The sequence below is a fragment of the Mesocricetus auratus genome, unplaced genomic scaffold, assembly GCF_017639785.1.
Source record: "Mesocricetus auratus isolate SY011 unplaced genomic scaffold, BCM_Maur_2.0 Super-Scaffold_100006, whole genome shotgun sequence".
NCBI lineage: Eukaryota > Metazoa > Chordata > Mammalia > Rodentia > Cricetidae > Mesocricetus > Mesocricetus auratus.
In genome coordinates this window covers 76,251,561-77,344,270 of record NW_024429190.1, presented here as the reverse complement: position 1 = coordinate 77,344,270, position 1,092,710 = coordinate 76,251,561, and the positions used below count along the sequence as shown (strand labels likewise).

General features: G+C 40.4%; 2 protein-coding genes and 1 pseudogene across 13 annotated transcripts; 1 reads left to right on the top strand and 2 right to left on the bottom strand.

Moving 5' to 3' along the window:
• Nucleotides 1-200,839: 200,839 nt before the first annotated feature.
• On the top strand, nt 200,840-456,896 carry Mapk10 (mitogen-activated protein kinase 10). 6 transcript variants are annotated; one of them, XM_040747536.1, is made up of 15 exons: nt 200,840-200,858; nt 201,222-201,397; nt 205,693-205,806; nt 333,013-333,084; nt 348,941-349,110; nt 390,219-390,348; nt 394,527-394,585; nt 395,581-395,719; nt 396,402-396,567; nt 398,828-398,899; nt 415,254-415,436; nt 418,943-419,067; nt 444,520-444,583; nt 446,543-446,620; nt 455,961-456,896. In XM_040747536.1, exons 4-15 carry the CDS (start codon nt 333,019-333,021, stop codon nt 456,101-456,103), a joined length of 1,395 nt encoding a protein of 464 aa, XP_040603470.1. In that variant the 5' UTR covers nt 200,840-200,858; nt 201,222-201,397; nt 205,693-205,806; nt 333,013-333,018; the 3' UTR covers nt 456,104-456,896. The 6 variants fall into 6 exon arrangements, with proteins under 6 accessions (XP_040603470.1, XP_040603472.1, XP_040603474.1 ...); XM_040747538.1 differs by lacking the exon at nt 200,840-200,858 and adding an exon at nt 200,991-201,007; XM_040747540.1 differs by lacking the exon at nt 200,840-200,858 and having other exon boundaries at nt 201,014-201,397; nt 333,013-333,111.
• An 11,120-nt stretch (nt 456,897-468,016) lies between these two features.
• Nucleotides 468,017-1,068,462, bottom strand: Arhgap24 (Rho GTPase activating protein 24). 7 transcript variants are annotated; one of them, XM_040747531.1, is made up of 10 exons: nt 1,068,442-1,068,462; nt 767,704-767,900; nt 671,120-671,207; nt 510,093-510,215; nt 492,277-492,484; nt 482,506-482,638; nt 479,779-479,852; nt 477,384-477,505; nt 471,036-472,113; nt 468,017-468,857 (listed from the first exon to the last, which is right to left on the bottom strand). In XM_040747531.1, exons 2-10 carry the CDS (start codon nt 767,878-767,880, stop codon nt 468,614-468,616), a joined length of 2,247 nt encoding a protein of 748 aa, XP_040603465.1. In that variant the 5' UTR covers nt 767,881-767,900; nt 1,068,442-1,068,462; the 3' UTR covers nt 468,017-468,613. The 7 variants fall into 7 exon arrangements, with proteins under 7 accessions (XP_040603465.1, XP_040603464.1, XP_040603463.1 ...); XM_040747530.1 differs by lacking the exon at nt 1,068,442-1,068,462 and adding an exon at nt 1,029,288-1,029,511; XM_040747529.1 differs by lacking the exon at nt 1,068,442-1,068,462 and adding an exon at nt 841,498-841,901.
• On the bottom strand, nt 1,014,546-1,014,640 carry LOC121141011 (annotated as a pseudogene).
• Nucleotides 1,068,463-1,092,710: the final 24,248 nt, after the last annotated feature.

Here is a 1,092,710-nt window from a genome sequence, read left to right as displayed (position 1 = left end):
GGTGTCTGCCCTCAAGGCTTCTTACTACTGTAATCCTCTCTGTTTGGCAGGAGCTGAAAGGTTGGTTTTAAAATAAAACCAAAACCACAAAAGGTTAATCTTTTTGAATACACTATGTATTTTTTAGAAAAATAACGAAAGAATTAACAAATAGGACACAGTACTATCTTACAAATGATATGCCAACTTTAAGAGGAATTATTTCAGGTATATAGAAAGAGTCCAGTAATAGAAAAAAAAATGTATGTAGTAGACTATGTTCCTAGGTCAAAGGAAAAAAATGGTGCATTTCAAGTGATGCTGATAATTTTTGTAAATCCAGCACCATTCTTAATAAAAAAAACTTAATTTGGAAAACATAATTTTAAAATACATGTCTTACAACAAAGTTAGCAATGTGCATTATAATGAAATACTGTATTTATTCCCACTGAAGTCAGGAAGAAGACAAGAATGCTTTCTGTCAGACTACGCTGAAGTCAGGAAGAAGGCAAGAATGCTTTCTGTCAGACTACGCAACAAAGGAACTGAGGGCAAGGGACTAGAAAATTAAACAAAGCAGTGCAAGTTAGAATGATTTTAATTCCTTTTATGACCATCTTTGTGTGCTTACAAACTAGTTTACTTCCTGTTACCAAAAATAGCCTCCAATGTTTTCTTCTGCAACTTTTGTGGATTTGTTTATCATACTTTATATTTTTTCATTTTAAAGATTTTGTTTACTTTATTGTATGTATCATGTGTACCTATATAATGTGCATGTGTGTATATATAATGTGCATGTGTGTACATATAATGTGCATGTGTGCACACGCATGTGGGAGTCAAAGGACAACTTTGTGGAGTGAGTTCTCTGTTTACATCATTCACATACATGGAACATATGTTGTAGTTCGCTGAAGGATGGCCCTTCCATTCCACATGGACTATTCTGAACTCCATGCGTCCCAAAGATGGTTTCTGAGTGACCAACAGCCCAAGGCTATATCACATTTTGCACCTGATTAAATTTTGTTTCTAAGGAAATCATCTCTCTGTTCAACAAACACCCACAAAAGGGGGGAGGGTCTCAATCTCTTTAAAATGTTAAGATTGCATGATTTAAATATCAGTCACTTTAAAAATGACCCCTTTTCCCTTAAAGACTGAAATTAATTGAGTCCATCTACATCTGTACACAGACAGCACTGTTTTCCCAGATGGTTTCATAGACTCTTCTCAGTGTGAAACATTCATATTCTGGCTTGGATGGGCCATGTTAGTGTTTTTCTCCTTAAGCCCAGAAACATATTGTTCCTTCTTGCTAAACAGACTGAGAACTGTGATGGGAATCTTGCCCAGGTAAGAAGCAGGAGCAAGATAAGTTATTCACCCAAACATGAGCAGGTAATTGGAGCATGCCAGCTCCAGTGCTCAAGACTTTGTGAGGCCTGGGTACTGTTCACACTTTCCAGGGAATGAAGTATTACCTGGGGGTTGGGAGGTAGAGCGACTCAAATCAGATAGGAATACAGTTACCCTGGGGGGGGCACTGAATACATAGGTTATTTTCTTTTGGAGGAGTAACTGGACTCTTTTAAATACAAAAATCCCCCTAGGACATAGTTACATGGCAGCAAGGGCAAAGAGAGGAGAGGCTGTCTGGTAGTTCAGAAGTGGTGAGGACAGCCCTACTCTCAGAAGAATTGCGTACAAATCTTGGCAAGATATATGACTTCTGTGACCCTCATTTTCCCACTATAAAGTAGAGGAAATAAACACTTTAGAGGTTGGAAGCATTCTGCAGGATCAAACAGAGATACGAGTCTGTCCGAGAATGGTTTGTAAACTCCAAAGTAGTGCTTTAAAACATTAAAAATGGGAGAAAGCAATATGGTTCGGAGAATTAGTTAATGTTTTATGAAAGTAAGTTTTCTTCTAAAGATAAACTTTGGATAATGCTAGTAGGTCCTAGGACTAGCTAGCCCTGTAAAAGATAGAAAAATTGTTCTATCACCTAAAATTCAACCTTCCTTTGCCCCACAAGCTTCTTGATATTTATTTCTTCTGGTTGTCCCTCACTTGCCACCTTGACCAGGCTAGGTTATCTCTCAGATTAGTGCTGGCCGTATGTCTACCTAATATGATCCCTCTGTTCCTACTTGGATTGCCCATGCTGAGGGATTTCCCTGTGCCCAAACACCTAAATTCCGACTGGAAATTCTCACAGCAAGTTGCTAATAAGTTAACCTGTAAAGGTGTTATCTTTAGACAATCATGGTTAAAATTCACTTCACCTTTCTAGCTTTCTGTCTACATATTAATGTGGATTGCATTATCAGATTAGGCAGCTGTCACTTTAAACCCCCGAGGGAAAGAGAAACTGAAGCAGTAAATTTTAATTATTAGCAAAGAGGCAAGAGGGGTAGTGTGAGTTTCAGTGATGTGAAGGGGGAGAGGCCTGTGGTATGCTGGTGACCCTCGGGGCTAATGATACAAGGGAGGGGATCAGGAAGGTGTATGTAGTACTTGTAGGTGTGGCACTGAAGTCAAACTGCCTAATTCACAATTCTTCCTGGGGTTGGTCCCATCTTGACTCATTCTACTACTTGTCCTGGCAAGTGATGCAACCGCCTATTCAGTTTGGTTTGAAGGAAGCAAGGCAAGTGAGAACAACCCTTCTACATTTGTTTTAAAGACAGCCAGGCTGGAACAGACACTAAGCCAGGTAATGTCAATACACTGTCATCTCTATGTGAGCTGTAGAGCAAAGCCTTATGGTTCATAGCTGCTAGTCTTGAATTTAGGTGTTCCTTTGGTTTTATATTTCCCCCTATAATAATGTCTAATGGGAAACTCAGAATGAAGCTGGTGTCATACAGAGACAAGCTCTCATTTCAGGGCCAAATCTAGGTTTATGACGTTCACATAAAAGGAGAAAATAATCTGAGTTTGGAGCCAGCCTGGCATACACAGAGAAAGGGGGAGGAAGGAGGATGGAGAGAGAATGGAGAGAGGAGGGGACAAGAGAGAGAAGAAGAGAGAGGGAGAGGGAGGAAGAAAGACTGAGGGCAAGACAGGAGGGGGGGAGGGATGGAGGGAGGGAGGGTGGGTGAGTGTGAACATCTGTTGTGTGACAAAACTTTCCTGGGAAGATGCAACACATGCCTACTTGCTCCAAATAGGAAGCCCAAAGACAGACAAACCCTAATCCCAACCCTTTGATACCATCAAAGTCCAAGTTGGTGAACCATGAGTGTTTTGGGAGTTACTTACAGGAATATGGATGAGGAGTTACTTATATTTGCAGAAATGACTTGGACAACTGAATCACCAAGGCCCACCTCAGCATGTGTGATGGCTCACAGAAGCTGGGGGCCTCACCGAAGCTGAGCAACCTGGAGCACATTGTACAGCCTGCAGGCAGCTCAACAGGCTGCAGTGTGTCCTTCCCAAGCCACTCTGGTCTACACCTCTTCCAGGCAGGGGCTCCAGTCTCAGGGTCTTGGCTTCTTGGTTTTATCTGAAAGGCATCTTTGCATCTTGGCTTCTCTGAGACTCTTTGCTTTTATTGCTTACTCTAGCAGGGAAAGCCTAAAGAATCTGCCAAGTTTCAGAGACTTCCTGAAGGTATTTTGAGTTGTTTACCATCCTTCTTGCCTGTAGGATGGAATGTTTCAGTCTCTGAGGAAACCATTACACACACACATACACACACATGTTGCTTGTTTGAAGAACCACAGGGAGGTCACCTTGATCAGAATCCTGTCTTGGCATCCATTCTTGGTATCTCCTGTGCTCCTCCAGCCCCCATGTTGAATGTCCCACGGGTGGGGGCACTATTGGCGCCCATGTGGCCTGAAGTCGGACAACCAGGGGAAAGACTCCACTCGCTGGAGGAAGGGCCCTTCTAGAGTGTCCCCCAGGGAACTGCACGGTCTTTATTTCGGTGGGTCACCAAAAAGAGCAAGATGGACACGGTGGTGAGCAATGGTGCAGATCTTACAACCAATGTAAGTGACAGGACAGGCATTCTCTCAAAAGTCTCTATTTTCTGGCTCAAGTAAGCCCTCAAGACATACAAGGAATTAGGGTGAAAAAGAAGCATCTTGTACAATTCTTACGAGGAACATGGGTTAAAAACAAAGATTTAAAGAGGTTGTAACTTATATGGGAGATGTTTGTCCCTGGAGGGGATAGTAAATAAATGGACAAAGAAGAAGAAGAAGAAGAAGAAGAAGAAGAAGAAGAAGAAGAAGAAGAAGAAGAAGAAGAAGAAGAAGAAGAAGAAGAAGGAGAACCACCACAGGGAGAGGGAATTTTATCGCGCACTTAGAAGACAATTTCCAAGAGTCAATTTTCTTGGTCAATGGTTTGGGTCTTGTGTTAAACTCAGCTTGTCAGTCTTGGCAGCAAGTGCCTTCATCTGCTGAGTCTACACAATGATGTGGAAGTCAATTCAAGATATGAATACAGAATTCAGTAAAGAGAACTTCTGAAGAAAAGCCAAATTGAAATGATGCTAGAAACAAAAGACTCAATAAACCAAATTAAAAACCTCAGTGGACACAGAGAAACCTTGTCTCGAAAAAAAAAACAAAAAAAAAAAGAAAAAAGAAAAAAAAACCTCAGTGGAAAGCCTCAGCAACAGAGACAATCATGTAGGAAATAGAGTCAGGGCTGGAAGACAAGTTGAGGAGTTGGGTCACCCAGTAAAGGTTACTGAGAAAGTTATTTTAAACATATAAGGGAGATACGATCATTGAGATACTATGATGAGATCTAACCTTTGAATTACGGACATAGGAAAAGAATAGCACAGTGAAGGGATAGAGAATATCTTCAGCAAAGTCATAGAATAGAAAATGTCCCAAACTTGGTGTCTTAATTTCTATGGTCATGATGGCCAAAAGCAACAGAAGGAAACGGTTCATTTGAGGTTAAAGCTGCAGTCCATCATGCAGGGAAGTCAGGACAGCAATTTGAGGCTGGGCCTGAAGTAGAGATCATGGAGGAATGGGCTTACTCCCCATGACTTGCTCATGCAACTCAGCCCACAGTGGGCGGGCCCTTCCAACATCAATCACTGATTGAGAAAATGCCCCACAGACTTGCTTGCAGCCAATCTAACTGAAGCTTTTTCTCCACTCAGGTTCCTCTTCCCAGATGACTCTGGCTCCTTGACACAAAATCTAACCAGGATGTCTAGTGAAAGAGATGCTCAACACGGTGCCTGGGGCCTACAGAACACCAAATAGACAGGATCAGAGAAGAAACACCCCAGGATTTACTGTGGTTGGTGAAAACAAGGTGAGAGGATATATTTGGAACACAGTAACATTTGTTCACTTGATTGTGTTTCTCTCAAAAGTACACGAATTCTTTTAATGTAGCAAGATAGTGTCTATTGAACTGGCCCGGCTAGACAGGGTTTTTTCTCACTTTATAAATAAATGGTGCACCTAAGGGCAGCCTCACGGCCCACAGCAGATGGCTGACATGAAATGAACTCATGGCTTTTTGGAGATTTTTTTTTAACCTTACTGCTCTTCTTCCTATATATTGTGGTTTCTGATTCCATGTTTATAGGGTTTGTTTGTTTGTTTGGTTGTGTGTGTGTGTGTGTGTGTGTGTGTGTGGTTGGGTGTATCTGTTTCTTGGGCCTTTTCTTTTCTTTTTCTATTTGTTTTTATTCTGGTTTGTTTTTATTTGCCTGTTTGGTTTCTAAAGAGGCAGAGAAAGAAGGCTCGGAGTTGGATGGGTGGGGAGATATGGAGGACCTGAGAGGAGATGAGGGAGGGATTACCATGATCAGAATATATCATATGTCAAAAATATTTTCAGTTAAAAAAGAAGGAAATGTTGGTGTGTGCTTGTTTCAGATGATACAGCACCTCAGCAATCAAAGTCAGGATCTCTGCAGTCCTCCTTGACTCTCTCGCAGCTGTGAGAGGAATACCATGGTTCCCAAGAACAGAAAATGTGCAGCTAGCATGGACTCTTCTTTTGGATACAGAAAACTTAGAGCTTTATTGCCAAGAACTTCTCTCTAGAATGCTCACCCATATGTTGTCCATATGGGGTCCTATGGCCACCTCTGTCTGCAAGGAAATCAAAGAAGCCCTTCCCAAATGCCTCCAGTGAAGGTGGCCATGAGGGCGAGGGGGTGCTGGAATAGACACTAGCCCACCTTAGCATGTGGTACTTACTAAATGTTGGGGTAACAGTTTAGGGGTGAAAGGAGAGTGAACAGGTAAGTCATTTAGACAATAAGTTTTTCCATCGACATCTAACTAAACAAGTAAGTCTTATGTGTAATTTCAATTTAAAAGAGATTTCAATGGAACTATCTGGTTCTTTAGTAATACAATAATATTTTCACAAGAGATTGCTAATTTTGATCATGCCACCTCAGTTTTATAATTATATTCCCATTGTCACCCCAGTAATAATATAAAATACGAATGTAGTTTAAAGTGCAAAAATTAAATTATTAAATTTTGGTAAGGTTTTCTTGGTTTCTCAACATCTATAGAAAGTTTTCTATCTTGTTAGATTCCTAGTCTCTCAGGGTCTGCCAAATTTGATCTCAATTTCCATTGGATGGCTACCAATGTCAGATCACTTAGTCTTCTTACATTTGGGAAACGAAAACAAAACACCTGCAAATGTAGCTACTTGGTAGTCATGGCTGAAGTTAAGGTTGTTTTGGCAAAACCAAAATCTAGATTTTGCATAATATGTACAAAAACCCCTGCTTTATTTTATCTTGCTATTGTTATGGTTCTGTGAAAGGCATATGTTTAAACTAGGAATGTCATACCCAGTCCTTGAGAATGGTACTTATTTTATACTATGCTTCTGAGAAAGCAGAGTATACCAGCTAATTTGGCTTGGACTTTTACATTGCTGCCTAACCAAAGGGATTTTTTTTTATATATTAAAGCACCTAGATGCTACTTTTGGCTTTTCTTTCTTAAGCAGATTATATATTTACTATTGCTTTCATTTTTATAGATAATGAAATATTATGTTTTCTAAATGAAATATATTTTAAAATGTATTTAAGTTTATTCTTTGAAAATTAAGTTATTTTTTGAAATATGGGCAACTTAGCTAGAGAAAACGACTGCCTTCCAGTATCCATCATTTGCCAACAGTTCCTCGGGGAGAGGCAGGGCTTCATGAGTCTTTGCATAATGCATACAGAATGTTGAATGCTGACTGGCCCACTCTTGTGCAGGTAACCATAGATGCTGTGAGTTTAAGAGCACAGCAGCCATATCATGTCCACTAAGTGGTGTTCCCTAGCCTCTCTCCCCACCTGCTGATTTTTATTGTTCTTCTTGCCCTCTCTTCTGCAGTATTGTCTGAGCCCTGGAGAGGGTGAGATAGGTGTCTCATTTAGGCTGCTCTGCTCTTGCCAAGGCTGAGAGCAAAGCCAGGCAATGGTGGCGCACCCCTTTAATCCCAGCACTCGGGAGGCAGAGGCAGGCGGATCTCTGTGAGTTAGAGACCAACCTGGTCTACAAGAGCTAGTTCTAGGACAGCCCCCAAAGCCACAGAGAAACCCTGTCTCAAAAAACCAAAAAAAAAAAAAAAAAGAAAAAAGAAAAAAAGAAAGAAAAAGCAATCTAATCTATAGGTATAAACAATATTTAGAAGGCAGTTTTCAAAAACTTGTCCCTCTAGCAAAATAACAGTAGGTTCTCCATCCCTCCTAGGGCCGATGACATCCCTATCTATGGGCTTTTGACTAGGTTATATAGTACCTGATACGAATTCTCTCCAGTAAAGAAGAACTCAAATCCCAAATCCCATCAGAAAGCAGTTGGCTACCCTCCTAATCAAATGTCACTACTGCACCTTGGACATGCATTGCCTGGCAGGCTGGTACTGTTGTCTTCAAGGTCTACACCTGAGTAAGTCTGCTGATGGGTTTTCTCCCACAGGTGCCTGCAGAGCACTCTCTGGCACCATGAAGGCCAGTCAGCAGAGAGGAAACTTCCAGTCAGCTCCTGCTCAATCTCTCTGTGTCCTGCATGCAGAGTGTGTGATGTCCTCGGGCAATAAGGTCTTCCTGTCTAGTAAACCAAGAACAATGATGACAGTCTGTATCATCCTGGGGGCTTCCCAGGCCTCCCTGGCCAACAACTTGTAGGGAAGTAGCTCACACCAGCTCTAAGATTTATGGATTAATAATTGCTGGCTTCTGGAAACAGCATTGTCCACCCATGCAGGATACTTACATTCAAACTGTTTTGTTTTTAAGCTATGTTTCAAACTTAGCTTAGGAAATAGTAGCTTTCCATATGGCTTTTTCTTAATCCTTAGACCTGATGAGTTCTCCCTTCCCAACCCCTTCTCTTGCCCTTGCCTCTGTCCCCACGTAGAAATTTCCATCTCCAGTACACTCTCCCTGTACTTTCATGCTTGTGTGCTTTTCAAGACAGCTACTTTGAAGTTCCAGAAAGTGAACACACTTGAGATGTAAATGGTGTTATTATTTAATTATTTTGATATTTTGAGAGAAAGCCTAGCTAAGGCTGACCTTGCCTTTACAGTGATCCTTCTACATCAGCCTCCCAAGTGCTCATCCACTGTGCCCAGATTAATAAGTTATGTTTTAACAGCAAATAAATTCCTGTATTGGCCTGTGTGTGTGTATGTGAGTGTGTGTGTGTGTGTGTGTGTGTGTGTGTGTGTGAGAGAGAGAGAGAGAGAGAGAGAGAGAGAGAGAGAGAGAGAGAGAGATAACTTAGTGGGAGAGCATTTGTGTAGCATAAATTAAGCCAACAGTTTGATCCTTAACACTGCTGTGAATAATAAATAAATAACTTCATATCTAGACAACAGTTGTCCAGACTACATAATTCCCATGCCACTTCAAGTGCCTGATGATACATATAAATAATTGACAGTCGTTCAGAAATTTCTAGAAACATATCAATGCTAGCTATCACTTTGGCAACCAAATCCTACTAGTGTTTGAAAACTTAGTGTGTTCAAAGATGCCTGGTAGATATTATATGAAGGGTTTAGAGTTCTTACGTCTAATCCGCTCCAGAAAGAGCATGTGCACACACATTTACCACTAACAGAGCATGTGCACACACATTTATCACTAACAGAGCATGTGCACACACATTTACCACTAACAGAGCATGCACACACAAATTTGTCACTGACACAAAGAGCATGTACATACAAATTTGCTTCTGACAGACATCTGAGAGACAGCTTGGTTATGCAAAACTGAACAAGAATGAACACAGCAAGTTTGTTCCAACCAAGCATCCCTGGGAAAATTTAGTGTGGCTGAAGTATCATTAACCATGTTTTGACAAAGTATTTACCATTTTTGTTTGTTTTTATTTTTAAACTTGTGACCCTACATGACTTCCATGAAGTTGTCTTTATTTAATGTCCTTAATTTGAGACCTGACACTTGACTACTTTTCATATATGTATAGGGGGGATTGTTATTAATCATTATTATTGTGTATGTGTGTATATGTTCACAGAGGTCAAATTTCAAGAGTTAGTCCTGTCTTTCCACCTTCCTGTGAATTCTGTGGACTAAATTCAGGTGACCAGGCTTTGGTGACCAGTGTACCCTTACACAATGAGCAACCTTGTCAGTCTCCTTTTAATCTTATTTCTAACCGTACTTATTATTTTCCAAGCTCTAGAAGATTGATGTAGCATTCCTCATCTTCCCTTGATTACAATAATTTCTAATGGATATTGAATTTCCTCCATTTATTTCACATATGTGGAAATCATTTCTTACTGTGTCTTGCCTCATAGATTTGGTCTTTCCATTTCTTTCTACACTTTCTTCCACTTTCTAGAAAGGGGCATGATCATAAGCTTGGAGAAATTAAAACAGGCAAGCCAGGCATGGTGGCACACACCTTTCATCCCTGCACTTGGGAGGCAGAGGCAAACGGATCTCTGTGAGTTCGAGGCCAGCCTGGTCTACAGAGCAAGTTCCAGGACCACACAGTGAGACTCTGTCTTGAAAAAAAAAAAAAAAAAAGGAAGAAATTAAAACAGGCATGGCGTCCCTTCATCTGCTAAGTCTTCTCTTGGCGGCCCAGAAAGTAAGTTGAGTCAGTAAGAGACAGAATAAGGGGATGTTTGTAGGTCAGCTTGGTGTGTGGCTATTACATACTAGAGCTTTCTTTCATTCCTCTCCTCTACCAGTGTTCATTTTGGACTCCATGCGCAAGTAAATTGATTCTAACTTTGCTCTCTGTGTTGTGGGGGTAAGAAGAGGTGTAATCATCTCAAGGCCCACGGTTCCTGTTAAAACATTAATCAGTAATAGCTGGTGAAACAGGGTATAAATACTCTATCATCCTGGGATGGGATGGGGGGGTGGGGGGGCCGGTGTGGCTAGGCTCTGCCCCAAATGTTGTATCAGACTTGGTGATTCCTGATGAAAGGGCTCGCCCTCCCTGGGGAGCAGAAGGGGGATGGGATGGGGGTTGGTGTGGGGCAGGGCATAGGAGGATGGGAAGGAGAGGGAACTGGGATTGATATGTAAAATAAGATTGTTTCTACTTTAAATAAAAAAAAAGAAAGAAAATAGAATAATAGCCAGTGAGCAGGCTCAGTGGTTAAAGTCAATCGCTGCCAAGCCTGATGACCCAGATTTAATCCTCAGAGCCCACATGGGGAGAGATAGCACACATGGGGGGGGGGGGGGGACTTCCTTCAGGTTTTCCATTGATTTCCTCAAGTACCCTAGGCATGTGTACTTCTCACCCCCAGATGAATAAATAAGTATAAGAAGGTTTTTTTTTCTTCTTTTAACGTTGGTGAATGATTGGTGAAGTCTATTTTGGATGTTTTCTGTTTTGCTACGGTTGGTTTCAAACTCCTGACCTTCGTGCTTGTAGATCCCAAATGCTAGTGTCAGAGGTATGTACTATTACACCTGGCTTCCCACTAAAACCTTGCTGAAATAAACGGACTGCAATGTTGTTAAGTGGGTTTTGAGGTTGGCGCTGTGATCTTGACGCTGTCAGGAGCCTGTGTTTCTGTGTTGATGCTTTTCTGTGAGTGGAGGTCAGAGGGCACTACGGGTGATGGTGCTCACACACCATCCACTCTTTTATTGAGCCAGAGTCTCCCTTGGCCCTGTATGTGCCGAGTGGGTTGGGTTGGCTGTCCAGTGAGCCCCAGAGCTGCATGTCTCTACCTCCCCAGTACTAGCTCCCATGCACACACTGTCACACCCAGCTTTTCTGCACATGGATTTGGGGAATCAAACTCAGCTTACAATACAAGCACTTTACTGGCTGAGCTATCTCATCAGTCCCAACAATCTGTTTAGAATATGAAAAATTTAAATCTAGAAATAAAGAAAACAATGCAACACCAAACCAAACAAAGTCTTAGATTTATTTCATACAAATGATATCTTGAGGTCTCATTTTGAGTCTGTTTTCAAATGTACTAGCTGAAAAAGTGTGAATTTTCTTTAGGTTTGCCTTGTTTAGTAGCTTTTTAAAATCCTTAAATCCATAGTATATTTTCCATTGTTTTTCATTGGAGGAATGCAGCCCAGCTCAGACTTGAACATGTTATGTAGTTAAGCATGACCTGGGCCTCCTGTCCCTCTGCCTCCTGGGTACTGGGATAACAGATGTATGCTATTATGTCCAGCAACCTGATTTTAAAAGTATTTTCTCTCAGGGTATCTAAAAACAAAACAAAACAACAACAAAAAGATTTTTAAAGTGTTAAATAATTAGCTAGATAATTATTGTTTTAATAGAGATATAATCTCCCAGGATATAAACAGTATTTTTAAAGAGAACAGATTTCAATTAGTATTAGAATTTATGCTAAAACATAATGTGAAAGATATTGAATACTTTTTTTGTTTTGTTTTTTTGAGACAGGGTTTCTCTGTATTGTTTTGGAGGCTGTCCTGGAACTCTCTGTAGACCAGGCTGGCCTCAAACTCACAGAGATCCTCCTGCCTCAGCCTCACTTGTGCTGGGATTAAAGGCGTGTGCCACCAACGCCTGGCAATGCTGAACAGTTTTATGGGAAATATAAGAAATACATACCTATATGTGCATCTGTATTTCTGTTTTTGATATAAAGAAACATGAAGAGGACTCACCATGTTGGAAGTGTTTTCCTGAGCACTGGGGGTGCTGGTGGAGTTCTTGCCTGGTGTGGGTGAGACCCTGGGTTTGTCCCCTAGAACTACAGTGAGGGTGGCAGCAAAGTCTATCTGTGAGTGACAAGGAGAAATGCAGAGAATAGGGTCAGTGGCAGTCATGACTTCCACATGGTATCTTTGGAGCCTGTGGAGCTACCACGTCTTTAAAAAAAAAGACAAGAAAAGAGGATACATACTGTACGATGAACAGCAAAAGACGCCCAAGGCCAGAACACTGAAGTCGGCGAGGAAACAACAGCAGACACTTCTAACAGCTGGCTTTACTTTCTCAGGGGTTGATGAGTGGAACACTGCTGCTTGGGGAGGCAGGGGGCATTGAACTTGCCTCTGTCGTCCTATCTGATGTCAAGTTTCCTGTTAGACTAAGGGTGCATCGATGCAGTAGAAAATACTGGGTTTGGATGAGAGTTTCTTAGATTTGTATTTCTCTGTAGACTTTTAAAGGCTGTGTTTCCATGTTTAAAGGTAGTTATTAAGAATAAAGGTTTAACTTGTTTGCAGTGTTGTCTTTTTTTAGAAACAATGTCCTTGTCCCAGCAGTGTGAGCCTTTCCCGCCGGGTAATGATAGAGCTGGCACCCTGTCATTACCTCAGAGCCTGGGTCTTCTTTGCTTAGGTTGGAGGAGCTTTCCCTCCGCAAGGCTGGATCTTCAGGACTTTCTGTCTGAAATGCTTCATTATGTTGCAAGCTGGAACTTGATGTGTAAGATGTCAATCAAGTCAAGGATTTCCTCTTTGTGTACTTTCTTCTCCATGAGCATTTTTCCTTTTTTGCATTTATCACACGTACTTAGAGGTATAGTGCATGTAAGCTGTGTTTTATAAACAGTCTTACGTGTGGAAAATGATAAGCTCCAAATGGTTTCTGACCTGAATGCTCACTTTTAAGATAGCATGTTATGAGGATATTATATAATACAAATAGTTCCTAGGGCCTTTTAAGAGAATAACTGAAAACAGCAAGAAAACCCCAGCCAGGCTATCCGTCTACTGAGGTAACCACTCAGAAGTTTTCCAGCTCTCTCTTCTGGAGTTTTCTTCCTTATTTCTAACAACCCATAAGTGACCATTGAAGGACAGAAAAGCAAAGTTGCCGAGAGTGGGTAAAACTTAAGTCTGTTCGCTCATCCACCATTTTTGCTAATTTTACACATTTTTAAAAATTGTAATTATTCAGTTCATTGTCACTGTGTTCATTGTCACTGTGAAATGCTCCTTTGGTATTTCCTTGCTTGTAAGTATCAAGCTTTGATTTTACCCATTTTTTTCCGCTGTAGCCCTCCTTGCTCCTCTCTTCCCCTGGTCTCCTTTCTCAAAACTATTTTCCCTGGTTCTGGGAATTGAACACAAGGTTTCACTCTCATTGGGCCAAAAAAAATGTTACCAATGAGTTATCCCCAAGCCCATGTTTTATTTTTTATTTTGAGCTGGGGTCTTCCTGAGTTACTAGGATCGGTTTGAACTTTCTCTGGAACCCAGCCAGGCCTTGAGCATTGAGGAGGCTTCTCCTACCACCACCTCAGAGTAGGTCAATTACAGGCCTGTGCTACAGGACAGACAGACAGACACATAGACAGACAGACAGACAGACAGACACACACACACAGACACACACATAGACACACAGACATACACAGAGCCTCTCCTTCCTTCTTTCCTTCCTTCCTTCCTTCCTTCCTTCCTTCCTTCCTTCCTTCCTTGTCTGGAACTTTTCTCCGGTAAGAGAAATACTTAGATTAACAATTATGGGATAAATATTTAAGTCAGAGCTAGCCAGTAAGAAACTAAGGCCAACAGTTTCATAATTAATACAGCGTCTTGTGTGTTATTTGGGGACTACAACGCGGCAGAGCCCAGGCGACTGGTGAGGAAAAACCAAAGTGGCTGGCAAGGAAAAGGCTTTCTCTACACTTCCTCCCTTCCTTCTTTCTTTCCTTCCCTCTCCCTCCCTCTCTCTCTCCCTTCTTCCCTCCTTCCCAAGGTTTCCATGGTATGAGGGTAGATATGAGACATGGTTTTTTGGAGACTGGGTTTCACAGTGCAGCCAGGAACAACTTATGTGGGTCAGGCTGACCTCAAATTCACAAGAGAGTTGTCTGTCTCCTTTAAAGTCTGGCTTATTTTGCTTAGCACGATGGTCTCCAGTTCCATCCGTCTCCCCACGAATGACACAGTTTGCTGTCCTTTGAGGCTGAAGACACTTCTACTGTGTGTATTCACATCTTCTGAAGCCACTTGTCTGCTGATAAACACCTAGGCTGGTTCTTAGCTTTTGTGAACAGTGCCCCAAGGCATACGGGCGTGCAAGTATTTCCTTCACGTGTGATTTTGTTTTCTTCCCTTTATTTCCAGAAGTGACACAGCTTGTATTTTAAATTTATAGCGGGTCTTTCTGGTTCTTTGATTGATCCTCTAAAAATACGTGTCACTCTATGTTCCAACATGTGATACATGTCTCACTACTCTGAAGGAAGCAGTGATGTTTGTCTTTTTTTTTTTTTTTTTTTTGGCAAAACAGTGTTTCTCTGTGTTATATCTCAGGCTGTCCTGAAACTCACTCTGTAGACCAGGCTGGTCTCGAACTCACAGAGATCTGCCAGCCTCTGCCTCCCGAGTGCTGGGATTAAACAGATGTGCCAGCACCACCCAGCATCAGTATTTTTTCCTAGCTGTCACATTCACTTTACTCCATGTACCCTTCTTTCTGTTTATTTTGATCTTGTGTTTCATTGCACAGGTTTCTCTCCAATTTCTTATGATCCTTGTCCACCTCTCAATGTTTGAATGAGTTACTTACATTATAACCAAGTGAGGTCTAATTCAAAAATGCAAAGTTAGTCACTTGAAAAAAAAATCAGGTTGAGAAACCATGTGCTAAGAAGTAGGATGTGGTCTTTAAGTCAGTAGGGCGCAGGCTCTCAGCTAGCTTCCTGTTTTGGAAAGGGGTCTCCTCCCCTCAAATTCCCTCTCTCTCTCTCTCTCTCTCTCTCTCTCTCTCTCTCTCTCTCTCTCTGTCTGTCTGTGTGTCTCTGTCTCTCTTTCTCTCATTTTCTTTTCTCAGTGTCTCCTGTCCCACCTCTGTCTCTCTCTCTCGTCTGTGTGTCTCTGTCTCTCTCTCTTTCTCTCATGTTTTCTTCTCTCAGTGTCTCCAGTCCCACCAGAGGCTGAGATCCAAGGCCACCCATGTACTGAGTATCTACTCTCTCAGAAAGCTCCAGCCTGAGCCCCAACGAAACTCTTTTCTTATAAGCAGATCCTTCAATTTTCTTGCTACAGTAACGGAAAATGAACCAGTATTGATAAGTAGGAAAATACTACAGTGTAAGCCCCACCCAATGATGGAAGATGACTACTTTCTTCCTTCAATCAAAAACAAAAATAAAATCCTTGCCCAGTGTGCAGTCACAGTTCTGCACAGAAACAGAACTAACAGGATGGAATGCTTGTTCTGTTGTACTGGTGAGAGAAACATTATTGTGGGGGATGAGAAATCCCACACTACACACCTCTAAGCTGGAGAGCTGTTCAAACGAACAACAGTGCTATAATTCCAGTTTGAATCCAAAGGCCCCTGAACAAGGGGAGTCAAAGCTGTAAGTCATGGTCCAGAAGCAGAAGACTAAAGCCTCATTGAGGTACACTGGGAGAGGAAAGAAGCACTCTCTTTGACTTTACCCTCTGTTCAGCTCTCAACAGCTTGAATGATGCCTTGTAGGGAAGGCAATCAACAGAGTCCTCTGACTCAAATGCTAATCCCACACAGATATACCCTCACAAGAGAAATATTGTTGAAGTGGTGATGTTCCTGTAGTCCAATCAAATTGATACATAAAATTAATGGTTGCACTTAAACAGTGCAGTATCTTGAATGAGTCCCCTAAAGATTCATGTCCTAGGACCTTAAGTCCTTAGTGTGACAGCGTTGGGAGTTGGGGCCCACTGGGAAATGTTCCTGTCATAAGCAAATCCAATATAAATGGATTCATATCTTCCCCCCACGATGAGCTCTAGGCCTCATGGGAGTGGATTAGTCACTGTGGAAACCGGTTGTTATAAAGGAAGACAATCTACCTTGTTTTCTCTCCTTTGCATATCCCTTCTTGCTGTTCCACACAAGGTCCTCACTGGAAGACAAGCACATGGTGGCGCCTTACTCTTCCTGCAAGCCAAAATAGACATGCTTCATTTACAATTCTTCCACTCATGTATCCTAATGCAGCAACAGAAAATAAAAAGGAGACAAATATTTCCCTGAAGACCCTGCTCAACAGCAAAGCAAGAAAAAGAAAGGAAAGGCATAAAGATTATAGCGGAAGAGAACAGACTCTCAGTGTTCTCACATGTACACTGTTTTCCCAGCTCTCTCCACGACTCAAAAAGTACTGCTAGAATTGAGCTGTAACATGCTACAGGCTAAAAGATCAATGTGTAAAGTTCAACTATATCTTTATGTATTTGTAAGAGATATTTAGAAATTGATATTTCAAATACAGAACAACAAGTACCAGGAATATTAAAGGGCAGATCTAAGTCTTGCGGAAGGTTCTACTCTGAAAACTGCAAAGTGATGGTGAGAGAAATGGGAAATTAAACAGAGATATGCCACATTCTTGAACTGAGTTTCTCTTTGAAATATGCCAGCTAAACCCACATATATGTATAGTCTATGCAATCCAGTCAAAACCTAACCAGATTTGGTGGTAGAAATTAGCAATATGCTTTCAGTTTTATTTGGAAAGGTGAAGGATCTGGTTGTCAGCAAAAATTATTTTAAAATAAGAAGAAAGCAGAAGGGCCTCTCAGTGCTTGGCTTCGTGATTCACAAAGCTGTAGTGTTTAAGACAGTGTGATGCTGGAGAAAGAAGGGTGACTGTATATGGAGAGCAAAGAAAATGCCACCAGCATGTGTGTGTGTGTGTGTGTGTGTGTGCCTGTGCGGTGTGACTGACAGCTCTTCCATGGTGGGGGACGTGGGACCAGAGGAGGACATTTTCATTAGGGTTTTGTTTGTCATTTGTGCCCTAAGAGATTTCATCCTGTCTTGGTTTTTCATACCCCATCTTCCCCTCCTCCTCACTGCTATCATCACCTCAACACTACTTACTACAAGCCACAGTCTCTATTGAGTGCTTTTTGGTTCTAGTTTCCAGGGATAGAAGTGGTAGACCTCATCCTTGACTCTGGGTGGAAGAAGACACTGAAAGCCACTAGCAGGTGGCAGTGCAGACCGCAGATCTGCCATCCCCAAGGGAGTAGAGTAAAAGATCACTTTACTGGGCTGTGAAAGCGTATGAATGTTCTGGTAGGGTGTTACAAGAGGTTCTTTGTCCTGGCTGGGGTCCTGTCACTGCTTCAGTCCCAAATAAACACATGGACACTATATTAGTCATTAAACTGTTGGCCATTGTCTTGGGCTTCTTATTGGCTAACTCTGTCTTAGTTATTAACCCATGACTACTAATCTATGTATTTCTTATCTTACTGGAGAATGCCTGACACACCTTCTCTCTTCCCCAGGCTTACATGACTTCTCTCTGCCTATACTTCCCAGAATTCTCCTCCTCTGATAGCCCCGCCTATCCTTCCTGCCTGGCCACTAGCCACACAGTGTTTTATTCATCAAAATAAGAGAAACATATATACAGAAGGACAACCCCATCAGTAGGGAGATGGTTAAAGAAGCCTACTAGAAGAGAAAGCAGTTATGCCACATATTCAAGAAGGATCCAGCATAGGCACATTATTTGGGGAAAAGAGCTTGGATACAACTAGAAAGGCCCAATAATGTGGAGCTGTGTTTGCCATGAGTTTACTTGTTCATCTGCAGCAGAAATTTCTGGAAGGAAGGAGTTTAAGAAGCTTTTGGAGCTTTGGAGGAATGTGATAAGGAGCAAGAAGAGGACTTTGACTTGGAAGCAGGCAGCAATGGACTTTCGGCTGAGGGACAGGCAGCAGACATCTGAGACCAGCTAAAACTTCTGTTCCCAGGCTGCAGATCTGAAAACACGCAATCATTTTCTGCTGCATGAAGCATCCATACCTTTCATTGTCATTTAGTTCTCCTAAAGCTGACTTTCAGAGAGTCACATGCAAAGTTAGCTCTAGCAATTCTTAAAGACTTTTGTTAGCATCCAGGACCTGGCAGAGCATGTCACCCCTGTGCACATGGCGAGCAGCACCCTGGCTCTGTAAGCCGGTACAAAAGGTCCCTTTAAGATACAAGCTCCGCCTACTCCCATTCTCCCACCTGTTCCTCTGAAGAGGCAGGCAGAACTTTCCCTGTCTCTCCTCTCTCTCTCTCTCTCTCTCTCTCTCTCTCTCTCTCTCTCTCTCTCTCTCTCTCTCTCTCTGTCTCTGTCTCTCTCTGTCTCTCTCTGTCTCTCTCTGTCTCTCTCTCTCTCCCTCCCTCCCACCCTCTCCCTCTTCCTGTCCCTGTCTCTGTCTCTATCTCCCCCCTCTCTCTTCCTTTCCCTTACTCCCTTCTCCCCCCCAATAAAAATCACCACACAAGCTCAGTCTACATGGCTCACCTACCCTGGCGCTTCCTGCCAATGTCCAATCTTGTGTGCTGTATCATAACTCTCTTCCTATACCTCAACCTCAACTGTTTGTCTCCCCGACACCTTTTAAACCAGTTATTGTATGTTGGGTGAATTGAAGTGCTTAGCTCTTGGAGAACTATCTGCCCCAGAACATCCTTAAAGTCCACCATGGTTAGGAGATGCTTTATTTCATATCTTAGACATTTAAGATTTGTATTATGTCTACACTTTTAAAATTAATACAGACCCCAGCATTCCTGAGGCTAAAGCAGGAGGATTGCAACCTTGGAGCCAGACTTATATAATGAGACTGTTTCAAAAACAAATGACAAACTAGTAAAAATGTCAGAGTTAGAAACTTCTAGTTCATTTAGTAGAGGTTTGTCTTGACCAAAGTGAGAAGTGTGGGTAGATATGCTCTGAAAATATTAATTAAACATATTTCTCTGAACTTCTAAAAAAATTCACATACAGGAGCTGGCTTCACTAACACATCAGTGCGTGAAGGCCGACCCATCCTTTCTCCTGTTCCCCCGCCCCCCATCTTTATGTTCTGAGTGAACACAAGCCCCTCATATGTACACCAGCTGCACTCACAGGAGTGGGGTGTGGAAAAGTTCTCACAGAGCTCTTCAGATCTATTCAGAGCTTCTGGATAGGATCCCAGGATGGCAACTCTGAAACCACACTTACCAGTGTGGGAGGCCCTTGAGCCTCCTGCATCAGCTCTGGCATGAACGAATACAGACTGTTCCACAAACTTCGGCAATGCTCTATTGGGTTCTCTCCAGAGAGATGTCTGACCTTGTACACTTGAAGAATTCTTCCCCAAGACTTTCATGCCCCTCCCCACCCAAACTCCCCTCTTCAGAGTTTTGAAGCCTAAAACCCTAAATGATATTTGTTTATAGTGATGGTGGAAGAGGGAAAGGGAACTCTAGATGGTTCTATTCCAACATGGGATCAGACATATTTCTCTTCACTGCAGAGCATGGAAGTGGATAGAGGGGTCCATTTGGCGGTGTTTTGCATGGCTTTATTCACAGGAAAGGCAGATACTTCACACAACCATGTCTTATCCCCTGTGTTGGAGTTGCATTCCTTTTAGCCTCGTGTTATATCTTAAGGGGGAAGGGGAGGAAGACGGCAAAGGCGACACAAAGCGTCTGTAGCTCAGATGTGGCAGGGGACGAACAGCAGCTCTCCTTCTGCTCATCTCCCCTTGTTCTTTTGGAAATCAATGTACATGCAACACTGTTCAATGGACAGGTGACTGCTTGTCTCAAAGCTATGCAAATAAGAAGTGTGTGGGTTCACTGTATCAAGCAATCAGAAAAGAGACTCCAGTCATCATATGGGTCTGGCTGTCATAAATGTAGAAGACAAATAGTGATTTAAGCCCATAGTTCTGGGGGGTTAATTTCTAGGTACAAAATAAGACTTTTACTTTAAAAACATATTACACTTTTATTTATTTGCGTGCATGTGCCACACACACTTGTAGAGATCAGAGGCTCTATAAGCTGTCTCTCTCTTTCCACCCTTTAGGTTCTGGGGCTGAAGTTTAGGTTGGTAGATGGGGTGGCAGGTGTCTTTAACCACTGAACCATGTTATTGCTCCCCCAAACTTTCAAAAACAGATACATAAAGGCATAAAGATCGTCAAACATGTTCTTTTTCATATATTCTGATTTTATTTCCTACCTAGAATTTCCAAAATGTTTTACCCATTGACCTCAACATATTTCCAGCATTGCCTCATTTTATAAATGAATTAAGTTTTAATGTGAGAAATTGAAAGTTTCCTGTAAGGAAACTATGAATCTAGATATTAGCATGAAAGGAATAAAATTTTCTTTCAACATGAGATATCAGCTCCCTCTGACTGAGAAGTTTTTCATGACTTTTGTTGCCACCCACGGTTACTTTCATTTTCTGTACATTTGCTGGCTTCTGTCATTCTGTTCATGCAACACCTCAACTGGATGCTCAGTGTCTATAAAACAAATGCCAAAGGTGATGGGGGTAGGTGGGGCTGTACATTTGCAAGAAAGAAAGAAATTGGCTTAACAATGCAAGGCAGTATTTGGCATCATATGACTAAACAAGGAGGAACCTAAAGCATTTAGATGGAGCAGTTTCAGTCAAAGGAATTCTGGGTAGGCATCGTGGAAGAAGTGATATATGAACTTGACCTTGTGTGGGTAGGATTTCAATGGAGGGAAATCTAATACAGGGAGCCATGCCATCCTAGGGGGAAATATGTGATTCATGTGCTGTAGATTCTCCTTTACAGTCTCTGTGTGGCTATTGAAGCGACTGAATTGATAAGTAGGTGGGCATCTGATTTTAGCAACTTTGTAGCTGAGATTCAATTAATAATTAAAACTTTGTTGCAAGGGTGTTAACTGCTGAACCTTTTTGAAAAGGTAGTTGTGTAGTCAAAGATGGAAGAAGGATCATATTCTGCAACCTTACAGGCAAAGATTATGGTGATCCAAATATGAAGTGGTGATTGCCCAAAGCAATACAGTAAAGGAGAATGGTGTAGAAAAAAGAAAGAAAGAAAGAAAGATCCGGCAGAAACTGCAAAGGAAGAAACTGTTGTAATTTCTTCCAAGTGGAATGTCAGTTTTCTCAGGACAGCAGCTAAGCTCTTTATCTGGTAGTAGAGACCACATTTGTTGGGATAAGGAAGTGTTTTACAGTAAAAACTCATCTATTTTTGGATTGTCCAGTTTAAAACAACCTTGCTTTGCATAGACTGTTGGTCAGTGTAGCATCTTTTCCCCTCTTCTCCGCTGTCTAGGCAGTGGCACAGCTAGTATTCCCTGAAGAAAGCAGATCCCAATAACACCAAGACACATTTCCTTCACCGTAAATCAGCAATGGAAACAACAAATGTTAAGAACTGATAGTGAATAGAGGGAGGAGGTTTTGGTGAATTGCTCTCAGTGAAAAAAAAATGAAAGAGCTTTTGAAACAGAGTTCAAATATGCCTGGAGCACACCAGGGTCTAAACTTCTAAAGCATCCTGGAATGGTCATTAGAAATATTGTCACAACTGCTAACAGGCCTCACATTATTCACATTACATCATAAAAACTCATGACACACAGCAACCCACCCAGTTATTCAGGAAATCCAACAAGCCTTGTACTTCATGTGTGTGGACTTCAGGTGCCTCGCTCTGTTTCTGGCATAGACCCGAGAAGCAGCCAGAAGGCTGCTTTCCTTCCACAGCCCACTGTGCAGTTCTAGTGTGTCCCAAGACTGCACAGGGAAGGAGGTCCCAATTACAGGAAATCAACTTTAAGGCTCTTTATTTTGAACCGAGACTAATTTTTCTATGATTTCTATCTCAGAGTCAGTCAGGATTATGCCAGTTTCCCCCTGGCTTTGCAACACTGTTTATAGCTGGTTGTATCAGTTAGAAGCAGGGAATGCAAATATATTACTACTCAAGTCCTTCAGATTAGCTGTTAGATAAGAGTGATGAATGGTGCTTAGCCCCATATGGTAAAACAGGCTTAGTTTTAAGATTCTAGATAGAGCAGACAGGTCTATCAACTACTCCCTAAAATAAATATTTGGGAATATGTAACAAATAAATGTATGTAACAGTATGTAACAAACAAATGCATGTAACAATATGTAGCAAAGGAATGTATGTAACAGTATGTAACAAATGTATGTAACAGTATGTAACCAATATATGTAACAGATGAATGTATGTAACACTATGTAACAAATGAATGCAAGTGATTATGATCCAAATCTTCTAACAAGAATGTCATTATATAAAAAATAAATATTCAAAGAAGATGGATCTTTCTTTTGCAAAGTCTCGGGAAAAAAGCAAGACTCCTTTCTGCTGTAAGAAGAAAGGCTATTTTGTGCATGTAAGTACACAGAGGGGGACTTCGGAAAATCTTTAAAATTGACGGCAACTGAGATTTGGCAACAATAGATCTCAGTTTGTCTGACTCTGGACCACTGAGAAAGTTACATTAAAAAGTCTTGTTATGGGGCTGGAGAGATGGCTCAGTGGTTAAGAGCACTGGCTGCTCTTCCAGAGAACCCTGGTTCAAATCCCAGCTCCCACATGGCGGCTCACAACTGTTTATAATGATATCTCTATAATGAGATCTGATGTCCTTATCTGGCCTGCAGGCATGCATGCAGACAGAACACTGTATACATTATAAATAAATAAATCTTTTTTTAAAAAGTCTTGTTATGTTCTTTAATGTATGTATTGTGCTTTTACATGGAAGCTTTTTGGTTCACCATGAATTAATCTAGCAGAATTTAAAAACAAAACATTTCCCTCTGAAGTCATGTAGCCATGGTTTTCTATCTAAAAATTTACTGGTTTTATGTAAGGAAGGGGAGTGGATATAAAGAATGGAAAAACATTTGACTAGTGAGGTTTCAAAACTAAAATGTTGTGTTTTCAAACTTCTCTCCCCAGCTTTTTCTCCAGGTAAACTTTGCTTTACATTCTATATAATTCATTCAAAGTAGACCCATGGAACAGAAGGAGGGAGGGAGGGATTTAAATACTTGTTGATATCATAGTTGGATATAATTTAAATATATAGGTAAGAAAAATCAAAGAGCCCAAGCCAGTGAGATGGCTTAGTGGGAAAGGGTTTTTGCTGTGTGAATCTGATGACCTGAATTTAATGCCCCCTGACCCAAAAAAGGGTTCTAAGGGAAGAATCAACCACACACACATGCATGTTCATGTGTGTGCACACTCACACATGAACACACATTCAAATGAAGTAAAATTTACAAAAAGAAAGTTAAAGCACAAAAAGAATTTTAGCTTGATGCAAACCCCGTTATAGTGATCTTTTCTAACAAACATTTCTGAGTAGACAAGTAAAAGAAAATAATTTTCAGTTCTGGATATAGAGCCCTGGTTCTGTGTGCATTAAGTATGCATTATACCACTGCGCTGTCCCCTGCTCACTCTGTGAGTCACTCATGTGACTTCAGATCACTTTGGAAAGATAACATTCACTTTCTTTAAAAGATACGCTACACATCTGGGAGAGGAAACAATAAGACATTGTGTCAGGTTAAGCTTCACAATAACTTTTTGGAATATTTCAACAACAACAACAACAAAAAATTAGGGAAGGGGGCAGAAAAACCAGCATCTTGAGGCTGAGTGTGTAACTTTTAGTGGACACGTTTTATATGTGTGGTTCCAGCTTTGGCACAACAAAAAAGGTTTAAAAAAAAGAAGTATATATTAAAAAAACAAAAACAAAAAACCCCTTATTCCCTCCATTTGGTTTCAGCAGCAAACATTTACTGCTGCACTCTAACAGTAAAAGGGTGTGCAGGTTTGTTTTAGGCTTATTCAGTGTGAAGCATTAAGGCAAAAGCAGGGAAACTGGTTGGAACTGGGTTTATGGCAGTTCACAAAGATCGCAGGCCCCAACAAGCCAGCATGAGTCACTGCCCAAGGTTGAATCATAATATTATTACCACAGGGTTTCTAGGCCATGTGTAGACTCCAGAATATCCCTATAAACGATTTGAAATTACATGCTGAATCTTATGTTTTATTTCCGTTGGTAAGTATACATGTTTTAATTCCCTCTCGAAGTCAGCCTGTACATCTAGTGGCAACATGTCAGAAACTCATTCTGTAGCAAAGAACAACAAAATCATCAAAGAGGAAATGTAAACTTCTCAGAGTGGCAAAAGCAGTTCAGGAACTAAACTATATTACTAAGCAAGAATGATTTTCTGTTGAGGGTGATAAGACATTGAACAGAGAGAGAAATGAAGAGGCCAACAGCATGTTTACTTATGAGCAGTCTGTAACTCACACCAAATTTGTTTTGTTTTATGTCTCTGGGTAAATCTCATGTAAAATTTCTTACATCTCTGTCTCTTTATAATACAGAATGGATAACATTACTAAATTGTCACAAAGGGAGGTACTTAGAATAATTAAGGCCATAAGCTGGGCGGTGGTGGTGCACACCTTTAATCCCAGAACTGGGCAGGCATAGGTGGGCAGATCTCTACGAGTTTGAGGCCAGCCTGGTTTACAGAGTGAGTTCCAGGACTACACACAAACAAAACTTATCTTGGGGGAAAAGAATAATTAAGACCCATAAATGTGTCAAAGATTATGAATGAAAGACATCATCTTACATATAAGTCCTCAACATTAGCACTCAAAGTGATGGGTTGTAAGAATTTGTTTATTGGTAGAGATTAAAATGGAATAAAAACACTCTCTTCCTGGACGTAGGTGACAAGTATATAAATTGATTCATAGTGTGTGTTTTGGTTAAGTGTTCAATATCTAAAATTTCAAAGTTGGCTAATAAAAGAAATGAAGGAACACTTGGAAATGATGGGATAATTTGGAAATCAAAACTATAACCAGGGGGTTTGGAATGTCGCTATGTAGTAGAATGTTTGCCTAGCATGTGTGAAACCTTGGTTCATTTTTCAGCACACACACACACACACACACACACACACACTTGTGGCTAGTTAGAATTCAGAATATACAGTTAACTTAGTTGTCTGTCCTCTGTATGTACCAGTGAGGTAATCAAGTGTTTAGCAAAAAGAATGATGGAGTGTTGCATTTCTTGGGAACACACGAGTCATAGCGACCATTTAGCATCAAGACACCAATGATCCACCTTGAGTAAAGACGTTCCTAGACTACTTAAGTCAGGACACCAGATCAAGCGAAACATTCTTCTTTAAAGTCTCTGCATTTGGAGCACACAGACCCAGCAGTTTCATTTTCTGAACTATGATTCCTGTTGTACCACCTGCCTCCTTGTGACACATGGAGCGTCTTGGATGATGACTGACTGATGTGAGAAACCTGTTCTGGTGCATCAGTCATTTCCAGGTCAGCACTTAAGTCTTACTAACAAATGCAAAGCTCAGGAAATGCAGCTTTACTTTTGAAATGTCAAATCGACCAGCAGTTTCTGAATGATCACAATGAGAGCCAGGGGCCCTCATGAGATGTTTCCTAATGAAGCAATGGCTCTGTTGAGCAGTGCCAGATGTTATAACTGCCAGGGAGATTCTCGTGTCTCAGCTCTGCCTTCCAATGCTAGCTCTTCGTGGCAGGCAGAAGGCTTTCCTGTGTCAGGTCTTGGGAACAATTCATTACTGGTGTTTATTTTGCATTGGGCTGGGCTGTAAAACTGGCCCACAATAACATAACTTGGAAGGCTGTTATTTTAGAATTATAATATCCTATGCTGGTTGTGGTCAAGAAAAAGGCAGCCTGGAAAACAAACACCAAGACATCTTTAAAACAGTTACTGCTGCCATCCAGAAGGAGAGAAAGAGTGTGTGTGGGGGGGTTCACTTCAGTTTATTTCACTTAATTATCCATTTCATATTTCTTTTGTAAAAACCCATTTATCTTTTATCCCAGATTTTGACTGTAAACATTAACTGTCATGGTTGATAGCCAGGCAATTAAGCATCTTAATTTTTGGTCAGCAGAAGTGAGTCATGTCTTTCTTGTGTCTGATGAGTAGGAGGGCGCCGTATTTAAAATGGCTCTGTCCCAGAGGGAGAATCTTACAGGTTTCACTGCCCAGCCTACTCAGAAAAAAATCAAAGCCAGGGAGGTTACAGCAGAGTTCAGGCAGAGTGTGGCATTTTAAAGACAGTTCATAGCCCGATTTTCTTGCCAGCGACACATAAAAGGGGTTCTGACTTTTCTCATTCCTTTAAAGTCTTAAAAGAGTTTTGAGACTCTGGGAGATATTTTTCCAAGTTATCTTTTTGCTTAGTTACGCTTTTCTTTTTTTAGACTTGAAAGGGCTCCATGAATAAATAAACATATTTTTGCTTTGCTCAGCATCTAGTTCTTTTCTATCATCATTCTGTGTTCTATGGAATGAAAGCGCCTCTCCTTTCTCTAGTGTCTGCTTCATGGATTATCTTTTTCAGTTGTCAGACATAAACCTGTTTTCATCCCAGCCATGGGATCACTGGTTACTCTGCAGCGTTTCCTGCCCCAGGATTGTCTAGGAATTGTCTTCTATTTATTTTTGATAAATATTGCATAAGAGTAAAAATAAGCATTTTTATTCTTTTAGGTTCCCAGGTGTTATGGTGACCATAGCTTGTCAAAGGTAAGCTGATTTGATTCATCATCTAACATTTGGTAAAGGGAAGGCTAAATATTGTACTGTTGGGGGAAGTCCTGTGCATTTGTCAATAAAGTACTGTTGAGCCAATAGGAAACCTAGATAGGAGGGACTAGGAGTCCAGGAGGACTCTGGGAAGGAGAAACACAGGAGAGTCAACATGTAACGCCATGGGGTAGGAGCCCGGAACTATTCTCCGGTAAGAGACATACTTAGATTAACAATTATGGGGTAATTACTTAAGTCAGAGCTAGCCAGTAAGAAACAAGCAAGGCCAACAGCTTCATAATTAATACAGCCTCCTGTGTGTTTATTTGGGGACTACAATGCGGCAGAGCCCAGGTGGCTGGCGGGGGGGATAAACCAAAGTAGCTAGCAAGAAAAAGCTTCACTTAACATAATGGTGTCAGGAGTGGGATTGAATTTCCACACAAAATAACAAAAGCTTTAAAGGAATTTTAGAAACAGAAGAGCGGAGAGAAGCACAGATTTTTGATAACAGCATTTTTCTCAGGTGTTTTGCTAGCAACAAGCCGAGATTCATGTGGCTCGCTTACCGGAGTCTTCCTGACTGGGCATAAAAAGAAAAAAAAAACACCAATGTTGTTTTAAGAGACTCTGCTAACGATTAAAAGGTGTGTACATACAGCTGGAAATGGCAGCTTTTGCTGGAGGTCAGTATGGACTGAGGCAGTAAGCTGGAATCACGCTTATGCCCGCCATCTTGAAACGGCAGTTTAAAACAGCCACGGTTTTACAGATAAGACACGTGGCCAGAAAAACGTAAAGATTTACAGTAAAGTCAGACTTGGATGAATAAAACCTCTAAAGGATTACAGTGTGTTTAAAAATATACGTAAGATTGAGAGAGAAAATAAAGAAGCTGGCTGTGGTGGCACACGCCGGTAGGAAGTGCTCCAGAGGCAGAGGCAGGCGGATTTCCAAAGAGAAACCCTGTCTCAGAGAAAAATAAATAAAAGTGAAAGAAATAAAGTAATAATAGATAAATAAATAAGTCATGTAAAGATGGAAAATACACAGAGAGTCTGGATACTGTACGCTATTGTGTTTTTCAGTTTTTTGCTTGCTCAGGAAGGAACTGCTACTAAAGTACACTTGATTATAAATGCTGCTAAATTAATCCAACTACTATCTTTTGAAAATGCCTTGACTTCAAAATTTAAGTATAAGGATATGTTACTTGGAAAAGGAGATTTTGCTTATGTTTCTACAGAAAATGAAAAGCTGAGGATTCCTTCCAGGCTTTTGTGGTTTGACGAACCAAGACCCCCGGAAGCAGTGGACCAATAAGATGATGCAGCCTTACAGACCCTGAAAATAAGGACTTATACAGGTTTCTGAGTTTTGTCATGATCCCCATGGTATAAACAGCGCCCCCTTCCAGCACGAAGCAGTTTAGAATGAGCGACGTCCTAATTCCCATCTTGTTTATAAATCTTTGTTTTCATTTAAATGGGATTGTTTATAATTGGTTAATGATCACAGTCAATCTCTTTTTAATGGTAAAAAGGGGAATTATGATATGGATATTGTTTTTCATTTATTGATAAAATTTCAAGGTCAATTTTGTGATGTGTATATTTCTCCTCTTGATTAAGTATTGTGCTTATATTGATCTTTTAAAATGTAATGCATAATTGAATACAGACTATAGATAGTTACTTATAATAGAATTTATAGTTAGGTAAGTTAGGTTTTCTAGATATACAGAAATATATTTGAGATAGATAAACAGTCTTCAAACCTCTCAAAGACCTTCAGAAAATGGCATTTAAAATGGTTTAGGGTTTTTCTTGACAATGAGAAATGTCTGCTCCTGGCAGCACCAATTACGTCTGAGAGGAAGATGAGCATCGAAGAAACTTGTTATGGAGTTTGCTTTCAACATGGCAAGATTAGCCGTTTGGCCAAGAAACTGCTCTTGCCTGTACTGCTTGACTGTTGTTGTATAAACTGGACATGCAGGACCCACAGGAAAGTGACTGCTGAACTCAGTCTTACAGGGTTCCTGCTTCATGAAAGAGTCTAAGAGACTTTCTACAGGACAAAGAAAAATGACTGACAGACTCCTGATGCAGATGGACAGTTTGAAATTTCCTGCTTTCCTGAGAAGTCTTCTGGATACATTGTGGCCTATGGGCTGAAGATGGATGCCCCAACGTTACAGAGGAACTTTGGGTGACTGTCCAGGTAGCAAGATGTCTCTGTCAATCCTAGTGTTTATATATTATCCTTCTGTGGTCTTTGATGGAGTTGAAGACAGATAGTTATAGTTTTCCTTAGTTATGATAAAAGATAAGCTACATATAGAACTTTGGACTCACAAGGATGGGATAGATGATATTTTCTTTAAATCTTGCTGAGTGTTGATAGACAAAATATTGTAACTGTATTCTTACTTGATAACTGTTCTGTTATATATGATTTGACTATGTTACAGTTAAGACCTTTCTTTTTGTTTAAACAGAAAAGAGGAGATGTTGGGTGCATTTGTCAATAAAGTACTGTTGAGCCAATAGGAAACCTAGATAGGAGGGACTAGGAGTCCAGGAGGACTCTGGGAAGGAGAAACACAGGAGAGTCAACATGTAACGCCATGGGGTAGGAGCCCGGAACTATTCTCCGGTAAGAGACATACTTAGATTAACAATTATGGGGTAATTACTTAAGTCAGAGCTAGCCAGTAAGAAACAAGCAAGACCAACAGCTTCATAATTAATACAGCCTCCTGTGTGTTTATTTGGGGACTACAATGCGGCAGAGCCCAGGTGGCTGGCAGGGGATAAACCAAAGTGGCTAGCAAGGAAAAGCTTCTCATTACATTGTACTAATTACCATTCCACAAAGGTATATCCAGAGCACGTTAGCTCAAGAGGAAGGAGGCTGAATAAATGTACCCCCCACATCCAGAAGGAGTTTATGTTTACTAGAGTAGCTAATGTAAATAATTCAGATTTCCTGTAATTTTATTAATCTGTAGGTAATGTAATGTAACATTTGATACAAAAATGTGAGTGTTTTTTTCATTGTTTGTGAAAGATGGATAAAACAAGAGATCATTACGTTAAAAAGAAAATAAGCTTTAATCCCAGCACTCGGGAGGCAGAGGCAGGCGGATCTCTGTGAGTTCAAGGCCTGGCTGGACCGACAACCTCCAAAACAATACAGAGACACCCTGTCTCGTAAAACCCAAAAAAAAAAAAAAGCCAGACATGAAAGGATAGACGTAGAGTGGTCTCACTCATGTGTACAATACTCAAAGTTGATCTCTGGAGAAGTTAAGAGTAGAGTTGCCATTAGCAGAGGCTGGGGAGAAGAGGCAGAATGGTTGGGAAATGGATGCGATATCATCAGGAGTACCGTGCTCTGGTGTATGGTTGCACTGTGACTATAGGTAGCAGTATTGTGTTGCGCATATTTCAAAAGCCCAGAAGAAAAGTTTTGATGTTCTCACCCTTATAAAGAAGTGGAAAGTGTCTTAGGAGAGAGGTGTGTTTGCTTTCAGTTGAGCAATACCCAATGTATACATCTGTTGGAACATTATATTACCATGCTATATCTCCTAAGTACTTACAAGTTTTTAAAATATTTTTATCAGCTAGGAAGGAATTTAAATAGCTGGCCATGGCAGCTTCTAATCCCAGCACTCAGGAGGTAGACGCAAGTGTATCTCTGCGAATTCAAGGCCATCATGATCTATAGAGTGAGTTCCAGGATAGCCAGGGCTACACAGAGAAACTGTCTTGAAAAACAAACAACAAACGAAAAAGAAAAAATAATGAAAAAACAGAGTAAAATCCAGGATAACAATAATGCACATTTTGGTTCTCTGTTTGTCCTTCAGTACCCATTGTTTCTTGCCCCTCATTCCTCACCAAGTTGTCACGGCACAGAGGTATTTTGGTTTGATAAAATGACCAATAAAATGCAGTGGACTATAAAAAGATGTGGCTCAAATCACTGGAATCTGCACTTTACACAGAAGCCAAGTTTAATGGATGGTATAACATCTTGGAATCTTCAAGTTAACATTATTTAGTTTGCCATAGTTCCACTCGATGTTGGAGCATACACAGGGCTTGTACTTAGTGCCCAGTACTGAAATAAACAAAAACCCTCCCTACTCAAACATCTTTATTGTATTAAGAGTTCTGGATGCAGTAAAGGGAAATTAATGTTAATGCATTTCATCATTTCATGTCCGAGTTCAGCAGTCAGAATCCTAATCTCTCCTCTGTCTCTCCTCTCTCTCTCTCTCTCTCTAGTTTGGTATGTTTTTTGAGTTTTGAGAGTTTCTTCTCATAATAGTTCTGACTGTCCTAGAACTCAATTTGTAGACCAGATCTGTCTGCCTCTGTTTCCTGAGTGCTGGAATTAAAGGTGTGCACCACCATCCAGCTAGAATTTTAATTTCATATGACCATGAAATATGCAAGGATAATTTATAGATGTTCTTTAAGATTAATTAGTTAATAGTCTCACTATTATTCTTTATCAGTTTCTGACACTTCTAACATGGGATAAAATTTAAACTTGATTTCCTTTTCATACGAAAATTCATTATACACATTTATTTTAGTTTGTGTGTGTGTTTATGTATGCGTGTGTGGTATATGTACATGTGAAGACCCAAGGTTTATGTCAGGTGTCTTTTCCTCAATCATTCTCTACTTTTATTTTCTGAGACAGAGTCTGTCACTGAATCTGAAGCTCATGGATTTGGCTAGGTTGACTAATGATTTTTTTGGGATCAGCCTGTGAAGGCTGAGTTCATGAATATGTGCTGCCACCATGCCCAATTTAAAATCTTTTTAATAATAGTGTGTGTGTGTGAGAGAGAGGGGGGATGGAGAGAGAGAGAGAGAGACAGAGACAGACAGACAGAGAGACAGAGAACCTGTATATGTGCTTGTGTGTGGAGAGCAAAGGGCAACTTGCAGGAATAGGTTCTTTCCTTCCATGGTACAGGTCTGAGATAGAACTGGAGTCATCAGCCTTGGAAGTCACCTTTATTCATGGAGCTATCTCTGTGGTCCTGTGTCTTATTTCAGGGGTTGAACCTTGGGTTCTCATATTGGTGGGGTAAACACCTTACTCACTGAGCCATCTTCCCAGATCCTCATTATGAGTGGTGTTTAAGTGACCAAAACTGAAGTCCTCTAGGACTGAAAGATGCAGAGGTTAAGTTGATACAGTATAGAGCATGAAAGTGTATAAAATATCATTTAATTGCTTGAGGATTGGTCTCAGAGTAAGGGATTCATTAATACTTGGTATAGGAAATTAAGTTATTAAGCTAATCAGCATTTATTCATCCATGTTTAAATATTTCTGCTTAGATGCTCGGGATAGAAATCCAAAAGACTGGTTATGATACACACACTCACTTTAGTCTGTGGAAGAGGCAAACACAGGAATGGGTATGCAGAAATATCCACTATATCCACTATAGCAAGTGGGGCGGCTGGACTCTGAAAAGGCCTGAAAGCAGATGGGAATTTGCTGTGCACGGAGATGAAGAAAGGGCATTTCAGGCGAAGAGAACAAAATGTGCAGAGGCATGGAGATTTGAAAAGATATGTGAGGGGCTCCCTGTGGTTTGGGCTCAGGGCTGTGGTGGGAAGTAGAAGGGAAATGAAATTGGAACAGACTTACGTCACAAAGGGACTGCACCCAGACAAGAGAGCTTGATTTTATAGGGCAGCTAGTGGGAAACCAGAGACAAAGGGAAGGGTATAATCATATTTGTTTGGTAAGAAAGGAAATTAGAACAGGAATGTTGGAAGATGGATTGCAGGAATCTGATGGGAGAGAGCCCACATGGGACAATGAGGTATCAATATAGGGATGAACTTATAAAAGGCCCAATTGAATTAGTGACTGCAAGATGAGGAGGAGGTGAGATTTTAGATGTGAGTTGGAAATCAAAATGAGGGTTTAGATGTAGATGCTTAAGTGGGGAAGTGTTTTTTTTTAATGACCCTCCCCCCTTCCCTCCTTCCCTCCTTCCCTCCTTCCCTCCCTTCCTCCTTCCCTCCCTTCCTTCCTCCCTCCTTCCCTCCTTTCCTCCTGTCCTTTTTTTTTCTTTCTTCCTTACCAGGGTCTTACTGCATAGCTCAGACTGGCCTTAAACTCAAGGTCTCCCTTGTGATGCTGGGATTGAAAGGAACTCTCAGGATTAATTCTCCACTTGGGGAGGTTTGAGCATGTCTATTCCTTTAACCATGGTGGCACTATTTTAGGAAACTAATGATCACATGGATATTTTCCAAATTATATTTCATAAAGGTTGGTGTTTTCTATTCTTCAATGATCAAATTATACAGGCAGAATGAAGTGATGTTATTTTCTTAATTTTTTATTTCCTCTTGTTCGTGAAACAGGCTTCCCTCTCCCTCCCTTGCAATACTTTGTAGTCATGGCAGGCTGAGGCAGCATTTTAAGTTCATGGGTTTAAAAGCATCCACCTGTCATTATGGAATATTAATTTATTAAAAAAGTCAGGCTGTGGTGGCACACGCCTTTAATCCCAGCACCTGGGAGCCATAGGCAGGCGGATCTCTGTAAGTTCGAGACCAGCCTGGTCTACAAGAACTAGTTCCAAGACAGCCTCCAAAACCACATAGAAACCCTGCTTCAAAAAACCAAAAACCAAACCAAAACAACAACAAAACAAAACAAACAAACAAACACAAAAACAAACCAATGTGAGTGGAGTAAATTATATATCAAAAGGGAGCAAAGCATGCAAAACAGGAAATAAAAGGAGTTTTTGAGAAGAAAAAGAAAGATGGTCTGAGCCTACTTCTTGGGAGACTGTTCTCCATGGAGCTCACATTTCCCCACAGCGCACAGAGTGGGGAGAATGACTCTATCCTTGGGATTCGCTTTTCGTGGCTGTTTGTATAGAGAACAACCTTGGAAGAGGAGAGAGACTGTCACTAGAGCAGAGGGCAGGCTTGTTTGTTCCCTTTCACCAAGATAAGTTTCCTCTCGAGACAAAGGTTCGCAGGTCTGGCAGTCACTCTGAGCGGCTGGCATTTGCTGTGTCCACAGTCTCTCGGGGCTTGTAGACCAGGACCATGCAACATTCCCTCTGGCTGCTACACACCACACCCACCAGACCTGTGGGGACTCAAATGGCAGGAACATGAGGCACATGTTGCCTGCTGTCCTGTGAGTGGCAGAGTCCCTCTTCCCTCGTCCATGAGTCTCATCTTTTGCCAGCATTCAAAAAATGTAGGGGCTGAAGAGATAGCTCCATGGTTAAGAGCGCTGACTACTCTTCCAGAGGACCCATGTCCAATTCCAAGCAACCACATGGCAGCTCACAACTATCTGTAACTATGCATGTGATGTACAGACATATGCAGACAAAACACCAATACACACACACATAAAACAAAGTTTGAATGTAGGGACTGGAGAAATGGCTTAGTGGTTAAGAGCACTGGCTGTTCTTCTAGAAGACCCGGATTCAATTCCCAGGATCCATATGGCAGCTCACAACTGTCTGTAACTCTAGGAGATCTGACATCCTCACACCAACATAAAATTGAGTAAAATGTGCATATAAAATTAAATAAAGAAAGAAAAGTGTAGCAAGCTAACTTGGCAGCTTTGGAATGATGACAGACAAGCGATCCTGACAACAGAATGACTCCCTGGGACTTGGCAATGAATGTTCAGGGGTACTAGTTATGGGCAGATGGGAAGAGCAAGGATCTCCCAGTGACACATTTGTGAATGTTTAGTCTGAGTGGTAAGAGCTAAGATTGAAAAAAGTCACACAGATGATGTAGGAGTCGCTGTTTATTCCCTGCTGGGAAGAAGACAGGACCCAGGAGCCTCTGGGCTGGTGAGGATTCCAGAGGCTCATAAAGACCTGAACTTAGCTGGGAGTGAGCCACAAGTAGCTGCTGAGTCATTAATAGTACAACAAATGTGTTCTATGTTTTAGCATGCAGTCAAAGTCTCCCTGAGCCCTCCAGGGTCCTTCCTCCATTTCCTCTGCCCGGACCTCAGTTGTTTAAAAGGGGAAGGTAATTAGAAGCATGCTCAAGATCTTCCTGTTGCCATAGGGACGTAAAAACCTCAAGCTCACCTCTACACTGGGGAATTTAAGGTAAATGGTGTATTTCAATCTCAATGCTTGGTTAGATAAAGACACCTGAGATGTCCGTTCTACCTGTTCTCTTGCAATTCAGTTAGGGTTTGCAGTAGGGATGTGATCCTAACAGGAACTTGTCTTCTGGATGCCCTCCACTCTTAATTTCCCTCCTAGGGTCTCATCTTTCGTGCTTTGTTCCTTCTGCAGTTTTAGAGATGAGATTTCATTTCCATTTGTGGGGTTTAAATGAGACTGCCATCCATACACTTCCATGTTTGTTTGCTTAGTTCCTAGTTTATGAAGGTCTGGGAGGTATGTCCTTGTTGGAAGACATGTATCATGTTGGAGTAAATGTGCCACTGGGGTGGGCTTTGAGGTTTCAAAAGCCCATGCCAGGCTCAGTCTCTCTCCCTTTCTCTCTGCATACTATGTGTTGATCAGGATATAAAGCCCTCAGCTACTGCTCTAGCACCAAACCTGACTGCTTCCCATCATGATGAAAATGGGCTAATCCTCTAAAACTGTAACCAAGCCCCCAGTTAATTTTTTTTTTGTAGGAGTTACCTTGGTCATGGTTTCTATTCACAGAAATAAAACGGTGACTAAGACACTATGCTAGAATCTATTTATGTAATTCCTAAATTTCTATCCAGTTCCAACTTATACTTCTTAGGTCCAGATCAATCTTTTCAATTAAGTATGATCTTAGCTATTTTTTAGGCATAGACTTGTCACCTGAATTCATTTTCAGGTTTTCTCCAAGTGTGTGTGTGTGTGTGTGTGTGTGTGTATGGTGTGTATGGTGTGTGTGTGTGTGCATGCGTGTGTGTGCGTGTGTGTGTATGTACGTGTGTGTGTGTGCGTGTGTGTGTGAGTGTGTGCGTGCGTGCGTGCGTGCTGATGTGTTTGAGAATTGAACGTAGGGCCTTGTGCATACTAGGCTAGTGTTCTACCACTGCCTTGCAACACCAGTCCAGAGTATACATACATAAACGATGAGCCAAGAGAAACTTCCTGCCTTGAGTTGCTTTGTTATCCATTTTGTCACCACTGTGAGAACAGTAATGGGTACATGGACATTTCCTTCAGCTTGATGTGTATGTTATCACCCACATTTGTACAGCTCAGTTTGGATTAGCCGTATTCCAAACAGGTCAAGTCTAGATGTTCAGGACTTATTTATACAGCACTCTGTAGAATAAGAGACCCAGGCCTCTCCTGTGGCCTCTACTTAAAGCCCACTTCTCGTATGGAATAGGTGAGTTAGTTCCATCCATTGCATTGCAGGCCAGTTACCACGAAGAGGATATGGACAGAGAACCGTGTGTCTGGTCCCTTTGAGATTACTTCCAAAAAGTCTTCTTCTTGCCCACACTTCACCACAGGATAGGAAGATGATGTATTCAAAGCATTTGGGAAAGACAGCTTTTGTTTCAGATGGTCACAATCTAGATAAATACTAAAAATTCTATTGCAAAGACCCTGAATAGCCTGAGAAAAAAAAGAGCGTGCACGGGGTGGGGGTTCAGATCTACACTCTAGGTCCTAGATATATTACAGAGCCATAGTAATAAAAACAATATGGTATTGACACAAAAATACATGTGTAGACCAATGTAACAAAATCAAAGACCCAGATATGCGTACACATAACTTCAGCCACTTAAAATATTTCACAAAGATGCCAAAAACATGCCAAAAAATGAAAACACTTTCAATAAATGGTGCTGGGAAGTCACTGTATGTCCACATGCAGAAGAATGCAATTAGACCAGTGTCTATCTCCTTGCATAAAAACTAACTCCTAATGAATTGAAAACCTAAACCGGAAATGTGAAACATCCAAATTTCCAGAAGAAAATATAGACAGTACACTACAAGATAAAGGTGTAGGGAAGGACATCCTGAATAGGACTCCCATTTGCTCAAGAATTAAGGACAACTGCCTACTAGTGGGGCTTTAGAAATATAAGAAAAAAGTCCAAAGCTACCCAGAGAAACCCTGTCTCAGGGAAAAAAAAAGAAGAAAGAAGAAGAAAAAGAAGAAGAAGAGAAGAAGAGATTCTGCATAGCTAAAGAAACAATCAATTGGCAATTGGGTGAAGAGGGAACTCCACAGAATAAAAGAGAATCTTTGCCAGCTGTACATCTCACAGAACTTTAATGTCTAGAATACGCAACAAATTCAAAAATCAAAGAGTCAAAAAAAAAAAAAGAAAAGAAAAGAAAAGAAAAATCCACAAATGACTCACTTGAAAAATGGGCCTGGGACCTGAATAGAGAGAATTCTCACTCTCTCCCCCCCCCCCTCATTTTTTTGAGAATTCTCAAAAGGAGAAAAAAATGGCTAAGAAATGTCTCAAAAAATGCTCATGGTCCCCAGAAATTAGGGAGCTGTAAATCAAAACCCTTGAGATTTCATTTTACCCCAGTCAGAAGGGCAAAGACCAATGAAACAGCTGACGACACAGCTGAAAGGGGCAGGGGAAGGAAACCCTCACTCACGGTTGTTGGGTTTGCTGTGCCACTGTGGAAATTAGTATGGAGAATTCTCAAAAAACTAAGTCTACATATGAGCCAGGTACACCACTCCTTGGCATGCGTCCAAAGGACTTGACAGCGTATGTAACACGTACTTGCTCAGTCACGTTTATTGCTGCCTGCATACAGCAGCTAGGAAATGGAAACAATCTAACTGTCCTAATAGTGACAAATGAATAATGAAAATATGGTGCATACACAACTGAATAGTATTCAGTGGTTAAAAAATGAAATCATGACGTTTGCAGATAAGTGGATGGAACTAGAAAAGATCATAACACATGAGAAAACTCAGACCCAGAAAGACAAATGTTGCATATTCTCTCTGAGTGGAGGCCCTTGTTCCTCATCTCCAGATGTGAGTCCGTGGCCTCTAGAAACTCCAGAAACCAGGAAAGTAAAAACAGCACCATTGCCAGGATAGGGGGTTTGGGGAGCAATACAGAGGAGATTAGCAGGGTACAAGAGATCTGATCGTGGAAACGGGAAAAGGTGGTTCTCCTTAGGGAGGAAGGAAGGAGGAAGGTAAACACAAGAGGTGGTGGGAGGAGGTAATGGGGGCATGGCAGGATCCTAGTGATCTGATGGGGAAATGGGGAAGCAAGGGGCTTTTTAGGGAAGGGGGAGGAGGCAAATGTAGCAGAAGGGAGGTGGGTAAGAAAACAATATGGATGACTGAAAAAGCCACAGGAATCATACTATTGACTATTTACCTTTAATAAAGTACAATGCACATAAGTCAGGGTATAAATGCACATAGCTGCCTTTAATGAATCTTATCTGATGGTGCTGGCTCCAAGAGCCAAAGCCACCAAGCAAACAAACAGCAACAAAAACCCGCAAGCATGAGAAGCCCTCTTTTGAATTGTTGGCCAGGGCTAAGAGACTCCCAGAACATATATCCTATTGCATTTTCCCTTAGATATCCTCTCGACATGGAAGGTAAATCCCTATTGCTGAAGACAGCGTGCACTTTAGACAGAGGGCACCGAGGCCCTTGAACTGTAACTGATCTGAATGGCCCTCCCTGAAGGCTAGCTTTCATAGAACAAGAAGATGTCATGCAAGTTTCCAAAGGAGGGAGGCCACCAACAGACCTACCCATCTATGATGCCTATAGACCACACGGCAGCATGGCACAATAACTCTTTGGGTAGAGGCACACATACTTTAGTGGTAACCAGTGACTTAAGACCCACTCAACAAGAGGGAAATCATGCCTAGTCCTGGAAATCTAGCTAACTGCTAAGTGATAGTGGAATCATGGTTATTGGGGGAAAACCTACAAGCACTTATTTACTAACCCAGCATAATCCCTAACAACAACCCATAAAATTTTTCCCTTATACCCACAGATAAGTGTTGTCTTCACTTTTCATCAAGAAACCTCTTTGGAACAAATGGAGACCACGAAAGAAAATTGTGACCAGTCAAAATTCAGAGTGATGGAGCTCAGCCTTAATGGATATTAAAACATCCAAGGCTCAGGGAACATTTTGGAAGAGTAGCCAGAAAGATTGTTAACAGCCGGAGGTCAGGGAGTTTGCCGTGAGAGTCTGATGGCACACTTGTAAAGTATAGCTCACTAATATGAAGAAGGATTACACCAATGGACATGCCAAACTAGACAAGGAAAAACCCAGGAGGCCACAATCCTACACAAAGAACTTCAAGCAATGGAGGAAAGCTGGGGGCAAGAGAGATGCCCTCCCCAGGGAAGAGCCCACCAACTGGCTATCCAATGCCAAACGATCAGCCCTGAAAACATACAAATATGTAGCATTATAAGGATTCAACAGGTTATATTTAGGGATATATCATGAAAAAAAGGACAGAAATTTGAAGGAGAGTAGAGAAGGCCACATGGAGGCTTGGAGGGAGGAAGGTGGTGGTGGGGAATATATAATCTGAAAAATAAAGACAGAAACAAAAATTCTGTGACTGTGCAACCTACTGAGAAAAATCACAAGTTTTTGTTTGTTTGTTTGTTTTTTGCCAGAGTCTGCTTCTTGGACCACCTTTCCTGTATAATCTCCCAATAAATTTATGTCTGCTGCCATGTCTCTGAGGAGTAACCCCAGAGTTCCAGTCAGATAATCTCACAGGCTCTATAAGTGATGGGTGGTCATCTCCACTCAGTTCAACTTTGTTTTCCTTTGTTTAGTGACCCACAGTTGCAGAAGTCTTCTCCTTCCCTTTCCCATACTACAGTAGCATAGGAACAAGGGAACTGGAACAGAAATGCCCCTCTGGAAAAGGGAGAATGGTTGACGCTCTGTCTCAAGGAGCACAAACACGCAAGGAGAGCACCTTGTGGGGCAACCTCTAGCTCCTCACCATGCTTCTGCTTCCTTAGAGGGCTGCCTTTGCTCCTGACCCTGTAATCCCTGTTCTTAGCTTCTGGAAGATTCTTCCTTGCCACTGTCTTCCAAGATCACAACTGAAGTAGGTATTGGTAAATGTTCTGTTTCGGTTCTTCCCACTGATTCCGGGTTGGTGGTCCAGAAATACTTGTGGAAATTCATTGCTAATAAATTGCAACAATTTAAGACAACCAGTGTGTTTTCAATTGTTAGGAAAGTCATGACAGCCACAATGCTTGTCTAGACTCATGTTTTCACACAAACATTGGACTACATTGGTACACTGGGTTCTACTCCTGGTCATCTTCAGCCTTATGCAGGTCCTGAAAGTAACTGAAGCCAATCACTGGTAATAGTGGCAGTCTTAAACCTGACCCCTGCTGATTTGGGAAAGGCAGGTCATTCACCAATCTGAGATGTTGTTTCCAGCAGCTTCTGGTGGGAGCACAGAAGGCTTTGCTGCTAAATCCAGAGAGTTTCTACCTGTCAGGTCTTCGTTTTCTTTTATGATAAGCTGTTTGACACAACAAGCCACTCTCCATACATATGAAGACTTTCAGTCTTTGCTTGAAGTCTGGCTACCTCCAACTTGTAAGGATTCAGCAGTGGCCACTGAGAACCAGGATTCTCATTCTTCCCCACCCTTTTCCCAAGCCTGTGCTCTTTGTTAGCTGGTGGCCTGCCTGAAAAGCTCTCGAAGCAACAGTTTCTCTAAATGTTTTTGCAATATGTAAGAAGGACTTCTACTTTCCACCCTTAAGTAAGTATCCCAACTGCTTTTTTTAAGTAGTCCTGCACACTGCCAGCTTCTGAGGTGGAACCAGTTTACTTTGAGTTTTGGATTAGTAACAGGTAACACTTGATTTTGAGTGGCAACATATCTAAAATAATAGCAACCTGAAAATAAATGTCTGTCTGTTGTAACTGCCGTTAAGTAATTGGTACCAGGCCAATATCTGCATTTTATTCTGTCTGGATCTGCAGTTTCTACCCGTCTCTTCCCTGTGTGCGTGAGTCTCTATCCCTGTAGCTACCTCACTGTGCAAGTTGACTGCTCTCAAAGATTAACAACATGTAAACCCAGCACTCAGGAGGGAGAGGCAGGCAGATCTCTGTGAATTTGAAGCCAGCCTGGTCTGCAGAGTGAGTTCTAGAACAGTCAGAGTTACATAGTGAGACTTTGTCTCAAAAAAGCAAAACAAACAAAAAAGAAAAGAGAAAAGCAAACCAAACCAAAATATTTTTTTAATTGAGGGCTGGAAAGTTGGGTTAGTGATTAAGAGCTCTGGCTGCTCTTCTACTGATGCGGAAGTGTAAGCTAAGTAAACCCTCTCCTCCCCACCTGACTTTTGGTCACCGTGTTTCATCACAGCAATTGTAACCCTAACTAGGACAGGCAGGCCCATGGGAAATGTGTGAGATTTTGGAGACCGTGCCCAGGACAAAGCACACCTACCATCCTCTCCCACCCCCTGGTAAAGTGCCCTCTGTTTTCACCAGACAGCCCTTCCACAGCAAGGGCGAGGGAGAGAAAGGACTGACAGATTGGGGAGAGGGCCTCATCTTTCCACACACTCATCCTCAGAACTTGGCCCTTTTACCTAATATAGGTGGGTTGTCCGTGCAGCTCAGGGCTAGGTCGCTGGCCCGGCATGCTCCAGCCCACCCCACTGCCCCCTTCCATCTTCAGCACAACAGAAGAGAAGTGTTCATGTAAATGAATTCTTGCATATCACGTGCTCTTATCTGTATTAGGACACATACATGGTTCTGGCAACACTTAGTGGTTCTCCTACTGACCAATGTCTTCCTCATGATAGAACGACAACAACGGAAAACCAACCCAACGTTGGCCCAGAGTCCTGGTCATCGTTTGTTTGCTTGCTTCCCATTCCTGGCCTTTTCTCTTCCTTTTCAAACTCCCAGGAAGCAAGCTTGAAGATGCTGACTCTTGAAGTGGGGGAAGTTGTGCCATGACCTCTCCTCCTCCGCAACCACTCTCCATTTTTTTTTTTTTTTGGTTTGGAAAGAAGGGGGGAGGGTGTCTTGGGCTTGTGTCTGTAACTATGAAGCTGCTTTGTCAGGAAAAGGTCTCTGTTCACAGGAAGCAATCGGGTCAGAACAACTTCCTCTCAACCGTTCAAGGGAACCATTGTCTCCCAAGCTTATCAGATAAACCCACTCCCAGAAGTCCCCACTGCACCAGAATATAAATGACCATTTTTAAAAAAAGTCACCACAGTACACCCATCTCAAAGTAGTTTTGCTGAGTTTTTACTGATCATGGCAAAAGATTTGAAAGTAGAGCATGAAAACAGGTGGCCCTTGGAGTCACTGAACTAAAATGACATTTATAGCTTGAAGCAACTGAAAGATGCAATATTACTGGGGAGAATCGCTAGTGGGCAGTGATCGGGGAAAGTTTCCTTCCCACTCAAGGCCACCAAAGCCACCTTCAGCTGCTTTGTTTAAAATACAGGGGATCTTCAGACCCCCGGAATGTGAGAGTCAGTGAGGAGGCCTGGGCAACCTATGGGGTCCTGAGCAGTGGATCAGTGTTTATCCTTGGAATACAAACAGACATCGTGTGTCCATAACACAAAGAGGGATGCTCTCTCAGCCTGGACTCTTAGGGGAGTGCCTGGACCCTACCCTGAGTGAAATGACAGACTCTAGATATCCCCTATGTGGAAGGAATTGGCAATAGGGTAGGAGGCTGGGGGGGTGCGGGAGGAGGGGAGGGAGAGGGAACTGGGATTGACATGTAAAACAAGCTATTTAAAATTAAAATAATAAAAAAAGAAATAAAAAAAATACAGGGGATCTTTATTTTTCCTGGGTCGCCTCCTGCTTCCCTACTTCATATTAGAAACATTTTTGTTGCTCAGGGTTCAATACCCTGAGATCCAGAAAGACAGAGCACACTCTACTGGATTGAGAATAATGTTTTACTCTCTTGTGACAAACCCTTCTGAAGTCCTCACTTCCTCAATCTTTAGCCCCTCCCCCCCAATATCTCCATCTTCTCTCCATTAGCACTAAACGGGTGAGGAGCCATATCTCAGTCTCTCTTTGTCTAACAGTCTCACCTTCCAGGACATGTCTGCTGAGGGCTTGCCTGCAGTTCTGTGGAAGGACCCCTTCACTTTCTTCTTCAGGTGTCCTGGCTTCTATTCTCAGGGGTTTTTTTCCTCTTATTTTTTTAAAATTGATTATTATTTGTTTTTGGTGGCATGGCTATTCTCGGGTTCTTTTCTGTTCTGGTTTCCCCTTCACTGGTGACTCACTTGGTCTCTTCAGATCTCATCTTGCAGCCTGTGTTCCTGTTTTCTTTGGCCTGGACTTGACTCCCACACAGTCGAGTCCCTTCACTCCCCTTGGTGTGCTTGCCAAGGTTGCCAGTGTGCTTAATTGGATCCTTTTTTTTTGTATGTTCAAATTTTCATTTCAGTTTTCTCTCTCTCTCTCTCTCCCTCCCTTTCCCTCTCTCTTTCTTGTGTTTAAAGAACGCAGTTTTGTTAGAATTGAATTACCCAGTTAATTCCCGTTCTATTTTTCCCCTTACTAGAAATGAGGGTAAACAGAATAAGTGGCCACGGATTTTCACAACATGGACTGAAAGCAGTGAGAGTTTCTGTTTTCTTTAGATGATGAGTTAGGTGTCTCCAGATGTGAGCTCGAGTTTCACATGGCACATCCCTCTGTCTGATACATGGGGAGTTTGTATTTAAGAAGCCAGGGGAAGCCTGCAGACACGGATTACTGGGAGAGTCCACAGTTCCCAGAGGAAGCAGCAAGGAACAGATACAAGAATAGAAAAGAAAGAGAAATGTATCTGGGAAATGACTCTGATGAGATCGTGGGTGAACAGAGGTAAATGTCACTTGTTTAGTCACTAGCGGCCCTGCTGTATTCCTTCTGTGTGCACCAGCTTTCCCAGCCTTCGGGGGTACCCACCCGAACAGACAGTACTTGTCGGGTACACTGCGCCACCTCCCGCAGTGCCTCCTGGGCTTGGCAACTTGCTTGCATTGAGTAGCAGGTGTTCTTTCCCTGGATGCCTTCAGGAGGCTTCTCTCTCCTAGATGCTGGGTGTTGAACCCAGAGCCTCGTGCATGCTCTTTCATTGAGCCCTAGACTCCATTTCACCTCCCACTCCTACGGATGAAGTTTTGTTTTTAAGCCACAAGTCCCCGTTGAACAAAGTATGAAGGATCTTTCTCCTTCCTGCTCCTTGCTGCAAGAGCACTGTCCCAACATCACTGCCTGAGCTCTTGCTCCAGAGGGCAGTCAGTGTTCCGTGTTGGCTCTGCTTTCTTTTTGGTGTCGAGCCGTGCCGGATTGCATTGTGTTCCTTTTCACCACAGAGATGGTTTAAAAGCAAGATGGAAAACATCAAAGCGATGTTAAATATTGCTCAGAAGCAAAGCAAGCAGCACCTGTCATGTTTGCTTGAACGTTTTCTGGAGTTAGGAGTTCTGCCGGGATAATTGGAGCATGTCCAGTCATGCGTGTATCTGAAAAATGTTGAGAGGTGGAATCTGAGCTAGGGTGTGGCTACAGTTGGTGATATCATGGGGGGAATTTAGCTTTTTATTTTACAGATGAAGAAACAAGGTTCAGAGAGGCCGAGAGACTTATAGAAGGCCACACAGCCTGCCCTGGGCAGAGTTGGAGGGTCTTGTGTCCTCAGCCTGGTCACCACTTACTAAACTCAAAAGACAAAGTCCTGTGGCATGTTATTTTGAGGTACCGCGTCCTTGAGCATTATTTTTCTATATATCCTATACCAAATATACAATACAGGCTCCAATGAAGAATAGAAACCAGGCTGGGGTGTGGGCCAGTGGCCTAGCACTTGTCTACCAGTGTGGAGCCCTGGGTTTGATCCTCAACACTTCAAAGAAGTGGGGAGGAGAGAACATTTTAAGGCATAATACAAAGTAACAGTCTTTTGCAATCTTATTTCCTACATGTGTTTACTGTTAACTCTCTCTCTCTCTCTCTCTCTCTCTCTCTCTCTCTCTCTCTCTCTCTCTCTCTCTCTGTCTGTCTCTCTCTTTCTGTCTGTCTCTGTCTTTTGTGTGTCCGGTATGTGTGTGTGTGTGTATATATATGCCAGCGTTCTCACATGCCTTTATAAAATAGGGATTAAATATTTTGTATCAGCGGGGCTTTGTTCAAAGCTCAGTAACTGACCCAGTTTCAGACTTTCAGAGGAAAGCAGTTTCTTGGAAGCCCCTGGGATGAAACACCCGACCTTGGGAAAATGGAACCCAGGAAGTCTCAGGGACTCCAGCTGCTTTCTTCAGGACAGGGCAGTGCTGCATCTACCTTAGGAGTGAACGGATGTCCTCTTGGAACTCACTGCAAGTGCAGAGTAACTGCAAATGTCCGTGTAACTGAAGCCCTTATGTCCCCAGAGCAGGGGTAACACTGTCTCTCCCCCTAGGTTGTACTCAAAGCCCAAACTTCCTCTTAACGTCTTTCCCAGTGCCCCAGCCCCACTATTCCAGTACCCAAACATTAAGGAGGGGTTTCTGGTCTCCTAAGATGGCAAAGTCTTGCCTTCCCTCGGCTTGCCTATGGCTTTGTTCTGTGCTTAGCAGAGCGATCAGGAACTACAGGTGTGATGGCCCCTTCCTGCTGCGGAGGACCGGTCCCAGGTGGCATTAGCTAGTGTCCTTTCTGTCTTCTGCTGTGTTCTGTAGCCTTCCCATCTTCTGCCATCATCCCTAGCAACTGGCAGTGATTCCCAGCTCCTTTGCACAGGCACCCATTTCCATGACCTGTGAAGACTACGGGTGTGTGTGTGCCTCACTGGTCCCATCTCTTTAGCCCAGGTTCACAGACTATGGCTAAGTTAACAGTTAACTGTAGGCATTCTGAGTCTATACTGTTATATCTGTGGGTATTCTAAAATTGCTCCTCCCTAATTTTGTGGAGGAAGGTTTAAAGCAAAAAAAGCAAAACAACAACAACCTTAACTAATACTTTTTTTAAATGTGCATTGGCACATAAAACTAAAGTAAATAATTTTAAAAAATATTTACATTTGAAGAAAAGAGCAAACTTATCAAGCAGATGTTTTAGATCGATGATAAAGCTATAGTACCTGGATGCTGTGGGGTTGCTCTTGTGACAAGCTGCCCTGGTGGAGAGGACAATGCTCAGGGAATGCTTCTGGGGTTAACTGCTTATCTGAGGCCAAGGAAGGGGTGTGTCCGCAGTGAGTCTGGAGTGCAAGAAGATGACACTGTGTGAACACATTTACTCATTATTTACTCTCTCTGTGCTCATGTGTGCAGGCATTCACCATGGCTTGTGTGTGAGACGGTCAGAGGACAATTTGTAAGAGTAGGCTCTCTCCTACCATGTGTGTTCTGAGACAGAACTTAGTCCTCCAGACTTGAGAGCAAGCACTTTCCCTGCTGAGTCATCTCACTGGTCCGAACTCTTGAACTGTTAGAAGATATTCTAGAACTCTCTCGTTCTGAGTGAGGGAGGGGTAAAAAAATCAATTAGTAACAGGATCATAAAGAGGCTGGAGAGATGGTTCTGGCTAAGAGTGCTTACTGTTCTACCAGAGTTTCTTGATGATAATATACAATATTGAAGTAGACATCATTTTCACTTTTGAAGCAAATGGCAGAAAGATGAGCCAAGAAAAAGAGAGCAAATTTGTTTTTGATTCATCTTTAGATATGAAAACCTTGATTGTAACGAAGTTGATTTTTTTTAAAGAAAACAGCATGTAACGTTCAACTTAGGAGTGTCTGAAGTTAAATAAAAAAAAGTGTCCTCACTAAATAGGAGGCTTCAGGATGACTGAGTATAATGGCGCGTGAGCTCTGACTGCAGAGCATTAGCTGCAGACAAATGATTGTTCTCGTGTGTGTGCATCTGTTTCTATCTGGAAAAATAAACTAAAAAGCTGCTTTCTTGCCCTTGGCTCCACTTCTTTGGAGTGTGTCAAGTGAACTTAAACACTGAAAACAGAAACCATCCAAAGAAAGCACGGTCTTACACGAGTGTGTTGATTGTTGTCAGAGATTTTAAGCGGACTCCTAGTGTATACTCCTTATTTTTCTATGTATCAGTGGGGTATTTGACAGATGCTGTCCTTTCCTAAGTTTGAACCTAGGCTATCTCTACATCTTTTCATTCCTGCATTGGTTTTCAATTGGCAAAATGATAATAATAATAATAATAACAATAATAAATAAAATTGTAAAAACCTTCCATCTCTGGGAACATGAAGAAATACAACATTTCCTGCATCTCTTCCTTACTGCATAACTGGAGTCACTGTGAACTGTGTGGGCAAATCTCAATATTCTCTTGGGTCCTGCTTTCCCCCTGAGAGGGTAATGAGTGAGGAAATCTTACGGGACTGTCTCTAGCACATTTCATAAAATGTTTTCAAGTATCTCTCACTTTGTTGAAGCAGACAAGCAAAACCCCAAAATTTCAACATTGGTAATTGTAATCAAACACCAGCAGCCCCGCTTGTCTGCATTAATTTCCTTGGATAATTGTGTTACTACCAACGCAAGGAGTATATGGGGCTTCAGAATCTCCTAGCATAAAGAGTTTCCTCATTTCAATGCTTTCTTGAATATATACATGTGTGTGTGTGTGTGTAGATCACGTTGGCCTTGAACTTATGTAGATCTGCCTGTCTCTGTCTCCCAAGTGCCACCCCACATGGCCAGCATATTGTTGATAAGAAGAAATTGTTAACTTACTGTTTGTTTGTTTGAGTTGACAATTTTAAATCAATTGCTGGACTATTCAAACATTAATTAGCTAGCTAGTCCTTCCTTGCCTCCTTTCTTTTGTCTGTCTTTTTTGCTAGTACTATTTTCTAGTAAACATTAGGATTAAAAAAGAAAAAAAACCAAACTTTTCTGGTACTTGCTGGCTTTGGCATGAGACCCTGATGGCCATCCTTAGAAGTAAATTTCAAGTGTCCTTCCCACCCCAATTTATCCAGGAAGCTCTAGTAAATAAGGGCCTAGTGAGAGGATGCCACTGTTGTCCTGGGCAGTGAAAAGTTTCTACACCCTGATAAGCCTTTCTGTCGATGCAGCAATCCAACTCAGACCAACTCAAACTGAATTTTAAAAAGCCCATGGTTATTGGATTCAATGCTCTCGGATGGCCTTCCAGCCCACCCCAGAGAGGAGACAGGAAAGAGAGACCGGAAAACCACATGTCTGTTTTCTGGGGTGAGTTGAAATAACCTGTGGGGGTTATTTGAGCATCTCTGGAGGAAGGGGGTCATTATTTGGTGTTCTTTCTGAGATGCAGCAGGATTTGGAGAGAGATAGGGGAGGGGGCGTGGGTGGAACTTCCACCATAACAGGCAGAATCTGATGCTCTGGTAAGCTTTACCACCAAGCTATAACTCAGCCTAGAAGAGCATGGAGTGGACAGGAATCTGGTTTTGGTCTATAAATTCTAGGGTAGAAAAGTAGTAGAGCCATCTTTTATTTCTAGCATTAACTGGTAATGGTATGAAATATTTTCTTTTTTTGTTTAAGATTTATTTATTTATGTATATAGTGTTCTGTCTGCATGTCTGCCTGCAGTCCAGAAGAGAGCACCAGATCTCATTACAGATGGTTGTGAGCCACCATGTGGTTGCTGAGAATTGAACTCAGGACCCCTGGAAGAGTAGTCAGTGCTCTTAACCTCTGAGCCATCTCTCCAGCCCTGAAATGTTTTCTTAAAAATAATTTTTTAAAAACTTTGAATTAGCCGGGTGGTGGTGGTGCACATCTTTAATCCCAGCACTCGGGAGGCAGAGGCAGGCAGATCTCTGTGAGTTTGAGGCCAGCCTGGGCTTCAAAGACAGTTCCAGGACAGGCTTCAAAGCTGCAGAGAAACACTGTCTAGAAAAACCAAAAACCAAACCAAAGCTTTGAATTCCTTTTTACTCACAGAAAGACTGTAACAGTAGTAGAGATCCCACATTGCCCACAGAGTTATACTACCCCATGGTGATTCTCTAAGGACAGGGTCTTCAGAGACCAGTGTGTGTGTCCAGTCTAAGTTTCCAAGGGTACAGCTTAGAGTAGAACACTTTCCTTTAGTCAGGGATCTCTGGATTTGCACTTTTTAAGTGTGCACACAGCACAACCTAACTTGAACAAACAACCCAGAAGCTGACTCTGGAAACATCAGTAATAACCAAATTTCAGATTCTAAATTTCACTAGTTTTTTTCTATCAATGCTCTGTCCTATGACCCAAGCTGGTACATGGCATTATGCTAAGCTGTCGCATCTGTGAATCTGTCCTGGTTTCTATGACTTGGATGTTAAGTGTTGAGCTGGATAGGTCTTTTGTAGAAAAAGCCCCTGATTTGGGGATACCTAATCTTTTTCCTGTGATTAGAAAGTTCTAGAAAGAAGCACCTTCTCTTGAAACCCTCCAGGAGCATAGGTGCCCAGCATGTTTGTGTGGTGATGTAACTCTCCCTTGCTACTTGCCAGATTTCTTCATTGTGAAGTCCCAACTCTTCTTTTTACAAATTACAGTCTCTGGAAACAGGCCACTATTCCTAGTTCATATTGAAGTGGGAGGAGGCATGTGGGGAATTAGCTTTTATCCTCCTGGAAGAGAAAGATTTACTAAGTGGAATTCACCTTCTTTCTTTCCTTCCCTGTTTATTTACAACATTATGAGCTCATGGGTAATTACGTAAATGCCGGGTGATAATTCAGTGTTTAGTTGCTTCTGTTACTGCTCTAATTAACCTAGCCTTGGCCACTGGAAGCTCTTTCAGGCTGACTTCTGGGCTCCTCTGATGTGTTCCCACTTGGCTATGTTTTTGTTTTTTAAGATCTATTTATTTATTATGTACATAGTGTTCTGCCTGCATGAATGTTTGCACATCAGAAGAGGGTAACAGATTCTATTACCGATGGTTGTGAGCCACCATGTGGTTTCTGGGAATTGAACTCAGGACCTCTTAACCACTGACCCATCTCTCTACACTTCTCCCGCCAAGACTAAACTTTTTGATGCCACAGGAAGCACCGGGTTCATATTAGATCCATCCTGCCCCAGTTCAGGGAAGTTTCTCTAAGGAAACCCCACCATTTCCTTTCACTGAACAATGGCATTCCAATGAGTTACCATAGCGTAATAATGCACAATGCACAATGCATAATGCATTTCCTTTCGTTAGATGATGACATTCCAATGAGTTGTCACAATGGATTTCAGTTTGGGGAGATTTGGGCAGGTGGTGCTCACTCCATTTTCACAACAGTGATCAATAATATGAGCCCAAGTCTAGGAGTTTCACGGTGCAGTACCCCGCTGAGGTTATTTGTGAGTCATAGGACTAAAGAATGGTGCTCAGGCCATATCATTGAGGACTTTTTCATTAAAGTGAGCAGGTGTGATCAAATGTGTAGTACATGACGTCTCTATGTCGCACCCCTGAAGGGCTCTCCATGGGACTCAGGGCATTCTCATGACAGCGTACATAAAGCTTGTTGGAACTCAGGTAAACAGAAGAAAAAGTGATACAAATGTGTTTAAAGAGGTTTTGTGGTCAATTAAAAAACTAAGTCCCCTCCTCCCCCATTAGTAATGATAGTATGATTCCTAATAAGTCACACCTCAATGACTGATTAGATCCAAACGAGTGTGGGACACACAGTCAAAGTTACTGCAAGGACTGGGAAGATCTACCAGGGTCTGTGCATTGTGTCACCTAACACAGGAAGCATCGTTCGGTGGCAAAGAGGAATAATAATGAAGAGCCTTGGGAGCTACACGGTAAATAAATCCAGTGGCCATGGCTACAGGATCCCTGGGGAGGCATTAGGGCTTTACCTTCATAGGTACCAAAGGCCTGTTCTTCCAAGCTGCCTAATAGTGGCTCTGTGACACAAGGACAGATGATGGGGAGGATTTGTTTCCCTTGCTCTCAAAAGTGGAACAAGCTCTCTACTCACAGAGAACATGAGGTTGAGTCTATAGGGCATGAAGTCCCCAGAGGTGGGAAAATCAAACAGCAGGCCTGTCAGTAGGAAGCAATACTTTGGTGAAATGTGTTTGCTTAGCAACTCTTGGCTCCCAACTGCTTAAATACTTGATTTTAAAGGAACATTCACAGCCAGGCCACAGAGCAGCTTAGAATAAATGGGAGCCAAGAACACAGAAAGAACAAAGGTACATGCAGAGCAAATACTCAGGGTTGGGAAATCACAGGAGAGGATTTAGGTCACTCATGAGGTATCTCAGAAAAGACACATGTTCATGGCGATAACCATGTTAGCTTTGCCTCAAACTTTCTGTTCTGTATTTTTGAATCATTCACTTACATTTGTTTTTGTGATAAAATACTCACAACAAAGTTTGCTGCTTTAGTCATGTTTATGTACATAATTTGGTAGCATTAAGCACATTTATTGAGCCATCTTAGTCACTATGTGTTTCCAGGACTCTTGTCTTCCTATGGCAAACTCTTCCTATTCGCCTCTCTAGCGGTTGTACTTTCTCCATCCCTGACTAACTGTAAATGGAATCCCAGCACATTTTTTCCTTTGTAGAGCTTATTTCACTTAGCGAAACCTCCTTCAAGGATCACTAACCTCATAGCATCTTGCTTCATTTTCTAAAGTAGTCATAGCCAAATCATGCTGAGTCCTGGACTCATACAAGGTAATGCCACAGGCTGAGTTAAAGGGGGTGGGGTGACTAACACTGACCTCTTCCAACTGCTCAGCCACTAAAGGTAGACTCGGAGAGGGAGAACAAAGCCTACTGCTGTGGATGCTGGCAGTGAGGACCAAGCCAGGGGGTGAGGATGAGAGGGAGGGAGTGAGGATGCTAAGTAATTTCAAGTGCACAATGGGGGTTAGGGTAGATTGAGAAAGGAATCTGAGTGGTGAATGACTCAGCTGAGGAGGGGGGTGATCAACACACTGGTTCCTATGGGAGTGTTTTCAAAGAAAAGGCAATAGGTAAGTGGACAGGCATTTGGGCAGGACTGGGGTAATGATTTACTCAAAGTCGTTGGCATTAGGAAGGATAAGGAGGTGGAAACCACAAAGTGCTTTCGGGCTAATCAGATTAATTTGGTAGGGACCGAGGGTTTGTTGGAATGTATAAAGGGACAGGAGGAGATTGATGCAGCCCGTTTCTACAGTACAGCTGTGCTGATTCGGACTATTTTCTAAGCGATGGGCATCAACGCAGAAAACAAACAACTCCATCCTTTGTCTCAAATCCTTAAACTGTTCATCTTGGCTTTAATTAGAACAATTAGCATAGTGCCTTACAGTGACTTGAGAAATGCATGCCTCTCTGAAGACTGGAAGGGCACGAGGGCAAAGCTGCTTCACTGCCTGGAACTCCTCCTCTCGACTTCCAGGTCCCTTCTAGAACATCCCGTGAATCTGATGGGAGGAGGTTAAGAGCTTTCGGTGGGGTCATGGAATAAACTAGCCAAGGCTATAATTTAGAAAGGTTTATCTGATGAGACTGTGTGGGGAAGTGAAGTCAGGCTGAGCGGGAGGGAAGGTATTTGAGTAATGCATTTCTGGAGTAACTCGGGTCTTTCTCTACTGGTCTAGGCTTTGGCAGGAAGGCAAGGATTTGAAGAGAAATCCAGGGAGCTTACCCAGCCTTCTGTGGCAGCTCAAAGCAAAGGATGAAGTGAGGGATGAGGCACCCGTTACTGCTGCATATTGTCTCCTGTGGAATCCTGACCAAGTCACTGAACACAGAGCCAAGTCTAATGCCTCCTTGCCTGAAATCATCTTGGCGGTCTTGGACCCTATGAATGTGTTTAATTCTGTCTTTGACCATTAGAAAATAACAACATAATTGACAAGATTTTGGTTGTCACAAGGGAGCACAGTGACTTGTTTCTGAACTATACTTATAGAAATAAGGTTACTTGAGAAGAGTTAAGACTACATTCACCCACAAGTAGCAGCTTATTAAGTTATATATGTAAGCCATTAGAGTTTACCTTAGGTCTGGAACTAAAGAATATGGATAAAATCAAGGAGATATAAAATTCTCTACAATGTTTTGGCATAAAAAAAGTCACGGCTTTGATTTTAAAATTGCATGAACTTTGGCTCGAAGCCTTCTCACTGGTGTTGAGATATAAAATGCCAATTATTTATTTATTTATTTTGGGTTTTTGAAGACAGGGTTTCTCTGTGTAACAGCTTTGGCTACCGTAGAACCCGCTTTGTAGAGAATGTCAATTACTATCATTCATATTTTTTTCAGTATAAAAAGGAAGTTTATTTAAACAACAAGATGCTTTGTTTGAGAGGTAAATTACCTAAGATGATTTTTTTTCTCAAGAGTAATTCACCCCTACTTAAAGACAAATTCTCCATGTAACATCTACACACAAAAACATTGTAGAATTGTCCTTGGTTTTATAATGAGTGATAAATGAAAAACATTAAAATTACCCAACTGAACGAGGTATGCATGGAGTTAGTTTTATGTTGTTGGGTTCCTTTGCTAAAACAAGAACGAAACAACTTACTAGAACAAGAGCTAAGTGATTGTGTCACTAATGGAAAGGGGGGAATATTTTCGCAGAAACAGCTGTCCCCCAGACCACCTGATGTCAACCAGAACAGAGCACTGAGCATTTAGCTTAAGAAGAAAAGGAAAAAAAGCTCAACTTGCTTGTGCACACACACCAGTTACTTTATATCCCATAAAGGGATGGGGATGGGGAAATGAAGCAGAGATAACAACATTCTGGAGTAAAGCAGCAGACACCTCTGTCGGCGGCTGGAATGCATCTGTCGTATCTTCATCCTCCATTTTCAGCTGGGCAGACATCTGTTTCACTGATGGTTGCCCTGCCTCACTGACAGATCTGCCGTCCACAATAGGCTTTCACTGGCTTCTAAGTGGTGGCTGTCTCTTAATCGTCAACTGCATCCTGTCTGCCACCTTCGAAGTGATATGATCGCTGTTCTTAGTCTTGACTGCTTCCTTGGGGTTTTTGGTGGTCATGGTCAGCCTGGAGTCTCCTCAGCTGCCAATCCACAGGAGAAGCACCAGGTCCACACTGGGGCTGCCACGGAAGCCGCAAATGTCAATCATTCCTGAGGGCTCCCTTTCCTTGGCGTTTGTTACCTCTTTGGCTCCACTTGCCCCTCCCCACTGGCGGGTAGGGTGTCCTCCCTGCCTGATGCCCAGCCTCCTTCTCATGCTTTGCAGCCGACCCCTCCCCTACCAAGTTCCAAGTTCTGTGCCAGGAGTCAGGAGTCCACAAGCTGTCATCTGTGATGACTCCAAATTCTGTCTCCATTCCACACTGGGGATGTTCTTTTTCTCTCTCACTCTGGAGTATCTGCCCTGACTTTTCTCTGTCTGGGAACAAAAGTTTTACAATCTACCCTCAAACACAAATGCTACCCAACTGCTTCCCTCCCAGCAGGGAGGTAAGAAACATGCCTTTGAAGCTGAGCAGTGGTGGGCCGCTGGCCTTTAATCCCATCACTTGGGAGGGGGAGGCAGAGGCAGGTGGATCTCTGTGAGTTCCAGGCCAGCGTGGTCTACAGAGCGAGTTCCAGGACAGCCAGAGCTACACAGAGGAGCCCAGTCTTGAAAAAACAAAACAAAGCAAAAATCTATATCCGTTTAAGAGATTCTGAGTGAATTCTCAGAGTGAATGATCCTTAACCTTACACTTTTATTTTTAACTTGCATGTGAGTGCTGTTCATGGGTACATGCGCAGGTACGTGTGACCAAGTGTGTACATGGGTGCATGTGTACGTGTGTGTGAACAAGTATGTATATGAGGCTAGAGGTCAGCTGTGGCTGTGGCTTTGGGGCAGCTCACTTTGTTGAGCTAGGATCTCCTACTGAGACCAGGTCCTCCTGATTTGACCGAGCAAGCTGGCCAATGAATCCCTGTGAACCACACTGGGATTATACATGCCTGCCGCCACGCTAGGCTGAACATGTCCTTCAAGCATCTGTGGCAACCACCACAGCAGCTGAGCTATCTCCAGGCTCTGACATGGTGTTTGATGATAGCAGAATGAACCTGTGGCAGAGGTGGTCAGTGAGAGATGGTTTTTAGGAACTTCCAGCCCTCTTCAGTGGAAATGATCTATTTACACAGTCAGGTTTGTCCTTGTGGCGGAAAAGGGTCTGACACCTAGAGATGGCTCGATGAACCGTTTGAGAGATGCCTCAGTGACGACCTGAGTTCCACCTCTGGAACTCACATGCTAGAGACAGAGAACGTACTCTCACAAGCGTGGTGATGTCAGAAACCTCTGTCCACACACAAGTTGTCCTCTGTCACTTCCCCACTCCCAAATAAGGAAAGGTAATTTTAAAGAGAGATGGCTTAGTAGCCACTCAGTCTGTAGACTTTGTGACCACGCCTCTCCTCTCAGTTCCGGATCCCCTGTGGTGCAGACAGACAGTGAACTTCTCCAGATAGTGCCTGCCTCTCACCTAGCGTAACTATTATTCCATGTTCAAAAAAGATCAGCTTGTAGGAGGAGATGCCATGGGTCAGTGCTTGTCTTTTCCCCTCCCATTCTTAAGTTGAGACTTCATCATCACTGTGACGGTCTCAGGAGGTAACTAGGTCACTGGAAGGGGGTTAGGAAGGGGGTTGGTTTCTGTAATAAAGGGACTACAGAGAGTTACTTTGCCTGTGCTCTGGCTCTCACGAGTCTCCACATCTAATGACACCTTGGTCTTGATGTTCTTAGCCTCTAGAATGATGAAAATAAGTTGGTATTGGTTCTAAGACACTGAATCTATGAGATTTTATCCTATGAGCCACAAAGACTAAGATAATAGACTTCCTTTTTCATGCCACATGCTATGGTGCATGCTGCTGGGTTGGGTGGTTAATTTACCTAAGAACCTGGAAGTGTTCTAGGTATACATTCATCCATGTAATAAGCTGTTTATTGAATGTCTACTGTGTGCTGGGTGCCTTCTCAGAGTTAGAGACACATAAATGGGCAGGTAAGTTCCTGCATCTGTTCTTCAGCTTACACAGCAACCCACATTCTCTCTCTCTCTCTCTCTCTCTCTCTCTCTCTCTCTCTCTCTCTCTCTCTCTCTCTCTCTCTCTCTGTGTCTGTCCCTCTCTCTTTTTTAGTTCTGAAAAAAAATTTCTAAACACCAAATAGCTTCCACTTCTCTTCCCTGTGTTGGAGATTTAACCCAGTGCCTACATACTAGTCAGGCTGTTTGTAGTTGATTGATTGTGGATTCCTTGGGCCTACTCTTGGGCGATTCTAGTCAAGTGAATTTGGGATGCAGTTATGAACTTTGTCCTTTTTAAAAGAGAAATAAGGAAAAAATATTAAGTATTAAAAAATCTGGATGCGGTGGCATAAAGTTATAATCTAAATACTTGGAAAGCCGAGGCAGGAGGATTAAGCATTTGAGGGCAGCCTGGGCTGTACAGCAAAGCCCTGTCTCACTCCTCCCTCAAAAACAAAAGCTAAGATCAACCAACCCAACCCAAGCCAAACAAACAAAACCAAACCCTCCTGGGTAGTATAAATTCCTCAGGACTGAGATCATCACTCCCCCCAAATATTCCTAGGTGTGGGGTCTTCAGGGTCACAGGGCTGTGTAACACAGGGACAAGTCTTACAAAGGATCAAACAGAAACTTCCTCTTTGTCATGCATGTCACTGGCAAGATGGAAACTGGGAGAGGGCACAGATTATTCCACAGTCTTTACTATAGTGTCGGCACCAGTAAAGTCGAGTCCCTCCATCCTCCTTCAGGGCTCAGTCACAGGCCCCAGAGCGGGGAGTGGCTGTGCCCTCTACCAGAGGAGGGTGGGAGAGAGGAAGCCGGCTTCTTGGGAGTGGGTGTAGAGTCTCTTCCTCTCTTAAAACCAAGTATGTGGGTGAGGCAAGCTCATCGGGCCACTTGAACAGAAAGTAAACAGTGGACGCTGTGTTCCTGGGCTGGGAGTTTCTCAAGCAGCAGATGTCTGGCTCCGCCTCTTGTGTTCCTGGGGTGTGGGCAGAGAGGAATGTGGAGGCGGCTGAGGCGGGGGTGCAGAGGGTGGGTCTTCTTCAGGGTAGAGGTCACCCGATCCTCGTGTGTCCACACACCTGAAGTGGTCCCTAGAATACGGGATTCGTAGTTACAGTTGGATATTCGTGGAGAGTGCTTCACAGGTGCACAGATCTCGTGTCAGAGCCACGGCCAGCCCCAGCTGGGCCGCGGGCAGAGGCTCGACTTTGGTTTCAGTCGACTGCAGAGAACACAGCGATTCACCCACACGGGAATGCCTGAGTTCCTTCTCTCATTCCTTCCTGTCCAGACCTAGCAGCCGGGAGAGCTGGAGGAGGTGAAGAGCCTAAGAGCCCTGTGTGGTGTCCTGTCCCCGCCCCTCCCCCTCCTGCCACCCTGCTGCTCAGCTGCTGGTCCCTGCCGAACTCCTGTGGCTTCTGGTGTAAATCCAGAGGTCTAGCACCTTCTGGACCCTGAGACGAGCAGGGTTCTGATTCGGTAGAAAGCTGTAGTAGCCGCTCGAACAGGGGTAGCTACCACCTGATGCTCTGGCGCTTGACTTAAGTGAACCTGTGCTTGGCATGGGGGCACTGTTCAGCTGGAGAGTGGTGTATGAGCACTTGCGCAGGGATCCCATGACAGTCTGCACTGACTTACGACTCCTTAATGTCCTCAAATGTTTGCTGTGGTTTTGCAGTGTTCTGGATAGGACTTTCTTTTGCGGTGCTATAGATTGAACCGAGTGTCTCAGGAAGTATTTTTTTTTTTCTTTGAGACAGGGTTTCTCTGTATTGTTTTGGAGGCTGTCCTGGAACTCGCTCTGTAGACCAGGCTGACCTCAAACTCACAGAGATCCTCCTGCCTCTGCCTTCCGAGTGCTGGGATTAAAAGCATGCACCACCCCCTCCTGACTGCCTCAGGAGTTCTCTATATGCTAGATGCCTGCTCTACCAGTGAGCTGTCTCTAGTCTTTCGTCCATCCTATTTTGTTGTTGTTTTCAGGCACAGTTTCAAGCTGCAGTCCAGGGTGGCCTTATCTCTCAATTCTCCCGCCAGAGCCTCCCAGGAGCTAGATTGTATGTGCAGATTAAAGAATTCAAAGATAAAAAGACCAAATGGGAAGCATTTTTCTTCCTTCTCCTCTCCCTCAGCCATGCAATTCTTGGCTTTTGTTTTGTTTTCTTGGAAAGGCCGCAGAATTGTTTATTAAATTAACGCTTCGAAATACTCGCATGATTCTGTGTCAGTTTACAACAGTGACAATGTGAGTCAGAGACATTTCTGCATTCTAGGGTCATCTTAAAAAAGGTTATTTTGTTTTTGTTCAGATGTTTGTGCTGTCTGTGTGAGTGTGTGAAGATGTCTGAGGGCCAGAAGAGGTAGGCAGTGGGATCCTGGAAGCTGCAGTTACAGGCTGTGGTGAGTGCTCCGAAGTGGGTGCTGGGGCCAGAACTCAGGCCCACTGGAAGAACAAGATGGCTCTCAGCAGAGCCAGTCCTGCCTCCCGGGCTGGCTTTGGAAAGCTGTCGTCCCATCCTCATTGTTTTTCTGTAGTTCCGCAGGGCTGGGGCGTACTCATGCCGAGCGCCCCACTGTCCTCTAAGGCCCTGGTGTTTGATCCGCGGGGCTATTTCTAAATCGCTGTAGGCCGAGGCACCTGCTTTCTTCTGAGGAACGTTGGGGGTATATTCCTCACTCCGAACTTGCTGGTGGTTCTGTGAAGTCACCCTAGCCAGCTCTACACGCCTGTTCCTCCGCTGTGAACTGTGGCGCGGGGCAGGGTGGAGGTACAGGAGTTGACTCATTTTGGTGACTGCTTTTGGGGACTAGGTTACATAGACGGGTTTTTAAAAAAAAGTTTTCCCATGCCTCGGGCCAAATTCCTGTCTGAGTTCCCACACCTGGGAACCTCTTTGGTGGTTACTCAACGCTGGCTGTGTCTTCATCAGTGGTCACTTCTGACCTGTGAGCTTCCTCAGGACACACATTCCACAGCCCCACCAGAAAGCTCTTGTACAGTGGCAGATAAGGTCTCCGTTGAGGGACTGGGCGAAGGATTATAGGACCCATTCAGTGGTAGCTGGGAAATGACTGAAAAATAAAAACCCAATCACGTGTACAAAGGGAGAGAGCTTAACTGGAGGACCGTATAACCAAAGGCGCATTCACAGAGACGAAACTAGTACAGGGCAGAAACGGACAAGCAAGGACCGCCTCGCTCTAACTGGTAACTGTAGTACGGTGTTAATGCGCAGGGAGACTGCAGGGGGCTAGAAATAACCAGCGATTGGGGAGGCTGTCCGAGGACCCGGGAGAGTTCCTGACACACGGAGATGAGGGATGGTCTTGGGGAATGCTGCAGAGATCTGCTGGGCAATACTCCACATGTGAGAGGTGAAGGACTTGTGCAACGTAAAGGAACTCCTGCGAGAATGTGAACTCACACTGATGCGTCTCCAGAAACCTGGAGGGAAGTCAGGCTTGTGTAGGAGCAGGAGGAGGATGATGGTGTGAGGAGACGGTGTGAGGAGACGGTGTGAGGAGACAGTGGGGGAGACGGTGTGAGGAGACGGTGTGAGGAGACGGTGTGAGGAGACGGTGTGAGGAGACAGTGGAGGAGACAGTGGAGGAGACGGTGTGAGGAGACGGTGTGAGGAGACAGTGGAGGAGACAGTGGAGGAGACGGTGTGAGGAGACGGTGTGAGGAGACAGTGGAGGAGACAGTGGAGGAGACAGTGGAGGAGACAGTGGAGGAGACAGTGGAGGAGACGGTGTGAGGAGACAGTGGAGGAGACGGTGTGAGGAGACGGTGTGAGGAGACGGTGTGAGGAGACAGTGGAGGAGACAGTGGAGGAGACAGTGGAGGAGACGGTGTGAGGAGACAGTGGAGGAGACAGTGGAGGAGACGGTGTGAGGAGACAGACTGTGAGGAGACAGACAGATTTTGTTGTTGTTGCAGATGGAGATGAACTCCAGACCTTGTGCACTCAAGGACTTACCTACCCCTGAGCTATATTGTCAACCCTGAGCACGAACTGAAGACATACTTGTGTTTAACCTGATTCACAGACCACACATTACACAGTATATTCATTCATGTATCGAAACAACACGTTGCCCGTTACTATGTATAGTTATTAATCTGTATTTATCAGTTTTAATGTAAGTTTAATTTTTAAAAAGACAGCAAACAAAGAGAGAAATTGTAAAGCAAGAAAAGTTCCTGGTTTCCGTATGCAGAATCTACTAGAGTCACTGGGTCCTCCCCCTGGTGAGAAGACCAGAGAGCAAGGGAGGGGAGAGGCCCCACAGTCTGCTTTGGTCAGCTGGGTACTGGGTAAATATGTGGAGGGTGGGAGTGTGTGTCCTTCAAATGCATCGATGAAACTGCACTCAACAAACATTTCAAGAAAAAAGTAGATAGAGGACTTAACATTGAATAATTGTTAATATAGTAACATGAAGTTAGCAGCAGGCTAACTAGAAGTCATTAATCCTTCTGAGTAGTTACTGCTAAAACGAAAGAATTTTGTAAACGAGGAACTTACACTGGGACAACATATACACTAGCGAACATAGCCCAAAGTATATATCCTACCTTTGCGATGTTCTCCTCTCTCAAGGGTGCTCTCGCTCCTTCCTAGAGACAAAATCTGTGTCTAGTAGGGTTGGAATTTTCCTGGCCGTGAGGACCCGTGGGATGTTAGCAGACATGGAGTGTTCATTTGCAAAATTATTAATAAAATCATTGTATGTCTATAATGAGTTGACATTCTTTAACATTAAAAATTGTGAATTAAAAGATATGTGCACATACAGAATTCAAAAGATGTATTTTTTTTAATGCTCTTCTGTTCTTCTTACAAGAGGATTTTTAGTGTGGGAAAGAGTGAAGTGGGGAGACTTGCCTAAGAATCAGTATAAACTAAGGCGTATGATAAGAAGTTCCTAAAGGCGGAGACAACCAAAGCAAAGCAAAACAAAAACAAACAAACAAAAAACAGGCTCGCTTCTGCTAGTGCCTGCCGCCAACGACTGAGTTTTGACCGGCTGAGAACTAAATGCGGACTGGGAAGGGGAATAATGAGCTAAAGAAACAAAAGCACAACTTCTAAAAGTCTCCATGAAACGCGATATCGAGAGCGAGAGAAAGACACAAACGACAAACAAAACAACAAAAACCCCACCCAAAACAACAAAAATCCAAACCATGCAAGACCGGTTTACATGTTTAGCGCGCCACCTTCTGGCCATGAGATAGGATGGCCTTGAATAGTGACAACAGCGACTCTGGCTATTGATCTGTTGCTGCTGTGACAGATTACCCGACAAAGGAAACTCAAGGGGGTAGATTTATTTCTGCCTCAAGGACCGGGACTCTAGTCTATCATGGCAGGGAAGCATGGCGGCTGGGATGGGATGGGAGCTTGCTGCGGTGGCCTCTCACTGGTGTCAATCAGGAGGCAGAGGGTTTATTGCCTCTAAGACCTGATCTAGTGACTCACCCCAGCCAGACTCTATCCACACCCACAGCCTCCCCCAGCAGGAGGACTCTTAGCTGGGGACCAAGGCTTCACAAGCATGAGCCTGGGGGTGGGGAGCATTTCAAAACCGTCTGCTTCCAGTTCGCCCTCAGAACCTGCACTCTGAACCATTGGGTTGAGACATACCTGTTTTCCCAGGGTTTCCCCATGACCGTTCTCCACGCTACAAAGATGGCTTCTCAATATAGAATCCCAGTTCAAAATCCCTTCCTTCGTTTCCCATTGCCACGGAAATGAATGGTTTTCTTGGAGAATTTTAATAAACTTCATCTTTTGCTTGCTCCTGGGCCATTTTTGGGTTGCTTAGGGTACCCGAGCCTGCAGCATACCTGGTGGGTGCCTCCGTCTGCCTGTTTCTCCCCCTTCTTCCCACATCTGCCGTCTCCCTCTCCTTCTTCGTTTTTTTTTTTGTTTGTTTGTTTTTTGTTTTTGTTTTTTTTTTGTTTTTTTGTGATGCTGTGTTTGATCCCAGGGTCCTGCCCGTGTTAGGACGATAGTAGGGAGCACTCCTTGTTTGCCCTGATTGTTTTGGAAGGAATAAAAGACAAATTCCTCCAGGACGAGGATCATCGAGTCTCATTTTGCTCAGTTCAGTTCGTGCCTGGCATCAGTGAGTGCTCAATGAATTTAATTTTTGGAAGAAAAACAGGTGGTAGGAAAGATAGACTCGAAAAAGGACAGGGGAATGGATTGAATAAACAATTGTGATGTAACTACACAGTAAATAGACTCTTTTATGATTTGGAGAAACCTGATAACCGGTATATTTGGATAGCTCAATAGCTGTGTGAGTTGGACAGACGGAAGAACCTCGGTGAAAGGTTCAGGCATTGCACTGGCCTGCTCCTGTTACCTGGCAGGATGCACTCAGGCAGCACTCTGGCCAGCCCCGAGTTCCCTGAGTACAGCCTACACACGGGTGCAAAGGACCCCTCTAAGAGACAGACCCCCCACTTATGCTCTCTTACCTCTTGCCCTCCTCTCTCTCTTTTTCCTCCCTCTCTCTCTCCCCCCTCTCTCCCCCTCCCCCCCCCGTTTTTCTCATGTCTGTCTCCCCCCACTCGCTCTCCCGCCGCTGAAATAAACTATGGTTGTGGACTCCCTACGACTTGTGCTCCATCGCGCTGGTTCTGGTCCCATCTCACGCCTTTTTCGTTTTTCTAATTTTTAAACTTACAAAAGAACAACACTCGGGTTGTTTCATTATCTCTTCTCTGCCCCATCCAGTTCTAAGCACTGTATTAAGGTGGGAAGATGCCGTTAAGACCTCTGAGATGCTCACGTCTCCGGCAAGAAAGTGTCTGTAGAAGGAAACAGAAGAAAATAATGATGAACGCTATCAAAGAGTAGAGCATGTGAACATTTCTTACTAAACCCCTGAAGGGCCATAAAGGATGAAGAACACCTGGGTATCCAGAGAAAACGAAACTATAACGGCCTCTGCTGGGAGAGGGCAGCAGGCAGAGCCTTTTGATGGTGTGGAAGAAAAAAAGAGGCCAGGATTAAGCCTCAGCTGCTGGGTCAGAACTGGTGGCACACACCACTGGTCCTTCCAGCCTGGGATGCTGAAGCAGGAGTCACGAGTTTGAGAATGGCTTGGGCTTTGCAGCTAGATTTTGTCTTTAAAATGAGTGCTGTATTTGGTGCTTGTGGGGGATTCACAGTGGATTATCTTCACTGCTGGGGAGGGCAATCTCTCCTGGGAGAACTGGGAGGCAGTGAGCTGACTCGGAGCCCCCCCCCCAGCTGCCTTGCAGCAAGCACTTCCTGTCCTCCTGTCCCTCACCCCAGGCAGGCATCCCGTGTCCCAGTGCCAGCTCCTGCTTAGAGATGTGCTCACTCAAGCATAGATGATGGCGATTTTAGATCTGGAAAGCCAGAAACTGGAGGGTGGGGTGGGAAGAGGAGGAGACGAAAGTTCTTGCTAGCTAAGAGGCAAATGTGAGTAAAGGCCAGGTGTGAGCATTGGTAGACAAACTGGTGACAAGATGACGGCTTCAGCGGGCTGGGAATAGCAGGGTTCCTGAAGTTTTTGTGTATTAATCAAAAAAATGATAAGGACTAGACTCTTAATAGCCCCTGACTAGAAACTTACATGCTGATAAAATATACTTTCAATTAATAAATATTTACAAGTAACTGTGGAGGTGTCACCTACCTGGGTATGCTGTGGAGGTGTCACCTATGCAGACTGGAGAGACAGCTTTCTAGAACAATGACACTTGAACATTTGAGTAAGACTAGCAGTTCTCAGAGTCACAGCAACTTTCGTAGAATCCGGGAAGTGGGAGTCTGCTTGCTGTCCCTTGACTAAAGCCAGATGACTGGTAGCCACAGCAGGGACGATGACAGAAGATGAGGTCAGAGTGGGCATACAGCCTTCCATGCCGTGTCCTGGAGGCCACTGTAAGACACAGTTTGAATTCTACCTTAAGTGAGGTAGGAAGAAGGCACTGAAAGATTTTAATGAGCATAATGACGAATCACCATGACTCTGACATAGATTACTGGACGAGGACTGAAGCATGAGATTTCTAATTGCAGAAATCCAGGTTGGAGACCAGTAGTCAAATTCTGCTGGTCAGTGGAATAAGATGAAACTCACTTTTGGCCTTTATAATTACTGAGGGGTAACTAAAAGGTTTGAAAATTTCCCAAGGAAGTGATTGTCGTCAGTGGTGTGCTGTATGGAAACCTCCTATTGGTGGTGGTGGATGGGATGGATTAGATTACATGGAAATGGCCCTGAGAGAGCTGTATTGGGTGCCCAGTTCAACCGTCTAACTGGGAGATTATAGGAACTGGAATTAGAGGAGCAGAGGAGGGAATGGAAAGCTATTTAAGACTTTGAATTGGAGCAATTAGAGCTGAAGGGATATGGGCTACGGGACACAACAGAGTCTAAGTAAGGCTTTGAAATTGTGTGGCTAGGAAAATTGTGGATCTGTTAGAGTTGTGAACACCAAGTGTGGAGTGGGTTTGGGAAGATGGCACCTTTAGCTTTGGATGTCATGACTTTAAAGACCGAAAGATTAGACATCTTAAAACTTACCTTCAGATTGTTGATCTCCAACTCTCACCAGAAGCCTCTGTTCTGAGACTCCCGAAGCACCTGGTGAACCATGACCTCTGCTTGGGTCCTTGTCATGTCCTCCTGGAATAAGTCTGTTTTTTCTTTACTCTGTTGTGGTTGCTGATGATCCACATAAAACACGAGCCTCACAGAAGCCCTGTAGTGTTATTATGTTTAATGTGATAAAGTACCAAGTGTTTGTGATACATGATAGTAAAAATACCTTTCAGAATGGACATGTAAAATCCAGAACAGTACAGACAAAAAATCGAAAACTGAAATGCTAGTGTCATTTGATATCCAATTGAATAAGCCACTCAAGAGAGGAATGTAAAAGGAGAATACTGATCACAGGTTTTGGAGAAGCCTCCTGTAGTAGAAGTTAATTTAAAGAAGAAATGGGAGATAGAAAAATGAGAGTAGGTAGAATGGGGTGGTGAGGACAGGAGGGCCACTAAATAAGGTAGCCCTGCCCAGTTCTTGGAGGTGGGTGTGGCTGGTGGGAGATGTTCAGAAACATGTGTGGTACTAGGGAATAATGGATAATAGTATATGTTACCGGGGAAACTGAGATCTCCTTTTGGGCTCTTAGACTTGTCAGCGAAAGAATAAAAAAAAATCAGAAGGAAGCTCAAGAGCCATTTTATTAGAGTGTGAGAGAGAAACAGCCGGGCAAGCAAGCTGTAAATCTTGGCGGCTCCCTGGAGGAGGCAGGTGCTGCAGAGGAGAAGGGAGAGGCATGACTTTTGCAGTGGAGGTTGGCAGTCAACCATGGGGCAGAAAGGGAGTAGTGCCTGTAAAGGGGAGCAGGGATTCAGCGAAAGAAGAGTATGCTTTCTGTCGGTATCTGAAGAAAAAAGGCAAGGAGAAGGAAAAGGAAGTTATTTATGATTTTCTGGGTTAAGACTCAAAACACAGACATCCAGAAAAATCCGTTAGCTCTGCAGTGTTGCCTGGTGGGAGAGGGCCCTCTGAAGGGTGAGCGCAGTAGCTAGTCTTCCAAAGTATTGGGGTGAATGAGAGTCAGAAAGACAGGCTCAGCCCGAGGAACTCGTAAAAGAGGACAGTTGTGGGTAATGTTTGGGATTTCCACCAGGGCTAGAGGTAGAATTTGGATTCTGCCTCTTTTTACCAGGAAGAAGTAGCCTTCCTGTATTGGGCTTCCACAATCCCAGGAGTCTCCATCTTTTCATAAGCTAATTTAAATACTAAATGCTAAAGGACTTTCTTTTCTAGTGTACTAAGGGGAAACAGGGAGCTGTGATCCTGTCACCATGGGGGGGGGGGTTCATCTTCAATGGCCTCTAAGCCTGCAAATATCTGTCTAACTAACATTTTATATGTTCAGTTTGGTTTCTTCTCAGGAAGGCCTGTTAATGTCCAGATTGGTTGTAAGATATAAACCTTTGAACTGGGGAAATTATGTTCCTAAACAGCAGAATATACTTAATTTGTTTCTAAACCATTTTTTTAAAACTTGTGTGCCTGTGTGTGTGTGTGTGTGTGTGTGTGTGTGTGTGTGCATGTGCATACGCACATGCACTCAGGCACATGCACACCACACTGTACATGTGGAAGTCAGAGGACTTTTCCAGGCCTCAGTTCCCTTATTCTACCCCCTTTTTGGAGTTGGGCATACACTCAGGCTAGCTAGTCTGTGAGCTTCCAGGAAATCCCGTGTCTCCGTGTCCCAGCACTCTACCATAGGGGACCCGTGAGCACAGATTTCTGACACTCCACTGCCTCTATTCCTGGGCTCTGGGGATCAGACTCAGGCGGCAAGGGCTTTTACCCACTGAACCATCTCCTGGCCCTCATTTCTAAGTCTTCTGGAATGTTATCATCGAAACTTCCATAAAGATTAGGGCCACAATTACCCTGCGATTAGATGTTATTAGGCCAGTGTTTGCAAGGAAATGCCTGAGGCGTAAAGTCAATATTCAGTAAAGCTCAGGGGACATGCACAGGGGATGTCATTGGAGCCCGGAACAAAGCCAAGGGATTTGAGGAAGAAATGACTTGGAGTATCAGAGAGGTTTCTCTAGAATTCTAAAACAGTGGGGGGGCACCCGACTTCCCTTCCCCGCTGGGGATGCTTCCCGTTGTAAGCCACACAATCTAAAAAATGTGACGAAGAAGGGTGGTGACGATGGCAGGAGCACCCCAGTTGTAAGTTTATGTCAGCTGATCACACAGCAGCGTGCACTTCGTCATGGGGTGCAGAGAAGCCAGGCGACTTCGGCTGGACTGGATTCTTTTTTGGTACGACGCTTCCCACTTAGCTGTTTTAATTTCTTATGAAATTCATGGCACTGCGGTAGTTCCAATAATCAAAGAGTAAAGCAGAATTTCTTTGTTTCAAGTTGTTCAGAGTTTCTTAGGTGAAACTCTTCACCTACATACGTAAGTGTAAAGAGCTTCATGTGCACACCTTTATACTTTTGACTATGACCATGATCTTCTAGTTGACTTGAATTTTGAATGTTAAGGGATTTCAAATGCTTATTTCACTAACAGAGCCTACTGTCCCGATAAGGAGATTTAAGAACTTGATTGGTAAATGCGGCATGTATATTTTATGAGGCTCATGGGTGTGTGTTTGAGCTAATGTGCATCCATAACTATTCTGGTTGTGGCTTCATGCTTCTCATTTTGCATAACTTGTAAGGGCAGCTGCTGAGTCAGCGGGATGGACCTCCTTCCTCGTTTAGCATCTTTCATCTTCAACTCATTATGTCCTTTATGAGCATCGATTAAACATCTCATCACAACACAGCTTAGAAAAAAATGTTAAGTATTAGTTTCCTTTTATGGGGTGAACAAGCATAGAAGAGTTAGGCAAGGTGGATATTAGGTATACAGAACCAGAGATAGATGGAAGGTGCTTGAGGCTTCCTGGGTGACAGGAAGAAGTGTGTGTGTGTGTGTGGGGGGGTGAATATGTGAATCTGTAGAGGAATTCAAGCTTCAGGAAAGTTTGTGCAATTAGCATTAGAGATTAGGCTCTGAGCTGGCGATTCCTGGCAAGTGTGCATCACTCTGTATCTACATTTTCCTTTTTTTTCGGACGAAGTGGAAAATCAGGTCATGCTTGCACTCTTCTGGCCTGAGTGTTCCAGCACAGCCCTGATCTCAAGTAAGATGTTCTACTTCTCCCCTGAGTGGATTCAAATTGGTCTTATTACAGTGACCTACTTTTTGGTTTTGTGAAAGCGTTTGCTAGTCATTCTGATGCCACAGAAATACAAAGGATCTTTGGGTCTACTGTCTTAGGGCTCTATGCTATGATGAAGCACCAAGAGCAAGGCAGCTTGTAGAAGGAAAGGTTTGTTTGCGGTTGCAAGAGGTTCAGTGTGTCAGGAAATGGTGGCTGCAACTTCTGAGAGTGCACACCTCGATCTTCTCCAACAGCTGAGAGTGCGCATCCTGATCTTCTCCAACAGCTGAGAGTGCGCATCCTGATCTTCTCCAACAGCTGAGAGTGCGCATCCTGATCTTCTCCAACAGTGGAGAGTGTGCATCTTGACTTTCTACAAGAGCTGATGTTGCATATGTTGAACCAAGAAGCAACAGGAAGCAGCAAAAAGCAAAGTGGAAATGGCACATGGTTTGAAATCTGGAAGCTCTCCTTCAGGGACACATTTCCTCCAGTGAGGCCACACCTCCTAGACCTCTCCAAACACCAATACCAATTGGGGCCAAGTAATCAGACATCTGAGCCAGGGGGGCACTGTGGATGGAGTTTCTGCCTACCTGGTCCCAGGGCCGTTTAGCCCCAAATAAACACACAGAGACTTACATTAATTGTAAACTGTTTGGCCAATGGCTCAGGCTTCTTACTGGCTAGCTCTCTCATAATTATTATTCTATAACTACTAATCTATGTATTTCCACATGGTCTTAGGCTTATCAGTGATGCCTCGGCCCCTTTCTTCCTCAGCAGCTACCTGGTGTCTCACTGGTGACTTCTCTCTGCCTCCCTTCCCCAGAATTCTCCTCGTCTCCTGGCCCTGCCTATGCTTCTTGCCTGGCTACTGGCCAATCAGTGTTTTCTTCATCAACCAGTAAGAGAAACATAGGCCTCAACTGACTTCTTTTTTTTTTTTTTTTTTTGGCTTTTCGAGACAGAGTTTCTCTATATTGTTTTGGAGGCTATCCTAGAACTCGCTCTGTAGACCAGGCTGGCCTCGAACTCACAGAGATCCACCTGCCTCTGCCTCCCAAGTGCTGGGATTAAAGGCGTGCACCACCAACGCCCGGCGTCTCAACTGACTTCTTGTTAGTATTGCTTTTTTTCCCTTCCTGTGGCTTTTATTATGCCATGTTTCTATTTGATTTGTTTACAGAAATTTTAAAATTTTGTAAAATTTCCTTTTTGTTTTTCTCATCGACCTGATTGTACTGAGAGTGTATGTTGTTCAGTTTTCGCATATTTGTATTGTATGTATGTATGTATGAATGTATATATGACTTTCTGTTGTTACTGATTTTTAGTTTTATTCCATGTAGTCAGGAGAAATACATGGTATGGTTTTGAGTTTCTCTTTTTTATTTTTCTATCCTTGAGGTTTATTTTGTGACTTAACATGTGGCAAATCCCAGAGGTTGTTCTGAGTGAGAAGATTGTGAGTTCTGCCCCTGTCAGGGAAAGGTTTCCACAGATGTCTGTTAGGTCTGGTTGATCTGTGTTACTCTTCCTTGTCCTTCTTCTGTCTGGATTCTCTGTCCATTCACTGATAAAAGTGTGATGTCGAGACCCCCAGAATGGCTCATTTCATTTAACAAAATTGTAAACGCAAGAGAAAACAAATGCTTATACATAAAATAATAGAAAAAAGCAAGTTGTTCATAGTAGAAATGATATAATAAAAGAATGCAAAAATGATTTTAAAAAGTATGAGATGCTTCTTATTTTTGCTTTGTCTGGGTGTTATCTGGGTGATACGTCTCTGCCCAGATGGACACACTGAAGAGGGCAAAAGAGAGCTGAGGCTGGCTAAGAAGGCTGTCTGGACACCACAGCGCCCTCTGCTGGAGACTAGTATAAACGCAGGTACAGCTACTCTCGGATTTGTGGTGATTAAGTAGGCAGTTTGAAAAGTCCGTGCCATTCAAGGACACACTTCTCAGAGTTAAGTTTGCTTGTGGGTCAGTTTGCACGGTTACCTTCACGCGGTCTTTTGTCTGCTGAATATATGTCTGGAGCTATGACATGTCTGAGTAAATCTGTTCTTTGAATATGGACAGGCACCTCCTTCCAGAGCCGGTCAGCTTTTGGGGCATCAGGGCACCCATTCTGGCGCAGGTCTTAAGGGTTTGTTAAATACGGCCTCAGTCAGTCATGGCTGCTTAGTTCAGTCATGACTGCTTGCTTTCAGAAGATGGCTACAGAGAGGCAAAGGAGTCAAGCAGGTGGAGATCAGAATGTGAGCTTTGTTACCAGTAAAAGTGGCACTGAAGGTCTTGAAAGATGTGACTCAGTTTTGTGCTGACTTCATGGGATTTTATCTAGAAATAGCCATACATCCACCCATAGCCCTGTTCTGAGAGTCAGCCTTCCCCTCCAACATTAGGGTGACACCAAATTTACTGCCCAAACTCTTTCCCCCATCAAAACATGAAAGTCTAGTGTTTGCAAAATTGTTGCTTGGAAGCACATCTTTTTCTAGTTAAAAATTTTCATTAATTGTATTAGTGGCATGTGGTCCTGTGTTACACAAGGTTATTTTTTATAGAACATACTGTATGTTGAGCTATTTCTTCCATATCCCTCCCTCTTCCTCCTCTCTTCCCACCCAGTCCTGTGTCCTGTGAATCCTCTTAGTTCCACTAGACAGCTTAGCTTCTTTTGTGCCATGGGTACACACATGATTCTATGTGTCTGTACAAAGCGGGATCACAAGCGGATAGACGATACGATATTTGTCCTTCTGTGAGTAGCTTAATTTGCCCAATATGATTATCTCCCGTTGCACCTGTTTTTCTACACATGATCTAACTGTGTTCATCTTTATAGCTGAGCATATCTACTGTGTCTATAGACCACATTTTAAAAACTCACGCCCCTGTTGTTGGAAACCTAGCTTGATTCCATGACTTAGCTACTGGGGACAGGGCAGCAATGGATACAGATGTGCAGGTGCCCCTGCAGTCGGGTACAGTATCTTTTAGGAAAATGCCTTGGGTGACATTGCTGAGTCATATTGCATATCTATTCTTAGGTGATAGAGAAAATGCTGTGTTGCTTCTGTTGTAGCTGTGGGGCCACAAAATATTTAAGTTTTAGAAATTAGAAGCTCTATATTTGAGTCCTATTTCTGTGGAATATAACTGTACACATGGGAGCATTACTCTCCCATAAAACAAATAAATGAGGATATAGTGAAAAGGCCTGAGAACATGAGGCATAAATCTTAAGGTGCTACCTGGGTGTACCATAACATACATAACATATGTGCACCATAAACATAGTGGAGGCAGAGCATCTTTCCTTAGTCCTGACATATTAGCTAGTAACTTTCAGGATGGACACTTACAGGATTGCACACTGGCTGACAGATTCGGGAAACACGTGTGCTAATCTCCAGCAGAGGAGTACTGACTTACGGTGGAGGAAGAGGGAGAAGAATGAAAATTATTTCTAATAAAGGAGAATGGTTTGATAACCTTCGGGAAGACAGAAATCTATTAGACTTCTTTATGTTTACATCACAGTTTAAGTTTTTTAAAATGTAATTTTGGTCTCAGCATGGATGAGGCAGGGCTCATGATCTGTTGACACCTGATGGCTGTTGGGGGAGGGAGAGTCAGCCCTGAGAGGCTACCATGCTCCAGCAGATTGCCTACACTCACGTGCATGTACAGGCAGCACTCTCTTAGTCACTGTTCCATTGCTGTGAAGACACACCATGACCTCGGCACTCTTACAAAAGAAAGCATTTAATTGGGGCCCACTTACAGGTTCGTAGGTTTAGTCATTATCATCATGGCAGGGAGCATGGCAGTGTGCACACAGCATGGGGCTGGAGGAGTAGTTGAGAGTACTATATCCAGATCCACAGGCAGCAGGAGGAACAAGTGAAACTGGTTTGGGCTTTTGAAACATCAAAACTTAACCCTAGTGACACACCTCCTTCAACGAGACCACACCTACTCCAACAAGGCCACACCTCCTTCAACAAGACCACACCTACTCCAACAAGGCCACACCTCCTTCAACAAGACCACACCTACTCCAACAAGGCCACACCCACTCCAACAAGACCACACCTACTCCAACAAGGCCACACCTACTCTAACAAGACCACACCTTCCAATCCTTCTCAAGTAGTGCCACTCCCTAATGACTAAGAATTCAAATACAAACATGAAGTGGACTCTTATGAATTTGCAAATAAGAGAGAACACATAAAACTGGGAGGAAAAAGAGATGATAGGGGATTCAGAGGATGGATAATCAGAACACATTATATGCATGTATGAAATTCTCAAACAGTAAACATATAAAGAGTAATTGGAAAGTTGTAATATTGCATTATCCTTCTTTTTAAAGATTTACTTTTATTTGTGTGTATCTATGTGTCTGCATGGGTTTGTGCACATGAGTGCAGGAGTATTCTGTTGCCAGAAGTGCCAGACCCCTTGGATCTTGGAGTTGGAATTACAGGTGGTTGGGAATTGCCTGACAGGTTTTGGGAGCTCAGCTTGGTTCCCCTGCAAGAGCAGTCTGACTACTCTGAACCACTGAGCCACCTCTCCTACTCCTCCTATCTGCTTAAAAAAAATTAGAAATTTGTTCTTGGCAGTTTACACATACACACACAAACATGTACACACATGTGGACATATTCACACACACATGCACAACACATACATGAACATGTGCACCCAGGAACATGTGCACACACACATGCACACACACACACACACACACACACACACACACACACTCTCTCTCTCTCTGATTACCTCCATACCCTACCCTCTCTTATTTCTCTTAGTCAGTGCCTCTTTCTGTTCCCTACAAGTCTCTCTCTCACATTCTTATCTTTTTGTTTTATTTTGTTATCTACTGAGTTTAATCAGGCCTGTCAGTGTGACCATGAGTTTAGGACTATTCACTTTAGCCTTAGAGAAGGTGGTATGTGTTGGGGAAGTCTTATGTCAATAAAACACTGTTGGGCCAATAGGAATCTAGATAGGTGGGACTAGGAGTCCAGGAGGACTCTGGGAAGGAGAAACACAAGAGAGTCAAGATGTAACACCATGGGGTAGGAAGCCCGGAACTATTCTCCGGTAAGAGAAATACTTAGATTAACAATTATGGGGTAATTACTTAAGTCAGAGCTAGCCAGTAAGAAACAAGCAAGGCCAACAGCTTCATAATTAATATAGCCTCCTGTGTGTTTATTTGGGACTGATGCGGCTCTGGAATCAGGCTGGCGGGAAGGCTTCTCTCAAGGAAAATGCTTCTCTTTACAGGTATGAATGCTCTATTTTGGGTTAAGTACTCAAGCACCACTTAATTCTCAGCACCTGTGAAGCTGGGAGTCTCTGCAGCAGCTGCTGCTCATTGCAAAGAGAAGTCTCTCTGATGAATGCTGCGGGTAGCATTTGCCTATGGTGTGAGCACAGATTTCCAGAAGGCAGCTTGGTGCTATGCTGATTTTTTTAGGAGTATGATTTTTTAAAAAAGTATAATTTGGAAGAAAGTTGGGACATTACATTTGCTGTTTACTTTTTTAGCATTCTTAAAAGTGCCCAGATGCTAAAAACACTCAGTTTAGCTGCTATGAAAAACTTCTACCTGAACCTCTCCAGTGTCTTCCAAAGGTCCGGGGTGCAGAGGCCTCAGGGCACATGTTGTCTCCTGTAGTTTGTATAGAAGCACAGGGTGGTGTTTGATTCCTTTCCGTCAGGTAGGTCAAGATACAAAAAACACTTAGTATTGATGCTTGTAATGTGGAAAACACACGAATATGTGTATGTATGTATGTATGTATGTAGGTAGGTATGCATGTTTGTACATGTATATACACACACATAATATACATACAAAGTGTATTTGATTGTTACAACATTCAACAACAACGGAACCTTAAAATTGAAGTCTTTTAGGTTTGAAACCCATTTTGGGGCACTCTGGGTTTTCAGATGTATCTTGGTTTCCCTCTAGTGGTAACTGAGGGAAATTGACTCAAAACCTGGCTTGAAACAATTTCTTTTCTGAAATTTTAGTTATTTCTCTTTTTAACAAATATTAAGTCAGGATACAAAGTGAGGGCTCGTTCTGGAATTTTCTAACATATGTAACCATACTTTATTCTTATTCATCCTTCTCCCCCTCTAGTGCCTTCTTCTCCCCTCTACACATGGTCCCCTCCCCTTAGTACATTTAAATAAATAAGTAAAGCTTATTTATTTAAATAAGAATAAGGGTTTGAATACTTAAATATCAGTAGCAATGGTTGGAAAATATGCAGTCACAGAAGATGTTTCAGAATCTCTTAAATTTGTATTTGTTCTTTCAATGTTTTCCAGGATGTTTTTTATTGCTATTTGAACTTTTCTTGAATATATATTTTTTGTGAACATACATGTATTTATTTCCACAAAATAAGTCCTATGTTCAGATACAGATGTCAAAATTTTGATGCTTTATGTAAGATATAATAAATAGACATGCTAGACATAGTTTATAAAAAGGTGAAGTTTTGGGGAAGAAACCATATTCATCTGTCTTTTTGTTTTTGGTACAAATTAATGTATTATGCAAAAGAATTGAATCTGAATCTTATCAACATTTTAGGTTAAACTATCGATTCAAAGAGTTCAGAAGACAGAACATTAGTGTCCTAGTTAGGGTTTTTATTGCTGTGAGGAAACATCATGACCCAAAGCAACTTGGGGAGGAAAGGGTTTATTTTGTTTACACTTCCATATCACAGTTCATCACTGGAGGAAATCAGGATGGGAATCTGAATTATAGGAGCTGGTGCAGAGGCTGAGGAGGAGTGCTGCCGATTGGCTGGGTCTCCATGGTCCTGGGGTGTCCCACCACCCGCAGGGCTGGGCCCTCCCACATCAAACACTGCTAAGAGAAGAGCCTACAGTCCTGTCTACAGCCCTGTCTGTCTACAGCCCCGTCTGTCTACAGCCCTGTCTACAGCCCTGTCTGTCTACAGTCCAGTCTACAGCCCTGTCTGACTACAGCCCCGTCTGTCTACAGTCCTGTCTGACTACAGCCCCGTCTGTCTACAGCCCTGTCTGACTACAGCCCCGTCTGTCTACAGTCCTGTCTGACTACAGCCCTGTCTGTCTACAGTCCAGTCTACAGCCCAGTCTTATGGAGGCCATTTCTTAGTTGAGGTTTTTGCCCTCCGATGACTCTAGCCTGTGTCAAGTTGATATAAAATTAGGCAGAACAATGGGAAAAGATACTGAAGGAGATGCAATCAGCTAAACTCAGAACCACTGCCGCCCCCACGCCCATCATCATCATCATCATCATCATCAAATGCAAGAGAGAGAACCAGGGCCTCCCATGTGATAGGTGAGCGATCTCCCATTACACTGCACTCCCACTCCGCAGATTTTATGTAAAAGCACATAGATCCAATCACTGTAATCATGCACTTTACCTGCCTTCATTTTAATTTTGATTAACACAATCCCCGTGAACAGCACTTAGCTATGAAATTTATGAGAAGTCCCATGTTAGAGATTTGCACCATTAGTGTGTGTGTGTGTGTGTGTGTGTGTGTGTGTGTGCAGTATGCATGTGCATGCAATCGGTAGCCAGTGACTAACACTGGGTGTCTTCCCCAGTCATGCTCTACTTTATGTTCTGAGACAGGCTCTCTTCACTGACTAGTGAACTCTGGGGATTGGTGTTTTTCTGGCCACCTCCCAATGCTGGGGTCAGAGATGAACACTGCAGTACCTAGCCTTGGATCCTTGTATTTACAAAGAAATCATTTTACCCATGAGGCCATCATCCTATATTTTTATGTGTGCAGGATTGAAAATCAGGGAAAAGCCTATGAAAGGAAAGCAGTTCTTAGCATAGTGAGACTTCAGGGTTGACGGAGAGTCAAGAATTTAACACTCAGATGAAGACAAGCTTGCTTCAAAGATGAGACACATTTTCCTAAAAACACCTCAGACAAGGATGTTAAAAACAATCAGGATCACTGGTTAGGACGTGGATGCTTATAACTTTGGGTTTTGCCATATTAGCACTCCCTCTTACCACTATGCAAGCAATGCATCACACAAAGCCACCTCACTTATGAAAGGGAATTCTGTAAGATAAGAAAAATCAGCAGTCAACTCTATTGTTTTACTCAATTTCTAAACCTTAAGATTTAAGCCTTTAAACCTTGTTCTAAGACAACACCGACTCCGTTGTCAATCATAGGCTCAGATGTACTGAATTCAATTCTATTATCACTCACATCTGGAGCCTTCAGATGTAATTACCACCAACTACAAGGTTATAGTCGGTAATGACAAAAAGTGTTTTGATTTCTACTACATGCCTACTCAAGAGTCCTTCCTCTGGGATATGAGTTGATAGACGCCTAAATGTTACTCTCTTGTGAAGTCTACATCAAGAATCCACATCTTGGGAGATGTGTGCTATTCTTTTATTCTGTCTAACTTTGTTTCACCTTGGCTTTCCTGTTGCAAAGATCCCGTCTTACCTGAATGATGACTTGAAAGGGTATGAGAATTCCTTGTGCTGCTGGCTCTATGTTGCCACCACTCAAAAGTACGTGCTGATACTTCAGTTAGGTTTAGAGAAAAACCATTGCCTGTAGGGCCCCCCCCATGAGACCTTTGTGAATAAAATCACACATATGGAATACACTTCTGAGTAATGTCAGTGGGTGGAGGAGTGGGGTGTGGGCACAGTAGATTTGGTTGTGGCCACTGGATGGCTACCTTATAATTCCTTATGCTGTTTCATTTACTTAGAATATATTTGAAATCCCCTACAGTAACATATTTAAAAATACCAACAAACCAGTTTTAGAACTTTCATGAACAGCTATATAAATGAACATAGCCTCTCTCACTGGAGTAGTAAACACCATTACTGTATGGACTGTTAGACAATTCTCTTCACCATGCTTATCCCACACCAGGCTGCTTAGAGCCTCATTTTGCATCACAAGTGTAGACTAGTTAATGCATGAACATCTGGCTCTGTCTGTAGTGAGAGTTAAGGGGGGTTTTGTTGTTGTTTTGTTTTATTGGTTTTTTGAAAGAAAAATTTTGTACCTCATTTCTATGTAAATCCATAAGAACCTCAGATAGGTCCAGGCTTCTTAGGGAAGATGGTATAAATAAACCCAAATTGCAATTACTTAGATTAAATCAGGTCACTTTAACTATAGGTTCAGAGAACACTGATTTATTGCGGCCTAAAATGTGCCTTCATGCTAGAGTAATGGCAAAGCATAAGACTTTTCCCTTGGAAACGTGGACAGGATAGAATTTCAGTTAAGACAGGTGTCCTAAACCTCTAAAAGTCTTTGGAAGCACACTTTGGCCTATTGTAAGTAGGAATATTCTAGCAAATTTTCACTGTTTAAAATCAAACAAGTACCCGTGTACAGTTGTTTCTGGAAATGTCTACAGACCGGTTCTGTCTGTCAGGGATGGGAAACTGGAATTTTCTGTGAACTCTTGTTCAGTTGCTGCCCTTTGCTTTTTTGAATAATGGAACCAAGAAAGCTAAAGGGTCTTTAGCATCTGGAGGGAGAAAGATCTCAGGGCAGAGAGGCCTGAGGTCACGGAATGTACCTTTGCTTCTTGCCAGGTAAGTGTAGCCCTTAGGAGTTTGGACATAAAATTGTGTGTGTGTGTGTGTGTGTGTGTGTGTGTGTGTGTGTGTGTGTGTGTGTGTGTGTGTGTTGGCATGTGACAACAGTGGTGAAACCATTTTTCTGGAACCTGCATTGGCCGGAGAACCCCGAGGAGATTCTTCACTAAGAGCAGTTTCCAATGCAGCTTGCAAAGTGCTAGTATCCAACCAGAGGCCCCAGAGGTGATCTGAGCCTCCCGTAGGCCAGTGTTCAGGGAAACAATACCACAAGCTCTATCAAACCAAGTTCAATTACTATTACCGTATCTTGAGCCTACTGAAGTAATTACCACTGCACTAGAAAAAAACTACAGTAGCTGGATAACCATCAACAACAAAATCATAGTGGGTAATAACAAACCATTTCTTAATTTACACTACATGCCTTCCATGGGCTGGCAGAAGCTCTGCTCAAGACTTCTCCCTCTGGGATCCAGGCTCATAAAATGTCACCGCCCTACCAGAAACTGCACCGTCACCATGATTGAAGGAAGAGAAGACCCAGAAACCGTGTCCTGGTTTTGAAAGTTTCTTGAGTCTCTGCATTGTGAATCAGATGGCACTGGAGGCATATTAAAAGGGAGATGCATAGGGCACCATGAGAAATTTCTTGGCACAAGCTATGTTAGCTTGGGCAGCTTAGGACCAAGAGGGTGCTGTATGCTTTTATATGGATTCTGAGCGTTATTTCTTCTACCAACAAGAAACAGGAAAGCATAAGATACAGGCAGAGGAAGCAGAAAACATTTATTCAGAGACCCAGTGGTGAGCTGTGTAGGCTGCATGTTCATAGCAAGCAACATGCACCACGCAGTCAGAGAATTGAGGGGAAATAGTTGCAGGTTAGGGAGGACATGGCTTTCTCTAAGGGCAAGCTTGAGAACATATTTTTCTTGGAGACTGGAGCAATAAAGGAATAGAAGGGACTACAAATATATGTGTGCTCCCTTAAAGAAAAAAATTATAATTCTTTAGGCAAACATAGCAGTGAGTAAATATGTCTATTCCCCTGTTAGCTGTAAAAATCGTTCTTAAATAGATGTTTAAGACTTAAGAGAGAGTCATGAAGAAATGGGCTTCCTAATCAGGGGCACAGAAGTGAAGAGGTCATGGATCCATAGCGAGGTGAAACACAGCATGAAGGACATCATGTAAATCTCCAACACTGGCATCCTGGGTACTGCAGCAGGGTTGGTTCTCCAGGGCTATAGGCAGCCCTGACCCTGAGGCTTTTTTCTCTACACACCGCTTTCTTGGGCTGCTTGATGATAATACATTCACATTTCTGACCACTCTAGCTCTCTAGGTTTGTGCTGTGGTTTTACTTCCATGGCTGTATTAGGCTTTGCTTGATTCGGGTCTCTCTGTGTCTGCAGCAAGTTTTTGCTGGAGAAGAGAAGCCATCACTAGTATTGCCCAGCAGTAGGCCCAGCATGTTACAATACTGACCTCCCAGTGAAGATGAACCAATCTGCACATGAAGGTTATGAGTGCCACCATCTGCTCTTGAACTGGATTTGATGCCTTATTCGTGTGAAGGAACTCTTACCTGCCCAGAGGCCTATTCTCAGGAGGTCATGGCAGACCACCGTTGTTTGCTAAATGGATACATTGTCAAATTGCCATCCAAGTATTTCTGTTTAAACCCTAGATCAATGCCACTTTCAACCTGGGCCAGAAAAGCTTCTCTTTGCAGTGAGTGGGTAGGGGTCAATACGGAGACTCATAACTGGTCAGAGTCCTTCGGATGTGTGACGATTGGGCTCTGCCCTAAATGAGACATCTATATTAACCCTACCGCAGACATCAACCCCCAACCCACAAGCTCAGGGAACATCTTGAAGGAGGAATGAAGGCGAGGATGTAATTATGTTACCAGATCCAAGATAAATGATACATGGGTGTTTATTGGGGAACAATTACACAGAAAAGTACTAAGAGCCCTCAGAGAGTTTGCCTGCTCTCCCTACTGGATCCATTGACCCAACAGAAAGAGAAAGAGGGCACAAAGGAGAGCCACACCTCAAACTCCTCTCTTTCCACTTCAATTTGCCTGAAGCCACACCCAAAGGGGTGTGGCCTCTGTTTCAGGTCCACAGACCAGATGCCTACAGGGGAAGGATGTCAGGGCCAGACTGGGAGGAGTGCTTGTGAAATGCTGCCTTTGGGACATGACACCATCATTACACCCATGGACTCACTGCAGCTGTGGTTACCAGTACAAGACCTCCACAAGATCAAACCAGCAAGACTGCTCAATCATTCCAACTGGCAGCGCTACTTAAACTCAGTGGGGACTGGGGGAGAAAAGAAAACAAACTCAAAAAAAAAGAAAAAGAAAAAGAAAAGGGTTTTATAGCTGACAGCTGTGGACTTGAGAGGGCGAGACTGGCATTCTTATCCACTCTGAGCCTTGTGAAGCATCTTGGTGGGTGTGTGAGAGGGAGAGGAAGCTGACACAGTGAGAGAGGAAGCCTGAGATGCCATCATTCAAAAGCAAACCAAAACAGACAGACAAAACCAGACATGATGTGATCTCTTTTCTACTGACTGTCTTTCTTAGGGTTTCTACTGCTGTGAAGACACACCATGACCACAGCAACTCTGATAAAGGCAAACATTTAATTGGGGCTGGCTTACAGTTAAGAGATTTAGATCAATATCACCATGGCAGTGTGCAGACAGACATGGTGCTGGAGAAGGAGCTGAGAGTTCTGCATCTGGATCAGCAGGCAACAAGAAGAGACAGACATTGAGTATTTGAAATCCCAAAGCCCACCCCTAGTGACAAACTTCCTCTAATAAGGCCACTCCTCCTAATCCCTGTCAAGTAGCACCACTCCCAGATGAGCAAACATCAAACATATAAGCCTATGGGGCCAACACTTTTCAAATCACCACACTGTTGTATCTAGGAAGGAACTAGGAAAGAACACAAAACAGGGGAATGGTGGGTGTCTAAAAGAAAGCAGACCATAAGACTTCCTCTTGTTAGTTATATCACTTTAACTAAACCTTGATGATGGAGGTAGGGAGATTAAAAACTGATGAAGGAACAAAAAGGGGCCATTTGAAGGGCTTAAATAAGAGAATAAGTTGGCAAATACTGAAGATACGATTTTGAAGAGAAAGACTGGAAACCATTCAAGTTTGACTACTCAGACTGAAGAAACTGATAGGGACACCATGATGAGACATTGCATACATATTACACGAGTGCATATATATTATAACTACATATTTATAAGTCATTTTGTAGGAAGGACTCTCTCTCTCTCTCTCTCTCTCTCTCACACACACACACACACACAATTTGGTCTGAGTTATCTTCAGTCTGGACCTCATCCAAATGACGAACTCAGGAAGAATGCAAGACTTAGTGACCTTGGTATTCGTGAACCCACCTCCAGCTTCAGAGAGGAGACTGACAAGAAACACACAGACACCAGACCAGAGGGACAAGATGAAACTTGCAAAGACTGACTTTGTTTCTCCTTCTTGTATAATCTGCTGGCTAGAGAAGAGAAGGAAGGCAGATCTTTAGGAAGCTAATCCACTGTCTTCCCAGATTGATGACTCCCCAAACAGAACACACCTTACAGATTTATTTCCTGGTTTTATGCATGGGATGGGCAGAATGGGCTGCTGCTCACAAAACTGTCATGAGTTAGAGTGGTCATTTCTGACCCTGAGAACGCTGAAATAGATTCCGTCTCTGCTGGATATAATTATGGCTATTCATTCTTAGGAGGAAAAAAGAGTAAGTCCGCCTGAGAATGCTGCTTTGGAAGGAATGTTTCCTTTTTAGTACTGATCAGAATGTCACACTGGGGAAGGAATAGCAGAGGGAGGGAGGGGCTTGTTTTGGGGAGACTCTGTGTATGTGGTCTCATTCATCACACTTCAATTAAACACAGCGCTATTTCCCCTATTTCATATAAATTTATCAGCTTAGGCAAGAATTTAAAGGTCCTAAACCACGTGACCTTTCTTTTAAATTTTAGGTGTTACTGTGTGTCACAGGCTAGTTTCAAACTCATGTTTCTTCTGCCTGTCCAGTGTTGGTATGACAGGCATGTGTCACAAATCTGGATAACAAATGAGTTTTCTCTAACAAATGATGGAGAAAAGATAAGACATCAATTGGTCCATTCACATCACGAGTGACAGAGGGATGAAGACTGGGAGGCAGGATGAGAGTAGCACCTCATTTGAGGTATCTGAGTCCCTGCTGGTTATCTGTTGCTGCACAAGGATGTAAGATGTAAAGTAACAGCTACTATTCCCATGTTTCTCTGTATAATCTGCTGACCAAAGATGAGATGGAAGACAATGCTTATTCACTGTATTCTCAGATTGATGGGTCCAGCTTGGTGAATTTTTCAGCTATTTTTGGCTGTTCCTCCTCAGGAGTTTCTTTAGGATATGCTGATGTGTCTAGCTGGGGTTAGTAGTCAGGGTTTCTAGAGTAACAGAACACATAGAATGAATCTCTCTCTACATATAGAAAGGGGAGTTATTAGAATGACTTACAGGATGTGGTCCAGCTAATTCAACAATGGCTGCCTATGAAGGGAAGGTCCAAGAATCCAGTAGTTGTTCAGTCTACAAGGCTGGATGTCTCAGCTGGTCTTCAGTAGATGCTGGGATCCCGAAGAAGTTGGCTATGAGAATATGGTCCATGAATGAAACTATGTGAGGAGAATTCTAAAAGCTTGTGAGAGAGTTCCAGGAAAACAAGAGTCTGGTAACCCACAGCATGGGTTGTTCTTGGAATGTTCTTTCCTACCACTCCCAGGAGTAGTAAATAGGTATGGGTTTTCTTTGCTATTATTTAGATGTTTATAGACACAGGTTGCTCTCGTGACTGTAGCCAGCCTAAGCTCATGTGACCTTTGCCCATATGACCCTGCTCAGCTCTTTGAATACCTTCAGAATATAAACTGTCTGATGCTCCAATAAAGTTGGCAATTGCATGAGATTTCAGGTAGAAGTCTAGACTCCATTCTCCCACCAACTAGAGCAGTATCAGGCTGTAAGACCAGGGAAGGAATAGTGAGACAAGAGAAAGCAGGTGAAGAGCAAAACTTCTTTCACGTCTGGTTATAGGCTTCCAGTAGAAGGTGTGACCCAAATTAGAGGTGAGTCTTCCCGACTCAAAGATCTGGATTAGAAATGGGGTTTTCCACTTCAATTAAGCAACCCCCCCCCAAAAAAACAAAAGCAAAAAACCCCCCTCCATTTTTGGGTTGTAGTTAATTCCAGATGTAATTAAGTTGACAACTAAGAATAGCTATTGAGGAGGCCTTGGGAGGGTGGTGTGAGAGACTGGCTGGTCCCAGTTGGCTTCCTTCACCTTTCTGGGAGTTGATGAGCTGTTGCCTAGGGTTTCTTGGCTCTGTTCCAGGGATCTCCCATTCAGCAGCTCTGAGCAGGTTAGTGCTGGCTCCAAAGGTTCTGGTCTTGACTTTGTAGATACAGCAGGAGAGCAAGTCCTGATACACAGGCATGCACGTGCGTGCGCACACTTGTTGAGTGAGAGAGAGTGTGTGTTTTTCACTATTTGTTTGCTAATGTCCCATTTGGTAGGTCACAGGGCCAAACCCAGATGTACTGGAAGAGCAATAGAATCCCTCTTTGGGTGGGAAGGGTCACAGCACCAGAAAGAAGGGAAAGATGGAGTCTTACCTGTTGAGTGTAGGATTCTAGGCTGAGCTTGGACTTTAGGCTAGAGAGGATGTCCGGGAAATGTGTAGAGAAGGTGAAGGGTGGGGAGTAAGGTCATTGTCCTTGTCACAGCTCTTCCTGGGGAAGTCCCCTTATTGGTGTAAGTGCATTGTGTAGTGCAAAAGGAGCTGGGGAAGGGGTTGGGTTTTGATCATGCAGAAACCAAAGTTAGCTCCAGAGACTGCTGGAAAACGGGAAACTGGTGTAAGAAAAGAGTGTGAAGGAGATAAGCTATAAGAACATAGCTTTAGAAGTCACATTATCTGAGTTCAGTAATCAAGATCCAGCACTGAGCTCCACTGTGTGGAAGCTGTAAGAACATAGCTTTAGAAGTCACATTATCTGAGTTCAGTAATCAAGATCTAGCACTGAGCTCCACTGTCTGGAAGCAAAGGCTCAGAACACTGTCCAGAAGGAGCTTGAGAAATCCATGGGTGGTGCTGACTGAAGCTGTGAGGATTCGCCGACGGAAAGGTGTCACTACCCCGTGGATAACTACAGTAGAAACAAACATCTTACATCAGTTGTGCCCAGAGAATAAAGGGACAATGACTGTGGCCTTCTCATTACATTTGTGACTGAATTGTGCTGGCTGGGACTTTCATGAGATGATTAATGACCCGAGCAGGACATTATTTCAGACATGGGAGGAGGGGAGGCTGGCACAAGGCTGCTACTTCCAGTGAGCTCATCTCTCCAGAGACTGAATGAAGACAGCATGCGGAGCCAAGGGAAATGTGCCTGATTCTCTCACCCCCTCTCCTCTTCCCCCTCTTCCTCCCCTCCCTTCTCTGCCTCCCTTTTCCTCTCCTCCTCTTGGCTTCCAACTTCCTCCAGTAAAGTGAGGTCAGTAGTATCTACCTTTGGGACTACTGAACAGTCTACTGTAAAATCATGATCTGGACTTAACTTCTCCCAGGCTCTTTAACTTTCTACCTTGTGTGTTTGTTTGACTTTGAAAACAGTTTTAGTTTTAAATAATAATTCAAAAAAATGAAAGATTAGAAGAATCTTCTATTCTTCACCTTTAGCAACTTTTAACAATTCATTACCCCATTTTCTCTTCTTATACAAATGTAAATACACACTCACTGCCACACATTCATAAACACCCATGCACACACGCACATGAGCATATCATGCACTCTTATACAATTTTATTCATTTTAGGAACTGCTTGAGAGTATCTTTTTGTATCATTTCCTGTTACCTCTTAGTACTCTTTTGGGTATTTCCTAAATGGTAGACATTCCTTTATATTTTTCTAGTGTACAGTTGTCAAATGTGGACAGTATACAAACAATACTTTTTTTCTCTCTGTGCTCTCAACTTGCCCAACTTGCCAACCATGCTGCTAAGTACTTCCCCTTCCAATGCAAGATCCAGGTTAGGAGCCTGTACTGTGATGTGTGTGTGTGTGTGTGTGTGTGTGTGTGTGTGTGTGTGTGTGTTTAACTTTGGTATCCAAATCTGGAAAATTTTTGCTCTCCTATTTCTTTATCTGTTATGGTACTGACACTTTCAGAAGATACAAGATGGCTATTTTTCTGGACCACTTATCACTTTGTCTGATGTCTCCCAGGGATCAGATTCAGCCTTTGCCTGCCTTCCTACACATGACATCAGTAACACATCCTTCCTAGAGTACCATGTCTCAGGCACAGAGTCTGTCTGTCCTTTAATGGTGATGCTGCTTCTTGTAGTAGATAGCAATTAACACAGAGGCCCACAGCTAGTCAAAGTGCTAAGAACCAGAGACTACGGTGGGGAGCTTAGTTTTTTTTTTTTTAGACAGGGTTTCTCTGTGTAGCTTTGTAGACCAGGCTGGCCTGGAACTCACAGAGATCCACCTGCCCCTGCTTCCCGAGTGCTAGGGTTAAAGGTGTGTGCCCGACTGGGAGCTTAGTTCTAAATGGAGCATCTACACCATACTCTGTTCTCCCAAGGCTCAGAGATCATTCAGGAAGAAAGGCTGGAAAGATTGTAAAAGCAAGACATAGTGGGCAACTGTTGTGAAACATTTTCTGGATATTACAGGGCCAGTGCACACATTAAACTCAAGACCTGCACAAGATCAACCAGCCTGAATCCCAGCATATACAGGGATTTTAAGTCTCACCCCTTGCTTAACAGCTACTGGCAGTTGATGGCTTCTGGAGAATGAGCAAGATTTCTTTAGCGGTGGCCTCTGCCAGGCTACTCATGCTCCAGTAAATGATAGTCTTATATCTATGCACATATGATCAGCGCTAAATGAACTCAGTGTGCTTAAGAAACAAACAGGCACTTGAAGTTTGGAGAGAAAAGTAGAGGGGAGTAGGGGAAGAATTGAAAAAGAGGGAACGAGGGAGTGGATTTGATTAAAATATATTATATGTGTGTATGAAACCTTCAATTGAAGGAAAAAAACCAGTGAAAGAGCAGCATCCTAAAAGGAGCCCTCTAAAGACCAGAGCCTTTGCTGACTTTAACAGCAAAAACCCAATGCTTGGCCACCTACATGCTCTTAAAAAACTCAGCAGGGAAGAACAGCCAAAGATCGAGACAGTCTGAACTAATACAAGACAGAAAGAAGCAGGGTAAACTTCAAAAAGAGTCCAAGATCCAGGCCTTACAGCCTCCCCACAAATTACTGCAATACCAGGTAGGGTGACTACAGTCACCCAGCTAACAGGTTAGCACACTCATGCTCTTCCTAGCTATAAACAAACTCTGGTTTATTCCTGATGATTTGGCTAACTTCTCTCCTGCCTCTAATGTCAGGCACTGTTACTCCAATTGGTAAATGGTTTTAGAATTGAATCTTCATGGTAGAAATGGGCTTAGCTACAACTCTAGTAATATTTGGACCACATAGGTCTGAGTGCTATCTTAATTCTATCTCCCTGTAGTCAACCAAATGGAGAGTTAGAGTCTACTTAAAAAACCTTACCCCTAATTCATTCAGTGTCTGAGGTCAGGACCCCATTTGATCCTTCACACTACCCCAACCACTAAACTATCAGGTCTCAGTTTGTTTTTCCAAGATAGGACAGCAAGGGCAGCTCACCACTACACTAAAACCAGATACATACTCAATCCTTGATCTCCTTCTGGAGGAGCCATCTTTGGAGACTCACCCATAGACTGTCTCTTCTTTTTCCTGTGTCTTCCTGGGAACCTCCCCCTTTTATTAAAAAAAACTGGGTAAGATTGCTTCCCCCCAACTCCAGTGTCTGGAGCACAGTGGAGGAATTCCTTCAGATCCACTATGAGACACTCTGGTGATCAACCCCAGGGACTGAAATTGATGATTTATTTGAACTTATAACTGACTATTGATAAGGAGTCCTCATAAGTCTTACCTCATCTTGTCTTAGCCTGGGCTAGAACCCTTCACCTTCATTCTGATTCTATCTTTGACTGATTACATGCATAACTTATTGACAACATGCTCAACTCGAACAAATGGTCGTTCTCTCTTTCTGCCCCAGGACAGAGGGCTATTCTGCCCACCCCCATCATTATGCACAAATTACCATTCATCTCCTTCTAGTTTATCTATTAACTCAATTCACCCAGACCATAGTCCAGCATGCCACATGGACTCTTGTGGATAGTGGACTCTTGTGGATGTGGAACATCCGATAGCTGCCCCTGACTCAAGGGTCACAGTTCACTAGCTGTCACAGGGTGAAGTGGGAGGGAAACTTGACTTCTGCAATGTCCCAATATCATCAGGAAGTAGCTCCTGTACCCTCTGCCTGTTTCATAAAGTTGTTTCCTTTATCCACATAACTAATACTGGAATTTTAGACTACAGCGACTGCTCCTGGATTGCAGATCAGCCATAGTCTACATGCTGTCTACTGTCTTCCCTAATCTGTTTAAGTAGCAGGTAGCTGCCCCAGTTAGGGTGGGACAAAAAGATTACCTAGGGACAATGTGATAGCCCTAGCTAAACTCAGAGATTCCCTCTTCTCTAAGGTCTGTACTCACAAGGGATTCCCTGCGTTCAGGGGTTTGCTATTGGAGATTGATCTACCATCCATCTCACTGCATTTCTCCATGAACCTGGAAAGCATCATATTATTTGGAGCAGTTTGGTGGTTGAACTCAGGTCATCAGTTTTAATGCAGCAACTCATCTCCTTGACCCTATTTTGCTTTGAAAAACATTGTTTTCTGAGCAGTTAACAACTGCTGTTAACCACAGAGTCACTACTATAAGAGACAGGATGGGAGAATGCTTTTCAGTTCTCAGCTGCTGGTGGGCTTGGGCAAAGGGTCTTGATGCTTCGTGAGTGTTAAGTGTGTGGAGGGGAGGCTAGTGGTTCCTTATTGGAACATGCCATGAGAGTTAAGAGGGAATTTCTACAGCACAGTGGTGCACAGTAGCACTGCATGTAGGGTGCTGTTGATTATTGTAGTTTCTGGGCTAAAAACACAATTGAAACACTGACAGAAAAGGGTAGCCCCTCACGTGGGTGCCACGGCAACCAAAGTCTGGATGAAAGTCTCACATTTCACCTTCATTTTGCTTTGGCTGAAGTCACAAAGGTAAGTCACTGTCCTTAACCTTTTCTCTTGAGTCACCTTGAGTCTCAGAAACATCAGGGTCTCATGGGATAGATTCCTTCATGACAGCTTGTCCAGGAGGACAAGGTCACAAACTGGAGCAGTCTTGTAGGAACCAGATTGATTCTTGTAAGCAATGGCAAAATATAGAAGTCTTTGGATTTCCTTCTAGAACCAGAACTGAGACAAGGTTTATACAGACCCCCACTACCACATTCTAATGTTTACTGTATTTAAACTTCACGTCAGTACCCACAGGATAAACTTGGGGGTCACCAGACCATTTGTGTGTTCTTCTTCCCAATGTGGTCACACGGTAAGTTTCATGTTTCTGCTTCACACTATTCTGATTCTCTGTCTCTGTAGGTTGTGCGAAGGGGGCAGGTTTCAGGGCTTTGCATGTTGGGGCTGCAGGATCTCATTTATAGCTGGAAAACATCCTGTTACAGCACTCTACAGACCCCTGAAGTGACATGTGAAGGTGACATGCATCTGAGTTACAGAGAACTTGATTCTTGACTAGAGTTCAGTAAATATTTTCCAATATCCTGATGCTGTTTATATGGGATGGTATTATTGCACAAAACTTTCTATTTTAATCGCTTTGACCACTGTTAATTATTTCTAATGTCAGAGTGATGTTTGTGGCTTGGCATTTTTAGTGACACTCAGAGCATCAGCAGCATGCTGAGCGTAGTCTGCTAGCACATTTCATGGTCCTGTTCATCTACCACCTGCTTCTTTACCCCATTGTTCAAACAAATGAAGAATCCATTTATTGAAACAATTTAAAAGAGGAATCATAGCAAATGTAATATCACTCTAAAACTGTGTGCCACGCTCACAAAATCAAACTGAAAAGAATCATCAAAGATTCTGGAAAAAAAAAGACATAAAGACATAAACATGGCAATTGACGTAAAGGAGGTTGGGATCCTTTGGAAAGATACAGTTTCTGTCTGACAGAGTCTTCTCTTTTGAAAAAGAAAAGATGCTGGGAGACTTGCAGGGTCTACAGGTAGAGTAGACTAGAGTCAGAAGAGGTAGAGGTCACTACAGGGACACAATTTAAATGTTTTGACAGTTTAGTCAAATAAATGCTTTTAGGCATTTGCACAGTTTAACCCTGCTTTAACAGTTACCATTTTTGTGCATAGTTTAACCCTGCTGTAACAGCTACAATTCCTGTGCACAGTTTAACTCTGCTGTAACTGTTACAATTCCTGTGTACATTTTAATGCTAGTGTAACAGTGAGGCTTCTTGTGCACAGTTTAACCCTGCTGTAACAGTTACAATTCTCGTACTGCTGAAATCCAAGAATCACCTCTGTGTATCTGGGATTATCACAGCCTGAAACAAAACTTAAAAAGCAAACAAACAAACAAAAAAGAAGTAGTTGAAACTATTTAAAGCTTTGTTGGGTAGCTGTGACTTATCTTCACATTCTTGCTTTCATTTTTCATTACCAATAACCTAGAGCCCTGTGTGTACTGGATTCCCTGTGGCTCCATGGGTACGCTTTGACCACCTTCTGGTTGGGTGAGAGATTTAATGGTGAAAAATGATTGTGATAGGCAACAGTTTAGTCTGAAAAAATTTTTAAGGTTTATTTATTATGTATACAATATTCTGCCTGCATGTATGCTTGCAAACCAGAAGAGGCCACTATATTTTATTGCAGATGGTTGTGAGCCACCATGTACTTGCTGGGAATTGAACTCAGGACCTCTGGAAAAGCAGCCGGTGTTCTTAACCTCTGAGCCATCTCTCCAGTGCTAGTCTGAAATTTTACTGGGTGAGGAGTTCGTATACCATAGATGCTTCTGGCCATTTTTTTTAAATGAAAGCCCTGCTTATTAGAAGACGTAAGTGAATCAATTATACATTTTACATTGTTACCATAGAGGATAGCATTTAAAAAAGAGTAGGAGGAGCTCCGTTGTCTTTTGTGGTCTTCCCTCCATACCTCACCCCTTTGTCTCTGCCCCTCCTAGACTGTCATCACTAGAAGGGGGTGGAAGAGTAGAGGAGGGAGAGGACTGTGCATCTGCCGCTGGATACAGCATTTCTTCCTGCAGGCAGGATTTATGTTGTGTTGATGACTGTTTGAAACAAAAATCTATAGCACTAAATTTTAAGTGGCGTTAAATAATGTCAACCCATAATTCATAGTCACACCACTGTGTTAGGTCCTTAAGACATGAAATGATGCCTACAGGCTCTGTCTGCATACACATGAATTAGACAGGTGTCTAGCCTCTGGAAAAGGAAAAAGTCTGTGTTATAACACATTAAGTTGCCAGGATATTATCTGTGTGTAAGCAATTCCAGCATTACATCATTTAAAACAAATTTTATCCTTAAAATATTTTACTGCAAAAGAAAATGTAACCTGGAGTTTGATTTTGAAGGAACCAAAATGTCTCCTCTTTTGCTCTCACAATTGATGCTCATTCTGGTGTCTTTTCCTTTAGAATTGGTAAAACTCCATGATTGATCTGCACTTGACTTTAAATAGCAGAGAGAAGCAACTCAGTGATGCCAAGTTAGGAGAATCAAGCAACCGGGACGGAGCACAGAGTGCTCACTGCTCCTCTGTTACGTTGGCCGTTCTGACAGATGGCTATATGGGGCTAATTTGAATTTCTTGCCTTCTAAAAATCCTAAGGCAACTGCTCTCTTAGGCGCTTGTTTCTAGCTTTAAATCTTTCTCTCCAGTGAAATAGACAAAGCGGTTGCTCAGCCTTAAATCTCCTTAAGCATTTCTCACCATCAGAGACTGCTGGAGGTTTATTATGTGCCACAGCCAGGGTCAAAACCCACACAATGGGCGAGGACAACACCAAACTCTTTCAATGGAGACTAATTAGGAGGTAAGTCAAGAGGAATTAAGGTGCTCAATATGGTGAAAACAGACTTTTAGAGAGTGGGAACAATTGTTCTAAAAAAGTAATTGTTACTAAAAGGCTAGATTTTTTCACTTTCATGGTTAAAAAAATACTTGAATTAAAATCTGTCTGCGATAAGTTAAACTCCTAAAAGAGTTAAAATCCAGTTCCTTCTACAGAAATTGTCTTCATTTTGTGTCAGAGTGGAAGGGGGCTTCACAAAGATTCTCACAAAGATTATCTCACATTCTGAGCTAGCCACACATGATTCACTTCTTGTTTAGAGTGGGCAGCCATGCTTCTTTGGCCTGCCCATTTGTGTCGGTGCTACTTTGGTCAAGAATTTGCCATTCAGAATATTTTCTAGCTTTGTAAATTGAACTGGGAGTAGTTTGGTTGAGTTGATCTAGGTAGTAATGAAGAAAGAAAATAAGTGTTCTTGGAAACTAGTGAAGTGTCTGATCCATGAAAATATTTTCAGTGTGCTTTTCCAGAAATAATACAACAGGAAATTGCTGGATAGTGGTCAGATTCATGCATTTCAAAGACAGCTACCGAGTCTCCAGTTATGTAACTAACACCAAGTCAAAGATTTCCTCCTATTAGCATTGGCTAATTAGTATGTTCTGTTTTTTAAAAATAGTATTTCAATTTCAACATTATGGAGTTAACTTAGAGACTTTCACTTATATGTACAAGCTATTATAGCACTAAGTCATTGTCACAGACTGCTCTCAATTATCTGTATAAACTTCCTTACTAACTAAAAAGAAAACCAAGCATGGGTGTATAGATGCTTCATTCATCTCAAATAACCAAGTGCCTGTGATATGCTAAACACATTCAAAGACGAATGAAACTGAAGTCTGAATGGAGATATGTATGAAATATACTGTAAAGTTAAGAAAATAAGGTGACTAAGTACTAGGTGCTATGTTATTCCATTTGTATATATGAAGTTCCATATGTAGGCATAAAACATTTATGGTCAAGTATTTTGTTTTTATTTTGAATTTGTGACAATTCTCCTGTGTTAGCCTCTGAGGCACTAGAATACAGGTGTGCACCATCACATTTGGTTGGGGACAAGTTGTTAACTATTGGTCTATCCAAATTACTTCAGTTCCTTGGGAGCATCCTTTAAAAATAACAGTATTATTATTGGATGTGTATGTCTATGTATGTCTATGTGCCACATGTGTGCCTACTGCTGTAGAGGCCAGAAGAGGGTGTTTCATTCCCCGGGAGTTGAAGTTACAGATGGTTATAAGCCACCATGTGGGTGTTGGGAATCAAACTTGCATGCTCTAGATGAGGAGCCAGTGCTTTTAAGCGCTGGGCCATCTCTCTAGACTGCTTGATGTCATAGACACAAGTCCTTGCCCTCTCTGACCTTAACAGTGGCAACCAGTGGAATCAGAACCTAGATAAGATGTTGAATTTCCAGGATGCTGGAACTTAAACTTAGGTCTTAACTAGAGTTCTAGGATTGGAACTAGAAACACCAATGAGCTGAACAGTTTGCTGGAGGTGGGAGACCGGGGGTCTGGGATGGGGACCTTTATGAGAAAATCAGGCAAGGGATGGAGAATGAGTTCCTGACTTTGTTCCAGATCTAAGGCACAGCTGTGTAAATCAGGATGTCCTGTCTATCTTTGAGACATTTGATACACATCTATTAAAACAAACAAACCCAATGTATACTCAATTCCCAGTAATTCAGACAGTCCCAGTGCACATCAAACATTCCTTCATTTTGAGATCTTAGGATGCTCTCTCTCAAATCCATGGTCTCCAGCCTTCTTTTCTTTAATTGTACACACACACACACACACACACACACACACACACTCACTCTTTCTCTCACACTCACGTTTACACACACTCAAAATAGAATGCTGAATATATAAATGCAATCTGCCCTGTCTGTAAAATGTTACTTGTAATATAAGCCTTATGTCACTCATTCTGAGTGTTCACAGATGGCCAACTGAGTACACCATTAGTAATCAACCACCATATGTATGTGAAACTTCATAATAAGAACCATAAACATCACATCCGATTGATTTTGCTAGCTTACAACCATGGTGAAAAAGACAACGTTATTCTATGAAAAAAGATATTTAAGGGAACTAAAGTAGCAAGCTTCTATTGTCAAGATGTTTGTGTTCTTAGAAGTGGATTGTTTAACACAGGAAATCTCAACTTGGAATGTACATTAATTTAAAGACTGGACAATCTGAAATAATGGTAGAATATGATATATGATATACTCAGTCTCCTGTACTGTAACTCAGTTTGGGATATGTAATACGTTTATTGTGACAACCGGCTTATTTCTGACAAATGGTGGGATGCTGCCCCGACATTTCTTCAATAACTACAACAGACTTTCTAAACCCTAACAAACAAATGTCTATCATTTCAATCAAAGGCTAAGTTCTTGAATTATTTTTCGTTTCCATGTATTCTTTTTACAATTTTAGTCCTATAATTGTCTTTCCTGATATCACATTAGAAAGGCACTCAGAAATCACCTGGATTCATTTGGTTTTTGTTCAAAAACAAAACAATAAAAAAAACCCCATAGCAGATGTATTATAGTAATTATATAACAATTTCTCCTGCAGGCAAAAAACATCTCCCAGGCATTTTTAATCAAGCCAGCTGCATCCTCAGCATGCCTCAAATGTGCTCTATTTCATTTTCACAGAATCTATATTATAGTATGTATGATAAGAAGGATAGCATGAAACAATGCGCTGTATGTGGGATCTATGTATCTTCACATGATTGATGCCAACTTAAATTATAAAGATATGTCTACTCTTCAGATGTAAGCTCAGGAATAGTATATAATTTATATATATTATAATTGCATATAATTTAAAGACACTCCGAGAGGTCTTTATTTCGAGAAGGGTGACTGCGGGGTCGGGGGGGGGGGTTAGCTTTCACTAAGTCCAATTGTTGCCAAGTTTCTTATTTTAAGACAGAAATGAGATCAGTCAGTGGAATACTTACAAGAATAAATGATCTTCTTGATGACAATTTCTCTATGGTATCACATCTTATTGCCTATATAAATGCTAAATGTTTTAGTTACTGATTTATAATAGGATGAAAGAAATGTATAAGTGCGAATGGAACTCAGAGCCGGCTTTGTTTTATTGAGTGCTGTTGTCACTGAACACAGGTTCTAGATTCTGAAGAGCCTCCTGTTGTTTATTTCTCACTATGGTGCTGGAGACTGAGCCCAAACCCTGTGTTCACAAACCATGTGCTCTCTGCCTGTGCTGCCGCTGAGCCCTGTGTAGCCTGGTGTTTGCCTTAGTTAGTTTTGGCGTATCTCTAGCCCCATGCAGCCTGATGTTTGCCTTGGTTAGTTTTGGCATATCCCCAGACTCATGTAGCCTGATGTTTGTCTTGGTTTGTTTTTGGCATATTCCCAGCCCCATGTAGCCTGATGATTGTCTTGGTTAGTTTTGGCATATCCCCAGACTCATGTAGCTTGACATTTGCTTTGGTTTGTTTTTGGCATATGCCCAGCCCCATGTAGCCTGATGTTTGTCTTGGTTAGTTTTGGCATATCCTTAGCCTCATGTAGCCTGATGTTTGTCTTGGTTAGTTTTGGCATATCCTTAGCCTCATGTAGCCTGGTGTTTGCCTTGGTTAGTTTTGGCATTCTTTTATAATGGTTTCTATATTACCTTTAAAGCCTCTTGTATGATTGTGTTTTAAAATAGAAATCACTACCTAAGAGAATGTTTTCCCTTCTAGATGCAAAGCAATTTCTTTATCTAAATTCCCCACTCTCCTTTAGTATGAGACAGCTACAAATCCTTTTGGCTGCAAAGATAGAATAAAGAAGGAAGAAGATACAGGAGGAGAGAAAAGGAAGGGAAGAAAAACTAGGAGACAAAATGCTGTAGGGCAAAGAACTTTTCATGAAGCAGAAGGAGGTGTAAGTACAAAGATTAACTTTTCAGTCAGTGGAAGGGAGTAAAGATAAGGAAATAGACAACAGTCAATAAGACACTGCAAAGCAAACATCTCACTATTCACCCTAGGTAAACCAAACACTTTCATGCACAAGAGGAGAAATTCTCATGCAAAATGGCAATGTTGAAATGTCTGTTCAGACTTGTCACACGAGAGAAAAACAAGACCTTGTATCATAAAAATATTCCAACATTCCTATTTTCTCTCTAAACATAATATTATGGGACAGGAAGCTGTAAATGACATCAACTTTGTGTTTCAATAACAAACCCCATTTAAATTATTTTAGAATAAAAATAGGATGCATCTTCATTTAGAAGCCAGATGCCTTATTAAATAGAATTTCCTCGGCTGCCTGCCTTATATTAAGGGCGGATTTAAGACAAGAACAGCTTCTATGTAATGTGATTATACTACTTGTGTGACTTTCATGGTCACAGAGACTGGAGTAGGGAAGTGAGGGAGCGTCTTACCTACATAACAGTGTTTGTGTTTTGTGTGGAGGCTGCTTAAGGCTCAGCTCAGCTATCTACTTCTTCTGGTTTTTCAGAACTTTGCTTTGCCCAGATTATAGCGGTCTAATGGCAAATGTATCCATTCCTGCTTTTAGAAACCCCCTCCTTGTCTTAATCAAAGTCATCAAAGATTTCCTTTGTGGAGAATTTGTTTTCTAAATTTACAAATTTCATTTCTCTTCATTCTTTCTCTCTCTCTCCTCCCTCCCTTCCTTTCTTCCCTTACTCTCCTCCTCCTCCTCCTCTTCCTCCTCCTCCTCCTCTTTGGTTTTTCAAGGCAGGGATTCTCTTTGTAGCCCTGCTGTCCTGGAACTTGTTTGTAATCCAGGCTGGTCTCAAACTCAGAGATTCCTCTGCCTCTGCCTCTTGAGTGCTGGTATCAAAGGCATGTGACACCACACCTGGCTTTGCTCCTCAAGTCTACAGAAAGTTCCAAAATCTCAGTAACATCAAACATGGAATAATCGTACTAGGGATCTGAGAATCATGTTTCTCTGTCCCATTCTGGGTGCCTCTGGTGAAAGGGTGGCATTCAGTATTATCTCTCTACCTGATATGCTGAATTATGTTGGAAATGATTGATACTTGTACAATCTTGGCAATAAAGGACTGCTGTGTAAAGTCAAGTTGTGAGCTCTGCACACCAGTTAACCTCAGGGAGAAGCAGAGGACCCCTGTTCACCACCCTTATCTCAAAGGCAGCGTTGTCCTGTGTAGATGCTGACACTGGTGAGGGCTTCCTGACAGTCCAGGGAGTGCATGCCTGATGTGGAATAATAAGGGCAGCTTTGTCCTGTCAGTGAGGGTTGGGCCTTGAGAGTCCCTGCCCAACACCTACTGGAACTTTGACTGCTAGGTCTTAGGTCAGCAGCTTCTGCCACTGTGTGTTCATGAGGGAAATGGCCACATTATATCTAGAAGATGCTATTTTTCAAGAGTACCCAGACCTCTGCTTTTAGTATTTTGTCCCCTTTTCTGTGATACTCCAAAGACTTTTGGGTGTCTGTGTGGGTGTGTGATATAGATTTCCCATTTGGGGATGAATATTCTGTAGTCACTTACTTTCTAGATTTTGACTAATCATGAGTCTCTGTGTTAACCATTGTCTGACCACCATAAGCAGCATTATATAGGAGGGCTGAGAGGTGTGTTGACCTACAGATATAAGGATGTATTTAGAAGGCAGTGCGATGCTACACTACACACATCGAGCAAAATAACAGCAGTAGGTTCTCCTGTAGGGTATAAGACCTCCATAGGCATAGGTTTTGGCTAGGTTTACTACCTGGCATTCCTTCCTGTGGAGGGGGCCTTAAATACAATCATAAAGCCATTTATTACCCTTATAACATTCATGCCACAATTGCACCAATGAGAATATCTTGCTAGATGGGCTCTTATTGTAGTTGAAGGAATGAACTGTTAATTCTGTCAATGACTTTTCTCCTCCTATCAGCTTACATAGAACCTTCTGACACTAAGAAAGCTAGCTGTCAAGGAAGACGCTCCTGGCTTGGCTCCAGCTTGATGTTTATGTTCCTGACTTCAGATGGTGGTATCCACAGCAAAGGGGAAGCTCCAAAACAATGTGGGCTATAGCCATTACTCTTAGTTGATCATAATATTAATACCATATTGTTGGAGAGAAAGGAGCTTTTAAAAATGTTTAATAAACTCTGTTATATATAAGAAAACTTGCACATAAATAAAATAAAAAACATTTCATATCCAAATGAACCAGACACAAAGGAAAAAAGAAGATTTTAATGGAAATAATACTTTTGAATTTTGGATCTGAGAGTATGAAGTAGATTTGATCAATCAATATTTTAATTGGTAAACCAACAGATTTTAGAGTTCTTTTTGAAGGAGATAGAGCAGTTTGCTTTAGGATAAAGACAGTTAATGTCAAGCTGGAATTTATACACCTGGTTGCACGTGTTCACTGTACTATAATCTGAAATTCTAGAACACTGGGTTTGCCACCAAGTGTTCAGAGATAAAGCTGTGAGTAGGTTTTTGTGGTTGCATTTCTAGCAATCAAAAGGGAATTCCCTGAGACTCAAACCCCAGGGGTACTTGAATAACAGAAGCAGAGATCAATGAGAAATTACAATGATTCCAAAGCAAGTTTTCTCACCTATGGATATAAATCATTATACCACTTTTATCAAATTGACTGGGAAATCTCAGAAAATTTCAATCTAGACAAATTCTGAATACTAATAAACAATATTTAGCTCAGGCTTTGACATTTGTTATTTGAGAGAGTTGTGTAAAAGTTTTGAACTTTGAAGTGTTGGCAGGTAGTCTGGAATTCTCAAGTGGTAGAACTGTAAACTTAGAGACTGGATTCAAGGCATTGTGTGGATATTTCCTTCACTTCTACTTCTGCCGCAAGTTCACCTATAAGAGATGTTTACTATTTGTGCTAACATTGTGCTGAGACTGGATGCGATTTGGTTTAGCTTCTCCTGTTGCTGTCAGATTACTACAAACTCAGAGACCTCAGACAACACAGTGGTCATCTCACAGTCTCTTTGTATTAGAGGTCCAGGTACAGCTCAAATAGATACTCTATTTCAAGTCTTGGGAGATGCAGGAAAAAAGACTCTTGGGTTTCATTGGTTTCAGAGGCTTCCTTCAAGTGTGACTTGCCAGAATTCAATGGGCATGTTGCCAGGGCAACCCTCAGCTTCTGCAGGATGCCAGAGAACAGCACTTGGGTAGCCTCTTGGAGAAAGCGTAGTGAGTGACCTTCTCTCTCCCAAAATAAACCTGGATAAGGAAAAGGCATAAACATCAGCACAGTAAAGCCAGAACAACACCAGAAAGAATAATGAGAGGATGTTCCAGAATCTTGATTCTTGTAAAGCCTTTCTACAGATAATACAAAATTCCAAAATCAAGAATAAGGATTAAAGTATAAAAACCAAAATTAAAAACAAGCACAAGGAAAAAATCTACCTATACTTTTGAGCAATATTCAAAATTCAGTAGAAGGTGGTAACTATGCATAATTCATACGCATAATTATGTACATTATGTTGAAATAAAAATTAGATTTACTATTAAAAATAAGGAAAGGGAAAACTTGAGAAAAACATTAGAAATATATTGAGCAAAAGTGATACAATTTTAAACATCTAAAATAACCTAGACACTAGTAAGTGCAAAGGTTATAAATGTCATAGAAGTGAATATATTTCACAAAAATTGTGACAACAACTTGAATAGATGAAAACACTTTATGCATAAAAAGATGAAGGCAGATGTGAAACCTTAGTACCACAGCTCCTCTCTTTGTCTATGATGGGGCTTGAACCCAGGACATTTCATGTGCTATGCAAGAGCTTTGTCAGTGAGCCACATACACAGGCCTTATCTTTTCTCTGTTTAAAAATATATATGTAAAATAGACAAAGTTGAAATCTTTTTTTTTCTTTTTTTTAAAAAAGATTTATTTATTATGTACACAGTGTTCTGCCTACACATATGTCAGCTCACCACAAGAGGGCCCCAGATCTCACTCTAGATGGTTGTGAGCCACCATGTGGTTGCTGGGAATTGAGCTCAGGACCTCTGGAAGAGTAAGCAGTGCTCTTAACCTCTGAGCCATCTCTCCAGCCCAACAAAGTTGAAATCTTGATAACACAAGGTTAGTGAGACATACTATAACACATATATATGTTACTTACAATAGTGTGTATTAATGCAAACCCTTTGAGAGTAGCAATCTATGTTCACAAATCTAGCCTTTGATCTTGCCATATATTCCTCTTTATTAATTGTAGTGTATGACTATATGAGTACATATACATACACACATGCACACAGACAATATGAATATAATACAAAGACACGGATAACAGCTTTTGTATGTTGGAAACATTTGGAAACAATTTAGATGTTCTTTAGGAGAGCATTGGCCAATGGTTCGGGAGCCTTCATCCTGGGACTGATGGAAGCAGAGGCAAACACACAACTAAGCACTGAACTGAACCCAAGGAACCCAGTGACAGAGAGAGAGGAGTGATGAGCAAATTGGCAAGGAATGGGCTGGCAAAACCAGCAGAGACGGCTGATCTGAACAGGGGAGTGCTCTTGGACCCCAGACCGACAGTGGGGAGGCCAGAATGGGACTGATCTGGACCCCCCCAAATGTGAGTGTCAGTGAGAAGGCCTGGGCAACCTATGGGGCTCTGAGCTGTGGATCAGTGTCTATCCCTGGTATACAATCTGTCTTCATGTGCCTATGGCACAAAGAGAGATGCTCTCTCAGCCTGGACTCTTAGGGGAGTGCCTTGACCCTACCAAGAGTGAAATGATAGACTCTAGACATCCCCTATGTGGAGGGATTTGGCAATAGGGTGGGAGGGAGGGTGGAAGGGGAGTGCGGGAGGAGGGGAGGGAGAGGGAACTGGGATTGACATGTGAAACAAGCTATTTAAAATTAAAATAAAAAATGATTAAAAAAAAAAAAAAAAGAAGTGGGCTGATTTTTGAGTGTTTGCTCTGTGTTAAGTGTTATTCCGGACTCCTTACTTGAATAATGTAATTTGACTCCTTCAACTATACGAGGAGGGAAAGATTATTATTCTCATTTTACAAACAGGGAAACTCCTAAGATATCGAGAAGACAGCTAACTTGCTTCTAGTGGAGGAAGCAAATGGAACTCCAACTTAGTCGTGACCCAGATGTCACGGTCTTGCTCATGAGGCCGCATCTCTTCTCTGTGTTTATGGAATGCTAACAAGTGTAAAGTAAGTAACAGGAAGTCACCCTGAAAGTATGTTGGCAATGGATACTGCCTTGTAATATGTATAGATATATCTAAGATACAGAGTATGCGAAAAAAACTGTATGGGTTAACGAACCATATTGACACTTTTTGTGGAAAAAGAATATATTGGTAAGTATGTAGAAATGCACATTTTTATAGAAAAACATCCCATCCCCACCTGACTGTGGGGAGGCCAAGGGAACTGAGTGAGAGTCTTGGGAATAGGAGGAAGATTTTGTTAATCATTTTGTAAGTTTTGAACTTTGTGTTAGGCACATATTTTTTTCTATAAAAGAAAATAAATTAAAAAGGAGAAGCGGTACAGCAGAGGAGAAGAGCCCCAATAGCATGATTTATGTAGTGCACTTTTTTGTGAGTAAATCACTTCCACTTAATAAGGACAGTTTATGTTATAAAAATTTAACATATAATTTTTTGTTATAAATAAGTGAAAAGATGAGTTCCAAAAAGGGAGAGAAGTTATTTATAACACACTGAACCAACAAAGAGGTATTACCTAGGATGTATAAAGGACTCTAAATGCCGCCAAGAAAAAGACAAACAAGCCAATAAAAAAACAAGCAAAGATCTGAACATACAATTCACACAAGATGAACGTGAGCTAAGACACACACACACATACATATACACACACCAACTGCATTAATAATTCAGGGTAGTAAACTCATATGAGATATATAATTTCAAAACCCAAATTTAGAAGTTTGAGAGGAAGAATATGAGGACAGGGAGAACAAGAAATAGCATGTATAAACTGGGAGTATAAAGTTCTTTGGTTCTTTGCGGCACAAGCACTTAGGGAAACTGACAATGCCTCGTAAAGCTGCATCCAGGTAAAGTTGAAGAACACACCAGAAGGAAACTATGAGCTTAAGGACAGGGGTGCTTTGGAGGGTGTAGGCAGGATTTAATCAATGATGAATTAAATTGAGTTCACTACTGTGGGTAGTACTTTTTTCTGAAAAGAACCAAATATTTAAAGTGAACACAGTAAAGTATTACTGTTGGTTAAATATGTATGACCCAAAGAAATGGAAATTCCATGTGCATTAGTTTTCTCTAACACAGGGACAGTGATAGTTGTTGTGAGGGATAAGATTGTCTGTCTGTCTATCTATCTATCTATCTATCTATCTATCTATCTATCCATCCATTTATCCATCCATCCGTCTACACAGATATATAAACGTCTTTATTACCATTCCTTACTGGAGCCATTATTTTATTAAAAATGTCACGAATATTTCTGCCTTTTTCATCACCTGATCAAAGGTAAAATGGAAAAGCAGAGTGTCCACTCTCTGTGTCCTGGGGGTTGATAGACTGTGGTTTGGTTTCAATCAGCATTTCCCAGGGAATGTGTTAATAACACTTTTTGAAGGGCTGTCCTGATTTTTGTCTCCATGCTTTAGTAGCTCACAAAGAGATGTTCCTTTTGTACCCATAGATTGAATGAAAGCCTCTACCTCCTAGTGGAATGTACTACAGTGTCTGTTCATTAATGAAATACCAGGAAGCAGCAGGACAGTGTTCGGCAGAGACAATAGAGGGAACCCCCGTGTTCCCTGAATAGGTTGTATGTCTACCCTGTGATTTCTGGGTCTCCCATTGTGGGTGGTGTTTTTGATCTGATCGACATCCTAGCTCTTATTTTAAATGGCTAGTGTCTTCATGGCTATTAACTTGCTGTGACATCATTTGAGATTGGTTGGAAAAATCCAGGGCTTTTGAATGACATGGAAAATATCATCTATTTAGGAAAATGTTTGTTCTGTGTCTGGCTGTCAGCAAAGTTGATATCCTCTAAGAAAGACAAGATCCCCTGGGCACTATTTTTCCAACTTAGAGTAGAAGGAAATCTATACAGCCATGTGAGTGATGAAAGCCATGGCTTGAAGTTTGCAATTTCTATTGTTGAAATAGCACATCCCCAGGACACAGGCTTGTGGCTGAAAGGTTCATATTGTTTTTTTAATTCTGGAATGCAAAAGCCTGAATGAAGGGAGGCTGGTGAAGCATGAGTTGCTCTGTGAACTCAACATTGGGAGCAAAGAGTGAACACAGGCACTTTAGCAGCTCCAGTTCAGGCTTGGAAAGAATCAGACAGAACCCTGTGTTCTCTATGCTAATGAGAAAGCACCGGCAATCTCAGGCTTACTTTGTACAGAGAATTCAATCACACATGCATCATGGCTTACACAGGCAAACGTGAGCTTAAAAATATATTCAGTCTTCTGTAGCTGGCATTGTTGGGGAAAGAGGTTTTCTCTGTACAGATGAAACTTAATTAGATATATAGTTTTAATATTGTCTGTGAATCTACCTTCTTTAATAAGTATACCCAGCACATCTTACTGTCTTCTCAATTCTTCCATCACTATTAAATATTTAACCAGGATGTTTTATTTCCCTCTAATGCTTTGCTTTCATCCTTCCAGTTTCTCATCCCTAAAGTAACACCCACTAGAAGAAATAAAAATACAAAAAGGGAAACATTAGCTATTGTGCTTATTATTCTCCATGAAAATTTGCATTTTTTCTCTCTTAGGGATTCTCATAAATAATTTAAATGTCAGCATATTAACATCTGAGTCACTTTAATATGTGTAGTTTGTTTGTTTGTTTGTTTTTTCGAGACAGAGTTTCTCTGTGGCTTTGGAGGCTGTCCTGGAACTAGCTCTTGTAGACCAGGTTCGTCTCAAACTCACAGAGATCCACCTGCCTCTGCCTTCTGAGTGCTGGGATTAAAGGTTTGTGCCATGAACGCCCAGCTAATATATGTATTTTTTGAGAAGTTGTTTCTCTCTGGCCTCCAACTTGCTATCCCTTTGCCTCTGGGTGGTAGGGTGGGCAAACAAGGGCAATACATAAACCTGCAATGTTTTTGGCATGCCTATGGATCACAACAATGCCCAGCATGACATTATAGCCCTAAGGGTGCAGTAATGGCATTCATTGAACTTAAGACTCTGGCAACAAGAGGATGATCATGACTGATACTGGAAACCTAGCCAAATACTCAGTGCTAGTGAATTCATGGGTCTTGGAGGACCTACAACCATCATTTTACCCAGCCCACAAAATCCTTAACTATATTCTAGGTATTTATCCTGAAGTAGACATATAAGATACAAGCGTGGTCCTCACCCTCATCAAGGAAAATTCTCTGTGCAATAGAAGAAGACCACCAGTCGCTCCCCAAATAGCCACACAGAGACTTGTTATTAACTATAAATGCTTGGCTGATAGCTTAGGCTTGTCTCCAGTCAATGCTATCACTTAAATCAACCCATTTCTATTAATCTACGTGCGGCCTCGAGGCTCATTTACCTTATCTATGGACTTCTCATGTTGCTTCTTCCGTACCTGGCTTGTGACTCCCCAGACTCTATCTTTCTTCCCAGGATTCTCTCTGCCCCGAAAAATCCTGCCTCACTATCAGCCAACCACCTTTTTATTAACAACGAGAGCAACACATTTCCACAGTGTACAGAGGATTATTCCACAGCACTGCTATTGATCAATGTTACATCTTTGAGGCTCACCCATAGTGACATATGAATCAATAACCTTTCAACTTTTATGGAATATTTCATTAAGTGCACTTAACACAAGTCTCTGTTTTGCTACTGGAAATTGTTTTTGTTTTCACTTCATTTTCTTCAAATAATGCTGATATGAGCATATTTGAGCTAGTCGACTAAAAACGGTAAATGTATTAACAGCCAGATTTGTTTTATTCCTGCATTAGGTCTAGCGCTTGAAGTATAAATTGATGTAATTTTCCATAATAACAGAATAAATTAGAAAAATCATTCAGCTAAGCAGAAAGGAAAACATACCTGATAAAATTTAACGTACAACCATAGTAAAAACAATAACACTAAACTCTCAGCAAACTGAACAGGGAATTCCTCTAATTTAACGGAGAATATTTTTAAAAAATCTGTGGCAAGTGTCATTTTTAAGGGGAAATATTAAAAGCGTTTTACTTGACACAAAGAAGGAAACCAGTAGGTCTGTTTTCTTACCACTTCAGCTTAATATTTTTTTGTTTTAGATCTTATCCAAGAAAATGAGGCAAGAAAAATGACTCAGCATTGGGAAGGAAGACATACACACTCCTCAGCCTACTAAGCACACATTGGAATCTAAAAAGATTTCCAATGACCTCTTGTCCCTTTCCTCCTCTCTAGAGGACCTTGTATATCTTTCTTAGGGCCCTCCTTGTTTCCTAGCTTCTCTGGTGGTGTGGATTGTAGGCTGGTAGTCCTTTGCTCTATGTCTTATATTCATATATGAGTGAGTACACACCATGCTCATCTTTCTGTGACTGTGTTACCTCACTCAGGGTTGTTTCTTCCACTTCCATCTATTTGACTGAGAATTTCAAGATTTCATTGTTTTCTTTTTCCCCTCACTTAATGTACCCCATTTTCTCCATCCAGTCTTCAGTTGAGGGCCATCTAGGTTGAGCAAATTGGGAGCATGGAGAAAGGGGGAGGGAGGTAGGAAAAAGAGAAGGGGAGAGAGAAGGGGGAGCAGAACATGAGGGACCAGGAAGACTGAGTCAGGGGAGGAATAGAGGAGAGCAAGAAAAGAAATGCTATAATAGGTAATTATAGGTTTGGGGAGAAATCTGGCACTAGGGAAATGTCCAGAGATCCATAAGGATGGCCCCGACTAAGAATCTAGGCAACAGTGGAGAGGCTACCTTGAATGCCCTTCCCACATAATGAGATCGATGACTATCTTCAATGCCATCCTAGACCCCTCATCCAGTAGCTGATGGAAGCAGAAATAGACATCCATGGCTAAGCATTGAGCCATACTCCTGGAATCCAGTTGTAGAGAGGGAGGAGTGACGAGCAAAGGGATTGAGACCATGCTAGAGAAACATATGGAAACAGTAGACCTGACCAAGTGAGAGCACACCGACCCCAGCATTGGACTGAGCATTGGACTGAGCCAAGTCCTCTGAATGCGGGTGCCTGTTAGGAGGCCTGGGCAATCTATGGGACCTCTGACAGTGAAGCCAGTGTTTATCCCTGGTGCACGAATGCACTTTAGGAGCCCATTCCCCAGGGAGGGATGCTCTCTCTGCCTGGATCCATGAAGGAGGGCATAGGCCCTCCCCCCAGGAGATGTGAAAGACTTTGATGATCTCCCAGGGAGGGCCTCACCCTCCTTGGGGATTGGATAGAGGGTGGGATGGGGGCGTCGGTAGAGGGTATGTGAGGATGGGAGGTCAAGGGAGCTGGGATTGATATGTGAAATATGATTGTTTCAAAACTAAATTAAAAAAAAGATCTCTCAACAGAATTTTAGATGTAGACAGAAGAGTACATCAGATTACTGAAGATAATGTCCATTACAAAATAAATTTTGCTTTTTTTATACTAGCAACACAATTGTTAGAATATGACGTTTAGAAAACATACTGTCAAAGTTATCTGAGATGCCCTACATTGGTGTTTCTAAATGGTCTTTGACTGTTGTGCATTTTGTGTCATTTCAAAGTTTTGATAGTTTTACTAAGCTCTTGACTCACTGAGTAGGTAGCTACCATGCCTATAGCACTCATATGTTTGTCTCTTTATTTTTTGTTTAAGTGCATGTGCATGTACATGTTAGTATGCACATGTACAGAGCCTATGGAGGCCAGAAGAGGGCGTCAGATGCTCTGGAGCTGGAGTTAATGAAGGTTGTATGCCTCCTGATGTGAGTGCTGGGAACCATGTCTCCTCCTTGGAGGAACAACAACTGTGCGGAATTGTTGAGCCTTCTCTCCAGTCCTAACTGTACCTTCCTTCAGAAATCTAGTCTTTCCTCAGATGTGCTAGGACTGGAAAATCAAAAACATAAAGCCAGTAAAACTCAATGAAACAGGAAGGATTTTAGTACTCAGATTCCATCAGGGTCAACGTGGCTCAGAAGTATCAGTTCCAGGAGAGGGCACATCTTCTGCATCGACATCTTCTTAGAGTTTAGAAGACAGGCATGTGTTCTCTGAGCTCCCTGTTTGTATGAGATGCTTCTTAAAGTTTTCAGAGAGATGGTTTCTCTAGAAAAGGAAAGTAAAAGGAGAATCAGTTTCAGTTAGTACATAAGGCATTTAAAAAATATTGTGAGTTTGTTCTTTTGGGCAAACATTTGGTGTAGACTTAAGTGTTAAGGTGAAGGTTAGATATTGACTCTTGAATAATTCAAGATGCACAGTGATTCTTAGAGAACATTGCATTAGTTAATTAGCCATAGCTTTAAGAGAATTTGTTTCTAGTTGAATTTGACTTAGCTCTGTAAAGAAGATTGTAGCTAAATAAATACTATGAATTAACTAACCCAGTAATTATCTGAGTCTCCCGTTTATATTTGGGTTTTAGAAGGGTGTAATCTGGGGAGTAGTGATGGCTGGAGATGCCAGGACTACTGAAAAGCAGCCCCTGGTTCAGCTTATAGGAGCTGATAGAATCATATGATTAAACATTGGAGTGCAAGACATAACCCATGTGTGTTCTAGTATCAAATCTTGTGACTTTAAATTTGATCAATTACAATTTACTGTTGAAAATATGACTTATACCATGACTTAATATTAAAATACATAGGGACACATTTACCGGAATTAAAGTTTTTTGAGGAAAATGCTTGCTTCTACTCTAGGCAATACTCATTGATTATTCTTACTTTACTGTGATTTGTTCTATTTCTGTTCAGATGTATGGGTGGTGGCTCCCCGACTTGGCTTTGATGCTTATTAGTGTGTCACAAGCTTTAGTTGAAAAAATGCTGATTTAGGACTCTTAAGACCTACTTTCTTTTGATACCTGTTGGTGGAGGTTCTTTTCCAGCCTGGTTCTGCAGACATTTCAGCCCCAAATAAGCACACAGAAACATTTATTAATTTAGAAACTGTTGGCCGATGGCTAGGACTTATTACTGGCTAGCTCTCTCTTAATTATTAACCCATTTCTATTAATATAAGTATTTCCACATGGTCTTATCTTGCCAGAGAAGGGTCTGGACCTGTTGCTCCTTCCTCGGCTACATGGTGTCACCTCTCTGCTTACCTTTCCCAGAATTCTCCTTGTCTCCCAGTCCCGCCTATCTTCCTGCCTCTATTGGCCAAACGGTGTTTTATTCATCAACCAACAAGAGAAACATATATACAGAAGGACATCCCACATAGATACCCTTTAGAATTTGATCCTTGGCACTCTGCCCAGCCAAACCCAGCTTGGCAGTTTTAAATACCTCAGCCCATCAGCTATTCATTTTGATAAAAGAATGCCTGGACTGGGAGGTTGTTTTGACCCTGGACCATGAAAAGGAAAATGAGATAATACATAATCAGAGTTATGTCGTTCTTTGTTCACAAAGTTCTATTTTATAGTCTACTTTCTGCTCTTAAATCATTGGTGGAAAAAGTGGTCAATTTGAAATAAAGTCACAGGCTAGAGCAGGATGTAATAAAATAATTCAGAAACAGAAACCAGGAGAGAAGCCTCATCCAGAACTTTTGGAACTTTTGTATTTCTGCATTGGTACTAAAAATCTTTATTCTAGATCATTGTCATGAAGGGAGTTCAAAGTGGCTATAGTGAAACAGTGACATAGAGCCTAGGGTGAGCAGTTGTTTGCATAGAACCCAAACCATTTTTTTTCTGTTCCTATATCTGTGATTCCCCCAAAACAGGACTTGCTGTTCCTTCCATCAATAATTGAAGCCTGTGGGGGAACACTTGCTTGGCATGTGGGAGTTTCTTGGTTTGAGCAGTCTCCTCCATCCATTTACTCCAATTGAGAGCAGGCTGGCATTGCAATGAACTTCATTTAATAGAATGTGGTTTATTATTTTACTACTGTGGAATTTCTATGCTAAGGCATCAGAAATTCTTGAGATTTTTTTGTTTGTTTGTTTATATTTGCATGAAATCCTTTAGCCACTATGTAAAGAAAGCATTTAAAAAAGTCATTTATTTTAACACATAAAAACAAAAGGCAAATAGAAGATAGTGTTTAGAAAATGGACTATAAAGTAGCATGTAGGTGTCAGGAGCTTAACCCTTTGTGGGGATAAAGAAGAGGAATCTACTGTTGTGTGTTTATGGGTGTGTATGGGGTGATTCTCCAGATCCCAGGGATCAGGCTTGAGCCATTATCACTGACTGCAACAGCTGATGGATGTGAGTGCCAGGGCCTAAAGGGATCTGGTTGAGCATTAGCACTGGTGAGAGGTTTGCCCGTTGCACTAATGAGAGCCTGTACTCTCACAGTGAGAGCACACAAGAGTATTCCACATGAGGGTAGCTTCTCCAGGGTTAAGGAAGAACTGACAAGAAGATGATTACTGCAACAAGCTACAGCCTCAGTTGCTGCTGCAACATCATCTCAAGATGATAATGCCAACCACCCACTTTTCCCTCCATTCTCTTTATCCCCCACTCTGTGTAGCATGTCCGCAGTACTACATAGGCTTCCTGCTGTCATTACACAAACTCTTAAGCCCTGGAAAGGCCAAGCCTCTGATGAATGCACAGTGATTTACCAAAGCTCCTGAATCCATCCATTTAGAGTTGAAACTGGGTATAGGAATACCAAGAGATTCATGAACTGCACCAACTGTATATCTACTTGCCATTACTCTGTAGCTGGGCCCTTTTTTCTGCCCGATGATCACATTTTTTAAAAAATTAAAATTACTTTCTAGGATACCATACAAAGTAGTGGGGTTACTGACAATCAAGGTTAATTTCTCCAGCCAGTATATTAATGCCCCTTAGCTTTGTCTTCAAGAAGCCATTCCATTCCTATCAGATCCGGAGCTGTGGATAGAGAGGTCTGTGTGAGACCAGTGAGTTGAGTTTCATTATTGTGAGCAGTATCACTGTACTTTCTACACAATGCGGTGAGGGCTCTCTATCCATAACTGAAGGTCTTGCCAGTCTTGATCAAGAAAAATCATTGCCTTTTCCAGGGTAGAAGACCCTGTTGTAATTTTTCCTTTGCTATATAGGCTTGTCTTTTTGAGTCATGATTCTGTATTGGAGGTTTAGGATTACATCCCTGTGGTTGACAGGCTGGCAAGTTCTTAGTGATAGAAGCTAGATTAACCCTGGAGCTTCATGTGGTGGTGTGTTGGTGGGGGAATGTTCTTCTATATATATGTTTCTCTTATTGGTTGATGAATAAAACACTGATTGTCCAGTAGCCAGGCAGGAAGTAGAGGTGGTGCTACCAGATGAGGAGAATGCTGGGTAGATGAAGAAGGGAAGAGCTGTCAGAGAGATGCCATGTGGAGGCAGAAGTAGTAACATGCCAGGGCATGACTGGGTAAGCCAAGAGCGAGTGGGAATACATAGATTAATAGAAATGGGTTAATAATTAAGAGAGAGCTAGACAGTAAGAAGCCCTAGCCATTTGGCCAAACAGTTTATAAATTAATAGAAGTCTTTGTGTGTTTTTTTGGGGCTAATTGACAGTGGGACCTGGCGGAACAGAAACTTTTGTCTACGCTGCATGCTTTTAACCAAGCACTTGGGATGCAGGGGCAGAAGAATCTCTGTGAGTTTGAGATCAGCCTGGTCTACAAAATAATTCCAGAATAACCAGGGCTGCATAGTAATATCTTGCTTTACTAAGAAAAAAGGGAAGCTAGATTAGCCTTGGGTGGAGGGAGCCTGAGCTGAGGAGGTCATAATTAAGCAATCCCTCAACTTGAAACTATGCATTCTGTTCACTTAGGGTTAGCCAACAAGAGTAAGTGGCTTCCATCTAGTGACAGAGTCACCCTGCCTTCCTCGTTTTCAGCACCTGCTTTATGGAAGGAATTGTTGAGGGATACAAAAGTCTTCTTGCCTGCCATTATCAGTCCTCTCGTGTGTCCCCTCCCTCTCATCTGGAAACTTACCAGTCGTGAGGACTCTCCCAGCTACGCGATGCCTCTGGCAGTGAGGATGTGTATATGCTTTCATTGGTCACATCTTCTCCACACACATGGCCACATGCTTTGCCCACAGGCTGGTCCATTCAGAGAATTTCCTCCCACTGCTGTCTTTCAGGGCCAGTCCAAGAGGCAGTATGAGCCGGTCTGTTATTAGTTCATACCAGCATACAGGATGGAACTACTGTGAGTCCAGTTCGGTATTTGTTATGAATCAGCTTATCAAAGGCGCAATTCCTACCCTTATCGATTAGGTCTCAAGTGTGAGCTGAGGAACATTAGTGTGGTAGTAAGTGACATGGGGGTTGGGTCACATGTTCTTGAAGATTTTTTTGTGCTTACTGACTCTACCCGATCATGACTCTAGATATACTACTTTTATTTTATGCGATTTGCTCAGAATTTCTTTTGTGGAAGAAGTTTGAGGTCTACGCTACCTTGAAAAGAATACACATTTGTGTAAAGAAAAGGAATGCAACAATATTGCCTAGGGAAGGAAATAAAACTTCAGTGCATACATGCCAAAGCTTCTGTCAGCTAGCTTGGGAGCTCTGCAGCAAATGGTGTCTGTTGGTGTGCCCTGAAACAGGCTCTATAGCCAGATCTGTGTACCCGTGTGTCAGTCATCAGATGTAGGCCTTGGAAATGGTGTGATCTGGGAATGTTCATGGGTCTGCAGAGGTAGACCCCCAAGTCAGTCAATAGCTAGAGGTTGTTAGGCTTTCCTAGTCAGTAGCTAGTATTCCTCAAGGAGCTCCATATCTGCCTCAGCCATCTTAACCTATGGCATGGGGTGTATCTGAGCATCCAGGTTAACACTGTGATTGTAGCTGCACAGCCCACAATTAGATCTTCAGTCTCAGTGCTTCCGAACATTCTAATAGCTGCTTTTCAAACAGTGCCTTGTCCTCTGTGGCAGACGGTGTGTCCTCTTTTAGTAACCTAAGGGCTACACTAGAAGCCTGAGTTTGCCTGAAATTCTGCTTCCTGTCTTTCTTTTCATTCAGCATTTGCTACTTGGTCTGCATCAACACAAATGGCTTCATTACCTTCTCTATTGAAGAGACTGTCATGGGACTTTGCAGGTAATATGGGCCAAGATGGAGGGTTGTTTATACCATGTGGTGAGTCTTCTGCAGAGACTTTAGTCTTTCCTCTAGGATCAACTCAAATCTAGCAGTCTTCCCCTCATGAACTTAATGAGTTTGTGCTGTATCAAATGCAGACTACATCACATGCGAATCCCCAATTCGTCTGCTGAGTATTGTGCTTCTGTCTTAGTGGTAAGAGGCGCAGAATGAAAATGTGCTCATTAGTTTGAAGATGGTAGTTGAGTATAACCTAGACCACCATGAAAAGATTCCACGGTAAGGAACTGGGGAGATGGCTCAGAGTATAAGAAGGGTTTCTACACAAGCTCAAGGACTAAAGCTCAGATCCATATCACCCACATAAGAAAGCTGGGTGTGGTGGCACATGCCTGCATCCCTAGTGCTTGGGAAGAGGGCCAGATCCAGGAGGATTGCTGGAACTTGCTGGTTTAGGGAGAGAACCTGTTTCAAGGAAATAAGGAGGAGAGCAAAAGAGAAGTAGTCCTGGGCATTTGTTGTCTGCATATGCACACACAGGTGTGTGTACCTGCTCACATACAGACACAGTGAAGAAATAGACCCTTGAGTCTTGAGAACATATGCCTGCATATGCACACACAGGAGTGTGTACCTGCTCACATACAGACACACTGAAGAAATAGACTCTTGAGTCTTGAGAACATATGCCTGCATACGCATGCACAGGAGTGTGTACCTGCTCTCACACACAGAGATACACTGAAGAGGTAACTCTTGAATCTTGGAAGCACATATATCTATGGTATTGAGAATTTTTGTCTTGATAACCAACCGTGGAACATGTAGGTGACTCAGGGCTAGAAATGGGAAAGAGTATAGCTTTCTTTTTGAAAGACTTCATTTAGCTTTTGTACATCCTTTCATATTTGGTTCCTTGAGTTAAGATATCTGTATTGGCTCCTGTCCCTCTAGGATCCCTATGTTTCATTTGTGGTCTGTACTGGTCTCATGAATGAGGCCACTTGCTATTGCTGCCAATTATAGTGATTATGATTATCCGACACCTAAGAGTTAACTCACGTCACTTGGCATTGTTATTCTGGGCTCCATTTATCTTCACTTTGACTGGTATGAACTTCTTAACACTGACTCTTGCCCTTGGAGGACAGCCATTTCTCAATAAACTTCCCATGTGCCCCAGTCTGTTTTAGAGGTTCTTAGAGAAGACTCAATCTGCAGTGCTTGGTTAAGCTAAATAAAATAACATGTCTTTCCCATGGCATTTTATATATCCTTAATGGAAGAATGCAGAGTGGACATTCAATCAGAGTGTAAAATATTGGGTAAAAAGTCCATTTAACTGTCTTGTCAGGTCACATTTACCTAAACTCCCAAACTGGAGCTCAGCAGGATATCAGTGTGTCTCACAGGATAAGTGGTATATGGTATTTTAATATTCGTGTAGACATTTTTCCAATGTCTATAATACTTGTATTTCATTTTAATGAATACATGCTTGTTTGTAAATGTAAAAGTTTGATTTTCTAGGTTTTTATTGGCCTATACAAGTTCTGTGTGTACTGCAGGAATAACTTGTAGAAAACGCATTTTTGGGTTTTTTGTTGCTCTTAGGAAAGGTTCTAACATGGCTCATACGACTTTCCTCATCTGTCCCCCCACTTCTGTAGCCTCCCTCATCTTTAGTCAGTTCTTGTACCACAGTTCTTTCTGCTTTCTTACAACCCCCAAGGCCTCCCCTCAGAAACAGACACACAGAACACTGCCTGTCTTTGTTCCCTGAGAATTTTCCTGGACAATGGTATTGAATAACACCTTAGTAGGGACAATTTTTTGGGCCTTGCTAATATGTCCTTGTTACATTCTATCATAATCTTCATAGCTCTGACCCAACATCCTGCTAGAGTTTAAACTGCACGCTCAGTAATTATTTTCTGTCTTTGTCTCCATCTCTGTCTCTCTCTCCCCTAAAAAATTCCCGGTACATATTAGATACATGGTAAGTAGAGTTTAAAAGTGTTGAAGGAAGAACGAGGTGTCAAAATTAGACAGCAGATAAATGATGAGGACTGAGATGTGAAGGGACTTCCCTGTAGAGAAGGAGTTTGTGAAACAGTTAATAACAGCTTCAACTTTCGTTTTAGTCTTCTCTCCCTTCTTGTAGAAGCTTTTAATTAATAATCATCTTCTTGACTATTCCATGTATGTCCAGAAATCAACAGGGAACACAATAGGACATTTTTAATTCTTAGACCAGATTGTATTGTTTCTAAATTGGTCTAGGACCTTGGTTTTAAAACCAAATGTCTATATACATACATGAGATTTTAATTTTACGCTAATGAGATAAATCTCCAAAGAGAACTGCTGTTTCTTTCCAATAGTCCCCTAACTTGAGATAATTTCTGTGAGCCTTGAGCTGTCACACAGCATTTTATGAAACAGGTTAATATCATGGTATCAGAGCCTCACAGAGTTTAATAATAATGATGTAATTAATGCTTTAGTTGAGAACAATGCATGCATATTAGGTCTTCAGAAAAAAGGTGTATTACATTTTTAATATAAAATTATTAGATAATTATCCATGGAATATAAGAATAATAGTAACGAAATAATAGTAAACAAAAGGGTGGTTGTTTCTCTGAGGAGGACTCAATAATTCCTGGTTTGAATAGCAAGGCCTCACCTTTACTTAAGTAATGCTTTTTATGTTCAAATTGCTTAACCAAAATTAAGTAATTAATCCTCACAGTAATCCCTGCACAGCAGATAAGAATTATCTTCATTTTACAGATTAAGTAAAATGTACTATATTTCAAATGATTAATGCTTTGAAATCTCTAGTACCAAATGGCCTCTGCTCCTCCAGAAGCAGGTGGGAGCCCAAATTTACATAGTAATTACGTGTTCAATTATGTCGGGGAAGCAAGTGGCAGGCCCAGATAATCTTAAAAAAAAGAAAGAAAAGAAAAAGAAAAAAGAAAAATATTGGCATTATAGGCAAAGGGGGAGAGTAGTCCTTTTAATGCCTGTTGACTGATAATATTATTTGCTCACATGGCTTCTCTTCTCAGGAGTCCTTCTATGCTAAGCACAAAAACAAAAAGTCCCACAAAACCTCGGGTGATGCTGTTTAGTGTACGGAACTAATCCAGTGGCACAATGGAGTTTGCAGCTTGAGAAATGACAAAGAAGTCATGCTGAAGATAGCAAGGAGATACTGCTATCTCCTTACTGTTCAGTGCATAGATTCCTGCATTGTGCTGCTTATTATTAACATGACTTCTGTGTGAGGAGACTCCAAAAGGATGCCATTCCAGCAATGTTAGAATAATTTACTACCTTGTATTGTGGAAACACTTCAACCAATATGCTATCATTTTTTCCTTCTGAAAAAAAATGTTTTCTCTTGTTTCTGAGGCAGAAACAAACAAAATTGGCATGAAGAAAGGAAGAGAGTTGCATATCTGCTATTTATTTATGTTAGTCAACTTGTTGTCTAATGTATGCTACTGTGTTCTGAAAAAAAAAGCCATCTCTATGCACAAATAGGAAGTATGGGTTGAAGGGATTTTAGTTCAATGAGAAGAGTTTTTGTGAGCATGCATACGTATGTGTGTATGCATGTATGTGTGAGCATGCACGTGTGAACTGCTTGACATCGTGCAGAGAGTTCTGAAGTACCATGAGAGAAGCAAAGTCTATTTCTGATAACACATGGGACAGACGTCTGATGTGACTCTTCTAGCAAAATTCCACACGTGCTGGAACGTGGCTCAGTTAAGAGTGTAATGCAGGAGATCATGGCCTCTTTGCTTTCATGTTATTGTTATATATATATGCCTAAATTTACAAGCACAACCTGCTCAGCCCATTTAGTTGTCTCAACCTGAAGCCACAAGAAGTGTAGTTCCAGAGACATCATCCACCTGGATGGCCCAAATCACATATGTTTTGTTGTTGCATAAAATTCACCCTGTTATGAATTGAAAAAAAATAATCCAGAAGCTAAGGTAAACTCAGATTTGTATTGTTCCTACTCTGTTCCCTACAGACACCTGTCAGATCTCACAGATGTAATTCCTATGTATAAGAGTTTAGGGTGACAGTATCGGAAGGTACAAGTAGAATCATAGGTATCAGTGGGACATCACACCATGGAAACAGGTAGCACACACTGTGGGTGTATGGACCTACACACCAAATGTGAGCTTAAACAGTATTTCAAAGGGGATGCAGGATAGTCTCAAAGGTACAGCTAAGGGCAGTATTCTGTCCCAAATAATCAGGTTAGGTTTTTAAAAGTTATAAAAAAGGCCAGGCGGTGGTGGCACACACTTTTAATCCCAGCACTTGGGAGGCAGAGGCAGGCGGATCTCTGTGAGTTCGAGACCAGCCTGGTCTACAAGAGCTAGTTCCAGGACAGCTTCAAAAGCCACAGAGAAACCCTGTCTTGGAAAAAAAAATGTGTAAGAAAGGATCCTGGAAATGAAATGTAAATGAGCTTTGAGAAAGCTATAGGACTGCTCACACAGCACATTTCACATCATATATGTCATGACTGAGTTTCAGAAGGAACTTAAGGAAGAAGACAACATTTGGAAGAAATAGTGGGGAGTTTGTAAAGATGATGAGAACTCCAGTTCTGTGGGCCTAACTGTACTTCAGAAGGATATTTGAAATAGGTCTGCACTGAGATACACCCTATGGAGACTGCAGTCCCTAGGACAAATGTGCTCCCAAGAGCCGCATGGTAGCTACTTAGCAACATCAAGGCCAGGGAGATTGTCCTGGAAGCTTTGAGGGACTGGATGGAGTGATTGTTGACCTGGAACTCTACACTGTCCTATGCTCTTTCAAGAACATAGCATAGGGGAAATTCCAGAAGAATTGCTTCAAGAAGATGCAAGACAAGGTCTGAAGGACAGAGATGAGGAAAAGTAAGCATGAGAAGATAAACACACAGGCAAATATTTAGGGAAAAAACATTTCTGAGCAGTTCTAGGTTCTAGGGAAGGGCCTCAGTGGGCAAACTGCTTGCCATGCTAGCCTGATGGATAATCCATAGCTATGATGCCCAGAGTCTGTGTAGAAGCTCGACATGGTAGTGGGAAACCCAGCCTATGCTGTGACAGTAGGGTAGAGGCCCTGCTAAACATGGTGGGAAGGTGAGGAACAACTCATGAAGATTGTCCTCTGACTGCCACGGCCCATCCGTCTTCAGTAAAAAAAGAAATATTCATTTTGTAGCACACTGAACAGTTTATGGGAAGACACTCACAGTTCATGTAGACACTCACAGTCATGTAACCAAACTAAACTCAAAGGGTCCCGTCTTTCAAAACCAGGATCCTCTAGGACAAATCCAAGTGCCACGAACATGCTATTCCAGAAACATAATGCAGCTGAGTCTTTCCACCGCATCAGAATTTATTGAATGACACTAAATTCATGAGGTTTGGCACCTTCTATGACAGCAATTTGTCATAAAGTCCACCTACCTTGATAATTAGTCCAAGGTGAATGTAGCTTTTATATTCCAATTTTAATTGCCAATATAGACTCTACTGTCACACACCACGCAGTAAAGATATCCCTATCTATATATGTTTGTATGGGTTATGGAATGAATGCAAGTTAAAGAGGCTGCGTCAGAAGCGGCCAGAGACAGAGTTAGTATTGATAAGACGATGAGCCAAGCCAGTGCTAGGAGGATGCTGATGCTGGAGCTGCTGAGTCAGGGTTTGACATGGATGCTAGAATGCAGCTGCAAGGGGGAAGGCTGAGCAGCATCTGGAACAAGAAGCAGTGGCTTTAGTCCAGGTTGGGAATAGCAAGCAGTCTGGTAGGCTGTGTCAACAGTGGAGGACCCAGCCAGGGTGGGGAGTCCTTGATGCACACGGCAGATACCAGGTGATGGTTTAGTGTTGGGCCATGCCGTCTCAGGGTTAGGTGTTTGTCTCTTTATGGGTTTCTAGGTAAGGGGGCCACACTTCTGATCTGGTGTGTCTGATGTGTTCTTGGTCCTGGTTTCCATTACATGGTTTTAATGTGCCCATCTGGCCCTATGGTTTCAGTTCTCCCCAATAAACTTCTAGAGTGACTTTTTTTCTATTCCTCGGGAATAAGTCATTTCTCAGTGTGCTAGATGGTGGTGTCTGACAGGTGGTGCAGTTTCGAGGTCTCTCAGGGCTGAAACCCTCCTTCTTCTATGTCAAAGTAGAATTAAAAGCTGTTTGGAAGATGGCATCTCCCAGGGCAACGCACAGCCTGGGAAAGCATTGTCTTGCAGAATACTGAATAGCCTAGGGTAGGGCATAACCTGCTCCAAGGTCAAGGCAGCACAGTATGGATCCTCTCTGCAGTCTCCATTTTAATCCCATGAGAAGGGTAACTCCCAAGGAAGTAGGGTGATTTTTGGTTCTGTTCTTAGGACTTTCTTCAGCGTTTTTTTCTTCTCTTGCACCAAACTCACTGTTCTGCCCATGGTAACAGGTGCTTTACTCTAGGTTTGAAAAGTCAATTAGATCTTTGCTGTCATTTCGTCTTTTGACAGAAGCAAGAAAGATCAAGGTTAGTTAAAATGCTGGAAGACAGCAGCTTTTGAGGTGAGGTGTGCCCCGTGGAAAACTTTGAAGTCGTTTTAATAACTGAGAGTCAGGAAAGAGCATTATCTTCTGATATTATGAAATTGGATACTTTGTATTTCAGGGCTGTCATCAAAAGAAGAAAAAATAGGGTGTAAAAATTTCAACGTGTTTGAGAAAGAAATATTAAGTAATTTATTTAAATGGATTAGTTCAACTCTTTAATCCAAGTGTGCCACTGAGAACTTTGAGTAACTATCTTACATTTTTTCTTCCTTTTCTTTTTTTCTGTAAATCCTCACTGAAAGCCTGGTTAGGAACAGGGCTGAGAGTCAGCATTGTGAATTTGGAGACATCCCTCTCTGTAAGATTTCTCCATTGACACGAGCAGCTCTGAAGGAAGGAAGGTCTTTTTATTGGGAGAGAGGTTTTGAGATAGGGTTTCTCTATGTGGCTCTGTAGACCTGGATGGCCATGAACTCACAGAAATTCACCTGCCTTTGCCTCCAAAGTGATGGGATTAAAGGTGTGCACTGCCACCACCCAGCTCTGGAAGAAGGATCTTGAGATGCTGACGTAGGGAGAGTTGTTCTGTGGGGATATTCATCAAGGAGGCAGCTCCATGCCACCAGAGATAGGAGAGCACTAGATAAACAAGCAAATGCAATAATGGTGGTGTTGAGTGACATCGGTTTGCACTGGCTCAGAAACAGCATTTGACAATTTAGGGAAGATTTTACATTTCCCTTGATAATAGAGATCAACTGGAGAAATGAAATCCCTGGGGACAAGGGAGGGTAACGGCATCTACTTTCTCTGGATGTTTTCTTACTTTCTGCAATATTTATAGAATACTAAGTGCTGAGTGCTTTATGGTCATCAAACGATTTCCTACCATCAATGACACTGCATTAGGTGCTAGTATCGCCTCCACATCAGACCTGGGGAAATACATTCTGAGAAGGTAGGGTGACTTTCACAAGAGCTATCTAAACGCTTCCAGAACATAGGACCAGAAGGGATCCATGATCAAGTAAGTCTGGGGCAGACAGGATAAAAAATAGTTAAGTCTTTCTTAATGTGTCTTCTGGTACTTTTGGAATCCCTATAGGGGGTCCTTAGCATGTCACATTCCCTAAACTTGGGGAACAATGTGGCCAACACAACTTGTGGCGTATAATCCAAATGATGCAAATTTATTTATTTATTTTTTTCATACTATCCCTCTGAAATATCCTCGGGCATTCCCTTAACCTCTGTTGGCTTTAACGGATGCTGTAACGATATGCGACACACAATTACTGACAGTAACGCTAAGTATTTACTGTAGAAAATTACTCACAAGATACCAAACCCAGAGGAGCAGTTTTCAGCTAGCTGCTGGACCGGAAGCCGAACTCCAGGAAAAGAGACCGAGACTTCCTGTGTGCTGTCTTTTATGCCTTCCCCTGTAACGCCCCTAGCCATGCCGAAAAGGGGGCCTGGCTGGTGACGTAGTTCCGCCTACGTACGTATACGTCTTTACGTCCAGCCGTATACGTCTTTAGTCCTGCCTAAAGTGGGTGTGGTTAGCGGTGTGGTAAACCGCCCTTTTATTACCTCATTTGTATGCGCCTCTAATAAGTCACACGTTTAATGGCGGCATCAGACTTCCTCCTACAAACCTCTTGATGGAAAGGCCAACTGTCAGGATTTCTGGTCGATCTATGACAAAAATCTCTCCTTTACTTCAAGTTGGAAATACCACTTTTTAAGAAGGGACATTGAGTCAGCTTCTTCATCTCAAGTGGAGCTAGCCCTGGAGCACACTTCTCTTGAGGTTAGCCTGTTGCAATGTCCTCCTGCGACAGGAAGGAGAGGGAAGGAAAGGGATCAGGCCTTTCTCGTTGTGGCATGGGCTTGTGCTTTCTAGGTCTGGTAGATGTCAGCAGTGTCACATCCTGGATCATTCCATGCTGGGTGCGTTCGAAGCTTTGGTGCGTCTCTCAGTCAGACACAATGCTTTACATGTAGATTCCCTCCGTCCAGTCTTGTTCCTCTTGATGTTGCCTTCCCATGGGGTCTGAAGGGCTCAGGCCACTGTCCTATCAGGAAATCACCCTCTAACATTGGAATCCATCTATACATTGTTTGGCATCACAAACTCAGGGTCTTGAGACCCAGTCAGGGTGCCTTCCTCTTCACCCCCCACCCCAATCATAGGTGCCACCATAGTTTTTTGTTTATTCATGTTTTTATGTGGCAGTGAGCTTCCAGATCACCTTACCTGTCCAACTACAAGGCTCCCATGTCGTGTTCTCTGATTGTTATGAGTCCTTTCTCATAGATTATGGGTAAGGGACAACCTCTTCAGTGAGAATGGAGTGGACACATAGGGTTAGGAAGCATTTCTTGAAGTAAGTTCTTACAAACCTTCTTTTACTACATTTCCTTAAACTCTAAGAGGCCACCTGTATAGTTATTGATTGCTCTATAACAGACACATATATTATCACACAGTTTCTGAGGTCCAGGAATCTTGAAGCAACAACTGCCCCACCCCGACTCTCCTGTAAAACTTCTGCACGTACTCGATTTCTGTTGTTGAACTCTGTTGGGAAAGGCTGTAGTTGGAATGCTAGCAGCCTCTCTGCTGTTTCTTTGGTTGGATTTCCTTGATTATTAAATATTAACAGAGTGTCACTGACTAAGCAGAACATCACACAGACTACATATTGATGCCACTAGCTAATAATGGTATAATGAGACATGTTCTAAGCATTGAGCCTTAATTAATATCAAATAAGGATGTTATATGCTGTCTTATGAAGTCACAAATATTAAAAAAATGGTATATGTAAAGACTTAGTTGATTGTTTGGCATATAGTAAGCACAGAACAATGGTAGTTTTATTTACCAAGAGAAAGTGCAACATTTACATTCTCTTTTTACTTCCATGTGTGTCTGAGGCTATAAGAGCATTTAATGATGAAAGTCATGATTTGTATTCTGGAGCAATGTTTTAATTTATTTGCATTTTTAGTTCTGAAAATAAATTAGAAATAAAATCTTTAGAAGCATACTAATTCTTTTGGCCATTAGGCATATTTTTTTTGTTGTTGTCTTTTGTTTTTATGAGACAGAATCTCTCTATTAAGCAGCCATGGGTGTCCTGAAACTTGCTATGTAGACCATGTTGGTCTTGAACTCACAGAAATCCTCCCACTTCTGTTTGACAAGGACAAGCTTAAAGGCATGTACTATCATGCGCAGTGCATCATGAATAATTTGAATATCATGGTAAAAGATTATATTCTCTAAGGATAATCCACACATATGACAGTTGTTACACTTCTGTATAGTAATCTATGGTATGCCGAAAGTAGGATGGTGAAATAGCCAGCTGAGTTGTTGTTTTAGAATTAGCAGTGAGTGGTCAAAATAGTAGAAAGGATTGCAGTAGGGACTTTGAAGCACACGCTTGGAATGAGAGAATTCTTAGCATCACATTTGGAGGCTCCTTATTTGCTTGAGATTCATGTGTAAGGAGTTGTTCTTCAAGACACTGGGGTGGAAGAAGTGTTAAGTGTGGGGGGTGGTCTCCTCAAGCCTGTTGCTCTGAAGTCAATCACATGCAAATCTCATCTCTACAAGATGATACAGCTATGTGTTATGAAGACGAATGAAAATACTAAGCTCCCAATTTCTTTTTGTGAGGAAAATATCTTTGTGAGTATATATAAATACAGCCTACTAAGTCTGTTTAATAATTGTGTGTGTGTGTGTGTGTGTGTGGTGTAGTGTCAGGACTCTCCATTCTACATTGGACATCTAGAGAGAGGCTTAGAGAGCCTAATTCTCCTTCTAGCAGTCATTAGTTGCCTGTAGATTTTTGTCTATGTAGTTCTGGCTAGCCTGGAATTTTCTAGGTAGACCAAGTTGGCCTTGAACTCACATAGTTCTTCCTGCCTCTGCCTCCTGAGTTGCTGGGATTAAAGCTGTGCCTGTCATTGGCAACATTTTAAGCTTAGATATAATATTAGAGCTTTACTATAATTGAGATTCTACTACTATGTCAAATACTGCGAAACCAATTCATGTTTTGAGAAATCAAACCTCAGCAGGAAAAGGAGAAAATTTTGTCTTTCCTCATCCCCGTGGATCTGTTTGCTGTTGGAAATGCCTCTTGGTGCTGATTCCTTTCCTATGCTTTTGTGATTGTGCTTACTACTTTCATTTCAGCTGGGGTCATCTCAGAGGCAGGAACCTCAATTGAGAAATTGCCTGCTTAAGATCAGGCTGTAGGTAAGCCTGTAGGGCATTTTCTCAGTTAGTGATTGATGGGCCGGTCTAAGCCCATTGTGGGTGGTGCTATCCCTGGGCTGGTGGTCCTGGGTTCTATGAGAAAGCAGGCTGAGCAAGCCATGGGGAGCAAGCCAGTAAGCAGCACCTCTCCATGACCTTTGCATCAGCTCCTGCCTCTAGGTTCCTGCCCTGTTTGAATTCCCATCCTGACTTTCTCCAATCTGTGATATGTTTAAATGAAATTAATCCTAACCCTTTCCTCCCCAACTTGCTTTTGGTCATGGTGTTTCATCACGGCAATAGAACACTCCTCTATGGCCTCTGCATCAGTTCCTGCTTCCAGGTTCTCACTTGGTTTGAGTTCCTGCCTTGGCTTTTTCAAAGGACTGTGATTTAGGATGTAAGAGTCAAATACATCCCTTCCTCCCCAAGCTGCTTTTGGTCATGGTGTTTCATTACAGCAATAGTAGCTCTAACAAAGACAAAGGACTTGGTCCTCAGAACTCTGCTGTTTCTTCATGACAGCTGTCGCTTAAACGCTTCGATGAGATGTTCCTCACATCTCGCCCCAGTGTTCATATCCATACCTGCGTCCTCTTTTCGACATATTTCTTAAGATCAAATTTGCTTGAATCGGTCCAGCAAGCTTTATCAGATCACTTGCATTTCCTCTTTTCTCCCCCATCCTTTCAGGTTAGCAGGAATACAGAGTTATGGAGGTATATGGATTTCCTAGACTTGAGAAAAGATGGATTGATGAGGAAGGTCAGGAGTGTCTCCTTGGGTAAGGTGCAGATTGAGAGTAGGAAGCCATCGTAACTATGATTTCTTAACACAGGTGGTAGCCAGAGTACGAGGTCCTGCATTGAGACAGAGTGATGAAAATACAGGATATAACATGGGGGGTAGGTCCATTCCTTTCTGAACAGAGATGGAGGAAGAGCCAGTGGGGGAGTAGATGGGAGGTAGGGGAGGAGCTGGGAGGAGAGGAGGGAGGGGAAACTGTGATTGGTATGTAATATATATATGATTTGAAGAAATGGGGCGTGATAAGTGGAGTGGGGCAAGTGTCACGTGGCATGGGTAGAATTCTATGACCTGTCATGCCATCATCACAGGGCTGTTTATATTATGTTTCTGTGTGATGGAGGTCATCTTATGTGAGTATTGAATTCTTTCCTAATGGGTTTGTGGGTCTTGCAAGTGTGGGTCTTGCCTCTTGGTTACATCTTACATGTTAATTTATGTTACTTTACTTAAACATTTTTCTTTACTTGTGTCTTTTCTGGGTTCAAAATCATATTGACTTTTTCCCACATGAGGGAAAGTCCTTTTCCTGATAAAATCTTCTCCAATGCTATCTACTAACTCTTTACATGGAACCTCTGTTCTCTGGACAAAGGCTGCTTAGCGTCCGCATATGTGGGAGGTGGAGCTCTGTTTCACTGTCACACTCCTACAACAAGTCCTTTCATAAAACACGTTTCTGGATTTTCTTCACAGGTTTATGACCTGTAGAATTCCAGTCCATGTTAGAAACTCTGTAATCCTTTTTTGACCCATCTTTGCCACGAGGGGATAATCACAGTTTCTGTTTGGCTGTCAATTGGTGTGCTTGTGGGATTTTTTTTTCAAACAGGGTCTCTCTACATAGTTCTGGGTGTTCTGGAACTCAATGTATAGATCAGGATGGCCTCAAACTCATATAGATCTTTCTGCCTTTGCCTCTCAAGTACCTGGACTACAGACATGCACCACCACACCCAGTCCTTGTGTGTTTTCTAATGTTAAGTAGTTTATGCACATTATCTGGCTTCCTTATGTTATCATCACTTATAATTGTGGAGAGTGGATGAGGTCTTGAGTGAGTGTGTATTGTTGACATGAGCATGGCTAAGTCAGGGAGGTTATGTTCTAGACTCCCCATTGCCCTAGTCAGGTTCAGAAGCTGTGGCATGTTTTTGCTAAATTCTTTGTATCCTTGAGGCCTAGGCATAGATGCCTAGACTAGTCAGTCAGTCTGTCTTTCATTTTAAAAGATTAAACAAACAAACAAAAAAAGACGTAGGTGTTCCAGACCAAACATGCTACAAGAACAGTATGTGTGTACTCTTAACCACTGGGCAATCTTGCCAGCCCTGAGGCTCAGTCATTACTGATTACTTTTGTATTGATCTCTGGCACAAAGGCCACCAAAGTTTACCTGTTTGCTATTATCTTCTACCTAGTTGTGTCATTTTTGTTATCTTTTTAATAGAAATGTTCATTCAACAATAATGAGGGAAATTCTTAGAATGTCCCTGTCCTAGAATGTGTCTTTTGATAATTACCTCTGCAGACGATATACATTGCACTCTAAGGCATTTTGACTTTATTACTATGCTAATGTTTGTGTAAGTATCATAAGGGAATATAACCCCATATTCATTTTAGTTCTATGCATTTCTGAAGTGAGAGTCAATGAAAAGAGAATTGATGTATGCCAGTGGAAAAGAATGAAGCTAATGAGAAAACAAATGGAGGTTTTCAAACATCATAAAACATGCTGGCAAATAACAACAAAGACCAGGGAAAGAATTAAAATCTGTTAAAAAATACCCTGAGCTTCTGCTAATGTGTTTTGCTTCCTAATATAATTCCTGATTGTTAGACTCTTCCAATTTTCATTATCTTTGCAGGCTGTTTTCATTTTGATAAGGCTCCCAGTTGAGGTTCATCTGCTTCCCCATGAATCCTACGCTCCTAATACTTTTCACCTGTTTTGTGTGCCTGCGTCTCTGAAACTTAGGTTAGTGAAAGTTTTAAACATCTTACTTTGTATCAGCATACTAAAGATAATCATGTCTTTGTCAATTTACTGTGAGTACCAATAGTGTTCATCTATGCAGGGTTTCAAACTGTCTGTTACCTAGCAAAAGAAAAGCTTTTCTGTCCTCCTCAGGCATTACCAGGAAACAGATATGGAACCATTTCCTTCCTCCCCCCCCTCTCTCTCTCCTTCCTTCCTTTTTTCCCTCCCTCCCTTCCTTTCATTTCCTCCTTCCTTCCTTCCTTCCTTCCTTCCTTCCTTCCTTCCTTCCTTCCTTCCTTCCTTCCTTCCCTCCCTCCCTCTGTTCCTTTCATTTCCTCCCTCCTTCTTCCTTCCTTCCTATCTCCCTCGTTCCCTCCCTTCCCCTCTCTCTCCCTCCTTCTCTCCATCTTTTCCTTTCTTTTAAATATAGGTTCCACTTTTTACTGGACTTGTTAACAAAATAGGTTTAGTCAAAAAGATCAAAGCTTGTGTCAACATCAGACTCCTCAGATTCCTCCTCCTTTGTGTTCAGTCCACTTTCTCCTCAGCTGGGGTGACAGTAGAGGGGTGAGGGCTGCTGCTGGAGCAGCCCCAGCAGCTGAAATAGGGGTCACCAGTCCTTATGTTGTAGATGAGGCTCCCGGAGTTGACATTGGCTAGGGCCTTTGCAAACAAGCCAGGTCAGAAAGGCTCAACATTGACACCCATTGCTTTAGCGATATCTTCAGCGTGTGATGAAGGTGGACTAGATGCATGCACGCTTGGAGACAGAAGTCAGCATGCTGACTGGACTGCCAATGAGGTGCTAGCTGCAGGATGAAGTGAGTGCCTTGCCCCAGCCGCAGCCTTAGCTTCCTCAGAGAGACCAAACACCTTGGTGGCAGCTGAGGAAAGTAATTTTTTCTTATTTTGATATCTATGTCCTTGTTTGATAACAATGGAGTGAAGCTTTAAGGAAAGTATCTGCTATGAGATTTCCTGCCTGGTTCTGAAACCGCCTTGCCCCAAAATGAACACATATTAGTTGTAATACTGTTGGCTGGTGGCTTGGGCTTCTTATTGACTAGATTTGCCATAATTATTAACCCATAACTACTAATCTATGTATTTCTGCATTGTTTTGGCTTACTAGAGAATGCCTCATGTGGCTTCTCTTCCTGGGATCATATCACGACTCCTCTCTTTCCTACACTTCCCAGAATTCTCATCTCCTAGCCCCACCTATCTTCCTGCCTGGCCTGTCTGTAAAGGGAAGACTTTTCTTTGAGAGAAGCCTTCCCACCAGCCTGGTTCCAGAGCTGCATCAGACCCAAATAAACACACAGGAGGCTATACTAATTATGAAGCTGTTGGCCTTGCTTGTTTCTTACTGGCTAGCTCTGACTTAAGTATTTATCCCATAATTGTTAATCTAAGTATTTTTCTTACCGGAGAGGTTTCTGGGCTTCCTACCCCGTGGCATTACATCTTGACTTCCTGTGTTTCTCCTTCCCAGAGTCCTCCTGGACTCCTAGTCCCACCTATCTTGGTTCTCTATTGGCCAACAGTGCTTTACTGACAAATGCACAGGACTTCCCCCATCACCTATCAGTGTTTTATTCATCATTCATTCATTTGAAATGGTGCAATATAGCCTTGAACATCAGAATCAAATAGTTTTTAAATAACTGCTGTAAAAGGTGTGAAGATAGGGTGGAATTGAACAGGGTGATGTGAGGTCTGGGGAAAGGGGAGGGATGTCGTCTTTCACAGGAGGGGCTGCCCTATTTGGGAACCACAGGAAAGGCTGTGGAAGATGGAGTACAGTGAACATTGTCAAAACAAGGCAGGGTGGAGGGGACTTCTGATGAGGACAGGGAGAAAAGCTCATCTGCCGGAATGGTGTGATGCCAAATGGGGTCTTCATTCAGTGAGCAACGCAAAGCCACTGTGCAATCCCAGCAGATGAATTATGTTTCTCACCATCTAGCCTCGCATCAACATGGAGGCTATTTGTGCTACCGTAGTTAGTGGTTGGCTGAATCTGCCTGAAGGCATTCTGTGCCGATGCCCGGAACTTCCGGATTGTGTTGTCCTGTTTTATTTCAGCTGTACATAGTATTCCTTCTCTCTCTTGTGTCTCCACCTTCCTTGAATTATCCACTCCCCAGCTGGCAAACTTTTACCTCTTGTCATGTAAGCTCAGGTGTTTTCTCTTTATGAAATAGGGTGATGTGACTTATTACCATCACAGAGTTTTCTGAGCACCGAAGGGACACCATTAAAGACTATACTTGATAAACAAGCAGAAATATAGACAGCTCCAACTGAAGTAGGATGTTTGGTCATGTCTGTCTCCTACCTGATTGCATTGGTTCTCTAGAAGCATTAGCACCATTATTTATCACTCTTTTTGGATACAGTACGCTTAGTGATTAAGGCTACAGGCCCTAAGTCAGGCCAGCAGGGTGTAAATCACAGCTCTGCCCTTACTTTGAGCCGTGTGGCTATAGTCGAGTCACATAAACTTCCTGGGCTTCACACCCTCACTTGTACAACATGAGTAATGATAATATTTCTTCAGTGATTTGCTGTTCTTGTGAGAAAACTGGGAAAGCCTAGCACCAACACTGCCACACACTCGATGCTCACTAAATATTGACCATAACTCACCTTGTCACACAGGACTACAGCAGTTGTCACAGGCCTTTCTCTCCTATTGAACTACAGATTCTGTTAGGGCAGGGACTATATATTACATATTCACCTTTACGGTTTTAGTGTATAGCATAGTGTCTCGTGAGCACTAAATTCTGAAAAGAACTAAGATACAAAAAAAAAAAAATGAAAGGCATGTTAGGCATAAAAAACAAAAGAAAAACTAAAAAACCAAACACATAATACTCACGTACACACACACACACACACACACACACACGCACGCACGCACGCACGCGCGCGCACACACACACACACACACACACACACACACACGAAATAGGATAATCACACACTGACAATAGAGGATAGTGTTTCCCAAACTCTGAAGCAAGTGCAAATATTTATTCAGTTACTTCATATAAAAATGGATTTCATGGAATAAAATTAAAAGGTATTTTTTTTTGTTAGTTCTGTTTTGCTTGTAACAAATTTAGTATTTCAGTTTTCCATTGGGCTAAAAGTTAAAATTTATTAGAATTTGTTCAAATGTCTTTTTTTTTTATCATTTTTTATTTTAATTTTAAATAGCTTGTTTTACATGTCAATCCCAGTTCCCTTTCCCTCCCCTCCTCCCGCACTCCCCTTCCCCCCTACCCTCCCACCCTATTGCCAAATCCTTCCACATAGGGGATATCTAGAGTCTGTCATTTTACTCTGGGTAGGGTCCAGGCACTCCCCTAAGAGTCCAGGCTGAGAGAGCATCCTTCTTTGTGCTATAGGCACACGAAGACTGTTTGTATACCAGGGATAGACACTGATCCACAGCTCAGGGCCCTATTGGTTGCCCAGGCCTTCTCGCTGACACTCACATTTGGGGGGGTCCAGATCAGTCCCATGCTGGCCTCCCCACTGTCAGTCTGGGGTCCAAGAGCTCTCCCCTGTTCAGATCAGCTGTCTCTGCTGGTTTTGCCAGCCCATTCTTTGCCAATTTGCTCATCACTCCTCTCTCTCTGTCACTGGGTTCCTTGGGTTCAGTTCAGTGATTAATTGTGTGTTTGCCTCTGCTTCCATCAGCCACAGGATGAAGGCTCCCGGATGGTTATAGACATCAAGTTCATTATCAGGAATGGGCATTCGAGGTGGTCTCTCCACTATTGCTTAGCTTGCCAATTGGTGTTATCCCTTTAGATCACTCGAGGTCGCTCTGGTGCCTGATCTGTATTCGATCCTATGATTCCCTCTTCCCCCTATTCTACCCCCACCCCCTCAACTTCCTGTTCCCCCATGACCAACTCTCTTCCTCTTCACCCCCTCTCTTCTTCCCAGGTCCCACTCCCTCCCACCCCTCGCCGTGTTCCCCATCCATTCAGGGGATCTTGTCTCCATCCTCTTCTCTTGGGTACTATGCATATATGCATATCTTTTAGGTTCTTTCCTGTTTCTCAGACTCTCTATCAGTGGAAGTGCAGACTGGCACTATCCTGATCCATGTCTAAAATCCATATATGAGTGAGTACATACCATGTTTGTCTTTTTGCGACTGGGTTACCTAACTCAGGATGGTTTCTTCCAGTGCTATCCATTTCCCTGCGAATTTCAAGATTCCATTGTTTTTTTCTGCTGAGTAATACTCCATTGTGTAAATGTACCACATTTTCTCTATCCATTCTTCAGTTGAGGGGCATCTAGGTTGCTTCCAGGTTCTGGCTATTACAAATAATGCTGCTATGAACATAGTGGAGCAGATGCCCTTGTTGTATGAACTTGCCTCATTTGGATATATGCCTAAGAGTGGAATTGCTGGGTCTAGTGGTATATTAATTCCCATTTTCCTGAGGAATCTCCATACTGATTTCCAAAGAGGCTGTATGAGTCGGCACTCCCACCAGCAGTGGAGGAGTGTTCCTCTCTCTCCACATCCTCTCCAGCATAAATTGTCTTCGGTGTTTTTGATTTTAGCCATTCTGACAGGAGTAAGATGGTATCTCAGAGTTGTTTTGATTTGCATTTCCCTGATGGCTAAGGATGTTGAGCACTTTCTTAAGTGTCTCTTGGCCATTTTAGCTTCCTCTACTGAGAATTCTCTATTTAGCTCTGTACCCCACCTTTTAATTGGATCCTTTGGTGTTTTGGAGACTTGTTTCTTGAGTTCTTTGTAAATTTTGGAGATTAGCCCTCTGTCAGATGTAGGGTTAGTGAATATCTTTTCCCATTCTGTGGCCTGCCTTTTTGTCTTTTTGACTGTGTCCTTTGCCTTACAGAAGCTTTTTAGTTTCAGAAGGTCCCATTTGTTAATTGTCGATCTCAGTGCCTGTGCCACTGGTGTTATGTTTAGGAAGTGGTCTCCTGTACCAACTCGTTGAAGAGTATCTCCCACTTTCTCTTCTAAAAGTTTCAGTGTGGCTGGATGTATGTTGAGATCTTTGATCCATTTGGACTTAAGTTTTGTACAAGGCGATAAACATGGATCTATCTGCAGTCTTCTGCATACCAGTACCCAGTTATGCCAGCACCATTTGTTGAAGATGCTTTCTTTTTTCCATTGTACAGTTTTAGCTTCTTTGTCAAAAATCAAGTGTTCATAGGTGTGTGGGTTAAAATTAGAGCTTTCGATTCGGTTCCATTGGTCTACCTGCCTATTTTTGTGCCAATACCAAGCTGTTTTCAGGACTATAGCTCTATAATAGAGCTTGAAGTCAGGTATGGTGATGCCTCCTGAAGTTCCTTTATTGTATAGGGATGTTTTAGCTATCCTGGGCCTTTTGTTTTTCCATATAAAGTTGATTAATGTTCTTTCCAGGTCCTTGAAGAATTGTGATGGAATTTTGATAGGGATTGCATTGAATCTGTAGACTGCTTTTGGCAAGATTGCCATTTTTATTATGTTGATCCTACCAATCCAAGAGCATGGGAGATCTTTCCATTTTCTGGTATCTTCTTTGATTTCTTACTTTAAAGACACAAAGTTCTTGATATACAGGTCTTTAATTTCCTTGGTTAACATTATCCCCAGATATTTGATGCTGTTTTTGGCTATTGTAAAGGGTGATGTTTCTCTGATTTCTTTCTCAGTCACTTCATCATCTGTATATAATAGGGCCACTGATTTTTTTGAGTTTACCTTGTATCCTGCCACATTGCTGAAGGTGTTTATCAGCTCTAGGAGTTAATAATTGTCATTTATCAGAGCGAATAAGTCTGGAAGGCATATCTTGTCACTCTTTAAACCCAAATCATTTGAAGTATTTTGTAGAGGATATTTATACATGGAAATGTATAAACGGAAATTTCTCTGTCCTGCTCTGTCCCTAGCAACTTCTAAATAATTATTAATGCATGACCAATGGCTCAGGCATATTACTAACTAACTCTTACATTTAAATTAGCCCATATTTCTATGTTTTGCCATGTGGCTCAACACTCATTACCTCATTTTCTACATGTCCTGCTTGTTTGGCTGTTGCCTGGCTTCTCTTCCTACTCTGTCTCTCCTTATTTGAATTCTCAGTTTGATTGTTCTGCCTAACCTTATCCTGCTTGGATATTGGCCAAACAGCTTTTAATATTAACCAATGAGAGCAATGCATATTCACAGTGTACAGAAAGATCATCCCACAGCAGGGATGAATAAAGATATCCGCTGAAAATATGAAGCACATGCTTGGAATCATTGTCAATCAGTGTACTAAAACCATGAAGGGACCATGGGGCTTCCTGTTTCATATTTTAATTTAATGCACACAAATAACTATTTCATTCAAAATTAGACTTTGTATACTTAAAAATTGGATTTTTAGACAGTTACTTTAATTAGTTATTCATTCTTTTTTTATTTTGTTTTTGGGTGTCATCACTCCTTGAAGTAGTAGGTTAATGATGGGCCATGGTTAGAAGTAGCTGTGACTGATAAGGGTTTGAACAGTAGGAGAATCAGTACTTAATAACCAAAAGTAAGCACTTAGCTCTACTCCCTGTTATAATGAGTAAGTTATTGTTGTTATTAGTTACTGTCATGTTCTTATGCTTAGAAAATGCAGTAGGAATTGAGGGTTGGCCTTACAGATACAAGGGACTATACTGCTTAAACCTTTGCTGCTTCATTTACCTGACTTACTGTCTTGCAAGTGAAATGAGGTCTCTTATCAAACAATGGTGTATTCAGTGTTACCTTCCTTATGGTCAACATCCCTTGGCAGCTTCTGTTCTACCAGGGGAAAGAACCAGGTCTTAACCTGTGCTTACCTGAAGGGTTGGTGATGGGAATGTCCTCCTGCATATATGTTCCTCTTATTGGTTGATGAATAAAACACTGGTTGTCTTGTAGGCAGGTAGGAAGTATGAACAGGGCTACTAGACGAGGAGAATTGTGGGGAGAGGATGGAGAGAGTGAGCTATCAAAGAGATGCCATGTAGTCACCTGAAGGAGTAACAGGTTCAGGCATTCTCAGAAATAATAATTAAGAGAGAACTAGCCAGTAAGAAGCCTGAGCCATTGTCCAAACAGTTTATAATTAATATAGTGCCTCTGCGTGTTTATTTGGGACTGAAGGGCAGCAGGACCAGGTGGGAAAGAAATTTCATGTACAGGTTGGCATGACCCTTGACACATGTTCTCTGACATCAGGAGGGGTTAGATGGGTGGGTGACAGCCTCTTTATGGAAGACTGAGGAGCCACACGACATTCAGGACATGATGACAGGTTCTTCCTTCACTTTTGGGGGGTTTGTTTTACTCAGGAATTTCAGAAGCATCTTAGAGGAACATATCCCACTCTAAGGGATGTTATCTGATGCCACTGAAAAAAGAGTCCTAGGTGGAAGCGTAAGGACACCAAAAAACGGATACCGAGAAGTCATTGGAAACCTGATGCATTTTTTTTCAATGTCAACACATGCTGTCTGAGAAAAACACTCATTTTCATAAAAAGTCATTACTGATAATGAATCTGAAATTCAAGTCAAGTGTATCTAAAAACCAAGAACCAAGAAATTAGGAAACAATTCAATTTTACTGTTTATGAGACCATTAAATTATGGAAATGAGTTGATTTAAAATACCCCCACACCAAACCTGATGATAAACCATTTCATTTGAATCATGTATTGTAATTAAAGTAAGATTATGATGTATCATAAATTGTTATATGTGTTACAGTCTTTGGTATATGTAAATATTATACATGTGCTAAGAGATAAATTTTTAAATATGTATGCATGGTAGTGTTTTGCATATAGTATTTAATTTACAGATTGATGTTTCCATGATTATCCACCTTAAAGAAAGAACAAAAGCAAAGCCAATAGAATTGGTAAAAGCACACGATGACATAAATAGCTTTGCATTTAGAAAAGGATACATTTTTATAGCCAGGATCATTCTTTAAAACTAGGAAGAGATGCATTTCTAAGTTGTGAAGGCTTCTTGAGTGGGTCCTTGCAAATACTGCAATGACTGTGTAGTGAAAAGTAGGTTTAATTGATTAGATTTAAGAGAGACTTAATAACAGAAGCATTTCAGAATAAGTTGTCTTGAACAGTCACAGTTGCTAACTTAGCTTGGGATGTACTGGGTCTTCCTGATAATTCTTAAGTTTATATTTCTGCTCAATTCATAGGACATGATTTTGCCCACAGTATTTCATATACGTTATTTCAATTTGTTTATTGTATCTAAAATAAAACACTTTTTATGTTAATAGGAAAAGTAAATAATGCATCTTAAAAACCTAAGGTTTAAAGAGGAAATGGTGCTGGGGAGAAAGATGGCTTAGCTTTTAGGTGCGCTGACTGCTCTTCCATTCCCAGCACTGACTCCTAACTGTCTGTAACTTCAGTTTCAGGGGATTCTGCAACCTCTTCCAGCCTCTGTGAGCACAACATGCATGCGGTGCACAGACATACCTATACAATCAAAACCCACACATATAGAATTAAAAAAAAGAGGGAGGAACAGCAGCGTATTAGAGGCATTTCACAGGGGGCAAATAAACTCTTGAGGGGGCTCTCCAGATCTGTGAGGGATGTTACTCACACCGTTATGAACTCCCCAGTTCAAGTCCATCAGAATTCAAGTTCTGTTCTTCAGTGACTTGCAACAATTCAACCAGAACTTAGGCTGTAGCTTTCAACATGTTGTACAGGAGGTAGTTTGAATTACAGACAGAAAAGCTGAAAAAGATACATTTGGGAAATTACCTGTATTTTTGGAAATTTAAAAACATGTGTTCTCAAAATTCTATCTTCAGATATGAACTCTCATAGCTAATTTGTAGTTTAAAAATAATTAAATGCATATATGTATTTGTATATTCATATATATATTAATGAATATAACCCATTTTGAGTCATATAACGTTACTTGTATATATGTTTTCAGGGCTAATTGTAACAATTAATGAAAAAAGAGGTTATGAATTTGAAAGAGACTGGGAGAGAAATATGAAGGGGTTTGCAGAGGAGAAAGAGACGAGAAATGTTGTAATTAAAATAGAGCCTAAAAAATAATAATAATTAAATGCAAAAAAATTATATCAGTTATTAAAAAGAACCAACAGCTAGTATTTAGTTACTCAGTTAGCTTTATATCTAGTATTTATTTATTTATTTTTGCTTCTATAAAGTGTCTATAGGCTCTCTATGTAAACCTCTAGAACTGTAAAGTTACCACTTTGGAAATCACATGGATAAAAATGGGCCTGGTGTATTTTCTTGTAGCCACGGCCATTAGAAGACAGAGGCAGGAGGATCAGTAGTTTATGGTTACCCTTGGCAACAGAATGAGTTTGAGGCTAACCTGGGTTACACGAGACCTGGTCTCAAAAAAACAAAACAAAACAATAACAAAACAAAACAAACAACAAACAAACCCAAAACCTGTCAGTAGCAAAAATCCATTTTTAAAAAAAGTTGGTAAAATAAATATACAAAACTTGAGGAAACTCTTCTAAATTTATGTGTTTCAAGAAACCATTGTTGAAATATTCTGTCTTTATATAGAGATACATTGACAATGGCAGTTCTTAGAGGACTGAAAAAGAGCATGAGGGTGGCTGAGCAGTGTTTGCTCACACATGAGTCAACACATGAATAGTCTCATCTCTTTCTCTTTTATTTTTATTTTTTTGAACCATTGAGGTTTTTTGGCGTTACTTACAGGAATATGGGTGAGGGGTAACTTCCAGGAGCACAAATGACTCAAAGACAGCCGCATCACCAAATCCCACCCCAGCAGAGAAAGGCATTATGACAGTGGAGTGGGAGGGAGAAAGTGATTATTTCTTCCCTGGTTGAAATAATTTCTTTTGGTTCCAGGCATGGATACTTCTGGCACTCAAACATTTATTTCTTGAGAGGACATGTGACAGGCTGGTGATGGTTTTATGTAGGAAACTAGTTCTGGAACAAGATGTAACTACTTCTGGACCATCGATAGCTGTTGCATGTGTAAGAAATCTAAGGATGTTCTTTTCTCTCAGTGTTATCGGAACAGGGGAAAATGTGACCTCAGGTATCTTCATGCACTAAAAGGTGCCTGAGCCCGGCCCACTCTGTCTTCGTCATTAGAAACAAGAGCTCAATCTCTCTTGTCTAATTCCTCAAAGAACAGTTAAGGATGTGGAGAGCATTCCTGCATCCTTTCATACATAGTTTGTAAAAATTTGTGATCCCCATGAGTACATCAAACCCCCAGAATACCATCTGAAGACTGTTTGTATTAACCTGTTCCAGTTGCAGTAACAAAATACCACAGATGAGGTGATTGAAACAACAAAATATCTTTTCCTCATAGTTTGAAGGCTAGACTCTTAGATGGTTAATCATAATCGTCACTTTATTGGGATGAGAAATACCCAGGAGATTAACAAAGCAAGTCCTTGGTTTATCTGTTGATGTTTTCAGAGTCAATTAGATCCTGAAGGTCCAATGTAATAAATATATCAGTCATTTGATGAGGTCATAATGCAAGGGCTGTAGGGAAGTAGTGAAAGGTAAGAGGTTGACCAGTTGGAGGAAGTAAGTCAATAGGGATGTGTCCTTGGACACACTGCTTTGCCTGTCCCCTTCCTGCACTCCCCCTTTCTGTTTCTTGTCATCATTACGTTATGCCCAAACATGAAGTCAAATATCCATGCACTGAGCCTTCTCAAACATTAGAAAAAATAAACATTTCTCCCTTTAAGTTGATTGTGTCTGGTGTTTTGTCACAGTGACAAGAGGTACACAAATTCCCAGGTCAAAGTGCTGGAAAGGTTGATATCTGGTGAGGCATTGCTCCTTGGTGCGAAGATGGCTGTTTTCTCTTTGAATCCACATAGTGCCTTTTTGTTTTCACATGTGTACATCCATAGTGTCTCTCATCTTGTTATTAGGAAATTCCTCCTGTGAGGTAGAGTCCTATACTTAGGACATTATTTAAGGTTCATTACGTTTTTAAAGGCCATATCATCAAAGGCAGATTTGCAGACTAGGGTTTCAACATGTGTTTTCAGACAACACAATTCACTCTGTAGCAACAATACTGCTGGGATTCCCGCTGCACAGGATACCCCTTGCACAGGACACCCAATGCACAGGATATCCACTGTGCAGGACACTCACTGTGCAGGATACCCATTGCTCACCATCATTTAGGAGGTTCCTTTATCTAGGTGAAGATGAGGTTTCAATCCAACTTTGTCTTATTGGGAGCACGTGTTCTAGACAAATGTACTATGCTGGGGTGAAATGAAGTATGGCTGCATATTTTCTTTACATATTCTGTTTCACAACAACTGCACATACCTGTAAGAAACTGATGCTAAGTTGCCTTCCAGGTTCAGGTTTTCAAGGTTACTTTTGAATTTTTGTCTATCTATCTATCTATCTATCTATCTATCTATCTATCTATCTATCTATCTATCTAATCTTTTAAAAAATTTAGATTAGAAACCAGCTTATTTTACATGTCAGTCCCAGTTCCCTCTCCTTCCCCTCCTCCCCTGTCCCCCCCCAACCCTCCTATGCCATCCCCTTTCTGCTCCCCAGGGAGGGTGAGGCCTTGAATGGGGGATCTTCAAAATCTGTCATATCATTTGGAGCAGGGCCTAAGTCCTCCCCATGTGTCTAGGCTGACAGAGTATCCCCCTATATGGAATGGGCTCCTAGAGTCCATTCTTATACTAGGGATACATACTGATCCACTGCCAGAGGCCCCATAGATAGCCCAGGCCTCTTAACTGACACCCACGTTTAGGGAGTCTGGATTGGTTCCATACTGGTTTCCTAGCTATCAGTCTGGGGTTCATTAACTCCCCCTTGTTCAGGTCAGCTGTTTCTGTGGGTTTCTCCAGCCTGGCCTAGACCCCTTTGCTCATCACTTCTTCATCTTTGCAACTGGATTCCAGGAGTTTGGATCAGTGTTTAGCTGTGGATGTCTGCTTCTGCTTCAATCAGCTACTGGATGAAAGCTCTAGGATGGCATATAAGGTAGTGATCAATCTCATTACATGGGATGCATGTTTAAGGTAGCCTCTCCACTATTGCTTAGATTCTTAGTTGGGGTCATCCTTGTAGATCTCTGATTCCCCTAGTGCCAGATTTCTCTTTAAACCTATAATGGCTCCCTCTATTATGGTATCTCTTTTCTTGCTCTCCTCTATTCTTCCTCTGACTCAATCTTCCTGCTCCCTCATGTCCTCCTCTCACCAAGTCTTCTACCTTTCTCTTTCTCCTAACTCCCTCTCATGTCTTCCACGCTCCCAATTAGCTCAGGAGATCTTGTCCCTTTCCCCTTCTCAAGAGGACCATGTATGTCTCTGTTAGGGTCCTCCTTGTTTCCTAGCTTCTCTGGTGGTATGCATTGTAGGCTGGTAATTCTTTGCTCTATGTCTAAAATCCATATATGAGTGAGTACATACCATGTTTGTCTTTTTGTGACTGGGTTACCTCACTCAGGATGATTTCTTCAAGTTCCATCCATTTGCCTGTGAATTTCAAGATTCCATTGTTTTTTTTTTCTCCACCAATAGTACTCCATTGTGTAAATGTACCACATTTTCTTTTCCATTCTTCAGTTGAGGGGCATCTAGATTGCTTCCAGGTTCTGGCTATTACAAATAATGCTGCTATGGACATAGTTGAACAAATGTCCTTGTTGTATGAATGTGCATCTTTTGGGTATATGACATAGAGTGGAATTGCTGCATCTTATGGTAGACTGATTCCCATTATCCCAAGGAACTGCTGTACTGATTTCCAAAGTGGCTATACGAGTTTGCACTCCCACCAGTAGTGGAGGAGTATTCCCTGTTTTCCACATCCTTTCCAACACAAACTGGTTTTGGTGTTTTTGATTTATTCATTCAGACAGGAGCAAGATGGTATCTCAGAGTTATTTTGATTTGCATTTCCCTGATGGCTAAGGATGTTGAGCACTTTAAGTGCCTCTCAGCCATTTTAGATTCATCTATTGAAAAATTCTCTATTTAGTTCTGTACCCCATTTTTTTAAATCGGATTATTTGGTGTTTTGGTGACTAACTTCTTGAGTTATTTGTAAGTTTTGGAGATCATCCCTCTGACAGATGTTGGTGAATATCTTTTCCCATTCTGTGGGCTTCCATTTTGTCTAGTTGACTGTGTCCTTTGCCTTACAGAAGCTTCTCAGTTTCAGGAGGCCGCATTTATTAATTGTGGATCTCAGTATCTGTGCTACTGGTGTTATGTTCAGGAAGCAGTGTCCAGTACAAATTTGTTCAAGGGTACATCTCACTTTCTCTTCTAACAGGTTCAGTGTGGCTGGATTTATGTTGAGGTCTTTGATCCATTTGGACTCAAGTTTTGTGCATGGTGATAGACATGGATCGATCTACAGTCTTCTACATGCCAGCATCCAGTTATGCCAGCACCATTTGTTGAAGATGCTTTCTTTTTTTCCATTGTATAATTTTAGCTTCTTTGTCAAAAATCAGGTGTTTGTAGGTGTGTGGGTCCATCCATATCAGGATTTTCAATTTGACTTCCTTGATCTACCTGTCTATTTTTGTGCCAATATCAAGCTGTTTTCAGGACTATAGCTCTATAATAGAGCTTGAAGTCAGGGATGGTGATGCCTCCAGAAGCTCCTTTGTTGTACAGGATTGTTTTGGCTATCCTGGGTATTTTGTTTTCCCATATAAAGTTGAGTATTGTTCTTTCAAGGTCTGTGAGGAATTGTGTTGGGATTTTGATGGGAATTGCATTGAATCTGTAGATTGCTTTTGGCAAAATTGTCATTTTTACTATGTTGATCTTACCTATCCAAGAGCAGGGAAGATCTTTCCTTTTTCTGGTATCTTCTTTAATTTCTTTCTTTAAAGATTCAAAGTTCTTGTTATACAGGTCTTTCAATTCTTTCATTAGCATTACCCCAAGATATTTTATGTTGTTTGTGGCTATTGTAAAGGGCGATGTTTCTTTGATTTCTTTCTCAGTCCATTTATCATCTGTATATAGTAGGGCTACTGATTTTTTTGAGTTAATCTTGTATCCTGCCACTTTGCTGAAGGTGTTATCAGCTGTAGGAGTTCCCTTGTAGAGTTTTTGGGTCAGTTATGTAAACTATCATATCATCTGCAAATAGTGAAAGTTTGACTTCTTCGTTTCCAATTTGTATTCCTTGATCTTCTTTTGTTGTCTTATTGCTCTAGCTAGAACTTTAAGTACAATATTGAAGAGATATGAAGAGATTTGACAGTCTTATTTTGTTCCTGATTCTAGAGGAATCACATTGAATTTCTCTCCATTTAGTTTGATGTTGGCTGTTGGTTTGCTGCATATTGCCTTTATTATGTTTAGGTATGTTCCTGTTATCCCTGATCTCTCTAATACCTTTATCATTAAGTGTTCTTGGATTTTGTCAAAGGCTTTTTTTATGCATCTAGTGAGATAATCATGTGGTTTTTCTTTTTCAGTTTATTTATATGGTGGATTACATTGATGGATTTTCATATGTTGAACCATCCCTGTAATCCTGGGATGGAGTCTACTTGATCATGATGGATGATTTTTCTGATGATTCTTGGATTCGATTTGCCAGTTTTTTATTGAGTATTTTTGCATCAATGTTCATGAGGGAAATTGGTTTGTAGTTCTCTTTCTTAGTTGTGTCTTTGTGTGGCTTCAGTACCAAGCTAATTGTAGCCTCATAAAAAGAGGTTGGCAATGATCCTTCTGCTTCTGTTGTGTGGAACACTTTGAGGAGACTTGGTATTAGCTGTTTTTTGAATTTCTGGTAGAATTCTGCACTGAGGCCATCTGGACCTGGCCTTTTTTTGGTTGGGAGACTTTTGATGACTGCTTCTATTTCCTTAGGGGTTTTAGGTTTATTTAAATTGCTTATCTGTTCTTTATTTAATTTTGGCAAGTGATATCTATCCAGAAAATTGTCCATTTCCTTTAAATTTCCCAATTTTGTTTAGTACAGGTTTTCAAAGTATGACCTGATGATTCTCTGTATTTCCTTAGTGTCCATTGTTTTGTTCCCCTTTTCATTTATGATTTTGTTAATTTGCATGTTCTCTCTCTGCCTTTTGGTTAGTTTGGATAAAGGTTTGTCTATCTTGTTGATTTTCTTGAAGAACCAACTCTTTGTTACATCAATTCTTTGTAGTTTTTTCTTTGCAGTTTTGACTTTATTGATTTCATCCCTCAATTTGATTATTTCCTGACATCTACTCCTCTGGGGTGAGTTTGCTTCCTTTTTGTTCTAGAGCTTTCAGTTGTGCTGCTAATTATCCAGTTTTTTTCATGTGGTCTCTTAGTGCTATGAACTTTCCTGTTAGCACTGCTTTCAAAGTGTCCCATAAGTTTGGGAATGTTGTGTCTTTATTCTCATTGAATTCTAGGAAGTCTTTAATTTCTTTTTTATTTCTTACTTGACCAGGAATGATGCAATTGCACATTGTTCAATTTCCAGGTGTTTGTGGGGTTTCTTCAATTTGTGTCTTTGTTGAATTCTAACTTTAAAGCATGATGGTCTGATAAGATACAGGGGGTTATTCCAAAAATTTTGGTACCTATTGAGGTTTTCTATATTACTGAGTGTGTGGTCGATTTTAGAGAATGTTCCATGTGAGCTGAGAAGAAGGTATATTATTTTATGTTTGGATGGACTGTTCTATAGATGTCTGTTAAATCCAATTGAGTCATAACCTCTGTTAGTTCCTTTGCTTCTTTGTTGAGTTTCTGTCTAGTATTCCTCTCTAGTGGTGCTAGTGGGGTGTTGAAGTCTTCCACTATAAGTGTGCGAGGTATTATGTGTGATCTGAGTTTTAGTAATGTTTCTTTTACGAATGTGGATGCCATTGTATTTGGGACATATATGTTCATAATTGAGACTATTTCTTGATGTATTTCTCATGTGATGAGTATGAAATGCCCTCCTTCATCTCTTTTGATTGATTTTAGTTTAAAGTCTAATTTGTTAGATATTAGGATTGCTACCCCTGCTTGTTTCTTGGGTCCATTTGATTGGAAAATCTTTTCCCAACCCTTAATTCTGAAGTAGCGTCTGTGTTTGAAGCTGAGCTGTATTTCTTGTATGCAGCAGATGTATGGATTCTGTCTTTGAATCCATTTTGTTAGCCTGTGTCTTTTTTTGGGTGAGTTAAGAATTAATATTGAGGGATATTAATGATTATTGATTGCTCATTCTTGTTTGTTTTGGAATGGTTGTTGTTGTTGGAATTGTATGTGGATCTCCACCCATGGTTTCTTTTGCCTGTTGGTGAAGTGGGATTATCTATTTCCTATGTTTTTCTGGTTGTAGTTAACTTCCTTGAGTTGGAGTTTTCTTTCCAGAACTTTCTATAGAGCTGGATTAATAGATATGTATTGTTTAAATCTGGTTTTGTCATGGAATATCTTGTTTTCTCCATTTACAGTGATTGCAATCTTTGCTGGGTATAGTAGTCTGGGCTGGAATTTGTGGTCTCTTAGAGTTTGTAGAATATCTATCCAGGACCTTCTGGCTTTCAGGGTTTCCATGGAGAAGTCAGGTATATTTCTGATAGGTTTGCTTTTATATGTTACTTGGCCTTTTTCCTTTGCTGCTCTTAATATTCTTTCTTTATTCTTTATGTTTGGTGCTTTGGTTATTATGTGGTGAGGGTACTTTATTTGTTGTCCACTCTATTTGGTGTTCCATAAGCTTCTTGTACTTTCATTGGCATGTCTTTCTTTAGGTTGGAGAAGTTTTCATCTATGATTTTGTTGAGTATGTTTTCTGCACCTTTGAGTTGGATTTCTTCATCTTCTATACCTATTATTCTTAAGTTTGGTCTTTTCACGGTGTCCCATATTTCCTGGATATTTTGGGTTAGGGATTTGTTCGACTTAAGATTTTCTTTGATTGATTAATCTATTTCTCCCTGTGTATATTCAGTGCCTGGGATTCTCTCTTCCATCTATTGTATTCTGTTGGCTGTGCTTGTGTCTGTAGTTTCTGAGTCTTTACCCAGCTTTTCTATTTTTAGCATTCCCTCAGACTGTGTTTTTTAAAAATTGTCTCTATTTCAACTTTCAAACATTGCACTGTTTGAATTGTTTGTTGCAATTTTTGGTTTGTCTTTTCCTCCATTTCTTGATTTTTTGTTATTTTTTCTTTCATTTCTTTAAGGGATTTTCTCATTACCTCTTTAACTGCCTCTATCATCTTCATAAGGTTGTTTTTAGGGTTGCTCTCTTCTGCTTCATCTGTGTTGGAATGTTCAGGTCTTGCTGGTGTAGAGTCCCTAGACTCTGGTGGCATCATATTTCTTTCTGTTGTTGACTGAGTTCTTATACTGTCATCTTTCCATTCCTTCTTCCAGTGGGTACTGGTGGGGTCTCTCCCTCTCCTGATGGTTACAGGACCAGGGTTCTCTTCTGGTGGATGCAAGCAGGTCCAATACTCCAATGGTTCTCCTTTTCCCATGGGTGGAGGTGGGAGTAGTTGGTAGACTCAGGATGGGCTGTTCCACATGGATGGGTTTCTTTGTATATAGGCACCAAGTCTTAGGAGGTTCTAAGCAGGGCTCTGGAAGGTGAGCCAAAAACAGGCCCACGCTTGCCTCCTCTCTTGGGTGGAGGCGGGACTAGGATTTCGGCAGACTCTAGATAGCCTGGTCCATCTGGACATTTCTCCAATGTGCAGTCCCGGGCCTCAGGAGGCTCCAAGCAGGGCACCAGAAGATGGGGAATTTTCGTCATTTTTATGTTTCCTGAACATTTTTACTTTTTGAAATGGTGAGAGAAATTACTTAGTAATTACTAAACTGTCTTGAGTGGGCAGGTTAACTGTAGAAATGACTGTCTCTCTAATGGCTTTAAATATATATCTTCCTTTAACAGCCCATAGAAGGAATATCTACCCCCATCTGCTTGCCATTTCCTATTGATTGAAATAGTTATTCATTGAAGAGAGCTGAGCATTAGGAACTCACAGTACCCATCTTTTCCTCAGAGTTATCAAAAACTTTATGTGTAATAATACCGCTTTACAGGTTTTTATAGGAGAAAGCAATTTTCTCTCAAGAGAATTGTAATTCTGAAGTCACAGGCAAAAAGTACACTGATATTTAAGCTGATTTTTCTGCACAGCTTTTTTTTGTCTGTGTGTGTCATTGACAATAAGGATCAGTGTGGGCTGCTGATAGCAGTTTCTATGCCTGAATTGGTGTGATCACAGACCACTGGCTCCTGCCAAACACCGTCTAAGTATAGCAGGCTCTTGATAAATGTGAATGCCTTAGTGACAGGTTTAAATGTTAAAGCATAATGTTAAAGCTCTCTGCCCCAAGAACAATTTAGCATGAACCAAACTTTCTAGGCATTGTTCTGGAGCCCTTCCTTCATCTGGCCATTCTCTACTGGAGCTTTGTTGCTTTGGAGAGAGCACATACAGGAAGAATAATAGCTTTCCCCTCCACCCGCCATTTCTATGTCTACCAGTGTCTAGCACCTAGTGAGTATGCACTAGATGCTTGCAAGGTTGAATGTTGCCAATAAATGCAACCGGCCAAGCTGCTGATGACTGTAAGAGATAGCAGGTGCAGGACGGCACTCAGGCACCAATTGCTGGAATCTTTAGGAAATAAACAGGGAAGAGCTGCAAACAAGTTGTCCCATGAGGCAAGTGATGGCAGAAAAACCACTTGTTTCAGTAGCAAACAGAGGGAAGAAACTTTAGAATTCAGCAGAGGAGGGGAGAGTCCAGAGTCTGTTCTGAAGGACTTGGTCTCGATTGTGGAGTGCTGTGCACACAGTGAAGAGTGATGGACACACAGAAGTTAGAACTGTGGCTTCAGACAGAGAGTGCTAGAGGAAAGTGACACACAGAACCAGAACATTAACAAGGGGAGAGAAAGAGGGAGAGGGAGAGGAGAGGGAGGGAGAGAGGAAGAGAGAGAGAGAATGAGAGAGAGTCCATAACTGCCATGCTGGCAGAGGGAATGGAAGAGAGGAGAGGGATATATATCTATATAGCTATATCTGTTTATGTATATGTATATATAAACATATATGTATTATACATAATATGTATGAATACATACACACACACACATAGGAGTAGTGTAAACCCTCTTTTCTCAGCACTTGATAATGCAGTGCCAAGAAGCCATTTAAAAAAGATGCTTGATGGCTGGGCGGTGGTGATGCACACTTTTAATTCCAGTACTTGGGAGGCAGAGGCAGGTGGATCTCTGAGTTTGAGGCCAGCCTGGTCTACAGAGTGAGTTAAAAAAGACCTTTCCTGAGTTAGTGGCTACTTGATTATAGAGGCAAATATTCTGTACCCCTGTATGACACATTATCAAATCCCAGGGCATGTGTCAGACTATTCTATGAAACCCAGACTGCAGAATTCCTCTAGTCAGAGAGAAAATGGAAGTTAGGCCCATGCAGTGTTCTCTGTCTTCCATGTTGTAGATCAGGTCTGAGCTGCAGAAAGAATGAAATTTACTGATTCTCCAGGAGAGGGATGAGCCGTGGTGCTCAAGGGTACTGGACTCTCAGATGTGACACTGAGATTGCTTGCTGACATCCTTACCCAGTATCTAGAGACTTGAAAACATCTCTGTTTATAATACCCAGTGCCAGGCCCACAAATACAAGAAAGATCAACACAGGAGGCAGAGTACCACACTGGCTCTGCTTTGACCAGAGACATCAGCACAAACGAACAGGAAAAGAAAATAAAGAGGTAAAAAGACAAGCTCTGCAACTAATGGCAAAGACAGTCGGTACGTGTTCTCAGTCAGTGTTTACACACATACAATTGGCACATGTGCTCAGTCAGTGTTTACACACATACAATTGGCACATGTGCTTAGTCAGTGTCAACACACATAAGTCTGCACCTGGGTTCAGGTCATTGTCCACACACATACAGTCTGCACCTGTGCTCAGCCAATGTCTACATACACAGTCTGTTGCACCTGGGTTCAGGAGACTAATTGCATGAAGACAGATGCTGTTTAGTATGTAATTTTAATTTTGTGGATGATTTTGTCCTCTCTGTTCTCTATGCCCCTCCTTCTGCTCCTCTGTCTTGAGGTAGGAAGAGACAGTGTGGCTCAAGGCTTGAGCCTTCCTGTGTCAGCTTCTCAGGTGATGGGATTAGTTTGGACTGTGCCACTACACTTCCCTGTTGTCCTATCAGGAATCACTAGTCTGAGCTGTCTTTCTCTCTGTTCCTACCCTTAGTGATTGATATTGTAGTACATACCTACTCTACCTTGTTCCTTTGTCCCATCTCCATAAAGAGATGTTTCCTGTGGGAGCTGCTTCCCAAATTACCTCACTGAGGCTCAATATTAATTATAAATGCTCGGTCAATGGTTCAGGATTCTTACTAACTCTTTTTTTTATATTTTATTTTCCCGTTTAAATTTAGATAAGAAACGAGGTTGCTTCACAAGTCAGTTCCAGGTCCCTCTCCCATTCCCTCCCCTCCTCCCGTGCCCTCCCCCAACCCCCCCCCCCGTTATCCCCTCATTCCCCCAGGGAGGGTGAGGCCCTCCATGGGGGTGTCCATAGTCTGTCATTTCATATAGGGCAGGGCCTAGACCCTTCCCCAAGAGTTCAGGGTGAGAGTGCACCTCACATTGTTCTATGGGAGTCCAAAGTCCATGTGTATACTTGGGATGGGTACTGATCTGCTGCCCAAGGCTCAATAGATTACCTAGGCCTCCTCACTGACACCCAGATTCAGGGGGTCTTGATCAGTCCCATGCTGGATTCCCAGGCTGATGCCTGGGATTCAAGAGTTAACCTTTGTCTGGTCAGCTGTTTCTGGGGGTTAAACCAGCCCAGTCTTAATCCCTTTGATCATCAGTCCTCCCTCTCTGTTACTGGATTTCTTGAGTTCAGCTCAGTACTTAACCAAGGGAGTCTGCCTCTTCTTCGATCAGCCACTAAATGAAGTTTCTGTTTCCCAGACTCTCTGGCCATAGGATTGTAGGCTGGCCCTCCCCAGATTTATGTCTAAAATCCATATATGAGAGAGTACATGCCATGTTTCTCTTTTTGTGACTGGGTTACCTCACTCAGGATGGTTTCTTCTAGTGTCATCCATTTGCCTGCGAATCCCATGATTCCATTATTTTTTTCTGCTGAATAGTACTCCATTGTGTAGATGTACCACATTTTCTCTATCCACTCTTCGGGTGAGGGACATCTAGGTTGCTTCCAAGTTCTGGCTATTACAAATAAAGCTGCTATGAACATAGTGGAACAGACATCTTTGTTGTATGAATGGGCATCTTTTGGATATATGCCTAAGAGTGGAGTTGCTGGGTCTTGTGGTAGGTTTATTCCCATTTTTCTGAGGAATCTCCATACTGATTTCCAAAGTGGCTGAACCAGTTGGCACTCCCACCAGCAATGGAGGAGTGTCCCCCTTTCACCACATCCTCTCCAGTATAAATTGTCATTGGTGTTTTTGATTTTAGCCATTCTGACAGGAGTGAGATGGTATCTGAGAGTTGTTTTGATTTGCATTTCCCGGATGGCTAAGGATGTTGAGCACTTTCTCAAGTGCCTCTCAGCCATTTTAGACTCCTCTATTGAAAACTCTCTATTTAGTTCTGCAGCCCACTTTTTAATAGGGTCCTTTGGTGTTTTGGAGACTTGCTTCTTGAGTTCTTTGTAAATTTTGGAGATCAACCCTCTGTCAGATGTGGGATTAGTGAATATTTTTTCCCATTCTGTGGGCTGCCTTTTTGTCTTGCTGACTGTGTCCTTTGCCTTACAGAAGCTTCTCAGTTTCAGTAGGTCCCATTTATTAATTGTTGATCTCACTGTCTGTGCTAGTGGTGTTATGTTCAGGAAGCTGTCTCCTGTACCAATTCGTTCAAGGGTACCACCCACTTTCTCTTTTAAGAGGTTCAGTGTGGCTGGATTTATGTTGAGGCCTTTGATCCATTTGGACTTAAGTTTTGTGCATGGCGATAAACATGGATGGATCCGCATTCTTCTACATGCCAGTCTCCAATTATGCCAGCACCATTTGTTGAAGATGCTTTCTTTATTCCATTGTATATTTTTAGCTTCTTTGTCAAAGATCAGATGTTCGATCATGTGTGGGTTAATACCCGGGTTTTCAATTCGATTCCATTGGTCTACCTGTCTATTTTTGTGCCAATACCAAGCTGTTTTCAGGACTATAGCTCTGTAATAGAGCTCGAGGTCAGGAATGGTGATGCCTCCGGACATTGCCTTGTTGAACAGGGTTGTTTTGGCTATCCTGGGTCTTTTGTTTTTCCATAAAAAATTGATTATTGTTCTTTCAAGGTCTGTGAAGAATTGTGCTGGTATTTTAATGGGGATTGCATTGAATCTGTAGACTGCTTTTGGCAGGATTGCCATTTTTACTACATTGATCCTACCTATCCAAGAGCATGGGAGATCTTTCCATTTTCTGAGGGCTTCTTTAATTTCTTTCTTTAAAGATTCAAAGTTCTTACGATACAGGTCTTTCACTTGTTTGGTTAGCGTTACCCCAAGGTATTTTATGTTGTTTGTGGCAATTGTAAAGGGTGATGTTTCTCTGATTTCTCTTTCAGCCCTTTTATCATCTGTATATAGTAGGGCTACTGATTTTCTTGAGTTGATCTTGTAGCCTGCCACTTTGCTAAAGGTGTTAATCAGCTGTAATAGTTCCCTGGTAGAGTTCTTTGGGTCATTGATGTAAACTATCATGTAGTCTGCAAACAGTGAAAGTTTGACCTCTTCCTTCTCAATTTGTATCCCCTTGATCCCCCTTTGTTGTCGTATGGCAATAGCTAGAACTTCAAGTACCATGTTGAAAAGGTATGGAGAGAGTGGACAGCCTTGTTTTGTTCCTGATTTTAGAGGAATTGCGTTGAGTTTCTGTCCATTTAGTTTGATGTTGGCTGTTGGTCTACTGTATATAGCTTTTATTATGTTTAAGTATGTCCCTGTTATCCCAGATCTCTCCAAGACCTTTATCATGAAGGGGTGTTGGATTTTGTCAAAGGCTTTTTCAGCATCTAGTGAGATGATCATGTGATTTTTGTTTTTCAGCTTGTTTATATGGTGGATTACGTTGATGGATTTTCGTATGTTGAACCATCCCTGCATCCCTGGGATGAAACCTACTTGATCGTGGTGAATGATTGTTTTAATGTGTTCTTGGATCCGATTTGCCAGTATTTTATTGAGTATTTTTGCATCAATGTTCATGAGGGATATTGGTCTGAAGTTCTCTTTCTTAGTTGTATCTTTGTGTGGCTTGGGGATCAAGGTTATTGAAGCCTCATAGAAAGAGTTTGGCAAAGACCCTTCTGCTTCTATTGTGTGGAACACTTTGAGAAGAATTGGTATAAGCTGTTCTTTGAATTTCTGGTAGAATTCTGCACTGAGGCCATCTGGACCTGGACTTTTTTTGATTGGGAGACTTTTGATGACAGCTTCTATTTCCATAGGGGTTATAGGTCTATTTAAATTGCTTATCTGTTCTTGATTTAGTTTTGGCAAATGATAGCTGTCCAGGAAGTCATCTATTTCTTTTAAATTTTCGAATTTTGTGGAGTACAGGTTTTTAAAGTATGACCTAATGATTCTCTGGATTTCCTCAGAGTCTGTTGTTATGTCCCCCTTTTCATTTCTGATTTTGTTAATTTGCGTGTTCACTCTCTGCTGTTTGGTAAGTTTGGACAAAGGTTGTCTATCTTGTTGATTTTCTCAAAGAACCAACTCTTCGTTGCATTGATTCTTTGTGTTGTTTTCCTGGTTTCTACTTTATTGATTTCAGCCCTCAATTTGATTATTTCCTGGCGTCTACTCCTCCTGGGGGAGTTTGCTTCTTTGTGTTCTAGAGCTTTCAGCTGTGATGTTAATTCTCTGGTATAACTGTTCTCCTGTTTCTTCATGTGAGCACTTAGTGCTATGAACTTCCCCCCGTAGCACTGCTTTCAAAGTGTCCCATAGGTTTGGGTATGCTGTGTCTTCATTCTCATTGAATTCGAGGAAGTCTTTAATTTCTTTTTTTTTATTTCCTCTTTGACCCAGGGATGGTGCAGTTGAGCATTATTCAATTTCCATGAGTTTGTAGGTTTTCTGCAATTTGTGTTGTTGTTGAATTCTAATTTTAAGGCATGGTGGTCTGATAAGATGCATGGAGTTATTCCAATTTTTTGTAGCTGCTGAGGTTTGATATGTTGCCAAGTATGTGGTCGATTTTTGAGAAGGTTCCATGTGGTGGTGAGAAGAAGGTATATTCTTTTTTATGTGGATGAAATGTTCTATAGATATCTGTTAATCCCAGTTGGGTCATTACTTCTATTAGACCCTTTGCTTCTTTGTTGAGTTTCTGTCTGGTATTCCTGTCTAGTGGTGAGAGTGGTGTGTTGAAATCTCCCACTATAACTGTGTGGGGCTTTAGATGAGATTTAAGTTCTAATAATGTTTCTTTAACGAATGTGGATGCCTTTGTATTTGGGGCATAGATGTTCAGGATAGACACTTCATCTTGGTGGGTTTCACCTGTGATGAGTATGTAATGACCTCCTTCATCTCTTTTGATTGATTTTATTTTAAAGTCTAGTTTGTTAGATATTAGGAATGCTACCCCTGCTTGTTTCTTGGGTCCATTTGATTGAAAAATTTTTCCCAACCTTTAACTCTCAGGTAATGTCTGTCTTTGAGGGTGAGTTGTGTTTCTTGTATGCAGCAGAAGGAAGGGTTCTGTCTTCAAATCCATTCTGCTAGTCTGTGTCTTTTTATGGGTGAGTTAAGGCCATTAATATTGAGGGATATTAATGACCATTCATTGCTCATCCTTCTTCGATTTGCGATGGTTGTTGTTGGTGGAATTATGTGTGGAATTTCACCCCTTTGTTCTTTTGGCTGTTGGTAGAGAGGGATTCTCTAATGCTTATGTTTTTCTGGTTGTAGTTAGCTTCCTTGTGTTGGATTTTTCCTTCCAAAATTTTCTGTAGGGCTGGGTTAGTGGACACATATTGCTTGAATCTAGTTTTGTCATGGAATATCTTGTTTTCTCCATCTATAGTGATTGAGAGCTTTGCCGGGTATAGTAGTCTGGGCTGGCATCCATGGTTTCTTAGTGTAGGTAGAATATCTATCCAGGACCTTCTGGCTTTCAGAGTTTCCATGGAGAAATCAGGTGTAATTCTGATAGGTCTGCCTTTATATGTTACTTGACCTTTTTCCTTAGCTGCTCTTAATATTCTTTCTTTATTCTGTAGGTTTGGGGTCTTGATTATTATGTGGCGAGGGGATTTTTTTTGTGGTCCACTCTATTTGGTGTTCTGTAGGCTTCTTGTACCTTCATTGGCATGTCTTTCTTAAGGTTGGGAAAGTTTTCTTCTATGATTTTGTTGAATATGCCTTCTGCCCCTTTGAGGTGGATTTCTTCTCCTTCTTCTATACCTATTATTCTTAGGTTTGGTCTTTTCATGGTGTCCCATATTTCCTGGATGTTTTGTGTTAAGGATTTGTTGGATTTAAGGTTTTCTTTGGTTGATAAATCCTTTTCTCCTAGTGTATCTTCAACACTTGAGATTCTCTCTTCTATCTCTTCTATTCTGTTGGTAATGCTTGTATTGGTAGTGCCTGACTGTTTGTCCAGCTTTTCTATTTTCTGCCTTTCTTCAGATTGTGTTTTTTTAAATGTCTCTATTTCAGTTTTCAACCCTTGCAGTGTTTGCATTGCTTCTTGCAATTTTCTGTTTATCTGTTCGTCCATTTGTTGCCTATTATGAATTTTTTGGTTTGTTCTTTCTTCCATTTCTTGCATTTTTTTGGTTTGCTTTTTGTTCCATTTCTTGCATTTTGTGCTTTGTTTCTTCTTCCATTTCCTGCCTTTTTTGGTTTGTTTCTTCTTCCAATTTTTTCATTTTTTGCTCTGTTTTTCTACCATTTCTTGCATTTTTTGCTTTGTTTCTTCTTCCATTTCCTGCCTTTTTTTGGTATGTTTCTTCTTCCAATTCTTGCATTTTTTGGTTTGTTTTTTCTTCCATTTCTTGCATTTTTTGCTTCATTTCTTCTTCCATTTCCTGCCTTTTTTGGTTTATTTTTTATCCAATTCTTGCATTTTTTGGTTTGTTTTTTCTTTCATTTCTTTGAGGGATTTTCCAATATCCTCTTTTAGGGCCTCTATCATTTTCATGAAAGTGCTTTTAAGGTCGTTCTCTTCTGCTTCGTCCGCATTGGAATGTTGGGGTCTTGCTGGTGTGGAGTCTCTAGAATCTGGCGGTGTCATATTTGTTTTTCTGTTGCTGACTGTGTTTTTGTATTGTCTCTTTCCCATCTCTTCTTCTAGTAGATGCAGAAAGAGCCCCTTACTAGTCTGGGTACCAGAGTTCCCTTTTGGTGGGTGCTATCAAGTCCAATAATCTGGTGGTTCTTCTATTCCTTGTCCAAATGCTGGTCCCGTGGGTGGAGAAGAAGAGGAATCTGGGGCGCTTAGCCTCCTGCTCCCCTGGACCCTATGCTGGGTTCTGTTGTACCTGATCCAGAACAGCTACTCCCCTGGTCTCCCTGCCCCCTCTGGTTTCCTGGTCTCGTTGGTGGGAGAGAAGATCTGGAGTCTGGGGTGCTTGGCTCCCACCGGGATTGGGAACTCTGTGCAGTTCCCAGGCGATCTGCAGGCACTGGAACACAGGCCGGGAAGCCGGCCTGTTTACTTGATGCTGCCAGAGGAACAGCTGCTTCCCTGGACTCCCAGCCTCCTCTCCTCTTACTAACTCTTACACTTAAATTAACCCATATTTCTTTTCCATGCTTTGCCATGTGGCTCATGGCTTATTACCTCATATTCTACATGTCCTGCTTCTTTGGCAGCTGACTGGTGTCTCCTGACTCTGTCCTCCTTCCCATCATTCTCAGTTTGGCTTTCCCACTTGACTTTCTGCTCAGCTACTGGACTGTCAGCTTTTCATGAGCCAATGAGAGTAATACATATTCATAGCGTAGAAGAGGATTAGTCCACAGCACTCCAAAGCTACTGGATTTAAAGGAGTGACTTTTAAAACCACATTGGTTATCACTGAACTTTCATGGTGAGCCTGCCTAGTTGTGTGCACTCTTCAAGGTAGTATTCTACTCTTAGAGTGATTGATGTTGGAGATTGTGGCTAGCTGCGAGAATATAAAATGAGGGTTAAGATGCTGAGCAGCATTTCCAGTGTAGGGGGGAGGAATGACTCCTCAGCCTTGATACTAGGGAGTATGATGACTAAAATTTACAATCCATGGCCTAATCCTAGATGTGTAAGCTCCATTTCAGAAACACAAACAATTAGACATCAAGGCATTATGATTTCTTAGAAGGTTATTAATTCCACAATAGTGGTTCCTAATGAAAGTGAAATTAGGTGAAATCCCAAAATAAAGAAACCAGATTGATTATACGAATGTTCCATGAAGCTAGACAGGGTGGAACATGTCCTTAATCCTTCAAGCAGATGTGGGTGGATCTCTGTGAGTTTGAGACCAGTTAGGTGCACAAAGCAAGTCCTAGGATATCTAGTGATACAAAGAGAGATTGTCTCAGATAGGTAGATAGATGGAGGCAGAGAGACAAAGAGACAAAGAGAGACAGAGATCAGAGGCACAGAGAAAGAATGTTTAATGAAATCAGAGGACATGAGTAAACTGAGTGAATTACAAGGGAACATAAATAAATGGCCGAATGAAATCAACCCAGGATATGAAAGTAGAATTAATAGAATCCATGAAGAGATAGAAATGCTAAAAATCGATTGAAATTTTGAAAATAAAAGGATCAATAAATCTAGTAGGAAGTGTAAAGAAAAGTCCCTCTAACAAAATGAATCAGGTGGGAGTCAGAATATCAGGACTCCAATACAAGACAGGTGAAACTTAAATAATAAAGAACAAATTGTTGGGGGAAGTCCTGTGCATTTGTCAATAAAGTACTGTTGAGCCTATAGGGAACCAAGATAGGAGGGACTAGGAGTCCAGGAGAACTCTGGGAAGGAGAAACACAAGAGAGTTCGAGATGTAACGCCATTGGGGTAGGAAGCCCGGAAACCTCTCCGGTAAGAGAAATACTTAGAGTAACAATTATGGGGTAATTACTTAAGTCAGAGCTAGCCAGTAAGAAACAAGCAAGGCAAACAGCTTCATAATTAATATAGCCTCTTGTGTGTTTATTTGGGGACTACAAAGCGGCAGAGCCCAGGCAACTGGCGGGAGATAAACCAAAGCGGCTAGCAAAGAAAAAGATTCTCTTAACAACAAATAGAACATATGACACTGTGGAAAACACCATGTTTATGAAACATAAGACTACAAGTACAAAGTAAAGGCATAGAAAATATGCTCTATGAAAATTAAAGCAAAACAAATTCTGAATTTAGTTGAGAGAGATGGCCAACAAGATAAGGAGGCATCTAGGATCTCAAAACTACAAGATCAGGAAAGATCCACCTCACACCATATTATAGTTGGAACTGTGGGCATATTGAACAACTGCAAACCAAAATAGTAAGTCACATATGGTGGTCAACATATCAGAGTAACAGATTTGAAACCCTAAAAGCCTGGAGGCCTTGGAATGATTTATCCAAGATCCAGAAGAGAGTAGCCCCAGATTATGGTATGAAGAAAAGATACCTTTGATAGAAGGATAAAGAGGCTCTTAGCATGCAACACCACAGTTCACAACATCCCTGTCTCCTAAACCGAAGGATCCCTCTGTGGTGGCAAGGCTACCAGGCATGACACTGGTGGTGCATGCTCCATTCTCCAAACTGATGCTACTCTATTTCTGTTCATTGGTGTTGATGTCTGGGCACACAACCACTTGCCAATCCAAGGATGTCTTCAGCCTCACGACTGTTTATGGTCCCCTCTCCTCTGAGCAGAGCCTTGATGGTTGGCTTTTTGTGTTCCTTGATGAAGTTCATGGCACTGATTCTCAGCAGCTTGTCATTGGCCCTCAATCAACTAACCAGCTTCTTCATCCGCTTTAGTGACAAGCGTGCTGTGGTCCTCTGGTATGGAGATGCTCCACATCTTCTGCCTTGTCAAACCCAAGTGCTTTTAAATTTATATCCTCCATCTCCCTCTCAAACTCAGCAACTTCTGATTGCTACTTCATGGGATCTGGGTCGTGGGGGCTGTGAGCTATGGGCTGCCCCCTTCCCAGCTGGCCTTCCATCTGCTCCTTGAGTGCCTATAAGCTCCCTGCTGACATCATAGTTGACATCGTTCTATTTCTGAGTGTCATCCAGGCTGTGCAGAGCTTGCCCCAGCTTGCTCGTAGATGGTGAGATGACTCAGCAGGGAAGATTGCTTGATGCCAATCCTGATGACCTGAGTTTGATCCCTGTAACCCACATGGTGGAAGGATCCTGAATCTTATAAGCTGTTTTCTGACTCCATATATGCCCGCAAACACTAAATAAATAAATGTAAAAAATAGTCTTTTTTTAAGGCCAAGGTTTTGAAGGCAAATGTTTTTGAGACAATGGTCAAAACAGGATCAAGAGAACATACAGAAAGCTTGGCTTCAGTGAATTAGCATGTACTTAAAGGGAATTAAAGTGAAACAGAGAGGTTTGTAGATTCTGTCAATACTACACACCCACTGAAAAGCAATACTAAGATTTAAGTCCAGTCTGCCAGCTGAATTCATACTAACAACCACTGTCACCACTAAGATTTAAGTCTAGTCTGACAGCTGAGTTCCTACTAGCAACTACTGCCACCAATTGTAATTAACATAATCTGCCTGTCTTTCCCATTATGTGGTAAAGGCACTTAATAACCAAATCTCAGTCAAGCACGATTTGGCCACATATAGACATTCAGTTAATATTTATAAAGTTTGTCAATAAATGAATGATGGAATTAATCCTACCTGTGAGGAATTTATTTTAAAAAATTGAAACTAGAGCTCATATATCCCAGTATAGCTTTAAATTTGTTATTATAACTGAAGCTATCCTTGAACTCCTAGCCCTTTGCCTCAGCTTTCCAACTTCTGGGATTGTAGATATGGACTACCATACCTAGTTGGGCACTTATTTTAAGAATGGGGCAAAATATATATTCAATTATTTGTATATAGCTTACTTTAAGCTTTAGAAAAATGTGGCCATGACTTTTGGGAACACAATTGGCTTGCAGCAAAGGTCTCTCTGTGTAGCCCTCATTGCCTTCAAATTTATTGTTCTCTTATCTTAGCCTCTTAGGGGCTGACATTACAGGTGGATGCTACCATACCTGATTTGGTGAACATAATTTATTTGCAATGACTCTCCTTTGAAATTTTGGTTTAGTTCTTGAAATAGTGCTTATTTGTGACTACAACTGAATACACCCATTCTATCTCTCATCTATGATGTGATTCTGTAATAAACACTGTCTCTTGGAACTTACCTGCTTGCCATTAAGTAACTGTATCATATACACATCTACCCATTGTCATCTTCATCCCCTACAAGAGTGCCAAACATCACGCATCAGAGAGATCCTGTCTACCTGTGGTGGTTTGAATGAGAATGGCCCCCTTAGGCTCATGTATTTGAATACTTGGTCCTTAGTTGGTGGAACTATTTGGGAAGGATTAAGAGGTGTGGTCTTATTGGAGGAGGTGTGTCACTGGGTGTGGGCTTTGAGTTTCAAAAGCCCACACCAGGTCTAGTGTTTTTCTCTTTGCCTATAAATCAGGATGTATCTCTCAGCTACAGTTCTAGCACCTGCCTGCATTCTGCCATTTTCCTTGCCACAATGATAGTGGACTGAGCCTCTGAAACTATAAGCAAGTCCCCAAGTAAATGCTTCCTTTTATAGGTTTCCTTGGTTGTGATGTCTTCACAGCAAAGAAAAGTAACTATGACACCACTGGATGGACAAAGTGGCACAGAAGTATTTCAGAGAGCAGCTTGAGTTGGTAGGTGTAAAGACAAAGCCTTCGTAGGGATCCAGCAAGTGCTTCATAGGAGTCCTCCAGGAAGGAGCCCTGTCGGGTGTTTGCATTCAGATCCAGGCAGCCATCAATTAAGAGCAAAATAAAGTCTGTGGATGCACATTTGCCTAACTTAGCAGGTGGTTGAGCTAGAAGTGCCTCCCTAAATTGACTGGCTGTGCCTTACCAGCCAGTGCATACAGAGTATTTGTTGCATGTCTCTAAATCTGACCCCTTTACCTATCATACAACTCCCATGTTCTGGCTACTAGGATAGATCTGGATAGTGGGACTTAGGTTATAGGGGCTCATGAGTATTTCACTTATAAGGTATCTGTCTTCAAGTGATGTGAGATAAGGTCTCCATGGATCCCACCCCTTCATTCCATATGGAGGATACTCTTCCTCTACAGAGATTTTTAAAAAAGATCTTTAACCAGTAGTATATTTCCAGAGCTCAATTTAAAATTTGAATTAAAGGAGACTGCAGTAAGGGGTTTAAACAGCGATGAATTGCCTCCTTTGCAGCACAAAAAACTAAGAAAGCATCTTTGACCTAAAACCACATTAGCATCAGGAGATTAAATAAATCCAGAGTCCTGAACACTAGAATCTGTGATTCAAGAAAACCATCCCAGAGTCTGCTTTCAGCCTCAGGGTGTAATTTCCTCAGGACAGCTAGGTGCAGGAGGGGGTTTGAAAGCAGTCATTGTAAGCAGTTCCCTTGCTCCCTCTCTCAGGGTTGCAACCCTGTCTTCCATGACACTCGGGTGCCTGTCGTTAGGTACTCCCTCTGTGAAGGACTTTTCACAGAACAGAATGAATTCCTCGTGCTCTGCTCTCCACTTGAGTTCCTAAGACCGAACTGGGAATTCAAAAGGGGCACAAAAGACACAGCTGGGCCAGGGAGAAGCCTGAATGCCTGAGCCTGGTCTCTGGGACTCATGGCAGAAGGACACTCAGAGGTGTCCCTTGAACACCAGACATGAACCGTGATATGCATATTTGCATACACATGAAAAAATGAACAAAAAGTTTAAAACAGAGTAGCTAAAGAGGGCTCTGCTCTGAGGCATTCACTATGGATTCTTTTTGTACTGGACATTCTGTTGCCTCCTGACCACATGGTTTTCTTGGATTTAGCATTAGTTGTGGTATAATGGTAAGTTTTGCCCTGGTGGTAAGTAAACGTATCAAGAGGATCAGAAAGGGTAAAAGAAAGTGTAGACATCCACATTTTGTTTTGAAAAGCTACATAAGCGCTGTACGTCTTGCAACAAATTGTTCTGCATTGCCCAGCATCAGGACCCTCTTTGGAACCATCAGTAACCCACAGCTCTGTATTATCGGAGAAAACTGATTTTTCCCCATCATGCTTCTGTCTCAGTATTAGCTACTCAAGACACATTAAACTGATTCTTGGGCTCCAGCTGTCTCTTTTGTTTCATAGGATCTCACTTTGGGTGTCCACTGTCACAGTGTGATTTCAAAACTCCCCAGTGTCAGGGAGGGTAGTTGCTGCTGCACTCTGAAGCCTAGTTTGACACCAGAGCCCAGGGCACACTTCCCTCAGGCTGCATCTGGCCCATTGCTTTGTGCAGGATGGGTACCGCAGTGCTTGTATTTCTGGGAAGCCTGGAACAAGCAGTACTACCTGATGGCCTTGTGGCACTCACCCAACAGGCCCCAGGGAGCTTCCATCCAGGGATAGTCCCCTTCCTCCTCCACTATGGGTCAGACGTGCATCAAAGTCAAATGAACACCCCTGCTGGGCTCCTTCTCCTTTTTCTGTCCCGTGAAAGCTTCTCCCAGGGAAATGCTTGATAGCTTTATCTTATCACAGCATACCCATCCAAGGAGACATTGGATACACAGAAAGGGTGCATGGAATTTTTACTATCAAAATCTCCAAACTGGGAGTTTGGAGTTATCAAATACCCCGTCATGAGTTCGTTTACATTGTCCGTACAGAGTAGACACATCTCAAAGTAGTGTGACAGGTGATCCCGTCCCTTCTGCTGCCCTGTGCATTTGCTTGAGTTACAGTTGGGAACTAGAGCCACTGGCAGCTTATCACTGAGTGCTGTGGTGGGGGTGCAGATAGCTTCAGACGACACTGGATCAAGGCAAGCAAGCTCTGTTATCAAAATGTCACTTCTGTCTCTCCCAATCGTATTGTGATCCTTTCATTTTATTGCAAAAATACATTTCTCCCGCAAAATGAAAAAAAAATGCTTTTCAGAGCTCAAGACCTGGGGATATAAGACATTCTCTCAGGCAGACTGAGTCACTGGCCAGGGTTGCTGCGGTGGGGCTGGGGACAGTTTCCCAAAAGACATTGCAAAAGAAAGGCTGATGCCTAATCCTGGGACTAATAGTTAATACACATTTCAGTGGTACTCTTTGGGAAGCAATAAATATCTGTCTTTGAGACTTAAAAACATTGTCATGCAAATAATGTGCTTTGAATTTTACTGTATCCCATGAATAACACTTTTATTTTGTAAATGGGAAAATAGAAATTAAAGGATTTGGTTAGGGCCATAATAACTAGGAAAAACATTTAGTTTTATACTTGTAGTGAAGGCGTGCAATGAAATAGAGAATGTGAACGAGTAAAACTTATGAAATGGAACAAAGAAAAATCTGTTAGACTAGAATTTGTAGAGTGTGGAGAAAACATGTCCTATGTAATCAGCTCATGTCACACATTTGATGTTAGTTTAAAATATAGTTAGGAGAAGGCATATCAGCTTCAAATGGGGAGTAAAATTTTTTGACTTAAAGATGAAATGTAAAATTATCACACCACACTCTTTTTTTAGAGGTCTTTTCTGGTTCACCACCTCAGAGACATCCTCTGGCAATTATAATTATGATGCCGTGTGTTACCTTGCCTTTCAGCCAGAGCCAAAGTACAAAGGAATAGAAGCCCTTTTTGGTGCAGGGTGGGTAATGAGGCTCACATCACTCTTGCTGGTACAATGCAGATTTGACATCATATATTCACAGACACAAGAGATGTATGAGATATGCCTGTTGTAATTTAAGAAAAACAACACTTGAGAGAAAGATGCCATGTGACAGGGTTCAAGCAGAGGCTTTTTTTTAAAGTAGGGAGAGGGATCATATAAAAAGGGGAAAGGAGAGAGGGCAGAGGGTAACTGGCTTCCGGGGGTAGGAGCAGCAGGAGAGACGAAAGAGGGGCAGAGAGGGAGGAGAGGAACAGAGAGAGGGAAAGAAAGAGAGCGAGGAGGATGGGAGGTCAGCAGGGACCCTTTAAAAGGGAATGTAGTGAATGTGCACGGGTGACACTCTTAGTGGCAACAACTGAGGGCGTGTTCTGTCAGGACCCCACAGACAGGTCAGTACAGATGCCTGAATACTAACAACACCTTGTGCTATATTTCTGTTGACGAATATCCAGCATATCAATGGTAAGTTCCTTGGACAGTTACGTTTTGGTGCCCACTGAATTTTTTTTAATTTAAAGTTTAGCTCCTTTTTCTGCAGTATTTTGCTTTAAGTGTAGTGCTGATTTTCCTAAAGAATCAAAGGAGAAACAAAATAATACCTTCTAAAGCACCTAGTCAGATATACTTATCCTATCAGCTTTAGATTTTTATAAATTTTAATTTCTTAGTAAGGAGACCATTGACCTAGTGACCAGCGTTCAATTTTGTCATCTAGTCTTAATGTGCTTATGTACATATACAGTCAGCTCTTCCTGTAGTGATTGGATTTGATCAAATCATAGACAAGAAAACAATAGATGGCATAATACGGTTTATGGAGGAATTATGTTATAAGCAGATTTTACAGCCTAAGCCTCTGAACTCTGGCTGACAGGATGTCACTGAATTAGGAGTAATTGACTTCCAAAGCAATCGCCAGACACAAATCCCACCCTAAACCCCTCTTGCAAAGACTGACATCTGCTGTATGTTGAGTAACATCTTCTGCAGTTCAAAAGCGCTTTCGAATGGGTTATTCTGTCAAAAGCATGATCTGATCAAGCATCTCTCATAGGAAATAAGTAAGGTGGGAAGGAAGGAAAAAAAAGGAAGGAGGGAAAACATTACTAGCCCTGGCTCATTTTCCATACCCGCTACTGCAATAAAGTTCTCAGGGCTTGAACGATGTCTCCTTCCTTATAAGACAGTTGATCTTGGACAACTGTACTGAATGTGGTGTGGGAAGGAGCTTGCATTAGAAGTGCACTAGAAGCAGCCCTGACTATGAGGAAAGAGTGAGCAAATAATGTCAGGGGTGGGGTGGGGTGGGGTGGGGATCCCATGGGGAGCTTGGACAGCCCTGAGGTGTGCTATTAAAGTCCTAACACTGCAACAAAACAATAGTGTTCACTTCGTGTGTGTGACACAATGGCAAACTGTGGAAAGTGTGCTTGTATGCGTGCTTGCATGGATACATTATTATGCATGGATGTACAGCCTGTCTGTCACAAGACAGTGTATTAGCTATACCTCAATTTCAAGGCGATAGTTTCCTACACTATTTAAATCTCTTCTACCTGTCCCATTTTGGTAAGAAGTGTATCATTTTACACGGGTCATTAAAATGTAAAAGCAGTGTTTTTATTTATACTCTTCAAGTTTTCATTCTTTTCTGTCATTGCTAAGCAAGCATTTTCCTTTTCTGTGTTCTGGTGGTGGATGGTGCCACTAGCTCGGTATTTGTTACTGTATATTACAGATAACGAACTTTAAACTCCAAGGGCATGAGTTCAGAGCCTAGCCTTCTGCATCTTGTGCTCCCAGAGCTTAGATGTGTTAATGCGCAGCAGTTTCTGAGTTGTGCACTTGTTGAAGCCATGCTTGATGCTGGGTAGGGCAGTGGTCTTGTCCTCACAATGCTCACTATGCAAAAATGGAGACTGAGTTGTATTTATTGGCAGTAAGGAACATTGATACCAGAAAATGGAAATACCTGCTAAATAAGCCTCTTATTTTACATTTGAACCCTTCCTCAAGGAAGAATGAACAGTGCAGGGGCTGTACATTGTTGGTCTCTGTTATGATAAAGCTCGAGGGGGAACCTTGGCTAATTCCATGGCGGGTGAGGTTGACCAAGGTGGAGGGATAAACATTCTAGGCAGACGCAGCTTAAGGGGAGGGGAGGGGGAAGGAAAGAGAAAAGAGGTAAAGAGACACAGAGACACAGAGAGGGCAGAAGAGAAGACAGAAACATGAAAGTCCTGTCTGCCCCAGGGGAACCACGGAGAAGAGAATGAGAAAGAGAGGAGTGGGAAAGAGAGGAGCGGACAAAGCCTGAAAGGAGAGGAGAGCAGGAGAGCATAAGTGGTGGTGGGGGTCTGTCTTTTAAAGGGGTCCTTTGCACCTGCGGCAGACTACATAGTCATGGAACCCTGGGCTGACCCGGGTACTGCCTGAGTGCATTCTGCCAGGTGACAGGGGCAGGGCAGCATAATGACTGAGTCTGATTGTAGAAAGTGATGTTATATCCTGAGAGTGAGCTCACCATTTTAAAGAAGGTTTTGGCAACACTACCTACTGCACAGAGTTGGTAAATCCCTTCACGGTGTGGAGAAGGGTAGCTTGCATTTAACTGTCTTAATTAGTGACAGGATCTTTTCGTCTTCTTCACGGCTTTTTGAGAGACTTCTGAAATAATATACTACAATTATATTGCTTTCCAAAATTTGCAGTTACTCCATTTTTATTATTTGGAGAGTAAAGTTTTTAGTGATCTTTTTCTCTGTTTCTTTGGAGCTGAAGCAAAGCCAGGACCAGGATGTAAGAGCAGGGTTCAGATAAAGAATGGGAAGGAGGATGGAAGGGTTTAGGGTGTCCTATGTTACCAGTTCTCCATGCAGCCTCTGGAAAGGAATCACACCACTTACATGATTAGAATAGGGATTGCTTATTTATTTATGTATTAATAAAGGTGAGAGTTTAACTGGCTGGGAAATCAATTCCGTAAATTAAAGCCACACACTAGTTCTGCCCTTTTCTCCTTACAATTGAATGGGTGAATAAATCTGGAGACTGGAGAGTGCAAAGCTAGGGGCTAAATAAATCTCAGTGATAAACTCTAAACGAGGAGAGAGAGAAGCAGAAAGTGGAGTGTAAGTATCACACACACACACAGAGATGCCATTGGAACCAACTGATGGAGAAAGAAACCTTACACTCTAGGGTAAGGAACAAGGGTGTCATAGGTTGACTCTCTCTTCATCAGTAAAGTTTGGAGAGTTTAAAATAAGAAACTTAGTCATATCTCTCACCACCCCTAAAGCCGAGTTGGTTTTGAAGTATTTTCTATACATAATCAATCTATTTGCAATATAATTATGATGTCACCAAACATCTTGGATCCTTCTTCTCTGGCTGGCTGGAAATCATGAGTAGAAGAAACTCCTCTGGTGCTGTCAGAGCTGGACCCTTGAGTGCCCAAGACCTAGTTCTGACAGCTAGGGACCTATGGTCACAGGGTTTAGAAGCCAGAGACTTATGGCCCTAGATGGGAGGCTTGTTTCTGTGGGTTTTAATTGCCAGTGGCTGTAGCACGTGTCAGCTATGTAATTCTAGCAGCAGTGAGGGCCTACAGCAGGCTCCTCTGATGAGCTGCATAGATCTGTGAGTATAAAGATAAGCATTTCGGATGTAGCTGGACTCATGCTGGTTTAGGTGGGAGTGGGTTATCCTCTAAGAGCCACCATCATACTCTTTAGTCTGGGGTAGGTTACTAGGTTTCCAGCACCAGACATGATTTCCCACTTGCAGAATGTGTGTTAATCCAACTAGATAAGAGTGGCATTATTGTACCTTTGGGGTATCTTGTCATGTTGGTTAATTGTTGTGGTTCAAAGTCATCACAGCTGGGTAGGACAATTAATTCTTCCCTCCCTTGTAAGCTTGCATTGTACCTTCTGGTGTCCAAAGTGCATGGTGTCTTCAACAATAGGGACTTCCCTTCAGCCTTTAGAAGGCTACAATGAGCACCAACACTAACCTATACTGTCTGAGAGTCTCTAGGACATCCCTCATCAACAACTTGAAGGGAGTTTCTGTGTCAGGTACTAGGGTTTTTGTTAGTCTTTGACTCTTGTGGGGGAGCATTTTCAGTTCAGATGGGAAGATTTCATTTAAAATGTATATATATACACACACATAAATATATGGATATTATGTAATTTTAGGTAAATAAAATAATATGATTCTTTATGTTTTTTTAAAGTATCATTTATTAACCCCTCTCAATTATTTGATTGTTCATGAAATAATCGTTTCTGGAAATGTCAATGCATGATAGCTAATAGTCAAGCTATCTGGATCAAACATATCAAAATTCTAGCTAGAAGCTAAGTTGGTCAGTTAACCTAACCAAACATAATAGCCTAACTATACTAGATATCCTACTAAATATATTCGATATAGTAGGTAGGTTTAAATACACCAGGTAAAGAGGCAGGATTTAAATATACTAGATATCAAGCAAACATAAGACTTTGACTTTGGTTGAAATGTAATAATGCTGTTGTTTTTGTTATGATCGTAGCCCTTTACTTTGTGTGCAAGTCTGAGTTCACTGGAAATAACTGGTACAGGACATTTGCTTCAGTGGCAGAGTGGGTTTCCCTGACTCATTCCTGTGAATGGGTGCATTTGAACTGCCTTACTTAAAGAACTGATAGAAGATTCACAGGTCCTTTCAGTTTAGATAGCGAAGTGTGGCTGCTACAGTAGACACAGGTAGCAAAGTATCCTCGTAGCTTCTGCTACCGTAGGCACAGGTGTGTGTAGATACTGATCTCTTCAGCCACTAAAGCAGCTGGGAGGTGCTTGGGAGTGGCCCAGTATTGTGCCCAAATTCTGAACCCTAAAATAAAAAAGAGGCCCATTTTGATGCAAAAGCAAAGAGTCTTTTAATTGTAGTTGTTTAACGAGCTAACCCCATTAGGTCTAGCCTTTCATTCATTCACTGCAGCGGATGGCTGGAGAAATGACCCTGAGAGACCACGAGGCAGGGATCTTAAAGGACAGCATAAGGGGAGTGTCTAGGGGTATGTAACAGTCTCAGGATTGGTGTGCTTCCAGGCTTGGACGATCTACCCTGTGCTGATTGGTTCAACTGGTTGTTATGGTCCATAGGCCCTCCCAGGGCGGTTGCTATGCTCTGCATGTCACTGTTGTGCACTTGTTCGTAAAGTATACCCAGAGCCAAAAAGTACAGCCATTCCAGCTAACTTCTGATTGGTTCCTTGCCACAAGGAGGGCATCTGACCTCCTAGTGACCAGGACAGGAGGGGCAAGGTCAGGCGAGCACATGTTAGCCTGCCATGGCTGCTAAAATAGGGAGCTGGTCCCTTCACTAGAACCTTTAACTATCAACCAAATAGGAGCTACTATTCCAGGGTGTGGGGCAAACACTGCTTTCTGTGAGTCAAGATTTGGTCAAGATTAGAAAGCTCTGTGATAGTAGATCCAAACTTCATTTTATTTTTTTCCTCTTTGCACATGCATGTGTGCATGTGTGCATATGTGTGAATGCATGTGTAGGCCTGAGGTTGATATAGGGAGTCTCCCTTGCTTGTTCTTCATCTTATTCATTGAGGCAGGCTCTCTCTAATTGAACTCAGAGCTTGCCTCTATGGTCGTCTAGTTAGCCAGCTTGCTTTGGGGATTGTGTGTCACTATCTGCTAAGCATGCTGCCATGTCTACCTAGCACTCATATGATCCCTGGAGATTCAAACTCCTATCCTTTCACTTGTGTGGCAAATGATTTATTCACTGGAGCATCTCCCTAGCCTTCGTTTTACTTCTCAGTCATTTAAAAGTCATTAAAAAGATAGACTAAGGAATGTAGTGTCCTTCCTCCCAGAAGCTCTTGCACTGGTGACTGTGTCATCACAATTTCTATGCTTCCATCAGAAATTTAGTTTATCACCATCTTTGTTTTAGGTGCACTAAGTCAGCATTTCTTAATTAAAGATTTCATATCACTTAAGGATTTAAAATCCTTTTTAATATGATTGGTAACAAAACCTGGGACATTTAAACAAGGGGTTGTTGTTTTATCTTCAGGATGTACATGTCTTCCCAGTGTTAATATATTCCCTGGGGCTATTTTCTTTTGAGAAAGTTGCTGAAAAATGCTTTCATTCTGAAATACTGATAAGCCAAGTATGACACAATTATCATTTCCTCAGATGGCATCAAGTTCTAGTACCCCCACTTCCCATTTCTTATTGATTATCACATGCCCTCGTTCTTTATTGTCACGCTTCAGCGCCGCAGCAACAGGAGCATGCCGTTAAGACACTTGAGGTCCTTCATCTTACTCAGTTTCCTGAGCCACAAACAATGTGAGAAAGACGCTGAAGGTCACAGACAGAGTTACAGTGGGACGTACAGTCATGTTTCCATTGTTGCCCCTGGTGTCACAGAGAGTTCTTTAATGAACTCTCATAGTGCTTCATTTTGTTGACAAGAATCGGATCCACAGATTCAATGATAGTGCTTTTTGGAGTCCAGGTAAAAGCATGCTTAGGTTTGCATCACAATGTACGTTGCCCCCTGCCTTTTTTTTCCCAGAAAGCTAAAGGCTTCCTTGATTTCTTCAGGAAAAAATAGATGATGTAGTTTAGTGGAATAAAAGTATGGTGGCAGAATGTATACATAGTGTGCGAATGCTTGTCATTAGTGATTCTGTTAGAAGCAGTGTTTCACAGGTGATTGTAAATAATGAGTCACAATCATAAATATGTTCCTGACCTCATGCAAAATGACAGGACTGAGAGGTAGTACAGGTTTCAGGTGAATCCCCATTGCTGACGACATCATGCACTTCAGAAGGAGGCCCAGAAAGACCTGAGCTGGAACTAACTGAATGGCCTCTGCCTAAGGACTGATTTGAAAGCAGCTTCCTTGAGGACTAGCTTTCATGGTACCAGAAGGTGCTATGCAAGTTTCCATAGGAGGGAAGTAACCAACACTCTTACCATCTGCAATGCCTATGAACCTCCACAACAGCCATTATCTTGCAATAACCCTAACGGTGTGGTAGTGGCATTCATGTCTTAGCTGTAACTAACAACTCTCTAATTGGATATGAGACCCACACAACAAGAGGGAAATCACGTCTGGTACTAGAAACCTAGCCAACTATCTAGGACTAGTGATAGCCATGGATCTTGGAGGAGAACCTACAATGTACTTAAACCAGTGTAATCCCTAACTACATTCTAAATATTCGTCCTTATCTCCACAGGTAAGTGTAGTTCTTACCTCTCATCAAGAAAATTTTTCTTTGCAGCAGACAGAGCCCTGAAAACATATATACAAACAATATTATACAACTGAGTAGATTGTATTTAGGAATATCTGTATATCCATAGACACATATGCATGTAATAATAATTAATGGAAAATGCTGTGAATTTGAAAGAGAACAAGGAAAGGGTGCATGGCAGAGTTTGGAGGGAGGAAGGAGAAGGGAGAAATGATGTAATTACAATCTCAAAAATAAAAGAAATAATTTTAAAGAGCTTAATCAATGATTGGAAATAGAAGAGGATCCTGTATAAAATGAAGCTAGATAGTCACAATTTGAATTATATTCACTGAAGTAAATATCAGCATGCTATAGGGAGCCATTAAACACTTCAAACTGAAATAAATGATCTTAGATTTATGACTAATATTATCCTTGTTTTCTGTTTGATAAAAGGTCAGTGGCTACCTATTTTTATTACCACATTCAAATTTGGGTTCTACACAAAGAGTTTAAATCTATACAGGTAGCCCTCATGACCCTGGCAGCAAGCTCTGCTTGTGCCCACTCTTTGTAAAACATCATACTCACAGATCCAAGTGTGACCACAGAAGCCCTGAGGAGCAGTCATTAGGAAAGTCTATATGCATAAAGCAGAATTCCTGACTATTCTCTTTTTTTTTTCTTTTCAAAGTGAAACACTCATAGTAGCTGCATCCTTCTTAGTCTCCTCTTCAGCTCAAGCACCGAACACATCTTCTCTCTAGATTTTCAAGTAGACTTTTTTTGTAGAGCATTTTCTGGTTTATAAGAAGATTGAGCAAAATGATCAGTGCAAATGTAAAGCTTTATATTATTTGAGTTGCTGTCTTCGTACAGTATAAGTTGTCTCAATTTCCTTTTCGTGGTTCTTGCATTCTTATTTGTAAAAGATTTTGATTTTTACTGAAAATTCATTTTTTCTTTATAATGTATTTTGACCATGGTTTCCCCTCCCTCACCTCCTCCCCAAATCATTGTACATCCAAGCCACATCTTCTTTTTCTCTCTTTAGAAAACAAACTGGAAAATTAGAAACCACAAACAAACCAGAATTTTTAAAAAGCAGAAATAAGCAAAAAACAAAAAGCAGAGAAACACACACACAAGCACACACACCACAGACACCATTCTTAAACATTCTCTCTCTCTCTCTCTCTCTCTCTCTCTCTCTCTCTCTCTCACACACACACACACACCACACATACTCACACACATACACACAGAACTCTCTCTCTCTCTCTCCCTCTGAGAGCAAATAAAAATGACTCATTTTTTTCACTCTCTGGTCTTTCAAAGCAACCTGTAGTCTTTCCTGTGGTTTGTAGCATTCATGTTCATTTATCATGTATGGAGTGCTCATTGTGTCATTAACACTGCCTGAGGATATGCTAGTGAAATGGAATCATTTTATCTGTTAGCATTTCTTCCTTCCTTCTATCCCCCACCCCTTTGGTTGGGGGAAGATGTGTAAGTATTCAACTAAAAAAATCTTCAACAGGAATAAAACCATGACTCTGATGTCTTATATAACAAACTTTGATTCAGAACTCAATATGCCCGTACTCTTCTTTGCTATTCGACCTTGTCTTGGTTGCCTTTATTTTCCAACTTTTCCAGCTGGAATGGTAGAGTTGAAGGCTTATCATATGCTAGCACTCAAGTAATGTGAGAGGTACTTCCAAAGTGAAGAGTTCCTCATGGTGGCAGGGGAATCTTATTATTGAACTTATTGATCCAAAGCAATCATCCCTGGGCTGGTACCCAGCTGTGACACTACCACTATAATGGGATATTGAATGGTCTGCTAACCCTTGCTCCTGAATTCCAGAACTGGACTTGGATAGCTGTGAGACTATGAGAAACAGTGGTTGTTTGGAGAAGTCAAAAACATCACCTATATCTACTTTTTTTATGCTATATGATTGAAACTCTCCTCATGTTAGACAAGCAACATGCATCTTGTTGCATATTAATTTTTTAGTCTTATCCAGTCTAATCTCATGCCAATGAAGGACTCTCATTTGCTGTGTCCCAAGAGATAAATGCTTTTCTTGAGTGTCATTGACTATAGTGTTCACTTCTTCAAGAAGTGTCCTGTCCCTTGTTTCTCTATGCCAGGCTATCAGGCCTCTGTTCTTTCCCTGCTCACCACTTGGCTTGATAATGTAGTGGCTATAATAGTGATGAGTTCTAAGTTTAGATAATTCTGGTTTTTTTCAGCGTTGGAAATCTTACACAAGTCACATGTAGACACACACATGGCATGACTAAAGACTGAGTTACTTTGGTTTATAGGACCAGAATACAAATCAAGTAATGTTCATGGGTTTTGTGTATTTGCTCTTACCTTAAAGGATAATATCTTAATCAACGCCTTTGATTATGATCAGAATGATGAATTATGACAATATTTGTAGATCCTTTCAGTCTAGTGATTGGCGACTTTAAGAAACTCAAAGATAATTTTAGCCACTAACCTTAAACACACTTATGGAAGAAGCTGTTAAATAGACAGACAGGAATGAATATAAATCATGAATCTCTAGCTGTATCGTCCTCAATTTCATAGCTGATTTGTATGTAGGTTTTTTGTATCTGATAATGGGTTCACATATGGAGGAAAAATTATGATGCACTGGTACCTCAGGTGGACAAAACAATGCAACGTATTTGTTGCTGTGTGACACAGGCTCCAAGATCTCATCTCCCATGGGAAGATGCCAGAGATGACATCCAGATAGGCAGAAGAAGCTTAGCTTGATTTTCTGGCAGTATGTGTTTTAGAAGTTACTAAATGTTGGACTGTATGGGGTGGGGAGCAGCTAGAGAGGTCTTAACACACACATGCACAACACTGGGTGTTCCTGCACATCAGGCTGTGCTGGGTCGTGCAGTACTCTAGGGTAACAGAACTGAACTGTTAGAGTCACTGATTCCAAAAGCAATGAGGAGAAGAGATGATTTCCCTGGAGTTTTGCTGAAGTTGAAGGCTCAGTACTCACTCCACAGGAGACAGTTTTAAACAGTGCTTCTACACTGCCACAGATTTACATAAGGCCTCAGCATGTACCTGCTTACATGCAACACAACATTGTGAAGACCAATTCACAAAAGCAGATAGTGAGAGGGACAAACTTAAGAGAACTTTTCCTTTTCTTATGATGCACTGTCAAGGTGCTAGGCCATATTTGTCACTTAAGCCATTTATTATTTGTACTGTGTCTTTTTTTCTGAATGGGAACCAATTGCATAAAACACATATACAGAGGGATATATATGAATATATATATATATAAATATTCATATAATTATTGTACTAGCAAGAGTTACCTATGTTTGTAAAGATGCCTTTGATTGTCTAAGCATTTCATTGTGAAAACTTATATTTGGAAAATATAAACTTTGGAAACATTTAGTATCTGGAAAATCAATAGCAAGGTCTTATTTGTGTAAACCAGCGACTTTGGTCACTTTATGTTGTAAGAAACACAAAAGCATCATTTGTATTTCCTTTTAATAATATACCTTTTTTTCTCAGCCCATTAGCACCATCTACCTTTTGGAATTCAGACAGGAAACCTAGAATGGTTAAAAACATATGACGGAGCCTCTTGATGTAGCCTTAGACCTCTAGCAGCATCAGTTAGTCAAAACAGACTAACCACAGAAAATCTCTGCCCTGAAGGAAGACATTTACTTTTCCTGCTTTGTTCTTTTTAAAGGGTCTCATTCTCCTTGTCCTCCCATCAGGGACTTGTGCTTCCAGTTCCGGCTGAGCCAATGTGAGGTCACAACTGAGTACTTTGCACTTAGGAGACAAGGATGCTCACCAAATGGATAATCTCAGATGTATTTTTCTTCCCTTTTTTGTCTTTATTGGATGTTACAGTGATTGGTGTTCAACTGTCCCTGAATGGGTGGGGCCAGGGAAGTCAGATACTACACTCTGCTGGTGGAGACCCATGCATTAGAAAACTTGCCCTGAGTTACCTACAACTTTCACATACCCCACAAGTGACAAATGTGATGAAGAGTGCTGCATTTGCTGAGTACAACAGCTATGTGGGAAGGACACATGCTGTACACTGACTGTATTTGTTTGAGGAGTTACCAAGAGTTGGTCAAGATCCCTAAATAGATTACTAAGTGCATCATCACCTGTGGGCCTGGGATGCTTGCCAACTCAGATGATGATTCTGTGACTATAGATGCTGATGTTGCAAAAGCCCTCACTCCAACCTTCATTCTTTTTTTAAAAATATGAAACATACAAATGGGTTGGTGATATTGAACTGAATACTGCTTTTCTTTAAATCTAAACACAATCATTTTAAATAAGGATAAGTGTCTAGCTTTATTTTTCTTCTCTAGTGGAGACATTCCTGGGCATCTAAATACAGAAATGCTGCTGTATTCATAAAATTTTATTTTCTCCCATTTTGTATTTGTAGCAGTGTATTGATTCTTTCAAATTATATATGCAGGTTGGTTGGGTTATCTATGAATTTCACTGTGTGGTAGCAGAGGAGTGTGGCAAAAAGATGTTATTAAAACAATGCGCTTGGTTGAATATAATTGAAAAATAACTGCAATAAATTCTACTGATTAAAATGAGAGTGTGAAACAATGAAGAATTCAACAAGAATAAAAGAAAAAGTCATCACAATATTTTTGTTACCAGAAGGACCTGAAAGGAGTTGGAATGTTAAGAGATAAAATAATTTATTTAGTTGGATATGATTTTGTTTTCTTAAATGGTCTCACCATGTAGCCTAAGCTAGACTGAACCAAAAGTTCAGATTCCCAAGTCCTGGGATGTATTTCTCTTCCTTTTTTGTCTTTATTGCTTTATTGGATGTATGAACCATCATTCTTGGTTAGAGAGCTAATTGTTTTTTTTTTTTTTAGAAGAATTAGTCTTCAGGGTCACATTCCCAGGTGGCTTGGGACAGAAGCTGTCTATCTCCACTTTGGCCTATGGTAGGTGTTTCCATGTTACCACTCAGAAAAGCTTCAAAGTGTCCCCTGAAGCTGCTGCTGTGAGTGAGGAAGCTGTGGGAGATAGAGGAGAGCATCTGTCAGACAGAGGTGCCTGTGTGAGCAAGGAAGCTGTAGGAGATGATAGTGGAGAGCATCTTCAGGACACAGGGGTCTGTGTGAGCGAGGAAGCTGTAGGAGGTAGCTGAGTGTTTGCAGGACAGTGGTCCCTGTGCTGTGTTTGACTTGTACTCAGAGAACTGGTGATGATAATGAATTCATGACCGGATACTAACCAAGGGCAGAGAGTCAACAGAGAGCTGTCCAATGCCCTTCTTAGACTACGGGAGAATGTTGGAGGGCAATAGGACTCCTATGGAGAGTGTCTGCATAGAGTGGATCATGCATGCTGGCTAAGGTCTTGAGAGGAGGGTGGTGAGTTGTAAGTCCAAAACAATGCATTTGTCTCTGTCAAAGAAGCTCCATAGAGCCCACAACTGCCCAGCAAAGAAAGAGCCAAGCCTTAAAGAGACAGTGGGCCCAGAGAGTAACAGCTGTCTAACCAAACAGGTAATGTCCTATTCTTCCTCTTCACCTGCCTCCATTGTTGTAATTGAAGGTGAGGGAGAGGGAGCCTTGGAGACCAAGCACAGAGGTCTGCATCCCTTTCCTTAAAGTCCAATGATGTTTGAGCCAGTCCTATACTGGGGTAGGAGGAAGACAGCTCTTTCCTTGAAGAGAAGATGGAAGGGCCAAGACTTCATTGTGCTATATATATAGTCCCTGAACTGAACTGAAACTGTGTAGTTAAAAGGGACTATATGGCCTGTCTCTATCTTTAAAAGTAATTGGGGACTATTGGGGACACAGGTTTTACTTTGGGACAAAGGGCGAATTACTCTCACTAAACAAATCTTCAGAGGTCTCTTGGGGGTGGTAACCAGAAATTTCCCATAGGTCATGAAATAAATTAGACAGAACCATGCCCCAAGCAGAGTTCTCTCTTTTACCCCATTCTTTGGGAAGTGCTCACCCAAATGCTGTCTTTCGATGCTTTCAAAGTGCATTTCACATTCAACACTCCTGAGTCATCTTAGTGAAATTGTACCAGTTCTTTGTACTTTAGGTCTTGTTGCAACCACGGCTGTAGAGTAAAGGACCTGCCTCTTGCTGAAGGGTTTTTAGGCTCCTTTCAAAAGCAAACAGAAGAGCTTTTGAAAATAGGCTTACCCTGTGTGTTTACATGGAAGATTAGGAGGGAAGATCTGTTGTGTATGCTCCACTACTTGCATCCTTTGCAGTTTCAAAGCATTAGAAGGGAGTACCTTAAAAGTTAATAAGTCAGACAACAAAGAAACTTGAATAGGCAGTGAGTGTAAACTCCCATGATTATGCAGAAGGGAGAGTGTAGCTGAATAGCTAAGGTCTGGTAATAGTGTCATTTTCCATTTATAATCACTTAATAGGATTGCTTTATAATCTTACATTATTATCATCTACTAATTTAAGAAACTTTATCATAAGTAGAATTATTAGTCTTAAAAGATTTACAAGGTTAAGAGCTGAGCATCTTCTATGTGGAGTTTAGGTTCACTTAAAAAGAGGGCAATTTTCTCATGTAAATGTATTAGATTTATTAATGTAACAAATATCTACAGAAAAGTAGTTTAGGATATCAGAGTTAAAATAATGTCATAAGTGCACTACACACTAGTTATTACAACAAGGTATATCAGTGGTTGGGATTAGATTATGAATTTAGGTTCAGCATGGAATGCTTAACTCTTGCAAAACCCCACTGAATTTGTCATGAACAATAACTGTCTCTTGGAGATGAAGAGAATAGTAGCTGAAAGCAGGTGTAAGAGGAGTAGAGGCTCCAAAATTGGGACCTAAATGTGCACAAAGGGGAATACCCATACAGGAGGCGCAACTGGGCTCATCTATGGGCTTTTTTGAGCAAGTAAACATCAGTAATTTCATTGGTTGCTTATGTCTGGAATTTTGTCATTCAGTGAGCTTTGACTGTCAGCAATGTGCTAAGTATGCTGTTAAGAATTTCATACATCATTTGTCCTGGTCTGAGTTCTATGACAAAGATGTCTGAATTAATGACATAGGGTTTTGGACACTGTACTACACTCTTCCCATAGACCTCCTTCTCTGGGGTCCACCCTAAACTCTACCCTCCAGCCTCCATCCTGTCCCTTTGGTAGCTGGCTCAGTTACGTGATACACTTTGGTCATAAGAATGTGGGCAGCCGGGAGTTGGTGGCACAGGCCTTTAATTCCAGCACTTGGGAGGCAGAGGCAGGCAGATCTCTGTGAGTTGGAGGCCAGCCTGGTCTACAGAGCGAGTTCCAGGACAGGCTCCAAAGCAATATAGAGAACCCCTGTCTCGAAAAACAAAACAAAACAAAAAAGTGGGCAAGCCTGGATCCATAGCAATAGTTCTGGAGATCTTCTACTTAGATGTCTCAGCAAAGCTGGATCCACAGCAATAGTTCTGGAGATCTTCTACTTAGATGTCTCAGCAAAGCTGGATCCACAGCAATAGTTCTGGAGATCTTCTACTTAGATGTCTCAGCAAAGGGCTTGGTATCCATGTGGGAAGTGCCCTCTAGAGAGAGATGGGCCTCCACCTGTCGTGCTCCTGAAGATGTGCTTCTGCCTCTCTCCAAACTCAGCATCTGTTTTCAAAGCAATCGGTCCAGCGCTCTCAGCATGCTTGATAAATAGCCTTAAAGTCACCATCTGAGTTTTGTTTGCTCCTGTTCCTCTGCCACTAGAACAGCCTGTACTGAGTAGGTGTTACTGTTTAGCTTGGTTCTCAGAAATAAGACATCAAATAGCATAGCCAAGGCATACTTCAGCTAAAATTAACCTTCCTTGTTAGCCATCAGGGTTCCAGAGTGCTTAGTATTTGTCTTAGGGTTTCTGTCACTGTGAAGAGACACCATGACCACAACAACTCTTATTGGGGCCAACTTACAGTTTCAGAGGTTTAGTCCATTATTGTCATGGTGAGAAACATGGCAGCATGCAGGCAGACATGGTGGACATGGTGCTGGAGAAGGAGATGTGAGCTTTACATGTGGATCTGCAGGCAGCAGAAGGAGATTGTGACACACTGGGTATACTTTGAGCATATATGAGGCCTCAAAGTCTGCCCCCACAATAAGGCCACACCTCCTAATAGTGCCACTCCCTATGGGCCAAGCATTCAAACACATGAGTCTATGGGGGCCATTCCTATTCAAACCACCACACTATTATAGGATGATTTGACCTAGCCAACAGTTAAATGAAGTGTATCTAGCTTAAAACACTTCTTCCAGAATGAAACAATCCTCCAATATTAAATGGTTATATTAACCTGTGTAGTGTCGAATTCAGAGGAGTTAATGTTTTGTCTGTGAGAACATTACATCCTTCAAATTATTGGGAAGCAATGACTGAAGAAGTCTGTCCACATGTATGCATGAATGTCATCCGCTCGCTGTCTCTGTTTTCAACACATGATGTCTGACATGTAATAAAAAGTTATACGACACAGCCTCACAGCAAACACTTAGATTCTATGGCTCTTAAAATCTTTCTGTCCCCTCCTCAGCAATGATCCCTGAGTCTTAAGTGTGGGAGTGGTACTGTAGATGTAGCCGATGGTACTGGATTCCACAACACTGTAGTTTGATTGGTTGTGGTTTTCTGTCATGGTCTTCATTTATTTAAGTTTCTTCAGTCATGGGTGGGGACTACATCTATATCTGAAGATTTGGAACTAGGAAACTCAAATGAGATAGAACATGCAACGTTTGCCTGTCTGGGTCTGACTTACATCACTTAATATGATTTTTCCTAGTTCTACATATTTACTGTCAAAGTTCATGATTTCATTTTTCTTTATGGCTGTGTAGTATTCCATCATGTATATGCACCACATTTTCATTATCCATCAATCAGTTGAAGGGCATTTATTTTGTTTCCATTTCCTAGATTTTGTTAATAGAGCAGCAGTGAACATGGCTGAGCAAGTTATCTATGAATAAGGATGTCTAGTCCTTTGGGCATATGTCAAGGACCAAGGAATATATAGCTGGGTCATGTGGTAGATTTATTTTTAGCTTTTAAAGGATTCTTCAAATGTATTTCTATAGTGGCTGTACCAGTTTGCATTCCCACCAACAGTGAATGATGTTGCAGTAGTCCTGCCTGCTACTGCAGCCCCTGGGTCCCAAATAAATACACAAAGACTTATATTAATTATAAACTATTGGTCGATGACTAGGGCTTCTTATTGACTATCTCTGTCTTAAGTATTAACTCATTTCTATTAATCTATGTATTTCCACGTGGTCTTGGCTTACCAAAGAACACATGATGTGTCCTCTCTTTCTGGGCTCACATGGCAAACCCATCTGCCTATGTGTTCCAGAATTCTCCTCATCTCCTAGCCCTGCCTGTACTTCCTGTCTGACCAATCACTGTTTAATTTATCAACCAATAAGAGAAACATATATACAAAACAACATCCCCATCAGAATGAGGGTTCTCTTTTCCCTTTGAACCCTCTCCAGCACTTGTTGCCAGTTGTTTTGTTGGTCTTTGCCATTCTGACTGGAGGTAAGATGAAGTCTCAACATTGTTTTGATTTGCATTTCTGTAATTTCTAGGACCCATGAACATTTTTTTGAAATATTTCTTAGATAATGTTTTCTTTCTTTTGAGAACTCTCTATTTAGATCTCAAGTTCATTGTACAAATGGGTCATTTTCTTTTTGACTCTGTGTTTTTTGGCTCTGTATATTCTGGATATTAATCCTTTGTCAGATGTGTAGCTGGCAAAGGTTTTTCCCCATTCTGTGGGCTTCCTCTTCACCTGGTTTATTTAGCTGTGCAGAAACTTTTTAGTTTTGCAGATTCCCACCTGTCAATTGCTGTCCTTAATTCTTGAGTAAATGGAATTCATTCAGGAAGTTCTTTCCTACACCTACATCATATAGGGATTTTCTATGTTGTCTTCTAGCAGTTCCAGTATTTCAGGTTTCAGGTATGGGTCATTGATCTACTTGGGGTTAGTTTTTGTGCAAGGTGGTACATACCAGTGTAATTTCATTTCTCTTTTTGCACATGGACAATCATTCAGCATATGTTTTTGACAACTTTGTCAATTATTAAGCACCTGAAGTTATGTGTGCTCATGTTAGGTCTTCAATTTTGTTCCGTTAATCTACATGTTTGTTCCTGTGCTATTAACACATACATACATATACAACGCAGGGTTTCTTTGTGTAGCCCTGGATGTCCTGAAACTTGCTGTTTAGAACAGGCTGGCCTCAAGCTCAGAGATCTGCCTAAGTGCTAGAATTAAAGCTGTGAGTCACCACCACTTGCCCATATGTTAGCTATGTCACTGTAATATATTTTGGAACATGGAATGGTAATCTCTCCAGCATTGTTCCTTTTGCTCAGGATTGTCTTGGTTATCCAGGGTCTGTTGTTATTCCATATGACTTTTATGATTTTTTTTATTTTTTTGTGAAGAATGAGATGGGGACTTTTGATTGGAATTTCATTGAATCTGTAAGTAGCTTTTTATGCCCTTTTCTTATAAGGATATCAATCAATCAAATTAGGATTTGATCCATCTTAGTGATTTAACACCATGCCATTGCATCCTAAAGTAGTTAGAATAGGGTATCAACATAATAATTTTGAGGCATGCAATTCAGCCCATAAGAATCCCCACTAAAACAAAAGGCCATGTGACTCAGGTAGCTTCAGGTGTTAGAACTTGTTTTCTTGATTATTCTGAGAAGCACTGAGTTTTGTTTGTAGAGTTTATTACATTAATATTTTTGGTCTTCTTCTTTACTGATGGATGTTCCAAATCTGTAAAAAGTCTTAAGTACTTATATGAAGCCATGGTCTTGTTAACATGATGGAAACATTAAATGAAAACAAACCTCGTTTCAGGACAGCATTATGAATGTGGCCTGATGGCGTTCCACTAAAGGGTCATGTGTGGATGGTGTGGTTCTTCTGGTAGTACTACTGTAGGTGGTGGGCGTATTGCGAAATGGAGGCTAGTGAAGGTCCTGAGTCACTGAGATCATTTGAAACCATGGTCTCAGAAGTCAGTCTGTGAGATTCCTTGAGTTTTCACTGAGTGTTACCAATAAATCTCTGACCACACCCCCTCACGTCATTTCCTGGTGACATGTAACCACTGACTGCTCTTTCAGATGTTCCATCTTCTGTCATTGGCGGTGGTGTCATGCCACAACAACTAGACACAACCCAGTGTCATCAGAAAGGGGGAACTTCAACTGAGGAATTACCTAGAACAGATTGGCCTAATTGATGTAGGAGGACCCAGCCCACTGTGGGCAGGGCAATCCTTAGGCAAGTGAACCCTGGCTTTGTATGAAAGGCAACTGAGTAAACCAGAGAGAGAAAGCCAGTAAGTTTTTTTCCCATGAGTTTCTGCCTGGGCTTTTCTTGATGATGGATTGTAACCCATCAGGTCTTTCTTCCATCAGGTTGTTTTCGGCCCCTGATCATTATCACAACACCAGGAAGCAAACCAGAACAATGGGTGCATCTTTCATTATTTATTACCATTCTACATGTGGTTGCTTGTATTAAGGTCACTGTCCTTTTGAACATGGCTTCACTTGCTGTTCTTGGTTTGACTTAGCTCAACACTAGTGTGCTCATGGACAAGGTGCCATCTGTTATACGTGTGACATCAAGCCAGTGGTGAGGATTTCCAGTGACAACAAGTCACAAATACTGTTTCATACTCCTTTGAACCTGAGTTCTCATAGAGAGTAGCAACTGAGATTCACCTTGTAGGTCATTAGGCATAGAACTAAATTGGTTATGAGTGTTTTCCTGGTATCTCCTTGCCACTATTTTTATGTTTGCTGTATTTCAGTGTTAATGTTCGCCAGTTGTTTAAAAATTACATGCAAAAGCTTACTACTACCATACATTTTTATATCCTTAGTCATAGCTATGAGATATAAATAAATTAATAAAATGAGTAACATTCAGGCCATATGGTACCCATGGCATGCTTTATTTAAGTTATACATATATTGTGTGTGTGTGTGAAAAAATGTATATGTGCATTTTTCAGACGATTTGAGGTAAATTGCAAGGCAAATAATGTATTATGGTCTTTTAAAATGTTTTTATTAGTTTTTTGAGAATCTTGAACGATATATTTTAAGCAGATGGATCTCCCCACTCTCCTACCCACCCAACTTCATGTCCTTTTTTTGTTTCCATTCATCAAGCCCAGTTTGTGTAGCGCATATACTCTTTGATGTGTTTCTCCACTGGAGTGTGGGTGACCTACCAGGAGCCACACTTAAAGAAAACTGTGTCTCCTTTCCCAGCAGCTACCAGTTGTCAATAGCTCCTTGGTGGGAGTGGGGATTCAGTCTGCATCTCCTCTACATGCTGAGGTTTGGTCTGGCTATTATGTATTTTTAAAGAAAAATATTTAGAGTGGATTCTCTAACATGATGACAGTAGTGTATCTAAGAACTTCATAAATTTACCTTGATGATCTAGCCTCCAGATTTTATATGCAGTTCAGGCTAACCTGGAACTCAGTATCTTCCTCCTGCAGCCTTCCAAATGCTAGGGTTGCAGACTTATGCCACAATGCCAGCTGACATCTACGTTTTTTTGTAGATTTATTATTATTTGGTTATATTTGAACTATTTTTGTATACTTTTGTATTTCTTAGTCTCTTAAAATTATTCTTAAAGGAAAGATGATATATATTTGAGAGATACAATAGCCTTTTGATGTATGCTACAATATAGACTAAATCATGTTAATAGCAGATTCACTACCTCACATACTTTTTTTTGCACTGAAAATTTATTTCATATTTTCTTGTTTAGCAGTGTAATAATATGTGGTGCTGTGAGGTGGCTCAGAACCCGTACTGTGGCACACACACATGCTACATGCTACATCACACAGAATGATACTAATAAGAAACAATTTAGAGCAAAACATTTATTTAAGCTTTTATAATGCATTATTATTTACAGAGTAGATTTTAAGATGCCTGGAGAGATGGCTAAGTTGTTAAAAGCAGCTTATCCTTTTCCAGAAGACCCTTACCCTAACCTTAACTAAATATCTGAGTCAGAAGGCTTAGGACTGCATGTCACTCTGTTTTCAGGTGATACAGCACTCCCCTTGGGCCTCTGTGGGCACTCATACATGTGGGGCATGGACACACACACACACACACACACACACACACAAAATAGATCTTAAAGATTTTAATTACAAAGGTCAAGAAGTCCACCATTTAGAGAAAAGGACAGGGACAGAGGAAGTGTTATCAACTGGCGATGCGAGAGGAAGAACAGAAGATGCCAAATCAGAGGGAACTTGTGGGATTTTACTAGGTGTGAGGAAATCCTTTGGAAGACTTGATTTACATGGTTCCTGGGTGTGCCTCACTGAATTTTAGAGTGGCAGATTCACTATGACAGATAAGCAATGATGGTGATGATTGCACATAATAGTTGACTCATTAAGATGATTGTCTAACAATTAGGTGTTTGCCACTTATTTCCCAGTAGCTAATCACTAACTTGACAATACTTGTATTTTTGCTAGTTATGGAAGCAATTGTTTTATCACAATAAAAGCTTTTTCTCTAAAATTAAGAAGGATACCGTCAATGGATACTTGATGAAGAGCAAAGTATGAATATTTTTCTATCTTTATAACTACTCATGTGATGCTATGCCCAAGAGCTGTCTGTGTATTGGAAAGTAATTTTAATATAATTATTTAAAAATCCACTTTTCTTTCTTTCAGTCTTAAGTGGAAAATGTCAAAACTATTTTTAAATGTAGTTATATGTTACTTAATTTCTTAACCCACTAAAACTATTCAATGATTACTTTTTTGTGACACATTCACAAATAAAATCGCAAGTGCATCCTGTGGACCTACTATCAGCAAATATGTGTTTCCAAATTCTAAACACAGTCATTCTCTTTGTGTGTGAAATATTAGATTTCAAGTCTCTCATGTAAGACAGTCTGTAGACAAGACCATCTACAACGGTCTCACGAAGTTTGCCTGCCACCTAAGCACACCCTTCATTATCATATTTCATGCCATACTAGGTTCCCTATTACACCTACTACCATGTGAATGCTGACTGTTGTTACCTTGTGCTGGTTGGGGAACAGTGACAGGCAAACACCATACATGTTTAATACAGACATAGCCATACATCTTTTATTATTATTATTTTTTAAAAATCTTATTTTATATACCAATTCCAGCTCCCCCTCCCTTCCGTCCTCCCATTCCCCCACCACTTCCCCACCCCACCCCCATCCAAGGCAGCCTTTTAAAAAGACCCATTCCTGTGTGGGTAGGATTGGGACCCAGAAGCCATGGCTGTGGGGAGCTGCCTATATTTCTGAATGTAACCCCCCCATACATTTGTTTTTACCCTTTTCTCCACTTCCTGCTTTGACTGATGTCCCGTGTATTCCCTTTGCTCCCACGGTTTATCCCTAAACCCTTGTCTCTACTCATTTCTGTTCCTAAAGCTGCCCCAAAGTCTAGATTAGGTGGTTTTATAGAGGGCTCAGCTCTCTATGGTTTTGGATATCAAAGTAAACCCTGAAACCCTGGGATACTTCTGCATCCCCTGCAGGCTTCACCGTCTTGTGTTTTGAGTACTCCAAGAGCTCTTGTATATCCTATGCTCTTTGCCTCGAATACATAAACCTTTCTACTTACATGTGTGTGCATTCTGTCCTTGCAATCATATATGCTTTATATACCTGGGACTTGTTCTTTCTCTTTCCCCACTCCTGGAATGGTACCTGGCACACTGGAAGAACCCAGTAAATGCCAAATGAATGGGTCTCATTGAGAAATCATTCACCCTCATCCTTGTACCTCTGCCCTGGGCACATTTGAGACAGTAGGTGGAGACAATTTTGGCTGTAGCCAGAAGTCTGTGGTCAGTAGTAACTGTAATTGCTGCTGTATGATTATAGTACACACAATAGTTCAACCTCTTAATAAAGAAGCAATGCCTGATATACCAATGTTTTTTATGAGAAACCATGTACAAATGGCAGCAAACAATGCCAAGGTTTCCAATTCCCTGGTTCCTTCTCAATATAGTTTGCTGTATCCCTTGCTTGAAGGTACCTGGAAGCTATGAAACTCACATGGATTATTATGTGTGGACTCTTCTTATCTTTGTAGGATTCTAAGCATTGTGTTATAAAGTTGCTCTACATACAGGCTCCTTTATGGTTCCTTTATAAATAATTCTGCTCTGAATTATCCTTCTCAATATAAACTTCTTACTGTTAGGCCCCTGAATGATGCAAATGCACTCTGGTGGGCTCTGAGTATAGGATAAAACAGTGAGGAGGGGCACACACCTCTGATTTTCCTGTATCCCACCTTCAGTCTTGTTTGTGTTTCCCATTGGCCGAACCCAGCAAAATGCAGGCTGTGGCAGCCAGTAAAGATCAAGAAATGGACCTAAGAGCAGGATTTGCACAAAGGGTCCTAGAGGGGGGAATAGGTAGGCAGGTTGCTATGGTGACATGAAGAGCTTGCTGATGGCTCAGAGTAGGATGAGAGATTGAAAGGAACACAGCTTCTCAGTACCTCTGGTCATACATCTTGAGGAACAACTGAAATGCTAAAGGGCAGAAAGTTGGGGAGTGGCAGATATGGGCATCTGCAAGAACAAAACCTTAAACTCAATTCTGGGTTGGAACATGACCCCAGAGTTGTCAGAGCCTTGGGGATTTCAATAGAAAAGAGAAATCTGAGTATGTAAAACGCAGTTCAATTTCCAAACCATTGACAACTAGTTAAAAAACTACACAGAGTAAACTAAACTGGATTTGGCTCTCGACTTTAGATGGAGATTTTGACCTCCAACTTACTTAGAATTACAAATGAGCTATAGAAACTTCTAGCTTAGTTTTGGTGGCTCTGTATCTTTCTTTTAAACCTTTAAACCCAGAATCATGGAATTGAATTCATTTAAAAATAATTTCTAAAAAAAGTACAGATACTATACAAGAAAACCAATATCCACATCAGGACTGAAACTCTGTGGCTTTTCAAAATAATGACACTGAGATCACAAATTATATCTACTGTAACACAGAAAAACTTTAAATGCATATAATGTTTTAATTGTTAATAAAACATTACAGTTTAAATACTCTAGGTTCTATGAGATTTTGTGGAGGACAATGAAAAGAAGATTTCATTACAAAACAAATAAACTATGAGAATAAATTTATAATCAGAAAACAACCAGAAAGCCTGAGTCTCAGGACTAACATGTTTAGAAATCCTAGGCTGTTGAGGAAGTCCTTCTCTTAGACTATTCTCTGTGAAGCACCTTTGCAGAGGCAGCACTTAGAACTGAGTTACCACAAGCAAAGCTGACAAATAATATAAACACTGTATTTTTTAATGTTTTCTCCCAGTAAATGTTTATTTTTTAAATTATTATTTTTTTAATTTAGGTTAGAAACAATCTTGTTTCACATGTCAATCCCAGCTCCCTCTACCTCCCCTCTCCTCACCCTCCCCACTGGGTCCACAGTCCCCCACCCAATCTCTACTCCCATCCCCAGGGAGGGTGAGGCCCTCCATGGTGGAACTCCAGTAACTGTCATTTCATCCAGGGCAGGGCCTAGGCCCTCCCCCAAGAGTCCCAGCTGAGAAAGCCTCCCATATTGTGGCATGGGCACTCAAAGTCTATTTGTACACCAGGGGTAAATACTACCCAAGGCCCCATAGATTACCTAGGCCTCCTCACTGACACCCACATTCATGGGGTCTGGGTCAGTCCCATGCTTTCCACACAGCCATCAATCTGGGGCCCAACAGCTCCCACTTGTTCAGGTCAATTGTTTCTGTGGGTTAAACCAGCCCACTCTTAACTCCTTTGACCATCAGTTCTCTCTTTCTGACACTGGATTCCAGGAGTTCAGTTCAGTGTTTGTCTGTGAGTATCTGTCTCTGCTTTCACCAGTCGCTGTTTCCTAGACTCTCTGGCAGTGGGATTGTATGCTGGCACTCCCCTGATTCATGTCTAAAATCCATAAATGAGTGAGTACATACCATGTTTCTCTTTTTGTGACTGGGTTACCTCACTCAGTATGATTTCTTCTAGTGGCATCCATTTGCCTGAAAAATTTCAAGATTCTATTTTTTTCTGCTGAATCCCATTGTGTAAATGTACCCCATTTTCTCTATCCACTCTTCAGTTAAGGGGCATCTAGGTTTTTTCCAGGTTCTGGCTATCACAAATAATGCTGCTATGAACATAGTGGAACAGACATCCTTGTTGTATGAATGTGCATCTTTTGGGTGTATGACTAAGAGTGGAATTGCTGGGTCTTGTGGTAGACTGATTCCCATTTTCCTGAGAAATCTTCATACTGATTTCCAAAGTGGTTATACAAGTCAGCACTCCCACCAGCAGTGTAGGAGTGTTCCCCTCTCCCCACATCCTCTCCAGCATAAACTCTCATTGGAGTTTTTTATTTTAGCCATTCTGACAGGAGTGAGATAGTATCTCAGAGTTGTTTTGATTTGCATTTCCTGGATGACTAGGGATGTTGAGCACTTTCTCAATTGTCTCTCAGACATTTTAGTTTCCTCTATTGAGAATTCTCTATTTAGTTCTGTACGCCGTTTTTTGATTGGATCCTTTGGTGTTTTGGAGACTTGCTTCTTGAGTTCTTTGTAAATTTTGGAGATCAGCCCTCTGTCAGATGTAGGGTTAGTGAATATCTTTTCTCAATCTGTGGGTTGCCTTTTTGTCTTGCTGACTGTGTCCTTTGCCTTACAGAAGCTTCTCAGTTCCAGGAGGTCCCATTTATTAATTGTTGATCTTAGTGTCTGTGCTATTGGAGTTACGTTCAGGAAGTACCAATTTGTTCAAGGTTGCCTCCTACTTTCTCTTCTAAGAGGTTCAGTGTGGCTGGATTTATGTTGAGGTCTTTGATCCATTTGGACTAAAGTTTTACGCATGGCGATAGACATGGATCTATCTGCATTCTTCTACATGCCAGCATCCAGCTATGCCAGCACCATTTGTTGAAGATGTTTTATTTTTTCCAATGTATATTTTTAGCTTTGTTGAAAATCAGATGCTCATACATGTATGGGTTAATATCAGGGGGTTCAATTTGATTCCATTGGTCTGTCTGTCTATTTTTGTGCCAATACCAAGCTGTTTTCAGGAGTACAGTTCTATAATAGAACTTGAAGTCAGGGATGGCGATGCCTCCAGATGTTGCTTTGTTGAATAAGGCTGTTTGGCTATCCTGGATCTTTTGTTTTTCCATACAAAGTTGATTATTGTTCTTTCAAGGTCTGTGAAGAATTGTGCTGGGATTTTAATGGGGATTGTATTAAATCTGTATATTGCTTTTGGTAAGCTTGCCATTTTTACTATACTGATCCTACCTATCCAAGAGCATGGGAGATCTTTCCACCTTCTGGTGTCTTCTTTAATTTCTTTCTTTAAAGACTCAAAGTTCTTGCTATACATGTCTTTTACTTGTTTGTTTAGTGTTACCCCAAGGCATTTTATGTTGTTTGTGGCTATGATAAAGGACGATGTTTCTCTGGTTTCTTTCTCAGCCCTTTTATCATCTGTATATAGTAGGGCTACTGATTTTCTTGAGTTGATCTTGTATCCTGCCACTTTGCTGAAAGTGTTTATTAGCTGCAGGAGTTTTTTTGGGTCACTTATGTAAACTATCATATCATCTGCAAATAATGAAAGTTTGACTTCTTCCTTTCCAATTTTTATCCCCTTGATCTCCTTTTGTTGTCTTATTGCTCTAGCTAGAACTTCAAGTACAATATTGAAGAGGTAGGGAGATAGTGGACAGCCTTGTCTTGTTCCTGATCTTAGAGGGATTGCATTGAGTTTCTGTCCATTTAGTTTGATGTTGGCTGTTGGTTTGCTGTATATAGTTTTTATTATGTAGAGGTAAGTTCCTGTTATCCCAGATCTCTCCAAGACCTTTATCATGAAGGGGTGTTGGATTTTGTCAAAGGCTTTTTCAGCATCTAGTGAGATATCATGTGGCTTTTGTTTCTCAGCTTGTTTATATGGTGGATCATTGATGGGTTTTTGTGTGTTGAACCAACCCTGCATCCCTGGGATGAAACCTACTTGGTTATGGTGGATGAGTTTTCTGATGATTCTTGGATCCAATTTGCCTGTATTTTATTGAATATTTTTGCATCAATGTTCATGAGGGATATTGGTCTGAAGTTCTCTTTCTTAGTTGTGTCTTTGTGTGGCTTGGGTATCAAGGTTATGGAAGCCTTATAGGAAGAGTTTGCCAAAGACCCTTCTGCTTCTGCTGTGTGCAACACTCTATCTTTAAAGGAGCAAGGGATTCAGACCTACCCAGAGGGGGTGACCATAGTCCAACAGGTAACAGCGGTTGAACATACCATTCTAAAAAAAAATGAAAGGAAATCACATTACAAGGAGATAGGCCAATGTTTTTTCCTTCTTCCTCATATCTACGTGCAATGGAACAGGGTCTAGGAATGACAACTGTCTGGATGACTCAGCAGAACCTTTAGGTTGTCATCCTCTCTGCATGTCTCTTGTGGATGTGTGGTGCTGAGCTTTTAAGGGACAGGATCTTGCACTGAAGGAGTCTGTGATATGTGTTCCTCAACCCTATCATGACAAAAACCTCCAAACCTCAAAGACAGACTGAGTAACAGTTCACCTAGCCCTCTTATGATATAAAATGGTTAAAAGATTACATTAAATACACAAGAGCTCTGACCTCCAAATCAAAGTGTTTTCTTTTTTTCTTATTTTTGGTCTTTCCTTTAAATATTATATATGTGAGATGACTTTTACAGTATAGCAGGGCTTTCATAGAGGTATGCTATTTGTAGTTAGAGATTTAGGTCTTATCCCTGTGGGATCTTAAAAGTAGTATTATTGGCCCTGCAAAGTTGGGTCTTGAGGATACTCTGGGAATTCAGGATAAATCTCCAGATCCTTAATGTGAGAAATGATCTCTCTTACCTTCCATTCTCCCTTGCCCTCGTCTCTTTCACTTTCCTTATCCCTTTCCATCCTAAGATCGATTTCAGTTATGAAGGCAGTACCAAATGCTTAGTGACTAAAAGATCTGTACAGCATTTCAACAATATCACAGTGAATCTGAGGATGGATGAACTTTAATCATTCAACCAAATGCTTACATGTGGTGTTTCTACTCAAGCATTGTTCCAGCTCTAATGACCCTGTAGTGAACAAAACGTTTCACTACACATTTCTCAGTGGGACATAAAAGGTGAACACATACAAACATTTAACATGCCAGAAAAGGATAACTGCTTGTATAGGCTGATACTGAATTTCAGCCTGAGGGATATAGAGCCAAGCCTCTGGACAGGTATGAGGTATGAGGAATCATTTCTATTAGGTTAGTTCAGATGAGAAGACCCACCATAAATGTGGGAAGCAACAGTCTTTGGGCAGGGTCCTGAAATGAACACAACTGAGAAAGCAAACGGAGCTTGAGAGCTTGCAAGCATCCATTTCCCTGCTTCCTGACACTGCCTATACTGTGACTAGATGTCTCAAGCCAGGATTTTCTCACCAGATGCTGTACTCCCAAACTGTGAACCAAAACAAAGCCTTTCTCTGCTAAGTTGATTTGTCATGGTATTTTATCATAGCAGCAGAACCATAGCTAACACACTGTAAAGATGAACAGGAAGAGGAGAGAGGTGATGCAGGGGTTCTTGCATAGAGAGATCCATAAAAAAGCTCTCTTGTTCCAAAGGTTCAAAACCATTCTGAGTTTGGAACTGCATAAACTACAGACTAGGAATACAGCAAGAATCAGATTTGGAGACAGGAATAGCTTGTGCAAAAGCTGGGAGAAGAGTGAATGAACTCTTCTGAGCTAAAGCAAAGATATCTGTGAAGGAAAAGCAGGAAGAGGAGGGAGCCAGAGAGGGAACTAGGGTAAAGCAAGGCAGGCCGAGAAGGCTTTGTAATGCAAGGATTGTGCAGTTTATTTCCAGTATGCTGGAAGTTGGGAACGTATCGGCCAAACCCCCACCCCCTTGTCAGGGTATGGCCAGATCCCGAGGGGCAGAAAGTACAATGGGAAAAAGACACTCTCTGTCAGTGGACAGTTTGTTTATTTGGAGAGGGCAAGGAACATTTATACCCTAGGAAGAATGGACATTTGAGTCTGACACTGGTATGCCTTTGGTAAGGGCAAGAACACTGAGAGCACTTTTTTTTTGCAATTCAGGGGCCAGGAGAAGGAATCTTACAAGGTTTCAGCGGTCAGATAGATAAGCAGCATCCAGTTCCTCCTTGGAGGTCTGTGTTGCTATGAGCATTTGGGCACTTCCGTACCTAACTGCTGGGGTCTGCCTGGGTAAGTTGGGGAACAGCCAAACTCCTTCAGCTCTCAGGATGATAAAATCCAGGATTTTAGGCATGTTTAGCTTCAGGTCAGTCCCACAAGAGCAGTAGAGTCATGTTAGGAAACAGTTTATTATGGTAGCTGCTCTGGGGAGAATACACTATTGTTTGAATGATCTACTGATCTGGTCATTATTCATTCAATAAATACATGGAACATTTACTATGAACTCTTGAAGGTCTGGTGGTTACAGGCATACATAGAAAAGGGTCTTGCTTTCAAGAAATTTATAGTTCAATCTTATCCTTACATTGCATTATAACACTATCATCTCTCTCAATGACTGGCCCTGGGTGGAGTAGAAGACTCCTAAGGGCAGGGAGGGTCACAGTGAGATTTCCCAAAAGAAGGCGGTTCAGTTTAAGAAAATTGTATGTTGACCTTGAATTATTTAAAAATTTTTTTCAATAGTCATGTTCTTCCACAGAGATTTTATGTCCAGAGACTCTGAATTAGACCTGTAAAATTAACAGCTATATTCTTACAATGAACTTTGGGGTAATTTTAAGAACTATCTTAGGATGGATAAACCTTATCAAAATCATTATCAGATGCATTTCTTCTTACTTTTATATAGAAATGATGTTAATTGTTGAGATGTTACTTTAACAAGCCCGATTAACAAGTCTAGTTGAGGGTGAAGCTTACTCAACAATGAATGGAACTCACTCTGTAGACCTGTCTGGCCTCAAACACAGAGATCCACCTGCCTCCGCCTTCAGAGTTCTGGGAGTAAACGTGTGCACCACTATGTACGCTTTATTGACATCGTACTATGGTAAATTAGATTTCAGGAGGGTTTTTATGGACTCCAGGGTGTTTTCTCAGTCTTAAACCTTAATTTCTATCTATAAACGTCAGAGTGTTGCTCATTTAGTCAAGATAATGGCTTTCTGAACTATATTTGGCCCCACCTCAGGGTTTCAGAAGAAAAGATAAATACATTCCTTAATACTAATGTGAGCAAGTCCAAAGATAAGTTCCAAGACTCTCCATTGAGGCGGGGGGAAGGATAGCTTCCTTTATTTTGAAGCAAGTATATCATTAAAAAGTTACTAGAGCTTAGGTTTGTAGATCTCATTTCCTCTACAAACCAAGTGTGAATTACAGCTAATAAGGTTTAGAATAGATGAAGTGTAAGAAACCACAGCACATGTTTGTTGCCTCATTGGGAATTATTTGCTGATCAATTATTGTGAAACTGGGAGAGTTAATTTTTAAATGCACACCAACTTCATTAGGATGATAGCAAATTCATAGTTATTCACAAAAAATTTGGGAGTTTATAAGCAAGGCAGGGAGGTACTCACTGTGTGGACTGAAAGGGATCATATTTACCATACATGAATCTGTTTACGCTTCATTTCTATGTACTTTGGGAGTCGAACATCATTTTTGCATTGTCTATTCCAAGTCAGTTTCTTGGTGTCAGTCATGTAGTGAGTGGCTTGGCCATCTCCCTTCTTGTGTCATAGGTCTTTGGTCATGAACATTTTCGTTATCCCAGGAGGAATCATTCTGTGCATTACGAGACATTGCATTCCTAATGTTTCCTGATGACTTTAGTCAGAAATAATTGACCTTCCAAACGTCCTCATTGCTATTACTCTGATACAGTAATTTAAAAAAATCTTGCTTCATGGTCACCCAAAGCCATGCATAAAAGTTATTGAGTTCTTTGAAAGAGTTGAAGCTAACTTTTTTCTTTGCCTTGCTCAGTAGATAGCTAGTGAATATTTGTGGTTTGGATGAATTTATGGTTGTGTGATTATGTGTGTACATTTACATTGGTAACATTCTTGCCTTTTAGTTCCAAAGACGTTATCTCCAATCAAAATATGCAGCTGTGCTTGAAAAGAAAGCTGCCAATGTCTTTTCTACTTCGAATATACGCAGTAGATTTTTCAGTTCAGAAAATGTAGCTATCTGCAGACTGATATTTTTTACTATCAAATTCACAGTTGACCTAAAGCCTTTGCCCACAAAAGTGCAATCATATCTTGAAACACACACCAGGTGCCCTATTAGCTGGTGTTTCTCAGTACTTCACAGCCATCCCATATTTTGACAAACTGTGTTACATCATATCATACAAGGCTGCTTCTGCTTTTCCTACCCAATGGTCTTCTGTCTCATCTCAAGGGATCATACCTTCTCTATCAGTTCAGCAATAATAACGGGACAATGATTCAGTGTTCTCAGTCTAAGCATGTTCAAAGATGTACAAGTGAGGTCAAATTCATTAGCATTTTCCTTAATGCCTGTAAATACAGGAACTCCAGTGTGATGTAGAGACCTAATCATTCCTGATCTAGTGGTCATTTGTGCTTGTGAACAAATGGCATTAACTCTCACTTAGTCTTAGTTTTGTTATATAGAGAGAGGGCATGACTGTTATCTCTGGCTTAGTATGTGGATCAATGCATGTTGATGAGATAGTGATGTTGTAGAATTAGAGATGATGGCTGTCACTCTAACTTAGTGGTTTAGAGAACACTTTCAATAGAGTAGCTATAGTAATGACAACCATGGTAATGGAGTTGCCTGTGGTGCTATTGATAATGGCAAGGTGATTACAACCTTTTTTTTTAAATTTATTTTTCAGTTTAAATTTAGATAAGAAACAAGGTTGCTTCACAAGTCAGTTCCAGGTCCCTCTCCCTTTCCCTCCCCTCCTCCCGTGCCTTCCCCCCAACCCCCCCATTATCCCCTCATTTCCCCAGGGAGGGTGAGGCCCTCCATGGGGGTGTCCATAGTCTGTAATTTCATATAGGGCAGGGCCTAGACCCTCCCCCAAGAGTTCAGGGTGAGAGTGCACCTCACATTGTTGGATGGGAGTCCAAAGTCCGTGTGTATACTCGGGATGAGTACTGATCTGCTGCCCAAGGCTCAATAGATTACCTAGGCCTCCTCACTGACACCCACATTCAGGGGGTCTTGATCAGTCCCATGCTGGATTCCCAGGCTGATGCCTGGGATTCAAGAGTTAACCTTTGTCAGGTCAGCTGTTTCTGGGGGTTAAACCAGCCCAGTCTTAATCCCTTTGGTCATCAGTCCTCCCTCTCTGTTACTGGCTTTCTTGAGTTCAGCTTAGTACTTAACCGAGGGAGTCTGCTTCTTCTTCCATCAGCCACTGAATGAAGTTTCTGTTTCCCAGACTCTCTGGCCATGGGAGATTACAACCTTTATAGCTGTTGGATAGCATTTGTTAGATAATTCATAAAGCCTTAGCTGACTTTGTCTGTAGATTCTTTTCTCCCTGGCTTGCATTTTCTTTTATAGTGTAAATATTTGGTTTGCTTATTTTGGCCAGAGGACAATTTGGTACAAGAATTTCCCTTTTTCCAATTACTTTCTTCCTTCAACTAGGGAAGTGTTATCTACTTATTGTCATACGAACAAAGTGTGTTCCTTCACTTTAAAGTCTGTTCTTATTAAATCTCCAACTATTCCCATTCTATTCATCTCTCAAGAATCCTTTTAATACCCCCTCAATGTGGTAACAGAGCGCAATTTTCATGCTATGTAGACCTGAGGCAATGCAGACACAGAAACTGGAGTTTAGAGAGCTACTGCCTCTCCATTGTCTCCTGGATAAGTATTTCAACAGGATTGACAACTACAGCTTCCATTGTATCAGGCTGTATCATCCCCCCCCAATATAAATACAGGGCTGGAGGTCTATGTTTACAGTGTGTGTACACACAGCTATGACTTCCTTCTCTGAATAGACCAGATATCATTGTTTTCATTCTGCATATAGACACATAATCCTAAGTGTGTTTTTCAATGGCTGGTCTTGAAATAAGATTGTGACTCTTCTATGGGACCAAATGTCAGACTTCTTTTCTTAGTCTCCAAGACAGTATTAGAATGTAGATACTGCTCAGTGACTAGTTGGATGAAATCATTTTAGTTAAAATATTAGAACTAACACAGTCTTAATAGTAGCATTGTTTTTCTGTAGGCCATTTCCTCTTTGAATATGCCTCTCTGTTTCTTTTGGAAGACTTTGAATATTTGCTAATCAAGTAGTTGTTTTTTCTCTGGGAAACGTCTAGTGAGGATCACAATGTCTTTTTGGGGGGTGTCAGAATAATTGATTTTATTCTTTTTTATTTTTTTGATAGTTCCATGCATGTGTATAATGAAATATAATCATATACATACTGTTCCCTCCTAACTTCATGCTGTCTCTATTATTATTATTATTATTATTTGATAACCTACTAAGTTCAGTTAGTGTCTAAGTGCAGGACCATCCCTGGGTACCACAACCTCAAAGACCAGTGATTCTTCTTTCCCTAGCAATACCAATACCTTTTCAGTAAAGGGCAGGAACTGGAGGTCATCTTCCTCATCCTGAAGAACTTTTTTTTTTCCTGAAGAACTTTTGGCTGGCTCTATCTTCAGGTCTTGTGGGGGTAATCACGGCTGGTATGAGTGCATGAGCACAATTACCTTGCCATATCCCGAGGACAACAGTTCATAGCCCTTCTCTCCATCCTCTGCCTCTTAGATTCCTTCTGTTTCCTCTTACATGATGTTTCCTGAGCCTTGATAGGGAGGGGGCCTTAATAGAGATGCCTGTTTTGGAGCTGACACTTGGATACTCCTCAGATGTTTTGACTGGTTATGTATCTCTGCGTTCACTGCAGTCCATTGTAAAAAGATACTTCTCCAATGCAGGCTGAGAATACCCAGGGCTATGGGCACAAGCATCAATATTTAGAAGGAAATTTTTTATACCACATTATATGCCCTTCCCAGCTATGGGTTTTCGATCATGGTTACAGTGCCAGGCATGAAATTCCCTTTTGCAGAACAGGCCACCTGAGACCCAGTCAGAAAGTGGCTAGTTACCTCGCAACAGTCCTGCCACTGCCGTAGCTGTGGATGAATTTCACCTAGCAGTTTGGTGTTGCAGCGTACAGGGTCCAGGGCTAGGTAGGACTGTTCATGCCTTTTCTCCTCAGAATCCTGCCCAGTACCTTTTAGCAGCATGGAATTTAGTCAGAGGGGCGTTGAGTTTGATTTCTCTGTGTCCTTCTGCTGAAAAGTGTGGTGTCTCCGAGGACAGGCTCTTACAATGGTGTCATGGAAGGTAGCCAAAGGCAGTGGCTGTGGCTTGTGTAGTGTTGGAGAGCTCTGAGGTTTCCCTGCCCAGAAACCTGTCTGGAGGTTATTACACACCTTGTGTAGCATTTTCTACTTAGTAACCCATGTCTTCTTGGGAAATCATTGTCCACTCATGCAGGGCACCTGGGAACTCATTTTAAAAGGCTGTGCTTTGAAATGAGCTTATTAACTGATAGAGTTACTTTTTATACACCCCTAGTTAGCCCACCAACTCCCTACCTCCTCCTCTGTCCCTTCTCTCAGCCCCTGCCCTTTCTTAATCCTTTAAATTCCAGTCTCCTTTTATATTACATGTATTCTACTGTCCCTCCAGTTATATTTTCTAATTAAGCTGTGAGATTAAAAATAGACTTCCATATAGCTTTACACACACACACACACACACACACACACACACACACTCTTCATCCTGCCTCCACCCAGTTACCTGTGAAGTTCTTGATTTTACTTTTCTTTACAGCTGAGTAATATTTTATGGTGTGTATGTACCACGTTTTTCTTATCCATTCATCTGTTGATGGACACCTAAGTTGCCTCCATTTCCTAGCTATTGTGAAGGACAGTGTCTTGAATACTATCTGGAGTGAAGACTGACAGGGAGCCTCACATTTCTTCAAGTTAATTATTGTTTTTATAGAGTCCTTTCAATCCAGGCAAGCCTGTGATCAAGTCTTTCTCCTTTTGTGTTTATAGTTTCAGACCTCCAAGTCACAGAAAGGGTGTGCTCCGGGGTCACTGAGTGATGCCCAGGGATTGCTTGACCAAAACAGGAAAGCAGAATCCCAGTGAGGGTTGCATCCCTCCAATGACTCACGGATTCTGTTCCGTATTGGCTGAATGACTACGGCATGCCAGGACTGTGGTTGCCAAAGTCAGCTACATTATCTCATCTTTTTCTCATGAAGTTTGTGGAGCAAATATCACTGTCTAGTTTGGGAAATGGAGAGGTCCTATGATCTGCTTAGGCCTCCCAGACAGGAAACAGCATAGTCATAATTTAAACAATATTTGTTGATAAATCCAATACCCTTTTACTACACACATGCATTTCCCATTACCTTTAAAAACGCTTAAAGTCAAAATCTTGTAGAAATCTTGTGTACATATAAGAAATATGTATACAATTTTAATTATTATCATCATTGCACCATCTTCACAATTTTGCAAATCACATTTATATTTCCTTATGTCCCTCTTGCATACAATATTGTAACAAATGTTAAATGGCACGTGTAGGATACTTGACAGATTTTCTTGCTGTTTGAAAAATCCATTAGATTTTGAGCTGTGCATGCTAGTTAATGCTGGTAGGTATTTGACTTAAGAACATTAGATTAAACATTTCAAGTTTTTATTCTTTCTGTTGTTCGGATATTATCATCAGGAGCTATTCTTACCGCTTAAGTGATTCCAAAATCTTTCCACCGTGATTGCTAAAAATAGGCTCCACACTGTTGGGAAGTTTAGTGGTGACAGTCAGGTCTATGTTTATGAGAAGAAAAATTTAAAAGATCAGTTGCATAGCTTTGGTCTCACTTTTCCCCCCGCTCTTGACCTGCCTTAGTGAGTTTGCCTTTTGAGTACTGTAATGGCAAGTCAAGCAGAGGTGAGAATAGCTGTTTAATTCAGATAGGAGCTGTTACAGAGTAGTGAGAAATTGCATTTCTGGACAGAACTTAAAGTAATCCACGGAATCTTCATGCTTTCGTCGTGCTTTTGGGCCTCTGCAGCAAAGCTGGGGTAGGAAGGCTGGCAGCTGAGTATGGATGGACATGCAGGTGAATCCGAGGATGTCTGACAAGAATAACAGCTTCTTTATCTCACAAACCAGTGCCTTCTGGGATCTAAGGCAAGGCAATTTTCTATCAGCATTGTTGTTCAAAATGACAAACAAATTTAAAATTAGATTTTAAAGCTGATGTTATCTGAAGAGGCTTAAGCTTCTTTGATATTATTTTGAAATGGGGTTTCCCACCATTGTCTGCTGTGAGCTAAATCTGTACTTAAAAAAAGCTACCATGATGCTGAAAATTGATGTACATCTGCTTTTGTTGAGATAGATACTCTGCATTCAGAACCAAAGTATGTTTAACCACAAACAGACATAATTTTCTTGGTTCTATGAACCACAGCTTAAAAAATCAATGCTTCTATAAACTTAATAAAAATTGGCTCAAGGCACATTTTCTGCTATTGAATTCTAACATGAGTGTTTTTTTTCCAGCAGGAAGAACTTCCAGGAGACTAATTCTGTCTGCCTTCTTTTGATGTGAACACAGTTGTCAGAATACAAAATGAACTCCTTAGGAAAAAAATTAAAAATGAGTACACCACAATATTATATATATCAAAACCCACAGCACTGCTCAATGCGAAGAACGAATCCTGATAAAGATGTGTTAATATTATTGGCTCCCCAAATATGATATACGTACAAGAAATTAGTGATGGGAAAGAGTATGGAGAGAGGTGCAGAGCCCACAGGAACGTTCTGTATGCTGCTTCCCCTCCCCTCTGTAAACCCAAACCTGTTCTAAAAAGTGACCATAGAATCCTCCCCTTGAAAGGTCACCAAGTTTACTTGTTATTGGAACTATTAACCCTTGAACTCATGATACAGAGAATTGCTATGACCATTGCAATCTACTGGCCCTGTGGTTCCTATCCTAATAGAAACATAAAAGACATTAATTAAAAACCTATTAAGATATTAATTAAAAGACATTACTTAAAACTTAAGAGATTTTTTTAAATAATTCTTTTTGTACCTCAGGGTTTATCATTGCCTTTAATTGACTACTGTGTAATGTGGATTCCAAAAGGAAAGTATTGGGTATAGCATTTCTGAGAATTGAATTATGAAATCATTATTTTCCTGAGGATGAATACTTGCTTTGTTGAGGGTACCTGAGAAAGGTCATGCTCATCAGCATCACTGGAGACTCATGACTGGCTCTGCCAGGATGGCTTTACTTCTATCTGTGGAAGGACACAGTTCAAAAAGGTGTGTAGATTCCCTGTGATCCCCATACATCCAGTCATCTGTCACATTTGTTGATTCAGAATTAATAATTGGGCTTGCTTTCCCCAAACCTTTCATATGCTCCTTCAGCCATTCTGATATATCACATACTGATTCCATTGCTGACATGTTGCTAGCTGATATTACTATTGTTAACATAGAGCTATCTAGTGATATAACTCTCGGAAGCGCTGGTGACTTTTGTTTATTTTGGGGACTCCTGGTTTCTTCTGGGATGGACAGTCTTAAAGCTTTTCCTATGACACCTGGAAAATGTCTACCAGGTGGAGACTAGTGGCTCATTTAGCTCTGGGACAATGTTGACAAGAGACTTGGAGTGTTGGTAGGTCTCATTTCTTGTCTAATTGGTGAACTTGAGACTTATATTCAGAAACTGGATGCTTATCAGGACTCTGTTTCTATATTCTCTGTTCTTTTATGCCCCCTGACCCTGAGCTCTTTGTCATGTTCTGTTTGGAAAGCCAAGTCTTAGCTTTGCCATTTTCTTCAGTGTCTGAGCCCTGACATTCCATGAGGGTGTCTCTGATGGAACCAGTGGTTTGGTTAGTAAGAGTCTCTGAAAATGCCCCCCCCTCTCTGTGTTCATGTTTGTGTATGTGTGTGTTCATGTCTGTGTATGTGTGTTTGTGTGTGTGTGCATGTATGTCTGTGTGTACATGTGTTCAGTAATGCATGTGCAATTGTATGTGCTTGCATGTAGTAGCCAGGGACTGGTGTCAGGTATCTTTCTTAAACTTCACCCTGATTTTTGAGGCAGAGTCTTTCACTGTACCTTGGACTGCATGATTTGGCTTGACTGGCTGGCCAACTGCTTCTTCACCCAGAACTAGCTATTATATCTAGCTTTGTGTGGGCACTGGGGACTGAACTCCATTTGTGCAGCAAGTACTTTACACTCTAAGGCTTCACCCCAACTTGAAAAACATATTTCTTAAATGTCTGAATTCTCATCTGTGTGCTATGCAAACTTCCGTCACCTACTACTCTCCTCTCCAATGGACTCCAGGTTACTTAGGATCCCAGTGATCCTAAACTACGCCTTAGGGTCTACTTGAGTTTTGGGGGTCCCTGCAATTCTCACAGTTGGCAAGGAAGATGATCCACATGAGGGAAGAAGGAAACTTGGTTCAGCATGAGTTAGTCAGCCAGGCTGGTTCAAACTTCTGGAGTTTGATTCCAAACAGTTTATTTTTTTGCATATTTAATCACAGTAGAACTTTGGAAAAGGTTCCCTTGTGACAACTATTACAATAAAGCTTTAGGCATGACTGCATTGAAACTCCTTTGCAAAGCACATCTGTAAAGCAAAGCCCCTGTGACCTTTACCATAGAATGGGTTCTACTGACTGAGAAACAATGCTCACGATTTTGGGGTCTGGCTCCATGGACCAGTAAAAGATGACCAGGTTGTTAAAAAAACAGCTACTGCAGTCTTCCAGGTGAACAGGTGTCAATTTCTTCCATTGAAGAAAAAGCCCTGTTTAGCAGTTCCAGTTTCTCTGTGTTTATCTGTGAGCAAATGGATCTGTGTCCTTCTACACTGGATGTCCTTGGGTCTGCACTAAGAAAAAAAATCATGATTTATGGCAAAGCACTAGATTTGTAAGTTTTAGAACTCTAACTTATTGGTCTTTTAGCAATTTCCTTCTTGGGAATTGACTTAAAAATTTCCTCTGAAATTAGAATTTGATTTGCATCAAATTAAATGTAATTTGGATGCATGTATTTAAAGAGTTACATGTCAATTAGCTCTGACAAATCGATGTACACATATGATAGCTCACATCTCTATCAAGATATAGACTGGTTTCATCACTGTGTATATTCCCCTCTCACGCTGCACAGTCCACAGTCTGGCCCCCTCAAGTAATTATCGCTCTGATTCCCATCACTATATAGCAGCTATATAGTTTGCCCTTAACTATCAATAATAAAGTCCTTAAGACTTAATAAAGATTATTCAGCCAGAGCAATGTTTCTGGGAACCATCCATACCATTGCATGTTTTAGCAGATCATTTTGAAAGAGATGGACATTGCTCAATGCCCTTAGTAGCATCTCCATACACTTGCCACTATGTACACAGACTTGGAAACGAGGATGGTAAATAAAGCCTACCTTTAAAAAACTGAACCCATGGAACCCAGTGACAGAGAGAGAGGAGCGATGAGCAAATTGGCAAAGAATGGGCTGGCAAAACCAGCAGAGACAACTGATCTGAACAGGGGAGAGCTCCTGGACCCCAAACTGACAGCTGGGAGGCCAGCATGGGACTGATCCAGACCCCCTGAATGTGAGAGTCAGTGAGGAGGCCTGAACAACTTATGGGGCCCTGGGCAGTGGATCAGTGTTTATCCCTGGCATACAAATAGACATCGTGTGTCCATAACACAAAGAGGGGTGCTCTCTCAGCCTGGACTCTTAGGGGAGTGTCTGGACCCTGCCCTGAGTGAAATGACAGACTCTAGATATCCCCTATGTGGAAGGAAATGGCGATAGGGTGGGAGGCTGGGGGAGATGATGGGGGGTGTGGGAGGAGGGGAGGGAGAGGGAACTGGGATTGACATGTAAAACAAGCTATTTAAAATTAAAATAATAAAAAAATGAGAATGTACATTAAGTTGGCCTCTTAAAAATCTTTGTTGAAAAATCACAGTACTGCAAGGAACCAAATCAGACTTTTTCGTTCAAAAGCATTTTAAAGAGTTCACCCCTTCTCAACCAAAAGAACTCATTGCGTGGCAAATACAATAATCTCAAAACTCGTTTCCCTGCTTCTATTGCAGTGTTTATCATTTGTTTACTTGGTATACAGGAGGCCCTGAAACTTGTTTTGTTTGATTGAGATATGGAAGTAGAGGAATATATTAAAATCAATGATGTGGAGTAACCTTTAGTTTATTCTAATAAGGAATGGGAACTATTTGGGTATTGATTAATAAAACTTATATTTATTTCATACTCAAATTTTAGGAAATTATTTTCCAAGGTGTATAGAACAGAATTTAAACACTATGCCAATAATGTTAACACTACCAAAATACGCAGGTTGAAAATTAAAGAGTTAAACAATATATTCTTCTCCAAATCTGGTTGGCATCTATTTCTCTTGGAGTCACACTGTAGGTGTGTGTTTATCATGATAAAACCTTCCCAATCTGCTTCCCAACGTAGTTTAATCACTTTCTATTCTAACCAGCAGTCGAAAGCTCTGGTTTCTCATAGCCCTGCCAGTACTGGGAGGGTATCAGTGCTTTTAATTTTAGCCATTTTTTTTTGTAAGCACAGAATGGAATTTCTTTGTGGTTTTAATGAGTATTTCTTGATGACTAGTCATGTTGAATGCTTTTTCATATACATATGGATAGTTTATAAATTTCCTGTTAAATGTCTCTCCGAGTCTTCTTACTCATTAGACATCATTGTATTTGTTTTCATTGCCAAATGGTAAAAGTTTATATAAATCAGGAATTTATATGTGTCAAATATATTTTCACATATATGCCAAGAATATTTTCTTCTAGTCAGCTTTCTCACCGAAGACTGTGGAAAAGGTTTTAATAAAGCACATTTCTTTTTTCTTTCTTTTTTTTCAGAGTACACTTATTCGCTCTAAGAAATCTTATCCTACTTCAAGAACCAAAAATCAGTTTTCCTTTAAAAGATACACATTATTTTATTAGCTTTAGAGGTGTTTAGCTCTCATGTCCTGGTGTAAATATTTGTTTACAGTGCGAAGTGAAAGCTGAACTTCAGTTGTTCCTTATCGATATTGGATAATTGGGCATTGACGTTTGCGATCCAAGTTTAGGAAGCAAGTGTGGGATGCTGCATGGCGGTAGAATGCTCACTCAGCGTGTGTAAGCATGTCTGACGTTTCTGTTCCCAGCACGGCAAAGGTGGGGAGAGGGAAGTAGAAGGAAGAAAGAACATATAGAGACCAACAACATAAAAGCCAGCATATCAGTTGCTGTTTATTAGGCAGTTGTTTGGCTATCCATCCATATTTTTATATGAGGCATTCATAATTTATAAGCAGACCCAAGTGGAGAATAAGAATTAGTAGTCAACTACTGATTCTTACTAGACTTGAATGTAGAGCAAAGGAACAACTAAAAACTTGTTGGGAGGACTAGAGTGAGAAGCCACACAAGCTTTTCATTTTCTAACCTCCTTCTCAGACAACACAGCACCAATGACAGCGCAGAAACCACAAACCCAACGTGGTTCCTTGGGTTTCACGATGCCTTGTAGGGTCTGCCGTCACTCCTGGCTATATTATACCTGGTTTACGTTTTATCTTTTCTACTAGCCTGTCACAGAGCTCCTTGGTCACATCAGTGTGCCAGTTCCAAAGCACGGTGCAGAAGCATAAATGTTAGCACTAGTTGGTTCAACAAACACCTTGAAGGTGTTTAAGGAAAAGGGGGTTGGATTTGATTGTATAGCTTGAGAAGTCCAGAGACTAGGATTGCTTTTAAAATATAAGGTGAACATTGTTTTGGTAAACATTTTAATAGTGAAAATGGTCTATTGCTCTCATTCCATGAAGTTATCTTATATATTATGTATACCATATATATAATTTTTATAATTTAAAAATGTCCTATAGCAGTCAAAGCCAGAAAAAATTGCTTAAAGCATGTAGTAAGTGCAATTTATATTAGCTTTCTGAAACCAGAAAAAAGCACCCCATACACTAATTTGTTAACACAAATTACCAGTATTTTCTCCTCTACTTTAAATTGCAATATACACATTAGTGAGTTTGCTTTAGTGAATGTTTATTTATGCAGGATTTTATGAAATAGGGAGGCGGAGAAGAAATGCTGTTGGACAAACGACCTCTGTGGGTCGGGCGCACTCCGATCCCTGCTTCTCTTCTGAGGTTGTGGCCATCTCGTTTGTTTTGACATTGGCACATCTCTGTCTTTCTTTGCTGACTGCAAGACGCTGAGGTAGTTGAAAAGCCCTCCCAATGGCTTTTTTATCTGTTCTCGGTGCTGTGCAGAGCCGGGGCCACACAGAGGAGGTGCTCCTTGGCTTTGTGCAAGCATCCTTCTGCCTCCCACCCCCACCCCGTGTTGTTCCCCGCCCGCGCTAGCGCTGAATTCGCAGATCTTGGTTGCCACAGTCCTGTTCCTGCTTCTCATTTCGCCAGAAAACGAGGTAGCTGTAGCCACAGATAGACTTTTTCCTTTTTTTTTTTCTTCCCTCCTCTTACCCCTCCCTAGACCTCTCTGGGCTTTGACGTCATGTGTGCTCCTTTCAGTTGCCATAGCAACCCCATTCCCCAAGCCCTCTGTCCCTCTCCTCTGGTAGGTTCCACAATGGTACAGGCAGCCTCCCGCTGCACAATGGTTTCCAGGCAGTGAGAGAGGGTGATTCAGCAAGCCACTCTTCTTTTTAAATCTCCCGTCTCTTTTTATTTTTATGGGGGTGGGTGGTGCTTTGTATATTATATGCTTACCTTTTTTTTCCTATGTTCATTTTTACAAATTTCCTTTCTCTTCCCCACTCCTCAATCCCTAGGGGCTTGAGTGAGCTAAAGATTGGGTCTCCTTGGAAATCACCTGTCTGTTATTATTTTTAAACCATCTTCGCACCTCCTCCTTATTCCGGTTTGAAATGTGGCTTATGAAAACCCAGTAGGGAGGATTTCTGGGGCAAGCATCCGGACCAGGATCCCAGTTCTCAGGCACGGAATGGTAGGTGACTCCTTGCTCATTTTCGGTTCTAACCCATTTTGGGAGGGTGGGTGATTTCTGTCATTGCTCTTGTGGGATGGGAGAGAGCATGAGAAAGTAGGAAGTGATGGGGTTGCAGAGTCAGTTTAAGGAAATGCACTGTGTCTGGGGCAAGAAGACCCTGGCATTTTACTCTGGGCAGCCTCTTCTCAGCCTGAGGCTGAGACCTTTCTGTTTGGACTGAAGAGTGCTCGAAGGTGGGACAGACCATTATTATTGTGACCCGGCAAAGCAGAGGAAGAGAAATGGACACATGAGGGTGGGGAGACAGACAGACAGATAGATAGATAGATAGATAGATAGATAGATAGAGATAGATAGATAGATAGAGAGAGAGAAAGAGAGAGAGAGAGGGGCTTGTTTAGAAGTGTGGATCTCAGTTTGAGAAATGCTATAGATCTTATAAGATATTTAAAAATTTCATTAATAAACATAAATTTTATTTACTGACAGATTTAGCTTTAATTATTCTGAAATATATTCATATAGTTTGTATATATGTGTATATACATATACATACATATATATACATGCATACATATGCATACACACGTATACAACAAACTAATGATGTTCTTCTTGTAGAAAGACCCTAAGCTAAATTTGGGCTACAGACAGGAACACAGAACAGGGGCTTGATCAGGGAAAGAGCAAACATTGGCACTGCAGCCACATAGGTAAAGGTCCCTTTAAGAAAGTGATCGCCCAGTCACAGTAGGCAGCATTTTTCTATGGCAAGATTCCCAGGTATTCTGCACTGAGATACTGTGTCCCCTAGAAATGTCAGAGCATTTTCAGGAGAAAAAAATGCTGTCATTGGAAAAGAGCTTGGTGACACAGTTAATGGAATTTATGTGTTTGCTCCTTCAAGCAGAGTAAGTGTGGTTTATAAGAAAGCTTTCAAGCAAATCAGGTTTACGGATAGTTTAAGAAAATGATATGTATGCATTATATATATATATATATATCCCTTTCTTTTCCCTCCAACATTTAAATGTAGAGGCCAAGATGCTGCTTTGACTGCCTTATGCGGATAACTTTCAAGGGCATTGAAATCTGGCTGCAGAAAAGAATGGCTTATCCCAGGGCAGTAGGTTCTGAAGCAGGCACAAGGTTGTTTACGTGGTCTGCTTTTGCTGCAGAGCTATATGTCTGTATGACAGCACTGACCGTAACTTTCATGATCACAGGCTAAGTGAGATGGGACAGGCCACAGTTGGCAGTGAAGGAAGGTGGGTTTTAGACGAGCCCAGGCATCCATCACCTGACCAATTTTTCCCTCTTTCCCAACGCTATTACTGTCAGTCCTGGAAGGTCTTGCAGAATGCTGATCAACATATTTAAAATGGTTGCGGTAATGGCCATTTCTCTGGAAGAGGCTTCCGCAGGCATCTGTCCTCGGTGAGCATGTATGTTTCAGTACAGCCAGCCATGCTCATGAATGAATTCACGAGCTTCCAACTCCACTTTGGAACCATTGGGTTTTAGGGCTAGACAGTTTGATGCAGCAATCTTGCTGCTTCTGGTGTATGTTTTCTTTCCTTTCTTTTTTTATGAACTTGATCTTACCCTTAATTTGGACAGGAAGTACTGGGTTAGTTTATATACCGACTTCAAAAGGGATGGTCTCTTTCCCCACAACAGCACTGGGAACGGTGAGAAATAAGTATGAATTTCCAGCTTCCTTACTGGTCTCTCTTCCCCTCCTGCCATTAGTAGCTTTCATTTGTGGGGCTCTGGTTTTTGCAAAATCTTTGCAGTTGTAATGAAAGAGATTTCCAGGTGACAGGGAAGCCAAAACTACCCAAGGAGTGGCAAATTCAGCTGCCTCCAGCTTCCTACTTTCTGCCCCCCAAAACACATCTGCTGGGGGAGGTGTGTGTTTGCGTGCGGGAAGGGGGTGATTCTGAACAGATCCCACAGGGACTGAATGTGTTCTCGCTGTCACTGTCTGGCGCATCTGCAGCTAGTACTACAGTTTCCTAGTGTGTGGGGGAGATGTTCCAAGGTTAAGAGGAGAGTTGACCGTGGATAATGTAAGATACAGTTATTTTACATTTACAGCAGAATTCATTCACTGTCAGTGTATGCTACAGGAATATCAGAAGCAAAGGAGGTTTGCCTAATGTAAGTCTTCAAAGGCACATACATATACTGAAAGATATCTTATAGCCTCACGTAAATGAATCTATCTCTTTAAAAATGTACACTTAGCTACAAAGTTTTTCCATCCTGATGATAAAAGATAAAGTCCAATTAAGGTTTTCTTTTTTGTTAGACTCAGGGCCAGGCATTTTTCCTTTTTGTTCTAGAGCTGACCTTTTGTAGCCAGAGGATAGACAGAGAGTGGAATTGTGAGTAAACCAAGCAAATCTTTGGTTGCTCATCGGAAAATTAGGCTGCTAGTGAAAAAAGAGACTTCCTTCAGTCTGCATGAGAAGCAAACACATCTCCAGCTAGACGGTGTCATCCCTGTTCCTCTTGCTTCCCCTGAAATCCTTTTGGAAGCTCCTGCTTGGCATTGTGGCAGTCTTGCTCAGAGAGGCGCAGAAGTGTCCAGTGACAAGAAAGGAGCGCAGTGTCTATTAGCTTGCGGAGCCCCTCCCACCACACATGCATCTGTTAGTGCACCTTCTACAGAGCATGGAGGACGCGTGGGGAAAGTGGGTCCACAGATGTCTGGGAGAGAAGCCTTATCAGTCAAGACGAACAAGATCCGTTTGTTTCATCAGAGTACTGAGATTATTGATCGCATTACATAACCGCGAGCTGAGGCACTGTGCAACTGACTCTGATAAGACGGCTTGCTGCATGTTGCTTGAAGAGAACGGAACCTGGGATTTCAGACGCTTGTTTCTCCATACATGTTTTCACACTGAAGTCCTAGTATTTTGAGTAGGTTTTGTTTTCTTGTTTTGAGCATATTTCAACCTCATGAGAAAATTAAGATGAAGAAAGGAAACTTTAAGATCCGTATGTTTTGAGGACCATTGTTTCCCCTACGTGTAACGTAGAAAAATTTCATTTTTAAAAATAGGGAACATTGGTAAAAATTCACGTCAGTGGGTTTTCCTCACAGAAATTAAACCGAGTCCTGGTTTGTGGCTAGTGGCCTGCCTGGATGCACCAGATGCTTCCTGAGTACACCATCTTGGAGTCATTGTCCTCCTTCCGTGTGGAAATGGGGCTGGAACCACAGAGTATGAAGGGATATGCCCAGGTCTGCTTCTTTGGCTGTGTTTATTCCGTGTCTATAAGAGGACGCTTCCTCTTTATACCCATCACCACACAAAACAGCCTGTGCCTTCAGGTCTGTCTTGCTCAGCCTAGCATGCAGTAGGTACACAGCAAGCACACAGTAGGTATCTGTTAAATGAGAAGTGCTGCGGGTGGAAGAGGGTGAGACGATAAAACAAAGCTTCAGCCGTTGGAGTCCATGCTGGTGTAGGGAGTTGAGTTAAATAGTGAGGATGGGATGTTAGATTGACCGTGCAACAGGACCAGTGGGGAAGCTACTTCACTTTAAAATGGTGATGTGTGACAAAGGAGACTATGCTGGGATGTTGGAAGTGGGTGAGCGGGTGGCAGTGGGAAAGCTACTAGAAATCACCCCTTGCCAGGGGCAAGACTCTTATTTGACTAAAAAGGGAGGTTATTTCAGGATTTGATAAGTTGGAAATGAAGCTCGTGGTTTGGCAGTGGGTAGAAGGTTGAAAACTGGCATAGGCCTTGAGAATCTGGTCTAAACTAGCACAGCAATAAGTATAAAGAGTGTGTCTGTAATATGATTGGATTACTACAGCGACCTCCTTTGCCTCCAGACCGACATGCGCTTAATTTTACTTCTTGGACCTCAGGACCTCCTCTCCTTCTTGTTGGTCACCTGTAGCCATTGTTCTGGTGAACTCTACTGTAAAAAGAAGACTGTGCCCCAGTAGAGGCAGAGCTGACGTATCTCAAAACTAAGTCTACAGTCAGAAAAGCAAATATCCTGTCCATTCAAATAATTACTAATTGGGGTTTCTGTTCAGATTTTAAAAACATCCAGCTGTCCTGTTATGGAGGACACCAAAGTTTCTTTGTTTGTAACAAATTCTAACAGAAGTTATTACCTCAAGTGTCTGATGTTATCATCCTGCCTCTTGCTACTTGGGAAAATTGTTTTATTGTATTTGCATTTTAGTTTTAATAGTGTAAGTGACATTAACTGTGAAATCTTAAAATCAAGTTGACGTATCATTTTGCTCTGATTTTAGGCTAGTGTGAGAACACCACCAGCAGGACCATCTCAGATCTTGGTTATGGCAACTCAAGCAAGAAGCTGTTGAATTAGACCCCTTTCCTATAGATGAGAAACCACACAAGCAGTGGTGAGTTGAAAATCTACAAGTATTCCTTAGTAGAACATTTATAGTCTACATGAACAACTTACCTGTCAACTATTATCTCATATATGGATCTGAAGAAACACTACTCTAAATGGTGTCAATCTAGGTAAAAATATGCAGGACAGAACATGTACATTAGTTGATGGTGTGTGTGGTCATTTTAATAACCTCTTATAAGTCTGTGGTTTTGAGATATACCATGATACCATCTCCAAGAGCCATCCCAGTCTATGTAGGATGGCCTCAGTTAATAACATCATGTTGTAGAATAATAGCTGGGTAACATTTCAAGCAGTATTTTTTGTTTGCAGCATGCTACTATTTGATTAAACTCCTTTAGTGGAAAAATTGATTCTGAGCTAAATCATAATGCTTATTTCCTTTCAGAAACACATACACACACATACACACACACACTTCATACACATCACACGTACATACCACATACCTCCCCACACTTGTACTATGCCCACCTACCCACCTACACCCATAACACACACACACACACACACACACACACACACACACACACACACACACACACTGTTTAGTTCTTCAGGCATATAGGAACTACAACAGCATCATCAAATTTGTGGATATTTTAATCTACAAATCCATTTACTCATGAAAAACACCATTAAACACACACCTAGTTGCTCTGCCTAGTTAGAATAATTTGGAAATGCATTATTTTATAAGAATATCAGCACACCCAAGCAGGGTGTCTTTTAAATTCAAATCTTGATGCTTGATAGTCACCAAAGTGAGCAGGTAATAAACTACAGTTGAAATGAACAAGCTCTAGTTTGTCAAATAACATCGATGAGAAACAGAATGCATGGTAGTGCCTGTAAGACTCCAAAAGGAAGCTGTTGGTACTAGCGATCAATATCTCACTTTCATTTGCCTGGTGCCTTCTTAATAGCAAGGCTGTCCCGTGGCTCATTGTGGTGCTTATAGCTGTGGATATCCGAGGAAATGATTTCTGTAGTGGTTCTTATTATGGTTCCTACAAGTTGCAGATCCAAGAATCCCCAGTATAGTGTACCTTATAAAAATATATTCCATGTTTGTTAAGAAGAGAGAATCGTATACAATTGCCAGTAACCAACCATTTATGAGCTATAATGATGACAGTTTTATGTGGTTGACTCTATATGTTGTTCTATGTTATTCCCAGTGAGTAGAAGATTTACACTATTCCCAGGCTAAACATCTACCTATTAAGGTAAAATTTATTGGGACCCTGTTATATGGATATCCTATTGACTTTTGAAACAGATGAGATTCTCTGTCTTAAAGCACTTTTCAGTGTAAAGAATGTGTTACTTACACAATGTGCTATTAGCAGGACAGATGCAGCTTAACGATGATGTACTTGGGAAGTATGATTTGGTAGGTAGACACAGGGACCAAAGGCATTTCAAAGAGAAGAATCACACAGACATGGTGAAAACAAGTCAAGACTTCCCACAAGGGATATTTTAGTGGATATCAGGAGGTTAGCCAGAGGAAAGGCACAATCATTATACAGTGGGGACACTTAGACTATCAACTGGGAGAGTGATTGCTTGGGAGAGTATTCTTGTTTACCATTTGTACAGAGGGGCACAGGAGACACATGAAAGCTTCTTAGACAAAGCCAAGGCATTGAGATTTTACCTTAAAATGAAGAGCTTTTGGAGATCTTAGTTAGGAGAGTGACTAATATTGTGGATGTTTTACCCACTAGAAGAATATATTAAATAAGAGAAAGATAAAGATAGTTATGTATCATATTTCGTAGACTCCCAGCCATATGCTCTAGATCATGTGCTTTCCTTCCACCATAGGTGACCACACAGCCACTCCCTGCCACTCCTCCCCTGCTGTCCTTTGTAGAATTTACATCTACGTGTCTCCACATGTATTTCAGATTGTCTGCCCTGCAATTCCACCTATTTGTCATTATAGCATATGTATTATTAACCCTCTGGTGACAAACCTCGAGTTCACACATATAGTGTATTTATAGCATAGGCTGTTGCATGGCATTTTATTATAGAACTATACCAAAATTTGCTGATCCTTTTGCTGTTGATGGGTATTCATATTTGATCTGGTTTCTGTCTCATACACTGGAATAAATATCAAGAAAAGGGGCTTCTAAGTTTTGAGGTATGTGTGCCTTTAATTTTAATAAATCATTTAAAATATTTTTGAGTTGGACACATCAATTTGTACTCATGGTGATGGTGTAGGGGAAATTCAGCATTTTCCCCCTGTACTTCATTTGCAAGCTCTTATGTTTTTCTAATCAGGTGGATGTATAATTATACTCATATAAGTATCCATTTGCATTCTGCTGATTACTAATGAGGAATATCATTCCATTTTTTTAACATGGCCAATTGGTGCTCCTCTTTTGTGAAGTGCCTGTTCCAGACTTTTTGAGATGTATCTTTCAAAATGGTATTATTTTTGAATTCTTACTGTGTAATTGGCACTACACGAGCACTTTACAAACATTAATCTTCAATCATCTCTGTGACTTACAGACAAGGGAATGAAGAGTTTAGGAGGTTAAATACTTGCTGACAGATAGGCAGGGAAGAAGCTGTAGACTTAGCATTCAACTTGAAGTCTTTATGACCCGAGAGTTCTTTAGCTTCCCAGAGTTTGTTCAGAGGCTGATTAGGCTGTGGCCAGAGGGGACATTAGAACAAAAGTAATGAGAGTGTAAGGCACAGAATTGACAGTAGTGGTTACATACCGAAAGTGTAGACCTGGAGATGAGCATGGGGGGAGGGTGAAGAAGGTGAGGATGGAAGACATCTCAGGTTTCCACATCTGTGAACTAGGCAGAGTGGATAGGAGCCGTATGTGTGTATTTATAGTCATGGAACTGTAGGAGCCTCTAACAATATACTTTATGATTCTAACATTTAATAAAAAATTAATTAAAGCCTGTAGGGTTATAAAATTCTAGGTTAAAAAGAGACAATGGTGTTTATGTGGGTCAACTTTTTACTTTTTAAAACATGTGGCACTAGTCGCTAACAGTGAGCAGGAGTTTTTATTCAAGATGGTGTGTCACCAAGTGTCATGTTAAGAACAGATGCCAGGACTTAAAAAAACAAAGAAATACCAAGCATTTAAATTAATATGCAAACCTACAATCAACCTACTTTATTTCTTAAACCCTTCTTGGGTCAGCACCCTTCGGTCCAAGTCTATCATCACTATCACAGAAGCTCTGTTTATCATCTTCTCAGACTTAGTTAAGTATCCTTGGCACTGTCATATCTTTCTGCCAATGACTGTACCAAGGAAACAGCAATGGTTATTTTAGTTTACAGTTATTGCCATATAACCTGCCTGCACAAGGACTTGTCAATCTGTTCATCTAATAATTTCCCTTCTTAAAAACCAGCACATTCTTGCGAGGCCCCATCTTAGAGACTCCAGACACCTAGCACTGCTTGGGACTGCAATCTGTCTCAATCCATCTCCACACTCATGGCTCACCTTCTCTGTGGTTTGCTACATAGTGACAGTCCTGCCTTTCCCCTGTTCCTTGCAGATGCCTCCAACTTACAATATTTTAACTTAGGTTTTGTTGCTTTACAATGCTCAAGTGATATAAGTCCATTAAGATTTGTGTTTCAGTAACTAAGAAATGCAGAGACAGGGAAATGGTCATACTTAGGGAAGAACCCTCCCAGTTGCTTACCCAATACCAAGTGATCAGCTCTGATCTCACATACATACAAGCAACACTATTCAGATTCTGCAGGATGTACTTGCATACTTAGGAATACATATGTACATACATACATTCGTGTGTGTGCTCTCATATGTGTGTGCATAACAAGAGTTAATGAAAACGAGTTCATGAATTTGAGAGAGAGCAAAGGGGTACACTGGAGGGGTTAAAGGGAGGAAGCAAAAAGGGAAACGATGCAATTATATTTTAATTTCAAAAACAAAACATCATTAAAGAGAATCCTGCTTCAGATTTTGAGTCTTGATCTTTTGCCCAGCTGGTGATGTGCTGGGCGAAACTCACTTGTGATGACTGGAAGCAGCAGGAGTCTGCAGGCCCCAATTAGCTGTATGAGTTACATAATACTTTATTATAAAATACATTTGCATTGGATGACTTTGGCCAACTGGAGAATAATGGAAGAGTCCTGAGTCCACTCAAGATGAGACAAGCCAAGCTATTATGCTTGTAAGGTTGGGTGTATCGCATGTGCTTTTGACTTCTGATAGTTTCAGCTTGTGATCAGTTTGCTGGAGGGCAGCTCATAGTCAAGGGACATTCATACTTGGCCTTGCTGGCTGTCTGGGCTGCTTTCCCATCACTTTGACCACAGCACCTGTCTTAAGTAATTTAAAGAAGGACGGGCTTTCAGGGAATTTGGCCAGTTTGGATCAGGAGGTAAATAGTGGGCCTGGGATGGGTGGGGGTCATCCTCAAAGGTTTGCACTAATGACCTACCTCCCGAAGTCCCACCAGTTGGAGATCAGGTGTTCCAACACATGATCTTGTAGAGGACATTCTACATTCAAACCATGTCATTACCCTTTCAAACATTTGCTACACTAACAAAATAGCATGGGTCTCTTCTACAGGTTAACACCCAGATCCTTCTGAGACTCTCTGACTCAAAATATGTATTTTCACAAGACCTGAGTGATTTTTATGCACATTAAAAATTAAGAGGTACTATGTGTGTTGGCTCTAGATTCCTTCTGGTGTCTTCTCCCAGAAATCATATTTTTTATCTTTCCCATTTGGCATTCTTTCTCAGTGCATTTTCAGCAATCTGAACATATCTCCTTCACCGGGTCTCTACAGTGGATCATTATGTAGCTGCCTTGTGACTCTGCATTAAGGAGGAAATAATTCTAGCCAGGGTTATTTATCTTTGAAGCTCCTCTGCATGGCCCAGTGTCTGCTACTTTGTACTCGATAGGCATCAAGTTGGATGCTGTTGAATGATTGTTTCTTGAAAGATGAGTAAAAAACAGACAGACATTCAAGAGACAGATATGCAGAATGACACGCAGGACAAAGGAAGACCTCGGAGGAAAGTATACAGCTACATATAGAAATAATCAAGCTATATAAAAGCATGAAAAATGGTATTTTTGATACAATCTGGAAAATGGCTTGGAAGAGTTCACAATTTCATTTAAATGGGTGACATGATGACCTATATTGTTTGACACATCTCTCAAAAGAACAGATGACTTTAATTTCTTTTTTAAAAGCATTTCGTTTGGTGGCTGTTGTTGATAGTTTTGCCAAAATTCATTTTGTTTTCCTAAACAAATTACCCACTGTTCTCTTTACTGTTTAAAGGCAGCCTTTAGTGACTTGAATTAGCAAGGATGTTCACATGAAGGAGTGGGTCCTGAGAATGGGATTGAGGATGGTGAAGACTGAGAAAACGTACCCTGTGATATATAATCAGGAGGCATTTACAGTGTTTTGCCTGGAGTAGAGAAATGGAGGCTGAGGCTGTCCATTGAGGAAGCAACTGCTTACAAATACTTTGAGAGCTTTCTTATGGGAGAAGATAGAGGGTGCAAGATTATTTTTAAAATGTAAATGGAGATGAGACTGCCGAATAGACAATAGATATTTCACACGGGAGAACTTGCTGCTTGTGGACCTGCTCATATGTTCATGCTTTATGGACAGTAGTAAACTTTGGGTCCATGTAAATATTTGACCATAGTCACGGTTCACCAAATATGAAAAGCTTGTTAGGGATCCTGTTGCACTGTTTGGGAAAAGGAAGCAAATGACCTCTTAGCAGCAATAACCTTAGGATTTATGAATTACAGTTGCTTGGACAAGGACAGGAAGAACGAGGCCATGCTAGAGCTGGAGATGACAGCTGACATTACCGACTGTATACCTCATATGGCTTGAAGTGCTCTGCCTGCGCTAATCCATTCAGTCCCCTCCGAAGTTCTTCTGAGCACACTGATTTTACAGATGATGACAAGGAACTGTAGACTGTTTAGTGACTTTCCTCAGGTCATGAAGCAAGGGGTTGCAGAGCTCAGGGAATTTTACTTTGAACTACATACTTAAAACAAAAAAGATGATATGCTCCTTAACATTAAAAGTCAAAGTTGGATCCGGATGGTGCCTTAAAACACAATATGGTTTGAATTCTATATAAATGCAGAGACACAAATTCCAAGGACAGTACGACATAACTGATGCAAGAGAAATTATTCCCACAGGTTTGTGGAACCAGGCACCTTACCAATGAGATAGATAAAGGACTACTCTGAAATTTGTCATTCCAGAGTACTGTTCTGCTTTTGTTCTCACTGACTGCTCACCAACTGAGACAGGGAACTAAATTCTCAGGGCTGTTTCACTTAGTGAAACTAATAGAAGTATCTCTCAAATAGAGTACTTGCATTTCTCCCTCCCAAATTCATATACTAAATCCTAGCTCCTGTTGGAGGGGTGAGTGCTCAGCCTTGGAAATACACACGTTCCTGTGAAATCCAGAGAACAGACTGTTCCTTTCCATCAAGTGAGGACATAGCAGAGGCCCTGCTCTGAGTCAGGGCGTAACTCGCCAGACATGGAAGCTGATTGTATCCTGGCCATGCCAGCCTTCAGGACTGTCACCTTAATTTTGTTTTCAAGCTCTCCACTTTATATTACTTTGTGGCGCAGCTCCAGTGAATCAACAGTCTCCAGCTCTGTACACAATTTTCGAGACAGTTTCTTTACATTGATTGACAGGCCCTCAGGCTAGGAGCATCTAAGGACGGTGGATGCAGTGTCACCAAGAGTTCCTGAGTAATCTGACACCAGATCAGAAACTGTAGTTTGGAAGTCAGGCTTTCCTGGGTCTTATTTAGAGAAGGAATCAGTGTCTCCAAAGCTTCCATCATCTCTCAGAGGTTTCAGGAAAAGTTCCTTGTATCCTTGTATCTGTCGATAGGTATTAGAGGAGCTGTTATTGAAAACAGGTATGAGATGTTAAGAGAGTTTGTGTAACATAAAAATCATTTTCAAGTTAGGATGTGAAGAATTTAGTTTGCAGTTCAATAGTATTTATTACGTGTACCAATTTATTATTTATAGTGTAGATATGAAAAGTTATACATTCCAGAAGATTCAGTGTTTTCTTTCTAGCTGTCCTTTTGTGAGGCCTGTTTTGTGTGTATCTTAAATTCTGTCACCCACTTTCAGGCTCCTTTAGATTTGAATGTGAACAACATTAATGGTGGTTCTAGAAAAACTGCTAAGTCTTGAGAATTAATATAATTCGTCTTTGGAGTACAGCTTAGTATGTGTAAGTGTACATATGTGGAGATGAGAGGACAATGTGGGGAGCTGGTATCTCATTTCATCAACTGTACTCCTGGGATTTAACTTAAGCCATCAGGTTTGGTACCGACACCTTTACCTACAGATCCACATTGTTGGTCCACCCACACCCCGTGTTGGGGGAAATGACTGTGAAATACTGACAAGAAGGCAATTTAAGCTATTTTAAAATTTTGTGAGTTTTAACAAATACGTCATGTCATGTATCTGCTGACTATCCTGTCTCCCATAGGAGTCCAAGCTGGCAACATGGAATGTCAGCCAGTCAGTAAGACCTCATTTAGGGGACCAACCTTCTAGTCCTACAGTTGTGTGTAGGAATGTATCTCTAACGGAAGCACCCATGGTTTGGTCACCATCTGTGCTTCTGAACCAGAGAGTGTGACATCTTCATTTATCCCTCTGGTTGAAGAATGTCCCCATGTTTTATGAAAGACTTCCGTGAAGCCCCTGGAACCCATGGTGTGAACTGATGAACACAGGCTTGGATTAATAGCTATTCTGCATTAAGATAGCCAGCAACTGCAAACATGACATATATAAGAAACATTTTGTATGTGGTGAGTGGGTGCATCTATCCTGCTTGGAAAAGGTGCTCTGAAGGGCTTAGAGAATTATATTTTAGCGTGTGTTCTCTGTAAAAGAAAGAGTTTCTGGTGCTGGATTCTCACTGTAACCCAGGCCTGAACTGATATTTTCTTGTTCAGGTCCTTGTGTAGAAGAACTTCTACTGCGTCTGAAAGGGTTATGACAGATTATTTAAATGTATTTTTAATTATAAAATTGTATAGCTCACAGTGCACAGGTTGAAGCATGAGATGATATCTAAAAGTTCAGGTCTAGTGAAGTACCTTAGTGAGGGGGTGGTGGCCAGCAAAGTGACTCTGTAGGGATGAAAAACAGATGCCTGGGCAGCTGAAAGAGGAGCAGAGGACAGGTGGAGGCGTAGAGGCGTCTCAAAGATGGACTTTGCAATGTTTTTTCCATTTTCTTACCCTTGGCTTAATTCTCTCCATTCCTATTCTGTCTAGTATAACTCCACATGATTGCCTAGTTATAAGTAATCAGCTTTTAATTATTGAGAACTCATCATCCTTTATAACAGATAGTTTAGGCAGAGCCAACTGAACTGACTACATTCACTCCCCAAGTCTGTATCTTTTTCCATTAAAGAACTAGTGTACACATATGTTCATTCACTGATTTTCTTGTGAAATCGACTTTTAAACATTTGCCTCCAGAAGCCCTGAGTTCTAAGTTGTAGTGGGATTCATCAACATGGCCAGTACAACTATTGACATCTGAGTCAGTTAGATATGCCATCAATATTATACATTTGCAAGAAGATTAGCAGACATATTCAAAGTCCTGACTATAATAGCAGGATCACTGAAGAATGAACAAAAACACCACACACACTCCCCTCTCACTTCCTTCTTGCTAGGCACCATGGAAACTTTGTCTCTGCCCATAGACATGCTGCTGTCAGATGAGGCCTTTGGGCCGAGATGGGAATCGGGGAAAACTTGTAACTAAATGAGGCCCTTACATAGGTAGTATATTTTCCTTCACAGCATCTAAGCTCAGGAAATAGCACAACTGTAAATGACTGGGCTTCTAATCAGGCATTTTAATTTTTTTCCCTCGGGAAAAAGGAAGCACTACAATGTAATCGTGAACATTTTTTTTGCTGTAGTTTCTACCCAGACTGTCACCCAAAGGTGTACGCAGGAAAGCCTGGGTCCCAGAAAGATGATATATAGTGAGAAAGAGGTCTTCCCATTACCTTAAGGGGATAGTAGAGGACCCTGGGAACTTCCTCTTTCTTCATGGACATGGAATGAATGCTTTTGCTTCTATACCTGCTGCTGGAATGATGGCTATCACAGGCAAATAGCTGAAAATCTCACCTACCATAGGCTGAGACACACCCAAACTGTGAGGCAAATAACTTGTTCTCTTTGTTATGAACTCAATCGTGTTGGCTGTGGTAGCAGATGGCTGTCTAACAATATTTTTGGTAGTACTGAAGTTAGACAGACAGTTTCTGGGAAGAGTTGCTGAATGCATGAGGAGCAGAGTGGGTTTGCAGTTCCAAAGTTTAGGCTGTGTGACAGAGATGACATGACAGCAAGGACCATGGCTGTGGAGACACAGTGAGTCCAGCCAGAGGGAGCCTTGAACAGGCAGGGTCTGTTTGGTAGATGATGAGCTTCTGTGCTTTTCTGAGCAAGTTTAAGAAGATGATTCTGAAGGCTACTCTGAGTGTGGCTAGAGTTGGGTGGGGTGGAGGTGGTGCTGGGGTGACCAGGAGGCAGGGTGAGCAGTCAGAGGAGGAAGAGCAGATCCAGCCTGAGGGGAAGTGCTCAGAGCAGGGTGGGGGCATTAGGTGAGAAAGCCTCTGTACTTCAGGTAATGGGGAGTAAGAGGCTGGAGGTGATGGTGGGAGCAACCGGCTTCCTCCTGGTTCCTTTCTAGGCTCAGTCAGTCCTGCTCAGCGCTGATGGACGGGCTCCAAGGCTTTGGATTCTGCACATACAACAGAGTAGGAATGCATCCCTCGCCTGTGTGTGTGTGTCACAGGAGATTGCACAATGATTAATAAGCTCTTTGACGGAAAGTCACTTTATTAAACTAAGCCATCAATAATAAAAATGCAAATGTTTGCCAGGTGCTTTTGCTCCTGTGTTGAAGGCTGCTGTGTAAACATGAAACACTTCCTGGGACTATTGCCACTGCTGATAACAGTGGAGTCATTACACAAAATGCCCATGTGGCAAACAGGGTTCTAGTTATTCCCAAAGAGGGAAGATGGAGCCAAGCATGGAAGGTTCACTGTGTTTTGTTCATTACCAAGCTTTCCAGTTGGCAAGGAATTGGCCAGCTAGTAGAGAAGTCATTTGGCTAGTATTTTTTTCTCTTTTCATATATATATATATATACATATATATACATATATATACATATATATACATATATATAATTTAAAAACAATCTTATTTACATATCAATCCCAGTTCCCTCTCCCTCCCATCCTTCCATGCTTCCCACTGACTGCCCCATTCCACCCCCCATCCACTCCTCAGAGAGGCTGAGGCCTTCCGTGGGAGGTCATCAAAGTCTGTCACATCATTTGGGGGAGGGCTTAAGCCCTCCTCTATGTATCTGGCCGGAGATAGTATTCCTCCATGAGGAATGGGCTCCCAAAGTTCATTTGTGTACTAGGGATAAATACTGATTCCACTGTTAGAGGTCCCATAGACTGCCCAGGCCTCCTAACAGGCACCCGCATCCAGAGGGCTTGGTTCGGTCTAATGCTGTTTCCCAAGTTTCACAACTGGGGTCTGTGTGCTCTCAGTTGGTCAGGTCAGCTTTTTCTGTGGGTTTCTCCAGCATAGTCTTGACCCCTTTGCTCATTACTCCTCCCTCTCAACAACTGGATTCCAGGAGTGTGGCTCAGTGCTTAGCTGTGGGTGTCTGCTTCTGCTTCCATCAGCTACTGGATGAAGGCTCTAGGATGGCATTTGAGGTAGTCATCAATCTCATTATAGGTGAAGGGCATTTAAGGTAGCCTCTCCACTATTGCTTCAGTTAGGGTCATCCTTGTGGATCTCTGGACATTTCCCTAGTGCCAGATTTCTCTTTAAACCTATAATGGCTCCCTCTATTAAGGTATCTCTTTTCTTGCTCTCTTCTATTCTTTCCCGGACTCAGTCTTCCTGATACCCCATGTCCTCCTCCTCCCTTCTCTTTTTCCTACCTCCACATCTCCCAAGGGAGCTCTTGTCCCTTTCACCTTCACTGGGGACCTTGTATGTCTCTCTTAGTGTTCTCTTTGTTTCCTAGCTTCTCTGGAGGTGTGGATTGTAGGCCTTAGCTCTATGTCCTTTGCTATCCATATATGAGTGAGTAAATACCATATTTGTCTTTCTGTGACTGGGTTAACTCACTCAGGATGGTTTCTTCAAGTTCCATCCATTTGCCTGCATATTTCAAGATTTCATTGTGCTCCCATCCCTGCTGAGTAGTACTCCATTGTGTAAATGTACCACATTTTCTCCATCAATTCTTCCGTTGAGAGGTATCTAGATTGCTTCCAGGTTCTGGCTATTAGAAATAATGGTGCTATGAACATAGGTGAACAGATGTCCTTGTTGTATGAATCTGTATTTTTTGGGTATATACTCAAGAGTGGAATTGCTGGATCTTTGAGATAGACTGATTCCCATTTTCCTGAGAAACCATCATATTGATTTCCAAAGTGGCCACACAAGTTTGGTATTTAAACTTCGTTGTTTCTGATCATTCCTGTCACACTATTCTGATTAGGTGTGCCATCTCCAGCACAGACATTTCCTGACTGTGTCTAGTGCTTGCACCCACATTCTTGTCACTGTTGCTTGGGTTCATTAATTTGACCTATAGCACACAGCATGCTGCTCAAGTCTGAAAAGCCTGGAGCTAGATGGTTAACCCAGTCTTATTACTTTATGAGATCCTGGTGGTGTCACAACTTCTTAAGCTTCAGTTTCCTCACATGGAAAGCTGTGCTGTCAGAGCTCTGAGAGTAGCTTGAGAATGATGAGCCCCACGTGTGCACACACCACCTGCTGCTCAGGGAGGCTGGGCTTTTTGCTTTGTTTCCCTGTCTTTTGGAGCAGTCACTTTTTATTACCTTCATCATCAATATGTTTTCCTCTTTTCCCAGAATCTTATTTGTGTGTGCGTACGTGCGTGCTTGTGTGCGTGCATGTGTGTGTGTGTGCGTGTGTGTGTGTGTGTGTGTATGTGAATTCAGTATTAGTTGGTCAGTAGTTAATTCAGGACCTCACAATTGAACATCAACCTCCTCTTTAGGTAGGATAATCTTCTGAAGAATCCATGTGCATTGTTAAATTTTATTTATCTCCTCCTCATGGGAGTTTTTTTTTAATTGCCTGATACATCAAATATTTGTTTCTGCTGTGAATATAAAGGGCCAATAACTGTGTTCTAACTACCAACCAGTTTCCTTCACATTTCCACACAATTGCCCTATGAAGAAAAGTTTCTTATACCTTATAAAAATATTTTTGTTAATTAAATTATGAGAATTTCATACAATGTATTGATATCATAGTCACCTCCCCAACTCCTCCCAGATTCCCCACTCCCTGGCTTTGTGTTCTCTTTCTTTCTTTTTGAGTTCGGTCTGTATTGCCCAACTACTCTTGAGTGTGGTGCTTACCCTAAGGTGTGGTCAACCTACCATTAAAACTAAAGCTAAACTTCCTCTTCCAGAAGCTCTTAAGTACCAATTGATCCTCAGCTAGGAATGGAACCTTCCCTTTTGAGCCTTGTAATTTTTTTTTAACGATCCCTACCAGTACATGTCTTCCTATTGATCAAATTTCTCTAAGATTCAGAAAGGACCTTCTTATGCAATTACTGGTCCACTAAGCTATCCAGGGGACACACACCATGCCTTTGGTATGTGGTATGGAGTCTTGTGTTGGCTAGACTGCCAGCAGGCTTCATTTCTGCTTACCTAGACAGGCCTCCTTTTTCTAATTTGCACAAAGACGGCAAGAGTTGACTAATTCTTTTGAACACCTCATCAGTTATTAGCACCAATAAGTGTTTTTCTTACCTTCTTGTGGGTGTTAGCTAAATAAATGCACATTGATGGAGTCTCCTCTCTGTAGTAGCTGTATGCTGAGTGACTTCCTTTGTCTGTATTATCCCTGACTTCTTGGGGATAGGAATGAAATGAAGGTTTGCTTCCCACGAAAGGTTGATCCCTATTTGTTAATAGTAAATCATATCCTTTTCAGATTATATAGGATGGGTTGAAAATGGCTACTAAAAATAGCTGCTAGTAGAAATGGCAAAATGATTGAGTAGGAATGTAAATCAGAGTACATTAGCATTTAATCAGCTCCTTCTAGGGCTCCTGTGTTCAGTATTTCTCTTAGTCATGCTGGCTTAGAGACTGTTTAGATGAGTCAAGGGGAGGGAGAGCTTTCTTAGTAAACTGTGGTCCTTTGTCTGGTACGAATTCACAGGGGTTGGAATCCAGGATCTCTCTTTCAATTTACCTTTTCACATGAGATAAACATGTCATGACCACTCACTAGCTGTGTGATCTTGGCCATGCTACCTAGAACTATTACTTGCTCCACTTTCATAAAGTTGGCTGTGAGAATTAATTTAGAAAGAGATGTAAATTTATTGATTTATTAGAATAATGTTTGGTAAGGAGGAAAAACTTGAAACTTAATGTCAAATATTATCATAGATTTGAAATAGCGTGGTGGTTAAGATTTTGGGTCCAGAGTCAGACTTGACTATTCTTTAAACCAGTGGCTCTCAACCTTCCCAATGCTGCAACCCTTTAACACAGTTCCTTATGCTGTGGTGACCCCCGACCATAAAATTATTTTTTGTTGCTACTTCAGAACTGTAATTTTGCTACTGTTATGAATCATAATGTAAATATCTGATATGCAGATGGTCTTAGGTAGCTCCTGTGAAAGGGTTCTTTGACCCACAAAGGGTTGTGACCAACAGGTTGAGAAACACTGGTCTAAATCATTTGCTGTCTTGTAATGTGGAGTCCTTTGTGATCTTTCTGTAAAATTGGAAATAATTTTACAGATAGCATTAATAATGTCTACTCCACAGCCTTCATTTCAGGAAGAGACAGAGAGGTTTTGGTCTAATTTCTCATGGAATTATTAGATAATTTTAGAATCCAGATGGTTAAGTGTTATATAACAGTTAGAAAAACAAATTAGTATAGAAGTTACTTTGGGCCAGGTGATATTCTGAGTATATTATATGTGTCACCTCTTTATTTATTGCCAAGTTTTTGCACAGTTTGAGTCCTGCAAACCTAACAAGAGGTGATGGGTGATGAAGGAATGAGAGAAGGACAGTCACATGGAAACAAAAAAGATAGGGTTGGATGGTCTGGACCCTCAGATGGAGAAGCCAAAACATTTTTGAATCTCCTGGTGTTTATTGTATACAGTTGAACAGAAGAATAGGGTTATTGCATATAGATGAACATAGAAACAGGGTTATTACATATAGCCAAATAAGGAGTCAGGTTTAGTCAATCTCCGTAGGCACAGTCTCTGTAGACAGAAGAGTCTGCAGACGGTAAACATTCAGGGAGAAAGCTAAGGCAGACATTTTCTGTACACACTGTCAACATTTGCATTCATACCTGGAAAATACTTTGCCATCATGCATCTCATCTAGGGAAGGCTTTGCCATAACCATGACACTGAGGCACAGAGGTGCTTGACTTGGCCATGTTCATGTCATCAGTACACATTCACTCAGGGCTTCCTTTGTTTCCCACAACATCTCACTGTTCCTCTTTCGGACACGGTGCTGTGGTTGCCCTGTTTCTGAAGTTTGGTGCTCTGTCTGTTGCAGCACAGTGTCTGTCTTGTCTTTGTTTTACAGATGAGGAAAGTTATGCACTGAGAACTTTAGTCCCACAGCGTGGGGTTTGGTAGGAAAGAATCCATGATGCTTTGCAAAATGAAAATAATGACAATAATGCTGTAATATTTGAAGAATGAAACTTTTAGGCTAATGGCCAAGGCTTTGCTTGTTTTCTCCTAGTTCCTAACTACAGGGGTAGTCATGATGTTTAAAATGAGCATCTCTACTGACACCTAAGAACTAAGGAAGGGAGGCAAGTGTGTGCAGCAGGGAAGACTTTAAATTTCTTCTGAGGCTAAAAGCTGGTGTGGAGAATGAATGAGTTGGTAGCTGGGTTTGCATGTCTCCTGTAGTCCTGCTTCAACCCCCTCACCTTGCCTGTTCCTGCTGCTTTCTTTATTCACTGTAGGACCCCATGGTGCTAGGCAGTTGACAGGCTCCCTTTACCCCAGGGTCCCTGCTGTGATTGCAGATGACTTCTTTACATGGCTCTGCAGTCCCCTTCTTCTACCCCATGTATCAGGACAGTGCAGGGTGTCCTGCTTAGAGATTGAAGGTCAGACTTAACACTTCCCAAACTGCTTCTTCTGGGCAATGTAGTCAAAGTATAAAAAGCAACTTTAATTAAATTTATTGTTATTAGTATTGTGTGTATGACAGGAGGCTGGGGGTGTGTGCATGTCACAGTGTACATGTGGATGTTGGAAGACAATGTGTCCCAGTACTGGGACCCAGGTCACCTGGTATTCTTTGTAAGCACCTTTACTGGATCAGCCATCTCCACAGGCCTGGAAACAATCTTTAAAATCTCTATCTATCTATATCTATCTATCTGTCTGTGTCTATCCATCCATTCATCCATCCATCCATCCATCCATCCATCCATCCATCCATCCATCTAATGTGTATGAATATTTGGCCTGCATGTGAGTGCCTGGTACCTGTGGAGGTCAAAGAGGTCATTGAATCACCTGGAACTAGAGTTACAGATGGTTGTAAGCTTTTGTGTGGGTGATGGGAAGCAAACCCCTGTCCTCTGCAAGAGCAGTGGCTCTTAACCACTGAGTCATTAGCTACCAGTCAACATTTTAAGGCCTTAGTTTCTTTATTTATGAAATGGATATCTAGAGCAGTCCTCATAATTGCTAAGATGATTATGTGTAAAACATATAGAGTGTCTTCCTGGGGCAGAGAATTAAATTTCATCATTATTAGAACATTAGCACTCTGAAAAATATTGGTTTGGTGTAGATTATTACCAAGCAGCAATAACAACAGAAACTCAGTTGCTATCATGGCAAGTGCTCTAGGGTGCTTTTCAATATAATAAACTGATTTCATTTTTTATCATCATTAACATGGGTGTTTCTGGTGAATCCTCCTACACTTGAGGAGAGTGAGCTGTGGATCCCAGAAGCACAAGGAAAGAAATGTATCTATAAATATCATCTGTTGTTTACTTATATGAGTGGAATAAGGTATGCAGATATGCTTTGGAATGTGGTCATCTCTGTAAATCTAAGATATTGTTTTCAAACTATCAGTAGGAAATCTGAAAAGAAGAATCAGTTTCATCAAGGAAGACAGGGAGAACAGGAAGTTTGTCACTGGACTGTAGGAAACTGGAAAGGTAGAAAAAAACAGATGTTGTGAAAAAGCATGTATTCTTAGAATAAAGTGACCAGTCTTACAGTATTGGAGTATCTGACATCTATGGGGAAGCATAATGAGGTCCTGTGGGCTAGTGGAGGATTCTGAATGATACTCCATGTCTAGGTTAGGGTTTCTATTGCTGTGAAGAGACACCGTGACTACCACTACTCTTATAAACGCAAACATTTAATTGGGCCTGACTTACAGTTTAAAGGGACATGGTGCAGGAGGAGGAGCTGAGAGTTCTAGGTCTGGATCTGTGGGCAGCAGGAAGAACGAGTGAGCCACCAGGCCTGACTTGAGCTTCTGAAACCTCAGAGCTTTCTCCCAGTGACACACTTCCTCCAACAAGGTCACACCTCCTGTAATGCCAGTCCCTATGAGCCTATGGAGAACATTTTCATTCAGGCCACCACACTCTGTCCACCTGGTCTTATCTCCGGCATCAGTCCTTTGCTCTCCTGGGAATCAGCAACCTCTTCACTTTCTGTGTGTGGAAAAGTGGTGGCAGATTAATTGGGTCTCCCCTGCTATTAGCCCAGTGACTGATGAAGTGACTATGTGCTCTCATACACCCTGCTATTTGCTCTGGTCATGATGAGTCTCTCACATGAGAAGCCTAATATTTCCAGCACTTTCTTTTTCTCCATTCTCCCTCTGTGAGTAGTTAGTTTGTCCCTTATCGATTTCTAAAAACAAAGGACATCCATTTAGGTCAATGTGGATAGAAACCTTGGACACCCAATGTGATTTCAGCATGGCAGATGCTCAAAGTGACTACTGTCCTCTTATCATTAGTGCAATAAGCCATTTCTAAGTTGAATCTATGGTTATAATGTTAAGTGTCTTAAACTCTGCCATGCGAAAGTATGGGTAATCAGCAAGTGCATTTTTTTAAATTCGGCCTGTGACTATTTACTGCATGCCAGGTCCTGTTCCATCTGTGGGAACAGAGTAATGAAAATGATGAATTAAAAAATCATTTCATAGAGCTGGTATTATAGGGGAAAGAGACTGATAAATTGAGTTGTTGGGTAAAATATGTTTTGATTAGAATGTCATCATCATTAAAGAGCCTATTAAGACTATGGAGCAACAAGTATGATAGAGATTTACAGTTGTAGGTAAGGAGGCAGGGTTCCTTTCTGGGTGTCACTGAGTGAAGCAGATTATTTGAGCTGATTTTAGAGACACATGTCCCTTCCAAAGCTGTACGATTAAAAAGAAGATGAAAGGTTTTTGTGGACAAGTTTATTCTCTCTTCAAGGTCCCAAGTAAATGCTCATCACTTGATAGAATCCTTGAACAAACTCTCAAGAATCGCTTGGTGAAAAATGTGGAGTTTTCAGGCTTAAGTTAAAATGTTTAATTCTGTGAAATGCCAGGACTCCAGCAGGTAACACCTACCTGAGAGTTAGTCACTATATCTTTCCAGTATCCACAAGACCACCAAGACAAGAGATGCAATTTAACCTTTTAAACGTATTTCCCTCTTATAAAATTGATTTTGTCCTTACTTAAAAATGATCTGACATTAATTTATAGAAGCAATTTCTTGTTCTAGTTATTTTTTAAAGGTTACTGTATGACATTTTCTTGTTCACCCATCTATTATCTGACCCCATACTGATTTCAACACAAATTATACATTTTTCTTTTTAGATAAGAAAAAAATCTTTTGATTCTACTTTTAGTTCCTCTGTCGAATTTCCAGTCCAGAGGCTTATTTCTTATATTAGATGAGCAACGGAGGGTTTGATCTGCTCATTCTGAGGTGAAAGAAAAAAAGAGTAAGGAGAAGAAAAAGGAGGAGGAAGTGAGGGAAAGCAGGAAGATAAAAACCAGCTGGGAGGGTGGCTCACACTTGCAGTTTCAGCATTGAGAAGCCGAGACAGGAGGATCACCATGAAACTAAATCAAAGACAGCCTGGGCTGCATGGGGGAGGACCTGTTTAAAAAAATGAAGCAAAATAATCTTAAAACAACCATCATTTTATTTTTTAATTTCTGTCTTAGCAATAGTATCTTCTTTTTTTTTAAACCTGGTACATCAAAGAATGATTATTTTGAACAGACTTAAAAGTTTCAAAAAAGAGTCATTGTTAATATGTATGTTAATGTGTGTCTATGTGTGGGTACCCACCGAGGTCAAAGAGGGCATTGGATCTACTGGAGCTTGAATTGTAGGCAGTTGTGAGCCAAGCAGTTTGAGTAATGGAAAACAGACTGGGGTCATCTTCAAAAGGAGTTAAATGTTCTTAACTCCAACCTGATGCAATTACTTAAATTGTTCTATTATTAGATAAAATTTGGGAGTCAGATTGGGATGAAAACTTGATTGATCAAAGAGGTGGCGGAGAAATGACCAGTGACTTCTCTCCTTCCTAGATCCAAAAGACCCTTGACTCTTTCTAACCCCTCCCCACTACTTCCTGTGTCAGTCTATATGTCCTGGGTCCTCCAAAACCTCTTTGGATAACTGTGGCCAGCTAGTAGCTAGCCCTGTCCTCTGATTCATGGTAAACTTCATTGTCACTCTTGGGAATGTCAGAGTGCAATCAAAATATCTCACAACATTTCCCGATTTTTGTCTAAAAAAAGGGGGGGAATGTTTTTTTTTTTACTTTAACACAGTAAAACTACATACAATAAGAACAATTATCAGGCAAGAATTACATTCACAATTTCCAGCCCATTTGCATTTAGCAAATTCAGAGAAAATACTCCATTATCAACTCTCTCTTGGTGAGTCCAAAATTTTATACCTAATTTACTTTCTAGCATAACTAAGGAAAATTGTAGCTATAACTACCTAGTCTTCAACCCCCTCAGAGACCTGAGAAGGATATACTATTACCCAAGTAAACAGGAAGTGTAGAGCAATAAACTTCCAAAACTATAGAAATGATAGAGCCATCTGACTGTCTGGACAGTCACCCCAAGGTTCCTCTGCAACAATGGGGCATCTATCTTCTGATTGCAGGCTAGAATATCTGAATTTTTTTTTCTTGTGAAACAGGAAATTTTGAAGGACTTTCCTACCTTGTTTTAGCATTTGACTTCTTTTGTCAATTTGACTCCTTGTCCAATTTGGACAGCATGCTGTCAGCAGCCAAGGCAAGGGGTGTTTCTTGTCCAGATGACTAACTTTGCAAAAATTAGAGCAAAGGAAACTTTATTTGGAGTTTCTTTGATGCCCACACCCTCTTTTGAAGTAAATTGGTGCTTCTGGGAGCAGATGTATCTCACTGTCATGAAAAGCCTTATGTTATTAAAACATTTTAAATGGTGTATTCTGTTGGTTTCTGAAGTGTTTGAAGACCATCTATCTATTTAAAATATATCTCTGTTCTTGAAAAACATGCCTAACATGATTATAAGTTTGATTGTTATAAATGATTATTAACTATATTTCTTTATTATCCTAAATAGCTTTCAAGAACTAAACCTTTACATTTTTAAATGAACGGTATAGGTACAATACCTTAAACAAGAGTAGAAGCATATATACAGTAAAACAAAAATAACCTTAAATTTGTATCAGTATACAAAAATATCTTATACAAGAGTAGAAGCATATATACAATACAAAAATAACCTTATATTTGTATCACTATATGGATATATCTGAAATAAGAGTAGAAACATTTATATAGTATAAAAAACTTAAATTTGTATCAATATACAAAAATCCCTACCAATGTGAAATATTTGAGACTAGTGGCTTTTTTAGTTTTAAATCTATCCTGTTATCCTAGAAGTACTGTGTCCTTCCTTTTTATTTTTATAATGATGCTCATGAATCTAATTTTCTTTACTTAGTTTCCTCCATGACTACGACCAATAACAACTTGACCCCCCTCCCAAATGATGGCAAATATCCACTGAATGACCAAAACACACTCACCCCATCTCTTAGGAATGTGGGCATCATGCTTTCAAAAATTCTTAGAGTGATGGTATCTTTAGGGGACCCTGATAAAACTGAGATAATGATCAAGTCCTGGGAGAGCTAGCTGCTGTGCAGTCTCGGTGTGATGGGAAGTGCAGGGCTTATCTGAAATCCTGACTGGAGTAGTCTATGAGGCTGGACCATCTCAGCTAACCACATTGAAGTTGTCCTGAGAAGTTTCTAGTCCAAAGCTTATCTTTGGGTGATGTTTGTCATCTTAGTGGTTTTATCACAATACAGGTGGATTTGTTGATGTAGGGGTCCATCATCTTCTCAGAGACCTTAAAGATCTCCAGGAATGGTTATGGTTCACTGCAGAAAACTTAAACATTTTAAATGTCATGTGTAGCACATCTCTGAGAGGTTATAGGACCACAATTTTAAGTATGTCTGGGGTACATAAACTTAAAGCCTGAAATCAAGTACAGGAAGCTAGATGAAGTCTGTTTCTAGAATTAGTTGGTGTTCTACATGACCATTAATATCATGGCAGAAAAAAATATATGAATCTTAAAAAAATTGAGATAATATTTGTACCTTAAGAAAAGTTTTAAAGAGTCAAAATAAAATCAAGGGATTATGATGTTAGTGGCAATAGAATAGTCCCTTCATTTTTCTTCTGTTCCATACCAGGTGGCTTTTCTGACATAAGACAAAGATTTTGGATTTTCTTTTAACAAGCATGTTTGGGTTTAGAAGTGAGAGCCATGCCCAAACTACAAAGCCAGATTTAGCTTTTAATTGAATTGGGACTACAAAAGGACCACTTGCCTTATTTGTCTGTGGAGAACAGCAAAAACAAACATTTGAGAAGATTTATGAAATTTTATCCTGTTGGAAGTGTGCTATGCCATTAGGACAATTTATTCTTTTTCTTGGGACTTTTTTTCTTTATGATTTGTCCTTCTTCTGATATCTCATTTGCCAAGTGGTCTTCAGATTACTTAGTTGCATGCTCTTATTCTACTGGAAAGACAGAAACAAAATCCTGCCACAATCCTAACTTTGGAGAGTTTCCTTTTTTGACAGATTATATCTGGTCAAATGAAAGGCATTTGTTAGTCTTATGAGTTAGTTTAGATTGAAGGAACACTGTTTGATGAACTATTGCCTCTTCTACTCAAGGGGTCTCTCCTGTTTGAATCTAATCTTTATCAATCTGGATGGTATGCATAGATTTTTATCTCTGTGGAAACAAAAGTAAAACCTCTTCCCCATGTAACACATGTCCTGGTTTCCATTCTGAGGTTAACACATCTTTAAAGTATACAAGCTGATTTAGTTCAGGAGTTTTTTTCAACTATCCAATGTGTCTCCACAGCTGTTGTTCCTGTCTCATTAACATCTTAAAAATTTAATGTTAATAAAGCATTGTGCAATCTATCTCTGGGAGTATTTATTGCTCCTTTCTGTTTATTAAGTAAATATTTTAATGTTATAGATCTTTCTATAATTGTTTTTCCTGTAGGATTGCATGGTATACTTGTAGTATGTTTTATATGCAAAAAACTGTTTCATTTTACTAGAGATATGTGCTGGAGCATTATCAATTTTAATTTGTACAGGTACTCCCACAATGACAATAACTTCTAATAAATGTATACAGAATCAGCCTTTTTAGAACTTAAAGCAGTTGTATATTTAAATCATGAATATGTATCTATGATATGGTATACATACTTTAATTTTTCAAACTCCACAAAATGAAACAGATCCATTTGCCAACTTTTATTTTCTAAGACCTTTTGGGTTACTTCCTTCAGGTAATGGAGTTTGGTTATAAAAAGAAAAAAATAGAACGTTTCCTTATAATTTCCTTGGCTTGTTCCTGAGTGATGCAAAGAAACTTTCTTCAAACCTTTGCTGTTAACATGGTGTTTCTTATGAAATTACTAGATTTTTGGAAGATCTAATAATACCATGAGAAGAGCATGTCATTCTTACTTTAGAACAGAATCATAAGATCTTTAAGCCACTTTACTTAAATTTCTTGATTTATAACCTGGTTTGGTGTGCATTGTAGTGGCAGTTGTTCAAGAAATATTGAGGAAGGAGCCAGCTTGGCAGTAAAGTAGGGCATCAGCTAGATACATGTTGAGTTTCAGGTGTCGAATGGGCAGCATGCAGGTGTTCAGCGTTTAAGAGGTGGGTCTGAGATTGTGTTTAAGCCTGTTGCTGGAAAGAGAGAGGAATTCTATAAACAAATGGACTTAATTGACACTAACAAAGGAGAAGCCCGAGAAGCAGGAGAGCAGTAAGATGCTCCAAGTGGATGTGTAGACTGCTTACGCTCCTGGCGGTGCTGTTTCCTTATGTGTACAGGACGGGTTTAGCCCTACCAAGAGGTGGATGCTACTGTTTTTCTTCATCTTTGGAAGAAAACCATGTGAGCCCTTGGAGAGTGGCTTACCGAGTGTCACACATCAGTACAGTGCAGAGCTGATGCACATCCAGGAGGTCCGCCTTCAGACTGTGTTTTTTTCTCCACACTGCATGGATAGCACTAGCCACAGACTCTGGGCAGAGTTTCCCCAGCAGCTCAAGTCTGAGAGCTATCAGTGTCTGACTGAAGCTGATCTCCCACAAGGACACATTTGCTGTCACAGTGCTCTCAGAAAAGACTCCAGGACATACTTGTAGATACACAGGAAAGTGTTGGTCTGGAAGTTGGCTGTGAAGGGAACGCTGGAGGATTGGGGAGGGACTGTTCTCTTCCTTAGGATAGGAAAAAATAGTTAAGAGCACTTGAAATACAGGTGGAGAGAAGGTTCCCTCTTCCTTAAAAGTCCCTGGAACCTTGATGGTTTCTTGTTTATCATACCCACCAGTCAGCAGCATTACATTTAGATTCAAAATCCATAGCCAGAAAAAGACTGGTTTTCCACAAAGAAGTAACACATTAGTATTTTTCTGGCCACAAGACCCTATCTCTATCTGCATATCACTGTACATCAAATGCTGCTAGTGAGGATTTATAGTTGAGTAAATCCCTAGGTCACATTGTTTGTCAAATGAAAATTGGGGAGGTAAAGCCGGTGAGATCATGTTTATTTTCAGTTGGGTGTTGAAAGCCAAATGACCACTGTTTAAGTTTGTTTATATGCGTGTGGACCAGCACCATTACGAGCAGAGGTTGTGACTTTTCAGAAACTTCACATGCAGTTTTAGACTCATCTTAATCCATTCTTGGCTGCCACAAAAGAACAGTGCAGACTAGTTTATAAAGAGAACAGGTCCATTTTCCCCCAGTTCCAGAGGATGGAAGGCAACGACAAGCATTTGCTGTCTGTGGGGGAGTCTCTCGTTGTGCTCTCATGTGGTAGGGGTGAAAGCACAAGCCTACTGATGCTGCATGAAGCCCAGTGCATAAGGACCGTCCCTCCATTAGTGAAGGAGAAGCCCAGTGCATAAGGACCGTCCCTCCGTTAGTGAAGGAGAAGCCCTGTGCATAAAGACCATCCCTCCGTTAGTGAAGGAGAAGCCTTCAGGACTTAGCTACTTCTTTTTAAGACTCCCTTTCTCAATATCATTATATTAACAATGTTTGAATTTTGCCAGGGATATATTCAAACCACACCAAAATTTTAGACAAAGTATTTAGGCATGCTAATATGACTCTAAATAATTAGACATTATTTGGGATATTGAGTCCATGTTCTTCTTCTACTAATTGTACACATTATAAGAGTGAGACCTGCCAGAGATTAGCCATGATTGGAAGCAGGCTAATAGGAATGTGTCTGGCAGTAAGGAGTAGTTTCCTATGAGCTTTTACTGTAGCATGCTGTCTCTGAATAAAGCTATCACCTTTTTTTCAAACCTTAGAATGAGATACTATATGCTAAAAAAAACCCCAGTGTATTCCATATTTGCTAAACTTCACTTGGAATATCCCAAGTTTGTAAACTTTAATAAAAGAAATGACTTCAAGCCAAATGGACTATCTGCTACATGGAATAAAAAGACTCCAAGCCCTTGTATATTATACACACTCCTGCTACACAGTTATAAAAAGGTTCCTAAAGTTGATTTAAGAATGCCGTAAATAACGGCACAAAGAGCGAGAGAGTAAAGCACGTGCCCCATAGATTTAGAGTCAGTAGCGCGTGTGTATTTCTGGTGCGGCGAGGCATATTTACACGACGCTTAGCCTCAGCAGCTCACTCCATTTTTCACCGGAAAATTTTATCTCTCTACTGAATATGGAAAACTGTTAGTTCTGGTTTTTGTTATTCCTTAATTTGCTTCCCGTAGACAAAAGGCACAAAGAGTCATGTTTGGCACATTTTTAGCTATTTCATCTTAAAAACCTAGCTCAACTACACTAGCCGATTCCAGGTGCATAATACTGTGGAGAGCTACGTTATCACCGAGCTCCCTGCTAGACACCTTCTCAACACTTAGGAAGTTTCCCCCGTTAAATCTACCGCTCGGCTTAAATCCTTACCACCTGTGTTAGTCACTTCCTAGCCCTGAGACAAAAGACACAAGATGATGATTGTTAGAAGAATGAAAGATTTCCTTGGCCTATGGTTCTGCTTCCTGAGTTGTCTGTCTTGCTTTTGGGCCTGTGGCCATGCAGGATGCCATGGAGACAGTGTGTGGTATATAGCATGGCCACAGGGAAGGAAGCAGGCAGAGAGACAGAGAGGTGCCAAGGTTCCTTCCTACCTTTCGAGGTCACACTCCCAATGACCTTACCTTCTATTAGGCTTCACCTTTTGACAGTTTCTCCTCCCCTCCAAAAGTTCCACAAGCTAACTAACAAGACTTTACAATGGAAACCATTCTGTTAACTCCTCTTACCTTTCTGTTGGTGTTCGCAGCTGTCCCCATAGTGAGAACGCACCAGACACACTGAGATGACAGCGATGACGTAGACAGAACTATGGCTTCTATTTGGCTACAGGCACGGGCAAAATTCAAATTCTTTAACCTGGCCAAGTCATAGCCGGGCAGTCACCCACGCCTTTAATCCCAGCATTTGGGAGGCAGAGGCAGGCTGATCTCTGTGAGTTCGAGGCCGGGTTGGACCAACAGCCTCCAAAACAATACAGAGAAACCCTGTCTCGTAAAAACAAAAACAAAAACAAAAACAAACCAAACAAACAAAAAAACCATGGTCAAGTCATATTGTAATCCTGCCCACATCCTCTCCTGCCCACACTTCTCTGGTAAAAGCTGTGTTTTTTTCCTTTGGACTGAGATACTCTTGCTGCTTCCTGACCCAGGCTGGACATGCCACACTCACTTTATAATGGTACGGTGTCTGTAAGAGCCTTTCTCTGCTTTCCCACACGTGTAAAAAGTATTGCTCCACTTTCTTGGTTCCCATAACCCTACAACGTATTCTCATTTTAATTCTTAGGATGTATTTTAACTTTTTAATGTCGGTAGTTTTTTTCTATCTAAAATAGGTCTTATTTTCTTCTCACTAATTTTCTGGAATGCTCCATGAACACAATAAATGTTCAATTAATATTGGTCAGAAAATAAACATATTATTCTAAAGGTTTTTGGCTTTATAGATGTTTTAAATATTATTTTAATATTAGCAAACAAATACATATTTACAATTAAAGGTCATACATTATTGCTTAAATTTTGACAAGAATACAAGACCTAGTATTTTATACTAACTTCTTTAAAGCCCCACAACCCTTCAAATACAACCAAATTAGTAATGTTCTAATATAATTTATGTTTTCAGACTATGATTTACATCTAAACACATGCATTTTTGCTACTGAAAAGGACTTTGGCGTTTTTTCTTTTTTGTAGATTGTTCGTTTAGTAGGGGAATAGAAGCTCTTGAGTGTGCTGCTTAGGCAAGACTAACTTTGAAGTCAAACTATCTGGTTTTAAAGATTGACTTTAAGATCATTTGTTGCCATTTGAAGCACTTGGGAAAGTTACTCTGAGTTTGGGTGGAGATAATGTTGGTTACAATCCTATCTTATAGGCTATTTGTGGATGCAATGAGTTCCTGTACACACTACAGGGGCTGTAAGTGTCCTTCAGCCTTACACCCAAACTACTGTACTTTCTCCTCCTCTTCCTCTGTGCTTCCTGCTCCCTTTCTATCACTGGTGTGCAGTCCACTCTCTCTCTCTCTGTGTCTCTCTCTCCCTCTTCTTTCTAGGAACACATTTAAATGAGAGAGAGAGAGAGAGAGGGCTGAATTGAACTCAACTTCTTTTGTCAGGAACCCTTATCTGAAAGCAGCCTGCAAACCGGAACTCAACACACATAGTAGAATGCTTGAGTGTGAGAGCCCTTTAAACTATGAACCAAAACAAAAGAAAAAAAAAGCCTGGGGTGGATGGACAAGCTTTGGTATGAAGAACACACCTGCAGAGACTGCACGTGTGTGGCATTTGTGTGTTCCTGTGTATAGAGACTTTGAAAGGATATCCAAAGATCTTATAAGCATTCCTGAAAAGGGAGGACAAATGTGCCAGTGATGCCCGTTATGACAGAACTTATGCAAATTATATTATGCAGCCAGTGAATTTCCCATATTTGCAGAAATGGGACACATTCTCCCCACAGATTTGTTTTTGTAGACTGATATTCCAAATCAGATATGCAGCTTTGAGCTGAGGTAATAAATGCCTGGTGGTAGTGCCTGGCATCGAGTAAATGGTAAATAAGTATTACTTCTCATGTTTATATCCACTTAGTTCTGACATTAAAGTAAGTCTGTGCTGTAGAACATGACCTTCCCTAGCACTGTCGTACGACACTACTTCTCCAAGCCTTTCATCTCACGGAGAAGCTGTGTTACATTTTCAGTGCATGCATTGGAACAGGTAAACAGCATACTAAGTGTTAGCTGGATCCAGCTTTTCCTTGTTGGCAAAGAAACACTATTAATGTCACTTTAGTGTTTTTATTTTTTAAATTTGATTTATTTATGTGTATCTGGGTATATCTATGAATACACACATGTGTGTCGATGCCCAAGGAGTCCAGAACAGGGTGTTGGGTGCCTTGGAGGTAGAGCTACAACAGAGGAGAGATACCTGATGTGGGTGACTCAGGACTTGTACTCAGGTCCTTTTCAAGAGCAGCAAGCACTCTTAATTCTTACTTGAATTTCTCTTCATTGTTTACAAGACAAGTTCTCTCTATGTGAACCAGCATGGCCTTGAACTCACAGAGCTTGCCTCTGTGTTCTGTGCTGGGATTATAAATGCATGAGTCACCAGGCCCAGCACCATTTGAATGTTTTAAAGGGTGATTACTTCGGAAAGACTGGCATTATTTTTTTTTACAGACTTCTCAGTGTGTGATTTCTTTGGCAGCCCAAATCTTAAAGTAGTAAAATCAGCTACTAAAGTCCATATAATAACACAATGTCAAATAAAATAGTAAGAATTTTTTTGTTAATTCTGTTACTGAATTTTACCAGTGGAAACTAAAGTTACAGAGACTGTGACAGAGGATTTGCTCATCATAGTTACTTAATTGCCTTCGTAAATAGGATAATCTTTCTGGAATTTTCAGTTACTGCTTAGACGTTTATAGAGAGGATTGGGAATAGAATGTCTGGTCCAACTCCTTGCTTGCTGTCTGACCCCACAGAGTAGTTCTCCTAGACACTCAATGGGATTGGGTGAGGTCGAAAGGTGATTGCATACATAAAACACTTAGCTGCATGTTTGGCAGCAGGCTGGCAAACAGGGCTTATAATTTATTTAGGATGTGTGTCTGCCCTTGCCTGCTCTGGATTTATAATGGAAATGAAATATGAGACCCCGAGATTGGGTAGATGGACTGTAAAGGAGACAGCCAAGAGGAAGTGGACATTTTATTGCTCCCGTCCTTTCCAGTGTGCGAGATGGACTTCTGTACATCTGCTCTCAAACATGCTGGTTTCTACAATGACCTAAGATCTGAAAAGCAGCTTCTTTCCCCCCTTGTAGCTAGATTATTTCAAATTTACAACGGCTCTAGTTAGCATACACGCCACAATTGGCAACTTTGAATTTCCTGGGGGAAAGGAATGGGGCTTCTATATGGACATCAAGGCAGATCAGTGATATGATGCTATAATAGAATTAGGGATAAGCATCACCTGATACAGAATTTAGAAACACACAGCATGTCTCTGCTTTTTCTATTGATGTCTCAGAACAGGGCGATTGGTGGGATGAGCAAGCGTGGAGCTGAAATAGAATTCAGCCTCCATGAGTGCTTCCTGGTCGCCATCCCTACAAGGAGACCTGGCCTGAGTTAAGCCGCTAAGACTCCTGCATAGCCATCTTTCAGGCTGCTCGCCTCCTCCCTGCCAATTAACTCATGGCAGACATCTGCAAGTTCCTGTCTCCTGTTTTGTGTCTTCATAGCCTCTGATTTCTATAAATAGATCCCACAGAACCTAGGCTGGCTGGCTAGATTATATTGTAAAATATATCACATAGAAGAGATGTAGTCACCTAAGAGGTGAAAAGCTGAGGCAGAAAAAAATTCTAAAGAGAAGCAAATGCACGTTTTTCTGCTTTTTAGAATTTGTAAACAAATGTCTTAGAAGCAATTTTAAAAAAATATCACTGAAGTCTCAAAACATGCTATAGCACAGCTTAAACTTGTGGCTTAATTTGTGAGTTTTGTAGTTATCACAGATCAAGATGGATGATTTTCCAGAGCCAGTAACACCTTTATATTAAACAAAATTTATTATTTGAGAATTTCATAAATAGTACATCTTGGTCATCTCATCTCTCCACTCCCTTTAAACTCCTCCTTGAATTTACATTGAAAATCAATCTAATTATTTGTTATGTAGTTCTAATTAAAAAGAAATGAAGCTGCCTTAGAGGGAAAAACAAGTTTGCAGCTCATGCTGAATGCTTAAGAGAAGCCTTCATACATATGTTCTTTATTAGCCCAAAGTCAAGGTCATCAACACCATTCTGCTGACAGTAAGTGTATGCAGTCTACTGATTTTGGCTGTTTAGAAACCAGATAGAAATGGGCACCACCCTTGACCATGTGAATAAAATGAAGGTGTTCATTTAAATATTTTATTACTGTAGAGTTAAAAATGACCTTCCAACAGATGAGATAGAGTGGAATTTTGCTAATTTGGTCTTGTTATTCCTGAAGTATAGATTGGTGTGTGTTTTTAAATTAAACAATATGTTAGCTAGAGTAAATGAGATCTCAACAGCTGTGCTATCACCTACAGCACAGCATAACTGACTTGTCCAAGGATGCATATACAACTACATGACTGAGAGACCTGGAGTGGGTGCTGTACTCCTTAATACTCTGCTCATTACCTCCAGGAGCATCCTCTAATGGGTGAGCATGTCAGAAATGTGGTTCCACAGGACAGACTGCCGAGGTCTTGGATACAGGTAGTGTATTTTAGAAGTTACACTGGAAACAACAGCAAGGGAGAGGGGTAGATGAGCCAAGGGAAGATGGAAATCAGACTTGACTTAGACAGGACTTCCTAGGCATCCCAGGCTTGTTTGAGTATAGACATGAGCAGACATATTTGGAGATAGAGGCTGACATCCGTTACAGCTTGGAAGTCCTCCTGGGGACCCTGACTCTCAGCATTTTCAGGCTACCCTTGTTCAAGGTTGAGCGGAAAGTATCTAGATGTGGTCGCAACACAAAGAAGTGATTAGGATGAATCTTACTCAGCCTGAGGATGAGATAGGATGCTGGAACAATCACCAGACTGAACTTGTTTGGGAATGTCCAGTATAGTTATAGCTGAGGTTACAGAGACAATGACAGGGAATCAGCCAAAAGAAGCTATGGGCTAGCTAGATCTGGATGGAGGTTTCTCATAAGTGTGAGTAGATTGCTTCACATCCCATCACAGTGAAACTCAGGACTTTCCATCCTTATACAAACCCTTAAAATGTAGATGATCCAAGTATCCATCCCTGACAGGGAAAGAGATATGTGGTCAACCAATCAATCACACTTTCTTTAAAACTTAGTCCAATAATGTGTTAGAATTGACTTGTTAGGATTAGTAGTATGTTCAGATGTAGAAGACACAAGATGGGAACATTAATTGTACAAGAAGCTGTAGGTTACCTGAGGAGATTGAATACTACAAAACAGAAACCATGTTAAGGAGTCTCAAAGTGTCGCTGTGATTCAAGGATGGAGAATCTGGTAGCTTGAATGAGATGCTCTCCTACTCTCAGGTTTTGAACACTTAATTTTCATTTGGTGGTGTAGTTTGGGCAGATTTAAGAGGTGTGGCCTCGCAGGAGTTAAGTATGACACTGAAGGTGGCCTTTAAGAATTCAAAGACCCTAAAGAAAGAAATTAAAGAGGACACCAGAAAATGGAAAGATCTCCCATGCTCTTGGATAGGTAGAATCAACACAGTAAAAAATGGCAATCTTACCTAAAGCAATATACAGATTCAATGCAATCCCCATTAAAATCCCAGAACAATTCTTCACAGACCTTGAAAGAACAATTCTCAATTTTATATGGAAAAACAAAAGACCCAGGATAACCAAAATGACCCTGTTCAACAAGGCACCATCAGGAGGCATCACCATCCTTGACTTCAAGCTCTATCATAGAGCTATAGTCCTGAAAACAGCTTGGTATTGTCACAAAATAGACAAACCAATGAAATCAAATTGAACACCCTGACATTAACGCATACACATATGAACACCTGATCTTTGATCTTTGACAAAGAAGCTAAAATTATACAATGGAAAAAAGAAAGCATCTTCAACAAATGGTGCTGACATAACTGGAGGCTCACATGTAGAAGACTGTAGATAGATCCATGTCTATCTCCATGCACAAAACTTAAATCCAAATGGATCAAAGACCTCAACATAAATCCAACCACACTGAACTTCTTAGAAGAGAAAGTGGGAGGTAACCTTGAACGAATTGGTACAGGAGACATCTTACTGAACATAACTCTAGTAGCACAGACACTAAGATCGACAATTAATAAATGGGACCTCCTGAAAGTGAGAAGCTTCTGTAAGGCAAAGGACATAGTCAGCATGACAAAAAGGCAACCCACAGATTGGAAAAAGATATTCACTAACCCCACATCTGACAAAGGACTGATCTCCAAAATTTACAAAGAACTCAAGAAACAAGCACTTGAGAAAGTGCTCAACATCCCTAGCCATCAGGGAAATGCAAATCAAAACAACTCTGAAATACCATGTTACTCCAGTCAGAATGGCTAAAATAAAAAAAAAAAAACAAACACCAATGACAGTTTATGCTGGAGAGGATGTGGAGAAAGAGGGACATTCCTACACTGCTGGTGGGCGTGCCAGCTTATACAGCCACTTTGGAAATCAGTATGGAGATTCCTCAGGAAAATGGGAATCAGTCTACCTCAAGACCCAGCAACTCCACTCTTAGGCATATATCCAAAAGATGCACATTCATACAACAAGAGCATCTGTTCCACTATGTTCATAGCAGCATTATTTGTAATAGCCAGAACCTGGAAGCAACCTAGGTGCCCCTCAGCTGAAGAGTGGATAGAGAAAATATGGTACATTCACACAATGGAGTACTATTCAGGGGGGAAAAACAAACAATGGAATCTTGAAATTTGCAGTCAAATGGATGACACTAGAAGAAACCATCCTGAGTGAGGTAACCCAGTCACAAAAAGAGAAACATGGTATGTACTCACTCATATATAGATTTTAGATGTGAATCAGGGGGAGTGCCAGCATATAATCCCACCACCAGAGAGTCTGGGAAACAGAACCTTCATCCAGCGACTGATAGAAGCAGAGGCTGACACCCACAGCTAAACACTGAACTGAACTCCTGAAATTCAGTGGCAGAAAGGAAGAATTGATGAGCAAAGGAGTTAAGAGTGGGCTGGTTTAATCCATAGAAACAGTTGACCTGAACAAGGAGAGCTCTTGGACCCCAGATTGATGGCTGTGTGGAAAGCATGGAACTGACCCAGACCCCCTGAATGTGGGTGTCAGTGAGGAGGCCTAGATAATCTATGGGGCCTTGGGTAGTATTTATCCCTGGTGTACAAATAGACTTTGAGTGCCTATCCCACAATGAGGGATGCTTTCTCAGCCTGGACTCTTGGAGGAAGGCCTAGGCCCTGCCCTGGATGAAATGATAGCCTCTGGATATCCACCATGGAGGGTCTCACCCTCCCTGGGGTTCAGAGTGTAGATTGGGTGGGGGACTGGGGAAACTGGTGGGGAGGAGAGGAGGGGAGGAGGGGTAGAAAGCTGGGATTGACATGTAAAACAAGCTTGTTTCTAACTTAAATAAAAAAGAATTCAAAGATGCCCAACATGCCAGTTGGCTCTCTCTGCTTCATGTTTGTGGTTTGAGGTCTGAGCCTCCAGCATCTTGTTCCACCTGCTTGCTGCTGTCCTGGACTCTCATCCTCTGGAGTTGTAAGCCCAAACCAACCCTTCCTTCTCTAGGCTACCTTGGTCATGGTGTTTTATCCCAGCAATAGCAAATTAACGAATACAGGGGCCTGTTACAGGCTTCAAAGGGCAACTCCCCTGAACATAGCATTGGTGTTTTACTCTTGCCTGGGGGGCAGGGCATTCGTAATGGCACAGTGGTGGTGTCTTCTGGGGAAAAGACAAAGCATAGAGAGGGACATAAATGTGTGGGTTCTGGCTTTGACTGACGCATCGAGTTTAGACTGGACTAGTAGCAGGTTTCTGATAAAGAAGGAAAGTGAGAGAACCCAGACTCAGAGCTCCCCAGAAATATCTGACAAATCCTTGTTTTGGAAGTCTGCAAAACAATTCACCTGTGATCTGGGGGTACAATGGATCCCTCCAAGAGGAGGAGAAAGTCTCTCAAATGTGTCAAGGGCCTAGTATATGACTTTAGGTGGACCATGGCTCCTTTACCATATTGGATTTGATCAGAGATTATAAATGGAGTACCTTGGACTGCCACTGTTTTCAGTAAGGTTTCCACATTGTTTAAGCAAGTTTAGTATTAACGAGAGGCTTTTGGAAACCCAGAGTTTAAAAAAAATCCCTTTCATGCCAGATGACAAAATCGGAAGCATCGGGTGGACAGTTTCACCATGGCAACAGCAGCTGGCTGCAGCCAACACCTCTGAGCTTGTTCGTCTGCTGTCCCACTTTCCAGAACACTCTCAGCTTCCTCACCACCCACAGTCCATATGGGTGCTGTAATTAGCAATGACAGGACACATCCATCTCTGCCTGCTGCCACTGCATCCCAAGCCAAAGGTCATTGTCTTAACTGAGATGAAAGTCTCGTCACTTACGGATTTTTGTCCCTTCTAATGAAAGTAAGATGCTTCTGCTTTGAAAGCTTTTTCAGACCAGTGAAAAATAATTGCAAATTTGTCTGTAATTTGCAATTGTAGTGTATCTCTGTGGATGCTTGTGTATGACAGAGATAAAGGGCATACACCTAGATCAAACTGTTTTGAATTTATTGAGATGTCACTGGAAATATCTATTATGTACATTACTCTTAGTTTTACTACTGATTTACAAGTTTATCTGTGCCCACACTTCTCACTATTAAGAAAAGCGTTTGTTTTTAGTTAGTTTACTTTGTTTTGTTTTAGTTTGTTTCTGCAATGTTTTCAGATCTTATTTCTGGGCTATTTGTGTGTGTGTAGAGAAGGATGAGGTGTGCTAGGATGCTTTCTTTGGTTTCTCTTGCTTTCTTTGCTAACTGGTGTGGTAAGTGTGATAGATCTGTGGGAACGCCACTGTGTCAAGTCAGTGTAGGGCACAGGCAGTTCCAGCGTTTAAGGGCAGAAATCCTCTCAAAGCTATCATTCTAACAGTGCGTCCTTCCTGAGAGAAACGCCCAGGTAAGTTTCATTCAAGAGTGAATATAGAGAATCATTTGCACACAGCACAAAGGTCTGAAGGATACATTTTGCAGTGTTTTGAGAGAAGAAACTAATACCATACACCAAATCTCTGTGTATTGGGAGTACTGGATAGATGTCTCCCAGGTGAGAGTGTTAGCTGTTATTTCGGAGGAAGCCTGTTTGGTCCCTAGCACCCATGTTGGGAAGCTCATGGACATCTGTAACTCCAACTCCATGGGATCTGATACCCTCTCCCAGCCTTTGTTATCATCTGCACATATGTACACACACACACACACACGCATACACACACTGTTTTAAAAGAGAAGTATAACATTTACAAAAATGTTTAGGTTTGTAAAAAGTTAGCAGAGCTGTATCTGAAGCTGCATTAGTCTTGCATACTAATGTTTCTTGTTTCTTGGTTGACCTTGATTGCCTCAGCATCAAAACATTAGTATCTTTGCCCAGATTATGTGATTTCCTGCACCGGATTTATAAAATAACTGTGTAGGTATACATAAGTAAAATTACAGGTGAAAAACTTAGTCTGTAATAATCTTGGTAGGAAATTTAACCATATAATATATCACAAACATTACCTAAATATTTACATTTTTGGGTTAGGCAATTGAATTTCTAGGGCACAAAGTGCAGCATTAAAATCATGTGAGGATATGCCTCCAGCATAATTCAGAATAGCAGAAACAGTGAGAAATTAGAATTTTAAGACCATTTGGTATATTTATTAGAGGATAGGTAATAAATAACTATGTATTTTGAAATACTTTGCAAGCATTAAATCTGTTTACACAGAAGGTTTAAGGGCACAGCTTCAACCTTAGAGGAAGAAGTAGAAATATATATATGTATAGACATTAACACTCCCCCTTCCTCCCTTTTGTCTGCTCCTTCTTCTACTCCCCCATCTATTCTCTTATTATGAGGTTGATTTTATGGTTGATTTTTATTCTCTGTTTAAATATTTCCCCAATATGTATTTCCTTTGCAGCAAAAATACCAGCATTTACTATTTCTATTGCATCATACTCAGTGAGTGGACACATCTTAAGTCAAGAGTTTGGTGAATTCTCACACACATGTTACCTGTGTAACTACCAGGCAGGTTGAGAGAGGCAGAACACCTCAAAATCTCCGAATGGTTGTTTGACCTTCTTTAAGGCTTCTGCATAGAGTCAGTTTGAACAACAGTAAATCCGAAAAAGCCTGTCCTGTCATTTTGAATTCTTGTTGCTAGGAAATGACTACGAAGTGAAACTAACAATTCAATGCTGTTCTCTACCAGAGTTTGTAAACATGAGAAAGGTATGTCAATTTTCAGTCAGAGTTCTGATCACAGAACATGGCTAGTCTTCTTCCAGGGTTCCAGCTAAACCAAGGCTCACAGTCATATGGGTTTGGGAAATGATGTCTTAGACAACATTTTGTGTTCTCTCTCCTCAACTTTGTATTGTTTTTTTCTATAACAGAATTATAGTGACTTAGATGATACAAAAGGCCTTATTACTAATATTGTGGTGTGTGTGTGTGTGTGTGTGTGGTGTTTTAATCATTTTATTTTAGGGCATCATTCCAGATGAGTATTGGGTTGTACCACTTTTCCTGCAGAGATGTGTACAAACCTCTGATGAGCCCACATAGGACATTGATGACAGACTAAACAATTTCATCCAAGTTTATCTTAGTGAAAATGGGATTATTGGATTTACTTGCAGGAATATGAGTGAGGTTACAGGAGTGTGGGTAACTCAAAGGCTGTATTACCAAAAAGTCTTGCCCGGCTTGGGTGAGAACTCATGCGAGCTGCAATCATGGGATTTTCTGCAGAACTTGCCTGTGGCTCAGCAGGTTGGAAAGTCTGCTCTTCCTAGCAATTGTGCACTGGTTTATAACCTTTCCAAGAGGTCTTGAAAATCCAGTGACTTTCAGAACCATGCATACTTCATCTGTTTCTGAGGTCATAAGGTGTCTGTCTTCTTTTGGAAGGAAAGTTTCAATTGGGGGAAATAACCACACAGTACAAGGTGGAGCATGATTCTTCACCATTCAAAAAGTAGTCCTAAGAGGTCACCTTGTGGATCTGATAGACAAGATATGCTTGGAAGGATACTATAGACATCTTTGTATTTGTGAACAGTGAAAAGCAGAATGTGATCTATATAATCCACGAGGGCACACCTGCTAGCCCTCGAGTAGAATGAGGAGTGTTACCAATTCTACTGTAGAGAACAGGGCTTAAACCCTTAGTTCTATCAAAAAGAGAAGAAATTATTTTATGTAGTCATGAATCACTATTCCCAAAGGTGTTTAAATGTGATACTCAGTTTGTTTAGATTAAACAATGATCTCAAACTTTTCTAATTTGAAGCAACCAATGTGTAAGTCTTAACACAGAATGTGATATAGTACTGACTCATTATTTCATTAATTCTGTCCTTAGAATATCTGAAGATGTTATGGCCACAGAGAATAAGGATATAGACACTGTATTTGTGTGTGTGTGTGTGTGTGTGTGTGTGTGTGTGTGTATGTACGCGTGCGCGTGTGTGTGTGTACACCTGCTGCTTCTGAAGACCCTTCTCAATACTGACAGCTTTACTTTGATTTTTTTGGAACACAGTGACATAGAGGTGGTTGAAGAGCAAAAGACAGGGTCTGATGAGGGCATGACCCATCCCTCTAGCTCTTCTAACACAGTGATCTTATTGCTGATGTCTTTCCCTCCTGCTGTTTGGTCAACAGTGGATTCCTCAACAGCCCGAATGTCCTGGATCCTGGAGTTGTTCTGTCTGTCTTCATAGGGAAGCCTGTGACAGAGGGCTTACTTTTGATACAACCAGATCTTATAAATCTGGGGCCATCTAGCTTATGTGGGAATTAGAATGTCATCATTCCTATTACCATGCATGGTGTACAAACCATAGTTTAGCTTCACCAAAAAGATATAAAAGTTGGCATATTTTCTAAAGAAATACAATTATAGTCTTTTAAAGTCTACTTGCTCACCTCAGGACCAGAAACATGCTATTCTTAATGGCATACTGGGTGACCTTCTCAAACTCCAGGCAGAAGTGCTCTAAAGCATTTCATGACACAAGATTAACAGTATTTTAAAATATTAAAACATCGCTGCAGACAAGCTAAGAAGCATAGAAAAGGCAATGTTTCTCCTTGTAGTATCAATACTATGACTGATAGAAGAGAGCTGAGGGTTTCTGAGTTATGACTTTTTCCTTAGTATTTTATGACTGAAGATTCTTGGTTAATGCTGAACCATTTTTATAACAATCATACTTCCATATGTCAATCAATGTAAGTATTCTGTATTTGTTTGCATATAAGCAGAGCTGTCTGTCATGGTTGGCTCAATATGTATATTTGTCGAGAGGTGAGGGTTTAACATAAAGGGGTAGTCATTATAGTGCCTGGAATCTGGCTTTGGGTTACCTCTGAAGCCAGTCTCTGACCTTGGATTCTCAGAGGAAACATAGGACGTCTCAGATGTTCTGACCTGCACAGGAGGAGATATGGGGTAAATAATTGAAGCTGCTTCCATGAAAAGAGGCACATAGCAGGAAAAGAATGAAGGGTCTTTCCTGAGACGAAAACAATGAAAACACACTGGGAGAGATTCATGAAACCCCCTCCCAAATAGGAGGGCAAGCCATTGTGTGATGAAATTGACAGTATTTTAAAAATAAAATATTTTGCTACATTTATAGGTTGTTAGCAATTTAAAATTGACTTTCCCTTTGACATAATATAGCAATATTTTTTTTTACAAATCCTAGTATTATATTTATATTCCAGTGAGGAAGTGGCCAGTGGTGAAGCCAATGTACTATGCACATGGGTGAGAAACATTCATGCTCCATCAAGTCACTTGATCATAGACTACCTGCTATTTAAATGGATTGTCCATGCTTAAGAAATATATTTTCTGTACTTTTCAATAAAATCAAAATAGAGAGCATTACATTATATATGGTGTTATACAAGTGTGGCATAGTGTCCAATTTTTAAGACTGTGTGAGGCCTGGCTTACATCATTGTTAGATAAAGTTATATTTACTCAGAAATTCTTATATGCAAGGCACTGCTTGAACTTCCTTAAATCTGTACATTGTAAATATGTTTTTCTTAATAGATGAATCATGTCCTGACATGATCCTCAGTTTATGGTATTGTCACTGAGGAAAAGAGTGCTTCATAGCTTGATTTTGTAAGACTAAAACCACTCAATATTGGGATTATTAAGTTAGCTTAGAACATGGCTTGCACATAGTCAGGTGTTATTTGTTTATTGGGACCACCACCACCACCACATTAACCTTATAAAAAAATTAACCCAGTCAACATGCCTGGAAGGTAGCTGCACGTTCTGGGATCTAACTGGCACTAGCTAAACCCAAGGTGTATATTGAAACACTACCATAAATGCTAAGTTATGAACAGGCATGGAAGAGTCTCCATGGTTAATTAGATGTTGATATCAGTATCTCCAGAGGCATCCTCATTAAGCAATTACCATGCAGAGTTGAATGCAGGTGGCAGGTGGTTGAAAGCAAGATGGCTTTTGGTCTGTACTTCTTGAGCACGGGAGTCTTTAACACATTGAAGAAATATTTATGCCTGGCGAATGAAAGAAGACTGCAGGTCAGAGTTAATCTACTCTACATATATCTGTTTATGATTTGCCTATGGCAACCGAGAGAGGGAGAGGTGCATGTCAAGTAGCTCAGTAAGGATTGGGAGGCTTCACTGAATGAAGCTCGGTTCCTTTCCATTTTAGCCACACAGTATGGAATAGAGTTTTAAAAATACCACATGAAGTTATAAGATAATTAACAAGAGTAAAATAAAGGCTAGCTACTTACACTTTTTTTTAACTTGACACAAACCTGGATTTATCTGAGGATAAGGAACCTCAACTGAGAAAATGCCCCATCACATTGGCCTGTGGGCATGCCTCTGAGGTATTTTCCTTCCTTGTTTTTAAATACAATATATTTTGGTTATAGTCTTTCTACTTCCCCAACTCATTCCATGTCCTCCTTACTTTCCTACTTACCCAACTTCATGTTCTCTCTTTCTCTCTCAAACTACGCCCTAAAAAAACAAGAATCAAAACAAGCAACCCAATACTACAAAAAATTATCAACCAAGCAAACCAAAACAAAAAGTGCACAAAAACCACGGAGTCTGTTTTGTGTTGGCCTGTTACTCCTGATCATGGGGCCTGCTTTGGAGTGTTGTTGATGCACTCAACGACACTAGATTGGAGAAAGCAAATTTCCCTTTACCAGAAGATTCCAACTGCAAATAGTATCTCCGTGCCTAGTGGAGAGGCTTTGCATCTAGGTCCTCTGCTCTGGGCTGGGATTTTTGTCTGGCTTGCACTTGTGCAGGCCTTGTGTGTCCATCTACAGCCTCTTTGAGTTCATAATGTGCATCGGTCCTGTTGTATCTGGAACCCTTGTCTCCTTGAAGTCGTTCACTACCTCTTGTTCTTAAAACCTTATTTTCCACCTCTTGCATAGGCCCCCTGAGTCTTGGGGAGAGGGATTTGGTAGACATCCCATTTAGGGCTGAGTGTTTCAAGTCTCTCACTCTCTGCAGGTTGTTCAGTTGTGAGTCTCTGTGTTAATTCCCATTGACTGCAAGAAGATTATCTGATGGGGTGTGAGTGATGCCCTGACCTATGGGGGCAACAATATGTCATTAGGAGTCATGTTACTGTAACAGAAGATTGCTATGTTTCCTTTGGGGCCCATGACCTAGTCTACTCTCAAGTTCTTGGCCACTTTAGGAATGTCATATATGGGTTCTATCTCATGATACTGTTCTTAAAAATAAAAATTTTTAAAAAGTGGTTTCTTACTCCGATAACATTTGTCTTACAGGAAGATCACTGCTTTAGGTCTCAGGATTTGTAGCTGGGTGACATTGATAGTTAAATTTCTCTAAAACAGCATGTAAAGTATTTTCCAGGACCATGAATACTAGTTAGTAGTTTTGAAGATTCTAGTTGGGCATCACCTTGATTTTTCTGTTTGATGGCATAAGTGTTTTCAGCAACAGTATTGTGTCGTTAGGTTGCAGAGAGTAACCAATACCATTGGTAATGGTCTGTTATGTTTGGAAGTATCTATAGGACCCTTTTAGCCAACAACTCAACAAGATATAACCTATTCCTGGCACTGAAGTTTTACTTGGTGGAATAAGTTGGTTCATTGTCTATGTAGTGACTCCATTTAAATTTCTTCCATATATGTATATGTTTTATGGAGCTTCCATATAGCTTTCTATGATACCTTCAGTGTTAGTTGTTTCTCCTTTACTCTGTCCTCAATGCCACTCCCCATTTAACCCTTTATCCTAGTCCCACTTTTTATAGCATTGTGTTCTATTTCCTCCTCTTTGGAAGATTTCCTTTATTCTTCCTGGCCCCTTACTAGCTACCTAACACTATGGTTATTCTGATTGAAACATACATATGTAACGATTTAAAGCTAACATCCACATATAAGAGAAAATATGTGATATTTGTCTTTTGGGACCTGTGTTGCCTCACCCAGGATGATTGTTTATAACTCCATCCATCTACCTACAAATTTAATTTTTCTTAGTACTTGAATAATATTACATTATTTAATGTACCGCACATTCCATTATCCATTTATCATTTAATGGGCATCTAGGTTGTTTCCAGTTTGTGTCTATTATGAACAAAACAGCAATGAACATGGATACACAAGTAAGATGAAGAGTCCTCTGGATATGTGCCCAAGAGTGATATAGGTGGACTTTGTTGTAGGTCAACTTTCAGGTTTTTGAGGAACCTCCACACTGACTTCCATAGTGTTTATAGCAGTTTGGATTATGCAATGAACAAATATTCTTTGTGGCATTTTCTTGATCAATGTGGAAGGGCCCAGCCCACTGTGGAGTGAAGCTACCTCTACACAGTTGGTCATGGGTGGTATAAGAAAACAGACAGACCAATCTATACAGAAGCAATCTAGTTAACAGTATTCCTCCATGGCTTCTACTCCAGTTTCTGCCCTGAACTTCTCTCACTGATGGAATATGTTGTAAGATTAAATAAACCCTTTCCTCCCCAAGTTGCTTTTGACCATGGAATTTTGTCATAGCAATAGAAGCCCTAAGTAGTACACCATTAATGCTAAGAAATACTCTCACATAAAACTTTTATTTTTTCCATTTCAATGTGAGGATTGTAAGATGTGCATTTAAAAAATTTTTAAGAATGGAATAAAATTCCATGACCTAAGGTTTGTAGTTCATGGTGATGATGATGTTGGTACTTAAACAGCAACCCACTATGTGCCAGACCATGTTATGAGTATTGCTGATGTTCTTAGCATCGTGAAATCAAGCTTAATAAATAAAACTTAGGCATCATAAGATATAGATTTAATTCGGTCTTAAACTGAATGACAGTTCATATTAGCAAAAGTAGCAGTAAAAGTTGACTTTCATTTTTAGTGGTATGATTTTTCTTTCCAATCCCAGATAGCTTTGAAAAATGCCCTTTCCTCTCCATCAGTGGAACAGATGTATCATTCCCCCATCCTACTCTATACTAAGCTAAAAGCTGGGCAATTCATGAGTAAGTAGCTTGTGGGTATTATTCTTGGATATATGCACCTAAATAGGCTATTTATAATTTAACTAAATCATGTCGTGAGACACATTCTTTCTTGAGAAGTGGGGGAAGGCCTATAGGACCTCATGTGAGAGGAAAGGCATAAATGTATTATATCAGCATGTTCTCTTATAGCATATTTTATGTCTCTGTTCTCTTTATCATCTTGAACTTGAAGGAATTCAGCAAGGAAAAGCAGATTTTGTGGAAGACTGTACCAACTTAAAAATTATGTAGAAATGCAGAGTTTGGTCAGATGCTTTATTTTGGAAGAGAAAAATGTAGCAATAAAATCTGGGTATTTTTTGAGCTACACAGAAGACTTTCTTATCCCTCTCTACACTGGAGCTTCAAGGCCCTAAGGAGATATTTAAAGATCCTACATAAGATGAGTCTCAGACCCTATTCTTTATCTTCAAATGACATTAGCCTCTAAAATTTAGCACTCCAAGCAACCATTATCTTTATTCCAAATCAATTGTTTTAGTCCTTGATAATCTTAACGTTACCAACATTTCCCTAAGGGACTAGTGTCAGCACCGGAGGCATTTTTTGAATGTTTATCTCTTAAATGGTACATTATGTAACTTCTGCCCGGACCACACCCTCTACTTTCACATTTGGGGCTCAGTTCAGGACTCACTCTGCTTCATACCTGACCAGGATGAGAGGCCATCCACTAGCATCTTTTTTCTTCTCCCATATAAGTAGTTTGGTGCAGGAATCTCCAACTTCAGATCACTAATGATTCCTTCTAGCCCCAGAATTGACAGCACACTATGTCTCCACTTGGACCTTAGAAGGCACCACCCCTGTCTCTGATAGTAGTTCCATTTGCAAAGCAAGCATGTGCCTCAGCCAAACAGTATTTTCCCTGTCTCCTGAAGAGGCACCACACTTTCTAACTCTGAGATAGCCTTGGTTCCCACCTTTACTTCTCCTTTGAAATCCTATTTGCCCATGTATGCCAGTGATTAATTCTCCATATCCCAACCTAGACAGTCCCTCTTCTCTATGAAGTTGCATTGGCCTTTTATGCTTTCTGTAAAGTTGCTTTTGTTATAATCAGTGTTACATTTTATGACACTCATTTCATTGCCTCTTTCCTATCCTCATGCACAGGTATCCAGATCCCTTTTACATAAAGATGGGGATGGAGAATGAGGGTGTGTTTTCATCACCCTAGATACCTTTCAGGCATGTGTGTGATCAACCTGCCTTTAGCATATTAAAGACAAATTTCAAACTGTGCATCCAGAGCTCATGGGCTCCCTTCCTCACAAGGCAAGCTCTTTAAGGGCACAGTGATTTTCTAATTAGTGAGGTGAAGCATTTCCATCCAAAAATGTAACTCAGAGCATTGCAGTGCCTTTGTAGGTCACCTGGAGACCTGACTTCTGACTTTTCCTCTCTGTTCTAGTTGCGATAATTTGTCTCTTCTAGGACTGGTTTTGTGATACATGGCTTATCACTTGAATGATGGCACAGAATTGGAAGGTCAGGAAACACATGCTTGAATATATTTCACCACCCCACTGGAAGGCCTGAAAACAGGTGTGGGCACATGTAGAATTAGTCTTTCCAGAGTGCAACTCAGGGTCCTCATGGCAGTGTTCATTCACTGGGTAAAGGGGATCTCAGAATGTTATTGTCTAATCCTGGTCTAGTGGGTTGGAATATTTTAAAGAGTAAACAGCAAACATTTTCTATACGTTCTCCTTGCATCTCCTTCTAAGAACTTTAACAATTTTTTAATTATTAAAAGAAAAAGATCTTGGCCATACTGTCACATCGTCATGGTTCTAAGACTGTGTTTGTGTATAGGTGACAAGGCCCTCTGCAGTGAACACAACAGAGCATTTCTCACAGTGTATAGTTTGGGATTACTGGAAGATTCTTATATCCTTATAGGAAATCTGCAGGGTCAATGGTATCTTCATAACATTTTTATTTGTTTTTTTCATATCTGTTCTTTCATGAGTTTGCAATGAAGCCTTCTGGAAATAATCTGATCTCCAACATCACAAGGGATCAAATGCAAAGGCAAATGTGAGGATCTAGCTGTTTTCTATGAAACTAGGGATCTGCAAACATGAAAAAGTACCAAAGTTCTCACTACCTTTTCAGATGTAGCTTTCAGGACTGGGACCATGACTCAGTAGCAGAGTGTTTACATAGATTCATGTACATGTCCCTAGTACAAAAAAACTCTTTGAAGTGAAAACTGAATGACTTTTCTTGGCAATTTTATGTATTTATTATGGTTATTTCAACTAATGGATATTCTTTGAAACAAATCTCAATCGAATTTCAAACATGGCAAACCTGAAGGATACCATGATCACACAGAGATGCTCTTGGTGCCAAATTAAAACTTTGTTGTCATTAAACAGATCACCTAGTTTTATGTGTGAAATGTATGCTATTTTACATTGTGATAATGTTAGGCACAGCAGCTAGTTCCATTTTCATGATGCTTAAAATCATACACACAAGAATTGCTCCTTGATCTTGGTAAAAGTGATTATTTTTATTGATATTGAAATAGTCATTAAGGTAGAATATATTCTGCTTTGCCATCATATTTCAGAATTACCTTTTTTGAGTTTTTGATTATTGAATTCCAGGATATGACTATTGTTTAGTTACTGAAAATGATCTTAGTACCCTGACATAATGGAAACAGGCTTTCCCAGGGGATGATTTTAAAACAATCTAGTGATGATTGCTTGAAGTTCCCTGAGCCACATCAATTTTTTTCTAGGTTAGAATTTATGGAAGGAAGTCTTTTCTGGATATGAAACAAATAAGAATAAAGGACAAATAGTATCTATAATGTATGCTACTTTATTGCAAATAGATATATATTAATGAAGCATTACACTTTATAAAATATGCCTTAAAAGATTTTAAAAATACATGTTAATTTTCTGTACATATGAATAACACTAGAAACCACAAAGTACACTCTATTTCTATTTACATAGCATATAGGCTCCCAAAAATGTCCTTGAATGAATACTTGGGTCATGATGTTTTCATGAGCTAAATGTCTGAGCCAAATACGGCAGTGAGGTAAAGTGGAGGGAGTAACTGTGAGGGCTGGGGAATCAAGGTCTACTGTTAAGCAAGATATGCATATCATGCGCATGTTTTTGAAACTTAGAAATCCAAAAGATGAAATTACATATTATATTTAAAATACCCCAGGTAATATTGATAAGTATTGAAAACAAAGATTTGAATAAATTAGGTATTAGGTATACCTACAGCATATTCTTTTTCTTTGATCATCGTTCACAGGGCTGCAGTGTGAACACTTGATCTGACACATGATGACTCTTCACAGGGATGTAGTGTGAATACTTTGTGCACATTTACAATGTGTTTGATTTGTCTGGAAATTAACCTTTACTTCTCTTTGAACATTTATCATTTCTTTATGCCGAGAGTGCTGGACCTCTTTTCTAGTTCTTGATAAAGTCTATAATGAGCCATTGCAAACTAGTTCACTGCATTGTGCTGTAGTATACAAACTGCTTAAGCTGTGTGTGTGTGTGTGTGTATGTGTGTGTGTATTACATGAATTGAATGTGAAGTCACAGATACAGCAATAGTTTAAAGAGTTCTGAGCATATAAGGACCCATGATTAACTGAAAATCAAATATAGTGAGTCTGTGTTGTTTCAGGTACATGTAGTATCATGTGAGTTCTCTGTGGCCTTGGGTACAAACACAGCATGGGGGCCTGCACCATGCACACTGTCATGCCACACAGTTCCAGTGAGATTTACTCTAAGCAACAAGTTTTCTGCTCTTACAGAATGTCATTGTTCACTTATGGAAAACAAACTTTTAATGTTCACTACTGTGATTTCTCAGCACCTAAGAGTCAACTTAACTTGTCTTTCGATTTGATTGCTAGAATATCTGATTTTTCAGAAATTGCTATTTGAATTGATGACTTAAAGCTTATAAAAATCATCATCAAATGGGAGGTAGATAAGTGACTTATTCAGTAAAACACATGCCTTACAAATATGGGTACCCGAGATCGATCCCTAGGACCCACATAAAATCTGGAGCAGTGGTGATGGTGATGGAGAGAGACAGCTGTGTCCATGGAAGCTTACTGGCTAACCACCACATTGGACTTGGAGAAGGTCCCAGACAATGAGAGACCCTGTCTCAAACCAAAGGTGGAGGACACTTTTGGATTAACACTAAAGCTGTCCTCTGATTTGCACATGTACACTCATATACATGTGCAGACACACACTCATACACCAGAAAAAATCATTAAATGAATTATGACTTATAGAAAAGAATTCTAACAATTTCTAAAATGGCCCTTAATTATAAAGGATTATAAAATTAAAATATTGATCAACTGAAGAATGTTGACTATGTTCTATGATATGCAGGATCAGCATTCAGTCGAGATTTAGTTCTTCATTGTGTAAAAATAAACAAGCAGATTCATGTCATTAGTATGAATTTGCTTTTGATTTCAATAAATGTTAAAATTACTTGTATGGCAAGGAACTGTTTTCGAATAAATTCATTTATGGTTTATTTTACAAATATTGGTTTGTATGCTTATTTTATATAAATCTGATATTATAGAAATTACTCTGGAGAAAAAGGCTATGAAAGGAAAACTTTTAAGAAGTCCTGGTCTTAGAAGAGTCAAACTTACTCCTTCAACCTTCAACCTCTCTCTCCCTAACCCCCCATTATTCTACTGTCTTCTTCTGAGATCATCGTTTTTAGCTTTGGTGGTTTAAGGCTCACAAATCTTTCAATGTCTTCCCACTGTCTGTGAACAAAATCTGCCTTGGCATCACATGTGGACTCTCTCAGTTTGGCCTCTAATCCTTCTTCCATAACCAGCTGTACCACTTTTCATGGCTTCACTGACTGACCTCTCTCCACTCAATGCTTGAGTTTCAGGCATATCCACGTTTTCACCTCTTACTGCATCCTTGTTTTACTTGTGTTCTCTATGACCTGGAATGTCTTCTTCTTCCTCTGTCAAGAAAAAACATTCAGAATTGAAAATGGCTCTTGAGGATGATTGACAGGAGTGGGATGTGCAGAGCTGACCGGCTTTCTGTTGGCTGGGATGCTTTATATAGCTGTGTATTGGTAGAAGATGAATTATTGGGAACTAATGGCAATGCGAATGGTTTCTGTTCATAGTAATGTGAATGACTTGAGCGTATAAGTTTGTGTAAGTCAAATAAAGCATTTGATATATCCTACATGTGAGCAAAAGAGATGGGTTTAACTTTTGCAAATGATATTTTCACACCTGCCTTTCTGAGCTTCCATATATAAACCCTCTGTCCTTCCTTCAATATAGTGACAATGCCACCTTCCTAGTGTGACATTCTCCATTTCCCTGAACAAATTTAGCCTCGTGTCTCATAATGCTGTTGTTGCACTTTTAATTTCCCTTTTTCTAGGGCATCTGCCAAATTTTGTATCCCCATTTTTCCATGTTCCCATTGGAACAGCTTCTCCATAAGAGAAAACTTTTACTTTTGTATCACCTCTCCCTTTTCTGAGAACACAACACAGGGATACAGATATTTGCATTATTCTCATAGAAGTCATGGAGGAAGGAGAACATGTTTTAGTGTCTGTTGGAGAAGGAGAAGTTGGGTGGACAGAGTGAAACCCAACCTTTTCACATGCTATGAAAAATATGAGTTCTTGTGATGTTGAAGACAGCTGAAGAAATCTAAGGGAGTCAGGGTGGCCTATAAGATACAGACCTAGAGCACCAAGACCTGGAGCCTTGCAGTGCAGCTTCTTCCAAGACCTGCCTTAGTAGAGACATTTTCTTCTGTCATACTTGATGCATTTGTAAATTAAGGCTAATAATTAATGTAATTACCAAGGCAGAAGAATTCCCACAATGGGATGTTTGAGGGGAAAGTGCAGGAGGCAGGCTTACTTGGCTCATTTGTCAGTGAGTGGGGATGGGAGATACTCCGAATAAATACAGCTTGCAGGAAAACTAAAAAAAATGACTTGAATTATCACCATGTATTTAGAACCATCTCCTGCCGTGATTAGTATTTCCTCCATATGTTTCTCATTCATTGATTATTTATTTGTGAGCTTGTAGAATGAGGTTTTTTTTTTGACAACAAAAGTGTTAAAATGAAGAGCTAGACTGCCCCTCCCCCACAAGAGTCTGCCCACAATTAAACTGAATTGTGTTTGGATACCTAAGGATTCTGGTGTATTTCCAAATGCTTGGAAGGTTTCACTGAAGCAAAGAGAAATTTCAAATATTTACTGGCAAATAGACCATTTACAGATAGACTTACTTAAAAAATCAACAGTAAATGCTCAATTTCTGTCTTGGCAGGTGAGAGAACCCAAACTATTTACTAACATAGTTCATTGGTGTTTCCATGGCAACAGAGGCCAGTTCCTGTCAGCCCAGAGTGGCTCTGCCAGTTGACTTCAGCAGTGAACTCTGTGTGATGTTGCCAAATGTCTGGCTTCCGTGTTTCCTGTTCCAAGCAATTGTTTCTTCTTCTGCATGCTAATGAGCGGTCTACAAAAGCTGTGGTTCAATAAGACCGAAACCAGGACGCAGAGTGGCATGTGGAAAGCTAGGGAGTAGATGGCCTGGAGTGAATTTAAAAATAAGTATAATTGGATTGCACATACCCTAGCTAGCCATGCCAGTGCTGTATTAATAATTTTACCATGCTATCATTAGGCAGCTGGGCCTGAATGAGAAATGGCGGCACAGCCGTTGTCTTTGGATCAGCGGCATTCTCAGAAGGGCATGATGCCTTTAGCTGGTTAACACCATCATGCAAATCCAAATGACTGTGCACATGCACGCCAGCCCCAAAAGAAAATTGCAACCGAAATGCTTTTTCTCATTTGAAAAATGTTCACATATTGATCTCCCTGACACAGAGAGAAAGCAGCTGCCTGCAGTGCCAACTGAGAGATTTAAAATGAGAGAAATAAAGAGAAGCCTTTGAGAGAGGGGGGAATTCTGCTAAGCAGTTTTTGCTTTTTTGAAAATGTAAAGGAACTGAGATCTTAAATTCTGATCGTGTCATTGTCACCGCCGTGGATGACTGACTGCTCTTTGTGTCATCCCTACCCCTGGAAGCAGAGGGTCAGAGTTGGAATTAGGTTTCCTCCATGACACAAGTTCTTTGAGCAGAGTGTTTCCTACATTGTATTCCTGACAGCCAGCATAGGGCCTGGCACCATTGAGTACTCAATCAATATTTAATGAGCTCAGCGAAACTGGGATCCATGCGAGGAGCTGCTTGCATTTAAGCCTGGCACATTTCCTGGAAGAAGCCTCTAGCCTCCTCCCTCTGTTGAGGAGCATGGCAACCCATTACCATGACTCTCACGGCTCTTTGTGCAAAAGCTCTGTGACTGTTACTACTGCAGCTCTCCATACCCCTCAAGGATGTCTCTTTTCATTAACATTATTATTTTTTTCCAAATCATAGAACAAGATCGTAGCTTTTTATAGCATATTTTGCCACTACTTTTATCTTTGATTTTGTTATTATTGTTTGTATGTGTTCAGGTGTGTGGGTCCACTCATGTGTAAGTATGTATGCACTCATGTACATGAAGAGATCAGAGGCCTGCATCAGGTGCTGGTCACCTTATTTTTTTTAGATAGCGTCTCTCACTGAACCTGATGCTATCCACTGGGCAAAACTGACTGACCAGACCCTGATGTTTCTGTTCTCCTGGTACTGGGGTCAAGGGAATGTGCTAACTGTCTCTTCACATAGGTGCTAGGAATCTGCATTTGGGATCTCATGCTCATATTGATGGTATTTTATCAACAGGGCCTCATTGTTCAACAACTCCAAAAGAAGTAATTCATTCCTGGAACTGGGCTTTATGTTAGTCTGTGGTGTCTAATAGAGTCACTGTTGCCCTGTTATATGGTTACTTCTCTCTCTCTCTCTCTCTCTCTCTCTCTCTCTCTCTCTCTCTCTCTCTCTCTCTCTCTCTCTCTCTCTCTCTCTCTGTCTCCCTCTCTCTCTGTCTCTCTCTGTCTCTGTCTCTGTGTGTGTGTGTGTGTGTGTGTGTGTGTGTGTTTCAAATAAAGAATCTTATATAGTTGCGGGTTTCCATATCGCTTTTTAAAAAATATCTTTAGTGTTATTTATCCCATCATAACATTTTTTTGACACAAAATGTCTATGAGTGGGTAACTACAGATTGGAGCTTTAAACTTTTTTATGGAATTGGTTGAAAATCCTTCAGAACTACACACTTTTCCCTCATTATCTGTTTTGGAAATATCCTTTCTACCCTCACACCCCTGTTTAGCTTGTGTTCTTATACCTTAAAATTTTTATTTCCACTCTGAAGATGTTACATGTTTTCCGTGGGGAAAAAGACAATACTCTTTGTTGTTGATGTCAGAATCTACATAGATACATGACTATTATACAGCAACCCCAAATTCCAGACAATGGCATTCTGAAATAATTATTCATGAGTATCCCATAACTTTGAAGGGAGAAATGCTAAGAAAGCTCTATAAATATATTTGACATTAAATGTGGAAGCTACTCTAGGAACAGAAACCATTTTACATTGTTCTAGACTTTATCCTACTGTATAAGATTTTTATTCCTTTTATTTTGGCATCATATTAGATTCTGGAAAATAAATGTCACTCAACTGTCTTAGTGATATCATTCTTAGGATGTATCCTTCTTTTTCTTTGGAAATCCTGAACTTATCTGAGTGATCTTATAGGAATTTAAAAATGTGGACTGTTCATATTAATGAATGGGGTTTAGGATTCAAATTTAATTCTCACTTAATTGCACAACACTGCACAGGTAGGTCTTTCCCAGGCATTAAGAAGGTAACCTTGATTGTGATTTTTAATGAGTTTAGTGACAAAGCAATGAGAATCATTGTGCCTTTAAAACCGTTTACAAATATGAAGTCATAAATCCTCATGAACTCTTAGAGGAATGTGTTATCTCTTTTGTAGGATGGGAGTACTGTTTTCCATATAATATTCTAGTCCAACAAATTCATAAACAGTAGTTAAGGGTAGTATTTCTGCTCTCATATACTATAATTAAATCCCCTTCCCAGATTCTTCTTTGTAAACAGTGTAACATGGTAATTTATGGTCTTCACCTTTAGATGACTAGTCTTGATAGTTTAAGAGAAAGAATATCTGGATAACAATAGCACAGGGCATCTTAGTCCTTTGGGATGGCTAAAGCAAACCACAATAGACTAGGCAATCTGTAAGTGACAGATTTATCCCTTACCATTTTGGAAGCTAAATGTTCCAAGACAATGGTAGCAGCAACATCTATGTGTGCTGGTCCTGATCCCTAGACAGCAACATTTCATAGTAACCTCACATGACAGGAGAATGTAAGACCCTCACTAGCCTCATCAAGTAGGGCACACTTTCCATTCATGAAGCCCCTGCCCTCATGATCACTTATAGACTCTATCCTTGATATTGCCACCCTGAGGTTAGAATTTCCACACATGAAATTTAGGGGAACACATTCAGACCTTAGTACAAAGTAAGGAGATAAATTATACACTGACAAAACTAAGTCTGTGATCCCCTTTCCCTTTAGAGTTTATTTAAGTTCTTCAAGTTCCCCTTGATGAACATTTACATGCCTAATGTGTAAAATACATTCTTAGGATGTATTCTTCTTGCTCTTTGGAAATCCTAAACTTATCTGAGTTATTTTATAGGAATTTAAAAATGTGGACTGTTCATATTAATGAATGGAGTTTAGGATTCAAACTTAATTCTCACATTAATTGCACAACACTGCACAGATATGGTTGCTACTACATTCATGCTGAGAATCCAACTACTGTACCACAAATGGACTCAAAATTTGAGACTCACACAAGAGGGTCATGTCTCACAAGCATCCCATTGGAAGGCCTTCGGGTTTCTTTCCTATTACTTGAAATTAGGAGAGTAAATGCACATCAGATTGCTGCTTGGCTTTGTGGTAGAAGCAGAGTGTGCTCTTGCTTCCTGTCCAGTTTGCCCTCTCTTATCTAGTTCTTGGCAGAGAACTTAACCAGGACCCTCTACCCACAATTTGCCTGAACACTTTTGGATTTTGACTATAAGAAAGAGATCAAAAGTGAAAGAGAAAGGTGATAAAATGGTACTTGTTGCACAAGGACCTGGTTTAAAGAGTTCAGGAATGCTTCGACCGGTCACTAATGTTAAGATGAGGTAGGCTTCTCTGCAATGATGACAAGGTGTCTACGAAGCATCTCTGGTGAGCCAGATGGTAGGATGCAGTGAGTCACAGTCTCTGCTTTTGTGGAGTTTCCAGAGCAGGAGCAAAGGGGAGCCTGGATAATCACAAGTGGCCCAAAGGACTATAGGCCACAATCATGAAGATGAGGTGTGCTCTCCACTCTGGAGATTTCTGGGTACCACATCATGAGGATCTTTTATGTTGTCTCAGGGAGCTAAAATTTGTTGAGGCAAAAGAAAAAGCCACTGAAAAGCTTACTAGAGGGAAAGGGCAAGATAAAATTTGTGTTTTATGTCTCCTACCCTGGGGACAATGTGGGGAAAGGAGATTAGACATAAAAAGATGGTTAAGACCATTTTGACATAAAAGCACATATAAGAACCAACTACATTTTCACCAAGAATTATTTTTATTATAAAATTATTTGTGTGTATATAGATAAGGCTGTATGATGATGTTTATGTTAATGATTTTTATATAGCTATAAAATCTACAGATTTACAAATTAAGCACCAACCAAATTAAAACAATAATAAAATTTAAATTAACTACATTAAATTAAACGATGAGCAGTATATTCTTGAAACAAAATGCATTCAAGATATTAAGTTTTAGATTTCATAATTTTTCTTTATATTTAACTTGTTCACTTGACTGCTTTTGAGTGTGATGCACTCTGGGTAGTGTTCTCACTATAGTTCCTTATTTCCTCTTTGAGAAACACTGTTTTTTTTTAAGTGACCAATTCTTTTATTTTGGTATCCCCCAAGTATAATAGTACATCACAACATATATTGCTAAAATACTTTCAACTTTACTATTTACTAATAGCATTTAGTAAAATATCACTATTTACTGCATGGCTATTAACAAGAAAGTTGACACAGATACAGTAAGACATCTGTGAGAAATCCTAGCTTACAACAAATATGTAGAGATGTCAAGTCTGAGTGTGTAACATTTGAACTCTTACCATTAGGTTGCATGTGATCTGAGAACTCTAGCATCCATTTTCATGACTTCTGAACTATACTGAAACTTCGATTGGCACTTCAAACCTTAAGAAGTGAGGTCATTGTCCTTTAAAACTATATTATTTTTCACTTTTTTAAAAATTGTAGCAACACAATTCCCATCTTCCCTTTCCTTCCTCCAAACCCTGCCACCAGCCCTCCCTCCCGTTCTTTAATTGTCTAGTTCTTTGTTAAGGTTGAGACTCCATGAGCTTCCCACCATCCAAGTTCATATGTCAATTGATGTCATCCTTGTTCAGGTCATGTTTTGGCAGTCATATTGATGGGCCTTCATGGGTGTAGCTTCTCTGACATTTCTAGGAGACACAATCTCACAGTAAATTTACTGTTCCTCAGGCTTTTACAGTCTTTCTGTCCTTCTTCTGTAATAATCCCTGAGCCTTAGGTGGAGGAGTTGTGTTGTAGATGAAATCCTCACTGCCATCAAAGAAATTTGTCTTTCTGACAGAGACCATTTCAGAATACCACAATGAATTAAAATACAGGGTGCAAGAAGGTGTGATGTCCAATCCTGACAGGTACATCTAAAACACAACTCTTTTAATTAGTCAATTACACCTAACTTTCTGATTTTCTTTAGGTAATTAAAAGAAGTAGCATTATAATATCTTGTCTTTCATGAGATCCAAGTCTCAATTTATTATAAATAATATAAGGATATTAAACCCCTTCTGAAAATGTGTCATGTGGAATGTATTCTCATATAGAGAGCTTTTTGTTTTTATCATAGGCAAAAATATTCAATGTGAATTATAATAGATGTGACTTTCCTACTTTGAATTTAGAGGCAAACTTAATTCATATATTATGCAAATATTTATTTGGGTTCCACACTGCTTTAAGGTCAGGGGTAAAGGTATGCAGGAAGGCTAAAGTAGGTTGTAGGAGTCAGAGAGAGAGACACACACACACAAGACCTCTGTGTTAAGCAGCATTCTTTAGGCACCTCTTCACTGCTATCAAATCCTTTGTTTTCCATTGCTGCTAGTGTCTTTGAGCCTTTGGTTCAGTTTTCATGTTTTCCAAGGTAGAAAATAATAGAGCTAAGGAGGAGAGAACACTAGTATCCTAGACATTAACTGATGGATGGATAATAGAAATGCAGTACATTTCTACAATGGATTTTTTTCAGCTGTTGAGAAAAGTTAAAATTTTAATCTACAGGTAAATGGATGGAAGTAGAAATATTCATGATGAGTGAGCATAGTATAGACCCAGGAAGACGGATGGTGCATGTTTTCTTTCATATGGTTTTGGCTTTGACTCTTTAGATATGTATGTTTTATTTGGAATACCAATAGAGGTTAGGTATTAATAAGGAACCACGGGGCAGGGACATTTCAAGAGAAGGGAGACAGAGAATGATAAAATAAAGAATGATGGGACCAAAGGAGTTAAAAGGGATGGAGAATGGGAGAGCAATGGAGGGGAGGAAATGTGGTGAGCAGCAACTAAAACCAAAGGCCTATTCAAAAAACCTAATGAAAATCTTTTACTATGAATGAGGAAGCTCTCTGAAATGTATACACACGCATAATACAAAAAGAGTTTAAATGGAGCTACCCTATAATGGGTGACAGTACCTCAATTAGACACTTCATGCTAGCAAATAAAAGTTTCAGTAGCAGAAGTGGACCTCTTCCTTTTTATTTGTTGGCCAATGGATACCCCCAACCCACAAGCATTACAGGTTATTGTCAATACTCTTGACTCCAGGATTTGGTAGTAAGAAATTATTGCTGAAGACGCCACATTCTTGATTCATAAAACTCATAGTCATAAACATGTAGACATTTAGTTGATGTTCCTTTGGAAGCTAACACAGTGTTGGAAGGTACTATTCATGATACTGGAGGAGAAGAGTGATCATCCGTCATGCCCAGCTACAAACCCTGTGAGCTTATAACAATCCCTGCCCTGGCAAAATATGCCACAGGTGCAAAAGTGGCATGGATGTTATTGGAGCGACCACTCCCTGGTTGGATTTAAGGTCTATTTCATGAGATGCAATTCACAGCTGGCACCAAATGAGGTTTTAAAGGGGAATATTATCAATGAATGGCTTTTTTTTGAGGGTGCCAATCTCTACTACCAGTCAAAGAAAAGAGAACAAGTCATTTTAGCAATAACAACCCCAGAACAAATAATTCAATACCAACTACTTTACCATTAATCATTGCAGAAAAGACAATTGCAAAAGTAAGTAGGGAGTCAAAGATCAGTGATGATACAAGAAAAATAAAAATTAAATGAAATAAAAGAAGGGGGCAAAAGTTACAGGAAGAATGAGGAAAGCTGACAGAGTAAAGAAAGCAAAGAAAAGTTAGCAAAGTTAGGAGGACAGACATGAACGCGAGATGAAAAATTCTGATAATACACAAAAAGGAAAAGCACACAAGCAAAATTAGACAGAGGATAAAAAGTAAAAACAAACGCTTTTACAAAAAGTAAAATAAAGTAGTATTAAAACAAAAAACACAAAGAACAAAAACAAAACAGAAAGAAAGAAAAGACAAGGATTAGAACGGCTTCTTTTTAGAGCTGTTGGTGTTTGAGACATGAGGCAGGAGACTGCTGGCTGAGATTTTCATCCCTTATCTTTCCCACAGTGTGGGATGGTGTGGGGCCTGGATGTTGTTACCAGGGCATTTAGTTCAGAATCTGCCCTTCAAACACGATGTTCCTGGAATCAGTCTTAGGTCTTTAGGTATGACAGAACGAGCCTTTGGCCACCAAGCCAGCTTCCAGGACTGGAAGTAGTTTTTTTTATAAAAAATAAAACATCTCATACAACTTAGTTTTATGCATTTGTATCTGACTCCTAAGGAGGAGTATATCATTACAACCTGGGCAGTTGGGAATTTGGAGAATTCTGAGTTCTACAAAAAACGATGAAGCAGTCACCAAAGTGTGTATGGGTTTATCATCCCTCCCGTGTCCTCTGTTTACTCTCTCCTCACCTTTGACTATCTGTTACTTCTACATCACAAACAAAGTTGCACTTAGCTTCTCTTTATTTAGTATTGAAGTGTTTTCTCCTATGGCGAGTGACCTGAGAATGAAACAATGATTATTGTGCAGAGTTGAATGTGGTGTGATGTTCATGTGATTCCAGCGCATGGGAGGCCCAGACAGAAGGATTGTTGGCATGAGGTCTTCTTTGTCTACTTAGTGAGACCTCTTCTCCCCTAAAATTGTGAGACACCTGGAAGGATTATATTCTGTTGTTGCCATTCCATAGGGTATCATGTTATTCCCACCCCCCCCCCCCCCCACATCACTTCGTTGTATACATTTCTGTATTTTCCTGGACTGTTAAGAGCTACTTTTTTTTTTTAACATTTTAAGTTTAATAACAAATGCTGAAGACCTTGCAGGTTCTTGGTTAATTAGTCTATTTCATAACAAATCCTCTTAAGAGTCTTCTGCATCTATAAACTGGGAAAGTATCTTCCTCCCTGGGCTCAATTACCAAAGCACTGCCATTGCCTGGAATTATCTTCCACTATAAGTACAAGCCTATGTAAAACTATTCAGGAAGTCATGTGACTATTCTTTTTGCTGGTTTACACTGACTCTCAGACAGCCTATTTTACAGGAATTTTCATGATAAGCTTCTGCAGCAGGAGCGTTTTTCCTTACCTTGCTTTGACCTAGAAGCAGATCATGCCTTGGAATCGCTTCAGTGTGGAAGTTTACAAATGCAAAATCATCTGCAAGGTTGCCTGTACTTAAAAGTAAATGATCTCAAGTGTGAAAACTTTGCTGCAATGTTACGATGATGGATTTTTTTTCCCACGAGCAGCATCAAGCTCTCTAGCTCCTTGTCTCAGTTTGAAAAGTGAAACCCAAAAGAATGGTTTATCAGAATCTCACCCAGCTGCCTCTGGGTAGGCCAATGTGTTGTAGCACAGTGGTGTAGAACCAGCTGACTCAGGATCTGCAAAGCACTCTAATAGCCCGATTAGAAACCGCTAGGGTAGATTGGTGAAGGCAGTTTGTGTTTCCTTTGCTTACTGCATCTCCAGTGGTTATCAGGGTACAAAGAGACCAATGAATACTTAGCAAACAAATTGCTTAGTCAAATTCCAGTTGTATTCTGATGTAGGCCCCATCAACACAGGGGGAGTCTGTCCCCACTCTTCAACCTCCTGACCCCCTCTCATTTTGTTTGTGGTGACTGGTGTTGCCATAAACGCACTAATCATGGTGTACTGCATTTCTTCCATTCCAAGCTTTCACTCATCACCAGACCCAGTGTCTCTTGGAATGGTAACCCTGCTTTATTTATCCTGCACAGCTGAAGTTTAACAGTATGGCTTACACAAACTCTAGAAGTTCCTTAGCTAGCCACTTAACATTCGAGAGATATATGCAAATGTCTGTTTCCTTTTAACTGTTAGCTTTTTACTCTCTAGTGAAATGTGCAGCTATAACAAAGGTTAGTTGTGGTTAAAAAGAGGTGTGTGCGGTGTGGTGTGTGTGTGTGTGTGTGTGTGTGTGTGTGTGTGTGTGTGTAAAGGGCAAATGCGTAGGGTTACTACAGCTAATACAGATTGGAGGTTTCATGCATCTATATATCCATCCATGCATCCACCCACCCATCCATTCATCTGTCTGCCCATCCACTCACTAATTTAACCAGTACTTATTGAATGTCCAGTATCAACTGGGTGCCAGTCACTATGTTACGTACTGATGAAACTGTATTCAATAAAACAGACCCAGATACTTGATTGTGTGGCTTTTATAATCTAATAAGGGAAATAAGTAAAATGTCTAGTCTATTCCATAGTAATAAGGGACTAAGAAAGGGATACATAGACATATATGAACAGTGTTTGTCAGGGTAGCCTCCTTCAAAGGTCACTAAGAAGGTAACTTGGGTGAAAACCTGAAGAAAGAGAAGTCGCTGTCTATGGACGTGTGTCTATGGAACACATCCCCAGAAGAAGATTGGCTGAGTCTGAGCTCTCAAACGCCTCACCATTCTTGCAGCTCTTGGATAGCGTTGGTCATGCTGCTGTTTCAGACACTCTTGTATCAGGTCACTGAATTGCTGATTTATCTTCTCTCATTTTCTTTCTGTGCATGCTTGTCTGTAAGAATGTTTATATGTTTTTACATGTCTATAGAGGTCTTGCAATCATTATTCACTTTATTTTTGAAACACGGTCTCTCAATGAATCTGGGGTTTGTCAATTCAGCTAAACTGCCTGACTAGCAATGCCTAGGAGTTGTCTCATCTCCACCTTGTCTGGAATTACAGGTTTTACTATGATGCTTGGAACTGGACACAGGTTTAATTCTTGAATGACAAGCACATTACGGATTGGACCATCTCCACCTCTTTTTACACAAGTATTTCTGTGTCCATCCATCATAATTCTTTATTTTTTCCCTACTCCATTTAGTTCCTTATATCCTGGCTAACCAGGCAAATCTGTGGTTCCAACCCTGATTTTTCTAAAATGTCGACTTATATATCAACTGTGTGCTTGACATTTAGTTTATGTCTCTAAATACTCATATAACATTTATAATGTCCCAAATTAAAATGTTATCAGTTTCATACTCAAATCTGATTATCTGCTTAATTTCTTAGGCTAAATAGTAGGAGTTCATGGATTTCTTTAAAAGAAAATCAATTGGCAAGGCTTATTAAATCCAGCTCCAAACCATTTCTCTCAAATGAATACTCCCGCTTTTACAGCTCCCTTTCTACTTCAAAACACCGCTATCTTTTCCTGGGACAATATAACACAATATGACATATATTTTACTTCACAATTATGCTATAAAATGTACTGTTAGAAGAATGCTGTTCTTTGAAGATAGCAAGATTACATGTTATAACAACATGTTATGCTGTATTTGTAGTTTATGAAACTATCATAACTATGAAATATGATTTATATATATATACACACATATCTGATGGGGGAAGTCCTGTACATTTATTAATAAAGCACTGCTGGCCAACAGGAATCTAGATAGGTGGGACTAGGAGTCCAGGAGGATTCTGGGAAGGAGAAACACAAGAGAGTCAACATGTAGCCGCCATGGGGTAGGAGCCCAGAACTATTCTCCGGTAAGAGACATACTTAGATTAACAATTATGGGGTAATTACTTAAGTCAGATCTAGCCAGTAAGAAACAAGCAAAGGCCAACGGCTTTATAATTAATACAGCTTCTTGTGTGTTATTTGGGGACTACAATGTGGCAGAGCCCAGGCGACTGGCGGGGTGATATACCAAAGTGGCTAGCAAGAAAAAGCTTCCTTAAACACATATGTTTCTATAGTAGTGAGACTATACATGTATGTATGTCATAATATGTGGAAACTTTCTCCCAGTTTTCCCCCTTGCTTTAATTCTTGCTGTCTGCCTCTTTATTCTCCATACTATACAGAATAGTTTGAGAAAAATAAAAAGTAATGTCACTCTTTCACTCTATACTACTTCAGTAACTTTTCATTCTTCCACAAATAAGCCCACTCTTACCACCATGACATTCAAGTCCCTACATGACCATGTCCTTAGCTACGGTCCCCATCTCAAATCAGCTATAACATTCCCTGTCAACTGGAGGACACTTCCACCTCTGGCCATTTATGAAGGCATTTTCTTTACCTGAAACACTTCCTTTGTGTATTTTCAGTCTGTCTCCATGTCACACCCATATGAAGGCTGTTCCTGACCAAACTAGCTAAAACAAAATCCTCTCCCAATCCTCGTCCACTTAGTGTATTTTATCTCAACTACCTAGAGTTGGGTTGGGCATTTGTTTTTGTTGTTTGCATTTGTTTTACCTGATTTTCTACAGCTGTACTCATAGTACTCATGCTGCTATCATGTGACTGATGCTTCATATTTGTCAAGTTGGTAGAGATCTTTCTCTTGTGCCTCCATAACCCTCCACCAGCAGCCCTATCACACAGCTCTTTAAAAACTGTGTCGTTATTTTTTCTCACTGTTAGACGGTGAGCCCTGGGAAGGAAAAGATCGTAATATTCACCTCTGTTTTTTCCACTGCTCTGAGAGACTTGAGCTCATGGGGTACTTCATGAAAGTACTTAATGAATTCGTGTTTACTTGGCCCCATTCCCAGAAGAAGCAATCTGGGGACTCTGGGTTTCCCCCAGAGCATTTGCTAGTAGAGTAACCACACACAGTCATGACCTACTACCTTGCATCAGGGATGTCAGCGGCAGAAAAGTGGAGGGTGTGGTACTGTGCTTCCTGCAGCAAGCTGAGGAGCTAGCTCCTTGGAGACTTCTGCTGCAGAGACCTGCAGCCTGAGTCCCCAGAAAGCAGTGTTGATGCTCAGGAGGAGCTGACACAGATTTAAGCACACAGATTTAAGGGAGACTGTGGACACCATATGGTGGTTCCTCAGGAAAACTGTGTAGCATTACAATCTAATAAGACAAAATAAGGTCAAAGATAACCTTCCTACTAGGTTACGAAGGGGTGAGATGGGTCTTGATTGTAACATGTTAGTAACCTTGTTTGTAGGACTTTTGGGAAATTCCGGGTGTGAGTAGGTGAAGGAGTGAGGTTAAACTCAGAGGCCATATGTGCTTTGGCGACAAACATGGTCCTTTGCTATTTTATTGTTTTTATGTAAAATATCTCTCTATAGGAAAAATGTTGTATTTTTGCCAAAATTTTTGTCTCAGCTGGTAAGAGACCTCTGGGGTGAGAGTCCCATTTTCCCTGTTTATCCATTAGAATCCCTGGATTGGGGTTCAGTTGCTTCCCCATTGGACCATTCTTACATTGGACATGTTACTCCATTTTTCTGATCCTTGTCACCACCTATCGAGGTACTTCACAGAAAACTGTATTTGTGGATGGGCAGATGGAGGGCAATTGAAGGGGCAGAATTAAACCATGGGAAGCAGGCTGACCTGAAACTTGAGGGACACTTGGAAGTTCTTCTGTTTGGTGGATATGTTGACAGACATACTCAACTGTGAGAAGATAGGTAGGTGGGATTGTTATCATTGCATGCCAGGTGTCTGACAGTGTGGTACCCTCCCTGGCCTCATGCATTCAGTAAGTTCATATGCCTTTTTCTCTTGTGCTGTTTTAATGTATCTCTATGTAATACACCCACATACTCCCAGTGCACTTCAATGAAATTCATGGTTGGTGCAGTTTTACTTTTGTGTACGTTACTGCTCTGTGGCATCTGCATGCACAAATGAGATACAAAGTCATTAAGTCTCAGCATTTGTACACAAAATAGAGAGAAATGTGCTTTGTACATACAATTATGTCATCCAGGGCAAAGTGTGGCCTAAAAGCTGCTTTTTCCCACAATGCCGAATAACTTAGTGCAGGGTGTGGTTGATCCCCACAAATACCGTATACTAAACTGAGAAACAATTTTGATTATGAATAGTTGTATGGTCCATTTTTTTATGAACAGACACATTTGCACACTCAAAACACACATAGAGCAAACAAGCTCTTATATATTAACATATTTTGATAGCATTCATCAATAGTTACTAGATACTTAGAATTTAAAAACTAGAGGTGCCTCCAATAGTGGGTTGCAATTTCTATTTAACCATGGTAAGTAGAGACAATGTTGATTGTTGATTGACTATAATAGTAGAATTTTGCTCATAGACCCCAGACTGATGGCTGGGAAACCAGCATAGGACTGATCCAGATCCCCTGAATGTGGGTGTCAGTGAGGAGGCCTCAGCAATCTTTGGAGCCTCTGGTAGTAGATCAGTATTTATCGATAGCATATGAATGAACCTTGGTAGCCCATTCTACATAGAGGGACGCTCTCTCAGACTAGACACATGGGGGAGGGCCTGCTCCAAATAATGTGACAGACTTTGAAGATCCTCCATGGAAGACCTCACCCTCCCTGGGGAGCAGAAATGAGATGGGATAAGGGGTTAGTGGAGGGCAGGGGAGGAGGGGAGGGAGAGGGAACTGGGATTGACTTGTAAAACAAGCTTGTTTCTAATTTAAATAAAAGATAGAGAAAAACCAGTAGGATGCCGCACTTACTGCCCTAGATGATAATATAAAAAAGATTTTGCTATTTAAATCTTCCTTGCTGGTGCCCTCTTCTCATCTAGCTGATTAATGCACCTCCTTTGTCCTTTGTCACCAGGAATATCTCACATACTGTACCCATGGAATCAAACTGTGTGTTTATATTCTGTTTCTGCTAAAGGAAGAAGCAGAGGGCTCTGTCCCTGTTAACAGAGCGGACTTCTCCCAAACAGGCATCTGTGCACTCATCAGCTTCTAAATCTCGATGTTTCTGCCCTTGCATCTCTCCCATTAGATCTGCCTGGATCGGGGAAGAATCACCAACAGACTGTTGTTGCTGTTTGTTTCTCTGCCTAAAGCTGGGATTGGTTGGGGGTGGATGTGTTCAGGCTCAAGGCACCCTGGCATCCTCCCCTTCTCATTCCTTGTGCATTCTAAAATGCACATGTCCCCTTGCAGCACATCCCTGCAGTCAGCAGCAAGAACTCTGGACCAGGCTGCTGGGATTTGTACCTCTGAGGTCAGTTAGGAGCTCTGCTACTGGTGTCTGTGAGGTCTCTGTTTCTTCTGCCTGTTTCTTCATCTATACAGTTGGAATAAAAACAGAAATTGTCATGTGGTGCTGTGAGATCTAATTATAAAAACAAATGATGGCAACTTCAAGCACCTTACGTGCCAGTCATAATTATCGTTATGATTGAGTTAACACTCGTCTCTAGTCTCTTTGAAAGTGAGGTGGTGGCCTCTGAAGATTGCCTCCCTGATGACCTTGCTTGGGAATACTGCTGGAAAATAGAGAAATGTGACTGGCACTGCTTCAAGCCCAGCAACAATCAGCTTCCGATTCAGAGCCCATCAATGACCCAGGGACAGTGCTGTTGCAGGGACAGAGGCTGGCACTCTGGTTAAGTGACTTAGTGGACTGCAACATCATCAAAAGCAGGTGTAACTGTCATGGTTGATGTCAAGTCTGTCTCGCTAGGTTAAGGAATCCCTAAGATGGCAAAACATGTCCTGACTTGAGGAAGTTTCTGGAAGGAATTATCATCTGAATTAGTAGTCTTAGTAAAGACTAAAGTGGGTAGGTTCCATGCAATCCGTTGAGAGTCTGGATAGAACAAACCAGCAGAATGAGGAAGTAGTTTTTCAGTTTGAACTACGACATGATCTTCCCCGTGGCTCACTGACTTCCCCTTGGCTCACTGACTTCCCCTTGGCTCACTGACTTCCCCTTGGCTCACTGACTTCCCTGTGGCCACTGGCTTCCCTGTAGCTCACTGGCTTCCCCATGGCCCACTGGTTTGCCTATGACTCACTATGGCTCACTGGTTTCCCCATGGCTTAGGTCTTTGAGATCTGACCACAATGGCAGCACTGGCTCTCCTTGCTGTTCAGTTTGCAGAGGCAGCTGTGAGACTTTTGTGGAGGAGGTGTTTCTAAAATCATAGGAGCCAGTTCTTACATTAAATCTCCCTGATTATTTCTGTCCATATCAACATCTGTGTCTGTACCCATGTCCATAGCACTATCCTTGCTTTTGTTTTTCTGAAGAACCTTACCTGATATGACAACTAGACTGCACAAATGCTAGACTGCTTTCAGATTTATGAATGAAATGGCACCAGATGCATAGGATTGCTCTGCTCAGATAAGTAATGCTCCTCAGATTTTAGGTGAAGAACCAAAAAGAAATCTCAGATGAGTTTTCAGAGCATACAGATTGCACTGAGCAGCGCTTGGCTGGCTTGTGCATTCAATCTACCTTCCAGCTCACAGATCTAAAAAACCAAGGGAAACATGCAAAGCCACAGGGACTGCAGCAAGCACTGCCTACACTGTTTTGTTAGATTTCAAGGCCTTTCCACTTATTCCAAGGCCATGGAGATGAAGTTGAGAAAAGCATCAGTCTATAGTCCTCACCAAAAGAATAGAAAGAAACACCTATGTTTCTGAGACAGGGTATGAAGACCTTTTGTTCCTCTTTAGTCTTTGGACTCCCTCTATCCCTGGCAGAAACAAAGATTCAAAGACACTTGAAAACAGGGTCATAATCTTTCTATCCTGTCTCCATGAGCTCTCACCAAGTCTCCTCGGTGTGGCTAGACAATGAATGCTCCTATCTTCAGTGTGGCTGGAGAATGAATGCCTCCTACTGAATACTGAAGACCCTGCTTCTATCTTTTATACCCTTCTAGTGCCGGGATAAAAGTCCTGTTACTCTTTTTTTTTTTTCAAGACAGGGTTTCTCTGTGTACCTTTGGAGCATATCCTGTCACTCACCCTGTAGATCAGGCTGGTCTCAAACTCACAGAGATCCACCTCCCAAGTGCTGGGATTAAAGGCATGAGCCACCAGTGCCTGACCGGCCTGTTACTCGTTTACACTGATTCAATCTTGTGTATCTCTGGGTGACCTTGAACTCAGAGAGATCCATCCACCTCTTAACCCTAAATCCTAGGATTAAAAGTATGTGCATGGCTCCTATGACTTATGGCTGGCTTTGCTTTCTGAATCTTTAGGCTATCTTTAATAAATCATAAATAATACATCACTACAGTAGATGTACATACATTGCCCAAGGCCTTCATTTTAGTCTTAGTTTAGTTATGCTGCATATGCCTTATAGTACCCTAGGGTAGCATGTCTGCTGTAGATGCAGGAATTGTGCCACTGGGCTGTGTGGAACGCTAACTGGAGAAACATTGCTGAACAGGGAGCAAGAAAGCTAGTGTAGTTATAATGGGAACGCTGACTAGGGTCAATATCTGGAAACATTCACGCCAGCCCACACTGGAGTAAGCTCTTCAGAGGAATAAGGACAGCTGGCAGGACAGCAGCAGGTTTCCTGCGGGAGTAATGGACTGACCAGGGAAGGAGGAGAGGCAGAGTAGAATGTAGATTCTGTCACTTCACATTCAAGCTCTTCCCTGTCAGCTTTCTGGACTTGGCTGAGCTGCTGGACTCCTCTAAGTCCCAGTTTCCTCATCCTAAAAGCCATGGTGCTGGGTCTGTTACAATGATAATGGGAGTTTGTTCTTCACATGGTCTCTGGGAGACCAGCCTAACAAGTAAGTGCCCAGTGTGTGAACAGACTTAATGCTCTTAGCATTGAATGGGTAAGAAGAAATGAGGGGATCCGTGGCCAATAAGGACGGAGGTTTTGTTTAATTCTTTTTGTTAATTATGGCACTTGAAATGCTAATCTATACCGTAAGACTAAGCGAGAGAAATTCTCAGATTTATGTGACCAGATAACACATCTTTATCCTCTGGAGTAAAAGCAGTATCTCATGGGACACTGTTATTTTGCAGTTCATAGTCTGAGAAAGGGTCTTCATTTCACACAGGAATAGAAAAACAGATGTGAAATGTCTTTCTTTGGCAAACTTCAAGCAATTATAAGCAACTAACCTCCAAAGAAGGACTTCTTATTTTTACAAAGCATTACGGAAGTGTTCTTTAATCCATTGTACAAAATCAGATACCCAAGCACTCAGATCTCACAGCCATTCAGGCTCTCAACATCATCACCTTTAACAATGAACTCGTACTCAGAACTTTTCCAGTATACTATGAAAGTGAGTCAATATTGGCATCGTTCAGCCTTCTGAGGACATTATCATTTGCGGTGGGTGTAGCTCACTACTGCCTCCTACTGGTTCATAAGAGCCCTTCACACTTTGTGGCAGAATCATATTTCTCTAGTGCATCTCACTTTGCTATTGGGAATGTTCCAGAACCAGCATCAAAGACTACCTTAATAGAAGTTTGAGTTTCTTTCACCAATACTGCTGGTATAATACTATGAACTTTCCTTTCTTTTTTTCTCTCTTTTTTAAAAATTCAATTTAAATTAGAAACGTTTGCTTCACGTTAATCCCAGCTCCCTTTCCCTCCCCTCCTCTCCTGTCCCTCTTCAACCCTCCCCCAACCCCTCCTCCAATCCCCACTCCATAAGACAGACTTTCGAGACCCCCATGAAGGGCCTCACCATCCTTTTTTATCTTTTTTAAATTTAATTTAGAAAAAATCTTATTTTACATATCAATCGCAGTTCCCTCTCCACCCCATCCTGCCATGCCCCCCACCAACCTCCTAGAGGAGAGCTATAAAATAGATACTTTAATAAAGGGAGTCATTATAAGTTTAAAGAGAAATCTGGCACTAGGGAAATGTCCAGAGATTCACAAGGATGACCCCAAATAAGAATGTAAGCAATAGTGGAGAGGCTACCTTAAATGCCCTTCCTCTATAATGAGATTAATGTCTACCTTATATGCCATCCTAGAGCCTTCATCCAGTAGCTAATGGAAGCAGAAGCAGAGACCCACAGCTGAACACTGAACTTAACTCCTGGAACTTTCCTTTCTTACTTGGTATCTTTTGGCTTAGATGGCATAGTCTACATGACTTCCCAGAGCTGCTCATGGGCTTAAACAGAGAGATATTAACTAGCTTCCATGAAAATTTGAATGTTTGTGTCCCATTATTAGTAATCAGGGTTGTTTCCTCAATTAAACATGAAATCTCCTGGCATCACAGATAACCCTCTATGCACAAAAGGTAGAAGAAAACAAAATAGTTCTGCTGCTGAATACACCTTCATTCATGCCACAGGCTGTATCCTAGGCAGAATGATAAGAAAATTGCAGTGAGAAGAGGCTGTTTCACCTTGTACACAGCCAATCAAGTACAGACAAGCACACTCATGCTAATTGTCTTTAGATGAAGAAAAATAAGTATCTTGTATCTCTGGGAAGTAGAAAATTATGTCACAGAGAATATCCTAGTCTTAATTCTACCAGATTTACACAAGCCTAACTTCATCCTCCTAGATGCTCCCACTGTGAAAAAAAATACTCTTGAAGTGTCCAAGGAATATTCTCATGGGGCATAGAAGTGGCAAGAAGCTTATTATCCTATTAAGAAGACAATTCCCCAAGATAGAGAGACGACATCTAAAACTCTCAGTTTTCTATGCAGAATGTTCAAACATTTTGGCATTTAACTCTTTTAAATTAAGTACTTTGTGCACTTGCCATCCCATGCAATTTGCTGCCCATTCCTTTTTCCCTTTTCATAGTTGTAGTGTAATTTTTAAAGCCTGTCCTCATTACAGCCTCTAGTTTTTTTCTGGGAAGTTTAAAATGTTCTGATTATCCAGTAAATGATCATCAGAATTCCAGTACAGCGGGGTAAATGTTGACACCGAATTTCCTTGAGAACACCCTGTATGTAGTGTTGCTCCAGTGGCCTGATTTTTGGTTAGTGCTGATTCTTCATGATCCATGTATGCATATTCTCCTTCACACACTAAATTCACAAACAGAGGTTCTACTTTTGTACTTTCTTGTAGTGTATTACCCAATCGAGCCTATGGAGTAATTTAATTGTTATCTGATCATTACATTTGTAGTTAAAAGTTTCCTTACAAGGTCAAATAAGTTTCTCAGAGTTCTTGGGTTTGCAAGGTCAGGTGGGGCCTTTTCAATAATTATTCCACCTTTTCAAGGTTTCCCCAGATTTTGAACACACACATGGGCATTGTACAATTTCAAAATCTTCTCTATTAAAATGCCAGTTTGAACTTCTAATGTTAGTGGGTTATCTTGAAGGCACATTCAAATTCTGGTTCATTCTTTTAATATCAGTACCATCAGTAATTACATTATGACAGCTGATCAATTATAGTAAAGGAGTAGTAGGCAGCCATCTTGGTTCCTTTCCATGTAGATGACACACATACACTATGGACATTGAGGCTTGGCTGAGAGACTGTGTTCATTCTCATTGAGATCACGTTCCCATGACAAGCCTTTTATTTCACCTTTTGTCTTAAGTACCGACTCAGCAAGCTTCATTCCTGTTCAGTGTGGTCTGTAGGCTGCATCTTCTAAGTCAGGAACTCCGCTCCTCTCAGAATTGGAACTGGGTCAGTAGATAATGGTGTCAGTGCAAAGAAAGCCTATTAGGATTGGCTGCAACAGGACCAATATGTATCCTCTTGGAGGACAAAGGGATTTACTGGGAGGACATAAGATGTCTTGCGGAATAGCCCAAGCGTTAGATATCCAGGCTTGAGAAAAAAGAGCAGCCTGGGCCACTCCAGGAAGGTCTGGCTACAGTGCTAGAGCGGGGAACTTTCTAACTCCTTGATGTTGTTAATAGTATCCCTTTGCACACCATCCTTTCTAGAATCAAAATTCCAATAGGAAGCAAGCATTGACTTCACTGACCTGCCCTCCATAATGTCAGCTTCACCGTGGCAAAAGAGTAAGCAAAGGGAAGCAGCTGTTCTACTTGGGTCTGCAGCTAGAGATCTTTCTGCTTCCCCGTGGTTTGCTATTTCTGTCTAATAGTGATCTCTGTAGGCATGTACTTCACTAATTACATCCAACGCATTAATTCATCCTAATAACAAAAACTATTTTGCATGTATTATGATAATGGACTAGGCATAAGAAGTTTATTTAATCGCCCTAAATCATACAGTGAATGGTAGAACCAATCAGAAGTTAGAGACACGGCTGCAGCTTGGGTGTTTTAGTCTGTTTGCCCAGTCTAGACAAACACAAATATTTGGAGGAGGGGAAAGAGACAGAAAAACAGCAAACAACAAACCCACATTTGTTTGTGCAGTAATGAAATAAGACACCTCTGTTTGTATTTAGATTTGCCATTTGGATATTATGTTAGACTTATAGAAGGTAACACAGAGGGTATGTTCTCCATAGTCTTCACTCAGCTTCAGCATTGGTACAGTGCTACTACGCTGTGGATTTTAATCGACATGTATCTGACTTTCTCCTTTGGGAATCCACTAGATCTTTTCTCTATTCTCAGATTCAATTCGGGGTCCCATGTGGCCACACAAATCACGATACATGGGATTGGGATGAAGTAGGTTAATTTTATTGGGGAGAAATCACTTACATGAGAAATTGATAACCCAGGGTCAGCACTCTGAGCGTCCAATCTCAGCTGCCCTCTGAGACCAGACCAGAACCCAGAGAGAGAGGAAAGAGGAGAGAGAGAGAGACAGAGAGAGAGAGAGAGACAGAGACAGAGACAGAGAGAGAGACAGAGAGAGAGACAGAGAGCACCTGTCCTTGCCCTCAGACCTAAATCTCCCATACCCACCTGTGACTGTGCCCAAATGGGCGTGGTCAGAGCCACAGGTGCCTAGTCTCTACAGTCCCACATGACACATCTTGCCAAATCTATCACCTTGACTCCAGGCCAGCTCCTTTGTCTTTGTCTTACATGACAATGGCTCTTTGAAAGAGTAATGGTCAAGTATTTCATGTCATTCTTCAACTGGAGATTGCCTGATGCATTTATTTATTTATTTGCTATTTATTTAGTCTGGTGGTCTGATGTCTTTTTATGACTAGATAGGGGCATCAGTTTAGGAGAATATCTTTTTTCAGGACGTCGTTACCTTGTATGATATAGATATGATCTCACTGATCATTATGGCATTGATTACTTGATTCCAGTGCATATTTATTCAGCTTATTTTTCTTTATTTTTTATAAGATCACCAGGCAGACATTTGCTTGAAAAATCTGGAGCATTTTTCCCAGCACTTAATAGCTTTTGTCCATTGTACTAACTCACATGGATTCTTGTAGTGAATTTAAATCATCCTGATTTTCAGCATTGTTTCTGTGACTTAACCACACCTAACTGAATGTTCCCTCTGATGCATAATGATCTCACTGAATGATGAGGAGTCGTCCAAACCCACACTCTAGAGTAACTGCCTTAGCCAAAGGCAAGCCTTCCTCTGATACAAATGTACTAACTACCACACCAGGCAGTTAGTGAATTATCCCAATTTTCTCTCTACTTAACGGGTGTTCAGGCCATTTCTTTTGTTTTTTTGAGAGCTACAGTTTGTGTGTGTGTGTGTGTGTGTGTTTTGTTTTTGTTTTAGACCTTCAGGCTAATTTGGCTATTAGCCCAGATTTGATGATATTGCTCATTTTAAACACTACTCCATATGTGAAATTGTAATCTGCCTTTTGTTATGCATAAAACATGTGCCAAAAAAAATATTGATGCAGACACACTATTATGATAGGAAACCATTCAGTAAATGTTTCTCATTCTAGTTTGCACTGCATTGTATTATATTTTTTCTCATAACTGAATTAAAAATTTTAAATCATTCTGGTCTTATACTTTATGATATAGTTATAAATTTCCCCAAACTGTAAGTTCTACTTAGGAGTAGCATTGCATGTTTGTGTGGATTTCTTTTTTCAAAATACAGTAGTGTTTGCTTTAAGCTTCCATAGAAACAGTGGAAGTCAGAGTCTGGTAAGCCATTTGTTAAAATTAAGTTCAGATGGAAGATGGGGGAGGGATGTCGAAGGGTGAAAGAATAGAGTTGCACACTCCTGGTGATCTGGTGCTCTGGAGGCTGTGGTCCTGGAGACCTGATTACCTATAAAGTAGGGCACCACAGCAGTGATGGCTTAGTGTCCCATTGTTGTACCCTTTGCTTTTACAAAAACAAAATTTGTGTACGTTGTCATCTCCACAGACACCCATGCACCTAATTGTTAGTCATTCTTTCTTAAAAAAAGGGTGGCGATTCCATTCTTAATTTAAAAATTGTTATGTGGTATTGAGTCACGTTTTCAGTCATCTCTAAGACCTGATATGGAGCCCTGGAACCCTGCATTTTAATTTTAACATTAATATTTGAGAATTCCTAAAAAGTGGGAAAATCCTACTTCCCAGCAGGTAAGTATCTAGAAAGCATGATGTCCATCTCTCCTTCCTCCCTCCCTCCCTCCCTCCCTCCCTCCCTCCCTCCCTCCCTCCCTCCCTAAGCATGATGTCCATCTCTCCTTCCTTCCTCCCTCCCTCCCTCCCTTCCTCTTTACTTTTATTTTTTTGTTCCTTAAAGTTTTTCTTTTCAGGTAGGCATTGGGAAAGCGGAAAAAAATATCAGCAGGGAACAGGATACAAAAGTAAATATATCCATACGTTGTTTTTGGTTTCTGGACAAACTAAAAAGCTCCTCTCAGAGGAAGAAGCTACTCTGGCATGTGCATATCCATAGGAATTAGTAGTTAGGGTCTAAAGAGTGTACAGTCTCACTGTTAAACAGATATTAAAACAAAGTTGAGGAAAACTCCTGTCTCAGCACTTCCAATTTCTTACCACAGTTTACTGAAGCTATTACTCTATCACACACACACACACACACACACGCACGCACGCACGTACACACACACACGCACGCATGCACACACACACACACACACACACACACACGAGAATCCTCACACCTGCTGCGTCCACACCATTGAAACTCTGTGTGAGAGTGTGCACATCACTTCCTGTTCTGCACACAGTGAGTTCATGTCAGTAGCTTGTTAACCTTGTAGATAAATTGCGCGCATGTGCATGTCCCTTCCTAAAGAAAATTACGCAGCGTGGAAGATGAGGTGATGAAAGTCATTATGCCTCCTCCAGTGCAGACTGTCCGCTGGTCAGAATCATGTACTGAGCCACAGTGTATCTTAGGATCTTTGGTTTGTTCTTTCTTGGGCATGGACATTTTCTCCTCTAACAGACACACGGGTCTCTCTTTCCCCTGCCACCCCTCCAGAGTCACGTTGTATGACTTTCCCATGGTGGAAAGCCCACTCGGTAAACCTTGGCCTGGCAAACCTTGCCATTCCTCCTCCCCGTCTTTACTTTTGTTTTGTTCAAGGATTTATTGCCTTCCTTTCCTCTTAAATGTAAGAGATGAATAGGAGGAATCTTCTATGAATTTCTTCATTCCTAGTGTTGAAGGCTTAATTCAGGACGGGTTGCACAGTAAATGATTAACACTTTTTCTAATCATTAATTTAGCAATACGTAATAGTTCAATGGGCTGTAGCAGTGAAAGTCAGATGGGAACAATAACATTTGAAGATGAGAAAAGTACTCCTACTGTGAAAAAAAAAGATGCAGATGTTAGGGTAAGCACGTCCTAAGAAAATATAGGGGTGTGTGAGTTTGAGTGTGTGTGTGAGTGTATGTGAGCATGTGTGTGTATGTGTGAATTTGTGAGTGTATATGAGTGTGTGTAAGTATATGTGCTTAAGTATGTGTATGTATGTGAATGTGTGAGTGTGTGCATGTGTGAGTGTGAGTGTGTGAATGTGTGAGTGTGAATGTTGGTATGTGAGTGTATATATGAGTGTGTATGTATGTGAATGTGTGAGTGAGTGTGTATGTGTGAATTTTTGTGTGTATGTGAGTTGTGAGAGGTTGTTAGTATATGTGTGTGTGAGTATGAGTGTGGCAATGTGTGAGATATAGAAATATAAGGGTACTGGAATCTTATTGATTCTAGGGCAACGGAATTTGGAAACAGGTTACATGAGATATTGTTTAGAGATGGGACCCACATAGCATGTTAATTATACACCCGTCTGAGGAAATAACGCCTCTAAAGCAACATTAACTCCATGCATGAGAAGAAGTGTTTCATCTTAGGGAGCAGCAATATATCCAGATTCTGTGTGGCATTTCTCTATCTGCTGTCAGAAACCCCTTCTTTTCCCAGACAGTTTGGTGAAGTGAAATCAGAGGCTGCAATCATTTTTCTAGCTGAACTTTGTATTGTATGCACAACATAAGTGCCGAAGGGAATTGACTTTGATATAGGTACCCATTACTAATACTTAGGAGCTGACTCTACTGCAAATTTGAAAAGGTGTGAAGCAGGCATCTGGTGATGTGTAATCCATTCTGCCTTGTAATGTGGGTCATGAGTTGAGGAATCAAGAGTAGGGAGGGCATTGCTTAAGAGGAATTGTGTTTGGACTGACAAACCTTTATCAAGATGTTTTTTTTTGTTCTTTTATTAACCTAGCCATCAAATATTTGTTAAGCACTAAAAGATGATTTTTATTTGTTCTTTTATTAACCTAGCCATCAAATATTTGTTAAGCACTAATTGCATGTCACAGTGTTGTTACAAGTTCTATGGATGTAATGAAAGAAATACTCCCAGCCTTGACTAGTTTAATGTGGGAATAAAAACAGACTATGGTAATAAGGAAGCCTTCTACCATCATATAGAAGAGATGACTTAGCTGATATTTACAAGGTTTAGGGTGCTGATCACATGACCATAACTGATCACATGATTATAACTAGCAGTGTGGATGAAACAGAATCTCTGGCTAGTACATGAAGAGTGGATCAGAAAATTTTGTGCTAACAAATGTTTGAAAATTGGCTCCTAGGAAAGTAAAACACAACAATAAAGAACCCTTCCCTGAAGGGCTTTGCTATTTCAGTTATGAGTTAGTTACCACGGAATGCATGTCACCATGTCATCAATTTGGTTGGCTCTGGTGACATAATAATGAGTAGGTTCCTGCACATCTCTACTGGTAAGCATGGAATAGAGGCTCAGAGGCCAAAGAAATGAGGGAACAAGAAATGATGTTGTCTAAACTGTGTTGGTGAGCCGGAGCTCTTTGCAGGGATGCTGAGGGAGTGAAGGGCCAGGCTGGAATAGTGGTTCTCTGACAGGAGAGAGAGAGGAACAAAACGTTGAAGAGAAAAGAATGAGATGGAAATGAGGGGTAAATATGAGCAAAGTGCAATCATAAACATGTATGAAGTGGTCACAGTGGAACTCATTAGTGACAAGATATTCAAGGAAGTAAATCGTCATAAAAATACTGGAAAGAGGAGGGGGAGCAGGGGGAGAGGGAGGAGGGGAGGGAAAGAAGGGGGTGGAGGAGGGGGAGGAGTTACAGTCACAGGCTCACCATAGTCACAGAGCCAGACTCTGAATCCAAATCCTGTTGCTGCTTCTTTCCCAACACTGAGATACTGAATTGTTTTTAGTCTCACCAGGCTTCAAGATCTCTTTTATAAATTAGTGATAGCGATGGTACCAGATGCTCAGGCCATTATGAGCTATAACGGAACCAAGACATATGAAGCATGGCAGTCATAAAGGACATGGTAAATGCTATCTTTATCAATGTGAGGGGATCCTAGTGATTGATGATTGGTTTGTTGATGGATGGGCAAGGAAAGGAAGAGGAGCCAAGGTTGATTCACAGTTTCCCATGCTTTCCAACATGTAACGATAGATGTTACTTTGATCCACTTCTGGTGACTGCCTGCCTGTCTCTCTTTGGGCTGCTATGTCAGAAACCAGTGCACATGGACTTTTAAGAACATCATAGACTTTAGGGCCTCCGTAGCAACCTTCCATTCTGCCATGATAATACTGTCAGAATTATTTTTTGTTAATAATAAGATGGGATTATTTTGTGGTAATTAAGGTATGGTTTGAAAAGAGAAAAATTAGTTTGAAATAGCCAGTAGGTGGAGGCAGGATGCTAAAGAAAAATCCAGAAGAGTATTGGAACTGTTTGTGGTAATTTTGGGGAATTAGATGATGATTTATGGATAAAGGAAATAATAGACATTTGAGTTAACCAACCAAGCACAATAGCAAAAGCCTCTCAAAATTGTTTTGATATAAGCTATAAAATATCAAAAATATTTGCTTTTCATACTTAGGAAGCATTTCATGACTAGCACTCTACCCTTGACATCTAACTTAATATTCTTAGAAAATATACCTTACTGTTAATTCACTAAATTGATGAAAACCTCATTAAGAAAGTCACTCTTCCAAACAAGCGTAACAAATGTTGGCTAAATCAACATGGCGATTCTTGACACCACTATAGAATTTAACATCTCTGAAAATATTTTACTGTCTCTGAGTCCACACATAGTTAGTATGAATGGTATACAAGTGAGACTAGAACCTGTTTACTGCATCACTAGTGATTTTACTCACAAGGCTATCCAGGACGGCATGCATACTGCTATTTTGAGAATTTGTTGATGACACTGGTTTTGTAATAACTTCCTGAACCCTGAGAACAATGCCCTTCTTTGTTATACCTTAGACAGGGCATAACTCAGCTACAGGGCTCTTATTTCATTTCTATAGTATTGGAGCTTGGTTGGTGTATACTCGCTATTAAAAATAAAATCTTTGCTTAGAAAAATTTCGGTAAGTAGTAAATGCATCTTTGAATATGCTAAGGAATTAGCTTTCGTTTTTATATAAAATTTTTACAAAATAACGTTGTATTCATTATAAAGAGCATGGCTTCCGTGTCCTGGGCCTGTTGTCTGGAGTGCAGCTGAGCATGGCAAAGAGGGTGGTTGATGCACATGTCTTTGTAGAAGATCAGGTCATTGGCCAAGTCGTGTGATTTTCATATGGACAGTATAATTAGCTCATGATGTACAGAGACTTGAAGACATGTGGGGAAATCAGTGAGGCCTCCTATCCTTAGAAATGTGACAATGGGTTAGAGGCAGTTTTCACCTGTGGATTATCCTCTGCACATCCGTGAGATACATTTAGTCTACTTCTACTCTGATTATTTTTATGTGGATAGGAGTTGTAGTAAGCAACAAGAACAACAACTCCCATAACCACAACAGTGAAAAACCTGACGTATAGTAGTTATTAAGTGTGTTCCTGCACTGTGTTATGTTTTGATGTTTCTCAGAAGGTACTCTTCAGCTGAAAAATAAATGTAAAAATCCATAATGAGGATAAGTATATGAGAAAAAATAAATTTTCAGTAAAAGGAAAAAACTTAATGCAAATATATGAAGGAAAATAAACATCACTTCTTCTTTGTAGTATAAACTTAATTAGACTATTTAAGTATGAACATGTAAAATGGAGGAATACCCTTTTACCTTATAATAAACATATCTTCTTAAGCATTAATTGCATAAGAACAAAAGCAAGCTAGGATCAGCTACAAATCTTCAGTAGTCTCTGTGATGGCATACTTACATTAAAAATGTTTAAAAATTGACTAATGCTTTCTCGGCGTTAAAATATAAAAAATAAAAATAAAATATCACTTAATTGGAATTTTCTCATTAGCATATTTTTCCATTATATGCAGATTTTGTTATTATAGTTTCTTTGTACTGATGCCAATATTGAATTCAATGCCTTAGAGGATTATGTTAGGATAACACTTCTTACCCTCTTTTTTATTAATTATAAGACTTTATTATTGAATTATGATTGAGTCTAGTTGAACAGGTGAGCTAAAAGGATGCAGCATTTGAAGTGAAACTGCTCTCCAAATAGAGACAGAAGTAGTAAAAGACAAGAAGAGTTAGCAAATGAAGGGTTCTGGAGAGATGTGAGAGAACATATGTAATGACAGAGGGCCCTGAGTGCTAAGACAAGCTAGATGAGACAGACTATGGGCTTGTAGGCACTCAAGAGAGACAGACTATGGGCTTGTAGGCACTCAAGAGAGACAGACTATGGGCTTGTAGGCACTCAAGTACTATCTGAAATGAATTAAGGCCTAGGAGATCAGGGTAAGAACTTAAACAATCTAATGCGATAGTAATAGCCACGAGAAGGGAAGATTTCTTTAGAAGGCACAATTTGAATGAACTTGAAAGAGTTCTGAGGCTGCAGGGCCATGGAAGACAAATCTGAATTTGTCAAAATGACAGGAGCCAAAAACACTAAAGAGTTTAGGCATATGTCACAGTGGCAGTGCAGTGTATTCAGCATGCAGCCTAATAGCTCACTCTAATGCACTAGCAAGTTCTCATAATTTATGCAGCGTGTTTAGGAAGTGTGGAAAGGAACACAGAGAATATTATAGTACATACAGTCATTTGCTTACTTATCTTTCTACCTCTGGTATAGATGTGAATTAACTTCACTTTCATATGTCCTCGATATTCTGTAGATGGTGCATGTCTTTTTTTTGTTTTGTTTTGTTTTGTTTTTGTTTTTTCGAGGCAGGGTTTCTCTGTATTGTTTTGGAGCCTGTCCTGGAACTTGCTCTGTAGACCAGGCTGGTCTTGAACTCACAGAGATCCGCCTGCCTCTGCCTCCAGAGTGCTGGGATTAAGGCATGCACCACCAACACCTGTCCTCGATATTCTATTCACAGAAACGTGCAGTTTAGTCAATCATAAGCATCAGTAAACATCATGAAGGGAGCAGACAAATTATTGATATGTAATATTATACTATACATTGATACTGATATTACTTATTCATCCTCTCACATACTATGTGCTATGTGCTATTCAATTCCTAGTGACTAGACCACCAAGGACATTCATAGGGCACTGAAAAATAGGAAACTTACAGGACTAGTCAATTACTTCAGGTTAGGCTTGTTTGTTGAAAAGACAGCCGTATTAAATCTAAGGTCAAGATGAAGTAGCATCCCATGCAAACTCAGTTGTGGAGGGAGCTTTGGATATCTAAGAGGACGAAAGAACAGTATAACTAGAGTATAGTGAGTAGTAGAGAATGGGGGTACCACAGAGGGAGTGAAGAGGCCATTACTGCAGAACCTTTGGGCTACTGTAACCCTTTAGATATTATTCCAATTCTAATGGGAATCAATGGAGGTGTAGAAATAAAATGCTTTCAGTTGACATTTCAATTGCTCTAGGATATTAATTCTTGGATTGGTGTTGAGCTCAAGTTGGGAAGATGGTGACATGATTTTTGATATGTTTCATGGTAGAGTGGGCATGACATTCTGAGGAATCCCATGTGCAGCATAAGAAAAAGGCAGGAACTTGGTGTCTCATGTAAGTCTCTACCTCAGTAAATTAGTCAATAGCTGTGTTCTAAAGGAATAGCAAAAGTTAAGTAGAACAGCAGTTTGTCTGTGTATTTTTAAGCATATGTGTGGATATATATCTTGCTAATAGTTCAATTTTGGCTTTATTTAATTTTCTCAATGAATGAATTCCAACAAAAGTTTCCTCAGCACATTTTATGCTCCAATCATTGGTCTAGATCACTGGTTCTCAAACTGGGTCCATCGGAAGGCACAGATACTTACATTATGATTCATAACAGTAGAAAATTACAGTTATGAAGTATCAACAAAATAATCTTATGGCTAGAGGGTCAGCACTGCATGAGGGTTGCAGGCATTAGGAATATTGTGAATCACTGGAGTAAATGCTGATGACAGGCTACATATTTAGGTAGATAATCTAAGTGTGTGTTTAGGTGTGTGTGTTTGTATGTATGTATAGATTGAATGTATAGGTATAGATATTTTACTAGTTATTCATGATGCCTGTGGACAGATATTTTTAAAAAAGAGGTGCTGATGATGGAGACAGTTTCTATTTTTTGTCTAGCATGGAAATGACAAGAGGTTTGAAAGTGGACTACCAAACCCATGGTTGTCTAGAGAAAAAAATTCAGGCAAAGAGGAAAGCAAAATCCAGGTGATGTCTAACTTTCTGGATGAAGGACAGGGATGTCTCTGTAAAATACTAGGTGAGGAGAAGGGTAGCATATGGGGCCAAGAGAAAGTGGGGGCCAGAGGAGTCAGGAGTGGATAGAGCACTGTAGGGATTTTCTTACTAATTCTGGTGAGTAGCCAACAGAAGAATTAAAGAGAGGGATGTCCTCAGGCATTCAGATGATAATCAAAAATAGATGTGATTAGAAATAAATAAAAAAACCTGTAATTTCTGTAGGGCAACCAAGAAAATGGCAATGGCCTTCAGTGCTTGGGATCTATGGGGTCTCATTAGCCAACACCTAAAGAGGCCACAATTCCTGGACCTTGGCTTTTTACCTGCCAGCCTGTGGTGTCTACAAGGAGCATTGTCACCCACTGGGATAACTCTCTTTTAATATCTGTGCCTATCTATCTATCTATCTATCTATCTATCTATCTATCTATCTATCTATCTATCTATCTATCTATCTATCTATCATGTGGGAATCAGGATTCACTAGACTCAGTACAGGTTAAATGAAGTTTATTCGGGAAGAATGCACTTACACAGGAAACAGATGACTGCCACAGGTTCCCCCTCCAAGGATGCTGACCCTGCCACCCAGATGCTTTTTGCAACATGAGCAGGAAGCAAGAAAGAGCTCCTAGATCCAAACTTAATCCTTATCACCATCACCCAAAGGGTGTGGTCAATGCTACAGGTGTGGAGGTGGATATCACTACATCTATTATCTTCTAAGGAAGGTTCTGCAGTAGTAGGTTTCTGTATGACTTTTTCAAAGGGGTCTTTAGTATTTACCCCTCATAGTCACTTCTTTATTCTTCTTTCCAAATCCTATCCCAATTTAACCCTCTCCATTCCATTACACCCTTTTGTCCTCAATGCCACTGTGTTCTTTCTCTCCTCACTTGAATGGCTCCCCAACCACCATGGTCTTCAACTAATCTCCTGTCATTTGTGGGTGTGAAACCCACAAACATCTGAACATGAAAACTGTCACCAACAGATGAAAACACACAGCGTTTATCTGAGTTTCAGTCTCCTTGCTCAGCTACTTCTTTCCAGATCTATCCATTTACCTGAAAAGTTGTCAGTTAACAGCTGGATGATAGCTCATCCACCCAGAATTCACCATTTTCAAATCTTAACCATTCTGACTAAGTTGGTATCTCAAAGTAATTTTCACTTCCTCGATGGTGAAGGATGATGAAGATTGATAAAAAGTCTGTAGGCCTCTTGTATTTCAAGATTTGAGAACTCTTTATTTCGTTCTATGTCCCATTTTTAAATTGGGTCATTTTCTTGATGTTTAGCTTTGTTTTGGGGGATATTGTAGAAACCAACTTTCTGTGAGGTGGATAGCTGGTGTGTAGTTAGGGTTTCAATTGCTGTGATAAAATACCAGGACCTCCTCCTTGGGGAGGTAAGATCTTATTTATCTTACTCCCCCAGATAACAATCTGTCATTGAAGGAAATGAGGGCAAGAACTTAAGCAGGGATGGAACCTGGAGGCAGGAACTGATGCAGACACTGAGGTGTGAGGACAGGAACTCAAGAAGGATAGGAGTGTGGAGACAGGAGCTGATGCAGAAGCCATGGAGGGTGCTGCTTACTGCCTTGTTACTCATGGCTTTCTCAGCCTGTTCACTTTTACATCCTGGGACTCCCAGCACAAGGTGGCACCACCCACAATTGGCAGGAACCTCCCACATCAATCAATAATTAAATAAATGCCTTACCAGCTTGTCTACAGGCCATTCTTGTGGGAACATTTTCTCAACTGATGTTCTCTCTTCCACAATGACTCTAGCTTGTATCAAAGTGGCACAAAAACTAACTAGTAATGTTGGTAAAGATTTTTCTCTGTTTTGTCTGTAGGCTGTCTTCTCTCTCAAATGATGGTATTTTCTGTTTTACATAAGTCTTTTAGTTCACAAGTTTCCATTTGTTAATTGTTGAGCTTAATGCCTGTACAAACAGGGTTGTATTTAGAAAGTCCCTTCCTATGCTAACTGTCTTGAACTAATCATATTTCAAGTGTATCCCAACTTTGTCTATCAGATTCAGAGTCTTGGGTTTTATGTTGAGGATCTTGATCTCTTTGGCAAGGAGTTTGTACGGGGTGAGGAGATGAGGGTTGATTTCATCTTTCTACATGTAGCTGTATACTTTGATCTCATTGTCAAAGATGCTGTTTTTATCCAGTGTACACTATTGGCCTCTTTTTCAAATATCAGGTAGCTGTAAGAGTGTAGGCTTATATGTTGGTTCTCAACCTGGTTGCTGATTTTGCTTTGTGATATATTTGAGTCACAGAACATGAAGAAATCAAGCCAGCATTGACCTGAAACTTTCATCCCTACTGGCTGGTTTTCATATTGCTAGAAGGTGCCATGCATGCTACTAGACAATAAAAGCAATTATCAATTTTATCCATCTGTGAGCACTGCAAACTACAATAACAATTGGCTTTGAAGTCATGCCCACTAGTCAATAATGACATAAACATGGGAGTAATCAACCATTTTTCTATTAGATTTTAGTCCCATGACAGAAGGGGAAGCCCATGTATGACACTATTTTCTGACCATGAACTTTTGGCTAGATTGGGCATAGATCCTATGGAGGAACTTATTGCTTTTATGATTCTCAATGGATATGCTATTAAATGGACTTCTAATTACTTATCCTTATACCCATAGATTAATGAATCTCAGTTCTCCCAGGTAAGCTTTTTTTATTTTCATAAGATAGCAAGTATACTAAGACCTACAACTGGCCAGGGTTCAAAGACTAAGAGTTTGTGGATTGCTTGGCCCTTAATAGGACACTTACTTCATACACACCCCTTCCAAGGCTCAGGGTTAATTTCAGAGAAGGTGGCAGAAAGAATGTGAGAGCCAGAGGTGGCGAGTAAGTAGAGAGAAACAGTGTTTTTAGAACACAGCAGAAGTTGTGTATACAAACCTATAGTGATTGTGACAGCATGCACAAGACCTGCTCAAGTCAGACCAAATTCCATCATGGAGTAGGGAGATGGACAAAGTCCCATTCCTAGATGAGGAGGCATTGGCAATTGGTAGTTGCTAGGTGAAGCAGAGTCAGTTTCTTAAGAGTGTAACCCTGGTAAGTTGACTATGCACCAATGGAAGACCACATATCCAAGAGTATAGTGAGCACAAGTTAGACTTGATATGCTTAGAAATTAAGGGAACACAATATTGAGTGGCTAGGGAAGGGGGTAGTGGATATGGGAGGAGTTGGGGGAGAGAGTAGGTATGATCAAAATATATTGTATAAAGTTTCAAATAACTAATAAATCTATTGTAATTTAGAGAGGGGCACAGTACCTGGCATGATGATGTCATATTTTTAATGATTGGAACTATCTAGGCCTGGTTGTGTAGGTGTTGACTTAGTAATCAACTCCTAACAAAATAAAGTGTATGCTTGATGTTTCCTTAAAATGGAAACCATAGCTGGACAGTGGTGGTGCATGTCATTAATCCCAGTACTTGGGAGGCAGAGGCAGGCAGATCTCTGAGTTCAAAGCCAGCCTCATCTACAAAGCTACACAGAGAAACCCTGTTTCAAAAAAAAAGGAAAGAAAAGAAAATCATATCTACCATAAGACTCAGCAACCCTGCTCCTGGGTATTCATGTAAAGCACTTCAGGTCAACATGTCACAGAGGCACTTAGACATGGCTATGCATCTATGAAGCTGCCATGATGATGCCCATTGTTATCAATTTTTTTGTGATGCATATGTGCTATGAAAAATTTAATAAAGGAAACACTCCAAGGAAAATGAGAGTAAAACAAACCAAGGCAGAATAGAACCAAACTAAATCACCACCAACAGTGATGGTAAACAATCTCAGGAGGTACATGAGAATTTCAGATGGACAAGGGAACGGAGCTTTCCTCAAGTCTAGTTCATTTATGGCTTATTAAAATATTAATATCTACATTGGCCAATCTGGAATAAAACAACTTCATCTATTATTTATTTTATATGATTTGAATGGATATATGTAAAAGGTGTGCTAATTATAGCTTCAGTTGCTTTGGTATGGTAGAGAAGACAGAAAGTTCCACTTGGTTTCCAAGATCATGCTTAACCCTGTTATCAGATATGTTTGCCATCACCCAGATGCCTGACATATTGCCAGTTACCACTTGATCCATTTTCCAGTACTGATGCTGCAAACCTCACTGATGAACTGAGAGGCAGGAGCTACTGTTTATAACAGACATGCTGATTGTTAAGTAACTTGTGGGTCATGGCCATCCAGCTGTTGAGTACTCTGCCAGCTAGGGGAGTAGGGACTCTGCTTTCAGAGCCTAAGATTTTATTGTCTGGCTGTGTCCTTTCTTGGATCTTGTGGTTCTCAGCAAGGTGCCCACTGAAGTTGGGTCTTGTCTCCAGCCCATCGATTTCTCTGCTCTAACCCCGTGCATTTCCTCTGCTGGGACGCTTTTCAGGGAGAGACCAAAAGTTCTGAGTTCTCTTCTTGAGCCCAGTCTTTGTGTTTCTGACACACCTTCCCTTTCCAGTTTCTGTCTTCTCTCCAATTCATAGCACACACAGCCTTGCTAGGTGTGAAAATGCTGTCTGAGTTAGATGTCTCCCTTGCTGCTTACAAAGTCATTGGTCCTTAGTGTCAGAGTGGGTCTGGGACTCTCACAAGTGGGCAATGGATTCCTGTCCAACTCTGGGTGGGACGTTGTTTCCTTGGCATGAAGTTATCATTGCTCCAGGGTAGCTTAAGAAAGAAAACTCTGGCCGGGCAGTGGTGGCACACACTTTTAATCTCAGCACTCGAAGGCAGAGGCAGGCGGATCTCTGTGAGTTCGAGGCTGGGCTGGACTGACAGCCTCCAAAACAACACAGAGAAACCTTGTCTCGTAAAAACCAAAAAAAAAAAAAAAAGAAAGAACACTCTGAAAATAGTAACTGTGGAATGTACCCAAAATGCACTTTTCCTTTGTTCTCTGTATAGCCCAAGCTTGAATGGGACCAGAAGCATTGTCTTTTGTTTTACACACCTGTCTTTTATTTCTTTTCCTTCAGTGTCCATGTACCAGAGATGAAAATAATACAATGAAGCATCCTTTCAGCCGGGTGTTGGTGGCGCACGCCTTTAATCCCAGCACTCGGGAGGCAGAGGCAGGTGGATCTCTGTGAGTTCGAGACCAGACTGGTCTACAGAGCAAGTTCCAGAACACGGTCCAAAACCATACAGAGAAACCCTGTCTTGAAAAACAAAACAAAACAAAAAAACAAACAAAAAAAGCATCCTTTCTATCTGTGCCCAAAGCCCAGGGTTTCCAGGCACAGAACTGGCATGGTTACCTGCTCCATGTCTTGGCAGGCCACTAGCTTGGTGTTCAATAGTGACCAGAATCCACGTATTTCATAAGAGCATCTTCTAGTGACTATCAGGCAATGGGATGCTTCTGAATAGGCTAAGCATCTTCACATGGATTAAAAGTCCAAAAAACAATAAGATTATAGGACATTTCTCATATTTCTGACATTTCTTTGAATTGGATGATATCCATCTTCTACATTCCCTGCCTCTTCCTTTTTAATGGTTCACTTCCCTCCTTGATGTAATTCCTCATTAAAAGCAGACGAAAGAAAAGAAAACCGCACTGTAAGGTTAACTTTAATAACTATGCATTTTAAACTTGTTTGACATTGTAGATGGTCAGACATTGTCCTTTTTTATCAGAGTAGCTGCTGATATCTTTAGGAGTGATGGGAAGAAAGGAGGAGAGGCTAATAAATCATTTCTGGCCTTAAAGAATCAAAGCTCACAGCATACCAGCTATTATGTAGAGACTGGTTCGGTTGGTAGGCATATTTAAAGACTTTTTAAAAATGCATGCTGAGACACTAAGCAGAACCATCATGTCTCTTCCTGCTCTTTGTCGTGTGAAACTCACTGCCAGAGAAAGTTTTTCACTCTGTGAATGTTTGCACTTGAAAAATCATATTCTTAATTTGGACTAGCAACCATGCCAAATACCTTGGCAACTTTACAAAAAATAGCTTTAATGTTAAAGGAAAATGATACACTATGAAACCTGTCATATTGTGTTATACTCATAGGGGACAGAATAGAATTAAGATTGCATTTTCTTGTTAACTCGAGATTTCGAATTTAAATAACATTTACTTCTAAGTAAGAGACACATGTATGGAATGCAAGCTGCCATAGTTTGGTTTCCATTGCTGTGATAAAGACTGGGACCAAAAGCAACTGCCGGAGGAAAGGATTAATTTCCCCTCACTGCTTATAGCCCTTCAAGTTGGAAGCCTGGGAAGGAACTCAGGGCAGGAACTGAGGCAGAAGCTGTGAAGAAAGCCTTCTTAGTGGCCTGCTCTCTATGGCTTGTTCAGCCTGCTTTCTTCTATGGCCCAGGACTATCTTCCCAGGGTGGCCCTGCTCACAGTCATCAATCATTAAGCAAGAAAATGCCTCATGGGCTTGTCTATGGGCCACTCCGATGAGGGCATTTTTTTAGGTTGAGTTTCCCTTTTCTCTGATGACTCCAGTTTGGGGCAAGTTGACAAAAATCACTAATGAACACAGTGGCTTTTTCTGTTGCTTATATCAACAACATGTAAAAATAATAAAACAACAGTAAAAGTTAATAATTACAATATTTGATATTGTGAATTTTTAATGTCTTTCTGAATGGACTCTAGGAAACAATTTGTGGGTTGGAGGTTACAACAATTATAAATGATGCTGCAATCTATCATTGTTCTGCAGCACTTACTATATACAGACACCAGTATGCATCATCTTTGGTATTTATTAAACATTCAGGATGGGTCTTGTTCTTTGTAGTGTGAAGGGAAGGCAGGAGGTCTGACAGTTTCACTCACTTGTTCATGTTCCAGTGAAGTGTCAGGCTTAGAATTCAAGCTAGAGGTGGTGTTATGCACTGCCGAGGCAGGAGGATATCAAATTGGAGGGCAGCTGAGACTACACTGTAAAATGGTCTCAAACCAAACAATTTGGATCATCATCTAACCAGAGTCTCTTCTCTTTTAATTGCTTTCAGCTTTATCTCCAAACAAATGGCAGTCGTCTGGACTATAGTACACTCAGATGAGGAAAGGTATAGCAAGGTTTTGGGTCAAGAGATAAACAGCCAGGACTAAAAATGATTTCAGCTTGGCTAGATCATATTTAGTGAGACCCTGTCTCAAAACCAAACAACAACAACAAAAAGAGTGAGAAGTATTGTAAAATTTAAAAAATCCTTAACCCATCAAGGAAATGTCGACCAAAACTGCACTGAGATTCTATTTCATCACAGGATGGATATCATCAAGGAAACAAGTGCCAATACCAGTGATCAGTTGGGGGACAAATTGTTCTGTTAATGGAAATGTAAGTCAATGCAGCCACTACAGAGATCAGTGTGAAGAACACCACTATATTATCCAGTCAGCTGCTCTTGGATAGATACTCAAAGGAACAAATCTAAATTGTGATACAGACAGGTACCTGTACATCTAGGTCTATAACAAAAGTATTCACAATGATCACCCTCTAATCACCAACAGATGAATGGGGAAGAAAAAATGCAGGAGATTTATTCACATATGTCTGTATAAACACACATACACACATATATACACATACACATCTACACACACACACACAACACACACACACACACACAGTCTTACTCAGCCATAAAGAATAGAAAGTTATGCCAATTTCAGGAAGATAGAAGGAAAGGAGATTAAACAGTTCAGATTTGGGGACATTATCACATTAACTCACATGAATAGAATCTCATTTAAGAAATTAAGGGGACTATTTGGGAATAAGGGAGCATTGGGTGAGAAATAGAGAAGCCAGAGGGGTAAGGGGAGATATATGAACAAAAACACATATGTGAGAAGTGTGTGATGAAATAGACACTCATGTAATCAGTATTCACTAATTAAAGGTAACACAAACATGAAATATTTGAGAAGGAAAGCAAAAGCCAAAGTGCTTCATTAGGGCACTGCATTAAGTCATGCACTTGAACTTGGTTATTTGAATGCTGAGTAAAGGGACTACTTTATTGTGTGAGTAGGACGTGGGAAACAAGAGGAGGTATGGTTTCCCAGAAGGGAAGAGAGGGTCCTGGTACCTGGAAAGGATGGAAAGATGGTGAGGATCATATTGTGACCTTTGCAACTTCCCTGGTGTGCCAGCTGGAGAAGAAAATGGGAATAAACATCTCACCGTCCATCTTATACTCTCTCCGATTTCTAATGCTTTCCTTGTTGGCTGGGTCAGAAGCTGCAGGGTTAGATGGTCTGGTGATGGGTTATATTCTGGTTAACTTTAATAAAATTATAGGCAGATGATAGACAATTGGACTCAAGCATAAGTGAGGACCTGGGGAAACAAACACTGGGCTAGAATTAATAATACTTGAGAGCTGAGATTCAAGTTGTCAGGAGCTGTTACAAAGGGCAAGCAGGAATATTTCCCTTGTGTGTATTAATTAATTTTAGATGACTCTGTTATCTGTCATTACTCTATACCTTGGTGGTACGATAAGGGAGATCACTGCAGGATGTTTAAATAATAAATTCATAATGTCTATAAGTAACTGGATGTATCATTTAAGGACATAGGAGGCAAGAGGCAAAGAGGACTGTTCACCCTGAGTCCATGCTAAGTCTCCATACCAACAGGTGACATCTATAAAGATGATTCACGGGCTCAGTATGACCATTCCCCTGGCTTAATCCGCCTTTCTGTAGATGAAAATATCTCTCATCACATTTCCATAGGCAGCATTCTTTATTTATAGTTCCTCCCACTGCAGATGTGATAGATAGCCAATCAGATTATTTTCACTATAAGATGTACTGCCCAGCAACTTAACTAGCATACCTCCATTAGCAGAAAAGACAAGACCTAGAAAGCAACTTCAGCATTAAAGTAGAATGTGAAAAGATCCTAAATCCTTTATTCCACATATGCTTCTGTTCATATTTTGCCACTAACTGAGAACTGCTGTGGGAGTGCACAGCAATATTTGTTGGATAAAATGGCATGGGAAAGTACTTTTAGAGGCTATGGGATAGCTAGTATCCTTTCTTGAGCTGGAATCTGACACACCTAAAGAGAAATTCAGTTCATGTAACATAAAGCCCTAACTACATTTTGCACTAGCAGGTGATTTTAGATAGTTGAATGACCCAACAAGAGTTAACTTGAGAGCTGGTTGTGACACTGTCCTGGCCTGTGGTTGAAGATGCTATCATGAAGGATAATGAAGTAGTGTCAGCCCTACATAAAACCGTGGGAATTATCTCACATTTGAAATGAAGTTTGTCATGCACATTTAATAACAGTCTGCATTCTGTTGTGTCACAAAAAAAGATGAATAGAATGGTCATTGACATATGTGTTGTGTATCTCTCCTGGGAAGTGAAAAGATGCAGAGAAAGAAAAGCAAGGCTTGGGAGAAAAGTCAAGTCAGACTGTTGTCTAGGAAACAAAAATAATCTGCTTCATGACAGTTTTGTTTATGTATTTCTTTAGATTTATTTCGCTTGATGTGTGCACAGCACATAAAGGCATAACACACTTTTGCCTGCCTGTATGTCTGAGCACCACATGCATGCCTGGTGCCTTGTGGAGGCTGGAAGAGGGTGTTGGATATCTTGGAATTAGAGTTCCAGATACTTGTGAGTCACCATGTAGATGCTGAGAACTAACCCAGGTTCTCTGCAAGAGCAAGAAGTGCTCTTAACCTCAGGGCCATTGCTCCAGCCCTCAACAACTGATTTTGAGCTATTACTTCGTGTAAGGTTTTGAGATAAATATGTAAAAGCAACAGATAAACATATGTGCTACTAGAAGAGATAATAAAGTATAATAAAAGTAAAAATATATATATTGTTAAAAGGTAGCAAGTACACCAAAATAAGTGGTGCAAGACACACTGGCAGTGTGATCAGTGCTGTATCCTTTTAATAAGGGTTTAGAGTAGGGAAGTCTCCCTGGGTAGCAGTCTCTTAGCAAGCATGAAGGGGTCAAGCAAGGGAAAGCTACAGAAACAGCTTCCAAAGGGTGTCTCAGAGGGTTGGGTAAAATACTGATGGAAAGATTCTACTTGACTTTTAACATCTGGAGTTCACATTGGTTAAGACAGAAGCAGAGGAAATGCAAGATGCTAAGCAAAGTGATCAAGCAAGCAGGATAGTCTTGTTGTCACTGTAACCTGAAAACCGAGTGGTACCCGATGGGGAATTAACTAACAAAGAACAATTTCGCCTAGCTTTCTTGTTACATGGACTGGCATAATTACAGAGAAGAAGAAAGCCGGAATATAAGGAGTTAATGAAAAAGGAACATGTTGATTTATACAAGGGGACCTTGGAGACACGGGAGAGGGAGAGGCCATGGAGTGCATGGTGACAGACACTTTTCTGATGGAGCAAAATAAATGAGGAAGAAAGGCTGACTTGTTCACCAGTGGCACCTTGTCTTGAAGGAACAGTGGCTACCACTTAAGGCCTATCCATGCTCTTATTCCAGAAGCTGGAATCCTTTTTCACTACTTTAAAATATCATGCATCCTCAAAATTGCATACTGTAGCTTTTCATAGCTGACCTTATTACTCTAGGTACAGAGGAATGAGCAGACAGCTGAATTGATCCAGCCCTGTTATTTCAGCCTGTACAAGGTGCAGGATTTGGGAAGAGTACATTCTAAGCGATGTTTAGTCATAATAAATGAGAGGATAAATAGAGTGGGCTGGTAAACCAGAACTAATTGGAGAGAGTAGAGAGCACAGGAGAAAGAGTTGGAGAGATGCTCCTGGTTAAGAAGGCTTACTGCTGTTGCAAAACTCCCTAGTTGGTTCCAGAACCTACACTGGACAGCCTATAATAGTTTATAACTTCAGCTGCCCCAGAGATGTAACACTTCTGACCTCTGAGAACACCTACACTCATACACACACACACACACGCACGCACGCACACACACACACACACACACACACACACACTTTAAAGAGCATACTAAGAAAGAGAACTGGGTATAAGAGAACTGGAGACGTAGAAGATGTGGTTCAGTGAACTAAATGTGGAACTTTCAAGAATGGGCAGTCTAGGTGATAGCTGGACCCAAGCAGTAAATGGAGTTAAGAAGGATACATTGCTAAGAGGCAAGACTATCAAACTGGTCACCCACATTGGAATTGAGTTCACAGAGCTGAGGGCAGCGATCAGAAGGGAGACACTGAGCCAGGCATGGACGTTACTGCTGAATCAGTGGATGGGAACACTGTAGGAGAAAAGAGGGAGACAGCACACACCACAGGAGCCCACTGGAAGATTTATGTGTTTAAGAACTACTCTTTGACCTAAGATGTCTACAAGGATGCTGCTCTGAGTGGGTGTGGTAACCAAGTTTAGCCTTTGTTATTTTTAAAGAAAAATTAATCTTCAGTTTATCATATCGATTATGACCCAACTCAATCTAAACTGATGCTTTTATTGACAGGGCATTTACTTCTCAACTATAGATATAGAAAACAGCATATCATAATGAAATAATTCATATATGACAAGGATAAAAATGTCAATTTTCTGGTCACGTATGATTTATTCTAGTACTCAATAGCATTGACATTTTCTTTAAAACTGTATCATGAGAAACTTTTGGAATAAAATCAAGAGTTGAACTGTAGAGTGTGCCAAGTTACTTGTGATAAGAGAGATCTTGCACCACTATTGAAACTGGAATGCACTTGAGACATTTCTCTCTCTCTGACATACACACACACACACACACACACACACACACACACAAACATACTTGCCAGGAAAAAATTTTTAATTTTATTTACTCTATGATGTGGTTATTTACTCAGAAAAACATCTAGATATTAAATAAAATATTCTTGCAATACATACTTTATTTTGGAAGAAAATCTATTTCTTGAAATCTAATGGATACCCAAATTCTCAGAATAAACAAAATGGAAACATATTGCTGGTCATTTGGGTCAACTTGAAGACAGAAGCATTTAAGGAACAGAAACTTTTATAAAATTTTCATCCTTATATCATAGGCCTGAAGTTTTCACTTTAGGCAATTAGAATGAGTAATCCAATTTTATTTATGGGCATATTCCTGCTCTCCTCCAGAAGGAATGTGCACGTTTCCAACACAATTTGCACACTGAGCAATGCACCAGTTCACTCAAATTGACATCAATAGTTTATGGGAATCACTGATTGCTGCAACTGCAATGAGAAGGTGCTTATGAGAAGGAAAGGGAAAGATTCTCGACTTTGGCATGTCTTCTAGACATCAGGTTCTAAATACATAGACCTGGTCTTGTGTCTGTAAATGTTTTACTCAGTAATAATGTATCAGCGTGATACCTGGCATCCTTTCCTTCTCATTTCCTGTATGTCCCTGTTTTAATGTTGCCTCCTCAAAACAAAATCAGTGTTTATTCTGCAACAATGATGCTTCTTACAAGTATAACAAAGAGTGAGCAAAGTAGGTAAAAGTTGTTATAAGTATGTTTACAAATGAATCATAATATTGAAATTTCTGAGAGTTCTTATGAATGCTGAATTATTTTCCCTGCATCTCAAAGAGTAATATGCCAGGTATTTGAAAACACAAAGACTTGATCTCTTACCCTGGGCACTGCCGCCTCCTTCTCATGGAACAACCACCTCTGTGGAACTTCTTGATACTATGAATAAACAAGTGAATTACACTTTCCAATAGTAAAGAACCATATTCTACTGGAGCTAGAACTGATACAGAGACATGGAAGATGCTACAAACACAATGTATAGATTTCAAGACAGAGCTTGATCACAAAGGAAGAAAGACAGGGAGAGGCACACCTACAAGCCCAGCGCTCAGGATATTCAGGAAGCAGGACCACAAATTTAAGGACAGTCTGGGCAACACAATATCCTGCTTTAAAAAAATGGTTAAAAAGTAAGAAAGTCATGGTGAACATTCACAACTCTATTCCCCCACAAAGAAAATTCAATTTTGATAAAACAATTTCAAGAATTTTGTAGTATCTTTTTACGTGTATGAGCATTTTATGTGTATTTTTCTGCATTTACATCTTTGTCCCATGTGCACGCAGTGCCCATGCAGGCCAGAAAAGGGAGTTAGATGCCCTGGGAGCAGAGTTATTGATGAGTAGAAGCTGCCATGTGGGTGCTAGGAATTGAGTCAGGATCATCTGGAAGAGCAGCCAATGTTCTTTTTTTAAAAATTTAAATTAAAGCAATCTTATTTTATATATCAGGCCCAGTTCCCTCTCCCTCACATCCTCCCATGCCCCCCACCGACCCCCATCCCATCCCTCTTCTGCTCCATAGAAAGGGTGAGGCCTTCCATGGGGGATCATCAAAGTCTGTCACGTGCAGCCAGTGTTCTTAATTACTGAGCCATCTCTCCAGTCCCGAGTATTGAATTTTAAGTTAGTAAGCAGAGATGGAGATGTGAAGTTTAGCATTCAGTGAAAGCTGCAGTTTAAGTCAGATACCCGGGGGCTTTGCAAAATCCTCGGTGCTATGTGAGGGCAGATGGAATGGGAACTGCATTGGCAGGACAGCATGCAGACCCTGAGAAATGGATGGAGCTTCTTGAACTGCAGCGTCTTTCCCCAAATAAGCAACCTATCGCCAAAGACCAAAGTGCATGGAGGCAGAAGCCGGAAACAGTAAGAGCTGCCACAGACAGCAAGCCTTCTGCCAGATTCCTTCCATAATCTTCATTCACTGATGTCAGAAACTAAATGTCTAAAAATCTCGGCTTAAAAAAAGCAACCCAGTTTACCTTGGAATCCACAGTGAATCACCCGCTAAACTGAGTGAGTGGCAGTGACTGCATGCAAAATGAACCAGAAGGACCGGCATGTACCGCCCTCTTACTTCCTGTTCTCTCCTTTGCCAATGAGGCCTGCCTGCATTCTCCCCCTTTATCTTTAGGGGAAAATAGGATTTTTTTTTTGTTGTTGTCTGTAGAAACCAGAATGATGCTACTCTGATAAAGCAGGTGACTTACCTTGGAGATGTTGCTCACCTCTTTGACTGGACAAAGAGTATATGTCCAGTCTTTGCAAGTGAAATGCCCCAGGATAGTCATTTATCTTCCATGGAAAATAAAGGTAGCCACAACCAACATGTTGGTACTTTCTTCTTATATTTACGAAAAGGCTGTGTTTGTTTAAGCTTTTCAGAATACATTTTGCTTGACCTCGAAAATGTAGATTTCAGTCGTGCCTGGGACTTGGCACATTTGACGTCTTTTCTTAGACACCTAACACAGAAGCCGTTATCTTCCCTGGCGGGCAATTGCTTCACTTCCGTGGGTCGCTCCCTCAAGTTTTATTTCAGTGAGAAAATTACTGGCCAGTTGGTTCAAAAGAACACTTTAAGTGCATGATTGAGCTTGCTTCTTCCCAGCTATTTTTCGACAGTTACAGCCTTGGCCACCAATGAAAAATAATAGTTTTCTCCGCCCGTCAATCTGTCAAGTCTTCTGGCTGCATTGAGGCTCAGGACCGGCGCTGAGATTAATCAGTGTGGCTCTTGGAAACATGCTTATTTGACACAAATACATTGTTAAGGCCCCAGGAAGCCTTGTCCGTGGCTTGTTTACAGTCATGGGTAAGTTTCCAAAAATGCTAGAATTTGCTCTTTGCTTCTTTTTGTTATTTTCTCATGTATATAGGACATTTAAATTCAGAGAGTGTTAGAGAATGATTGCATGGAATTTGGACTTAATAATTAAAAACGTGAAGAAACCACTATACTTCTCTCCAAAGTTGAATGAGTGTTGTCTCTGAGTTGTGTCTTTACACCAAAGCTGTCTATATGTCTGTTCACTATCAGAGGCAGAAGTATGTCAGTGGAAATAGGAGCTATTTTTATGATGTACTTAACCTGAGATTCAGAGCAGCCTCCTGTGAGCATCACTTAAAACACAACAGAGCTTATCTGTCTGGAATGTTTTAGGTCCTCCTAATGAGTGCTTCAGATGCCCATAAATAGGTTGCTGTAAGACCCGCTGTGAAATAAGCCACTGGCCTCTGTGATTACAGAAGCAAAGTGTTTTTCAAAGCTTCATACCCCAAGATAGATTTTTTGTATTAGTGGTCACAGCCCCTTGGATGTGTTAAATTCCAAGCACAAGTCTACAGGGCCGAACTTTCTAGCTGATTCTTTAGGATGAAGGATCTGAAAGTGGAGGGAACTTTATCTTCTAAAGTTAGACAAAGGCCAAGTGTAAGGCGATCATGAGACCTTATTTCTAGATGCCCCATTTTTCCTGCACCCATGTCCAATTTTTGCTCTTTGTGATTCTCCCCTCCTTTAGATACAAGGTTTTGTCAGTTATGTCAGTATTTTCTTTTTTAATCCTTCCATAGTTCTATCAGGAACATGGCATAATAGCTTACTTATTTTGCATCCTGAGTGCAGATGGCATGAGAGTTTTCAAATTGCTTGAAAATCATCTTTGTTAAAGCGTTTAGTATAATTTTTCACCATTTATGAAAACTATATGCTATAAACTTCTATATCATTTACAAGTCTTGTTCTTTTCTGTCTTGTTGTGCTCCAGGTGCTAAACAAACAAACAAACAAACAAACAAACAGTTTTCAAAGTTCTACTTCTATCCTCCTTTTCTCAAAGGAGTGAATACAAGTCTGTAGAAACTTTCATGTTCCAAACTAACAGGTGAACACAGACATGCATTTTCTTGTGTAGCCTCCATTTTTGGTGACCATCTATCTTGTCCTGCATGAGAAGAATCACAAGACACTGTCCTTACATAACTGAATCACTAAATCAGTGCCAACAGCCACCCACCTCCACATGTCTTTGAAATGACAAAAATGAAATCATATTTTTTTTAGCCACTGTCAAGCATATGGGGTACATGTGCGCGCATGTACAACACACACACACACACACACACACACACACACACACATTTTAGTTTTAGCCATCAGGCTGTACTCAACAGGGAGGTGGCAGAGATAAGAGGTGGAATTGGCCAGGAAATTTCCTCGGGTCTGTTGACCTCATCTCATTCCTTATCTTGGTTAGTTCCTCATTAGTTCCTGCTCAATTCTATTTTTGTTTTGAAATAATTCCAGAGTCTTCTAGGCTGTTCTGAATTTGTTCAAAACTTAGACCTCCAATGATATCTTTATTAATAAGATTTCCCTGTTCCTGCCAATGCAAAGCTGAAGTCTATGGTCTGTTCCGTGTTTTGAAAGATTATTATTTATCTGCTTTTCACTCAGGCATACTGACATCATTTTTCAAGTCTCCAATTGGATTTTCTGTGCATCTTTCTGCACTGCCTCCTTTGTCTGTGCATGTGTTATGGGGGAGATCTCACATTCCAATGCACAGTTTTCCCTGTGGTAGCATAACAAATCCATTTCTGGCTGGACTTATTTGAGACTTCACTGGGCCTTTCATGACTGTTTGGCTCAGATGGAAGTTTTATAAAATTCCCTGAGCTTAGACTGTGTGCAGAGTGCTCTATAATGGTGTACTGTAGATGTTGATTGATGTGTTGGGATTATATAGAACCGTTTTTGTTATCTTCTCTGGAGTGCCTGGAACACAAAATGGTTAGAATCGGATACAAAGCCGGGGATGCTCTATAAGAAGATATTAAATCAACACTCTAAATAACATGGGATTTTCAAGTAATAACTCAAAAACCAAAGTGAAAGACAAGCTTAGAAAAATTAATGAAATGACAGCAAATACTGGCAAATTATATGATGGCCAGCAAAATAACCACTAGACTCTACAGATGTCAAAATAATCTCCAAGTCCCACAAAGTGAAGAGTGGCTCTTGAGTCTTTTGTCTCTTTGGCTTCTGCTTTGGTCTTCGGTAGAGACATAACTAAACAAATAAACACACAACAGGGAAGAAAACAGCTATAGCTGTGACTTTTTGTTTAGCTCTGTCAATTCAATGAAGGATTAGGATGACTTGAAGAAAGGTGATAGCCTGCCTGTTATGCAAGGAAGCCACAAAAGCAACAAAGAAAAGTGATTTTGAGGTTGGCCAAATTTTTATTCAGTTTTTAGAGCATGTCATCTCTTGGGACCTTCACCATTCTGGAACATTCCCCGTATGTTCAATAGTTCTCTGCTGACCACACTTTCCCAGCTATCTAGAATGCTCTTATTTTACAGTAAGACTCCTAGACAACCTTCAAATAAAAGTGTAGTGTTCATCAAGCCTTGTATGAAACCCTTGGGAAAGGCATTCTCTGGATTCTCGGGTCACTGTGTGCTGCTGCACTGATAAACGACACACTTATTGGGAGTATAGGTAACTGTTTTTTGTAGAAATTACTCACAAGAGAAAAACAAGCAATCCATATGAGCCGAGTATTTTTCTGCCACCGAACTGGAAGCCAAAAAGAGGGTGAGAGGTTCTGCTGCTCAGTCTTTTATTCTTTCCTCTGTATACGCCCCTGGCTAGTGGTGTAGTTCTGCTGCCCTGTCTCTAGTCATGCCTAAAGTGGGTGTGGTTAGGGGCGTGGTTCCACCCTTTCATTACCACATCCATATACGTCTCTAATTGCCACATGGCTAATGGCGGAGTACCAAATTTCCCCCAACTGTGGACCACACATAATTGTAGGCACAATATGGTACCATCACAATATGGCAATGAAGTGACTAGTGTGTTCTCTTACCAAGACTTTATTCTTATGATGGTAGGGGATATGACCCACTTATATTGGCAGACTAGGGCCTGGTGATGCTGGGGCAGAATGAATCTATAGTAAATAAATGAGTGTCCTGGAAGGGCAGTGACTCAGCGGTACAGTCCAGTGGCTTTAACATCAGGGCTGCTACCACAGCTCTTTGTGTCAGGGCAGAGAAAAAAGATGGGTTCAACTGCACAAGGATGGCTAATGATTTAGGATTTGCAAATATGATACTTGAGTATATTACTAAACTAAGATGTTTTGGGGGGGGCCTAAGAAAGATACACTGGCTAAAGTTGCCAACTTAATGAAGTAATTAGGGAACCTGAAGAAAATATGGAGAAAGAACAGCCTGAAGGTACAGGAAAATGGGAGCTTAAGTTTTTTCATTTTAATGACACCTTTTTTCTTCTTCCTTGAGCTGTGACTTGACGTGGCTTTTTCAATGTTTGCTAGTGGAATTGACATTAGAGTGCATGCTGCCCTCCACCTGAAGCGGGAACGAAACCTCCCTCCCTCCATGGACTCTACCTTCTTACCTCAGATCTGAATGACTCAGACTAGGTTGTGTGCTACTTTAGACTGTTGTGGCTGTCAATTTCATGATGTAGTTGATCATAATGGCATGATCAGGTGCCTCAATAGAAGAGGTAGAGAGATAACTTCTCCGCAATATAGGCTTAGAGTAGGGTGGTGGCATGGTTAAGAGCCTGGACTCTAGAGTCTTCATGTTTTGCTTGTGTTTTACTGGCTCTGTGAATTTAGGTAAGCTCAATTTTATTTTTATTTTTATTTTCATCATCAATAATACTAACTTTACAAGGTTACAGTGAAGTTTTCATGAGTGATTACCTGCAAACTATATATGCAATAGTCTTAATTTACTGTGACACAATACATAAACTAGTCAGCTTTAAATGATGGAAAACTTTATTTTAGCTTCCGTATTTGCAGACTTCCATTTCTGATTGGTTGGCCTGTGGGCCTCCGGCAAAGCAAGTATGCCATGAGGGGAAATGTAGGGCAGAGAGTTGCTTACCTCATGGTGGTCAGAAGAAAGGAAGGAGGGACAAGGAGACAGTAGAAAGATGCATTGTATCCCAGTGACATAAGCCCTCCTACTAGGCCTCACCTCATACCGCCTCCAACAGACCGTTCCAGGGTTCAAGCCTTGACATTCCAGATGCAAACCACAGCAGCTGGGAGGTGTGTGTGCTAAGCACTGGTAAAGAATGTTCCCATCCCTTGATGATGTAATCAAATCAGTGTGGTGTGCAAATGGTCAAAGCAGGGAAGAGATAAGCAAGCAAAACTGTTGACTCTGTATTTGTTTTCTGGACTTGTTGAATTACCTAGTTTGCTTTCAAACATCTGTCATTGTGTAATTATTAGATTCCAATTTTAAATGGAAAGATGAAGCAGTGAAAATCAGGATTAACTCTATTAAGAGAGTAAGAAATAATATCTCTGCTGGTTCTCTGAGTGAATATCTTCTCAACCTTAGAGCCTATAAACCAATTACAGAAAACATACCTGCAAAGTAATTCGAACTGACACATCTTTAGTGTTTAATTGGATTCTCTAATGTTACTCTACTCACTTTCCTTTTCAGTTTGCAAATATGATTGAGACCACAGGTAATTGGGCGAGTTTGCTGGAGATAGTACAGTTAGAAACAGAATTGGTTTTAAAGTTGGTTCACAGGTTATTTAATGATCCATGTAACATCTCTTGAAAGTGGAGACTCACACACTTAAATAATTAAACAAAGAAGGATAAATTATCCCTGTTAAGGATTAATACTTCTGGTAGTATGCGCTGTAGTTTGCAAGATATAGAACAACATATCCAGATGGACCCAGCTAATTAGCATCTTCAAGGTACATAAGATAACATGCATGATGTGCTCTTATTCCTAACTTTGTGACACACATGCAAAATGAGGAGGGGCAAGCGACCCAGGTTAGTGAACATGTCATGTTTCTCAAACTTGGCCACAGATACAACTTCACTTGTAATAAATGACTTAGAATGGCAACACATCACCTGGAGAAAGTTATGTTAATGCTTATAATGAAAGGGAAAATGTATATTTAGGACCATATATTTGTAAAACTCCCTGTATTAGTCACAGTTCTATTGCTATGAAAGAGAAAGCATTAAATTTGGGGCTGTCTTACAGTTTCATAGGTTTGGCCCATTGTCTTCATGCTGGGAGTATGGCAGCATAGAGGTAGATATGTTAGATGAGAGTACTACATGTGCATCTGTAGGCAGAAGAAGAGAAAGAGGCACTGGGCTTGGCTTGGGCTTTAAAACCTCAGAGTGCCCACTCAGTGACACACTTCCTTCAACAGGTCCACACCTACTCCAATAAGGCCACACCTCTTAATCCTTTAAGAGTGCCAATTCCCTATAGACTAAGCATTCAAATATGTGAGTCTATGAAGGCCATTTTCATTTAAACCACTATACTCCCCAAACACCAAGTGTTACAACATGATAAGCAGATAATGTATCAATACTGACAAAGAGGAGTAATTTAGTATGGTTCATAACTGAGTTTTAATAAAAATTATCAGACTCAAAGTGGAAACACTGTGCCATTCACATTAGACCATGAAAGGACATTGACTCAGAAGCTGAATCTTCGTTAATACCCCCGAGAGCCTCCTTTTATATTGGATGCTGATAGTTTATTCCCTTGTAGACCCATCCTTCAGGACCCACAAATTTCTATACAGATGTGCGAAGATTTGTACCTCCTATTTCATGTGTACTAGAGGCACCATTAGTAACTTTACAACTCCATGGGACAGAAACCCTCTTAGTGTGGTGTCTTAGCTGTAAATTGACGTATTCATGCTTGAAAAATGATTTAAGAGGCAGGCAAATCTCTGTTTAAGTTCAAGGCCAGCTTGGTCTACATTGTAAGTCCTTGTCCAATACAACAACAACAACAACAACAACAAGAACAGCAACAAATAATGTGAACTGAAAAGCTAGAATGGACCTTGTTCTGATATATAAAGTAAGATCAAGTGTTACTGAGTAGAGAGATGTTTCAAATCCACTTTTTTTTTAAAGTGAGAAGTTTTATTAGAAAGGGAGGGATGGGAAGGACAGAGGAAAGAGGTAAAGAGGCCCAGAGACACAGAGAGGACAGGACTTTCAAATCCACTTTAGAAACATCAGGCATCTCAGCCTAAAGAAACTTCACCTTCCTTATGGATTTTGTAGCACAACAAAGTTGCCTAGTCATGCAGGTCTCAGAAAGTATCCCCTTTTTAAAATCACACATGATTGCTTAGTTCAGCTCCTGTCTTGAGCCATCACAACATTACTTTATCATCTAATCTCTTCAGTCTCCTGAATCTAACTCTGCCTTCATTCTCCTGGAAAAATACCACTTTATATAGACATTGTGTCATACCCCTACGCTACTTGAAATCCTCCTGGGGTTTGTTGGGGAGGGTGAGCTTAGTTGGGCATCATCCCCAACTTTTCAATCTCACCTATATTTCTGTCTCATTAAATTCAGGACTCTGAGTTTCCTTTTCTATCTTGCCCAATGAACTCACAACAACAAATCTTTTAAGACATGGTAGATAGAGTCATGTTTTCCTATATCCTTCTAACAGCTGCCCACAACTTAGTATTCAGAACCTAGTAATAAGTCATAGTACAGGATTAAAGAGACACTGCATATGTGAGCTCAGTTAAGGATCTCAATATGAGTTTTTTCTTGGATTATCAGATTCTCTGCAAAGGGTTTTTGTAATATGGAGACTGGAAGGGCAGAACAGAAGGAGAAACAGGCCTGAAGCCAAGGAGAAAGAGAATGGGAGAAGGAAAGAACAGATGTTACACTATTGACTTTGGAGATAGAGGAAGAGGCTACTGTCTGAGGAGTGGAGGAGCACTCTGGAATTTGAAAGGAACAAGTGACTGGTTTCTACTGCAGAGCCCCTAGAAAGAGCTGGCCCTGATGGAAACTGTGAGTTTAGTCCAGTGACACTAGCTTTGGATTTGAGATTTATTAACTGGAGGTTAGTTTATTTATTTATTTCAAGTTACTAAATTTTTGGTAACTTGTTATAGCACAATGACAATTATGGGATAAGGATGAAATACTTTGTCTGAAGCTTTTCCTAGCACGCTGCCTCCACCAGCTCACTCAGATCCTGAGTCCCCATCAATCCTTTCAATTCAGCCATTTCCACTTTATTCATGGCATCATTAATGTTTGCTTGTCTGTGGAGTGCTTGAGGATACATATCTTCACCTCATATGTTACATTTATTTAATGTTTTTCCATTTTACATACCAACTCAGTTCCCCCTTACTCCCCTCCTCCCATCCCCCATCCACTTCTCAAAGCAGATAAGGTATTCCTCAGGGAGTCAACAAAGTCTGGCATAAAAGTTGAGGCAGGACCAAGCCCCTCCTCCCTGTATCAAGGCTGAGCAAGGTATCCTACCATAGGGAATGGGCTCTACATTTTCTTTAGTGCATATCCCAATGCTGGCAAGCAGAAAGTAGTCAATGAAAGAGCTACCTCCCTCTATTGCAAGGTAGTTTTTAATTAATATTCAACAGAAAGTGTGATAGCATCTTGTTACTTTCGTAGCATTCAGAAAAATGTAGAAAGCATAACTGTGCAGCTTAATTGATTTCCACAAGGTGAAGCTGCCTGAATAACCAGCTCTTAGCAGAGGAAGCAGAACAGTGTGCGCCCCCCAAACTGCACCTGTACCCCTTCACTTCTGAGGAAGTCTTCATTTTCAATACAGAGCCAACAAAACACTTCTTGGGAGTAATATTATTTAACTTCAAAATGCACTTTTCTGCTGGCTCAGCAAAGAACCATTTTTGAGAGTCCATGGGTCTCAGGTAAAGGTCATAGCTTCTTCAGCCTCTGTTTTTTATCTAAGAAATGGGGGCAAGGTTCCAGCGCATCTCAGTGTACAAGTCTAGGACTTGGTTCTGTGGCACCTGGGTTAATCTGATTGTTTGGGAGACAGATTTAGATACCAGAATATCTATACTATCAATTTGTATCATAGGGATAATATAGTTTGCTTAATGGTGTGGAAATTCATGAAGTGTCCATATCAAAGAGAAGTGATCTATTAGGGTGTTTTGTTTTTTTCTCTTCCTCGCTCTTAATCTATTGCTGCATACTGTCAGAAATGTGCAAGAAAGTCTGCTTACTTTACCACATAAGGTGGTTGGAAATATTCCTTAAAAGGAAACTCTTTTTTAAGTCTAGTATCACAAATTTCCCTAGATTTATGAGATAATATTTCTATACAATTACAAGTGTGGGAAACTTGAGGAAGAAACCTTGGATCTTTAAGGAAAGGTAATCAGAAAAACAGATTATAGGGGCTGGAGAGATGTCTCAGTAGGTGCAAGAACTTGTTGGTTTTGCACAGGACCCTGGTTTGGTTCCAAGCATCCACACAGTAGTTCACAACCATCTATAACTCCTGTTCCAGGAGATCCGATGCCCTCTTCTGACATCTGTGGACACCAGGCATGCAGGTGATGCACAAACATATACATACAGGCAAAACACTCATGCATATAAAATAAAATAAAATAAACAAATCTAAAATAATTTAAAGAAAATAAAATATTTATAATAATTTTCAATTAAAAATTGGCTAATTGGGGCTGGAGGGATGGCTCAGAGGTTAAGAGCACTGACTGCTCTTCCAGAGGACCTGAGTTCAATTCCCAGTACTCACAATGGTAGCTCACAACTGTCTGTAATTCCAGTTCTAGGGGACCCGACACCCGTGGCAAAACACCAATGCATGTAATAAATAAAAATAAATTAAAGAATTTAAAAAATTGACTAAATATATAATTGATTTGGGAAGGACACAACTTCTGCTTGTTAATGTATTTGTCAGAAGACAAGCCATTTATTTTAAAATAATATTTTTTATTGAAGAATTCGAACTAGATATTCATGAACTCAAGTATTTGTGGTCTCACAAGAGAAACGAAAGTGAAAGGAAGTATGTATAAAAAGCATCTGATAATACTCACATTTTATAAGTAGCATTTTATATTAACTATATCAAACTCAAATCTATATTTTCAATATTTCCTATTTTAAAACTGAAACCATAGGCTTTTTTTTTCTTTGAGACAGGCTCTCATTCACTGTGCAACCCAGAGTGGCCTGGGACTTACTCAGGGCAATTACCTTGGCCTTCTTGGTGCTGAGGTCACTGGAGTGAGCTGCCGTGCCTGGCTTTTACAATGTTTATAAGTACTCAAAAGAGCATATTAAAAGGTCTACTTATTAAAAGTATAAACGCACAACTGAATCTCTCTGTTCATGTTTTGCCTCTAAGTCTCCATATGCCAACCTTTCATCTTATCTCCTTTTATAAGGAAATGGAAACAGAGAGACTAAGTTCGAGGTCACCTGGATAACACACTGTGGAGCCCGCATTCATACTCAGACGTTTAATGTTTAATATTATCTTACCACACTGTACAGCTTCATGCTGATAGTTGAGAGTACAAGACATTTTATACATACGTCCTTTTTGGTTTTGAAGGATAATCCATGGTCAATATAAACTCTCATCTCTTATTTCTTTTCTTTTTTCCTATGAACCAGATCTAAAATTAGCATCCAGCTAAGATGTACAGTGCAGAACTCACGTCACCATGTCTTGGGATTCTGACAGTCTCTCTTTGATTCCTTCAATAATCAATGTAAAAAGCAGTGAGTTCATAAAAATCATAACATTGCAAAATGTCCAGGAAAAACGTAGTAATGGCTCAGGAAGGTACCTTGTCTAGGCAGGAGCTGAGCCAGATGGGTGGGAAAAACTTCTTCCTGCCTCTTCCACAGATGGCATCTTCTCACTTCAGCCTAGGTTCAGACAAGCAGACTTACCTTGAAATGCCACTACTAAAGATTTTTACCAGAACACATCTAGCCTGCTCAGAACACTTCCTGCTGTTCCTAACAGAGGGTTGTCTAGCTGTCCTGGGTGGGAGATTGATGACTCAGGTGCAGAAAAATGATGGAGGCATGTGCATTCAGCTGTCTTTGTGGCAGTCATAAGCTGATGTATTCAAACACTGAATATTTCAAGCCAGCACGCTCCTATACCATAGTACCCCCCCACCCTTATCCAGCAGGTGTATATTCTATTCCTTTTGATGAAGGCTTCAAGCTGTAGGCCACAGCAAACTCTACATATGATATGTTATTGTTCTCCACATATGTGCAAACATAGTTATTGTTTAGCAAATGAGTTAGGCATAATAATGCATTAGCAGTAATAACTAACAATGAAACAGGATAACAGAAGGAATATATTGTAATAAGTTTACCAGCATCCCCAGCCTTGTACTTTATTGTCACTGACATAAGAGACATTTTGTACATAAGCAGTGTGATAGTGTGGCAGTGGCATTGACAGCTAAGATTGCAGAGATAGGCAGAGCATGTAACTCAAATGTGTTGGATAAAGAGCGAATTCAGGACCATGGCAGGATGGAGTGGGACAGTGCAAAATTTTATCATGCTTAGAAAAACATGCAATTTCAATCTTGTTTGTTTATTTGGTTTTGTTTTTTCAAGACAGGGTTTCTCTGTGTAGGCTTGGCTGTCCTGAAATTTGCTCTGTAGACCAGGCTGCTCTTGAACTCACAGATCTGCCAGCCTCTACCTCACAAGTACTATGATTAAAGACATGTGCCATCATTGCACTGCACAATTTAAATCTTATAAACTGTCCCCTGTCACAGATTTTTCCCTTTAATATTTTCAAATGTTGTGTAACTGAAACCAAGAGAACACAAAACTATGGATAAAGAAGACCACTTAGAGTTTAGTTATTCTTATAACTAAGTTTTACAAAGCAATCATTTTTCTGGCTTCACTTATTAGCTGAATCGTATGTTTGTAGCTCTTGTCTAATTCAAACTAGGTAAATGTATGTGCATGTTTCCATGCCTTAGGTCTATGTACTGGTTTATTTTTCCTACATCTGATCTTGAACAAAGCCAGGTCACTTTATACATTCTGTGATATGAAGAGCTCAGGAGATTGAAATTACAACTTGAGACCTTACTATTACTGTCTTGGGGCATTGGGAAAGTGTTTCATTTCCCTCCAGTATTCATCTTAGATGTAGGAAATAATCACAGTAGTTTCACTTGGCTGAGGGCAGGATTGTATGAAACCTCCATGGACATCAAAGACTTTGAGTCCTGTAGATAGAAACAACCTGCTTTTTGACCTATAATGGTTTGACCAGCAGCCTCCACTCCAGCAAGAACAGATAGATCTGATAGATCTCTCTCTCTCTCTCTCTCTCTCTCTCTCTCTCTCTCTCTCTCTCTCTCTCTCTCTCTCTCTCTCTCTCTCTCTCTCCCTCTCTCTCTCTCTGCATTAACACATCCCAAAGGGTCTATGTATTTTGTCTGTGACTCTACTCCTCCATAGCTAGTAAAAACTGTTCAAAGACAGTAATAAAGTCTGCATCATAAATATCTGCAATAAAACTGTAGGACACATTGTAGAATTTATGTTAATGACCAGGGAGATACATTACAGCATTAAAACACTCTCCTAAAAGTTTGATGCTGTTGGCATTGGTCTTGGTTAAAAACTCTATAGCATATCAACTCATGAATGAAATGTCCTAGAGTAGACACAATCATGCCATCCATCCAGCATCCCCTTTCTAGACAAGTGAGGTCTATATTTTCAGTCCACTTTTCCAGAGATATGGGACCACTGTTCTCATCTGAGAAGATTAAAAAAAGGTCACTAACAAAGCAGAAAGGGTACTAAGCAAGTATTTAAAAGCAGAGGGACTTTATAATTGCTAATAAAACTGGGCTATTAAAAAACGTTTACTCTATGTTGTTATATGATATCTGGGGATTATGAGTACTGAGGTAGTAGCATTTTGCTGGAACTTAAACTGCAAAAAAATAGAGGTGAATAAATCAAGTGAGGCTTTGAAGAAATAATTTAAAAATGTTATTTAAATGGGAAAGAAATTAGTGACTTGAATGTTCCAGCATCCTTATCCTCTAAGTAATGAGGTATGGTGAGATTAACTTTGATGTTAGGTTGGTAAGTGATACGGATCAATATTTAAATGACTTATGCTCAGGACCTCTCACCTGCAGGCAGCATATTCATAAAGTATATGTCACAGATAAAAGTTCGTAGGGCTAGTCGTCTTTTTTTTAACGATGGAAGCTAACTCTGAGTTATCAAGATCTGAAAAAATGGAAGCCGACTCTGGGATATCAAGATCAGCCCAGATACCTCACACTCTTTGGAGTACATGTGCCCGACCCCTTCTTATATGCTATTCTCTTTGAGTGGTATAATTTAAAGTCATATGGTATTCACAATTTTCTCAGTTCTCATGTGTAATCTCCCATTTAAAATGGAATTAAGAACTTCTCTAAAGAGACTCGGTACTCACTGAGAGTTAGGTTTTGTAATCAACCAAACTGAATTTCACTTTTATATAATCAAACAGACATACAACTTGGTGTGTGTCTTTCTTTCCAAATAGTGACAGGTTATTTTGAGTTTAGGAAACTAACAAGTATTCTATCAACATGTATCTTAATTTTGACCTGCAAATTATATTATGCCTGTGATTTCTCATAGTATCAAATTCTCATTCCATTCCTCTTCTTTGTTTTTTTTTTTTTTGTCTTTGTTTTGAGACAGGATTTCTCTGTTTAGCTTTGGAGCCTTTCCTGGAACCTAGCCTGTAGACCAGACTGGCCTCGAACTCACAGAGATCTCTCTGCCTCTGCCTTTGGAGTGCTGGTATTAAATATGCCACCATCGCCTGGCCCATTCCTCCTCTTACAGATCACATATGTAATATTTTAAATTATGTCCATCAAAGGTAGTTTCTCTCTGCATTTTCAGGAGACTTGAATACCAATTTCCTTAACAACGAGGACACATTGCATTCTGGTATAAAATAGTTTGGGAAGAGATGTGTCTTAGAGAACTGTGAGTCTCGGCTCCTGTAGGGTTGCAAGGTGCTTCTCTGTAATGGAAATGGTTCTCATTAATGGTCATGCGTACTGTACATGTGTTTTAATGATAACCCCCACCACATACATACATTGCTGCCATGTGATATTTTCATAGTGGTTATTTTTTTACTTCACTATAACCAAATTTCAGTTCACTGAAAATATTTTCATGTCATATCATGCATATTTGAGACAGTAAATGGTTAAGTGTCTCAGTGGCATTTGTTCATTATATTTGGGGAGGCTGGAGTAGGAAGAAATTGGAATCTATGAATCCTGAACGTGGCTTTGCCCTTACTCTCGGGACTCAGTTGGGTTCTTCATATCAAAATCACCCCACATTCACTGGATCGTTGGTGGGCAACCTTGAGACAGAGCTTAAGGGCTTTGGCTTAAGATTTTCCGTTACATGAATGATCTCTCAGAGCTTTTACAGGACTAAGAGTGAGTGCTGCTATCTTTTGAGTTATACATAGTCTTGTTGTTTAGTAAGATTAGTATAGTGAAGTTAGTTATGTGGGCATAGTTACTTAGTAAGATAGACTAATATAGCTACTAGAAGTTAGCATGGTACCATCATTACTGCTCACAAAGAACCCAAACTCAAGCACAAAGCTTGGTCGACTCACTTCCATATGAAACCTCCATATACAAGCTAACTATTCCAGAGGATACAAACACTTTGCACAGTACAACTGATACTCCCTTTATTTTAAATCAACCCAGAAAAAATCATCCCAGGGCTAAGCAATAGATAATAAAAGACAGTTTCTATAGTTGCATGCCCTCAAAAATCATTTAAACTGTCAAGTTTACATAGTTTACTTTGCCCTAATACACTTCTTTCTAGAAAAATGTCCCACAAAGGGGTTTAAGTCATACTTTGTTTTTCAATTCATGACTTACCTTAGTCCTTGTCTCACCCTGCCCCCCAGATCAGGTATAACTTGCTATAAGTCCTGTTTCTGGGATCTGTGAGAATCCACTTTTCTTGACTTATTTTCATGTCCATGTGTCCATAGTACCTGACCAAATCAAGTCCCATGTCTAGTGCTTTTGTAGGACAGATACTGTTAACAATTTTGGGTTAAGACAAAATATAAAGTAAAAACAAGCAAGAGGTGGGGCTGGAGATGTTTATGTCAGACATGCAGGATGGAGAACTTGGTCTAGTGTATTATTCACAGTCATCTATGTTCTGCTTCTGTCCTTTTGCAAGTAAGTTCACTCTAAAATATTTGAATGTTCTTGGTCGGGCTTACATGATGGTTACAGTGAGTCTAGTTCATTTTAGGACATGCCTTATAATGGATGTGACTACCAGATAGTATTCCTAGAGACATGAGAATAATAACATCCACATGTATTTTCTTCTAAATCATTTTTATATCCTAAAGAGCACCTATTTATACTTTTATCACCCTCAGGAGGACAAATGAGTGGGGGTAGTGAGAGACCCCCCTTCTGATAACTGGTTTATCAATGGTTCTCTATTACCAGACCTGACAAGACAAATAGTAACATTCACAAGGTATTATTATTGGACATAAAATTGTGTTTTTAAAAACATGAAAAATAAAACCAATGAAAATATTCTAGCAAGTGAAGCCAGGTAAATTGGATTTGCAGTGCCTTGGGAGCATATGTTTTTCACATGTGGGGTCTATAATCATTTGAAATGGTATTGTTAAATGTGCAGGAACAATCCTATCAAATTCCTTGGGAGTCCATTCTCACTGTGGAAATGACCTTCAGACTTTGTCCTATATAACACAGTTGATGAGTATCTTGTCATAGCACATAACATATCATTTCATAGTGATAAAAGGATTCAGGATGTTTTTCCCTTTAGACATCACTAATAATATGTCATGTTATTTTTCTTTTGTCTCTTCTATGCCCTGTTGTATTTAGCATCATTTCTGAATGTTAAAATTAGCAAGGGTTCTGAGATACAACTTCATACAGAAAGATTGGCTTTGTGTGGAGAATAAGCAAGAGATAGTTAGACACCCAAGTTATAGTTGGGGCACTGTGCTCCAGGTGTCATGAGACCATTTTTGCAGGCTTACATTCTGTTGCTATATAATCATTTCTGCCTGGCTCAATTCAATGAATACCAAGTGTGTAGTTCATATTGAAAACCAGGAACACCTATGTAATGGAAAAATACTTTCAATTTAAAATGAAATTCCAGTTGAGTGTAATAGTGCAGGCTCTTAACCCCGGCACTTGGGACACAGAGGCAGGGAGATTAGTAGTTAAGGTCATTCTCACACAGGGAGACTGAGGTCATCAACAACAAAAATAAATTCTGTATTTATTAACTGTGATCCTCGTTGAATTTAAATATGCTAGATAAGGACTGTGTGTTCGGATTCAATATGTCTCAATATTTTCTTAATAACTATTAAATACATATTTAAAATTTGGAATGAATGATATCCTCACTGTCTCTTATTTACTGATGAAATACAGAAATCTGTAGGTTCTGTCAGGACTCCTAAGACTAAAATAAATATCAATAGTCTCAGCTCTGACATGTCTGGTGAACAGATAGAAGTAAATCAGCAAAAGGAGAATACTGGGGGAGGGGGAGGTAGAGGGGGAGGGGAAGTGTGAGAGGGGACTCCCAAAGAAGCCAGAGGTAGCTGCTGCATGGCCTCCCTGGAGAGTCTTCCAGGAGTTGCCTAATTTCTCCAGTGACTCATGATAACATGTCTACTAGGGAGGCACCTTAGTGGCTCAGTACCCAAGGTATTCCTTTGGGGAATGTCACATAGGACTCCCTGCCGTGTATGTTCCAAAAACTTGAGTGCTAGAAGGAGAGAAGGCACCCATCTTCTGCACATTGCTCTGGCAAGAATTTCTGGTGCTCTTATTAGTCCTGGAAACACGGTAAATCATTATGAATCGAAGTTTCTAAAGACTAGCCAAGGGTACAACTTTTGAAGTGTTTCTGAGGACAGTAGTGTTAGGACTCCTGGTGATCATTTCCCCACAGAAAGCACACACATAAAATGACTTTTCTGCTAGTGATCCCCCAAGCAAAACACACTCTAAAAATTGAATTTTACAGAGGACCTAAGTTTAGTTCCAAGCAACCACATAGGGCAGTTCACAATCACTTATACCTCTTCTGGCCTTAGCAGGCACCTACATACAAGTACATGTACAGTCATGCAGGCACTTACACACATGCACATGTACAGTCATGGAGGCACCTACACTCATGTACATGTACAGTCATACAGGCACCTACACATACGTGGTACATATAAAGTCACTCGGGCATGACTTCATGTATACATAAATAAAATAATCTTTACAAAATTAAGTTTGTTTTTAACTGAGGCACTGAAACATAAAGTTGATACTTATTTGCTGAGTTCTTTGTGACACTTTGATACCATATATATTACATAATGCTTGAATCAGGTTAAATACATCCATTTCTCAAAAACTCATCATTTCTTTGTAGCCGAAACACCCAGAGTGTTTCCCCCAGCTCCTTTGTACATAGAGTACACCATTATCTTTGGCTCCTCCTGCGTAATAGCACTCTGGCATTTATTTTAGGCATATTTAAAATTTTCCATTTCTAAAGGTGGGGCTGTCTGACCTTATTTCCTAAATTTGGGACTGAGCATAAGAAATTAAAGGCAGTTTCTGCTGCTGTTTAGCCATCCTTTAGTGTAGAAGGCCACACTTGGGTACCTCTCCTGCTTTATCTTTTCAGTCCTCAGGTTTTACCTTACTGGACTAGCGATATGTCACAGTACAAACCTGCTGTGTTTATATTAACATATCAGTCATTAGTTGCCATTTTATGGATCCAATCCAAGTCATGAAGTCTCTCTGTTATTTTCTATTGTTGACATAGAAAATGTATGCAGAAAGCCAGTTAAACAGGGTAGTCAGGAGTAAATAAGCTTCTTGATGGGACAAGTCATCACAGCTTACAACTTAACTACAACTGCACCATGTGGTCAGTTCTTCCAACGGTCAAATGTGAAACTCAGCCTGCGTGCCCATTCCCAGGAGTCCTCACGGGAACATTCTTTTCGATTATGTAACAAGCTTGACAGTGGGAGGTGGTCAGTTACTGGCTCATTTCTGCTGGAAATGGCCTGTTGGGATGGAGCATTGACTACACCCCACAAAACTGCCTTCCTGACTGAATATACATTCAATCAGGTGTGGGGATTCTTCACTTTCTTTAAAAAGAAAACATCCTGTACCACATCTTAGTGTTGGTGCTTAATGTCACTGACCATCTGCTGCCTCACAGTTGGCAGAGAGAAGAAACAGCTCCAGTTCTTCACCCCAGTCAGAGCCTGGGCCTTGCTTCACAACCGTTTGGTTTTTTTTTTTCCACAAAAACAGATTTTACATTTAGTTTATTTTTCCGGTCTTCAAAAGCTTCAAAAACAAGTTAGACTCCATTATGAAGTCGCATGTGCAGGACAAAGTCACAGACTTTCTTTGGCCGAGTATGACTTTTTATGTTTTGCTAGTTCACCCTTACAATGATTTTTGTAAAAAAATATTTTGGTTCAGCTTATTAAACCTAAATATTAGCTTTTTACTCTATGAATAGTCTTTGATGGAAAATGCATCCTTTCTCCTGGAAGTGACACATTGAAAATATAGAAATAAACTTTAAATAGAATAAAAGTATAAAAGATTGAACAGAAATAGTGAGATAAGCACAAAGAGAAGCTTGCCTTTATCTAAATGCTAAAACATTAGACAGACATGCCATAGAAATTCTATTAGGATGATGTCATTATAAGAATTTTAAAGTGTCATTGTGTTTACTGATTAAGAATACAGTAGTTTTAAGTTGGCCCTGTAGGCAAGAGCACTTGCTTTGCATGTCTGAGGACCTGGACACAGGGATCTGGAACCCATGTAAAAAGTTGGGGCTGGTTAAGCACACACCTCTGTAGCCCCAGCACTGTCGGGAGCAGAGACAGGGGGACTGCTGTGACTTCCAGGCTGCTGACCTCACTCCATGTTCAGTGAGATAGCCTGTCTCAAGGACATAAGTGGGAGTTATAGAATGAGGATAGGACAGGAAGCACCAAGTTCTCCTCTGGCCTTTTCGTATGGGCACACATACATGTACATACATCACACACACATATGTGCACATGCACATGCACATGCATGGGAGGAATCTTGTTCTTCTAAAACTTTCAAATTGCTTTTTTGTTCACGTGTGTGTGAGTGTCTGTTTTGCATGCATGTACTTATGCATGTTCAAATGAGCATGGGTTCAAGGGGAATGTATGTGGAGACTGCAGGATGACATTATGAGTCTTTCTTAATTATTCTCCCTCTTATTCACCTAGGCATGAAACCAGAGCTCACTGATATGTGTGGTCTACGCAGCAAGCTCGCTCTGGGGAAACCTGAAATTTACATGGACAGTGGGGCTCTGAACTCAGGCATAAGTAACCCTTATAGGCAATGGTTGAACACATGTCAGCCTTTTAATGCCTTATTTGATCTTAATTAGTTGGTCTGACATTTCAGCTAATCATGAAATGTCACTAATGAAGGTAAACTAGATTGAGATCATATATCACGGCATTTTATTTTGTCTTGGGCCATATTAAAATGCCATTTATTTGTTTACAAAGTTTTAATAACAGCAGTTTTTAGTTGGCATTCATTTGAGGCATATTTTAAAAGTTTTTTTATCTCAGCATTCCATAGCTTAGATGGATAAAATTTCTAAGCATGAGGGTTGTAAAGATATAGATGGTTTTATGCAGTCAGATAATGTAGTATATTATAATTTATATGCCCATGATTGGAAAGGAAGCGAGAAATGATTAATTTATTGCTCAAAGTGCCTACAAAGATTTGTAGATGGCATTGAAAAAAATCATTGTTCCCATGTATTTAACTAGTCTGCAATGTGTAGTGTGCTTTGGTTTATGCTAGTAGGTAATTAAAACCATTTCCTTATGAGAATGTAGATAGTGTATCACAAGGTTGTAAATACTCAATTTTCTAGAAAAAAACCCCACAGTCCCTTATTAACTCTCATTCGCATTAAATTATTGACCTTTTAATAGCTACAGGCTGCATAGTTTACTCAAGATTTTTAATTACTTTGAAATGATAGTGAATATTTACATATTCTCTAAAATAACAATCATTATTATGAGAAATACTCTCTTAAACATAGTTATTGTAAAAAGGCAGAAGGAATAAATTAGAGCAACATTGACTTCAGGAGAAATTATGAATTTGTCTCTTTGAAACATTGGATTATGGTATTATTTTTAATGGACCAAATCTGAATATCTTTCTTCCCTTATCCACTCTATGTAGTATGGCTAGTAATAAAAAAAAGACTTGAACGTTAAGTGGAGTCCCCATCTGTACTTGTGATTCAAGTTTGTAGTAATGCGCCTTCCTTTGGAATTTAAAGGAGTGTGTGTGTGTGTGTATGTGTGTATATACATGTGTGTATGTGCCTGTGTGTGTACATATATATGTGTGCCTGTGTGTGTGCATGTGTATGTGTGCATGTATATATTTGTGTGTACATGTCTGCATGTGCCCGCATGTATATGAATGTGTGTGTATGTACATGTATGCCAGATATCTGCCCCCAACAGAAGCTGGACTGTGAAGGAGTGGGTTTGATGGGTGTTCCTGAAGCCTGGGAGTTGGAAGAGGAGAGCGGAGGGGACAGAGCACTGTGTGGATTAGGAGGGAAGGTGGCTTAGGGAGAGGCAGCTTCTTGCAGAGATAATCCTCTGGCCAGAGGAGCTGTCTGAAGCTGAATCACTTCCCAGCCTCCTTCCACTTATCGTTTGCACAGACTTTAGAGTTAATTATTTTACAAATCATTCCCCTTTTGCCCTCTTCATTCCAATTCAGTTGCTAAGTGACTGGAAGATGAAGTGACCCCTGAATATATTCTTCTCATTATATTGTTAGATTTTCCACATCATTTAAGGGATGGATTTGTTCATGTCAGTTCATCACCTCTGTAGGATGCAAGTTGACATTTCACCTAATTAATAGTCTCTATTGCCCTGGCTATTCTGAGGATGCATAATTAAAGCAATAATATTCTTGTTCAGTGGAGTTAAGATTTAATTTTCCTTTTAATTTAAATGCCTAAAGTTTTATTTCTTTTTCTTGCTTGAAGCTTATTATTACAATTAATATTTTAAAAATCCATTCTTGGGTAAATAAGGAATTATTTAATGGAAATTTGAACTTTTAAACTTAAAAAAACCTTTATTCATGCAGTATGTTAATTTAATGAGAATTCCTTATAGGTATTAATTTTGACTTCTAAACTTTGAGTTATTTATTTTTACCCATGGGATGCTTACTATAGTGGGTAACACAGAATGGCTACTGATAAGTATTTATAGGAAGCATAGTTTTCCCTGATTCAATATGGTAAAATTAGAATGGCTTTTGAAACATGAAGTGAAAACTATGAATGACTACATACATACATACATACATACATACATACATACATACACACACACACACACACACACACACACATATATATATATAATAACCAACATGAATAAAAATAAAAATGATCTTGGGGTCATAAGTACTTACTGTTTTTTAGCCTTCCTGGCTGACAGTCGAGTGCCACCATTTTTAACGATGGAATGTGCCAATGACTTATCTGTGAGGCTGTGTCTATAAAGGACATGCATAGCTCATTATAAACAGATCACAGTGCTTCAGCGTTTACAAATGTGACCTATTATAGAGGGGACTCAGTAGAGAATGAACCTCTTATCTCAGGTAACCATTCAGGGGAAAAGACCATGTATGACTTACTTACATGCACAGTACAAACCTAGAAATGAGCATGGATATATATGTACAATGTAAGGATGCAATTCTCTGAAGACATTTTCTTTAGGCATAATGATAGCTGTGGACTGAGCATATATACTTTATTTTAGCTTTTAGAAGCTGAGTTGGATGTTGATAGGTGTACTGGTCAGGTTTGTCAACTTGGCACAAACCAGAGTCATCTAAAGAGAGGAAACTTCAATTGTGGACTGGTCTGTATCAGATCAGTCTGAGGAAGTGTCTATGGGACATTTTCTTCTTTAAAATGATGGATGGGAAAGGGTCCCGCTAGTTGTGGCATGTGGCCCTGGAGAGTATAAGAAAGCAGGCTGAGCAAGCCCTGAGGAGCAAGCCAGTGAGCAGCACCCTCCATGGCCTCTGCTTCATTTACTGCCTGTAGGTTCCCATCTGAGCTCCTCCCTGACTTGCCGCAGTGATGATGGATTGTGATTTAGATGTGCGAGCCAAATATACCCTTTCCTTCCCCAAGCTGATTTTAGTCAATGTTTTATCATAGTGAACATAATGCAAAATACATTAAGAAATGAAGAAAAGGATTCAGTTTGGTTACTTCATTAGGGCCATTGGCATCTATAACAGAAGGACGAATCGGTAGTTTCTACTGAACCAATTCAAGAGATATTTTGTTAGCTTTACAAATAATATGAGTAATGAAAATGTATTAGAGTTAGCATCTCACACACTTGCCACACTGAGTTATCAGAAATAATCAATCTGTTTGAGAAAATTTACATAATTATGCGACTGGTTGAAGTGGCTTATGTTTGTCATGTCTGCTACACCAAGTTAGTGGGGAGACGTTTGCCAAGAGGGGATATCTCTATCTATTTCAAAATGAGATGGAAAATTCCAATTTTATTTGTCTCTTAATATGATTTTTCATTTACAAATTGTAATTATTTACATTTGTGGGGTACAGCATGGTGTTTTATTGTGTTAAGACAGTGTCTCACTTGTAGCCCATACTGACTTTGAACTTACGGTCTTTTTGTGTGGTAGTCCAGACATCCATCACCATGTCTGCGTCATGGTGGGATGTTATTATATATAATTGCAATGTGGAATGGCATACTAAAGCTAATCAACACATAAATTACCCAATTCACATATAATTTTGATGCTGAAATAGGTGAAATTAACTCACTATTATTAAAAAGTAGTACTTTTTATCATTGACTATGCTTAGCCTGGCATGTGACAGATCTCAAGAGCTAAGAAGGGCTACTGGATGATATATTACTCTTGTTTTTGTAAAATCTACAAATAATTTACCAAAAAAAACCATTTATTGGAGAAAAGACTGCATTTTCAACATGATGGTGCTGGGACAGCCAGATAGATATCTATATGTAAACAAATGAAATAAGTCCTTATCTCTTATGTTACATAAAAACCAACTCCAAATGAACCAAGAACCTCAGTATAAGATCAAAAACTCTAAAATTGCTTGAGGAAACGTTAGGGAGTGTCTATTGGCATAGATAAAGGCATTTGGAACTGACCCATTTGCTCAGGAAATAAAGCCACCAGTTGACAGAAGGGATCACTATTTCATTTAAAATAGAAATCACCAGAAGATCTGAGGGTCAAGTCTTGTTAGGGTTTGAAATTGCATTTTCCTAATATTAGGGTTGGTGATGATGTTCTAGTGTATGTGTTGATCATTTGTAATCCTTCTTTTGACAAATAGTTATTCATGCCATTTGCTCATTTCTAAGTTTTATTTTTTTTCTTTCTTTTGAGTCAGGGGCTCTCAACCTTCCTAACACCGTGGCCCTTTAATAACAGTTCCTCATGTTGTAGTGACCACCAACCATAAAGTTATGCTTCCCTTGCTACTTCATAACTGCAATTTTGCTACAATTATGTAAATATCTGTGTTTTCTGATAGTCTTAGGTGATTCACATGAGAGTTGTGACCTACAGTTTGAGAACCACTGCAGTTGTTCAGATTCCAAGTACATATTAGATCGTAATCTCTTACAATCTGTGTAGTTTGGTAGATATTTTCTTTACTTCTGTAGATTGTTTCTTTATATATATATATATATATACATATATACGTATTATTTTTAAATTTAAATTAGAAACAATGTTGCTTCACAAGTCAATTCCAGGTCCCTCTCCACTCCCCTCCCCTCCTCCCATGCCTTCCCACCAACCCCCCAATATCCCCTCATTTCCCCAGGGAAGGTGAGGCCCTCCATGGGGGTGTCCATAGTCTGTCATTTCATCCTGGGCAGGGCCTAGACCCTCCCCCAAGAGTTCAGGGTGAGAGTTCATCTCTCATTGTTGGATGGGAGTCCAAAGTCCATTTGTATACCCGGGATAAATAGATTGTTTCTTCTATGTTTCTTTTTTCCCTGTGCAGAAGCTTTTAAGTTTAATATCATCACATCAATTGATTTTTGCTTTTTACTCTGCTTTTATGGTCATATCTCTCCCAAACTTATTGACTTTATTTTTGTATTACTACATGGTATTGGGCTGTGGTCCAAATGAATTCTTTTGTGTGTGACTGCTTATTGATAAGATTATTTAATATACATTCTTGGTACCTTTATTAAAATCAATCAACCAAGAGAAAAATGCCAAGTTGGTTATAGAGGAAAATCTACTGAATAGTATCAGACTTCTCAGCAGAAACCCTAAAGGCCCTGAGAACTTCAAATGATGTATTTTAAACTCAGAAAGAAAACAGCTGTCAATCAAGATTCCTTTATCCCCGCAAAAGCCGTGCTTTGGAATCAGAGGAGAGATGGAGGCTTCCTAAGATAACCACAAACAGAAGTGACGTATGATCATTGGAATAACAAAGCAGAAGATATTTAAGGATCCCTAGACAGAGAAGAAGGGAAATATACATAATCTTGAGAATTTTGGAAGCAATGAACTTTACAAGAAAGAAGGAAATACATCAAAATTGGGCAAGTATCGAATAACAACCCAGTAAAACAGCAATCTTAAAATTGAAAGAGAAAAAGAATGACACAAGAATTTTCAAAACAAATAACAGCAACAAAAGTCCATCAAAATACAAGGAACTATTTCACATTAAATCTTAAATTTTCAGTTAAAAGACAAGGACTGGTTGATTTACTTGAAACAAACAACAACAGATGGGTCACCCATTTCCTGTGTATGAAATTCATGCCACTGGCAAAGACACAGTGGATCAGAAGTAAAACTGAAACGACACTGCAAGCCAATAAAACATGAATGTGGGCAAGAGTAGCCATGCTCATATCTGGCAAAGCACGTTCCAACCAAAATTAGAAGAGATACTGTTGCTTTGTGCTAATGGGAGAAGCAATCCATCTAGAAGTTATGATGACAAAAGTATACATACACCAAACATTGGTGCATCCAGATTTCAAACATTAATAGGCATATGAGCAGATAAGTTCAAATTTAATAATAGTGGGTGGGGTAGTTTCAGTAAGAATGGCGCCCATAGGCCCATATATTTGAATGCTTAGTTATCAGGGAGTGACAATATTTTAAAGGATTAAAAGGATTAAGAGGGGTGGCTTTGTTGGAGGCACTATGTCCCTGGGAGTGGGCTTTGAGATTTCACAAGCCCTCATCAGGACCAGTGCTTTTCTCTTTGCCTACTAATCAGGACATAGTTCTCAGCTACTACTCCAGCACCTGCCTACATGCCTCCATGCTCCCTGCCATAATGGTAATGGACTAAAGCCTCTGGAACCATAATCAGGCCCCCTAGTACATGCTTTCTCTAATAATAGTTTTCTCATATCTTCACAGCAATAGAAAAGCAACTGAGACTGGGTAATTACTGAATTCTGTTCTTTATCCAGTCATTTCAAGGACTGTTACTTTTAACGAATTTATGTATTCCATTGTTTTCTAGAGGTTTCCAGTTTACAGTATTCTAACATATTGAAGAAACTTTTAAAACATAATTTTCTTTTGCCTTCATAAGAAGAATTGGACTACACTTTTCTTGTTTCATTTTGTCTTTGTGTGATAAGCAATCTCAAAAAGTCCAGGGGAGAACTTCTTAATTATTTTGTACTTTTATAAGTAGTTTGTATAAAAAGAAAGGGTTGCTCTGAGTTCCGTGTTATTGAACAGTTTGTGCTTGATTTATCTTTACTGGCACAGGGTGGGACAATATCTTACCATGACGATAAATTTTTAATTTCTGTCTGTAGTGTTATAATTCACTTAACATTTGCTTTGTATTTTAAAGCAAGTCTGTCAGGTATAAGTATTTTCCTGGTGACATTCCCTTTATCGACTGGTGTTATCATTAATACTGCATTTACCTTATATGCTATTTTGTTCATGATAATTTAGGACACAAACTCTGATTAAATTGCATTTGCTGTGTATGCTCCACACCTAAAAATAACTTTTATTACTGTTACAACTTAGTTGTGACAGCCCATAGCTTATTTTTCTTTTATTCTATTTAATGTGATAGTGGTTGACTTTTCTGATTTATTTACTTCACCTCCCTTCAGGTTTTACTGCCATAGTTTGTGGTAATTGAATATTGATTGCGCCCCAGTAGTTCTGATCTTCCAGAGCTATGCCTGGAACAGAGAAAATGGTCTACAGGGTGTACCAGCTCACCACCTGCACGACACTTGGTGACCTCTCCCTGTGTACATCCTAAGCCACCCTAATGCCTTCTGCTCATGGAAAGACAAACTGAGAAGTGAGTTCAGTGTAATTTCTTTGGGAGAGCTGAGGAAGGAAGTCAGAGGCGCCCAGAGGTTGTTGAACATGCTGTGTCTCTAGCTTGAGAAGTCCTCTTCTTTAGGTCTTGCTTTTTTGCATTAGAACTCCACATCTCTCATGTTCTCATGTTGCTTGTGCCTGCGTCTACTCTACTGTTGGGCTACTGTAGTACTGGGGATATTTCGTTATATTAAGTACCTCGTTTTGTGTCAGTCTCTTTCTCAGGTTATAATCTTAACGCTAGTTTTCTTCCAAGTGGTTGCAAATCATACTATAGTTCAAATTTAAAATTCATAATCTTTCTCTCTCTCTCTCTCTCTCTCTCTCACACACACACACACACACACAACACATACACATGTAATTTCAGATTCTGTTTATCAAAATTAGAGTTTGCTATCACCTTGCTACATGGACAATATTGTAAGAAGTGCTGTGGAAGATACAAAACTTTGAAGGGTATTTCTATGTACTCTCTGTAGTTTTATGGTTAGAGCTTTATCCAGATATACTTTGTGAATGTTTTAAGTGAGGAATTAAAAAGCTTTTCCCCATGAAGTGTGTGTCCTTGAGGGGGGAAGGAGCTGAAGCAGGGAACAGGGATGGGTGGCTGAGGAAACAATGGAGATAGCCCTCCAGGAGATGACTTCAGTGAGAAAATTCAACTTTATTCCAGGGTACCTGGTGACAAACCCTAACTTGCATAAAGCTGGGTTAGTGGCAGCACAGCCTGTGAAAATAGCTAGAGAATGGTAGTTAATTATCATGTGGTCCACAGGGGATGAGTGTTTGCAGGGAACTATGTTAAAGGTCACCTTAGGTTACTCTTGAGATAAGTCAGGCATCAGGGCCTGGAGACATCTTCAGATAAGGGTAGGTAGAAAACAGGAAGCCTCACTGGGGTAGGAAACCTTCCTATTGGTGAGCTTGGAGAAAGCTGCTGGGTCATGGTAGACTGCAGCCTCTGACTATCAGAGCCTCCCAACAATAAAGGCAGGATAATAGATATTTTAGGCTTCACTTACATGCACATGATTTTTATTATAATTACTCAACTTTATCACTTAGTGTGGGCATATCCACAGACAAAATCAAGACTAGAGAATGGCCATGTTCCAACAGAATTGTATTTACAAAGGCAGGTGGTAAACTGAACTTGGCTGGTGGACCCTCTTCTGTTGACCTCTGCTCACAATAATAGTTTATCTACACAAGGGGTTAGAAATACCTCATAGGAAGCACATACAGAGTTCTTAGCAGGAAATTCAACTTTATCTCATTTTCCAAAATGATAATTACTGGTTTTAGAGTATGCTTATTTTCCATTTGGCCTTTTGCATATAATAAAAGTACCTTTTTGAATATGAGTGGACAAAGGGTTAGTGGTTTTGTTGTTATCATAATTCATAGGTGTCTTATATCCTTATATTCCACATGTATTTGTAGTCTGTTAGTTGAGTCATTTATAATAAACCTAATATGCAATGAATTTACTTGTAGACAAGAAGTTTTCTATTTATAAGTTCAATAGAACTGCTGGAATTTGAGCATTTTTCTTTGTAGCCAATAGTCTGCCCTTTCTTTCTGTCTTTCTTTCTTTCTTTTTTCCATCCTTTCTTTCTTCCTTTCTCTCTCTCTTTCTTGCCTGCCTCTCTCTCTCTCTCTCTCTCTCTCTCTCTCTCTCTCTCTCTCTCTCTCTTAAATTCAGATATTAAAACATAAACTGTGCTATTTATGGAAAGTGTGGCAGTATACCAGTTCAACATAACAAATTCATGTCTCAGTCTTACAGTTTGACCAACAGTGATCATTTTTGTTGCACAATGTTGCCAAAGTTCTCTATCCTTGTGTCAAGAAATGTGATTTCTAAACATTTTTTTAAATATCTTGCTGATATTAAAAGGCCCTTCAGTGACTTACTCAGCCTTGGTGTGACATTTGGAGTCATTGTAATATAAACCAGGGAAGGTCAGAAGCTTCCTTTTCATAACCAGAAGAGCCAGTCATTAAAGATTCAAACACGTTAGCTATTTACTTCAGGTGGTGTGCTGAGGGTTATTATTTTCCACATGCCAATGCTGGCAGCCCAGAATCAGGCTGTCCTGCTGGAGGACATTTCTGAAGCCATTCCCATGAGAATCTTTCAGACTGTTCTAAACTCCTTACCTGACCATTACCACAAACTTTACTGAACATTGGCTTAGATTTGTGTCAGAGAAGGAAAGAGGTTTTTGTTTGTTTTTCACTTAGATCCATTCTTATTCAATAAACATTTTCTTGACGTCAGACATTATGAGGAACAGTGTTAGGTTCTGGGGTTGTAATAAATACAATTAGTCATTTCCCTGGAGAAAGTAATAATCCGCTTGAAGTGGACATATGAACGCTATTGACAGTATCCCATAAACTCGTGTCTGAGGAGTGGCAGAGCACCCTATAAAGACATAGCCAAGGACAAGGATGAAACTCTGCAATGTGATGCCACTAGACAGTGCAGAAGCAATGGCAAAAGATATTTTGGCTGGAAGAAGTGAGCATTTTGAAAAAGAAAGCAGTAAAATAAAATTAACATTTATATTAGCATCTAAGCCATGCATGCTTGAGAAAAAAGAAGGAAAAGTATTAAAATGCTATCCTTAAAATAAATAGATCAGTATAAAATTGTTTTTCTTTGTGACCTCAGAGTTTCTTTAAAATGCAATGCAAGCAAAACAATGGCAATGTATAACAGGGTTTATAACAAAAGCAAGTAAAATATCTTGACCAATATTGCTGGAAAGTTAAAATCTGTAAGTGAAGTAGGATAATATTGCTTGAAGCTAAATCACTGTAAGTTGAAAATACAGACAGTAAATGCCAGAATACAGCTAATAAGATGTTCATTGTTGGATTGGAGGAACGCGATAGACTTTTCATGGGGGGAAGCCACACACACACACACACACACACACACACACACACTCTCTCTCTCTCTCTCTCTCTCTCTCTCTCTCTCTCTCTCTCTTACTAACTGCAGATAGAACCCTATGATAAACCTAAGTATTTAATTTGTTGGGGCTCCTAACAGGAGCATGGGTGAGGACTTACCTATAGGAGTGAGAGTGACCCCGAAGCAGTTACATCACTGAAAAGCCCATGGCAACTCATGGAACCTCCAAGCCTGAAGCTCTGTCCAATCATTAAGCAGATAGCCCTGCTGGTCCCAGAATCTCTTCTATGACTGGGCAGGTCCGGTCTCCTCTCTTCACTCTGCTATAAAGCTGGGGAGGGTTGGCTACAACCTTGTAAGTTTTCACTTTTCCAGTCTCTTATCTTTGTTTACCTTCAATATCACAAGCCCCCTCCCTACATCCTGAGGGAATGTTTCCATTAGGAGGAAACCCACACAACTGAAGAGCCTCCAGGCAAGGAACAACAGGTCAGGAGCTGCAGAAGGGCAAGGGAAAATGAAAACTGCCTTCATCCTGCAAAACAACCCACAAGACACCAGGTCTAACCCTTCAATGCACCAATCTGTAGAATATATTGTCATGTTCAGAAACTAGCCTGATCTTTAGCAGTAAGTATCTGCCAAATGAACCAGTCATAACTGCATAAAAGAACAATGTTTAAGAAAGAACTTTATGTTGGGTCCATACATACAAAGCACAAAATATTTCTGAGAGGAGTTACAGAATAGAAATGAGTCCATAACTACATTAGAGTTAGAGGTAAAAATCCCTCCAAGTTGTTGAGCTGTGCAAAGTTTCTCCATTTCCTAAACAAAACATTTTAGCTAGTGTTAGAAGAGATATGGGAATGCTGATAAATGGTTACTTTGATAGTCCATTTCATCATCATAAATTCTACTAAACAGCAGAACTTCATTGTTCTGTTTTTGTTACTTGTTTTTACAACTGTGGAGATATTGGAGTGAACCCTCAGTTTGTGTGTGTGTGTGTGTGGGTGTGGGTGGGTGTGTGTGTGTGCGCGCGTGTGTGTAACCCGAGAAAAACACATCAACATCTCTGGAATGTGCGTACATATAGATTTGTTGGATTGTACATTGTGCAGGACTTTAAGAAATACTTCTATTTCTCCTGAATTCATTTCCATCTGCATAGCCCTCCAAGTGCATAAATACTGGCTTCTGCTCTCCTTGTAAATCTGAAAACGCTCATTCTCTTCAGCTTTGGGTCATTTGATCGATATCAGATATGATTTTACTGTGGTTTTATTTTATACATCACATGTTTATGAACAATTTTTTCTATGAGGTGTTTTAATTTATTTAGTTCATTTTTTTTCTGCTGGGTTCTCTGAGTTTGTCCTGATTTTTTAAAAAAGTTTTCTCTATAAATTCTAACTAAAATTTCCATTGGCTGTATGTTTTAAATACTTTGTCAGATTTTGGGTCTACTTTTTAAAAACTCATTAGACCTTTTTCATAAGTAAACTTATTAAATTTATAATCATTTAGCAGTAATTTCCTTTATATTTTAGCATATGTGCATACAATTTATATGTCTCTGACATTCAATTATATTTTACTCTGTTATATTTGCAATTTGTAATATTTATAATTTGACCCTTTCTGAGGTCTTTAACCTTATTGGTATGTTTTTCTATATAACAAGATATATATATATATATGTGTGTGTGTGTGTGTGTGTGTGTGTGTGTGTATTCTTAAGACTTCTAAAGAGTCTGAGATATTACCCCTGATTGCAAACTTCCAAGCTGATCCTTCATCATTTCATGGGTAATGGCAGATGACACCAGATTCTTGGACCAGACACAGATTCCTTGCTACTTACAGCAGTACCATCAGCCAGAAGCTAGAGTAGCAACATTCAGAAGAGATTCTTGGTCTCACTTCCCACAATGATGCAAGGAAGGTTGGAGAGTTATCACACATACATTAGACTGCATATTGCAAAGGAAAATTAAACTTCAGACCCTCAAGTCCTTTAAGATGAATAGGAATCATGTCTAACTCATATTCAAGGTACTCTCTTGTTTTTATTATACTGTAGAATGATTAAATCCACTATTTGATCTAAGATGGAGATACTCTATATATCTTCCAAGCACGTCTGCTGGATAAACTCCCTTGAGGAAAAGCAGCTAGGATTTTTTTGCAAGACACACACAAACTCAAGAGTCCCAAACAGAACCATCTTCCAATAGGGGTTGACTTTTCTTCCCACATGAATGGCCAATTGTCTCATTCATGATTCACCACAGTTTTTCATTTCCCCAGACTTCTACAATGTAGACCTTAACATAATCTGATCTCTATGTATGGATCTCTCCATTTCTAGGCACTTTATTCTATTAAGTGATCCTCAACTTGTATAATAATCTTATGCTTTCATCTCTACCACAGCATTTCTCTCTCTCACACCCAAACAAGTGCCCAGGCAGTTCTCTATGTGTGAATGTTTTACTTTTTTTTTTGGTTTATCTTCTTATTCTTCCTTATATGGAAGATAAATATATGAAGTCCAACACCAAACATGATTCTGGCAGCTCAGACCTCATTCTGCATTATTCTGCCTCCTCATGAAGTTGGTTTAAACTTTCCTCTCACAAGACTTTTCCAGTTACCTCCAGTGACACTTCCCACCCAGGGAGATGGAAGCTTGTTCACTGTACTCTGCATATTCTCTTTCAGACCTGAAGTTCTATTCTCCAGGAACTCCATGGAGAGGGTAAGGCCTCCCCTAGGAAGTCTACTAAGTCTGTCCCATCATCTCGCAGAGGCAGGACCAAGGCACCTCTCCACCCCACACCCCTGTGTCTAGGCTGCGCAAGGTGTCTCTCCATATAGAATGGGCTCCACTAAGTCAGTTTGTGCATTAGTGCTAGCATCTTAGAATCTTTTATGTCTCTCATCTAACATTTTTTTAGGAGTTTTGATTTCAGAGTGGTTTTCAGGATACCTAATCAATCATATGTCAGAAACAGAAGTCTTACATCCATGCTCGGTTTTAAATCCTTTGATCCCACAGAATGCTGCCTTGCATGCAATGATGTTCAAAAATATGTTTAATTAAGTGGGCAAAGCTGTCGGATCCTTTGATGTGGTATGATTACCAAGGAATTCAGGTCTTCAAGTGGCATTGCCTTAACATTCTCCTCCTCTTGCAACCTTGCAGAATTGTTAAATATTTCAAACCCACAAAAAACAGTATGATTAAATCTTTTAAATTCCCACCTAGATCAAACAGATATTAATAGAGTGCCCACTTTCCTGTGTTCTGTAGTTACATTACTTTAAATAATGAGTGCTATTATTTTGTGTATCTTAAATTTTTGATAAGTGAACTTATAACTTGCTTCTCCCCAAAATATCATGCTTGAAGATTTTATCTGTATTTATGCCCTAAATCTGAATTTAATGATTCCACACCTTTAATAGAATTATATTATATATCTTAGTTTGCTTCTTAGTATTCTGTCAGTTTCCCAGCACTGAAATTACATACCCAAGAATAACAATGGAGCATGATAAATAAAAGACCCAAAGACAGATATTGGGGTTCAAGCTTCAAGCTGAAGATCAGAGGTGCAGAGCAGCCAAAGCCAAGCTAGTAGATCATACCTCTACCCAGCTGAAACGGCGATCCTGTCTCCACAAATCCTCAGAGGCAAAAGTCTCTGAATTCCTGTCTCCCCCTCCTTCTATTCCTTTCTCCACCCAGCCATCACTGCTGTCCCCACCTCCCTAGTGCTGAGATTAAAGGCATGTGATACCAGGTGCTGAGATCACCTTTGTGTGAGCTGTTTCTCTTTTAGACTGGATCAGAGATCCTCTACCTCTTAATCCTGAGTCCTGAGATTAAAGGTGTGTGTGTGTGTGTGTGTGTGTGTGTGTGTGTGTGTGTCTGCTTTGCTGTTTTGATCTCCAGTGACTTTAATAAATCATGAACAATATATCACCTCATAACAATTTAAAGGAGATGTATTTCTTTTTTTTCTTTAACTTTTTACACACGTTACTCTCAGTTCCCTCTCCCTCCCCTCATTCCCCCCCCCCACCTCTCAATCCTCCCAACCTCCCACCCCAATCCATGCCCACTCCGCTCCCCAGGGAGGGTAAGGACTTCCTTGAGGGATTTTCAGTCTGTCCTATCATCCCAGGCAGGGCCTAGGTCCTCCCCCATGTGTCCAACTGAGAGAGCATCCAGAGTCTATTTGTATGCCAGGAATAAATACTGCTCTACTCTCCAAGGTGCCGCAGATTGCAAAGGCCTCTTCTCTGACACCCAGGTTCAGAGCGGCGCTGCAGGGGTGGGGGAATAAAGTGTGTCTAGGTCAGTCCCATACTGGCCTCTCAGTATCAGTCTGGGGTCCATGCGTTCCCCCTTGTTTAGGTCAGCTGCTTCTGTGGGTTTCACCAGCCTGATCTTGATTCCTTTGCTCATCACTCCTCTTTGCAACTGGGTTACAGGAGCTCAATTCGGTTTTTAGCCGTGGGATGTACTCCAGCTCACCGTTTGAGAGGTGAGCATCATGGCAGGGAGCATGTGGTGGACAGGGAGACAGAAAAAGTGAGCCAGCGAAGGAGGGGTCTGAGACACAGCCTCGAAGCACACCCGAGTGGCTTCTCTTCTCTAATCAGCCCCCCTCCTCGAGTTTCCACACTGTTTAGCAGTCCATTTGACTGGGGATCCATCAGTGACTTAGTCATCATTTATCAGGTTTGTACCATCGTGGTCCCGTCACCTGAACACCGCTGGGTTAGAGATCAAGTCTCCAGTATATGAGTTCATGGAGAACAAACAGTTCTGAACCATAGTAAACATCGAATTCTACAATAAGCTTCCGTATACATGCTCTTGAGTGTACGTTTGATTTTTTTTTCAATTAGAAGCCCAGCATTGAAAGTTTCATACAAATTTTGTATTTAGTCTTATTACAAATATCTAATTATCATATGTATATGATTATGATGACATAGATCATTATAGAACATAAAATATTTTACTATATTACATTATATAATATTTACAATTTGTGAAAAGTACCTGGGTGACATTTGTGGTTCATATGTGCTGTTCATGATCTCTTGTCTATAACTCAGATGATTAAAAAATCTGTACTGCTAAATAATTAAAAGTTAGTGATTTGGAAACTTATCCCCCACTTTTGTTTCCCCGTAGGTATTTATGAGCCTCCATTTCTTATACTACTGCAGTGAACCAACCTTGGATGTGAAAATCGCCTTTTGTCAGGTGTGTGTTCCTCACAGGTAAAACAAGGTACAGTACACTCCCTTGTATTTCACTTTTACCATTCCATCTCCAAATGTACCACACCAGGGCTGATTTTTATGTAACACTGAAGTGCTTGTGAATACAGAAATACTTAGATTTCCCCCCTTTTTCAGTTTATTTAGGTGAGTTCAGAAATGAAGAAGCTTTCTGGATGGGTTTATAATCAATTTCTAATCAGATTCAGTTTTATTTAGGTTTTTCAGTATTTCTGCCCAAATCCTTGGAATGCGGCATTGATAATCAAACCTCAGGAACCTGCACTGCTCTTCATTTCTCTAAGGGCTGAGGAGTCCCAGATGCTGCATCTTTAACGACAACCTATCCTCACCCACCAGTGACATGCAGTTTGTTTTCACAGTAGTTAGAAAACAAAACAACACAACAGCAACAACAGCTACAAGAACACGAAAGCAGCCACAATGGCTGGCATTTGTGTGAAGCCAGTGAATCTGCACCCGTGTGTATTCACACAAACACCATCACTAAGAAAATAGCTACTGAGGACCCCTGTCCACACGGGTGGTGTGTATGGAACCGTCCTAGTCTGAAGCAGCTGTCGGGTGTCATTGTTACTCTTTACTCTTAAGGATTGCTAGAGGACTGTCGAGGAATTGTATGCTAACCATACTCACCATCTCTGTGTGCTGCTTGCTGCTTCTCACTGAGCTGAGCTGTGAAAGGAGCTGCGTGACCCCACTGGAAACAGGGTTAAGGGGGGGACTCTGCCTCATCTATTATTTTATTCAACTCCCTTCACTGCAAAGGAATGGCGTTTTTACTTTACTTAGTTTCTATGGCACCCACTCTCCCTGAACATGAGTAGGATTCCTCGGGCAAAGGGAAGTGTTTGACCCACAGTCTGAGATTTACTGTTTGGTCTCACCTTGTTTCTGCCCAGCTGTCACAGGGCTTGAAGATGGGATCTCTTCCCTAACAAGAGCGCTGGAAGCAGACAGCACAGTTGGAAATGCCCAGGTACCATTTGGTAGTCACTTGCTTGCCAGTGTGAGTGAATTCCTCAACATTTCTGTGCCTCAGTTTCATGATTTGTAAAAAGGGAAAATAAATAACATCCACCTCTGACAGTTGTTATAGGAGTTCAGGAACTTGTATAGCAGAGCATTGAAAGCACTGCCGGCATGTGTTTATGAGGGCCCCTGAGTTTCTATTCCCTTTCCAGGTGCTCCCATCCTTGAGTTCTCAACGTGAGAATGACCTTGCAGATTCACACAGATGTGTTTCTGAGCCCACCCCCACCCCCTTACAACCATATTTCTACACAGGACTGCTTAGTTCTGCATTTCCAGTTAGATCCAAGAAAGCATACCAAACTTTATCAGCAGTGTGCTGGTGCACACCTGTAACCCCCAGCACTAGGTAGGCTGAGGCAGTGGAACCATGAGTTCAAGGTCAGCCTGATCTGTAAGGAACTTTCCTCATAGACAACAAAACACCTAATCTTCTTTACATTATTCCTCTCCCCATTTTCTCTGTAACAATTCCGGAAGTTCTGAACAGTTAGAACAGAACAATTTAGTCACTATGAGCCACCACATCTAATCTGACAGCACACTGCCGGATTTAACTCCACGTGTGCCTGTCTCTTACCATCTCTCTGCTACCCCTTTGACCCAAGCCACCTTCTCTTCTCTGAATTATTGTAAGAGCACCTGCCTTTTCCCAGCCCTAAATGACCTAGCCCCAAAACACCTGTGAGAGTGGCCTTCTAGTATTGTTACTAGAAGCAAAACAAAACATACCCAACATATTTCAATGCCTTTGAATCTCATGTGAGATAGCCCCAAACATTCATTCTAAAGGCTTTATTATTAGCACCCTAAATAACTGCTCCCCTGAAATTCTCCACTGCCCGTCCAGTTTCCTGGCCTTTCTTCCCCTCCCCCACCTACCTTACTTGACTTGCTAAGTGTGTTGCTTCTCTCTTTCCACCAGAAAAGGTTCTTTTTGCACTTGGTCAGAAACATTTTTCAGAGTCTTCTATAACCAGCCCACACAAGCTCACCCAAACAACTGTGTACGTCTCTTCTAACTCTACGCTCGGTTATGCCAGTTGGTAGCCCAAGATGTCTTGATGGGAGTTTTACAGAAGAATGAGCCAAGTCTCCTTCCTTCTCTTCTCTCTATTGGTCCCATCACTTTTGAGCACACCTGGGATTTTGTCTCTTGTTCGCTGGTGGACTGAAGTGCTCACATGGACTCCTCCAAATATGTGCTCTGTGAAAGCAGAAATCATCAGTGGTTTGATTGTCTAGTCAGTTGCAGCTGTGATCCTCCTTGGGTGAAAAAGGAGCAAGCCTGAGTCTCTGGGTTTCCTTGCTTAGACTGTGGCCCACAGGAGTCCAGCATGCACTGTCCACAGCACTTCCAGAGAGTCAGACACCAGCAGGGACTGCTCGCATACATAAAGCATTTATCTACTCCTAGTGCAGAAATTTGATATTACCTATTTCTCTTTTATTCCTATAGCTCTGCCCCTCCTTTACTTCTCCAGTAATGTGAGAAAACAAATGTCTCTATTTTTAATGGTAGACTTATCAGGTGAACTTACCTTCAAACTGTCTCTTGGGAACTTCTTTCTCAGGGAGTGTTTATTCTGGCCATCAGCCTGGTGTGGTCACATCTTATTTTCTGCTCCTATATCCTACTCAAAGATCTTAGATAACTTTAATTAGTAATCACATGTGTCTACCATCTGTATGCCTCTTGACCCCCAGCCTATAGATTATCATCACTCTATATTTTCAGGCTTTGAAATGTCTAAAAGAAACCATAGAAAATGAAAATTTCCAAATGTTAAATATTAACAAAAATATATACATGTTTGTCATTGTTTTAATTAAAAATTTTGTTGAATCATTTGAATAATATGAGATTTACTGACTTTCTAAGAATACCTTTAATTAATAAATGTTATTTATTATAAATAATAGACTAATATTGGCTATTATATTGTTTTCTAAGGCATTGCCACCAGGAGAGCTGCTGTTATATTTGCTGAGAAATTTTTCTTTGTGATAGAAGACACGGAACAAATAACTCCTATTATCATAATGTAAATGATAATATAGACCTGGGCAATATGAAGCGCTCCGTTCCTTGACCTGTCCTAAGAAACAGGGCAGCTGCCTTAGCGCTGGTCTCAGTCTATCAGACAAGCAGAGCTATTGCGTTTTGCTTGTGAATAAAAGAAATCCACACAAGTGCTGCTTTTGGAGCTCTTTTCTTTACATTACCAGAGAAGCAAAGGAGAGGCAGAGCTGCAGGAATAAAGGAGAGATGTTTAATATTATCAAATTACATTTCTACACTAGGAGTAAACAAATGCTTTATGTACCTGGGAAGTCTCCTGCTGGTGTCTGACTTTCTGGAGGTGCTGTGGAAAATGCACACTGGTCTCCTGTGGGCCTCAGTGTAAGCAAGAAACCCAGAATCTGTAAGGAAGTTTGTGCCTCACTCATTGTTCCTTTGTGCTATGGTGAGAGTTATTAGAGACCAAATTAATACAAAATTAAAAAAAACAATTATTGGTTGTCATGAGGAGAAGAACTGGCCTTTTCATAAGTATTTAAAATATGCATGCTGCATGCAGAACTAGAGACCACTGCCTTAGGTGACAAGGTGTCACAATGTGACAAGGTGTCACCTAAGGCAGTGGCAATATGATTCAGGCAGCAGATGAATCCCGACTTACCGTGATGAGGAGCTGGAACCTTCAGTCACAATTGCTGGCATCTGCAGCACTTGTCACCTCCTGGGAATGTTAGCCTCTGGTGTACATGGCTATCCTTGTGCCAAACACGGGTCTTCCTGTAGTGAGGACAAGGCCAGGACATCTCAACCTTGATTCTGAAGCTCAGTTTATTTTAATCCAGTAAATGTTCAATACACAGTTTTGAGCTCTTAAGAGTAGAAAGACAGCAGAGAAATGCTGTCCCCTCAGTAGAAATGTGTGTGCTTGTCTGGGAGACCTAATCTTTCAGTGCCCTCATCTCTTGTAGGGTGCTTCTAGCCTTGATCATGTTTTGGCTGTTTTACTAATCACAATCATTATCAATCTGACATGTATCTAGTAGTTATTAGCTCTCTAAGGGTAAACTGATATTTAAATTGCTTATGAATAGTACTAAAGGATTTCCTGATTTGGAGAGAGCTTGAGTCTCAAGAGTTAAATTTAGTTAACTGGGCTTGCAGGGATGGCTTGGGCAGTAAGGCGATCAGTCACAAGTGTGGGGACCTGAGTTTAGTTTCAAGAACCCGTGTAAGTCAGGCAAGGTGGCCTGTGCTAACCCACAAAGCCAGGTGAGGTAGCCTGTGCTTGGAGTCTAATCTGTATCAGGTTAAGGGGAGGAGATAGGTAGATGCTGGAAACCACTAATCACCAATCCAGCTGACAGGGAGGTCCCAGGCCAGTGAGAGACCCAGCCTCTAAGCCCTGAACTCCACCACCACCCTGGGTGTCCTCTGATCTCCACATGGGCACACATGCCCATGCACAGTGCATGTCATATACATACCCACCCTACACACAAATTAATCAACAGGTCGTAAGTTTAAGTGGACTTAGAAACTAAGGAACTAGTCTAAGAAATTAAGGAATCTGAGCTTGTCTTTCTTTTGGCTGTTTATGCTGACTGCCGATCAAGATTGGTTTCATCCTTCATCCAACGTGCCTTACAGATATTTTAATTAGTTTGGTTTACTCATTCTGCCTCATGTGCATACAGCATCATTTTATAGTCCATAAATATAAAAAATTGTAATTATTAATGTCCAATATAAAATGAAATGAGAAAAAATGACTACGATTTTCTTCTTCATTTTGTCTGTACAATTCCAGCTATTTTCAGAAGTTGGAGTCAAATTATGTTTCATTTTGGAACTTGAGGGCATAACAATTATACAAACCCTAATATACACATTTTGTTATCTTTATTTGAGAGAGAGGGAGAGCTAGTGAGACAGAGATGGAATATGAATTAGAGATTTATCACACCTGTCACTCAGGACATCCATTCATTATAAACTTTTTAGTAACAAGTTGGCATGCAGTATTTTGATTGGGAACCAAATAAACACATACTGTTTTTTATTTTTATTTTTTTCAGTTGTCCATTTTCTACGCTGTAAATAGTTTCTTATTCTTACCCCGCTAATAGATTTTTTAAAATTTTATTTTCCAGTTTAAATTTGGATAAGAAACAAGGTTGCTTCACAAGTCAGTTCCAGGTCCCTCTCCCATTCCCTCCCTTCCTCCCGTGCCCTCCCCCCCCGTTATCCCCTTATTTCTCCAGGGAGGGTGAAGCCCTCCATGGGGTTGTGCATAGTGTGTCATTTCATATAGGGCAGGGCCTAGACCCTTCCCCAAGAGTTCAGGGTGAGAGTGCACCTCACATTGTTCTATGGGAGTCCAAAGTCCGTGTGTATACTTGGGATGGGTACTGATCTGCTGCCCAACGCTCAATAGATTCCCTAGGCCTCTTCACTGACACCCAGATTCAGGGGGTCTTGATCAGTCCCATGCTGGCTTCCCAGGCTAATGCCTGGGATTCAAGAGTTAACCTTTGTCTGGTCAGCTGTTTCTGGGGGTTAAACCAGCCCAGTCTTAATCCCTTTTATCATCAGTCCTCCCTCTCTGTTACTGGCTTTCTTGAGTTCAGCTCAGTACTTAACCAAGGGAGTCTGCCTCTTCTTCGATCAGCCACTAAATAAAGTTTCTGTTTCCCAGACTCTCTGGCCATAGGATTGTAGGCTGGCACTCCCCAGATCTATGTCTAAAATCCATATATGAGAAAGCACACCCCTGAAAGGTTATTTCCCAAGAGGAAACCTTCAGCAGCATCCTCAGCTCATACTCTCTTGTTCCAAATCCCTTTTGCATTTTTGCATGTTGGAGCCTCGGGCAGGAAGAACAACTCCTTTGAGACGTCTCTTCTGTGTTGCACAGATGAGCATGCGCACTCTCTGTGATGATGACAGCTGCTCACTTCACATCTGCTTTGTCTGTGCTTTTGACCTTGCTCACACCGCCTTGCTCACCAAACGTCCACTTTCCACGTCTTTCTGTTTTCCCCTGTAGATCTGGCAGAGAGATAGCAGCAGTAGCCATACTTCAGCTGAGTGTGTTATGCTTCCTGAAATTTCCTTCATCAATTTATTTTGACTTGAGTTTCACTCCGGTTTGCAGGGCATGGTTAGAATGCAGTACAAGCAGCCCCTAGCTAGTTTCGGTCAGAATGTAGGAAAAGCAGACACTAGATACTAAATAGGGTCCTTGCTTCCCTTTGAAGTCTCATGAGACAAGCCTCTCCTGTCCACATTTCTCCCAGCCTTCTGGTCTCTCACCAAAACAACTCACTAAACTCATGGTTCGGGGGTTGTGGTCCATCACAGCATCGCAAGCACAGCAGATACAGCAGATGGTGATGTCACATTGTGTCCATAGCCAAAATGCAGAGAGAGATGGGAATGTTCACTCTCATTTAGCTTCTCTTCTCCTCTCTCTGTTTATGCAGCCCAGAACCCTAGCCCATGCAATGGTTCCACTCATTCAGGGTGGGCCCCGCTCCTCAGCTAAACTTGTAGAACTATTCTCAAAGGCATGTCTGAATGTGTGGTTCATAAGCACTTCCAAATCTAGTGAAGTTGACAATGAAGAGATGAAACATTGCAAAACATTACTCCCTTTGCTGTTTTACTTTTCATATTTTAATAAACTTCATAAAAAGTTTCAGGTGACATATTGCCATTTAGGAAGAGAAATTTTTATTTAAGCCTTTTCCTTTCATTGGGTTCCTGCTCCTATCTGTTTAATGGAGTATGACTCTGACTTTCCTTACATAGACTTTAATCATATTTAATCTTATATTGATGACCTAAAAATCACAGAGTTCATGCTTTGTGTGTGTGTGTGTGTGTGTGTGTGTGTGTGTATGTGTATGTGTGTGTGTTTGAGACAGGGTTTCTTTGTGGCCTTGGAGGCTGTCCTGGAACTAGCTCTTGTAGACCAGGATGGTCTCAAGAGTTCATGCTTTTGTTTGCTTGGTTGTAGTGGATAAGATATTAAAAAAAGGCAAGTGAATGGTTTAACAATATTGCACATATCGTCTAATGAAATAACTCATTGTGGTGTACACTGTCATGGCAACTGTCCTCCTGCATTTATGAATGAAGCTTGTATTGCTTTATGGTATTTTTCTTGTGTCTACATGCAAATATGGCTACAGAAAATTTAGTGCTCCATTTCTGTTCTATACCCTTCTCAAACAAAAGACCCTATGAAATGGTTATAATAGACTCTGTTACACTGCCCAAGATTAATGGACAAATTAAAAGATTCAATTTTGGAACTGTGAGGGCTTTTGTATTGGTTCGTTGTGAAAATGTGCTTAGTTACTTAAACACAAAAAAAGTCAGATTTTAGCTTCCTGTGGAATCAGCTTAACTAGAATGTAAATGCAGCTTTGTATTGTAAGTTTAATTATGATTGAAGCTTCAGACAGACTGAATAAAGTCATGGCTTCCATATTTTTTATAGTTGTTCTATAAAACATACTAAAACCATCCATGGTTCCAATGCATGGCTCATCTGTAATCATGCTCACTAAGAGACATGTGAATAAAAGATTCTGTTTTAATCTACATTGTACTCATCTGTAACTAGTTTTTGCTTTAGTTGCACTATTTTAATGCTTAGTGTCCTTGTGACAGGAGGCATTGGAAATAGAAATAAAGTTATAGTCTTTGTTTTGGTGAAAAATGACTGCCTGAGACTGGGGACATGATCAGGAGTGGCTACATTTTTAAGTAGGTCAAGTATGCCCACCAGCACTGTGGTTCCAGGTTCTAAATCTAGCAGATGCCAGTCTGTATTTTTGGGAGTTCATGTTCTCCAAAACACAAATGTTTATTTGATTATATATTGGCAAAACATTCATAAAAGGTCAAAGCACCTTTGCAACTATAGGGCTACATTTTTTATTATTAGTTTCAGAGCTGCACATTGAATTTAGGAACTTGCATTACTAGGTTAGAGTATCTTAGCATTGAGCTATATCTCCAGCTCTGAAACACATACATAAGGTGGCAGAAGTCTCTGGGTATGGTGGCATACCCCTATGATTACAGCCACATGGGAAACTGATGCTGGGAGATGACAACTTTGAAGCAATCCTGGGTTACATATTGAGTTCAGTGCCACCTTGTGTAATTCAGCAAGATTCTTATCTCAAAATTTAAAGAAGGCCTGGGCTTATGGCCCAGGGTAAACCACATTTCTAGAATGTGCAAGTTACTTAGCATCCACAAGGGCCCAATGCTACAACAAATATATAAACTATAGATAAATGAATAATAAAAAGATAAGTCAAGATCTTTTGGCATGGAGAATTACTAACTGAGACACCAATTGCATCTCTTCATGGCCATGCAGGTTCAGGAATGAAAATAGCAAATAGATCTGCAGATAATACAAATAGGTCAACATAATGCTGTGTGTTTTATATGTGGAAGCAGATTCATGTTCCAGATTCTTGAATATAGCATGAATAAACAAAATATTCCTGACCAAATACATAGAGATAGACTACAGAAATGTTAGTTAATCCCAGAAGAACTTACTAGAAACATGTTTTCACCACATTATGTTTTACCATCCTATCCTTTTAACTCTCATACAAGCAAGTTTTTAGTTTTCCTTAATAACTGACTGGCATTTACTGTCCTGGACATTCTTCTTGTTCTGATTATATAATACCACCTATTGTTTCCTGTTCATTCTTCTTTTATCTTTATCATGGACAAGGTCAGAATGTGTAAAGTGAGAGGTATAGAACTCAGTATTCTAGCTTAATGGGCAATGTCACTGAAATCAGCACTTCCTGTTTTATCTTCTGTGCTGTAATTACTACTCTACCTGGCCCCTCTGAGAGTTTGTATCAAGTAAGAAATATGAAGCATATTTCTGCGTGCCTGGTAAAAGTTCATGGATGTGTTGATTGTTGTTTGATTCCAGGCTTATTATGTAAAGAGCTTTGGAATATATTCTCCCTGAAGTTAAGCACCAGAGAAATATTATCACCCCTCTAACTCGTTTTGGTGGATTTCTTAGATTAATAAATCAAACTTTGCCACTTGTTGTGGTTTTGTCTTGGTTATCGTTAGTTCCTCCTTTGACTTTCTAGAGCGTGACATTAAGTTTTGTGCTCAATGTGGCGGGTATTTACAGCTTTAGACTTCTGGTATACCTGCTGCATTTGTCGCTTGTGCTTAAAACTGGATTTAATGCTTTCATTGTTCATTCCTCTATCCTCTATGGGGAGCAGCACAAATCCTTTATGGAACCACACAGGATATAAATAATAAATGAATGAAAGAGTAATAAAGTGTGTTCAAGATTTCCCAGATATGATGTACAGAATGATATTTTCAGCTCTATTATTAAAAAAAAAAGTCCTGATAAGCACCACCTGTAAAGGTTCTTCACCCCAGTGTTCCCTGCTCAGGAGCTGTTAGCAGCAACAAAGGATGGTTTTTCTCAGTGAAATCAAGGATGGAGTGTCCCTGAAACCTAGGTGATTATAAGTTAGCCAATCACAATCACACCTTGGGTAGTCACAGGTTACAACAATAACATGGTGTCGGTGGCACTCAAACTTGTAGTGTGTTTCTGGTTAGAAAGAAACAAACAGAGGAACACAGAACCCATGTTCAAAAGTATTGATCAGATAAGTGATAGACAGGGAAAAGCACCAACTAAGATAAACAGAACCAGGATGCCTTCAATGTTCCAAAGGTGAACAAAACACAAATGCCTTTATAGATCCAAAATTAAACAAGCCAAAAGACTAGACCAAAATGCCTTAAAAGCAAGCAAACAAATAAATAAAATAAGTAAACAAAGCACTTAACCTTAAATAAAATACTTGAAAGCCGACCAAAAAAGAGAGAAAAAAGCATAAATTAAATTAAATTAGGATCCATAATTAGTCAGCAAAAATGAATAAATGGATTGCTGACCTAACCACGAGAGGTACAGAGTCCCAGGAAGGGCTCACCAACAATCCACCTGAGATTCGGTGTCTGACTTTCATTCAGTTGACCCCTCCAGTGAAAACGGGATCATTTTTGGAGCCCCACATTGGGCACTATAATTGTCAACAAAAAAGCACAGTTGTCATTTTAAAGGGAATAAGATATATTTTATTCTGGAGCCATTATGAGTGAATACAGTCCAGGAACAAAGATATAGGGTATTCCAAATTCCATGTTCCAACATGGAAGCAGTTGCATGAAGCTACATAATTTTACAGTACAAAGAAAGTCGTAAATCAAGGTGCATTTAAAATACATTAGTGGGTACATTGGAGAGGTGGTTAAGCAATATGGGTGAAGCTTTACTATAGGCCTAAGAGTATCTCTGATAACATTCTTAGTTTTCGGGTGGTAGACGTTAGTGTTCTGTTAAATTAATAGATTTAAAAGGTTGTTATCTGGTAGTTACAGGATGTTAGTTATCTATTAGTTATGGGATGTTAGTTTAGACACAGAGGTGGGCAAGACATGGCTGTTTTTGGAACTAAAGAAATTCCCAAGATAAACTAAGATCTGGACTTTCAGAGTCCCAATCCCCCCACAGTACTAGAATCCTAATACTCACCAGTCTCCACAAACTCAACCTCTTTTAAGGGTTTTTCATGCATAGACCTTAAAACTTAAGAATCTTTCCCCAAAACTCTCTGTTGGCTACTGTGATAGCTGATATTCCCTACCAACTTGACAGGGTCTACAATTACACAGAAGATGACCCTTTGGCATGTTGTAAGTGATTGGTGAGTTTAATCAAGGGAAGAGCCACCTTAATTGCAGGAAGCACCATTCCCTAGGCTGGGATCCTGCACTGACTAAGATGGAGAAAGGGAGGCGAATATGAGCTTCCTTTGATTCCTATTTGGCAGTGGATGCAGTGTGACCAGCCACCTTAATCTTCTGCTACCATGATTTCCTCTACATGATGGACTATACCCTTCAACTGTGAGGTAACACAAACCTTTGCTCTTTCAGATGAGATTGGGCACGTTCAGGCTGGTATAGCCACAGACACCTTTTCCTTTTCAAATTTCGTTTGCAAAAGTGTTTTATCACAGCAACAGAAACATGACTAACACAGCTAGCCATGCCTTTTCAAAATGGATTTCATGTTATTTTCTTCCTGTATTTGAAGTGACATGGCTGTTTTCGTTCTATCTCCTGTGGTCATAAAATATGAAACCATAAACTAGAAAAAGTTATTCTCAGCAGTGTGCTTGGTGGTATATTTTCATTGGCGCATTTCACATGGATGAAAGTTTACATAGAACTTCATAGACATGACAGGGAATAGTATATGGAAACAAACGTGAAATAAAACATACCCTGTGAACTTTCCCAAATGAGGTTTGGATTTACTTGTGTGAGGTGTAGATGGGAGCCGAAGGAATCTCCTCACAGACTATTTGTCAGAGTTTTTGCTTGTCTTATTGATCCAACAAATTTTCCAATGCTATTATTTGTTGCTTAAATAATAAAGACTTTCTCCAGCGATCTGAAGTGTTTTCAAGGATGTTTCTAACTCAAATCTAGATATAAAGAAGATACCAACAGGGAAGTATGTGTGCAAACACATGTGTTTGTGCTCATAAGAGTTCACAAGACTTAGGATGATGAATTCAGTCCCGTTGTGAGAAATCAAATGCTCTGGAGCAATGATAAGTGATCAGTGAGTGAATGTATTTTAGAAAATGTATTAGGGAGTTGAACATTTCACTTAGAAGGCTGTTATTGTTTTAGTTGAGTGGAAGTCTTATGGTAAAAACAGGTAAATGAACTCCACCATTTGTGTGTGTATGTATGTAGTATGGTCCCCCTCTGTGTGTGAAAGTGTGAGTGTGTGTGTGTGTGTGTGTGTGTGTGTGTGTGTGTTTGCTTCTGGGGACACATACTGATGCCCTAATCCAAAGCTCCAGTGCATCTGCCCAGGATTGTGTTTTTATCAAGCTCTACATGCACACTCACATCAAAGGGCTGGTGAGAATGGAGGTCCATGAGTAATATTAGATCAACAAAATACAAATACCTTAAACCTTACCAACTCTAATCTACAGGGTGTTTCTCCCCCACATCTTGTTCCTTTCCCCTGCTCAAGCTTTTCCAACCTCAGCATTCCTTCTTCTACTATCATATCACAGGCACATACAATCCCACCCTTAAATAATCATTCCCCCTCTTATAGAGGCTCCCATAGCACCCAAAACAAGATAGGTAGTTGCCACCACTCTTGGTTGTCCATGATAACTAGTTGGTAAGGCCCTATCGCTGAAAGTGCCACATGCTTTAATCACAGAACATAGAGAAATCAAGCTTGAACCGTAATGGAAGTGTCTTCCCTGCTGGCTAGTCCACGTTGTGCTAGGAGGTATGATAAAGACTGCTGGGGGAGAACTGTCATAAAGAAATCTACTCATCTGTGAACTGTGTGTGTAACAATACTGACTAGTCAAGCTTGATGAGTTCGCTGGGGCAATAGTGGCCCATCTGTTATGGAAGTGACCAATGGTCCAGTCAAAATCCATGGTTGGGGAGGTTTATAGACTCTACTGTGAAGCTACTGCTATTGTTTTGCTCAATAGATGTGATGTCCCTGTCAAATTCCCTCCTAAATAACAATGTTTATGCTTATAGACTAGCACTGCCATCGGTTCTGATTAGAGGTTCTTTCTGTAATGGTTAGTTGTGGGTGCAGAGGTAAGTGTTAAAAAACAGAATAAATGACAATCGAATGCTCACCTATGACATCTGCAACAGAATATTCAATGCCTAGGGAACATGGAAAAGAGGTGGGAGGAATGTGAAAGTCAGGATAACAAGTGTGGTGTGCTAAGTTCTGGGTATGACACTTTTGTACTGTTGGAATCTTGATTACTTGTACAAGATCTCCACAGGATTTGCCCTGTCAACACCGTCATGAAAGGAGGAGGGGCTCATGAGGCTCCACCTCTCCCTGAGGATTTATATACAGATAATGGCTGATGGGCAGGGGCATTTTCTTCAGTGGTTAAGCTACTAGGGAGGTACACGATCCTATAAACAAACTTCACCAATAGTGTTTATAAGCAACCCTAAGGAAGCTCAATGGGATCACATAAAAAGGACAGGAAAATAGAAGTGTGGCTAGATGGGAAAACACAGATGACTCCTAGAAGTTGGAGGAGGACAAGAGAGGGTAAAGTAGTGAGTATGACCAAAACACATGTGCACATGCATGAAAGTGTCACAGCAAAATTTGTTATGTATGACTAATATATGCGAATTAAACATTAAAAGAAAATATTAATTTTATGTCAGTGACTTGGTATATATTTGTTGTTTTATACATAGTATTTGAATGAGTTAATAATAATATTATGCAGACAATAAGTTGCTTCCTGTTTATTACTAGAATATCTACTTTGTTCCCCTGTAGAATGTACCATCTGTATTACTTCACCATGCTTATTCTAGGTTGTAACTTTTTCTTGTCTTTACTGCATTGTCAGTGCTAATAAAGTATTTTTCACGTAGCATGTATGTCATCAATACTGGATTAGGCAGCTATAGTTATTACGTGTATTAGACAAGCCTGAACAAGAAAATGTATGCATTATTAAACTTTCTTGAATATGTATTAAAGTGATAAGAGTATTTCCAGCATGTTTAAACATAATTGTTCCTGTGTCTGCAACTGTCCATAGCCATTGCCTAAATTATAGGGCCATTGTTACATCCTTGAATAGGCTTGCAACACCCTGCTTTTGAACCATCTTGTTTAATTTCCTGTGCTGTGTTGCATAGTCTACTTTCCAGATCTCAGAATTTTGGTTACATTTGCAAATTACCAGACTTTTCTGCTTCCTTTCTAAACAATGCAGGTCCCTAATCCATAGTCCAATGTCTGTGGTCCCCACATTTGTACCAACTGCTGCCACTATGCTTGAGATGTCTATTCAGTTCTATGTCTGCCTCACCCATCTGGGGCCTCCACAATCTTCCAGGAGATTTGGAGATTCTTCTAGCTAAGCTCAAATAATCACCACTCGGTTTTCCTTACATCACCATCCTGCCTGGATCACATTCCATTCAGGCAGATATTAAGAGATACTGCCATTTCAACTTTTTATGTACACATGACATGACAAAACTTTCCAAGGAAAAAGGTTTTATGGCCAGTTCAGAAGTTTGAGCCTAAGAGAGTTTAAATCTTTCAAATTGTATGAGAACTGATATTTAGAAAAGTCAATGTGTTAAATTACATAAAAATTCTTTGGTTTAAATTCTAGGCTCAAACATTGTAGGTGGAGCTTTCACTGATTAAAGCTTCATGAGGACATTCAAACCTCGTGATGTAGGTAGGAAATGATCTGTTGTGTGGGATACTCAGCTCCTGCAAGGCCACCAGTGAGCTTTCACAGGAATATATGAGTTATAGTTCTCATCACTATTGCTTTATACACCATGCCAGGATTCTCCTAATGGAGTGGCCCCAACATGTAAAAGCTATGACTAATGAGAACCACTGGCTAAGAGAAATTGTTTTTCAATTATTGGGAAGAATATACAGAAAGAATGCTTGTTTAAAATCTGAATGAAACTATCGAGAAGAGGTCTAAGTATTACATATGCATTCTCCAGTGTGTGCCACATGAAATTGGTTAGTTACAGTATGAACCATCTAACTATAGAGTCTTTTGTGTAGTATGACATAGAGCTTTTATGAGTAAGTACTAAACATGAGTAGTAGCTCTTTATTATATGTTATGCACAAATATTCAGAATTTTAAGACAACTCTTTAATTACCAAATATGATTGGTGTTTAAACTTCTCCATAGATAAACAGGAATTGCAATAGCCAAGATATGGAAAATTTAAGCACCCTCAAAATAGTTTGTCATGGAATTATAGAACAATGTTTATTTAATCTAGTATTTTCAGCACTTAATAAGGATAGTAGTAATTTGGGTATTAGTGACAAAAATGAAGTCAATTTATTTAATTAAAATTTATCTAATAAATAAAAGTTAAACCTGCATGCTAGTTTGTGGTCTGAGCTTTTTTGTTTTGTTTTGTTTTGTTTTTTTGTTTTTTGTTTTTGTTTTTTTTTTCCGAGGCAGAGTTTCTCTGTGTAGCTTTGGAGCCTGTCCTGGAACTAGCTTTTATAGACCAGGCTGGTCTCTCAAATTCTCAGAGATCCGCCTGCCTCTGCCTCCCCAGTGCTGGGATTAAGGGTGTGCACCACCACCACCTGGCTGCCTGGGCCGCCTGAGCCCTTTTTGAGGAAGGACCACACTCACCATCTTCAACCTCCCTCTTGTGACCAGTCAGTACCTTCCTCATTTCCTTAAACCTTAAGTGTCTAAGATATACTGAAACCAGAATGTCTTCAGTATTTGTTTCCCTAAAAAGGATGCAATTATCTTAGGGCCAAATCTCATCTTCCTCTGTTTTAAACAGGTGTTAGTTGTTGCTGTTGTTGAATTACTGGGAATCGAACTTGAGCTATATTCCCAGGCCTTAAACATTTTAATTTTGAGAAACTCTCCTTTGCATTTTAAGCATCATTTACTTCAAATAAGCTGGCAGGGTTTAATGCAGATATTTTTCCCCTATGTGAGCTAGCTGAACTAGATGATAGATGGTCAGATATTCGTAATAGTTGAAAGAAAAGATTTCTGTGTGTCCGTTGTCATTGTACTACTGCTCATGTTTCGTTGTTCTTCTTGACAGGGATTCGATAAACACGTGGATGTGTCATATATTGCCAAACATTACAACATGAGCAAAAGCAAAGTAGACAACCAGTTCTACAGTGTGGAAGTAGGAGACTCAACCTTCACAGTTCTCAAGCGCTACCAGAACCTGAAGCCAATTGGCTCTGGAGCTCAGGGAATAGTTTGGTAAGTAGAATGGATTTGCTAACTTTTAAAGGCAGTATGCCATATTCGTTTACAAAATACAAACAGATAAACACAAATAACAGGTGAAAGAATATATTGAAAACATAGAATTGTAAGTTTCATTTGTTTATTCATTATCTACTTGTTAACAATATGCAATGTGGCTTATGATGTTTTTCCTGATCACCAGAAAAAAATTATAACACAAAGACAGTGAAGAGATTCAGAGGTTGAAAAGCTTTAGCTATTGCTACCATATTTAGAAAAGTTTATTTTTGTGTTTCACAGCAGGAACAGTTATATCAGAAGACAGGGTTAGTTAGATCCCCAACACACTAAAGAGAGATGAGTGAGTTCTGTCTGTGATTGTTAAAGTTTGTACTGGCAAGTTTTGTATCAACTAAACTTGTCACAAGCTAAACTCATTAGAAAAGTGGTAAACTCAACTGAGAAAATGCTCCTCTCTCATGGTCTAGTAGGCAATCTTGTGAGGCATTATCTTAATGGATGTTTGATTTGAGAGGTCCTAGTTTACTGTGGGCAGTGCCATCTCTGGGCTGGTGGTTCCGGATGCTATAAGAAATCAGGCTGAGCAAGCCATGGGGGAACAAACCAGTAAGACGTGGCCTCTGCATCAGCTCCTGCCTTCAGATTCCTGACCTGTGTGAGCTGAAAGTGTAAGATTAAATAAAACTTTCCTCCCCAAGTTTCTTGGACATGGTGTTTTATTATAGCAATAGAGCCTTAACTAAGACAAAGTTCAATGTTCAAAATTAAGTTAACTATGTAGAAGTAGTATAAACTATGTTTCCTTAGGGGCTCTTGGCAGCATACAACTGTCTGTAATTACAGTTCCAGGAGAAAAGAAAAAAATCTGGAAATACTATCTTAATGGTAGCAGTGAATGGTTTCTGTTCTTTCCCATGTACTCACTGTACATTTCTTGGTCTGTTTGAAATTTGGTCACTTCATCATGCTAGCTGCGCTTACTTCAGGGTCTTCACTTGGCTGGTGTGAGTGCCATGCACTGTGTGCACACATCCCAAGTCAGGACACTAGGATCTAGGTCACATTTGCCAAATATATGGAAGCTGTTGTAGAAAGTCACCTGTAAATTTCCATTTTTAAATCACTTTAGAATCTTAAAAGCAGAAAGAACATTTTTTGTGTGTTTTTAAACAATGAATTAAAACTTTCATTTAAAAAATTGAAACCGATTGAAAAAGAAATGTGTATTTATAGCATTTTTATTTATTCATGTGTATGACTCCTGTATAAAGCAACCTTTTGGTGGCACACAATGCTTAAATGGTGCAGCAGCAGCGTTGTTACCTTTCAAAGATGCCTGTCAGTGATCCCCAGAATCCAAGTGCACGTTATTGGCTAGGACAAAAGGGAGCTCACAGTGTACCTGAGAATCCTAACAGGTAGAGGCTATACTGACATATCCAAGAGGGACAAGCATACTCACACTAGTTCTTGAAAGTATGAGAGAAGGCAGAGGACTATGTCAGAGGCCTGTCATCAGAAAGGGTCAAGGCAACATTTGAAACACTGGAAAGTGACTGTAGGGCAGACTTTGACAATAGAGGAGGTGGGACCAGGAGCCCAGGACTGGGAATAGCTTTGAGGAGCTGGAAATGGCTCAGTGTAAGTGGGAGACTGAAGACAGAGTTTCTGTCCCACCTGGTCCTACAGTCATTTAGTTCCAAATAAACACAGGGAGGTTTATATTAAATAAGAACTGTTTGGCCAATGGCTCAGGCTTCTTATTGGCTAGCTCTCTCTTAATTATTAACCAATTTTTATTAATCTAAGTATCTCCACATAGTTTTGGCTTACAGGAGAATGCCCAGGCATCCAATCTTCCTGGTAGCTACATGGCTTCTGCCTTGAGAATCACTCACTACCTCCCTCTTCCCAGAATTCTCCTCTGGTAGCCCCACCTATACTACCTATCTGGCTACTGGCCAATCAGTGTTTATTCATCAACCAATATATTCACAGCATAAAGAAGGAATCCCCCATAAGGAGACATTACTCGCAATTTTAAGGAAGTGGTTCTGACAGCACATGGAACAGAAAGAAGCAGATTTTTCTCTGGGATCCCCATGGAGGACCTCAGCTTTCCCACATCTTGATTTTAGCCTTGTGAAACTCCCACAGGACTCTCAATCTACAGAATTATAAGATAACAAATCTGTGGTTTAAGCTGTTGTTTTGTGGAAGTTGTGCCAATGGCACAGGACAGTTAAGATTGTAACATGAAGATAACTTCTGTCTGGCTTGGAGATGGCTCAGTAGTTAAGAGCATTGGCTGCTCTTCCAGAGGAACTGGGTTCAATTCCCAGCAGCCATATGGTTTTTCACAATTATCTATAGCTCCAAATCAGGGAATCCAATGCCCTCTTCTGGTCTGTGTGGGCACTGGGCAGGCAGGGAGTGCACAGACATATACACAGGCAAAACATCCACACACATAGAATATCAAAATAACTAAAAATTCAGATAACTGCTTCAAATCCCCCCAACTTATTGAGGTGTGGGGTGAGAACAGACTTCTTAGCTACTTTTCTTTGATGGAGAACTATAGCATATTCACATGAGCGAGTGTTCATCAATAAGATTCATAGCTTAGATACAGTTTTGGATAGTTTCATTATTTTTCTTTTTAATAAAGCTGTCACGGAAAATGAGATATTTCTAAAATTCTCCAGTCACAGGCAATGGACAAGCCTTTGAGGAAGCTCTGACACACCAAGTAGCATATGGCTCAACAAAATAACATGATCATGGAAGGCTTGAAACTCCTAAGACTTTTTTTTGTTTGTTTTTACGAGACAGGGTTTCTCTGTATTGTTTCAGAGGCTCTCGGTCCAGCCCAGCCTCGAACTCACAGAGATCCGCCTGCCTCTGTCTCCCGAGTGCTGGGATTAAAGCGTGCGCCACCACCACCCGGCCTCCTAAGACTTTTGAAGTGTGTTTCATAGGCTTCTGGGTGCTCTCGTTCACCTTTCTATGCAATGTAAATCATTCTTGGCCTTACATAGAGTTGCCAATAATGGAAGTCAATAATAGAACTGATACCGGGGACACTTAGTTTTTGGGCACCCTCGCAGGAGTTCTGGCTACTTGTGTCCTAGAACAAGGAGTTGGACAGAAATATATCCATGGTGTAGCAGAAGTTTGAGCAGTTTACTAGAGAAAGATTCCCTTCCAATTGAGGGAGAAGGCTAGGGTAAAGACAATGTTTCCTGAATATCGCCAGTGCGTAATGGGGTTGTATCACATAGTACAGTTATATCATAAAACTATATTATGTAGTGCAGTTATATCAGAAAGCTATATCATGCAGCACAATTAGATCAGAAAGTTGTATCATACAGTGCAGGCTTTTTGTGTAATTTGTATTGTGTGGGGCTTTGGGGCACAGGTCCCCCCACATGCTCTATCTAGTACAGGTAGTTCTGCATATAACTCGTTGTATTGCATATCTCAATAGCATCTTAAATATCCACCCAGCGGTGTGAGTTCTAGTATACAATGAACCACGTATCATCTTCGTGAACTCTGGAGTGCCTCTTTGCAAGTGTCAGTGGTCCCATTCAGGATTTCCGGTCCATCTTGGATGACTGCCTTCTCACAGCCTTACTGCAGTTTCCCCTGGACTTTCACTCATTGCTATACTCTTCTGCCTCAAAATTACCCATGAGTTAGATTTTAAACCTATCTTTAGAATAAATTTATCAGCAAATGAAACCAAAGCTAAGGCAACAAAAATCCCACTTGCATTTCAAAATGGTAATCTTGGTGTTTGCTGAGGTTCTGGGCCCTTTTGTCTCTGGTGGAGGGGAATAAGGCCAAGCCTTACTCATTTCAACAGAGGGCAAAATGCAGGACAGATAGGGGGATTCTAGGCCTTGCTCTGTGACCTGCATGAACACTGCAGTCAGAACACACTCCCTGTAGACAGATATTGGCATCTCTTTCTTCTGCCTCACAACCTTAGAGTTAAGATATCTTTATTTAGTCATAGCATGGGCCTGTCATGGGCTGTCAAAGTCTTCATTTGCTTTGCTTTCCCTGTCAATTTTCCTCCATTTAATTTCTCTTCTATTTCCTTTGTGTAGACAGTGAGCCCCTTCATGTCCAGCACACATCCACAGTCAGACTTGTCCCTGTGTTCATGACAATGGTCACATGCATTAGCTATTCCACATAATCCTGAATATAGAGACTGGTTAAAATTAGGCGGCTAGATATGACTGTGGTCTCTAGGGAAGAGTGAGTTAAAAAAGACTTTATTTATTTGTGCTAACTTTACATTGGCGTGGGAATACAACATGGAGGAACCAATTTGAAAAGAGATAACCAATTTATTTTTTAATGTGCCACCATAAAACTGTATATGTACATGTGTGTATCTGTGTGTCCAGGAGGAATTCTCCTTTTTGATCGTAGATGTAGGTATACAGATATTTATAACAAAAAGTCCCCAGTCCCTTTATTTGCTTGAAATAGAATCTCATTTCTACTCTGACACTTGTTACTTAATTTTTTTTTTACAATTTCTCCTCCTTTGACTTATTGCTTATTTAACACCATGGGTCAAAAGCAATGCTAAAATATCTTCCAAAGAATTAACTATTACTGTTGCTTTCAAACTTTACTATGGATCACAGAACAAAAATATCACCATTGAGATGGGTCAAAAGCAATGCTAAAATATCTTCCAAAGAATTAACTATTACTGTTGCTTTCAAACTTTACTATGGATCACAGAACAAAAATATCACCATTGAGATGGGTCAAAAGCAATGCTAAAATATCTTCCAAAGAATTAACTATTACTGTTGCTTTCAAACTTTACTATGGATCACAGAACAAAAATATCACCATTGAGAGCTATCACATGAAGCTAATGTGAAATCTCTTAGAATAAACTGGAACTTTTTCCTTCTGAGGGAAAAAAGATCAGTTTGCTTCCCTGCTTGAGCTGGGCACACCTGTCACTTTGTGATGGGAAATCCTAAGGCCATCTGCAAGGTGAGCTTTAAGAGCACTGTTCAAGAGACATGAGCAAACCATCTCGGCATTTCCCAGTCTTCAGGAGAGAGGGTCACGTTAGTGTTTGGAGCTAGATAGACAATAACCATAAAATTCTCGTGACTTTGAGTAGGTTTGAGGAAGGCAGGTGTATATGGAGTTCTTAATTGGTCTAAGTAATAAAATCCCAGAGTCAAATATAGAGGAAAATGCTGAGAGATCAGAGAGAAGGAACACTACCCCACCTAACCTCCTTAGCATCTCTATAGACAAGAGAGCGAGTTCCTGTTTCTCCCTGCGTATATCCTCTCTCTGCCCAGCTACCTTACTTCCTGTCTGTCTTTACAGACCTTCAGACCTTTATGGTTACCTAGTGGCAAGCTCCATTCTCTGACCTTCAGTCAGGCTTTATTCGTACAAGCAAGCTATCGCCATATATTCCCCCTTTTTTGTCTAAAATTTAAAAAAGGTTATAACTAATGTAAGAAAATATAATATATCACCACAGGCAGACTTCTCTTTTTTTAGCAGTAGAAAACAACAAACACATGTAATCCACAACTGTGTTTGGTTTATAACTGCCGCTGAAGTCTCAGATTCTGGATATATGAGTTAACAAAATGACTTTGCTAATACTCCATGCATTGGTCCAGTAAGGCCTCTAAGCTACTCTTTCTGTCTTTGAACTTGAGCGTCTTTTGACCAGTATTGTTTACAATATGTAAGCTACAAATATTGGCACAGCTTAGAGTGGTAGTGTGTGCCTCTAATTCTGACACTTGGGAGGCAGAGCAGGTGGATCTCTGTGAGTTCGAGGCCAGACTGTTTCATACTGTGAGTTCCAGGACAGCCAGAGTTACATAGTGAGATCCCATCTCACAAAACAACCAAATTAAACCACAGAACAATTTACAAATTCACACAGAGCAAGAGGATCATCTTTCGGGACAGAATTTGAGTGGGGACATTTTATGAAGATGGGGTTGATGGGCAAAAGCAGAGATGGGTGAAACCATACAGGGTGTTTTCCCAAGCCTGAGACTTCCTGAATAACACAAGAGAGACTTGCTCCATGGTTCCCAGGTGGTTTTCTTTTGTCTCTGGAAGCATCACTCACGCTTATGGTGCATTTCTTCCAGCCTCTAATGAGCCATTACCCTAAGTGACTCAGCTTTAATCACACATTTATATTTAGCCCTTGACCAGGGAAGCAATCACTCTCTCATTTGCATGCGGAATACCAATGCATTCTATATCCGTTATTTTCCACTCGTTTTACAACCCTCACTGCAACCTTATTGAAATAAGGTGCTTTGAGCTCCAAACATTGTCTCCATACCTGTGAGAGAGTTGAAGTCGTGGTACCTAAGCAGAAAAGAACAGGATAAGATGTTGTAATCTTCCTTAACCTTTACTGTTCTTCTTGGCCCCTTTGCGTAAATTTGATTTCAAATATCTACTTACAGTTTTCTTGATTAATGACTACAAGATTTATAAATATCATTTCTTCCTTTCACAGAGAAAAATGCAGTACTTTGAGAAATAATAGGTAGAAATTTGGTAGAGGAATGCTTAAAGGCAAGACATATGTTTATAAAAAATGTATATAATATCCATAATTTTGTGTTGACTATAAAGTATGTAAGTTGATATGTGGAAATACATAATGTCAAATGATAGCTGGTACTTATGAGGTTGGTAGTATATTATCTAAAAATTTATTTTTGTATTTAAGGTGTGTAATAGTCAATTATTACAAATTCCATGATTCTTCAATTAACTTTTAATTAATTTATGTTCCTGGGGTTAAAAATTAACAAGACTTTGTAGTCTGAACATATTTTTTAAGCAGAAGTGTGTACATTTGTATTTCCATAAATATTTGACTTCCTTAAAAGTCATTTATTGGAGTAAATACCAATATCTCTGTCGGAAGAGATATTAATTAATTCTTCACATATTTATTTTTAGTTTCTGTTTCAGTCTCTAAGATGGGGCGGTTAAGTGACACTGATTCTTTCTTCATAAGATGTCTTTCCTATCAGCAAACAAATACTCCTATCTCTAAAATAAAATATGTGGTCACCATATTTCTTTATCTGATGCATAAATGCGGAGTAATTCTTAGGATTAATGTGCATCTGTTGTGTATAATATTTAACCTGTATGGGATTGGCTATGAATATGCTGAACTCTGCACTGTCCAGTTTATCTTAGAAAAGGTGGAGTTCCTCATGGGAAGGGTGCAGCTTCATCAGTGTGATTGAATTATCGCTAAATAACAGAGGGTAATTGTCCTTCCTCAGACGGTGGGTGTCTTAGTTACTTTCCATCTGCAGACAAGGCATGCTTGTTTTAAAGAAGAAAGGATGTGGAATTATAAACACTTGCAAATTAAAGATGTCAGTGCTGAAAGGATCTTTCTCTAAAGCACAGAGGGAGGTACTCGAGCCCTCCCCTCCCTGCAGAGGCATGCCTCTGGCCTGTTACAACACAGCATTCTGTTTATAGCTCTGGGCTGTCTTGCTCCACCAGGATTTGATTGCAGGGAGCTGAGGACAAAGGAGTGACATCTTCCATCTTTCAGTTTGGAAGGCAGAGTGACAGCATCCTCTTTGTCTGCTCTCTGCTCTCTGCCCCGGGTTCACAACCTCTCCTGCAATGGGAATTTAAATTTATTTAAAATATTTGACCCCATCAAGTGCTTTTCACTTCACCTGTCACAAGTTGTGATTTCAGCCTTGAATCACTGCATGTGATGCTCCTGCCATGGAGTCTCATCAGTGTCAGGAGAGACACTTGTCCACTTCACTGGACGTGGGTTTCTTTTAGTCACTGACACGTATCCTCCCTGCTCTCTGAGCCGTGCTCTTCCTTATTTATATTTATATTTTTTGCCATTAAAATGTTTTACACAAAAAATTTAATTATGCCCATTCATAAAAATCAAAAATCTTATTCTCTGTCAAGGTGGCTCAAACACCAAGTATATTTTTAAAAAACGCTTTCTTTGGGCTCACCCACGGCATCAGACTGTGAGGTGGACAAGTGGCTGAAAATGACGAACTTCAGATTTCAAATGAAAGGAAATTTACCCTGCACAGCTATAAACGGGAAACAGCAACAGCAGTCTCTGTCGATAACAGAATTGCTGGCCAGTTCTGCGGCTTAGTTATTTGAGAGCTCTGAGAAGATGGAAAGAATTGAGGAGGAGAGGGAAATCACAAGTCAAATTGTTTTCCTCTTGGCACCATCCCCTGTCTTCCAGGAAGTTCCCTCTGACCCATTCCTCTCAACATATCACCTCACTGGCCTTGTCTGTCAAAGTCTTCCTTTGACCCGAGGCCATTGCTTGCCTGCTGTTTGTTTTCCTTTTCCTACCTAACCTCCACACCTTGAGGATGGATGACATATACCATCAAATGTGGCTTCCTCTTCTCCTCTTGTCTTTATGTGTCTGGGTTTTCCAAGCTCCCATCCAGCCCAGCCCATTTGGCTGCTTTCCCACTCTCCCTGGAAGGCCGGGCCAGCTGAGCATCCCATAATCACACTGATTGTCTCCATTATAGGTTTATGAGCTTCGTCCTCAGCTGGGCTCTTGCTCTTGCTTAGCAACCCTTTCACTGAGATGTCTCCTCAGCTTCCCATACCATTTCCCTTGGTGGCTGTTACAACCCTTTTACAACTTTCCAGGGAGCCTCTAATTTCGTTTCCCTACTCCATTATGTGCAGAAGGTCTTACCTCCTTCTTTCCATAGAAAACATATGGCCTGGGGCAAGCGAGCTCCTCATTTCTCCTTCATTGTCATCTGGAGCCTCCTTCCCTGCTCAGTGTGTTCCTTCATGAAGAGTGCCCCAGCATGGCTGCCGGCCTGTGTCTGTGATTCCCTCTGCTCCCGTCTCTGTGCAGAATCTTTGGAAGCCTCCTCTCTCCTGCCCATAGAAGACCTCTCTATAAATTTGCGTCTGAAAACAAGTCATTTAGATTTGGTCTTCTCCTAAAAGACCTTTCTGTCACTCCTTTCGGAATCAAGGTTTTTGATAGAATGATATGAATTTAGTGCATCCACAATCCTCCAGTCTCATTTCACAAATGGTCCCAATCCTGGGACGAAACGGCAGACAGAGGAGACATGAGACAGCTGTGGTGGCTCTCCTGTGTAGGAAGCTAATCCACTGACTTGCTTTTCAGCCCTCATTTTCTTTCTTTCTTTCTTTTTAAAGATTTATTTATTTATTACATATACACTGTTCTGCCTCTATGCCAGAAGAGGGCACCAGATTGAATTGTAGATGGTTGTGATCCACCATGTGGTTGCTGGGATTTGAACTCAGGACCCCTGGAAGAGCAGTCAGTGTCCTTAACCTCTGAGCTGTCTCTCCAGCCCCGACATGGACATCATCTGCAGTACTCAGGGCTCTCTAAGGAACAGAACTAATAGAATGAATGTAGTTTGGGCAGTGTAAGACGATGGCTGTCTCACACTGAAGAGGCTGAGAATCTGATGGTTGCTTGGTCCATAAACCTGAATGTCTCAGTGCTCCCAGTTTGGAGCTGAAGGCCTGGAGGATTACTGGAGAGCTGGAGACTGTGTTGGACTCTTGAAGAAGTTGGTTCCATATTGTCAAAGGAACATCACAGCGGTAGGGTAGATGGACATGCCATCAAGAAGGCAAACAGGCAAAAAGCAGTTTCCTTTTGTATGTCCTTTTAATCTGGGATGCCACCAAAAGGTGTCACTTGCATTTAGGTGGGCCTTCCTGTTTCAAATAATATCATCAAGAAGATTCCTCATGGGAATGTGTTTTAGTTGATTCCATATTCAGTCAGGTTGTCAAGCAAGATTAGCCACCACACTATCAAAATAGTAATTCTTTGAATTTCAAAATGGTAACTTTCAAACTTTGCCCATGTTGGAACTGGACTGTGACGGGGACAGCTTGCGTGAAGCTTCCAGTTATCTCATCTGGAGATAGAGCTAGAAAAAACATAGATATAGAGTTGTTAAGATTCTAATATCTAGCATTAGTCAAATATGTGTTAGTTTTCAGTTTTATTAACTGGCATCCCAGATTAAAGGACATGCAAAATGTATATCCTTTGATGCATACCTACCTAGAAGTGGCATAGTTGGATCACATGGCACTCCTAGTTTTTGTTTGTTGCTGAATCTCCATGACATACTAACTTTTTAATCCCACAATTAGGAATGGTTTCCCTTTTCCCATATCCTTATGAACATTGTTTAGTTTTATATTGACTTTATTCACGTGTTATTGTTTATTCTTCATATGTGTGTATGTGAGTGTCTGCATGTTTGTATGTATGCAGTTGGTTGTGTATGCATGCATGTATGTGAGTTTGGAGGCCAGGGGCCAACCTCAGATTTTATTCCCCAGAAGCTTTCTAGTGTGTGTGTGTGTGTGTGTGTGTGTGTGTGTGTGTGTGTGTGTGTGTGTATCCATGTATACTAAAGACAGCATGGAAGCATGGACATATCATAGTACACTTGTCCATCCTGTCTAAGGCAGAGTCTCTTTGTTGTGTTTTTCATCATGTACATAAGGCTACCTCTTCTAGGAATTTCCAGGATTCTCCTGTCTCCTCATACAAGTACTAGAATTCATACTTATGCTTTGCCTTAGGCTTTTATGGTAGTTTTCTAGGACTCACACACAAGTCCTCACACTTGCACTGTTACATTTCATCCACAGACCCTTCTCTCCAGCGCTCCTTGGTCTCTGGGTCAGGCTCTCTCTCTGGGAGCTGGGGCTCACTGATTAGGCTAGGCTAGTTGACCGGTGAGCTCCAGGGATCTGTATGCTTCTGCTTTCCCAGTGTTTTGCTAGTTTGCCGTGTTGTTGTTGTCGGTTTGTGTTTTTTTGTTGTTGTTGTTGTTGTTGTTGTTGTTTTGTTTTACGAGTCAGGGTTTCTCTGTATTGTTTTGGAGGCTGTCGGTCCAGCCTGGCCTCAAACTCACAGAGATCTGCCTGCCTCTGCCTCCCAAGTGCTGGGATTAAAGGCATGTGCCACCACAGCCCCGCTGTCAGTTTTTTTTTTAATATAGATATTGGTTGGACCCAGTTTCCCATGGCAATTATGTTATAGATGTTAACAGATGGAGTGGATTATCTCCTCAGCTTCTATGATTTGCCTTTCTTTCTTTCTTTCTTTCCTTCCTTCCTTCCTACCTTCCTCTCTTTCTTTCCTTCTTTCCTCCTCTCTCTCTCTCTCTCTCTCTCTCTCTCTCTCTTTCTGACTAATTTGATAACTGCTGTAAGTGGAGTGAGATGGAATTCAGTAGTAGTTTTGATTTGTATCCCTAGTGGCTAATGTTATTAAGTATTTTTATATACTTATTTATTTATTGTCTATTTGCATTTATTCATTTTGAGATGCACCCACTTGTATCCTTTTTACTTTAAAATTGGGTTGTTTTTAAGTTTTGTTGTTGTCTGTGTGTTCTGGATGTCAGTCTAGTGAATAGCTGTTAAATGAATTTTTTTCCAGTGTGTAGGCTGTTTCTTCACTCTGTTGACTATTTTTTCCCTGTGTGGAGGCTTTGTCTTTTGATGTGACCCCCTTGTCATGCATTGTCTTGTCGTTGCTAGGCTTTGGAGATCTGATTCAAAAATCTGTTACTGTTATTGGAGTGTTGACAATTTCTTCCAGTAATTTCTGTTTCAGGCCTTATATTTAGGCTTTTGAAATGTTTGCATTTATCAATGCACAGGGTGAGAGATAAGGATCAAGTTTTAGCCCTCTCCTTCTTTGAAGAGATTGACCTTTCTCCAATGTGTACTTTCAGTGCCTTTGTCCAGACTGACACGCGGGGCTCATACTTCTGTCCCACTGGCCTATGTGTCTGTTTTTATGCCACTATCAGGTTGTTTGGTTACAGGGCTGCTTTGATTTTTTGTTGCTGTGATAAATCACTGATCAAAAAGAACTTGGAGAGCAAAGGGTTTCTTTGGTTTAGAATTTACAGTTCACCATCATGGGAAACCATGACAGGAATTGAAGACAGGAACCCAGAGGCAGAAACTGAAGCAGAGACCCTGGAGGATGCTGCTGACTGGTTTGCACCACCCACCCCGACTACTTTTCAAAAACGCTTCTCTTATACCACTTGGCTAGGGATGGCACAGCTAACAGTGGGCTCAGTTCTTATACATCAGTTAACAATCAGGAAAATGTCCTGCAGATGTACTCACAGGCCAATCTGTTGGAGGCCGTTCCTCGATTGAGGATAAAATGATGGGGAACTTTTGTAGACAAGGACTGGAAGTGATATTTCTCTCTTGCTCACCTCCTACTGGGCTGGCACTCAGCCACAGGGCCACAGTCTAACTGTGCAGGAGGCTAATGTGCCCAGGAAAGGGAGAAGCACAACTTTTGCTCATAAGTATTTACACTCACTAAATCTCGCCAAATGTAGTATTCCTCCCAGGAGCATTTTCTCCATTATGCCAATTTTTACATCATTGTTACACCTCCTTCTTCTTCCTGCCTCATTTCCCTGCAGACTGGAAGCTCCTGAAGGCACAGAGTGTCCTTGCTTCCACTGTATTTCTAAAGTCTGATTCTTTAATATAAATTTAGTGATAGGAGTTGTCTTCACAGATAGAGGATGCCTGCATTGACAGAGAAGTCTATTCACTATGAGAGAAGGGATTCTGGCTGTTAAAGGGTACATGTGTGAAGGAAAGCAGGGAGTGAAGGACAGAAGGACACAGAACAGAAGAGACAGATGCCAGACACAGAAAACAGAATGGAAGCAAAGACAAATGAGAACACAAAGCAGGCAGAATTTTCCTGGAGAGAAATGGAGACAAAAGAGACCAGGAAGAGAAATGAAGATTGCTATAGAATAATTTTCAGGGATGGAGGAAAGTACTAATGGGATTAATTCTGAAAGGAAGCAATAGTTCTTTATGAAAAAGCAAATTTGAGAATGGCACTTATTTTGCTGGCATTGAATCATATTTGAGAAGCTGTTCAAAATGTCTTCAATAATGTCACTTTACTGTCAAACAGAGATAGAAATTTGATTGGACTGGGAAATCTCCACTGTAGAGACAAAGGGTTTGTTTTCCTAGCAGTTCAGTTGCTTCAAGCCTCTGGCTGCCTATCACAGCAGGGGCTGATGGGAGCAAACTTTTCACCTCAAGGCCAGCCTCGGAATGGAAATGAAAAGGGAAATTAGGGAAAATGTCAGAGATCATTGATCACGCAGTGAGGTCCACAGTGTTGCCCATCCCACATCTCTGAGCTTGGAGGAAGATGAGTCTCTGGCAGAAAAGCTAGGACTCTGGGCTGTATTTGCATTGCGCTGTCTTACTCCATGGTGCTCATGAGTCTGCTCTCCTTTTATAGTGTGTTATATGATTTTCATGTGTACTGATTTATTTTCACCCTGATGTGTTTGCATTAGAGGTATACTGCTAATAAAAGGTACATTTGCATCAGCTGTCCATGTTCCCTTCTCCATTTTTATGGAAATAGCTATAACCATGTTTACTGAACATTTAACGGATATTTTGACTTACCAAGAATAAATTATAAATCTCAGCATTTAGGTGGGATTTATAGATAAGTTTTCAGCTTTGGAAGTTGGGAGGGAGGGGGTAGTGAGAGAGGAGAGAGACTCTCCAATGCAGACAACCTCTGATTTTTGATTGTTTGATCTATTACATATGTACACATATATTATATATATTATACATATGTATATGTAGTGCCTTATAATGGAGAACATTTTTGATCTTGATTTTTTTATGCAGTTAGAGATAAGAGTTACCACACTCTCTCACAGTGCTGAGCAGAGACGATGAGCCACAGCTGCTCCACTGTCCTGTGCTGCTAAGCAACAATGTTTGGTTGATTAGATGCAATAAATGCTTTTTCAACTTAGGATATTTTCAACTTGTGGTGGGTTTACTGCAATCCAACCTGCTGTAGCTTGATAAACATCTGTTCCCCAGGCAGACAAAAGGACCATCTCTGTTCTTTGGGATGTAAGGATGGCTTTGAAGTTCATTGACTTTAGAACATAAATTTTTTCACTTGCTAGAAGCATTTTTATTCATTTCTTAATTTCTAATACTTTTTCTTCAAATACCCAGTAAAGTAACAAATACTTGAGATAGCAAACAGGCTATTTTGGTCCATAGTATTTTTTTAAGTACTGTGTGTGTGTGTATGTGTGTAGTGTGTGTCTTGTATTTATTTGTGTATAGGCAAACATATATATATACATACATATATATATAAATGTGTGTGTGTTTGTGTGTGTGTGTGTGTGTGTGTGTGTGTGTGTGTTGGGGGTGGATATTAGGTATTTTCCTCAATTGCTCCTCATTTTATTTTTTGAGGCAGGGTCTCTCACTGAACATGAATTTTACCCATTTGGCTCTGTTAGCCAGTGACCTCCAGGGACTGCCCGTCTCCAGGTTCATACCTGCCCTAGCCAGTGATGGTATTATAGGGTGACCCTTTAATACAGTTCCTCATGTTGTGGTGACCCCAAACCATAACATTATTTCATTGTTATTTAAAACCATGTTTGACTGTCCTTATGGAAGGTGCACATTCAGTAATCTAAAAGCCACCCACTAGGCCAACAGTGCCACAGGCTGATAATTGAGCCTTTACAACATAAACAGTTGAGAGATGTTACCCAAACCATAGCAATTTTGCCCAGAGAGCACTAACATAGCTAAGATTTTAAAATTAATTATTATTAATGCAAAATAGTATGTATTTACATCAGCAATGTAAAATCCCAGCCTTATTAAATAATAACATTTAAAAATAATCATTATGACACAAAACATTCTTGTTTTAGAAGCCCTCTAACTAGGACTGAGATCTTTTAACATTTAATTACATCTATGCAAATGTTCACATGCTGCAGCTCTCCATATAATGTGTGCTTTGTGTACACATAAACCAAAACTGTTGCCTTAAATACACTAGAAAAGAAGTAATTTGATGTCTCTTTGAAGAAATATTGTTAACTACTACTGTATTTATTCAAAATATCTATTAGTAATTAGTAATGTGTCCTAATGCAATAAAGTTCTCTGAAAGTCTTATGGGTGTTTGATAACAAGCTTAGTATAATGTCTTTTGTCCTGCTTAACCAAAAGCTTGCCAGGAGAAGAACTTTTAGGTTTTTGTCAACAGCATGAAGTTTTTGTTTTTATATATAACATAATCTACTGCTGAAGAACTTGTAGGATGTGTATTAATTAGGCACAACATGAAGCCACTCTTACTTTAGTTTTGTGTGTATTTCCTATTCTGTCTTAAAGCCAGGACCTCATCAGTTTTATTATACTCCATACAGTTTAATACATATTTAAGTCACACCTACTATATTCCAGGTACTGTGCTGTGATCTGGACCTGTAATGATCAGCCAGATTCTCACTTCATGCATAGCTTTGCACTGAGCTCTCTCCCTTCCTTTTGAATCAGAGTTGCCCTGGAACAGGGTAACCATTTCACAGAGACACAGAGATTATTACAGTGTTGTTCTTCCTCACCTGGCCAAAGCCTTGGGCATCCCACCTCATTTCATATAAATAAGAAAGATCATGCAGAGGGCAATCTGGGAGGAGCTGACCTACACATTCAGATTTCCTTTTGCTCTCATATATTCTCCAGAACCTGGTCTGGCTCCAAGGCAATCTGGGAAGGGTATGGTGTACTAAATGCTAAAAGCCTTTGTATAGCTGGGAGAGCCTACTGCCATACCACCCTGATGCCCCTGATCTCATCTAAAGCTTGGAGTTTCTAGTACCTGTGGGGAGGGAAACGATGGATATGGGCACACAGGACTTTGAAATAATCTTGAGTTTCTAAATCTGAAATCCTGTCTTCTTGATCACCTGACATTGACTTGGGGGCCTTATTTCGAATCATTGTGGTTTTCAGTTCTTGATACCTACATACTGTGTCCCATTGGGTTATGGCCAATGAATTCTCACAAATGGCACAATGAAAGAGAAGGCCTATGAAGAATGAATGAGCTAACTTTCCAGATTGTGATGAATGAATGAATTACTCTCTCAGACTAATGCTATCACCTGAACTCTCTGTGCCCTGTCTCCTCAAGTTCTATGGCAGTTGGGAGGCCCCAAAGCTTTAATTGAATGGATGAATGGTGAAGGAATCCTTGGGAATGTTAATGGGTGGTACTGGGCTTTCTTTTGGTTTGAAAGACTTTTTTTTTCTTTCCTGGAAGTGCCTCCACATTTTAACTGCCAAAGCTTGTCTTTTAATCAGGTTCTACTTTTATTGTTGAGAGAAACTCAATCACACAGACAGTAGAACTGCGTGAAATAGGTATTATTATTTGCATAAAGATGCATAATCTCAGCCTTATGGAATGGAATCACTCTTTTTGTTCTGTGGAAGGAACAGATTGGAATAGAACTTCTGATGTCATCTCTCTCTCTCTCTTACTTTTCTTTCCTTTTTTTTTTTTACTCCAAGAATCATTTTGGGACAAGAAGACTCTGAATGCTTCTAGGACCTTCATTAATATTTGTTTGTTCTTACATTGTCTTAAAACAACTTGCTAATTTGACTAAGTAGATAGTTCTGTTAGCACTAAGAGGGATTTGGATGTCATGTTATCAGATATTCAAAATTTTCTAGAGGAATAATATATTTCTACCATATATATATATATGGATAATAATTCTATACATGTGGATAGTATTTCTGTGCATATATACACACATATATGTGTGAAGTTCCATAATCTCGACTGACCCATAACAAATTTATTTTGACATGATATATACATCAGAATCAGCACTTACATTCATGACCATGGATATGTCCTTTCCATTTGCTATTACTTGTATGTTTTCCTCTTTTTTTCTGTAAATTCCCAATATTGTACTTTAAGAAATTGCTCCCTTTAACTTTACACATTGTCCCATCAGGAAGAGCTAATTTTATCACCCACTTAAAGCACTTATATTTCCTACCCTTTTCATGATAACTTATGGGAAAAAAAGCTGGATTTTAAACCAACCTGGATTTAAAATTCTGCATTGGTGAGCACTGCGCCACTAGGATAAATGCTATTCAAATGTGTCCAAATTACTCATCATCTCAGAACCTCCTTTCCCATGTCAATGATTAAGGAGTATAAAAATTGTCTAGCACACTCTTTAGGTGCATAATAGGTAGATAACCTTGTTATTTTCTTATCACTAATTGTGACCAAAATTGTTTCAGAACACACACCTTTTCTTCTACCAGGTAAATAAAAACCATGAAAGCAATTTTGAGGAGACAATGCTACCTCATGAAATGGTGTATATATAATGTTTTCCTACTCATTGATTGCTGGAAACCTCCCACTGGAAAGAGAATTTTCCTGGTCAAACTTTTTTAGAACTGACGTGTCATTGGGCTCTGAGAGTGCACAGTAGATATTACCTCCTGGATGGCGTGGTGTTACCAACTCCAGGCAGTTTCTATTGACATTTGGATCCATTCATTCATGACTCATAATATTGACTGGATTTAATACTATAAAGGTGCTAATCTCAGAGGTTATCTCCATCATCAAAATGATGGGATGAATTAAGTGCACGGTGATTTTGCTATTTCAAAACTTCTTTTTGCATGAAACAATTAAAAGTCTTTAGTTTGCTTTAGTCTCTTCATGTCAGAACCTACAATCAATTTAGAATCATGTAAAGGCATACTGATGATGTAGGAGAGCTGGGTGAATACATTCACTGTGAGAATGTCCTGTATTAAGGCACAACTGCAGGTGATATCAATGAGTTCAGTGTTTGATAAGCACCTCGAATCCCTTTGAGCAGATGGAAACTGTCTCATCTCTAATCTGTAAAATGTGAAAGTTGGCTTCCTGATTAATTTTAGGTTCCAGATTATCATGATAAGATATCCTCGTGTTGTCATTAAGGAAGTGAACCCAACTCTTATCTGCAGGTCATAAACTGGTGTGTGAGTTGGAGAGGCTGCTGATGGCAGACCTGGCCATCAGCCAGCAAGGTACTCTGGATCTGTCTTCGAATAGCAGGGATGCGAGTTCTATCACTTGTATGGATTTGAGCTCTAGAACATTCCTGTAGGCTGTGAAAACTTGATCCTGCTGGTGGTGCATAGACTGTGGGTCCATAAAAACTGTAGTGTGTTGGATAGTTTTATGTCTTCTTGACAAAAGCTAGAGTCATCTGATAGGAGGGAACCTCAATTTAGAAAATGCCTCCACAAGATCGGGCTGTACACAAGCCTGTAGGGAATTTTCTGAACTAGTGATTGATGGGGGAGGGCCCAGCCACTGTGGGTGGTACCATCTCTGAGATGGAGGTTCTGGGTTCTGTCAGAAAGCAGACTGAGCAAGCTATGGGGAGCAAGCCAGTAGGCAGTATCCCTCCACGGCCTCAGCATCAGCCGCCTCCTGGTCCCTGTCCTGCATGATGAGTTCCTCCCCTCACTGCTTCTGATGGTGAACTATTATGCAGAACTGTGAGTGAAAGAAACCCTTTCCTCCCCAATCTGCTTTTGGTACTGGTGTTTTTCACAGCAGTGGAAATACTAACAAGACCTGAGGTAAATGATGTCTACTACTTAAACCATTGTGACACTTTGTTGTACTGCATGGACTATGGATGTGAGCCTTTCCTTTATCTTTTTCAGACTTTCAGTATGTGGGATTCTTGGGAGGACCACATCTGGCAAACATGCTACAGTACGTCAGGGACTGGAGGGACTTAAACAGATTTCCATCTGATGGCTGCTGTATCATTGATTTGTTAGCCAAATTATGTTTTGTAGTGTTAATCTTTGCTTCAAGTGAGAAGTATAATGGCCACCTTACATAAATATATACCATATAATCTACCACGTGAACTGGGGAATTCCCTTTTTAACATTGATCACCAAGATAAAAGTAAGCCTTGTACCAATAGAATTTTCCAGAAAGGACTCCATACCTTGTTTATACTTCTAATAATTAGGGTGCCTTTCTTCAGAGAAGAATAATATTCTAGTGAAGCATTTCCAGGATAGTTTGAAGTAAGACTTTCTGATGGTTATAAATAATTAGATGGGAATAATAGAATACATAGTGTGAAAAAATAAGACAGATTTTTTAGTATGTAATATAGGCAGCAAATCATAGCATAATCAGCAGTTTTAAATGAAAACATGGTATCTCCTCATTATGTAAATATATGACTGTGAAATTCCACATTCAACACGAAGAGATTTCAGTTTAGCTTCTGCCACTCATCAGATACAGGGCCTGGAATCCCTGGAGTTTGACTTTTCTTCGTAAAGTGAGGCTAATAGTGCCAACACTTCTGGGCAAGTGGGTTTGTATGTAGATTAAATTTTATAATGCAATCAAAATACAAATTGTGGCATGTGACATATTTGATGCTCATTAAACTCTGACTCTCTTTCCTTTTAAGTCATAGCAACACAAAGAAAGCCCCCCCACACACACAGACACACACATGCTCATGTATGGAGACAATGAGGGATTAGTGTTATTGCTCTGAGTTAGACAGAAGGTTGTTCCCTGATCTAATCATGGTGTTTAATCTTTCTGAATATGAATAGTGGCTCATACATTTTTCATTACACCAGTTTCATATCAAATGATATTTCCATCCATCTTTAGCTTATAAGGTTGTTCAACATGCATTTTTAAAAGTATGATCTCTTATCAGTAAACTCTACAGGACATAGTTTGCTCTTACAAATTCTACAAACTATTTGGGTCTACTCCCTTGATATCCAGGAATGACTTCTCTTCCTGATTGTAAGATGGTAGCTCGATGCATTTTATGACTCGTATCTGCTTTAACAAGAGAAAATGGCATTTTAAACTATTTTAAGATTTATTGTTATGTTTTAATTGTGTGTATGTGTGTGTGTGTGTGTGTGTGTGTGTGTGTGTTGTGCCTGGGTACATGTGATTGCAGTTGCCCTTGGAGGCAGAAAAGGGCATGGAGTTGGAGTTACAGGTACTTGTGAGGATGTGATGTGTGTATAAACCAAACTCAGCTCTTCTGCCGAGAGCATCATATACTTTTAACTGTAGCCACCACCTCCCCAGCTCCTTAAACTTCTTTGATAGCACAGAGTAACTACGAAGGATGTTGTTGTGAGCAGAATCTCCCTCTGCTTGGCAACAGTGTTGCCCTTCTCTCAGGTTACAACTGAGAGGGTTAACTGGGGTCACTGCACCTGAGGTCTTACTGTTTTGTAACTCTTAGACCCTTGATGGGTGATCCAGAGTCTTAATTCACCACAAGATGATCATCTCATTATTTTTTGTAAGATGCCAGGACCATCTTCTGGGAAATGGCATTCTTTTGTGTTGATTTCATGATGCAAATGAATCTTCATGATTAACCATGTTGTGAATGGCTTGGTGAACAAAACCTGAATCTGTCACAGTTACACTGTGTGACTATAAACATGTTGATTTCCTTCCTTAGGCTTCCATTTCCTCCGGTCTAAGTGAGGGCGAGGGCACGGATGGATGATCAGAGGTCTTTCTAGCTAAAAGCTTAATCTTGACATTCAGACACTTTTCTATTTATAGAAATGTGCAGCCTGCTTTTTCTTCTTCCCTTTTGAAAATTACTGCTGACAAACACAGTGCTCTCAGCATTCTGCAAAGCGTTTAATATGCAGCTGGGAGGAAGCAGGGCTCAGAGCTCAAAAAACTCTTAAGTAGCCAGGAGACTGTGCGTGTGTGTGTGTGTGTGTGTGTGTGTGTGTGTGTGCGCGCGCGCGCGCGCACGCGTTCATGCACACATGCGTGCATACACTCTCACACATTTTTATTGTACATATATGCATGTGCAAACTGTAACCATGAAAATCAGAATGTGCAATTCAGTTTTCTTTAATTTGAATCATGAGGAAAATATAGAATTATTGCCACCCAACACAATAGTTTTCCATTTCCTGACTTTTTTTTTGTTTTTTGAAAACCGGAAAAGCTTAAATGTTATTAGCAGCTTGCAACAATGAGCCACGTTTACAAGGCAGTGGAGGGAAGCATGGAAACTTTAGTGCAGTTTTTCAAGATTTGGTGATTAATTGATATCGACCAAGGTTTGAATTACAAATTTTCCACTTAAAATTCAAAATGTACCGGATACAGCCCCTTTCCCTCCAGTGGCTTGACACATGCTTTAGACTGGTTGACCCTGTCAACTACAAACGAGTAACTTGAGGATCATGTTTTCTCATCTCTTGAAAATGTGTCAAGAAGGGGATGTTGCTGGGAATATAGACCTGGAGACAGTTTAGCGGGACTGACTCATCGGGGAGACGGGAGACACCTTCAAATATTTGAAGTCACAAGTGTCAATAGACGAGCAAACGCAGGCGGTGGAGAGTGTGTGCAGGACTAACCGCAGCTGCATTTTGATTCTGAGTGAGGAGGATCTTCAACATTGAGAGCTGCGTCTGTAGTTGCCTTCCCTACCACAGTTAAAGCTGTCTGGGTGAACATTATTTTTTTGGGGGGTGGGGTGGGGTGGGAGGAGTCATTGGGTTTTCCATAGAATGTCTTCATTAGGTAGTTTCCAAAACTTTTAAATTTTCTTCTAATTCTGTGACTACGTGGATTTTCATTGACACAGAATTGCTATTTACAAGCCACTGATGCCCTTTAGCAGTTGCGGTCGGAGGGTGTGTGACCCAGTTGCTGTGTTCAGCCGTGGGATGGGACATCACTTCTACTTTGTGCTGCCTTGTGATGGAGGTCTGTTTGAGGTAGAGACCCTGCAAGGCATCGTGACTAACACCAACGTCTCACAGCAGCAGTCCAGCTAGGCCTGCTGGACTCACACATAGAATGCCCACAAAGAGAGTGCCTGACAACTCCCATTCTTCTCTGTGAACCAAATAGCAGACACAATTTGCAAAATGATCAGATCATATTTCCCTAGCTAGCTGTATACTGATGATGGTTTTAGCCATGAGCACATGAAAATATTTCATGGATGGGAGATTTAGGCAGGAAATTTCATTATCTTAATCAACTCTAAGCTTATAAAATTTTGGAGGCCCATTTTTAAAGAAAAGTTAAAAAAACCCAAAGTTTAGGATGTGATTTTTTAATCATGGTTGGTCAAAATGTATCTTTAGTTATTTATAAAGCAGCTTTCACTACTGAAGTTATAATGCATTTTATAATTCTCTACAGTTCAACAAAACCTTTCAGGCGATGTTAAAAAAAATAGATTTCAGGACAGTAATGAGTTGAGTGTACTTGATGATTCCATTCTGAGCTCATACATTTCAGTGTCTCCCACTGGTTGATTTAACTCATATGACACCTTTGCTGCTAGGACAGTGTTCATGCTCTGAGTACAGGCCTAGTAGGAATCAAATTTGGGGTTCAATTCTAGGTTAATTCTCTTTTGAGTTCATTGGTGGTTTCTGATCTAATACATTTGAATGTAGTGCATTGTACTGTGATTAGCTGTGTTTCCCATGTTGGTATTTTGAAGCCCTACTTCATAATTTAAATGTGGTACTTGGATAGTGTATGTCAGCATTCATGTAAAATTCTCTTTGCTTTGTCTCATAAATAACGTGACTTCAAAATATTTAGTGTCAAATAGAACACTCTTTAACATCAACACATCACATTACTTACTGACCTATAAACACAATTTATGTAGGAATCACTGACTAATTGTATTTCTGGCACCACATGCTGCCAGTAATTTGATAATAAACTCACGGGGCCTTTTTCTCCTACCTTGAAACTTCAATAAAACTGTTTTGTGGTGGAGACTGAGGGAGAATTATAGTTCTTGTTTGGAAAATACAGCAGCTAGTCCAGCTGCTGAGATAAATTCCTGCTAAGTAGGTCCTTTCCTAAGTGAGCTTTTCAGGAGGGATAGATTGGTTTTGTGGGCCAGTTTGGGTTTTACTAATTCCCTAAATTCAATCTCACCTCCCGCAGTGATTATTCTTCATGTTTATTTTGTCTACCCTTCTCCTTGACTCTTTCTGTATGCCTGTCAGCTAGAGAGCGAAGACAAAAGCAACAAAAAGATCCCTAAGGCCTTATGTATGGATGTTCGTTATTAAAATGAAGCTAATTTATCTCAATTCCTTTAAATTTTGTTTCTGAGAGCAATGCATTCTGTAGGAGGGGATGCCTTATTTCCATCATCCCTATGACCTCACAGGGATCTGCAATACACAATCTGCCATGATCTATTTTTCTTCCTGAGAATCATATTGTGAAACTCCCATATGTAGGCTTTCATTGTCTTTGCATCTTTCTTCCCAGTAAAACTCAAATTCTGATTAAATCCAGTTTCTCAAGGGAGGCACAATGGCACATATCAGTGATCCCAGTCACCTGGGAACCCAGGCAGGGGGACAGCCTGAACAAGCAAATATCCTTGAGTAATAAATTCACTGGGATAGCTGAGGAAGGCTGGAGAGAATTCATGGTCAACAATAGCACAGTACCAGACAGAGAGTGCACCTGTGCCACTGATCTCTGGTCCTTTTACATTCTTACCATCCTATGGTGACAGCTTCATCTGTTCGCCTCTCCCCTCAAAAGCACAATAGTCTTCCATATGCCCTCTAACTCTGTGTTTCTATTTCACCACAAACATTAAACCTAGAAGAAAGAATAGCCACAAAATGCCCAGGTGCTGCCATTGAGCCCCACTAATGTACTTTCCTGGGGGTGTGGTGTGGCGCATTTCCCGCGTGAGTAGCCTTGTAGTAACTCTACCCACTTCAGTTCCCACCACAAGTGGAGGTCTCCAGTACTCATACCTCCCCTCTAGCATTCTCCACGTTTCCTTATATAGGAAACCTTCCCATCTGCATCTAGGGTTTTCTCTCCTTTATTTGTTCTTTTAACACAAAATTAGCTTGTAGTTTTGTATGTAGTATTCTAAATGTTAGCACATTTTCTTGCTCCTGTTATACTGGACATGTTCTGTTAGCATGCACATAGAACTTTCTGTGATGCCTTTTGTTTTATTAAATAAAAATGTTGAGTCAGGGCCTGGTGAGATGCGTGGCAGCCAGAAGCTCTTGTTTTGCAAGCCTCAAGACCTGAGTTTGATCCCTAGAATGCAGAGTAGAAGGAGGTAAGAGAATCCACAAATTTATCCTCTGACCTCCACATGCTCATCAAGGTACATGTGCACTTACACACACACACACACATTACACAATACACACATAATCATAAGAAATAAAGTAAAAACAGTAAAAATTCTCAGTTGGGCTGGAGAGATGTCTGTGTGGTTATGAATATCTGTCCTCTTTCAGCGAACCCAATTACAGTTCTCAGCATCCATATATTAGCTCTCAATCATCTGCAACTCCAGTTCCTGGGGATTGGATACTCTCCTGGGACCTCAGAGGGCAGTGGGCAAGTGTGTGGCATGCATACATGTATGCACATAATCACTCATTAACATAAAATAAACCTAAAAAGCTGAAAGAATAGTCAGTCAGAAAAAAACTAGAGAAAGACACAGTTAGAAGATAGTCAATTTTTGTTGAATAAGTGGAGAGATAACTAATACTATGTTTTTGTTTGTTTGTTTTAGGAAGGGTTTCTTTGTGTAACGATTCTGCTGTCCTGGAACTCACTCTGTAGACCAGGCTGGCCTCAAACTCATAGAGATCCTCATGTTGTAGATGGAGTTTTCCTGTCCCAAATGCTTAGTCCCAAATAATCACTCAGAGGCTTATATTAATTATAAATGCTTGGTTGATAGCTCAGGCTTGTTTCTAGCTAACTCTTTTTTTTTTTTTTTGATTTTTCGAGACAGGGTTTCTCTGTGGCTTTGGAGGTTGTCCTGGAAATTGCTCTTATAGACTAGGCTGGCCTTGAACTCAGAGAGATCCGCCTGCCTCTGCCTCCCGAGTGCTGGGATTAAAGGCATGCTCCACCACTGCCCTGCTTGTTTCTAGCTAACTCTTACACTTAAATTAACCTATATTTCTGTCTATACTTTGCCATGTGGCTTGGTACCTTTTCTCAGTACAGCATTCTCATCTTGTTTCTCTGTGTTTGCTGGCCACTCTCTGACTGTGCCCTTCCTCTTCCCAGAATTTTCCTAGTCTGGCTCTTGATCTCAGTCTCTTCCTGCCAAACTATTGGTCAATCAGATTTTTATTAGCCAGTGAGAGTAACATTATTCATAGGGCACAAAAAGATTGTTCCACAGCGTTCTGCCTCTGTGTTTGGGATTAAAGGTGAGCGCCACCACTGCTTGGCAAACTAATACTCTTAAATGAACCTAAATTTTCACAAATAATCAATAGTTAAAAGTAAAACCAAATACCACAAGAGAAATTTGAGATATAGCTCAGGAGTTATGAGTGCTTGGCATGGGGGAGACCCTTGGTTAGATGGACAGAAACTCTCAATTCCTTTCCTCAAAGAAGGAAATGCTATGAGAAAATTACATTTGCCTGCTGTATGTAGTCAAAGACAAGAGAAGCCTCACCTTATAATTCCATACAGCACAGAAACCAAATGGCTTCACTTCACGAATTCCCAGAATAAGATAACACACACACACACACACACACACACACACACACACACACACACACACTACTCATACACACACCACACCACACCACACCACACACACATAACCCCCACCACACATACACACACCACACACACACACACACACACACCACACAAACTCACACACACACACTTTATTTTTACTAGTTATGTAGAAAGACCTTCATTGGGAAGAAAATTTTCATCATTGTTGGAGTTAATATTTGAATTCTAAGCCTCTCCAAAAAGCACTTCAGTAAATCTATTTCCACTTTAACTTATTAGTAGTCATTGCCCATATATTTCTAATATGAAAAATTGGAATGTTTGCTAATGGCTTGAACCTATAGGAATAAGGCAAAAGGAGGTGTGTATGTTTGGGGTAAAGTCAGCATTTCTATTTAATAGGTATATAACTTCTAAGGTAGTTATGCAAATGAATTCCAATGTACACCTTCAAATACACACACACACACACACACTGGGGATTATAAAGAGAATGTAAAAACTCTTAAGTCTTAGAAATACTATGAAATCTTATATCTATCAAGTTACAAGATATGCATTGCTCCTTAATTTTTCAAACGTATTTTGCTTAGTTTTATTTTTAATGAAATATTTACTCTTTTATTTTGAAGTTGTAAAGGTAGTAAAAAGGACAATATTAAAACAGTACTTGTTTTATGTGTGTTTAGTAAGAATAAATTTATACACCCCATCAAGTAGCTGAAGAGCTATTGTCAGTTGATACACGTAGATCCCGTTTTAAGGGTGTGGCCCCTGGTAAGCCAACTGTGTTCCAGTTGATGGCTCCAAGCCTACAATAAATGTGTAGCAGAAATTGGACTGATGGGTTATTAAAAATTAATAACTAAAAAGAGGACATGAAGTTGGAAGGAGTGTGGGAAGATGGCTCTGTTAGGAGTTAGGGGAAGAGGAGGGGAATATGATTGGTAGACACTGTGTGCATGTGTGATGGTCTCAAGGAACTAATAAAATATTTTTTGAAGAAAGAAGAAGCATTTGAAAGAAAAATGGGTTTCTGTCTGGAGTGGATATGGGCAAGAGATAAGGGGAGAAAAATCAAGATGGCTTCTGTACTCCAACAAGCAGCACTGGAGTTCAAGACTACAAGAGAGCAGTCTAAGGTTAAAGTTTATAAAATTGGAGCCTGTTAATTTTGTGATATTTCCAAGATATCTAATTAGAGATTGGATCCAGTTATACACACGAGTCAGGACTTTTGAAAAACAGACCTTAACTAAAGGTAAAATAGTATCTCCAGTAACAGTGTGATGTCAATACACACTGCTTTGATTATATAAAAGTTTGACACGTTAAGTTACTCAGTGCCCTTTCCTGGAATATTCAACAGTTTCAGAGTAAACACCTAGCAATGGTGAACACACTTCCATGCAATGAACGCATGGGGGTGCAAAGCTAAATCCTTCAGGAGCTGGGACACTTGAACGGGCACACGTGAAGGTAATGAAGACGCAGTAAAGTGTCACGTCTGCTGCGCGGCCTGTGTCCGAGAACGTGCGGAGGGTGTCGGGTATTGAAAACACAGAGACTTGTTAAACGATGTAAAGAAAACTTTAAACAGGCTCCAAAAAGGTTCAAGAAAAACTTCCTAAGAAAAGCTCCCACCAGAGAAGCTTCTGCTCTCTCCTCTACCCTGGCTGGTTCTGCTCTGACACCAGAGGTGGATGTGTGTGGGTTTTTGAAGGTGCGGTTAGTCTCTGGACAAGGTCGAGGTCAGGGCGGTTTCCGTGGGAAGGCCTTTCCCAGGAACTTATTGTATCATTTTTAGTAAACATGTTTTTACTAAACATTGTCTTACAGCTGCCTACTCCCAGGCAGAAGGGGAAGTGGCCAGGAACTTATTGTATCGTTTTTAGTAAATATGTTTTTACTAAACATTGTCTTACAGCTGCCTACTCCCAGGCAGAAGGGGAAGTGGGTCTCTGCTCAAGGTCTGGTGTTCCCACAATTCACCCCTTTTTATTTTCAAATGAGGCACTCCTGGCTTAGGTCAAGTAGGGTCACCCTCCCTTTCCCGTCTTTGGGGGACCTTGAACCCCTGTTTTAGGTGGGAGGGGTCTTCCCCACAGGTTGCCCGTCATCGGAGATACCCCAACCTTAAATCATCTGTAACCAACCTTCATGGCTATCGGGATTGCCATGGGCTAAGCTAAGCAATACTTGGTTACGGATCTCTTGCCTCTGGAACAAGGCACGTTTGAGCTCGGCATAAAGCCAGAATGCCTACCGCCACTGCCACCATTTCCAGGACCCCCATTGACATAGCGCGCCTCTCCATTACCATACCCATCACCAGATCTGGGCCATAACATTCTACCAGCCTTCGTCTGTTACAAGGGTAACCCGCATGTGATTTACATTTACAATTTGATAAAGTTTCCAATCGTTTTAAGATCTGCTCAGGAAAGCATTTAGAAAGTGCACTTGCACAGATACATTGGGCACAATCATTGATGTTACACATGTAGCATTATGAAAAATATGAACAATAGTTGTCACATTAGGACAAGTTGCATTTCTCCAGAAAAATACACTGGCCTAGTCGTGATTCCAGAAATAGGAACCATCAAGTCTGATATTTCAAGTGACCATGTCCTGTTCAAATACGAAAAGAGGCTTTTGCCACTCATCATAGTCCATACCAATGTCCAAATGCTTTAAATGGGTCCTTTTTTGCTCTGTTGGCTTCACGATGAAAACTCATGGGTCCGGAAGGTTGATGCAGCAGGTCTGTTGAGAAACTGGAAATCTCGAACCGACTGTTTTCTTTCTTTCTTGGGCTCTAGATTCGATGACATCAAGAATCAGGAACACTGATTTAGGAGATCTCACTCAAACTGGCTTAGGTAGGCTCCCATGGTCTCAGGTCCAGTTTTTCTCTGCTCCATGCATCTCACTAAATGGTCTGACAGTTGCTGAAGCTTTATTCTTTTCCTGCAAGAAAACACAAACATGCCCTCGACCCCAAATTAGGGTCTTCTCCACTGTCTAGTGTATGGATGTCTCCATTTGACCTGAGCAATGGTTGCTCAAGTTCCATCATGCCAGAATCTGTCTGAAGCTCACTGGCATTCACATTATAAAATTTTTAAATGAGGAGTGTATTATTTGATGAGTCATGTGGGGACTGGGGACATTATTCCCCCTTTTTTATTTTCTAAAAAAAAGGTTTTTTTTTGAACTGTTGAAGCTGGACCATAACAGTAGAAGGATTTGTCTACCCTCCTTGGTTGACTATCTAGGTAAATTGGGATTACTACTTAGATTATTTGTAGATGCCCATTAAAAAGGACATATCCATTAAATATTTCCCAAAAACTTCTGAAAATCACTCAAAGATTGTAAACTATACTGTGTCCAAATAACTTTTGAAAATTATTGGAAGTCTGTGAGTAGTCTTTCCCAATCTAACCTGTAGAGCTCTCACTAGCTGACAAGGCCTCATTTGTATCTTAAATTTTTCTGTTAAAACATTAACAGACTGGCTGAATGTTCCTTTTGGCTATATTTAAAGCAATCTAGGTAGCTTCTTAACTATTTTTGAAGGGATTTAAGTATCCTTTTAAGCATATAAGCAGTTTACACTCACGCATTCACAATCACATTTCATACATACCGGTGTGGCCACACCATACATTCAGAACATACATGCATCTTTCAGTCATCCTTTTTCCCTAGGTCATGACTAGTCTGTTGCAATGAAGCTTCCTTAATTGAAATCTATGTAAAAGAACAACTCCAGCCCCTCCCTTGCGTCATCTGGGGGCCCCTGCTTTTGGACTTGGGTTCCTGGGTGGTAAGGATCACTCCCATTTCTTGCATTAGGTCCCGTCCCCAGAGGTTAATAGGGAGGCCAGGCAAAACATATGGCTGGAAAAGCCCTGTGTGGCCTTCAGAGTCTTGCCACTTTAAGATTCTGAGGCTTTTTTTGGGGCACAGCCTGTCCTATTCCCTGGAGGGTCACTGTCCCTTCCTCTTTCGGCCAGGCGGGGGGCCAGAATTTATCTGAGAGGACAGAGAAATCTGCCCCAGAATCTAAGATGCCCCTAAAGGACTTGCCTTCTATCTTTAATGTAAGCTGGGGGCGGTTCTCCATAGTGGCTACCCAAAATGCTGCCGGGCCGGTACTTCCAAAACCTTGGTTGCCCCTTTTCTCTTTAATTTTTCTAGCCTCACAAGGAGCTGTAGGGAGAAGGAGTATCTGAGCAATCCGTTCTCCTGCAGGGATGGCAACAACCCCACTGCCCACTGATGTCATTATTTTAATCTCCCCCTCACTATCCTGGTCTATAACACCGGGGTGTACCTGGATGCCTCGAAGAATAGTACTGGACCGTCCCAAAAGTAGTCCGACCGTGCCTGGGGGCAATGGCCCATGCACCCCAGTAGGGAGGGCCTGGATCCCCATTTCCGGTGTTAGGATTGCCCGGGCAGAGGGAGCGAGGTCCAATCCTGCACTCCCCGAGGTGGCTCTAAGGAGGTCTGAGATATGAAGGGGTTGCTCTGGGGGAGAAAATGAGTCCTGCCACTGCCCAGAGCAGGGGTCATTGCCCCGTACACATTGGTTTTGGGGCCCTGGGGCGGGGCCCTCCTCCCATTTCCCTGATTATTATTAGCAGAAAGGAAATTTCCCTCCCGGTCAGTTTTAGAGTAGCAGTTATTGGCCCAATGATATCCCCTTCAACAACGGGGGCATAAACCAGGTCTCTTGAGACCCGCAGTACTATTTTGAGGGCACTCTCTACGGAAGTGTCCCTCCCTACCGCAGCTAAAACATGTTTTTCTCCCTCCCAGGGTAGGTCTTTCTTTCCCCACTTGGGGCCGAATGGCAGCAGCTAACACTTGGCCCTGGATGAAGTTCCCATCAATGTCCCTACAGATCCGGATATAGTCATTTAGACTTTTATTGCGATAGGGGCAAAGGGCTTCCTTACAATATTTATTTGCATTTTCAAATGCCATCTGCTTTATGACTGGCATCGCAGGCCCAATGCCCCCAAATATTCTTTCTGCTACCTGACTGAGACGGTCTACGAAGTCTTGAAAAGGTTCGGAAGGTCCTTGAAGGATTTTGGACAGATGATCCCCTCCTCCCTTGGAAGGCAATGCTTTCCAAGCCCCTTGGGCCGCTGCTGCCACTTGGGCATAGACTGCGATGTCATATTGTATTTGTTGCTGAATGGTGGCGTATTGACCACTCCCGGTAAGCATCTCCACATTTCTCTGGGGCTGTCCGGCCTGTGCATTCCTTTGGGCTGTCTGGCTGCATCTTTCCTGAAACTCACCTCTCCAAATCAAATAATCTCCCCCCGACAGAGCTGCTCTGCAAAGCTGCTGCCAATCGCCAGGTGTCAAATTAAGAGACGCAAAAGATTCCATTAAGGAAAGTGTAAAGGGAGCCTGTGCTCCATAATTTAAAGTTGCCTCTTTAAGTTGTTTTATATCCTTAAAATTTAAAGGGTTATGATGCCGAATGACCTGTCCAGAATTGTTCGGATCTGGAACTTCCATTACTGGGGCCACCACCGGGCAGCATTGGACCCCTCCTCTGGGTCTTCCCTCCAGGTCTGAGAAGGACTGGGTTATCTCATAGGAGGAGTCCCTTTTTTCAGAGTATGGGGAAGGGTTTCTCTCCCTGTCCTGTCTTTCCTTAATTAGAATCTTTTTTAGTTCTTTTTTAAGGGCCGCGATCTCAGCAAGTAACCGTTCCTTTTCAGACTGTGACGAGTCTGAGTCTGAGGCTACTTCCATTTTCTAGGTCTGATAGAGAAGGATATAACCGATTCTGACCGGAGTCCTTCTTTTTGGGTCGCGCCCGGAGATGTCTACCCGTTTTTTTGTTGTTACTAAGAGACTCCTCCTCATCCTCACTAACAATGGAGCCTCTAGTTTCAATCACGGTCTCTTCATCATCACTCTCTGCCCCTGAACTCAAGGAGGCTTGAGTCTCAGTCTCTTGTAACTCTAAAAAAGCCTCTTTTGTGTCCTGAACTACCTGGCGGTGACGAACCTTATCTGTCAAAAGTGCTCCCCTCACTAATCTCCATAAGGAGAATGTCGTAGGGGGCAAGGACTCAGATCCCTCTTTTCGTAAAAGTCTATGAAGATCACGGCGAACCTCCTCCCAATCTGGAATATTTAAGCTTCCCCAGTAATGAACCATGGACTGGCTCGTTCGATCGATTTTAGAAAGCCTTCTAGGGTTTTAGACTTGACTGCAGTCCCATGTTCTTTAAGTAACTTTTTAAGTTGATACTGTAATGATTCTAGCTTCCCGGAACTATTCCCCATAGTTTCTTAACCCCGTCCACTTACCTCGCTTTCACGATCTCGGTGGGACCGCCAATTGTCACGTCTGCTGCGCGGCCTGTGTCTGAGAACGTGCGGAGGGTGTCGGGTATTGAAAACACAGAGACTTGTTAAACGATGTAAAGAAAACTTTAAACAGGCTCCAAAAAGGTTCAAGAAAAACTTCCTAAGAAAAGCTCCCACCAGAGAAGCTTCTGCTCTCTCCTCTACCCTGGCTGGTTCTGCTCTGACACCAGAGGTGGATGTGTGTGGGTTTTTGAAGGTGCGGTTAGTCTCTGGACAAGGTCGAGGTCAGGGCGGTTTCCGTGGGAAGGCCTTTCCCAGGAACTTATTGTATCATTTTTAGTAAACATGTTTTTACTAAACATTGTCTTACAGCTGCCTACTCCCAGGCAGAAGGGGAAGTGGCCAGGAACTTATTGTATCGTTTTTAGTAAATATGTTTTTACTAAACATTGTCTTACAGCTGCCTACTCCCAGGCAGAAGGGGAAGTGGGTCTCTGCTCAAGGTCTGGTGTTCCCACAGTAAAGGGGAAAGGAAGATGAGCTATCAGCATCGTGATGTAAATAAACTGCTACAAAGAGAACCGCATGAATGCCAGCTTTATAAACAGAAATGCGTCTAGGATGCAGGAGATATCTAACACCCAGGTTTTGAGGTCTGGAGATGTTGGAGACCTTCTCATTAGCGGAGGGAAGGCAGAGTCAGAGTGTGCTGATGGGCTTCAGGAAGAGAAATCTGACCCCAGCGCTTGCATATGGCTGATTCTTTTCATGGTTCCACATCCTGTGTGCGGAAACCATTTGTAGTTCCCGTGGCTCACTTAACCTGTCAATTTTACAGCTCTCAAGAAATAGTACCAAAGGGTGAGCCACAAGAGCACCTTCCCGGCTTCAGGCTATTTTAGACACGGCACACTTCTTCGCGGCAGGCTGTTTTTGGGGGTCACCATTTTCCCATTGAACCACCTGCAGAAGGAAAGATGGTGTTTTCAGTACACTCTTCTTAGCGGATTCGGACTGACAGCTTCTAGGCACTAGTGTGCATCCAGATTGCTGTGGGAACGGCGCTGAAATAAAGCACTTACGTGTACTCACCTTTTGAATACCACTGCCAAGAGTGACAAAGGTGAGAACACAGCCTCAGTCCCGAGAGCAGTGTGGGCTGCACAATGTACAAAACTCTCCCATCAGAACACAGTGGCCGTGAGTGCAGGGGTGACGTCATTCTTTTTAAATGTGGGGAATTTTGACAGTGAAAGAGTGCATTGATGTGTTTCAGCAGCAGAAGAAAAATACTGTACTGCTGTTGAAATTCATTGTAAGTAAGCATATTTTTAAAACATTAAAGTGCGGATAAAATTTTATACTTATACTGATAATCTAGATATTTAAAAGACAACTCAAGATTAACTATTGTTCATACATCCTTATGAGTTTTAACTAAAAAATAGAATAGTGATCTTTCTGTGTGTAATATTGTTTCTCTGATGTTTTTCTGAAAGGGTCAGTTTTTTTCAATGATTTCTTTTGTCTTTTCATGAAATTCTGGATTTTCAAAATAGCATGAAATTAAAATGTTGAAACACTGAATACAGGTGAGGGCATTTCAATTAAAACGTACTTGAGGGACTAAGAAAAAATCTGCTAAATTGATAATATTCTCAATTTTAATTAAAGTTTTATATTTGACATAAAAGTCTCCACTTGTTTTCTTCCTCTTGTCCTCTTCCTCCCTCCCTCCCTCTCTCCTCGCCCTCCTTCCTTTCCTGATGTGGGGAACAAACCCACAGCCTTATATGAGATAAAAGTATTTTGGTTCAAGATTTTTTTGGTTGGTTTATTTTTTCTTGGAAATGCTGAAATGTTTCCTTCATTCAAATATTTTTTCATCCAAGGAACAATTTTATGAGCCAGAACTCCTCAAACAAATTATATCAATTGTCTTTTGAATGGTACAGCAAAGCTAGATCTTGAAAATGATTTAATATTCAGAATATAATTATAATTATCTTCACACTGGTGCTGAAATTTTTATCATAAGTAGGATGAATTTTCCTTTAAAACATTCTCCACTTATTTAGTGGGGAATGTGCCTGCCGTGTTGCACGTGGGGAGGTGGCCAGACAGCTTGGTGAGCTGGCCCACTCAGCTTGGTGAGCTGGTTCACTCGGTCAACCAAGTGAGTTGTAGGGGATCCAGCCCAGGCCATCAAGCTTGGCAGTGAGACCCCTTACCTGCTAACCCATATCGCAAGACCTGATACAGTGAATTTCCATAGTCTTTGATTGCATCCATTTTAAAAACTAGTTTTGAACTGTGCTAATATTGGGTTTGAAGCACTGATAAAATGATGCAACGTGGAATGATTTAAAGGGCTATGGAGTTCTCTGTTCGAGGAGACTGCACAGTAACAGGGATGCTTAGACATGCACACACACAACATGTGCTATGTGTACATGTATATATACACGGTGTGTGTGTGTGTGTGTGTGTGTGTGTGTCTGTGTGTGTGTCTGTGTCCGTCCATCCTGTGAGAGTTGAAATGAGCATCCTAATTTGGAAGAATTGTCATTTCATCAAGGTAAAGGTTCTGATTGGAGAGAACTCTGTAAATGCACCTGAGGCTGAACTGTCATTGGAAAGCTAATGTTCCCCCATCCCTTCACTTCTTGAAGCGCATGTGACAGGATGAGACACTGTAGCCCCAGCAGGTGATAGGTCCTTGAGGCTTTGCCTTTATAGATGACATTAGTGGCTTATGAAAAGGCAGCAGAGACTAGCCAGGACTTTCTACCATGTGAAGCCTGACTAAGACGACCATCTTCAAGGACCTGTCCTTGGATCAGAAGGTGCTGCTCCCTTGACCTTCCCACATTCAGAATTGTGAAAAGAATTCTCCCATTTGTGAGCTACGCTGTCTGTTACCGGGGTTCTCAGAGGGAATATAACTGATAAGAATATGTGTATGTTACCTGGTGTTTAGTAGAGTTGCATATATGTTGTGGTCCTGGTAGTCTAACATGACTGGCTCCAGAAAGAAAGGTCAAGAATTCTGAAGTTGTTCAGTCCATGAGACTGAGTGGTGTCTCAGCATTTCCCAGAGAGTTGATGGTCTTCAGTCTGTGTTAGAATCCTGAAAAGCAGGTTCTCATACCAGAAAAGTGATGCCTCAGGGACAGGCTAGAAGAACTTGCCAGCGAGTATGGAACAGCAGGCAAGAAGCAACAGCCTCCTCCTTCCATGGCCTTTTAAGAGGACTCTCATCAGAAGACTTGGCCCAGACTTAGGGTGGGTTGGCTGATCCAGTCAAGGAAATCCCGCACAAGTGTGTCCAGATGCTTGGGTTTTAGTTGATTCCAGATGTGCTCAAGTTGACAACAAAAATTAGCCATCATCATCCCTGGCTGTTGGGATTGCAAGCATGTCCCATAATGCATGAACTACCAATTAGTCTTTTGGGAAGACCTTTACTGTAAAGTCTATAAAGTTTAAATAAGCAGCAAAATATTAAACAATTTAATTTGCTGCATTTAAATGGCAAAATTGGAGAAGCAAAGGTATTCTCTTGTGTTTATGATCTCTGTAGTCCTCACTTGTTTTATATTATACCAAATTACAATTTCCTAGGTTCCAACGGCAGACTGGTATTCTGGTGTATAGTGTAAGCTGAAACATGGATAGACCACAGATGAAGGGTACTTTGACAGTTATTAAAGGAAGCACAGTAAGGGTTAACACGACACACTTGTCAAAACTGGAAGAAGAGCAGGAGAGGTGGCCTTGCATGCATGTGTCCCACAGTCCCTCAGGGATGTAGGCAATCTTCTACTGGGAGGAGTCTTAGAGTCTTCTCCATCATCATCGCCCTGACTTCCAGACATATTGTGCTTAAAGTACCTTTTGTTTCCATTTCCCTTTGCTCTGTGGTTATGAGCTTGTGAATGAACGTTAATGCACAAGTGAGTTGACAGCTTCAATAACAGGGTTCACAGTTCTGAAAGTGGGATTGTGTCCTCTTTGGTCATTGTGGTAGCTTGAATGTAATTGTCCCATAGTTTTGTAGGGAGTGGCACTATTAGGAGGTGTGGCTTTGTTGGAGTGGGTATGGCCTTGTTGGAGGAAGTGTGTCACAGTGGGGGGGCAGTTGGCTTTGAGGTTTACTATGCTCAGGATGCCACCCTGTTCTCAGTAGACTTCCTGTTGCCTACAAGATGTAGAACTCTTAGCTGTTTCTCCAGCACCACATCTGGCTGCATGCCACCATGCTCCTCTCCATGATGATAATGAACTGAACCTCTGAAACTGCAACTGAGCCATCCCAAGTAAATGTTTTAATTTATAAGAGTTACTGTGTTCATGGTATCTCTTCACAGCATTAAAAACCACTAGAAGGTCATGGAAGTCAGGTATTTGAAGGGACTGGATCAACAGAGACTTTTTTGTTTGTTTTTTCATTTGTATGTTTTTTTAACCAAAGCTTTGGTGCAGAATTTGGCTGGACAGGTAGGATATTTAAGATGATCCAATGATGTTTTTATTGTTCTTGTTTGAGAGGTGACACGGGTAGATTCACCCTTGACACCTCAATGTGTTAATATGATTGAGAACATTTTAAACATTAAAGGGAAGGAAGGCAAGAAAAATGCTCAAATAAATGATTGTGCCTCTGGAAAAAGATCAGCACAGCAGGTGTGTGAGATTGTTAGAAGATAAAACTGATAAATGATGAGAATAAAATTTACCAACGCTAGGTGTGCGCACACACAAGTATTTACATAAATTTGCACAATGAGACAAGCATAGCCTTATAGGCTCATATCACTGGATTAAGTGACAGGAGCACAGCAACAGATGGTCATTTATTCCTTTGATGAACTGTCCTGGGAATAATAGAGATGGGTCAGTATCTCATGTCACCACGTTCCTTATAGTTCTTCAACAAATATTCCAGAAAGCAGTTGGAAAATCTCCTTAGGGATGTGCTTCTATTTTTATCTGCTTAGAGAAAGGGGGAAAGAGGAAGAATGTATGGTCATGAATTAAAAATGACTCAGTAGGAAAGGAAAACCTTCAGACAACAGTTTAGCTACAGCATCAACAATGCCAGTCCACAGGTGTATTGGTTAGACCCCAGCCAGTACCACTGAGAAATTGAAGATATTGTGGGTTTGTAGTCCCTGCCAGGGCACAAGAAAGGAGAGAGAAATATACTCTGCAGATGGAGGTTTAATACAATAACTTGAGTGCTTGTTCAGTCACTGGAACCCCCTAGAAGTGGGGTCCTGTTTGAGCGTCTGGAAGGCTTTTCCCGAGCACTGGAGACCTGAATCCCTAGGGAGCCCCAAACTCTGGGAGACCCCAGAACCATCAAGTTGCCAGAACCCACACTAATATCTGAGGTTAGAGAATCTTGAGCTGAGGGCAGGTTGGAGGTGTTGCTGTCACTGCTTCACCACATCAGTGATAAGGAACTAAATCCTGGAGGTCACTGCTGCCTCCTGCCAGGCTGGGATGTGGAGGATGACAGGGAACTCTACATCAGAGAAAACAAAAACAAAAACACACATGTCTCTGCCACTCAACTTGACAACCAAACAGTGGCAGAAGATGACAACCACCCTGGCTCTGCCTGACAAAGCTTTCCTGGACCTCTACAGGATCTGTTAGAATCCAGAGTTGTATTCCACACAACTACAGACAGGCAAGATTGTTACTCTGTTGGATAAAAAAGAGCTCGGACACCAACTGAACTTGACATTGGTTAGAAGAGACATCTTGTGAGCCTTTAAGAAAGCATGAGGTGAAATTGTTTCATTAAAAACACAAACCAGCTTATTAATGCCCAAAGTCAGAGATCTATAATGTTATAGTGTCTCTAGATTTTGGTAAGACTTCTCTCTAGTCTTTTATGTCATGAGATGAACTTCATAATCACGGTCAAGGTGGCATGGTAGTAATTTATAACTAATGGAAAGACTAGAAGTTGGTAATTAGTATACTGATATCTAATTATCACATATGAAATGAAAATGCAAATTTTCTCCTGACCATGTTGCATAATAAACCCAACAAGATCACTGATTTTCAAGAATAGCACAAGGTGTCATTTACTGGGTGCTCACACCAGCCAGGACACTACAGCTACACTTCTCTACTCCTTAAAACAAGCTAGTCAGACTGCTTTGCCTCTGATATGAGTGTGAAGAACCTGACACTAGGGAGTGTGCATTGTTTTCTTGTAAGTATACACTGGTGAGCAGCAGTACTGGGATTCTTAGCAAAAATTGCATCAAGGAAGAGTTGGCAGAGGCAGAGAGAATGCAACATGGTGTCAGGAGAAACTGATCAGTGATTTGCCTGCTAAGAAATCAGGGAGAGGGGGAGGGGAGAGGGAGAGGGTAGATGAAGAAGGGGGAGGGGAAAGGGGGGAGGGTAGATGGAGAAGGGGGAGGGTAGAGGGGAGTGGAGGAGGGGGGAAGTATGGCATTTCATCAGTTATTCCCTGGGACCTCGGGGCTTGGCCCACCATCCAGCAAGACCAGGTCAGTATCTCAGGGATTTAAACTCCCATGGATTAAGCCTCACTAACTTCTCTGTAGGAAACAGATACTGATCTATTGAGAAAAACGAGAGATTTAACACCTAAACTGGCCAAATATGGGCAGCACCTTCTCAGGCAGCAACAGCAATGGAGCCTGTTGAACTACATTGACTGCAGCATTGACTACAAAGAGCAGAATAAGCTGAGGACAACGACTAGTGTGCTGGCTGGTCCTGGGACCTGACTGTCACCATCAGAATGTGCCTGTCTGTCTGGGTGACTGCACCTCTAGACTGACCTCAGAGGTCACCTGACTTTATCAGAAGGGCCATCATTTGTTACTCTTAGCTACTGCATTTATTTTTATCCCTTTTAGAGATTTTTAAAGAATACCAACTAACTTATATTTGGTTTAAGATTTTTGTACTTTCTTTGAAGTGAGTGATCAGTTAGAATGCTACAATCACTTGCCTTGAGAAGTAAATTTGAATCTCACACTTTAAGCTCATCATTTCCCTTTGCACTACTTGTAAGATGTCAGTCCATCTGACACCTTCCTCCACTCTCATTGGTGCGATAAAAGTAATAAATACTATAGTGGAGTACAGATACTAACATATGTAACATGATGGTTTAAAAAATATCACTTTGTGTGTGATGGGGCAAACATATAGTAGTCAGAGGACACCTTGCTTGAGTTGGTTTTCTCTTTCCACCATGTGGGTCCCAGGATTTAAACCAGTGTTATCAGTCTTGTCAGCAATTTCCTTCCATTATCTGATGATCTGATGAGCCGAGCCATTCCCAACAGCCCAAGCCCATCCATACCATCCATATCTCATTATTTCTTCTTCTCCTTTCTTCTTCTTCTCCTTCTTCTTCTTCTTCTTCTTCTTCTTCTTCTTCTTCTTCTTCTTCTTCTTCTTCTTCTTCCTCCTCCTCCTCCTCCTCCTCCTCCTCCTCCTCCTCCTCCTCCTCCTCCTTCTCCTTTTCTGTTCTAAAGCAACATAAGTGCAAAGTGAGTCCACAGATACCATCGTCAGAGAGACCAGGTCAGATACCTTTGTTACTGCTGTGATAGGATTGCTGAGTGAGCGCTTGCCTGTATGAAAGTGCTGATAGTCCTACCCTAGATTTCATGGACACTCCAGTACAGCATTGCTTTATTTAGTTCAGGACCACATGTTCTGAGAATATTGATAGACTGAAGTATATTCAGAGGAAACATCACAGATGGGGATGGGGCTTGAAGCTATGTTCTGACAAATGGCATGAGGACACTGGTGATATTTGTGAAGAAAGAACAGATTTGGGAGGAGGTAATTAAAGCTGACTTTCTGGGTATCCTATGAAGGATTCCAGACTCAGTGGTTTATCATAACAAAGGGGGATATTTCATATGAGTTGTCCTTGAAGGCAAGGCCAACAGGAGTTATTGGTAACCATGGAGAGGTGACTTTCTTTGTTAGAAACATGGCACGTCTCAAAGTTGCCCACTAACAAAATGAGCTGGCATGTGCTTAGTGAGCTCTCATTTTGAAAGAATGTAGGCAGAGAAAAAGCAAGCTTTTGATGGAGATATTTTTGAGAAAAGTCAAGATTATATGGAAGCATGTACTTGGTGAAATATAAAGCTTCATCCAAGTAACTCTGTGAGTTTCTCATTCCCTTACTGTATTCCTCACGCTGATAGAGAAAGCCCCACTCTTCCTTGTCTTTTGTTTAATAGCTGGAACACTAAAGGTCAACAAAATTATGCATTTATTAGATAAGTTTTAGGGATTCTGGTTTGCTTATTCATCCTGCAAATGGAGACAAAACCCAGGAAACCCCAGGGTTTCTGGTACACACATGGGTATATCATGAGACATAGTAGTGAGAAACCCCTCTCACTTTCTCCTTTGGCCTCTAGAAGCATGCTTTGACTATGTGAGGGTCAGCCCTGTTATTTTAGATTGCCTCTTAAAGGTATGATAATTTATTGTTGTTGGCTGATTGAAGGCTTCTTGTATAAGTAGCATTTACTCTTCTCTCAGTACTGAGCAGGAGTTTTCTGTTACAAGAGGGTCTTCTGATACTGTATCTTATTTTGCGTCTTGTTATAGTTGGCGAATGCACTCTGACAACTGATCCACCTACGCTTTCATGAATTTACCATCAGACCCTAAAAACTGGATCTTGTCACTGTGGGAAGAACAGATGTACATTTAATTAACCAAAGAACCTAGAGTTTGTCATATAGAGACTGCCCATATAGTATAGCTGGAATGACCATCGTCATGTGTCATGTGCCCCGTGAGAAATTTGAGTAGTTGGCTTTTGTCTCCTGATCCCCAGACCCTTGGTGCAGTTTGAAGCTGCACTCTGGCAATGTCCCACCCCCTCTCCTTCCTCTTCCACACCCTGTCTGCCCCCACTTCTCTTCCCATCTTCTTCTTCCAGTCACTCATACCTTTCCTTGTGATTTTATTGACATGTAAACTAAAAGCTTCTAGGTGGGATTCCAGAGCGCTGTCTTCTTTGTCCATGCTGTGTGCTGAAGTTTGGAATGCTTTTCAATCTTGACAGTGCTGCATACGATGCTGTCCTCGACAGAAATGTGGCCATTAAGAAGCTCAGCCGACCCTTCCAGAACCAAACTCACGCCAAGAGGGCTTACCGGGAGCTGGTCCTCATGAAGTGTGTGAACCATAAAAATGTGAGTTTCCTGTTATTTTTTGAACCTTGGACTGTGGGAGGTTATGAGACAAGAGGAAGAAAACAAGGGCTGCTGTAGGAGGAAGGCTGGCTTTGCCATTTCTGTCTCTTGAGGTTGTTTATTTGGCCCATATGCTGCATTTGGTTCATTGTCCTCATGGTAGCTTCCTGCTTAAAAAATTATCCAAAAGCCATATGGCATGGAGGAGATGAATGTGACTGATATGCCCCTATTATGAAATTAGCCTTATTTGGTTGTCATGCTCAAAATTAACCCAGGAGCCTCATGCTTTTTCAACCAGACTGAATCTTCTCAACAAAGCTCACAGAGGAACCTTATAGGACAAGGCATTTCTTTATACTTTAAGTTCATAATAGATTTGGGAAGTTGGTTTTTTTTTGTCACTGTATTGTTTCCTGTGTGCTTTAGTTAGAGTAGGGCAGAAGCTTCAGCTGTTGAGGGTCCCTGCTATGTGAGTATCTTGCTTTGGGATGGGGAAGTGGCAAAAGCACACATGTTGAAAGCTCTTCAGAGCAGGGCCACCCAGAGCCTTTGCTCAGTGCATCCAGGTGGAGTTGACCATTGCTTCAGGGCCATGCTTCCTCAGTATCAGACGAGGCCCTTCATCCTTGCTCCCTGTCTCTTCATAGTAAGGAGAAATCAAAGAAGATTACTTAACTTTATGGTAACAAATCTTAACAGATATAACAAGTTTATTAGAAGCATTTTCTTAGGCACAAATATGTAATAAAATTATACATTTTATGAATAAAACTATAAATAACAGCAATTGCATGTTGGTGCTAAGTCCTGAAGTATAAGTATACACAGAATATATGAAATTATCACATTTTATAAGTGAGACCATATGATAAATGATCTGCCATCAGAGTAGTAAGCATCAAATGTATGCTTGGCTGAAAGATATTTGTGATACAGTGACAATGACTCTCTTCTACTCCATTGCTCTACTTTCATGACTGACTGACTGACTCTCTCCCTTCCTCTCCTTCTTCTCTCTCGGTCCCTTCTTCTTGTGTGTCCCTCCAATGACCTTTAAATCAGACTATTTGTATACTGTTGAGTTGTTTGGGGGCAATGACATTTGAATTCACTCTTTTGAATTATTTTTTAATGTGCTAGACAGATTTCTTGACAGCTAGGACTGTCAAGGACTACAAAGGAAGAGAACCAGAGCAAGTCCCTCCCATAGGAGCTTGGGCTTTCCGTGCGAGGGAAGGCAATCGCTGAAAGAGACAGAAGCATTGTGAAAAGCTGGTCAGTGTGTGGTGCGATGGGATAAGCAGAGCAGGAAGGACTTCATGACTCATCACTGATACGACCATGCAAAGAGCATGATGCTTCAGAAAGGCATCTAGAGGCTGTTGGAAAAGGACTCTTAAGAAGAGTCAGTGTACAAAAGCAATGTGGTCCCTTGCTATGTGACACACTGACCACATGACCAGGGTGGCGGATTCCTACATTAGTAAGGAAGAGGAAACAAAGCCCTGAACAGAGAAAAAAATGGATGTATACAAGCAGTGAAGCAATGGTGCAGAAAGCTTGCCAAGCATAAATTGTGTCTGCTTAACCCTTCCAGACCCTGTAGAGTAGCATTTTATGGAGACATTCCCAATTGCTTGACCAGCTTGAGAAAAACGGACTCCCTAGTGTGGTTTGGATATATTTCAACTGTCTTTCCCAAATGCTCACATGTTGGAAGGTTGGTCTCAAACACTGTAATATGAGAGGAGGGACTTTCAGGTTGCTTAGGATATTGGGAGACATGCTTTTAGAAGAGATTAGGTAGTTCTCATCTTACCTCTGAGACTTCATGAGAATGACATGTAATTATGAGCTCAGACACTGACTAGCTTCCAGCTTTGAGATATGATCTTTCTCTCCCTCACAAGCTACCTCCAGAGCCAAGCTAAGGCAGCACCATGCCCTTGAACACACTCTATGGTGACTAAACAGCTTGACCATGAAGTTAGTCTGCCTTCAGCATTGTCTACTAGTAGCAGAAAGCAGTTGCGTACTTGCCCTGATGTTGACTGAAGTAAATGGAATTCACAGTAACTCTCCCTCAAGAAAAACAAAGAGTTCCAAATTGCTTTGACAATTTATAGCAACATCAAATTTTCTATCCTCTTTTTATGTACGTGTCTGGACATATATGCATATAAGCTTGTAGAAATATTTTTTTAACAAAGAAAAACTTCCCTACAACCAGCTGTGGTTCTTCATTAATACTCAAAACAAAGGGAAAGTCTATTTGATTATGAATATGGAGTTCTGTGACAAGTGAAGAAAAACAATGAGTTGTCCCATTAAACCTTTGATAACAGAATAATCCATTTACAAGATGAAAGTTCAATTCCAGGAAGTGATAGTTGTTGCGTTTACAGGGTTGTGACAAATGTTGACTCATGGCTGTGCCTCTGAAGACTTTGGAGTAAACCAACTGAATCAGATTCCCACTGGAAAATTCTTCAAGGAAGCAGAAGTATCTGTGATGACCTCATCTTGAAATTGAGCTGTTTTGTTTGTAGGGCATTTGCCTAGTGGGTGCAGTACTGCAACAGCAACAAGTGAGCTTCTAGCTGGGACTTTAGGGAGCTGGATTTGTTACTCAGTGGTTAAGAACATGGAATGCTCTTCCAAAGGAGCTGGGTTGAATACCCAGTACCCTCATGGTCACTCATGACTGGTTACAAGGAATCTGGAGCCTGTGTCTTCTGAAGGCACCAGACATCCTACAGTTCACAGACATAAACTGAAGCAAAGCACTCATATGCATAAAATAAAGTAAATAAATCTTTAAATGGATTGTTAGGAATAATTGAAATTTATGAGATAAGAATTGAGGTAAAATACAAAAAGAGAAATTCAGGAAAGGGGAAAAGAACACAGAAAAAGAAACGGATCATGAGAAAGTGACTTTGAAAGCACTTTGGAATGCTTGTAGAGTAATTTAGATACCACCCGGTGATGGGAGTTGGCATTGTGCAATCCTAAAATGGTGCACGCATGCAAATGTGTACAACTGTGTTTAGTTGTGTTCCCTGTGTATAGTACAATTTGTCTAAAAAACCCTGATAAAATATTACCTTAAGAGATTTTTATGAGATGAGAGAAATAAATGAAGATCCAGTAACAAATACTCTATATACACATTGTTCCACTTGAGCTGTTATCTAGAGATCAGAATTATAGGCACCTTAAAAGCTTAATACAAACTCTGGATGCTCTGTGACTTTCTTCTTAATAGTTTATGTAAACAACAAGAATGAAAAATCCCAAAGAAATGACATTTTCAGTTATTTAGAATTGTATTGTTTTGAATACTTTACATGTTCAAGTCCCACTTATGAACTTTATGAGAAACCATTGAATTTGTTTGTGCCCTGAAGTTGTTTAAATATCAAGCTGAGTTTATTTGTAGAGTGGATTTCTATCCACATCTGCATTTTAAGTAGAATATCCTCACAGACACATTAATATATAGTATTAAATGGGAAGACATAAATATGATTATCTATACATATATAATTTATGTGGAATTGAAATGAATGTAGATTTTAGGTTGATTTATTTAACATCTCATTCACAAGGTCACTGAAGTAAGAGACTAAATTGATAGGACTGAATTTAGCTAATTCTTCAACTTGCTTTTTGCCAAACTCATCACTGTTACTGTGTATGGTGTACCTCACAACTCCCAGCACTGGGATGTTGGTTGAAGCAGTATTTGATTGGCATACAGAAGTAAAAGAGAGTTTCGATGCCAAACCAAATTGTTACTTACGGTGTGACTTTTGCATTTGGATGGGCAATGGTTCCTGGGAAGGCTGGGTGAGAATTTCATTGTCTTTCTCTCTGTGGCTTTGCTCTTTGTAGATTAACCACCTTGAAGCTAGTGTGTGATCACGGAGCCACAAGAAGCAATAAAATTGACTTTATAATTTTGTTACTAACCTTCAGATAGGGTTACTCACCTTCTGATCACACTTTTCTGTCCTATGAAGCAGTCCAGAAGAATTTCCAAGCTTTTCTGTTCCCATTATGGCTCTCTTTATTGAGTGCATTACATGGGAAATGAATACACTCATACTTTAAAAATAATTAACTCTCTGCCTTATTTATTTTCTTTGTCTCTTTCATGCTCTGTCTTCCAGATTATTAGCTTATTAAATGTTTTCACACCCCAGAAAACGCTGGAGGAGTTCCAGGACGTGTAAGTAATAAAACAACAAAAGTAATGAAGGAAGGTTGAGCCAAGCCCTCACACAGATAACTCCAGGGGAATGACAAAAAATAATAGCAATAGAAACAAAAAGGATAATCCTTGTAAAGATCAAAGGGACCTAAGGGACAGGACCCAGGAAATGAGGCAGGAGTATGCAGTGAAGATTCTGCTGTGGAGTGACCTCCTGAAGGACATTCCTGTCTCCTCCTAGTCCACATGCTTTTTTTTTGTTTTGTTTTTTGGTTTTTTTTGTTTTTATGAGACAGGGTTTCTCTGTATTGTTTCGGAGGCTATCGGTCCAGCCCAGCCTCGAACTCACAGAGATCCGCCTGCCTCTGCCTCCCAAGTGCTGGGATTAAAGGCGTGCGCCACCACCGCCTGGCCACATGCTTTGTTGTTCCACACTTTGGGTAGATCAGGGAAGAAAGAAAGCCTTATTGATTATTTGCTCAGTAATTCTGTGAGATTTCCAGGATGGGTCAATTCATTTTGAGAAATATTTAATAAAGGACATGCCACAATGTTCTTTGTTCTTTACACCTGTCTTTGCAGTGCAATAAATTTTGTGCAAAACGAATCTGTCTATGTCAGTGACAAACACAGACAGAGGGGTGGTGATTCTAGAGCACAGCTTCTTCTACATAGCTGCAGCATACTTTACAAGCGACTGTCCCAGTGCCTTTCCTCATTTGTAATCATAATACTAGGAGAGAGTTAAGGAAATATAGGGGGCAGTATGATCACTGAAGGTTAGAGAACAGATGGGCATGACCCACATACTAATTAGTGATGCTGCTATCTGCACATGGTCGAGTCACTGCAGCTGTCATCATGGTATACTTGGAAGTTTCCTGTATTCTTGGATCTAGCATTCACAGATCTTGGACATTCAATCAACTTAGATGAAGTAGAGGATCCCGACAGTGATAGAAGGTCATGGTAGACGTCTCTTCTGGAGCTAACATTGTGGATTTACCTTCTAGTTACTTAGTGATGGAGCTGATGGATGCCAACTTGTGTCAGGTGATCCAGATGGAGCTGGACCATGAACGGATGTCTTATTTGCTGTACCAGATGTTGTGTGGCATCAAACATCTCCACTCAGCTGGAATTATCCACAGGGTAAGAATACTTACTCCAGAATTGCAGTGTACTAACTGTGGAGGACAGAAAGAACAGCTTTGAGTTATTTTCTTAGGGAGAATTGAACAAATACTGTGCACTTGGTAATTTCACAGATGGGTAGCATTATCACCCGGCTGACTGTTGTTGAAGGGACTTCTGTGTGTGCACTGGTAGAATTCAAATTTATATTTTTGCTCACTGAGAGTCACCTTCTGAAGAGCCTTGTAATTCCTAGGCCTTTGACAATGAAAGTTGGATGAGTAACTGAAATAAGACAGCTCATTTCCATACTTCCTTTATGGAAATATAATGGCAGTTACCCTGATATGCTCCCCTGCCAGGCCTAGAAATCACATCCATCCTTAAAGGTTTATAGTGTCCTAAAAAAATAAACCTAAGAGATGTCAACAAATGACATGTTATTTCCCTCAAGACTTCTCCCCAGTGTGAGCCTAAATTGTAAAAATAACAATACAGCTTTCTTCTGGCCTTAAAATATTTAATAGGGGCACTTCTAGAAATCTAAAACTAACTTTAACTTGTCACGGTAATCTTATGCTTTACACAGTGTCCTGCAGGCAAGCTGTTGTGCTGCAAGGCTGCCCTGTGTAGTGTGAGAAAGAAATTGCAGTTCCTGTAGATGCCCACTTTCACTTTCTTCCTCTGTTCCTATTGTCAGGACTTAAAACCCAGTAACATTGTAGTCAAGTCTGATTGCACACTGAAAATTCTTGACTTTGGACTGGCCAGGACAGCGGGCACAAGCTTCATGATGACTCCGTATGTGGTGACACGATATTACAGAGCTCCTGAGGTCATCCTGGGAATGGGCTACAAGGAGAACGGTAGGGATGATTCTGGAACAGTGAAGTAGCTAACTGAGAGTCATGCTTGTTGTAATATAGATGAATTCTTTAGAAAAAGACCTGCTAGGGTTCATATTCAGAGAGTTCTCCTAAATACCACTAGGGGGATCAGGCGTGAAGAACTTGAAGGGTGTTTCTGAGAAGCAAGCTTGGTTACAGGAACTCTAAAATGTGATAGCTAAAAAGAAATGCAAATAGAGTGTGATTACACAGTCAAGAGGCTGCTGATTGGCACACAGACCTCAGACAGGGAGAATCACTGCTAACTGCATTGCAGTGTTGCCCAGATACTTGTGGAAATTATGAGAAAGATGCTTTAGTTAAACACTTGGCTTTTGTGTGATATCTCAGGTTGATGACTGTAGTTCTCACGAAAGACTAACAAAGAGATTAGAGAATCTTGAATCAAGTCAAGTTAACATAATTCAAACTACAAGCTTCTGTTCTTATGTCAAATCCTCTGTAATTGATATTTAGTGAAGCTCTATCTGGTAAATCATAATAAATCCCAGAGACAATGTAGAGGAAAAAAACATTAAATTTTACTTTATTTCTTTGACAAGAAAATCTAATGTAAAGGAATACATTGAAAGAAAGATACAGAAAGAAATGTTTAATATTCAAATTGAATTTTGATTTATAAAGAGCCATGTTGAAAACCATATCAAATGTACTTAGAATTTATGTTAGCTTTAAGTTAGATTTGTATATGTGCCCTGAGTACCTGTTTTTGTTTTATATGTTTAATTCCTAGCAATATATTTTCATACATTTTATCAAAACAACTACTATTATATTTTTAGTGTAATTACTGCAAAGTGCATTTATGAGCCATTGGAGTTAAAAATTATTTGCATGCTTCCAGTCTAGAGTACTGCTGTTACATTGATGTCTTTGTATGCAACAAAGGGAAAGTCAGGACTGAGCAGGCCAGGTTCACTTGAATGGCCACTTGCAGGGCTGTGTCGTGTTCTGATTTATTTTAATGGAGTCCTTCTCCCAAGGGAAACCAGAGGAGGATTAAAGAGAAGTCAAGAATTGAGAATGAGAGTTACCAATAATTTATTGTATATTTTAAGGGGAAGATTTTGGATGTCCCACCCCAATGCATTGATAAATGTTTGAGGTTTCGGGTATGCTAATTGCCCTGATTATATCATTACACATAGTATGCATCTAGCAAATATCCATAGGTGTGATTCCTGAGATAAGGGCGGACAGAGCCTGGAAGCCTGAGTTTGCCTGGTCTGTGCTTATAGATTTTTGTCACACAGGCAGAAGGTATTCAGTCCCTATTCCTTTCTTTATTTGAAAGGGCTACAAAACAAGGAAAAAGCCTTCGTTTCTGTACATGGAGGTGTGTGCTTTATCCCTGGTGCAATCAATTCTCTCAGCTGAGGGTGGTTATCATGCAGAAAAAACAGCTTGTCCTTGCTTCAGGCATGCCCTCCTGTGCACCTCACCCCGCCTTCCGCCCCTCAGAGCAACTCTGCCTAAAGTTTTTGTCTCAAAATTCCCTTGTCATTGATGAATGTGAAACACAGAGAGAGAGTTAAGGTTGGTAGGAGATGTGTTGGTTAACAAACAGGCCAATTGGGAAATAGATACTTAAGTTTTAACACCTTTTATGCATGTTTACCTCTCAACATCTCCTTTGTGGATATACTGATTTGTCACTTTTCTCAAAATATTTCATGTAGGAATTAGTGCTGATGTTTATCCTAAAGAATAATCTCTGAGTGAAAAATCAATCCTGTAACACAGGAATTGCCTTTCCCTCCACAAAGCTCACCGAACATTTCCCAGTCTCTTGGATTTGTTTGAATGAACTCTTATTTGGGACAAAGGGCGTTCTCCCACTGCCCACAACTGAACAAAATGGGAAGTGAACACAGTCACCTTACATGGATGAATCTAGCAAACACTATCAAAGCCATCTCTGAGACCTTTAGTTTGGGCCTGCTTGGAGATTCTGTTGTTTTACCAAGTGTTTTCTTCCTGTCCATGACATAGCCAACTCATGTCAATTAAGATGCAGTTTGAGCATCCATGTAGTACTCTGTTTTACACATGCATTTGCTATCACTGTAGAGACTGTATGGTAACACAGTGTGGATTGTAACTCACATTCAGCCATGTTAGGTGGAATGTGAGAGTACTATTTTCCAATCACCAAAGTCAGTTACCTCAGTTAACCTTGCTTTCCTCCTATGTCTTCACTGCCTCTCTCCTGTTCTAGTGGATATATGGTCTGTGGGATGCATCATGGGAGAAATGGTTCGCCACAAAATCCTCTTTCCTGGAAGGGACTGTATCCTTGTACCTTTGGCTTCACCTGTTTTTATTTTCTCTCCCTTTAAACTCATAATGATTTTACCAGCAGAGTAAAGACAGAAGCAGAAAGTTGGGTAAGTGGAGTACTTGTCACAGTGAAGTGATGATTTCTAGACTCTTACTAGCACTGTAGGCTGCCTACCACAATGATTCCTTCTAAGTGATTTTCCAATAAGCTTTTTCTTCTTAAATCACTTTCTTTCTTATAAGTCAAAAATGGGAATGACATTTATTTTAGAAGTAGTGGAGACCACCAGACTCTAAATGAGAAACAAACAAATCAATTACAAAAGCATAATTATCAGAAGAAGTCACTATTTGCAAGTCATTTCTCCTTTCTAAAGCTATTTATGATCCACGACATTCAAGCATGATTTCCCTACTTTAACTGACATTGTTCATACGTAGACAGGTTTATATAGGCCACTGTAGCATGCATAGCACCAGTAAAGGGTGAACTTCTACCGTTGGGTCACAGTTATTATTCAAATTAACAGAGGGCAGGTGATTTTTTTTTTCCAATTTAAATTTAGATAAGAAACAAGTCAGTTCCAGGTCCCTCTCCCTTTCCCTCCCCACCTCCTGTGCCCTCCCCCCAACCCCCCCATTATCCCCTCATTCCCCCAGGGAGGGTGAGGCCCTCCATGGGGGTGTCCATAGTCTGTCATTTCATATAGGGCAGGGCCTAGATCCTTCCCCAAGAGTTCAGGGTGACAGTGCACCTCACGGGCAGGTGATTTTAATAGGACTTCATTCACTTGAGTGTGAGATATTGAGCTATAGGATATAAACAGGTAATTGTCAGCTCAGTGGGTGAAGTGCTTACTGCACAAGTGTGAGAATCTGAGTTCAAATCCCCAGCACATGTGCAAAAGCCAAGTGCAGAAGGCACACCTGTGACAGCAGTGGTGGGGCCGACCTCACTGCCCGCTGGTCTAGCTAGGCAAAGAGCTCCAGGTCTAGGGAAAGACCCTGACTCAAACCTGACAATAACCTCTGACCTCCATCTACCCCTGCACACTTGCACACACACACATAAAGGCTAGGCCATTGCTTTTCCAGCTAAGTCTCTTAGAGGGCTGCGTATTCATGGGAATTATGAATTGACAGAAGAATTTTGTCAATGACCAGAAGTTCATTCTCTGGTAAAAGTACACATTTGTGTTTATGATACGTAGAAAATAAACTGCACATACCAACTGGAGAATATACCTGATGAATGAAGAATATCTTACTAATGAATACTAGTGAGAATTATAGTCAACAGTAACTGGCAACTTCAATGACAGGACAGTTAAATAAGAATATTTATTAGATAATGAGTTTTTGGACTTTGTCAACCAGAAATATGGCAGATAGTTTTATTAGTCATTTTATCTGAGAAAGTTCTATTAAGTAATCTTTTTATTATGTAAGAAAGATTATAATTTTATTTCAACATGAAAAAGATTACAGTTCAAAAACTCTAACTCAAAAAGAAGCTAATAGCCAACAGGCATTTATGCATTCTGCTGGACAGTAGTATATTTTTGGAGTCCCAGCATTAATGCAAAGTGCTGATCTCTTCCAACCCTTCAATGATGAAGACCCTGAGCCATATGTCGTTTCTCAGCATTTGAAATTCTAGATCAGATTACAAATGCTGAATGGATACAATGCTTACACTACCTAAAGATACAGAAAGCTTGCGGAATGAACCCACCATGACCCCATATTAAGTGACAGTACTTTGAGGTAAAACATATATCAATAAAACATATATTAATAAAATTGCTCTTGCCTGTTCCTTCCTAGTCTTTTTTATTGTTAGTATTAGCACATTTTAAATTGTATGCACAATTTGCATGTGGGGCTGTTGTCTTTATTGGATAGTGCTGGTCTAGAGGTGGAGGCAACCCTGTGGCATCCTTCTGTCTACAATCCATTTTGCATAATCATCAGCCTCATATGCCTGTGTCCTCAGGCACATTTCACATGTGACCACTTGAGAACTTTTCTCGACATTAACTTAGTCATTTGTAGTTTGGGGATCAATTACATAACCAATGTGGCTGAACAGCATCTCGACCCACATTCACTTTTTAGTGTGCTGATCTTACAAGCAGGAATTATTCTTTGCGCTTCTGCCTTTGGGGTAAAACACATTATAAACAGGCAGAGATACCTCTCCATCACTTCCCAGTGTGGAGCTGTAGTCTCTGTGGGTTGCCAGCTGGTGGAGACAGACTAGCCAGGATTTCTCATTAGCGTGGGACATGGCTGTCCTAGGTCACCTTTTTCACAGAGCAAGGCTGTCCTGTGAGCTGTTACTTAGCTCTCCACTTACTTCTCAGAGTTGCTATTCTGTTTTGACAGTTGAAACTCAACAGATAACACAATAGGAATAAGCTGAAACTTTTAAAAGCTAAATAGACCCATCAGCAAATCAGAGATAATCATATCACTGATGATACTCTGTTTTTCCAAGAAAAGTATTCTTTTGGGACATTCCTTTTATTATTGTTTTAGAAAAAAAATGGACCTAGAATGAAGCTACAATAGTTAGTATATATAATCTGCATCCTGATACTTGTGATCGTGGAGTTTAGTCTCGAATGCAGAGAGTGTAGACTGTAGAGAGGTTTGTGTGTTGTGTGCCTTTGTGTAGAGTGGTTACTACACAGAACACCGGGCTCTGATGGCCAAGCTGACTTCCCCGTGTGATATAATCCTATGACATTGTCACTTTCTGACTTCCTACTGTCTTTACAGCAGGACAAACCTGTTGAGGTGACTCATACTACAGAGTAGGCACCAGATGTGATGGGTTCCCCCAAGAAGAACTACAACAACACGTTAGTGTAATTGAAATAGTCTAGGATTTGCTGAAAGTAATATCAAAGTTTAGTACACATTAATTGAGATCCTGACTAATTCAAGATCTTCAGGCTTCCCTACTTTGAAATATTAAAATATGTATAAATTAATTAATATTAATAAGAGTATCAAATTATTCTGACTGGAAAATGATGCAACAGCCTATATTCAATATTATTCCTCACCTCTCACAGAACTTTCAATTCTGAGTGTAAAACAAAAATATTAAGATGCCTCCACAAATCAGAAAAATCTTGTGAAATTCTCACCAATGACTGATATCCTTTCCACTTAAATCTTTACATTTTGAGAAACACTGAGGAGTTTTCTGAGTGTTTGATATTATCCCGATGCTATTGCCGGGTACTGAATTAAAATGTTAGCACAAGACATACAGTTTTAAACTTAAAATCATAGAGTGTCAGGAGTTGGCTCAGTTGGTTAAATATTTGCCATGTAAGTACAAAAACATGAGTTCAGTTGTGAGAATACACCTAAAAAGATCAGACATTGCAGTAGGTTTCTGTAATACTGGCCCTGGGGAGATACATTCAGGCAGATCCTGGAGCTTGCTAGCCAGCCAGTTTAGTTTACTTGGCAAACCCCAGGCTCAAAATATGGTGGGGATAGGCTGAGGAATGGTTCCTAGGATTGTTCTTTGGCTCCATGTACAAGATCATACACAGGCATATGCATCGGCTCACTCATGTACACACGAACAAGCACACACATGCACACAGAATGTATTCATTAACAATCATGTTTGCTCTCCATCCATTAATTTACTAATGATTTTAATATTCAAATGTCTCTAAATCATTCATTATATTGTGTGTTCACAGTTTACAGAGTACAGAGAACAGGGCCGAATTTTGTTACTTCCAGCAAGTTTATAGTGAAGCAACTCCAAGTTGCTTAGTTAGATGGTTTCCCAAACCCTTTGCAGGCCCTCCCTCTGTCTACTTACCCCAAGCCCCAGCCTGGCAGCACCTCTGGATCCCACAGACTCCCATGGAACCCCTGCACTGTCCTCTGGATCGCAGAGATTCCTGTGACACCCCAGGCCACTTCACGAGCCTTCTTTAAGACTGCTTGTTTTTTTATTGAAAATAATTTTTTCATACAATATATTCTGATCACCTTTTCCCCTCCCTCATCTCCTCCCAGTTCTTCACCAGCCCCCTAACCAACTTCATGCTTTCTTTCTCTCTCTTTAGAAAATAGGCAAAACCAACCAACCAAACAAACAAACAAACAAACAAACAAAACAACAACAAATTTAAAAAATGGAAACCAGGGAAGAATTAAAAGAATAAAAGCGTGAGAAACACATACACAGACAGACACACTCACAGAAGATGCACACAGATGCATAGATATACACATAGAAACAAAACCCATAAAAACTCCAAATCAGAAACTATAACATACTAGAAAAAGACTAGTAAGATAAAAAAGTTCCCAAACAAAAAGACACGAGACAAAGAAAAAGTTCAAAAACATGACCGAGCTTATTTTCATGTTGGCATCTTCTGCTGGGCATGTGCCCCGCCCTTATGTGTAGTTTGTGTTCGCAGTGAGACTCAACTGGAGACAACGAATTTTTCCTTTGTGAGCAGTTGTCAACTGGAGCTAGCTTTTGGGTTAGACATGGGAGCCCATGTATAAAAGTTTTATGATCTTTTAATATTTTGAGTTCTGTCCAGGAAGATATATGTAGAAAAATGTTCATCTTTTGTTTTGGAATGTGGCTATCCTGCAAAAGTACACACACACACACACACACCACACACCACACACACACACACACACACACACACACACACACACGAGAGGGAGAGGGAGGGAGAGAGAGAGCAGGGACTTATACCTGGTAATATATTAGTTGTAAAGTAAGTATCTGATATGTAGGATGTCTAATAAGAAACCCCTGTGAAAAGGTTATTCAACCCACAGGTTGAGAACTGCTGGCTTAGAAACTAGGAGAGGTTCCATGGAGCCCCTAGTGATTTGATGTGTAATGATCCATTCTAAGTGGCATCAGTAGTGAAATGGGTTGCCTGGTGGGTAGTAGTTAGCTTCACTCATTTTAAACAATGAGTGAACAATTACATACCTGAATATAAAGTATGTAATTAGAAACTAAACTTTTCAATATATGTATTTAGTTTCTCTATATAACACAATGTGCATGTGTGTTACATGCTGATATAAAACTAGTTTATTGAAAACCTATCACCAGGAAATATGGAAAGGGCTCTACCAGTAAGACAATATTGAAATTTTAAAAATTCTATACAAATGCTTTTTAGTACTGACCTTTAGAGGGTAAAAATAACATTTAGCAAAGAGAAATTAGTCAAGATCACACAACACTAAAGAGGTGAAGTTAGTTCAGAAGCGGCAAGAATGGTGTACACATATCTGTCAGAGGAACTACAGACATATCTACAGAGGGGCCATAGACATATCTACAGAGGGGCCATAGACATATCTACAGAGGGGCTGTAGACATATCTACAGAGGGGCCATAGACATATCTACAGAGGGGCCATAGACATATCTGTCAGAGGAACTGTACACATGTCTACCAGAGGGGCTGTAGACGCATCTGTCAGAAGGGCTGCACACATATCTGCCAGAAAGGGCTGTAGAAACCATCCCCATATGAGAAAGAGAAACAGATACATCAAAGTTCTAGATAGCCCCTTTTTCAAACATGCACAGACAGGCAGGAGATCACATGACTTTAATTACCTGCCTTTCTTCTTTAATTCCCCTGTACCACACACATTTACACACATGCACATTACACAAACGCACTGCACATACACGTGACAGATGCTGCAAAGGCACATACTACACGTGGCACAGATATTTACACTCAGATAATAAATATACTCATAAGTGTACATGCACATTGCACATGCTATATGCCCATTATACATATTATGTACACAGTGCACATATACATTTACACACTGCACCCACACACACACACACACACACACACACACACACACACCACATAGATGGTTCACTTTGGACAGAGTGATAAGAATACTTGCAATTTAAAAATCAAACAATTCCCCAGAGCCGTTCCATTTCTGTTTCCTCAAAGATTCCGAGCACAGCAGGCTTTTGTGAGTCAGTGAAAACCAGATGCTGCTAACTCATCATGAAGGACGGACAACCATTTGCTCTGTCTTTCCCTCATAGTTTGCATGGCACTTGCTTTCCTGCTATGAAAGCAAATACATTTGCTCCTCTGGGTTTAGGGACTAAGCAATGGATGCCTTGGGTTTCAGCCCAGTGAGGTTTTCAGGACACTGCCAAATTACTACATGTAATTTGAAGCCTGAGTGGGGCAAAGCCACAGTTGCTGCTGTCCTACCCAGCCATCCCATTTGCTCCACTCCCCCACATTCTGTATCCTTCCAGTGTCTGCTCAGCCTGCTCCTTGACTTTCTGCAAGAGCAAGTGGGTGCAGCTGCACCAGGGAGGAAGGGTGTTTCCCTTTCTTGCTCACCCTTCGTGATCCTCCCCTCCCCGTGCCCTTGCTCTGCCTTCCCGGTTTCAGTTCTGGATGATAACTGGCAATAGCAGGGAGACCATTGCAACTGACCCCCCACTTTCTAGATTTCCTTTGATTTTCAGTCTCAGAAGCGTTTGCTCTTTAATCTTGTTTATTTCATGTTGAGCAGTCCCATTTGAATAGCCAGTACTTTCAGCATTGGAAAAAGCCCATATTTATGGAAGAGGACAAGACTTTCAGCTTAGAAACTGCATCTTTGGTGGGGTTCAGTGGCAGAGCCCGCACATTGCAAAACATTCATTCTCCCACAGGCATTTCTGCTTCTGCAAGCTTATTCATATTTATAAACAAGCATAAATGCCTTTTATAAAAGAAAGTTTCTTTCGGGGTGCTGCTAGCTGCTAGCTTTTTTTCCTTTCCTTTTCCAGATATGTCACATAAAAGAGTAAAATGAAATTGATTTACGTGTCTCCCATATTAACACAGCCTAGGATAATTTTCAATACAAATCACTCAGATTCTAGCAGATGAATGCAAATTAGATCTTTTAAATCAGATGTGAGAGAGCGCGTTGAATTATAATTGCAAAGCAGTATAATCAGACATCAGTAGCTTCAGAAGGCTCTGTTAGTTCAGCCATGTGGTAGAAGGACTGGGCATTCCACGTGAGCTCTGTTTGTGCCCCAAAGCCCTCTTGGTCAGGGACTGTCCAGGCAATGACTCTATGGTGTGAGTGGCCTTGCTGTTTCATTTATGTATTGATCTATTTCTGTGTTCTTGTTTATATTCATTTCATCTTTGTTTTCAGTTGACATGTGGTCAGTAGGGTGCATCATGGGAGAAATGGTAAAAGGTGCAGTGCTGTTCCCTGGCACTGATCGTATCCTTCCCAGTGGCCACTGAACTCTGTGCATCCTTATCAATTTATTCCTCTTGTTTCCAATGCAAAATGGTGGAGGATCTCCATTCCAGGCCCTCGGGGAATTTCTGTGAGATCAAATGTCAAGGACTTGCAAGCTCCTTCATGGTAGAATAACCTTGTCTCCCAGAAAGCCCTTCTGTGGATGGGACAGTGTGAGACACAAAAGGTTCAGCCTTGGATTGAAAGCTCTGCCTTGCTTCAGTTCTCCCAAACTCTTTGGAGACTCTGCTTTATTATTCTGTTTGCAGAGATTCAAATAGAAGACCCACATGTAGCTAGATAATAAATGACCAAGACAGTGTTCTCACTGAAGCATTATAATTTTATATCATAAGAAATACTCATTTAGCATGGAGATCTAACATTCACCCACAAGTGTGATTTGTTTAATTTAACACAGGTCCAGAGAACATGCCTGCATTCTTCATTTTCACCCTCATCAACCTCTTTTTATATACTGTCTATTCACTTCATTTATAGAAAGAGTAACTTCTCAATCCTGTTCTTATTTTCTCAGATTATTAACTAGCAGTATTTAAAACCTCATTGATTAACAGTGAGTAGATAAAACATCCAGAGTAGTCATTTAAAACACTTTGAGTAGTAAAAGTGATCTCTCCAAAGTGGCAACTAGTTAGTAGGAATCCAGAGGTCCCAGGGTAGACATGGCTGCTGAGTGACACCTAGAAACAACAGCCCGCTCCCATAAGTAAGCAAAATACCAGCTGTAACTGGTCACTTTTGACAATGTTCTGTCTCCATCATTCTAAGGGGAAAACTGAACTGAAATGTTCACTATCCAAAGGAAGTTCTGAGTCTCTAATTATGGGCCAATGTCTAACTAGGTAAGTCTGATTAATAATATCATGTGATTATCTACTAGCTTTAAGTTTTTTTTAACACTCTACCATCTTCATGGATAACATAATAAGTATGCGTGCGTATTTCACATACAGTTCTACACACATATGTGTAGTGTAACAGTACAACTTCATACATATTTCCCTCAAGGTTAAAAAGAAAATCCAGAAATTCACAGAGTATTAGAGAGTGGTCAAGGAAAGGCAGCAACACCTATCGCTGGCCCCTTCACACATGTGCACACAGGAGTACCCACACACACACATGTGTGGACACTCATACATACATGCACACACACCCTTACTGCATACACAGCACACAAAGCACCACAAATAAATAAAAAGATAAGATAAACTTCTTACTCCTATTTTTGCTAAAATTACTTTTACTTGTCTTAAGATATGACACTCTGATTTTAAAACTCTGTGTGTATTGCTATATTGTTTCTACTAATACATTTTATTAAATGATGTCTGTAAATTTACATATTAGTGCTAATGTTAATTCTGTTTGGAAGATATATTGGCCTTGATCAAAATAAATTACTTGATATTTCTAAAAAGAAACAAAAACTAGGATTTCTTTCATTCCCCACAAATCAGCTACTTTTTTCTTAACCTTTGGGGATAAATTTTAATTAGTCCGTATGCTCTTTGCTCTTCCAGAAATTCATTAGAGTTGAATTACTGCAGATTAAATGAATGTTTGCCGCCTTAAGATTAGGCTGACAGTTTCCATTGCTGATGGTGGCACATTGAAAGATTCCCCAGTCGAGTTACTGAACGAGCCCAGCATTATTAAAATCATTTCTTGGGAGAAGCTGCTTCAGCATCACTGTTTAGTCTGAATGTCATCCAAACTCGTAGTGAACAATTCGTAAGGCCACAGTAATGCCCCAAGGTCACACCATGCAGACCTTAAGTGAGGCTTTGCTACTGATCTTTTTCTTCTGGGTATCTCAGGGACAATTCGTAAATTTCTTCAGGAACCATTTAACTATGGTTCCTGAATGATTTCAAGCACCTGAAGTTAGTCTTTTAAATGCAAATTGTAGCCACTGACTATCATAGAGTTAGCCTTTAAAGTACAAGATGTACTACTTACCTTAATAAGTATTTGCATCATAAGTAACTTATTCGAAGAGAAAAAAATTACATTGAAATCTGTTAAAGAAAGGCCTTAAAATGGAGCCAGAGATGATGAGTCTGTAAAATTACAAACTGTCCAATACATTGTAAAGTCGTTTTGTTTCAAAAGTCAATAAATACATCCTTTTGAAAGCATTCTCAAAATAAACCATTTCTGCCAGGTGGTGGCGGCGCACACCTTTTTTTGTTTTTGTTTGTTTGTTTGTGGTTTTTTTTTGTTTGTTTTTTCGAGACAGGGTTTCTCTGTATTGTTTTGGAGGCTGTCCTGGAACTCACTCTGTAGACCAGGCTGGCCTCGAACTCAGAGATCCGCCTGCCTCTGCCTCCCGAGTGCTGGGATTAAAGGCGTGCCCCGCCGCTTGGGCGTTGATGGCACACACTTTTAATCGCAGCACTCCGGAGGCAGAGGCAGGCGGGTCTCAGTGAATTTGAGGCCAACCTGGTCTACAGAGCGAGTTCCAGGACAGCTAGGGCTACTCAGAGAATCCTATCTTAATAAACAAAACAAAACAACCCCCCCCAAAAAACCCAAAACACAGATTAACAAGAATTTGGCTTCAGAAGTTTGACAGATGGCTCAAAGTTTAAGAACACTGACTGCTCTAGCAGAGGACGTTGGTTCCATTCCCAGCACCCCCAACTGTCCATTTCTCCTGTTCCAGGGGAAAGCTTTCTTTTATGAATTTTATATTTATAAATTTTATTTTTTTAGATTATAATATAGTTACATCATTTTTCTATTCCATTTCCTTCCTTCAAATTCTTCCATAAGCCCCTCTTTGTTCTTATTTAAATTCATGGCCTTTTTTCCTCAGTAATTGTACACACACACACACACACACACACACACACTTACAAACACACAGACACACAGCCACCCCTAAATACATACATACAATCTGCAGTCGTCTGTGTAATGTTACTTGTACGTATGTTTTCAGGGCTTAACATTTGATATTTAGTTGATAGAATTGGTATGCCAGGCTGGAATTCAGGGATTGCTTTCCTTGAGTTTAAATTTAAAAAGCTTTGCACTTGGCATGTACTTTTCAAAGGCTGGCCTTGAACTCATTGTTTAGTCCCAAATCCATATGGACATCTGATCCTCCTGTTTCCACTTCCCAAGGGCTCAGGTCACAGATATGCCCCACACTGCCTGGCTTATGTGGTGCTGGGGATTGATCCAGGGTCTGTGCATGCTAGGCAAGCTCTACTCTTGAGCCATTATCCCAGCTCTGTTTTCCTAACCTCACAGAAACCTGATTGTCCCCTTTTAACAATCCAGTGTGCACAGTTACACCCAGAAATTAATGTGACTTTCCAGAGATGTGTCCCAGGATGGAACACAGAGTCTTGTAGCACAAAGAGACTTTGAGCCTTCTCACCTCCAAAATACAGATGTCAAACTTTTTTTTAACTTTTAAGATGCAATCACATGCAAGTAAGACAAATGTTTGTGAAGACAGAAGACTGTACCAGGAGGAGGGTGCCATTTACATCAAAGAATAGGTACTGTCGTGGGAAGTTAAGAACCGTCTTCTGAAGATCCTAGTCAGATGAGGAGTCCAGGAGCTTAACCTTCAATAGCTTAAACAATGTTACTTCTGCGACATATACTACATATTAGAAAAGATAACTCTTGTCTACTTTTGATTTGTAAAGATAGGTTACAATAATAGATTTATAAGAAAACAAATTATAGTGAAAACCACACACATCACATGCCCAATAGTAGGCCCTGGAGGTTCAAGCTTGTATGCCCTGGCTTACCATACTTCTTCCTGAGTTCACTCCTAAGGAGCACACTATTAATGAATTGCATCTCAAACAGTTCATGTTTTATGTTACAGAAACAGATGGATATTTTTGAGGCAAAAAAGAATGTTCCCAAATGAAAAATGACACAACTAAAACCTTTGCTCTCCCCCGCTCCACGGTGGGGATTTAGCACAGAGCACTGTACACACCATGCGGCATCCCAAGCTCCAAAATAAAATGTTCTTAAAGAAGTAAAACAACTCAAACTAACACAGAGCACTCTGTGTGTGTGTGTGTGTGTGTGTGTGTTTCTACCCAGATCTTACAATTGCCCTCAGATGTAAAAGTGCTTTTAAAACCTAATTTTATTATGGGGGAGATACCATTGCTAAAACAGCCGGGGTCACTGTGCAGTGTGTGCGAGATGCCTATGCTTGTCCTCAGCTGACCTCATGGACAATGGAGCCTCAGTTCTCTTTCTTCCACAGGAGCCCAGTAGTCCTGACTTTTATCCCCGTTTTCAAGACAGTGATGTGTGAAAGAAAGATTAGGGCTTTTCCTTTCCCTGACTTATTTCCAGAGAACCAGTCTGTTAAATGAGCTATGGGCAATAGGTGTGGCACTATCTTTTCAAGAATTGCTATGTTCTGTACCATAAGCACAACCCAACCTTCTCATGTCTGGCTTTAGTAAACCACTGGAGGCTGTTGGTATAATCTAGATTAGTGTTTCTCTAAATTCAGTCACAGGACTGCCTGGGTAGCAGTGTCATCAGGGTTTCTTCTGTGGTAATCAACACAGGCCTAAGTACTTGGAATCCCACAGTTAAGTGGTGCATGTTGGGATTGCAGGGTGATTTTGTAAGTTTTCTAAATTGTGAATATTTGAATTTGTGAGCATGGTTTCATGTCATGATACTGGAAACACAGCATATATACTCTGTCCTCATTTCACTTCCCATGGAGACCTTACCAATTTACATTTTTTCTTACAGAGCTAAACTAAAGCCACAGAGCATTATCCAACTCTGTGCCTGTGTACCAGCTAGTTGAAGATAAAACGACATCTTCTGGAACTATTCAGTATAGATACTGCAGGTGGCGATGCTTTCTTTGGGAAATGAGCAAAGAACTGGGAGAGACATGTTGATGGTTTTGAAGTAGCAAATGGAGGCTGTGATATTTTCACACTGATGATTGACAAGCAAGCCTAAGATAGTTAACCACTAGACATGCCAAAATCAACTCTAGAAATACCATGCTTAAGAAGAAAACAAAGCAAAAGAGGAACTCAAACTACATGGTGGGATGAAATCCCCAGAGAGCTCTTTTTGAGTCTTCTGAAGGTAGAAACTGCACAGCATAAATTCCATTCATAATTATAACCAAATTCCCAGAAAGCAGAAGGTGTTTTCCATCAGTACGTCCATGAGGGAATGTGTCTCAGAGTTCTCCAGTCAGCAACACTAAGTAGTCCTTAGAGGCTGAGTTCTCAGCCTACCAGAAAGCTTGCAGCCTGCGGCTCCAGCAGCTCACCCAGCCTCCCTTCTATGTACTTTGTTCCATTCTCCTAGGATGGTACCACTCTCAGAAGTCCTTAGTAACGATCAGTCTCCTTTGCAAAGTATCTCATCTACTCCCAAGAGCAAAGGATTTGCAATGCCACTCTCTTTAATCTGCAGTGAGCTTAGAATTAGATGAGGAAATTTGCTGTCATAATTTTTATTAAGTGTCATTTCCCCATGAATATTCAAGGCCTTAGCTGATTTATCTCAGTGTGACATCTTCTGAAATCATAGACCTGAAATGTAAAAGTATATATATTTATTAATCTTTTTATAACTGTGCAGGGCTAGTCTACAGTATTCATCTACTTGTTCTATACAGCATGGAAATGGTGTATCACTGTGCCTTCATAAAAATAATATGAGCAATTAATTTCTAAAGGTTACATCATATGGTGTCAGTGTCTAATACCAGTAAATCCTTATAGATTTAAAAGTACAAATGGTGGTGGAAATCTGACCATTTTCTTTAAAGATTCTCCGTATTTTTCACTCAAAATATGCATGACAACAATTTTTAGTGGAAAAGCATTGACATTAAAGACTAAGACAGCACATTGGGATGCTCTCTGGGGGACACGTCCCTTAAAAATCACATCATAAACTCTAGACCAAGGCCAGTCAGCTCCAACCACCACAGTAGCTCCAGACTGCTGCTTTCTTCATGGACACTGACTTGAGCATGAGGAAAACAAATTCCCCTTATCGAGAGCTCCAGATGTTTGTAGGAGGAAAGGACTTGAAGGAATTGTGTTAAAAGAAAAGCACCCTGTCTTTCTTTCTTTTCCTTCCTTTGTTCCTTCCTTCCTTCATTCCTTCCTTCCTTTCTTGTTTTCAAGATAGGGTTTCTCTGTAGGAGGCTGTCCTGGCACTCACTCTGTAGACCAGGCTGGCCTCCAACTCACAGAGATCTGCCTGCCTTTGCCTCCCAAGTGCTGGAATTAAAGGTGTGTGCGCCACCAACGCCTAGCCAAGGTACCCTGTCTTGAAGACAGTTGTACCCAGTGTTTTCTAGAAGACTGTTTAATGACCGCAGTGACATAGTTTTAATCTTTCCATGTCTCTGACTGATGCTTCATTTAAAAGCACTCTTATTATTATTATTATTATTATTATTATTATTCTTTGAATTTCAGCATATGTGACTCTCCTTACATTTTTATGAAAAATATCATAGAATTGCCTTATGGCTACTTCTTTGAGAGCATTTAATTATGAACAGGGTGTGGTCACCCAATCTCAGAATCCCAGCACTTACCAAGAGGAGGCAGGGAGGAAGTCAAGGCTTGAGAGCCACACTACAAGTCTTTTGGTTTGCTACAAAAATCCTGCAAAAGAGAAAAGCAAACAAAAAAAACCCACTTAATTCTGTGTTAAAGGGTTTTATTGAATATTTTCATGACTCTAATGGAATGAAATTAGAATAAAATAAATTTTGCCAAATTTGTTAAATGTCTTCTTTGTAGAAAATCTAGAAACTTTTTTTTTGCCCTGTTTTACACATGGTATTAGCTCTTACCCTCTAGAATTCAAAGAAAGTTTAGTAATGAGTCAGCGACAGCTTGGTGGGGCATGGTAACACAATTTGATTAGAGAGAAGGTCTCTTTTCATGTTTACAGTAACAACTGAGCTTTAAACAACACGAACATTGTTCTTAGTGTTGAGTACTATCTATAATCTGTCTGTCTATCTATCATCTATCATCTATTGATCAGCACAGGAGTTTTGACCTGCTCCCTTTCTGACCTGGGCCGGTTCACCCCTACTTAGTCAACCTGGTGCCCTTCCCCTCCCCTTCCGGGAGGTCACCATATTGATGCTTAACTTAGTGCGGACACCCGATTGGCATCGTGCACTACAGCTTAGAACTCCTGTACTCAAGTGATCCTCCTGTCTCAGCCTCCCGAGTAGCTAGGATTACAGGCTACTGCGCCCGGCCATCTATCATCTATTAATGTATGTATGTATGTATGTATGTATGTATGTATGTATGTATGTATGTGTCTGTCTGTCTGTCTATGTAATCTATTTATATGTTATCTATAGTCATAGACTTAATATGAATTTTTGCATGAGAGTTACTAACCAGTCATATATGTATGTATGTATGTAAGGTGAATTTATTTATTTCTAATAATTCTGGTACTTTTCTCAGGCGCACGATGACGTCAGTGAAGTTTGATCTTGTCATTGTCATGCTAGTGAATGTGTCTCTACTTTTCCCACCTACATCTCATTTCCAGACAGTCCATGGCAATTTATATAATTTTTATTATAATAAGTTTTATTCATCTAGGTTGTAAGATAGGTAGAGATTCGCAATTAGCTTGCTTTTATCTTTGATCGCCTGTCTACCATTTGCAGCTTATATTTATGTCAAATGTGGTTTGTCTTTTCTCAGGACAGTCAGGACAGTCAGCCCTTTTGGTTCAACTCTTGAGCTGCTAAGAGGAAGGGCCTTACAAGCCTTAATCAGGTAGCATTCTGTCAAGGTTCTTTGAAGTGCCTGGTGTTACTTTAGGAGACAGGAATTGACAGTGAAGGATGGGGCTGCAGAAGAGTAAAGGGGGCTGGAGTTGGAATGAATGCAAACCTGCAAGACTCGATCCTGTTTGAAATCAGCTGCTTTTAGCTGATCCTTTCGGACTGCCTTGTTTATCATTTTCAAGGCTACACACATCAGATATTAAGGAGAAATGAAAAAGAATATCCGAATTAGTTCAGGAGGCTGGGAGGGGGTTAGTGTAGAGATTGGAAGCTACTCTGTGTCAAGTTACAGGTAGACAGGGTGACTGTGACAGACAGAGGGACTGTGACAGACAGAGGGACTGTGACAGAGCATGATAGGGTGACTACAGTTGACGGAGGACAGAGTGGCTATGAAGGAGTGACTACAGGAGACAGTGACTGTGGGTGACACAAAGGTCCTGCATGTTTCAAACAGCCTTCTAGAAAAAAAATGTCACAAATGTATAATAAATTTTGAAAAGACAGAAATTTGAGCAGTTTACAGATGTATATATGTATCAAAATTTTGCAATGTATCCCACAAATAAACATAGCCAAATAGAAGACCCCAAATGTGATGTTTATAAGTAGAAAACATTTTCAATGACATTTCCCCATTTCTTGAAAAGGAACAAAAAAATCTTAAAGGCAATTTAGGGAAAATATAAATATTATTTAAAGTATTTATGTGCTTGCTATTCTAAAAATAAGAATGTTTGAGGTAACTTTAGGATAAAATCCTATGACCAAGTGAGATAATTTTAATTCTAAATCACATGATTATTATAATTTTGTTTTATTAAGATATCTTTTTTTACATTATTTGAATCTTTTGATCCTTAATTTGTCCTTGCATATTTTACCCTAAATCACATGATTATGTTACTATGCCCTATTATATTTGAATCATATTTTTATTTTTCTAAAGCAAAAACACCTCCTAATCCTGTTTTGGTTAAACAACATTAGTTCTTTAAAAGCACACAAGTTCCAAAATTTGACTTATAATTCCAAGAGTGTTCACATGCAGGCTGTCAACTTTGATTTCATCCTTTTGTCCTGTGTTACTTAGTGAAACCACAGTCATGCTGGTAGGTCCCAGCCTCCAGGGACAGGTGACAGAAAGGTGAGAACCCTGGGTCTGCACTTCTTTTTTTCCTTAACTCTTTCCTCCCCAGACATTGACCAGTGGAACAAAGTCATCGAGCAGCTAGGAACTCCATGTCCAGAATTCATGAAGAAATTGCAGCCCACAGTCAGAAACTATGTGGAGAATCGACCCAAGTATGCGGGACTCACCTTCCCGAAGCTCTTTCCAGATTCCCTCTTCCCAGCCGACTCTGAGCACAATAAACTTAAAGGTGAGCCCAGGCACAGCTTGACAGCCACTGTGGTGTGTGCAATGAAAAGTCACAAGTTAGTTCTTCCCTTGACTGGCACAGACGAAAGAAGAGGTGTTTCTGGCAATAATCTTTCTTAGTAAACTGTCTTATCAGGGTTATTTAGAATCTTGAAACCATTGTTTGCAATGTAAATTTAAAAGGTCAGTGTGCTGTATTTTGAAAACACATCTTCAATCCTTTTTTAGTCCCTAGAAACTACTAACACAGTTTTTCACTTGTAAACAGTTTTTCACTTGTAAAGTCTTGTAGACATAGGTGCTTTAGTTCCTTTTATTTTCTGCAGTGTCTTACCACCATTTCTCAGTTATAGAGTAATAAATTAGGTGTTACCTATGCATTTCTTTCTGTTCAAATCTCATCCCCTCTTCCTGGATTCAGACCCTGCCTCTGTACCTTCATGGCTGCTAGACAACCAGCTAACTTTACCTAGCTAAAAAAATGATGGTAAAGAATTTTGGGGGATGTTTAATTCACTTAATATTTTGTGAAGCATTTTCAATAGCATCTGGTTAATAACTGTTAAACATAGTAAAACATTGCGTTAAAAATTTATCATCAAAAAACACAAGGTAGGTTCCTGCTTGTGGGGCTGTGCCCCAAGTATGCAGAGCAGTCAGTTACTTATAGGCTTAATTTAAATAACCAAGATAAACATCAATGAGGCAAAGAAATTTAAATACAGTGTTTTGTTATTCAGGATCTAGTAATCTCCTCCAAATTTATTCATAAGAAATTTAAGATAGTCTACATCATAGTGCTACATAGTCTCTGAGAGACATTCCCAAAGCTGTCAACACAGTCTATACAAAGAGGGAAATGTCTAAAGGATATCTTAGCGTGAATGCCTTCATAGTGCTAATCATGATAGTAGGTATCTTAGTCACTGTTCTATTGCTATGAAGAGATACTGTGACCATAACAACTTCTATGAAAGAAAACATTTAATTAGGGCTGGCTAACAGTTTTAGAGTCAGTTGCTTGTCATCATGGCAGAAAGCATGGCAGCAGGCAGACAGTCATGATGCTGGAGTAGTAGGTGAAAGTTCTACATTTAACATAGTTGTGATTCTAATACAAGACCGGCAACATTAATTAAGTATCACAATATGCAAATGATCAACGGCAAAGTTCATTCTGAGTCTAGGAAAGCAGCATGTTTGAAAGTTGAAAGCCATGGCACTGAAAACATTTCTCTCCCTGTTTGCTACATATGGTACTGAAGATGGCTTTTAGGAGATGATCTGGTGTTGGCAAAGGTCACTTCCTTCTCATCGAGAGCCATTCCATCCCGTGCCCTTTCTAAGAAGAGAAATACAGATGATCTGGAGAGCAGACTGTGGGTGCAGGGTACATGAATCTGAGGATAAAATCAGCTACACTTCACAAGGACCTTTTAACAAAAGAAATAAACAGCCCTGTCAGGCTGCTAGAACATTGGTCAAAAATCATCTTAAAATTTGAATTAGAATGGTAGTCTTTGTGTGCTTTTGGAATGCTTGTGAGCTCCAAGGTTTTTATTTGGAAAGAATGCTAATCAATTAAGAAAATTATATCATCAGAAAAAATTATCACAGACATAAAATAATCCTTTAATGAATGAATTTTCATAGTAATATAAAACATTATAAACACAAGAAAATAGTCACAGATACATAGATGAGGATAGTTTCCTACATCCTAGCTGCTGTATTAGCAAAATGAAGTGAAAATGAATGTCAGACAGTTGAATCACATTGAAAAGTGGACAGTGGGGGAAGAAAAGCCACCAATAACCACAGCGATGGCTTGTGATAATGGTTGATATTTCTCAACTTTTATTTATGTTATTCATTTAATTATTCTATTGCTAAATTTGTACCATTAACCCAGTTGCTTTAATCTGAACATTTAATAACAATGATGTTATCCATATTTTAAAAAATTAATGCAAGAATATCTTCTTGTAAACATGTTACATGTCAACATTTTATTATACTACAATTGAACTCTTTTATTTGTTACAGAATGCATCCGATGTCTTTAAAAGGAGAATAAAAATGTTGAAGCTCTAAGTGTGTGAATACACAAACAGGTCCCCAGCTCCTACATTATCTTGTACATTAGCATATTTAGTTCCAATTTTTCATGCCAGCTACTCTTAGGCACTCTCATTAATCAGAAATATTTCAAATTGCTAAGCCAACTGAGGTTTTACTCTGTTCAGTTGGAAGTTTTAGCGATATATTGGAACATACTAAGCAATTTTACTCTTAAAACTTTGAGACCATTATAGTAACAATAGCAGCTTAAGATATTAAGATAATTTTACAGTACTACTTATTCTTGTTAAGAAATGACTTTGTGTAACATTTCACACGTTTTAGAGACTAAAAATTAATGTGGTTCCAGGGCTGAGTCTTCAGCTCAAGTAATGAAGGGCTTGTTTGCCCACACATGGAGCTGAGTTTGATCTCCAGAACCCACGTAATAAAAACTAAGGCCCGTGCATGGGCTTGTCGCCCCAGTGTCGAGGATGGGGAGGCAATCTGTCAGACTGTTCTAACTGGTGAAGTTCCAGGCTTGTCTCAAAGGAAAGAGACAAAAGACATTCATGATCCTTGAAGAGCAGTGCCCAAGGCTGTGCTCTGACTTTCACACCTGCACTGTCACATACTGGTGAGACTGCATACACAGGGACATGGTCGAGCATGAAAATCTACTATTGAAGAAATACGTTTGCTGGTTGTCACATGAGTGTCACTCTGCTCCAACCATACAATTTACCTTGTACATAATATAGAGGTTTTTCATTATCATCAGTCATGGCATGGGACTTCCTTTAGCCACTAGCCACCTGATTCCACCGAGCCATGACTCCACCCATTTAAATGTCTGAGGAACACAGAATGCTACCACAAAATTCAGTAGTTAAATGAGCTCTTTTTTTTTTTTAAATCACATTCACTCTTTAGGTTGTTTTTAATGATCTAAGAAATATGGACGACATTGGCTGGCAAGTCAGTGTGAACTCACTAATTCTGCTGATGTCATTTTAAGTATGAGAACGTGAGAGCACATTGGTTGACCTCCTACACCCACTCCTGGGTCTGAGCTGCACATTTCTGCAGATGCACCGTGCACTCTGTGTCTGAGCTGCATGTTTCTGCAGATGCACCATGCACTCTGCGTTTCCCATGCCCCTTATCCCTCTACCTATCATTCTTACAGATTACCCACCACAATTTCTGTATTTATTCAAACTTCATGGCTGATAAATTCTATTTATAATTCTGAGTGAATAATTATACTCAAATATTCACAGCATATAACCCTCAAAGAACGCTCAAAATGGTATCTTAGGCTTTGAGACAAAGTTATATAGTCACAAAGAGTTTCTTGGTGACTAGAAAGAGACTGCTTTGCTTTTTTAGTTCCCCAGCCAAAATGAAAATCTTAGGAACAGATGTTCTCATTTGTCATTTCAGCCAGCCAAGCCAGGGATTTGTTGTCAAAGATGTTAGTGATTGATCCGGCTAAGAGGATATCGGTGGATGACGCCTTACAGCATCCGTACATCAACGTTTGGTACGACCCCGCTGAAGTGGAGGCGGTAAGACATCGTCATAAACCACCCACAACAAGTAGTAAAAACACACCAAATGAGCCCACACAGGCCTTCTATAACCCCCACGTTAAAGATCATCACCTGATCCCCAGCCACTTTTTTCCTGCAACTTGTATTTTAAGTTTATTTCTTTCCATGACTTCCTGTGAACAGAGATGGGTTTGGATATTATTTCTTGTAATTCGCAATTAGGTCTTCTCCAGTGTGTTTAACTGTCAGGCTCTCTGGATGCAAACGGGAAGAATGCTCATTTATGGGAATGCTACCTTGCTTCTGTTTCCTTTATGGTGCATCCACACTGACATCATGTGGTGCTTAAGGACCTTTGGGGTAGAAAGCTTTTCCTAGGACATTGGTGACTTCACAACTTCATGAATAAGATGTAAGACAGACATTTCAAAGAGGTCCTTATTTTTTATGTTGACTATAAATAATGCACTATGGTATGTTTCTGGTATTGGACCTACATAAGGTTTATAAATCCTAGAAACTTAACTATTTTAGAAAATCTTTTCAACCACCTCCTAACTTCTCTGTGTCTGTTCTTACATTTTACCTCTGTTTCTCTGTGGGGAGTTGCTGCATAGCTGCTATCTGTTGAGCTCTATAGACCTCCTGAAGGGACTTCTCTTTCTGTACCATTTGTAACTGTGTCTATCAGCAACATTGCCTTTTCCTAAAAATGACAAAGTATCTTTAAAGTATTTGAACCCTGATGCTCACTCGACACCAGTGCAATACTTCCACCTTTGCAGTCGAATTTCCTGAGTCTTCTAACCGTGTCTGTGTCTTAATGCATTCTTGCTTAAAGACAGGCTGGCTTTGCCTCTTCTGTAAGAGTTTGCTGGAGCCACTGGTGTTCAATTCAACCCTACCCACACCTTATTTCCTTCTCTACGTGAGAAGCAAATGTTTAGTGTTCATGAGTTCCCAGGAAACTCAATCCCTGACTCCCCCTGTAGCAAAAAGGGGGCTTCACCATTTTGTGTAATATTTTTCTAAATTTTGTTCATTTGAGCAGTTTTACCATGCTATTGGTGTCTCATATTTATTTTAGTAACTTAGTTTGATTCTTACAAAATACAACCCTTCTAGTGAAATATTTTTGAGTCCCTAATGCTCTTAAAATTAGTCTATATCCTTAAGATTCAATTATTGAAGTCTTTCATACTTCATAAAAACTTGTATAGATATTCACAGAGTGGAATGAAGTAAAGAAAGAAGAGAAATGAGTACATGAGTACAACTACTTAAAATTAGGTAGTATGATTTTTTCTGATGAAATTTAATGAAATGCTTCAGGTATATTTGTAAAAATGTTAGCTAGATATAAATTATTTGACATTGCTAATCATTTATTTTGAAAGTTCTAAACCTGTGGCATGTTTGTTTTTCCTTATAACCAATTTCATGTGCTTAATCTATTTTTAATGGATCGTGGCCTCCAGTTTAATTAGAGTCATAAGGTCTGCATTTGTAATTCACTTGCAATTATGGTGCCCATAAAAGAAAGTTACTTAGAATCTATAACAAATCATTAGAATAATATCAATGAATTTAAAGTTTATTTCAACATTCCATCTCTTATAGGATGAAAAAAATATACCTCGACCTTTTCTCAATATAGTCATCATAGGGCATAGATAGTAACAAGACAAGACATACAAATTTTTAGGATCCAGCATAGCCTGAGGATTTAGTAGAGGAACCAGATAAGACAAAGAATAACAAGCAAGTGTCTGACATCAAAACTGAGGTCACTAGCTGCATGACTGTAAAACTGTCTTCCATCTACAAATGTTTTAGTGAATCCTGACCCAAGGGCAATAGTAGTTTATTACTCTCTGAAGTGTACTGCAGAGGTCACAGCTAGCAAGAAACAAATCCTAAGAGTGTTGGAAGAACAGTCAGTCATGCTTTCTTCATTGCACATAAGATTAGCATCATTGCAATAAGATGGGACCATTCATTTAAAATAAAGTGACAATTCTTTACAGATGAATGTCAACAAAATGATGAAAGACTGCGTGATAAACTTAGGTATTGTCTCAATAATCCAGATGAATGGATATATCAAATAGAACTTCAATGAATAGGAATTGTGAAGGAGTGCCAAGCTCAAATAGCTTCCAAGTGACACACATGGCATTAGGGAAAGAAAGACATTCAAAGATGAGCAGAAGGAAAATATAATTCATTGTGGAGACATGCAGGCAAGGCACATTCGACACAGGATGAAAAATACTGAGAAGGAAAGGAACCATTTCTGGGAAGTAGAGGAAGAGAAGTAGCAAAAACCCATATAAAAGTAATGAGGAATTGAGGACACAATGGTTCTGGAAAAACAAAAATGGAACATTAGTCAGGATATAAGATATCTTACATTTCTAATAACTGCCAAAATGCAAAATTCAAAAAGGAAAACAATAGAAATATTTTGCCACTCTCTGAGTAAATATTAAACATCTTCATATGAGGTTGTCAGTTGTAAATTTTGCATGCCAAGTCAATAACACACCTGTCTAGTGGAGCAGTACAGTTGGAAGTGACAGCTGTGTGGATTATTATTTCTCAAATAATGTTCAGAGAAACTGACAAAAGCTCATAGCCAACATAGAGCTGAAAGACCATACTTACATCAATGTATGTTTGATATTTGGTGTTTTTTAAAGATGTATTTATTTTTATATTATGTGCATGAGCATTTTGCCTGCATGTTTGTCTGTGGACTATGTGCATGCAGTGCCCATGGAAGCCAGAAGAGGGCACTGGACCACATGTACTGGAGATGGTTTTGAGCCATCCTGTGGGTGCTAGCTATTGAACCCCAGGGCTCTCTAAGAGCAACAAATGCTGTTACCCCCTGAGCCATCTCTCCAACCCCATACATGAAAGGTGTTCTAAATCTCTTCTGTATCCACAAGAGACAACAAAGATACACAAATTACATATTGAAGCACTAAGTGCATGTTTTTCCATTGCCCTTGTGATCTGGGAAACACTTCAGGTTGAAATTCCTGTATTGCTCTTTGCTAGTAGCATCAATCTTCACTTTTCCTCAGCTTAGTCTTCTTCCTTAGTGAAGTCTCCTGCTGTGTCCACCTCTGTCAGAGGGCTCTGAGAGTTGCAAGGTGCTCAGCACAGAGCTTGGCAGCCAGAAAGATCACGTACTTTCTTGCTGTTCCGGTTGTCATCCCTATTTCTATGAAAACATTTATATACAATGCTTTGCCGTCTTTTGGTATTAGGAACAGCTACCAAGTATAAAAGACATGCTGGGTGGCAAAGTACTCTACAGTTTTGAGATGATTATAAAAAAAATGGAGTTTCAGACACACTTAACATTTTGGTTCTTTTTGTTGTTTTTGTTGATACATGTACACACATTGCCTAGTGTAAGAGCCAAGTGCCGTGGTTTTAAACTAACAGAAAGCAAGTGACATAGTCTCTATAGCTCTAAGAAATTTGGGGCTGTTGTAGACACTTTGGGCAATGTAAATATGCTATCTTCCTTATGTCTTGGAGAGACACCACCTGATTCTTGTCTACCCTGTTAGGCAGAGTGGAATCTTAAATGTTACATCCCTGTTCACAGAACCTTAGGGGACAAAGAGCAGCTATAAGTCAAGGAAGAGCTGGTGAGCTATGTCTCCCGACACTCAAGAAGGGAACATAAAGGAAGCATAAAATGAAACCTGGTACACAATTAGGGTATGTGGAAACCTCCAGGGCATAGAAAATTGCCAAGCATAGGAACCTTATTAGATATTTCTATGGGTCTTATACATTAAAATGTAGGATGGTAGGGGACTAAAGATAAACAGGAGAAGAAGAAATGTGTTCTGTGACTATTGGCATCAGAACTCAAAGCCACCATCATAGTGAGGCCAGTTCACCTGTATGGGGTCAGAAGACATTTCTTGATTCCTGATTCTCAAGTGTTGAAAAACAAAGAATCCTGATCTGATTCTAGAAGCCTTGTGTTGGGGTCAGACTTTAAGTCAGGAGTGATGAGTCACTGAACTGAGGGTACTGCTGTCTCAGAGGCCCTGGGACAGTCATGACAGTTGCAGTGTTGCTGTGGGAATCTGGGCATAAAGATAGGTTGAACCAGACAGGTATATTGGAGTTGTGTTCTCCAGTTTATGATACTGAGGTACTTGAGAACCCAGAAGAGGTGAGCACATCAGACAGGACCTTGTGTGTGGCCGCCCCCTGGGACTTCCAAAGATAATCATCATGGAGATGGAGCTAAAGCTGCAATATAGATTAACTTGGGGCCTAGGATTTGGTATCTAGAATAATGTCAAGAATGTTAACTCATAGCAGAACAACATTTCCCTTTGGGAGTCCTACTGAATTTCTGTGCTTCCTTCCCCTTGTATGTTGACGTCTCCCACCTGTGTGTTGTACAGGGTTCATGGGGAGCAGTGTTGGACACAGTGTATGAAGTGTGAAGGGTTCTGTGGTTTTCTTTTAGACTGGTCACTTCTGCAGCACATATGGTCCTTCGTTCGTCTCACTCACCTCTTTTTGTTACCTCCTTCTTTCTCCTTCACTTTCTAGACTTTTCTCTTTCCTTTAGCTTCTACACAGCAATTCACACAGGCCTTGAGAATTCTTCAGTAGCTTCGGTATTTATACATTGGTTCTACAAATATGAACGGAATTCAAAAGCCATGCCTCTTTGTAACATAAACAATGGTGATTCGGTAGTGACTTTAAAAAATAAAGAACCAAATCAGGCCTGATGACACGTGTCTGTAATCCCAGCACTTTGAGAGGCTAAGGCAGGGAGATTGCATAGAATTGTAGGCTAACCTAGGATATGTAGCAAGTACTAGTCAGGGAGGACTAGACTTGGCTCACAAAACAAAAGACAAAAAAGAAGAAAAGAAATTCCTAATCATCACTGTTCTGGGTAGGTTTCTGCTTAGTTAATTAATAGAAATTTTTATTGCATTGAAATATTCAATAAGACAATATCTGCTGAAGACAGCATTACAGATGTGGATTATCTATCTTACTTGCTTACTGCATGTTTAATGTGTGATTCCTGAATGAGAGAAGGACCTGTAATCACTGTCCCTTACAAATGTCAATCATTTGTACAGTGAAGGTCTTCTAACCCTCAACCAGATATGTACCAGTCACTGCATTGTAACAAGCCCACTGTAATTATCACTCTCCAGCTGTGACTGGTAAACAGACATTTGACTCTGGGTATAAAACAACAACCTGACCAGATGTTAGATGCTGAAATGTATGTATAATTGCTAAGTAGTCCAGCAATCCTAAATCTTTGCTGCAAGGATTAGAAGTATAGCTTTAAGACTGACCTGTAATTAACTATGCGTGTCCTTCAAACAAAGTTAACAAAGTTGAGGATGGTGGTAGGAAATTATTCCCATTGGTCATTATTGCTTTCTTTTAATCCCTTGGATATACTTCAAAGTAAACACTAACATGATTTTATTATGAACATCATGTGTTTTGCAGTATTAACGCTACTTGATGAATGATTAATTTATGTATGATTTCTAATATTTACCCACTATGGCTTACTCACTGTAACAACATTGTAAACAAAAGTCTTTAAAATATATACAATAATAACGATCTTCAGTTTATTCTGCTGGGCTCAATGAGCATAACCTTGGGACTAACCAGGAAAATCTAAGCCACAAGAAGAAAGAGTCAACATATTTAATATTCAGACAACTCATCAGTTGTTGTTCACTTCTTGGAGATACCCCACTGAATGAGATATACATAAGCTTTTGTCAAGTATTTTATGATCTTTGCATTAAACTTGTGAGCCTGAGTTTAGCACTGAGTGTTAAACATTAACTATCTGGAAAGAGAAGATTTAAACAAGTTATAAATGCAAACAGCTCTGTATACAGAAAGCCTCTTCCCCTGGGAGGAAGGGATTAAAGTCTGTGCAGTTGGCATTTCCACTGGTGAGCAGTATCAGAAGGTGAAAGCATGCCTTTAAGATGGTTTCTGAATGTTTAATCCACCTAAATTCAGAAACTACCATTCCTGTTTGACGGCTTCTGCCTCAGAATGCAGGAATGCACTAAAAGTGATAAATATCATTTGTATTTTGTCTCTGTGTGCCTGAGAGGAGAGCAATTACATGCAAAGTTTATCACACACAGTTTACTAGCAACTCTCTAAAACTAATCAATATTCAGTTAGCATAACCACAGGGTTTCAGCTCTTTAAGAACTGTATGGATACTTTTCACAATTTTCATTAAAAACCATTTCATTAAAATAGAAAAGAAAACTAATTTCTATTTTTGTTGGTAGGAAAATGTCTTTGCTATTTCACTAGCAGACTGTTTAGCATCTCTCCCTGAGTATGACCTTATGTCTTAGTTAGGGTTTCTATTACCACAATAAAACACCGTGATCAAAAAGCAAGTTGGGAAAGATAGGGTTTATAAGCTTACATTTCCACAGTACTATTCATCACTGAAGGAAGTCAGGACAGGAACACAAGCAGGGCAGGAACCTGAAGGCAGGACCTGATACAGAGGCCATGGAGGGTGCTGCTTACTGGCTTGCTCCCAATGGCTTACTCAGCCTGCTTTCTTATAGAACCCAGGACACCAGGCCAGGAATGGCATAATCTACAATGGTCTGGGCCCTCAGACATTGGTCATGAATTGAGAAATTGCCCATAGCTTGCTCAGCCTGCTTTCTTAATCAACCCAGGACCACTAGCCTAGAGGTGGCATCATCTACAATGAGCTGGGCCCTCCCTCACTGATTACTAACTGAGAAAATGCCCTACAACTGGATCTCATAGAGACATTTTCTCAGTTGAGGTCCCCTCCTTTCTGGTTTGTGTGACAGAAGCCTTGCCAGCACAGGTAATTACTTCTTAAAGCTTTGCATGTGTACCAACTCATACAAAGTTATAAAAACATTCCTTGTTTTTCTTTAACTCCTTTGAGTCATATTTATCACTTGAATCTAAGCTTGAAATTTTTTCTATATATTTGCAACTAGACACACCATGACACATAGAGAAAGCCTATCAGTGGGTGGGTTTCATTTTTGAAGAGTAAGGTCCCACTTGCAGCTTTTATGAAGAGAATTAGTTTCTGAAAGATTTCTCAGATTGTTTTTGGGATTTTTATGAAAATTAAATTGGAATGGTCTCCCATGTATTCAAAAACAGATTAAAAAACCAATTTAGACTGAAAGAAAGAATAACTTCCTGAAGTAGTCAACTGCTCAGTGTTCGGTTCCGTAGTTCATTATCATAATCATTATTAATAAGTTCAAAGATCAGTCAATTTCCCAAGTTCTTATTGAAGTTTGCACGCTGGTCATGGGTGGCCTTCTTTTACAGGATAGACAAAGGGACCAGGAAGGCAAAACATGTCTCGTCTCCTCATTGCTTCACTTGAATTCTAGTTTTCAGACTAAATGTTACCAAGAATTCTGTTAAGTATGATTTGTCCTATTCTCATGGGGCTTATGCACTGACTGCATCTTGCTCAGCTGGTCCCTCCATCTGTCCCGACACAAGGCCTATCTCATATGATTTCTTATTACACAGTACACCGTGTAATAAGAGCAACAACATGGTTGGCTTACGCGGAGAGCTAGTTCAGTGCCATCTATCTGTCATGGAAGACCCTTTTAGTGTGAGCTGAACCCTAAGTTGTTAGAATGTATACACATTTAGAATTAAGTGGCAAGAAACGTGGGCATAACGAATGTGAATTTAATGATGTGTTTAGTTACAAAAAGAGCACCTCATAGTTTGTAACTCTCATTTTACTTGGTACAAGTTAAATTAAATGCCTGTGATTCCTAATATTTGCCATTTGCAGATTTAAAAAATCCATCTGTTCATGCCAATGTATTCTGTTAGCAGCAGAATGTGGGCAATTTACTGATTGCCTGGAGAGAAAAGAGAACCTCACTACATGTTTTATTCCAAGGATCTGGTTGTTCAAGTGAATCTGGCTTTGAATCACATTCCTGTTGTTTTGATACCATGCATTATGGTGCTGGGGGCTTGTCAAAATATTTGTTGTAGGTGGACTTAGCCACCTGTGTTGAGGGACTCCTGTCCCTCCATTGCTTGTGAAAAGAATATGCACTTCACTCTGTGTTATCTCTAATTTTAGAAAATGCTCAAGAGTAACTTTCATCCTTATTTCGTTTTATTGGTATACACAGAATCTGCAGAATAGTTGAGTGGTTCAATTCTCAAAGACACACCTGCATTGCATACAAAGATACCTATGCTCCAAAGAGCCCATGCTGAGATTTTCTACAAGGCCCATATAGTAATCACTATTTGTAAGCTCCAGATTGAAGGGCCACATTAGTGCTCACCCATAGCAAATGCCCATCTGTAGAAGACCTAAGTAGGTTTACTACTTGAGGCATTTTCTTTGGTTCTTTGCTGTCAGATTCAAGGCAGTTTTGCTGAATGATGAAACTTTAAGTATGATACCTTTCATTAAAAAATACCTAATCCATTTGAGATTGTTCTGTTGAGAATTCTCTGTTTAGATCTGAATTCTGTTTTGTAACTGAAGTACTTGGTAGTTTGATGTCTAGTGTCTTGAGTTCTTTATATATTTTGGAGATGAACCCTCTGTCAGATGTGGGGTTGGTGAAGATCTTTTCCCATTCTGTAGGAAGCCATTTTGTACTGAAAGATACCTTGCTCACTTTCCTCTCCTCTCCTCTCCTCTCCTCTCCTCTCCTCTCCTCTCCACTCATCCCCTCCCCTCCCCTCTCCTCTCCTCTCCTGCCTCCCCGCCCCTCCCCTTCTCTCCTCTCCTCTCCTCTCCACTCATCCCCTCCCCTCCCCTCCCCTCTCCTCTCCTCTCCTGCCTCCCCGCCCCTCTCCTTCTCTCCTCTCCCCTCCCCTCCCTTCCTCCTTATCCTCTCTTCTCCCCTCCCCTCTCTCCTTTCTCTCCTCCCCTCTCTCTGTGGGCATGTGTATGGCTTTAGGTAATTTTTTAAATGGTCTTTTTTTTCTAAGAAATACAAATTGGCAGCCTCTGGTCAAGAGCTCCTTTGCTGGAGAGTTTCTCAGAGTTAAGTTGATAGCTGGTTCATGAGTTTATGGTGACATTCTACAATGGATGACACGGGTTTCACGGGAGTGGCAAGTTCAGCCTTCCTTGTGTCTTGCCTCATGTTGTTCCTCCCTCTTCTTAAAACAGTTTCTCAGGACACAGTTTTCTATGTCCTTCATAGGGCAAGTCTTTCCTTGTCATTTCAATTCCCAACAATTTCGGTCTGCTTCTGTTCTCTAAGGTATTGACTCTACTCAGTGTTGCAGCAGAAGGTGGAAACAAACAAATGCATGGCAAAAACACCCCACAAGGCTGAGTTTGCTTTGCCAGACAGCAGACAACTCAGGTTAATCCACCAACCTGGCTATACTCTTAAGGATCAAAGAGAAACATTATATTCTAGGAAGGATGGGAAAGCAGAAACTCCAATGATGCTGACAACCAGTATGTGTGATCACGTGGAAACAGATGGTTATAAACACTAGAGAATATCGATGTTGACCTTTTTAGCATTAAATGAAGTCTGCAGCGATAAAGTCAGAATGGCCTCAGAACTGCACAAGTCTGCAGGCTTGGGGTGTGTAGCTCAGCACTGGTAGAGGCATGCTGCCTGCAGGGAGGGGGTTGCAGAGTGTTAAATCCTGACAACCTGCAGAGTCAGGGAAAACACTGAATTTAAATGTCCTTCCCACAGGTAGAAGCATAGCTTAGGCCCTGGGGCAGCTGTTAGAAGGCAAAATGGAATCATCCAGAGATGAGGCAGCATAGTGAAAAGGTTACACTTCCTTTTACAAGTCTATTAAAAATTGATGGTCTTTCCCAGAGTGTGCACCATAATAAAGTTATTATGTTCCATTTTTCATGGAGAGGCAGTCATAGGACTGATAAAATTCTCTTCCATAACTTGTTCCAGGTTTAATATAAAATTCCCAGTGTCCTTTATGGCTCACAATGTCTTAGGAAAAGGTGTGAAACTTGTTGTCCACAAAAATAACTTTATCCCCAAAAGTTTTCCCCAATTACTCTCTTGTGCATCATTCCTGGAAAGGGGGGGTTTCTATCTTCATGTACATCGTGAAAACCAAGTCCTAATATGTCTTTCTTTTAAGAAGAGAGGAACTCAATGGCTGTGCCTCAGGCAGAGCTCCAGAGAATATCCTATCTATGGTGTGAGCTACTTTGGACTGGGTTTGGCAGAAAACTGTTTTGGTGTTTTTGCTTTGTGACATGGTGGTAGAGCGCTGTTTTCAGAGTGCAGCGGTCTGTCAGCACCTCTGTCTAGGCAGGCTTGCCACATCACCTTGCAATTGCTGTTTGATCACACAGCAGGCTTGTGCCCAGCTAGAATCCACACAAATACCTCCACAAAGAAAATTTAAATGGTGAGGAACTCACGTGCAGGTGGAAGGCTTGCCTATAGTTTAAACTAAAAGCGACACCAGTCTACAGAGTGAGTTCCAGGACAGCCTCCAAAGCCACAGAGAAACCCTGCCTTGAAAAACAAAACAAACTAAACCTCAAAGTGTGGTTCGTCATCAGTTCATTTTAAAGATTCTTTCATACGTCCAAGCTTTCCCAACCCAAGGTGTTTTAGATAAGGGAGAGGACTAACCAAGAAACACAGCGAAGGAAGCCGCAGTCCTAGTGCAGGGAGATGGCAAAATACATACAAACTACTGAGGGAAAACAAGGAAAAGACCTGGATTCGGGTCACGTGATATCGGTTGCTCATACGCACTCAATTCATTCACTGAAGTGTGTATTACATTTTAGCTATACACTGTAGGTTCTAGCAAATATTTTTATTAACAAATCAGAAGCTTCTCACTCCTCGGAGGCTTATAGTGTGTGGTCTGTAGTTATATGAGAGATTATTAACAGAGGTAAGTTCCATGTAAAGGGAGTTAGAGATGTACGGAAGGGCAGAGGGATAAGGAAGCCTTCAGTAGACAGGGTTTTCCGGGCACATGGGGGGGGGGGACGGGAGGAGTAACCAAATGATGAACGGGAAGAAAGATGAAGGAGGGAAAACAGCTTTCTCTGAGGCAGTCAAAGGAGACATGGGTGACCCTAGTGAGCTGTACATTGACTTGGTGCAGTCAGCCGGGAGAGGTGAGAAATGGGCTGGACACTGAGGCAGGGACCAGGATGGGAGCATTCCTCTGTCATTCCCAGGGAGCACACGAGTGTTGATGGCTGCTGAGCAATGGTAGTGATTTAACCAGGGGTTAACGTAATGGGCCTTATGCTTAAGCAGATCATTTTTATCTTGATTGGTACAGTGATGGATATTAGCAGAAAGAATGGAATTAGAGATAACTTCACTGTAATTGTCATCACTAATCTCTACCCAAGAAATATCTTGTCTAATAAATTTTAAGGGAAGTGCTCAATTAACTTTGAAAAGGTATGCAGTTAGAGAGGTGTTTTATGGATATAATTAAATATTTTAAATATGGCTGCTTTAATCTATAAAGCATAAGGGGAATGCCTTTTATTTTTGCAGTGATAATTAAAAAGCCCACGTAGACTTGTTTTCCTTCTAAATTAGTCCTTGGAATATCTCTGCTGAGTGAAATGACATGGCTTGAAGAAAATCCTCTCAAAGTGAAATGCCTTTTCCAAAAGGAAAAGCAGCGAATGGGTAAAGCTTTGTGTTAGATTGTAGTTTGCTCTGGTTGAGTTTATTCTTCTCGAGACACAGCCCCCAGCTCCTTACTGCCCAGTCGTTACTCATCCATATTTTAAATGAGGAATTTTTTACGATACACAGACAGTAATATGGATCCTGAAGGGGACATAATCAACCAGAAACCATTCCCTGACTCCAGGTGATTCTGTCCTGTTGAAGTCTTTCAGCCCCAGAACCACCTTTCCTGTGTCATACACCTTAGACTCAATCATTGTAGCAGCAACTTGAGGACAAGAATTTTGTTGTAGTCTTTTATATCATGTATTGGACTTTGCTTTTATTTTATTTTCTTTGTTTTCTGTTTTTTTTGTTGTTTTTTATTTTTTTGCAAAGTGGGTATTCAGAAATACTAGGTGAATTACTGATGCTTTTGAATGATTAGCATATTGACTGTTTTATATAGTTTTCCATTGTTGATTCAATTCTCCATCTCTCTTGCCATAGAACTCTGGTCAGTCACTGCCTCTAGGTTATTACTCAAGTTCTAGACAAGGTTAACACGATTTCATGCAGATGTGCTGCTGACAGCTAAGGCTGGCAGCCAATACCCACCCAATTGTGTCATCACCTTAAAAAGCTGATTTCTCTTCACAAGGGCAGTATTTTAATAATTTAACTGCTAATGGAATTTAAAATTGCGATAAATATAGAACGATAATGTTGTTCACCTTTTGGGTAGTCATCTTGTATGTTCATGTGGAGAACAAATGCGTTCTTTGTAAGATGCTGGGGTTGTCGGCCAGTTATAACTAGGTCAGCAGAAAGAGGTCTCTATATCAGATTAAAAGAGTTTGTCAACTCAGAACCTAGACCCATTCAGAGAAATCAGTGATTAAAAAAAAAAGATCTGGAATAAAAATAACTAGGCATTCAACTTGCTAAACATTTGGGAATTAAAAAGCTGTTAAAGTTTATGTGAAAACATGATGCTCTCCTCTAAAGATGGTAAAATGTGTTCAAACTAGTTTTCCTTAGTGCAGCTTCTATCTGTAACTGTGGTTCAGAATCTCTGTGGATTTGTAGGCCACACTCTACACTGATGCTTGTTGAGGAGCATGGTTCCCTGTTATATTTCAGGGCTGATGTGCTATTATTGACTCAAGTACTGATAAAAACACTGAAGGTCCTCAGCCCCCTGCCCACTTTCCTTCTGTTTTGTGGCTGTAGCAATGATGAGAATGACAGTAGGCTGACTCAGCAGTGTCTGTGTGTGGTGTGTTCACTTTCACATGACACTTCTTCTAGCTCCTTTACAGGTTTTGTAAGCTCTAGCAAAGGCTGGTATGTTCTTTAGACCAGGAGAAAGGTCTTCTAACAGGAGTTGTTGCTCCTCTGAACTGTAAATGGATTCTTTCCTGGCATCCGTCCACACACGGTTGTCATGCCGCGCACACTACTGAACTGATTCATTGTACTCATGCCTCTCTCTCAAATCTGCTTCCTCTAGTTCCTCTGGAACACACTCAGTTTTATTATCTGTGTGCAGACAAAGTGACATCACTGGCAGTATGATTTGTAAATGTCACTTGAGATCTGCTCCCCTGTGCTGTACCAAGACGAACACTTCACTGTTTTCCCAGTCTCTTCTGAGCCTTGTAAAACTCTAGGAAAGGATGAATGTCCTCAGGCAATCTTGCTGTTCTCATTTAAATGAGCACTACTCATCTTGTGAGTCACCTACTACTGCTACAACCCAGAACCTCAGTGCTGTTTATCATGGGAGAAGGTGGGGTTAGCCAGTCTCAGTAGGAGGCCTCTAAGGAGTCTTGGTGTTAACTGTTGTGATAAATGCAACTTGGTGAGGTAAGGATTTATTTGACTTATACTTCCATATAACAACTTATCATCAAAGGAAGTCAGGACAGGAACTCAAACAGGGCAGGAACCTGGAGGCAGAAGCTGATGCAGAGGCCATGGAAGAGTACTGCTTACAGGCTTGCTCAGTCTGCTTTCTTATAGAACCCAGGACCACCAGCACAGGGATGGCACCACTCACAATCAGCTTGGCCCTCCCCCGCATCAAATACTAATTAAGAAATTGCCTTACAGCTGGATTTTATGGAGTCATTTTTTCCAAGTTGAGCCTCCCTCTGCTCCCAATGACTCTGGTTTGTGTCAAGTTGACCTAAAACTATCCAATAAAATAGGAAAGCAGTTTCATGTTATAAACATCAGGATGAGGAAGCTACAGCTGCAAGTTAGTATATACAATGATCAATTGTTTGCCCTTTAACCAATGAAGAGGGCTTGCTGTCATGCCAAGCCTTACCTGTGGGGCTGAGTCACTGGAGTCCTTGACATGGCCAAGCTGGTGTCAACACTACACGTTCACTCAAGACTTCACCCACTCAGGGCTTTCTCTGCTCCCTACAGTTGATCCTATACATAGAACTAAAGAGCAACAGAAAGACAGGACAGACCCTTTGGGGCATTGCTCAAGAACTTAAAACACACTTTGGATCTTAGTAGTCAGATAAGTATTTGTTGAAGTGAATAGTTTAAACTATAAGCCTTGAGGCTCATGGATTTTAATGAATGGCTACTCTTGACACAAATTATGTGATATATATGTACATATGTATATATATATGTACATATGTATATACACATGCAAAGGTTGGGTCTCTTTGTTCAACAAGTGGAATGTTGAACCTACATTATTTAATTTTTGCTCATTGAAAGTTTTTTTCCAAGTTTGTATGTATACATTCTGAGCACAGTAATTATTTCTGCTTGTTGAATATCTACTCTACGTGATTTACAGAGCCACACACCAGTGAACAAAACTGAACAAATGGGCAATCATTGTCCTCTGTTATTTGTACCATAGTATACTGAGGAATACATGCTGAGCAATAAATAGTTCAAATTTTAAACACAATATAATGGAATTGCATAGAAAAACACTCAATTTAGCATTGTTCATTATAGGAGGCTCCTTGAAGGGACTAATCTCTAAGTAGAGGTATGGAGGATAATAGAAGGATTAAAGTAGAGAAGACAGGCAGGATTCAGGAAATATGCGCTCATTCCAAGATAAATGTGAGGTTAGGAGAATTGCAAACCTTCAGGTTAACTGAGTGGAGATAAATGAGAAAGTAGGCTGGGCTGGGAAGCAGGAGTCAGAAAAGGAAACACCACTGTGGACCCTGTAACCTCTCCCGGGTGAAAAGAAAGTATTTCTTAGCAAGCTGGAGACCATCATCTATTTTAAACTTTCAACAAATCATTTCCTTTGCAAAGCATAACTTCAGTGGAAGACAGACAGGTGGAAAGCAAGAACACACAGCTGTAGTAACAGATTAGAACTAGTGCAATCCTGAGACTGAATATAGGAAGAGAACTCAAAAATGTTTACATACTCACCATGCATCTTAGATACTTTTCTATTACTGTGATAAAACGCCAACGTAGCCAGGCATGGTGGTGCATATCTTTAGTGTGCTAGGAAGGCAGACGTCAGATTATCTGATTTCGAGGACAGTCTGGTGTAGAAAGTTCCAGGACAGACAAGTCTACAAAGAGCAACTTTGTCTCTAAAACCAAGCTAAAGCAAACCAAGCCAAGCTAAACCAAAGCACTAATGCAACTTACAGAAGGAAGAGGGATGGAGCCCCTGTACCCCACAGTGAGACCACGGCAGCAGGCAGCCATGGTCCTGGAGAAGCAGCTGAGACTCAAATGTAGATCCACAACCAGAAATCAGGGATCATACTGGGGGTGTCATGAGTCTTTGGAATCCTTGAAGCCCACCCATCTCCTCCAATAAGACAGAAACTCCTAGTTCTTCCCAAATAGTGCTACCAACGGGGACCAAGTATGCAAGCCTGAGTCTATGAGGACCGTTCTCATTCAAACCACCGCACGCCCTGCTGAGATTCAGAACTCTGCCCTGTTCCCTTATGCTGCAACAAAACAAGTTCTGCCTTTTGACTAAGTAACAGGACTTTTATGGTCTGAACTTTGTGTATCAACTGACAGGAGTTTTAAATTATATTGAAGCCCAGGAAGGTGAAATTCTGGGATGGCTATCACGTGGCAGTTGTTTGATAGGTATATGTGAAATGAATGCATGAAAAACAAGTGGATGATGTGGGGAAGTATGGTTGATGGTGCAAGTGTTGAGTGTTATCACATAAAGAAGCAGAAAACATTTAATGGGGCAGTAAGACAATCTCCATTCCTAACACATCTAAGCTTTTTGATAGGAAAGTCTAATACATTTCTAAGCCTACTGTCTTAGTTAGGGTCCCTGTTGTTATGAGGAGACACCATGGCCACTTTTATAAAGGAAGTGATTGCTTAGACTTTCAGAAGTTTAGTTCATTATCATCATGGTGGGGAGCATGGTGGCTGGGAATAGGATAGAGTGCAGACATGGTGCTGGGTACATCTTGATCAGAAGACAACAGGAAGAGGTCTAAATACTTGGCCGAATCTTGAGTGTCATATATGACACTCAAAGCCTGTCTCCACAGTGACACACTTCCCCAACAAGGCCACACCTCCCATTAGTGCTCTTCCCTTTGGGGCCCATTTTCTTTCAAATCACTGACATCTGAAAAATAAACTACAGAATAAAAAGTAGGAAAAAAAAAAGAACTTGACTTCATCTAAACTTCTAGAGCATTTCCTCATTAAGCCTTTTGATTACATTCAGTTCACACAATAATTAAAATGTGCCTTGCTGGCTTTTAAAGGGTCCCCTGGTCATTTAGTGCTGTGATGTCTGTAGCAGTGATTGCTTGCTTTCTTTGTGAAACACTTTAGGAGACACAGTGCATCCTACAATGAAGTTTTCAACAGAAGTTTGTTGATATACCTGGCAGTGAGTACTTAGAATTAGTTTTCTCTTTAAATCAAGATGTGGAATGATTTATTGCAAACCAAGTGGCTTGCACAAAGACACCATTCAAGCCCCACTCTGTAGTGGTCTGAATCCCCCATTTGGTCTATTTCTACTTTGTCCCTTTCAGGTAATCTATGATTGAATGACTTTGAAGTCCCCCTTGCTCTCTCTGCTGCAAGGCTGCCCTCTCGTTCTTTCACATGCACAATCATCATTTCAGTCGACCAAGACATACAGCCCACAGAAGGGTGTCAAATGCTTTCCTTAGTATCGATATACCCGAAGGACACCTAGGAGAAGGACAGAACTTTGTTACTTGTAAGGGACGAGAAGAGTGTTATGAACCATAGCTGTGCCATCTTTGTTCTGCCACTGCAGAAGAGCCTAGGGCCTGGGCATTGGCATTTTCCATGCTCCCAGGTGATCCAAATGCACAGCCACGGCTGAGAGCTTGCCTTCAAACTATTTGATGACAGTTACGAAACTGGAGGATTCACCCTTGCTGCACCCCTTTTCTACAGCCATAAGGTGGCAGTAGCACAGTACAATGAGTATCCTGGTCCCGGCCTCAAGTAGACACTGAACTGGAATCTGTGATTCTAATTAACAGCATTTGGAGGCCCTCATCCAGCTGGAGATAGTTTTAACCTTTCCCCGCAGCATTCTGTGTTGATTTTTTTTTTGCCTAATAAAACTTTACCCAAAACATCTTTATTTTAACAAGTTAAACAGAGAGGAACCACATCATTAACCCAGAGTTGGTAAAAAGCCAAAAATGTCATGGAAATTTATATTCAAATAGGCGTGGGTTAAAATGCTGCCACCTCTGATGACTGACAGGATGTTTGATCTTCATGTTTCACATGAACGCCTGGATAAGAGGGTTGGCAGGGAGGCTAGTAATCAGCTTCTTGGAAATGCTCACAGAATGATGAAGATGTTGAGGAGAAAACTGATGATAATGTCAGTTACAGAAAGCCCAGACAGAAACTAGGACAGCACTCTAATTGTGATGCTTGTTTCAGGATTTGGGTCTCTTCCTCTTTGTTCCCTACCAACTTCTTCAGAACATTTTGTAGTACACTAACATACTCCATCTGTTCTCTTTTTAAAGAAGAACGTCAATACCAACTCTTCAAACCGTTTCATTTCTGCCCTTAGCCTGGAGATGTCATCCATCTTTATACTCATGCTTCTACTGGAGATAGTCCTTGTTCAGGATAAACCCCCTGTTTCATTTCTCAGGCTCTGAAACTGCCATCTCCACAGGTGCTAGGGGCTTCCATGTGGCAAGATCAATGGGAAGTGGCCCTTTGCTTTTGTGTCCTTTGCCCAATAGAGGCTGACATCCTTCTGTTGTGATACCCCTTCCCCTTGGTATCTCCATAGCGACAACATACTGTCCATATCTCCATGGCAACAACACATTCTTTTCCAACTTAAAGAACATTTTCCTTCTTGTAAAACATTTAGGATAATATTTATTTGTCTAAACTATTTTGATCCTTCTTTATTTCTTCAGTCTAATGCTCTCCAACTTAGCTATTTCGGCTGTGCTTCCTTTTTATTCTTAAGGACAGTTTGCCAGTTAAAGTATATTGATTGATTGGTAGGCCTTTCTTTCTTTCTTCTTTCCTTCCTTGCTTCCTTTCTTCCTTCCTTCCTTTTTTGTTTTGTTTTATTTTTCAAGACAGGGTTTCTCTGTATAGTTTTGGAGGCTGTCCTGAAACTAGCTCTTATAGACCAGGCTGGTTTCGAACTCACAGAGGTCTGCCTGCCTCTGCCTCTTGAGTGCTGGGATTAAAGGCATGTTCCGCCATCACCCAGCCTTTCTCTTTCTTTCTATTTTTATTTTTGAGATTGTAATATAATTACAACTTTTCTCCCTTTCCATTCCTCCCTCCAAACTGCCTACATATCCTTTCTTGTTCTCTTTTAAATTCATGGCTTCTTATTTCATTATTTGTTATTGTACACATATATGTGTATGTATATAAATACATATTCTTAAATATGACCTGCTTTGTTTCTTTGTTTCTTTCTGCACTTTGTATTTTCCCACTTCTATCTTGGTCTGTGAGGTTTCTACTGAGACTCCCTTTTTGTTATTCACTGATTGTTTTTCTTAGCAGGTGTAAGATCATCAATCTGTCTTTGAATTTTAATAGTATTAATAGAATATATCTTTGCACATTAGAATACCTCTTTGCATCTTTAACCTTGTTTGGAATAAATATGACTCAAGACTTTTAATTTTTCCATAATAGCTGGATAATCATATATTTTCCTGAAACGCAGACAGTTTTGTTGTGATCAATTTTTAAGTAAATGTTTTATACCACGGTCTTCTCTTTCTTTAACTTATGTTATACAAGAGTTATCTGTTTAGAAACTACTCTGTGATTCCATAAAGTTTCTTCATTTCTTTCCAGTTGTTTTATCCTCATTCTTAGGCTGTATGATTTCAAGCTAATTGTCTTTATGTTCACAAATTCTCCTATTTGATAAAGTCTGCCATGATGGTCTCTGTTACATAGTACCCTTTAATAGTTGTTCTTCTCAGCTTTATTATTCCTATTTGATTTTTCCATATAATTTCAACTTTTCTGTTAAATTTCTAGTTTTTATTTTAATTATGTTCTTGATTTCATTGTGTGTGTGTGTGTGTGTGTGTGTGTGTTGTTTTCTAGATTATATTAAAGCAATAATTTTGAATTCTTTGTCAGGCAGTTCATATGTCTCTGTTCCTGTGGTTTGCTGCTACTGAAACTTCTATCTTTCATGTTTTTTGTAGCCATATGTTCAATGTCTGTGATTTTGATGAATTAGTGATTTATTTCAGCATTTGAAGATAGCTTTTGTAAGAAGAATATTCTAAAATGTGATGTTAGCTAGAGCAGGGGCTGAAAACACAAAAGCACATACAACTTAGTACTGCATAGGAATTAATGTGTCCATGAAGAGAAGTTTTGAAATGTTCATCACCAATTTCAGCTATAATTCAAAAATTGTTCCTCTATGAATAGACTACATTTAAATTGAATATTTCCTTAAATGTATTTGGTTGTACTTAAAATACCCTTGTTGGCTAAAAATTTCCCATGAGACATGTATTTTTGGCAATAATCAAACTGCCAAACTTAGTAAGAGGAAAACAAAACACATCTCAATTTAATAGTGTATCATTTACTTTGAGTCACCTCTTGACTTAATATACAATGCACACACCAAGTAATGGTGCTATAAATCTTTTATTGACATGCTTTGAAAGGCACCAGTAAAGAGAAAGATGGAGAAGCTTGTTTGGGACAAGAGACTAAAAGCTGTTGTGTAGGTGAGAACATGACTGTCATAGGAGAAAATATCAAAATGTCAACTTCACGGCTCCCAAAATGGATAAAAGGAACAACTTTGTTCAGCTTAGGCTTCTTGTCTCTGTTTCTCATCTGCTTTAAGAGTTGGTGTAGAAGTATTGATGTCCAAGATATTTTGAAAGAAGGCATTTAGGAATCTAAGTGCTGACTGTTATGTGATAGTTCCCCAGATATAGTTACACATGTGAACTGACAGAACATTGGAATAGAAATTAGAGTCTCAGGCTAAAACTTGTCTTTAATTAAAATATTTTATAAGTGTTAAATTATCCAATTTAATATTTCTGAAACTCTAAAGATTGATTCTCTCTGCCTTTTCCTGTGGGAAACTTTAAAATTTATCTACCTTTGTTCTAATTACATCTCTGATCATGAAAAACAAAATGACCTTTTCTCTTTGTATTTCTATCTTTTCATTTGCAAATTGACTCAAGGTGGCACCAGACACTCACCGAACTATCTTCCATAATGTACATGAAACTACTCAAACCAGTATTTATTTAGTAGATTGGGATTATTAGATTAGGAATTGACACATGAAACTCAATGAGAAGTTTTATTAAAATAGATGGCATACAATTAAGTGAGAAGAAAGAGAAAAGTTCACCTTGCAGTGATCAAATAGAGAATGAGAAGATTGTGGCTAAAGAGTTCCCTCCAGGAAGAAGTGATTCCTGCCAGAAAGCCCAACACAGAATGACAACTGTGTTCCTCCACCCTTGCTGTGTGTGGAGATTTGCACTCACCTATACTTTTTCTTCCAAGACCTAAGTCTTATATTCCTTTTAAAAGGTTTATTTAATTTATGCGTATGCATATCTGTGTCTCTGTGTATGTGTGGTATGTGTTTGTGGGTGTCCGTGGGGGCCAGTGCAGATGTTAGATCCTCTGGAGACAGAGTTATAGGCGACACCGAGCCTCCTGATGTGCTGCTGGAAACTGAACTTGAGCCCTTTGGAAGAGCAGTAATCACTCAGAACCTTTGATTTAGTCACTCCCCCAATTCTGAGTTCTACATTCCAAAAAGTTGAAAAATTGGAAGGAAATGCTGACATGCCATCTTGGAGAAGCAAATCTTGGAGTTGCAATAATTTAAATCTGGGTTACAGATAAATATTGAAATGAAAAAAATCATTAATCTATCCTTAATTTTTCATGTAATTATTTATCTCACAACATCCCAATTTATCTTCCAACTCATCATACTTAACACAGTGAGGTAGGAAAGTCTACTAGTAACTAAAAAGATGGTGAGCATGAAGAGGTCTTCTTTTGGAAAAGTGGGAAATGTGGTCACCACATTGGCTATTTGCCTATGCTCTTTCAAAATTTATTTTAGAATAAATTCTGTTGTGTCTGGATAACTCTTTACATTTGGATTTTAATGAAAATTATATCATTAATCATGTGACTTCAAGTTATATATTTGAAAATTCACTGTAGTTTCTTGACTCTGAGGATCGTTAAATTGTATATAAGCATCCTAGGCAATTATGGCTTCTCAAGAAAGAAAGGAGCTTAATCCTAAGTAGAAAGAGACTAATACCTTCATTTTCAACCTCTCAAAGATAATTGAGAGAGTATAAGTAAGACCTGTCTGTTTTCCTCCATCCCTTTTTCTTTTAGTCATATGTGGTATCAATATCGGTATTGAAGATATTTCATTATATTTTCCAATATTTTAGGCACTGTCTCAAATTTAATAAGATCTTTCTGTACATGGTAGCAGTTTTGAAGAATGGAGACCTTTTTAAGTGTGAGCTAATTGAGTTTGGCTGTCAAATTATTCCATTTTGAAATCTCATTTTTAAGTTCATGTTTAGTACAAGTCTTAGTTTCTTGTCTTGTTGATATGAGAAAATATCAATAAATGTTCTGACAGAAGCCACTTAAGCCTTTATTCTGGCTTGTAGTTCAAGGGTTCAGTCCATCATGGGGTGCAGTCAAGGGGCAAGGAGCCTATTAAGCTTGCTGTGTTATATTGACCCTCAGGAACAGGGAGTGATGGATACATGCCAATATTCAGCTTTTTTCTTCATTTGCCAAAGGCCAGGACCCTTTGCCCATAGGATGGTCCTACACACAATTAAGATGGGTCTTTCTCTTCAAGATAATTTCCTACAGGCATGCAAAGATGTTCATCACCCCAGCTGATTCTAGATCCTGTCAAGTTGACAGTTAACACTAACCATCACACAATCTAAGACTTTCATTAAATAAATGAATTTATTACGTTAATAAATCGATTCACTAATTCATGGTGAAAGTCTGATTCTCCACAGGTCCCCATTTATTTGGTGGGGGGGGATTGTCCTTTTTCCTTGTTTCTTTGTTATGTAGGATTTTACCTACCAAAGGAAAATCATTCCCACTTTAAGGTTGAGGAATAGAATAACTCACTAACACACACCCAACATCCCCTTTGCAAGTGGAGGCAGGGCTATTGCAGAACATCATGTGCTAATGACTGCTTCCTAAACACAAGAGTATATTTGTGTCCTTTATGACTCTTCTGCCTTCGATTATTGCCAAGAGCTCTTATATACTGTCATTTGGGTGGCATGTTTGTGTGAAAGCACCCTTCCACTGTAGGTGACATTTGCTTCCTCTCTTGAGGAACACCTCAAATCAAACCAAACCAAACCCCAAACTTATTCTTTTTTTAAACAAGGGACTCATATGTTGGAACCATAACCTTAAACACAGAGATGCTTAAAGCATTCCCGTTGGACCCCAGTCTGATAGCTGAGAGGCCAACATGCGACTGATCCAGACCCCCTGAACGTGGGTGTCAGTGAGGAGGTCTCAGCATCCTTTGGGGCCTCAGGCAATAAATCAGCATTTAGCCCTGTCATCCAGATGGACTTTGGGAGCCCATTCCACATGGAGGACACATGGGGTGGGCCTAGGTCCTGCCCAGATCATATGAGAGACTTTCGAGATCCTCCAACAAGGGCCTCACCCTCCTTGGAGAGTGGAGTGGGGGTTGGAGAAGGGGTTGGGGGAGGGTTAAAGGGGGCGGAAGAAGAGGGGAGGGAGAGGGAGCTAGGATTGACACATGAAGCAAACTTGTTTCTAATTTAAATTAATTAAAAATTAAATTAATTTAAAAAATTAAAAAGGAAAAACTCCATGGCATTTTTTCTCTACTTGTGATCATGGTTGTAGTGAAGTTAACATTGTAAGAATAACGAAAAGAGAAATAAATATAATTTTCCAGATTAAAAAAAAAGCATCCCTATTGGTTTATTGGAAGCAAAGATCCTAACTTAGCACTTTGCTTCTCTTTGTAGTTTGCGGTTAGAGTTTGTGTGGTTAGTGCTTTGGACACTGTCACATCTGCATGCTGAAGCTCCAAGAATATGACATTGATGAGCTTTGGCAGGAACTAGACTCTTAAGTCATGTTCAATTTTGAAACTTGAATGGAAAAATCTCCTCTGCGGGAAGCCAGTCACACAGTGTCCTGAGCTTGGTCTTTCGTGCCAGGACTGAGGAGCCAGGGAAGCACAGAGTCCTGGGGGCTCCAAAGGTTTGAGCATACTGTCTAGCAGACCTAATGCAGCCTTAAACCTTCCCAGGGAGAGGTCAGGGGGGAGGCACAACAGATAGTCTGCCGCATGTCAAAATACGTCTTCAAACCCATACCATGCTTTGCTTAGCTTACTTTAGAACAGTCTCATGAATATTCAAAATAGCTCCCATTTTACCCAATTTTTTTTCAGGAAATTTCAGTGATATTTTGTTTGTTATCTAATAAATAAAGCTTGCTTGAAGATCAAAGGGTACAGCTACCCACTAGTTAACTACAGAGGCCAGGCAGTGGTGACATACACCTTTAATCCCAACACTTGAGATCTCCTGCCTTTCATCCCAGTACTTGGGGGGCACATGCCTTTAATCCCAGTACTAGGAAGGTGGAGGCAGGAAAGTGATGTGGTGGGAAGAGATAAGAGCTCAGGCCATTCAGTCTGAGGATTCGGCAGAGGTCAGAAGTTTATCTAGTGTCTGGCTTCTTCTCTGATCTTTCAGCATTTACCCCAATATCTGACTCCTGGTTTTTATTATTATAAGCTAATTGGATTTTCGCTACAGGAAATCAATGTGATCTTTGTAAGTCCTTTATAGTTTGAAGGAGAAGGTCCTTCCCCAGTCAGGTCTCATTGCACTGCCAATTCTCTGGTCCCTTTACTTTGCACAGTCAGGGTTTTAGGCATTCTTCCTAGGGTTCTGGGGTGGAGCGAAGGCCTCCTTTGGCTTCCCTGACAGTGTGCTGACCACTGAGCAACACTGCTCTCCTGGCTATAGCTGAATGAAAAGGGCCACATGGCTCTGGTTGTGGCTTCTAGGCCAATTAATCTTGTGCAGAAGCAAGAGGGTGTCAGAAAATCTTAACGAAAGTCTTCCTTATAAGGACACCCCCTTCTCCCCCGTGTTCTAATAGGTGAGGGTTCCTCTGATTCTGTAGCTCTTTTAGTTTCTCCATTTTAGTTTCTCCAAAGACGATTGCTTTTTGAGTACCAGACAAGAATGGGTTCTAGGAATCCTCATCTCAATGGTGACAGAAATGCTGTAATTCCTGCTGTACTGCTAGGTGTTGGCTCACATATTTCCTCTTGCCCACCTTCCTCCACCTTATGCTGATGTCCTCTTCCAAAATGTGTTTGCCTTTCTATGTCACATCACTCAAGTTGGAGCTTTCTAGTTAATATGGCGGATTTCCCCAAGTCCACATATTCGGAACAACAACAGGTCAGACTGTCTATATGAAAACTGCCATCCTAGGAAGTGTGTGACTGGAAACTTTGTGTCCTGCTTGAATTCCATATAGGAAGAATGGTGATGTCATTAACTCAGGCTGAAGTCTCTTCAGAGAGTGCAACTCAGGGGCCACTCAGGGGTTCTAGGTGACCCCCCTTCTATAGTAAACTGGCAACTGCTTCTTTATGGAGGGGAGTGAGTAGAACCAATTTAAGACAGGGTGATATGTGATGTCTAAAGCCCACCTCTCAAGAGAAATAAAAGGTTAATTTAGTACAACTCCTTCTCTGCATTGGAAACTTAAGCTATGTTTTTCTGAGCAACATAGGAGAGTCTTTTGAATAGTTTGAAAATGAAACAAAGTCTGTCGATCTGGGGGAGTTTCGGTACAGGCTGTGTGAACGGAGAACATTGATTCTGGGTCTTTGTAACCAAATATGCAATCCAGCCCCTTGTCCCTCTGTGAGGGTTAGAGATGAAAGCACTTGGAAGTGATATTTTTAGGTATGAGTTCTGCTGTCTTATTAGTGAGCAATATGTAAGGAGGAAATTTAACTATTGAGCTAGTATAATTCCCCACAACTTATATAAGGGTATGGCCACCACCAAAATCAATGAGTGGAAAGGCATTTTCACAAACTATGAGCGTACAGTCATGTTTTGATTGATTGTCATAAAAAACGTGTGTTTTTGTCCCGCAGCCTCCTCCTCAGATATACGACAAACAGCTGGATGAAAGGGAGCACACCATTGAAGAATGGAAAGGTGACTGTGCTGTGTTCATGTGTACACTTTGCTTTCCTGGAGTCAGGATATAAAAACTATTCTGTTATGCCATATAGTTGATACAAAGGAGTTCCTCTTGTACAACACTTCATTAAAAACTGAAGTTTCTGTGGCTTGTTATTGGGCTGGAGTAGGGGTTCAATTAGTGTTTGCCCAGTCTGAGTTTAATCTCCAGTGCTGTAATATATGAAGGAAATACAAGTGAGAAAGTAATTATTTTGTAATTTCCTAAAGCTAATATTTTATGTTAATAGAAGCCCAAAAAGAATTTAGCTATAGACACCTTTCCAAAATAGCATGGATTGCCAAAGTGTCATGGAGGGTCAAGCTTCATTTTAATACTTAAAAATTAAGCTCCCATGTTTGTAAATAAAATTAAAATTAAGTTTGAAAGCTGGAGTGATGGATCAGTGGAGAGAATGCTAACCCTGAAAATCCTCATTTAATCCCTGGACCCACACAATGAAAGAGAGAACCGACTTCCACAAGCTATTCCTTGGCTGTGCCTCGCTTCCCCAAAATATACAAAACGTCATCTAAAAACCAGTTTGAAATGTACTTTAAGTACAAAAAATTAAATATAGCTACCACATAAATTGATTTACAAAATTCACAAGATTTGCACGTTTAAGTAGAATATATGTAAACCTAGAAGCTTATTTTTCAAAATAAAAACAAATCAGAGAGCACATCCCTCCAGTTTTTTCAGCAAAACGTCTCCAAATGCAAGCTGTAGCTTCAAATTTATACTGAGGAAGAAATGAAAGAGAAATAGGAGTTAAACCTACAAAGAAATGTTAAACTAATACAATCAATTACAGAGAAGAATGGATTTGAGGAATCCAACTACAGATAGTGTCATATGGTCAAATTAAAATGAGCAGGAACAAAATGGAAGGAAAATTTGATCAAGTTTTAAAGAATTCATCGCCCAAATTGGGAAAAGGAAAATTCCAGATGGAGTATTTAAGGAGAAACAAACATTAGAAATAAGCGCAGGGTGTTATAAAGAGATGCCACTGGTCAAAGGACTGTGTGGCATTGGTGACCATGGAAAAACAAGCCTGTGAAAGTGACATCAGGAGAAATCTGATGGTAGATGGTGGGTGCAGAAGGGTTGCTTTAGTCTAAGTGAAACACAAAGGCGTTATTCGGGCTTGTGAGGTAGCAAGTGAGAACAGGTGCTAAGCTGGAGGAAGAAGTATCCCTGGATGATGGTGATGTACAAACCATTGCAAGAAAGGATGAGTAGGACTGAATGACTTAACTAAATCTGGCAACATAAAAAAACTAGACCATCTCCAGGGTGATCTACAGCAACAAGAAAAGAAATTGGCTGCCAGTCTGAGAATGAACAAAATGATTTTTTTTAATTCTTAGGTTTCTGTTGTGCTTGGGTTTACAAGTCCAAGATAGAAGTCTGGAAGAAAAATGGTATTAGAGACAGAAGTTGTAAGGATTGATTATAATGTAAAGCTCATAGAATTTGCATGCAAGCAGTGACTCTGAAAGGGAAAAAGAACATCCAAAAGTGAAGACATTGACTGTGAATACAGTCCAGGGAGTGTAATTTCCTACCATACATGAGGCCCTGGGTATTAACTCCAATACTGCAAAAGTCAACCAAGGAACACATGAACAAGCAAGCGAGGTTATTTAAGTCCGTGTCCTCAGAAATCCATCACGATCATTCAGAAAACAGTAATTTATTCATTTCTAGACATTCACTTACTTAATTGCTGTACCAAGGACCTGCTTTAGCTAAGCTTCATGCTCAGTGCAGGGGAATATAGAAATGGAAGATTGAAAATCCTCCATGATTTAATAATCTGTTCAGCACCACAGAAAAGTTTTTTGTTGTTAGCTTGTACCTCTGTTTGTATATTAAGGAAGTCTTTGCTTTTCTGTTATAATAACATGGGCAATTGTTTCTTACAGAACTTATCTACAAGGAAGTGATGAACTCAGAAGAAAAGACTAAAAATGGCGTAGTAAAAGGACAGCCCTCTCCTTCAGGTACTCACTCTCTGTGAATAACCGAGGTGACATTATTTGTGTATTTTCCTGGTTTTTGAGGGATGTGGTCATGAACAAAATTGCTTACAGAGCCTGGGAACAGATGTACTATGATCATTTCCCTATGTTGCATCTATCTTTTTCTTTTGAAACCTTTCTGGTAATTATGATCCTAATATGCAAGCACAGTGTTGTGTTTCTAAATAATGCTTTTATTTTTGAGATTATAATAAGTACAATACTTCTCCCTTCCCATTCCAAGCCTCCTATATATCCCTTCCTGCTCTCTTTCAAATTCATCACCTCTTACTTCATTAATTGTTATAGCATGTTTGTGTGTGTGTGAGTGTGTGTGTGTGTGTGTGTGTGTGTGTGTGTGTGTGTGTGTGTGTGTGTGTGTGTGTATGTATGTGGTACATTCCCAAACATAAACAGTCCAGCCTGGAAGACTGTTCTTCCCACTCATTATTTCTTAGGTGCCTATGGTTCTTTGTTTAGGGTTGACATTAGTATTTAGGCATTTGTACTGCCCCGTCCTTGGGATTCTGACAGGATACTCTCAGCTGCAGTCACTAAGAGCACCACTGAGAACATTCACTATGTTCCCCTTTAAAAGGCCCTGCTCATCTCCCACTCTTCTTTCTTTTTCTCTCTCTCTCTCTGTCTGTTCCATCTCTCTCTTTTCTTTCTTTCCCACTTTCCTCTCTCCTACTGCTCCTGTCTTCAGATGCTGGTCTCCTCCCTACCCTTTCCCCTTTTATGATCCCTTTCTTTAATAAAAACTCTCTGCTTGAACTTTGTCACACGGCATCTTTCTCTCCCTGGCACTGCTTTTCTTAAATTGCAACAGTTGAAGCCTCCTGGACTTTCCCCTGTCTACTATGGCATGTCTATTGATGTTCTCCTTCTTCAGTAACTCATGCTGGTGAGACCTTATGGCTGTCACTTCTGACATTGCCAGAACACAGTTTCAAGCAAACCTCCTGATCCTCTGGCTCTTACAGCCTGAAACTCCCTCTTCTGCAGTGGTCTCCGAGCCTTAGATGTGGGAATCGTTTTGTAGATGTGTATGTTGGGACTGTGATCTAAAACTTTGCATTTTGGCTGTGGTTTTCTGTAATGGTCTCTGTCTCTTTGAAAGAGAAGTTTCCTTGATGAGGGTTGAGGACTGTAAGGAGGGATAAAGAGAAATATTTAGAGTGTAATTAGGGATTATGGTGGCTTAGTAAAAAGGAAGTTGTAAGTTCCCCCCCAAGATCCACGACTTCACTAGATCTGGGGAGTTGGCTAGGTTTTCAGTACCGAGTATGATTTCTTTCTTATTGGGTGTGGCTTATGTCAAATCATAGAGCTGTTGTTTACCACCAAGTGTGCATACTAGTACTTCAATCTCAGTGTTACCATGCCATGAAGATTGTTGTCATGGTTCACCAACATCATAGCTGAGTAGGACTATTGGTGGCTTCCCTCCTTTGGAAGCTCACATGGCACCATGAAAGCTAGTCCTCAGATGGGACATTCAAGCCAGTTCTAGCTTAGGGTTCTCTGGGTATATGTGTGAACTACATGGTGTATTCAGCAATAGGAATCTGCCATCCATCTCTGGGGACAGCCAAGGGTAATAGTATAGCCTGGAATGTTACAGGAGTCTTTTGGATAACCCTGACCATCAAATCAAAATAAAAAATAAAATACTTCTCATACCTGGTATTGTATTTTTTCCTGCTTATCTTGGGCTCATGGAGGGAGCACTGTCAGCTCAGATAAATTTTCACTTGAATTATATATGTATATTTATAGACAGACTTAAATGTATTAAGGATTTTTTGGTAGACTGTTAATATTATGATTCTTTATGATGTTTTCAAGACATCCTCATTGTTATTTTATTCCTTCCTTCCTCCATGTTTATTTCCTTTGCCTCTCCATAATTAGAACCCTGCCTGTCCACATTTCCCTATTTCCCCATCAGATCACTTGTACACCATTAGTTCCCTCTCTACTGCTCCCAACTCCTCCCCTGCAACAGTTTCTTCATGCTTTACTTGTTTCTTCAATTGTACCAGCTACTCCCATCTGAATATTTGGAGCTAAGAGCCTCTAATGAGAGAGCATGAGTCTGTTATCTTTCTCAAGATGATCTCTTCTAGCTCCATAATTTACCTGCAAAGTTGAATATCATTCCATAGTATATATGTACCACATTTTTATTACCCATTCTTCAGTAGAAGGACATTTTGGTTGTTCCTTTTTCCCAGCTGTTGTAGCATAATGTTGTTATAAAACTAAATTTAATATGCCAATGAAATAATATGACATGGTCTGGTCAAGGGTAAGTGATACTCAACAAAATGTAAATTCTCCTTGTTCTCTGGACCACCAGGTTACATAGAGGTCAACAATGCATTCCTCCAGCCAGAATCTCTTTTCACACTCATTTTCCATGTCAAACTCTCCAAGTTTGGCAGGGCAGTAGTGTAATTATCTTCTAAAAAGACTTTGAATAAAGCCAATGTGCAAAACCTCAAGTTTGTTACCTGCAGAGTCTAATACACCTTTGAACATGTATGGGTTTTCCTGACAATACATCCAAGGACTACCTGAACTAACTCCTTATATGTGTTAATGCCATACACTTTTTTCTTGAGACTTATGTCCTAGCTATAGAGAGTTTCATAAGATATGATTATTTATTTTCAGCTGTAACTGCATTCAACCTCATGGAGGCTGGAAATGCTGATTTTAGAGAGAACAAAACTGAATGTCTTATTTCTAAATTATACATTTCCCACACCTGGCAAATTGTCCTTGTGAAAAGGAAGTAGGATGCATTAATTAATCATATTAATACTCCTCTTTGAGTAACTAGTTTGCATCCACAGCCACTGTGGCATCCTCTCATTGTGACTGAAAACACCTTACAGCTGAGGGAGGAAGGGCGTGTTTCACCTGACAGTTTCATTGAAGTGTCACAGAGGAAGAGTTGTTCACATCATGGCTGGGGAGGAAGCAGAGAAAGTGAGTGCTGTTGCCCTCATTATTTTTCATTTTATATTTTACTATGGGATGGCACCACCCACACTCATCTGGGTCTTTACCACTCAGCTCCTCCCCTGGAAATGTCCTCACATACATGCCGGAGGTATGTCTGTCATGTCCTAGTTTATTCTAAACCCAGTCAAGTTGACAATGAAGGTAACCATTGCAAGTCTGTATCTTCTTTAGACACATGCTCTGACTGCTGCTTGGAAGGTCCTCACAGACAGAATTTCACAGTCTTAAGGTATTCCCTGCTGAGCTAGAGAGGACCATGTACAGTTATAATCACCATAATATGTTTCCCCAAGGTCATTGGGAGGGTAAAGCGGCGATAGGTAACAAAGGACAACCTCGCATCTCAGGATGTGTGGACACTGGTTTGCAGAAGTCATTTTAGTCATCTTCACTTCAGGCTATTTCCTTTCCATACCACCTTGTCCCAAAAAAGTTTCCATGGTTCTCTCCAAATAAGATCTTTCTGCATTTCCTACTAGCTCTTGTGTTGCAAACATACAACACTTTTCTTATTATCCACTATTTATTACAAGCTCATTGAGTCAAATGCACATATAATCTTTGTGTATCATACAGGGCCTAAATGCTCTCTTTCTCAGTAAATATTTATTTACTCTCTCTCTTGCCCCACCTCTCTCTCACACACACACACACACACACACACACACACACACTTCAAAGATAGAACTCTAGGCAGGATTTCAGGGTTAACACAGTATGCAATTAAGCATGTTCTTACCCCACAGTTATACCTATTTATCTGCCCTGTTAATATCCATGAACATGGATGAGCCAAGTTACTAATATAGGCTCTTGCGAGGGCATTTTTTTTCCATTTTTCAGATAAGGCTGTCTGGCTTTAAATGTAACAGTTTGGTTCACTCATTTTGGAAAATGTACATCCATAAACCTTTTTGTGGGCCTACTTAGTATAGTGTGGGAATAGTTATTTTTAAAGAACACCAGTTAGGTTAACCTGGTGCGAGAGTTAAGACCCTTTTTAACCATTCCATCTACTTGTACCAATCAAAAATTACCTAATTTTACATATTCTCTAAACTATAGTTAGCAAGCATACCTAATCTATAGCTCAAATAACAGCAGGCTATACATTTTATTGGATGATTTACAGAAAAAATATTTGGTAAATTATATGTATTCTATCTTACATGGCACATTTATGTATGGTGTATTTGTGTCACATACATACTGGATGGCAGCAGAAGCTGGCTCTGCCAGCTTATGTGAATAACTGTGTACATCTCTTCTCTAGTGAGAATTTATTGATCTCAGATTGTCCACTTGAAACTAACAAGGGAAGATTTACAACATGGAAGCTGGCAGAACCCATAAATCACAGTGATTTCCCCCTGGAGAGAAAACTGTTTACTTTTTAACTGCATGCCACTGCATGTGTGTACTTTATGTGTGCATGTGTGTACCTTCACATATGGGCATGTGTGTGTGTGTGTGTGTGTGTGTGTGTGTGTGTGTATGAAGTAAACTAAGAAAGAGCGATGACTAAAATGCTTTGTAAACATCACCCGTGACAGTTTCATGGTAATTATCTTTCATCAGGAATGTTTGCATAACATTTTGTTTTGTAAGAAGCCAGGATGAAATACTTTTATCATATAGGTTCTCTCACTATTTGTTAATCAAAACACTAGGAATGTTTTTTTGTTTGTTTGTTTGTTTGTTTTTTACGAGACAGGGTTTCTCTGTATTGTTTTTGAGGCTGTCGGTCCAGCCCAGCCTCGAACTCACAGAGATCTGCCTGCCTCTGCCTCCCGATTGCTGGGATTAAAGGCGTGCGCCACCACCACCCGGCGAAACACTAGGAATCTTATGTAAGGAATAAGTAAATGTACTTCTTGAGGAACAAAGTGGTTCCAATATCAAAACCTATCATATAGTAATGATTTAAAAATGTAGATAAGAAGTTAAGTGTACACCCAGAGAATGATTTATAGGTCTAAAATTTATTGGCAGAATCATTATGTATCAATAAAAATTCATCTAAATTTCAGATGTATCCCTAAATAATTATACTCCCTTTTGCTCTCTGATCTTACCTGCAGAGTTACCTGTTTTCAGTAGCAGCACCACTTGCTTCCTGAACTGATTTGTAAATGTCTACTGAGGGTAAGCAGGAGCAGGCATCTGCAGATATTACAGAAGGTTAGCACTGTAACATATGCAGATGGTTCTATGCACGGCACCCTGTTCCTCCTGAGAAGTCAGCTGCCCTAGGCAAGTAGAGAGAAGGATGCTTTGTCAGAACAGGCGGAGAAGATGAAGCTTCCCAGGTGATCTGGGTGTTCATTCTTTGCTTCTCAAGTGCTCAGTCTTCTCTATCCTGGAAGCACAGCCTCCCCTCCCCCGCCAGCCAGTGGTCCAGACTACTGAGATTGATTGATTGATTGATTAAGGAAAAAACAAAGTAAAACAAAACCTCAAGCTCAAATAACCTGAGGCTCTAGATCTTGCAGCTACTGGAGAATCTGTCCCTCAATAATCATTTCCCCTCTAGTTTTCTCGTTTTTTCTCCTCACTTTTTATATTTATGTTTTCTTTTGTGATTGAGAAGGCTTTATCAAGAAAATATTTTCTATTTTAAAAAAAGTTACCAAAGAATAGTTTGGATTAGATAACTTCTGGCCAAAAAAAAAATCCACAAATTATTTCATTCCATTAAATCTAGTTTTTATTTTCAAATTAAAGTTGCAAGTAGCTAATAAGCCTCATTTGTGACACCATTAACATTTTTAATTCATTTAAACACCATTTTATTGAAAAATTACTAATACTATATTGATGACAATTTAAAACTTGTATCTCTCTACTGAGTCCTCCTGAGTAGTGTAGAAGAAGGGGTTGTTTATCATGTGCTGGGATGTACCAGACAGATGGGCATTGTAAACAGATTTGATATAGTTCAATTCTGTTTAATAGAGTTTCATAAACTTCTGGGTAATAAATTAGCTTAAGCCAAAGTCCTTGTTCTTATTCCTTTTGTTTGGGTTTGGTTTTATACTTTACAAGGTCCATTTATTGCCTACTTGTGAACAGACTAAAAAGGGTCATCTCAAAGCCAGAGTGTCTGTTGTCAAGACAGACAAATTACACATCTGAGAAGAACTCCTTCCCCAATGGTAAAGTACTTTTATGGCTCAATAAGAAGAAAATGATGTAAATTTTAACTGACCAAAGCATTCAAACAGATTTTTCTCCAAAGAAGGTATACAAATGACCACCAAGCACATGAAAAGATACTTAAAATGGTTAGCCACTGGGCAATGCAAATTATCCACAGTGGCAATCGAGCTACACATACTTGTTTCTATAATTGAGAAAGCTGATGAATGTTTGTGAAGGTGTGAGGGAGCTGCAATTCTTTAAAACTTCCTGTAGGAATGTAAACTGGTGTGCTCACTTTCAGAAACAGATCAGAGCTTCTTCAAATGGAATCAACTAAATAGAACTTTCAGGGAGTAGCTCAGTACCTAGGGGATGTGAAAACACAGCCATACCAAGTGTCTGTGTGGATGTTCATAGCAGCTTTGTGACAGCATTATTCATAACTTGGTATTTAGCAAATGCTCATCAACCAAGAAGTAAGCAAAAAGTGATGTGTAGTGTGATGGCTGTAATTCAGCTATAAAGGAACAAATGCTGACATGCTGTTTAAGTTTCCCCTCTGAAGATGTATTGTGCTTTAAGCAATCTGAGGCAGAAGCAGTAGCATCCATGTATATGAAGTGTCCAGAATGCACAAAACCATGGAGGCAAAAGCTGCTAGGGGCCTGCAGAGACAGTGCAGTCCGTGAAGAACTCAATTCAATATCCTAACCCCCTTGGGGAAAGCTCGACATGGGGACACATGCTTGTGAACCCAGGACGGGAGAGGTAGGAAAAGGAGAATTTCTAGGGCTGGCTGGACCACCGGTCAGGCCTACTTAGTGAGTGCCAGGCCAATGAGAGACCCTGCCTCAAAAAGCAAAATGTGGACAGCGCATGAGGCATGAAACCCGAAGTCGTTCTGTGGCCTTCATGTGTACATGCAGCATATATGCACACACATTCACACATATTTTCACACACAGGTGTGCACGTGTGTGTACATACATTTATGGATGGTTGAGGAATTGACTACAAGACTTCCTCTGGGGTGATGAAAGTGCTACAGAGTTAAATATGGTCATCTGGTGCAACTCAGAATTCACTTAGGAATGCTGAACTGAACAAACAAAGTGAATAACTTATCTGATACACGAGTTACAGCTTAATAAAATGATTGTGGGGAGATCAAACGTTTTTCAACTCTATAGTAAAAAAAATCTAAATATAAACTGTAGTCTCTTGCTTTGAAAACCATGCATAACTGAAAATTGCATCATCCTGGACATAAATGGACAGCACTGAAAAGCTGTCTCATCCTGTTAGGTCTGTAATTGATCCCACACTGACCAGAGTATTGATGCTGTTTTTATCCCTGCCATGAAGATGGCTCAGAGAACACCACAATAACACTGGGTTATTGGAGATCAGCACTTCCGTGGGAGCACGAATTCCAGTGCAGGGTGTAGAGAAAACTCCACTGTGGGGTCCATGGCAGTGTGAGGGACTGGCCTACCTCTATACGTTTTTCCATGAGGATTGTAATTAAGTAATATTGAAACAAACTGAAGCCAGGTAAATTTACTTTATACACTACTTTGATGAAAGTGGTAATTGTTTACAGGAAACTGCCAACATTGTTAATTAGGAGTACTAGCTTTTTAAAAAGAATTTAAAAGGCATGAAAAGTGCCACAGAGTTTCTGTATATGAAACTATCAAGGTATGAAGAAATAGATACAGGGAACTTTACTAGTGAAGAACACTAGGAATACAAGAGAAGTTTAGTCATTCCTGTCACTAACTTGGGCACTGGTGCACATTAGGTTTTCTTTTTCTGGTTTTTTTAATGTATTTCTCATAGTTCATGTAAGCATTTTACAGTCAAATAAAACTGTAAATGTATGCAAATGTATGAAACTGTCTTGGTGCAAATGTATGAGATCCCCCCTAGTAACTTTACATTTTTATCACAATTTTCTCGTACAATATCTGCTGTTGGAGCTCATACTTTGAATTCTTCCCCCTCTTCAGTCTTTTGTTTTGTTGTCTTTCTTAATATTGAGTCTGTGTGATAATTCATCTGTTCTTCATTTCAGTCATGACTTTTCACCAAGTAGATCTTTCACACTGTTGTTTCTCAAATAAGACAAGTTTAGTTGGAAGTCTCCATTCTTCCTGTTTCTTAAGCTGCGGGTACTTTAGATAGCAGCCTCTTCTATAAAGCTTACACTCTGTTAATGCATCACTTAGGCATAATGAATACAGAGACAGGGAAAGGGAGAAACGGGCTGTTTCCAGGTTGCTGTGGCTTAATTTTGCTTTCTGGTGCTTTTGGCTCATCTTTTCTTTGTTGTTCTTGAATCTAGCCCATCACAGCATACCTTTGCTGAAAGTGCCTTCTCAGAGTTTCAGAGTCTTGTAGTAGGATAAAAGACAGCTTCAGATTAATAACCCAAATGTTTGCAGATCCTAAGCAAGCAAGTCTGTGGAAGGGACTTGACCTTAAAGGGGTACACTGGCTTAGTTTCCCTTCATTAACTTTCCTCAGAAGGTTTGACTTTTCTGCATGGATTTGAGTTTCAGAATTATATTTAATGATTATGTAATACTACATGTTTCATACACTTTCATCTTCCTAGAGCTATAGTCATCAAAAATTCAGGTCACAGGGTTTTGCCTTCACCTGTTTCTAGGCGAAGACCAGCACTTCTGTTTGTTTTGCTCCTTCATTAAAGACATTGGGATCAGACTTCTACATTAAGGATTTTATTCATCTCTCTTCTCCATATATCAGTGATTTTCTGTCCCTGAAAGACAATACAGTCCTCCTGGTCCTAACTAAGAATGTAAATGACTTGACTTCATGCAAGCTCAGTTATGCTACAATAGTGTGGGACTTAGGTTTGGGGCAGTGCGACTGGTAATTTCTGATTTGGAGTGAAATTTGATGACCATTAACCCATGAATAAATGTGACATATGGGAATTCTGCATTGTTTCTTCTTGATTTTCACCATCAACGTCAGTTTGCTGTGTTAGTTCTGTGGAGGTTTGCGGAATAGAGAAGATGTGTATTCTTGTGGGCACCCATCCCTGCACTCTGATGGTGTCCACATGGGTCTGGTTCCAGATTTAGTCATGTTGATCTTCATTTTCTCAGCACAGGTGCAGCAGTGAACAGCAGTGAGAGTCTCCCTCCATCCTCGTCTGTCAATGACATCTCCTCCATGTCCACCGACCAGACCCTCGCATCCGACACTGACAGCAGCCTGGAAGCCTCAGCAGGACCGTTGGGTTGTTGCAGGTGACTAGCCGCCTGCCTGCGAAACCCAGTGTTCTTCAGGAGATGACGTGATAGAACACAGCACACATGCACACGCACATACACAGTTTGCACAACACATACACATACACGGAGACACTCTCACACACGCACAAATGCACACAATGCAATGTCAAGAAAACAGCAAGAGAGAGAGCCAACCTAAAATTCAGATAAATCTTTCTGCCTGCTTCTCCAAAGTCCTCTATCACAGCTAAGCTGAAATGTATACTTAACTTCTAGTTGCTCTTGCTTTGGTCTCCTTCCAACAGTGCTTACTACACAAAACAAATCAGACACAATTAGAGAAGCCTTTCCCTAAAGTGTAATTTAAATGGCTGCAAAACCAGCAACCCGTAACTCGTAACTCGTAACTGCCCTTCAAACGGCATGGCAAGGTGTGCAGTGGCCCCATCCAGCATGGGTGTGTCTCTATCTTGCATCTACCTGCTCCTTTTGGCCTAGTCAGATGGATGTAGATACAGATCCGCATGTGTCTGTATTCACACAGCACTACTTAGAGATGTTCCTGTCAGTGTCCTCAGGGCTCTACCAAGACACCACGCACTGGGGTACCACATGGTCATTTCATGTGATCTATTCTGACATAAATCCATCTGTAACATATTGCCAGTATATAAGCTGTTTAGTTTGTTAATTGATTAAGCTGTATGTCTTATAAGAAAATATGTAAAGGGGAAATATGGGGGAGTGAACTCTCAGACCCTTGAAGATGTAGCTTCTGAATCTGAACTGATTAAATGGCACCTGTATACCAATTTGTAGAAAGAACATATGTGATACTTACATGCAGTGTGGGGGGGAGGGAGGGAGCAATAGCTTTCAGGCACTAAATAGCTTGACCTTTAGTAGGACTATGTGAGTCAAAGTCAAGGGTCTACACTGTGCTTTATATTGCTGCTGTGTAGACTGTGGATAGAAGAAAATTGCTGCCTAGGTATTGGGAGACACCAACATCCATGTTTTAAAGACTGAACACCAGTTGTCTTTCTTAAATGATGTGTCAAATGGGAGAGCTACTGGAGAAAGGGAGGGTGGGGAGGCAGCAGCATTGGGCACACATCCAATGGTAAAAGCCCTTGCCTGAAACACACTGGAATTACCTCCAAGAGAAGCTAGCCCTGCAGAGATCAATTTGAGATTCTGGGGTATGTTTTCCATGTGTGGGCTGCTTCCCAGAGTCATCCCCTGCCAATGTTTTTATTTCTTCTCCAGGAATAGAACAGAACAAAAACAATTAAAATGAAATCCTCAAAGCACAGAACAGTCCTCAGGATAGCATCTATATGCATCTTTGTGGTTAAGGGTTGTCCCTTGGGGAGGATTTCCCAGCCTCCTTGAAATGACTGATGTTTCATATTTAGTGATTTATTTTCATAGATGTGTGTAATCTGAGAAGGGCTGATAATCTGAATTTTGTATTGCAGTAGATATATGAGAGCAATAATGCCATGCCAACGCAGCTCCTACTAGCTAGCATTAGCGATGACTTTGTCTTAAAGCCATGAAACAGTAGTGTGTTTAGCAAAATCATTTGAAGTTAGCTTACGTTCATGGAAGATTCTATCTGAGGACTCATGGAGGCACTGTGAACCATCTTGGTTATATACAAGGCAATGCTGGTGCGACTTCTGAGCAATAACAGGCACCAGGCCCTGCTTCCCTTCTTCCTTCCCTGGGTGAAACATCCATCACAGCTATTTGCACTCTGGCCATTTTGGTGCTTACCCCTGTGGTGATATTTCACCTGAAGAAGAAGTGAAACATGGGAGTAGATGAATATGATAGGATTGGTAAAAGGAAAACCCTCATGTGTATGGAATAAACAGCAAAGCCAGAGCTCTGCAAACTGCCTTAAACACACCACCAGGGAAGCCCTTCTCCTTTCAAGCAATAGGGTCAGTTAGCAATCTCAGCTGCCCAAACACACACACACACACACACACACACACACACACACACACACACACACACACACACACTGCAGTGCGGCTGTTCCTAGGATTGTTTCTCACAGTATGGTTCATTGCAAAATGTGGTACTGAAAAGGGAAAAGGGAGAGGAGACAGAGAGAGATAGAGAGAGAGAGCAGCGGGGATGGAGGGAGAGAGCTAGATATCTTGAGATCTCATTTGCCGTTCATCCCCTGGAATAAAGATATCCTGGTCTCTATCATTTTCCCGTTCTTTGTTGGTTAATAGTGCAGACATGCTGATCTTTACAAATGCCAACTCACTCTCACAATGTTTCTCTCTCCCTTCTGTCACCTTCCCCTTTTCCCCTTTTAAAAAAACTTACTGGTGTTCCTATTCTGCTCCTCTTTCTCTGTATTCTGCTTTAATGTCTGTGATCTCTGCATCCTCCCCTCTGTATCACAGCAGATTAATGCAAAGAACAAACAATAGCTTGAAAGAAACAAGTCTGGAAGAAGGTTCCATTAGGCACAAGACGACAATAACAGACAGGCAGGGTTCTCAGCAGCGTGACAGGAGAGCTGACCACTTTTCCAGGTAGAGGAAATTAGGCAAAACAGATCACTTCTTCACTCCTGTAAGATGATCTGGGTGCTACTTACCTATCTCCTGGTATATGACATTGCACTACTGTGGACCCTTGGTAGAGATTTCTCTGTGGACCTGAAAATGAAACAGATCCCTTGGTCTTTAAATATCACATACAAGTAGAGATGGGAACTTGGCTCTGGGCTTCACAAAGCATTAGTTTTAGCTAACCAAAGAAGGATTAACAACAAGGAAGAACGCCGTGTTGAAGTTTCTCCTTCCCAGCCAAGACCTCTGTCATCCCCTCTTTTGAGAGAAGTGATGCTCTGAGAAAGCTTCAAGTGTACCTTGTGCCCTCAACTGGGTCTTCTTAGTAAAAACAAACAGTGAAAAATCAAGTATTTATATTATGTGACCACCTTTACTCCCAAGGGTGTTCTTACTTTTGAGACAGTGTTTTAGGACAGTGAACTGTTCTGAGACCCAGACTATGTTTGTGGAAGAATTGAAGGAGCCCCATGTGTTCATTTTGCAACAGAAAGTTGGCATTCTTAGGACCAGAGCAGCTGTACTTCTATAGGCAACTGGTTACACTGTGATCCTGACCACGTTCCATGGAGTTCCACAGAAAGGACGGGTGTGTACCCCTGAACTGGAAGAACTAAATTGCTACCATGATGCCTACTTCTTTGCTACGTTAGGGTGTGTTTGGTTGGTCAGTGTACTCATTTTCTTCAATGGGATACATTGGCCTTAGAGCACAATTGTTTCTTGTTCAATAAAGATTGAGGAGTACTTCATCCTTCAGAATCTAATGTTAGAGCTTCATGGGTCTGTATTCCACAGATGGACCATGTCCTAGCAGTTGGAGGAAACTCATTCAAAGGCTTGGGGTGGTATGGTTTCGTTAAGTTCACTATCCCTATCAGAACAAGTTTTGTATAAAGATATTGATAATAACTGACTAGCAAATGAGAAACTTGGTCATGGAACACAGAACGAACAGATGACATGAAAATGCATAGATCCTTTTGTGACCTGTCAGGGAAAAAATTAAAAATCTAATTTTACAGCTCCTAAATGTTTATTGTAGAGTACGAGTTATACAAATCTATTGCTGTTTCATTTTCTTAGTAACTAAGAATCTAGACTGAAAGGCACTAACTAGCTTTGTTGAAAGAGACAAGCTCTATGGTTCAGAGAGAGGAGAGAAGACTTTTGGGGGAGTTTTGATCCCATATACTTTGGGTCTAAAGAGAAATCCTTCCCAAAACTACAGTACACCTGCTCCCATAGACACAAACACATCTCAATTACAAGACACCAACATTTTCTACATGTATGGTTAGATCAGGCAGTCTATTTGAAAAAAACTAAAAATACTAAAAACTTATAATGTAAATAACCAATTCAATTGTTTTTTGTGATTAAAATATAAATTTTATTTTGTTGGGCATCCAAACAGGTCTTTGTTAGTTCAATTTGAACCATTCCTTTGGTCAAAGCTAAGTGAAAGGCTTCTTTTATATGTGAGCCTCTGTTTATTTAATTTTTGATCGTGTGGGACCAACGGCCAGTATATCCCAGTAGAAACAAATTTCCCAGCCCTTATCTGCCATCACACATCCACCTTTCTGTGACTTCTTGCAGTGACACCTACCTTACATCTGCCTGTCATTCTGCATGACTGCACTCCAAAAATCATAAATGATGAAGAGAATTGTCCTATATCAGTGTTTATGAAATGTATTTATAGCACACGTGTGCACACATACTTGTTTACATATACCCATATAGTTCTGTATCAGCCCAAAAGTCAAAATCATGTATGTTCAATTTCTTTGCAAAGTCTCAGAGGTGAGACCTGTTGTCAGTAGCCTGGTAAGTTCGATGTGCTGTCAATGGTTGTCCAGTATGGGTCAAAATCACTCAGTCCACTCCTGTGTTCTTTCTCGTGTTCTTTCATTTCCATTTTTTTCTCTTATTTTAAATATGTCTGTGGAAAAAGAGCACGAATCAGAGAACTTTGACTCCTATTGACTCTTCACAGGTAGGATCAAGTCAACATATTGTGATTTGTATGTCTTATGGATTATTAACCCCGAAGGAAGTATACTTCCCATCTCATAAAACCAAATGAAACCTAGACTCTGTCGGCTCTCCTTTTGGCAATGTGCATTGTTTGCGATGCTTTGGTTTCACACACTGCTGGAGCAGGAAGGGCTTCCACAATTTCCTTCTGACCCAGGGAAAGAAGCTTGCAGTGTGGTCAGATCGTACCAGAGAGTAAATAAGAAGGAAGGGAGGGCCTCCTCCTCAGCCTAGACACTGGCCTCCCTGCAGAGTGGCATGTTTATGCTTAGGATCCCTTCCTTCCAGAAAGGCTTTGGGTCCCATCTGCAGATAATTGTTTCATGCCTACAATCCAGTAATAACCAATAAGATAACAATGGACAAAACTCATTGGTAAGCAGATCAGGACTATGTTTTTTTTCAGATTAATCAACAAAATTCCCAATTTTAATTTTGCCTGAGATATTTAATCTACACTATTACCTTAGACTTCTTGTTGAGCTTAAGGATGTGCACTACAGTTTGGTAGACTTCACTGAGCTTGTCGTGGTTCACCTGGCAGTGTCTGAACAATGTTGAATGGTGGCCTGCATATTTCTGTGAGCATTACATTTTCTTTATGTGGCTAATAAAAAAGATTGAAAGGTAGACATTCCTATTATTTGCAATTATTATACTTTTATTTAAGGGAAATAGAAGTGAAAGGCTGCTTACCTTTGCAATGACTCTTACTCTATTTTCTAATTATTTTTATTTCTTCTTGTTCTTTCTTTTATCTGAGGGGGAGATACATGGAGGTCTCTTCATAAGTAGGCTAGATGGTCCTGGTATTCTTAATCCCCCTGCCTCAGATTGCAAGCTTGTACAAATATTTCTGGATGCTTATTCTGACTTCAACCACAACTCTTTTTTTAAATTAAAAGTGATCAAGCATACATATCTAAAAATATCCATGAGAGTAAAAAAGGCAAATTCATTCTTCATGATGATTGCCCAACAGGGGCAAACGGTTCGTACATGCTAGGCACCATAGAATATTACCATATATTTGATTGTTTTGATAAAGTTTGTAATGAGGCAAGATAAAGGCTACTGAGCATTATTTTCTTGAAGGGACTAATGGAAAATCAAACCTAAAAATCTACTTGCTCAATAATAGAAGTGATTGTAAAGAAGGTAAACGGTTTTACCTTACCAACTAACTCAGCACTTATTGCTGCGTTTTATACATGTAGCATACCCTCCACAATCCTCCCCCAACCGTGTGAAAGGCCATTCCTGGGAGACCTGTGCAAATAGAGGTACACGAGTGTCCCATTGTTTCAGGTCTGCTCATGACTGGCACCTCTGTGTGTCATGAGTCTTCCCTTTGGGTTCCAGATCACGTTCCACAGACTCTCAGCACCGAAAGTCACTGGAATGTACTACGGAAATGTACACTTCTCAAGCACGTAAAAGATAATGTGTAAACAAACAAAGAACCAGCAAAGCCCACCCCTTTATGTCAAATGTTTCTTTTTAAAAAGGTATGGTATTAATGTGTAAAAATCAAGACTAAGTAAGTCCAGACTGCGATGTAGAGGATTCATGTTTACTAAGTATGGCAGGGAGTTCTGGTATTATCTTCCACTCCACCTTGCTTGAAGTCTTTTTGTTCAAACAATAGTCTGTATTGTTTGCCTCTCAATAGAATATGTTTGGTGTCTTTATCTTACACACCCTCTCTACTCTGCTTAGAAGACTGGGTCACACATTATGAGCTTCCCACTAAAACCATCAAAGTCCATGTTCATGAAAGTATTGTCTACAAACAATTACACAGAAAATAAAATTTTACAGTGCAAGTAGCATTTCACACAGTTGAAAGGACTAATATTTTTAAATGATTCCTTTATAAAAGGAAGACACTTGAGAGCAGTTGTGTGCTCCTTAGTGGGTTGGTAACTCGGGTTGGCATAAATTAATCTCTAAGAAGGCTACTTTGCATGTCTAGTTGAATTTCTGAGCTACATTCTAAAGTATTCATCAGTCTACGCCAAGCACATCTATTGAACAGTTTGGGGTAGAAGACAGATGTGTTACGATTTTTATCCTAAAAAATGCAGCCAATAAATCAATGTCTAAAAATAAATGGTCAATGCAAAATATCTTATTCACTCATCTTCTTTTAAAACAACAATGTATTTAAATTAGAGGTGCATCTTAAATGAACCCATTGTTATTATTGGCATAAAGAAGAGATCTTCTTTCAATCTTTTCATTTTATCTAATTGTATTTCAAGTATTCTTAATGAACCAGCACTAGGGAATTGTGGGTATTTTCCATTCTATTATGGGGTTGGACAATTTTTCAATTCATAAAAGAAGCCGGCATGGGTGTTCTTTTCTCTGCATTATGGATTATTTTGATATTTGTTCCCCCTGGGGAACTCTTAGGCTGTGTTGGTGTTGCTGAGCTGGAAACTCATGCTTTGGCATCGTTGACCCCAAAGTCCCAGCAGGGACTGGAACTGCTCTTCAGTTACACTTTAATCTGAAGTCAAATCCTGTGTAAATTGCTCAATCTATGGGTGATGGTAGACGTCCTAAAATAACTTAAGATACAATCCAACTATTTCTTTTTTGAAGATTGAACCCAGAGCATTCCTGAATATCTCTGCTGGAAAAGGTGATATGCAAGAGGAAGAGTTTGTTTCTGAGAGCACGTGGTGCATGGCAGGCTGAGGGGGGATGGTCCAGAATGCCAGCAGAGAAGGACATTTTCTTTCAGAGACAGTGATGTCATAGGAGGAGGCAAGGTGGCACCACCTGGCCAGACAGGGGCAGTCTTGGAAATTTGTATAAAATAAAAACCCATTTTCGTCAGAACTTTTTTCCTCAGTGAAGATTGAAGTAAAGTTCCTACATTGACTAAAGACAGAGTTTATGGAAACCAGGCAAGAGAAGTGTGAAACGGATCCAAGAATGATGGGGACTGATTGCTTGATGTGGCCTGCAGTTATATGAATATAGGCTAACCAGGTCTGCATGGTCCTCTTTGCTATTCATTCCCCACTTAGTTTCTGCTTCCTTTTTAAAAAAGATTTATTTATTTAGGTGTATGAATGTTGTCTTCATGCATGCCAGAAGAGGGCATCATATCACATTATAGATGACTATGAGCCCCCATGTGGGTACTGGGAATTGAACTCAGAACCTCTGGAAGAGCAACCAGTGCTCTTAACTACTGAGCCGCCTCTTTAACACCCCTGCAATCCTGCGAGATTAGTTTCTTACCTGTGGGTTAGGAATAAACAAAGTGCATTTAGGCAGTTCAGTTGTTCTATTTCTTCTTGTTTTGGTAGGTAAGGTGCATGAGAATAAGACACCAGAATGAATACTCATGATAAGGAACTGCACACCAACCTGGTCAAGCAGAGAAGCAATAACCCCAGGGGACAGTGGTAATAACTAACCAAGGTCAGTGATTTGGAGTTCCTTCGGAAGAACACCCAAGAAAGGTTGGAGTGGCAGGGGTAAGGGACTGTCCTCAAGGAGAAGCAGTTGTTAGAGAGTGGATGTGTGGCAGATGTTTAGGAACTTGTAGGATGAATGAGGTGTAATCATGAGTGGGGCCCGCCTGGTGATGATGGGGCACATGATTTGAGACAGGGTCAAGGTGTAGCAGAACTTATGGGCTGAGGGGAAGAGACAGTCACAGATGTTTGTTGCATGAGCTGAGCATCTAAGGCAATCAGAGAGGAAGGAGTATCTGGTGATGATGGGGCACATGATTTGAGACAGGGTCAAGGTGTAGCAGAACTTATGGGCTGAGGGGAAGAGACAGTCACAGATGTTTGTTGCATGAGCTGAGCATCTAAGGCAATCAGAGAGGAAGGAGTATCAGAAACCTGACACAGCTAGGAAAGAAAGCAGCAAGTGCCCATAGCCTCAGGCCAATGCTGTGCAGGTTAGGAGAAACAGCACAGCAGAGGGGCTTTCAGAAGATGCTGTGATTTAGAGAGGAGGATCTAGGGCAGGCAGCGACTAGGTGTCAACTCTAGAGGGATGATGGAAAAACATCAGGATGGCTAGATTGAGTGCTGGAGCGAAGGAGGCAATGCACCCAGCACTGTAGGAGGGGAAGTGGAGTGAGGCCTGGGTAACACGAACCACAGGAAACCAAAGCTAAAGGCACAGTAGCAAAGCACTGGTGTTTTTGTCATGTTCTAGCAGTTATCACTGTGTTGTGTTTAGCATCAGGCAATTACAAAAGACGCAAGCTTTGTTAGGCTCCTGGTAGGGAGGCTGGAAGTCTAAGATTGGTCAGTCATGTGGGGAGGACCAAGAGTCAGAGGTCCTACCTTTCAAACATCTGCTGTCACAATAAGTAGCCTAGTGTTTCCGGAGAAAACTCATTTTCAAGGTGAAAATCAGCCTTGTCCTGAGAAAAGGGCATTGATCTTTAACAACATAATCACCTCCACAAGGCCCCACCTCCCAACACCGGAGGACCACCATTCGAACCGCAGCACTTGTAGAACATGAAGATCACTCTTATGTGGTACATCTTCCGAGTCATGAAAAGGCAGGGAGGGGACATTCTGAGGAGACAGGCTAGCAGGTTACCTAGCATGGTCAGTGTTTCTTTTACGGGTGAGAAACTTCAACACTGTATTTTCCCAATCCCTTACTCTATAAGAAAAGTGACCTTTGCAGTGTAGGCTGATCTCACCTGCTTTAGCCCTTGGGTCACATGGTTTAATTAAGAGTATCTGCTGCCTCGCTGTGGACTTCAGCCCTAAATGATGCTCTAGGAAGGATGTTTTAGCCAGTTCAACTTTCTATTTAGTTGTGCTACCCAGGGAACTTAATTTTCCAAAACAGCAAGAGGCCTTTCAGCTGGTCAACTCTAACTCTCAACTCATTGCCCACCTGTACAATCAAGAGGACTACAAAGAGAATTGCAATGGGCCTTGGGGATCCAACCTTCCAGACATCTTTAACAAGGTGCCATTATGGCTGGGTGGTGGTGGCATACACCTATAATCCCAGCACTGGACAGGGAGCGACAAAGGCGGAAGAATCTCTGTGAGTTCAAGTCCAGCCTGGTCTATAAAAAGGGTTCCTGGACAACCAGAAATGTTATATAGAGAAACCCTGTCTTGAAAACAAACGAACAACAAACAAAAAAGAAAAACAAGGCACTTTGACTCCATTATTTCAGTATTCCAGCTTGCCTACTTTCTTAGAATAACTGCCAAAGCAACCCAGGTCCTGAGACTCTCTCTGGGTCTCACGGTGTGTGGTAGAGTTGATGCACAGTACAGATTGGCAGCATAGCCAGGAGCATAGCCAGGAGTATTATTTGTATGATACTGAATAGGCTCCCTAACGTCTGCCTTTAAGGCACCTTCACACCTGCTGGGCCACAGCAGCAAAGCTTCCCAACTCTCTTCTTCTTCCTGGTGACATTTCCCTTGTTCTCCAGGACTTCCAGAAAAGACTTGGTCCTGTGGTGTCTTTCAGCCTTGCTTACTTTCACAGTGTATGGTCCAAGGTTTTATCAGCAACTTGGTACCCCAGGGGATGCTGGACTATATCCTTGGGTACTTCATTATATTTTACTTGATACTTTTAACACTTATTTGTATATGCACCGCACACATGCAGAACTGGAGGCAGCCAGAAGAGGGTGGTTCCTGAATCTGGAGTTACAGATGGTTGTGAGCCACCACGTGGGTGCATGGGAGTGTGGGTGCTGGGAACTGAACCCTAGTCTTCCGTAAGAGCAGCAAGCATTTTTAACTGCTGGGCCATCTCTCCAGCCCCCACAAACAATTTTTTTCATACTATCCAACTATTAATTTCAAGTTTACTAATTTCTAACTCCTTCTTATCCCAGTTTATAGTAGATGTCTTCTCAGCCTTTAGTTGAAGCCCGGGTGGCCGTGCTATTGATGATATTCACGGCTACTGTGGCTGCCATCAGTTAGCACTGTACCCCTCAGAAATCAAAAGTTGAATAACAGGAGGGTTACTATATTGTCATTAAAAAATTTAACTCTGTGTTGGACTTCTACTTAGCATAAGTTGTAGAAGGTGCAAAGTTGCAGGCAGAGAAAAATCCCAAACATCAACCTGAGTGAGAGAAAGATATCACAAAATGACATGCATTTAAGACAAGCTTAGGCAGGTAGATTGCCAATTTGTTGCAGGTCTGGAGGAGGGAGCTGGAATCCTGTGGAGTAAGGGTGATTTTGCATTGCTTCCCAACTTTCTAAGGGTGTGAAGAAATCCTCCAACAGCCAGCAAGATGTACAGAGAGTTACGTTAGAATGACAAGAAATGCACAACGGATAAATGCAGTTCTTTACCATTCCTTACCTATATGGTGCCTCCTGTGAGAGTTTCACTCATTTTTGTGATCTCCTAGAACAGCTGGAGGAGGAATTTTCAACAGAGCTTCAATGTCAGGTCATCACAGAAATAAAACAGCAAGTGTGTGTGTGTGTGTGTGTGTGTGTGTGTCTGTCTGTCTGTCTGTAGAAAGCAGAGGTATAGGTTTGAGCACCCATGTAAGAAGAGGCCAGGGAATATGGTCAGGTGTACTTCTCCATTATATTTTGCCCTATTCCACTGAGACAGCATCTCTCAATGAGCTTGGGACTTGCTGCTTTTCAGGTAGGCTGGTGGTGCATGGCAATGAACCTTTCCATCATGGAGGGAGTCTCACTGAGTCTCAGGAAGTAAACGATGCACAAGTTTCAGGAAGTCCCTGGCACTCAGATTCACAAGGCTCCTCCATTTCCAAGATTATGCAACAGTAAGGACTGCTGAGGAGAGAGGCCCTCCAACCTGTGGTGCTGTTTGCCTGGGGTGCAGAGAGCTCTGGGGACACATGATATGACCTGTCATTCATGAGCTGCTGTTCAGCCTGGGGTGGGCTTCTCAGTGATGTAGCATTTGAGATATCCATGGTCCCTTAAGTCATCCCTCATATACACCCACAGTTAGTTACCTGGCTCCCCATGCTGTGTTTTGGTAGAACTCTTACTTTTGTCTGACACTATTTCCCTTCATGGACTTTAGTGTCTCCCCCGAAAAAGGCTCCCATAACAGGGTTGGTGTCCAGCAAGCTCTGGCTTCCTCCACTCCCAGTTCTGAAGTTACAGGTGTGTGAGGCCACACACACACACACCAGCATCTTTATGTGGTTGGTGTATATCAGAACTCAGGTCTTCGTGCTTGCTTACGTGGCAAAAACTCATTGAACCATCTCCCCAGCCCACACTGAAGAATTTAAAGAACCATTGACAAGTACCTGGTGATTCTACTATATTTTATAAAACTTTTTTACATTTCTCCTTTTGGTCATGGCAAGGTCTATTGGCACAAACAGCACAGCCACAGAGTATTCTTTTGACTTTAATAATTCATCTTATATATCTTTATATATTTATATTTCTTCTCATCTTCATTTCCTCAGCAAAAGGGGAAATAAAAATATTGATCTATAAAATAAGCGGATGATAACACGATGCCAAAAATAGCTTATGTTAAGTGCAAGGGGTGAAGCTTGAATGCAAGCTAAATCAGAACAACATATTGATTCAACATTTAAATACGGGACTTGCAATAAAAAAATCATCATTGAGATATGCTTCTTACTATTAGCTGACATTTTTAAAGACTACTTTCTATACACATATCCAGTTGTAACACTTGACAGTAGCATTATGGAACGCGATAGAACTTTGGTACACACTGCAGATATGGATAGTGATGTCTGTAAATGAGGTTTCCTCATCAGATGAAGCTCTACACAGACCAGCCACCTGAACCCACACTGTTCCCCCAAACTGTTTGCCCCTAAGTCCCCAGAGTCCTCCCTGGAGTGGCCCAGGACAGCAGAGAAAGGCTCACTGGATCCATATGGTGTTTCCTCTCTCGCTTCTCCTGGGCTCCACGGTCAGATCTCCAAACGTGGAGAAAAACTGCTCCATCTCCTTCTGGAGCATGTCGTTCCGTTTCTCGGCATCCTCTTTGGCTCGCTCTGCATTCCTCATCTTGATTTCTATCATAGTGAACTTCTTCCTTTCTTGGTCCAGTTCGTCGTGGAGACTCAGCATTTCCGTTTCCAAAGTCAGATTCCGTTGTTCTAAGCTGCAGAGCAATCGGGGGGGATGAGAGACAAGTGAATGCTGTGTCTCTGAAAATGTGAGAGGGAATGAGTTCTGTTTTCTAAACTATCTGCAGCTCGTAAGAAATCAGAATGAGCCCCATGGAAGCATCAAAGCCATGCCTGAGAAGGTTTTCCTTGGTGCTATTGATTTCCTATCTGCTACTGTGATTCAGTGCCATTGTCACAAATCTCTAGGACGTCTCTGGGAAGTGCTTGCTTGTCGCCTCATGGTGAATGAATAGGGTCCACACAGACAAAGCAGAGACTCAAGCACAGAAGAGGCACAGGCAGGGGCAGCCTCCTGCACACTGGGGCAAGCTGGCTTTTCTGAATGGATGGCCCAGTGTGACGGAGGTGGGAGGAAAGGGGGATAATCAGGAGGCTTTCTAAGGGAAATCATCAGGCTACATGCCCCGAGGAGGATAGAGTTCTTAAGAGGGTGTGGTCCTACTGTATGAAAGGACCAATAGTAACCCACATCGTAGCCGGGCCTGGTGGCCCATTCCTTTAATCCCAACACTGTATTGATGAGGTGAGGTTAGAAAAGAACTTGAAGAAAATCATGTAATTCTGTACAGCAATGGCAGGGAAGTAACCAGAGTACTGATCCTTGCACATCCCGTGTTCTGGGTGTGAAACAGCCCTGCCAGACCTCTCTTTTGGCTTGGCAGTGGGGGAGGAAACTCAGAGGTGTGGGTCACCAAAATGATACTCTCTTCGAAAGTTCTGCTGTTTGTAAAGCTCTCTGAAACGCGCTATAGAGCTCATACCACACATCTATCAGAAATGAAAAAAACCCATAAGATGACAATCTGTTTGTAATACCACCTGTTTTTACAGTGCCATGGAGAAAACTACAAAAGCTCATTTTCTTCCAATGAGGCTCACAGAAAGACTTTGGCACGGGAAGTAATTTTCCAGTCCCCTAAGCAGTATTTTAATTTTTATTTAATTATCCACAGCTCATGAAAGTGTGCTATCTTTTGTTTTGTAATCAATCATTAGATGGAGACTTATTACAATATGTTACAGTCAACTGTATGTATCATTCATTTATCTATCATCTCTGTATGGAAGATATATACATATATATTGCACCATATACTTTCATAACTAACTGTGGGTTTGGAGCAATGAAGAAAGTTGATGAGATTCAGAGTATTGATGACCCTAGCAAGCCATTCATGAAGAGGCTCTCCAATAAGCACAGATTGAACCTGGGTCAGTCATGCCTTGTGGTGCCCTGAAACTCAGCACTGCTTCTCCTGACCCCGTAACTCAGCATTGGTTGCTCAACACTCAGTAGAAAAGCAGAAACTTAACCTGTTTATAACCCTGTGACCTGGGCAGGGTTGGGTGATCTTCAGGTCTCTAGTGTAAGGGTTTGTCCGTGAGTCCCGGACTCCAGTCTAGATGCCGCACTGACACCCAAGAGCACAGTGGTCACAGAACACAGCAGCTGTCTCTTGACTCATCCAGGCTGCTTCCCCAAGGAAGCTGCTAAGCAAAACTTGTGCCCTGGCCATTTACAGGAGAGTGTAAGTTGGTATGAAATAGATTTTAACATAGCCACACTCTCATAAGGATGTATCCTGCACCTCACTGAGAACACATTTCCCCATGTTAATCAGCTTTGTGTCTGCTCTTCTAAGTCTCCACAGATTCCCATTTTGGAGTAAAAGTCGAGACTTAAATGAGCCCTGCAAGTCCTGCGTCACCTTGGACCTGTCTGAGAAGGCTGTGAGATAAAAGTACTCTCTCAGAGTTAAATGGTTAAAAAGGGAAAATAAAAGCTTTCTTTGCCTTTTAAATTTCATCCTAACATTTTACCCCACTTTTTGTTTGACTCTAATCCTGGGCGTGTCTTACCAGTGGAAATAGGAGGCGGTTGTCCGGTCCTCAGGTCCCTTCTACTACAGACAGAGACATTCAATTGAAAAGGACCTTGTTTTGTGTCAGAAACAAGGTCAGCGACTTCTCGTGTGATTTTGAGGTACATGGTGCCTAACTTCCCAACATTTCACAGCCAGCAAACGGCAAATGGAAGAGCTGAACTCCGATCTCCTGGGTGGACCATATTTGGTCCCATGTGACTCAGTATCGATGCAGGAAGTTGTCGCCACCCTCTGGTAACCGCAATGATTTCCAAGTTTACTCACCTTTTTATCCTGGACTCATATTCGATCTTCTGCTTCGTCATTTCCTGTTTCAGGCTGGAAACTAAGCTGTGAAGCGCACTGTGATTGCTGGTGTTGTTGCCAACGAATGTCTCACTGTTGTCGCTGCTGCTGGTGGCACGGCTACTTCTACCACCCACGCTCCTGCGGTCACTTTTGTTTTCATAGTCCCCAGGATGAGAAAGGTCATCCTGTGGGGGCCCATCTAAAACAGGGTCCTCAAAGTTCCCGCCGTAAAAGTCTTGCTCTGGGCAGGTGGTGGTGGAGGAGCGACAGGAATTGGAGTTCTCGGGGAGTGAGATCTCACAGGAGGAGGTGGACCAGGTGGCACTGTCCACGCTGCGTTTGTCGTCGAGGCTCGTCAAGGAGAACTGCTGATGGACATTGTCATAGGTGGAGAGCCTGTTGTGCTGGCCGGACTCTGTGGTCTGCTCCTTCTGCTTGTTGTCTCGCAGGGTCACATAGCCATTGGGCAGCCAACTCATGCTTCGGCCATTCAAGGGGCTCCCTAGGGTGTCAGTGTTCAAAATACCCATGCGGACGGTTCCGTTCTGCACACTGTGAGTGCCCATTTTGGTACCAGAGCTCTTCAGGGAAGAGGTCCTTCTGGCCTGTAAACTCCCATTAGGGGTAGTCTGGGTTTTCTCAACACCTTCTGCGTTGCTGCTGCTGAACGACCCATTGGTGACTATCCCGCTACCCTTGTTGAAGGCAGGGTTCTTTTTGACCATGAGAGGGGGGCTCCTCGAGACATCCAGCTTGTGGATGCTGTTCCTTGGGCTATTGGTTTTGCTGCCTGACAGAGCTGTGGGGGATCCATTGTCCATGCTGCTTCTCTGGGGTGATTCAGGCTTGTCCCACGAGCACCGTCTGCCGGGGCTCTCCTTGGTGTTATTGTTTTCCTTGTTCTGTAACTGACCCATTGTGGCTTTCTTATGAGCATCGTTGTTGTTGCTGCTCAGTCCATCTTGGGGCTTGCTTTGTAGTTCTGAGTCCTTGGGGAAGAGACGGTCATGTTTACTAATCATCACTGACATTAACTGCTGGACCACCACAGTGCCTGCAATTACACAGAAAATAATACAGAGTGAGTGGGGTGGTTTTGATGTAGTTCCCGTTTTTGAAATGGGTTCTTGAGGAAAGATATTTAGAAGAAATTTACTATGGCTAGTACCAATAACAACTTATATTGTTAATGAATATATATTAGTGATAGAAGATAAAGTTTCTTGAGCATTTAGTCTTTGCCATGAATTGTACAAACATGGATATATATATATGTATATATATGTATATTTGTATTATGTATACTATGTACCTACACACATGTAGTAACTGTTACATTATTTTACAGATTGAGTATCTTGACTGGGGTCACAAAACTAATAGGTCAGACTCTGGCCTTGAACTCAGAGTAATGTGTTTTGAGCCTTGGCTTTATTCTATATACAACATTTATTGGAAGTTGACCATTTCTAATAGTGGAAATGCTTGAGGAGAGCCATGTTGACTTAAACCATCACTGTTGGTTTAGTATTGTGTTTAAATAGAGTCTATGGTTCTTTTTTTTTTTACTACAGTAAGACAATGAAATTCCACGTAACTTTTGTCATTAAAAAGATTTAGGACTAAGGGACATTGGCTATAATGGTAGAGTGATGATCTCTAAAATTCCTGTTTTCCATAAAAGCACTAGCAACATTTTTCAGAATCAACCTTTTCAGGATTCTGGCAATTAACTCAAAGATTTAAGAATTTTGGAGAAATCTCAAAGTAAGGAGGAACTCCATGCTGTTTTAAGTGGCTTGGGTACTAATGGATATTTGCACCCCATCATCATAGCTTGAAAATTAAAATCCACACTCCCTGTAACAACCAACAGTCTGGCAGCCACTGCAATAGGCAGAACTGTATTGGAAGGAAGCCCAAAGCTTGGTCATGGAGAACTGCCATCATTTGACCTCTCTGGGTTTTCCATTCCTATTAGGAGCTTGCTTTAGGTAAAATGTTTTTTTCAATTAATTACATAAAGCATATCAAAACCATCCTTCCCATCTGAATCAATGAGTAACAGTTAAGACAAACACTGAACCAATCCAGACATTAAAGGACAACTCTGGGAATGAAACTGATACAGAGTTTAGACGGCAATGATCTCACTTTTGTGCAGTGGAAAGAAGTAAGAAACCTGCAGCCCCCCACCCCCCAGCTAACCTTGAGGCACAAGCAGACACAGAAGGCAGAGTGAACTTATGCCCTGCCTGCCTAGTTGGGTGTTGATTTGGCTCAGCGGGTGCACATAACTTCTTGATAGACATAATGACTCTTATTGGCTCCAGGCACTTATGCAAATCTCTACCCACTCACAGACAACTAAGCCCAAAACATACAGACTTCAAAAGCTCCAAATAACTAAAAGGATGGATTTTACAGAATTGTTATAAAGACAATGAACAATAACACAGAAGCAACAAGGAAGGAGAATCATATCCAAGGTCCCAACATGTTAATACATATGTTCACTTCTCAACAACAACAAAAATGAGATGTTCAGAGCAAAGCATCACTGATTCACTGAGGGGGAACAAGAACTGACTCCAGGGAAGTTCAAACATTGCAGTTACTAGAAAAAGCTTTAAGTTAGCTAACTGATCTGACTGGGAGCAGCAACCCAATGTGGGACATGGCCGCCCTTTCACTTAAAGCAACACTTCACCTAGATATTTAAATCCAGTCTAAACAGGAAAAATGCCACATCCATCCATGTGCTACATACTATTTGTATGATGGTTAATTCAAGATTGATTATTACTTCCAATGTGACAGGGTAGCTGCCAGACCAATGTCACTGGGATTTAAGGTTCATAAATATCATGTGCACTTCTTTTTAAAAGGCAGAATTCTAATTGTAACAGTCATGTGAGATTTTGTGCTTCTATGTAGGTTCCATGTTACAGAAGCAAGAGCAATCTATAAATAGTGACAACCTAAGGACCTGCCTGGACACTCTTTCAGTTACCCCTATATGATTCCTCTGTGTCTGAGAGACACTGTAATGGGTGGGAACATTTCAAGCGTGTCACAAATAAAGTCACTTAAAAGTCCATGAGATAGGGTGCAACACTTTCCGGATGAGGAAACTGGGCTTGGGAAAGGTTAACATTTTTGCTTAAGGCCACAGATAGATAATGACCATGGTAAAGTTTAATACCAGATCTTTTGGTTCCAAATTCTGTATCTATTCTAGCGCATCCCAATGCTAGGATTTAATAGTGGAGCAACAATAACTAAATCTAGGCAGACTAACAGGGAAACTAAAGACAATTTTTCATTGAATCACCATCAATTGTAATAGTGTTGCATGCTGAAAAAAATGAAAACATTTTGTAGAGTACATACAGCTTCTGTTTCTCAGTAATCTATGAATCTTTAGTCACATTTTCAATGCAGTGGGTCTAAAGCAAAAATTTCAGAGAAATTTAAGTGGTCTGGACTGGGGAGACAGCTCAGCAGTTAGGTCAGTTCCAAGTGCCCAGATGTGTGGCTCACAGCTGCCCATAACTGCAGCTCTAGAGTAGGTGACAGCGTCTTCTAGCCTCTGCAGGAACCTGCAGGAGCTGTGTGTGCATACCATAAAGATGTAAGCACATGCTTATATGTGGACAAAAATAGAACATAAATATTTAAAGTGGTCCTCAACTGTCTCACCACTGAAATCAGGAGCATGACATTGTCGCACTTGCTTCTGTGACAGGCACAGCTTTGAGGGTTTACAGCTTCCATGACTTATGACTTTGCCTAGTATTGGGTGAAAATGAACCTTTTATCCCATAACATTAGCATTTGAAGCTTCGCTGCTTTTTATTGTAGTTATGGATCTGGGAGGCATTTAATTAACCGGACAACAAATTTCCCATGTCTTTGAGATGAGCTTGCAAACATCCAGGATAAAGTGTGCCTGCCACAAGGTAGAGTGAGTGTCAAAATCCCACAGATTCAGAGTGCTCTTTCTTTTGTGTCGGGACATTTTCCTGCCATCCAGTTTCTGGGATGAGCAATGGCAATAGTCTCCTGCAAAGAGACTTACAATGTTGTAACTGGTAGCGAGGACGCGTGCTTGCCACCCATGAACTAGACCTGTTTCCTTCCCTCTGCTCCCCTCTGTTGTTTTCTTCCTAAGAATACTAATGCAGGATAGCAAGCCCCAGTAATGCGGTTCAAGCATCTGTAATCAACAGCCTACTATGCAGAGTCCATGCTAACTCTGGAATCACACTGAGCAGCACAGTCCAGCAATTCCTCCGTGGCTCATATCATTTTGTGCAGGTTAAATTAAAAAGACACATCCAGGCAGTTTTCTTTATAAGCATTGGCTAAGAATTTAATTTTCCTGTAAGGATGCATAGGAAGTATTTTATACAATATAATTTTGAGTTATATTTTTGCAGCAAATACCTATACAGCTGCCATTTCTATATCCAAAGATATCCAATAAGTTATGACAAGTGTACATAGTCCTGGAAAAACTACCTAATTATGATATGGATAATTTCCCCTGTGCCCCTTTGCTGTCAACCCCTTATCCACATCTCCCGCCCATTGTAACCACTATTATGATTTCTATGACTATAGTTTTGCTTTTGCTGGAACTTAATATATAAATGCAATTATATAGCTGTTCTAGTTTCATTTCTGTTGCTGTGTTAAAATACTCCAACAAAAAGCAACTTAGGGGAAAGGGGGATTTTTTTAAGCTCTCAATTCTAGGTTATAGTCCATCATAGCAGGGAAGTCAAGCAGGAGTCACAAGAAGTCACATCACATCTGCGGTCAAGAGCAAAGAGAAACAAGGCACAGATTTTTAGTGCTTTCCTAGCCATGTCCATGGGAGAGCAGAAACTAGGCATGCTAGCCACATTCATGGTCAAGAGCAAAGAGAACAAGGCATTGCTCTGCTAGCCCTGTCCACAGTAAAGTGTAGAGAGAAGCGAGGCTTTCTCTGCAGTTAGATTCCAAGGCCCCATGCAAGGGAACAGTTCCACCACTTCCAGGCTGGATCTCCCCACATCAATCATAGCAGCCCAGAGAGACTCCCATAGATGTATGCCCACAGGGCAGTCTGATCAAGACCATCTTCTATTGAGAGTCCTTTCTCAGGTGATTCTAGGATGTCAGAAAGAGCAACTACCACAGCAGACTTTTGTGTCTAGGCTTCTGAACTTTAATTGTTTTGTTCTTATTATTTCAGTCTATAGATATGACTGTATGCTCTATTGCCGTTTTTCTTCTAATTTTTACTAAATGTGTTCTTTAACATTTTCATATATGTATATAATCCATTCTGATTTTTCCACCTGTACTTTCCTTCCTACCATGGTCAATTTTTCCTCTTTTATTTGATTCTCACACTCATCTCTTTCTGTTCTATTTGGTGACCCTCTGAGTTTTATCAGTTTTATCTGTGGCCAGACAGGAACCATTTTTAAGTCTATTAAATTCTTTAGATGTAATTAAGTTCTCTGGATTATTTTATACTTAAACTATGATGCTAATTTGTATTTCCCTACTATCAGAAAAGAGGAGTTAAGCTAAAGTGATAGGCACATACTCAGTGGCTTTGTCTCTCACACTCAAAATGTAGAATGAGAATCTTAGGACTTTCAAGAATGGAAGAACCTCATACTTGAGGTTAACATTTTCTTTGGAACTAAGTACCCTCTGAGTAAAACTAAAACTAACTATACTTGCTTCTAAGCTCCTATTAGGTTCTGTGATGTTTAATTGAGTCACTTTTGGAAAACAGTGACTATAGTGACCACAAGTGAGAGAAGAAAGTCATCCAATCTTTAAGGTTGGTAGAACTAAATAGAGGTAGATTATTAACAGAAACGACGTGAAAAGTTTTGCAATCTGAATAGTAACAGACATGTAAATAATAACATTGTCATATAAAAAGTCAAATTTGTCTACCATTTGGAATCATTGAATCTCTTCAGGCTCACAAATATTTATTAATTACAATTAACCTGACTGCAAAGTGGACACTGTTCCCCATTCTGTCTGCTAACTTTCAGACTGATCCATGCAAGTTCCTTTGATACTGAGTGCTAACATGGAAGCATTTTACAGTTTTATGTTGAGTAACATGAAGAAAATTCTGTCTTCTCAAAAGAAAATATTTTACACTTAAAGAATAATCTGAGTACATTAATGGAGAAACTGTGGTCTCACTTATTTTCTTAGTTTGCTGAAGGAGAATAGGTTGAAGCCAACCAGGAGGCTCTTGATTCTTTTCCTGGTTAGGGCATAATGTAATCGTCATTTGCTTACCCTCCATTATGGTCAAAGGGTCTTCCACCTTTGGCCGCAGGATGTTAGGACCAAAGACAGTTGCCAAGTTCTGTGCGCTCATCTTGTTAACTCCAGCATAGGACTGCACTTCATCCAGGAACCTGGTGACGGCAAGATTACCATTGAAACAGTGAGATTCAATTTCTTAGGGGAATAAAATGGATCATTGGGAAATGTATGAACTGAAATACGCTCAAAGATGACTATAGAATTGAAACTATATGGAGATTCAAACATCTCTCACTGAAATGTACAGAAATTACAGTGCAAATGATGAGACATAAGGTTTTTGGAAATATATCAAAGAACCTCTCCAGCTTGGTATGGTTTCGTGTCCACTGTCTATTAAGTGTGTTTGGATTTTGCTGTGGGTTTTGAGAGTCGAGGATATGCATTCCTTTCTGTTGTGGTTTACACGAATGCACCACAAAGGTTCCCCTGTTAAAGGTGTTTGACACTGTTGGGAAATGATGGAGCCTTCAAAGATTAAGTTTAGTGGGAGGTTCCAGTCACTGTGGGGGTGTCCTTGAAGGAGATGAGATTCAGCCCCTGATGGATAACAGTGAGGAAAAGAGAGAGAGAGAGAGAGAGAGAGAGAGAGAGAGAGAGAGAGAGAGAGAGAGAGAGAGAGAGAGAGAGCATGAAACTGGCAGTGGATAGGGAAGAAATTGGAGGGAAGGGAGTTGAGTGGACCTGATTAAGCACATAATATGCATGTGTGAATTCTCAAACAATAATATTATCAAAATGTCAAAATGAACAGAACACACACACACACACACACACACACACACACACAACAAGACAAAAGCTAGAAAAGCCTCAGCCCTTCTTCTCTGAGCAACTGTAGCTGGACCCTTTAAAGACATTTGTGAAGAAATGGTAAAGCTTCTGGGCGTTGTACTAACTGAAGAAAAATGCAGTGATCTGAAATGCAATAGGCAAAGGCAATACATGGCTTGCCAATAAAAGATACTTGAAGTTTAAAAACAACCTTGGTCACTAAGCAAATGGCTTTGTCACATGTTTCTTCCTTGTTATCCTGCCTCACAGCAGGAGCATAGAGACAGGACAGATTGAGAACGAACTGAACATCAGATACTCTGAAACTGAAACTAATCAACCATGTATTCTTTAAAGTTGATTAGCTCAGGGTATTTTCTTACAGTAATAAAAAGATGACTAGCATGCTTCCAGTGCCTTGGATATTATTTATCTACACATTCAGTGAGAGAATGGTATATAAGATCATCTGGTAAAACCCATGATGGCACAGAAGAGGAATCACCATTGTCATGGTGAATTTATGAGCTCCAATTATAATCTATTAAAAAGTAAGCACAAACATTTTGGAATGAAAATGTCAATTCTATTGATGAAAAACTGTAAGCACGTATATCACAGTTTACTATGTGCTAAAGAATAAAGGGTAGCAGATAGCTCATCCTCAGGCACTTTTAGTAGGAAAACTGTTCTGTTTGGAGCATCTACACTGGTTGGATCACAACTATTCCCACCTCTGGTTACTCATCTTCCTCTGGCTTCTGCTGTCACTAGGTACACAGTTGGTACATACATAGATGACATTCACACAATCACATAAACATTTTAAAAATAAAGCTTTAAAAGACCACCTACGTGTTTCAAGAGAAATATTTTTTATTGTGTTAAGACTTGCAGTAGATTCAAACATGCTGATTTTCCCACTTACTTGAGGAGAAGGAGGTAAACTTCTCTTGCCTGATACAATAACCTCAGTGAATTAAAAACTCCTGAATGTTTTCCATGTTTGTAAATATGTGTTGGTTAAAACATGTCTTGCTTTTGGAAGGTATGAAGTTGAAGGTCCTCCTTGTTTCTAAAGAGAGTAATCACTAGGAAGAGATCTGATGGAGGTTTGAGAACCCCCTTGTACTCACAGTTGTCTGTGAATGCCACAGTGCCCAGTACCCTGAACCTCATGATGACTGTGTGAAGTATCTGGATTCACTACTTCTTTTTACTCAGAAAATGAGGGAAAATTGCATAAAGGTTTAGAAGAAAATAGTCCACGACAGACTAGGCCTTCCCAAACTGGCTTCCTCATCAGAAGGCCACATGTGACTCTCTTAGGAGCACTCCACAGATGACTGATGAAAGCCCAGAACAATCTATCTTTAATGTGTGGAGGTGAGAGCCATTTAAATCCATCAGATTACAAAATCAAGCAAATTTCAGTACTCAGGAACTCTTTGAGATAACCTTGTCAAATTTATTAATTTTCTGTGAGACTGACGTGGATGCCAAGGTTGTTTTATTCATTGTTACATGTAAATTACCACCAAATTAAAAATAATTCTGTCTGGTTCAGTTTTGTGGGGAGGGAAGTTCCTACCTGCAGATATACTTCAAGAGGTTGTAGTTAACCACCGGCAAACTCTTCACTTGTTTCATTAATTCCTTCACACCCTGAGTACAAACAAGAAAAGAAGGAAAGTATATTATCTTTTCTGTGTTTATCTTGAGAGCCAAGCAAATAGGAAATAGCCATACAGGTTTTCCAGCTGTTGTTATTACTTTTTAAAACATAGTCAGGGAATGATCCTACCCTGAGAATGTTCCCCTATCACAATGAACAATTTAGAAATATTTCCAAAGATGCAGAAATATTTTAAATACCTCTATGAATACAGCCACATATTGCATGATAACATTTCAGTGAAAGACAGTGGCCCAATAGACTACCATTCCGGATGCCATGTGGCTTCTGCATAATAAACCAACTAATAGAGACACACTCCTCAGGGCTGATGTGCAGTATAAGGCTGCTATTTTAGAAACAGTTTTAAAATTGAAGCTACTTTAACATTGAAAAAATTCTTTATTTTTTACTTGAAAACAGAAGATAGTTTCATTTGCAATAAAGTTATCTAAAAAAGAAAACAAACAAATAACATTGACATAGTGACTGTCCTTCACAAGTGAACATGCCTAGAATCTCAACACACATGTGCCTGTTGGCAAGCACCTCTCTGCAGGCAACATGTCTAGCACACGTCTACCTCATATCATTGGGCATAGGATACGGAGAAGGCTCATTCAAGGGGTTTTCACAAAGGATTAATGTCTGTGGTTTTGATGAATGTAGAGTGTCCTCTAGCATATAAAGGCCACAGAAAGGTCAGTTGATAATGGGGTCTGATTTATTCTTTCTATACATGCCAGGCAGTATGTATTTTAGGTTTCACAAGACAGAAGGGCCCTGTTACGGCTACTCAAGTATTCTCTTGTGGTTCAATGGAAGCTCCTGGCAGTGCTAAGTAGCATGGAAAACAGAAGGGTTTATGAGCAGAAGTAGCAGTTCAGGTCATGGCTGACAAGAACAGCACTGGTGGAAAGCACACATTTCCACAGTCTTGAGACCACTCAATGTCTATGTGATGAAGAGTACAGTTGCCCTTTCCTGGCACCACAGGCAAGAATGGACTCAACATGAGAACTGAAGTAAGCGCCTCCTAAGAGCATGTAGAACTAAATCCCTTTAATCTTCCATTAAACAAAAGCTTCTGGGCAATGAAACAAAAAGTAAGAGCAATAAAACATGGATAAACAAGATTTCATTGAAATGGTTAAAAAAACTTCTGATACAAAGTTTTTGATGAAATAAAGCATCTGGAAAGTGAAGAGTTAACATGGTGAATGGGAGAACTATTTTCAAATGTATGCGAATATGATTTATATCTAAACTATATTTACAGTTTAACAATAATAGACAAATAGGATTGCTTTCCACAGCTGAAGATTTAACTGACTGTAGATTAAAACTATTAGAAAAAGTTACTTCTGTACTAAACATGGGAAGACTTTTCCTAAACAGACCCAAAATTACTATTTGTAGAACCACTGTATTGTACTAGCTTTTAGAGATATCTAGAACTGATTTAAAACATACGGGAATTTGTTCATAGGTTATACAAATAACACACAATTTTATATAAAAGACACAAATATCAGGGCTTGGGTATCCTCAGGGAATCCTGGAACTAAGCCCTTTGGGGATTAGGATGACTGACATTCAAGTAAAATGTAGTGCAGTCTGACTAGATCTCCAAAGAAAATGCAAAAATAATAAAATAACAGATGAGAAGATAGCATCATGAGTCATAGAAAACACATCATTCGACCTCAGAGACACGCCTCTTCTCATGTGGAAGAGTCTACGACAAGTAGATGTGGGTCTTGTAATTTAAGAAAAGCGGCACGAGAGAGAAAGACACCATGGGACAGGGTTCAAGCAGAGGGTTTATTTTTAATTAGGAAAAGGGATCATATAAAGGGGAAAGGGGGGCTGGAGAGATGGCTCAGAAGTTAAGAGCAATGGCTACTTTTCCAGAGGTACTGAGTTCAATTCTCAGCAACTACATGGCGACTCACACCCATCTGTAATGAGACCTGGTGCCCTCTTCTGGTACAGCACAAATGAACTCAGGAACAGATGGGAGAAGTGAATCATGAAACAAACAAGACACTGAGCCGTGAAATGAAATGTGCAGAAGAGGTAAGTCTATAGGGGAAGAAAATAGACCCGTGGCTTCCAGTCTGGGGCAAGAGAGATGGGAAAAAGGACTGAGGATTATATAGAGATAATGAAAACCTTAGGTACTCTAATATTAGATTTTGGTGATGCTTGTACAAGCCTGGGAATATACTAAAAGACACTGAAATACATACTTTCTATGGTATATTCATAGAACACAAATAATACCTCAAAAATAACATTTTTAACAAAACAAGCAATTTTTTTGCCATTTTGGGAGAAGACAACACAAAAAATATGGCACAAGTTGTTTCCTGGATCAGGAAGCCCAAGGCAGCAGTGCCACCAGCCGTTAGGAGACTGTACGGGGAGGGACTTCACTCATCCAGCCGTATTCTCTTCTTAAACAAACAGGGTTAAACATAGGTGTTTGCCTGCATACGGAGATCTCAATGTGATGCCATCAAATCACACACGGTAAGACAATCCAAGGACCGGTGGTTGGGGGAGGAAACTTTCAAACTGAAGACAAAAAAATCACAGACATCACGAGTATGTGTTCATGCGGAAGTGGCATCAACTTACTGCTTCCTCCTCCTTGCTGAGCAGTGTGGCACAGGACAAAAAGTCTTCATACTTTGCATAAGGAATGACAGGCTCTGGGAGTTCTCGGAGATACAGTTTTAGCAGGGATGCCACAGTGTGGACGTCCGTGTTGCTGCAGAAACAAAAGTTTGGAGACATCGTTGGCATAAATTTACATAATCCTATTTGAATTTTCATCACATGTATTTCTAAGAAAATTGTGTCCAAGTCTGTAAATGAATCAGCCGGTCCAGTTTTCAGGGAGCACAGGTTTCCATAATGCCCAGTAGATGCCACCACAGGAGGCAGGAGAGGAACTCTGAAGGACACCAAGTCTCCAGTCTGGTTTCAGAACATTTAAAAGGTCAAACATTTTTCCAGCTTGTATAGCTAACAATAAACAAAAAACACCAACTCTGGGAAATAATAAGACTATATCAGATTATAAGGAAAATAAGACAATTTACAAAAACCTCCATCAAGTTTGTACAAGTGTGAATGCATATATTATTTCTAATTTCTCACTTCATCTTCAAAAGGTTGAACTTATTTTCAGGAAGACACAAGTCATTTCTGATATCTGAAACTTAGCATGCACTAACGGTTTAAGCGCATCTTATTTTGAACATGGCCGATTTTGCATAATTCCTTGTCTAGTATTATAAAATACACATGAGTTCTTATAGACTAAGAAGGGCAATGCTGTGAACATTTATTATGAACCTTTACATAGCTTTCATAATTTATCTTTGGCTGAATACCCAGAGTGGCAGGATAATCTGCAAGAACATTGATGTGATTCACAGTTTTGTTGTTTGTGTCTCCCATTTCTCTTAATCCCAAAGACAGCTGATAGTGTAGACAAGACTGGTGCTTGGCATATATATCAATGCTATGCAATATGCAATATAATGATAGAATGCTTATAAATGCATTTATATAGCGAAAGGAGAGAAGAAGGAAACACTTGAAGGCTAATCCCTGCGACCCAGGGAAATGGAAACAAGCCATCAGAGATCTGGAGGAAGTTAGGGTTTGCACTTCACTCTCAGGCTGTGGGGGCACATGGGGCCTCACCCAAGGAGGATTCTGCTGGGGAAGATAGGATACAGGCCACTCTCAGGCTGTGGTTATACAAGGGGGCTACCCACCCCCAAGGTCTCTGCTGGGTCATAGGCACTAGGATGTCCTGCCTCGTGAACATGCTCTTATTCCAAAGATGGCATGTGTGTAGAATCTCTACAAAACCATACAAGGTAGGACAATGTGCCGCCAGGCTTTCGGTTGTTAACTCCTGGGTTGACTTCATCCTGTATTTACTGCACACCACTCCATATTGTGTGTTATGTCAAAGACTTCAGGGTTTAAGGAAAAGGCATTATTCTATCCTGCTCATCATATGCAGACCAACAGACACAGCCAATACCCCAATTTAAATGGCTAAGATAATAAGAACTGGCCACAAATGCTGGTAAGGATGCCGGGGAAAGGACACTCATTCACTGCCAGTGAGAGTACAAACTGTCACAGCCACTACGGAAATCCGTGTGGAGTGCCTTCACAAATCTAGAAACAGATCTGCCACATGATCCAGCTATCCCTGTCTTGGGCATATACACAAAGGACTCCACATCCTACTACAGAGATAGCTGCTCATCCATGTCCATTGCTGCTCTACTCACAATAGCCAGGAAATGGAAATGGCCTAGATGACCAGCGGATGAATGAATGAGGGAAAATGTAGTGTATTTACACAACTGAATACTTTTTTAGATGTTAAGAAACATGAAATTATGAAATACACAGGTAAGTAAATGGAGCTGGGAAGAATAATTTTAAAGACAGTCTTTAAGGTTTCTGTAAGTGGCGTCATTGACGATGTTTGAACAGTAGGTGGCGCAAGTGCAAAGTGAGATTCAGGAGGCTGCCTGAGAAGTATCAAAGGCTGCAAGATGGTTCCACCAGCCGACCTTGTAAACCAGAGCCACGAATGCCCCAGAGGTGGAAACATTTGCGCTGAGTGAAAGCAAAGGGGTGGAACATAGCAGGACTGTGATTTGATTCCTTCTCTTAGTAAGATTACAATTAATTGTCTAGCATTATAGCACACATGCACAACACTAATTATGCAGAAATGATTAAGGCAAAAAAGACCAAGTATATTTGGCCTTCATTCAGATGGTGGCAGGTTGCTAAACTTTTTTGTTGTTTATTTAAAGCCTAAATCTTAAAGTGTATGACTGTTTTGTGGCCGTATTGGACCTCAGGCACTTTGCAAAACCAGAGGCTTTTGAAGTTTTCCAGCAGCCTTGGTTTGGACTTCCCTTCTGCTCCTAAGGAGAACACAGTCTCTTGTGGACAGGTTCCAGCATGCTTTGCTCTGATTTACCTCCTGGGGCTCTCAGTCACTGGGGCCACTGCTACCAGGCTATAGCAGCAGGAAATCTGAGGCTTTTTAGAAAACCTCTATTTCAAAAAAAAAATCCCAAAATACAACAACAAAAAAACCCCAAAACCAAACCATCCCAATACTGACTCTCCAGCCTCAACTTTCTACTGCTTCTCCTAATTAACATTGGCTTTAATATCTGCAACCAATTAAATACCAATACCATGTGTCGATTATGTAGTCTGCCTAACTATATATCTCAGTATTCCTCAAAGTAATATGACTTGTCACAGGAAAATCCATATACAGCAGAGAATAAAGCCCCACACATGACCAACAACAGTGACATCTGGACACAGGCCACCACCACTGCAGGACAGTGAGGAGGTTCTGTGACTGTCTGACTCCTGAAGTCCCCAAACAGGACACCACACCGGCAGAAAGTCTTCTTGATTAATCACTCAGAGCTGAGCTACCTCAGAGGGGAGCTGCTTGGTGGGAGTATCAAACTCCCTGCCCATGTGTCATTAGACAGGCCTGAGTTCCTCAATGGCTAACTACATGTAAACATTATGATAGTCAGTCATATCCACTATATCCATGGACGGCAAGAAAGGAGACAGAGATGGCGTAGACCCCGCAAAAGAGCTGCCAGGGCCAGAGAAGCTGTGTGACAGCCAGAGTGATGGGCATGCGCATGCGCATCTCGTTTCTACATGCCTGTGTGAGCTTCCCTTCTCAATCTGACCTCACAGCACGAAGCACTTAAAGGAGCCTTCCCTGAGGCTGTCTGTGACTGAACTCTTTATATGTCCTCATGGGTCGCCTTCCATTCATCCTGCGCTCCTTCACCCACGGGATGTACAGTACACACACCGCCTCATGCTACTTACTGGAAAGAACAGAGATCGGTCACACGGATCCCTTTGTCCTCTGCGGGCTTCCATCCCTCACTAGACCACACCAACACTTTTCCTTCACCATACCTCCTTATTTTCTGATTTACAACATTCTCTGTACATTCTAACTAATGTGACAGGAATGTGATTTTCAGGACACTCTCTAGATTTACTTTAAATTTCTTGCACTGTGTATAGTCTATGCACAATATGGAACCCTTAACCATCTAAACAGAGATATGAGATGCTATAGGAATCCCTCCTAACTCCAATCTTCCTTTCCACACACACACACACACACACACACACACACATACACATACACACTCATATATTCAAATGCCACCATAATTACAAGTTAAACCCTACACAGGAAAAACCTTGTAAGGTTTAAGCCTCAAAATTAGACAAGGGAAGTTTTCAGTCTGGATACTGTGTGCAGAATGCAATTTAATCAATCCCTCGGTTTAACCCAACACAATGAGTTTCCAATGCAGCCACACAGGATGGCATTACAGATATTGTGAAGTTATCTACAAGAGGAACAACAAAAGAACCTAAAATTTCCTCGAAATTAAGAAATAATAACGTTGCGTTCATCAGATATCAGGCAAGGACATGGATGGGGCTGAAGGCATGCAGCAGCAACGTTAAGCAGCAAGGACTCTAAACTGTCCTGCTGTAGCTGAGCTTGGCTCCGTTTCAGCTCATCAAGACGCAGAGAAGCCTGTCCCAGGGAACACGCAGATCCAGACCACACCAAACATCTATTTGTAAAAGTTTGTCTTTTTTAAGTGTGCTTTTTACTACCTGTCAAAAATGGTGCTGTCTTTGGTAGTGGAACCTGAATCTGGTTAAAGTCTGTCACTGCACACCTACACGAATGTCACCCGTCAATTCCACACAGAAACTGAAGACCTAGTTCCTGATGATGCTATTTTCCCCAACTTCTAAACAAACTGAGGCACGTCACCATGCTGCTTGTGACCAAAGACATCGCTGTACATTCTCACACTGTTGCAGCCTGGGTTCTAGCTAGCCCTTCCCAGGTTATGGTTTTAGGACTATACACTAAGAAGGAAATCACATGAGGATTTATTTAAAGCACAGACCACTAGGCACCTCGTAATGTTTATATGAGGAGAATGAATCTAAAGGTATACTTGCAAATTACTGTCATGCAAAATGATGTCTGGGAGCTGCTTTCCCATCTGCAGCGCTCTCCACTTTGAAGATCACGTGTTATAACTCAGATCAATAAAGCCAAGAGCTCTCTATTGCTCTCCAGAGGATTTGGTTTTAATTTTCTCTCTCTGCTCTGTCTTCTAACTTTCAGAATAAAAAAATTATCTGCTGAGGTATAGTCTATTAGTTTGTTTTTTGTTTTTTTTGGCCAAAACATTTTTATAAAAATAAGAATGAATGGGGAGGCTAGAAGGGAGGATGGGGGGTACCTGGGACACTAGCTTCTTTGCAGGACCCTTGGACAGAATGTATGTTATCATCAGCTGCATACAGCCTTTTCCCTGTCTTGAGCAGTGTTGCAAGTTTGTCACTCCTGAGCAGTTAATCGTAGGACAGTGACACCCACACCGCCAAACTCCTGACCCCATGTCTCCCAGCACTTTAAAAATGCACCCTGACAGCTGTCACCATCTGGATAACTTCACAAACAACAATAGGGCTCTAATTTGATTTTACACCTCCCTTATTTTCTTTGCTTTGAAGTGGAGAGGAGTTTAATACAAAATGTGATGTATTGGCTTGTTGTCATTCCTAAGGAGCAAGATGAAAACAAGAATGCTTGGAAACTATGACAGCTATTTGTTTGCTGTTTTAACTGATGAGAGCAATTCCTCAAATACAGATTCTTTCAGGTCAGTGAGAGGGTCTTCTCTCACAAAATTCATTCCTTCAGAGAGGCTGTAGGGATGCGTCACAACCGCAGAAACATAAAGCCTCACACTTCACATTTACAAAGCAGTGTTCACAATGCCATGTTATAGAGAAGTTTCAGAACCAGGGTTCCAATACTGTGTGTATCTAAATCCTGCTGATCCCCACTTATAAGTCTAGGTGTTTACTGAAGTTGTATGCTATCTGTACCAAGAGATTCCTGGGTTATTAAATTTTGAAATATCTATCTCCCTTTATTCTTCTACATTTTAAATCTTGTACAAAATATGAGCTAAATATAACTTTAATAATATTTTAATTAAAATGTTATAACATTTAATGGTGTCAAAATGTTAAATATTTTAAAATTAGAATTAGAAAATGTGCTTTAAGAGTCAAATGTCAGTACTTCACAGTAGAGTTTCAACGGGCAGAGATTGTTGGTGAAGAATAACTTTCCAGTATTTCTTTCTAGCTTTTAGCAAATATATCTTGACTGGTCAAGGTGAAAACTAAGTCCTATTGACTCCATTAAAAGAAATCATGATTAAAGCACACAGGGAAAGATGTTGATCCAAGGATTGATTGTTTTTAATACCAATTTTAATTTAATATCCCACACAAATGGCGAATCTTGGTTGTTAACTTAAATCAATCTGGAAACAACTAAAACCCACGCTGCTTGCTCTCCGGTGAGTGATTTTCTCGGTCAGATTGTCTGAAGCAGGAAGAACCACACCTAAGTCTGAGTGACTTCTGGTGGAGGTCCAGCTAAATGAGACAGAAGAAGGAAACTCTGTTTTCTGCCTACTTGCCTTCAGTCTTTCCTGTACACCCATCTATGGGTTGCCGGAGCCTTCCTTCACTGATCTTAGAAGCAGCTTCTTTCAGGATTCCAGTGTGGACTGAATACAGCCACTTTTCAGGAACCCTCCATGCATTCAGTGTCAGACTGGGACTGCTGAGACATCCAGCCTCAAGGACTGAACAGTTACAAGATACTTGGTCTCTCCAGTGTGACACAGCTGTTGTTGGACAACCCAGACCTCATCCTGTAAGGCAGCCTAATAAATCCCCTTAACACATATTCATTATATTAATTCTGTTCCTTTAGAGACCCCTGACTCACACACCGTGAGTTTCTGCAGCTTTCATCACATTCTCTTATTCACTAAATACATTACAAGAAAGTTTTTCAAACACAAGTCTGTGTACAAGCATATGCCCCCTTGCCATGTTATTCCATTAATCATCTATTGGTGTGAATAGATTTGCTATTATAAAAATCAATATTAAACAATGTTGTAGTTAAGTTTTTCTTCATATATCTATTTTGCTTCCTAGACTAAAACTGTTTAAAGATGTGGTGATATATTATTTATGACTTATTAAAGTTTACCTGAGGGTACAGAAAGCAAAGCTAGCCACAAGTCATAGGGCCAGGCAATAGCGGTACACACCTTTAATTCCAGCAGCCATACTCACTAGCCATAGAGCCAGTGGGTGGTGGCAAACACCTTTAATCCCAGGACTCAGAACACAGGCAGATGGATCTTTGTTAATTCAAGGCCACATTGAGATACATAAAATTGATCCAGTCCTAAAGAGAAGTAGCTCACACAAAGGTAATCTCACCGTTTGAGATTCCATGCCTTTAATCCAAGCACGAGGGAGGTATAAAAGAAAAAAAAACAAAAGGGTCTCATGAAGATTCAGTCTCCAACCTCATTGAGGAGAGGCATCAGTCTAGGATTGCAGTCTGAGGTTTTGTGGAGCAAGCTGGATCACCCTTTCAGTCTGAGGTAGAGGCAAGAGTTAGTGGCTAACTGCTTTGTTTTTCTGACCTTCAGGTTGAAGCTTGAACCCCAATAATAGTCTCTGTGTTTTTATATTCGCACTACATAAAGAAGAAACTTAAGAGCATATCCTGCTTTTGCAGAGCACCAGACTTTGGTTTCCAGCACCCAAGATGGGTGGCTCATAACTGCCTGTAACTCCAGCTACAGGGGATCTTACATGCTCTTTTGGATTTCATATGTACCCAAGTCACATGTGTATATTCTCTTACACAGACACACATGCATATACATATAAAAATAAATATTTAAACAATTGTTTTAAAGACGTTAGTAATTTTAAATGTTCTAGGAGGACTATACCACAGTGTGCTGTTGTTGATATTAGAGTTTATATCCAATAGGTGCTGTCAGCACATGATCATTATTCACATCTTTGCTGGTAGGACAATAAAGGGTATTGAATGATGCAGTGAGCATGTCTTATAGTCTTGAGAATACAGTCTCAGTATCCCTCCCTTCTCCACAGGCTTTAATGTCTTCTTGTTTGTCTGCTCTCTGGAGCTGTGTCTAGTTGCATTAGTGTGAGGCTTTGGGGTGATTGTAGAAGATACTAGTGAGAAATTATGCCTTCAGCTATATTGGAATAAAGGAGCATGATTCAGCTTTCAGAACATAAAGGTTTTTGCCATATAATGCAAATGATATTAAGATAAAACATTATTTTTCAGTTAAATTTTAAAGTGAAGGATGGGGATCATTCACAAAATATCAACAGTAAAAGATTCTTAATGATACTTAATAATTTCTTGTCTGGAAGTTTTACTATTTTTCATATTTCACAGTACTATATTTCTCCTTCTGACTTTCTGAATATATTGAATACATTCCAGACTAAGGCAGTGCTATACATTATTATTATACCTTTTGTTTTGGTTTTTGAGACAGAGATTCTCTATGGCTTTGGAGCCTGTCCTGAAACTCTCTCTGTAGTCAAGGCTGCCTCAAACTCACAGAAGTATCCTTGTATCAGTCTTCCGAGTACTGGAATTAAAGGTGTGCAACACCAATTCCCGGCAAGCTAAACATTCTTAAATGAAATATTATTATTGAAATTATTACATTGGCAACATTTCTATATCTACTGATAACTTTTTAAACGTGTACAGCCACTCTGAAAATCAGAGTATGGCAGTGTCTCAGAAAATTGGGAATCAATCTACCTCAAGACCCAGCAATATACCCAAAGGATGCTTAATCATGCCACAAGAACACTTGCTCAGCTATATTCATAGCAGCATTATTTGTAATAGCCAGAACCTGGAAACAACCTAAATGCCCATCAACCGAAGAATGGATAAAGAAAATGTGGTACATTTACACAATGGACTATTACTCAATGGTAAAAAACAATGACATCTTGAAATTTGCAGGCAAATGGATGGAAATAGGGAAAAAAAAAGATCCTGAGTGAGGCAACCCAGACCCAGAAAGACACAGTATGTATTCACTCATAAGTGGATATTAGACATAAAGCAAAGGGTAACCAGACTACAACTCACAAGCCCAGAGAAGGTAGGTAAAAAACAGGACCCTAAGAGGGACACACATGGAGGGTCCCAGTAAGGGAAAATAGTTAAGATCTCCTGGGTTAACTTAGAGGGAGTAAAAGGGAGGATCAAGAAGGCTGACTTGGGGGAGGGAGAAAGGGGGAGAATGAGAGCAATAAAAGAGATATCTTTATAGAAGGAGCCATTATGGAGTTAGGGAGAAACCTAACTAGAGAAATTCTCAGCAATCTACAAGGATGATCCCAGTTAAGACTCCTAGCAATAATGGCGAAGGTGTCTGAATGAGCCTTCCCCTGTAATCAGGTTAGTGACTACTCTATTGTCATCATAGAACCTACATTCTCGTAACTGACAGAAGCAGATGCAGTGACCCACAGCCAAGCACTGGACTGACCTCCTGGATTTCAGTTGAAGAGAGGGAGGAGGGATCATATGAACAAGGCCACGTCTAGAACATGATGGAGAAAACCACAGAGACAGCTGACCTGAGCTAGTGGGTGCTCATGGACTATGGACAGACAGCTGGGGAACCTGTATGAGAATGAACTAGATCCTGTGAATGTGGGAGACAGTTATATGTCTTGATCAGTTGCAGGGGACCCTGGCAGTGACACCAGGACCTATCCCAGGTACATTAGCTGGACTTTTTGGAGCCCATTCCCTGTGGTGGGATACCTTGCTCAGCCTTGATGGGGGGGAGGGGCTTGGTCCTCCCTCAACTTGGTTTGCCAGACTTCCTTGACTCCCCAAGGAAGGCATTACCCCCTCTGAGGAATGGATGGGGTTGGAAGGGGAGGGAATTGTGGGGTGGAGAAGGGAAGGGAGGGGGAACTGGGGTTGGTACGTAAAATGAAAAATACATGTTTTTAAATGAATTAAAAAATCCCTTAACTGAAAGAAAAAAAAGACATTTTAAAAGACATACAACAGATTAATCTTCCCAAGACAAAAGGTTAATATAGTTTGAATTCTAGTACCAGGGTAAAGCATGAGTAATAATGCCTTAAAATGAGGCAAAGTGAACAGCAGGGAACAACACCGAAAGTGCCGCAATGTTTCCTTTGTTACTTGGTAAAATTAATCCAGAACCGTGCAGTCAAATTTAATACTCTACTCTCTGCTTGCCACGTCAGTCATTAGACCTCAGCCATGGTATCCCTTTGCCCAGTCCGAACATCTCTTGAGGGATGCTCAGTGAAGCCGTCACGTGTCCCATATACCTGTCAAAGGAGGGCTTCTCGCCACAGTCGAATGCATCCTGAAGCTCCTTGACAAGGTTGGCCTGGCCAGGCAGCCGGAAGAGGCCCTCTTCCTTCAGCCCCCACTGTCGGATGAAGTCCACACACTGCTCCACCAGCATGGGCGCCAGCCGGTTCCCATACCTTTTCTCGTATCGGACAGTGTCTTCCAGTTTCTGTCCAAAGATACCTGGAAAAAGAAGAAATCACAGTAAAAAGGAGATTCTTATTGTCTCCCCATTCATCGCTGTCTTTTCAAACTCATAAAGGGCACAAGTTGGAATGGTCGTTAAGTATCTGATGTTTGCTATTTCGCATCAGTATACAAACAAATTCGCTGCATAGAGTGAACAGGGTTTCCCTCCGCCACCCCTTCCTTGGGTATTCGCACATGAGTTTATGAAAGGGGAAGAAAAGTCGATGCTATCTGTTAAAATTGTGTAAGTCCCAAGAAGAGCGGGGTAAAATTCAGCAGTCATTAAGTCAGGGATTTGATAACAACAACAGATGGGCTCTGCTCCCATCTGTTATATAATGTATTTATTTATGGACTCATAATGCAGAATCATCACATTGCAAAGCAATAAAAACATCTTACTCTTAAAGAGAGTATTAGCCTGGGTGGAAATCGTGGCAATACACAAAACAGTTCTATACCTTGTACCACATCCAGCACAAATGGAGTTCACATACTGATTTTAGGAAAACAGAGTTAGGAAGTGGCATTTTCAGGGGGCAGTGGGCATGGCAGCCCACAACAGGGTGATGCAGCTTCCTTTCTTGAGTTCAGAACAAGCAGTCCCTGGATAATAGTGAGGCAAGCACTGTTCAATAATTCAGCAACCATTCACGCTCCTGTTTGCTCTTGGCATTTCTACATTAGAAGCCAGGAAATAAACACTTCTCCCATTTTCCTTGAGCAAGGTGGCCACATCCTATTCTACAGCCTGCAAAGAGGTGAGAAGCTCCTGTGGATATATGGTTTTCTTTGTAAGAAGAGTTCTAGGTAGACTTGTCCAACAACTCCTTCCTTCTTTTGCCTTTTCTAATGAGTTGGAAGTGGAGAAGAATCAGGCACAGCTATCAAAAGAAAGGCAACATGCGTAGGGAGCAGTGATAACTACTGTTGCCCACGAGAAGCAATGAATTACAACTCTCATGGGATCAAGAATTACCAATAATAACTAATGGAGTGGAGAACGAGGATTGGGTTTACCGTCATCACTGGATTTTTAAAAATTAGTATTAAACTAATACAGAAATGTAAAAGTATGCATATTTATGGGCCACCATGCCATGTTTTAATATATGCACATAACTATTGAATATTTAGGTAAAATGTGTGCATTCCATCAAACACTTGTCATTCATTTAGAATGAGAACATTAAATCCTTTATTCTGTGTTTTTTCCTTTTTTCTGTTTTCCTTTTTCTCTTTCTTTCTGTCTGTCTGTTTATTTATTTATTTATTTACTTATTGAGACAGGGTTTCTCTGTGCAACTCTGCCTGAGAAGAAACTCATTCTGTAGACCAGGCTGGCCTTGAACTCTAAGGTGGGCCTGCCTCTTCATTCTGAGTACTGGGATTAAGGCATACACTACCACCACCTGTCTGATTCCATTTTTTTTCTAACAGACTGTCACCTACACTCCATAGCATACTATACATCTTGCTCCTATCCAGCTATAACTCAATATGGTTCACTAACCTCTCTATTGCTAGCTCTTCCCAAGTCTTTTCAGCTTCCGGTATCCACTATTGTACTGTTGACTTCTAAGAGATCAACAGTTTTGGGTTTTTTACACAAATAATATCATATAATATTGAACTTCCTGTGTTGTCTTGTTTGACTTAACATAATTACTTCCAGTTCCATTCATCTTTTTGTAAAGAGCGGGATTTCAGGTTTTATGGTTAAACAGTATTCCTTTCGGCATGTACCACATTTTTCTTATTAACTAATTGATGGACATTGGCGGTTTCACTATGGTATAAGGTACTGCAATAAACATGGGTGTGTTATGTTTCTTCTAATATTCTAACTTCTGTTGGATACACACACACACACACACACACAGACATACACACACATATACCGTATGGTGGTCTTATCTTTAATTTTTTGAGAAACCCCTGGATTATCATAGCATCCATACTAAATTACATCCACAGCAGCCTGTGCAAGGGCTACACTTTCCTTCCATTTTGGTCAGCACTTTTCTGGACTTTTGATACAAGTGTTCTTACTGGAGTGAAGTGATTATGGTTTTGCTTTGCATTTTCCTGATGATTAATGATATTGAGCTTTTTTACATATACCTATTGGTCATTTAGTCCTTTTTTAGAGCTATATTTATATGTGTATATCCTATTAAAATCTAGTTACTTTGTAATGCTGTTTTCTGAGTGTATGTATGTGTGTATCCCTTTTTCAACTGAGTAGTTTGCAAATATTTTCTCCCATTTTGAACTCTTGTCTTCTCACTCTGTTGTTTCTTTTCTACATAAAATCTTTATAGTTTGATGCAACCACACTTTTCTATCTTCTGGTTTTGCTCTCTGTGCTTTAACATCTTGAATAGAAAAAATACTTCCATTTCCATGTCCTTAAGTGTTTCCCTACATTTTCTTCTTGTAGTCTCACTATTTAGAGTACCACATATAAGTCTTCAATCTATGATCCTTTTGTAGCTGGTGAGATGTAAAGATTTGGTTTCATTCTTCTGCATACTTGAATATCCAGTTTTGCCAGCCAATCTCTTTTGATTACCGTGGGCTTATTCTGAATTCGGGTATTTTAAACCTTTTCCTTTGTTTAAGATACAAGATTTTGATGTTGCCTGTGGCAGTTCTATATAAATGTTAGAATTGGCTTCTTTTCAGTTCTGTGAAGAAACTGAGTTGTTGCATTGAATCTGTGGATTGCTTTGACAGCATGGACATTTTCATATTAAATTTTTGAATCCATGAACAGGTGCTATCATTGTTTTATGGTTTTCATTGTGGAGATCCTTCTCCTCTTGGGTTAAATTTATTGCAGACTGCTTTACCTGTTTATATAACATTTTTATTAATGCTGTCAATGGAAAACTATTTCTTTCTTGAAACCTGATATTATACCAGTCTTTGTAAGAGTCAGCTCTGACTCTGTACTAAGCTACAATTACTGGGCACAGGCTGAATGAGTAACAGAGAAGATGGGGGTGAAATATTGAAACTAACCCCAGCACACTTTCCTCCAGCCAGTTTTTAAATATGAGAAAAACACTCTCCATTTGTTCAAAGGGCCGTTAAACCATCAACTCCACTTTTTCTATAAGATGCTACTAAGCAAACTTTTAACCCATTGGTGAGATCCCTTTGGAGGTATTCAAATGCTTTCAAAACAAGGTTTGCAACTACTCATGAGTAAAGAATATGGCCTCTTTTTCTGGGGGCTTCAAAAAACAAATGTTTGTTCTTTTTCAAAAAACAAATGTTAAGTTTAATGCTTTGATGTCATCCTATCAAGAATCAGAAAACAGTCCTTCAAGGCACTGCTGGGTCACTTAAACATGAAGTGTCAATATTTAAGAGTAAACTTTGTGTCTTAGACTCTACTCTAGACATTAGATACATCTTAATAAATGTACAACAGAACCTTTCTCTCAAAATCCAGGAGAAACCCATGGAAAGCTGTTCCCACTCAACTCCCACATGCACAACAATGGTGAGCCATACTCTCGGGGTGGAGTTCTATTCAAAATTAGAATAAAAACACGTCTTCAAGTTCTCGTCTCAGAATGTCTTTCCTGACTGTTCCAGGAGATGCTACAGGGAACACTGGTCTACCTTGGACATGTGTTACTTTGAGTTCCTTGAGCACTCAGGCTTATCTTTATGTTAAAATAAAATTGTCCATAGAAAGCAACTTACATTATTACATATCATATACTAAATCCATGACATATATTCTTTCATTTCCATAAGATTATGTAGAACAACTACTACATCCCCTAGTCATGTGTGGGGAATGGGCTCAGAGAGATTCAATAACTTGTTCAAGTCAGAATGGAAGTGAGCCCATGTCCTGATCATTCTCCGTAAAACCTTTGCTTGTCCCCAAGTGTCAGTGATCTTCCCCTTTACTCACAAGTCCTCATTTTCTCATGATTTAAAGACTGAAAATGTGAGCAAAACAGCATGACTTCTTTGCCAGGCATTTATCTACATCCTCTCCTCTGACATCACAGCACCCAGGAGGCAGGAGCCAACTCCACTGCTGTTTTACAGATGCCCAAGCTAGTAAACAGTGAAGTCACGTGGGCTCAGTCTCTTAAACACTACTCCTTAGTGTGGATAATTGCTGAAAAGAATGTGGGAAAGAAACCCTCTGTTTCCTACTCTACAACCTTAGTCTGTCTTATCACACTAAGGGGAGGGAGGTTCAGAACACTGAGACTAAATAAGTTGGGTGAGAAAATAGAACAAAAAGAAAAAATAAAGACCTCTGACATTTCAGTGAGGATTTCATCTTTATCGCAAGACACACATACACTTGGCAACAAGCCATGTAAAGAGATAAAGCATGTAGACACTCCCACGAGTTGTATGATCCCTGTGTGGAAATGCTAGTTTTCTGTTGTGGAACTGGTCACGCAAAGGATTGTAAAGATTGTCAGTAGGAGCAGACCTTCATCTGCTGTTCTAGAATAGAGTGGACACACTTTCTCTAGATCCCTGTGGTAAGTACAAGCATAAGAATGAACTTCCTGAGAGAAATAGCTGATGATAAAAAATACTATAATAATAATAATTAATAATAATCACTATCGGATTTAAAATCATCTTTGGGGGAACCAGAGATATTTCAAACATTAAAATTAATAAGAATCAAGTTCGTGCATGCCCCAAAGACACATTAATTAGGAGATTATTAACAACAATATTTTCTGTGTATGAAGCCTGCAAAGAGCCCCAGGGATTGTCATTTTAGAGTCCCAGTGAAGATTCACATGCCAGCAATACTGTTCTTGCTCATCTGGGTAACACTGGTATGCTCAGCTTACTCTTGGAAGGACACTGACAGCCCCATAAAGCCTTCTCCCAGGAGTGAACACTTTACTCAACTGAAAAAGCAAATCACGCAAATGAACTCATCCCATGTGAGGAAGGTGCGTCAACTGCACTTTGAGACACCCTCCCCCTCTTCACTTGGGATTTATATTCCTAGGAGTAAGGGGCAGCTACCTATGGAGAAAATGTGATCAGACAAATATATTCAAACACCACCCTTCCTAAACATAAGTAAACCTGGACTGGATCCAGTAACTGCCCACTTTCCCCCTTGATTTCTACCTTGGTGTAAGGCACTCCATTGCCATCTCCTATCTGCTTCTTCACCCACTGCCATTTGACAACTGGCCCTGTCACTCTATGAAATTTGAATTTTCCTACAGTTACCAACACTTTCTGGGTTGCTAAATCTTGGTCATCTTCATTTGGTTTTCTTCCTGCTTCACTCTCTTCCTGGTCTTCATTCTCAGGATTCTGGCCTCTCAGAAGCCCCATGTCTTCTCTGACCCTTCCCACAACACAGTGGTTCTCTGATCTCTGTTCTCAGCTCTGTGTTCATTTTACTTGCTACATGTTCTCTGTTGGACCTGACATGATTCCACAGATGTCAACACTTCCTAGATTTCTATCTCAGGTTGGGCTATCCCCACCGGCCCTACATTGCAACAGCCTATTTGACTCTTTCAACACGGATATCACATGCCCCTCCTCCTCTTTTTGAGACAGGGTCTTGCTTTTAAACCCTGGCTGACCTCAAACTTGTGGTCTTACCTTAACACCCCACCAACCCACTTCTGATTAAAAGGGCTACAAGTATGAATCACTTTAACCTATAACTGGTTACAAACCCGACAAATTTAAAATGAGTGAAATCAGTTTTTCTTTGAATCTCCTTTGATTCCCTGTACCCTTGATCTTATCTACTGGTCCCAGGTACCTTCCTATCATTGGAGTTTGAAAGTCAACCTAGTTTCTTCACTTCTTTACATATCTAATCCTCGTGTTGTTTACCTCCAAACTTCTTGGGGTCGCATTTGAATAGACACTATATGCTGCATGTGCTTTGAAGACCAGTGTTCTCAACCCACACAAACACTGCCCAGGGCAGATAGAGACAGGGAGATGTCAGTAAGTGTCCGATGGTGGCTCAGAGGCAGGACTGAACCAGTCTCGGCTCTAGGTACTTCAAGTCCATACAGGTTGAGAATTCCTTGTCTGAAATTTGTGAACCAGAATGGTTCTGATTTCAGGTATTTTTTTTTGATTTGAGGATATTTGCAAACATAATGAGATATTTTAACAATGGGTCCTAAGGTTAAACATAGAGTTCACCAATGTCTCAGTACATCTACATGCATAAGCTGAGGTTCATTTTATATAGTATTTTAAATAATTTTGTGCTTAACAGAGTTTCATGGTACAGAAGTTTCTACTGTGGAATCATGTTGCCACTAAAACATTTCAAATTTTGGATTTTCAAATTTGTGATGTTCAGCATAAACACCATCAACCCCATGGGACTTAGGCTGTCTCAGATCCCTGGAGCGTAAGGTCAACATGGATGAGACAAAAGTTCTCCACAAACATTTTCAGAATGAACTATGCATGCATAAAGCCAAAACATGCCATCTTCCCAATTAAACAACACAAATGAATAATTCCTCAAAAAGAAATGAGGTGTGCTACTAATTACTCTAAAAACCATAAAAATAAAACAGTTCTTGTTTTTGGATGAAACAGACGAATCAAACTTCCTAATTGTTGCTCCAGGTTTCTGTTATTGGCTATGGCAGAGTTCCTGTCCCATCTGGTTACCAGATCATATGCTTAGCAAAGAGGAAAAACATTTTTTTCTGATTCCTCTGCTAACTACAGCTCTTTTAGCAGACAACTCCTGGTATCGTCAGGAATGCAAACTTTCAATAAACATCCACCCTTCCTAAATGGATAAGTCAAAATAAAAGATGACTATTTTAGTTAAGAGCAAGGAAAGTTGGCTGAGGCTTATTTCTGTCTGTCTGTCACCAGCTTCCTAGTGCAAAAACATAAAAATAAAAAATAAAAAACCTCTCAGAGAGAATGTTAAATCTAAGAGCTAAGATTCATAGCAATTAGCAGTGAGTACAATCATGTGGTCAGGATGAGGAAAGGAAGAGAAAATAAAGACTTGGGAAAAATGAGGACAATATCCCAGGATGAGTGCCCTGCCACAATGGCCTTGGCCTCAGAATAGACCAGCAATTACAGACATCATCATCTGTATCCAGGCATCAAGCCAGAAGACTTGCATGCACTTCAAGGATTGTCTTCAACAGAATCTTTTCTTCTACAGCCAGAAGGCGCCAGGTGGCCTCTCTCAGGCCCCGTGCCTAGCAGAGAAGCATATGTAGGTTACAGATGCAGGTACATGTGATTCTGAAGGTCCTTCTCCTACTCTATTTTATTAATTCAACTCTGGTGTTTTTTACAAGCGTGCTGAGCACTCAGGATCATCAAGGAAATACTCAATTTCACATAGATTAAGTCATTCTCTGCTTCCCAGGTTGGCTCTAAAGTCAGCCTTCTTTTCCCGAGCACCCAAGGCTCCATACAACACTGGGTACAGTACTTATCCCAAGTTGGCCTTCATTATTCCCTTATCCCCAAGCAGTCTACAAAGTCCTAACTTGAAGCACTCATTCTGTCTGTCTTCCATCCCCAGCATTGCTTGGTGGGGACTCCAAAACACCACTCATTTACAAGCAACACAAGTTAAAATTATATGTGTTTGGACAATAGTATTGTGATTGGACAAATCAACTTCCAAAAAACGTGATTATAACGTAAATAACATTCATTTTCTGAACATGATTTTGCCTGTATCTCCATACACATGAAGTAATTGTATTTTAACTCAAGTTGCTTACAAACTCACAGGAGAATACAGAAAGCACTGTAATGCTCTAAGTGTTTATAAATGCCAGGCTATATACAACCATTTAGTTCATGATTCATCTTAAATAGTAACTGAATGCACTATCACTTCCCTTTGGGCAGAAACGAAGCAATGGGTGTGCACTACATTTGTGCTGTTTAAGAAGGATGTATTTATATATAAAGATGCAGTGTCCAAGAAGGAGATCATATCAAACACAAGGCTGGACAGTAAGAAGTGTGAAGTAAGAGCCATCTATGTCTGGAACAAAGAGTAAAATTTGGATGGAGGAGAGAGCATCATGATGGAAGGCACAAAGTTGAAAAGCAAGAGGTGGTGTATAATATGTATTTAGTGGGAAGGAATGGGTTAGCCTGGGAAACTGGGGGGCTATCTCTAGGTAACTGGTGGAACTGGTTAGACTGTGTTGATAATTATGCAAAGTAGGATTGACCCCTTGGGCAGTAAGGGCTCATAAGAAAAGTTCCAAGTTGTGGAATGTGGCTTGAGAACTCATTGGAGGAATAGAGATCAACCAGTGCTTCATAAAATAGACTCCAATACAGGAATCCATGAAGGGTGTGACAGATGGGGAGTAGATGATTGTCATTGTGAAGAAAGAGCATTGCGGGCTGAGGCAAGACAATGCAGAGACCTAAGGTGGGGATTGAGGACCCCAGGGCAAACCCCCAATATTCTAAATGGTTATATATAATGTGTCTATGAATAGTCCCTGCGGAAATGGTAACATAGCTCTAAGAAAAGGGCACCTTAGACTAAAATAAGGTTAAAGTTGGCAGCTAAATTATTAAGCTTACAGTCATGGTGACATTTCAAAGTTTAAAACAATGAATGGGTTAAAAGTATATTATAGTTTTCTTTTACCTACATACAAATTCAGAACACCACACTCCCCAGCTTCCTGCCTAATAGATGCTAGGTTTATAAAAACGCACGGAGGAAACATTTTCAGTGACCTTAATTAGTACTTGAGAAAAAGGAAGGAGGATGAAAGGGCAGTGAAGGCCAGAGCAGGTCTGAAGAGAAGCCCTGAACGAAGGGGCTGGGCCGGCAGAGCGCAGGGGCTGGCACCTATAATGTCCCTGCTCTATCCCTTCATTCAGTCAGTCTTTCTGAAGCGGCTAAGATCCTGAGTCTGCCTTTGTCATGCTCTATCCTGGGTAACAGTTAAAAAAAAATAACGGTGGATCGGGAAAACAGCCATCTCAACACTTTTGTTTCTTCTGGGTGCTTTCTTGGCTTCACACATTCGGCTCACTGCTTTGCAGAAATGACAAGTGGGTGTGGGGGCAGCCAAGAAAGAGGGGTCCACCGTGGGAAACACTTGAGCAGCACAGGCAGCAAAGGACGAAACAACACTTTACTTAAGGTGACATACTTTGGAGTCCAGGATTGAGAGGGAGGTCATGTTTTTAGCATAAAAAATTTAGTAAAGATGTGCAGCCCCTATGCTCCCATGCTACGACGCAGGGGTGACTGATTGAGTGCAGCATGCCAGTCTGGCGACAGTGCCGCTGCAGCAGCTGGGGCCCTTCCTCCCTGAGCCTCTGCAGAACTGCGGTTAAGCAGACAAGGAATCAGACAGGGGGAGGCTGCATGCTCCCTGCTTGCTTCTAAGGGAAAGCAGAAAAGAGCGCTTTGTGTAAGTGAAATATCTCCCGGTGCTTGACTCACATACAGAGCATCCACTGGACAGGAAACACTTCGTAAGGAAGAGACAACTATAGACAGAGTTATCAGGAAGTTCCCTCTTCCACCTGTGCCAGCCTGTGGGGGGCTTTCTTCTCTGGGGCTGCCTTTCACTTTGTAAAGAAGGAAAGAGAGAGAGAGGTGGAGGCATGGCAGGCTCGCAGGCATTCCCACATAGCTACTGTCTGTTTCCCAGCACTGGGGGAGGGGAGGTAGAATGGTTTGAGCTACCAGGCTTCATCAGAGATGCATAAATAATACCCCAAATATCGAAAGCTACTTCCAAAGAGCTGAGAAACTATAAGACAAGGGACGTGGCCTTTGAATAATACTAGTCCTTGAGCCTTCCTCAGTTTCTGTTTCTGACAAATTCTCTATCAATGATGTAATCTGACAGTAGCCATGAGATGCTCACAGATCTGTGGACTTGGAGAGCTTAACATTATGGGTTTCTCATTAAGTTTTTTTATGGATGAGATAGGAACATGAGTGAACACCTTGCTGATAATGTGACCATGACCATAGTCAGCATCTCATCATTGCTCAAAGAGAAAGACTCCAAAGGAATATAAGTATTTCACTTTTACAAAGTACCCACTATATTTAATTTTCATATTTTCTCATTTTTTGTTGACTACTTACTATGTAGGGGGTTATAACAAAGAGGTGGCAGACCCGAAAATTGGGGAGAAAGTAGATGACACTAGATGTCATTTAACTCAGCCACTGACTAATCAGTGGCAGTTAAGTTTATAATTACTCACTTTCCATTTGAAATGTTCTTCTACTCTGTCACTGTCACTTTAAGGAAAACAGAATTAAACAGAAATAAACCTTTTTCTGAAAATATTTATTTCACTTATGCCATACTCTCTAGCTTCTGAAAACAAGTCAGAAATACCTTAGTTGTATTGTTTATTATAACTGATTATAGTCCCTAGCCCCTGTTCGTTCTTTCCCAATAATATATATGGAAAGTCAAGGTGATTCCTATTTCTGGCCAATGTTGGCGGGCTAGGGGCCACCACAGGGAATCTGATCGTCAAAAATTTCTTAGTAGGTTAGGGAGGCTGCACGAGGAGTTATTTGGAAAACCAAAGGAGTAAGACGCAGAACAGCCCTTTGCAAGGGACCTGTTTCAAGGGGTCAGAACAAAGATGCTGGGTTTGGATGTGGGAAGGGCCCAAGAGAACTCTACCTTCTCCTTTCAGATTTGCTTAGTCCCCTGTCGGGTCAAGGTGATCCTTGTAGGACCACCGTGCTTAAGCCCCACCTACCCTTCACAGACAGCAACATACAGATAAATAGGAACCTTGAAAAAGAAGTCTAGACAAGCAATGTCTTCCACAGCACTAAGCCCTCAGTTTGCAAATCCCCATTCTGCCTGAAAGTTTTCGATAACAAACAGACATTCAGACATTAATTAGAAGGACACTAAGAGACCATCTACCGACCTTTCCGGAAACTAAAGCACCGTTTGATTCTTCTGTATGTAGTTTTGGGGATAAAAGGAGTTGATGCACCTGAGGGGCGTCCCCCCGAATTTCGGTCTTCAGGCATCATACAGGCCCCAGGTTGTGAGACCAGCTCGGGCGTCCTTAAAACCTGCCTGTGTGTGGGAGTCCACAGGCACTCCTCGTCATGTTTGTTTATATGTCAGGTCTGGAGTGCTGAGCCCTACAGCTCCGGGTTTTGGTCGTCCAAGTCCTGAGTTAAGGTAACCTCTCATTTACTCCTTTTGGTAAGAAATACCCCTTCTTTTTCTGTTGCCTAATTCGGGAGGATTTTTTGTTGTTGATGATGCTGTCGTTGTTTGTTTGTTTTTGTTTGTTTTAAGTTTCTGCAGACATTCCGAAATGTCACGGGAAAAGAATTGCAACAACAAGCTGCGGCTACCTTCACGCGGCAAGAATTGTTTCGTTTTGTTTATTAAGAGCTGTCTTCTCAGCTAGACAGAAAGTCCTCTGGAAAGGTCAGCAAATAGCCCGGTGCAGAGGGGAAGAGGAACAATGACAAAGGGGCCCCTTGGGAGTCCTTCAGGACAGTCCAGGCTGGCTGCTTTCGTCTGAGAGAAATGGGAAGAAACCCTTGGCACCTTCTCTAGGGCGCATTCCAGTGCACACGACAATTCCTTGTGAAGGACTGGAAGGACTCCCCGGTTCCTTTTATGGTACCCCGCAGCCTTTGATGCTCTCTGCAGGAGTCTCCCTCTTCCCTTCTGTCTTCCAGCAGCTCCCCATGGAGTCGCCACGTCAGAAGGGTCTGGTGCCCATTCTAGGAGTCTCCTTGGCTGTTCCGGAGGCGGCTCTGCAGGGAGCTCTCCTCCCCCCTCCTGCTCCAGTTCCCTTTTCTCAATGAGAGCTGGGCGGGAGCTGGCAGAGCTGTGGCTGCCTGGTCACAGCTGTGGCTGCTGCTGCCTCCAGTGCCCGCTGGTCAGATGGAGCAGGTGCAGTCGCATCGTGAGGGGAGGGAGCAAGGATGCCTCGTGCCTGTGGAGCCCCTTTAATTTTTTTTTTTGACCTGATACTGACCTTACAACTCTTACCTGACTCAGCACCTTCTCTACTGCCTGGCTCACCCCCTACACAAAATAGCACCAAACCACCCATGTGAATGTGTGTGTGTGTGTGTGTGTGTGTGTGTGTGTGTGTGTGGTGGCTTTCTGCATGCTCAATCTCACATTTATTCTTTTCCCACCCAAGACTTACACACTTTCCCAACCAGATCTTTGTGGCTAAATCTATTTGTGGATACTCAATATCCTCGAGTCACATTACATATCTATACGTTTTTATGTGCCTACAAAAGTTAATTTTGGTAACAACCAGTCTGCAGGTATAAGTGCAAAAACAAATCAACTCATGCAAGATGTGACTGTATTCGCTTCTCTGGTTGTCTTGAACAACAGCTCCTGCAAGCTTTTGCCCCTCACCCGCTTGAGTCCTCCAATGCTTCCAGTCCTGTTCACTGAATAATTAACTCCCTGGGTTAATCATTCATCCACCTGCCTGCTCCCTAAGCAGATCTGGAATGCTGGTGCCTTAACCCTAGCTGACCCCATGGCCTCTCGCTCCTCCCCAGCCCTTGAGCAGGAGCTTCCCCTAACTCCAAGTTGAATGAGGAAGGCACCCTCCTTACCAGCATCATTTGCCCGGTGTGGCTTTTCCTTCTGTGACCAGCCAGGGAGATGAAGTGTGTGTGTGTGTGTGTGTGTGTGTGTGTGTGTGTGTGTATGTGTGTGTGTGTGTGTATGTGTGTGTGTGTTCACTCTGGGTGAACCAAACAGACAAGGTGCTCACTTGAAAGTCTCATAGGCCACTTCCACGTACACTGGAACAGAATTCAGTTTACAGAACAAGCAAGGGGTTTAAAAGATGGCTCCGAGGTTAAGAGTGCTTGCTACTCTTGCACAGGAGAGTTTGGTTCCCAGTACCCATGCTGGACAGTTTACAACACCTGTGGATTCAGCATTAGAGTCTTCTGGTAGCCCTGATCTCTGAAAACCTGTACTCAATATACATGGTATGCATGCATGCATGTATGTATGTATGTATGTATGTATGTATGTATGTGTGTATGATGTATATGTTTGTGTGTGTGAGCCACCCTACATATACATAGTTAAAAATAAAATGAAAAACAGACATGAAGGAAATAACTAAAAACTAAACTAAACACTTTCAAAGCTGAACACTGTAAGAACCTTGTTTTATTAATTTTTTGAAAATTGTTTTTATATCATTTTCACTTCTCTCCATTCCAGTTCCTGTGTGCCACCCCATTCCCTCTCAAATTACTGACACTTCTTATTTAATTATTACTGATACACACCCAAACACACTCACACATACCTCACACACAGGCCCATACACTCACATTCACACACACATTCATATCCCCCCACAGGTCCACACACTTCTATACACCTCACCCCCCAGAGACCCGCAGACCCACCTGCCCCCACACACACCTATACACTTACTTCACACACAGAGTCCCACATACTCTCACCCATACACTCACACACACACACACACACTCACACACATACTACATGCACACACACATACAGGCCTGAGGACTCACACTCACCTCATACACAGCCCCCCCCATACACACATACACACAGGCCACCTACACACACACCACATACACATATAGGCCTACACACTTACACTTGCCTCACAGGCACACATAGAGGTCCACACACACACTCACACCCCACATACATACAGGCCTTCACACTCATATTGCATACATACACAGGCCCACACATGTGCACACACAGGTCCAGACACTCAGTCTCTCTCTCTCTCTCTCTCTCTCTCTCTCTCTCTCTCTCTCTCTCTCTCTCTCTCTCTCTCTCTCTCTCTCACACACACACACACACACACACACACAGGATCTCCTGATTTATTTTAAAGCAGACACTATTTGTTAACGGGAGGAACTGGGCATGGAGCTCTAAGTACAAGCCCAGCTTGGGGGACCTAGAGTCTGTGCTGAAGTTTACTTTCCCAGCTGAGCCCTTAGTCTGCTTTGCATTCCAGCTGGTTCCCTTTACCTAGCTGATTAGTTATAAAATGATTGGCTTCATTTGACGAGGAGTCCTATGCTTTCTTTCCTTCTTGGTTTCTAATTGTTACTAGGGTGAGGGAGCCAGAAAAACTCCTCAGGTGTTTACCACATTCAAATCAATGGGGTCCACACAATCTACAGGCCACTGTGTAATGTGTCCTCTCAGCTACTGAAGTGTCTTGGTACAAGTACATGACCACTCACAAACTTGTGTATTCATGCAAGGATGGGACTCTTCTTCACATACAAAAATACATTTTAATTTCTTGGCATCGATTCAGATATTTTTAAAAGTCTGGAAAAACTATTTTAACTATAATCATCTTAAGTTAAAAATTTTTGTTCATTTATTTTTAATATCTCTTGTCCATAAGGCATGAACTTGTATTTACCACAGTAGAAGTGCCAGACAATATTATTGTGCTGTCAATCAGATGAAGAAATAAATTTTACAGGTGCTTTGGTACTTGACAATTACCTGCCTATTCTGGGTCTAGATGGCCTAATCTATAGAAAGCTGGTTGAGCTATAAAATGGCTTTAAAATAACCTAAATAATGAAAAACTTATTATTAGTGCAATGTTGAGTGGAATTTCAAAACGTAAAATAACATTTTTAGTCATGTGGATTTATAGTTTACATCTAAGGTTTAGGACATTCTTCAAAATTCAGTTCATGATCATGGAATTAGTTATCAAGAGCATATGAAATGCAGGGCCAAGGATGACAACTGTAAACAACTGTAATCTACCAAAGACTTCAGTCTGTTTGGTTCTCTGCACTGCACTAACTTTATACAGTTGTTTTCACAATGAAGAGGAATCATCCGATATTGTACAGAAGTTAAAGAAGTATTTTTAAATCTTATAATTTCTTAACACATAAAAGGGAGAACCTGAGAAATTCATTTCTGAAGCATTGCTTTTACTGTGAGTGATTGTGCTAATACATATGTATATCTTAAGAAATGAGATATCAACAGCGAAAACAGAGAGCCTACAGGGTGGGAGAAGATCTATGACAGGTAAGTTTTATACAAGGGATCAAAATCTAAAATATATAAAGAACTGCAAAACCTAAACACCACCAAGTGCCAAGTGCCAATCCTAATTTTTTCTATGTGTACATTTATATGGAGTAAGTGTGGATAGAGGCCAGGAATCTAAAGGGGAGCCCAGGGGATGGAAACAAAGAGGCTTTAAGGTTCTGGGTTGGGAGTGTAGGGGTGGGGGAGGCTCAGAGAGCACAGATGACAGAGTACTAGGAGTGTGTGTAGTGGTGAGGCTGTGAGGGGCAGGAGGGAGGGTGAAGGCTCGGAGGAAAATCAACCCAAACTAACTGCCTACAAAAAGGCCAGAAGGAAATAAGTTCTTTGTATGCTAATTAAAACAAAATAAAAATAAAACATAATAACAAATTTATTCATTCAAAGTAGATTAACTTGAACCATTTATTTGTAAGATCATTCGGAGGCGTGGTTCAAGATATGGATACAGTGCTTCCTGTGCAAGCATGAGGGCCTGAGTTCAGACCCTCAGAGCCCTTGTAAAGGCATGTGTGGCTGTATGTACCTGTAACGTCAGTGCTGGGGGGCAGAGGCGGGTGGATCCCAAGGCTCATGGGCTAGTCAGTTTAGCTGAGAAGGTAAGTTCCAGGGTCAGTGAGACACCCTGATGTCCATCTCTGACCTCCACATTTGAGCGCTTGGTGTGCACCAGCACACCCACATACATATAGACACATGCCCTAACATGTGTGTGTGTGATGTAAGACAGTGAACATCCTTCTCAGATTACAGATTAGGAGATTCATGGACAGTTACGATTCCTATTGGGTCATTTCTGACCACTCTGGGGTGCCAGGACTGTCCGTGGACACCAACTTTACCCATTTTCCTTGAGAAGACAGTTTCCTTGAGAAGAGAAGGAAGGGGAGGGGCATGAACATTTGGCATAATCACTCTGAAAAATGCACCCCTAAGCTGATGTTAAGGTTCCCTTTGACCTCGGGGGCCTCATCAGTCTTAACAGAAGAGAAGCAAAAGGAACTTTGAGATGTCACATTTTCAGGGTGCCGGGAAGTTCCAGCAAACTGGGGCCAGTCATGTGTGCATTTCTCATGTGTGTCACAGGGAATCCTGTGTGAGGGCGGGGTCTCCAGTTGTGGATCTGCAAATATTTTAGACAGTTCTACATCATTTTAGCTTATGAACAGGGTGAGTAAAGGCACAGCCATGCAAACTAAGACACTGAGAGTCCTGGGGTATCAGCTGCAAGTCAGAGCATTACCAGGCAAGCTGGAAAGAATGGTTACCACACACCTGATAGAAAACACTGCTAAAGAGCAGACATTTCAGAGGCAAATATCAGTAGATACCAACTTGTCTTCCAAAAACTCTCTTCTGTGTAGTCCTGCCTCCCTTCCTTGTTTCGGTCCTGGGGCTCAAACCCAGGCACTCATGCATGTTAAATACACAGAATCTACTGCTGAGACATCTGCAAAACTCAATAGTTATCAAAGTTTGATCAACTTCACATTTTGGAAATTATTCTAACATATGAAGAGGTCAGTCAACCTAAGAAACATCAGATACATTAATAGAAATTAATTATTTTTGAGAGTTCACCGAGCTGACAGTTTGCAAAAAAAGAATGTAAAACGTGGGAATTATGTTTGGCTTACTGAACATAAAGTTGAGTTAATAAACTAATTTTTGCTACATTAACATAATTCATTTTTAACAAATATCATACCTCATTGAAAATACGTTGGGTGGTATACAAGTATTTTTACTATTATTTTTGGGTTTTGTTAATTAAATATTTCTTTGAATGACATTTCTGTTTATGTTATTCCAGTTCTGATTTCTTGAAGGATAAAATTCCACCTTTAATTTCTTCCTCTATTCATCCCATTCTATTCCATTCTTAACATAATTTGGCTCATTTTCTGCATACCACGTTTTCAACCTCATTTTGTTTGGATTGTATTAGAATGATCTCTAATTTGTTACATTTAGTTAATCAACCACATCAGTTCTCATAAAAAACTGTGGCATTTCTTTTGATGTTACTGAGCTTCTGGGGCCTCCTGGGGGGACTCTTTTCAAATATAATATTTTATTCCTTTGTTTTATATCCAGGCATTCTTAGCTAGTGAACTTCTGTAGCATGTGTCATTTATTTGTCAGTTCCATAGGAGATAACTTCTGGCTTTTACCTATCCATTTGCTATGAATTTTGAAATTAGTATATAAAGCAGTAAGATTGATTTTTTCTTTTTCATATACTCCAATCACTTATTGTTAGTCAAAAGTGGGGAAAATTCAAAATAAAAAAACAAAGTTACTCTGTTTTAGAATTCAACATTTTTGCAAAAATTTGGCTATTAGTGACAAGTGATCTGGATTAAGCCTCCAGGAGTTATTTAGGTATGCATCTACCAATAGTGTTGAATAATTTACTGCTTGTGTTAACATTCACCCATCTGGACATAGGAGCTGACACACTAACAGCTTTTCTATGACTAAAATCTGCTCACCTCCTCCGAACGGTCCCCATATGACTCGGCGGATGGACTTCACCCAGTCTTCCATGTCATTCTGGGTGCTCGCCATGAGGAGGTAGCTCTCATGATTCGCTGTCATCCGATCGCGTTCACCTCCTGCAAGAACAAGAGCACATTTAGGGGCCAGTTGGACCAGCGAGAGCTGATTCCTCCACGTCAGCCTTGAGGGATTCCCAGAGGCAAACTTGAAGGCAGCCCTTCATCCTACTGAATGAACTGAAGATGTTTATTTACCTCAGCTGCTGGAGAACCTGTGATGGGGATTGCTGCTTTAAAAGGAAAAGCTCTTACGTTTCTAGGAGCAAGCTAGAGAACAAATGCCATCCCCTAAACAATGCCCGGGTTTTCTGTCCTAGCAACAACCCATAGGCCTGCAGTAACTCATAATCCAATCCATTCACAGAGTTGCTGAATAGGGAGAAACGGGAGAGACAAAGGGAAAGAAGGAGACGATGGCATGGCGGTCCACAGAGTGCCTGCAACTTCATCAGAAGCACAGAACCCTGCTTAGATCACAAACAGCCCGCAGCAGGTCCACGGTTCAGGTTGGGACCTTGGGAAGGAAGGCGCCATCAGTTAATGCCTATGGCCCACAGCTCCTCCTAGTTGCCTCTGCTGGACATGGGCAGCTCGGTGGTCCTCAAGGTCACAAAGGAAGGAGTGGGGGAGGGGATTGGTTGCATGCCTGGCCTGCACAAAAACCAAAACAGATCCAATGACCCTGACACCTGAGGAGGAGCTTTCAAAGCCCTCAGTGCAGAAGGAGGGTTGTGCCTCTTTTGTTTCCTACCATTCTCCAAAAATGTTCACAGACTCTAATATCAAATTTGAAGAACTAAATTCTAAAATACACAGTTTAATCCCCAAGAAATCCTAGAGTGTACTTCGATTTTCCGGGAATGCAACCTTCAGGTGTATAGAGAAAGAGTGTCCACATCTGATCCTGAACCCCAATGATCTGTTAGATGTAAGGATGAGGATCTGAGCATCCTTGGCGACCTCAGCTAGTCCCACTAGCTAGAGAGCTCCAGTGACGATTCATAATGCTCATGAGTGTGCAACTTAAAAACTGCATAGAATTTCACCAGATTCTGGTGGTTAATGCTATACTAACTGTTTGGGTGCTCCGTAGCTATGTATCAGTGTTTAGTTTTCACGAATCATTCTAAACTTGTAGCCTATGCAAATAATTCACATTCAAGCGTTTCATTTGGTTAGTTCGTTGTTTGGAAGTAGACTGGAATACTTCTCAGAAGGGCTTGTAGGGCTTCAATGACAAAAGACACCACGTGCCTCTACCCTCTCACCCTGGAACTAATACACACATAGCTTTGAAAGGTAAGGTTTAGGCATTTGAGTCCTGGGTTCTATAGCATCTTCTCAGCTTAGGGCTGAGAAGTCCTGTGAATAGAGCAAAAGTTGAAGTCCCCAACTGAGTAACTCAGTTCCTCTTTTCCAACTCATACAACTGGATTAACATGTGCTAAAGGGACATTAAATAGGTTTCCTTATACCAAGGTGCTTCTTAACTTAACAAGAAGGGTTGATTTTTTTTTTGTGAGGACCAACTGGAAAGTATATAAAAAACACTGTGCTGCAGGAATAGAAACTCTGTAAGTGGTTATTGCAGTTCATTTGACTGCCTTTCACTGGGGAGTCAGTGATACATGCCTGAGCAATTATTCAATAGCAACAAGGATATATTTTCTTCCGTGGATGCCACTATACACAGAATGCACATTTAACCTATATAATGCACATGCATGTAAACATAGCACACTTCAGCATGCACATACACATGCATGCTCATATCACATGAGTGCCAGAAATGACTAAATGGCAAACTAAGATGCTGCTTCAAATGGCACGGCACAGTGCTAAGAATTTTTTTGGCATTCGGATCTATTTATACCACTGTCTGGAGCCAAAAAATTAGCATTTTGAAATCAGAATATTTTAACTATTGTCTTTGCCTGAAGGATGCTTAGTAAATCAGATCACAATTTCCTGCTGTGTCACTGAAAGCCCAGGAGGAGACAGTGAGGCAGTGCTGCTGCTGAGAATGAGCTACAGCCACGGCAGAGCCTTTCCGCCTAGAAGCAGAGGGAGAGGCAGCTGATAAACACAACCGGCCATTATTCCCAACTTTTCATTTGATTCTTTATCTCTGCTGAGGGTGCTGTGTGTCTGACCTTGAATCTCATTTAGAGTGCCAATCACAGCTGTGAAGTCCCATGCGCGCGTTCTACCTCTTGATACCGATCTCGATTCCTCAGTGTATTAGCAAAGAAAAAAGAATGGTTTAGAAAAGCCTTTGCCACAAGTCTTGGTGGAAACAACACACTTCTTTACTAAAACTGTGATTAAGTAATTATATTAAGAATGTACTATTCAGTGTTCATATTTTCTGAGGTTTCAGTTATTTGCTGATGCCTCAAAATATTACATGAAAATTACAGAAATTAACAAATTATGAAATTCAAAGAATTTACTACAGTAAACTTACTATAAATTTTCTCCTTACTGCTGATAATCTCTTACTGTACCAGATTTGTGGAATGAACCATAGTTTAGTTCTATATGTGTAGGAAACATATGCATGGGGTTCCAGGTAGCCACTATGGCTCTAGGGTCATACCCACTGGGGATAGGGTAGCATCGACTACTGAAAGCTAACAAAGGGACCCCTCTTAAGACTACAGATGACTTCTGCTTTAATATATATATATATATATATATATATATATATATATATATATATAGCCCTTCAACTACAAGCCACCGGTGCTGCATTGCAATTAAAGGGTTCCAAAGGCAACTAAGAAGATAACTTTATGCCATAAATGAATAAATCCACAGTTTAAACTTTGAACCACATAGGTTGAAATTCAAGTTTTATTGTTATCTCTTCAGTGGGACCTGATGTTTGATGTAACTATTTTAGAAACAAAAATTATTTCTAGAGGTGAAATGTAAAACATTAAATTTATTTGCCATAGGAGAGTTTTATAACTGCCTTAAATTAATACATAATACGTGGATGCAAGTATCTGTGTGCACCTTACACCACAGTGCATGGCACTTTTGACTCCACCCATTCTCCATTCTTTAGTTGTGTTTGGATCCACACAGCATTCACATTTTGAAAGCCCACGATGGTGGATCCACACAGGTGTGAAGGACATGACTTCTGGATGGTAACTCCTGTTGGCAGTCATGCTTACTGGAAGCACCACACTTCAAGGTTTGGTGATTTTACAGGTGCTAAGTAGGTCATGTCATTCCATTGTATTTGCTTATATGTAACGGAAACTATTTGTACATTTCACTGAGATCTGTAAATCGTACTTGTTCATTTCACTCTTCTCAAAGTGAAATAGATTCTGCCAAGTAAATTAAGTACTTGACCTGATGACCTTTTGTACAACTGTAAGGTAGCGTCAACAGCCTGTATATATGCTATCACTTGGGTCTGCTGCCCATTATAGCCCTTCTAAAACTTAAACCTAAGACACATTTTGTGACTCATTGAGTGGGAAATTCCAAAATCAGTCATGATTGGGTTTTATTTTAAATGTGACTCAGATGGTTGAAGGCATGGTGCTGGACTGTAGCACTATTGGGAGGGGCTAGAACCATTCTGAGGCGGTTCCTATCAGGAGGCAGTTCAGCCATTGGACAGATGCCTGTGAGTCAAATGTTGTTGTGTCTGTCCATCTTTTGTTCCTTTCTCACTGAGCATGTGACATGTGCACACCACATAGAGGCTTTACTACAGGCCCAATAGGATGGGGCCATGTGAACATGGCCTGGACCCTTTAAACCATGAGGGAAAAAGACAACAACTTTTCTTCAAATGAACTGTCTGTTTCAGGTGTTTCATTAAAGTAACAGAAAGCTAGCCAACCCACACACAAAGATTTTTTTCATTTTCTCTTAGAGGAAACAATTATAAGTTGCTAGTAGAATTGTGAACTAAAAGGTAAGACAGCTTCTCAGAAAGTATGTATGTATATGTGTGTTCTCTCAAGTAAATAAACATAAGGATTTATATCAGGCTTTTCATTTGGGCCACCAACCAGTCCCCAAATCATTATTAAGAATGCTCAGCCTTAGCGTACGCTTCTCTTACTAGCTCTTATAACTTTAATTAACCTGTTTCTCTTCATCTGTGCTTTGTTTTGGGCTTTTTACCTTTCTTTCATTCTCTATGTCCTATTCCGTGTCTGGCTGTCTGGTGGCTGTCTGGATGGCCCCAGGCATCTCTCTCTTTATCCCTGTCCTCTTCTCCCTCTTGTTCTCTATTGAGGCTAGATTCCTCCTCCTATTTAGTCTCTCTGCCCTCAAGCCCCACCTATCCCACTACTACCTTGCTATTGGTCATTCAGCTTTTTATTAGACCAATCAGGTACCTTAGGCTGATGAGGTAAAACAGCAACACATCTTTACATAATTAAACACATGCAGCATAAACAAATATAACACATCTTTACATAAAGAAATACTTCACAACATAAACAAATGCAAACATCTTTACATGGTTAAAGGAATATCCCACAACCGAGACTGGCAGTAAATTTACTGTTCAAATTTTTTAAAATGATTTGCTCCAAATGGATTGTAGCCAGTGAAGTCACAGCACAGACCTGAGGATATTTCAGTGAAGGCTCTCAATGCTGTTAATAAAGTCAAGGGTGGGGGCTGGAGAGATGGCTCAGAGGTTAAGAGCACTGACTGTTCTTCCAGAGGACCTGAGTTCAATTCCCGGCAACCACATGGTGGCTCACAACCACCTTGAATGAGATCTGGTGTCCTCTGCTGGCCTGCAGGCAGAAGACTGCATACACAATAAATAAATAAAAATATTTAAAAAAAATAAAGTCAAGGGTGAAAAGTTTCCTCATTCCTAACTGCAAACACAGTCAAAGCCAGATTAGTGAATTATTCATCTTGTTAGCACTTGCAGAGAAGATATGTCAATGCCCCAAGACTTATTTTCACTCATCAAGTGGAAAGATCTTTTAAAAAAATAAACAAAAAATCCACATTAATTTTTACAAGATATAGTTTTTAGGTCTACAATGATGGAGTGTGAAGTTGAAAAACATTGCTGAAGCACTACCGTGGAAAATCACAGAGATGGAAACGCGTGACTCTCCTTTTATGGGACCAACACTGGGAAAACAATCAGATTTATCTGACATTCTATCAACAAACTCTGAGCATCTGTGGGTGTTCAAATCCTTTAACACATAACAACAAGTTGTGATGAGACAACATACTTCACGGAGGAAGGCTGAGGGAGGAATATTCGACCTGACCCCCTTTACTGTCTTAATTACTTTTACATTAGCTCTCATGTGAAATACGTTATCATCTAAAAAATGAGTTTTGTCATGTCTTATTATTTCCAAGTATTTATTTCCCAAATATTAATTTAAAAGATAATATAAGGGCAAAATTTCAATGAATTATCTTAAGAGGAACTTTGCTCAACTCTATACTACGGATTTTGGATATTTAAAAACATCACTCGAGCCAGAAAATGAGAATTTATTAAAGGTTTTATAAACAAAACATTGCATAACTCTACAAAAATATTTTTGAATATTTTAAACCTCTAACCAAAAAGAGATGGGTTGGAGGGCCAGTAGCAGTAAAGACATTGTTTTACAGTTAATAAATACAGCAACCATGCTACTGAGATGTTATTTTGTATTTTAGTTCAATTAATATTAGGTTTCTGTTTCCCAAGGTTTTTATTATAGTGATGCTTTATATGTTTTATACCTTCAGGAAAGCTCTCATATGTTTCTTAAAAGAGAACACTCTGTAGTATATCAAAAACTTATTTTTTTAAGCTATGAATAGATACAATGGATATTTGGTAGCTTACTGCTTATTAGTTGGTCATAACTTAGTATAGTAGGTTTCCAAGAATTCTGTCTAAAAATGGTTTGAGGGGAGTCTTTCTGCTTGAGTGTGTGTGTGTGTGTGTGTGTGTGTGTGTGTGTGTGTAAAATTCAATTCCTCAAAATATCCTGAAAAGTGTGAACAATAAAAGACTGGATGGGTCTGGAGAGACAGCTCAACAGTTAAAAGTAGTGGGTTGCACTTCTGGGACACATATGGTGGCTTATAATCATTTGTAACTCCAGAGCAATGGATATGATGCCCTTTGCCATCACTAGGCAAGCACATGGTGCACAGAAGCACATGTGGACAAAGCACCCATACAACTAAATAATAATAATAATAGCAATAATAATACTAATAATGATAATAATATAAAAACTAAGGTTCTGCCTCTACTGAACTGGAAATGCAACAGTGTACTTAAAATGTAGTAAAGTGAGCAAGAATTGCAAGAAGTAGCTGAGGTTCAGGGAGTCATTTCCTATCTCTGAAATCTATTGTCTTCAAAAGACCTAATGGTATTTCCTCACAGAGTCACTGTGCACTAACTGAAGAAATATGATTTCAAATACTCCAAAGACTTTCGAGAAATAGGTTGCTCTGTTGTTTTATTATGGGCTTGTAGGATACTTTTCATCTAAACTTCTTTCAAATTTAATATTTTTAACTTAAATCCTTTCAAATGCAAGAAAACAGCTTATTTTTAGAAACTATTCTGAATATGATCATAAAGTAAATTCATCTAATGAGAAAGCAAATAATGATTAATCTTTCAAGCTAATGTTTATTTCCATTATCAGGTTTTTAAAAATAGTTATGATGCATTCATCCCATTTAATTTTATTGTTCTGAGACTGTCTCTCTTTGTATGCAGAACCAGTTGGTCTTGAATGTATGATCCTCCTGTCTCAACTGGGATTATAGGCATGTACTACCATGAATAGCAAAAATACATTAACTTTAAAATGATTAGTTTTGAAACTTTAAAATTAGCAACAACGATGATGTCATTGTGTTTCAGTTTCCTGCTACCCAGACTGCACTAAAAAGTCAGTAAGATCTCAATTTCAGCCTTGTAGGCTATCTGGCTTCTAGTTGTGTCTGAGGTTTAGCATCTTATCACTTACATCCAGAAGTGAGTTAAATCCTTCTGAGGCAGCTGAGAAATAAAGGCACTGCACGCTTTATCATCTTTCCAGGTGATTCTGAGGCATCAAGAAGTCAGAGAACTCCCGCTGCAGGAGGATTTGCTGTCACTGGTCAAGATTTAAAGTTTAAGATTCAACCACAGGCCTCCTGTTAGCTTCTATCTATGTCATATTCTTCCAGCTTTTTAATCAGGAGGGCTGGAGCTTTAAAGGCTCGGATCATATAATGTATGTGATTGTTTATTTGCATTGTAAATGATTGACACTACAACTAGTTTTGTAAGAACATGTCATTTAAGTTAATATTAGGGAGTCTGGAAATTCTGTGAGCCTCATGCATTAAAGGTAGCTTATTTTGTCAAAGTGAATGTTAAGACACTTCTGTTGTGCACGTGAATACAGATTCATTATTCCACTACCCCCTCTTGCCCTGAGTTGGATAAGTTAAATTGTATATTGAATTTGGAGAGAGAGTGTGTTTGAAGATCTAGATGAAAATGCTCAAACACATTAAAAAATCTCTCATACTGTTTTTCTCTTATTGTTTTGGAATATTACAGATTTTCCAGGCTAATAATAAAGTCAGTTGGTAACTTATTTACAGTTTGCAAATTATCTTCATATCCCTTGATCTGGTTTTGAAAATAACCCTGGGAGATGAGGCAGAACATCCATCCATCTCTCACACATGTATGGAAATATACAACTGTTCCCATGTGTGTTCTAGGTCCCGAGGATACAATGGTGAAAACAACAGAAGGGAGAAGGCCTCATGGTCGGCGTTTGGACTGAATATATTGAGTTGAAAGTCACCAATATAATGCTGTCTAGAAAACAGTTGTATAAGATCAGTAGGGGAGACCAACGTTAGAAAATTTAGACTGAAAAAGTAGAGATTATTGGAGACTTTACCATATAGATCACAAGGTTAGGTAATGTGGAGATCTGTGACGACATTGTAAGACTCACTTCACTGCATGAGGTCAGCCTGAACTAACAAAATATGTCTTATAGGAATGTGTTCATCAATGTAGAGGAGAAAAAGAGAAGACGCCTGGTATAAGCAAATCTTCTAGAATTTCAGTGTAGAACAGAAAGAGAAATGAACGTTCTCTCTGTCTCTCCCACTCTGTCTCTGTCTCTCTATCTCTCTGTCTGTCTTTCTCTCTCTCTCTCTCTCTCTCTCTCTCTCTCTCTCTCTCTCTCTCTCTCTCTCTCTCTCTTTGTGTGTGTGTGTGTGTGTGTGTGTGTGTGTGTTAGATACAAGGCCTATAAAATGGGAAATATTGCAGAAAGCTTATATGCTTACAAGAATCATACACAAGGCTGAAGAGATGGTTCATCAGTTAAGAAAATTCAGTGTCTGTCCTTCGAGAAGACCTGATGGGTTCCCAGAACCCACATCAGGCACCCACATCAAAACTGTCCATAACTTCAGCTCCCATCATCTACACAGACATATAGACACACTGTGTGTGCATGTGCACGTGCGCGCGCGCACACACACACGAATATGAACACAGTATACACATATACACACATACGAACATACACACAGTTTACACACACATACACACACAAAATAAATGTAAAAAATCCACTGGAAAAGTTGTTAATTGGGAGAAAGCAAGCTTTAAGACATCCATAGTTCCTTCATGCTATGTTAAAATTTTCTCAGTTTCTTCAAAATCACTAAAAACATCTAGAAGTTAATGATTCCTTTTTCCTCAAAGTTTTGATTTTTCAGTTATATAATATGTACAAGAAATACTACTGAACGAAAAGGGTTTAAACTCTTAAATCATTTATAAAGACATGCTTTTAATATTTTACTCAATTACAATTTTTAGTATTATTCATTAAGGTATCGTCACAAATCTAATTTAGTTGGAACAATTTTCTTCATCTCTTAATTTTAATTGCCTAGACATTAATTATCCAGTTATACACAGCAGCAACTTTATAGAGTATGTTTGGGTATACATGAAGTAACTGATATTATAAAACCAATTATTATCATAGATTCTCAAAATCTGGTTGTTCTATCCAACAGAGGACAGCCAGTGATTATCACGGTATTTAATTATGGGCAAGCTCTAAAACTTCAGTTTTAATTTAATCCTTACATTCAACTGGACCACCCATTACACTTTGTCTCCCTCTGTTTTTTGTCTGGCCTTCTGGAGTCTGGGAATTCCAGAGTATGCAAGTGGGCGGGACAGATGTAAGATGGACCTCAGGGTTCTGGGACTTCCATGAAGGTACATGGCTTTACAGAGCATACAGTCATTGCTTAGCATGTCTGATTCTCCAGTGGACAAGGGGGTTGGTGTCTTAAGACGGCCACTCCCACTATTAAGAACACATGAACATGTTTTTCTAATGTACCTGATATGAACAGAGTACAAGTTATGGTTTCATAAAAGTAAGCTGTTTTCCCAATAGAAATGTTGAGAATAATCTGTGTTCACTGCTGATATTCACATTATGCCAGGAGTTAAGGGACCAACAAATGGAAAGATCTAGAAAGTCACTTCTTGACTGAATTGATCATACATGTTTCCATAAGGGTGACAGCATATGCCTGCTTCTTAGTACCAGCTCTCATTTTCTGTTCTTAAGTAATATTTAGCATGAACATGGATACAGACATGAAATTCTGTAGAACTCCAACAAGGTTTTGATGCAACTTGGAGTGTACCAAGAGTTTTATATTTAAAAGTTTAGAACAAATGTTGAACACTCAGAACCATCAGGAAACTCAAAAACTTAAACTATTTGATGATTTCTTTTCTATTTCTTGAAATAATTTCACTTTTCATTTGCCATCAGGGCCTAAAACATGGTGACTGGTAAGGGAGATTCTCGGTAGGAAAATTGCCTGCTGCCAAAGCATGAAGACCTGAATTCGGATCCTCAGAATCTTTAATAATAATAATAATAATCTACTGGGTGTAGTCATGTCTACCTTTCCCAGCACTTGGGAGGCAGAGGCAGGAGAATCTTTGTGAGTCAAGGCCAGCCTGGTCTATAGAATGAGTTTCAGGATAGTTAAGGCTACACAGAAAAACCCTGTCTCAAAATAAATAAATAAAAGTTAATAATAATAATAATAATAAAAGTCATGGTCACACAAGCCTTTGTCACCCAACATTGTATGGGACAGACAAAGGACAATTACTGGGCTGACCACTATCCCAGCTCCAGGTACAGTTAAAGACCCCATAGAAGGGAATAAGGCAGGCTCTGTGTTCTTCTCCAGTCTTGTGTACTTGATAGACATGTACTGGAGTATGGTATCTACCACTGTATTCTCTCTCTCTCTCCCTCTCTCTCTCTCTCTCTCATGAACACATAGAGAGTTAAAAGTAAACAGTGCCGTTCAGCAAAGTGAAATGTAGCATTTACTAACAATATCTTTCGAGTTCTCAGAAGTTTCTCTTTCTTCCTTAGAGTCTAAATTTGAAAAAAATCAAGTTTTATATGAACTTTGGTCCAATAAAAAATCCTTGAAATCCAAGTGAGATCAAGGCAAGGGAAAGCACCCAGAACATGCTTCCAGGTCATTTATATTGCATTCATTTTCTTCCATGGATTATCTTTCATATCTTATGCAAATAAATACTTCTTTGAAATCCTGAAGCTCTTCAATTTTTCCCACACCTGCCAGTAATTACATTTTGATCCTTCCTGCTGATAGATTGGTGCCATATACCTCATAATTTTAAACTGAAGACTAATCATACAAATCTACTACATTTCAGCCCAGCACAGAAGCACTTATGAATACCCACAGCTGTGTGCAGTAGTACCGGAATGGAGAAAAAGTTACTGGTTGAAGTATTACATTATTGGCATAAATGTAATAATTGAACTACAAATGCATAAATTTGGCATAGAGATAGGCTGACAGGCATATTGTTAAGTTAAAGTCAAAGTTGCTTAAAAATATACAATGAGAAATATGTTTGGATATTCCTAGCGGCCCATATACCTGCTTGTATATAGTGTCTTGAGGATATGTCAAGTAAAATGCACCCATGAAATACCAGCATATGATTGTCTGTCAAGAATGGTATAATGACAATGTTGACAGGCCTATGGGAACAGGAGGCATTCCACACAGTCCCACCTCTAGCACAGAGTTACAAGTGGTCAATTACATCTAAAAGAGGGAGAATAAGTGACCCCTAGGGACAAGTTCCAGTGTAGGTTGTCAAATCCCAAGTGGTCAGCCCTGGACACAGGCACACACAAGTAACACTAAATTCACTCAGCAGGCTGTACATATGCATGCATGTGTGTGTATGTGCAAACACATGCATATACATAATAAAAAATAAAGAAGAGATCACTGAGTTGACAGAGAAGAAATTGAAGGGAAGGAGGGGCAAGATTGTTGTAGATGGGGAAAGAATATAAACACGCACAGACTCTGCACACGGGGGCCTGGATGTGCACACGGGCACCTGAATGAGTCCCTTACACATTGTAGCAGCCTTGGGTTGAGTTGTAGGCTGTTACCTCCTCTGGACTTCCTCCACTTTCTGTTCAGGTTCTGAGAGGTCTTTCCACCCCACTCCTCCATTCCCTCTCACTTTGTCCCCTGACTTTTCTTTCATGCTACCTGTGCCGTTCCACGTGACCTCAGGCTCACTGTTGGCAATCAACTGCTTAGTTGTTAGGGGATCCCTGAGATGGAGGCGGCTGCAGGTATTGCTTTTGAGATTTCATTTTGAGCAGCCCTCCCATGGTACCTTTAACCTATGGGGGACATAGTCCAATATCCCAGTAGACACATAAAGCCAAAGTTAGCATTGATTCCTACACACTTTCATACACACGTGTATTTATAAGCTTACACATTTTCATGAAAAGAAATACTTTTCAGCTTCTCTTTATTGCATCCAAAGTTGGTAGGTATCATGACTTGCACCTCAGAGCCTTATTAAGTACAGTAAGGAACCTGATCATTCACACTGCGGTAAGTGTGATATGGTGACGTCTGTCTCATAAAGGAGATCGTAATAAATGACTCACGGACCAGCAGTTGCATATTTCCTGGGCAGGATGGAATGAGACTGTATGGGATTTTGTCATATTAACCCAGGGTGGTATGAAATTTAAAACTTATGAATTATTTCTGGAATCTTCCATTTAACAGAGGCTTGCCAGAGGTAACTGAAACCATGGAGTGAAACTACAGATAAGAGGGAACACGGGCACACGACAAGCACTAAACTAAGAATCCAGGAAACAAAGATGATTAAGATACAACTGGTGTGAACAAGTAGGACAATGTCAACTAGGGGAAACACACACACACATACACACACACACACACACACACACAGAACATTAACTACAGTTTCCAATACATATAAGAACAAAAGACACTTGGACAATGTTTATACATGTAAGCACTCCTGTATGCATAAGCACACTCAAGCACAACTTGGCCAAGAATTGGTTTGTAGATACCCTAATTAAAAACAGAAAGTTCATAATGTTGAGTGTTGAGATCAGCTTTAGGACTACAGAGTTGGCTCAATGGGAAAAGCATTTGTCACACAAGTGCTAAGACAAGAGTTCAGATCTCCAGCATGCATGTAGATGCCAGCAAAGTATGGTGCCTCAATGTAGTCCCAGATCTCCAGATGCATGTAAATTCCAGTAAGATAAGGTAGGCCAATGTAATCCCAGATCTCCAGAATGCATGTAAATGCCAATAAGTCATGGTGACCCACTGCAGACCCAGATCTCCAGCACACAAGTAAATACCAGTAAGGCATGGTATTTACTGTAATCCCACTGAGCAAGAAGCTGAAACAGGCTCTATTGGGTTAAGCTGACTTGCTAGATTAGGTTTATCAGTGAGATCTGAGTTCAAGTGAGATACTCTGACTCTCACTTTAGACACGGATGGAGTGATCTAGAAGGACATGAATGTCAACCTCTGACCATGTACACATGTGAATCTGCATGCACAGATGCAGGCATAACACATACATATATGAGAACACATACAGGTTTTATTAAGAAGTCAAAGTAGTTGATCTTTGAACACACACACACACACTAAGGTTTTATACAGTAATCTAGGTGAGAAAGACAAGTCAAAAATTTAAATAAAGATAAAACTTTTAATAAAATGAGCTAGATTTTTTTGGCTATTCTGGTTTACATGGGAGTTGCAGTAATATCAAATGACAAATTACCCCAGGAGGGCTTTCCTTTTCCTTGGAACCTAGGGACATATTAACTACTACAAAGGAGAAATTTAGAGATTTGAGGAGCCAGTGTAGCAGCCAGAGCTCAGGCAAAGGCTGAGTCCTTTTTGTAGCAAGGCATCCGAGCAAACAAGATTTCATGCAAACCAGATTTAATTTTCTGTTCATTTCACTTCTAATGAATATGAAAAGAACAGGTTCCTACATAGCTACTTCACATTTTAGCTCATCTGTACCTTCCTACCAGAACTTTTTAAAACAAATTTCGTCTCCTTAAAATGGAAACAATGGGCCATCGAGGTGGTTCAATGATGAAAGGTACTTGCCATGGCGGTTTTCCACCTGAGTTCAATTCCTGAAACAGAGTGGGAACAGAACTGACTTCTGAAGTTGGCCTCCAACCTACAGCAGATGCCTCATGGCACAAATTGATTGCATGTGCACACACGAACGAATGAATAAAATTAAAATAGAAACAATGAAAATATACCACTGATTGATATAGAACAGAATGAGCTAATGGGTAAAGGAAGCTGAGTTGGCATTATAAACACAGATGATAATGAATGTTTTCTTCTTGCATCCACTTTATAAATGGATGAATCAATATATTACTCAACTCCAATAATGCAAACAACTGCAATGCTTAATGATACCCATTTCAAAAATCCTTGAAAGCTGCTAATGATGAAACTTGAAGATCTATTACCTATGTACATGACAAAAGACCTGTGGGATCAGAATGGTGTTTTCACATATTATGTATCTATTTTACCATTTACTTCTTGAGATAGAGTATGGAGAGGTACCCTAGCTGGCTTCAAAACTTTCTGCTGCCTCGGCCTCCAGAGATAACTTCAGGTTTACCCACCTCTATGCCTGCCTAGGGTGATAATTCTGGGTGTATTATGATTTACTTTTGGGTTTTAATGTATGAGAATTTGTCATGTTAAGAATAAGGTGACACACAGTTTTAGGAGCACTGAAACATTCAGCAAGTAAGATAGATTATATTTTAATAATATTTCAAAAGTTGTGTGAAGAACAAAATACTAGAATGAAACTAGAATCAAAATTTCTGATTTTTCTTCTTGATTTATATCTCAATGCCAGTCTTAAGAATCTGTCCTGGCTCTGTTTCTTGGAATATTATGAAGCCTTCTTTCTAAACCCCATTTCTGCCTGGTGAGCACAGGATTTCCTGCTAGAAGAAATAGCTGTCACCGTTTCCCGGGCTATAAGAAATAGTAGAGTCCTGTAGGCCACTTCCTGAGTAATGGACTTTATTATGCTTTAAAAATCCATAATGTGCACTCATGACACAGTGGTTGTTAGAGTTCTGAAATATTGGCGAGAGAGTTTCAGTGTCTATTTTTTTAGGTAAGTGAGAGCAAACAATAATACGAAGCCTGCACATTCTCTCTAAGGCTCACACATGTCACACATATCCTCAACTACACAGAAACCTCAGCCTCTAGCAGCAGGTTAAAGACAACTTAGTTGAGCCTTTTGTGCCAGGGCAAAATGAGCAGCCAACCTCATTTCAGTTCCTTCTTGGTAGACATCAGATAACCAGGTGACAGTCCCATGAAACCAAGCCAGGTGACCCCCATGTAGAAAACATCCTGGGCAGATACACAATTCCATGTTATCTACCTATTGAAGAAGCACTGACCATCAAGTCCTTTGCTTTGCTTTCCTGGCATTGGGTCACTGTCAAAGGAGGATATAGATGTCAACATGACATCTTTATAAACCCTAATTATACAATTTTATTATTCCCAACAACTGATAGCATTTGGTGTAGGTGCAGGAAGACTTGAAGAAAATCCATTCTATTTAAATGACACAATTTGCATAAGGTTCTTAGCTTTTTAATTGACCTACATGAGCTGAAAACATTTAAATTGCCCCCAAACTCCCTTTTTTATTTTTAGTGAAATAATACTTGATTCTTTGCCTCTTTCTCTTTCTCTTTCTCTTTCTCTTTCTCTCTCTCTCTCTCTCTCTCTCTCTCTCTCTCTCTCTCTCTCTCGTGTGTGTGTGTGTGTGTGTGTGTGTATACACACCATGGGGCACTTGTGGAGGATAGGGAATACTTTTGGAGATTCAGTTCTCTCCTTCCAATGTGTGGGTCCAGAGGTTGTAACTTGGGTCTTTGGGATGGAGGCTCCCACCATGCCATCTTACTAGCCTTTCTTTCTTTCTTGCTCATATTTTCCAGTGTTATGAAATATTGCTTTCTTAGGGTCAGGGCTCTATCTACCTCCTTTAGAATTCTGTATTTCCATAGTGGAAATAACAAGCAAATTAACTACAACCCAAAGTGCCATGAGCTTATTAAGTTCAACAAACAACAACAACAAAATCAAGTAACTAATTTTGGAAAAATCTTCATTCCCCTAGGGTAATTTTCAATCAGGGTCCACAATTAAAGGCAATGATTATTTATTTATAATTTGACTGTTTTCCACCAGCCTGTTTTCAGGTCATGTGAGGAGAAATATCACTCACCAATAAAATGCAAAAGTTACTCGAAAACTTTAACTCAGCAGATACCTAAGGATATTCTTAAATATTTAGCAGTTCAGCTCCATGGGCTTCTACTCCTTTCCAGGAATTGTAAACCCACCACTGAAATCCATTCATTATTTCTGAATTCTTTTCTTACTGATTTCTCCATGCATGGCAAAGCGGACCATTTAAAAAAGCACTACTCCTTAGGACTTCTATACTATATGCTGCATTAAGTAATTGGGTTATTTCATTCCTGGTCTAAAAGGAAAACACTCCTCAGACCTGAAGTTGTATGTGGTTAAAACATTATTTTGCATTTAAAACTACCAGTGATGTAACAACTTCAATCTTGTCAAACTTCCTTCAGTAATATCTCTTGGGGGATATACATCATTGTCTTTTTAGTGTTATGGAATGAGAAAAACTTATCCAGACTCAACTCACCAAAGAAAGCTACAATGTCAATAGACAAGCCTCCCCCAGCTGCGTGGGAGGATAGGTACTTTGCATTTCATGCTGCAGAATTCCAAGACAGGGTTACATAATCAGGACCCCTTATGTATGTATGTCACAAAGGACATCTTTCTTTGCAAATCATCTGGAGAGAATTGTGTTTTATGGAACATACATGAATTACATTAATTTAATGTCAGTCACTAGTGAACAGAAAGTCATGTGAAGGGGCCTTGCTTTTTCAATTGTCTTGTAATTAATTGGGTGTTGTTTGTTCCTTTGTTGTCTTTTAGAAGCAGAGAGCCATTATGTTGCCCAGGCTGAACTGGAACTCAAGCCTCCCAAGTGCTGGGATGGCAGGTGTGCACTACACAGTCCACTAGGGAAGGGTTTACAGCAAACAGATGGATGATCTAACCCCATCAAGTGAGTCTATGTCTGTGAGGACAGAGGGATTCATACATGTGAAAAGTTGGTACAGCAATTTTTTGTGCTTTATATATCCTATGTTTATTTGTAGTATTTTTTTTCATTTCAAAGAATACACTGCAACTAATTTAAATTTTTTAATTGTATATTATTTGTGTGTGCATGTGTCTGTTTATGTGTGTTAGTGTGTGCATGTGAGTGTGTGATTTTTGTGTGTATATGTTGCTGGAATTTCCATGTCCTGCCAGGTCCCACCATTCTTCTCAGCCCTAAATAAGCAAACAGACTCTATATTAATTATAAGACTGTTGGCTGATGACTAGGGCTTTTCATTGGCTAGGTCTATTTTAATTATTAACCCATTTCTGTAAATCTATGCATTTCCACATGGGTTTGGCTTACCAGAGAATGCCTATACCTGTTACTCCTTTGGTGGCTACATGGCAACTCTGCTGTCTCTCTCTGCCTACCTTTCCCATAACTCTCCTCATCTCCTAGTCCCGTTTATCTTCATGCCTCTACTGGCCATCAGTGTTTAATTCATCAACCAATAAGAGAAACACATATACAGAAGGACATCCCCCATCATGTATTTGTATGTGAGTGAGTGTGTATATGTGTACATGTGTGATTGTGTGTGTGTGCATGTGAGTATGTGTATGCAAATGTGTATGAGTATATGTGAGAGTATGTGTCACACACCCCACAGCATGCACATTGGAGTCAGAGTACTACTTTGTGGAGTCGGTTATCTCTTTCCTCCTTTAAGTGGGTTCCAGAGATCAAACACATGTCCTCTGGCTTTCAAGGCAAGCAATAGTACATACTGGACCGACTCCCTGGCCCCACAGTCAGTTTTAGGATGTATAGTACACATGCAGCTACTCCATATGACCAACTGTGGAAAAATAAAACGTATGCCACTTTATATGGTTAGTTCAGTGTATTTTTATCTCTTAGAATGAGATATCTATGTTCTTATACTATAGAAAAAAAACAGACCAAAATACAGCTGTTATATAAGAACCATAGAACAAACAAATATAAAAACTGTAACATCAAAATGAACCAAGAGCACAGTTTTAGATTTGCTATAGCCCGGCTGCAACAAATCAAATCTAGTACAAAGCCATGTCCTTAGCATTGCCAGGACTAGCATGTGGCAGGATTTTATACTTTAGATACCTTTGACAAATAGTAAAAACATTCAGTTAGCTATAGGGAATTCTTTGTGTGTGGAGAATGATGGTATAGATAGCATCTTATTTGAGAACATTATTCTATACTGCTAATATTTCAGAAGGAAAAACCTTTCCCAGATATTTTCCTTAATTATAACTTTACTTTTCTTTAATGGAAATTACCTGTTTGTGGGAGAAAAATCCAAAAGAAATCAGGGTGTGGTATAGAACAATGAATGGATAGTTAGAACCCTTCACCAAACTCAGGTCAGTTTCAATTACAAGGTTGTGAATTATCAGATTTCAAAACCCTGGGTACTGCTATGTTCTGTTTCAGACAGTCTCTTTAAATACAGATTTGTAACCTTGCTGCAGGGGAACACGTTGTGAACAGGGAAAACCCAGTCACCAGACACAATTACCAGACCATGGAGATTTTATTTTCTTCTCTCAGCCAACCTTAAAAAGGAGTAGCCAGTTAAAAACTTTAGAGGGAGGGTGGGGGTGGGGGTGATGTGAGCACAGAACAGTGCTCTTATACCAGTCTGTGCTAGGAAATGGAGGTGCATGTGGACATTTGGAAACAAAACATCCTGGGAAAGAAATGTCTGAGCCTGACCAGGAGGGCCAGAGCTGCTAACTCTACACGTTCACACCCAAGTTGGTTAACACCCCATTTTATTTTCGCTCCTCCAGTTTAAACACTGACTACTGTGGACACACGCAGTTACTAACTCTAGCTTTCCTCCTTCTTCCTGTTTCCTCTTAAGCCTAAGCAGTTGCCCATGGGAGAACTTCCACTTTTTCTGGTGGGTCTTAGTCAATTGTGCATAAGTACAGCACTTCTCTGGTTCCTATGAATGCAAACATGCCGCATGGCAACAAAGGAAATGGATTGAGAGCCAGTTAAATTGGGGGAATGTATACCACTACAAGTGCCCCAAGAGACACTAACATGTTAGAAACTCTGAAAACAGCAAGGCATGTTGGATAGGCTATCATAATTCCAGAGCTTGGGAGAAAGAAACAGGTGGAAGGCCAACCTGGGCTACCAAGTGCGTTCTGGGTCAGCCTGGGCCACAGAGTAACATCCTGTCTCAGTGTAATCAAAACCACAAAATAAACGTGAACTCCTGGGCATATAGAAGCATTTCCTCAACTTATTTGATCTGGAATATGTAGAAGCATTTATACTTTTTTAGTATGAACAAATGAACTCAGACATGCAAAGTCTCTGTTACTGATATTTTGTATTTATACAAGTCTACAGGTTCAAATATGAATATGAAATAGAAGGGAAAAGCTTTTATGAAAACTGACTTATTACTTGCTACCTGAGACTGTTAGGAAATGGAGTTACTATTACAAAGATTTGGATAATGAAACTGTAATTACTGGCTTAAATATAATACTTAAGTAAATGTGACTTGAGAACAAGCAACTTTGAGAGTTCTCAACTCCCATTATTTTCTCAATTTCTCTTAATTTCCATGTGGAAATTATACACAACAACTTATGGGAGAAGCTTATACAAAAACAGACAAGGAGAAAACCAATCATTTGAACAAACTAAAGGAAGAAAGCACAGTATCATATCAAAGTTGGCAATGTACTCATGAAAATGTTTTAAGTTGGGAGAAAATAACCTGTGTCGGTATGTGTGTGTTCCCTAGTTTTCATTTTTTTCAGATAACAATGGCTCAAACTAAGAAGGGTGTCTGGCATGATTATTTCCTAATTCTATAATCCCCATGTCTACAGTCATTGGCAGTGAGCAGAACCAGGGGGAGTGACCAACCCATGACTGTCCAACTTATAGCTAACACCATGAGAGGTAGCCCAGGCCTGACACTGCCTGGATAGCACCAGAGGAAGAACAGCACAGAGACCCAGAATAGACCCCAACATGACTGTGTAAAAGAAGACAATGAAATGATCCCTAATGATGCTCTGCTACACTCATATACACATTGGTGCCTAGCCCAGTTATCATCAGAGGGGTGTCATCCAGCAACAGATGGGAACAGATACAGAGATCCACAAACAAACACTAGGCTGAGCCAGATGAGCTCCTCAGAAGAGGGGGAAGAAGGATTGTAGAAGCCAGAGGGGTCCAGGACACCACAAGAGCAAGGCCCACAGAATGAAGTAGGCAGAGCCCACAGAGGCTCACAGAGCCTGACACGTGGATCCTGTAGGGTCTGAGCTAGGTCCTCTGCCTATACCATATGATTGCATAGTTTGATGGTCTGGTGAGATTCTCAAAAATGGCATTGGAGGCTGTGTCTGACTCTACAGCCTGTGTTTGGGCCCCTTTTCCTTCTACTGGGTTGCCACATTCAGCTGTGATAGGAGGGTTTGTGCCCAGTCTCACTGTGTCTTGTTAGGCCATGTTGGATGCATATCTGTGGGAGACCCGCTCTCCTCCTCCTCTTCTTCTTTTAAAGGGAAACAGAGGAGGAGTTGATGTAGGAGAAAGGGCAGGAGGGTGAGGGACTAGGAGGAGTGGAGGAAATGGCAAACTGGGATTGGGATATAATGTACAAGAGGAGAATAAAAACTAAAAGAAAAAATTTTCCAGCATACTCATGGTGCTGAGACACATCTTCCTGAACATAAAGGGGTGGTTGGAGAGGTTTCCATCTGGAGACAAGGGACAGGATTTAGAGTTGTTCTGGTTTAGAAGTGACCAGGGCTCTGCATGATGGACTGCACTTCTGTGAGTTTTAAAATCCTAATCTGGCTTTTAAAAACTTTTTTAAATGGATCAATTAAGGGAACATGTCTCAGTTCAGACATGGTGGTTAGGCAGCTTCAACTTTATGGCTATGGAGTTAGTTATATGAACTTAATCTTCTGCAGGAATGTGCCCTATTTTTACTATTGCAAAAGAGACATTAATAACATAGACCATGAGCCAGAGTGAGCACCAGCTTCTAAGGGCAATCAGAATGGAGGTAAAAAGTCCAGGACATGAGACTTAGCCTTGGGGCCCCCTCCATTCTGCCTTCCTAGGGCTGGAAAGTGGAGGGAGGTCTGTACTGTGTCTGTTCATGATTCCTGGTTCTGGGGTGAAATCAGTGGAGCATCAGGAACTTACGAACTCCTAAACCTGAAGACACATGTGTAGACTCCATCCATGGGCCCAAGAGTCAGTCCTGCTTGGAAACACCTGTAAGGAAGGAGTCAATGGCCCCGAGTACTCAGCAATACAACCGATCCCAGTTCTTACACTGGGCTGGGGTTATTTATTAACCAGTGTCACTCTGATATGAACACCTGGGAGAGCTAGTCTCAGCTCTTTTGAGCCCCAGGAAAATACCCTTAATAACAGTATTAGGGTCACTCCTCTGTCTGAAGACAGCAATGACATTCAAAATCTACACACTAAGGCAACCTAGAATTCACCTATGGGCTGCTTATGATTGTTGTCCACTCTATTCATCCATGAACTGGGAGAGGACACTTTACCATGTCCTCTTCAGCCTGTCCCAAGAAGCTGAGAGCACAGGATGGACTGAGAGAAGAAAGGAAACCTTCCATACTGAGAAGGTGTAAGTTCCCAGCTGAGCAGAGGTTTGCCCAATGTCATTGCAGACACTCCATTTGTTGTCTATGTAATAGTCTTTGCTATTACCCCAATGTCATTTTGTACTACAGGTAGACAGCTGAAGTATTTTAATAGATACACCATCTTTGCCATGGTCTTTTTTGTTATATCAGTCATTTTAATGTTCTAGAGCTTAGTAGATATTTATATACTAATAACTTCAGGATATTAATTCTTATACAACTATTCTACTGTCTGGGATTCATCACATTTTCACCATAGATTGAATATTGATTGCTTTCTAAGCAGTATTACTTATTACAAATGGAAATATCAGTGCTCAAGGATGTTTGGTCCTTCAAGAATCACAGGAGAGAACCTAAACTTAACAAATGTGTCGTCTGACTTGTTTAGATTTAATTTTATCTGGAGTTGGCCAGGTGATAGCTGCAGGTATCACTTGCCATATTTGCTGTATCATATTGCAGTAGTCTCCCGTCTTTATCAGCAGGTGACACCTTAACACATTAACCAACTAATTATCTTCCTTTTCCTCTGGTGAGTCTGTTTCTACACATGGATATATTCGTATAAAGAGCAATGAGAACAAGTGAAGAGCTCTGGGAGTGTGGACGGAGCAGGGCTGGGCCCTCAGAAGGTCCCCTGAATACTGTAGCACAGCCGAAGTCACTCACCGATTAAATGACCTTGGCTCAGAAAGAGTGGTGAAATTGAGTTTTAGTTACCAACATAGTTTCATGCTCCATTTGTGCCCTATTAATCTATGTCAAGCTATCTATCTAATACAGATCTTTATTCTGCCCCCTGCCATGATTCTTTTTATTTTTAAAGATAAGAATTTCTAAAATAAACAAAGAGAAATTTGAACCAGAAACTCACCACCCACAAGCTTGTGATTTTAATTTCCCAGAAAAAAAGTTATTTGACTAATTCTATCTTCACGTTATCAAAAAAAGAAAAAAAAACCTTCTACACACACAGATGCCTTTCATTTCTGGTGGCATAACTTACAGAAGTGGTTGCCAGCTCTGCCAGCTGCTTGCCTATCTTGGTTCAGCTGTTTTTATTTTCTTACATGTCAATCTTTATTCATGTTCACAACCGGACATTCTTTCATCTTCAATGATTTACCAAATGCAGTTCTTGACCTCCAAAGGAACATATCCTAGACTAACTCTGACGGGCATGGGCATCTCAATTCCAGCCAGAGGCAGTCATCTTGTTCTTTAATCAAGGAAGTGTGTGGCTACATGCACATAAATGCATATGTGAGTGTGAGCCCAAGTTTATTCATGGAGCTGCCAGTGAGCCGTACAGAGGCAGAAAATGGTGTTTTTAAATCAAGCAAAGATCACACAGCTATATCAGACCAGCCTTTCTCTGGAGGCTCCCACACCCCGAGGAAGTTGATGAAATCCCCTGAGCCTGTCTAACCTGCATGAGCTGGGAGTAGCTACAGTTTTCCATTAGCTTTTCCTTTAGACAAGAAGGCAAACACTGGCTGACCAACAGCAAAAAGGTCCCGGTACTATAGGCCATAAAAAGGCATTCCAAGAATAACTTAACAATTTATGGATACAACCTCAATTAGGGAATAAAGTCTTATTACTGGAGGCACACAAGACTTAAAAGAAGAGCAGTCTAGATCAACTGAAAGCCAAAATTGGATGTGCATCTATGTGACACTGACAGGTTTCCAGAACAGAGGCAGACAATGACAATTCAGCATGGGGGCTGGGGGCAGAGAGCTGAACATTCGAGCATTCTGTCTGAACTCTGAACCACAGAAGAGGGAGGCAGTGAAAGGGGCAGTGTCTGGGGTCCCGAGAGCTTTCCCCTCATCTGTCTCACAGTAAAGAAACAGCTAAGTGAGCACCCAGTGTTTGCTGTGGCTAAACAGAGCCTGCCCACATTGTCCACAAACATGTTTACCGGTGGACTACCTCTACAAAGGTGACCACAGCATCTTAGGAAGAGACCAGCATCTTAAGATCAGACTCGAGGAACTTAGAATTCCCAGCATGGGGGAGGTTCAAATAAAGACAAAGTCTGTTTATTTGGCAGAAGTGAACCTCAACAGAAATGGGTAGCCACATCTGTTAAAGCAAGGAAAAAAATGATGCAAAGAAGTCTAGAGGATACAAATAACAAACACAAAAATATAATATTAACTTGGCAAATTTCGGAATGACAACTGCTTACCAATCAGTTAGCATGTACCTGTTTCATTTCATTAGAACATAAATCTAAATACCCCCCCCAATATTCTATATTTATTTGTACAGGATATCCTGTGTGTATGTACTAAAGAGTGGGTGCTTTTGCAGATTCCTCCCTGCCCCCAGTAATTATCACACACATTTGGTTTAGAAGCTACTACTTTATACTTACATATCCAACTATGGCATTAACATATAGCCACACATTATGTACTGTGAGACCCATTAATAACCTTTGAATGAAAAATGACCTGCAGGTCTCTAAGAGAGATTTAGGAAACAGCATTCCATTTGCCATGGTACCAGATGAGCAGCCTAGATACTGTATCACAATGTTACAAGCTACCACTAATCTAGTGCTAACCCTGATGAAGTTAGCTACTTACTATTAACCTTCTATATCCCAAGTAAGCAAAGTGGCTGTAAAATAGCTGTTGTCCATTTTTTTTGTCTGGAATCAACTCTAGATTAAAAAACAGTACAGATGGAAACTGGGCTGTTCAAATGTCAGGGCACCCTAAATTCATAAAGAATGTTGCCCCCAAAATCAATTGATATAGATAATCCTGCATCTATAGCTACAGAAAGCAAAATTAAAAACAAAACTCTTTTCTGCAAAAAAAAAAACATCGTGGTTTGGGGGCATGATGCAGTTGCTCAGAGCACGTGGGCTGAATTCCATGCTCTTTTCCATGTGTGTCTACCATGAAGGATCAGCTGGCTGGAGACCAGGTGACTTACTTTAGGATAAATGCCTTTAACGTGAGAAACATTCATAACCCACATATCCACAAACCACGTTTCAACAGGCCACATTTCCACAGGTCATGTTTCCACAGGCCATGTTTCTACAGGCCACATCCTAAACTAGCTGCAGAAGTAGACAGACATTAACAGGCAATTTAATTCTACATTTTGTTTCCTTTACGGATTAGGTGTTTTATCCCCTACTTGCTAAATATGGTAACAAATATTGTGGAGTTTGGGCATCAGCATTAATCAGATTACTAGGTATTCAACAACCTGGAGATGGCAAGAGACGATACAATGTCCACTGCCCTTCACGACTACTTGGGAAGGAAGATTCAAGGTTTTAGAGACCAAGCCCTTTCATTGGCCCGAAATTTAATTTTTCAACTGTCTTCTTACCCTTGCCTTTTCATGTACCTTCCTCTATCTTTCCATGAGGAGAGACCTCCTGTGAGATGAGCCTCCGCTGAGGAATCTCATTTTCCCCTGGATGCCCAGCTACTAGCAATAGCACCTAACTCCTCCATCCATCTGGAAGTTTTATATTTAGTTCATTCATCGATTATCACCACACAGTGAACACCAACCAGCACCTCTCCCAATCTGCATTTCTCTGCTGCCTTTGACTATGTTATTTGAAGTTTCATTGCAGAAACTACTCTCTGACCCCCAAGGCCCCAGTGTGGTGACACTTTGTTTGTGCTCTAGCAAATAAAATTTGCCTGAAGCGAGGTGTTGGTGGCACACGCCTTTAATCCCAGCACTCGGGAGGCAGAGGCAGGCGGATCTCTGTGAGTTCAAGACCAGCCTGGTCTACAAGAGCTAGTTCCAGGACAGCCTCCAAAGCCACAGAGAAACCCTGCCTCAAAAAATAAAACAAAACAAAAAACCCAAAACCAAAAACAACAACAAACTAAACGAAACAAATCTTGTCTGAAGATCAGCGGGTGGAACCAGCCACTAGATAACCATAGAGGTTCGGAGGTCTGTACAGACAGACAAGAAGTGATATGGCTGGGCAGAGAGGGGAATATAAGGTGGGAGGAGAAAGCAGCTTGGTCTTTTTTTCAGCCAGGAAGTTGAGGAGACAGGGTGGCTGTGTTTTGCACCTTTGTCTCTCGGGTCTCTCAGCATTTACTCTTATATCTGATGGTGGGTTTTTATTATTAAGACCTATTAGAACTTATGATACACCCAAGACTTTATCATCAGCACTGCACCACTCAGGACATCGTCAGCACTGCATCACTCAGTACATCATCAGCACTGCATCACTCACTGCATCATCAGCACTGCATCACTCAGTACATCATCAGCACTGCATCACTCAGTACATCATCAGCACTGCATCACTCAGTACATCATCAGCACTGCATCACTCAGTACATCATCAGCACTGCATCACTCAGTACATCATCAACAGCACTGCATCACTCAGTACATCATCATCACTGCATCACTCAGTGCATCATCAGCACTGTACCACTCAGTGCATCATCAGAACTGCATCACTCAGTACATCATCAGCACTGCATCACTCACTGCACCATCAGCACGGCATCACTCAGTGCATCATCAGCACTGCACCACTCAGTGCATCATCAGCACTGCATCACTCAGTACATCACCAGCACTGCATCACTCACTGCATCATTAGCACTGCATCACTCAGTGCATCAGCAGCAGCACTGCACCACTCAGTACATCAACAGCACTGCATCACTCAGGACATCGTCAGCACTGCATCACTCACTGCATCATCAGCACTGCATCACTCAGTACATCATCAGCACTGCATCTCTCACTGCATCATCAGCACTGCATCACTCAGTACATCAGCAGCAGCACTGCACCACTCAGTACATCAACAGCACTGCATCACTCAGGACATCGTCAGCACTGCATCACTCAGTACATCATCAGCACTGCATCTCTCACTGCATCATCAGCACTGCATCACTCAGTACATCATCAGCACTGCATCACTCACTGCATCATCAGCACTGCACCACTCAGTACACCAACAGCACTGCACCACTCAGTACATCATCATCAGCACTGCATCACTCAGTACATCATCGTCAGCACTGCACCACTCAGTACATCAGCAGTGCACTGGAAGTCTCTCTTCTTATATACCTCACCCACTGCTTCGGTACAGGTTATTATCATTCCTCTTCTCCCAGATTATCATACTTGGCACAAGAACCTCTGGGCTCATCCATCAGCAGTTCCACAAATGCTAATGCAATTCGACTGCATGTAATTCAAATACACACTTGTTCAGTGAACAATTATTGGCCCTTACTCTGCTATGGGGTTCTTACAACAAAAGAAACAAAGTACCTGTCGGGATGCGTTTATGTACAATAACATTTCTACTCATCACATTTAATCATTACTCTTCTTAAATCTCTGATAGCAATGCATCACAGAGCAAAAGGGGGGAGTTTGTGAGGCACACAAGCCCTTGCTCCACGGCCTCAACTTGATTTTCTGCAGCATTCCAGCTACAGTTGCCTAAATAAGCATTGTTTCTCTCTCTCTCTCTCTCTCTCTCTCTCTCTCTCTCTCTCTCTCTCTCTCTCTCCTTTCTGACACGTCTTTCTTTCCTTGCAAAAATAATTTATTTAGTCTTCAAGGCCCAGCTTGAAGTTGTCCCATTTTCTTCACTGCCCCTCACTTAATTGACCATTGCTTTGCAACCATGCTTGTCCATGCTTCTGTCATCCTTCACACTCACAGAATATTATAATTCTTTGCCTGCACATCTGTCTTCTCTAGCAGGTTGTCAGGTTCTTAATTGCAGGAAGAATGATGTAGCCATTTTCATATCCTGGGTCCCTAGCAAAATTTCTGCCACACTTGGCTCAGTAAGGGCTTGCTTGCATAATGAGAGGAATAAAATGGTGTGGGAGAGAAGTCTTTAGGGATAACATTGGTAATAAAATAGTTAACAATCTTTATTCTGCACACAGAATGGTAAGGATTCAGTGTCACTGTTAGGTGGCAGCTGAGAAGACAGACACTGGCTGTCCCCAGCAAAGCTTGCATCAATCAAAGCAAAAATGATTTGCTTGCTTCATTATAGGGAGACCTTACTCTTCTCCATCCCTGCAGAGTGAGGGGGAAGAAACTGCAGACATATATCATACACTAGAAAATGAACAGTGCAACTCCTGACCCCCTCGTCAGCCCATGGATTTAGGAATAAAATAAAGGAAGAAGAAAAAAGAGGCAATAAAAAGGGAACAAAATGGCAATAAAAGTCTTAGAGAGTCAATACAAGCCTGTGCCAGGACTCACATGATTTACACGCGGATGAGGCATTTGGGAGGGAGAAGGAGATACTTACTGCAGGAGGGCTGCTCTTGCCACCACAAGGCTTAAATGATGACACTACCAGGAAGTGTGGCATTATTTATGAAAGATGCCATTTCAACTGCTGTGTAAACTTCAGGGGAATTAATGTGCAGCACTTTAGCAATGAGACACTGAATTTTCTCTTGCCATCTCATCACTGTTGCTCTGTAAACACCATCAGACATGCAACTGAACAGCCATGACAACAAAGTTGCATGGTTAGCACTGACATTTCAAATGCAGAATCACAGTGTACGCCATTTATATGCAGCTAACCCTCAGAGATGAAAGATTGAAAGACATTTTATTTTTACTTTACTATCACAAGGTCTTATACTAAGAAATAGATATTGGTATTTCATCTTTATCGTGACTTTTGCCTTGACACGCAATCCCACCTGAACATTTTAATGTTAACTACAATTTCACTAGTTAGGAAGGTTTACAAACTACAGTTTATTTGCATTTAGTGATGAGGAAATATATCTTGTCAATAAGGGCATTCCACCCCTGTCTTCCATTTCGAAGGGAGGACACTGAAACCTTTCTATTCTGTCTGCAGAATAAAGATCATTAACTATTTGATTACCAATGTGCACATTTCACGGTGAACATGGAAAGCTTAGCTACTAATATGGTTTTACTCTATGTCCACACAGAGCAAACACTACTAACTAAAACTTAATTTGTTCTGAACAAATGGTTTTAGGTAGGAATCCTCTTGAAACAATTATTCAGTGAGTGTGACAGGCAGAGGTTTGAATTTTAAAAGGAGATTTATTTTGTGTGTAAGAGTGTTTTGCCTGCATTGTGTTCTTGAAGATCTCACAGAAGTAAGAGGAAAAGGGTGTGACATGCCCTGGAAGTAGAGTTACAGACAACTGTGAGCTGATATATGGGAACTAGAAACCAAATCCAGGTTCTCTATAAGAGCAGCAAATACTCTGCTGCTGAACCATCTCTCCAGCCCCTGGTTAATATTATTTTTGACTGATGTAGCTACTGCTTAGAGCAGTTAGATCAATGGAATAAAAATAAATCTGAACCTATAAATATTACCCCATATGCAGGAAAACTGAGGTCACTCAGGACCAACAAAGAACTTCAAACAATGCCTCAGAACTGAAAGGTCACACTACAGATGTAGCCAACTTGGAGGAAGAAATTTAGAAGGTAAAAAAGCATTAAAGTGATTTGATATAGCAAGTTTTAAATTAATAGGATACAGAAATTTATAAAATAGAATTTTGAAACAGAGTTTGATGACACATCTGCATAGAGCAGAGGCAGTGTAAGACAACCGGGAAATAGGGGAGCACAGGGGACAAATGTTGGTTCCCTCCAGGAAAGTCTGGAGGTGGCAGAGTGATGGTGCTTTCTCCTTGACACCGATACAAGTGAATTCTGTGACTGAAGAACTGTAAGGATCTCTAGCACAAAGCACCAGTCATGGTTGTTAAGATGAACCGCATGGTTCATGGAAAACAATGATTTACTGAACACTCTCAGGGAACTCTGTTGTTGCAAAATACCAGCTTGGATATTTTTCAATGACTCAAGAGCCAAGACAGTTTCCTTGACTGGATTGTTACTAAACACCATCTCTATTTTCTTTTTCCCAAAAGAGCAACAATTATAAAACATTTTGAAAAATATATCCTACACTGATATGACCTTACTTTTGAAAGAGGTCTCTCTCCGTGGTTGGCTTACCTAGGAATCAACTTTGGGAATGGGAAATGGTACCTGGCAGAGGAAGAGAAATAAATTTGGACAAGAAACATTTTTTTGGTTGTGAGCCTAGCCTTTAACGGCTGAGCTATCCCTCCAGCCCGGACAAGAAACATTCTTGTTTTATGGGAATTTATTATTTTTTCAGCAGAGCCCTTAGAGTACTGCTGTGTGTTTGCAGCTGTGCACTCAGAGCATTGCTGCATGTTTGCAATCATGCATGTAGATGCTATCTGCATTGATTGTCCTGGTGAGAAGCAGCCTCCCAGTTCATGCAGTATCAACACATCTGTTGAATCTCTGCCTTGCTGTTTCTTTCCCTCTCTATTACTTTAAGGATAAATTTCCAATAAGTATCATCAAGGCTTCATTAATTTGGACATATTTATTGCTTGATTAATAATTCCCACTAGGCAATTAAGATGTAATTAATGAACCATGAATTGGAAAAATATTTGCAGATATTCGGCTTAAAGAATATCACCAAATTTTAAGAACTTTCAAAGCTAAACTTTAAAGGCTGTCTTTTAAGGTATATTTTACATAAACACCTGGAAATATTAATGAAATATGCAAATACCATCACTATAGCAAGTGAATCTGTTTTTAACAATTTGCTTTCTTCTAGTGTTTTAAGTAAAAATGGAGGACATAGGACATAAAAGACTTCTTGGTTAAATAACTGATTGATAGCAGAGCTTGCTGTTGCTTCTTTTAGACTTGTAATATTACACATAACTTGCAGGTGAATCTATTACTACCAATCATGCCAAAGCTAGTCAAGCAAGGGCAAAGCAAGAGACAAGACCAGCAGTTGAAGATGCTGGTGTCTCTTCCAAGGACAAACCAGGAAATCCACACGAATCATAGCCATACTGTCCGTGTGAGTCATCTTTAGCTAATTTTGTGTTACAGGAGAACATATTTTTTATCTTTGGGGCTACTGTTTATATGTGTGTGAGTATAGACATTAATTAAATCTTAGCTCAAAAATGGGTGTGGACTAGACTCAACCTTTTGGCTGTTTTAGAATACAGTTTCATCTATTTAATGATTTTAAACTACTAGAAAACTGTTTTAATTTTACATAGCTACTAAACATCAAATGACTATTGTTCTCTCCCAAAACAGGTTTAGAGACTATAAATTCAAGATTATTTTATCAGTGATTTCAATGCATAAATTTGGTCTGTGAAAACAAGCCTTATGACCTTTCAAGATCACCTTCCAGTAAATAATTGTTAATTTATGAAGTGTTTGCATTTACACACATGAGAATGTTAATGTAGAATCTGGATGGATGCTAAAAATGAAAGTAATCTCTACCCACAGGACCCTTCACTTTGCACAGAACAGCAGGGGCAATACAAACTCAATGTCCACTTTATTTGGTAAAAAGGCAACTTGATTATTCAGCGAAGTTCAACATACTATAGTAAACTGTATGCTAAGATAATGTACCTTGACAATCATTAATCCACACATGGTTTGCTGAAAGTTGTCTCAGGCTCTTTGGCAATGAATAACACATAGTTCATTCACTGCTAAATAAAAGGTAAACACAGCCCCTAACTTGTTTTTTTTTTAACAATATGAGATGATTAAAATATCTCCACAGTACTAAAGTAGTTATGCAGTTTTGATTAGTGTTCATTTGTAACTCTTGGACAAATGAAACAATGAAATTGAAGATGCACAACATTTTACATCTCTGTGTGGGAATGTTATTCTAGGTACCATACAACTAACGAAGAATCTGGCTAGTTAGTCAAAGTCGCCAATAAATAACAAGCAACAGAGTTTACTTACATTAACTCTGCATTTACAAAATGAAATTACAAAGTTAACAGTCAGAGAGATAACCAAACTAGGAATATGCCATTTGATTTCTGATTTCATGTGTGAGATGGTGTCAAAGTTTGGAGGAATATGGAAAACATAGTAAAACAGCTATGTTTTACTTAGCCTATTAAATATAATTAAAGGTATAGATATTAAAATCACAATGTTGTTACTTATTTTGCTCTTTAAGTTATATAGTATTTATGTGGCTTTTTTACATTTTTATTTAGAAACAATCTTATTTTACATATCAATCCCAGTTCCCTCTCCCTTCTGTCCTCCCATGCCCCCCAGGAACCACCCCCATCCCACACCCCATCCACTACCCAGGGAGGGTGAGGCCTTCCATGGGGGATCATCAAAATCATTTGGGGAAGGGTCTAACCCCCATGTGTTTAGGCTGAGAAAATATCCCTCCATGGGGAATGGGCTCTTAAAGTCTATGTGCATATTCGGTATAAATACTGGTTCCACTGTCAGATGTCCCACAGACTGCACAGGCCTCCTAGCTGACACCCACATTCAGAAGGCTTGGTTTGGTCCAATGCTGGTTCCCCAGTTGGCTTTGTTATTTTTTAAATTCTTCAGTTTCAAAGACAATGAATAATCTTTCAAAAGAATGTGATCCTGAAGATTTGAAAGATTATTAGTATATTCTCTAAGAAGTTAATAAAACCTCTAAACTGGGTAAAAACTAGTATTTACAGATTTATATAGAATGTGAGATACAAACTGGAATTTGTAAAAGAAATAAAAGGGCACTTACTTGAAATTAATTTTTTTAACTACAAATAAAGAAATATGTTTTAAAGCCTGTAAATGGAGTGCATGGTTCCAGAAGCAAGTTTGCACTTAAATTAAGCTATGTAGATGACAAAATTAACAGACCAGAGCAGTCATACAATACTCAACTTTAAGACAGACATAAAATCCCACAAGAAGAATAAGGAGTTTGAGATGTACCACAAAAAAACCAGACCCTAAACATATTCCTAAAGTGTATAAGCTAACATTGAGTGAATTTGAATACTGAAGAAAGGACATGTTTTAAATAGGGAAATGAGTTCAGGTTTCACTGTTTTCTTATCTGCTTCTAGAACTGACACAACTCAAAGAACTCCAGGCCCATGTTCACCGTACATATTACTATGTGTAGAAAGACGTGAACTCTAGAGATTATATTTCCAGAGCTAACTTCTGAATGTAGAAGATATGCTGCTATCTGCATTAACAGACATTAAAATAAAATAAAAATTAGTTGATGCGATCATTTCTCTTACACTCAACAGCCACCCACCTCTGAGCCCCAAGAATTTATCAAAATACTGAACTTTTTCTATGAAGAAGGAAATGATGTAAATAGTTTACCTTCTTGGCTTGCGGGAAGGAGCTCAAACATTCTTCCCTGGATGGTCCTCCAGCACAGGCGTGTTTGGAGACAGACCAGGGAGGTTAGCTGTAGACCTCTGGAGGACAGCCCACTGGAGCCTTCCTGGCTTCATGCTCCTCTCTTCTTTTATCAGCTAGGGTGAGAGACCAGTGGCTACACATAATACCTCTCTAGCTCACCATTAACAGACATTTAGAAAGCTAGTCCTGACAGAAACTGATTACCAGGGTAGAAATCACACCCCTTTGTCCCTTCATGACAAAGAGCTGGACAAGAAGATAAAATCAGACTTTGAAGTGGTTTACTGCCCCTGTGGTCTTCTAAGTCTGAGTAGGCAACATGTTTTGTTTTGTTCTGTTTTCCCCCATTAACTTTGCAGCTTTAAAAAAAAAAAAACTAAAATGGACTGGAATTTTCTAAGGTCAGTTGGTACCTAGAAGAGATTCGTTGAAGAAAGTTTAAGCAAAATATCATTGTAAAATAGGTCACAGAAATAAAACGGGTTTTCCATTCAGAAGGAGTCACTAGGCCAGATGAGGGTGTTAATGAAATGGTTATTTTATCTTTCTACCAATTACAATTTCAATTATATGTTCTCACACAAGATACATATTCTAGCTGCTTATGGAATGTGAGAACAATACCATAAGTAGTTTCACAAACTTGTCTTCAAAGTGCTGTAGGAGGTGTGGAACTTTTTGGATTGAATTGCTACTTTACATATAAATTGAGATATGGGGTGCTTACTAAGCATGAATGAGAAATGTCAGCTTGTAAGAAATCTACAGAAAGTGCTCACAGCATAATCAATCACCTAAGATCAAAATGTACAGCCTTTTCAGTTTATGTGACATTTCGAGAAGTTCTGTCTCTGTGTTTGGATTTTTCATATATCACTAGAAACAGTCACCACCCTTGGTTCCCAGATCTTATTATTTTCCCCTAATTGCACTAGTTGACCAAAGCCCTGGCACTAGACCTCTGTGTGTGATGACTGCTCTTCCTTCCCCAGGTGCAACACCCAGAATGAGCACCCAAGAGCCTGCCCTGAACCAAATGGTTCTCTCCTCTTTGGGAGACTTCCTGGTCATTGTCTCAAGGCCGCTACAATTTTCGCTACTTAAGACTGTCTCCTACCATGGTTTCTGTTCAGTCTCTTGGTCCTTTTTGTGTATCAGGATATAAGCAACACAGGTAATCTAATTGATTCTAAAATTCAGCCAAGGTTGAAAAGTAAATACAAAATTTCCGCATCTATTCAGCCTGGTTGCCAATCCTATTCTTCCAGGTGCTGCATTTGTTTATTTTGGCATCCTTATCATGATTTTATAATGACCATTACTAAATTCTGCTCTGTAGTTAGACTTCTAGCTCCATTCTTCTATAAGAAACATGTGAGAAGACATGGTACCCCTTCACTGTCCTGTACTCTAATATCTTTGCTCCCAGGACTGTTTCAGCTGATTTGGTTGACTCAAACCATCTGAATCCTGGACAAGAAGCGTTTAATATCTGCATTGTCTTTCCTCATCAGTCTGAGACAAGCCAGCGAATTCTGTCTCCCTCTTTCAGGTGGCAGAGCAGTGTATTAACTAGCGTACTGGGTAATGCATAGTGTATTTTATACAACCCTCCAGCGGCTAATCTGTTCTGGACTGAGGTTGCATTTAGATCCTGTTTGGCTGGTTCAAAGTCTACTTTTCTCTGCATTTTCAGTCCAATCACTCTGCCTGGATAGGCATACATTGATGCCATCCTTGTCCCTTTATATTTTCTGCTTCACATGATGGACATAAAGAACCCTTGGGAAATTTTTGCTTAGTACATCATGAGTCTCTTGACAATTAGGTTGCAACACTTGAATTCACTAGCTGGTGGTTTGCTCCTCCTGCCTTATAGCCTTTTGTGACAATAATTGTTGTCCAATGAGTTATACCATGTCTTAAAGCTGTTGCCACTTCCATCATGTATTTGTGATGCCAGACACTGACAGGCATTAAACTTGACCTCTAATGTAGATAAACATGTAGCTTAATTATTTTAATATAACAAGTCATAAATCACCAGACATACAATATATTTGTATTAAAGTATAGAATGTAAGTTATATTCATATGTTCTTGAATTAAATCTTCCTTATGTAAGTTTCTGTTGTTTAGTTTTTTCTTACCTTTGCTCTTTTGGTTCAAATAACTCCAATATTTATATTAAAGATTTTTTTTACAAAAATTGAAACTAAAAGTGTCATCGTGTCTGTGTCCTTTGTTTTAGAGATGATAATTTTAAAAAAACACAAAAAGCTTAATGAACTGATCAAGATCAGACAACAGGTTAATAGCAGAGTCAGAAGGAACTTCTCACTTTCAATGATGTCACTGTGATTACCAAAAGCTGAATTAAGGAACAAACATGGGGGTAAACTATTATTGATTACATATATTCTAGAGACTAAATCTTCACATGTTGTGCTCTTTAATTCTCATAATAAATTGATACATGGGTAGGTGTAGATATTTTAAAGAAGAGGAGACAGAGAATCACCAAATCAAAATGTTTTCTCTAAGGTCACACATATAGCAATTAATAGAGACTTGGAGTCCAAATCTATCCATTTCCAGAGCACATGGCTCTGCCACTGATAACCTAATCATAGGATTAGAAAGATTACCTAATAAGAATCTGTGAACTAACTTGGAACTTCATCAAATACAGTACCTAAAACAACCTCCTGTAAATTTTATTATTTTCACAATAGTCCAGATACCAGTGTAAAAATATATCCTAGGACATCCTCCTGGATTAAGAGATAAACATAGTTGATGGATGTAAAATACAGAATCTTGCTGGATGACCTATTGCCCACCATTGTCATCCCCTATGAAGAGCATCCAACTGACAAAACATTGCCCATAACTCTCTAAGCATTGATTAAATACTGTTTCTCTCATTTGCATGTAAAATAGTCTCGAGTAAGGACCAAAGGAAGGCAGTGAGCTTCTTCACAGTGTTCCTGCCTCTGTGTTTTGTCCAATGTTAAAATCAGAAGCTTTAGCTTACAGTGGAAAACAGAGTCAGGTTGCAGCAGCAGGACCCACTTCATCTAGGAGGTTTCGTTGCCCTAGTAGTAGTTATCAGGACTTGGTGAGTTGAAAGTGTGCCAACCATCCCTGACTCCCATACTTGGAATAATTCACGTTGCTTTGAAATCATCCTCAGTCTGTAAAATCATATACACACGAATAAATTTACCCTAGAGAAGAGCTTACATCACACAAAACTTCCCAGTCAGCTTGACTTTTCTCTACTGTCTAGTTTTCTATGTGAATAAATACCCTGGTAAGGCTGATAATCATAAAACAAATGAAGCAAACAGAAACTCATTATCCCAATAAATCAGCTAACTATGTATGTTCTTGCATGCTTTTAGCTAATGTCCTAGCAAAAATACAACTTACATCATTAGACAAATTATACTACAACTGCAGTGGATATCTGTGGAAAGACTACCCTTAATTTTATAAAAAAGAAGATAGAAAGCCAAGTTTCATTTCAGGAATGATACAATTTTAAGGGGATAGAAGAGAATTACCACATTAGAAGTGTGTGCTTTGCTTTCATTATTAATTTCTTAAATTTGACTTGCATTGTCACATTTCTATAGGTGATATAACTTGTATTTTTGTAAATAAACAAGTGCTAGATAGTGATTTCTGGGATATATAAAAACAGGCAATGTATCATAAAGAAATTATCTTATTGCACAAAACGCAAAAATAATCCCAAAGGGTGACTTTCACAACCCTTATAATATAACTGACACATTTATAGAAGATTTAGTGACTATGTTTAGAGGGAAATGGACTAAACAAGACAATCATGTTGAAATTTAATTTACAAGGCAAAATAAAATATTTTTCATTATCAGAAAATTGAATTTTTCTAAAAAGTATATACAAGTGATCTACTTCTCAATATTTTTGCTCAAAATAAAGGTGTAGCTCCATTGTCCAGCAGTCATTATTTACAATATTTCAACAATACTTCAATATTGAAACATTTGGGAGCATGTGTGACTGAATTGCTCAGTGGAGATTGACTGCCCTGTCAACTTCCCATTCTAAGTTTTTCCTCACAGTTCTTCAATGCCTTCACAATAGTGACATCTTAAACCATGCAGCTTCACAAGAGGAGAAAAACCCAAGGTTGTAGAGAAAATAGACACAATGTGAACGAAATGTTATAGTGGTGATAAAGGAAAACACTTGAAAACAACTGTTTCATTCACTCCTTAAGGGGTGTAACTGCTAATTCTTCAATAATAAGATTCCCTTGCTGACAAACTCGTGAGACATAGACAATGACACAAATGTATTGTGTAACTTCACAAAGAACAGGCCTACATCCCTTACTCTATGACATGGCTAAGTAATCCATGAATATAAAATCTTTTCAACGTGAAGAGTTTTAGCATGACTTCAATATTTACTCAAAGTGCTGTATGAACCTCACCGACTTTCATTTGTTAATGGTCACTAATTACCACTGCATGTTAAGAAGGGTCTTGTCTGCCTTAAGGACGATGACACCAGACCAACTATTAATTAGTCAATCTTCTAAATCACAAATTTTGAAAACTCTACCTTCTATAATATAAAAAAAACTTGATGTGCACACATATTGTGGCTACATTAAAAGACGGTTCATGATCTTTCTGAGATCCTTATTTAGATATATTAACTATACTTTATGGCACACTGTATACTCTGTGGTACAACTCAGATTTTTCTTTGAAAGTGCCGAACACACAAATACATAACACACATGCATATGTCTAGACGTATTCATGGTCACCTCCATTATCTTCTTCTATACCCTCCAACTCCTGCTGAGCACCAAACCATCTCTTTCCTCTTCTAATTATGTTCTCATTATGCTCCCACCCCTCCTACTTACATTTCTCTAGTTGCTGTGACCACTGCATTTAATTATGGTCCTTACAGGTGCATAGGTAGAAGGTTATTTACATTGTTGCTGGAGGAGGTTGAACATGGCTCCACCTCCTCCAGCAACAATGACCTGCCTATAGCTTCTCAGGGAGCCACTCCCTCCTCCAAGACTAATTGTTCACAGGCTTAGTCACCTATGGGGAATTGCAGCAGCTGTGAGTTCACCATCTTGGCAGTCATGTCCTGTCTAAAATACCACACTCACAGCCCTCCTTCCCATCCACCAGCTCTTACACTCTCTCCACACCCTCTTCTGCAATGTTCCCTGGGCCTGGAAGGGGTGACACACATGCTCCCCTTAGGAGTGAGCACAACCAAAAAATGCTGTGAAGTCAGTAACCTGACCTCCATCGGCCATGGGGACAGGTGTGAACAGACGCACGTGCTTCTGGGGGACCGGAGGAGTTCTAAAGAGGTCAGATAGCAGAAACCTAAGGCCAGTCCACTGAAATAGACATGCAGGAAATGATGGCCCCTGGAATGAAGTGCTGGGGGGATAAAAAGACAGGCTGTGGTCATGTAGCAGACTGCTCATTCTGAACATTCTAGACATACTGTGGCCTCACTCATCATGTTACTCACTGAACTACCCTCCTACATGAGCTCCCAGGTGCAACACAGCTTTTCGGACCTTGTTAATCATTCTGATGGCACAAATAACCTTGGTGCATAGTAAATTATCTGAAGTATTCATTGAATGAAGTGATTTGAGATGAAAAGTCGTGTGCCTACTGGAAGCGAAGGAGAAGATCGTGAGAAAGAAAGAGGAGAATTAACCATTTCAAGTGACTCATCATAATTTGTTACAAGGTGAGTTTATATGTAGTATTACTACAGGGATTCTAAGTGTCATATGTCCCCCTAACTGAGAGGAGGGTGACGTCCAGAAACTTTTTATCCACTCAAAATCAATACAGGCAGTAACAAGCTGCAGAGTTTGGTCTTCTAATTTAGGAGTTTGTATGACAGTCTCAGCCATCCCGGCAAGTGGCAGGTGCTCTGTGGAGTTGTCACAGTCATAGAATATTTTGTGTGTGACACTATGTCAGAGTCAGAATTCTTTGAAGTCCAGAGTCAACACTATCTTAGCTAAACCTGACTTCCCTATCTGGAGAAAAGTTGGAAATTTAACATTTTTTATCTTGTTCTAATAGCTCAATTCTAGTTCTTCATTTTAGCGTGTTTCAGTATGTTTTATGATTTAGAATGATTCCTATATTAACATGCTGATTGCTTTTCTCTGATGTAACATGAGACTTACAAAGTTCACACACACTTGTAGAAGATGAAAAGCTCAAAAACTCAAGGCCACTAGTCTATAATATCTCGTTAGAGAAAAACAAATGCCCATTCAATATGTCTGAAGTGTGTGAGTAAATAACCCATGAGTATTTTCATGTTTTTTCTGTGGGCATACTAGTAATGTAGATTTACATGTGTACATTAGACAAGTTAAATGTCAAGTTCAGAGAATAAAACTTTTAAGTATGTTGGCTCTACTCATTATTTTTTAATAAAAGTTATTTATTTGTATTTGTGTGTTTGTGTTTCAGTGCCATCAACAATTAGTGAAGAAGATCGAGGTGTCTAATTGCTTTGTTTCCAAGAGGAGGAATAATTATGAAACAAATGAAGCTTGAGCTCCACAGCTACTCAGTTGCATGAGTCACTCCAAAGACCTCAAGGGGCTGCATCAATATCTTAAATGTTTATATATTTTATTCAGATAACTAAGTATGATCTCTTTTTCCAGTTTACCTGCCATCATACATTCCGCTGGGATAAGTAAGTAGGGGAGGAGAGGCAAAGAGTGAGATTATATTGTATATATACAGTTAGTTGAAATATTTGAAACTCAAGGAAAGGTTGCAATCTTTTTCTTTTTGAAGTGGTCAAAATGAATACAGCCAATCAAAGCATGAAGAATGATGCATGGATATTTCATGAAACACAAGTCAATTACATTTCTGAATTTTTTATTTTCCAACTTCCATACATTCTTGATTGGTTGTAAAATTAATTTTAATTTTATTTTTTTTAAAAATCCATGATGCTGTACTTTCTCCTAAACGAGAATCCTAGATTGTGTAAACTGCAGCCCACCCCCCTCACTCTTACCATCAAACAGCAAAATAAAACATGTCAAGAGGTGGAAATTCCAAGACTGTGTATTGGATTTATATACATTTCCTAATACAGGAGAGAAAAACCAGTATTCTCTTCCAGCTGGCAATTATCCAAAAACTCTTCAGGCAAAGATGAGAATAAATAGGCACAGGTATAATCTCACCTGTATCTAACAGTCCCTTCTCTTATTTCAACCTTACTCTTGCCAGAAAGCAAGGGTACAATCACACTCACTCAGTACAAGGAAATGTGAAGTTCACTCATGAAACAACAAAGAGGCCATGAACACCTTTACAACAAAGGAGGCATTGTATTTTTCTCACCTGCCCCAAAGAACTTTTCCTGATATGGCTGAAAAATACTTCCTTGGCACATACCCAATATCAAAGCAATAAGACCCTTATTAAAAAGTAAATAAGAATAGCATAAGCACATACACATAGAGGCAGGCAGGCACACATGAACATACACACATGCACCACACATATGTGCGCACATACACACCATGCACACATACAAACACACCCGTGCATATACACATAAACACACACACATACACATATGTGAAAACACACACACACACACACACACACACAATAAGAGGGGTTTGCTAAAGTTACCCAGGCTAGAGATTAAATCAAGATCCCCCTGTCCTAGTCTTCCAACTAGCTGGTATTACATGCCTATACTATTTAAATCTGGCTTATGAGTGGATTTTTTTAATGCACTCAGAACAATAGGTGAGACTTACAGACAACTATTCCCATGCACAGAACACATGAAACCTCCAAATATTCACAAGTTCACATTCAAACAGGTGAACCAATGGAAAATAAATCTCGACTAATGAGTGGACTTTGATTCTGAATTGGTTGACCCATTAATACTGAATAGTAAGAATACCAAGCCACTACACACAACCAGGGGCACAAAGTAAAATGTCCACTGCCATGTCAAGGGGTCAGCATGTATACTGAGCTTACATTTCTTCCTATAGAGTAAATGCCCACAGATAAGGACATTAAATGTTTATTTTAATAGCAAAAGAATGATCTCTACTATTTAAATAACAACATTCAAAGAAAGTACAGATAGATGACATCAAAACTTAAAACAATATAGGCAGGGAGTTGGCTTGCATCATTTAAAATTAGAGAAAGAGAAAGAGTAACTCATACAATGGGCATGCTACTGTGAGTATTGAGGTACTTCTACTGATCTCATATACCCTTGGCAACTGTGCTAATGAAACATACAGCCGACATGCATGGGGCACTTTTTGTACTTCAGACAATTCTGTAAGAGCTTCATATGTATTTTCTCAACCCACACATCACCCCAGACAGGTATTATTATCATCCCTATTTTACAGACCATGAAATTAAAGCTCAGATTGTCGAGCCTTGAGTCAATGGCACAATGACACAGTCTTGGCTAAAACATGGACTCCAATCCAGAGGGCATAGATCATTATCGTTAACCATATATAATGAGCTAACTTCCAAGATTGATCCAAAGAATTCTAATTGCCTAAAATTTTAATGAAATTTCCCATTTATCTGGTGTTTGTCTTAATGTCAGATTCAGGGACAGATTTTCCAGAGGTTCATTGCAATTGGTGACTTTAGCAAGATGCTTATGTTAATATTTAAAAGAAACAAAATGATTATGGAAATTCATGGGAAATGAAAGCTTTTCCTATTGTCTCAGTTGCTACTAAGACAAACAAACATGTTCCAGGGACAGGAGAGATTGTTCGATGGATAAAGAACTTGTTGCCCCAGCATAAAGACCCCAGTTCAGGTGCCCAGCACATACATGAAAGACTGGCCTGCAGTGTGCATCTGTCATCTGAGCACTACATGGAGATGGCTGGAGGCTGAAGTACCCCTGGGGCTTGCCATCCAGCCAGTGTCACCAAATGGTGAGTTCCAGTTTTAGTGAGAGACTCTCTTTAATCCCAGTGCTTTCAAGTCCCATGCCTTTAATCCCAAGCACTAGGGAGGCAGAGACAGGAGTGATATAGCTGGGCAAAGAGAGTAACATAAGGTGGGAGGAGACAGGCGCTCATGGCATTCAGTCTGAGGACTCATAGGGACAGAGTTGTCCTTTTGGTCTGAGGAAGAGGTAAGAGCTAGAGACTGGCTGCTTTGTGTCTCTCATCTTTCAGCATTAACCCCTATATCTGACTCCAGGTTTTTACTAATAAAATTAATTAGAATTTGAGCTATAATCTCATTCAAGTCTTCCAATACAAGGATTGTAAGGATTTTTAAAAATCACAGCCGAAAATAAATCCCTCCCAACCAACATCATGCTTCCTTCCAGGGGTGCCATCAGCACTTCATATCTGTGCCAAGTTGTATGCTTCTGTATTGAATATGGCATCTGGGGGGCAGGTCTGATACTATATACATTAATTAAATGTGCTATACATCACATTCAATTAAACATAGCACTTGTTTGTAGGTCATTATTGCCTAGTGATAGCAGAATGGGTTTAAAGTTGACCATACAAAATAGGATTAAAAATAAAGGATCAGACATAATTTCTAGTATGTTTATGTTTCCATTTGTATTTGTTTTCTTTCTAAGAAGGCATGGGCTAATAATTCATTGAACAAAATAAATTATCTGTGCTATTTTTAGGAAGAGAGGATGTCCCAGTTGAGGATACTAAGGAAAATCATACGTTTATTTTTGCTCTTCCCCAACCAACTAAAGTTCTGTCAACATCTCAATCCCTGTCTGGCTAGAAAAACACATAAATGTGGTAATTTCTTAAGTTAAGACATTCTTTAGCTGCAACTTGTGTAGAGAACAGAACCACTAATACTCTGTGCATATCAGGCTTTCATTGGGAAATATCCTAGATAAGCTGAACCATGGATATCCATACAGCTTTTAATACAAACACCATTTATAATGACACAGACAGGAAGTGAGTGTCTGCTGAGGCTATGCATTGAGGGGTTAACACCAAGGAGGAAATGGCCCCTCCTTATGAAGAGGTCATAAGAAAAGACACTAAATTATATGGAGCCATTTTATGCCCCCTCCATTGGGTGCTTTGGTTGGCCCTCCATGCTCTACTAAGGGCAATGAGCCATGGAGGAGCTGAGTGGTCCTCACTGATCGCCTCTTGGAGCATAGAACAGGATGATGGGAAGACCAGGGCAGGAAAAAAAGTGATGTCCCAGCAAGTGTGGAGTATTGGCCCTTTGCTTGATCACAGAAACAATAGCTAAAGGGAAAAATCATGTTTTCTATTGAAAACCAGTAACAAAAGGTCTTGCTCTGAATTGTTCTAAATGTGTAAAACTCAAAGGGGAATTTGTTCTTTGTTCATGTGGAAAACAACATGTAAAAGAGGTCAAAACTCCAATAGGGCTTAGCTCATTGATGTACTAAGCCAAAGCAACAGAATTGGTACTTAAAGGTGCGTGGACACGGGCACGTGTGTGTGTGTGTGTGTGTGTGTGTGTGTGTGTGTGTGTGTGTGTGTGCGTGCGTGCATGTGTGTGTAGTGGTAATTCTCCAAGCATGCCTTGGTTGACAAGCATTTCCAAGTCATGAAATACTTTTTCAGGTTTCTGAATCCTTAATTCTCACTCTGTCTGAAGAATTAAGTGTGCTTAGAAAAATGGTTAAAAGCTTTATGTCTTAGTTACTTTTTCTGCTTTATATTATCTGTTGTTTGAATGCAGAATGTTCCTGTGTTTGAACGCTGGGTCCACAGATGGTGGCAAGGTTTGGGAGAGTTATGGAACCTTTAGGACGTGAAGCTTGCTGGAGGAAGCATGAGAGCGGGATCAGGGTTTGAGGTAGGCATACTTCCTATTCTCTCTCTACTTCTGGACTGCAGAAGCAGTGTGGCAGGCCAGCCTCAAGCTTTTCCTTCCATGCTTCCTCTGACACCACGGAGTATATGATATCTCAGCTAGAACTGTAAGCCAATACAAACACTTTTTCCATTAAGATGTGTTTGTCATAGAAACAGAAAAATAGCTAAGTCAATAAATTATAATGTCATATAAGTATCTTATATATAATGTAAAATTAGTACTAAATCTGATTAATATATATTAAACTGTGAAAAACCATAAGAAGCTTTGGTGAGGGTCATGGATATAATGTCTTCACATTATGAGAAAATATACCAGATAATACTAAGCACATTTTGAAATATATGTTTTCAGTATATAAATTCACATCATCTACTATTGATGGTTTTTGTTCTGTATTATTTTGCTGTCTTTCAATCCAGTGTAAATTATCAAATATCTTTAAGGGATTATGTGAAAGAGATCACAGACTAAGAAAAATATAAATATTTAATTTTAATTTTAAAACTTGGGACATAGTTTGAATGTATTGCTGCTTCTTTCTATATAAAATCCAAATGGAAATCTTTTTAAATATAAACAGGACTTTACAATTAGTTCTATTTTCCATATACCAAGTTCAATATTATGTGTTAATTTCTAACATAAATTATATAGTTGATTCCTGAAATATAGAAATAACATGTTCATTGTCCAAATTTGTGACTTTCTAAAATGGATGGTGACATTCATCTCTCTTGACAACTTACAGAGTCATAGGACATAGTTTTTCCATAATAACCACTAGCCCAGGAAATCAAGGATTAGTGAGAAATATTTTCTATCTATAAAATGCAGTATAATTCAAACCATCACAGTTAGTAAGCATGCTTCTGGAAAGACACCCTCCCAGTAAGAAGGTCAACAAGAGTAGACTGGAGAGCTAGCAAGCACCATCAAGCAGAGGACGCTGAGAGAACCCTGACGGAGGAGTAGATGGAACCCAGGCTGGAGCACCACAGGAAGAGTGGAGCTGGGTGTCACATATGGAACTTATTCTCTCACGGTAACAGGCTTTTCCCATTTCAGATGTGGTCACATTCTCAAGATGTTACTCCAAGTTATTTTAAGACAGTTTGGTGGAAGCCCTCGGCAGAGCTCCTCTTTCACTCTAACACAGGAAAGGGAAAGCAAACAAAGGAGAGATTGCATAAGCCCCTTCCCCATATGGACCACATTTCTGGAATCTCTTGCTGCTCTTACTCATGGCAGATGGGCAATGCTCACAGACACTTGGATGCCTCTTCCTTCCTTGTAATCCCATCATTTACGTCCTCTGCTCAGCTCCTCCCTCAAGGATGTACTCAGTGTCAGTTTATCAGAGAAGTCTCATTTTCACATAATTGATTTTCCATCATAAGTCTTGCCTTCTTTCTTTGCACAGTTCTTTGCCAGGTCAGAGGAAGTAATTCTATCAAGAAGTGCTGAACCAAAGATAAATCTGCACCAAATTTTCCATGGTGACTCGGTGACTCGGTCGTCTTACATGAGTACACTGTTTTCTTTGGCAAGGTTTTACTAAGTCTTAATCAAAGTTCTTGACCAATATTTAGCGTCTAATATAAGGATTAATTTCCTGATAAACGTTTCTCTATTCACTCAGTCCCATCTCACATGCTCTGTTGAACAATTCAAGGTTCTTGCTTTACTAACAATTAAGAAAATGAAATCAAAAGATACTTAGGAGAATGTTGTAACCACTGAAAAAAGAAAAACAAGCCATTATGAAACAAACTCATACAAATGGTGCAGAGTCCTAAAGAGAAGTTGGTCTGAACCCCCCAATTAATCATTACGCAATTAACACTCACTGCTGATAGTGCCTAAGAGAATGGAAAGTTGAATTAGCAGACCACTGTTTGACTTCACAGAGCTTACATTCAGTGTTTACAATGGATAAGCTTGGCAAATGGAAACTACAATATCAAGTAGTTGATGAACAAATCATTAGCAATTAGAAGATACATTTTCTATTAGAAATTAAATAGTGCTCTGTGGTAGAATATGAAAACATGGTGGCCTCTTTATTTGAAATGCTTAATAAAGGCCTTACAGATGTATAAGCCAGTACCTGAAAGAGAGAGGGGTATCAATAGCTAGAAAGATAGATCTGCTGCGAGATGACACAGCTGTGACTACAGGCACAGAAATTGAAGAGTCCTAGTGGTGTGGCAGTCTAGGAATCAGCTGAAGTCCATTGTTATTGTAATACAATATATCACATTGAGAGGCACCCAAGATGAGTTTGAGAAGAGCAACTGTTATGTCTATATTTGATGCTAACAGTGGACCCTTCAGCAAGCTAGAAACACAGTCTTATTTCTATGTGTTTGCCTGTGTTAGTGGCTGTTTCATGGAGAATGTGCTTGGGTGACTTTTTAGGAGAGAACTATAAAGCTCTGAGTGATGGTGCCCAGTGCCACTGTGATACCAATAAGTATGAGGGAAGACTGAATAATAAGACACATATTTGGGTGAACAGAACTAATAGGACTAGGGAATGAACTGAAAGTGAGGAGCAAGAAAAACAGGTGACCTCCTTGAAGTTTTATGGATGGTGTTGTCCCTTAGGAACAGAAGCAAAAGAGACAGGCTATTGTCAGAGATCTCAAAAGACATGCCTTCCAGAGGATGTGGGATGCACACTTGAGCAAGAGCCTGTTGTCTGAGAATGCCTACGAAGGCAGAAAGTGGGCAGGGATTCAGAACAGGCAAGCCTGATAGAAGGTCTAAGACAGCAGCTGACTATTCAAAGAAGATTAGAACACAGAGAATTAGGATGGAGGAAGACAAAGGCACCTAAGGTCTTGGTGTCAGAAACAGACCTCATTGTGGAACAGGATGTGATAAGCCTAGCAGCAAGGTAAATTTCTTAGAGGGATTTATCCACCAAATAATGGAGAACTACTCAGTTGGAGTAATTCAAATTTAGGGAACTACTCAAAGTAACTAAGCAAAAGTATTGAGTAGGAGGTGTTCATAAAAGAAGGGTGTTGGGAAAGTAGTTGTAAGTACATATTTATTTCTAGTGTTCAATGACAGGGAAAACCTTAGCTGATGTAGGACTCCTTTAAACATTACTTCAGAAGTTGTGGCATGAATGGAAAGGGAAAAAAGAGTAACAGTATTTTACAAAGAAAAGTGGAAAATGGGTTGAGGGGGCAGGAAGGGAACAGGAGACATTGGTAAGCACTACTTGGTCTTTTTCTTGTTTAACTGTATTCACTGGCAACAGGCTTGGGCAGTGCACAGTGAGTGTCGTTTCATGCCTTGCTTCCTCTGCAAAGGTCATCTGTCATCTACACAGCAGTCGGTCAACACCAGGGAAGTTAGTGATCATCAGCCTGGGGATGTTCCAGAGAGATGAGGGATGTTGACAGAGAAGATCCAAGTCTTCAAAGTCTATGCTTTCAGGAAAAGCACACAATGTGCTACACAGACTGCACAGTGAAGCATTTCATCTTTTCCAGATCTCCCTCCTATTATGCCATTCTTAGAAGGGAAAAGAATAACTTACTGGCATATAAATATGAAAGCATAGTAAATAAAAATGAAAGTATAATAGCTAGCAAGTTCCAATCTTATACTTAAGTTCTGTACATTTGCTCTCATTATGTTCTTAGGATTGTGTCTGATCTTAGACAGCTCTTTCACGTTTGGTTCCCTGGGGCTACCAGGTTACCATCTGTAAAAGGAAATAACCTAATCTTGTGATTTAGAAGAACAGAGGGTGTGTGTGTGTGTGTGTGTGTGTGTGTGTGTGTGTGTGTGCATGCACAGGATCATAGTATATGTTTGTATAGGGGAAAATACATGGAAACTACACAGATAGGAAATGTTGATGAAATGGATCTGAGAAAATTAAAATTAAAATTAATTATTTTTTCCAAGTATCTTATCAAAAATATCAGTAAGACAACTGGAAACAATATTAATCAGCAACCTGTTTCCAAAACATAATGAATAAGAGATGCTATGTCATGGTTCATTTTAGCAATGAAAGGTGTGATAAGATGGATGTCTGCAGATGCTTTCTATAACGTCCAACTTCATCCCACCAGTGACTGACAAATTATTTTGTATTCCACCTTGAGTACAATAATAAATCCACTCCTAATCAGTTATGACTTCATGACCATCCTGTCATCAGGGGCTCTGGTTATTTTTCATGCGCTATTCCTTTAGAGACTGACATTTCACTCAGTGTGGAGCTGTCTATTGCACAGCAGCTTTGGGTTTCACAGAGACACAAGCAAGCAAAGCCTCCAGTTCTCCTAGCCTACTGGTCTGGCTATCCTCACAGAGTGGGCTCCACAATAAACTGTTGAATGTAATATCTGGTTAAGAGGACTGACAGGCTTAATATTAAACCGTAGTTAAGAGATATTACAAGAATATCATGTGTAATTAATGGTTGGTCTCTGGAAAGACTTCCTCTAAATAGTGGGTTCATCTTATAGGGAAAAGGGGCCAGTCAAAAACACACCCTGAGCAGAGGCAAGGAAACATACTTTGGCCCTGTAACCAGAACTAAAGAAATGTACCCTGACCCTGAAACCAGTGTCAAAGGAACATACTTTGTCCCTGCAATCAGAGTCAGTGAAAGAAATGCACCCTGGCCCTAAAATTGGAGCCAGAAGGCTAAAAAGGACCAGAGAAAGAAACACACTTTGGCCCTGAAACAAGAGCCAAATCTGACCCTAATGCTGTGCAGAAAACTACCAATCCCTGAGCAGAGCTCTAGCCAATCTGAGCTCAGCACTAAAATCTGACCAATCCCCACCCTGGAAGCCCTATATAAACCCTATGTCTGTTCAGCTTGTGGCTGTTCGTGCTACCAGGCTGTCCTCTGCCACTCTGGCAGAGGGAAGTTATTCTCCTAGATTCTTCCCTCCTAATAAACCCCTCAATGAACTTCAGGAGAAGATCTTTTGCGGCAGCAGAGCAGAGGCGACCCTGGGCAGAACAGAACAAGCAGGGCTGTAACACTCTACTCTCTGCTCTCCACTCTCCAGGAGCAGAGCTGAACTGTAGCAACTTCACCCAAGAAACCTCCTGAGGAGCAAAACTGCTACACTGGGCGAACATCGCTAGCTAGAAGACCCTGTCCTGTGGGAGGGGAGCTGATATACTGGGGAAGCCTTTCCCTGAGGCAGGGCTGTAAGCGGCTAAGCTTACTGCAACCTGTGGTAGTCCTTGGCTCCCGAGTTCTAGGATACCTTTCCATCTGAGCTGTGTAATACTCAGTATTCTGTGGCTCCCGAGTTCCACCTTTCCACCTGAGCTGTGTAACTCAGTATTCTGTGACTCCCAAGAGCCAGAATACCTGACCCATCCCGATCAGCCAACACATCTCAGCTTCTTCCATGATTTCCCTGGAATATACATCAATGTCCTCTCATGGGACACCATATTTCAACAAGTCACCCTGCTTCCTTACCTCTCTGCATGTTGCCTTTTATATTCTTCATAAATTGTACCTTATCCTGTCATTTATCTTCCATTCCTCATTCATTCTAAATCTAAGCCTCTTGGCCTTGTTTCTGCCGTATTAAAACACTTTCCATGGCAAGCTCATGTTTGAGAAGAATCAATTGTTCTGATTCATTTGACATGAGCTTCTGGGTGATTTTTTATAATTTACTGCTCTCTCTTAGGCTAGTACCTCTATGATGTCAGCATTAAATATTAAAGGCCTCCAGGATCACAATCCTCATCATAGGGTTTTGGCCCATTAATATCCGAAAGGACTATGACTTGCTTCTTGGGAAAATGCATTTTAAACTATAAATTCTAATGCTCGGGATTACCATTTTACACAGAAGAACAAAACTACATAGGAGCTCAAAGATGGCCAGGGAGCGAGTACAATTGGTGAACTGGGCTCCCCTTCTCTTCCCTCTTGACTGCTAATGACACTGCCTCATTTATAGGCTATGGCCCTCTAAAGGAACTGGAAGTTAAAACTCTAGCCCATAAGCCCAGCATGCCTTTAATCCCAGTAGCAGGTGAATCTCTGTGAGTTCTAGGCCTACAACCAGGGCTACACAGTGAAACCCTGTCATGAAAAAACAAAACAAAACAAAACAATAAACAAAAAACCTCTAGTCCATAAAATCTGGAAGAACTTGAAAGTAAAAATAGCTTGTGCACCTACAAACATGATAATGGTAGCAGCCCCAAAGCTTGGTGCCACACAGGCCTAGGCTCTAGTCACAGACCTGTGTCTTGCATTAAGAGTCTGAAAGGTTTGGTCTTGCAATTGGTTGCTATTGAGTTTCCCAGAAGAGAAAAATGGTTTAGGTTGCTTTAGTTGAATTATATACTATTATAGACCACCAGCTGACAGTACAAAAAACTAGCTCTCCCATCCCTCTTGAAGCAATGTGACTTGTCCTGAAGACAGCCCCATGACCCAAGTTTAAGTTTACTCCTGAACATCTGTGCAGACTCCTTTTTCATGTTGTTTCTCCTAACCGAAATAATTCAGTTACCCATGACATTGCAATGAAAAGAATTCTGAAATTCTAACAAAGACCTTTACCCCAAACAAATAGGTACATGGAAACTGGCTAATCAGCACCGCCCACTGTTTGAGAATGAACAAGCAATGGTTTCCTAGACATCCCATAGTAAATTTAAAGTGTCAAAGTAAACAAACAAACAAACAAACCATCACCTCCTCCATCCACTGGTCATCTGTTTGCCCTTCAGGGGCATTTTACAGCAGCAGAGAAAGGGAGCTGAAGGGAAGCCATGGCACAGGCTGCACAGACTCCTGCCCATCTCTAGTCTCCATCCTTCAGAAACCCACATCTGTAATACACCCATCCCTCTAAAATTTCACCCTGACCACCATCCTTCCACACTTCAAAACTGGATCAAAACAGAGATGTAAAAAAATACCAACAAACACTTTCTCATCCTTGACCACAAAGTGTAGCACACATATCACATTTGCCAAGGGTGTGGGACCATCAGGCCATTCCGTAGGGGAAGGGACTTGGAAGTCTTTCATGTATTTACTCCTTTAGATAAATAATGAATTTACCAAATTCGAACATTCTGAACACTAGAAACTTTGAGGCATTTATGGAGGGTGTGTGAGGACTTACTAAAATGGACAGCTCTGTATCGAAAGATCCTGAGAGCTTTTATTTTATTCTATCCACGTAGAATGTTGCTTCAAAGTAGCCCATTAGTACTTTGTAAATTGGACAGGACATTTCCTATATCCACTTCATAAGCGTCTGTTAATGGTAGACAGTGAGCTGGACAGCTCTGCACAGAACTGTGGCTGGAGGTATGGCAACGGACGACTCAGCCTTTGCCCCCACCGTTCAGTAGCAGATTCTGTTGGAGACTGTCTGTTCAGTGTGGTGTGCCAGTGTTTCCTGATTAATTTCTTCCTCCTATATTCCTAAGTCTACTCTAGAAAATTTCCCAGTTGTATTATGATGAACAATTAGCAATTGTACCGGTTGGTTTTTTTTTTCAACCTGACACAAAGCTATACCTGGGAGCAGGAGACTATTATTTGAGACAATGCCTCCATAAGATCGGCCTGTAGTCAGTCTGAGGGGTATTTTGTTGATTAATGATTGACCTGAGATGGTCCAGATCACTGGTGACAGTCTGTCTCTGAGCAGACAGTTCTGAGTGTCAAGGCCAAACAGGCTGAGCTTCACGGGGAGCAAATCATCAATCATAGTTCCTCCAGGGCCTCTGCTCGGGTTCCTCCCCTTACACTCCTCAGTGATGGCTGTGACCTGAGAGGTGTAAGCTGAAAACAAACCCATTTCCCTCCAAGTCTTTCTGTGATGGTGTTCATCACAGCCATGGAAACGCAACTAAGACAGACTCAAATGCTAATAACAAAGGTAACAGCAGCAAAAACATCAAATACAGTGCTATAGAGAGGAGGTATAACAAAGCTAGTGCCAACAAAGATATCAAATGCCATGCTATAGAGAGGAGGTATAACAATGCTAGTGTCAACAAAGACACCAAATGCCACACTATAGAGAGGAGGTATAACAATGCTAGTGTCAACAAAGACACCAAATGCCACACTATAGAGAGGAGGCATATCAGTTATGTCATATGTGTTATTTCACTGAACCCTATTTTTGTTTTGACAGAGGCAATCAAACCCCAGGGCTACATAAGTGATCAACCACTGAGCTGCTTCTCAGACCTCATCTTAGCGGGATATTTGCACACCATGTGAAGATATATTGCTATGATTGGTATAATAAAAAAGCTAAATGACAATATCTAGGCAGAAGGTATAGTCAGGACTTCCAGGCACAGAGAGAGAGCTCCGGGAAGAAGAAAGGCAGAGTCACCAGCCATATTTGGAAAAAGTAGGATACTCAGTATGGAGATGAGGTAACAAGCCATGTGCCAGACATAGGTTTAAAAATAAGGGAGCCTGGGAAGTCTATGGGGTCTTTGGCAGTGGAACCAGTATTTATTTCTATTGCATGAATGGACTTCGGGAGCCCATTCCCTATAAAGGGATACTCTTTCAGCCTAGATACACAGGGGAGAGCCTAGGTCCTGCCCCTAATGATGTGTCAGAATTTGATGACCTCCCATGGAAGGCCTCCCCCTCCCTGGGGAGTAGATAATGGGTAGGATAGAGGATTGGTTAGGGGATATGAAAGGATGGAGGGAGAAAGAATTGGGATTGATATGTAAAATAAGATTGTTTTTAAATTAAGTAAAAATTAATAAAAAACAGTTAACTTAAGTTATAAGAATTAGTTAGGAATAAACCTAAGCTAAGACCAAGCATTCATTCTTAATAATGAGTGTCTATGTCATTATTGGGGAGCTGGTGGTACAAAAGAAGACTCCCTACATTATTTTATCTTTTCATAAGGAAATAAAAAGTCCATTATAACATCCCCAAATAATGAAAAATTTAAAAGCATGTGATGATCCAGCTATGTTTATAGCTTTAGATACTATCCATCATATTTCAGCATCCTATACTGAATTTAAAAATTTTAGACATTTACTTGTATGTTCCCACATTTTAATGTTTTGCTTATTTTTCTGTATAATTAACACATGCCCCAAATTTTTCATAAAATTTATTTTGACAAAATTACATTTTCTGGTGGTAACTTATAATTTATCTGAAGTCAATTTTACTCACTCAGTACTGTCTCTGAAACTTTACATATTTCGTCGGTAGAAACCTCTGCATGTGTAAATGATTTAAACCCCAAGCATATCTTCAGATCTGCACTGAATATGTCCATATACCTAAATTATCAAATGTTTGTCTTATCATGAGTCTCCTTAGCTTCTATAACTTGCCTCTTGACTGCAGGTGTTAGCTTCTCTTTACTGTATACCACAGTTAGTGGAAGAACTGTAGTTCTCACAATTGATATCATTTTTAGTGCAGTTAACCCATTTGCATTATTAGACACAGTACCAATAAAAGGACTAATAAATGGTGGAGCAGTTTAATGGCTGTATTAGCCTAAATAGAAAGTATTACTGTACCATGAAGTTAATCTTCTAAAAGTTTAATGGCAACCATAAAAGTTCCATGTTTTACAAATAATATGTATACAATGACAAATCTATCCTTTTTGTAAGTTCAATTGTTTTTAAAGAATTATTTATTTTTCTCTTATGTATATGAAGCTTTGCTTGCTTGCATGTGTGTGCCTGGCGCTCTCAGAGGCCTGAAGAGGCGTTGCATCCCCTGGAACTTGAATGTGAGGAGCTTGTGGGCCACCGTGTGGGTGTTGGGAACCAAACCTGGGTCCTTTGCAAGAACAAATGTTCTTAACTCCCGAGCCATCTATGCAGCTTGTACAGATGTTCTTCTTAAACTCAGCACTTTAAGTTTTTCATACATTAAAAATCTCTGACATAGTAACTTAATGTTTTCCCCACCACAATTTTCTTCTCCTCCATCAACTTAGTAATAAGACACTAAGCAGTAAGACACACACACACACACACGACACTACTCCTTAAAAAAGACTTGTTGCTTATAAAATTTTCAAATATCTTAACCCACAGAAGCAACTAACCAGGGTTTATAGAGTTTCACAGAGACTGAACTGCTATCCAGGGAGCCTGCCTGGGACTGACCTAGGCCCTTTGCATATGTGTTACCAGTGTGTAGCTTGGTTTTCTTGTGAGATCCCTAACAATGGAAACAGGGGCTGCCTCTGACTCTGTTGCCTGCTCTGGGGACCCTTTCATGCTAGCCTCACTGCACCTTGGTAAACTGTGGCTGGCTGATATCCATGGAGGCCTGTCCTTTTCTGAAGAGAAACAGAGAGGAAGGGGAGGCAAAGAGAGGGACTGGGAGGAGAGGAGGGGGAGGAAATGTTGGTCAGGATATACAAACAAAAACAAAATTAAATTATCAAAAGTTAAAATAAAAATTTCAAACATCTTACTGTAAGATGGTTATGAGTTCACACAATTCTTAATTTCAGCTGCTATTTGCAGCCTGTCAATGGTGAGAATCTATGGTACTATCGATAGCAGTCAGTGGTTTTCACCATGCTGGCCTCCCAGTGAGGATCATACATATTACCATGAGTTCTTTGCTGTCATTTGACCTGTATAAGCCTGAGGCTCCCTTGGCTCCATCAGGGTATGATAACATCCTCCATGAGGGTAAGGGATCCAATGCAACATAGAGTTACCCTAGTTATACTGACACATGACGTTGTCTCTCCCTTTCCCTAATGCCAGCTGGCTGGCACACCACACTAAACAGAAAAAGGAAGCTGTGTTCTTCTTTTTTCCAGACAGCTGGTGACCCAGACATCACAAATGCTGTATAAACAATGTTGACTAATTTTTGCCACAGCTGACACGTACACAATGTAGCCTGGCAAGTTCTTCAGTCCGGCTGGATCACTGATCACGGAATAAAGGGGTTGTTTTCTTTATTATCCCTTGTGTGACAGAACAATTCTGGTAAAGTAGCAGTTTTGTGCTTGTCATAGACCTAGTGGACTTCTTTAACCTTCTTGTAACAACAGCGTAACAGCGCCTTGCGTTGCCTGCTCCAAGCTTTGATATACAGTGTCTGTGACATCATCCTCCTAACTACAGAGAGATGTATAGGAGTCTGGGCTAAGGGATATGCTTAGCATTGCCTGGGGGAAGCAGTGGAGTTGGGATTTGACTCCAGGCACTGTAACTTCAGAGCCTGCAATGGAATATCATAGACAAGACAAGGCTGTACACGCCATTCATTACCACTTGCTATATACTGTATTAGGTAGCGAGTCAGGTGGAAGGGAGACCATATTGCTATATGCTTACTTACTGCACTTACTTCAAAAAAAATTTCCTCTCGAGCAGCATGTATGCATCCCATCCATGCTTATCTACAGCATGTGTGAGATGCATGATCAACAGGAAAAGTGTTGTTTAAATTTTATCTGAAATAGCCAAGAGTTCAAAGGTCACCTTCCTGTATGTTTTGCTTGTTTTTAACCCATGAGAAAAAGGTGATGTTACCTGACTGGTGAAAATGCTTGGAAATTGCGACCTGCCAGCTACACTGCAAAGAGGATCATATCTATTATTGGTATTTCAATTTTCAAAACTACTTCCCTTATTTATTGATAGACACTAACAAGCCCACTGCTGAAAGTGTAGTCTGTGAACGCTGCAAAAGCTGTTTCCAAATGTACTTTGTACACAGGTGAACCCAAACAAGGCAAGAAGAATCCTTGCCACTGCTTCAACAAAACGAACTTCTGCTTTATGCATATTGGTCCCCTTTCTCTAATATTTTGGAAGAGGAAATTGTACAAACAAACTTAAATGAAAACCAAACTGCAGCCAGAGTGAAATATAATGATAGTATTTTTCCTGGTTAGTTCTTAATGGTTGACTCAACACAACCTAGGGTCACCTGGGAAGAGGGAACCTTAACTGAGCAAGCTTCAGATCAGGGGACCCTCTTGGCGTGTCTGTGGGCATTGTTTTGATTTGTGGGGGCCTAGCTCATTTTGGGTAGCATCATCTCAAAGCAGATGGACCTGAGGTATACAGACAAAGGTAGCTGAGCATGAGAGAACAAGCCAGTAAGCAGCATTCCTCAAAGGCTTCTACTTTAGTCCCTGCTAGAGGATGTGCTCTGACTTCTCTCAGTGATGAACTGGAACCTATAATCTGAAGTAAACACTTGCCTTCCCAGGTTGTTTTGGTCATGCACCTATCACAACAACAGAAAATAAACCAGAACAATACAAGTGTCTAGTATATATACTGCACTTCTATTAGCCGGAAGTAATTCAGTTCTACTCATTACCATACGAGGTAGATCCTATTATTCTATTCCTGTCTCAGCAAACAGTGTCTGAGTCTGGCCTCCAAGGCTCTACATAATATGGCTTTGAGACAGTAGGGAAAGTTACTCTTTTGGGGGGGGGTTCAAGACAGGGTTTCTCTGTGTCTTTGGAGGTTGTCCTGGAACTAGCTCTTGTAGATCAAGCTGGTCTTGAACGCACAGACCCGACTGCCTCTGTCTCCTGAGTTCTGGGATTAAAGGCCACCACTTGCCAGCAGGAAAGTTACTCTTAATATATGTTATGTATTTCTCAATCCCTGTTTTTAATCAGAAAACTGAACACAAGTATTCTCACCTAGCAAGAAGAGCTGCAAACCATAGGCTTTTACATCTACACTTGTAAAGAGAAATTCCAGTAAGGATAAACTAGCTTAGAAACAAGGATGGGTGCTACATTTTGGTCTTTGATCCAGATTTAGGTCAGGGAGCTCCCCTTAAGCCCCAAGAATACAGCAAAGGATCCATTCATTGAAGCTGTGTTAAGAGCAAGTCTCAGTTCCACTTGCTCCAAGAGTAAGGACTGATGACTTGCAAGAGATTGGCTGGCCCTATGTGAACTACCAGGTCTCTCACAAAACACTCTCTTCTATCTTGTCACTGAGAACAGATTGTCTGTCAAAACTGCTGGAAAGATGATAACTTGAAATGACCTTCCTTCTATGTCATTATGTCTATAATCAAGTTTTCATAAGGACTATTTTTTTAATCATAAGACATTGTATGTTTTTCAAATAGCTCAGGGCTCAACCAACCAACAGGCTTACACCTACTGAATGGAAACAGTGAACAAAATAATTATTTTGAATTTCACTTATTATAGTAATAATAATCATAATAATAATAATAGGTAGGTCTAATAAAGAACATCCATTTTGGTGCCTCTACCAGCAAAAACAGTATCCATTTCAACAGTTCCATTACTGTGGTTTTTGTAAAAGGAGAGATTAAAATGAAACGAGACACCTAAAATAATCAGCAATTTTATGTCTGATGCATTGATAGGTGCTATATGGTTGGGTAATTTATTTGGCTTATGCCCTCCACAAACGAGCTTTGTAACATGAAGGGACTGCTAATCAAGTGACATGATGGATGCTCCCAAGCCAGCCCAAAGCTGTTACCAACAAGTTGTGTCATAACACTGAGATAATTGATTGGATTTTGAGTTATAGAAGCTGACTTTCAGCAAGGTTAGTTCAGCACAGGAAGGGTCTCTGTAAGTATGCAGGACAATCTGCTACATTGAAAATGTCATAACTTCCTTTTTTAAATATAGAACCCCAATCATCAAACCCGGCCCCACTAAACATTTCAGATACCCACAGTAGTTATGAGTGATAAATGAATCATTTGACTCGAGGAACAATGAATGAGACAGAGACATGGAGAATGACACAGTCAACTGCAGAGCTCTACACTGGGCCATGCAGTCACGGGACCAAGGAAGACACTGGTCACACCATCCCACCCAAACCTCATCTCCTCTCCATGGATTTCATTCACACATTCTCCATACTTGGAGACATGATTTAAAATGCAGCTCAGAAAATGATTCCTTAGGTCTCTTGAGAAACCGTGAAGTTGGAACCAGTTTACTTAAATCATTTTAAGATGAAAGTTTACTTCGTGTGGTGGTTTGAATGACAAAGTCCTCTGTAGGAGCAGGTATCTGGACATATGGTCCTTAGAAGGTGGAGCTATTTGGGGGAGTTGGTAGGACCTTGAGGAGGTACAGCCTTGCTGGAAGAAGTATGTCACTGGGGGACAACTTTGAGGGCTGGCAGCCTACCCCATGCCCAGTTCTCTCCCTGTATTCCTATGTTAAGCTAAAATTGACATCTCTTAACTTCCTGTATTGCTGACACCCCAGCCACTAGCTATCATATTCCCAAGATGGACTCCTCTGTCTTAAAATGTAAGTGAAAATAAAAGCTTTTGCCTTGAAGTTGCTTTTGTTGTGTTATTTCATCATAGCAATAATCCATAATGTGCTCGGTTGCCCAATTGTTTTTGTCTCTCCAGTCACATGAATGACACTCAATTTCTTCAGAGGGGTGCTTTGTTCCTTCTGAGTCATCTTCTGTTAAAAATACAGGTGTAATCAATATCTTTTGAAAAGCTAGAATATTTTACAACTATATATGCATATGTAGGATTAATGTTTCATCTTTAGTGATAAATAGGTTACATATGAGCATAAACACTGTTAAGAGCTTCAATTTTGAGTAAATAGTATCGATAAAAGTTAAAATGGTTGAACACTAGACAGGTTCCATCTTCTGATATACAATTCAAATCAACATATATTCTTCCCCTCTTTAGGCAAGGCACTTTGAGGCAAGGAATATGTTAATAAATACATACTTTAAGTGACTAATGTTTAATATAATTTGCATAATTACTTTTATTGATTCTTTTATGCTTCATTACTCTTTTTGAAAGTAATGGGATAGTTCATTGTCATGCTTTCACCCCCTCTGCAACCAAGCAGGGATCAAGCATTATTGAATGTGCTCTCAGCTAATAAATTGTTCATGAACACACCATAGGCAGTGGTCAGCTTGTTGTAAGTAACTTAGGAGGTTTGCGAGAACTTCAAAGAGCTGAGAATCACAGCACTGACTGAAGGAGCTGTCCCGGCTCAGTAAAGCCCAAGGCAACAAGAAAAGGATGAGCTGGAAACCTGCCAGGGGAGCAGGTCCTTGGCAAGGCTGCAAGGAGGGTGCATGGAAGGTATGAAGGAGCAGGTATGTCCATTGGGATGTATCGAAAGGGGAACGTGCCTCTCAGCGCAGCACACAAGAAAGGATAGCTCAGACAAAGAGAGAGGCGGGGTGCCACTCATCTGCAGAAGCAAGGCAACAAGTGCTTTGAAAACACACATTTTAGTATGTTTGTTTTGGCGTTTTAAAGACAGACTCAGAAACATCGCACATCTCTCTTGAGAACCAGAGTCTGTGGTGGTTAAGCCACAGGCTATGGAATTGGATCTGAGTTCTGACTCAGTCAAGAGTTGACTGGAAATTACTTAGCCTCTGTCTCAATTTCCTCAACTGCTGATTTCTTTATCTGTTATTTATAGTGCTGTTGTGAGAATGAAGAGCGTTTGGGTGTGGGCAGCACTCAGGAAAGGGGCTGGCTCATATGGTTGCCGTTCTTGCTATACAATATAACATTTAAAGACCATGGCAGAAGGACTATCAGGACATTTAAAGTGTTTCTCCTACTGAATACACAGGTAGTGTGGTAGACCCAAGACCCAGAGATTCCTTAGCAAGAGAAGAGTGCATAATTTTCTGTCCCAAAACTTCACACTCACATTGGGAATCTGTTTGCAGCATTATCCACAGCACAATGGTTTCACTTGACTCTGAGTACGACGAGTGTCATGTGTGTCTGATGTTGTGAATCTTGGGGAAGCAAAACCAAGCTCTGTGTCACAATCATGTGTCACTTCAAGTCTCCACACCATGGAAACCTCACTCTTGACCTCCTCTTGGGATGCTGCATTTGTTCTCCTGCTGTTACAAGCACTTCCCCAAAATGACTTGGGGCAAAGTTTAATTCAGTCTTTTTTATTTTAAACCATATTCTATTTGTCATCTTGTACCCTTGGCTTTATAACCACAATTTCCATCTGGCCTGCAGTTTTAAGCAAGAGCAGGCTGTCTCAGGGCAGAAGGGCTGAACCAAATCAGGAGCTCACCACGTTTTTTTCAATCACTTAGAAGATACATTCAGACACGCAAACTGGTGTCCTTGTCATAGTGAGAGATTCTGACATGAAGACACATATCACAGTGAGAGGTGAAGGAACAGAGAGGGTGAGAACACTCACTCTCAAATACGGAACTCACAAGTCTTCATCCAGAAGCTGTGAGAAAAACCTTGATCAACTCACTCCTTTGCTCTGCTCTGTGACAAAAACAGACGTTTTTGATGCAGTGTTAAACTCGGTGTAATGCAAAGAGCATGGAGACAGTGGCTCACACACAGATAACAGCACAAAAGATGTGATCCTACTACCACTGTGGGTGAAAATGATGTCCTTTCCTGCATCATCAAGACAGCCACATTTGACCTCTATAGTTAGTTAAAAAACTGATTTTGCATACAACCTTCCATTTGATTATATCTCCTTGCATCATTTACAGTCCTACAAATTGTTGGCAATTGCTTTTCTTTATGAGTCAGTCCATAAAGAAACAAACCTTGTTTTCTGATGATCACACCATTAGAGTTAGTGAGTGAGAAATGAATATAGGTAGAAAGAACATATTATTTGTTAAGAGATAAGCAAGAGGTCTGGGGATGCAGCTCACCTGATAGAGTGCTTGGGAAAGCCCTGGTTTTCAATTTCTAGTACTACATAAATGGCATGGTGATGGGGGCACATAATCCCATAATTCAATAAGTGGAGGCAGGGGGCTCAGAAGTTCAAGGTTATTCTTGGACTACATGATGAGAACCCTAGGGCACCTGAGACATTGTCTCAATGAAGAATAGAAGTAGAAAGAAGAGGAAGATGAGGACATTCAGTTATTCTCACTAGCTCGGCAATGACTTCTGCAAATCAGACTCACAGTAAATACATTCCTCAAAAGACTGGATGACTAATTTCTGGAATATTATGGAATGTTATTGGATCTTTTATTTGTTGTTTTTTGTTTGTTTCTTGGTTTGTTTTCAAATAGGGTGTCATGTAACTCGGATTAGCTTCAAACGTCTTATGTAGTTCAGGCTAGTCTTGAACTCATGATTTGCCTGTTTCTCCTTAAGTGCTAGGTTACAGGTATGTACTACCTTAATGTTTCTCCTTTTAAGTGAATAATAATATGATTGTGAAATTAATGACAGGCAAGGTGGGTAGACCTGATTACTGGTACTTGGCCATTATACTTGAGGATGCAATTTGGATGGGTTTGCATTGTCTCAGTACTTCCCTGTTGAAGGCGGCTACCATTCTGATGGAGTGCCTATAACATGGGAGTCTTTGGACTTCCACACAAAAATGATATTGCCATTGAGACGAATACATCACAAAGCAAAGAACAATCAATATTTGTCCTTCACAAATGGTCTTGTAGTTTGGCGTCTGCGCTCACCCCCTTGATTTCTGCCATTAACCTCAGAGTGCAGTTTCTTTGCTTGTGATTTAGCAGGTGCATTACATTCTGAGTGTTCAAAGCACACCGAGTTCCTCTGTTTTTCTCCCTCTGGACTGATAATGCATTCCCTTAATCAGTGTGTCTACACTTCATTATTTGTTGTGGCCTTGTGCCTGGAGTGGGGTTGGGAATCAGGGAGGACTTCGAACGTCACAGGTAAATATGGCGTGAAGAAGTCAGATAAGGAAGCTTGTGATGTTTTACAAATATTCTTTCACCAACTCTTTTCTTTTCTGTCATCCCTCTGTCTCCATCTCATTCTTCTCTTCCGTATTCACCATCAAACACAGACAGGTGCCTCTTTCTGAGCATGCCATTGCATTAGCACCATGGGTGGAAGTCATCAGTAATAAGACATTTCTTTTCTGGTGACAACACTTGCCCTCTTTATTTACCACTCATTTTCCTGACTTTCTTTAGGAATCACTGCCCATCGTTATCACCCCACCTAGTTAGGAAAATTCACAAGTCCACCAAATCCCGGTCATCCCTTTGTTAAAATATTACCATCCACAAATTTGCTTCTCATTTCCTCTGTGTGGAAAGCCTGTGTACATGGTGTAGCATTTATTTCTATGGGGCTTGGGCTAATTTTGCAGATGTAAAACTTTAACCCAGAAAGATTAAGCTCATTCAAGGCTCTTAATGGAGGCCTAGCTGCCCTTATGTTCTGTGTTCATTGCTCATAGTAAATATTTCTGATACCTAAGATCACCCCTGCTGACAGCATGGGCTCTAATTGATCCACTTAGATACTTTAGCATGCTCAGAGTCGACCCTCATACTCAGCATTTTGACTAATTTCATCAGTGATTGTTTCTGAAAGTGGTAGCTCCTTCCAAGTTTCAGTCAAAGGTAAATTTTAAAACGTTTAAAAACATGTATGGGTTTCTTAACTAATACAAGCCCACAGGCAGAAATTCCAGATATAAGCAGGTGATGTCCTGCTTTCAGAGCCGGAAGCTTTGGAGGGTCTGAAGATTTGCCTTAATCTGCTGCTGGGAACATTGCACACTGCTCTGAAACGGCTGCCAGGCTGAGGAACAGAGCGTGAATGATGGAAGTGTTTCTGTTGTCCAGGTCACTGTATGGTGTGAGATGGTATGGGTGTTCCCAGGAGGGAACCAGAGGGAATTCCAGGATGAGGAAATTAGCCAGAAGACCAGGAGGTGAGAGGTAAGAAATGGAAGTTTCAGAGGAAAGAAAACTTTCCCAGCTGAAGTCCTCCAGCCTACTCACCAGCATGGGTCTTCAGGGCACTTGATTGCTGGGAATTCGGTGCAGTCCAGCCTGATGCCTCTGGAGTGCTCAAGCATAAATCACAACTCCCCATTCCATTGCCCAACCATGAGAATTCCAGATCAGAATGCGGCAAACCTCTCCGTGAGGCCCCAGTCAAACATTAGACTAAAGAAGGAACAGTAGGAGCAAGGAAACACTCCAGATTTTCACCTACCACTTGTGTCATTCTAGTAGAAAACATATTGTAACAACGCCATCAATTTTGGTTCCTGGAGGTGCGAAAGGCACAGGGAACATGTACTGTCATTACAGAAGAGGGTCGCATTGGACCCCTCATTTCTGCTACCGTAGAATGCCTTTTACTCCCTACTTATGACAGCTAAGAGACATTGGTATAGCATCTACTGAGTTGTGCAAGTAGGCACATGCAAAAGCCCATTTCTATGTTACTCCCAGATTCATATTTTGTCTTTGACCCCTTTAGATTTATTTTTGTGTATCAGACACATTTTTTCTTTTCCAAATGTGTCCTTGTATGTGTATTTGATACGTTTATTGACTCTCTCTCTCTCCCCACTCCCACAGCATTGAAATTCCACATGTTTATATACTAAATTCCACTGGAAAATGCTAATTACTCTATCCATGGAATGGGACAAGAAAACAGTGAGTTAAGAAACTCCATTTCCACTCAAGCAAGAAATATATTTTCTCCTTTTTGGAATATTTAAGGAATGAAAATGTAAAAGGCAAGAGGAAATGTGGGTCTTGCAAGTTCTCATTTGATCAAAGCAGGAGTGGAAGGGTTCATCTATCCTAATTTTAAGCTAATTAACCTGCCTGTTCTTTGATACCAGCATACACTGTTACTGAGTTGAGAAGTAGGGACATTACAATGACAGTGTGCCAGGTCAGCTAAAACCTGAATTTCTAACTAATTTATACACATTCTCTTGACACATTTTATGTGCTAGTTTAGGTACAACTGCTTGTGGATGCTTGTATGTGATGAGGAATGGTCAGAATAGTCAACATTATTTTAATATTCTTTTCTGAACTTCTTTATTATGAAAACCAAACTGACAACAACATAAAAGGCTCGTGGGGAATCTTTAGACAATTCAGCCATGGTGTTTCGTAGGCTTATTCATTTACTGAATAACTACCATATCAAACAATGGTTTAAATAAAAAAATGAATGACAAACCAACAAAGTGATCATTCGCCAGAGCAATCTATTTGGGGGTGATTAGAACCCTAATTTGAAAACATTTATTCTTGAAGTGTGGTTCAATAAATGTACAAAGATCATTTAATACAGAGGAATTGTAACTTTTCAGCCATTTTGTTGACTTACAGTATTGACACTGGGGGAAAAGTATAAACTTTTGGAGATTTGTAAGAGAACTTAAAAACAACAGAAGATGCTTTCTTGTAGCTACAAAATAATTATCTCTGGGCACACTGGCATGCTTTGATGATTCATGTCATTGGTTCCATTCAGCAGGACACCAAGAGTTGCAAGAGATGGACTATCTACACTTGTTTAATGCTTCATTATAAAAAACATTCAAAGACTTTAAAATGTTTCATCAAGAGAGGATAATAAATGCATATTTTCATTGATATAGAAAATACTGAAGTAAAATTGCTGGACATTCTCTTAAAGCCAGTATGTCATTGGATACCTGGCAAGGCTCTCTTCCTGAAGAATGCCCATGTTACAGTAGAGATATTTTGAGGTTGTAATCACATGTCTTGATGCCCCTTTGCCAGTACAAGTTTGTATATATAGTGGCGGGTCTTAGAGATTGAACACTGGACCTTATGTGTGCTGAGCACATATGACATAGATCTATGTCAAGCTTCTTGATAACTCTTGGAATTGTACATTGATGAGAATGTTCAGGTTATTGTGCAAAGTTTTAATTTAATTGGTCATTAGAATTTTCTTAAAATTTGTGTGTATGACAAGATGTGTCTCTTTTCTAGTCCTGTGCTAGCACAGAAAGTCTAATATTTAAACAGGAATTGTATTGCATAGTATTGATGATAACACATAGATATATACCTCAAATTACCAACATCAACCCAATACCATAAGTGGAAAATTTTAGCCATGATGTCCTTTGACAAACTGCAGCCAAGGCATAGGGCCTAAGAGTATGTAAGGAATTACCTCCAGGTGAGTTAAACATAAAACACCATGGAAGCAAAATGACTTTCATATCTAGACCTGAGTTCTATACCAAAGAAATATCATACATATACAGATATGCCAAAATTCAGAAAAAAACACAAACTGCAGCTGTGGACCCAGGCATTAGAATAAGGAACAATCAGGTCCTTGGTTACTTTCTGTGAAGACTAAGGATAACCATGGTATATCTTCTGGCAACTTTCTTTTCCTTTTCCTTAGAAGTCATTGAACATAACATAAAAAGACAAGAAACAAAGATTGCAGGCCAGTTGCTAAAATTCTTTCTAGCATGCAAGATGCCCTGGGTTTTAACTCCAAAACTGCACAGTGTATGGTGTCCTATGTCTCTGATCCTAGCACTCTAGAGGTGGAGGCAGGAAGACTCTGAGTTCAAGGCTGCCCTCTGTTACATACAAAGTTTGAGGTTATCCTGGGCATTATAAAGCTCTGTCTCCAAAAGAAAATAAACAAATAAATAAATAAATAAATAAAGATAAAAAGAAAGGTCTTTTCAACAGACATGCAATCAATGTCCGTAGTCCATGTTCCCAAAGAAAATGAGCCTCATCTGCTACTACTTCAGCTTCCAAGAGCTTATAGCCCCAGATTCTACAAGGAGCATTGTGACTATCAGGACACTGGACTCAGAAAGGCACACCCGAAGGAAGTAATTATTTCCTACCCTCTGCTTCCGTGCATCCTCTCTGCATATAACTTAGACCCACCCAGAAGCCCAGAAGTAAGCCTCAGGAGCTCTGTGCAACTTTACTATGCCATGGGAAGCTATACTTCTTTGAAGGAAGATGGTAAGTAGAACAGAACTACTTACTAGCATACTAGTGATTAACTACCAGACGAAAGTCACTAGAGCACCGTAAGCCATGTCCATGTCCACTATCCTCATCTCAGCTTGACTGAACACTGTGTCACTCAATGGAGACCACTCATGTAGGTTTACAAACCCACACTAGAATGGAAGGCATGCCAGGCACAAGAGGGTCACTGCATGCATAGTGACCATATATCTTCCCCTTTCCCTTGGCTGCCCTATTTCTTGCTCAGACACTCAGCAGATCTATCACTTGATGTCAGGCAAGATAAGCTCCTCTGATCTCAAGGAACAAAACATTACTGACTTCTCACCAAAATGCAGGCTGCTCAATGATAGTTAAAATAAATCAGAAGAAGGTGTTATTCAATCCATTAAGGATGTAGTTGTAACTTTAAAGACTAGACTAAAAAAATATATAAATCTGAAAAAAAACAGTGGAAGCAAGAACACAACATGCTAAGATTTAATCATTTTCAAAAGTTCTGGATATTTGTAATATATAAATAACAGAACATAATTTTTCATTAAGGAAGCTTAATTGCATCAGAGTAAATGTGTTTGGACTGGCTGGTGAATGCTTTGAGATTAGGGCCTTTAATCTGTAAGTTTTTCTGGACCTCTTTTCATGAGGTCAGCTACTCATGAAGAATAAACATAGACACTGCTCAAAGTCCTTCTCTTCTTCTTAGACTGATTATACCTCACCCAGGATGTCGCTCTAGCCTTTTGCATGAAAGATGAGCATGGATGCAAATGGGCCACACTCGAACATCCGAGCCTGATGTCATCAGAGAACCATGGACACTCCAGTGCTTATGTCAGGAGATAAGAAGGTCTTTTCACCTTGGAACTAGAGTTATATTAAACACTTAAAACAAATTAGTCAAAACGCAGATTATGGCAGTTGATACCCAGTAGAGTTAAGGATCCAACAAAAGAACAGAATAGTCATGATCTGCCCTCCTCAGCCAAGGCTGTGGCATGAATTGTGTTGTTTTAATTCACATAGAAGTCATACCATCCATAAAGTCAGGTTATTTCTGTCAATCAGTTCATAGGTTCTAAAAGTAGGAAGCCAAGAGTAGAGTGTTCAAGGCATCAGACAGTTCCTATGTACATGAATACAGGTGACATTCTATAAGAGACATCCAAACACTCCTGCTAAACTGACAAAAGTAGAGTGAACAATTTTAATATTCTATATCATTTGTCGATTGGTTGAAATAAGTTTAAATGCATTGAATTTTAATTAAATATATTATTCATTTTTAGATTCTACCACCATGTAGACTAATTAAAAAATATTTTAAAAGTATTACATTAATTGGTTTACTCTTTGTGTCAGAACTATTTCTTTAATTGATACAGACAAGTACATTCCACAAGTTGACACACATTTTTATAAACCTTTTCCTTGACTACATTTCTACTGACTCTGAATTCCCTTAGTTATGGTGTTGCTCTTTCATTTGAAATTCAACATCTGAGGCTGGAGGGTGCTTGACCACTCCTTCACAAGTACTATTCAATTTAACACAGCGTCCCTTTCATCACTTTAAAATCCAATAGCATTCCTAATTATTTTCTAACCCTACTTATATATAACTTGAGATCTATCCTTTTCCCGTTCTGAGAGATGATTCATGAATGAAAAATATCCTATATATTTATTTAGTCACTACAAAATCATGTAATTTTTTCCAGGCTTCAGTTTGGTAGTTGGCATGCTGCAGTGGATAAGGATTAAGGGCCATCTGTTTACTCCAGAACATGGTTTAAGTTCCTGTTGTTAGAACCTAGGGAAGATGTGAAATAGGTTCTTACATACTTTCACTAGTTCATACAGTATCTGTGGTTATCTAGTAGAGACAAAACTTGAATTTGTACGATTTAAATGTGCTGATAAAATCAGCTTATATGGTGTTAAGCTAATTAGGAGCATATCGGAAGATAAATATAATTGAGTTTTCTTTTGTTTCTGAGATAATTTTAAAATCACACACACACACACACAATCAAGCTTCATTTGATAAGCAAATGGATAGAAACCCCACACTACTTCTGTCCTTATACTCTTTACAAAGTTTCAGTGCTTAGCATGTGTGTAAACAAAGAATGCATCACTGGAGGAAATTAAAAAAATAGTAATTCATACTTCTATCTACAGTAGTTTTAACATGCCTGCCGGTTAGCACTAGGAATCTGTACAAAGACAGCCAGGACACTTGGCAGCAGCGATTAAAGAGCTCAGGAAACGCACTAAACGATCACATTGCAGTGAAGAAGAGCCGCCTGCTCCACGTCCAGTTTGTTGCCATGATTCGGACACTTACTGTGGAGAGCTCTGACCGTGAGCAAGGGCATAAACAAAGCCACACACAGTCAACCACCTGAATGTTTGGGGATACACCCCTCCCCGCCTCCAAATTATCAAACATAATCAACAGCAGTACCTGGCAATTTGTCTCCAAATTAAGGAAAAGCCCGCTCTCACCTTGCACAAACACACACTTCAGTGGTCAGTGACAGATGCAGGCTGGGAGACTCGGCAGCTGCTCTGCCCTGAGCCGCTTAGCACACTCCAGCCGGCTCAGGTCCCACTATGTTTGCTCATTGCAGTTTCTCCCATGACTCCATCACCCAGGAATGGAAACCACGGCTTGCTCTTAGCTCTAGTGGACTCCCAGGCGATTGAACCTAGGTAAAATAATGCTGAGTTGTGCAAGGTTACTAGAAGGTGAACACAAGCAAAGGGGAGGGCATGGAGAAGAGGAGGGGCTGTGAAGCAAAGACCCTAAACTCCGAACACCTTGCCTTTGGAGAGCTGCTATGCCCCATAAATCAGAACCAGGACAATGGGAGGTCAGAGAACAGTAAAACTGAGATTCTTAGATGGCATTGAGCCAATCAGCCAACTCAGGGGTGTGCTTCAAGCAATGATTCTCTCTCTCTCTCTCTCTCTCTCTCTCTCTCTCTCTCTCTCTCTCTCTCTCTCTCCCCCCCCCCTCATTCCTCCCTCTTCTCCTCCCCTCCTCCACTCCTGCTCTCCTACAAACAAACACATACCACTGGCAGGCATCAGTGTAGTTAAGCTCATTAACTAGACACCTTCTTTTTGTCAAGCCATTACGGTTTTGCTGATATTTCCAGGTTAAAAAATTTTCAGAGGGATCTGATATGATTGAAACATTTGCCAGTATTAAATGACATTTTTAAGAGAAAAATATTTTTGTTCCATTCTATCTCATATTACATCTTTATTTGAGGCACATGCTGGAATTATGCAACAATCATCTCCCATGCTAAAGAAATAGCAATGATGTAGGTTCTAATAAAACTGACAGAAAGAATTTAAAATTTCTCATAAAAATTCCTACCATTCCTTTTCAAGGCTGGTCTTGACCTACACACATATTTCAATTCTGGCAGGCTTCAAGAAGGCATTTCTATAACTATATACATGTATTCTCCAGAGTGATAACAATTGTAGTTGTAGATGATTCTCAATTGATGACTTCAAATTTTTAGTTCTCCTATTTTCTCTGAAGTGGGGGAGGAATGATTTTAGGCTTTTAAAGGTTTTGTGAAACATTCTTTCTTCTTAGTGACGTGGATTTCCCCACAGGCAAATAATTAGTTGCCGAGCTTTGAAACGATCCCATGAAGGAGAGGCTCACCCCGCCCTTTAGCCACTTTCCCCATCCTCCAAACTCTGCTCTTCACTTGCCATGTAGTTTTCCTCCCAGGCACTAGTCTTTGCTGCCAGCATCTGCTTTGTCTACTTCCTGGGCTTCTGGGTGTGAAATGAACAATGCGTGGGACAAAATGCTTTGTATACTGTGGAATCCTGGGGAATGGCCACTTAGCTGCCCTTTCCCTCCCTCCAATTGCCCTGCTGAGTGTTGTGGCCTGTGAATTGATGTCAGTTTTCCAGGACTCATTGGGCTCTATAGAGAGTGATCGCTTAAAGTGGGCTATAAATAGAGTTAAGGATTTTATTGAACCACTGTGTTCTTTGTGGCAGGTCTTGATGGCAGTCACCGTATAGCTTATGGCTGGGTGAGTTAATTCTGAGCAACATGGGCTCCATCTAGGTTTGGAGAAAGAATGAACCAGACCACTTGAAACCCTGCTGGAATGCCCATGTGTGTAACTGGCTTCACAGTTAACCTGGTGTCCTGGTGGACTCTTGGTGGGGGCTGGAGAAGACAACTAACAGAGGGGAAAGGTTGGAGATGGAATGCTGAGTTCACTGTTGAGTTGATTGGTAGTTCCTGCACGTGGGCACTAATGCTGATGTTCCTAGAAGTTAGGCTGTGAGAGACACAGAGGAGGGACACAGGTGAAGAGAAGGACAGGAACAAACAATGCAGCCCCATCTATGTCACATGAAATACTCAGGGCTGGGAGGCGTAAGGAAGGAATGCTACCTCCATTAATTCCAATAGCCCAACAGGACAGCTTCTATTTTCCCTTGCAGTGGTGAGAATAATTAGCCTGCATACTGTTAACTAGTGATCAGTGGAATTCCAATTACAGCCAAGGCCTTTATGACCCAGAGTCTCCACAGCCTAGGCAAATCAGTAACTTGTAACTTTCTCAGAAAAAGAATGAAGTTTAGTTCTCATAGCATGAGAAGGCAGAAGTGTGACTTGACAAGGAAATTCCTTCACTGTATTTATATGGTAAGTCAACATATAAGGAATGCAAAAAATTTAAGGAAAATATGTTTTCATTTTTTTCACCAATGGACTAGATGTAAGATGCAGAAAAAGGAATTTGGTTTTAGGCTTACTGAATTTTTAGTTATGCATATCTGTGTACATGTCTGTATGCAGGCATATATGCACTGAGTGTGGGTTCCCATGGAGGCCACAAGAGAGTGCAGCTGAAGTTAGAGGTGGTTTTGAGTTGCCCCACATGAGTACTGGGAAACAAACTCAGGTTCTCTGCAAGAACAATACCTCCTCTTAACTGCTGATCCATCTCTTTATCTGTCACCCTGTAAGTTTTGATGTTGTGCCAATATTCTCTTTGTTGTTTAAGTGGAATCCTGTCTTTCTTCAATTTAAAGAAACATGTTCAGGAGGCCTGGGTACTGCACACCAGGGAGCCAGTCTTGGAGACCAGGCTATCCAGAGTCTGCCAGCATCCTAGTCTCACCTCCACCTACAGCAGGAACAGGAAGTAAGAATGAGCCTGTTTCCAGCCTGCCTTCTGGTGCCCTGCTCAGAGCCTTCTGAGGCTTGGGAACTGTGTACAGGGAATCCCATCCCGGCAGCCCAGCCCATCCAGATTCTGCCAAAGTCTCCATGCTAGTCCTGCCTCCACCCACAGGAAGAAGAGAGACATCGGAGTATTGGATCTGCTAGCACCCGACAGAAGAGAACCTTGGACCTGTACCCACCTGGAGCGGGAGGGACCCCACTGGCACCCACTGTAAGAAGGAATGGGAGGGTGAAAGCATAAGAACACAGTCAACAACAGAAAGATCAATATGATGCCACCAGAGTCTGGGGGCTCCATACCGGCAAGAACTGAACTTTCCAACACATCTGAAGTAGAAGAGAACAACCTAAGGAACAACTTTATAAAGATAATAGAGACCCTCAAAGAGGTAAGGAGAAAATCCCTTAAATAAATGGAAGAAAAAAAGAAAAAAGAAAAAATGGAGGAAAAGATAAATCAAAAAATTGTAAGAAATAAACAAATCTCTTAAAGAAAACAAGGAAAACCAAGATAAAACAAGCAAACAAGTGAAGGAAACAATTCAAACAGTGCAAGGCTTGAAAGCTGAAATAGAGGCAATAAAAAAAAGTCCACAGTCTGAGGGAATGCTGTAAATAGAAAAGCTCGGTAAATGGTCAAGAACTACAAAATCAAGCACAAGCAACAGAATACAAGAGATGGAAGAGAGAAATAGATTCATCGACCAAAGAAAATCTTAAATCCCAAAAATCCCTAACACAAAATGTCCAGGAAATATGGGACACCATGAAAAGATCAAACCTAAGAATAATAGGTATAGAAGAAGGTGAAGAAACCCAACTCAAAGGTACAGAAAACTTATTCAATAAAATTATAGAAGAAATTATTCCCAACATAAAGAAAGACATGCCAATAAAAGTACAAGAAGATTAGAGAATACCAAATAGAATGGACCACAAAAAATTCCCCTCACCACAATATAATCAAAACACCAAACATACAGAATAAAGAAAGAATATTAAGAGCAGCAAAGGAAAAAGGCAAAGTAACATATAAAGGCAAACCTGTCAGAATTACACCTGACTTCTCCATGGAAACTCTGAAAGCCAGAAGGTCCTAGACAGATATTCTATTAACACTAAGAGACTACAGATGCCAACCCAGACTACTGTACCATGCAAAACTTCCAATCACTATAGATGGAGAAAACAGGACATTACACGACAAAACCAGATTTATACAATACATAACCACTAATTCAGCCATACAGAAAGTTCTGGAAGGAAAACCCCAACCCAAGGAAGTTAACTACACTTACAAAAACATAAGCAATAATTAATCTCACTTTATCAACAGTCAAAAGTGTCACGTCTGCTATGCGGCCTGTGTCCGAGAACATGCGGAGGGTGTCGGGGATTGACAACACAGAGACTCGTTCAACGATATAAAGAGAACTTTAAACAGGCTCCAAAAAGGTTCAAGAAAACCTTCTAAGAAAAGCTCCCACCAGAGAAGCTTCTGCTCTCTCCTCTCCCCTGGCTGGTTCTGCTCTGACCCAGAGGTGGATGTGTGTGGGTTTTTAAGGTGCGATTAGTCTTTGGACAAGGTCGAGGTCAGGGCGGTTTCCGTGGGAAGGCCTTTCCCAGGAACTTATTGTATCGTTTTTAGTAAACATGTTTTTACTAAACATTGTCTTACAGCTGCCTACTCCCAGGCAGAAGGGGAAGTGGGTCTCTGCTCAAGGTCTGGTGTTCCCACAAAAAGGAAAAAAAGGGGACGGGGAATCCACACACAATATCATCGCCACCAATAAATCCAAAACAAACAAGAATGAACAATCAATGGTCATTAATATCCCTCAATATTAATGATCTTAACTTGCCTATAAAAAGACATAGGCTAACAGAATAAATTCAAAGACAGAATCCACCCTTATGCTGCATACAAGCAACACTCCTCAACTTCAAAGACAGATGGTACCTCAGAGTAAAGGTTTGGATAAGATTTTCCAATCAAATGGATCCAAGAAACAAGCTGGAGTTGCAATCCTAATGTCTATAAAATTAGATTTAAACTAAAATCAATCAAGAGAGATGAAGGAGATCATTTCATATTCATCATAAGAGAAATCCATCAAGATGAACTCTCAATTCTGAACATCTATGCCCAAATACAAAGGCATCACGTTTGTAAAAGAAACACTATTAAAACTCAAATTACACATAAACCTCACACACCTATAGTGAGAGACTTTAACACCACATTCTCACCACTAGACAAGACCCCAAGACAGGAATTTAACAAAGAAACAAAGGAACTAACAGAAGACATAAGTTATGACCCAATTGGGTTTAATAGACATCTATAGATCATTCCATCCAAACACAAAAGAATAAACCTTCTTCTCAGCACCACATGGTACTTTCTATAAAATTGACCACATACTCGGCAACATAGCAATCCTCAACAGACACAAAAAAAAATTGGAATAACCCCCTGTATCTTATTGGACCACCATGCTTTAAAGTTAAAATTCAACAACAGCACAAATTGCAGAAACACCACAAACTCATGGAAATTGAACAATATGCAATTGCACCATTTCTGGGTCAAGGAAGAATCAAAAACAGAAATTAAAGACTTCCTAGAACTCAATGAAAATGAAAACACAACATACCCAAATTTGTGGGAAACTTGGAAAGCAGCGCTAAGAGGAAAGTTCATAACACTAAGTGCCCACATGAAGAAACTGGAGAATAGTCACACTAGAGAATTAACAGCACAACTGAGAGATCTAGAAGAAAGAGAAGCAAGCTCGCCATGGAGGAATAGATGCGAGGAAATAATCAAACTGAGGTTTGAAATCAATAAAGTAGAGACTAGGAAAACAAAACAAAGAATCAATGAAACAAAGAGATGGTTCTTCAAGAAAATCAACAAATAGACAAATCTTACTCCAAACTAACCAAAAGGCAGACACAGAACATGCAAATTAATAAAATCAGAAATGAAAAGGGGGAAATAACAAGAGACACTGAGGAAATCCAGAGAATCCTCAAGTCATACTTTGAAAATCTGCACTCCACAAAATTTGAAAATTTAAAAGAAATGGACAATTTTTTGGATAGATATCACTTACCAAAATTAAATCAAGAACAGAGAAGCAACTTAAATAGACCTGTAACCCCTAATGAAATAGAAGCAGTCATCAAAAGTCTCCTAATAAAAAAAACCTGAGGGCCAGATGGTTTCAGTGCAGAATTCTACCAGAAATTCAAATAATAGCTAATACCAATACTCCTCAAAGTGTTCCACACAATAGAAGCAGAAGGGTCATTGCCAAACTCTTTTTACAAGGCAATAATTATCTTGGTACCCAAGCCACACAAAGACATACCTAGGAAAGAGAACTACAGACCAATCTCCCTCATGTACATTGATGCAAAATATTCAATAAAATACTGGCAAATTGCATTTTCATGAGCTATCACTCATGCAGGGGCAGGTGGGTGTTCACCTGCTTTTCTCTTTTTTTGTATATAACCTCTCACTCATGCCCCTCTGAATAACCACAATAAACTCATTGGTTCATCAAGTCAAAACAAAAAAAGTACTGGCAAATCGAATCCAAGAACACATCAGAAAAATCATCCATCATGATCAAGTAGGCTTCATCCCAGGAATGCAGGGATGGTTCAACACACAAAAATCCATCAGTGTAATCCACCATATAAACAAACTGAAAAAGAAAATACCATATCATCATTTCAATAGATGCTGAAAAAAGTCTTTGACAAAATTCAACACCCCTTCATGAGCCATAGCAAATGCAGATAGGTGGAAGTAGAAATGAGTTGGACTCTCCCAGTTCTCAACTGAGCACCCAGGACTTGTCACACCCACTCCCTATCCATTTCATCAACTACTGGACAGGAGCTCTGCAGATGTAGAAATGACAAGCACACTGAGAACCTAAGAGTTGGCATCCCGTGAGATTCTGCATCAAAGTTCTCAAGTTGTACCTAGTACTGGCTTTCCAAAACCTGACATTTACTGCTATATTTTTAGCTGTAACAGAACAGAAACATGTGTGGATGCTAAATTCATAAGCATATCTATAGAGCCTTTACAGATGCACTTTCCAAACTAACAAAATAGTCATTCTCAAACATGCATCTTATAACTGCTTTATTCACAGGCCCACGGCATTTTCTATCTGGTAGGGGTGAATGGTAGTGGTATCAGCTCAGTCACACAGTGTACCATTAGCCTACAGGAAGCCTTGGTTCATTGTCCACACTGAAAAGAAAAGAATGAAAGGAAAAAGACAAAAACTCAATAGCTCTAATCTCAGCAAGGAGCCAGTGGTAGGTATATTTTATTTTATTTTATTTATTTTTGACATGAGGTCTATTACAACCTGGGCTACAGAATGAATTCAATGATAGTATGAGCTACATAGTCAGTACTATGATAACCTGGTGTACAGTGAGGCCTATATGAAAAACAGCAAACCCAAATTTAAAGACAAAAAAGTCTTAAGGAAAATCAGTATTATTCTGTTACAGTATCAATGAAATTCTATTAAATAAAAATACAGGGGAATGGAGACAATGACTCCAAAAGCTGGAAAGATGGAATATCAAATGCAGAACCTTCTAACTGAGAGCATCATTAAAGCAGTTAAGGAGCCAATCAAGACATGTCATAAACTGACTCTGGGACAATCTTATGATAGGTGGTCTCTAGAAGTCCTTCATTGGCAGAATCATCCTCACTCTACTGCTAACACTTGCTCTAGAAATGTTATCATGTGAAACAGTCATTAATCCTGAAACATAAATTACATTGGAAAACTGACATTTTATCTATTTTTATCAAATTAATACTTTCATATGCTTTATCAAGTCCTTTCCCAACTATAACCCAGTAATATTTCTGTGTCCAGGATCCTGCTGGACACAGGACACTAGAAGATATACGTGCAGAAATATTAAATTAAACCCCACTCACCCCATATACAAAAAGCAAGTGAAACCAAAAGTAAGAGCAGAAACTGGGAAAGGGGTACAATAAACGAAGTTAACTTAACTTTGCCCTGGAAATTGTTCCCAAAAGGACAGACAGTAAAATAAAAACAGAAAAGTGGGACTAGAACAGACAGAAACAACACTTAGCAGGTGAAGAGACAAACTACAGAAAGGGAGAAAATAGTAACAAAACATAAACAATTTTTGGTTAATATTCAAATACATAAGGGAGCTCACTGAACAGCAGTAAAAGTAGGCCAGGGATGTAAGGAGATAGTTATATGAATCAGTGTTCAACATTATTAATTATTAGCAAAAGACAGATCAATCAACAATAGGGTCATCACCTCAGATCTCTTGGTATGGCTTTTGTCAGAAAGACAAATAACAAGTGTTGGCAAAGGTGTAGAGAAAGGGTGCTTCTGCAAACTGAAGATTGACGTGTAAATTGGTACAGGCATATCAGGAAACAGTGTGGGGTTTCATCAAAGAATTAAAAATAGCACTACGATATGATCCAGCAGTCCTACTTCTGGGAATATATCCAATGGAAATAAAATTAGTATTTCAAAGAGATACCTGAACTCCGATGTGCACTCTGGCATGATTCACAATAGCTAAGACATAGACTTAGTCCAAGTGACTGCTGGCAGATGAGTGAAAAACTCTACATCAGACACACATGATACACACACTTATATATGCACACACACACAAACACATACACACACATGCACACATACACATAGACACACACAAACTTCATAGATTAATATATCTGTAAAATTGTGTATTAAGTCTTTTAAAAGAACTGTTGTCATTTGTTGCTATATGGATGGAATTGAAAGATGTTTTTGCTGGGTGCTGGCCCTTACAGTGGTATCTAAAAATGTCATAGTGATAGAAGAAGAGAACAAAATTGTCTGTCAGCATTTGAGGAAGGGAGAAGACAATGATGGTTCTGAACGGGCAGAAACAGACCTATATGGCAGAATGCATAGGCTTTATTTAGCTGATGCACACCACACTTAAAACTCCCTTGATTGTTTGAAAGCATAAAGGACCTTATGTCTGAGTTTCATAAATGTATTAAGTAGCTTATCAGTGGTCACCATTTTAGAATGTTTCCCCACACTATAACACTATGCTATAGACTAGGAGTATAGACAAATCTTATTTCTCAGTGACTATTGGGACAGACAAATGAAGCAGCAGCTTGTTCCTCTATACTTGCCCACAACAAAAAGTGTTCACAGGCCTAAGTGGTACAATGTTAAGAGTTATTTCGTTTTACTTTGAAGAATCATAGCATAACTCAGAGATATGGAAGAGACCTCAGGGCTTTAACAATTGAGGCACTGACTTGATGTTCCTAGCCAACAGACACATGGATAAGTAATAACTTAGCCAAGCCCAAGAAATGCAGTTTTTCTGTTTGATTTGTATTATAATGAATAAAATGTTTTGTTCAAAGGTTCCTACTCAGAGAGTCAGGTCTTTCATTGTTACTGATTCAACTAATCAAAGCAAGATGGTGTGTGTGAATCCAAATGTACCCCTTCTTTACTGCTCCACAGAACATGTGTCCTGTCACCTCAGGCTATTCTTGTCAAGGTCTTCAGACACCTGTCTCTTACAGTCATGCTCTTTATTCAGCCTCAGTGAAGGAGACCCTACATCAGGGAAAGAGGCAATGACTTTCTGAAAGGCTAAGAAGGAAGGATCTTAGACTGGGGTCTAAGTACCATGGAGACACGTGGTTGATGTAGAAGAGTGGACATCAGCCACACCATCTCAAAAGAGTCTGGGGTGTGAGAGATCCCCGGGACAGTGTTGGTATCTGTGGGAGATGACTTATTTGCGTATTGCTCTGCTTAGTTTTCATTTGGCTATGGATTTCAGAATCCATCCTTGAATAGGGAGTTCCATGACCTGCACCTGGAGATGTGTAGGCATATAGAATTGAGAGACTGTGTGAGGCCAGCGCAGATTCAGAAGCAGGCACTCATCTTGTGTCTGTCTGCTGAAGGCAAGAAACTTTCAAGGCATTAGGAGAAGAGCTATGCTAGTCTCCAGGATTGTGAAAACCACTGACCTCAAAGACAGACAAAATGATTTTGAGAGGAAAGAGATTATTTTGGTTTTTTTGTTGGCTGTTTCTTTTAGGTTTTTGCTGTTGCTATTGTTTTGTTTTGATAATTTGAGGCAGAATTTCTCTGTGTAATAGCCCTGGCTGTCCTGGAACTTGCTTTATAGACCAGGATAGCCTTAAAGTCATAGAGATTCACTTGTCTCTGCCTCCTGAGTGCTGAGATTAAAGGTGTGCACTACCACTACCAGGGAGTATTAGAAATTCTTTTTGTAAAATTTAAATTAGAAACAAGCTTGCTTGACATGTCAATCCCAGCTCTCTCATGCTCTCCTCCTCCCCTGCTATCCCAGCCCCCCTTCAACCCCCAAGGAGGATGAGGCCCTGCTTGGGGAATCTTCAAAGTCTGTCATATCATCCTGGGCAGGGCCCAGGCCCTCCCCTATGTGTCCAGGCTGAGAGAGCATCCCCCCATGTGGAATGGGCTTCCAAAGTCCATTTGTATGCCAGGGCTAAATACTGATTTACTATCCAAGGCCCCATAGATCGCTGAGGCCTTCTCACTGACATCCACATTCAGGGAGTCTGGATCAGCCCCATGCTGGCCTCTCAGTCACCAGTCTGGGGTCCATGAGCTCTCCCTTGTTCAGGTCAGCTGTTTCTGTGGGTTTCTCCAGCCAGGCCTTGTTGCCTTTGCTCATCACTCCTCCCTCTCTGCAACTGGGTTCCAGGAGTTCAGTTCAGTGTTTAGCTGTGGGTGTCTGCTTCTGCTTCCATCAGTCAGTAGAGGAAGGCTCATGCTTGTCTTTTTGTGACTGGGTTACATCACTCAGGATGGTTTCTTTTAGTGCCATTCATTTGCCTGCAAATTTCAAGATTCCACTGTTTTTTTTTCTGCTGAGTAGTACTCCATTGTGTAAATGTACCACATTTTCTCTATCCACTCTTCAGTTGAGGGGCATCTAGGTTGCTTCCAGGTTCTGGCTATTACAAATAATGCTGCTTTGAACATAGTTGAACAGATGTCCTTATTGTATGAATGTGCATCTTTTGGGTATATGTCTAAGAGTGGAATTGCTGGATCTTGTGGTAGACTGATTTCCATTTTCCTGAGGAATCTACATATTGATCTCCAAAGTGGCTATACAAGTTGGCACTCTCACCAACAGTGGAGGAGTGTTCCCCTTTCTCCACAAAACTAAAAATGCAAGAAATCAACAAATCTCTTAAAGAAAGCCAAGAAAAAACAATCAAACACACAAAGGAAACAATTCAAACATTTCAAGACCTGAAAACCAAAATAAAGGCAATAGAGAAAACACAAGATGAGGGAATACTAAATAGAAATTCTTAAGAGAATATATATTATTTATTTCTCTGAAATTTAATTGGTGACAATTAAAAACAATCCTGAATTTAAGGTACTAATGTAAGGTATTAAAACCCCACAGGGCCCATACTTGAAATGTACCTTAAAAGCCATAAGATTTATTAATCAGCATTATTATCTAAATGTCATATTATTAAAAATAAATAAATGAGATTTCAATGGTGGCAAATTCTCACTTCCTTGAAGGTCTTATAAAATTAAATGAGGAGACAAATTTACTGAACTATAAACGTAGAAAATGCCCGTGAGATTACCAGCTTTTGTTTCTGGGTATATGTACCTAAGAATAGGAGAGTGGAGAGACCTGCTAAGCAGTAGGACTGTTAACAAATCCCCACAATGTCAAATTTTATATTAAAATATTCATAGCATTTATAATTTAACATCTGAGATCAAACTTTTTTGATCTATAATAGTTACATCTCTAGTGGTCATTTCATAGAATAACATTTTTTTGTGGTACAAATCTTCTCAAACAACACATAAAAATCATAAGATATCCACAGGATACAAGATGCCAGTAGCTATTTAGTTCAAATTTCTGATTACAGATGGGACAATTTTTTTCTCTTAACCGTAATTCTTGGAACTAGAAAAGGAATCTTCCAAGAACAAAAATAAAAAAGAAAAGGAATATTCCAAAATGGGTTTGTATAGTCACCAATGTCATGAGCCTTCTGGTTCAGTGGTGGAGAATAAAATTATTCAGCAAATGCTGGGGGTGTTTTGGATGTGTGGTTTTCACTCTGTCTGTTCCATGCTGACATTTTAATAGCCTATAACTTACTTGTGCACTTACCTCAGATTTCTAGAATTTTCTGAATCGGTGTTAATCTTTCCTATATTGCTCAAAGACAGACTCTTATGATTTTATGAAACAGTGTTACAGAGGAAAAAATTGATTATCAAATTTTATTTCTGTATATTCCATATAAGGTAGAATGTGATGGAAGGCTTGCCTCTGAAGACTGTGTGTTTCCAAATACACTTCAGAGGGCATCTGTCTATATTCTCACGCCAGGATGGGTGTGTGGAAATGCCTGAGAGGGACATCTCTTGATTGGGCTCACACTTCTCTTGCTCTTGGAGTCTCTATTTGGCATGCAGGTCAGCAATCTCATCAGGGCTCATGCCCTCTTGTACTCATCTCTCCTCTGACCCAGAAGTCTTCCTTCTGTTCACTCATATGGCCTCTGATATGTCACGAGAAGTAGGAAATAAGCAGTGTGGGTTCTGATGTAAATTTGAAAATGTCAGGTGGGTGCTAATGAGTGTTGAATATCTTTGAACTATGTAAATATAGCTAGTTGTGTGACTGTATTTTGGAAGTTACTAAGCCTTGAGAAATGGGGTAAGATAATTCCCTGTCTTTAAATTCTGTTGGGTTTTGCTTTATAGACAGGTTCTCACAATGTAGCCCAGGTTAGCCTCAGCCTCTCAAGTGCTTGGCTTGCTGGATTGTGCCACAATACCCAGCTGACTTAAAACTCTTATTAGATTGATTACATGAGCAACTATTCATTCCTTGATTTATGAATCTCTCTATCTCCTCTTAGATAAGTTTATTTTTTTAACTTCATACAAAATCTTTGTTATCCACACTACTAAAATGCAATGGTTAACTTATTTTTAATTTAATGCCCCTCTGTGTATCTGATACATTACATGTAAACACTGTTGGCCAATGGTGGTGATGTTTATACTGATCATCCATTGATGGAGAATGTACTTGGAATGATGAGTAGAGAAATGGTCTTCGATGCTGTTTTTTTTTTTTTTTTATATCTGCCTTCTCTCCTATGCCTATGGACCTTGAGGTTGGCATTATCCTTTCTTGACCAAAATCTTAAACAGAGTTTGAGTGACAAATTGTATCCAAGCTTATGACACACTTAATCCGAAGAAAGATGGAAGGATCTGTGTAACTGATTCAAGTTATCCTCTAAGTGACTTTCAGAACGGTCCAGTCTAGTTCATATATAACAAAGCTCGCTTTCTGTTTCCAATTATCTCACCTACTATCTTCTTTTGAAAGAAAGTTTTGCTTTGTTGTTTTCCTTATGCTATTCTTTTGAGATTTTTCTTTTTTTCTTTCTTCATTAACACACATAATTATTGTCATATGAGTATTTTAGATTGCGGAACAGGAATGAAAGCTATCTCTCAAAAATCTCAGAACAGGACAGAGAGTAGAACCAGTAAGTGAGAACAGTGTTATTTAATTCTAAATTCAGAGTTCACAACCTCTGAATGATATCTCTTGATCTTCCTTCTCTCTGGTGGCTTTCAGGAATGCAATATTATCAACAGAGACAGAAGGCAGATGGAGCAATAGTCCTTCACATGTCTGGGAATACAAAGCTCAGACCAGACTGCACATGATACCATGCCTTCTCACCTACAGAAATTAGGGAAAATACCTCTGCCTGTACAACCCTGAAAGGACGTAAGAGAGAAACAGATGCGACTGACTGTTGGAATCAAGCTGAAGCAAAAGGGCTGAAGAGGTAAACTGGTCAGATCTTAGAGCCCTCAGGAAAACAGTTTGCAAGACAGTGTTGCTGCAAGTGAGAAGTTAACATCTATCATGTCTGGAAAGGCTGGTTTATAGCCCTGAGGGTTTAACCTCCATCATCTTGCTTGCTTTACGTGAAAGTGTGTTGTGCATTTTTTTCAAAAGAATGACAATGAAATATAAGTATATTTTTAGAAGTGTGAGCAAAATAGAAAATAACATCTGGTCTCTTTCATTACAAGAGGCAACAAACAATGATGTAAAACTGTCAGAACAAGTAAATAAAGCACTAATTAGGGTCCTTGGTAAGGAAGAACTCTCCCACCCCCAAGAGAGACAGGTCAACTTTGTGCTTACAAAGTAACAAGTAAATAAAACACTAATTAGGGTCCTTGGTAAGGAAGACCTCCTCAACCCCCAAGAGAGACAGGTCAACTTTGTGCTTACAAAGGCTCCCGGGACACTGAAGTTTGGAAGAGGACAGAGATAAGGGAGGTGCTCTGGGGATAGAGAGCAGTTTTGTTGACCTCTGGGAGAGAAAATACATTCCTATGACTAAGAATCATAGAACCTCTGCCAGGTGCCTGGAATAGTGCCTCTTGTACCTCAAGGAGAGTGCATAACCAGGGGCAGAATGGCAGCATGCTTTCCCTATGGGGCAGGGCTGAGCACAGAGCACACAGAGAAAAAGGCATAATGTGTGCAAAGAGTCACACAGACCCACACAGGCTGAGATAGCTGGGTGTTGGGTGGTCAAAGCAGCTGTAAGACACAGTTACTGGGTTGAGGAAGTCTGAAAGTGACACTTTATACTTCCAGGGAACTGAGCTCTGTGACTGGACCTGAGTCCTCTAGTCACTATGGCACTGAGGCGACAGAATGCCCTCATTTGGATGCTATGCTGGGTGAGCATAGGGTATTTCAGCAGGAGACCTGAGAATTCTCTTGAGAAATTCAGCACAATTCTGAAGTTTAATGGTAGAAAATGAGGCTCGGCTAAGAATAAATAATGACGGCAGGACTGCAGTTTATTCAGCATCCCGGTGACTTAAATTTCAGAGTTTGACTTAAGATAACTAGAAAAGCAATAGAACTGTTCAGCACTGGATCAGGAGTGGAGTGAAAAATCGCTGTTGCAAACTCACAATTTTGCACATGCCAACATCTCCCCAACTTGAAGATGGCACCTAAGTATTGAGTGAACACATCTTTGACCTTTGGTTCCGCTGATTTGGTTGAAAAGGCCATACAACTCTCTCAGAACAATGTAAGATGGGCCTTCTATTGAGTTAAAAATGCAACCTATGTGTTTTGTTTTCTATCACCTGAAAGACATGAAACCTTTTGGAGACTGATGAGGATGTGAGAAAACCATATGTACCCAAAACCGCATATTTTGGAATAGTCATGAGATTTCTCTTAATTAGTTCCTGAATTATGTTAGCATTCTCATTTTACAAAAGGAAATCTAAAACTATAGACTTGCTAAGTGAATTAATAAAAACAACAATAGTTCAATAAGAAATCTGGTTAAAGTGTCTTTTGCTTGTTCTATCAGATCACAGGGAGTTTAATAGCTAAATTATCTTCTTCAATTTCCAGTGGAGCCTTTGGTTTAAAATAACTAATTAACTGTTATAGGGGACACCTGCTATACCTGCAAAAATGATGTTTACCTTGATTAGATTGCTCCCTATATCTTTCCCTCGCTGCTCCCTAAACCCTTCTATGCACATGGACATCGATAGTTACAGTCTTGGCCCATGTAACCCACGATGTTCTAACATTGTTGTTGAAAAGCATATTCTGAACAAAGACTGAGTAGCAGTGAACTTTAACGTCCTTGGTGGAAAGCATTCTCTCATTACTAAGAAGTATGCCATAGAGTTTGGTTGATGGATCTTCTCTTGGGATCTATCTCTAGGCTTCCATATTTTCACCCTACTTGGATCAGTGGCAGATATGGGTTAGCACTTGCATTCATTTATCCTTCCCTCAGGTCAAGAATGAAAATATTCAACAGGAAGAAGACCTTTAGATTGAATCAGTTTAGAACAAGTATAGCTTCTAAGTAAGAAGTTACTAAGGCACTCAAAAAATTCTGAGCAAGGAGCATTCCAGCGGGGAGACTGGCAGGAGAAAAAGAGCGCAATGCTGCATGGACAAGAGACAAGGGTGTCCAGGAGGAGGCTTTGAGGAGTCAGGGGTGGCTCAGTGCGTGAAAGCCCTTGCGATGCAAGCCTGAAAACCTAAGCTGAGTTGCCCAAACCCAGTTAAAAAAAAGATGAATGCAGTGATGATACACATTTACAATCCCAAATTCTTTACAGAGAGATGGAAGGCAGAGACAAGATGACAAGAGACTTGCTGGGAAGCTTCCAGGCCAGCTATCTTGGAGTATATTGAGCAACAGAAACAAGACATTGCCTGAAACAAGGTGAAAGGGGAGAAATGACTCCCCCAAAGTGACCTTTGACCCTAACATGCTCACTCTGGTGTAAGAGTGTGAGTGTGAATCCACATAGGCAACCTTCCTTTGTATTTTATATAAATATTTCCCTTTTAAAGAGAAGAGGAGAAGTGTGTGCAAGAGGCAGTAGGTCGCAGAGGTGGGGAGGGTGGGTCCCAGGACCTCAATATAGGAGCCACACTCTTGTGTGAATGGCCTTCCCAGAGTACAGGAACACCTTTCAATCTCATCTAGGATTCTTTGATTACATGCACATGTAGATTCTTCTAGGGAGACCATTACATTTCTAAATAGTGCTATTAATTGTGGAGGGTTTGAACAGCCCTTTCTTATGGCTAACCACTTCTTCAACTCAAAATAAGTGCCTGCAGACAATGACCATTTAATGAGTGCTAAAAGGACATTAACAGGAGGTCAAGTGGAATAGTCCGAAGTTCAAGAAATTTCCAAGTTAATGCTGTGACACACCTAAGGAGAGCATTGCATACCATAAAGCATTTGCTGCTCATTAAGCCACCACGGCAGCAGCAGAATCATTCCTGATTAAGACAAGTCATAATACAATCCGCGCTCAACACAGCTGAGGGCGAGACTTTACATCTTCCTATTCCAGATGGTGCCATTTCGTCAACGTTCCTCTCCTCGGTGGGTTCTGTTAATTAAAGTCCTCACTGACTGTTAATGGCGGACTTATGTAGCAAACATGACTCCGGAACAGATGTTGGTAAATGTATCAAAGCAATGGAATAGCCAGCTTGACAGTGCTCAGAAGGGCTATTCCATCTCTACCACATGGACCCTCACAGGACCTTAATATTGCCTTTGCCTTCCTGGCTTCCAATGAGGAGGCAAGGAGAAAGGGTCACAGTGGGGTGGGGAGAACCAGATTCTTGGTCCAAGTCTTCTTGGAAGTGCTATGATCTACAGAAGTGTAAGGAGTCGGGGCATGACAGCAGTGTCAAAGACATAGGTATTAAGATGATGTATGTTCATGAGACTCCCTGAATGGCTCCCTGCTAGCTCCTTAATCAACTGTATGCAGGCTGTAAGCTTGCAGCCCAAATACACTTCTGCCTTGTTCTTGTTGGTTCAGCACATATCTGCAACTGAGCTGGCAGCCTATTTTAAGCAGAGACGAGAGAGAATGGATTGGGCGGATGTGTTGATTAAACAGCAAAAGTGGTGCCATGTCCTGCCTTCCCAAAGCTCTATGAGGTTTTGGACTAAAACTTGTAGGGGAGGAGTTTTGAGTGATTTTGGATCCTGCCTGTTCTCTGGAAATTTCACATTTTTGTTTTTAAAACATGCAAGGAAACACCACCTCCCATGATCAGAATGTAAAGCTTTCTCTAGAATAAAATAAGATACAATAGCAAACGTTTTGAAATGTATACATCCCTATAAGAATGAAATGTATTTTTAAAAACTAAATAATTAAGGTTTCTCAGAAATCTCTTAAGTTACAACATCATGACTTTGTGGATGTGCTATTAGAGACTGAAGAATCTAAACATTTTAAAAGACTTTTGGGAAATTGATTTCAAAAGCATGATACAAGGAGATGGAGGCAAATGCAAAGAGTTTGAGAGAAACAAGAGCTGAGTGAACACTGTGACATTGTAACTAAAATATCCTCCGGGTGTGAGTGTCACTGTGCTATTCCACCCTTGAACCCTGTCACCTCAACACTTGGGAGGAACCTTGGGAGGGAAGGATCTATCTAAGGACCAATGTAAACCCTGTTTCAAATTGTTGTGAACATGAAGCAAGCCACAATGTCTTCTACTATTTTGGAAACTGACTTTCAAATAATTCCTTGTCAAAAATCATTCTCAACTTGCTTTTTATGTTCTGTAAATGTAATGTTTTGTCAACTTCACCTTGAAATGGTTTCCTCTTCGCATAGAATTTACAAAAGCAATGAGGATATTTCATCTCATCAAAACTACATTTCCATAAAGGTAACATCTTTGACAATCAGAGAAAACTGATCCCGAGCCAGGAATTTACTATTTCTGCATTGTGTTGGAGTTTGCTGGTTTTTACATGCACTAACTTGGTTGGGGTCTTGTTGGCTTTGCTTGTGTAAGAGGAATGATGCACAGTTCTACTGAATAACTCCGATATGCTGGTCTCCGTAAACACTGAGGCGAGCAGGATTCATAGCAGTTTAATTACCTCCTGACAGTTCTCATGTCACCCTTTTGTGATTACACCATCCTGGCAGGCTTCAGGCAAGCATGGATGCTCCATGACAATAGTTCTTCAACACTAAACCTAGACAAAATGGAATCGCCCTGCTGTAGAATTTATGCCATACTTTCCATCCAGCACAGAGGTTTTTGTTGTTTTCATCTAAGTTTCCCCCCATTCATCAGCAGTTTCTTTTGTTGTGACACAGGGGAACTGGTATTGTGATGACAAAACAGATATAAGCAGAGTAAGTAGGGCATTCCTCTTTGACAAAATTACGTTTTGATTCTATTTTAGTAGGCACCCTGGGTTCCAAACAATTGCTGATAGTGGGTGTCCTTTTCTTTAAGTAGCAAATTTCCTGGATTTCATTAAATGAGATAATCTTTAACCTTAAGACCTGAAACTTTATAGAAATTATATTAAGAATTAAGTTCACACAACTTGTAAGGCATGATTTTGGAGCATTCCAAATTCTGTAGTTGTAATCACTCCATGTGGCTTTGGCTTACTTGGCACCAACCCATCGTCCTTCTGTTTAACATGCTGATAAACATTAAACCTTTGCAGTGGCCAGAGTACTCAGGTCCTAGAAGCTCATTCCCACTGCTACCCCTGCACACCTTAGGAAGTTTTGTAGCAGAGTATATTCAGTGAACACCACTCATGAACATTTCCAGCACTCTAGGAGACTCATTTCAGTGAGATCCAGAGAAAGACTTTCCGGAAAGTTCCATAGACACAGCCCCAGTAACTTCTGGGATATCTAGTAAGCCAAGACACAGCTCAGTGAAGCCTAGACATCAGTTTATAGAATGGGTTCTTGGTTCACCACATCAGAAGCACTCTCCTCACATCTGCTGACCTGCTGTTCATTTTTCTCACTGCAAATCCCTTTGATTATCTAATTCCCTGTCTTAGGTTATGACCCTTTATATTAAACTTTCCCCGTTCTGCTCTGGTTTCTCTCTTCTGATTGGACCCATGGTGAGATTTCATGCCGAAAACTGGGAGTCCATAGACATCTCCTTTTTGATTAATCTGATAAATGCTAATGTTTTACCAACACTAGCTATACTTACATTTTTGGAACTGAAGAAGTTCTGACAAAATAAGGCCCATAAAATTAGTAGGTATTTCTATGACACAGTAAATATTGCCTTTGGAAGCCCATAAACAGTTTTGAAAACAAGCCTGAAGTTGGGTAAATAGTTCAGATGATAAAGTTCTTACCTTCTAGGCATAAAGACCCAAGTTTCACCTCCCAGAACCCACATCAGAAAGCCAGGCATGGTGACATGCCATCCAAGTGTTACATGGACGGAGATAGGAAATCCTTACAGTGTGCTAGCTTAGCCAGCCTAGCTTTGCAAGTTCATACCAAGGAAGAGTTCTTGTCTCAAAAACAGTGGTTATTGTCTGAAAAATGACACTGGAGGTCGTCCTAAAGCCTCCACACACATGTGCACACAAATACATGAACATGCATACATATGTGAAAAATAGACTTGATGGTCCAACAAATTCAAATGCTTGCTTGCACAAGAATAATATAATTTTAGCTTCAATTTTGCTCTCTCTGTATAAGTGCATACATATATACATATATATGCATATGTAAATTATGGGCAAGTTTTACATGTTTGAAGACTGTCTCCTAGGAGCATGCTTCTTGCAGAATGCCTACCCCTATCCAGGGAAAAGCCTTTCTGCCGAGGAGTTGCCAGGGATCATCCTCCAATAGTGAATCAATGTCATTAAGTCAACATTCAGCAGTTAATGCTTTTATATTGATCCAGAAACTATCCAAGATGGGTTTTTATGAAAATTGAAGATTCGGTGTTAAATATAAACAAACTGAGCTGAGCATTTTTAGGCAAAAAAGCCATATTTATTTTTAGCTTGAATGTTACGTTTTTGTTATTATTTTATATGTTTATAGAAGTCAGTTGCTATCCTCCCACTGTGCTAAATTGAAATGATCTCTTCTGTTCTAGAAATAGAGAAGAGTTTGCAATTATATAAAGCAAAAATAACAAAGTCTGATGGTCACTAAAAGATTCTTTAAGAGAAAAAGTAACAAATAAGTAGTCTTTTTTTTCAGATTCTGTCAAAAGCCAAGAAAGACCATACCAATTTGGACACAGGAACATGGCCCCCCCCTTATTTTTTTACCAACTGATTTCTGAAATGACAAGATACAGAAACACTCTAGTTGGAAGCTGGCACTAAATTTAGGTCAATACATATTTCAAAATACAAAGAGCATTGACTAAAACTTAAGCAAGCAGAACTATCTATCTGCAATCTTCCTAATAGAACATTATGACTCTGATGCAGAGAAGAGAGGCATGTGCACGAGCTATATGTTGGCAGAGCACAGAGGGAATGAGGCTCACCCTGAGGTCTCAGCACAGACCTGGTCTATAATTGCCAGAAGAGAAGCCAAGACGATCTGATCCAGAATTAGAAACACTATTATTTTTCTCACCTGATGTCTCAAGGCTAGAGAGGTCTGAGAAATTCCAAAGAATATGGATTCTAGGTCTTGCTAGTAGAGTTTGGGTGGTGTGGGGGTTAGACTATGATAGAGATTTGATGACTATCCTGGAGAAAATGAGGTTTTAAGAAGCAACTTTAGTCACAAGTGGTGGCACTGGCCTGTAATTCCTGCGCTTAGAAGTCACAGGCAGAGGACTATGAGTTAGAGTCCAGAGGACTGAATAGTTAACTGCAGCCTCTCTTGTGATACAGTCTCCTCTGTTTTTGCCTGTCCGCACACACAAACACACTATACAAACACACACACACATACACACAAGTACATACACATATACACATACAAACACATATGTACATCCCCTTCACCCACAAAGATTTAATGTGATATTTAAAACAAATTTTGAGTTTCTAAAACTTGGTCTTTTAGAAACAGAAGAACTACATATTTTCTCCTGCCAGAGGAGCCCATTCTTACTGACTCTCATGTCAAGATACATGAGAAAGTGTCTATAATATTTTTGCTTGAGGTTTACTTATCATAACAAAGATTAAAAGTTATATGAGAGCCGCTGAAAAACTAAAATAAATAAGTCAAACTGGAGACTCATCTATACCTTGTGAGAACATTGAACAATGTGAAAGGATACAATGACAATCATCTGCACTAACACTTAGACCTGAAGTGTTCCCCATGTGATGCCACTAATGTTACTGCTCTTTGATGAAGAAAACAGAACAGCAGAACTGAGGCACGAATACCGTGGACTTGGGCATCTGGCTTTAACTACAAACTCTTTTCAGTCTACAGTCAATAATCCCTTTGAGTAAGAGGAGGGTAGGGAAGAGAGTCAAGACAGAGAATTCCCTATTAATGTAGTTTTTGCTGCTGAACCAAAGTGGATCCCTTTATGTGAGCTTTGTATAAATTTATATGTCAACATGCACATCAATTCAGAGGCAGATACCAATTTCAAAAATATTAAGGAATGAGGCTGTAGAGATTGCTCAGTGGTTAAGAGTATTTGAGTTCGGCCCCTCTCACCCATTTCAGGGCAGCTCACAATCACCTGCAACTCCAGCATGAGGGGGATCTGATGTCTTCTTCTGACCTTTGTGGGCTTGCATGTGCATGTGCACACATGAGCACGCACACGCGCGCACACACACACACACAAACACACACACACACTAAATATTAAACAAATATTTTTAAAAAGTCAATGAGTACAATGTTGTAATGCACAATAGAAGAAAATGATGGCAACAAGTAACAGCTATGTGTGTATTTGTGGAGACAGCTTGCAGCCAGGCACCATCACCAGTCTGGAAAAGAATCTTTGAATGATTCAGTGTTGTTTCCAACCAGCATTGTAGTCCTCCAGCTATTATTTATGAGGAATAACCTGTGAAGCTGATGTAGGTAGATTATTTTGCCACTCGTAGAAATTAGCATTGATAGGGGACCACAGGGATACAATCTCAGTGTGATTTATCTAAAAGATCACATATTTAAGGCCAATGAGATGGCTCATTGTGTGAAAGCACTTGCTGCACAGGCTTGATGACTCGAGTTCAATGCCTGGAATTCCCATATAGGCAGAAGGAGAGAACCAACTCTACGGCGTTGTCCTCTGGCCCACACACATGGACAGTGGCATGGTCCTACCCCATGTGTCACACATGATGATGGTGATGGGGATGCTGGTGAAGAAGATGGATCACATAATTAATTTTCTCTAAATACTCTGAGTTAGCATTTTGAAGGTGGCATCCTATTTAAAAAGTATGATATACTAAAATTGTATTTTAGCAGATACATTTTTCCTGTCGACTTTATTCATTACATAACTAGCTATGCAATGTTATAAAAGGGTGATGAATGCATCAGAAAATAATCTTCAGTGGTGATTCACTCCACCACTTTGCTATTTCTGTGGAATTCAGCTGATTCCATATAGATGTGAACTGTGTTATAAAAATGTTTCTCCACCATCTCACACAATTATTTACACAATAGAAAAATAAAATAACAGATACTTCCCCTGCTAGTGGCAGATACAAAGGATTTCTCCCTTAAGTTGCAGACATTCTAGTTTTATGCCCCTTCTCTGCTGTTGTCATTATTAGATGATCTGATTCAGCTCCTGGACATGGCCTTTCCCTGGAGCACGAAGAATGGAATCTCCTGAAGAAAATGGCAAGAGATGTATGATAATATGCACAGTGACTTTGTCATACATCCCAATAAATCATTCCAGTTTCTTCTAGAAGTAACCCTCAATAATTTGCCTCTGAAATAATCTTATTTCTTTTGGATGTATACACAAGGCAATCTGTTTATTTTGGAAGAATAAATAACCCTAATCTTATTCCCTCACATATATCATTTGAGATAAAAAGAGAATATGCAAACTAAGGGTCATCATTTTTAAGCTATAAAGACTTGTTTAGAAATAAAATGTGATTCAAGTATTTGTCAGTTGTCATTAATAGAACTAATTGAGGAGATATTATCCTGTCCTTTGAGTATTCCATGGGAAATAGGGTTTAAATTTCCACTAACCCCATTTTTATTCTTCTGGCTGTGTTTTGAGAGCCTAATAACCTTATCAAAACATTTTAAACCATGGCCAGAAATCAAAGCATGTATCTCTAAGAAAATATCTTAGAAAATCTTGAGACACAAGACAAAGTCAGCCGTGTTTCCATAAGGATTCCTCATCATGGCTCAATATAAATTCACAAGTCAAACTATTGTTAGCAGTTTCTCGAAAAGTGCAGTTTAAAGAGATATTTCAGACTCAAATACATCATTTAGACTACTACTTAGGCAAATTTATCCAAGTAAAGCCCATACTATGTGCTCCCACAAGAAGAAGTGGGTAGATGGCAGATGCCGTGACATGGCTGACCTCATGCTAACAATAACAATTCATTCTTTAAAAATGCTTGGTTTTGCATAAGTGGGACCCAACTTGGCATCTTTTGTATCTGCAAACTCTGTTTATGTAACCGTTTTAATTTATGATTCCAGGGAAAATATGCCTCTGTGTCAACAATTAAATACCAGAAACAGTAAGTTTCCTGCACATGTGATGGCTTTTGAGCCTAGTTAATTAAAAAACACCTCAAATATTAGTTGATAGGTACAATGTGTTGATGCATGACAGTAGAGACAGAGAGAACTTCAACTTGTATTATTGCAATAAATCAACCAGATGTTCCAAAATTTACAGATAGGAACTCTATGAGTTTGTTGGGATAAGGCATTCTCCATGAAAATAAAGCTAAACTGTGACAGCTTGTGGGGAGAAAAGGCAGAAGTGATCCCTAAACAAATTGCATTGGGGGAACAATACCTAAAAGTGGCCTCAAAAATCTCTTGATAAAAGTTGTGTGGCTTGGAGAAGGCCATTACCAGATTAGATCGCTAATGCTTTAATTTGTTCTAGACACATTCATGGGGGAAAATCACTGTGCTGTGCCTTGTAAGGAGGTTTTTATTGCATAGCAGAGTAACTGAAGGAAATAATTCTAATGCTTTTAAATCACAAATAATTAAATATTTGAAATTACATTCATCGTCAATGCCCAATTTGATCATTGCACAATGCACAGATGTATTAAAAGACAACACTATTCTTTTTACAATGTTACAGTTAAAATGAAATGTTTAAAGGCAGCTTATTGTACAGCAACTGAAAGAAGGTATTAATTAAGAGAAGTCAAGGTAAGACCTCTGACTTGAGAAACCAGAATGAGAAAACATACATAAAGATACATACCCTAATCCCTTTCTTGACTAATTTAGGACATTATGTTCTTGACTCTTGGTTCTTTTCATATTAAAATCCTTCAGATGTGGCCCATCCATTTCCTCCTTTTGATTTACAGAACCTATTAATGAGCAGAGAAAGCTGAGGGAAAGTGAGAGGAAAGAAATGACTGGTCCTCGCAGAAGCAGTTTTGAAGGTTTAGTAAGATAGGTTTTGTAAAATTAAAATAAGACATTTAGAATTTGGGACTGAGATTTATAAAAGACATTGCAATAAACTATAAACCAGAACACGTGTTACAAACTTTAGGACTTCAATGGATAAAAAACAAGCTCCAGTTCCTGAGACTCTCTGAAGCAGCCAGTAGGCAATGTGCTCCTGGCAGCTCAGTTTCACACAGGTGGCATCCTGAGCCTCCATGTTCTATCCATGCCATCCATTTAAGAGCACTCCCTCAGGACCAGATTCTGAGTTCTCCTGATCCTGATAGCCATGTTTTAGAGGAAGAGCTTTTTAAAAGTGTCAGAACTTCTGTTTTGATCAGAATATGGTGTTAACTCTTTCCATGTTTGTATTTCTATTTTAAAATTGTTTGAAGATGTTTGGAAACAATGTTGGATTCCCTGTTAGGAATAATAGAATCTCTACATCGTTTATTCTCATCTTGATTTTCCAATATCATTATAAAGAGTCTTATGGTATCCCATCATGTCTGTGAGCCACCATTGTGGTATTGGGAATTGAACCTGGGTCTTTTGTAAGTTCAGCCGTTGCTCCTCACCTCTGAGCCACTATGCATAAATAAACATGTACTCTTCAGTATCCTTTACAGCTCCTTGTAACTCAAGCACAGCCCCACAGGGAGCACACATGTGCAATCATTTCCATTAGCCTGTCTGCTGAGCTTCTCTGCATGGTCTGTGATCTACACTGCACATTGTTGACAGTCTCCACCGTTACATGTGTTACTCAAGTTTCTGCATCTCTCTAGCCACATACCCTAGGTAACAACAGGAGGGACCAATTTGGGCTTATGGTTTCAGAGTGGTCAGTCCAGAGGGTGGGCACAGCTTACACAACTGGAAACAAAGATGAGAAGGAGAACGCCCTTTCTAGATGTTTTTTGTTGTTGTTGTGGTTGTGGTTGTTCTGATTTTAACCCATCTGGTGTCCAGTCTATGAGACAGAGACATCTTTATCTATGTTGGTTTTTCCCTCTTAGTTAATTCTCTCTACATAGCCATCCACAGACACACTAGACCAGTATTTTACTGGTCTATCAACAGGCAATTTTCACCCCAATCAGCCGGAGAGTCAAGAATAAGTGTCATAACCTAGTTTCTCTACAACAATGAACAGTTTCTTATTTGTTTACCTCAGTGATGACCTCTGTGCCAGTCAAGCTGAGCTCAAATACACCACACCGAGGAAAGATCTTTAAAATACTTTGTTTCTGAAATATCAGTTGTCCAGTGTAGGTTAACAAGGGCCTCATTTATCATAGGCACCCAATGACCCTAACGTGTACTTCGAGAGTCATAAGAGCACAGAGAAGGGTATGCAATGATCTGAACAGAATCATCTAAACCCCTGCCTATGAGTTAGACATAACACTTCTCTTTTTTTCTGAAACAAATTACTTAAAGAAGAGGGAATTTAGCAGTTTTTTGTGCCTGGAGAAGTGGAAGCTGAAAACATATGGTAAAATCAATTCAAACCTAACATACTACCTAATGCATATAAATTTTTTTAAGTAGGATTGTGTTCTAAATCCTACTTAATTATTAGATACCAATATCTTATTTTTCTTTTAAAGATACTTGTTTTAGCTATGTGACCATGCATATGTCTGTATGTGTAAGTACAATGCTCATGAAGGCCAAAAGAGGCCCTGGGTCTCCTGGAAATGGAGTTACAGGTGGATGTGTACCTTCTGGAATGGGTGCTGGGAATTGAACACAAGGTCCTTTCCAAAACCAGCAATTGCCCTTAAAGGCTGATCCATCTCCCCAGTCTGAAATGACAATATTTGATAGCCATGCCTCCTAATAGATGTCTTAGATGAGACTTCAGCTCTATGTAAGCATATTAGAGTTCCCAGAATCTCTAACAATGAACCCACTGATAATAAGACCATCTTGCTGAAAACCTACCGGGCCCAAAATATAGACTTTCAGTTCTAACCCTACTTACTTGAGACAATTGGCCTCACAAATCATTTCCTGGCTTCTTTCCTCTGACTCTTTATTTCTCTACTGTATCAAAGACTAAACATACATTAGTGGTTTTTGTTTTAAGCCTGGTACTAGCTCCTTATAGCCTCTAGTGACAACAAATGCTAAGGGGTTCATAGTTAAATACTTTCTTTAGTTATTTTAATTCTTCATTTTTTTCCATCACAGTTAAAAAAGAGCAAAATCATATGTGAAACAGTCACACTAGACTTGGCTAAAAACAAAAGGCTCTCACTAGAGTGCCTGGAAGAATGCTTATTCAATATTCCCAAGACTAACATATTTCTCAGCAGAGACAAGAGCATATACTGTAGCCATGGAAAATCTGGGAAACTAGAGTGCTTGAAAATACCATTTACACTACATCAAACTGGAGCCCACTCAGGCAATGTAAATCTTTCCCATATGTGACGGCTGCTGCTCACTGCCCAGCTTCCAGGCCTGAAAGGCACACTGCAAACAGCCAAGAGTCCTCTTTAACTTGTAGTTGCAGCCTGCAGCGGTTTTACTCCAGCAGTTGGAGGACAGTTCTCTCATAAAATGGAGAGATATTTCATTTGGGGAAGAGCAACACAATAAAATTTTGCATTTCAGGTACAAATTGAAACCACTTTCATATCTCTGGTCAGCTCTAAAACACAATAAAATTAAATTGCCTCTAAAACTCTAGATATAGTAAAACTAGAGTTGGCCACAACATAAATGATCTTGAATTCTGACTCATATCCTAAAATGTTCAATGTTTTGAGCTGGGATATACTTATAGTAACTATTTTCATTCTTCGCTAGGTCAAGATATATAGCATTATAATGATTTGTGTCATCTTTTTAGGAACAAGAGTCTTCCTAAGAGGGGCAATGTGGCCAGTCAATTATCACATTTCCCAAGATGTTTGCTTGATTTAAAGCAGGCTTTCTTACAGCCTTGTTTGTGTGCCACCAGCAACAAAATCACCTGAAGCCTTTGCTAAAGTACACATCCTGGAGTCTCCTGGAGATTAGCTGGACCAGATGCTTCAAGATAGGGCAGGGGAAATCTTCATTGTAAGCTGTTTTGGTTACTTTCATATATGCTAAAAAAATAAAATTTAGTACACACAGACTTATTGAAGACAGTGGGAAAGGATATGTAAAACCAGGACTTTAGAAAACAAGCCAAAAATACAGGTGCTGAGTAAATAAACATTCTTACCTGGGTATTTAAGAGGGGGCATGCACCAATATGGTGATTCTGAAGAGAAAACATACTGGTTGTGGAACTGGTTTTCTCAAGGGAATTCCTAACTACCCCTAGCACTACTTCTCAGAGTAGACACTAGTTGTACTCTTTGCAGATTTATTTCTTGTCTAGTTTGCAATGCCCAGTTGTTGATGAGCCCATGTCTCCTTCTTAAGAAGAGTTAAAAAGCAGCAAACAAACCCCAACAATGAGACCAGTTCTATTCCTAACCCACCTGTCTATTGACTGGTTTTACGGGACCACACTTAGGCAGAAACCCCTTTCTTAGCCTGCTGTCGAGGTCCAGGGTAGACACAAGTTACAAAGCAGCAATCCTATAGAACAACTTTCTGAAAATTTAGCTGTCTTTGCAAGTGTTCCTTAAGATAACAGCAGTTAGGCATTGATGTCTGGGGGAATCATACTTTTGATGAAATGGAAACTAAACCCCAGATCTCTTCCAAGTTGTCTAAAATGAAGATTCTCCTATGAGATCAATCTTTTCATCCCTTCATGTCACTCAGACCTTATCACAGAATTTTATATTTGGTCCTTTAAGCCTTGAAATCCCTGTAGTGATGAAATAAACAAGTACATTTTGTACTTTAGAGAAAACTGAAAGCCGTTACTTCAACACCCTAATTTTCTATATAATACACACTGCTAAAAGTAACGTGTTTAAGTTGAAATATTGACATGCTGAAGAATGAATGTTGGTTCTATAAAACCAAGTGTGTGAAATATAATGTTCTTATTCTTTTCTCTACCACGGGCTGAAACTCAATCTAGGAATCACTTTTAACTGAGCATCATCTGGTATCAGGAATATAGAGTGCTCTATCTACATCCTGAGAAGGAGAGGATGCCAAATTATTAATCCTTGGAACACATAGGCATCTCTTGAATTCATTCCACAGACCTGGGTCTGGTCCCTTTGATCCTGATGTCTGGACATCTGCATGTCTAGCTCTGCCTTCTCCTGTTCTCGGGGCCGCACATGGGGCAGCCTGGAGGGTGTTCCATACACATCTGCTAAGATGTTTATTTCCAGTCTAGTAATTTTGTACCACAAAAGCATTAAAACATGATTTGAGGCTTGTAGCCTCTACGTTCTCTAAACAGAACGTGGTTCACACTTTCCTCTGGTGTTAGAGTAGATCACTCTGGTCTGTGTTTCCAGTTCTGCCTCCTATGAGTTCCACAGGCAGGAAGTAGCAGAACTGGGACTTTACTTAGCATCCCACTGTCTTCCAGCATTTGGCATGTCTTCATCTCCCCTCTGAGGTTTCTGTGTGTCTCACATACCGTGTGAATCATGTGCTTGTGCTTGTTGCTGTTATAAGTTACACTTTTACTACTAAGCCTTAGAAGGTTGACTTTTTGAAGCTCAAAGGGTACAAACAAAAATATCCCATACTCCAAGCTGTTATTACAGAAATATCCGAGTTATCCTTTTACTGGGAGATAGTTATCATAAAAAGAATGAGATGTGAGCAAAGCCAGTGGAATGCGTTAGGTCATAACTTAGCATTTCAAACACCTATTGAGTAATGACCATAAGTTCATTATCATGCAATGAGACAGCAGAAATTGTGACAGATAGGTAGGATTCTTTTTTTTTATTAAAACATTTATTTTTAAATTTTAATTCAAATTACAAACAAGGTTTCTTCACATGTCAATCTCACGTCCCTCTCCCTTTCCATCCCCTCCTCCCACCCCCTCCCACCACCCATCCAATACCCCCTCCTTTCCCCAGGGAGGGTGAGTTCTTCCATGGGGGTGTCCATAGTCTGTCATTTCATCCAGGACAGGGCCTAGAACCTCCCCCAAGAGTCCAGGGTGAGAGTGCATCTCTCATTGTGGGATGGGCACCCAATGTCCATTTGTATGCCAGGAATAAATATTGGTCAACTACCAAAGGCCCCATAGATTGCCTAGGCCTCCTCACTGACACCCCCATTCAGGGGGTCTTGATCAGCCCCATGCTGGATTCCCAGGCATCAGCCTGGGATTCAAGAGTTAACCCTTGTCAGGTCAGCTGTTTCTGGGGGTTAAACCAGCCCAGTCTTTTTCTTTTCTTTTTATTTATTTATTTTTCAGTTTAAATTTAGATAAGAAACAAGGTTGCTTCACAAGTCAGTTCTAGGTCTCTCTCCCTTTCCCTCCCCTCCTCCAGTGCCCTCCCCCAACCCCCCCGAATAGACTTTTTGAAAGTATGTTCATCAACAATCAGTTTAACCTTCACTTTATCAGTTCATGATACTTGAGTGTGTTTATTCAAGTGACTCCAGAAGCAAACGGCCACTAACTTGAGGGAAAATAATTTACACTTTCTTAACAATTCTCTGGCCATGTCAGGAGTGATCACATTTCCTAACAGTTCTTTTTGGCAATTAGACTCATAGGTATGCTTGCTAGATTGACTTGGCTGACTAGACCCAGTATTTTCCTCTTAGTGAACACTTACCAGAATTTACTATGTGCCACACAAATGTCCAAAGTTAAAATGCTTTTCAAATCAGAACACACTGAATGCTCATGTCAGCCCTGCTGACCATTATTTTTGCATTTTTTCAATAAAGAAACAGCACAGAAAACACAAAGTGATTTGCTTAAAATTATTACCCCTCGCTTCTTCATGTATACATGAATTTGGAATCTTAGCTCTAAGGAAGATGAAAGAAATGAAAGCAATAATTATATCAGTCAGCAGTTATTAAGCATGTGTAGTATGCTTGCCATGGAGGTAAGTGTAATCTATTCTTATCTTCAGCACTTCTATGCTATAGATGTTCCTCAACACCCACACTCCAAGAATCCTAAGGCAAAAGAGGGGTCTAATAGATTTGTCTGGGGCCTTGGTTTACATCTGGGTACAGGAGTCTACATCCAGCATTGTTAATTGTATCATCTAGGGCTGCATCCTGAAATACCCAGGAGTAATTAAGGCTTGGTTGAAATGATTTTGATTTGCTGAAGCCCATATCCTTTTTTAATAAAAGTCAATATTTCGAATGATTTTTCAGACTTCTCCAAATTCCCTCCAAAGCCTTCCCCATCTCTAACATGAAATTAAATCCTTATTATATTCACTGTCGTTTTGTTCAGCCAAGCTTTCTCAGCCCTGCCAGCTACTTCTAGGGAGATTCAGTTCCATCCATGCTCTCCACCTCTGTGTAGTTTGTGAATCCTTGAAAGAATTCGTTGTCCTGTTCCTTTTGTTTGCTAACACTATTTTTATTCACTCTTAAAATCCTGTTTCATGGATCCTAGGTTATTGTCTTTCTTATAAAGTTTTTTTTTCAGTACTTTTCATATTTATAATATATGTATAGTTTTTTATTTTTAAACAAATATTTTTTATTATTATTTATTACATTTTTAAAAATTAGAAACAAGCTTGCTTCACATGTCAATCCCAGCTCCCTCTCCTTTTCCTCCTCCCACACCCACCACCAACTCCCTCACCTCCCACCCTATCTCTACTCCCTTCCCCATAGGGGATATCCAGAGTCTGTCATTTCACCCAGGGCAGGTCCTAGGCCCTCCCCCAAGAGTCCAGGCTGAAAGAGCCTTCTTCCCCGTGGTATGGGCACACAAAGTCCACCTGCATGCCAGAGACAAACACCGATTCACCGCGCAGGTAAGGATTAAGAGCCTCTTATTTTCCAAAATCAATACCTGTTTCTCTCCCAATGTGATACATGGAGCAAAATGCCTTCACTGTATGATTTGATGTGACACTTGAATCATTAACCAAATTTCCATATTCACGAATCTGTTTCATTTGATTTTCTTCTTTTCTATTGAACTACTTACTCATCCTTACAACAGTACCAACACATTTTAATTCTGTTGGCTCTGCTGTGAATTACCATATAATCTGGCAAGCCACTAACACCCTATTTTGGACATGACTTTATTTTTCATTTTCTTCTTCCAGTTAATTTTAGGATATGTTGATTTAATTCCACTATAGTTCTTATCTGTATTACAATAAATCCATATATTAGTTTAGAAATGATGGTCCTTGTATGCTTAAAGAAGTTTTCTCAATTAATTACAGTATCCTGTATATTTTTCTCAGGATACACATGTAGGAGAAAACCTGTATACGGTTATGCAGAAGACAGATTAGGTGTCTCACTGTACTGCTCTCCACCTTACTTTTTGACGCAGGGTTACTCTCTAAAGCAGAGGATCATAATTTTGGCTAGTGTGACTGGCCAGTGAGCTCCTGAGGGACCTACCTGTCTCTTTCTCACAACACTGGTGTTACAAGCATTCATGGCCATGTACAAACATTTTACGCAGATGCTTTCTCACAGCACCCTTACTCTCTGAGCCATACCTGCCCCCTGAAGCCATTAATCTTGGAAGCTGTGTTTCAACTTTAAGAAAATCAATTAAACCTCTGTGAGTCTCACATGGGTCAGGCTTTTACCTGACTATCACCTATCTGTATCTACCTATCTATATTTATCTGTCTATCTATTTATCTATCATCTACTCATCTATCTATTTATCTATTGATCTATCTATATTCTATCATCTACCCAATTAGTTAACCAGCTAATTTATCTGTTTTGTTCTTTTGAGATAGTTTCTCAGTATGTAACCTAGGCTGTCCTTAGTTTGTGATAATCACCCTGCCATCAGAATCCAGCCCAGTCTTAATCCCTTTGGTCATCAGTCCTCCCTCTCTGTTATTGGCTTTCTTGAGTTCAGCTGAGTGTTTAGCTGTGGCAGTCTGCCTCTGCCTCCATCAGCCACTGAATGAAGGCTCTGTTTCCCTGACAGATAGGTAGGATTCTAAAGCAGATAACATTTAATGAAACTCCTAAATGATTGCTACTTCAGTAAGAAATTTGAATCAGTAAGAAACTTATTTGTAAAACAAAGCACTGAGAAACCCTGGTACTTACTCTCATATAAATATATGCTAGACAGGATACACACCCATTTGTAACAGCCACACTAATGCAATATTGGATCTCAATTTTTGAGATTCACTTTTCAGGTACCACCCTAACCACTGGTCATCAAAGACTTAAGATAGACCTGATATCCTCCAAGAACTTACAATCCAGCTGAACAAGGACCATGGACCAGGCAGTAAGCCTTGAGCAAAAGGAAGGTATATCAGCAGAGCCAGATGGGAGAGAAGAGGGCTAGGGACAGAATCTCATAAGTAACAGTTTCTAGGAATGCAAGATCTAGGAATAGTCTACTCTGAAAAAAAAACAAACCCAAACCAAACCAAACAAAAATGAAATACCACCTGCTTGTGGTAGTCACATGGGAAGACAAGGAAATGGAGACCCATGTCTTTATGTGAGAAAGAAGGCAGAGACCGGGGTAGACCTTCCTGAGGAGGGGAAACATTCATCATGGACTCATATCAAGCACTTTCTCCTTAGCTATTTCCCCTGAATCTTTTGTGTATGTGTTTATGTTTATAAAAATATAGAGATATCAAGTTTTAGATTATAGAACTCCCAGAACATAACACTGATATTACTGAAATGTACAAGTGAATCTCTGACATTATTTACATCCCTTCTGGGAAACCTATGGTACATTAGAGGGTTCCCTTTGTGGTGAATCACACTCCACTATGTCATACACATCACTAATTCTCATTTCAGACTCTGAGTAAGTGTAAAATCAAGCAAGCCATGTTTAAATGCTTGCTATGGCAACAACAGCTCCACATACTACAATATTCTTCCTGGCACAGAAAGTTGTACTGGAAAGGAAAGAAAACACTCTGCTTTATTTCTGTTGTAAATTTAGGATGATAAATTAATATTCCAAAACTTGCTGTTATGGGTGCAAAGTCCCTTCAGCAGAAAATAATTCCAAACTTATGTGATTATTGAGAGTTAAGTTGTGCTAATTTGGATTGTTTTGATCAGCTGAATAAGTGAAGGCTTAGCTACTATGCTGCTAAGACCCCATCCAACTTCCCTACCATGATGATGCAGCCTGGTATGATAAGTGATTGACAAACTGATTAGCAAAGTTAAGTAGGATACAGAATTCTGACGCTGTGTAAAAGCCCAGTTCCTATGAAAGAAATAACTGTAGTGATCTCCAGGAGGAAGTACTAGGAAGAACATTAGCAACACCCTCTATAAAACACAGACTGGGTACAGGGACATGTGGTCATTCTCTCTACCTAAAGTGAAAGACACAGCTCCCTTCAGGAAAACTGGAAGATCTTAGGCTTATGTGGGATATTTGTATATTGTGTGAAGATGTGTCACTGTGATTCGTTTGATAAAGAAATGAATGGCCAATAGCTGGTAAGAGAAGGTATAGGCAGGACTTCTGGGCAGAGAGGGAAAACTCAGGGAAGAAAAGGAGGTATAGTTGCCAGCCAGAGACGGAGAGGAAACAAGAGGTGTAAGATGAAAGAAAGGTAAAAAGTCCTGAGAAAAAATGTAGATTAATATAAATGGATCAATATGAGTTATAAGAGTTAATGGGACAAGGGTAGCTTTCATAATTAATAATAAGTCTCTGTGTCATTTTTGGAAGCTGGCAGGTGGGATAGAGACTTGTTACATTAAGCTCTTACACTGAATTTTACTTTCAACTTAAACCTGAGTATGGCACCATATGGAGTACTATTTAAATTAGTGTGTGTGTGTGTGTGTGTGTGTGTGTGTGTGTGTGTGTGTACATGTGTGTGTCCTATACCACAGTGTGTATGCAGGTGAGAGGACAACTTGGGGAAATCAGTTCTGTCCTTCCTTTATGTGGTAGGTCATCAGGTTTGGCACCAAGTGCCTTTACCTACTGAGGCATCTCGCATACCATTGACTCTTGAATCCAGAATAGTGGAAATAGTTTGCAAATGGGGTAATACAGTGTCTAACTGCCCAAGATAGGATAACCAGCTCCTGGATTTGCTTGTTTCATGATTCTTAGATTTAATCATGAACAAAAAGAAAGAAAGCCATATGCAAACACTGAATAAAAGAAGTGCTACTTATATTTTATAATTGCTAAAAGCAGAATGATTTTACTTTTTTGATGCTCTCTCCTTCTTTGAAAGTCTATTTTCATTGTTTTAGATGTATGATGTTTGTCTGCATGAGTGGCTATGTACCATGGTTGTGCATGGTGCACATGGAAGCCAGAAGAGAACATTAAATCCTCTGAAACTGCAGTTACGGATGATTGAGAGCCACGCAATGGCTTCTGGGAACTGAATGTTGGCCTTCTGAAACAGCACCCAGGGCTTTTAACTGTCTGCTCTTTTCCTTGGAAACAATGTCCTGAGACCCCTTCTCTCAAAATGAGTCCTCTCAAGCATTGGGAGATGCACAGAGCACCAGAGCTGGCACAGAGCAGGTGGAAATAGAGTAGCCAATTCTTCTACTTCTGGATGAGAAGGTTGAGGCTCAGAAAGACTAAGGTCTCACATATGCCCATTCATGTAAATGTCCTAATGGGGCCTCAAGTCCTGAAAGCCAACCCTGCAGCCTTTGTTAGTGTCCATATAATGGAAAGTTATTGAAACTTTTTGGTTACTGTCTGTCAATCAATACCTCCACCTACCCAGCCATCCACCCATTCATATACCCATCCACTAATATACCCACCCATCCACTCATCCACCCACACACCCATCAACTCATCCACATTACCACCATCCAGCCACTGGTCCACCTACCTATCCACCCATCCAGCCACCCATTGTCTTTGATCTATCTTTTGTAAATTGACACAGAGCTAGTAGATGGTAGAATGGTGTAGAAAAACATGGGGAAATAACAGTGATGAGACACTGACCTAATAATGAGAGATAACCGAGTTTGCTGCAAGGTGGTGGCCATGGGAATAAAGAGAGAAATGCGTCAAGAACATTTTCAGATGTTGTGATAATCACATAGTGGCTCATACCCTTAATCTCAACCTGTGGGAAGCATAGGGAGGTAGATCTCTGTGAGTTTGAAGCCCTCTTGTCCTACACTATGAGGTATTACTGTCTGGGAAAGGCTACATGAACCCTGTGTTAAAAAAATCAAAATATCTGCAATAATCAGTGTTTGCTCTCTAGAGTGAGAGAGGCGATACAAAGTGAGTGGTGGTTTTAGTAAGGAAATCTATGGAAGGGATAGCATTAGAGTTCCAGGATATCACTTCAGGGCACACGTTAGTGAGAAAACTAACAAGGTCATGCAGTGGGGCTGATGTCTAGTTTCCTGAAGAGCAGGCACCCCAGTACCAGGAAAGCACACCCTGGGGAGAGAAGTCCTTCATGGAAAGCTTAGAGCGGGCTTGCTGAACAGCAATCTAAACTGGCTTGGGACTGAATCTATGGGAAGAAAAGCTAAGGAAGAAAATGAAACAGATACAGAATTCAAATCAGGAGCATAGGGGACATACCACCAATTGCTGCATAGAAGGCAGACAATGGGGAAAAAGAAGCCCTGGAGACAAAGAGAACCAGGGACAAAATCCCTCACATTACCTGGCAGAATTATGGCAAGGGGCCTGACAATGAACAGCAGGAATGGAAAAAAAAAACAGAAGGCAATGACAAAGACAAAATCCTGCTGAGACCAGCCATTGATTCAACCATCCCTGTTAGCCTTCTTCATATAACTTTGATTTTGTAGTAGGAGATCATACTTGACTTCACAGCATGATGGTACAGGAGGCAGGCGAGGAAGCACAGGCACAATGCAGACAGTTTTGTTGGCACAGGGGAGAGACAGTGTGTGGCTGAGAAAGCTGAGTGTTGGTCTTTTTAGTGTAGCAGAGGCCTGAGGCCTAAACATCTACTGTGCACTGAGGGAAAGCAAAGGAGAGGGGTGTAATTCGTGAAGCCAGTCTCGGTTCTGTCTTCAAAAACATTTTGCTTAGAAGTTCCATAAACACCAGTGGCCCAGGAAATGCCTTAGAGAATATTCATTAACAAAATGACAGCTATTTTACATAGTTCCCATAGCCTTTATATGTTTATCACTCCTTGTGTGAGAAAGACTTCTGGCATGGAAACTTGACCTCTTCCTTGGAGGGAAGAGAGAACCTTTCCCTCCCCTGGGAACTTTCGGAGAATAGTGAACATAGCTGACCTCTTCCTCAGGCTGGAGGAAATCATGCTGTCCTTTCCTGTCATGAGTGAATGCATCCCCCCAGAAAGTACTTTGTACTGGATGGAGATGCATGGGAGTTTCAGGGCTGTCTTATGTGTTGATTCCTTTAAAGATCTGAAATGTATATTCCTTGTATAACCACAAATTGAGCCATGATCTTTGACCACATCACCTCCTAAATTATTCCTTATTCATATGACATCAAGGCCAATACACAAGGATGTACTTGAGTTAACCTGAGCATCCTTTCTGGAGAGTTCTACCTCAATGAGGCTTTTAAGAGAATGAAGCAGAAGCAGTGATTTCTTTCCTAATAACCCCAGAAAACCACAGTATCAAGCATGACTGCTCCTTAAGACACACAAGTCTTGTTCCCTAAATTCTAGTTTAGGAGGAGATGGATCCTGATGCTTCTGCAGAGCCTCATAAGTTTAATCTTGAAGGGGCCATGTAAGTAAGATGTTATCCATGAGTGAAAACATGCTTTCATTTATTTAAAGTGGCCTTTTTCCTTCCCTTCCAGTTTAAAAACTGTCTAAATCAAAATCCCCCCAGCACATATTTATTCATAATGGCTTTAACTTTTCAGAAATTTTGCCTTGTGGCACTAAAGCTATTGTTGCCAAATGAATGTCCTTTGGTACAGCAAATTTTCTATGCAGGTATGAATGTGAAAATTAAATTTCAATGAAATGAGCCCATGATTGGAAGCCCAGCTATAGCTCATATTCCCAATGCTTAAAGCCTATGTTGAACTGAAATAGCATTTTCCTTCCAGGGAAGTGTTTCTATTTATCAAACCCAAGTAGATAGCAGAGACATACAAAGATTCTGGGTGGTTCCAAACACATGCAGATCCAAAGTCACTTTACAACCAAAGGGCTTTCCCCAGGGCACGGCATGGAATGGAAGACATAGCCACCAGCATGGTTCTGAGGAAGTTGTATGACCAAGTAACTAGCAAAGGAGTTTAGATAATGTTTGAATTGATGATTGTCAAGCATTCATAGAGCGTTTTTGTCTGCCAGTGGCTTTGCTTGCTTGTTTATTTGGTGTGTGTGTGTGTGTGTGTGTGTGTGTGTGTGCATGTGTGTGTATGTGAGAGACAGAGAGAGTAGAGGGATTAATAAAAGTGACCACTATCATTCTTAAGACTGTTGAGAAACCAGTAACTCAACTTTGTTCTGGAATACAACATGGAGACATTGGAAGATAAAACAACACATATTGTCATATATTCAACACAAATGGCTTATAAAATTACTTTATGCCAGTTTTTCAGTTTAATAGAACTTGCTAGTAAGTTAGAAATCACTTAAGAAACACAAATCATCTTCCACACAATTAGCCTTGTATTACCCATTGCTTTCCCCCTGAAGTATGGTCTCAATGTAGAAGAATAGCATGCATTAGTAGTACCTTTTTGTCTTTAGGCTTTCCCACCAAGTATTTTCATGTTCCTCTAAGCTATACAGGCATGTGAACAGCATGCCTATGAATGAGTTTAAACAAAACACTTGAGTTTGATTAATATTATGTCTGTCCCTCAGGATTAGTTACTCACTGATTTCTTGACACATAACTCCAGGAACTTTACAGAAAGGAAAACTAAACAGCACTTTTTTTAAAATCAGATGCAGGGATGTGTTATGTATTCCAGAATAGCCTCCATGGCAACCTCTACTACAAACCACAACTAAGAACTTGGGCTTGAGCCAAACATCTCCCAAGAACCTAAAATAGATGTCACTGTGTCTATGTCCTTTTCTCAGAAGAGAAATGCACTGCCTCTTAGTCCAGCCATGCTTTTATAAGCTGTTTGTTCTGTTTTGCTCTTTAGGCTTGCATTAATAAACTATTGATAATTATGAAGAGCATTTGCAGTTGACAGGAGCTGCTGGAGATATGCAAACTATTTGCATGGTAAGAGAATTTATCAGTTTTAGATGGACAACGTATATAGAAGCAAAAAAACAAAAAATGCAGGAATTCAAAAGTATAGTGATTATGTGAACTTTCAATAGAAGTAACAGCCTTGCACACAGTAGGACAGACCCCAGAGGAGTCACTGCGCTATTGAAAATGTGATCATGTGTCTACATGCTAATGCTGAAAGACATAGAAAACACAAAACTTCTTTTAGTCCCCTCTAGAAAGACACAGAAATATACAGAAGATTCCAGAGAGGTAAATATCTACCAAGGGCTAATTCTTTCGAAGACACATGTCATTTTCACAGGCAAACTTGAAAACTTCACTTCTCTGAAACCCATGTTTCCATTTCCTGTTTCTAGACCAGAAGCAGATATTTCAAGCTGGCTGTCTAGTCCTGGGGTTGACAGTGACACTTCAAATGACAGAAGCTCTTGGGATCCTTCCTGTCAACCTCCTGTCCAGGTTGTACTATTTCCCTCTTCTGCTCCGGAAGTCCCTACATGAGTCGGTAAGGAGAAACTTGGTGACATATGTTGTGTTTGCTAGGAAAGTTGTTCCTTTAAGGTGGGTAAGGCTAAAGTCTTATAAATATTATCTTTTTTCTTAAGAGTTTCACATATCCCAGACTGGCTTCAGACTCACTATGTGGCTGAGTCTGACCCTGGACTCCTGTTTCTACTGCCCGAGTGCCAGAAGTACAGCCTTTCACCCCAACGCCCGACTTCCGATGTTCATGCAGGAATTGTGTGTGCTAGGTAAGCACTCTACCCACTGAACCTAAATTACTTTAAGTGAACAAACAGATGGGATTTTTTATAAAGAAATGACAACAAAGAGAAAGATGAGTTAAAATGACCAATTAAGTAGAGAGGCAACTAGTGGTAAAACCCCAATTTCAAGAGCGTTTTTCAAATAAATCTTCTCAGCTCTGGGCCTGACTGAAGTGACAGTGATACCCAGACCTGCAGCCTCCTGCTCCTCTTCTGGTGGGCTCTGTATTGATTCTACAGTTCAAGTTGAAGATGTATTAGCCCACCCCCTTGGCTAAGGAAGTCCACGTATACCTCCTACCCAACACATACCATAAAAGTCAAATACCACACAGGACAAGACTGGATAAGGCTGAAGAAAGCTTTTGGATAAACTGACAAAGATCATTTGGTTCCTGAAAGTAAAACCATACAATCCCGGCAGCTTCGACGGTCAACAGTCACAAAACAGTACAACTAAAAGCCAAACTATTTTAAAGATTGCATTTTCTCACAGGATGGAGTTTTTAAAAAGGAAAATGAAGATCAATTACCTACAGAACTCTTGTACCCCAAAGAAACAGATCCTGAAGATTTCAAGGAGGAAAAACAGTACCTTATAAGTAATTGGTCTTGTCTAACACAGCTGGTCCCACAGTCGACTCCTTTAACTGTCTGCTGCCTCCAGTTTAAAGTCAATTCTGTTGGCAAGAAAGCGCAGAGCTCGTCTGGAAAATATTGTTTGGACATAAACTGTTCCTTTCAAAGCAGTGGTAGCTATATTTAAGTTTTCTTGTAGACAGGACTATAAACTCTTCCTGTCGCTAAATTTCTTCCTCCTCCTTCCCCCCCAGACTTAGTCAGTATCCTCCTATCCCATATATTGAAAAAAGAGACAGTGAAACGAGGGGGGGGGGGACTTCTGCTAGGAAATATACCTTAAATAATGTAGTACTTGAGCATTTGGAAAAACAGCAGAACACAAAGTAGATGAAAAAATTGAAGAAAGCTCACTGGGACCCAGAAGTCCAGTGCTTTCTCATTTTGTTGATCAGATGAGTGAAACCCAGAGAAAGTAGAAAGTTAGATCTGTATGCCATCGGTCGGGCAGCTTGATTGTTAGTAACTCCATTAACAGATGAGGTTTCATGGCTACCAGTTCAGTGTTTCCACTGAGCTGGGTACTAGTTCGGTGCCTCCACCACGCTGGGCACCTGTGAGGAAATAACCTCTGTATCATTAGAGACCATGCAAAGGCGCTGGCAGTGAGCAGTAAGATGATTAGGACATGAGAACCATATACTATCTGTTATCTCAGAGATACCATCTTCCTCAGCTTCAAAATCCTTAATATTGAAAATTTCCCCAGAATGTCACCTCTCTTTGCATACCAAGGGAATTATATCTTTCTGAGATGGTTTTATGATTCAGGAGTTGCCTCTACAGATCCCACTCTTGGAAGGGACCCTCATATGAGAGGGGTTAGGTTTCATCTGTGATAATTCTACTCAGCAACACAGAGAGGGGAGGGATAGATAGATAAAGAGAGATAGATAAAGATAGATAGATAGATAGATAGATAGATAGATAGATAGATAGACAGAGAGAGAGACAGAGAGAGGCAGAGAGAGAAATACAGTTCTTATGGCTCCTGAACTTGAAACATCTTGACTCTGTGTGGTTTCTGTGTGTGTGTATGTCTGTGTGTGCACAGGGGCACGTGTACACAGACATGAGTATGTGTAAGGGCCGGAGGATAGCCTTGGAAGAATTCCTCAGTTGTTTCTTGACTCAGCATTTCTCACTGGCTTAGAGCTCTCTGACAACCCTAGGCTGGCCGGCCAGTGAACCCCAGGATCCGTTTGTCTATGCCTCTCCAATGCTGGGGTCACAGGTTGAAGTCACAGTGCCAGGCTCGTTAAAGCCTAGCTTCTGGGGATGGAGCATCAATCTCCTGTTTACAAGGCAAGGAGTTTACAGTGGAGCCATCATCCCACCCCAACAGGCTGGCTCTGCCTGCATGTAGTGTGTCAAGACATTTCTCACCATACAAACACATTGTGTATTCATTCATTCATTATTTATGTGTGTGCAGTACACATACATGACTGTGGGATTGTGTTCACATATACACAAAGGTGTATGTGCCTTGTGTGACTATGAATGCAGAGACCAGAGAGTTAAAGTCTGGTGTCTTTCTCTATTGATTATCCATAGTTATTTTTTTTCTTGTTGGTTGTTTATGTCCCCATATCTCACTGAACCAGAGCTCACTGATTGGCTATGCTGCCTGGCCAGTGAGCTCCAGGAATTTACTTTTCTTTGCTCCCTGAAACTCTGGAGTGCAGATGTATGCTCAAGTGCCAAGCTTTTCTAAGGGTTCTGGAGATTCAAGCTTGAATCTCCGTGTTTGTGTGGTAACAGGCACTTTACCAATTAAATCATCGCCCCAGCTTCACATTTATTTACAGTAATCACTACTGTGATTTTGTGTGTGTGACGCTGGGGGATCAATTCCAGGATATGACCCATGCTAAGAAAATGCTCTATCACTAAGCTACATCCAAGACCCATTATTTAGAGTTAGAAATTAAATTATATCTGTATGTGTTACGTGCATATATGTACACATAAATGCCAACATACATTATTTATTTGTTTGTTTTACACAGAGTTTTGACATGTAGACCAAAGTCATGGCAATCCGATAACCTCAACTCCTGAGTGCTGGGATTACAAGTGACATAATGTCCAGATACATTAATTTTGTTAAATAACACAGATAAGTTACATGTAATATTTTCTAGTTGCATGTATGAAATAAGAAATTATTTTCCTCAAACTGTAGGTGTAATATTATTACAGTAATTTTAAACAATTATTTGATACAGGCTAATATTTATTTATTTGAAGATTATTCACTGACATTCACGAAGCCACCACACCCTTCCCATGTAGAACAGAGTAACTGCCAAACAAAAAATTAGTACTTTTCAATCAAAATGAAAGGGTTTTATGGGAAGTGAGATCAGTTTTCTATAACAATTCTTAAATTCATTTTTACCCTTCAAATGTGTTCCTTTTTAACACTAACACTGAGTTACACCAATCCTAACACCCCTATGCATATGAGGTCAACCAGAATACAGAAGGGGTTCACTTTGAAATCAGCCTCATCTTTATTGTTTGTCCCATCTGACTCTGCTCTGAAATACCACAGCAACAGCTATTTCACACCTGAAATTCACACAAGACTGGAGCTGGCTGTGGTGGCGCTGGCTGTGGTTCTACTTCTCTGTGCTCCCAGCACTGGGGAAACTGAGGCAGGATATCACGAGTGTGAAATAGTGAATCCATCTCAAGAAACTAACAGCAACTGCAGACAGTAAATGTTCGGGTCACCAAGGACATGGGACTTGTTACTTACACGATGTTAGCCTCAGACTTACAGCTATCCTCCTGTCTCTGCTTCCCAAACCTGGGGCTTATAGGTATGTACTACCATGCTTGACCACAGTGACTAATTTTCCTTTTAAGTCATCTATTGTTGTATTGGATTTGGGTAGAAAATAATGCCCTTATGACCAAATAATTATAAAGGTGTAACGCTTCAATGACAATTAAATTTTGTGGAATGTATTTTCTAAAGTGATGAAATAATGGTTATTCTAGCAATTCTCCAACATTGACAAATAAGAAATTGAGATACAAAACATGAGTCTTGAGGAAGAAATCTTGGAAAAATACACTGCATGATTTTTTGACACAATAGCAGAATTTCATTCTCCTTTCATAATTTCCAATTGTGTCTAATTAAGCTCCATAACCACAGCATTTATGGGTCAAGAATGAGTCACTATATCTATATATACACATACACACACCAGTTGTAATTACTGGGGATATTCTCTAGTTTTTCTGTATTTCACAAGTTTTGCTTTTCATGTTGCCTATTACCTTGTATCTGATAGAAGCAGTCAAAGGGAAGAAGAATGAAACTTTGCAAGGGAAGTAGTCTATGAGATTCCTTTTAGATGTGGGTGGATGATGCCAAGTGACTCAGGTGTTTCACACAGAAAAAGGTATCGAGAGAGGTGTGCACACAAACCATTTAGAGCCGGAGTTGGGTGAGCCACAGATAATAAAATAGATGACCCTGAATCCAAGAGCCAACGGCTCTCAAAGTAGGTTAAGAAAGATGGTAAAGTAGCAATTTTGGTGACTAGGACAAGCAACAGGAAATTGGCCTTCAAACCCACCTTTTTGTTCATGGCACGAGAAGGGAATATGTGCTCCCAATATGTAAATTCTATACAATCTAAAACTGCCAAGGTTACACAACCATTTGAGAAAACATTTTTTGTGACTCTATATTTAGGTCTCCGGCATGTATTGCAGGCTGTCCTGCTTTGCAAAGCACTGGGTTTAGAATCCGAGGGGGACTTGGAGGGGAAGAGTCTATCTGTGCTTTAAAGTCTAGACTCATGGGGATGACCATGATGCGTGAGCCCCAGGAAAGGCTGTATTCACAGTGGCGAGGAGTCTGAACGCACCACCTCTTCATTTCCTCTCAGCTTTAGGGCTTACAGGAACACCGGGAAGTGTATGCTTTTCACTCTGAGAACTCTAGGTTCATGGCAAAGAAGCAGCAACAGCTGCTCAGTCACCCTGCTCTAGGCTTGGGGGAGATCTCATGGTTGGGGGATTCTCACACTTGGGGGCTTTTCTCACTTTAGACCGGTGCACAGAGCATCTCAGGCCTCAACTTCCTCTGGTCCAGTAGTTCTCAACATGTGGGCTGAGACCCCTTTGAAGATCAAAAAAACCTTTTCACAGGGCCACACATCAGATATCCTGCACATAAGATACTTACATTGTGATTCATGGTAATAGCAAAATTGCATTTATGAAGTAGCAACTAAATAATTTTATGGTGGGAGGGGTCCCAACAACATGAGGAACTTTATTAAAGGGTTGCAGCATTAGGAAAGTTGAGCACTGCTGCTTAGTCGATTCACTTAGACTTTCTCCATCCTCTCAGAGTCAACCCTCCCATCTCAGAATACTCATTGCCCTTCCATTTCATAACCAGTGGTTTCTCGTCTTTCCCGTCCCTGCTTCCTGACATTCCTCCTTTGCTCTACCTTATTCCTTCTACTGTTTCTGAAACTCTATCAAGTCATGCTGCCCAGTGATTTCCCATAATGTCTGCTTCATTCCTTCAGTGCTTCCAAGTGTACATCAAAATTCCTAACCACCACGCCTCCTGCATTATTTAGCACCTGCTCATCTTTCATCTGTCCTTCTGAATTTCCCAACCTTCTGCTCCATGTGTCTAGACTATTCCTTCTTCATGTTTTCACAGGCCTTACCAGCATTCAGATTTCATCTTGCACACTACCTCCTCGGTGGGACAAAACAGCCTCTATATCTAATATCATCCTCCTATGTCGAAACTCCTTATCCTGTTTCTATAGCTTAGACTTTTTTCACAACATTACCTCTATCTAAAATGATCTTTTGTGCTTTTTGAATATACTCATTTATCTAAGTGCTGTGGCTTTTCTGGGATAAATTCAGAACTGTATCAAAATAGGTAAATAAGAAGAGATCTATTTTACAAGTCACATTGCCAGTGCTGAGAACAGCATATTACAAAATAGACATTTGGGAAGTGTTTAATTAATTAGTAACATTTCTTTCCTGGGATCCTACTTTTCAGCTAGCAGACATCCAAGCACACAAGTATAAAGCATGGGGTAATTCACTTCAAGTGACTCACTCTACATCCTGTGACTCAGCCATGAGAATTATGGGAAGTAAAAATGGAGCCCCAGTGGACTCTAGAGAGTTGTATCTACACAAGCCATCTCTAAACTCTTGAACTTGGGCCAAGCCAGATAAAACCTCTGACCTGCCAGCACATCCTCTATAGATACTCAGCATATACCTAACTAGATACTTGACTATGTTTTATGGGTCTTTCAGCTCCAGGACACCACATTGCCTGCACTCTATAGCAGTTTCTGATTCTGAAGCAGAAGACAGGCTGGAACCAGTCCTATCCTGTCCAGGTGGTTTCAACATGCTTCTGTTAACTGGCAATGCTTCAGGAGCAAAAGCAAAACCCTTGGACTGGAGACATGTTTGTTTTGAGTGAAAATGGAGGCGATGTTGGAGCAGTGAGCTCACAGGTCATTTAATCTCCTGTCTCAACTTGGATCCACAGGGATTCCATGCTTTCTGGAGATCTGTGAATTGGATTTCTTCTCCACTCTCCTGTCCCACAGCTTCCTAATAACCAGTTCTAGTGAGTCAGCTCCTCTGCATCCTGGGTCTCAGGTTCATTGTGGGATGGTGTCACTGGCTCAGAGCACCTGGACCCAGACCCATGAGGAAGGTGGCTGTGGCATGACCATGCAGAGAGGGTGACTCATTGTGAGGGGAAGATGACTTTCCACATGTATGCACTGAGCCTCCTCCCAGGGAGAGGAAATGGCTTCCCTCACAACTGATGCCACTCAGGAAAATAACTTGATTTACAGTATTAAAACAATGAGTGCCCTTTTTCTATATAAATATAACTTTATAAATGCATTTATTTTAGCAGTGAATCAAAATGTATTTATTGATCATTTCCTTTGACAAAGACTTAATAGATTATGAAGTTAATTTTTTTTCTTATTTCATGATGGGTTGTATTTTTGGTCCTCTGACTACTGTACAAGTTTTTCCTTTCCTTCCTGGAATGCACTGATCCTGAATTTAAGGAGCTTGTGGAAGGTGTTCTATGTGCATGTGTGTGTGTGTGTGTGTGTGTGTGTGCGTGCGCGCCTGTGCGTGTGTGTATGTTTGCACGTGCATGTGTGTATGCACCTGTGCATGTGTGTGCTGTGTATGTGTGTGTTGACACATGCATGTATGTGAGTGTATGCACCTGTGCATGTGCATGAGCACATTTGCTGAGCCTGTGTGTATGCCTGTGCATGTGTGTGTGTGTTTGCACATGTATGTGTATATGCACCTATGTGTGTGCATGAGAATTTGTTGAGCATGTGTGCATATGTGTGTGTTAATATAGATACTGCTAAAACACTTACCTTTTAGAGGTGGGACAAGTTTGTAGACTAAAAGGAAGGGAGTTATGGTATTGGGGAGCACCAATGTGGCATGAAGCAATATTAGAAGTAACAAGAGAAGGCTTCTGTGGGGGAGGAAGTGACATTGCATTCTGGATGCAGGAGTGGATTAAGACTCCAGGCAGGGTGTGGGGCACACTGGGGTCACTTCAAGGAGTTCCACAAAACTACAATGTGGAGTAGGTGATGCTCAGGAAGCATGCAAAGGAGAAAATGGGCAAACGTTCATTTTATTTTGATGTTTATTTATTTTTCTATTTATTTATTTGACAGTCTCATGTAGTCCAGGCTGGCCTCAAAATATCTCAGAACTTGTGATTCTAGCTGCCAAATGCTAGGATTACAGACAGTCTGTGCTGTCCTGGGATTAATTCCAGAGCATTGTGAATTCTGGACAAACACTCTTGCATCTCAGCTACATCCCAGCCCCTTCTGTTTTACTCAAAAGGCAACGATTGGCAATCTAATTCCTTTTTTAAGCCATTGAAGGATTTTCATCAGAGGATATTTTGCTTTTAAAGTGCTGTTTGGCAAATAATTCAGGAACAGGATGTTTAAGGGATAACTGAGAACATTATCTCCATACCAAGTAAGAAACTGTGGTAATCTGAAGTTATATGGGAGGGACAGAATAATAGACAAAAGTCTCAAAATGTAATTTAAATTTTCCTCAGGTAGAAAGGTGCTAGAAAAGCAAACATACTCTGAAATCCTTGTGGTTTATTATAGAACAGTGAACCTAGTGTGAGATGAAGCTGGCATTTAATAAATCATTATTATACAGGAAACATTTTTCATACATTGTCTTTATGCACAGACAAGGAGACAGGCAACCAGCTTGAACAAGGAAAACAGACTCTGAACTTATATTCATCTGCTCATAAGCACATATACAACACACACATATATATGCATCATATGCAGATAGTATATACATATACATCTACATATATGCATGCAACAACAATTAAGGCAAAAGAGAGGTTGTGAATTTGAAAAAGATCAAAGATGGGTATGTGGGAGGATTTGGAGGGAGGCAAGAAAAGGGAGAAATGATATAATTATAATCTCAAAAAAAGAAATAATTAAAATTCCTATTCTTACCCTAAAATGCCTCTCTCAGTTCTGGACATTTTTCAAATTTGGACATTGAGTGACAAGACTGGCAGTTCTTATTTGGAACATAACTTGGTAAAGCCCTAAGATGGTCCTCAAGCAGAACTGATCAGGTTTCCACAGCATCCCTTGATGAGACAGAGGTTCAACGTACAAACATTTGTAGTTGCTTAGTTTCTATGCAAATCTGTATTTAGCTGCCCTGCACAGCATAAATCCTTCATCAAATTCATCTTTGTAATCTAATTACTTTTTAAGCCTGGAGGCCTTGTTCACACACTGTAGTGGGACAGTGGGTGGAAAGAGGAGTTAAAGTAGACCTGGCAGATAGCCTAGTTCAATCAAGTCAGATATTGTTTTGAGTTACATGGAGGTTGAAGGATAATTCAGTTTCAATGAATCGAGGAAGACGAAGGTAAAAATCCCAGACCCTGAAAATAGAAGGAGGTACAAGGCAACACTGAGAGTTGCCTTGAAGTCGAAAGGAAATATTCCTTTTTCTAGCATATTTTAAGCCCTCTTTGGGTGTGATACGATATAGTGTCCAAACCGCTACTCACTGTAAGTAAAAAGAGGTACCAGTGTGATCCAAGTAAAATCCAGGTCTGTGATGGGCAAATCTCTATTTAGGAGATGACATGAATCAAGTTGACCTTCTGGTGACAGTTTCAATAATGAAATTATGGCCTGGGGATGGGCATGTCACTCAGTAGAGTGTTTACCTACCGATCATGAGGCCCCAAGTTCAATTTCTAGCCCCCTATCCTCTTCCTCTTCTTCCTTGTCATCATCATCATCATCGTCATCATCATCACTACTTCCACCACTATCACCATCATCATTATAATCATAATCATTGTCATGAGGTCATAGGATTTAAAGCAACCAGCTTTAAAAGAAAGTGTTTGAGAATTCTTACACCAGTTGCTCATAACTCATTAGCAAAGGTCACAGAAGCCAGTGTATATGTGACTCGTTACTTTAGTGTCGGAGCTTACTTCATTTAAAAAGATGTGGAATTAGTAGTTGTATCTGTCAGTGTGACTGGACCAACCAAGACTCAGATGGCTGTGACGATATTCCAGGAAGTGTTAGTCTTGTGCCAGCTGATGATAAGACATCCCTCTCTACTGCAGTGAGCACTGACCATGTCACTGAGGACAAGAAACCATCCACAGACAGAATGCTAGGTCTGCTTTCTCTGCGTGAGCTAGGACCTCCATCTTCTCCTGCCTCCATGCACCACTGCTTCTAAATCTCAGATGCTAGACTCAGAACAGAACATCTACAGCTTCCCGCTTGTCAGGCTAGTGCTTTGCACTGCTTTTCCTGAGGTTCCAGTGTGTAGACAGCAAGTCATTGGAATGGTGATCAGAAGTGGGATCATGAATTTCCACGCAGAATGACAAAAGCTTTAAAGGAATTTTAGAAACAAAAGAACGAAGAAAAGCATGGGTTTTTAGTAGCAGCATTTTCTCAGGTGGGCTCTGTTTTGCTATCGACAAGCAGAGACTCACGTGGCTTACTTAAGGGAGTTTTCCTCACTCAGTATAAAAAAACAAAACAAAACAAAACAAAAAACCAGAAAGGTTCTTTTAAGAGGCTCTGCTAACAATTAAAAGATGTGTACATACAGCTGGAAGTGGCAGTGACCACATCTCCAAGCCAGCAGCTTTTGCTGGATCTCAGCATAGACTGAGACAGTGGGCTGGAATCATGCTTACACCCGCCATCTTGGAAAAACTGCAGTTTAAACAGCCGCACTTTTAATAGATTAGACACATGACCACAAAAACATAAAGATTTACAGTAAAGTCAGATTTGGATAAAGAAAAGTCTCTAAAGGTTTACAGTGTGTTTAAAAATATACGTAAGATTGAGAGAGAAAAGGAAACGACATAGTGGTAAATAGAGAAGCCGGCTGTGGTGGCGCACGCCGGTAGGAATTGCTTCAGAGGCAGAGGCAGAGGCAGGCAGATTTCCAAAGAAAAACCCTGTCTCAGAGAAAAATAAATAAAAGTAAAAGAAATACAGTAATAATAGATAAATAAATAAGCCACGTAAAGATGGAAAATACACAGAAAGTCTGGACACTGTATGTTATTGTGTTTTTCAGTTTTTTGATTGCTCAGAAAGGAACAACTGCTAAAGTTCACTTGATTATAAATGCTGCTGAATTAATTCAACATATATCTTTTGAAAATGCCTTGACTTCAAAATTTAAGTATAAGGATATGTTACTTGGGAAAGGAGTTTTTGTTCATGTTTCTACAGAAAATGAAAAACTGAGGATTCCTTCCAGGCTTCTGTGGTTTGATGAACCAAGACCCCAGGAAGCAATGGCCCAAGTGATTCAACATCTCAAACAGCTAAGATGATGCAGTCTTACAGACCCTGAAACTAAGGACTTAAACAGGTTTCTGAGTTTTGTCATGATCCCCATGGTATGAACAGCGCCCCCTTCCAGCACGAAGCAGTTTGGAATGAGCGACGTCCTAATTCCCATCTTGTTTATAAATCTTTGCTTTCACTTAAATGGGATTGTTTATAATTGGTTAATGATCACAACCAATCTCTTTTTAAAGGAAAAAGGGGACTATGGTATGGAAATGAATAGTTTGTATTGGTACGGTTTTTCATTTATTGATACAAATTCAAGGTCAATTTTGTGATGTGTATATTTCTCCTCTTGATTAAGTATTGTGCTTATACTGATCTTTTAAAATGTAATGCATAATTAAATACAGACTATAGATAGTCACTTATAATAGTCAGAACTTATATTTAGGTTAGTTTGGTTTTCTAGTTATACTTGAGATAGACAATCTTCAAACCTTTCAAAGACCTTCAGAAAATTGCATTTAAAATGGTTTAGGGTTTTTTTTTGACAATGAGAAAAGCCTGCTCCTGGCAGCACCAATTACGTCTGAGAGGAAGATGGGCATCAAAGAAACTCGTTATGGAGTTTGCTTTCAACATGGCAAGATTAGTCATTTGGGCAAGAAACTGCCCTTGCCTGGACTGCGTGACTGTTGCTATATAAACTGGACATGCAGGACCCACAGGAAAGTGACTGCTAAATTCAAACAGTCCTACAGGGTTCCTGCTTCATGGAAGAGTCTACGAGACTTTCTGCAGGACACAGAAAAATGGCTGACAGACTGCTGATGCAGAGAGACAGTTTGAAATTTCCTGCTTTGCTGAGAAGTCTTCTGGTCACACTGTGGCCTATTGGCTGAAAATGGATACCCCAACATTACAGAGGAACTTCAGGTGACTGTTCAGGCAGCAAGATGTCTCTGTCAATCCTAGTGTTTATGTATTATCCTTCTGTAGTCTTTGATAGTGTTGAAGGCAGATAGTTATAATTTTTCTTAGTTATGATAAAAGATAAGCTACATATAGGGCTTTGAACTCACAAGGATGGAATAGATGGTATTTTCTTTAAATCTTGCTAAATGTTGATAGACAAAATATTGTAACTGTGTTCTTACTTGATAACTGTTCTATTACATATAATTTGACTATGTTAAAGTTAACACCTTTCTTTTTATTTAGACAGAAAAGAGGAGATGATGGGGGAAGTCCTGTGTATGTCAATAAAGCACTGTTGGCCAATAGGGAAGCAAGATAGGTGGGACTAGAAGTCCAAGAGGACTCTGGATAGGAGAAATACAAGAAGTCAAGATGTAACTGCCATAGGGATAAGAAGCCCAGAAACTTTGCTCCAGTAAGAGAAATACTTAGATTAACAATTATGGGATAAATACTTAAGTCAGAGCTAGCCAGTAAGAAACAAGCAAGGCCAACAGCTTCATAATTAATATAGCCTCCTGTGTGTTCATTTGGGACTGATGCAGCTTTGGAACAGGCTGGTGGGAAGGCTTCCCTTTACACATTGGGATCCTTTCTTATGAACTTGAGTGAACCATCTTTTAAAATAAATGTCTTTTAATATATTTATGTGTCTGCACATCTCATATTGTTTTCTCTGAGGAACCCTAACACACAGATATGTATTGTCTGTTCTGCCTTATAAAATATTATATTTAGATAAACACCTTGGCTACAGAATGTGGAGATGGTGGTAGTAGATGGGGTAGGGTCCCTCAAAATATTTTATTTAAAATAGCATCTGCTTACATTTGCCAATATGTCAACCACTAGCAAGTCAAAACTGACAAGCACCAGACTGATTAAAATGCCAGCACTGTCTTCCTTCTGCTTTATCCCCAAATCCTTTCTTAAGATGAAAGCTTGTTTCCCTTGCCAAGCTAGACAAGGGGCAGGTGGGCAAGCATGGGTGGGAAGCACTCCCAGCTACAGAAATGATATCGGCCAAACTTAATTAGGTATCCAGCCTTAGTTAAGTCAGTGGAGAGCAGAGCAACCTTGGGCAGAACATTGCACTTCACCGGGGCTTAGATTTGTTTGCAATGAATGCAAGGATTTAATAAGATTACTTGGAAGGTTCTCTTGGATGTGAAATTCAACTCTGAAATAATTATCTCCCATATGTTTTAAATTTGCTTAAGGTTCAGTTGTGTTTGAAGATTGAGAGCATATTTCCTACATCGCAAAGAAATCAGAACACAGTTATTGACAAGACAACTCTGGTGGTAATAAAATGATTTTTTAAGACTGCCAAGCATCTGAACATTAGTCAGTAGGGAGGCATTTCATCTTTTTAGTGTAAAATATGCCTATCAGAAAGTCTTAGGCAACAAAATATCAGACATAAAATGCCAAACCTTATTGAGCTTAATAATTCTTAAGTATTAAATTTATGTAAGGTCCCCAAACACATGGCAGATGCTTTGCAGGGCTTATGTAGGAGAAAATATTTTCTGCAGCGGGGTAAATTTTCCTTCCACATTTTCATTTTTTTATAATGAGAAGCTGACTCCACCTTTCCAAGACAGCATGTTGGAGAGGAAAAAAGGAGGTCTGGACAAGGTGGGCAATCTCTGATTAGTTCTTTGACAAAAGTGCAGATGAATAAGTTTCAGAGTAGTGGAAATGAATTGCCCACCATTGGGCAGCCCAGGTAACCAGCTGACAGGAAGCTGGACTTTACCCTCATATTATTTAGATTCCTTTTCATCAAAGAAGGAATATATAAAAGCATACCACTATATAATGTAAAAACTGGTAACCCTATTGACCTTTTTCAGTGCTATTCTTAAAGATTCGTTCTTGTCAACAAAGGTTGATCTGTCTTCCTATAATGTTTCTCTATCTCTAGCCATGTACACAGATAAATCACATATGTACATACTTATACATAGAAATGGTTTTTTTTGGTTTTTCGAGACAGGGTTTCTCTGTATTGTTTTGGAGAGAAATGTGTTTTTAAAAGAAAACACTATCTTCTCCAGTTCCAAAATTTTCCAAAATTATTCAATTCAAGCCTTTAAGGATAAACAAAAACCCAAAGAACCTTCCTCAAACTGTCTCTCTCTGTTATTTTAACCCATTGAATTTTTTTTGTAGAAATTATCAGATGGCCAAGAAAAATCAGTAAAGGCTGTTTTATATGGATTCAAGATGACTAGCAAAGTTAGTTCTGTAATAAACATTTACTGATTTTATTGAATGGATGAATCACATGATGACACTCATGTCATCAATGGGAAAAGCCACCAGCCACCATTTGTGAGCCACCTCCCCTTATATCCATTTCTGTTTTTAATCAGGTGTTCAAGTAGACTTACTTGAATGTCTTAACCATTGAGTTCTATGCACAGATACATCTGTTTAATAGGCAGAGAGTGTATTTTTCCTATAGCCAAGTAGTAAAACGACTGACCTGAACATATCCCCCTCTTTCTTCATATGCTGGACTTGTCTACCATATTTAGTCACCATTTTACTTAACAATGGTCTGTTAGTACCAAAACCTTTGCTGCATTTACAGGACAGAAGATTAATAGATGATAACTTGTTTTATTTCAGCTTAATTCTTGGACTCTGCAGGATTCTGTGTGTGAGGGGGAATAAAATTTTCCTCTCCGTGTAGACCAGTGATTTCAATTTTCATTCCGTCATCTTTCTGATTCACACTTTCCTTTTTGGTTTATAAAGGCCTGGAGTTTGCAATTTGCCTTCCTTGGTTAGGAGGTATTTATTTCTGCTGTTGCATCACCCTGTCTTGAGCTTGTGTGCCCTGAACTCACATTCCTTTAGTTCCTGTCTGGTGAGCAGCACTGGCTGCTTGTTGTGTAACTCAGATTTTGATCTTGTTTTCACCCAGTCTTAGATTTTTATCAGTTGGCCTTCCCTATACCATTCTCCTTTGTTCTCACCTTTCTTTCTTTGATTTTAATGCTTTCATTTTTTGAGGGTGCATTATTTTGCTGTAAGATGTTTGCAAACTGGCAAGTCATTTCATTCCACTTTGTGTACAGTTAACATGGCAGTGACATCTGCAATGTCTATTTCTCTGACCTGGTGATGATAAATATCTCTGGCATCCTCTCACCTTAGAGAACCCTGTTTACATCTACTTCAGTGCCGGGATGACTTTTCAAATTTGTCTTATTTCTTTGGCTATACCCTGGAAAAATAAATCAGTAGTTTCAAGTGTAGGACCATTTCCCCTGAATAGCCATTTCAAACAGCAAAGTTAAATGCAAATTTTAATAACAGGAGCATTGCAGTCCCTTGTATACAAATGTGTTCTGTAGTCCTCAGATTACTTATCAGAGAATCATTTAAGAAACAAGCATAGCAGATAATGTGATTCCAAAACATCACCATTCAGTAACAGCCCCTCTGTCTCTGGCATTACCTTGGACATCGTAATATCCAATAGAAATCTGAAATTGTATAATACTTCTCATTTAGTTCTCTTTAGTGGCTGTCTACATGTGGCCAAGGACAGACATCATTGTCCTTCTGGCTACTCAAGTTACTTTTGTTGGGATTTTCTTTTTCTTTTTTTTTTTTATGCTGTCTGTGACTCTTCGCTAAGTAAAGCACACAGGAATGTTTGAGCCTAGAGATGAATGTCTTCCTCTACAGAAACGTCTTCTTCTGCAGAAACTCCAGTTACAATGTAGACTTTAGGGGAAGTACAAAAGGAGACACAGAAGTCACTTGAACTCGTTGGTTTCAACATAAACACAAGTAGAAGCAGCATTAAATGCTCTGGGTTGGAAAACAATGATAAGAATCTAGACAATAAGAGTCCTTGGAGGATTATGAGAGGTGCTGGGGATTTATCTCAGGGGTAGACGGCTTGTCCTGCAGCACCAGACTTGGGTTCAGTTCCCAGCATCAGAGGTGAAAGCTGCTTTTTCAAAGAGATAATTATAGCAGGAGAGGATCTACTTGAGTCAGATCAGGATGGCTGGTGTCAAATGCCTTCAGCCCCTGGAGCACCCATACATGTTTCCTCCTGGAGAGCCATTGTTCAGAGAGAGAGAACAAAAGCAAGAAAATGACCTTGGTTTCTCCTCTGCACTCTCTGATTATTTTTGTAGGTGATGTGAAGGCTGGAAAAGAAGGAGCTCCTTATTTCTGTAAATAGTTTAGCCCTAAGAAAACCTCAGATCTGACTTTTCCATCAAGACAGGACTCCATGGTTAAAAGAGCTATATCAAACCAGTGTTTCATCTGCTTAATGATAGCAACAGAGGTTATCGTTACAAAGAATGAAGCCAGCACCCATCACACTGCACAGAAACCATCACTTCATTACTGCTCGGGAGTGTGTGCCATCCACTGTCAAGTTTCCTTTCGTTCCTCCTCCCAAGGCCCAACTGTCAGAGAAAAGTCAGAATACAGGTTCCCAGGCCTGAATCACAGTACATAGAACAGTGTGCTTCTCCAGAACCTCCTTGTAAAATGAACTGAAACTACAGTGAGAAGGAGACATTGACTTGAAGAGATGAGGATTCAACCCAGAGACTTCTTCACGGTGAGACAAGGAACCATGATGAGTGGTGTTCTTGGCATTTGGTGAGATAGAAAGTGCTGAATTCACTCATTGCTGTTTAATCACAATTCTTAAAATTTACTAGTAGAAAAGATTAACATTAACAGATACAGTATGATATATATATACATATATACATACATACACACATACACACACATATGAGAAACATAGAATGCTGCTTCTTTTAATTTTATGTGAGATGCTATTGTAAATACCAAGCCTGCTTATTGCTGTGTTTACATTTTGTATAAATGTTAGATATAGAAAAATTTCTTATGTCAGGCAAGATTTACATAGTGCTCTAATAAATCACACCACAGAGCTATGAACATTTGAAGTCCATTTTATATGTTCAGAAGGGTAAGAGAGAAGTATTTAAAACAAATTTAACCTTCCAAATCAGGAAATAAACCAGTCACCAAATCCTGAGTTGAGTGAGTAGGTGATCAGGATGCCTCCTCTGCCCCTGAGAGCTCCAGCTCCTCTGTGTTCCACTCACTGTGGCCCATTCTGGACTCTTCACTTAGGCCTGCTTCCCAGCCACTGTTCTATCCACCTGTGTCCCCTCCGCCTGTGTCCCCTCTGCCTGTGACCCCACAAGGTGTGCCCTACCTACTCTAAATGGCAACCAAGTGAACCTAATGTCTTCTCTATGAGTTGCCAAACTAACAGGTTTTAGCACTTGGAAAAAACAAGAAACAGCAGTTTATGCAAATGCCCTAGGAACTCTAGTTAATCATTCTCGAAAGTAATATTAAATGGGATACCAATCTTGTGTGCTGCATTTAACTTTTTGTACAATGTAATGTGATGGCATGTGCCTGGTCTTAAAGTAGCATGTTATGCTGTGTTTGGTTGATATCCCTGAGAGGCTTGCTCTTTTTTGAGGGGAGATAGAGGGAGGTTGAATGTGGGGAAGAGGGGAGGAGAGGAGAGGTGGGGGAAAGACTGGGGGAGGGGAGGAGGAACTGTGGTTGGAATGTAACATATGAGAGAAGAATAAAAAAAAACAAAATACATTTGTAGGTTAATGATATTGTAACATTATGTTTGATGTCAATAAAAATAATAGGTATCTACACTACTAAAAGGAAATAAACAAAGAGTCAGCCAAGGTATCAGAATGCCCATGGTTTATCTGAAGTACACTCTTTATTGCATGCTTATTCTGTTGGAAAACAACACGAAATCATTCCACTTTGTAAATAATAAGTTGTTATAAAAGGTAAGAATCTGCATGAATATGCCTTTAAAATATTGACGTAATGTCAATACTTTACGAAGATGCAAATACTGAGCATTAAGGATGTTTTATTTTAAATATTAACAGGGACTCGGTGGACTCAAGGAAGACTTAAACTATCCTGGTATTAAATTTTAAATAAAATTGAAAACCAAACAAAATTTTAAAAAAACAGAGATGCTCTATATTGGACTTTGTCAAATTGGATTTCTTTTTTTCCTTAAGAAAAAAAAAGGCCTGAACTTCATGATTGCCACAGTTCCACACAGACAGTAACTCTCTTAATTGCAGGCACATATGGATTATTTGAATCACTAAGAACCTTCTTCCCTATCTCCAGGGCTGGTGTTGAGGAGTAGGAATGAGAGAAGCAGAGCCTGGTGTGAAAAGTCCAGGCTTTCGAACACGACAAATGCAGAAGAATGCCCGCTCTTTACCCATGAACTCTGTGACTTTGGGCAAATTTGTTTTAATCTTTGTATTTCATCATTTCCTTCGTTTTAAAAACAGTGGTAATATCTAGCTTACAGATCTGCCTTAAGGGATAAGTTGAAGAAAATATGAGAAGTTCTTCTTCTCAGAGTCACTTTTAAGTAGCAATACATCTATGGATACTACTATTCACTGCTAACAATTATACTAATTATGCTATTTATGCTAATTAGGTTTGTTCAGGGTATACTGAAAAATTTGCAAATCTGGCATCAGGTCATATATTTTTCTCTCTCAGATCTTTCTTTCTTTCTTTCTTTGATGGAGACAGGGTTTCTCTGTATTGTTTTGGAGGCTGTCCTGGAACTTGATCTGTAGACCAGGCTGACCTTGAACTCACAGAGATCTGCCTGCCTCTGCCTCCTGAGTGCTGGGATTAAAGGCTTGTGCCACCAATGCCCGACTCCCAGATCTTTCTTTTGACCACAGTCTTTCCTTCTCATCTTCAAACGTGAAGTGCCACATGACATCCTGTGGACTTGAGAAAAATGTTCAGTGTCAAACACATGAAAATGGTATTCCAGACTGTATTGTTTCCCCCAAAGCAGAATAAAACTTCTTAATGAAACCAAAGATTCTATTGCATGATGGGTAAGTGTCTGGGTGTGGTTTGGAGCAATCATCTTTTCTGAAAGAATATTCTCTTTTCATGACCCCACAACCCCTCAAACAGAAGACCATATTCAGGCAGAATCTTGAAAAATGCGTCTACTAATAGGATGAATTTATCCATACTAGCTGTGCAGTTTTTCCATGGACAGCAGCCAACTGGCTCAGGACTGGAAAAGACAATGCGATGACTCTAAGACATAAACCGGAACTTGGAGGAACGAAACAAAATAGTGTGTGTTGATCATAATACAGGCATTACTATGGACTGCATGTTCCTTCTCTCTGCAAACACCTTAAAGCTAGCTGCTGATTTAATAAGAGGTATGTTCTCCCTGGGAAAAGAATAGCCAGTTCCAGGAGGTTTAAACTCTGTAATGCTTAGTGAGGGAAAATGAGGTTGCCGTTTACACACAGAGTTGTTATGATGAATGACCATACATTGTAGATTTCAAAATAACCATGAAAGTATCTTGTCTTTTTATATCACTGAGAAATAGTAAATGCTTTCATAGGCAGAGATGCAACTCACCCTGGTTTGACAGTGACATGGTGTCTACCTGTATTGAAGTATCACACTGTACTCTGTTTCCTGTGATCAGAAGTAACAGAAAAGCAAGACAGTCTCCATTTGGACTTCTGTTCATTTGTCATTGGTTTCCTTTTCATGTCTCCTCACTTTCCCCTTCTCTTGGCCCCCAATTCACAGCTTAGAACAACAACAAAAGAATTCATTAGCATAAAACAGTGCCAATAAAGACCCACATGCTCCAGAGTGGGCTGAGTTCTCTTATGTGGACACAGCCATAGAATGAGGAGAAAAGAGATTAGAAGAGTAGAATATTCCCACTTATACAAGGTGTCAGCTCAAGCAGAGGCTAAAGAGGAATCTTTTCCAGGGCTGGAAAATCTTTCTTAGATGTCTTCACTGTACTGAGACGATTGGGGGTATTTCCCTACCTTTGATATAACATGGGGAGCCTAGAAAATAAAGTGAGGATAACCCCAAGTCTCCACAGCACTTGGGATCTGAAGCCTATCAAGGAAGCCTTCCTCAGCACCATCTACGAATAAGGACTTGCATCTCCCAAAGAAGCAGGCTGTTCTCCTCATTCCTTCATTCTTCCCATTGACAGTGCCAAGATCTTCTCACCATTAGCTTTCCAAGGTTTGTTTGTTTGTTTGCTTTAAATTACTGATAAGCTTACAACTGAAAATGGACCGACAGTCAAGAGATAACTCTGAGAGCAACTAGAACACAACAAATACACTTCTGACTAAACAGGAAGGTGAAATAATAAATAAATAAAATGTATAAGACATACAGTTGGGCTGTTCAGTATATGAGCTACTTGGAGCAAGTTAGAATCTAATTTGTAAGACTGGCTAAAGGGATAGGACTCCTCTCTTCCAAGCTCTGTCCTTGGCTCCAGGGCTTTCCACTTTCTCTGCATGTCATTAAGATGCAATCACCATCCAAACAGCATCCATGGTGATGATTTAGCTGACTCCAAGCCCTGCTCCAGAGGTAAGTCTCTCAAAGTTTTTGGTCCTGTTCCTGTTTGGAAGCAGATTACTCAAACAACAGAATGAAATAGCATCTCTGTCGCCGTATGAGATGTTGAATGTCACAGTTAAATAAAAAACATATGCAAAAATACTGTTTCTTGAAATCTGGAAATTTGCTTCCATTGCAGTGAAACAGAATGGTATTTTACATGATTGAAACATTTACCAGCAAGGAGTATAAAATTAAATTTAAAGTGTGATCAGTTATAGAGTATTTCCCTAACTTTGTATCTAAACTCATAGATCTCAGGCTGCTTCACACGTGGTGAGCTTGAATGGCGTGTTAGCAGCATTGCAGGATGGTGAGGAAATGCAATCCTAAAGCACTTAAATTTGACTCGATCTCAGTTCATCCAAGGTTTAAGTTTTGTTATTTATTTCTTGAATTAAAATCAGATGTCTTCCTCATCAGCATAACACTGTTACATTTCATTTTAAAATTCAATTCAATTAAACATGTCATCATGTAATTCAGTAAATCCAAGTTTTTCAGAAGAAATGGGGAAGTTTATTTTAGCTTGAGCAAATGAAGCCAAAATTCCTACAGCAATCCGTAAATAGCTCCTCAGAGCTCTGAACTAACACACAAACTTGGCCTCATCTTTTTTTACTTGTGTCTCTGTTTCTCAGGACTATGGATCTTGAAATGGAAGTGGATTGTCTATAGCCCCATGAGTAGCTCATTGTTGTAATATGCCAGGATCTTGATAATACCTGGACTTAGAAAGTTTCAAGCTAATCACTGGCTTCTTCCCTAATCATAATTTGGTTTATGTCTCCACTCCCTCAATTTCCACAGCTATGATCTTACTTCACTGATTCATTCCCTCCCACCTAGGAAATTGTAACTGCATCCTAACCTGCCTTTACCTGTCAGTCCCATCTGTCCAGACAGAGGAATTGTTCCTCAGTGGGATTCTGGCCATGCAGCTCTATGCACCTGTAAGAGTAACTACAAAATGAGTTTCAACCTTCATACTCTGCACAAAGTCTTCCACAGACTAACTCTTCACTTCGCAACATTCACCTTGGTATTACTATAACAGTGCCTGAAAGGACAAACTTAGCAAGGTGAACAGTTGGTCTGACCAATCCTTTCAGAGGACTCGGTCCATCGCAATTGGCTCTGTGGCTTCTAGCCAGGTCTTTAGTGGAGGAAGTTGCTCACTTCATGTCAGCTCGGAAACAAAGGATAAGAAGGGGAGTGGCATCTAGGGACCAATCCTTTACCACACAGGCCTTTGAGAAACATTTTCCAAACGACAGCTATCTCTTTGACAATGTTACAGCCCTCGGTCACTCATCTCAGTGCAATATGTTACCAGTTGATACTGTGTTTTGCTGGAATGTTATCCCCAACTTTCCTTGTAGAAATCCCGTTTAAGCTTGGGAACCAGGTCAAATGCCATTTTCTCCATTTAATCTTCTCCAGTTCTGGCAGAAAATGGTTTTCCCAGCCTCTCCTCCTAACGTCTGGCTATACCTTTTCCCCCATCTCCATTAAGTTCTTAGAGTTACTTGTGAATGATTTCTCCTTGTGTGACTCTGATGTAACACACACGTGTCTTGGAAACCCTGAGACTAAAGAAAAATCCCCATGGTGGTGTTCCATGTTTAACTTCCTTGAGCCTCCAGTCGTTAAATTAGAGAACTGTAATGCAATCTTTCCTGTTAGCTGTAAGTTAGGTTGTATAGCTCCTGTGGTCCTTGAGGATATACATAAAAAGACATGCCACCAAGAAAAAATATAACAAAATGTTTTTCCTGCTCAAATATCAGCATAACTGTAGCAATTCTTGTAACTGAGATGCTCTTCCTTATCTTCCTTGGGAGGGTCCTTGAGGGAGTTGCAACATTTTAAGAACTTTTGTTAAGATTATGAGTATTTTGCATGCATGTAAATCTATGTACCACATGCATGCCTGCTGCCCACAGAATCCAGAAGACGGTGTTAGATGCCCTGAAACTGGAGTTATAGGTGGTTATGTGCCATTATGTGTGTGCTGAGAATCAAACCTGGGTCCTCTGGAATAAAAGTGCTGTGGAGTCATCTTTCCATCTCCGGGGTCCATCATTTTGACAGGCCTTCCTTAACAACCTTTGTTCCCTGGACTGTGGTCCCAGAGCGTCCTGATGCTGACAGTGTGGTCCACGACACAGGATGCAAGCCTTTCTCCCCCTTTGCTTCACCCACACAGTCTTCTCACCCCCCCAAAATATTTCTCCCCACAAAGTCCAGAAAGGAACTCCCCTGTCAATCTGATGACTCCCCTCCCTCCAGGATGTCTCTGGAGTCAGGCGAATCTCTCTCACTCACACGTTAAAGCTGTAATCCAAGAGGCTCACACACACCTATTGTCCAGACATCTTCAGACAGCCACAGTCTCCTCCTGTGACAGACAGCTCACACAGGCACCAGGTACTCCAGTCCTCCATCTGCTGGTCCTCAGCGCCACTCGTCTAGTAGACACACCCAGGCAATGTTCCTCACCTCACCTCTGGCCACCAGGCCGTCTCCTCCAGCATCCATCCAGAGAACAGAGAACGTTTTCCCTACTGGAGAATCTCACTGTCTTCAGTAACACAGCTGTCTTTAGAAAGCTGAGTTGGTTCATCTCTTCAGGTTGACAGACTTCCTTCACAGAGCACTGTTTATTCTGCACATTTTTTAATTTATTTACGTTTATTTATTTAAATTTATTTATTTATTTAAATTTCTATGACCTGAACACACTTGTATACATTTATTGGTACTGTATTATTTTCAACAGAAGCAGCACTGTAAAAAAAAAATGTTGGTGGTTTTTCTCCAGTGCATGTAAATGCCAGTGAATGCAGCAAGTTAGTTCCATTGACGCCTTGCTGCCCTCTAGTGGCCTGCTGGTATATCCCCTAGTTAGCAGGAGAGAGGCCTTAAGTTGACTGCTAGGTAGAAGCTAACTCTTTGGGATGAGTTCTAAAGATAACTGTGCTACAGGGACCAGCAAAAACAAAAGCAATTTGAAAGGCCAGTTACCACAAGTTCTCCATCCAATGTGGAAACTAAAGAGACAGATCGCAAAGAAATGCCAGTCACTGGGAGAGGAAGACTTCACATACCCCAATACAGGGGGTGCTCCTCTTTAGTAAGGAAGCCAACCTGAGGTTACAGAAGTTTACTATATACAATATTTTTTTAAATGACAGGAGAAGAGTTTAAGGACTCCTGACAGAAAGAAACAGGTTCATCTGATGCAAATGACAGCTATCTCCCAAGGATTAGTTCACGATGTGCCGTTCAAAGGAAGAGACAAAAAAACCAAAATACCTCAGAAAGTATTCTAGTAAGGATAATGCATGAGCAGTGTCTGTTCACACACTCAAAGGGACTTTTCCATAAGTTAAAACTAAGTGAAACGTATTAATAAGAAAGCATGTTTAATAAGCCCATTTCCAGAGAGCCCATTAATACACAGAATGACTGATGTTCTAAAAATAAGCCAGAAGTCAGGACTCTGCTCTTTCCAAAGCCAGCTTAGCTGACATGCCCTTGAACATGCACTGGCTGGTCCATAATGCTTTGTGTGAGGGTCATAGGTTGCTCTGTTGAAGTGCTGGCTTCCAAACAGGACTTGGAAACAGGCACCAATTCAAAGGCTAGGATGATACCCTGGCATTAAGAGAAAAAGCTTGGCACTTGAAGAGTGGGCAGGCCTTGGATACTTTGGTGTGCCTCAGTATTTGGTAACCATAAACACGCAGTTTTGATACTGTCCCCTCCTTGATTTAAGTCCTGAATGAAAGCAGCCACATTTACGAGTTTATTTTATTTTATGGGTATGGGTTTTTGCCCGTGTTTATGTCTGTACACCATGTGTGTATCTAGGGTTGTTGAGGTCGGAAGAGGGTGCCGGACCCCTTGGGACAGGAGTTACAAGTGGTTTGGGGCAGCCATGTGGGTACTGGGAATTGAATCTGGGAGCTCTGGAAGAGCAACCAGTGCTTTGAGCCACTGAGCCATCTCTCCAGCCCCAGTAGCCACTTGATAGTGGCTTGATTGAGCAAATAGACTTGATACCAAGACTAAAATGCCCACTACCCAAAACTATGTGGAAAACAGAAAAGCAAAACAAAACAAAATTCATAGTTACTGAAATAAGTTCCTACCAGGAGCAAGCCTCCAGGACTATTTGGCAGACTCTTTTCTTTCTGTGATGGGATTCCTAATAAGCATAGCAACAGCTTCACAAGGACATGTCCTTTCCTTTCTCCACCAGTGACAAGGAGGTGTCTGGAGACCCCTTGTCATCACACTCTCCATCCTCTTACATCTATTTTAAAATGGTTCCTGAATTAAACACCAACCAGAGAGGCGAAGAAAGCCCAGTTCCCAAAAAGGTTATTTTAGTCAGAGCAGTGAAAATTGATGCTGCCTTCTCCCTGGCCTTGCAAGCCACCCTGAAACTCATGCACACTGTAGCAGAGTCTACAGCACTGGCAGAACACAATGATGCTTGGTGGAAGTTTGAATCTGTATGCTACCTGCTCCCTGGCTTTGCAAGCCACCCTGAAACTCATGCATGCTGCAACAATGTCTGCAGCACTGGCAGAGCACAAGGATGCAGGGCTGAAGTTTGCATCCATTTTGGACTTCTTTTCTGTCAGGAAAAGTGTTAGGCATATTACACCTTTTCCCCCTCACAGCTTGCAGGAAACAACCCAGTAATTTAACTGTGTTCTGTAGAAGAGGAAAACGAATGATCAGAGAAGAGATCCAATTTGCTCGTGGAGCAGGACCCTCCCACCCTCTATAGTGTCCCCTCTACTGTTCCAAAGCATGAAGCACTGTGCCTCTTGCTTTTCTTGTCTGTAAAAATGTGGTACATAAAAATGCCTCATAGCATTTGATCAGTCCTGGATGAGAGCAAACAAAGAATTTGGGTTTTTTATTAAAAAATAAAAAAGGGTTGGAAATACATCCTGAGTGGTGATTTTCAACAGAGTGACACTTCCCAGGGGGCCCAGAATGCTCTGCAGGTGGTGGGGAGTGACATCAAAACAAATTGCACTTGTCCACTCGGCTCCCCTGCAGCTGTTCAGGACTGGGGCCAAATTCAGTCCAGTTCATGACCCGAGAGCCTGCCCTACACCCTTGGTTGATAGAGTAGAAAAGAGTGGTTATTGGGTAACAGAGAAGCATAGTGTGTGTCTCTGGACTGAAATGGTTCCCAGATTCGTGTTTATGGGGTTTGTGGGTATGTGACCAGAGAGGCACACTTTCCCTGTCATGTCCTATAGGGTGGAGGAAACGAAAGGCCAGAAGCTGATTTATTCTGCCAGCCAGTGCCATAGGCTTTATCTTATTTATTTTTTAAGGTATCTGCTGTCATTGCTTCAATCACCCTATCAAAAGTCACCCTGCAGTCTCTGCCCATATTTCCTCCTCTTCCCTATTCCACCACTCATTCCCCGCGATGGTGTTTTGCCTAGAGGGAAACAGGGTAGGGGTGTTTGCTGGGAACATTCCTGAGCAGATATGTAGCTCCAATTAGGAAAACATAAATTTGTAGTGATAACAAGCCACATAAATTTTCCATTTTAGCCAGCAGAGTTTAGCATCTGCATTTCCTGTCTGTTTTCAACAGTTGTTAGACATTTAAAACAGAGCTGGACTGAGAGTCTTTGAGAGGAATTGACATTATTTATTAGGCTTAAAAATGGTTAAGCCATTAAGACACTTTTAAATCCTAATCTCTAGAATTATTTATGGTCATAATAATAATAAAAACAACACACACACACACATACACAAACACATATTCACACATGTATATAGTATTTGAGGCAGTTACTGTGCTGAGGCATTTCTATAAGAAATTATATTTTACTTGTGATAGTCACTACTAAAAGAATAAAAATATCTACTATCAGCTGGGATAAAAAAAACAGGGCACTGACTGCTCTTGCAGAGAACTCATATTTAATTCCCAGCATCCCATGGTGGTTTACAGCTGTTAGAAACTCCTATCCCAAGGGGTCTGATGCCCTTTTCAACCTTCCACGGGCATGGCAGGTCACATTCTTGCAGGCAAAATGCCCACACACATAAAATAAAGATAAAGGAATTTTTATAAATATAATTATTTTTCAAACACACAATGAAATATTATGCAACTACCAAAGAGAACAAAGTCTATATGTGAGGATTGAAAAATAGATCTCTAATTAGTCAAATGAAAATACAAATTGTAGAGCAAGAGCAAATACCCACATCTCTTCTCAAATGGATGTGTGGTAGGAAATCACAGAGACTGAATCAGTATGCTTAGGGTCGGTGGAGGTCCTTTGGATATGTATTATGGCTTCCAGTTTAGTGTTTTTATGGGATTCCTGAGTGTGCTCCTGAGGGGATCTCTATATCTATATCTGTTTCTTATACGTTTCTTGGGCTCTTTTCCTTCTTGTTTATTTGTTTTGTCCTATTCTGCAAAGGAAAAAGGCCAAGTAACATAAAGGTAGACCTATCAGAGTTACACCTGACTTCTCAATGGAAACTCTGAAAGCCAGAAGGTCCTAGATAGATGTTCTACAGACACTAAGAGATCACAGATGCCAGCCAAGGCTATTACACCCAGAAAAGCCTTCAGTCACTATAGATGGAGAAAACAAGGTATCCCATGACAAAACCAGATTTAAGCAATACATATCTACAAATTCAGTCTACATAAAGTACTGGCTCATATATTAGGATGCTTAGTCACTAGGGAGGGATACTATTTGAAAGGATTATAAGGATTAGGGGATGTGGCCTTGTTGGAGGAAGTATGTCACTAGGGGTGGGTTTTAAGGTTTCAAAAGCCCATGCCAAGTTCAGGCTGCCTCTCTCTACCTATAGCTCAAAATGTAGAACTCTTAGCTACCTCTCCAGCACCATATCCACCTGTATGCCACCATGTTACCAGACATGATGACAATGAACTAACATCTGAAACTGTAAGTCATCCCCCAATTAATGCTTTCTTTTATGAGAGGTTCTGTGGTCATTGTATCTCTTCTCAGCAACAGAACAGTGACTAAGAGAGGGAACATGGCTTCAGGTACCTATGAGAAGAGGCATCAGATAACCTGAGAGATGCAATTACAGAAAGCTGCTGATTTGGGTGCTAGAAACCAAACTCTGGTCCTCTGTAAGAACATGTTTACTCTTAACTTTTGAACCATCTCTCATTGATCAGTCCCTGTATGTATTAGTTTCATACGACAGCAGCTAAGTCTGCTTACACCAGCATCACCACACATGAGAGCAAATGGTTTGACATTTTGACAGCTGCAATGTCACCAGAGGACAGGAGTTTGTCATTCCCATGGCAAACGTGGAACTGTAATTATGTGTTTGTCACAGACAGAAACTTCATTTATGTTGCACGATTGTTTTTAAATTATATTTTTGTTTTTTTTCTTATAATAGAAACAAATGCTCGAAGTCCCATCTTTCAGAATCTAGAATAATTCCTGGCAGCATCCCACAGAGATGTAGTGATGGATGCGTTTATGAACATCTGTACACATTTGTGAGCAGTGGCATGGGCACAGTGGGAGCTGCAGCTTCCCTGAGTACTCTCTTCCTTAAAACTAACTCACCCCCACTCTGTGCTAACCTTGTATTTGTGGGAAACTGTTCAAGAAATGTTGCTTCAAAAGGCACGCATCTAATGAGAGTATCTCAAAGCTCTGCAGACCTGAACACCCTATAGTGTGAGGGATGGTCTGAACGAGAAACACCCTCCATATGCTCTGGTGTCTGAATACCTGAACCCCAGGTGCTGGTGCTGTATCAGAGGTTATGGGGCTTTTATGAGGTGGGGCTTTGCTGGGTGAGGAGTATGTCACTGGGGGTAAGCTTTGAATGCTTTTAGCCTAGCTCTGCTTCCTGTCCTCTGTCTCTGTCTCTGTCTCTCTGTCTCTCTCTCTACCCCTTCAGCCTTGTTCCTTCCTGTGTGTGTGTGTCTGTGTGTGTGTGTTTGTATGTGTGTATATGTGTATGTGCATTGTAATCAGTCAGCTCTTGCCCCTGTCACTACACCTTCTTAGCCTGTTGCCGTGCCTACCCCACCATGATGACTATGATGGGCTCTACACATTGGGAGCTATAAGATTAAATAAACATGTTCTCCCCAAAGTTACTTTGTGTTACACTATTTGGCCATATTCACAGAAAAAAAGCTAATACATGTGGTATCTGGATTCACCGACTTCCATAGTCACTAGTAGGAGTTTTCCTTTAAAACATTTTTATCATCTTATTACTTTTTAAATTTGTATGTATGATGTCTGTGTAGAATGTATATGCTCATGTGGGAAGGCATATGGACATTGTATGGCACACATGTAGAAGTCAGAGGATAACCTCTGGTACAAGTCCTACCTTATGCTTTATTTAGGGCAGGGTCTTTTGTTTGCTATGGCACATCCCAGGCTTGTGATCTTCCAGGACTCTCCTGTCCCTGCCTTCCATCTCACTGTAGAGGCGATGGGTACAGACATGGAGGCCAGAAATCAGCATTAGGTCTTCCTTGACTGTTCCCCATCTTACTTTTTGAGACAGGGTCTTTCACTGAACCAGAAACTCACTAATTGACTAGACTGGCTAGCCAATGAGCTCTTGATCTCCCATAATGCTCTTGTCTACACCAACCTCCTCTATCCCCACACCTGGCTTTTTATGCATAGGTCCTGGGATCCAAACTCAGGTCCTCATGCTAAGGGTGACAATCCCCTTGGGACTTAGCCATCTACCCAGACCTATCCTCTACCACTTATGGCCAGTGTTCTAGTGAAGGCACCAGATGATCTCTTCATTTCCCACCCCCACACACACACAGACACACACACACACACATACACACAGACAGACACACACACACACACACACACAAAGGCCTGTCTCTTGAAATAATAGCCAAATCCCAACAAATACTCACACAGCATTTATGTAGCTGCTCTTTCCACTTCATAGAAGAGGGAGCTTGGGAACTGCTGAGATTCACACCATGGAACAGTTCTGACCTTGAACCCCTTTGGTTTTGCTATGTGCATTGAGAGGCGTTGACTTTCTTTCCCATGCTGATGAATAGATTCTCTTTTCAAGGCAGTCATTTTTGAAGTTTCCCCATATTACACCCTATGGTTATTCATTTCTTACTGTCTCTCAAATGCAGTACAATAAAAAGAAACCCACTTCCCACCTAAAACCCCCAATATTTGCTAGCATTCTCAACTGGGTCGCATGTCCTTTCTGCTTTCTGGTGGTAATTACTGGGGCAACCACACTTGCACAGGAAACCATGTGACTTCAAAGCCACGTTGCAGCCCCTGTCTTAGATCACTCTGCAGACCCAACCTCTGCATGGCTTCTCCATCATTCTGCAGGGCTCTTTGTGTCCCAGCACAGCATGTCTGAGTTCCTATGGGCCACAGAATAAAAACCTTTTGAGAACTCTCAGCATCATATGTTCCTAGAAATCTATGTGACTGCTTGGAGCATTTGTTTTCATTGTAGAAAGGTGTAGATGGCCCAAGTTGTTTAACTGATAGATATCCTTGAAGTCTTCCAGCTAAGCTTGCCTTTGAAGCCAGCTGTCACTCACCGGCTAAGGCAAGTAAGTGTCTCGGAGTGACCTGCAGAGGGCAGTGTTGATGTGTAGTCTGTACTCCCTACCCAGGTGTGAGAAGAAATGGGGCATCTAAGAGTCCAATTGTTTTTTGTTTTGTTTTGTTTTGTTTTGTTTTGTTTTAAGGATACTCAATTTATTATTCTTATTTTAAAGTATCTTATAATACATTACAATGGTATTCCTCTACCAAACACCCTGTTCACTTACTCCGGTACCATGTGTGTAGATTACTATATTCTGATAATTGTTTAAAACACTAAAAATGTTTCTGTTTTAAACTCCAGTGCAACCCCAGGCTACTGTGAGGTCATGATGTAATTGTTTCTGTTGTTCTTTTTCATTTACTGTGTCCTTGGTGCTTCGCTTTGCTCAGTACTAGCATAAACAGTAGCTGCCAAGACTGTCTCACAAATATGATTTTACTTACTTATCTATTTATTTATTTATTTATTTGAAATTAGATCCATTGTCCTTGGAAAATTTTTAATATTGTCATATTTGGAAGCCAAAGTGAACCTGAAACTGCACACAATAAAATCAAAGAGCTTATGTTGGGGCTGGATCTGCTGAAGCCACCCTAGGTATTTCTTTGAAAGTAGAAAAACAGTCACTAATAATGAGCTGGATGGATTTAAATGAAGGGAAGCCACAGCTATGCCATGGCCATTTGTACCCACTGCCAAAGAGGTGAAGCCTCGATCTGATCACACAGAAATGAGAGTCCTGAAGATCTTTATTCTCCAGTCTCATTAAAACAGTCCAGAGAAACCAGCGGTCCTCCCGAAGCAGGCTGCTTAATTTGGGCCGGTGAAACATAATAGTTTCACTGCTCCACAGCCTATGGGGAGGTTAGGCCGTAAGATGAATATTTTAAAGGATGAAATTTTATAATGGAGAACAAAAGCAGTCAAAGCAACAAATATCACAAGGACAATGCCTCTCTTGAAACCGGATGGCTCAGGAACTGATTGGTGGGTGGGTCCACAGGATGGCTGGCTAAAACTGGAACACAGAAAATGTAGAGTGCAGTCTGCATAACACAAATTAGTCTCTGAATCACTAAGGGGAAGCCTGACAAAATGGGTGTTATAGGTCAGCCTGTCTATTCCTGGAAACTAGGCACCTGGTTACTAATTCCTTTTTTGTCAATGCTTGTTCACTTGAACAATATAAATACACACAGTGAAAACCCAACAGCACCTGCATCACTGCTTTCACTGCAACCCTTAAACCACCCTGAATAATCTCCAAGCATACTGTGGAACAGAAGAAAATACACAAAAATACCTTAGGCTTGGCTTTTACATGTGCTCATGTCCACTTGTCAGCTTGCCTCAGTCTCCAAAGGAAGAGTCTGAGTTGGGAAAATTGTTAGTACCAGAGTAGCAAACCTTGAGACTAGCTAGGCATTGGGATAACCTGTGGCATTGATGGGACCTGTCCTTCTAAAAGACTCTTTTAGGATACCGTTTCAGAGAGCCTTTCCTACAGGTTTTACACTGGTGCTGTGTGGCCAGTTAAATCATCATTCAGTTATAACAGTAACGACTATGTTCTATTCAATTCTTATGTTTTCCATATCACGTCGTATGCAAATAGGTACCTATTTATTATACTTGCATGTCTGTCCATTTTTCTCCTTTTAGTGGAAACTGACATACATTTACTGATTGTGACAACTGTTTTACTGACAAAATTACCTTGTTTTAAACTCACATCTGCATTTAAACACTCTAAAATTAGTGGTGGGGAACACTGAGTCTCCATGAAGGGCCAAGAAGCTTTTAAAAGGAATGGCATATTTTGACTGCTTAACGGGAACCTTTGTATATGGTATTATGTATCAGCTAGTTAATTCCTCTGCTTACTTTTACACTTACTAAGAATTCTCTAAATTAAAAGCTTATAGTGGAATGCGTGCGAAAATCTTGAAGATGCAACAACCACGAAAAAGCAAAAGGGTTGTAAGTGACAGAAAGTTTCCTGGAGCTACCATAACTAGGATTCAACACACACACATCTCTTTTATTATGAGTTGTTCTGATGTTCCATTAGTCAAGAATGCTAGTGACACAAATGACTGTGTGGTTTGCCTCCAATGACACAGAAGGATGGAGTGAAGGGTTGTGAGAAAAGCCAGTCAGTTAGCTTCTCAGCTTCAAATCCTTCATCCCTCCTCTCTCGTTTTCAATGTTAGAGTGCCGTTTAATAACCAATATGTATTCTCACTGAATTTGGGTTCTGGAAGTATTATTTATGTGACTTGTCTCTTGGCAGTTTCAGGCACAGACAAGGTGAGGATGTGACTAAGATTAAAAGTAGAGTTATAAAGATTCATATATTCAGGAGTCATGAGATTTGAAGCCAAGCAAACAGCCATCCCAAGACATATAAGCTAGCACCTTGGCTCTCCAGGACTTGAAGTTTGATGCCAAATGTGCTTGAATTGTGAAATTATAAGTGAACCACTCTGGACTCATACAAAATGAAAAGCATTTTTTCAAGTGAAAAATGGTTTCTGTGTTTCCCATGAATCTTTGGGCAGGGCTGAAACCATACGTGATATTGCCAGAATGAACACAGGCTACCCTGCTGGAGGTGATGTACTTACAAATGCATGGGTTCCTTAAAGAATATGCATGAATATATATCCTTATGTTACTATTTATCCAAGTGTCTTCCATATACATACATATGTCATATTCTCTTCGCTTACATATACAATAATTAATCTGTGATTTAGCCAATTCAGGTGCCCTGTTCCACTCAGCCACCGAGCTGAATCAGTCTTGTGCTTGGGTGAGCAGACAGGTTAGAAGAATTAGAATTTCTTGTTTTTATTTCTATATTTCTATTCTTTGCATTCTCTCCAAGTTTCAAGGGCATAAGGCAATGGAGAGACATCATCAATATCTCAGTTCAATGAACATTTATCTTTTCCAGTAGAAAGCACACCCTTGATCAGCCCTAGCATCTGCCCATAAGGTTGAGGACAGTGGTTCAGTATGCACCCCGAAAACCAAGTCCTGCCAAATAGTGACAGATGGTGTCTCCCCCACAGATGCCTACAAGTCACTTGGTAACCAAGCAAATGTGCTGGCTCCTTTAGGTCAGATCTATCCCAGCCATTGACTTTTTTACTTCAGCCTTGGCCAGCAGAACAGAGACTCTTGATCAGTGATTCATTTTCTACCACCCTTTCATTGGAATGAGTTTTTAAAGTGCAGACTCCTTTTTTCACTTGGCTTTGCTCTTTAGCTTCATCCTCAAATACTAGAAGGGAATTGCAGTTTAGAAAAACTATGCACCAAAATATCACTAGACAGAAAAACAAATCCTATTTCTATCTCAACTACTGGCCAGACAACCATAGTTTTTCTCTAAGGGAAAAAAAAACAAACAAAAAAAACAAAACAAAACATCAACAACAACAAAAAAACCCCGACCACATCCAAGTGGAAGGAATCCTGTACTCAATCTACTGTCTGGTTTTTGCTGTCTGGTTTTCTTGGTCATTTTCAAGCCACACACAACCAGGTACATGGAATTAGCCTGAATCTAGAACATCAAAATGTATTGTTCTAAGAGAATATATGTGATCTTGATGACATTGATCTCAACCATGCACTTTCACATATCTTTTAAAATGAAAATAAAAGTCTGGCATGGGATGTAGGAGGAGTGTTTGTCGAGAACATTCAAGGCCCAGAGTCTGATTGCCCACATGAGCCACAGAATCAGACAGACAGAAATTCAGCACATGGACATTGTGAAAGTTTTTGATAGTTTGCTTTGTGACAGGGTCCTATGTAGTTGGGATGGTCTCAAATTCGCTACATGGCAGAGACTGAACTTGAGTTCCATAGTCTCGTGCTTCCTGTCAAGCACTGAGATTCTAAGTGTATGCCATCATGTTTGACTTGAGTAAAGGTGGTTTTCTGTCTTTAATCTCCCTGTCTTTAGATTTTTTTTCTCTAAGCCCAATACCCAGTTTTTTTTTTCAACAAAAGCCATGGCAATAATGACCGTAATTGCCAAATCATCACAATATACCAAGAGTGTTATAATGACCAACATGTCATAAAATTCTTCTGTCTGAGAAATCTTGCACCATTTGGAAAGTCAAAAGTCCAGTGTGACTGGAAGACAATGACAAGGGCAACAGCAGGAGCAGGGGGTGTTCTTCAGGACTTTGCAGTTTGGCGTGGAGCTAGGTGTGAATACTAAGTGTGAGGCGAAGGTGCTGAAGGCTTTACATAGCTGGGGCCTTAGTTCAGATTAATTCAGGATGATCTTTCTAGAATTTTGCAGAACATGTGTTCCAAGTAAGTGTAAAATTCTAGGAAAGACATGTCACTGCTTCTATGTGAATGAAGAGACAGGGATGGACTGAAAACAGAGTGCGGGCGTCCATCTGTAGCCAAAGTTGCATTACTATCTGGCAGATTGGATTTCTGACACGTTGAGTTCTTTATGCAACTAAATGCACACTCACCACTCAGAAAAGATACTTCATAGAAAAAAAGTATATGGAGACCCAAATTATTCAAGGCCAAACTGGCTAGCAAGGCAAGAGAATGGGGAGGCAGGCAAAAGGAGAGCTGTGTGAGAAGTCCAAATGGTCCTCCTAGACCAAAGCAAGACACAGGGAGAAGGCATGGTAAGAAAATCAGTCAATGGAAAGACAGGTGTGGCCTGATCTCCAAATGTTACTTTTATCTTTGAGCATTAAATAAGATCAAAAGTCAATCCATAGTGCTCTAAGCATAGAGACTGGGCATCCATCTGAGGCTAAAGTAGACAGCAAACAGCCAATAAGGGAATTAATGAAAAGTAAAGAACCAGGCTTTTAAAGAGACATGGCTGGTTTTATTCTATCTGCAGTTCACTCTGTCAGAGGAAGAAACCTTCATGAATAAAAAATAAAAAAGAGGCAGTTCCAGCAGAGGACAGGTACTGTGTTTAGCAATGATGCTGGGATAGCCAGATACCCACATGTAGAAGAATGAGATTGTTTTCCCTTCTTATAACACACACACAGAAACAGGAGCGTGATGCACCTGTGTATACCCTGATCACAGTATACCCTGCCTCAATTTCAACACCCTGACAACCACCTTAGAGAGTTAAGGGACATCAGCTCACTTGCTTTCCCACTACAGTTTCTACTCAGTGCATCACAGGTAAAATCACTAAAACAAACCACTACAAGTTGATGAACATTTTATAAAGATGTAAAATGATATCATCAATTATTCTTCATAAAGGGAGAAAATTTAATTTTCTTCGTTTAATTTCTCAATTTTCATCTTAAATAAGCTATCTTAAATAATTTAGATTCAAACCCCTTGTCACTTTGCTTTCTAGCTTCATGATCTTTGGAAATTCCTTAAAGCTTTTGAACCTGAGTAACTTTATAACGTGGGGAAGAAAACTGTTAGGAGTGGTGAAAATTAAACAATACAGATAAATAGCCTAAAGCTAAATTTATCACATAGCATTCATAAAATAATAGATAGCCCTATGACTATTAAATTGCCGTCACTCTATTACCAAACTAAGTGCTTCCACAACCAGAAAAATGAAAGAATATAAAGAAAGGGAGACTGGTCAAGCAAGAATTTGGGGATGCATATGCTGGCCATGCAAACTTTCCTAACACAGCTATTCCTTTTCTGTAAATTGAACAATACTGACTTCTAAACGAACAAGGAGAGCAATGTACTGATTTCCATTTTCACAGATCTCCTAATTTTTTTGGTTTTAAATTCAGATGTAAACTGCTGCTGTCAAAGGTCACCCATGTCTAGAATATAAGAATGAAAACAATAATACCTAATCATCTAAGCAGTCATCAATGTAATCTTTTAGTTAATTTAAATCTACAATATGGGTAAGGTAAAAGAAGCAGTAACTATGGCTGTTGGTTATCTCCCTAGGTTATTAAAAAGACATAAAACACTGAATGTACCTTCCATGGATATACAAAGCTTACTAGTCCTTGAAAGGCAAGAGATCATATCTGCCCCAGGTTGCAGAAGTCTTTACAGTTGAAAAAAACACATCCTTCAATTCATTTGAGTCACATCTAAAACTATAGACATTTATCAATGCTGAGGAGTTTGACCTCACCAACTTTTGTTGTGTGTTTATGTTCTAGATAATATATGTGACAGTTGTCAAGAAATGCCAGGAGGCTTTTTCATTGTTGCGCTCCATTTTTCTGTAATTAAACAGTGAGCAATAAATTTGGAACCTATTTCAAGCAAATTGCCCTTTCAAAAGTGCACCATATGGCACATATCACAGAAAAAGACACGTTTAAACCTTGATAAAACATGTAGAAAAATTCTGTACTCCTATTTGATTTTGTTATTAGCGTCTAAAGATAAAACTTCATTTTATCAGGTGACTCTTAAAAAGTATTCTTCAGTATTTATTTGGCCAAGGGCTCCTAGAGATCGTTTGACTCAAAGGGTGCAGTTCCTGGCTTCAGTGATGCATTGTGTTTTAGGAGCCTCAGCCCGACTTGACACACAGGTTATCCACACAGTCATCGGTCTCTTATGGAATAACAACCAAGCTGTGGGCGTGAGCCATCCCTCTTCCTTTCATCACAAACCCTCTCCACTGACCCTTCACATATAATTTCTCTGCACTGTTGGCAGATACCAAGAATATAACCTCTTCCGTGTTCTCAAATAACGGAACCTGGAGATGAGGGAGAATTTGTAACTGCTGTGGCAATCAGGACACATAAAAGGTCTAGGGTTCACAGGTTGCTATATTACCATCTCCTTGCCTCTTCAAGTAATTTCCTGTGATGGATGGTGGCATTTTCAGCTATGGTATGAGCCACACTGTCCCTGGCTCCTGGCTTGTAAATGAGTCACTGGTCCCCAGACTGAACACAGAGTCAGATTCCTGCCTGAAGTTCCCACGCTTTGGTGTAGCCACCATAGCCTCATTGGCACCATCCACGATGCCCTTGAGGTTTTGTGTCCTAGACGTGGGAGGAAATGACATTTCCAGTGCCATGAAGTGCAGAGGGAGTCACTCATTTTAGAAGAGACACCAAGTAAATGGACTGGGGGTCAACAGGTATAGACGATGGACTGAGCAGAGCAGGCAGACTTACCACCAGGTACGAGCTCATCTCTGACTGAGGAGAGAAGTCAACTTGTGGACTTTCAACATATAAGAAAGGAAGTAAATGGAGTCTGACAAGAGAAACTCATTTTTTTAACATCAGAATATAAATTGTCTCATTTCTGAGTGCTTTTACACCACTTGATTCTTCTTACACGTTTGTGGACAGAAAATGGTGGGAAGAGATGTTAGGAGCACTAGCTCCTGAATTTCAGTACATTAGAAGTAGGTATGGCTGATTTTCTGGGAGGCAAGTACAAGCAGAGGTGGAGAGAGGCTCCCAGGACTCACTGATAGAGACCGCCATTCTGCTCTGGCTGACAGTGGAGTTATTCACTCCGTCCTCATTTAAGTGACAGTGGACTGCAGGCAATCATTCGCCCCACCTTGCCCAGGAAGAGCCCCGCCTCTCCTATCTTCTCATATTAATGGTGCCACCCACCCCTGAAATGGACTTTATCAGAGTTTATCAAAATGTTTTGAGGGAGACTACTTCTACTAGATGACCATTCAGATGGTAAACAAGAGTTCTATAAGGACACAAACTTGGCTCATAACATATGTTTTACAGCTGATTCATTTTCCTTATTTTTGAAACAAGTCCTCACCATGTTCCCAAGCCTCTTGCAATCCTCCTGTCTTGGTTTCCTAATTGCAGGCATTTACCCACTTCTGCACATACCTGTTTGTGCACATACATATTTGGTGAACTGACTCTAACATTGGGTCTGACTTGACCTACCAAGATCCTATAGTACTCAGGAATTCTGATTATCTACCCATAGACTACCATCTACAAATCTTATTCTGTGTCTTCCTCCCTCTTTCCTGTCCTTCTTGCTTTCCTTCCTTTGTCTAATAAGTATTTATTAAATAATGTCATCAGGCAGTTTACTGTGTTAGAAACATGATGATGAGCAAATTGTTTACCTGTGAGGAGAGACATAAAGTGTGGGCCTTCAAAGTGGATTGGGACATATTGGTAGGCTCACTTACATATGCACATCCCAAAGAGGCACAGAAAGATTGCTCAGTGATTAAGAGCGCTTGCTGCTCTTGCAGAGGACTGGAGTTTGGTTTGCAGAACCCACATTGACAAGCTTGCAAGCACCTGTAGCTTCAGTTCCAATGACAACTTCCACCTCCACATTTACCCTCATGTATATACACATACACAGACGTAGACATGGTCATGGGCATGGACACAGACAAACTTATATATGCATTAATAACAAAATACATAAGAAGTAAAGTTGAGGAGATGAGCTAGCCTGCCCCGTTTATGACTGGGAAGGAGCCAGTCTAGAGAGAAGCAAGGGCATATACAAAGTTTCCATACATGGTAGAGCACGGATGTCTGAGAAACTGAGAGCCTTGTGACTATAGATGTGAGAGCCAAGGAGAAGAGTGAAATATACTAGAGATAGTTTACATAGGGGCTTTCTAGTCTGACTTTAAAAATGTTAGACTTATTTATATGAGTGTCTTTCCCTACATGTGTGTCTGTAAAACACATGTGTACCTAGTGCTCATGAAGGCCAGAAGAGAGCCCTGGATCGCTTGAGCTGGAGTTGAAGATGGTTGTGCACCATAATGTGGGTGTTAGGAATCTAATCTGGATCTCTGCAAGAGCAGCAAGCGCTTTTATCTGCCAAGCCATCTCTCTAGCCTCTGTTTTGTTTTGTTTCATTTTTTTCAAATGGGATGGAAGTATTGTGTTTGAATATAAAATACCACTTTGCTTATGAGAACTGCCTCTGCTTTTCATACAAACCTGAAATAGTCTTAATGTAAAGACTTATAAAACAATGCTCCACTGAGAGTGTTTGTAGATGTGTGTACTTGCAGTGGCAGGGAGGCTGAGGTACAGGCATTGTGAACTCAAGGCCAGACTTCCTAGGGAGGCCAAGGTAAGGAAGCACAATCTGGGGATAGTGCATAGAATAAACAGAGTAGGGTGGAGAGCATTTTGGTTGTTCAGGACAAAAAGGAGCAGACATTGAATTTATGGTACCCCCTGTCACAATCAAGATGAGACAAAAGCTACACAGGGAACAGAGACTCATGGAACTAATATACAAAGATCACCATCCTCGTTTGAGTGACTCTGGCTTACAGACATTACACCATCTATTCTGATAGTTCCATTTTGTAATGTTCATTGAATGTCACACACAAAAGTGCACAGGAAGGTATGTTGTCCTTGAAGTCAATGGAAGAGAGAATATGAATTGAGAACTGGGAAATTATCAGTTATGCCAAACGATTGCAATGGGAAAATATTATTAGAATCACTGTGCCTAGAAATATTTGCTCACAGCAACGACATTGATAAGAAAGGGCCTTCTTACGGATATGGAATGGATTGAAGCACCAGTATGAATCGTAGAAGAGTGTAAAGATTGCTTTTTTTGAAAAGAAAGCTAATCTGATGGTTACTGAGAGAAGCATAGTCAAAAAACACAGCTTAGCATTTAAGCAGAGGTACTACTGAATGCTCATAGCTTTAAAATTGAAAATGGGAGAGATTAATTGGTTTTCAGTAGATCTGCTTATGAGAGTAATGCGACACAGAAGGCAGAGCTACGTTAAAGAAACAAGATCTCAATAGAGCATAGTTTCTGAGAAGACCGGAGTGAATGGACCTCAAAGATAGAAGGAGGAGTAGATGAGGAAGAGAAAGGAAAACTTCCCAGTTGGAATAGAGGGAAATGAGATAAAGTGGGAAATACAAGGAGTTTTGTCTATTCAGTTCCAGGAAGTTTGAGGAATATGCATGTAATTAAGTGGGTGACACAACTATGTGGGTGTTGAAAACAAAACACACAATAAATAAACTATTGAAATAATAATTGATTTGCCTCCGTGAAATGAGGTATTTATCTTTCAATCAAGGAGCCCATTATGATAAATCACAGTCAACAGATCAGCATCTAACAGCCTGGAAGCACCACTTAGTCACTCTGTCTCTGTGAGTCCTGTAAGCAAGTGACACATTAGGAATAATGACTCATGAGGAGACACTGTGATTGGTGTTGAAGAAATGAGTCCTACATCATGTCATGCCCCTGCACTAATTGTTTTCCAGAAGCCTTAATTGCCTGTCTTGATGCTCCTTGTTCTTCAGCATCTCAGTGATGTGTTGGTAACTCACGGCAGAAGGCTTGGGCCTCTGAGTAAGAAGAAGGGGGAGTTCTTGGTAAAGTCTGCTTGTCCTCAAGTAGACACCGCACGGTGGTGTTTAATGCACTGTGTGCCACTTGAGAAAGGAAATCATTCCCAAACAAACAGGAGGAAAAGACCAAAACAACAAGAATACCACAGGTAGTTGTCTGGTCTACTTCTTGTAGGCATAATGTTAAAACTAAGACAAAAAATCGAAACAATTCAAATCTGAGGTCATTTTTCAGGAAACAGCAAGTATGTATCTAAGATAGGCTTTTCCCCACAGGCCCTGCTTCCATGGTCCTTAGTGTTCCTAGCCTCCACAGGCTTTATGGGATAAGTGGTCAGATTCTGAGCCACAGCCTGGCACATATGTCAAGGTCTGGGTTTAACGGAGGAAGGATTTCTAGAAGGACACTCTGGCCTCATCTCCCCTTTTGGCATGGGTTGGGTTTTCTGGTATGGCCTGAGATATGTTTCCTGCAAATACACACTGAATTTAAGAATATTAAGTTCTTAAATTTGAAAATGGCATCTCTGAAGAGGTCACTAAGTTGAATGGGTCAGTGCAGGATGATGTCAATCCAGTGTATCTCTAGTCCTCATTATAAGAAATCAGGGCACCAAAAGGCACAGAAACAGGATTCTGTGAAGACAAAGTGAGACAGAGCATGTGGCTGTCCAGTCCAAGGAAAGACCCCACTGAAGGGACAGCAAAGTCAGCACCTTGATGTTGGGTTCTGATTCCCAAATCCATTCAGGAAAACATAGTTCTCTTGTTTAGGACTTGGTGTATGTTACCTAGTTCTGACAGCTGTAGGAAGGTAGCAAAGGTTCTGCATACTATTCATTCTTCCCGACACAGATGCACAAAGGCTGTCTTAGAACCCGTGCTGCTCAAGTTGCAGTTCCCAGTAAGAGCTTCGGGATGGGGTCACAGGGTCCATTAAGCCAAGGTCACTCCCTGATAACAGTCCATTGACTCCCCTGCAAAAGTCTGCTGGTCACAGTTAGCTGATATTATTTGAAAATAATACAGAAGTCTAAATCTAGCCTTACTGTTATGTTTCATGGGCACATACCTGTATGTTTCTTTTGCAAAATTAGCTCAGTGGTATAGCCTGCTGTCTGCTAAATTTCAGGGGCCCCTCTGACTGGCCCTGTAAAAAGGGCAGTCAAAAGAATCCACCCCTGCACGCCATGCAGTGTATGGATAAACGAAGTTATCAGCTCTTCTGTGGTACCACACTCCCTTAATTGGGTCTCTCCTATCACTTCCAGGTATTTTTACACTTGCCAGCATTTTCTCAGCCTGAAATTTTTAAAATCATGGTTATCAAATCAAAATCCACCAGTGCTTTTAAATCCCAGGTACAGACTCACTGCATCTGGGAAGTTCTCACTGCCCTTTTATACCCCAAGTCCGTATCATATGTGGGGTCCAGTGCAACACTACTTAGGCTGTGTGCCAGGACTTACGCATGGTGTCACATGACCTATTGTCTGAAAAGCTTGCTGCTCCCCATGTTTCCATAGCCCCCCAGTCTCTGAGGGATGCATTGATCACTGATACTGCCTATGGAGAACACTTAGTCTTAGCTCCCTTTTCTGCATAGGCCTCCAGGGAGCCTGGAGAGCCTTCCTTACACAAACAACTCCCCACCGTCTTTCTTTGTTAACTCTACTCTTAGGTGAAACAGTCTGCTTTCTCTACCCATATCCATCTCAAGCAAACTTGCGGATGAAGTAAAGTTTAAAATAGTCACCATTCTTGCAAGTCCTTGGCGGCTTTGCCTTCAGCTGCCAATTATCTTATTTATGGTTCAGGGGTTTCGAGAGGAAGGACCACACATTGTTAGATGCATACGACCTCTCATGACTCCCAGTGAGCTACACCCTTGACCTCTCGAGGACTGATGTCATGGGGTTATGAAGATGGGTGGATCCAGTGATTTGCCAGTTTCCTTGCAGCAGTTGGCTGCCACTCATTTCTTCTCAAACACTTCTTGAGAAGTATGTTTTCTCTAAATTATTGACTGTTCTCCCTACCAGACACCAGGTCACTAAAACTTGATTTTTTTTCTAGCTAAGCCCCTTCAAGATGCACTTCCACAGGAGAAAACCGCCCCCGAAATCCATTCACAGGAAAAGCCCTGATATTTGCTTGGTCTTTCAGCCTTATTTGTTCACAAAGTCCTTTTCAATTATTGGATGAAAGAGGTAGGTAAGCACACACAGTCTGAGTATGCATAATTTAAAACCACGCCACATAGAACAATGAGCAAGGAAAATACAATTATTCAGGCAAATAACTCATTAACAAATAGCTTCTGTCACAGAGGTAATAAAAGACTTAGCTGGCTTTGGTATTAGTGATAGACTGAATGATAAGGCCATGGGGACTAGATTTTTGAAGAGAAAAGAGTATGAGAAATTAATGAGTTTCTTGAGTCCCCAGTGTCCTCAGGCAGTGGGGAAAGCAGTTCTGATCTAGTCAATAACTCACACCTGAAAGGTCCTAATTTTGATTAGCCCAGTACAGTCAATCCATCAGATAAAACCAAGGTCATATTTGCTCATTAAACCAACAGACATACATTGATTGTTTACTACATGATGATACTCCACTAAACATTGGGGATAGCGGGCATTATCTTTCCACTCAATAACTTCCAAGAATAGAAGAGAAAATTAAAAAAAATATCCAGCAAATATGAACATTGGGACAGAAGACATTATAGTTTATCTTGATTCTGACTTTTCAACTTTTAACTTAATTTCTTCTGGCCATCTCCAGTGTTCCTAGCTCTTAGCTATTTGGTCTCTGTAGGAATCTAGAGAATATATGTCTATATTGTCTTACTGGTGGCAGAAGGCTGTGCTACAGCTGTGAATGTGGTGGACACGTCCCTCAGGCTAGTGGGGTGAGGTAGGCAGGGGGAAGTTAATGGCTAGTAAAGAGTGGAACACACTGCTCAGAAGAAAAGTTCATTAAATTTGTTTGACTTGTCCATAAAAGAAGTACGTGTTTATTTTATGAGGGGTGCAGAGCACAGTACGATACTGATGTGTATGCAAAAGCGACTGTTTAGAAGATATTCCAAGCTCATTCAGCCTCGTGAGTACTTCCAGATCAGAATACACATGAATCACTGCCTGACTTGGGTGGACTGAATGAAGCACAGGAAATAGTTTGCTTCTAATCACACCCAACCAGCTATTAATGACAGTCATCATTTAAAAAGTCAAAGATATCTTAGCTCTGGTCAGAAGGCACAGTTCTGGAGGAGCTGAGTCAGTTTGGTCCCTGAGATTTTCAGGTTCATCTCAGTATTTTAATATATTATTTTGAGATGACCCTTCTAAATAAAGGGTAGACAGTCACTTTCCCAAACATGGCTGACTCAGGGCAATGCTGTGCCCAAGACAGGCTGTCTCAGAGGTCTAATCCCAGATCTGGGGGCATCAGTGAAGATGCCTATTACTGCCTTTGCCCTGACTCTTATAGCTTTTTTTAAAAATCTGGCACACGGTTCAGAAAGCTGTGGTCATGGACCAAATCTGGCGCAATGTCTATATTTCACATTTTTAAGTGGCTAGAACAGGAATCAAAAGAGAAATTATAATTATAATTTAAGTTAAATTATTTATCAGTTTTGTTTGGTTGGTTTAAGATAATGTCTCATATTGTAGCCTAGGATGGCCTAGAATACCACATGGCATAGTCAGGTGAGCCTCAAGCTAATAGGAATCATTTTGACTGAATTCTCATTCTCTCTCTCTCTCTCTCTCTCTCTCTCTCTCTCTCTCTCTCTCTCTCTCTCTCTCTCTCTCCTCGTGTGTGTGTATGTGTATGTGTGTGTGGTGTGTATGTATGTATGTATGCATGTGTGTATATGCTCATGTGGGTTGCATATGAACACGTGTACACATTCATATGGAGGACAGGGTCAATCTTGGATATCATTTCTCAGGAGAGCTCTCTCCATAATTTTTGAGACAGTATCCCTTACAGGGATGAACTTGCCAAAAGACCAGGCTGACTATCCAGTGGGCCAAGATCCTCCTCCCCCAGTCTTCTCAACACTGGGAACACAGGCATCCCACCATAGTCTGCTTTAGGTGCCAGGGATCAGACTCATATCTTAATGCTCACCAGCAAGTATTTATACAACTGAGATATCTCAACTTTCTGCTTTTGTTTTTATTTAAGACAAGATCTCACTGTAGTCTGGGCTGGTCAGGGGTTCACTGAGTCACAAAGTAGACTCAAACATAGGGCAATCCTCCCACCTTAGCTGAGTATGGGATGGGATAACAGTTACTGACACATATGCTAACTGGAGTCACATTTCAGAGTGATGAAAACAGAGTTGTATTGGGTCCTGGCCAGCTTGTGTCATTATAGAAGACTAAAGTAGTAGGGGCAGATACTCTAAGGGGTGAAAAGCATGTAATCTTAACTCTCAGTTCTTTCTAGAAAATGCTCACCAACCCAAGACCTAGCACACAGTGACAGGGAGTGGACCAGCATGTGCACAGTATAAAAATTTAGTGTCCACGAACACATCTCCTGAGTATCCATGTGTCTCAATGTTACTAGGCTCACAAAAGCTACAGACGTTTGCTGGTTCAAATGACACAAACAAGAATGTTAAAGGATGAAAAAAAACTGAAACATCCTCTTTGTGCTGTGCAAATGGCCTCTTTCACAATCACACTTCAAGGTATTTTATGTAGGAAGAAAACTGGGAAGCAAAACAAAACCTCCAAACTTGTTCTGAAGGAAGAATGCAGATAGCTACATGCTGAGTGAAACGATGTATTGACTTCATGTTTCAAGCACTTGTGCAATACAGCCTTCATAGCGCAAGCAACTCCTACTCAAGCTCTGTAGATAGTCTGCATACCCCACAGAAGACTGCAGGGCTGCCCACGGCCCCGGGCAGACAGAGACGTCACGACTGCTATTGAGTGAAAAATACAACAGCATGGGTTTTAGCATAGTTCTGAGATAAAAGGGGGGAGTTTAATACACAGCTACTTTTGTACAAGTAGATGCCATACACAGCATATTTACATAGTGACTAAGACAATGACCAAGTTTTACATTAAAACCACCTATTGGTTTTTTTTTTTCCTTTTTGGTTTTTTCAAGACAGCGTTTCTCTGAAAACCACCTACTGAAAGTATCCCTGTAGTGCTGGAAACATGTATCAGTGGTTAAGAACATATACTATTCTTGCAGAAAACCCACGTTTAGTTCATTTAGTTTCCAGGATATATGTGTGGCAGCTCAAGACTTCCTGTAACTCCAGCTGCAGAGGATCCAATACCCTCTGTGTTCTCTGCTGATACTGAATTCATGTACACACAGACACACACAAATACACAAAATAAAAATAAAAATTTAAAGCATCACCATATCTACATATAAAATAAATACCAAATATTGGCTTACTTTAAAATTTTTATTTTATTTTTAATTATGTGTATGTGGGCATCTGTGTGTGGGTATGTGCATGTGTGTGTTGGGGTCATCTGCATAAATTTTGGATTGCTCTGGAGCTTGAGTTACTGGCAATTGTGAGCTACCCAAAACAGGTGCTGGGAATCAAACCTGGGTCCTCTGGAAGAACAACAAATTTTTAGTCAGATCCATGTCTCCAGCTTGTGACTTATAATTTGAAATGATAACAAGCTAATATATCAAATGATATCATTTGTTCAATCCAGGAGTCACAAACACAGGCATGACTGGTGAACTTTCATTGCCAATATTGCATAATTACCTTCCCAAACTAGAAAACTAGCCAATTATTTTCTTTCCCAGAGACACCCATGAATATCTGTCAGTACTATTTATTTCTCAGTTGGCTTATAACGTAACACAGCTGTACTGACTATCTGGGGAAGTTCAAACTTTGGTAAATACAGACTTTTATAGATTCCAGATCTATGAAATATTCTACCCAGGATGTGTGCCATAGATCCAAGGAGTTTCACATTGTGGGAGAAGAATAACACTCGAATTGGGGAGTTGCAGTGATGGGGGATTGGAGATGTCCTTCTGTATATATGTTTCTCTTATTGGTTGATGAATAAAACAGTTTGGCCAATAGAGGCAGGAAGATAGGTGGGACTAGGAGACAAGGAGAATTATGGGAAAGGTAAAGAGAGAGAGAAAGAGAGACAGAGACAGACACAGAGAGAGAGAGAGAGAGAGAGACAGAGAGAGAGAGATAGAGAGAGAGAGAGAGAGAGAGAGAGAGAGAGAGAGAGAGAGAGAGAGAGAGAGAGAGAGGAGAGAGAGCACAAGAATGCCATGTAGCTGCCAAAGGAGTAACAAGTCTGGACATTCCACGATAAGCCAAGACCACGTGGAAATACATAGACTTATAAAAATGGGCTTAATATTAAGACAGAACTAGCAATAATATATGCCTCTGTGTGCTTATTTAAGGCAAGGTGGCTGCGGAACCTGGTAGGAAAGAAACTCCAGTTACACTCAAGCCTGAAGGGGAGCACTTCTTACACTAGCAGTAACTAGCATCTGTGGAAAGTTGTCATGTTTCTGAGAGCATCTTACAGAGTTAGGACAGGAAATAGAAGGCATAGAATTGATAGATAGAGATAGTGATTACAGTGATTAACAAAGTCTCTGATCCCAGATTTAAACCATTGCACTTTGCCCATGTCCATGATTGGAAGGAAAGCTTACAGAGTCAAAAGAAAGCTCAATTCTGCACATTTTTGATTATACATTTATTCTGTTTTCTGAATGCCCATGTCTGCCAGGTTTTCACATAGCTCCTATGAGATCCTGGAAAACGGAATGGGTAGGTTGTTGTTATTAAAATTTGTAGAATCTGTATGCCTGTGCAAAGATGTTGGAAATTACTAGCATAGAGATGATGAACGGTGAAGAAAATGGTAATTTGTTATCTTCTGAAAGGATTTTAGCTGATTTCCAGGGAAGATGGATCACCTCAGATGGGTCACGTTGGTTTTTCTGTTTCTGGAACTACTTCTTTATTCCTCACCCCACTTTGCTTCGTATCCAGCTCTTTATTTCTCCCTTTGGAGAAACTGGGAACTGGTCTCAGTGGAGAGCTGAGAATCTGGAAGGCTGGCAGTTGCCTTTGAGATACATAGTGGGTCCTGCTTGGCTAAGGGACAGATGTCCAGCATATGGCTGGTATCACATGTGTTTCTTGGTAGCTGGACAATGAGCAATCTCTTTTTTAAAATCTCTTTATTTATTTATTTAAATCCTGGCCACTGTTTCCCCTTCCCTCCTCTCCTCCTAGTCTTCCCCTCCAACCTCCTCCTATTGGCCCCATTCACTCCTCCTCCCTTTCTATTCAGAACAGGGCAGGCCTACATGGCTATCAACAGAACATGGCATAACTAGTTGCAGGAAGACTAGGAAGCTCCCCTTGTATTGAAGCTAAGCAAGGCAACCTATGATGAGGACTAGGGTAGGACAATCTCTTACCCAGTGTATACTGGGAGTGCATGAAGACACTGAGAACAGCTACCTCAGTGTTTATTCTCTAGGCTTCAGAGTCTAACAGTATTCATGGAGATGACCTGTCCTTGGTGACAGTTATTCCCATCAGGTAAGACCACTTCCAGAAAGTGTGCTTTCATTCTACATTTCTTGACACTATGCTGTGACCTTAGCAACGCTTGAATGAGTTTGTAGGCATCTTCACCAAGTGTTTATGATGCTTTGGAATATGTAAATAGTTTCAAATAAATTAAAACACCTACTCTCACTTCAAGTGCTCAAACTCTCAATCTTAATGAATAAGCTGTGAAGAGATTCCTGTTTATCTATTTCAGTCCAAAGTGAGTGGCTTTACATGCCTACATTTTGAAAACTATGGTCCAGACTCTGAAGTGCTGCTGGTTCACTCTAAGTCCTCAGAATTGCATTTATAGTCTTCTGAAACCTTGCCTGTAAGTCAGCAACATGCTGTTTATTCTCAAAGACAACCTCTCACACAGGCAAATGGAAGAATATATGTATATAATTATAGACTCTGGTTAATTTAGTGTTAACTTGTCACCTTTGAGCAAATTCTTCATGTATGTAATAAAGGTAAGTAAAAAGATTCATGCAACAGAAGCTGGGATGTTCTCCAGTGCACCAGGGAATCACTGTGCCTGGATTGATCTTTTTATACAATCAAGGAATACTTGATCTTAGGAAATAAAAACCAGACCCTGTGTCTGAGCAACCCCAAGGGGAATTCCATCTTCAGAGCTCCATAGACCTAGATACAACTTCGGTTGCAACAGGAAGCATGCAGCTTTGCCTGTCCTGGTCTACTACTCTTATTCAGATAAACCATCTCCAGAGAGCACTTCCAGTAGGAGACCCAACATTACTCTCTATTTGGATGAATTTCCCAGAAACTTGATTTAAAATTATACATGGGACTATATTAAAACATCTTCCACATTATCTTAGAGTTGCCTTGAAGGCCTCAGGCTCAAATAATCAGTACTGTTAAAGTCATAGCTTCTAAGCTGGAAAAAAACAGTAGTGCTGTATGGAGCCCTGCCCGTGGCTGACCACTGATACTGCATGGAGCTCTATCCCTTCCAAGATCACTGTCAGAAATAAAATTAGAGATGGAGCCCTGCCCCTGGCTGACCACTGATGCTGTATGGAACAGAATCCCTCCCAAGCTCACTGACAGAAATCAAATTAGAGATGGATCCCTGCCCCTGGCTGACAATTTATGCTGTATGGAGCTGCATCCCTTCCAAGCTCAATGACAGAAATCAAATTAGAGATGAAGCCATGCCATGACTGTTACAAGGCAGGACTAGGAAACAGGGCATGCTTCTCTCAGAGAGTGAATTCATGATAGGCAGAAACCGTTGGTATGCAAGATTGTCTGCTAGCTGTAGAAAATCAAGAAAACTGGGATAGAGAAATGGCTCAATGGTTAGGAACACTTGCTGCTCTCCCAGAGGACCTGGGTTTGGTTCCCAGCACCTACATTTTGGCTCACAACCATTCTAATTCCAATTCCAGGAGATCCATCACCTTCTTCTCTCCACGACCACCAAACATACACATGTAACACATAATACAAGTAGACAAAGCACTCATCACATAAAATGAACATAGGAAATCTTATTTTAAGGAAATCAGGAAGGTACAAGAGCATAGCTTGTAAAATTTGAAATCTTCCTACTCCTTCAGAGGTAAGGCCTCCTGTTGGAACCTGAAGCTATCAAGTCACTGACTAAGCTTGGTACTGCAGTTGATGCCCCTCAGAGAAAATCATAAGATGTGGGAGTAAGGAAACAGCCCGTAATTTCCCTCTCTTTTCAGGCCTGGGAACACAAATGTGCTGGTTGCTTAAATACTAAAAAGAAAGCAGCTGGACATTAAGTCCTCTTGTATTTCATCCAAATGACAATGTCATAGTGGGCATAGCTTGTCATGTGAAATGTGCTTCCAATCCCATGGACACAGAAAACTCTATGAATCCACCCCAGGAAAGTCAGCATTTGGAGAGGAGCACAAAGACCAGGCAGTGTGAGGTGCTGTATTTCAGTAACAGCATCCATGTACCAGGATCCCTACATCCAGAGACCAAGGCATAGAGAAAGGAGAAGCAAGCATGTCAGGGTTTTCTCCACTTTAGCCACCAGTCACAGAATCAGAAGGGACAGTCTCATAGAGCGACAACATTTGTTCAACATGGCTGCATAGAAGCTGAAGTCTTCAGCAACATCACAGATACACATAGCTGGATGCCCAGGGTGTTGAGTATTAAGGATGCAGCCAAATCTGGGAAGATACTGTGCCTACTTAGATGGGCACAGAGACTCATTTTTCTCTTTGCCTCTCTTTAGCTGAGTCTTCATTTCCCTTTACTCTTCCTAAGATGATATTCTAAGAAAATTGACACATTATTACTCCATTCACTATTCTGTTAATTTTGTAACAAAACAAGAAAAACCCAATCCAATACACTTTAAGAAGCAAAGAACAGCTACATTTTTCTTTCTTCAAGGACTTTACATTAAAGATCGGCCAACATTTTTTTCTCAATCATATTTCCCAAAAGCTTAGTACTTGGCCATAAATGCTCATTCCAGTCTAAAATTTGGCCCATCTGACCATATATTCTTCAGATTTGCCAATTTGGCAAACATCTTTTTGAGAAAACGAGTAGAGAAAATGGAAAAATTGAAGTGAGATGTTGCAAATTATGGCACTGTTCAAAAGGTAATTCATTTCAGGGATAATAAATCATGAAAAAATCCACACTAGTTTAGCGTAGATTGTTTTCCCAGTTAAGTTTTTATAAGTCTAAAATCTACATTGAAATATGATATACAAATGAATATTAATTAGTAATATACAAAGATGCAAGTTTCCCAATTCTGCTGAAAGTTCATTATTTTTTGTTATTATTTCTTAGTTTTAGACATTTCAAACAAATGCAAAAAGCAAACAAAAACAAACCCCCCCTATGGGAGTACATGATAAAGATGTAACTGCTCTTACTTACAAATCTGTGTACATGCATAGAGTGTTGGTAGACATAGCAAAGAGGTTGTTGGAGGATTTCACTTGCTTTGCTGGAAATCACCACGAATCAATAGGATTAAAGGACTAATTGTCTCATATTCATTCACACATCTTGAGTAGTTAGATTTTGCAATATATGGCTATAAATACAGGTATGTTGGGTCTGTATTCATTATTTGTAGCATATAGGGTGGGTTTCCCAAAGTCACAACTGAAAACTCTATAGAGAGAACCAATATAGAATACATATTCATCATATATACATGTTTATGTATGTATATATGACAAATATATGTCAGTACAAAGTAGTAGTCATATATTTGCAATCCCTTCTTCCTTCAGTTTCTAGATAATGAAAACATTTAACTGAACCTTTCAAATTCCCATGTTAAAACATTATGCAATTGGAAAAACTGGAAAATATCCTATTGTCATTCCCATTTAGAAAGATAAATCAAGTGACTTGTTGCTTGTAAATAATCTTAATTTCCTAAAAATCCAGCATTTATTATGTGCAATAGATCTCCATATTCTTATTCTGAGTACACAAGCACTTGTCTGGAAATGTTATTCTGTCCCAAGGTCACCGAAATAAAGCCCCAGTTACTGAAGTTAGTAACAAAGACTGTTGACTTTCAATGTCACATGCGTGTTTCCAGGTTTCTTTTCAAAGCACAGTTGTCACAATTCTCTGTCACATGCTCTATAAGACCATTTAGAACTATAAACCTTAACTCACAGCATTGATCATTTCAACAGCACCCTGTCTTGATTGACCTGTAAGCACACTGTAAGTACCACCATGAACACAGCAGCGAGACTCAGCTCCCTGCACACTCTTCTACAAACTTCAGACTTCTTATCTCGTAGTCTTAAGTGTGGTGTGTCACAGGTGCCATAACAGGTGCACTGTCAGTAATACATGTGCCCAGGTACTGGAAAGATTTATCCACTGTGTCTTAGACCTGAACACATGGCACTTTAACACAGGCTCAAGAATGCCTACCTTACAGCAGAGTTTTCTGTACAAGCTGCCATCTATGGGCAGCCAGAAGACTGACTGGGTAGACAGACTCTTGACATTATTACTGGAGATGAAAAGTCAAAGCCATCCATTTAATACCATACTGGTTTAAAAGCCAACAAGCCCTGGTGTGAGAGAATAAATAGGGAAAGAAATTTCCTCTACTGATACTTCAAAGCCTCTGCAACATCTGGAATCTGGTTCCATAGGGGTATTCCTCTAAGAAGTAAGAATAAAAGGGCTTTAATAGGGCAAACAAGAGTCAGGTTTCTTACAATGTGTTCTCCCTGGGGGAAAACAAACAATATAACACATCGGACTAACCTTTCTGCACTCCAGCTGCATTAATTAACATTTAGTCATGGATTCCATCTTGAGCCTGATGAACTCAATGCTACAGCTGTTTTCATTGAGGGGTAAAATACACTCTTGTGTTTTAGATTTCCAGACCTTACAAATCTGGGAGAAACTGGCTTGATTGATTGACTGCTTTTGTGCCAGCACTATTGATACAAATCACATATTACACACACAAATCAATTCACACCCACCCTACACTGCACTGAAATCAATATCAATACCACATTAGCCAGGTTGTCCAGCACACTACCAAACCACATTCTTCACCCCTCCTGCTTCATCAGGGGATAAGGAGACACGAAAGAACTGATCAAAGACATAGACTGGGGCTTTGGAGGCGTAGTTCCGGGGCTACTCTAAGATTTAAGTGTGGATTAGATACACTTAAATGGGTGGGAGCTGGTTGCCAAGAAAAAGGAACAAAGAGAAACAAGCAGATGTTACAGATACTGAGCACCCTTGATGACCTGGGAGACACATCCTTAGCCCACAGGCCAAACATGTGCAAGTGTTTGGTTGGAAGCAAAATGGAGACTCAGGACTTTAGTAATTCTTACTCGGGAATTGAAAGATTTTTTAATAGGAAGGGCTTACCCAAAAAGCAGTTTTTCAAGGGAACTTATCAGATAATACTCTGGCAGGAACAGAGTTTAACCGGAACCTGTGTCAAGTTTCCATCACAAGATCCTTATAGATGAGGTTCGTCTCACTGGACCGTACAGTAATACCATTTCATCAATTCTGGTAAAATGAAGCATCTCATGGGCAATTGAGTGGTCCTGTGGCCATGAGCACTGGCATATATGTGCATGTGTGCACATTCATCTGTATAGTGCACAAATGTGGCATCATGGTCCGTGTAAATGGCAGTCAAAGTAAATGCTTGCATTCTCAATGAATATTTTCAGTCAGAATTGAAGGAGGTCAAAACCTGATGTGTCTTCACTTTTTCCAACATTAGAACAACAGTAATTTAATGGAAACAAGATTTATCTTACCTGGAACTACTTCAAAAAGGAACTTCCCTGGGTTCTCTTCATTGCACGGGTGCTCTACAACTTTGTTTCCAGGCAGAAAAATAGTTCCCTGTAAACACAAATGTCCCAAATATCAACATTAAGCACAAGTTCTGCACAGTAACAGAAGCAAGTATCCATGCTGTGTTTGTAACTAGTAAGTGGCCACGTTCATCAAACCACCTCCTACTTATGATAATCAAACTCTGTAAGTCATTGATTCATTTATACATAGTACATTTTTTTGAATATCTCATGTGTGTTAGACAACATTAACTTTGGATTCATTATTCAATTTGTAAAGTGGATTGAATGCCAGCAAATTTATTGAGCATTCTACCTACCCTATATTCAATGGTTGGAAGCAGTAAAAAATCATGATGAAATCATTCAAAGAAACTTAAGTCAATGTTCAAATTAGACTCTTCTTTTGCTATAGTTTGGTTATGTGCCCCTCTATACTGGAAATTTACTATCAATGCAATATTGTTGGGCATTAGATCACCTGGAGGCATAGAAGTCATGAGAATTCTTCAGAATCTAAGTGTAGTAATGGCCATTATGAGAGCGAGTGAGGCTGACACTTTATCTCTTGTGCTTTTTAGCCATGTCCCTGCCTTCCACCCCGGGCAACACTGATAGGATGCTGGCCCCTTGCAGTTGGGCTTTACAGCCTCCAGAACTGTGAAGCAACTTATTTCTGTTCATCATAAATCTCCAAGTCTCAGGCATTCTATTAGAGTATCACAAAGCAGGCTGAGATGTTTATCCCTTATATCTGATTTTTCAGTGGATCACCCCCACCAGTACAGACATACATAATTATCCACTCCATTTTTAAATGTTGTCCTTAACAACTCATTTCATATTACATCCTCTTTTCTCTTATCTAGCAAAGTCTGCCTATACTGAAATGTTTGTTTGTATGTACCATTGTAGCCTTGTCGTCACACCTGTGGTTCAGGGTACATGACTCTTTGATCGTACATGCTTGACAATGTTCAGTCCTCAATGAAGTACTATTGACCACTGTTTCTTTTCTTTTTCTTTTTTTGTGTTTTATTTTGTTGAGACAGAGTGTCTTTATATAGCTCTAACTATCCTGGAATTTACTATGTAGACCAGGTTGGCCTTTAAACTCAAGAGATCCACCTGCCTCAGCCTTCCAAGTACTGGGATTAAAGGTGTGCACCACTGCACTGGGCTCTGACCATTGTTTCTTGAAGAACCCTCTTTCCTTACTGTTTCAGTTTTCTCCAGGTTTCTCCCTTGCTTTGTTGTTGGCATAGTCTCATTTGCTGACTCTAGCTGCCTATGACTCAATTTTCAAGACTTGTCCAATAGGTCCATCTCTTCTAACAGTTCTTTATCTAATCTTTTACATTCAACCACACTGATGACTTCAATAACCAATACGAGATAGTCAGTATTTGATTTTTTCTTATTATATCATTTCAGGAGGTATCTTGAACTCAAATTAAGTTTTACAATGCAGTTGAATCTAGTTGCCATCATGAATTCCCTAGCTGAATGTCTACCCATCCTTCACTCAGTTGCAAACACTAAAGCTGTGAAAATTATTACCTACATTCTACCCTTGCTTTAATGCCAGCCTCTTTTGTACCAGCATGTATTTTCTACTATGTCAATGGATCCCACATTTCTTCATTGGGTTCTACATAATGCACTTAGCACCTTTCAATCTAGCTTTCAATGCAATATGAGTATCCTTTGGAAACAAATGTTTATCCCCTCCTTTTCATCATAAAACAACTTTGGTTCTAGAAGGAAGACCTAGACAGCTTCTTACTACCATTGCTCTTCCTAAGATAATTTTCCTTCATAAAACTTTTACATTTTTTGTGGGTTTTCTGTAATCTAGGTAAATGCTTTACTAGAAACGCTACCATGCTCCCACCATACTATTCTATAGACATAACATGCATTTACATTGACTGATTCTTAATTCACTGCTAGTGGTTACTGATGAGTAAATGTGTATTGTTAGTGTAATAAAGTCATATTCTAGCTGTAGAGAGGGCTAGGTGGTTAAGGGTGGGTACTGGTCTTCCAGATGACATACATTTGTTCCCCAGTTCCAAGGAATCCTATGTGTTGATCTTCCACAAGCACCTGTGTGTGTATAAAGCCACCACAGACACACATAATTAAAAATAAAATAAATTATAAAAATAATTTAAAAAGCCATATTCAAAGTAGGCTGGATCCATAAACCCAGGATCTTGCCCTCGTTGCTGTATCATCTCCCCTTACTTAGTTAAAATAGTCTTTTACTCAACTCTCACTCTATCTAGTTTGGCACAAAATGACTGCCCTCAGTGAGTTCCCTCCTGGGATTACATTGAGTGTTAAAGGGTCATTCTTTTTTTTAAAGTATCAAACTTCTCAGAGAGTTACACATGTAATCTTCCTCTCCATTTCATTCGTTTCACTAACCCTTATAATACATTCTGATGGTTTGTCACATACTCTTCATTTGAGAATGACACTGATAATTTCTTGCTTGGAATTTGAGTTACACAGCAGTCAGAATATAAGTTTACATACTTTCTATGTCAGGGTACTACACTGTACCATGATGTTCAAGATGCTGTACTATAAACTGGAGTGGTCCAGAAGAAAAGGCTCAGACAGAGGAAGGGAGTAAAACATTTCTGATGGTTTAATATATGTGGCAATAATTATGTGCCAATTGTTAGCATATTCAGATTGAAATTAATTTATGTTTATGTCTAATGGGCATATTCTTTTCATGTAGTACCTTTGTAACTTCAAAATGGAACATGACAAACACAATCTTTCATAGTTTGGCAGTTTAGACTTGGCAAAAGACAAAGTTGAGAAGTATGCTGGCAGCTTGATTTCAACTTAACTTGCTATTACAAAGAAAGATCATCTATAGTTAATATCAGAGCAGGGAGCCAAAGCCACAAGAGATTAGATCAAGGCTACACACTGTTGAAAATAGGCATGAGGACTTTTCCTTTGGAATTTATAGTGGAAAAAAAGCATGTTTGTGCAGTAAATAAGTGCACACTTGGTTTGTTTCTTGAACACAATTGTAAGATTTTTTTCTAGCATAAACAATGATCATGAATGCTTAAGGAAGACAGTAATGTCATTTTGAATTTTTGATGAGATTTTTTATTTAAAATGAGATAGTGAAAATAAATATCATTCAACAGTTTTCATTATGGCAACACAAACTGGTTCTTTTATGTTTGTAGCAAGTAATTTTGTTAGTTTATTCAGCTAATGCTCAATAGCGCATAGCTAGTTGCAGCCCCTGTTTTAGGCATGAAAACTATAATGACAAGAAAAGCTAAATAAAAAAAGAAGTCTTTGTACTCCTTAGCCCATATTTAAGAATTACTGAAAGAAGACATAAAGTTATAAAACTATTTTATACAAGGCCTTGTTATGGAAAGCAACCAGGATATTGCGTAATTAACAGAAGAACAAGGTAGCATCTCCAAATGCTCTGGTCATTTTGATGGCATTTGTATCAGTGGTTTTGGGGTTAAGACAGATTGTTCTGGAGTTAGGCAGCCTAGTTCATGGCCCCACTCTTCTGCCTGTCAGTCATGTCACTGACACAGAATTCTCTTTTCTGTTGCTCAGCTCCTCCACTTCAACTGCATTAAATAAGAGCCAACCTCAAGACACTAAGAGAACCTAGTGGGAAAGTGCTGCTATGAACATTTATTAGCTGTTTACAAAACTTTTTAAACCTCCTTGCATCATATATACTTTGAGAATTTTTATTACTAATTATTATTTATAATTACCAAGTGATGGCATAATTAGTAATTTATAGAAGAGGTTTGTGTTTACTGAATTGCTATCTAATTGAGTTAATGAACTATGCAGAGAATGTGATGTCTGTTTTTACTATGGGGTAAGAGGAGCTGAATCGTGCCCACCCAAGGATATCAGCTCCTGAGGCTTGGACCCTGGAAACTGGAATTCATTGAAGGAGAACCTCTACAGATGGACTCAAGTTAAGAACATGGATAAGACAGTATCCTGGCCTGCCTGAGTGAACCCTAATTTTAATCACAATAGAATAGAGGGGTCGGGGAATGGAGAGCTGACACAGAGAGAAGAGAGACCTTGTGAATACAGAAACAGATAGAAGTGACAGAGCCACAAGCCAGAGACAACTGAAAGCCTCCCAAAGCTCCAGAGGCAAGAGATGAGAATTTTTCCTAGAATCTATCTCAGTTCATCCCCATTATCTCTTGCTTTCAATTTCTAATCTAAAACTATGGGAAAACACATTCATTTTGTTTAAGCCATAAACTTGTGATTAGTTTCAGCAGATAAGAGAAGCCACAGCTTCAGGAAAAGACTGAGAACATAATCTTCCAATGACCCTTAGAAGGAATTTGCAAACCATCAAGGTTCCAAAGAAACCCAATCCTCAAGCTAGCAAAGGACACCTAACTTTCATTACTCCACTGTTCTGTATGAAAATCCATAGTGTGAAAGTCATTCAGAGAGATGGCAGCTGGGAAAATCCCTCTTCATTCAGCCCTCTAATCTCACCAGTATGAAACTGTCCAACCAGTATCATTTCAGTCCCTGGCACCACAGGACAGAAAGTCCTTGGCATGTTTACAAATCCTTATTTGGAGAAGATTGAGTTGCACTACTGTCCCTTCTCAGTTCATTGCCAGGCATTGTCCTGCATGTGGACATTTTACATTATTTACTATTTCTCATAGGAAAAGAAATGCCAGCTCTTCAGAAGGTGGGAAGAGCCAAATGATGGCTTAGTAGGGTGTGTGCGTGCGTGCGTGCGTGTGTGTGTGTGTATGTGTGTGTGTGTTTGTATGTGTGTGTATGAATGTGTGTGTATGAATGTACATGTGTGTGCCTGTGTGTGTATGTTATATGTAACAGTAATAAACAAGGGAGTCATAAATTTGAAAGGCAGTGAGGGGGAACAGAGGAAGAGTTAGAGAGGGGGATAAAGGATTCGGCATGATGGGAATACCACCTTTATATATGAAATTATTAAAGAGATTTTTTAGTTAAAAGGTAAAAGTTTGAAGTAAAGTCTGTGCTAGAAGGAAAAGAAGAGGAGAAAGAGGAAAGAGAGAGAGTAGGAGGAAGAGGGGGTGAGAAGAAAGTTGTTGCTTTGGAAATGTATGTCTCTTTATGAAACAAAAACAAAGAAGGAAAGTGTCACTGCTGTAAAATGTTTATTACGGGGAAAACTCTGAGAATCTATAGTAAAATAACCCAATAAGCCATCATCAATGGACCAGAAAATTGGCGGTAAAATAGCTCTACTTAAGCCTTATTTTAATTACACCCTCTCTGAGTTTAAAATCCCAGTGGAACGGACCTAGAATTAACCTTGAAATACACTAACAGCGAAATCTAGCACTGAAACAACTGAAGACACTGACTATCATGATCCCCAGGGTTTGTTTATAACTAAGTAAAAATATCTTTAAGTTTCTTCAGTGCCAGGCCATTCATTTTCATATTCAACCTGGAAGCTGGGAGTGGAAGAGAAAACTGTACAACAGGGAGGAATCACCTTGGGGCTGGATAAGAGGGTTGCTTTAACCTCCAGCTCCTTTCCCAGAATACCCATTAAATGTCACCTTGAAACTACATTACTATTTTGTCTATTTGACAATGAAAGCCCAAATGAACAAACTATGCGTGGGGTGAAAAGCTGCAGAGACAGTAATCCTCTTTGGCTATACAGATGGCTATTATTCTTCAGTTTCTTTTTTCTCCAGAATTCTTAGTTGACAAGAATATTACTTTTTTAAAAGAATATTAAAACTGAACTTGTTATGTCCAAAACAGTTTTAGTTAATTCACCAAGTCGAAGACACAGTATGTGGACTTCGCTACTCTAGACACGTAGACCTCTGCACTTGGGAACGGAAACCTGCCTAGTATATCAGCTTAAACTCATGAAAAATATGATACCCAAGCATCTGTGTACAAGGGAATTAAGTATATAGGTGCAGACTTCTTTAATTCTTTCTTGGCAAAACAAATAAAGAAAAAAAACCCACCACAGACACTCTTACTCTTCTCACTGAGTGAAATGTCTCCAAAAGAATACCCGAGACTGAATAGTCAAGTATTTGACATCTCAGAAGAATACCCGAGACTGAATAGTCAAGTACTTGACATCTCAGAAGAATACCCGAGACTGAATAGTCAAGTATTTGACATCTCAGAAGTCCTATTGACCTCATTGATGCTCTCACAGGATATTATATCACATGATATGTGAGTTCCTGGTGTCTTCCCCAAGCTATTTGACAGTTACTGATTTCTTTCTCCATGTTATCCGGGTGCTGGCCACTCTGATACAGAAGCTTCACTTCCAAATGCTCATTCCCACCAGGTCCCATGCATGTAACCAGAGTCAGTGTGGCCATCTCATTAAACCTATTTCATTTAGCTGTCATTAATATTAATATTCCAATATTCCCATTTCCCAAACACACTGAATAGAAAGCCTTCCCTGTCATGGTTCTGATAGCTTCTGCTTTTGTTTGCTGAGCTGTGTATGAAACATGGGGCCTTGCACATGCCAGGTAAGCTCTCTACCACTGAACTACATTCCCAGTCCCCATTAATTCCATACATTAGTGTCGTAACATGACAAAGCCTGAATCTTCATCCATCCATTGAGAGGTGAGACAATGTTTTAAGAGATGTAAAGAGCAAGGAAAGAGTATCTATGCTGCCCTTCCTGCTGGGAACACTTTGATTAGGAAAACACTCACAGACTATTTTATATGTAAATGAGCTGAAGAGCATAAATAAATTATTAAACAATGTGAGTACTGTGCAATTAATTATGATGAGGTGTTACATTTGGAGGTGTCCAGGTGCTTTCTTCAGAACTGCTGGCCAGGAAAGTCCTTTGATCATCCGCCAGTTCTGCCCAGCCTGCAGTGCTGAGAAATGCCTGCCCACATGAGAAGGAAAGGAGACCTGTTCTGATGGAGAGGAGGGCTGGGGGATGTGTCCACATCACTGGATTTTTATCTCAAGTGCAGTAAGAAGCTTTTGAAGGGTTTTCAGCCCCGGATCAGAAGATTTGTATTTCTGGGAGTATTGAACTGGGAGCAGACTAAATCTACAAGAGGGATGAAAATAGAGACAAGAGCTTCCAAAGGATCTGCAGCCTCTACATGGAGGGAGGGAGGAACTAGTTGCAGCATGTTTAGAGGAGAGATAGGAAATGATGGTATTAGCTATGAGGCTTGGACAGAAAAGACATGGGGGTAACATCCAGAACTGTGAGAGATACAGAACATTGGTGATCTCACCAACTGTGATGAGGAAGAGGTGGGGGGTGGGGAGAGGACAGGCGAAAATAATTGGGCTAAAGACTTATTTGAAATTCCTTCTCCAGAGGCAAGGAAATTCATCAATCCAGAAGTACATTTAAAGTGATGACCATGATTGAGATAAACCAAGGAGGTTAGGGAGACATAAATGGCAGCTACAAACAGGATGCCCAGAGAATGCTTCCACTAATGTATGAGGAGTACCTAAACAAGGCTGGAGGGGTAAGAGAAATTGTGGGGAAGCCACAGAACTATGCAATGCCAGGCAATAAATCACTGTGAAAACAGTCACCTAGGTCAATGATGTTGTGTGGTCAAGTGGGGGCATAAGCAGAGAGCCAGCAGATGGGTTTGGTCAGAAGGAAGCCCTGGGTCAGCTTAACAAGAATAGTCTCATTTTGGTGGCAGAGAAGTAATTCAGTTCCAGGGGCTGCAGCACACATCCCTGGAAATGAGCAAGCAGAGACAGTTACTCTAGATGATGTTAACAGTTTTGATGTAAAGGGAATCACATCAATAAGTGGGTTGCTAAAGGATGCCAGGGTCAAAGCACTTATGTGTTCTTTTGTTTTTATCTGTTGTTGAGAAAATTGCTAGAGGGGAGAAATGAGAAATAAACCCCCAAAACATCTTTTAAGAAATTCATTCTTTCAACTGATTTTCCCTAGCAGGTCTGATGTTTCCTCCCCCTCTGTGCAGGTGAGCAACCGTTTCTAGGTTCATTATTCTGTTGCTTCACGCTCTTAGTCTATTGTTAAACCAATGCTGTATTATATTAGTGAGTGGACCTTAATATTTGATGATACAGGTTTCCCTGTTATACTCACCATTATAAATAGTCCGTCTACTTAACCCTTTATACTTCTGCGTTAGAAACTTCTTGGTAATACGTTTCTCCAAAATGCACTCTTGGAATGTTTGCTTGGTAATACATCTCTCCAAAATGCACTCTTGGGATGTTTATTGGCACCATGCTGAGTCCATATGCAAACTTCCCTTCTCACACTATTGACCATGCAGTTATATGTGGCAGCACACTCCTCTCATCCCAGAAATCTGGAGAATGAGGTAGGAGGTCTGTGGATTCTATGCCAACCTAGGGTACATGGCAACACTCTATTTCAAAAAAAATCTACTAAATTCTGTTATATCAATAGAATCTTTGTTAGATTGTATTTCAGTTTGTAAGCATGCTATATTCCTCCATTAAATGAGGGTTCATGATGTCTTTTATAAAACAATTAAAATATTGTGTACATATATGCATATTTATCAATTTTTACTTATATATGCTTTTGTCATCATCTCCCCATCTCTTCTCACTGTATGTGTGGAAAAAGTTGTTCTCAGTTCATAAAGCCACAAAGTATTTTATATCAGACACATATATGTTTGTGTGTTTGCAGAAACATGGAGGTTATTATAAACTTATGAAAGTTCTGAAATGTCCAGCTACACAGGACACCATACTGAATACTACTGGAATTCTTGAGTGATGACAAACCATCACTGATACGTCTGGAGGAATTTGAATCCTAGAATGTTGTGGTGTGTAAAGACCCCAAGGACAAAGATGTCTCACTCCTGCATGGCTGGCAGTCAGGAAGATACAGGGTGGGGGGAGTAGAAAAACCCAGATAAAAGGTTATTGAATGAGATGAATAAAGTCATTTAATCTTTTGGTGGGCTTCATTATCTGTGAAATGAGGATATTACAATACAGTGATACTTAAATAACACAGGGGATGGTTTGGAGATTAAACTAAATACAGCTTTTGGAATTCGTGAATTGTAAAACACCATAGAGAAGATTATTCTGTTCTTCCGGACTCCCATTAAAACTCATTCTGACCAATGATAACAGATAGTGAAAACTTAAATTGGTTTTCTTAGGTGAATTGAGCTCTCTTTTGTCAAAAGTATTCAAAATGACCTGTAAAGCTCCTGGTGGTGTTAGGGAAAACTCTAACAGTAGGGCCTTTCTAGCCTGCAGTCTCCTAACTTAAAACCAGAGTGACTTCGGCAAGTGGGAAAGTAATGGAATCCATGCTTGTTAGAGACTGAGGAGTAGAGACTGAGGAGTGGGTGAGGGAGTGGGGGTGGGCCTGTGATGAGCTAGCTTAAATCTAACTTCTTACAAGATAGGCAGCTTCATATAAGTTATTATAAATGTTTTCACTTCTGTTCTCTCATTAGTAAGATTGACTGAAGAGAAGAATGAATGGAAGGAAGGAGAGAAGTGAGGAAGGAAGGAAGGGAGGGAGGGAGGAAGGGAGAAAGGAAGGAAGGGAGGGAGGAAGGGAAAAAAGAGAGGGAGGGAGGGAGGGAGGGAAGGAAGGAAAGAGAAAGGAAAGAAAAAATTCTTCCACAGAGATTTATCCGAGGTTTAAATAAAACAATGTGGTGCAGTATTTAGCATGGCACTTGATACATACTTAGTGATTTGCAAACAGAAGTCATTATAACATTTTCTTCTACCCATAGGTTGGTATTCATCAGGTACAGATCATAGTTTTAGCAGTCCACAAACATTCTTCATTATTATAATGTGCATTCCTAGTCTAATGCTACCATCCATGTTAGGTAGTGACTAGCAAAGACAACTGATAAACACCTTCAGCAAAATGGCAGGATACAAGACCAACTCAAGAAGATCAGTAGCCTTACTATATACAGACAAAAAAAGGGCTGAGAAAGAAATCAGAGACACATCACCCTTTACAATTGCCACAAACAACATAAAATACCTTGGGGTAATGCTAACCAAACAAGTGAAGGACCTGTATCACAAGAACTTTGAGTCTTTAAAGAAAGAAATTAAAGAAGACACCAGAAAATAGAAAGATACCCCATGCTCTTGGATACATAGGATCAATGTAGTAAAAATGGAAATCCTGCCAAAAGGAATCTACAGACTCAATGTAATCCCCAGCAAAATTCTTTATAGACCTTGAAAGAATAATTCTCAATTTTATATGGAAAAACAAAAGACCCAGGATAGCCAAGACAACCATGTTCAACAAAGCAACGTCTGGAGGCATCACCGTCCCTGACTTCAAGCTCTGTTATAGAGCTATAGTCCTGAAAACAGCTTGGTACTGGAACAAAAATAGATAGGTGGATGAATGGAATTGAATTGAACACCCTGATATTAACCCACACACTTATGAACACTTGATTTTCGACAAAGAAGCTAAAACTATAAAATGGAAAAAAGATAGCATCTTCAACAAATGGTGCCGGCATAACTGGATATTGGCATGTAGAAGACTGTAGATAGATCCATGTCTATTGCTATGAACAAAAAAACTTAAGTTCAAATGGATCAAAGACCTCAACATAAATCCAGCCACACTGAACCTCTTAGAAGAGAAAGTGAGAGGTACCCTTAATGAATTAGTATAGGAGACCACTTCCTGAACATGGCACCAGTAGCACAGACACTGAGATCAACAATTAATAAATGGGATCTCCTCAAAATGAGAAGCTTCTGTAAGGCAAAGACAAAAATGCAGCCCACAGAATGGGAAAATATATTCACTAACCCCACATCTGACAGAGGGCTGATCTCCAAAACTTACAAAGAACTCAAGAAGCAAGTCTGCAAAACATCAAAGGATCCAATTAAAAAGTGGGGAATAGAACTAAATAAAGAATTCTCAATAGAGGAGTCTAAAATGGCTGAGACACACTTAATAAAGTGCTCAACCTCCTCAGCCATTAGGGAAATGCAAATCAAAACAACTCTAGATACCATCTTAATCCTGTCAGAATGGCTCAAATAAAAAACACCAATGACAGCTTATATTGGAGAGGATGTGGAGAAAGGGGAATGCTCCTCCATTGCTGGTGAGAGTGCAAACTTGTACAGCCACTTTGTAAATCAGTATGGCGATTACTCAGGCCAATGGGACTCAGTCTATCACAATACCCAGCAATTCCAGTCTTAGGCATATACTCAAAAGATGTCCATTCATAAAACAAGGATGTCTTTGTATTATGTTCATAGCATCATTATTTAGCCAGATTTTGCAAGCAACCTAGATACCCCACTACTGAAGAGTGGATAGAGAAAATGTGGTACATTTACACAATGGAGGACTACTCAGAGGAAAAAAACAATGGAATCTTGAAATTTGCAGGCAAATGGATGGCACTAGAAAAAAAATCCCTAGTGAGGTAACCCAGGCACAAAAAGACAAACATGGTATGTACTCACTCATATATGGATTTTAGACATGTATCAGGGGAGTTTCAGCCTACAATCCCAGTGCCAGTGAGTCTGGGAAATAGGGAGATTCCCAAGAGAGATATGCATGGTACCCCAGAGAAGAGGAATGAGGGAAGATCTCCTGAGCAGATTGGAAGCATGGAAGAAGGGGAGAGGGAACTGGGAAAAAGAGAGGGGTAGAAGAAGAGGGGAGAGGAAGATATGAGAGAGCAGGAAGGTTGAGTCGGGGAAGAATAGAGGAGAGCAGGATGAGAGATACCATAATAGAGGGAGTCATTATAGGCTTGAGGAGACAGCTGACTCTAGTGAGATTTCCAGAGATCTACAAGTATGACACCATCTGGCAAACTAAGCAATAGTGGAGAGACTACATTAATAGCCCCTCTCTGATAATGAGATTGACGACTACCTTATATGCCATCCTAGAACCTTCATTCAGTGACTGATAGAAGCAGAGGCAGATAGCCAAGGCTGAACACTGAACTGAACTCCTGGAACCCAGTGACAGAGAGAGAGGGAGTGATGGGCAAGGGGATCAAGACCATGCTGATGAAACCCACAAAGACAGCTGACCTGACAAGGGGGAGCTCTTGGACCCAAGACGGATAGCTGAGAAGCCAGCAGGGGGACTGATCCAGACTCCCTGAATATAGTGTCAGTGAAGAGGCCTCTGCAATCTCTGGGGCCTTGGGTAGTAGATCAGTGTTCACCATGGCATACGAATGAACTTTGGGAGCCAATTCCACATGGAGGGTTGCTCTCAGTCTGGACACCTCGGGGAAGGCCTAGGTCCTGCCCTGGATGAAATGACAGACTTTGGAGTTCCCCCCCAGGAGGAGAATTGTGTGGGGACTGGGTGGGGGTTTGAAGGGGCTGGTGGAGGAACAAGGGAGGAGGGGTGGGAGAGGGAGCTGGGATTAACATGTGAAGAAAGCATGTTTCTAATTTAAATAAAAATAAATTGAAAAAATGACTTTATCATGGTCAGCTATACATTTTAGCTTATAGATAAGAAATCCAATGCTAACAGTTTTTAACCCATTCTCCTGAACCTACTTTAATCCTGAACTTGCAGATGAAATGGGTTTATTGATATATAGACTGACAGCTACAATAGAGGGGAGAAAGATTAAGTACAGTGCTAAAATAACTATGTAAAAAGGCATGAATTTACCAATAATCATTAATAAATAACCCCATTGTCCTTCAAGAGGCAATGGATAAAGTGTGTTATAACCATACCAATACTTCTTGTCAATACAAAGGGAGGTGGTAATGACTGGTTACAGGTCATTTAATGGAACAAGCTACATCATGCATACTGAATATAAACACAACTATTGAAAAGACAAAACTAAGGGAGGGAAAACTTAACAGTTGCGACAGAAACTACAAAAAGAGGAGGAGTGACAGGTAGGGGCCAGGAGTCATTTGGGGGGAAGAGTTGAGTGGTAGTAATTATGTAGTTATACATAAATTATACCTCAATAAACCAGACTTTAAAAAATGCAGTGTTGTTGACCCCCTGGCAGCACTGGAAAACCTTGTAGCCTGTTCATGCTACTGTGCCAGCATGCTAGAAAATGCAGTGTTGTTGACCCTCTGGTAGCACAGGGAAACCTTCTAATCTCTTCAATGCTAGCCATAAATGAGATGTTTACTTGTTTATATATCATGAAACTTTAGTCCTCATAATTCTGAGAAGGACCAGGTTTCTTTCTGGGCCTTATTTTATAAGGGTACTAACCCTGTTCATGAATCATCTGTCCTCTTCATCAAATCACCTCCCAACAGTCCTATTTCCCAATATTGCCATCTTAGGGTTAGAAATTTAGCAAATGAATGTGTGGGTGATACAGTCATATGGTAGAAGAGTGTCCACTGATGGCAGCCCAGTGGAAGAAAAATAATTTTCCATCTTTCCTCCTCCAGTCTCACCACCTAGGAAGAGCAATCAGAATTCCCTGCACACACTATTCCAGCCATGCTGGTCTACTCTATGCTTTAAGCTCATTTTCACGTTTCTCACAATAATGGTACCTAAGGCTTGATTTGATCTTTATTTCTACCTCAAAGGCGGGTACTATGAAATTATGCACTTTTCTAAACTTTTCTGTAATATTTAGCAAACTCATACAGAAAAAAAATCTGCCATCTTTCACATGTCAGGAACTCTAGAGTATGTGTGTAATGAATAGTTGAATAAATGAATTAAAAATGTTAGTGGATTTTCTTATGTAACTATAGCATTGGTGACCAGGCAAGTTTTATTTAATTACGTTTCTTTCATTGCCTTGAGTTTGTCATTAACACAATGGAAGGTCAAGGTTCTTCCTTCCCAGATTCCCTTTTGTCAACAATAAGCCAGAAGTCTCAGTCCTAATCTTAGCGGGGTTTAGTTTTGTTTGCTGTGTTTCTTGGCTAACCTTCCTCATGCCAGATTCTTTTCATGTATAAGATTTCACATGGGCATGTCTCAGACCATGTCTCTGCCAGCTCTGGGCTACACCTTCACCGCTCTCCCTCCAAGTATCCCATGCTAAGGCCTCACCATTCCCCCTCCATCTACCCCACACCAAGGCCTCACCACTTCCCCTCTGTCTACCCCACACTAAGGCTTAACCACTCCCCCTCCATCTACCCTATACCAAGGAGTTTCTTCTCCATAAACCTTTGTATCTTCTCGTGCACTTTTGGAACTTAAATTGGCCCTGAAGGATCATTTACAACAAACTAAAATTTGAGTTTCTCTTCTCATAGGTTGGAAATAAAGCAAAATAGACATGAGATTGTAGAAACCATAAAAATAACATGCACATATGAAACCCAAGTCATTTCAAAATCATTAACTAACAACATCTTCTCAATAAAGAAAGCTGAGGTGAAAAGTTCTAAACTAAGTGCAACTTAGACCACATATCAAAAATACATTAATCTACGTGGTCCAGTCATACCCTGTGCTAATAACCTCAGGTACCATAGCATCAAAATTCCTTAGATCTTAAGGCAAACAAATAAAAATATTTCAGGAATTTTTGATAATCTAAAAAAATATTGAGTTGAAACAAGACTAATTCTTTTTTGTTTAATTTGCTTTTTCAGACAGGGTTTCTCTGTGTAACAGTTCTGGCTGTCCTGGAACTCATTTTGTAGACCAGGATATCGCTATATTCCAACTCACAGAAATTCACCTGCCTCTGTGTCCTGCGTTCTGGAATTAAAGGTGTGTGCCACCACCACCTGACTCAAGACTAATTCCTTTATTGAATATTTTTCTTATAACAACTTAAAATCAGAAAAATATAAATACAAACTAACATCCAGAAAGTGCTCAGTTAATATGCATATAAGAAATATATTTCCATTACATCGAGAAACCCTGTCTCAAAAAAATAAAAATAAACCAAGCAAGAAACACTTTTTGCCGGGTGGTGGTGACGCACGCCTTTAATCCCAGCATTCAGGAGGCAGAGGCAGGCCGGGCTGGACCTACAGCCTCCAGAACAATAGAGAGAAACACTGTCTCATAAAACCAAAAAAAAATTAAAATAAAAGAAACACCTTTCACAGACTATTGGTAAGTTATAAGGAATATGTTACAGGGCATCTAGTCACTTTGATAATGACTTTGAAACAATCATTGAAGAGGGAAGATCTTCTGACTTTGTGAAACTACATCTCTGTAAATGTAATGGGCAGCAGTTTCAGTTAAAATAAGAGAGTAAAGTAGCTCCTATACCTCATCAGAAAATTCTGTTGTAGTAGGCAGAGACAGAAAGCCATAGCTGGCCAAAACTCTGAGGACAAATGACCATGGAGTGTTGCCACAGCTGCTACATCTACAACATGACCTCCACACTAAGCCTCAAGGAACATCACAGATAAGAGCTAGAGGAGTTGAGCGAGTCTTGATTTTAAATCTGCTTAACTTCCTCATTTTATTCTGCCTCTTTCACAAAGCCAAAGTTTACTTCCTTCTTCTAGCCCCCTCACTCCATTTCCTCTGTGTAGCCACAAAGAGAAACTTTTGCTGCACATAGGTTAAACTTAGAAGGGGAGAATGAGGACAAGCACAGATCACATGTTGAGTGGAATGGAGCAGAGGTGAGATAACTCATCAGGGGTGAAATGTGTCCACGGCCCTGGACAGTTTGAACAGTTTGCTTTAGACTGAAAAACTGGATCAGACGTCTGGTTGTTTTGTGCTCTCAGATGAGCAGAAAGTGCACCGTGGCCACTCTGCAGATGGTTTGGCTGCTCAGCAGTCAAAGAAAAATTTTACTAAATCCATTTTGCCATGTGTTTTCATTGAGGCAAAACCTCCATTTTCTACAAATACACACAGTACAGTACACATGTCAGCCTATGGACCTCCATGTCACTCCGTCTTTAGTTGGTGCTAATTGAGAGTTTACTGGTTTCTTGAACATCTGTCGGGACCACCCAAGCAATTCCTAGTCCTAGTGAGCACATTGCAATCAGCTGATAGCTGACCAGAGATGTTCTGAGCTAAAAGGACAGGTTTCACTTTCCTGACAGCTGTTCCAAATGCCTGCTTTGTTAATAATATTTGTTCTACAGTGAGGTGCAGCCATGCAAAAAGATGCAGCTTTTTGAAAAGTACAATAAAAGTGTCCATTGAAAAGGGGTTGTTACTGGCTGTTAGACAACGACTGTAACTGGTGAGTAATGAAGTCATAAAAAGAGGAAGTGTGGTCTGCTGTAGCCACAAGCAGGAACAAAAGTCCCAGTGGGGGCTGAGCTTACAGGATATGCATTTCATTTCCCTATGAAACCCACCTCTACCTTTAAGAATCCTCTAATTATAGCGACAGACCAGTAAGAAACACCAGAGGACTGACAGTATTCATTACAATAAAATAACTTTTCCTATTCAAGATACACTTAGTAAGTTCTGGGAGACTTTCAAAGAATAAATATTGTGAAGCATATCTTCACAAGACCATAAAACTTTAGAAGAATGAAAAATATATTTAGATTTTGCCTATTGAAAGAAATACCACAGAAGGAAAAATACTCATGCAGGTACACAAAAGCAATTTAGCATTGACTTTTATCTTTTCAGCCAGGTTAGAATATAAAAATTAGCATACATACCAGCTCTACTTCACATCAAATTCAGGTATTTAAGTGGGATCTTTGTAAATTCCTACTTCCCACTTGGACTTCCATCCTTAAGCTGTGGTTCCTGCATACTTATTCCATCTCCAATAGAGCATCTACTGACAGACACAATAATATTTCCTTAGCAACCCCTCTCGTCACCACTCCTATATCCCCTCTGGCTGTTACTAACCCTGGATGACAACTTCATCCTTCTGGGAACCCAGCCAAAATTCTTGGCTTCCTTCCTTCCTTTCTTTTTTTTTCTTATAATTATTTGCCATTTTAAACAAAATGAAATTTAATTATATAATTTACCCTTCCTTCTAATCTTGGTTGTGTATCTTTACCCTTGGTACCTCTCAAATTTGTGGCCTCCTTTTCTTTAAGTATTGTATATGCACATGTATACACACACATGCATGAATATATACAACTGCTGTGACCATTCAGTGTTGCTTGTACGTGAATGATCTCAGACCACTTGGTATTGGATATCTATGTAGTGGGATCATTCTTAGACATGACTAATGTTCCCTCTTTCAGTAGTCTTTGGATCCTGAAGTTCTTTGAAAGTGGTGGGGTGCCATGAGTTTTTCTTCGTCTAAGTTAGCACATCTATTGGTATTGTCACTATTCTGATCTTACTTAAGCAATCAAATTGATAAATGTCATGGATGAAGTTTCTCTCTCATTTCTAGGAGGCACAATCTTGCAGTAGACTCCTAGTCTTCTAGCTCTTATCTGTGATGTTCCTTGAGGCTTAGTGTGGAGGTCATGTTGTAGATGTAGCAGCTGTGGCAACACTCCATGGTAATTTGTCCTCAGGGTTTTGGCCAGCTATGGCTTTCTGTATCTGCCTACAACAACAGAAATTTCTGATGAGGTGTAGGAGTGACTTTACCCTCACGCCCGGTTTACCACTTTGATTATCCCTGTCATCAAAGTAGACTTGTGGCTTGTGGTTTCTTATTGTTTCTATTGAATGGTCACTCTAGGCAATTAGAAGTCATTACTAGGTTGAAAATCTCAATTCACTCAATTTATTAGAATATTCCCTAACTGTGTTAGTTGTCAACAGACAGATATACTCACTGCATTAGCTTTGGTTTTGATTTTTCGTCATTAGGTAACAATATTAAATGTTGTGTAGGAGTCATGCATTATTCTAGGCAATTTGGATATATCTGTGAACAGAATAAAGCTCCCTATCCATGGATCTTACATTGAACGGGGACAACAAGTAAAACAAATAACAAGATACTTTAAGTAGTGTCCTAGAATATGGCTATGATTATTAAGATGAGAAAAGAGAATACAGAAAATGAGATCAGAGGCTAGAAAGGGGTTGGAGTGTCATGTCACAGCACTAAATAGTGGAGTCAGGATGTCATTTTATTTTTGAAAGGTAGGATTTTCAATAGACATTCCCTTTTGCAGAATTAGCCAAAGAATTCATAAAAAAGTTACCAGAATGAAATGATGTATCTTGCCCTAGTCTTTGATTTAAATATCTCATCTCATGGGTAAAAGTATTATGTTGGAAACAGAGAAAGGAAGGAAGGAAACAGAAAAAAAGGGAGTCAACCAAGAAATTGCCTCTTGCTATGGAGCATTTGTGTCCCACCCAAACTTATAAGCCGGCATCTAACAACCACTGTGAGGGTGCTCAGATATGTGATCCTTAGAATGTAGCTACCATAGGGCTATGAGACAGTGTCTTAATGAGGTCTTAATTAGGGCTCTTCCAAGAGGAAATACAAGGAGCATCCTTCCTATATTTCTCTGCCATTTGTGACACAGTACAAATGAGGCCCCCGTGAACCATTCCTGCCATGCTGGCTCTCTTGCCTCAGTCTTACAGCTACCAGAACTGTGAGAAATGAATCTATGCTGCTAAACCTTCCAGTCCATTATAGTTTGTTAAGGTAAAGGTGTAGTCTTGGACTCACTACACTATTAAGTGTTAAAATACTACCTAGTTCTTGACATTCAATAGATTCATGGCTAATATTTCCCAACTGTTTCTCTTGCATCCTTAAGAAGCTCATATGAGAAGTTCAGCTAACCATGTGTGGTTAAAAGATTCAGTGTTTTGCTGGTGTATTTGATAATTAATCCCAAAAATTTTCTAAATTATCCTTATTAAAAATAAGACCTATATAGTTACCCATATTATATAGAGCTACGCCATGATAGCCTCCTAGTTTTTCTCTACTACCTCATCAATTGACTTAAAATGAAGCTCTTCTGGTAAGCATAAGAGTTCAAAGCTGACAAAAATATTGAAACAATTCTATGCATGACCTAATTCATCTTCATCACCAATTGTCCCAATGAAGAAAACTATCACAAAGGTTTAGTGGGTGACTTGCAGTAGCTACTACTGCTTAGCATCTCCTCATACTTCTCTCTATGTAGCTGGTCTCCCTCTCAAGTGCACCCTTCTTGTTTCCCCTTACTTCACAAAGAACATTATCTCCTTTACTAAGAAAGTATCTTAAACACAAACTCAGAATTTCTGTCATTTTCTTACAACCATTTCATAAAAGCTCACAACATTTTAATCTGAATATAATGATGTCTGTCATCATCCTGGTCCAGGCAGCCCTTTTTGTGCCCATCGTCTCTCCTTCACCTTGGGCAAGGATGTCCACCCTCTGTGCTTTGTGCTTTATGCCTAGCCTTGGATTCACTGCATACAGCCCTTTTGTAACACTGGACAGTTTTCAAGTTCAGGCTCTCCATTGCCTACTATTCCTTTTCTCAGCAGCTTAATCCACTTGATAAAGGATTCAGATTGATTTTCACTTCTCTACATTTGTTAGTTCACCTCATGGAACAAATTCATATACTTATTAAGTTTTAGGATATAGCAGACCTGTGCCTATTGCTTCAACCATGTTATGCCCTGGTTATATACAAGCATATTTCTATCTTCCAGATAGTCAAGCTCCTTAAGTATGAAGTCAGGATTGTATTATTCTCTGTGACATCATTAGAATTCAACCCAATGCTAACTGGTTCCTGCTACATAATTTAAATAGATGATTGCTGATAGAAGAACATTATAATTGATAAAATGAGTTCAGATATGGTATACTGGCCCTCCATTTTATCCTATTAATACTATGAATTGACTCTACCAAGAAAACACTAACATTACTCTTCATGTCTGTCTCTATCTGACACACATGCCTTCTCCAGCTCCTCAACAGACGTGTCCCCTCTTCCCACCATTTCTGCAATGGTGTCCTTCTGTGTAAGTCAGAAAGGGCTCTGAGAACTTAATCATTGCAGCTGCAAGTGCTGTTCCAACTTAAGCCACAGGCTTATGCACTAGACATTCCTTATTCACAGTGAATAAAATCCAGTTGTCAGCTTAGTTGAAAAAAATTTGCTTGGGAAATAAAATGCTTTCATGTGTGATGCCGGTGAGCCATTCTGAGAAAACCAAGCTGAGAGGCTTAAAGAAGCATAACAGGGCCTTCCACGTAAATCGCTGAACAATAAGGGTGAAGATGACGGAAACAAATCATGAATCTGAAATAACTCAGCAACAAGAGCCCATTGGCTGCCTCTCGAGTAGAGAACTGCATGTTTCCGGAACATGTACTCTTAGGTTTTGCTTGTCTGTTTGTTTTCCAATTCTTTTAGAAGAGACTTGTTTCCTTGCTGTTGCTTCCTGTTCTGGATCTGACTTCCTGGATAGAATCTAGGAAACATCATCTTAGAGCAGAAAAAAATAAATACATTCATTACATATTTACTTTAAGAAATTAAGTAGTCGAAAGTTATCTGTCACTGTGAGACCCATATGTACCAACCACTCTCTACATCCTAAAAAGAAGTTAAATCATCTGAGCACATTCAAAGGGCTTCATTTTCTTTCCTCTGCGTGAGACCAAATGTAGATGAATGGGAGAAGATCCACCTCTGCCTGCTCTTGTCATTAGCTCTGTGGGTTTACTTTCTTTTTATTTTATATTTTTATTTATTTATTTTATTTTGGAAGCACTTTTTATTATATATTTAAGTTAGAAACAAGCTTGCTTCCCATGTCAGTCCCAACTCCCTCTCCCTCCCTCCATGCCAGCTCCCCCCACCAGTCCTCCTGCTCCCCATCCAATCCCCACTCCATTCCCCAAGGATCCCTAGAGTCTGTCATTTCTTTCTGGGGAGGGCCCAGGCCTTCCCCCAAGTGTCCAGATTGAAAGAGCATCCCTCATTGGGGGCTGGGCGCCCAAAGTCCATTTGTGTGTCAGGAATAAATACTGATCTACTATTGAAAGCCCTATACATTGCCTGGGTCTCCTCACTGATACCCACAGTCAGGGTTTACTTTCTTAAAGAAAATGAACTCGGGGTGTACTAAAGCAATATTCTTCCTTTTCTGAATTCCAGTGTCTCTGAGACTCAGGGGTGTCAGGAAATAAAGCCCAATGAACATTGTTCAAAACTGTACAGCTTATCGTAACAATTAATTTGCTCTCCTTCAAGTGAATCCAGCAGATTCACAAGAAAAAACAATGGAATCTTGAAATTCGCAGGGAAATGGATAGCACTGGAAGAAACCATCCTGAGTGAGGTAACCCAGTCGCAAAAAGACAAACATGGTATGTACTCACTCATATATGGATTCTAGATATGGATCAGGATAGTGCCAGTCTGCACTTCCACAGATAGAGAGTCTGGGAAACAGGAAAGAACCTAAAAGATATGCATATATGCATAGTACCCAAGAGAAGAGGATGGAGACAAGATCCTCTGAATGGATGGGGAACACGGCGAGGGGTGGGGGGGAGTGGGACCTGGGAAGAATAGAGGGGGTAAAGAGGAAGGGAGTTGGTCATGGGGGAACAGGAAGTTGAGGGGGTGGGGGTAGAATAGGGGGAAGAGGGAATCATAGGATCGAAGACAGATCAGGCACCAGAGCGACCTCGAGTGATCTAAAGGTATAACATCAATTGGCAAGCTAAGCAATAGTGGAGGGACCACCTCGAATGCCCATTCCTGATAATGAACTTGATGTCTATAACCATCCGGGAGCCTTCATCCTGTGACTGATGGAAGCAGAGGCAAACACACAACTAAGCACTGAACTGAACCCAAGGAACCCAGTGAGAGAGAGAGGAGTGACGAGCAAATTGGCAAAGAATGGGCTGGCAAAACCAGCAGAGACAGCTGATCTGAACAGGGGAGTGCTCTTGGACCCCAGACCGACAGTGGGGAGGCCAGCATGGGACTGATCTGGACCCCCCAAATGTGAGTGTCAGTGAGAAGGCCTGGGCAACCTATGGGGCCCTGAGCTGTGGATCAGTGTCTATCCCTGGTATACAAACTGTCTTCATGTGCCTATAGCACAAAGAGAGATGCTCTCTCAGCCTGGACTCTTAGGGGAGTGCCTTGACCCTACCAAGAGTAAAATGACAGACTCTAGATATCCCCTATGTGGAAGGATTTGGCAATAGGGTGGGAGGGAGGGGGAGAAGGGGAATGTGGGAGGAGGGGAGGGAGAGGGAACTGGGATTGACATGTAAAACAAGCTATTTAAAATTAAAATAAAAAATGATAATAATAAAAAAAAGAAATTAAATGGACTTATTTTAGTGAATATTGACTAATATTAAATCGAAAAGATTCATCTCTCATTCACTTGATTTCTTGCTGATAGATCTCATCAAAGGACTTAGATGTGATTTTTTTTTAAATTCAGAGTTTTCACATACCAATTTCAATATGTCATGTTCAGTGACAATCAAAATATAAAGCCTACACTAATAATCACAGTTGCTATAGCAATGCCATTTTTATGTCAAAATGAAAGATTGCAAGTTTATAAAGCTGTATCTCACATAAAACTTTATTTTCTTTTTGTCAAATTAGATATGTTTAGGAATTCTGATAATGCTAAATTAAGTTTCAGGCTTTAACTTCATTCAAGGAGCCAAATGTGCAAAGAAAAAGAAAAACCATGTACATGGCTTATTATAGACAAACATTCTGGATGATGAGAAACTACCTTTTTATGGAGAACCCTACATTATGGATAAACACCTCAGGGGATGAGAAACCACCTTCCCACAGACATCCCCACATTATCAATAAAATCTTGGTGATCAACTGTCAATAATCAGTATTGAGCACTCTCTGCCATATTCTTTCATTTCTTTTTCTTTATGAGAAATGGTTTTATCTTGCCAAAAGTGCTATAAAGTTAGAAATATGAACTACAGCCACAGAGCAGCTGGGCCAGCCCCTTACTTCTCCAAAACCTGGGCAGCTCAAGTTGTTCCAGGAAGATCCAGTGTGACTATTACTCACGTTGTTTTGCATTAAGCATCTGAAAAACTCAGATGTTTCAGAATCGTGATACTAGAAACCTAATGCATATGAAATCTTTGGCATCTCTCCTAGACAAACTGGGCACTCCGGTAGGATGAGTGTGATTTCCAGATGCCTTTGGACAGTTCAGAGCAGTTGTTATCTCCTACTGACCAGCAGGGCCTGGCTTCAACTCTCTCAACAGGAAGTAACTCTGGGGGGAGCAGAGTTAAATGTCACATGGGTTAGCAAAGGCTTTCATGAACTTACATCATGTTTAATTGTATCAAATGCTGCTTATTATGTGGTTTAGGACTGTGGCGCTTCTTGAAGGAAAGAACAAGGAGAAAAGTTTCTGGCACTTGGACAAAACCAGAAATCTCTCTTTGTTTGAGACCTCAAATTAGACTTGAGTCATAGGATTGCCAAGTTGCTCATGCTGGAGTCAGCTGGACTGGTTTGGCGCCTTAAACACAATACGCATGTTCTTATTTAATCTCGCTGTCTCACTAGATTAAAAGAATGGGAAAATATTCTCAGAAAGCAAGATTTGGTAAGAATTAAAATACTGTCTTAATATCAAGTCTTAAAAGTCCATAAATAGTCTTTCTAAATATTTGAAAGTTTACTGTTGAAACCCTACCATATTTTTTACATTAAAGCTCTGGCGAATTAGTTTAAAACACCAACTTTGATTACCAAATGCCTTCTACACAAGGTGTGAGCCCAGATTCCATCCTACTGATTTGTCAGTTTACATTCAGCAAATTATCAGGGTAATGTAAAGGAAGGCTCACCACTGAGAGTTTTCATTCTTGTTGGAGATGGCTTTGGAAAACATGTAAAGTTTAAAAAATTGAATTTTATTCCCAGTACACACAGTCCTGGGTCCATTACCATAACAAAGAGGGGGAGATGTCTCCTGCTTGTGGGCTGGTATTCGGAACAGTTCAATACCTCTTTTACCTTTATCATTTATTCCCTGTGAGAACCCGGGTTTGTTACTTTGCCCCTGTGACTGTCATGTTTGCTCTGAAACACATAAGCACAAAATCCATCTCTCAAACTCCAGGAGTAGGTAACTGCACTTTTGGATGAAGAAGTCACAAGCCTCCAAGCTTTTGAGCTCACAGTCTGGTGGTATCAACATATGAATGAAACCATTCAAATTTTGATGGGCAGAATTTCCCTGGCAGTCTTGGCTCTTGTTATAATTGGTCTCTACTTGGTGCTTATGTGTTGGATGGAAAGTCAGGCTTTGGAAAATCCTTCCCACCACCTTCCAGTTTCAGACATGTCAGATGAATTGTCATTTTCAATGAGAACAGCCAGGAATAAAAAGAAAAGTTTCAGGATGACAGGGCTTACTTGCAGCTTAAACACAGGCTAGACTGCCACCTGGTGCTACCAGGCCAATCATTGTCACAGTATTAGAGGACACCGTCTGGAGGTGTATTCCCTGGGCTTCCTTGTTTCAGGACCACCACACATCTGTTTTAGCCCAGAAAGTATGCTTCTCCATCTCCCTTTTCTTTCCTCTCCCCCCACGCCTCTCCCTCCCCCTCCCCCTCTTCCTCCTTTTCCTCCTCTTCGTCCTCCTTCTCCTCCTCCTTTTCCTCTCCTCCTCTTCCTCCCCCTCCCCCTTCTCCTCCTCCTCCTTCTCCTCCCCCTCCTTCTTGGTTCTTCCTTTATACTACCAGGGGACTTGAATCTAGAGCCCTTGGATAAATTAACTGAATTACCATAAACTACATCCCCATCTCTGTATTTTTGTTCTGAGATAAGATGTTACTATGTTGCCCAGATTAGTCTTAAATTTGCTCTAAAACCCAGGCAGGACCTGGACCTGAGATTCTCCTGCCTTATCCTCAGTTGCTGGGAATAAAGGTCCACCCAACCTGACCAGACTCTTTAGTTCTCATGAAAGAAGAAACTTGAAAAAAACTCCAAATTCCAGTCAAAGTTCTAAAACTTTTTTTAAATTTTTAAATTTAAATTTAAATTAGAAACAAGGTTGCTTCACATGTCAATTCCAGGTCCCTCTCCCTTTCCCTCCCCTCCTCCCATGTAAAGTTCTAAAACTTTAAACTAAATATATGCTAGGTAGTCAAGTTTGGCAGAAGCAATACATGCCCTCTTCACTAGCCTGCTACTTTCATTTAGATTTAAAAAGAACATCCTTTGAAATGTAAAGGTACAGGAGACCTGAAGGGGAGAAACAGGAGGTTGGTGCTATTGAGCCTCCCAGCTTGGTCTGTGAATAAGCAAATGACATTGTTTCTCACCTCTCTCTGTATGGTGCAGTACCTAAGTGTTTGAAACTCCAGGCTAAAAGTCGAGGGAGTCTGATGTGTGCATATCTAGGACAGAAATTAATAGACTATAAACAAGAGCCAGTAGGACCAAGGATTTTGTCTTAACAGAAGTACAAGGTGAGTTTTGGAGGAATAATTCCCATTACAGTGCATGCTGTGGATGAACCCTACATTGATGCTATAATATCATTGACTCCCTAGAATAGAATGCCCAGTCTAGAGACCAGGAGGAATAAGAACTATCTGAGAATGACTAAGATTGTGAGGATTCCATTTAGATTGTCAGTGGGGACAAGAATTTGAAATGCAAATTAATACCAACTGAATACAAACAGAATTATGCTTGATTTGGCCCTGATTATGGGCCAAGAGAAGAATGGAACTGTGGTGGTTTGAAAGAAAATGGCCACTCCCTTTTAGGAGGTGTGACATTGTTGGAGTATGTGTGGTCTTTCTGGAGGAAGTGTGACACCTTGGGGAAAGGCTTTGAGGTCCCATATATGCCAAAGCCACACTCAGTGAGACAGTCCACTTCCTGTTGCCTTCTGATCAAGACAGAGTCAGCACCATGTCTGCCTGCACACTGCCAACCTCCCCACCATGATGATAATGGACTGAACCTCTGAAATCCTTTTTTTATTATTTATTTTTAAATTTAAATTTAAATTAGAAACAAGGTTGCTTCACAAGTCAGTTCCAGGTCCCTCTCTGTTTCCCTCCCCTCCTCCCGTGCCCTCCCCCAGGCCCCCAATATCCAAATGGATTTTGGACTCCCATCCAACAATGTGAGATACACTCTCACCCTGAACTCTTGGGGGAGGGTCTAGGCCCTGCCCTGGATGAAATGACAGACTATGGATACCCCCATGGAGAGACTCACCCTCCCTGGGGAAATGAGGGGATATTGAACCTCTGAAATTCTAAGTCACCCCAATTAAATATTTTCCTTTATAAGAGTTTTCTGTGGTCATGGAGTATCTTCACAGCAATAGAAACCCTAAATAAGACAGGAACTATTATAGTTCTTTTTAGCTCTTACCAGAGCCTAGTGGTATGAGCAAATCTAGGCTTCCTGGCATGAGGTGTCCTACTCCAGGAGTTTCTGATTTGATGCTTCTGTCTTTCATTTTTATTTCTTTTCACAGTTTTATTATTATATTATGTTCCAAAAGTCCATTTCCATGCAAATCAGTCATGAATGTATTGAGTATATTCCACTCTCTCATACCCTGCTACCCTCTGCCTTCCTGTGCCTTTTCCCCTATTAGTCTTCTTTGCTCACCGAAACAGTTTCTCTTCTACTTGGATTTAGTACACCTATATAAAACACAGGACCCACCAACAAATGAAAAATATGATATTTATCATTGCAAGACTAACTTAATTGGTTTAATATGATCTTTCCAGTTTTACCTATTAATCAGAAGGTATCATCAAATAATCTTTATAGCTATCAAAATTGCATTATGAACAATGCACTATCGTTGCACTTTCTTCTGTTGAACACCCAGGCTGATTCTATAACTTCACTATTGTGAAAAAGCAAGTGCTACAATGGACATTTAAAGTGCATTTTTAAAAGTACTATGAATCAAAATGAATTTTGTCCCTAAATATAGGATGGCTGCTGATAGTATTGAACTTTCATGGCTTTTTAAAGTATAAATAAGCCATTTAAAACAATTTAGTAAAACAGAGCTCACAATATTAAGCATCAGTACAAAATATCAAAATACCGCTGGTTCCTGATTATTTTTATGGTACTAGATGTTAAGTGCAAGGCTGATTTAAACGCACTACATGCATTCCTTTTATAGGCTCACTACTGAAAGAAGTAATAGTATCAAAGAGATTTTTCGACTGAAATGTTATCAGAGGGTTCATAACAGTTCTTGATTTAAAATTTACTACCCCAACAACCACAGTGGCAGCAGGAATGACTGCATCCTCAGTGGCCTGGCAGGTCTGAGGCTCTCTGAAAATGTACCCTGAATGTGAAATAAGCTCATTATGCCTATTGTTTCTTGGATGTCACTCTAAGGGACAGCCTGAGGTTCAGGCTGTGAGCCTAACGAGATTGGGTACAAACTTGAAGCCCTTCCACGCTCAGGATGTGCATATAAAATGTGGATTCTTCGCCAAGGTCAAGACTCCCAGATAAATCTCTGTATATAAACATGCTAACAGATAAATAGAAGGTTGAAAAGTCACTAAACTCTCACAGGGAGGATAAATAGAGAAGATCAGAGCAGAAGAAAAGTCATGAACATGTATGCCTGTCACTAATGACTTTTGCTTAATCAAAACACCATGGTCCTTTGGCTCCATGGGCTGTTGGGAGCAAGCTGCATGGCAAAGAAGTTGAGTAGCCAGGCCCTGTCACTGCCTTTCCCAAGGGGAGTGCTGGGTGAGAATGGTTCTTCCCACTCTAGTCTCAGCTGCTGCCCATCCTCCATGCTGCCACTTTACCTGCCCCACGGGTACTTGTGTCTTTAATGCACTGGAACACGAAATTTGGAAATCCTTCTCTTAGCATGCTGTCATAGTATTTCTAAGTCACCACTGCTTTTGACATAAAGGGGATCCGCTTAGGGAATGAGACTGTGCTGTTCTATTAGTCTAAGGAAGATATTAAGAAGATAGATAGCAACAGTCTGACTCCTCTGTACTACACTGAACTCCTCAGAACCTTTCTCCTCAGCTTCTTTTTGTTTTCAGGTATTTTTATTAATTCTCTAAGAATTATATAGAATTTGATCATATTCACCTCCCCTCCTCCAACTCCAACTAGATCCTTCCTTCATTTTCCTGCCCACCCAACTTAATGTCCTCTTCTAAAATTGAAGCCCGTCAATTTCAATTTATGCTGCCCAAAAACTGTCAGGAGAGGGAATGAGACCATCCCCTGAGCATGGTCGACACCAGTGGTCACACTCTTGGTGAAAACTAACTCTTCCTCTCCCATCAGTAACCAATAACTTCTCAGCTAGGGGTGGGGCTTAGTGTGACCACCTGACTCCTTCATGCTGAGATATCTGTCTGAATTGGATTTGCACAGGTCTTATGCACGTTACTACAACCACTCAGAGTTCATGTATGAAAACATCCTATTGTGAAGGAGGACCCTAAGAGAAACATACATGTTTCCCCAGAAAAGGGGAAAGGGACAAGATCTCCTGAGCTGATTAGGAGCATTGGAGGAGGGGAGAGGGAGTTAGGAGAAAGAGAGGGGAAGAAGAGGAGGGGAGAGGAGGACATGAGGAAGCAGGAAGATTGAGTCAGGGGAAGAATAGAGGAGAGCAAGAAAAAAGATACCATAATAGAGGGAGCCATTATAGGTTTGAAGAGAGATCTGTCACTAGCGAAATGTCCAGGGATCTACAAGGATGACACCAACTAACAATCTAAGCAATAGTGGAGAGGCTACTTTAAATGTTCTTCACTGATACTGAGATTGATGACTATCTTATATGCCATCCAAGAGCCTTCATTTGGTAGCTAATGGAAGCAGAATCAGACACGCACAGCTAAACACTGAGCTGAACTCTGGAATCCAGTTGCAGAGAGGGAGGAGTGATGAGCAAAGGTACAAAGACCATGCTGGAGGAACACACAGAAACAGCTGACCTGAACAAGGGGGAGCTCATGGATCCCAGACTGATAGCTAGGAAACCAGCATAGGACTGATCCAGACCCCCTGAATATGGGTGTCAGTTAGTAGGCCTGGGTAATCTATGGGGCCTCCAGAAGTAGATCAGTATTTATTCCTAGTATATAGACTTTGGGAGCCCATTCCCTATGGAGGGATACTCTTTCAGCCTAGACACATTGGGGAGGGCCCAGGCCCTGTTCCAAATGATATGACAGACTTTGAAGATCCCCCATGGAAAGCCTCACCCTCCCCGGGGAGCAGAAAGGGGATGGAATAGGTGCTAGGAGAGGGGGCAGGGGAGGAGGGAAGGGAGGGAGAACTGGGATTGACATGTAAAACAAGCTTGTTTCTAATTTAAATTTAAAAAATCACAAAAAAAGAAAACACCCTGTTGTGTTCAGAAAGCACTATTTCCTTAAAGTCACCCATTGCCTATGGTTCTTATACTCTTAGTAGTTCCTGTTCTGGGATGACCCCTGAACATTGCGCAGAGGGGTATAATAATACAGATGTCTGATTTGAGGACAAACACTCCACAGGTTCTTATTTACTGAACACTGCCCAGTTATGGGTCTCATTGTTAGTTTCTGCCTACTGCCAAGAAGTGTCTCTGATGAGAGCTCTATTGGTATGCCTCTATTGGTATGGTGATAAAATATTAGGGGTTGGTCTTATATCGTGTTCATTTAGCAGAATGATCACATTAGGTTCTTCCCAGGGCCTATGACCTACCTAGGTACAGATTCTTGGTCCCACTAATGGTGTCAGGTGTGGGTTCCCTCTTGTGGAGCAAACCTTATGTCCAATCAGAAAGTGCTTGGTTACTCTCATAACATTTGCGACACTACTGAAATGGTAGGCACATCTTACAAGTCTGGTTGCTACTGTATTTTACTGAGGTTCTGCACTGTACTTCACAGGGCCCTCTTCTAACAGCGTGACAGCAGCCTCCAGAGCAATAAAAACTAGTCAATACGGATGAAGCGTCAAGGTCAATACCAGCTCGATTTCTCCCTTTTCTAGGACTGGATGTGGTGCCTTCAACAATAGGGTCTTACCATCAAGTTCTGGAAAGTAACCAAGAGCAATAGCAATGGCAATAACCTGTAATGTTTGGGGTCTCTAGGACTCCACTGGTCAACCACTGCAAAAGAGGCATCCCCACTCCTGCTACAGGACTTTTTGTTTGCTAGCCTGTGGTATCTGGTAGGAACATTGTCCTCCAATTCTAGGATGACTCCACTGAAATTCTGACCTAGGGTATATTCTGTGCATTCCAACAGTGAATTCCCCAAGAGTCATGATGGAACACGATTCTACCGGCACAACTTTGACAACACCGAGAGGCCTTTTCTCAGGGTTCAGTGCTCTTTTTGCTTCTTTCTTTTGTTTTCTCCTTTACTTTACTTCCACTCTTCCTCCACTTAATTCTCCTGAGCCCAGTCCCAAATTCCACATCCCAAGACACCGCTGAGCTGCAGATATAAATATAATTCTGGGGAGCTTGCTGAACAGTCGGAAGCAAGTTCTAGTGAAAAGATCACAGTTGCCCCATTTAGAGAATTTTTACAAAATTATCTCACAGAGTTCTTGGAACACGAACAGCAGCAGCAAGGCAAAAATGTCAGCATTAATTTGATGTGGCTTTTTGTTAAATGCAGACTGGTTCATTAAAGCCCTAAACAGGTGGCAGGTTTGGCAGCCCAGTGTGTGTGCTGTGGACAGATTTATTATGCTTCACATTTTAAAATATTTATGCAGAAACAGACTCAGTGAGATAAATTGTCTTGTTCACAAGAGCATTCTGCTCGAGGCTGCTATGATAACTGCCATATCAATCAAATTATGCAATGAAACCTTACTATCAATTTTATAATCATCATCAATTATTTATAGTTCAGGAAAACTCTTCATTATTTCTCAGTTTTAATTTTAGTGTCTTGCAGGTATCTTTTACCCACATATAGAACACAGTGCCACAAAATAGAGAAAGTATGCAGGATGTCACAAGAGTTATAGAGGTTCTGGGTAGAAATCAGATGAGTGTTTTGAAGCAAGTAACGTGGACAGCATTGGCTCTAACCACCCTGCAGGATTACTTCCAATGGATAAGAGTGTGTGAATACCCAAGGGTGTTTGAATACGGAAAGGGCTCTGTCAAATGAGGTAAACTATGATCCAACTAGAGCACAACAAAATGGCAAGTGAAACTAAATATACCCTTTAGTCACCACCGAATCCGACTGTTGTTTCTCTGAACTCACAAGGTCAAGCTGGAACTTTCCACTGGTGGGAGCTTGTCCCAAGAACTTTGACGAGTCCTGGAGATTTTTTACTATAATAGTACAGGAATGTATCTTATCAGAGAACTTGCTGGGACCTGGGAGATTATACATGCAATAATTTACCAGCCACTTTATAGTAATTTTGACCTGATAACACCATTTCCCCCAAGTGTAGAGTGTGTGTTGAACCTTTGTACTCTCCTAAAGAAAAGCAGAGAGCTCTAGCAAGGGCAGGAGCCTGACTCTCACTTCTTGTTTGGACTCCTGCCTGACTTACATTAGGGAAATACTGGTTATCTCTACTCTTGCTTCAGCTAAGGATCTCAGGGATGAACACGTGAGTCTTGTTCTGTCCAGCTGGCTCTCACACAGCTACCCAATCTTTCTGGTACACTTAGCCCTTTGGTTTAAATTGCAAAGCTTCCTCTTGTGCTATCCCATGATCTTCTTTCCTTCTTGTTATTAACTATATGAGTTGCCTTTCTCCAAAATTTTGCTCAGGAATAAATTCTATGAAGATCTCACTGTGATTACAAACTGTTACTACCCCATCAACACTGGTGAATACATGTCTAAATATACAGTTCTTTGTGACTAATTTTGTTCTCATGTCCATGAGGAACTCTAGACAAGAAGTTAACAATCATTCCATCCTGGCAGGAGTCTACAGCTAAATTCAAGATGATTCTAAGAGTCATGGAATGTGAGTAACTAGGAACAAGACTAGTGTTAATCTCAGGCATACACTGCACAGCACGGTAATGCTATGTGTGAAGACTGTGCTGTTCTTATGTGATAATGAGATGCTACTAGCTCACTGACACTGCATGGCATGGCATTCAGTGGTGAGTTGCTACCTAGCTCACTGACACTGCATGGCATGGCATTCAGTGGTGAGATGCTACCTAGCTCACGGACACTGCATGGCATGGCATTCAATGGTGAGATGCTATCTAGATCACTGACTTTCCCTGGCAGTCATCTATCATAAGAGCAAATTAGATCTGGAGTTTGAAAGACTGGGTTGATTCTAAGTGTGGTTGTTTCTCCAGTTGTGAGCTCTGTAATTATGAGTCACCCGTGGTCTTAGGAATGTTTCAGCTTCTGTATCAATAAAGTAACTACCGAGGTAGCAATTGCAGACAAATCCTTTCTGAGATGATGTATGTCTTAGGCCATTTTCTGATGCTATAATGGACTAGATAATTTATAAGAAAAGAGGGTTCATTTAGTTCACAATTCCAGAGATACAAGACCACAATGTCAACATCTATTGAGCTCTAGATAGGAACTCCAGTAAATGACCTCAGATGGACACAGAGCATAGGAAGGAGAGTGAAGGGACATGTCAGCCTGCTTTAGAGCAAGTCAGTCTCCCAGTAACTAACCCAGCTCAGAGAGACCTAACCCACCTCAAGATTTAGGTACTCATCCCTTTAAGTTTTAGGACATCATGACTACGTAAAGACTTAAAAGTGTCAACAGCTCTCAACACTGCTCCACTGGGAACAAAACTTGGACATTCAAATCATATTCAACCCACAGCTAGGCATATGCATACATCTATATTAGAACAAGAGTGACTGATGGTCCTTGTTACATGGCATGGAGTGGTGGCTCAGTGCCTAAAGGAGTCTGCCATGTCAATATGATAACTTACATTTCAACTGAGTACATAGAGTTATCCTTTGACCTCTGACCTCCACATTATCACCTTTACAAACCACACCACCACACTGGCATCATGCATATATATTGCACAATAATAATAACAATTTTAAGATGTTAAAGTTCTTGTTGTTACCATACTCAAAGAGATCATATTTTGGGGGGTAGGTGATAAAATGACACAATCCATATGATAACCTCAAAAAGTCATGTATTCTTTGAGAGTGGAAGATGGATGGTCTGGGTTTCACAGCCAAGGACAGGTCAGCAAGGCTGGCTAAGTTACACAATATAGTTGCTTTTAATTAGTAGACAGTAAGAGAAATAAAAAGAGAAATAAAACAAGCTCTTCTGTGACAATGGGTCTTCAGATACCATCCCTGATTCCTAGCAAAGTGGCATCCAGAAAATATAGATGATTGATCCCCATACAGATCTACTGAGTGATCCCCCAGCAATTCTGAGGAATCCCGACACTTGAGAACTGGTGCTCCGTCAATCAGCTGGGCTTAGTTGCAGATGCTGCTAACTTGCTGAGTAACTCCAGGGCAGAAGCAGGACATCATGAGCATCTCAGCATTCTGAGTAACAAATTGTCTCAGGTTGCACATCAATGCTGACTCCTCGTGCTCTTTCCATGAAATTTGAGTGACAGAGTGATGTCTGTAAACCATTTCTGGTCTTCTTTGTATTAGTAAATCCACAAGATTCAGAAAATGCATTTTGCCTAACTGGGGAACCAGAGTAGTATGTTCTAAAAGTACAGTCTCACCTAGGTGGAGAAAGGAAGGTGGAGAGGTTAGGTACACCAGGCAGAATAGTGACGAGCTCTCTGCAAGTCTACAGGAGTCATCCCCTCGGTGTGTGGATGTGACTGCCGTGGGATACTTTCCCTAGGGTGGTGCCCAACTTTCTCCCACTCTGCTTTGGACCTTTGTCTTCCTTCTCTGCCTTTCTCTTTCATTCACATCTTGAAAGTTCTGTTCATAGGACAAAGGCAATAGGAGAAAGGCCAGAAAGAAAACTAACTGAAGAACAGAAGAAAAGAAAAAAAGCACACAGGAAAAAATGTATTTTTCCACACCACGAGTGATGGAAACAAAATCAGAAAGGGTAAGGAAAATTTATCTGTGAAGAGTGAATAAGAGCATCCCGTTTGAAGACTTGTACAATAACTTGCATTCATCCGTGAAGAGTGAATAAGAGCATCCCGTTTGAAGAATTGTATAATAACTTGCATTCATCCTTTAGCGAAGCTCTGTGACTGGGTTAGCTTGAGGGCTTGGGTACCACTGTGACCAGTCATGAAAAGCTGCCCAGGAGGGACAGCACATTTTCAGAGCTGCAATAGGTAATCGAGGTCACTAACCGAGGCAAGGCTTTAACAAAAGGAAAGGGAGAAAGGCAGCGCACCGCTGCCAGCAGCAGCTCATCCTCATTCTGCTAGGAGACAGCCTTCTCTCCAGCATTATCTAGTTAAGTGCCAGCTGACTGCTGGCCTCATGAAAGTGAAATTCATACTTCCTCAAATGCAGATGGAAAAAATGAGTTCAGTGTCTGAGCCTCTAGCACCCTTTGAGAAAAGAGGACGGAAATGAGTGTATTGTTAAAAATAGTGTGCTTGTGGGCCATGTGGGTACAGAATGTCAGCCAACACACCTGAAAAGAGAGAGGTGCTGAGCAGGAGAGATGTTCAACTCCAAGAAGGGCAGCTAAATGTTGTAAAAGAAAGCTCCACTCTCAGGCCTCATCTTGATTGACATGCAGTATCATGCGATGCCTGGTGATAGAGTAACCCACACAGCCAGCTTCTCCCTGGAACAAAAAGCCCAACTGGAACCCAGAATCTGTCTGTCTAATTGGTTGGCATTAGGACTTGCTCTCCTACCAGGTTGGAAACTGAGGCATGCCTGTTGATACACAGCAATAATAAAGCTGGTAAAAGAAAAGAGACTGCCTCAAATTTCCTAAACAACTCAGCTAAGACCAGTGTCTACCACTACATCGAATGGTGGAATGGACATGGTGCAGCAAGGTTCTCAAACACAGGCATTCAAATCAACATCCCCATTAAGACCCCAGGGTCTATACAATGCTGCGTCTAGATCAAAGGTCAGAAGTGCCACACAGCTGAGAAACAATTGCACACTCCAAAAGGAAGTCTTGATTAAAAGGGGTATAAGTTAGAAAAATTTCACAAACAAGGGAGATAGTAGCCAGGAGATAAATAGGCCTTATCTGGCCACAATATAGCTTAATTGAACATCTTTTTCTAGTTTATTCTAAATTCACTTACACTTTCTCCCCATGTATAAAACTATGTATTCTTTTAAATGTAATTTTATTTAATTAACATTTTTATTTATTTTACATACCAATCACAGTTACCTCTCTCTCCTCTCCTCACATTTCCCCCCCTCCCCCGACTCCCATCTACCCCCCTCCCAATCCACTCCTCCTCTGTCTCCATTCAGAAAGGGGAAGGCTTCCCATGGGCTATGCATTTTTAAAGAAAAAAATAAGCTCACATAGTTTTGACTACACAAATCAAACTCATCCAAGTCACAGTAGAGTGGGTGCCTTTTTTTTCAGTGTTTTTCTGAGACAGGATTTCTCTGTGGCTTTGGAGGCTGTCCTGGAACTAGCTCTTGTAGACCAGGCTGGTCTTGAATTCACAGAGATCTGCCTGCCTCTGCCTCCCGAGTGCTGGGATTAAAGGTGTGCTCCACCTCCACCTGACCAGAAAGATTTTTGAGCTGATATTATTCTTCAGAACAGAAAGCTGTGCTATATTTTCATATTAAACTCAAAGATGAGTGATTAATTCAAAGGACAGGATTCCATTAGATGGGCCACACTGATTGACTGATTCAGCCCAGATGGGGAAAGCACCTGATTACATCAGAAATGAGCCCTTTTGGTGTTCCCAATGCCTGCTCTTGGGAATTCCTCTGTGTTTGTTAGTGACCTATCTTAGACAGTCTTCCTTCCAGAGGAGGCATTAGTAGATATCCATTTCAACAAGTAAGTTCTGAAAGACCCTGGCCCAGTCTAAACAGGCAGCTGAGGCTTATGGAAAATTCTGTTTCCCCCACAGCTGAATAGTCATTGCTATCAGAAGGGAGCTCAGTCCCAAGGACACAGGTTGTCGGGTATCTGCAGGTGGCCGGATGGCCAGCTCAGCAGGATTGAGCAAACACAGAGACCAATTGTTCCTCAGATAGGGCCAAGGCCGAGACTTGAGTTCCAAGAAAAACCTCAATTACCTCAATTGCCCGCGCTCTGAGCCCTAGCCTCATTTAAACTGCCCAATCAGGGTCCTGTTACTAGGCTTCTCGCTTCTGTACTGCGCTTTTTGCTATAAAAGAACCCCTGAGTCCCCAGCTCGGGGCGCTCAGTTCCCCGAGACTGAGACGCCCGTGTACCCGTGTGTTACTAATAAAGCCTCTTGCTGTTGCAGCCAAGTTCGTGGTCTCGCTGTTCCTTGGGTACGGGTCTCACTTCCGTGAAAGTATCCCTATTGGGGTCTTTCAGTTCAACTTTCAACTGTCATTCCTAAGCTTGAGTAAAGCTCTGTAGAAAACACTGCTCTCAAGCACATAAATGCACTAGGCAGGTAGACAGGTTTGTGGAGCCTCTCGAGGAGTGAGAAGAGTAATCCCAGCAATGCTCAACAGAAACAGTGGTCTCTTCACTTACACCATCTTTACCCATATTCCCCTTATGCCTCTGTCTCCTTTGAGCCGTGATACTGCACTGGAAACGCCTAAAACTGAATTTTCATTTCGTAGAGGAGAAGAAGCCTCGTAGATAAACATAAAATGTAACTATATTATAATAATTGTTATAATAGGCATGTGGTCAAAATATGAGGAAACACAAACTAAATCATCCAGTTCTTCTGAGAAGCCCAGGAAGGCTTAGCAAAAGCAAATCAAAACTAAGTCAGCCTTTTTTCCAGATGAGAAACTTGGTGTCAGCACAGATTACTTATCTGTGCAAAAGCACTGAGATGTAGGGAAAAAAAGACTATATTCTCCACATTTAACATTTTGAAGCAAAACTACAAGGCAGCACTAGGAAACCTGAGGAGAAACCCAATAATTGAGGGTTCTATATATTAAAATGATTAATTCCTTTTTTTGGGACAGGGTTTCTCTATGTAGCTCTGGCTATCCTGTAGCTCTCTCCGTAGAACAGTCTGGCCACAAAAGTAAGAGATCCACTTGCCTCTGCCTCCAGAGTGCTGGGATTAAAGGCATGTGCCACCAACACCTTAGTTCTTTTTCTTGTTGGACAACTGTTCTTGACTGGGCATGCCCATTAGAAGGACATAGCTATCCCATTATCTCGTTACTCTGTGTCCTCGCCTAAGAGATTCCAGCTGACATTTTCCTTGGCACTTTCTTAAACAACCCTGGTGCCTGTTTGATCAAATGCTGCTTTCATCTCAGAGACACTATGTTTTTGAGATTCTGAGTATGGAAAGCCACCCTTAGCTTCATGGTGGACAGGTCCCTTCATGGACAATGTGGAGGAGCCTTGTGCAAGGGATAAAAATGCAAGTGGAGTATCTTAGGGAAAGTAAGGTCCCGAGGCCAAGCCTGTGAGCTTGAGAAAGACAGAATCATTTCCCAAAGAAGGGTGAACTGAAACTGCACCTCCTCCTTCCTCTCTGGTTTGGTGATACCAGTTTCCAGAGGGTGGGGGCAGGGAGAAGAGAGAAGAAAGTGAGTTCCTGCCCTTATCTTCATAACTGGTGAGGGTCAGAACATGAATTATATAGGAGGCTGAGAAGGTTTTAATTTAATAAAGCCCAAAGCTTTCTCCTCTGCTGTATTGCTAATTTGGGAGTGGTTTAATTTATTTTAGCTAACATAGCACTGTCACCATTCCAAACCCCAGAAGCAAGTTGCAATTCTAACAAATGATGCCAAGTAAATGGCAAATGGAATCTCTCTGTCTTCTCCTGGAGGTTGGAAGGAGATGGTGTAGACAACCTGAGAAACTTTTTCCCACTCCAGTCTATTCCCTATCCTTTCTTAGTGTTGCTGGGCACCAGGATGCACACCCAGCTTTCTCACAAAAGCACAAGCTTGCTTGACTGTTTATAGGAGAATAACAGTGTGCAAAATACTGCACATGGGAAAAACAACTGTATATAGGAAACGGCTCTTGAGTCAGACTTGAAGGTGCCACACCTACCAGTTCAGTCTTTGGACATAATTCATTTCTATGGCTTTCCCCTTCCTCTCCACATTCCCCAGCTTCCCTCTGTAGGCCAGTGCACTGAGGACCTGTACAGAAGCTGTGAAAAGGGGTCATTGACCAGTTTTCTTACACAGGTGGAGAACCTAGCTCACCAATATGCTGTTTGGTCTTCCTGAGTTTCTATGAATGCTATGTGCTTTATTTCGTGACAGTTGTATGTAGAGAAATAGATATATTATTTGTCTATAAGTATCTTCATGCCACTTAATATAAACGTTTCATGTATAACAAGATCATACAGATATCTGAAGTTATGGACCAAGGCAAGGCGTCTACATTTTGTATCTGGGTATTTTCCATACATACATTTTACATGCATATAGCTACTAGTAAATGTATCTCCTTTCTCATAGCACGTTCCGCTGTTGAACCTTCTTAACCCGTGACTACCTGCTCTCACAGTGGTGGGAACAGATCTGTTCACCCACTGCCAAATGCCCCTCTTCAAAATAAAAGTGTACTGTGAATTTCTAAGTATGCGTGCTGTCACAGTTATGTGGGAAGTGTGGATCTAGACTTCATCAAAAAGAACAATTTCTGTTTATACTTCTCCATGATGCTCCATGGCCATTGGGAGCCAGATGCTTTGATGCGGACTGAATCACAAGGCCAGTCATGAAGGATCTGATTCTCACGCATTGCCTATAGAGTTATCTGCTGTCTGCCTCTCCCAGACTCAGATATAGCAAGAGCACACCGTACTCTTCACAGGGACTCTCACTCCCTCTCCTATTTTAATTTCAGATTAGAGGCTATTTCTTCAATGACAATGCCCATGGTACCTCCTGTGAGAACTTTAATCTCCTGTACTTGTCTGCATTTATTTATAGCTCTTTGGAGATGCATCATAATTGTCTGTCAGCTTCCTCTGCTCTTTCATGTTCCCCACTTTCTCCTTTTGGGTAAAGTGGAACTTAATTTTCAAAAAGCCTAGGTATCTATTTCTGGGAATGCTCACTGGAGTTTTAAGATCTGGCTGTTGAATAGGATGGAATAAAACTGTCCATTTTCTGTATGATTTTAATTATCTTTAATCTGATGTCAGAGAAAATGAGCAAAAAAAATGAAGTAAAAGTTTATAAACACAACACAAGAAGAAAGTGATGATGTCATTGAGGAGATGACTCCAGCAGAATTGACTAAGAAGCCCATTTCCCTCTGATTTGTGGCTGTTTTGCTCACAGGTTAACAACAAATGAATACCACAAAACTGGAAGGGAACCCCAAGAGGTAATGCCTACCATACAGTCTTGAGATATGTAACTTTTCCATGTGGGTGAAAAACATTGTGTTCATCTATTACCCGTGTTAATTATGATTATTTTTAGATGCTTTCATTTAGTCTGAGTATATTCCATGTACCTTCACAGAGAAACAATTAGAAACCTCAAGAGAATTATTTACCTCAATGAATATTTAATAAGTCATTTTTCAGGCTAGCAAGACGGCTATCTAATTAGGCTTGATTCCCAAGACACACACACACACACACACACACACACACACACACACACACACACACGAACAAAAGATAACATTTTAAGAGGTTAAAATAAAGAATAAGAAAATCCTTCTGCCTGGATAATAGGTTTTTAAAAATTATTTTGTTGGCTTTGATGCATGACACTGACACACACACAAAATATATTTTCCAGTAAAGAATTCAGTAAATTGCATGGTAGATATTAGATGAAAAATACAAAAGAAAGCTCACAGCTGAACTTTGCATGCTTGGTAAATTAAACCAAACTGCCATGTACCTTATTTTCGGCTATTTTCAAGACGAGAATAACAATAGACTGGAAGACTTTACAGAGACTTAATGGTAAACAAGCTGCAATAGATTTGCATCTATGAGCAACCTGCTTCTCCTAACCCCCAGGGTAAGACAGTCAAGGAGAATATTGGAAAATGGGTTGCTGTGCAGCTTCCATGGTTCTTTATACAAAATCATGCCCCAATCACCCACCTGAGCAGCATTCACTCCATGTTGACTGCTAACCAAGGAATACCCTTGGGTGTGTATTTCTAGCATTCACCGCAATCAGTTGCAGGAAGCCCTTGCATTAATTTATCACAAGCATATCCGCAGCAAAACCCAGTGTGTTGCTGAGGACTTGTCTAGGATTGAAACACATGTCCATCAGTTGTGTTTACAATCAAGTGACTTCAGCTATCTTGGTCTGGAAAGAGAATTAAAGGTCACATACATCACAGCATTTGCATCTGGCTACTTCTGAAGTTTTAATGAAAAGGCTAATCTATGAACCTCAGTCCACTGAGATACCTTGCCTCAGCATTAAGGTAGAAAGCAATTGAAGAAGACACCTCTTATTTCTATATGTGCACATACAAAATGAAATACAGTGTCCATGCTCAAGCACACACACACACACATACACACACACACACACACACACACACACACACACAAATGAAGTACAGTATAAAGGTACCAACCACAAACTTAAAAAACTTTAAATCATTGGGTTAAGTACATTTTACATCTCCACATAACGCACTGTACTGAAATGGCATGTCAGCCTTGTAGATGGCACTGGGGGACTGACAACACTCTTAGTTTCAGGCACTATTTGCTTTCAGCGGCAGTTTAATTTGTAAAAGGATAACTTAAACACAAATTTAAGAATAAATGGTTTTCTTCAAGATTAACTAATATTGATAGTGACCTCCTTATATCAGCCCTTCAAAGTACTAAAACTCCTGACTTCTCTCCCCTAGACTGCAGTATCGGCAACCTCCTTGCTCTCCCCTACACTGTAGTACCAGCAACCTCCTTGCTCCACTTTTATTAGTGCTATCCCTTTAGTTAGTTCAGAACATGTTCCTCCTGTGCTCAGCTGTTGTTTGGAACCTAACAGTTTCATGTTGTTCCAAGAAGAACTATCCTGCACATGATGGACTATGAGCAGCATCCTTGGCTCCTTCCTATTTGTCCCTGTGGCTCCCTCTCCATCACACTCCAGCCTCCTCTCCAGGCACTTCCAGATGTTCCCTGAGCTAAAATTCTGCCCTAGTTATGAACCAGCACTTACTACTCTGTCACCAAGAATGGCCTCTGCACGGGACATGGACATTCTCCCTAAAACACGCTCAATACATAGTCTGCAGAATTATTACTAGACATATCCTTAGGGAGGTTGGTTTTCTTACCATGTTTTATTTCTGTGTAACTACTGACTTGGAGAATTAAGGTATAATATTTTTGTTATCGGTAGCATATTTCAAAATATGAAATTATTCTGCAGCTACAGAACTTTTTCTAACCATGGCCTCAAGCTGAAGAAGCAAGGTGATTAAAATAATGTCTTCACACTTAACAGAAGTACAAGGATTTTTTTCATACTTTCTAATCATTTTAGCTAAAGTTAAATATTTGTAAAACCATATATTCAACACTGAATCTCCAAATTTTAACACATTCGAGAATCAACGATGTTGCCTCTACTTAGCCTACAACAATCTTTAACTCATCTATGTGCAACAGATGATGGCTAACTTAGAAAAATCCATCATGTGATTTGAGAAAATACTTATTTATTCTAAGCAGCTTCCTCCAACTCTGTTTTTCTTTTCTTCCCTTGGTTTCTTCCTTTTCCCCCTTTCCCCTCCTTTATCCCCTTTCCTCTGTCTCCTTTTCCTTGTTGTTTTGAGAACCTTGGCTGGTGACTGTATCACTGCCACTGTTACCCTCCAATTCTTCTTGCAAATCAAAATAGCCTCCGTGAAAATGCCCTTTGACTTCTTAAACAGTGAAAGCCCTTGAGAGCATTTTAATTTTCCCCTCTGTTAGCTTATGAGGGGACATATTTTAATTAATTAAACTTTTCATTTCCTCTTGTGAGTGGGTTGAATATGAGAGGCCACAGGGCAGGAATGTGTGTGCTTACCTCATTGGTAGGGTGAGGCTGTCTTTCCCATGCAAGCTGCCAACACCATACCCACAGAGCCTGTTAAAAGAGTGGACAATTGGCCAGCCACAGAGTTAAAGAGGCTTTGGTCATTCCCCAGGGCCCATCGTTAAGACTTCACTGTGTGAGAACATGCTAAGTGTACTACAAAGATGGCCCTGAGAACACTGATCTAAATGTTACAACTCTGAATGGACTCCACATCCCACATAGTGAGACACTTTCACACACACACACACACACACACACACACACACACACACACACACACGTGCTCAATGCAGAGCAAATATTCACTGCGTCCATTGTGTACTTAATTCTATGCATAGGTTGGAATTCTACTGTAAGAACCTAGAGCTCAGAGAAGATTTGTGAAAATGATTCTGTGTACTTTGAGCCACACAGATTCATAGTCCACACACGAGGATATTAAATCCATGGCTAGGAATTATTTCCTGTGAAGCTCTTCAGCTTGGTTGTTACAGCAAAAATACTAAGTATAAAGCCTTGTCCAAGGACCCGGTTAGAAAATTTCAAAGAGGGACTGGTTCTATGTCCCTTTAAGTTTAATAAATTTGCTTTTCTCATTGACTAAAATCAACAACACCACTTCGGTCCCAGGAGAGATGAATTTGCCTTTCCTTTAACTGAAATTACAGATTTCCTAAATTTTTGTATGAAGGTGATTGAGGAAAGAATTTTTCTTCTTTTGGCAGACATAATAAAAAAGAACCAGCCAGTTAGTCAATAAAAACTCAGCCATTGAGAAAATGGCTCAGTCAGTAAAGAGCAAGAACAAAGACCTGAGCTCAAACCCCAGAAAACACATAAAAAGCTGGGTATAGGTGGCCTGTGTTGTTGCTTGTTGCAGCTGTGGGCGACAAAACATGAAACACAAAACTCAACAAAACCATGTGGAGTTTATTGGGGTAAGGAAGTAAAAGGGGGGAGGGGTGGGAGGCACTTGTTTAAAAGGGAAAGCTTGCTCATGCGTACAGAGTCCTTGTGCAGCTATGCAACACAACACTTGATATAGTAGTAATGTAACTACACAACACAGGGTCCTTTGAGCTGTCTGAGCCAGTGGGTGTATCCTGCCCATTGTCAGGGGCTGGGGTCAGCATAATGCCAGGATACCAACAGCCTGTGCTTGCAATCCCAGTCTTAGGGAAACGGAGCCTGGAGGATTCCTGGAGCTCTCTGACTAAGGAGTATAGCCTATTTTGTGAGCTCTGGGCTAATGAGAAACCCTGTCCCCAAAATGCATCCAGTACCTGAAGAATGAATGACATAAGCTTATCCTCTGACCTTGAAATATACACACATACATATGGAAGTGTGCCCATACATACATGAACATGTGCACACACACACAAAGGGTGCAACCATCAGCTGGAGTCGTGGCGTTTCTTAGAACTTCATTTTGAAGTTATCATCTTCCCACCCGAGTAGATTAGTCCCTTTTAAAACTTCCTGGAGGAAAAGGCATTGATTATTTAACTTCCCTGAACCCTGTCCCTGGGCAAACAGGATGACAGTTTCTAAAGACTATTCTGAGCCTTTAGAAGGACTTAGCAGGTAAAGGTGTTTGCCACAAGCTTGAGAAACTGAGTTCAATCCCCAGTAATAAAGACAAGTGATTCTTGCAAGCTACCCTCTGACCATGACACATGAATTCATGCATGCACACATCCATACCCCCTAGCCACAAAAAAGACATCAGTATTGACCCTTTCTCCATTCATTTTACTTTAAAGACATAGTAAATGTTTCTCTGCTATCTAGATGTTATTTTCTGTTACTTTTAGAACATGTGATATATGGAGGATTAAAACAGTAAAAAGGATTGTCTCTCATTTCTCTAAGAACAATACTTCTTACATCTTATGAAACCAAAAGAGTATTAGAACTCATGCCCTTTGACCCCTAAGGCTCCAGCATGCCCTGAGCACCATATTACAACACAGGTGGGAATGGATGCCAAGAAATTCTTTCCCCAGTTCACAGCCAGTGAGTAGATGCTGAAGGGGATGGAAAATTTTAGCCATAGCCCAGGGGGGAAAAAGATAAAACAGCCAAGAGGAAAACAACATCTAGTAATTTTAATGTAAAAAAAGAGAGAGAATAACAAGATAAAATGTCCTACTTCGTCAATAGAAAAATCACCCTGAAGTAAATAGCAATATTACACATGAGCTATATGCATACTTTTTTTTTTACTTTATATGTACTGTTCTCCTTTAAACTACAAATACGGGTTTTTTGTTTGTCTAAACCAGTTTGCACTTTAGCCAAGAACAAGCCTCAGTCAACCCTGAAAAGAGCATGTCCCCGAATTACCATCCTAGCACCATCAGCCAAGCCGCAGCTGTGGGCCGCCCATGGTGTAGCTGCTGTTCGATGTGACCACAGCCACTGCCGTCTTTACCTTATAAACCCTCGGTATTCAAAACCAACTTGAATTAAGTCACTCACATGAGAGGAATTATTTCATTCCAAAATAGGGATATTATACTCTGTCAACCTGTTCTTTCATAATGAAGTACTTTTATGCTAAAGTATATCAGGCAAAGATAGTGATTCTTGTTTTCTAAATTTTTTTGAATTTGGTTGGAAATTTTACTTTCAAACTGGATGGTTCTATAAATTTTTTCCTGTTCCAGGTTTTTTTTTTAACGATAATTTTTTATTGTGAGTTTCTTTAGGTCTACTGTGCTCCCGAGTCTGCTAGCCTATTGAAAAGAACTGTTAGAAATATTATAATAGCCCGGCAGATCTGAGAGATGCAAGATAAAAATGTATGCAGCCAATACAGTTGATGTAATTATTTCAGCTTCACAAAATTATGGACATTTCTCTTACCATGGTTTGTTTGCAGCCTCCTGAGACGGTGACCTGTGATTTTTATTCGTTCGTCTTTCTAGCATGTCAAAAGGCAGGGATGTGGAGGTGGGATGCAGAGAAGACACATGCTCGGGAGGTGATGGGATGGAGGAGGCTGGGAGGCCAGAGGGCTCTAAATTCAGAAACTCCACGGGAAACGGCCCTTGTTGGAGAGGGCGTGTGTAAAAGGGTTCTAGCTCTCACTTCACATTCTGCCTAAAATACAAAAGAGTGTGACTCTTTGTCTGTGTGTTCCAGGTTTTTATAAACAGTTGAGAACTGCCAGTAAAGAGTAGGACGTAGTAGTACTTCCAATCTGAAATAGCTCTTTGGATCAGGACAAAGGACAACCAGAGACCATGCAGGTATCAGAGCTAAAGACATTTGAAACCTGAGTTTATCTGGAAGTAGAAGGAACAGAAGTTTATTCTGTTGCCCGATTTTCCATTTCAACAAAGGTTAGCTGATTTGCTTCAACCCATGAACTCAAAATAAAAGCCTGTGGATAAGGAAGATTGTAGTATGCAGTGTGAGAGGATTGCATATGAGTGAAGGTTCTCAATAACTACCCAAGTTTTTGTCACAGTCACAGACTCCTCGTACGAAAGAAGGGTAACACAGCCTGCTCTGTTTCCTTAACCTCGGTATAAATGTATTTGTTAACATTGTTCCCCCTAAAAATGTTAAATTTTGAAACCTTAATCCAAAATGTGACAATGTCTAGAGACAGAATTTCTCACAGGCAATGAAGGTTGAATGGGGCCAAAGATGTTAGGGACCTATCCCACTGTGGTCTGTCCTTACAAGAAGTTAAAAATGACAGGGAGATACACACAGAGGAACCAACTACAAAGGCTCCAAACATCACTAATATAAATATGTATCACCAAACTTTCATTTCATGATTTTAAAACATATCAAATGGAATACAGTCAGGTTTTGCTCTACACTAAATAACACTAACTGATATCGACATTGACAAGCGAGACAATAGCTCAGTTTTCTCAGCATTTTACTTATCCCCAAATCTCAGCTGAGTGAAGAAATATTTTCAGGAAAAAAAGACCTAAAATTTTAACTATCAGAGTGTTTTAGTGGCTTTTAAAGCTCTAATAAAACTGTGAACATTAAGTAATTTTGAAATAACAAAAAAATCTTTTCAAAACTTAGATGTACATTAGGAATTTATAATTTTAATAAAATCTCTAATAATGAAAATCCATTATTTTAATTAACATATGACCCTAAAGATAAATACTCATCTAATTTTCAAATTATAAATTCATAGAGGAGTAGAATAATATAAGACCATTGATTATATACAATTAAGTGAAAACAGGAAAATTTCAACTACATGTTACTGTGTTCACAATCTAGATAAAGGCTAAGAGTGAATATTTTTAAATACAATGTTGTTAGCCATGAGGAATTTGTGAGCTCCAGGCCAATGAGAAATCTTGTCTCAAAGTAGAATGCCCTTCCTAAGGAACCACATACACATACATACATGCATTTGTGCATATATGTACATCTCTACATATGAACATATACACAAACATACCTATACACACAAATGTTTTTATATTGCTGAAAAGTACAAAGTATACTGACTTTTAAATATCAGGACTTCCCCACTTAGTGGCTACAAAGCAAAGTAGATATTTGGTGATTTCTGGGAATTACGGGTATATCCCTCATCTCCTATCCACTCCAACAGAGGCTGTCCACTTCTACTACAAAGGTCATTTGCAAATCCATATCCATTCTCCAGCCTTGGGATGGTCCCCAGGCTTCCTTTCCCTTGGGGTGGTCCACTGGGCTCCTTTTGTCCTACACCATTTGTTTCCTCCTCCTCCCCAATCAGCTCTATACAGCAGCATGCTGCCCCTCTGTTTACAACTGTTCACTATTTCTCCATGCCATTTAGAGACACAGCAGGCCCCCTTTGAAAGGAGATGTCATTCTGTAACTATGTCTCTCTTATTGGTTGATGAACAAAGCACTGTTGGCCAATAGATAATGGTGCCCAGACTTGAGAAACAAATTTCTACTTAACAAAAGCTTTAAAAGGGATTTTAAAAAACAGAAGAACAGAGAGAAGCATAGCTTCTTGGCAGCAGCATTTTCTTGAGTGGGCTCTGTTTTGCTAGAGACAAGAAGAGACTTGCACATCCAGTGCTGGCAGTAAACTTACGCCTGCCATCTTGGAAAGACAGGTATTAAAACAGTAGTGATTGTTAACAGATAAAAGACACGTGGCCAGAAAAACATAAAGATTTACAGAAAAGTCAGATTCAGATGAAGTGAAACCTCTAAAATGTTTATAGGGTGTTTAAAAATATACATATGTTTGAGAGAGAAAAAAAAACAGGATAATGGCTGAGTGTGGTGGCACAAGCCTTTAATCCCAGCACTCCAGAGACAGAGGCAGACAGGTTTCCACAGAGAAACCCTGTCTCAGAGAAAAAATAAATAAAATTGATAAAAATAGAGTAATAAAAAAGCCACATAAAGATGAAAAGTACAAAGAGAGTCTGGATACTGTATGCTATTGTGCTATCTTTTAATTGTTTGACTGCTAAGGAAATAGAAACAACTGTTGAAAGAAATGCTACTGAATTAATCCAACTCATATATTTTAAAAATGCTTTGACTTCTAAATTTAAATATAAGGACAGGTGTAATGTGTTGCCTTTCCCGCCAGCTGCCTGGGTCCTGTTGTGCTGTCTGAACCCTCAAATAACACACAAGATACTATATTAATTATGAAGTTGCTGGCCATTTGCTTGTTTCTTACTGGCTAGTTCTGACTTAAGTATTTAACCCATAATTGTTAATCTAAGTATTTCTCTTACCAGAGAAAAGGGTCCAGACCTCTTACTCTGGCAGCCTACATGGTGTCTGCCTGTGCCTCTCTTTCCCAGAATCCTCTTCGACTTCTAGTCCCACCTATCTTGCTTCCCTATTGGCCAACAGTGCTTTATTCAAACCAATCAGGCACATATTTACAGAATAACATCTCCCAACTTATATACTTTAAAAATTCTTTGAATTTTAAATATAAATATAAGGACAGGTTACTTGGGAAAAGCATTTCTGCTTGTGTTTCCACAGAAAATATAAAGCTATGGATTCCTACCATACTAGTGTGGTTTGATGAAGCAAGACCTCCTGAAGCAATGTCCCAGGCAGTTCAGCATCTGAAACAGCTGGGATGATACAGTCATACAAACCAGGTTTCTGTGTTTTGTCATGATCCCCATGGTATGGACAGTGCTTCCAACCAGCAGGAAGCAGTTTGGGATGAACAACACCCAAGTTCCCAAATATTGTTTATAAATTTTTGTTTTCATTTAAACGGGGTTGCTTATCAATGGTAATTATCACAGTCAATCTCTTTCTAAAGGGAAAAAGGGAATATGATATAGAAATGAATACTTGTATTGGTATGGATTTTCATTTATTGATACAAATTTGTGAGATGTATATTTATCCTCTTGTTTAGGTATTGTGTTTGTATAACTGATTTAAAATGTAATATGTAATTAAATATAGGTTATAGATAGTTACTTATAATAGTCAGAACTTATAGTTAGGTTAGTTAGGTTTTCTAGATATAGAGAGATGTATTTGAGATGGATAGATATGCTTCAAACCTTTCAAAAACCTACAGAATATATGGCATTTAAATGGTTTAGAGTTTTTCATGATAATGAGACACTACTACTCCTGGCACTCCAATTACATCTGAGAAGAAAATGGGCATTGAAGAAACTCATTATGGAGTTTGCTTTCAACATGGCAAGATTAGCCATTTGGGCAAGAACCTGCTCTTGCCTGGACTGTTTGACTGTTGCTGTATAACTGGACATGGAGAACCCACAAGAAAATGACTGCTTCCTTTATCCCCATTTGCCCCTCTTTCCTTCCTACTGGCCATTTTCAGTTTGGAACTTTCGTCTCATTAAATACTTTTAACGTACTCTCTCCTTCCCAACTGGAACCATCGCCTTATGCTATAGCTAAGTTTCAAATCCAGTCTGATATATATATATATATATATATATATATATATATATACATATATATCAATGTTAATTATTCATGCACTATAATGTAGTATAATAATTGATGATTTCTTTAAGTCAATATTTTTCTCCTGACCTTATGCAAAAGAAAAAATGGAAGACTTGCTTTTCTCGTGTACTATTTAACACCTATCTTCTTCTAATGGCAATATACAGCTCCTACACTCTGTTCACCATGGTGCTAAAGGGTTCACTCAAATCTACCACAAATTTGCTTCCATTAGTAATAATATCTCTAGTAGTATAAGCTCTAAGAGAAAAACATAGATTCTCGTCTATGGAATCAGTGTTGGATAGCTGTGGTAGTCTGGATGTAATTGGCCTCCATAAACTCATAAGGAGTGGCACAACTAGAAGGTATGGCTTTGTTGGAATAAACATGGCCTTGATTGAGGAACTGTGTCAATAGGGGTGGGCTTTGAGTCTCATATATGCTCAAGCAATACCTAATGTTTCAGACTACTTCCTGTTGCCTGAGAGTCAAGATGTAGAACTCAAAAGTCTTCTCACCTGTGAAGACAGGAAGGTTATGCCTAGCAAAAGCATTTCAAAGCCTAATGCATACCAAAGGAATACAAGAAAATCATTTACACCACTGAAGTTGCCATACATAGGGTATCATAGACTTTCAGAATACGGTCAAAACCCAACTTTCATGTTTCTCAAATAAAAGAAGGGGAGGACAGAGGAAGAAGGGAGAAAAGAAGGGAAGAAAGACCCTGAGGGCAGAGGGACAGACAGGAAGAGCATAAATGTCATCATAAAATTTGTCCTGGTTTCACTGATCAGAGATATTTTCATAATTAAAATATCAAAGTTGGAGAATAAACCTCAGTGATTGGATCTATGCATAAAACCTTCTGGCAAACTGCTGGATAAGTCAATAACTTCCTCTGGGTGAATTAAAAAAAAAGTTGATCACCCATGATTATGGAATACTTTATAATACAGTAACTGTTGAAAAGAATGTCACTATTAGTAAGGATGGCCACTGTAATATGCTGAATGAACAAAGAATTCCTGGCCTTGAGTCCAGGCTGTGCCATTCACAGGTGCAATAATTTAGTCTAAAGACCAAACACTCTGACATTTTTTCCCTTGTAATAAAGTCAATACACAGATCCCTACAGGCCTATACGCATTAACTAGAGTAGGGTATTTGAAGCACTGCAGCCGGCTGCCAATGAAACAGAAATAAGGGCACAGGCAAGAATAAGGTCCTGTCTGTAGCACTGGAGCCATTCTTCACCTTGGGGAGGAGGTGATGATTCTCAGCACATACAATGACCACTCATGGGGCAAATAGTCACTAAATACCATAAAATCATGGTAATCACACAGAAGTGCTTTCCCATGACTTCAGCCAATTAGCTAGCTCATTTGTAGCCATATGGGGCATTTTACTTTACACAATCTAACATGCATACATACTCCACCCAGAGTTCTGAAGACACATCTGCAACATAGTTCTAAACACCTACACAGAAGGTTCATTTCTAATGGGCAATTTTGAAAAGATGCAAAATAACATCACACTCTATTTTAGGACATTTATCTGGAAGCTTTATGCTTCATGTGGGTTAATTTAAAAGTGGCACCACAAGGACATAAGAATTAAGCTCCAAGGGGGCAAGAGTGGCTATGACTCCAGAAACGAAGGTAAAGCTATTTTTAAACAATTAAATGTAACAGGCAGTGGAATTTCTCAAGTTGAGACATAATTTTTCTTTTCTTCTATGTAAATCACCCAGTATCTTAACAGAAGACCTTCCTATATTGAAAGCTCAGAGAAAATAGTAGTTCTCTTGAGTGGTATTTTTGATCTTATGGCTGATGACAGATAGAAATCATGAATCTTTGGCCTTGATTGTTTCAGATGTGCCCATTCTATCATCTGTGTTTGAAAACAATGAAGCTATGTAGGTCCCCATAAAACTCAAGGTATATTACATGTTTAAATGCCACTGTCATCTGCATTCTCAATGAACAGGTGCCTTTAATTCATTTTATCTATGAAAATCGTTTGGATTCTTCCTAAGTTTGTTTTAAGCAATTAGTGTGTCCTTGTACTCCATAATCTACCAAACTCACTTGATAACCATAACAAAATGCCTAAAAAATGATACATATTGTTCAGTAAAAACTCAGGGTAGCAGGGTAGCAGAGACAAAAAAAGAAAAGAAACAAAAACAAAAATAACAGCATTCCAGAATATTTGGCTAGACTTTTATAAGCTATGATGGATTAGAAGTACCTCACTGCCCTCCCACATCCTTGGACATGTGGGTGTTTTTACCTGTAGATAAATACTCAACTCCTACATATACTAACAGGCACTTCTGTAATTGTTCAATCAAAATTATCCAAACAATGACACACACTCAAGGATTGATGTTATAACAACAAACACAGAAATAATCTCTTCCTTCACACATTACATTCTATTTGGGGGAACAGACACAAATAAATGAGCAACGTATATAGAACACTAGATGGTGATAAATCCCATGGAAAAAATAAGACAAAAACATTCATCAAGAGTGTGGTTGCCAGCTGCAGTATTCAGGAAATGGACCCTGCTCCTCATCTGGGAAGCACAGTTGAGCTGACCCTGTTGGCAGAGGCCTGGGTGAGCTGATTCTGAGGGTGGGAGAGCAGGATAGCTGACCACACCCCCTCTTCTGCCATGTGGTAGGCAAGGAAGTTGACCCTCCCCTTACCAGCACTTGGGAAAGTAGACCCTGTACCTTGCCTACAAAGCACAATAGAGCTGACCCTTATTGGTAGAGGAAGGGAGTGTTTAGAAACTTCCCTGAGAACATAAACATGGGAAACCAGGCCCCATCCCTCATCTGCCATATGGTATTGGTGGTGGGGAAGAGATGACAACCACTTCCACCTCTCATAGCCTGTGGCAGGCGGGAGGGCTGACCCTGAGGTCATAAGAGTGGGGGAGCTATTCCTGCCCTCACTTCCTTCAGCACTCAGGAGAGTGGCCCCTGTACCTCACCTGGTATAGGTGTGGTAGAGCCAACACTTAGGATATGGAAGCAGGAAAACTGGCCTTGCCCCTTGCTCATCTCTGCAAAGGGTAAACTAGCAAGGGTAATGTGGGAGAGCTCACCCTGGTGGTGAGAACTGGCCAGCCTACCAACCCTACAGTTGCCCAGGCCCATACCTAGGGTTATGAGTGGCCTGCCCCCAAATTCACTCCATCTGTGATACTGCTGGAGCACCTAAAGGGGTCAGTCCTGTAGAATCAAAGCTGCAGTATCTTCACGACAAATGGCAACAACAGGATATCCAAGAGGAGTCCCAATGAGGGCCCAGAATTGGTGGTGTATCAGAAACCAGAGATCTTAACCAGACTAATGACTTTCCAATGAACACTTACAAGTAAATATATATGGATTTAATTGCTACAGTTGATATTTCATGACACATGTTTGCACTCTAATTACTGAGCAACATGGTGAATGCAGATAGGATTCTACAACAGTGCAGAGCAAGTTAGGTAAAACAACATCCCTTCTCCTATGGTCTCTTTCAGCTTACTCTGGCTCCTGCAGGTCATGTTTTGTGACTGTCAGCTGTGGTGACACACTAATGGCACTCATGATAACTTTCAGATCTCTGTGACCCGGGCTTGAGCCTAACTGTACCCCTTCGAAAGGGGGTAGTATTGAATGAGCAAATTACTTAAACTCTTGTCATTCCCTTATTTTATATGTAGAATGCTGGATGTCTGTCAAACCCAATTGGGTCATAACTTTTATAGTTCCTTTGTATCTTTGCTAAGTTTCTGACAAACATCTATAAACCATTCCATCCAAACATGAAAAACATACCTTCTTCACAGCTCCACATGGAACCTTCTAAAAAATCTACCACACACTTGGAAACATAGCAAACCTCAATAGGTACAAAAATGGAGTAATTCCAAGTGTCTTATGAGACCACCATGCATTAAAATTAGAGTTCAACAACAACACAAATTGCAGAAAACCTACAAACTCATGGAAATTAAATAATGCAAAATTGCACCACTCCGGGTCAAATAAGAAATAAAAAAAGAAATTAAAGACTTCCTATAATTCAATGAGAATGAAGACACAACATATCCAAACTTTTGGGAAACTTTAAAATCAGTGCTAAGAGGAAAGTTCATAACACTAAGTGACCACATGAAGAAACTGGAGAACAGTCACACTAGAGAATTAACAGCACAACTGAAAGCCCTAGAACAAAAAGAAGCAAATTCACCCCAGAGGAGTAGATGCCAGGAAATAATCAAACTGAGGGCTGAACTCGATAAAGTAGAAACTAGGAAAACAGTACAAAGAATCAATATAACAACGAGTTGGTTATTTGAGAAAAATCAACAAGATAGACAAACCTTTATCCAAAATCACCAAATGGCAGAATGTGAACATGCAAATTAACAAAATTAGAAATGAAAAGGAGGACATAACAAAGGACACTGAGGAAATATAGAGAATCATCAGGTCATACCTTGAAAACCTGTATTCCACAAAAATTGAAAATTCAAAGGAAATGCACATCTTCCTGGATGGATATCACGTGCCAAAATTAAATAAAGAATAGATAAGCAATTTAAATAGGCCTATAGCCCCTAAGGAAATAGAAAAAGTCATCAAAATCTCCTAACCACATGACCTCAGTACAGAATTCACCAGGAATTCAAAGATCAGCTTATACCAATTCTCCTAAAAGTATTCCATGCAATAGAGGCAAAAGAGTCTTTGCCAAGCCACACAAAGACACAACTAAGAAAGAGAATTTCAGACGAATTTCAATCATGAACATTGATGTAAAAATACTCAATAACATATTGGCAAATTGAATCCAAGAACACATCAGAAAAATCATCTACCATGATCAAGTAGGTTTCATCCCAGGGATGTAGGGATGGTTCAACATATGAAAATCCATCAATGTAATCCACCATATAAACAAGTTGAGAAACAAAAATCACATGATCATTTCACTAGATGCTGAAAAAGCCTTTGACAAAATCCAACACCCCTTCATGATTACGGTCTTGGAGAGATCAGGGATAACAGGAACATACCTAAACATAATAAAAGCTATATACAGCAAACCAACAGCCATCATCAAATTAAATGGAGAGAAACTCAAAGTAATTCCTCTCAAATCAGGAACAACACAAGGCTGTTCAGTATCTCTATATCTCTTCAATATTGTACTTGAAATTCTAGCCAGAACAATAAGCTGAAAACAGCTTGGTATTGGCACAAAAATAGACAGACCAATGGAATCAAATTGAAAACCCTGATATTAACCCACACACATATGAACATTTGGTTTTTGACAAAGAAGCTAAAATTATACAATGGAAAAAAGAAGGCATCTTCAACAAATGGTACTGGCATAACTGGATGCTGGAATGTAAAAGACTGCAGATAGATCCATGTCTATCGCCATGCACAAAACTTAAGTCCAAATGGATTAAGACCTCAACATAAATCAGTCACAGTGAACCTCATAGAAGAGAAAGTGGGAGGCATCCTTGAATGAATTGGTACAGGAAACCACTTCCTGAACATAACACCAGTAGCACAGACACTGAGATCGACAATTAATAAATAGGACCTGCTGAAGCTGAGAAGTTTCTACAAGGCAAAGGACACAGTCAACAAGACAAAAAGGCACCCCACAACATGGAAAAAGATATTCATTAATCCCACATCTGACAGAAGGCTGATCTCCAAAATCTACAAAGAACTCAAGAAGCAAGTCACCAAAGTACCAAAGGATCCAATTAAAAAGTGGTCTAAATAGAGATTTCTCAATAGAGGAGACTAAAATGGCTAAGAGACACTTGAGAAAGTGCACAACATCCCTAGCAATCAGGGAATGCAAATGCAAATGCAAATCGAAACAACTCTAGATACCATCTTATGCCTGTCAGAATGGCTAAAATCAAAAACACCAATGACAGTTTTTGCTGGAGAGGATTTGGAAAAAGGTGAACACTCTTCCACTGCTGGTGGGAGTGCCAACTTGTACAGCCATTATGGAAATCTGTATGGAGATTTCTCAGGAAAATGGGAATCAGTCTACCACAAGACCCAGCAATTCCACTCTTAGGCATATACCCATAAGATGCACATTCATACAACAAGGACATCTGTTCCTCTATGTTTATAGCAGCACTATTTGTAATAGCCAGAACCTCGAAGCAAACTAGATGCCCTCAACTGAAGAGTGAATAGAGAAAATGTGGTATATTTACACAATTGAGTAATACTCAGAGGAAAAAAACAATGAAATCTTGAAATTTTCAGTCAAATGGATGGCACTAGAAGACACCATCCTGAGTGAGGTAACTCAGTCACAAAAAGACAAACATGGTATGTGCTTACTCATATATGGATGTTAGACATGAATCAAAGGCGTGCCAGTCTACAATCCCAGTGCAGTAGAGTTAGGGAAACAGGAAGGACCCTAAGAGAGATATTCATGGTACCCCAGAGAAGGTAGAATAAGGCAAGATCTCCTGAGAAGACTGGGAGCCCAGGGGCGGGGGGAGATGAAGGGAGCCAGTAAATGTGAAGGGGAGAAGAGGAGGGGAGAGAAGGACATGGGGGAACAGAAAAGTTGAGTTGGGGGAATAATAGAGGAGAGCAGGATGAGAGATACCATAATAGAGGGAGTCATTCTAGGTTTGAGGAGAGATCTGGCACTAGTGAGATCTTCAGAGATCTACAAAGATGACACCAACTGGCAAACTAAGCAGTAGTGGAGAGACTACTTTAAATGCCCCTCCCTTATAATGATTTTGACAACTCTCTTACATACCATCCTAGACCCTGCATCCAGTGACAGACAGAAGCAGAGGCAGGCACGCTCAGCTAAACACTGAACTGAACTCCGGGAACCCAGTGGTAGAGAGGGAGGAGTGACAAGCAAAGGGGTCAAGACTGAGCTGGTGAAACACAGAGAAACAGCTGACCTGAACAAGGAGGAGATCTTGGAACCCAGACTGATGGCTGAGAGACCAGCATGGGACTGATCCAGACCTCCTGAATGTGGGTGTCAGTGAGGAGACCTAGGCAATCCATGGGGCTTTGGGTAGTAGATCAGTATTTATCCCTGGCACACAAATGGACTTTTGGTGCCCATCCCACAATGAGGGATGCTTTCTCAATCTGGACACTTGGGGAAGGGCTTTGATCCCTCCCTGGAACAAAATGACAGGCTCTAGAGATCCCCCATGGAGGGCTTTACCCTCCCTGGGGAATGGTGTGGGGATTGGGTGGGGCGCTGTGGGGGCTGGTTGGGGGTATGGGCATGGAAGAGAGAGAGGGAGCTGGGACTGACATGGGAAGCAAGCTTGTTTCTAATTTAAATATATAATAAAATTGTTTAAAAAATAAGAATGTTGGAAAGTGTACTCACTTTAGAAAATCGAATTCAACATTGGGTGTAAAATTGAATTGTGTCATATTGGCCATGTGAAGAAGGTCAGAGGAATATGTGTGGAGAGAGACAGAGAAAGAGAGAGAGAGAGAGAGAGAGAGAGAGAGAGAGAGAGAGAGAGAGAGAGAGAGAGATTGTATTTATCCTCATAGCAGAGCTTTATGTTCAAGTAACCTAAACTGATATTTTTCTGTATGCAGTACAGGTAGTACTGGCTTCTGCTGACCCCAGATTTTCTAATACTTCTCTGATTGCAGGCTTTCTCAAATTTGGCTGTATAGCAATAATGAGAATATTGGTTTTAATCAATATTTTCTTTTGTAAAGATCATAGCCTACTGAAAAGGAAAAAGGAAAGGAAAACAAAATAGGAGAGAGGAGGAGAAGAGAGGGGAGGGGAGGACAGAATAGAGATGGAGAGAACACAGGAGAGAAGGGGGAGGGGAGAGGAGAGGAAAGGAGAAGAAAGAGTGGGACAAGGAGAGGAGGAAGCAGAGCAGAAAGAGAAAAGATGAAAAGAGAAGATTAGATTTATGAGATTTCATTTCCCAAACCACTGTGGTTCACTATTCTGGAAGCTTATTCTGTGGAATAACATTGGAGTTAAATGTGGTAATGGCAAAGGTATAAAAAATTTTTTGCTATACAGAAACTGGTAGAAGACATTGTTTAGGGTAATCAACTATGTTATTATATAACCTGGAGTTATATAATGTATATAATATATAATATACACCAAAGTATAAAAATACACAGATATACTTGGACGGTGGTGGTGATCACCTTTAATTCCAGCACTCAGAGGCAGAGGCAGATTGATCTCTGAGTTAGAGGCCACCCTTGTCTACAGAGCAGGCTCTCTAACATCCAGGGCAATTCAGAGAAACCCTGTCATGAAAAACCAAGCCAAACCAAACCAACCAAACAAAAATATATATAAATCATCAGATCATAACCAGAATTTCTGGAAGAGAAAAGTATTGTCATGTTGTCTTACAAACATATCCTCTGTGTGCTTGCAATGGCCATGTCTTTTAGAGTAGCTGCACAGTCATGACACATTCATGAGATCAAGACCCACTCTTCACGTATCACATAGGAAGTGGTGATTCATCACCTCACATCGTCTGTGGATGGGAAGCACATGAGATTTTCCAAATTTCCAAACCAAACTCTGACAATTTGGTGATACCCTGCAATAGCTTGTAGTATTGATACATAATGTACTCACAATTAAATTACTATTTCAAACATACTCCCAAAGCATCCTATCAACAAAAACTTTAAAATACTTAAATACCTATGCTGTTTATCCACAAGACAACATACACATGGGCCTACATCATTGACTGCATTTTTTGAAAATCTATCTTGTTTACATAATTCCAACAATTATTGTAACTTGAGACAATGATTAAGACAAGAATGAATGCTATCAGTATAGTCAGTCTAGTCATCCTAATTTGCCTAGATAGTAAGTGAAGCACAACCTCATTTCCTAAAGAAATTGGTTACATTTTTAATGAATAGCCCATTAAGGAATGATGTCTGGCCCTCATTATTGGGGAATTATTAGACTTTTAAGATGAAAGAGGCTCTGCATTCAATCTTCTGCAACTCTTGTTTCTGAACATAAGCAGCCATTACATGACTTGTTTAGTGTTATGCAACGGGGTTGTAAGTAATGAAGCTAGAGTTTGAGCTTAGTCTTCAACCTCATATTATTCTTTTTTTTATTAACTGATACAAATTTACCCAATCATCAAGGTTAAGAAATGATCAGTTTTATTGAATTCCTATAGGGCTAATTATATGGAATATGAAAATGGATTGTTAGATTAAGCACTCTAGGACTGGTCTTGGCTATCAGTAAAATGGTAACTGGTTGTAGAGAGGAAGCTGGATTCTAGCATCAGTTATGAAATTTCTAACTATTCTTATTGTTAATTTCATTCATGCTTCTACTCATCTGTTTTTAATCTTACAGAGGGGAAGATTATACCATTCTATCTTGATATTTTTCAGACCATATAGGTAATTCTGCTTCACAGAAAATGTTCACTACTGTCTCTTTCATTGAAGGGATGGATGAACATAACTGTACAGAATTATAGTTTTCTCTTTGGTGGCACTTAGGCATATATTTGTATAATTAATAATTTTGTTAAGGCCAACACTGTTACAGTCATTCAAGTGACATCGTTAAGAGTTATATGACCAATTAAGGGGGTAGGATTTGGATTGATAGAGTAATGTGTACCTGTGCACAAAAGTTCTATTGCTTTTGAAGAAAAGTTACCCTGTCAATCCAATAACTTTCTTATCAAAGCAAAAGAAATGGTTGTCAGCTTATTTTGCCAAGAGCTTTATTTTTAAATTTAATGGCAATGTGGTCTGGAATGTAGCATGGGACTGAAACCCACCTCTTCTCTTTTTTGATGGAGAGCTCCATTCTTGGTCACTTAGTATCCAGTAATGGGAGCAAAATTGTTTATATAACTTAATCAACAGAAACATTTTGAATTACTTTTCAGTTGGTATAAAATGCTCTGTTTCTCTTTGATTTTTGTCAAGCAATTAAATTCTGAATTTATTTATGCAAATTAATAAGGCAGATAATATATTTAAAGAGGTAGCCGATATAAAAGGAGGTGACAATGATATATTATATAACCATTACTCTTATTTCATTGAATAAATAATTAGTTACTACTTGATTATGCATTCAAAGGATAAGAATTTTATTTATCTTGAAAAATCATATGAAGTCTAACAGAATCCTATACCTAATAGGAACTGTACAAATGCATAGTTGTGATATTATAAAATTCCTATATTAACACATTAGATATTTTCAAATGTAGTTATCATTATTGTTTAGATGTAGATCAAAAGAAGAGTATCATTGAAAGACATAGTCTGTTATACTCACAAAACTCAATAGGGAAGATACAGGTGATGTACCATGAGCACCACCCAGGGGATCAACAAGGCTGTCCTAAGGCAAAGGGTGTAGGATTGAGAAATAGATAGAAATGTGGCCTAGAGTTTTCTGAAGATTTTTACATAAATAAAGGGTAAGCAAGTTCAGAACTGTTTGCTGGTGTGAATAGCTGCAGGCTCTGAGGCCTTGGGTCTATCAGAGGTTTTGGGATACCTGGATGGGGATGGTAAGGTTGGTACCCAGGGTGATCTGTGTTGTAAGATCCTGGTGGGTGAGGGTGTGGCTTCTAGATTCATTTGTTCACTTCTGAAAGGCCTGATTTAGAGTAAGCCCCTTTTTATCTTTAGAGACTAGAAGAGAAATCATGGGAACACAGAAAAAACAACAAAACCAAATTGATTAATTGGTTAGTAAGAGGTATTGATTTGCTTTTTAGTAATTTGCCAGTTTTCCTCCCAATGCACTGAACAATCACCCAGCTTCCCTGGTCTCTCACCTTGGTGTCAGTGTTTGATCGACCCTTCTGCACTAGTCCTGAACCTCAGAGTGTCACAACCTGTAAACATCTCAGCTTGGCAAACATTTCATATGCATGAGGGCTCTTAATGAAAAAAGGTTTTTTTCTTTGGGGAAAAATTATTTGCCTGAACAGATAGGACACATATAATTAATATTACTTGCTTCTACAAGTAGTGCAAAGGCTACATCTACACACACACACACACACACACACACACAGAGAGAGAGAGAGAGGGGGGGGGAAAGTTAAGATTATAGAGGGGGAGAAATAAACATGAACATAAATGACTGTTGACTATATTTCAGGGTAAAAGAGAACTTCCATCAACTTGCAGAATTTCCCTTCTCAGAGGATTTTGAGAAATCACATATTGGCTACAGAACACATTCCTTTAGTTGTACAAGTGGAGCCAAGGTGTTAAGAAAGAACAATAATAAACTGTAGAAGGCTCTTCTGAAAATTCATCATAACAGCTGACTAAACCACTAAGTCACCCAGCATCATGTTCAGCAGAAACTGAATCATGTAACATGCATGAATGTAAGAAGCATCATTAAAGGTGAAGTTTGGTCCTAAAATAAAATACCCCCAGTACAAAAGTGTTTCCTCAGCAAAACCACTAGAGTAGTTCTTCTTAAACTGGAGCTAATCTACAGTCATGAGTGCACAAGATCATGATTGGTAGGACAGGCATGCTCCAAAGAAAGCACGGACACATTTCTGAGGTTATCCCACACCCTGGGGTGCCAATTACTGAGGATACAGACAGGATGAAAATGGGGGTGACTGATGTGATGCGTAGTGTCTAGGAAGCCTTCACTGGGAGATGTGGCAAAAGGAGAGTAGATTTTAGGTAAGCTAGGAATTGGAATCAAAACCACAGTTTGAGTTTGATCTGGATCAACTCTAAACAATAGAAAAGCAGGTAGAGGCCAACTCTTTTTTAAGTTGTCTCCTTCACTGAGCATAGTAGAACCTTAGGCACCGAGGTCAAGTCCAACACCAGGGTGCATCACAAGTGCCATTTTTGTTTAAGCAATATGGAATCATGACACTTTTATGTCCACTAACAAGCAAAATATTGGAGCTAAGGAAAAATTAAACTAGAACTTTATAGTTTAAATCTGCACACCAAAAGGACAAAAAAGGAGGCACATGTTGGAAATGCTGAAGTTCCTAAAGATGAGAGAATGCTGAACTAAAGAAATTCTATAGAATTTAATATTGTAATGATTTTTTAACTCTCTCAGAAACTGTCAAAATGGAAAAAGTAAGAAATCTTAATGATAATTAAAGGGAGAAACATTTATTGACCTAACTATATGGAAAATATAGTTCTAAATTCATAATTTCTTGAAGCAGACCATTATGACTGAAAGAAGATGCCTTTTAATATTTCTTTTATATGTCATATTCTGTCCAGAACTGTCTTATTACTATAATAGCTCTGAGAAGAGACATTATGACCAAGGAAACTTATAAAAGAAAGCATTTAACTGGAAGTTTCCTTATAGTTTCAGAGAGTAAGTCTAAGGCCATCAAGGCAGGAAGCATGGTGGCAGGCAGGCAGGCATGGAATTGGAATAGTAGCTAAGATCTTACATCCTTATTCATGGGCAGGAGATTGAGAGAGTTAGACTAGGTCTGTCATAGCCTTTTAAAACCCCAGAGCCCACTTCCACTGATACATCTTCTCCAACAAGGCCACGCCTCCTAAACCTTCCCAAACAGTTCCACTAATTGGAGATGAAGCATTCAAACATATGAGCCTGTGGGAGCCATTCTTATTCAACCCAGAACAAGCACTATATAATACTTAATTAAAGGGGAGCTCAGGATTTGTGAGATAGCTTCTTATCTTTTAAAGTTAAATGAGATGGCTAATCACTACAGGCAAAACAGTGTTTGCATAATTACACTCAAGTGAAAATCACAGAAAGGAATCACAGAAACGAAAATCAGTAGCTTCAGCAGGGGAAGGATCCTGCTAGATGTGGACAGGAAAAGAATTAAAGATCTATGATGCATGCCAAAGAGACATTTACATGGGGAAAGTAAAGAGTGTTGATCTACCAGGTGTCCACACCCAAGTACATTCTGATGTTAGCTTCAGAGAATAGCAAATACACCTTGAGATGCACAGATACCATTTGCACTAAGCAACTTTCTACATATTCCAACACAATATGGGATTGCCCCAAAGGCAAATGTCTTGCCTGTGTGGAATCTGTAATTAAGTGGACAGATAATCAAAGATATGTACTAGGAGGGAGAAAGTTAGAGAGGAAGTCGAACGATTGTCAGACAGTGGGAAAAGCAAAGGGAAACACAGCCCACCCTCAGATGGCCTGGTGATGAGACAGGTGCCTGAATTTCCTCACAGGCTGTCTGATAATGTTGCAAAGTCAGGCTTCTGTCGCTAGGATCTGAAAACAGTAGGTGCAGACAACAATGTGTTCTCATGACGTTTCTCTTGCATATATAAAGTTGAAAATGACATTTGCTGGAACAAAACTGATAGGAATTTTTTAATGAACCTAATATGTTCTAACTAAATGATACTATGCCTAGAGTAATTAGTAACTTAGAGCATCAGTTATCTAACTGGGCAGAATTTAATTCTAACACTTGATAGTTCCAAACATTTATAAACCTGCACATGATGACTTCCTGCTGTGAAAGAACAAACACATAAGGTAGCTGCAATTGCAAAACCAAATGGAGCTTGGAGCAATGAGTGTTTTGTAGGAAACTGCTATTAATCATTGATTTGCTATTAATTAATTCACTCCTGGCTGCTAAACTGTCTACTGTCTACCTGTTAGGAGAACATTGGATCCTAAATTCATATACATATTATTAATTATATATATTATATTAAAAGACTTACAATACAATGAAGTCATGAGAACATGTTCACTTTATTTCCATTTTATATTTCCTCTAAAAACATGTGCATCCTGTCATAAGTTTTGTTCTAATGTAGAATCCAGCAAAATTCAACTCTGAAACCTCATATCAAAGACAGTGAACCCCCCACCTCAATATTTTATTCATCTATCATGTTTCTGGTTCTCTAGTCACATGGCATATACTTTAGGAGAAAGTTTTTTCCTGTATAGGAGGTAAAAATATAAATAGGAAAAACTGCCATGTGTGTCACTATGTCGCTTATAGTTCTTCTAATTATGTTTGTGTATAGCACTATATACACAAATACAATTAGTTCAGAGGACAGAGTCCTAAAAACAATAAATACACATAAACCATGAGCTGATGGAGATAAGGAAAGCATGGAAGGAAAATATAGTGGAATCAAGTATACAAAATTATAAAACAGATGGCTACAAAAGAGAGAATGGAAATCAAAATATTTAAAGTTCAATGAGTTACAAAATTATGTATATAGAAATCAAAGAAACATAAATTATTAAAATAAGACTTCAAAGCCAAGCATGGTGTTGCACATTTGTAATCTTTATACTTATAAGGCTGAGGAAGGAGGGCATTCATGAGTTCAAAGCCAGCCTGGGCTACATGACACCTTGCCTCCCTTTGTCTGGGATAAAGACAAAAACTAGATCTATGGATATGAAGTGAAGAATCCAGGCAGTCTCAGGACCACTTCACACAGTGACACTTTCCAGTTATAATACAGGTGTCCTTGACTTAGCAGGTTATGGTTCATTGAGGGTGGAAAATACCTGACTAGCCCAGCTTACAGAACATCATAGATCTTCAGCACTGTGCAGTAGTGAACACAGGCTATTTTCTTCTTTGTTACTGTGAAAGCTCAGAGCTGAGCTCACTGCCAATACCCACCTCTGCAAGAGAGCATTATAATCCAGACTGCCAGCCTGTAAAAGTTCAAACTTCAAAGAAAAGTTTTTACAAGTATTGTTTTTATAAAGTCAGAAGACTGAAAATTCAACCTACAAGTCAAATAGTGTCAACATTTGGCTGATGAGGAAAATCCTCTCCAAGAAGCCAGGCTGCCAAATCAAGCCACTTCTAAGGAGTCCAAATCAGTTTGACCACAGCCTTCTTCATCACAGCAGTCAGCATTGGGAGACATCAGAAAAAGGTGACAAGGAGTTAAAAAGTGTGAAATATGATTGAAAAAGCTTCCAAAATGCGCAAATGGCTATACAATGGACAGATTACTATATATGAATAAATGAAACCAGAGGCTGTTGCTATGGGTTCATCTTGAAGAGGGATGATTTCTTCCTGATAAGAATGAGAGAAGTATAACAAAACAGAAGTGACCATGAATCTACTTGACCATGTGGGGACCTGCTGACAAACGTTTACAACTGGACAATAGAATAGGATAGTACAGGAAGGTGGCAGGAAGTTGAGCTTCCTTTCTCTTACAACTAGTTAAAAACTGTGTAACCCAAAGATGATTGATTGCATCTTCTCTTTAACCATAGGGGGAGGCCAGAGATACCAGTGGTCATTCTATAATGTACAGAACACTCTTCCCCACACAGAAGGGGCTGGAGCCCAGAGTGTCACTATTCTGACATTCTGCTACTAAAGTCAACAGAGGGTACAATTTGAGCAGACTGGACTGCTCAAAGGGGTGGGAAATGTTTATCTCTAAGAATCAGATAGCAAATATTTTGAGTTTATGGTCCATATATAGACTGTGATAGACATTCTTCTGTACTTAAATTAACAACTCTCCAAAAGTACATAAATCGTTATTAGCTCCTGGGCCTTACCAATCCAAACACTGCACTGAACCATGGGAATGCACATTTGCTTTAGAATACAAACACAAGGACATAGGCTCTTCACAACACAATAAATTCTTCCATAGTCATAAAACTAACCATCAAAATTAATGACTGCTTTTAGTGGGTCATGAACATCAGGAACAAAATCAACAATAATGTGCCCACTTTCAATACTGTTATTTTCACTTCCTGACTGATAATGGTGGCCCAAATAATTATGCCATCGAAATAACTTATTTTTCAAAACATTGTTAAGCAGAAGCATAGTAGAAACTAGACAGAATATTATATTTTTCATGAATGCATATGTATATTAAGAATGTCAAACACACAAGTTCCACAAACAGAATGTAGACAGAAGTGAAGAGTGCTGGTCTAAAGTCTAACAGAAACATCACAGTTGGTTCTCACCTCTTCCTTGTACAGTCAGTAACCTACAAAACACACAGAAAATAGCTCTCAAGTCTTGGAGGAGGAGCTGGGGGTTATAGTTATGGGCAAAATTAGCCATCACCTGTTGTCATAAATTATGTTTTATTGTGCCCCGCCATGTTTATTGCACATCTTCTATGACTGCTTTCAAGTTACTACTAGAGTTTAGTAATAACAGTAAAGACTAGATGGTAAACAAAACTGACATTAACAATAACCATGCCACCCACCACCTACTGATGCTTCATAGACTTTTTCAAATACTGTGTATGTAAAGAAATAAAATGCTAAGATACATGTAAATGGCCCCATCCATCAGCTTACTCTTCTCAATTTCTGAGTATTTCATAATTAAAGTCAGCACTACTATTGCATAGAAAGAAAAAAAGAGCATGTGTACACAGCATCAGGCCCATTGTTCACAGATTATAAATATAGTGAGCAATGGATGAAGAATGAGAGAGAGCCTGGCTCACTCACCCATAGGCTTACATGACTATCCACTTAGAAAAAGCAGAGCCCTAATTATTTTTACCAGTTATTTTTTAAGGGTCCTTTGCCGGTGCATGTTCTGAATTGCACCATACCCACTGGCACCATCCCCAAACTGAGAGAAAAGCACAGGTCAAACAGGGCTTTCTCTTAAATATCTGAATGAAGAAAGAAATGTGTGTGCCACCCAGGGCAGGTGAGGGTTAGAGGCAAGCAAGCTACCCATACATTCTTCTGCTTAGCCTGTCAAGTTGCAGCAAGCAGGCAGTGTAGATTTTCATCTGGCTTTTGCTGGTATCAAGAGATCATCTTAGTCTCCTACAATAACCTGTGTCTTCTCAGGTTTCAGAATTGTTTGGGGAGGAGGCATTGTCACAAGGGGAGGTCTGGTTAGTAGACACATGGTGAGGATGTGGAGGTAGGGCATTTCCTAATGAGAAACTCAGAAAATAAGCTACTGATTGATTATATAACATCAAGAATTTTCAAAGAATTTTTCTGTTTATTTTTTAGGAGTGGGTAAAACAAAAATTCTAAAAACCCAAATTTAGACACATTTTAGAGCTACTCTTTTTCCTCTTATAAATAATTTCTGGTGATACAGTAAACCTTTACTATTGTGTTTTATTATAATACTCATAATAAAATTGCACTGCCTTATTATAATTGCAGCGATGATTGTTTACTCAGGATTAGGCCCACATATATTAATTCATCCACACAATACTTATGGCTGATTTTTTTCCTTTTTGGGGGGAAACGTTTTATACCATATTCCTATATTTTACAGATTTCATTGAGAAACATTAAGTAATCAACAATAGTCCACCTCCAAATACCTAAGAATGCAATTATAACCTGATTCATGTCAGATTAAATAAACTACCTACACACCTGTGCTTCTAGAATAAAGTCCAACAAAACCCAAATTTCACTAATTAATAAGTCCTAACAAAAACTTGGTTTTGCTCATTGCTATGAAATTAGGTTCAAATCTCAAAAAGATTCATTGTTTTCACTTCTAATTTTCCTTAGTATTGAACTTAACACTGTTCCCCAAATATGACTTTGAGGTAAATAAGTTGATGTCTTGTTTTCTATTTCTCTTACACTCACAAAACCTATATTATTAGCTCAGACAAACGTAGTTCAAAATTCATGCTCTTAACCAGTGTGCAACTAACCTCTTCTAGAGAAGGTATAAGCACCATTAGAATTGAAGTATCACTACATAGAGTGCCCCTCCAAAAACAAATACAACAACACAGTGACAGGCATCATTATACAAATCTCCCTGCCCACCTCATAAAAAACCAGTGACAGATGCAGGGACAGACTCCTGGTACATTCCGATAAAAAACTGGGGAACTTGCAGTAACCAGAAAGCCTTTAAAGCTTGAAACACCTGTTCACTACAGTCCACCCTAAGAAGTCTGGCACCACCTTCAGGGACCAGTCTCTGACTCCTTCCAACTCAGCTTCACTCAGCTCAGAGCTTCTGCCTCTTTTCTGTCTGTTGGTGACAGTGACTAAAAGCAGTAAAATGTATCAGTTTTTTCTGGATATTCCATGCTCCTTTCTAAACCGTGCATGTGCCATAGTGTGGTTTTCTTCAGTTTGATTGACCACATGAATGCCCAGTGTCCCACTAGATGAGAGCCCCATTAAATCTATCTGAACTAGGCCTGTGCTCACATTCTGCTCACACAGATAAACAGTTGTGGTGATATTTTGTTTATGATCTAACAAATAAAGCTTGCCCGATAATCAGAGTGCAAAGCTGGCCACACTAGCTAGCCACAGAGGCCAGACAGTGGTGCTGAACACCTTTATTCCCAGCACTAGAGAGGGATACAAAGCTAGAAGAGATTGGAGCAGGGCAGTCTGAGGTTTGGTGGGAGACAGGATTGTCCATCGGGTCTGAGATAGAGGTAAGACCTAGTGACTGGCTGTTTTGCTTCTCTGGTCTTCAGCTTTAACCCCAATATCTGTCTCTGGGGTTTTATTATTCATACTACAAACAATGTTCATTAAATTGTTGTATGCCCCAATTGCTGTTGTGCAGTTGTTAAGTTATTTAAGTTAAAACAGAGGCAAATCTGTCTTCTCCACTCAGGAAAAGCACCCAGTCTCATTTTCCACTGAGGTGACAGAACCAGCAAAGAATGATTCACGTCAGAAAAGAAGTAAAAAACATTCCCAGGATGAAGCAAGGGCATTTAAAAGGAAAACAAGGTCACCTTAGATGATCACTAATGACAAACTTGGAGCATTTGCAGAATGTGACAGAAACTTGGTCCTGAACAAATACAGACTCCTGTCCCAGGACAGCAGGGTAAACAGAGAACAGACTGGGCAGGGCAATGTACAGAGGCCTGCCAGCCAGCACGGTACAGAAGTAAGCCTACTGTTCCCTGGTGACAGTGTCCACCACTTCTCCGGGAAGAGAGCTCAGCCCATAGCAGCACCCAGCGGACCAGTCATGGTTCTAGTTTAATTGTCGCAAAATAGAGACTACAGAATCTGAATGTCAGGATTTGGATGCTGCCAATCAGATCATTCTGGCACTTATACATACATACATACATACATACATACATACATACCCATATTAATTCTGCAAAGTAGGTAATATTTTTATTCTTCTTTGGGATTGGGGAAGCTGAATGACAGAAAAGTTGAGTTCTAAGTTGAAGGTCACACATGTGGCATGTGGGGAGCTGGGGTTAAGCCTAGATGGACCAGCTACAGGATCAGTCTCTCAACACAAGTAGATTCCCATTTGAGAACACACTGAGCACTGTCTAACAAAGAGGGGGCTGTGGAAAGCTTAGAACAAGAGAGGCGACCCTGCTGCTTACATGTTTACAAGCATGGGCATGAGATGAGGCTGTGTGGATCTCAGTGTGCTGCACACAGGAAGGTGGGCTAACATCCCTAGCTCTGACACTCAGTCTGTCTCTGGCTCCCCAAAAGGTCAATATAGAACGCGTCCTATTTATGTCCTGTAGGAGCCACACATCTCAGCAGCTCTGTGACCCCCCCTTCTCCCCTTCTCTACTTTGCTTTTCTTCTTTTCCATTTGTGTGTTTTCTCCATTCTTCAGTCTTATTGGTACTTTCAACCATGCCCAGGAAAAGATATATTTGCTCAATTTCATCAATGAAATACAGTCTATGTTACTAGCAAAGGGTCTTAAACAGAGAAAGTCCTTGAATTGTTGAAAAATTTTCATTCCAATCCCACAGTCCCCCGTCTCTGCTACACTGTGCGGCTGCTTTCTGCAACTGGAGGCATACACCAGATGCTCTTGCATGCACAGCATGCTGTAAAGCTTTTGGTTGGCCTGAAGCCAACTGAGTCCCCATGCACTTTCACGTTCTATCTCACTGAAGCCCATCAACGCCTGAGGACAAAGGATCAAACCCTAAGGAACCTGGCCTGGTGTATCCCGCACCTGGGCTACACACGGAAGTGCAACAGCTTCCATGGACCCCCCTTGTGATTTAAAATTCATGCCAAGGTGTCTTTTATACATGCAAGAATTAAAATATCCGCAGAGAAAAGTCTAGCACTCAAAGGATGGACTGCATTTATCGCAGGTGTTCGGGAAGTGTATAGAAATGATTGCAGTGTGACATTTTTGTGAACTGGTACCAGGAGACTGCTTGACTATGTCTCTTGTTCCCACCAAATTACAGTTTTGTGCAGAATCACAAAAGGACATGAAGGGGCTTGGCTGTGGAAGGGCCACCTGCTATGGGGAATATTTATATCCAGAGGGAGAATGCTCCGCCACAGAGAAAAGCAAACTCCGGCCCTTTTCTTACCAATGGCAAACTTTTCACAGAACTATAGGCACCCTTCCACCTTTGCAAAGCCATTTCAGTGTGCTTCTAACAGTCCAATGAAGGAAGCAAAGTGGTGACATGGCTGTCTGTCCAGGTCGCCAGGTCTTTTCTGTCATGTGTCAGTCTGTCTCTGGCAATTCATAATCCAGGCCTTGTCTGCCTTGTGTCCTCCTGTCCATTAGTCTGCAATTTTGCCACAACACTCACTTTTCTGTGGCATGTTATATGTTCACACACTTATATAACATGGTCTTTTTCTGCCCTCAGGAAGGGTAACTTTGGTTTTTTCACTGGTCTGTCCTTAGGGCCCGTGACAGGGACCTCCCTAACTTGTTCTTGGTATTATTTAACAGGAAGAACGAATGGATTGTTACACAGAATGACTCAGACTTGTTCAAGTTCTCAAGCTCAATGGCCTTGGATTCCAGGCTTGAGCTTGGAAATTTTCGACTTATGCTCCTCCTAGTGGGCTTCCTAACAGCCCCCGTGAGGCCACTTGGCCGGAGGTAAGGGGGAATAGGAGGGTGGGGAGGTGGGGGTATTGGGGGTGAGGGGTGGGGGGTATTTCCTAAGTTGCCTGTCACTGGGCCAGTAGGTGATGAATGCCCTTGAACCTAACTATTGGTACCTAGGACTGCACCCCACTGCATGAAAGTTATGATTCTCCACGTTGCTGAAAGCCTTTGTAAGGACTTCAGCAGGAGGAGGGGGTTTCCAAGGAGAATTAGGAAAGGCCAGATGCTGTAAACAACAAAGACGGATGTTTGAAGGAATCCACAGAGAACCATAAACACTTTGTTACTTCTCACTCCCCCAGTCCTTTCTACCCCTCTGACCTTTGTGAAATGAGATGTAGTTTTTTTTTCTTGTGCTGAACTTGGTATATGATTTTTTAAAAATTTAGAAAAACACAGAAAAGCCCAGAGAAGGAAACTAAAATCCCTTGCATGTAATCTCATTACTCAGAATAAACACAGCTGTCAGCTTGGCTATGTATACTGTTTTCTGCCACACACGTATGTATGTTAAATGGGAATTTATTGTATATCTCCTGCCTTAAAACAAGTATTTTCAAACACTATCCTGGTGTTGTTGTTGTGTGTGATAGAAATAGGGTCAGTTTGTTTAAAAAAGGGTGCTCCTAAGAGAGGGTCTGTACTATGGAGTTAGAAGAACAGATCCTCCCCAATCCCCACGGAAAGCCTCCTTGAACACTCTTGCAAGGTATCACTGACTGAGGGCACAGCCATCCTTTGGATGGGAAGTACATAGTTTATCTCTTTCCAGATTCATACATTTTATTTTCCAAAATTATTTCTTTTAAAAAATCATGAAAATTTGTGAATTTCCTGCTTCCTTAGAATTAATTCCCTTTTGTGGAATTGTTAGGCCAACAGATACAGACATTTTAAGATCGTGAGACATACGGGGGTCACATCTCATGTCAGTAACTTTATTTTGACAAAATGATACATGTTCATTACATAACATAAAAAATAAAAAGAATGAATGTAAATCAACTGTGATCAACTTTCAACACTTTGGGGTGAACACTTACAGCCTCATTTCTTCATGGATGGATATATGATTAAAAATTGAATGTCAGAGAATATACACAGCTTTTTGTTTTGCCAAAATTACATTTCTCATTTACAAGAACATTTTAGTACTTTCTTTGTGTTCCCCTATACAAACAGAATTTAATTCATGAGTTCCTATTTCTGGCTATGATGGCTAACTGCAGTCATGTCAAGTTTACTTAAAATTTATAAAAGAAGTTTCCACATAATTACTGACCATGGGTCATCCTTTAATGAGTTGTCTTATCTACACTTCTTTTCAAACATCGTAAACATGGGTTCATCCAAGGTCTTGTCAGCTAAGGACTCACATGTCAGGGAAGATAAAGCACTAGCCAAGGAGCCATCTCCTTCCGACTGCAGCATGCAATGAGGAATCATTGTCACTCCAGTTCAAAGCATCTCATTCAGGCCTAATGAATCATCTGTGTTGGTTACTGGAAAACAGGAAATCTCAGGTTCCAGTCCAGTTCTGACATCATCAGCTTTTGTAGTCTAGAACAGCATCTTGTTCTGCAGATTGCAAGAGCCATGACAGCTGCTGACTTGCAGTGGTCAAGAAGGGCAAGTATCCTTTTCTCCCATTGTACTATGCTATTGACCTAACTCAAGTTCAACTTGAATGATGAAGACCTTATTTGGATACTTCATAGATTCAGAGAACCTACTCCATCATTCTCCTGTAATCTAGTCATTTGGCGTTACAAAAGTAAAATAACTGGCTTTCCTATAGTGCTCTTTTTCCAAGAATACAGGATGCAGGGCCATCTGGTCCCCAAGCCTCCTTCTTTTGATCCTGGAATGAACTCATGTCTGTGTAGTGTGACCTCTATTCTTAGCTTGGACACAAATATAAGCCTCTTCATTGCAGCTAAGCCATCACCTCTTGGTTTAACCTACCACCACTATACCTCTATAACCCTCCCCACAAATCATCTCTTAGATATAATTGTGATCCTTCTTCTTTCTAAGACAATGAGAACTTTCAAGGTTGCAAACCCCTCTCTATGTTATTAGGGCTTCCTATTGATATCAAACTAAAGAATGACATTATTTCACATGGGCCATCTGTATGAGGTTCTCTAAAATTGTCTCACACTACTTTGTTCCTGCCCCTGTGACCCCAGTCTGTTTTAATAACTCCTTACATCTGGGTTTCTTTATACTACCGCCTCTTTACGAACAGTCCAATGCCAGCAGCTTCTTGCCCTTGATCTGTCTTCTCAACTTTACAGTCTGTTTACTGACACCTGTACACAAATACCATTTCCTCAATGAAAAATATATCCTACTTTCCAATTTAAGCCACATCTGCACCTCAAGAGTTCTTCTGTTGATCAAGGCTCATATGAATTCATGGAGACTGAAGCAGAAAGCACAAGGTCTACTCATGTCTGCACCAGATCCTCTGTACATATAATTATAGCTTTCAGCTTATTATTTTTATGAATATGTGGGCTAGTGGGTCCCTGATTCTTGTGCCTGCTCTAGGGATTCTTTTCCTCCTGTTGATTCCCTTGCCAGCCTATGTGTGACAGTTTTTGTTTTGCGTTATTATATTTTGTCATGTTTGGTTGTTGCCCCCTAGAAGCCTGTTCTTTTTCTATTGAGAGACAGAAAAGGAGTGGATCCAGAGGGGAAGGGAGATAGGGAGAAACTGGGAGGAGGAGAAAGAAGGGACACTATAGTCAGGATATACTGTATGAGAACAGAATCTATTTTCAGTAGAAGAGAGGGGAAAAAGAGTTCTTCTGTAACATGCCCCTAGAGCTACTTTGCATAAAGCTACTTGTGTCTGTTCCAGATGCCTGATTATGAGTCCCCTTAGCACTTTCACATTAATGAGCTGCTAATCTCACGAATGTCACCACCACCTGACAGACATAAGCATTAAAGAAAGCGTGACTGGATGAGCAAACTATCTCTCCCCTTTGCCTGCACCGAGGTTCCCAGTATATGTTACAACCTCATACAAATGTAAACTATTTTGGTTCATCCTCACCATCATCTAAGAAATGAGATCAACAACATTCTGATGATCTCAAAATTTCTCATTGGTTTCCTTTCTCTTCTTTATAAACTTAGTAATACCTATATCAAAACTAAACATATTTCTTGCTTAAATAATCTTCATGAGGGTGCTCTCAATAAAAATAATAAAAAGTGTCTGAACTGTTATTAAAGGAAGAGGTTGCCGGGCGGTGGTGGTGCACGCCTTTAATCCCAGCACTCGGGGGGGGGGGGGGCAGAGGCAGGCGGATCTCTGTGAGTTTGAGGCCAGGTTGGACCAACAGCTTCCAAAACAATACAGAGAAACCCTGTCTCGTAAAAACCACAAAAAAGGAAGAGGTTAATGGATGGGGGGGAGATATCAAAGCTACAACTGTCAACAGCAAAATGGTACCCAAAGGGGAATGGTCCCCATGAAGAGAAATTCCCTGGGTGCTCAATCACAACCATATATCCTTAAATATTCAGCATTGCAAATAAACGATCTCTAGCAAAGATAACTTATTGTGTGGATTTTTAGCTCCCCAGTTAATACAGTTGGAAGTTTCTGTTAATTAGCTATTAAAGTAAAATTTCATCTGAAAATAAAAAATATTCATTTGCTTCCAAAGATTAAGCAGTTTACTTTTATTATTTTATAATCCCCACACCAGAACAAAGTAAATGGACCATCACATTTAGGATTTGGATGCCACTGAAGGTGAGTCTCATATAATAGTCTCAACTATCAGGCATTAACACAGAACAGGCTTGGCACTGAAGTAGGCACACTCAATCAAAGATGGCTTTCTCAACATCACACATTTCAAGATTTTTCTCTATAAGCTCTATAAGCATCTTTGGAACCAAAGATGAAAATCCCTTTTTGTCAAAGACAAAGAATTCAGAATAAATTCAGGAAAACACAACCAGATCTTGCCATGGCAGAAGATAACCCTGTGTTACCCATCTCCACTAAATCTAAGCCACTGAGAACTCAGCTCCCCAAAACTTAAGTTGTAACATCAGACCTGTCAATGCATTACTCTTCCGTTTGCTTTCACTCTGTAATTCTTCATTTCAAATCATGCTTATAAAATATTTTTATATGTAATATTAAATTATTTTCTGAGTTGAAAAGATGGCTGGCTGATGAGTGGGGTTGGGATAAATCACATTTTTTTCTGAAAATGGATCCTTTGATAATGAGCGACATAGTCCTAAATGAAGCTATGCTTTGGTGACTTGCCAAATTAGCAAATGAGTAAAAACCAAAATCCCTGGCAGAAAGCAATCAGGCACACTGAACTTTGAAGTCACCCTCTTCTGTTGCCACAGCCACCCCACTCCAAAGCTGAGCCTCATTACCAAGCATATACTGGTTTCTTTTTTTTTAAAATCAATTCTTTCTTGAGAAATGAAGTGAGATACTTTTTCCCTTTCAAGTGCTATTTCCTTTATTATGTTCCATGTAAAGCTTTTATCATTAATGTGGTTTACTTTGATCAATAAAAAGGACAGAATTCTGTCAATTTTCATGCAAATATCCTACAAAGAGCTCCATCACACAAAAAGATCCTAGCTGTCTTCCAAACTTAGAAACCCACTGGCCTTTGTGCGTTAACTCAACACAGCTCATTTCCTCTCCCTTTCCTGTGCAAGTAATAGCTCTCTCTAATGACATCTATTGAAGCAAGTCATTGGTTTTCTATGTCTGTCTGTTTACCTTTGGTTCCCAGGAGTTATGGTGCTCAGTGAAGTCCAAGTTGTCTTACTTTAGGTACTTTCCATTTGTTCAGACAGGGTCAAAATCTCACATATATTAAGAGTGCATCTTTACCATAAGGCAATTTATGACTGACTATTAATAAAATTTATAGTTTGGGCCTGGAGAGATGGCTCAATGGCTAAGAGCACTGGGTGCTCTTCCAGAAGATGTTCTGTGTTCTATTCCCAGCAAACACATGGTGGCTCACAACCATCTGTAATAGGATCTGATATCCTCTTCTGGTGTACAGATATACATACAGAGTGCTCATACATAAAATATAAACAAATACAATTTAAAAAATTATAGTTCATTATATTCTTTTAAATTTGGGTTCTGGAAAATCTTGAGTATTTACATAGCTTGAATTTGTGAGTCTCATAATTCTCTTGAGAAGTTTGATTTAATTTCTTCTGTCTACAATTACATCTCAGAAATATTCTGAAAGTGTTATTCACAAAATTCTTCAGGTTTTAATATATAAAAATGTCCATAGTGTAGAGTCTTATGATCAACCAAACAGGATTATTATTAAGTGTCATGCCTAGCCATACATGAGACCCTACACCACTTGTCAACTCTGGTTTATCTTCTTCATCTTATTCCTTAAGAAATATAATTTCAAATGAGAGAAATTTTAGGAAATTACTACCCATCAGTATAAAATGATCTACGGAGATACATTAAATTATAAATGAACCTGAAATTTAAACACGCCCACGCACAGATATACATGTATACATGCATGGACATACATACACACATGTACACACACATACACACCCATGCAAAAACACATGCACACACATACACACCCATGCACAACACATGCATACACACACACACACACACACTCACCCACACTGGCCACTAAACACCATGTGATCTGGAACAAATAATTTACTCTGTGTGCTTCAGTATGTTATCGATGGTATAACACAAGGATATTGGGAAGAATGTAAATGTAAGATACAATAAATGCATATGTACAGAGAGATACAAACCAGCAGATGAGTGGGAGAGCTCTGCAGTGTAGGATAATTAAATAGACTCATTGTAAAGGAAAGCTCCAGGCCTTTTACTCATTCACTAATTACGTGGAATATAGGTAATATTTTATCTTATTTCAAAAACTAAATTGAGCTTTTAAGATAAAAAAGATAATTGATACTGTTGAGCTAATCTTGGTTGTCAACTTGACTACACATGGAGTTGGCAATTCTCAAATTAGGTGGAAACCCTAAACAAGCAGTAATTGCAGGGGCTTAGCTGCAGTGGAGAGCAGTGGGCATTTAACAGAAGAGACGAGGATTCAACTAACTGTTTCTAAATGAAAAGGAAATCAATACATTTATATCTCATATCTCTGGTGACCAACTCATATCAAGAAATCTAACATTAGGAAAAGAATGTTTGTAAAGCATGCTTTTCAAGCTGTAATTTAGTTTTGAAAGTAATGCAGAAAATATGCAAAGGTAACAATGAAAGGTGAACATCTTGCTTTTAAAAAGTCAGTATTTCGCTGATATGGAAGACACCCACACAACCTAAATTTGCTAGTCATTGTCTTTTTCATGTAGACAATCGCTTTTACAAATTGTGACTTTATACATAGTTTAAGTAATTTTATTTCAAAAGATGATCCAACTTCAAATATTAAGAAGTAGAGGACTGGGGAGATGGTTCACTGGACAGAAGTACTTGACACACAGCATGAGCACCTCAGATACCCAAAGCTCATACTAGGTTGGTCACAGTAACCCACATCTGCAAGCCTAAGGCTAGACAAGGAATAACATGGGAGAATCCCCAGAGACTCAGATGTGGGCTTCCAGAATTCCTAGAGACCCTTTCCAGTACATGCCACTCTTCTGAGTTATAGTTTCATTCTGTTTGCATGTGGTGGGACACTCAGAATTTCAGTCCCTTCTACCTTCCATTCTAGAGAAACTGATCTCAAATCTGAGAGCCATGTCAGAGTGGGAAAGAGGCAGCATTCCATATGTATCCACAGGCATCTCCAGCCACTCAGAAGAGAGCTGTCTGAATGCTGGGAAGGCTCCCTCTCTTTTTTTCGCTCTTACCTAAGCTAGTACTCATCCAAATATCACTGGGACAAAAAAAGCAAAGACTGGGACTACTGTCACCTCAGCTGTTTTCACAAAAAGCTTCTGCTATGATGCTTAGGACCTTGACTGGTGAGCTGTCTGGCTACCCACTCTCAAAGCCATGCGTGACCTTCAGTGTTGGCACAGCCCTGGCTCCAACCCAAAGCACAAAAGACCACAAGGCACAGAACAGTTAGACACCTTGAGATGACACTGGACTTAGAAGAAAGTGTCACAGTTTCCAAGAAAATCAAGTATTTTTGCCTCCCACTGCTTGGTTTGTACTTGTTGTGTTCAATTCTAGCTATACCCAAGGTTGGCAAGCTAGTAGTGAACCTAATTACCCATGCAACAATGATAGTAACTTTTGAGCCAAAGAAAAGCACCACTAGTCCCTAGTGGGAATAGTCCTTTACATGCAAACCATTGGCACTAAGAATGGAGCAGTCAGCTAAACCTAGACACTTTCCCTATTGTCTTCCAGGTAGATCATCAGCACCAGCAATGTCTGAAACTACAGCAGTTATTTTAATATGGCCAATCAGCTTGAGACTCACACTGTAATGCCCACATCTCTAGCAGTCCTTCTTAGACCCCTCCGTAAATGAATATGGTTTTTATTGTTCACATAAGTCACATTTTACATATTCTATGCGAAATGATTCCTTTCCAATTACTGCAGCCTCTCTGCCATGTCACAAGACTCACTTTCGTCCCTGATGCTGTCTGTTTGTACTTCTTCCGTAGCCCATCTTGGGCTGTTTAATGCAGCTTGCCTCGGTGTTCCTCGAAAGTCTTCTCATCTAATCCACACAAGGAAAGAGGGGGCGGGCTTCCTAATTCCGTGGAGATATTTTAAACTTAGAAGCAAATGGTGTACTCTGAATACAGTCAGAAAATTAAACTGTGAACATCGGGTGGGCTTGGTTTGGCTCTTTAGAGGAAGTCAGTCACTCTGCCTTATGTCTACAGGAAAACTATGTATAAATACTACTCAATTTGTTTACACCGGAGTGTTGCACGATGCTGGGTTTTGGCACAAAGCACACAGAATGCACCCCGTGCCTTCTAATGCATGCTATTTAGAGTCAATCTTCATTTGTGAGTCATCAAATGAAAGGAGCCTGCCTCTCCCTCACGTGCTCCATCACCCAGAAAGGGGGGATTACCCTAGCTGGGTCCAGGTTACTAACCCAGCACACATGGAGTTATTTGATCATATTATATGAAGTCTATTCAACTTTCAAAGTACATTTTTTGGACAAGCCTGAGAACAAAGTGAAGGTAGGCTGTGGTGAGCATGGATGTAGATGGCAGGTGATGGTGAAGAGAGCCAGAAGGAGGAAGAGACTAAGGGAGAAGAGAAAATAATACTGCAGCAGCATTTGACAGACAGTGTGACTTCCTTGGTGAAAATGAATTGAAAAATAGAGTTTAGGTTCCACCTGGGCCCTGTTTTTAACCTCATGGACAGTGAGATACATTTTAAACAACGCTTTTCATGCTGCTTTGTTTTGTTTTGAATTTAGGGGTACGAGTGAAAGAAATGGCATCAGAAAGAAGGTGGCTTTGAACAGTTACAAGACTCCTTGTGTCTCATCAGAAGGGCCACTTTTGCTTCCCAGTGATTCAGAAGAGACAGAAACTAAGTAAATTTAGTTGGGAAAAGAAAGTGAGCAGAGCACTGGAATTTATCGCTCTTTGGTTCCTAGCTGTGGATGCAATGTAACCAGGCACCTTACACTCCTGCTACCATATCTTCCTCAGGATGACAGTCTGTATCTTCAAACTGGAAGCCAATACCATACCATGGGACACAGAAGAGAGAGAAAGGAAGTGAAATTCCTTGTCCTGTACACTGAGAAGCAAGCTGATGCAACAGCTATTGACTCTAAGACTGGCTGGCAGGCGGGTATCACTGTGTGTGCTAACACTGATGCTGTTCTGAGGAGGACGTCTATTGTCACTACCAGGTGAGAAGGAGGCTGAATTGGAAGACGCAAGAGCTCAAGGGGTTAGATTATACGTGAGGCCAGTGATGGCAAGTGTGCTACAGCTTCTGCCATGTTGTGCCTAGCAAGAAAGGGTTGCTCGTGGAAAGGGTTTGTGGTGGTGGTGGTGGGATTTGTGGGGAGTTTGGTTTTAATAAAGTAACTGTGAACACATGTATTTAGTGGTTCCTATACACCAGGAAGATGGTAGCCCTTTCAGGTGGAACAGTACATCTAATGGTCACAAGACTCCTTTAATTTATGCATTAATCTATGACCAAATCTCAGCGTTGTAGATGGTTTTATCCCTTCCACTTTTGCTAAAGAAAATTCCAAAGTGCAGTGAGTATGATAGGGAGACTTTCAAATGCATTGCAGTTTATAAATAGTAAATTTTTATCAAGCTTTAGTACTGGAGCTAATGACTTATAGCTTTACTTGACTTGCCTCTGGTGACTTGGGACTTGACAAGTGACTAATTGTGAGGCATGAGCATGTCCACACATAGAGTGAGCCCTGTCTTATTGCACTTGGTTATTCATTCCTGTGTCCCAGATTCACTCTGTCCTTCTAATTATCAGCTGAATGTCACAGAAATACTTGTTTTTGATAGAAGTACATATCAGATAAGAATTAATAAAAAGGTTATATACAAACACCACTAGAAAAATCCACTGAAGAGTGGGATTTGGGAAAGGATGACAAGCTATTCTTGCTGACCCTTTCACCTTGCAATATGAAAACCAAAATCAATAGCTTCCATTAGGACTTGGGACAAATCCGTTAAAGAAAGGGAGGGCACTTTTTGTTAATTTAAATAAATATATCTTTAAGGCTATTTCCAATACATTAATCTGAATATATAAATATATATGTGCATATATATATATATGTGAGAGAGAGATAGAGAGAAAGAGAAAGAGAGAGACAGAGAGGGAGAGAGAGAATGAAATCAGAGGAGTCCTATTTGGAGAAAGGAAAGGAGCTAATAGGACTGGGGAGGGAGAAAAGAAAGCAAATAGCAAAGTAAAAAGGTACACATGCATGAGAACATCGTAATAAAACCCATCCTTTCCTATGTTAGCTAAATTCTAAGTTAATCTTTGTTAACAGTTACTCTTTTCAATAAAATTATAGGGAGTTTCCAGCCACAAATTAGGTCTTCTATAAAGGACTTTGGTAATCATTTTGAGGTCGCTCAGGGACATCACAGTTTAGACAAGGAGTTGAAGAGATGGGTTAAAGCTATGTAAACCAGAAGATCTGCATTTGGATCCTCAGTGTGCACTCCAAAACCAGGCACAGCATCAGGTACCTGTTAACCCAATGGCAAGCCAGGAAGACACAGGCAGGCCCTTGGAGCTTCCCTGCCTGCTTGCCAAAACTGAGAACTGGAAAGCTCTGATTTCTCTTAGAAAATATATCCTAGGGGAGCAAGGCAGAAAGTGATAGAGGAGACACCAAAAGTCTTCCTCTGTACTGAGTACAAGCATTTTTCTAGTTGGTGTTACTACTGCTGGACAGCCCTGTTCATCACTGAAGGAAGTCAGGGCAGGAACTCAAGCAGGGCAGAAACCTGGAGGCAGGAGCTAATACAGATGTCATGGAGGGTGCTGCTTACTGGCTTACTCCTGGTAGCTTACTCAACCTGTTTTCTTATGAAACGCAGGACCACCATCCCAGGGACACCCCATCTGTAATAGGCTGGGCCTGCTCCCATCAATCACCAGTTAAGAAAATGCCTTACAGCTGGATCTTATAGAGATTGTTTCTTTTTTTATTTTTAAACTTAAATTAGAAACAAGGTTGCTTCACATGTCAATCCCAGGCCTAGAGATTGTTTCTTAATTGAGGTTCCCTCCGCCCCAATGACTTTAGCTTATGTCAAGTTGACATAAAACTAGCTAGCACAGGTGTCAATACCCGTGTGTGTGTGTGTGTGTGTGTGTGTCTGTGTGTGTGTGTGTGTGTGTGTGTGTGTGTGTGTGTGTCATGGAATCTGAGTAAGTTGAAGTCCCTTATATACAAAAGCATTATATTCCCGCACAATGTACATACATCCTTTATATGCTTTAAACTATTTTTAGGTTACTGATAATTCCTGCATCCTCATAACCATCCCTTAGTGCTTCTGGGGGTGGTTAATTTTTGGTTCCCAGTTTGAAAGTGTGATCCACCATGCCAAGGAGATTTGGTGGTAGGAGTGTGAGGCACGTGGTCACATCACATCTAAAACCAGGAACCAAAGAGATGCAAATGTAGGTGTTCAGCTCACTTTCTCCTTTGTATTCAGTTCATGGGGAGAGCCAATAAAATGATGCTACCTACATTTAGGGTGTGCCTTCCCACCTCAGGTTAACTTGATGTAGAAAGCCCACTCACAGGCACACCTGGAGGTGTGATATTAACTGTCACAGTAACAGCATATAGGAACACTGTAGAAATTGTCGTCGTCATGTAATCATTACCATAAAAAAACATACACACTCAGCACAAACAGAACTGAGACAAGTAACAACGTAGTACCAGGAGCCACAAGACAGTGTGCCTGATCGCTGGCTGATTGACAACTATGTGGGGGCAGAATCCGCGAATGTGGAGGATGGAGTGACAAATACAGTAGATGCCAGCTCAGCGAGGTGTGTGTTTTATGTTGTGTGTTTGGCTGCTGTTTGACAGTACTGGGGAATTTGTACACCAGGCAAGCACTGCACCACTAGGCAATAATCCTAGCTCTCTTTTCATCTGCATAATTTTCCAGGCTAGTTTTGGATCCCATCTGTAACCCAGACAGGCCCAGAACATGTGATCCGCCTGATTCAGCTTTCCAAGTAGATAAAGTAATAGAATTGCACCACTAGGCTAGCAAAAGATTGTTTTAATTAAGGAAATGAAGAAAAGGGAAATGAATATGGCAAGGTGAGAATAAGGGAAGAAAAATAAAATGGAGAGAGAAAGAAGGAAGGAAATAAATTTTCCCATTCTAAACAAACTAAAATCTCATCGAATAGCTATTTTTTTAAACAATAGTATCATTGTGCTAGCAATTTGTTGTCTTGCAATTACACATTGAGAATTTTAGGACTAAATTCCCAACTCAAACAAAAAACAATTATTAAATTAATGTGAAGAACTCATGTCATAGTGTTGGGCAAGCAAAGGCATATCATGGTATAGAAATGTGCAGGAATGCCACTGAGAAATATCATGTCTAACTATACTTACAGTTCTAGGGGAAATGTACATGAAATGAAACCAGATTGTATTTAAAAAATTAGTTCAAGTTGAAAATATTCTTCAACATCCAGAATTAATATATACTGCATATTTTGATGACAGCTATCTCAGATGAGCATGACAGAAAAATCATAAAAATGTAAAACACAAAATTCTATCTTAAAAAAAGCACATCTTGCCCTTTACTATGGTTGTAAGGGACAACATTCTTTGTGATGAAATTGGCAAGGGATATTGGTTGAGCTGGCTTCTTTGAGGTAGATACAGCCTCCACTCTAACTGCAGTCTCTAGCCAAATAAAACTTACTAGGGACATCCCAGGAGGAATCTCAGATGAGAGGATCAAAAGGCAGCTTGATGTTGAAAAGTGAAGAAAACTGAAGGTTTATATACCTCTGGCTAGAGGGAGAGATGATCTTGACAGGAACCAGGTTAATTGGTTAGCAATTTCTCAAATACGAACTCATCATGTTATTCCATATTGTACTATGATTCAATGGTACAGAGAACTTGTTCAAATAGTCAATTTAAAGCATAAACTTCTCTTCTGAGAGCTGGGAAATGTCTCAGTGGTAAAGTTCTGATGAGTATGAGGGTCTGAATTCGGTCCTCGGCACCCAATGTAAAAGTCAAGCATGACGATGCCGAGAGGGAGGGATCCCTGGGGCTCGGTGGGCAGCCAATCTAGGTAAAGTGCCAAACTCTAAGGTCAGGGAAAGTTGCTGTCTCAAAACATAAGTGGAGAGTAATTGTGGAAAACTCCCAACATCAACGTATGCACATACACACACACACACACACACACACACACACACACACACACACACACACACATTCTTTTTTCTAAGTTAAGTTACCAGTACCATTATGTCTAATTCTCAGGGGTTTTCAGTGATTTAATAAAACAGACAATTCTACATATGCTTCCATTTTAAATAATTGTCAACATTAAGTTAGAAATGCTATATATGGGTCAGAACAAGAATTAACTATTTTGGGGATAGAGTCTCCAGCAGTTATTGTCTTTGAACTCTTTTTTCTGAGGGGTTACATTTGGCAGTGAAAAGAGAAGACTAACATTTGTGAAACCACATAAATGCATTAACATGTTAAGTATGTCTAATGTCCTGATTACAGATTTAAAGCTGTTTCAGATGTAAAAGGGGAGTCATCTTGGGATGGCTAACCTTTTATTCAGTTCATAGACATCTGTATCCCATTATACAGGAGTTCACAACACTTCTCCAGTCGGTAGCAATGGACTGGGGACAGACAGTGGACTGTGTGACAGGAGAGGACCCTGAGACACAGTTGTTCAGAACAGGAAAAAGAATCCTACATGGCAAGAGACATCAAACAGATGGATACAGGGTGTGAGAACAGCTCACAAGAGAGCCTCCCAAATTTCACCCCATTCTCCAGTCTGGGCAGAGAATGAAATGGGGTGATAGGCAGGAACACGATTTTCCTTATTTCCTCTAAGTACAAAAACCGTTATGTGAAGGGACAGCACAAGGCATCTAACAGACAGGAGGCATCATCAACACAGGGTTAAAAAGAACCAGAAAACTCTGTGGAGAGTCCAACCGTGTGTGCACCTCACATTAAATGAGTGGCTGAATGGATGTGTCCAAGGGATAGGAAAGACGGAATGGGAAATTCATAGTTAATACAGTTAATACAATCTATTATGTGTATGTAAATATGTATCAGCTTTATTAATCATGAGAGTCCTCTATACAGAACTGTAAACTTCCAGAACTCCCAGCATGTTCTTATGTTAATTGATAGATTTGGAAAAATTCAAATCCAAGCTTCATTCCGTTTGAGCTACAGGGAATGGTGTATTGTTAAGAAAGAATTACAGTGGAATTGGCAGAGTCCACAGGAATAGGTAAAACTCATTCACGGAATCACTTTTCACCGTAAGACAAGGCACATTTATTTCCTGCTTCAGACTTTGCAACAAACAGCCTATGTAGATCACTAGTAGTCAATGGATTTTTCCCTGTCTAAGACAATTATAAGTGACCATGCACTACAACCTCTTGGTTCCTCTATTTGTACTCAGAACCCAAATTCCAGTCATCCCCAATACAGCTATCATTCCATTTGACAAACTCTGATTAATGAGAAACAGAATTAAAAAGGGAAAGAGAGAGAGAGACAAAAAAGCATCTGTGGTACCACAAACTGTTCCTCTAACAAGGGCTCTGATAAAAAAAATATTAGATGAAAAGGATAAGGAGAAAATTGGCACCCTTTCCTTCTTGACAGTAATCCCTAGGGAGACAAAGGTGAAAAAAAGATACCAATGTTTAGACAGGACATTTTACTTGGACCTGTAACCAGGACAGAGGCCAGTAAGAAAGCCCTCCAACCCTCCACACCAAAGCAGTGCCTCAACTACTTAGGGAAGGAATAAAGGACCTGGAGGAAAGGCATACATGGTTCTATCCAGTTTGAAGAATTTCACTAATTCCTTCCACTGCTGGGTGAACATGTCTGACTGTCTCCAGCATTCCCTCTCATCAGTGTTCAAGTTCAACAGCCACTTTTCTTCTAATGTCAACCCTGGAATGGAAATACAGATTTAAGGAATGACTCAGTCACATGTTCAGAGTCCTTTCTGGGACCTTGTCTACCTAGAATGCATTTCATTGCAATCCACAAAGGCAGGGGCAGAGCTGAGACATACCCGACCTGATGTGGGATGTATCTCCCCAGCTAAGAAGAAAAAATTGCCATACTTCCCAATGAGCCATGTCCCTTCCTTTTCCAGCAACTTAGTTGCAGTCATCAGGCCATTAACATCTTTCTCTTGAATTAGGCCCAGGTCCATCACATCTGCTTTGGTCCATGAACCCTCTTCCCTGAATGACTTGTAACATGGCCAGAAATGAAACTTAGGCTCTTACTAGATTTAATGGATCAAAATGGCATAAGGTGAAACAATGAAACAAGATCTATCTACGAATAGGAATGCCTACAGGGATAGTACAATTTCATTTAAGGACTCCAAAAACTCCATGTTAACTATGGGAAGATGGGCTTTATCAGGTCTCTACATCCTGGTCTGGACACAGGAAGTATATTTCCCAAAGAGCTAATCAGAGTCTTCTCAAAGCTGCCAGCCCATCCCCTGAACTCAGTAAACATGAGAATTCTGAGTTACTAGTTTGTGCAATTGGCATGATGCGCCTAAATTGTGACTATTATTGCTAAGGCAGAGTTCTTCCACAGGCATTACTGAATGCCACAGGCATTACTGAACACCACAGTCCTACTTTTTAAAACTTGAAATCAGGCTTCCTCCTTTCCCTTTATCATTTGACAGATGAATCTCCTCAGAAACCCCTGGGTAGGACATTAGCCCTGCCCACCTCCAGGGGACCTTTGCCTTCTTCATGGCTGACTTACTTTATTTTAATTTTTACCATTCTACATGGTTCTGCCAATTGCTAGAGAAAGCACCATGAGAATTAATGAAATGATCAGCTAACAAGTCCCGAAAGCAGAATGCAGAGTTCATAGTCAATGGCAATATCACTATTATATTCCTGGGGCAGGGGGCAGGCTACAATCAGATGTTTACTTTAGAATGTATCTCTAATGACAGATGGAACTCATTTCACTTCTCATTCTAATATACATATATATATATATATATGAAACTGAAGAATTGTATAAGTTACACTTTAAAATAAGAAGGCCTATTGTTTTCATCATGAATACTTCCATAAGATTGCTAACATATTTCACAATAAAAATCTGGAACTTCCACAATGACATCCAAATACAAACATCAGCAGAGAGTATGTCGCAAAATGCAAAATGCAGCATTGTACGACACATTTCACAGTTTCAATATAAATAGAAGGACTGAGAAAGGGGTGGAAATTCTCTCTCTCTCTCTCTCTCCACACTTCTGATGGGACACAGGGCCTTGCAAAATGAAATTTCTGCTGAGGTTTTGGTTGAAAAAATATTAACCTAAAAAGCCAGTCAATGCAGTGCCTACAAATTATTCCCCCATCAAGTAAACATACACTGCTAAATGTATTAGATATGTCAAAAGGTGTCAGTTAGATTTCCAAAGGTGCATAAATTTTAAATGAATGTCATTATAAACTTTTTAAACAGTGACATGAAGCTGCGATCTCTACAGCGATTCCTCTGGACCTATAAATCTTTGAAAACCGATTGTTGGTACACCCGACAGAAAACCAGCCTAAGGCTTAAAAAAATCCAATCAAGATGTAGATCTTATCTCATAATCTTAGAAAGAACTTCAAAGTGTAGTCTTATCGTTTCTTGTACTGGCTGGTTTTGTGTGTCAACTTGACACAAGCTAGAGTCATCAGAGAGGAAGGGGCCTCACCTGAGGAAATGCCTCCATGAGATCCCCCCATAAGGCATTTTCTCACTTAGTGATCAATGTGGGAGGGCCCAGCCCATGGTGGGCAGTGCCATTCCTGGAATGCTGGTCCTGGGAACTATAAGAAAGCAGGTTGAGCAAGCAAGACAGGAAGCAGCTCCTGCCTCCACATTCCGGCCCTGTTTGAGTTCCTGTCCTGACTTCCTTCAGTGATGAACATTGATATGGAAGTGTAAGTCAAATAAACCCTTCCCTCCCCAACTTGCTTTTCGGTTGTGGAATTTCATCACAGCAGTAGTATACCTAAGTAAGACAGTTATTTTTTCCCCCTTTAGAATATCCAAAAACAGAACTAACAAGAGGAAAGACAAAATTTAAAATAAATACTGTCTTCGTAACAGAACTGAATATGAAATGACAAGAGTTTAACCAGGAGGGTTTTAAGACTGCCTCTTCCAGGAGGGTTTTTAGACTGCCTCTTCCAGGAGGGTTTTTAGACTGCCTCTTCCAGGAGGGTTTTAAGACTGCCTCTTCCAGGAGGGTTTTAAGACTGCCTCTTATAGGCAAGCAATCTTGTCACTACCTGTGCTGATGGAAATGGAAATAGTATTCATCTCCCCCAGAAGCTAGAGGGTCCAATTTCCAAATATCTGTGGATATTACAGTGCAAATTTTACAGGTAAGGCTTGGGAAATATTTTCTCTGCCAGAATCACAATCATTTAATTTTTAGAAAACAAGATGAAATGTGATATTAAGCAAAACCTATATAGAGAGTTAGGAGTGGGAATTAATTCTGAGTCCTATCAGTCTCATCTTTGCATTGAACTGAGGAAGTAGGGAAGGAAGGGAGATGCCAGGTGACAGGCATCATGAATTCGAGAATAAAGATTGCCTTCAGCCACCACACCATTGTTATTTAAAACAGCAAAGGGGACCTAAAAACATCTCCTGTAAGATCTTGGGAGTATGAATCATAGCATCAGAAAACAGCTTCTAGGAAAGCAGTTAAAAATAGACAAAGAGGAGCCATCCTGCAAAGCCTCCTCCCCAATGCATGAGGGTCTTGCTGCTGTGTTGATGTTGCCTGTCTCCTCTGGAGAAAGTTATGAATATTAAATAGCATCACTAACTAAGGGCAATGCTGATTTATTCAAACAGTGCCGCACACTTCAAGCTAGGCCAAGATGACAGCACACTGAACAATCATCTAGACCTTATCCTTGTCATCCCTCTCATGACTGACCAAGCAAGAGGAGTTCATGTATTCATCTGCATGGAGTCTAAGACTTCAGCTATTTTTCAAGTTTATTTGAAACAAATGTGTTGAATTAACAACCTAGGTTCATAAAAGTGAGCTAAGGAATGTTCTACAAAAAGACCAACTCTGCTAATCTCTTCCAGTTGCTATGGCCACGTCAGAGTTAGCAGGTAAAATAAAGAACCAGATACAGCTCCACGCCCAGCTTCAGAGGTCAAAGCAGCTGGAATAGTGGTCACCAGCCACAAATCCAACAAAGGTAGGAAAGAGTAAGGAAAACATATGGCCCTGGTGTCCTACTATTGTCTTCCTGCCAGCCCCAGTGCAAGACTCCAAAGAGATGATCCTCTCCTCTCTCCCTCTCCTACCCCTTTCTCCCTTTTCTCTCTCCCTCTCTCCCTTCTCTCTCTCCCCCTCTCCTTCTCTTTCCCTCCCTCTCTCCCATCTCCCTCTCTTCCTTTCTTCTCTCCCCTCTCCCTCTCTTTCTCTCCCTATCTCTCACACATATATATATATGCATACACACTCACACATACACACTCACATATGCTCACACACATGCACATGTGTATACTCACACATATTCTCATACACACTCATGTGCACACTCACAATGCAGTCTCTAATACACTCACACTGAGACACGCATACACACACGAGTATATACACAAAAGAGGGAGAGCATACAGCTTCCTTTATACTAAGCTGAAGACCCCTCAACAATAACAAACTGTCAGAACAGGTGTATGCTGGGGTGGGTGGGAAGAGACATGGATAAAGTTTAAGCTGAATGTGAGATCTGAGTTTTAAATTAGCCTAAAATTCAACAACTAAAAATGACCAGTACAGTTCCTCAGACTTGGACATAATTAACATATGACTCAGCAACTCTATTCCTAAGAGAAATGAAATCATATGTTCACACACACAAAAATACTTCTGTGTAAATGTTCATAACAGCATCACTCATAATAGCTAAGAAGAAAACTAACTCAAATACCATCAACTGAAAAAGAGTTTAAAAGTATGGTATATTGACATGATAGCATATTCTTCAGACAGCAATAAGAAAGTATAAGTATATTCTACAATATGGGTGAGCCTCAAAAATATGCTAGATATCATACACTAAAATTCAGAATCTGCTTTCAGGATTCTTCAACATGCATAAAAACTAAACAAACTGTTTTCTTACAACTTACATAGTTTCCCTGGGTTGAGAAATGTGAGGTAATAGCTCTGGGAAAGTAGACAGAGGCTGGATTTAGACAGGATAAAGCTAAAGCCAGGCAGATCAACTGGCAGAAGAAACCTCAAGGCGAAGAATCAACAAATGGCTGTTAAATATCTCATGCCAGGATGAAAACAGCTCTTGAAAGACACTGTTGTCAGCATCCAACATATAAATGTTCAAATGATATTTTCCCCTCTCACTTCCTGCTCTTACTTCTGTTCTCTGCCAGTGGCATAATGTAAAGTGCTAATGCCTCTGCTAATGAGACTATGAGAATGTGGACCATCTGGCTCTGTATGTTGGCTTGCATCATGAGCATAAGAGCTTTCAGCCATGGTGAGCAAAAGCAGTGAAACCCAAGGGATTCGACTCTGGTGGTTTCCCCACCCCATTGGTGCTGATAGATCTGTCTTATAGGAAACAAGAAAACCAGGGCTGCCTTTCTCAGAAATTTCTCAGAGATTCCTCTAAATCTTCTTGGATCCCATCATAACCATTTTCAGCAGCTCTGAAGGGCCCAAAAATTATCTAAACAAAGAGAAGAGACTGCAGTAGTGAGCACTGCTTTTGCTAATGGGCTTGCACTGGGTTTCAATATTGGCAACACAGGTTAGAAATTAAATCAAGTCAGTCATTGCCCTGAAATTTGCCCAACCATCACAAAGAAACTCCCGGTGAAGCTAAGATGGACTGATCATCAAATGATTTTCTTCATTGTACAATTAATGAGGTATATACTATGGATCCTAATTTAAACACTCTGTGACAGGGTCACCTGATTGTCAGAGATGTTAGCAGTGAGGAAGATGATGGTGATGGTAGTGGTGGTGGTATCAGTAGGAAAAATAGCTAGCATATATTAAGCACTTAGTGGGACTATGTACTGTGTTACATTTTGAAACACTTCACACGACTCACAATCTATCAGGTAGATATTTTTACCACATATTTTACAAATATCAATAACAAGGTATGACATCTAATAGCTTATCGAAGGCCTGTAACCTTTGGGTAAATCTTCATTGAATCCAGGCAGTATGAACCTGTACCCCAAGCAGCTTGTCAGACAAATGTCCAGAGTGATCAAACCAGTGTACAGAGTGTTAGGAGGAAGGATAATTGCCTCAAGCTGTAGCCCTCTGCCCAACCATCTAGTTTTAGCTCAACATCTCCACTGCTTCCCTGTCAGATACCCTCTACCTACCAATGGGCATTCTCATCCCTTTCTCCTACAGACAACTGTAACTTGATGAGTAATCACATGATTCCTTCTTCTTTAAGAATGAATGATGGAATGTCAAGAGTATGTCTATAGTCTAGGTGCTTTCTTAACATAAAATAGTAAAATAGATTCACAAGACAGTTCCACGTCTTTCAGAATGGGTCCCAAAGGGTAGATACACACTTGGATTCCTTTGCAATGAACAATGTATAGACAGAGATTTTTTTTGACTGTTTAGCTTTAAATTAAAAAGAAGATGAATAAGGAGGAGGAGAAGCAGGGGGAGGAAAGGGAGGAGTGGGGAAGGATAAGGAGGAAACGAAGGAGAATGGCGACAATAACAAGAAAGTTGCATGAAACAGGAGACAGGGAAGGTCTTGGGATGAAATTCTAAATTTTTTTATGTCACTCAACTCTCTCTTGGTATGTCTCTTTTAGTATGTCTTACCAAAACTCTCTCCTAGTACCTTCCTTCATATGCACCAAAACATGTGTTCAAGCACCAGTCTTCAACAATGTACCAAAGGCCAGTACCATACCTTTTCATCAGTTTTAGTTAGGGTCTCTATCAACATTATAAAAAACCATGACCAAAGACCAAAAGCAACAAGGGGAGGAAAGTGTTAGGCTATCATTCATTACTGAGGGAAGTCGGAGCAAGAGCTCAAGGCAGAAACCAGGAGGCAGGAACTGAGGCAGAGGCCATGGAGAAATACCGCCTACTGACTTGGTCATCATGACTTGTTCACCCTATTGTTATATACAACCCATGATACCTCACAAGGGTGGCACAACCCCCAGTGGATAGCTCTCTACATCAGTTATTAATCAAGAAGTTGTGCTGAAGACTTGCCTATAGGCAATCTGATAGAGGCATTTTCTCAGTTGAGGTTGCTCAGACAACTCTAGCTCATGTCATGCTTTCAAAACACTATCCAGCACAATCACCATTTATATGCTTCAAACATGAGAATCATTCTTCAACTCTCACATTAAACACCTACTTCCAGAAAGTTCCAATAATCTTGAAGCAATAATAGGTGTTTCCTCTGGAAGGTCTATTATTTTTACATTTCCTTCTTTAAAAAATGTATATGGTGTTCTGTAGAAACCATAAATGTCCATAACTGTCACTAGAATTTAACTCATTTTTTTTCAGGAATGCTTTTAATCACCTGTGACAGAGACTGCTTATTCATTTCCACATGCTGTAACATGCTACATGCTAGGTCACATGTCCAGCATCCTTTGCAATGAGGTGTGGTTATAAGACTATGGTGGTCTGGATGAGAAGTTTCCCCAAAGACTTGATCACTTGGTCACAGGTGGTTGTGCTTTTGGGAGCAGTAATGAAACCTTTCAGTAGAAGAGAATGTGATCAGACAGCTTCCCGATCATGTCACTGGTTCTTCCCAGCATCAGTCATGTGGAGACTCTGCAAACACCACAGCCTTCAGAGTGTTGTTCCACTTGAGGCAAGAAGGAAATCTGGTTCAATGTGACTCCACAGCTGGTATTCCTTCCAACTTCAAAAGCCTGACACGGGGGAGCTTATTTTAGGCATATTTAAGCACAGTACAATTTGGAAAAGCATTTCCTGGTGATCATTAACACAAACCTGTGTGTACAACAAAAACTTAAGACATGACCACATGGAAACTCTTGTGAAGTACAAGTAACGTCTTCTCTTACAGAGTAGCTGAGGGGGCAGGCTCAAGGTAAACAATGTCCTGATAAGGTTCTTGGGAGAGGGTAGCACTATAGATTAACTGAGATAAATGTGAGTCTGTGGGAGTTGGTGTGGCCTGACTATACACATAGCACAGACGTCACCATGCTATTAACCACAACTTTTTTCCAGACTTCTGGATGGAAAACAAGTTATACACCTCTCCCTTTAAGAGAGAACCCTGTGGTTTTTTTTTAACATTTCTGGTTTCTCTAGTGCTTATCTATGAGCACAAGGACCTACATGCTTCCTATGATGATGGACTCTTCCCTAAGTGATGGTTGGTTGTGGTATTTTATCATGGCAACAGAAAAGTAGTACAGTGACCCATTTCACCCAACTCAGAGTACGTGAACATGACAAGATGCACTCTTGGTCAAGCTATGCAGTAATTCTTTTCTATTCTTTTCCTGGATGACTTGAAGGGAGGGGATTCCATGTTGAATTTGGAAACAAAAGTTACAAATGCAAAGTAATTGTCAACACGAGTGTCTAAAGTGCTACTTGAAGCAGATTTCTCTTCACCTGTTCAATTTCTCTTCACCTGTTCAAATTTACCGAAGAAAGGAATAAGCTTCTGCTACTTTTAAAAGAAATAGCTCTCTGTCTCTTTGTGCCTGTGTCTGTCTCTGTCTCTGTCTCTGTCTCTCTCTCTCTCTCTCTGTCTCTCTCTCTGTCTGTCTCTCTCTGTCTCTCTCTCAGAATGTCTATAGGGACACTAGAAACCTCCACATTGAATTTGGAAATGACCCGTAAGATGAGCAGCTTGGATATCATCTGAAAAGTAAACTCACATACCAACAGTTGGTGCTGGTTTTCTGTTTACAATGTGTGATTCCATCTTAAAATCACCCACATAAATTCTCTCATTGCTTCTCCACTTCTAAGCCTTTTGGCTAAGACTATATGTGTGCATTAGTCTCATTTAATGCACATGGTAACATCATGAAGAATGTGATAATGATCTCATTGTCTAAACAGGTTCATCAAAACTTTAGCTCATCAGTCTTTTGCCCAATGTGTCACAATTGTCAGCCGATAATCTTCAACATAAAGAATTTTACTCCAAAGTCTTTTTGTTTGAAATGAAAAACACTATAATTATTTTCCCGTGTTGAAAAAAAATGAGACATTGCTCAACAGTGGAATAAAATAATTTGAATTAGTCACATTTCCTATCTCTTGATAGAACAATTTCTATGAAGTTCTAAAGAATCCCTAAAACCTCATGAAGACATGCAATGCTATTTTATGTTTCTCTTTAATACCAAATATCTCAGATGTTACACTTAAGTCTGTCTTAGATTTGACAGTGAAATTCCTTTCACATTTGCAGTTTCTCTTTAAGCTCTTAGCTGTGACTTTGGCTTCTTTTGATTCCTATTTTGTAACAGGGAACAGTGAGTGCCTGAGAGGTTTCTAGATTTCATGAACTCATGAGTTTCATTAAGTATATAAAATTAGACCTTACTCTTTAATCAGCAATCAATTCTGCACATTTAGAGGTCAACCCTCGGGTTACAATACTCAACATCACTTTGTGCGCTGAGTTAGGAAAATCTATTGTGATCTAATATAGTGTCATCCTCATTGTGCCCAGAAAAAACATTCCCCACACACTGGATCAATATCTGTGGTGGGAAGTCTAAACTATATTAATTGGGTTGGTGCCTGTCTGGCTTTTAGCCATTTTCTCAGAAGTCTCAGACTAGATTCGAAAAATCAATGTTTCCCGCTGCCCTTCTAGCATAGAGGTGTGTAGGAGGAATTTAGCAGAATAGCTCAAGGCAAAACTCAGCTTTGAGTTACATTACAATATACTTCAGGAGAGAAGTCAGACAGATTGCTCCATGAGAACAGTCACATACCCGTACCCTTGCCTTACTTTTAGAAATAATAACACCCATGTCAAATATATAGTTTTTCCTTCATGCTATGCTAGCTATAGCCAAGGCCTCAGTCATTGATCATGTTTTTTAAGTGTTTATATTTTATCCTATGTGTGTTAGTATTTATATGCATTAGTATTGCCTGTATGTATGTATACCAAATGTATACCTACTTCCCTCAGAACTGGAATTACAGTTCTGAGCTCCCATGTGGGTGCTGGGAACTGAACCTGGGACCTCTGCAAAAGCTACAAATGTTCTTAACCCCATAGTCAACTCTCCAGCCATCATAATTATTAATGAAATATGGCCAAGTGAACATTTTCATGGAATTGGTTTAAATCTATTTAAACCACCCTCTCAAGGATGATTATTGCAAATCTTAGGAGTATACAGTGAAGGAGATATTTTATAATTTTCTGTACTGCTGATTTTCAACTTTTTTCATATCACTTTAATGTAAGATTAAAAATGAAAATAGGAAATAAATTTGAAAATCTGGGAAAATATAGCTCTATACAGTGCTGGTAGGAGCAGCCTGAGTAGTAAAATGGTAGATACATAAATGCCCACATAGATCACGTTTCTGTATTTTTCCCTAGAAACAACCCAAATCAATTGTAGAGTTTTCAGTTGTCTGTGAATGAAGTGTGCCTCTATATTAGCACATTCACTTGTAGCCAATGGTTTCTCGGCAGTTTTACCCTGATGAACCAAAATTGTAAGGTTGAGTATCTATTTTTTAGAGTATAAGATATAATAAAGACATTTAACTTTGTGTATTTTTAAGTTGAATAGGTATTCTTTTGCATTGAGTTTCAACACTTTGCACTCTGCCAGGGAGCTATCTGAAATCCTCCAGCATGGGCAGTTGACTATCTGATAAGCCAAGTGCAATTTGAGGCAGATTATGAAAAATATTGCTAAGTCTACAGAATCAAGTTTGGAATATATATAGCGAAGCATTTATATACATATATAATTTATATATACATATATGTGTGTATACATATATATGAAGTTTTTGAAGAGATGAATGCTGAGGATACAGATTGAAAACACTGAGAAAATTGTATCATTAGCAGGTTTTCAACATATTAGGAAATGGCTTCCAAGACTCCTCTCTCAGAGAGTTTGTGAAGTTTGTCTGGAAGTTGCTTCCCACTGTCCAAAAGGCAACCCAGTCTCTGCCTAGCATACAGATCCCTTTTCACCATGACCCCATCTATCTCTCTAAGTTTCGTACCCTCTTTCCACACTTATAAATACAGAGTTGCCATTGTTTGAGTGTGACATGTCCTCACAAACCAAGAATGATTGTGCATGCCTGTAATGCGGGTACTTCAGATTTGAAAGCAGTGGAATAGCAATCCATAATCATCCAAGATTGCATATCAAGTTCAAGGGCAGCCTGGGTAACATAAAACCCTGACTCAAAATCATATAAGACAGAACAAAAAATGTTCCCCACAGGGTCATGTATTTGAACACTTGGTCTACTGTGGAAGCTCTGGGACTATGGCCTACCTCGCAGAAATACATGGCTGAGGGAAGGTCTTGAAGGTACCATCCTTTTATGGGGTCTCATCTGAGCTCTTTGCTTCCTTCTGCCTATGGGGTGGACTAACTCAAGCTGTCATACATAAACACATGTAGATACAAGCAGTATGCATATGTATGGATAGATAGATAAATAGATAGGAAGATAGATAGATTGATTGATCTATATAAATAGTAGATATTTCATAAGACAATAATGTAAATTCTTAACTCTGGTAAATATTCAAAAGCTAGCATTACAACTGGAGTTTATAGCATGCTCTTACACTGTTTTTATTTAACTGAATTACGGGAATTGGAATCTTGTGAACTATCATGCCTCATGAACTTAAAATACCAAAGGCCAGTCTTGATTCAAATTCCTAATTAAGATCTTGAACTTTCAACATGCAAGGAAGTAGCCTTAATAACATGCTATTAGGAATGTTTATACAAGCGAACCTCAAACATTTCTCCTCTCATTTCTATATTCACTAGATGTAGACAAAAGGAAAGACCAGGGATGGTGCCTCTCTCTCTCTGCATCTTTCATCTGTTGATAAGCAATGGCCATAACTGAGAAAACTCAAGAGGTTTTTCTTTTCTTTTTTTTGTTACAGTCTTGAAACTTGTGACTAAGATCATAAGGAAATGATTGACCACCAAGGAAACACAGAAAAGCACAGAAACTGTCCCCAGAGGAGTGTGGCTATGTGGGCAGTTTTCCTTAAAATACATTTTTTCAACTCATTCCTAAAAGGGGAAAAAAGCTCCCTTTACTATGAGTTCTATCCCCTAGTAGATGCCCATTAATATTTTCTCATGAAATAAGTTTGCCTGAAGGATTTAGACATTCCTTTAGGAAAACTCAAAATTTACATTAGACAAGTATAATTTGCCTCTGAGTCTCAACTAGCCAGTTCATTATGACCAAATCTAAGCCAACAATGTAAAAGAAGCAGACAAGACTCCTGTAAACAGATCCAACAGGGAGTGTGAGATTTCTCAGACTCCACCAGCTGCATGGATCTCTACGGTCTGCAAGAATCATTTTTCTGACTTACCAAGGGCTTGGTTTCATCTTCATCTTTGAAATAGTAAAGCTGATCCCCTTTGAGGACAAACCAGCGGGTATGCCAAGTCTTAACAAAGCCTCCTTGCTTCCTCAGCCACCCACACTTGGTGGCATTCTGCCGCCCTTGGCCTTGGGAGTTCTCCGTGGAGTCATTGTTCTCCTCCATTTTCAAGCTGATGGCTTTTTCTGTTAAAAGGAAAGAAAAAGAATAAGGTAATCTATCACCACTGTTCTTAAGAAGAAAGAGAGGGGAGAGAGAGAGAAAGAAGAAAGAAAGAAAGAAAGAGAGAGAGAGAGAGAGAGAGAGAGAGAGAGAGAGAGAGGGAGGGAGGGAAGGAGGGAGGGAGGGAAAGAGGGAGGGAAGGAAGGAGGGAGGAGGAGGGAGAGAGAAAGAGAGGGAGGGAGGAAGGAAGAAAGAAAGAAAGAAAAAAGAATATGTATCAACCCACTGACTGAATTTCTAGAAGCTGTCCACAGAACTGCCAATGTTATGCCCAAAGGGAGAGAGCATGGCATAAGTCCCTGCCTTCTCAATGGGGGTGAGAGCCCTTTCTTCTTGAGTAGAGCTACAGAATGGGAAGGTTCTAGAGGAACGGGCAATAAGACTGAGTTTTCAGCATCTAGGCTAGTGTATGTGCTGTGCAGTGCTGGGGGCCTGCATGTGCATGCCTGGCCTGTGGTTACCTGAGCAAGCACTATCCCCACAAATGTTAATGCTTAATGAGACTATTTTTAAAACCTCAATGGAAGATGTTTGGTTTGCACATGTGAAAATCTCTGAAGATGTTGTTCTTTGCTTCCTCCAGAGAATCCACAGAGGGCTTTCTCAGCCAGGGATCTGTGCAGCCAAGTAAGTTTTGGAGAAAAACAAAGAAAGAAAGGAAACATCCGCCGTGGCTAGATGATTTTCTTTTCCTTGCCAGCTCCCTCAAATTTCAGGAATAAGGGGTGGTTAAAATGCTGTAGGCATTGAGCACCATTCCAGGCTGTGTGTAAAGGAGCCCAAGGGCGTCTACTCTACATATAGAGAGAAAATGAGCCACATGAATGGAGAATCATCTTCATCCTTAGGAAGCCCAGACCTGCACAGTGGAAACAAGTGGGTGGTCAGGGGGTGGGCTTTTTTGGAGGTGGCAGAGGTCATCCGTAGATACAGATTCTGGGAAACGAGTTAAGAATCAAGACACTGTTTTGATGTGGTTATGAATGAAGAGATGTCTTTCTATCTCAGAGGCTCCCTAGCTTCTTACTAGTGTTTATTTCTAAGCATTTCTTCAGGAAGTGGGAAGTGTTAGCGCATCCTGGTTCTTTGTATGAGGACACAAATACAGAATTAACTCACAAAGCACAGACTACCCTAAGGAATTTTCATGTCCGCCTTTCTTTCAATAATTCTTACTTGCACCTGAAGAGGAGCTTCCTGGCAGGCCTTCACTGTTACTAAGTTTTCATCCAGCTGTTGTGTCCAGAGTCCCAGTCACAAATTGCGTGGTGGCTTTTGCCAGCCCTTACCTCCCCGCCTCCAGCTGGGCTCCTTGAGTTCTTTAGATGTACTTCTACCAATTAGTATGCAGCAATGAGTTTGAACTTAGGTTCTAAGCTTTTTATTTGGTCATTTCAACCATCTTCTAGGTGGCTTTTGTGTCCTCCACTGACAGACATTCCAATATTCCCCATCCTTCCTTCAGTTTTTCCATTAAGCTATTTTATATTTTATTTGGGTTGTTTGTGTTTTCTGGAGCTCATTTGGTATCTGCAGATACCTTTTAATGCTGAAGCTCCCCCATGTGGAGCATTCCAAAACCTTCCCCTCCGGGGGGGGGGCATTCCCATGGCAGTGACAGCTGTTTGCAGTAATATTCACTCCCCATGTGTGCCAGTATCTGCAGATTGGATCATGCCTGGTGCTTTAAGTTTGTTATGCCCCTAGGGCAGGAACTTTCACCTCCTTTCTTCCACAGCACTTGACCTAGTATCAAGAAGCAGGCAAGCCTCATTGTGAACAGTAAATACCCCAATATAATTTAGACAGTAAACCTGCTAATTTAGACCACCTTAAATAATCTTTTTTTGTCTCCTGGTATTTAAATTATTCAACCATACACAATTTATTTCTTCGCCATTTATTTATCCTTTGACAAAACTACTTGTAAAGTTAAATAAGACTATAAAATAAACATTTCAACACACACACACCTATAATGTATTACAGTGAAGCAAATAAACATATTCTCTGGGGCCTTTTCCTATCTTTCCTCTCAAATTTAAGCATTTTACTAACTTAAATAAGCTGCCTCTAAAGATTTCCTAAGTAATTAGCAAACTACCATCAATAATATAGAAATGCACACAACCAATTCCCATTTTTTCTTCTCTTTATGCCTTAGTGGAAAATGTGTGTGTTAGAAGATAGTTTATGACTCTTCTTGCATCTGTTGCTTATAAGTCTGGCTAAAGTCAGAGGAAGTATTGCCAGCTGAACTCCTGGGAAAGCTACAGTTAATTTCATGACTTTATAATACATCATAAAGTATCTCAGCATCACTAATTGCATTATTAAAACAAATGAACATGATTTATTATAGACCTAGGGGAAGAGTGCCATGACTATTGCTCTGTGGAAGAAAAACAAAACAGAAACTGAAGTCCTACAAAAAATAAACAAGGTTTTGTAGAGAGGTAGAGACATATACAGAAAGAGTAGAACCCTCTCCTCACCTCTAAAATAAAGAGAAGAAGTTAGATCATTTCCAACTGGGTCCTTCCAATTCATTGTCTCTACAGTTTTGTAACTGTGGAGGCATCAGATAGGCAGCTATCGTCAATACCCAGTACAGCATCCATCTGATACAGGGTGATGGTCAATCAATGTTTAATCAAGTAATCAACACTGCATTAAGGTCTTGTGCTGGGTGACTAACTGTGACATTAACTCCTCCTGAGACCTCTGGACCCTGATCTGTACCCTCTCCAGTCACACACACACACACACACACACACACACACACACACACACACACACACACACAAACACACACACAATAACCACAGCAGATTCTTTTAAATTTGGAAACACCCAGGCTCCTTTATGTCTGGGCACTTGACTTATTTTGACCTCTCTGTAGAATTCCCTGCCTGTGTCTTGACTTATGTTGGCCTCTCTCTAGAATGCCCTGCCTGTTGCTTTGCACAGCCTTGCACCCCACTCTCAGTCTAAAATCCACCTTTCCCAGTGGCTGCCTGGAACCACCCTGTGGATGAATTTGGTTCTTCATGTTCTCCATCACCTGTCTTTCTAACAGTTCCCTGAATTGCTGGATATTTTATGGGATTTCGTTTCTTTGATTTTTCTTTCATTGTCTGACACACCCCCTAACTCCCAAAGAAACTATAAGCGTCATGAGGTCAAGGATGCATGTTTGTTGACTACAGCACCCCAGCGCCCTTCACAGTACATACGGGGCACAGTATCAACTGCATGAAGAGAAGGTGGTATGTGCCCTAGTTTTTTCTTTATTGCTTTGGTAAAAGCAACCAAGCAAACAAAAAACCTCACAAAACACTGACCAGAAGCAACTTGTCTGCGTGTGAGTGTGGGTAGGGGTCAGGGGTTAGCTTATATATCCCCATTACAGTCAGTCACTGAGGGAAGGAACTCAAGAAAGAAACTTTGGAGGCAGGAACTGAAGCAGAGGCTATGGAGGAACATTGCTTACTGGCTTATTCAATCTGCTTTCTTACACAAGTCAAGACCGCTGCTTAGTGGTAGCATTTCCCACAATGAGCTGGGCCCTCCCCCATCTATCACTAATCATGAAAATGTGTGTGTGTGTGTGTGAGTGTGAAAATGCCCCCCCACGGACCTGTCTATAGAGCAGTCTGATGGAGGCATTTTCTCAGTTGAGGTTCCTTCTTCCCACATGACTAGTTTGTGTCAAACTGACAACAATCTGAAGAGTAATATTTAACAACCAGAACAGAATTCCTATAAAGAGTGTCTTGGAGGGTTCTTTTTCCATGTTATGTAATGCCATTGTGGTAGTTATATACTTTAGGATCTTGGTTTTTTTTTTCCTTTGACATGGGAGATTTTGGTTAGCATGTAGTCACGGTGACCACACTTGAATAACCTTGAATGCCCTTTACAAAACAAAACAATTAACAGCAGCAGTGACAAACAACTAAACCATAAGCTTGACAATTTCACTTTTAGCCTTGATAGTAAATACATGTACCACTGGTGGTTTAGCATCACACATGTGTGGTTCATATATCCCCATTTTCAGGGCATAACTTCACTGGATGCCTTCTGGGGAGCTCCTTTCCCTCCAGTCAGGGATTGCAACTGAGTGGTGCATGAGTTAACAGAATAGAGTCATCAATGTTGATACCGATTGGCATCAAAAGGGGAGAATTACAACAATGTAAATACATAGTGATTCTGAACTACAACAAAAAGCTGAACTGAAAAAAATTAACTGGCATTTTCATATCACTTGGAAAAAGTCTTGATGGTGGCTACTAGGACATGTCACAGCTGAGGAGGCTCCACCATTTAATTACCTTGTACCTGTCAATGGTTGTTCAGTGGCAGAGAGTGACTTTGCATCTACTAGCACAATGACGTTTTGCAAACCAAGGAACGAGGAACATGTGGTACGATCAGAAGGGAATTCATTCTCCTAACAGAGTTTTCCAGACTCAAAGAGCACACATGCAGGAACTTAGATTGGTGCCTTCATTCCAATAGAGGATACATTTACAAAACTGCATATAAATAGGATGCCAGACGCCACAGGGTTGTAATACATCCAAATTTAGCGGTACATATTCAACTACACATGTCCAGAAAATACAAGAAAAGTGATGTGAGGAAGGAACAGAAAGAAAAGAGAAGAGGAAAAAAGAAGAATGTTGAAGCACAAGCCACCAGTTCCAAGGCTGCTCCCCTCTCTGCACATGAGGGCTGCACCGTGTGAAATTGAGGCTCTGCAGTTGCAGAGGTGCAGCCAGGCTGTGACGAGATGGCTGTCTCACAGCATTAGTGGAAGCTCAAAAGTCTGTATACCCATGACCCCATGCCTCACAGACCCTAGGAACAAACAAGTGATTCCTGTGGGCCTGACAGTATCTGTTCCATCCTGGGAAAGAAAGTGAAAGTCAGCAATGTTGGCAAAACACTGCAATTTACAAGGTGCTTATGGGGCTTTCCAGAGTAATTTTGGTCACATCTAAAAGTCACCATTTTTCGGAGAGAGGTAAGGCATTCAAACTAAACTCCTTTATAAGAGGCCATCCTATTGCATACTGTATGTGATCACAAGTACCCAGTATTTAACCGAATTCTGCTCTCTCTCATTTGCTAACATAAACAACAGAAACAAAAATTACTTTGTTTTGTAGGAATTCAGAACATGCTATTTTTTCAAGCACATTGTTAATATTTTATTGGTTTGGATTTTGAAACTCCAACACATAGCCTACCTATAAAGTTACATTATAAAAACATACATAGAGAACTAGAAATCATTTATATGATACAAGCATGCATTTGTGGACACACATGTACATAGTACATACACATGTTCAGAGGTATGGTAGTTGAGAAGCATGTATAAGTGGGTCTTCTCCCTAAAGAATAAACTTCTTTAAGGCAACATATTTGTTGGCGTTTTAAATGCTTAGGGCCTTCCAATGGAGGGCATCTACACAGGCTTCTTCAGATGTGACCTTTTCAAAGAACATAAAAGAGCTTGGTCATAGAGAGCCTGTCTGAGTCATTATTATATCTTGTCTGGATTATTTTATAATTTCAGAAAATATTTCTTCAATAACTCTAGGGAAAGCGTCTGATTTAGAACCTTAAGAGTCTCTCAGGAATGGAAATACTAAATAATTTCAGAATAAAAACTGCACTGAAAAGTATTTTTTTCATGTGAGCCAGTCTTGAAGAGATTTGAGATGTCCAGGCATCTACTTCAGCTCAGATGGGGTAACTGAGTGCATGTGGTAATCTCAGCCACACTGAGGAGAGGCAGCAATTTGAGGTCTGGTGAGAGCTTGTGGTGGATCAGCCCTTGCAGCTTGAGCTGGAGGTGAGAAATAGTGACCAGCTGCTTTGCTTTTCTGATATTCAGCTTGAAGTTTGAACCCCAATATATGTCTCTGGGTCATTTGTTTTTTCATGTTATACATGAGATTAAAAACTGTCAAAAAGGCTAATCCAGCCTCCAACCACAGAAGGAAGCAAGCTTGGGCCTGTTTCCAGCCCACTTTCCAATGCCCTGCTCAGAGTCTCCTGAGGTCTGGGGACTGAGCACAGGAGAACCTGTCGAGGAGGACCAGGTCATCCAGAGTCTGCCAACATCTCGATGCTAGTCCCACCTCCACCAATAGGAAGAGGAGAGCCATCAGAGTATTGGATCTTCTTAGCCCCACAAGGAGAGGGAGAGACTCCACCGGCACCCACAGGAAGAAGGGATGGGAAGACTACAGTATAAGAACACATTCAACAACAGAAAGATCAATATGACATCACCAGAGACTAGAGACTCCACACCAGCAAAATTTGAACATCACAACACAGATGAAGCAGAAGAGAAGGACCCTAAAAACAACTATATGAAGATGATAGAGACCCTCAAAGAGAGAATGAGAAAATCCTTTAAAGAAATGAAAGAAAAAACAAACAAAAAATCAAGAAATGCAGGAAAAGACAATCGAAAAATTGCAAGAAATAAAACAAATCTATTGAATAAAACAAGGAAAGCTAAGAAAAAACCACCAAACATGTGAAGGAAACAATTTTAACAGTGCAAGATTTGAAAGCTGAAATAGAGACAATAAAAAAAGTCTGAGGGAATGCTGGAAATAGAAAAGTTGGGTACAGATGCAAGAATAACCAATGGATAATAAGAGATGGAAGAGAGAATCGTAGGTGTTGAAGATACATTAGGAGGAATAGATTCATCAACCAAAGAAAAATTTAAATCCAACAAATCCCTAACAGAAAATATCCAGGAAATATGGACACTGTGAAAAAGCCAAGCCTAAGGATAATAAGTATAGAACAAGGAGAAGAAACCCATCTCAAAGGTACAGAAAACATTCAACAAAATTATAGAAGAAAACTTTTCCAACCTAAAGAAAGACATGCGAATAAGAGTACAAGAAGATTAGAGAACACAAAATAGAGTGAAACACAAAAAATTCCCCTGAAATTTGCAGGCAAATGGATGGCACTAGAAGAAACCATCCTGAGTAAAGTAACCCAGTCACAAAAAGAGAAACATGGCATGTACTCTCTCATATATGGATTTTAGACATAGATCTGGGGAGTGTCAGGCTACAATCCCATGGCCAGAGAGTCTGGAAAACAGAACCTTCATTCAATGGCCAATGGAAGCAGAGGGAGACTCCCACAGCTAAACACTGAGCTGAACTCAAGGAATCCAGTGACAGAGAGCAAGGACTGATGAGCAAAGGGGTTAAGACTGGGCTGGTTTAACCCCCAGAAACAGCTGACCTGACAAGGGTTAGCTCTTTAATCCCAGACTGATGGCTAGGATTCCAGCATGGGACTGATCAAGACCCCCTGAATGTGGGTGTCAGTGAGGAGGCCTAGGTAATCTATTGAGCCTTTGGTAGTAGATCAGTATTTATCCCGGGTATACAAATGGACTTTGGGCGCCCATCCAACAATAAGAGATGCACTCTACCCCTGGACTTCCAGCCAAGGGTCTAAGCCCTTCCCTGGATGAAATGACAGACTATGGGCACCCCCATGGAGGGCCTCACCCTCGGGGAAATGAGGGGATATTAGAGGGGTTGGTGGGAGGGCACAGGAGGAGGGGAGGGAAAGGGAGAGGGACCTGGAATTGACAAGTGAAGCAACCTTGTTTCTAATTTAAATTTAAAAATAAAAATTAAAAAAAGATAAGAAGTTAATTTCATATTCATCACTGGAAAAATCCATCAGGATGACGTCTTAATTCTGAACATGTATGCCCCAAAATACAAAGGCATCCATATTCATAAAAGAAACATTACTAAACTCAAATCACACATAAAACTCACACACTTATAGTGGGAGACTTCAACACCCCATTCTCACCAATACACAGGACCACCAGAAAGAAACTTAGCAAAAAAACAAAGGAACTAACAGAAGTTATAACACAATTGGGTTTAACAGACATTTATAGAACATTCCATCTAAACACAAAAGAATATACCTTCTTCTCAGGGCCACATGGATCCTTCTCTAATATCAACCACATACTCGGTAACATAGCAAACTTCAACGGATACAAAAAAAAATGGAATAACTCCCTGTATCTTATCAGACCACCATGCTTTAAAGTTAGCATTCAACAACACAAATTGCAGAAACCCTACAAACTCATGGAAATTGAACAATGTGCAATTGCACCATTCCTGGGTCAAGGAAGAAATAAAGGAAGAAATTAAAGACTTCCTAAATTTCAATGAGAATGAAGACACAACATACCCAAACTTATGGGACTCTTCTAAAGCAATGCTAAGAGGAAAGTGCCCACATGAAGAAAATGGAGAATAGTCATACTAGAGAATTAACAGCACAACGAAAGTTCTAGAACAAAAAGAATCAAACTCACCACAGAGGAATATGCAAGGAGATAATCAAATTAAGGGCTAAAATCAATAAAGTAGAAACAAAGAAAACAAAACAAAGAATAAATGTAACAAAGAGTTGGTTCTTTGAGAAAATCAACAAGATAGACAAACCTTTATCCAAACTAACCAAAAGGCAGAGAAAGAACATGCAAGTTAGTAAAATAAGAAATGAAAAGGGAGAAATAACAACAGAAAATGAGGAAATCCAGAGAATTTTCAGATAATACTTTGAAAACTTGTATTCCATAAAATTCGAAATTTTAAAGGAAATGGACAATTTTCTGGATAGATATCACTTGCCAAAATTAAATCAAGAACAGAACAATTTAAATAGACCTATAACCCCCTAATGAAATAGAAACAATCATCAAAAATCTTCCAATCATAAACAGTCCAGGGCTAGATGGTTTCACTGTAGAATTCTACCAGAAATTCAAAGAACAGCTAATACCCATACTTTTCAAAGTATTCCACACAATAGAAGCAAAAGTGCCATTCCAAACTCTTTTTATGAATCTACAATTACCTTGGTACCCAAGTCACACAAAGACACAATTAAGAAAGAGAACTAAAGACCAATCTCCCTCAAGAACATTGATGCAAAAATACTCAATAAAATACTGGTAAATCCACCAGGTGGTGGTGGCGCACGCCTTTAATCCCAGCACTTGGGAGGCAGAGGCAGGCGGATCTCTGTGAGTTCAAGGCCAGGCTGGACCGACAGCCTCCAAAACAATACAGAGAAACCTTGTCTCATAAAACCAAAAAGAAAAAAACATGCTGGTAAATCCAATCCAAGAACACATCAGAAAAATCATCCAGTATGATCAAGTAGGCTTCATCTCAGGGATGCAGGGGATGGTTCAACATATGAACATCTATCAATGTAATCCACCATATAAACAAACTGAAAAAGAAAAATGACATGATCATCTCACTACATGCTAAAAAAGCCTTTGACAAAATCCAACACTCCTTCATGATAAAGGTCTTGGAGGGATCAGGGATAACAGGAACATACTTAAACATAATAAAAGCTATTACAGCAAACCAACAGCCAACATCAAACTAAATGGAGAGAAACTCAATGTGATTCCTCTAAAATCAGGAACAAGACAAGGCTGTCCACTCTCTCCATATCTCTCCAATACTGTACTTGAAGTTCTAGCTAGAGCAATAAGACAACAAAAGGAGATCACAGGGATACACAATTGGAAAGAAAGAAGTCAAACTTTCACTATTTGCAGATGATATGATAATCTACATAAGTGATCAAAAAAACATTACCAAGGAACTCGTACAGCTGATAAACACCTTCAGCAATGTGACAGGATACAAGATTAACTAAAAAAAAATCGGTAGCCCTACTATATACAGAAGATAAATGGGCTGAGAAAGAAATCAGAGAAACATCACCCTTTACAATAGCCATAAATAACAAAATATCTTGGGGTAATGCTAACCATACAAGTAAAAGACCAGTATATTAAGAACTTTGAGTCTTTAAAGAAAGAAATTAAAGAAGATAGAAGAAAATGGAATAATCTCCCAAGCTCTTGGATAGGTAGGATCAACATAGTAAAAATGGCAATCTGGCAAAAAACAATCTATAGATTCAATGTTCTCCCCCATCAAAATACTGGCACAATTCTTCACAGACCTTGAAAAAATAATAATCAACTTTTTTGGAAAAAACATAAGATCCACGATAGCCAAAACAACCCTGTACAATAAAAGAACTTCTGGAGGCATCTCCATCCTTGACTTCAAACTCTATTATAGAGCTATAGTCCACAGAAACAGCTGACCTGAACAAGGGGGAGCTCATGGACCCCAGACTGACAGCTCACAAGCTCAGAAACTAGCATAGGACAGAACCAGGCCCCCTACATGTGGGTGTCAGTTAGGAGGCCTGGGCAGTCTATTGGGCCCCTGGTAACGGAGCAACATTTATACCTTGTGTACGAATGGACATTGGGAGCCCAATCCCCATAGAGAAATATTCTGTCAGCCTAGACACATGGGGAAGGTTCTAGCCCCTGCCCCAAATGATATGACAGACTTTGATGATCTCCCACAGAAGCCCTCACCCTTTCTATGAAGCAGAAGAGGGATGGGAGTCTGGGGGGGGGGCAATGTGAGAATGGGAGAGAGAGGGAACTTGGATTGATACATAAAATAAGATTGTCTCTAATTTAAATAAAGAAAGGAAAAAACTGTCGAAAAGCATGAAACTAGAAAGTGGTTTAAAAAAATAAATTATGTCGCTTCAGATTCCCCCAAGAGTCTGGATGTCGAGGCTTTGCAAATATACTCATTTACCAACCAAAATGCACAAGAAGAGATGTAGGTATGAGATTCCAGTAGCTTGTTTTAAGCAGAAAGCCATAACATGCCAATTAATGAAAACTGAAAAGTAAAATATATTTTGACCCCATTTCAGCACACTATTCCTTAGTGTAATGGACAGATCGCAGAATAAGCAAAGCCTCAAACGGAGGTTGTGTTAGCGCTGAGATGAATTCCAGGAACATAAATCTGTTGTCAGAAGCGACTTTATTTTTATTTCGTTTTGTTTTTTCCGAGACAGGGTTTCTCTGTGTAGCTTTGGAGCCTGTCCTGGAACTAGCTCTTGTAGACCAGGCTGGTCTCAAACTCACAGAGATCCGCCTGCCTCTGCCTCCTGAGTGCAAGGATTAAAGGCGTGTGTCACCACCTCCTGGCTGTATTGCAAACTACCTCCTGGCTGTATTTATTACAGCCACTTGCAAGGAGCTTGGGTTTTCAGACACTTCCCTGCTGCCTTTGAGACTCATTTCTCTTCTTTCTGATCTCTCTGAGAGCTTCCGTGGAGTAGTGCACCACTCAGACTGGGAACAACTCTCATGTGCTCCCACATCAGGCAAAGCCACCTGTTTATGGGCTGGGTTCCCTGGGACCCACTATATCAACGGCATTTAGTGAACACTGAAAACTTAAATGGCGTGAAAAAAATAAATGAACAAGTCAATCCTTGTAGTGTGCTGGGATTGACTCCCATTGCCTCAAGAATTCTGAGAGGGGCTGACAGGATGGTTCAGTAGGTAAGAGCATTCCTCCTGCAGAGGACCAGGGTTTAATTGCCTGCACATGTGTGGTGGCTCACTACCACATTGTAACTCCAGTTCCAGAAGATCTGATGCCCTCTTCTGGCCTCAGTGGGTACTGCATGCATGTGGTGCACAAACATAACCATGCAAAGAAAATAAAGTTTAAAGAATGCAAATAAATACTATCAAGAGCACTGTGCAAGAGTCCTAAACTGGTTGGAGCTGCCTGTTGCCAATGCACACTAAATTCTCCCATCTGAACCTGATTCGAATGCAGTGGGTTAGAGAGAAGAAACCAGACTTCAGAAATTGTTGAGAGAAGTAACTGTTTTCACTGAGTGCCATATCCAGTTATCGTTGTTAACCATAAACAGTCCCCAAAAACACCTGTGAGGAAAGCAAGGAGAATGGCATTAAGTACAGCAGTCAAGATCGAGAAGTTTAGAATGGGTATCAATAGAATGTGCTGGAGGACTTGGGTAATAATAGCTTTGTGAGTCTGAAGCTCGATTGATCCCTGAGGAAACACAGAAAAGGTCCTGAAATCGTTTAAAATGTCAGACAATGGGCAATATAAAAATATATCTATCTAAGTGTTGGAATACATCATAAACCTGGCTACATCTTATGTTAAAATAATCGTCAACAATCTGTCACTATTTTCATTTGAAAGAAAAAAGGTTTGCTCACATGAAAAATATGACATCTTTAAGTATTTTCTTTGTGTTTGTTGTATATATAATACTTCAATATTTGTGGTGAGAGCATGCTTCCTTGCAAGGAGGTTTTATTCAGTTAGTGAGGAGAGTGTTTTAATTCACATGTAAGAACCTCCTGCCTTTATCTCGCCGTCTGAGAAATGAATAAAAAGGGCAGTTGATCTTCCTACAGCAGATAACCTCGACAGCATGGAAATCAGCCAAAATGATTGCTTCGCCGATGGTGGGGGTAAGAAAGCCTGGACAAATATGGCGGGCGTCCTGCCCCTCTCTCAGCTCCTGACAGACATTACTAACCACCTGGGTACAGGCCTGGAGGTCCTCTCAGTACTGCAATCGGGGCAGTCACAGGCGGCCGATCACCCAGGGAAAGGACAGCGAGATTCTACTCTGATTCTATGAACACATGAGGAACTGAAGCTACCCCTTGACTATCACTAGACACTGAGGTGTGCACCAATGGAATGCCACTAACGCCACTAGGAATGGGAGAGGAAGTCAGATTCTCCACAGCGGGGAAATGTCATAGTTTTATGAAAGCCAAAATATGGCTACTGCCATTTGATCCTGTAGTTAATAAAAAAAGAAAAAAAAAACAAAGCAAGGAAGAAATAAATATGCAATGAATAATTCCTTCCTTTATATTAACTAAACCAAAACGTCTAGACCCTTCAAATAGCACCAAGAGCTTAATTGCACAAACAGGCCCACTTAGAAGCTCCTGCATTCTCCTACAACTCTTGTTCACAGTCAACTTTTGTCTTGAAAAGCAGTATCCAGAAGGTTTTCACATCTAAATCTAAGACATAATGGGATTATGCTACCAAAGGTGAGAGCAGTAATGGAGATAAAGTAGAAATCTTCATATAAAAGAGAACAACAGAGAGAGGGAGCTGAAGTTCCTAGGATTCTCAGGACTGCCAAGGCCTGCTGGGGGAACCTCTCCCTGACCCTCCCTTGTTTCTCATAAGAGAAACAGTCTTTGTGCCTAAGGATTACAGAATCCCTCCAACCTTGTTCCCCTGTGGGCATATTCTTAAACATACACAAAAGCCTTCATGAAACACTGTGTTAACATTAGGTTCCTTCAGAGGGTCCAACCTGGGAAAAATCAAATGCTATCGACTGCTTACCATCCCAAGCCTCTCCGCAAGGCTCACCTTTTACTCAACCATACTTCAAAGTTGCTCCGACAAGTGCACAACTTGCCTGAGATAGTCATTTGTCTCCAGTGAACTTTCAGGTTTCCCCTTCATGTGAAAGCCTGGGGTGCTTACTGATTTCCAATAAGGGTTACTTCCTTTTATCAATTAATCCTGTGGGCTGAACACCACCAGGCTTGCTCTTTAGGGCCAGGAAAATTATTAGACTCCCTAAGTATATAAATCTAAACCTAATCACTGAGCCTCAATTACTCGCACAGTGGTTTATCATGCTGAAGTACTGACAAGACAACTTTTTCATTAGAGTTTGGACAAGCTAGGGAGATGATGTCAAAGTAGAGAGAGAGAAAAAAACAAATTACCCACCTTCTATTCTGCTTTCTCAAGATTATTCCTGTCAGAATGTGCAGTGATTTGTCAAATCATGATATTTAGCGAGATCTAATTACTCTCATAACTTGAACACATTTTAATTCTTCAATTAATTCATGCCTTATTTTAGGTAGCCAAAAAGCAAGCTAGCTTTACTATAATGAGATATATTCAATTATCTTTCATTCAAAAGAAAAGTAAGTCATATACATTAAAATTGGAGTTTTTACAAAGATGTATTTGGAATGTCCAGGGACACTCCTTAGGGGCTACTGTGTTACACATGCCCTTTTCTTCTGACTGAGCCTGATCCATCAGAAGAGTACAGGGACAGGCCTGCACCTGTACTCAGAGGCCCCGAGCTCTATAGAAACTGTGCCAGCCCAGGCCTAGGCACATGTGACATACCCATGTCATCGAGAGCATTTTTAATGGGGGTGACAGAGATACTGGAAGAATAGCATGGAGGCTGACAGCATTCGTCACCTCCATTAATATTTAAACCACCATAAGATATCACTGCACATACATTAGCATGGGAAACATTTACAAAGGCTGATAGTACCAAGCGGTTGGTGTTGATCTGGAATAACCAAAAGTTTCCTGCAGTCTGGTAGGGGTGTGAATGCTATGAATACATCGATAAAATGTTTAGAATGTCATATAAAATTGAGCATTCTCCTCCTTATGTCTAGCAAATCCAATTCTAGATAGTTAATAGGGAAGTGGAATCCATATGTTCACAGGAAGCTCTGTACACCAGTGTTCATGTCTACTGTTTTATATTAGTCCTAAATGTGAATAAGTCAAATGATACTCATCAAAGGGTAAACACACAAAAGCTGTAAAACCTGGGAGTGGTGACAATAAAGAGGACTGCAAATGTATACAAAAGTAGATTAGTCTATGGCATGAGTGACAGAGGCCACATTCAAAGGAGTCACTGTGTGATCACACACATACACACACAGTGTTGGCTAAGCAGGCTCCATCCATCACAACTGTTAGTGTTCAGGCATCTGTACTGGCCTGTCCTGGGGTTCTGACAGGACAGGCCCTCAGCTGCAGCCACTAAAAGCACCACCTGTGTGTATTCACTATGCTCCCTTTTAAAGGGGCCCTGCCCGCCTCCCATCCTCTCTCTCTCTGTCTCTCTCTCTGTGTCTCTCTCTCTCTGTGTCTCTCTCTGTGTGTCTCTCTGTCTCTCCCTGTCTCTGTCTCTGTCTCTGTCTCTCTCTCTCTCTCTCTCTCTCTCTCTCTCTCTCTCTGTCTACCCTCTTCTCCTACTCTCTCCTACTGCTGTCTCTGCAGGCTGGTCTCCCCCCTACCCTTTCCCCTATTTATGCATCTTTTCTCCAGTAAAAAAAAACCCTCTGCTTGAACCCTATCACATGGCATCTTTTTCTTGAGTGCCACTTTTCTTAAATTACAACAATAATACCTGCTACTAAGGGCAAGTATTAACTTGAATCATCTAAGATGGTGGAAATGTCTTATATTTTGATTGGAGACATGAATTCCATGCATGCAGACACTTGTTTAAACTCATGAACTGTTCACCTAAGCTGTGTACACAAAGAATTACTATTATCAAATTTTCTTCACAACCATTTAAAATAGTGAGTTCTGGTCAGTATGTTTGCCCTTTTGCTGCCTTATTGGGTAGCAATTCTGAAATTCCTTTCTCTGTTCTTCTGCACTGAGCAAATAAGCATAAACACTGACCACACTGGGAAGCCAGGTTTCTTAGAGAAATTAGACTGTATACTGTGGTTTGAGTTTAGAATTGGAGATGTGTGAATTCAGTTTGCAGTAGATACAGATACAAAATCAGGCATGTTTATTTGTGTTTCTAGATGCCCTAGAAGATTGAATTGCTGCTGCTAGCTATGTGTACACACCTTGATTTCTTTTCTTTCCTTTTTTTGTTTGTTTTTTTGGGAACAGGGTAGAAACATTCAAACATTCCCCATCATAGGGTTTCTCTGTAGCTCTGGCCTGCCTCTGCCTCCTGAGTGCTAGGATTAAATGTGTGCTCTACCACTGCCTGGCCACACCTTGGTTTCTAAATGTTCCTCACTTCTACATAGAACCACTGCTCCCTGGTTTAATCCCCAGAAACAGCTGACCTGACAAAGGCTAACTCTTGAATCCCAGGCATCAGCCTGGGAATCCAGCATGGGACTGATCAAGACCCCCTGAATGTGAGTGTCAGTGAGGAGGCCTAGGTAATCTATTGAGCCTTGGGCAGCAGATCAGTACCCATCCCGAGTATACACACGGACTTTGGACTCCCATCCAACAATGTGAGGTGCACTCTCACCCTGAACTCTTGGGGAAGGGTCTAGGCCCTGCCCTATATGAAATGACAGACTATGGACACCCCCATGGAGGGCCTCACCCTCCCTGGAGAAATGAGGGGATAATGGAGGGGGGTTGGGGGTAGGGCATGGCAGGAGGGGAGGGAAAGGGAGAGGGACCTGGAACTAACTTGTGAAGCAACCTTGTTTCTTATCTAAATTTAAACTGAAAAATAAAATAAAAAATAAATAAATAAAAAAAGAAAGAAAGAAAAAAAGAACCACTGCTCCTTAAGTAAAGGTTGATTCCATGACTTGGGCAGAGAGTATCAGAGAGCAAAGTAACATTCAAGAACTATGGGGTAATACAAAAGAACATAGGAATAACATGAGGTGACTCCTACTGGCCAAATATGGGACAGTTTGAGCAGCTGAATAAATAATAGTAATGGATGGTACCCATAGAATAACACACACCACACACACACACACACACACACACACACACACACACACACACACACCCCATTTTGTATAAGGGTTTTGAGCTTTGGTACATTTTAGCAGGTATAGTTGTGTCCTTGAATCAGCATAGTGATAGATGATTCTACATGTGTGTGTGTACACATGTATGTACACATGCACTTAATTCTTATAGTAACTCTATGAAATATGGATCATGTTATTTCCACATTATTACTAGAGAACAAAATGGTGCCTACAGTCCTACTGGTAATAAGTGGATATTTAAAAATGAAAATGGGTATCTGGACCTTCATAACATAACCAAGGAGACTGTGTTCATAGTCACCCATCTATCATTGTTCCTCAAATATCATATAAACTCTGGTAGAGAGTATCCCTATGCATTTAAAAACTCCATAAAAAAGGTGAGTCATAAACAAGACTTAAGATAAAATCTAACATCTAGATTTTGATTCATGATATGCTTGTGGGCATAGCTTCAGGTTATGGATCTGCCATTCAGATCTGTTCATCTTGACATCTGTACACAGATGAGGTTTTGAGTACACACATTGTTTCCATATGAAGGCTTCTCTCACTGAGGGCTGCTCTAACTGCAGCTTTGAATGACCATACAATGTGGCCTGGTTCAGCTCCTGGATGTGTGAAGACTAGCAAAGAAGACAGCTGTGACACAGCAATATTCTCAATCTAGGCCACAAAAGACTTGGTCTTTTTATGAATTGAAAATGATCGGTGAAAGCCATAAACCACTTAGTGCTTTTTAAAGAAAAGCAGATATAGAGCTCTGTCATCATGGTTGGAAAATTGCAAAGACCTGAGGCCTAAGAATGTCATTATACCTTGAGTAGTACATGCTCAATGACTCTAGATGCCAGTATCTATAGCACCTGTATAGGTCAACTAGACATCACTAGATCCTAGGAAATTACTCATGCAAAACTCAAGTACGACTTCCCCAGGCTGAGGAAAAATAAAATACTGAACAATGGTAAGCAAAGATGCTTTCAACTGGCAGTGGAATTAATTACCTGAGAAAGTGAAAGTCACCAGAATAAGAATTAGAAATTATTGTATTTTCACAGTCAGAAACATCACCTCACAAAAGCAATTGTACACATTCACATGCTCACATGGGTAAACATGCATACACTCAACTCTTATCAAACTCATATGTAGTCCTGACAAAAATCCTTTAAAAGATGTGTGGGTGTCCAAGAGTCAAAAGTGATTTTCAAGTATCTAGAAAAAGACATATGAATATTTTTTATACTCTAGATCTTTTTGTTTGTTTGTTTTTTGTTTTTGAAGACAGGGTTTCTCTGTATTGCTTTGGAGGTTGTCCTGGAACTCATTCTGTAGACCAGGCTGGCCCAGAACTCACAGAGATCCACCTGCCCTTGACTCCTGAGTGCTGGGATTAAAAGCGTGAGCCACCAATGCCCAGCTATATTCCAGATTTTTAACTTTTGTTTTTCCCTTTTTCCTATTAAACTTCTCAGTGTCACCCTTACACTTACATAGACCATAATCTTATGTTTCCTGGGACTTTCCCCATAATTAAGGAATGAATAGAGGAACAAAGGAGTGGCAGCTGAATATTTACTAGATCAAAGCTTCAGTCTGTCTGTCATAAAATAAAACACTAAGAAGGAACTGACAAGCCAATGGTGGGATATTCTAACAATATTTACTTTTCATGGAACTATGCTGGGACTTCACTAATTTAAACATAAATGGAAGTCACATCTGAAAACTCCAGTATATTAACACAACTTAAATCACAACCTTAGCATAAAAGGAAAGCTGTAATGCAGACCAGGGATGTCGCTCAATAGCAAAGTTCTTGCCTGGTGTGCACTGCACAAAGCTCCAGATTCCATTCCAAGGACTGCAAGTATGTGTGTATGTGCATGTGTGCATGTGTGTACGCACACACATGTGTGAGTGTGTGTACATGTGTGCACATGTGTGTGTGTGTTGGGAGCGTGTGTGTGTGTGTGTGTGTGTGTGTGTGTGTGTGTGTGTGTGTGTGTGTGTGTTGGGAGCATGAAGGTCCTTGCACCCACAGATCTCCAAGGAAACCAGTAATATTAAGCAGGCAGGGCTGTCTTTTCCATGAAAAAGATGATCTTCCACCCAGAAAGCTAGGAATTAGAGGTGAGTGATCTAATGGACCAGGCTTCATTAACCAGGACTGGAGGTGGCTAGTAATCTAAATGACCCTTACATTGCCTGTTCAGTCAGAGGCTCCCCCAAACTCTCACAACCAGGACCAGAGGTGATTAATAACCAGATACCTATACACTATCTGTATGTCCAAGACCAAGCCAGATCCTCTCCTAGGCCCACAAGCTAATACAGGTACCCTATCTCCAGAATCCGTCTTCTTGGAAGATGTGACATGTACCCTGAATTGAGTTTCCATGTAATTATGCTTCCTTGTACATCAGGGGTTGTAGTACACCAGGACTATTTTTTTCAAAATTACATTGTTAACTATATTGACAATAAACCACCTGGCATCAGACTCTTAGAAGTTTTATCCAGGTTGATGCAGTCAGTTTGAATGGAGTTTTCATTCTCACCTCTTCTGGTTCATATTCCTGCCTGCCATGACACCTGCAGAAATCTCCCTATGTATAAATATATGTAAACAAAAATATGTAACAGAAAGAGGTAGCCAATTTCCAGTTAGTTAGAAAGAAAATAATCACTTCATCAAACACCATTTAGGCTTGCTCTGAGATTCAGAAACCATTCAGAATCTTGCAGCATTAATAACTCAATTGTCAATTGATAGGGGAAGTTCTTCTGTGTATACATTTGTCCTGTTGGCTGATAAATAAAGCACTGTTGGCCAATAGGGAAGCAAGACAGGTGGGACTAGGAGAGGTGGAGGAGTCTGGGAAACAGATGCACAGTCAGTCACCACGCAGGATATGAGAGGAGTAAGAGGTCCGGACCCTTTCTCCAGTAAGAGAAGACCACATGGAAATACCAAGATTAGCAGTTACAGGTTAATAATTAAGTGAGAGCGAGCTGATAAGAAACCATAGCAAACAGCCAGCAGCTTCATAATTAATATAGTGTCTCATGTGTTATTTGGGGGCAGAGACCCAGACAGCTGGCAGGAAAGAGTACACATTACAATCAATAGTTCCTTCATTTAAAAAAAAAGCTAAATGTCTAGAGTTAGTCATTAGCTTTCCTTTATCACATATACCAAGAGTTGATACTTTGACAACTAACAGCTTCCTTCATTTTGTCCTTCCCAGTCCCTCCACCACCTCAACACACAGCTGCCTCCCTTGCCCTACACATCTAAATGATGACTTCACTGTATCCCCAGCTTCAAGACTTCTGAGGGCCAGCTTCTCAATGCTGGTGCCAGGCTGACAACCATCCAACATTATTTTTTATACACTTCAATTGCACAGCGTATGTTCAAAAGCAGCCTCGTTGCTAGGTGTCCCTACATGCTTAGATATCCATGACTTTCCCCAGAAAGTGTCCCATGAGGCCACCAGACAGATACATACCCTAATATGCAGCGCTTGGCTCACCTGTCCAACTAAAATTAGTGGCAACAACATTGGAAACAAGTGAGCAAAATTACAAATGGACCAGCACTTCAGGGGTCAGGGGAAAGTTCATTACATGATCTTGCTTATTATTGAGAAGAAATTAGATAATTTAGAATTTAGGAATTAGACAATGTAGTTGTTCTGACAAGTTTATTGTCAACTTGACTCCTTAGAGTTACCTGAGATGAGAGAACAAACACTGAGAATATGCTTCTATAAGATAGTACTAAAGGCAAGCCTTTGGGGCATTTTCTTAGTGATTGACATGAGTTGACCTAGTCCATTATGGGCAGTGCTACCCCTGGGTAGGTGCTCCAGGAATATATAAGAAAGCAGGCTGAGTAAGCCATGGAGAGCAAGCCATGGAGAGCAAGCTAGTAAGCATCATTCTTCCATGGTCTCTGCTTCAGTCCCTGCCTTGAGTTTCTGCCCTGACTTCTAGTGATGGACTGTGATGTAGAAGTATAAGTGGAAATAAACCCTTTCCATCCCATGTTGCTTTGGTCATGGTATTTTCTCACAGCAGTAGAAATGCAAACTAAGACAATGGTCTCCTTAGATACTGAATGAAGAGCGCTCAGACTGAACTAGCCATGATATTTAAAATTGATTTATGGATAGTCTACTTGTCTGTTCTTTTCAAGAATCAAGTTTTTAACTTTCATTTGATTATGTCTATTTATAAATATTGATACATGCTCAACCAAGGATCTGCAACACTGCAACACCTGTGTGTTTTTAAAATTCCCACAAGTACTAAATTGTTATTGCACAGGTTATTTCAAGAATGTGGCAAGTGATATGAAAAATGGAAAACCTGCTAGTCACAGCAGGGACATTGGGAAAAAACAATAATTTTCATAGCAGAAAACAAATTAATTTATTTACAAACACAATGTTTTGAGTTTTCACAATTAAAAGAGCGGGAAATATCTCACATTGAAAGCTACAAACTCACTTGCCAACTTAATGCAGCAAAATTCTATGCGATAGGTCAGCATGTCTGTAAGCTCAGTTTTGCCCTGGGTAATGGGGCATCACATACTTTCCTCTAAAGACATCCTTGTGACTTTTTAAAAATAATTTATTTTGTAGACTGTAACTATTTATTTTTAACCAACATTTTAACCTGAGTTAAGTATTCTACCCAACTCATATTAAAGTAGTTCTTTTAATTCACGTAAAAAATGGTGCTTGAAAAAAGATAAGAAGATGAAACCATATAAGTACATGTAATAGTTTATCAGCTTTATTTAATTGACTTGCTAGATAAATTTTGTCTTCTCAACTTTTTTTAACCTTTTCTGTTGGTTTCCTGATGAAGAGTTAGGAAGAAGGGGCGTGGCTCTCACTGGGGCTGATGTTAGGTAGAGAATGCGGGAAGCCATTGCATCCTCAACTGATAAAAGATTATTTCTTGTGCTTGGGGTTTTGATACAGATAAACTGAGCATTTGCTTCTGGTCTCACAGATTGTCTACTTCAAAGGCAGATGTTTTCTCGTCTTCTAAATTAGCTCTCATATTTTGCTCCCGAAGACTGATTTGGAAACTGGGAAGCTTATCAATAGTCATATAAATGCTTCAGGGGAAGCCCATACCTGGTATATTTAAGCTACTCAATAGACAAGTTTTCCTATCTTTAGTGTTTTCTTCCTTCCCTTCTTATAAACTGATAAATAAAATAATGTCTACCAGTGAAACTGGATGGACCAGATGCTAAACAGGAATGTGGTTTTCAGCCAAGCAGCTCACCACTGCCAACAGCTAAGTCTGATCTTAAAGTTTTCTTAACTGAACATCCCAATAGGGAAAATCATGGAAAAAGATTTTAACAACATAGTAAAATAGTACTTTATCTAGATATTAAACCTAGCTTAGGCTAGAGAACATATTCAAAATTGCAATAGGCATCTTAGTTTCCCCTACGAAACTTGCTTCACCATCTATAGATTTTCAAGGTTGAATTGTTTTTTTCTGTTTGTTTTTTTTCCTCACATTGCTTCATACTAAAAACTTAGTGCTCAAACTAGGAACCTTCTACCTAAGAGCAAAGTAAATACCAAAGGGAAAGAAAGCATCAGGGTACAAATGTTTGGGCACAAGAAGGAAGACCTAGATAATTGTATCTCAGTATTCAGCCTTATCTTAACAGCCCACTTGAAGACTTCATAAAGTCGAGGTCTATATCCTGTGAACCATAGCACATGCACCCATGTGGATGATAAGAAGACTCCAAACAAGTCAACAGTGGTCTGTCCCGAATCCAACACAGCTTGGCACTTACTAATGATTATTTTCCTTCCCTGGATATTTTTCCATGAGTAAATTGGGGAAATGAGATCTTACTAGTAAACATTGCTTGAAATGTCCCAAGATATTCCATGTTGTCCTCAGCAGAAACAGAGCAAATCACCATGACCTTCAACATCTTCCAGACTGTGCTCAGCAGAAATTCAACAGATCTCTATGACCTTGAATACTGACTAATTTCAAAGAACTTTATAAAACTACTAGTGAACTGAAATGTTAAGACAAGTTTATCACTGCATGTTTATAAACAGTCACACATAGCAGCATGATTTTGTACTTGAAATTACAAAAATGCAATACCCTTCAAATCACCTAAACTAAACTCCATAGGGGTATTTGCCACTGACAGTTTTATAAAAAGAAATTATTCTTCACCTTTCTTCAAGATTTATAGCCAATTTAATTTATACAACATAACCAGCATAAAGAAATATTGCTTGTCTTGCATGCTGATAATGTGCCCTTATGTGACTTTCAGTTCTAAACACAAAGATTCAGCCATCAAGAAACTGAAAATATTGGGGGAATCTGTACTGAAAATATAGACTTGTTTTCTTGCCATTACTCTTAAACAGACAATATATGCATACAAACATAATTATACTAGGAGCATTAGTAAGAACAAAATGCAGCATTTGTATGATGAGCTATAGGAGATTTCACCCATCTAAAATTCCTGGGCACACTGACCATCAGGAAACATCAGTTTCACTTCAAACATGACACAAGTTATTTACAAATAAAGTCATGTGTAAGTCATCCAAATAACTGAGATAAAAACAACAACATGAACTTCCCCATAAACATTTGCTGTCTGTCCCAATAAGGAGCTGTAGGGAGCTTCCATGAGCTCTTAACACCACACACCTCTACTCTGTGACAATGGCCACAGACAGACTTCTATATTTATGTGTGTGCTTCTTTTATTAGTATCTAATCTTCAAAATTAATCATTGAGTACATCCTAAGTTCTTTGGAAGTAATAATTTTTGCTTAGCATGTAAGAGATGGTCATAAAATGTCATATTTGTGAAGTGAATGAACATGAATAAAAACTAAACACTGGGGATGGGAACTAAGTCACAACCCACCTGTTACAAAAAAGAATACAAGATACAGGATGTTACCAACTAGGAGGACACACACAGAGTATTATGTCTTCAACATTCAACGGCCAAGTAATAGAAGTAGTCAGGGAAGAGATGGCCAAGGAATAAGTCAGTGATGTGTCAAAAATAAACCTATAGTGAGAGCACATGGCAGGCAGAATGCAGAGCCATGCTCACCACAGTTGTGAGGACTGGGGAGAGCACCTGGCAGACAGGGGGCAGAGTCATGCTCACCACAGTTGTGAGGATTGGGGAGAATTCATGGCAGACAGAGAGCAGAGTCATGCTCACCACAGTTGTGAGGACTGGGGAGAATTCATGGCAGACAGAGAGCAGAGTCATGCTCACCACAGTTGTGGGGACTGGGGAGAATTCATGGCAGACAGAGAGCAGAGCCATGCTCACCACAGTTGTGAGGACTGGAAACTGAGAAGACTTAACTTTAGAGAATAGTGATAGATTTGTAGGCTTAAGCAAAAGGTTTTGGAGTAATTGAAAATTAACTAAATGGAAAAAGTACAAAACAAACAGTATATACAAACTAGCATGCCCACACCTCAAAACTACAACAATGAAACAGATAATAAGGAAATAAAATCTTAGACATCTAGGATTTTAAGACTGCAATGGTAGAGATGGAGATATATTCATAAACATGTGTACATGGGAAAAATTCTTTACAAATTTTTGTGTAACCTCGTTCCTAGCCTCCTTTAAAAGAATAGGAAAAGGAGATTGTGAAGAACTAAATGGTATGAGGCTTATGAAATTTGGACATGAGAATACTTTGCTTTGAAACTGATTATTCTCTGTAACCAAATCACCCATCTTCTTCGAGTGTTTCCCACAAGTTTTACATTAACCATCACTAGAATTAACAAATTAGATGAACTGAAGACTTGTTTTTTATCTCTAACGATCTCCTGACTGTAATTCACTTGGTATTTTACGAGTAATACATTAGTGGCCAATTTCTGCATTGTTGAACATGGTCACATGTTACAGTTATGATAGTTAATGTTCCCCAAAGGTTCATGTGTACTGGTTTTCATCATATGATGCCACTGGGAAGTAATAGAAACTTTAGGGAATGGTTCTAATAGAAAGAAGCAAAGAAACTGTGGAGGCAATTTGATAGGGATTTGGGGGTTCCCCAAACCCAATCTCTTCCTTCTATTTCTTTGTACCCTGACTACTATGAAGTGAGTACATCTACGCAAGTACGTATTCCCTGCCATTATGCTCTCATTAAACCAAACAGCAACTCAGCCAACTGTCTGTGGACAGAAACCTCAAAATCTAGGAGCCAAAATGAATTTCCTCCTATAAGCTTATTTTATCAAATAATTTGCCAGCCATGGTAAACTGACTAGCACACCATATAGACACATAATTGTATATAATACATATAATAAATTACTATATACATATATAGTTTACATATTTATATGTCTAGTTTTACATTTGTTGAACTTCATTTATACTCTACCATATAAGGCTACTTTGTATTTGGATTGGAACTGAGAAACACAATTTTGAATACAATCACCATTTTTACCTCAGAATTCTCTTGATATTAAGATGTAATTTATTTACCACCTATGGAAAGCTATAAATAAATGGAAATATTCAAAAATCACATCTTTGTGCTTCTAAACAGCAGTGGAAATTCTATATGAATCTAAGGACAGTTTATAATCACATTCTGCAACTGACTACAAGGAAATTGCAAGTTTGAGTTAGCCTGTAGACAGTCCACACATTTTAGCTTCTTGTCTTGGGAGATATTCATACCACTTAATAAATTACAGAGCTGCAAGACAGACAGTGCTTTCTTTGACTTACAAATATTACCAACAGAAGTCCAAAATATGTCAGCCAGGAGGGTTCAGAGTTGAGGAAAAGGGGTTTATTCGTTCAATCATTTCATCACTGATTGAGAACACTTGCTAGTGACTTTGGTTGACCCTGCTGAAATATTCCACATCTGAAATTAGCAATTAGAAATTGCTCAACCTTACATATGAGAATTAGGTAAGAACCAGGACAATGTGGAGAACAGTCGCCACATGCTTGTTCACTCAGCTGACACTGAGTTCTAGGAAGTTCACTGATTTTTCCTTGCTTCCTTCTGTTAGTATTCACACACTTCCATTCCCCTCAAGTTCTCTGCCACCCAACAGACCAATGACCTCTAATGTAATCAGGCAAACTGGTACCATGTAGGTTTCTATGTTAACCCCAGCTTCAGGCTTGTTAGACAAGGTGGCCAGAGGACAGACAATGATAGACCATTATCATTCTACTATAAAAATTCCAGCACAACCTTGTTATAGCTTCTTCCTGCATCTTAAGGATGATATCTAGAACCCTTCCACAAAAAAAGCTAAACTTGCCCCTTACCATGTCATTTACATGAAATAGTTACATCAGGCATAACTTGAATAGAAGGTATTCTATGATCCTGTTTATTTTTTCTGTGGTTTCTTTTTAAGTCATCCAAAACTCATAATTCCTTTCTGGTAATCATTTTCATCTTTATAACCAGTTACTGATAGATATATGATAAAAATAGTTAACAGGTGATAGATATAGATAGATAGATAGATAGATAGATAGATAGATAGACAGACAGAAAAATAGACAGATAGATATAGATGATTGATAGATGCATCTCTGCTGCTATAACCTGTAATTTTGGTGGTTTCACACCTTCCTTAGGCTGATTTGTATCTTCTGAACCACACAGTGCTTAGTCATTCCTTCATCCAGGACTTACACAGTTTTCATTTCCTAATAATTGAGTCTGATATATATAAACTAAATCAAGCTAATTGCTATTTTGCAAAAATAAAAGGCCTTAATGAAAGTTATAATATTCCTGTGTACCTTCTGCCCCCTTGGAAGAGCACAACTTATCGTGGGCTGGTGGTTTAGTTGAAGTCTTTCTAGAAGTTTTATATTAATGATTGTCATTATATATTCCAGAATATTTAGTGCAATCTTACTGTATTTGAAGGAGTGCTGAGTTGATATTTGCTATGATATCTATAACTACCCACAATAACACCAAATTTGCTGGCACCATCACATTATTTTGTATTTGGTCAGTGAGAGAGCTAGAGATATATTTTTAGATCACAAAATCATCTTCCTGGAATTGAAAAATACATCCCAAGCTAGGTGTGACCTTGAGAGGCTGACATTCAAGGTTACCCTAAGTAACATAGTCAGACTCCTCCACCTCAAAACAAAACCAAAGTGCAACAAAAGCTCTCATTCTGGGTTAGGGGAGGGGGAAAATAAAGGTCACATTCTGAGGTGTGAGAGAGGACATAACTTATTGTAAGTCACTCAGGCTATTATTTTGCTTATATAATTAAGCACTGAAAACAACACAGTGGGAGGTACAGAATATGAGTGGTCATTTCAAAATATATTTTGTTTAGACGTCAACACTGAGTATATCAAACAAAACAGATTATTAGAAATTTGACTTGACTCACACAATAACGTGAATGTATGTTCAAAAATAAAAATAATTAAAGAAAAATGTAGGCAAAGTACAGGATGCATTTCCATAAAGCATATTACCCTAGACTTGAAAACGAGGAAATATCTTGATTGATTTAAAGGACAATGAAAATATAAAATTGCCCCTGCCAAGATGTGATTTCAAAGCTGAGGAGGAGGTTTAGCTTAACTGGATCACTTCTCTTGAGGTTTACCGGTTTACCATATAGGACTGCACACTTGCCTAGTGAGTATGGCCACTTGCCTTGTAAGGCTCCTCGCTAGCAATCCCTGTATATGCTTTATTTCAGTGTCTCGGAGAACATTGTATTTTGGTGTTTATAATGTCTCAGAATAGCCACATCCTTGAAGGTGACTTTGTTTCAGGTCACCCCGGGTCTTGGCTGAGAGGATTTCTCTCCCATGTCAACAGAGTTTGTAGATGGAATTGGCTTTTGTCTACTGGGAGCTGCCACTGCTCAGCGAACGGAGTGAACTCAAAAGCCTGAAGCTCTCCATCACTGACAAAAGGCACTGGACAAGCTAAAAAATGGCTCTATCTACCGAGGTTTGCTGAGGCTCTGAGCAGCCGTGGGGTTGGAATGGTCGGCACACAGCACAGTTTATTCTCAAGCAGTCAGAGTACCAATTGCCCAAGTGCTTGTAGGAAACACTAAGCTGGTGAGTATAATGGCCGCCAGTGCCAATGGATACTCAGTAGTTCCTGTTTCACTCACGGCACTTCTGTTGCCTTTTCTCAATGATCTCAGAACGTATTACAGTTACTGTTAGATCGTGTCTTTATTTACATGGAGAGGCAAAAATCTACAGGATAAAACCTTGGACAAAGAATGCTGGCTTAGAATGCCAAGCTTACATTACCTATCTGGAGAGAATTACATGGACAAAAACAAAATTGCTGGCACAAATAAAGGTGTTGGGTAGAAGTTAAATGTACAGTCCTCAGTATGAGTCATTTTTATTCAGCATTCTCCTCTTCCCACCCATAGCCCTCATCCCATAAGGTATTTCTCTACCTTTATCAGTTGGGATATGGAATTCATGACCTGGCATCTCTATAGTCAAGAGATTCTATTTCCAACTAGGACCCAAAATCAGACATTTGCAACTCACAAAAAGACAAAATAGTGAAATATCCTTCCTCACACTTCCACATTTCAGATCACAGCTTATTTTACTTCACACCATGTCTTCAAGTCTCAAAAGTTATGACACACTATGTAAGGTTTGACCACCATGCATGACTGAACCACTATGTGATGAACACTTGTGCTCTTTTTTATACTTTATCAACTTTTAGTGCTTGCGAGTTTATCTGACCTTCAGTTTTACTACACAGACTACACAAAGAGCCTTTCAGTACATTCACTCCAAGTTATTAATGCTAAACATAAAAATAACCATAAGAAGCTTAGAAATAAAGCCTGGGTCTAGAATACATTTGCCTGAAGAAGCCTTGCTATACAGGTCTGTTTGTTTCACGTGTGTTCCATCACTTATTAATGGAAGAAAATAAAAGCCCATTTTATAGGATTGTTATGAGAGTACAAATAAACTACAAATGTGTGCTTATGAAAATACAATACAACTCCTTGGTTTGTTTATTATTTTATATTTAAAGATCAGTGAGATGTCAATACTATGGACTTAATGAAACAAAAATGAATTGTAAGGCCAGGGATGGAACATTAAGTCATGAGATGCTTCTGTTTTTCTCAGTGGTCAAACTAATGCCAATGAGAAGCTAAAATGAAGATTATTCATGGGATTCAAATACAAGTAGGAACATACTGCTTATGTTTCCAGCATGCTCATGCATGTCAGTCAAAATCCCACGCACAGATAACACACCTTCTTCTGTATTCATTCCCCGAGGGCTACCTGTACTCTTGGTGCTGCTGTAACTGTTGAGACAAAGCTGACAAAATTCACTATCACCATATTTTAGCAGTGATATCCTATCTCTCTATTTGGTGTGAATATCCTTTGTTGAAATCTTCATTTCACCTTTTCCTTTTGGTCCCACATTCTTGACTTTCTAAGTCATGCTGTCTGTTAGACTCAGGTCTCTCTTCAAAAATGCTCATAGAATTTCACTCATGTATCATAAAAGGGAAAAACTGACTCCTATCTGGAAGGAATATCACATATCTGGCTTATGCAACTGGTGTTTAAAACTTGCCTCATATGACCTACATTATAAAAAACAGCTTCATACTATGAGAACAGATGCAACATTCACTTAATCATTAATTATTTCTTTGGACAAAATATGCCTCTTCTCTTTCTTGGTTTTTAGAAGAAATTAACTGTGGATGGCTGGATGTTCAAACATTCTACCTAAGTTAATTCAGAAAGACAATCTAGATTTTCTAAGTGACTCCAGATTTTTTCTCTAAAACTGGGGAAGCAAAAATAAATGTAAGACATAATTTCTGATTATGCAAGTAATTGGGGAGCTGTGATATGATGAGAAACGTCCTTCTGTGTGCTGTGAATATATGCTTCTCTTATTGGTTGATGAATGAGTAAAGCTGTTTCAGCCAATGGGCAGGCAGGAAGTATAGATTGGGCTACCAGACTAGGAGAATTCTGGCAAGAAGAATGCTGAGAGTGAGACACCAGGGAGACATCCTGTAGCTGCCAAAGAACCAAGAGATCTGGACATCATCAGTAAGCCAAGACCATGTAGAGATACACAGATTAATAGAAATTGGTTCCTAATTAAGAGAGAGTTAACCTATAAGAAGCCCGAGCCACTGGCCAAAGAGCTTATAATTAATAAAAGTCTCTGTGTGATTATTTGGAACTAAAAGGCTGTGGGACTAGGCAGGAGAGGGACCGGATAGGACAGAAACTTTTGTCTACAGTGATACCCCTCCACAAAATGTTTAATGAAGCAAAGGTTAGTATATATTAGCATTATATATTCTCAATAAAATATTGAGTACTTGTTGAAAAATTAAAGTATTATATCCTTAAGTTTGGTTGTTGGAAATGTGCAATACAGATGTGTTTTATTCTTTGAGACTTCCAAATAATAAACCATATGAAGCCATGAAAGAGAAAAAGAAAATACCCCTTTGAGTGCTAAACATCATAGTACCACACCTTGGGCCATCTCAAAGGAGAAAGGTCCAGTGATGAGCTAGCAAAGGTAAGGGAACAGCTTGTCACATCTTTTTATAGTCACTGGTCACATCCTCTTATAAAAGGAAGAAGACACTGTGAACCTCACAGATACGCATCCAATGTTGTTTAAATTTCAGACCTAAGAGTTTCTGCTTTTTTGATAAAAATTAAAGTAGTGGCAATGCCCTTTGTTGATCTGACCCGATAAAGTGTGCATAAGTACATTTTTCAAATTTATTTAGGTGTCAGGTCAATTTTGAAAGGAATGATGGGATAATTCCTTTACACTAGGTGGTGTATCTACAGTGAGGTCCATTTTTCATGCATTCACCATCCAGAAACATTAACTTGAATGTCACTCTAGCACTTAACATAAATATACTTGGATGGTAAGTAATCTTCAATCAAGGTTAGAAGAGGTTTTTGTCTGTTTTTACTGTTGTTTTAAGTTTTTTGTTTTTGTTTTATAGCACAAGATTCACATAGTTCAATGAAGAAATGAAGAAAGCTGACTCACAGCACAGCCAGGTTGCTCATTGGGTTTTATGTGGCAGAAACTTTCCAAATGGGATCCTTAACCATTAACAAGCCAGTGTATAATAGATCAAGGCCATCATTGTAGCCAGCATCTTATTAAGAAAAAGAGTCAGTCCCTCTCACAGAGTTATCCAATTAGAAGTGCCCATAATACCTTGAGTTTGCACAGCTATATCAGAACACTGGATCAGTGACAGGAGCTGAAGGAAGACTATAATGAAGATCTTCAGGCCAAGTGAACTTTGATAAGTCCTCAGACAATTTTAACCAATATTGTATCCTCTATCAGCAACTAACTTTCATTTAAGAACTAAAAAAGGAGACAAATGTGAGCACATTTCACTTATGGACATGTGCTTTATTTAACTTGACCACATACCTCAATGTGCTTGCCAAAACTACAATGTGCTTATGATGTACATCGAAAACAGTATAATGCATCTCATCCTTAGAAAAACATGACTTCCTAGATAATCACTGACACAACTACAAAATCATATTTTATGTACACATATCTAAAAGGGTAGAACTTCTGATGTAGAACAAAGACTAGAGCATAGCATGTAGGAGAAGGTCTTACTACCTTACTCCAGGAACAACTGGGTGGCTCTGTGATTTTTTTCACCTCAAAGGACAGGGGTCATCCGTCTAATAATACTGAACACACAACGTTGGTCAAATGGCATCATGGTTACAGTCAACCAGAAAGAAGAGTTCTTTTGCTACTGCCTATGCAAATTATATGGCACAGGTTCTGTGCATGTCCATTTGTCACAGTCCCAGATTCAACTATAGGCAGAAGATAGAGCAAGCAATATCCGTGATTAAATTCTACCTTACACATAAATCACCAGTGCAAAACCAGCTGAAAGAGTTTTGGAAACCATGGCTCATTTATCCTCATGCCAACCAAATAATTTGATTGGTGAGGTACCTGATCTACAGAAGGGTTAATATTCACACACTAGTCATCAGAACCTAATTATATACCATGTGTTGTGGTTCTATTTGCCAACCAATCTCCCCCTATCTCTCTCCTTCCAGTCCACAGTCCAAACTGGTAGCAGAATTATAATTTTTCCTGTACGTGGCATCTATTCATTTGCTGTGCTAAAAACTCCAATGGCTTCTGATTTCTGAGTTGTTAAATCATAGTTTCAGTAACAACAGCATATTTTATCACCTTCTTGTATAAATCAGGCCTGTATTATGCACTTTACATATAGTATCTTGTTTGAACCCTGCTTCTTTGTTGTGAAATATAGGCCCTGATGCAGTGTGGCCCAAACCTACACATGTTATCTCAATTTTCCTGCCTTTCTATGTAGTGGTCTTTTTATTTGGTGATTTTCTCTTCCCTCTATGCTGCTCTCCTCCTTGTTCCCTCAGAGACAGATGCTCTGTTTGGTTTCTTCACAGTGTACTTCAAGCATAACAGTGCTGGGCAAGCACTGAGCACGGTGTACTGTAACCTAGTCACAATATGGCTGAGCTATCCAAGCACTGACCATGCGGCACTGCAGTCTATTATAGCCCTCTCTTCTTTCAGGGTTTGAAGAACAAATTCTACCTTTACTTATGTTCCCAGAACACAAAATGGATGTCTCAAATGTATTGAACCTACATGTCAGGAAATCAGGGGAAGAAAATGAGTGTGCTAGTGTTGATTACCAGGAAAAATATATGCCTGCCTCTGATCAAGCCAGAAGAAATCTTTAGGTATGAGGTGAAATATCAGGAGTTACTTAAAATGTTGAAGGGAGAACATTCAACAGGCTTGAGAGGGGGAATTTTAATATTCAAAGTGATGTTAGGTAAACAATAAGAATGAAGGCAAAAGAAGGGCCTTAAGCTATCCTCAGTTCCCACAGGGAGGTGGAAGGAAGCAAATAAACAGAAGAGATTAAGGAGACAGCTCAATGTACAGGTAAAAAGAAAAATCCAATATAAAGTAAATGCCCCTGAAAGATTAGGACTAGCAGTGAGGAGAAATCAGGAAAAAAATGACTTCCTATATCACAAGTGACCTTAGATACCTAGATTTCTATTTCTTCTTTATAGAAACATATGAAACAAAACTTGATTTGCTCTGTTAATAATGCATATGTCTTATCTTCTGATATAGGCAGTACACAGCCATCAATCGTATCATTGAGTTTTTCACTCATGTTTGACATCCAACTGCCCATGAACTGATGTTAGAAAAAAATTTTAGCTTACAAGGAGAGTGAAAAAAAACCACAATAGAATTATACTGAATGCAAGAAATCCAAAGTCACTTTTAGACTAACTGATAATGAACTAGAAAGTGGGGAATGTGCCAGCATTCTCCACAACATTGCCACATGACAGTTACCATACTGACCTCATGACATCTGTGGACATTTCTGAATACTCACATCCCAGAGAGAAATGTGTGTAAGACATTGCTGACTCAGCATAAGCAACGCCATTTGTTAAACTTTAATTAAAATCCATGACAAAAAAAAACCCTAATCTCCTAAAGAGTAAACACATTAAGGACTGCACAGACCACAAACAATCTTCTTAAAAGACAATGTTAATACCATAGTAGAATTGCTTTTGTAAGTGTGTATCAAGCAGAATAAGGCCGACTATATTTGTCTTTATAGATGAGATATAAGAAACAAAATGACATTTTTTCTTATATGCAGAATTCTCATAAGTTAATTCTGGAATTAAAGCATTCAGCGATGAAGTGGAATTTGCTTTCAGGATTTCAGGGTATATCCAAAGCTAACTCTAGTAGAATCTGATCCCAAGAAAGATACAGAAGTAAATTCAACAATTAATAGCATCTATAGGCCATCATGCAAATAGGGGAAATGAGACCACTAACTGCCCTTCTCCTCAGTGATCTCAGAAGTCCTCCCATTTCCTACAGTCTTCAAGTCAGGCTTCATACTGTTTGTGTGCAATGCTTAAGATCGTTATGGTTTCCCCAGGCACACCTTTTACTTCATAATTTCTGTTGAGGTATGAAAAAAATCTTCAACATTTATTTCACCATCTGTCCAGTGGAGTTAGTGTTCATAACATAGGTGTGTGAATGAGTAGAATTCATTATGAGGGGTGAATTTAACAATAGGACTCAAAGCACACGCCTCTGAGAGCAGGCCTGCAATGTACAAAGTGCTTGGAAAACTTGAGTCTATCTAACAAAATAGATGAGAGAAATACAAAGGTGACCTTCTAAGAAAGATGAATCCCAGGGGACATCCACTACAGCCCTCCAGAACTTAGGGCATAGTCCATATGGTAGACCATCCTAAGGCTACTGCACCCACAATATGCACTGGAATGTTTCAGTTCCAGAAATGGTGACAGGTCTGTTCAGAGGCAGCTATATTAATCCTGTATTTCCCTGGAAACCTATCTCCAAAGACTGCCTATGGTGATAAAATTCAATAAGTTAAAAGCATGAAAAAATCCTAGGACAGTAGATGACACAATAAATGTGAAGTAATTGGGACTGTTGATTTATATTTGTCATTATCATATGGAAACATACTCCAAAGATTCTACTATGATTTACATATTAGAAAGTAACAACTTTTGTTCTGACTTATTTTAAGTTTATAAGAATAGCGCGATCTTACTTTTGTTTAAGTGGGATGATCAGAACTCTTGCTTTCTGATAGGAGTCCTTGCAGATTTTTAAAATAAGTTTGAATCAAATAGACAAATAGAGGAAGATCTGTATAGGTAAGCTGCACGAGGCCCGGAAAGGACATAACTGTACAGCCAGAATCATAAACATGGGTGCAGCAATAATAGAATAAAAACACTGTGTTTAAAAGACATGCATATATGAGACTACTAATAAAAATGTTTCTAGAGGGTCAGTGAGTTGGCTCAATGTATAAGAATGCTTGCTACCAGGTCTAAGGACTTGAGTTCAACACTACAGTCCCACATGCTAGAAGGAGAGAATTGAGACCTGAAAATTGTCCCTTGACCTCCACTCATAAACCATGACATACATGTACTCATCTACATTACCCATTACACACACACACACACACACACACACACACACACACACACACACACAATAAATTTACTTTTTAAAAACTGTTAGAAAGTGTGGATATAGGGAAAGTACAATTGAGTTTTACATGCTTTGTAAACATTATCACAGTTTGGGACAAAGGTGTAATCTGGATGTTAATACACTAGTAGATACATTGTAGATGTGGATGAAAGGACTCAAACCCTGCCACTTTCTAGCTAGAATAGTAGAGTGTCCTCCACCACTCCTGAATGGAAGCATCAAACTGCTCCATCTCACTAGACTCTCAAGACATTCCGATGAATCGATAGGGTTAGGTAATCAATAAGTTCTCCTCTAACTTGCGCATGGCTTTCACCGCTATGTTTACTGGACTTTAGTCTGCCACCTAACATCTTTTGGATTCAAAACCCAACTGCATCCTCACTGTATGTGTGCCTTCCCCCAGGCTGTTTATCCCCCCAACATGTCTCCCCAGCTATAAAATAGGAATATCACCTACTCAGCAGAGCTGTGGTGAGAAGTACATGGCCATAGACAATTATTCTATATTCCTATATTTAGTAGGTAATACTATTATTACTACCAATCTCACAGTTCTACAACAAAACCTTTAGCCAGAATGTATTCAATGTTTACTGGCTGTATACCAATGGAAGTGATATAAACAATATTGGTAGCCAGGCCTGGTACTGTAGGCATACAATCCCAGCTATCCAAGACACTGAAGGAGTATCTCAAGTTCAAGACCTGTATGGGGTATGGAAGAGTGGGGTTACCACTCACTGACAGAGCAATTGCTTAGCATGTGTAGAACCAAAGTCCCCAATAGCATATACACACACATACAGAAAGGAAAAGTACTAGGCCAAGAACATGGCTATTAATTCTTGAGTACTTAAGAGCACCCAAGGAATTCAATAAATATGCACCCCAGTCCTACAATTCTGAATTAGATGTCCAGTTTGGCTGGATGTGCCCAAATTCAGGAGCAGATAGCCCTGGTTTGACAGAGATGCATCAAACACTACACTGTAGAGAATTAGGTAACCTCCCCATGGGCCTCTGGACACTGGTTATCTCAGTTTCAGGTAACTGGCTAGAGATACTAATGTAAAACCATAGAACTGAAATAGACAGCACCACCCATGGAACGACCCACCCATGGAACAATCAACCAGTGTCATGGGGTCAAGAGTAGCAGTTTTGGTTCCCAGGGGTTCAGTTCAGTGTTTAGTTGTGGGTGTCTGCTTTCATCAGTCACTGGATGAAGGTTATAGGATGGCATATAAGGTAGTCTTCAAACTTACTATCATGGATGGGCATTTAAGGTAACCTTTCCACTGTTGCTTAGATTGTTAGTTGGTGTCATCTTTGTAGATCGCTAGAGATCTCACTGGTGTCATATCTCTCCTCAAGCCTATAATGACTCCCTCTATTATGGTATTTCTCATCCTGTTCTCCCCTATTTTTCCTCAACTTAACCTTCTTGCTCCCCCTTGGCCTCCTCTTTCCTTCTCTTTTCCCCCTCTCTTTTCCCCAGCTCCCAGTTCTCTCCCCCATTCCCAATATGCTCAGGAGATCTTGTCTCATTCCCCTTCTCTGGGGTACCATGCATATCTTTCTTAGGCTCTTTCTTGATTTCTCAGTGGTGAGCAAAGGGTAAAGAATGAGCTGGTGAAACCAACAAAAACAGCTGACCTGAACAAAGGGGAGCTCTTGGACCCCAGACCTACAGCTGGGAAGCCAGCATGGGACTGATTCAGACCCCCTGAATGTGGGTGTCAGTGAAGAGACCTGGAAAATCTATGGGGCCCTGGGCAGTAGATCAGTATTTCTCCCTGGCATATAAATGGACTTTGAGTGTTCATACCACAAAGAAGGATGCTCTCTCAGCCTGAACACTTGTGGGAGGGTCTAGGCCCTGCACTGAAGGAAATGACAGACTCCAATATCCACTATGGGAAAGGGAGTGGGGTTAGAGTGGGAGGCTGTGGTAGGGTTGGCGGGGTGCGAGAGGAGGGGGAGAGGGAGCTGGGATTGACATGTGAAGCAGGCTTTTTTCTAATTTTAAAAATGTAATAAATAAAAAAAGTAGCAGTGTTTGAGTCAATGCCCTTTTCTTATAAAAATTTAACTGTTGTAATAAAGTTAATAGGATCAATTAGTCACCTATTTTCTTACCAAGTAACTTTTCTCCACAGGGCAAAAGGTAACCTTTTGTTTTGTCCAATTCATCCATAAAGCATTTATTTATTTTTAAAAGCATTTATTTATTTTTAAGCTGAGTGTCCACTGCTAAGTGTTTTTACATATAGTTGAGAATTACACTCAAAAATTTAATGTCTTCCTTTAAACATACTAACAATCCCCAAATAAGATTTTCAATTTTATGCCTTCAAATTGGCAATTATTTTTGGCTAAGTGTAAAATTTTGTTAATTAAAATTTTTCTTTTCACCATTTAACCTCAGTGGAAAAACTGTATCCCAGAGTTCTTTTGCTCTTAGGTTTTTAAAGCCACTTGGGAACCCTGAAAGGTAAAGAGAAGGGAGTCTCTCAAGATGACATAGAAAATGGCTCTTTCAGCTTGGTATGAAAACATCCCACTTCAAAGGATAATCATGCCAATAGCATTTACCCACAGTCCTTATTCACATAAGATCCAGATCTGAAAACCCTTTGGGAGTAGTGTTCAAGCTAAGGGAACTTAGGAAACAGGATTTTATTTTTAGTCCCCTTTTTAATACTATACTGAACACCAAAAAAGAAACAGCACATACTGGAACTGAGCTTAGTGAGTCCTGCCTGCATTGCTCTAAAAACCCAGCGCCCAGCATGTTACACCATCAATGTGAGGAACAGATTTCTGGCTTCCAATAGAGACACCCATCAGTGTCCTCATGTGATAGCTACAGGGCAATGAGTACCTCACCTAGGTAGCCTGACCAAACTCACATTATGACACAAAGAAGGGAAAGGAATATATAAATTTTAGCATTATTAATAAAAGCCCAGTTTTTGGTAATAAGCTATCTAGGGTACAAATAACAAGCTATTCCGTGTCTGAGAAGCCCATGTGTTTCCTTATTGCAGGACTGCTGGGCTTTGGTCAAATCATAACCAAACCAGACTACACTCAGATTTAGGGAAGGATGCACACAAGGAAGTGATCAAGGGATATGTTCGTATAACCTACAACACCAAGCTCCTTTTTCTAGTGGGGGATCTCAGAGTCACACACAGTCCTCTGTCACACATGTACTTCAATGCCCAGAAGAAATTCAAGCCAGTTAATATATTGTTTTCCTTTTGGTGTTGCATAGAAAGCAGATGACCAGGGGGAAGTGCTGTAGAAGAAGCTTCTCTTGATAGCTATGAAAAGAGTGTGAGTGCCATTTCTGCCTGGGCTTTGTCCCCAGTAGTAAATAACTGACATTATCTGAATGTATTGGATACCATTCTACCATGTCAAAGACTGGCAGCCGACATCAGGCATGTGGTCATGGGACTAGCAGGCTATTTACATACCCAGCTGAGTCAGAAAGCATATTAAAGCAGCAGTTTTTAAATAACCAGGGAGAGCAAGGGATGATGTGGGGAAAGTCTGTGGATCTACTATACAACCTCTCTTCTGGTCCAAAGTGGCAAGGATCACGTCATTGTACAACCCAGGTGGTAAATATTATGAGATTACACTGAGATGACATGGCGGCACACACTAACAGGACTTTCCACATCAGGAGTTCAGATCCTGGCTCTGCTGCCCTTGGCTTGTCATCAACCATCAGGTATCTTCCTTGAGGTCTTTGAAATACGCCTCCACTTTGGGAAATTTGTATAGCACCATGAAAGTAGTTAAACTTCTGTGGGACTTCAAGAGAAAGTGATCCTGCTACCAGAACAGTATTTGACTAAATGGGATGGTAGTGAAGGTGGCAGTGGATAGAGCGTGAGAAATGATGACAATATGCTGCTGCCTGTGCCTGCCACCATGATGACGTCTATTAGACAAGCAAAACTGCCACCAACACCCCTGCTCCTAGCTGAACAATATGAGAACAATGCATCATGAAAATCATCTGCAGGAAGGCAGACGTTTGCTACTGTGGTGCGTAATCAGCTGAGATTGTTGCTGCAGTTAAAAATCAAAAGCACAAACAAAAGGACATGATTTTAACAATTTAGAAGATTTAGCTTTGCCATCGACATTCCAGTAAAAGCCATTTCTTGCTGAAACAACAGCTTATTAAGTCATTAATTAATTAAGTCATTAGTTTGGTTTAGTGCTCTTGATTGTCAATAGTAAGTGATAAATATATTGGCCTCCTAAGTGGGTAGAATCATACCGAGCAAAGTAGTTTCTTGTGTGACTCTGGAATGATGTATGTGCACTAGTAGAATTGTAAACAGGTGGAGACTACTTAAAAGGAACACTGAGGGTAGCAATTACTAACTGAATAGCTATGTTAGGACCAACAGTAGGAATTGAGTCAATGGGGAAAAGCAGTGTCCTGACAGTTGAAAATGCCACAAAGAAGAACATCTGGTCTGGGGATTACATATGATGACAGTGACAATGTGTGGCTGTGAGGTTTCCAAGAGGATAGCAGACGATGATGCTTCAGGAACAAAGTAGGAATATAATTAGAGGGTGGAGGTAAATGAATGGACAGATAGCTTGGTTGGTGGTAGTTAATGAAACACAGGAAGAACTGAGTAATGTATGGAAAATAGTATGTACATAGTGAGTGCATATATATGTATACGTGTGTGTGTGTGTGTGTGTGTGTGTGTGTGTGTTGCCATTTTAAGTTGTTCCTAAGACCATTTGGCAGTGCTGGTCACCTCCATTCACTTCATGCCTCTCTCAAGGCACTCAGTAATTTTCAGCACCTTTAAACATTAATGCTAGAGTGGGCTCGCTGATCAGCACATGAAATGAAATAATGTTATTTTTGCTTACATTTGTAACCGTAAGCCATATGGAGATTCAGTGTTTTGGGGCTACCACTGAGTGCCTGGGAAAAATAACCATCTCAGCGAGTGCATTATAAACTGACTATCTAATGAGGCTCCCTTTTCCAACCCATTCTGTCTGTTAGTGAGTTACCCCTCTAATGTGAAATTCTGACTCTGTTTGTCCCAAAGGTTGAGCTGCTCCCCTATGAGTGTGTAAACCATAAATGTGATGGTTGTTCTTAATCAGCATGGGCCTGCCCATCCCCCTCTAATCCCTCTCCTGCCTTTCCAATATATGTTCTGTTAGAGTAACTCCTGTCTTTCTAATGTACAATGCACAGTCTTTCTAAGTTCATCTCTCAGGACATTTACTTTCCATGAAAAGCCCAATGAATTTAGTATCCATCTTTACCTCAAAATTCCCTTCACCAAGCATTGTACATGTTCAGCTGAATACCTTTTGGACTGGCAGCAGAAAGAAGGCTCGGCGAATCATGGGTAAAAGAAAAGACAAGGATTTACTGTAGTATGCATTAACATGTCAACTGTGGGGAGAAAGCTGCCCATGTCCTTGCCCTCATTACTGCCATTTTTATAGAGTTTCATTATGGATGATATGGATCCACTGAAGGATTCGTGAGGGTTGTACAGCAGATCCAAGGTTTTCAATAGGATTAAATGAAGCCAAAGAGAGTTTGGTTTGGGCACTTACAGTGTCCTCTGAGAAAATGGTGTTGTAACCCAGGAAGAAGGCTACCAGTGACTCTAGTGACTCAGTTTCTCCTTTAAGACTTGAGTACTCCATCATGGGCCATGAAAGACATCTTCTTGACCTTTAGAAAGTTTTGTACAACAAAACTACATAAACCCTGTATGTTTTCTTATACAAAATATGAGAAACAAAACCATTTTTACACACGCTATTTGTTTTCTGTAGCTGTTGGATGGTGAGAACAGGGGTCAAAGATGTTTGCAAAGCAACAATTTATCACATAGAAAGGAAAAGGAAGTGAGCAGCTTTGCTTCATTAGGTAGGTTTGCTTTTGGATACACACCAGAGCAATTGAAAAAAACTGGGAGAAAAGCAATAACGCAATAGTTGAAATGAGTACAAAACTGACTTGGAAAAACTATTCCTCCTACACAAATATTCTTGTAAGTTGGAATGTGCAAAATTGTGTGGTAGAAAAGGACAACCAAGCCATAGTCAGGGACATTTGGAAGACAGATAAGGTGTTTTCTCTTTCATGTCCCTTTAAAAATTGACAACACCAAGAGGTACACAGCTCCAGTAACAATCCAGTTGAGAGAGGGGTGAAGGACCATCTAACACCTATGGGAGACTCTGTCAGCAGCAATCCGCTATACAAACTGTCTTTCCCCCAGAAACAAATACATGATGATCCAGGAAGAAGCAAGCTGCTGCTTTGTGAGAACGATCTGCTAAGGCAATTGATTTCACAATTTCACTGAAATCTCATTTTATGTGCAATAAAACCCATTCCTCCCACAAAATTATAAACTATATTGCCTGCTCCCCAGGCTGCCGTTCATAAGAAGAAATATGGGGTCATTTGTTTGCCCACTTACCTGGCAGGGAACTCCGTCAAGGTATGACACTATGGCAGTTACCATGACAAGACAGTTAGCTATGTAGAACAGCCAAACTACCCAGGTTCGAAATCAGCCTCAGGAACAACCCTCCTTTTCCCTGGGCCTTTGTTTCCTCTCTTGGAAGATAAGATTATGACTTAAAGTGAATACAGAGAGTAATGGCACCCAATGAGCATTCAGTGCTTTTAATAGAAGGTAATGGAGGGGGCAGAGGAATAAATCATGGGTACTGTTCCCAAAGATTTTATCTTCTGGAAAGCCATATAAAACAGGTAACAAATAACTTTCATAAACTGTCATCTTCCTGGAAAACCCCAGGGAACAAGCCACTCTTCACAGTCAATTTTCCTAGTTAGTGAAGGATTTTATACCTCTGAGCTCCAATTATTCTTTATTCATGTGTAATTATCTGAGTGAGAAACACATCTAAAAATATATGTTCCTATTTGTTTTTCCCTCATGATATTCTGGGCATCATTTAATGTTTTCATAATAACTCTGTAGTCCCTGCTTAGGGACCTTATGGATATTTTGGTGGGAAGAGGGGGGCTGGAAGTACATTCTACAGCCTTAGATTGCCATATTTTTGAGAATTTCTGTGTGGTGTTTTTAGAAAGACTTGTCTCTCATGAACTTCTTCAAACTGTTGGTGCACCTATCTGTGCCATTCCTCTGTCTTCTGAGTGACCGCTTCAAACCTACAGTGCATTAAGGAAGAAACTCACCAGGCAAATGAGAATTGTCCTTGTGTTTTGAACAGAGTATTCATCATTTATGAACACACACAAAGTCTGTAAACATTAGATTATTTTACAAATAACTAAAAAGTTAATAAAAGTATATAGTCATAGTTTTTCTAGGCAGTGGTGGTGCAGCCAGCTGGTGATGGCACACACGTTTATTCCCAGCATTTGAGAGGCAGACACAGGAGGATCTCTGTGAGCTTGAGACCAGCTTGGTCTACAGAGTGTGTTCCAAGATGGTCAAGGCTACATAAAGAAAGCCTGTCTCGAAAAACTAAAAAACAACAAGCACACATGTATACACAATTTGGTAAGCATGACAATAAATGTGTTTGATAAGGGATTTATATTCAAATTCTTCTAAATTACTGAAAACACTAAAATAAAACTCACATGAAAAGAAAGTCACAGACACAGAAATTACCAGTGAGTGAGAAGACAGTAACAAGTCAGTAACAGGCTTAGGCCTGTTCAATTTTATTTTGTTTTAAAAAATTAAAGAAATTGGTTGGCCAGTATGAAAATGTCCCAAAATTGTGCACTAATTAGCAAATCAGTCAAAAATCTGAAAGGGCAGAATGGATAAAGTGTTGTGAAGATTGGGGAGAGGGGACTCAGTTGCCTGCAAACAAGGGGAGATGAAGAAAAATGTTTCCTGGGGTCAGATACAGTTGAGTGGTGGTAAATGAACTAACACTGTGAGCCCGACCTCAACAGAAAACTGGTGATTAAAACAGTGATCTGGGAACCCAGGAGCGGGCAGATAGATGAGAAAGGGAAACTCACAAAGGCCCAAAACTGTAGAAACCTGATACCTCACAAACATGTGGTCACAAATCTCTTGTTGGAAATGGAAGTTTTAAAAACTGAGGTTGAAGAAGCAGAATAGCCATCTGGGAAACTCCAATGCGGATATGTACTTTATGCCATACACCAGGATAAACTCCAATAGAACAGGATAGTTAATATTCTAAATGAAATTATAAAAAGTTTAAGGCAAACACAGCCACCAAGATCTTTGTCAATCATAATTTATAGTCCAGATCTGAAAGGATGATGAATTCAATCTTATAAATATAAGGAGTGGGGAGACTTTTGCATACTAAATCAAACAAAGTCATAACCTAATGAGAAAGAAAACATTCTCTATACCATCTGAAAACATGAGACTAAATGTTTGTGGTATTCAGACACTTATCCACCTACGAATCAAATCCCCAGTGGAAATAATTGAGAAAATATGGGATTTACAGAAGATGCATGAATTCTTAGCCCTTAAATATAAGTAAAAACTGGAATTCTTAAAAGTATAAGTACTCAGATTAGACAGGAAAAATGCTCATGTTTCACAGCATTTCTGTTGGCAGGTAGATAAAAAACACTTTCATGTACAGATGTGGCATGCAGTATTATAGATACCATTGTGGATAAGTCTGTCTTTATTGAAAACAATGTGACTATCTTTGATGAAGCAATACCATTTTTGAATTTTTGCCTTGAAGATTTGTCTCTAAAGTTATATGATAACATATATTCACTGTTATTCTTCAAATTTTGTTTTGTAATACCAAAATGGACCCGCAAGCTAAAAGCTCACCCATTACAGAATGGCAAATTATACTATGCCTCACACAAAACCATTTGGTGCTGTAAAAGAACAAGAAGGAGTCTTGAGAACATCAGGTGGAGTGATTTCCAGACACACTTTCCAGAATGGGAAGAAAAAGACACAGGAAGGTGTGTGTATACCATCTCACTTTTTGTGGTTTTTGACACAAAAAGTGTGGTGTGTGTGTGTGTGAGAGAGAGAGAGAGAGAGAGAGAGAGAGAGAGAGAGAGAGAGAGAGAGAGAGAGAGAGAGAGAGAGTGCATGCACCTACAATTATAGCTTAGCTTATTTTTCAAAATCCAAAAGGAAGGGGTAATAGAATAGGTTTTGACGGTGGGCTGGGATGTATGGGGTTGGTAACAGGAGGTCAAGTGGAAAGGAAGATAATACTGGGAGAATTGACCTGAATTGGGGGAGCTTTTGGGGGTGAGGTAGAAACCTGGTGCAGTGGAATCTTTAAGAATAACTTTAGCAAAGACGCCTAGTGATATGGATGGGAAACACAGAGCCTGAACTGACCATCTTCTGTAATCAGGCAAGGCCTCAAGTGGAGGAACAGAGACACCAACCCAGCCACAAAACCTTTGACTTACAGTGTGCACTGCCTGCAGAGTGTTCTGGGACCAAAGCCTAGCAGAACTGTCATCAAAGAGATCACAGAGACTTCATTCAGCAACTGATGGGAGCAGATGCAGTCCCACAGCCAAACATTAGGTGAAGCTCAGGGAGTCCTGCAGAGGGGTGGGAGGAAGGATCAAAGGAACAAGAGGGGACAGGGACACCATGAGTACCTGGCCCACAGAATCAACTGACTGTGACTCATGGAGGCTCACAGAGATCAGGGAGCCTGTAGGCATCTGACCTGGGTCCTCTGCATCTATGTTATGGCTGAGTACCTTGATGCTTTTGTGGAATCCCAACAGTGGGACCAGGTTGTCTCTGACTCTTTTGTCTGCTTGCAGGATCCCTTTCCTTCTACTGGGTCACCTCGTCCAGCCACGATATAATGGGATGTGTCTGTTATTATTGTAGCATATTATGCCATGTTTGGTTGATGTCCTTAGGATACCAGTTCTTTTCTGAGGGGAGACAGAGTGGGGCGGGGTTAGATCTTAGGGGAGGGGAAACTGCAGTCAGGATGTAATACATGTGAGAAGGATAAAGTTTGCTTTTTTAAAAAAGAAGAAAATTTGTCTCCTTAAATTGAAAGAAGGACTTCCTGGTGTTTAAGGGATGATGAGAAAGGATTTTTCTCACTGCACCTATTTACATGGCTTTTAACAAAAACATTTTTAAGAAGATAAATGATGTACTATTAAGAAAATCAAGTTAAATGTAAAAATATTAAAAAGAAAAATGAGCCTCTGAGAGAATTCTGGGTCACAGCAGCAAGGCGAAAGAGAGTGCTGAGGAGTGGTCTTCAGGCTCCTGCTTTAAATCTGAGGAATTGTCTGTATCTCCCCCACAGGGTCCCTAGAAGAGTGGTGCCCCCGCTGAACTGAGCAGTCCCTCACAGGGTTCCCAGAAGGTGATGTCCCAGCTGCCCTGAGCAGTGTCCTGTACCACAAACACTCTTAACTGGCAATTAGCCCGTCCCTAGCCAGCTTCTCTACTCTTCACCATGCTTCCTTGGGTCACTGACCCTCACTCAGGTCTTTGTTTTAGGGTCTGCTCTTGGGAGCATCTAAACCGAGACAATGCCTGTCTCACTTCTATTTACAAGTTTGAAATAGCACCTATGCTTTCACTCATGCAAGATAATAGCTAATCAATATGGCCTGGAGGACTGGGAACGCTAGGTGGGGAAGAGGTTGCTGAGCATCTTTGGATGTGTTTAAAGCAAGATTTTCAGGAAGTGTGAGAGCAGATGTCTTCTCCCTCCCCAGCCAACTCCTCTCTCTCCACTCCTGATTCAAGCACTCACTAGGTGGGCCAGGGCTGAGGCAGAAAGCAAAACTCCTGCAGAGTCCTTCTCTGTGATATGTCAACAATCCATAACGGGACTGCTGAAGTTAAGACTGTTTACTGAGTGTAGAAAAAATGAGCAACGCAGCAAGGAGGAAACTCAACAAGGGGAAAAGTCATACGCTGCACGCAGCATTATGCTAAAGGGAGAAAATGGCATCATCGAAAAATGCAAGCTTCGGGAATTATGTTTCAATGGGACATTCCACAGAGACTGACGACAATGTGGTCAAGCAGATCATTGCCAGAGATAGTTAGAAGAATACTGAAAAACAATCGTTATGGAAGGGCGACATGCAGCCTTTGGGATGCTCTTTGTGACAGGTCACCTGCACAAAACCTAGGGCACAAACAACCACAGAGCAGACACAGAGTCTGGAGAGTGCAGAAGAAAATTCATCTTAGAGTAAAAACCTGTAGACACAAGCCTATTTTCACACTACCTGTCCTAGTTTGCTTTACTATTGCTGTGACAACCCACCAAAACAAATTTGGGTGAGGAAAGCGTTTATTGGGCTTATACTTTCAGCTCACAATCCATCATTGAGAGAAGTCAGGCCAGGAACTCAAGCAGGAGTCTAAGGCCAGAACCGAAGCCGAGTCCAGGAAGGAATACTGTTTCCTGGCTCGCTTCTCTACGGCTTGCTCAGCGACGGTGGTTCTTACACAGCCCAGGCCCACCTGCTCAGGCATCATCTACAGTGGGCCCAGCCCCCCCCCACATCAATCAGAAATCATGAGTACTCACAGATAGACATACCCACAGGCCCATGAAAGATAAATATGCACAGGCCCATGAAAGCATCACAGATAAATATGCACAGGCCCATGCAAGCCTCACAGATAGACCCACAGGCCAACACAAGCCTCACAGATATTCCCACAGACCCATGCAAACCTCACAGATAGACCCACAGGCCAACACAAGCCTCACAGATATTCCCACAGACCCATGCAAACCTCACAAATAGACCCACAGGCCAATCTAAAGGAGGCAAAACCTTGAATGAGAGTCTTGCTTCCTGGGTAGATTTCTATCCAGTTGACAAAAACTATGAGAGTATGACTACATTAGGAATCTTGATTTTAGCACCCCACATAACACTTACTCCTCAAATATCCCCATTCCTCTTGGCAGTCCCCCACTAGATGTGTGTTAGCTATGGCCTCACTGTGAGTCACCTCAACCAGTTGCTAAAACATAAGTGCTCCATTATGCTGAGCTAACCAAACACTGTGGAAGACCTTGATCAAATTTGGGCTAAGAGAAGGGAACTCTTCTTTTCTGGCCATTAGGCTATGAGAATTTGAACCAGACCATCCTACGAAAAGGGTCCCTTACTCAGTCTTAGAAAATGCTGCCTAAGAGGAAAAACACTATGCTAGGGGGGAAAGAATGAATGTGGAGAATATTTAGACCGATCAATTCCACAGCTGCAATCATTCCCAGGGTCAGCTACCCAGCACCACCAGTCATGCCCAGGGACTCCCTTAGGTGTTAGGTCCCTCTCAGTGTTAAAATTATCTCAAGTTTGTTTTCTATCTTTGGGGGTCTAAGACTCTTCAGAGACCCGGTACATGTATGTAATCAAGAATGAGACCGCAAGGAATATTTAAGAAGAAAGAAAAAAATAATTTAAAGGAGGGGATGCTAGACAGTCGGGCAGAGAGCAGGAAGCCACATCAGTGGTGTGTAGGCTTTCTTATTGCTTCCACAAATGGAATGGGAATCATGGGGAACAGACAGTAATAGACTGTTACTTCCCAAGGGCCAGGGAGCAGGCGACCCCATGTGGTTGAACATGACAACAGAAGGGAGGGTGTCTGCCATCACCCTGGGCATTCTGGACACCATGCATCATCTTCACTCAGATGTCTGTTGAAGGTTTGGCAGCCACTTCTGAGTTGACAAATGGGCTTCTTTGCTGCCACCATCCCCCTTTGGAACTGGATGGGAGATTCCCTGCAGAATGAACAGTTGATGGAGCTTCCTTCAAACAAGTCCTAATGTTCTTTTACAGGTACAGGAAGAGTGGAAGCTACCCCTCAGAGGAGCTGCTATAACCCTCAGGACAGAGCTCAGTTACCCTTCCAGGAAGGGTGTGTCTCCCATGAGCACATCTGTCAGAGGAACCCACACACTTAACCAGGGTAAAATGTCCAAATCCTTCCTGGTGTTCCCCTCAAGGGTGAAGAACTGTTCGGAGCACTAACTTCACTTGAACGTCCTTGTGACAGCAGAAGCAGATTCAGCCCTCTCTTTTCCATAATTTATACATCAAAGAACGGCCCACCATGATCATAGAATATCTAAATGCCCTTGGTTTTGTATTTTTACATGGAAACAAAATAAGGGTTTTAAAAATATATAGTTTTTCAATAACTGAGAAAGAAATCCGAGCAGAAATCCATCTCTCCAGCTGTAATTCAGTGTCTTAACTCTGTTTCACAACATTGTTATGGGGGGGGGTTGTGTAACACATTCACATCTCACTACAGAAAGGAAGCCCGTGATGGGCCAAAGTAATGATTGCTTCAAAATCAAATCTACCCTGACAATGAATTTTTACCGGGGTTACCAACAAGTTACTGAAGGTTTGGTATATTAACTATTCCTTACTATTCAGCTGTTAACCATTAGTAAGATAGAGTAACTGCATTCTAACTCTGGAGAACTATCTATACCCGCCCCCCCACACACACAGTGCAGGGCTCCCCAGCAATTGGATTAGAAACTTAAGGAGCAACTGCAGTGAGTCAAACGCCAAGCCTAGGTTCCTGCAACAACTACAACAGGAATAAAATAACAACCACAACTAGCACTGAACAACAGGTAATATATACATGTACTGACTATGTCCTAGGTGTTCTGGTAGGTAGTATCTCATTTAATTTTCACAGTGTCACGATAGAGAAATCATAGTTATCTACAAGGTACAGCTGAGGCTCTGGTGAAGTTAAGTTGTTTCCCAAAAGTCATGTCTCTACATGGTGGAGAAAATGAGATTTAAACCAAGACTACCTGTTTTGGGATAAATGTGTTCCCTGAAAATACACACACACACACACACACTGAAGTCATAACCCTTGCAACCTCAGGATGTGGTCTTATTTCAGAAATAGTTGTTGCTTATATAACTAGTTAGGATGAGGACATAGTGGAATAGAATTTTTTCCCATCCAATATGGCGATGCTCTTATGAGGCAGTCACAAGAAGATGGGGCAGGAAGAATCCCATGTAAAAACAAAGGCTAAGACAGGAGCCATGTGGCTCCAGGTCCAAGAATCTCATGCATGGCTAACCAGCCAGCAGAAGCAAAGGGGAGGGAGGCGAGGAAGGATTTCCCCTGCAGACTGCACGGAGGGTGGCCCACACACACCATGATTTGAACTCCAGAACTGAGACAGTCAGTTTCCAGATCTTCAAACCCCAGTTTTGTGTGGTCCTTCCTCTCAGCAACCCTAGAAAGCTGATACAGCCTCTGACTCCGAGGCCCCAGAACAGGTTGCTTGCCATCCACCCTAAACTGATGTCTTCCCCAGATTATTAAAGAAACAAAATGGAGTTTTCCAATTGTACCAAATTCTAGTTATAGGATGTTACATACTGTATAGATGTTTTAAAGTCAAAATTCTCATATTCTACCTCTTATGGTAATTCGTTTTACAATAAATAATTTTAAGTATTTTATAAAATAGCACCACTTTACCCTTTTAAATAGTTGAGTGAGACAATGTGTAGCCTGAAGCAATTTCCATCTTGGAAAGGATGTTTGTGTTGTGGGTGGCTGGAGATTGTTCCCCCTTGAGTCGGTGAACCGAAGGAACTCACCTAGACAATGCAGACTAACCTAAGACTGTCAAATGCGATTAGCGCACAATACATAGTTACTAGGGAGCCAGCACTTTCTAGACACTAACTACACATTCAAAAGGAAGAAATGATAGAGAAAACAGACACACAGAAGTGACAGGGACAGCAGGAAGGGATGACTCAGCAAAGCGCTCATCTTGCAAACACAAGAACATCAGACAAAAAGCTGGGTGTGGCAGTGCACACAGGTAATACCAGCACAGGGGATGTGGAGACAGGCAGATCCTGGGGGCTTGGAAGGCAGCAGAAACAGAGGAAGAAGGCAGAGCAGGAATGATGGCTCAGCAGCCAAAACATCAGCCAAAGCATCAGCCTCCTAAGTATGAGGATGTGAGTTCAGATCCCCAGCGCCCCTGTAAAAGCCACAGTCATGGCAGGACATCCAAATGTCACAAACAGGGTAACTGCTTAGTGAGAGAACTTGCCTCAAAAAGTAAAGAGTAAAGGAGGAGAGAACTCAATGCCGCTTCCAACCTCCACATGCACACAAATGTAAATCACACACACACACACACACACACACACACACGCTGTACATATGCCATACATATACAAAAAAAAAGGAAATAAAAGAAAGCAAAATGAAAGCCAGGTGTATTAAATGAATACACCCAAGTCAGATTTTAGGAATAAAAATGCTGTCATGTTTTTAAGGGGCCTGAGCTCATTTAAAGGGTGACTAAAGGGGCTCTACAGAGAGACATGTTCTCCAGGTGTCACGTCCCATTTCCACAGTAGGAGATGATTTTATGTGTAACATGCTGAATTTCATTTCTCTGGCGTGTTGTATATATTTGAAGTGTGTCCACAGTAGGAGATGATTTTATGTGTAGCATGCTGAATTTCATTTCTGTGGCGTGTTGTATATATTTGAAGTGTGTGCGTATCATTTCATAACCCAAATATTCATTTTTCTTCAATTAGGGCTTTAAAATTCTAAGTCAATTACATTATTAGAAAGTTCTAGCCAATTACATTATTAGAAAGTTCTAGCTGGGAAGTTAGGAATGGAAACAGGCACTGCTTGCAATGGTTCAGCTTAAGACTTCCCTGGTACCGAGAAGGCTACGGCAAAGGGTTCATTCCAGTTTGACGTCAGCCTTGGTGGGAAACCCTGTCTCAAAAATATTGTTTTCATGGAATGATGGTGCAAAATAAATAAATAAACATTCAGCGGGAAGCACTTTGAGTTTTAATCTCTTCTGAGGTTGGTGACAGCGGTGTGACAGTCTCTTGTGATACCGGCAATGGTTCTCAGCATGCAGGAAGCCATGTGATCACACCAGGAGGCTACTACACTCTACTGTAAGGTAAGTGATAAGGTTCAGCTGGCTAAACTCATTTTCAATCTACTGCCATTTCCAAATCTATTGGGGCTGTCAGAAAAAATAGGCCCACCTAAGTCACACAACAGCTGGACCAGAAAGCAGAACTCTAGAAATGACAAATTTATTGTACAACAAGCATGTTCTCTAAATCCCCAGACAGTGGAGTGACATGTTTTACAGGGACAAAGTGGAGGAAGGCTGCATGGGACCGAAGAAGTCCTGAAAAGACAGACAAGAGCAGAAGAGAGACTGCCAGTGAAGACAAGGGTAAGGCAGCCTCCATGAGCATGAGTGGGTCAGGCAATAGCAAGAGGCCACTGGACCAGGCCCTCGCAGTGGAGAGAAGTGTGATGATAGCCATGTATCATCATTCACTTCTCTGCTGCTGTGATAAAACAATGGGGAAGCAACTGTGGAGAAAATGGTTCCTGTGTCTTACAATTTCAGATCACCGTCCATCATTGGGGGAAGCCAAGGCAGGAGCTCAGGATGCAGGAAGTGAGGCAGAGGCCATGGAGGAGTGCAGCTTACTGGCTTGCCTGTCATGGCTCACCCAGCATGCTTTTCTCTACAGCCCAGAACTACAGTGGGCTGGGCCCTTCCACAACAATCATTAATCAAGAAAATGATCCCACAGATATGCCTTCAGGCCAACCTAAGAGTGGGATTTTCTCAGTTGTGCTCCCCTCTTGCCAGATGATCCCAGCTTGTGTCGAGCTGACAAAAACTAATTAGCACGTCACTGTTTATTAGGACAGAACCGACACCATTTGTCCAGTTGGGATAGATTTCATCAAAAACCAAGTATTGACAGGTGACCCTGTCATCTGAAACAGCAATAATATAAGCATGCAAAGGACAAGTCCTAGGAACTGTGAGGTGTTGTAGAAACATTTCCTCCTATCTGAATCATCCCATGAGGGAAGGAAGCTGCTTAAGACCGAGGAAGTGCTAAAGGGAGACTTTGACGCATGTGCAGAGGATAGTCAGGGATCCATCCTTTGTGAGTCATCACCCATGATGGGTGGCTTTCATTGACACAGCCACCTTTGAGTCACCTGAGCTCCTGTAAGCCACCCCCCACCTATATTCCTTTGAGCAACTCTAATAAACTCATTGGTTCACCAAGTCACACTTTGATGATATCATTTCTTCGATCTGTCATAGACTTCCTCATGTCTCCCAGAAATAATGTCACCCCATATGAGGGCAATAGGAAGAAGGAAGGAAGACAACACGAGACTTCCCATCTCTGAGATCATGAATGGTGTGAATTCATTGCAGTGAAAGCACAAGCATTCAGAAGCAAATAAAAGAAAATAAATCAATGTATGTCAGTATTTGTGATTGGCAAGTTCCCAGGGATTACTCCCTTGCTGTCAGAGCTTCTCTTTTTAAAATAATTTTTGATTCTTATTTTGTGTACATAGGTGTTTTGCCTACAAGTAATGTCCCTATGAGAGTGTCAGATCTTGGAGTTACACAGTTGAGCTGCTGTGTGGGTGCTGGGAATTAAACTCAGGACCTCTGGAAGAGCAGTCAGTGCTCTTAACTGCTGAGTCATCTCTCCAGCAAATGGAGAGGGAGCTTTATAAGAGGGGAGGATAAAGAAGGAGGTTTGCTTTTTGGCTATGAGTGGTTACATCTGGATTTATAGGCAGGTAGCAGCAGGTGTTTTGATTTTAGTAAATATTTTTGAAATGTAGTTTATAGAAGATATACTGGAGTTGTTGGAATATAGATCCTGGGAACTTATTTCCAAATATTCCAGATTTCTCTGGGTTCTGGGAGAAGAAATTTTCCTTTTCTGTCACCATGGAACAACAGTAGTCACAGTAGTATAACAGCCCCAATGATCCCCACTTGAAGTAAAGACCAGCTTCCCTGCAGAGGTTCTGGGCAGGGGGCTGAATGGGAATAAGTTTCATGTAAGTAAGATTCACTCTGTTCTGGGCTTTCTTCCTTTCACAGCTAACATAACAGACATATTTAGAATAGCAAAAGAGAAGCAGGTCACAGAGAAAACAGCAGTCAAACCACCAAAGCCGAAATAGGGAGCAAGGAAAAAGGTATCTATCACCCATGTTAGTGTGACCTGTCCCTGCTCACCACATTTCAAGTCACATGGTCTTCAGAGCCACCCAGGGACACAAATGACCATTATCTTACTGTGTTCTTACCGCTTCTATGGTAGGTGGCTGGACACATTCTCAAGATATTAGTCACCCTTGACACATTAACACTGACTCTTTGTAAACAAGTATCTTGTTTCCTCACAAAATCTCCATGTCTGTCACTGAAGAAAAGAAAATAAACTAGTGGCTGTCTCATAGCTTGTGTACTTGTTTTACCTGGACAAGTGACTGAACACTTCCTGTTTACCAACTTAAGAGAATAGGGTAGTCAACCATATCATATCTGCTCTTGTTTCACTTATCAGAAAATAAAAGGTGGGGAGGGAAATCAGACACCAAGGAATACACCAAAAGCAAAACCATGGTGTCCACAGACACAAAACCCTGAACCCACAAAGACAGAGACAGGATGCTGCATTTCCTGATTTAGCAAAAAGGAGTAGGCTCTGTAGACCTCATCTTGAAGCTGACAGTAACAGTAGACAGACAGATAATAACATGCTTTTAATTTATAAAAATGGCAAAATGAGATTTCCTACAATAAATCTTTACAAAGATCTCTGAAAATAATTACTCTTTCCCACATGTTAAAATTAAAACACACAGATGTTATTTTCCACAAATACACATATGACTTTGGTAGAGCTGAGACATGAAACCATATTTTTGGCTTTACAGAATCATGTGGTTGAATACTTTGGTTTGGCATGTTTGCGGCCTGAGGGAACTTAGTCACTAACACCTGTGACTAAGAATCTCAGTTGGTTAGGGTCTTTCCCACAGTCTCCTCCTTTGCCCTCTTCTGTGATTACTCATTAGGTTTAGTCATGTATCTATCCTTCTTCAGCAGCCATGTTCAGCTTCATTCTAGACCTTGAGACGTTCCCTGAATACCTTTTAATGGTCGCATCCTAACCCCGTGCTTGACAAATGGGTTCTCTCTCTCTCTCTCTCTCTCTCTCTCTCTCTCTCTCTCTCTCTCTCTCTCTCTCTCTCTCTCTCTCTCTCTCTCTTTCTCTCTCTCTCTGAAATATCTTCCTTCTGCCATGTTCTCTTCTAAACTTCACTGGCTCACTACCCATGAAAGTCACATTCATTTCTTAATATTTTGTTAATGTAACCCTTCCCAGAAAGGGCAAAAGATCACCCAAAGATATTTTTGGTAATACCAATTTTCTGAAAGGTACCTGAGGGTCCACCAAAGCATGATGCTACCATCTATAAATAGGAACATGCAAAGCTCACATTAAAATGAAGTCTAATATTGTGCACTTTACTATAATTTAATATAGCTTGGGGCTTATGTCCAGCTCTCATAGTGTGGTGTCACCGTTTTTTATTAACATTCTGCAGAGTTTCCATGTTATAATCAAAGTTGGTCCCACTTGACACGGCTCTTATGGAGAAAAGCTAAGTAAGACAAGTAGAGGGCAAAAACCTCAAAACCCAAAAGGCTGAAATGTACTTTGTCACAGAAGGGATGCTTTGTTCTCAGCTGCAGGAAGTAAACAAACAAGAATTTCTATTCTCATCATACCAGGGATTCCTGTGCACAAGTCCCCAGTACTCCCATGACCCTGTGTCTGCAGAGGACAGTCCTGTCATATGGTGATACACACAAGCTGTTAGCTGCTGGGCCCAGGAGGGTTCCATAGCCTAGACATTCCAGATCCCTGCAGGTCAAGGACAACAGTGCCATACCTATGCCCTTCTCGAGAAAGCTCAGCATCTATACGCCTGTGATATCTTCCCTGACAGCTTCCAGTAGCTCCAAATACACTCCCTTTATGAGGCAAAGTTGGAAAACGACAAGCAGTTACGCAAAAGAACACAGAACTTTGTAATCACTAAGTATGAATAGCAATGGAAAATGCATTCACTAAAAGAGTTTTTTAATCAAAGTCAATATCTCCTAAGATTAACAATGAACTAACTCAACTCCTGTGAGAGTCAAAATCTACCAAATCAAAATGAGAATCAAATTTACCTAGTGTGAGGGTTGCACTACATGACCAACATTCACTGCACAAACAAAGTAATGCAGTACTCATAGACTAGAGCTGAGGAAATGCCCCCCAGGAAGCCACCATCACACCTCCATTTTCCTCTAGCCAAGTGTCAGAAAGCACTTTCCACGCTGAACCCCGAAACACGATTGAAAAGAGGCATGCTAACAGGTCAGTTTTACCTATCTGACAACATCTAGTTATGAAGCATGATTTTGCTGTACTTAATCATAACTAGGCTTACACTGCCCTTGTTCTTTTGGTATCTTTTTGTGTCCTCCTCTCCTGTGGCCCCTTACCCAATCACTCAACTAAGAGGAGAAAGAAGCAGGAGGTGAGGGGTTGAGAATGTCTGGGGTGTACAAGTCATGTCCTTCAAAACAGCAAAAGGGCTGGCAGCTTTAGGGTTATTTTTGGCTTAGGCCATTTCTTATCTGGGGAGTTTATCAAGGTTTTCATTTGTATTCAGTTATGGAAACTTGGAGGAAGACTTGTTATTTCCTGAGACATAAATCAATATTGCATATAGTAAGCTGGTAAAAATAATATGTGTGAACACCTAGGTTTAATGCCCAGTACTACACATACACACACACTCTCACACACATACCACAAACACACACACACACACACCACATATGAAGGCAAAATAAAATACTTTGTCTCTGGGTCTAAGTATAAATCTCATACACCATTTAGTAAATATTTGGATTAGCAATTAGGTTATTATTTCTGTCAAAGATTTAAGAAAGTAAGAAAATAAACAAATATACTATAGGAAAATATGAAATGTTATTTCATGAATAGTCACATAAAACCCGTATCTTGTGTTCTTTTAGTGTGTGTGTTTATGTGTGTGTGTGTGCATGCCTATGCATGTGTGCATGTGTGTAAACACACATGTGTGTCTGTAGACATGGATGCACACAGAGACCTTTGGAAGTTAGTTTTCTCCTTTTACCATGGGTCCTGGGAATCAAACTCAGGTCATCAGGTTTGGCAGTTTGACAGGTTGGTGACAAGCTCCTGTATCCACTGAGGCATCTTGCTAGCCCCAGATCTTGGTTTCAAAATACCAATGTTTAGCAAAAGAAGTTTAGATGCTTTGGAAAAATGGTTGATTCAGGACTGGATTAACAGAAGTATAAGAAGAGCCTGGAATATATTCCATAGCATCAGAAAGTGAGGAATGTTCTAAAAATTATGGAGACATAAGAAAAGGACACAAGAGACAACTTCAAAGGGCCCCTAGTTGTTGAATGTAGACAGTGTGAGTGATAAGGTGTACACAAATTACAATTACATTAGATTGTGTAAATGAGTGGCAGACGGTGCAAGAGTCCAGTCTAAAAAAGAAGACCTATGTGATGTCGGAAGAGCAATGAACCCAGTGACCATTTGGCAACCAGGATAATAATGAATGATGAAGGCAGGAATAATGCATGAACACTAAATTCATGGGTGCAAGAATGATAGAAAGCAAATCATGTTGGAATTAAAAACAAAATCCAATTACTATAATACTTTAACTGGGAACTTTCATATCTTAGAAGTCAAGCTGAGTTTTCTTCATTTTGTAAATACATGACAGAAAGATGTCTGCTATTTTTATTGTTACTTTTAGAGGGAATATGATTTCCACTCCCATAGTTATATACTCTAGTTATTGGTCACTCTCTTCTTTTACTTAAAAAATAATATTTTGGGGAAATTAAAACGGAAAGTGCTCCTTTCTTCAGCCTCAAAATGCCTCATTACATGATGCTTTCTTAGTACAAAAAGGGAAATGGGCAACTGCAGACCTGGCGAGCCTGGCAGACCTCAATAAGGAACTGAACTCATCATCAGTAAACAAGCATTAACCATGCACACTTCCCTTACAATGATGAGAACGGCAGAGCACTGTGGTCCTCAGGTCTAAGTGTACAACCTTATCTCAGGCATGAGAAGACCAGCTTGATGGACACACTCCACAATGCTGGCTGCACTCATCATTACTGCCCAGACCACGAAGAAGAAGACATAAGAGGCCACGGGAGCAAATACACACACATTACAAGTGAATGCAATGTGGGATTCTTGCTTGAACTCATCTATAAAAAAGACACTGGCAGAATAAGGGATGAACTTTGAAAAGCAATAGTCAACAATACTGTATTGAAGTCAATTAGCTGCTTTTCGTAACATCTAGAAAAGTTTTATGTGGGTAAAAGTTTAACGTGTTCTGTTGCAAAGTATTTGAAAATGTTAAAAAGCAAAATGAAAATTTAAAACATACGGTGTACTTAAGGTAGAAGTGCCTCAACATTAAGTCTCAGCAAAAATAAATGTTTTCAGTTACTTTATCTCATTTGAAATTATCCCCATTTTGCAAAAGAATTAAGTAATTTGCTAACAATCATGAACGTGGAAGAATTCTCCAATTAGAGGCCTCCTTGGAAACTACAATAATGTTATATCGCTGGTTCAGCTGCCTGCCTTGCTGAACCCTTCCACAAGGGCTCTCTGAGGATGTGAGGAAAAAGGAGGCTTTAACAATAACAATTATTCAACAGGTCATTCAAAAGGATTGGGGCAGTTAAAATGGAACACTAGGTCCATGTTTTTAGAGGTCACAAAAGGGACAAAATTAATGACGAGTGCAGTACATCCTGGAAATGCTCACAAAAAAGGGGGGTGTTGATAAATACTAAGACTCTAATAGCCAAAAGGACTATGGGAAATTGAATCACTAAAACTTGCACTCACAGGAAACCACTATGATGCTGCAGAGTAATAAAAAGAGCAAGAAAATAAAGTGAAAGGAAGATGCCAGAGAGAAAGGGGAAAAGAAACAAGACCCTAACCTTCAAAGAGGAAGAGCCATGGCTTTGAAAGAGGGCAGAGGCAAATGAGCAGTGGCCCTGGTCCCTCTCACAGCTGTCACCTGCTCAGCCAAGTGCCAGCTTCATTAGCATTCAGACCCTAGAAGTCTGACACTTAAGGCAAACTTGCTGCAATTTCTACAGTTTCCCAGACACCCACAGGCAGCAGGAGACATTGCCAGACAAAGGGCTGCATCTTTGGGCTGAGGTACTTTGTCCAAAGCTTTCCTCAGCCAGGGGGTGGGGGAGCAAATGAAAACATTATTTCCAGACTCCAGTGGTCTAGTCAACCAAACACTATGGCTCTTTCAGGACCCAGTTCGAAGTTGTCACTCTCTTCAGCAAGCATTCCACATGGCTACATTGCATATGAACAGCCAGTCCCACGAGAGCGAGCAGTTTCTAGAGAACATCTGCTTTGAAATAGGGCTCAGCAGACGTATTAATAACAAGTCACAGAACAGTGAGTTCCAATTAACGACAAAAAGATGCTGGTTTCCGTTATTTATTTTATAGCTGTAATTTCTGAAATCCATATTTAAAGTGAAACAAAAGCCACCAGAGGAATGATAGGATAAGACTTATTTTCTCAGCATTTACTTTAAATGGGAAAAATTATTACACTGTTCACTGATTAGGTGAAAAACTGTTATAATCTAAACTAGTCACTATGAGTGTTGTAATTTAAAAAAGTGACTCGAGAGAGAAAGATGCCTTGCAACAGAGCTTCGGTGGAGGGGTTTTTTAATGGGGGGAAGTGAATGGGAAAAGGGTACAGACAGAGGAGACCAGCTTCCTGGGAACAGGAACAGCAGAAGAGCAGAGAAAGGCAGAGAGAGAGAGAGAGACAGAGACAACAGAGAGAGTGAGACAGGCAGAGAAGCCAAGAGAGAGAAACAGACAGGAATACAGATAAAAAGAAACACAGATGGGAGGTGGGCAGGGCCCTTTTAAAAGGGAACACAGTGAATGTGCACAGGTGGTACTCTTAGTGGCTGCAGCTGAGGGCGTGTCCTGTCAGAACCCCACCCAAAGACAGGCCAGTACAAATGGCTACATACTAACAAAGAGAAGTTATCAATTCAAAACTTTTTCTAAGAAAGCTTTATTTTATGTATTAAGTTGCAAGATATTTACTCAAATTTTTGAAGAGAAAGAAGCAAGACAGTAAGCTAATTGCCCAACCCAGAATACCAAGTTTTATATTATTTCTTACAAGTACCATTCACCATTCACAGGAGTCAGTCTCACTTGCATAATAGGAAAGGGGTCAACTCAACAAATCTATTAATAAAAGGCAAATTGGAATTCACAGAAAGTGGTTTTGTCAGAGTGAACACAGAGAAATAGAAAAATCTGAAAGTCCTTAAATTGGACTGCATGGTTTTGGAGCACAATTTATTAATATATCATAAAATTTTCAAAGCTTTCAGAATGTCACGCAAGTTCTGTTTTAGAAAAAAAGAACTTTTTCAAATAAGCTGTCAAAGTCTAATTAGTGGCCGTTTACCGCAAACAAAAACTGTCAAATTCATAAATCTACAAGATACACATGGGAGTTGGGGAGACCGTTCAATGCAGAAAGGGCTTGCTACAAAGAGGTGGGGTGGCCTGAGTTTGAATTCCCAGAATCTACCACTCCTACATGGTGAGATGCCAGAACAATAGCAAATACAAAGGCCAACAAGCCTGGCTACTTGGGTGAACAGAGACTCTGTGTTAAATGAGGAAGCAGGGAAGACCAACACCCAAGGTTGTTCTCAGACCACTTGTACACCACACATAGTCCCAGCAGGAGGGAGGACCACCTGTACACTATGCATAGCTCCAGCAGGAGGGAGGACCACCTGTACACATGCATAGCTCCAGGAGGAGGGGGGACCACCTGTACACATACATAGCTCCAGCAGGAGAGAGGGCCACCTGTACACATGCATAGCTCTAGGAGGAGGGAGGACCACCTGTACACATGCATAGCTGAAGCAGGAGGGAGGACCACCTGTACACATGCATAGCTCCAGCAGGAGGGAGGACCACCTGTACACTATGCATAGCTCCAGCAGGAGGGAGGACCACCTGTACACATGCATAGCTCCAGGAGGAGGGGGACCACCTGTACACATACATAGCTCCAGCAGGAGAGAGGGCCACCTGTACACATGCATAGCTCTAGGAGGAGGGAGGACCACCTGTACACATGCATAGCTCTAGGAGGAGGGAGGACCACCTGTACACATGCATAGCTGAAGCAGGAGGGAGGACCACCTGTACACATGCATAGCTCCAGCAGGAGGGAGGACCACCTGTACACTATGCATAGCTCCAGCAGGAGGGAGGACCACCTGTACACATGCATAGCTCCAGGAGGAGGGGGGACCACCTGTACACATACATAGCTCCAGCAGGAGAGAGGGCCACCTGTACACATGCATAGCTCTAGGAGGAGGGAGGACCACCTGTACACATGCATAGCTCTAGGAGGAGGGAGGACCACCTGTACACATGCATAGCTCTAGGAGGAGGGAGGACCACCTGTACACATGCATAGCTCCAGCAGGAGGGAGGACCACCTATACACCTTGCATATCTCCAGCAGGAGGGAGGACCACCTGTACACATGCATATCTCCAGCAGGAGGGAGGACCACCTGTACACATACATAGCTCCAGCAGGAGGGAGGACCACCTGTACACATGCATAGCTCCAGCAGGAGGGAGAACCACCTGTACACATGCATAGCTCCAGCAGGAGGGAGGACCACCTGTACACCTTGCATATCTCCAGCAGGAGGGAGGACCACCTGTACACATGCATAGCTCCAGCAGGAGGGAGGACCACCTGTACACATGCATAGCTCCAGCAGGAGGGAGGACCACCTGTACACATGCATAGCTCCAGCAGGAGGGAGGACCACCTGTACACATGCATAGCTCCAGGAGGAGGAGGGCCACCCACCCCATTAGTGACTTCCTCAAAGCTGCCTGGCAAGTGCCTCGTGGTTAGGTTGTTCAAGCAGCTTTTAGCAGCAGAAAATCGATAGTCCCTGCCCGACTTTCAGTGAAGTGAACTGAAGCACAGCCAGGTTGGTGCATAGAGGACTCCATTCTGAAGATAATCCTCAGGAAATGCAGCAGAGAAACTACCAGCTCAAGGAGAGTGCCTGGTACCCTCATTTCAAAGCAAAACTGGGATATAGGGAAACATTTCACCTGGTGCTGCCTGTGCCAGGATCTGTAAACACTGCCTGTGCCATTTGTGAGCCAACACTGATCTGCAGTAGTCTCTGGTTTGTCAGGCAGTCACTATCTCTGTACTCAACAGCCTTGACAACAGCATCTCCGACTGTAATTTCGCACATCCCAGACTAATACAGAATATCACCAGCCATTTCATCACATTCTACCTTCGTATGACACATGTCTGTCCTCTCCTCTCCACAGCTCCCCTCCAAGCCCACTCCCTCCAGGCTGATGGAAATATGACCTTTATTTTAGCATTTAGCATTCATAATACATCTTATAAATGATCCTATACCCTAATTGCTTGGCATTTCCACAAAATCGTCCAATTAATTTTATTTTACCTAATGGTTATTTCTAAGAGATGAAGAAAAATCTTTGTTACAACAAATGAACAAAAAAAAGAGTGGTAAAAATATACTCTTGTTAATGCTATCCATTTGATCTGCAGATTATTTGTCAAATATATAAATATTAACTCCCAGGACCACCTAGCATGCCATTTTTTTTTTGTTTGAAAACCCCCAAGTCAGGGCCCCAGATGTGACACCATTGAGGCAAGAGCAAGCATCTGAGGGAGTCCAAACATTTAGTATTCTCTGCTGTTTTGAGAAACAGAAGCCACCCCTTGTTTCTGCCACCCATCTTTCACATCTCAGGGCTGCCGCACATGTTTGCAGAACAGCGTGCGGGGCACCTGGAGACACAGTTCTCACCTTGCTGGATGAAGCTCCGTGTCCGCAGCTGAACCTTGCACTGCCCAGCCAGCTAACTCTGTCTCTCTTGCCAGGTTCCAGAAAGGAATCCCTGGGAATCCTCAAGCCCCAGACCCAGGCTCAAACCATGGAAGCTAAGGATACTGCCTGGAATGTTCCTCAAATCAAACAGTGGAGGATGGGACCACAGAGAGTGAATAAAACCTCACACGGAGAGAACTAACGCTCTGTGTCTGGGATTCACACAGTAGCCCCCAGGAACTGAGTTCATTCTCCTTCATCCTCCAGGGATATTTGACTGTCCAAGAGCCGTGCTTATAGGGCATTACTGTTTTTGCTCTTGCTTTTTGTGAGAGTATTTATTTATTTTCCAGAATATGAAGTGTATAAAATGTGAGGACAATCTATGATTAATGTGCAGTTAAGATTTAACTGAATGAAAATATACAATGCATAAAGAACAATTTATGTCAAGTAGATGTGATGAAACTGATACTATTACAATGAACACTAAATAGATTATAACCTAATCTAGAAAATATTGCTAAATTGTATCTTGATAATAATACAGTATATTCATTAGTTTCTGTAAAGTTAATCCAAGCCTGGTTTTAAAAAAAGGGTTTCCAAAGATGTTGATGGAGTGTGATACTCCAGCGCCTTAGATATGTAAGAAATGTATATATTTCCTATAAAATATAATATAAATACATTAAAATTCACTTGATCTTCTTAAAGATTATGCTTCTTACTCCACAAATAAATAAAATTGTTATGTCCATTAAAAACACTTTTAAAAGCCACATCTTTAGAAATATAATATAATATAAAACTATTAGTTAGCACTTAAATTCAGTTCCCAGCACCCATGTAAGGAATCTCAAAACTGCGTGCAATTCTAATTCTGGAAGATGCAACAGCCTCTCCAAGCCCCTCACACCCATGTGCACATACACACATGTAAAAAAGAAAATAAACTATAACATAAATAAAAAGAGAGCTGGTGGCACATGCTAGTCAAGCACTCTACCACTGAGCTAGGAAACTTGAAGCAAGGTGGTTTCTAAAGAAACTTCTACATCAATTCACTGAGATAAATGTGGCAGGTAAGTTTTGATTTGTAATGGAGCTATCGTGCTTGCTTACACAGATAATGAGCAGAACGCATCCAGGAGGCTTTCTGTTTTTAGTTCTGTGATTCCAGCACGCTCATCTAATTAAGACCTCATCAGTGTATAGGTGAGGAGCATTCCCAAGCTTGATTCCCCTTTCCCTTCTCCTTGGGAGATGGCTAGCCTCAGATTCCCCATTGTCCGACCACACAACGCCTTTGTGTCCGCAGCATCTGAAAGGTGAATAAAAAGTGGTCCTCTAAAATGACACTGATGAGAAAACAAAAGGAAGGTACAAGAGAAAAAAGAGCGTAGGTGAATGAACTTGTGATTTAAAAGATTCCAAGGCAGAGCTCATCTGCAACCTACAAAGGCTCTTGAAAAGACACTGGTTGGTAACTTCATTGCTCTATGTGGACACCATCCTTAGCCTGCAGGACTCATGCTGCACAAGGCTACACAGGTGCAAAATGCTAGAGAGAGGAGGGGATTCCTGGTGTTACTCAGCACACTGTAGAGAGCTGTTGAACAAGCAGTATCTCTAAACCATAGCAAGGAAGATCAAAGTGTATTATGTTTTAATCACAGCTTCGGGTTGCACACATGGAATACCTGGTTGCATTGGATGGAAACCTCTGAAAACAGATTCAATTGGAAATACACCTTTCATCCAGTAACTTCCCAAAGGGACTATTCCTAGCTTGTCTTCAAGTAATATTTACTCACTGGAGTAAGAGAGCCAAGATTTCCCTGTTCTCCTTAAAGCAGACTCAATATATTGTGAGGAAAACTTGAGGCTGGTCCCCCAGGCGCCATAAACACCAGCTACAATCCAAGAATAGGTATCGGTCACATTTAGGCTACTGAAATAGTGCAAGACAAATGACATTCATTCCAATTCCCCAGATGTTTTAATTCAATTTGAAGTTAAAATGCATCTTCCCATTTACTCAGTTTCTCAGTGGGAATGGTTTTCTTCACTCCTGAGCATGAAGCGCCGGTATGTCAGCACAGTCCCTGTGATGAATAAACCACCTGAATCTACTTTACCTTCCTCTAGTGGCATCACCTATTCCTCCAGACAAACCAGCCCATTGGCTCATGACATTCATCAAGAAAAGGTCATGCTAATCATTACACTGCAATGTACAACCATCCAGTAACCCACTCCCCGGTGAAATCAAATATCCGTGTTTCAGAGCCTTGTCAAATGCACACAGTCATGTCCCCACCGAAGCTACTCTGAACATGCCACCATTTGGCAACAGACATTTTCAGGCTGAAACCACATGGGAAAGTCGGTCACTGCTCCAACTCCCTTTACAGACCAGGAGGCAAAAACCCAGAGAAACAAAAAGATCTGGCTGTATTTGCAGGAGCCAGTGGATTTGCAGAAGCCAGTGAATGTTGCAAGTCAAGTTCCCATCCACACCCCATGAGCCCTCCCTATAGGCCCTTGTAGCTTGGCCACAGCCAAGAAATGTGAAATACAATACCCTTGGAAGCCTGTCTCAAACAACTGTTTAAATATGAAATGTAGAGTTTGGAAAGCTCTACGAATGTGTCCCTCATGAAATGTCTGTCCTTAAACACAGAGCATACACCATTAAGTTAATAATCAGTAATTTCCTCTTGTAAAGCTACTTTTAAAAGAATGCATTATCTGTCTGTCTGTCTATCTATCTATCTATGTATTTATTTTGAGACAGAGTCTCATATACCCTATACTTCCTGCTGAGAACTCTCTAAGGCTGACCTTGAACTTCTGATCCTCCCACCTCTGCCTCCCAAATGCTGGTATAGGCCTTCACCCCCACACCCTAATCTATGCAATGCTTTGTATATTGTAAGCAAGCATTCTACCAATTCAGCTACATCCCCAGCCCCAAGATAATTTTTAAATATAAATAAAAGGATATTTGTTACATCTTAAAGTAAACCTACCTTCCAACCATAAACTAAATGCAAGAGTGAAAGACAGCACACAGGACAAAGAAAAGAAAGTGAATACAATGTTACATGTTCTCTCTCTGAACTAACAACACACAATCAACACACGTACTCAATACATCTGTTATTTTTATTGAGAGAAAAAGTTCTCTTGACATACAAATTCATATCATTTTCACATTATCAAAATATTTTCTTATCATAATATTTACCATATTGTCCTTAGTCCCAATATCCCCATATACATGAACTTTTCAAAATAAATATTTCTGGATGGAAAGGTTTCTAAGTCGGTAAAGTACTTGCTGGGTATACATGGGGACCTGAGTTTGACTCTCTAGCACCCATGGAAAAGCCAGGTGTGTGACCCCAGAGCTGCCAGGGGCAAAGGAACCCTTGAGTCTGCTGCTGAGTTAGTCTATCTGAATTAGCCAACACCAGGTTCAGAGAGAAACCTTGTCTCCAAACATTGAAAATATGGAGACTGAGAGAGAAACACACCCAGGGACAAATTCAAGCATCGAGGTTACTGGTGATCTGCCACCCTAAAGGATTCTTTAAGTACATGTTTTTCAGTATTATCCATTTCTACACAGTGCATTTCCGTTTCTACACAGTGGCGAAGGTACATGCAACTGGAATTAAAATAAATGAGATATATTTTACTTTTAAAAACACATAATGAATTCTGACCCTTTATAGTCAGGTCTATTCTGTCTCATTCTAGTCCTACTTAATAAAAAAAATCCAGACCCCCTGAACAATGATATCAGTTTGGACGTCTGGGCAATCTATGGGGCCTCTGGTAGTGAATCAGTATTTATCCCTAGCACAGGAATGGACTTTGGGAGCCCATTCCACATAGAGGGATACTTTCTTAGCCTAGACACTCAGGGGAGGATCTATGCCCTGCTCCAAATGATATGGCAGACTTTCAAGATCCCCCATAGAAGGCCTCACCCTCCCTGGGGAGCAGAAAGGGGATGAGAGAGGGGGCCCAGTGGGGGACAGGGGAGGAGGGGAAAGAGAGGGAACTGGGATTGACATGTGAAACAAGCTTGTTTTAATTTAATTTTTAAAAAGGGAAAAAAATTTAAAAAATAAATGTTGATGAAAAATCACTAATTAGGCGGGGCTGGAGAGGTAGCGCTGCAGTAACGAGCACCTGTTGCTCTAGCAGATCCAGGCTCATTTCTCAGTACCCACACAGCAATTCACAATGGTTTTTAGTTCCAGTATCTGTGGACCTGCTGCTGTCTTCTGGACTCTTCAGGCACTGTGCACAGGCAGTGCACATGTATATATGCAGGCAAAACACTCACGCACAGAAATTAAAAAGAAATGAAATCCTTTTTTAGAACTCACCAATTTGATTGTATGCCATTGATAGATAGGTCTCACAATTTGAAAAATATTGATTAAGACTCTCTCTGTTCATTATTTAATAATAGTAACTATTGGTTTCTGCTGATGTATACAAGGTGGAGATATCCTTGCATTTTCCATGCACTGCTCACTTTATAAACTAACGATGAAAAATTCCATTGGAATGTAGGGATCGATATGTACCTGTTTTTACAAAGAGGAGAACGATACTTCAGGCTGGCAAATGCAGCATGGTCATGGCCACAAGGCTTACCCAGTCTGGAATGCAGTCTGATTCCAGAGTACAACAGAAAGATTTACTCCTTTGGGGTGAGATATTTTACTTTGACTCCCCAAACTACAACCTAGTGAATGTGTGATTTGTGGCAAGTAAGCTAGTTTTCCCAGCTATAAAACAGATATGATAGGGTCTATCTGGCTCTGCGGTAACCTACAGCAAATGCTGGGTGTAATCTACTGAATCTTTAACTTCCACAACATATATCAAATGCTTTCCCCTTTTTTCTTTTATTTTCAGTTGTAATTCCAAAATAAACGGTCCTTTTCACTACTTTTTTTCACTTCCGTTGAGTTTCTCAGATTGTGTCTCTCCAATCCTATAACCGGAAATCACTTGCCTCCTTTTATCGCACTTCGGCTCCTGCTCTCTGTCCTCTGGGAGCATTGATCCTTGGGTCTGGGCTGGATATAGATGATTGGATCTTCATGAGCAAATGTTCTGATTTACCTTTCACCAAGAACACAGAGCTGGCCAGATGGGTCCCTACAGATTCACTCAGTTGTTGATCTGGTTATTACAGCCTCAATTCTTAAAAGAGAATTTTGATTGTGGCACGCAAGCCCAGGGGGCCACCTCTCACCACCACAAGAGTGCTATCATCTAAAGGCCCCACAAGAGAACTCCAAATACTCCATGTGGGCCATTTTGTGACTGGTTCATACAGTTAAAGCAAATTCATGAAGCTCAAAGACTGTGGCTCTAAATGTCATTGGTGAAAATTACAGAGAAGAAAGGGACACCACAGAAACAGAAGTGTTTGGGCATTTGCATAGATCCATTTCTTACTTCTCTGCATACAACACAATTGATCACTGGACTCGATGTAGTATAACCACTTCTAGAACTTAATTCTAGTCACTTCTATGAATAGAAAGAATACATGTAAACCACACAGACTGGTTGATGCTTCATAAGTACCTAATTTATTACAGCAATGGTCATTAAAAGATCTGTAGAAAGAGACAAAAGTCACCATGATGCAAGAGATAATTTCATCATTGGTGGACCTGAACACTTGGCTTTCTGAAGCTTCCATCTTGTGTCCAGGAAGCAACTATAGCCACAGATCCATAAGCCAGCACTCATCAACAAACTGTGCTTTTCAGAGAAAGACTTTTCTCTTCAGATTCTCAGAGACATGCCCACAGAAATTCTTCTATACATTCATGTTTCACACACTGATAAGGGCCCTCACGTTTGGTCATAAGTATCTAACTTCAAAGTTCCCAAGTTTCAGTGAACATCTTCTCAGAGGAGGTACAGAAACCAGACCTAAAATATTCCAGGGAACTATATTTAGTGACCTGAAAATACTGGCTGTAAAACACTAAAGTTACACAATAGAATTTTATAAATATTTAACCAAAACGTCAAAAGAGTTAAACAGTACAAAACAAATTCAAGTGATTCCACAGTGGAAAGTTAAATTATTAAAGGTAGCTTAGTTACAGGTGCATTAAATGCACCATAAAACCACACAGACCAAGTCTTTGGAAAGCCTTCCCTGGTCTGCAGCTGAGCATCAAATTTAGTTCTCATCTTCCAGAATTACAAACTAAAAGAAGATTTCTTGTGGTTTTTTTGTTATTTCTCCTTTAACCAAGGCAAAACATGTTATCCAGGAGAAACACACTTTCTTAAATTCCTGGGAATAAAGACCAGGATAATTTTATCATGAAAATTCTTGCACAAAAATACTAAACCATGTAATGTGAAGTGCAAAAATGTCACCCCATGCAGCTCATGTGTTTATCCAGACTGTCAGTTTAAAAGAAGATATAGCATGTTAAAGAATTGTATCTGATAGGTGTCACTGTTAGAGTAGGCAAATTTCTAATTACTTTCAAACATATGGAGAACTTGAAAATTGTAGACAAATAAACAGTTGGACTATGAACACTTAAACGTCAGTGCGCATCCTTCCAATATTACCAGAGAGGCTGAAGAAGCCATGCGTTGGAGGTTCCTGATTTTATTTTGCAAAATTGATTGAAATGTCTACATATTAAATGGCAGGGAGGCAAGAGACAGAGATAACATTGCTTTGAAAATAAAGTGAGCCCATTTGTATTTTAGATCAAATGGAGTGTAATATCCTCTCTGTGTATCAGGCAGCAGAAATAGCTGGAGACAAAGGCAGAAGTTCTCAGGGAGAAACTCTGGATTCGCATTAGCGTTCAAATGAGATGAAAAGAAAATCAATATAATGAGGAATCAGTGACATGAAAAGAGATGCCCTTCCATGTTCCCTCTTCTCTAGCCACTTCTGCTTTCCCCTTTAATTAGTTCTGACTTCTCTCTAGCATCAGTACTCAAGATAATTATTAAATAGCCAAAATTGGTATTTTAATTTTGTTTGATTAATTAAGACTATTGCCCATCCCGCAGGTAGCATATCCAAATTTAACTTCATTATTACTCTTCACAGCTAAACCCAGACCTCCCACAGGGATTTGATAGAGCACAGATTTTATAGTATGGGACAAAAATAATTGTACTAATATATATCCATTGAAGTACTTTTTATTATCTTTTAATGTAGGAGCATTTATGATTTATTTTAAAGGCTGATGTTGCTGTAGTTTTTATTTATTTTTGCTTTAGAATTGCAAAGGCATACTATTCCACATATTGTGGGGATTAAATAGCCACGTGTGGGCCGATACAGAAAGTGAGTTGTGTTGTATAGTAGTACTGTTGCATGGGGAAAATAAATGCCAAGTGCAAATACATATTCTTCAACTGACTGTTTGAATGCAACTGCCTGCATGAACTAGAGCCCATCAACATATCAATATATCATTTACTTACAGTTCTTTTTGCTCATTGATTAAGAAATTATCTACTATGTTTGGGACACTGGATTAGTCATTCAGATCTAAGAGGAAGAGTCCTCCTCCTACCACTCACCCAGTGAGGAACTCATAGAAGCCAGGAATAGAGAGAGACTAAATAAAATAAATCCAGACATCATGCAATATGGCACTCCATGGTGAATAGCAAATATAAAAATAGTCTTATAGTAGGAAACTATAGCCTTGTCTGTAGTCTCCAGATTTGTTATGTACAATGTGATAGTCCCACGATGATGAAATTACATAATGAAGAATGTCTCAAAAGAGTCTCCATCATTACCTGACACATGACAGTAATTATTTAAAATATGATCAAATTATACTGAGGCAGACAAGATAGAGTTGTTAATTATTCCTGCATAGAATTTTTTCCCAAAGGAATTGGCTGACAAGGGTCAAGAGGAAATTTCTAGGCAAAAGGAAAGTTTCAGAAAATATATTCATGAAAAAGACATCAGAAATGTGAAAATGGATTATCTACTACAGTGGAAAATGAAGTTACAAGGGAAGATCTTTTAAACACTAAAAAGTTAGCCAGCCTAGAAGCACAGACCTATAAACCTAACTACATCAGAGGCAGGTAGATCACAAGTTCAAGACCAGCCTGGGCAAGTTAGCAAGAACCTATCAAAACAAAACAAAAGGAATTTTAAAAAATACCAACCATATAAACAAATTTTAAAGAGCTGAAGACACTGCACACTTTGGTCAAAGGACATGAAGAAATCAAAATGAATACCAATATTAACGAAATATTAACCATGCCAATATCTTCTTTCCTGGTGGTTAGCTCTCATAGCACTAGAAGATGCTGTGTGGGCTGCTAGGGGAAAAAAAGTAATGAAGAATCTTTGCCAGTTATTTACACTATGATTACAATAATGACGAGCATGGTATGCCCATGGGTGAAATAATGTTATGGGAGTAAACAATTACTTTCTAAATGTGGTCAAGAACTCATGGTCTAGGAGCTCCTATTTGCTATCTTTATACCCAAAGATGAATGTAGCTATCCCCATTTATCAGAGAAGTTCTTTTGTGTAATGGATAGTGGTTCAAGCAGAAACTGACAACTGGTCAACGTTCGTAGGATAAATATCAGTGGAGGGCTGAGTCACAAATGTAACATCTCTATGACCTCCCCTCACCAAAAGGCTTAAGGACCATAGTAACAGAAGGGTCGGGAAGATTGCAAGAACCAGAAGTCAGGGGTCAGGAACAATCTGGTGTCCTCTGGACATGACAGAACTGCTGCATTCATGAACTCACCATAGATGTGGTTTTCTACACAAGATCACACCAGTCAATATTGCAGCAGATTAGAAGATATGGATTAATTTAAGTTGTAAGAGCATAGATGTGTTAGCTGCCTTTGTCAGACTTGACATGAGGTTCAGCGCTGACTTCGTGGCTATGCTATCCATTGACAACAGCATTCTAAAATATCTTTCTCCATCTGGGAGAAATCTGAGTCACTTTTGCCTTGTCTTTAAGAGTAAACATTCATTATTTTATTGAAAACAAAAGGTTCTCTCCCTCTCTCGCTTCCACCTTCCTCCCTCCTTCCCTCCCTCTCCCCTTCCCTCCCCCCTCTCTCCCTTAAAGCCCCCTTCTCAGTGTGATATGATTAGGGCAGGTAGAGGCTCGAGAGTCTGAATATCCTTATCTATACTCTCCTGCATCGATCTGTGACAATTTCTGTGGCAGTCTTCCCCCTGGCATCCAGGTTGAGTATACAGTCACCCGCCCAGCTCAGTTTTACAAAGCATTCACCTTAAATAAAATAAAATTGGGGCAGAAAGAAGCAACTGGCTGAACACATGTTCAATTAAGGGAAATTCATTTTTCACCTTTGGCCAGAATATACCGGAGGAAACCAATCCCAGCTAAGAGAAGGTGTCTCAGTCGTGTTTATACTCAGAACAGGAAACAAGTGTGCACAGCCAGGATTTCACAGCGGCACTGCCTACCTGCTGCCAGAGAAGCAACCTGTATGCTAGCAGCCAGAAAGAAAACACTCCTCAATAGGCCAGTAGGTCACAGTGTAGCTCTTACAGGAACTGTTGGTAAACACCACTTAGACTCCCACAGTACCAGGCTCTCATCCCTGCTCACTGCACAGGTCTCTCCCTGCTGACCCAGCCTCACTCTCCACCCAGGAGAGTCCAGGGTCACATGGGAAATGGGTCCACCATTTAGGGCATCAATCAGAGCATTGGCAATGATTATCTGAAGCAAAATCTGAAGAAATTTCACTGGAGATTTCAGTCAAAATCCTCTTTCACTATACTCTTGTCTGGAATGACACATCACTGTTTGTTTCTACAGTGGATTCAGGGTTTGTCCTCAAGAACTTAATTTTATCCCACTTATGATTAGGTTGGTGTTTTTAAAATGCTTCATACCCACCTTATATAAAGACCAAAAGAGTGTTAGAGAGAAACCACCATGTGCTAAATCCAAAGCCCTCAGACGATAAAATAAAGGCAACTATTAGTCGTATGGCTAAACGTCAAGGAGCCTGGGTTTCTCATGCAGAGAGAATCACACACAGACTCTCTCTCTCTCTCTCTCTCTCTCTCTCTCTCTCTCTCTCTCTCTCACACACACACACACACACACACACACACAACACACAAACATACATACACACACACACATACACACTCTGATGTGTTACTTCCATGTATGTCAAACACCGTTCAGGACCTCGAAACTTCGAAAGCTCTTCCACCAAGAACACATCCTCTCCTGTGTGATAGGATGATGTTATTTGTTTTGGAGGTATGGTTTCGGTGGCTCCGCCTTGAACCATATCTAAGGCAAAGTCTCAGACAGTTCTACAATGGCTCTAAGAGTACAGAATTCTGGTGTGTTTTCCAGAGGTTGGGCACTAGGGAGAGATGAAAAGGGAAGTTTTACCTACTGTGTTCTCTTGGAAGTTAAGAAGTGTCCACCAGAGAAGATGAATTAAATACCTAGGAATTTAAAAGGAGACTGGGACTCCTGTAGCTTTGCACTTGTTTCCTAGTTTTTTCTAATATAGTAATCCTGTGTGCTCTATGATGCCCAGTTCAATACCAATGCCGCTTCTTTCCCTCAAGAGCTAGGTCTGAAGTCAAATTGAGCCAAGGAAGAGATTGCACTGAATCTGACTCTCCATCTTCCCAGAAACCCTGTAAAGCATTTACATGTCACTGCAAATATCCCCAGATCTCAACTCATTTGTCTTAGTTAGTAGACCCAACAATACAAAACTCTTTACTTACATGAACAAATCTTTTACACCATTTATATTTCAAGTACCTAGCCTGATTTACTCATTTCCTTTCTTAAGAACGGGATGAAATAATGATGTCTTGGAAGACTAAAACAGGAATAATATAAAATACAATGAGTAATATGACAAACGCAGGAACAACTTGAGAGATTTATTCAAATGAATGGAAACAGAGTATAATGGAGCTAGGGTCTCTATTACTAGATAACACTGGAAAACCGAGAACGTCTAAGGAATTCGGAGGAACAATCACTATCTGAGGGTTTACACCAGAAAGGCTACTGAAGTTATTTTTTAATGTGAACATACCACATGCTTCTTTTTAAAGGTAGATGGATACTTCCTCAAAAAAAAAAAAAAACCTACTTGTTCAAAAAGTCTAACCCTATCTGTGTGTCTTTAAATTCACCAAAGATTCTCTGTCACTTTCTGGTAACACAATGTATGTTCAAAGTATGTTAAAATCTACCTCCACAGGCCAGTTGTCTAGGCAACTCTGCTAAGGGCTAAAACACCACCAGAGGAAAGGAGAAGGTGACAAGGAGCTGTGCTAATTTCATCTGTTTTGGTAAGTCAGAAACACAGGATGCCTGGCTTGTTGTGTTGCACAGGAGAGTGCGCGCGCACGCGAGCACACACACACACACACACACACACACACACACACACACACACACACACACACACCTCAAGCACACACAGGCTCACAAACACAGGCACACAGGCACTGCTTAGGTCCCAGAGCTGCCCCTGGCTCGCCACAGCCCCCTCCCATCGCTGTAGCCTGAAGCTGCCACCCACCCTCTCGGTGGTTCCTCCACCTCCCCTCAGCACCTACCCTGCTGGGGATGAAGGACCTATGCTGGACCGCGACTGATCCGGTGTCCCAGGCTCCTAGGACTGGCCAAAAGCTGAGTTCAGGCCAGCGGTGTGCCCTTTACTTCCCACAGCCAGGGCAAGCGCAGAGCCCATTCGCCTGGCCTGTGAGCTGCTCTCGGAGGAGGAAGCCCCAGCGGCCGCAGAGCCAGCCGCAGCTGCGCGGAAAGTTGGGGGGAACCCCGAGCCGTCGCTGTCTTGCTCAGGTCCTGTCCCCTCCGCAGCCCCCTCTGCAACCTGGCGGCCCTGGAGGCCTGCGATCTCCTCCCGAATCCCACTGGCTTTCTTTCACGAGGGCTGAGTTGCCACATGCACTTGAGAAATCCTAGCAGTTGCGCAAAGCGTCCAGAAGTTAGAAAGAGTGATTGTGTGTGAATGTGTAAATATACAGTACAAGAGGCTGGAACAACTGAGCGGGGCCAGCCCGCAGACTCAGCCGGGTTTCGGGTTTCAGTTGGCAGCTGGTGGCTTCAGAGGACCCGCGAGCTGCACTGGTGGGCTGGCGGGAGCCCCGCCCGCCAAGCCAGCCTCCCCTCCTCTCCAGAGCCCTGCTGGGTGCCCCACCAGACACCTTTGCCTGCCTGGCCCTCTGCAGTTGGCAGCCTTCCTTCCACCCCAAGTGCAACATGAGTGAGTGCTAGTCACAGATCCTGCGGGTGATGGCTGTGGGTGAGAGTGTCAGTAATACACGGCAAGCACTAGTGTTTCTTCACCAAGACCCACAGGCTGGCTAAATGTGCTGCCACTGCCTCTGCCTAGCAAAATCTTACTTCTTCATCCTAAGCCTTTATTCCTAGATATGCACAGACACACATATTTACATGAGTATCCCCTAGTCAGGCAAGCTTAGAAATGCTAAGTGTAATGAAAGCCTTGCCATGCTTTCAGAGCTCTCAGAATCAGAGAGAGAGAGAGAGAGAGAGAGAGAGAGAGAGAGAGAGAGAGAGAGAGAGAGAGGGAGGGAGGGAGGGAGGGAGGGAGGGAGGGAGGGAGGGAGGGAGGGAGGGAGGGAGGGAGGGAAGGAGGGAGGGAGAGAGAGAGACAGAGAGACAGACAGAGAGAGACAGAGAGACAGAGAGAGACAGAGACAGAGACAGAGTCACAGACAGACAGAGAGACAGAGACAGACAGAGACAGAGACAGACAGAGACAGAGAAAGACAGAGACAGACAGAGAGAGACAGAGACAGACAGAGACAGAGACACCGAGACAGAGAAAGAGAGACAGACAGAGAGACAGACAGAGAGAGAGAGAGAGAGCATGGAGGGAGACAAACAGACAGACAGAGACAGACAGAAACAGAGAAAGCAGAGTAGCAAATAGGTTCCTGAGGTAGTCTCCTCCACCCCCCAAAACCTTCCCACCCCTCACCTACTGTCACACACACAAACACAGAGAGAGAGAGAGAGAGAGAGAGAGCAAATTTCAAATGAAGAGCTCACTCTCTGCTTTATTAAAGTCTTGTATTCCAGATTGTTTAGAAACTGTCATTAGATTTTGTCATTAGCAATGTCCAGGTACATTCTTTCGGGGTGACAAACACCCAAAGGAAAGCCTGGATGGGTGTCCATAGGTGTTTCCTCTTTGTTGCCTTCAGGATTCCATGGGGAGAAAAAAAATGAATCTGCTCTGTCCCACGCTGATGTCCCATTAGAAAATTGATTTTTCCAGCAGGAGAAGCCTCAGACCTTTAATAATCAAATTAAATTCTGTGTGTGGGGGGGTAAGCTCTTTTGCTGTTTCCTTTAAAATGTGTGTGGGATTCACGAGGCCTGTTTCCTAATCAGTGGGAATAAATGACCCTCATCTGCTCACAAGGCTTTGCATGTTGTACTTGCACACAGTTACACTGGCAAGTGACAGCCCATGGGCAGTCTTAGATGAGAGCCACAAAACAATGAAATTAACCACAATGAGATCTACACACATTTCACTGCCTAAAAGCCTCTAGGAAGACAAGTGTCAGCAGGTATGATTCAGGACTGTGACATTTCAAAAAGGCAAGAAGGCTGTTATGTTGGGCGCCTACCACAGGATATAATAAATGTTACCACAGCAATTTAGACCCAACATGACACAAAATTGAACTCAGGGTGGTTGTTGGGCGGTCCCCAGTCTGAAAGATTATGGCACACCCCAGCCTTGTGCCCAAGGCCTTGTCCTTTGGACAACACCGCACCAGTGAGTGTGATGTATGGGGTTCTGAGGCTAGAGAAAGCACCGGAAGAGGGGAAGGTTGTCATGGAGATGGCAGGTGGGGTGAAGGAAGAATTGTATCCACTAACACAGACCAGAGTCTTCCTGCAGAAAGAGAAGGGCCATGTCGAATCCTGTTGGGATTTAGATAGAAATCTGTAACAGAACATAAATTGAACTAGAAAACACTTGGTTGCTCACTGGATTCTGCTGTGTTATTCTCCCGCTGAGGGTTAGTTGGGTTGGGACACAACCATCCTATATCCAGTAACAACATTAAAGAAGAGATAAACTCTGAAACCAGTGGGCAGACCCCTTATTCTCACCAGAGGAGGAGGCTAATAGGCTCCCACAGATCTCTGGGAAGTGGAGTCTCTCCTTCATCTCCAGGGTGTCTGAGGAGACTAGGCCCGCAGGGTCATTTGAAGTAAATGTGTCAAGGTAACTCTAATTCCAGGTGGGAAGCACAAACTCTTCAAAAGCAAAGAATTGATTTGGAGGAACAAACTTAACTTCCTAGGAATCCTGGGCCCTAGACATCTTTAGAAGAATGCTTAGGAAAAGAACACAAGCTGTCAGGTAGGATTTGAAGGGGCACATTGTAAACACGGAGGGTGGAGAATGCCTTCATAGCCAGAGAGGCTCTCCAGAGTCCAGAAATCAGATAGGAAGAGGACAAAAGAAAGAAGAGAACGGCCTCACATTTGAGCAATTTGTCCAGGAATCAGTCAAGGTCCTGAACCCTAAGCCCCATGAACACTACTCCTATTAGGTCATTCTTTATTAGGAATTCGTTAGGAGAAGCTGAATACAAATTTGTAAAATCAATTGGTCCAATGTTTCGATTTACCAGTCAAATGTTACTATTAAACAAGTGTAGAATGAGAATATATTTTGATGGGATTTACTCAATTAAAAATTCTTCTTTGCCAGTGGATTCCTTGCCAGATTCCTTGAAGCCCTTAGTATAGAGTTAGTCATTGTCATGGCCACCCAATTGTTCATTAATACCAGAGACTGGGCTCTTTAATTATGTTTTCTTTTAGGAAAACATAAATTCCTAAGAGGGCAAAATACACAGTAACAGAACAGTCAAGAGTTGCCAAGCTCCTTGCATCTCCTACGGGCTCCCATCAGCAGCATAGACCTTGTGTGGGTGCCGAGTGCACCAAGATCGGGCTTCAGCATGGAGCTAGGCTACTGGGCTTTAAAGCATGGCCCTTTCTGAACGCCTGTTTTTGTTTTGTTCTTTTTTGTTTCCCATTGGAAATTCTTTCCCAACAAAGCCCAGCTTTGTCTTAGCTGAGTAAAATGGTGTATAAACAGATGACATGACTGCTCCATGGTATGGGTAAGAGGAGGATTTTTATTGGAAATATGAGAGAGAGAACAGCCAAGAGGCTTCTGGAAGAGTCCAGAGCAGAGAGAAGAAGAAGCAGACTGAACATGGCCAGCAGAATGGACTTGGCCTCTCCTGCAAGGGAGGAGAGAATAGCTGGGGATAGAGAACAGAGAAAGTACAGTGAGAAATAGAAGAGGGAGGAGGACAGCTAGAGGGACACAGACAGAGAGGGGGGGAGAGGGACAGGGAGAAAAAGGAGAGGGAGGGGGGTGTTATATGGAGAATGAGAAGCTGGGGAAAGGAAGCCCTGCCAGCTGGAAGGAATTTAGGATATGGAGCAGATAAGAATGTCTAGGATGCTAGCATGGACTTTGAAATGTGTAACAGGTACTTGTGGTTCTGAGAGTTCCTGGAGGCCAGCATATGCTTTTGTATGCTAATAGTCACTACAGGTAGCCATATGTCCCTTCTGCCAGAGGTAAGGGAAATGACTGCTTTTGATAGAGAGGAGCCAGCTTCACAAGCTCCCGGGGGGGAATGCTGGCTCTTATCCAATGGCCTGAAATCAACCTATAGTCCAGATTGGGCTCATTTCTGGGTACATGAACTGCCTTTTGGAGTTTGGGAAATCGGAGTTTCCTTTAGAACTAACAATGGAAAGACACTGAGGGACCCCACTCACTGTCAGAAGACATTGGGTCACATGATTCAGGGAAAGGGAGGGTTACTATTGCCTCAATGGGCAAAATAAATCCAATTACATCTCTGATAGAAATATAATAATGAAGAGAAGGAGTAAAAAGAGCATGGGAGGAGAATCCCCTACAGTGTCCTTCCCACTCAACTATTCCATCTCAGATCAGCTATCAATAAGATCAGCTATCAGTCAGATAAGCCATAGTCAATGGCTTAAAAGAAAAAGTTCCATGTCATTTAGAGCCTGAATGTGTCATAGTGTCATCCATTGGCACACACTCACAAACTGACATAACTCTGACGGCAGAAGAAGTCGTAATCCACCTCCCATACCACTAGAGTCAACAGTACAAGAAAGCCACAGTGAAATATATATCTACATTCAATCTAATTAAAAGTTAGTTCAACCCTTGGGATTGGGAAGATGTAGGGCTACATAAAAGAAAGAATAAAGAATTTTCATGATTTCCTCATTAATACATAAATATTATGACTGTGTTAAATATGTATATATTTTTTAAAACTCTTGAGTATATGCCTAGCTTGTCTAGTGGCCTGGGTGATGTTACAAACCATGAAGGGTCTTTTTTGTCTGGGCTCTAAATTCCACTCACAGTTTTAAAATTCAATTAAAGTTACTTTCCTTGATGCTTTTTAACCCTAGATTCAGGAGTGCAGAGACAACTCAGCAGCTGAGAGCACTTGCTGCTCTTCCAGGGACCTAGAGCTCATCTCCCAGAAGCCATGCCTGGCCCACACACTATCACCTGGAATCCCAGCTCCAGAGCATTCAATGCCTGTGATGCCTCCATAGGTACACACTCATGTGGCATACATTCACACAGACAAATAAAATAATAAATAAATAAATAAATAAATACACCTAGATTCAGAAACTCATCAGATTATGTTAAAGAAATTATCTCTCCCTTGCAGGTTCAGCATGTCTCCTTTAGCTGGATCCCTGATATTTCTGCTTCATACTTGTGCGTTGTCTCTAATATCTCATTATTCCAGATTTCCTTTGTGTTTATTCAGCCACAGTTTCTATGACAGACTTTCTTTCTATCTTGGTTTTACATAGCCTCTCTTCTGTACTTAGCATGAGCCAAGGCATGTGTGGACATGCATACATGCGTGCACACACACACACAAGCACACAAGTGCATGCACACACATGTGCACACAAACACAGGCACAAACACATACATGCTTCCACATTTACACACATGCATGCACACAGGCACAAACACATACATTCTTCCACATTCACACACATGCATGCACACAGGCACAAACACATACATTCTTCCACATTCACACACATGCATGCACACACATGTGCACACAAACACAGGCACAAACACATACATGCTTCCACATTCACACACATTCATGCACACACATAAAGTCAAACAGTTCCCTAGATATGTGTCTTTTCCCTTGTGATCTCAGCTATTAATATGAAACAGAACACTTAGCAACCCAGTTTCATTTGAGTATATTCTAAGCCTTATAATCTGTCCAGACAATTCCCAGTAATTCTCTTTTTATCATATTTTAAGCTTTATAAATAATGCGTATACTTTCTGCCTCCAATTTTTTTCTATCCTCAGATCATTTGAAAATTAGTGAGGAGAATGAACCTTAGTTCATTGTGGATTCATAGACTCAAGACACAAGTACAAGAAGATCTGACTGCTAAGGGCTCAGATGCTGGCCATAATGGATTGAATATTTGATCCAATGCTGTTTCTCACATTTCAGCTCTGAGTGAGGCTTTGGGCTAAAGTCATTGCTGGAAGTCATATAACCTAACCAACTATCAAGAGGACAACTTGTTTGATTGTTACAGGCTGCAGATATAACTATCAGTTAAACAAAGCACTTTTTTGCTTGCTTTTCGAGATAGGTTTTCTCTGTGTAGCTCTGGCTGTCCTGGAACTCACTCTGTAGACCAGACTGGTCTCAAACTCATAATGATCCACCTGCCTCTGCTTCCTGAGTACTAGGATTAAAGGTATGCACCACACCACCCAGCAAACAAAGCACTTTTAAAGAGGAGTCAAGAAAAAAATTTAGACCAGTGTAATTCATTCAAATACGTAAGTAAATGATATAATAAGCCGGGCGGTGGTGGCACACGCCTTTAATCCCAGCACTCAGGAGGCAGAGGCAGGCAGATCTCTGTGAGTTCGAGGCCGGGCAGGACCAATAGCCTCCAAAACAATACAGAGAAACCCTGTCAAAAAAAAAGGATATAATAAAATGATAGGAACATTCCTTGTGATTTTAAAAGTGCCTTCCCATAGTGAAGGATTTTTCTTGTAGCCACCCTATGGAAAGTCGATTATTGTTTATATTTTGCAAAAGGAAGGACAATGTGTTGTATTGTTCCTTGCACCATAAGCTGATGAAGGCAGAGGTAAGTCTTGGGTTAAGGCTATCCAAGTGCCAGTTCAGGCTTCTTTTCACTAATGTAACATCTCCCTATGCAAAGGACTGTAAAAGTCCCTTTCATATATCACTTGAATTACCCAAGTACTTGACAACAATTGTTATTCTCTAATGAAAAGGAATATTATTGTCCTCATACAGACCAATTTTAAATCGTATTAAAGATATTAATGTGAATTTCCTGTCCTACCCAATCTTTTATTCAAGTTTTACGCAAATAGTAAAATGGACTACCTTCCATTTCCTCTATTAGCAGGGCTAATGAACAATGAATTGGTCCAAAAGCAGGCAGAAATATCAGTACAGGGAATAGCAGTGGTTTAAATGATTTAGGAACTTGAAAAATTAGCCCCTAAAAATGAGTATTACATTTCAGATCTTAAAACTAACAGCTGGCAGTGAAACTAAACAGATGATGATAATAATCATAATAACAATATAATAAATAATAATAAATTGTTTTTTAAGAAGGCGAACAGAAAAGATAATCCAAGGATTATTGCTGCCTTAAGGACCAGCCTTCAGCAGCTCGGGGATGGAGGGGGATCCATGGAATAGGAAAACTAATCACTTCATTGACTTTTCTCTCTGAGGGAGTAAAACTTAATTCTCTGGAGTCAGTGAAAAAGGGAAACACACACACACACACACACACACACACACACACACACACACACACACCCCTTTGGGGTCTTGCCACCATCTTCTTTCTCTATTTCTTTTCTCACCTCTATCCAGATGTAGCCCTTCTGTCTCTCTTGATTTCTTCCGTCTAACTGACTTTATATTTTCCCTTACAGCTTATATACCCCAGCAAAAACTTTCATGCAATATAAAAATTACAATATGGTTACATTCTATTTTTAAATGGATGATTACAATGAATACAAAAGATAAACAGTATGTTTTCCATATCCCTTACATGACAAAACATTTTATGTATTGCAGGTGAAAACCAGGTTGTCCCAAAAATACATACATTCATGTCCAAGCAATGTGTCTTAGAGTGTAAGCAAGCAAGGTATTTTTCTCAACTAGTTATTTGGATGGCAGAATGCATTTTGCAGTTACAAAAAAAAAAGCTCAAAAAGTAATCTTATAAGAAATCTTAATCACAAGTCTAAACTTGTATATATGAAAAACGGTCAGTCGGGTCTACTTTAAATCCTCAGGCTACATACCCATTCATGAACAGGTTTTTATATCACAAAGCTGAGGGCAGAAATGGGTACAAGGTATTAATTATCACCTTTGATCACCAACTCATCCTAGCAAGAAAGGTAAGTCAGCCAGCCATAGCCAGGTTGTCACCTTTTGTTCCCTGACCTCAATGAGTCCCTTGTTCAACTATTAAAAGTATGTCTGTCTAAACTTTAAATTGTTTCCCAAGATTTTCTACCTCAAAGCCATTAACGAAAACATCTTAAAGTCACTTTACTAACAATATGCATGTATAAATTCTTTCTAAGGGTGGTAGTTGAATCACTAATCTGTTCCAGCAGCAATACTTGGAAAAAGCCAATCACTATTATTGTAAGCCCGAGTGACAATACCCAGTGAGGGGTTAGAGACCCCCTAAGAGTTTTCATACAACCCACAAATTATGAGGGATGTGGTGACCACAAAACCAGCAATCAGAGCTATGCTCAATAACAGCATGAGGTCCTCAGGACACTTTGTCCTCAAGGCACTGCCTCTGGAAGGCTCACTGGGGGGTGGCTTTGCTAATCACCCAGTCTTATTCCATGAATTCTAATGCTGCCTGTTGGTCCCCTCCCATGGCCCCTAACAAAGGATGGCAACTATCCAGGCCCAGAACCAGAATTAAGAGTTGGCCCACCACAACATCCACCCCATCTATGATCTGCTACAGCATGTGAAGGCACCAGTCCTGCAGATCTAAAGCTGCAGGATCTCCGCAACACAGGGCAACAACAGGATATTCCAAGAGGAGTCCCAGTGAGGGCCCAGCATTGATAGTGTGTCAGAAACCAGAGGCCTTGAATTAGGCCAATGACTCTGCAATGAACACTTGCAAGTAAAGATATATAGATAAAGGGTTTACTGCATGGCTCACTTTGTCATCACATAGCTTCCATGATGAGATTTTTTTCCTCCCCCCCCACCCTTTGTCCTTTTCTTTTTTCTCTTAAATTTTATTTTATGATGGGGGAGGGATTGCAAGGGCAGAGGCTGAATACAAAGGGATGTGGAAATGAATAAGATGTGAAAGACACAAAGAGTAAATAAAAAGACATTTTTTTTAAAAGGAGGGTACTTTGGATGCAACTCTCTTACTTCACTCCAATGTTCTCTGGCAACAGCTACGTGGAAATTTTTTCCAACTTTATGAAGAAAGCAATAACCAAAACAAACAAACAGAGAGAGCCCAGAAAAGTAATTTAAGGTAGGTCTGGAGCAAACCTTTGCTTCCTGGGGTGGGAAAGGTGCAGTGCTTAGCACTGTGATAGCATCAGCAGAAATAGCAAGGTGGGGTTCAATGGTCAGCTTTGTCTGTGGTACAAAATAAAGCCACCAGGCCAGCGAATGAACAGTAGAACTAAAATCTGTGTTGGGAATATATTAATAACTCCCAAAGGCAGGAGATGAGATTTTGAAAGGAAGGGAAGGATAGACAAGGGGTTGTGACTTCCATTGATCCTATTGGTTTCCCCGAACCAGGCCTAAAGTCTGCAATCAAAGCCTTCACAAACATCTCTAACTAATGTGAATTCTGAGTAAATTCCTTAAGACTGTTACAGATATTCCAGTATCAAGTGTTTCACAGGAATTGAGAATTCAGGAGGCATAGTTAAGGTCAATGCTGTCAGTTTCAAAAGAAAGAATGTTGAAAGAATAAGAACATTCAAGAAGTAGCTAGCTAGTGTGGACAAAGATAATCTCCTTCATACAATCAAAAATCTCTTGTCACCTCTGAAATGCAAGACTGTCTGAAGTGTGAAGTCAATTCTGATGTCAACTGTCCCTTTAAGAAATAATTCAATCACTAAAATGGATGAACTAAAGAACTTTGTGTGGTTTTTCAGTAGTCATGAAACTTTGAAGTGAAAAAGAATTATTTATTTAAAATACTACAAAATAAAAGATTAATATCTGGTATATATTTTGTGGTATTTGCTATAACACCATTGGTCATCCCTGAGCTTGAAGAAATCAAAAGTTATTTACTATACAAAGAACTTTGGAATTATTCATTACCTAAGGCATCAATATTCAGAACTTGGAAGAATAGTATAGACCCAGATTCATTCTTCCTTCTTGTATTGTGTTGTTATTGTGTTCCAATACAACTGTAGCATGGATAAATTGGCATGTATGCATCTTTCTCATGGAAAGAAAACAATGATGTCAGATGTGTTGATAATATCAAAGCGACCCACTCTGTCATCTCCCAATTATCAGACAGACACTCTAAGAAGCTGCTGCACATAAGAAGACCCCTGTTTTTCCCCCTCCTGTTTCCAATGCCTGTAGTCCTGACCCAAGGAGGCAAGACAGAGGAAGGACCACATAGGAACCTTGTCTGAGAACTACAAGATCAGGATCTAACAGAAAGTGATTCAGACTGCCCCTCTTTATATGGAAAGACAAAAGGAAAATTACTATAGAATTTACAGAGTTTTTGAGTCCTTATGTTTTATCAATCAGTAGAACTGATATGACTCATGTGTCAAGGTACTTTTAAATATTTTGACATAAAATACTTCTCTTTCTTGCACTTTGGAGGCTGAGGCAGGAGGATGGAGATGTTGGCCCAATCTGGGCTACACAGCAACACTCAGCTTCCAAAAACAACCAAACAAAGGAACACTTGAGTACCCACCCCCCAAATTGAGGAAGGACATTGGGCTTTTGTTATAACCCACCTACTTTTTGAGCTGGCATTGTGCTTCCAAGGTAGAAGAATGCTGGGCGGGAAGCACATCTTTGATTTTAATTGTTCTCCAACAAGCATGATCATCATTAACTCATTACAGACTTCACCATGGGACTGTCATGGTCACAGCAATTTCTGCAGTTGAAATATCCTCTTACTATGAATTTGCCAACAGGGGCAGGAGAGAAATGTACATAGAGATTTTTTATAAAGAAAAAAAAACTATTGAGTTTGTTTCAAAATAGCTTAATCATTATTGCTACCATTAATGGGACTCATTAAAATGGCTGCCATTAGTCTTTCTAGTTGGTTCCACCATAATTCAATTTTAATTAACTTAATCATTATTTTTAACAATGCTAATAAACAAGCTATGCTACACCCTTATTCTAACCTTGACTCTTTCAGCACAGAATTTGGAGGTTTAGACCTTTCCTGCCTCTGTTTTTAAAATTGCTATAGTGATGCTGAACAAATTATGCTATTAAACTCCAGTAATTACTGTTTTTACCAACTAGTCTTTTGTTAGAAACTTCCAATATTTTTATGTTCCAAGTGGGTTTTAACTACCCTGCTGCTGCCTCCGGTTTCATAATACAGCAACCAAAAACTATGGTATAAATAATGCATATGTTGTTTACATAATACAAATAGGTAGGGTCAAGATTTTTGTAATATATTCATGGATGACAAGTATTTGCAATCCTTTGAAACAAGGAGATCATTTAAAACAGAAAAGCTAAGATCGCAGTTAAATGTACAATAGAATCCGGATGTTTGTATGAATGCTATGAAACTTTGAGACTGCATAGACCAAAATCTTCATAAGCATTTCACAGTGGGGTGAAAGGTGATACAAGATAGAGCAAACAAACATGCAAAACTGTCATCAGTTCAAAGTTATTTCCTAGAAACTGTTCCCAGAAGCAAAGCCTCTTTTTTTCTAAACACACCATGGATCAACTGCAGGGATTTCTTTCATCCTTCATTTTTGTTAATTTTTGGCAACAGTTTCTTGAATACTCATTTGTTTCACTTCATTATTATACCACATAACCATGTTTTGACCAAAGGCAAACCATATATACACATGTGGCTCACATATACCACATAGCCTAGTTATGTAGTATGCTGAACTATGCAGTTTGGTGTAAACCCACCTAAGATATTCACACAATGATTAAAAACATGACACATTTCTCAGAATATATCTCTAATGTTGAGGAATGTATAACTAAACATGCATATACATATGTACATGTTTATATATTCCACTTAATAGTCCATATGTATTATAATAATGAGTTACAATAATTAATAATCTTGCTTGATTTTGATGCATTGGTATTCTCCCTACTGGAGATTTTCTCTCCAAGTGTTCAAGCTCATGTTCCACTAACTGCATAGGTGTCTCTTCAGCTGATGAAAATTGCTAGAGTCATATGCTAGCATGTAAAATTGCTTTGACCTTGAAACTTACAATTGCATGTGAACTGAGATGCATAGGGTTTGACATATAGAACACATTTTGGTAGAAAGTCATATTATTACTGTCATTAACCCATTGGACATTTTCCATCATTCCTACCACATTGACTCATAGAAACTATCCATTTTGTTCATTTTCAAGATGCTCCCAAAACTTGACCATATTGAGTTCCCACTGTATGATATTATAAAAGCAAAATTTCATTGATCATACAAGGGCCAATGTGATCAACATAGCCAATATGAACATCTATGGCAAGTGCTGAAAAATAGATTTCAAACATAAAAAACAAAAGTCTTAAAGATTTTATTTAAGAAGCTTATATATTCAGTTAAAAATAGTTCTATTTAATTGAAGAAACCTAAGTCATTCCTGTCTTGTTAGTTTCATTTCCTATTGCTATGGCAACATACTCTAGCAAAACTCAATTTAGGGGAGAAAAAGATTCAACTCACAGTTCCATGTTCCGGTCCATCATAGCAGGGAAGTTGCAGTGGCAGGAGATGGAGGAAATTGAACACATCACACCCATATTTAGAAACAAAGATCAATGAATGCAGGCCTGCTTATGCTTACTTCATTTTGTCTACATTTCTGCGCACAGTTCAGAGTGCCCTGCAAAGAAGATGATGCTAGCCATAGTGGGCAATTCTTCCTGTCTCCACAGATATGCCCATAGAACCATCTGACCTATGCAATCCTATCATGGAGATGATAGTTGCCACAGACATGCCCATAGAACCATCTGACTTATGCAATCCCATAACTGAGATGATAGTTACCACAGACGTGCCCATAGAACCATCTGACCTATGCAATCCCATCATTGAGAGCTTCTTCACAGATGATTCTGGATTGTATCAAGCTGACAATTAAAACTCACCATCACAATCCCTAGTTGTCTGGGCAGTTACTGATATATACACACTAGCAACTTGCATACAACGTTTTGTTTAAATGGCTGTCTAAACAAATCACTCACTGAACTTCCATAATTCACTTACCTCCAGAATTCATCCAGTTTCATTTTATCTTTTATCTGTCACTCAGCCCTGTTTTATGCATTATTCCAAAAATATCCTCCATGTAACACCGAGGGAAGGTTTTCTGGGGGTGGTCATTGCCTCACACACAAACTGTTGATTCACCCTAAAATGCTTCTGACTTCCAGGACATGCCCAGATGACATTCCCTATATAACCTGACTCTAATTCTCTCTTAAATGGGATGAACCTCATTATATGGTCTTTTATGTACCTATATCCTGGTGTGAGTGATGGGGGGACCTTGCTCCCAAGTTAAGACCCAAGAGAGTAATCCAGTGACTACAGCACACATTCTTCCCTGAGACCAAAGAGTGACAAGATGAGAAGGAAGCCTGAAAAATGATTTTTCCTTACCTATTTCTCACGTTCAAAAAAATAAAGGAGGGAGGAAGGAAGGAAGGAAGGGATAGAAAAAACTAGCAACTAATTTCAGTGACAGAAGATGAAGGCCAAAACCACAGAGATTATGTTTTGTCACAGTCAACAAAGGAGAAGATAAATCCTGTTGAAAGAAAAAGATGTTCATGGTCAGAATGAAATGGAGGTACCCAAGAGCCAACAGTAGTCTGTAGTGAGCCTAGAAGACGAACAGTATTCTTGCACTTTTATTGTCCTTACAATGAACACAATCCACCGGGATACACACTTAACAGAGCAACACATTCTTGATTCCTTTCCTTGAAAGGGTGAATGCAATTCTTTCTGGAAATATTATCATGGGATGATGAGGCCCTCAAACACTAATGTGTGAGTATGTTAAACTTATGGGGTGGGATGCCACTCTTGAAGTATCTTTCCCCTCCTTTGGGTCTCTCATCTATGATACTCAATTGCCTTAAGATAAGGGTTCTACAAGAAAAATAACTGAAGCACCAGAAACTGGGCTCCCAAGGCTGTGTCTCAGGTTAGCAGAAATATTAGAATGGGTAAACTCAAGATTCAGGGGTAATCAGGGACAAACAAAATCCAGAGACAGCCTCTGGCTCTGTTCTAGAAAGAATTACCTAGCGTGAAGGATCAGAGCTGATGAAGGAGAGGTATTAAATGAAGAGAGACAATGGTACAGAACATAAGTCACACGAGTTTCTCTCTCAATCCTGGGGTAAGTATATGCCAGCCTGGATAACCCAGGAGCTATTTGGGACTCAGGAACTGATGGTCTAATCTGCATGTCTGTCAGCCATCCATCTTGTGTGCTCTGGGTCTACTAGCTCTTGCCTTGTGGGACCTGGTGAGCTTTTGGTGATCTTTTGATCATTCCCTACCATCTACCCACCCCACACAGCATGACAAATGGCCAACTGTTCATGACTCAGTTCTTACATGACTTAACTATGTCTTCCACTTAAAATCTCCTTTCTACTATGCACTTAGAAATATGCAAGGGAACCCAAAATGCTATTCTGGAAAACTAAAGATGAATGGTGAATAGAAAGAAGCAGTCTCCTGAACATCTAGACAGCATCATGGTTTAGTTATCCTTGATTAATAAAATCAGACATCATGTCCACGGCACAGTATGATCTTCATTTCTAAGAGGCTTTCTTTTTCTTCTTTTTTAACATACTGGAGTGTTGAAAAGCCTGATACAACCCAGTTGGTGTTTAGAACAAAGAGAATGGTGATGGGCAGAACACCTGGTCTGATTCCAGAGGATATGGGTTGGTAGTGTTTGTTGGAAACAGCTTTGGTGGACATGATTAAGGCCTTCATATCTATTATCTTTGTTGTTTTGCCAACATTATGAAGCTAGCAGAAGCAATTTTCAAAGATGCTGAATGTCACATACAAAGTTTCCTAGAGAGAAAGCTCAGAAGGAGAACTTAAGCCTAATTTCCCCCAGTGTGCTGGTCTACACTTCTTTCTAACCTTCACAAGTTTTTACCAACAAGCATTAAAGTCACAGCCTTTTCCTGACATTGGGATCTAGCTGCCCACAGGCACCAACCACATGGTGCTTTGCTTCCACAGTCTTGAGGAACCTCTGTGACACTGTTTTTTCATCCCCACTAAGCTTTTGAATAGTTGTCAGTTGTTTCTCTTCAGATCAAAACAAAGATCATCTCATCTCAAGGTCTTTGAATAGACGTGTAAAAGCTGAGATTTGCATAGGGGAATCCAATGAAGCACCACAGAGAAAACTCACAGCAAGACAGCTATAAATATATGAGGAGATTCTCTGAGAGGACTCGGTCATGTCACACAGACAATTCTGTCACCCAGTCACCTGAAAACAGAGCTTGTTTACTATGCTTGTGAGAGAAAGCAGATGAAGGACTAGAGTTTAGGACCAGTCTCTGTGAACAGGAAGGTGGAGAGCTTGTGGGGCCACATAGTGGTAAGCAAACATCCTGGAGCAAGAGTGGCAAGAGGCTCAAAGTCCATCCACACAGCCAGCACCCAGGGGAGTATAAAAACTACCCTGACAGCCTGATGCCTGAGGCACAAATCCCCAGAGAGCCAGCTACCAAGGAGTGGAGTATATGACAGCATATAATGGAGGAAGAAGGAGGCAGGACAGATGACTTACACTGACCACAGAGGAAAGAATAGTTCTCTGTTATGGCTTGTGTTTGACATGTCCTTCACAGGCTCATGTGTTGGAGGTTCAGTCCCCAGTGTAATGCTCCCAGATATCATTAGTAGAGTGACTGGATCATGAGGGATGTGACCTCATTAGTGGGCTCATCTGTGACAGATTTGCAATGTGATTGTATTACTGGGTATTGACAGAAATTTTACAGCATGGAGCTTAGTGAGGGAAAGGGGGTCAACTGGGAGCCTCTCTTGGAAAGGCTTTCCTTAGCAAAAAATGCCCAGCCTACAATTCACAACCACAGAGAAGCTAGAACCCTCCTCCAGAAACATGTAAACAGATGCAGAAATCCACAACTAACCAATGGACCAAGTTCCTGGAATACAATCAAAGTAAGGGAGGAACAGTAATATGAACAAAGAAGTCAAGACCATGATGGGGAAACACACAGAATCAGCTGACTCAAGCTAGTGAGAGATCACTGACTCAGGTGGGAACCTGAGTAAGATCAAGCTAGACCCCCTTAATATAGGTGACAATGGTGTGATTGGGACAATATATGAGGCCACTGGCAGTGTGACCAGGATCTAACACTAATGCACAAACTGATTTAGAGGAGCCCATTCCATATAGAGAAATAACTTGCCCAGCCTAGACACAGGGGTGTAGGGGTAGAGAGATGTCATGGTCTTGCCTCATTGAGATGATGGGACAGACTTAGTAGACTTTCTATTGGAGGCCTTACCCTCTCCATTGAGCAGATGGGAGGAAGGGGGAGTGGAGGAAGTGGGCAGAAAGGAGGAAGGGAGAACTGGGATTGGAATGTAAAAAATAAAGTAATAAAATAATCTGAACCTCCCCCAAAAGGTTTTTCTTGACCCCAGCCCCTTCCTCCAGGTCTCTTTGTTCTTTGCCTGTCATGAGTCAAGCACCTTTGATCTACCATGTGCTTGCTGCTAGAGATGGCAGAGCCATGAAGCATGGAGTGAGATCTTTGAAACAGTGAGCCAAGGTGAAATAATTTGCTCTTTGCAATGATTTTCTCACAACAACAGAAATCTAGCCAATATATTCTCTCCCTTTTGCTATGAAACTCTCAGAGTGAGCCTAGACAAGTAGAGGACTATTGCAGCAAAGATGTTTCTCTGATCAGGCTACTGGCAATCATCATGCAGTCTATATGGAAAGATACTCAGCAGTAACTCGCTAAGACAGCGAATAAAAATGTGAAGATGCACTGCCTGCCACGAAATTCTAGCATCATTGTTCCCATATACTAATGGCAGTAAGCAGACACTTTTATCATATATTACTTTTTTTTTTGGTTTTAAAGACAGGGTTTCTCTGTATTGTTTTGGAGGCTGTCGGTGCAGCCTGGCCTCGAACTCATAGAGATCCGCCTGCCACTGCCTCCCGAGTGCTGGGATTAAAGGCGTGCGCCACCACTGCCTGACATATATTACATTTCTTATGGCAACTAAGAGCCCTCAGGTATACGTTTTTAATATTTTTGTAGGTTGTTTGGAGAGGCAGGACTGAGAATTAAACCCAGGAAATAACAAAGAACATTTAATTCTTACTGTGTATACATTGGTATGACGGCCGGCAAGCCTTCACAGGGAAATCTGAAGAAAATGCCATTGTGTCTGGACCTGCTGAGAAGGCTTAAAGTAAAAAAGGGCTTAGTTTTTAATCAGTTGCTGTCTCCTCCTCTACAAAGATGTGTTCATGTTGACAGGATCTTGGAGGCTGAAATCTAGGATGGACTGTATAACCAGAGGGGGGTAGGGAGTGAGATAGGGAGAGATGGCTGTAGATGATGACAGACGCATCCAACCTAAAGACGGACTAGAAAAGCTGCTCTAGTGTGGACAAGATTTTAATTCAGATTATAACTTTTTATTTCCCTAATATCGTTCATTAAGCTAAGTTTTGCTTTTCATGGGGCCTTAAGAACCCATCCCCAACACACACACACACACACACACACACACACACACACACACACACACACACACTGGAGCTTCTCTTCTCCTCCTGGGAGTTTTTCTCAACTGTTGGCTTGGAGTAGTGTGTTTTTCACAGTACAGTCCATTCTCACAACTTTAACTTCTGCCACAGCAGCAAATGCACCTGTAGCTAGGAGTGCATAAAGTCATGCTGGATAATTGACTCTTTAGTAGGATTCTGTTGGCTGGCTGTCATCATGCATACGTATATGGGAGCCTATGGCTAGAACCTGGGAATAGGCAATTCTTATGACACTCCCTGAAATATACCAGACATGAAAAGTTAATGCATTTTGTAGAAGACACTGCTATCAAAACATGGAAGCTCCAATGTACAAATAGAGGAGGGCTCGCAAGAGCTTTAGTTGTGACCCTCCAAAAGAGGAGCAGGGCTAGACATTGTTTTCTCCCAGGGAATGAAGAGAATCTCTTCCCTCTTGGGGAAGCAACGCATTTGCAACAGTAGAGTTCGTGAGTCCTGGGCCATGAAGTCAGCCTACGGAGAAGCCAGTGATGAGCGGACAAATGACAGTCTCACAGGACAGCCCGGCTTGAGTAGAACTGGAGTGGGTCAGACCACTGGGAATTTGGTGAATAGTTGAGCAATGAGAAGCAAGAATGGAGCCAAAACTCGGGAGAGTAAACACCGTCAGATGGCTGGGTGAGGTCATTCCTTGTGAGGTTCTAACTAAATACAGAGTTGCTGGTGAATAGCATGTTTTGAGACAATGGTCTGGTCACTTTCCCATTTGCTAAGGTGGTTGCACTTTCTGAGAAACTGAGTCCAGGTTAGATTTGACAGTCAGTCACCTCTGATACTCTCCAGTTAATCTTGACCCCCTGTGTTTATCCTCGCCATGTCATTGCTTTTCCCCACCCCAGTTTTATTCTCAATAAGGACACCCTGCTGGGGTGGGGGAGCAGGCCAAAGTACAACAGAAAACTCTGTTGTATGGGTGACAGAATCACAGTTAGAAGTCTTAAAAGTCCTGTCACCCCCAACCTCCCCAAATGGCTCTGAGATCCTCTGTTGCCAGTTTGTGCCATGACTACAGACCTAGGTAGCCGATGTACTTTAAATAGCCTTCCTTGGTATAGTATTGTCTGCTAACTCAAAGGAAATTGATTTTAAAACTTTCAGCAAATGCCAGAAATTAAAGATAGTACCAACCCCTAAGTACATACATATTAACCTATGATATACACACATACATATAAACATGCACACATACATACATACATGCATGCATGCATGCATACATACAAGCCTATGAAAAAGTTAAGTTTGTAAATTAGGCAAAGTAAAAGATAGGTGGCAACTAATAATAATATCCAAAAACTATAGCAAAATTCTGTCATAAAAATCACTTCACTACTCTCACACTTTGGAGCCATGAACAAGGGCTCTCTGAACATGGCACACAGTGCCATGATAACCAATAAATCTACTTGATGAGGAACAGGCGAGTAGTATATGCAGAATGCAAAAGGATGATGTATGTCCTTGGTGCAATGGAAAAAGGTTAACATTTCATTATGCTTTTCAAATGGAGTGCTTAATTTGAAACTTGTTATTCATTACTGTTATTTTTCCACTTAATATTTTGAGCCTGTAGCTGACCATGGGCCATTGATATATCAGGAAGTAAAATTAGGTAAGAGGAGAGAGGACTGGACACAGAACATATATTTGAAACTGCTTTATGTAGACAAGGGCATTCTTACTGAAAACATTAACAAAGTAATACGGCAATGGATCACTAGCCTATCACATATTATTCATAAGGGATATAAGTTGGAAATATACTAAGTGCATCAAGTCATTCTCTTCCTTATCAATCATATTAGCCTGTCATGTCTTCAGGTTCCCATAAGGCACAATGCTTAAATATAGGTTCTGTGTCCAGTACCCATTCACACACCAAGATACAACTGATCACATTAAAACAAAACAGAACCAAATTACTACAATAATAACAAAATAGCCCAGAGCAGACACATAAGATCCAATAAAGACCAAACAGAAAATGTCATAATGAAATTAATAGAAACAGGAAATTTGGATTAGCGAATGATCCTCATAGCATGCAATGTCAGTTGATCACATGTAAGTTACAGTGTAAGGAGGGAAAGATATTTAAAAACAAAGACTCTTGGGAAAACTGACACTAAGAACACTGGTGCTCCACTTTGGAATTCATATTTTAATGTCTGAGCAAACAGGAATGGGATTATTTGCATGCACTGACACCCAGAGATCTCAGGGGAAGAACGGGCACCCTTGCAGTCAGTTCTGTGTAGCAGCAAGAATCTCGGAGCTGGGCCAACAGTGGCTGGGTTCTGGCTATTCTCAACGTTTGGAATTTTTGCCAGTAGCTATCAGTCATGCCCAAATCACCTCAGCTCAGGTCTCCCTCCTTTTGACTTTGTCTAATAACTAATATCTACAAAATAAATAAATAAAAACGGATGTTTCTCTCTACCTGAGAGGCCTGCAGTTTAAAGACTGCTGCCAGGATTGTCTTCGAGCTTCTCCACCTGTGGGACACTGCTATGCAGAAAGTGCATCTTCCTCTCTCGGGGCAGCGCATCAAGGGCCTGTCCTGCCTTTGCTTACAATGCCTTCTCTCTACGCTCCAGCGGGAAGGCCTTCAGAGCCTAAGTGCTTCCTGCAGCCTTGAGACCAAGCATGGGGACATCTGAGCAGACCTCCAGCCACACACAGCTCTGAAACTGTTCATTCAGTCCCAAGTGTAACAATTCACTGAACTCAGGGGCACGTAGAAGGAGGCACTCTGCAATCAGAAACAAAGTCTGAGGAGTGGGGTTTCGGGTTTCGCTTGGGCCTCTAACATACAAACTCTGCAACGGGATGCTTTTCATAACATCTGCACAGGAGACCTTATGCCACCAAGCGCTCCTAGCGATGACTAATGCACTCCCACCCGAAGGGGGTGGTGTTCAGTCGGGGACGCCTTTCATCCACTTTCTTGGAAAGTTGGGATCCTTGCCAGATCATAAAAATCAACAGAAAGAGGCCACTCCAGCCTGAAAGCTTGTTTTATGCCCGACCACACACGAAGCACCTCAGCAAGCATTACTCAACACAAGATATTTACCTGAGTATTACTCTTTACCCAGGAAGTTAGAACTGGTAAGCTAAATGTATGATGGAAGGGAGGGAACAAGGACTCCTGGATTAAAGAAAGTTCTAGAAAATATATTTGAGAAACACAACAAAAAAAGAAACCAGAGATTGGAGCTTGATTTGATGGCAAAGACTAAAAACAATTAAATATTACACATGATATACTTTAATGCTACTATTATTTAGTATGTCATATATTAAAAATGCTTAGGAAAATACATACTATTAGTAACTCTGGCTTGTTATTAGTATAACATTACTACTAAATAAAACACTTTTCATATATACCCATACCTAATGGCTTCATTAAAGTATACATTAGCATTAAAATATATATTTACACTGAACAGTAAGACTGTATGACATGCTTTATTTACAATATTTCAAGGCATCAAAAGAAAAAAGTGTTTTCCATCGAGCAGTCATAACACTGTTCAAAAATAAATAAAGTAGATTGAGGCTTCAGGAGAAAGAAAACAGTCTCTTGTATTAGGAAATGTCTGATGGAAAGTGTGCAAATTGTGAATATAGAGACACCACTAAACTTCAGTGCTAATGACAGGGCTGTGCCCTATTTGACAGAAATCTGGACGAGTCATGCCACTGTACCTTTGTTTCCTCATCCTAAAGTTATGGAAATAAAAAAAGAAAAGAAAAACAAGGAACTGTGGACTCTAGGACTTCTCAGTGGTATGGTTTTATTTCACTGTGAGATTTTGCTTAGAACACTTAACCTCTGAGGGGAGTAGACAGGGCATGTTTGAATCCTCATCGAATGCTGTGTCCCCAGGACTCCTGATGGTCTTCCAGCTGAAACCTCCAGTCAAAGCATTCTTTATTTATCTCCAGTATATGTAGACAGTGCAAAAATAGCCCACTGAAGACAAACACACACTATCAAGGAAAAAGAAAGTAAAAGATAGCCTTTGTAAGAACTCGAAATAGCCAAGGATAAGAAAGTAGAAAGAGCAAGCTATTTTAGGAGATGGCTGAAGACACTGTGTATCTGGAGAATCTAAGGCACAGTGTGGTGATTCGAATGAGAACCTCTCTCCGAGCCTTATATATTTGAATATTTGGTCCCAGTGTGTAGAACATTTGGGAAAGATTAGCAGCTACGGCCTTATTGGAGGAGGTCTATCACTGGGTTCAAGCTTTTTGGTTTCAAAAGCCCATGCCCTTCCCTGTTAGTTTTCTCTTTTCCTGGTTGTGGATGAAGTTGTCAGCTAATGCTCTAGCACCATGACTCCTGCTGTCTCTAAAACTGTAGGCCCCAAATTAACTCATCTGTCAGTCACTTTGGTCACAGTGTCTTATCATAGCAATGGAAAAGCAACTAAGACACACAGTAATGACATCAAGTTATTCCTTGGGATTCTGCTGTAGGTCTCTCTGTTTTGCTTTTTTTTTTCACTCAAAAGCTTAGGAAATTACCAGCAGCTCTGTTTGTCTTATAAAGAACACAGAGGACTAGAGAGTAGGCAAAGACACGTGTCACCAAATCTGACCCCTGAGTTGAGTCTCCAGGACTCCCCTGTTGAAGGAAAGACTCACCTCCACAAGTTTTCATTTGACCTCCACACATTCACCATGGCATACATGTCAAACCCATCAATAAATTAAGATATAATTTAAATTTCAACATTAAGTTCTTAGCAACAATGCAGTTTTGTGGCAGAATTAGCTACCCTTATGAATCATTGTGTTCTTGAGTTAAGGCAGAAAGAATGAGGTTTATCCCTAGAGGGAAACAAAGAACTTAAATGTCAAGATGATTTTTTGGGGGGTGTGTTCAGACTAACATAAAATGCCAGTCGAAAACAGAGCAAGGTTTCAAAGAAACTGAAGCAAAACCTAGGAAATTTTAAAAAGGTTTTAACAATCAAGTGGAAGGGAAATGACATGATGAAGAGAATCCCAGCATTCTGGCTCAGGACAGCAGATGTGCCTATCAAGTGACAATGGGCAGGATGGAGAGAGAGAGAGAGAGAGAGAGAGAGAGAGAGAGAGAGAGAGAGAGAGAGAGAGAGAGAGAGAGAGAGAGAGAGAGAGAGAGAGAATCACTCTGAGAGAGAATCGCTCTGGGTGACTAGCCTCTGGCACTGTGAGCATTTGAATGACAGTTAAGTTGGTCTGGAATGGTTTTATAGCTTAGTGCACAGGTCCTTCTCAAGACAGCCTTCCATCTATATAGCTATTCATGTATCTCTTGTCTTTATAAATAGAAAGGACACAAAATATAGATAGACAGGGACATGCCTGAGATGAAGAGAGGGGCCTCCCCCTGAAGGATGCTGGTGAGTGTCTCAGAAAAGCACACCTAGAAGTGTGGAGATTGCTCATAAAACCATGATGACACCAATGATGATCATGACAAAAACTCTCTGTGCCAAGACTAGGAAAACCCTGACTACTCAGGCACTCCTATGTTTTCTATTTCCCTTCCTGGTGGCAGTTACCACTTTCAGACTACTGCAACTCTGAACTGTATGGGATGACATGGTTTTGTCACCGTAAGGAACGCTAATGAGCTGATAGCAAACGTTTCTACTTGAAGTTCTGCCAGCTTTTATCATGATGGATGATATAATAAAAAAAACCATCTAGTGAAATAGCAATATATTTGAGAAGAGGAAAAATCACAGCCGAGAGTGATTTTGACTGCAGGAATAAACATTTCAGGCATAATAAAATTTTAATATGGAAATGTTGACAGACAAAAGAATGTTAGTGAACTCAAGATAATTAAGTTATACCAATGCTATCTGATTTGTATTTCAGAATCCCGGGGCCTTTTGCTCAACTGTCTACATCCACCATCCAAAGGGCTATTGTTCAACTGTCTGTCAGAGCTCATCCTGACAGAGAGGAAGCTGACCCTATGAGAAGAGTATTCGACACAGATCTCATTTCCAAGGTGGATGAGGCAGGGAAAGGGGCTGCAGGCTCACATTCCTTAGGATGGCAACAATCTCCCCTCCATCCTGAAGGTCACATTAGCTGGTTTTGAAATTTATGTGACGAGAAAGTCAATGTTTTTCTAAAATGTTTCGGGTCAGGAGATCCGTACGATCACAGATTCTGAAACACTATTTCCCCAGAGAGCCTTCAGGCTCTTATTCAGCACCCATGCATGACTCCCCATCTGCCCTCATGACAGTTCTGGATCACATGCCCTTGAGTCATGGAAGGGCTTCATCAAAGTCCAGCACTTGACCTCAACGTCAGCCGTCTCCTGCAACCTCTCCGTGGGATAATTGTTCAAACTTGAGTATCTTTCCTATGGTCCCCTGGATCTTGTCTCTCAGGCAGACAAACACAACAGATACAGCTTCTACCAATGATGTGAATGTCATTCCAATAGCATGCCGAGACAATTTAGGTTCTACATAACCCATTTCCTAGGGAGACAGCACAGCTTCCTGAGGTAGCTTCTAAACTGTATGTTGATGATACAGCATCATTACCTAAAGGCTTGGGCTCACTGGAGCCAGTCTACAATGCAGCTTTGATTGTAGTGTACCTTCCAGTGTACCTTTGGATTATCGTCTGAAATGATAATTACTGAGACATTAAGTTTTGTTTGACTTTTAAGCAAAAATATGCTATACAGCAACTAATGAGGAAAAAGAGCTCATCTTAAAATTTCCTTCACTTTCATTGCTGACATTTATTTACTACAAGGATTAGGTCAGACAGTGGATTGAACATTTTCCAGGATTTTGCCATGCAATTCTAAATTCCATCATTATTCTCATTCCAAAGATGATTAAGAAAGCTCAGTGCAATTACACAACTTTTCCAAGGTTACAATTGTTCATTGTATAATATTCACCAATTGTCTATAGAATAAGGAAGGAAAGTGAGATTTACTGTAAATCCTACCACCTAAACTCACCACTGGGAACACTCTTATGAGTTTGGGTTTCTAAGTGTTCCTTGTAGGAGAGCAACTTATTATGTTTTCTGCCTGTTACAATTTGGTTGGGAAATGTCCCATTAAATTTTATATTTTAAGTGCCAACTTCATGCACAGATTAATGTGTAGAGGAGTTTAAGCTCAAAGAACTATTAGAAAGAAGCATTGTGGCGGGCAGGGAGTGGGTCACTATGAGTTTATCTTTGGAGGGCAAATGATGCCCTTAGGACCTTTCTCTCTGGTTCTATCCACTTCCCCTTTTCCAGGAGGTGTGCATCTCTGCTTTACCACAAGTTACCTGGAATTACACTCTGCACATACAGGCCCAGAAATAACACAAGTGAATGCTTTCTGTCCAAATGAACAAGAGAAAACTCTCTCGTTTTCTTGGGCATTTGTCACAGTGATGAGCAGTCACAGACGCTGCCTTTCACTCAGCACTATGCAGGAATGGCTCACATCATTTGTAATGAGGGGTGATGAGTTATTATGTAGCTATACTTTAATATGGTCCCAGTAGCCTGTCTTATACATTCAGGATCCTCATAGAACTTCTGAAGTTCAAAAGGAGCAGTGTGTTTGCAAATCCATGTTCTTGACAGGTGTTTTCTCTGTCTAGCAGAATATGAGACACTAGCTGAGTTCTATAACTTTCTAAAACCTGTCCTCTGGTTTGTAAAATGAGATTACTCCTTACCATTTACAAGTATTGAAAAGATTGGTGATCCTCCATGCAAGACCCCTCCATGGGTGTCAGACGCAGAGCTATGCTTGCCAGGTAACACCGTGTGTATCCCACTAACCTCTCCTTTTTAGGTTTATAAACGTGTGTGTTAAAGAGGGTTATAGGAGTTTATTACCAAAGTTCATTCAGCCCATCATTGTAGATGTAAGACTGTGTGATTACAAGATTATCTTGAAAGGTTTTAGAAAATCATCAATCAAGTCTCATGTTGTGGAAGCAAAACTTAGAAAGATTTGCTCATGTCCCCCAACTCTACTCAATACTTCCTCCTGACACCATGCAGGTGAAACCAGCTCTCCTAGCTCATCTCTAATCACTACACACATAGCTGGAACCAGCTCTCTCAACTCTCGTCTCTCTCTCTCTCTCTCTCTCTCTCTCTCTCTCTCTCTCTCACTCACTCATACACACACACACACAGAGAGAGAGAGAAAGAGAGAAAGAGAGAGAGAGAGAGAGAGAGAGAGAGAGAGAGAGAGAGAGAGAGAGAGAGTACACAGATAGAAGCTGCTCTCCTAACTCTTTTCACTCACTCTCCCCAACTACCTTGCATTGCTGGTTAGGAATCAGCACTGGACTCTTGATCACTTTATAAATGGTTTGTTGTCTTGGTCTGACTATGTGCACATGTGCACAGCTGTGATACACTTAAGATTATGTCATAGGTCATGCTGTTATTACAATAAAATAGCAACATACTTAGGGGAATTATGAGTAGTGAATAGATTAGAAGTTGTCCCTCTGACATTTCTTATGGACTTTTCCATTTTTATGTGAACTCTTGTAAAGGAAAGGGATGGACTTAAACTGAGTGTAACTGGATACAGGTACACACACATGTGTGCATATATGTATGTGTATGTGTGTGCATGCACATGTGTGTATATGTATGGGTGTGTGCACATGTGTGTTTATTCAAAAGGTATTTTCAACTTGGAACCTTATTACATTGAATAAACCCCTTGCATGTGTGTGTGTGTGTGCACATGTGTGTGTATGGTCAAAAGGTATTTCCAACTTGGAATCTTACTGCACTGAGTGAACCCCTTACACATGTGCTAACACTTTGAATGTAAAATGGGGCAAAGCTCACATGGGTCATAGCAGAGTACAGAGCTTTCACACAGCTGCAGGATACTGGAAATGAGGAAAGGAAAACAATTGGTGTTTTTGTTGCTGCAAATTTATGATGTTTCAGGAACTGTGATTCTAGTATTAAAATTTAAAAATCTCAGTATTCCTAGAGGCAGTTCACTGTCTTTATTGATAAAAACACTTGAAAACATAAAAAGGTGGGCTCTCTGCAGGTCCCTGACAAAGCAGAAGCCTATAGGAGTTTATCACAACGAGTCTGCAATCCAGAGGAGCATGCAGACCCTGACTCACATCTGCAGATTTCTTCCTGTGACCCTGGAGGATGTTCCCGAACAATTTAATGAAATCTGGTTCCATGCCAGAAGAATGTGTTGCAAGGCTGATGAAAATCTGATGGGCATTCTGCCTGGGAAGATTGTAAGAAAAAGAACCAATGTTTTCCACCATGGTTATCAGGTCAGGAGAACTGAGCCTCTGATTACTACAGAAAGGTCCACTGTGTATTTACACAATTGGTATTTAATAGGATATTGTATTAAATCAATCATCTTTCAACATAAATGTCCCAGAGTAACATCAGACCATTTTTTCTGTGAGAAAAAAGTTGTTGCATATGTGGTATCAGCACACTTTTAACGTGGGGCTGTGCATCTCCTTACAACTAAGCCTAATCCCTAACTTTCTGATCTTTTCTTCCTTCGCACCCCTTCACCTCCTTAGGGGGTTTGACTGGGAATGGATTACTTCTATTTAGAGTTCTTTGTCTACATCTTATTTTCTAATGCATTTATTTATTCAAGAGTTTAACTTAGATTTCCTGATTAGCCTTTATTTTTCACATGGCAACACACAATATTAGTATTTTGTACATATCCTCCAGCTATTTATAATATTATCTCCTTTGAACTATTCCTCTTCTTCAAATGCCCATAGAGGAGACATTTTGTTCTTAGACTACCAAATTTCTTTTGATGCTAAAATATCCACCCTTCTAAGTGCACAAGGAGATGTTGATAGATGATAATTGTGTGTCATCATATTGCAATCTGAGTGTCAATTGAGTTTATGAGCAGGTACTCAAAAACTAGTGCTACCCAATCAGTAGCTATTTTTATATTATCCAAAATGAAACTATCCACACGAAATGGAAAAAGGCAAGGAAATAATTTGGACCAGAGGAAACTACTTCCAAATTAAGGCTGTTGGTAATGTTCTGAGGCCACTTGCACAGCCAGGGCACCCCTTCCCCCATTGCTATGAGTCTTCACATGCTGGCTTATACCAGCTGCCTTTGTCAGGGATTTCTCTTCAACTGCATGGTTGCTTTATCAGAGGGTACAAAGCCTGACTCAAAATGGGACAAGTCGTGGCTGCACCTGCTGTTGAGTCCCCACTGGATCCACCTTAAACTGATGTTCCAATCCCTGCTCAGCTCTGTCCCACACCCAGGCTGATTTCAGATCTCCTTTTCTCATGGGAGACTCCAGAAATCTCAACACCTGAGGCCTTACCTCAAGCTCCGTTTCTAGGAACTCAACCTCAAGACACAGTCTCAAATGACTACATAGCCTGTGGCCTACTTAGTCTGTGTGCTCTTCTTGCCTAATGACTAATGAGAACAAACAGCAAGGGCAGAGCACAGTGGTGGGATTACCACATAGTTCTTCAACAAGCCTAAGATATCCATTATAAAAATATTTGCTGGATGATTAAAAACTTCACATACCATAATCAAGGTAAACATTATGCAATTTCTTCAAGAATAAACAGAAAAAAATGAATCTTTTGTATTAGCAATATGACAAAGAATTATTTGTTTCACTTACCTTGTGAGAAATAACAAATGTTTGTACTTGTCTGATGGGGGAAAAATGGAGAAACAAAAACAATAATGATGATCAGAAATGAGCCCTTGCCCTTCAGTAATCTTGAAATGTCTCCTCGGTTGCATGTGGAAGCTGACGGGTAGTCATTTCTTACCAAGGGACACACATCTTCTGCCATGATTTCCCATGTTTTCACTGTCACGTGTATTATCTCACTGGTTCTCCCAGCAGACAGAGAGTCTGAATGCTTTCTATTCTCTCGCAGAATGTGAAACTGCAGAATCTATCAACTCACACTGTCCTTTCCATCATCCAGAAATCTCTAACATGATAGCCCAGAGCCCACAGCAATCTGTTTACCCCAAGCCTTGTGGGAAGAAAGGATCTGGGTAGTAATGTTTGAGAGTGTCCAGATGTTTCTAATGTGTCCCTAGTTGACGAATACCAGGTTAAGGAAAATGGCTAAGTCTCTCCAGCTGCTAATTCCCAGAGCCAGGTTGGGCCAGGCTTTCTGCTACATTACCTAAAGTTCCAAATTTTAACTGGTTTAAAGAGAAAAACATGAGAGTGACTCAGTGTTTTACAGAGGGGTGTGTGTGTGTGTGTGTGTGTGTGTGTGTGTGTGTGTGCATGTGTGTGTGAGAGAGTGCATGTGTGCTGTGTGTGAGTGCATGTGTGCGGTATGTGTGTATGTGTATGCTCATGTTCGTGTAACTGTATGCTTGTTTCATGTATGTGTGATGTGTATATGTATGCCTGTGTGCACATGTGTGCTATGCCTGTGCAAGCATGTGCATGTGTGCCTGTGTGCTTATGCATGCAGCTCTAGCTTTGAATGTACCTGAAAGAACCTTTCCAAACTTGAGTTTAGACCTGACAAACAGCTTGACAGACAAAGGCTAAGAGGAGTCTGGCTATTCTCCAAGAATATAAAAACACAACCCTTCAGTTTATTTACCTAAAATGTGTGTCCATCAACACAACTGAGAACAATATTGAGTTCTCAGAAGACAGCAAGGCAATGGTGAGGAGAGTTTAGTAATGGACTGAGATTTTGACGTACTCATAGGTCAACATTCTTTCTTCTGCAGTAATCTTTCCTTCATGTTTTTTATCAAGATTAACTTACAGAGAGCTTTCCTCTGGTCATTTTGAGTTCACTGGTGAAAAATTCAAAGTGATCTTGCTTTTAGAACTACCATGGAGTTGAGTATGGGCTCTCAGCTACACAGGTGTGTACTGTTATAGAATGAGGGTGAAGAGTGTCTGATACTCCACCTTGAACCTGGCCAGGGGTTGGGGGGATGCCCAGAATTCAGGCATCTTGTTGGTTTTTCACAAGGCTGGTTCCCTGTAGGTGGAAACCAAATGCTGATCCCAACCTGACTTAAGGGACCACTGACATCAGATAATCCCTCTTAGCCCCTGGTGCTCAAGACCTGTGGTTCCTCAACTCCTGTGGATTCTTTATCAGTGTGGTGAAGCCCTTGGACCCCATTTCAGGTCCTCCAAAACTATAGGATCACACAGGAAATCAACTACATTGAAACATAGTTCTAACTCAGTGTTTTGATTATGCAAAATCTCCCCTAACATCTAACTACAAGGTTCATTTCATTATAATCTACCATAATCTAAACATTATGTTTAGATTTATGATACACTGAGCTCATAATCTGTGCTGTTTAGAGCATGAATAATGGCTGACAGCCCACTTGTTGTCTCAAATTATTTTTTATTCTAATACCTATATTTTGTCTCCATTTCCCTTACTGTGCGCCACATCTGATGGTTTTAAGCCTGTCTCCAGAATTAAAAGGTCCTATGACTTCTGTGCCTAGTTTTCTGGGGGCAGGACTTTGACGCTGTGGTTGACTTCCTGTGATGATCGAGCCAAAGACTTGTTCAATTCAAAGGTAGTGTTTGTGTCATGGATCCCTAAGGGGAGGTCTGGGATGAGTTTTAGATAAACAACAGTACATCTAAGACAAATTAACTCTCCTTGCTTCCTTTCCTTTGTGGATGTAGACATTGCTGATTCAGCAATTCCCTTCATTCTCAATCTGACCTAGGCAGAAAAGCAACAACGGCTGTTTGTTGACTGTGGGTCCCTCCATGATCTGAATTGAGCTCATGGGCTTATGTCAGGCTCTGTAGTTTTCTGTATTGTTGTGTATTTTGCACCCAACTACTCTCTAAAAGCATGCAGCACAGTTTTGAGCCAATGATTTTTAAGAGTGGCAAAAGAGAAAGTGAGATCAAACCATTTTTAGAGTACAATGTACAATTTATTTTCTATTTGAAGCTCGAACTAGACAAATATCAGTTACTACCAAAGACAGCATATTTACTCAGTTACAATGTCTCAAAATATTTATGAGCAAATATTGTTTGTTAGGTACTATTTCAGCCATGACATGTTAGAAGAGAAAGCTCAAATCTGTAAAATATTAAAGTATCTTTAAAGTTACTCATCACCAGTGACAGATAATACACAATTGCGATCATAACATTAAGCGGTTTGGGCAGGGAGATTGCTGTGAGTCTAAGACCAGTCTAAGCTATATAGTGAATCATAGAACATCCTAGGCCCCGGTATGAAACCAAACTTCCTGCTCAGTGCTCACATCTGTGTTCTCAGTGCTCATGTCTGTATCCTCAGTGCTCACATGTATGTGCTCAGTACTCACATCTGTACACTCAGTACTCACATCTGTATGCTCAATGCCCATATCTATACACTCAGATCAGTGCTTCTCTGAGAGTTTATCAGAGAAGGTTCTTCTTACAGTTAACACAGAGATTCAGAGCCAATCAAAGTGATAAGTGTCTGTGCAGTGCCCCAAACTCAGTGTACATATCCATGAAACTATCAAAGAATGATAAATTCATTAACTAGTAATAAAGGAAGTAAAAAATGCATTTATTTGCCTTTTAGTAACTTCCTGTATATTTTCCTCAGTCAAGGCAAAGTCAGTATCATCAAACTATTGCTGCCTAAATGATATCTCGCACATACGAAAAAAGTATCGTTTTTCCATAATGGGAAAGCCGTATGTTTTTGGAATCACCATTTATTATTAACAGTGTGTTTTAGGTCTTTATGATCATGTGAAGAAAATATAAGCTGTTATATTAATACGATGGTTTTACCTGCTATTGTATGCTAAAGTAATATTAAATGCTTTATTTGTCTTATAAGTTCTCCTCTATTGTAAATGTGCCTTTGATGGAAGCCATGCCTCTCAGAGAAAGGAAAGAGATTGACTGCCAAATGTGCCTCCTGTATTTTGACTTCCAGGGCCGTATTAGTAAAAACTTAGAGTTGCTATAGCAGAAAGCTTCCAGATGTGTGAGGTGACAGAGACATTGAGGTCTCTTCAATGCTCAGTATATGTGGAACAGCTACTCTACTTACTCTGCTTAGCTATCTCTTCAGTAATTCAGTAGCAACAACGCTGTCTTAACACACAGGCTCCAAATTTGTCCTGGCGTTCACCAGGATAAAAGAGAAGAGAGAGATAACAGATGAGAAAAAGAGACTGGGGAGCCTGATGTTAAGGACAAGAGTTGAAAGACGTATACTCATAGAGAGGCATTCAGGTCAGCTGCACCTCAGGGGTCTCTGGGCACTGTGTCTGAAGTGCATGGTGTCTTTAGCAATGGGGACTTACCTTCCAATTCTGGGGGAAACCAAAAGCCACAGAGGGCTTCTTAAGTCTGCATTGGGTGTTTTGTTAGTTGGTCTTCCTTGCAGCTTTTTCAGAATCCTAACTTTTAAAACATTTATCCTTTTACCCACAGATAAGTGTAGTTGTCACCCCTCATCAAGAAAACTTCTCTTTGCAAAAGAGACCACAACAGAAATCCACAACTAATCAAAGTGCAGAGTTGTGGAGCCCAGTCCCAGTGGGTACATCTACAACTCTCCCACATCTAAGGCTCAGGAATCATTACAGAAGAAGGGCAGAAAGATCATAAGAGTCAGAGGATCCGGGACTTTGCTGTGAGATTATGCCTCCTGGTAACAAGAGAAGCTATATCCATAAAGTCTCTCCAATATGATGGGCCAAACATGAGTTCAATAAAGAAGACACCGATGAGCATTCCAGGCTGCATGGGGAAAAAACCTATGAGGTCTCAACCCTACACAAAGAACTACAGGCAACTGAGGAGATCTAGGAGCAAGAAAGGTGGTCTTCCCCAGGTTAGAGCACACCAATTGGTTGCCTAATGCTAAGTGGTCAGCCCTGGAAACAAACACAGAAGCAACATTACACAAACTGAGAAGGTTGTATTTAGAAATATATATGGATATACGTGTATGCTTGTGACAACTAAAAAGGAAGCCACACATTTGAAAGAGAGGGGGAAGCTATGTGAGAGGGAAGAATAAATGTGATAGTTATTTTATAATCTCAGAAATGAAACAAAAGGAAAGGAGACCACTCACACAGTTCAAGGACAGACACCATCTTGTGGATGAGCTTGGACACCAGGAGAGCTGGAGAATGTAAGTTCTAACCAGGCAGCTGTACACCCAGCTGAAAAGGCTAATAAGGAAAACAAAGAAAGGGGGTCTAAGGGACAACTGTTTCTCTCCAACCAGCTGGGTCTGCCCTGCAGCTTATGTTTTGTTTTCAGTTTAGAGAGGGATGCATGGATATCATCCATAACCAAACACAGATTGTTCTCTCCTTACAGTGATTGACTTCAATTTTTTTCTACTTGACAAATGGCATAAAAGCTGTACATAGTTAATAAAAACTTGGATTTTGACTCCTTTTCTCAGGCTAGTAATAAGTGGTAATGTGCCTTTGCTTATGGTGCTAGGCAGGGGAAACCAGGGGCAACTCTCATGAGTCATGTGATCATAACGGTTAACAATTAATACTCCATGGGAGGTGGTTTTTTCTAAGCTACCATGTTTGATGTTCTACAGGTTAAATTGTGAAGTGCATTTTAACTTAGAATAGTGTCACTTTTATCCAGTTTGTGGGGATACAAGCCTACCACAAGTTAAGACACATCCTAACAACAAATTTTTACAACATTTCTGTATGTTGGGATTAACAAAAGTGGGCATTGTTTATAAACTGTTTCTAATGTTTGGACATTTTTTAAAAAGTCTTGTTATGACAATTTATATACAAAAGAGAGGGAAGATTTTAGACTTTGATTTTTGCCATATGTTCAAAAATGTCCCAATTTTGCATTTACATTTTTATAATTACACAGTTAAGAATGGATTTGGGCTGTAGAATCCTTGTGGAACATGTTTTAAATTATAAAAATGTCCTAACCACCCCCATCCAGGAAGTGTTTACATTCTAGTGTTTGATTTAGGCCTTTTACATACATTATTTCCCTGTGTCATAACAAGCAGACACAATCCATCAGTTCAGTGCATTGGAACCCTGAGCTACAGAAAGTTTAGATAACTTGGCCAAGTTCCCAAGGGGAAAAGTAGGGAGCAGACACCAGATCAGACTGATTCTGAAGAGTTTTCCATTCATCATCTCACTTAATCCTCTTTTCAACTCTTTAATGTACACAGCTGGACTTTTTCTCATTTAATGGAGTATAGATATAAGGATCAAAAAAGTTTAAGTGGTTTACCAAAAACCCCACAGTTACTAAGTAAGGAAGGGAGTTTCTGATGGTGAAACTCTACACTCTTCAAATATGACTATCCTTGAATTAACTTAGCATTACATTTCCAACCCTGCCCCCACCTCATTCTAGATTCAGATATACCACTCACTCCAACACAGGTACCTGCCCCTGAGATTTTGCCTCTTCATCAAACCAAGACCACTGGACCTTAGGCTGGAACCAAATGAACCTTTCTTCCTTATAGCTATGCAAAACAGAATGATGTAATTGTTATAGTAGTGACACTTATTAAGTCATTTTCTAGGTGCTAAAACACTTCTACCACAGTATATATATATATAAAGATACTATTACTATTGCTATTTCACTGATGGGAGAAAATAGAGAGATCAATAAACTGGTCCTATTACAGCACTGGACTGGGAAGCAACAAAATAAAAATTTGAACATCTATGTAGCTTGTAGTCATTACTCCACCACGTACCTCCATGGTTAAACTAATCATATTTGTGGAAGAGTGGGGGAAAAGCCTTAGTAAGTTCCAGGAACTCCTCTTAGAGCCCTTCCTAGTGGGGAACTAATGCAGCTAGGTTTTCTTTTCTCTTCTAGATGTTGTATCACAGAGTCAAATTGATTTATTTAGAAAATTCTTTAGGGTGTCAAAACTCCTCACTTCAATATGATTCTGTGCACATCTAGTTCTCCCTCCCTTTCTTATTTTAATGCTGCAACATAGTGAAAACTAAACTTCGTTTTTCTTTTCTGTCATCAAATTGTGACTGCCAAGAGTGGCATCTCCATTTGTTACACTAAGCAGATCTGGCCTAACAATGCCGAGGCTACTAATTTTGACAGTTCTGGGAAGTAAATATTAGCAATTACACAATAAGTTCTCCGTGAGTGATGTAATGGAATCATTTCACCTCTGGTGATGTATAAGCATAGAAAAATTTTTAACATGAAAGAAACCACGGCCCAGCGTTTCCTTGAGCTGCCTCTCATTCTATCAGAGATGGGACCGTGATGGGCACTTCAGAAGCAGGCTTCCCGCTGCTCTGTACTTTGCTTTGCCTTGCACTGACAGCCATTCCGTCATCCATCCACTGCGCAGCACACTAAGATTTCAATTCATGGTAACTGCAAAGACTCATGTGTGATCCTGTATAGGGGACTGAGGTGGCCTTTAAGGGGCTGGTCTAAGTAGTGGAGAGGTACAGAGTGGCCTTTCTTTCTCTCCTAGTCTGCTAAACGTGGTCCTTGTCATTCTCTTTTATCTCCCAGCCTCTTAAATCTAGATGAGGAACACTGCTATTTCTCTCAAAATCCTTTTAACTCATACATAGGATAGTAGGAAGACTGGATTTAAACAACAAACATCCAGCCTTCACATATGAACAGAGTTTTGTTTTGTGTGATATCGAGTTGGAAAATAGAACCCAAGAGGATATGTATGTGCATTTCCTGTGACCTAAAGGCCAGATTTCTTCTGATCTAGAAGGAGCCTAGGATGCTTCAATTCCTCCAGAAGGTTTGTATCAGAGCCATAAAAACATTGCATTTAGTGGATATCATTGCAACTCTCCTCTTAAAGTTGTACTGCATGGAAGTTAAGTGACTATAATAACACAGTATTTAAAGGGGTAGAGAGAAATATGGAAGGGCTTTAAGAAAAGTGAGGCAGAGAAATGACTGGTGTCTGGGTCAGCCCTGAGGGTACTGCTACAGGCATGGCAAAAGCCAGGCTATTTTAAGGTATCTCTCAATATGACCATCAGACCACAGTAGATTCTAAAGAAGTGAGAATTTCCCTGGGAATCTACCATTTGTCTCCCTGAGAGATTTCACAGTTCTAACAACTTATCAGACCTCTTTGTAGGGGAGACTTAAGTCTAGACACTGACCTTATTGGGGGACTGCTGGGAGGTGCATGGCCCTGGCCCTCTATTTAAACATTTATCTCACTCCAGGACAAACTTGAGGGTTTCATAGATCAATTTGTTCCTCTTCCCAATGAGACCACACTGAATAAATCCCCTTTTTCTGCTTCCCGATGTTAATTTGACTTCTTAAACTGACTTGTGGAGGATGGGTGCCCAGATCTAGATTGAGTCATGGCTTGTTACCTCCAAGTTTGATAAGAGCACAACACAACCAAAGTGGGAAAACGTGGTGAAACTTCAGAGTCCCACAGAGAACAGGCCCATAAGGACACATTTTGATTTTAAAAAGTCTGCTGCAGTGCAGGAAGTGGCTGCTCATTTAGAAACCACTGCATCAAGGTATTTAAAGGGGGAGTTCAGGGGAATAAAGAGGAGGTCAGAGGTGTTCCCTGCAGCTCTAAGTGAAGAAAAGGGAAAATGATGATATATTAAAGAGGGTCTTCTGGTAGGATATGCAGATCACACAGGGCCAGAGCTTCGCAGGCCTAATAAGAATTTAAGATTGTATTTTATGTGAATGGGAAAGCTCTGGCAAGTTTTAAGGAGAGGAGTGGCATTCACAATGATCCATTAATATTTCAAAGAAATTACTCACACTGACTTGGAGGAAGGAGGTAAATTAGGCAGCCTATGGCAGTCACAGCAGTGAATTACAGAGCAATCAGAGGCAAGAAAGAGCTGAATGCTGGAACCAGATTATTGTTAGGATTATGCTGATTTAATAAATTAGTGGTTGCAGATTCTACTCCAATAACCAGAGTTCACTAGCATGAAGAAATTAGCTAGGATTTCAGTACAGGGCATGATATAAATATAAATATACCTCCTGTTGAGGGGGTCTTAAGCATAATTAGAGAGTAGTTAGTGACTGGCAAGGTGTGTGTGGCACTACTGCTCCCTTAGGGTCATCGTGCCATAAGCATCATAGCTGGGTGAGGCATCTTAGTGAGCAGCACTAGTTTCTATATTTAATATTGGGCATCAAAATGCTAAGCCATATTCCCAGAGAGAAAAATAGCATTCTGATAAAGAGATGATGGGAGTTACCCTTAGGTGGGTTTTTTTTAACACTAGTCTACTAATTTCCTGTTTGCATGTCAGAAAGTTTGCAGTGTGTTTTCTACCACTCATTACCTCAGTCTGGTTGTCAGAATAATAACAGTAAAATATCAGCTAACATCCAAGAGACCCTCCTAAGAAAAGTTCATTTTGACGTAGGACACAAAAAAAATGTGTTTGGATAAAGCAAGTAGCACTGGTAAGAACATTTATTTGACACTTAACCATGGCAGTTCTTGGTTCCAAGCATTTAATAGGTTTTATCTCATTTACTCTTCTCAATAAACCCATGAGACAATGTTTCTATCAGAATAATTTCATGTTACAAAAAACTGAAATGGATGAAGAAATCTGCCTAGTAACACACAGTGTGTGACTAATAGCCAGCAACAGACATCCTCTGCAACTCCCAAGGAGAGTTTACAGGGCAAGGTAGCTTTGTTCTGTCTGTCTCTCTGTCTCTCTCTCTCTCTCTCTCTCTCTCTCTCTCTCTCTCTCTCTCTCTCTCTGTCTCTGTCTCTCTGTCTCTCTCTCTCTCTTTGTGTGTGTATGTGTGTATCTTAGAGGTTACATCTGCATATATGTGGATATGCATGTAGAAGACAGACGTAATCCTTAAATAATGGTTTTCAGACATGATCCACCACCTTATTTTAAGAGGGTTTCCCCTGGGAGGGAAAAATTAAGAGAGGGAGAGAGGGAGAAAGGGAGAGAGAGAGAGAGAGAGAGAGAGAGGGGGGAGAGAGAGAGAGAGAGAGAGAGAGAGAGAGAGAGAGAGAGAGAGAGAGAGAGAGAGAGAGAGAGAGAGAGAGAGAGAGAGAGAGAGAGAGAGGGAGAGAGAGAGAGAATCCCAGTGGCCTAGAACTCACAAATTTAGGCTAGGTTGACTGGCTGGTGAGCCCCAGGGATTCACCTGTCTCTGTTTCCCCAGCTCTGGGATTATATATGTGTGCTACGATATTGGCTTTTTATAAGAGTTATGAGGGTCAAATATTGATGCTTACATTTACTAGAGGAGCACATTACTCATAGAGCCATGTCCCAGCCTAACGTGACTGTCTTCTTAAACATTAAGCTCTTTTACATTTTACGTTAAGTAGGAAGAAAAAAATATATCCTGTTAACATTCCAGGCCCTATCAGAACACTTCAAAACTGTACATGAAATTCCTTCTTTGATTCCTCAGAGCCATTTGCTCTGAAGCTAGGATCCAAACTGGAATACTCTTTCTAATTTATAACAGACAATTTATAGAAACCATGGTTATCATACATCTTGGATCCTCATGAAAACTGCAGAACTCTTAGAATAACAGCTAAACCTTCAGCCTTCCTCCTTCAGGATGCTGAAAACTGCAACTACACCTGCACATTCCACCCAATCCAGCAGTTGTATATAGAACTTTGACTCTTAGTTTACAATTTGTCATAATTCCATGAGGCTGATGTGAAGGTGTTCTGTTTGAACAGTGGTTCATGGCCTACAGCAGTTGGGATTTTTTTATTAGCCTGGCTTGAAAACAGCCGTTATGTTTATGAATTTATTTCAAAAATTACATACTTTGCTTTAAGTTGCCTGTAGGCACAGACACACATAAATCTTCATTAGGTAATGTAGTAATTGCCATAACTCATAAATAAAGAGTGGGTGGTTAGTTAATGACTAAGCACACCATTATCCATCAACTAAGAAGTCAACAATTCAAGGTGGTCAGGAAAACAGAAACACTGAAACGAAAATGTGTAACTCTAACTTTTCAAAAAAATTGGAAAAGTTAGACTTACACATCATAAGCTAGAACAGAGAGACACATTTGTGTCTTCCTCCAATGTGAGGATTTATTAACTAGCAAAAAATTCAGTTATGTCCGTTTCTCTGCTTGAAATGCACCAAGCAACCTTGATTCCACTTGATAGTATAGCTACTGGCTGCCATGGAGCCTCTTCTCAGAGCTGTTGACACTCACTCTCAGACCACACCCTGCAGTCCACACTAGGGTATTCCAGCTACGGAATGCTAACACAAGGGTTCCCGGAGCCTAGCAGAAGGCAGGAGCTTTTCCTGATACAGCTTTGACATAGTATGTGTCTGTGTATTCTTAACACAGTTGCATAAGAACATAGGCAGTCTTAAGTCATCTGCATAAATGAGTCTCTTACCTATGGATGCTTCACTGTTTGTATTGGACAGGTGGTAGCTGTTTATTTGCATAAACCAGATGTCATCACTGGACACCCCACTGCACTCAAATGGACCACACCGTTGCTTTGTAAAACTGAGCCACTCAGGGAAAGATGCAGGCTGGAAGCCTTTATTTAATACAGTGTGTAGTAACAAAGAGCATGGCTTGGTCTCTACAAGGAGGTACAAAAAGGTTGGGAGAAATAATCTATTATGTAATCAAAAGTAGGGGAGCCATTTAAATCCATCCTCGTATCTATAGAGAAGCGTGGGCTCTTCGGACAGTTGATGTAGAGTATCCATGAATGTAAAGCTTCTAACATCTGAACTTCTGACACCCATAGAGCACCTGTGATTTACCAGCCTGATGATCGGTGGGAGTCTGGCTTACCCAGAAGCACTTGGGAGCTACCAGCAGAGGGGCATGTAAAACTCGAAGTGACCCTAAAAGCCAGAAGGGCTAGAGAGAGCCTAGCAGAGGAGAAGAAAGAGTGGGCCGAGGTTGAAGACAGCAGTCAATAAAACCATCATGATGGAAGCTCAGACAGTTGTCTGTTTGTTTAAATAAACTACAAAATAATGATTCAGATTCCCTGAAATGGGCCATTCGTGTCCCAAATGATGGCACTAGGATAAGAGCCATCTTTTCAAAATAATTCACCATTTAGCTGAATGCAACTATTCTTCATATTTATTTGACTGCATTGATGGCCATGCTGGTATTCACAGTGGGCAAAAGAATGTCAAAGTTCAAGAAATAGCCTCTGTTTGTGCTCTAGATAAGCCCACTAATTACCTCATTTATCTGCCTCTTATACTCGTCCTGCAACACAGCAGAGCTAGTGTTAGTTATGCATATTTGTTCTATTGAACAAATAAGCATGAATCTTATCAGCTCTATTCTTCACATCAGAAGCACGAATTCAGTCATTGGTCCCATCTGAGGTTGATAATGGACAGCTAACAGTTATTGGAATCAAATTACACAGAGAAAGTAAAGACTCAATTTTTAAAAGTGAAAAGAAAATACCTATTCTTTCAATATCTTGTAAATCATTAGCCCATACTAAAATGTATACCCCCAGATTGTAGTGGGTTATCTTTATTTTATTAATATTTATATCTCTTGAATCATCCTCCTGCCTCAGTTTCCCAAGTACTTGGATTATAGCCACAAGCCATCATGCCAGGTGGCTTTGGCTTTGTTTTGTGTTATTGAGTATGTGCGCGTGTGTGTGTGTGTGTGTGTAAGTATGGATATGCTGTGTTCATGGGGACGTTTTCTTAAAGCACTTTGAAAATATATTTCCTTGCATGTTTCTTCTTCTCTTTCTCCTTCTGTCCTCTAATGACTCATAGTTACACTCAATTTCAGATTTGGGGGATCAATTGCCAGGTCTCTGTTTCTTCCTTTTCAACCCTACAGCTGCTGTTTTTTATTTTTCAACAGATCTTACTTAATTGATATAAATAATTCATAATCAATAAAGTGCAGTCATGAACATTTGGCTGCTGACAGATGTAAATCCATGTGTAATCCCAAGTCAATGCCATTGCTCCTACACACTTTTCTCAACTAAACTCTCCTGGGGACGACCACAGTTCACCACAGTTAGCCTTGCCTGTACTAGAACTTCAAACAAGGGAAGCGGACTATCACCGATTTCTCCTTGTGTGGTTTCTTTCATTTTGCAAAACACTTTATACTTTGATCTCGCATGCTTATTTATTTATTTATTTATTTATTTATTTATTTGCTGCATAAACGTCTTACAGTGAGATTGAATGGGCTTGATTTCATTTCGAATCTTCTTCCTGTGGAATACAGATGAGAGAAACGATCTCGTAAAGGATATGCCTGTTTCCTTTTCTTCACTCACCCTGCAGTAGACAGAATAATGCTCCCCTCAATTATCCCACATGCTGCTCTTCAGAATAGTGACTGTTGCCTGGCAAGGCAAACGGGACTTTGAAGATGTACTTAAACTAAAGGTTTGGAATGGGGATCTTGTCTTATTCGGTTGGGCCAAAGGATCACAAAGCCAAGGTATGGGGGTTAGAAGAGGAAGGGCAATGTGAATACCCTGATGTCTTTGGATACAGAATAAAGTCCATGATCCCAGGACTGTGGGGTGAAGATGGGATGGAGAGGGTGGAGGGTTCTAAAAGCAAGACAAGGCTAGGAGCCATCCTTCCCCAGGGTCCCAGAAAGTGGACTATTTCCACAACCCTGAGTTTGGGGCTTCTGCCCTCCAGTACCAGAAAGTAATGGATTTGAGATTTACACAACCAGCAAATTTTGTGATAATTTATAATAGCAGTAACAGGAAACTAATTAACACACTTGAAGCCCTTCCAGTTCATTCTGTCTGCCTTCAGAAAGACGATTATAACTTCAAAATCAGGTCCTCTCAATTCCCTGTTTAAATGTGTCATCCAGGACTAAAGGCCCTCACATTTCATGAAGCCCTTGCCTCAGCCTCTGCCTGTCAGCTGCAGAGTCCCACTTCTCAGCACTCAGGCCCTAGCAATCCCTCTTCTCCACTCCCCAGCGTCCCACATTCTTCCCCAGTGGAGGAATGCACCAAACCTTCTTTTTCTTCCTGTCCACCAGGAACTTCTATTTATCCTCAGAGTTTAAATCTATCAATATCTAGTCTAGAGAGCCTTGCCTAAATTTCCCATTAAGAATCTTTTCCTGAATCTTTTTCTGAAGATCCTGAGACCTCCATGGTGACATTTTGCCATAGTATATTGCAAATGTTCCCTTATAATGTGCTTCAGACTAGTGCGTGTGTTATCCAATGGGTGAAGGAACCCAGATGCCTTAGAGTTGTATTTAGAGAGTGGCTAAGCACTGGGAAGGTTACTGAGTTAAAATTCTCAGTGGGCATACAACCTCAACTAATTGTTTTCAGCCTTCTGCTCTCCCAGAAGCTTTTCTACGGAAGTCATTACCAACCTTTGATTGCTTTATGTTTCTCACTGGAAAATCCCAAAGTAGTTGTTAATTTTAGCCAAAGTAAAATTTCTCCTTTTGCCTTGTCTCTAAGGAATGGTGAGATGGTCACTTCCTGCTTATTAAAATAAGAATTACGGAAAAATATTGAGAGAAGATAAAGTGTGTCAAGGAGAGGGAGGGAAGAGGAAAGGGGGAGAAGAGAGGAAGAAGAGGAGGAAGAAGAAGAGGGAGGATAAAAGATAGATCGAGGGGGCATATCCCCACTCTTCTACTGACAGTTCTTCATGCTGCTTACTCCCTAATCTCCACAGGTCCTGCTGGCCCCTCTGGTTCTTCACTGTGTTCTCAGAAATTTCTCCCAAAGCTCTTCCCTCTTAATTCCTGCGTGCAGTGCTTTCAGGCTACAGTGGTTTGTTGTCAGTCGAAATCAACCTTGCCTATCTCCCTCTCCATCTGATCTTCCTCAAAGAACACCGAGTGACTGGAGACCCTGGGCAGAAGATCAGGGGCAGTGAACCCTGCCATTCCTTTGTGAAACTCAGAATCTACTGGTCTCCTTTGAGGTTAAACATTCAGAGAGCCGATAACTCTTCAGACCCTTCTGGGGATGCTCTTAAATCTCTTGACACCAAACATTTGAAGTGTACACAGAGAAAATTTTACTTTGTCTTTAATAATACCATGCAGTAGATGTCCATATACTATGAGTAACCTTTTCAGTGTTTACAGTTTTATGTACCCTTTCTGCCTGTCTATCTGCCTGGCTACCTCACTCCCTCCCTCTATCACTCCTCCCTCTTTCTACTCCTCTCCCACCTTCTGTAAATTATAATCATGGAAGTTGCCAAAGCTATCCTTATGCTCTTAGGCTCCAGTGAGCCTGCTGCCTCAGTTTCCCCAGTATCAGGGATTATAGGTTAGTGTGATCTCCTTTTGACATAGTCCTTCTAAGGCAATATGCTGTCTCTAACAGTGTTTGATCTGTTATTAACCAATAAACTCAGAAGATATTTAACAAATGATGTATCAAAGTTTATAACCAAGCAAGGGGCACATGGCTTATCAATTTTAATCAGCATCCAAATGAACATCTGTGTGCAAATGAGACTCTGCCAAGACACCTGTTTGAGGCCATGCCTGGCATGGCAAATAGGTGACGTCTTAATAACACACGCTGTTGGCAGCATTGCTTCCTCCTCAGTATCACCAGCAGCCCCTTAGTGTCACACTGCAACAGACACCATGCATGCTTGCTCCCTCGCTCATCACTGCAGCACAAAGCACCATGCATGCTTGCTCCCTCGTTCATCACTGCAGCACAAAGCACCATGCATGCTTGCTCCCTTGTTCATCACTGTAGCACAGTGTGCCACACATGGTTGCTGTCTTGCTCGTCACACTGCAGCACAGAGCACCATGCATGCTTGCTCCCTTGTTCATGAACGGCTCCAGCCCAGGCATTCTAATGACGAAGATGATGCTTGGAGTTTATTAAACAAATACAGATGCTATCCAGGCTCAGTGTTAACTGAGCTGCCTCCTGGTCCTAAAGCTGCTCAAGGCATCTCAGAACACACTGAAGATACTGGTTCCTGTTCCCCAGATTACACACTAATCAGGAAGTGGTGGCATGTGCCTCGCTCCCTTCTCCACATGGCCAGAGTTAATAAAATCAAACTTGTTTCTTCCTTACCATGTTAAAATAGTTCTTAGAAATTTCTAGGTTCATACTCTCACCTAAATAACCCTTGCCAATACAACAGAGAAGCATGGCGGAAGTGTGCTGAGCTCATAAATGCCTTTAGTCTTTTGGGTAACAGACCCCAAAGTGAATGCTTTTCTCCAATCTCTCTGCCTCTAAGTGGCCTCTAAATCACATGCATCTTAGACCTGAAATCGTCACCCTCATAGCCCACTGCTTTGGGTGTTTTCTTTGGAATCTAAATATCAAACTGGGTTCAGACCTGGGTCCTGCTGTTAATCTCCTGAGCTTGCCTGGACACCTGGGAAATGCTTGCTGTGAAGAATGTGTTCACAGAAGAAACATGCAACCCCTGCTCAGGTCCCTTCCACCCTCTTGACCAGACCTGAGGGGAGAGGAAGGAGGAGCCTCAGACAGACCTGGGCAGATTCCTCAGTCCCTCAAGCCCCTGGCTTGCTGGCAGCTTCCTCCCTTGCAAGTCAATCTGGGTAAGCCTCTTACAGCTAAAAACAAAAGAAAGAAAAATGAAAATAAATTTAAAAGTATTTTTAAATTTTATCTGGGGTAGGGAATGGAAACCATCCCTTCAATCCCAGCACTTGGCAAGCAGAGATAGATGGATCTCCATGAGTTTGAAACCAGCCTGGTCTCTATTGTGAGTTCCAGGACAGCCAGGGTTATATAGCAAGACCTTGTCTCGAAAGCCATAATAACAATAATATTCCCTTTCTTACAGTTTCTCCCAGAAGTGGCCTGAAACACAAACTAGGCTGCTTCCCTGCTTAATTCAGTCATTTCCAAGTGGAACTGCAGTACAGTCCAGATGCTCCTGGAGCTAAAGACAGAACTCTTTCTCTTCTCTCCCACTGTAACCACTGCTTCTCCGGTAGCTTCTCATGATTGCATGCATGCCAACATACAGAGATGCACATGCCTACATGCACATCAACATGCACAGAGACATACATGCATGCATGCACACCAGCATACACAGAGACATGCATGCATGCACAGTGGAAGTATACATACATGCATGTACACCAGCATACACAGAGACATAAATGCATGCAAGTAATAAACATATACAGGGATATACATGCATGCATGTACCCAAACATGCACAGACAAACATGCATGAATACATATCAACATACCCAGAGGCACACATGCATGCATACACATCAACATACACAAAGACATGCATGCATGCATACATATATAGGAACATAATGGAGGCATACATACATGCACACATATAAACACACACAGAGACTTACAGACATTCATATATTAGCATATATGCAGGCCGTACAAACACATACAATTGGTTTCTTCCAGCTTTCAGGTTTCAGTTTCTTAGCAACACTGTTCTCAGGGGAAACTGACAGAAAGATGCCTGCCGAAGACGTTTATATCCTGATATCCAGAGCCTGTGAATGTTTATTTACACAACAAAGAATTATCACTGGGGATATGTTTAGGTTGCTCATCAGCTAACATTAAATAAGGTATTGCTGAGGTGATCACGAGGGTGCCCAGGATGGAAGAGGAGAACGTGACTGTGGGAAAGAGGACTAGAACATTTAAAGAACTATCTTCTGATGGGGAAGGCAAAGCATCCGGAGCCAAGGAACAGGAAGGTGGGACAAGTGTGCACACTTGTCCAGTCATCAGAAGGAAGTTAGGCCACCAGGGGAACATTTTAGTGCACTGAGCCCTGACTCCCACTTAGGAGTGACACAACAGCGTGATAAAAAGTTTGTATTGTTCCTGGGCAGCAGGGAAGTCAGTTGTAGCTTACCACAGTGGTGAGAAGAAATGGAAGTGCCATAGTTCTCACTGCTACAGACACACACACACCTTCCCTCTTGCCTTCCTACTCAGCCATTGCCAGACACATTCAACAGGAGCGGCATCCATGCCTCAAGCCTGTTCTCACTTCTGCAGATGACCCAGTGAACAAAAAGCACAGAAATTCCTTCCCTCGCTTCACTTCCCAGATAACAGAGAAAATAAAAGGCTTACTAGTTTCTTGGTCAAAATTCAGGGGCTTTATGCAGCACCCTGCTAACTATTTAGGTTTTCATTTGGGAATTTGTCTTTGCCTTCATTACTTTGACTTCATGAGACATATTCTGTCTACGTAGTTCCTCACGATGCAAATTCAAGATAGTGTCTTTCATGAAGTTACAGTTTGAATATGAAATGCTTCCCACTGACCGCAAGTGAATGGTTGGTTTCCAGAGAGTGGGTCATTTGGGGGGGTGGTTGAAATTTTAGGTTGTGTGGCATACCTAGAGGAAGTGAGTTACCTAGAGGCATGTTCCGAAGGTCCTGCTTGTCTCTGATCCCTTCCTCTGCTTCCTGTTTGATGTGAAGAACCTCCTTGGACACACCCTCCTGCTGGGTCACCATGTTCTGCACAAGAGCAGGGGACCCAGCAACCATGGACTGGACTGCCTGAAACTGTGAACCAAGTTCAAGTGTTTCTCTCCTGCTATAGTGACAGGAGAAGTAATGATGTAGACACATGGGGTCTTCAGAAATATTTGCTGGATTAATATGGGATGAATTAAGTAGTAAGAATGGCAGTAAATATTCCCCCTAGAAACTCCTTTTACAGATATTTCTTTTCTGACTTTGTTTGGGGGAAGTTTATTAAGCGAAATTCCATGGATCCAATTGAGTGAGAAACCAGAGCCCCAAATAATCTCAGCAGCAAACCTATGGACAACTTGGTGTTTTCAGCCCTCCCTCTCCCCTGTGCCCCGGCAGTATCTGTGGCTTCTTCCTCCATTATATGTGACAGCTCCTTAGATGGAAAGAAGTGACATGTAATTCTTCCTCGTCCATATGAACTCGCATTTGTTTCTGCGCATAGAGCTCTCAATGTCTGATGTTTGTGTGAAGAAAGGGAACAACGGCTATGTGAATAATTCAAGTTACAAATGTGTACACAACTGCATAAGAAAACGTTTCTTTTTTCCACTTCTTGTGTGAGGGACATCTTGACTTGCTATAGCAAGCAGTGTTACCCAAAGTCTCCAAACCTTTTATTATTTAGGAGTTTGTGCTGGTGAAAATATGGGGTAATTAACCCCCAGCCCTTTTCAAAGGGAAAAATCTGCTTACATTAATGAGGAAGCTGATTGCTAATTCATTTCCTGGAAATTTTCAGCCTGGACTGTAACCACATAAACCCTGGTGTCAGGGGCACATAGGTAGGGAAGGGGACTAAAGGATAGTCTTGTGGACGGGGACACGTGGGAGGCCAAGTTCGAAGGCACAAAGAAGGCACCAATGATAGTACACATAAAACAAGACTGCAGTGTTTCTTAGTTAAAAATCCCACCAAAGTGATGAAAAATGGAGCCTTTATAGTATGCAGCATATGGCGCATTCAAGACAGCAGGATGAGCAGCAGTAGATTACACATATAAAAAAATGTACACAGGGTTTTCTGGTCCCCCATGCTTCGTCGTCATCATCACCATTCTCTGCCTCCTCCTCATCCCCCCCTCCTCCTCCTCCTCCCTCCTCCTCCTCTTCCTCCTCCTCCTCTCTCCCCTCATCCTTCTTTTCTTCTTGTTTTGTTGTACTTGCAGAGTCTCTCTGTGTAGCCAGGTTGACTTTGAACTCCCAAACCTCCTGAGCCAGGTACTGGAGGCATGTGCCACCACTCCTGGATTTCACTTTTTCTTTTTACCGATGAAATAATAGCACAACTTTAAAGGGGACCAGGTACTAAACAGGATGACTTCTCTTCGCTAAACTTCCCAGGTTATTCTTACTCTTCTTGAGGATGCTAACCTCTGACTTCATTCATTTTGGCTCCAAAACCAATTTTCAACTTGTAATAAATGCTGTGTTCTTTTTCTAAAACCACTTAAATCACCCGGAATATTAGCAAGACACTCTGGCTACCATAACCTTAACAAGGCTGAGATTTTCTGCAGACTCATTTATCCCAGCTCTTGAATTTCACATTACAATTTAATGAGTGTAGTAGAATTGAAATGCCTCCCTAGGTTAAAGCACAGCATTGCAAATCCTCAACCCAAACCAATCAAATGAAGATGCAGAAGGAAATTCATTTTCCAAGAATGAGGGGCACTTGTAATCTCTTGGTGTCATGAACTATACAGTGGCTTCCACAGAGCAGACTGAGTTAGCACCCTGCAAATGGCATGGTGTCTGAGGCTGTTTACTCTGCAGGAGGGTAAACTATAAGAAGGCTCTCCATTCCCCTTTCTTACCTCATTTTAGCTCTTGATTTTCAGCATGCTTTGGCTAATTGTGGAGGTAAATTCAGTTGCAGGCTTCCCCATTAAGAAAAATTCTGTCATTGCTAAACATTGCAAAGCGAATAGTGGAGACTGAAAGGAATAAAGGAAATAGTGTGACAGGTCCTGTCAGTGCTTAAATCAAAGAGTGATTAAGAGATAAGTGGACAAATGAGGATGTGTGTGATGATGTATCATTTATGATTTATTAAAGCTTGCCTGAGATTCAGAAAGCAAAGTCAGCCTCAGTGGTGATACACACCTTTAATCCAAGCAGCCAAAAGCTAGGAGGTTGTGGTGCACACCTTTAATCCTAGGACTCAGGATTAAGGGGTAGACAGATCTCTGTGAGTCCAATGCCATCCAGATCTACACAAGATCGATCCAGTCCTAAAGATAAACAGCTCACACATAGATGATCTCAGCTCCTGGGATCACATACCTTTAATGCCAGCAATAGAGGGATATAAAGGATAGAATCGGGGTCTTCAGCAGTTATAGTCATGAGTTCATTCTCCAGTCAAATTGAAGATATGAAGACATTGAAGTCTGATGATTCTCCAGCCTTGCTGAGGAGAGGTTAAAGTCTGAGGTTTGGAAGAGCTCATGGATCAGCCATTTCAGTCTGAGGTAGAGGTGAGAGCTAGTGTCCAGCTGCTTTGCTTTTCTTAAATTCAGCTTGAAGCATGAACCCCAATATCTATCTCTGGGTCTTTGTTGTGCTATAGATGTGAGTGACCCTGCTGCAGCAATCACAGATGTTCTGGTCCCTCCTGTCTGGATAATGAACAGAGCCAAAGGTCTTCTCTCAGCTACAAGGCTATGACTCTAAAAATGCTGTTTTTTAAAAACTGAGTAAACATTTTTAAAATGTCTAAGTACCAAATGTATATCTTTATTTCCGTAGTATGTATAGTACAATAGTGAAATATATTCTTTTCTGTAATGCAGGAAACACGGTTTCATAGGCAAAGTATATGAAAACAGATTCGTCAAAAGACAGAGCCACTCCTCAGGGAATTCAAGCTAACAAAAGACTACTAGACTGTGATAGTCATTCATGGTAAATTACAAATTCTGAGTGGTAAGTGGTGATAAATGGCAAGAGGACAATGAACAGCTAAGCTCTTTCCTCTTCAGTTGTGGCTGTCAAACAGCAGCGCTGCCCTTCTGACTGCAACACAAAACCACAAGGTCTTCATATTCTGGATGTTTGGCAGAGATACCAGGAATCTGGACCAAACATCCAGAAAAGCTGCAGGCAAATAGCAATGCCTGCCCAAAAAATAACCATGTGGGCTGGAACCATCAAGGCCATAGGGGTGTGACAACAAGAAACTCCAATGTATGTCACACCACTGTGCGCCACAGGCGCTGAACATGGAGCTACAGGCTGTTTGGTCTTTTGTTGATCTAGATCTTCCTTGATGTGAAGCCTACACTTCCTTGTTGGAATAAGATGGCATATCTTCCCCCACTACTTCATTCTGTATATACATAATTTTCTTTTTGTTTTCATGGGAGTTTATACATAAGAGTTTGCCTTGGTTCTTGGAGACTTTGAACTTCAACTTTTGAAAAATTATCAGAAATCTGAAGAATCTGGAGACTCTTGAAGATGTATTAAATATGTTTTCCATTATGGACTGAACATAAGTGTTTGGGTCCAGGGAAAATATGTTACAATTTATATGAGAATTGTCACCACAGACTTACATGCTGCCAACTTGGCTCCCAACTGTGACCCTGTAGAGAGGTGGTTGGAACATGGAGCACTGATGAATGACTCCATTGATGAGTTCATAGATTAATCTGCTATTTGGAAGATGCTTCTAGTGGGAATATGAGCCACTGGGAATGTGTCTTTGAAGGGTACACCATATCTTTTTTGATTTCTGGCTACCACGAAGTCAGAGTTCTCCATTAAGCCCCTCTTTTCTGATTCTTCTCACCACAGGCCACAAAACAACAGAGGCAGCTAACTATAGACCAAACTTTCTTAAGCCATGAAACACACAGGCAGTGAGATCAACAATTAATAAATGGGACCTACTGAAACTGAGAAGTTTCTGTAAGGCAAAGGACACAGTCAGCAAGACAAAAAGGCAGCCCACAGAATGGGAAAAATATTCACTAATCCCACATCTGACAGAGGGTTGATCTCCAAAATTTACAAAGAACTCAAGAAGCAAGTCTCCAAAACATCAAAGGACCCAATTAAAAAGTGGGCTGCAGTACTAAATAGAGAGTTTTCAATAGAGGAATCTAAAATGGCTGAGAGGCACTTGAGAAAGTGCTCAACATCCTTAGCCATCCGGGAAATACAAATCAAAACAACTCTGAGATACCATCTCACTCCTGTCAGAATGGCTAAAATCAAAAACACCAATGACAATTTATGCTGGAGAGGATGTGGTGAAAGGGGGACACTCCTCCATTGCTGGTGGGAGTGCCAACTGGTTCAGCCACTTTGGAAAGCAGTATGGAGATTCCTCAGAAAAATGGGAATAAACCTACCACAAGACCCAGCAACTCCACTCTTAGGCATATATCCAAAAGATGCCCATTCATACAACAAAGATGTCTGTTCCACTATGTTCATAGCAGCTTTATTTGTAATAGCCAGAACTTGGAAGCAACTTAGATGTCCCTCAACCGAAGAGTGGATAGAGAAAATGTGGTACATCTACACAATGGAGTACTATTCAGCAGAAAAAAGTAATGGAATCATGAGATTCGTAGGCAAATGGATGACACTAGAAGAAACCATCCTGAGTGAGGTAACCCAGTCACAAAAAGAGAAACATGGCATGTACTCTGTCATATATGGATTTTAGACATAGATCTGGGGAGTGCCAGCCTACAATCCTATGGCCAGAGAGTCTGGGAAACAGAAACTTCATTTAGTGGCTGATCGAAGAAGAGGTAGACTCCCTTGGTTAAGTACTGAGCTGAACTCAAGAAAGCCAGTAACAGAGAGGGAGGACTGATGATCAAAGGGATTAAGACTGGGCTGGTTTAACCCCCAGAAACAGCTGACCAGACAAAGGTTAACTCTTGAATCCCAGGCATCAGCCTGGGAATCCAGCATGGGACTGATCAAGACCCCCTGAATGTGGGTGTCAGTGAGGAGGCCTAGGTAATCTATTGAGCCTTGGGCAGCAGATCAGTACCCATCCCAAGTATACACACGGACTTTGGACTCCCATAGAACAATGTGAGGTGCACTCTCACCCTGAACTCTTGGGGAAGGGTCTAGGCCCTGCCCTATATGAAATGACAGACTATGGACACCCCCATGGAGGGCCTCACCCTCCCTGGAGGAATGAGGGGATAACGGGGGGGAGGGTTGGGGAGAGGGCACGGGAGGACGGGAGGGAAAGGGAGAGGGACCTGGAATTGACTTGTGAAGCAACCTTGTCTCTTATCTAAATTTAAACTGGAAAATAAAATAAAAAAAAATTATGAAGCTGTTGGCCATTTGCTCGGTTTCTTACTGGTTAGCTATGACTTAAGTAGTTAACCCATAATTGTCAATCTAAGTGTTTCTCTTACTGGAGAAAAGGGTCTGGACCTCTTACTCTGGCAGCCTTCATAGTGTCTGTCTTTGTCTCTCTTTCCCAGAATCCTCCTCAACTCCTAGTCCCACCTATCTTGCTTCCCTATTGGCCAACAGTGCTTTATTCAAACCAATTAGACACATTTTTACAGAATGACATTTCCCAATACTAATACAAGATGTTAACCACGGGGGAAGTCAGGGTATGAGTCAGAGGGCTTGTAGGGATTCTCAGGTTTTCTTTCCTTCTCCTCCTCTTTGATGTTTATCCTCCCCTACTCTTTCTCTTTCTTTTATTTTACATAGTTTTACCCCATAGAACACTGATCTAGGACTCATATTCCTTTTCGCTCTGCTTCCTAAGTGAAGGGATTGCAGGGCTGTGTGACCCCACACCTTGCTGAGCTTTGCTACAAATTGAACATTTCTCAAGACAGAACTTTCATAGTAAAATCTGTCTCTACCACACTGGAATCAAAATTACATAATTCAATTGATATATTGCCAATAACACAATTTTATGCTTTATTATTATCAGCTCTTAAACACAAGGTTAGTGTTATTGTCTCAAAGAGAATGACTCCCATTGGCTCATATGTCTAATGCTTTGTCCCCAGTTTTTGGAAAGGACTACCACTATGTTTCCTGCCATGAGGGTCATGGACTAACCCTCTGCAACAGTAAGCAAGCCTCCAATTAAATAATTTCCTTTATAAGTTTCATTGGTCATAGTGTCTCTTCACAGCAATGGAATGATAACTAAAACAGTATCTTATAAAACTTTGTTATTCCCTTGAAATCTTAGACAGTGTTTACATATGGGAAGGTCTAGTAGTCATGTGATAAATGCCAGATTGATGAGCAAGCACTGGACTGTCCACAAGCTTACATGGTACCTTAATGATTAAAATTTGAAGTATCTTTTGTTTTAAAATCACAATTGAAGGCAGAGGCAGGCAGATCTCTGTGAGTTCAAGGCCAGCCTGGTCTACAGAGAGAGTTCCAGGACAACCTCCAAAGAAATACAGAGAAACCCTGTCTCAGAAAAAAACTCACACTTGATTTCTCACCATATTCTTCTCTCCCCATCTATATCTGAATTGGCAGAAATGAAGCTGGTCTTAATTTAAATCACTACTCACTGGTAATCATGCCTACCTATTTCAAGGCAATGAAAATTCAATTATAACAATCAGGGAAGTTCTTCAAAGTAAAGAATTAGCTGACTACATTCACGGCTGGAAATTAAAACAACTATGAATATTCTTTTTCTCTGCTTGTACAGTGGAGCTTAAACTACATGTCACATGACCATTGCTTGAAAATCAAGTGAGATGTTTCAAAATAAGTTTTATTCAAAGCAATTGAAAAGCAGATATTTCCATTAGTACCATGTACTGAATGGTACACACCTATTATCTGTTAATGCCCTCTCTCTTAGAATGTGACTGTCTTTGGAAATAGTGCCCCCAGGGAGGGAGTTCAGTTAAAATGGGGACATACCATGTAAAGACACAGAAATAGTGACAGCTGTGAGCCAAGGAGAGACTTGCAAAGAAACTGAATCACATTTCCATTTTAACTTCTGGCCTCCGGGTCCAAAAGTACCCACTGTGGATTTGTTATGGTGGCCAAGGAGATGGGGGTTTCTACTAGCACTTCATGAAATAGCTTTGAACATGCATCCATTGTGAGGAGCTAGCGATTTTGATTGGTGCACAAGAGCAGGAATCTATGACCCACTGGAGACCCTGGAGTGGTGAAGGACAACAGAGCTCCAGGGGACAATAACCAAACATGTGACACTTACTTCAGGAATGAGAAGCACCAGTGTAATACCTCAGAAACCTCAGACACCATCACAGGGTGACTTTGAGTTGGGTGAAAAGGTCTCTGCTTGGGATACTAAGCTTCCAGGGTGGAGCATACTTATTGATAGATGGAAAGGAGCCTGGCTCCCAGAAAGAAGAGGATTTGAAAAACTAGGGAGGACCAGAGTTCTCATTAAATAAATTAGTGCCTAGTAAGAAGTCCCCAGCCCCCTACCACCACTCCACACATACATAGTTTAATTATGAGCCAACAGAGTCCAGTCAATGGAAAGAGAGCTGTAAAACTGCCTTTGGGTGGGTAGTGAGTCACAATTAACCCTTGCAGAGTGTGACTAACTCTATAGCCCCACCTGCTGACAGCACTGTGAAATAGTTAACATATTGCTTGCATTTTTGTCCCTGGCTATCCTAAGATCTACATGGAGTTGAACCTACCAAGGATAGGAGGTTTTTGCTCATGACTAAAAGTAACATAACAAAGTGTGCTGGAGAGAAACAAATATTGCATGTAGCTGGTAATAGGTGAGGAGCTGCATTAAAGTCTACAAATTGTTTTAAAATTTATTTTGTGTGTTATGTGATGTGGTGTATGTGTGTATGTGCATATGTATGTATGCATGTGTGTGTGTGTCTATGTGTTTGTGAAAAGAAAGGAGCAGCTCAAACAACCTCTCTGCCCTTTTATCTACAATTCAATATGGAAATTCTTCCATAAAAACAAACAACAACAACAAATATTACTGCAAGAAAACAAAAAAGTAAATGTTTACTTAAATAAGGCAAAGATAACTTTATCATATCTGCTTATGCGTATCTGATATTTAGAGAATTTGGTAATTTATAAACCTCACTAAAAGCTGAGCTGAACTGTTCATATATACTAGCCAACACTCCCTTATGATAATGCTACCTATCACACAACCCCATCTCAGTGGCTCTCCACAACAGATATTCCTTTTAGCCTGCAGGCTGGCCAGTGTGGGTCTGACTGCAGGCCAACCCCAGGGTCCAGTTTCCTTTATATGCCTCTTATCATGTGACCAACAGCTTCCCTGAGAGTTCTTCCCATCTACACACCAGAAGGACCAATGAAAACATACAGCCACGCGAATGTGTTTAGAGTCTCAGTTTGTGGAACATCTGTGAACATTTTGTCACCCAAGCCATGTCATAGCACCAAACCCGAAGTCAGTGGGGTGGGAATGTGTAGCCACCTCGTCTACTGGGAGGCCACAGCAAGGCTGAACGTGCGTGGTAGCATGGCACAGGGACTGTGAAGCAGAACAGCTTGCTGGCAACTGGAAAGAGTGTTTGTGAGCACTGAGGATCAGCACTGAGTGCCCTGCCTTGCTGCCAGGTTTCTAGGAGCTCTGAATATATGGTTTCTACAAACACAGCTGTGTGCCTCCTAGCCAGCACATTCAGCTCTTCTAATGGGCTGCATAACTCATCAAAGGAATGTGTCTCAAATCTTGTCTTTTAGTTCACTGAACTATAATATAAAGTTATTCCTTTGACTTTTATTAAGAGGTTTTATTGAGCTAATAAAACTAATCATATATGTCAACTAGACATTCATATATCACCCTGTTGCCAACTGAAGGCATAAGAGAAATTCCCGAAACAATCTCCGGGTCATTACAATATGCTAGGTGAAGCAGAGTTAACCCACCACCATATGTTTTTAGATCAATCCATTATTTAAATGATTGGAGAAATTATAAGTGTTGCTGGAAATTGAATTCTGAAAGGAAAATACCAAAACTGACTTTCCCTTGATTGGGGGGGGGGGGCAGTGGTTAGGAATCACAGATATAGAAGATGCACAACAAAGAATCTATGGCTTAGAGGTTGAGCTAAGCCCTCCATGTAGACATGGGGCTGTGGAAAGACAGGCCACCAGCTGTTTAGAACAAGAGCTTCCAAAGGGCATGTGATTCAGTGTTAACCGCTGATGGCTGGATACGGCTGTGATTCGGCAGTACCAGCACATTCTGTCCTCCCACTTTTCACCTTTCCTGCCTGTCCTTTTTGTGAGGCTTCCTGATTAGCTAAAGCAAAAGCAGCCTGGCATCTTGGCCAGTAGTCATCTCATTGTCAGTCTTCACTCTCAGACCAATTTGCCACTCAGGCCTTGTGAAACCAGGATGCATTCACCAGAACATTCACAGAAAATCAATATATTGGTGAGCCGCGTGATGGTGGTGTCATGAATCCAGCACTTGGGAGACACAGGTAGGCAGATCTATGAGTTCAAGGCCACTCTGGTCTACAGAGTGAGTTCCAGGACAGCCAGGGCTACAGAGAAACCCTGCCTCAAAAGAGGAAAGGAAGGAAGGGAAGAAAAGAAAGAAAAAAGGAAGGAAGAAGAGAAGAAAGAAAATGAATGCATTGGAACATTTATGGAAAAATAAAATAAAACTGAAATATTAAAAAGCGAAGACCGGCACTCCTTGTTTTCCAGTTTGCATTTTGTCTCCCACAGCCCATTCATTAAACAAGTCATCATTAACTTAGCCTTGTCAAGCAAAATAACTGGAGCTGGTCTCACACAAAGGCATAATTTGCTTTCACACTCTGCAAATTTTAGGAAGCAACAAGAAAGTTGACACAGGCAATATAGGATGTCCTCACTCACAACAGGATCTGGGGCCTCCAGAAATGCTCCATGTCCAAGGGAAAGGTTTCAGAATTAAAACACAAACTCATAAGGCAGCAATCACATCATAGACTGCACACCTCCTACTTCTGTAGATTAAGTGTATCATTCCTAAAAGAAAACCTATACTTTAGGAACAGAACCTCTGATAATAGTGTCAGGATAAAATAAATAAATAAATCTAAGACAAATAACTGGTGTTAATGTCTAGTCTTGCGTAGTCGTAGTTGTATGTGGCAAGCTCTGGGAAACTAATGAGCTGAACTCAGACCAACCAAAACCCAAAACAAGTAAAATAGAGAAATATGTGCATTATATTTCTTCAAAAATCAGCATTTCTTTTCAAAATATTTAGTTTTTGCTGCTCCAAGTCCCCTGAGGCCTGCGGACTGTGGACGGGAGATCCTGTCCCAGCAGACTATCCAGAGTCTGCCAGCATCCTAGTCCTACCTCCACCCACAGAAGGAGGTAAGCATGGGGCCTGTGCACAGGGGAAACTGTCTGCCAGAACAGCTCATCCAGAGTCTGCCAATGTCTCAGTACTAGTCCTGCCTCAACCCACTGGAAGAGAAGAGCCATCTGAGTCGTGAACCTGCTTGCATCCACTAGAGGAGAACCTTAGTCCTGTACCCACCAGGAAAGGGAGAGACGCCACCAGTACCCACTAGAAGAAGAGATGGGAAGATAACAGTATAAGAACACAGTCAACAACAGAAACATCAATATTTTGCCACCAGAGCCAAGGGCTCCACACTAGCAAGACCTGAACATCCCAACACAAATGAAGTAGAAGAGAAAACCCAAACAAAAAACTTTATGAAGATGATAGACCCTCAAAGAGGTAATGAGGAAATCCCTTAAAGAAATGGAAGAAAAAACAAACAAAAGATTTCAAGAAATGGAAGAAAAGACAACCAACAATTGCAAGAAACACTTCAAACAGTACAAGGTTTGAAAGCTGAAACAGAGGCAACAACAACAAATGAGGGAATGTTGGAAATAGAAAATCTGGGTAAATGAACAGGAACTACAGATAGAAATATAACCAACAGAATACAAGAGATAGAAGAGAGAATCTCAGTCTTTGAAGATACACTAGGAGAAATAAATTCATCAACCAAAGAAAATCTTAAGTCCAACAAATTCCTAACACAAAATATTCAGGAAATATGGGACACCATAAAGAGACCAAACCTAAGAATAATAGGTAGGTATAGAAGAAAGTGAAGAAACCTAAAAAAAAAAAAGACATGCCAATGAAAGTACAAGCAGAATACAGAACACCAAAGAGAGTGGATCACAGAAAAAAGTCCAATAAAGAAAGATTATTAACAGCAGCAAAGGAAAAAGGTCAAGTAACATATAGATTACACCTGACTTCTCCATGGACACTGAAAACCAGAAAGTCCTGGATAGATATTCTACCAACACTAAGAGATCACAGATGCCAGCCCAGAATACTACACCCAGCAAAGCTTTCAATCACTATACATGGAGAAAACAAGATATTCTATAACAAAACCAGATTTAAACAATACATATCCACTAAACCAGCTTTACAGAAAGTTCTGGAAGAAAAACTCCAAAGCAAAAAAGATAATTACACTCACAAAAACATAGGAAATAGATAATCCCACTTTACCAACAGCAAAAAGTAAAGGTGGGGGAACCCACACATAATAGCACCACCACCAACAAATCCAAAACAAACAAGAATTAACAATCAATGATCATTAATATCCATCAATATTACTGGTCTTAACTCAACTATAAAAAGACACAGGCTAACAGAATGATTATGAAGACAGAATCAATCCTGCTGCTGCATTCAAGAAACACACCTCAACTTCAAGTACCTCAGAGTTAAGGGTAGGGAAAAGAATTTCCGATCAAATAGACACAAGAAACAAGTGTGTATAGCAATTCTAGTATCTAACAAATTAAACTTTAACCTAAAATTAATCAAAAGAGATGAAGAAGGTCATTTCATATTCATCACAGGAGATATCTATCAAGATGAAATCTCACTTCTGAATATCTATGCACCATATAGAAAAGCATCCACGTTTGTAAAAGAAACATTACTAAAACTCAAATCACATATAAAACCTCACACATTTATAGTGTGAGACTTCAACACCCCACTCTCAACACTAGACAGGACCACCAGACAGAAACTTAACAAAGAAACAAAGGAACTAACAGAAGTTATGACCCAATTAGGTTAACAGTTATCTATAGAACATTCCATCCAAAAACAAGGTCCTTCTCTAAAATCAACCACATGCTCAGCAATATAGCAAATCTCCACAGATACAAAAAAATTGGAATAGTCTCCTTTATCTTATCAGACCACCATGCTTTAAAGTTAGAATTCAACAACACAAATTGCAGAAATCCTACAAACTCTTGAAAATTGAACACTGTGCAATTGCACCATTCCTGGGTCATGGAACAAATAAGGAAAGAAATTAAAGACTTCCTAGAATTCAATGAGAATGAAGACACAACATACCCCAACTTATGGGACACTTTGAAAGTAGTGCTAAGAAGAAAGTTCATAGCACTAAGTGCCCACATGAAGAAACTGGAGAATAGCCACAGTAGAGAATTAACAGCACAACTGAAACTTCTAGAACAAAAAGAAGCAAACTCACCCTGGAAGAGTAGATGCCAGGAAATAATTAAATTGAGGGCTGAAATAAAGTAGAAACTAGGAAAACAATACAAAGAATCAATGTAACAAAGAGTTGGTTCTTCAAGAAAATCAACAAAATAGATAAACATTTATCTAAACAAACAAAAAGTCAGAGAGAACATGCAGATTAACAAAATCAGACATGAAAAGGGGGACAAAACAACAGACACTGGGGAAATCCAGAGAATCTTCAGGTCATACTTTGAAAACCTGCACTCCACAAAATTCGAAAATTTAAAGGAAATGGACAATTTTCTGGATAGAATCACTTGCCAAAATTAAATCAAAAACAGATAAGCAATTTAAATAGGCCTATAACCCCTAATGAAATGGAAACAGTTATCAAAAGTCTCCCAACCAAAAATAAAAGCCAGGGCAAGATGGTTTCACTGCAGAATTCTACTAGAAATTCAAAGAACAACTAATACCAATTCTCCACAGTGTTCCACACAATAGAAGCAGAAGGGTCATTGCTAAACTCTTTTTACGAGGCTACAATCACCTTGGCATCAAAGTCACACAAAGACACAACTGAAAACTACAGACCAATTTCCCTCATGAACGTTGATGCAAACCCACTCAAAAAATATTGGTAAATCCAATGCAAGAACACATCAGAAAAATCATTCAGTATGATCAAGTATGCTTCATCCCATGGATGCACAGATGCTTTAACATATGAAAATGCATCAATGTAATCCACCATATATACAAACTGAAAAAGAAAAAACCACATGATCATCTCACTAGATGCTGTCAAAGCCTTTGACAAAATCCAATACCCCTTCATGATAAAGGTCTTGGAGAGATCATGGATAACAGGAACATACCTAAACTTAATAAAAGCAATATACGGTAAACCGACAACCAACATCAAACTAAATGGACAGAAACTCAACGTGATTTCTCTAAAATCAGGAACAAGACAAGGCTATCCACTCTCTACATATCTCTTCAACATTGTACTTGAAGTTCTAGCTAGACCAATAAGACAACAAAAGGAGTTCAAGGGGATACAAATTGGAAAGGAAGAGGTCAAACTTTCACTGTTTGCAGATGATATGATAGTTTACATAAGTGACCCAAAAAAACTCTACCAGGGAACTTTCGCAGCTGATACTTCAGCAAAGTGTCAGGATACAAGATCAACTCAAGAAAATCAGCAGCCCTACTATATACAGACAATAAAAGGGAGAAAGAAATCAGAGAAACATCACCCTTTACAATTGCCACAAACAACATAAAATACCTGGGGCTAACGCTAACCAAACAAGTGAAAGACCTGTATCACAAGAACTTTGAGTCTTTAAAGAAAGAAATTAAAGAAGTCACCAGGAAATGGAAAGATCTCCCATGCGCTTGGATAGGTAGGGTCAACATAGTAAAAATGGCAATCTTGCCAAAAGCAATCTACAGATTCAATGCAATCCCCATCAAAATCCCAGCACAATTCTTCACAGACCTTGAAAGAACATAACACCTGTAGCACAGACACTGAACATAACACCTGCAGCACAAACATTGAGATTGACAAGTAATAAATGGGACCTCCTGAAACCGAGACGTTTCTGTAAGGCAAGGGACACAGTCAACAATACAAACAGCAGCCCACAGAATGGCAACCCCACATCTGACAGAGGGCTGATTTCCAAAATATACAAGGAACTCAAAAAGCAAGTCTCCAAAACATCAAATAATTCAATTTAAAAGTGGGGTACAGAACTAAATAGAGAATCCTCAATAGAGGAATCTAAAATGGCTGAAAGACACTTTTTTCTTTTTTTTTCTCTTTTTTCTTTTTTGGTTTTATGAGACAGGGTTTCTCTGTATTGTTTTGGAGGCTGTCCATCCAGCCCGGCCTTGAACTCACAGAGATCTGCCTCCCAAGTGCTGGGATTAAAGGTGTGTGCCACCACCGCCCAGCTAAGGCTGAAAGACACTTAAAGTGTTCATTGTCCTTAGCCATTAGGGAAATGCAAATCAAAACAACTCTGAGATACTATCTTACTCCTGTCAGAATGACTAAAATCAAAAACACCAAGGACAGTTTATGCTGGAAAAGATGTGGAGAAAAGGGAACACTGCTGGTGGGAGTGCAAACTCATAAAGCCACTTTGGAAATCAGTATTGCAGTTCTACAGGAAAATGGGGGATCAGTCTACCACAAGATTCAGTAAGTCCACTCTTAAGCATATACCCAAAAGATGAATACTCATTCAACAATGACATCTATTCAACTATGTTCATAGCAGGATTATTTGTAATAGTCAAAACCTAGAAACAACCTAGATGCCCCTCAACTGAAGAATGGAAAGAAAATGTGGTACATTTACACAACGAAGTATTACTCAGAGCAAAAAAAATAATACTGGAATCTTGCAATTCACTAGCAAGTGGATGGAACTAGAAGAAACCATCCTAAGTGAGGTAACCCAGTCACAAAAAGACAACCATGGTACATACTCACTCATCTATGGTTTTAGACGGTAGCATAGGACCAATCCAGACCCCCTGAATGTGGATGTCAGTTAGGAGGTCTGAGCAATCTATGGGGCCTCTGGTAGTGGTTCACTATTTATCCCTAGTATACTAATGGAATTTTGGAGTCCATTCCACATAGAGGGATACTGAGACAGCCTAGACATATAGGGAAGGGCCTAAGCCCTGCTCCAAATGATATGGCAGGCTTTGAAAAATCCCCCATGGAAGGCCTCACCCTCTCTGGGGAGCAGAAAGGGGTCAGTAGGGGGCAGGGGAGGAGGGGAGGGAGAGGGAACTGGGGTTGACATGTAAAACATGCTTGTTTCTAATTTAAATAATTAAAAAGGAAAAAAGATCCTCTGATGTACTTCATTCTAATAACCTTTCAGCTAGCCCTTATGCCCAGGATTCCACCCTACTCTTTCCCATTTCCTTTTAGAGTTGAGTCCTTGAGTACTGAAGAAACAAAGCCAGCACTTTTTCTCCCAATGGTTCGATCACTTGGAACATATACTCATTGTCTTTTTTGCTTAAATGAAGATTATTTCCAACAGCATTTTTCTATATTTTTTAGAAAAAGTTTTCTTCTTGTTGTTGTCTCCATTCCGAATTCTTCTTTAACTTTTTGGGCATCCATTCATCTACCCATCCACTCATGAACTTAACACATATTTAGTAAACATGAACTATGCACAAAGCATTGCATAAGTGCTATGGGAAAACATACGTGATAATTTGGATACAGAATGTCCCCCACAGGCTTATATATAGAAAGTTTGGTTCCTAGTTGGTAGCTATATTGTGAGGTAATTGGACTGTGAGGATACAATCTTCACTGATCAGTTCACTTTTTGATAATTTTGATGCATGAACTATTAGGAAGTGGCCATTAACTGGAGGTCACTGGGGCTCGACTTTGGAGCACATATATTCTCCCTAGAAATATGCACCTCAAGCTGGAGTAAGGTGAACAGCTTTCCTTTGTGGCATTCTCCCATCACGGTTTTTTTTTCTGTCAATCATGAACTGAGAACTTATAAAACCATGGGCCAAACCAAACACTTTCTCCTTAAGGTTCTCTCAGAAGTTTTGCCACTATCGATGAAAAGTGACAAACAATATACATAAATGTCATACCCAATGCTTATCCTACCATCAACTTGTGCACAATAATTTTACAAAACCAAATTGTTATAATTTTCAGTCATTGTTAACATATAATTTCACCCATATATTTGCCTGGTTTAAGACTCTTTGAGGAAATCTTTAACCTCTGATTGTGAACCTGTAGATACACAACATGGTATGTTTTAAAGGGCATTAATGCTTTGGTCTGTTCTGACTTATACAGAAAGATAGAATAGAGGCTAAACAGTGGACAGAAACTTAGACAACTGTGACTGCTAAGCATCCTGTGATGGGCAGCAGAGTCCCCGCTTCCATCCATGAGCAATCATCCAGCTTAGATGACAATACTGGGATTGAGAAATACTGAGTTGTATTTGTTTCTTCTGTTCTTTGCATTCTCTGGTAGTAATGGTCAGGCAAATACTTGTCCATGACTGAATGGACCAATATGAGTATAATAAGGAGATGAATCCCCACAGCCTATCAAAGTTCAAGCTGCTATGCAAGCATCACCACAGAAGGGTGATGACATTTTCACTGGAGAGATAAGAAGAGGCCAGGCCACTGGGTGGCTGGTTTCTCAGATATCTGGGTCTGAAGTCATGTTCACATTCAAAACATTGCAAATAAAACACTCAACCTTTTATGAACTCATTTTTTTAAAAACTAACCCAACAAGTAAGGGATTAAATAAAATCACATCCAAGAGTTACCAACATTTACTGGCAATTATATGGATCACAGTTAAGGATGTCTTACAATTTATCATGTGTCATGCAAATGATACGTTTCTTATGTGTGAAATTCATCAGTCCTCAGAATCAAATATTGTGTGGGCAGTACTGCTGTCTCCATTGCAGCAGAGAGGCAAGTTCAGGCATAGAGATGTGAAGCTGTTTACTCAAGTTGAAACAACCCCAAAGTGATGAAGGTCCACAGACTCCAAGGCTGCACACTCTCACCAACACCGTCATTGCCTGAGACACTTGTAGGAGGAAACAGGAGAGATGCTTTTTAATCACCAAGTGACTACTAAATGCCTATTTTTGTACTAGTTGGTAGAGATAGAGTGGTGAGTGTCTTTGTGTGTTTATGCTATTGCAACAAAATACTTCAGCTTGCATAATGTATAAAGAACAAAAATGTGTATACTATATTTCTTAGGTTGTTTCAAAATGAGGGCAGACTCATCTATCGAAGGGGAACCACTCTGTTTCCCCATGATGATACTCTTCTGAAAAGGGAAAATTCTGTGACCTCACATGGCAGAAGGGCAGGATGACCCAGAGAAGCATAGAGCCTCTTCTTTGAGGGTCTACTCCCATTTATGGAGGAAGGAGTGGCCTGACCTACTCAGCTTCCAAAGGCCTCATCTCAACATCACTAGGCTTCCATTTTGCATTTTTGAGGATAAATATTCAAATTATAGTAATAAGCAAAGCAAATGCAATGTCTGCTCATATCATCAGTTAGTGAAAGCAAAGGGTCATAAAAGGTATGTGTTCTAGCCTCATCCTGAGAGTCCTGCCAGGTTGATCTACAGCAAAGCTCGGGACCAGGTATTTCTGGCAAATACACAGGGTTACAGACACTGATGGTCTGATGGCAATATTTTAAAGACTAATTGGTCACCATTGGCTATTGTAATGTCTGTCTCTGCATCAGATATGACCAACTCAGTACACCTCGGTGGGAAATAATTCAATGTGCACGCAGAAAGTCAGACAGCTGGCTCACTGAAGGGCAGAAAAGAGACAGAGCAGCATTTAAGCAAGAGATATTACCTGACAGACACTGACCCCTGACAAAAGAACAGGCAGCAGCCAAGATGTATAGTGCCGTTCCCCACCCCTCCATTGGCTACTGATATAGAACAGCTTGTTGTAACTCTCCTCAGAGTCCCACAGTGCCATGGCTCATTGAGGAGTGCTGAGAATCAAGTAAACCTGACTCCATTGGGGGCCAAGAGACCAAATTTCAGGCCTCACCTTACAGAGTCCCAAATCTGCATGAGTCATTATCTAAAAAACAGTATCTTGATGCTCATTCATACTCAAAATTTCTATGGGATGATAGTTATGGTCCTGAAGCAGCCAATGTGTACATTATCCAACAGAAACTAATTAATGCCTGAGGCTACCGATTATGCACTGTTGATGAGGGCATGTTGGGCAAACCAGAAGACTGGGTTCTAGTGCCAAGCAGCTGGCAGTTTGTGAGACCCACTTAATTACTTGGGCTGTAGAATTTCTCTTTGGAACACAAGGTTGATGTGAGTAAGGAAAAGTAGTACTTTCTACCTCTGGCCATAACTAGATGTGGAACGCCAAATTAACAGAGTTAGTCGGGAATCAAATGGAGCTTAAGAATATGTTTCCTGAAAGGACCTGGCAGATTATTATTAGTTCTGTGTGTGTGAGCATATCACCTTTTTTCTCAGAAACAAACATATAAGGTTTGTGAGGACACTGAGTCATGAGGTAAGATGTTTCTTTTTGTAGGTTGTCATTCACACAATGGAAAGGCACTGATGTAGAAGACCGTTTGCAACTCCAATGTTCTTTTATTCTATGATGCTGTCTCACGTGCCACTGGCCTAGTGATTCAGCATATAACACATCTGAATTTCAATTATTCCTGATTTGTTGCAGCTTCCAACACCAGGAGAATAGTGTGAAGGATATTAATGCTTCCGGAATATTGCCACCTGCTTTCCTGTATCCTCATCTTCTCTTGGGAGCAGATGCCTATGGTGATATCTTGCTTGTGCTCTAACAAATAAAGCTTGCCCGAAGATTAGAGGGTGGAGATAGCCACTAGTTAACCATAGAGGTCCAGAGGTCTGTACAGACAGACAGGAAGTAATATGGCTGGGCAGAGAGAGGAATATAAGACAGGAGGAGGCAGGAGATCACTCTCTTTTTGGCTGAGAAGTTGGTGAAATAAGAAGTGGCTGTGACTTGCTCCTTCATCTCTCTGATCTCTCAGCATTTACCCTATATCTAACTCTGGATTTTTGGTATTAAGACCAATTAGAACTAGTGCAACAGATGCCTGCTTTCCGCAGCAGAGAAGTCGAGGTAAAACTGAGTACTCAGCTGTAGCCCCATCTAACATAATAGAGAAGAAATTTAATAAGAGCCCCTGGCATGTCATCACCCAGTCTCTTCTATATAGTAAGAAATATATATAAGAATATAAAAAAGATCTGATGAGATCTCAAAAAAATAGATGAGTGTGTAATTAAACCACACTGTTTGGAGAACAGATGGCATAATAAAGCAAGGATCAACTAAACACAGCACAGATTCTGGACAAGGGTTTCCAGACTCTTCACAACTCCCACTCTCTAGGAATTCTGTGGTACCTACTTCAATATTTACAAGAAATTAACTTGGAGATATCTTTTTAAAGTTTGTTTTCTTTATCTCTCTCATCTCTCTCAGTCTCTCTCTCTCTCTCTCTCTCTGTGTGTGTGTGTGTGTGTGTGTGTGCACGCACACACACATGCGAGCACGCATGTGGGTGCCCCTAGAGGCCAGAGAAGAGTGCCAGATTCCCTGGAGCTGCAGTTACAGCCAGTTGTCAACCACCTGATATGGAGACTGGGAGCTGAACTTGGGCCGTCTACAAGAGCAGCATACACTCTTAACCACTGGGACATCCATTCATTTTTGGATCATTGTTTTATATCTAGAGGTTGACAATACATACTTTGAGTAAGGGTGATTTATTCACCCAAGGGTGTGTTTTAGGATCCATCCCACTCCTGAGTGTCCCCATCTGTGATTACAGATAAGTATATCTGACTCATGCGAGGAAAAGTTTTGGCTATACACTTGATTATATACCCAGAGTCCTTAAGAGTCAGAGCACCAACAATGACCACATCTGAATCTCACCCCAGATAAGTAGTACATTGCTATAACTGGAAAGTGAGAGCTGTGTGATAGTCTCTTCTCTGCCTCTTACCTATTTGATTTGCAAACAGGCTAAAGACCACTTGAGTATGATTTGTGCAGTGGTCCATGGTCTCCATGGATACAAAACATTACAGATGTTCAAATTTAACCTGCTCAATCCCCTTATACAGCTGAAAACACCTGTAGACACCTAGAACACTAAGTCAATGTCAATATCACCTAAAAATTTTCCTTTCTGTGATTTGTGTGATTATAATATATGTTCTCACAAGGATAATATTTTCTTACACAGTTCTGATCTATGGTTAATTGAGTGACACCTACAGAATTCATAGATATTCCGTGAACCAAAGATACCAGACAAAGGGGACAAAGAGAATGAAATTGAAATAGAGTTAACAGGGGTGTGAAGAAATTAAACTATACAGGAAAAAATATGGAAAGGTTGAGAGCTATTTTAAGAGTTTGAGGTTCTATAGAGAGATACCATTCCAGGTATGTAGATAATAATGGACTCTCTTCTCCACCTAAGCTCTGGGTTAGATTGAGCATCTGATGTTTAAGTCTTTAGTTAACGAACTACTGGTCTTTGTGTGCAGACACCATCCATAGTAGGCTTCCAGCAGTAGCAGAAGCAGCAGCAATAGAAAACATTAACTCTAGGTGCATGATAAATAGCTTTGAAAAATCTCAGACATGTTTGGGAAGAAATTTGCTGGCCTGGGTGTTTAGTATATGATGAGAGGTTTTAGGCAGGCAAATTTTGATTAGGCTGTTACCAGGGCATTGTTATAAAGTGGGATTTCTAGGTATCCAGATTGCATGACAACAGGGCATCACTTCAATTTAAACAGTCCTAAATAGAAAACAATAGAACTATTTCCAGTTAAAAAAAACAAGTAGAATTTCTGCCCACACTCAGGGCAGAGGGCAGAGGTGAGCTCATGGTCCCCATCTTAGACCCGAATTCCTCCCACTCACCCTCTCTCAGATCTCCTGGCCTGGGAACTGCAGCCAGGTCGACTCCCTCCACCATGGACAACCAAGCAACCAAGAGACTGCAGAGAGAGCAATTCTACTCCTGCTCATACTCAGGGCAGAGGCCAGAGGCCAGAGAGTATTGGATTTGCTTGCATCCACCGAAACAGAACCCTGCTTGTCTACCCACAAGGATAGGAAGAGGAACTTTCTATACCCACTGGAAGAAATGATGGGAAAGAGGCAATATAAGAACACACTCAGCAACAGAAAAACCAATATGACACCAACGGAGTCTAGACATTCTACACCAGCAAGACCTGAACACCCAATGCAGATGAAGCAGAAGGGAATGACCTTAAAAACACCTTCATGAAAATGATAGAGGCCCTCAAAGAGGATATGAGAAAATCCCTTAAAGAAAAGGAAGAAAAAATCCAACAAATGCAAGAAAGGGAGGAAAACATGAGGCAAAAATTACAAGAAACAATTCAAACAGTGCAAGGGTTGAAAGCTGACATGGAGACAATAAAAAAACCACAGTCTGATGGAATGCTGGAAATAGAAACACTGGGGAAATGGTCAGGTACTACAGATACAAGCATAACCAACAGAATACAAGAGATGGAAGAGAGAATCTCAGGTGTTGAAGATACACTAGGAGAAATAGATTCATCGACCAAAGAAAATCTCAAGTCTAACAAATCCCTAACACAAAATCCAAGAAATATGGGACACAATGGAGTACTACTCAGCGGGAAAATAAAACAATGGAATCTTGAAATTTGCAGGCAAATGGATGGCACTAGAAGAAACCATCCTGAGTGAGATAACCCAGTGACAAAAAGAGAAACATGGTATATACTCATTTATATATGGATTTTAGACATGAATCAGGGGAGTGCTAGTCTACAACCCACTGCCAGAGAGTCAGGGATACAGGAAGGACCCTAAGAGAGATATGCATGGTAGTCCAGAGAATGTGGAATCAGGCAAGATTTCCTGAGCAGATTGGGAGCAAGGAGGGGAGCCAGCAAAAAGAGAGGGGGAGAAGCGGAGGGGAGAGGAGGACATGGAGGAGCAGGAAGGTTGAGTTGGGGGAAGAATAGAGGAGAGTAGGATGAGAGATACCATAATAGAGGGATTCATTCTAGGTTTGAGGGGAGATCTGACACTAGTGACATCTCCAGAGATCCACAAGGATGACACTAACTGGCAAACTAAGCAGTAGTGGAGAGACTACTTTAAATGCCCCCCACCCCCATAATGATTTTGACGACTATCTTACATACTATCCTAGAACCTCTATCCAGTGACAGAAGGAAGCAGAGGCAGACACCCACAGCTAAACACTGAACAGAACTCCTGGAATCCAGTGACAGAGAGGGAGGAGTGATGAGCAAAGGGGTCAAGACTGGGCTGGTGAAACCCAGAGAAACAGCTGACCTGAAGTAGGGGGAGATTTTGGACTCAGACTGATGGCTGTGAGGCCAGCATGGGACTGATCCAGACTCCCTGAATGTGGGTGTCAGTGAGGAGACTCAGGCAATCTATGGGGCTTTGGGTAGTAGATCAGTATTTATCCCTGGCACACAATTGGACTTTGGGGACCCATCCCACAATGAGGGATGCTCTCTCAATGTGGATACTTGGGGGAGGGTCTGGGCCCTCCCTAGAACAAAATGACAGACTCTAGAGATCCCCCATGGAGGTGCTTACCCTCCCTGTGGAATGGAGTGGGTGGGGGGCTGGTGGGGGAAGTGGGCATGGAGGGGAGAGGGAGAGAGAGAGAGAGAGAGAGAGAGAGAGAGAGAGAGAGAGAGAGAGAGAGAGAGAGAGAGAGAGAGAGAGAGAGAGAGAGAGCTGGGATTGACTTGACACGGGAAGCAAGCTTGTTTCTAATTTAAATATATAACAAAAAGTGTCAAAAATTTTTAAAAAGGGGAGAGTTTAAAAAGACAATAATGGAGTCATGATATAAAAAATGTAAATAGTAATCACAGAGAGACTTATCTCTTGAGCTCAAGAACAAACGTTTATGAAGGAGAAGAGTAATGGGATGTCCCATGCAGTAGGTGACATTTGTCCCTCACTCTGAGTATACTGCCTACTACTCACTATTGAAAGAAGAGCAGAGAGTCACACTACCCTTTACACACCCACTAATACCCTCTTGTCTATTTGACTCAAAATTCTTCTGAGGATAAAAGACACCAGAGTTTACAGTGAAGTGAATAAGAATTAAACTTTTCTTTGTGGTGTATTTAAGAAGTAAAAGGAGTCAATTATCTCAATCAGCTTTACTGATTTCAAAAAGTTTAAGGAAAATTACCATTGATTAACCATGAAACACATTTACCTTGTGAACCTCAGAGCAAATTTAATTTCTCAGTTCTTATGAAACATTAATTCCAGACCTAGTCCTCCCTTTAGTGTGGCTGTTCTGAATCACTGCAGCCACAGGCACAATAGGCACAGAAGGAGCTGTGCGGTGGATAGGGCTGAAACACTGCCTGTCTCTTCAAGAGACTAGTGTGGCCAAGAAAGTAAATAATACAAATGGAAGCAAGTCAGGATGGCAGCTTCCGGAATCTTCCTTTTCTCTTTTCACAGACACACATGTAATCATGTGTATAATTACATAAAGCTAATTTTCATCCATGAAGATGAAAGTGAACCTTCTTCAAAGGTATATATGTAATACATTATGTAAATATACAAAACAATGTAATCTATATGGGAACACAAAAGAGATAAATGGGCCACTGTTATGAACACTATCTGTGATGGAATAATGATACATCTCTCAACATTTGCTGATACTTGTAGTTCAAACTCAATAATGAGCCAACAATGTTATTGAAAATCACATTATAAAAAGTGATGACGATAAGAAGTTTTTAATGAAAAAAAGATAGGATAGATTATATATAGGTACATATTATATATAGATATATTATAGTTATATTAAAATAAGCCTGACAAGTCTGCTGTCTTTTAGGTAACTGAGAAATGGTGAAAATAAATAAGTTATGTAAGCTACAGGCAAGATATTATAAAGCACAGTTAGCTGCCAAATTGAAAATAATAAAATAATCTTTTCCTAGATAATTGGTTTGCTTCTCAGGAAGTCATAAACCAGCAGAACTCCTAAATTAGAAAAAAAGACTTTAATTATCTACTTTGAACAGCAATTTAAAAATCAAAGTGCGATGTACTGCACCTTCTACATAGAGTCACACACTTGAGGGATGCAGGGAGGGGCTGCATCTTCTCTCCCAGCCACAGCCTTCCTCTTTCATTATCCATGGACACTGATATGGTCACAGGTTCCACAAATATCACTTGCACTCTACAGTCCCCTCAACAGATTACCGTATTTCACTTCAGTAGAGAATTGCTTTGCGTTATGTTAGCCGTATCTCACTAATGACTATGCATTTTTAAAAGCCAATTCAACAGCATTGTTACTGATACACACCTTGGAAACAGAGACAAGCTACCCTCTCCACGTGGCATCTTTAATGTTTGGTTTTCAACAAAATTTTAGAGTAAATGTATCACTTAAAATTCACACTAAATCTTGTTATATAATAAAAGAGATTCACACTTTTATGTTTTTTAATCAGGGAGCTAAGATCCCAGGTGACACTTTGGAATGGCAAGGAGAACTTGGCACTCTGAGTCAGATGACCCAGAGTAAGAAATGACATTTTTGCCTGAGACACAGGGCTTCAGAAAGAGGCTGAGAGGATAGCAGAAAATTCCTCTATCTGTAAGTTTTAATGTGACAATAATAAATGGAACACACACACACAAACATACACACATATACCTCTAATCGCATGCAATTCAACAAATGTCTGATGGTGAGTTAATTATTTACATACATGGTTTTCTTAAGAATCCAGGCAAAACACCCGGCCTGCCCTCCAGTGCCTGGGGATTGTCTGGGGTCTGCCATAGAGCTTCCCAGCCCAGCAGGAGCCATGTGCCCCAGATCCCAGAGACCAGGGGACTGGCAGGTCCAGGTAAACAAAGCCCCACATCCAGGCCTGCCTTCCAGTGCCTGGAGACTGCCTACTGACTGCCACAGAGCCTCCCATCCAGGCAGGAGCCAAGCACCCCAGATCCCAGGTCTTCTCCTCCACCAACGGGACCAGAGGACCAGGTGGGAGACTAAGCACCCCAGATTCCTGGGCTTCTTCTCCACCCATGGGACCAGGACTAGGACCAGGAATAGAAGAACTACCAGAGTATTGGACTTGCTTGCACACACCAAAAGGGAACTCTGGTCCCCTAACCACCAGACCAGTAAGGTGCTATTTCTGCACCCACTAGAAGAAGAGATGGGAAAGAGACAAAACAAAACAAACTCAGCAACAGAAAAACAAATATGACACCACCAGATTCTAGAGACTCCACACCAGCAAGACTCCAACATTCCAATGCAAATGAAGCAGAAGAGAATGACCTTAAAAACAATTTCATGAAAATGATAGAGGCCCTAAAAGAGGATATAGGAAAATCCCTCAAAGAAATGGAAGAAAAAACAAACCAAAAAAATGCAAGAAATGGAAGAAAAAAACAAACCAAAAAATGCAAGAAATGGAAGAAAAAACCAAAAAATGCAAGAAATGGAAGAAAAAACAAACCAAAAAATTCATAAAATGCAACAAATGGACGAAAAGACAAAGCAAAAATTGCAAGAAACAATTCAAACAGTGCAAGGGTTGAAAACTGAAATATAGACAATAAAAAAACACAATCTGAAGGAAGACTTGAAATAGAAAAGCTGGGCAAAAAGTCAGGTACTACAGATACAAGCATAACAAACAGAATACAAGTGATGGAAGAGAGAATCTCAGGTGTTGAAGATACACTAGGTTTAATTGATTCATTAACCAATGAAAACAAATCCCTAACACAAAACATCCAGGAAATATGGGACACCACAAAAAGGACCAAACCTAAGAATAATAGGTATAGTAGAAGGTGAGGAAAACCACCTCAAACGGGCAGGAAACATATTCAATGAAATCATAAATGAAAACTTTCCCAACCTAAAGAAAGACATGCCAATGAAAGTACAAGAAGCACACAGAACACCAAATAGAGTGGACCACAAAAAAGGTACCCTCACCACATAATAATCAAGACCCCAAATATGCAGAATAAAGAAAGACTATTAAGAGCAGCTAAGGAAAAAGGCGAAGAAACATATAAAGACAAACCTATCAGAATTACACCTGACTTCTCCATGGAAACTCTGTAAGCCAGAAGGTCCTGGATAGACATTCTACCAACACTAAGAGACCATGGATGCCAGCCCAGACTACTATAACCAGCAAAAATCTCAATCGCTATAGATGGAGAAAACAAGATATTCGATGACAAAACTAGATTCAAGCAATACGTATCCACTAACCCAGCCCTACAGAAAGTTATAGAAGGAAAACTCCAATCCAAGGAAGTTAACTACAACCAGAAAAACATAGACATTAGATAATCCCATTTTACCAACAGCCAAAAGAAAAAAGGAGTGGAATTCCACACATAATTCCAACAACAACAACCATTCCAAATCAAGGAAGAATGAGCAATCAATGGTCATTAATATCCCTCAATATTAATGGCCTTAACTCACCAATAAAAAGACACAGGCTAACAGAATGGATCCGAAGATAGAGCCTATCCTTCTTCTGCATACAAAAAACACACCACACCCTCAAAGACAGACATTGCCTGAGAGTTAAAGGTTGGGAAAAGAATTTCCAATCAAATGGACCCAAGAATCAAGTGGGGGTAGCAATCCTAATACCTAACAAATTAGACTTCAAAATAAAATCAAAAGAGATGAAGGAGGTCATTACATACTCATCACAGGTGAAATCTACCAAGATGAAGTTTCCAGTCTGAACATCTATGCCCCAAACACAAAGGCATACACGTTCGTAAAGGAAACATTACTAAAACTCAAATCACATATAAAGCCCCACACACGTATAGTGGGAGACTTCAACACCCAACTCTCACCACTAGACAGGAATACCAGACAGAAACTTAACAAAGAAGCAAAGAGTCTAATAGAAGTTATGACTGAATTGGGATTAACAAACATCTATAGAACATTCCATCCACATAAAAAAAGAATATACCTTCTTCTCACCACCACATGGAACCTTCTCAAAAATTGACCACATACTTAGCAACATATCAAACCTCAGCAGGTACAAAAAAAATAGGAATAACTCCATGCATCTTATCAGACCACCATGCATTAAAATTAGAATTCAACAATAACACAAATTACATAAAGCCTACAAACTCATGGAAATTGAATAATGCACAATTACACCATTCCTAGGTCAAAGAAGAAATAAAAAAAAAAGAAATCAAAGACTTCCTAGAATTCAATGAGAATGAAGACACAACATACCCAAACCTATGGGACACTTTGAAAGCAGTGCTACGAGGGAAGTTCATAGCACTAAGAGCAAACATGAAGAAACTAGAGAATAGTTATATTAGAGAATTAATAGCACAGCTGAAAGCTCTAGAACACAAAGAAGCAAACTCCCCCAGGAGGAGTAGAGGCCAGGAAATAAACAAATTGAGGGCTGAAATCAATAAAGTAGAAACTAGAATAACAATACAAGGAATCAATGCAACTAAGAGTTGGTTCTTTGAGAAAATCAACAAGATAGACAAACCTTTATCCAAACACATAAAATGGCAGACTGTGAACATGCAAATTAACAAAATCAGAAATGAAAAGGGGGACATAACAATGGACTCTGAGGAAATTCAGAGAATCATCAGGTCATACTTTGAAAACCTGTACTCCACAAAATTTGAAAGTTTAAAGGAAATGGACGACTTCCTGGATAGCTATCACTTGCCAAAATTAAATCAAGAACAGATAAGCAATTTAAATAGACCTATAACCCCTATGGAAATAGAAGCAGTCATCAAAAGTCTCCCAACCAAAAAAAGCCCAGGTCCAGATGGCCTCAGTGCAGAATTCTACCAGAAATTCAAAGAACAGCTTATACCAATTCTACTCAAAGTATTCCATGCAATAGAAGCAGAAGGGTCTTTGCAAAACTCTTTCTATGAGGCTTCAATAACCTTGATCCCCAACCCACACAAAGACACAACTAAGAAAAAGAACTTCAGACCAATATCCCTCATGAACATTGATGCAAAAATACTCAATAAAATACTGGCAAATCAGATCAAAACAATCATTCACCACGATCAAGTAGGTTTCATGCCAGGGATGCAGGGATGGTTCAACATAAGAAAATCTATCAATGTAATCCACCATATAAACAAGTTAAGAAACAAAAATCACATGACCATCCCACTAGATGCGGATAAAGCCTTTGACAAAATACAACACCCATTCATAGTAAAGGTCTTGGAGATATCTGGGATAACAGGAACATACCTAAACATAATAAAAGCTATATACAGCAAACCAATAGCCAACATCAAACTAAATAGAGAGAAACTCAACACAATTCCTCTAAAATCAGGAACAAGACAAGGCTGTCCACTCTCTCCATACCTTTTCAATATTGTACTTGAAGTTCTAGCCAGAGCCATACGACAACAATAGGAGATCAAAGGGATACAAATTGGAAAGGAAGAGGTCAAACTTTCACTATTTGCAGATGACATGCTAGCTTACATAAATGACCCAAAGAACTCTACCAGGGAACTCTTACAGCTGGTTAACACCTTCAACAAAGTGGCAGGCTACAAGATCAACTCAAGAAAATCAGTAGCCCTACTATATACAGACGATAAAAGGCTGAGAAAGAAATCAGAGAAACATCACCCTTTACAATTGCCACAAACAGCATAAAATAACTTGGGGTAATGCCAACAAGTGAAAGACCTGTATCACAAGAACTTTGAGTCTTTAAAGAAAGAAATTAAAGACAACACCAGAAAATGAAAAGATCTCCTACGCTCTTGGATAGGTAGGATCAATATAGTAAAAATGGCAATCCTGCCAAAAGAAATCTACAGATTCAATGCAGTCCCCATTAAAATTCCAGCACAATTCTTCACAGACCAGGAAAGAACAATAACCAATTTTGTATGGATAAACAAAAGACCCAGGATAGCCAAAACAACCTTACTCAACAAAGCAACATCTGGAGGCATCCCCATCCCCAACCCTGTGTATAACTCATACCCTATCTGGATAGAGAACACATTAACCACCCCGAAGTGCTCTCATGTTCTGTACAACATGTTACCTTTACCAGTTCATCTAGACCTCTCAGAATAGTGTGTTCTATTTAAAGGACCTTGTCTCCAGAGGACCCAGCAGAATGTTCAGTCTACAAACACAGCGTGAGTGCATGCTTACGTGTGTGTGTGTGTGTGTGTGTGTGTGTGTGTGTGTGTGTGTGTGTTCTACCTGGAATATAATGGGAGCTTAATAAACTTCCCACGTCTGAGTAAATGACAAACGATGCTCTGAAGTCCAAAGCCTGCTTCTTCAAGGTCAATGCTTGAAGCATGTATCCATTTTTCTCAGAATAGTTTTGCAATATTTCACTTTTAAGCACATAAAAGCTTGAGAGTAAATTGGAAACATACCTATAAGTATATGTGTACACACTCCTATATTGAAGTACTATGAATAAGTACAAATGTGACACCTTTGGAGTTTGTACAGTCACTTTTCTTTTGAGACAGGATTCCACTTTGTAGTCCTAGCTGTCTTGGAACACACTTTATAGCCCAGGCTGCCTTCAAACTCACAATCTTTTTGTCTCAGTCTCCCAAGTGCTTGAACTATAGACTTGTGGCATCATGTCATTGACAATTGTGTCTTAGTAGTTACCACTGCATTTTATTTTAATGGGAGCTTATAATATCATGACACACATGCCTCAGCCTAACCACACTGGCTTAGTTTCAGAGGCAGTTCTCTTTCCTGTTTATCCCAGGACACACACTAACATGATTAACAATAACAGTTTAGTAGGTAAGCCCAGCATCAAAAACTTACAAAGCACTTGTCACCAGGATAGGTGCCAGCACCTTCCGGTGACTTGGCATTTTACTTGTTGCTCAGAAAAAAAATAACTATTATGCTGCAAGCCTTATCCCAAGGTGACAGAGAAAGCCACATAGAAACTTCAGCATAAGGCGGAACAGAAAACAGGGGCTCAGTCAACATGGGAGCCTTGAAATCAACATAAATATGGCCACTTTAAAGTTGATGAACTCACACCTTGCCGAAATTGATGGACTTCCCAGGAGGGATGGGTGCAGCTGCCTGAGGGCAGATTCTTTTGTTGACTCTGAAATATTGCTTTTGCACACAGTATTTCTCTGAACAGATGAGGATGGATTGTTCCTTTCTCAAAATAATCTGCTGTAGGGGATCAAGTTTGCCCAGTGCATGTTTAACTTCTAGAGTCATCGTTTTCTCTGCAAGACTGGTCAAGTCACTTTTGCATATTTTTCAGCCAGAAGTGAACTGGACACAGCAGCATTTTTTGCTGTTTTTGTTAAACAGCACTCAACTGAAATGTAACTTAAGACTCACTTAGCTGCTTGCAAAGTTCAGGAACAGTTTTATCTGAGTCGGGGTCTGCTTTGGGGCGGCTTCTTCGAAGTAGTATTTATTGAACAAGAATAATGTAAAACATTTTTGTTCTTTGTATTCAGGTGACCACTCTATGTTGGCCTTTTAAACATCAATACAAATCTTACGTATTATTTACCTTTGATTTAGTAAGTTTCATGGTGAGAAGTTAGGGTATTCACTGCATATCTTTCCTCTCTGCTCCTCAGATCTCCTCCGTACCCTTCCCCACTATGGGATACTGACCTGTCAGCATAGCAAGCAGATATACCTACTGCTCTCTCCTTCATCTCTTACCTTCAGACAGCACCAGCATGGAGCAGAGGCATCCTAAGATCAGAGGAAGGAAGAGAAGGAGGCCAGGCACTCATGCCTGCTACTCCTCTGGGTCAGTTTGTATTGGCACTGTCTGTGCTGTGGAGACTCCACACAGGTCTCCTCCTACCCATCCCCCAGTTTCAGTAGCCCAGAAGCTGTAGATTTCTGGCATCACTACCCAGGTATCTCACTCACCCTGGTAATATGTATGCTATTAACTTCTCTTTATGTTACTCAACTGTAACGGAGACAAGTGACTCCATGATGCACTCCTGTCTGCTCTGGAGAAACAGAATGCAGAGATAGTCCCCATGGAATGTCTCTGAGATAGAGGCAATGATTTTAAAGCAGACTGCATTAAGTGAAATCCACTGTGTCCCATATTCAAGCATTTTAGGGGTATACATGGTTGTCAACAATCCCCAAGTGGGAGGAATTGTGAGCCACCTTTCTTAAATATTTTTTCCCAAAAGCAGTTTCTGTGGCACTAAGAAAAGAACCAAGGCAAGGTTGTAGTGGGCTGATGAGAAGGAGAAGACTGCTCGTGACCACAGAGTCCCTCCTTGTGCTGTTTCAAAGGAGCTGGAGACTGAAAGCTGGGCTCAATAGCACAATAGTGGTCGCCAGCTATGGAGTCAACTGACACCTTTCTTCTGCCCTCCCCACCCCTGACATTGTCTCTCCTTATTATTCCTCACTTTTGCCTCTACTCTGGCCACTTTCATGATGAGAGTAAGCAGCCACTTTTCTGAAATGGGCTATCATACAGATACTGAAGAATATTCTTTCAGCTAATCTTTCACTACCTTGTTCAGAGTCTGTGGGCTGGGGCTGCAATGAGGCCTCAGTTTCATTATCTCTGCTTTTCCTTTTAGTTATAAAACGATCCCCAGTATGTTGTGAACTATTTTTGTTGTCTTGGATCGATAGCTGGTTAGGGGAGTTTTGTTGCTGTTGTTTGTTTCCGCATTCAATGTTGCTTAGGAAAGTTATCAGCGCCAGACATCTGAGAGTCAGATCAGCAGCTGCACACACTATTTTTATTCTGTTTGATTCAATTCCCCTCATTTTACTAATGTGTGTCCCTCTTTCAAAAATATGACACTCGAATGAAGTTTGAGCTCCACTAAGAATTCTCAGTATATCATGGTTTCTCTATTCTTGGATGTATACACATGTGTACTTACAAACAATATTCAACTCTAAAGCTTCAAACCCAGACAGTAGGAACTACTTATTTCATCGCCATAGGCCTCCCCACTGTTAACTGGGTATTAACCTAAAATTACGGATTTAATCTGACCTATGGGTAGGGACAGTCTTGGACTAAAACCATGAGGGATTGAAGAGCTTCACTGATAATTTCCCCTTTGTGGTCTTCCCTCCTGAGAGGCTGCCTCTGTCTCTGATTACAATCTCAGGCCTCTGTGTATGATGCAGTAGGAATCCCAGAGATGTGCCTTACAGTGGGGTAGTAAGGAGAAGGCTTCGTGGTCTACCCATTTGGGTCTAAGCTTCTGCTTGCTGCAAATGCTAGATTCTTGAGCTGTGGTTTTATCATTAAGGGAGTATTAATGGTCTCAACATCACAACATTACTGCCAGGCTTTATATGACTCATAGAAACAGCTGACTGTATGTTTAGAATGCTCTTTAGGACCTTAGAGACTGGAGTTCAATCTTCCTTTTGTAGCTGTAACAGTTTAAGCCCCAGTCCAGAGAGAGAAAAAAACTCAAAAGAGTCAGACTTGAGATATTAAAAACCAAAGAGGTTGAATAGAACAAGGAGAAACACTAGGGAATTTGAAGGTCCTGACACTACCAACAATGGTGGCCATTATTATCAAACCCTATTGATTAATCCCTGGGCAATGGCCACACCCAGAACCATAGAAGAAGAGCTATGTGATAATAGAAGCTTGACCTGGGAAATCAGAGACACAGCTCTCTCAGAAACAGCTCTCTACCTTCTCTGCCCTCACTCTCAATCCTGCAAATGCCTCTCAATAAAATCTGGGCAAGGACATTCATAGGACACTCTTCTCAGAGAATACAGAGAGGATAATGAACATGGAAAATGGGTCTCAGGGACAGGCCTAACTGACCCTGGCCAGGAAGCTAGCCATGAGTAGGACAAGAGTTGCATCTGCTACCTGGGCAGCCACCCAACTACTCCACTCAGAATGGGCTGTCTTGGAACTGAGCCCCAAGATCTCCAGGTCCTGACCTTTCCAAGTAGACTTCACCTGAGTCTGACTTTTTGACTCTCAAACCTTGACTCACAGGGAAAACATTTTCCACGGGCTGATTTCACATCTGCTACTTTTGGCAATATTAGTGGCCAATTTCTATAGCCAAACAGGCCATCTATAAAAAGCTGATGCAACTGAACACTAGGGCTATTGAAGTAACCAATGTGAGAAATTATTTCTGTGTTGGTATTAGTCATGTGTCTAAGATGACAATGTTGTTGAAAAGGGAGAGTCTTTTCAGATGCCAAGAAATAGGATATCAGGAAATAAACTTGGAGAACCAATTCCCAACAAGTCTCTTGACATTCTTAATATCTTCAAAGTAAAGGTATGGATTAGCTCCTTGTCCCAGACAATGCAAGGATTTTCATAGAGTCATGGAAGACTTTATCCACTAAAATGAAAATTCTTTTTTCCACTAGGGTTGATGTGTTTATTTCCCACCAACACAAAAACTTGATTCCCTAAATTCAGCATCCCCTTGATCAGTCAACCCTGTGCATGTGCGTATATCACCTGACCCTGTTTACAACACTGGGTAGGAACTCAAGGTCAGGGACTGGCAGAGAAATCTGATGATCTGGCACAGGCATTGACTCTGATAAACAATATATAAATTAAATAATAAGCTGTGCCCAGTCTCTAGCCTAGGAGACTGGGACTTTTCACCAACATACTATGAATTCTATACTTATGTATTCCCTCATTCCATATGTCGAAGTTCTCACCTCATCTGTTACAGTGGGGGCTTTTGGAAATGACTAAGAGGAAAGTGTACATTTTCCAACAATAGAACACTGTCATGGTGGAGACAGTGCCTGCTATGACTTGAATGTGTCCCCTCAAAGACATTGTATCAGAAACTATCTCATGCAAACAATGTTAGGACATGGGATCTGATGAAAGGTATTTAGGTTGTGAAAACTTCGCTCTTTCTATTTTTTCTCATTTTTACCCAGATCTCACATACCCCTGGCTGGTCTTCAAGTCACAGTGTAGTTGACGATGACCTTGAACTTCTGATCCTTCTGTTTTCCCCTTCCAGGTGCCAGGATTACAGGAAAACTTCACCACGCCAGGTTTATTCTGCTTTGGGAACCAAACCCAGTGTTATACATGCTGGGCAGGCATGCTACCAACTCTGCTACATCTCCAGCCCTGAGAACCTGAGAATTCTCTCTCTCTCTCTCTCTCTCTCTCTCTCTCTCTCTCTCTCTCTCTCTCTCTCTCTCTCTGTCTCTCTGTCTGTCTCTGTCTCTCTCTCTGTCTCTGTCTCTCTCTCTCCTTCTTTCTCTCTCCCTCTTCTTCTCCCTCTCCCTCTCCCTCTCTGTTTCTCTCATCTATCTTTACTGAACTTCCAGAAGAACTGTGAGATGTATGCTCCTGATGCTTAAACCACCCTGTCTACAGTGTTTCTGTCACAGTGGCCTTAACTGACCAAGACATGGCATCAGTGTCATCATAGCAGGCTAGCTGGTCATGATATAAGTAAGGGACAATCTCAATTTGATCACAGTGTTTTTGTTTACCTTTAGCTAGTTTAATAATCAAGACTCCTTGGATAATGACAACAGATGAGCCTGTGGAGGGTTTATGTATGCGAGTGTTTCACCTGCATCTATATCTGTGCACAACATGCATGCAGTGCCCATGAAAGCCAGGAGAGGGAATTGGATCCCCTGGAACTGGTGCTACAGATGGCTTTGAACCTCCATGTAGGTGCTGTCAATAAACCCTGGATCCTCTGAAAGAGCAATGAATGCTCTTAAACACTCATCTATATCTCCAGGCATATCAACATTCTAAAAAATATAAAATACCTTGACTTATAAAGCATACAAACCCGTATGAAATTCCATGACTGAGATAAACCATCAGCTTCACACCTTACGTCATGTTCAGCATTTCCCATTCTTCACACATATACAAACACATACACACACATGTAAGCATGCACACACACACACACACACGCGCACACGCACACGTCCCTGTAAATGTGTACCATACAAATATGTAAGTATACATAGTTCACAAGACTAAATTGATTGTGTCATAAAATCAATTGTCAAAGACACAAAATTTGTTGTGTTTGTTTGTTTTACATGCTGGGATAAACCTGGGACTTTGTGCAGCATTCTATTGCTGAGTCACAGTCCAGGTCATTTTTTTATTTATCTCTACATGCAAACAAAGATATTTCTGAATGTGTATATTTTATGTTGACCTCAAATTCCTAATTCTCTTCCCTCTGCCTCCTGTGGGCTAGGATGACAGACATGCACTATCATGTCCAGCTGCTTCTTTTTAATTAAACAGTCTGAAAGTGCAGCAGTAGATGTGCTATTTCTCAGGAGAATGTCCCTAGCTGTGAGAAGCCCCAGTAAGACACACAAGCTTCAGGTTCCATGTCCATGGAGCGCGGTCTGACTTGGTCTAAAGCTGAGGACTGTTCTGGTGCACTCTGTCATTCTGATGCTCATAGGTTTAGCAGAGCACTTATGATGCCATCCAGTGCCTAGTACTCTACAGGACTGTTTAGACACAGGGGGATTTCTGGGTATTAAACAATTGGATTCAGCAAAGATTCAGCTTGAAGGCAGGGCAATGGGTTGTGTGAAGCAAGACAGCTTGTACTCTCTAACTGAGTCTGCTCCCTATGTCACCCTCCTGTAACAGAACTCAGACAAGAGACAAAAGGGCTTCTAGTAAAACTCCAACTCTTCCTGTATCTAAGCTAGCAATGGAGATTTTTAGACAGATTTTCTGTCCAGCCTGGTCCTGCAGCCGTTTACGCCTCCTCCCCCTCAAAAAAAGAGGTTTTTATTAATTGTAAGCTGTTTGGGTAATGGCTCAGGCTTCTTATTAGCTAGATCTCTCTTTATTATTAACCCATAAAATTAACCTTTACCTTAGCAGAGAATGACTAGACCTGTTATTCCTTCAGTGGTTAGTTATATGGAGTCTCCCTGGAGGCTCGCTCTCTGCCTTCCTCTGAAAAGTGTAGCCTTCCCCGCCATCCTCCTGGGCCCTGCCACAGTTGCAGTCCCCAAATAACACACAGGACTCTATTAATTATAAAGCTGTTGGCCGTTTGCTTGGTTTCTTACTGGCTATCTCTTACTTAAGTATTTAGCCCATAATTGTTAATCTAAGTATTTCTCTTACCCGAGAAAAGGTCCAGACCTCTTACTTCTATGGCGGCTACATGATGTCTGCCTGTGTCTCTCCCAGAATCCTCCTCAACTCCTAGTCCCACCTATTTTGCTTCCCTATTGGCCAACAGTGCTTTATTGACATATACACAAGACTTCCCCATCATCTCCTCTTTTCTGTCTAAATAAAAAGAAAGGTTTTAACCTTAACATAGTCAAATTATATATAACAGAAGAGTTATCAAGTAAGAACATAGCTACAATATTTGTCCATTAACATTTAGTAAGATTTAAAGAAAGTATTCTATTATCTATCCTATCTGTGTGAGTCTAAAGTCTTATATGTAGCTTATCTTTTATCAAAACTAAGGAAAACTATAATTATAACTATCTGTCTTCAACTCCATCAAAGACCACAGAAGGATAATATATAAACCCTAGAATTGACAGAGACATCTCGCTGCCTGGACAGTCACCCGAAGTTCCTCTGTAATGTTGGGACATCCATCTTCAGCCCATAGGCCACAGTGTGTCTGGAAGACTTCTCAGCAAAGCAGGAAATTTCAAGCTGTCCATCTGCATTGGCAGTCTGTTAGTCATTTTTCTGTGTCCTGCAGAAAGTCTTGTAGACTCTTCCATGAAGCAGGAACCCTGTAGGACAGTTTGAGTTCAGCAGTCACTTTCCTGTGGGTCCTGCATGTCCAGTTTATACAGCAACAGTCAAGCAGTCCAGACAAGAGCAGTTTCTTGCCCAAATGGCTAATATTGCCATGTTGAAACCAAACTCCATAACGAGTTTCTTTGATGCCCATCTTCCTCTCAGACATAATTGGTGCTACCAGGAGCAGACATTTCTCATTGTCAAGAAAAACCCTAAACCATTTTAAATGCCACTTCTGAAGGTCTTTGAAAGGTTTGAAGACAGTCTATCTATCTAAAATAAATTTCTGTATAACTAGAAAACCTAACTAACCTAACTATAAGTTCTATTATAGGTAACTATCTATAATCTGTATTTTATTACGTATTACATTTTAAAAGATCAGTATAAGCACAATACTTAATCAAGAGGAGAAATATACATATCACAAAATTGACCTTGAATTTGTATCAATAAATGAAAAACCATATTCATACCAAGTATTTATTTCCATACCATAATCCCCCTTTTACCATTAAAAAGAAATTGGTTATGATCATTAACCAATTATAAGCAACCCCACTCAAATGAAAAAGACTTATAAACAATATGGGGATTTGGACATTGCTCATTCAGCTTTCTGCTGGAAGGAGGTGCTGTCCATACCATGGGGATCATGACAAAACACAGAAACCTGTATAAGTCCTTATTTTCATGGTCTGTAAGGCTGCATCATCTTAGCTGTCTTAATTGTTGGAACATCTGGCCCACTGCTTCCAGGAGTCTTGGTTCATCAAACCACAGAAGCCTGGAAGGAGTCCACAGCTTTCCATTTTCTGTGGAAACATAAACAAAAACTCTTTTCCCAAGTAACCAGTCCTTATATTTAAAGTTAGAGGTAAAAGCATTTTTGAAATATATAAGTTGGATTAATTCAGCAGCATTTATAATCAAGTATATTTCAGCAGTTGTTCCTTCCTTAGCCACTGAACAACTGTAAAACACAATAGCATATAGTATCCATACTTTCTGCGTATTTTCCATCTTTATGTGGCTTATATTACTCTATTTCTTTTACTTTTATTTATTTTTTTCTCTGAGACAGAGTTTCTCTTTGGAAATCTACCTGCCTCTGCCTCTGCCTCTGCCTCTGGAGTGCTGGGATTAAAGGCATGCGCCACCATACCCAGCTACTTTATTTTTATTTTTTTCAATATCTTGTTTCTTTTACTTTCCCAAGTCCACTTATAGTTTTCTTCATCTGAATCTGACTTTACTGTAAAACTTTATGTTTTTCTGGTCACATGTTTTATACAGGCTAAAGAACATTGCTAAAATTAAAGAGTAAACAGTTGCTGGCTTTCCAACGTGGTGGGCATAAGTTTGACTCCAGCCACTGCCTCAGTCTATGCTGACATCCAGCAGCATGGTGCCAGCTTAGAGATGTGGTCACTGCCACTGCCTGATGTTCATGCATTCAATTGTTAAAACAGAGCCTCAGCCGGGCGGTGGTGGCACACGCCTTTAATCCCAGCACTCGGGAGGCAGAGGCAGGCTGATCTCTGTGAGTTCGAGGCCAGGCTAGACCGACAGCCTCCAAAACAATACAGAGAAACCCTGTCTCGTAAAACCAAAAAAAAAAAAACAAAAAACAAACAAACAAAAAAACAGAGCCTCTTAAAAGAACCTTGCTATTTTTTTTGTTTTTTGTTTTTTGCATATGCTGAGTCAGGAAGACTCCCTTAAGCGAGCCTCATGAGTCTCTGCTTGTCTCTGGCAAAACAGAGCCCACCTGAGAAAAATGCTGATACCAAGAAGCTGTACTTCTCTCTGTTCTTGTGTTTCTAAAATTCCTTTTACGTGGAAATTCAATCCCACTTCTGACAACCATGTGTAAACTGTAGCCTTCCCTGCCATGCACCTGGGTCCTGCCACAGTTGTAGTTCCCAAATAACACACAGGACACTGTATTAATTATAAAGCTGTTGGCCATTTGCTTGGTTTCTTACTGGTTATCTCTGACTTAAGTATTTACCCCATAATTGTTAATATAAGTAATTCTCTTACCCGAGAAAAGGTTCGGACCTCTTACTTCTATGGTTGTTACATGATGGCTGCCTGTGTCTCTCTTTCCCAGAATTCTCCTCAACTCCTAGTCCCACCTATTTTGCTTCTCAATTGGCCAACAATGCTTTATTGACATACACAAGACTTCCCCATCATTCTTCTCCCCAGAATTCTCCTAGTCTGGTCCTCTGCCTATACTTCCTGCATGGACACAGGCCAATCAGTGTTTTATTCACCAACCAATAAGAGAAACATATATTCACAACAAATAGAAGGACATCCCCCATCAGTGATTCTATAATCATATTTAAGTATCTGTGCAAGCATTGCACGCCCTTTATTCTTTCATACATTATGATGTTTTCCCATCTCTGAAGAAAAAGTAGCATAATGTATATATGAAATGGCCTGTGGTACCTTGAAATGCTATGCTGTTACCCTCAAAGGGAATAAGAGATAACAGATAGAAGTATATAATAGCAGAAAATAAAACCAATGTACTGAAGATTTAACTGTCTTTTAAGTCAAAATGGTACCACCTTGGAACTAGAGAGACGACTCAGCAGTTACGAGCATGTACTGTTCTACAGAGGATCAGGCTTTGGTACCCAGCATGCACATTGGGTGTACAGATCCCAAGACTCTGTAGGTCAATTTTGTGTGATCTGACTCCCTCTTTTGCTTTCTGTGGGTACCAGAACACATGTGGCAATACGTTGCTACAAACACACACATAGACATACACACACACAGAGTGACACACCAACACACAGAAACACACATACATAAAAAAATACACAGAAACATCCACACAAAAACCATACACACACACACACACACATACACACACACAGAGTCTTAAAGAGCAGAACGGTGCCTCATTTCCCACTGTGTCTATAAACACTGTGACCAAGAAAGCAGCACAATGGAGCATGAAGGCTTTGTACCTGGCAATAGGCAAAACAAGTTTCTCTTCTTGGCTCCCCACTTACTAGCTCAGTTACCTAAACCAACACAAGTTCCTTGGGTTCTAGCATCTTGATCCATAAAATAAATATTTCTTAAATAAATTGCTAAAAATACAAGACAATCAACTTTTGGAATATACTTAGCCTCTTGTGACAGCAAATGTCTTCAATGTTATTTATTAGTTTTATCTCTAACAATTAAGCCAAATCCATGTTACTCAAACAAGTAATAGATATGCTTGTTCCCACTTAAATTAAATGTGACTGCCCTGGTTAGTTTTTTGTTACCTTGACACAGCTAGAGCAATCTGAAAAGAGGGAACCTCAACTGAGAAATTGTTGCTGTTAGATTGGCCTGTGGGGTGGTTTCTTGATGACTAATTGATGTGAGCAAGCTCTACCCACTGTGGGTGGGGCCACCACTGGGCAGGTGGTGCTGGAATGTCTAAGAAAGCAGTCTGAGCAAGCCGTGAGGACCAAGCCAGTGAGCAATGTTTCTCCATCATCTCTGCTTCAGTTCCTGCCTCCAAGTTCCTGTAATGTGTGATTGTAAGCTAAAAGAAACTCTTCTCTTTCCACTTCGTTATTGTTTGTGTGCTTAATCACAACAATAGAAACCCTAAATAACACAGTGATGCATCTGGCTATGAAAACCAAGCGAGCCTTTACACTTGGATATTTACTCTCAGCCAAGAAAGTAAATGTGCAGGAAGCTCCTTCATATGGGTATTTAAAAATGAGAGTCTAAAAATGGAAGCCTAGGGACTGGAAAGATGGCTCAGTGGTTGAGAGCACTAGAAGCTCGTGCAGAAGATCCAGGTATGGCTCCCAGCACCCACATGACAGCTCACAACCAATTATGACTCCTATTTCAGGGGATACAACACCCTCTTCTGACCTTCATGAGCACAAGTATCACATGTGGTACACATACACACATGAAGGCAAAACCTCCATATACATACACATAAATAAAATCCTGAAAGTATTAAAAAGGGAAGATTAGAGAATACATGTGAACCTTAGAATTTCAAATGAGGCCCTTGTTTCTACTGTCTTGATAAACACAAGGAAGTAACACATAATATATACCTGCTTTCTTCTTTATCTCAAGCAACTAGCTCAAGTTAACCCTTCCTCAAACTGAAAGCAGCATACATGTTTCATAGGTTCAAGTCTATACATAATTCCCAGAAGTGGGGGCTGCCTCCAAGCAAAACACCCTGGGAAACATATTTTCCCATATTGATCCAGTTTTCAGTCGAGTTTGTGTAAATTTTCCAAGCATAGTCAACTCCTCTTTTGCTTCCCAGAACCTGAAGATACTGTATGGACTAATGGAAAAATTATCACCACAGATGTGAAAGAAGATGGCTGACCTCTGAGCCAGGCAGATTCACAGGTTACAGGCCATTTAAGGCCCCGTCGTGGGTTCTTGGGATAGAAGGTGGCCTGTCTCCTTTAGGTTTTCTATCAACTACTCTTAGCACTGTTGAAACAGGTGTCTTCAGAGCAGTCAGCTCACACACAAACATGCCCTTACTCATCCATAAAGTACATTTGGACATTTCCTGATGACTTTAAGACAGTTTTGAGCACTAGTCACTCATGTTTAATACATTTCTGGTGACTCTCAGATTAGCTTTTAAGTCAACCATTGGGGGCTATTTTTGGTTCATTGGACCATTAATTCCAAGTTCAAAACAAAAATCCTATGAGAGAAGAGATCAAAAATTTGTCCTTTAAGTTGTACAAAGAACCAGAAATTCCCTCCAGGAAACTAATACTCTAATTATAAACTTTCTGGTTGAGAAAAGCTTTGTCTCTTTTATGAAGTCAAAAGACTTTGGTTTGGCTTCATTTCATTTTTCTTCATTCAAAACATATGGGAATATTCTGAAAACATCAGAGCAGCTGGCCCTTTCGAAATCAGGGGGGGGATGTTCTGATGCTCCTAGCACTGCAAAGAAATACATTCTGCTGTCCAGAGAGCCTTGTTGATTTCCAAACGGTGTGACAGTGGTAGGGGTGGCTTGTTTCCCTGATGTAATTACAGCTTCAATGCTGTACTGAAAAGAGAGATCAGTCATAGTTTATAACCAAGTATAATAGTGTTGGCTCTTTCTTCCAACTTAGTGCATTTATAATGTTTACAAACATTGAGGAGATTTTCACATGGCCCATATGTTCACATTGTCAGGACTTTCTCAGTTTACATGTAAGACTGACACCAGTCCTATTAATGGCATAGCTTCTCTGGAAGCTAGTACATGTATTTTTCTCCCAGTAATTCCAACTGAACATGACAAGATAAGTGCATATGCTAAAAACAAAGGAAAAGGAGGTAATGCATTACCAGAAATACATTCAGAGTTCGAAGAGTATCCTAAATCATGTTTGACCTTGGGAATGAAGGTGTGATTTAACATTGTAATCTAAGGAATGTATCTTAGTCTAGTAACTAGAGGATCATGCCAAATCACAAATATTCTTTTAACCCCTTAACTTTCCTACACCAGGTTGACAAACTTCCCCAAGTATGATGTCCACACCTCAGCCCTGAAGCTACAAAAGAAAGTACTTAAAGATTTGGGAATAAAGAATCTACAGTAAGCACCATTCCATAATGCTGGCCAATGAGTGAGCCAGGATAAAACAGTATAAAAATTTTATATGTCCACCTAATTAATATAATCCACAGGATGCCAAAATTTTTTTACTACTGATCAGAAAATTTCTTCATCAAATTTACTAGTCTGGTTTGACAACGAATCATAAGCTGTTTTCTTTAGTGAGTCATCTGAGTCACCTTGGAGGAAAATACTTTTCAGTTCCTGTTATATAGTAGAAAGAATTTAATACTTTGCATATATGACTTATTTTTTAAAATATTCTTTCTCTACTCTTCTCTCTGGGGCTACCCTGCTCTCGTGGCCCTCATTTTCTTTCTTGGTTTCAGAAGTTGTTCCTTGTTAAAGAGACCATGTACTTTCAGGCACAGCACTTGAAATATCTGAGCTGGATCTGACTGAAAGCCCCTCCCTGGGGAGGGCTCTCGTTATGTTAGCTTTTCATAACAGCAAAAGGTTCTGTTCAAGCTGCCAAGTGAGGGAAGCAATCAATAATTCCACCCAACTATGATTTCTTTGATCCACCACAATTACTATCATGGCAAAACATCCTTAACTATGCAATAGTGGCATTTATATCTTGGTGGCAACCAACAGTTCTCTAGTTGGACATGAGGTCCACTCAATAGTAGTAAATAATGCCTTGCACTTGAAACCTTGCCAACTACCAACTACGGAAGTCTTAGAAGAGCACCTCCTACCACAACTTTGAGAGATGAAAGCAATTCTTTATTGCATTCTAAACACTTACCCTTAGATTCTAATTAGAGATAAATGTTGCTCTTACCCCTCAACAAAGAAGTTTCTATTTGCAGCAGACAGAGACCATCTTAGAAACCCATAACTTGTCAAAATGCAGAAAACAACTTATTTCAGGGTTCCCAGACCCCTGTGGATGCATCTACAACACAATTACAGCAGCTGAGGCTCAGGAACACAGAGTAAGAAGGGACAGAAAGACTGTAATAGGGTAATGAGATGTCTACTGTGAGATTATGTTTCCTAGAAATGACACAGAAGCTACACCAATGCAACCCAAGTAATGGAAACACTAATATATTTCCTAACTTGGAAGTGGGGAATATCCAGGGGTTGAACTCCTAGACAAAGAACTACAGGCAACTAACAACTGCCCAAAGAGAGAGAATTAGTCATTCCCAAGGATATGGCCTCTGTTTATCTCATACCAGTGGCCAGCTCTGAAGTCATAGACATACAATCAATTCTAAATGGACTCAGAAGTTTGTGCTTATATAGTTATATATGTATAACAACAATAATCAAAGAAAAAGAGGCCATGAATGTGAGAGGGAGGGAATGAGAGGAACACATAAATGATATAATGGTATTTTAAATAAAATAAAAAAGATATTTTAAAATATCATTTTATGCGAATGTAGAGGTATCTTCATATTCACCGGGTTTGTTCCTGGTGCCAGCAGGATCCAGAAGATGGTGTTGCATGCCCTTGTACAGGATTTACAGATAAGCTGCCATTTGGATGGTAGGTACCAAACCCAGGTACTATGCAAGATAGTATAATACTCTTATCTGCCGAGACACCGCTCAGTCCTAATGACCCAGTCTTGATTGGTAAGTGAACGATAGATAAGGGAAGCAGGAAAGAACAGGAGACTTCTCCTCCCAGAGTGACACACGTGACAACAGAGGACACAGGTCTGACCTTGGCGAGTCAGGATTTTTGCCCCTTTTTGTTGTGAGTATATTTTTGTACTAGGGCTACAGTGAGAAACACCATACACTAGGTTGCTTAAACACCTGAAATTTATTCTCTTATAGCTCTGATCGAGATATCAGCTGGTGCAGCTTCTCCTGGGGCTCACATGACAGCTTGCAGATAGTCACCTCTTACTGTGTGCTCACTTGGCCACGTGCTTGGGTATCTTTCCAATGTCCTCTTGACTTTGTATAAGAATGGAGTGGATTGGACTAGGGTACACATGAATGGACTGGTTTTAACTTTATTGCTTTACTAAAAAATAGTGTCATGCTCTGAAGTTCTGGGTGATAGGCTTCATATGAATTTTGAGAAGGACACAATCAGCCATTTCAGTTCCCATGCACAGGACACCATGGTGCCTTCCTTCTTTGATGGCATGTAGGTCTTCAATATGTCCCAACATCCAGAATAACTGCCTTCCCACATCCTGTTATACTTCCAAGATCTCCTGTATTATTCTTATTATTATGATGATAGTGATTATTGTTGTTATTATAATTACAAAAATTCTCCCTTCCCTCCCTTCAAACCCTTCCTGGCAGTTTACTATTTTTAGGAAAGGTCTCATGCAGATCAGACTGACCTCAAACTCCTGTGTAACCCAGGATGACCTCGAACTTCTAATCCACCTGCCTCTACCCTCCCAATTTTGGGATATTTTGATCAAGCCTCTTTTTTTGACATTTCTCTATAAACACACACACACACACAAACATATATATATATATTTGTGTTTATAAAAATACGCATTTAGAATTTTCATTGTTTAAATATTTCTGTATCCTAACTTAAGTTTTCATTGAGTTGGATATTAAATGGGACTCATTTAACTTTCTCACCATTTCAAAGGCTGAGAATCACAGCAGAATGAAAGCCCTATCTAGATTGCAAGGAAAGCTGTCCAGTCACTTAAAAGAATTGTCTAGGAGATGGGAAAACCATTTCTTCTAGCACTAAGAGAGATTTACTTCCAGTAATTGCAGAAATGTTTAAATTTGCCAAGTTGGAAAGGACTGTGGAGCTGCCCTCATGCATGGGAGAGATGACTCTCAAACCATAGCAATTGAGATCAGTTTGTAGGCACCTGTCAGACAACTCACAGATGGAACTATGAGTGGCAGGAACATGAAATACATGTTAGTTAACATGAAGTTAAAACAGATCAAACAGAAGAGGAAGTGAAAGGAGAAGAGAGGGAAAGAGGGGGAGGAAAAGAGAGAGAGAGACAGAGACAGATAGAGAGAGACAGAGAAAGAGAGAGAGAAAGAGAGAGAGAAAGAGAGAGAGAAAGAGAGAGAGAGAGAGGAGTTGGGGGCCTGTTGATCTCTGCACAGCCAACATTTCCAACTAAGGAGATAAAATCTGATATTCATGTTGTCTAGATAGACACCAAGAGAGGGAGGTGAGAGGGAAATGTCTTGAAAAGGGTCTCCACCCAAAAGGGCAAAGGGGTTAAGCATACAAGGAAGAGGGAAACAGAAGGGTTAGGACAAGGGACAAGGAGTGACTGACCAAAAGAGAAAAGACAAGCATCTGTCACGCCATTTATGGAGTCGGAATTACTCTTGTGAGCTGAGAGGAGGGACCTCCAAGAACATCCCAGGAGCACCACATGAGTAAGTCTCCGTAGAAAATTTCTTCTGCTATCTTTGTTTTGGTTATTTATTTTAAACTCTTGAATAAGAAAAAAAGTTCCTTTTATTGTTTGTCAGTGCCTTTTAAGACAAATTTTTTCCCTGAAAAATAGCCTTGAAGACAAAGACTTGTTTTGAGACCCACTGTCTGTGAGATGGTTTATTTTAAGCCTTGGTATTATGATATTAGCAGGTTGTTACTCAGAGTCAATTGATGAATGTGTCTGTGTCATGGCAGAAACAAAGCACCAGCCTGTTCCCCTCATCTCCTTTCTCTGCCCTCTTTGTGCTCAGGAAGTCTGAGCACATGGCATGTCACAAAAGCCCAATGCAACGTTATTTCAGTCTCCAAACTACAGTACTGATCCAGGCCGCCTTTGTAGCTCAGTGGCTGGAAGACATGTCACTGGAAGACATTCGCAGATTGTTTTAGCAATTTATCTGAAGGAGGAAGACTTTGGCTTCCGTGGTAAGGTCGAAAATGAAATTTTACCAGTAAAGAGCTGCCAAAGTCTAGTGACTTCTGGGGAATAAACATGTGCAAATGATCTCAAACTTCATTTCTCTTTCCAAAGGCAGGCTCTGTTTTCCATGATGCTAGACTTTATTTTATTTTTTTAATCAAATAAATACACACTACTCAACTTCCAGCATTAAAAATGAATGGATTTTGTTTCATCTTTTTATCAGTGTAAGTAACAAAAGCAATCAAAGGATGACTTTATGAAAGAAGCAAACATTTGTAGCTAAGTATAGTATTTAATGATGATGATGTCACTATACAATGAGGTCCCTTTAACAGAGCTGTTCAGAGTATGAATTTTAAAACATGTGGCATCAAAGAACCTAAACATACTAATATTCTTTAACACAAGAACCATGCTTTTAGAAACCTGAAATAATGGAACAAATATTTATTTATTTATTTCAGTAGCATTTATGATATTTATAAAACCAAAGAATTATTAAGTAAGTCATGGTGGCTACATAGAAAATGATATCTAGTTTTTATGTTTTTGAAGACTAGCAAGTGAGAAGAACTCAATGGCCTATATAATAAGCAGGCTTTAAGTGTTTAGCATCTGTGGATTCACTTAGTCCTTATGCCAACATCCGTAGGGAAGAATCACTATAATATTCTATTTTATGTTTGTCATTTATGACATCAGAATCTTGTTAAAGAATAGCTAGAGTCAGGTCCCCTGGCAGGGTTGTTTCCTTTTGAGGAATTCAAGGTACATTTCACCTCTATGCCTTCCTACTAACTTCTGGATGTTTTCTAGTAGTCTTGGGTATCATGTAGCTTATGCAAGTATTATCTCCATATTCATGTTCATATAATATCTCTGTCCAAAATCTCCCCCTTTGAATGGATAGCAGTCACACCAGATAGAAGCCTATCTTCACTAGGATTGCCTCATCTCGACCCTACTACTGCTTGAGCAGGTGACAGGAACTGGCATCAGATACACAGTGTCATTTCCTCAGGCATGTAGAAAGAAGCAGTTATGGGATCATGGAGCCTTCCACCAGATTCTACAGGAGATGATGTGAGTCCAGACAATGTGTGTGTAGCAGGGTTAGAATTCCTGTAGAGCCCCTCAGCATGATGTCCCTAAATGGTGAAGGTGGAGCCTAAGTTGAGATGCAGGCTCCAGGATGTTTGAGATAGGAGGATCTTGGGGCATCCACCAAGGAAAGCTACAGACACTGGGTGGACCTAGGGATGCTTACTCAGCAAATTTTACAAAAACATTTGCATGCTTAGTTTCTAGGGTTAAGCAAGGGCCATAACTTGGTAAGTACTACCAAAAGCTGCACCCCTTTCTTTTGTAATTGGTTTCTTTTGTGAAGTATCTCCTTACAATGTAATAGGAATGAGAAATCAGACATCAAGGGAAAGCAGATTCAGACGTCTCTATGAAAAACTGGTAATCGGGAGTTTAAAAATATTGAGATGTTTGATTGCACAGCCCAAATTATTACTGTATTAGTGGGAGAGAGTAATTCTCTATACTCGTTCTATAACAAATCACAAATAATCATCACTCCTAACTTTAATTACACCCGTTTTAATTATATCTATGGCTCACATGCCCAGAGTACTTTATGCATGTGACGCAATCATCAAAATCACAGCTTTGTCACTCTTGTACATTGTAACCTTCCTGATATCCATTATTCAAACAGTTATCTGAAGTGATTTTTAATAAATATGTCTACCCCTTTAATACTTAAATATCATAATTAAAGTTTTATATTAGAAAAAAATCCCCTTGAGGTTCTATTAGACTACTTCCTCTAGCAAGGTCGCACTCCCAAACCTTCCCATCCAGCACCGACTAGGGACTAAGATTTCAAGTACCTGAGACAATGGAAGAAATCTCATTCAGACCGCCATAGCACCTAGGTCAGAATATAGGACAAAATGACCGGAAGGAGGGTGTTCAAGAGCAAAGGAAATCCCCAACAGTGGCAAAATTACACCAATATCTAAAAGTCTCCATGATGGATGTAAGTACCCCATGGATGGCATGAAAAGTGGAGGCTAGTGTCTTCCTTCTGAAGTTGCAAAGTTTGAACAGAGCAAGTAGTTTCCTGCCTAATAAAAGTTAGGAGAACTAAGTATGAATACCATGCCAAGAGCGTTCTCTAATAAAGCTGCTCATGTTCTCTCCTTGGTGTAATTTCAGGTCATTTACCATTAATGCGTAGTAATTAATTGCAAGTACTTTACAGCCAATCTGGGTGATGCTGGCTAAACCAGTTTTCATTGTTTTGACACTGTAAATCCTCTCTTGTGGTACAACAAACCAATAAAGCAGGCATTGTAATCCTTCAAGAAAGTCAATAGTTTATGACATCTAGAAAGTGATTGACACGTCTGGTTTTATTCTTTGCCAGCTATTTGTAGCGAAGGTCAAAAAACAACAATAAGTCAGCTGAAACTTCAAATGGGCTTACAGCTCTCTTTTATAAACAAATGAGACCCCATGTCCTAGGAATGTGCTGATCAGAAATCAAAGTGACATCTTTGGCTGAACTACAGAGACTGAAAACTGGAAATGTCTAGTCTACCCTTAATACAGTATTTAGGAGGGCTTAAAAATAAAGCACATCTAAGTCCCAGGTCTACAGTTAAAAGCAATTACCCTCATCCAGTCTCAGCTTTCAAAACAAGAGCTGAGAGCAGCAGGAGAAGGAGGAGAGTGAGACAACAGAAGAGTGTCCAGAGGCCCCTAGCTTTTTCCAGTGAGGGCATTATTTAGCAATGAGAAGAACGATTTGTCAAGCTGGTGTCCACATTTTCATCCCCATCATTGAGTATGAAGAATGAGAAAGTACATGAAGCAGAGCATTATAAATGTTCTGGGGTGAAAACTAAGAAGCCCTTCACAACACTGCTACTATTTAACACTTGCTGACCACCAGCGATGGGCAGGGCATCATCCATAGCAATGTGGTGATATGCCACACAGCCTCAACAATCACTGGAGTAAGCGGGAACCCTTGTTCAGTGACTCTGTCTGTCAGTCTGCTCTAAGTAGCAATTTAAATTCTGGGGATTGTTTGGGAAATGCTTTATTTTGGCAGCTACTGTCCTACCATAGAGCAAACTCAGCAAACGTTTGATGGATTGCATGCCTCGGGGGATATCTTCACTGTCATAGGATGCCAGTGCTCACAGGATGTGTTAGTGCTCAGGTGACGATTTCAAATTTGCAAGCCAACCAGGATCTCCACCCTCCAATCTTGCTGCACTCTCTGCAGTATGAAGGGATGAGGGAAAAAGGGGGTTATTTCTTTTTATCCAAATATGAGGAAGGAATAAAACAGATGCAGAAGAAGTTTGTGGGTAACAAAATCAAAGGATAATACCAGCTATCAAATTCTTATTCTGTATGTACTCCTGTGTGCACCCACCTGTGCCATGTGATGCCAGCTCCTGTCTGCTGGCAACATCAAGCATAGTAGTATAAGGGATTTATACTTCTGATTTCAGTATAACAGACTCTCAAAGGTGTCTCCCTTATGTATAATCACCTAGAACGTCACATGCTGGAGCACTGTCAGTTGGGAAGAAACTATACCAAAATACAGGCACAGCCCATGTACAAAATCTCCCCAAGAAGAAAGGGTAATGCTATGTGCTTAAGATACTTTTTTCTAGACATTCAAAGAAAGTGATCTCCAAGGTTGCTACTCTGTATGACCACAGAACAAAATGGCAGGAATGTGGGAATGTTCTTTTGTATCTGTATTACTATCTCTTTTTTGAGACCTAGTGTTCTGGTCCAAGAATGACTAGATGACCCACTGATGTAATGGACATAACCATGCCCTTTCAAACAGGTTCAAAGGGTGCACTCTAAAAGCCCTTCAGCTGCCAAGCTCATCCCATCCCTGGTACCTAGTTTCCAGAGCATCATTGCAGTGTTTTCCAGTTGATCTCTCTTTAATTCTCAAGATGACGATTTGTAGTTTGATTGCTGGCTAACGACTTTTTCCATGAAGATAGACCACTGTTGTGAGAAAGTCTCACTCACCGAAAATGAGTTTGCTTTGAGCTCCACTCACTTTGTCTTCAGCAGTTCTTTGACAGAAACATGTTGTGTTTTAGATATGTAATGTCCCTAAAGGTTCACGTGCTAAAGGCTTGGTCCTCAGCCCGTGACACTGTTCAATGATTAGATCATGGTAGTGTTAACTCCCTTGATGAATTAGCACATGGATGGGTTCACTAGTGGATGGGCTCTTAGGAGTAGGTCACTGAAGGCGGGCATATTTTGGTCTTGAAGAAGTTTCTCCCTTCTCTCCTCTCCTTTCCCTTCTTCCTTCCCTATCTTCCTCCTTTCCTTCCTTTGATCTCTCCCCTCCCCTCTTCTTCCTCCTACCTGTTCCTTTCTCTCCCCACTCCCCTCATTTCCCAGGTGGCCATAAGGGAAACATTCTCTCCACATCTTTCCTCCCTATGATGTTCAGCCTCATCTCAGGTCCAAAGCAACAGAGTTAGCCAAGTATGGATTCATACCACTGGAACCACATGTCACAGAAAGTCTTCATCACAAGTCATTTACTCACATTTTATCACACCTATAGAACGAGGACTACCACAGGTCTAATTATGGGAATATTTGTCTATAATATTTGGATCAAATGATAGTCAATTGTTAAGCAAATCATATTTCACTTAAATCAAGTTCACAACTCTGTAGGTTCAGTTCTGATGCTGGACACAGTTAAATGACAGTGTTTTAGATGGTGTTACTAATTCAAATTAATTTTTTATGTGGGGGAGAAAAATTCATCATGTCCATGTGGACCCAAGAAATAATGATAAGGAATGAAGCAGAATATGAGAAATATGAACACCAAAGATAATCACTTAAAGCAGTCATTTAATGTAAACAGTTGATCCTAGATTTAAAGAACATGACTAATATAGATTTTTGGGGATTAGCAAAGGAGTAAAGAAAAGAGGTTCTGTCACCAACAACCAGAATTCTTTTTCCAGTCTAGTAGAGAACTTTCAACATGCTGAAATTGTGTGGCTGAATTTCTCTCCATATCTGTCGGCTTATTTCTTTTCACCCAAGACATATGACAAAAGCAAAGTGAAAACAGTTGTTTTCACCACAAGTGATAGACGAGACTGAGGCAAACATTCATCTGGAGTCACAGCTTCAACATGAGCAAGGTCAGGACTAATGTGTTCGCTGTTCTAGAGCATAGCTTCCAAGACCCTCGGTCTTGGCAATATTGACACTAGGCATCAATGCTTCGCTTTGGGGCTGTCCCGTGTGTTATAGGCTGCCTAGCAGCGCTGTTGTCCTTTATTCACCACACAGAACACCACCCCATCCTAGCTATCATAACTAAATTGTTTCCTGACACTGCCAAGTCTTGCCTGTGGGGTGCATCTGCACCTATTGAGTCTCTGATCCAGGTGCAATTTTGGGAAAGTCAACGACTTCCCTGTTTTGAGTAGCCAGGAAAGCCTCCTGACAAGGAGGCCCTTTACCATCAACAGCTGCCTTTGACATGAAAAATTTTTTGGAGCATCACTATTTCGCTTACCTGTTTTTCCTTATGATAGGACCAAGGTGTTCACCATCTGTTACTATAAGATTTTTTTGGGACACAAATAATCCTCGTCCAATGTTACTGTTACTGAGAGATTCCTGCATCTTTCTTGCCTCTCATTTTTTGGGCTGGTCTAGCAGGCTGAGGAACAAAACTCAGGACTGCCATGTATAACTGCAGAGGCTGCATCCTGCACAAAAGCATCCATCTGAGGCTGCAGATAAGAAACGAAGTGTAATTCATGCCCCCAAACTCAAGGTGCATGCATTGTTTATCAAAGTAAAACAAAGAATTGCTTTGCAAGCTCACCTGAAGACACCATTCGGGCAGGAAGTGCTTTTGCAGTACATTCAAAATGGGAGAGAGAAATGGAGAGTGAAAATGGAGATGCTGAAGGGATAGACACACACAACATTAATCTGGCATGGGTAACACCAGACATCCAGTGGTGTCCCTGACATGGTCAAATTCAGAGACGGCCATGTACAGGCCACCAGGACTCAGCCAGATGCTTTGGGTCGCTGGAGCTGAACAAAAGGAGTATGAGAAAGCAGAATTATAACTTGTCCAACTCAGACCCTACAGGAGGCTTGAAGAACTAATAGATGTTAGACAGAAACACCCTTCCTATAGACAAAAGAGGGACAGAAACTTCACTGTCAATAGCCAGGTAACTGGGAGTCTGGTGGGGAAATACGTTGTTGTTGTCTACCTCCTCCTTGCCTCCAGACTGAAGGTGCCACCCACAGAGAACAAGGAGAGATCCCTCTACACCCACACACTGCGGCCAGAGACAGAACCACATATCAAATTGTATACAAACCCTTTTGATTCTTAAATTTCACTAAACATAGAAGTTAAAGTATGCAGCCTCTAAGGAATGGCTACCCCAAAGGAAGGGGAATGCCCAAAGGACGGTGGAAAAAACCACTTCCTGTCCGTATTTCACATGGTGAGTCACTGAACAACTGACACTCATAAATTAATTCTTAAACTTTTACATTCTTATAATTTATGAATTAAAACTACATGAATGGCCATAAGCCTATTTTCTATTTTGCCACAAAATGACCATGTATTCCTACCAGGGCTTTTAATTGTCAGTATTTATTATTATTTCATAATCTGTGGAATTAGGAATGGCAAACCTTCATTATTAGGACAATGTAACCAATTCTTAGATATATAATCCTTAGAATAATCCTTCAATTGAGGCACATATTCAGGATGAATTAAGACTTGCGACAATTACAAGTTCCCTGAAAATTGCCCTCCTGTTTTAACTCCATGTACCTTCTTCAGTGCTGCAGGGGGAAAATCCAGATATTTTTATGCACAGCCAAACAAGCCTGCTTTTAAAACTCCTTTTCAGAGAGCTTTCTCATTATCCCCAAGAAAACAGGAGCTGCTGGACACGTTTCCTATTTTTTAATGAGGCATGGCCTTAGCAACCACTTGACAAGGAAGCAGATTTCCTGAGCGCCCTGCTGCTCTCTAATTCCCTGTGATTCTTCAGAAAAAGAACCCTTAATGACCAGCAGAGCAAAGCTCACACACATGCTCGCATCCACATGCACCCTGCAGCTCACTGTTGTCCACAGCATGGATGGCAGTTGTCTGCTGCACGGCACAAGGGAAAAGGCATTTCCTTCTTTCAGGGAAATTCTTCACATTGTAAAAATGTAAAAGGGAGACAGAAATATACATTTGTTTATTTATGTTACCTTGGCCTATTTATTTCTCTGTAGAGGCCAAAGACTAAAGTATTTAGTAGCCCAGATGAAAAGAAAAAGTCCCACGTTAGCAGTTCAGCAAAAAGCTTTGGGATATAAAACAATTCAGCCGCCTGAGCTCTTTAGTCTGGGAATATTCTCAGCTGAGACTTTCAAATGGTTGTTTTTACTCAAGCAGACTTCACCAAATCATTTACTTATCTACCCATGTTTAAATCTGAAGACACAGATTGCTAATCTATTGTCCATGTAAAAGAGAATCCCAATTTTGTCACAGCAGTTAGGAGTTTAACTGGAAAACTACAATTCCTAGCATCCCTTGTGGTCAATTTGATCATGTGACTAGATTCTGACCAATGAGATTCAAACGTGAGCTGTTGCATTGTACACAGAAAGGTATTTAAAGATGTGCTAGGGACCTGTTGGCAGCTTCCTGTTTCTGAAAATTTCAATGACAATTTTGAATAATCGGAGACCTTGAGGAGTAAGAGGTGACATCAAAATTGAAAATCAGACAGAAAAAAAAACCCACGTGTCTGGAACCTCTATAAAACCATATCAATTCTACTGTCTTTTTATATGTTTACACAGCACTTAACTATCATTAATTGTCAGATAACATAAGAGAAAGAGGTCATGGCTAACTGTGGTTCCATTGTGGTTACACCGCAACTCCTCAGAGGTGTCAAGGGCAAAAACTCAAGATGAGACCAAGACATTAGAGAAGATAAAGGACAGCTAACTGACAGTTAATGTTATGTGGCATCCAGAATGGATCTTGAGACAGAGAGGGACATTAGTGACAAAACTGAGGGGATTAAAATAAATTCTATAATTGTAGTAGATTGTGCCAACATCAATGAACCAGTTTTGACAAATGTAGCTGGGAACACATCCACACTGAAGAGGTTAGGTAATGGAGACATAAGACTACCATCTATACAATTTTTGCATACATCTAAAATTACTCAAATACAAAAAATTTACAATTACACAATTTTAGTGACTCTTCAATCAGAAGACACAAGTTGAGAGATTAATCAAAGGTAAGAGTAGTGGCAGTGCTGTGTAGGGACACAGAAGTGAAATGGATACCCGAGTGAAAGGGTTAGCATACGGTTGTCTCTTCAGTTTCCTCCTCTACAGATCTAGTCCTTCACAAGACATTTTCCTACTGTGTGTGTGTGTGTGTGTGTGTGTGTGTGTGTGCGTGCGTGCGTGTGCACAACATAGCATATGTGCACAACATAGCATATGCATGGTGCTCAGAGGACAACTTGTGGTAATGTATTCTCTCCAACCATGTGAGTCCAGGTGTTCAAAGGCAAGTCATCAGGCTTTGAGGCAAGTGTCCTCACCCACTGAGATGTCTTACTGGGTCAGCAGGATGGGTTTAAACCCAGATACTTACTTGTGTGTCTTTGTTTACTGAGAACTCGGAAAGTTCTGCTTAATGAAGAGGCACTCTAAATTCTCATGTCACAATGAAGGATGGCATTAAAAGCCCTCAGACTGCTATAGGCAGGCCTCTCCTTACACATGAGTCTCACCTCTACCTTATTTATGTGGTACAAACAAATCCACAATGACTGAAACTCAACATTTGTTCTGCATTCCTTTTACAAAAGAACTTATTGGTAGAAACAACAGAGGGGACTGACAAGATAATAAATTCGGTTCCTGCTTAGTCAATAATTGCTTCACCACCAAAATTTTAACTTTAATATGGAATCCTATACTGCCTCCAAGTTGAACTTGAGGCAGTGATAGCGCTAGATATTTGAGAAATTATTCCTATAAATAATGAAAACATAGCTAAAAGATAACAGCCCCAGAGGGATAGAATCAGAAGTCATTCATAGCTGCTATAACTGAGGAAAAGCATTGGTCATAGAGTACAGAGAAGCAAGGCCTTAAGGACCATTAGTGGCTGACACACAAAGAATAATGGAAATATAAGGAAAGGGAGATTACCATGGGAAAGGTTTTGATTAAAAACCCCAGATACTATCTTCAGGGACAAAAGTAAACCTTCTGCATCAAGTCTTAGCATCAGGAAGTTCTCTGGAAATATTGTGTGGAACAAGTAGAATGACTTAGTGAGGGGGGATGCTGTTGCTCTTCCAAAGAACCCAAGTTTGGCTTCGAGCACTGTATATAACTTTAGTTGGCCTCTGAGGGTAACCCCACCGCACACACATAGCATACACTTACACAGACAGATGCAAATAAACAAAAATAAATTTAATAATGTATGTTTCTTGTATATATAAGAAAGGGAGAATCACTACATAAATGCTGACAACTATATGAGTAACAAGACATTCAGCAGGTTTTCCAGTTGAAGCATATTCCAATTTCATGTGCTCAGTATAGACACAAATAAGGCTGAAACTGTCTTTCAAATACAATAGAAATTTACTACTCCTTCATATAGAACCATAATGTGTCTTCTTGCCAGTTTCTCTCTGCTGGTCCTAGAATGGCATCATCCAATGACCCTGACACTAAACAATTGGCTTCTCAGATGACAGACACCTGTAGTTCTATCTGTATCCACATTTTTACATGGTAAAGAGAAGAATCCATTCATCCTCATTTTCCATTATTTACAGACAACCTCGTGGACCCATAGAGATGCCAGAGGATCTGGGAAATACCTCCTTAGCTGAGCTCTTCTGTTAGACAAATACACAATGAGGGAGACCACAGTCCTGTTTTTTTTCTCTAAGGGAAGTTGGGAGTTTTGCTTGGTTTATGTACTATTTCAGGTTAGAATAATTACATTGCTTTAAGTATTGCCAGGCAGGTGACGTAAGAGACAGAGAGAGGGAAGAAAAGGGGAATCAGTGAGAGAATGTCAGATAGGAAGGTAGTGTGGGTCTGTAGGTGATATGTATATACATACATACATATCTCAGAGAGAGCTTGCTATTTTGTATAATAATGGAGAGATCATTTTAAAACTTTAAAAGATGAAAAAGATAAGAGCTATTGTTAAGAGAAGCTTTTTCTTTGAGAGGAGCCTTTCCGCCAGCCTGGTTCTAGATCCACATCAGTCCCAAATAAACACACAGGAGGCTATATTAATTATGAAGCTGTTTGCCTTGCTTGTTTCTTACTGGCTAGCTCTGACTTAAGTAATTATCCCATAATTGTTAATTTAAGTATGTCTCTTACCGGAGAATAGTTCCGGGCTTCCTACCCCAATGGCGTTACATCTCGAACTCTCTTGTGTTTCTCCTTCCCAGTGTTCTCCTGGACTCCTAGTCCCTCCCATCTAGATTCCCTATAGGCCAGACAGTGCTTTATTGACATAAGACTTCCACAACATCTCCTCTTTTCTGTTTAAACAAAAAGAAAGTTCTTAACTTTAACATAGTCAAATTGTATATAACAGAACAGTTATCAAGTAAGAACATAGTTACAATATTTTAGCAAGATTTAAAGAAAATATCATCTATCTCATTCTTGTGAGTCCAAAGTTCTATATGTAGCTTATCTCTTATCATAACTAAGGAAAACTATAATTATAGCTATCTGTCTTCAACTCTATCAAAGACCACAGAAGGATAATATATAAACACTAGGATTCTCCGGTAAGAGAAATACTTAGATTAATAATTATGGGGTAATTACTTAATTCAGAGCTAGCCAGTAAGAAACAAGCAAGGCCAACAGCTTCATAATTAATATAGCGTCTTGTGTGGTTATTTGGGGACTACAATGCAGCAGAGCCCAGGCGGCTGGCGGGGGGATAAACCAAAGCGGCTAGCAAAGAAAAAGCTTCTCTTTACAGAATGGTGATCAGGAGTGGGATCATGAATTTTCACACAAAATAACAAAAGCTTTAAAGGAATTTTAGAAACAGAAGAATGGAGAGAAGCACAGATTTTTGGTAGCAGCATTTTTCTCAGGTGTGCTCTGTTTTGCTATCGACAAGCCGAGATTTACATGGCTGGCTTACCAGAGTCTTCCTGACTCGGCAAAAAAAAAAAAAAAAAAAAAAATCAGCCAGCAAGGTTGTTTTAAGAGACTCTGCTGCTAACGATTAAAAGGGGTGTACATACAGCTGGAAGTGGCAGCTTTTGCTGGATGTCAGCATGGACTGAGGCAGTAAGCTGGAATCACGCTTACGCCCGCCATCTTGGAAACAATAGTTTAAAATAGCCGTGGTTTTACAGATAAGACACGTGGCCAGAAAAACGTAAAGATTTACAGTAAAGTCAGACTTGGATGAACAAAACCTTTAAAGGTTTACAGTGTGTTTAAAAATATACGTGAGATTGAGAGAGAAAATGAAATGACAAAGTGGTATATAAATACAAAAGCCGGCGTTATGGTGGCGCACGCCGGTAAGATTTACTCCAGAGGCAGAGGCAGGCAGATTTTCAAAGAGAAACCCTGTCTCAGAGAAAAATAAATAAAAGTAAAATAAATAAAGTAATAATAGATAAATAAGCCACGTAAAGATGGAAAATACACAGAGTCTGGATACTGTACGCTATTGTGTTTTTCAGTTTTTTCATTGCTAAGGAAGGAACAAATGCTAAAGTACACTTGATTATAAATGCTGCTGAATTAATTCAACTTCTATCTTTTAAAAATGCCTTGACTTCAAAATTTAAGTATAAGGATATGTTACTCGGAAAAGGAGTTTTAGTTTATGTTTCCACAGAAAATGAAAAGCTGAGGATTCCTTCCAGGCTTCTGTGGTTTGACGAACCAAGACCCCCGGAAGCAGTGGACCAGGTGTTCCAAAAATTGAAACAGCTAAGATAATGCAGCTTTACAGACCCTGAAAATAAGGACTTATACAGGTTTTTGAGTTTTGTCATGATCTCCATGGTATGAACAGCGCCCCCTTCCAGCACGAAGCAGTTTGGAATGAGCGACGTTATGGAGTTTGCTTTCAACATGGCAAGATTAGCCATTTGGGCAAGAAACTGTTCTTGCCTAGACGGTTTGACTGTTGTTGTATAATCTGGACATGCAGGACCCACAGGAAAGTGACTGCTGAACTCAGTCTTACAGGGCTCCTGCTTCATGGAAGAGTCTACGGGACTTTCTGCAGGACACAGAAAAATGACTGACAGACTGCTGATGCAGATGGACAGTTTGAAATTTCCTGCTTTGCTGAGAAGTGTTCCAGATACACTGTGGCCTATGGGCTGAAGATGGATGCCCCAACGTTACAGAGGAACTTCGTGTGACTGTCCAGGCAGTAGGATATCTCTGTCAATCCTAGTGTTTATATATTATCCTTCTGTGGTCTTTGATAGAGTTGAAGACAGATAGCTATAATTATAGTTTTCCTTAGTTATGATAAGAGATAAGCTACATATAGATCTTTGGACTCACAAGAATGAGATAGATGATATTTTCTTTAAATCTTGCTAAAATATTGTAACTATGTTCTTACTTGATAACTGTTCTGTTATATACAATTTGACTATGTTAAAGTTAAGACCTTTCTTTTTGTTTAAACAGAAAAGAGGAGATGTTGGGGAAGTCCTGTGTATATGTCAATAAAGCACTGTCTGGCCAGTAGGAATCTAGATAGGTGGGGCTAGGAATCCAGGAGGATTCTGGGAAGGAGAAACACAAGAGAGTTCGAGATGTAACGCCATGGGGTAGGAGCCCGGAACTATTCTCCGGTAAGAGACATACTTAGATTAACAATTATGGGGTAATTACTTAATTCAGAGAAACAAGCAAGGCCAACAGCTTCATAATTAATACAGCGTCTTGTGTGGTTATTTGGGGACTACAATGCAGCAGAGCCCAGGCGGCTGGCAGGGGATAAACCAAAGCGGCTAGCAAAGAAAAAGCTTCTCTTTACAAGCTATTCTATAGATTCAAAAAATACTTAAATATGAATTACATTCTGGGGTCTGGAGTTGTGGCTCAGAGGTTAGGGGAGTATGGTGCTCTTCCGAAGGATCCCAGTTTAGTTTCTATGTCAGGGTGTTCACAAATGCCCATAACTGCAGTTCCAAGGAATCTGGCACCATCTCTGGCGAGCAAGAAAATCCATGTAGGTTCAGTGGACACTCACACTGATACATACACATATACATGGATAAAAATAATAAACCTTAAAAAATAATTACACTCTGTGCAAATCATACCAATTAAAAGGCACAATGTCTACCAGTTCCTTAGTCTTATTGTGTTAGTGAAGTGAAAATTTTCAGTTTGAAATAAGTGGCTGATTTGGGTGAATAAAAGTAACACTTTGGAGTCATTACACTATTAAGCAGCTGAAAGTGGTTGTTTTATGCTAATTGAACATGAATGTTTATCATGGGATGAGAGGTAATTATCAGCCTATAATTAAAATATTTTGCTATTCAGGTGGAAGTTTCCAGAAACAGAGCAAGAGAAGGGTAAGTGCACTGACAACTTAAAGTCTCCCAGTAGAAGCGAGGTTGAAAGGAAATAGAAAATAAAACTTTGCTTGAATTTTTGCGTCAAATTTATCTATGGCACTTGTCTAAGGTTACTTCTCAGTCAAATAAAAAAGAAGCCCAATGTTTATATAGCCACACACCACTGCTCCAAAATCAAGGGGCAGGGGAATCCCTATGCATTGTGTTCTTAGGGGCACTAAAAATGAACCAAGGAAAGACGGAAGCAGCTGTGGGGCAAAATTACTCTTCAGCTATGTGCCACAGAGGGAGAACGATGTCTCAAGTTTTTCCAATAAAATGAGACTTAGTATGCTTTGCTAACAGAAGGGCCTCTCTCTCCCCTCCACAGTTTAAATACTTCAGTGTTGTTGGAAAACAATTTTCATCAAGCTTAGTGAAATTTTTATAAAATTCAGAAATTTTCGGACTTGGATTAAGAGAATTGGAAATTTAAACTTTTAATAGTTTATGGAAACTTAGAGATAATACTTTCATCCAATATCAGGTTAAAAATCATCTCAGAGAAAATTTAAGTACTCTTTAATAATGGAATAGATACTCTGGGGAGAAATCCTCCATGCAGTTTTCAAAACAGTGAAAGGACAAAGATAATGAACTATATGCCTATTCATAAACTCCTTTCTTACATTACTGAAATTTTGTTTATTTGATTCTTCCATCTTTCTCTTATCAACCTAAGACCTTTCCCAAAACTTGGACTAGTGCCTCTATCAAATGTAGCATATAAGAAACTGTCACCATTTGTTTTCTCATAGCTTAGAAATATAGCAATGCAGTTTGATGCGAAGGTTATTCCACAGTCCACAGCTGATTCAGTGTTGTTTTGAGTAATCAGACTTGGCTCCACATTTACTGTCTCTCTGGATAATGGTTTAATGCCTTTCTGCTTCAATTTCATCTGTAGAATATTCTGTCTTAGTTGGGGTATATTGCTGGGAAGAGACACCATGATCATGGTAACTCTTATAAGGGAAACGTTTAATTGGGGTGGCTTGCTTACAGTTTCAGAGGTTCAGTCCATTATCATCGGGACAGGAAAAAGTGCACTTTGCAATGTCTAAGATGTTAACCACTGAATACCTTGCTTCCTCTAAATTGAGGACCAACAAGAGCTCCTGACTTAAAACCTGCCTGGTTGTCCCAGGGCCACTGTTAGTGAGTGGAAGTACTGCTGTTTGTTATTATTTTGCTTTCTTATTTTTGTTTATTTATCCTAACATGTTAAAGGGCAATAACTTCTTGATCTTGGGATTTGTGTGTGTCTTTGCCTTATAAATGTGGCATTTTTTTCCATTTTATTTGAGATACAGCATCTGAAACCCATGCTGCTGATGGCCCTGGGTCTTTATACCAGTACTTTGAAGGCACTGTCTCAGGGACTGATGCTGAACCTAGAACAAGCCTGAGCGCTCAGTAAACCTGGAAGCACCAGGAATGAAGTGCGCATGCAGAACTCCATTCTACCATAGAATCCAAAAGCTCTGAATGGGAATTTCTGAGACAATGTCATCAAAAAAATGGTTATCGTTAACCTACTGACAAAGCGAAGCACCTTACTTCCACGTCTGCATCCTCACTCTGCCATTCCTAGAAGCCTCAGACACACACTGAAAGCAAATGTGGAGGGTTAATGCAAAAGTTCAAAGAGAGGCAGTTATTCTGAGACTTTGGGAAGCCGATGCACAGAAATGTTTCAGAGATATTCCATCTTCCAAGCTAACTGACATCACAGGAACTCAACACCACTATGTCCAAGTTTGGCCCAGGACCCTTGAATACCTGGCATTATTAGATAAACAGGAGCACAGAGATGGTTGCCCTGTGTGATGGGAGGTAAGTGTGGGCTGGAAGAACAGTAGAAAATGCCAGCATCCATTTTCCACCCAGCATGAATCTAATTGTTCTAGATGCCTAAAACAGAAAGAGCACAGGGCAAGAGAAAACCCTATTAAAAATGCCTCTCAGTTTCTGTCTTTATAATGACCCCACTTACTTAAGTTCTTTGTTCTTCCAATGGGAGAGAAAAGAAGAGCGAGGGTGAGAGGAGAGGCGAGTGTGCACGTGTGTGTACATGTGTGTGCACGTGTGTGCATGTGTGTGTGCATGTTTGCTCACTGGTCTCTCTGCCATCTCATATCTAATCTCACTCACCTACACTGTTTGTTCTGTTATAAAGTCACATTCTGCACAAACTCTTAGGAAATACACTTTTACAGAGTATGAGCAAGCATCCAGGTGTTCAGAATATAAGCGGGTTTTCATTTCCAGCAGAAAAGCTGATTATGAGGACTGATGTCATCACATTAATTACAGTCTTAGCTCAACACGTTTATTAATTCCACATGTCCATCCCTCCACGGTGGCCTGAGGGCAGGAAGAAATGAAGCCACAACAGAATAGCTGAACTCAGGTTTCTCTGACATGGCTTCATGGCTAAACCAACCATTCTTTGTCTAAACCACCTTATTATACACTGTGCTTTTTTAGGAAGCAACCAGTACAACATGGTGATCATATTCATGGAGGATAACAAGATACAATGCCTGTGATACAAATGCTCTAGAACATTCCATCATTTTTAAGCTACTATATTCATGAGAAAAATTGTATCTTGTATATTGTGTCAAGCTTATGAAAGCATAAGAGTTATTTATGTCTATGGCATTTGAATTAAGTTCTCATAGTTTTGTGGTTCCTTATAGAAGCAATTATTTTAAACAACCCTTTTGGAAATTTTAACATAATAGGAATTATAGGATGATACAAAGCAATAATTGGAAGGCAAGACTATCAGTAAGGAAACCATCTATGTATGCATCTTTGTGGGCCATAGAGATTGCTCAGTAGGAAGGGTGGTTGTGGGTCAAGTATGTAGTCCTAAGTTAGAATCTCCAGAGCTCGTTAGGGCATACATATCTGTAAAAACAGTGCTCCTGTGGGGAGATGGGTGGTGGAGGCAAGATCTGTGGTTAGCCTGGAGAACATGAAAAAGAAATCCTTCCTCAAGAAGGTAAAAGTCTCATGTGAGGCTGTGCTCTGACCTCCTAACATACACCTTGATACATGTATACCCACACTTATACATACTTGAATACACACACACACACATCATATACACTAGAAAGAAATTTTTTGAAGGACATTAGTCAACAGAGATGAAAGGTAATGATGTATACAAAGGAATAGGGCTAGGTTATGTTGTTGAGCTATGTGACTGACTGGGAACTCTTTGCTTTGTAAGCTATTTCATGTAACTCTCAAAAAAACACTATGCTTTGGGATACTATTGTCCACATTTGCACAGATGAACAAATCATTTCGTAGAACCAGAGTTACTAATTGAAGCTCACAAAGTCAGTAGCAGATTGAAGTTTTGATCCTGAACATTCACATATTTCACAATGCGTTCTTGACTTGGTCTGGTGTACATGGAAATTTGAATCTCAGTCAGGAGATTAGTGTATTTTTCCTGTATCTTCTCCAGCTAATTGAAAATGCTGGACACAAAAAATTATATGTTCATTGCTTCTGTTCAGACCAAGTACTAGTAAAGGCTTAGCTAGAGTGAAGTCATCAGCGGGTGCTAAAAGCTCGAGTGTGGTTAAAACGTCCAAAACAGTATTTTAGGATGCTGTACATTTTCAGTAGCTTCATTTTAAATTCATTACCTTTTCAACCCGTCCAACTATGAACCTAAAATGAATATATTATAATATATGTAAATATGCCTTTAAAATGTTACTGACAAAATATGAGAAGGGGAGGTAATTCAATATCTTACTGTCTCAGTTAGTGTTACCATTGCTGTGAATAAACACCATAACCAAAGAAAGTTGGGCAGAAAAGGGTTTATTTCACTCATAGTTTCATATGCAGGCCATCATCATACCTGTGATAGCAGGAACTCACACAGAGCAGAAACCTGGAGGTGGGAGGCAGTGAAGGGATGCCTCTTACTGGCTTGCTCCCCCTGGCTTGCTCAGCCTGCTTTCTTGTAGAACCCAGGACTACCAGCTCAGGATGGTACCACCCACAATGGGATGGGCCATCCCACATCAACCACTGATCAAAGACATTCTCTACAGGTTTACCGGCAGCCCAATCTTATGGAGGCATTTTCTTAACTGAGCTTCTCTCCTCTCTGATGACTCTAGCCTGTGTATAGTTGACACAAAACAGGCCACTACACCTATTGACGTTTTGCAACTAAATAACAAAGTCTTTGCTCCATCTTCACTAAGGTACCCTAATAGCCTATAACTTACAGAAGTGTGTACATGATATTTCTCTTCCAGAAGGCAATTCCTTTAGATATGTGATATACATCTCTAGGTCATCTCTTCTATCAAGTTTACACCTTCTGCATTGATGGAAGAGTGCTTTAAAATGCTGACATAAGCACAGACAGATGAGAATAAACCCAAAACAGGATGTAGCCATGTCCCACTAACAGGAGGGTGAGTGACATGAAGAAGTATGGTGATTTATCATGTGTAAATTCTAGCAAGAGGGAAGAAGGTAGAGAATGTGATAAAGTCCAACTCTCTATTTTTGACCTCAAACTTCTAACTCCATTTTGCAAGGATAATCATTGATCATGGATTGCTAGAACCAAATGACTATAGTGTTGGGCCCCAGCCCCCATGGACCTCTGCATTGCTTGTCAGCTGATAGCTACAAGTACATCCTGTTTTCTAGTCATGGCTTATAGCCCACAGCTTTGCCCACCTGACATTTATATCTAGCATGAGGAAAACATGAGCTCTTACACCTGGGGTTTCTCCACTGTGCTGTAAGTCTGTATATAAGGCTGCTCACTTCTTATGGCACACACATAGGCAGATACACAGGCATACAGACATGGCACATACACACATACACTCTCCTGGTAATAAAGGTAGCAGACACATTCTCTTAGCAAAAATGGTTGAATGTCATGTCTTTCATGTCCTGATACCTCAGACTTGCCTGTGTCATGGATGCCACACTATAGTACATATGTACAGCTATCATTAGGGAGACATGACTCACCTTTCCTTTGTCACTATCATATGGGACCTAAAAACAGGGCTTTCTTTCTCCAAACCGGTGGTTCTCAACCTTCATAATGCTGCGACCCTTCACTACAGTTCCTCATGTGGTGAGCCCCAACCATAAAATTATTTTCATAGCTACTTCATGATTGTAATTTTGCTACTATTACAAATTATAATGTAAATATCTGTGTTTCTGATGGTCTTAAGTGACCTGTGTGAAAGGATCATTTCAGCCCCCCAAAGGGTCATGACCCATAGATTGAGAACCACTACTCTAAACAAACCAAAAAAGAACTTCTTTAGAGTAAAAAGAAAATAGGTAATTATCTTTGAATTTAACTAACATAATTTTTCAAGTTAAATTATCTACTGTTCAGGCAGAAGAAAAAATTATACTTGAAAATATATAAAATAATCTCAAATAATCATTTAAAATTATAGTATAAAGCTACTCTCATAAATTTTGACTATTAAAATATGAAAAATAATTTGCAAGCTGGCTGCCTTAAATCGTCGAGAAACATAGTTGGAATAATGCCAATTATTTCTCTAAATCTATTATTGTTTTAAATCATAAAAGATACTACTTGACCTTCCCATTGCCTCCAGGGTAAGTTTCATCTGCTTAGTGGAACAAAACATACTCATGTAGACTCTGACCTCTTGTATTAAATAGTAGCCACATTTCAATTGCTACAGCTGTCCTAACTTCAGCCCACCCACCCAGGGATCATTGTGACTCTGGCATTTATAAATACTGTTTGTTTTTTCCTATGTTATTCACATGGGTCATCCTATACAGTCCAGTTCTTTTCCATTTTTTCACATTACCACATATATTATTCTAAAAAAACTAGAGTCTCTGTGCCTTACATGTATTATTTACCTCTGTAGAGTTATTAGGAGATCAAATTTTCTTTCAAATGCTACCTCTCATCCTAAAAATAAGCATTATCCTAGCCAAATGATGTACAGATATGTCTGAAAAATTCTAATGCCCTTATGATACAATGACATCATTAGTGGTTGAGATGAGGGCTTAACCCATCTAATTGGACAGTCTTCACAAAAGCAGCTATTTCTGTGTAGGTCTCTGTGATAGGCTGAGTGTAAATAGCTCCCACAAGCTCATAGGGAGTGGTGTTATTAGGAGATGTAGCCTTGTTGGATTAGGTGTGACCTTTTTGGAAGAAATGTGTTACTGTAGAGGGAAGGTTTGAGGTGCCATACATGCTCAAGCCAGGCATAGTGTATCAGACTACTTCCTGTTGCCTTCAAGTCAAGATATAAGCATCCTCAGCTCTGCTGGTTGTGGTGGCACACACTGGAAGGATTTGTTGAAAAATTCTCAGCTCCTTCTCCAGCATCATGCCTACCTGCATGCTGCCTTGCTTCCCTCAATGACAATGATAGACTAAAACTCTGAACTGTAAGCCACCACAATTAAATGTTTTCCTTTATAAGAGAATGGGATGGAAACTTGCTGGGGATAGGTTGTTAAAAACAAGAGGAGCCATACAAAGGAAGATACACATGATGAGCAATATGTGTACATGGCATTAAAAAAGAACATATGAAGGATAACACTACACAGGCTGGGGCAATGATGCTCTTCTCAATGAAGGTCCATTATCTACATGAGAATGTGACCTATTTTATGTATCTAATGGAACACAACCATGGTCAAAATGTGGGAATTAAAAGGAAACTAATTTTATGCATGTAAAGGGAATAAAAGTGAGTAGAATACTCTGGTCTATAGTTATTTTCTCCAAGAGCTTAACTATCATCTCTACTATACTCTTTCTTCTTTATAACAGCTATTAACTTTTGTCATTTCTTATTGCCTGAATTTCCCAGAAACTAATTTAGCAATAAAAAAGAAACACTCCTCAGATTCTGTAGAGAATCCAAATACCTTACAAATGGTGTCTGTGATTAAAGGATCTGATTTATTTTACGGTACCTTTTTATAATAGGCGTCTTACTGAATAAACCCTCCCATTGTCTTCTTTGGAGGAAATGTGAAGCATCATGCTTTGCAAGTACCTAACAGTCTTTCCATGTAAGAAATAACATCCCTATTTCCTAGCAGGCACTATAATTGTAAACTTTATAAAGAATGAAAAACTATCCTTCCAACTGGTCTTCCTAGGATGGAATATCAGTTTCCAGTACCCATTTTCTCCTAGTTGTTAAACTGTATTAGAGACACAACTTGGACATACTATATTACACTCTTCAGAAATACCCAATTCCAGAGACTTGAAGAGAAAAAGAATGTGAAATAAGGGGAGGGGAAATACTTTTTAAGTAACACGGCACATCCTACATCTGCCCTATTGTCTGTTTAGGGCTCAAATTCCTTTACTATGCAGAAAACCTTACCTGGGATATATTTCATTATTGTCTGTGGGTCCTTAGGTGGACAAAGAATTCTTTCAAAGGTAATGAGTAGAAAAGACACACCACTCATCTCTGCACTTCTACTTGTACCCCAAGGCCCTGTGACTCAGCCCAATTGATGCACCTCGCTAGCCTGAAAGGGGTATAGAAGCCTTCAAATAACTTCATCTCATCTCTTGCTATGTCTGATGAGTCTGAGAACATCAAAATTGTTTGTCACCCAGCTCACAACAGGCTGCAGATGAGCAATCCCCACTTTAAAGAGCTATTATTTCAGATGGACAGTCCCATGGTGCAGGTGTTTACAGAAACCAATTTCACACAACCCACCAATGCTCTTTCAAGACTGGTGGGAGCCTTGGTTTCAGTAGGTAGATGAATCGGTGCTGCCATCTTTATTTGAGCACCCACCCAAGGCAGTGCTTTAAGCCTCAAGAACCAATCCTACAGGGAAAATGGCAAACGCTGTTTGTCAACATACACACACACACACACACATAGAGGCACACCTTTAATAGTGATCCACCATATATCTAGAAGTTTAATGACATTTGAGACACAAAACTCCTTCCAACAACAAGGGCTAAAACAAAAAGACAAGTCAGAAAGTTGGAATAAATGTGTGTTGAATTTGAATAATAAATATTTGCCAGAATGGCTTAAAATATTTATATTCTTTAAGCCAATAATTCAGAAATCTGCCTTAAGGGAAAAGAAATAAAAACACAAAACTCAGGAAAATATTTATTCTCCCCAATTTTTATTGCAATATTATTTATAATGGTAAAAAAATAGATATAAATATCCAGCAATGGTGATTAAAGTAAGATACAGCCATTTGATTAGACTACTGACTGAAAAATCATATTTCCTAAGAATACATAACATAGAGAGATGTTTATAATGTGGTGTTCAACGAAGAAGTCATTAAATTGTAATCGACACAGACAACATAATCTCAATGTACGAAGCATATTCACACAAAAAAGACCTACTGGATGGCAACCCAGCCTTCCCTCTGTGGCCCTCTGACTTTTTCTTACCCCCTTGAAGACAGCAGTCAAGTTGCAACCACACTAGTAAAACCACATCTGGAGCAAAACATAGTTAATCTTTATATCTGTGAGTGTCATGTTGGGTTCTATGAGAATTAAGAGCAAAATATTTCTGACACTGCTGGCCTAAACTGTGAGACTGAATGAATTATCATTCATGAAGGGCTGGAATCCACCTAGAAAGAGGAGGAAACATTCAAAATGTCATCACTTAACACGTACCTAGTAGGAAACAATAAGGGATAATATGCAGTTGTAAATATTAAAGAGATTAATAAATAGGGTAAGGATCTTCAAACGTCATCAACAAAAGTTGAGTGATTGCATATGTTTGAAATTAAGAGTCAAGAATAATCTGTGCAAATTTTCAGTTTTGTTTTTTGTTGTTGTTGTTTTGTTTAGGCATTAACCACTTTCAAAAAAAGCATTCATTTTAAATACTATCTGGCAGCCTACAATGTGGAAGTCAACAAGCTAAGAGGAGTCAAGAGCTAGAAAAGCTAGGGATGAACTATGAGTTACATGCACTGGAGACAGTCAAGGCTTCTTCTGTCCTGGAAATCTCACAAGATAAAGCAGCAATTGTTAAGATCATGGGGATAGGGGTCAGCTAAGGGAATCCATGCTCACAATGCAGAAAACAAAACCAATGGAATGGGGATGAAATTTAGAACTGTAGTAGAAAGGACTGTCAGAGTGAAACTGGGCCTGAAGGTTGGAGTGAGCACATACATGAATAGACATTTACCCACATTCGAACAGATACCTGGGAATTTGATATAAAATCTGATGAGAGTTAATAACCCAAGTGATAGGGAATGTCCTTTTGTATATGTTTCTTTTATTGGTTGACGAATAAAACACTTACTGGACAATAGCTAGGCAGGAAGTATAGGCGGGGCTACCAGAAGAAGAGATTTCTGGGGAGAGGATGCAGAGAGGTCTCGAGGGAGATGCCATGTTTTCGCTGAAGGAGTAACATCTTATCTCTGGTAAGATAAGGCCATGTGGAAATACATAGATTAATAGTTATGGGTTAATAATTAAGATAGAGTTAGTCAGTAAGAAGCCTAAGCTATCAAAATTCATTTTTGTTTCAAAGGAGATTAGCATTGTGAAGTGCTGCAAAAATGAAATGCATCGCTTATAAAATGGGTGTATAAAGCAGCCCATGTAATTTCCTGACAGTGTTTTTTATAAAGCATATCTCTGTATATGAGCAATAATAGTTTTTAAATGGTGCCATCATTTTTTGACTATTTCCTGGTCATAAAATCTAAACATATCATATTTTATTCTGTATATATTTTTGTACTATCTACATTTTGCAGGATGTTTTCATGAGAACAACAATCATGCATTAACAAACAAATAACAGCAAGCCTCACTACCTTCATGCCTGGGTCCTCTGTTAATGACTGAACTGATATTTGAAAGCATTTCCCAGGCATGAGAAAATGATTTGCATGTATTTAATCCTTTCTTTATGAGAGTTTCATTAACATCTACTGTCAAATGTCATGACAGGCAGTAACTGACCTGAGAGCTTGATACAAAAATGTCATGAAAGGTGAAGGAGAACACAGATGACTCAGTGTAAACTCTCTACAAACGTTAACAAGCTGATTAAACATATTTGATACAGCAACAGGCTTCAGTACTGATAGACACAATGCTCTGTGGTACCCCGTGTGATGTTTTCTTTAACTAGTTCTACTAGAAAACTAAAGTTTCCTTGGACATAGTCACACTTTGAAAATCGATAGCTATAGGAAAGGACTGGAGCATAGCTTAAAAGCCACATGGTTGTGATGGTTGCCACGATTCTATGGTTGCATCATCGATGTCCCAAACAGAGCCTTCTTCATCTTTCAGCAATCAGGTAAAATTGAGTGGAAATTTCTTGCTTTCAGGCACTCTGTTCTTTCTGCTGGGTCCCACCCCATGGATTGGCTATGGTACACCATTTTAGAATTATCTTTCCAAAGCATATCTGATTTTGTTTTCTTACTTCCATTCTTAAAATTCCTCTGTAAATACTCATCTAACTCCTATTGGGTTATGGACAGTCCATAACAATCTGACCTCTCCCTACATTTATAAACCAGTTTTAGAGAATATCTCCTCACCTGGAGTATGTGTAAAAGCTATTTCTCTGCACAGGCCAGGCCTGGCCTCTTCACTCTTTTGTAATCACTGGGGAGCCAGCCACCTAATGTGTAGGCTGGGGAATGATGAGATGTGGCCTCTGGGCAACATCCTTCTTTCTCTAGTCAGCTCCTCCAAATCTCTTTCAAGCCCAGTCTTATCTGCTCACTGATACAGTAAATCAAATCTATCCTGGCCTTCCAGCCTACAATCCCACCACCAGAAAGTATGGAAAACAGGGAGGACCCTAAGAGAGATATGCATGGTACACCAGAGAAGGGGAACTGGACAGGATCTCCTGAGAGGAATGGGAGCATGGGAGAGGTGAGAGGGACCTAGGAGAAAGACAGGGGTCGAAGAGGAGAGGAGAGGAGGACATGGGGTAGCAAGAAGGTTGAGTCAGGGGAAGAATAGAGTAGAGCAGGGTGAGAGATACCATAATACAGGGAACCACTATAGATTTGAGGAGAGATGTGGCACTAGTGAGATTTCCAGAGATCTACAAGGATGACATCAACTGACAATCTAACCAATAGTGGAGAGGCTACCTTAAATTCCCTTTCTCAATAATGTGACTAATAACTACCTTGTATGCCAGCTTAGAGCCTCCATCCAGTGGCTGATGGAAGCAGAGACAGACACCCACAGCTAAACACTGACCTGTACTCCTGGAAACCAATTGCAGAGAAGGAGGAGTGATGAGCTGAGAGACCAGCATGGGACTGATCCAGTGAGGAGGTCTCGGCTTTCTTTGGGGCCTCGGGCAATAGATCAGTATTTATCCCTGGCATCCAAATGGACTTTGGGAGCCCATACCACATGGACGGATGGTCTCTCAGCCTGGACACATAGGGGAGGGCTTCACCCCTGCACCAGGACGATATGACGGACTTTGAGGATCCCCTATGAAGAGCCTCACCCTTCCTGGAGAGTGGAGTTGGGATTAGGTGGGGGGCTGGGGGGGATGAGGGGTGGGGTAGGAGGGGAGTGAGAGTGAGCTGGGACTGACATGTGAAGCAAGCTTGTTTCTAATTTAAATAAAAAAAACAGGTAAAAGAAAAAAATCTATCCCAGCCTTCATAATTATCAAACTCATCTGGTTGCCAATCAAAAATCCACATGTCCAAACCAGCCTCATCTAGTAAAAAGCAACTAAGCACTTGGTCCTCATTTGCTAATTTTAAATTTTATTTATCAACTGCTGTGTCAGAATAGAGATGAAAGATGGAGCTCACTGGGATCTGCCTGAAAAGATGCAATAAAAATCCACATTTAATTTTCTTTCAAGTTTATGTCATTTAATCAATACAGTCTCTGTATTGAGCCTCTGCCATGAGCCTCCTCCCCCCAACCCCTTATCCGAAGTCTCCTTTCCTTCTCTGAGACATAAAGCAAAGAAATGTTTTCATACTAAAATTTGCAAAATAAGGAAATGAGATTTTTTTAGAAAAAGTAAGCTACAGACTTGATAAAAATGTTACACATAATAATGACTTGCCTACAGCTTACATGTTCAGAAAATATGCAGTTACATTACACACTCTTGACTTTTCATGGTACATGTGACTCTGGGCTGTGAGTCTGATGTCTCTGGCTTTGAGAGAAAAGGCTAGGGATAGAAAGTGGATTCTTCACCTCAGGTAGGCTCACTGTTTGGTAAAAACAGCACTCAAGTCTGATTTTGTTCCTGTTGCTATTCTTCTGTTACATGATTTTAGTGAAAATCCATGACCAAATCCACGTAGACCTGGCAAGATAATACTATATGTTTCTTTTGAGTTGTTTATACAAACGAGAGGTCTACTCTTTTCCTGAACAAACTGAAGAAACAGTCATGGAAAGAGAAATTCCTTAGTATTTCTTTTAAAATTTCATAAGCATTTTTGCTGACTCTATATCCCTTAATGTGTGTTTGATGCCACAGTGGAAGGGAGGACAGGCGCTTTGGTTCTGTCACCATTGTGTTGTTTTCCTTTGTTTTCAGAAAGAGAAATTTCATTGTGTCCTGTGCTTGAACATTCAGCCCCAAATAGGAACTCTTCAAAAATCCCAAAATATTACTTACTGGACTTTCTGGATCTTAGTTTTCTATTATGTTTCTTTTACCAAGTTGCAGACAAAAATATTTTATTATCTCTGGGTAAAACGCTATTGATTAATATAGCCATTGCCCTGTGTGATGTCTGCTCTGTGCTCCCTAAGTTGCACTTGTTAGTGGTTTCAAATGTAGTGGTAGGAACTGGGGGAGGGGGACCTTTATGGGGTTGTATCACATGGAAAGTCCTGGGTCCTTAGGGTCATACCCTTGGAAGGGAATAGCTAGAAGTCTACTACATTGAGTTATTGAAAGAAATAAAAAGGAAGTTTTAAATTTCAAAGTTCATCCAAGTGCTTTGATGGATTAATAACGGCAAGAACTTCTGGCCATCCTTTGCATGCCCCTCCCCTTTGGACTCCATTTCCTAGTGTGAATGAAGACACATGCTGCTGGAGGGCCAGGTACGTGCCTTCGTTTCTGACACTGTATCCAAGTATTATGATATAGAAATGAATACTTTGCATTGGTATGGATTTTGGTTTATTGATACAAATTTAAGGCCAATTTTGTTATATGCATATCTCTCCTCTTGTTTAGGTATTGTTTTTAAACAGATCTTTTAAAAATGTAATGCATAATTAAATACAGATTACATATAGTCACCTATAATAGTCAAAACTTATAGTTAGGTTAGTTAGGTTTTATAGATTATAAAGATATATTTGAGATGGATAGACAGTCTTCAAACCTTTTGAAGACCTGAAGACTATGGCATTTAAAATGGTTTAGGGCTTTCTATGACTATGAGACAATTGCTCCTGACAACACCAATTACTTCAAAGAGGAAGATGGGCATCGAAGAAACTCCTTGTGGAGTTTGCCTTTGACATGGAAGAAATAGTCATTTGGGCAAGAAACTGCTCTTGCCTGGACTGTTTGCTGCTGTATAAACTGGACATACAGGACCTACAGGAAAGTGATTGCTGAAACAAAATAGGACAGTCCTGCAGTGTTCATGCTTCATGGAAGAGTCTGCCAGACATTCTGCACGATACAGAGAAAAATGACTGACAAACTACCAATACAGGTGGGACAGTTTGAAATTTCCTACTTGGATGAGAAGTCTGCCAGACACACTATGGTCTATGGGCCAAAGATAGATGCTCCAAAGTCACAGAGGAACTTTGGATGACTGTCCAGGCAGCAAGTCATCTCTGTCAATTCTAGAGTTTACATATTATCCTACTGTGGTCTTTAATGGAGTTGAAGAGAGATAGTTATGGTTATGGTTTCATTAGTTATGAGAAAAGGTAAGTTATATATAAGATTTAGACTCACAGAGATAGGATAGAGTATGGAATATTTTCTTTAAATTTTGTCAAATGTTGATGGACTAAATATTGTAATTACAGTTCCTGCTTAATAACTGCTTTGTTATATATAATTTTACTATGTTAAAGTTAAAAATTTTTCTTTTTATTTAGACAGAAAAGAGGAAATGATGAGGGTTGCCTTTCTGTGCATATGTTTCTCTTATTGGTTAATGAATAAATGTTTCTCTTATTGGGTAATGACCAAAGCAATCTCAGGCATGGTTTAAACTGAAAGTCTTGAGCTCTTTGTATAAAATCATTGACCAGGAGTAAAGCAATGTACAGATCACATAACTGTGAAACACTCTGTGTGGCTTAGCCCTGAGCACTGTCCTCCTCCTTGGGATGAGATGACCAATGTACATAGAGTGTACATTAACCATAAATGACTGAATAAGGGAAATAAGCCCAACTGTAGCTTAAATAAATAGATGCTTGTATTATTTATTCATTCCTAGAGGGAGGAATTTATAGGAAGGGCCAGCAATGCATTTACATAGTACAGCTGCACAAATACTTTAGTTTTCTGTTTACAGAACTAAATACATCATAGAATAAGAAGCAAATGGAATAGTCTCTGAGGTCTGAGTCCAGGACCCATTGCACACTAAAGATATGTTGGGGCTGGGTATGGCTCCATCGGTAAAGTGCTGGCAAGGCAAGTTCTGAATCCCTCAGTGACCACATGAAAGCTGAACATAGTGAACACATCTGTAATCCCAGCATCTGTGAGCAGAGGTAGGCAACAGTTTCCAGGGGACAGTGAGCACACTGGCCAGCAAGTCCTACTAAAAATGCATACTACTGGCTCAGTGAAAATGCCTGTCTCAAAACCGAGGATGAACTTGTAGGGAAGAGATCGACAATGGTGGGATGGAGATCAGAGAAAGTGGGTGAGAGTAGCAAGAACATATCATTTACATGAAAGAAATAACCATAGAACAAATTTAATAAAAATGTAAGATGGTAAGACCTCCACATGATCACACATGGGCAAGTACCCCTGTACACACATGCATACATAGACACACAAAGATGTGCATATAACACATAGATGCACACAGTCATACTTGTGCATGCTTACACACATGTAAAATTTAAAGAGGTAACATTTAAGAACATCATCTTTGGAATGAGAAAATAGCTAATTAACCAGGTTTCCTCTAAGGACATTGTATCATTGTCAACTGTACACACCATAGATGACATTAACTTCTAAATGGCAAGTAGCAGCCAGAACAAGGCTAATATAAATTATATATGACTGATAAAGAATTATTAATCAAGTGTTTCCAATGTACCAGACACTTCCCTATGGGGTAGGGATGGGACTGGAAAGACAGGATTTCTGTACTGTGAGGTTCCAGCATGAAAAAGAACAAAGACTTTGGCATCCATGCACAAATATGCATCTTTCATCAATTTATTTGAAAAAATGTTTGTCTGAATGGTCAGATACCAGTAATTGGCTCTTTATCTATTCATTCGACAAAACTTATCAATTATCGTCTAAAATCTAGGCACTGTCCTGGTATTTAAGCTGAATCTATAATTATTCAGTCAGAGTTCTAATTTATACTGTTACTCTCAGAAAACTCACTGCAGTGTAGGCTTTTCTAATAATCTCCCTTGTCAGTGACTTCAACAGGCATAATTGTCCTATCCTGGGATTTCAAATATGTGACAGATAGCACATATTTCTTTCCTCCTCTGCCGATGACAAGCATCACTAGTGAGTTTGAGTTCTTTTCCCCTCTGAACATAAAGATAGCCTATAAAACCCACTAAGATTAACTAACACCCTTCTATGGTCAATCCTATAATTGGCTAATGAGGTAAAATCTATTTGTCATTTTTCAGAACTTAGACCTCAAATCCCACAGATGATTCCTAAGTGTGATATTTATGAAAAATGACCATCCATTAACTGCCTATATTGCTCAAGGCAATTAATACCCATGACATCTCTTGGCTTAAAACTACAAGCATCCATGTGCTTTTTACCTAAGCAGCCCAAAACAGATCCTAGATGGCTGGGAATGAGGGGTGGGGCTCTACTCTACGCAGACAATAGAACTGGGTCTTTGTCTGTTTTACCATTATGTTAGTTTCTTAATCTAGTTGCCTCTATATATGTGAACTTAATAACATATAAGTGACACTCAGCATATACCACCAAACACTCCATAACACTTGGAATTTTGTCTTAAAGAAGACACCAGAAAATGGAAAGATCTCCCATACTCTTGGATAGGTAGTATCAATGTAGTAAAAATGGCAATCCTGCCAAAAGCAATCTACATATTCAATACAATCCCTATGGAAATACCAGCACAATTCTTCACAGACCTTGAAAGAACAATAATCAATTTTGTATGTAAAAACAAAAGACCCAGGATAGCCAAAACAATCTTACTCAACAAAGCAACATCTGGAGGCATCACCATCCCTGACCTCAAGCTCTATTATAGAGCTGCAGTCCTGAAAAGAGTTTGGTATTGGCACAAAAATAGACAGGTAGACCAATGGAATCGAATTGAACACCCTGATATTAACCCATACATGTATGAACATCTGATCTTCAACAAAGAAGCTAAAAATATATAGTGGAAAAAAGAAAGCATCTTTAACAAATGGTGCTGGTATAACTGGATGCTGGCATGTAGAAGACTGCAGACAGATACATGTCTATCACCATACACGAATCTTAAATCCAAATGGATCAAAGACCTCAACATAAATCCAGCCACACTGAACCTCTTAGAAGAGAAAGTGGATAGTAGTACCCTTGAATGAATTGGTACAGGCGACAGCTTCCTGAACATAACACCAGTAGCACAGACAGTGAGGTCAACAAATAATAAATGGGACCTCCTGAAACTGAGAAGCTTCTGTAAGGCAAAGGACACAGTCAGAAAGACAAAAAGGAAGCCCACAGAATGGGAAAAGATATTCACTAACCTCACATCTGACAGAGGGCTGATCTCCAAAATTTACAAAGACCTCAAGAAGCAAGTCTCCAAAACACCAAAGGATCCAATTAAAAAGTGGGCTACAGAACTAAATAGAGAATTCTCAATAGGGGAGTCTAAAATGGCTGACAGGCACTTGAGAAAGTGCTCATCGTCCTTAGCCATCCAGGAAATGCAAATCAAAACAACTCTGAGATACCATCTTACTCCTGTCAGAATGGCTAAAATAAAAAACACCAAGACAATTTATGCTTAGAGGTTGTGGAGAAAGGGGAACACTCCTCCCCTGCTGGTGGGAGTGCCAACTCATACAGCCACTTTGGAAATCAGTATGGAGATTCCTCAGAAAAATTAGAATAAACCTACCACAAGACCCAGCAACTCCACTCTTAGGCATATATCCAAAAGATTCACATTCATACAAGGACATCTGTTCCACTATGTTCATAGCAGCTTTATTTGTAATAGCCAGAACTTGGAAGCAACCTAGATGTCCCTCAACTGAAGAATGGATAGAGAAAATGTGGTACATTTACACAATGGAGTACTATTCAGCAGAAAAAAACAATGAAATCATGAGATTCGCAGGCAAATGGATGACACTAGAAGAAACCATCCTGAGTGAGGTAACCCAGTCACAAAAAGAGAAACATGGCATGTACTCTGTCATATATGGATTTTAGACATAGATCTGGGGAGTGCCAGCCTACAATCCTATGGCCAGAGAGTTTGGGGAACAGAACCTTCATCCAGTGGCTGATAGAAACAGAGGCAGACTCCCACGGCTAAACACTGAGCTGAACTCAAGGATTCCAGTGACAGAGAGGGAGGACTGATGAGCTAAGGGGTTAAGACTGGGATGGTTTAACCCCCAGAAACAGCTGACCTGACAAGGGTTAGCTCTTGAATCCCAGATTGATGGCTGGTATTCCAGCATGGGACTGATCAAGATCCCCTGAACGTGGGTGTCAGTTAGGAGGCCTAGGTAATCTATTGGTCCTTGGGTAGTAGATCAGTATTTATCCCGGGTATACAAATGGACTTTGGACTCTCATCCAACAATGAGAGATGCACTCTCACCCTAGACTCCCAGGGTAGGGTCTAGGCCCTGCCCTGGATGAAATGATAGCCTATGGACACCCCCATGGAGGCCCTCACCCTCCCTGAGGAAGTGAGGGGATATTAGAGGGGTTGGAGGGAGGACGTGGGAGGAGGGGAGGGAACGGGAGAGCGACCTGGGATTGACATGTGAAGCAACCTTGTTTCTAATTTGAATTTAAATTTAAAAATAAAAATAAACCAATGAATAATAACACACACACACACACACACACACACACACACACACACCAGACTGTCTGTGATATTCAGTGAAGTAAGAAATACTCAAGCTTGAATGACTCCTACAAATTATGAAGTATGTGAAATGTACATTCTAGAATTCAGAATACTATTTGCTCTTTCTGACTTGGGTGTGGCTCTCAATCTAGTATCAGGAATGAGACCTAGAAAGAAACAAATTCTACTGACTGTTTTCCAGCCTTAAACTATGGAAGAGTTGGGCGTGGCCAATAGAGAGGAATGGATTGATAATGATTGAGTCTGGGGGAAGAAGTAGCTGGATAGATGAGGATGGCTATAAATTGCTCTGTAGCTCCTAACAAGAGGAGAAAATTAGCTGATGAAAGACATATTTTGTAACGCCAGGGGCCCAGAGGATAATTTTTTTTTAAAAAGTTGAAAACATTGCTGACTTTTTGTTTGCATTGAGAAAAAAATCTCCAATATTAAGAGGCCCTGTGACATAAAATATGTTTCCAATTGCATAGCAAAGAAGAGTAGCAGGAAGGAAACTATATGAATTTAAAAGCAGAATTTAATCAGATTCCATATTCTATCATAAAAATTCATTGCATATTCTGAAAATCAATTCAGTAAAGGAACTATTCCCTAAGAAAAAAAAGCAAATTTATACATGCTTGCAAATAATAAAATAGCTGTAAAATACATGCATAGTTTAAAATTGTGTTTGGTTTGTTTTCAAAGAATCTTTCCTAAATTGACATTCATGCCAATTTTTGAGTCCATGGTACATCCATCCCACCCCTCAACATGAGGACAAAAAATATAGATAAGACCACTTAGCCATAGAAGAGAGCCTCATAATAAATGAACACACCAGAAAGCAGTGTGAGCTCTCCAGAAACATGAGTCCACAGTTCTTATGACTGAAAAACGTAACCCCATGTGAGAGTTTGGAGGCTGTGCTTCCATCTGTAACCTGCAGGCAGTGGCTGCTGGTTATAATTCTATGCATCTTAATTTTCAGATTACTTGCATTCAATTTCATTCTAGATAGAAACTGTAGATACAAGCATACAATATATAATTAACAAAGTCAATTGATCAGCTGTGTTAGTATTTTGTACATAATCATCCAGGCAACCCTAGAAATGGGGGAGTGGGCAGATTGTGACAGTGTAACAGCAAAGATCATGGTTCTTATTAGACTCCTTCAGGGTTCAGAGGTGTGATCTCAGAGATGTGAAGGCTGAGGTTAGGAATAAATAATTATAAATAATAATCAGGGCTAACGGCAAAAAATCAATGCAGTATCTCTGAAGATCAGGAACACTAATATGAATCTTATAAAGGGAAGTCACCTCTGCATCCCAGTAGAGAATCATCACTCAAAAACACAACCCACTTTAGGAACAAACTTGTGTAGACTGTAACAACGGAATGCCCTACGAAGTAGAAGACAGAGAAGATACGCCAGTAATTGACAGTATCACATGAGTAAACCTAAGTGATATCCAATCCATCCCTTGTGCTTATGGAAACATATTTCCGTCCTTATAGAATGGATGGTCCAGTGGGAGGAGGTAAATGTGTATAATTTAGTTTGTTTGTCTATTCCTTTTATCTTAAAATAAATTCTTAGTGTATAGCCCAGACTGGTTTTGATCTCACTAAACAGGCCAGGCTGTCCATGCTACCCTGGAGCTTGTCCTCCTGCCTCAGCTTCCCAAGTGTGAGAACTGCAGGTGTGTACAACACATTCCACTGAGATCAGTGAATTTAAATAGCAGTAGATACTTTCCATCTCCTCCACCAGCTCTGGGTCTCCACTTCATCCATGAAAAACACCATCTTTTTGCATACAGTCCACAAATAAGATGACAATGTTCTCGAGTTTTAAATCAGAGCCTCAGAGAAGCCTCAGGGCAAAGGAAAACCCAGTGAATTAGTCACATTCTTTGTTATTTTTAATGGAACTGGTTCTTTGGAAATTCATACATGTTTATAATGTTTTCTGATTACTGTCACCCTCCTTCTGTTATATACCCTCCTCCTATGCTTGTTACCCACCCTAACCCCCTTCTCCCTACAAGTCCCTTCCCCACAGTCTTCTCTTTGGTGTAGCTTTTGTGATCCACTGAGTTTATCCAGCGTCACCTGTGTGACCCAGGGTTTTCATTACAACATATGTTCTCATCAACAGGTATAGTACTGAAGACAGTGTCTGTCTGCCTTCTAGAATCCACCTGTATCTAATAGATCCAAATAGGTTTTCCCCAGGGCCGAAGGAGAAGCTAGGGTGTGAGCAGAAATGGAGGAACAGACGAGAGAGGTTTATGGAGACTACCATGGGGTCTTCGACTTTAGTGTCACTACTGGGAGGATTTGTGATAGTGGCCTCCAACAGAGCTTCAGCTAGGATCACCCGGGTCCACGACAAGTCTGGTAATGACATCAGAAAACTGCATGTCGTTCTGAGGTTACTGACTGTAGAGTTCTCCGGAGTTATTATCACATAAATTGTAGTCCCTAGGGCAGTGCCACTGTGTGGGACAGTATCAGAGGTTATGCATAGCAAATGTGACCCTCAGTCCTTGAAAATGTCTGATTGGACATCTTTCACGCAGTGCCTGTGCTGGGAGTCCTGTTATCTGTGCATCCAGTTGGCATCTGATGAGCTGCTATTGGCAGCAGCCTGGCACATTTTACCCACTGATCATCCTACAGGCTGTAACTTTAGAGTACCTCACTTCCCATCCACCGTAAAAAGACACATCTGCACAATTCTCCAAAGAAATACACAGAGTGGAGTTTCCTCCTAGATGGCACTAAGACACCAGGTGAAATTGTAAGGAAATTTATGGAAAGATGAAAGAAAATTTCAAGAGTTGTCCAGTTCGAATTTCAATGAAGATAAAATTTTGCACCTTGCTAACATTTTGCTGTAAAATTCAACATGTGACAATCTTATATTTTAAATGCTCTAGAATAGAATCATGGAATCTGGTACACTACTAAATATGAGAATGCAACTGGAATGAGAGTGTCATCTCTGAGTCGGACTGTCTGGCTTTACTGTCTGTCACTCCTTAACAATTCCCAAAGCTCGAATGAGTGTCAGATCCTCTGCACTTGTCAGCTTTCTCATCCGTAAAATGCAGTGACACCGAGACATAAGAAGACAAGACAGACTTCTACAGATGAACAAAGCTACACATGAGGTGAAAAGTCTCAAAAGAGTAAACAATGAGGCACAGTTGTAGGGGTTTGTAATTCACAACCCGTGAACAGTCACTTTTGGGGCTGTGCCACTGGGCACAGCAGTCCAGAGAATCCCATGACAATGAACACAGTATCTGCTGCATTGCAGAAAAATTGGTTTTTGATCATGAAGAGAAAGCAATGGTGTATATAAAAATAAGTCAGAATCAGAAAAAAAATATGACTAAAAAAGTGAAGAGGGCATCAGCAACCTGCTAGTAAACTTCAAATAGGCTGAGACAGATGAGTTAAAGTCACTGGAGACAGAAAAAAAATGGAATAAATAAAAATATTCTCTGATATGATGGGAATCATAGGCCTATGGATGCCACACACTATATCACACAAACACACACACACACACCCATATACACACACACAGGCACACACAGAGAAATACTTTTTTAAAGATAATAGCCAAAGAAAATTATGTGGCATGGCTTATGCCTGGCAAAAACAAACTTTAATGTACCATAAATATAAATTTCCTCTCTAGAATTATAAAACTTTTATAGGAAAGCTTAGGAGATACTATTTATGACTTTCATCCTATGAAAATATTTTAAACATGATGCAAGTAACACAATGTATATATTTGAAAAATTTTTTAATGATCATCAGAATTTAAAATGTCTGCTCTTTCAAATATACCATCAGGAAAATGGAAGTACAGAAAACCACAAACAGGAAAAGTGTCGCCTGACCACTGAAGATGTCAACGACAAAGCTATTATATATAAAGAACTCTCAGAACATAATAATCATGAACATAATCTGAAAAAGGAGGGAGAGTTCAAACATGGGATGACTCACCAAGACAGGGTTACAACAACAGACACAACAAAGAATGCACAAATTAGTTATCCACTGAGAAATGTGCTTTTTCAAAAAACAAAAGCACTAAATTCTTATTACAACAATCAAAATTTAAAAACTGACCACGGATGGCAGCTAAAATTTGTTCAAAAGGAATCCTCAGGCAGAAATGGTATAGCCACCTTGAAAAGAGTTTGGTTGCATCTTTTAAAACTAAATATGCACCTACCATGTGACTCACCCTCCTTTTTCTTGGCTTTTACCCAGGAAAAAAGAACATACATCCTAGGATTTAAACATGAGAGTTCATCGCTCTGTTTTAGGATCTCCAAGCTGGAACTAACCCACTTCTCTGAGAAAGTCCATGGAAAAGCAAATGCTGTCCACCCATGCAGTTGACTAACAATGAGAAGGACATGCACACAGTTAAGTTCCCACCCAGAGGCTTAGAAAGGGCAGTGGCATAACTCCACTTCACTGATGAACTAACCCCAAGCATTGTCTGTCCTCCATCTTCATGACTGAGAACCTCAGTCATCCCACAGACGTGACAACTGTGCAAGGAGATATAATACCCACTTTTATGTTGAATAGCCTAGCTGTTAGAAAGACAGTATAACAAAACGATATCAAACCTTCAGTAAGTAGAAAAGGATTATTCGTGCTTCTCACGCTAGCCCCGTGGAAATTAAGCACATGTTGGCGGGTTTGTCCTGTCACTCATCTGACTGCTATAACAAAGTCTCCGGCAGCTGAGGCCACAGAGGGCTAGGAAGCCAGCAACCTACATATCACACTAAGCATGTGGTGACAGAAGGGCCAGGCGACTTTGTTTTTATTCTCATGTGTTCCACATACACATGATGGACGAGGGAAAAGCATGTAACACATCCCAAAGGGAAACAGGCTATACAACAGGCAGGAAATCTTTGTTTAAAATAAGCACATAATTCGGGGGAGAAACACAAAATACTACAACAGTTGCCTGAGGGAAATAGGAATGTGGATGGAGGAAGGATTAGTTTTAGTATAGCTAAAAGTAATCATGTTGACAAATTGTACTTCTGAAAGAAAACTAAACAACCACATTTGGACAACTGAGTCTAGTTCTGCCAGAAGGATAGCCACCTTGGGTTAGTACTGAGAGATGAATCTAGTGCCAAGGCTTCATACTTAAGATCAAAACAATTATTTTTAAAAACTTAGTATTGCTTTTGAAAGTTGTATTTGACATATTAACTTCTGCACATCTTGCAGAGATGATTGGGAAATAGTAGCTGGCCACTCTGCTATTAGAGATAGGGATATGACATAAATTATTGATGCTGATATGGTGTCACATAGCTGCGGAAACACAAGTCAGTCTGATCTATTGTTCTTTTATGCATAATGTGGGACTGATCCTCTTCCTTTTATATGCTATAGCAAATGTGCATTCACTTGGCATCTTTTGAAATATTTATATGCACAGTATTAATGTCAACTGCTTTCCACAGAGAAAGATGACGTGCAGTTATCCCTCCTCAGATGTGTCACTGAAAGGTGCTTGCTGTGTAGTATCCTTACATCCTATTTTAAAAGCTTCTGAAATGTTAGCCGGCCTCCATTACCAGATCAAATATATCTTACTTGCAGTTATGCCGTGATGCCAGCTGAATAATGGGATAAGTGTTCCATGTGCACATACTTTGTCTCCAGGTAGATTTTGCTTGGAGTGGAGGCCCTGTCTGTATTTAAGGAAATTTGTTGGGCTCGTCAGTTCACCCTGGTGCACAAACCACAGTGTCATTTTGCTTAAGAAAAGAGACAAAACACACACACACAGACAAATACGGAAACTGTTCTTTACAAACCTGCAAACTTCATGGCTCATCTATAATAATAGTGCAGTGCAGTGTCTGCAATAGTATTATGACCTCTTCTTTTACATAGCATACTACTCCTCTGTATATTGTCAAAGGGACTCTAACAACAAGCTAACATAGCCAACATCACTGTAATACATCACACACTCATCTTTAAATCAAGCTCTGCAATTTGCAACAAGAAACAGGCTCTCTCTAATGCTCAGAGACAAGCCAATAAGGATAACAATCTGTACAAAATCCTGAATGTAAGGCTTAAATAAATGCAAGGTGCTTGGTAAAGGGTAGTTAAGGAGTTTCTGCAGGGTTATATGTAGAGATCTCATGGTCAGTATTTTTAAAAAGGAAAGAGGTGGTACTTAATCCAATGCTTATATGAATTATTAACAGCTTAATTTAACAGATCATTACTAAATATAGAGTGTTATATAGAAATGTACTTGTAATAATTATGTTTGTATTAGCTTGAGTCTTGTACTTTCTACAATTGAAAACATGTAACTCCAGTCATCAAACTTGTTAGCAGGCATGCAATTTCCTGTGTAGTTACCCTGTACAGGCTCAACGTGTGATTTTTATCTGTTTGAAAACTCTTGGCAAAGCCTGGTGGTGCATGTCTATAATTCCAGAACTAAAAAGTCGGGGTCAAAAGGACCACTCAGGTTCATGACTATCTTAGGTTACATATAGCTAGGCATTAACTCAAAACAGGCAATCAAGAAAAAGCAAACAAGCAAGCAAACATGTCTTCTAAAGTATGAATTATCATTTCAATACTAAAGTGTTTTTAAGGCCCAGAAAACAACAGGAGAGCAAATGAAGCATTATCACAAGAGCAGTTTACTAAATCACACTGAGAAGTATATTTTAGTGTGTCTTGGTAGAAAAACAAAGATCCAAAGTGATTAACTGACAGTGATTAACCTTGTTTAGAAATTTTTTCTGTTAAACTTCACAGATGCATACTCACCAATCAGAAACCCAGATTCATGACCTGGAGAGGAGGCATGAATGACATTGGTCCCATACATTGGTTAAATCTTGTAATTCCTCATTCAACATTTTTTTCCTTATCAATGACCACATTTGGAGGACTTTAGATGAAAAAGACACAGCCATTTTCGCCCTAAAGAATCCTCTTCCTAGTGGCTGAAGCCAAGCTATCAGATACTTAATTGACAGTTGAGGGTAGAATCTGAGAGGGGGAACACTAAAGACTGGTTTAGGTGAGAGAAGTCTTTTCACAGGATAGTGCCTGAACTAAGACCAATGGCTTAGGTGCTGTCACTTAAGAAAAGCAGTGCAGAAGAGAAAGATGCCATGAGACAGGGCTCAAGCAGAGGGTTTTGTTTTTTAATTAGGGGAAGGGATCATAAAAAAGGGAAAGGGGAGGGTGGAGGTCAGCCTCCAGAGACAGGAGCAGCAGGAGAGGGGAGAGAGGGAGAGGGAACAGGGGAGTGGAGGATGGGATGGGATGTGGAATGTGGGCATGGCCCCTTTAAAAGGGAACATAGTGAATGTGTACAGGTGGTGCTCTTAGTGGCTGCAACTGAGGGTATATCCTGTTAGAACCCCAACGACAGGCCAACGTAGATGCCTGAATACTAACGGTAGAAGTTAACTGAACCAAATGAATCATGGCTGTGCAGACAGGCAGCGTGAGGACCCTGCTCAAATGAGAACCTGGCTTCTACATGAGAGGCTCATGAACTATTTGAAATACCTGCCTTAGTAACACTAACCAGAGAGCCATAGAATGGTGTCTGATTTCACTGAAGCTTGCTAGGTGGTTCCCTTCCCTTCTTAAAATTGCAAAGGTGAGCTACTGGACTAAATGTCCAGTGTCACCAAATGCAACTCAATCTTTATTAATCAAAATAGCCAGACAGTATATTTCAAAAAGCCCTTTTCAGCAACCAGCAACAACCAGTACAGGCTGGGAGATGACAAGAGGTAGTTCTTGGAGAGGAGAGTTTGGCGCACATTCAGGATAGAAAAAGCATGTATCCAAATGAAATCATTAGCAGAGCCTAGCAGCTGCTCCCTGAGTGCTCACAAATGAAGAGCCTGTTGAAGTGAAACACAGTGCAAACAAGCTAAGCAAGAAAGGGCATGAAAATCTTCACCCCTCCAAAAAAAAACAAAGAAGCCAAAAGTACATCAACTGGCATGTCCTAATTTCAAAGAGTATTGCTTTCCTTAATATGAGAATAATGCTATCTAGTTTTCCCCTTCTCTTTTGTATTTTCCATTATCTGGGGTTCAATACACTGTGTATGCTTTTTATACTGGGTACATCTAGACACAGAACTACTAGCCTGCATAACAAAAAAATCAATACAGGTGCTTGAATGAATATTCATCCAGCATGAATGTTTATTACATCGAAAATCAAAGTATTAGAATGGAAAATGTGATTTTCCCCTGCAAAGAAACCATCACTGGCACTTAAGAGATTTAAGTCACAAAAACACTCCCCATGAATATTGGTAGATTCTTTCTCACCTACAAGTCAAACTCATTAAAATGGCAATCTGCTTGTAGACAATCAAATCAATGATGGGCTTTGGCAGTCACCTTGTCATGTTTTATAATGTGTCATGTCACCATGACAAATTGGGCTTCAGTATGCAAGTACCCACCATTCACCACCATGTAAGGAAAAACACTGTCACGATTTCTAATACAGCTCTAAATTTATCCCCCAAATAATATAATTTTCATATCAATAGCTCAAAGCATTGTGAAAATAATTTATATGCACATAAGTCTGAGCTAAAGAACAGATTATAAATTAGATTTTTACAGAAAGACTAGGCATATGGTGAAAAACAATCCTCTGAGCTAAATTCTGCCTACAGTTGAGGACAAGATGAGGTTGGGCACTTTTTCTTGACAGTCTACCAGGCTCAGGGTTCATAATCCTTGGGCTCTAAGAGTCAAGTTTGTGCTTCATGTGTGCCTTGAAACAAAACTCTTAATGATAAAATCATCTGTTGAATCAGAGAAAAAAAAATGTTTCCTGGTTGTGTCAAAACCATGGAAAATGTCTCCATCTATGCTACTTATGAGTACTCATTTTGTCACCTGGAATCCTTGGGCCCCAATTCCAGAAATTTGTGTTTAAACAAGATCATGGCATCTCTTTCCTTTCTAAGGCCTCCCAGCACCTGGTGTGTTGTTTCCAATTAGTTAATGGTCTCTATCTAGAATCATTAGCAGTCTGTTGGTGAAAGGTTTCCTCTTTCACATAGAATCAGTGACCAGCCTCAGAAAGAGTCAGATGTTGGCAGGAATCCAATGTGCCCAGGGAAGAGCGATCAGCTTTCACTGATCCTGCTAGACCTTGACTTTGAGTCTCCACTGTCTCTGTTAAATAAGTCACAGAGTAGAGACACTATTGGGGGTTTTACCTGCCTTCTCCAGGCCTCTTGGAGAGTTTCCCTGAAGGTCCACTGTACAGCAAGTTGTTACTTTTCTGAAATGTGAGTTTGGTGTCTTTGAACTGCAGCAGGTCTTCTGAGAACTTAGTTCTTCCGTAGCAGTGGGTTTTTTTATCTAGGTGTCCTTGGTTCTCACTGAAAGTGTTTGTGATTTGGGAGATTTACCCAAAGCCTTACAATGCATCCTCCACATTTTCCTCCTCCTTGCTTCACAGAACACTCTCCCAACTACACCACACACACTGCCTGTCCTCAGCCCCCTCCCACTCTCCCTACACTGTCTATATCTATTTACAATGGAGAATCACTGTGGAGCTGCAGACACAGAGCACACTAACCATTCCTGAAGGCCTCTCCAAAGATGGGTTTCTAACCACCTCTGACTAAGGTCCTGTCTTCTATGCTTTCATCCTGGGACACTCCTGTCAAAGACCATGGGGACAGCACACACACACACACAGCCTGGATCTTCTCCCTTCAGATGGTAAGAGTTTATCACTCTTTGTCCCTCTCAGAGTGTTTCCCTTGAAATTATAGTCTCTGATATTTTCAACAGAAGAAATCCCCTGACCCAGGAAAAATGGAGGAATGGGATGATGGCTTCCACAAAAATTTTTGTGAAAGTATTCAAGAGAGTGGACATCATCAGACTAGAAAATCCCAAGAGACAGGAAATACGGTAGACATTTTACGGTAGGTCATGGTTCTACGAGGGAGAAGCTACGGCTGCTGAGCTCACAGGTAAGGAGAACCTTCTAGTCTAGAGAGACAAATGTAGCTGCAGTCCAGAGAGCAAAAGAAGGGCACTTTGCACAGAGAGAACTGAAGTTTGAAGGAAGGCCCCTCAAGTCTGCACCCAAAGGTTGATCAGAGCCTGAGTGTGACAAATCAACTCAAGACAAAGAAATACCTGCAAAAGATTACAGGGAGAAAATGTTCGTGTGGCCACCAATTAGCGTACCAAAGTTCAGAATTCAAAAGACATCAGTAGTCACACTGAGAACCTCAAGTTTTGCCGTGATTCATGGGTCAAAATACAACCCTGGACTGTGTGATTATAATTCCATTTAACAGTGCACAAGTGCACCAGTTGTGGTGGTGTGCACCGGTAGGATTTGCTGAAGGAGGCAGAGGCAGGAGGATCGTGAGTTCGAGGCCAAAACAAAAAAAAAAGTGCACAAGTGCAAGCCTGAAAGTCACCAGCATCTAGTGAACTTAATTATACACCACAAAAAATTTAAGCAGTAATTTTAGAAATTCTAGCATATGTCATGTCCTACACAGTAAGATTCGGTGTTCCTGGTATCCATTAATAGAAACAGCAGGGTATGGCTCATATTCCTTTAAGCCTAAGAAAACAGTGAAGAGATCTGAGGTCAAGGCCAGCCCAGTCTACATAGAGAGTAAAATGTGCCCATTTCACTCATAATGAGTAGGGGACAGTCCAGCACTTGAAACTGACCTAGAAATTACATATTTGATAGAATTAATAGAAAAAGATGATAAAACTATTGCTGAGTACATTCCATATGTCCAAAAGATGGTAAAAGAATTGAATGTACAAATTAGAGACATGAGTAATTTGAAAGTGTACTCAGACTCATAATAACTAAAAACTACATTTTGTGATAGAACTCAGAAATATTATAAATATAAATATGAACTATTCACATAACAAAACAGCTATCTCATAAGATATTAAGATTAATTTTATAATTTTTTCATTCATAAGCAATGATTTTCTGAAAAGTGTGGAACTCATATTTTCAGAGCACAGTCATGTACACATAAAAGGCATGTCTGCCAATGGCAGACCCCATGCACGTGGATGGTCCCATAGGTTCATCATGGACCTAAAAAGTGAGTTTGCAGATTAACATCATGGCATTGCACACCATTCACATATCTGTGATGATGCTGGTGAGAACACTTCAATCTCATTTCCAGCCACACAAATGCAAACATGGGTATCACATGTGACACTGATAATGGCAAAAAATGACTCTCAATGACTCCAGAGGGCACTTACTACACATTACACTACTTTTTATCATGATTGTAGAGTAGATCCCTTTAACTTATATAAAACATGTACTGTAAAACCTTAGCTTTGTCTCATCAGCACAGGCCTTGTATAGCTCATGCCTGCCACATCCCTTCAATATGTCAAGTAGTTATTTCGAGCAGCTGTACTACACCTTTTGGGTGTACATGAGTGCACTCAATAATGTTCACATGAAGTAATGTTAGTACCACTCTTTAAGTGATGTGTGACTACAGTAGGATTTTGTTTATAGGTTCCTTTTTTTAAAAAATTTCCAGTGTTTCAAAGACAGTGAAAAAAACAGAGGCAAACTCATTATCATGTAATCTTATTTTCTATGCTTTATGACGGATCAGCAAATTAAGCATCTGTTGGAAGCTTACAGAACTTTCAACAGGAGAACTCGTGGTGCCAGAGAAGCTCATATTTATTCCAAGTATATCTAGTGCAATGTTTTGGCAGATGGTTTACAAACTGAATGTACATAAGTGAGTAAATTCCCCTATGCATTCATAAGCATTGTATAAAAGCTCTACTAGGGACACGCAACATGATGCATTGATAGATGCGGAGTTATAACTACATAATCCCTAAGTAACACACCCAATACTTCAAAAATTTACTCGTGCATGCACATGTATGTGTATAAAACCATTTAATATTAATCTCTCAGTAGGTTATAAAAAGTCACCATGTTGTACATTAGATTTCCAGAAACTGTTCATCTTGCATATTTGAAAAATTAATTTTTTTTGACCAGTGATGTCTCTCATTCTCTCTTCACTATAGACACTACGACCACATTACTACTCTTTGGTTCCCTTAGTTCAAAGACTTTTAGTTTCCTACACAAGTAAAATCTCACCGTATTTGATTTTTAGCATTTAGTTTATGTCATTAGTTTAATTCAAAATTATATTTACCTATTGTTCAGGATAAATGGTGGGTGGATGATAGATAGATAGATAGATAGATAGATAGATAGATAGACAGACAGACAGACAGACAGACAGACAGACAGATAGATAGATAGATAGACAAACAGATAGACAATGGATAGACTAGATGGGTATTGGATAGAATACAACATATTTCCATTCATCCATTGACAAATATTTGGATTGTTTTAAATTATGGGTATTGTAATAAACAAGGGGTACAGATATCTTAGAAATATCTGTGGAGGGGAGTATTGCCTAAGTTAGAGTTTTGTTGCTCTAAAGAGACACTGTGACCATGGCTGCTCTTATAAACCAAAACATTTAATTGGGTCTGGTTTTACAGTTTCAGAGGTTTAGTCCATTATCATCATGATGTGGAGCATAGGGGCATGCAGGCAGACATGGTGCTAGAGAAAAAGCTGAGAGTTCTACATCTGGATCCACAGATCCACTGGCCAGGCTTGAGCTTCTGAGACCTCAAAGTCTGCCTACAGTGACACATTTCCTCCAACATTGCCAGAATCTACTCCAACAAGGTCACACCTCCTAATAGTGCCATTATCTATAGATTTTGGGAGGCCATTTTTATTTATTTATTTATTTTTAAGTTTAAATTTAGATTAGAAACAAAGTTGCTTCACAAGTCAGTTCCAAGTCCCTCTCCATTTCCCCCCCCTCCTCCCGTGCCTCTCCCCAACCTCCCCCCAATATCCCCTCATTTCCCCAGGGAGGGTGAGGCCCTCCCTGGGGGTGTCCATAGTCTGTCATTTCATCCAGGGCAGGGCCTAGACCCTCTTGGGGTACCATTTTTATTCCAACCACTACAGATATATTCCCAGATGTGAGACTGCTGAACCATACAGTATTTCTGTTCTTAATGTTTAAAGGCATCTCTATAATGCCGTGCCTATTTACATTTCCATTAATTGTATGTGCATGCTTTCTTACACTTTATGCTTGCTTGTATAACTGGGAGTCAAGCCCCAGGTACAAATGGCTCTACCACTGAGAAGCGACCCCAGCCCTCGCCTGGAAATTTTTACCAACACTTTTGTCAGTTTCATAAGAGGATTCCTACACAGGTTGTCATCTTACAGTGGTGTTGTTTTCACATGGTTATAGTAGCATTTACAGTGAAACATTTGCTATTGTTGCCTATAGCCATACAATGAAATAATTACCCCAGTTAAGCAAATGAATCTACCAGTTTCCGTAGCTTCATGTGTGTGTGTGTGTGTGTGTGTGTGTGTGTGTGTGTGAACACCAGACCTTGAGCAGAGACCCACTTCCCCTTCTGCCTGGGAGTAGGCAGCTGTAGACAATGTTTAGTAAAAACATGTTTACTAAAAACGATACAATAAGTTCCTGGAAAAGGCCTTCCCACGGAAACCGCCCTGACCTCGACCTTGTCCAAAGACTAACCGCACCTTCAAAAACCCACACACATCCACCTCTGGTGTCAGAGCAGAACCAGCCAGGGTAGAGGAGAGAGCAGAAGCTTCTCTGGTGGGAGCTTTTCTTAGGAGGTTTTCTTGAACCTTTTTGGATCCTGTTTAAAGTTTTCTTTATATCGTTGAACGAGTCTCTGTGTTGTCAATCCCCGATACCCTCCGCGTTCTCGGACACAGGCCACGCAGCAGATGTGACATGTGTGTGTGTGTGTGTGTGTGTGTTGTCTGTTACTGATTTTCAAATTCATCACATTGAGGCTAAAATTGATACTTGGTATGGTTTTGATAGAAACTGTAGAAAAGTGAGATGTTTTGTGGCCTGACACATTATATCCCCAGGAGACTGTTGTGTACATTGAGAAGAATGTGCAGCAAGCTGCAGTGTGAGCTGTCTTTGTCTATCATACTCACTTGCTCTATAGTGTCGCTCAAGTCCACTGTTACCTAGAGCTGAGTTTGTGGTTATAGGTGGGCAATAAGGTGGGCTTAGTGCCTTCGTCTTCTGGAGTTTACATAAAACATGTGTGCATGGTGTTCATCCTGGCATGTGACAGACTGCACAGGAGTTGGCCTAGAGCTTTCTTGGGTTTACAGGTGTCAGAGTGGATTGGGATAGCAAAGGCAGCTCTCAGGGCTCACTGGGGCTTCATGGCAGAAAAATGAAATATTTATTTCCTTTATCTCTCAAAAATTTGCTTCTGTGATGTACTACAAGGCTCAGTGAAGGGATGGTATGCCAGTGCAAACCTGTCCTTGTAACACTCTTCAATGTGGCTTTTCTGACTTCTGTAGTCTACTCAGGTACTGTCATCTCTTGCCTTGATTCCTCAGTTCTGAAAGTATATTTTCATGCATTGGTAGTCAATACATTTATTTTTATTTAAGTCAGAAACAAGCTTGTTTCACATGTCAATCCCAGCTCCCTCTCCCTCCTTTTCTCCCCACCAGCTCCACTGTCCCCCACTCAGTCTCCACTCTGATCCCCAGGTAGGGTGAGGCTCTCCATGGTGTATCTCCAGAGTCTGTCATTTCATCCAGGGCAGGGCCTAGGCCCTCCCACAAGAGTCCAGGCTGAGAAAGCCTCCCTCATTATGGGATAGGAACTCAAAATGTATTTGCACACAAGGGATAAATACTACCCAAGGCCCCATAGATTACCTGGGCCTCCTAACTGACACCCACATTCAAGGGGTCTGGTTCATTCCCATGCTTTCCACACAGCCATCAATCTGGGATCGAAGAGCTATCCTTCATTCGGGTCAACTGTTTTTGTGGGTTAAACCAGCCCAGTCTTAACTCCTTTGCTCATCATTTCTCCCTTTCTGTCACTGGATTCCAGGAGTTCAGTTCAGTGTTAGCTGAGAGTTTCTGCCTCTGCTTCTATCATTCTCTGGATGAAGTTTCTGTTTCCCAGACTCACTGGCAGTGAGATTGTATGCTGTCACTCCCGTGATTCATGTCTAAAATCCATATATGAGTGAGTACATACCATGTTTCTCTTTTTGTCACTGGGTTACCTCACTCAAGATGGTTTCTTCTAGTGCCATCCATTTGCCTGCGAATTTCAAGATTCCATTGTTTTCTTTCTGCTGAATAGTATTCCATTGTGTAAATGTACCACATTTTCCACATCTGCTCTTCAGTTGAAGGGCATCTAGGTTGCTTCCAGTTTCTGGCTATTACAAATAATGCTGCTATGAACAGAGTGGAACAGACATCCTTGTTGTATGAATGTGCATCTTTTGGGTATATGCCTAAGAGTGGAATTGCTGGGTCTTGTGGTAGACTGATTCCCATTTTTCTGAGGAATCTCGATACTGATGTCCAAAGTGGCCTTACGAATTGGCACTCCCACCAGCAGTGTAGGAGTGTTCCCCTTTATCTACATCCTCTCCAGCATAAACTGTCATTGGTGTTTTTTTTTAGTTTAGCCATTCTGACAGGAGTAAAATGGTATCTCAGAGTTGTTTTGATTTACATTTCCCAGATGGCTAGGGATGTTGAGCACTTTTCAAGTGTCTCTCAGCCATTTTAGACTCTTCTACTGAGAATTCTCTAATTCTGTACCCTACTTTTTGATTGGATGCTTTGGTGTTTTGAACACTTGCTTCTTGAATTCTTTGTAAAATTTGGAGATCAGCCCTCTGTCAGATGTGGGGTTACTGAATACCTTTTCTAATCTGTGGGTTGCCTTTTTGTTTTGCTGACTGTGTCCTTTGCCTTGCAGAAGCTTCTCAGCTTCAGCAGGTCCCATTTATTATTGGCCATCTCAGTGTCTGTGCTACTGGTGTTATGCTCAGGAAGTGGTTTCCTGTACCAATTCATTGTTCAAGGGTACCTCCCACTTTCTCTTCTAACAGGTTCAGTGTGGTGGGATTTATGTTGAGGTCTTTGATCTATTTGGATTTGAGATTTCTGTATGGTGATATACATGGATCTATCTGCAGTCTTCAACATGTTATTCTCCAGTTATGACAGCACCATTTGTTGAAGATGCCTTGTTTTTTCCATTGTATAATTTTAGTTCTTTGTCATACGTGTATGGGTTAATGTCGGGGTGTTCAATTCAATTCCATTTGTCTATCTGTCTATTTTTTGTGCCAATACCAAGATGTTTTCAGGTCCATAGCTCTATAATACAGCTTGAAGTCAGGGATGGTGATGCCTCCAGATGCTGCCTTGTTGAACATGGTTGTTTTGGCTATCCTGGGTTTCTTGTTTTTACATATAAATTTGAGAATTGTTCTTCCATGGTCTATGAAGAATTGTGCTGTAATTTTAATGGGTATTGTGTAAATCTGTATATTGCTTTCAGTAAGACTGCCATTTTTACTATGTTGATCCTATCTATCTAAGAGAATGGAAGATCTTTCCATTTTCTGGTGTTGTCTTTAATTTCTTTCTTTAAAGATTCAAAGTTCTTGCAATACAGGTCTTTCACTTGTTTGTCTAGCGTTACCCCAAGGTATTTTATGTTGCTTATCTCTTGCTCACCAGTTTGCTAATATTGAGCCTCCTGAGTTCATAATAGAAGCTAAAAATTTTATTTAGTCATCACTATTTAATCACTGCTCCATGCAAATTAAGCAAGAGATTAATGTATCTGAAACATTTATAGTGAGAGTTATATTGCCTTCCTTTTAAATTTTGTGACAAAATATAGAAGGCATTTAATACATCATCTGGTTCTTCAGGAATAAAATCATTCACTATGCTACAGCTAGGTCAAATTTTCATGAAAAACATCTATAATTTTATAACCAGTTCTTAGTAAAACCAATTATAAAATTGCATCAAGGTGACATGCCCCCAAAATATAAACAACCTGCATAACTAACACTCTCATTTTCTTCTCTTTGTTCTATTGAAAGTCCTTGTCTCTCATCTTCTCTGCAGTCTCCTCTGATTGCTTTGTTGTCCTTTATATCAACCCCTAGAACTGCAGTTTGAGTTTTACGTTACAAACATGTTGTGTTATCTGTTAAGTTAAGGTGCATTAACTTAAAAGATGGTGATGGTTTTCTGAAGTCATTTAAAATGATTCTGCTGACCATGGCTCCACAGATTCTGTAGCTCAATCATGAATTATCCAGGTAAGGACAGAAAGGGCCATGTCTGTGTTGCTGAACTAGTCAGCCATGAAACAAAACAAGCTCCTTTATTCATAAGCTTAGGTCCTTTTTATTATTCTATCCTTTAAAATCCATTATCTCAATTACTCTGATGAAGACTATATTGAACTGTATGGAATAGTCATTTCCAAGGGCAATGCCAAAACTGTCTCACAAGCAGAATTGCTGCTACAGAGTGCCAATGGGGAATCCATTTTTTCTATCTTAACCTGCACATGGAGAAGTCTTTGTGAAGCCAAGGGAAGGAGTAAAACAGATCGCCATACTGAGCACACATCTGGATCAGTGCAGCGAACATTTTCTAGAGACTACAAATGTAAGATTGGGTCATTTCATTCTCTTCTACTGTCTGGCTAATTCTTCTAGGACAATCTTCCTGATGTAGCATATGTTTGGATAAGTCCTATCTTTTCTGAAAAGAAAACATCCAATGATTTACCTAGAAACCCCTCCTGCTTTAGGAAGCTGATAGGCAACTGGTTGCCAAGCAACCATTAATTTCCTTCTTGGAACAATAAAAATAAACAGGCTACATATTCCTCAATTTAAAAAAAACTCAAAGCCTTGAGCCCTTAAGGAACTGACAGAAATCAGGTCAAAGGCTCTCACCAGGATCTCATAAGTACACTGTCCATAATCAGGTAACTAAGACTTTCATTCTTATTCAAGGATACAGAGGAGAATGGGGAGGGATGGAGCTCATCACATTACAAATGAGAAATACAGCATTCAGGCACAGCTACAAGGAATACACAGCTCCATCCATCTTTGTCCCCACGGCTGTGTATTTCAAAGCCATATGTGAGAAACACCATGGTATTGAAACTGAGTTGCAGCATGTGTTCCAGGTTCATGTTTTCACAGACTAATTAAAACACCTTCCTTTATAGCTCTTATATTTAGGAGCATTCTTGCTCTTATTTTGGCATCAAAAGAAGTAGGTATGCATTTGAACAAAATCCAGGGTATGACACAATTTTTAAAGAATCATAAAATGAAAATATTTTAGAATGTGGAACACCAATGTGGAATTATGTCTGTCTTACCTGTTCTAGAGGTGAACTGTGCTCCTGTTAGTCAGTGGCTCACTACTGCTGTGAAATACTAAGGCAATTGCTGAAAAGAGAAAATACCTTTTTCTTTCCAGTACCACATCTTTAACAGTCCAAATATGCAAGGCAGCTAAAAAGAGAAAAGACCTGTCTAGCTCACAGCTTGAGAAGTTCAAAGACTTGGCACTTGCATTGACTCAGCTTGTGAGGGTGGTAGGTGACAGCATGGCATGCAGGAGCCCACCTAAGCAGAATAGTGACATCTTCAAATCAGAGCAAAGAAGAGAGAGGAGACTGGGATGCTTCATTCCTGTAGTGAGTATCCCATGTTGATCTAAGAACCTCTTATGAAGTCACCATCTCAATGTTTCCAACAACAACAGAGCAAGCTCGACCCCTTGAACAGAGACTTTGGGGCACACAGCAAACCACAGCAACCCTTTAGCTGTCTTCCACATTGATTTTATTTCTATTATCTATTATTGAATAAAAGTCTTTCTTAGCCTTTCATAACTGTTTAGATGTCAATTTTGCAGTTCTTGTTTTCAAGATTGATTGATTTATTGATTGATTGATATAAGGGCCTTGCCTGCATGAATTTACATGTACCATAAGTGAGCCTGGTGCCCATGGAGGTCAAAAGAGAGTGTCAAGTCCACTGGAACTAAAGCTGTGGATGGTTACAAGCCACTGTGTGAGCGCTAGAAACCAAACCTATGTGTTCTGCAAGAGCAACAAGTGATCTTGCCCACTGAGCCATCTCTCCAGCTTCTGTTTAGCGGTTCTCTGAGCCGTGCTTATGGTCTCTCTTTTACTTGCAGATACTGACCACTCATCAGGAACATTTCTACTTGTCTGATTGTAGATTCATTCCTTGATCTTTGGATTCTCATCCTGCAATTTACTGGAGTGGATTCTCCAATAAATTGAAAATGGACGCTAAAAAAATAGCTTAGAACTTACTTGTACCATGACATTTCAGTCACATTCTGCCAGGTAGGAAAAAATACCTACCAGTTCAGCTCAAATGCAATGGCTGTGGAAGCAGTCCCTGTCTCTTGCTTATAAGAACAGTACAGTCACAATACAAAAATGTCTGGAAAAGGTGTGGCTCATGGTGATCATTTATCACAACGGACAAAGGGCTATTTCCACAAATCCAGTCAACTCCCCTGAACTGCACGCCACCCATTTAGTATATCCTCAGGATTGAATGTCACTGATTATTTGGCTAAATTGATTATTGTATGCTAAAGCTTAACCATGCCATAAGTTTGGCATGAAGTTAACAAAGAACAGGCTGGCTTCTGCAGAGATAACCACCTCTCTTAAAAGCACAGACAAGTTGATCCCTGAAGAAAGTTAATTGTTAAGTCTAATGAGAAAAATCATATACACACATTATTTTAGATAAAGATCTGAATGTGATGGTTAATACTGTCAACTTGACAGAACCTATAATCACCTAGAAAACAAATCTCTAGGCATACCATTGAGAGAGCTGCAAATTGGGCTCATTAAGGTAGGAAGATTCACTCTAACTGTTGAGTGACATCACTCCATGGGTGGGGCTCTGGGGCTGAAGGTATAGGGGAAAATAAACATCAGCATGAGTATTCATAACTCCGTGCTTCCTGACTTCTGCCACCATGCCTTCCCCACTCCCTGGCCTGGATCCCCTCACACTGACAGCCTGGATTAACTGCTCCCTGCTCAAGTCACTTCTTGTCAGTCATTTTGGTCACAGCTCTGAGAAAGGCACCTAATATAAAAAATTAATTTTTCTTTAGAATATTTTTGGGGAAGAGAGAAATTGTGGTGACTAAATCATCAACATTATTCGTCATTTAATCTGACTTACAAAGACAAGTTGTAAGCCAGAAAAGACCAGAAAAATCACACAGAAAAAACAAACAAACAAACACAAAAAACCCACAGAGGAAAGGGCCTGGATGGAACAGACTGTGTCTTAGGAAGCAAATTCAAATCCCCATCAAGTGTCTGTGCCAAATAAAACTTACAAAACTTCTCTTAAGTCAGCCAACTCTCCTGTCCCCTCAGATGGTGGTCTTTTGCCAACAAAATTCTGAATACCTCGTAGATAACTTACATAATCTCATTACTAGATGATTGAATTTATATTTTTTATATTTTTTGAGATTATAACTATAGTCTTAAATATATATACATATATATGTATATATATAGAGAGAGAATAATCTAGACAAATTGAAAATAGAACCATCTAATATGAAAATACATTAAATAAGGAAATACAGTTAGGAATCTTAACATCATTAGGAACCATTAATACAATTATGGCATATCTTCTTCACCCTAAACAAAACTTCAACCCATCTAAAGGTAATGGCTCTTCATATCACAGTAAAATCTATAAGTTAAGAAACAAAAGCAAGCCGGGCGTTGGTGGCGCACACCTTTAATCCCAGCACTCGGGAGGCAGAGGCAGGCGGATCTCTGTGAGTTCGAGACCAGCCTGGACTACCAAGCGAGTTCCAGGACAGCCTACAAAGCCACAGAGAAACCCTGTCTCGAAAAACCAAAAAAAAAAAAAAAAAAAAAAGAAAGAAAGAAAGAAAGAAAGAAAGAAAGAAAGAAACAAAAGCAGCCACTTCACTGATAACTAATTAAGCCAATTCTGGGAGTTAACTGCCAGTTTTATTCATTTTCACTTTTCTCCCTATGTCCATGCAACTGGATAAAAGAAGAAAACATCAGGGGAGCTGGTGACTGTTAAGATAAATTAAACCGCAACCCCTTTCTGCATTGTGGTTTTCCTTATCAATATTTAAGTAACTTATATAAATATTTTATCACAGTGACCATCAGAATGATGTGTGAACTGATTGTCACATTGAAGTCACATATTGATCGTGAAACACTGGTGATGAGTCAGCTCAGTAGGACATGTTTTATTCTCACTGTAGAATCCTGAATTGTCTTTAATGGATAAACGTCTAGGAAAGTTCCTTATAAAGGGGTACAAGAAAAAGTGTGTCTGCAGAAATACTACATAAAACATCGAGGTGCTGAGGAGAGACAGTGAGAAAAAGAAGAAAAGGTATCTTAGGGTTTCTTAAATGATACTGTATACATATAGAAATCTAAGGACAGAAATCACAAAGTTCAACATGCCTTCACAATAACAGTCCAGAAAAAACTACTTTCTTAAAATAATAAGGCCATATTAGAAAACTCTATAGTCAACATTATGCAAAATGGAGAAACTCGAATAATTTCCTCTAGAAATCAGGGATGAAGCAAGGGTGTCCATTCTATTCTCTTACTCATTGCTGTGTTTGGGACTTGTGGCAGTAAGATAGGAGAAATAAATAAAAGGGATAAACATAGGAGAAGTCAACATATAACTGTCTGTGGATGATATGACCCTATGGTTAAAAGACCCTAAAGCTTCCACAAGAGAACACTTAACACCGATAAACACTTTCAGCAAAGTAGCAAGACACAAAATCAACAGATAAAAATAATTTACTTTTCCATAATCAATTCAAATTGGATTTAAAATTAAAAAGACTCTGTGCAGTAAAACAATCATTAACTGAAATAGAAGAGCTTGGTTAGTTGATAATGTACAGTTATCCGTAGTCATCAGTTAGAGCAGAGGCTCTTAAAGTGTGGGTCATGACCCCTGTATGGGCCAAACAACCCTTTCACAGGGGTTGCATATCAGACATCCTGCACATTAAATATTTACAGTAGCTTAATTACAGTTATGAAGTAGCAAAGGAAATAATTTTATGGTTGGGGTTACCACAATATGAGGAACCTTATTCAAGTGCTGCAGCATTAGGAGGGTTGAGAACCACTGGACTAGAAGATCCAGTTTCAGGAATCTCTGGTCGCAATCCAACAGGCAGTGGGAGGATTATGTGAAACAGTGTAAGAGGTTCCAGTTCAATCAGGAAACTTTACAGAAAGGGAGCCAATGCTGAGGATAGGGTCATCACATAGTTGTATGTGGAAAGTCTGTACTTAGGTAGAAAGACCCCAGACACTGTTAGAATGACACGGACATAACTAAGGCTGAAGTATCTCAGGGATTTCTCGCTTAGGCTATGGGAGTTCCACATGGGGGGGGGGGAGGGGAGAGCAGAAGCTGTTGTTGATGGAGACTCTGCCTCTCACACACATTATCACACTTCAGAGGAGCCAACAGCCAGACACAGAGAGGAAGCAGGAAGTTCAAGATGAAAGAGAGGTAATGACACATCACAGAATGTAGATTAATAAAAATGGGTTAATTTAAAATGTAAGAGTTAGCTACTAGCAAGCCTGATTTATAATTAATATTAAGTTTCCATGTAGGTTATTTGGGAACTGGTGTGTGGGAAAGAAAGGCCTGTCTACATTTCATGGAACCGTCTCTAGAACTGACCACATATTTAGACACAAAGACAATCTAAACCGATTTGAAAAAATGTAATAACTCCCTGTATGTTATCAGATCACCATGGAATAAAGTCAGAGTTCAACAACAGCATAACTACAAAAAGCCTACAAACTCATGAAAACTGAATAACTCTTAACTGAATTACCAATGGGTCAATGAAAAAAGAAATTAAAAACTTTCTAGAATTCAATGAAAATGAATGCAAAACATACTCAAACTTGTGGGACACTATGAAAGCAGTGCTAAGAGGAAAGTTTGTAACATTAAGAGAATACATAATTTGGAGAAATCTCACACTGGCAACTTAACAGCACACCTAAAAAGCTCTAGAATAAAAGGAAACAAACACATCTAAGAGTAGTAGATGACAGGAAATAGAGGGCTGAAATCAATAAAATAGAAACATACAAAGAATCAAGGAAATAAAGAGTTGGTTCTTGGGGAAAATCAACAAGATAGAGAAATCTTTATCCAAACTAACTAAAAGGCAGAGATAGAATATCCAAATTAACAAAATAAGAAATGATAGAGGGAAATAACAACAGACACCAAGGAAATCCAGAGAATAGTTGGATCATACTCAAAAACCTGTACTCCACAAATGGGAAAATTAAAATAATTGGACAAATTTCTTGATAAGTACCACATGTCAAAATTATTTCAAAACCATATAACCAATTTAATATGATCTACAACCCCTAAGGAAGTAGAAGCAGTCATTAAAAGTCTTCCAAACCAAAAAAAAAGAGAGAAAGAAAGAAAGGAAAGCTGAAGGACAGATGGTTTCTGTGCAGAATTCTACTAGCTTTTCAAATAAACACTAATACCAATACTTTGTTCCACATGATAGAAACAGAAGGAATGTTACCAAATTCTTTCTATAAGGCTACAGTCAACCTGATACCAAAACTACACAAAGACTCAACAAAGAAAGGGAATTACAGACCAATTTCACTCATGAACATTGATGCAAAAATGCTCAATATAATAATGGTAAATCAAATCCAAGAACACATCGAAAAGACCATTTATTCACCATGATCAAGTGGACTTCATCCCAGAGATTCAGGGATGGCTCAACATATGAATATCTGTCATTGTAATCCACCATATAAAGAAACTGAATGGTACCTCCCACTTTCTCTTCTAAGAGGTTCAGTGTGGTTGGATTTATATTGAGGTCTTTGATCCATTGGACTTATGTTTTGTGTACCACATAGACATGGATTTTTTTTGTAATCAGTAATGCCAGCACCATTTGATGAAGATGATTTTTTTCCATTGTATAATTTCAGCTTCTTTGTCAAAAATTAAGTGTTCATAGGTGTGTGGGTTAATATCAGGTTTTTCAAATTGATTCTATTGGGATACCTGTCTATTTTTGTGCCAATACGAAGCTGTTTTCAGGACGGTAGCTCTATAATAGAGCTTGAGTCAGGGATGGTGATGCCTCCAGAAGTTCCTTTATGATACAGGGTTGTTTTGGCTATCCTGGGTCTCTTGTTTTTCCATATGAAGCTGATTATTGTTCTTTCAAGGTCTGTGAAGAATTGTGCTGGTGTTTTGATGGAAGGTCTTTCCATTTTCTGCTATCTTCTTTATTTCTTTTTAAAATTTTATTATTTTTTATATTTAAATTAGAAACAAGTGTCTTTCACATGTCAGTCCCAGCTCCCTCTCCCACCCCTCCACCCCCACCTCCCCATTAACCCCCCCTAATTCCCCCACCCAATCCCCACTCAGTTCCCTAGGGAAGATAAGGCTATCCATGGGGGATCTCCAGAGTCTGTCATTTCATTCAGGGCAGGGACTGGGCCCTCCCCCAAGAGTCCAGGCTGAGAGAGCATCTCTCATTGTGGGATGGGAATACAAAGTCCATTTGTGTGCCAGGGATAGATATATACTGATCTGCTGCCCAAAGCTCCATAGATTGCCTAGACATCCTCCCTGACACCCACATTCAGGGGGTCTGGAGCAGTCCCATGCTGGCCTCTCAGCCATCTGTCTGGAGTCGAAGATCTCCCCCCTTGTTCAGGTCAGCTGTTTCTCTGGGTTTCACCAACCCAGACTTGACCACTTTGGTCATCAGTCCTCCCTCCCTGTACTGAGTTCCAGGAGTACAGTTCAGTGCTTAACTGTGGGTGTCTGCCTCTGCTTCCTGGCTCAGCCGTTAAAACCTAGGCTCACAACCAAATATATAATTTCTTTCTTTAAAGACTCAAAGTTCTTGCTATACAGGTCTTTCACATGCTTGGTTAGCATTATCTCCAGATATTTTATGTTCTTTGGGGGCTATTGTAAAGGGTGATGTTTCTCTGATTTCTTTCTCAGCCCATTTATCATCTGTATATAATAGGGCTACTGATATTTTTGAGATGTCTTATATCCTGCCATTTTACGGAAGGTGATTATCAGCTGTAGGAGTTCCTGCATAGAGTTTTTCAGGTCACTTATGTAAACTATCATATCATTTGCAAATAGTGAAAGTTTGACTTCTTCCTTACCAATTTGTATCCCAAAAAGAAAGTGGGAGGTACCCTTGAATGAATTGGTACAGGAGACAGCTTCCTGAACATAACACCAGTAGCATAGACTTTGACATAGACAATAAAAGGGACCTCCTGAAACTGAGAAGCTTCTGTAAGGACACAGTCAACAAGATAAAAAGGCAGCCCACAGAATGGGAAAAGATATTCACTAATCCTACATCTGACAGAGGACTGATCTCTAAAATTTACGAAGAACTCAAGAAGCAAGTGCCCAAAACACCAAAGGATCCCATTAGAAAGTGGGGAACAGAACTAAACAGAGAATACTCAATGGAGGAGATTAAAATGGCTGAGAGACACTTGAAAAGTGCTCAACCTCTCTAGCCATCCAGGAAATGCAAATCAAAACAACTCTGAGATACCATCTCACTCCTGTCAGAATGGCTAAAATCAAAAACACCAATGCCAGTTTATGCTGGAGAGGATGTGGAGAGAGGGGAACACTCCTACACTGCTGGTGGGAGTGCAAACTCATGCACCCACTTTGGAAATCAGTATGGAGATTCCTCAGAAAAATGGGAATAAACCTACCACAAGATCCAGAAATTCCATTCTTAGGCATATACCCAAAAAATGTACATTCATACAACAAGGACATATGTTCTACTATGTTCATAGCAGCATTATTTGTAATAGCCAGAATCTGGAAGCAACCTAGATGCCCCTCAACTGAAGAGTAGATGTAGGAAATGTGGTACTTTTATACAATGGAGTACTACTCAGCAGAAAAAAAACAATGGAATCTTGAAATTTGCATGCAAATGGATGACACTAGAAGAAACCATCCTAAGTGAGGTAACTCAGTCACAAAAAGACAAACATGGTATGTGCTCCATCATATATGGATTTTAGACATGAAACAGGGGAGTGCCAGCCTACAATCCCACCGCTAGAGAGTCTGGGAAACAGAGAGGACTCTAAGAGAGATATGCATGGTACCCCAGAGAAGGGGAACAGTACAGGATCTCCTGAGGGGATTGAGATCATGGAGGGAGGGGACAGGGAGCTGGGAGAAAGAAAGGGGTTGAAGAGGAGGGGAGAGGAGGGCATAGGAGAGCAAGAAATTTGAGTTGGAGGAAGAATAGAGGAGAGCAGGGTGAGAGATACCAGAATAGAGGGAGCCACTATAGGTTTGAGGAGAGATATGGCACTAGTGAGATTTCCAGAGATCTACAGGGATGACACCAACTGGAAAACTAAGCAATAGTGGAGAGGCTACCTTAAATGCCCTTCCCCCATAATGTGACTGATGACTACCTTGAATGCCATCCTAGAGCCTCCATCCAATTACTGATGGAAACAGAGGCAGACACCCACAGCTAAACACTGAACTGTACTCCTGGAAACCAATTGCAAAGAGGGAGGAGCGATGAGCAAAGGAGTCAAGACTGGGCTGGTGAAACCCAGAGAAACAGCTGACCTGAACAAGGCGGAGCTCATGGACTTCAGACTTGTAAGAGAAGCTTTTTCTTTGAGAGAAGCCTTCCCGCCAGCCTGGTTCCAGAGTCGCATCAGTCCCAAATAAACACACAGGAGGCTGTATTAATTATGAAGCTGTTGGCCTTGCTTGTTTCTTATTGGATAGCTCTGACTTAAGTAATTACCCCATAATTGTTAATCTAAGTATTTCTCTTACCAGAGAATAGTTCCGGGCTTCCTACACCATGGCATTACATGTCGAACTCTCCTGTGTTTCTCCTTCCCAGAATCCTCCTGCACTCCTAGTCCCACCTATCTAGGTTCCTATTGGATCAACAGTGCTTTATTGACAAATGCACAGGACTTCCCCCCCAACATCTCCTCTTTTCTGTTTAAACAAAAAGAAAAGTCTTAACTTTAACATAGTCAAATTGTATATAACAGAACAGTTATCAAATAAGAACATAGTTACAATATTTTAGCAAGATTTAAAGAAAATATCATCCATCCCATCCTTGTGAGTCCAAAGTTCTATATGTAGCTTATCTTTTATCATAACTAAGGAAAACTATAATTACATCTGTCTTCAACTCCATCAAAGAACACAGAAGGATAATATGAACGCTAGGATTGACAGAGACATCTTGCTACCTGGACAGTTACCCAAAGTTCCTCTGTAACGTTGGGGCATTCATCTTCAGCCCATAGGCCACAATGTATCCAGAAGATTTCTCAGCAAAGCAGGAAATTTCAAAACTGTCCATCTGCATTGGCAGTCTGTCAGTCATTTCTCTGTGTCCTGCATAAAGTCTCATAGACTCTTCCATGAAGCAGGAACCCTGTAAGACTGAGTTCAGCAGTCACTTCCCTGTGGGTCCTGCATGTCCAGTTTATACAGCAACAGTCAAACAGTCTAAGCAAGAGCAGTTTCTTGCCCAAATCTAATCTTGCCATGTTGAAAGCAAACTCCATAACAAGTTTCTTCGATGCCCATCTTCCTCTCAGACGTAATTGGTGCTGCCAGGAGCAGACATTTCTCATTGTCAAGAAAAACCCTAAACCATTTTAAATGCCATTTTATTAAGGTCTTTGAAAGGTTTGAAGACTACCTGTCTCAAATACATCTCTATATGTCTAGAAAACCTAACTTACCTAACTATAAGTTCTGACTAATATAAGTAACTATCTATAGTCTGTATTCAATTATGCATTATGTTTTAAAAGAACAGTATAAGCACAATACTTAATCAAGAGGAGAAATATACACATCACAAAATTGACCTTGAATTTGTATCAATAAATGAAAAACAATACCCATACCATAATTCCCCCTTTTACCATTAAAAGGAGATTGGTTGTGATCATAAACCAATTATAAACAACCCCATTTAAATGGAAACAAAGATTTATAAATAAGATGGGAATTAGGACGTCGCTCATTCCAAACTGCTTCGTGCTGGAAGGGGGCGCTGTTTATACCATGGGGATCATTACAAAACTCAGAAACCTGTATATGTCCTTATTTTCATGGTCTGTAAAGTTCCATCATCTTATCTGTTTCAGTTTTTGGAACACCTGGTCCACTGCTTCCGGGGGTCTTGGTTCGTCAAACCACAGAAGCCTGGAAGGGATCCTCAGCTTTTCAATTTCTGTAGAAACATAAGCAAAATCTCCTTTTCCAAGAACACATCCTTATACTTAAATTTTGAAGTCAAGGCACTTTAAGAGATAGAAGTTGGATTAATTCAGCAGCATTTATAATCAAGTGTACTTTAGCAGCTGTTCCTTCCTGAGCAATCAAAAAACTGAAAAACACAATAGCATACAGTATCCAGACTCTCTGTTTATTTTCCATCTTTGTGTGGCTTATTTATTTATCTATTATTACTTTATTTATTTTTTATTTATTTTTCTCTGAGACAGGTTTTCTCTTTGGAAATCTGCCTGCCTCTGCCTCTGGAGTAAATCCTACCGGCGTGCGCCACCACAACGCTGGCTTTTTTATTTATTTACCACTTTGTCGTTTCATTTTCTCTCTCAATCTCACGTATATTTTTAAACACACTGTGAATCTTTAGAGATTTTTCTTCATTCAAGTCTTATTTTACTGTAAATCTTTATGTTTTTCTGGCCACGTGTCTTATCTGTTAAAACCGCGGCTGTTTAAACTGCTGTTTCCAAGATGGCGGGCATAAGCCACTTCCAGCCGTACTTTTCAATTGTTAGCAGAGTCTCTTTAAAGAACCTTGCTGGGTTTTTTTTCTTTTTATGCCGAGTCAGGAAGACTCCGGTAAGCGAGCCGCGTGAATCTCGGCTTGTCGCTAGCAGAACAGAGCCCACCTGAGAAAATGATGCTACGAAAAATCTGTGCTTCTCTCCGTTCTTCTGTTTCTAAAATTCCTTTAAAGCTTTTGTTATTTTGTGTGGAAATTCAATCCCACTCCTGACACCATTATGTAAGAGAAGCTTTTTCTTTGAGAGAAGCCTTCCTACCAGCCTGGTTCCAGAGTCGCATCAGTCCCAAATAAACACACAGGAGGCTGTATTAATTATGAAGCTGTTTGCCTTGCTTGTTTCTTATTGGCTAGCTCTGACTTAAGTAATTACCCCATAATTGTTAATCTAAGTATTTCTCTTACCGGAGAATGGTTCCGGGCTTCCTACCCCATGGCAGTTACATCTCGACTCTCTTGTGTTGCTCCTTCCCAGAGTCCTCCTGCATTCCTAGTCCCACCTATCTAGATTCCTTTTGGCTCAACAGTGCTTTATTGACAAATGCACAGGACTTCCACCCAACACAGACTGATAGCTGAGAAGCCAGCATGGTGCTGATCCAGACACCCTGAATGTGGGTGTCAGTGAGAAGGTCTCAGCATTCCTTGGGGCCTTGGGAAATAGATCAGTATTTATCCGTAGCATCCAAATGGTCTTTGAGAGCCCATACCACGTGGAGGGATGCTCTCTCATCCTGGACACATGGAGGAGGGCCTAGCCCCTGCCCTAGCACAATATGACAAACTTTGGAGATCCCCCATGAAGTGGCTCACCCTTGCTGGAGAGTGGAGTTGGGACTGGGTGGAGGGTTGGGAGGACAGGGGAAGAGGGAAGTGAGAGGGAGCTGGGATTGACATGTGATGCAAGCTTGTTTCCAATTTAAATAAAAAGACAGGTTATGTTAAAAAAAAGAAACTGAAGGAAAAATATACACAATCATCTCATTAGATGCTGAAAAAGCCTTTGACAAAATCCAACACCCCTTTATGATAAAGGTCTTGGAGAGATAAGGGATAAAAGGAACATAAAAAAAGCAATATACAGAAAGCCAACATCAAATTTAAAGGAGAGAAACACAAAGCAATTCCATTAAAAATAAGTAACAAGATAAGGCGGTACACTCTTTCCATAGATATTCAATATAGTATTAGAAGTTCTAGTTAGAATGATAAGACAACAAAAGGAGATCAAGGAGATACAAATTGGAAAGGAAGAAGTTAAAGTATCACTATTTACAGGTGACATGATAATATACATAAGTAACCTCAAAAATTCTACCAGGGAACTCCTAAAGCTGATAAAGACCTTCAGCAATGCTGCTGGATACAAGATTAACTCAAAAAAATTAGTAGACCTCCTATATACAGATGATAAATGGGCTGAGAAAGATATCAAAGAAACAACACCCATTACAATAGCCACAATTATGTTATCTTGGGGCAACTCTGACCAAGCAAATGAAAGACCTGTATGACAAGAACTTTAAGTCATTGAAGAGAGAAATTGAAGAGGATATCAGAAAATTGATCTGAGATCGCCCATGCTCATGAATCAGTAGGATGTCATAGTACAAATGACTGTCTTATTAAAAGCAATCTACAGATTCAATGCTATACTCATCTTAATTCCAACACAATTCTTTACAAACCTCAAAAAAGTACTCAACTTCATACGGAGAAACAAACACCCAGGATAACTAGAACTTCCAGAGGTATCACCATCCCTGATTTCAAGCGCTACTACATAGCTATAGTAATAAAAACATACAGGTAGATCAATGGAATCAAGCTGAAGACCGTGACATAAACCCACACATCTATGAAGACGTAAATTTTTGACAAAGAACACTTTGGAGGTTGAACAACCTTTTCACAGGAGTCCTATATAAGATAACCTGCATATCAGATATTTATGCTGTGGTTCATAACTAGTAAAATTATAGTTATAAAGTAGCAACACAAATAATTTTTGATCCAGGATCACCACAATACAAGAACAGCATTCATGGGTTGCAGCATTAGGGAGGATGAAAACCACTGCCTTAGATACATCTACATTTTTTTTCAACTGGAACTGGCCACATTAATTTTAAGAAATTCCTTCTGCAAATTCTTCTCCCCATTTGAGAAGGAAAAGGCAAGAGAAAACCAAGGCTCCAGAAGAACTCATATTTACAGCACAGCTTCTACTTCCGGGATCCAGAGCCAAAGAAGAACTTCCTAGACTGTCCAAGTCCTCTGAATACTATTTCCAGTTAACATTTAGGCAGAAGTGTAACATTACAAATTACAAATTCTGAAAACATAGACAAATGCACTGTCACACACACACACATATGCACACACACATATGCACGCACACACGCACGTGCGCGCACGTGTGCATAGATTCTGTGTTTAGATGTTCTGTACATATAAAATTAGTGCCAGATCTCTCCTCCAACTTATAATGGCTCCCTCTTTTATGGTATCTCCCATCATTTTCTCCTCTGTTATTACACTGGCTCAATCTTTCTGCTCTCCCTTGTCCTCCTCAACCCTCCTCTTTTCTCCCTCTCTTTCTCCCATCTCCTTCTGCCCTCCCCTTCTCCCCCCTCAATCCAATAAAATTGATGCATTTCGAGGGTGTTGTTACTGCTTAATTGAGATAGAACTCACAATGTGTGTTCAAAATCTCCTATTTCAGTTTCCCAAAACAAAGTTTGGAATCTAATACTTCATAATATTTAACCACACATTTAATTTCACTTCCTTCATGTATAACTTTATGCTTTAACACACAGTGGATACAAATCATAGTAAAGCAAAGCAAATTATACTGTGTAATAATGTACTTTACAATTTTATTATGCAGACATAACTAAATATGCAATATGACTTGGTTCCCAAAATGCATATTATGATTCTGATAGGTGAGATAATTTGTTACTTCAGTGAATTAAAATATCACCAGCCCAAAAGAAGTTAAGTTTTAATTAGTCCATGTAGACCTATAATAGAAGTATGATGTTTCAGGTGAAATTTTGGACTATAGAAAGATATTTAATGAAGTATTATTTTCAAGTTTGGGAGAAAGAGTTATTTCAATGTGAGGTCCTGATTTCCCTGACAGTTCAAATATCTTTCAGTGTGTGATGGTAAGGACTTAAAGTCATAACTACATAGCTACACCCATCATGCTGAGGACTTAAGGCCATAGCTACATAGCTATACCCATGATGCTCAGATTTAAAGCCATACCTATGCAGCTATACCCAGTCCTTTATTCAGGTCGATCCATCTTGCATGCCACACATGCTCGAACCTCACATGATCATTGCTTTGCAGTTCTTCAACATAATGTGGTTTAATAAAGGAAGCAGCCTACTAAAATTTGGTTTCTACATACAAAAGAGTACACTTCCTTAAGAGAATTGAACAATTAACACCTTTAGACAAGTTCACTTGTCCAGGCTTGTTAAAGGGTCTAATTATGTATGGGTCTTTTAAAATTCAAACTCACTACTTTGAATTGTAAATTTTCTCCGCCTTCTGTGCTTTCATACAATTACAAATTCAATATTCAAGTAACTTGAATTTTTTGTAGTTTTGCTAAAATTTTGAAAACGTTTCAAAAGAAAAGTTAAGAATGAAATTCATAATTTAAATGGACTTATTGAAGCTTGACATTTTATTGTCTTATACATTAATACTTCCCTATAACAAAGAAAAATTATAGTATCATGAAGAAGTCTTTATGTCTTCACTCAAATTTCTTTCTCTGAATTCTATTCCTCAGAAGGTCCCATTTGAGCTTTTAGACTTTCTGCTAGTATTGCATAATTCCAAGGGATATATTTATATCTACATTTCTTGATGCATTAGGCAAGGTGTACACACATGTATACATGTACATATAAATAGGTTGATGAATACATTGTAGATGACTGGATAAATGAATGGATGGCAGATAGGTAATTTATTATAAAGAACTGCATCAAGTGGCTATGAAGGCTGACAAGTCCCATGAGAAGCTGGAGGCCTAGGAACATTGGTATTTCACATTTCTAATACAAAGTCCTCCAGACTGAAAACCCACGACATGCTGCTGTTTCTTGAGTCCCAAGGCAGGAAAAAACCCAGTGTCCCAGTCAAAGGCCTTGAGTCAAGAGGAATTCTGTTATGCAGAAAAGGGCTACTTTTGTTCTTTCAAGGTCCTCAATTACTCAGTGAGACCACCTCATATAAGGGAGGGGAACCTGTGCCAGTAAATTTACCAATATAGACATCAATCAAAACACTTCAGACAGAATCATCACTAAAAGAGCAGTGCAGTTTTTCAGCTCCATCCATGTGTCTTATGTTGGTAACAGTGTGAATTGACTCCACTGAGAAAGCTGGTAGCCAAGTACAGCTCCCATTTGACTTCACCTACCACACCACCCAGGTATACTGATTACATTCTAATATTGACGCCTTTCACTACCCCACTGAATTTCAGTGTCTTCCTTGTTCTTCCAACTCCTCTCTGTCTGTCTGTCTGTTGTCTCTCCCCGCCCTCTCTCTCCCTCCCTCCTTCCCTCCCTCTCCCTCCCCCTCCCTCCTCTCTCCTGACACCTGTCAGCTCAGCTGCACTGGCATCATCACTTGACTATCATCAAGGCTTGCCATCCATCAATTCTAATAAGCTCTTTACCTCTCAGCCCTTCATTATGAAGACACAGACCAAGAAACAACTTTCATATTATGCTTACATGTACTTATAAATGTAAATCTGTAACCAGTCAAACAGACTCCTAGAAAAGAAGATATGCACTTAACTCTTGCTGCTAATAAATGATTATACATATTAGGATCAGACAGACACATTTCACCACTCTCTGTCCAAATTATCTTCAGCTTTTAAATATTCCAAACTTGGACGATGATTCTCTTATACACGTATTTCTTTTATTTTAGTTTCCCTTTGCTCTTCTCTTGCTGTAAGAAATACTTCTATCTAGTATATCCTGTAGCTTTATTGACAGAGTGCTTGCCTAGAATATACAAGGCTTTAGGTTGGTTCCCCAACACTGTTCCCCTTAGCACTCAGGAGGAAGAGGCATGAGGAACAAAAGTCCAAAGTCATCCTCCTCATCCTCCACTTGACAAAGGGTTAAAAACCAGCCTGGGCTACATGAGACTCCACATAAATAAATGAATAAATAAATAAATAAATAAATATGATTTCCAGGTTTTAAAAATAATATTATCCATCAAATAAACTGTTGGAATTACCCTGAAGGGCAGTCTGCAAGAAAATTTCTGGCCTCCTAGATCAATTACATTCTAAAGTGTCTACACACTCAGGGTTCCTGTTCATTTTTCACTTAAGTATTTTCATCTTTGCTACCATATAGTCATTGTATCATCATCATCATTATTCCCACACACACATTGGACTCTTTATCTCCAATGAGTGTAATTTTTAACTTGTATGTTATGCTAATATTCAAAAGAATTTCAAATCCTAAATTCTCAAAATTCCTTAGCAATGTTATCAGTGATCAAATATGAACTTCCTTAGGAATGTGTGTATGTGTGCTTTTAAAAACCACACGGTATTAGTAGAGAAATAAGTAATATATATTTTATGTATATATTGGTTCTTAAAACTGTTGATGAACTAGACATTTCTCATTGTCTAATTATCTCAAATGAGAAAGGTTACTGGCATAGGGTGTTCAAAAAGATTTCTAAAAATACTCATTACTAAGTATAAATAGATCCATTTGTAACCTGTGTGGGCTGGGAAAAGTGTCCACTGAAGAACCATGTGTTAAAGATCAGTCAATGGCCTCTCACACTCATGAACCAACAGAACCTTTGAGGGGCTTAATGGGAAGGAAGCAGGTAACATGTGATGGGGGATGCCTTCTGTATATATGTTTCTCTTATTGGTTGATAAACATAACACTGATTGACCATAGCCAGGTAGGAAACATAGGCAGGGCTACCAGATGAGGAGAAGGCTGGGGAGAGGAAGGCAGATAGAAGCCACCAGGAAGAGATGCCATGTAGAGACGGGAATGATTGAATGTACCAGGCATTCTCTGGTAAGATAAGGCTATGTAGAAATACATAGATTAGTAGTTATGGGTTAACAATTAAGAGAAAGCTAGCCAGTAAGAAGTCCTAGCCATCTGCCAACAGTTTATCAATTAATATAAGTCTTTGTGTGTTTATTTGGGGCTAATCGGCTACAGGACTATGCTGGAAAGAAACTCCAGCAACAGACAGGAGATGTGCACTTAAGGAATGCTGGGATTCTGTCTCTGTCCTTTCGATTCCCAGGTGCCATAAGATGAGGAGGGCTTTCCACAAGTGTGCCATCTCCTCCAAGGAGTGCTGCCTCATCACGAGTGTCAAAACAGCCAGCAGAGCAGCTACTCCTAGGACTCTTATCTTCTAGTCTTGCAAGCCTTTCCTCCCCTCCTCTGTTTGAGCTTATTCATCTAGCACTGGGTTACAATAACACACAGCCCACTAAAACACAACCTGACACATCAGTTGGATATGATAATGAGCTAACTTCACAGTTACTAACCAGTTGTCCCTTAGAAAACCTGCCTTCTGTAATAGGTAGTTAGAAGGGAACTCTTCAGTCCTACAAAACAGTGCCCTTGTTTTATAGACTAATAAATAAAATTTTTCTAGTACTTAAAAAATACCTTTTTAAAAGAAGAAAGTAGCTGCATAGAAGCAGCAGGTATTTCAAAAGTGTCTTCTCTGTCCCCTCCCTGTAAAGGTTTAAGAAAGCATTTCCTAGGCTGGGATGATGGCTCTGTTACATGCAATGGGAGTTTGTGTTTGATCCCCAGAATATATTGAAAAGACTGAGTGTGGCGGCACATGCTGTGAATCCCAGTTCAGGGAAAGCAGAGGCCAGCCAGCCTCTCTGATGACAAGTTCAAAGCCAACAAGAAAGCCTAAGTCAAAAACAGTATGGTTGGCACCTGAGGAATGGTGCTTAGAGTTGACATCTGGATTCTACATGCACATACACACATGTGTACATGTGCATCTGCACACACATACACATACATGTACAATACACTTGCACATACATGCTTACACATCCACAGAGGAAGATTTTCATTGAAGATATTTTTCTCTTATAATGCTGTAAGCTGTAGCTTTTTTTTTATTCCTAAACTGCCTCCTCTACGTTTGCTTTGTCAAGGACATCAGCTGAGCTATAGCAAGGGTAGAGTAAGGGGAAAGCAAGGCTGAAGTCAGGAAAGGAGAACAGGCATTTTAAAATGGAAACTTACATTTTTTGTTTCAAAGTCCACAGGCAATGCAGGCCCCCAAATATGACGATAAAAAGCAGAATGTGCCTGTGTCCTTCTTTTCCTTTCCATTTCCTTCCAGCCTTCTTTCTTTCCTGAACTTTCCAGCCTGAAAGACTTTAGAATGAGTCAGCTCTCCCTTACCCATGCAGATCTAAGGCTTGCTATGGGGCATCCTGCTCTGCGCTCTACAGGTGAGAATCCCATCTCCTGCTCTGTCGGGAAGATTGATCGCATTCACCTTATACTGTGGCTGGCTTTTTGAGGGCAAAGGAAGGAAACAGATATGCTTAAACTCTTCAGGTGCAAGCCCATGACAGAAGCTTCAGAGACAGAAGACAGTTTCTTTGTTTAAAAAAAGTTGAAGGGACAGCTAGGCATGGTGGTATTTGCCTGTAACCCCAGAATTTGGGAGGCTGGAGTGGGAGGATCAGGGGTTTAAAGGCAGCCTAGGATACAGAGTGAATCTGAGAGACCTGCCTAGCCACATGAGATTCTGTCTGAAAAAAAAACTGTAAAACAAAGTGGGAAGAATTCTCGTTCTTGCTTGCTTGCTCCTAAATTATATTTGCAGAGGACATGAGAAAGAAATGGAAGAAAGGTGAGAGCCATAAGCCAAAAAGGGTGGGAGGAGTCAAAATTCTCCAGTGACAAAATAAAGGTGTGCGTGTGTTTTAACAGTAACAGTTATTTGTGTCACAGAAATGTAAGCCTGTCCTCCGAGTCCCTGTGAAATACTCAGTCAATTCTATTTCCTAATCAATGTCACATGTAAGCGGCATTTAGAGGAAACGAAAGAGATGTGAATATCATGCCTGGGTCAGCACATCATCATATAGGAATTCAGGAATTGTCGCAGTAATGTAGGCAGGTTTGAAGGTTAACACTGTCAACTTGACAGGATCTATAACCACACAGGAAATAAGCCTCTAGGCATGTCCACGAGGGATTATCCGAATTAGGTTAGCTGGGGTGAGAGGCCCACCTTAACTTTAGACTCTGAACTGAATAAAAAAGGAGAAAGTAAGCTTAATAACAGCTGTCACCTCTCTCCATTTCCTGTCTGTATAAGCGATGTGACCAGCTGTCATCTCTCTTTACTTCCTGGCTATGTATGCAATGTGACCAGCTGCTTCAAAGGCCTGCCACCCTGACTTTATCACACTGGAGGGTTATACCACAGATCTTGAGCTAACTCCAACTTTCCCTTCCTTGAGTTTTCATGTACTTTGTCATAGCAATGGGACACATGACTAATACTGCATGTAAGCATACCATCTTGGGTTTTGAATCCACTTCAGTACCTTGCCAAGCTATTACAGGAAGAGAAACCTTTCCCATCTCCATCCCTCAACTGTAATGTAAGTATAGTGAATTGCAGCCCTTGTCAAGTACCCCCAAACTTTAATTTATAAACTTTAAATTTTTAGCAATTGGGTTTGCTAAGGTCTGAGGTGCTTGAAGAGCTGGAGCGACAAAATGGACAAAAACAAACACTTTATTATTCTTCAAACAAACAGGAAAGTTGTAAACATCGGATACTTCCTGTGTTTATGGCAGTTCCACTGTGACCAGTAGCATATAGAAGGGACTGTGGTATTCCTAGAATTTCTTTCTCTTCATCTCTGCTGTGTGGTTGCCTGGGGAACTTACAGCAATCCTAAGTAGGGACCTGGGGAAGAGTTAATTTGTTCAGTCCTTGTTGCTCCAGGCTGGCTGCTCAGAGCTAAACAACAGAAAATGACTAGAATTGAGAGCTGAAGTGAACCAACCCCCAGTAGATATTGAGGTGGTAGTCAGAGCCACACACCACAGATGCACAGAGCTCCACCCCATACTGTGGTCATGGTCCTGGTCTGGAGATGGCCTAAGCTGAGGGTCTGTGATCCTGTCCTGTTTGGCACCTCAGATTCAGCTAGCCAAGGAGCTGATTTTTTTCCCAAGCAGCCATCCTGTAGCCTGGTGCCTATTGCTATTCGAATCTGCCTGCTACAACGAAGTGCACCAGAATAAGGCCACTCCATCTTCAAATTGCTCCTAATACAGTTGCATTCCTATGCTGATGAACACAGGAATTGTGAATGCCTCAGTCATCCATCACTGCTCTCCTATTAGGAATGCAAGCAACCCTCTTCTGTAGACAGCTTTTTATGTTAAATGAACCTTTCTCTGTGGATTCTAAAAGGGCAAGCAGGCCTGACCCAGTGAGAGAGTAGAAGCTGGTGCCTGAAAATTTCCTTGACACTTCTGACTAGGAGACTTTCTGATGGGGTTAAACTCAGAGGGAAAAGAAAGTGGTATTTTCCAATTACTAGCTTCAAGCTCATGCCTGCACTGAACTGTTTCTACCTCCTGCCTGCCTTCCCTCAACTGTCTCTTCTAACAGCATGACCATTGCTTAATCAGCTCCATCTTTGGCTGTTTCTCTTCTTATTAAGTAACTTTAGAAGGGCATGGCTAACCATCTCGTCTTGCAATTTTGCTTCAAGAAATAGCTGAAGTTTCATATTGATTTATAAGTGCTGGGGAAAATAACAAAAACTCTTGAAGAATAACCTGACAAATCTACTCAGTGTTTGGAAAGGACATAGGTTATCCACCATATCATCAATTCATAAACACAAGGATCACTTCTGTGTGGTGACACATACCTTTCATCACAGCACTTAGGAAGCAGATGATCACTGAAAGTTAGCGGCCAGCCTGATCCATGTAGCCAGTTCCAGACCAGCTAGAGCTACACAGTGAGACCCTGTCTAAAACTTAACAACAAACAAACACATTTTTCAACTTAGGAGAAAACAATTATAGATAGCTGGCAAACCATTAAGAGCATAAAAAGCAATCATGCTAAGTGTTCATGTCTTAGTTACTGTTATACTGCTGTGAGGAGACACCATGACAAGCAACTTATAAGAAAAAAATAATTGGGGGTTTGTTTACAGTCTCAGAGAGTTAGTCCATTATCATCATGGTAGGGAGCATGGTGACAAGTAGGTAGGCATGACACTAGAGCAGTAGCTGAAAGTTTTACAGCTGATCCATAAGTTGCAGGGAGGAGAGAGAGAGAGAGAGAGAGAGAGAGAGAGAGAGAGAGAGAGAGATTGGGAGATTGGGTTTGGCATGGACTTTCAAAACCTCATCTCTCACTCCCAGGGTCACAACAAATTCCCAAACAGTTCCATTAACCAGGAACCAAATATGTGAGCCTATGGGGGCCATTCCAAACCAAACCTCCATACTCTAAGAACACTCAAGCAAAGTAAAACAGGGTCAACAGGGATCCAAGCACACTTATTAAAACTGAAAAGGCTATGGAGAGACAGAATCAATGGTCTATTTGCGATAAACTAACAAAGCCATATTTCTATTGCTCTAAGGCAGTAGATCTGAACTTGTGGATCACATATCAGACATCCTGCATATCAGCTGTTTACATTACAATTCAAAACAGCAAAATTACAGTTTGTAGCAATGAAAATAATTTTGTGGTTGGGGGTTACAAAACGAGGAACTGTATCAAAGGTTCACAGCTTTAGGAAGGTTGAGAACCACCCCACTAAGACATGGCTTCTTATGTCCAGCATAGGGCCAACAGTATATCACTAGCTAGAGAATTCACTAGGTATTAAAAAGTCTCTGAAACACTCAAATGTTGTGTTTAAGTTCTTTCATTGGTACTTCATTAGCACCCAAACCCTTAGACAAACAGTCTTGGAGGTCTGGTGTGATCATTATTGATACTGAAGCACTAATGATTTTACTTCTTTCATATCACGCTCAGGCCCTGGATGATAATAAACTAACAAGCTAATGCCTTAGAGCTATCCATGTTCCAAACACTCTAGAACCTGAGGCAGAAAGAGCCAGCTTGGGCTACACAGAAAGACTGCCTCAGAGTTTCAAATAATAAACATCGTGTTATGAAACATGAGACTGTATATTCTTCAAGTATTTGATGACCCAAAGCAATCTTCCCACTTAATGCAATCCTTAGCAAAATCTTAACAACAGCTAGTTTAAAAGATTTACTGTATCTTCACATTCATCTTCAATCCCAGGGACAGCAGTGAGTAAAATAATTCTGAAAACAAAAACAAAGCTTAAAGGTTCACACTTCCTGATTCTAAAACATATTTTAAAGGTACAGTGATAAAAACAAAATGTTATTGGCATAAACACAGAATTAGAAACCACTAAAGGGCACAGAAATAAGCCCACCCACCAATGTTTAAGGGCACCATAATTACCCAATGGGAAAAGGACAGGAATTTCAACAAATGGTGTTGGGAAGCTGTGCATCCACACGGGAAAGAAAAAAGGTAGTTTCTATAGTTAAAATCATACACAAAGAATGAACTCTGAGTGGGAGAACTCATGTTCATTACTCTTCTTACTGCTGTGACAAAATAGTTGAAAAGAAGCAACTTAAGAGATGAAATGTTTACTCAAGTTTTGAGAAGCTCCAGTCTGTCTTGATGGGGAAGGCATTGTGGTGGGAGTGGCTGGCAGCTGTAGCAGTAGAAATGTAAGATAGACTGGAACAAGGCTGGCCCACAACCCTCAAGCCTCCCTTCCCTCTTCCAAAGCAACCTACTTGTCCCAGCTAGGACTCATCTAAAAATTCTACATCTTGTATAGAACATTCTACCCAGCCCTCCAGAAGCCCGTGGTCATCTGATAACTCAAAGTTCACTGAGCCCACCTTCACAAGTCCTGATAGTCTTAACAGAGTACACATTAATCAGAAGCCCAAAATTCCTTTTGAGACTCAGGGCAAACTCTTAACTGAGCCTCTGCCAAACTGTAAAACAAGTTCCTAACTTCCAAGATACTATAGTGCAGAATAAATGTTCCCATTGAGAAAGGAAAGAATGAGAACATGGCCAGGAAAAACAGGTTCAATGCAATACTTCAAGGCAGGAGTGAAAACACCAAAGCCTGCAGTTCCCTGACCTGAGTGTCCAGTGGGTCTCATGAATTAATCTGCTGCACACTTGGTAAACACTGACACTCCCACAAAGTGACACTAACAGTTTTTCATGAGACCAAGGACTCACAGAACTATGACCTTATCTCATCACTGTCACTTTTATATAAGCAAATCCAATTCGATGATGGAATATTTCCTAAAAGAGGCTTGTTCCCTCTACAATTCCTATTCAGTAGACAAGGACCACAGAGATCTACTAGATCTTCAAGTTTGTTTCAACTGTCCTTTCCCCTCTCTCTCTGTTTCTGTGTTATGTTCAAAGTACCCATTGCCCTCTCCTAGGATAGTGCAGTAGCATGATTAAGTGGCTTTCTTCAGTCTGGCCTGCTTCTGACGACTCCTCCTAGTTGCTGCCAAATGACATTCCTAAAATATAAATCTTTTTCAATTCTCTGCTTACAAATCCTTCTACTTGTCCCTATGATTTTCACATTAGAGAAATCCTCTACTCACAGGCAAAGCCTTTCGGGACTAGTTGCCTACCCCTCTAACTTTTCCCATCAATCACTCACATGGTTAGCAGATTTACAACTATTTAAACATGTGGACTATTTAGGGCTTCTCTCCACTCAAATGTCTGCCCCCTCCCATTTCTAAACTGACTCCTGTTTGCCATTCCACACTCAGCCAGAAACCATCCTACCTCTGGACCATTCCATAGTCCTTCGCATGTCCGCCAGTCTGGGCTCTCATGAGCACATCTTTACGATGACCTTTATTCAAAGGCTACAGTAGCTGTCTATACATGTGTACTTCTCCATCTCAATCATGTATGCCTCTCTTCATCTAACCAAGCCCTGAAACACTGGCTGGCAAACTTGTTCAGTAAGAGCTAGTGGGTGGGTTATACAGGGAAAGGGGAATCCTTGCCTACAAAATTCAACAAAAACATTTTTCCATTCCAGATAAGTGTTTATGAAGCATTTCCAGATATTTGATCGCAGGGTCTATTTCCCCTGAGAAGATACCAGCATCTAAGGAGTATGATGAAAATCTCCGCAAAATATTAGAAGGGATGGAGGGAAACAAACTGCAATTTTTATGTATCACATCCAGAAATCTTAGTCTAACAGTCCAAAGGGAAAATAAACATAAATATATGCAAGCAAGATATTTTAAAGGTAATCTTTATTCACATGCCCACCTTATCCACAAAAATATATTAATAGAATAAGAAACTTGGAGGTTATATGGAAAATGTAAGTGAATACCCTGTTGGATTTTTTAAAATTCCCTAAAAATTGGTATTCAACCTAATATTCAAGACAAAATAGTGGAATGGGCAATTCCAAGCTCTCGGTGTGAGATTCACGAATCAACAAGAAGCCTGATTTGCTTCTTGTCATGAGTGAGACAACCGGGATATCTCAAAGCTGATCTGCATAAGAACACTGTACAGTGGCAGAGCTGGTGGTCTTGGTCTTGCAGGAGCAAGATTGTAGCTACTATTTCAAAAGTACCCAGGCATCAAGAGCTTTATCTTACATATAGTGGTCATGATACTCACACTTCTTGCTTTTTCAATTATTTAAATTGAGGCACAGGGATTTTCAGATAGTGAAATTACTTTCCCTTAACTTATCCATCAAACAAAGGGGTTACATTTCAGTTAAGTCATTCTTTGTATCTTACAGGTGAATTGCTTCAGTTCTCAAATAGTCTAAATTAGCCACCAATGAAGGATGTTGGATAAGCTGACGATGGCATGTTTATGTCACACCATACCCTAAGAGGATTGTCCCCACTGATAAGTAGCAAGAAAACTTAATAGGTACAAAATTCCAATAGTAAAGTCATTTCATTATTGTAGCTGTACCACCAGCTCCCAAATAATGACATGAAGACTCATAATTAATTATGAAGACTCAGTCTTAGTTTAGGCTTGTTTCTAACTAACTCTTATAACTTAAATTAACCCATTTCTATCAATCTACATGTTGCCACTTGACTGGTGGCTTTTACCTCTTCCCCTGAATTTCTTGCTTCCTCTGCATCCAAATGGCAATGCCCCCTTTCTTCTCCCAGAGATCTTTCTGTCTGGAAGTCCCATCTATACCTCCTGTCTAGCTCTTAGTCATTTACCTTTGTATTACACCAATCACAATGACATATCTTTACACATGGTGGCAAGAACAGAACCCATTAGTAGTGACTGAAGCAGTCAGTCACAGAATATACACGGGAGAACTCAGCTCTCCCCCCAAACAGTGCAGCAAAACTAAAATTGATCTGAGCAACAAATCTTATTTTTAAAAGTAAATTTATTCATATGCCAATATTTCTCTTTCTTACTGTTACTTTGTGGAATGGAAACACTGTTCTCTAACAATGCCAAAAATCAATAGAAGGTAAAACTATAACTCAGTCCCACTTGATGGGTTCACACCATAAATGCTTCATAAATCATAAAGAAAAGAACACATATCCCTCACAAGTAGCCTGGCTTTCTTATTTCTAGATCAGTACCTCCTTACTTCCAAATAAGCTCTCCACAAAATCAACCAATCACTAGGCAGCACATTCCAGATCTCTCCACTGCAGTTCACTGGGGAAGCAAAATTTCATCCAACATCTAAGTGACACAGGGATTCAGTAGTAAAGTTTCCCAAAGCCCCTTGCGGTGGGACTTGTGGAGCAGAAAAACTCAGCTAATTTGTCTGCCACCCTACAGGTAGACTCACATTGCTTAGGTTTGAGAAGGACACAGAGTGAGCGAGATTATGTTTGGGAGCCATCAAGAGAAATACTATAAACAATAGAATAACTTCTAATAGAACAAATTGGTCAGGTGAGAAGACTGGAGTATCTACAATGGAGCCTTCTTTGGAACTGGGAATGTCACAGGTGACTAAACTCTTTTGAACGGAACCCAATTGCAAGAAACTCAACCACTGAACTTCTGCAGGACTCAAATGAGGAAGTTCCTGTTGCTACCAAGGCATGCACAGTTGAGTTCTCTTCCCCTAGGACACCCCAAAGCAGGAGCAGAGAATGGCATCTAAGAAACACAAAGGATCTTTTTAGTAAGTCTCATGCATGTAAATATTGAACATTGAGCATACTTCCTACCTTCCTTCTCATATGCATACATGACTTTATATGTCTATACAAAACCCAAGGGACTGGAGAGATTAAACCCATGGGTAAACGACATTCTATTGAAATCAGTAGATAATTCTGATGTGATGTCTAGTAGGGCCATTGCTACTCTATTACAGAGTAATTCAATTTCAAGTATTGCTTCTCTCTCTCTCTCTCTCTCTCTCTCTCTCTGTGTGTGTGTGTGTGTGTGTTTGTGTGTGTACAGGTTTCTACAGTAATATATTTCTATATAGATTTTTCAAAATGTCTTCAGTGTTATATATCTCTTCCCCTACTCCCTCTCTATTCACTCCTCCACTCTCTACCCTAGTTGAACTCTTTTGGTTCTACTATTCTTTTAACTCTTTTATACCAGTGCATTCTATCTCCCTTCCCTTGAGTATCATTTCTTATTACAAGTTATAAAAGTCCCATGGTATCATAGTAATTTTCTTACTTCTTTCAGGTATTCCAAATGAAGCACACATATCTGCAGACTCAACACTAACCTCCACAGATGAAAGAAAACATGATTTTTGTCTTTCTGGGCCTGGTTTACCTCAGAATGCTGTTTTCAATCCCATCTGCATTTCATGTTTCTTAAAGGTTAAATGTTATTTTATTGTATAAATATGCCACATTTTTATTACTCAATAATGGGTATCTAGACTGTTTCCATTTCTTGGTATTGTGAATAGAACATCAACTAATATGAATGAGGCAATACCTCTAGAATAGTATAGTGAGTTCTTTGGGTGTGTACCTAACAGTAGTATGGCTGGGTCATGGTAGATCTATTTTTAGCGTTTTTTTTAGGAAACTTGATACTGATTTCCACACTGGCTGGACCACTTTGCTCTTCCACCACCAATGAATAAGTCTTCATTTTCCCTCACATCCACGTAGACATTTTCAACATGTTTTTTAACCTTAGCCATTCTGACTGTAGTGGATGAAATCTCAGAGAAGTTTTAATTTGCATTTTCTCTACTGGCTAAAATGTTGAACATTTTTCCAGTGTTTCTCAACCATTTGTAATTCATCTTTTGAGAATTCTGCTTAGTTCTAATGCCTATCTTTTAATTGGGTTGTTTGTTTAACTATTTAATTTTTGAATTATTTATATGTTCTATATACAGATCCTCTTTCAGACGCATAGCTAATAAGATGTTTCCCACTCTGTATGCTGTGTATTCACTGGTGTGATTGTGTGCTTTGTAGTGGAGAAACCTTTTAGCTTCATGGGGTTCCATTTATTAACTGCAGCCTTAATGCATGTGCTACTGGGGTCATGTTCTTTCCTGTGCCAATGAGTTCAAGTGTATTGCCTACTTTCTCTTGTACCAGAGTCTGAATATCAGGTCTTATAATGAGGTCCTTGATCAAGACTCCTCATGTGACAGGAAAGGGGATTCAATCCCTGATTTTCATGGATAGTAGAGTAGCAATCTCCCAGCATCATCTTCCACTGATTATTCTTCTACTTGTGAATGAATTGATTACAAAAGTCTAATTTCCTCTTATATGGGATAAAGGAAATTATTGAAAACAATAGTCACAACTCTATTTTGCTGTTTTAGAATGTCCTGTAAGTGGCTACCTGCTCTCATTAGAAGCAATAGAAACCTAATATATGCCAATGCTTCAGTTTGTTTTCTGTCACAAAATATTCTAACTACAAGCAGGAGTGATTTGTTTGGCTTACATTCCCAGATAGCAGTCGATCACTGAGGGGATTCAGGATAGGAACCAGGAGGAAGAAACCATGAAAATTCCCCCAGTCATGCCCAGATAGCTTTGTCATACAACCCAAATGCATCTGCTTAGGAATGTCTCCTCTCACTGTGGACTGGCCTCTTCTTCATCAATTAACATTCAAAAAATTGCCCCACAAACACACTCAAAGGCCAATCTAATCTAGGGAATTCTTCAATTGAGTTTCCCACTTCAAAGTAACTACAAATTGTGTCAAGTTGACAATAAAAATTAGCCAGCACAACCATTCTTCCACTGAGGCTTTTATAAGTCCAAAAAATTGGAAAATACAATTCATGTGTATTAACACAGACAATATCTTTGTTCATCTCAGTATATTATAGCTCAGATAATAAAGGAGATAGTACCCAGGTGTAATGATGGATGACTAAGTAGTACCTAATCATAAAGGATGTATGTGTGTGTGTGTGTGATGATCTAGTACATTTCAAGCTATTAAAAATTTTAGACAGAAAATTAAAAAGTCATATTAGTCTAATCCCATGAGAAAGATGGATTACATGCTAGCAACATTGGACCCAGCCAGGTATAGATATATTACTTGGAGCTCAAAAGTTAATGATCTCAACAAATGGGAAAAACACATTGTAATGTGCAAATTCACAAACTTAATTGCACCTCCAAGGCTGTGAACCTTTTTGTTTATGAGTCATTTTTGCTGGGTAATGAGTAACTGGTAAGGGGTAGGTTGGCTTCTTCCCTTTCCCATCCTGTCCTCTCTCCTGGCCATTGCCATCTCCATAAGCCTAGTTCCAGACATGCAGGCAGCATCTCTCTTGATTCCAAGCCACCTTTGACTATAAAGTCTTTTCTTCCTTTCTTATCATATCTCCATCTTCCCAGACCAACCCGTGGCCTGCAGAAGATCAGATATTTTACATAAGGGATCTTAAAGTCCCACCAGAAAACTTTTAGAAGAAATCAACAACTCCAGCACAGTAACAGGACACAAACAAATTTACAAAACTCAGCAGCCAATCTATGCACCAACAACAGACACAGTGAGAAACAGACTGTGGGCACACCACACAACCCCTTTTATAGTAGCATCAAAGACAATAAAATATCTTGGATAAACCTATTTGAGGAGATGAAAGAACTCTGCAAAAACCTCTGAAGAAAGAGATGAGAAAGTTACTAGAAAATGGAAATATACCCCATGTTTTTGAATCAGTAAAATTAATATTGTAAAAATGACTATCCTACCAAAGCAATTACAGATTTAACACAATCCCAAACAAAATTTCTACCACATTCTTCACAGAATTGGGAAAAATCTTAAAATTAATATGAAACCACAAAAGACCCTTGATGGCTGAAGCAATCCTGGGGTGGGGGAAGTGAAATACTGTCGGGGTAATAGTCTAGGCTTCACGATATATAACAGAGCTAGGGTAATAACTTAAATAAAAACAGAAATAGACATGTAGACCAATGAAAGGATAAGACGCAAGCATGAGCACTAAAAATTACAACAGCCACCTGTTACTTGACAAAGAAGAAAAAATATTCAGTGAATAAAAGACAGCATCTTAAAAATGTTGGGAAAACTAGATGTCTGCATACAGAAGAAGGGAGTTGGACCTGTATCTATCACCCTGCAAAATGTAGCTCCAAGTGGGTCAAAGAACTCAGTTTGAAACCTGAAACACAAAAGCTGCAGGGAGAAAACATAGGTGGTACCCTACAATATGTAGGTGCAGGGGCCATGCTAATCTTCTCTGTATCATTCCAATGGATCGGGGGAGTGCCAGCATACAATCCCACTGCCAGAGAGTCTGGGAAATAGAACCTTCAACCAATGACTGATGGAAGCAGAGGCAGACACCCAAACACTGAGCTGAACTTAAGGAACCCAGTGACAGACAGGGAGGATTGATGAGCATAGGGGAAAAGACTGGGCTTGTTTAGCCCACAGAAACAGCTGACCTGAACAAGGAGAAGCTCTTGAACCCCAGACTGATAGCTGGGAATCCAGAATGGAACTGATCCAGACCCCTGAACGTGGGTGTCAGTGAGGAGGCCTAGGCAATCTATAGGGCCTTGAGTATTTATCTCTGGCATACAAATGGACTTTGAGCCGGGCGGTGGTGGCGCATGCCTTTAATCCCAGTACTCGGGAGGCAGAGGCAGGCGGATCTCTGTGAGTTCGAGGCCGGGCTGGACCGATAGCCTCCGAAACAATACAGAGAAACCCTGTCTCGTAAAAACAAAACAAAAAAAAAACAAAAAACAAAAAACAAAAACAAATGGACTTTGAGGGCCCATCTTACAATGAGGGATGCTCTCTCAGCCTGAACTCTTGGGGGAGGGCCTAGGCCCTGCTCTGGATGAAATGACAGACTATGGACAACCCCCATGGAGGGCCTTACCCTCCCAGGGAAAATAAGTGGGGATTGAGCATGGGGGGAGCGGGGTTGGTTGATGGGAGGTCATGGGAGGAGGGAAGGGAGAGGGAACTGTGATTGACATGTGAAGCAACCTTGTTTCTACTTTAAATTTAAAAATAAAATAAAAAATATTAAAAAAAGATGTAGGTACAGGAAAGGGCTTTTTGAACAGGACTCCATTTGTCCAGAAACTAAGGCCAAATGATAAGTAGGACCATACAAAACTAAAAAGCTTCTGAACAGCTTTGGAAACAACCAATCCTGGGAAGAAGAAACCCATGTAATGGGAGGAAATCTTTGCTAACTATAATCTGACTTTGTGTTTTTCCTTAAAACAAGGAAAGTCTCTCTTCAGGCGGATTGAGGAGGGGGTGGGGATGGAGACATTATTGAACACTGAAACAGGCTCTGTGTGTGTGTGTGTGATTACACCACGAAGCATGTAAGTAATATGGGAGTCCAAATGTATATGTGACACTAGTAACAATGGAGGACTGTTCCTTCTTTTCTTGAATTTCTCATTAATTTTACTAATAAAAAATAAAGCATGATCCTATTATCCAACCCTCATGCCTTACAGTGCTTTTACACACTGGTGACCAAGGTATCTGGTAGAAAAATCAGATGATCCCATTAGAGCAGACTGGAGAGAGGGGCCGAGAGTACCTGTGACACACAGCGGAAGAGAAAAGGGTAAGTTTTGATATGATACTGATATAGTAACTCCAGAAAGTCCAATTATAGGGACAGTCAGTTTCTAAATTGACTACTAGGTCCAGCTAGGACTGGGTTTGTTGACAATCTAAGTTTTTAATGCTTTTGATATAGAGATCCCTGCAGGCTATTTCTGCTAATAGAGCTGGTGAAACATGCTGGGTGGCGATGACAGCTGTGCTGGGCTGAGGAACAGCTTCTGCTCACAGCTACCGTTGTACCTCGGCTCAGTGCAAATGCAATTGAAGAGTTTTAATATGCTGATTTTCTTGCTGATGCAACCTAACAATTTCACTCAACAAGGCTGGAAAACATAGATAAGTCATGATGTGAAGTTTCACAAGTCTGAAAAGACCATGAACAAAAATTCCAAAACACCTTGAGGGAACTTTTAGAACTGGGTGGCTCACAATCGCTCATAAACATCAGATCTGCCGTGGTGGCTGGATATGAAGAAATGGCACACACAATGGAACATTATGCAGTCATAAAGAAAAATGAAATCAAGGCATTATGGGGAAATGGCTACAATTAGAACTTACTAGGTTAAGTGAAATGAACTAGACTCAAAAACACACTGCATACTTTCTCCCATATTTAGTGTGTGTGTGTGTGTGTGTGTGTGTGAAATGTCTGTGTCTATATGTGTGTGCTCTAGGCCACAAAAGCATTAAAGGAATAATGAGAGGAGACAAGAGATTGGATGAAAGTGCTGACAGAGAGAGCTATGGGATGCGTGAGATAGGAAAGCAGAGGGGACCAATGAGAGGAAGGGGGTGCACAGAGGTGGGGTGCATAGAGGAAGTAAGTAATGGCAGGGAATAGAGAAAACAAGGCACAATGAAGCAAGTGCGTACGAAGATGTCACCGTGAAACCCATTACTCTGTGCTCTAACCTGAAACGTTCATCGAAATCTTTCCTACTGCCATCCTTCAGCATTTGAAGTCTATTTTTGGATTGGTACTCACCAGAATGGTTGACTTCAAAAGCTGCTACGTGCATTCCCGGCTTGAGTTTCATTTAAAAAAATGTTCAATGAATTTTGGGTTGGAATTAGGACAGAATTGCTAATGATTTATGAAACTATCTAAAACATGTTTCTGCCTGTTTGTACTACTGCTTTACACAAACCATTCAACACTGATAATTATAAAATATAAGCATTGATTGACTGTGAAGCATTCTGAAGGTGCTCTTCATCCTGTGTTATAAAACATTCAGCCAGGATTTAATCCTCTATGTGAAATAAATATGCATGTCCGTCTCATTAGTGTAAACTTCTCCTTTCATATTTAATGAGTGGTAAACCTGCATATATACCAAGGAATCATGCTAAATAGTTCTTTGTGATTTATTAGTAATAAGTGTTTGGTTTGTATATGTATTTTATTTATCTGTATATTCAAGGAGCATAAAAGTTACCCAGGTATAAAGGTATCAACGTACAGGACATTTTACAACCCTAGAGCTAAATTATAAAATGTATAGAAAATTCAATACAATGGAAAAAAGAAAATGAAATAGTAAACATTACAGATGAGATTATCACAAGGATCATATGTGATTACTGGGAGCAGTTACACACCAATGAACCTAAAAACATACAATCTACCTGTAATTCTTACCAAAATAACACATAATGATAATAATAATCAATGTTTAAAGCTAGGCTAAAGATGTGAGTGCTATTTCCTCAGAAAAGCTGAGTAGCTATGGCAAGGAGTATTCAATGTCACTGATCATCAGACACATGCATGCCAAACACACTGGGATATAACCCGTATCGTTCACTACAGCTATTATTACAATAAATAGATAAATAAATGAATAGGGACAATTAGTGTCAGTGAGGATGTATAAAACCAAATCTATGCCTTCTATCTGTGAGAATGCAAAATGATTCAGTCACTATGAAAAGAGTAAAGATACTCTTGAAGAAATTAGCAACAGATCTTCCATATACGCCACAGTTCTGATTCTGGATATTTAGTCCAAAATTGAAAACAGGATCTTAAAGACTTATGGACACACTCTATGAGGAAACACTATTTACAACACTCAATATATCCACAGCCTAATGTCCATCAGCAAAAAAAAAAATAAAGAAAACATAATGTATATAACAGAATACTATTCAGCCTTTAAAAGCAAGGAAATTCTACAGCGTGCTACACTATAGATCAACCTTGAGAACATTATGTTAAGACACATGTAGGAAGAAAATTGGTGTTGGGTTCCACTGACATATGTATTTAAGACTCAAATTCATAGCATCAAATGTGGAATGGTGGCTGCCAGTGGCTAGGACACTGTGAAACAGTGGGGGGAGGGGGGAGGGTTCATGTGGGGAGCCGCCCCCACATTCTCCGTTACAAGATGGCGCTGACACCCGTTGTCAGTTGGTGCGCACGTGCCTGCTACTTTTCTATCCCTTACTCTCTGCCTCTCCCGTGGCTGACAAGCAGGAGCCAGTCAGGAGATGACACGTCCGAGGCGGGGACTGCTGAGCTATATAAGGGTTGGGCTTTTCGCTCCCCCCGGGTCTCCACTCTGTAAGCTTATGCTCTCCCTCTCAAGACGCATTAAAGCTGTTCTGCAGAAGGATCCTAAGTGTGCCGCGTCGTTCTTGCTGGCGAGACGGTAGCGCGGGACAGGTTCACACCAATGGGCACAAAGTTCCGAGTAGTGAAGATGAAAGATCTGCTGTACAGTGTGGCATCCACAATCAGCAATCGCGTGTCCTACATTATGGTGGTAGATGCCACATTAATTGTACTTGCACAATAAAACAAAATTTTACAGCGAGGAACTGCAAAGTGTAGGCAAATCTCTCAGAGTAGCATTTACAAGCGGGAAGAACATATCTCATCTGCCGAGGGATGATTCTTATGTATTGGTTGATAATAAAAGCGGAAATGGCCTATAGTCAGGCGGAGTACAGCTAGGTGGGAAAGTCAAATGGAGAAAAAGAGACGGGAACAGCAGAGTTGTGGATATTCAAGTCAGCAACTGGGGAAGCAAGATGCACTAGGGATCGGGTAAAGCCACGAAACCATATGGCAAAACACAGATTAATAGAAATGGGTTAATTTAAATGTAAGATCTAGTTAGTTATAACCCTGAGCTATTAGCCAAGCATTTTGTAATTAATATTAAGCTACTGAGTAATTATTTCAAAGAAGCTACAGGACAGGGCAAGATAGACAAACCTCTGGTACACTCATCCAGGATCTAATAAGTAAATATAAGGTTTGTAAAGGACACAGACACAGCCTTCCCACAGAGCTGTAAGAACATTTTATTCCCTCTAATGCTATATCCAGACGTCCATGCTGCCTACACTTCACATCAATTCTGGCTAAAAGCAGCGATAAAATGTGTCTTAACACGCAAGTTTTTAGGACAGCAGGCCACATGTGTAGATGATTGAAATAGGGGAACCACTAACTTGGCATCCATTTTCAAAATTGCAGTTTGAAAAACTCGTATGTATCAATTGTCCTTGTTAAATAAGAGAACGTGAAATAGGAAAATAGATTTTAAATGCCAGACTCTGGCAAACATTCCTGGTGAGTCGTTACAACTGAGTGAGAAAGTAAATGTTATGTCTGGCGAGGTGACTCCAGATGGTCCAACAAGGGGAAAGAAACAGAACTGGCAAGATCGTAATAGACAACAGCGTCAATGGGACACAAGCTTCCCCAGGATTATGACCTTAGAGCTTCGGGTCATTCGCGGTGTAACATTAAAATACACAGTAGAGCTGCTGTCCGGCTGTTACCCACTTTTCAGCAACAACACTGCAGCATCCTCGCTGCAAATCGCAGTCATGGGCTGGTCACATGTCAGCCCACCACTAACTTTTGTGTAGATCTTGCATCGCTTCTCATGGGCTGGAGAACATGGAGCAGACTGAGTTCTGACTGTATAACAGACCATGATGGGCAGGTGGTGCAGCCCGCGGCTCTGATGCTTGAGGGATGAGCCCTGGGGAAGGCTGGGCAAATCTGTAATGGATCAGGAAGCTCAGATTCCGCTGCAAGCTGTGGGAGACAAAAGCTCCCACCTGACTGTCTCACATTGGCCTTGGAGTGAAGGGTACACAACGTGAGGGGGTGCTTCTCCCGGGGAACATCTGGAAGTCATTTCATCATAAAGACTGAGCGTTTGTCACAGAGCTCCTCCTGATACAGCCGTCCTCAAACTGGACACCGTGATAGCAGTGCCTGAGGTTTCAGGGTGAGTCTCTCACAGTCTTCTGTTCCTTGTATTTGTGATTCCATCTCAGCTTCATATTTCAAATAAAAAACATTTGTTAAAGGGCAAGCACACTTGAGAGGAATAAAATACAAGAGACAACTGGAATTTAACAAGGAAATCTTCATGAAAGGAAAATTACGCAAAGATCTCTCTCAAGGTAACATTTTCTCTGATATGTCAAAGGTTTCCAAGGACTTTCTTTGGAAAAATAAACATGGTCTCATGTTAGCACTGAGTTCTATCAGGTATAACATAAACCCAAGAGAATCAGCTTCCTTGAGTGAGAGACTTCCATGTGCCAGTACGCCGAATACAATGACTAACAGGGGAAATTCTGGAGTTCAGAATTTCAGTGTAAGACAACCTGTAGGTGTTCTAAGTAAAATTCAACATAATTTAGTGAAAGAACACAGGCAATAAACAGTGATTTCCAAAATCAAAGCTCAGGACCATTTGTGATCTGGAGACAATCTAAAGAACATGTTGACCTCCAGTTAGCCAATTAATTTCAGTTTTAATACATCAGAGAACAGGTTAGGAAGTAGCACACTAGGAATTTTGGAAGAAATTGATATATGAAAGATTACCCTGCTAATTCTGGGGAATAAAAATGAAATCACAGTGTAATAAATTTTATTCATATGTCATCAGGATCTGCTAGGATTTAGAGGGATTTTGCTATCAAATGTCCAATCTTAAAAAAAAATAATGTAATATAGCTAGCTGCTTTTTATCAAGCTAGGCATTCCTGAGCATAGGGATTAGTGCCCCCTCACAGAGTTCATACTCTACTGGAATTTGTTATGTGAGTTGCTAAATCCTTTTTTACCAGTTCTGCATCATCAAATAACAGGCAGGTGATTACACTTGCTCAAATTCATTAAACATTTTCAAAAACATAGCTCAGTTTTCACACTGTCCAAAATGTATATATACATGACACTGTATGGGTGCTACATTACTCCATTTTCAAATCTAATATAGAACTTGACTTACTTCTAAGCAGTTAGTAAGACAGTGGTTCTCAATCTGTGGGTCTCCTACCTTTTGGGTCACATATCAAATATATCAGATAACCTTCATATCAGATATTTACATTATGATTCATAATAGTAGCAAAATTACCATTATGAATTAGCAAGGAAATAAATTTATGGTTAGGAGTCACCACGGTATAAGACACTGTATTAAAGGGCTGCAGTATTAGAAAGGTTGAGAACCACTACAGCAAAGGCTTCCTGCTTTGGATCACATCAGCAGCTCAGACGGGGAAAAAAACAAAGACATGGGGAAGGCGTGAGCTCATTTTCTACTATGGCAGATAGTAACAGCATGAATAAAGGGGAAGAGAAACCGAAAGAGGATGGGGAGAGGCAGGTACATCACGCCAAGTGGTCAGATGTGATCATACCTTTAATTCTTGCTGTGACTCACAAGACAGATTATAGTCCCAACCTGTTTACAGAAGGGTGGGGGTAAGTTTCCCTAGAGTTAAAGACACCTGTTACAGAGGCCAAACAACTAACAGCTCTGTTGCAGAGCTCTCTAACACCCTAGGAACAACAAATGGTTTGTTTAAGAATAGAAGAGTCCTTTTTTTCTGGGATCTACTGGCCTGGGGACTACAGCCAAGTAGAAGCATGCCCAGAAGACCAAGCAACAAAAAGCCTACAGAGAGTGCCAGTCTACTCCTGCCCCTACTCAGGGCAGAGGTGAGCTGTGGCCCCCACCTCAGGTCGACTTCCTTCCACTTGCCCTTTCTTGGATCACCTGACCTGAGGACTGCAGCCAGGGCGACTCGCCCCTGGAGGAACAAGCAACTAGGAGCCTGCTGAGAATGCCTGTCTATTCCAACATCCACTCAGGGTCGAGGAGAGGGAGTACCTCAGACATGCCTGCACTCACCATGAGATCCATCAGAGTATTGGACCTGCTTGTACCCACAAACTTGGACCTGTACCCACCAGGAAAGGAAAAGACCCCACCTATACCCACTGGAAGAAAGGATGGGGAGACAACAATATAAGAACACATTCAACAACAGAAAAAACAATATGATGCCACCAGAGTCTAGGGACTCTATACCAGCAGGACCTGAACACAGATGAAGCAGAAGAGAACGACTTTAAAAACAACTTCATGAAGATGATAGAGGCCCTTGCAAGAAATAATTCAAACACTACAAAGTTTGAAAGCTGAAACAGAGACAATAAAAAACACACAGTCTAATGGAATGCTGGAATTAGAAACGGTGAGTAAACGATCAGGAACTACAGATGCAAACATAACAAACAGAATACAAGAGTTGGAAGAGAGAAACTCAGGCATTGAAGATACACTAGGGGAAATAGATTCATCAACCAAAGAAAATCTTAAGTGCAAAAAATTCCTAACATAAAACATCCAGGAAATAAGGGACACAGTGAAAAGGCCAAATCTAAGAATAATATGGATAGAAGAAGGGGAAGAAACCCAACTCAAATGTGCAGAAAATATATTCAACAAAAATCACAGAAGAAAACTTTCCCAACCTAAAGAAAGACATGCAAGTACAAGGAGTCTACAGAACATTAAAGAAAGTGGACCACAAAAAATCCCCTTGCCACATAATAATCAAAACCCCATGCATACAGAATAAAGAAAGGATATTAAGAGCAGCAAAGGAAAAAAGGCCAAGTAACATATAAAGGCAAACCTATCAGAATCACACCTGATTTCTCCAAGGAATTTCTGAAAGCCAGAAGGTCCTGGATAGATGTTCTACAAACACTAAGAGACTACGGATGCCAGCCCAGACTGACTACCATACCCAGGAAAGCTTTCAATCACTATACGTGGAGAAAACAAGATATTCCATGACAAAACCAGATTTAAACAATATATATCCACTAATCCATGCCAACAGAAAGTACTGGAAGGAAATCTTTAGCCTAGGGAAGATAACAATGCTCACAAAAACATAGGCAATAGATAATCCCACTTTACCAAAGGCCAAAAGAAAAGCTAGGGTACATCCACAAACAATACCAACAACAACAACAAATCAGGAACAAACAAGAATTAATATTCACTGGTCCTTAATCTCTCTCAATATTAATGGTCTTAATTCGCCTATAAAAAGACACAGGATAACAGAATGGTAATGAAGCCAGAATCCATTCTTCTGCTGCATACAAGAAACACACCTAAACTTCAAAGACAGACATTACCTTAGAGTAAAAAGATTGGGATAAGATTTTCCAATCAAATGGACCCAAGAAACAAGCTGGTGTAGCTATCCTAGTATCTAACAAATTAGACTTCAAACTAAAATCAATCAGAAGAGATGAAGAAGGTCATTTCATATTCATAACAGGAAATATCCATCAGGAGGAAGTCTCAATTCTGAACATCAATGCCCCAAATACAAAGGCACCCACGTTCATAAAAGAAACATTACTAAAACTCAAATCACACATAAGACCTCACACAGTTATAGTGGGAGACTTCAACAGCCCACTCTTACCACTAGACAGGACCACCAGACAGAAACTTAACAAAGAAACAAAGGAACTAACAGAAGCTATGACCTAATTTGGTTTGACAAATATCTATAGATCATTCCATCCAAAACCAAAAGAATTTACCTTCTTCTCAGCACCACATGGGACATTCTCTAAAATCAACCACAACTTGGGAACATAGCAAACCTCAACAGGTACAAAAAAATTGGAATAACCTCCTGCATCTTACCAGACCACCATGCTTTAGAGTTAGAATTCAACGACAACACAAATTGCAGAAACCCCACAAGCTCATGGAATTTTAACAACGCACAATTGCACCATTCCTTGATCAAGGAAGAAATAAAGAAAGAAATTAGACTTCCTAGAATTCAATGAGAATTAAGAGAGAACATATCCAAACTTATGGGACACTTTGAAAGCAGTATTAAGAGGAAAGTTCATAGCACTAAGGGCACATATGAAGAAATTGGAGAATAGTCACACTAGAGAATTAACAGCACAACTGAAAGCACTAGGAAAAAAGAAGCAAACTCACCATGGAGGCGTAGACACCAGGAAATAATCAAATTGAGGGCTGAAATCAATAAAGTCGAAACAAAGAAAACGAGACAAAGAATCAATGTAACAAAGAGTTGGTTCTTCGAGAAAATCAACAAGATAGACAAAACTTTATCCAAACTGACCAAAAGGCAGAGAGAGAACATGCAAATTAACAAAAATCAGGAATGAAAAAGGGGACATAATAACAGACACTGAGGAAATCCAGAGAATCTCCAAGTCATAATTTGAAAACCTGTACTCCACAAAATTCAAATATTTAAAGGAAATGGACAATTTTCTGGATAGATATCACTTACCAAAATTAAATCAAGAACAGATAAGCAATTTAAATAGACCTATAACCCCTAATGAAATAAAAGTAGTCATTAAAAGTCTCCCAACCAAAAAAAGTCCAGGCCCAGGTGGCTTCAGTGCAGAATTCTACCAGAAATTTAAAGAAGATCTAATTCCAGTGTTCCACACAACAGAAGCAGAAGGTTCATTGCCAAATTCTTTTTACAGGACTACAATTACCTTGGTACCCAAGCCGCACAAAGGGACAACTAAGAAAGAGAACTTCAGACCAATATCCCTCATGAACATTGATGCAAAAATACTCAATAAAACACTAGCAAATTGAATTCAAGAATACATCAGAAAAATCATCCCCCGATGTCAAGTAGGCTTCATCCCAGTGATGCAGGGATGGTTCAACATACAAAAAACTATAACGTAATCCACCATGTAAACAAACTGCAAAAGAAAAACCCCATGATCATCTCACTTGATGCTGAAAAAGCCTTTGACAAAATCCAACACCCAATCATGATAAAAGTCCTGGAGATAACAGGATCATACCGGAATATAATAGAAGCAGTGTGCAATAAACCAACAGCCAACATCAAACTAAATGAAGAGAAACTCAACACAATTCCTCTAAAATCAGGAACAGGACAAGTCTGTCCTCTCTCTCTCTCTCTCTCTCTCTCTCTATATATATATATATATATATATATATATATAGATAGATAGATAGATAGATAGACAGATAGATAGATATAGATATATATAGATATATATATCTTCAATATTGTACTTGAAGTTCTGACTAGAGCAATAAGACAACAAAAGGAGATCAAGGGAATGCAAATTGGAAGGAAAGAGGTCAAACTTTCACTATTTGCAGATAGTTTACATAAGTGACCCAAAAATTCAACACAGGAAATCCTACAGCTGATAAACACCTTCAGCACAGTGGCAGGATACAGGATTAACTAAAAAAAAACCGGTAGCCCTCTTATATACAGACAATAAATGGACTGAAAAAGAAATCAGAGAAACATTACCCTTTACAATAGCCCCAAACAACATAAAATATCTAAGGGTGGCATTGACCAAACAAGTGAAAGACCTGTATAGCAAGAGCTTTGAGTCTTTAAAGAACAAAATTAAAGAAGACACCAGAAAATGGAACAATCACCCATGTTCTTGGACAGATAGGATCAACATAGTAAAAATGGCAATCTTGCCAAAAGTAATCTACAGATTCAATGCAATACCCATCAAAATACTGCACAATTCTTCCCACACCTTGAAAAAACAATAATCAACTTTATATGGAAAAACAAAAGACCCATGTACAATAAAGGAACTTTCAGAGGCATCACCATCCCTGACTTCAAGCTCTATTATAGAGCTATAGTTCTGAAAAGTTTGATATTGGCACAAAAATAGATAGACCAATGGAGCTGAATTGAAAACTCTTGTATTGGCCCATAAGCTTATGAACACTTGATTTTTGACAAAGAAGCTAGAGTTATACAATGGAAAAAGGAGAGCATCTTCAACAAATAATGCTGGTATGACTGGATGCTGGCATGTGGAGGACTGCAGATAGATCCATGTCTATAGCCATGCACAGAACTTAATTATAAATGAATCAGAGACATCAGCATAGATCCAGTCACACTGAATCTCTTGGAAGAGAAAGTTGGAGGCACCCTTGAACTAACTGGTGCAGGAGACTGCTTCCTGAGTGTGAAACCAATAACATAGGCACTGAGATAGACAATTAATAAATGGGACCTCCTGAAACTGAGAAGCTTCTCTAAGGCAAAGGACATAGTCAATAAGACAAAAAGGCAGCCCACAGAATGGAAAAAGATATTCACTAACTCCACATTTGACAGAGGGCTGATCTTCAAATTTTACAAAGAACTTAAGAAGCAGGTCTCCAAAACACCAAGTGATCCAATTAGAAAGTGGGGTGCAGAACTGAATGGAGAATTCTCAATAGAGGAGTCTAAAATGGCTGAGAGATACTTGAAAAGTGCTCAACATCCTTGGCCATTAGGGAAGTGAAAATTGAAACAACTCTGAGATACCATCTCACTCCTGTCAGAATGGCTAAAATCAAAAACACCAATGACAGTTTATGCTGGAGAGGATGTGGAGAAAGGGGAACACTCCTCCACTGCTGGTAGAAGTGCCAACTTGTACAGCCAATTTGGAAATAAGTATTGAGACTCTTCTGGAAAATGGGAATCAGTCTACCATAAGATCCAGCAATTCCACTCTTAGGCATATACCCATAAATGCACATTCATACAACAAGGACATCTGCTCAACTATGTTCACAGTAGCATTGTTTGTGGTGGCCAGAACCTGGAAGCAGCCTAGATGCCCCTCAACTGAAGAGTGGACAAAGAAAATATGGTACTTTACACAAGGGAGTACTACTCAGCAGAAAAAACAATGGAATCTTGAAATTTGCAGGCAAATTGATGGCACTGGAAGAAACCATCCTGAGTGAGGTAACCCAGTCACAAAAAGACAAACATGGTATGTACTCATTCATATATGGATTTTAGACATGAATCAGGAAAGTGCCAGCCTACAATTCCACTGCTAAAGAGTCTAGGAACCAGGGAGGACCCTAAGAGAAATATGCATGGTACCCCAGAGAAGGGGAATGGAACAGGATCTCCTGAGTGGACTGGGAGCATGGAGATAGGAGACAGAAAGCGGGGTAAAGTGAGGGGTAGAAGAGAAGGGGAGAGGAGGACATGGGGGAGTATGAAAGTTGAGTCTGGGGAAGAATAGAGAAGAGCAGGATGAGAGATACCATAATAGAGGGAGTCATTATAGGTTTGAGGAGAATCTGGCACTAATGAGATTTCCAGAGATGTACAAGGATGACACCAACTGGCAATCTAAGCAATAGTGGAGAGGCCACCTTAAATGCTCTTCCCCGATAATGAGATTGATGTCTACATTGTATGCCATCCTAGAGCCTTCATGCAGTGACTGATGAAAGCAAAGCAGACACCCACAGCTAAACACTGAACTGAACTCCTGGAAACCAGTTGCAATGAGGAAGGAGTAATGAGCAAAGGGGTGAAGACCAGGTGGGTGAAATCCACAGAAAAAGTTGACCTGAACAAGGGGGAGCTCATGGACCCCACACTGATGGCTGAGAGGCCTGCATAGGACTGATCCAGAACCCCTGAACATGGGTGTCAGTGAGGAGGCCTTGGCAATCTTTGGGGCCTAGGGTACTAGAACATTATTTATCCTTGGCACATGAATGCACTGTGGGAGCCCATTCCACATGGAGGAATGCTCTCTCAGCCTGGACTCATGGGGGAGGTGCTAGGCCCTGCCCCAGATGATATGACTTTGGGGATTCCCCATGAAGGGCATCACCCTACCTGGAGAGTTGAGTGGGGATTGAATGGGGGTTGGCAGGTTTAGTGGGGGATGAGGGAGGAGGGAAGGGAAAGGGAGCTGGAGTTGACTTGTGAAACAAGCTTGTTTTAATTTAAATAAATAAAACAGTAAAACAAGAATAGACAGTTCATTGGCTACTTAAAAACATTAATAATAAAGCCAGCATGAGATAAGAAAGCTGTCCTGTGGAAATGACAGTGTGCTTAGCCTGGGGAAGTATTTCAGGTTTGCCATAGAGAGGAGAGGGGAGAGAGAAAAGATCTTGGTGAGTGATAGAACAGGCAACTGTCAATAAATTCAAACACAAAGAAAAGGACAACCTCTTTCCTTGCCCTTACCAATCCTAAACTCACAAGAACCAATTTCCATCTATAAGGTAATGCCCAATACACAGTGCATGCATGTCTTCTGCTATGTAATGCAAGGGAGAAATGTGCAATATGGGAAACACATTTTGTTTTGATATTATTAATTGAAATACAAGTAGTTTACAACATAGTTTTAGTTACTTTAATGGATTAACTAATTAGGAAAACAAATTTCTAAACATGGTATCTTAGAAACATACTTTTACAGGAGGTGGTGGCGCACACCTTTAGTCCCAGTACTCGGGAGGCAGAGGCAGGTGAATCTCTGTGAGTTCAAGGCCAGCCTGTTCTACAAGAGCTAGTTCCAGGATAGCTAGGTCTACACAGAGAAACTCTGACTCAAAAAAAGAAACATACTTTTAAAACTAGAGCTTTTAAGCATTATATATACACACATGTGTGCATGTGTATGCATATAAATTATATATAAGAAGAAATAAAAATCAATTCAAATTTACAGTCTTGATGTTTTATAATGTTTCTAATGTTTAAAATTATACAAACAATGTTCTCTGTTGACAATGGAAATTGGAAAATAATAAACACAGAACAGACATATAAAATATTCAAGGGTATATATGTGTACCATGAAGCATGCAGATTCCAGAAGAAAACATAAGATCCCTTGGAACTGGAGCTGCAAATGGTTATGAATCACCATTGGGTGCCAGGGATCAAAACCAGGTCTTCTGGAAGAGTGTATAGTGCTCATAACCACTAACCCATCTCTCCAGCCCCAAATAATTAATCTTCTAAAAACAAGTTTTAAAGTGTTTAGAACTGAATAACAGCAAAAATATATATTCTAAGTGTCTCTGGGGTATGCGTTTGGCAATGCTTAGATGTTATACTAGTAAAAGAGCACAAGGTGAAGGAGACGGTTCAGTCAGAAATGAACTCACCTCACAAGCTTGAAGCATGGTTTCAGATCCTAGAACCCACATTAAAAAGGTGAGTGCCATGTCATATGTCTATAAGTGGAGTAATGACAGGATGGGAGGCAGACGCAGGCAGATCCTGATTTCATAATAAAATCCAAATAGGTGTGATCGTTTCTCTTTGAATTCCTTACTCAAAATTATTGAAACGCAATCAAGTTGATGTTCTTAGTCTTGAAAGGTGGGCGGGCATTTATTTCAGTAGCCATTTCTTAGTGGATTCCCTAAAACACAATAAATAATAACACTGTCTTTTTTATCAGCCTGCATGCCCCTCCCCCACCCATGTTTTCACAGCATTGGCTAGTGCAATGGTAAATGAGTATGAGTTGAAAATCCTCGCCTTGTTTTTGTGATCTTAGCAAGCGACATGTTTAGTGTGTCATCGTTAAAAAGGATGTGACCTGTGGATTTTTTCTAGATGTTTTTTGTCAATTGGATTTCCTAATCTTCCTAGTTTTCTGACAGTTTGTACCATGAGTCATAGCTGAATTTCTTAAATGATCTTTCTATATTTCTTGAGGTCATGCACACATCCTCATTTCTGTTAATGCTGTAAGGTAAAGTGATTAAAAAGTTAAATCAAACATTATTATGCTAAGCCACACTAAAACATAATGCTTGGATACAGTTCAACACACAGGCAACCTTTTATAGTTGTTTTTAATAAGAAACTAGATTAATATAAAGATAATTACAGGATATACATGTATTGTTTTTTATTATTTATTTTTAAGTTTAAATTTAGATTAGAAACAAGGTTGCTTCACAAGTCAGTTCCAGGTCCCTCTCCCTTTCCCTCCCCTCCTCCTGTGCCCTCTCTCCAATCCCCCCATTATCCCCTCAGTTCCCCAGGGAGGTGTCCATAGTCTGTCATTTCATCCAGGGCAGGTCCTAGACCCTCCCCCAAGAGGTCTCACCTCAGGATGAGAGTGCATCTCACATTGTTGGATGGGAGTCCAAAGTCCATGTGTATACTCAGGATGAATACTGATCTACTGCCCAAGGCTCAATAGATTACCTAGGCCTCCTCACTGACACCCACATTCAGGGGGTCTTGATCAGTCCCATGCTGGATCCCCAGGCATCAGCCTGGGATTCAAGAGTTAACCCTTGTCAGGTCAGCTGTTTCTGGGGTTAAACCAGCCCAGTCTTAATCCCTTTGGTCATCAGTCCTCCCTCTCTGTTACTGGCTTTCTTGAGTTCAGCTCAGTGCTTAGCCTTGGGAGTCTGCCTCTTCTTCCATCAGCCACTGAATGAAGTTTCTGTTCCCAGACTCTCTGGCCATGGGATTGTAGGCTGGCACTCCCCAGATCTATGTCTAAAATCCATATATGAGAGAGTACATGCCATGTTTCTCTTTTTGTGACTGGGTTACCTCACCCAGGATGGTTTCTTCTAGTGTCATCCATTTGCCTACAAATCTCAGGGTTCCATTGTTTTTTCTGCTGATATACATATATTGTTACATACATTTGTGTGCATTGTATGTATCTGTCTATTTTGTACTTGGCTTGCTTGTTTTTTATCAAGGATGTTTTGTAACTATGTTCATGAGGGATATTGGTTTGTACTGTAATGTTTGTCTAGTTCTAGTGTTGGGGGTTGCACTCTGATTCCTTCATATATTAGTAAGATTCCTTCATCCATGGTCCTCTAAGACACGATGGCTATGATGAGAAAATTTTCTACTCTGTGTGTAATATAATGAGCAGTTGTGTCACCTGTAGTGTGTGTGTGTGTGCAAGCATTTGTACACATGTGTGAACAAATTTTGGTTACTCTTAGGAGATATACCACCTTCAATTGTTTTTCTCCATTTTGATCACCTGTGTCTTTGGAGGATCTTGCCCATTCTAACTGAATCTAAAACCACAGAGGCTGGTCATGATGTTGTGTGCCTTGAACACTCTCACTCAGAAAGCGGAGCCCCAAGGACTGTGATGAGTTCAAGGACAGACTCGGCCAACAGCCAGGCCCAGTCCAGCCGCAGATCTTAATGAGATGTTGTCCCAGAAGAACCAAATCAAGTAAGTCACAGAATGGTCAAACCATTAGAAGCACCTGCTTTCTCCTCATTTTTAAGAACCGAGAGCTACAAACCACACCCACAACAGCTTGGGGAGAGTTAAGACCTGAGGACAACAGTGTCCGGTGTCTGTCCCATCAGTGTCTGGTGTCTTTCTGAGCAAGGCATCAGAGATGAACCTTCTCCCAGAGTACTCTCACAAACCTTCGTTCTGTTCTTCTCTCCAGTTCACCCCTATGGAGTTTCCTCACTCATTCTTAGGCTCTTAGAGACAATCACACCTTCTTGGATTTCACTTGTTTAACTCTCAAGAGATCATTTGAATTTCCAAAACCCAAAACTTCATTAGGTATTTTCATCCTAGCACCCAATTCCATGCCTTTCTATATTCTAAAAACCTCATATTTGCACTGTGTGAGCATCATTAGATTGAAAATTATACTAAAAATCTAAAAAGGAAAATAGGAACCCTTTTCAGAAATTAAACCTGCAGTTCAGTCCCAGAAGCATGGACACTCTGGAATGAGGGCTCTCTCTGAACCCTTTGTCTGAGAGGAGGTAAGATTGAAGGAGGAGGCTATGGGTCATGAAATCTGAAACGTTTTCCATGTTTGGGGGCTAATGGCATTCATGGAGGGATTTGCAGCCATCTCTTCTTGTATGTGATTCCTTGGTGATGGCTGGAAACTTTCATGCGCTGCTTGCCAAATTGTGTCCATATGGGCAAGTGCTCATGATGTGCAACCTAATCCCTGCTTGCTGGCTCCATGGCAGCCCAGGGTAACACACCAGCAATCACAGCCTTCACGGCCGCGCTCTGCACCCATCCATCATTGCTTCTTCAAAAGAGGGTCCTGGCTGCTTTGATGTGATTTTCTAAAGTCTCGCTGGTTTCTACCAAATCAGGACCATAGCCTTGAATTACCCGTTTGATGATAAATGATCAGAACAACTTTGCAAAAGTATGAAATAGCCCTTGAGTTTAATTTCATTTTTGGGAACTTCATATGTGAGTGATATATATGCAATTCCCCCTGAACACCCCCTCTAAAATTTAGTTGAGGAATCCCATGATGGACACTGCTGATCTTGTTAGATGGTTCATGGTTCTTGGGAGGAAACATCATTACCACACCACACCACACACACACACACACACACACACACACACACACACACGTGTGTGTGTGGGCATATGTGTACACACATTTATTGTTTTATATATTATATGTTAACTAAGGTTAGACAGCAATCCACTTCCCTATGGCTTCTCCGTATACTCTTAGTGTTATTTAATTTTCTCCCTCCCTCTCCCCCATACTATCTTTCCTTCTGGCTCCCCAACTCAAGTTTCTCCATTTTTCCCACTGTCCCTCTTCAAAGAACCTGTGTCTTCCCCCTCCTTAGAGCTCCAAAATATGAAAGAGCTTTTATGTTGAAAGAGTTCAGGTTTGTCTCCGTGTTTGAAAACAGTGAATGTTCCTCACTGAGCCCTCCCCCTTCCAATATAAAGGAAAATACCCTGCAAATTAAAATAGGACTGCAGTCAGAGATGGGGCAGAAGAGACAGGTGGGGCTATCTAATTGGCCCTCCCTTCAGCACAATTTCCCTCAGAATGAATGGAGCAGAGCTTCCGAGACCTTCACCTGCACTCTGCTTTCCAAGACCCATGGTTAGTAGAGTACTCACATGGCCACATGTTTTATAAATTTGCAAAACTTTCAATCCAAAGTAGATAAGGCCACTGTCACTTTCATTCTAACCACCCTCTAGCACAGTGGGTGGTTCCAGATATCTAACCCTTATAGGTATGATCCCAAGGGGTGGGGGGTGGAACTTCATGGCATATCCTTGGATGACTGAAAACAAGTCCATAAGGTGGATGTTGGAACACAAAAACTACTTCCTAGTTTATCATGTAAGTAGCTTGTTCTATTATTCACTCCTGCCTTGACTGGCCACTTTTCCAGGGGTACAAAGAAATGGGTGGCCATACAATCCAGAAACTACAAGCTCTAGATGCATATGCAAACGTAACTCCTCTTTGAAAGTTAATTGCCTCAGATATTCATCATGGTGACATGGAATGGGTGAATAGACTACATTCTCTATTATTCCTTGATTCCCTATTACCCCCCCCCAAGTGTCAGGTAACAGTGCAGTGATCACAGGTTCAGTGATATGAGATTACAGATAAATTGGGGACAGATTTAGTGAGACCTATATGTGTATGTCACAGACAAATCTATGTAGAGTTGTGCACCAGGGTTTTTTTTGGGGGGGGCCACCAGCCAGCTCCCAAATCATAACATGGAGACTTATTAGTTATGAATACTCAGCCTAGTTTAGGCTCATTTCTGGCTAGCCCTTTTAACTTAAATTAGGCAGTGTCTCTATCTACCTTTTGTCCCTGGGCTTTTTACCCTTATTTCCTTCCGTATATCTTAGTTTACTGAATCCTTCCATGTCTGGCTGGTTGGCAGGTGCCTGGCTTCTGGACCCTAGCATCTCCCTCCTCCTCCTCCTCCTCCTCCTCCTCTTCTTCTTCTTCTTCTTCTTATTCTTATTCTTCTAGGTTTCTCCTCTTATTCTCTCTACCCACCAGTCCCACCTATCCCTCTCTTTGTCTAGCTATTGACCATTCAGCTCTTTATTAGATCAATAAGGTGCCTTAGGTATGCAAGGTGAAACAAATGTAACACATCTTTCATAGCTAACAAAGGCAGTATAAACAAATATAACACATCTTTACAAAGTTAAGTATTCCATGATGCAGTTGAATTACTGTTCAAGACTCCATTGCAATGGTAGCTGCCAAGAATGCTCCCATCACTGATGCTCCCATCACTGACTATGCTAGTTCATCTCATTTACAGCAAGACACGAAGGTAAATAATGTCCTATGAAGTGCATCAATTTACCAAATTCTTCTAAGATGTAACATGTAAAAATAGAAACAGACTCTCCAATCCTTATTTATCCTAGTGTAGAGTATAATCTCTACACTGATATAGGGTATTTGGGAAAATAATCACCAAATAAAAGGCATGTACACAAAAATAGATGATGTTCCTTGTTTTAAAAATAAATAAGAAAAATGACAGTAACCAGCATAGGACTGAACCAGGCCCCCTGATCATGGTGTCAGTTGGGAGAAGGGGCCTGGGCAGTCTATGGGTCCTCTGGCAATGAAACCAGTATTTATCTCTAGTGTACGAATGGGCTTTGGGAACCCATTCCTTATGGAGGAATACTCTCTCAGCCTAGATACATGGAGTAGGGTCTAGGTCCTGCTCCAAATGATGTGATAGACTTTGATGATCACCCATGGGAGGCCTCAACCTCCCTGAGGGTGGATGGGGGGAGTGTGATAGAGGGTTGGTGTGGGAAATGGGAGAATGGGAGGGAGAGGGAACTGGTATTGGTATGTAAAATAAGAATGTTTTAATTAAACAAAAATTAATTTTAAAAACGTACAGTAAAGGAACAGTTTTCTTTAGAGTACAACCCCTTGTAAATTGGCCAATCTCTGACAGAAAACCAGAAAACCATACACCTAAGAACATTTGTACAACATATTGGTCCTGATGAGAAGAAAGGGAAATAAAATGTTTGATGTGTAGGAAAAGGGGGAGATCTAGAAATATTTGTGGTAGGAGTAGTGTGCATATTATCAAAACACTGTATAAAACTCTCAAGGAAATAATGAAAAGGGATAAAGAAAAAGGAGTAGTAAGACTAAACTTTTAAAGTCAGGCATGGTGGCTTGTGCCTATAATTTCAGCACTAGGAAGGTTGAGATAAAATTGCCTTGGCATTCAAACCAGCCTAAGCTACATGGTCAATCCCAAGCTAGCTTGGACTTCAAATGAGACCTTGTCTCAACAAACAAATGGATTGAACTTTTAAAATGTAGGGGCAGGGGTGGGGAAGACTGTTCAGTAGTTAAACGCACTTGCCACACAGCACAGAGACCTAAGTTTGAATCCAGAGAAACCCACCTAAAAGATGGCTGTGTAGTACAATTGTCTATGATTCCAGTACTCCTGCAGAGAGATGAGATGAAAGGATCCTCAGAAGCTCACTGGCCAGATAACATGGTGTGTGTGTGTGTGTGTGTGTGCATGTGTGTGTGTGTGTGTATGTGTGTGTGTGTGTGTGTATGAGCGCACGAGAGAGAGAGAGAGAGAGAGAGAGAGAGAGAGAGAGAGAGAGAGAGAGATGGGGGAAGTCCTGTACATTTGTTAATAAAGTACTGTTGGCCAATAGGAATCTAGATGGGTGGGACTAGGAGTCCAGGAGGATTCTGGGAAGGAGAAACACAGGAGAGTTCGAGATGTAACGCCATTGGGGTAGGAAGCCCGGAACTATTCTCCGGTAAGAGAAATACTTAGATTAACAATTATGGGGTAATTACTTAAGTCAGAGCTAGCCAGTAAGAAACAAGCAAGGCCAACAGCTTCATAATTAATACAGCATCTTGTGTGTTTATTTGGGGACTACAAAGCGGCAGAGCCCAGGTGGCTGGCGGGTGATAAACCAAAGCGGCTAGCAAAGAAAAAGCTCTCCTTAACAAGAGAGAGAGAGAAACCCTATTTCAAATAATGTGGTTTGAGAGAACAATCACCAAAGGTTGACCTCTGAACTCCACATGGCATGGTATACTTATTGCCTCAAACACATAACAATAATCAAATGAATGGTCAGAAAAAATAATTTACTAAATGATCTGACATTTTATAATAACACTGACATGGAGTTTACCAAACAAACACTGGCTGAGTTAGTTACCAGTGACAAGACTGTGAACTCTATACAAATAATCCTAGTGGGATCCAAGTGCCTCCTGGAGCCTGCCCCTTCACACAGGAGCAATACAAGGTCAGGTATCTGGGACCAAAGACATCATTTATGCTCCTTCTCTAGTTTCCTTGGCCACTGGCCACAGTTTCATTGTGAGAGGTTCTTTCTGGCCCTGATCCTGAGAAAGTCCTGGGTCTGAACCCTGAAACTCAGGTCATTGCTTCTGGATCATGAAACACTTCATATGCTCATGTTGGGAAAGTATGGGCCGTAAGTAGTGAGTGCTGGCTTTGCCAGGCACACTCTGAGTCCTTGTCACTCAGATGTGGTTGTGTGATACCACAACCACCATTACCACCAGAACAGCATCAGAACCTAGCAGCTTGTTAGAAATGCAGCATCCCAGGCCCCACCTAGCTAACCAATTATTTTAATAAGACCAGGTCACATGAGACAATCATGTTTAACTATCTCATTAATTCCATGCCCTTTGACTGGTCAACAAGCTTCCAATAAGATCTGTAACACCATCTAGTCCTGATCACTTACTCAGACCCAACACATTGCACTTGACAATTTGCTTGTAATCCCCCAACCATGATGGCTAACTTACTTCCCAGTGATTCTCTTGAACCCTCTTCAGTTAACTCAGGGATGGCAGCAGTTCCATTGAGTTTGTCTCCTTGGTTCATGGTTCTAGGTACATAGTATCTACTCATAAACATTTCTTGGAAAAGTAAAAACAATACTTTGCAGTGTTTTACATATGGGGTTTTTCACAGATGAGTTTGCCAGCTGTCTATATTTTAGGGTTAGTCACTACTGAGACAACTGCGAACAGTATACAAGTTGCCTTGGTATCTGTTGCCTTGATAGCATCTGCAGAATTAAAGGTGATACGGCCATCACGCAGGCTATTGCACTACAGTATCTAATATGGTATGGAGGAGGACACACTATGGGTCACTTGTCTTACTTAAGTGATAGTGAAATTCAACCCTAAAGGATAAAGAGTGACCAAAGTAAACAGGAAGGTGACCGTTCCAAGTATGAGTAACAGTGTATGGTAGCAAATGGCTAGAGATGACATGTCCCTATAGTACAGTTTAAATGGAGCAGTAGGAAGTGTGTGATAAATGAATGGGATTGTTGATAAAAAGATAGATGTGTGTGTGTGTACATCTGAGAACAACTGATTTAAAAAGAGGTCAAAATGTAAAAGAGAGTAAAGTGGGGTATATGGAAGGATTTGGAGAGAGGAAAGGGGAGGGAAAATTGATTTCATCATATTATAAACTCAAAAAATAAAATATATTTTAAATACAGCCTTGCCAACAATCTCATATCACCAGAGTCTAAAGACCTTCTGTTCAGACTGCTCAGCCTGGGCTACTTTCTGATAACAGAACTGGTACCCTGATGATGTTCTTCAATGGGAACAGGGAATGCGGAAGAGGAGAGTCAAGATGAAGAAGAGAGAGTGGAGGAGATATGGTTCATTAGAGAAACTGGATGAACCTGTCTATGATGGTCCTGAGGCCTTTAAAATCTAAGAGCACACTTCTGCAGTAGGGACTTCTCTTGACTCCCATGAAAGCCAGATTTTCCTGAACACAATCTCACCAAGGGTATAAAGTCAAAACTGAACATAATAGTATATAAAAGTTAAGCAACAGGAACCAAGAGATAAAAAGCACAGAAAGGCTTTCTCGGATCCCCTGACCTGAGGACTGCAGCAAGGTCCACTTGCCCCCAGACTTCTGACCAAGCGACCAGGAGCCTTCAGAGAGAGCTAGTTCACTTCTGCCCACACTCAGGGCAGAGGCCAAAGGTGAGCTCTGGGTCCCCATCTTAGACCCGAATCCCTCCTGCTCACCATCTCTCGGATCCCCTGACCTGGGAACTGCATCCTGGTCAAGTAGCCCCCGACTGCCAACCAAGCAGCCAGGAACCTGCAGAGAGAGCTAATCCACTCTTCCCCACACTCAGGACAGAGGGCAGAGGGCAGAGAGCTGAGGACAGAGAGCTGAGGACAGAGGATAGAGAGTATTGGATTTGCTTGAACCCCCTGAAAGGGAATCCTGATTGCTTGCCCACCAAAAGAGGAAGAGGCTTTTTCTACACCCACTGGAAGAAGCGATGGGAAAGAGGCAATTTAAAAACACACTCAGCAACCGAAAAACAAATATGACACAACCAGAGTCTAGATTCTACACCAGCAAGACCTGAACACCCCAGTGCTGAGGAAGCAGAAGGGAATGACCTTAAAAACACCTTCATGAAAATGATAGAGGCCCTCAAAGAGGATATGAGAAAATCCCTTAAAGAAATAGAAGAAAAAACAAACCAAAAATTCTAACAAATGCAAGAAAGGGAGGAAAACATGAAGCAAAAATTACAAGAAACAATTCAAACAGTGCAAGGGTTGAGAGCTGACATGGAGACAATAAAAAACCACAGTCTGAAGAAATGCTGGGAATAGAAAAACTGGGTAAACAGTCAAGTACTACAGATGCAAGCATAACCAACAGAATACAAGAGATGGAAGAGAGAATCTCAGGTGTTGAAGACACACAAGGAGAAATAGATTCATCTACCAAGGAAAATCTTAAGTCCAACAAATCCCTAACACAAAACATCCAGGAAATATGGGACACTGTGAAAAGACCAAACCTAAGAATAAAAGGCACCCCACAGATTGGGAAAAGATATTCACTAACCCCACATCTGACAGACGGCTGATCTTCAAAATTTACAAAGAGCTCAAGAAGCAAGTCTCCAAAACACCAAAGGATCCCATTAGAAAGCGGGCTACAGAACTAAATAGAGAATTCTCAATAGAGGAGCCTGAAATGGCTGAGAGACACTTGAAAAAGTACTCAACATCCCTAGCAATCAGGGAAATGCAAATCAAAACAACTCTGAAATACCATCTCACTCCTGTCAAAATGGACAAAATCAAAACACCAATGACAGTTTACTCTGGAAAGGATGTGGAGAAAGGGGAAAACTCCATAGTTGGTGGGAGTGCTAACTTGTACAGCCATTTTGGAAATCAGTATGGAGATTCCTCAGGAAAATGGGAATCAGTCTACCACAAGATTCAGCAATTCTACTCTTAGGCATATACCCAAAACATGCACATTCACACAACAAGGACATCTGTTCCAGTATGTTCATAGCAGCATTATTTGTAATAGCCAGAACCTGGAAGCAACCTAGATGCCCCTCAACAGAAGATTGGATACTTATTCAGTGGGAAAAAAACAAAGGAATCTGGAAATTTGCAGGCAAATATATAGCACTAGAAGAAACCATCCTGAGTGAGGTAACCCAGTCACAAAAAGAGAAACATTGCATGTACTCACTCCGATATGAATTTTAGGCATGAATCATGGGAGTGCCTGTCTACAATCCCACTGCCAGAAAGGCAGGGAAACAGGAAGGACCCTAAGAGAGATATACACGGTATCCCAGAGAAGGTGGAATGAGGCAAGATCTCCTGAGAAGATTGGGAGGGGTGGGGGAGGGGTGGGGGAGGGGAAAGGGAGCCAGGAAAAAGAAAGGGAGACAAGAGGAAGGGAGAGGAGAACATGGGGGATCAGGAAAGTTGAGGTGAGGGAAGAATAGAGGAGAGCAGGATGAGAGATATCATAATAGAGGGAGCCATTCCAGGTTGGAGGGGAGATCTGGCACTAATGAGAACTCCAGAGATGTACAAGGATGACACCAGCTGGCAAACTAAGCAGTAGTGGAGAGACTTCTTTAAATGCCTCTCCCTAATAATAATTTTGACATCTCTCTTACATACCATCCTAGAACCTCCATCCAGTGACAGATGGAAGCAGAGGCAGACACGCACAAATAAACACTGAACTGAACTCCTGGAACCCAGTGACAGAGAGGGAGGAGTGATGAGCAAAGGGGTCAAGACTGGACTGGTGAATCCCAGAGAAACAACTGACCTGAACAAGGAGATCTTGGACCCCAGACTCATGGCTGAAAGGCCAGCATGGGACTGATCCAGACCCCTGAATGTGGGTGTCAGTGAGGAGACTCAGGCAATCTATGAGGTTTTTGGGTAGTAGATCAGTATTTATCCCTGGCACACAAATGGACTTTGGGGACCCATCCCACAATGAGGAATGCTTTCTCAATCTGGACACTTTGGGGAGGGCCTGGGCCCTCCCAGGAACAAAATGACAGACTCTAGAGATCCCCTATGGAGGGTGTTACCCTCCTTGGGGAATGGAGTGGGGATTGGGTGGGGGACTGGGGGGCTGGGGGCGGGGAAGGAGTGAGCATGGAGGGGAGGGAGAGGGAGCTGGGACTGACATGGGAAGCAAGCTTGTTTCTAATTTAAATGTATAATAAAAAGTGTAAAAAAAAGAAGCACAGAAAGAAAAAAAGGGTTTAAATATATTTTCATGCACAAAATATATATTGATGTCATGGAAATAAAGAATCCAATAGGTAGGCTGAACAATTTAGGTATAATCAATGCAAAATGTAATGAATTAGATTGGATTTAAAATAAGCTAAAAGTGGATCTCTGAAGGCCATCTTGGCAGCATGGCCAGCAGAATGAGTAGCTCTAAGATATTTGTGAAAGACTATGAAGATTGGGAAAAGCAGAAGTCCTATTTGGAGAAAGAACTTTTTGGTTGTTTGTGAAATGAGGAGCTGCAGAAGTCATTCTCAGACTGAAGGCACAGCAAGTCCCTAAAGGGCAGATGAGCATCCAGCACGCTGTAGAACGTGACATAATAACACAGGTAGCTACCACTTAAAAAGAGGAAATTTAAATCACCCACAGAGACACATCAACTACTATGCCATAAAGCAACAATACTTGCAAAGGACGAATCAAAACACTAGGGGAAGGTGATAACTTCATCTACTTAACATTTACAGAGAAGAGTAAGACAGAACTACTTCCTTCGTAGAGTCCCCCTCGGTAGGCAGTGTGTGCACTTTATAAATGGCATCAGACTTTTCCAGTGACATTGAGAGAAGCACCATTAGCTAAATTATCATCCTGAATTCTATTTTATTACACGGTCTTGGCAATGCACTCTATACCAACTAGTTCATTTTCCACTTGCCCTGGATTTGGGGAGGGGAGTATTTCTTCTATTTCTAGTACTACAATTACTTTTAGGATTAAAAGTTTTGTTACATATTCGATTGCCTGAGTTTAGCTTTTTGCATGAAAGGTACCCACAGAGTTAAACCAGAAAAAAATTCCATATGCTAAAAAAAACAAAACATCAAATTTACAGTAAATTTATTCTTCATTTCTTTCTTCAAATATTGTAATTAGTAGGTGGTAAAAGGAATATCCACCCTCATTTTTATTTTTGTTTAAACTTCTAGGACATATAAAAGAACTCTCTAATACCAACTGAAACCAGGCCTTAAAGAGTTACAGCGGCCTTCTATCATCTTATGAAAAAAAATGACCCTATTCTGACCATTTATGCAGCCAAAAACAACTGCCTAGCAGAGTTGACCCCCTCAAGGACAATTATGTGATCCCATAAAGAATGAAAACAATTTTCTCTAACAAACTCTGTCTTTACTGTTTAAAGATGACCTTTGTTTTTCCCTGCAAGTTTGGACAGGGCTATGACTTTGGCAAAACGTTAAGACATTTCTGAGACAGTGTAAAATAAACTTTTAAAAAGGTAACCTCTAATGGCATGTTAAAAATATATTTAAGAGAATGCTATTTTGTCTGTATTCCAGATGTCCACAGTTCTCCATAATTGTCACAGACTGAATGTGTGCTCCCTAAATCCACATGTTGAAACCCTAACCCTAATGCGATGGTGTCGGGAGCTGAGGTATTGAGAAGACAATTAGGTTTAGATGACATCAGAAAAGGAGCCCCATAAGTTTGCTCCCTCCCCCTCCCCTTCCCCTCTCTTACTACTCCCCCACCTCCCCATCCCCATCTCTCACACACACTGAGGAAAGCCCACCTGAGTACTCAGCCAAAAGGCCCCTAATTGTGACACATTAAGAGACCCTCACCAGAATTCAACCACACTAGTGCCCCCATTTCAGGCCTCAAAGCTCCAGAATTAACAATAAAATAACATATTGTTTTAAAGCAACCTATTTTTTAATTATGCTACTCCATACTAGGAGATGTAACCTTTAGACCCCAAAATGAAACAATTTAATGTCTAGTACAATGCACATAGTCTTATAGTAACTCAAAATTTGGTGAGGCATTTGATTTCCGCCTTTAATTTATAGGCTGGGAATGTTGATCAGAACCCAAGTAATTCAATATACCTTTATCGGAAAACAAAAAGTAAGCAAACACTGAGCAGATGTGTTTTAGTTTGCTGGAGAACAAGGAAGACATGGGACTGCAACTTGGGTCATTCAGGTTCAATTAAAAACAGTTGCATATTCCACGTGATCAGACAGAAGAACAGGATATCTAGCTAGACAGAGCAGCACTCCCTGCTCAGAGGAGGAGACCCCACAGCTAGTCACAGGTGCCTGTGGATCCCCAAAATGTTTTTATTCCGCTTTTCCTAAACTGTTTAGCTACTTAGGCTTTTCACTCAAATACTCATGCCTCATACTTACGTTTGAATGGCCTAGTTCCCAGAACTGATTGGCATAACTTCCTATATTTTATTACTCACAAGTCAAATTATCTAACTGGGAAGGAACAACATGAAGCCTAAAACCTAGGCTGTTTTTTTTCCTTTCTGAAATTTGATTTTAAAATAAAGTCAAAATGTACATCACATTCTTTGCTTATAACATTGTTAATCCATTAGATTGGCCCATTTGTCTTAAAATGGGAATGAATGGCTCTTAATTCCACAAGAGAAAATTTCATTTACTTATATGTGACATTTGTCTTTGTAATTATTCAATGTTCTTAACATATGCAATTGGGAAACAAATTCACATCCATATAAAATTGAATATAAAATACATAGTTAGGTCCACAGTGAAAGAATTCAGAATAGTGGAAGGTCAGTTCTGTTCCACCAGTGGTTCCTAACTTGTTAATTAAATATTTACAGAGTTCCTAATTCATCAAAATATTCCATTGCTGGTAAGTTGTATTATGGTGATTACATTTTAATCAAAAGTACCTAAAATACTTACAAAGTCATTTTAGAAAAAGAAAACTGTCAAAGCTAAAATTACCATGAATTTAATCTAATAAATGTCATGGTCGATCATAAAACAGAACAGAGATAGTGGTATATAAGTGCAGGGTTTTCACTGTAGCAATGAATGGCCCACTGCCACTATGCTTTTCAAACACTGGGATTTGTTAACTCGTTATTTTCTTATTATAAGATATATGCTAGAGATTACGCTGCAATACTGAGGCAAGGCACTTGGCACTTTCTCTTAGCCCAAGAGGAGTTTCTCAATTTTCAAAATGTTGGGAAATCATCTAGGATCAAAACTACAAGGAGGGTCTGTATGTCTCCCATTAGGACAGTTATAATGAAAATTTTATAAAGCAAAAAGCCACCAAAAATAACTAGTGATTTTGAAAATTGCAGAAATTGGAGTCTTTAGGCATTGCTGGGAGAAATGAAAAATGAGCAAGATGTAGGCAAAGTGACAAGGTCACTTTTTAAAAAATTAAAACCACAACCACCATGCAATCTAGGAATCTCAATTCCAGAATCTGTATAACCAAAAAGATTTGAAGCAAGGACATGGGGTGAGGGTAATGTCTCTAATTCATAGAGACAAAAGTAGAATAGTAGTATTTGTGGGCCAAGATGCAGAAGCATGGTGAGTTGGTGTATAGAGTATCAGGTAAGAAAAAGATAAGATAAAATGCTAGAAATTAATGGGATGATGGTCACATGCTGCAAATATGCTTAATGCCACAGAACTGTGCACTTCAACATGGCAAAGTAGTAAACTGTATATTATATTTCACCGTGATGAAATAATGAAATTTTAATAGAAAGATTTAACACCAGAAACATAGCTGCAACACTCTTAGAATTTATGTCATAGATATTCAGAAATGACACCACCAAGGATATGGCAATCAACTATCTTCTTTCCCCACACATACACTCTCCTATAAAATAACTCCGGGAGCTGGGGGTGGAGCTAGCTGGTGCAGCACTTGTCCCACATGCAAAGACCCCAGGATTGGTCCTCAGCATTACACAGTATCAAGCTCGGTGGTACACACCTACAATCCCATCACTCCAGAGGTGGAGGCAAGAGGGGGAGGAGTTCACAGTCGTCCTCTGCTATACATCAAGTCCAAGGTCAAAGGTCAACATGAGATACACAAGACCATGTCACAACACTCATGACGATGATCTGAAAAGCTGCTTAAAATAAAGGAGCAGGCTGTCTCCCAGTAATGTGTGAATTGGCCTTTCAACGTTTTAACATCTGACATACAATTTGCCCTTCATCATACATATTCTAGTAGCATCCTTGCCCAAAGTAGACCAATCTCATCTTCACTGAACAAAGATCTCTCTTTCTGAGGAGTTGCAGTGTCAGGACTCACAACCTCTTGCTTCACTTTGATCTTGTGGTGATCCAAACAGGCCCAGAACCTATAGAAGGAGCTCTAACACACAGCTTTAATCTTATCCAACTAGCTTTTACCATGCTCAGCTTCTAATTTCTGCAATGGTCTCCTAGTTGTCTTCTGAATGAATATAGAGCCAATGAACTTTCAACTTTGATGTTGATCCTCATGCCTCACAATCAAAAGTTATCTGTATCATCAGTCACTCTCTTTGTCATCCATTGCACAGGTCCAGTACTTCCCACAAACAACAAATACTATTTTTTATTCTTCACAATTGTTTTTGTGATGTGATTCAGCCCTGAATTAGATGAATTTGTGGTATCTACATGTTTATGTCATTTTCCATCATTACTATTTAGCCTGTTCTTGAGAGCCCTTAGATAGTGCAGAGTCTGTAGCCCAACTACACAAATTCTATAGGGTAGATGCCTAGAGACTAACGATGGTTCTTAGGGGCAGCATGTAATATCTAAGGTCTATTGAAACTAACTAGCCAAGAAACTCCCAGGAGACATGAACTTAAAAGGTTCACAAAGAGTTATGTACAAATCCAACACCATGGCTCAGGAGATCACGTAACCAATAACGACCAGACTAGCAGGCTTAGTCTGCAAGTACAAGAATATAACTATACCGCTTTGGTTGTACATCCACAAGGAGCTCACATCCCAGCAGCTCTAACCAAAAGAGCCAGTAGACAAGAGTATGTTCTCCTTCCCACCCACTGCTCCACTCATCACTGCTCACAGAGGTGCCAGGGATGTTGTGTGTAGATGACTCAGTCCCTGGTGTACTGAGATTGCATGCTCAGCCCTTTACAGAAGTGTCAACAGCCAATGGCAGAGAGACAGGTTCCCCTTCAGAAGACACTAACTAGATTATCCCTGCACTCTTGAGGCAGAAGTGAGGGAGGGGAGAACTTCATCTGAATATTCCAATCTTATCCCTTCCTCACTGACCGTCACTTGGCAAGAGCTTTGTGAGTAGAAAGCATCTCAGAGACATGACACTTGTCATCCTCTTCCTAAAGATCATACAGATAGCCAAGGTGACAAACCCAGGGGCCATCCAAGTATGGATATTTCAAAGAAGCAGGCTATAGATGAAAACTACTGAGGTTCGTAGTGAAATGAACAGGGTGTGTTCACCTCAGAGCACACAGGGTATGTAAAAAGGGACCAGAAACAATGAGTTGTCCAGATAAAAGTACTAGAAGTCCAAGGGCTATAGATTTACAGCAAGTGACTTACAGTAGCCAGCTACAAATGGATGATTCTAAAACTACAGTAAATTACTAGCAATACTGTTTGTTGACAGAGAGCAGAACTTCATAGTTTTCTCTGGGACATAGCTCTGTCTGGATCTGTAAAACGTCCAAACTGTGAGAATGCAGATCAGCACAAAGAAGACAAACAGTGCAAGGATGGTGAATCCATTGTTTCTGTGCTTCTTAACCCAGTTTTATTCTAGATTGGATAGCACATTTATCTGAACACTTACATTACAGTCTAGTCAGAATTTTAATCAGAGAAGAAAGCAAACATGACTCTTATAAGGCCATGGAACACTCCTGGAGAGGTACAGATAGCATTATATGGGAAGCAAGGAATGTGCATACTTTCATTGTAAGCCATTCTTAGACTGAAGTGCTTCACAATGGCATGGGTTAAGACAACAGAATCAACTCCCCAAATATGGAACATATTTAAAACTGGTTAAAAACTGCATTGTAGTCAACAGGCACTCCAGGCTGTCTCATTAATAATATGAAAGCACTGACTTGATATCAAAGCATACAGGGTTTTTCCAGAGCACTGTTAAATGCAAATTTGCCATCTGTCACACAGGGTTGCTGAGCAATAGATGAACAAGCTGAGAAAACATTTTTTAAGGTCCACAAGGTAAGACTGTGAATAAAGATGTGGGGCCACAGAGGGGAGAGGCTGTGAGAGGAGCAGCTCAGGCGTGGGAACTTGGAAAGAGGATAGATGACTGTGTGCTCACGACTAAGCTTGGCTGATGCTTTTGCAGTCTCATTCTGTGTGTGGGTGTGTGTTTGTGTATATGTGTGTGTGTGTTTGTGTGTATCACACTCCTTCCATTCCTTCTTTCATTTAAACAAGATATGGTTAGGTAAAATGTCGCAGGATCCTGACGGGTGTCCCTTGGGGGTGGGGGAAAGTAGGCCCTACATCATTGGCACAGACATCAGGAATAAGTTGAAACAACAAGTTTATTCCAGGAAGGAGTAAACCTTATATACTCCCCTAACCCTACCCCAGGGAGCAGATCCACGAAGCTGGCATCTGCTGAGGTGACGTGATCACTGTCCATAGGTCCATGTCATCTCTCATCTGCTGTTGTCAAGGTCCTCTGGCAGACTCAGGCTGGTTGTCAAGAAATATCTACTGCACATGCTCTTACCATCAGCCTAGTCCAGCTGTCAGGAGATACCTACTGCGCATGCTCTAGGCTAGCTGTCAGGCCCACTGAGGTTTAGTTATCCCACAAATCAATAACACATGATTCCGAGTTATTTTATTTTTTCTATTCATGGAAATTTTTGTGTTCTCTATCACTAACTCAGACTGAAGAAAAATAAGAATTTGTGAACCAACCTTGACCTTTGAATGAACAAATGTTCAACTATCAAAGAATGTGTAGAAATAACTACTGATGTGAGATGCCCTACTTATGACATGAATGTGTTTTATTACCATTGGTTAATAAAGAAGCTAAGTTGGCCAATAGCCAGGCAGAATATAGCTATGTGGGAAATCCAAACAAAGATACAAGGAGAAAGAAGGCAGAGTCAGGAAGATGCCAGCAGCTGACAGAGAAGCAAGATGTGAGGTAAGCCACATGGTGATAGACAGATTAATAGAAATGGGTTAATTTAAATTGTAAGAGCCAATTAGTAAAAGCCTGAGCCATTGGCCAAATATTTATAATTAACATAAGCCTCTGAGTGGTTATTCAGGAACTAGAAGGCAGAAGAGAAACTTCCAGCCTCAATCTACTGGACAATCACATTTTTGAATTATTCCATTTTTACAGATGTGCTTTTATTATTCTAATTATGCATGAGCTTAAGTATGCATGCATGTGGATGTGAGTACAGGTGCCTGCAGAGGCTGGAGGCATCAGACACCTTGAAGCTGAAGTTCTTGCAATTGTGAGCTTCCCAGCACAGGTTCTGGAAACCAAATCTGGGTCCTTTCCAAGAGCAGTGAGAGCTCTTAACACTTAAGCCATCTATCTCTCCATCATCGTGCCTGGCTCCATTTTCAAAGGATTGCCAGCACCCTGTGGATAGTCCACACAGCTAAGCATCCTGTGGCAAAGCTTACTGTGTGGAGGGTGTAGCTTGGTGGAAGAGCACCAGCCTGATGTGTACAAGGCTCCAGGTACCTGCATTGCAAAACGTTACAAAGTGTGGTCTATTGTAGACGCATTTCTATGCATGATCTGCTCCACACATATCAGAACTGAAAAACACAGACTGAAATGCTCATATCACAGAATAAAGAACTTTATTTTCTTATTTTAACAATTGTGGTCTTGGGGCTGGAGGGATGGCTCTGAGGTTAAGGGCACTGGCTGATCTTCCAGACATCCTGAGTTCAGCTCCCAGCACCCACATGGTGGTTCACAACCATCTGTAATGAGATCTGGTGCCCTCTTCTGGCCAGGAGGCAGAATACTGTGTACATAATAAATACATAAATCTTTAAAACAAAGAACTGTGCTCTTGAATTTTGAGGTAAAAATGAAATGAGACAAACACGTTTGTTTCCCTTCTATACACTGAGCACTATGAAAATGGAACTGGTAAGAGCCATATGAAATTACCAGCGTCTGCAGCTTCTATCATACTTCAAATTCCTATTATACTCGGTCTTTGAGTTTAAGATTTAGCTCTTGAAGGTTGCTTGAAAAAATATGTATATTATAGACATAAATAATCTAGGACAAGGGTTGGTCTTGTCTCTTACCCTCATCACAGTGGACAACTTCTTTTTTGGATAAGAGGGAAAACATCCAAGTGGAGTGGGACACTCAGGGTTAGAAAGGAGACAATTCTCCGGCAAATCAGGTAGCCAAGAGACAACACCAGAAGGCTAGACTGCCACAGAGTTGAAACCTTCCCACATCACCTCCCTTGCACACTGTGTGTCATGGATAGCCTCCCCACTCTGCACCAAGGAACAGCACTTTAAGAAAAGTTTATTGATGCCATCACCCAATTGGTATGTAAGGTTGAGCCAAGTGTTATGTTGATTCATACATGTTGTAGCATGCAAACATCTTCAGAGAAATCCAAGATAACCAGGGAATTCACAGTGTCATATGAGAAGTCCTCAACTGAATGAACCCCATCTTTAAACGTGCCTAGTTTTTATTAGAAGTGTTTCCACACTGTCAAATGCTAATTTAGAAATGTACATATATACCATACAACAAGCATCTTTCCTTACTATGTAGCTGAGACATCTCTAAACACTAACTTGGAGAACAAGGGGACAGCTATCTATTCAATGAGGTAATTGATGCTTCTACCCACATGGCTGACAGATGTGTGGCTCAGTGCTGATGGTCGTGGTGACAGATTTGTAAGAGATATCCACATACTCTGAGTTTATGTCTGTTAGCCAGTGGCTATATTTCCAACAACAGGAAAATGATTGAAGGGGAGGAGACATTCTGTAATTATGAAGCCTGAAGATATAAATGGATACTATATGATTTCTTGCCTTAAGTCAGTCCTAACAGATGCTATGGCTATTTGAGTGAGCCTCACAAAATACAACAGCGACACAGATAATACTGACATCAGTCAGAGATGAGCAAGGCTGAGGAGTGAAAAGGATTGGGAGCATGAATTACTGCTGAAATATGAAGGATGATGCTGTGTTTATCTCAAAAGACCCTCCTTTAACCCAAGTGTGTTGTTTTCCACTCAAAAACACAAAACAGATTTGTAATGTTACATCTGTTCCTCTTTAAATACAGCAGCACTCATATTTATGTTTTCTGTCAGGATAACAAGCAAAAGGAACACAGGCACAAATGACAGTACCATCTATCAGACAGAGGGAGAAAGGCAGGGAGCGATGGAAGAGGCAGGGGGATGGTAGCATGATTTCTGTTTCCCTGTACATCCCTTCCCAAAAAGGCACTGGAAAACATGAAAATCAGAGCATGCAATCCCTTGCCCAAAGGGCTTATCACCTCATTGGTAGATAACAAAGATAACAATTAATTACTATGGAATGCTTATAATGTTGTTTATCAATCTAGTCCAAGAATGTTTTCTGTCTTGCTTATTTACAGAATGCTTCATCTCGTACATTTTAAAAATTGCTTGTCAGCAATTTTTTCATTAGCTTTTCTTTTTTTAAGTCACGGAAGAAAGAGTTGTTCTTTAGAGAACGAGAGGAAGAACCCCTGGGTTGAAGAGGAAGGAGTCATTATATAAGAATGAGAGGAAGAGCCCCTGTATTGAAGGTGGGGTTTCAAGATGCCTTCATGGGTGCCATATTATTCTTCCACACCCCTTGGGAGCTCAACTGAGGTATGTGCACCAAGAGTGCTAAGGTTTTTGCCGGTCTGTGCTCTAGAAGGAGGTTAGGGCAAGGTGTGCTGTATCTAACATGTCTGCTTTTCCTTAGAGGCGATGAGGAGTAAGTGCCCCTGTCCTGCCCCAGGGGTCTCTCTAGGAAGAAAAGTGAGATCTGATGTTGAGTAGCCATTGAACCAATTCATATATCATGTTTTGCATCAACCAAAACATACAGGCTTCCTCCTCTCCATCGTACCAACTCAGATATCATGCTCTGAATTAACCAAAGCATACAGTTTCCCCCTCTCCAGACACCTGTTATGGGACTTGGCAAGAACAGTAGAGACATCACAGATATTAAATTACCCATCTCTTCCAAAGGAAGATATCACAGCATCTGTGATCTGCTATAAACATTACTAACTGAGGGATTAATTTAGATCCAGACATCATCATGAGAACAATCAGAAGAGGACAGAAAGTCAAAGCTCAGAAATCAGTGTGTACAATAAGCCCTGCTGGGTTCCACAAAAGGTCATGGTGTGGTTCGATAGCGGCAGGAAGACAGGTGTTTAACAAATGACGCTACAGTACTTAGATGTCCATAGAAAGAAATATTGTAGACTGAACTTGACCCAAGTGAGACACTGTTGCCCTGTGACAGTCCACACAACGATGGTAAGAAGCCTAACTACAGACAGGCAGAAAGTAATTGTAAACCACATGTTTGCAAAAAGTAAAAACAAAAACAAAAAAAACACTAGTGTCTAAGATATATAAGGATATTTCTGAGTAAGATGACTGTCTCTGTGGCAGCTGGTGAAGGAGAATCAGAATAAGAATAACTGAATGTAACCCGGGAGTGGGGCAGAGAAGGGGAAACTCAAAACTACGTGAAGAGAATGAAAGGATGCTGGAAAGGGCTGGAAACAAAAATGTCAGAGACCAGCTCATTGACAGGAAGAAGAGGCAATTCAGGGCCTTCCAAAGGGGAAGGCAGAGAAAAGCTGGAAACAACAGGACAAGCCCACAGTCCTGAGGAGCCCTGTGAAGCTGCAGGACAACCCCACAGCCTCGGCCTCCTCTTCTGCTTCTACTAGGATTAAAGGCATGCACCACCAAGTTGGGCAAAAATCAGAATTTTACAAATACAGTATCCTAAAACAAAGTATGTAAAGTACTTAATTGGAGATAGTCACATTTTTGAAATATGAAAGTCATGAATTTGAGTAATTCACAAGTCTCTGGTGTACCATTTTACTCCAACTATAAAATAAAGGTTATGGCAACATTGTGTGGCGCAAATGACATAACACACTGGAAAACATTTTGTGAGCTATGAAACTTCAGTGAATGATGTTTTACAGGTCACTGTTAAATGTCACATAACTGTTAGTCTTTCTAGCTTGGCTCCAAGAAGGCAAGTGAATTAACACTTGCCAAACATTTTGGCCAGTATGGATCAAACTGAATCCTCTATGTGGAAAGCTGAGCACAGCATTCACCATAGTTCTAACCCTCAAAAACTTACACATACCCATGTCCCCCTCTGCAGCATCCCAGAGAATGTCCTGAAGGATGGTTTTATCATCATTTAGTAATGAAAAGAGAAATCAAGAGGCAATTTCCATGGAAAGGGTAACGTACATTCTAATGAGCAGAGGGATGTATCTCCAGGAAAGGGGCCTTCAGGGAAAGCAGTGGGATTGATAAGGTGGCAGGGGAACACAGTGAGAAACCCTGTTTGTGGCTTCCCTGGGAAGAAGCAAGGAAGTCGGGGTATTTTGGTTGGAGTTGAAGTGTCCCAGAAGGCTTCTGGGTCAAAGGTATGATTCCCCGGCTGGTAAGCACTACAGATATGTGATCTGAAGGGAAGGGGAGGCTAACCTCATCAATTATGAGTTCATATCTACATGTTACATGAGGAGGGGAAGCCTAGCTGGAAGTGGTAATATACTTATACTGAGATCATAGCTTTGACAGATATATTCATAGTTCACCCTGCCCACTACCCATCTCCACTCTGCCATGGGCCATGGGCAAGTCCTTTACTCCTCTATATATTCTGCCCTACTTCATTCTGCATGGTTACCTACCCTGGGATGTCTCTTCTGAAGCCATCAGTCAAGATCAGCCCTCCCTCTCTGTTCATTCTCAGGGATACTTTGTCACAGCAATGAAAAATGACAGACGCACAGGACAAGTGGGCACAGACTGGCTAGTACAACTCATTTCTGCAGGCTCAAGGGTTTATGTACCATTTGGATTGTTCAAACACTTGACCCTGCTGTGGTTGGGACAAATGAAGAATGGTCCAGACCATCCTATGAGAACCTTGTGGTCAGTCTATAAAAGATGTGGATGAGATGTGGTCTCTGGACCTATTGGTTTGTAAATAACAACACATGGATTATCCCTGTAGAGGGCATTCTTTCCACAGTCATCAGGACACAGAAGCCAAAGCACCAGGGAGACAGAAAACTTTAAATCCTGATTATTACTGTTGCCCAGGATCTTCACAGTAGAAGTTTGAAATAATACTCTATGGCAGTTAATTACGTGAAAGTAGCTACAACTGATGCTGAAATATTTTGATAAGGAAAAAGCATATAATCTCTAAAGAAAGTTGATAAGCCATCCCTATGTACAAGCATGCCACCTGAATGAAATAACTCCCAGCATCCCAGGCCATCAAAGGGGCAAAAGGTTTGCTCTAAAGTTGAGATTACCCTTCCCCCTTGGTCAGTCTGCTTGGGGTCTTCCAAGTCCCATATTTTGCCGACAGAAGTCACTGTGGTCCTTGGTACTCTCCAACTTCTCTGGCTTCATTAGAAGATGCCACCAAAGGCCATCTTTTCCTCTCTTGTTACTTCTACTATTCATGATTTGTTATACTCTCCTTGCTGTCAGTCTTGTTAGGCATTTATCAATATTATTGAACCTTGTTGCATTGATTTGTCTCTGCTGGCTTTCTGCTCTGACCATTTATTGTTGGGTTTTTTTTCTTTCTGTTTGGTCTTATTTTCTAGTTTTTCTAAATTCTTAAGGTGAGACCTTAAATTATTAACTTGAGACTTTACCCTTTTCTCTAGTGTATGCATTTGGAGCTGTAAAGGTCTCCTTCAACAGTGTGCTAACTGTGTCTCACAAATGCCACTATGTTGTATTTTCATTTTCCTTCAGTTTAAAGTATTTTTTAAATTTTCTTGAGACTTCTCTGTGATCTGTGGGTTATCTAGAAATATGTTGCTTAAGTGTCAAATATCTGGAAGTTTTCCAGTTATCTTTTTGTCACTGGCTTTTATTTCATTAGCATTAGATAACACAGTGCACAGCTTCTATTATTTTAGATTTGTAGAAGTTTCATTTATGGACCAGAATATGGCCTATCTCAAGATATGATTGACCTATGAGAACCCAACGGCTGAAAAGTTTGGGTTATGCTCTATATGGGCTTATTTGAGACTGTCAGTTCATGATATTGTTGGATACTTCTATACCCTTTGGGGGTTGAATGATCCTTTTATATGAGTCACATATCAAAATTCCTGAATTGGATATTTATACTCTGATTCATAGCAGTAGCAAAACTGCAGTTAAGATGTAGCAACAAAAACAATTTTATGGGTTGGAGATCACCATACTATAAGGAACTATATTAAAGTGTCGCAGCAATAGGAAGTTTGAGAACCACTGTCCTTTGCTTGCTTTTTGTCTAGTCTCCATCAGTTACTGGGAGAAGGGGCTTGAGGCTCCAACTGTTAAAAACAACATGATTATCTCTGTCTCTTTTCAGTTCTCTGCATCGTGGCTCAATGTTTTATCAGCTTTGTAGTGTGGCTCATTTATGCTTAGAATTGCTATGCACTTTGGTAGCTGAGTTTTATACTTTGCAGAATCAACTATCCATGTGTTCAGCTTTCTTTCTGTTTGTGGGATTTCCTCAAGCTACATTCTTGATAGGTCAGCTGGCAGCAAATTCTCTCCATTTCCCTTCATTGGAGAGAGACAGGGTTTCTCTGTAGACCAGGATGACCTCAAACTCAAACATCACTTGCCTCTGCCTGCCAAGTTCTGGGAGTCTTGATTTCACTCTCTTTTGGAGAAACATTTCTTGAGAAGGGATAAAATTTATTTTCTTCCACACTTAAAAAAATATTATACCACCTCTGTTGTCACCCATGGTATCTGATGAAAAATGTACTGTCATCTAAGTTTTGTAAGGTTTATTAGAGGGATGGAGGGAGGGGCGGAGGGATAGAGGGACGGAAGGAGGGTTGGTGGCAAGATGCCATGGGCTAGGTAAGTTGAGGTGATGTTATGAGATGGCTAATAGTTATTTTCCTTTGCCTGGTTTCAGTTTTGTTTTTTCTTTTTCTTCAGGTTTCAGGAGTTAATAATGATGTGATGGCTGCAAATGTCTTTGGCATTATCCTATATAGATTTCCTGCCTTATTTGGGAAGTTTCAGCCATTGCTTACTCAAGAATGCTGGTTCTCTCTCCTCTCCCAATACCATGGAGACATGACTCTTGAAAGCATTGTTAGTGTGCATGGTGGTTTTCAACCGCTCCACTGTAACTGCAGCAGTACTGGGTATAAAGAGAGTTCTCCAGTGCTCTGCGTTTCAGGACAGCCTATTTCTCTTATGTCTGCTATACTACAGGCTCCCAGGCTTATAAGCTTCTGGATAATGCCCTTGTCTCTGTCTCCTGCCACATTGTAGAAGTGCTAGGATTATAGATCCTGCATCCGTTTTTTTATTTTTTTTTTTAATGTGTGTTTTAGAGATCAAAATTAGGTCTTCAGGCCTGTGCCACAAAACTGCTTTCTAAAATGATCCCTCTCATGAGCTCATCCCTTCCTCTTTGGCGTTCCAGTTGACAAATCAAACCCTGTTCTTTACTCCTTCCTTTGCATCCAGTAGAAAGGGTGTCTCTGTGAGAATGTTCATACCTACACACTTTCTGTGAGTGATAATAAACTGCGCTCCCAGTCAACAAGAAAAGCATGTCTTTTCCCATGTGAAAGGGCTGGGTTTAAAACAACAAAGACTGGCAATACAAGGATGGCTACTTAGGAAAAGGAAGAAGATGGGCAAGAAGGACAACTGGGGATAATGGAGGGTCTGAATGTGATCAAAGTCTGTATTAGATAGATGCATGAAAACAACACAACAAAACCCATTCTTTTATACAATTAATGCATACTAACACACAAAAAAAAATAAGAGGGAGGGACCTTCCACAGCTTCTCTTCCTCCAGCCTTTGTATAAGCAGCTCTCATTCACGCAGGATCGCTTTAATTATTAGAGAGTGTCATATTAAAATGAGTCAAATATTATGCCCTACTATTCCTGTCAAAATAGCATGGACATTGGAAAGTGAAGCTGAGTACATAAAAGTGGCTTTCCTTCTCAATGAAAGTAGGCCCTTTATAGTTCCCTCATGATGTAGCTAGCTCATCGAGTTGCCTAATACTACTTAAACGTAGCACTTTCATCACTCTTGTGAGAGAAAGGTTCTCAAGGAATAGTCATTTGTGTCTTTATTTATTTCATAAATGCCTTCTACAGACTTTACTTATTGAATATGTGTGCTAATACAGCTTAATATTTGATTCAGGGTAGAAGGAGGGAATACTGGAATTCTTTCAACCTACTACATTTTTAAATACAAACTTATTTTATTGAATTTCATCTTTGTATCCATGGTACCTAGCCACTAATATGAGTTTCACTACATGTCATTTAATCCAACAAAAAGTCACTATTCCTCTTGCACTTGAGCCATCCAAAAAAATAGATGGCATAAATTCTTTAAAGGGGTCTTTTCCATTCACACTCAGAATTTACCATGATGCCTGTAAGTAACAGGCATTCACTGTAAAAGGAATGAATTCCTCCAGAGTGAGTAGATATCCTTAACTATTGAAGTCAGTCAATTTTCTAAGCTCAAATACTTTTCCTATGCATCTCTCATTATTTCCTATTCCATGCCTCATAAAATGCCACGATTATCCTTTCATTTTCAAATTGTGAACTTTGGAACCATTTGGAATTTGGGGATTTTTCTCCACCCCAGAACCCCGGATTCTTCAGTAAGTCTCCAGCAACAGTGATGATAGTATCACACCTGACCTTTCCAATCTAATGAGGGATACCATTTCAGTCCTTAAATGAGAAAAGTGACATTAACAGCTTTCATTGCTAATGAGGCACTTTCTCGTGATATTACAGAGTTCCCTTTAGGAATCATTCTTTGAATTACTGAAGTATTCTATTTACAGAATAGCCCCCTTCCCATCTTCCTATCACAGTGGTGAGAGCATCTGCTCAGACAGCGGCTCCCAGCATCAGGAACCACACATGGCATCCAAGAGTGAGCTGCCAGTGTTCAGTCAGGATGTGATCAAGGAAACTGAAGGTGAATACACAAAATGCTTATTCCTATTTATCTTTGCACATACCAACCAGAAGATACATTCTTCATTGCCAGCTGGAGCAGACAACAGACTGTTTGCACATAGATATAAGACATAATTCTTACTTTTAAATTGACAGATTTTGGAGAAAGCTTTGGGGTGAGGAATCCAAAATGAAGAACCCACTAATAGAACAAAGCATAAGAAAGGTTGTCCAAGAACTAAGAATTTGCTGAAGACATTTTAGGAAAGATACAGGCTTTCGTCATGTTTTGTCAGGCTCTCCGGTAAAGGTCTGTCTATATCATTTTAGATGTAATGTGAAATACAAATGACTAATTTGGAAAACTTTGTGGTGGACATAGAGTGATGCTGATGTTTTAGATGACAACGCAATTTCAAAAGTAGAGTCCGTGGCCTCTAGTCAATAAGACACAGTAAGAGAGACACCTCCTGCTTTAGATGCGATGCAATGACAACTACATATGCACAGGGAAGGCCCAGGTACACAGCTCTGTTTTAATCTGACCTCCCAATCCAGGCAACAGACAGACTGCATTTTTGAGGGACGTAATCCCAAGTAGAGGAAGTAAACAAAAAGGGGGGAAGGTGACAGAGATGGAGGGAGGTCACCTGAAGATATTAGACATGTCTGATTGATGACCTCAGGGGACTGTCTTCTGAGATGTTATATGAATTACTTCCCAGTCAAAGCAGAAGAGAGGCTCTCAATGCCACTGGCTAGCCACTTCCAGTCTGTGAACATTTGAGACCGTGTTATCACATGCTTCCTGGGTAACTGGTGAACACTACCTGGGTTGTGCCTCAGTCCTGTCTCCTTGTCATTTCTGTGATTGAGGAAAGGGAGCAAAGAGACCTTTCTGCATTAAAGATGCTTTTGTCAGGACACTTTATCACAGCAACACAAACAGAACGAGGACATAGACCTAGTCTGATCTGGACTGGGGAAATGAGATGGCTCAGTCAGCAAGAGCACTTGCTGCACAAGTGTAAGGACTTGAGTTAAAATCCCTAGCACTCACGCAAAAAGCGTAACTCCAATGCTGTGGGGGTGATGACAACAACAGGATCTCAGAGCATGCAGGCTGACAACCTAGCTTCCTGGGAGATGCCATCCTGAGAGAATGGAGGAGATGGTGGTTGAGCAGGGCACCCAGCATCCTCTCTGGACTCTGCTCATGCACACACACACCACAGTACACACACACCACACACACATACTTACATACCATAGTGCACACACACCCCACAGTATACACACACCCCACAGTACATATACATGTACCACAAGGCACACACACACACACACCACAGTGCACATACACACACCACAGTGCAATATATCCCATACACATACTCACATACCAGAGTATACATACACACACTATAGTGCATACACACACCACAGTGCACATATGCCACACACACATACTCACACACCACAGTGTACATACACACACCACAGTGCATACACACCACAATACACACACACACCATAGTGCACATACACATATACCACAGTGCACACCCACACAAACACACACATTTATATACACACAGAAAGAGCACAGTGTGCATACAGTCATTTTAACAATGTGAATTCATTCCATTGAGAATGTGCTATACATATTTAAGTACTGAAGCCCTTGTTTTCGTTTATAATCGTTGCTTCTAGTTTACTTTTCATGACAAAACATACTTCATCAGGAAATATTTCTTGCCAATAAAAACACAAATGAAAATGAGATATTCTGTTTTGATATCTAACTCCAGTAAATCTCTGGGACACCAAAACAGGAAGTTTACAGGGTAGGGTACAGATACTTTACCAAGCCCCTCTTTTTACCTGGATGATATGTGGTTTTATTGACTCATGGCACTGCCTAGTGTTGACACAAGGTGTGAAGTCAGAGTTCCCCACTGATTCATGTTTTCTGCCTTTGCATCCTTCCAGGGGGACAGATGTCACTCTGTCTGATAGCAGAAGGACACGTGTGAAGTGACTTCTCCTCTACATTCCCCTTGAAATCCTTAGTCTTCTAAATCTAAAGAGATCCCTTTCACCATCAACTGTGGGCCCTCAAATGGATGGCGTCAGCTTTGCCTTCCAACAAAAGGGCAGTTAAGTGGTTGAACATTTCTACTGAAAAGAAATCATGGAATAGAGCACCATGTAATCTAACCGTCTCCTTTTGACAGCCCAAATCAGATTACCCGCCTCTGTAGACCGCACACACCACACTTCCCTCAGTCAGTAGCAGTGGGCAAATCAATCTCCCTCATTTCCTCAGGCTTTCCCAGAGAATCCTTGCCCAGGTTGGCAGTAGGATTACCGTTAACCTCTTTGACAGCACAAGAAAGCCAGGAGTGTAAATATAATTAGTGACTCCTTTCTGTATGTCCTAGTAGACACTGTCTGCCTGAGGAGGTTGAATATAGCAGCGAACAAAGGGGTTGGAGGGGACAAAGGTAATGGGTGCTGGGGTGGGGTGGGCGGGGTCCAGCACAACGCAGAACAAGCAGAAGGTGCACTGGAGAGACTTCCCAGACTTTGAGGGTGGCGTGCCAGGCTTATTTAGCCCTGAAAGCAGACAACTATTAAACAGGCCCCTACTCACTGCATCAAAACTGTTTTCAGCAATAATTGTAAAATGGGGTGAGTAATCTCTAAAAAGTTACAAAGACAGAAATTTTTCTTTTATTAAATGTTGCATTACAGAATACAGACACTTTTTTCTTGTTAGACAGTTTCAAACAGGGAGGGAGACTACAATTTTACATGTCATCTGCTACCTATATCTGTCTTTTTCTCAACAAAGATACTGTTCATTTTACGTCCCAAGCCTCGTAAACCATGAACTAGCTCAGTGGTCCCCAATCTGTGGGTCACTACCATTGGAAAATGCCTATTTCCAGAGGTCTTAGGAACCCCCAACCATAAATTTATTTTTCTTGTACTTCATTAATTGTAATTTTTCTACTGAGTGGTGTCTCAGCTCCTAAGACCATCAGACACTCATGACCCACGGGTTGAGAACTGCTGAGCTAGCTAAATTTTTCTCTATTAGTTGCCATGGGTCTTTCATGAGACTAGCACATGGCCATCGGAGGCAGCTAGAACTCTTTGATAGTTCTTTCAGTTGAAAATTCTGAAGCCACTGAGGCAGCTGTCTTTCTCAGAACTCTGAGTAGTCTTGAATTCTTCTGTGTAGCCTGTCTTTCTATATTTCTGTCTCCCATATCATGGTGTAAAGAGGTTTCTGTTCCTTCCCCCGTATCTTTCATAGGCTTTTCTATCAATAAATCAATTACAATTCTCATCTTATGTTGTTTTCTCTTCTCAGAGGACCCAAGCTGAAACTCAACTTGATAATGACCTGTCTAAGAATAACATTCTTTGTCTTTTAAAGCTGAAAATAACAAAATCCATCAGGGATTTAATAAGGACTAAGTGAGACATGTCTTGGCAGCCAGCCCCTAGCACATACAGTTAACAAACATTGGTACCCCCCTCAAGGTTTATAAATAAGTAAATTTCCATGATATCAGTAAGCATCTTCTATAATACATGTTAGTTATGCTACATAAGTAAGTTTTGAAAACATTAAAGGCAAATGATCCTGTATGTGATATTATCTACCTGGTCTGGAACACAGGCACAAAACCAAAATTTTCAGAGGAAATGATTATTAATAATGCATATATGTCACATACATGTTAATTATGCTACATAAGGAAGTTTTGACTCAAATTTTTCAAAATCAAAGACATATGACTCCTGTCAACTAACATCTCTGAACCTCGAGAAAATCTAATTCAGATTCCTGCCTGTCTTCTCGAGTGTGAATCTTCAAACACAATTCATAGCCTATGCCACCAGTTCAGGGGGGCATGCTATCAACAGAAAGCCGTTGATAAGCACATGGTCGGGAAGTGGCAAGAAGACTACAATATTATCCAAAAAGAACAGTGATAGGAAAGGAAAGGGGAAACAAAAAAAACTGTGTTTTTGTCACTACAAAATATAAATAAATATGAGAAACAGGTATAAAATCCTGTTTTATACACATTACTTAAAATCTCTATGTGGGGCAAACTCACATGAAATCACATAGAACCCCTGAGAAAATGTTAGGGGTTATGTTCTAACTTGCTTTCTGTTGCTATGGTAAAAATCTGACCGAAAGCAACTCAAGAAGGACAAGGTTACAGTTCACTGTCAAGGGAAGCCGAAATTGGTAAAATGTTTGCTAAAAGCCAGGCAAGGTTCACACTCACAATCCCAGCACTGGAAATGCAGACAGCCTAATTCCATAGCTTACATGTGGATCTCTAACTATGTCTCCAAAAGCAAGATGATGTCACCTAAGAAATGACAGAGGTCATCTTACACACACACACACACACACACACACACACACACACACACACAAGATCTGAGTATAAATTCTCACATATACATCCTTTTTAGCAGTTTTATGCTTCAACAGATATATCCTTCTTGATGCCTTCTTTATCTTATTTGCTTATATTTATACAAGTTTTCCTTTTTATACATATTCATGGATTTTTAACAAAATGGATCACACTACAGCTATTCTTCTGTGATTTCTTTTTAATAACTTAGTAGTATGCCAGGGAAGTTTTCATAATATTTATAAAGATCATTAAAAAAGAACTTCTCCCCCCCCCCAAGCAAGCCGGGCGGTGGTGGCACACGCCTTTAATCCCAGCACTCAGGAGGCAGAGGCAGGCAGATCTCTGTGAGTTCGAGGCCGGGCTGGATCGACAGCCTCCAAAACAATACAGAGAAACCCTGTCTCGTAAAACCAAAAAAAAAAAAAAAAAGAAACCCCCCACCCCGCCCAAGAAAGACAAAAAGCACAAAGAATGCTCCCTTGATGACTGTCAAAGGAAATTGGAAGTCTAGGAGACACTGTTGTCCAGTTTTATTCCCAGGAGATGGATGTCAAACATACACATCCCACAGTAAATGTGGAAGTGCAGCTTGAGAAAACCTGGGTTCAGCAGGACAAGCTGAAATGGAATGGGGGAGGGGCTGTCCTAAACAGGCCTGAACATTCTAACTCCAGACATGAGACTGCATGGTTTATAATGCACGTGGTGGAATGAAGTAATGGGTAACTTCTGAGACACAAGCATGTTTGTGCTATGCATTCCCTTGCAGTAGGTTCAGCTGGCTGCAGCTCACTGCATTTACCTATGATTTCACTTAAGACTGTGTGAAAGGAGAGGCGCTCAGAGTGTCTCCAGTTATAATTTAAAGCTATTTCATGTTCTGTACAATAGCAGAATTTATGTATTCTGTTGGTCCTATTAGGAATGTTTTCATTGAAAGAAGCAATTTTAAGAATAAAGAAAAACTGTCATTTAATTGTTTTTTTAATGGTGCAAGGTCCTGGGGAGATAGCTTGCTAGTTAAGAGCGCTGGCTGCTCTTCCAGGGGACCTGGGTTCTATTCCCAGCACCCACATGAGAGTTCACTCCAGTTCCAGGGGGGTCCAATGCCCTCTTCTGGCTACTGTAGGCACTGCACAAAAAATAGGGCACAGACATAGACAGGTAAAGCACCCATAAACATAAAATAGTAGGATAATTAGTTAAATGACACATCAAGTTGTCCATTGATCTTTTAGATAAGTGATACACACTTATTTTATGTGGATGGACAAAAAAACTGAAGCTTTCTATAATATCTTCACATTTCTCTTTTGAATTAGCTAGTATCAATCAACTAATTTCCCAATATTAGAGATAAAACAAAATAGTCTCTAACACATAAAGCTGATGACGGGACACTTTCTACAGTCACTTTTTTATCTTGGCTAAGGCCTCATGCCTCAGAAACTTACATTTTACCCCTATTTATGCCCCCACCAGCTTCAGATGATATTCACAGGGAGAACAAAGCTCAACTCTGCTTCCTCTTGGACACTTCTTAAGGTAAGGGGCATGGACTCTAGACTTACATGTATTTACCCCTTCAAGTACTCAGTTTCCTTCAAAGAAGATGGAAACAGACTGTAAATTCCTTACTAAAGTGTCTGTTAGAGAAAACCATGGACTCCAATCTTGTATGGGAAGAACACAGTGCTAAGCCAGACTTCCATATGGTATTCACACAATCATACAGTTTTCCAGTCACCTCATTTAACTGGACATATTTGCACCCCCATAACATGCTGCAGATCATTTCCCTATTGGCCCAAGATTTCCCCATCTGTGCCATTTGACGACTTTCCAGTATACTTTGGAAAATTAACCAAGCATTTCCATAAAATCCTGATGAGATCAATTACTGCTAACACTCCTAAGTACCTGGGGAAGCTGCAGCAGAGGAACCGGAGGTGAATGAACCAAGCCTTCTGAACACCGAGTTTCTTGGTTAAAGAACACCTAAGGCCGTTGGGTGTATTTATTAGTTTTGTTTGGCATTTTTTTTCATTCTAGAGAAAAAAGTAGTTACAAGAACAGGCCAGCAAAGGGACCACAGAGAAGAATGTCTGATCATGTCAGCTTGAGGTGGGCTACAATTGTGCCCTCTGCTTCCTGAGTAGACAAACATTCTAAAAACTTCCGGTTCTTGGCACAAAGACAGAGTGAATTGCCTGACTGATACATTTCAGGAAAGAGTTACTCGTGGATGTAACTGCTACTCTGTCATGGATGTAACTGCTGCTCTGTCAGCTCACCCTTGAGTCTGGCTACCTACACAGTGGAGGCCTTTAGCTCTTATTATTCAAGCTCGTATAGCAGAGGATCAACTCTGCCTCCAAAGTGGAAATTCAATTCGGAGGAGTTTTAGAACATGATACCTTGATCTAGGAATGCTGAGAAAGACATGAAATGCAGTCTGGGTGGCAAACATAACATCGGGCCTTAAGGACTGGGTGAGGATGTTGACTTTGTGGCTTTTGTGGCAAGGTTGCAGCTGGATGCACAGCTGTGTGTTTGTGCCTCTAACCAGTGCAGCTTACACAGCAGCCTTAGATCTTGAACTTTAAAAAGATGAGATACTAGAGGACTTTGTGGTCGGAGGTCATGGTTTATGGTGGCTTGGTCACATATGTGCAGCTGCTTTATACAGTAACAGTCTAATTTTCCCAACCAAGGCTTCCAGTGTCTTAAATAATACCGCACAGACCACAGAGACTTTTGGAAGCCAGTAGTAGTAATTTAACCTTGGTGTGCTCACTGTATGTAAATAGTAAGTGGCATGTCTGTTGTTGGGCTTCCTGTTTCTAAACTATGTACACAGTCGATGCTGTTTAAGTACACAGGCATGTTCATGTAATGAGGACTTTGGAAAATATGATGAAGTCGTAGGTATGTTTGGGCCAGATACAGTGTCTTCAAGAAGAGAAAAGGCCCATTCTCCTGAACCAACCCAAGAGTGCCATCCTCAAAAAGTTTCAAAGACTGTCAATCCAGAATCTGTTAAGGGTGCTTCTTCAGCTACACTGAGCCCAAGCTAGTGTAAGTGTTCTTGTAGCTGTGATTTCATGACAGAAGCAAAGGGTCCACCATGGGGGACATGAAGGACATATGACTAAGACTACTCCACATGAGATTATCTGCACAATTCCTGGAAAGTGTAGCTGCATGGTTCGCCAAAGAGCCAAGAAGCCCCTGCAAGCCACTGTGAGCAACACAACCCCGCTAGCCTGTCACAGACCCCGCTAGCCTGTCACAGAAGAAGGAGGCTGTGCTCCCTTCAAGAGCTGGCCCTCCTGCTAAATCCTGACCCGTGTAGGCAATCAGTCCCTGTGAAACCCATTTCTCAGGTCTCAGAGCCTGAAAACTACCAGGAATGGAGAAGCACCTCAGACTAAAGTCAACATCCCCACCCTGTCCTCTGGTCTCATCAAGTGGCTTCTAGAATCTTTGGCACTGCCAAATGCTGTGTCTCTCCAAAAATTCTTTTCTAGAATCCAGAGATGGTTCCTGTAAATTCCATAGAAGGGCCCACACCATAATAAGCTTGCTTTAAAAATTTGTGGTACGTCAGAAACTTGACATGGAATCCAGACAATAGCTGAAGCTGTGGAGGAGCCACACACAGGTCCCCTCAGACACAGCGAGGCTGGGGTGCTGACAGCAGCTGACTTCACACAGCGCTGACGCTGACCTAAATGAGAAGTTGGGGGGAGTTTGTTTTGTTTTTATCTAATTTCTTTCTTTTTTTGTTTTTTCTTTTTGTTTTTTATTTTTACGAGACAGGGTTTCTCTGTATTGTTTTGGAGGCTGTCGGTCCAGACCAGCCTCGAACTCACAGAGATCCGCCTGCCTCTGCCTCCCGAGTGCTGGGATTAAAGGTGTGAGCCACCACCGCCTGGCCTTTATCTAATTTCTTTGAAATCTTAGAACTGAAAACCATTTGAATCTGGGTTTCTATTCAAGAGTTTAAGTTTGTACTTTAATTTTTGTAGGAGGATATATAAGTGGACAGAGAAAAATCTAGTTTGGGCACATTGTTATCAGAATAACTTCATGTGATTATCTAATAGCATTCCAAACCCCCCTAATAAGCTTGTACAATGAATCTGGATAATATTTGGGCTGAAAATGGAAAGTGAGGGGTCAAACTTTCAGATATATTATACAATGCCTCTTTTAGACATTTGGGGTAAGGAGAGATGTCTCTCATGAACACTTCCATACAGAGCCAAGTAAAGTCAAGACGTTAAGTGGCTAAACAGTCACCTCATGACACTGGACCAAGCTGCCTTGATATCCAGATAGGCTGCATTCCATACACAGTGTGCTGCCTGGAGACAGTGGGGCAGGGTTTTTAAGTCTTTACCTCCCATTCAGTTTTCTCTAATGGGGATTTTCCAAGGTTTCACACCCTAGGAACTGAGTCAGTTCCCGCACTCATCAGTTCGGGAGGAACTAGATGGGCATAGCTCAACCCTGAAGATGAAACATTCTTGAAGAAACCAGCTGCCCTGGGAAGGACTTTTGGTAAACAGGGAACTTCCCAAGCATGAATATTCACAATCTGAGTTTGCTCCACCTGGGCCTGCTGTTTAGAATTAGTATATGCTCAGGGTTGCTGTATCTGTAGGTTCATTCAAAATTACTTTATCAGTCATGAAGAAGAAAGGTGACGTTTCAACCTCTACATCTCTGCCTCATGCATATGAATATGACTGATACATGTGTGTCTGCTTAAGCAAGGAAACCCATGCCATCATTTATTGGGCTTTCTTAAGGATGTGCAAGATGCAGGAAGAGGACATTGTCACTGCATTCCATCCCCTGGGGATTGACTCCAAGGGGAGATGCAAAAGGGAGATGCCTCCCCCAAGTCAACAGGAGAGGGAGCAGGAGCACAAAGAGATGCACCACCTGAGTGTCCGCCCTTCCACATGTGTACAAGAGTCTGGAATACCTTTGAGCATCTGAGCTTAAGAGGCCAAGAATTCTTGTCAGAAAACAAGAGTTGGGTCAGACAAAAGCTAGGAGGAAATCAAAAGCAGAAGATCAGCTGTGTGTGCAGCAGTGCAAGCTGCACCATCGGCGGAAGATGAACTACCAATCCCCCCACTCCCCACCCCCACCCCCTGGCTCCCCACCCCGGAGTTAGCATCTGTATCAAACATCCAAGACGATGGGCCTTTAGCAAGATGACAATGTGCAAAAGAAGCCAGAGTGCTGAAGAAACCCGGGGGAAACAGAAAGGAAAAGGCTTCATTCCAGCCACTCAGTTGATCTCATTAACAGTCCATGCCAGCAGCTCAATGGCTGTTTAGAGTTTGGGACACTTTTCATTTCCTGTATGATGCCTGCCAATTCCTTGAGTCAAAACTGTTGCTCTTCCCTGTAAATCAATTTTTCAACAAAAAACCTAAAGCTTGGTTCGCCCAAGGTTTTCACAAAGTTAAGCCATCAGCTGAATCAAGGAGTGGAGATCAGAAGGAGGAGGGCTAAACAAACCCCCATCTTCCTCAGCTTTAGGGTTTCCCATGATCCATGCTTTCAAGAGAAAATGAATAGACAGTACTGTCTCAGAAAAACCCAAACCTGACTTCGTTTGCTCCTTTAGATCAATTGTGTGAACTGTTCGCCCAACTCTTTGTCTATTGCTTGCTGGCTTGTTAGCTTGAGAAAGGGTCTTCCTTGGTCATCCTGGCTGGTCTGGCACTCACTTCACAGCCCAGCCTGGAATGAAGCTGTGACATTCCTCCTGCCTCAGTCTCCACAGTGCTGGGATTACATGCATATACAAGCCCACGTGTGTCAGAAGGTAAACCTGACTTTATTCCCACCCTCAACACTGACCAGGAGAAAACTCCATGCCACTTTGTCTTCAAGTGACTTCAGTACACAGCAAGGCATGGTTTACATGAATGAAAAAGATTTTTTAAAAAAACATGTCTTTAGATATTAGCACTGTCCAACTGTTACCAGCCTGATTCTCTATACAAAAAATTTGAAGTGTGGAATGGAAAGAAAGCCCAACAGTGAAAACTAACCAGAATAACCTGACCCTGCCCCCTCTGCAACCACCAATAATGACCTGACTAAACAGCTCTAATTAGTAAGCATGCAGACAAGCTGGAGGAGATCAATGGGCACTGAGGACTAAGCAGGGTTAGACCAGAATGGAAAATGCTACCTGGCTGTTGTGAACCCTCAGGGTTGTAATCAAACATATTTGATTCCACATTATTCACACACACACAAACACGTGCATGTATACACACACAAACATTTATACACAAATACTTACATGCAAACACACACACACACACACACACATACACAGACACTATGAGCAAGTTTCAGAGCCATAGTCTGGCTTAATCATAGAATTAGAGTCTTGCACGTAATTTTGTCTGTAACTTGTTAGTTGTTCCTGTCACTCATGCAAAACAGACCAGGAACACATTTTCCCACCTCTGGGAGTTTGGAAGTAATATACAGCAGGAAGACTCCTTAAAAAAATCTAACTCCCCTCAGGATCAAACGGATCCCCAGGTGAGCACAATAAGCTGGTATCGGAGAGACCAACTGTTTGCTGTCTCCCTTGTTTTTCCTCCTCTCACTGAACTACGAACAATCTTCCTCCATCATCACAGTCAGCTGAGAAAACGTTAGCTAATCTGCAGAAACATCTTGACAAAAACCCATGCCGACTATGTTTTGTCCTCAGGTAACTGGCTCCCCCAGGACGCAATTGCCACTGAGTGGGAGCTTCACACTAGAAACGCCTATTCATAATTGATGCTGACACTTAATACAACCTCTTCCTGGCATAATATTCACTTTAAATCCCGGGGAATGGAGCTGGAGGGTTTCAGGCTTAGTCTGTGTGCTCCTCACCCACCTGAACACATCTGTGACCTCAGAGTCCCTAAAATACTCTTTTCAGAGGACAAAAATCATACAAGGTCTCCATTTCCATCAACCTTTAGCAGGAAAACTATCAAAGACAGAATGAAACCATTGCATCAAACTTAATACAGCAGCCACCTAGCAAAAACACAGCATGCACATGAAGCCAGCGTTTGCCTCACCAGAAAGTCACAGAGCCTCGCAATTCAGTTTGATAAAAAATAACGCTCACCGCTTTACTCTAACAGCATGGATATTAACCTTCCTTCAAGACAGGGATTTCGAGTTGGACTTTTGTGGCTTACCTAAACTGTTGCTACTCACTTTCTACACAAACAACAAATGAATAAATTGTACCTGGGTACTCACAGCAGAGATCTCAGCTCTAGCCCTTAACATGAGACGTGGCCGCTGCAGACTGAACAGGGCTACTGTAGGGAGCTACTCTAGTTTCCTTACAAAGCAGCGCCCCCTGGTGGCTGCTAGGAACCGATCAAGGCGGGCTCGCCGGGCACGTGATAGGATTTGTTTACTATCAAATTATGCATTGTCAAAACACTCCTGCGAGAACAAAAGCTGACCCTGGAAGTGCAGGGCACAGGTTCTGAGCTTATTCTCCGACTCTGTGGGGTTTGTAAACGGAAAAGATGTTTAAACATCACTCCCATATCACCTCTGGAGGTGCCGCTGATGAAAGTATAATCTTCCCCAGGAGTGTTTTTTGTTTGTTTTTTATTTTGTTTGTTTGTTTTTGCTTTTGTTTTTGGTTTATTGAGACAGGGTTTCTCTGTGTAACAGCCCTGGCTATCCTGGAACTTGCTAACCAAACAGAGCATGGTGATACACACCTGTAATCCAAGCTCTGGAGATGTGGAGGCCGGAGGGTCAGCAGCCTAAATCATCCTCAGGTTCATAGCAAGTTAAGGCCAGTCTGGGCTGCATGAGACCCTGCCTCCAAAACAGGGTGTATTTCTTTCACTGACTCTGATTCCAGGGGCAAGTGTATTTCTTTGGCCCTGCTTTCAGGGTCAAGGTACATTTCTTTGGTTCTGGTTGCAGGGCCAAAGTGTGTTTCTTTGGCTCTGCTCAGGGTGTGTTTCGCTGGCTGGTCCCTTTTCCCTACACTGTGACTATATAATCCAGGCTGAATCCACCTTGTGTTTTATGGATCAGTAGCCGAGGCTATCCATAAAGCATAAACTGCCTAGTTTTAACCATGAAGACACAGAGAAAAACTACTTGTACATATTTACAAACTCATAATCCTGATGTTGACAGGCAGAAAATATGATTTTCTTGCCCCAATATAGTACTATCATCAGACTGTTCATAAATTACAATCAAATTTAGTGTTTCAATTTGCATATAGCTAAAATTTTAGCTTCAAGTTTGGGTTAGAAATAGCAATCACTTCTCATCTTTTATAAAAGTCAAATGACAGTGGATCATGGGGAAAAGAGTCTAAGAAACCAGTTTCTTTTTTTGTTGTTGTTTTGTTTTGTTTTTGTTTTTTTTCGAGACAGGGTTTCTCTGGATTGCTTTGGAGCCTGTCCTGGAACTCACTCTGTAGACCAGGCTGGCTTTGAACTCACAGAGGTTCACCTGCCTCTGCCTCCCTAGTGCTGGGATTAAAGGTGTGAACCACTTACACCAGGTAGAAACCAGTTTCTGTCCTTGTGCCCTACGAAAGGACATAGCATTGACTCGGATGTTATGTTTCATTAAAAAAGAGACAGATGCATTTATTCAGCTAGGCTTTGGACACATGTACCTGAGGCCAGTTCTAATTTTCAATGAACCAAGCTAAACCAATTGCAGTATGAATATCAAGAATTGTCACAAAAAGGAAGACCACTGGGCTAAAAGAATTTTTCATGTTTTTTTAAATGTCGCACCTGATCACCAGAAGGAAAGGTCCTTTTTAAAGTTTGTGTAAGATTTTCCAAGGACCGAGAAAAGAACAAACCGAAGAGAATATTTACTAAACTGACTAGCAATCTGTGTCCTTCACGTACTATACGTGGCACCAGCAGCATAAACCCCTTTGGTTTGCTTCATAAGCTCAGGGTTAGACCGTGTCTCCAGCCCACACTGGACTTAGTTTAACCATATAACTGGCCCATGGGTCCTGAACAGAGGCAGTGCATGTCAGCTCCATGCCCAGACCCTCAGTAAACCTTCTTTGTGGTTCTGTGTTCCTTGGCCCTGTCTGGACAGTCCATGCCAAGAAGGCCTATGCTGCAGACAGTAGAGCCCCTAAATGGACTGCAGAGGCTCCTGAATCACTTCTCAGAGGCAAACATAGTAATCAAGAGTGCCCATGCTTAAAAAGGGAATGATTCCTCCAAGCTTTGTTTCTATATAGTCTTGCATTATATCCTGGGTTATAGCAGAAAGATTATTTCAATGTAGTTATCTCACTGCTCCTCAAAGAACATTTCATAAATTTACTGTCCATTTAGCCCATTTCACAGGCAAAAGCATGAGACTCTGATAGTTAAGTATTCCACATACTCACAGTAAACAAAACTCAAACCGGAATCAAACCTGACCTCTCTAACCCCAAACTATAAGCTCCTTGCTCTCTGCTGCATTAGTGCCCCCCACACACACACCGTGCCTCTTCTAAATAATGAAAGTAGCACAGGGTGCCCCTTTGGGCTTGCCAGCTTTCTTTGCACTTACGTGTGAACCACCCTGGATTTACTCAGGATGCCCTTCTCCTGCACCCAGCTGACAGAACAACCTTTATGTTGATCTCATGAAAACCACAAAAACTAAGGTCGGGGAGATAAGTTTCTGTTGTGGAGTTCAGCTGCTGCGACTGATCCAGGAAACCATTCTACTGAATCTGATATCAGCGTGCACACAAAGCATAACCCTCTTACAGAAAAGTGGGGGAAATGGCTGAGGAAAAGAACACAGCTAGCTGCGCTCACACACGTGGTCAAAGGCAACATTATACGAAGGCTGGAAAGCTTTGCATTCGAGCTCTGTGCTAAGTGAGCAGAGGAAATGGGCCCGGGTGCAGCTAGCAGTCTGTGCCACGGTGACAAACGTAAATGGCATAGATGACACGCTAGCATTTAGCAGGATCTTACTAAATATCTTCCATCATTCTGTGTCCCTTCGATTTTTGTATAAACATCAAAAGGAGTTTTATCTGCTGGGGATCAACCATGACATTTGGGAAATGAAACAGGAGAAATGTTATGACAAAATTAAGGGGAAAAATGCAACTAAATTGTGAAAAAAAGACATCAGAGAGAATGAATGTGTTCTCCTTGGTCACTAGTGGGGAGAAGATGTAATAAGGCCATAAATTAAAACATATAAAATGAGTGCAATTTGAACAGAAATTAGATTCCTGAGACACTCCAATGGTTATCTTAAGATGCATGCAAACACACACACATACACACACACAGAGATGGTTTGAACTATTGGGTATGGGAGAGCTCAGTGTCAGCATGTAGGGTACGTCTGTGAATGCAAGGGACAAGCAACCGGAAGACGTGCTGGGCCATCAAGATCGGGGTGAGGGCATGAGCAGGAAATGAAGTGCAGGCCATTCAGTGCTGGAGGGTGGCATTTGCCAGTCACCCCTTGTCATACAGTCCTGCCTGTGTCTTAAAGGAAATCCCTTATTTATAGCATGGTCGCTCTGTCTCAGGTTGTTAATAGATTTACCAAAGTGGCCACGTTGAGCCAAAGCTTTCGTTTTAACATCCTAGACCATTCCAGTTTGTAAATAGCATCCAAAGAGATAGTATCTGATTCTGACCACTTGCTTCTGTTGTCTTATACAAATTGGTATGAGAATCTGACTTCTCTGAACTCTAGTCACCTTTAATTTTTGATAAACTGATGAATGAATGAATGAATGAATGGGAAATTCTCTATATTCTATTATTTTACTTACTTTTTGATACTTAGGGTATTCCACAGTATGGCTCAGTATCATATTTTCTTTAGATAACTGAGATGTTGTCTGCATGGTGGAATTACAGAACAGTAAGAGAACTAAAGATCCACTTCTAACAAGTAAGCAGTCGTATGTGCAGGGCTGTGACTTCCTGTGCTTGTATTGTCAGTGTTGGGTCTCACTATCTGACTGAAGCTAATGTCCTCAGAACTAAGTGGAGACGTGCCCCTCAAACAGCACTCACTGGGAAATCAGGAGGACACAAACAGTATGAAACACCCACATGGGATTCATGCTTTTCTTAAGTCACATCTTTTTTTCATGTATTTACTTACTTTGGGGGAGGCTGAGGTTGTTCAAGCCATGGCATGAATGTAGAGGTCAGAGGACAACATGTGGGATTGGTGGCAGCTGCCCTTACCCACTGAGCCATCTCACCAGCCTGTAAGCCAATTAACAAAATTTTTTTAATTAAAGTTTCTGTTTGTCTGTTTGTTTAGAACTCCATAGGTTGCGGGAATGTGAGATGGTTGTAAGGATGGTGATTTCATGTAAGTTATCTGTGTGAATACTCAGTGCTCCCCTGGAGTTATCCTTATCTCAACTTTGCTAATAAAGGAAATGGGCTAGAGGTGCCTAAGTTTTCATCATTAATCAGAGGCAGAATCAAAGTGAGAGAGAAAAAAAAAACACAGTAGGTTGTATGTGTATTTACTCTTCCGATGACAAGAGCTTAATGATTCAATAAAACAGTTTTACTGCGTCAGTTTAGTTGGAGAACAAAATAAAGTGTACAAAACAAAAAATTCACTCAATAAAATGGAGCTAAATGTTCAGTGAGTTTTGCATGATGGACCGCAAAAGCTGACAGTAAATGCAGTGAGCAGGGATTCCAAGTGCATTCATTAGAACAAAGGCACTGTTGATGACTAAAGACAGCAGAGGTCCTGATAATGCCAGAGATAAAGGGGATGAGAAAATCCAATCTGTGTGTACACACAACTCATCATAATGAAACATGTCACCTAAGCCTGCAGAGGAACTGTCTGTATCCCGAGTGGCACACGAACAAACCAGCTGCAAAGCTCCTTGCAATAGCAAGATGGGGTCCCTGGTTCTCATGTATCTCAGTCTGCAGTTTTCTCTTAGCACTCTGTCATGCCCCCTCATTTGGGCATGCCTTGTTGCGATATATTAGAGAAGTGGTACAGTAATGATGTCAACAGGATAGTGAAGCAAAGTGGAAAAGAAAAGGTAAACAATTGTCTCACCTTTGCCAGTCTGCTTCCAGATTATCAGTGTCGTGAAGGAATTCTAGGTGTAACTGGGATAGAATAAGAAAACTAGAGCAAACCCTCTGCCCTCTGTCTAAACAACAGTCCTTCAAAGATCACGCAGTCCTTGGCGAAAGATTGTAGTGAGATTATGATGATGGAAGCAGTGACATCTGGATCCTCAGACAACCAGATATTAGGAACTTCAACACACACACATACACACACACACACACACACACACACACACACACACACACACACTAGCATTGCTGAGGTGTTCTTGCCAAAGCAATACCTAAACTAAAAGCAAGAATCTCGTCGAGCAAGGCTTTGAGATTTCATTACTGCTCTAGGTGAAGAACACAAGAGAGGAAGGTACTAAATGCCAACTAGTGGGAGCCTAAAACCAGGACAGAGAAAGTTCTCAAAGCACGTGACCCATCTTCTTCAGCAAGGAAATAAAAAGGAGAAGAAATGCTCAAGAATGAAGAGCTGCCAGGGAGAGTGTGGGGGTGTCCTTGAGCGTGCAAAGAACACTTACAAAACAATGTGTGCTTGACTCAGGACCTGGCTCAGAGGCTAGCCCCCAACAGTAGATAATAATTGACTAAGAAATGGCAGCCAACTGGGGCTATAATGACATTAAAAGCAGTCTGAATTTTTAGAATACATTCTGAGTTTTACAGATGCATCGTAGGCTGTTGGACTTTTGCGTTGGTACCTGATTTTAAAGAGTAGTCTCAAAACAAGTGATCATTCATTTGCTGGTATGTTGAAGCTAGGCAACTATTCATACTGTTTTCATAGCCTTTTTTTTTTTTAGTTCTCATGATGACTGAGGGAGATGGAAGAGGAGAAAGAAGAGGAAAGAGAAGACAACTTGTAGGCATTGGTTTTTGCCTTCCACCATGTGGGTTTTAATGAAGGAACCCATATCAAGAGACTCGGCAGGAAGCTCCTCCCTGTCTGGGCCATCTCAACCTCCCTGTCCCTGTTTTTCTAAGCATGTTTATTTCACCATGACTGACATTGTACTTCAATGGAAACCCCTTTACTCTAGGGAAAGGCAAATAAAACCTTCTGTTTATATTCGTCATCTGCAGTGGGGAGATGATGCTGGGCTCCTTCCACAGATTTGAGGATGCCAGCATCCCCTGTTGGACTCTCTGTGCTGAACTGCTTTCTTATTTGAAAACATTTGTAGGAAAAATATCTTCTATAGCTGCCAACAGCCTTTGTGAAACTAGTCACTCTCATATCCGGGAGTATCCAGTTCCACGGGAAATTGATTGAATGCAGTATTTTAAAGATCTGAAACGTAACTGCCAAATTCAAAATTTCTTGACAAGCTGGAATTCATACCTTTGGGTGTGTACCCTGGTTTGCGGGGGCAGTGTTTCTGGGGAGTGTCAGATATCTAGTTATTTTCAGGCTTGAAGGTTTTGGGAATGGCTCCCTCCATTACAGACAGCAGCTGGTATAGTGAGGAATTGAAAGTATAGAACTCTAATCATAGGTCAAAAGAAGACGACCGGTGTCTATTCTCTGACCTTGGAGGAGCCTGGACTGTCATTAACAGATAACTATCTAAACCTTATATAAAGGATTCCTATCTAATGAAAGGCTTTCTGGTGAAGAACAAAGGCATACCACTCTCCCCTCCCTAGAAAGAGTTCATCCAAATGAATCTGTCAATCACCTGGACAGAAAAACATTCTCCATGGGATGCTGTCCCCAGGATTTTAGAAATAGTGTAAAGCCTGTCTAAAATGCAGGTGGGTGCAGTAGCCTCTTTGGCCATTGCCCAGTGTCCGTTCTTGAGACCACTGTACTTCACCCTGGAATAAACCCTATCTTTTACATTGTGTTCTCTGTGTCTTATATGAATTCTCTTGACACAAATCACAAGAATCAAGGAGCTGAGGGGGAACCAGAGTGATGTCCCAGTGACAGCTAGTGTAAGATTTACAACTAGGATGCAGACTTCAATTGCCAATTCAACACAATCTACAAATAGCCACCTTGGAAAGGGAGTTCCAGTGCAGGGTTGTTCCCATCAGACTGGTCTGAGGGCACCCTTGCAGGGATTATCCTTAACTGATCTGGGAAGATCCAATCCACTGTGAATGACACTGTACCCAGGGTTTGGAGCCTGGAATGTATAAGATGGAGAAAGTGGCAAGCATGCATTCTCTCCTGCTCTTGACCATGGGTCCAACTAGCTGCTCCAAGTTCCTGCCTTGACTTCCCCTCCCTTCCAAAGGATGGACAGTAACCTGGGATTGTAAAATAAACAAAACCTTCTCCCCTAAATTGCTTTATACCGGAGTATTTTTATCACTACAAAAGAAATAAATCTAGGACAGGACTAATGGATATTTGGGGGAAAGCTGTACTACATTCTGTATCATTTACACACACACACACAATCAAATCACTTTTAGGATTAAAATTGAAGGTCAACAACATCATTCAAGGGCACTGCAAGATCATAAAAGTTGGATATCTAAAGATATTTTTACCACTCCTTAACATATAACTTTTAGAAAGAATTAAGCTATGAAAAGGAATTACCTATAAAAAGGAATCTATTTGAAAGACTCACTTTGTGATTGATACTTTCTGGGAAACCTTAAAGTTGGCAATTTGCCTGGTCATGGAGCAATAATATCTCATGAAAATCTGGCAAGAAAGTTAGACATAGGAAGGATGAGTCCCACACTGACAGACAGAATGAGGGTCCTAGCCATGGCTCAATTTATACATTATCATAAACTACAGCATCCAAGTAACATTTCTGAGCCTCAAGTCCCTGGATATAAAATGAAGGATTTGTCCTTTCCCCCAAAATTACTTCCATGATTTTATAAATCAAAAACTTTATAAAAAAGAGAATTCGAGGTTTGTTTTAAGTTAAAGCAAATGAATAGCTTCCCCCCTGCCATGTCCCCCAAAAAGGTAGCATTAGTTTTTAAAGATTGTTGAAGAAACAAACTGCTACACTGAGATGCAATATTTGAGTTTAAATTTTCCTAGAATTAAACTTCTTAAAGAATGAACTCATTGTCAAGGTTGACATATGTCCAAAGATGTTCAGTTGCAAATGTAACCTGTATACCAATCTGCCTGACTCCCCAAGGCTCTGCCTGACTCCCCACCCCCACCCCAGGCTCTGCCTGACTCCCCAAGGATCAGAAAACATCACACATGAGGAGAAAATACTGTAGCCATGGAAGAATTGTGGGTAGATTTTTCTTTGTTCCATCAGCTGACAAAAAACAACACAGAGACTTATTAGTAATTGGCCTATAGTTTAGGCTTGTTCTACCTAGTCCTTATAATTTAAATTAACCCATATTTTTTAATCACGTTCTTTTACATGGCTTGGTTACCCTTACTGCCCATCCTGCTTCCTCCACATATGGCTGGTGACTCCACCTTTCTTCCTCTCCAAGTCCTCTCTGTCCCCAGAAGTACCATCTAACCTCTTCCTGCCTAGCTAGTGGCCATTCAGCTCATTATTAAACCCATCACAGTGACACATCTTCACAAAATGTAAAGGAATATTCCCTAACAGTGAATGAAGAGGAGTTATTGAAAATGCCATCTTCTGGACACGGCTGTTGCATGTATAAACTCACAGAAGCTGCGGTTGCCTGTGCAAGATCAAGGCAGCTAAAAATTCCAACTCGGTTGGGAGAGGAGCTACCAAGAACCCACTGCTAGCTGAGCATCTCCTGGAAGTTGATGGCTACTGGTGGAGATAGACTTCTATGTGAGTCATCAATAGCTTAGGAGAGAAGCTACTTTTCTTTGGGAAGGAGGCCACTGATAGGTTGTTCCTGCAGCAGTAGATGACTGAACATCTACACACTCATGCACGTGAGAGCAGCACTTCTTGAACTCAGTGGGTTAAAAACAACACTAATAATAACAATAAAAGAGATCATAAAGTTAGGAGGGATATGCTTTGGAGCATTGGAGCTCCCCCAAAACAAGATGTTTTTTAATAATTACAGTGGCACATCTTTAATGTTTTTAAACAATTACAGTGACATGTCTTCTTTTTCACAAAGGGTTTCACACACGCTATAGGAACTGGTCTGTATTAGGAGTACGCACAGCCGCATCTGTGACCTTTATTACCGCTCTTCAGCCTCCTCTTGGTATTTGATTTTGTCTGGAGTGCCCTGACTGCACAGCAGTTCAAGGAGATGTGTAGAGTTTGAGACTTGGAACATATTTGAGTGGGTACCTTAATCCAGCTGTGTGATGTTTTTATTTGTGAGTTCCCTGTGGTAAATGAATGTTTACACAGCCTACTCAGTGGAAGCTCCTCCTTTCCTGTTAGCGTGTCTGTTGGTGCTAACTTGTTCAGGGGTGTCTTGGGCAGCCATATTGAGGAGACTTCAGGGGTGTAGCTTCCCTGACATTTCTAGGAGATGCATCCTAACAGCAGGCTTCCTGTTTGCTCTGGCTCTTACACTCTTTCCACCCTTCTTCCTCACGACCGCCACTCCCCAGGAGCACAGTTGTGCTGTGGATGTGTCGGGTAGGACTGGATACAACACTTCATCGCTTGTTCCCTGGATTTTGAGCAGATGTAGTGTTTTCTAATGGTCTCCATCTTTTGCTAAGAAGAGTTTTCGATTGAAGGAAGGGTGATAATCTTAATTGAGAAAATGTTCTCACTCTCTAAAAAGAGTGGTTTTTCCCCACTGAAATTTTTAAGGAACTCGGTGTTTTCAGGGTATTCCATTCTTACCTACAGGAAGATAGCTTCCCCCGCAAATGCTTTTGCAGGATATGTCAAGAGAGTGATTTCTATCCTTTATCCATGCCTCTTGCACACAAACAAAGATGCCATGGCAGATGAAGTGCAAAGAGAAGGCTAACCCATCCCAGCCCACTTCTGGGAAATGATAATAATACTTCATTTCAGTTACAAATGGTAAATTAGGTTCCCAGCAGGACACAAAGCATAAAGCGAACAGTCAGACAGCCCAGGATATACTACCACCCCCCTATGGCATGATGTCTGCGAACACCACCTGAGAGTGTCTGTCTCTGGGGAGAGTACAAAATAGAGTACTGGTAATCAATCCAGTTTACCAGCTCTATATATACTACCACCCACCTATGGCATGATGTCTACGAACACCACCTGAGAGTTTCTGTCTCTGGGGAGAGTACAAAATAGAGTACTGGTAATCAATCCAGTTTACCAGCTCTATATCTTTTTTTTTCAAACTTTAACTCATCTCAATGCATGAAGGCTACACTTGTTGTTTCTCAATATTAAGTTCCGTCTTCACTGGCTTCCATGATGTACAAGTAATATATGTGATTTAAAATTAGAGCATGGCAGGTAGAAACAGGTTTAGGAACAGATGATATCACTTTTGGTTTGTCGTGGAGTTGGTGTAGCAGGAGATTGAGAGAGAAAAAATAAAATTCAGGACAGTAAGCTTCCTTTTAGAAAGAAAATAACTTAAAGAGGGATTATGAAATAATCACTTACTTTATTCTTTTTCCCAAACTAATCAAGTAAATTGCCCTTCATTGTAATAGGCACCATGCCTTGTGATGGTCAACATTATGAACTAGCCTTGCTGAGCTAAATCCAAAGATTCTGGTTTGGATCGTTAGACTATTTTCAGCTCTCGGTGTGCTCTGATATCAAATGTCTAAGGAGAGAAGGCCCCTCAGATAAGTGTGTGCCACTTTAAACTGCAGATCCTAACTCCCACTCTTGTACACAGTTGAAGACATTCTGAGAAAAGTAAATATTTCATAAACACATCACCTTCATTCTGGCTAAGGCTGTATCAGATTTCTACCAGTGCTTTGGCAACCCCTGAGGTGATTTCCAGGGATAAAGGGCTTCATCTGCAGCTCTACTCTTCCTATCAGAATCCCCCTTCCTGCTCTGTTCATGGCAACAGAGGCTCTGCCAGACATTCTCTCTGGAACTATTCCTGCCTCTACCTGGTACCCAATTCTGGAGCTGCTTTCACACTATAAGGCATTTATTAAAGTTCAGCCTACTTGTCTCTGAACTACTCCATATGTGTTCCTATAACAAAACACTACATACTGGAGAATTGATTTTAAGAAACATAAATTTATGGTTCATGGTTGAGGCTGAGTGCCAGATGAAATAATAGTGGGTGCAGTTGCCTGCTGAGGGCTGATCTCTGATCCCAAGAAGGCATCTTAAATGCTGGGTCCTTAAAGTTAGAAAGTAAAAGGTCAGAGGACCAAGTCTTTCTGGAATTTGTGACCTAAATACCACCCACAAAGCTCTGGTACTCAGTGTAGTCACATTGGGGATTAAATTTGCAAACGTAAATTTTAGGAAAATGTTTAGATATGCTACTAAGTGCCATGACCGTCAGCATCCTAAGGCCCTGTGGTTAATGTGGCCAGAAAAAGAACTAGCAGCATTGCTGTTGTTGTTAAGATTGTGGCAATTTAACAGAACCAATGGAAAGAATCCTCCTCCTCAATAGAACATCTATTCAAGTGCTTCTTCCTCCAACGTCTCCAGAAGTAAAAATTGACAAAATAAAAGCTGACCAAGCACAGATGCCCTACTTCAGCCTACGGAACTCTATACAGACAATGTGTTCTATCTTTATATTGATTTTCTGAAAGGTAGGTATGATAGTAAGAAAAAATGCTGATAGTCAAGAAGCATCTACAGTATGCAAAGGAATTCTCCATACCTTGTTGAATGCTCTGGATGGCCCTGAGAGTTGCATAACTTTCCTGATGCTGCAATGATAAACGGCACAGTTACTGAAAGTAAAACTAAGTATTTATTGTAGAAATTACTCACAAGAGACCAAACAAGTAACCCAGATGAGCCGAGTAGTTTTTCACTGCCGAACTGGAAGCCGAAAGCCGGAAAAAGAGACCAAGACTTCCGTTGTTCAGTCTTTTATACCTTCCCCCTTAACGCCCCCAGCCATACCCAAAAGTGGGCCTGGCTAGTGATGTAGTTCACCGCCTATGTCCGTATACATCTTTACGTCTGTCCGTATACGTCTTTAGTCATGCCTAAAGTGGGTGTGGTTAGCAATGTGGTAAACTGCTCTTTTATTACCTCATCTGTATGCAGCTCTATTAAGTCACATGGCTAATGGCGGCACACGGCTTCCTCCTACAATTCCCCTTTTAGTCTAAAAAGGATATTTAAACTTAAAACAACTAACTTGTGTCAATGAACAAAATGTATCAAACATCTATCCCATCTAAACCTAAACTTATCTGAAAGAAACACCCAAGTCTGAACACCTCCTTCCATTCCCAACTCTAAAATAATTGAAAACTAACACTAGTGGGTGTAAACTATCCTATAATATCAATAGTAGGGAGAGGGGGTGTGGAATTCTCAAAACTACTTCCTGCTGAGATGGGACAATGATAATCTCATGGGGACCTGTGAGAAGAAAAATGTTAGTATAACAAAATCTCAGTAGATCAGACAGTCTCTGTATGGCAGGAGATGCTTGATTGAAGTTCCTGACTGGGGTTCTAGTGTTGATTGAAGCTCTCGTCTGAAGCTCTGGCCAGATTGTAGAAGATGTGCTGTTTCAGTTCCTTGGTCTGGAGTTGTGTAGAGTGATGTAGTTTCAAGCCAGTTTCAGGATAGTGCTTCTCAGGTGGAATCAATGATGTGGGGCAGTTCAGATGCCTCCAGTCGAATCAGGTGAAGTCAAGGAAGTGGATCCTCATTCTCTTTCTGAAGCAGTTGAAGATTGCTGTCAGGAAATCCCTTCTCTGTAAAACTCAAACATTAATGTTAACAAAGAAATATTTTAAATTTTATATGTATGCATACCAGAAGAGGTGACAATAGGGAAGATGGTAAACATAAAGGAAATTAGACTTTTCAGAAAAAGAAATCCACAGATAACAGTCCCTAATTTTATTTTCTTCTGTCTTATATCAATGGCTCTTTGATATAATATAGAAATTCTGAATTTTATTGATATAATATGCTTGAATTTAGAATAGGAGAGCCAATCCAACTCCAAAGCCAGCTTCAGTTAAATGAATGGGGACTGAAGTATATGAAGAAACAAAGATAAAAGGGTACTATGAAAAACAATGTAGAGAGATTTAGACTTTGATACCACACAGTGAGTTACTGTTTGTTTGATGGTCCTCAGGATATCTATTCATTCTTCTTCAGGAATCCATATGTCCAGTATTCTTTGCTGAGTTTACCTGTGAAGACAAAAAACAAAGCACTTCTCTTTCCTTTTAGGAGGTCACTTTACCCATGGTAGAATATGAATTTGTAGATGAGCTGTTATCTTCCTCCTCCTGAGATGTCTTCTGTTCTGATCGAAACTTAATTAATTTTGATGGAACCCAAAGCTTTTCTTCTCCTGTGGAAACAAAAGCATAACCCCTTCCCCAACGTAACACATATCCTGGTATCCAGACTGAGGTCATAACATCCTTAAAATACACCGGTTGGTTCAGTTTAGAATTCTTCTCTGTAGTCTAGTGTCTAAAATGTCATTAATCACCGCATTATTTACTTTAACTGGTAACTTGGGTCTATGATATTGTATAGAAGTTTGCCAAAATATATGCTTTGTATTTCCTCCTGATATAATTGATTCATCCTCTGAAGCTAATGCATTATCCAGTGCCGTATTATTTACAATGGGCAGTGGATCTTCTAATTGTCCTGGGAGAGGCTGTCCTCCACTGTCACTGGGAATGACCGGATAATCTTTCTTTTTTGGGCCTGCGTGAGGCTCCGATTCCCATTTCCCGGCTGTAAAGATCTACCTTGTCTATCTGTAGTCGACCAGCATTCGTTGGTCCAATGTTTTTTCCTTTCCACACCTCCTGCAGAGACCAGGAAGCTGAGGCCTTCTGTTTGATGCATTCCTGGTAAAAGCATTATTTCAAGGAATGCATTGTCTACAGTTCCTACTCAGATGTCCTATTTTGCCACAGTTAAAGCACGTGGCATCTTTATGTCTGTTAAAATTTTTGAGATTGCCTCCCCTACCTAGGCCTCTATATCATCATGGGTAGGGTATTTGGCATCCTGGTGCCTCCTCAAGCCTGTAGAAATAGCTTCACCTACCCAAGCTCCTGTATCCTGACTTTTACATTCCAGGTTCGCTGCATGTAGGACCCATTCCTCCAATGGTGCTGATCTTATTTTTAATGGCCAAATTACCTGCCTGCATTGTGGATTTGCGTTCTCATATACCAAAGATTCTATAAGGAGTCACCTAGATTCTGGATTTGCTACTTGTACTTCTATTGCTCTGGACAATCTCTCTAAAAATTCAGTGAACCTTTCCCTTGGACCCTGTAATACTTTGGTATAGGGTTGCATTATCTCTCCTGTTTCACAAACCTTATCCAAGGCATTTAAAGCAGCTGTATGGCATAAAGACAACATGTACTCGTCATATGCAGACTGAACCTGCGTGTCAGTGTAAGCACCCTCCCCAAGAATCTTGTCTTGGGGTACTTCATGACCATTCTTAAATTCCTGAATCTCTAAGGATTTCGCATCTTGCCTCCATAAAGCTCTCCATTGAATTTGACAAGAATTTTCGAGCACTGCCGAGGCTAATTGGGCCCAGTCTTTTGGGGTTACTCTATTTACAGTGGCCCATGAGGTTAGGAGCTCTCTGACATAGGGAGAATGAAGACCATACAAGACAATGGCCTCCTTGATTCCCTTTAGGTCCTTCATCTGTATAGGTTCCCATTGATAAGCAATGGGACCATTTGAGTGCTTTTTCGTTGCTGGTTTTTCTGTTACAGATACTGGGAAAACCATAGGTGAACGCATAGCAACCTTAGGGAGATCTTTCCAGCATTTGAGAGGTATTGGGAAACTCCTGTCCTGACCTGTTGCCTGTATGTCTGATTCTGAAGTATCAGATTAAACATCTTCTAAAACCTGCAGTCTATTCATCATTGTTTCTCTGAGCTCTTGAAGTTCTTGGGACAAATAATTTTCTAAGGACCTCATGGAATCTTTCATTTTTTGGCATTCATCATTTACACATGATTCCAAATATTTAATATTCTCATCCTTAGAAAGTATCTAAATGGCATGTAAACTGCCTTCCAGAAATGACGTTCTATCAGCTAGTTTGTCATTGCTCTCAAACATGGAACAATTCTTTTCTGTTAGCATTTCAATTTATGTTCCAGTCTTTGTAGTTTGCTAGTGAAATCATCAAACATGGAACAGTTTTGTTGGTTAAATGTTTCAACATTATGTTCCACTTTTTCTATTCTATCTGTTGAACACATTTTTCCTGAAAGTAATTCAATTTTGTGTTCCGTCTCTTTAAACCTGTTTGTCAGACCTACATTATCATTTTTAATATCCTGAATATTTTCTACCAAAACTTCCTTACTATCCTGCAAGGAATTTTGCATTTCCTGAATTCTTTGTACTAGGATTTCATAACTATCCTGTGATGACCGTGTGACCTGTATAAGTTTCGCCCTATTTTTGAGCCATTTCTTTAGCAAAATTATATTGATTATGAAACTAATAATAACCATCATGGGTAGGAAGTACCTTTCTGGTAGGTCCTCAATCCTTTCTAAAATCCCATCCATTCAAAAAACAAGAAAATTCTTAACATCCTGCATCGTAATGTGAGCTGTTGACATTGTGTAAAGCTGTTAAGTTTGTTACCAGTGGAGTTTAATTCAGGCCGAAGTCATCAGGCCACCAGTAAAAGAGCACGTGGCCGCGAGAGAAATCTTGGAATACCACCTAACCTTACCGGCAGGTAGAAGGTGCTGGTTCCCGGCGGCAGGAATCGTGCCTTGCCGAACGAAGTGGTGGGGAACTTAGCGAAAGGAGAGTCCACGTGTGCCTGGTAGGGCCGAGGAGCAGCCGCTTTTCTGGACACCTGGATCCAGATTCTGAAACTTCCGACACCAAATGAAGCTCCAAATGACACTGTAATGATAAATGGCACACTTACTGAAAGTAAAACTAAGTATTTATTGTAGAAATTACTCACAAGAGACCAAACAAGTAACCCAGATGAGCCGAGTAGTTTTCCGCTGCCGAACTGGAAGCCAAAAGCCGGAAAAAGAGACCAAGACTTCCGTTGTTCAGTCTTTTATACCTTCCCCCTTAACGCCCCTAGCCATACCCAAAAGTGGGCCTGGCTAGTGACGTAGTTCACCGCCTATGTCCGTATACGTCTTTAGTCATGCCTAAAGTGGGTGTGGTTAGCAATGTGGTAAACTGCTCTTTTATTACCTCATCTGTATGTGCCTCTAGTAAGTCACATGGCTAATGGCAGCACACGGCTTCCTCCTACACTTTCCAGTTATTTTCAGAGAAAAATTAAATACTAGACCATAGTATCTTGTTCTAAGACACACATCTCGTAAAGCTGAGATGGGGTCTTTGACTGCCCCACCGTGTCAATAAGATTCTTGTGGACTGAGTATATTCAAAAAGGGCAGAGAATCAAAGAACAGAGATACAGATGGTACCTGACAAACATCTTTACAGATAAGTTAAAGCAAAGACTACCTCACTCATATTGAACATGAGGATCTATTATAGGATGAAGATTACCATACAGGTGATAGGGATGTCGTAGGTTTTTTTTATTGGGGAGAGATCACTTACATGAGAAACAGATAACCCAGGGTCAGTGCTCTGAGCATCCAGTCTCCGCTGGTCTCTGAGACTCAACCAGAACCCCAAGAGAGTGATTGCCTCCCCCTCCTCAGACCTATATCCCACATGCCCCATACACACCTGTGGCCACCCCCAAATGAGCACAGGTGCCTAGTAAGATCTCTCCCTACAATCTATCTTTACCATTCACAGTTCTTCAAGACAGACATCGTGTTTCACCAGACATGGACTTTTTGGTGTTTTTTGATCTTCATTGTCAGTTTGGTGGCATTTGGACTCATCACGGGAAGAAACCTCTGTACCTGGACATGCATATGAGAGATTTTAGGGTAACTGAAGTGGATGGTCCACTCTGAATGTGAGACTACAATTCCAGAGGTCCAAGATGGGATGAGAAGGAGAAAGAAGGCTGATCAGCCTCCATCACTCTGCTCCCTACCCCAGGTACAGTGTGACCAGTTGCCTCGCACCCTGCTGTCCGGCCCCCGCTATAGTGGACTCAAACTGGAGCCAAAATAAACTCATGTTGCTTTTGTCTGGTATTTTTGTTCTACATTTTGTTTCAGCAACCAGACAAAGTAGCCACTACAGACTTGAAATTCATTCCATCATCACAAATAAAAACACATCAATGAAGCCGGGCAATGGTGGTGCATGCCTTTAATCCCATGGCAGTCATTAGACAGTGGCAAGGATTGTATTAAAGCACAATTGTAATAGGATATGAATGCTTAAGTAGATGAGGAGACTAAAAAGTCACCAATTATTATCTTCAATCTTTAAACCTCTCCCTACACTGTAAATAAACAACAAAACTTTGGCTTTTCTGAATTCTAGGCATTTGCAGCATACGTGAATTCCATAACAACTATGAGATGAATCATTGTGTTGTGAATAACTGTAGGGCTTAGAAAAGCCTTTAGTCATAATAGCACTGTCTAGTGTTTTTTTAAGTAGCATATGTACACAGCTTGAAATATTATCAAAGTACAGATGACCATTGACATCAGTGTGCATGTGTGTGCACACACATGCATGTGCACTGTCAACTTTGTATACCATTATATGAAACTTATCTCTTTTACAAAATTGAGAGCATACCCTAAGTGGTCTTCACAACTGAAAAGAAGAGCAATTGAACACATGTTTTCTAACAATATTTTTCAAATATTAAGACAAAGTAAGGAGGACAAACTTTGTAAAGACTCCTTTTACTAAAAGAAAAGTATATAAAATGAAGCGTATCTGACTTGCAATCTTCATGTCTCTAAAGAGAAACTAAGGTAGCATCACAGCTTACGGTTCTGGTAAGAACTGGACCAATCTGAGGCTTTCTGTGAGCCCCTGATGCAAAGACAAAGGGAACCTAGTTCTGGGACCTTGTTCAGGCTTTTCTCCCTGAAGAGACTGGAGTTATCAATCCCAAGAATGCTACTTGATTTGACTGTGATGCACTTGAGATAGCCTGTGTCCCCCTTGAGCATATTCTTTGATTAGCCTCCTGCTTCCTTCATCCCATTGTATGAAAGTTTCTGCTGATCTTGTCCCATTTCTCCCCTGTAAATAGCATAAATTAGTACAAGGTGCTGTGCTTCTTAGTAAACTTGCCTGGAATTAGACAAAGCTTGTGTGAGACCTCCAGACCCAAATTTTTTATTTTATTATTTTAATTTTAAATAGCTTGCTTCACATGTCAATCCCAGTTCCCTCTCCCTCCCCTACTCCCTCACCTCCCCAACATCCCCCCCCAGCCTCCCACCCTATCCCCCACGTCCTTCCACATAGGGGATATCCAGAGTCTGTCATCTCACTCAGGGCAGGGTCCAGGCACTCCCCCAAGAGTCCAGGCTGAGAGAGCATCCCTCTTTGTGTTATGGACACACGTAGTCCATCTGTATGCCAGGGATAAACACTGATTCACTGCCCAGGGTCCCATAGGTTGCCAAGGCCTCCTCACTGACCCCCACAATCTGGGGGTCTGGATCAGTCCCATGCTGGCCTCCCAGTTGTTGGTCTGGGGTCCAAGAACTCTCCCCTGTGCAGATCAGTTGTCTCTGCTGGTTTTGCCAGCCCATTCTTTGCCAATTTGCTCATCACTCTTCTCTCTGTCACTGGGTTCCATGGGTTCAGTTCAGTGTTTAACTGTGGGTGTTTGCCTCTGCTTCCATCAGTCACTGGGTGAAGGCTCCAGGATGGTTGTAGACATCAAGTTCATTATCAGGAATGGGCATTCAAGGTGGTCTCTCCACTATTGCTTAGCTTGCAAATTGGTATCATCCCTTTAGATCACTAGAGGTCTCACTGGTGCCAGATCTGTCTTCTAGCCTATGATTCCCTCTTCTCCCTATTCTACCACCCACTCAACCTTCATGCTTCCCCGTGACAGGCCCAGATTTTATCTTCTCTGTCTTCTATCTTCTCTCTCTCTCTCTCTCTCTCTCTCTCTCTCTCTCTCTCTCTCTCTCTCTCTCTCTCTCTCTCTCCCTCTCTCATACCCTACTCCACTCCCTCTCTCATGACCTAGTCCACTCTCTATCAAGAACCTGTCACTGAAGAACAATATACTGGTCCATATCACAATTCCTTACCAACACATATGGAATGGGATTTTATTAATCTGTAAAGTTTTCAGGAAAATAGATATTTCTGTAATTACTGTAGTAAGCAAGATAGTCTAGGCTTGGAAAGACAAAGACCACATGTTATCCCTCATAGCTTCTACTCTTTATATTTGTGCCGTTATGTGGGAGTGAGTGTGGACAGAGGAAAGGGAACTGGAAAGGATCCATGAGAGGAGAAAAAGAAGTAAAGAAAAAAGTCAGAGAAAGTGATAGAACATGGTCTACAGACAAAGCAGTGGAAAGGAAATACGGAACAGAAGCACAAACAGACCATCTGAGGAGACAAGGAAGAGAAGCAAGATCGGACAGAGCAATGTATGAAAATTAGGAGAAGAACCCACCCTTCTGCTGCATACAAGAAACACACCTCAGCCTCAAAGACAGACATTACCTCAGAGTTAAGGGTTGGGAAAAGATTTTCCAATCAAATGGACCTAAGAAACAAGCAGGATAGCAATCCTAATATCTAACAAATTAGATTGCAAAATAAAATCAATCAAAAGAGATGAAGGAGGGCACTTCATACTCATCACAGGAGAAATACACCAAGATGAAGTCTCAACTTTGAACATCTATGCCCCAAATACAAAGGCACCTACATTCATAAAAGAAACATTACTAAAATTCAAATCACATATAAAGCCCTACACACTTATAGTGGGAGACATCAACACCCCACTCTCACCTCTAGGCAGGACTACCAGACAGAAACTTAAAAAAGAAGCAAAGGAACTAATAGAAGTTATGACCCAATTGGGATTAACAGACATCTATAGAACATTCCACCCAAATAAAAAAGAATATAACTTCTTCTCAGCACCACATGGAACCTTCTCAAAAATCAACCACATACTTGGCAACATATCAAATCTCAACAGGTACAAAAAAATTGAAATAACTCCATGCACCTTATCAGATCACCATGTGTTAAAATTAGAATTTAACAACACAAATCGCAGAAACCCTACAAAATCATGGAAATTGAATAATGCACAATTACACCATCCCTGGGTCAATGAAGAAATAAAAAAAGAAATTAAAGACTTCCTATAACTCAATGAGAATGACAACAAAACATACCCAAACTTATGGGACACTTTGAAAGCAGTGCTAAGAGGAAAGTTCATAGCGCTAAGTGCCCACATGAAGAAACTGGAGGATACTTACACTAAAAAGCTTCTGTAAGGCAAAGGACACATTCAGCAAGACAAAAAGGCAGTCCACAGATTGGGAAAAGATATTCACTAACCCCACATCTGACAGAGGGCTGATCTCTAAAATTTACAAAGAATTCAAGAAGGAAGTCTCCAAAACACCAAAGAATCCAATCAAAAAACGGGGTACAGAACTAAATAGATAATTCTCAATAGAGGAGACTAAAATGGCTGAGAGACACTTGAAAAAGGCTCAACATCCCTAGCCATCTGGGAAATGCAAATCAAAACAACTCTGAGATACCATCTTACTCCTGTCAGAATGGCTAAAATCAAAAACTCCAAGAACAGTTTATGCTGGAGAGGATGTGGAGAAAAAGGAACACTCCTACGCTGCTGGTGGGAGTGCCGACTTGTACAGTCACTTTAGAAATCAGTATGGAGATTCCTCAGGAAAATGCGAATCAGTCTACCTCAAGACCCAGCAATTCCACTCTTAGGCATATACCCAAAACATGCACATTCACACAACAAGGACGTCTGTTCCACTATGTTCATAGCAGCATTATTTGTAATAGCCAGAACCTGGAAGCAACCTAGATGCCCCACAACTGAAGAGTGGATAGAGAAAATGTGGTACATTTACACAATGGAGTACTATTCAGCGGAAAAAAAACAATGGAACCTTGAAATTTCCAGGCAAATGGATAGCACTAGAAGAAACCATCCTGAGGTAACCCAGTCACAAAAAGAGAAACATTGTATGTACTCACTCTTTTATGGATTTTAGACATGAATCAGGGGAGTGCCAGCACACAATCCCACTGCCAGAGAGTCTAGGAAACAGAACCTTCATCCAGCGACTGATGAAAGCAGAGGCAGATACCCACAAACAAACACTGAACTGAACTAGAATCCAGTGTCAGAGAGAACTGATGGACAAAGGAGTTAAAAGTGGGCTGGTTTAACCCACAGAAACCATTGACCTGAACAAGGGGGAGCTCTTGGACTCCAGATTGATGGCTGTGTGGAAAGCATGGGACTGACCCAGACTCCCTGAATGTGGGTGTCAGTGAGGAGGCCTAGGAAATCTGTGCTGCCTTAGGTAGTATTTACCCCTGGTGTACAAATAGGATTTGAGTGCCCATCCCACAATGAGGGATGCTCTCTCAGCCAGGACTCTTGGGGGAGGGCCTAGGCCCTGCCCTGGATAAAATGACAGTTACTGGAGATCCACCATGGAGGACCTCACCCTCCTTGGTGATCGGAATGGAGATTGGGTGGGGGACTGGGGGACCTGGTGGGGAGGGTGGGGGAGGAGAGGAGGGAGAGGGGCTGGGATTGATATGTGAAACAAAATTATTTCTAACCTAAATTTAAAAATTTGAAAAAAAAATAAAGTACCAACTGAAAAAATCTGTTATTTCATATGCTAATCTAAAGTATCATATGCCAAGAGTCACTGACTCACAATTTATAACTTTTCATTTTATAATTTTTGATATTACTATTGATTTTCCACTTCACTGAGAGCCATATGCATTCAGTAGACACCAAATCTCACCTTCTATATTTTGATATTTTCCTTCGCTAGTGACATTGTCCCATAATGCCTTCTCAGGATTCAGGGCAGGAGCTGTGAGTCTCAGCTTTCAGTGACTCCCAGGGTCACACTTGTGAAAGGAGTGATCTAACACTGCACGATGTATTATGTTGCTAAGATACTGCTTGGTAGGCCAGGCATATTAAATGCATCTGTAACTCACTACATTTTCTTCTTACAGAGGGTTGGTTGGGACATAATCCCCATCATAAGTGAAGGGGCATCTTTACTTGCAGAGGCTGAATTGCTTCTTCTGAAATTAAAATCTCATTAGCAGTTTAGATTGGGATGAGTCCCTCCTACATTTTCATATTACAGTGATGCTGACCTACGTCTTCACCTTTCATTTTGGCTCATCTCCTGGACACCAGCTGTGACCTTAAAATGAACCCATTTGAATTTAATCTTGCTGATCCTAGAGCATGGACCAAAATCTAACTTTCCATTAATCTCTTCAACACTGATTCTACTACACATTTATCCTGTATCTCCCCAGGCTTTGGATTATCTATATGCATACTGTGCAGATCTGACCTATTGCATTTTACTTAGGCCAGAGGACTAGTTTCTCCGGAAAACTAGAAAAATACTCAGCTATAACATAAAACTTTCCAAGTGTGACCCTCAAGCAGTGCCCTGTTTAGGTATTATAAGAAGAATACCTGTCTCGACTGGTGCTGTGTTTATCTGTGGGTATAAGGACAAGTGCATTAAGTGCAGTTTAATATGATGCTGATTTAACTGAGTGGCAGCTGTGGGTCCTCCTCTGCGATCCATGACTCCACTAGCCATGGAGAGTGGGTTAGTTGTGACCTCCCTCCTGTTGCATGGGCTTTAAATCCAGGTAGGGAGCTCTTCATTACCACCAAAGCACTGGTGTCGCACTGCAGATAGATGCCGCATGTGAACATACACACGCAGTCTGACAAGCCTCCTTTCCCTGCAATTGTTTGGAAAGTTAAAACTAACTACATTACTAAGTCTCAGGTTCTTCTTAATTGAAGTGTGGACCAGGGCCCAGTCAAGCAAGATGTAATTCTTCCTCTCTTTCTGCTAATTTCCAGGACACAATTGTCATAGCAGCATTTTAATGAGTTTATGGACCTTTGGGGTTAATTTTGGTTTTTGAAACAAGGTCCTTTATGTAGCCTACACTTGCTTGAACTCATGTTCCTCATGACTCAGTCTCCCAGGCTCTGGGATTACAGGTGTGTGCCATTTTATCAGTTACCCTTTTTGTCATTGTGACCAAATATCTGACAAAGTATTTAAGGATGGGGGTTTGCTTTGGATCTGGTTTGACACTGCATAGTCCACCGTGGAGAGAAAAACAGTGTGGAATTCATGTCTGTGACAACATGTGCCCAGGACTACTCACACCCTGATGTGCCAGACAGTGGCTGGCTTTCTTGCTTTCCCCTTTTATTCCTTCTAACACCCTAGCCCATATGATAGCATACCCTCATTCAAGGTAAATTCACACTTGCAGTTATTAGTCTCTGGAACATCCTCCCAAGGGTCATGAAGTAAGTCACTGAGATGATTCTATGTAGGTTAAATTTATCATGAAGATTAATAATTGCCTGTCCACCCTTAGTCCACCAAAACATGTCCCTTTTAAACCCATGACATTTCAATGCTAACCTAGTTCGTCTTAAATCCAAGTATGTCTAGTCCATCTGACTCTTTTTCCTGCTCTTGAGACTTTTCCCCTCCGACTGGGTTGCTTTGGTCAACCTCAGCAGGAGAGCTTTTGTCTTCTCTTGTTATAGCTTATTTTGTCCTGCTTGGCTATTATCTCTTGGAGACTTTCTCTTTTCTGAAGAGGAAATAGAGGGGGGTGTATTTAGGGGAGAAGGGATATCAGGGGAGAGTTAGAAGGAGTAGAGGAAAGGGAAGCTGTGGTTGGGGTGTATTGTATAAGAGAAGACTCTATTTTCAATTTTTAAAAAGTATCCATAATCTAACAGATAAAATATTAAGCCATTAAGACCATACCAGGCAATTAAAGCCCTGAGACTAATCAGAATCCTGCCCCCAAGGAAAGTAACTATAGATTTGGGGAGCTAAAAACATAAACTCTGGGGCACTCCAACATATGGGAGGAGCTAAAGAGATGGAGATGCCAAACAGAACAGTAATCAGAAAGACTAAACTGAGACACAAGCAGAGAGAAACTCAGGAGGAAAGGCAGGGTCCATGGCTGAAGATCAAAGCAGCTGATGGAAAACTGGCACATTTCTTGTGTGTTGCAGCTCTTGGCTCTGAAACATAAAACAACGCCATCAACTAAGGTCAGAATATATAATGCCTGTCTACTCTCTACCCTTTTTCTCAGATTTGAAAATGAGGAAATTGGTTCTACAGTTGGCTTA

Bases quoted from the DNA above. Each gene is read 5' to 3' on its own strand.
- Arhgap24 (XM_040747531.1), bottom strand. From the start codon at position 767,880: ATGGAGGAGAACAATGACTCCACGGAGAACTCCCAAGGCCAAGGGCGG. The intron at 479,853-482,505 runs GTAAGTTGATGC...GTTTGTACTCAG, and splicing joins TCAGCAAGGAGGAGGAAGCA to GGTGTGAAGGAATTAATGAA. The intron at 468,858-471,035 runs GTGAGTAAACTT...ATTGCTCTGCAG, and splicing joins TATGAGTCCAGGATAAAAAG to CTTAGAACAACGGAATCTGA.
- Mapk10 (XM_040747536.1), top strand. From the start codon at position 333,019: ATGAGCCTCCATTTCTTATACTACTGCAGTGAACCAACCTTGGATGTG. The intron at 333,085-348,940 runs GTGTGTGTTCCT...TCTTCTTGACAG, and splicing joins TGAAAATCGCCTTTTGTCAG to GGATTCGATAAACACGTGGA. The intron at 444,584-446,542 runs GTGACTGTGCTG...TGTTTCTTACAG, and splicing joins CACCATTGAAGAATGGAAAG to AACTTATCTACAAGGAAGTG.